Genomic DNA, 947784 nt, shown 5'->3' with positions numbered 1-947784 from the left:
TCATGGCCTCCACTGTTTCTGAGTGCCTTCAGGCTTGAACCTCTTCATTCTTTGTTGCAAACAAAGTCAGTTTCTTTGGGAAGAGATTAGGAGCTATCTGTTTTACTGCCTGTTTCTCTACCCAGGCAAAATCTCTGAGCAGGGCTCAGAGCTGAGGGTGCAGAAAACAGTAAGCTTCTCAATACAACTGTTCACTGTTAAAGTTTCCTTTCTAACTATTGTTATTGTTTCATTTCATGACTATTACAGGTTGAGTATGCCTAACCCGAAAGGTTCCAAAATTCAAATCCTTTTGAGTGTTAAGATGATGCTCCAAGGAAATGCTCATTGGAGCATTTTGGATTTCAGATTTTTGGATTAGAAATGCTCAATTGGTAAGCATGATGTAAATACTCCAAATCCAAAAAAGTCTGAAACTGGACACACTTCTGGTACTGAGGATGCCAGATAAGGGATAAGGGATACTCACCCTGTGCTACTGTGTGAGTCAAAAATGTGAGGCTCCCCTATGGCGGCCCCACCCTCCCCCACAGGGAAGTGATGTCATCAGGAACCCCAGGGGCTCCCATCAAGTCAGGGACCCTGGAGCTGGATGTCCTATAAGCACCCTGGGATGCTGGAAGGATGAGTGGTTTCCAGGGAAATAGAGGAAGATCCTTCCTGGCAAGGGCATGGCCAGGACAATGGCTGGGAGCCTGAGGGCCAAAGCTAGCAGGTGCAGGTCAGGGGCCAGAGCGGGCAGAGCTGTGAAGCCGCAGGCAGGGTTGCCATGGAGGTGATGGGAGTGCCCAGAACTGGGCATGTGCGGTGGGCGTCTGAGGGTCTCTAGGTCCCAGCATGATGCTTAGTGTGTCGGGGCACCCAGAGTTCCCCATCACCACTCAGGGCTGTGCAGTTCCCCTCAGCAACAGGCATGGTTCAGCACAGTGTTAAAGGCTGTCCATGGGGAGAGCAGGGCAGGTACTGGGGGCCTGGGCAGGCAGCTTCCCCATAGGGCGAGGCCCGGGCCTGGGCCTTTCCCCAGCCACCACCGCAGCCAGAAGAGGCAGCGGCTGGAGTCCCGGGGGCCTGCACTGGGGTTTCAAGGACACTACTGTTGCCGTGGTCATGGCCTGACCTGCTTCACTCTCTGCCCTATCATCCCACGAACAAAGGAACGTTCTCTTCCTCACACCTGGAAAAAAAAACAAGTGAGGAAAGTTCGTCGTGCTGCACCTCCCCTGGTTGGTGACCCTTTTCCAGCTTTCGTGCAATCTCCAGAGTTCTAGGACCTGCTGTCCCCACCTCATTCTCCTGCAAACCGGTGCCTGGGTGGGGGTGCCCTGGGCCTTGTCTCCCCTGACCTGCCTCGAAGCCTCCTCACCCTCCTCTGCCTTCCTGGTTCCACAGCTCGGGCCCCCATCCCATCTACTCACCCCTGCAGGGCCCTCACACAGGCTCTGTCCATGAACAGCAGTCCCCAGTTCCAGACCTCTCACCTGGGTGGCCGGTGGACATCCCAGACTCACCATCCAGAACTGGTCTCCAGTCCCACCTCCAGGCACACAGCGCAGGTCTTCACCTCTTTCTCCTACCTGCATCCTGTCCACCAGGAAATCCTGTGGCCTCATCGTCCGAATACCTCCAGAAGCTGGCTCTCCCTACCCTCTCCCCAACCAGGCCCTGCCCTATTCACCTTCACTCAGAGTGAAGTCATACTCTGATAGGGCACACAGAGACAGGCTGAACATGAGGCTGGGAGAAGTGGGAGCTACTGAGTGTTCTAGGTAGTAAGAAGTAACCAGGATGCAGCTCCTTGGGAGCTTTCTGTCTCCTGCTGCCTGCTCTGCCTGGCACACAGAGGATGGTGGGGGCACCAGGATGGGTGAGCCGTTGCCTGGAGAGACCTGGGACCTGCTCCGGGGTGGTGCCCTGGCTCCCCATGGCGGACACATCACCTACACGCCCTCTCCCGCTATCCCCCCACTCCCCCAGCAGAAAGAAGCAGCCGAGGTCTCCTGCTGTACTAATGTATTCCATCTTTCAAAAAGAAAGACATGATTTTAATATTACTTAACAATATGTTAAAAAAGTAGCCAGGCAGGCCTCCGTGTTAATACAGTCGTACACTCTATAACAGACTTGATGGTGTGAGTACTGGGTGGGCTTGTTTTTAACTTTCTCGTTCTGCAAGGGATCTTACACAAGCTGGCTACAAGTCAGGGGGATCAAACACAAACAGCGCAACGTGTACACTCGGAGACAGTAGATTGTGGAGAACAAAGGAGGCCTGCCCCGCCCAGCCCGCCTAGGGTGAGACGCAGGGGCACAGGAGAGCTGAGTGACGGCCGATACCCCGGTGAGGACACATGACAGGACAGGGCGCAATGCAGAGGCAACGGAGCCACGTGGATGATGCAAACTCCTATCTGGCCACGGCCCAGGCCTCCGAGGCCGCGGTGGTGGGAGGACTTGGCGGGAACTACTGTTCCAATCCGACAGCACAGAGCTACAATCGAAGGAGTCTCACGCACAGACTACACGCACACGAGCTAACGGCGTGGGCCGAGCATCAACTTCTCGGTCTGGGGTTTCAGGCAGCACCAGCTCCGCACAGCCCTTGGCAAGCACCACGGCTCTGGGGCGCCAGCGAGGGGCGTGGCTCTTGGGGTGGTGCAGCCTGGCCTGCCTCTCGCGTGTCCCTCTCCAGGGAGTCCTCATTCAGTGGGCAGCAAAGGTGGCTTTTTTCAAGCTAAAATTGGACCAGTTGATAGACAGTCTTTGTCGGGTCTGTCTAGCAGAATCCAAGCAGAACCTGCAAAGACAAAAAGCCAAACAGTCACTGAAGGAAACAGCCCACAACCAAGCTGGTGCTTGGCAAAGCCCATCACACTCCTGTTCTTGCCAGAAACTCACTGCGGGGTCAGGGGTTTAGATTCTCGGTGAGGGGCACAGTGTCAAGGGTCCCCTCCAGGCCCTGCTACAGGCTGCACTTGAGAAGGGGAAAGGACTCGGGAGGAGGAATGGGTGGGCGGAAGGAGTCCTGAGAAAGAAAAGAAACGTTTAATCTGAGAGCTGTGAGCGCCCTTAAATTATCAGGCCCAGGCAGGGTGTGGTGGCTCATACCTGTAATCCCAGCACTTTGGGAGGCTGAGGAGGGCAAATCACTTCAACTTAGGAGTTCGAGACCAGCCTGGGCAACATGGTGAAATCCTTTTTTTTTTGAGACAGGGTCTCACTCTCTTGCCCAGGCTGGAGTTCAGTGGCAGTTTCGGCTCACTGCAACCTCCACCTCCAAGGTTCAAGCAATTCTCTGCCTCAGCCTCCCAAGTAGCTAGGACTACAGGCATGTACCACCACACCGGTTTTTTTTTTTTTTTTTTTTTTTTTTTTGAGAAGGAGTTTCGCTCTTGTCATCCAGGCTAGAGTGCAATGGCACAATCTCAGCTCACTGAAGCCTCCGCCTCCCACGTTGAAGTGATTCTCCTGCCTCAGCCTCCCAAGTAGCTGGGATTACAGGTGCCCACCACCACGTCCAGCTGATTTTTGTATTTTTAGTAGAAAGAGGGTTTCACCATGTTGACCAGGCTGATCTGTACTCCTGACCTAAAGTGATCCGCCTGCCTCGGCCTCCCAAAGTGCTGGGATTACAGGCGTGAGCCACTGTGCCTGGCCACACCTAGCTAATTTTTAATTTTTTTCAAATGGAGTCTCTGTCACCCAGGCTGGAGTGCAGTGGCACGATCTTGGCTCACTGCAACCTCTGCCTCCCAGGTTCAAGCGATTCTCCTGCCTCAGCTTCCCAAATAGTTAGGACTACAGGTGCATACCACAACACCCAGCTAATTTTTGTATTTTTTGTAGCTTCTTCCCTGGCCAAGAAGCTTTTTTTTTTTTCTTGACACGGAGTCTTGCTCTGTCGCCCAGGCTGGAGTGCAGTGGCGTGATCTCGGTTCACTGCAACCTTCGCCTCCCAGGTTCATGCCATTCTCCTGCCTCAGCCTCCCAAGTAGCTGGGACTACAGGCACCTATCACCACGCCCAGCTAATTTCTTCTATTTTTAGTAGAGATGGGGTTTCACCATGTTAGCCAGGATGCTCTCAATATCCTGACCTTGTGATCTGCCCTCCTCGGCCTCGCAAAATGCTGGGATTACAGTCGTGAGCCACCGCGCCCGGCCTCCAAGAAGCTTTTATAGAAAGCAGAGGCCTCGAAAAAATTGTATACACATATATCCTAAATATCAGCTTCTAATTAAGTCAACTTTCAACTCTAAAGCTGTTTAAAAGGATTCCTGTGTCAGGTCTTAGCCAGGCAAATAGTCAACATTCTTGTTTCTTGGTTTTTCCTTCCTGAAACTGACACCAAAGAGGAGATCTGAAGCTGGCCATGGTGGCTCATGCCTGTTTTCCTACTACTTTGGGAGGCTGAGGTTGGAGAATCACTTGAACCCAGGCGTTTGAGACCAGCCCGTGCAACACAGTGAGACTCCATCTTTACAAAAAGTAAAAAGTTAGCCAGGAGTGGCAGTACACATATGTGCCTATAGTCCCAGCTGCTCGGGGCTGAGGTGGGAGGATCCTTGAGCCTGGGAGGTCAAGGCTGCAGTGAGCTGTGATGGTGCCCCCGCACTCCAGCCTGGGTGACAAAGGTGAGACCCGTCTCAAAAATAATAAAGCCTTGCTGTGGTGGCTCATGCCTATAATCCCAGCACTTTGGGAGGCTGAGGTGCGTGGATCACTTGAGCTTACAAGTTCAAGGCCAGCCTGGGCAACATGGTAAAACCTCATCTCTACAAAAAAACACAAAAATTAGCCAGGTGTGGTGGCGCACACCTGTGGTCCTAGCTACTCGGGAGGCTGTGGTGGGAGCATGGCTTCAGCCTGGTGGGCAGAGGCTGAGCGAGCCTGTTGCCGGTGGCAGGTACCTGAGTTGCCGGTGGCGAATCCGTATGTGTCTGCAGCAGCCTCAATTATTGCCTCCTCAGACGAAAGAATCTGACCAAAGGCCATAAGGCAGAAGAAGAGACTGAGGCAAGTTTTAGAACAGGAGTGGAAGTTCATTACAAAGCTCTAGAGCAGAAACAAAAGGAAGGAAAGTGCACTTGGAAGAGGCCAAGTGGGCAACTCGAGAGGCAAGTGCCCCATCCGGCCTCTGATGTAGGGTTCTAGGTGTTGGCATACTTCAGGGCCTCGCGTCCCTTCTCCCAATTCCTCCCTTGGGGTGGGCTGCCTGCACACACACTGGCCTGCTAGCACTTGGGAGGGAGCATGCGTAGTGTGTTTACTGGAGCATGCGCATGCTCACCTGAGGCGATCTTCCCTTCCCGGTGTAAAGTACCTGGAAGGTCACACACCAGTTAAACTCCACCATTCTGTGCCTTAGTGCACATGCTTGAGCCCACTTGCCCAATTCCTGAGATCTTATCGGGAAGCTGCTGATCACCAGCTTCAGTTTCCCTGGTGCTGGCTATGACCAATTATTATTTTAGAGAGGCAGTGTGACAACTGCCTAACCATCACCTGATGGTCACCTGACATCCCTGGTGGATGGAGGAGGCCCTCCCCTGCCCTGCTCACACCTGACTAGCTACCCACTGTAACAAACTGAGAATGCGCCACTGCACTACGGCCTGGACGGACAGAACCAGACTTTGTGCTCCCACCAAAAAAAAAAAAAAAAAAAAAAAAAAGTTTTGGAGGTGGAACATATTTGCTTATTAGAGGTCTAGGGTAACCACTATTTAAAGCTGTTTGTCTTTGAATGTTTTAATAAACTGTTTACTTTCTGAGTATATGGTTTCATTTAGCTTAGGAGAAGGCTAAACAAAACAACAAAAAACCCCTATCATATTCTAAATATAAACCAGAAATTTATAATCATTCAAGGGCATACCTGCACAAACGACTCAAAGCCAACACACACAGACATGCATGAGACCAAAATTAAGAATCCCTTTATGGCTTTAACCAAGGTCTCTGAAGAGGGAACAAAATTTCAGCCCCAGGCCCCTCTCAAGAACAGCTTAAAGAAAGTCTTGCTAGCTGCGAATAGGGTGCAAGCCACATCTGTCAGGCCATATTTTCTAAGGTCTCAGCTTCTCAGCTGACAGTCTATGCACAAATGCCAGGTGGAAGATTTAAAGAGACAGGAAAATAGAAAAACGAAACTGCCCATGGGACTAGTGCCAAAAATGAGGGAAGGTAAACCTGTGGGGTTGGGCTGGGGAGGTAGTTCATGCTTGTAATCCTAGTACTTTGGAAGACTGAGGTGGAAAGATACTCAGAGGCCAGCCTGGGCAACATAAAGAGATGCCTTCTCTACCAAAAAAAAAAAAAAAAAAAAAAAAATTGGGCCGGGTGTGGCAGCTCACGCCTGTAATCCCAGCACTTTGGGAGGCCGAGGTAAGGTGGGCAGATCACCCGAGGTCGGGAGTTCGAGACCAGCCTGACCAACATGGAGAAACCCTGCCTCTACTAAAAATACAAAATTAGCCAGGCGTGGTGACGCATGCCTGTAATCCCAGCTACCCAGGATGCTGAGGCAGGAGCATCGCTTGAACCCGGCAGGCGGAGGTTGCGGTGAGCCAAGATCGTGCCTGGGCAACTAGAGCAAAACTCCATCTCAAAAAAAAAATAAATAAAATAATTTTTTTTTTTTTAATTAGCTAGGCATGGTGGCGCATCTGTAGTCCCAGCAATGAACTGTGATCAAGCCACTTCACTTCGGCCTGAACTGAGACTTCATTTTTAGAAAGTCTTTTGGGGTTTAAAGTCTGCTCACAGATTCCTCTGCCCCACTGGCACCATCTGTGGGCTGCGGAGTAGCTGTCTTCAGTAAAAAAGGATTTATGTCCTACCTTTAGGCAAACAAAGGAGAGGTAGAGAGAGCCCCTGCACTCTGTCTTCAGCTCAACAATACCCAGTATTTGAGAGAGCAATATTTTAGTTTCCTTTAGTAGAAAAGATGACAAATGGGTATCCCAAATGGTCAAGAGTCATAAATAATTTCAAGTAAATTCAAATTAATTCCTATTAGTGGTTATCCTAAGCTAAAGGTATCCATTGAGGAAAGAAATCTGTAGTGGCTCTAAGGAACTGTAACTTTGTTTCAAATCCAGTCTCAGCGGGAATGCTGCTAATTCCCTGGATGACAGAGTGAGAGACTGTGTCTCAAAAAATAATAAATAAATAAGTAAGTAAGATTTACATCCTTAAGTGACTGAGAGCACTCTCTAAAACAAACTTCCAAATCTCTTGAGGGCCAGGGAGAGAACTCACCTTCATGCACCAGTTTAAAACTAACAGCAATTGGTCACAATTTTTTTTTTTTTGAGACGGAGTCTTGCTGTTGCCAGGCTGGAGTGCAGTGACGCGATCTCGGCTCATTGCAACCTCCGCCTCCGGGGTTCAAGCGATTCTCCTGCCTCAGCCTCCAGAGTAGCTAGGACTACAGGCGAGCACCACCACGCCCAGCTAATTTTTGTACTTTTAGTAGAAACGGGGTTTCACCATGTTGGCCAGAATGGTCTCTATCTCTTGACCTCGTGATCCGCCCGCTTTGGCCTCCCAAAGTAGTGGGATTACAGGCAGGAGCCACTGCGCCCGGCTGGTCACAATTTTTTTTTTTTTTTTTTTTGGGACGGAGTTTTGCTCTTGTTGCCCAGGCTGGAGTGTAATGGCACGATCTGGGCTCACTACAACCTCCTCTTCCTGGGTTCAAGAGATTCTCCTGCCTCAGACTCCAGAGTAGCTGGGACTACAGATGTGCACCACCACACCCGGCTTTTTTTTTTTTTTTTTTTTTTTTTGGTATTTTTAGTAAAGGTGGGGTTTCACCATGTCGGCCAGGATGGTCTCAAACCCCTGACCCTCAAGTGATCCACCCGCCTCGGCTTCCCAAAGTATTGGGATTACAGGCATGAGCCACTGTACCTGGCCTTGGTCACAAATTTAAGGAGGAAAAAAGGTCTGAATTACAAACAGTAGGAAGCAGCAATTTTAAAAGCATGCTGTGTAATTTAGGCCAAAAAAAAAGAAGCCACAGGAGGAACGGAGCCAAACTGCCAGTACCGGGACCCGGATCCCATGCTGTGAAGCAAGGCCAGAGAAGGCAGTTTCCCTTTTTTTTCCCTGAAACCCAAATCTCTTGCCTCTTTAGAAAGGGAAGGGGGTTAGAAAGAACAACTCAAGTTTTTAAGAAAAAAAGAACAAATTAGGAGAGGAGGTGATTACAAAAGTTGTTTATCAGGGCCAGGCTTGGTGGCTCACGCCTCTAATCCCAACGTTTGGAAGGCCGAGGCAGATAGATCACTTGAATCCAGGAGTTTGAGACCACCCTGGACAACATAATGAGAACTGTCTCTACTAAACATTTTAAAAATTAGCTGAGGCTGGGCGTGGTGGCTCACGCCTGTAATCCCAGTACTTTGGGAGGCTGAGATGGGCGGATCACGAGGTCGGGAGATCGAGACCATCCTGGCTAACACGGTGAAACCCCGTCTCTACTAAAAATACAAAAAAAATTGCCAGGCGTGGTGGCGGGCGCCTGTAGTCGCAGCTACTCAGGAGCCTGAGGCAGGAGAATGGCGTGAACTTGGGAGGCGGAGCTTGCAGTGAGCCGAAATCGCGCCACTGCACTCCAGCCTGGGCGCCAGAGCGAGACTCCATCTCAAAAAATAATAATAATAAAATAAAAATAAAAATAAAAATTAGCTGAGATTGGTGGCCCACGCCTGTAGTCCCAGCTAGTCAGGAGGCTGAGGTGGGAGGATCAAGTGAGCCTGGGAGGTCAAGGGTCCAGTGAGCCAAGATCATACCACTGCACTCCGGCCTGGGTGACAGAGCAAGACTATTGCCTTAAAAAAAAAAAAAAAGTTGTCAAGAATTCTCATTGCTTTACAGAAATTATATTGATAGTGATTGGCTATAAACTGTTGAACTACAGGATATGAGTTATCCCTATGACAACATTAAGAGGTTAATTTACAGCTACTTTGGCCACACTCTATCTAGAGTCTATACAATACAGCAGGTGGATTACTCAGCTTGAGGTGGGGGAAGGGGTAGGATGTACCCGCTCTCACATTTCACTGCCTCTCTGGTGTGATTACTTTTTTTTTTTTTTTTTTTTTTTTTTGGAGACAGGGTCTTACTCTGTTGCCCAGGCTGGAGTGCAGTGGTACGATCACAGCTCACTGCAACCTCGACCTCCTGGGCTCAAGCGACCCTCCCCAACCTGAGCTTCCCAGGTAGCTGGAACTACTACAGTAGTGTGCCACCATGCCCAGCTGATTTTACTTTTTGTAGAGATGACGTCTTGCTGTGTTGCCCAGGCAAGCACCATATATATGTGTGTGTATATACATACATATATATATAGTTTTTAATTTAATTAAAAAATAGAGACAGGGCCAGGTGTGGTGGCTCACGCCTGTAATCCCAGCACTTTGGGAGGCGGAGGTAGGTGGATTACCTGAGCTCAGGAGTTAGAGGCCAGCCTGGCCAACATGGTGAAACTCTGTCTCTACTAAAAACACAAAAAAATTAGCTGGGCATGGTGGTGGGTGCCTGTAATAGAGGCTACTCAGGAAGCTGAGGCAGGAGAATCACTTGAATCTGGAAGGCGGAGGTTGCAGTGAGCCGAGATTGCACCAATTGCACTCCAGTCTGGGTGACAAGAGCAAAACTCCATCTCAAAAAGTTAAAAAATTCATAATAAAAAAACCTTCTCAGTTGACTGAATTCCTCTCTTCCGTAACCCTTGATAACGATATGCACTTTCTCAGCCCGCTTTTCTGTTTGTTGACATGATTTCTGCCAATAATGTAAAGCTTCATTGACTGGAAAGCTTAAATTCTTTATCCTCTGTTTGGTTTTTGAGACAGGGTCTCACTCTATCTCCCAAGCTGGAGTGCAGCGGCACAATCGCAGCTCACACCTCAAACTCCTGGGCTCAAGTGATCCTCCACCTCAGCCTCCCAAAGAGCTGGGATTACAAGGTGTGAACGCTGTGCCTGGCTTATTTCAGATAAACAAAATATTAATAATTGCTTATTTCTTAAGTTTTCACTATAATTTAAGGTTACTAAAAGCTAAAATTCTGACTAACATGGTAACTCAAAGTAGAGATAAGCAGGAAAACAGTTCTACATATAAAATACATAAGAAAAAGTAAGATGTGTTTTGGTAAGGAAGGTTATAAGAAAAACATGAGGATGTGGTTTTGTCAAAGGAAAAAGTGATTTTGACTAGTTTAGAGGTTATTTAAAAGTGGTCTTAAGTTGAAAAACAGATGGAAAAGAAAATAAATGAATATAGAAAGTTGGGAAAAGGAAGTGAATGGGAAAATTCTAAGAGGTTATAAAAGATTTATGGAAATCCTGTGTGGTCAAAGCTGATTGAAATTAGATGGATCTGTTTAAAAGATTTTACTACAATTAATAGTAATACACTGATGCAACTGGTTTTCTCTTTTCAATAAGATTTCATGTAGTATTAATAAGAGATAATAAAATACTTTGTCAATTATCTTTTGAGTAAGCTGAAAAAAAAAAAAAAGACATTCTGTTGGCCTCATGCCATTTTCATTATGTCTTCTGACTGTTGAGAAAACTGAGTCTCAGGCAGCGGGTGGTGGAGCACGCCTGTGGTCCCAGCTACCCAGGAGGCTGAGGTGGAAAGATCACCTGGGCCTGGTGGTCAAGGCTGCAGTGAGCCGTGATTGCACCACTGCCTGGACAATGGAGTGAGACCCTGTCTCAAAAAAACAAAACAAAACAAACAAACAAAAAACCCAGAAACCCCAACCCTCCAAAACCAGAGTCTCCTATCAAAACATAAAGGTTTTTGCTTTTTGAAACCTTTGAATTATTAGTTTGGTTAAATGAATAACTTCTTTTGTGATGATCTTATTTTGATATCAAGTGTTTTAAACCTTTGATATCTGACATACTTCCTAAAATCAAATTTTAAATTCTAAATTAGTCTTTTTTACTTCAAACTTTTTTTTTTTTTGAGACGGAGTCTTGCTCTGTTGCCCAGGCTGGAGTGCAGTGGCACGATCTCAACTCACTGCAACCTCCGCCTCCTGGGTTCAAGCAAATCTCTGCCTCAGCCTCCCGAGCAGCTGGGATTACAGGCACCCACCACCACATCTTGCTAATTTTTGTATTTTCAGTAGAGAGGGGGTTTCAACATCTTTGGCCAGAATGGTCTTGAACTCCTGACCTCATGATCCACCCGCCTTGGCCTCCCAAAGTGGGATTACAGGCATGAGCCACCGTGCCTGGCCTAAAGGATACTGTTTTTTGGTTTGAGACAGAGTCTCGCTCTGTTGCCCAGGCTGGAGTGCAGTGGCGTGATGTTGGCTCACTGCAACTTCCGCCTCCTGGATTCACGCCATTCTCCTGCCTCAGCCTCCTGACTAGCTGGGACTACAGGCACCTGCCACCACACCCGGCTAATTTTTTTGTATTTTTAGTAGAGGTGGGGTTTCACCGTGTTAGCCAGGATGGTCTCGATCTCCTGACCTCGTGATCCTCCTGCCTTGGCCTCCCAAAGTGCTGGGATTACAGGTGCGAGCCACTGCGCCCGGCCTAAAGTATACTTTTGTAAGCAAAATTGAAACACTGGACCAGGTGTGGTGGCTCATTCCTGCAATCCCAGCACTCTGGAAGGTTTGAGAATCCTCTGAGCTCCAGAGTTCCAGACCAGCCTGGGCAATGTGGCAAAACCCTGTCTCTTACTTACTTACTTATTTGTCTCTAAACTTGAATGAAACCTGAAAATGGTTATTACTGTCACCCATCCATTAGGTTTAATTATGGTTGCTTAAACTGTGGCTTGTTTATTCAACCACAAACATTCGTGAATGCCCAACAGCGTTCTTGCCTTGCAGCCTCTATGAGACTGATCCCCTCACTCCCCTAAACTGGAAGGGCTGACTGTGTCATCTCCCAGAATCCAAATTCTCTTTCCCTGTCCCTAGCTGGTCAAGCCCTGAGTTTGTGATGTTACCTTCTGCCTCTGCTGTCCCCTCCTAACTCTGACAATCACTAATCCTGTTTCCATTAGTGCATGTGTGACCCTGTCCCCCAGCCCCTTCTGGACACAGCAGCTGGAATAGAATGCTCAAGAACATCAACCACATTCCTGCTCCAAGCCATTCAAGGAAGAAATCCAATCCAAACCACTGCACAGCTTCCACAGGTTCTTGCAGCATGGGCACAGAGCTCACGCTGCTCTCTAAGGTCCCAGGCCCAGTGTGACCTGGCTTTGTCCCTCCCCACACCACCTGCACCCGAGACACAGTGGCCTCTGCATCAGGCCTGTTTTGTCGACTGCAGACTACGTGAGACATGCACACGGTGTCTGACACACAGGACAGCCACATAACCAGCAGGGAGAATCCTGAGTCACAGCACCCCCAGGTCACAAAACCTGACACTGCTAACCGTGGCGCCGTGCTGTCCTCTCCCAAGAGGTAGTCACAGCCCTAGGGTTTGGAGTAATTAGTTCACCATAGTTCTTGGTAATTTCGTGACTTCTCTATGACATCCTAAATGTTAGTATGGTTGTGCTGTGTGGCCTCATATCGAGGGAACTGCACTGTATGTACATGGTCTTACAGCTTCTTATTTCACTCAATGTTATGTCTGTGAGAGTTCTCCATGAGGTGACAGTCTGTTCGTCTTCACTGCGGTATGAACACATGGCAGTGAACAGACAGATGCTGCTGCTTGCCTCACGTTTGCCCCGCCCCCGGGACATGCAGGAGAACCTCTAGTCGTGCACACAAGTGTGCAGCTGTTTGTGGGGTTGCACGGGAGGCACAACTTCAATTTTGCTAGAGTCTGCCAAACTCTTTTCCAAAGTAATTTAACAGTTATGCTCCCCGGAGCAGTGGTTAGGGACTCCCGTCGCTTCACACCTTCCTCCAGCAGGAGAGAGGGAGGGCTCGCTAGCTGCAAACCCATGAAGCAGCAGCACCTCCTCTGGTCTTGCCATGGGGCTCCTTGGTCAGGCTGAAGACCTCTTTGTAGTTTAGTGGTCAAAAGCTTGCTGTGTAATCCTAATGGTTTGCCTTTTGTTTTAATTTTTTTGGAGAAAGGATCTCTCTATTGCTTAGGCTGGAGTGAGGTGGCGTAAGCATAGCTCACTGAAGCTTCAAACTCCTGAGCTCAAGGGATACTCCTGTGTCAATTTCCTGAGTAGCTGGGACTACAGGCATGTACCACCATGCCTGGCTTTTTTTTTTTTTTTTTTTTTTTTTTTTTGAGACGGAGTCTTGCTCTGTTGCCCAGGCTGGAGTGCAGTGGTGCAATCTCGGCTCACTGCAAGCTCTGCCTCCCAGGTTCACGCCATTCTCCTGCCTCAGCCTCCCGAGTAGCTGGGACTACAGGTGCCCGCCACCACGCCTGGCTAATTTTTTGTATTTTTAGTAGAGACGGGGTTTCACCGTGTTAGCCAGGATGGTTTCGAGCTCCTGGCCTCGTGATCCACCTGCCTCGGCCTCCCAAAGTGCTGGGATTACAGGCATGAACCACCGCGCCCGGCCCACGCCTGGCTAATTTTTAATTTTCTTGTAGAGTTGTGGTCTATGTTGTCCAGGTTGGTCTCAAACTCCTGGCTTCAAGCAATCCTCTTGCCTCGGTCTCCTAGCACTGGGATTACAGGCATGAGCCACTATGCCCGGTCCTTGACAGCTTTTATGATACTAACCCTTCCTGTCTTTGGATAATGAATCTCTGTGATTTAGATCTTCTTTAATGTTTTCCAATAAAGTTTCAGTCTTTTGTATACAAGTCTTATGCAACTTTTGCCAGATTTATCTGTGGATAGTGAGAGATTTTGGTGCTATTATAAATGCTCTTTTGAGCTACATTTCCAATTATTTGTGGTGTGGGTATAGAGAAAAATAACTGTTTTTTTTTTTTTTTTTAGACAGAGTCTCACTGTTGCCCAAGCTGGAGCACAGTGGTGCATCTTGGCTCACTGTAGCCTTGGTCTCCTGGGTTTAAGGGATCCTGCCACTTCAGCCTCCTGAGTAGCTGGGACCACAGGTGCATGTCACCACACCTGGCTAATTATTTTATTTTTTGTAGAGACAGTATCTTGCTATGTTGCTCAGGCTGGTCTCAAACTCCTGGGCTCAAGTGATCCTTCCACCTCAGCCTCACAAAATGTTGAAATTACAGGTGTGAGCCACCGTGCTCTGTTTAAAAACAAAAAACAAAAGCAAATAACTTCTGTACTGATCCTACACAGTTAGCCCCTTGCTGTAAGTTCTTTTATATTTCCTATGTAGACAATTAGATCACCTGTAAAATTGATTTTTAGTTCCTCTTTTATACTCCTTTAGCCTAGGAATTACAATTTAAGGTTGAATATAAAATACTTTTTTTGGAAATCTACTGATCCATGATCTACTAAGCCATGATCATATGGCTCTTCTTTAATATATTAATGTAGCAACTAACATTAGTGGATTTTCTAGCTGGGTGCGGGGGCTCACACCTGTAATTCTGGCGCTTTGGGAGGCTGAGGTGGGCAGATCACTTGAGGCCAGGAGTTCGAGACCAGCCTGGGCAATGTGGCGAAACCCCGTCTCTACAAAAAGAAGAAAAAAAAAATTAGCCAGGCATGGTGCATGTGCCTGTAGTCCCGGCTACTTGGAGGGCTGAGGTGGGAGGACTGCTTGACCCTGGGGAGGTCAAGGCTGCAGTGAACAGTGATTGTGTCATGGCACTCAAGCCTAGGTGACAAGAGTGAGACCCTGTCAGAAGGAAGGAAGGGAGGGAGGGAGGGAGGGAGGGAGGAAGGAAGGAGGATTTTTTTTTTTTTTTTTTGAGAGTGTCTCTCTGTTGCCCAGGCTGGAGTACAATGGTGCAATCTTGGCTCACCACAACCTCCGCCTCCCAGGTTCAAGTGATTCTCCTGCCTTAGCCTCCCGAGTAGCTGGGATTACAGGCATGCGCTACGATGCCTGGCTAATTTTGTATTTTTAGTAGAGATGGGGTTTCTCCATGTTGGTCAGGCTGATCTCAAACTCCCAACCTCAGGTGATCCGCCCGCCTGGGCCTCCCAAAGTTCTGGGATTACAGGCGTGAGCCACCACGCTTGGCCAATAAAGTGGATTTTCTAATATGAAACACTATTTGCGTTCCTGGGATAAACCAATTTGCTCATGGTATACTGCTTTTTAAAATACACTGCTCGATTTGGTATATTGTTTCTTTTTTTTGAAAATTACACTGATGTAGGTATGAGAATATTTTTGAGACGGAGTCTTGCTCTAGTTGCCCAGATTGGAGTTCAATGGCGTGATCTCAACTCACCGCAACCTCTGCCTCCTGGGTTCAAGCAATTCTCCTGCCTCAGCCTCCTGGAGAATATTTTCTTTAGGATTTTTGAATCTAATATGAGTGAGATAAACCTGTGATTTTTCATTTTTTCTGGTATTGTTTTGGGCAGATTTTGGTATCAGAATTTTACTTGTCTCATAAAACAAAGTAGGGAGTATTCACTTGTGTGTGTGATGTCTCACTCATTTAAATTCACTGGTAGAGTTTGCTCAAGACTGGATAATCCATTCTTTCAAAGTCTGAAAGTTTGGTAGAATTCTCGGTAAAACTGTTAAAATGTAGTTTTCTCACTGAGACTTACAGCTATTGTTTTCATTTCTTTAGTAGTTACTGGACCATTCAGGCTATTTTTACCTCAGGTTGATTTTGCATTTCATAGTTTTAAAGTCAATTGTAATGAAGTTGTTCCCAGTGTTCTCTTATTTTAATCTCTCCAGTATCTGTAGTTATTTCCTCCTTTTCACTTATATATTTACACACTTAAAAAAAAAAATTTATTTTTGAGACAGGGCTCTCGTCACCCAGGTTGGAGGGTAGATGCACAATCTTGGCTCACTGCAACCTCCACCTCTCAGGCTCAACCCATCCTCCCACCTCAGCCTCCTGAGTAGCTGGGACTACAGGCGCATGCCACCATATCTGGCTTACTTTTTTTGTATTTTTTGTAGAGACAGGATTTCACCATGTTGCCCAGGCTGGTCTTGAACTGACCTCAAGTGATCCGCCTGTCTTGGCTTCCCGAAGTGCTGGGACTACAGGCATGAACCACAGCACCCGGACAAAACTTTTTTTTTTTTTAATTACTGACATTTTCAAACACACACAAAAACAGATAGTATAGCATAATGAACATAGCCATCACCTGACTTTGATAGTTATCAACATCTTAATTCTTCTTCCATCTAATTATGCTATTTTTTGTGTCTTTTTTTCTCTATTATTCTTAATCTGTCTCCTAAAGATTTATTTGGTGTTTTCAATCAATCATATTTTAGCTTTGTTGATCTTCTCTACCAAATCTTTGTTTTCTATTTCATTATCTCTCTTATCTCCTTCTTTATATATTCTTTGGTTTATTCTATTGTTCTTTTCCTAATTTCTCAAGTGAAATCTTTAACTCATTATGTTTCAGGATTTTTAAAAACTAATTTAGGCAATTATAGCCTTACATAAACAGCTCTAAAAAGTTAACGTTTTTCGATATCCCGCAGGTTTTCATATGCAATGTTTTAATTATCTTTTTAGTTCTGTGTATTTAAAAATTTTGACAGTCTGGGCGTGGTGGTTCACACCTGTAATCCCAGGACTTTGGGAGGCCAAGGGGGGGTGGATCACCTGAGGTCAGGAGTTCAAGATTAGCCTGGCCAACATGGTGAAACCTCGTCTCTACTAAAAATAAAAAAATTAGCTGGGCGTGGTGGCAGGCGCCTGTAATCCCAGCTACTCGGGGAATTTTTTTTTTTTTTTTTTCAGACAGGGTCTTGCTCTGTTGCCCAGGCTAGAGTGCAAGTGCCGTGATCATAGTTCACTGCAACCTCAAACTCCTAGGTTCAAGTGATCCTCTGGCCTCAGCCTCCTGAGTAGCTTGGACTACAAGTGCATGCCTGGCTTTTTTTTTTTTTTTTTCCTGAGACAAAGTCTCTCTCTGTTTCCCAGGCTGGAGTGCAATGGTGCTATGTCGGCTCACTGCAACCTGTGCCTCCCAGGTTCAAGCAATTCTCCTGCCTCAGCCTCCTGAGTAGCTGGGATTACAGGCTCTTGTCACCACGTCCAGGTAATTTTTGTATTTTTAGTAGAGACGGGGTTTCACCATGTTGGCCAGGCTCGTCTCGAACTCCTGACCTGATCAAGTGATCTGCCTGTCTTGGCCTCCCAAAGTGTTGGGATTACAGGTGTGAGCCACCAGGCGCAGCCTCTAGTCCAGTTTTGTTGTTTTTATTATAATACAAATGCACGCTTAATCACACCTGTAATCTCAGCACTTTGGGAGGCTGAGGTGAGTGCATCACTTAAAGTCAAGAGTTTGAGACCTGCCTGGCCAACATAGCAAAACCCTGTTTCCACCAAAAATACAAAAATTAGCCAGGCGTGGTGGCAGGCCCCTGTAATCCTAGTTAGTCAGGAGGCTGAGGCAGGAGAATCGCTTGAACGTAGGAGGTGGGGATTGCAGTGAGCCCAGATCACAACATTGCACTCTAGCCTGGGTGACAGAGACTCTGTCTCAAAAAATAAAAAAAATGAAATAAATAGGCTGGGCGCGGTGGCTCACGCCTGTAATCACAGCACTTTGGGAGGCTAAGGCAGGTGTATCACCTGAGGTCAGGAGTTTGAGACCAGTCTGGTAACCACGGTGAAACCCTGTCTCTACTGAAATACAAAAATCAGCTTGGTGTGGTTGTGGGCGCCTGTAATCCCAGCTAGTCTGGAGGCTGAGGCAGGAGAATTGCTTGAACCCGGGAGGCAGAGGTTGCAGTGAGCTGAGATCGTGCCACTGCACTCCAGCCTGGGTGATAGAGTGAGATTCCCTCTTAAAAATAAAATAAATAAAATTTTGTTGCCATTAATAATTCACATAGTAGTTAAAACATTATAGAACAAGCACTGATAAAACTTGCCCATCAGGAAAACAGCAAGTATGTAAAATGTTACTTTTCTTCTCAAAAGCATACCACTCCAGTGTGTTCAACCATCAGCATATGTGAGGGTCACCCGGAAGGCTGTCAAGAACGTAGATGCCGGCCCCTTCCCAGAATCTGATCCGACAGGTCTAAGTAGGGGCCTGTATCCCCAGGAGACGCTGCTGGCCCAGGACACCTGGAGAGCCACCGCCTCAGAAGCGCAACAGCCAGTTGGCGGGGAAGGGTGGGGGGGAAGCCACTGCCATCAACTATTTTTCTAGCATGTGAGGGGGAGCAGAAGTGATTGTGTGAGTGTTGGGAGTATGGGAGGGGTGTGTGTGGCTGGCCTGTCCTACTACAAGGCTCTTCAGAAGCCATGTTGTCTGGCTTGCTTGATGTAACTTCGTCCAAGACAACTAGAAGTGCCATGGAAAGACAGAAAACCAAACATGTATGGCAAGCACACAGTCACCACGGTTTCAGACACAGCCTCCACATTTACCTTTTGAAATATTCCACTTCCCTCTCTGTCTCATCCATATCCACACTGTCTAGGTCAATATCTTTAGGTAGAAAGACATCATCTGTAAAACAAAAGAGAAGCAGCAAGTCAAATTACAGCAGCAGGCTATCTTATCAGAACGGAAGAAATCATTTGTCTTCGCTCAATTTAAACAACTTCAAAAATTGTAAACATTTTTTCTAAAATGAGATTTTAGAGGACAGATCTCTTTGGTGTGCTTATGAACACCCAGGTCTGACCTGGAAACTGCAGAACTCACATGTCCACTAAGCAAAGCAACTGTGGCTTCAGGTCCCGTTAGAAGACATGTTTGCCAGAACCTAGACTCCCCATGTGACTGGTCATTATATGACAGGCAGCCCATCAGAGAGCCCTTTAGCAAGAAGATTCCCAGAAATCTAATTCGCACGCAAGCCCAGGGACTGCCCTAAGTCTCCGTTGGAGTCAGGCAGAGCACAGCTGCCAGCAGAAGCTGCCCAGGGGACAGGCCCATGTTAAGGAAAGGGCTGTCCCTCGAATGTGCCCTTGACAGGAAGAGGACCCAGACATCAACCCTACAGGAAGGTGGTTCTCCCAGGCATTCATCTCACCCATATGACATCCAGAGATTTCATCAAAAACTTTTTTCTTTTTTTTATATGAAGTCTCATTCTGTCACCCAGGCATGATCTCGGCTCACTGGAACCTCCATCTTCCAGGCTCAAGTAATCCTCCTGCCTCAGCCTCCTGAGTAGCTGGGATCAAACGTGCACACCACCATGCCTGTGTAATTTTTATATTTTTGGTAGAGACAGGGTTTCACCATGTTGCCCAGGCTGGTCTTGAATTCCTGGGTTCAAATGATCCACCCACCTCGGCCTCCCAAAGTGCTGGGATTACAAGCGTGAGCCACTGTGCCTGGCCAAACACTTTCAAGTTGTTCCAAACAAAAACCAAGGCTACATTTCATGCTGCAATTACACAACCATCTTTGAAAACAGGCAGGATAGCAGGGAAATCATTGATTGAGAATTACTCAATTTCCTAGACTCTCAGGCAAGTTTGAGAATTTCTACTTCTCTGTTCTGTTCTGGTCACTTATCTAATTCAATCGTGAATACATTCCCGGAGGCTTATGTGAGCCTTAAGTATCAAAGAGGGTCCAGCAGCACACATCTGGGCTGGGGCGGGGTTGGGGGGGTGCAGTGCACACAGCATTCAGCCTCATCGATGTGAACAAAGAGGACAGGAGCCACTGACATTTCTTTGTTAAAGGTGAGTCTCCATTTCCCTGCAGCCCTCAACACGGGACAATTTTTCAGAACCTTTAATAAACACTCCATTTCTTTCTACCACTGGGGAATTTCCATGGTAGCATGAGGCACGTTTTACTCGCATAATAGCAGCTAATATTTTTGACAACTCACACAGCACCAGGCAAGTGCTTTCAAGTGTGTTTGTTCACAGACATGTCACTTAGGAGTCTCTCTCTAGGGACCTGCTCTATGACAGCCTTGGCTATCTCGGATCCCAACTGTATCCCTGAGGGCACACAGCGGGGTGGAGGCCACAATCACTGGTGCCACTGGGACTGGGTGGTCTAGGAATGAAGGCTGGGTGTGTTCAGGGAAAGGCCTGGGAAAGTCAACCTTTGGTAATCTACACTCAGGAGGAAGGGAAAGATTAGGTTAAAGGAAACGCAGCCAATAGCTCAATCCTGGCACAGAATAGCGGATGTGACTGGAGAGTGAGGACAGCCCCCAGCCACAGCAGGCTCCACATGTTTGTACAGAGAGGTGCTTCAGGGCATGGGAAAGCATTCTGAGTCTCGATTTTTAAAAACTCAAGCAGCAGAAAGGAAGCACAGAACACCGTCTGCTGATGCAGGAAACTGATGCACAAGCAAGGGTGAGAGAGGGCCGGAGCATTTACAGATGTACAAAAAGTGAAGATCTAAGAAAGCATGATGTCAGCAGCCGCCCACAAGAAGTTCTAGAAGAAAAGAGCTCCAACTTGAGGAGGAAAAAGAGCTGGCATGTCTGCTGGAAGTGCTGTCATAATAGATTTCTAATACTCTCTTTTCCTGACTAGAACTAGAATAATCAGTCTATAAAATCTTGGTGTAAGAAAAACAGGAAACACAACTTTAACCAATTTGGTATCAGGAAAAAATTTTTTTACAACAACCACACTATATTAAACAGGAGAAATCAGTTGATCCAAGGATTTTATATCCAACCAAACTATCTGTTCATTGACAACACAACAGGTCAAAGTTTACTTCTCCAGAACTCAGAGAATTCTGTGGCCCTACTCAAGGCCACTGCCTGAGGATGAGCTTCACCAACCTGAAGACACCTGGGAACACTCAGCAGAGGCAAGCGGGAGCCCTGTTGTAGTAAATTGTGTACCTAAGAATACCGTGTGTTCTGACAGAGCAGAAACACCACCAACAAAAAATGGGAAGAGGAGAGACAGGGAGACAGGAAAGAGAAAACACAAAGAATGGAATTCACTCACTGCCTGCTGTGGAGGCAATGAGTGGGTGTCAGAGGACCCCCTAATGCCAACACAGCAGGCCACGAGGGGGTACACAGGGAACCCAGGCCCAAGGAGCATGAGTGGGGTATGCAAGTCTATAGGAATGCACTAGGAAAAAAGCACCCATTTTCCTAATACCCCAATTTTTTTTTGTTTTCTGATAAGGAGTCTCGCTCTATTGCCAGGCTGGAGTGCAGTGGCACGATCTCAGCTCACTGCAACCTCCACCTCCTGGGTTCAAGCAATTCTCCTGCCTCAGCCTCCCGAGTAGCTGGGACTACAGGTGCGCGCCACCACGCCTGGCTAACTTTTGTATTTTTAGTAGAGACAGGGTTTTCACCATGTTGGCCAGGATGGTCTTGATCTCTTGACCTCATGATCTGCCCCCCTCGGCCTCCCAAAGTGCTGAGATTACAGGCGTGAGCCACAGCACCTGGACAATTTTTTTTTTTTTTTTTTGAAGCAGAGTCTAGCTCTGTCGCCCAGGCTGGAGTGCAGTGGCACAATCTCAGCTCGCTGCAACCTCCACCTCCCAGGTTCAAGCAATTCTCCTGCCTCAGCCTCCCAAGTAGCTAGGACTACAGGTATGCACCACCACACCTGGGCTAATTTTTGTATTTTTTAGTAGAGATGGGGTTTCACCATCTTGGCCAGGCTGGTCTTGAACTCTTGACCTCAGGTGATCTGCCTGCCTCAGCCTCCCAAAGTGCTGGGATTACAGGCATGAGCCACCACGCCCAGCCCCACAATTTTTTTTTTAAATAAAAAAGCAAAAAACCCCACAACACATTTTAAAAAAACCCAAAAAACAAAACAGTAAATAGAAAATACAGAAATTATAAAATAATGACAGGGTTGAGACCAACCACATAGTTATATCACTAAGTGTGAATGGGCTTAACTGACTGAAAAGAAGATTTTCAATTTGGCTCACAAAGCAAGCCTCAGGTTTGCTTCACACAAGAGAACGTCCTAAAACCAAGGCACTCAGAAAAAGGCTGGAAACAAAGGGCCAAGGACAAGGCTGTCTCGTCAGGCAAATGGGCCGAAGGAGAGCAGGGGCAGCAGTCACAACGCAGACAGAGCAGGACTTAGGCCGCAGGCACAAAGCACGACCAGAAGGTGGCCGCTTCTCAACACAAAAAGCCACAAGTAACTAAAAATATATAACAGGAATGTGCACCAAACAACACGGAAACAGGAGATGCAAGAAAACACAGAAACATATTAATAATAAGCCACAGAAGACAGGCCATGAGGACACAAAATAAGGATATACAGAAGACTAAACAACAGAATTAATGTATCATGGAGGTGTATACATATATGTATCTCCATATGTAAATACATACGTACATATATATACACACACACACAGTGAACTCTATACCAAGACCCAAGAAAATACACTTCTATCAAGTACACATGGAGGAGTTACAAAAGCTGACATACACTGGGCCTCAGAAAGTATCAATAGGTTTTGCAAAACAAAAGCAATATTCTCTGATCACAATGAAAAAAACCTGTAAATTATTAACAACAACAAAGTTTCTCCTCTTGGAAATTTAAAAGCTGCCTATTACACTATCGAGTGAAAGAAAAAAGACGCATGGAAATTACATAATTTCTTTTTTTTGGAGATGGAGTCTCGCTCTGTCTCCCAGGCTGGAGTGCAGCAGCACCATCTCAGCTCACCACAACCTTTGCCTCCCAAATTCAAGCGATTCTTCTGCCTCAGCCTCCACAGTAGCTGGGACTACAGGCACGTGCCACCACGTCCAGCTAATTTTTGTATTTTTAGTAGATACAGGGTTTCCGAACTCCTGACCTCAAGTGATCTGCCCGCCTCGGCCTCCCAAAGTGCTGGGATTACAGGCATGAGCCATAGCGCCCAGCCCAGAATTTCTTTAAAAAAAATAATGGAGGCTCGGCGTGGTGGCTCACGCCAGTAATCCCAGCACTTTGGGAGGCAGAGGCGGGTGGATCACCTGAGGTCAGGAGTTCAAGACCAGCCTGGCCAAGATGGTGAAACTCCGTCGCTACTAAAAATACAAAAATTAGCCAGGCGTGGTGGTGCATGCCTGTAATCCCAGCTACTCGGGAGGCTGAGACAGGAGAATTGCTTGAACCCAGGAGGCAGAGGTGGCAGTGAGCCGAGATCATGCCACTGCACTCCAATCTGGGCGACAGAGAGAGACTCCATCTCAAAAACAAAACAAACAAACAAACAAACAAAAAAGGAAAAATTATCTATCAGATTCCATGGGATATTGTTAAGAAAAAGATCAGAGGAAAGTTCCACGTGCTGAACACTTTTATCAATAAAAATGGAAGAAAAAACAAAATGAACTGAATTTCTAAATTAAAAAGTTAGAAAAAACCCCAAGAAAGTAAAACAAAAGAAAGCACAGTGGCCGGGCGTGGTGGCTCACGCCTGTAATCCCAGCACTTTGGGAGGCCAAGGTGGGTGGATCACAAGGTCAGGAGATCGAGACCATCCTGGCTAACATGGTGAAACCCCGTCTCTACTAAAAAATACAAAAAATTAGCCGGGCGAGGTGGTGGGCGCCTGTAGTCCCAGCTACTTGGGAGGCTGAGTCAGGAGAATGGCATGAACCCGGGAGGCGGAGTTTGCAGTGAGCCAAGATCACACCACTGCACTCCAGCCTGGGCGAAAGAGCGAGACTCTGTCTCAAAAAAAAAAAAAAAAAAGAAAGCACAGAAAGAAAATAAAGACGAAAGCAGAAATTAACAAGGTAGGCTGGGCACGGTGGTTCATGCCTGTAATCCTAGCACTTTGGGAGGCCTAGGTGGGCAGATGGCTTGAGACCAGGAGTTTGAGACCAGCCTGGACAATCTGGCAAAATGCTGTTCCTACAAAAACTACAAAAAAATTAGCCGAGTGTGGTGGTGCCCACCTGTGGTACCACCTACTTGAGAAGGTGAGTGGGGAGGATCACCCGAGCCCAGGGAAGTTGAGGTTGCAGTGAGCTGTGAGTGTGCCACTGCACTCCAGCCTGGGCAACATGAGTGAGACTCTGTCTTAAAATAAAAAATAAAAAAGAAAGAAAGGAGGTAAAGAAAAACAGTAAGCTAGGCACAGTGGCTCCCACCTGTAATCCCAGCACTTTGGGAGGCCAAGGCGGGTGGATCATGAGGTCAGGAGATGGAGACCATCCTGGCTAACATGGTGAAACCCCATCTCTACTAAATATACAAAAATTAGCCAGGCGTAGTAACACGCGCCTATAATCTCAGCTACTCGGGAGGCTGAGGCAGGAGAATAGCTTGAACCCGGGAGGTGGAGGCTGCAGTGAGCCGAGAACACGCCACTGCACGCCAGCCTGGGGGACAGAGCGAGACTCTGTCTCAAAAAAAAAAAAAAAGAAAAAAAAAAAAAAACAAAAGAAGAACAGTAAACCTAAATAATAAACTCAGATGATTTTAAAAAACTAACAAAATACATAAACTATTAACTTAAGCAAAATAGGGAGAAAGGAAAAATACACAAACTAAGAAATGACAGGCGAAAATAATCATTGCAAAGAAATTTAAAACTATGACTAGACTACCTTGCAGACATCTATGCAAATAAATTTGAAAATCTAGTTGAAAAGAATAATTTACTACAGAAAGATGGTTTACCAAAATTAACCTCACTAGAGATAGAATAATTTCCAGAGAGGAGAGAAGACTGCTAGCAAGGACCACAGAAAACACACCAGGTCCAGGGGGCTTGCAAAGGGATTTCTATCAAACCTTTAAAGCCTGGATGGTCCCAATGTGAATTGTTCCAGATCACTGAAAATGTAAAAAACAAGAAAATTTCCTGTGTTTTGTTTTGTTTTGTTTTGTTTTTGAGGTGGAGTCTCTCTGTCCCAGGCTGGAGTGCAGTGGCGTGTTCTCGGCTCACTGCAACCTCCACCTCCCGGGTTCAAGCTATTCTCCTGCCTCAGCCTCTTGAGTAGCTGAGATTACAGGTGCGTGTTACTACGCCTGGCAAATTTTTGTATTTTTAGTAGAGACGGGGTTTCACCATGTTGGCCAGGCTTGTCTCGAACGCCTGACCTCGTGATCCGCACCCCTCCTCGGCTTTCCAAAATGCTGGGATTATAGGCATGAGCCACCGTGCCCAGCCAAAAACTTCCTAATTCTTTTTATGAGGCAAGTATAATATTGATACTCAAAGCTAATACAGACAGAACAAAAACGGAAGTCACAGACCCATCTCTCCTAAAAATAATATAGATGTAAATATATTAAATAATGTAAACAGATTCCAAAACAAAAGGATATACCATAATCAAGTGAGCTTTATTCCAGGAATTCAAGTTCAGTTCAATACTTAAAAATCAAATAATGTAAAACATCGTATTAATACATCTAAGGAGAAACATCATGGTTATCTCCACAGATGCTAGAAAACCTTTGAAGTTTAACACCCATAACACCCATTCCTAATGAAAAACACTCAAGAGATGAGGAATCGCTGGATTTTTTTTTAACATTAAATTTTTTTAATGTGGCTAATTTTAAATAATTATCTTATAATATATAAACCTTAACCCTAAAGCCAACATCTTACTTAATGTGGAAACACCAGAGACATTTCTGTTAAGATCAGAAAAGATGCAGTTAAGTAAAAGACAACAATTAGAGGCGTAAGAATTGAAAAAGTAGAAGTAAAACTTTCTCTATTTGTACACATATATAATAGAATGCCTGGAAAACCCCAGAGAATCAACAGTAAGACTCAAACAATAAAATTCAGTAAAGTAAAATATATAAAGTTAACATACAGGCAGGGCGAGGGGGCTCACACCTGTTAATTCCAGCACTTTGGGAGGCCAAGGAGGGCAGATCACTTGAGGTCTGGAGTTCGAGACCAGCCTAGCCAACATGGTGAAACCCCACCTCTACCAAAAATACAAAAACTAGCTGGGCATGGTGGTGTGCGCCTGTAATCCCAGCTACTTGGGAGGCCGAGGCAGGAAAATCGCTTGAACCCAGAAGGCGTAGGCTGCAGTGATCCAAGATCGCGCCACTGCACTCCAGCCTGGGCGACAAGAATGAAACTCCATCTCAAAAAATAGATAAAAATTAAAAAAAATAAAAAATAAAAAAATAAAGTTAACATACAGCCGGGCGTGGTGGCTCACGCCTGTAATTCCAGCATTTTGGGAGGCCGAGATGGGTGGATCACCTGAGGTCAGGAGTTGTAGACCAACTTGACCAACATGGTGAAACTCTATCTCTACTAAATACAAAAAATTAGCTGGGCATGGTTTTGCTTGCCTGTAATTCCAACTACTTGGGAGGCTGAGGCAGCACAATCGCTTGAACCTGGGAGGCGAAGGTTGCAGTGAGCCAAGATTGCACCATTGTACCCCAGACTGGGCAACAAGAGCGAAACTCCATCTCGAAATAAACAAACAAACAAACAAAAATCAATAGCTTTCATACACAAATAAATAACCAGTTAGGGCAGCACTATCCAATAGAAATACAATCTGAGGCTGGGCACAGTGGCTCACGCCTGTAATCCCAGCACTTTGGGAGGCTAAGGCAGGAGGATCACTTGAAGTCAGGAGTTCGAGACTAGCCTGGCCAACATAGTAAAACCTGGTCTCTACTAAAAATACAAAAATTAGTTGAGTGTGCTGGTGCGGCACCTGTAATTCCAGCTACTCGGGAGGGTGGGGCATGAGAACTGCTTGAACCCAGGAGGTGGAATTGAACCTGGGAAATAAAGTCCGCAGTGAGGCAGAGGTTGCAGTGAGCCGAGATTGCGCCACTGCACTCCAGCCTGGGTGATGGAGTGAGACTCTGCCTCAAAAAAAAAAAAAAAAATAAGAAATATAATCTGAAATCTGAGTCTGAGCCACACACAAAAGATTCTTCTAACAGCCACATTAAAAAAAATTTTTTTTAAAGAAACGGGTGAAATTAATTGCAGTAATATATTTAATATATCCAAAATATTATGATTTAAACATGTAACCAATATTAAAAATTATACTGAGATATTTTGCATTCTTTTATTTACACTAGGTTTTCAAAATCCAGTATATATTTTACACTTATAACACTTCTCAATTTGGACTGGCCACATTTCAAGTGCTCGATAATGACATATAACTAATGGCTACTGTATTGGATAGTTCAGAATTATAAAATATAATGGTGGAGAAGATCCCATTTAAATTAAAAACAATGGTGATTAAATGCTGAGAAATACACTCAGTAAGAAATGTGAAAAATATTTAAGAGAAAATTTAAAATATTCCTGAATGACCTGAAAGTAAACTTGAACAAATGGAAAAACATCCCTTGTTCTTGGAAGGAATGATCAATATCATAAAGACATCAATTCTCCCTAAATTAATGTATAAGTGTAATGGAATCCTGACAAAGATACCAACAACTTTTTTTTTTGTGGGGGGAGACAGAGTCTCACTCTGTTGCCTCGGCTGGAGCGCAGTGGAGCAACCTTGGCTCACTGCAACCTCTGGCTCCTGGGTTCAAGCAATTCTCCCATCTCAGCCTCCCGAGCAGCTGGGACCACAGGCGCTCGCCACCACACCTGGCTAATTTTTTTTATCTTTAGTAGAGATGGTGTTTCACCATGTTGGCCAGGCTGATCTCGAACTCCTGACCTCAGGTGATCCGCCTGCCCAGGCCTCCCAAAGTGCTGGGATTACAGGTGTGAGCCCGGCCCCAACAAGCTTTTTTTAAATGGAGCCAGGCACATTGATGCTAAAGTTCATATAGAACTACAAACATGAAATAGCCTGGGAAATACTGAGCTGGAAAAGCTATGAGGAGAGAACAGCCCTACGAGATATTACAACATGTAGAGCCTCTAAAAATAACTAACTAAATGCAATAATGACACAAGTAAACAGAGAGGAAAGGAAGAGAAATTCCAGAAACAGACCCAAGTGCATATTGAAATTTACTGTAGGACAGGACGGGAACGGTGGCTCACGCCTGTAATCCCAGGACTTTGGGAGGCCAAGGTGGGCAGATCACCTGAGATTGGGAGTTTGAGACCAGCCTGACCAACAAGGAGAAACCCTGTCTCTACTAAAAATATAAAATTAGCCGGGTGTGGTGGTGCATGGCTGTAATCCCAGCTACTTGGGAGGCAGAGGCAGGAGAATCGCTTGAACCCAGGAGGCAGGGGTTGCAGTGAGCTGAGATCATGCCATTGTACTCCAGCCTGGGCAACAAGAGTGAAACTCTGTCTCAAAAAAAAAAAAAAAAAAAAAAGAAAGAAAGAAATTTATTGTAGGACAAAGGTGGCATCTTGAATCACTGGGACAAGATGATTTTATTTATTTATTTTTGTTTTTGTAGAAACAAGGTCTCATTATAGACCAGTCTAGAGTGCAATGGCACAATTATAGCTCATTGTAATCTCAAACACCTGGGCTCAAGTGATCCTCCTGCCTCAGCCTTCCAAGTGGCTGAGACTACTGGTGTGCACCACCATGCCCTGCTATTTTAAAAAAAATATCTGTAGAGATGGGGTCTCACTATGTTGCCCAGGCTAGTCTCAAACTCCTGGGCTCGAATGATCCTCCTGCTTTGGCCTCCCAAAGTGCTGGGATCACAGGCATGAGCCATCACCCTCACACCTGGTCCAGGATGAACTTTCTAATAACTGGTGCTAAGGCCGGGCATGGTAGCTCACGTCTGTGATCCCAGCACTGTGGGAGGCTGAGGCAGGAGGACTGCTTTAGCCCAGGAGTTATAGCCAGCTAAGGCAATGTAGCAAGACCCTGTTTCTACTAAAAAAAAAAAAATTAGCCAGCATGGTGGCACGTGCCTGTAGTCCCAGCTACTCAGGAGGCTGAGGCGGGAGAATCACTTGAGCCCAGGAGTTCCAGGCTGCAGTGAGCTATGACCGCACCACCACACTCTAGCCTGGGTGACAGAGCAAGACCCTATACCCCACTTCCCAAAAAAAAGAATAAATAATAATAATGTGCTGGGACCACTCGCTAACCATTTGGAAAAAGAGAAATTGGATCCATATTTCACACCACAGAGAAGAAAAATTTCCAAACATATTAGGGATATAAATGAAAAAAAAAGAAACTACACAAACACTGGAAGGCAGCATGGGTGTGTTCCTCTTTAATCACAATGTTAGCGTAAAGCTTTCTAACAATTATTCAAAATCCAGAGGCAATAAAAAATCAAGAAGCTGACCGCATAAAAGGAAGAACATTTCCACCTGACTGAAAAGCATACACAAAGTCAAAAGACAACTTATGAACTGGGAGAGAATGTCTGCAGCATACTGCATGAGTAAAAGGCTAATGTCCCTACCATATAAAAAAATTCTTGGCTGGGTGCGGTGGCTCATGCCTGTAATCCCAGCACTTTGGGAGGCCAAGACAGGCGGATTGTGAGGTCAGGAGATTGAGACCATCCCGGCTAACACGGTGAAACCCCGTCTCTACTAAAGATATAAAAATTAGCCGGGCGTGGTAGTGGGCACCTGTAATCCCAGCTACTCAGGAGGTTGAAGCAGGAGAATGGCGTGACCCCCGGAGGCGGAGCTTGCAGTGAGCCGAGATCGCGCCACTGCACTCCAGCCTGGGCGACAGAGCAAGATTCCGTCTCAAAAACAAAAACAAAATTCTTAAATACAAAAGGGAAAAGACCAAAAACCTAGTAAGAAATGAGAAATAGGTATGAATAGAAAATTCATACACACAAAAAGAAATAGCCCTTAATAATATATTGACCTCATTGTAATTAGAGGAGAAAAATGCAAATGAAAACTACACTGAGGGCTTACTGTAGCTAACGGATTGGCAACAGTTAAAAAGCCTGACAACTACTCTATAAGCAAGGCTGTGGCCAAACAGGCACTCAGATGCTGCTGGTGGGTGGGCTGACTGGAGGGTTTGGAGAACTTGGACGTAGCTAGCAAAAAAACTATGAAAGCACTTACCTTTTTAAAAATTTTTATTTTATTTTTTTTTCAGATAGGGTCTTGCTCTGTTGCCCAGACTGGAATGCAGTGGCGTGATCTTGACTCACTGCAACCTCCGCCTCCCAGGCTCAGGTGATCCTCCTGCATCGGTGTCTCCAGTAGCTGAGACTATAGGTGAGTGCCACCACACCCGACTAATTTTTGTATTTTTAGTAGAGACAGGGTTCCACATGTTGGTCAGGCTGGCCTCGAACTTCTGACCTCAAGTGATCTGCCTGTCTTGGCCTCTCAAAATGCTGGGATTATGGATGTGAGCCACCATGCCCAGCCTTAATTTTTTTTTTTTTTTTTTGAGATGGAGTCTCACTCTGTTGCCAGGCTGGAGGGCAGTGGTGTGATCTCGGCTCACTGCAACCTCCACCTCCCCAGTTCAAGCAATTATCCTGCCTCAACCTCCCGAGTAGCTGGGATTATAGGCGTGTGCCACCACGCCCAACTGATTTTTGTATTTTTAGTAGAGACGGGGTTTCATGTTGGCCAGCATGGTCTCCATCTCCTGACCTCGTGATCCGCCTCCCTCGGCCTCCCAACATGTTGGGATAACAGGCGTGAGCCACCATGCCCGGCTGCTTTAAATTTTAAGAGACAGGGTCTCACTCTGTCACCCAGGCTGGAGTGCAGTGGTGCAATCATGACACACCGCAGCCTCAAACTCCTGGGCTCCAGCGATTCTCCTGCCTCAGCCTCCCAAGTAGCTGGGACTACAGGCGTGCACCACCATGCCCAGATAAGTGGCTTTTTTTTTTTTTTTTAGTAGAGATGGGGTCTTGCTATATTGCCCAGGCTGGTCTTAAATTCCCGGCCTCAGGTAATCCTCCTGCCTCAGCTTCCCAAAGTGTTGGGATTACAGGCGTGAGCCACCACACCGGGAACACACTTACCTTTTGACCCAGCCCTCTCCCTTCTGGGAAAGTGCTCCAAGGAAACACCTCCAAACAATATGGAAACACATATGCACACAAGTACTTACTGTAGCACTGGGTGTAATGATTAAAACAAAGCATTGAGTCCGGGCACGGTGGCTCACACCTGTAATCCCAGCACTTTGGGAGGCCAAGGTGGGCAGGTCACTTAAGGTCAGGAGTTCAAGGCCAATCTGGCCAACATGGTGAAACCTCATCTCTATTAAAAATACAAAAATTAGCTGGGTATGGTGGCACGTGCCTGTAATTTCAGCTACTTGGGAGGCTGAGGTGGGAGAATTGCTTCAACCTGGGGGGTGGAGGATGCAGTGAGCCGAGATTGCGCCATTGCACTCCAGCCTAGATGACAGAGTGAGACTCCACCTTAAAACAGAAACAAAAACAAAAAACCAAAGCATTAGAAACAACCTAAACGCTCGCACAAAGAAGAGTGACTGCAGAAATCATCGTACACTTTAAATGGAGTACCGTGTCGCTGCAGAAAGAATGAGGACAATCTCTACGAACTGATGTGCAGTGATTCCCAGAATATATGAAGTAGAAAAGAACCCAGAAGTCACTATTATGTCTATAATACACTACCTTTTATGTAAAAAAGAAAAGCAAATAAGAAACTGATTAGTTACCTACAGGGAGTGGGTGGGAACAGATTAAAAAAAAAGAGGAACTGGGTAGGGGAGAAAACAAATGGAACACAAATGGAAAAACGCAATCAGGTGTGTTTTCAATCAATAACGTAATTGTACTAAAGGTGAAAAGAACTAATTTAAGTCATTTGTAAATTCAGTGTAATCACCACACCCTGAGGCTAAAGACAAAAAGAACTGAACAAATACCGAAAGCATGCCCGGAGTTTTCCATCGGGTAAGGGCAGGGACTTCTGAACCCTTTACCTGTGTTGTAGGACTCAGCAAGTCAGTAAAGGCACCATGGATGATGGGGTCCAGGTTCTTACTGTCTAAGGAGTTACAAAGGTGGACGGGGAAGGGAGAACGCTCACTGTAGCACAGGAGTGGGGCTGGGATATCTGTGGGAACTCACGGCTTGTACATAGCAATTAGTGTGTGTAGGTGGCAGGCGCTCGTGTGCACATGCTCACACCCCCACTCCTCCTGCTCTGCTGACTGAGAGGGCCTAAAAGCAATGCCATATGGCAGTGTCCAGGTCTGGGTTTCTGAACACCACTGTTGAAGAAAGAGGAGGGCTCCTTGGAGAAATGGCTGGTTCAGGGCTGGGAGAGAGAAGACACGAGATGAGCCCGGAGCATCGAACCATGACACAAAGTATAAAATGCTTAAAGGCTGGTAGGGCCGCATCAAATGGTCTAAGGAAAAAGCCATTCCGAGGGGGCTCCCACTGACCGAATCTCAGACAATCAAAACAGCAACATAAAGAGTGTTCGTAAAAGATTCTCATCTATAGCATCAAGTAAAACTTCGTGGATCTATCCTGATATAACTAAGTGAATGAAAAAAACACATGAGGTTGGAAAGCTCTTCCTACAGTTGAATGGCAAGTAACAAATATAGAAAGAATAATATTAGAAAATTCACCATTTGGGCCAGGGGTGGCAGCTCACGCCTGTAATCCCAGCACTTTGGGAGGCTGAGGCAGGCGGATCAACTGAGGTCGGGAGTTTGAGACCAGCCTGACCAACAAGGTGAAATCCCATCTCTACTACACAAAATTAGCCGGGTGTGGTGGTGCATGCCTGTAATCCCAGCTACTTGAGAGGCTGAGGCAGGAGAATCGCTTGAACCCGGGAAGCGGAGGTTGTGGTGAGCTGAGATCGTGCCACTGCACTCCAGCCTGGACAACAAGAGCGAAACTCCATCTCAAAAAAAAAAAAAAATCACCATATGACAACACAGTAATAAACATTTCCGGCAAGAATCATTAATGGATGCTACAACTAGTCGGTGAATGTTCAATAAAAACAGGATACTCATTTCCCCATAAGACACTTACTAATTAGCAAAGGAGAAATATTAACTTGACCGTAGTGAAAATGGGCAGACCAGCTCAACCCAGGATCAGAGTTCCCATCCCCAGTGATGGGACAGACACCGTCACCCACTTCCTGGTGGGATATACCAACAGGGACTGGCCACATCAGTGGTGTTGCCGCCAAAACATGGTATCTGAACCTGACTGGGAAGACATGGGGCATGCACCCTGACCAAGGGATCCTCTAAAAAATAAATGCGCTGCACTCTTCAAAAAAGTAAAGGTCATGAAAAACAGAGAAACCGATCCAAAGGAAAGGAAATTAAAGAGATACGACATGGGATCCTGGATTGGATCCCATGTCAGGAGAAACAACAAGAGCTTTTTTTTTTTTTTTTTGCTATAAAGGATGTTAAAAGGACAATTGGAGAAACATGAGTAAGGTCTACAATTAGAGAATAGCATTGGATCAGTGTCAACTTCTTCATTTTGATCACTGTACTGTGGTTTTATAAGTGTCTTTATCTTGAGGAAATATACATGGAAGTATTTTAGGTTAAAGGGGTATCATGTATGAAGTGACTCTCCTTCTGTCCAGAAAAATAAGAGAGAGAGGGAGAGAGAGAATAACGAAGCAAACATGGGAAATACTGATGTTGGGGAACTAAAGTTGGGGAACTGGAGGGGGTAGAAATCCTCTCTCTCTCTATATGTATTTTTTGAGATGGAGTCTCTCTGTCACCCACGCTGGAGTGCAACGGCATGATCTTGGCTCACTGCAATCTCTGCCTCCTGGGTTCAAGCGATTCTCCTGCCTCAGCCTCCCCGAGTAGCTAGGATTACAGGTGCACCACCAAGCCCAGCTAATTTTTTTTTGTTATTTTTAGTAGAGACAGGGTTTCAGCATGTTGGCCAAGCTGGTCTCGAACTCTTAACCTCTGGTGATCTGCCCACCCTGGCCTCACAAAGTGCTGGGATTACAGGTGTGAGCCACCATGCCTGGCCCCTCTACGCTCTTTTCTACAGGAGGGAGGCCACATGGCGAGAGCATGCCAAACCCAGTGTTTTCCTATACTAGCACATCACACATGGAAAACCAGGCATCGCTCAGAAATACCTTCCCGCTATTCTGTATTTACCAATTGAATTGTTGACTCTGTCTCCTTTCTTCTTCTTATTTTTCTTGTTCTTGCCCTTTGGCTGAGGGGACTCTGCCAGCACCAGCTTGCTGTTCTGCTGATGCTCACCGGGAGAGGTGGGCTCCATAGGGGTTGGGTTTGACTTTTCGTCCTTGATGTGGTTCAGCTGCTTTTTGTTATTGTTATTACTGTTGACTTTTCTCTCCTCTCTTTTCTGCTCTGTGATGGACATGAGGTCGACCACCTTAGCCTTTGACTCAGTCTGGGCCCGGGGCTTGGACTGCCCCTCTGTGGCCTTGGGGGGCTCTGTGGGCCTCCTCGCTGGCTCGCTGCTGGCCTTGCTGGTCTGCCTCAGCTTCTGCTTGCCATTTCCTTCTTTATGGTGCTGCATGATGTCGAAGAAAAAAGAGAGTGGCTCATGCTGCTTCCCATTCACCTCCTTGGGGAGGAGAAATTTGGAGTCTCTGGTGTCGACGGGGTCTGCAGCATCCCCATCAGCCCCTAGCCCTGGCCTGGGCTCTGAGTGGTTCATATGCCTGGATGGGGAGTGAGAAGAGGTTTCTGGTTCTTCAGTTTGCTCTAGTGAGCCATTGTGGATGTTTCCAGAGTTAGGAACAGACTCTGTTGCTGCCTGGAAATTTCTAGTGAGCATGTCCAACTTGGGGCAGTCTTTACTTGGCCTCTCCTTCTTCTTCTTTTTTACAGCTCTTAGCTTCTGAAGCTCCTGAAGCCGCTGAAATTCCTCCTTGAAACGATCCTCCTCTTCTTCCTCATCCTCCTCCTCCTCCCGCCGCCTCTGCTCCTCCTGGAGGTGCAGGTGCTCCCGGGCCCTGGCCTCTGCTTCTAGGCGAGCTTTCTCCTCCAGCTGCCAATGCAAAAAGAAGGCAATTTAAGACTACAGTGAGTGCTAAAAATTAAGTCATACAGAAAAACTAAGATAATTTCAAAAACGAATCACATATGGAACATAAACTCTGAAGAGGCTGTAATAAATCAAAACTTAACACACACCCACCTCCAATTCTCTTACTCTGCAGGATTGTTAAACTTCATCTATTTACTAAAGTATATGCTTACTTATTTGTGTGTGTGTGTGTGGGGGGGGGGGTGGTAGTTAACAAAAAATTCCCGATAGCCTTTGACCTGGTACTAAACACAGTAACCAAGGACAAAGCAGCTGCAAAGCACACATCCAGGGAGTCAGCTACCCCCTCACAGGTGCGGCAGGGCATCATGCCGCCTGGCCGAGTGGATGATGTAACCAATACCACAGACTGCCCGGGCAGTACTGAGGCTGTACACGTGCCGCCAGAACTCTGAGCAAACCCACCTTTCCAGGCGAAGGCTAATGCATTCACTTGAACAGGGAATGTAAGAAATGTGTACCAGGCTGGTGCAGTGGCTCACACCTGTGATCCTAGGAGTTCAAGAGCAGCCTGGGCAACATGGCAAAACCCCGTCTCTACAAAAAGTATCAAAATTAGCTGGATGTGAGGGCGCACGACTGTGGTCCCAGCTATTTGGGAAGCTGAGGTTTGAGAATCGCTTGAAGCCAGGAGGTTGAGGCTGCAATGAGCTGTGATGGCACCACAAAAAGCAATGTGTAGTAAAGAACTAGAAATTCCTTCTTCCCACCCTAGCAGATAAACAGAAGTGCCATATATTTTCACTAGTGTGACAGATGTGACAGAGCAAATGACTCACTGTCCAACTTGATGGAAAATTAATTTTCATCCCAAGTAAAGACAGCATTTGAGTAGTGATGCACACAAACTCCAGGGGCACAAATGGAAACTGTTCTTTGTGTTCAGAAAGCAGATGAGAGTCATCAGTGTTAGGAGCACGGCTCCACCCACCACCAACCTTTAGAAATGCTGGGGCTTATGAGAAACTCTGCCAAAAGCATTTCTCCTAGAGAAATAGAAAAGTACTCCCCAAGTGTAAATTATTTTTCACAATATTTTAAACAGGCAAATTGACTTGTCTTTTGAAAAACTTAAAAATTATGATAAAAATTTAACAATGGTATGTTATTAAAAATTTCATTTGACAATTCAAGTAAAAATTATTTAACATCCTTCTCCATGTGTATGTCAGGAGCAGCACCCAGCAGCCACCTCGTGGATGGGTCCTGCAGTCCAGTGTCTAGAGTGAGCTGTGGGCCTGCACGGGAGCAGAGGAGAGACCAACTCCATCAGGACACTCGCTGGCACACACTGGCCAGTTGGCATCCTCTCAGAGCTGATCTAAATCCAGCACACGTGCCTTGTCAATATATGGACAAATAACAAGCATGTAAAGGCAGGTGCCCTGGTCTCCAGCAGAACGGCTGCCCCAGCACAGGCCCCCGGTTTGGACCTGCTACGGGACAGAGTCCATAGGTCAACTATTGCTGTCCCTTCAACAACCAGCCAGCCAGTGAGCCTCAACACACATCTGTGAGCTGCTCTGTAAAATGGGTGCAGCGTAGAAAGCACCAGGAGGTGGTCCCTCGAGGTGGGACTGGGTGCTGGGCAGGGCCTATGACATCAGCCTCTAAGGTTCAGCTGGGCCTCAAGTCTGGATTCAGACCACCTGCAAGGTCAGAGGGCAAGAGCCTGGGGTGGAGAGTACCCTGAAAACTCAGGAAGGCGTCCCAGAGGCCTCCAGTGAATCCCAATGGGACGTCTCAGGGCCTTGGACCATCGTGGGTACCCCGATGCTGGACGCTCCTGAATGGAGGACACACTGTGTTCTCTGCACTCCAGCAGTCTCTAGTCTTCTGGGGCACGGGACAAGGCTTCTCCCCCAAAGCCTCCCAATCAGGCCCAATAGTCAGTCTAAATCTACTGTAGGACTGCGAGGTATGAGCAGAGCTCTTGAGGGTAGAACAATCACAACAGCTAAGATACAAGTAACAACACAGGACATCGGGCCCACCCTCTGGTCCACTGTGGGATCGTCCTCTTCCTCACCTTTTTGCCTGACCATGCTGCAGACAGAAACCTGGCCTCTTCCCAAGACCACTGTCCTACTGTCAGAACCCCAGGAACCTACAAGTTCCCTCTGCATGCAGCCCACATCTGCTCACTGAGGTCTGGTTCTTGGAGCCTGACACTTTTAGGGAGCTGAAACCAGAAGGCTCTTTGGAACTGCTCCAGCATAGGGGCATTTAGACAATCCTCCAAGAGAAAAAAGTTGTCTTTTTTTTTGAGACAGTCTCACTCTGTCACCCAGGCTGGAGGGCAGTGGCATAATCTCGGCTCACTGCAACCTCCACCTCTGAGGTTCAAGTGATCCTCCCACCTGAGCCTCCTGAGTAGCTGGGACTACAGGCGTACACCACCATGACTGGCTAACGTTTTTTGTATTTGACATTTGCTTTTTGTGACACACCATGCCCTCTGGTAAGGAGGGAACTGCTCATGTCTTCCCATGAAGACTTATTTTCCTCCCCTCTAATCAATGCCATGTGCTGGTCTTCATCTGGAACAGCAGTGGGACAAGAGCAGCATGGGGGACATGCTCAGACCTGAGTCCAGAAGACTTCCCTGTGCCAAGTGCCCCGCCCCAGTCTCATATCAAAGACACTTCTGAACCCACAGGCCCCAAAAGCCCACCTGGGCCTTTCTTCTATCATCTCTACAGTTGACGGCTCCTTTCTTCGAAAAGAAGGTTCTCCAGCAGATAAAGCTGGAGTGTCTGCTGCTGCCCTCATGATGGCCAGCACAAGAACAAACCCATTCTACAAAAGGGGAAGTAATTTCCCGAAAACACAAAGTTAAGTTTTTTACCAGTCTCCAGTTCAGGCCACCAGAGACAGGCTGGCTCTCAGAACAAAGTTGTGGGCAAGTGAACACACGTCAGAGCCCCGACCTCCTGTGGCTCAGCCCTGCCTAGAGACTGGCGTGGCACGGCACCTTCAAATGCCCTCAGACCTGGCGCCTCCAGGTGCTGAGAACTGTCACTTGCCTTCCTTTGCTTATGCCTTGCTCGCTTCGCTGCACGCGTGCTGCTCACTGGTTTGGTTTCGGAGCTATTTATAAACTGCAACAAATCCTCCACCCTCCGATGGTCAACGACGCTTTCCCTTTCTGAGATCTGGTCCATTTTTTTAGGTTGCTCCTCTTTCCTCTTGGTCAGCCGTAAGCGAAGCTTTTCCCTCATTTCTGCATAATTTCTACTTGTTGGTGCAGCTGGAGGCTGAGAAAAACAACAAAGTTATGCTTAAGTTTTAAAAATTTTGAATATAATAAATTTCAGACCACACCTCCAAAAATAAACTGTTTTATTACTCAAGTAGTATATATTTGTTGTGAAAAATAAGGAAATACAACAACCAGCAGAAAAAGAGAAAAACCTATCAGCAAGTCACCCAAAAGTGGCATTTTGATACCTACTCTCAAATTTTACATATTCATGAAAAACCTGATAAAGCATGTATAGCTATGCACATAAGTGGATTTTTTAAACTGAAAAGGAAACAATTACAAATCCTGATTAATGTATTTTATTTATTTATTTATTTATTTATTTTTGAGACAAGGTCTTGCTCTGTCACCCAGGTTGGAGTGCAGTGGTGCGATCATAGCTCACTGCAGCCTTGACCTCCTGAGCTCAAGCAGGGGTGTGCTGTCACACTCAGCTAATTTTCTTTATCTTTTGTAGAGACAGGGTCTCCTGTGTCGCCCAAGCTGGTCTTCAATTCCTGGGCTCAAGAGATCCTCCCTTAGCCTCCCAAAGTGCTGCTATTACAGGCATAAGCCACTATGCTTGGCCTCTACCTGTTATTTAACATGGTGTGAATATCTTTTCATGTCAATAAATGTGTCTGTAGTATCTTTCCATCCATTTGTGGGTTTCCTTTTTGGTGCCAAAAAAAGCCCTGAATCCTACTGCCAAATTTCTTGCTATAAAAACATGTGAACATTTTAGGAAATGCAAACAGAGCTAAAGCAGAAAAAGAACAACTATAAGCCCCTGCTATTCCTGTCACCCATCCCTCTTAAACAGTGGGTGATAATTGGTTGTATAAATTAAATCACAGCTCTGGAAAGATGGACAAGTATGTGTGTGTACCAACGCCCTCTGTATTCAAACAAGAGAAACCCAACTGCACACACACAACGCTGCTGTCGCTGGCTACAATGTTCCACCATATGGATACACCATGGTTAACAACCTCCTACCAATGGGTATTCAGTAGGAATACCTCACTGCTGATTTACCAGTTACCTTAAAAACCACAAAGTAAAAAATGAAGAAAAAAAATCATTATGGCTAAATCTTTGGGCATATATTTTTCTTTGTTTCTTTACAATGGATATACCCTAGAAGTGGAATATACCCCGAATTCAACCTAGTACAGAATTTCTGCAAAGGAGCCCGTGTGTTGCACACTTCCCACATCATGATGCGCTGACCTCATGCACTCACCCCGCCGTGCCCAAAGAATTCGCAGTAGCAGCAGTCGCAGTACTTGCCCTCCTTCTGGTTGGTGGAGGTCGAGGTGCTGGAGCTGTGCTCAGAGCAGCTGTCCTCATCTGCACTCTCGTCCCCATCATCCTGCTGTGGGTCGTAGACACCATTCTCGCAGCGGTGCCCTTCGCAGTCAGGGTCACTGCAAAACCGCATACAAGCTCATCAGCAAGTGGCCGGCCCGGGAGGCAATGACTCACATTGTTGCACATGACCACCCACTGTCCTGCCCATTTCACAGACAAGAGGCAGCGCAGAGGGTGCATAGTCCCAGGGTTACTAGGGAGTCATACACAAGCAGCAAGGGGCTCACGTGGGAGACATGGCGTGTGCGCATGCATGCAGGCGGTCCCTCAAAGTGCTCACAGAGCGCCACTGAACAGGAACACGTAGTCTCTCCAATGACTCCTTCTGAGACTGCCCCTGCCACCACAGCTTCCATACTAAGGGGCTTCGAAAAGGGGTATAGCTTCAAACAGGCGAGTTCAAAGGTAACAGAATTTGTCTTAAAAAGAAAGTCTGGCCAGGTGCAGTGGCTCACGTCTGTACTCCCAGCACTCTGGGAGGCCAAGGAAGGTGGATCTTGAGGTCAGGAGTTCGAGATCAGCCTGGCCAACATGGTGAAACCCCATCTCTACTAAAAATACAAAAATTAGCCAGGCATGGTGGCGTATGCCTGTAGTCTCACTACTTGGGAGGCTGAGGCAGAAGAATCGCTTGAACCCAGGAGGTGGAGGTTGCAGTGAGCTGAGATCGCACTACTGCACTTCAGCCTGGGCGACAGAGTGAGACTCTGTCTCAGAGAAAAAAAACAAAAAACAAAAAAACACACCTGTTGAGTGTTTGTTGTATTGTGTTTTTACTATATACACATTTCATTCATTTTCCTCTGATTCCACCCTAGGTATAACAAATACAACTTATACAATGAGTAAAAAACAATGCACACCCCCGATGCTGTCAGTGTTTAGGCGTAGTTGGCCCACCTATCCATGGCGGCCCACGGCCCCTGCTCTTCCCTCTGCAAAACTACAGGCTGAGATGGGAGCCCCCCTCTACCCATGGCCTCTGCTGGGGACATCCCTGCATTCCCTCGGCATTTCACTAGACTTTTCCACTGCATGGTCCCAGGGGAGTTTCTGTAGCTGTGTTAGTGAGGCATAACACCCATTTTCCAAAGTGCTCCCACGTCCCCAGTCAGGACTTGGCTCACCTGCAGACACTTGGAGGGGCGCTAATGGAGCCATCTGTGGCCGGGGGTAGGGGTGCAGGACAGAAACTCTTGCGTGTGTCCACAAACCCAGGAGTTGTGGTTGCTGTTTTGGGGAATGATGGGGCTGCAAGATTTGCAAGGTGAGGTGTGGAGGCAGGTGAGAGCGCAGCAGGTGACAGCGCAGCAGGCGAGAGCGCTGGGAGGGGGGCCAAGCCCGTGGGGCTATTCCTCGGGGCGGCTGGGGCCGAGTGTCTGTGGTCCTCCTTGCTGATGCCATGAAACACGTCACCTGCATTTAGAGAGGCGAGAGTCACTGCCAAGTTTGTTTCAAAAATGTTCAAACCTGTAGAAAATCTGAAAGAACACACAAAGAGTACCCATTCATCCTTCACCTTGCTTCATCTTCACGACCTAATATTCTGTCATATTTATAAACTTTATTTCTTACAGGCACACACACTTTTTAGCCGAACGTCTGCAAGTTACACTCACCTCTGAACACTTCGGTATGAACTCCTCAGAACATCGACAGTTTGGTTTTTTAAAAAAAATTTCTTGGCCGGGCGTGGTGGCTCATGCCTGTAATCCCAGCACTTTGGGAGGCCGAGGCTGGTGGATCATGAGGTCAGGAGATCGAGACCAGCCTGACTAACACAGTGAAACCGCATCTCTACTAGAAATACAAAAAATTAGCTGGGCGTGGTGGCACATACCTGTAGTCCCAGCTACGCGGGAGGCTGATGCAGGAGGATCACAGATCGCACCACTGCACTCCAGCAGCCTGGGTGACGGAGCAAGACTCCGTCTCAAAGAAAAAAAAAAAATCACCTTTTTCTAAGAGACAGTGTCTCACTATGTTGTCCAGGCTGGTCCTGAACCCCTGGGCTCAAGCAATCCTCTCACCAGGGCCACCTAAAGTGCTGGGACTACAGGTGTGAGCCACTGTACCGAGCTTTTTACTTAAAAATTTCCTCCCTTCTCTCTCCTCTCTTTTCTTTTCTTTCTTTCCCTCCCTCCCTCCCTCTCTCTTTTTTTGACATTTTGCTGAATACCATGATCACCTCACTGGCATTTAACACTGACAGGATACTCTCATCTAAGGTATAACCCATATTCCATTTTCCAATTTCCTTCACATGTCCATTATAGCTTTCCCACTAACCCAGCCTCTTCCAACCCTTTTCTCTTTTCACAAGACTTAACATTTTTAATAGGCTACCTGTCTGCCAATTTGGATTTGTCTTGTCTTGGTAGATTTGGATAAAATGTTCTGGGCACAAATCCTGCAAATATTACGTTGGATCCTTCTGAGTTTGTGGCAATGGGATGCACCCAGTGTCTCTCTGTTTCATGGTGGTGTGCATGGCACTGTCTGCTAGGTTCCTCCAGAGTCTGGCACCCACCATTCCTTTGTAATCTGTCGGTACCCAGTGATAGGGTTTGGTTGTGTCCCCACACAAATCTCATCTTGAATTTTGTTCCCATAATCCCCCCATGTGGTGGAAGGGACCCAGTGGAAACAACTGAAGCGTGGGGATGGTTTCCCCCATGCTGTTCTAGTGATAGTGAGTGAGTTCTCACGAGAGCTGATGGTTTTATAAGGGGCTTCCCCCTTCGCCGTGTACTCGTTCTCTCCCCCGTGAAGAGGTGCTTTCCACCATGATTGTAAATTTCCTGAAGCCTCCCTAGCCATGTGGAACTGTGACTCAATTAAAACTCTTTCCTTTATAAATCATCCAGTCTTGGGTATTTCTTCATAGCAGTGTGAGAATTGATTAACACAAGCGCCCATCATCCTGCTGTAATCTGTCAGTACCCTATGGGTGCTGCTTTTGAACAGTAGAAATACTCCATTCCCCAAACTGATATCCCTTGTTAACCTCCATGAATGCTGCATACTTGCACCAGCTGTTACCCTGGGGGTGCAGCATGCTGACTTGCCACTCTTATCCTTCTTACACATTTAGAGGAGGTGTGCTTTTAGAAGAAGGAGCTTCCCACCCTACTGCTCTGTTTGAGCATCCCAATCCTTATGGATTCTTGACTTTATTTGTATGCTATAGTCAAACTTCCTGTTTTTTTAACTTTTTTTTTTTTTTTAGAGACGGGGTCTCACTATGTTGCCCAGGCTAGTCTCAAACTCCCAGGCTTAAGCAACCCTCCCCTCTCAGCCTCCCAAAGTGCTGGGAGCTACCACACTCAGCCTCCTCATTCCTTTTAATGCTCAATCTGTCCCAGCTTTGGCTAGTGAGGCCTCCTCGAGCCAGCTACTGAGTTGCCATTGGTCTCTGATCACATTATTGCTTTTGGGCCCCCTAAGTGACAGCCAGGGGCTGTACCCTAGGCTGGGTGACAGGCAGCCCTGTCAGCTCACATCTGCTCAGCATTTTCCTAAAGCAGCTTCTGAGAAATCTTGCCACATGCTCAGAAAGCAATGACCTCCTAGCCTGGCCAAAATGGTGAAACCCCGTCTCTACCAAAAAATACAGAAATTAGCCGTGCGTGGTGGTGGGCACCTATAGTCCCAGCTACTTGGGAGGCTGAGGTAGGAGAATCGCTTGAACCCAAGAGGCAGAGGCTGTAATGAGCTGAGACTGCACTGCTGCACTCCAGCCTGGGCGAACAAGAGTGAGACCCTAACTCAAATCACAGAAGAACAGAAACAGAGACAAAAGCAAGACAGTGCAGCGAAGCCCCAGAGGAATCTAGCACAACAGCTAAAATTCTAATCAAAGTCCTAGGGGATCAGCTCTCTGTGTGTGAGCATTTTTGGGCAGTTAATTACACTTACGCCTCTGGCTAGGCCAAGTAAAAGGCAGTTACAAAGATGAGTTACAAAGACGAGAAGTCAGTAAGCCCAGCCTTCCTGCAGACCCCGAGGGCCAGTGAGCCTTCAAGCCTTACCTACTGAAGGAGGTCTCTTGGATGACACTCTGAACTGGCTGTTGCTGGACTGCACTGTGGTAGCTGTGCAGGACACAGAGGACGTGGCTGATGACGTGGCCATGACAACTTTATTTGCTTCCATGAAAGCATCTTGGAAATTGTATAAACATTTCTTTTTTGCAGCATTCTTTTTCTCTTTACTATCCGAGACTGCAGGTGTTTCATTGCTAGATGGAGGTGGAAGGGCTTCCGGTCTTGTTTCTGAGAGTGTTGGCCCTAATATTTCACTCCCTTCAAAGAAGAACAGGAAAATTAAGGCTTCTGACAGCAATCATACTTAGCTAAACCCTAAAAGACATGCTGATGACTGAACACTTGATACTGGGGGTGCTACTGAAGTCAGGATCCCACTGGGATGACACTAAGTCAACTAGCTTTTAATCTAAGAAAAAATTGTATTGAGCACCTACTATGTGCCAATTCCTGTGCTAGGTGCTTTCCAAAGTTACGTAAAGTCTTAAAATTACTTTCTGAGGTTGGTACTATTACTCCCATCCTAAGAAGATGAAGAAACTGAGGCTCAGAGAGGCCAAGCAACTTGCCCAAGGTCACACAGCTAGAAATCCTTCCTAAGCACAGATCAGGATGTCAAGTCTAGCCTGCTGTTCTGGCACATGCAGGGGCTGGGTGTGGGGCTGCCAGGAGCTCTGGCCGCAGGAAGACAGAGATGAGGAGTAGGTACCAGCCCCTTTTCAGGTGCCCCTGACCCTGTGACTGAAGTAACGGCTGGGCCTCAGTGGCTGAGGCAGCTGGGGAGTAAGGAGCTAGTAAAGGGGAGAGATGCCACGTGGCGCCAATGCAGTAACCAGAGGAAGGAGTGTGAGTCACAGATTTAAGTCAACTGTGGCACTTTCTTCCTGCCCCTGTGCACCGGGGGGGCTGAGGTCTGGCTGTCACCACTGCTCGAGAATTGAAGGCCGGGCACCCGACCGTGGTCACGAGACCCTCAGCAGCGCTGAGGCCACGCCCATGTGGCTCACCGGGCTGACGGGCAGCCATGGAGCCAGAGTCTTGCTCCGCTCTGTCACACAGTGGGACCGACTGGTGGCAGATGCGAGAGGATGGAGTAGGATGACAGCCCCGAGGGGCCTCCCACTGGAGACAGAGGTGGTGGAGCAGCAGCTGGCTACAGCTGCGCCAGGGCTTCCACGGGAGACTACGGCAAAGATGTCAGTCTACTCAGGTTATTTTAAAACTTCAAGAAAGTTTTAACAAATTCCTTACCAGAAATTGTATCTGGCAAGAAAGTGCCAGGATTCCAGTTCTTATCATTCATCACTTCTGATCCCCAAAGACTTATAAATTTAGAACTATTCCACTCTGGAGTATTCCCAAAACAGCTCGGATAAATATGGTCTTGAAGAGATGCATTGAATACCTGATGCTTATTTGTGTGATTCTGAACAGGTGCTGGCGGTAAAGCCTACAAAAAAAAATTTTCTAATCACATATCAAAATTAATATTCTGTTTACCTAGGTAAGTAGTTAAACTACAGACAGACAATTCATTATGAGCCTCATGGGATGTGCTCGCCATGAGCTGAGCTCAGCCCAGGGGGAGCACATCTCACAAAACATGGACTTGATTTATGAGACTGTACACGACAGGTCAAATTTCAACCAGATGTAGATATGAAAAGCAACCGATGCCTTGAGGAGTATATCTGAACAAACTTTAGACAACTCAGTAACTTCTCACATTCCTACTGGGTCACATGTGAGTGTGCCATGTGCGTCGTAAGATCTGTTTCTACGGCTTAATCTCAGCAAGCATTTTAATGATCATCACTAATAAGTCAACTTTGGAATCACTGATGAAAATGGATAAAACCCTTACACTGACCTCTTATACCCAGGCAAGGTACAGCACAAATCTAATGACCTAGAGAAATTTGTATACTGTGCTCTAAAGACCAGGGCGTTCTCAAAGGAGCTGCCTCATTGGCAAGCCCCGCCCTGGGCCCTGTGGGGCAGACCATTGTTGAAGGCACCAAGGGAAGGTGAGCAGGGTCTGGCCAGCTGGCTAGCCAACATCCATGCATTTATTGAGCCACTAGCCATCTGGCTGCTCCTGCACAGGCTGGGGCCCCCTTGGGTCCTCCCTCTGCCTCAGCCACTATCCAGGCAACAGGCCCTGGCTGCTGACCTCCTTAGGAGATCCTGAGCACCATGTTCTCACAGTGGCGCAGTGCAACAGCCTGCACATTTGCACCACGAACTCTTCCCAGTCCTTCTCCCCACTACAGCCAGAGTGATCTTTGTTGAATGTAAATTCGAGCATGTCACTCCCCTGCTCAGGATGCAGCAATGGCTTCCCAAGGCTCTGGCCTGCAAAGTTCCAAGGGAGCTGGGCCCACCACCTCCACCCTTCCTGCTCACCAAAGCCCTGGACACACAGGCCTCCCCTTGGCCGGCACACGCCTATTCACCTTCTTGGCCCTAAGTTCTGCTTGTGCTGTGTCCATGCTCTAGAATGTGCAAGCCTCAGCTCGCTACCACACTCGCACTCATCCTGCAGGCCTCGGCCTAAAGATCGCTTCCTCAGAGAAGCCGGCGTTGCCTTTGCTGTCACCTCCCAGGAACCAACACCCAAGACCAAGGCGAGCCTTCCCACTGAACACACTAAAATCCGTCATTTTCCCTCTTAGCACTTACCACAGTTATAATTCGAGACCTACTTGTAGCCTGTTGGTTTGATGTCTGCCTTTCCCCAAATTATATGCGCTCTAGGATGAGGTGGGACATCTGGGTCCTGGCCCTTCTCCCCCAGTCCTTGCTAATGCTGGGCAGACATACGGTTCTCCCTCAGCAGGACTTCTGTCTGCTGGAGAGGAGAAGTGCCCAGTTATGGGCAACCTGGTCATCACATCCTCTGGGATGCAGAAATGAGTAGTGAATTCTTTAAACTCAAGTGGGAGGGTTCCCTGGAGGGTTCTTAAGAATGGGCGATGGTTCGGCAGAATCCTGCTGGCCTGGCTGGGGCAGAGGGAGGACAGGAAGAGGTTAGGAGCAAAGGGATGGCGCACGTACAGGGATGACAGTGCTACACCCTGACAGGCTCCAGGTTGAGTGTGGGCAGCAGCCAGGCCAAAGACAACTTTGTACCACTTTGTTCTGAAGGGGCTGGGGAGTCACAGAGGGATTTAAACAGCAGAGTGAGATGATTTGGTCAGCTTTGTGGAAAGATCAATTTGTGGCAATGCTGTGGATGAACCAGAAGGCGGAAGGAGGACGAGTAGGTTAGTCAGGGGATGAGAAAGGATGAAGCAATGGCAGTGAAGGTGGCAAGGAAAGGAGGAATTCTGGAGCTATCAAGATGAAAGCTGGGACTGCACATCTAGTCCAGGAGCTACCACTGCTGGCTCCACTATGAGGAGGCACGGTCAGGTGACAGCTAGATCTGAACTCTAGTCCCACGTCTTGGCCTTTGGGCTCTGGAGTCTGGCGAGCTCGGATGCCAGCTCTCCCTTTTGCTAGCTGTGTGACCTCAGGCAAATCACTCAATCTTTTTGTGCTTTAGTTTTCTCATCTGTAATCTGGAAATACCTACCTCCAGGGGTATGGTAAGAGTTGAGCACACTGCCTGGCCCATAGTAAGTATTCAGTGAGTGTGATGGTGCACTGCTTTGATTTTCTAGGACAATAGTCTTAGAGACTACTATATAGAGACTACTTATATAGACATAGAGTCCCTGGACACAAAACACCTGACCAACCGACCAAACCTTTCCACCTTGCCCTTCTTCCACAGTGCTTCGGAGCAGAGAGGAAGCACTCCCCTCTGGGCTGCTGGACAGCTCAGCGAGTCCACTGACCTGGAACAGGCCCAGGAAGGCAAAGGGGGAGAGGAGGGTAGAGCAGACACTCAGGACTCAACAGCAGGAATAAACAGGTCCAGACGGGCCACCCAGGATACAGTAAAGGGCCTGAAGTCATTGTTTTGGTAAGGGAGCCCCATGGGACAAGAGCCAGGAAAATAAAAAAACGTATTTCAATAGATACCCATTTCTACAAAGCAGCGATAAGCTAAGAGCTGCTTTGCTGAGAAGTAATTGACAAAAAGTAACAAGTAGAAGACTTCTTGGTCTTGAGGACCTTCTTGTAAAAGGCAGAAGCCCGTGACAGATGCCAAACTGCTAGCTTTGAGCAGCAGTCCCATTGTGCCGGCCCAGCTGGTAAACCATGACTAGAAGCACTCTCAGGGCTCTGAAGCTACGTTAAGTGCCTCCTGGACTCCTCAAGACACGACCATGAGTTGTTTGGTTTCAGGTTTGAAAAGCCTGGCTGAGAGCCTGGGCTCCACCACCCATGTGTGTTCAGAGAGCTCTTGCTTATGCTTCAAAACCCTATTTCATCAGCATCACCTCCTCTGCAAAACCACCCGTGGGCTCATTTAAAATTTTCTCTCTTCGGTGTTACTTTTCTGCCTAGCATCTGTAAGTCACAACATTTTGATATTTTGATTATGTTTTTGTCTTCTCTTTAGACTGTGAACTCTTTGAAAAGAGGGGCCAAGACTAACCGATTTTTGTCTTCCTAGAGTCTAGCACAGGGCCTGGCACATATTGGGTGTTCAATAAGTGTTTGCTGAACAGTGTCTAGCTTAGAGGAATAAGGGAATGCATCTATATAACTGTAATATTGGAAACATACGGCAATGATTCTACGCATTTGATTTACACACTATTCAGAACCCCACACACTCAAAAACGGAAGCCCAGTTGTAGGGACAAAAGTAACAGGGATCAGTAACAAAAAAAGTTGTATTTTCTTTAATGCTTTTGCAGAAGATGCCTACTGACCTCAATAGCTTATGGATTTCTTTCAGGAAAAAATAGGTGTCTGTCACCTAGACCATTTTTGGACCATGACTTTATAAGTCCACCAATGATATAACTGTAAAGTAACTCTCTCAGAACGTGGACTACGCTATTGAATCAGAACACCAATTTCACTCGTTATACAAACCCACAAAGCTTCAACTAGCAGAAGTTTTGCATTTTTATCCACTTTGAGACAAAAGAAGTAATCCATAGAAAAGGAAAACTGTTGCTTTAAATGAAAGCTCTGACACAAATATGCAAACACAACAAACTGCTTTCCACTGCGCACACACTGAGTTTATCCAGGAGCTAGGTGACTCGCCTGTCCTCTACCACCCACACCCACTCGGACATGGAACATGGGTGCAAGACATGAGGAGCAAGAGCCGCAGACTGAGTCATGAGGCCCACACGTGAGAGGTTCCCAACACTAAGCATCCGAGCAAAAATGAGTTCCAGTTGTATCCCCAGTAACGAAAAGGTTAAGATGACAGACTCTCTGTATTTCTGCTTAACAGGTTTTTTGGTATTTCTCCCAGAGATTGGTAAAGAGGCGAAGGACCATCTTTGCTTTGGCTGTGCCAGTTTTCAGGCTGGAAGAGCTGAATCTCAGCTCTAAAAGAACATGCAGGTCGAAGATCACAATGTGATCCCCATATTGCAACCTATTTATGACCCTATTATCCACATAGCTTTACCTGCCCAATCTAAATCTGCACTTATACTTTAAACTATATTTAACTGAATCATATTTTAACTGTATTAAATGCGTTTCCAGTGGTTTTACTTAAGTCTCAAAGTAACCCAGAGAGGGAGTGTAAAGATACACCCTGGCCCTCGAAGCTAACAAGGGACCAAGGCTACTTGGCACCCGGTCCTCCCCTTACACCACGTCACCAGGCTCCACTTGATACACTGAACTCCTGAGGGCCAGAACCCAGTGGCCACTGCAAATGCTCCACTGCAAAGTTCTCAGTGGAGACTTAGAGACATCCCTGTCTTCACTTCTAGGCCGTTTCTTAGTACACCAACTGTTTCACAGTACATCCTCCGTGTTGGATGAAAAAGACCCAGGATTCAAAGTCACATGCCTTGGGTTCCGGTATAGATTCAGGCCCTGTAGTCGTTAACTTCCTACTCCTAGGCCACGTGGAAGGAGCAGCAAAATGCAGCCGCACCTGCTCGGCTTTGCTCTTCTCTTGAAGGCCGTTCTTCCCCCCTGGTCTGGGCCTTGCTAGGTAAGAGGGGCTACTTAGCTCTAGATCTGAGAGAAATGACACTGAACACTTTGGTAACCAACTGCTATCGACAAAGGCAAAGGATGAAAAGAAGTATCAGGAGGTCATGAGAGAAGCGAGGTGGAGGTGAGGGGAAGGAACAGCCGTACACCATCGCCACAGTGACGTGTGGGGGCAGCAGTCTGGAGGCCCTCAAGAGGAGCCCAGGTCTCAGGCAGCTCTCGCATCAGCAGACGCCAACCCTCACAGGGAAGCATCCACTATGGAGGGCTGTGGTTCTCACAGAGTAAGCTGAGCAAAACATAACCTCCTAATATACTCCATCCGCAAAAGGAAATAATACATCACAGGTGATATCAGCAGAAAACGAATCTGGATGCTCAAGGTTTCATTCAAACACAGAGTAACTATGTGTGAAATGCTTAAAGAAAGAAAAAAAAAACAAGGAACAAGAGAATATAAAGAGCTACTAAGTATCTTTGGAAAAAAAAAGTAAATTAAAACTTATAAATAATAAATATAGTCAGAATCAGGACTTAAGTGGCAGGCTAGGCACCACTACAGAATCACTTAACTGGAGGACTGATCCCAAAAAAGTTCTCAGAACATGGAACTGGGAGAAAAGGAGATGAGAAACATGCAAGAGAGTGTTAGGAATGCAGAACAGAAGAAGGTCTAACAACAATCTCACCAGAGGCTGAGAGAGACAACTGAATGGTTGCAGGAACATGGAGATAACATGGATGGCAATTATCATACAGGAAATTGAAAATGATTGGTAGGCCAAAGGCTCTAATGGAAAAAGTAGACAGCATGCAAGAACAAGGGGGCCGTGTGAGCAGAGAGATGGGAAGAAATGCTGGCAATAAAAACAATCTAAGAGAAACGAAGACTATCAGTGATGGACTCATCAGGAGACGACACGGCCAAGGAAAGAGTCAGGGAGCTGCAAGATATGTCAGCAGAAACTTCCCATACTGCAAGGCAAAGAGAAACAAGAATTAAAAACAAAAACAGAAACAATATCCCCAATAGAACAAAACATCCAAAACCTGTGGGACAGTTTCGAAAGATATAACACCTGGTAAGTGGAATGCTGGAAGGAGAGACTAGAGAAACAGTTGAAGTAGTAATAGCTAAAAAGTCTCCAAATTAACAACTGACAGCACAGATCCAAAGAATTCAGAGAACATCAAGTGGAATAAATACCCCCAAAGCTACATGAAGACATATTCTATTCAACCTGCAGAATACCAAAGAAAAAGAGAAAATCTTGGCCAGGTGCCATGGCTCATGCCTGTAATCTCAGCACTATGGGAGGCCAAGGCAGGCGATCACCTGAGGTCAGGGGTTCAAGACCAGCCTGGCCAACATGGTGAAACCTCATCTCTATTAAAATACAAAAATTAGCCGGGCATGATGGCGGGAGCCTGTAATCCCAGCTACCTGGGAGGCTGAGACAGGAGCATCACTTGAACCTGGGAGACAGTGGTTACAGAGAGCCGAGATGGCGCCACTGCACTCCAGCCTGGGCGGCTGAGCAAGACTCTGTCTCAAAAAACAAAAAACAAAAAAAAAAAAAAGAGAAAATCTTGAAAGCAGCTGGGTGGGGGCAAGTGGACCTACAGAAGAACAGGGAAAAGAATTCGAAAAGAATTCCAGAGGACATCTTGTCAGAAATCAGAAACCATGCCAGCAAGGACAGAGGGAAGTTAAACAGTTCTAAAGTGTTCAAAGAAAAAAACCACCAACCTAGAATTATGTGTCCAGCCAAATTATCCTTCAAAAGTGAAGGAGAAATAAAGACTTCCTCAGACAAACAAAAACTGAGGGAGCTCATCACCAGCAGACCTGCCCTGCAAGAAATGTCAAAAGATTTCCTTCAGATAGAAGGTCAGAAACGTGGATCTACATAAAGAAAGGAAGAATACTAGAGAAGGAATAAAGACAAAGTAAAATATCTTCTTCTTATTATTATTCATCTAAAAGATAACTGTTGAAAGTAATCATCATCACTGTACTGGGTGATAAACATGTGGATAAGTGAAAATAATGACAGCAATGTCACAGGGAATAGGGAAGGGTCGGGAGTAATCTGTTAAATGTTACCTTTTTTACATTAGTTAGTTGAAAAAGGACTCAGATTAGTTCAAAATGTATATTGTAAACTCCAGGGCAACTGCAGAAATTTTAAAAAAGATAAATAAAATTGATATACTAACAGAGGAGATAAAACCATAAAACGCTTAATTAAAAGTAGAGAAGGCAGAAAAAGACTCATAATGAATAGGAAACAATTACAAACATGGCTGATATTAATCTAAATACATCAAAAAATCACTTTAAATGTGAATAGTCAAATACACCAATGAAAAGACAAAGATTATCAGAGTACATCAAAAAACAACAAGCATGGTGGCATGTGCCTATAGTCCCAGCTACTCAGGAGGCCAAGGTGGGAGGACTGCTTGAGGCTAGGAGTTCAAGTTCAGCTTGGGTAACATAGCAAGAGTCCATCTCTAAAAATAAAAAAACAAACAAACACAACTATACATGTCTACAAGAAACCTGCTTTACATATGAAACCCTGAGAAGGTGGCTCGCGCCTGTAATCCCAGCACTTTGCGAGGCTGAGGTGGGCGGATCACAAGGTCAGGAGATCGAGACCATCCTGGCTAACATGGTGAAACCCTGTCTTTACTAAATATACAAAAAATTAGCCGGGCATGGTGGTGGGCACCTGTAGTCCCAGCTACTTGGGAGGCTGAGGCAGGAGAATGGTGTGAACTCAGGAGGTGGAGCTTGCAGTGAGCCGAGATCGCATCACTGCACTCCAGCCTGGGCGACCGAGGAAGACTCTGTCTCAAAAAAAAAAAAAAACCAAAAAAAAAAAAACCCTGAGAAGTTAAAAGTAAAGGGATGGAAACAACCAATGGATCAATAAAGAAATTACAAAGAAAAGCAGAAAATACTTAGAGACAAATGAAAACAAAAACATAACATACTGAAACTTACGGGACGCAGTGAAAGCAAGCACTAAGAGCAAAATGTATAGCTACAAACACATCAAAAAACAAGAAAGATCTCTATCAGCAACCTAACTAGGATAGGCGTGGTGGCTCATGCCTGTAATTCCAGCACCTTGGGAGGCTGAGGCAGGAGGACTGCTTGAGCCCAGGAGTTTGAGACCAACCTGGGCAACATGGTGAGACCTCCGTCCCTACGTAAATAAATACATAGACAGACAGATAGATAGCTGGGCATGGTGGCACACACCTGTAGTCCAAGCTACGAGACTATGGGTCAGGAGGATTGCTTGAGCCCAGGAGGTCGAGGTTGCAGTGACCCAAGATCGCACCACTACACTCCAGGCTGGGCAACTGAGTAAGCTTTGTCTCAATAACAACAACAAATAAAATGAAACAAAAAACCCTCCCTAACTTCACATCTTAATGAATTAGAAAAAGAACAATCTAAACCCAAAGCTAGCAGAAGAAAGGTAATTTAGAGCAGAGATTAATGATCAATGAAATAGAGAATAGAAAAACAATAGGGGAAAAAAAAAATCAATGAAACCAAAATATAGTTCTTTGAAAAGAGAAACAAAACTGACAAAACTTTAGTGAGATGGAGTAAGAAAAAAAAAAGACTCAAATTACTATAATCAGAAATGAAAGTGGGGACATTATTATTGATTACACAGAAATAAAAGGGGCTGGGAGTGGTGGCGCACACCTGTAATCATAGCTACTTGGGAGGCTAACACAGGAGAATCATTTGAGCTCAAGCGTTCGAGGCTCCAGTGAGCTATGATCGTGCTACTGCACTCCAGCCTGGGCAACAGAGCAAGCATATCTCTAAAAAGCAGAAAATTAAATTAAAATTAAGAAAAAAACATAAAAGGTATTATAAGAAAGTACTGGCTGGGCTCGGCGCTGTAGCTCACGCCTGTAATCCCAGCACTTTGGGAGGTCCAGGTGGGTGGATCACCTGAGGTCAGGGGTTCGAGACCAGCCTGACCAACATGGTGAAACCCCATCTCTACCAAAAATACAAAAATTAGCCGGGCATGGTGGTGGGCGCCTGTAATCCCAACTATATGGGAGGCTGAGGCAGGAGAATCTCTTGAACCTGGGAGGCAGAGGTTGCAGTGAGCCAAGATGGTGCCATTGCACTTCAGCCTAGGTGACAAAGCAAGACTCCGTCTCAAAAAAAAAAGTAAGTAAGTATTGGCTGGGCTTGGTAACTCATGCCTATAATCCCAGCACTTTGGGAGGCTGAGGTAGTAGGACTGCTTTAGCCCAGGAGTTTCAGTCCAGACTGGGTAACATAGTGAGACCCTGTCTTCTCTCTGGAAGAGTCCAAAACAATAAAAAAAAAATTAGCTGGGAGTGGTGGCACATGCCTGTAATCCCAGCTATTGGGGGGCCAAGGGAGGAGGAATGCTTGAGCCCAGGAGTTTGAGGCTGCAATGAGCTATGATCATGTCATTGTACTCCTGCCTGGGTGACAGAGTGAGATGCCGTTTCAAAGAAAAAAGAAAGTATTACGAACAACTGTACACCAACACACTGGATAAAACAGATGAAATGAAAAAATTTTTAGAAACACAAAACCTATCAAGACGAAATCATAAAGAAATAGAAAAGTCTGAACAGACCTGTAACTAGTAAGGAGATTGAACTGGTAATCAAAAACCACCCAATAGGCTGGGCGCAGTGGCTCACGCCTGTAATCCCAGCACTCTGGGAGGCCAAGATGGGTGGATAACCTGAGGTCAGGAGTTTGAGACCAGCCTGGCCAACATGGCAAAACCCCGTCTCTACTAAAAATACAAAAATTAGCTGGGTGTGGTGGCATGTGCCTGTAGTTCCAGTTACTTTGGAGGCTGAGGCCAGGGAATCGCTTAGAATCTGAGAGGCGGAGGTTGCAGTGAGTGGAGATTGTGCCACTGCATTCCAGCCTGGGTGACAGAGCAAGACTCCGTCTCAAAGAAAAAAAAAAAAATCACCCAATAAAGAAAAGCCCCAAACCTGATGGCTTCACTAGTCAATTCTACCAAATATTTAAAGAATTAATACCAATCTTTCTCAAAGTTTCCAAAAAACTGAAGAGGAGGGAACACTTTCTAACTCATGTCCTGAGCATATCCCCATACCAAAGCCAAAGACACTGTAAGAAAAACTACAGGGTCGGGCGCGGTGGCTCACACCTGTAATCCCAACACTTTGGGAGACCGAGGCGGGTGGATCACCTGAGGTCGGGAGTTCGAGACCAGCTGACCAACATGTAGAAACCCTGTCTCTACTAAAAATACAAAATTAGCCGGGCCTCGTGGTGCATGCCTGTAATCCCAGCTACTCTGGAGGCTGAGGCAGGAGAATCACATGAACCCGGGAGGCAGAGGTTGCAGTGAGCCAAGATCACACCACTGCACTCAGCCTGGGTAATGAGCAAAACTCTGTCTCAAAAAAAAAAAAAAAAAAAAAAAAGAAAGAAAACTACAAACGAGTATCGCTTGTGAACATTCATGCAAACATCCTCAACAAAATACTAGCAACCTGAATTCAGCAGCATATTAAAAGATTCATACACCATGACCAAGTGGGACTCATTCCCAGAATGCAAGGATAATTCTATGTATAAAAAGTAATCAATGTTAATATGCCACATTAACAGACTGGAAAAAGCCAAAGATCATCACAACTGGTGCAGAAAAAGCATGTGACAAATTCAACACCCATTCATTACAAAAACACCCAACAAACTAGGAATAGAAGGAAAACTACCAAAACATAATAAAAGCCATATATGAAAAACCCACAGCAAACAATGGTGAACGAATGAAAGCTTTTCCTTAAATAACAGGAACAAGGCAAGGATGCCTGCTTTCATCACTTCTCTTCAACACAGTATTAGAAATTTCAGCCGGAGCAAACAGGCAAGAAAAAGAAATAAAAGGCATCTAAACTGGAAAGGAAGAAGTAAAATTATCTCTGTTTGTAGATGATATGATTTTACAATGTAGAGAACTCCAAAGATTCCACAAAAACAGTCTGTTAGAATAGATGAATTCAGCAAAGTAGGAAGATACAAAATCAACACTCAAAAATCAGCTGCATGTCTATACACTAACAATGGTCAGTTGGAAAAGGAAATTATGAAAACAATTCCATTCACGACAGCATCAAAAATAATAATTTAGGGCTGGGCACAGTGGCTCATGCCTGTAATCCCAGCACTTTGGGAAGCCGAGGCGGGCGGATCACTTGAGGTCAGGAGTTCGAGACCAGCCTGGCCAACATGGTGAAACCCCGTCTCTACTAAAAATACAACAATTAGCCAGGCATGGAGGCGCATGCCTGTAATCCCAGCTACTCAGGAGGCTGAGGCAGGAGTATCGCTTGAACCTGGGTGGTGGAGGGTGCAGTGAGCCAAGATCATGCCACTGCACTCCAGCGTAGGCGACAAAGTGAGATTCTGTCTCAAAAAAAAAAAAAAAAAAAACCACCAAAACCAAAACAAAACACCAACGGGAATTAACCAAAGAAGTGGAAGAGTTGTATCATAAAAACTACAAAACAGGCCAGGCGCGGTGGCTCACGCCTGTAATCCCACCACTTTGGGAGGCCAAGGCAGGCAGATCATGAGTTCAGGAGATTGGGACCATCCTGGCTAACACAGTGAAACCCCATCTCTATTAAAATACAAAAAATTAGCTGAGCGTGGTGGCACGTGCCTGTACGGGAGGCTGAGGCAGGAGAATCGTTTGAAACCAGGAGGTGGAGGTTGCAGTGAGCGGGATCATGCCACTGCATTCCAGCCTGGGTAACAGAGGGAGACTCTGTCTCAAACAAACAAACAAACAAACACACACTACAAAACACTGCTCTAAGAAATTAAAAAAACATAAATAAATGAAAACACATACCATATTTGTTGATTAGAAGACAATACTGTTAGAATGTACATACTGCCCAAAGTGATCTACAGATTCAATGCAGTTATGCAGTCCCCATCAAAATGCCAATGATGTATTTTGAAGAAATAGAAAAATCCACCCTAAATTCATATAGAATCTCACGGGATCCTGAATAACCCAAACAATCTTTTTTTTTTTTTTTTTGAGACAGTGTTTCCCTCTTGTTGCCCAGGCTGGAGTGCAATGGCGCGATCTTGGCTCACTGCAATCTCCGCCTCCCGGGTTCAAGTGATTCTCCTGCCTCAGCCTCCCGAGTAACTGGGACTACAGGCACGTGCCACCACGCCCGGCTAATTTTTTGTATTTTTAGTAGAGACAGGGTTTCACTGTATTAGCCAAGGATGGTCTCGATCTCCTGACCTCGTGATCCGCCCGCCTCAGCCTCCCAAAGTGCTGGGATTACAAGTGTAAGCCACCGTGCCCGGCCAACCCAAACAATCTCTACAAAAAAAACAAAAACAAAACAAAACAAAACAAAACAACAAAAAAACCCACCAAACCTGGTGGACTCACACTTCCTGATTTCAAAACTTACTGCAAAGATATAGCAATCAAAACTGTGTGGTATCAGCATGACATACAGACCAATGGAACAGAACAGAAAGCCCAAAACTGGAACTTCAGATATATGGTCAAATGATTTTTGACAAGGATGGCAAGATCCTTCAACAGGAAAAGGGCAGTCTTTTTAACAAATGGTACTGGTACAACTGAATATCCACATGCAAAAGAATGAAGTTGGACCCTTACCTAACACCATATATAAAAATGAACTAAAAAATGGATTACCAACCTAAATGTAAGGAAAGAACAAAACTCTTAGGAGAGAACAGAGAGCAAAAGCTTCACAACACTGGATCTGGCAATGATTTATTGGATGTAACGCCAAAGGCACAGGCAACAAAGAATAGACAAATTGGACTGCATGAAAATTTTTTTTTTTTTGAGACGGAATCTTGCTCTGTCGCCCAAGCTGGAGTGCAGTGACGTGATCTCGGCTCACTGCAAGCTCCACCTTCCGGGTTCACGCCATTTTCCTGCCTCAGCCTCCCGAGTAGCTGAGACTACAGGTGCCCGCCACCACACCCGGCTAATTTTTTTATTTTTAGTAGAGACGGGGTTTCACTGTGTTAGCCAGGATGGTCTCGACCTCCTGACCTCGTGATCCGCCTGCCTCGGCCTTCCAAAGTGCTGGAATTACAGGCGTGAGCCACCGTGCCTGGCTGAAAAATTTTTAAATGTTGTGCGTCAACAGACACTATCGACAGAGTAAAAAGGCAACCCACAGAATGGGAGAAAATACTTGCAAATCATATATCTGATAAAGGACTAATATCCAGAATAGAAAGAGAACTAAAATGCAACAACAACAAACCTGATTCAAAAACGAGCAAAGGACTTGAATAGATGTTTCTCCAAAGAAGATATACGAATAGTCAATGAACAATGAAAAGATGCCCAACATCACTAAACACTAAGGAAATGCAAATCAAAACTACAATGTATCTGTGGTCATTTACACAAGACAAAAAGCCCTACAATGGGATACCACCTTACATCCTTGAGGATGGTTACTATTAAAAAAGCAAAACAGAAAATAACAAGTGTTAATGAGGATGTGGAGAAACTGAAACCCTTGTGCACTGTTGGTGGGAATGTAAAATGGTGCAGCCACTGTAGGAAACGGTGGCAGTTCCTCCAAAAATTAAAAATACAATTACCATATGATCTAGCAATTCCACTTCCGGGTACACACCCCAAACAACTGAAAGCAGGGTCCTGAAATATTTGTACACTCATGTTTACAGCAGCACTGTTCATAGTAGCTAATGTATGGAAACAACACGTGTTCACTGATGGAGACACAAAATAGGGTACAGCCATATGATGAGTATTATTTAGCCTTAAAAAGGAAGGAGATTCTGCAATATGCGACAACATGAATAAACGCTGAGGACATTATGCTAAGTGAAATAAGCCAGTCACAAAAAGAGAAATACTGTACAATTCCATGTACATGAGGTACTTAGAGTAGTCACAATCACAGAGACAAAGTAGAATAATGGATGCCCAGGGCTGGGAGAAGTGGAGTTATTGTTTAACAGGTAAAAACCTCCAGCTTTACAAGATGAAAAGAGTTATGGAGACGGATGATGGCTGCACAACATTATCAACGTATTTAATACCACTGAATTCTACACTTAAAAATGGTTAAGATTGTAAATTTTATGTTAGTGCATATTTTACTATAATAAATCTTTTCAAAAAGTAAGCAATGAAGGAAGATATACCATGCTAGCACTAACCAAAAGAAAGCTAGAGGAGCTATATTAATTTCAGGCAGAGCAGACTTTAGAGCAAGGGAAGTTACCAGTGGTAGTAAGGAGCATTACATAATGAAAAAGGGTCAATTCTCCAAGACGACGTAACAATTCTCAATGTGTGTGCCGCTAATAACAGAGTATCAAACTTTGTAGGGCAAAAGCTGATAGAACTGTGCAAGGAGAAACCGATGAATCAATGGAAGTCTTCAAGGGCACGCAATCAGAAATGAACAGATCCAGCAGGCAGAGAATCAGTCAAAACATAGTTGCTGACTGACAGAACTCAAGAGCACCATCAATCAATTGGACATAATGAGCATCTGAAGACCACTTCACTGAACAACGGCAGAACACATATTCCTCTGAAGCTCACACGGAACATTCACCAAGACAGACCAAATTCTGGGCCATAAAACATACCTTAATAAACTCAAAAAACCAGAGATTATACACTGCATGCTTTTAGATCACAATGGAATTAAAGTAGAAATCAGTAACAAAAAGATAGTTGGGAGATCCCCAAATATTTGGAAATTAAATTCTCTGGCACTTACAGTTTTTATTTTATGTAGTATTTCATTACTGTATTTTTCTCAGCAATACTTTGAACTTTCAAATAACTTATACTCCATATATAAATTCGGTATGTCACTGGTATGGAGACACTTGAAAACAGAAATTAGTCTTCAAGTCTTTTTAATTTCAAGAATTTTTTTTTTTTTTTTTTTGGTAGAGACAGGGTTTTACTATGTTGCTCTGGTCTTGAGCTCCCAGGCTCAATCAATCCTCTCACGTCAGCCTCCCAAAGCACTGGGATTACAGGCGTGAGCTACCACAACCAGCCAGAAAATAAATTTTTCATAGTACCCATGCTAAACTTTTTAGGTACTAAATATTTACCCACAAAGCCTAAAATATGAATTATAAGAATTACAACTACAATGACATAATGTGCCAAAAGGCAAAAACTGTGACCCCAGCACAGCAGAAACTCCCCAAGGCCCCAACAATGCAAAAGTGATGGCAGACACAGTACACAAGGCCCCCTCCACGTTCAGCACCCACCTTCTGCTCCCTACATTCAGAACTTCTTGCCCAACAATCCTGCTGTTGATTATCTCTAAGAAACTTCCTCCAATGTCACTGAAATTTGTGCAATTCTGATATAGCTCATTTGCTTCTTAAGCTGTCCACAACTCACTGGTGGACCAGGAGACCCCTTCAGGGCTGCTAACGCATTATGCATTTAGGCACAGATGTGGTCAACAGCATCCAACTAAGCCAAACTAAGTCAAATAACACAAACTAATCTTGTAAGACCTGGTAAGTGACAATTCAAGTTTGTTTACAGAAACGAACATTTTCATACCAGATGCAAATGAAGTATTTTGATAATTGTATCTTATGTTTCCACATAATAATGGCCACCACATATTTTAAATGAATCAGTGAATAGTCTTCAGTTTGCTGAAGTGGTAGAAATAACGTTTAGTTATAAATTTCTAAGTTTCTATACCTCTACCGTATATGGCTTGACTCCATATTTGCTTTTCTATTCAAATCTTTCTATATGATTAAAGTTTAACAGGTATCAAGAGAACAGATATTAGATACAAATGATGCTCCTAAAACATGTTTTTCTTCTTTTACCCATATATAGATCTCTAATTTCCTAAGAAAAGGCCAAAAGCCCGGGAAAATAATCAATTTTTAACCAAAGGGGCCCCACAGTCTTTAGTAATAATCAATTTTACTATCTTACTTATTTTTCGGAACTAATTCTTGAATAGCTTCCAGCAGCAAAAACATCTAACAGAATATTATCTTTTCTTGGAACTAGGTAATAGAGCTCTCTTCAGGCTACAGCAGGGAGTGGAAACCTTCCTCACTTTACACCCAGAGAAAATCAGGCTACAAACCAGGCGGACCATGAAGATAGCCTGGTTCTGACTACATACCTGAAAAATGTTATTAAAAAGCATTCTATTATTAAGACATCATTAAAAGTTCAAACTGAGCAATATTCAATCTAACAAAATTTAAGCATGAATTTGGATGGTTGTGCCAAGTAATTACAATAGATGTGGCAAACTTATTACACTCTATTCTAAACCTGTGTCTGTTAATCTTCCACCTACGCCTCTCCCTAGCAAAGAGACAACAAACCTCACTTATGGGCTACATGTACCCCACTTCACAGTGACCCCTAGAGGGGAGAAAACACACATGTGTTTGGAAAAACTGTGGTCTGGAAAAAATCATTCCATGTCATGTCCTCCTCCCTTTCTGTTCCAGCTCAAAAGCAATGTTTTAAATAATAAATTAGGGTTTGAAATAAATTATATTTTTGACTGATTAGAGCTACCTTTGGACAAGAATAACTGGTACAAAGAAAAAAAAGAAAACAATCAGAATTACGGTGAGTCATTCTGGTAAAGTTAAGCTCAAAATAACTAGAGAGGCAAAGCTATCTAAGGTCCAAAGAAAGAAACCAGCCTAAGAATTTCACTGTAAAGTCTAAGATACTAAGTATACACATGAGGTTCTCTGGGAAGAAATGCATAAAAATCAACTTATTTCTACATCCTCACTCCACTTCCTGAATGGGCTCTTCACACTGGGTTTCTGGCAGCTTCTCCTTTCTGTACCCTCCCCTCCCCAGTGCTCCATCACCTGCAGGGCGTTATAGTTTTCTGTGGCATCACACTTAGGGCTCTTCCTTTATTTAGGCTCGTGTATTTCTAAATGCTAAAGCAGCATAGACATTTTAGACCCTGTAGAGTCCAGCCAGTGTTAGAGGACTCATGTTGTATTCACATTATTTTACCTATCAAATTAAGAAGAAGAGCAAGCCCTGGAAGATCACAAGTAGATTACTGGTCTCCTGTGGAAATATTCCCTAGGTTTAACCTGTTAGAAATAGCACCTGAAAAATCCTTCTGTTCTATTTAATTCTGAATAAAAGAACTATGACCTTCACAGTTGTTTTTAATGATTGTTACAACTGTAAAGGTTCACAATTACAGTGCTTAAGAGATTATGGTGAAAGGAAACACTTGGAGACCTTCCTATCCAGAGCAGATGCTATCCTATGCAAGTTGCTAATTCACAGATTTCTTTGTTTGACTATGTACTCCTGTAGGATCTCAGTGAAGAGTGAGCTTTCAGACCCTTTTTGCCCTGACTTACCTTACTGTGTGTGAAGGGGGGCGTTGCATACAAGGTGGGGTGGATGAGAGGGCGTGGCAGGTGTGGAACAGTGTGCAAAGGCACATGTCCATGGATGTGAGGGTAAAGGTGCAGTGCAGGGTGTGTGGGCTTCTCTGGGCTCAAGAACTGATGGCCAGGAGGAAGGGCTCCGGCTGTCATTGCAGATGGTGTCAGTCCAGAAGCTTCCTGCTTACAAACATGACATTCACAAGTGTTTGGAGCTTGTTCAGCCTAAGAGGAAAGAAAAAAAACATACCTATTTAGTGAAACAATAAATGGTATGAATTAAAGTCAGTCACATTCTGCCAAGTAGTTACAAAGCAAATACAAAGGTAAGTGGGCTTTTCCTGACACCCTGAGTTGACCAGGGCCTTCCATGCAAGGAAAACGAGGGACCCCAAGAGACTGAGACTGAAGAAGACGCACAGAGAAGAAAGGTGTACCTCATTCCACAGACAGACTCAGGTAGAGCCACTGGTTCTGAATCCTATGCCTATGCAGAAAATCTCTCTTCCCACATGTGAGCAGGGACAAGGGAACTAGTGAAGACGACAGAGTAGAGAGGGGATGGCTGTGCTCCACTGGGCTCACACTGCTTCTAAGTAGTCACACATGGATTCTCCAAAACAAAGCAGAGACGCGACTTCCGGTTACGGTGGAGTGAAGAGGTCAGTGGCTCCTTTCCCTCAGGGCAAATGTAAAACTGAACACAATTGTCAAAGGCAACCATTCTGAGGCTCTGGAAATCAGCCCAAGGAAAATACCGCGACACATTTATTCATGCAAATCAGCTAGAACTTCAAGGAAGAACAGCAAGTCTGGCTTTCTTGTCTGGGACTCTTTCCATTTCCTGCACCTGTACTCCACCCCTGACTCGGTCGGCAGTGGGCACAGGAGTTCTGTGACTGCAGGGATGTCAGCGCAAACCAACCCTGCTACCAAAAACAGCAGCCTGGTCAGGCAGAGGGTGAAGCAGTAAAAGCAGTGAACTTAGAAGGGAATGAATAGGGAAGCCTGCAGCTCTGTTCCCTTGAGACTGAGGTCCCAACTGGGGTGAGTGGCAAAGGAGACAGAAATCTAACAGAGAGAACCCTGGAAATGAGAGCGCCACGGAAGGGCTTCTTAAGCTGTCCACAACTCGCTGGCTGACCAGGAGAGCACAGTGCATGCACTGAGGACACCTCACGGGCTGGAGGAAGGGGCCAACACAGCTGACTTGAGAACTGGCTGAGTGCTGAGCGCATTCACCCCACAGCCAACAATGGAGCCCCTGTGGATTCAAGGTGCATGGGCAACCTCTGCCCAAATCATCAGCTGGCCAATCAGCCAGGTGGACAAAGGGCAGACCTCTAGAAGCCAAACTAAAAAGGAGAAGAGAAGAAGTAAGCTGAGACACCCACAGCCACATAATGTGGGAGATACAGGTCCTGCAACTGAAGCCCAGGAAATAACAAAAACAAGGAAACAAACAAAAGACAACAAAGGACCCTCAAGGGAAAAAATGATAATGCAAAATTATCACATTATTTAAAATGTCCAATTTTCAACAAAAAATTATGAGACAAGCAAAGATTAAAGAGAAGTATGACCTAGGCTGGGCGCAGTGGCTCACACCTGTAATCCCAACACTTTGGGAGGCAGAGGTGGGAAGATCACTTGAGCCCAAGAGTTCAAGCCTAGTCTGGGCAACATGGCAAAACCCTGTCTCTACAAAAAGTACAAAAACTATCCAGGCATGGTGGTGTGTGCCTGTAGTCCCAAGTACTTGGGGGGCTGAGGTGGGAGGATTGTTTGAGCCCAGGAGGTCCAGGCTCGAGGCTCCAGTGAGCTGTAATCATGCCACTGCACTTCAGCCTGGGTGGCAGAGCAAGACCTTGTCTGGAAAAAAAAAAGTGTGACCCACATGCAGGAAATAAATAGTCAAACGGTTAACAGGAGTGAGTTCAGATACTAAATTAGCACACAAAGATGTCAAAGCAGCTGTTATAACATGTTCAGAGAATTAAAGGAAAATATGAAAATAAAGATTCAACATATAGGGAATTACTACAAAAAAAGAGAAACAAAAAAACAGTAAAATATAAATTCTATAGGTGAAGAGTACAATAGCTAAACCAAAATTTCACTAAAGGGGCTCAAAAGCAAACTTAAAATGGCAGAAAAATCATCTGTGAACTTGAAGAAGAGCAATGGAACTGATCTAGGAAGAGAGAGAAGAGATGAGGGGAAAGTATGCAGACGCTCAGAGGCCTGTGGGAGAGCAGCCAGCACTCCAGCATGTGCAGAACCAAGTCCCAGAGGAAAGGGGGAAGAGCATCCAAATAACACCTGGACACTCCACTTCCCAAATGTGATGAGAAACATTGGTCTACAGATCCAAGAAGCTCAGTGAACCTTAAGATGGATAAAAACAAAGAGATACTGAGAGCTGCAGAACTCTGGCACACAATGACCACCTAAGGCTTCCTGCAGCCAAAGGCCAAGTCCCTAGGATGACCCCAGACCCTACTAAAACACCTTCTTGAGAAAGCCAGGCTGCCAGGAGAACTGACTGCTTGTTCTAACAGTCTGACAGCTGATGACTGTAACAAGAGTAACACTCTGGTGTGGAATTTGATAGTGGGAAGGCTGTGTGTGGGGACCCTGGGTATAGGGTGTCTCTGTAGCTCTCACTCAACTTTGCTGTGAGTCTAAAGCTATTCCTAAAAACAACCACTCTATTTATTATTTATTTATTTATTGTTGAGACGGAGTCTCACTTCTCGCCTAGGCTGGAGCGCAATGGCGCGATCTTGTCTCACTGCAACCTCTGCCTCCCGGGTTCAAGCAATTCTCATGCCTCAGCCTCCCAAGTAGCTGGGATGACAAGCACATGATAGCACGCCTGGCTAATTTTTGTATTTTTAGAAGAGATGGGGTTTCACCACGTTGGCTAGGCTGGTCTCGAACTCCTGACCTCAGGTGATCTGCCCGCCTCTGCCTCCCAAAGTGCTGGGCGTGAGACACCCCCATGCCTGGTCTATTTTTTAAAATGAAGGCAAAATAAAGACATTTACACAAAAACAGAATTAACTGCTAGCAAACTGGTCCTGTAAGACATATTAAAGGAAGGTAAAAACAAGACGGTAACTTAAATTCGGCAGAATTTAAAATGAAGAATGCCAGAAATGACTAGCCAGCTAGCAAATAGAAAACACTGTATAAATACAGGCCAGGCGTGGTAGCTCATGCCTGTAATCCCAGCACTTTGGGAGGCCAAGGCGGGTAGGTCACCTGAAGTCAGGAGTTTGAGACCAGCCTGGCCAACATGGCGAAATGTCATCTCCACCAAAAATACAAAAATTAGCCGGGTGCCATGGTGCTTGCCTGTGATCCCAGCTACTCAGGTGGCTGAGGCAGGAGAACTGCTTGAACCTGGGAGGTGGAGGTTGAAGTGAGCCAAAATTGTGCCACTGCACTCTAGCCTGGACAACAGAGTGTGACTCTGTCTCAAAAAAAGGAAAAGAAAAAGGAAAAGAAAAGGAAAAGGAAAAGAGAAAGAGAGAGAGAGAGAAAGAGAGAGAGAGGAAAAGGAAAAGAAAGAAAAGAAGGCAGGCAGGCAGGCACTGTATAAATACATTTTTCTCTTTTATTTGCTCTAGAAATTATAAAGCTGTATAAAGCAGTAATTAAAACATATTATTGGTTTGTAACATATACAAATGTAATTATATATAGGACAATAATAGTACAAAGGAGAAAGAAGGAAATGGAGCTCCTGCGGAGCAAAGTTTGTATATTTTACTGGAATTAAGTCAGTAGTAATCTGGAGTAGATTGTGATAAATTAAGATGCATATTGTGGGCGGGCGTGGTGGCTCACACCTGTAATCTCAGCACTTTGGGAGGCTGAGGTAGGTGGATCACTTGAGGCCAGTTAGAGACCAGCCTGGCCAAAGTGGCAAAACATTGTCTCTACTAAAAATACAAAAATTAGATGGGCGTGGTGGTGCGCATCTGTAATCCCAGCTACTTGGGAGGCTGAGGCAGGAGAATCACTTGAACCTGGGAAGCAGAGGTTGCAGTGAGCCAAGATTGCGCCACTGCACTCCAGCCTGGGTGACAGAGCGAGACTCTGTATCAAAAAAAAAAAAAAAAAAGATGCATATTGTGGCTGGGTACACTGGTTAAGTGTAATCTTAGCACTTTGGGATTTCCTGGCGGGAGAATCACTGAAGGCCAGGAGTTTGAGACAAACTTGGGCAACACAGGGAGACCTTGTCTCTACTAAAATTAAAAAACTTAGCCGGTCATGGCGGCACATGCCTATAGTCCCAGCTTACTAAGGAGGCTGAGGCAGGAAGACTGCTTGAGCCCAGGAGCTTGAGGTTGCAGTGAGGCATGATGATGCCACCCCACTCCAGCTTGTGTAACAGAGCAAGACCCTGTCTCTAAGAAAAAAAGAGATACATATTGTATTTTAATTTTTGTTTCTTTTTATTTTTTATAACGACATTCACAAGAGATGCATACTGTAACCCTACAGCAGCCACTAAGAAAATTAAAAAAAGAATCAACAGAAGAATTAAAATAGTACACTAAAATTTTTGTTTAATATTTAAAAAGGCAGATACTGACATATACAGGATAAAAATGCAAGGCCCAACTAAAAGATGTTAGACAAATTTTAGATTCAAAGACACAAAGAAACTGAAAGTAAAAGGATGAAAAAATACATGTACACAGTAACCCAAGAAGGTGGAGTGGCTATACTAACAAATAAAACGGACGTTAAGAAACACCAGTAGTCAAACATTTCATAATGATAAAAGGGGCAATATATCAGGGGAGCTATAACAATAATTCAATAACATCACCCCCAAATGCATGAACCAAAACAAGGAAGAATTGAAAGGAGAAGGAAATAATCCAACAGTTAAACTTGAAGGCTTCAATATGCCTCTCTCAGTAACCGATAAAACCACCAGACAGATAATCAGTAAGAATATATACTATGATCTGAGTATCTGTGCCCCTCCAAAATTCATATGTTGATAGCCTAACCTCCAAAGTGATGGTATTAGGCGATAAGGACTTTGGAAGGCTCTACTCTCAGGAATGGGGTTACTGTCCTTACATGGTAGCCTGGATAGACCAAGACAATACAGAAGACTTGAAGAATGCCATCAACCAATTTGATCAAACTTTCATTTCTTGAACACTCCACACAACAAGAACAAAGTTCAAATTATTTTCAAGTACACATAGAACAGGATCTAGGTAAACTATATGTTAGGCCATCAACAAGTCTCAATAAATTTGGAAGCTCTAAAATCAGTCATCTAAGCTTTTGTTTCAACAAACTAGAAAAGGAAGAGCAAGCAAAACCCAAAGAACATAGAAAGAAATAATCAATTTCAGAATGGAAACCAATGACACAGAAACGAAAACAGAGAAATTGACAAATCTTTAGCCCAAGTGACTGAAGCCGTTAAAAGGAAGATAAAATTACCCAAATCAAGAATTAGCATCACTGCAGGCACTGCAGAATTAAAAAGGATTATAACAGTATAGAATAACTTTATGCCAACACATTAGACAATTTAAATGAGTAAATTCCTACAAAGACAAAAATTATTGAAATTCACTCAGTAAGAAATAGGAAATTTGAAAAGACCTATTACAAGCAAATGAAACTTGAATTAGTAATTACAGATCTTCCCACAAAAAGAGACCAGGCCTACAGGATTTTGCTGGTGAATTCTATCAAATATTTAATAAATCTCAATCTTAAACAAACTCCTTCAGAAAACATAAGTGAAAAAAACATTTCCTAACTCATCCTATGAAGCCAGTATTACTCTGATACCAAAGTCAGACAAAGACATCACAAAGATAGGAAACTACAGACCAATATATTTTATTAGTATTAACACAGATGCAAAAATCCTAACAAAATATTAGCAAACCAACTCAGGAACACATGAAAAGGATTATATACCACCGCCAAGTGGGAGTTATCCCAGGAACACAGGTTGATTTAATATCCTTAAATCAACTGATGTGACACACCACGGTAACAAAATAAAAAACGAAAACCACAAGATCGCAACACATGCAGAAAAGACATTTGAAAAACTGAACAATTCAATATTCAATACAATTCAATATTCAAATCATGAAAAAACTCAAGAAATTAGGAGTAGAATAGAATTTCCTTAACCCAATAAAGGGCATCTATGAAAAACCTATACTTGATATCACATTTAAAGAGTGGTCAAAGATTAAATGCTTTCCCCCTAAGATTGGGAACAAGGCAAAGATATCTGCTTGCAACAATTCTATTCTGTACTGAGTTTCCAGCTAGCTCAATAAGGCAAGAGTAAGGAATTAAAAGCACTCGGGAGGCTGAGTCAGGAGAATGGCATGAACCTGGGAGGCAGAGCTTGCCGTGAGCCGAGATAGCACCACTGCACACCAGCCTGGGCAACAGAGCGAGACTCCGTCTCAAAAAAAAAGAAAAAGAAACTGAAATTAAAAGCATCCAGACTGGGTATGGTGCCTCACACCTATACTCCTAAAACTTTGGGAGGCTGAAATGGGAGGATGGCTTGAGGCCAGAAGTTCAAGACCAGCCTGGGCAACATAGTGAGACCCTCTCTCTACAGAAAGTTTTTTTTTAAAGCTGGGCGTGGTGGCGCATGCCTGTAGTTGTAATACACCTGTAGTCCTAGCTACCTGGGAGGCTGAGGCAGCAAGACTGCTTGAGCCCAGCTGTTTGAGGCTGCAGTGAGCCATGACTGCAGCAGTGCACTCCAGCCTGGGTGACAGAGTGAGATTCTGTTTCTTAAAAAGAAGAAAGGAAGGAAAGAAAAAGAAAAGAGAAGGGAAAGGGAAGGGAAGATTAAAAGCATTGCATCCAGATTGGAAAGGAAGAACTAAAACTTTATTTGCAGACAACATGATCTTGTATATAGAAAATCCAAAGTAATCTACCAAAACAACAGCAAAAGGACCTACTAGAACCAACCCTACTAGAATAAACAAGTTTAGTAAAGCTGCAGAACACAAGACCAATATAAAAAAATCAATTGTATTTCTATGTATTACCAATGATCAATTGGAAATCAAAATTAGAAAATACCTTTTACTGTGAATGAAAACACATAATACTTATATATTCCAGACACAAAGACTGGAATTTTTTTAGAACTACTGAGAAAAATTAAAGATGACTTAAATAAATGGAAAGATAAAGCATATTCACAGATTAGAAGACTCAATTTTGTTAGGATTGCATTCTCCCTAAATTGATCTATATCATCCCACAAATAAAAGACCACAACCACATCCAGAGGATTTCACTGGAGAATTCTAAATATATATTCAAGAATTCGATGCAATCCCTCAAGATCCAAGGAGGCGTTTTGTAGTTGACAAGTAGATCCTAAAATTTATATGGGAATGCAAAGAACTTTGAGCAGCATAAACGATTTTGAAAAGGGTGTACCAGCCGGGTGCAGTGGCTCACGCTTGTAATCCCAGGACTTTGGGAGGCCAACACGGGCGGATCACAAGGTCAGGAGTTCGAGACCAGCCTGGCCAATATAGTGAAACCCCGTCTCTACTAAAAATACAAAAAATTAGCCGGGCGTGGTGGCGTGCACCTGTAGTCCCAGATACTTGGGAGGCTGAGGCAGAATTGCTTGAACCCGAAAGGGAGAGGTTGCAGTGAGGCGAGATCGCGCCACTGCACTCCAGCCTGGGTGACAGAGGGAGACTCCATCTCAAAAAAAAAAAAAAAAAAAAAAAAAAGAAAGAAAATAGAGAGAGAGAAAGGTGTACCAAGCTGGAGGGAAGACCCTATCCCATTTTCCTAAACTTACCATAAAGCAATTGTCAAATGCACTATGGGTGTAAGGACAGACACAGAGATCAAATGAACAGAATGGAATGTCCAAATATAAACTCTTACATTTACAGTCCATTGATTTTCAATAAATTTTCAATAAATGGCCAAGGCAATTCAATAGGGTACTTCTGACAAACCGTACTGAAACAATTGGATATCTATATATGCAGAAAAGGTGAATTTATATCCTCACCTCACAATAACTAAATGCTGAGTCAAACAGAATCTAAGAACTAAAATTATAAATCTTCTAAAAGAAAACAGTTTTGTGTTAGGCAAAGTTTTCTTGGATAAGACATCAAAAACATTATACGTAGAAGAAAAAACTGGTAAGGAGATGTGGTCAGACTTCCCAGATAGACCTTTCAACATCACCTTTACCATCTGAGTGTTACATTTATATTACCTAATAAAATAAATCAGCCAAGCACTTTGACCTTCATTTGTTCTTTCATTTAAAGACTGCTTATTATTATTGTTGTTATTATTATTTTTTAAACAGAGTCTTGCTTTGTCGCCCAGGCTGAAGTGCAGTGGCGCAATCTTGGCTCACTGCAACCTCTGCCTCCCAGGTTCAAGCAATTCTTGTGCCTCAGCCTCCCAAGTAGCTGGGATTATAGGTGCCCACCACCATGCCCAGCTAATTTTTGTATTTTTAGTAGAGACGGGGTTTTGCCATGTTGGCCAGCCTGGTCTTGGATTCCTGGCCTCAACTGATCCACCCACCTTGGCCTCCCAAAGTGCTGGGATTACAGGCGTGAGCCACTGCGCCCGGCCAAAAACTTGTTTAAGCATCTATTTATGAAATTCTGAGAAAAAAAGCTAATAAGGTACCCTCACCTTTGGCTAACAGAAGAACAGATAATGAACAGGAAAAACAAACCTTTCCTGAAATTTTAATATTCCACTATTTTTTTTTAACTCCTCTCTTTGCTTCTATACAGACAAAAAAGGCCTCCACAGAGCTGCTATGGGGTGTTGCGAAATCAAGATTGATATTCGAGCAAGAAAAACAAGATTCAAATGGAGATTGTAAGTATGCCTTGACTCTCTTCAGTTCTAACCTTCAGAAATTATGGGAAACAAAATAATTTTGTATTCAGTAATGCTCATGTTTAGAGAAAATACACACAGAAAAAGAGATCCTTGGCAAAACAGCAAGCAAAGTCCTACCTGCTGTGTTGGGTAGGATGGGGGTGGACTGTCTGCTTTGCTCTCCTCTGTCCTGGGGCTCCTGCTTCCCAGCACTCCATCTTCCTTCGGGGCCCCTGGGGGCTCCCCACTACTCTCGCCGTCCGCTTCTTCATCATCAGCTTCTGAGGAACTACTGCTGGTACTGCTTATCTGAGGAGACTTTAAAGACAATCTTTTGTAATTTGCACTTTTCAAAACAGAGTAATATAAAATATTAAAATGTCAGACCATCATTTTATGTCATTTATTGTTGCTACGAAGAAGCCATGTCCATACCTCATCCTTCAGGGCCATGTTTTCCCCGCCACCATTCAATTCGCTGTGGATTCCATTCATGTTGGCCACCACCTCGGTATCATCATAATTACTCAATGGATAAATATCAGCAAATTTGGCTGACAATGGTGCAACATCTTCATCATCACTACAACTGACACAAGCAGAGATGGTCACTGTGAGGTCATTCAATTGTGAAAGACAATGAGTAAACCAGCCACTAAGCACAGATATTTCCTGGACAGATCACGGCTTTCATTTACAAAGAGTATTAGTTAAGTATCATTCCTACCACTAACATTTCTTAGTAACCTCAACATGAGAAAAATGCTTGGAAGATTAACATTTGTGCCATTTGGAAGAGTAAAAAACAAAAAACAAACAGAAAAACCTCCAAAAGTAGAAATATTAAGGAAACTACAAAAATTTAACCAGACTGATTAACGTTTCCATTTGACCTGAAGAGCGCTGGTATAAAACTAGTCTCTCTGCTACTCCCAAGACAACACAATTTGTGATTAAAATTAAAGGGGTACCGATGGCAACCTTAGGTGTTTAGTGTTTGCTTTTTAAACCTTAGCTGTTTAGTGTTTGCTTTTTCAACTTAGGGCTGAAATTTTCAGAAATAGTCAGTTGAACAAAACTTTAAAGGCACTTATGTAACAGAAGACTAATTTTTTTTGCTTTAAGGCCAGTCATGGCCTGGTCACTCATGATCGTAATTAAATATCAGCTTTAGCAAGACATCTAAGCAACAGGCAAATGAAAAATTTACTGAAATTAATTTTATTTTATTTTATTATTTTTTTGAGGCAGTGTCTTGCTCTGTCTCCCAGGCTGGAGTACAGTGGCACAATCTCGGCTCACTGCAAGCTCCACCCCCCAGGTTCACGCCATTCCCCTGCCTCAGCCTCCCGAGTAGCTGGGACTACAAGCACCCGCCACCACGCCCGGCTGATTTTTTGTATTTTTAGTAGAGATGGGGTTTCACTGTGTTAGCCAGGATAGTCTCAATCCCCTGACCTCGTGATCCGCCCGCCTCGGCCTCCCAAAGTGCTGGGATTACAGGCATCAGCCACTGCACCCGGCCTGAAATTAATTTTAAACAGATTTCAAGGCTTTAGCCTACAGAGACCACTTAAGATGCAGCTCTGGTGCATTAAAAGAGCTGGCACATTTAAGCTCAGTGCAATAAGATGCTCCAAGGTCCACAAAAACATGCACTGAGTCCATCTTCAGCCTGGGCACACAGCAACCTCCAGAAGGCAAAACCCTAGGAACTCGTCGTGATCTCACTTCCTAGAATGAGTGAAGAGTGTCCAGGACTACCAAATTCCGGTGTCTTTTCAACACATTACAAGTAACGTGCTAGAGTCTGGAGCTCACCAGAGGTAAGTACAAACAGCACCCACAAGGTGCAGAGTCCTAGGGCTTCCTGCAGGCCCACTGCACCTGGGACGCTGCCTGGGCCAATGCTCATACACACTCCTGAGGATGACCATAGGCACAATTTACAGATGAGAAAACTGAGGTTCTAGTGAAGTAACTCAGCCATTTGCTCCATGTGACAGCAGGAGGCTTCACCAGCCCTAGCTCCGTAAAGATCCAACCCATAAGATCCAGGAAGTACTGTGTGGTACACTGACTACAATCACATTGTTCTTTTTAACCAACTTAGAAAAGGCACCAAGAAAGAGACAATACAAATGAAAAGATAACACTGGAGATTTTCAAATCATAGTTTACATTTGGAAGACATTGATCACAAGCTGCTGAAGGCCCAGATGTCCCGAGAACCTAGGCTCCCCGTAACTGGTGATGGGCAGTTCCGGCCCAAGGAGAAAGGCTCCCACAGCCAATTTCTTCCACTACCACACGTGACACAAGAGACCATAACTGACATCAGCAGCTGTGACAAATGAACAGGGATGAAATTTTCCATCTTAAATTTTCATTAGGCTATATATGTTTAATTTTTATGTTTCAGTAAGAAGTTGGATAACAGCCAGCTGCAAAAATGTCAACACTCTTTCTTGTGCCCTGGAGAGTACACAGTGTCTCTAAGGCAATAAACAGCAGCCTGCAATCTTTGTATGAAGAGAGTCAGTGAGTTTAAACCAGTCCTTTCAGAATTATTTTGTCTGAGAACAAGCCCAAATTGAAAATGGAAAGACTGAAGGAAAACGTCAGTCACCATGAGAAATCCAGACAGAAGGAATGAACACAAGTCAGTTGGTCAGAGAAATCCCAGAAACGCTGCATAGCCAAGGTCAGGAACAACAATCTCTCCCACTGCACACTTCCACATGGAACATGATGCCTGTGTGCTCTACGATACACGTAAACTAAACCTAAGCTGACTTTGGCAACTACATATGATCAAGTGCAACCCTTTTGGAAATTAGCATGTGAAGCCTCCCCAAATGACAGGGTCACAACTCTGAAGAAATCTGGGAACAGCCAACTACAATGTGAATTGGTGACAGCTGCACAACAATGTACTTCTAATCATGCGGGAACATGAAAAACAGAAACCTTCAACTGCTTGCTAAAGCGATCACCTGAGTTCTTAGCAAGACATGAAACAAGCATGAGTGCTGGGCTGACAGGGAGACAGGACAGACGGCGGACTGGTCACCCTTTAGGAGAATGAGGAGATGTGAGGCCGGAATTAGAGACACTTCTTCTCTGCATACCAACATGTTTTTTCTTTACTGGCCTTTATTAATTTACCATGTTTTTTTTTTCCCAGATAAACAGTGTTAAAAGTTTGGGTTTACTGATTTCATGTTTTAAAAGCTGCATTAAAAACCTCAGGGTCCCTTGTCATGAAAAGCACAATAATGATGTTCATACTTCTGTGGACATTACTGTATGTATTTCTCATTACTGGGGCGACTTAAATTTCGGAAACTTTATTACAAAGTCACAACTTACAAAGTTGGTGCCGAGCCACTGTCTGTGAGGATGAGCCTGGGGTGCTGCTGAATTGTGATGGGAGAGCTGGAGCCGGACCCCGAGCTTGCAGATGACACACTGGGCGGGCTCCTCTCAGCAAGATAGTCAGGAGCAGGATCCACTTGAAGTGGGAGCTGGTGAATGTGGATGTCATCAGTGACGGGGGGGTCCATGATACCACACGTGAGGATGTGTGAGAGACTGCAGTCATCGCAAGCACATCTGATCAGGAATTAAGGACAGTTACCAAGCCAACCAATGCACAAGACTAGACCATGCTCTCTAAGGGTCGGTTCTAGGCCTCCACTCAGCCCAGTGAAGGTCCAATGGGCCAGTCGTGCTGACACCACAACCCAGCCTTACCTTCTCCTGTAGTTGCAGTTGGGGCAGTCGGGCATGCTCAGCCGGGACGATAACATGTGCCTCATGGTGTCTGTGAAGTTGTTCTCGCCAGTAACTGCTTTCTTATTGGTTAACTAGAGGAAATTTTAAAATGCTTTAATCTTGCAAGACCCTTCCCCGAGACATGGCTCATTATTTTTCAGTAATTCTGCTGACATGTATCATGTTCACGGGCACTGCTTCCTCAGCGGGACAGGACCAGGAATACAGGGGCAGCAGACCTGGAGTCGGCAGCAAGCTGGGGGCTGAGCTGCAAAGGGCTCGGGTACCAGGAGACCCTAATCGCTTTTGTCTTCAGCAAACATGCTGCAGTGCGCCCTCACAGCACACACCTGATGCAGAAACCCGGCCTTTACCCTGTCTGCCATGTGCTTGGTACTTGCAAGGTACTGAGAACAGAGCTGTAGGAATGAAAAGTGGCACGTGGAGGGCAAGGGGTCGGCCTCGGAGCTATTGAGGAAATGGCACCTCAACTTCTAACAGACAAGGTGAGCATCTGCATTTCAAAGGAGAAGGAACTCTGGACCCACTCTGGCAATGGGACAGGTGGCAGCTGGAAGGGCCACTCAAAAGGACGGGATGGCCGGGAAAGGTGGCTCACGCCTGTAATCCCAGCACCTTGGGAGGCAGAGGCAGGCGGATCACCTGAGGTCAGGAGTTTGAGACCAGCCTGGCCAACATGGTGAAACCCCATCTCTACTAAAAATACAAAAATTAGCCAGGCGTGGTGGCTGGCACCTGTAATCCCAGCTACTCAGGAGGCTGAGACACGAGTACCGCTTGAACCCGGGAGGCAGAGGTTGCAGTGAGCCGAGTTCACGCCACTGCACTTCAGCCTGGACGACAGAGTGAGACTTTGTCTCAAAACAACAACAACAACAAAAGCACAGGGACACATGCAGAATGGGGAAAGGGAAGAGGTAAGCATGCCACAACACTGGTGCCATCTGTATACCTGTGGTGCCCAGAGGAGACCACGGGCATGCAAATGTGGAGACAGGCATGGGGTCAAGGCCAGGGAACCACCAATATTTGCAGAAAGACCAATGAAGTTGGAGTTCGTAAAGGAGATGGAGAGAAGTGTCAGAGAACAGGAAGAGAGTCGATGTGGCACGTGGATGGGAGATCAGGGGAAGCCAAGTTTCCAGATGAAGCCAAGGGCCCCCAGACCAGATACAGGACATCACTAGCAAGCTCTGCCCAACAGCTCCAGCAAAGGTGGAGCACAAGCCTGCCTGGAGGAGGCACCGCCAGGAAGATGAGGAAGGGAGAGTCCAGATCTGCCAGCTGCCATGTTGAAGGCATGGCACCTGGCAATGTCTGGAGATCTGAGCGCTCTGTCTGGGGATGCTGGGCCCCCATTCCAGCTCTGGGACATCAGGCAACATCCTTAACCTCACCCTAACACCCTCCTTCATATGTAAACTGCAGATGGCACCATCTGCCTCATAGGGGACTGTGGGGACTCAGGTAATATCCTTTGCAAAATACCCAGAGCTGCTGTGGGATAGAGAGGCCACTCAATACACATGGGTTTTTCTTGAGGCGTATATGGAAGATAAGGAAATAGGTGAAAATTAGTTTATCTTGAGATTAAAAACACCATCTTGAACAGTTTTTAACGCTGGCAAAACATGCCAATGTGGTCCTCCAATGCTGTTCTAACAAAGCACATCAACATGCAGAGAAGTCATTTGCTGTCAGGACAGATTTCTACTTCCTTTAATTGCCTCTCTTATTGACAAGCTTACCTGTTCTTCAATGAATCTTCTTTGTTTAAAAAGCTCCCAGTCTTCTGTTAACATGCGCTGCTTGGTTTTCATTGTCATCTAGTAAGGGGATGTAAAAAACAGAAAAAAAAGAAAAACTTTAATACCTGCGACAATTATACAAGACATTTTCAAGAGGAGACTTTCTTAAAATGATATATATGAGAGAAACATCATCTGCAAACAGAATAAAGATACAATACTACAAATATGTTAACAGGTATTTCTTTATTTTACTCAAACTCATCACAAGTACTTTTCTCACATGAAAGACAGAGATGAATAAACAGTAAAAAGAGAAATCAAGATATTCTGACTAAATCTGTCAATACAGTGGATGAACATTCACTATTTACTGAATGCCCATTATGTGCCCTGAATGTGTTAGAAATAAGCAAGATGATGGCAACTCGGTCCTGCCACACGAAGAGCTCAGACTACAGGAAAGGAAGAGCTATTAACAGGCATATGAGACTTAAAAAGCAAAGCAAAACAAAACTAACAAAGAAGTTAGGAGTTAAAGGCAAAAAGAGAAATTACTGAGGAAACAGAGAAGCATATGTGATTAATAAAACCGAAAGTCGGTTCTGTAAGCTTCTGTCAAGGCTGAAAAAGGGGGAAAAAGGTAACATTAAAAAAAAATCAGGATTGAGAAAGGATATGGGTACATATGAAGATTGTTTTGTTTTGTTTTTGAGACTGAGTCTCGCTATATCACCCAAGCTGGAGTGCAGTGGCACAATCTCGGCTCAATGCAACCTCTGCCTCCTGGGTTCAAGCGATTCTTGTGCTTCAGCCTCCTGAGTTAGCTGGGATTATAGGTGCCCGCCACCACGCCCAGCTCATTTTTCTATTTTTACTAGAGACGGTGTTTCACCATGTTGGCCAGGCTGGTCTGGAACTCCTGGCCTCAAGTGATCCACCTGCCTCGGCCTCCCAAAGTGCTGGGATTATAAGCGTGAGCCACTGTGCCCGCCTGGCCAGAAGATTGTTTTTAAACTGTGAGACAAAGTCTCTTTATAAGTTGATACTTTGTAACATCTAAAGAAGAGTTACAAACAAGGGGCTCATGGGCTATTTTGTCCGACTTGCACTTCACCTCTTTTTAAAAGTGTTCGAGATTTCACCTAATAATCCAGATTTCTGGCTTCTCTTGACAACCTGGCAGCTCTGGTGGCCCTGTGAAGACTGTTGGACCCAAGTGGGGACTGCCCCTAACAGAGAACAGGAGGACACACGCACGCACACACAGGTGTGGCCTTCGCTACCCATGCCCCAGGCTCCACTAGGGCCTATCCCAACTGAGGGCACTTTCAAGGTGAGGGTGGTGACGGCCATGAGCACCACAGGAACGCTGGGGCCGCTCTACCCTGTATCATCCATTTCCGTGACTTTCCCTAGCCCTGCAGGTGTGAGTTTACAACCCTTTACTAAACGATATGGATAACTTCTTGAGCCAAATTCTATTTGTAAAACTGACTCGAGGGAGAAGGAAACCTGAAATACACTAATAAATGTCATATAAATGAAAAAGGCAGACAAGATCTATAGTTCTTGTTCTTCTTCCCTGTAAAAATGAATTAGGCCCCAAAGTTTTACGGTAGGTTCTATCAAACCCTTCATGGGACAGAAAATTTAAACTATTCCTGAAAATTGCAAAAACACAGAGTTTCTCAATTCATTCTATGAAGCTAGCACAACCTTTATACAAAACAAGTAAGACCTCAAAGACCAAGACAACTCAATTATACCTCAGAATATAGATATAAAAGTCCTGGCTGGATGCAGTGGCTCACACCTGTAATCCCAGCACTTTGGTAGGCCAAAGCAGGAGGATCACTTGAGGCCAGGAATTTGAGAACAGTCTAGGTAACAAGGCAAGACCCCCACCGCTACAAAAAATTTCATTTGTTTGTAAATAAAATTATCTTTGAGACAAGGTCTCTTGCTCTGTCACCAAGGCTGGACTACAGTGGTATGATCACAACTTACTGTAGCCTCAACCTCCTGGGCCTATGATCCTCCCACCTCAGCCTCCCAAGTAGCTAGGACCACAGGCACACACCACCACACCTGGCTAATTTTTTTTTCCTTGTAGAGATGGGGTTCTCCCTATGTTGCCCAGGTTGGCCTCAAACTCCTGGGCTCAAGCGATCCTTCTGCTTTGGCCTCCCAAAGTGCTGGGATTACAGCTGTGAGCCACTGCACCAAGCCAAAACTTAGCTGGCACACTGGCATGTGCCTATGGTCCTAGCTACTCAGGAGGCTGAAGTGGGAGGAGAGCTTGAGCCCAGGAGTTCGAGGCTGCAGAGAACTAATATCTTGTCATTGCACTCCAGCCTGGCCAGCAGTGTGAAACCCTGTCTCTAAAAATAATTTTATATAGCTGTCCGAATACACACACACACACACACAGGCGCACACGCACACACACACACGTCCTAAATCAAATATCAGCTAATAAATTTAATAATGGAATAAAGAATGACATATCATGATCTACTAGGGTTTCATCCCAGGAACGCAAGAATGTCTCAAAATTAGGTAACCTAAACTCTTAACTCATACAGAAATTGATATAAGAAAAATCATACCATCAATTTTGACATCTTCCTGTTTTATTTTTTAAATGATAGCCTAAATCAACTAGAAATAAAGGTAAACTTCTTTAATTTGCTAGAAAGTATCAAAAGTCTGTATGGCAAGCATCAAACTTCATGGTGAAACACTCACAGCAGCCCCTCGAAGCCAGGACTGGACAAGGGTGCCAGTATCAATGCTCTTATTCACACTGGTCTGAAGGTCCTAGTGGAAGCCAAAAAAAGGGGACAAATGCTGGAAAAGATGAGATAAACCTATCATTATTTGTAGAAGATACCGTGATTTCCTAGACTCCCAGATTCAAGACTCAACTCAAAAACTACAAGAGTTAATGCCGGCATCTGGCGAGATGACTGGTCACAGGGCATCTCCATTTTCCCAGTTTCCAGCATGAATGCTTTAAACACACATTCCCCACTCAAGATGCCGGTCATAGCAGCCCCTCAAACTACAGACTATGGAGGCACAAAATGGGTCAAGATTTACAAACTATAAAACCATAATACAATATATTTTTAAAAACCTTAAAAAAGAGTGACATACCATATTCTTGGATGGGAAGATTCAATATTGGTGCCAATTCTCCCTTTTCATTGTATATGTCTGCAGTTATTATAAAATCTTAGTGTACAGTGTAAGAGTTGTTTGATAAATAACATCAATAAAAACCTCTTCCTTGACTCTCTCCTCACAGCCTCAGGGAAATTTTTTTTTTTTTGGAACAAATTTGGGTACCTGCAGGCTTATGTATGTGTCAAACAACAGAGAAAGAATGAATTTCAGACAGCAAACATAAAAATAATTGATTTCAAACTTCCAGCCTGGGCAACACGGTGAAACCCCGTCTCTACCAAAAATACAAAAAAAAAAAAAAAAAAAAAAATTAGCCAGGCATGGTGGTGTGCGCTGTGATCCCAGCTACTCTGGAGGCTGAGGTGGGAGGGCTGCTTGAGCCCAGCAGGCAGAGGTTGCAGTGAGCTGAGATGACACCACCGCCTAGTTGAGAGAGTAAGACTCCATCTCAAACAAACAAACAAAACCTACCAACTCTCTTGCCACATACATACATACTTATTTGTGAACAGAGACTCAATTATTTTACACGTATTCAACATTTTAAAGCCTTTGAATCAGTATAAAATTTCTAAAATGTTATTGATTAGAAGCAACCAATGTTCATTCAAAGGTTTTAAATTAAATAGTGCATTAAAACAGCTCCAGTGGAGAGTGGAGTGGCCACAAACCAAGAACTCCAGGGGTCACTGCAGTTGCCCCCAAAGCCTTCAGGGGAACATAGCCCTGCTGACATACTGATTCTGAACTTCTGGCCTCAAGAACTGTGAGCATAAATTTCTGTTGTTTTCAGCTCCCCACAACCTCCCACCCATGCATACATGGTTCCAGAATGACTATTATTCTCTGGATGTTACTAAAGTGGCTCAATTTCCCTCAATTGTATTAGTGGCAGATTGTTTCTCATGGTTTCTTCACAAGACAGTGAAAATAAAAATGCATCTCCTGGCTGGGCATGGTGGCTCACGCCTGTAATCCCAGCACTTTGGGAGGCTGAGGTGGGTGGATGATGAGGTCAAGAGATCTAGACCATCCTGGCCAACAGGGTGAAACCTTGTCTCTACTACAAATACAAAAATTAGCCGGGCGTGGTGGCGGGCGCCTGTAGTCCCTACTACTCGGGAGGCTGAGGCAGGAGAATTGCTTGAACCCAGGAGGCAGAGGTTGCAGTGAGCCAAGATCACACCACTGCACTCCAGCCTGGTGACAGAGAGAGACTCTGTCTAAAAAAAAATAAATAAAAATAAAAAGCATCTTCTGGTTGCTTTAGTGAAGAGACTGGTTTTCTCTTTGTAAAAGCAATGTAACATGCAATTTTAAAGAAATACACTTTACTTTTTAAGTGACACTGTTATTTTCTCCCTAGAGAGAACATGTATGTGTTATTTTTACATATATACCATTTTCCCTAGAACAACAGCAATAATACCATATATAATATTTCAAAATAAATGTTTACCTTCAAGAAACAGATACCTGAAGAAATTACTATTCCCAAAGGATTTTTCAGTCTTAGTAAAAGAATTTCCCTAAGGGCATTTTTGTGTTTAGTTACAGTTCAATTGGAGAAATGAATCTCTGAAACTAGAACTTTATCTGCCATTTCCATCACATGTGGAACTAAGGACAGCACCCCAGGCTCTTAGGGGCAGGATGTTATGCTACGTAGGACACCGCTGACCTAAACCCCAACAGGCCTGCCTGGCTGAGACCCTCGGGAGCCTCCTGTCATCTGCAGATGTGGTAACACCAGGAAGCAGTAGTGAGGCTCTAGCCACACGGGGTTTGGCACAGCACTCGGTAACGGTTCATCTTCCTTCTCTTTCATCTTTTTCCCTATGTTATCACTAACTATACTATTTTTCTGAAGTCACCTGAAGGTTACAAGTTATTCACAACCTCAGAAACTTATATCGATACATGAAGGGAAAGCCAGGTGATATGGCTTAGATTTGTGTCCCCGCCCAAATCTCATGTCAAACTGTAATCCCCATTGTTGGAGATGGGGCCTGGTGGGAGGTGATCAGATCATGGGGGCAGATTTCCCCGAAGGTGCTGTTCTCGTGATAGCGAGTGCTCAGAAGATCTGGTTGTTTAAAAGTGTGTAGCACCTCCCCACCCCCCTTCCTCCTACTCCAGCCACGTAAGATGTGCTGGCTTCCCCTTCACCTTCCACCATGATTGTAAGTTTCCCGAGGCCTCCCAGCCATGCTTCCTACACAGCCACAGAACCGTGAGCCAATTAAACTGCTTTTCTTTATAAATTATCCAGTCTCAGGTATTTCTTTATAGCAATGCAAGAATGGACTAATACACCAGGGATAAATCAAGTGAACAGCATCAATCCTACAGAAGAAAAACACCAAATGCAGGAGAAAGGGAGGTGGGAGTTCCATTCAGAAAAGCTTCCAGACTCAAAGCTTCTCTGCAATAGGCCAGCGTCTCCTGTTCAACACCAGGACAGGAAGCACCGACACACCCAAGTCATCTTTGTTGACAGGCAAGGCTGATTTGCACTTAGACTTGCAGACAAGTGCCTCCCATGAAGGGTACTCTGCAAATCCCTGGTAAACAATGAATACCAGGCACAGAGGCCACCAGCCCCAGTCAGGGACAGATGTGTCCCTGAAATGAAATCTGAGATGAGACCTCATGGTCACCTAGTCCAAATACCTCTCCAACTATTCTCCACATTCCCTATCATGGGGAACTCATCTCCACACTACAGCCCACTCTGCCTTCGAACGACCCTTGCAAGGGACTCTTTCTGATCACACACATCTACACGGGGTCTGGACTCTCCTCCTGGGGGCTGTCTGGGACGAGCTGAATGTCTGCTTCACAATGGTCACTTCTTGACGACTCAGGCCAGCAACCTCTTATGCTTCCCTGCCAGGGGGATCCAGTCTGGTCAGAGCTGTCCTGAGGACAGGCAGCGAGGCTGCTACCACACCCTGATTACAGGACCTTCCACGTCTGCCGTGACGTCATGTCAACCTGTCACATTGATATGGTTCACCTTTGTCCCCACCCAAATCTCATGTCAAACTGTAATCCCCACATGTCAGGGGAGGAACCTGGTGGGAGGTGATGGGATCATGGGGGCGGATTTCCCCCATGCTGTTCTCATGATAGCGAGTTCTCACAAGATGTGATGGCTCAGAAGTGTGGCATTTCCCCTCTTGCTCTCTCTCTCCTGCCACTGTGTAAGACGTGCCTTGCCTCTTCTTCTCCTTCCGCCATGATTATAAGTTTCCTAAGGCCTCCCCAGCCATGCGGAACTGTGAATCAATGAAATCTCTGTTCTTTATAAATTACCCAGAATCAGGTAGGTTTTTTGTTTTATTGGTTTTTTTTTGAGACAGAGTTTCACTCTTGTTGCCTAGGCTGGAGTGCAATGGCATGATCTCAGCTCACCCCAACCTCTGCCTCCCAGGTTCAAGTGACTCTCCTGCCTCAGCCTCCTGAGTAGGTGAGATTACAGGCATGTGCCACCACGCTCGGCTAATTTTGTATTTTTAGTAGAGACGGGGTTTCTCCATGCTGGCCAGGCTGGTCTTGAACTCCCGACCTCAGGTGATCCGCCCACCTTGGCCTCCCTAAGTGCTGGGATTACAGGGGTGAGTATCAAGCCCGGTCTCAGGTAGTTCTTTATAGCAGTGTGAAAATGGACTGATACACACACCCCTCCAGGTCTGATGCCACCCTCCAGTGGATTCACCAACACTCAGCTTCTCCATCTGCACGTCTGTTACTGCTACAAACACTAACAAGACTGTGGAGGAGGGCCCTGAGACAGCGTTCTCTGGGCCAAAGGCAAATACCGTTGCTGCCATTAGAGTGTACCGTGGGCGGCTATCCATGCCTACCCAGAAGGTGCTTGGGGCTCCTCTTTTTTTATGCGGTCCTTGGTAAAGGTAGGCAGGGTCCTATGCACTTGGGAGGTTTCAATGACCTAATGCAATACAACTTGACTGCAGCTCATGTTGGCAAGACAGAGACTTAGCAGGTGGCACTATGTCGTCAACAGAGACACTCTTGGATTAAGGAGCCTTTCACGTGCTTCCCACAAGCAGCCTCTCTGGGAGTCTTGAAACCCCGCCCTGCACAGCAGCCTCTCCCTGGGCTTCAGAGCCCTGAGCTCCCATCTCTGCCCCCAGCCAGGGTGGTCTTGGCTTCCCCTACCGCACCCGTGAGGCCAGAGCAGGTGCGCTTCGTTCCCTTGAGCCCCGGTGACGAGAGTGAGCCGGGCAGGAAAGCCGGCCCCTCGCCTTCTGTTTTCCTTCTCAAGGTCTTTCCTTCACAGTGTCTACTGATGGCCTGAGATCTCATGCTCCTCCCTCCTTCTGTGCTCTCAATAAACCACCCTGCGTGGGTGCCATGGGATGTGCTCTAGAGCAGTGGTCCCCAACCTTTTTAGGACCAGGGACCGATTTCATGGAAGACAACTTTTCCACAGACCAGGTGAGGCAAGGGGATGGTTCTGGGATGATTCAAGCTCATCACATTTATTGTGCACTTTGTTTCTATTATTATTACACTGTCATATAGAATGAAATAATTATACAACTCACCACAATGCACAATTAGTGGGAGCCCTGAGCTTGTTTTCCTTCAACTAGATGGTCCCATCTAGGGGTGATGGGAGACAGTGACAGATCATCAGGCATTAGATTCTCATGAGGAGCGTACAATCTAGATCCCTTGCACACGCAGTTCACAATAGGGTTCATGCTTCTGTGAGGATCTAATGTCTCTGCTGATCGGACATGAGAAGTTCAGGCGGTAATGCAAGCAATAGGGAGTGGCTATAAACACTGACAGGCTTCACTGGCTCACCGGCCACTCACCTCCTGCTGTGCAGCCTGGTTCCTAACAGGCCATGGACTAGTACTGGTCTGTGACCCAAGGGTTAGGGACCCCTGCTCTGTGGGGCACCCAGTAACCAGCAGCCCACAGTGCAATACCAACACAGGGACTATTTACTGTCCCTATGCCTATATATTTTTTTCATTTTTTGAGATAGGGTCTCACTGTTGCCCAGGATGGAGTGTGGTGGCATGATCATAGCTCACCACAGCCTCAACCTCCTAGGCTCAAGTGATCCTCCCATCTCAGCCTCCCGAGTAGCTGAAACCACAAGTGCACACTACCATGGCAGGCTAATTTTTGTATTTTTGTAGAGACAAGGTCTATCTATGTCACCCAGGCTGATCTCAAACTTCTGGGCTCAAGTAATCCACCTGCCTCAGCCTCCCAAAGTGCTAGGAATACAGGTGTGAGCCACTAAGCCTGGCTTTTTTTTTTTTTTTTTCAGACAGGGTCTCACTCTGTCACCCAGGCTGCAGTGCAGTGGCACCATCATAGATCACTGCAGCCTCTAACTCTTGGTCTTAAGTGATCCTCCCCCACTCACTCTCTGGAGTGGCCGGAACCACAAACACACGGCACCCAGCCTGGCTAATTTTTTAATTTTTTGTAGAGACAAGGTCTCACTATGTTGCCCAGGCTGGTCTCAAACTCCTGGGCTCAAGTGATCCTCCCACCTTAGCCTCCCAAAGTGCTGAAATTATAGGTGTGAGCCACTGCACCTGGCCAGTTTTACTTTTTAAAAATAACACAGAAAAAACTTATTTGGAATTAAAAGCTCACACAACACTAAAACATCACCTAACATAATTATCTCATTTTGCAGGTAGGGAGGGAAAAGACTCATGGGGCAGATCCGGGACATTCTGGTGTTGACTGCCGTGCAGGGTTCTCCCTGGGACCCAAGTCAAGAACATCCCAGGGAGTGGTGACCTGGACACACTACTGGCCCTCCTGCACGGCCACAGCCCTGAAGAGCCTCTGCCGAAGATGCCCACTTCCTGGAGAAGGTTAATGCCCACTGTCCTAGCTTCCCCCAACTCCTGCTCCCTCTACCAGAACAGCAAACTTGTGAAAATGGGCTGGTGCACCCACAGATGGCAGAGGGGAATGCAGCTTTCAGCGCCCTCTCTGCTGTGCTGCCCCCACATGGCACAGCTGCAGCCCCTGGGATGCTCCAGGCCTCACGAGATGAAGGCTGCTGAGGTGCTGCTGCAGCAGGAGACTCTGCCCTCCCCACCTGGCATCCAGACCCTGCTCTCACAGTAGTCCAGGCTAAGAAGTCGCTGGTCAGTGACAAGCCACAGCAGGAAAGTCTCTGGTTGCAAAAACAGACAAAAACATGAATTAGGAATACACCCACTTTGAAGAAAACACAAAACAGCAACTGCTCTCTCAGGCCCCACCATGAGGCACAGGACACAGAGGGAGTCTCCCAGGACCAAAGTGATCTCTGAGGCCCCTCCTCACCCTGACGTGCTGTGCGTACAGCAGCCAAGGAAGAGGCGCAGAGTCATGGGAGAGTCTCAGGGCCACCTGCCCTAAGACAAGCTCAACAGCACAGAATTCCGCATGTGACGAAGTTGGAACTTACTCCACTGAAGCTGATGCAGGTTCAAAAAAAGCCAGCAGGCCAGGCGCAGTGGCTCACAAATGTAATCCCAGTACTTTGGGAGGCTGAGAATGCAGAAGAATGGAGTAAGAGAAAACCCGCGAAAATCCAAACAACAGACCATTTGTAGCTCTAGTCCCTGTGGCTGCAGTAGAGAACAGCAACAGAAAACACGGCCTGTAGCTGTGAAATCAATGACACAATTCTCGGAGGGAGCAAGCACATGCTAGTCCCTTCCTTCTTCCCAGTCCCTCACAGCACTGACAAGGAACACTGACAAGGAGCCACAGGTGGCATCCACATGGCACTCACCATGCCAGGGCAGACATGGAACCAGCACATGTCTTAGGCTAGAGCCCAGGTTCCATTTTCCTACAGAGAGTCTCCGAAGTGCAAAAGAGAAACTCAGTCATTCCTTCTTTACCCTTGCTCACACTAGTGTCATCTTTAAACCAGGGCCGCTCTCAATTCCTTCCTGGCCCAACCCTGCTTTAGGAGAGCAGGCAGGCCAGGGGTGGGAAGCGGGGGGAGGGGGCGCCGTCTCAAAGCCCTGCTCTGTCTGACAGGCTTGGGCTGCCTGAGTGCCCTCCCTTCAGATCCACCTCCAGCAGGTGCCCTCCCTCTTCTGTCTTCCACCTGGTGAGCCACCTGCCACCTGTGCATGTGTCTGCACTCCCTTCTAGACTAGGACAGATGGACAATGAGCTCTCAACAGCAGAGTGCTCAGTAAACAGCTCCTGGACTTAAAAAACCTCCTACCTGGACCAGGCGTGGTGGCTCACTCCTGTAATCCCAACACTTTGGGAGGCTGAGGCAGGGAAACCACCTGAGGTCGGGAGTTCGAGACCAGCCTGACCAACATGGAGAAACCCTGTCTCTACTAAAAATACAAAACTAGCCAGGCATGGTTGGTGCATGCCTGTAATCCCAGCTACTCGGGAGGCTGAGGCAGGAGAATCACTTGAACCCGGGAGGCGGAGGTTGGGGTGAGCCCAGATCTCACCATTGCACTCCAGCCTGGGCAACAAGAGCAAAACTCCATCTCAAAAAAAAAGAAAAACCTCCTACCTGGGGTGCAGAGCCTGGTGACAGCCCGTGTGAGTGACAGCAGGTGTGCCCAGGCCAAGGAAAACTTGACCAACTGCTGCCACCACACCTCAGGCCCAGGAGGCCCAAGCCATCTGTGATGCCAACAGGTTTCCCATCCCTTCCGGAAAACCAGCAGCTAACACACAGGGGCTACCCACATGCGCCTCTGGGCCTCAGTCGGGAATTCCTGGCTTGCAGCTCAGGACAAAGCTAGTGACTTGGTGCTGCCTTCAACAGGGCCGTCTGAGGATGTGCGCGGGGTGCGGTGGTCCCGGGTGGCACTCACCTGCTCGTCGACATAGGCGTCGATCCTCTTCTGGCACTCCAGCCACTCCTCGGCGACTCTGCGCAGCTCCTCCTCGGAACGCTGGTACCTCTGCAGCAAGGTACTGTATGTGTCCTCACTGCAGGTGTCGTGTGTGGTGGTTCCTAGCCTAGGAGAGAGAAGGCCTTGTAACAAAGGAAAGAACCCAAAGGCTCTGAAGCAGAGATCAGAAATGTGCTTCCTGCTGATACTATCCTGCTTTGTCATCTCGCCTCCCAACGTGGAAAACAGGGTGCCACTCTGCACCACAGCAGGGAGCTGTGAGGGATCAACAGATCCCCATGCAAGGCACCCAGGACAGACTTGTAAAAAGGAGATGCTCAGCTGGGCACAGTGGCTCACACCTGTAATCCTAGCACTTTGGGAGACTGAGGTGGGTGGATCACCTGAGGTCGGGAGATCGAGACCAGCATGACCAATATGGTGAAACCCCATCTCTACTAAAAATACAAAAAAATTAGCCGGGTGTGGTGGCAGGCACTCATAGCCCCAGCTACTCAGGAGGCTGAGACAGGAGAATCGCTTGAACCCGGGAGGCGGAGGTTGCAGTGAGCCGAAATCACACCATTGCACTCCAGCCTGGGCAACAGAGCGAGAATCTGTCTCAAAAAAAAAAAAAAAAAAAAAAAAAAAAGGAGATGCTCAAAGAAACAACAGCTTCTAAGAAAAAAATGAGCACTGAACAACATGTCTCTAAAGACTATGACTTAACAATTCAGTTTACCAAATATGGAATTGCAAAGAAAAAATTAAAATAGATAAAAATAAAAATGATAAAAAAATAAATATGGGAATACAAAGTTATTTTACTCTTGAAAATACAACTGGCTCAGAGAAAACAAAACACTTAATGAGACATAAAATTTAGATCTGGTTTTCAAATAAAGCAAAACAAAATCTGATTTACTTGAAGAAATATAGTTACAGTTTTCTGTCTACTATATTATATTGTATTAAGAAAGACGGCGGTCAGGTGCAGTGGCTCACGCCTGTAATCCCAGCACTTTGGGAGGCCTAGGCGAGGGGATCACCTGAGGTCGGGAGTTCAAGACCAGCCTGGCCAACATGGAGAAACCCTGTCTCTACAAAAAATACAAAAATTAGCTGGGTGTGGTGGCACATGCCTGTAATCCCAGCTACTCAGGAGGCTGAGACAGAAGAATCGCTTGAACCTGGGAGGCAGAGGTTGGGGTGAGCCGAGATCGCGCCACTGCACTCCAGCCTGGGAGACAGGGTGAAACTATGCCTCAATAAAAAAAGAAAAAAAGAAAGAAAAAAAAAGAAAGATGGCAAGATGGAAAATGAGAAAATAAATGGGAAACAAAAGACACACATGCAGGTGGACAGTGAGAAAAAACACCTCGATTTCTGAAAAGACTGAGCAAGATGGCGATTGGGAGACAGAAGGCTGGGGGCTGGGGTCAGGAGGAGGACGGGGAGTGGTGTGGAGACACATGTAGATTATTACCAGAAAAAATTCATGTTCCTAATACCTAAGTCTATCAGTGTGAGCCAAAATAAGTGGAATAAAGACATCTTGACAAGGATGGCTTAGAATCAAATACCATGTTTATAATATATCAAGAGCACAAAGATTCTGCGCAAGGTTAAGGATCAGCACTATTTACATAAAAACACTAGAAGCTACCAAATGCATCATGGCACATCTAGGAGAATCAGTACTTGGTAACCAGATACTTGTTACCAATTTTATAATTATGTCTACCCATTCACACACACACACACACACACACACACATTCATGTATATATACACATATATATTTTGAAATGGAAATATGCTCATGGTAACTAAAGATATGACTACAGCATGTTTAAAAATACGTATAGTGGACATAGGGAAAAAATGTATAAGAAATACTAAATTATTTATAAAACCTAACTTTGTTTACGATTTTCTATATTTTCATAATTTTATTTGTAATGACAATCTAATGATTTTATAATAAACAAGCTATGTGGAAATTAGGATCTTTTCATGGGTGAAATGGGCAGGAATGACTCCCTCTTCTCCTCTGACCTATCTCCACCCTCAGGTAAATCGCACCTGGGAACCTTGCAGCTACTGAAGCCATCTGTGCACTCACCTATTGCAGTCTCTCCAGGGAAGGCAGCAGAGGTTAGGTGTAACTGGGCAGTCATTTAGGGAAGCCCAAAGGAAAGAAACAATACTGACGCACATGGATTGAGGCTACTTCAAAACATCAAAGCTGTTCTCCTAAGGCTGTTTCTGCCCCTCAGGAGACAAAACTCCTTAAGACATGGACTCCAGTGGCGCCAGGGATCTGCCACACTGCAGCCCGTGAAGTAGTTTTTCTCCCACTTCTTCTCTGCCAGCCTTGCTCTTCCGTGACTGGTTTCCATTCTTCACACAGAATCCAGCTTCTACCCAATTCCATCCTGCCCCTACTTGCTCCACCTGGAACGTTGGGATGCGGCATTATACCCTGTCATGTGTTCCTTGTCCCGCTCCTCCTGGAAGTAAGAATTTATCTCTTCCAAGTTATAGAATTCAGATTATTTTGAGCCAAGGGAGAGCAAAGTGGGTGGGGGAGGGGGTTTGTGGATATCTTTGTTGGTATAATTGAAAAGCAATCTGCAGGCACAGGGCTTCCCTGCAAGCAAAGCTGTGCTAGGATCAAAAGAGTCACAGGGACTATCCACAGGGTTGAATTAAATCAATGGCTCAGCAAACAGGTTTCCATCTAAATATTGAGCTTGCAAATACAAGACAGCAGCATGAAAATATGCTTACTGTAATGTTACCAATGTGTATGTGAAACATTATTATTGATAAAGAGAATGAAATAACATTGGTTTGGGTAAGTTTTATTAGCCTAATTAATACATATTTAAAGTGAAGCCCACATTGGGCTACTGATACCCACAACAAAGAGAAGCAGGCCTGAGGGATGCACCCCCTGATAGAAACACCCCCCGCCTACGCCTTGGCCTGCCAGGGGATCTGAGCAGAGCCGTCCAGAACCTTCAGATCCTACCACCAATTCTCAGGCAGGACAGAGGATGGAGGTGGCCAAACTGCTCTGTGAACACGCCCACGCAGGATCCAGACCAAAGCACCCCCAGGACAGATGGCCTAGTTCTTTCATAGATACATTTTAAGACAAAAAATGGTGGGGAGTCAAGGGAAGGAAACTGCCCATTACAGACTTTCAAAGGCTATGGGGAAAAAAGAAGGGGACAATGGAGAGTTACTGTTTAATGGTAGAGTTACTGTTTCGGGTGAGGAAAAAATTTTAAAGTACATGGTGGTAATGGTTATAAACACTATGAATATAATTAATGTTATTGAAATATACACTAGTTAAAATGGTAAGCTTTATGTTATATATACTTTACCATAATTTTTAAAAAATGAAATATATCAAAAGTCATTGAATTGTACATTTTAAGTGGGTGAATTGTACCATATGTATTTCATAGGATGCAGAAGCTTTAAGGGGTGTTTGTATGTAATCAGTAGCAAAATTTTTATGAATTGTTAAATGCGTATCTGTACATTAGCAATGCAAATCTGAATTATCTTGAATTAGTCTCAGGCTGACAAGGGAGTCAGCTGCAGAGCACAAAGGCATGGCGTGTCCTGGCGTCGTCAGTGCTGCTCAGGGAACGTGCTGGTTGGCCTCATTCTGTCCCTGTCTGTGTTTATCCTTCTCCCTCAACTGCCTGTGGGTCCCAAAAGTGAGAAGTGAGACTGCAGCTTGAGATCCAGCATCCACACTAGAGACGTGGCTCATGGTTGGAGTCTGACCATCATACCCAATGAGCAAACGGAAAATCCAGAACTAGGGCACAGAAAAAGATGGGAGTTTTCACGGTGAAACCCCGTCTCTACTAAAAATACAAAAAAAAATTAGCCGGGTGTGGTGGCGGGCGCCTGTAGTCCCAGCTACTCGGGAGGCTGAGGCAGGAGAATGGCATGAACCTGAGAGGCAGAGCTTGCAGTGAGCCAAGATCTCACCACTGCACTCCAGCCTGGGCGACAGAACAAGACTCTGTCTCCAAAAAAAAAAAAAAAAAGATGGGAGTTTTATGATGCACTTCCGGTTTCAGTCACCCACCCACAGTCTGACAGGCTGACGGAACTCACTGGCTTACCAGTAAAATATTTTTTTTTAAGGTAGATTCCCTGGAATCTTGTTTTCAGAGCCCCTCTCCCAAGATGCATATCTTCTCATGAAAAGTGCTTTTGATGAATCTGAACGTCATAACCAGGGACAAAGCCTACTCCACATTCCAGATTCACCACTGTGAATTCTCTTCCGATGCCTTTTCTTCTGCAAGGGTCAGAGTAAGGACTTTCCAATCTTGATACACAGTGGCCACAGAAGGGAAGGAATGGCTAAGGAGCAGGCCAGGGCACAGGGAACACTGGAAGGGTCTGCAGCCCACCTGCCAGCTGGCCACACGCCCCGTAACACCTTGTTCTGATTTTTTTGTGTGTTTTTTTGAGATGGAGTCTCGCTCTGTCCCCCAGGCTGGAGTGTAGTGGCGTGATCTCGGCTCACTGCAACCTCCGCTCCCAGGTTCACGCCATTCTCCTGCCTCAGCCTCCCGGGTAGCTGGGACTTCAGGTGCCCGCCACCATGCCCAGCTAATTTTTTTTTTTTTTTTTTTTGTATTTTTAGTAGAGACGGGGTTTCACCATGTTAGCCAGGATGGTTTCGATCTCCTGACCTCATGATCTGCCCGCCTCGACCTCCCAAAGTGCTGGCATTACAGGCATGAGCCACTGCACCTGGCCCGCCTCGACCTCCCAAAGTGCTGGCATTACAGGCATGAGCCACCGCACCTGGCCCTTTTTTTTTCTTTTTTAAGAGATGGGGTCTCGCTGTTACCCAGTCTGGTCTCCAGCTCCTAGGCTTAAGCAATCCTCCTGCCTCAGCCTCCCAAGTAGCCGGGGCTAGAGGCATGAGCCAGCACGTGTAGCTTCTGATCTTTTTGTCCTCAATTCTCTTTTACCTAATTGCTTTCTCTAGAGGTAAGGTTATGAAGTGGAGATGGTCAGGACCCCTCAAATAAAATTTGGGAATACAGGAAACAAAGACTGGGTCAATACACGTATTCTTTTTGTTTGTTTGTTTTTGTATTTTGTTTTCAGATGGAGTCTCGCTCTGTGGTCCAGGATGGAGTGCAGTGGCACGATTTCAGCTCACTGCAAACTCCGCCTCCTGGGTTCACGCCATTCTTCTGCCTCAGCCTCCCAAGTAGCTGGGACTACAGGCATGCGCCACTACGCCCGGCTAATTTTTTGTATTTTTAGTAGAGACGAGGTTTCACCGTGTTAGCCAGGATGGTCTTGATCTGACCTCGTGATCTGCCCGCCTCGGCCTCCCAAAGTGCTGGGATTACAGGTGTGAGCCACCGTACCAGTCCTAATATACGGATTTTAAGAGAAAAAAAGCAGATTGGGCATGGTGGGTCATGCCTGTAATCCTAGCACTTTGGGAGGCTGAGGCAGGTGGATCACTTGACGTCAGGAGTTCAAGACCACCCTGGCCAACATGGTGAAACCCCGTCTCTACTAAAAATACAAAAATTAGCCAGGCGTGGTGGTGCAAGCCTGTAATCCCAATCCCAGCTACTCAGAAGGCTGAGGCAGGAGAATCGCTTGAACCTGGGAGGTGGAGGTTGCAGTGAGCTGAGATTGTGCCACTGCACTCCAGCCTGGGTGACAGAGCAAGACACTGTCTCAAAAATAAAATAAATAAAATAGCAATAACTGGTGTAGTCAACAGAACAACAATTTATTCCCTTGCTTTGTGAAGCTAACGACTTTTTTTCCCCCGAGACAGCATCTCGCTCTATCACCCAGGCTAGAGTGCAGTGGTGCACTCTTGGCTCACTGCAACCTCTGCCTCTGGGGTTCAAGCAATTCTCTTGCCTCAGACTCCCAAGTAGCCAGGATCACAGGTATGTGCCACCAAGCCCGGCTAATTTTTATATTTTTAGTAGAGACGGGGTTTTACCATGTTGGCAAGGCTGGTCTCAAACTCCTGACCTCAGGTGATCCGCCTGCTTAAGGCCTCCCAAAGTGTTGGAATTACAGGCGTGAGCCACCACACCCCTAAGTATAGGTTAACGTGGTCAAATGTAGATGGCTGCTGTCACGATGGGTCTGTATTATGGGAATGTGCTCACATGTGGTAAATAGAATAAAACACCAAAGAACAAAATCACCAAACTGCAGACCTGTGGTAGCTCATGCATGACTCAGTGCAGGGAACAGCGTTCTGCTGAGTAACGTCACATCAGGAGGAACATGCCTTCTAACTGAACATGGTACCACAGGGCAAACACATGCCCAGCCTAAATCTTCTCACTCTGACCCCGAGCAAATACTCAGTGAGTGACTGCTGCACTCTGCACCCCTTTTTCTCAGTGAAAGCATAGAACCCAGCCAGCTTCCCAAGCGTGAAGAAGCCACATGGATGCGCTACACCAGGAGACAGAGCAACAGAGCCTCGGGTAGCAACGGAATGTGTGGGAAACACCAAGCTGTATCCGGAGGGCCTTGGGCACCCTCAGACCTGGGCCTCTTCCCTCCTCCATTTCCCCTACATGTCCAAGAGCCATAGCATGAACCACACCACAGCTGCCCGGCCAAGGATAGGTCTTGTCAAGGAAAAGTGCTATATTTACTGTAGCTTTTCTGTATGAGGAATTTGTGGTGTTAAATCTTAGTAGCATTTATATTGACTTATCATTTAAAAGTTTAATTGTATTGCTTCTCAGGTTTTGAGCTTTTGGCCCAAACTATCTTTTTCTTTAAGCCCTGTTATTTTTCCTGCAAGAACTTTCATACTCAGTGGTACTCGGGTACACGCACACCAGTCAGGAGAAAAGACTGTGCTGTCACACCACAAAGACACATACGGGTTAAGGCAAAATACCTGATCTGTGACACCAGTGCGGGCAAGTTGCTCTGAAGAAGTGGCTCCGAAAAGACCAGATTTTCAAACAGGTGTTTATTATGCAGTTCCCACGTCACTTGGAACTTTTTCAAGTGTTCATTTTCCTGGTTAAGAAAAAGTAAAAGATAAACAGAAGATGTAGTGAATTGCTAAAGACTAGAAAATTCCCAGAGGGATTCCCTCCCCCCTCCCCATTTCCCCCCACCACGCACACATCCCTCTTCACAGGCCCAGAGTGTTCAGCTTATGAGAAGTGCTGCTCCCTGTATGTCTCAAGGCACACAGTGCATCAGAACTCTGACTACACGGACATGGATTTCAGCACATCTCCCCTCTAAAATGGCAAGTTTAGAAGGGCTGCAAAGACAGGGTGACAGGTGTGCACAGAGACAAAGCAGTAACTGCACGTTTGAGAGTCATTTCTCACAATTATACTTTTAAAATGTAATGAAAGCCCTTACAGTTCAAACAGTTTAGATACATCAAGTCCCTCGATGCTAAAGGATAACAATTTTCTTACCTATTTGGAGAAACCTTCCATTCTAATTAATACACACAATTTCTCCACTTGCAAGACCCTATCAGAGTTAAGGTTTTTTGTCTTCCTAATAAATGTAGGCAAACTTGTCAATTACTTTAGATAATACCACGAAAACCTAGAAGTGTCCCAGTCATCATAGAGAGTGATGTCAGCAGAGATGTACAGCAAGCCCCCAACACAAGATCACTGAGGTTGATGCCATTATTACCTTTCCTAAATGTAATGTTCACATTTAATAAGTCTTGCTACAACCATGCGTGTGTGAATCCATGCTTCCCTCTGTCAACTACACGGACACTACTTGTGTTCAGATCACGTTACATCTTTGGGTGAATGTTCCTGACTTCAACAACCGCCAGCTCTGGAAGCTGCACTTCATCATGCTTGGCTACTCCACGTCTCCTGAGTCGGGTCACTCACAGGGACTGGGTTTAGAGGTCTGCTCCTGTTTACAATATAGCCAAGCTGAGTTGATGGAGACCTTAGCAAATGAACGACACAAAGATTTCACTGTTATGTCACCTAATAACCCTAGTTGGTATGGGGGCTGAGAGAACAAATTATAATGATTATAATGATTGAAAGTAAACACCTATAAACACATTTGGAGAGAGCACACCAGTGATACTGCTAGACCACTGTGTGCCAGCCTTGCTGGATACAGCTCTGTTTTCATACCTGGAAACACAAGAATTGAGAGATTCAGCAATGAATCTATGCCATCTGCAGAAAATCTAAAACCTTCCGTTTTGTTAACATTTCCAGTACTTTTCCTCATCGTGTTTTCACCAGTGCCTCCCAGATTGAAACATCATCACTCCTGTTTCACACCAAGCATTATCTCAGAGCAAGCACACTCGGTACAGGAAAAATGCACGTGGCAGGAGACCAGGGCCAGGTAACTGATACCCAGCCCCAGGCTGGAACCCACAAATGTGCTTGTAATAATAAGCAGGTGAAATGCCAAGCCCATGCTGCCCAGGCCCTGTGCCAGGTACGAGGACACGAAGACTACCTCCTGCTACAATAGTCCGCTGCTCTCCAGGAGTTCCCGGGGAACAGAAGAGTAGGCAGTGACCTGACTTACGATTCAGCTACAAGACAAAGAGTACATGAGAGTGAATGCAGCACCTGGATCAGACCAGGTTGGCAACTAGCTGAGGGAGGGGCCTCCTGGAAGAGCTGAGGCTTTGCCTGGCCTCCCTTGGAAACCTCTGGGATAGCCATTTCCACCTGCCTGTCTATGAGTGGAATCACAAGTCTGGCTTTCTGGGCCAGTTGCTAATGGTCACTGGGTGAAGGCTAATTTATGAAGATATTTGGCATTTTTAATAAAACCTAAAATTACACCTCTAGGTGAGGCATGCAAGACAAACAGATATCAGACTCACTTCACAACCGGAAATCAACTTGGAGTTTACTTAAGGAACACATGTTAACACCTGAGTGCCTAGCATGGCCAGGCACTGTCCTTAGCGCTGAATTCAATGCCTCCAGTAAGTTCCCTGTGAACCTGGTAGTGCCCTGCCCATGCCCCATCGACAGGCGTGGAACCAGCATAGAGGGGCTCAAATAACTGGACCGGGGCATGCAGGGGTGGGCTCTGCAGGATGTGTCCTCACAGCTCCTACGAGAGGTGAGGCCTATGGAAGAACTGCTGAGCTAGAGGCAGAAAGGCTTGTCAGTGACCTAAGGGCAGGCTCTGCAAACTGTTCTCACTTCCCACTACAAAAAAGGTTTGGGGGTTTGAAAGAAGGAAGAGAAGATGTTTAGAATGTAGTTCCTACAATAGACTGAAATAACGGGACATTTGAGATCTTTCTGTCTTTGTCGATGAAAATTTAGACTTCACTATTATAGCCTGGTGAGGTGTTTCCTAGATGACTAGAAGCATAACTTAAGCCTAGTGACAATTTTATTTTATTTTTTAGATTTCTTTTAAAAAAATATTGAGTGATTGGTCAATTGACTGAGACAGGGTCTCACTCTGTCGCCCAGGCTGGAGTGCAGTGGTGTAATCTTGGCTCACTGCAACCTCCGCCTCCCAGGCTCAAGCAATCCTCTTGCCTCAGCCTCCGGAGTGGCTGGGACTACAGGTGTACACTATCACGCTCAGCTAATTTTTGTATCTTCTGTAGAGACGGGATCTCACCATGTTGCCCAGGCTGGTCTTGAACTCCTGGGCTCAAGTAATCCACCCACCTTGGCCTCCCAAAGTGCTGGGATTACAGGTGTGGGCCACCATGCCCACTCCCCCAATTTTACTTTAATATTTAAAGTAAATACAAAAAATATGACTCATTATCCTGTTTGATCCCCCAGGCAGTGTGGAATAAACCTCACGTGAGGGCATTCTCCAGTAAAGTTGCATTTCTGAGAATACCTTTCTATGTCCAAGAGTATCCAGTGAGTTCAGCAAAAACAAGTAGAATGGGGGTGCTGTTCAGAAGAGCTAACTAGCTGGCAGAGTTTGCACAGCAAATTAACATGTTGCTTCAAAGAAAACAAGTGACACAATCTGTGGCTAATCATAAAATCTAAGCTTTCAAGCAAAAAAGAAAACTTTAGAAAATTTGCATTTGCTGCTGTTGGCTTGAAAGATCCTACACATTTAAAGAGCTTTCTGATGAGATCAGTGCTGATATAAACAAATATCATTTTTTATATTAATAAAACTGTCAACATCCAGAAGATACTCAGTGAATCAATATTTGCAAAATGACCTATGAATGACACTAGCAAACCATGTATAAGTAGAGAATCCATTCATGGGGTGAGCTGGAGCCTGTGGATTTTAACGGAACAGAGTAGGGTAAGTTCAGTGATACAGTTTCAGACTCTACATCGCAACTAACCATTAAGAAACTCTCCCGCGTTGGTGTACTCTCAGAGAAGATCTATCAGGATTTGAAGAGGCTATTAAAATATTCTTCCTGGCAGGGCACGGTGGCTCACGGCTGTAATTCCAGCACTTTGGGAGGCTAAGGCAGGCGAATCACGAGGTCAGGAGATCGAGACCATCCTGGCTAACACAGTGAAACCCCGACTCTACTAAAAATACAAAAAATTAGCCTGGCGTGGTGGCACCCACCTGTAGTTCCAGCTACTCGGGAGGCTGAGGCAGGAGAATCACTTGAACCCAGGAAGCAGAGGTTGCAGTGAGCCGAGATCATGAGGGACACAGCGAGACAGAGCGAGATTTTTTTTTGAGACAGAGTGAGACTCTGTCTCAAAAAAAACACAAAAAGACAAATTATTCCTTTTTCCAACTAAGACTCCGTCTCAAAAAAAAAAAAATTCGTCCTTTTTCCAACTACATTATCTGTAAAAAGTTGAATTTTCTTCAATAACTTCAACCAGACAACCTATGACAACAGACTGAATGCAGATGAGACTCCCACTGCTTTTACAGAGAGATCTGGAGAGGTGTGAGTGACCCACTCTTCTTAAGAAATATGTTGGCCGGGTGCGCTGGCTCACGCCCATAATCCCAAAACTTTGGGAGGCCGAGGCGGGCAGATCACCTGAGGTCAGGAGTTCGAGACCAGCCTGGCCAACATGGTGAAACCCCATCTCTACTAAAAGAAATACAAAAAAATTAGCCAGATGTGGTGGCAGGCACCTGTAATCCCAGTTATTTGGGAGGCTGGGGCAGGAGAATCGCTTGAACTGGGGAGGCAGAGGTTTCAGTGAGCCAAGATCTCACCACTGCACTCCAGCCTGGGCAACAATGTTTTATTTTGGAAAATAGTTATTTTTACATATGTAATTTATGTTACATTATCTAATGTAAAAGTGTATTATTTGTTACATTCTCTAATATATGTTAAAATATGCAATTTATGTAATCTAATGAGAGTTTACATTTTTAAAATGACAATAAGCATTTAAAAAATTTTCTCAGTTTGAATTTCAATACAGCAAGTACTGATGTAAGTCTGCATAAAAAAGCACACTTCGGGGTCCTAAATTTTTAAGTATAAAGGGGCCTAAGTCCAAAACTGTTGAGAATTACTGCCCTGAGACACCGAGTTTATCTTAAGCTGGTGCTGCATAGATCACTGGATGGCAGTGTAATAATGTGGCTATGAATTTGTGAAGATTTTTGGGTCCTGATTGGAATAACCCAACCATAAAAAGAGATTGGCTGGCATTAGTCGGTAAGAAATTACTATTACCGTCAGTCTTCATGGATGTGACAATGGAACTGTGGCTACAGAAGATAATGGATGACTATTTTTAGAGACACTTATTGGAATATTCTAAGACAAAAAGCACATTGTCTGGGACCCATACTAAAATACTGCATCAAAAAGAGGGAAGAGAAAGTGGAAGAAAAAGAAGGCATAATGAAGTCAGAGTGGCAAAATGCTGATTAACTGCGCATCTGGGTAAGGAGTACATAGATTCATTGTAGTCTCTACCCAGAATCCAGAATTACACATTATAACATCTCACAGACCATTTTCAACAAAGTCCTGTGTTTTGTGTTTGAGATCACTTTTTCTTTGATGTTCTGTAGCTGTCATTATACTATAACCAGAGAAGGATTTTTCAACATCTTACTTGGGAAATCTGATACGTTTCCTTGCTGAACACTAGTATTTTTCAGTAATTCTGAGAATTTCTCAGCTATCATCTCTAAAAAAAGTTTTTGTTTCTAGTTTTGATATTTTTTCAAATCTGAATTATCATTCTTTAGAGTATTAATCCTTAACTCCCAATTTCAAACTTTTACAAAGCTTCTTTAAGCACAGTTAACAAAGTTACTCTATATTCTTTTTTGAAAATTTAAATATCTTTGTTATGTGATTCTGTCTACTGCTTCTGCTGGCTTTTAACTGTGCTGTCATGAACCTTGTGTTTTATGACTTTTTTTACTGTGAGCTGCTCATTTGGGGGGATTTTATCTATTCGAATTCTCTGAGGTCAGATTGAAGGTTTCCAGAGGTGATCTGCATGCTGCCTGACTTTACCAGCAATCCTGGACCACTGTAAAGTAACTTCCAGGCTTGGGCTGTTCATACCACACCAACATTTATTCACACTCCAGCTCATGTGGCAGCTGGCTGACAGCTACCAAGTCTCTGGGAAGCTGTACTCCCTGCATCTCCACCCCAAGGCCACGAGAGCTGCAGATCCCTGCTGTCCCTTTCGGTGCTCGGAGTTTCCACTTCAACCTTACTAGTGTCGTCACTTACAGTCCCAGCATTATGTGCAGACCCCATCCTGGGCTAGGTTGTCTCTTGTCTCCCAGGATCAGAAGAAATACCCACAGCAAATGCTGACTTTCAAGCCCATGTATTTCTCAGGATTCCAGCTTTCAATTGGTTTTTCACCACTACGACTTACTCCCTTTCATGCCATCTCAGCCATACACTTTAAAAGATTTCATCTTTTTTTTGAGACGGAGTTTTGCTCTTGTTGCCCAGGCTGGAGTGCAGCGGCCCCATCTCGGCTCACTGCAACCTCCACCTCCCAGGTTCAAGCAATTCTCCTGCCTCAGCCTCCCAAGTAGCTGGGATTATAGGCGCGTGCCACCACGCCAGGCTAATTTTTTGCATTTTTAGTAGAGACGGGGTTTCATCACGTTGGCCAGGCTGGTCTCTAACTCCTGACCTCAGGTGATCCAACCACCTCGGCCTCCCAAAGTGCTGGGATTATAGCCGTAAGCCACCACGCCTGGCTTATTTTTTTATTATCTAGTAAATTCAGTTGTTTCCCTTGGAGGAAGGAATAGTTAAGGGTATCTAGTCTGCTGGACCCCTAGAAATCAATGTGGGTATTTCTATGTGTAAAGGAAGTGAAAAAAGACACTAATCAAACAGCTTCTGGGTGTATGCATTTTTTTCAAGCCACAAGAAATTATTTCTTTTTTATTTTGTTTTGTTTTGTGTGTGAGACAGAGTCTCGCTCTGTTGCCCAGACTGGAGTGCACTGGCACAATCTTGGCTCAATGCAACCTCTGCCTCCCGGGTTCAAGTGATTCTCCTGCCTCAGCCTCCCGAGTAGCTGGGACTACAGGCGCCCGCCACCATGCCCGGCTAATTTTTGTTATTTTTAGTAGAGACGGGGTTTCATCATATTGGCCAGGCTGGTCTTGAACTCCTGACCTCAGGTGATCTGCCTGCCTCGGCCTCCCAAAGTGCTGGAATTACAGGCGTGAGCCACCGCACCCGGCCTCAAGCCACAAGAAATTATTTCTATGTCAACTGCTAGGAATTTGCTCTAATAAATATGGTTCAAATTAATTTTTGTCAGCTTCATAAAACAGTATCCTACAGTAACTATCTGAGGAGGTGCAGACCTCGCCAGCATTTTCTGGAGAGCAGCAACAGCTGCTGTCTTCACTACCAGAGTCTCTCTGGGCACCAGGTTTAGGTGGGCTGGAGAGCATCCTTCTTAACCTGAGCCAGTGTTCTTGTAGAAGACAGAGGAGGGGCTCTGGATTTGAACCTCTGAAGGGCAGGCAGACTCTCAGGTAGAGACGGGGAGGCTGTGCTGCGAGAGATGCCAGAGGAAGGACGAGGTACCAGAAGGAAGCCTGGTGGCACTACCCAGTGGACTCAGACCTTGAAACAGGATAACTGCCCCCCTGCCCCACCCCCACCCCTCACCCTACCCATTCACCTCGCTACCTCTTCTCAGAATAGATACCTCCCCATGGCTTGGCGCAGTGAAGCTTGAGGAAGTCTGTGAACCCCCTGAAATGACTTACAATTACATGTATGTAATTTTTTCTTTTCTTTTTGAGATAGGATCTCACTCTATTCCCAAGCTGGAGTACACTGGCTCACCACAGCCTCAACCCTGAGCTCAAATGATCCTCTTGCCTCACAGCCTCTTGAGTAGCATGCGTCATCACGCCTGGTTAATTTAATTTTAAATTTTTTTGGTATAGGTGGGGTCTCCCCATGTTGCCTAGGCTAGTCTCAAGCTCCTGGGCTCAAGTGATCCTCCCACTTTGGCTTCCCAAAGTGCGAGGATTACAGGTATGAGCCACCACACCCGGGCTGTATGTAAATTTTTCTAAGAGGGTCCATCAACTTGAGAATCAGATAAAGACCAAGGCCAATGCTTACTGTATTTGTTTCAAAATGTAGGTTTACCACTAAGAAAGCACCCAAAACTGATGCTCAGCCCTCTCGCCATGTGATGCCCTGTACCACCTTTGGACTCTGTTCAGAGTCCAAGTCCCCACCTGCAAGAAAGCTCTCACCAGATGTGGCCCCTCAAACTTAGACTTCTCAGCCTTCCTAACCATGAGAAATAAATTCCTTTTCTTTATTAAAAGAAAGAAAGCACCCAAAACTAGCACCCAAATACAGTTAAGTATTATTTAATAATAAAGTTTAAGTGATGAAAAACTCCATAGACTATTAGTAACAGTCAAGGAAGCTTTGAGGGCTTGTCTCTGGTCTCCTTCCAAAGCGTGGGGGCACTGAGGCTGTTGAGGATTGACCGCAGCCTACTTGTAACCATATTTCTATACCATGCTCCTTCCACCCAATGTAGTGATTCCTCTTTTGAGGCAACCGGACCCATCTGTGTGTCTCTTTTGTTAGGACTGTCAGATCCCCATTGGCAAGGATGGTGATAGGGCCTGTCTTGAGACTGCAAGCAGATCCTTAACTCAGTGCTGGCTTGCTGAGTGCATGCATGCCTGCATGAATGAATGAACGCCACTGGGCGGTAAACAAGCTGTTCTCTACAGCCTTCATGCTCTTCATGGGCATTTCACCTAATACCAGCTCTGTCTACAGCAACGAAAGAATGAACAACCTAAGTAAGACACCGGAGATTTCTCTGTCTCCTTATAAAGGCACACATCAGTGCTCCCCTCACACTGCCCCCATGCCTCGTTCCCTGGGCCTCAAGGTCCTCCAAACAGTACTACCATGAGGTGTCACCTGCTTATCAATCCACCCAATGCTTTTATCCAGTGGCAAAGTCCAGAGGAAAGACAAAGAGGAGAGGAAACAGGTCCTCTCCCGTAGAGAAGAGGGGCCTATCACAGTGTGTGGGGGTGTGACAGCGAGGTCGGCACACATGCGTGAGAAGCTTCCTCTTGCCACATGCTTCTCTTCAGCTCATCCAAACAGAAAGAAAAACACGTTTTCTCTCTTACCAGAGTGCCAAGGAAGGTGCTGATGGAGCGTGCGGCCTGGCAGAGGGCGCCGTACTCCTCAAGCAGGAGGGAGATGAACTGGTGCGCTTGCGGCGGGCCCTGCAGGCCAGATGGTGCCTTCACCTTGGCCGCAGCCGACAGCTGCCGGAGCAGGCGGACCTTCATCTCCAGCACATACTCTCGAGCTTGCTGTTCCAGACGCTGGTACAGCTGGTAGGGGTCCCTCTCGCAGAGCCTGCACAGAGAAGAGGGTCACCAGGGCCTGCCCACCAGGGCCCATGGGTGCTCTGATGTCAGTGAGCATCTTTTCTGAAGCCCTTCCACAGGTGGCCACCTCTAGATGACCACACAGTCACCTTCCTCATAACCACCTGTGAGAAGCACAATCACCCCACCTAATGGATGGGGAATCCGGGGCACAGAGTGTCACTAGGGAACAGCAAGTGACATTTATTGAGCTTTCTCTGTACAGCACTGTCCGTGCACGTGCACTAATTCAGTTCGCTGTGTGTGGGTTCAGTGCCTGCTTTACAGAGGGGACATTTTGGCCCACACAGGTTGGGTGACTTGCGTAAACTCACACAGCTGGAAGAGCACGCTACCACTTCTCAGCAGCTGGCCCCAGACAACATGCTCAGACACGAGGCTGGGGACAACTCTTTTAAAGGCTTATATGTTAACAAGTAAAAAGCACTGATCCCAGGAGAGGTGCCACCTGGCTGCAGATCTGCGGCAGCCTGCTCTTTCCTTCTTTCTAGAAGTTCAGTGTACAATCCAAATGGGTTTGTATTAGGCTTATCAAAAGAGGAAACTTTAGACACAGTTTATCTTTTTTTTTTAACAATTATCCCACCAAAAAAGCAATAAAGGTGTGTAAAATAAAATTTGTAGGCTGAAGAGTAGGAAAAAAAAAATACATGCAACATGACTAAGCCACAAATGCAATGAGCATTTTCATGAATTTCAGGCCAAACTTTGGGATAATCCATTATTTTTGACACAAATGTGTATGATAATCCACATTTTTTTTTTTTTTTTGAGATGGAGTCTCACTCTGTCGCCCAGGCTGGAGTGCAATGGTGTGATCTCGGCTCACTGCAAGCTCCACCTCCTGGGTTCACACAGTTCTCCTGCCTCAGCCTCCCGAATAGCTGGGACTACAGGTGCCCGCCACCACGCCCGGCTAATTTTTTGTATTTTTAGTAGAGACGGGGTTTCACCATGTTAGCCAGGATGGTCCCGATCTCCTGACCTTGTGATCCGCCCGCCTTGGCCTCTCAAAGTACTGGGACTTACAGGCGTGAGCCACCGCACCCGGCCGATAATGCACATTTTAAAACGTATTCTACAGTACTGGCATTGCTATGGTTAAATTTAATTGTATTTTAATCCAGGAGCCTCTAGATGGAAACCTAAAACCACTGATGTAATAATAAAAATTCGTCCATAACCCATCACCAGGAGAAACCAGTTTGAGTTCATCACTCTAACAGAAATGAGTTGTAAAATGTATTAAACTACAGCTCCTGGATTTTACATAGTAAATCCTTTCACCTACATACCATATTATGTCAAAAGAAAAGAAAGTTGTCACCTGTTCTATTTTTAAATTGCCATATTACCTAGGCTATAAAAGACAAGTGCCAAGTAAAATCTTGCAATGGAACATGTGAAGCCTTATGGAAAATGTGGATTAAAAAAATAGTGTAGATGGATGGGATTCCTATTATGGTTAGTATATTTCAGACAGACATTAATTTTTTGAGCATGACAACTGTCATTTCAACTACTAGTATAAAAAACTGTCCTCTGAAACAGAATGCATTTCATCTATTAAAATAAAGCCACAGAAGGTCAAATTTTGACAGAGACAACCAAACTTAGAAGCAGACTGGACACCCACGTCACTGTTCTCTTAGCATGTCGGACTTAGATCTCTTTTTTTTTTTTGTCTATTTCTGTATTTTATAAATTTAAGGAAATAACCATGTGATACTTTTGCAAACAGATTTTTTTTTAAGTTATATAAAAAGAAGGCAGCGGGGCAGGGTGCAGTGGCTCACGCCTATAATCCCAGCACTTTGGGAGGCGAGATTGAGACCATCCTGGCTAACACGGTGAAACCCTGTCTCTACTAAAAATACAAAAAATTAGCCGGGCATGGTGTCAGGCGCCTGTAGTCCCAGCTACTCGCGAGGCTGAGGCAGGAGAATGGCATGAACCCGCCAGGCGGAGCTTGCAGTGAGCCAAGACTGCGCCACTGCACTCCACCCTGGGTGACAGAGCGAGACTCCGTCTCAAAAAAAAAAAAAAAAAGAGAGAGACAGCAATATGCTGAAGAAGCTAGGAAGCTCATTCGCTAACTCACACACACATTCAACAGATGCGGGCACATCAACTACACACTGGCTGCTACTCTAAAGTACTGAAGTTGCAATGTTAATAAGCTGTGAAGTCATGGGTTTGACGTGAAGGTTATACATTTTTTCCTAATACTCACTAGGAAACCTAACTTTGTTGTTTTTTTGTGTTTTTCTTTGGATTTTACTCTGTTGCCCAGGCTGGTGTGCAGTGGAGCGATCCTAGCTCAGTGCAGCACCGAACTCCTGGGCTTAAGAGCTCCTCCTGCCTCAGCCTCCCAAGCAACCGGGACCACAAGTGTGCTTCATCACACCTGGCTAATTTTTTTTATTTTGTGTAGAGACAAGTCACTATGTTGCCCAGGCTAGTCTTGAACTCTTGGGCCCAAGCAATCCTCCCGAAGTGCTGGGATTACAGGTGTGAGCCACCACGCTTGGCTGGAAACCTAACTTCTAATAAAAGCACATACCACAGAGAGGGACCTCATGCAATACCAGTGGCTCACAGGTCAAACCCTGAAAATACTTGGCTGAATTCAATGAGTTAACCTAATCTATGGCTAATCACTATCCCTGCCTCCAGGAAAGAATCTACTGCACAGCAAACATCAGTTTATAAAACTCCCGGCGGGGCGCGGTGGCTCACGCCTGTAATCCCAACACTTTGGGAGGCTGAGGCAGGTGGATCACAAGGTCAGGAGTTCAAGGCCAGCCTGGCCAAGATGATGAACCCTGTCTCTACTAAAAATACAAAAATTAGCTGGGCGCAGCCGGGTGTGGTGGCTCACACCTGTAATCTCAGCACTTTGGGAGGCCGAGGCGGGCAGATCACAACGTCAGGAGATCAAGACCATCCTGGCTAACATGGTGAAACCCCATCTCTACTAAAAATACAAAAAATTAGCTGGGCGTGGTAGTGGGTGCCTGTAGTCCCAGCTACTCGGCAGGCTGAGGCAGGAGAACGGCGTGAACCCAGGAGGCAGAGCTTGCAGTGAGCCCAGATTGCGCCACTGCACTCCAGCCTGGGCGACAGAGCGAGACATCGTCTCAAAAAAAAAAAAAAAATTAGCTGGGCACAGTGGCAGGCGCCTGTAATCCCAGCTACTCAGGAGGCTGAGGCAGGAGAATCACTTGAACTCAGGCAGCAGAGGTTGCAGTGAGCTGAGATTACACCACTGCACATCAGCCTGGGCGACAGAGTGAGACTCCATCTGAAAAAAAAAAAAAAAAAAAAGCCTCCCAAATGTGCTGCATTCAAAATGTGAGAAAGAAACCCAAATGAGAATCAACCCATGAAATGGCCATCTCAAATAAGTTGCTTTCATTTGAAACATTTCAAAAAACATAAAAATATGTTATGTTGCCGGACGCAGTGGCTCACGCCTGTAATCCCAGCACTTTGGGAGGTCAAGGCAGGTGGATTATGTTAGAGACCAACCTGACCAACATGGTGAAACCCCATCTCTATTAAAAATACAAAAATTAGCCGGGCACAGTGGTGGGCACCTGTAATCCCAGCTACTCTGGAGGCTGAGACATAAGAACAGCTTGAATGCGGGAGGCAGGGGTTGCAGTGAGCCAAGATCACGCCATTGGACTACAGCCTGGCTGACAGAGCAAGACTCCATCTCAAAAAAAAAAAAAAAAAAAGTTACATCAAACTATAAGGAAGAATAAAAATTATGGCCACCTCAAATTCTGTGTGGTTACTGAGCATAAGGTATCTGCTGAAGAACGGCTGCGGCATCATGAGAAACAGCCACACGGCCAGGCACGCCTCAGCTGTCTTGGCCTCATGAACCACAGGCACATACACAAGCTACCCAACCTCACAGAGCCCCCATTTTTTCACTTCATAAATGGGCTAACTCGGCCTTTCTCCTTGGGTTGATAAAGGCAAGAGTGCTTGTAAAAGTACTCTGCATCATCCCTGGCACAGGGGGACTCAAAAAGGAAGGTATTATTATCAGTCTTCACACAAACAAGTGACAGAAACATTTCTTGTGTAATTATACAGGCAATAGCGTTTCATCAAAATCAGAAAAATTCAAGACGTTTGACCTAGGGGGCTCACTTTTGCCAGTTCATCTGCTGCAGTCTTGACAGGCACCAAAGGCTAAGCAAACCCAGCTGAGCACTGTAAGGAAAGCCCATCCTGAAAGGAGTGGCTCCAAGTGCAGCAGGGAGGGCAGGGGTTTGCATGGGGCCACAACAGGAAAGGGCAGTATGTACCTATCCACGAGCTCCTTCACTCCCTCCTTGTCAGGCACCAGAGACTGGTCCTGGTCATCTGCCAGCGGGGTTCCTGCCTGGCGGTAGATGCAGCGCACCGTGTAGCGCACTTCTGACCAGTAGTTCTGCAGCTGCTGAGGTTCCCGGTCCGCCTCTGCCGAAATTTCTCTGTGAGACAACACAGGAAGGTTAGAAAGTCACCACAATCTGCTGCCCTTCCTCACCTAGCACACTGTCCTCAGAGGACCTCCCAGGCTCTTGCACCTTGCCCAGCTCCCAGGAGCCGGCAATCAGGCTGCTGTCAGTGCAGGGGGGTGATGGCATCCCCAGCACAGCTCCTAGGGTGCACTCTGCGTAAGATCTTAGCCACTGCACAGATGACAGGAGCATCTGTGGCTAATGTCCACAATTAGGGTACCCACATCCCCACTGCTGACCTGGCCTTCACCTCCAAGGTACTTAATGGGCAGCTTTGCCCCCACCCTTTGGCCCCCACTTGGCTACATGCATTCCTTCCTGAGCCAGAGCACAGAGCATTTTTAGATGTGCTCCTGGGCTGGGCATGGTGGCTCATGCCTGTAATCCCAGCACTCTGGGAGGTGAAGACGGGCTAATCGTTTGAGTCCAGGAGTTTGAGACCAGCCTGGGCAACATGGCGAAGCCCCATCTCTATAAAATATACAAAAATTAGCCCGACATGGTGGTGCGCGCCTGTAGTCCCAGATACCGGGACTGAGGTGGGAGGATCACTTGAGCCTGGAAGGCGGAGGTTGTGGTGAGCGGAGATCACGCCACTGCCCTCCGGCCTGGGGGACAGAGCCAGACCCTGTCTCAAAAAAAAAAAAAAAAAAAAAAAAAGATGAGCTCCAGGGCTCTCCCCTCAGCCACTGAGAAGCAGCCAGTCAGGCTCTCCCCCATCGCTCCTCTCATTCACTGAGGCTGCTCTTAGATTCTGATTATTTAAGGACTCCTTCTCTTGTTCTGAGGATGCTTCCTAGTGCCAGTTCCTCAAGAGCAACAGTTTTTGTCTTACTCATATGGTTCTTTCTCTCAATAGCGAAGCAACTGCCTTACTCTTGTTGCTGTCTGTCACATTAGCCCAGTTTCTCCGTCCAGCTCCAATATGCAGGTCTGCATGTCATTGTGGACAGGTGTGAGCAACGTGGCACACACGTCACATACCTGCGCTCACTGCAGGCCTCGCACGAGCATGCGGTGTCTGAAGGCAGCGTCTGTGCACCCAGAGCGAGCCTCCCACCACTGCCGGCCTCTGGCTGGGAGCCACCAAGCGAGGAGTGAAGAAGAAAATCTTGGCTCTGTTTTAAAAAGAGAACAGAATAGACCAGTTATGTTAAAATGTTCACGGCATCAATTTTTTATTAACTGTTCAGGAAAAATGCCTTTTAAAAAACTGTAAAACCTAAACATTGAAAAGAAACTATCTTGGCCAGATACAGTGGCTCACACTTGTAATCTCAGCACTTTGGGAGTCTGAGGTGGGTGGATCGCTGGGCAACATGGTGAAACACCACTGCTACAAGAAATACAAAAAATAGGCCGGGCGTGTTGGTGCCCGCCTGTAGTCCCAGCTACCCAGGAGGCTGAGGTGACAGGATCACTTGAGCCTGGGAAGTTGAGGCTATAGTCAGCCGTGATCATGCCCCACTGCACTCCTGTCTGGGTGACAGAGACATTGTCACACAGACACACACATACATACAAAAAGGAAACAATTCGGCTGGGCATGGCGGTTCACGCCTGTAATCCCACCATTTTGGGAAGCCGAGATGGGAGGACCACTTGAGCCCAGACGTTTGAGACCAGCCTGGGTAACACAGCAAGACCTCATCTCTATATAAATTTTTTTAAAAAGTTTAAAAATTAATTTATATTAAATTTAAAAAGGAACAGTTTTACTCCCACTGTCCTAATCAGCACACACAATGACCACCTCAGTGGGCACCTCTGGAAAGTGATATGCCCACGGTTGCCTGAGACAGCACATGGTAGAAACCTAGTGGCCTCTCTGAGCCTTGCATCAAGCAGCCGGGGCAGAGGCCTCTCCGTCCTGGGGAATCCCATAGCCTGCACTGCCTGCTCTGAGGAACAAGGAGGCTTAAGAAAGAGAACACTTGGCCGGGGGCAGTGGCTCACGCCTATAATCCCAGCACTTTGGGAGGCCGAGGCAGGCGGATCACCTGAGGTCAGGAGTTCAAGACCAGCCTGACCCACACGGTGAAATCCGTCTCTTCTAAATACACAAAAATTAGCCAGGCATGGTGGGGCACGCCTGTAATCTCAACTACTCGGGAGGCTGAGGTTGCAGTGAGCCGAGATCGCGCCACCGCACTCCAGCCTGAGAAACAGACCGAGACTTTGTCTCAAAAAAAAAAAGAGAGAGAGAACATTGGGCAAAGACCTTCCTATGTCCCACGCCAAAAGGATTTCACCAACAACAACTAGAGAACACAACACAACCCTAGGTTCCTCCTCCCGCTCAGTTACCCTTCCATCGGCACCAAGGCTCCTTCTAGAAGAGGCCCTGAGAAGGACTCTGCTCCTTGGGAACAGGGGCTCAGGGCTCAGGTCTCAGAGCTGAGGGTGCCCACAGGGTGATGCAGGGTGCTAGAGAGCCTTCCCCAGGCTCATGACAGGGGCTGCCAGCTCCATAATCATTGCATCCCCCTGACCCCCACAGCATGAGGAAAAGAAATACAGTCACAAGAGAGACTTCCAGAAAGGAATTCACCTAAGTCTTGAGTATTGCACTATTCCCACTCTGGTCCCCACAAGGAAAAGTGTGCTCTCCTCACCAACCCCTCCCCCAGTCAAGCATGAAGCCACTGAGACAAGCCCCCAGAGAGACGGGTGGTGGCCTGTGGCAAGGAGCCTGGGGCTCACCCTGGGCTGGACTTGGCAAGGTCTGTTCAGATGCTTGCACTACCCCAGTCTGCTGCTGAGCCAAGCACAAGGAAACTCCCAAGGGCCTGTGGCAGGTGCTGTGGAGTTGGGTCACACAGACACTGGTGCAGGCCTTGCAGGTAAGACCCTGCAGCAGAAAAGCCTGAGCGTTGCTAAGTGGGCAGAGGATTAAGACAGCAGGGGACCGGCCAGGCGCGGTGGCTCACGCCTGTAATCCCAGCACTTTGGGAGGCCAAGGCGGGCAGATCACGAGGTCAAGAGATCGAGACCCTTCTGGCCAACATGGTGAAACCCTGTCTCTACTAAAAAAGCACAAAAATTAGCTGGGTGTGGTGGCGCTCGCCTGTAGTCCCAGCTACTCGGGAGGCTGAGGCAGGAGAATTGCTTGAACCCGAAGGCAGAGCTTGCAGTGAGCCGAGATCGCGCCACCGCACTCCAGCCTGGTGACAAAGCAAGACTCCGTCTCAAAAAAAAAAGACAGCAGGGGACCCAGCTCAGCTGCCGCCAGCACACAGGAGGGTAAGAGCTTGTGTCATCCTGAAAGAATCCCACCCCAAATAGGTCCTGCTGGGGAAGCAGACCCCAGAATTACACCATGAGGGAAGGGGGGCAGAGTGCGGGACAGCAGTGGTAGGGGGTTGGGGGCAGGCTGGTTGTGTCACACAGTTTCCACTAGACAGTCCAGCACGAAGTCCCTACCAAGGTCTCAGAAGTGCCCAAAGGTCTGAATGTTTTGCTCTGTTCTGAATGTTTGTGCCCCCGCCCGCCCCCGTTCATAAGTTGAAATTTTAACCCCTAAGGTAATGTATCAGGAAGTAGGGCCTTTAGGTGGTGATTAGGTCATGAGGTCGGAGTCTTCGTGAATGGAATTAGTGTCCTTTTATAAAGAAGGCCCCAGAGAGCTGCCACATCCTTCCACCGCACGAGGACAGAGAGAGGGCACCAGCTATGAACCAAAGCTTGGCCCTTCCCAGGCACCAATCTGCCAGCACCTTGATCTTAGACCTTCCAGCCCTCCAGACTATAAGATATAAATGTCCGCTGTTTACAAGCAGCTTAGCCCATGGCATTTTGTTGCAGCAGCCTGAGCATGCTAAAGCAGCACCCCCGCCACCAACAAGAAAGAGCCAGCAACCACTGGGCCACCCATTAGGACCACAGGCCTAGCGCTAGTGGGCCAAAAAGAACCTAGACAACCCAGCAGAGAACAAAGACCCCCAAGTCTCCGCTCCAGTGCCCCTTCTCCATCCTGGAGGAACAGGACAGGCATAAGGAAGCAGGACATACACCACCGCCCTCTGCCCTTGGGGACTCCTGCCATCACTTAACATGAGGGGAAGAGGCTTTGAATTAATTAGATGAGACATTTAGGTTTTTTTTTTTTTTTTTTTTTTTTTTGGAGACAGGGTCTCGCTCTATCACCCAGGCTGGAGTGCAGTGGTGCAATCTCAGCTCACTGCAACCTCCGCCTCCCAGGCTCAAGCAATCGTCTCACCTCAGCCTCCTGAGTAGCTGGGACCAAAGGCATGCGCCACCACACCTGGCTTAATTTTTCGTATTTTTGGTAGACACAGGGCTTCGCCATGTTGCTCAGGCTGGTCTCAAACTCCTGAGCTCAAGTGATCCGCCCACCTTCATTTCCCAAAGTGCTGGGATTACAGGCGTGAGCCACCACACTAAGCCACATTTAGGTTTTTATGTAGACTGGACCTGAGTACCTGAAAATGTGGTTATTCCAATACCAAAAGTGGCTGGAAGGCCATGGAGTTCTGACTGAAGAGGCATGGTAGGGCAAGGAGAGGGCAGTGGTAGAAGAGGCTGTTCCCTAAGCGAGTCCGTTCCCTTCAACAAGCGAGGTTCACGCTCTCCTCCATCCCACGCCCATCTAACAGCAAAGTTGTCCACTCCACCTCAATCCTAAGCACCTCCACAATCCACCCATTCTTCCTCCGCTGCTTCCAACCCAGTCTAAGCCATCATCACCTACCTCTTGCCTGCACAGCTGCACTGGCTCTCTCTAGTGGCACACCTATTTCCGTATGTACTAATCATCCATTCTCCAAGCAGCAGCAGAGTGAGATCACAGAGCTCCCTACATAAAACCTCTGTTCTCCTCCACTTCACTTAGGAGCAAACACCGTATTTCTTACCACAGCTTTCAAGGTTGCTCAGGTCAAAGTTCTGCTTTTAAGTCACTGCCCTTGCTCCCTTTGCCTCGTACCCTTAGTCAGTGAGCCTCTGATTGGCTTCTGGTAGACTGTAGAATACTGTCCCATCAGGCCTCAGCAAAAAGATCACCTACTGAGGGAGGCTGGTTGAGTCAATTAATTTTTTTGCCTCTCAACTCCAAATCCACCCTTCTTCGCCACACTTACAATGAAGGAGCTGCACCCTGTAAACATTTCTCCTCTGCCAGCAGGTAGGTACAATGTGTGGTCCTATGGGTGGAGGGTACTACAGGGACGGTGAAGAAGAAGGGGTCTCCCTCCAGGTTCCTGTGCTTTTCTCATCTTGCTCTTACCCTGAGGCAGCTCCTCATCAGTGGTGTGTGGGGGACTGAGAGGCACGCACTCTCCAGCACTCAGTCCCAGCCTGCAGGACCTCAGGGAGCCTCTCTGCTACCCAGTGGGGCATAATGACACCCCCTCCATGTCAGGGCCTCTTCCAAGTTTGTTCCTTTCTTGAGTCCCCTCCCTAAGCTCCCGTTAGTGGCTGCTCCCTAAATCTGCCCCGGCCATATTCTTTAGCATTCACTTCACGGATCTGGGTGGCTGACCTGTCGCTACTTGTTAATTACTTTTTTTTTTTTTTTTTTTTTTGAGACGGAGTTGCAGTCTTCTTGCCCAGGCTGGAGTGCAATGCTGTGATATCGGCTCACTGCAAACTCCGCCTCCTGGGTTCAAACGATTCTCCTGAGTAGCTGGGATTACGGGAGCCCACCACCACCCCTGGCTAATTTTTGTATTTTTAGTAGAGACGGGGTTACACCACGTTGACAAGGCTGGTCTCCCAACTCCTGACCTCAGGCGATCCCGCCTGCCTCAGCCTCCCAGAGTGCTGGATTACAGGCATGAGCCACACACCCTGCCACTTGCTAATTATTCTTTATGTTAAAAATGTGTTTGTTCTGATTATGAGCGCGGTGCCCATCTCCTGAGCTCTAGCTTACCCATCAACCTAAACACCCCAGTTAATCTCCTCTATTAAACTGCTATCTGAAATCCTGGTGTTCTACTGTGTTCTTGTTTTTTTATGTGTCTTCAACACTGGAATTCATGGTTCATGAGAGCCAGAACCTATCTACTTGCTCACTATGGTACATCAGTGCCTATCATCATGGCTGGAACGCAGTACACTCAGAAAAGCAATCAAGAACTTGGGAAAGCAACATTTCCTGGAGACAAGACATGAAAGTAAGTCTTAAAATAGGGTACATGATGACTACATATTAAATCCTTAAATGTGTCCCATTATAGCACTCATCATATACAGATTTAACCTCAGTCATGTTTCACCCAAGTCTAACACAATTTAAAAGAAAAATAACAAAATCCAGCAATTAACAATGTAAAATTCACAATGTCCAGCATCCAGTAACGAAACCAAAAGCAGGACAATGACTCCTAAGAAGGAGGAAAAGCCAATCAATAGAAACAGATCCCCCAGGCCAGGTGCAGTGGCTCACGCTTGTAATCCCAGCACTTTCAGAGGATGAGGCGAGTGGATCACTTGAGGTCAGGTGTTCGAGACCAGCCTCACCAAGATGGCAAAATCCCAACTCTACTAAAAATACAAAATGTAGCCAGGCATGGAGGCACAAGCCTGCAATCCCAGCCACTCGAGAGGTTGAGGCAGGAGAATTGTTTGAACCGAGGAAGGGGAGGGGAGGTTGCAGTGAGACTAGATCGTGCCACTGCACTCCAGCCTGGGTGACAGAGAGAGACATTGTCTCAAAACAATAAAAGAAAGAAAGAAAGAAATTCCCCAGTCCAGCCACGGTGGCTCACGCCTATTATCCCAGCACTTTGGGAGGCAGAGGCGGGCGGGACCACCTGAGGTCAGGAATTCGAGAGCAGCCTGGCCAACATGAGGAAACCCCATCTCTACTAAAAATACAAAAATTACCCCACCTCTACTAAAAATACAAAAATTAGTATTTTTAGCTCTACTAAAAATACAAAAATACAAAAATTAGCATGGTGGCACGTGCCTGTAATCCCAGCTACTCAGGAGGCTGAAGCAGGAGAATCGTTTGAACCCAGGAGGCGGAGGTTGCAGTGAGCCGAGATTACACCACTGCAGTCCAGCCTGGGTGACACACTGAGGACTCCGTCTCAAAAAAATAAAAAAGAAAAAAAGAAACAGATCTCCCCAAAAATAGAGATGATACAACTGTCAAGAATCTGAAATTGGCAATTATAAAGAAACTCCATATGTTCAAGAAACAGAGGAAAAATAAACACGATGGGAAGAGAAACTGAAGATGTCAATAAATAAATAAACCAAATGAAACTTCCAGAGCTGAGAAATAAGACATAAAAGAAAAAAATACACTAAACACACTTGGCAGATTAAGCAGATCAGAATACCAATAAACCTGAACACAGGCAATAAAAATAATCCAGCCCAGACGCGATGGCTCACGCCTATAATCCCAGCATTTTGGGAGGCCAAGGCAGGTGGATCACCTGAGGTCAGGAGTTCGAGACCAGTCTGACCAACATGGTGAAACCCCACCTCTACAAAAAAATACAAAAATTGGCCAGGCGCAGTGGCTCACACCTGTAATCGCAACACTTTGGGAGGCCGAGGGTGGGCAGATCACCTGAGGTCAGGAGCTCGAGACCAGCCTGACCAACATGGAGCAACCTTGTCCCTTCTAAAAATACAAAATTAGCCAGGTGTGATGGCACACGCCTGTAATCCCAGCTACTCAGGAGGCTGGGGCAGGAGAATCACTTGAACCCAGGAGGAGGAGGTTGCAGTGAGACGAGATCACACCATTGCACTTCAGCCTGGGCAACAAGAGCAAAACTTCGTCTCAAAAAAAAAAAAAAAAAAAAAGCCGGGCATGGTGGCGGGCACCTATAATCCCCGCTACTCAGGATGCTGAGGCAGGAGAATCACTTGAACCCAGGAGGCAGAGGTTGTAGTGAGCCGAGATCGCACCATCGCACTCCAGCCTGGGCGACAGGGCAAGACTGTCTCTAAATAAATAAATAAATAAATAAATCCAAAATGAAGCACAGAGAAGACTGAAAAAATGGACAAAGCATTTGTAGGACAAACTCAAGATGTCTAACATCCCAGAAAAAAAGGGGACTACGTGAAGAAATACTTGAAATATTTCTAAATTTGAGGAAACTATAAATTCACACTATGTAAGCCCACACTCACTGCAAGCTCAATTAACCCAAAGCACACTAAACACAAAGCAAAGCACGCTGAGGCCCATCACAGTCAAACTGCTGAAAACCAGTGACAAAGTGCAAATCTCAGAAGCACAGAGAGGAAAACGAGTCACCTTACATATGCAGGAGCAAAGATAAGGACGACAACGTGTTTCTCATCACAAACTGGAGAGGCCACGAAAGAAATGACCAACAACCTCAAATTCCAAACAGAAATATCTTTTTAAAACAAAGGCAAAAAAGATTTCAAACAGAAGCTACCCTGGCCTACAGGAAATGTTAAAGGCAGTTCTTGAGACAGGGAAAATAATACCAAATGAAAATGTGGATCTACACAAAGGAATGGAGAGCACCACACATGATAAAGATGTGGGTCAAGAACTTATTTATAAGGTCTTTTTAAAAGATAATTCGCTATTTAAAGAAAGGGAAAAAATGACAATGTATGCTGAGGTGTATAATACATGTAAGAAAAACACACGACTACATTAGCACCAGAAATGGTGGCGCTCCAAGTATACTACTGTAAGGTACTTACACTACATGTGAAGTGGTATACTATTCTTTGAGAGTAGAGGCTGAAAAGTGGAAGCTATAGCTAAAAAATTATAAAACAAAGAAAAAGAAATACAGGTAGTAAGGTCAACAGGAGACAAAATGAAAGAGTTTAAAATATTCATAGGCCAGACGCGGTGGCTCATGCCTGTAATCCCAGCACTTTGGGAAGGCGAGGCAGGTGGATCACGAGGTCAGGAGATCGAGATCAGCCTGGCCAAGATGGTGAAACCCCGCCTCTACTAAAAATACAAAAATTAGCCAGGTGCGGTGGTGGGCACCTGTAATCCCAGCTACTTGGGAGGCTGAGGCAGGAGAATTGCTTGAACTCGGGAGGCAGAGGTTGCAGTGAGCTGAGATGGCACCACTGCACTCCAGCCTGGGAGCAGAGTGAGACTCCATCTCAAAAAAAAAAAAAAAAAAAAAATATATATATATATATATATATAATAAAAACATACTTCTGACCAATACATGGGTCAAAAAATATTCTTTTTTTTTTTTTTAATTTTTTTTTTTTTGGAGATGGAGTCTCGCTCTGTCGCCCAGGCTCGAGTGCAGTGGCACGATCTCAGCTCACTGAAACCTCCGCCTCCTGAGTTCAAGCAATTCTCCAGCCTCAGCCTCCTGAGTAGCTGGGATGACAGGCATGTGCCACCACACCCGGCTAATGTTTGTATTTTAGTAGAGACGGGGTTTCTTCGTGTTGCTCAAGCTGGTCTCGAACTCCTGAGCTTGGGTAATCCGCCCGCCTCAGCCTCCCAAAGTGCTGGGGTTACAGGCGAGAGCCACCACGCCCAGCCACTTAAAATATTCAATTCACTGGGCAGGCGTGGTGGCTCACACCTGTAACCCCAGCACTTTGGGAGGCCAGGGCGGGCAGATCATGAGGTCAGGAGATCAAGACCATCCTGGCTAATAACATGGTGAAACCCCGTCTCTACTAAAAATACAAAAACAAAATTAGCTGGGTGTGGTGGTGGGTGCCTGTGGTCCCAGCTACTTGGGAGGCTGAGGTGGGAGAATGGCGTGAACCTGGAAGGTGGAGCTTGCAGTGAGCAGAGATCACTCGCCACTGCACTCCAGCCTGGGCAACAGAGTGAGACCCTGTTTCAAAAAAAAAAAATTCAATTCATTTAAAAGAAGAGTAACAAATAACAGATGGGAAAAACAGGAGAAAAAATGCAAGATGGTATGTTTAAACCCAAACAGATCACTAATTACATTAAATGGAAAGAGTGTAAATACTACAATTATTAGCAGAGAAGGTCAGACTAGACTTTAAAAAGGCAAGAGCTCCTAAGCTACAAGAGATGATAAAGACAGGTTAAAAAGAAAGGTTGGGAAGCCATATTCCATGTACACACTAATGAAAAAAGGCTAGGTGGCTCTCAGTATAAGACAAAGTTTGCTTCACAACAAGGATTAGTAACAACAAAGAGGGAGATGCTGATGCTGATGATGATGGTGGTGGCATTAATTCAACAATTAGAAATAACAGTGCTAAATGGTAAATAACAACAGAGCTCAAAATACCTAAAGTAGAAATTGAAATAAATATACCAATCCATAGTTACATTTAGAAGTTTCGGCCGGGCGCGGTGGCTCAAGCCTTAACCCAAGCACTTTGGGAGGCTGAGGCGGGCGGATTGCGCAAGCTCAGGAGTTCGAGACCAGCCTGGGCAACACTGTCTCTACTAAAATACAAACATTAGCCGGGCATGGTGGCGTGCATGTGTAATCCCAGCTACTCAGAAGGCTGAGGCAGGAGAATCGCTTGAACCAGAGCGGGCAGAGGTTGCAGTGAGCTGAGATCGCGCCACTACATTCCAGCCTGGGCACAGACTGAGACTCTGTCTAAAAAAATAAAATAGGCCGGGCATGGTGGCTCTTGCCTGTAATCCCAGCACTTTCGGAGGCCGAGGACGGCAGATCACGAGGTCAGGAGATCAAGACCATCCTGGCCAACATGGTGAAACCCTGTCTCTACAAAAAATACAAAAATTACCTGGGCGTGGTGGCGCACGCCTGTAGTCCCAGCTACTTGGGAGACTGAGGCAGGAGAATTGCTTGAACCCGGGAGGCAGAGGTTGCAGTGAGCCGAGATCGCACCACTGCACTCCAGCCTGGTGACAGAGTGAGGCTCCGTCTCAAAAATAAAAATAAAATAAAATAAAATAAAAACATACTTCTGAACAAAACATGGGTCAATGAACAAATCATAATAAAGGCAATTATAAAATATTTTGAGTAGAATGAAAAACATACCAGAATTTGTGGGATGCAGCTAAAGGAATGCTTAGACAGAGATTTATAGATCCTGTGTGATTGGTGCAAATTTTAAAAGAAATGTATAGAATTAAACAAATTAGAAAAGAAGAAAGGTCTCAAATAAAATGATGTAAACTTCCACCTTAAGAAACCAAAACAAGCTGGTACAAATGCAAGGCTGTTGATAACAAACAGGCTGGTACAAATGCAGTGCTGTTGATAACTAACTGTTCACAACCAGTACAGATTTCTTTGTTCCTTCTTGACTCCCACTGCTTTGTTTGACTGCTCTTAAAAAAAATAAATAAATACAAAATAAGTAGAGGAATGAAATTAATAAAGAGAAAAATTAACAAAAAAGAAAATGGAAAAGCAATTAAAACAAAATGTGGTTCTTTGAAAAGATCAGTTAAATTATCTAGCCAGTCTTAGGGGAAAAAAAGACAAAACTCAAAAAACTGGTATCAGGAATAAAAAGAGGAGGGAAGCAATCACTAGAGATCCTATGGAAATTAAAAAGGTAATAAATATTCTGAACAACTTTATGTCACAACATTTAATATAAAATGGGCAAATTTCCTTAAAGACAAAAACTAGCACAGTTCACTAACAAAGAAACAGATAACCTCCATCAAATGAATTGAACTTGTAGTTCAAAATCTTCCCAATAAGGCAACTTCAGACCAAGACAGCTTTACTGGTGAATTCTGCCAAACACTTAAGGTAGAAATAATGCCAATTTTACACAAACTTTTCCTTTCCGGAAAATCAAAGAGAAAATACATCCTAGCTCATTTTATAATGAAGTATTAGCCTAACATCAAAACCACACAAAGATGTGAGACAAGAAATTTATAGACTAATATCCTTCATGAACATAGACACAAAAATCCTTAACAAAACATTAGTAAATCCAATCCAGCAACCTAGCAAAAGGATAATACATCACAACCAAATGTGAGTTATCCCAGGAATGCAAGGTTTTCCAACATTTTGAAAATCACCAAAATTTATTTCATTAACTAAAAAAGGAAAACTCTGTTATCATCTTAACAGATGTAGAGAGTATGACAAAATTCAGTATCTATTCATAATGATAATTCTTAGCAAACTAAAAATATAAGTAAATTTCCTCAATCTGATCTATACTACATGAAGAAAGACCAAATGCTTTCCCCTAAGATCATGAGCAAGAGGATGCTTACTCACACCACTCCTATTCAATCTCACATTGGAAAAACTAGTCAGTGGAATTGGGCAAGAAAAAATGAAGATACACAGATTGCAAAGGAAGAAACACATTATTTGTAGACGACATGATCATCTACATAGAAAATTTTAAGGAAGGCCGGGTGCGGTGGCTCAGGCCTGTAATCCCAGCACTTTGGGAGGCCGACGCACATGGATCACGAGGCCAGGAGTTCAACACCAGCCTGGTCAACATGGTGAAACCCCGTCTCTACTAAAAATACAAAAATTAGCTGGGCATGGTGGTACGCACCTGTAATCCCAGCTACTCGGGAAGCTGAGAGGCAAGAGAATTGCTTGAACCGGGACCCAGGAGACAGAGGTTGCAGTGAGCCAAGATTGTGCCACTACACTCCAGCCTGGGCTACAAAGCGAGACTCTGTCTCAAAAAAAAAAGAAAAAGAAAAAAAAAAAAAAGGCCAGGTATGGTGGCTCATGCCTGTAATCCCAGCACTTTGGGAGGCCAAGGCATGCGGATCACCCGAGGTCGGGAGTTCGAGACCAGCCTGACCAACATGGAGAAACCCGTCTCTATACTAAAAATACAAAATTAGCCAGGCATGGGGGCACATGACTGTAATCCCAGCTACTCGGGAGGCTGAGGCAGGATAATTGCTTGAACCCAGGAGGCAGAGGTTGTGGTGAGCCGACATCGCGCCACTGCACTCCGGCCTGGGCAAAGAGCAAAACTCTGTCTCAAAAAAAAAAAAAGAAACCTACCAAAAGGCCCATAGAACTAATAAATGAGTTTTTACAGTACACATGGCCAATATCCAAAAAAAAAAAAAAAAAGCTGAATTTCTATGTACTAGCAATAAACAAATATTGAAACTTTTTAGAGTATATTTAAAATAGCAAGAAAATATAAAATACTTTGGGAAAATGTATTTATTTTTTGTAAAACCAGGATCTCACTATGTTGCCCAAACTGGTCTTAAACTCCTGGCCTCAAGCAATCCACCTGCGTAGAACTCCCAAAGTGCTGGATTACAGGTATGAGCCACTGTGCCTGTCTGGAAAGTTTTTAATATACTGACTACTAAAGTTTTTAATATACTGACTACAAAACAATGCTGAAAATAAACTTAAATGATCTAAATAAATGAAGAGTTATACCATATTCATAGACTTGAAGACTCAATATTGTTAAGGTTTCAATTCTCCCCCAAACTGATCTATAGAGTCAACACAATGCCAGTTAAAATCCCAACAGGCTTTTCTGTAGAAACTGACAAGTTGGCTCTAAAGTTTACATAGCAATGCAAAGGATCTAATATATCCAAACCACTTTTGAAAAAGAAGAAAGTTGGTAGACATCTATGTAATTTCATGACTTACTATAAATAGCTTCAAGAATCAGGATAGTATGGTACTGGCAAAGGAATAGGAATATATGTAAAGTGGGACACAGCATCCAATAATAGATCCATACATACAGAACCAACTGATTTTTGACAAAGGTCCCAAGGTAATTCAATGAGATAAAATTGTCTTTTCAATAAATAGTTCTGAACAACTGGATATCAGTATGCAAAAAAAGATGACTCTTAACCCTTACAACAGATAAAAGCTTCATTCAAGGTGGCTCATAGACCTAAATGTATATGCTAAAACTATTAAGACAGAAAAAAACAAACAAGCAAAAAAAACTTTTTTGTTTGTTTGTTGTTTTGAGATGGAGTCTCACTCTGTCACCCAGGCTGGAGTACAGTGGTGCAATCTCGGCTCACTGCAACCTCCACCTCCTGGGTTCAAGTGATTCTCCTGCCTCAGCCTCCCGAGTAGCTAGGATTACAGGTGCACGCCACCGTCTCGGCTAATTTTTGTATTTTTAGTAAAGACAGGGTTACTCCATGTTGGTCAGGCTGGTCTCAAATTCCTGACCTCGTGACCCACCCGTCTCAGCCTCCCAAAGTGCTAGGATTACAGGCGTGAGCCACGGCCCGGCCAGGGCAAAAAATCTTTATAACCTTGAGTAGCAAAGATTTCTTACATGGAACACAAAGGCACAAAATCATTTAGAAACACAAATTGGAGCCGGGCGCGGTGGCTCACGCCTGTAATCCCAGCACTTTGGGAGGCCGAGACAGACGGAACACGAGGTCAGGAGAACGAGACCATCCTGGCTAACACGGTGAAATCCTGTCTCTACTAAAAATACAAAAAATTAGCCGGGCATGGTGGTGGGCGCCTGTAGTCCCAGCTACTTGGGAGGCTGAGGCAGGAGAATGGTGTGAACCCGGGAGGCGGAGCTTGCAGTGAGCCGAGATAGTGCCACTGCACTCCGGCCTGGACAAAAGAGCGAGAGACTGTCTCAAAAAAAAAAAAAAAATGGATTTGATCAAAATATAAATCTTTTGCTCTTCAGAGGACAGTGCTGTATAATGAAAATGCCAGTCACACGCTGAGAGAAAATGTTTGTGAAGCCTGTCTAATAAAGGGCTTGTATTGAGATTATATAAAAATATCTCACAACTCATTAAGACAACTCAATAAAAATGAGCAGAAGATCTGAACAGCCACTTTTCCAAAGAGATACAAATGGAAAATAGGTACATGAAAAGATGCTCAACAAGTCGTTAAGAAAATGCAGATTAAGCCGGGCGTGGTGGCTCACGCCTGTAATCCCAGCACTTTGGTAGGCTGAGGCGGGTGGATCACCTGAGGTCGGGAGTTCAAGACCAGACTGACCAACATGGTGAAACCCCGTTTCCACTAAAAATACAAAAAAAAAATTAACTATGCATGGTGGCTGGCGCCTGTAGTCCCAGCTACATGGGAGGCTGAGACAAGAGAACTGCTTGAACCTGGGAGGTGGAGGCTGCAGTGAGCCGAGATTGAGCCACTGCACTCCAGCCTGGGTGACACAGTGAGACTCTGTCTCAAATAAATAAATAAATAAATAAATAGAAAATGCAGATTAAAACCATAATGAAGGATAACACTACAAACCACTAGAATGGCTGTAAGTAAAGACTGCCAATATCCAGCACTTGGCAAAGATAAAGATCAACTGGACCTCTCATACGTGGCTGCAGAACAGTATAAGCACTTACCCTATAGGACTCAGCAATTCCACTCCCAGGTGTTTATCAAAGAGAAGTAAATTGCATCCACTTAAAAGACTGATACTCGGCCGGGCACGGTGGCTCATGCCTGTAATCCCAGCACTTTGGGAGGCGGAGGCGAGTGGATCACCTGAGGTTGTAAGTTTGAGACCAGCCTGACCAACATGGAGAAACCCTGTCTCTACTAAAAATACACAACTAGCTGGGCGTGGTGGTGCATGCCTGTAATCTCAGCTACTTGGGAGACTGAGGCAGGAGAATCGCTTGAACTTGGGAGGCGGAGGCTGCGGTGAGCCGAGATCGCGCCATTGCACTCCAGCCTGGGTGACAAGAGCGAAACTCCATCTCAAAAAAAAAAAGACTGATACTCAAATGTTCCTAGTAGCTCTACTCATAACAGCCCAAACTGGAAAATACAAACGTCTCTCTATTGATGAATGGATAAACAAATTGTGGTTTATCCATACAATGGATTATTACCCAGAAATAAAAGGAATTAACTATTGCTACATGCAACAACAGAGATGACTCTCAAAAGCATTATGCTAAAGGAAAAAAGCCAAAGATCACCACTCAGCTTATCTTTCTGTAAGGCTAACTCAAGTCAATCTGGCAATTTTGAGTAGTTCCAACAAATTACATTAGCAACTACTTTCATGAAGTTCACTGCAAAGAAATCTGTACGTTTCTAATATGACCTAAAACCCAACAGGGCAAGCATTCAAGGTAAGGACCAATACTAGCAAACTCTTAAATGGCTGGTTTAAGTTGGGACTATATGCCTTGATTGATCTATGGGCGTAGTAACCATTGGGTAACAATTCAAGATAATGACAAATACTAGCGAGTTTTTTTTGTTTTGTTTTGTTTTTGAGACAGAGTCTCGCTCTGTCGCCAGGCTGGAGTTTAGTGGCGTGATCTCGGCTCACTGCAACCTCCAACTCTCTGGTTCAAGCGATTCTCCTGCCTCAGCCTCCTGAGTAGCTGGGATTACAGGCACCCGCAACCAAGCCCAACTAATTTTTGTATTTTTAGTAGAGATGGGGTTTCATCATGTTGGCCAGGCTGGTCTCAATCTCCTGACCTCAGGTGACCCATCTGCCTCGGCCTCCCAAAATGCTGGGATTACAGGAGTGAGCCACTGCGCCCAGCCAGCAAACTCTTTTTTTTTTTTTAAGACGGAGTCTCGCTCTGTCATTAGGCTGGAGTGCTGTAGCGCCATCTCAGCTCACTGAAACCTCAGCCTCCCGGGTTAGAGGGATTCTCCTGCCTCAGCCTCCTGAGTAGCTGGGACTACAGATGCACAACACCACACCCAGCTGATTTTTTATATTTTTAGTAGAGACGGGGTTTCACCGTGTTAGCCAGGATGGTCTCGATCTCCTGACCTCATGATCCACCCGCCTCGGCCTCCCAAAGTGCCGGGATTACAGGCGTGATCGGCCTAGGCCGCCGTGCACGGTGGCCTACGCCAGCAAACTCTTAAATGGCTTAAGTTGGGACTATATGCCTTGATTAATCTATGGGCATAATAACTATTGGAGAACCCAGTTCCTTAGTGTAAAATGCAACTTACATTTTAATAATATGATATATGAGAATAAAGACAACTGCTAATGCCCATAATCAAAATGGAGTCTAAAACAGCCTTGAAAACAGAAAAATAGATAGAAACTTAAGACTACTTGCCGAGTAGTCTTCTTTATGACAGGATGCTTGAGTTCAGGGCCCTTTAAAGAAAAAACAATTACCCCAAAGTGCCATCCCCTCACCGTATCTCCCACCAGACTAAAACTATTTTTGTTAAACATATGCAAATGTTAAAATGCAACATAATATGTCTTTTAGCCTTCATATAATGTAAAAACTCAAGGTGGTTTAAAGTGAAATATTTTTAAAATGGTGAAATTCAGCCAGGCACGGTGGCTCAGATCTGTAATCCCAGCACTTTGGAAGGCCGAGGCGGGTGGATCACAAGGTCACAAGACTGGGACCGTTCTGGCTAACACGATGAAACCCCACCTCTATGAAAAATACAAAAAAAATTAGCCAGCCGTGGTGGTGGATGCCTGTAGTCCCAGCTACTCGGGAGGCTGAGGCAGGAGAATGGCGTGAACCCGGGAGGCAGAGCTTGCAGTGAGCCAAGATGGCACCACTGCACTCCAGCCTGGGCGACAGAGTGAGACTCTGTCTCAAAAAAAAAAAAAAAAGGTGAAATTCAAATTAACAACATTATTTTAAAGAGAGAGATCGATGATTAGCTGAAACCAAATTGCTAAGTTCAACACAGGCTTGGTCCTGACTATTAAGGAGCAAGATTTGTTTAGTCAGGCCTGTCCCCTTGCAGGTCTATGCAAAAATGTCTCAGCCATCCCACCTCTCTTCTCTGAATTTCTCCTTCAGTGGGCTACCTCTGGGCCCGAGATAGAATGTTATTAAGACCAACCAACACTCTCCTCAAAGCCTATGGCAAACAGTGTGCCGAGGCACACCAGGACACAGGACTCTGGTGGCAAAGCCCATGGGCATATTGCTGACCCGCCCATGATCTAAATATGCTTCCCACTACCCCTGGCTCATTATCATATTTGGCTGGGTGCAGTGGCTCACTCCTGTAATCCCAGCACTTTGGGAGGCCGTGGCAGGCAGATCATCTGAGGTCCAGCCAGGGCGACAGAGGGAGACTGATTGAGCCCAGGAGTTTGAGACCAGCCTGAGCAACATGGCAAAACCCCGTCTATATTAAAAATAAAAAAATTAGCCAGGCATGGTGGTGCGCACCTGTAGTCCCAGCTACTCAGGAGACTGAGGCAGAAGGGTTGCTTGAACACAGGAGGTGAAGGCTGCAGAGAATCAGGATTGCACCACTGCACTCCATACTGGGCGAGACCGACCGTCTCGAAAACAGAAAAGAAAAATGAAGTCCTCTTGGTATTTTAAATTTTTATTTTTTTATTTTCAGGTTAAGATCAATCTACAAGGAGATATAGTAGATCGTGGAAGCACTAATCTGGGAGTGAATCAGGCCGGCTTCACCTTACACTCTGCAATTTATGCTGCACACCCGGACGTGAAGTGCGTGGTGCACATTCACACCCCAGCAGGGGCTGTGGTGAGTGGCTGCCCTGGTAGCATCTCAAGGTTAAAAAAAGAAAAGAATCTGTGTTCATAAAGCGACACCATCACATAGTGAAAAACAGACAAAAAAGAAACAGGCAATATCTGCAACACATACAACCAATAAAGAGCTGCTACTGAGTGTATATAAAGAAATCCCACAAGTCAATAAGAAAAAGACAACCCAACAGAGCTGTGGTTCTCAAAGTGTGGTCCGAGGACCCCATTCAGATGGTCCAGCATAGCCTAGAGCCGCAGCGAGGGTAAGGCCATGCTATAAGCCTAGTTGCCAACCTGAACATATCATTGATAATTAACTAAGTTCTCTGACAAATTTCAGTGTTAAAGCTATAATGAAGAATTAGAAGGGAAAGCATTATTTTCCAAATACTAAAAACAAATCTGGTTGACACCTATGTTAAATATGTATCAGCAGACAGATATTAAAAAGTTGAGCAAGTTTCAAGAAATCTGTGGTTAACTACTAATGGCTAGCAAAATAGGATTTTCACCCTAACACCCTTCAGCAGGCCCACGAGTCAAAACTATTTTCAAATTTGTACCAAAATGTCCTCTGCCTTTTTCACTGTGCTGACATTCACACTGACAGGGAAAAAAACAATGGTGGGGAAAAGAGTGAAACACCAATGCAAGGACGAAGACAGCAGGAGCAAAGCATGCTAGTGGCTGCTGCATTCTTCACTGCCACACACTTCAGAGCTGTGAGGCGGGAAAAAAGCCAGTTCCACTTAAGAATGTCCTTGATGCAATAAAAATAATTATTTTGCATAAATCTCAACCCCTGAGCACAAGTCTTCTGAATATTCTGCGTGACGAAGTGGGAAGTATACACAGAGCATTTATTTCTCCGGCACGCCCCAGGAAGAGTCCGCCTCGAGGAATCTCACTGTGCATTGTGAGATGAATGGCCCTTCACCTGTGAAATGTCAATTTTACTTCAAAAAGTGACTGATGGGCCAAACTATGGTTATTTGGACTTGGATATTTGTCAGATATTTTCCAAAATGAACAAAATGAGTCCGTCACTTCAAGGCAATTTGGCACTATTTGTGACCAATAAAATCTGAGCTTTTCTCATAATCATAATTTTTCTGAGCAAAAATTAGAACTCTGGAAAACTTTCACCTGCCACTGTGGGCTTGAAAACTCAACATTTAAAGAACTTTCTGATGAGATCAGTGGTGGTATTAACAAATATGATTTTTTTGTAACAAATATGATTTTTTAAAAATAATGATGAAAAGTATTAATATCAGGAAAATCTGTCTACCTTAGTAAACCAATACTTTACAAATAACCAACATGTGATGTTACAAGCCACGCATGGGCAAGATATCCATTCAGAGGACAAGACAGACCAATGGACTTTCACATAACAGTGTAGGGAAAAGCCACTGATTGGTTTTAGCTTCTACACTACACCTAACCCTTGAGAAACTAACTTGTCATGGTTTGGTACAGCATCAAAGAAAAATATCCACAATTCTCTAAAAAAGCCAATAAAATATTTCTTCAAATACTTCAATCAGAACAACCTATCACAACAGGTTCCACACAGAGGCAGATATAAGAAACCAGCTTTGTTCTATCATTCAGATATTAAAGAGGTTTGTTAGGCCGGATGCGGTGGCTCACGCCTATAATCCCAACACTTTGGGAGACAGAGGTGGGTGGATCACGAGGTCAGTATTTCAAGACCGGCCTGACCAAGATGGTGAAACCCCCATCTCTACCAAAAATACAAAAATTAGCCGGGCGCAGTGGCAAACGCCTGTAATCCCAGCAACATGGGAGGTTGAGGCAGGAGAATCACTTGAACCCAGGCAGCAGAGGTTGCAGTGAGCTGAGATTATGCCACTGTACTCCAGCCTGGGTGACAGAGTGAGACACTGTCTCAAAAAAAAAAAAAAAAAAAAAAAGAGGTTTGCAAAATATACAAAACACGGCCACTCTACTTACTAAACCATTTTTTTTTTTTTTTTTTTTTTTTTTTTGAGACAGAGTCTCACTCTGTCGCCTAGGCTGGAGTGCAGTGGTGCAATCTCAGCTCACTGCAACCTCCACCTCCTAGGTTCAAGTGATTCTCCTGCCTCAGCCTCCCCAGTAGCTGGGATTACAGGCATGTGCCACCATGACGGGCTAATTTTGTATTTTCAGTAGAGACGAGGTTTCGCCATGTTGGCCAGGCTGGTCTCGAACTCCTGACCTCAGGTGATCCGCCCATCTTGGCCTCCCAAAGTGCTGGGATTACAGGCGTGAGCCACCGTGTCCGGCCCTACTTACTAAACCATTCTTGTTTTTGGAAAATAGTTTTCATTTAAAAACATGCTACTGATCTTAACATGGAATCAGTCAAGTATATAAACCACCTATGGCTCAGCAATTCCTTCTATTTATAGACAACAGAATGTCATGTGTGCTCCACAATCAGCAAGATTTGGAAACAACTAAAATGCAACATGTTCACAAAGGAGGATGGCATCTAGCAATGAAAATAGAGAAACAAGATTTATGACTCTCAAACATAATGCTGAGCAAAATAAGTAAGACATAAAATAACACACAGTACGATTACATTTCTGTAAAATTCAAAACACCAGGAAAACTGTACTACAGTATTTGTGGGTAGATGCTTAGGTGATATAACTAACAAAGAACAGTAAGAGTGAGGACTAGGAGCAGCCGGCAAGTGTGAACTTGCTGCAAGAGGGTAATGACTAGAAGGGGTTCAAGAAGGGATCTGGGTTAACAGCAACGCTTGATTTTTGACCTGCATGGTAGCAGAAATTACCCCACATATATTAACCATTACAGTAAGTGATGAGGATTGATTTCACCATTAAGATGCAGACTCTCGCCTGGGCATGGTGGCTCACACCTGTAATGCCAGCACTTGGAGAGGCCAAGGTGGTAGGATTGCTTGGGCGCCGGAGTTCAAGATCAGCCTGGGCAACACAGTAGGGACCCATCCCTACAAAAAATTTAAAAAAAAAAAAAAAATCATCCAGGACTGTTGGCGTGCAGCTGTAATCCCAGCTACTCAGGAGGCTAAGCTGGGAGAATCACTTGAGCCCAGGAGGTCGAGGCTGCAGTGAGCTGTTTTCGCACCACTGCACTCCAGCCTGAGTGACAGAGAGAGGCCTTGCCACCAAAAAAAAAAAAAAAAAAAAAAAGGAAAAAGAAAAAAGAAAAAAAGCAGACTCTCAATTAAAACCACGTAAAGTCTACCTCTATATATACTGCATAAGAACACCTAAACAGACTAACACAAAGAAATCAAAATTAAAAGGATGTGCAGATGTGCAAAAAAAAGAATGGGAGGGAGCTCCCATAGCTAAACAAACAGAAAACAACGCCCTTCAGGAGAAAGGCACGACCACAGATGGGGTCCGTGCAGTAACAGGAATGATACGCCAAGACTTAAAGACTTAATAATAATTTCAACCTGTATTCTACCCAGCACTCTTGAAATATGTAAAGCAAAACAAACTTTTTAAGGAAGACAGGAAAAAGACACATTCATAGTAGGACATTTTAAATAACACTCAGAAATTGACAGATTAAGCACCAAAAAAGCAATAAAACCACGGAAACACAGAAGGATTTAAGAACACAATTAATGAGGTCCTGAGCCTTCCACCTAAACCCAGAGAAAACATTATTTTCCAGCACAAACAGAATAATTTAAAAAAGTAACTATGTATTAGAACTAGCAAATACAGCAAATACAGTGATTAATAAGGAATCACTATCATACAGACCATGATTTTCAACTATAACAGCATTAAATTAAAAGTCAACATGATTAAAAGTAATTCAAGTGGCTGGCCGTGGTGGCTCACCCCTGTAATTTCAGCAAGTTGGGAGGGTGAGGCGGGCGGATCACCTGAGGTCAGGAGTTTGAGACCAGCCTGGCCAACATGGTAAAACCCCGTCTCTACTAAAAATACAAAAATTAGCTGGGCATGGTGACACACGCCTGTAATCCCAGCTGCTCAGAAGGCTGAGGCATGAGAATCACTTGAACCCAGAAGGCAGAGGTTGCAGTGAGCCAAGATCGTGCCACTACACTCCAGCCTGGGTGACAGAGTGAAATTCCGTCTCAAAATAATAATAATAATAATTCAAGAGATATGTGTTTGGATACTTACACGTACTTCTAAATAATTCACGGGTGAAAACAGAAATAATAAAAACTAGAAAATAATGAAAATTGGCCGGGTGCAGTGACTCACACCTGTACTTTGGGAGGCCAAGGTGGGCAGATCACGAGGTCAGGAGATCGAGGCCATCCTGGCTAACATGGTGAAACCCCGTCTCTACTAAAAATACAAAAAAAAATTAGTCAGGCGTGGTGGCATGCACCCGTAGTCCCAGCTACTTGGGAGGCTGAGGCAGGAGAATGGTGTGAACCCAGGAGGCGGAGCTTGCAGTGAGCCGAGATCGCACCACTGCACTCCAGCCTGGGTGACTGAGCAAGACTCCGTCTCAAAAAAAAAAAAAAAAAAAAAAATTAGCTGGGCGTGGTAGTGCATACCTGTAATCCCAGCTACTAGGGCGGCTGAGGAAGGAGAATGGCTTGAACCCAAGAGGCGGAGGTTGCGTTGAGCCGAAATCACGCCATTGAACTCCAGCCTGGGCAACAAGCGTGAAACTCCATCTCAAAAAAAAAAACAAAAAAAGCCAGGCGCGGTGGCTCACACCTATAATCCCAGCAATCAGGAGGCCGAGGTGGGCAGGTCACGAGACTGAGACCATCCTGGCTAACACGGTGAAACCCCGTCTCTACTAAAAAATATATATATATACATATATATATACACACAAAATTAGCCAGGCATGGTGGTGGGCGCCTGTAATCCCAGCTACTCAGGAGGCTGAGGCAGGAGAATGGCGTGAACCCAGAAGGCGGAGCCTGCAGTGAGCTGAGATGGCGCCACTGCACTCCAGCCTGGGCAATAGAGCGAGACTTCGTCTCAAAAAAAAAAAAAAAAAAAAAAAAAAAGGCCGGGTGCAGTGGCTCACACTTGTAATCCCAGCACTTTGGGAGGACGAGGCGGGCGGATCACAAGGTCAGGAGATCCAGACAATCCTGGCTAACATGGTGAAACCCAATCTCTACTAAAAATACAAAAAATTAGCCGGGCGTGGTGGTGGGCGCCTGTAGTCCCAGCTACTTGGGAGGCTGAGGCAGGAGAATGGTGTGAACCCGGGAGGCTGAGCTTGCAGTGAGCTGAGATCGCGCCACTGCACTCCAGCCTGGGCAACAGAGCGAGATTCCGTCACAAAACAAAAACAAAAACATCAAAACGAAAAACATGGCCAGCCTCATGCCTCTAATCCTAGCACTTTGGGAGGCCAAGGTGGGTGGATCACCTGAGGTCAGGAGTTCAAGAACAGCCTGGCCAACATGGTGAAACCCCATCTGTACTAAAAATGCAAAAATTAGCTGGGTTGATGGCACGTGCCTGTAATCCCAGCTACTCAGAGGCTAAGGCAGGATTATCGTTTGAACCTATGAGGTGGAGGTTTCAGTGAGCCGAGATCACACAACTGCACTCCAGCCTGGGAGACAACAGCGAAACTCTGTCTCAAAAAAAAAAAAAAAAAAGAACAGAACATCTCTAGAGGAAGATTCAAGCATCTGCCAATAGTGGAGGCCTCTGGGAAGGCAAAGAGGATAAAGAGAGAGAGCCAGAGGAAACTAACTTTGCACTGTTCTCTTTCGGGCCTCTAAATTTTTTTTTTTTAAATCACATTCACCATAGCATCAACCAATCAAATATTAATATATAGCACATGTATGTATATAAAATAGCAATAATTGCCTGGGTGCAGTGGCTCACGCCTGTCAACCCAGTACTTTGGGAGGCCGCAGCAGGAGGATCACTTGAGGTCAGGAGTTCGAAACCAGCCTGGGCAACATGGCAAAACTCTGTCTCTACTAAAAATACAAAAATTAGCTGGGCACGGTGGTACATGCCTGTAGTCCCAGCTACCCAGGAGACTGAGGCAGGAGAATCCCTTGAACCTGGGAGGTGGAGGTTACAGTGAGCCAAGATCACGCCACTGCATTCCGGCCTGGGCAACAGAGCGAGAATCTATCTTAAAAATAATAATAATAAAAAGCAACAATTAATTAAACAGACAAAGTACAAGTATTTTAAAAGTTAAAAGCTGCTTCTTTGGAAAGACAAAACTGACAAGACTTTTTTTTGGTTTATAATTTTTTTTTTTTTATAGAGACAGAGTCTTTCTATGTTAGCCAGGTTGGTCTTGAACTCCTGGCCTCAAGCAATCCTCCTGCTTCGGCCTCCCAAAGACTACGGTTACAGGTGTGATCCACTGTGCTGGGCCAAAACTGACAGACTTCTAACAAAACTAGTTTAAAAGAAAAAAAAGAAGGCACAAATATGAGAAATAAAAAAGTAGCCGGGTATGGTGGCTCAGGCTTGTAATCCCAGCACTTTGGGAGACCGAGGTGGGCGGATCACCTGAGGTCAGGAGTTAGAGAACAGCCTGGCCAACATGGCGAAACCCCATCTCTACTAAAAATACAAAAAAATTAGCTGGGTGTGGTGGTACGCGCCTACAGTCCCAGCTACTCGGGAGGCTGAGTCACCAGAATCGCTTGAACCCGGGAGGCAGAGGTTGCAGTAAGCTGAGATCGCACCACTGCACTCCAGCCTGGGCGACAGAGAGAAACTCCATCTCAGGAAAAAAAAAAAAAAAAAAAAGAAGAAGAAGAAATAAAAAGTCAAATCTACAAATCAGGTAAGAAGTGAAAAGAGACCATTACACAGAACTTTATACCAGTAACTCTGCCAATTTTTCTTGTTTTAAAAGAGACGGGGTCTCACTGTGCTGCCCAGACTGCAGTACAGTGGCACTATCATACCGCACAACAGCCCAGAACTCCTGGGCTCAAGCGACCCTCCTGCCTCAGCCTCCTGTGTAGCCGCAACTACAGGCATGTGCCACGCTGGTGGGCAACTTTGACAATTTCTAAGAATATAACTTACCAAAACTAACCTGACAAGATTTTAACCATTAAAGAAATTGAACCACAACTTTAAAATCTACCTAGAGACATACATGGCTGTGAAGGGGAGGTGAGGCCAAAGGCGGGTCATTCATGAATGGGTAGCCCCAGAGTATTTGCATTCCATGGGTCATGGGCCAAGGCAGAAGAAAACAATAATCAAAGCGACAAAGTCTTGAAGAAGATGAAAACAGATGGGCACCTGAAAGCCCAGTGGGGGTGGGCCTTGGAGAGGAAAGAGAGGAGAAAATGCCCTCAGCTATGGGGGTTTGGGGGTGATACAGGGGAGGTGTTAACTTTGATTTTCTCCCTGAAGCACGAAGGTCAATAGCTGAGCTGAGCAAGGGGTGGGTAAAGAGGGTACACGTAGTCTAAGAAGCAAGGAAAAGGAAGGGTTCCTGCCAAGGAGTTTGGGGAGGTACTTAAGCCAGAAAAACGCACTAGATGCCCATGCATGGTTTGCAGTCATGAAGTTATGAAGAGGAAGCAGTAAACTGAGGCCAGCAATTTTCTCCATGAATATTCTGCCACATGGAGGGAAGAGACAGGGCTGGACCAGCATAACCAAAAAAAGTTCAGGGCCTTTGCCTGAGAGCCACGGAAGAGCCACAGTGCCAAGTCCGGGAACTCAGGCTCCTAGGAGTGAGGTCGGGGAGACGTGATAAACCTAACAGGAATGGAATCCATGGACTGATAGGGATGGATGAGGTCAAAGAACTATGGCAGGTCAGGCGCAGTGGCTCACGCCTGTAATCCCAGCACTTTGGGAGGCCAAGGTAGGTAGATCATTTGAGGCCAGGAGTTTGAGACCAGCTTGGCCATCATCACGAAACCCTGTCTCTACTAAATACAAAGATCAGCCAGGTGTGGTGTTGCGCGCCTATAGTCCCCGGTACTCGGGAGGCTGAGGCATGAGAATCACCTGAACCCAGGAGGCAGAGGTTGCAGTGAGCCAACATCGCACCACTGCATTCCAGCCTGGTGACAGAGCGAGACTGTGTCTCTAAAAAAAAAAAAAAATTAGCCAGGTGTGATGGCGCATGCCTATAGTCCCAGCTACTCGGGAGGCTGAGGCACGATAGTCTCTTGAACCCAGGAAGTGAGGTTGTAGTGAGCTGAGATTGCACCACTGCACTCCAGCCTGGGCAACAGAGCAAGACTCTGTCTCAAAAAAAAAAAAAAACTATGGCAAGAGAAGACAAGCAAGTGAGCTACAAAGACAGACAATGATCAAGATGAAAGTTTGAAATGGAGATTTCTTAGGTTTCCAGGCACGACTATGTCTAGGACGTGATGCTAGGATGGGTCAATCTTGGAAGAAGAGGTCTCCAGAGAAATTTGCAACGTGCAACTGTCAGGCAAGATGTTAAGATAAATTCCCACCAATATTCTCCTACAACTGCTGATAACAGAATGCTTATCTAGAAGACAGCAATTCAGCCCCACTTCCCCTCTGGATGCAGAAAGCTGCAGGAGAGCCGTGCACTCTGAGCCCTGACCAGAGCCCTGACCAGAGACAGAGCAGGACAATTGATAAAATCCTATCTCTGGGCCATCAGAGAGCCGAAGTGACCAGGCTGCCGGAGGGAACTACACAACAAAGTGCAGCAGCCCCTCCAGGGAGAAGGGGACACACTTACTGTTTCACCTTTGACAGAGGAAGGAAAGTGGAAGGAGGCCATAAAAGTGGTTAGAAAAAAAAAAAACAGTTTAACTTTAAACAAATTCTGAAAGGTTGAGAGTGTCAAGTGTGGGAGTCTAACCCCTGGAAAGCCCCAAAACGAATGTTCCCACTCATTCCCAGGAGACCTGCACCCAAGTCTCCAGCTAATCCACTAGCAGAGAGGAAGGAAACATGCCTTTCTCCTTGTCCTGGAGAAAGGCGTGTGCCACACACAGGCCAGGACCAGCACAAGACACGGGGCCGGTCAGACCCCTGCAGATACAAGGCAGAGTCTGGCTGCCACCGGGCAGAGGTGGGCTCGCTGGGAAAGCTGCCCCCAAGGCCGTGAGCACAGAGCTGCCCAAGAGTCAGGCTAGAGGGGGGAACTGAGAAGATGCCACCATCGGAGACCTTGCCAAGGAGGAAGTAGAGAGAGACTCCCCTCTACAGGCCCACACGAGCACGCACAGTGCTAGAGACAGCCCAGCTGAGGCCAAATGCACTGACCTGGCCTCCCAGGTGCACAACAGGACACAGGAAACAACCTCAGCCTGATGCTCTCTGCACACTGTCTGGCATTTGACCAAACAGAACAAGAGAAACAGAAAGCAAGAACCAATAACGTTTAAGGAAGAGATGATAATACCAATTCTAACACAGTCTTCCAGAAAGGAGAAGAAACAGGAACACATTCTAACTCATTTTATGAGACCCCGAAGGCCACTGTAAGACAAGAGGCCTACAGACAGCCTTCATGAGCACAGATGCAAAAATCATTAACATAACTTTAGCAAATCAATCCAGCAACACATAAAAAGGATGTCCACAGAAGAAAAATAATGTTCATAGCAGCTTTTTTCAAAATAGCCCAAACGTGGGAACAACACAAACATCCATCAATTAATTGGTGAATGCATAAATTGGTTTATCTGTAAAATTACTCAATAAAAAAGAGAAACTACGGATGCATGCAACATTTTGGGTAACTCTCAAAAGCATTATGCAAGTTACAGAAGTATATGTGACACTCTGGAAAAAGCAAAACTGTAGGAACAAAAATCAGGTCAGGCCAGGCGCGGTGGCTCATGCCTATAATCCCAGCACTATGGAAGGCAGAGGCGGGCGGATCACGATCGAGACCATAATGGCCAACATGGTGAAACCCCATCTCTACCAAAAATACAAAAATTAGCTGGGCATGGTGGCGCGTGCCTGTAGTCCCAGCTACTGGGGAGGCTGAGGCAGAAGAATTGCTTGAACCCGGGAGGCGGAGGTTGCAGTGAGCCAAGATTGTGCCACTGCACTCCAGCCTGGGTGACAGAGCGAGACTCTGTCTCAAAAAAAAAAATTCAGGTGAGTGGTTACCAGAGGCTAGGACGGGGGAAGGGAAGTGACTACCAAGGGGAACAAGGGGATTTTATGGGGTGATGCAAATGTTCTGTAGCTTAGCTGTGGTAGTGAACATTTTTTAAGTAAAAAAAGAGTGAATCTTAATGGAAGGTAAATCATGTTATTTTTTTAAAGGCCAGCTCCAACAAAGAGGCTGACCTACAAAGCAACAGCTGGTCCGAATCCACAAACACAGGCCAACACTACACCTCTGCTGTTCCCAAGGTCACTGTTTCTGGTGAGGAGAGAATGGCTCATCTGACAAACTATCCATTACCAAGACAAGCCGGGGGCTGGGAAATGAGATCCTCCTCCAACGCAGGCAAGACGCACTGCAGGGAACCATAGGCACTTCCGCTGGCCTCTGGACCAGGGCAAACAGCAGAAGCCTGTTCCCAAGGGCAGAGGCAGGCTAAAATACAAGAGCAGGGCTGGAGTCGGAAGAAGAGCTGATAAAGTTTAATGAGAAAACAAACCAACCACCACAAAAAGCAAAGAAAATGGTATTGGTAAAAAAACAAACAAAAAAACCACACAAAGAAAACCATAAAAATAGCTGTCTTTGTAGAGTTTATATTCTAATGAAGAAGAAAGCAAACCAAATGAGTAAGTAAAATACATAGTATGTTAGAAATAAGTGCTAGGAAGAGAATTACAGCAGGAAAGCGGGACATGCGGGAGGGGCCGAGTGAGAAAGTAATTCTGACAATGAGACCCCAAGGATAGAAACTGGCCCTGGAGATGGGGCTTGCCTCCAAGGCCAGTAAAGATGGAAACCCACACCAGGCAGTGGGGATGCGCTCTTCAGATTGTCACCAGGACTCCCCCAAGGCAGTTCTGCAGGAGAAAACAGAGGAGCAGGGAATGCACACGTTTCCTGGCTGCACATAGCAAGGTATCAGAAGGAAGAGAAGAGCTCAGAAAATAATTAGCCGCTTTCAAGCAGAAATCAAAGGGCACAGAAGAGGCCTAGAATGTGGGGTCTCAAATAGTTGCAAAAGCCAACTCCTTCCAGAACCCAAACAGTACATGTGAAAGCCTGCCCGGAACAAGGGCCCACCAAAACTCCATCAGGTCAAAGATAAGAGTAAGGGTGCGGTCTTCCCAGCCAAGCCTGCTGTGGCCTCGAAGAGGCTGAAGCAGCACAAATAAGTAAAAGGGAAGGTGAGGCTTAAGAGCATCGCGTAAAGAATTACCTGCATGTCGAATTGTTGAGAACTAAACACATGAAAATTGTACTCCCTTTTCAAGAAACTGTACCACCAAAGAAATACTAAGCTCAAAGCCAAAAATCACCCTTCAGGGTCACATAGCTTGATGACTGAATTGTGCCCAGACAAGGAGGGCAGGTGTCCTGCCACCTACTGCAGTGTGGCCAGGGAAGACCAGGAGGAACGTACCAGGAGACACAGACTAGAAGGTGGTGCAGGAGGGAGTGCCCCCTGAAGCAAAAGCAAATCCATTTCTTTCACTGCCAGTTACCCCATAACCTGGGCGGGGGGAGCCAACGCCCTGCGCTGCCTGTGCTGGCAGCCACTCACCACTGGCTGGTCAAGGCCGCCATGCCTCTCCTCCTTCTCCACGGTCCTGCGGCAGTCCGGGCACACCCACAGTGGCAGGTGCAGCACGCTGTTGCCCTTGGGAGCCATGGAAAGGGCCAATTTGCTCGCAGTCTTAATTCCACTCTCTAAGAATGATGAGTCTTTCCGTTCACTTCTGCACAGAAGACAATAATCCCCAGCAGGGTAGGGTGGTGTCCTATGATTCATGCCAAAACTAAAAGGAGTCTGGAATAGAAAAAAAAAATTCTATTTTCAAAACCTCATCTACAAAGCCAAGAATATTAAAATATATGTATAGTTCTAAAACTAAAATGCATGTGTATGTTTATATACAGAAACATAAAATAGGAAATGTATTGAATAAAACTAAACCTAATGTTCTAGAAACTCGTAATACTTTAAATAGTGCCATAAAGAAAATCTTATCTTAGTACGAGTTAGAAAATTGTCAAAATTAACCCCTTCACCTTGACTTCTGTATTACTTTTCCACCACATGCTAGAAACTGTCAGCCTCAATTTTCAGACTGTTTACCAGAACTGGTTACCACCAACGAAGTCTGAAACTACTATTCTAGAGGCATCTGCACACCAGGGCTCAGATTCAAGATGGCAATTCTGGCTTAAGTGTGTCTGCAGATGCAAACCATCTTTGAGGTCGGCTGTCCAAATTCCAGATTCAAGATAAACAGGGAGCTGATGGCAGCTGCACATCCAAGGCCCAGACGCCCTTCCAGGCCCAGCAGTAATGATGCTGAGCTCATCTCTTATCACCTGATGTAAATAAACATCTGCATTTTCAAATAGGTCCTACAATGTGGGGCAAGGGGAAGAGGCCTTAGAGGTAGGAGGAAAAGGCAAGATTGTTATACCTTAAAACCTCTCAAAAGATAACCACCCACTCTATCAGAAAAAAAATAAAATTAGCCTTTAAAACACAAATACAGAAAAAGAAACTGAAGGCTGGGCACAGTGGCTTACGCCTGTGATCCCAGCACCTGGGGAGGCAGAGGTGAGATGATCATTTGAGCTCAGAGGTTTGAGACCAGCCTCAGTAACATAGCAAGACTTCGCCTCTGCAAAAAATCCAACTATTAGCCAGGCATAGTGGTGCGTGCCTGTAGTCCCAGCTACTAGGGAGGCTGAGGTGAGAGGATTGCTAAAACCCAGCAAGTCGAGGCTGTAGTGAGCTGTGATCGTGCCACTGCACTCTAGCCTGGGTGAGAGGGCAAGACCCCGTGTCAAAAAAAAAAAAGAAAGAAAAATCCAGCCTGGCCAACATGGTGAAACCCTGTTTCTATTAAAAACACAAAATTAGCTGGGCGTGGTGGTGTGCACCTGTAATCCCAGCTACTCAGGAGGCTGACGCAGGAGAATCGTTTGAACCTGGAAGGTGGAGGTTGCAGTGAGCCAAGATCACGCCACTGCATTCCAGCCTGGGCAATAGAGCAAGACTAAGTCTCAAAAAAAAAAAAAAAAAAAAAAAAAAGGAAAAGAAAAGAAAAAGAAAGAAACTGAGTCTCACACAACTGGAAATGGGGTTAAAGTCCCAAGACCAGCAAGTGTGTGTGTGTCGGGGGAGACACAGGATTTTTAACCCGTATCAACCCAATCCTAAGACGGGTCCTTCACACAGGGCTGCCTCTGCACCTTAGGAGGAAGCCCCTTCGAACCCTGAGGAGAGGCTGGAGGGAGGCACTCCCAGGGAGCAGGGCAAAGGGAAGCCTCGCCTGGCCTTCCAGAGGCAGCCAGAAAAAGGGCACACAGTGGGGTGGAGGTGAGAGAACCCCCGCTAGTCTCTCCTGCCGTGTAGGGTGTCCTTGCTGCAAGACATGCCAGGTGGGAAGAGAGTGGACCCAGCTGACGCTGTTCTGGCTTTTCAGTCTCCATCTCCACCCAGAAGCTTCTCCAAGGCCGGCTAGACCTGTAGCTCTTCCCACAGCCTCGAGCTGTCTCCCCATCCCACCACCGGTATTCAAAAGGACCCACTGTACATAACGGATTGGCCCCTGAACAGCCACTGAGGGCTCTCATTTGGACCCCAGGCTCCATTCTTAAGACTTCCTGCTGACCGGCAGGAAGCACATATTTAAACAAGGGGCTGAATGTATAAATGAATGAATTAGTGATTGAAAGAATGAATGACAATACCAGCAAGACTCAAAAGATGTTCATATATATTCTCACATGTTTCCATGAACCAGTGATCAAAACTGCTGACTCCTGTTACATCCACAGGGTTGTGAGTTTTCCCAAACCCAGCTCAGCAGCCATCCTGAGCTGAATGTTTGGGGCACAGGGGCAGACAACTGCGTCCTACCTCCCCACAGTGTCCTAGAGAACGCCAGACTACTCAAACCACCGAGTACCATGAGAATCCATGTATTTTTCCATACCAACAAATCCCAAAAGCCTAAATGACGACAATTAAAAAAAAAAAAAGGCACACTGATTTACCCCAATATAAAGCCATCTCTTTTCCTCAGGTCTTAGAAAACAGCTCCCATCACTGGCAGAACAGCCATACCCATCAGACCTTTCTGGCTTGCCCTTTTAATTACAGAATGAGATGCTGGGCTCTACAGGCCCAAAGGTCCCCAAGCCTAAAATCATAATGTTAAGAGCCAGAAATGACCAGAGAGCGCACAGCTCAGCTCCTGTACATTCACCAGTCATCCAGGATTTACTGAGCCCATCACATGCTCAGGGACTGGTCCAGGCACTGAGGGCACAATGGTGAAGAAAACTGTCAAAGACAAAGGCAATAAATAAGACAAATACATGAAAAAATTAACTAATTAAATAGTGATAAGGAGAAAAACATAACAGCAAAGAAGATCTGTACCCTTTAACCCGGTGGACAGTGAGGGCCTCCTTGAGGAGACCCCCGAAGCCGACATGGCTGTACCTTGTGGGGAGCCCAGTGGCTGGCATGGGGCTGACAAGAGCAGAAGGAGAGATGGGGGAGAGCTGAGGGCCACTGAAGTCAAGGAGTGACTCTGAGGCTGCGTGCAGAGAGAGATGGGATGGGACAATGGGAAGAAACGACTATCTGCAGTTCAGGAGCCAGACAGCAGCAGCTTGGACCAGGGCTGCAGGAAGGGAAGTGGATAAGGCTGTGAAGGAGCCAGCTGTGAGGTGTGAGAGGAGGAGAAGAGCTAGGGACAAGTATGAAGCGTCAGGTGCTGGGTATTTTTTCATTCCTTCAGTATCTGAGCTTCGTCATGGGCCATAGGAGGGTTGTTTGGGAAGAGTCTGGTCCTTTCAGGGCTTGTAGGCTCTGTAAGGCAGCATCAGAACGCCTTTCCTCTTACCCACAACTGAGGCAATATCCTCCTAAGCTGCCACCCAGGGTCCTGCAGGTTGTAAGATTTTCCCACAATGGCTGGTGGGAACACACACTGCTCCTGGCCCTGTGTGAGCTGCAAGGTTTGTCCCGCTCCTCACTTCCAGGGTGCTAGCCCAGGCGCAGAGAGCTTCCCCACAGGCATGTGCTTATGCGCCCTCAGCTGGGCTTGGGGAGAACCCTATGCAGAGCTCTTCCTTCCCCTCTTTGCAGCTCTCTCCTCTCTGGTACTCTGCCCTGCAAATTTACTTTGGCCTCCCCAAAGTCTCAACTCAGCCTCCTCAATCAAGGAGATCCTCAGACTCGGTCTGGGTAGCTCTCCAAGTCCTAGCCTTCAGACTCTCTCCAGGCAGGAAGCCTGGGCAAGGCTGGAGCTTGCCGCGGTTATTCTTCTTCTCTCAGGGATCACTGTCCTGCCTGCCTGTGGGCCAATGTTGGAAAACTACTACTTGGTACATTTTTTTGGTCCTTTGTTTCACTGTTTGAGACAGGAAGATAAATCCACTTCTAGTTACTACCTCTTGCTTGGAAGCAGAAATCTAGTTACATTGATATTTTTAAAAAATAAATGTAGCAGGCTGGGCGCGGTGGCTCACACCTGTAATCCCAACACTCTGTGAGGCCGAGGCAGGCAGATCAAGAGGTCAGGAGTTCAAGACCAGCCTGGCCAACGTGGTGAAACCCCGTGTCTACTAAAAATACAAAAAATTAGCCGGGTGTGGTGGCGTACATCTGTAATCCCAGCTACTCAAGCTGAGGCAGGAGAATCACTTGAACCCATGAGGCGGAGGTTGCGGCAAGCGGATATCGCGCCACTGCATTCCAGCCTGGGCAAACAGAGCAATACTCCATCTCAAAAAAAAAAATTATATATATGTACCAGAATGAACATTTTACTAGTATCATCCCCCAAATCCTACAAACACATAGATGAAATATGTAAATATATAAAATGTGTATATATATCCATGTAAGGGACCAAGATAACCCAGAAATTTTTGCATAGGAGAATACGGACATATGGCTAAGATGGCAGTATTGCTGAAAACACTTTGGGAACACTACTAACAGCTGAGTTCTACCATCTATGATGTATTTTACCTTTTCTGAATAAACTGATTTTCTACCACCCAGTGACTGTGGCCTGTGTGCATGGGGGTGGGAGGTGTGTGTGTATCATAAAAGACATTAAATCATAATAGCATTTGTTTTCTTGCTAGGCTTATATTCTAGTTTTGAAATTTGTTTCCAAAATGAAATTCCAAATTAAACATGAAAACCCAGATTTACTAAAAATACTTTACAGATAAACTTCTTATAAACATGAAGAAAAAAGGTCATCTTAGGGTAAAAACACAGTAAAAGCAATATCCTCTCGGGTAACAGCAGCACAACCCAGATTAGACCGCCCTATGAAGGCTAATGCAGGAGACACAACAAAGGCCCCGTGCTGGTGACGCTGCCACCTCCTGCCGACCGGCCTTCAGGGCTGTCTGCTCCCCACATGCCCTCCATCTCCTGTCAAAACCCCCTCACACTGTACCTATGACCAGAACATTCTCTGCCTTAAACCCTTCGATTGTTCCTGCTGCCTAAAAAGATCAAGTCCTTAGCAAAGGATCAAGCAGGATACACCAGGCCCTTGGTCAGTGTGTTCTTGCAAAATCACCCACTTGAAACTCCTTACAGTTCCACACTCCCGCCCCAACCAACTATGTGGCTTTATCTCTTCCTGCCTTCATACTTGCTGCTTGCTTCCCTAAAACACCAATCTCCCCGCCTTTCCTTTACAAGACAACTGCGAGGCATCCCTTCAAACCCCACTATGGTAACTTTTTTATTCTGTGAATTTTGCTCCCTACCCCTCAATCAATACGTGTCACACGCAGCTAATTACTACAACTCCTGTACAACTTCTACACTCTTTTTTTTTTTTTGAGAGGGAGTCTTGCTCTGTGACCCAGGCTGGGGTGTAGTGGCACGATCTCGGCTCAGTGCAACCTCCACCTCCCAGGTTCAAGTGATTCTCCTGCCTCAGCCTACCAAGTAGCTGGGATTACAGGCGCGCGCCACCACGCCTGGTTAATTTTTTGTATTTTTAGTAGAGACGGGGTTTCACCATGTTAGCCAGGATGGTCTCGATCTCCTGACCTCGTGATCCACCCGCCTCGGCCTCTCACAATGCTGGGATTACAGGTGTGAGCCACTGCGCCTGGCCAACTTCTACACTTCCTATAGACTATCATATATTCATTATACTACAAAATTATCTTTCACATGTCCATCTTCCCATTAGACACTCAACATTATGAATGTCCATAATGCACCCAGCAACCAGTAGGCGCCCAGTAAATGCTAAGGGAACTGAAATGTCTAGTCCAAATCAATAATACACACTTTGTCTTGCCTACCTCAATCACAATTTTCTGTTTTTTAATTTTGTTTTGTTTTTTTTTTGTTTTTTTTTGTTTTTTTTTGTTTTTTTTTGTTTTTTTTTTTTGAGATGGAGTCTCGCTCTGTCACCAGGCTGGAATGCAGTGGCGCCATCTTGGCTCACTGCAACCTCTGCCTCCCGAGTTCAAATGATCCTCCTGCCTCAGCCTCCCAAGTAGCTGGGACTACAGGCAGGAGCCACCACGCCCAGACAGGCGTTGTTAGTAGAGACGGGGTTTCACCACGTTGGCCAGGATGGTCTCGATCTCCTGACCTCGTGATCTGCCCGCCTCGGCCTCCCAAAGTGCTGGGATTACAGGCGTGAGCCATGGCGCCCAGCCAATTTTCTGCATTTTTATATATGATCCTTTTCTTTCTTTCTTTTTTTTTTTTTTTGAGACAGAGTCTCGCTCTGTTGCCCAGGCTGGAGTGCAGTGGCGTGATCTCAGCTCATTGCAACCTCCGCCTCCTGGATTCAAGCAATTCTCCTGCCTCAGCCTCCTGAGTAGCTGGGATTACATGCCTGCGCCACCATGCCCGGCTAGTTTTTGTATTTTTAGTAGAGATGCGGTTTCATCACGTCGGTCAGGCTGATCTCAAATTCCTGACCTCGTGATCTGCCTACCTCGGCCTCCCAAAGTGCTGGGATTACAGGTATAAGCCACCAAGCCCAGCCTATACATGATCTTTTATTAGCTACCTGCACTCAAGTCCAGGGAACACTGTTATGTGTAGTCACTAAAATACCTGTGCCCTTTTCACCCTTTCTTTCCTGAACTCAGCTTTCCCAAAGCATATGCAGGTTCTCTGAGCAAAAGGCATTGCCTGGAGAGCAATTACTAACATTAATACTTAAACCTCCTTCTCAGTGGTTACAAAGAGATTGGTAACAATCATATCATGAGTTAGGCACAAAATTACCTTAAGTATTTAAGGCTCTGTGATAAATAATTTCTGTAATCTTACAGAGTAAATATCTAGCAATTTATAATTTCAAGGCTGTTCCATGGAAACTCAATAAAATTCAACAGTGACTGATTCTACATTATTACAGCATCCTTTTAAATAGCTAATATAACAGTTTTCCTTAGGACTTACTTTTTTTAAAGAATGAACTCTGAAGGATTTACTTTTAATTTCAGTTTACATATTAGAATAAACAGAGAAAACCTAATGAAAACTGCAACTGTTTTTAATGATTGCTCCTGAATTGCCCTATTAAATGGCCAGTGGTTCTACAGATGTAAATAAGATGGTTTTAAGGCATTAATGAAGGCATAGTGGTATTTGCTGGAACTATAGTTACATAAAATGCTTTTCTCCATGTAATGTTACTAATGTGGTTTTTCCTATACAAATGTAGTTGCCGTGTTTTAAGTCTATTAAATAATATAATTACTATTTGTTTTGATGCTACTTATCCAGAAGAAAACAAATATCTGAGCCAGCCTCAGAACATGTCTGGATGCCAGGGCAAGTTTCATATCCCTGCTCTGTCATGGGACAGCACAAATATCTACAAAATACTTCAAGTCTCTACATTCAGGCTCCATACAGCAAAAGGGCAAAACAGCTTGAATTTATTAATAGCAGCAGACTTACATGTATTTCTAACATACCGTTCTTTGCCAATCTTTAAAGTAAAGTTAATCTACTAAGGTCAAATAAAAAGTTGGTATCAAAGGCCTACTAACTTCTCACACTGCAGTTTGTAACCCTTCAATCTCTGAAGGTCCTGAAAAATCACAGTAACCAGTCATTTTGCATAAGGTATTAACAGTCTTTACAGCAATACCCAGAAATGACCAGAGAGAAAAATAAAACTACTTAAATAGAACAGAGGCTGAAAGTGGCTTTTATTCAGAGACAACACATGGAATAGGTAGGTAGCATCTCAAAATTAAGTGACCTGAAGCAAATCCAAAGTAGCCATTTGCACACCCGACAAGCCCCAAGTCACCCACACCTCTGCTGATGGGGAGGTCCCCATCATCAGACCCTCATCCATCACCATCACCTGTGCTCCCCTGGCAGCAGGGAGGCATCTGACCCAAGGACAGCCAAACCAGAGGCTAGCCAGTGACCTAAAACAGTGGGGCCCACAGGCAATACTTGCTTTTTTATAGAATCCTCTCCTTCCCATAATACAATGTTGATAAAGCTAAGTCACCAGGCTGATGACTAAAAATGTTATGGTCCATGTAAGTCAAAAGATGAGGAGACGACTTAAGGTAAAGAGGCACCAGAACTTTCACGGCAGGACACAGGGAAAGGGCCAAGGTCCCTGAGCCTAATGATGGAAGTTGAGAGGAAGGGGAGCAGTGGAGTAGATGTGGGGATCTCGAGCTCCGTCAATGCGGAGCAGGGTGCCCAGGAGGGAAGAACAGGGACATGGACTCTGTGCTGAGGAGTATAAAGGAAGATGGGTATTCACAGACTGCTGAGGGTGGTGTGAGCACCAGCAATCTTTTGGAAAAGCACTTGGCAGTAGTTTTCACAGCTCCCACACATCCGCAGACCTGCGCCTGTGCCCTCCTCTCCAATGTCCTCCAACTAGCTCTTCACAACCAGACCCCACCCTGTCGCCACTTGAGGACCACTGATTCTGTCCTCTTCTCATATCATCACTTTCTCTTTCTTTCCTGCATCACTTCCATTAGGATGCAAATATGCTGTCTCCCACTCTGAAGAAACACAACGATCTCCTCTCAGTAGCACTTCTGCCCCAGCTTCTCTCACTGCCTATCTTTTCCTTCCTTTTCAGTGAATTCCTTCAGAGTTGTCCACCCCAGCTCTTTCTTTTCAAAATTTTTTTCTTTTTCTTTTATTTACATATTTTGAGACAGGGTCACTCTGTTGCCTAGGCTGGACTGCAGTAGCACGATCTTGGCTCGCTGCAACCTCCACCACCCGGGCTATCAAGTGATCCTCCTGCCTCAGTCTGCCAAGTAGCTGGAACTACAGGCATGCACCACCATGCCCAACTAATTTTTGTATTTTTAGCAGAGACGAGGTTTTGCTAGGTCGCCAGGCTAGTCTCGAACTTCTGGGCTCAAGCGATCCTTTCACCTCAGACTCCTGAGCAGCTGAGACCACAGGCACGTGCCACCACACCCAGTGCTGGAGGTGGGCCTAATGGGAAGTGCATGGGTCATGAGGGCAGGTCCCTCATGAATGGCTTGGTGCTGTCTTTCCAGCACTGAGTGAGTTCTCATTCCATTAGTTCCCTGAGAGCTAGCTGTTAAAAACAGCCTGGCACCTCCTTTCCCATCTCTCTTGCTTTTTCTCTCATCATGTCATCTGGACACACTGGGTCCTCTTCACCTTGTGCCGTAAGTGGAAAAAACCTGAGGCTCTCACCAGATGCAAATGCTGTGCACCATGCTTCTTACACAGCTTGCAGAACCAGGAGCAAAATTATCCAGCCTCAGGTATTCCTTATAGCAACACAAACGGACTAAGATACAGAAGTTTAATTTCACATAAAGCACATAAAATTATAAAGGGCCAAGAATAACCAAAACATTCATGAAGAACAATACAGAACGCCTATTAAGGCTTATTAAAAAGCTATACTAGGCTGAGCATGGCAGCTGACTCCTGTAATCCCAGCACTTTGGGAGGCTTGGGTGAAAGGGTTGCTTGAGCCCAGGAGTTCAAGACCGCCTGAGCAACAGAGGGAGACCCCGTCTCTACAAAAAATTTAAAAATAAGCCAGGCATAGTGGCATGCACCTGTAGTCCCAGCCACTCAGGAGGCTGAGGTGGGAAGATTGCTTGAGCCCAGGAGGTTGAGGCTACAATGAGCCATCCTCCTGCCACTGCATTCCAGCCTGGGCAACAGAGCAAGACCCTGTTCTCAACAACAACAAATGCTATAATAATTCAGAGAGTGTGGTACTGGCCGCTCAAGGATAGAAAAGTAGACGAAGGAATATAGAATCAAGGTATGATACACGGACACTAAATTTATAACCAAGGTATGAAACACATACACTAAATTTATAACCAAGATGGCATTCTACAATACTATGGAAAGAATGGCCTTTTAAATTGAAGTTAATACAGAACAACTAGATACCCAAACCGGGGGGAAAAAAAAACTGGGCCCCTATCTCACACCATACACAAAAATCAATTCTTTAATTATAGACCTAAATGTGAAAGATGATGGATAATATCCTCATGACCTTGGGTAAAGGGAAACATTTTCAAGACACCAAAAGCACTAAAGCATAAAGGAAAAGATCAACAGATTCAACTATATATATATATATTTTTTTTTTTGAGACGGAGTTTTTGCTCTTGTTGCCCAGGCTGGAGTGCAATGGCATCATCTCAGGTCACTGCAACCTCTCCCTCCTGGGTTCAAGTGATTCTCCTGCCTCAGATTCCCCAGTAGCTAGGATTACTGGCATGCACCACCACGCCTGGCTAATTTTGTCTTTTTAGTAGAGATGGGGTTTCTCTATGTTGATCAGGCTTGTCATGAACTCCCAACCTCAAGTGATCCACCAGCTTCGGCCTCCCAAAGTGCTGAGATTACAGGCATGAGCCACCCCACCCAGCCCAGATTCAACTATTTAAAAATTATTTATTTTTTGAGATGCAGTCTCACTCTGCCACCCAGGCTGGTGTGCAGTAGCACAATCTTGGCTCACTGCAACCTCCACCTCCCAGGTTCAAGCAATTATCCCTGCCTCAGCCTCCCAAGCAGCTAGGACTACAGGTGCCCGCCACCACACCCAGCTAATTTCTGTATTTTTTAGTAAAGACGGGGTTTTGCCATGTTGGCCAGGCTCGTCTTGAACGCCTGACCTCAGGTGATCCGCCCACTTTGGCCTCCCCAAAGGGCTAGGATTACAGGCATGAACCACCATGCCCAGCCTAAAATTTAAAACTTCTATTTGATAAACATTAAGAAAATGAAAAAAATGACAAAAAAAAGTGAAAAATGAGAAAAATAGGAAAAAGATATACAACTTGACTGAAAAAATTGGGCAAAAGACTTGAACGGGTTCTTCACAACAGATGACCCAAATGGTCCATAGACATAAACATATGTCACAGATATCACAGATAAATTAAATCATAGTACCACCATTTACCCACCAGAGAGGCTGAAACAAAAAATTAGGACAAAACCCACGCTCAGCCAAAAACATGAAACAATGGGAACTCTCAAGCACTGCTGGTAGAGTGAAAATAGGTATAACCACTTTGGGAAATAGGCATTACATGAAGACTGTGAAAATACATGTAGACTATGACCCAGTAATTCCTTTTCTGGATATCTATCTTTCCTCATATTAAGTCCTGTATGCACCAAAATACATGTACAAGAGTATTCATGCCAGTCCCAAACTGGAAATAACCCATAAACTGTAGAATGAATGAACAGTCATCTATATGGTGAAATACTATACAGGAATTAAAATGGATAAACCATAGCTAAGTTCAAAACAAATAAATCTTTCAAATATTGTTGGGTGAGACAAGTTATATACCGTATTCAGTATGGATGCTTCCATTTATATAAGGTACAAAAACAGGCAAAACTATAGTGTTGGGATGTTTAGTTTTGGTTTGTTTTTTTTTTCCTTTTTTTGAGACAGAGTCTTGCTCTGTCGCCAGGCTGGAGTGCAGTGGCACGGTCTCGGCTCACTGCAACCTCCGTCACCTGGGTTGAAGCAATTCTCCTGCCTCAGCCTCCTGAGTAGCTGGGACTACAGGCACACACCACCACGCCCAGCTAATTTTTGTATTTTTAGTAAAGATGGGGTTTCACTATGTTGGCCAGGATGGTCTCGATTTCTTGACCTCATGATCTGCCCACCTCGGCCTCCCAAAGTGCTGGGATTACAGGCTTGAGCCACCGCACCCTGCCATTTAGTATGTTTAACGAAAGGAAAAGAAAGGAAACTGTAATCGAGTAGTAGCCTTTAGCAGGCTTTTGGAGTCCTGGTAATGTTCTATTTCCTTATCTGAATGGTGCTTATACCAGGGGTCAAATTAATTTGCAAACCTGTACATTACTTTTATGCATTTTTATAGTATTTAACAGTAAGAAATATTCTTTAGAGATGGGTGTTTTTTTTTTTTTTTTGAGACGGAATCTCACTCTGTCGCCCAGGCTGGAGTGCAGTGGCACAATCTTCACTCACTGCAACCTCTGCCTCCCAGGTTCAAGCGATTCTCCTGCTTAGCCTCCTGAGTAGCTGGGATTACAGGTGCGAGCCACCAAGCACCGCTAATTTTTTTAAGAAATGTTGTTTAAAGAACATTGTTAAAGGACAAATGAACAAGGTGATTCCATAGGGAGAGATCTCTCAATAAATGGTACACAACTGGATATGAATATGGAGTGGGGGACACCTCCAACTTCACCTCACACCATACCCAAAATTAAGTTGAAATAGATCACAGACCTATATATAACAGCTAAAATTATAAAACCTCTAGAAGAAAACAAAGAAGAAGGTTTTCCCAACCTTGGAGTAGACAAAGATCTCTTGAGACCCCAAAAGCACTAATCATTAAAAAAATTGGTAAACTGGACTTACACCAAAAAACTTCTGTTCCTCAAGACATGGCTGCTTCTGTCTTCTGCCCTAGGATGAAGAGACCTGGGACAGCATAATGCTCAACCTTACAGTGCAAAACAGCCAGACTAACTTCATATCCATGACTGTTTCTGAACCTGCTGGAGAGCTGTGGTTACAGAACAAACACTGGCCCATAATCTTAAGTGCCTTCAGGGAAAGAAAACAAATACACTCACCTGGGGTAGACACAATCAGACACACTAGTAAGAAGAGTTCAGCAAGAATAAAAGACAAATTGCGAAAGGCTGAGTACAGGCTGTCAGGACAATTTCTGGCAACTGCAGAAACTGGGAAAGCCTGCATTACTTTGCAGGCTCTTTCTCCGTGGCACTCATGAGGCAATCACTGAAAAGATCTGAAAGAGCCCGAAGAAGCAAAGACAGTAGCGCAGAACTCAGGGAGGGGACCAGAAGCCAGGAAGGAGGGGAAAGAAATTCCACTCAAATCCTTCCTCTCAATCTCCACTCAGAAACAAAAGTCCTAATTTGGGGGCAGCAGGGGGAAGGGAAGAGAGGGACAGGAGAGACCTAGTCCTGCAAAAGGGGCAGGATTACACACTGAGTCCAAAATTATAGCCAGGGAAAAGGCAGAAGAACTGAGACAGCTGCACCTCTGAAATCCAGGGTTACCAGACATGTCTAAAACTGAGACTTGGCCGGGCGCAGTGGCTCACGCCTATGATCCCAGCACTTTGGAAGGCCGAGGCAGGCAAATCACCTGAGGTCAGGAGTTTGGCACCAGCTTGGCCAATGTGGTCAAAGACAGACAGGGTTCTGTCTCTACTGAAAATACAATAATTGGCTGGGCATGGTGGCAGGTGCCTGCAGCTACTTTGGAGGCTGAGGCAGGAGAATCGCTTGAACCCGGGAGGTGGAGGTTGCAGTGAGCTGAGATCGTGCCACTGCACTCCAGCCTGGGAGACAAGAGCAAAACTCCGTCTCAAAAAATAACAACAACAAAAAACTGAGCCTTAACCAGAAAAGGAGGCAGCATCTCACTACCGCTACACACTTCCAAGTCAAAAAGCTTCAAACAACAGCCAACAGCAGAATACAACTGGGAGAAGAATATGCAAAGAAACCTCCTGTGAAATACAACAAAGAAAGAAGACTTAAGACAGAATTTCAAACACTGCCATGGTAAAACACTCCTCATCCTAGATCCAAGCCGCCTCTACAAACATTCAAAGCCTGTGCTGCATAACACACAGCAAATAATAAACTGAGGCCAACTCTAAACAGCAGAAGAAATAACGGTTGAGAATTTTCCAAAATTAATGACAAACACCAAACTGCAGATCCAAGAAGCACAGAGAACGTTAAAAAACAACAACAAAAAAACACCTGGTCCTATCACTTCTTTACTTCTGAAAACAAAAGACAACTGGATACACAACTAATTAGGACAAAAGTCATGCGCAACTAAGACTATGAAAATAAGAAAGAAAGAGAGAGAGGAGGGAAGGAGAAGGAAGGAAGGAAATAAACACTGACCAAGTACGATGGGGCTCGTGCCTGTAATCCCAGCACTTGTTGGGGTGAGAGGATTGCTTGAACCCAGGAGTTCAGGAGTAGCCTGGGCAACATAGCAAGACCTCATCTCTACAAAAAAGTTTAAAAAATTAGACCACACTTGTGGTCTCAGCTACTTGGGAGGCTGAGGTGGAGAACACTTGAGCCTGGGAGGTCGAAGCTGCAGTGAGCTGTGATCATGTCACTGCACTTCAGCCTGGGCAAAAGAGCAAGACCTTGTCTCGAAAAGAAAGGGGGCTGGAGGAGGAGAGGAGAGACTGAAAGCAGCTAGTGATAAAAGAAACATTACACATGGAAGAACAAAAACAATTACAGCAGGATTCTTGTGAGAAGCCATAAAAACCAGAAGAGAGTAATTTCTCTAAAATCTTGAAAGAAAAAAACAGCTTTTAACTACGACTTCCATACCCAGAAAAAGAATCTTTTAAAAGTAAAGGAGAAGAGCCAGGTGCGGTGGCTCACGCCTGTAATCCCAGCACTTTGGGAGGCCGAGGCAGGCAGATCACGAGGTCAGGAGACTGAGACCATCCTGGCTAACATGGCGAAACCCTGTCTCTACTAAAAATACAAAAAATTAGCCGTGCATGGTGGCGGGGGCCTGTAGTCCCAGCTACTTGGGAGGCTGAGGCGGGAGAATGGTGTGAACCCAGGAAACGGAGCCTGCAGTGAGCCTAGATCACGCCACTGCACTCCAGCCCGGGCTGGAGCAAGACAGAGCGAGACTCCGTCTCAAAAAAATAAAAACAAATAAATAAAATAAAGGAGAAAGACTTTCTCAAACAAAAACAGGAAATTTATTGCCAGCATACCTAACCCACATAAAATGTTGAAGTATTTCAGAAGCTGGGCATGGTGGCTCACGCCTGTAATCTCAGCACTTTGGGAGGCCCAGACAGGCGGATTGCCTGAGCTCAGGAGTCGAGATCAGCCTGGGCAACATGGTGAAACCCCATCTGTACTAAAATACAAAAAAATCAGCCAGGCGTGGTGGCATGCACCTGTAATCCCAGCTACTCGGGAGGCTGAGGCAGGAGAATTACTTGGACCTGGGAGGCGGAGGTTGCAGTGAGCCAAGATTGTGCCCCTGCATTCCAGCCTGGGTTACAGAGTGAGACTCCACCTCCAAAAAAAAAAAAAAAGAAAGAAAGAAAATATTTCAGGAAGAGAGAATATGGTATCAGAACAAAACCTAGATCTACAAAAGAAATGGCAATCCCAAAAATGGAATAAAATAAATCAGTGGTTTTTTTTTTGTTGTTGTTTTTTGAGACGGAGTCTTGCTCTATCGCCCAGGGTGGAGTGCAGTGGCGCAATCTCAGCTCACTGCAACCTCCGCCTCCCGGGTTCACGCCATTCTCCTGCCTCAGCCTCCCGAGTAGCTGGGACTACAGGTGCCCGCCACCACACCCGGCTAATTTTTTGTATTTTTAGTAGAGACGGGGTTTCACCGTGTTAGCCAGGATGGTCTAGATCTCCTGACCTTGTGATCTGCCCGCCTCGGCCTCCCAAAGTGCTGGGATTACAGGCGTGAGCCCGGCCAAATCAGTGGGTTTTAAAAAACTTATAAAGAACAGAGGTTTATTTGGCTTACAGTTCTGTAGGCTATACAAGCATGGCACCAGCATCTGCTCCACTTCTAGTGAGGCCACAGGAAGCTTTTACTCATGGCAAAAGGCAAAGAAGGAACAAATGTATCACATGGCAAGAGAGTGAGGAGCCAGAGATAGAGGGGGGAGGCCCCAGACTCTTTTTAACAACCAGATTTCAAGTGAACTAACAGAGCAAGAACTCATTCATTACCATGGGGAGGACATTCATGAAGTCATTCATGAAGACCCACCTCCATGATCCAACACTTCCCAGCAGACCCTAGCTCCAAAATGGGGGGTGGGGGTCACATTTCCTTTTATTAAATTTGGGGGTACATGTGCAGCACGTGCAGGTTACACAGGTAAACATGTGTCACAGGCGTTTGTTGTACCGATTATTTCTTCACCCAGGTAGTAAGCTTAGTAGCCATCACTTGTTATTTTTCCTGATCCTCTCCCTCCTCCCACCCTCCACCCTTTGATAGGCCACAGTGTATGTTGTTCCCCTCTACGTGTCCATGTGTTCTCATCGGCTATAAGCGAGAATATGCGGTATCTGGTTTTCTGTTCTGCTTATTCTCACTTATAAGGGAGAATCTGCAGAAAACCAGCAGTATCTGGTTTTCTGTTTCTGTGTTACTTTGCTAAGGATAATGGCCTCTAGCTCCATCCAAGTCCCTGAACAGGATCCCATTCTTTTTTATGGCTGCATAGTATTCCATGGTGTATATGTACCATGTTTTCTTTATGCAATCTATCTATCATTGATGGGCATTTGGGTTGATTCCATGTCTCTGCTATTGTGAACAGTGCTGCAATGAACACACGCATGCATGTGTCTTTGTAACACAACAATTTATATTCCTTTGAGTATATACCCAGTAATGGGATTACTGGGTTGAATGGTATTTCTGACTTTAGGTCTTTGTGGAATTGCCATATCATCTTCCACAATGGTTAAACTAATTTACACTCGCACCAACAGTGTATAAGCGTTCCTTTTTCTCTACAACCTCACCACCATCTGTTATTTTTTAACTTTTTAATAACAGCCATTCTCACTGCTGAAAAATCAATGTTTTCACTGTTTTTTTTTGTTTTGTTTTTGAGACAGGGCCTCACTCTGTCACCTAGGCTGGAGTACAGTGGCATGATCACTGGTCTCTGCCGCTGCAACTCCCCAAGCTTAAGCAATCCTTCCACCTCAGCCTCCCGAGTAACTGGGACCACAGGCGAGTGCCATTATGTCTGGCTAATATTTTTTATTTTTTGTAGAGAAAGGACCTTGTTATGTTGCCCAGGTTGGTCTCCAACGCCTGGGTTTAAGTGATCCTCCTGCCTCAGCCTCCCAAAGTGCTGGGATTACAGGTGTGAGCCACCACGTCCAGCCAGCCTTATTTTTAATTGCACTTTGTAACTGCTAGGATTACAGGCGCGTACCACCACACCTGGCTAATTTTTTTTGTATTTTTCAGTAGAGATGGGGTTTCACCATGTTGGCCAGGCTGGTCTTGAACTCCTGACCTCAAGTGATCCACCCTCCTCGGCCTCCCAAAGTGCTGGGATTACAGGCGTGAGCCACCGCGCCCAGCCATGATATCATTTGAAGGTACGCTCTGGATTAATTTAAAACGTATACTGCTGGCCAGGCGTAGTGGTGATTCATACTTGTAATCCCAGCACTTTGGGAGGCTGAGATGGGAGGATTGCTTGAAGCCAGGAGTTCAAGACCAGTCTGGGCAACAAAAGCAAGACCCCCATCTCTTTTACTGTGATCACGCCACTGCATTCCAGCCTGGGTGACAGAGCGAGACCCTGCCTCAACAAAAATAAAGTTACACTGTGTGCCTGCCTTCCTCTACCTCCTCTGCCTCTGACACCCCTGAAACAGCAAGACCAACCTCTCCTCTTCCGCCTCCTCCTCCTCCTCCTCCTCTCTCAGCCTAGCCAATGTAAAGAGAATGAGGATGAAGACCTTTATCATGATCCACTTCCACTTAATAAATAGTAAATATAACATTTTATTTTCTCTAGCTTACTTTATTGTAGGAATACAGTAGATAATATCTATAAGAAGCAAAATATTTGTTCATCGAATGTTTATAGTATTGGTAAGACTTCTGGTCAACAGTAGGCTATTAGTAGTTAAGGTTTTGGAGAGTTGAAAGGTATAAGCGAATTTCTGACTCCACAATGGGGTCAGCATCCCTAACCCCTTCGTTCAAGGGTCAACTGTACTTAGACAGTACAAGAATGACTGAAAACTACTCACTGTTTACCCTTAAGCAAGAATTAACCCCTCCAAGCCTCAGTTGCCTTTTTTGTAAATGGAAGATTGAGGGGGGAAAAAAAAAACCTACCAAGAAGGTTGCCACAGAATCAAATGAGATACGGTATGTCAAGTGCTTGATACAGAGTCTAGTGCACAGTAATCATTAGTCAAAATGGCAGCTATTTATTATTAAAATGATGAAATTTCAAACACAAGCAAAATAAAGCAGGCAATGCAAAAAAAATGCACGGGTAGCAAATTAAAATCAGAAAAATATTATAAGTAACAGAGTACTTTATTAGGAATGGGCAGGGTGGCATGCGCCTGTGGTCTCAGCTACTCAAGGAGGCTGAGGTGGGAAAATTGCTTAAGCCCGGGAAGTCAAGGCTGCAGTGAGCTTCACTGCATCACTGGGTGATAGAGCAAGACCCTGTCTCAAAAGCAAACAAAAAACAGAAGAAGTAATAAATCTACAATTACAGTCCTAAGAATATTTAGTATCTGAAGAGAGGAATAGGGGATAGTCATTATATTCCCAGTAGCTACCACAGTAACCAGTACATAATACGTGCTAATGGATGTTTGTTGAATGAACAGATTCAGAAAAACAACAAAACTGAAAACGATTATACAGTATAACAAAACTTTAGATGTCTGGCCAATGTTGTACTTAAAGTTCATAGCTCTAATTGCTAGTATTATTTTGAGGGAAGAAAAAAATGAACAGCTTGAGATTAGAAATCAATTCAGAAAGGCCCTAAACAGAATGGGAACAAGTTGTTACTAAATATTAAAACAGAAGTTAATGAATCAGAGGTCAGGTGTGGTGGCTGACACCTGTAATCCCAGCACTTCAGGAGGCTCAGGCAGGTGGATCACTTGAGGTCAGGAGTTCAAGACCAGCCTGGCCAACACGGCAAAACTCCACCTCCACTAAAAATTAAAAAATTAGCCGGGTGTGGTGGCGGGCGCCTGTAATTGCAGCTACTCAGGAGGCTGAGGCAGTAGAATCGCTTGAACCCAGGAGGCAGAGGTTGCAGTGAGCTGAGATCGTGCCAGTGCACTCCAGCTTGAGTGACAGACTGAGACTCTGTCTCAAAAAAAAAAAAAACAAAAAAAAAACCACTTTAATTGAGTGAATAGATTGTCAAACTTGATTTAGCAAGAAACATTAAACCTAGACCAATGACGACAAAGAAATTTCCAGGTCTAGAAAGTTTAGTGGGTCTTCCAAGGAACACAATAGTCCCAAGCACTAACAATGTGTTTTTACTTCATGGTGTTGAAAATTAAATGCTTTAACACCAAAAATATCTTATAAGGTATGATATGTCACCTGGGTGACAGAGCGAGGCTTCGTCTCAAAAAAGAAAAAAAGTAGTAATAACAATAACTACCTGGAATAAATATTACACGGACCCCATAATACTCTCAAAAAAGTTCAGGTGTTTTAGTCCTCATATCAACTAAAACCTTAGATAAGGTAACATTGAGAAGACGAACACCTGTGAGAAAACCAAGCAACCAAATGAAAATCTCAAAAAACTGCTTTGTGAATATGTTACAGCAATTACTGGCTCTAAACTACAAAGACTGGTCAGAGAATAGGTACATCTCTATTCCTGCTGCCTCTGTATCTGCTACAGTATCTCCATGAGCCCCTTAAGCCCAAAGTGCTGAACAAGGCCTTTGCCTTTCTGTGCCTATTACCACAGCATAAAATTGGGGTAACAACAGCACCTACTACTTCAAATCACTTTGAGGACTAGAAGCACACACATATATAGATGTTTAGAACAGTGTCTGATAAGCATTGGCCAGTGTTTAGATATATAGATTTTGTTTGCCTCTAAGAAATAAGGTCTCACCAGGCATGGTGGTGCACACCTGTAATCCCAGCTACTCAAGAGGCTGTCACAATAGCATCATTGTTCTCCAGCCTGGGAGACAGAGGCAGAGCAAGAGCAAGTATCACTATGTCACCCAGACTGGGGTGCAGTGGCTATTCACAGGCACAATCATTGTGCAATACAGCCTTAAACCCCTGGGCTCAAGCCATCCTCCTGCCTCAGCCCCCTGAAGCTGGACCTATAGGTACATGCCACTGCATCCCGCTCTAATGTTAATAACTGGGTGTTCCAGGCACAGTGGCTCACACCTGTACTCCCCACACTCTGGGAGGCCGAGGCAGGCGGATCACGAGGTCAGGAGTTCAAGACCAGCCTGGCCAACATAGTGAAACCCCGTCTCCACTAAAATTACAAAAGAATTAGCCAGGCGTGGTGGGGGGCACCTGTAATCCCAGCTACTTGGGAGGCTGAGGCAAGGAAAATCACTTGAACCTGGGAGGTGGAGGTTGCAGTGAGCCGAGATCGTGCCACTGCACTGCAGCCCGGGCGACAATGTGGGACTCCATCTCAAAAAATAAATAAATAAATAAATAACTGGGTATGTGGCACAGCTACCCGGTATTACTGCTTAAATCATTCAGTAGTGCCAAAAGAACTATAAGGAATCTGACCTCCTGGACTGCTGCTACTTGCATCCCTCATTGTTGTCTAACTCACCTGAGACATAAGCCTCCTGAGGGCAGAGACCACTCCATGTGACATGTCCTTGTAACCTGACCATGGCAAGCAACACACAAGAACATTTAGGGAAGATAGTGTCCACCAGTGAAGAGCAGAGGGCCCATCTTTATGGACGATGGTGTGTACTCGTGAAGGGCAGGGAGCATAATTCTTCCAAATGTTACAATCCCAGTATCTCGCCGGGCGCGATGGCTCACGTCTGTAATCCCACACTTTGGGAGGCCGAGGCAGGCAGATCCCCTGAGGTCAGGAGTTCAAGACCAGCCTGGCCAACATGGTGAATCCCCGTCTCTACTAAAAATACAAAAATTAGCTAGGTGTAGTGGTGGGCGCCTGTAATCCCAGCTACTCAGGAGGCTAAGGCAGGAGAATCACTTGAACCCGGGAAGCAGAGGTTGCAGCGAGCCGAGATTGCGCCACTGCACTCCAACCTGGGTGACAGAACAAGACTCAGCGTCAAAAAAAAAAAAAAAAAAATCCCAGTATCTAACAAATACCCAACACATTTAAAAACTCAAATTATTGTTTGCTTAATAAACTGCATCTTCAAAACGATTTCCCTATGAAGTCCATGCTCCTGATCCTCCTTCAAGCCTGGCCCTGACTGAGCGCCACTATTCCTGTTCTCAAACCTTCCATGATCACCATGTCCAAGTCCCTGGTGTACCACACTTTTGCACATGCTGCCACGGCCACCTGGGATTCTCTTCCACCGTCTCGTCACCTGACCTGATCTATGCTTTCTTGGGGCATAGGCCTCTGACATCTCACTTGGCAAGTGTCGCGGCCACCTTCGCCCTGAAGCTTGCTGTGCACTCTGCTGCCTGGCCTGATCATTCACTCATGTCTCTTGGTGGAAGGCCTAGTGCTGCCTTTAACCCAAGGCCTGGGCAGAGGAGCATGGCACGCATTTGTGTGTGGGAGAAAGAGGAAGAGGAAGAAGTTAGAGGAGTGTGAGCCAACAGAGGGGAGGGATGGCAGGCCTCCTTCCCACAGGCGGGTCACGAACCCAAAAGGCTGGAAGCTTCTATTCTCCAGAACTTTTTCTTGATTTCATTCAGCTTTTCAATGCTTCCAATACGCCAAAAGGCCAGAATTAATGACTTAATGTTGTTTTTGAAGAAACACTAAAAAGATAAAATTTTTAAATGTTTCTTTTTAATTAATTTAAAATGATTAATTCATGTCATTTAAAAATGCCATGCATGTAAGTATTTATTTACCCTCCCCCAGCTCCACATTTATTTAAGGCAGGTTAGACATAAACGTGGATACTACAGAAGAGGCTGCAGTCCTGGAAAGCACGGTTTTGCTTCTGAGCATTAGAGATCCTCAGGGCTCCCTTCTCAGTCACTTTCCACTAGATGCTCTTCTTCCGCCAACCACATCCATGACCGTCAATACACACGACTCCCAGAAGTTGGATTTAGGGGTCAAATGTCTACAGTACAATTGCCTAATTCACATATCCCCTTGGATATCTCAAAGGCACTCTGAACTCAACATGTCCCAAGCCAAATTTATGTATGGTGGCATCTGCAGCAGCAGTGAACGAGAGCACAGGACGCCTGGGCACTGTCTACTGCAAAGACAACACAAGGTGAGCAAATGCAGCAGCCTTGGTGTGAGACAGGCCGGCCCTCTCAGTCTCTACCTGTGCTCCACTCCCCATGTTCCACAGAAGAGACCCCTCGCCCCACTCCCGACGTTCCACAGCACATGTCAAGAGAGTGCAGCACATGCCCCCATCAGACACCCCACACTGACACCACATCTCTAACTGGTCTTCCTGCTCCAGCCTTTACCCCACACCCACGAGACATCTGGAGGATCTCTTTCAGAACTGACACAATACCACTCTTCTGCAAAAACCCTCCCACAATCCCCTCATAACACAATAAAAACCAAAGTTGTTGAATAAAAATCTTTCATATTTGTCCCCTGAGCCTCTCTGACTCATTCTGCTCCAGCCTCACAGGTCTCCTTGTTACCTGGACACCTAAGGGTGCTCCCAGACGAGGCCTTTGTACTGTTTGTCTCCCTTTGACTAGAAACTTCTTCCCCCAGATAAAACAAAGAGCCGGGTGCACCCCTCATCTCCCTCAGGCCTTGTTCAAGTATCACCACACTGGCAAGGCCTTTCCTGACCACCCCTCCCTACCTCTTCCCGCCACGGGACAGGCTTTGTCCATCAGCCTCCCCAGCTGGAAAGTCAGCTCCAGGCAGTAGGGAGTCTAGAACAGAGCCCGACAGGTAGGCTCCCAGCAGATACTCCTGGAACAAACGCACAAGTGAGGGGTGGCGCAGCAGCACTGAGGGACCGCAGCCACGGAGCAGACAGTCAAAGTGGTGAAAGCAGAGAAGGACCCACGTCCCACACATGGCAATAAAAACACACATCCACACACGGACCTTTTTTTTTTTTTTTTGAAGACAGAGTTTCACTCTGTCGCTGAGGCTGGAATGCAGTGGCACGATCTCAGCTCACTGCAACCTCCGCCTCCTGGGTTCAAGTGATTCTCCTGCCCCAGCCTCCAGAGTAGCTGGGATTACAGGTGCCCGTCACCACGCACTGGCTGATTCTTGCATTTTTAGTAGAGACGGGTTTCACCATGGTGGCCAGGCTGGTCTCGAACTCCTGACCTCAGGTGATCTGCCAGCCTCAGCCTCCCAAAGTGCTGGGATTACAGGTGTGAGCCACTGCACCTGGCCTCATGGGCTTCTTAAAACACAGATTCACACATGTCCAGATACACAAACCTCTGAGAGTAGAGCACATTCAGGAGAGGGAGAGACACAAGAGTAAGAGTGAGGCGGGAAAAAAAGGAAGAAGAAGAAAGGAGATTCCTGCTTATCTGACACTGAGTCAACCAAGAACTCAAGAGCATGAGACCCAAAATAAAGAAACATAACAAAATGTACAAGCTGTTCCTCAAATCTAGCCCTTCTTTAGTATTCCCTATGCAGAGGAAATCATTTCTGAAGTCAGAATCCTAAGAATTAGCTTTGATCCTGCTACGTTCAACCCATCTCTCTCTCTCACCCCCATCGCCACTGTCGCCTCTCACCTGGATTACAGAAAAGCCTTCTATCTGCCTTCCGTTGTTATCCAGCAAACCACTATTCTCACTGCAGCCAGGTCTTTAAAAAAAAAAAAAAAAAAAATTCCTCCTCTGCTCAAAGCCCTTCAACTGTTCCCAACTGCACTTAATCTAAAGACCAAAATCCTCGCCCCAGCCCTCCAGGTCCCACGTGAGCTCCCCCACTTCCTCTAGGCCCCTTCTTCTATGTCCAGCTACCAGCAACATGTCGCCTCCCACACCAGGCTGTGGCACAGGGCTCCTCTTACCTGGGACTGACAACTCCAACCTATCTGCAGCCTCAGCTCACCCTACAGCCTTTAATCTCATTTCCATCTCTCAGTTTACAAATCAGGAGGACATACAGTGTCCCTAGGAAGACTGGAGAACGCCCAAGTCCCCACTGCAGCGAGCACTGTGGGGCCACAACCTCAGACAATCTGGTTTCCATTTAGGCACCGTACACAACCTCATTTCAGGGGAAACGGTATTAGAAAACTTGAAATGTTACCTTGGACTTTTTTTTTTTTTTTTGAGATGAAGTCTCACTCTGTCGCCTAGGCTGCAGTCCAGTGGCGCGATCTTGGCTCACGGCAACCTCTGCCTGCCAGGTTCAAGCGATTCTCCTGCCCCAGCCTCCCCAATAGCTGGGATTACTGGCACACACAACCACACCCAGTTTTTTTTTTTTTTTTTTGGACACAGAGGCTGGCCTTGTCGCCCAGGCTGGACTGCAGTGGTGTAATCTCGGCTCACTGCAACCTCCGCCTCCTGGGTTCAAGTGATTCTCCTGCCTCAGCCTCCTAAGTAGCTGGGATTACAGGCACATGCCACCATGCCCAGCTAATTTTTTGTATCTTTAGTAGAGATGGGGTTTCACCATGTTGGCCAGGCTGGTCTTGATCTCCTGACCTCATGATCCACCAGCCTCAGCCTCTCGAAGTGCTGGGATTACAGGCGTGAGCCACAGCGCCTGGCCTTTGACCAAGATTTAGAAAGTAGTAAACAAAAAGTTCTGGTCTAGGCAGAGCGCTGTGGCTCACACCTGTAATCCCAGCTCTTTGGGAGGCTGAGGCCGGTGGATCACCTGAGGTCGGGAGTTCAACACCAGCCTGGCCAACATGGCGAAACTCTGTCTCTACTAAAAATACAAAAATTAGCTGGGCTTGGTGGCACGCTCCTGTAATCCCGCTACTTGGGAAGCTGAGGTGAGAGAATCGCTTGAACCAAGGAGGCAGAGTTTGCAGTGAGCCAAGATCATGCCACTGCACTCCAGCCTGGAGGACAGAGCGAAACTCTGTGTCAAAAAAAAAAAAGTTCTGCTCTAGAATTTCACTCTACACATACCTCTCAAAACCCTTTTCCACAAAGACATCTTTAAATAAAATAGGACTTCTACCTCAGAAGCCATTCACTTCCAAAACCCTAGTACAAATCTAAATTTTTTATACATAACCAAACAGAAGTTCACTGTGCCAACAAGTACCAGTCTCCGAGCTGCTGGCAAGGTGGTGCCACATCTGCCTGGTACTCTAGAACCTGCCCTCTCCTCCAGGGCTCAGAATGGATAATTAATCCATGGGGTACAGGGCAGCCTGTACAATACAGCTGTTCTCTTCAGGACCCACAACAAGGCCTGTCATAAAAACATAATTTGGTCCACTTACGGGAAATGTGAACTAAAGACAAAGCAACACTGCCAGTAATACATCATTGGAAGCTGCCAGGAGGAAGGGCTGGGGCCGCGGAGGGAGTCACTAAAGAGCAGAGCCTATGGGTAAGGTGACAAGGCAGGAAAGAGGCTCTGCGAAGTCCCCCATAGGGAGAGAGCCACAGCACAGACAGCTGCCCACACCCCCACCCACTCCGTAAGCGAAACTGAGTGTGTGAACCCTGAATACAACAGGCAGAGGTAGGGGAGGAAGTGTACGGCAGAAGAGAAATAGGCCCTGTGTGTTCGGTACTCAAAGTGCTTGACTTACTACCCAGGATACATGACCACCTGAGTAAGGCCCATCTGTGAGTGAGACTTGCAGTAAATACGCATTCTCCTAAATCACAAAAGCTCCCAGGCCGGGGAGTGGGGCCTGAAAACTAGCCTAGCCCTGATCTGAGGAGGAGCTCACCAAGGCCTGTACCCATGGGGTAACTGGTCCCCCTACAGAGACACTGTCTCCTAAACTGCCCACAGCCTTGCACCTAGACATGGCAAGGCTTATTTCCTGTGTCACTATGATGGGGAGAAATGAGTTCCCATTATTCCAGTCAAGAGAGCAGGCTAGAGGGCCCTTTACTGCTGTGTCCTATAACGAAAGATGTGGCATGACCTCTGCAAGGAGGGTAACAGTTCATGGAACCTTGGGAAAAGTTAAAGATATATGGAGGAAAAAAACATAAGGAGATTTGGTTTATTTCAGTATCTCCTGAGCCATGTCACCAAAGCTCACTGCAGCGATTTAGAGTTGCTTCTTTAGCACAGAATGACTCTCTGAACTTAGATTCAGAGTTAGGGTTACCAAATCCACAGTAACTCATAGAATGTACTGCTTTCTTACAAACAGAAGATATCTGAACACACTGAATTCAACCCTGCAGGGAGACATAAGGGTACCATGATTTGTTCAAGGAAGTACAGATTCAAACCGGCCCAATGAGTTTAACTAATGGCATGTGGAGACTACGAACATTCACTACTGTCCAGAATCCCGGATTCTGAAGTACTTTTGGGCTATTTAGCAGTTCAGTCACAATTTCAGAAGATACCCAAAAGTGAAGAAAAGTCATACTCTCAGTTTCTGTAACTTATTAGATGTGAAAACCTCCAGATGTATTTGACTTATCCAGCATCTGACCCTAACAGTGTGGTTCAAACTTCAAGAGCATCTGAATGAGACGAAATCAAATTATGGTCCCCCTCAACAATTTGCCATCCTAAAATTCTAGAGATAAATATATAAATCCCAGAACAATCTAAAAATCTGTAACTTTGTGACCAAATTCCAGGTAATACTGGAGTCCAACCAATTATGAAAACTTATTTTATTTTAATGGAATTAGCAGCTGGGTGCAGTGGATTACAATCATAATTCTAACACTTTGGGAGGCCGAGGCAGGAGGATCACTTGAGCCCAGGAGTTCAAGACCAGCCTGGGCAACACAGCAAGACCAGCTTTTAAAAATTTTTTAAAGTTTTAAAAATTAACCGGGTGTGGTGGTGCATGCCTGTGGTCCCAGCTACTCGGGAGGCAGAGGCAGGAGGATAGCTTGAGCCTGGGAGATTGAGGCTGCAGTGAGTCATGATCGGCCACTGCACTCCGGACCGGGTGACGGAGAAGACCCTGTCTCAAAAAGAATTTGTTTTAATAATAATAAAAATGGCAAATAGCACCAAACTCACATCTGCACAACTGTGCTTAAATATGACAATAAAATAAATAGGATTCGATAAACTACCTTTGGGCTGCTTTTGTATTACTGCTAAATAAAATCCAATTTTTGGAAGGTTATATTCCACCACTGTTAGCAACAGAGTTTCCATGACACTTTCTCAACCCCTCACGTGGGTTTCCGATCAGCTGGCTCTACACAAGAATCTGGACCGGGCGCAGTGGCTCATGCCTGTAATCCCAGCACTTTGGGAGGCCAGGGTGGATTACCTGAGCTCACGAGTTCGAGATCAGCCTGGCCAACATGGCAAAACCACATCTCTACTAATATACAAAAAAATTACCCAGGTGCGGTGATGCACACCTGTAGTCCCAGTTACTCAGGAGGCTGAGGCAGGAGAATCGCTTGAACCCAGGAGGCAGAGGTTGCAGTGAGCCGAGATCATACCATTACACTCCAGCCTGGGCAACAGAGCAAGATCAAAAAAAAAAAAAAAAAAAAAGCAAAACAACAACAACAAAAGAAATCTGAATGAGTAACCACACTAGTGTTAAACATCCAGAATGATCTAAAGTCTTTATCCTGTACCTTCTGAGGTTCCATGCCAAAGGAAAAGGAAAAGAACAATCTTAACAGAATCCTTCTATAATCTAGAATCAGAAGTAACTAAATTTCTAATCAACTGTGTTGTACACAAAAAGCCACATTCAAGCAATCGTTACTAAGATTTATTATTCTCCAAATAATCACTCCTCCTTTTTCACTGGAATGCTTCTCGTTTTTTCCCTTTATACTTTGGTCACTACACCTGGTAACAACACACACCTCACTGTGGGGAATGCTGGCTTAGAATGTACATTTGAAAATCAGACGAAATTGGCTGGCCTCTGTCTAAATTCACATGGCAGAAAACTTCTACAGACCCAAATATGATGTTAAAATTATTTATTTATTTTTACAGACAGGGTCTTGCTGCTGCCCAGGCTGAAGTGCAATGACACAATCACAGCTCACTGTAGCCTGCAACTCCTGGGCTCAGGTGATCCTCCCTCCTCAGCCTCCTGAGCAGCTGGTACTACAGGTGTGCACCACCATGTCCAGCCACTGACATTAACATTTTTAGACAATTTTTTAAAATCCCTAATTCTGTATCTTACTTGATTCAGTCAAGAAACACTTACTGGCTATGAACAACGTACTAGGCCTTAAAATTGTTCTGCATTCAATAAACTTCCAATCTTTTTGAAAAAAAATTTTACAAGCCCACAGCTAACATCATATTTTTTAAAATATCCAATCTCATAAAATATAATCAATGTATAGGTAAAACAAAGGTGTAAAGTATCACTAGAGAAGTTGCTGCTGTGGTTGGAAGGTAAGTGGAATAGAAAAGGCGGCATCAAGCCAGCTCTGAAGGATTCTCAGAGGCAGAACCAGGAGGAAGGGGTGGGAAATGGAGACGAGAAGTAGTAGATAACAGGCTTCTGAAGGGCGAAGGCAGAAGCCATGACCCCAACAGGAAAACAGGACGTGCTGGAGGGCAACAGCCACACCCCTGCAGAGGCACAGGGTAATGGAAGAAAGGAGGAAGGGACCCACCTGGAGAGATGATTGAGGTGCCCAAGAAGTCCCTGTTCAGTCACTAGCAGACTTCATCGGCAGGGACACCTGGCCAGTAAGGCCTGAGCACACATATCCTGAGTCTACACAACCGTGCCTGTTCATCTGGGCATGGCACAAGGTGCACGGCTTTTGAGATCACCCTGTAACTCCTACTGGTAACGCAGAAGGCACTCTGCAGCAGTTAATGAATGTAATTTATGTTCATTAAAAAAATACACAAAATATAAAAACATACAATGAGATGAAAATAAAATCATCTTCTCACATACTTTTTAATAACAACACAAAACTTGTTGTGTCACCAAAAATCATGACAAAAAAACTTATGGAGATCAATATGATTGTACCTCATTATTTTAAAAATCTTGGTTGAATACTTTGTGTTAAAACCAGATCTTAGGAGTACTCTAAATTCAATTATTTAGAGAGTCAGTTTTACTGGCAGTCTTTGCTGAAAAAGGTCCCACTCAAAGATACATATAGCGAAGTAGAAGTATATCATTGGCTGCACTTGCTAAATTATGAAAACTGGTTTTCAATCTCATCAATCAATTATGCAAGGTTTCTGTTGAAATTCAGCTAGTCAGGCCGGGCGTGGTGGCTCAGGCCGGGCGTGGTGGCTCACGCCTGTAATCCCAGCACTTTGGGAGGCAAAGGCGGGTGGATCACGAGGTCAGGAGATCGAGACCATCCTGGCTAACAAGGTGCAACTCCGTCTCTACTAAAAATACAAAAAAAAAAAAAAATGAGCCGGGCATGGTGGCGGGCGCCTGTAGTCCCGGCTACTCGGGAGGCTGAGGCAGGAGAATGGCGTGAACCTGGGAGGCGGAGCTTGCAGTGAGCCGAGATTGTGCCACTGCATTCCAGCCTGGGCGACAGAGCGAGACTCCGTCTCAAAAAAAAAAAAAAAGAAAAAGAAATTCAGCTAGTCAATTTACATCTTCTTCATCAGAGTTCCTTGTTCTTACATAGTAATCAGAAGGTATCACATTTTTGTATTTTTAATAAGTTCAAGACACTATTGTTACAAAAGGAAGCTTTTAAACAAGCTGCAAAATTTCATTTCCAAGTTTAAGTGTGCAGTAAAATGACTATTTACATTATTCTTAGCAAATATACACACACACACAATGGAGACAATTCTAAACATCCATTTTCTTTTTTTGAGACAGAGTCTCACTCTGTCCCCCAGGCTGGAATGCAGTGGTGTGATCTTGGCTCACTGCAACCTCGCCTCCCAGGTTCAAGTGATTCTCCTGCCTCAGCCTCCCGAGTAGCTGGGGACTACAGGCGCACACCACCACGTCCAGCTAATTTTTGTTTTTAGTAGAGACAGGGTTTCACCATGTTGGCCAGGCTGGTCTCAAACTTCTGACTTCAAGTGATCCGTCCGCCTCATCCTCACAAAGCGTTGGGATTACAGGTGTGAGCCACCGCAACTGGCCTAAACGTCCATTTACAAAACGCTCATCACAGCAACCTTCTATCAAAAAGCAATTTTCCATTGGCCAGGCGCGGTGGCTCACGCCTATAATCCCAGCACTTTGGGAGGCCAAGGTGGGCAGATCACGAGGTCAGAAGATCGAGACCATGCTGGCTAACACGGTGAAACCCCATCTCTACTAAAAATACAAAAAATTAGCCGGGCGAGGTGGCGGGCGCCTGTAGTCCCAGCTACTCGTCAGGTTGAGGCAGCAGAATGGCGTGAACCCAGAAGGCAGAGCTTGCAGTCAGCCAAGATTGTGCCACTGCACTCCAGTCTGGGCGACAGAGCGAGACTCCGTCTCAAAAAAAAAAAAAAGCAATTTTCCACTCATTGTTAAAATGTCACCTTTACCTTGAGGGGACAGATTACGTGTTTCTTTTTCTCAAAAATACTGGATTTGCTAGATAGCTTTCTACTGACAGCCACTTATTACAGCAAAGGTTTGTAAATTTAGACCACTTACCTTTATGTAAAAGAAAAACATTCAATTCACCTTCAGAATAGGCAATGCTTTTACCTTTGCCAAAAGATAGCCAGCAAACCCCTGTGTCTTGCCAAGTACTTTCAGTTACTCCCCCGTCATTACAAAATATTGTGAAGATGTACTACTCTATAAAGGTCTCAGGCTGACCCATTAGTGCTTCTGGCTTCAACTGGTTGCTGTAAGCAGTTCCCTATGCATCATGTGGTGAACCCATTTCTCATGTTACTCTTTCTGCAATCCTGCCCTACCCAAGAATCTCTTTCTACCTTTGTTTCTTACCTGACGGACTACATGAATTTTTTTTTTTTATTACAAAGTGGCTACTCTGGCTGAGCACGGTGGCTCACGCCTGTAATCCCAGCACTCTGGGAGGCTGAGGCAGGTAGATCACGAAGTCCAGAGATCGAGAACATCCTGGCCAACACGGTGAAAACTTGTCTCTATTAAAAATACAAAAATTAGCCGGGTGGTGGTGGACGCCTGTAGTCCCAGCTACTCCGGAGGCTGAAGCAGGAGAATTGCTTGAACCTGGGAGGCAGAGGATGTAGTAAACTGAAATCGCACCACTGCACTCCAGCCTGGCGACAGAGGGAGACTGCATCTTTTAAAAAAAAAAAAAAAAAAAAAAGGCTACTCTATCATTGTGTATATCCAGTTTTCCCACAAAACCTTGTTTACTAATGAAATCATTTCAGAATCCACAAGCTTGCGTCTCATCAAAAGAGTACTCAACTGGAATCTATCAAAAAAAAACAGGCTAACACCTATAAAAATACCCACGTAGCCAGGTGCAGTGGCTCACTCCTATACTCCCCCAGTACTTTGGGAGGCCATGGTGGGAGGATAACTTGAGGCCAGGAGTTCAAGACCAGCCTGGGTAACACAGCAAGACCCCTGGCTCTGCAATTTCTTTTTAATTAACCAGGCATGGTGGCATGTGACTGTAGTCTCAGCTACTCTGGGGCAGGATGATCTCTTGAGCCCAGGAGTTCAGGCTGCAATGAGCAACGGATGGTGCCACTGCCCTCCAACCTGGGCGACAAGAGTGAGTCCCTATCTCAAAAATAAAAAACAAGAACAAAAAAAACCACAAGTGTTTCCATCATCCCAGAGCAAACCCCCACACCATCATTTATTCTAACCATTTACTCTTCCAAATCTCCTGGAATTGATTCTATGAATACTCCAAAAATATTTGCTGACAAAATAATATATTTCTTTTGTTGCCATATTGTTTCCTATGTATTATTTCTGCCATTCTGCTCACTCCCCCACCCCCTATTGGAAAAATAGCACTTTTTCCAGTACAAAAAAGTTCGAAAATACTTTTCCCAAATAGTAGGTGGCTATTTTGTCTCCAATATTAGATACTTGTGGCAGAGGTGCAGACTGGCTCCTCCACCTCCACAGCTGAATGCTGTCCTTTTGTGATGGAAGTCATTCATGGAAGCCCAGACAAGAGCCTTTTCCACTAGACCTTTCAAAAAGTTACATGCTCCTGGCCAGGGGTGGTGGCTCACACCTGTAATCCCAGCACTTGGTGAGGCCAAGGCAGGAGAATTACTCGACCCCAGGAGTTTGAGACCAGCCTGGGCAACAAAGTGAGACCCCGTCTCTACAAAAAATAAAAAAAAAATTAGCCAGGTTGGTAGAGGTGCCTATGGTCCCACCTACTCAGGAGGCTGAGATGAAAGAATCACTTGAGCCTGGGTGGTTGAGGCTGCAGTGAGCCATGATCACGCCACTGCACTCCAGCACCTAGACAACACCCTGTCTCAAAAAATAAACAAATATAATAAATAATTTTAAATGCCATATGCTACTAATTCTCCGTATTAAATGCCTGCCTATGAAAACTACAGCTGCTTCTGCATCTGAACCCTAAGCAATACAGAAATAAAAGTAAGAAAACTCAAAAAGGAGTTTCTCTGAGCTTAATACAATTTTATAAAATACTAGATTGTGTAGTGCATGACTTTAAATACAGCTGAAAATTTATAGGTGATGTTTCTCTTATGAATGCTTAAAATATTTTGGTGAATGTGAAGGCTCTATATACTTTCCTTCCCTAACATCTCAAGGCAAGATAAACACTTCAGGCATGGCTTGTCATTAATAAAAGTGGATGTAAATCCAGATTTCAAATAATCTTTGAGGGTTGATTCCCAGTTCTGCTGAGATCATTTTTTTAAACTTCATACATGGCCAATGAAGAGCTTGCACAGAAAGTGGAAGTGTTGGTTCTGCCATAAATGTCCTTGTTGTTCCACACACACTATTAGCATTATCTCTGATCCAGAGTTTCTTTGAAGACTACTTGTTTTGGTTTTGGGAGGTTTTTTTTTTTGTTTTTTTTTGTAGAGATGACCAGATTGGTCTTGAACTCCCGACCTCAAGCAATCCTCCCACCTCGGCCTCCCAAAAGTACTGGGATTATAGGTGGGAGCCACCATGCCCAGTCTCTGTTTTTGTGAAGACCAGTTTAATTAAAATTAGCAGAACTCAAGAATGTACTGACTGAGTGCTCATTAAATGCCAAGGCTTCCACAGCTGTGTCATGCATACAAATTCCTGAATTGGAAGTGTCTCTCTTGCCTCAGAACAGATTAAGACTCACCCATGACTGAAATGCAGATCAAAGGCCAGGCGCAGTGGCTCACGCCTGTAATCCCAGCACTTTGGGAGGCAGAGGCAGGCGGATCACGAGGTCAGGAGTTCAAGACCAGCCTGGCCAACATGGTGAAACCTCATCTCTACTAAAAATACAAAAATTAGCTGGGCATGGTGGCAGGCGCCTGTAATCCCAGTTACTTGGGAGGCTGAGGCAAGATAATCGCTTGAATCTGGGAGGCAGAGGTTGCAGTGAGCTAAGATTGCACCACTGCACTCCAGCCTGGGCGAGAGAGCAAGACTCCGTCTCAAAAAAACAAAAAAAAGAAAGAAAGAAATGCAAATCGCCAGGTGTGGTGGCTCACGCCTGTAATCCCAGCACTTTGGAAGGCCAAGGCGAGCAGATCATGAGGTCAGGAGTTCCAGACCATCCTGGCCAACAAGGTGAAACCCTGTCTCTACTAAAAATACAAAAATTAGCTGGGCATGGTGGTGGACGCCTGTAATCCCAGCTACTGGGAAGGATGAGGCACGAGAATCGCTTGAACCCGGGAGGCGGAGGTTGCGGTGAGCCAAGATCTCACCATTGCACTCCAGCCTGGCAACAGAGCAAGACTCCGTCTAAAAAAAAAAAAACAAAAAAAGGAAATGCAGATCAAGTTGGGGGGTGGGTGCCACTTTTGTAAAGTTCAATGCCTTATTTAGAAATATAAGTAGTAATGTGTTTTTCCTACAGCCTAAGGGATCATCACTCCTTACATCCTAGAGTTTCTGAGACTCTTGAAAGGGGTGAAGAGCAGTCGTCGAAATTTTAAATGATCTTAAAGGCAGGGTCTCGCTTTGCCACCATGCTGTAGTGCAGTGGTGCCATCAGCTCACTGCAGTGTTTAACTCCGAAGCTCAAGCGATCCTTCTGCCTCAGTCTCCTGGGTAGCTAGGACTACAGGCACGCACCACCGCAGCCAGCTGATTTTTTCTATATTTTTTGTAGAGACGAGGGTCTCCCTATGTTGCCCAGGCTTGTCTCAAGCTCCTGGGCTCAAGCAATCCTCCTGCCTCAACCTCCCAAAGTGCTGCGATTATAGGGATGAACCACTACACCTGGCCTAGTCACTGAAATCTTTTGACCGAAAGAGTGACAATTACAATTATCATAAAGTTATAAAAGGCCTTCGAGATTATCTAACACAATCTTCTTACCTGACAGATGTGGAAACTGTGTCCAGTGCACAACCACATACAGATGACCTGAGATCTTTAGACAAAACTCCTTTTGATAAGTTACTTAGCAAACAAACCAATAATACCTAAGCACTATTTTGTAATATGGGAAGAAGAGTTTGATCTAAACATACACAAGTTGAGTTCACAAGCCACAGCTATGGGGGGAAAAGGCCTCAAACAACATTCTAATAAATATCCACAATGTTAGAGGGTTACTGATAACCCATTTGAGTTTCTGTCATCAGAAATCTCAGCCGGGTACGGTGGCTCACGCCTGTAATCCCAGCACTTTGGGAGGCCGAGGCAGGCAGATCACTTGAGATCAGGAGTTCGAGACCAGCCTGGCCAACACGGTGAAACCCCGTCTGTACTAAACATACAAAAATTAGCCAGGTATGGTGACAAGCAGCTGTAATCCCAGCTACTCGGCAGGCTGAGGCAGGAGAATCACCTGAACCTGGGAGACAGTGGTTGCAGTGAGCCGAGATTGCGCCACTGCACTCCAGCCTGGGCGACAAAGTGAGACTCGGTCTCAAAAAAAAAAAAAAAAAGAAATCTCTACAAGCAGCCAGGCATGGTGGCTCATGCCTGTAATCCCAGCACTTTGGGAGATCAAGGCGGGCCCATCACTTAAGGGCAGGAGTTTGAGAGCAGCCTGGCCAACATGGTGAAACTCTGTCTCTACCAAAAAATATAAAAATTAGCCGGGCATGGTTGTACGCACCTGTACTCCCAGCTACTCAGGAGGCTGACATGGGAGAACTGCCTGGAACCCGGAAGGCAGAGGCTGCAGTGAACTGAGACTGCGCCACTGCACTCCAGCCTGGGCAACAGAGCGAGATCCTGTTCAAAAAAGAAAAAAGAAATCTCTACCAGCATATATGCCTAACATATTAAGTGTGAACTTGAGAGGAAGAACTCAACATAGAATAACCTACAGCAAGGTGTTGTAAGGACATAAAAGTTCACCAAAGCCTGGAGAGTAAGCAAAGCAAGAGTCAGGAGGAGAACTACAATGGCATGGTGCCATGCACAGGAAGGCAAAGAAAGTTCTAGAAAGGTGGATATCACAGTCATGTGCCAAAAGCTCAAAGGGAGCCAGGTGCAGCAGCTCATGCCTGTAATCCCAGTACTTTGGGAGGCTGAGGCAGGTGAGGTGAATCACTTGAGCCCAGGAGTTCGAGACCAGCCTGAGAAACATGGTGAGCTCCTGCCTCCACAAAAACTAAAAATAAAAACACTGAGGAAGAGGAAGGGAAGAAAGACACAATCTGAATACAAAGGAAAATAACCCAACAGAAGTGGAAAGATTCAAGACACAGGAGAGAAACGACAAAGCTGTTTTGCAGAAGCCTCAAGATAACGTACTACACATAAATTCTGCACTGAGTTTCCATGAATTAACAGACTCATTAAAAACCATCAGTTAACAACCCCTGGAGCACGCAGTTAACTTTGGAAAAATGGATAGATGCTTTCTTCCAAATCAAAAGACAAAAGACGTCCCAAAGAAAGGTGAAGAGGGAAGAAATGCAGAAGCTCACATCAAATGGCCTGGCTCCCTGAGCAATGTTTCTGCCTATGTACTATGTGCCAAGCAGGCCACAGCGCAGTTTAGATGTTCCAATCCAGTCTAAGTGGTGTGGCCGAGCCAGGACAGGCACCACAGGAACTCAGAAGGGAAGGTACAGCCTGGCCTCGGACGGTGAAGAAATGCTTCCCATGGGGACAGCGCATGGTCTCCATCTCAGAAAGGGGCGAATCAGGCAAAGACAGAAGAACTCACTGGAAAGAAAAGCCTGCACAGGCCAGGCGCGGTGGCTCACACCTGTAATCCCAACACTTTGGGAGGCCGAGGCGGGTGGATCACCTGAGGTCGGGAGTTTGAGACCAGCCTGGCCAGCATGGCGAAACCCCATCTCTACTAAACATACAAAAGATTAGCTGGGTGTGGTGGCAGGCACCTGTAATCCCAGCTACTCGGCAGGCTTGAACCAGGGAGACAGAGCTTGCAGTGAGCCAAGATCGCACCACTGCACTCCAGCCTGGGCAACAAGAGTGAAACTCCATCTCAAAAAAAAAAGGAAAAAAGAAAAGAAAAGAAAAGCGTGCACAAAGGCGCAGAGGCAAGAAAAACCCGGCCCGATCAGGCCACGCAGGCCGCACTACACAAGCAGGTCAGGATCACCGCAGCACCCAACAGGCACCGCAACAGCAGTGGAACAGCAAGGCAAAAGGAAGCGAACGGCAAGGACGCTCAGCTGTCCGTGCAGCCGGAGTCTGGCAGGAACAAGAGAGGGGCCGTCAAAGAAAGCTCAAGACGTCCTGGTGCTCACGTACAAAGGCAGGTGGAAGACATCCAGAGGGAGGAGGAAGCAGCAGAGTGTGTTCACAGAGAAGAGAAAATGCAGTAGACTACGGCGAGAGTAAGGAAGACCAGACTAGCAGGACAGGGCTGGGCAAAGTGGCTCACGCCTGTAATCCCAGCACTTTGGGAGACCAAGGTGGGAGGATTGCTTGAGCCCAGGAAGTCAAGTTGACAATGAGCTATAATTGTGCCACTACACTCCAGACTGGGTGACAGAGCAAGACCCTGTCTCTGAAATAAATAAAAATTTAAAAAGAATAGCAAGGTGGTTTCTTTATCTCAGTTGGTACTGAGAAGTGACAAAAGCCACAGAAATTGAAAGGTATGTGAGGGGACACCGACTACAACAATTAGAGGAATTTTTCAAACTCAAGTCTTCGGGCCTCAGTTTCCTCAGCTAACAAATACTGTCTTGGCAATAAACAGGGGCTCTGTCGTTGTCCCCTCCAGTTCTGAAGTTCTATGCATCTATGATTTGACCATCTTAGCATTCCCAGTGGAATACAGGTGTGGACATCTGTAAATGTACAAACACACAAAGAACAGTTCAATTCAGTTTGTGCAGCGGTATTTAATTGAAATCATTGATCCAAACCCTCCCATTATTCTTTTAAAGGAAGGAAAAATATTAACAATAGCTATAGCCGTCTTCCTATGCTGTTCTTGTTTCTGTTTTTGTTTGAGATGGAGTCTCACTGTGTCACCCAGGCTGGAGTGCAGTGGCACGATCACAGTTCATGCAACTTCCACCCTCTGGGTTCAAGCAATTCTCCTGCCTTAGCCTCCTGAGTAGCTGGAATTACAGGTACATGCCACCATGAACAGCTAACTTTTGTATTTTTAGTAGAGACGGGGTTTCACCATGTTGGCCAGGCTGGTCTCGAACCTCTGCCCTCAAGTGATCTGTCCACCTCGGCCTCACGAAGTGCTGGGATTACAGGCGTGAGCCACTGCACCCAGCCTGATTTTGTGTGCTTTTAAAGACAGAAACAGCTAGGTACAGTGGCTCCCGCCTGTGATCCCAGTCATCCCAAATACCCAGGAGGCTAAGGCAGGAGGATTGCTTGAGGCCAACAGTTTGAGACCAGTCTAGGCAACATACAAGATCTCATCCCCCCCAGAAAAATTTTGATTAGCTGGGTGTGGTGGCCCGTGCCTGTAGTCCCAGGTACTTGAAAGCCTGACGTGGGAGGATCTCTTGAGCCTAGGAGTTGGAGGCTGCAGTGAGCTATGACGGCGGAATTGCACTCCAGCCTGGGCAATAGGGACTGTACTCTAACTAGTAACTCGTAGACAATGTTTGCCTTGGTGGGCTACTTTCACCTAAGTGAAATAATTACCAAGTATTTTTAGGAAAAGTAATTAGATTGTAGTACACTATTTTTTTCTTTCCTTTTTTTTTTTTTTCATTTGAGATGCAGTCTCGCTCTGTCAAACACGATGAAATACAGTAGCACGATCTAGGCTCACTGCAACCTCCTCCCCGGTTCAAGCGATTCTCCTGCTTCAGCCTTCCCAGTAGCTAAGATTACAGGCATGCGCCACCACACTCAGCTAACTTTCATATTTTAGTAGAGACGGGGTTTCACCGTGTTGGCCAGACTGGTCTTGAACTCCTGGCCTCAACTGATCCACCCACCTCGGCCTCCCAAAGTGCTGGGATTACAGGCATGAGCCATAGCGCCCAGCCTTGTAGTACACTATTAAATGGTTAACTTTTTTTTTTTTTGAGACGGAGTCTCACTCTGTCACCCAGGCTGGAGTGCAGTGGCACGTTCTTGGCTCACTGCAACTTCTGCCTCCTGGGTTCAAGCGATTCTTCTGCCTCAGCCTCCCGAGTAGCTGGGACTACAGGCGTGCACCACCACACCTGGCTAATTTTTTGTATTTTTAGTAGAGACAGTGTTTCACCATGTTAGCCAGGATGGTCTTGATCTCCTGACCTCATGATCCGTCCATCCCAGCCTCCCAAAGTGCTGAGATTACAGGCGTGAGCCACCGTGCCCAGCCAAAAGTTAACCATTTTACTGAATTTTAGCATGAGCATGAAATTACTACCATACTATAAATCTGAATATTAATTAGCTTCTCAGGAATCCTTTGAAGAAAATAAAAAGCTTCACCATTTCATAGGTGAGAAAACTAAAAAGAATGAAAATTCTGGGCTGCTAAATGCACTGTGGTGTACTGGATTAGATCCTGGAACAGAAACAGGACATTTTAAAAATCCAAATAATCTGTAGTTAATAATGTTGTACCAATGCTAATTTCTTAGTTTTGACAAATATACCAAGGTTCGCTAGAATATCCATATTAGGGAGAGCTGGCTGAAGAGAATGCACAAACTCCAGGCTCAATAGTATGCCCTCATCGCCCTCATCCACAGCTGCACTTCTCAGTGGTTTGAGTTACCTGTGATCAACTGTGGTTCAAAAACAGGTGAGCACAGTATAATAAGATATTCTGAGAGAGAGATACCACATTCACATAACTTTTATTACAATGTATTGTGATAATTGTCCTATTACTGTTATTGTTGTTAATCTCTCACTGTGCCTAATTTACAAATTAAGCTTTACCTATGGTAAAGGTACTATATATAGGAAAAACATAGTATATTTTAGGGTTGAGTATTATCTGCAATTTCAGGCATCCAGTAGGGGTCTTGGGATGGATCCCCTGCAGGTAATGGGGGACCAGTGTACTATCTTGGTGACTTTTCTGTAAATCTAAAATTATTCTAAAATAAAAAGTTTATTTTTAAAAATCCTGTGCCATAAGAATTAGATTCTACAACCTCTCATTCAGTTTCAAGCTCTATCTAACATGGTGCTCAAAATATTCAAGAGAACAATGTTCTTTACTTGACATCACCCTCTATTAACTTACGTAAGGGAAAAAGTCAATTTCCTCAAGAAAACAACAAGCAGTAATTCTGTCCCACAAACATTATTGGAATTACTCCAAGGTAGTTTAGAAATTAAAACATTTCCTTTTTTGAGACAGGGTCTTGTTCTGTCACTCAGGCGGGAGTGCTGTGGCATGATCACAGCTCACTGCAGTCTCGACCTCCCGGGCTCAAGTGATCCCCCCACATCAGCCTCCTGAGTAGCTAGAACTGTGGGTGCACACTACCACACCTGACTCCCTTCTTTTATTTTGTAAAGACAGTATCTCAGCCGGGCGTGGTGGCTCACGCCTGTAATCCCAGCACTTTGGGAGGCCAAGGCAGGCAGATCATGAGGTCAGGAGATCAAGACCATCCTGGCCAACATGGTGAAACCCCATCTCTACTAAAATACAAAAAATTAGCCAGGTTTGGTGGTGCGTACCTGTAGTCCCAGCTACTCGGAAGGCTGAGGCAGGGGAATTGCTTGAACCCGGGAGGTGGAGGTTGCAGCGAGCCGAGATCGCGTCACTGCACTCCAGCCTGGCAACAGAGCGAGACGCCATCAACAACAACAAAAAAAGGACAGTATCTCACTGGCCGGGCACAGTGGCTCATGCCTGTAATCCCAGCACTTTGGGAGGCCAAGGCGGACGGATCACCTGAGATCAGGCGTTCAAGACCAGCCCGACCAACATGGTGAAACCCTACCTCTACTAAACATACAAAATTATCCAGGCGTGGTGGCACATGCCTGTAATCCCAGCTACTCGGGAGGCTGAGACAGGGGAATCGCCTGAACCTGGAGGTTCAGGGAGCCGAGATCAGGCCATGGCACTCCAGCCTGGGCAACAAAAGCAAAATTCCATCTCAAAAAAAAAAAAACAGTGTCTCTCACGCTTGTAATCCCAGCACTTTGGGAGGCCGAGGCAGGTGGATCACAAGGTCAGGAGATCGAGACCACCCGGCTAACACGGTGAAACCCCGTCTCTACTAAAAATACAAAAAATTCTCTGGGTGTGGTGGTGGGCGCCTGTAGTCCCAGCTACTCCGGAGGCTGAGGCAGGAGAACGGCGTGAGCCCGGGAGGCAGAGCTTGCGGCGAGCCGAGATTGCGCCACTGCACTCCAGCCTGAGTGACAGAGCGAGACTCTGTCTCAAAAACAAAAAACAAACAAACAAAAAACAGTGTTTCACTATGTTGCCCAGGCTGGTCTCAAAATCCCGGGCTCAAGGGATCCTCCTGCCTTGGCCTCCCAAAGTGTTAGGATTATGGTTGTAAACCACTGCACCCAGCTGTTAATTCCATTAAAATATAATAAGTTTTCAAAATCGGTTGGACCCCAATATTATCTAGAATTTGGTCACCAAGTTATAGATTTTTAGATGGTTCTGGGATTTATATATTTACCTCTAGCCTCCCAAATTATTGGGATTACAGGTGTGAGCCATAGAGCCCAGCTAAAACTTACTTCCATAGTAAAAACAAAATAAATGTTATACAGGCCCATGACATATAGAGGCCTATGATTTGAACTCATACTGGTCAAACTCTAAAATGAAGATGGCTTGTGTCACCATGTTCATGTAATCTAGCAAATCAGTTTACAAAGCCTACAAGGTCAAAAAGTCTAGTAAAGAGAACTTTATCAAATACAATGCAAAGCAGCATCCTATAATAGCACCAAATAAATATTAAATTAGTTATTAGGCCAGGAAAAAAGGTCTCCAATAAGTATATTTCACATACACATTACAATTAAAAATGAAAATATGAATAAGCACAATTAATGAAGAATAATCAGGCAGCTATCTACAGGAAATTCATTTCAAATAATATAGATAGGTTTAAAGCAAAAAGATAGAAAAAATATAACATGCCAATATTAATTAGCAGAAAGCTGGAGAGGCTATATTAGTAGTATCAGACAAAAGCGACTTTAGAGACAAGCAAACTACCAAGGATGAGGGATACAGCTTAAATGACAAAGGGTCAATTCACCAAGACCTAACAATCCTAAATGTATATGCATCAAACACAGCTTCAAACATACATGAAGCAAAAGCTAAATAAACTGTAAGGAAAAGTGAACAAATCTACAATTTTAGGCAGAGACTTCAACATTCCTCTTTCAGCAATCAAAAGAACTAGTAGACAAAAACTCAGCAAGAATACAGAAGCGAACAAAACCATCAACCAAAAAAAAACTATCAGCCAACTGGATCTAATTGACATTCAGAAACCATCCAATAATAGTAGTACATACATTTTTAAGTTCATATGTAACATTTACCAAAACAGACCATAAAACCTTAAATTTTTTGAAAAACTTAAAATCATAAAAAGAATGATCTCTGATGTTAACAATGGTAAAAATCAGACAAAAATTCAGTAATAGAGAGATACAGGTGGCCGGACACGGTGGTTTCAAGACTGTAATCCCAGCACTTTGGGAGGCTGAGCGGGGTGGATCACGAGGTCAGGAGTTCAAGACCAGCCTGGCCAACGTGGTGAAATCCCGTCTCTACTAAAAATACAAAACTTAGCTGGGCACAGTGGTGGGCACCTGTAATCCCAGCTACTAGGGAGGCTGAGGCAGGAGAACCACTTGAACCCGGGAGGCAGAGGTTGCAGTGAGCCGAGATCGTGCCACTGCACTCCAGCCTGGGTGACAGAGTAAGACCTAGTCTCAAAAAAATAAATAAATAAAAGGGAGAGATAACAGAATTAAACAGCACACTTCTGTATTAATCCATTTTCACACTGCTGATGAAGACATACCCAAGACTGGGAAAAAAAAGTTTAAAAAGAGTTCCACATGCCTGGGGAGGCCTCACAATCACGGTGGAAGGCAAAGAGGAACAAGTCAGGTCTTACATGGATGGTGGCAGGCAAAAAGAGAGAGCTTGCCCAGGGAAACTCCCACTCACAGAACCATCAGATCTCGTGAGACTTATTTACCATCACGGAGAACAGCACGGGAAAGACCTACATGCATGATTCAATTACCTGCCACCAGGTCCCTCCCACAACACACGAGAATTGTGGGAGCCACAATTCAAGACAAGATTTGGGTGGGAACATAGCCAAACCATACCAACTTCTAAATAAACTGTAAGTCAAAGGAGAAGTCACGCCTGTAATCCCAGCACTTTGGAAGGCCAAGGCGGGCAGATCACGAGGTAAAGAGATGGAGACCAACCTGGCCAACATGGGGAAACCCCATCTCTACTAAAAATACAAAAATTAGCCAGGCATGGTGGTGCGCGCCTGTAGTCCCAGCTACTCAGGGGGCTGAGGCAGGAGAATCTCTTGAACCCGGGAGGCAGAGGTTGCGGTGAGCCGAAATCGCACCACTGCACTCTAACCTGGCGACAGTGTGAGACTCCGCCTCAAAAAAAAAAAAAAAAACAAAAAGAAGGGAAATTAGAACTTTACTTAATTATTTTAGAGACGGGATCTTGCTATGTGGACCTAGCTTGAGTGCAATGGCTGGCTATTCACAGGTCCTATCATCGCGCATTACAGCCTGGAACCCCTGAGCTCAAGTGGTCCTCCTGCCTCAGCCTACTGAGTAGCTGGAGCTACAGCATACAACACCATACCCAGCTAGAAAGTGTTTTAAACTGAATGAAAATGAAACTTCGGCCAGGCACAGTGGCTCAAGCCCGTAATCCCAGCACGCTGGGAGACCGAGGCCGGTGGATCACTTGAGATCAGGAGTTTGACAACAGCCTGACCAACATGGCAAAACCCTGACTCCACTAAAATACAAAAAATTAACTGAGCATGGTGGCGGGCGCCTGTAATCCCAGCTACTTAAGAGACTGAGGCAAGAGAATTGCTTGAGGCTGGGAGGCAGAGGTTGCAGTGAGCCAAGACTGCACCACTGCACTCCAGCCTGGACGATGGAACAAGACTGTCTCAAAAAAAAAAAAAAAAAAAAGAAAGTTCTGTGGCCGGGCGCGGTGGCTCACACCTGTAATCCCAGCACTCTGGGAGGCCAAGGCAGGCGGATCCCGAGGTCATGAGATCAAGACCATCCTGGCTAACACGGTGAAACCCCGTCTCTACTAAAAATACAAAAAATTAGCCAGGAATGGTGGTGGGCGCCTGTAGTCCCAGCTACTCAGGAGGCTGAGGCAGGAGAATGGCATGAACCCAGGAGGCGGAGCTTGCAGTGAGCAGAAATCGTGTCACTGCACTCCAGCATGGGGACAGAGCGAGACTCCGTCTCAAAAAAAAAGAAAAGAAAAGAAAGTTCAACATACCAAAATTTGTGGGATACAGCTTAAGTATGGCTCAGAGAGACGTTTATAGCATTAAATATTCACATTAGAAAAGCCCAGGCACGGTGGCTCACGCCTATAATCCCAGCACTTTGGGAGGCAGAGGTGGGCAGATTGCTTAAACTCAGGAGTTAAACACCAGCGTGAGCAACATGGCAAAACCCCGTCTCTACAAAAAATACCAAAAAAAAATCAGCCGGGCGCGGTGGCTCACGCCTGTAATCCCAGCACTTTGGGAGGCCGAGGCGGGCGGATCATGAGGTCAGGAGGTCGAGATCATCCTAGCTAACACGATGAAACCCCGTCTCTACTAAAAATACAAAAAATTAGTCGGGCGTGGTGGTGGGCACCTGTAGTCCCAGCTACTCCGGAGGCTGAGGCAGGAGAATGGCGTAAACCCAGGAGGCGGAGCTTGCAGTGAGCCGAGATCCAGCCACTGCACTCCAGGCTGGGCGACAGAGCAAGACTCTGTCTCGAAAAAAAAAAAAAAAAAAAATTTACCCAGACATGATGGCTTGCACCTGTAGTCCCAGCCGCTCAGGAGGCTGAGGTGGAAGGATCCCTTGAGTCCAGGAGTTCAAGGTTACAGTGAGCTATGATCAAGCCACAGCACTCCAGACTAGGAGACCGTACAAGACCCTGCCTCTTAAAATAAAATAAAACATAAAAATAAAAATAAAAAACAAACCCAAAGCAAATAATAAGGCAAAGTGTTTAAAAAAAAAAATCAAACACACTGAAAACGGAAAAACAGAGAAAAATCAGTAAAACCAACAGCTGGTTCTTCAAAAAGGTTTAAAAAATGATGAAACCTCTATTAAGACTGGCAAGGAAGAATAAAAGGTAAAAACAAGTTACTAATATCAGGAATGAAAGGGCAGACATCACTACAGACTCCCACAGACATTAAAAGGATAATAAAGCAATACTGCAGACAACTCTATACACATAAATTCAAATACTTAGATGAAATGAACCAATTCCTTGAAAATCAGATACTAACATAGAGAAAGAAATAATTCCCATCTTACTTTAATGAAGCCAGCATTAATACTACAGATTAAGCATTCCAAATGCAAAAATCCAAAATCTGAAATGCTTCAAAATCTGAAACTTTTTCAGCACTGACATGACACTCAATGGAAAAATTCACTGGAACATTTCTGATTTCAGATTTTCAGATTTGGTGTGCTAAATCAGCATAATGCAAATATTCCCAAATGTGAAATTATCTGAAATCCAAAAGACTTCTGGTTCCAAACATTTGAGATAAGGGATATTCAACCTGTAAAACCAAAATCAGGCAAAAACAATTTAAGAAAGCTAGTGACAAACATCCCTCATGAAAACAGACCAATAATGCTTAATAAAATTTAGTGAATTTAAGTCTAGCAATTAAAAAATAAATGACCAGGCAGGGCTTACACCTGTGATCCCAGCACTTTAGGAGGCCAAGGCAGGCGGATCACGAGGTCAAGAGATCAAGACCATCCTGGCTAACATGGTGAAACCCCATCTCTACTAAAAATATAAAAAATTACCCAGGTGTGGTGGCGGACGCCTGCAGTCCCAGCTACTTGGGAGGCTGAGGCAGGAGAATGGCGTGAACCCGGGAGGCAGAGCTTGCAGTGAGCCGAGATGGCGCCACTGCACTCCAGCCTGGGAGACAGAGCAAGACTCATCTCTAAATAAATAAATAAATAAATAAATAAATAAATAAATAAATAAATAAAAATATAAATTGAAAAAACAAAAACAAAAAAAACAACCAACAGGCGTGGTGGCTCATGCCTGTAATCCCAGCACTTTGGGAGGCCGAGGTGGGCAGATCACCTCAGGTTGGGAGTTCAAGACCAGCCTGACCAACATGGAGAAACCCCGTCTGTACTAAAAATACAAAATTAGCTGGGTGTGGTGGCTTATGCCTGTAATCCCAGCTACTCGGGAGGCTGGGGCAGGAGAATCGCTTGAACCCGGGAGGCAGAGGTTGCAGTGAGCCAAGATCGTGCCATTACACTGCAGCCTGGGCACCAAGAGCGAAACTCTGCCTCAAAAATAAACAAACAAACAAACAAACGACCAAGAGGGGTTCATTCTAGGAATGTAAAGCTGGTTCAATATCCAAAATCAATAATGTCACCTACGACTTAAACAGTCTAGGCTGGGTGTGGTGGCTCACGCCTGTAATACCAGCACTTTGAGAGGCCAAGGCAGGTAGATGACTAGAGGCCAGGAGTTCGAGATCAGCCTGGCCAACGTGACGAAACCCCGTCTCTACTAAAAGTACAAAAATTAGCCAGGAGTGGTGGTGCACACCTGGCACCACCACAGTCTCAGCAACCTGTGAGGCTGAGGCACAAGAATCACATGAACTCAGGTGGCAGAGGTTGCAGTGAGCAGAAATCATGGCACTAAACTTCAGCTTGGGCCACAGAGCGACACTCTGTCTCAAAAATTAAAATTAAAAAAAAAAAAAAAAGCCAGGTGCGGTGGCTCATGCCTGTAATCCCCGCACTTTGGGAAGCCAAGGAGGGCAGATCACGAGGTCAGGAGTTCGAGATCAGCCTGGCCAATATGGTGAAATCCCATCTTTACTAAAAATACAAAAAATTAGCCAGGTGCAGTGGTGCATGCCTGTAGTCCCAGCTACTTGGGAGGGTGAGGCAGAAAAATCACTTGAACTCAGGAGGCAGAGGTTGCAGTGAGCCGAGATGGTGTCACTGCACCCCAGCCTGGGAGACAGAGTGAGACTCCATCTCAAAGAAAACAAAAAAGTAAAACTATAAAATTTTTAGAAGAAAACAGAGGGGGCCGGGCGCGGTGGCTCACGCCTGTAATCCCAGCACTTTGGGAGGCTGAGGCGGGCGGATCACGAGGTCAGGAGATCGAGACCATCCTGGCTAAAACGGTGAAACCCCGTCTCTACTAAAAATACAAAAAATTAGCCGAGCGTAGTGGCGGGCGCCTGTAGTCCCAGCTACTTGGGAGGCTGAGGCAGGAGAATGGCGTGAACCCGGGAGGCGGAGCTTGCAGTGAGCCGAGATCCCGCCACTGCACTCCAGCCTGGGCGACAGAGCGAGACTCCGTCTCAAAAAAAAAAAAAAAAAAAGAAAAAAAGAAAACATAGAGGGAAAAAAATCGTCATAACCTGGAGCTAAAATGGAGATCTTAGAAATGACACCAAAACCATGATCCACACAGAAAAAAATTGATAAACTGAACTTCATTCACATTAATATTTTTTCCTCTGCAAAAAACCGGTTTACAGCCTGGGTGCAGTGGCTCACACCTGTATCCCAGCACTTTGGGAGGCTGAGGTGGGCCCATCACTTAAGGTCAGGAGTTCAAGACGAGCATGGCCAACATGGTGAAACACCATCTCTACTAAATATACAAAAATTAGCCAGGCATGATGGCACACGCCTGTTAATTCCAGCTACTCAGGAGGCTGAGGCACAAGAATCACCTAAACCGGGAGGCGGAGGTTGCAGTGAGTCGAGATCACACCACTACACTCCAGCCTGGGCGACAGAATGAGACTCTGTCTGACCAAAAACAAACAAACAAAAAAAACAAAAAAGTAAACTAAAAAGTTTTTAGAAGAAAACATAGAAGGAAAAAAATCTTCATAACCTTGAGCTAAAACAGAGATGTTAGAAATGACACCAAAACCATGATCCACAAAAGAAAAAATTGGTAAACGGAACTTCATTCACATTTTTTTTTCTCTGCAAAAAACCAGTTAACAGGTTGGGTCCGGTGGCTCACACCTATAATCCCAGCACTTTGGGAGGCTGAGGCCGGTAGATCACTTGAGGTCAGAAGTTCAAGACCAGCATGGCCAATATGGTGAAACCCCATCTCTACTAAAAATACAAAAATTAGCCAGGCGCGGTGGCACATCCCTATAACTCCAGCTACTCAGAAGGCTGAGGCATGAGAATCACTTGAATCTGGGAGGCGGAGGCTGCAGTGAGCCGAGATCATGCCACCACACTCCAGCCTGGGTGACGGAATGAGACACTGTCTCAACAAAAAGATAAGCTACACAGTTGAAGAAAATGTTGGCAAATTATATATGACAAAGGATTTGAATTCAGAATCATGGAGAACTTTCAAAAAATAGGCAAAGTAGGCCGGGCATGGTGGCTCACCCCTGAAATCCCAGTACTTTGGGAGGCCGAGGCGGGCGGATAATCTGAGGTCAGGAGTTCAAGACCAGTCTGGCCAACATGGTGAAGCCCCATCTCTACTAAAAATACCAAATTAGTCAGGCATGGTGGAAGGCGCCTGTAATCCCAGCTACTCGGGAGGCTGAGGCAGGAGAATCACTTGAACCCAGGAGGCAGAGGTAGCAGTGAGCCGAGATCGTGCCACTGCACTCCAGCCTGGGGACAAGAGCAAGACTTTGTCTCAAAAAAAAAAAAAAAAAATAGGCAAAGTCTTGATAAAACACTGCTCCCAAGAGGATACAGGAATGGCAAATAAACACAGGAAACATGTTTAATATTATTAGGCACCAGGGAGATGCAAATTAAAACTATGATACCACTACAGACCTATTTATTAAAATATTAAGAGGCCAGGCTCAGTGGCTCACGCCTGCAACCCCAGCACTTTGGGAGGCCAAGGTGGGCAGATCACTTAAGTTCAAGAGTTCGAGACCAGCCTGGCCAACATGGTGAAATCCCATCTCTACTGAAACTACAAAATTAGCCAGGTGTGGTGACGCACATCTGTAATCCTAGCTACTGGGGAGGCTGAGGCAGGAGAATTGCTTGAACCAAGGAGGCAGACGTTGCAGGGAGCCAAGATCGCGCCACTGCACTCCAGCCTGGGCGAAAGGGTGAGACTCCACTTCCAAAAAAAAAAAATACATACACACACACACACACACACAGACACACACACACACATACTAAGGTCAGGAATTATAAACTGTCTGTCTAGTTTTAGGCTGGGTGCGGTGGCTCACGCCTGTAATCCTAACACTGGGAAGCCAAGGTGGGAGGATCGCTGGAGCCCTGGAGATAGACACCAGCCTGGGCAACATAGTGAGACCCCATTTCCACAAAAAGAATTATTATTATTATTGTTATTATTATTTTTTGAGACAAGAATCTCGCTCTTGTTGCCCAGGCTGGAGTGCAGTAGTGTGATCTTGGCTCATAGCAACCTTCACCTCCCAGGTTCAAGCAAGTCTCTTGCCTCAACTCAACCTCCCGAGTAGCTGGAATTACAGGTGTGTGCCACCGCAACCAGCTACTTTTTGTATTTTTAGTAGAGACGGGGTTTCACCACCTTGGCCAGGCTGGTCTCAAACTCCTGACCTCCAGTGATCCGCCTGCCTCGGCCTCCCAACGTGCTGGAATTACAGGCGTGAGCCACCACGCCCAGCCCACAAAAAGGGTTTTTTAAAAAACAGTTTAGGCCAGGGCTTATACCTGTAATCCTAGCACTTCGGGAGGCCAGACCAGTAGACTGCCTGAGCTCAGGAGTTTGAGACCAGCTTGGGCAACATGGCAAAACCCCATCTCTACTAAAAAAATATTAATAATAATAGTGTAAACAAAAACCACTGAAAATCTCAAGTGCTAGCAAGGATGCAGAGCAACCAGAACTCTCAGACATTGCGTGAGTAGGCAAAATGGTATTATCCACTCTGGATAACAGTTCAGCGGTTTCACATAATGTTACCATATGACCAGCTCCTACTCCTTGGTATTTACCTAGAAAATTGAAATTTACTTTCACACAAAAATCCTGTATAGACATGTTTATGGCAACTCTATTTATAATCACCAAAACCTCAAAACAACCCCAATGTCCACCAATGGAAAAATGGACAAACTGTGGTACATTTATACAACAGAATACTACACAGCAGTAAAAAAGAACAAGCTACTGATACATGCAACAACTTGGATGAATCTCAAAGTCATTATGCTGAGTGAAATAAACCTTCCTGAAAAGACTACACAGTCATAAATGGACTGTATGAGTCCATTTACAGGACTTATCCAAAAGATAAAATCATACCAAGCAACACAGTAATGGCTGCCAAGACTTTAGGAGTTGGGGAGAGTGTAACTATAACATGAGGGAGTTTTTGTGAACAATTAAACTGTTCTGTATCCTGATTGTGGTAGTAGATATATGAATCTACAGTTGTTAAAATTCAAATGCAAAATGCACATTTTAAACATTCAATTTTGGCTGGGACAGTAGCCTACACCTGTAATCCCAAAACTTTGGGAGGCCAAGGTAGGAGGACTGCTTGAGCCCAGGAGTTTGAGATCAGCTTGGGAAACACAGTGGGACCCCATCTTTACAAAAAAAAAAAAATTTTTTTTTTTTGAGGCGGAGTCTTGCTCTGTCCCCCAGGCTGGAGTGCAGTGGCACAATCTCGGCTCACTGCAACCTCTGCTTCCTGGGTTCAAGCAATTCTCCTGCCTCAGCCTCCCGAGTAGCTATGATTACAGGCGCCTGCTACCACACCCCGCTAATTTTTGTATTTTTAGTAGAGACACGATTTCACCATGTTGGTCAGGCTGGTCTCAAACTCCTGACCTCATAATCCGCCCGCCTCAGCCTCCCAAAGTGCTGGGATAACAGGCGTGAGCCACCGCACCTGGCCTTAAATTTTTGTTTTTTAATTAGCCAGGCATGGTGGTGCACACCTGTAGTCCCAGCTACCTGGGAGGCTGAGGTGGGAGCACTGCTTGAGCAGGACAGGCTGAGGCTACAATGAGCCATTGTCATAACACTGCATTCCAGCCAAGGCAACAGAGTCAGAGTCTGTTTCAAAAAATTTTTTTAATTAGTATCAATTTTGCTACATGTTAATTTCTAAAAATTAGCATATAACAGTACCATTTAGGAAAACTATCAGGCAGTACCCACTAAAGTCAAATCGAAGTACACCCAGCAATTCTACCCCCAGCCATATGACCAACTGAGTGCTCATGTCCACCAAAACACATGTACAGAAAGGAATAGACACATCAGTTGACTCATAGCAGCCATAAAACAATCCAAATGTCCATTAGAATGGTGAGATGAATTGTGGAATATTAACACAACAGTAAGTTTACATGCCATGAAAAAAAAAATGATCCACTGCTAGGACAACAACACAGATGCATCTCAAATATAATGTTGAGCCAAAGAGCCCTAGCACAAAAATTCTTGTTCTATGAAATTCAAAGAGAGGGCCTGGCGTGGTGGCTCACGCCTGAAATCCCAGCACTTTGGGAGGCTGAGGCTGGCAGATCACCTGAGGTCAGGAGTTCAAGGCCAGCCTGGCCAACATGGTGAAACCCCATCTCTACTAAAAATACGAAAATTAGCTGGGCATGGCGGCGCATGCCTGTAATCCCAGCTACTCGGGAGGCTGAGGCAGGAGAATCACTTGAACCCAGGAGGCAGAGGTTGCAGTGAGCCGAGATCACGCCACTGCACTCCAGCCTGGGTGACAGAGGGAGACTCCGTCTCAAAAAAAAAAAGAAAGAAAGAAATTCAAAGTCAAAATCCTTTTAAAGGATACAGATGAGATCAGTAGTAGAAACGACCATGAAGGAGATGAGGGAACATCCGGAAAATTGTTCTATCTATAGTCTTTTTTGTTTTTTTTTAAGATGAGGTCTCCCTGTCACCCAGGTTGAAGTGCTGTTGTGGTACAACCACAGCTCACTGTAACCCTCAGACTCCTGAGCTCAAGCAATTCTCTAGCCTGAGCCTCCTACATAACTGGGATTACAGGTATACACCACCACACCAGGCTAATTCTTTTTTTCTTTCAGAGACAGAGTCTTGCTCTGTCACCCAGTCTGGAGTGCAGTGGCCCGATCTGGGCTCACTGCAACCTCTGCCTCCTGGGTTCAAGCAATTCTCCTGCCTCAGCCTCCCGAGTAGCTAGGATTACAGGCGCCCACCACCACACCCAGCTAATTTTTTTGTATTTTTAGTAGAGAATGGGGTTTTACCATGTTGGCCAGGCTGGGCTCAAACTCCTGACCTCGTGATCCTTCCACCTCGGCCTCCCAAAGTGCTGGGATTACAGGTGTGAGCCACAGCGCCTGGCCAGGCTAATTAGAATTAAGTTTTTTGTTGAGACAGAGTCTCACTACATAGCTCAAGCTGGTCCTGAACTCCTGGCCTCAAGTGATTCTCCCACCTCGGCCTTCCAAAGTGCTGGGATCATGGCTATGGGCCACTGTGCCAACCTATATTCTTTATCTTGATATATTTATTACATAGGTGTACACATAGAAAAAATACTGAATCACAGACATGCTCTCTGCAGGTACACCATTTCTAAAGCGTGTATGGTAACCATTTAAACTTTTAAAAGTTAAAATTGTTAATTTTAGTTAAGACACAGGAAGTTCTACATTTTTCTTCAACCTATTTCCTCAGGTCACTAGGCAAATATGAACTAGAGTTAATGATAACCTAATTTCACCGTGGTCGCAATTTCTACAATACAGGGAAGGCTTCTAAGTGCACCCTCATGTACCCCAAAGATCCATAATAATCATACCAGCATGTTTATACAACGATCATACCATCAAAGCAGAGGATACGCTGTATGGTGGCTAATTTTTTGGTTTTTTTTTTTTTTTTTTTTTTTTTTGAGACAATGTCTCATTCTTTTGTGCAGGCTGAAGTGCAATGGTGTGATCTCTGCTCACTGCAACCTCAGCCCTGCACCCCCCACCCCGGGTTCAGGCGATTCTCATGTCTCAGCCTCCTGAGTAGCTGAGATTACAGGCGCTCGTCACCATGCCTGGCTAATTTTTGCATTTTTTAGTAGAGATGGGGTTTCTCCATGTTGGCCAGGCTGGTCTCAAACTCCTGACATCAAGTGATCTGCCCACCTCAGCCTCCCAAAGTGCTAAGATTACAGGCGTGAGCCACTATGCCCGGTCCCTATGGTGGCTAATTTTTATTTTAATTTTTTGTAGAGCAGTGGCGGGGAGGGTCTCTCCACGTCACCCAGGCTGATCTCAAACTCCTGGACTCAAGTGATCCTCCCACCCTGGCCTCCCTAAATGCTGGGATTATAGGTATGAGCTACCAAGCCTGTGGTGCCCTATCATTAAGAAACCCAAGGTAGTGGCCAAATGCAGTGGCTCACACCGTAATCCTAGCACTTTGAGAGGCCGAGGCGGGTACATCACGAGGTCAGGAGATCGAGACCATCCTGGCTAACATGATGAAACCCTGTCTCTACTAAAAATACAAAAAATAAGCTGGGCATAGTGGCACACACCAGTAGCCCCAGCGACCTGGGAGGCTGAGGCAGGAGAATCACTTGAACCCGGGAGGCGGAGGTTGCAGTGAGCCAAGATTGCGCCAGGGCACTCCAGCCTGGGTGACAGAGCGAGACTCCATTTAAAAAAAAAAAAGAAAAGAAAACTGAGGTAGCGCAAGGTTGATACCTTGCCCATGGAACAGAGCCTAACAAATTTGTGGTTCCCCAAGCTTTGTGTATAAGAATTCTGTTTTGAGTCAAAGACCCTATAAGCTAAGTTATGTTTTCCTACTTCTCCCATGGTCCTCCTCCTTTGTTGAAGCTACCCACATGCAGAAACACCCTCTTTGGCTCAGCAGCCACCTCGATGAAGGTGGTCCTGGGTATAACACATAGTGCTGTGTCCCGCACACAGGACAGTGGGACTGTGACCACTCCTGAAAATCAAGACAGTCCTTCCACTCGGCCTTCTCTCTTATCCACCTCCTGGCCTGGTGACTACGGAGTGTAGAGGCTGCTTGCCAGGACTCAGAAAGCCTCCCTGGGAACCATAGGGCCAGAAACCACTCACTGTTTCTGGTTGATACTGTTTTGGGTGCCATTTTGCACCATACAAGGTACTCCAAAAAGCTCACCATCTGTGGGGAAACAATTCAGAGGCTTCAGAATTACATTAAGACTTTCTGTGATCTGTGTCAAGAATATTTTACCCCAGTTACCATAAAGAGTTTCTTTAATGAACAATTATTAAAATACTTACAAAGAAACTTAAAAACTAAAGACAGCTTTAAAAGCTTAAAATATCGGCCAGGTGCAGTGGCTCACGCCTGTAATTCCAGCACTTTTGGAGGCCCAGGCAGGTAGATAGATCACTTGAGGTCAGGAGTTCGAGACCAGCTTGGCCAACAAGGTGAAACCCCGTCTCTACTAAAAATACAAAAAATGGCCGGGCGTGGTTGCTCACGCCTGTAATCCCAGCACTTTGGGAGGCCAAGGCATGTGGATCACAAGGTCAGGAGTTCTAGACCAACATGGTGAAGCCCCGTCTCTACTAAAAATACAAAAATTACCCAAGTGTGGTGGCACATGCCTGTAATCCCAGCTACTCAGGAGGCTGAGGCAAAAGAATCACTTGAACCCAGGAGGCGGAGGTTGCAGTGAGCTAAGATCACCCCACTGTACGCCAGCTGGGGTGACGCAGTGAGACTCTGTCTTGAAAAAAAAAAAAAAATTTGCCAGGTGTGGTGGTGCACTCCTGTAGTCTCAGCTACTCGGGAGGCTGAGGCAGGAGAATCACTTGAACTCAGGAGGAATCACTTGAACTCAGGAGGCAGAAGTTGCAGTGAGCCGAGATGGCGCCACTGCACTCCAGCCTGGGCGACAGAGCAAGACTCTGTCTCAAAAATAAAATAAAATACCATAAAAGATGGTGGCATATTTTAAAAGCTTAAAATACAGTAAAAGCAACTGTCAAGGTGCAGCACACAACTCAATAGTACACAATAGAGAGGCTGCAGTGGGTCACACCCGTAATCCCAGCACTTTGGGAGGCCAAGGTGGGTGGATTACAAGGTCAAGAAAGAGAAACCATCCTAGCCAACATGGTGAAACCCTGTCTCTACTAAAAATACAAAAATTAGCTGGGCGTGGTGGCACGCGCCTGTAGTCCCAGCTACTCAGGAGGCTGAGGCAGGAGAATCGCTTGAACCCAGGAGGTGGAGGTTGCAGTGAGTCAAGATCACGCCACTGCTCTCCAGCCTGGTGACAGAGCGAGACTCTGTCTCAAAAAAAAAAAAAAAAAAGTACACAATGAACTAATTCTGTGGACTATAACCCAGATTTTATTAATGAGATTACATGGAACAGAAAAGATCAGAAAAGTATTAAAATATTTTGTTTGTTTTTTGTTATTTTTTGAGACAGAGTTTCGCTTTTGTTGCCCAGGCTGGAGTGCAATGGCACAATCTCAGCTCATGACAATCTCCACCTCCCAGGTTCAAGCAATTCTCCTGCCTCAGCCTCCAGAGTAGCTGGCATGACAATCTCCACCTCCCAGGTTCAAGCGATTCTCCTGCCTCAGCCTCCTGAGTAGCTAGGATTACAGGCATGCGCCACCACACCCAGTTAATTTTGTATTTTTAGTAGAGACAGGGTTTCTCCATGTTTCTCAGGCTGGTCTCAAACTCCTGACCTCAGCTGATCCTCCTGCCTCGGCTTCCCAAAGTGCTAGGATTATAGGTGTCAGCCACTGCGCCTGCCCTTTTTTTTTTTTTTTTGAGACGGATTTTGAGACACAGTCTTGCACTGTCGCCCAGGCTAGAGTGTAGTGATGTGATCTGGGCTCACTGCAACCTCCGTCTCCCAGGTTCAAGTGATTCTCCAGCCTCAGCGTCCGGAGTAGCTGGGATTACAGGCATCCACCACTATTCCCGGCTATTCTTTGTATTTTTAGTAGAGATGGGGTTTCATCACATTGGCCAGGCTGGTCTGGAACTCCTAACCTCAGGTGATCCACCTGCCTCAGCCTCCCAAAGTGCTGGGATTACAGGTGTGAGCCACCGCACTCGGCCTGTTTTTTCGTTTTTGTTCGTTTGTTTTTTTGAGACGGAGTCTCACTCTGTCACCCAGGCTGGAGTGCAGTGGCGCCATCTCGGCTCACTGCAAGCTCAGCCTCCTGGGTTCATGCCATTCTCCTGCCTCAGCCTCCGGAGTAGCTGGGACTACAGGGCGCCCGCCACCACGCCTGGCTAATTTTTTGGGGTTTGTTTGTTTGTTTGTTTTGAGACGGAGTCTCGCTCTGTCGCCCAGGCTGGAGTGCAGTGGCGCCATCTCGGCTCACTGCAAGCTCCGCCTCCCAGGTTCACACTATTCTCCTGCCTCAGCCTCCGGAGTAGCTGGGACTACAGGTGCCCGCCACCACGCCCGGCTAATTTTTTGTATTTTTACTAGAGACGGGTTTCACTGTGTTAGCCAGGATGGTCTCGATCTCCTGACCTCGTGATCCGCCTGCCTCGGCCTCCCACAGTGCTGGGATTACAGGCGTGAGCCACTGCGCCCGGCCATTTTTTGTATTTTTAGCAGAGATGAGGTCTCACCGTGTCAACAAGGATGGGATTTTTTTTTTTTTTTTGAGACAGAGTTTCACTCTTGTTGCCCAGGCAGTAGTGCAATGGTTAGATCTCAGCTCACTGCAACCTACATCTCCCAGGTTCAAGCAATTCTCCTGCCTCAGTCTCCCGAGTAGCTGGGATTACAAGTGCATACCACCACACCTGGCTAATTTTTGTATTTTTAGTAGAGACGGGGTTTCACCATCTCTGGGGTTTCATCATCTGTCAACCAGGCTGGTTTCGAACTCCTGACCTCAGGTGATCCACCCACCTCGGCCTCCCGAAGTGCTGGAATTACAGGCATGAGCCACGGTGCCCGGCCCTAAAATGTTTTGTGAAATTTTTGTGTTTATGTGTATGTTTCCTAGATCTTAACGGATTTTATTTCTTGGAGTGGGTCATAAGAGTGGGTCATGGTCAAAAACCTTGATAGGCCAGGTGCAGTGGCTCAGGCCTGTAATCCCAGCACTTTGGGAGGCAGAGATGGGAGGATCACTTGAGGTCAAGAGTTCAAGACAAGCCTGGGTAACATAGTGAGACCCTGTATCTATATTAAAAGAACAAATTAGCCAGGCATGGTGGCACATACCTAGAGGCCTAGCTACATGGAAGGACTGCTTAGCCCAGAAATTGGAGGTTACAGTGAGCTATGACCAGGCAACTGTACTCTAGCCTATGCAACAGAGAGAGACCGTGTCTCTTTTAAAACAACAAAACCCTGATGCATACTAGTTTAACAGAATATCACAGTCCTGTCAAAAATAATACTCAGGTGGGCACAGTGGCAAGGGTCTGTGCCCTTAGTAATTAGTAAAACTAAGATGAGAGGGATCCCTTGAGCCCACAAGCTCAAGGCCAGCCTAGGCAACATAGCAAGACCCTATCTTAATAATAATAGGCATACAGTTATCTGATTTTGAATAACGCGACAAAAATAATAAAGGCAGGGCTGGGCACGGTGGCTCACGCCTGTAATTCCAGGACTTTGAGAGGCCAAAGCAGGTGGATCAGGAGGTCAGGACTTCAAGACCAGCCTGCCCAACATAGTGAATCCCTGTCTCTACTAAAAATACAAAAAAAATTAGCCAGGCATGGTGGCAGGTACCTGTAGTCCCAGCTACTTGAGAGGGTTAGGCAGGAGAATCGCTTGAACCCGGGAGACAGAGGTTACGGTGCGCCAAGATCGCACCACTGCACTCCAGCCTGGGCGACAGAGTGAGACTCTGTCTCAAAAAAAAATAAATAAAAATAATAAAGTTATATTTTACCTAAGTATTGCAAAGCAAATGTAAATTATTAAAACTTGAAATGGTATGAAAGGCTAAAACTAAGAATTTTATTGTGCCACCAACTGGTTTTTATTGAATCAATAGAAATGAATATATTCCACATCCAGCTACACCAAAAATTATCAATATTTTGTGTAAGGATATGCACAGGCAAACCCCCCCCGCCCTCCCCTACCCGACAGCAGCAAACACTGCCCTTAAAAACCCCAAAGATCCAAACGCTCAAGACTCATCCTTGATCCCAAGAACTGCGGCCTGTTTTGATCTCCAGGATACTGGATGAGGGCAATCTCGGGAGACTGAAGTCCAGGACTACAGCCCAAGACCCTAATGTAACAATATAATAATAATAAAAACGGCCGGGCGCGGTGGCTCACACCTGTAATCCCAGCACTTTGGGACGCCAAGGTGGGCGGATCACCTGAGATCACGAGTTCGAGACCAGCCTGGCCAACATGGTGAAACCCTGTCTCTACAAAAATTAGCCGGGCATGGTGGCGCATGCCTGTAGTCCCAGCTACTCGAGAGGCTGAGGCAGGAGAATCGCTTGAACCCGGGAGGCGGAGGTTACAGTGAGCCAAGATCGCGCCATTATTGCACTCCAGCCTGGGCGACAGAGCGAGACTCCGTTCTCAAAAGAAAAAAAAAAAAAGAACAATTTGTGTCATGATTTAGCACAAAAATACTCCCAACGCTTCTTTCATTTTTTAATTGCAATATCTTTAAAACTACATAATTTAAGAGTTTAAATAACATTATAAGAACGCAACTTTTCAAAAAAAATCTATTCTCTTTCAGCAGACAATGGGATAACTGGAAATGACTGCGCCAATTGCATACCCACTTATAAATAGTGTACCCTCTGAAATGTTGTGACCAACGGTTGAATAAAAGTGGCAGGAATCCATAATTGGTAGGTGCAATGTGTGCTAGCTGTCTTCATAAACAAAACTGAAAAAAATCACCTTTCAAATTCCTTAAGTTCGAACCCTAAATACATACCTGAGTAACCAAACCACTAAATACCCCTGAAAACTTAACAAAGCGGGGGAGGAGGGGCCAGGGCTGCCAGCTCCAGGTGGCTGTCAGGTAGATTTCAAATAACCACATAGGAGGACCAAAGGAAAACTTCCGGGAGGCCCTTCTCAATCATCACGCGCACGGAATAACGAAGGTGGCCAGAGAAACATTTCAAAGCCCTGGGAGCGAAAGGGCAGCTTTGCTCACTCCCGGAATCGCAGTCGCTCTGGAACCGCCGCAGCGGGCGAGGCGCCACGACAGAAGCCCGGGCCTCGCGGGTATCACCCGCCGGGTCCAGCGGAAGGCGAAGCGCCGTGCGCGGAGCTGCACCCCGGAGACGTCCCCGCCCGTTGAGGGGCTGCTCCAGCCTGCGGACCAGCCCGTCGCCGTGAGCGGCGGCCCCGGTGTAGCCCTCCCGCCGCCTCTGCTCAGGTTCTCCTCTCAAGAGGCTGACAGAGGCCGCGTCACGCCGAGCACGGCCCACCTGCCGCCCTGCCCCGGGACCTCGGCAAGCGCAGCGCCGCAGGACCCGTTATCCGCCCGCCCGCAGCATCCCGCTCCCAGGCCCGGGGCCGACAGCGGGAGGCCGAGCTCCGCCAAGGCGCGAGGGAACGGCAACCGCGTACCGCCATCGACCCCTGCCCGCTGCCGCCGCTTACCTCGAAGTAGCCTCCGGGGGCGGCGCCGCCCGCGCTCGCGCCCGCGCCGAGAGGCCCGTTGGCCGCCGCCGCGCCGCCCACCAGGCCTGCCGCGCTGCCCGGGGCCGCCAGGCCCGCGGCCTGGGAACCGCGCAGCGCCGCCGCCGGGCCGGCCTTGCCGCTGCTCGCGCCGCCGTTACCCCCGCCCGAGCCGCCGCCGCCGCCCCGCTTGTTCTTCCGGCGCTTGGCCCCGCGCTTGGCGTCGGCTGGGCTCATGGCGGGCGGGGAGAGGGGCGCAGAGCGGGCGCGGGGGCCGCGGGCGGCGGCGGAGGGCGGGGAAGGCGGGGAGGCTGAGGCGGCCGCGGCGGCGGGCGCTCCGGCCAGCCGGGGGGCGCTGCGCGGGGTCGCGTCCGGGTCGGGGAGGGCTGGGGCGGGCGGGAGCTGCGGGGCAGGCCGCTGGGCGGGAGGAACCGCGAGTCCACAGTCCCGGCGCCGCGGCTGACCAGAGTTAGAGTCCAATATGGCGGACACAAGGGGAAAGGGATCCCAGTTTACGTCGGGGGAGGGGGAAGGAGCAGCGGGGAGGGGGAGGGGTGTGGGCCCCCACCCCCCACCCCCACCCCGCCTTACTCCGCCCCCCGGCTCTGCTTTTCCCTTTGCTTGCCCACCCCCTCCTGCCGTTAACGTGCCTCGGCGCGCAGGACACGCCGGGAACTGAAGTCCGTGCTGCCCGTGCAGCAGCTGGGGGTACCCGGGGGTGGACCACGATTCCCGTCAGGCCTTGCGAGGCCGAGGGCCCGGGCGCTGGGAGGAGCTGGGGCCAGGGAGCTGGATGCGGCGGTGATGTCACCGCCTCGCTCGTCGCCGCAGGTCCCGCCCGCGCCGCGCGGCCTTCTGGGCGTTGTGGTCGGGCGTAGGGCTAGGCCGGCAGGAGGCCGCGCCGCCGCCCGCGAGGCAAACTACACGGCTGGCGGCAGGGAGTTCCGCCTCTCTGACCGGTGTCCGCTGCCCGCCCGCCCCGCCCGCCTCGCCCGCGCCCCTGTCCGCCGCCCAGGTGCCGCAGACCGGCGCGGCTCCCGGGATGCACCAGGGGCGGCGCGGCGCGGCCCTGGCCTCGCCAGGAACGCCCGGTGACCTTGGGCTAGTCTAGTTCTGGTCCAGATGACTCAGTGAGGACCACAGAATCCCTGCCTCGTGGGCTGGGCGGGGGTTCGGGCAGCGCTGGAAAGCCGGGCGCGGTGCGGTGGGGTCCGCCTGGGTGCGGAGGCAGCGGCGGAGCCGGCGAATCTTGGACCGGGCCTGGGGCTGGGACACGCCGGTCGGTTCCCCGAGAACCCCTCGCCTAAAGGGTGCTCTTCCCGAGCCCGCCCTCTCCCTGCTATCCCGTTAAGCCCTCTCCAGTGGTCCCGGTGCCTTGCTAATCCACGGGGCCCTAGGACGATCCGGCCGTGTCCCACACCCTCGCACTCACGCACCTCGGGGACGACTAGCCGGGTCAGACCCTCGCAGACGTCCAGATCAGAAATAAGGGCTTGCGTCTGGACCCTCCTCCCTCCGCGGCCTTGCAGACATCTGCGAGCCCCAGGCAGAGCTCTGCCCTGAGACCCGGGCCACGGGGGGACCCTGCCGGCGGCTCCGCCCCCTGGAGGGCCCCGCTTACCACAGACACAGAGGCACAAAGGACATGATTTCCCCTTTTTGGTTCCACCGGTGGTGTCAGGCCGAGAGGCGGCGGGCTTGGCATTGGGATGTACGGCCTGCCAGGCTCCCCTTGCAGCGTTAACCGAGCTCTACTGTTCGTCCTGGGTCCCCGCAACCCGCCCCAGCTGCAGCCACAGCCTCCTGATCCTCTGACCCATTCTTCATGACACAAGCAGAAATCTCATGTGATCAGAAGAAAGCTACCCTTAAAGCCATTCAGATACCATCCTAGACGAAAAAAGGCCCCCCGCCCCATCAGGGTCTTGGATGATCCTGCCACTGAACATGGATTTTGAGAGAGCGGGTAGGAATGCGTTTCTGGCCTCTTTTTCAGTGTCATAGGCTGTCCCTGCCCCTTGCCTCAACCCCTGTCCTTTCCTTTGTCATAGCACATTGCACAGGATTGGGATTCATGATGTCACCAGTATCCCCAAAGACAAAAGGTTTTATTGGGCAGGAGAGAACCTGAGAATGCCTGCCTCACACACCTCTGACACCCAAGCTACTGCAAAGCAAGAGGCTGAGCACCCAGCACTCTACTATTTGCTGAATCAATGAATGACAATAATGACCATTAGGCCTGGGTGCCTTGGCTCATGCCTGTAATCCCAGCAGTTTGGGAGGCCGAGGTGGGCGGATCACCTGAGGCCGGGAGTTCAAGACAGCCTGGCCAGCAAAGCGAAACCCCGTCTCTACTACAAATACAAAAATTAGCTGGGCATGGTGGCACACACTTGTAATCCCAGCTACTCGGGAGGCTGAGGCAGGAGAATCGCTTGAACCCGGGAGGCAAGGGTTGCAGTGAGCCGAAATAGTGCCATTGCACTCCAGCTTGGGCAACGAGCAAAACTCCGTCAAAAAAAAAAGAGGCCGGGCACAGTGTGGCTCTCGCCTGTAATCCCAGCACTTTGGGAGGCCGAGGTGGGGCGGGTCATGAGGTCAGGAGATTGAGACCATCCTGGCTAACACGGTGAAACCCCGTCTCTACTGAAAATACAAAAAATTAGCCGGGCCTGGTGGCGGATGCCTGTAGTCCCAGCTACTCAGGAGGCTGAGGCAGGAGAATGGCGTGAACCTGGGAGGCGGAGCTTTCGGTGAGCCCAGATCAAGCCACTGCACTCCAGCCTGGGCCACAGAGCGAGACTCCGTCTCAAAAACTCAAAACAAAACGAAAGAAAGAAAAGAATAAAAATAATGACAGGCCGGGCCTGGTGGCTCATGCCTGTAATCCTAGCACTTTGGGAGGCCGAGGTGGGCGAATCACCTGAGGTCAGGAGTTTGGGACCAGCCTGGCCAACATGGAGAAACCCCATCTCTACTAAAAATACAAAAATTAGCCGGGCGTGGTGGCAAGCACCTATAATCCCAGCTACTTGGGAGGCAGAGGCGGGAAAATTGCTTGAACCTGGAAGGTGGTGGTTGCAGTGAGCCAAGATCGAGTGAGACTCTGCCTCAAAAAAAAAAAAAAAAAAACAGATGAACTGATAAAATGCTATATACACAAGGGAGCACAATTTTTTGGAATGCTATTTAGCCATTAAAACCCCCAGATTTCTGTCATTTGCTGCAACATAGATGAGCTTGCAGGACATTATGTGATGTGAAAAAGCCAGGCACAGAAAGATAAGTACCACTTTATTTTTTTTATTTTTATTTTATTTATTTATTTTTGAGACAGAGTCTTGCTCTGTCACTCAGGCTGCAGTGAAGTGGCGCGACGTGGCTCACTGCAACCTCCGCCTCCCGGGTTCACGCCATTCTCCTGCCTCAGCTTCTCGAGTAGCTGGGACTATAGGCAGCCGCCACCATGCCCGGCTAATTTTTTTTGTATTTTTATTAGAGATGGGGCTTTCACTATGTTGATCAGGCTGGTCTCGAACTCCTGACCTCTTGATCCACCCGCCTTGGCCTCCCAAAGTGCTGGGATTACAGGCGTGAGCCACTGGGCCTGGCCAGATAAGTACCACTTTATCACTCATGTGTGCAAGCTAAAAAAGTTTATCTTGGCTGGGTGCGGTGGCTCACACCTGTAATCCCAGCACTTTGGGAGGGTGAGGCAGGTGGATCACTTGAGGTCAGGAGTTCAAGACAAGCCTGGCCAACGTGGTGAAACCCCGTCTCTACTAAAGCTACAAAAATTAGCCAGGCACGGTGGCGGGCACTTATAATCCCAGCTACTCAGGAGGCTGAAACAGGAGAATCACTTGAGCCCGGGAGGCGGAGGTTGCAGTGAGCTGAGATCATCCCACTGCACTCCAATCTGGATGACAAGAGCAAAACTGTCTCAAAAAAGCAAGCAAGCAAAAAAAAGAAAAAGTTGATCTCATAGAAGTAAGAGAGTAGAACAGTGATTTCTTTATTTTTTGTTTATTTATTTATGTATTTTGAGACAGAGTTTTGCTTTTGTTGCCCAGGCAGGAGTGCAATGGCCTGATCTTGGCTCACTGCAACCTCCCCGCCTCCTGGGTTCAAGTGATTCTTCGCCTCAGCCTCTCAACTAGCTGGGACTACAGGCACGCGCCACCACACCTGGGTAATTTTTTTTTTTTTTTTTTTTGAGATGGAGTCTCGCTCTGTCGCTCAGGCTGGAGTGCAGTGGCGCGATCTCGGCTCACTGCAAGCTCCGCCTACCAGGTTCACGCCATTCTCCTGCCTCAGCCTCCTGAGTATCTGGGACTACAGGCGCCCGCCACCATGCCCGGCTCATTTTTTGTATTTTTAGTAGAGACGGGGTTTCACCATGTTAGCCAGGATGGTCTCGATCTCCTGACCTCGTGACCCGCCTGCCTCGACCTCCCAAAGTGCTGGGATTACAGGCGTGGGCCACCGCGCCTGGCCTACACCTGGGTAATTTTTGTTTTTGTTTTTGTTTTTGTTTTTTTTGAGTCAGGGTCTCACTCTGTTGCCCAGGATAGAGTGCAGGGCATGATCTCGGCTCACTGCAGCCTCTGCCTCCCAGGTCCAAGCAATTCTCCCACCTCTGCCTCCCAAATAGCCGGGATTACAGGTGCACCACCATGTCCGGCTAAGTTTTTAGTACAGACAGGGTTTCACCATGTTGGCCAGGCTGATCTCGAACTACTGACCTTGTGATCCGCCTGCCTAGGCTTCCCAAAGTGCTGGGATTACAGGCGTGAGCCACTGTGCCCAGCTTAGAATAGTGGTTTCTAGAGGTAGGGAAGAGTAGTGGGGAGAGGGAGATAGCCAAAGGTTGGTTAATGGATACAAAAGTACAGCTTGAGGCTGGGCGCCTTGGCTCACTCCTGTAATCCAGCACTTAGGGAGACCGAGGCGGGCGGATCACCTGAGGTCAGGAGTTTGAGACCAGCCTGGCCAACATGGTGAAACCCCGTCTCTACTAAAAATACGAAAATTACCTGGACATGGTGGCACACGCCTGTACTCCCAGCTACTTGGGAGGCTGAGGCAGGAGAACCACTTGAGCCTGGGATATGAAGGTTGCAGTGAGCTGAGATTGTGCCACTATAGCCTGCCCAAGAGAGCAAGACTCTGTCTCAAAAAAAAAAAAAAAAAAAACAGTACAGCTTTGTAAAAGAAATGAGTTTAGTGTTCTATGGCTGGCACTATAGGGTGACTGTAATTAACAAAAATTTACTGTATATTTTCAAATAGGCAGAAGAGTAGATTATGAATGTTCGCAACACAAGGAAATAATAAATGTTTGTGGTGATGGATATGCTACTCTGATCATTACACATTCTATACATGTATCAAATTATCACACTGTACTTCATAAATATGTACAATTATATGTCAATGAAACATAATAAGGGCAAAATAAAAAGAATTTATATAACAAAAACGTTTTTAAAATAATGCATTCTTTGGCCAGGCACAGTGGCTCACGCCTGTAATCCCAACACTTTGGGAGGCTGAGGTGGGCGGATCATGAGGTCAGGAGATCAAGACCATCCTGGCCAACATGGTGAAACCCCGTCTCTACTAAAAATACAAAAATTTAGCCAGGTGTGGTGGCAGGCGCCTGTAGTCTCAGCTACTTGGGAGGCTGAGGCAGGAGAATCGCTTGAACCCAGGACGCGGAGGTTGCAGAGAGCCGAGAGCGCACCACGGCACTCCAGCCTGGGCGACAGAGTGAGACTCCATCTCAAAAAAAAAAAATTCCTTTTCATTGCTCAGTGGTATTCCACTGCATGGATGTCTCATAGTTTGTTTATACATTTATCTGTTGATGAATATTTTGGTTGTTTCCAGTTTTTGGTTATTACAGTTACTATCAACATTCATAAATTAAAAAAACCGAAAAACAAACAAACAAAAACACCAGAACATTCATGTACAAGTCATCATATAAACACGTTTTCATTTCTCTTAAGTAAACACCTAAGAGTGGTCATATGGAAGAGATATGCTTACCTTTTTTTTTTTTTTCTGAGAAAGAGTCTCACTCTGTCACCCAGCTGGAGTGCAATGGCACAATCTCAGCTCACTGCAACCTCTGCCACCTGGGTTCAAGGGATTCTCTTGCCTCAGCCTTCTGAGTAGCTGGGATTACAGGCACCTGCCACCACACCAGGCTAATTTTTTTGTATTTTTAGTAGAGATGGGGTTTCACTGTCTTGGCCAGGCTGGTCTTCAACTCCTGACCTCGTGATCCACCCACCTCGGCCTCCCAAAGTGCTGGAATTACAGGCATGAGCCTTTTTTTTTTTTTTTTTCTTGAGATGGAGTCTCGCTCTGTCGTCCAGGCTAGAGTGCAGTGGCGCTATCTCGGCTCACTGCCAGCTCTGCCTCCCAGGTTCATGCCGTTCTCCTGCCTCAGCCTCCCGAGTAGCTGGGACTACAGGTGCCTGCCACCGCACCTGGCTAATTTTTTTGTATTTTTAGTAGAGACGGGGTTTCACTCTGTTAGCCAGGATGGTCTCGATCTCCTGACCTTGTGATCCGCCGGCCTCGGCCTCCCAAAGTGCTGGTATTACAGGCGTGAGCCACTGCACCCGGTCCAACTTTATTATTTTATTGTTTATTTTGAAATGGGATCTCACTCTACCACCCAGGCTGGAGTGCAGTGGCTCAATCACAGCTTACTGCAGCCTGGACCTCCCAGGCTCAAGTGACCCTCCCATCTCAGCCTTCTGAGTAGCTGGGACCACAGGCACCTATCACTATGCCCAGCTATTTTTTTATTTTTATTTTTGTAGAGATGGGGTCTCACTATGTTGCCCAAGCTGGTCACGAACTCCTGGGCTCAAGTGATCCTCTGCTATGGCCTCCCAAAGTGCTGGGATTGCAGGCGTGAGCCACTTCATCCAGACTATTCTTTCCAATGTTGTTTTGCATATTCATATTCATATGAAATTCCTGTGAATTTCATGTGAATTTGAGAATCAGCTTGTCAATTTCTTTAAAAAAATCTGGTCAATTTTAACAAAGATTGTGGTAATGTACAGATGAATTTGTAGATAGTGATATCTAAACATTATTGCATCTTCCAGTTCGTGAGCTATATTTATATACATTTATTTAGTCTTAGCAATGTTTTGAGGTTTAGTGTACTTGCCTGACACATCTTTTGTCAGACTTATTCCTATGTATTTCATATTATTTTATGCTAAACTCTCCTTTTGTTTAGTTTTGCATTTTAAGAAATTGTTGGCCAGGTACAGTGGCTGACACCTGTAATTCCAGCACTTTGGGAGGCTGAGGCTGGCAGATCACAAGGTCAAGAGATAGAGACCATCCTGGCCAACATGGTGAAACCCCGTCTCTACTAAAAATACAAAAAATTAGCTGGATATGGTGGCGCGCACCTGTAGTCCCAGCTACTCAGAAGGCTGAGGCAGGAGAATCACTTGAACCTGGGAGGTGGAGGTTGCAGTGAGCCAAGATCAAGCCACTGCACTCCAGCCTGGCAACAGAGTGAGAAACCGTCTAAAAAAAAAAAAGAAAAAAAAAGAAATTGCTATAAAATATGTATAATACAAAACTTACTTTTTTTCTTTTTGAGACGAAGTCTCACTCTTGTCCCCCAGGCTGGAGTGCAATGGTGCGATCTCAGCTCACTGCAACCTCCACCTCCTGGGTTCAAGCAATTCTCCTGCCTCAGCCTCCCAAGTAGCTGGGATTACAGGCACCTGCCACCACGCCCGGCTAATTTTTGTATTTTTAGCAGAGACCGGGTTTCACCATGTTGGCCAGGCTGGTCTCAAATTCCTGACCTCAGGTGATCCGCCCGCTTCGGCCTCCCAAAGTGCTGGGATTACAGGTGTGAGCCACCACATCGAGCCAAAACTTTTTTTTTTTTTTGAGCTGGAGGCTTCCTCTGTTGCCCACACTGCAGTGCAGCAGCGCAATCTCTACTCACTGCAACCTCCGCCTCCCGGATTCAAGCGATTCTCCTGCCTCAGCCTCCCTAGCAGCTGGGATTACAGGTGCACGCCACCACAGTCTGCCAAGTAGCTGGGACTACAGGCTCGTGCCACCATGCCTGGCTAAGTTTTTGTATTTTTAGTAGAGATGGGATTTCACCGCATTAACTAAGATGGTCTCGATCTCCTGAGCTCGTGATCCACCCACCTTGGCCTCCCAAAGTGCTGGGATTACAGGTGTGAGCCACAGTGCCTGGCTTTTTCTTTTTCTTTCTTTTTTTTTTGTTGAGATGGTGTTTCGCTCTTGTTGCCACAGGCTGGAGTGCAATGGCGTGATCTTGGCTCACCGCAACCTTCACCTCCTGAGTTCAAGCAATTCTCCTACCTCAGCCTCCCGTGTAGCTGGGATTACAGGCATGCACCACCACGCCCGGCTAATTTTGTATTTTTGGTAGATACGGGGTTTCCTCATGTTAGTCAGGCTGGTTTTGAACTCCTGACCTCAGGTGATCCGCCCGCTTCGGCCTCCCTAATTTTTGTAGTTTTAGTAGAGACAGGGTTTCACCATGTTGGCCAGGCTGGTCTCTATCTCCTGACCTTGTGATCCACCCACCTCAGCCCTCCAAAGTGCTGGCATTTCAGGCATGAGCCATCGTGCCCAGCCAAAACTGACTATTTTAATCATTAAGTGTACAACTCCGTGGCATTATCTATATTCAGAATGTTGGGCAACTTTTACCACTATTTTCAGAACTTTTTTTTATCATCTCAGACAGAAATTCTGTAGCCATTAAACAGTAACTTTACATTCCCCCTACCCTCAGGCTGTGGTAACCTCTACTGTTTAAATTTTTCATTTATTGTTTTTTAGAGAGAGCGTCTTGCTCTGTCATTCAGGTTGGAATGCAGTGGCACCGTTCATGGCTCACAGCAGCCTTGACCCCCTGGGCTCAAGCAATCTTCCCATGTGAACCCCTGGAGTACGTAGGCCATTTATATACCTTCTTTGGAGAAATATCTATTTAAGTCCTTTGTCCATTTTCAAATTGGGTTGTCTGTGGTTTTTTTGTTTGTTTGTTTGTTTTTTGAGATGGAATCTTGCTCTGTTGCCCAGGCTGGAGTGCAGTGGCGCGATCTTGGCTCACTGCAAGCTCCGCCTTCCAGGTTCACGCCATTCTCCTGCCTCCGCCTCCCGAGTAGCTGGGACTACAGGCGCCCACCACCACGCCCGGCTAATTTTTTGTATTTTTAGTAGAGACGGGGTTTCACCATGTTAGCCAGCGTGGTCTCAAACTCCTAACCTCGTGATCCACCCGGCTCAGCCTCCCAAAGTGCTGGGATTACAGGCGTGAGCCACCGCACCTGGCAGGTTGTCTGTTTCTGTTGTTGAGTTGTAGTACTTTATATATTCTGAGTATTAATCCAATATCAGATGACTTGCAAATGTTCTCCCATCCTGCAGGTTGTCTTTTCATATTTAAAAAATTTTATTTTGTAAATTATGTGCAAATATGCCATTTACTCTTGATAGCATCCTTTGATACACAAGTTCTTTTTATTTCTTTTCTTCTTCTTTTTTTTTTTTTTAAGATGGCGTCTCGCTCTGTCACCCAAGCTGGAGTGCAGTGGCGCAATCTTGGCTCACTGCAGCCTCCGCCTCCCGGGTTCCAGCAATTCTCCTGCCTCAGCCTCCCAGGTAGCTGGGATTACAGGTGCCCGCCACCATGCCCGGCTAATTTTTGTATTTTTAGTAGAGACAGGGTTTCACCATGTTGGTCAGGCTGGTCTCAAAATTCTGACCTCAAGTGATCCGCCCACCTGGGCCTCCCAAAATGCTGGGATTACAGGCGTGAGCCCCCATGCCTGGCCGGTTTTCTATATATAATATGTCATTTGTGAACAGAGATAGTTCTACTTCTTCACTTCCAATTTGGATGCAGCCTGTTTCTTTCTTGCTTAATTGCTCTGACTAGAACTTCCAGTATTTGGTTCAGTAGAAGCGGCAACAGCAAGCGTTCTTGTCTTGTTTCTGGATCTAAGGTGACAAGCTTTCAAGCTTTCAGTCTTTCACCACTGAATATAATATTAATGTGGGTTTCTTTTTTTTTTTTTTTTAGACAGAATCTCACTCTGTCGCCCAGGCTGGAGCGCAGTGGCATGATCTCAGCTCACTGCAACCTCTGCCTCCTTAATTCAAGCCATTCTCCTGCGTCAGCCTCCCAAGTAACTGGGACTACATGCGTGCACCACCATGCCCGGCTAATTTTTATAGTTTTAGAAATACAAAATGAGTGTTTGTACACACGGTGAGATGGGGTTTCACCTTCTCGGCCAGGCTGGTCTCGAACTCCTGACCTTAAGTGATCCACCCGCCTAGGCCTCCCAAAGGCTGAGGCTGGGATTACAGGCATCAGCCACCACGCCTGGCGAAATGTGGCCTTTTAATATGGCCCTTATAATGTTGAGATAGTTTTCTTCTGCACTTGGGTTTTTATCATGAAAAGGTGTTTTGTTTAGGATTTTTGCATCTATATTAATAAAATACATTGTTCTACAATTTTTTTTTGAGACAGAGTTTCACTCTTGTTACCCAGGCTGGAGTGCAATGGCGTGATCTCAGCTCACTGCAACTGCTGCCTCCTGAGTTCAAGCGATTCTCCTGCCTCAGCCTCTCGAGTAGCTGGGATTATAGGCACCCACCACCACGCCCAGCTAAGTTTTATATTTTTAGTAGAGACAGGGTTTCTTCACCACATTGGCCAGGCTGGTCTCGAACTCCTGACCTCAGGTAATCCATCTGCCTCAGCCTCCCAAAGTGGTAGGATTACAGGCGTGAGCCACCGCGCCTGGCCAGTTCTGCAGTTTTATTTTCTTGCAACGTCTTTAGGTGGCTTCAGTATTAGGGTACTATTGACCTCACAAAATGAGTGAGAAAGTTTTCTTTCCCGTTCATTTTACAATGAAGTTTGAGAAAGATTAGTCTTTTTTTTGTTGTTGTTGAGACGGAGTCTCGCCCTGTCGCCCAGGCTGGAGTGCAGTGGCGCAATCTCGGCTCACTGCAAGCTCCGCCTCCTGAGTTCATGCCATTCTCCTGCCTCCATGCCATTCTCCTGCCTCAGCCTCCTGAATAGCTGGGACTACAGGCGCCTGCCACCACGCCCTGCTAATTTTTTTTTTAGTAGAGACAGGATTTCACCGTGTTAGCCAGGATGGTCTCTATCTCCTGACCTCGTGATCCACCTGCCTTGGCCTCCCAAAGTGCTGGGATTACAGGCGTGAGCCACCACGCCTGGCCTTTTTTTTTTTTTTTTTTTTTTTTTTGAGACAGAGTTTTGCTCTTGTCACCCCAGCTGGAGTGCAATGGCACGATCTCGGCTTACTGCAACCTCCGCCTCCCAGGTTCAAGCGATTCTCCGGTTTCAGCCTCCTGAGTACCTGGGATTACAGGCGCCCACCACTGTTCTTGGCTAATTTTTGTGCTTTTAGTAATGATGGGTTTTTACCACCTCAGCAAGGTTTGTCTCGAACTCCTGACCTCAGGTGATCCGCCTGCCTTGGCCTCCTAAAGTGCTGGAATTACAGGCATGAGCCACCGTGCCTGGCCTCAGAAAGATTAGTCTTTATTTTCTTTTACGTTTGTTAGAATTCACCAGTGAAGGTCGGGTGCAGTGGCTCATGCCTGCAATCCCAGCACTTTGGGAGGCTGAGGTGGGTAGATCACGAGGTCAGGAGATTGAGACCATCCTGGCTAACATGGTGAAACCCCATCTCTACTAAAAATACAAAAAATTAGCCGGGCATGGTGGCAGGTGCCTGTAGTCCCAGCTACTCGGGAGGCTGAGGCAGGAGAATCACTTGAACCTGGGAGGCAGAGGTTGCAGTTAGCCGAGATCACGCCATTGCACTCCAGCCTGGGCAACAATAGCAAAACTCTGTCAAAAAAAAGAAAAAGAAAAAAGAAAAAAAAATCCCAGCACTTTGGGAGGCCGAGTTGGGCAAATCATGAGGTCAGGAGTTTGAGACCAGCCTGACCAACATGATGAAACCTCGTCTGTACTAAAAATACAAACAATTAGCTGGGCGTAGTGGTGGGCGCCTGTAATCCCAGCTACTCGGGAGGCTGAGGCTGGAGAATTGCTTGAACCTGGGAGGCGGAGGTTGCAGTGAGCCGAGATCGTGCCACTGCACTCCAGCGTGGGTGACAAAGTGAGACTCCATCTCAAAAAAAAAAAAAAAAAAAAGGCCGGGCGCAGTGGCTCACGCCTGTAATTCCAGCACTTTGGGAGGCTGAGGTGGGTGGATCACGAGGTCAGGAGATCGAGACCATCCTGGCTAACACGGTGAAACCCCGTCTCTACTAAAAATACAAAAAAAAAAAAAATTAGCCAGGCATAGTGGCGGGCACCTGTAGTCCCAGCTACTTGGGAGGCTGAGGCAGTAGAATCGCTTGAACCCGGGAGGCGGAGCTTGCAATGAGCTGAGATTGCACCACTGCACTCCAGCCTGGGGGACAGAGTGAGACTCCATCTCAAAAAATTAAAAAAATAAATAAAAAATAATTCACCAGTGAAGTCATCTGGTCCTGGGCTTTTCTTTGTTGGGAAGTTTTCGATTGTTGCAGTTTCACTTGCTGCAGGACTATTTAATTCTGTTTCTTTATGAATCAGTTTTGGTAGTGTGTTTCTAGGAATTCATCTATATTATCCCATTTTTTGGCAAACAGTTGCTCACAGTAGTGTGTGATAATCCTTACTTCTGTAAAGTCGGTAGTCATGTCCTATCCTTAACTTTTTTTTTTTTTTTTTTTGAGACGAAGTCTCGCTCTGTTGCCAGGCGGGAGTGCAGTGCTGCAGTCTCGGCTCACTGCAACCTCTGCCTCCCAGGTTCAAGCGAGTCTCCTGCCTCACCCTCCCAAGTAGCTGGGACTACAGGCGCCCGCCACCACGCCCAGCTAATTTTTTGTATTTTTAGTACAGATGGTGTTTCACTGTGTTACTTGGATGATCTGGGTCTCCTGATCTTGTGATCCACCTGCTTTGGCCTCCCAAAGTGCTGGGATCACAAGCGTGAGCTACCGTGCCCAGCCATCCTTAACTTTTTAATTTTTTCTTTTATTTATTTATTTGAGACCGAGTTTTGCTCTAGTTGCCCAGGCTGGAGTGCAGTGGCGGGATCTCAGCTCACCGCAACCTCTGCCTCCCGGGTTCAAGTGATTCTCCCACCTCAGCCTTCCTGAGTAGCTGGGATTACAGGCATGTACCACCACGCCTGGCTAATTTTGTATTTTTAGTAGAGATGGGGTTTCTCCATGTTGGTCAAGAGCTGGTCTTGAACTCCCGACCTCAGATGATCTGCCTGCCTCGGCCCCCCAAAGTGCTGGGATTACAGGCGTGAGCCACCATGCCGCCCGGTTTCTTTATCTATTTTTTTTGAGATGGAGTCTCACTCTGTCACCCAAGCTGGAGTGCAATGGTGCAATCTTGGCTCACTGCAACCTCCACCTCCCAGGTTCAAGCGATTCTTCTGCCTCAGTCTCCCAAGTAGCTGGGCTTACAGGCACCCACCACCATGCCCAGCTAATTTTTGTATTTTTAGTAGAGACGGGGTTTCACCATGTTGGCCAGGCTGGTCTCAAAATCCTGACCTCAGGTGATCTGCCCACCTTGGCCTCCCAAAGTGCTGGGATTACAGGCGTGAGCCACCACGCCCAGCCAATTTATGTATTTAGAGATGGAGTCTCACTCTGTTGCCCAGGCTACAGTGCAATGGTGTGATCTTGGGTCACTGCAACCTCCACCTCCCGGGTTCAAGCGATTCTCATGCTTCAGCCTCCCTAGTAGCTAGGATTACAGGTGTGCATCACCACGCCCAGCTAATTTCTGTAGTTTTAGTAGAGATGGGGTTTCACCATATTGGCCACACTGGTCTTGAACTCCTGACCTCAGGTGATCCACCTGCCTCCGCCTCTCAAAACGCTGGGATTACAGGTGTGAGCCACCGCGCCGGGCCTATCTTGACTCTAATCTTTATTATGGCCTTCCTTCTGCTAACTTTTTATTTAGTTTTTTGTTTGTTTGTTTCTTAAGGTATACAATTATGTATTGGTTTGAGTTTTTTTTTTTGAGACGGAGTCTCGCTCTGTCACCCAAGCTGGAGTGCAGTGGCACGACCTAGGCTCACTGCAAGCTCCACCTCCTGGGTTCACGCCATTCTCCTGCCTCAGCCTCCGGAGTAGCTGGGACTACAGGCGCTCACCACCATGCCCGGCTAACTTTTTTGTATTTTTAGTAGAGACGGGGTTTCACCATGTTAGCCAGGATGGTCTCGATCTCCTGACCTCGTGATCTGCCCGCCTTGGCCTCCCAAAGTGCTGGGATTACAGGCGTGAGCCACCGCGCCTGGCTGAGATGTTTTAATGTAGTTGTTTATATCTACAAATATTCCCCTGAGCAGAGCTTCTGCTGCATAAATTTTGGTATGTTTTCTTTTTATTTTCACCCTTTTCAAGGTATTTTCTAATTTCTCTTGTGATTTCTTCTTTGACCCATTGGTTAAGTGTTCTATTTAATTTCCATATATTTGTGAGCTTTTCAGTATGTTCGTACTCTATAGTCCAGTAATTTCACTTTTAAGTATATATCCATTAGATATGCGAGCAAAACTGCACCAAAAGAGACACACAGAACGCTCATTTTTTGGCTATTAGCCCCAAAACTTTTTTTTTTTTTTTTTTTTTGAGACGGAGTCTCGCTCTGTCGCCCAGGCCGGACTGCGGACTGCAGTGGCGCAATCTCGGCTCACTGCAAGCTCCGCTTCCCGGGTTCACGCCATTCTCCTGCCTCAGCCTCCCAAGTAGCTGGGACTACAGGCGCCCGCCACCGCGCCCGGCTAATTTTTTGTATTTTTAGTAGAGACGGGGTTTCACCTTGTTAGCCAGGATGGTCTCGATCTCCTGACCTCATGATCCACCCGCCTCGGCCTCCCAAAGTGCTGGGATTACAGGCGTGAGCCACCGCGCCCGGCCTAGCCCCAAAACTTAAATGACCCAAATAGTGGATAAATTGAAGCATATCCATCTAATAAAATAATATACAGTGAGAAAAATGAACTACAAACATTAATGAATCTTAAAATATAATACAGCAGTACACCGCTTTCTATGTTTTTGCTTTGAGAACACAGTTACTCATAGCACACACTACAATGAAATATTTTCAGACCATATTCAGGAGGATTGCTGGAGGCCAGGAGCTCAATACCAGCCTGGGCAACATAGTGAGACCCTGTCTCTACAAAACACACACAAAACACTGGAAAAGAAAGTACTGCGCTGGGCACAGTGACTCACGCCTGTAATCCTAGCACTTTGGGAGGCCGAGGCAGGTGGATCACGAGGTCAGGGGTTCGAGACCAGCCTGACCAACATGGTGAACCCTATCTCTACTATAAATACAAAAATTAGCCGGGCACGGTGGTGCACGCCTGTAATCCCAGCTACTCAGGAGGCTGAGACAGGAGAATTGCTGGAACCCAGGAGGCGGAGTTTGCAGTGAGCAGAGATCATGCCACTGCACTCCAGCCTGGGTGACAGAGCAAGACTCCATCTCAAAAAAAAAAAAAAAGTACTACATATACAATATTTTATTAGTTGCTAACCTCTTACTGTGCCTAATTTGTAAATTAAACTTTATCATGTGTAAGTACATACGTATAAGAAAAAACCAATATATATACAATTTGGTACTGAGGTTTCAGGCATCCACTGGGGGTCTTGAAATGTACAGTAGTGACCAGGCATGGTGGCTCACGCCTGTAAGCCCAGCACTTTGGGAGGCCAAGGACAGCAGATCATCTGAGGTCAGGAGTTCAAGAGTAGCCTGGCCAACATGGTGAAACCCCGTTTCTACTGAAAATACAAAAATTAGCCGGGCATGGTGGCGGGTGCTTGTAATCCCAGCTACTCCATCTCAAAAAAAACAAACAAACAAAACAAAAACAAACAAACAAACATATAGAAGGACAAAGTATCATGAATAGGGTGAAGTTATCAGAGAAATGCAAGTATAGTGTCTGCTAGAAAATCAAATACAGTCATGTGCTGCTGTAGACCTTAGTCAGCAGACCACATACACAATGGTGGTCCCGTTGAGTATAATGGAGCTGAAAAATGCCTATTGCCTAGTGACAGCTTAGCTGTCATGTTGTAGTACATTGTTACATGCGGTGCCACCAGTTGTATAAAGTTATAGCACATATAATTTATGTGCAGTACATACTTAATAAGTGACTATGTTACTGGCTTAGTCATTATATTTTAAGATTGTACTCTATTATTATTATTATTATTATTATTATTTTTTTTTTTTTTTTTTTTGAGATGGGGTTTTGCTCTTGTCGCCCAGGCTGGAGTGCAGTGGTGTGATCTTGGCTCATTGCAACCCCTGCCTCCCGGGTTCAAGCTATTCTCCTATTCTCCTGCCTCAGCCTCCCGAGTAGCTGGGATTACAGGTGTGCACCACCACACCTGGCTAATTTTTGTATTTTCAGTAGAGATGGGTTTTCACCATGTTGGCCAGGCAGGTCTCAAACTCCTGACTTCAGGTGATCCACGTGCCTCGGCCTCCGAAAGTGCTGGGATTACAGGCGTGAGCCACTGCACCCGGCCCTTCTATTATTAAAAAAAAAAAAAAAAAGAAAAAAAAAAAAGGTTAGGCTTGGCACAGTGGCTCACACCTGTGTTTCAGCACTTTGGGGAGGCCAAGACAGGAGGATTGCTTTGAGACCAGCGTGGGCAACACAGTGAGACCTTGCCTCTGTAAAATATAAACAAAATTAGCTAGGCCTGGTGCCTATAGTCCCAGCTACTTGAGAGGCTGGGGTGGGAGGATCACTTGAGCCCGGGAGGTCAAAGCTGCAATGACAATGAACCATGATTGTGCCACCACACTCCAACACAGGTGACAAAGCAAGATGCTGTTCCAAAAAAAAAAAAAAAAAAAAAAAAAAGAAGTCAATTGCAAAACAGTCTCACAGGTTCTTCAGGAGGTATTCCAGAGGCACCGTCACCGCAGATGAGAGCTCCACGTGTTATCGGCCCTACAGACCTTCTGGTGGGACAAGAGGAAGAGGTGGAAAACAGTGATGATGATGACCCCGACCCTGTGTAGACTTAGGCTAATGTACACGGTTTTTGTTTTTAATTGTTATTTTTTAAAAATAATAGAGACATGGCTGGGCGCAGTGGCTCACGCCTGTAATCCCAGCACTTTGGGAGGCCGAGACAGGCGGCTCACGAGGTCGGAAGATCGAGACCATCCTGGCTAACATGGTGAAACCCCGTCTCTACTAAAAATACAAAAAATTAGCCAGGTGTGGTGGCGGGCGCCTGTAGTCCCAGCTATTTGGGAGGCTGAGGCAGGAGAATGGCGTGAACCTGGGAGGTGGAGCTTGCAGTAAGCCAAGATCGCCCACTGCACTCCAGCCTGGGCAACAGAGCGAGACTCCATCTCAAAAAAAAAAAAATAATAATAATAATAATAATAGAGACAGGGTCTCACTATGTGGCTCAGGCTGGTCTTGAACTCCTGAGCTCAAGCCATCCTCCCACATCTGCCTCTCAAAGTGTTGGGACTACAGGTGTGAGCCCCTGCACTCAGCCTCCATTTTTTCTCTTTTTTTGTTTAGATGGAGTCTCTGTTGCCCAGGCTGGAGTGCAATGGCATGATTTCGGCTCACTGCAACCTCTGCCTCCTAGATTCAAGCGATTCTCCTGCCTCAACCTCCTGAGTAGCTGGGATTACAGGCATGTGCCGCCACGCCTGGCTAATTTTGTATTTTTAGTAGAGATGGGGTTTCTCCATGTTGGTCAGGCTGGTCTCGAACTCCTGACCTCAGGTGATCTGCCTGCCTTGGCCTCCCAAAGTGCTGGGAATACAGGCATGAGCCACCACGCCCTGCCTTTTCTGTACCTTTTCTATGTTTAGATACACAAATACTTACCATCGTGTTACAACTGCCTTCAGTATTCAGTACAGTAACATGTACAGGTTTGTAGCCCAGAGCAGTAGGCTATATCACATAGCCTAGATGTGTAGTAGGCTCTGCAATCTAGGTTTAATTACACATTACACTGTACAATGTTCATACAACAGCAGAATTGCCTAACAATACATTTCTTTTTGTCTTTTTTTTTTTTTTTTTGAGATGGAGTCTCACTCTATCACTCAGGCTGGAGTGCAGTGGCGCAATATTGCCTCACTGCAACCTCTGCTGCCCAGGTTCAACAGATTCTCCTGCCTCAGCCTCCCAAGTAGCTGGGATTACAGGCGCCTGCCACCGTACCCAGCTACTTTTGTATTTTTAGTAGAGACGGGTTTCACCATCTTGGCCAGGCTGGTCTTGAACTCCTGACCTCGTGATCCACCCACCTCGGCCTCCCCAAGTGCTGGGATTACAGGCGTGAGCCACAGAGCCCAGCTTAACAACACATTTCTCAGAACATATCCCTGTAAGGTGGGGCGCAGTGGCTCACGCTTGTAATCCCAGCACTTTGGCAGGCTGAGGTGGGTGGATCACTTGCAGTCAGGAGTTCGAGACCAGCCTGGCCAACATGGTGAAACTCTGTCTCTACTAGAAACAGAAAAAATTAGCTGGGCATGGTGGTGCACACCTGTAATCCTAGCTATACTCTGGAGGCTGAGGCAGGAGAATCGCTTGTATGTGGGAGGTGAAGGCTGCAGTGAGCTGAGATCATGCCACTGCATTCCAGCCTGGGTGACAGAGTGAAAATCTGTCTCTGGAAAAAAAAAAAAAAAAAAAAAAAAAAAAAAAAAAAAAGAACATATCCCTGTAGTTAAACAACATATAACTATGTTACCCAATACATTAACTGATTAGAGAGGCAAACAAATCTTGTCTCAATAGAAGCAGAAAAAGGACTGGTAAGATTGAACATTCACTTGTGACCAAAAACAAAAATAGAGAAACCCTGTCTCTACTAAAAATACAAAAACTAGCCAGGCGTGCTGGTGCATGCCTAGCTACTCAGGAGGCTGAGGCAGGAGAATCGCTTGAACCCCGAGGTGGAGGTTGCAGTAAGCCGAGATTGTGCCACTGCACTCCAGCCTTGGCAACAGAGCAAGAATCTGTCTCGTTAAAAAAAAACAAAAACAAAAAACAGAAATTGAAGACAAATGCCACTAGGTGTCATGGCTCATGCCTGTAATCCCAGCACTTTTGAGGAGGCCGAGGCAGGCGGATCACCTGAGGTCAGGAGTTTGAGGGCAGCCTGGCCAACATGGTAAAATCCCGTTTCTACTAAAAATACAAAAATTAGCCGGGCATGGTGGTGCATGCCTGTAATCCCAGCTACTCGGGAGGCTGAGGCTGGAGAATTGCTTGAACCCAGGAGGCGGAGACTGCAGTGAGCAGAGATTGCACCACTGCACTCCAGCCTGGGCGATGAGTGAAACTCCGTCTCAAAAAAAAAAAAAAAAAGATAAATGCTTATCTCATGGTAGGAAAATGAACCTCCCTCATCTGACAGTTATCTAACTAGAACCTACAGCAAACATCTTTCTTGATGAAACACTAAAACACAAACACCATTTGTGTGTAATAATAATGTACTGGGCTAGGCTGGGCGCGGTGGCGCACACTTTTAATTCCAGCACCTTTGGGAGGCTGAGGTAGGAGTATCGCCTGAGGCGAGGAGTTAAAGACCAGGATGGGCAACGTGATGAGACCCCCGTCTCTACAAAAATAGAAAAAAAGAAAAAAGAAAAAAAAAATAGAGTTGGGGCTGGGAGTGGTGACTCACGCCTGTAATCCCAACACTTTGGGAGGCCGAGGCGGGCGGATCACTTGAGATCAGGAGTTTGAGACCAGCCTGGCCAACATGGTGAAAGCCCGTATCTACGAAAACTACAAAAATTAGCTGGACATGGTGGCACGTCCCTGTAATCCCAGCTGGTTGGGTGGCTGAGGCAGGAGAATCGCTTGAACCTGGGAGGCGGAGGTTGCAGTGAGCTGAGATCGAGCCACTGCACTCCAGCCTGGGCGACAGAGCCAGACTCCGTCTTAGGAAAAAAAAAAAAATAGCAAGGATTCTGGATACACAATATAGAGAATCAATTGTTTCTATGCTGCCAAAACAAAACAAAACCACCCCCCCACCGAAAAAGTTAATACAGACATCTTTTGAGTTTCTATAGCCAGCCTTGGGGGCTCCCTCCTTTCCAGGACCAGACCCACTCCAGCAGTACCAGTCTTAGGGATACACTGCTCCCTGCCTCCCCTAGGCTTGCTCCTGGGGTAAAGAACTGCCAGGCCCTGGGTAGCCACCAGAAGTGTCTGGTCCAATGCCTTTAGGTATCGGGGAGCCTGCAGACCCTACTGTATGCCAGCAAGAAGCTCTTTCTCATAACTTTCACAGGCCTGGCCTGGGGTCTCTGGAATTCTTTCCTCTTTCCCTAGAGAGCTTTCTGGACCTTGAAGATGGCAACTTAGCAGCCCTTATTCAGAGAGAGCTTTCTGGACAGCTTCAACTTCTTCCTGCTGGATCTCCTGGTTTCCCGTACCCCACCCTCATCAGTTTCAATTTTCCAGTGGCCTGGGGGACTGTCTCCTCTGTAAACATGTTCCATGATGTCTGTCTCACTGCCCACAGAGCCAAAAGTGCAGTGCCAGGAGCATGGTAAGCAAACTGCACTGGATGGTAGGCCTTTGGGACCCAGGCAGCCAGCATGTTAGCCTTTCTAGTCCCTGGGGACAGCTGGATAGGTACAGAGGGCAGAGGCAAAGGGAGAGCTTGGCCACACTGCCAAGCCCATTCCCTCCTTGTGGCTTTGCTGGCACTGCTCGCCTGTGGCAGTGGCTGGCATATCCATGCACTCCCAGTGCTGACTCCCACTCAGAGGGCAAATTTTGTATCTAGGTGGTCAGGGGCAAAGGGGGGTGCTGCAGTGCAAGGTTTCCAGGGCAATCTCAGTCCATCCCACTCAGAGCAGCACCCCCAGCACCTCTGAGAGACTGGCCGAGCTGAGCAGACAGCTCCTTGGTCAACCTTGCCTCTCAGAGTAGACTCTGCTCTCTTAGGGACTCCAGGGCTTGGGCTTGTGGCTGTGCTCCAAGAACAGCCTCTCACATGCTTGCTGGATTTAGGACATGGAAACTTCCTGAACACACACCAATGCAAAATACACTCAACGTGAGGCAGATAAGAACCCCGCACCTTGGCAAAAAGGGGGGAAATTGATTCCAAAGAGCAAATGAATGTGTAAAAGATATTTGGTTCAAATTAATGGTTTTATTTCCATCTGTAACACTAGCAGAGGAGTCCAAAGCAGACTGATATCCATGGATATAGTTTAAATGTAACAAAGAAAGAGTTGAACTATGTACATTGAAAAAAGGAAAGACATTTCTTCATACCAACCTTTCCCTAGTTCGCAGTTTCTGAATAGTAGAAACAAAACACATTTTTAAATCTTTCTATCAATTTAATTTAGGACGAAGTAACACAACTTTTATAATTAACCACTGAAGTTGTCTTTAAGGACAAAACTTAAATTTTAAAATGGGTGTTACCATATTTTATGAGTGGACTGACTCCAAGGTTGCCTTGCTCCAAGTCTGGGCATCGTGACATTGCCGTGATGCCCAGAAGAAAGTTAATGGCAATGATGTCCAGTCAGAGGGCAGACATGCTACACATCACAATGATGAGAGCTGCGGATTCTGCCCTCTTCAACTCCAAGTAGAAAATTATTATTTTCATTCAAACTAACTGGAAGTGAGCCAAACAGTTAAAAAGTCAGAATGAAGAATAAAACAATTTTCTTTTCACATAGAGGAGGGACACTCCTTCAGCCCCGTCTAAAGTGAATTCTGTGCTGAGTCCCTGCTCCTTCAGAAGGGTAAACTGAAGGTCAGTTATTGCTAACAAAGCCAGAAGTGGCCCCTTTCCCGCCCTGAAGATGTTTCACACGAAAAGGCCGTTTGTTTGGCGTGAGGCCCTCTGAGGAAGGACGACAGTGGAAGAGGAGGCATGCCGGCACTGTAAGGCCTCTCTCGTTAGCCACCCCCCAGGCCCTGTGCTGTCAGGGGCAGCTTGGGCCACTTTGCTGCCCCTGAGAGAACCTGAGGCTCCCGCGTACCTGTGGAGCGAAGGAGAGGTTGTCATCTGGGCCCCTGTTTCACCAGTCAAAACCTATGGAGCAGTCAGAAGCCCGAAGCATCCAAGCCCAGTGGCCAGGAAGCTTCTGAAATAAACGGCACTGGGTTGGGAAGGATGAGAAAGCCAAGACAGGTGGGCCAGGTTCTCCGAACATGGGGCAACAGTGACCTGGGCAAAAGCCTGGAACTGAGCGGCTGATAAGGCCACAATTACTGCCACCACCTCTCAGTATCTACACGGGGGCAGACGTTAGGCAGTGGGAACTGAGGACTGGAGGGCGTGTGGCAAACACGGGATGGATTTTATCAGAAAAGAGAGGACACCCAAACACGTGCCTGCCCTATTTATCTTGCATGTCCTGTGCCAGGTGAAGGACGCTGGAGCATGGGTAAGGTTCCTGAGAACAACTGGTGGGCAGAAACGGGCTGGGATGGGCACTGCTCCACAGGCAACATTAAGCCTCTGAGGGGGACACTAATAGTGCTACATCTTGTGGGCTGCTGAAAAGTAGGTAACGAATGGCCTTTATTGCACTTTTTCGTTCTTAGGAAACAGGGGAGTGCCCTGCAGAGTTTCTCTTGATTTGCAGAAATCACTGCAGATCAATGATAAGGTGCAGGCAGAATCACGGGTGACCTCTGACTCTCAAGGGAAGAAGTCCAGTGATTGGTCTTTCCAGGGCCTCAAGGGGCCACTCTTCAACCTGGGATCCTCGAGCTGGGTGAACCGGGTCTGGCTTGGTCAATGTGTGGCAGGCAGATTGGTCGACCGGCAGACACTTGGGACAAAAGGTGGTGTGCCCGGGAAAGCTGGGGCAAACTTTCCAAACAGGGAAAATTTCTTGGCAAATGTGCAGATTCTGCAACCAGACTGGAACCACGATTCCCAATGCGCCTGACTCCCTTTCTCCCACTCTAGAACTGGACCACCCCAGAGGAACAGAGATGGCCTGGGAGGGCCCTGGGTCCAGCGCCATAGCATCAAACTGGAGATAACAAAAGGAAGGGGTTGGAAACAAAAGAGCAGTTTACATATCAGATGTTGGTTTCGAAACAGTCTTTTTGATCTCAGGAAAATGGAGGCAGATACCACTGGAGAACCTGGCTGTCTGTCTGTCCATCCGTCTCTCCTGGGGGGCTCTGAATACTTCATATATAAATGGGGTGGTACCGTTTGTGGTTGATCTTTTTCCTACAAGTTGGGCAAGTATTAGCATTCTTCAGGGAATCACGGAGGCACTGGCTACAGAAGACATGGCCGCATTCTGTGGAAACGATGAGACGTCCATTCTGCACGATCTAGAAGGCATTAAAAAGAAGAGCCTCCGAGTTTGCCCTTGTCCCAGAGCAGCCATGGGGCCAGAGAATCCCACCCACCTATGCCTAAGATGACTAATTAAAGGAAAGCAAGGGCCAGGCTACAACAGGGAGGGGTCTGGAGAGCTAACTGTGTCTGCTGTGGTCTCTCTCAGCTGGAGAGCAGGAGGCAGGGGCCATGGCATCTCAACAGTGTGACAGCCCAAGAGGGTTATGAGGGACCCCAGTAAACACTAGCAGCTTTCAGTTAGAGCCAGGATGGGGCACAAAAAAGGAGGACGCATTTGCACCCGGAAGCTCAGGGCATACAGGAGTATAGGGGCTGAAGGTGAAAGTTGTAGGGTCCAAGGAGAAACTGGCACATTCTCCCCTCACAGGCAGATCTGCAATAAGTGACGGCCCAGGCATGACTGTGAGTAGGGGTGTCCAATCCCACCGAGGGGGAAGATCCTGTCTCATCCAATTCTTTCAGTGAAGTTTAGAAACCAGAAGCCTGGAAGATACAGCTTGGTTTACTTACCTCTGAGTATCCGTCCATGCAGATGGGACAACTGACAGTACCTGAGGGCCTAAGAGCACAGTGCTTCACGTTAGTTTCTCAGTCAACGCAAACATTTTATTATACCCTGTCACGTGAGTGGCCCCTATCCCCTACAAGAGTCCCGTCCCTGGCCTCCTGACTCTGCCTTAGCGCGGGCATCCGAGAGACTTTCAGGAAAGCCAACTGCCCCAAGGGCATGTGGGAGGGTGAACATGAGAAGGTGCACACAACCTGAGTCACCCTGCCCTCCCCCAGGCCCCTACCAGCCCCAGGATCCCTGTCTGGGGCCACTGGGACTGTCTGCACACACTGTGTCAGCGCTTGGCATCCTCTGGTTACAGTGGGAATAGCTGGACTCAGTTCTGGACCCAGTTCCAACTGTATCCAGATGCTGGGTAGAGGCTTGGGCAAGCCCTTCCAGGGCCAAGGGCTCACAGATTTGCTGAAAAGTATTCCCATGCCCTGGCCCCACATCCTAGCATGGCGGCAGCAGAGCTGGGGGCACGTTGGTACCTGAGGCCTGTAGCGCCCTCATCCCTGGCGTTTCTGGGAGTATGGGTAGTCACATATACGTCTCTGTCCCTGGACAACTCCTCATCGTCACTGCTCACCACACAGCTGTCAGCATGGTCCTGGGGCAGCCTCCTAGCATTCCTCCTTGGTCTTCTTCTTTCTAAGGTAAGAGGTCACATTTTCAGGTTGGAGGCTCTCTACTCTTACCATCCTCACCACTCCCATCCTGACGCCTCTTAAGACCCTCTTCCTTCCCTGCCTGGGACCCCCAGAGACAAACTGCTGCCATGCTCAGCTATAACCCAGAAGGTTCTGCCCAGCTCTGGAGGCCACTATCTTATCTTCCCAGGAGAAACCCCCCAACCCCTGCTGTGAGCTACCAGCCTTCTCCAAAATCTGGTAGGCCACAAGAAAGGACTATAGCTCAGTGCTCAATGATAGTGGTGAAGTTTCTTCAGCAGGCACAAGGGGGACTGGCTGTGTGGGTCTGACCACAGCATCTGCGAAGGCATCTTCCTGCTTGGAGCGCTCCAAGCCCTTGGGGATGGTCTGGCAAGACCTGCAGCACCGCGGCTCTCACCTATGCCAGTTTCCTCTCCAAACCCAGTGAAAAAGGAAACGAAACCACTCACCGTCAACAATCTTGTAAACAGAAGGAGAAAAACAAAAGAGAAAGAAGCAATCAGTTTGATATAAGTGATAAACGAAGCCATTTCTTTTTTCTGACGTGTGACACCCTCTGTGGAACCCTCTGGTGAGCAGCAGAGGCCCCACCCTCCTCCCACCCACAGAGGATCTGTGCACCTCTCCCAGTCAGTCAAGCCCACTTCCCAAGTCACTCCACCTCCCAGCTGATGTGCTGTGTCTCTCCCTGCTGGGTGTTTAGTGGAGTCTCCTGGAGCGTGAACACAGCCACAGCCACACCATGTGCTGACTGCAAGACCTGGGGACCTTCCTTACTATCTGGGGGCTGCCACAGCCACACCATGTGCTGACTGCAAGACCTGGGGACCTTCCTTACTATCTGGGGGCTGCCACAGCCACACCATGTGCTGACTGCAAGACCTGGGGACCTTCCTTACTATCTGGGGGCTGCCACAGCCACACCATGTGCTGACTGCAAGACCTGGGGACCTTCCTTACTATCTGGGGGCTGCCACAGCCACACCATGTGCTGACTGCAAGACCTGGGGACCTTCCTTACTATCTGGGGGCTGCCACAGCCACACCATGTGCTGACTGCAAGACCTGGGGACCTTCCTTACTATCTGGGGGCTGCCACAGCCACACCATGTGCTGACTGCAAGACCTGGGGACCTTCCTTACTATCTGGGGGCTGCCACAGCCACACCATGTGCTGACTGCAAGACCTGGGGACCTTACTTACTATCTGGGGGCTGCAGCTTTCTCTTCTGAAGCAGAGTCACCAGAGCCCACATCTGACTGTGCTGTTGTGAGGGTTACGTGAGGCAGTGAACATTTAGACAGCACTAGGGGCATGATGCTCTCTCAAGCTGACGCGACCAATGTAGGCCACTGCCAAGGTGGAGCCTTCATGTGGAGGAGGATTTGCATTGCTCAGTAGGTTGTTACAAGTAACTAACAGAGAAAAGCAGGCTATGCATGACCAATGCGTGTGACACACACCAAGGATTGAACACAATCCAATTCTCTGTCCTGGGGGCCTAAGAACCTGACAAGCCTCTCACCTGCCAGCTCAGAACTTACATCTAGACAATTTCTGCTCCAACAGTTTCAAACGTGGTTCCTCCCACCTTCTGGCCAAGTGCTCTTACCCATCTAGGGGGGCCAGTGGAACGCCCTTTCCCTCTTGCTGAGCACGTAGGAGGGGCTGTTTCAGGAAAGTTCTCACCACCAAAGCCCTACTGCTCACCTCACCCTGCCTGTCCCCTGGGCAGGACATCCTGCCCTACAGTGACAAGAAGCTCTAATCCTCTACTCTGACTCCCGTGCAGCCAGGATCCTAGACGTGAACCGAGTTCCCTCAAACAGACACACTCATGCTACTGGCAGGGCAGGGGATGGAGGCCGATTTGAGCTGCTGAGGGTGTTGGCACTGGCAGGCACAGCTGCATCCTGAAGAAACACTTCTGGCAGAGGCTGCTATGTCTTGAGCCCAGGCCTCTCCTCCCTAGAAAGGGTCTGCAGTACTGTCTACACGAACCCAAAGATATGAGTGCAGGGGGTGGATGCCGCCTCCAGACCTTCTTCATGGAGCAGACACAGCAGCTCCCTAGGTGGGTCAATGCTTCGAGGTCAAGAGTTATTCCTGGAGACCCAGCCCAGACACTGCTGATTTAGGCTTCTCCTTCCATGTTAAAATCCACTAAGCTTAGGAATAATTAGAGTGGATTTTGTTTCCCAAATGGCATCCTGACATACACAAACGGCCATGCAGGAAGAATGCAGGACTGAGTATAAAGGTCTTTGATTTGAGGATGAGAATATAATCCACATACGTGGAGCCACTGAAACGTGCTCCCCTTTCCTCTTAGAGGAGACTGCAGACGGTGAAAAGGGAAATCTGGGGACAATCAGTCAACCTCACCATCAGGACCAAACTTACCAGGGCCGGCACAATGTACTGTCCGCATGAAATCTAGAAAAGGAGGCTCTGGTAACAGTGCTGGCCCTTGGGGAAAGCCTTGGGTTTAGCTGGGAGCAAAAGCAAATTCTTCTGTGGCTAGAAATGACCCCAGCTTTCTACAGCTCCAACATGCCCCCACCCTCTGCCAAGATGACCCACTAATTAGGTGTGGACACCTGGAAAGGGTATGACACTCCCAGTGCCCCAGCCATGACAGTGCGCGTACTGAGTCTTTATGGTCTCTTGTGAGTCATACCCAGCTTGCCTGTGGATGGTACCAAACTGAGGCCTGTCCTGAGCACTGAGCCCAGGGGCTGCTGGCAAGCAGCAGGTGATACACACACAACTACTGGGGTGCATAAGAACAGGGTCGCCAGAGTGTTTCCTCACTGGTAACAATTCTGACTGTCCCCGCTTTTAATGAGAGAAAAACAGCTTCCAGATGAGTCTTCAGTATAAGAACAACACCACAGGCTGGGCGCGGTGGCTCACACCTGGAATCTCAGCACTTTGGGAGGCCGAGATGGGCGGATCACTCGAGGTCAGGAGTTCGAGACCAGCCTGACCAACATGGTGAAACCCTGTCTCTACTAAAACTACAAAAATTAGCTGGGTGTGGTGGCGCGTGGCTGTAGTCCCAACTACTTGGGAGGCTGAAGCAGGAGAATCACTTGAACCCAGGAGGTGGAGGGGGCAGTGAGCCGAGGTCACGCCATTGCACTCCAGCCTAGACAACAATAGCGAAACTGTCTCAAAAAGAAAAAAAGAAAAGCACAGGCCCGGTGGCTCATGCCTGCAATCCCAGCATTTTGGGAGGCAGAGGCGGGCAGAAAACCTGAGGTCGGGAGTTTGAGACCAGCCTGGCCAACATGGTGAAACCCTGTCTCTACTAAAACTACAAAAATTAGCCGGGTGTGGTGGTGGGCACCTGTAATCCCAGCTACTTGGGATGCTGAGGCAGGAGAATCACTTGAGCCCGGGAGGTGGAGGCTGCAGTGAGCTGAGATCCATTGTACTCCAGCCTAGGCGACAATAGTGAAACTGTCTTTAATTAAAAAAAAAAAAAAAAAAAAAAAAAGGCCTGGGGCAGTGGATCATGCCTGTAATCCCAGCACTCTGGGAGGCAGAGGCGGGCAGATCACCCGAGGTCGGGAGTTTGAGACCAGCCTGACCAACATGGAGAAACCCCGCCTCTACTAAAAACACAAAATTAGCCGGGCATGTGGTGGCTCATGTCTGTAATCCCAGCTACTCAGGAGGCTGAGGCAGGAGACTCACTTGAACCTGGGAGGTGGAGGTTGTGGTGAGCCGAGATTGCACCACTGCACTCCAGCCTGGGCAACAAGAGTGAAATTCCGTCTCAAAAACAAAACAAAACAAAAACAAAAAACAAAACAAAACAAAACAAAAACCAAACAAACAAAAAAACAAAACCAACGACCACAGCCTGGCCTCTCAGCTGGTGGACAATACAGTATTGATTACTGGTGTTCCCTCCACCCAGTGGCCGAGTCACATCAAATTCCAGAATCCCTGCAGACATCTCAAGAACTCTGTAATGAACCTAAATCACAGCTATGGCCCTGCAGGTGGCACAGTACTTGCCCAGCACAGAAGATAGGTGCAGAGGGAAGAGTACCAGCGCTTCATAAATGCCTACCAGATGAGTTGAGAGATGGATAGAGGTGTAACACAAGCTCTGGGGCCTCTAATCTATTTGAGAGGCTTTTAAGATAAGTGAAAAACCAAAACTGAAATAACAACAATTAACTAATCCCCTGAACTGAATAGTTTAATTAGTACTGTGGTAAGCTAGCCCAAGATCAGAAATTCACACTTCCTCGGCTGGGCATGGTGTCCCATATCTGCAATCCCAGCACCCTGGGAGGCCAAGGCGGGATGAATCACTTGAGCTCAGGAGGTCGAGACCATCCTGGGCAACACGGCGAGATCCCGTCAATACAAAGAATAAGCTGGGCATGGCAGTGTGTACCTGTAGTCCCAGTACTCCTGGGGCTGAGGCAGGAGGATCTCTTCAACCTGGGAGGTTGAGGCTACAGTGAGCTGAGCTCGGGCCCCTGCCTTCCAGCCTGGGCAACAGAGCAACACCCTGTCTCAAAAAGAGAAAAGAAAAAAAAAAAGAAAAAGATTCACTCACTCATACATTTTATTTTACTCTAGCTTCTTCTCAACTATGGACAACAGTCCATAGGTCAGAGCATTTAGAGACGAGTGGACCTGCAGCAGGCACATCTGATTGGTCACTCGAAGCCCCTTTGTGCTTCTAAAAGCACAGGTGAGCCTCAGAACACCTCTGCATGAAAGAAGCAAGTATAGGAATCACTGGGTCCCGTGCACTCAGGCTGGCCCCTGGCATTTCTAGGAATGTTCACCCAGCCAAGGGCACCAAGACACACTTGCTTTAGACAACTTTACAGCTCACAGCACTGCACATTGCTCCACTGGAAAAACAGCCATCTCCAAGCACTGTGCACACAAAAGGCTACTCAATGTCCAACAGCTACACACATCATGCAGTTACTGATGCCTGTTACTTGCGGCACTGGCAGGAAAGTCGGGAAGACTGGTGCGGACAATCACATTGTAGTTGAGTAGCCAACCCATCTTGGCTAATTCCTGGATATGATGTTTGGGCTTTTCTGAGCTCTTCTTTCTTTCTATGGAATTGGGCTGGCTCACTTATTCCAACAGTGTGCCTCCTGTGTCCTTTACACCCAGAGATCTACAGGGTTCTGTCCCTCCCTCCTTCCCTCCCTCCCTCCCTCTTCCTTCCTTCCTTCCAGAAAAGCCTTTATCAAGCATCCTTTCTACAGAGTCTCATAAATGGAAAACCAGGCAGGATACAGAATAAAACACACATAGTGTGACTTATTCATACATTATAGAAACAGACCAAAAAAAGATTCCAGAAAAATCAACCTTACTAAGAGACAATCTTTGGAAATTTAAGAAAAACAGCCTAAGTAACATTTTCAATAACCTTCCCCTTAAAGAATCTCGATTCCTTAAAGAGAGTTGCCAGTCTCTTTTCTACCACTGCATTGCTTCTAGCCAGAGCAGAGACTGGCATACTGAAAATGCTCATGAAAAGTGACCCAAGGTCAGGCTCAGTGGCTCACAACTACAATCCCAGCACTTTGGGAAACCAAGGTGGGAGGATCACTTGAGCCCAGGAGTTTGAGACCACCCTGGGCAATACGGTAAGACCTTGTCTCTCCAAAAAAATATAAAAAATCAGCCAGGGATGGTGACATACCCCTATAGTCCCAGCTACTTAGGAGGCTGAGGCAGGAAGCTCAATTGAGCCCAGAAGGTACAGGCTGCAGTGAGCCGTGATGGCACCACTGCACTCCAGCCTGGGTAACAAAGTGAGACCCTGTTTCAAGGGAAAAAAAAAGAAGAAGAAGAAGAAAAAAAACAAATTTGGAGAAAGCACACAACTTGGAAAAAAAAAAAAGATTATTTGCTGTTAAAAAGCAACCAAGGAGGCCGGACATGGTGGCTCACGTCTGTAATCCTAGCACTTTGGGAGGCTGAGTCAGGTATATCACTTGAGGCCAGGAGTTCAAGACCAGCCTGGTCAACATGGCAAAACCGTCTCTCCTAAAAATACAAAAATTAGCTGGCCGTGGTGGTGTGTACCTGTAATCCCAGCTACTCAGGAGGCTGAGACATGGGAATCGCTGGCACCCTGGAGATGGAGGTTGCAGTGAGCCAAGACTGTGCCACTGCACTCCAGCGTGGGCGACAGAGCGAGACTCTGTCTCAGGGGGGAAAAAGAAAACAACAAATGGTTTGCTTTGTTCTAGTTCAATTTTTTCAACGATTTAAAAAGTTTATAGGACTCAAGGAACCAAAACTGTATCTGATGGCCTCAAGGGTTATGTTTGAAGGCTTGCTGACTTGCAGAAAACTCAAGCTGACTGTTCAAGATGTTCAGGGCAAAAACTGCCTAGCTTCCATGCGTGGGTCTTACCCATGACAAAATGTGTTGTGTGATTTAAAAATGGCAGACCACCCGGGTGGATCACTTGAGGTCAGGAGTTCGAGACCAGCCTGGACAACATGGCAAAATCCTGTCTCTACAAAAAATACAAAAATTAGCTGGGCGTGGTGGTGCATGCCTATAGTCCCAGCTACCCAGGAGGCAGAGGCTGCAGTGAGCTGAGATCACGCTACTGCATTCTAGCCTGAGTGACAGTGAGAAACCGTCTCAAAAAAAAAAAAAAAAAAAAAAAAAAAAAAGGCAGACCATGATTGAAGCTCATGTTGATGTCTAGACTACCAATGGTTAAAGAAAACCTCAGCACCAACAGGTCTAAGATGATGGAAATCATGACCCAAGGCCGGGCGCGGTGGCTCACACCTATAATCCCAGCACTTTGGGAGGCCGAGGCGGGCGGATCACGAGGTCAGGAGATCGAGACCATCCTGGCTAACATGGTGAAACCCCGTCTCTACTAAAAATACAAAAAATTAGCCGGGTGTGGTGGCGGGCACCTGTAGTCCCAGCTACTCTGGAGGCTGAGGCAGGAGAATGGTGTGAACCCAGGAGGCGGAGCTGGCAGTGAGCCAAGATCGCACCACTGTACTCCAGCTTGGGCAACAGAGCGAGACTCCATCTCAAAAAAAAAAAAAAAGAGAGATGCAGACAAATAACTTGAAAGAAGTGGTGGAGAAAATTATTCCAGACAGCACTGGAGAAGACACAGAAATGCCTGCAAATCTATTTATCCGCTCCACGATGTCTTCTCTGTGAGGAAAGTTAAAATGCTAAAAACACTCAGGTTTGCATTGGGAAAACGTAGGGAGCTTTGTGGTGAAGACAGCAGTTCTGGAAAAGCTACTGGGATGAGCTAGGTACTAAAGTGAAAAGTCCTATTTATGATGAAAAAAGTTTATATACGAAAGTTGCATAAAAAAAAGCTATGTAACAGCCAGGTGCAGCGGCTCATGCTTATAATCCCAGCACTTTGGGAGGCCAAGGCGAGTGGATCACCTGAGGTCAGGAGTTCAAGAACAGCCTGGGCAACATGGTGAAACCCCATCTCTACTAAAAATATAAAAAATTAGCCTGGCATGGTGGTGCGTGCCTGTAGTCCCAGCTACTCAATAGGCTGAGGCAGGAGAATTGCTTGAACCCGGGAGGCGGAGGTGAACTGAGTGAACTGAGATCGTGCCACTGCACTCCAGCCTGGGTGACAGAGTGAGACTCTGTCTCAAAAAAAAAAAAAAAAAAAAATACAAAAAATGAGCCGGGCATGGTGGCGGCTGCCTGTAGTCCCAGCTACTCTGGAGGCTGAGGCAGGAGAATGGCGTGAACCCAGGAGGCAGAGCTTACAGTGAGCCAAGATCACGCCACTGCACTCCAGCCTGGGTAACAGTGCAAGACTCTGTCTCAAAATAAATAAATAAATAAATAAATAAATAAATAAATAAATAAAAGCTATAAAACAAAGAAGTTTTAAACAGGCACTTCACAAAAGAGAAAAATAAACATGAAAAGGTGTTTGATCCCATTTGTAATAAAAAAGCACAAATTAAAACCACAATGAGACACCACTGGACAAGCATCAGAATGGCTAAAATTAAAAGTGGCCATGAGGATGTGGAGAACCTCAAACACTGGCATGAATGTGAACTGCTCCCTCTTTAGAAAAGTCTGGCATTTATCCAGTAAAAATCAAAGACACTCACACCTCGGGACACAGCAGTGATGCCTTTTCTAGGCTATGCAATGCCAAAAATGAAAGTTCATTTTGAGGGAAACTAATCAAATGAGATGAACAAAGTCTCTCACTGCATCTTACCGCATTTTTCATTTCCCTTCATTTTTCAGGGGCTTTGAATTCCTTCGAAAGTTGGAAGAATGTGCACACCTGTATGCAAAGTTTCCAGTCTTTTTTTCTTTTTTGAAGAAGACAGGGTCTCACTATGTTGCCCAGGCTTGCCTTGAACTCCTGAGTTCAAGTGATCCTCCTTGCTCAGCCTTCCCAGTAGCTGGGACCACAGGCACAAAGTTTAGAGGGTTCCCTGATGTTCTGACGGCTACCTCTGGATCCTGGTATCCAGGGATTCCTATATTACAGGTACAGAGCTACTGGAGCTAAAGCAGTGCACTCAAACTATTCGACAGGTCCTGGCGGAACTGGTAAGGAAGGTTACCCCGCTTCCAGAATGAATACATTTATCCATTTTATACTCTCCTGCAGGTGCAGCCTAGGGTCACCCTGAACACACGATCCATCTACAGATGCCCCTTATCCTCAGTGACTAGCATTAGAGGCCTCCCAAACAGATCTGCTCAGAGGCAGAATTCCAAACTCAAGTATATGTCTCAGTGTAAATTCATAAACTGGCACTTGGACTTATTAAAATCAAAAATAAGTAGAGAATGATTAGCAAGAGCTATCAAGTCCAAAGCAGTTATTTTGTGGCTGACAACACTGAGGACAGTGTGAGATAAATCCACTGATCAAACTGACCAGTAGATCTGAGAGACCAGAACCTAGGACTCCTGCTTCCCAAGCCAGGAGCGTCTCCCTTTTACCTATCAGCTCTCCCTCTGGCCACCCATCCACTTTCCAGGGTAGCTCCCTCAACACCAATATTCCTGGTCCCCGGGTCTCCCAATGACTGCAGATCTTATAAAGGTTAACCAGACAGCCCCAGGTTAATTGGGAGTAGGACTGCCAACATGGAGCCCTAGCCCAGGGAAACAGAAGAAAGGTAGGGAAGTTCAGAGAGGAAGCCCTTTTAGCAAGAGCAGCTTAGTCATCAAAACAAAACAAAGCTGGCCAGTGTGGTGGCTCACACCTGTAATCCTAGTGCTTTGGGAGGCTGAGGTGGGTGACTGCTTGAGCCCAGGAGTTCAAGACCAGCCTGGGCATCACAGTGAGACCCTGTCTCTACAAAAATATTAAAAAATCACCACCACCACCCGACCCAAATTTAGTAGTGTATGGTGGCATGCACCTGTAGTCTCAGCTACTCAGGAGGATAATGTGGGAGAATCACTTAAGCTCAGGGGTTGGAGGCTGCAGTAAGGTGTGATCATGCCACTGCTCTCTAGCCTGGGCAACAGAGTGAGACCCTGTTTCTTTTCTTTTCTTTTTTTTTTTTTTTGAGACAGAGTCTTGCTCTGTCGCCCAGGCTTGAGTGCAGTGGCGCGATCTTGGCTCACTGCAACCTCCGCCTCCTGGGTTCAAGTAATTCTCCTGCCTTAGCCTCCCGAGTAGCTGGGATTACAGGTATGCATCATCACACCTGGCTAATTTTTGTATTTTTTTTTTTTTTTGAGATGGAGTCTCACTCTGTTGCCCGGGCTGGAGTGCAGTGACGTGATCTCGGCTCACTGCAACCTCTGATTCCTGGGTTCAAGCGATTCTCCTGCCTTAGCCTCCTGAATAGCTGGGACTACAGGCGTCCGCATAATTTTTGTATTTTTAGTAGAGACAGGGTTTCACCATGTTGGCCAGGCTGATGTCAAACTCCTGACCTTGTGGTCCGCCCACCTCGGCCTCCCAAAGTGCTGAGATTACAGGCGTGAGCCACCGCGCCCAGCCTGAGACCCTGTTTCTAAAGCAAAAGAAAACACAAGTGTGAAAGGGGAAATGATGTTGGTTTGTCAGCCAACAAAAGCCAATCAATCATTGTCTTCCTGCAGTCAAAATCCTAGCTCTCTCCTCAGGGTCTGGCAGAGAGAAGGCCAAGAAGACTGTGGTGAACACTGAGTATTCAAGAAAAACAAAAAACAAAAAACAAAAAAACTTCTGCAGACACCACTTTCCAGCTTTAATGAGCAACTGGTGAAACCAAGGTGTCAGCTGGGAAAAAGAAAGAGGGGAAAAATCAGTGACTGTGCTGTAGCTGCCAGCTAATATACCAAATTAGTTATCTTTCCAGAACTCCATGCAGGACACAGGGATGATAAGCAAAGTCATATGTGTGTATGTACCTCAGAAAACACGTTAATGAGACCTAAGCAGGGACCACGTACAACTAAACCCACTGCTGCTTATCTCAGATGGTTTTCCATCCCTGTCCTTTTCTTTGCATTGAAGTCTTGAAACTTCTCAGTATAACCCTATTCTGAAGTTCTCAGCACAACTAAGAAGCAACACCTATGGGGTGTCCCTATTCAGATACCCAGGCATCAGCCAAACAGGATAACCCCAACACCAGTGAGCCCAGGGCCAAGGCGAAGACTCAGCTACTAGCAGCCCCCACACCCCACAGTCCTCCTCAGCAGCACTTACCACCCCACTGCCAATGCTGCCAAGTGTGCCCCCACCCCGACCTGTGTTCCGAGCACACTGTCAGAAAACACTCAAGTGGCATCTTCCAGAGGCAAACTTGCCCTTAAGATGCTGACCAGATTCCCAGACCTGCATGCACCATGAAACAGGTCTATCAGAAATAGCTTCTCCGTGTGTCCTCTGACCAGACAAGGCCTCCCTCCTGGCAGGCAGGACACGTATACACACGTCCCCTGCAGTCTGTAACCGGTGCCATGAGACAGGGACACAGGCAGCCTCCTGGGCTCCAGCCTCCCTGGCATCAGGACGCAGCAGGCATCAGGTGGCAATGCAGGGAGCCTGCATCCCCTGAGGCCATGCTAAGTAGCAGGCACTTTTGGAACTTGAGAGATTTCCCATGGGCAGTGCTGAGCCAACGTTCCCTTTCCTTTCAGTTGGGAGGGCATACACTCACAGTGACTGGGCACCATTCTAGGTGTCAGGCACTCAAACACGGCATCTGTTGTAAGATGTCTTACACCATGCCCTGCTGACATGAGTGACCTGTCCCCATTTCATGGAAAGTGAATGAGGCTAAGTCACATGCCCAAGGTCACACAGCTGGTGTAAACTGTGGAATCAGGGACTGAAGACAGATGTGGGGGTCTTGAGATTCTCCCCAAACCACTTTTGTGCCCAGGTGTGGCAAGGTCAGGTTACACAGACCTACTCCATAGGCGACAAGGCTATAACAAATGATTTTCCAGAAACATTTTTCATTTTGGGCTCTCGTCACTGAATGCATGAACTTCTTTGTTATTATTATTGTTACTGTTTATTTTCTTTCTAAAAGCTCAATTCCACAAGATGCATGAACTTCTTTAGCATAAGCTGTAACCTTGACTTGGAGTCTGTGACCAAGGCTGTCAGATGCTGGCACTGGCCAGGGACCCATACCCAAGAAACAGCCGACTCTCACACTCCAACACTTACCACAACAGAGTCATTGTGAGTCAGATCAACCACCACAGGCTCTAAAGATTCACAAGTGAGGTCCACAATTTCATCTCCAGCTTCAAAAGAAAGTATTTCAACAAGCATTAAGATTAAGAGGAAAGTAAGGTTGTATCCCTCTACACTTTAGTATGACTGCTAATGTTATAGGCTTACCCCAAACTAAAACAATCCTGAAGTATACACTGCAAAGAGCACCAGGACCAACACCTCCCTCAGGAGGGAAAGCCAGTAACCACCCTTCCAGAATTCTGCTCTGAGTGGGGAGGTATGGTTTTTACAAATGTACCTGGGGGGTTATGTATGTGTGCGCATGTGCATACCTCTATTCCACGGCATCCCACTTCCACACGGCTATGCCTCTGTGCCCCATCTGGGAGAACGCACCATGCATGCCCAGCCCCAGGCCTTTCTCTTTGGGATGGACTAGCCTGAAACCTCTGCTCCTCCCAGCAGGTGAAGCTGACCACTCTCACTTGGCCCAAGGACCAAAAGTCAGGCTTAGCTTAGTAACTTCATCGGTTAATCTAGGGCAAATTCTTTTTTTTTTTTTTTTTTTTTGAGACAGAGTCTCGCTCTGTCGCCAAGGCTGGAGTGCAGTGGTGCGATCTTGGCTCACTGCAACCTCCGCCTCCTGGGTTCAAGCAATTCTCTGTCTCAGCCTCCCGAGTAGTTGGGATTACAGGCGCCTGGCAGCATGCCTGGCTAATTTTGTTTGTATTTTTAGTAGAGATGGGGTTTCACCATCTTGGCCAGGCTGGTCTTGAACTCCTGACCTTGTGATCCACCCACTTCAGTCTTCCAAAGTGTTGGGATTACAGGCGTGAGCCACCGTGCCCGGCCAAGGACAAACTTTTAATTTCCATTTATCTCTCAAGTTTGTCTCCCTAGTTGGATGGAGAATAACAGTGATATATACTGATAGCTAGAACCTCAACATACAAAATGGGTTGCATCTGTTGTGAAGCTTGCCTTTCAGCCCTTAGGGTATACTGTGATGTCTACATGTGCACAGGATAAAGGTGAGAAGGACATGGACCAAACAGTTAACGTACAACTTCCATTTATATAAAGTAAAAAATGACGCACAACCATTTTTATTTCTGATTACTATTAATATTAATATTAAAAAGCACGGAATGGGCCAGGCACAGTGGTTCACACCTGTAATCCCAGCACTTTGGGAGGCTGAGGTGGGCGGATCACCTGAGGTTGAGAGTTCGAGACCAGCCTGACCAACATGGAGAAACTCCGTTTCTACTAAAAATACAAAATTAGCGAGGTGTGGTGGCACATGCCTGTAATCCCAGCTACTCGGGAGGCTGAGGCAGGAGAATTGCTTGAACCCCGGGATGCAAAGATCACGCCACTGCACCCCAGCCTGGGCAACAAGAGCAAAACTCCATCTCAAAAACAAACAAACAACAACAACAACAAAACACTAAATGAAGTTTTTTAAGAAACAGTATTGGTCTAATATTTGGGGAAAGTGTCTTGTAATGCATTTAACTTTTTTTTTTTGAGACAGAGTCTCGCTCTGTCGTCCAGGCAGGAGTGCAGTGGCACGATCTCGGCTCACTGCAACCTCTGCCTCCCAGGTGCAAGTGATTCTCCTGCATCAACCTCCCAAGTAGCTGGGATTACAGGCGCCCGCCACCACGCCCGTCTAATTTTTGCATTTTTAGTAGAGATGGGGTTTCGCCATGTTGGCCAGGCTGGTCTTGAACTCCTGACCTCAGGTGATCTGCACGCCTCGGCCTCCCAAAGTGCTGGGATTATAGGAGCCAGCCATGGCGCCCAACCCAACGTAACTTCTTTTATTTATTTTTTAGGTGGGGTCTTGCTGTTGCCCAGGCTAGAGTGCAGTGGCACGATCACGGCTCACTGCAGCCTCAATGTTCCAGGCTCAAGTGATCCTCCTACCTCAGCCTCCCACACTTGGCTAATTTTTTTATTTATAGAGACAGGGTCTCACTATGTTGTCCAGGCTGGTCTGGTACTCCTGGGCTCAAGCAATCTGGCTGGCCTGTTTTATTTTCTTGTATCATAAAGTTTCACAAGAATAAAAACCGTGATAATCTTACATATACAATATAATTTATATAAAATTATTGCATTCTTTATTAAAAAGAAGGGCTGTCCAACAGTCCATATACTGATATACAACAATTTATTGAACCATTCTCTTTCTGGTGAACACAATTCTGGGCTCTTACAAAAACAGTGCTCTAGGCCAGGCGGGTGGCTCAGGCCTGTAATCCCAGCACTTTGGGAGGCCAAGGCAGGTGGATAATCTGAGGTCAGGAGTTCGAGATCAGCCTGACTGACATGGTGAAACCCCGTCTCTACTAAAAATACAAAAAAAATTTAGCCGGGTGTGGTGGTGGGCGCCTATGATCCCAGCTACTTGGGAAGCTGAGGCAGGAGACTTGCTTAAACCTGGGAGGCAGAGGTTGCAGTGAGCCGAGATCACGCGATTGCACTCCAACCTGGCTGACAGAACGAAACTCTGCCTCAAACAGAAACAAAAACAAAACAGTGCTCTAATGGGCAGCCCTAAGTACACACAGGGGTAAGACTGCCTAGAGGATGACAAGTGCCATGACGGAAAGCAGTTCGTTCCTTTTTGGTCTAGAGCCAGGATCCTAGCCTCAAGTCAAGGCTTTCAAGAACTCATTTGTAGAAGTGAAACTCAGAGACCATATAGAGAACTTCATTTCTCCTGGGGGGCCCATGAAATTTATCTTGCACTAAGTTTCTTCTGTTTAAAACGCGAGTTTGCATGGCCGGGTGCAGTGGCTCACGCCTGTAATACCAGCACTTTGGGAGGCCGAGACGGGTGGATCACAAGGTCAGGAGATCGAGACCATCCTGGCTAACATGGTGAAACCCTGTCTCTATTAAAAATACAAAAAATTAGCCGGGTGTGGTGGCGGGTGCCTATAGTCCCAGCTACTTGGGAGGCTGAGGCAGGAGAATGGCGTGAACCCAGGATGTGGAGCTTGCAGTGAGCCGAGACTGCACCACTACACTCTAGCTTGGGCGACAGAGCAAGACTCTATCTCAAAAATAAATAAGTAAAAATAAAATGCCAGTTTGCAGGTATCCTAGTTATAAAAACAATATATGCAGAGCAAAGGGACTTAGGCCAGCCATCAACCACTTCTTGAGCAGGCAGAAGGGGAAATCCAATCTGGCCTCTGCCTATACCAAGCTCCAACACAGGGAGCTCTGTGGACAAGTTTGCCTTCTTGGGTGATTTCATGTCCTAATGAAAAACAGAAGAGGAAAGCGAAGTACTTTACAAGGTCCAGCAATTGGGGATGCAGTTTCAGATAGAAAAGGTGGGCTATCTCATTTGCGCTAGATTTTTTTTTAAATGGATCCTACCCCACTGCTGCACATTACCAGAGTTGAACAGTTAGCCCAGTTGAGAAGCTATTTCAGAATCTGTGAAGCTTTGAGTTGTACATGGTGAGTGTGAGACTGCATAGGCCTTCTAAAGACACTGAAAGCACCTTCTACTAGCTCACCCTGGTACAGTGTTCTCTCTCCACTTTAACACCCCACAGTTGTAGTGTCCCTGGCAATCTTACCAGTTTCCACGAGTTCTATGGGTTCTGCTTCCAAGGAGATCTCGGGGGTGGAGGTTGCTTCCCGAGTTCGCTTCTGAGCTTGTCTAGAATTTATTGCTCCACCACGACGCTTTCTCTGAGTAGCAAGGGGGAAAGAAGAGTCACATGAACACCAGAATGTCAGGGTTTCAGGAAGAACTAAATGGGCAATAGAAATGGTTCACTTCATTAAGAAGCCAGCGAGTAGACTTGAAGTTAGGGCTCCTTTCAAAACTTGAGATTCAAGAATACTGAATGCTTACGGAGAGAGAAACCATCCAAAACATAAAATGAGTAGAAATTCCAGAAAGTAAAACTTCTGTTTTATCAAACTATCAGCAGGTCGGCTGGGCATGGTGGCTCACACCTGTAATCCCAGCACTTTCGGAGGCTGAGGTGGGCGAATCATGAGGTGAGGAGTTCAAGGTCAGCCTGGCCAACATGGTGAAGCCTCATCACTACTGAAAATACAAAAGTTAGCTGGGCGTGGTGGCAGGCACCTGTAATCCCAGCTACTCCAGAGGCTGAGGCAGGAGAATCACTTGAACCTGGGAGGCAGAGGTTGCAGTGAGGCGAGATCGCGTCACTGTACTCTAGCCCGGGTGACAGTGTGAGACTCCATCTCAAAAAAACTATCAGCAGGTCAAAAGGGACACGATGCATCCCTTTACAAAAGCTTGAGGCCAAGTCAGGATTTGGACTTGGTAGTGGATGCCCTGGCCAAAAGGCTGGAAACTCTTCCCTTTAACCAAAAGTTATCAATTTCTCTTCCTTGACTTTGTGTTCAGCCTTTCTGAGCCCTTTTTGTTTCTTAGCATAAAGAACTTGGAGTTTTCTGAGTTTCTATACATTGTGGAAAGCTTATCTTCCCCTGGGAAATGTGGCCTTGAACCTTTCAGGGCACTATCAACTGTGATTCACACCAGACAATCACTCCCCACAAAGAACTCAAAGAACCAAAGCTGTTTTAAGCCTGTTCCCAGTGGCTACCCAAGAGCCATGTCTTCCGGAAAGTTCAGGCTCTCAGCTGGTTGATAAGCAACTGACACTCTGACCAGCCTTTCTTCCAAATCCTTAGGCTGCTGGTTTGCCAATATGCTCCAGCATTTCTGGTCTGCCTGGTCCCAAAAGACAAGCTGAGAATATCCTCCACCTTAATCAAGAGACAGAGCTGGCCAGGCGCAGTGGCTCAGGCCTGTAATCCCAGCACTTTGGGAGGCAGAGGCAGGCGGATCACCAGAGGTCAGGAGTTCAAGATCAGCCTGGGCAACACGGTGAAACCCGTCTCTACTAAAAATACAAAATTAGCTGGGCGTGGTGGCACATGCCTGTAATCCCAGCTACTCGGGAGGCTGAGGCAGGAGAATCACTTGAACCTGGGAGGTGGAGGATGCGGTGAGCCGAGATTGTGCCATTGCACTCCAGCCTGGGCAACAAGAGTAAATCTCCATCTCACCCCCCCCCAAAAAAAAAAGAGCTTCCCAACAGAGCCTGTCACCTTGTATTCCCACTGGTGTTTCCGTGCTCTTCTCCCTGTGCCCTGTCCTGCTATCCTTTGCACTGGACAACCTGGGACAAGTACTGCACTACTAAGTCTCAAGTTCCTCACCAGTACCAGCCTTGCAGAGCTGTTATAAGGTCTAAATGAGATCATGTATGTAAAGTACTGCGCAGAGACGGAAGATGCTACTACTATCCCAATTCCTTAGCCTTACTAGGGTCAATCTGTCCCAGGAAACTCTGAAAGGACCAGATATTGCAGGAGAGATTCATACAAGATCCAGGAACACCCACCATCCAGCCAAGCCCTCGCTAGGCAACAGGGATAAGCCTGATTCTGTGTTCCAATGCTACTCTTATCAAATGGCAGCTTGAGATGTTTTGGAAATGAAGCTGGGTCTAGTAACTTCCCACGGACTAAGGAGCACAGAACCAGCCCCAGGAGGGCCCAGAGGCCAAGCGACAGCAGCCAAAACTCCCAAGTGAGCAGCTGCTCTTGGCCTCAAGGGAGCTGACACTAACCTCAGTGGAGTTCTACTGCCCAGTGTTTTAAGGGTTTCCCCAGCAGCCACCAGGTTGCTTATGTAAAAAGTAAAGTAGAGGTTCCTCTTCAAAGACTTTCCTCCCCATCTAATTAGAAATAAATAGTAACTTCTCTTAAAAGCAAAATTTATTCAAAGACCTGTACTAACATTCTTAAATATCTGCTAGCCATAATAAAGAAATCAATGTACTTTATATTCTTAGCTCCCACAATTTAGCCTAAATATTTACCTTGGCATGCTTATATTAGTCCAAGCAAGCATTAGATCATAGCCTGTTCCTCTTCCTTATTTAAAGGTTATTTTTACCTTTTTCAGCATTCCACAAGTTACTTCCTCCTTCCTTTATTCTCCTCTGCCTTTGCCTCTTTTCAAAAGTTCTGGCCAGGTGTGGTGGCGCATGCCTGTAATCCCAGCACTTTGGGAGGCTGAGGCGGGCGGATCACAAGGTCAGAAGATCGAGACCATCCTGGCTAACACGTAGAAACCCCATCTCTACTAAAAAATACAAAAAAAATTAGCCAGGCGTGGTGGCGGGCACCTGTAGTCCCAGCTACTTGGGAGGCTGCGGCAGGAGAATGGTGTGAACCCGGGAGGTGGAGCTTGCAGTGACCCCGAGATCATGCCACTGCACTCCAGCCTGGGCGACAGAGTGAGACTCTGTCTCCAAAAAAAAAAAAAAAAAAAAGTTCTAAGTTGCTAGCCAATTGGGACAAATACAGAATGTGAGGTCCTGTTCCAGCCAATAAAAACTGGATACAGCAGCAGAGTAAACACATCAAGTTATAAATAACCCTGTCTCCTTTATTCAATGTATTCTCATGGCAAAACAACTGGTGAGTGTACCCTTTCTGCAGAAAGTATAAATATGGCCTTGCTAAAAAAAATTGAATTTACGTTCAAATGCTATTTCTTTACAGCACCAGAAAACAAGCATTTCAAACACTTAGGACTCTTTAATATTTACCCCATTCTCGTGGATCACGAGGTCAGGAGTTCAAGACCAGCCTGGCCAAGATGCTGAAACCCCGTCTCTACTAATAACACAAAAAGTAGCTGGGCGTGGTGGCATGCACCTGTAGTCCCAGCTACTCGGGAGGCTGAGGCAGGAGAATCGCTTGAACCCGGGCAGCAGAGGTTGCAGTGAGCCAATATTGCATCCACTGCACTCCAGCCTGGGCGACAGAGCAAGACTCTGTCTCAAAATAATAATAATAAATAAATGAAAATATTTACCCCATTCTCTTTGACAATGTCCTTTGTCCTCGTATAGGCTCCTTCCCTTGTAGCCAAGTCTTTTTTTTTTTTTTTTTTTTTTAAGACGGAGTCTCACTCTGTTGCTCAGGCAGGAGTGCAGTGGAATGATCTCGGCTCACCACAACTTCTGCCTCCCAGGTTCAAGCGATTCTCCTGCCTCAGCCTCCCGAGTAGCTGGGATTACAGGCACCCGCCACTGTGCTTAGCTAATTTTTTTGTATTTTTAGTGGAAACGGGGTTTCACCATGTTGGCCAGGCTGGTCTCGAACTCCTGACCTTGTGATCCACCATGCCCAGCCTGTAGCAGACCAAGTCTTTCTTACTAGGCACTGCTAAGCAGACCTCCATGTCCCACAGCTACCTGTGTGGTTTCTGGGCCCCACTGAGGGAGCCAAGAAAGCAGCCATGGGTCCTGGACCCAAAATCTCCCCTCACGGATAATTACAGGAATGTCCCCACCCCTCCCTAACCTCAGGAATCCTCTTTTCTGCCTGCTCTATCGACCCCTCCATGCCTTTAACCAGAGCTTCTTCCCTGCCTGGAGTGCCTGTCCCTCCCTTTCTTTACTTGGCCAATTCTTGCACAGCTTTCCAGAACCCACTCAAATGTCACCTCCTTCCTGAGGACATCCTTTACCCTCCCACTCTGCTGTCTCTGAGCCTCCTCCTCCCAAGTAGCTTCCCTGCACCACTCAAGACAGGCTCAATCAATCCAGGAATATCTGCAGAGCTCCCCACTCTGGCCCTCCCATAATTCTGGTCATAATTCTCTTCCTTTTCACTAGCAGGGCCCTCAGAGGTCCATAGCTTTTGGTGAAAACTGACCATCCTATCACAACCACATAAGCTATAACCACACCGTAACTTTCAGGAATTTTAACCAATTTCTTCACACACATGCACAAAAGGCTACATTGTTTTGCCTGTTCTGATCTGGCCTAAGCAGAGATGGGTTAAGGCTTAAAGCACCTATTTCCCCATAGGTGAGCTACATGGTAACCTGCAGGTGAAGCACCAAGGTGGGAGGTCAAAGAAGTGGGCTTTTTTGTGTATCACCATCAAAAGTGGGCCCTGGAGCACAATGGCGGCCAGGAAGTAACAGAAGAGGGTGAGGACCCAAAAGGCTCAGAGGGTGTGACCAGCATTTCCATCACTGTTCCCTCTGACAGCTGTTTGTTCAGTCTCACCTGTCCCCACCATCCATCTTCCCATACCATTCACAGTACTTCTGGAGCACTGGAAGAAATCAGCAGGCTATTTCACATCTGGTCTGTCTGACAAGGAATTCAGGATCTCAGACAACAGATGTTTTGAGTTTAGATCATTTGAACAAACTTGCAGTGAGAACTCTGTCAGTAGAGAATAAACTGGGACAGGGGGACCTTCAGGTAATCTCCTCGAGAGCTCAAGGGGTTCCAGGAGACACCTGAATTACACCAAACCAGAGCTGTCTCACAGATGTGATAAAAGCTCTAAACAGTCTGGGTATTGTCGCTCACTCTGGGAGCCTAGGTGGGAGGACTGCTTGAAGCCAGGAGTTCAAGATCAGCCTGGGTAATAAAGTAAGACTCCATGCCTACAAAAATGATTTTTCTTTTTTTTTTTTTTGAGATGGAGTCTTGCTCTGCCCCCAGGCTGGACTGCAGTGGCACGATCTCAGCTCACTGCAAGCTCCGCCTCCCAGGTTCATGCCATTCTCCTGCCTCAGCCTCCTGAGTAGCTGGGACTACAGGCGCCCGCCAACTATGCCTGGCTAATTTTTTGTATTTTTAGTAGAGACGGGGTTTCACCGTGTTAGCCAGGATGGTCTTGATCTCCTGACCTCGTGATCCGCCCACCTCGGCCTCCCAAAGTGCTGGGATTACAGGCATAAGCCACCGCACCTGGCCAATTTTTTCTTAAAAATTGGCCAGGTGCGGTGGTGCATGCCTATGATCCCAACTACTCAGGATGCTGAGGTGAAAGGATTGCTTGACTCCAGGAGTTGGAGACTGCAGTGAGCTATGATCACACCACTGCACTCCAGACTGGGAGACTGAGTGAGACCCTGTCTCTTAAAAACAAATAAAAACGGCTGGGTGCGGTGGCTCATGCCTGTCATCCTAGCACTTTGGGAGGCCAAGATCACTTGAGGTCAGGAGTTTGAGACCAGCCTGGCCAACATGGTGAAATCACATCTCTACTAAAAATACAAAATCAGCTGGGTGTGGTGGTAGGTGCCTGTAATCCAAGCTACTCCGGAGGCTGAGGCAGGAGAGTCGCTTGAACCTGGGAGGCGGAGGTTGCAGCAAGCCGAGATGGTACCACTGTACTCCAACCTGGGCAACAGACTCCATCTCAAAAAACAAACCAAAATAGCCTGGCCAACATGGCAAAAACTGGTCTCTATTAAAAATACAAAATTAGCTGGGCGGGGAGGTGCATGCCTGTAATCGCAGCTATGTGGGAGGCTGAGGCACAAGAATCACTTGAACCCAGAACGTGGAGGTTGCAGTGAGCCGAGGTCGGGCCACTGCACTCCAGGCTGGGTGACAGAGCGAGACCCTGTTTCAAAAACAAACAAACAAAAGCGCTAAACAGTAATTATAATGACGAATCAACTTTGGTCAGTGAATATAAGAAACTTTTCACTATGGATTATTACTACCATGCTCACACTGAATGAACCAAGAATGTCACAGGGAAACAAAACAGACGGGAAAACAGAAAACTGGGTTGCAAATACTTTATAGAGTCTCACTCAGTCATCCTGCCGAAATGCAGTGGTGTGATCATAGCTAGCCTTGAACTCTTGGGCTCAAGGAATCTTCCTGCCTCAGCCTCCCAAGTAGCTGGGACTACAGGTGCGCCCCACCACGCCTGGCTACATTTTGTTTGTTTGTAGAGATGGGGCCTATGTTGCCCTGGCTGGTCCTAGGCTCAAGTAATCTTTTTACCTTCACGCCTCCAAGTGTTGAGATTACACATGAGCCACCATGCCCAGTCTACAAACAATTTTAAAAAGCAAAAAGTTTTAGTATTTCTATGACACTGACAACTGTTGTGAAGGTCTGAGATTACCAAACCCTAAGCTATTCCTTCTCAGCCTTTTGTCTTCAGGGCTCTGCCCTTTATGACTCGAATGTAGCTCAATGTCGGTAAGTAAGCTGATGTAACCACCAGAAAGCTCCTATACATACTCCTTCAAGAAGTGGGGTTACTTAGAAGTGACATTATGGAACTCACTTTCACTAATGTGCTACAAGGAATAAGGTAGTTAATTAGCCCTACAAAATTAAAAATTCAAGAGATGATAAAACTTACTGTACTCATTGTGCTCTTTGGTGCCTTTCCTTTCCTACAGAAAAGGAAGTGATCTATACCAAGGTTTGCAGGGAAGTCAAATGTTCTCAACCTTTCATGCCCTCTGGTTACTCATCTGGCTTGCAAAATAATTTGGATCCGGACAGATTTCCAGTATTTTCAAGTCCTGAAAAACAAAGATATTAATTTGATAAATACTGCCACTTACATCATTGAAACAAAGCTGAGCTCAATAATGTACTGGTCCTTCCTGTCCCTAGGTTATTTGCTTACTATTTCACGCAATGACATCCTTAATCCTATATTCATCTTAGGAAGTAAGCATTCTTGTCGCATGTAGGACTTCCTGATCCCAAAGCCTGCAATTGTAATTATTATGCCACCTCCTACTCTTCTTCCTGGCTCCTGCCACCTTGGCAAGGTACCGTGCTAACTGCTGGGAGGAGGTGCGAGTCAGGACTGCCACACATGACCACACCAACTCCTCAGGAACCAGAAGGGAAGGGACAGAGCTTCTGAGGCCACAGCTCAGAGCCTCAGGTTCTTCCCACAATTTCACTGTCGCCGTCCGGAGTTGAGAAGACAAGAGCCACTCACTCTAAAGCATGTTGTGTGTCCAGCTGAGACTTCTGTTGCTGGGACCAGGTGAATGGTGAATCGGGAGGCTGTGGACTAGGCAGCCAAGCAGAAGCTTTGAGGAAAGGCAGAGAAATCACCAGATGCAGAGGCTGCGAGGCCCTTGGACTTCACTGAGAAGCGAGGCCGACCACGGTAAACTCAGCGTCAGCGACGCATGGTTAATGGAGCCACAAAGCCCTGAGCACAGGCAAGCCTGAGGGTTGAGAGAGAGCCAAAGCAAGGACAAGACCCTTGTGGCCACCCACTGCTGGGTGCTAGTGGCTTAGATTAGGAGAGTGCTTCTCAAGCATGAGCCTGTATCAGGCTCCCCCACAGAGGGCTCGTTAAGCACAGCCTGCTAGGCCCTCCAATTTACGTATCTAACAAGTTCCCAGGTGCTGCTTCCAGAGACCACACCATGGAACGTACTGAAGTAGCATAACGAGATGGAGTTGCAAAACAGACACAGGTGAGAGGGATCCAGGTGGCGGAAACGACAGGAACGCTCTCACATCCACCCTTCTGTGCATCCCCAGTGCTGTGCCGTGTCATCCTCCTGTGCACCATTACCATGCCTGCTCATGCTGGGTCTCCTGTCCCTGGGTGCCCGTCTACCCTACTGCCAGGCCATCTTTCCGAAACATTTGCCGCAGCAACTTTCCCTGGCTCCTTATCAAGGCCTAACTCCTAAGCATGGTGTGTGGAGCCAGGCTGGCACTGCAATTAGGGCACATCTCTTGAGCCAGGCAACTGAGATTGAAATCCAGGCATCGGCCGGGTGTAGTAGCTCACACCTGTAATCCCAGCACTCTGGGAGGCCAAGGCGGGTGGATCACCTGAGGTCAGGAGTTTGAGACTAGCCTGGCCAATATGGTGAAACCCCGTCTCTACTAGAAAATACAAAAAATTAGCCTGGAGTGGTGGTGGATGCCTGTAATTCCAGCTACTTGGGAGGCTGAGGCAGGAGAATCTCTTGAACCTGGGAGGCAGAGGAGCCGAGATCATGCCATTACACTCCACCCTGGACAACGAGAGCAAAACTCCATCTCAAAAAAATAAATAAATAAATAAAAAATGAAAATAAAATCCAGGCACCTGCAAACCCCAACCTGTGACCTTGGGGCATGGCATTGAACTTCTCTGTGCCCCATTTCCTTATCTATAGAACAGAACTGCACCTACCTTAATGGTGTGTGAGGATTCCAGAAGTTATTACAAGAGAGTGTTTGGAACAGTGCAGGCACACTGGAAAGGCTCAGTGTCTGTGGGCTGACACATACCCATCACCACACTCAGCCCCACAGCACCAGGTTGGCAGTCTCTCCAAATAAACCTTCCCAGTGACCAGCTCCAACCTTCTGCTCAAGCCCTAAAATGCTGTGTGATATCACATCCCACTCAGTTTTTTTTTGTTGTTGTTGTTGTTGTTTTTGAGACGGAGTCTCACTCTGTTGCCCAGACTGGAGTGCAGTGGGCTCACTGCAACCTCCACCTCCCAGGTTCAAGTGATTCTCCTGCCTCAGCCTCCCAGTAGCTGGGACTACAGGCATGTGCCACCACACCAGGCTAATTTTTCTACTTTTAGTAGAGATGGGGTTTCCACCAGGTTGGCCAGGCTGGTCTCGAACTTCTGACCTCAGGTGATCCACTTGCCTCGGCTTCCCAAAGTGCTGGGATTACAGGCATGAGCCACCACGTCTGTCCTCCCACCCAGCTTTAAGAAAGGATGCATACCTCCCCGCCTCATTCACAGTACAGCCCCTGCCCTGGGAATACAGCAATGAGCAAACACAGCCTCTGTGCAGAATCTAGGGCGGGGAGAAGGGTGAGGAGGGTGCTGGCAGGCAGCTATAACGAAGTTAGGAACTAAGTGTGCAAGAAGTACAGGAGGAGAAAGGGAGGCCAGAGTAGGTTTTTCAGGAGATGCCCAAAGGGACCGCCGTCCCAGCTGAGCTGAGCATTTTCTTCAGCACTTGGTCGTCTGGTTCTGAGAAAATGGCATACTGTATCTCACTCCCTGAGCGCCTCATTCTCTAGCTTGACCTCAATGGTTTAGAGGGGAAATCCCCTTCACTGTTTCACTCTAATAAAGGGTGACTTGCATCTCCTTAGGCTGGCCCATACTATGGGACTACGGGTGCTCTCAACAGAATGCACAAATGGGGCAGGCACAGTGGCTCATGCCCTATAACCCCAGCACTTTGGGAAGTTGAAGAGGGAGGATCTCTTGAGCCCAGGAATTGGAAACTAGCTTGGTTAACATGGTGAGATCCTGTCTCTATAAAAAAATTAAAATAATGAGGCTGGGCAGTGGCTCATGCCTGTAATCCCAGCACTCTGGGAGGCTGAGGCAGGCAGATCACTTGAGATCAGGAGTTCAAGACCAGCTTGGCCAACATGGCGAAACCCCGTCTCTACTAAAAATATAAAAATTAGCCGGGTGTGGTGGTGTGCGCCTATAATCCCAGCTACGTAGGAGGCTAAGGCACAAGAATCACTTGAACCCGGGAGGCGGAGGTTGCAATGAGCCAAGATGGCACCACTGCACTCCAGCCTGGCCAACAGAGAGAGACTCTGTCTCAAAAAATAAAAATAAAAACACATTAAAAAAATAGCCAGATGTGACGGTGCACACTTGTAGTCCCAGCTACTCCAGGGGCTGAGACAGGAGGATCACCTGAGCCCAGGAGGTCAAGACTGCAGTGAGCCATGACTGCACCATTGCACTCCAGCCCGGAGCACAAATGCTTCTCAAAGCAACACCTCACCTGGTAAGTGTTCAACTTTAAACAGACATTCAGGGAAGAGGCTCTGGCTAGGAAAAGACTTGTCTAGTTGGTTTCAACAGAGGTGGGAGGTGCCTCGACATCACCTTAGGACTCACAAGATCATTCAGACCACACGACAGTCCCAGATCCACCACATGTCCTGGGTTCTCATATCCACGAATGTTTCTGATCTCAAGAAATATCTTACATTTGGGTGCACATCTATCATATAGGGGCTTGTTCTCCCCGCCACATCAATAGCGTGTCTTAGAATTTAGAAAAGAGAAGCTACTGACAAAGGAAGACAGAGAAATCAGCCTGCAGAGCAAAGGGAAACACCTGATGTCCACACCCAGGCTGTTCCTAAGCCTCTCTCCTCCCACTTCACTGATATTGAGGCTTCCAAATACGGCTGCTGAAGATGTGCCTTGTGGCTGTCCTGGCCTGCACACCCCTCACCACTCTGAAACCAGCCTCCTGCATCCCTGCAGGCCCAGCTAGACCATTACTACTTCCCTGGGAAGCTTTCTGGAGCCCCCTCATTCTCCATGCCCTGGCCCATACAGCAATTCACCCCAAATCTGGTTTTTCTCTCTCTTTTGGGTTTAGTAAGGGTCAGGAGTCAGAGTTCAAAGGAATTTGGAAGGCTGGTCTTGGGGATAAGCCACCAAGAGGCTGGATTTCACCAGGGCACTGAGGTGAGACAGGAGCATTTCCAGCAGAGCATCCCAGCGTGGTGGGGACGTAGAAATGCAGAGTGAATGGAGACCTTAGCGGTCATGGGAAAGTAGCCCTCACCAACTACAAAGGGTTCTGGATCATGCAGGTGAGAGTCCAATGGAATAAGAAAACTAACAACAGCTGAGAGGTGCCTTCTCTGCATCTGCACAAGGCACTGCGCTTCCTAAATATTAATATCACCACATGTGCTCCTCACATCACCCAGTAAGGAAATAAGCACTGTTATGTTCCCCATTTTACCCATGAAGCAGCTAAGGATTAAAGTTAAGGAACTTCCCCAAAGTCATCCACACCTAGTAAACAGAGCCTAGACTTAAACCAGGGCAGTCTGATACCAAGACCCACACCCTCAAATAGGTATGTTAGTGCCAGAATCAAATACATCAATTCCAGAAACTAGCGGGAACACTGACGGTGATTTTTCAGATTTCTCAAATTTAGTGTGTTCCAAAAGGAACCCTTGCCTCCTCCTTCCGCCAACATATACTCCATTTCAAGAAAGGGCCCCACCATCCTCCAGTCTCTCGTCCAGTATGCTCTCACTTAGGTAAGCGCTACGAGGACAAGGCTCTATTTACTTTCTACCTAGCTAAGACCTTACACAAAGCAGATGCTCATATTTATTGAAGGAATAAATGAGGGTAAGAGTGGGGTGTTGATGGCGCCCCTGCCACTGAGAAAAGAGGAGCTGGGGTAGAGAAGTGGTCATTCCTAACTGGGGATGGTCAGGAGAGCCGGATGCTAGGTATTCCTAAAGCTTCCAAGGTGAAAGGAGAAACAACTCACGCCAAGGTATCTAGCTTCTTACTCTGCAAGAATGAGGCCATAAAACCCAATGAGGGAAGGGAGAACAGAAACAGGTGCTGAGTGTAGTTTTAGAAAAGCAGGGTGTGAGACACCCAGGGAGAAAGGGCCCAAGGTAGCTGGAAACTCAAGAGTGAGAACTCGGATGGACGTAGAGATTTCAGAATGTGTGAAAACTTGGGGAGGCAGGTAGATAGAATCTGTAAAAGAGAATTTAAAAGAAACAAAGCTAGGAGAACCTGGAGCCGTCACTCAGACAAAACCTCCTTCTTCAAGGAGGAGGAAGCAGTGAACAGCTGCAATGCACAGGCTGGGGAACTGAAAGGCGGCCAGTGAGCTCAAACACGGAAGTGGGACGCTGGTGACCTAAGCAAGTGGAAGCAGCAGCAAAGGAGTCGCAGTCCCAGCCCAAACGCGCTGAGGATCAAGCCGGGCTGTCTAGAGGAAGCAGTGCTGAATGGGGCCTCAAGTGACAGGAGGAGTTAATTAAGAAACAATGTATGTGGGTGGGGTGGGCGGAAGGGAGCAGGGATGTCCCACACGAGCACTGTGTGGAGGACAACAAAGGTGCCGAGGGTTCCTAACAAGCCTCACTGACTACACCCTCAGGACAGGGCCATCGAGGGTTTTGGGACAGAGATGACATGTTGAGATCTGCATTTAGAGACCATGTCACCTGTGTCTGGTGAGAACAGATGGGAGACTGAACAAGTCAGACTGTAGACCAAGGAGGAGACTCAGGGTAGCCCAGGTGAGAAGAAAGCCATGAGGCTCGGGGTAGTGGCAGAGTATAGGACAGAGAGGTGACTGACGGGATGGAAGCTGGAAGGGCTTTGGGGCTTTCTTCATTCTTATAGATTTATTATTTAAGGTCTAAGTAATTATTCTGTTTTTCTTAGAGGTCCCCCCCAATAAAGCTATTATAAGCACTTCAGATATTGACCCCCCCCACTCTAGCAGGAGTGTGACATATAATTATGTGTATTCATGGTATATATGTATACGATGTGCAGATGCTCCTTGACGTACAATGGGGCTAACTCCCAATAAATCATAAGTTGAAAAATTCTAAATGAAACACTGTAAGTCAGGGACTGTCCGTGTATGCATATGTGCATGTGTCTCTATCATACATAAAGGAGTCTGCTAATGGATAGAGACATACAGGCGGGCAGGAAACAGGAAGAGTGTTAGACTGGAACCAAATTCTATGACCCTATCTCATACCACTGTATTCCTATGAGCAAAGAGTCAGCTGAAAAGGGGCAGTGGGGAGCACAGCAGAACCAGAATGATATCGTAACTCTGCAGCCAGTCCACAGGGAGATGCTCTAACGAGAAGCTCTTCTGTTTAGCCTAGGCCTACACCAGGTACACAGAACCCTCAAACCCCACCTGGGAGGCAGAGTCTGATACAATTACCCACTGAAAATAAGAGACCTGGGTCAGGCATGGTGGCTCACACCTGTAATCCCAGCACTTTGGGAGGCCGAGGCGGGGGGGGATCACCTGAGGCCAGGAGTTCGAGACCAGCCTGAACAATATGGTGAAACCCACCCCCTACTAAAAATACAACAATTAGCTGGGTGTGGTGGTGGGCGCCTGTAATCCCAGCTACTCGGGAACCTGAGGCAGGAGAATCGCTCGAACCCAAGAGGTGGAGGTGAGCCGAGATCGCACCATTGCACTCCAGCCTGCGCAACAAGTGAAACTCAGTCTCAAAATAAATAAATAAATAAAAATCAATAAAAACAAATAATTTTTTTTTGAGACACAGTCTTGTTCTGTCACCCAGGCTGGAGTGCAGTGGTGTGATCTTGGCTGACTGCAGCCTCCACCTCCCAGGTTCAAGCAATTCTTGTGCCTCAGCCTCCCAACTAGCTGGGATTACAGGAACCCACCACCATGCCCGGCTAATTTTTGTATTTTTAGTAGAGATGGGGCTTTGCCATGTTGGCCAGGCTGGTCTCCAACTCCTGACCTCAAGTGATCTGCCCACCTTGACTTCCCAAAGTGCTGGGATTATAGGTGTGAGCCACCGCACCTGTTCACAAACACCTCTTAAACAGAACTTTGATACCCTCAGTCATATCAATAACCACACCTTAATACTCAGAAGAAATATGAGCCTCTTGCTCATTATACAAATGAGGGTATGTGGTTAAGCGGTCAGCAATGATGTGGCTGGCCAATAAGCCCTACAGCCTTGGACAAATACTTGCCTTCTGTGCCTCAGTGTCCACATCTTTAATTGAGTAGAACACCTCACCTCTGTGGAACCAGTGACCGCTGAATGAAACACCCAGTATGGTTCCTAGCACCCAGAAGGCAGCTCTATCAACTAATTTGCTAACTATTCACAGGTGCCTAGTCTGGGTAAGGCACTGCTCCAGGGGCTAGGAATGGGATGGGAAACAGCAACAAAAAACTACCCATGGAGCATATATCCTAGCTGGAAAGATGATCAACAAATCAAGTAATAAATAGGTATTATATCAGAAGGGCTGGAGAGCATGTCCCTTCTTACAGGTATGAGTGCTATTAAATAAAGGCAAAACAAACCTTCACCCCAGGAGGAACTGGAACCAATGTTTCCGGCTCTCAGCAAGGGCTTTATTCATTTCCAGAACAGACTTGGCAGGATGTAGCTAATCACAACGGCTTAGACTTAGAACAGGACTCAGAGGAGGTTGAAGAAAGCCGGCACACAGCCAATGACAGGCAGTTCTCACCCAGAGTTATTTATTCCTAAGGCTCAGGGGCCTTGAACATTGGCCTCCCCTGAAGGTTTGCAGGGACAAGAGGAATGAATTTGATCAAAGCAGAAAGCAGCAGACTATGCTCAGAGAGGCAATGAGGCTTGTTCAGATGCCAAGTAACCAGGTCTTCCATAAAATTATCTTATGGCCCCGATTAAGCTGCCACCAGCAATCAGGCTACAACCAAAATCCCCAGGGGCCTGAAAGGAGCAAAGGGCTTTCACATCTATCAGCCAAGATGGCCTAGGCTTTGGGGCCTCATATAAAAACAAGGTAATTTCTGGGAGCCAGGAGAAAGGGTAAGATAATGAAGGAAACCTAAGGATCCACTCCTCCGGAGGCCGAGGGGCAGATGTACCTCAGATGCTAGAGGCCGTCAACATCCTCGACACTTCCCCAGGGCCCACAGTCAGCACAGGAGGCAGGCTTGCCAAGCTACCTGGTGTTGATGGCCACTGAGCACAGAGCCTGCTGGAGACCAGCTAGCAGCTTAGCTGCCTCTACTGTATTCAGAACCCAGGGTTGGCTGGGGTACAGGGATGGTTGTGAGACACTCACAAATCTGATTATTTGACCCATACCAGATGGGAGCAACTGAGCAGTGCCCCACAATGGGAATTCTCGAAGGGCACACCAGAGGGGGCCTAATCTCAAACAGCACTGTCTCTGGCTCCGGGCTCCTAAAGAGAGACATGTTCTTCTACTCTTAGTCAGATGCATCTGTGGGCTAAGGGACAATACAAGCTGTCACCAAAGGGCTAGCCAAACTCAACTCTCTAGGGGCTTGCATCTTGGTGGAGAAATCCAGCACCCAGAAGCCCTAATCTAGGCCCTCTTCAACTCTCCTTCAACACTTTACCTAGAAAGTAGACTAACAAATCAGTGTCCCAGCCTGGGCAACATGGGGAAATCCTGTCTCTACAAAAAAATACAAAAACTTAGCCGGGCATAGTGGTGTACGACTGTAGTCCCAGCTACTTGGGAGGCTGAGGTGGGAGGCTCGCTTGAGACTGGGAGGTTGAAGCTGCAGTGAGCCCTGACCATGCCACTGCACTCCTGCCTCGGTGATAGAGCGAGACTCTGTCTTTAAAAAAACACAAAAACACACATGCAAGTCAAAAAAATCACTGGCTCCCAGGGAAGATAAAAGCAGGCACGCACAACAGGAATGCTCTGAAGGAGACAGAAAGGCAGAAGAGAGCAGGAGGAGGAGGTCCAAGGAACTGAAAAGCGCCACAAGGTAATGCTAAGAATCACCAGGCTCCAAAATATCCAAGAATATTGCAAGTATTGCTCCCAAATAATCACAAGCATTGCCTACAGAACATAGGTCAAAGTCTTTATATCATACCAACCTCCCCTCCCAACTCGTCCTCACTTTTCTGGGTTCATTTGCAGTTACGGACATATGTGTTCCTTAAAAAAAATAAAAAAGCATCTTGCTATGCAAAAACCCACCATTTGTGAGGAAAAATGGAATTAGGGCACAACACTGAAAAATGTTGTCAGTGACACACACACACAAAACAATCTAGTGAAAATGGTAGTAAAGCTCTACACATGAGAAATGGTTAAGAAATACAAGTAACTGTGATACTTTACCTTGAAAAAGGCCTGAAGCTTGCTCTGTGGAAGCGGGCCTCAGTCAGTTTACAGATTGTGAGTTATTGAGAAGTGGAGGCAAAGAGAGTGAATGCTGTAACATCAGATGGACACAAATGTGGCTCACATACAAGTCAACTGAGGTGACTGATCTATGTGGAAGGTGTGTATATTACATGGCTTGGTTCAGCTGGCCTCAACTTTTTGCGTTCACCTAATATTTCTCACAGATGACACTGTGGGCAGCAAACTCTCAAGTGGTTCTCTAATACAGCAACCTCACTGGAACAAACTCATCTTTCCAAACAAACACTTCAAACAGAACTGTACTTTACTCCAGGTATCCTGGAAGTCAGTTCAAAGTACCTGACTTTGGACCTCAAAGAAGGTCCGAAGTTGGCCAGGTTGGTCCTGCCGCTCCCACCCCGCTTTAGGGAATTTCTGCTCGTTCTTCAGGGCCTACCTCAAAGGTTGCTTCCATTTCTCTCACTCCTCCTAGTCCTGACTTAACCATTTCTTCTATACTCCCTTAAATCAAGAAACATAACTTATCAAATACTTATCATGGTGTCCCCACCCACTAGCACAGCACTTGGCACAAACATGTAAATGAGATTTTTTTTTTTTCCTCACTGAAATTATCAAGGTCTGAGCTCACACCTGTAATCCCAGCACTCTGGGAGGCCAAGGTGGGCAGATTACCTGAGGTTGGGAGTTTGAGACCAACCTGGCCAACATGGTGAAACCCCACCTCTACTAAAAATACAAAAATTAGCCAGGCATGGTGGTGGGCATCTGTAATCCCTGCCACTCAGGAGGCTGAGGCAGGAGAACCCCTTGAACTCGGGAGGCAGAAGTTGCAGTGAGCCAAGATTGCGCCATTGCACTCCAACCTGGGTGACAGACTGAGACTTTGTCTCAAAAAAAAAAAAAAAAAAGAATGAATGAATGAAATTATCAAGCTCTAGGGCCAGGCATGGTGGCTCATGCCTGTAATCCCAGCACTTTGGGAAGCCAAGGCAGGATTGCTTGAGCCCAGGAGTTCTGGACCAGCCTGGGCAACATGGTGAAACTCCTTCTCTACAAAATATTAATACCAAAGAAAAAAAAAAATTAGCAGGGTGTGGTGGCACGTGCCTGTAGTCCCAGTTACTCAGGAGGCTAAGATGGGAGGATCGCTTGTGCCCTGGGAGGTTGAGGCTAGAGTGAGTTATGACTGTGCTACTGCACTCCAGCCTGGGCAAGACCCTTGTCATTCTGAACACCGACCCCCAACAAAAGTTATCAAGCTCCTCACATGCTTGAAAGAGATGGCGGATACCTTGAAAAGATGGCAGAGTGTTTTTGAAAGAGAAAAAAATAATTTCAGAGATGGGGGAAATGAAGCCTTTACATTGCAAGTAAAAACAGTCACAATTAGGAAACAAAGAAAGCCTTAAAAGCAGGACGGGGGACAGTACAGCCGTGTGCACCTGTATTAGTCCGTTTTCACGCTGCTGAGACAGACATACTTGAGACTGGCCAATTTACAAAAGAAAGAGGTTTAATGAACTTAACAGTTCCACATGGCTGGGGAAGCCTCACAATCAAGGTGGAAGGCAAGGAGGAGTAAGTCCCGTCTTACGTGGATGGCGGCAGGCAAAGAGAGCTTGTGCACGGAAACTCCCCCTTATAAAACTATCAGATCTCATGAGACTTATTCACCATCACCAGAACATGGGAAAGACCTGCCCCCATGATTCAATTACCTCCCACCGGGTCCCTCCCACATGTGGAAATTCAAGATGAGATCTGGGTGGGGGACACAGCCAAACCATATCATTCCACCCCTGGCCCCTCCCAAATCTTATGTCCTCACATTTTAAAATAAATCATGCCTTCCCACAGTCCCAAAGTCTTAACTCATTTCAGCATTAACTCAAAAGTCCAAAGTCTCATCCGAGACAAGGCAAGTCCCTTCCACCTATGAGCCTGTAAATCAAAAGCAATTTAGTTACTTCTTAGATACAACGGGGGTGCAGGCATTGGGTAAATACAGCCATTCCAAATGGGAGAAATTGGCCAAAACAAAGGGGCTACAGGCCCCATGCAAGTCCGAAATCCAGCAGAGCAGTCCAAATCTCAAAGCTCCAAAATGATCTCCTTTGACTCCATGTCTCACATCCAGGTCACGCTGATCCAAGAGGTGAGTTCCCATGGCCTTAGGCAGCTCCACCCCTGTGGCTTTGCAGAGTACAGCCTCCCTCCCGGCTGTTTTCACTGGGTGGTGTTGAGTGTCTGCAGCTTTTCCAGGTGTACAGGGCAAGCTGTCAGTGGATCTATCATTCTGGGGTGTGGAGGACAGTGGCCCTCTTCCCACAGCTCTACCAGGTGGTGCTCCAGTAGGGACTCTGCTTGGGGGCTCCAACCCCACATTTCCCTTCCACACTGCCCTAGCGGAGGTTCTCCATGAGTGTCCCGCCCCTGCAGCAAACTTCTGCCTGGGCATCCAGGTGTTTCCATGCATCCTCTGAAATCTAGTGGAGGTTCCCAAACCCTCATTGTTGACTTCTGCGCACTCGCAGGCTCAACACCATGTGGAAGCTGCCAAGGTTTGGGGCCTGCACCTTCTGAAACCACAGCCTGAGTTCTACTCTATGTTGGCCCCTTTTGGCCACAGCTGAGACGGCTGGAACGCAGGGCACCAGGCCCCTAGGCTGCACACAGCAGGGGAACCCTGGGCCCAGCCCAGGAAACCATATTTTCCTCCTGGGCATCTGGGCCTATGATGGGAGGGGCTGCCATGAAGGCCTGTGACATGCCCTGGAGACATTTCCCCCCACTGTCTTGGGGATTAACGTTTGGCTCCCTGTTACTTATGCAAATCTCTGCAGCTGGCTTTAATTTCCCCTCAGAAAATGGAATTTTATTTTCTAGCACATTGACAGGAGGCTGCAAATTTTCCAAACTTTTATGCTCTGCTTCCCTTATAAAACTGAATGCCTTTAACTGTACCCAAGTCATCTCTTGAATGCTTTGCTGCTTAGAAATTTATTCTGCCAGATACCCTAAATCATCTTTCTCAAGTTCAAAGTTCCACAAATCTCTAGGGCAGGGGCAAAATGCGGCTAGTCTCTTTGCTGAAACATAACAGGAGTGACCCTTGCTCCAGTTCCCAACAAGTTCCTCATCTCCATCTGAGACCATCTCAGCCTGGATTTCATTGTCCATATCCTTATCAACATTTTGGTCAAAGCCATTCAACAAGTCTCTAGCGAGTTCCAAACTTTCCCACATTTTCCTGTCTTCTTCTGAGCCCTCCAAACTGTTCCAATCCCTGCCTGCTACCCAGTTGCAAAGCTGTTTCCAAATTTTCAGGTATCTTTTCAGCAGCATCGCACTCTACTGGTACCAACTTACTGTACCAGTATGTTTTCACGATGCTAATAAAGACATACCTGAGACTGGGCAATTTACAAAAGCAAGAAGTTTACAAAAGCCAGTTCCAAATGGCCGGGGAGGCTTCACAATCATGGCGGAAGGCAAGGAGAAGCAAGTAAGTCATGCCTTACATAGATGGCAGCAGGCAAAGAGAGCTTGTGTAGGGAAACTCCCCCTTATAAAAGCATCAGATCTCTTTTGTTTTTTTAGATTAAGTCTACTCTGTTGTCCAAGCTGGAGTGCAGTGGCATGATCTCGGCTCACTGTAATCTCCACCTCCTGGGTTCAAGCAATTCTCCTGCCTCAGCCTCCCAAGTAGCTGGAACTACAGGCATGTACCACCATGTCCAGCTAATTTTTGTATTTTTAGTAGAGACAGGGTTTCACTATGTTGGCCACACTCATCTTGAACTCCTAACCTCGTGATCCGCCCGCCTTGGCCTCCCAAAGTGCTGGGATTACAGGCATCAGCCACCGCCCCCGACCTAAAGCATCAGATCTCTTGAGACTTATTCACCATCATGAGAACAGCATGGGAAAGACCTGCCCCCAAGATTCAATTGCCTCCCACTGGGTCCCTCCCACAACATGTAGGAATTCAATGTGAGATTTGGGTGGGGACACAGCCAAACCATATCAGCACCTGTATTCCCATTTACTTGGGACACTGAGGCAAGAGGATTAATTTAGCTTAAAGTTTGAGGCTGTAGGCAGGGCATGGTGGCTCATGCTTATAATCCCAGCACTTTGGGAGGCTGAGGCGGGCAGATCACCTGAAGTCAGGAGTTCAAGACCAGGCTGGCCAACATAGTGAAACCCTGTCTCTAATAAAAATACAAAAATGAGCTAGACGTGGTGCTGCCCACCTGTAATCCCAGCTACTCGGGAGGCTGAGACAGGTGAATCACTTGAACCCAGGAGGTGGAGGTTGAAGTGAGTTGAGAAAGAACAAGATTCTGTCTTTAAAAAAAAAAAAAAGTTTTAGGCTGTACTGTGCTATATAATTGCACCTGCAAATAGCCACTGCACTCCTGCCCGGGAAACATAGGAAGACAACCTTCTCTTAAATTAAAAAAAAAAAAAAAAGAAAGAAAGAAAAGGGCTGGACGTGGTGGCTCACACCTGTAATCCCAGCACTTTGGGAGGCCGAGGTGGGTGGATCACAAGGTCAGGAGTTCGAGACAGGCTGGCCAACATGGTGAAACCCCATCTCTAGTAAAGATACAAAAAATTAGCCAGCCGTGGTGGCACATGCCTGTAATCCCAGGTCCTTAGGAGGCTGAGGCAGGAGAATTGCTTGAACCCGGGAGGCAGAGGTTGCAGTGCTGAGATCGTGCCACTGTACTCCAGCCTGGGTGACAGAGCAAGACTCCGTCTCAAAAAACAAACAAAAAACAAAAAAACACAGATGATCATGATGGGAGAATAGGAGAGAACATTTCTACCTGAGGCATTTTCAACTTTTCAACTTGCAAGAGTAGGAGGCGAGAACCAACACTGGAAGACATCAAGAAGGTACTTACAAGGGAAGCAAATTTTAGTGCAGGTAACACAGAATGCTGCCATATTTAGGAGCAGAATTTAGCAGTAGTTTGGCTAAAGTAAGAGGTGAGGTGTGGCAGACAGGGAAATGCCTAGGCCCTAGGACAACTTCCCTTAGCTGGTGAGAGGAGAAAACTTAGGAAAAATAACTTTGAGGAATACAATACAGTTACTGAGAATCAATAAATTTTCTTGAGGATAATTATCAGACTCCTCTGCGGTGAAAGCAAAAATAAAGATACTATTTTGTTTTTACTATTTGAAGTTTCTAGAAACATTGGCCATGTGCTTTCCCACCACACAAAAAAAGCAGATGACATAACAAAGCCTAACAAAAGGAACAAAGGTAGGAGTCAGGGGTGGGGTGAAGTTTCGAGCTCTGCTTACTAATTGTGTGACCTTGGGCAAGTGACCCTGATCTCCCAGTGCCTCAGGAAGAGTAAAATGGGGCTAACTACAACAACTATCTTATAGAGTGGTTCTGTAAGAGAGTAAGAAGTAGGGAATCACTCAACCATAGATATTAAATCATGAGTCTGGAGTCTGAGACCAGCCTGGACAAAAGGGCAAGACCCAGTCTACAAAACTTTGTTAAAAATTAGCCAGGTGTGGGCCAGGCGAGGTGGCTCACGCCTGTAATCCCAGCACTTTGGGAGGCTGAGGCGGGTGGATCTTGAGGTCAGGAGATCGAGACCATCCTGGCAAACACGGTGAAACCCTATCTCTACTAAAAATACAAAAAATTAGCTGGGCATGGTGGCACGTGCCTGTAGTCCCAGCTACCCGGGAGGCTGAGGCAGGAGAATGGCGTGAACCTGGGAGGCGGAGCTTGCAATGAGCCGAGATCGCGCCACTGCACACCAGCCTGGGCGGCAGAGTGAGACTACATCTCAAAAACAAACAAACAAACAAACAAAAAGCCAGGTGCGGTGGCGTGCGCCTGTAGCCCCAGCTACTTGGGAGGCTGAGGTGAGAGGATCTCTTGAACCCAGAAGTTGGAAGCTGCAGTGAGTTACGATCGCACCAATGCACTCCAACTGGGGCAACAGGGAGATATTCTCTTAAAAAATAAATAAAAAATGCTAATGATCATTTGAGTCTTCACAAAGTTGTAATATTTTTGCTGGTGAAGGGTCTTGCCCTGATGATGGCTGCTCATGGATCAGGGCAGTGGCTAATGAAGGTTGGGGCAGCTGTGACAGTTTTTCTTTTTCTTTTTTTGAGATGGAGTTTCACTCTTGTTGCCCAGGCTGGAGTACAACGGCGCAATCTTGGCTCACCGCAACCTCTGCCTCCCTGGTTCAAGCAATTCTCCTGTCTCAGCTTCCCGAGTAGCTGGGATTACAGGCATGCCCCACCACGCCCAGCTAATTTTTTTGTATTTTTAGTCGAGACGGGGTTTCTCCATGTTGGCCAGGCTGGTCTGGAAGTCCCAACCTGAGGTGATCCGCCTGCCTCGGCCTCCTAAAGTGCTGGGATTACAGGCGTGAGCCACCGCACTGGGCCAACTGTGACAATTTCTTAAAATGAAGTTTGCTGCATCAGTTGTCTCTTCCTTTCATGAAAGATTTCTCTGTAGCGTGCAATGCTGTGTGACAGCATTTTACCCACAGTGGAACTTCTTTCAAAATTGGAGTCAATCCTTTCAAACCCTGCCACTGTTTTATTAACTAAGTTTATAAAATATTCTAAATCCTTTGTTATAATCTCAACAATGTTCACTGCACCTTCAGCAGTAAATTCCACCTCAAGAAACCACTTTCTTTGCCTGTCCACAGGAAGCAACTCTCCATGTGTTCAAGTTTTATTTAAAAATTGCAGCAATTCAGTCACATCTTCAGGTTCTACTTTTTTTTTTTTTTTTTTTGAGACAGAGTCTCGTTCTGTCAACCAGGCTGGATGGAGTGCAATGGCGTGATTTCGGCTCGCTGCAACCTCTGCCTCCTGGGTTCAAGCGATTCTCCTGCCTCAGCCTCCTGAGTAGCTGCGATTACAGGTGCGTGCCACCACACCTGGCTAATTTTTTTGTGTGTTTTTAGTAGAGACGGTGTTTCACCGTGTTAGCCAGGATGGTTTCAATCTCCTGACCTCGTGATCCGCCTGCCTTGGCCTCCCAAAGTGCTGGGATTACAGGTGTGAGCCACCTTGCCTGGCCCTTTTATTTTTTTGAGACAAAGTCTCACTCTATTGTCCACGCTTGAGTGCAGTGGCCCGATCTTGGCTCACTGCAACCTCTGCTTCCTGGGTTCAAGCAATTCTCCTGCCTCAGCCTCTGGAGTGGCCGGGATTACTATGCAGTAACAATCCCACTACCACGCTCAGCTAATTTTTGTATTTTTAGTAGAGACAAGGTTTTATCATGTTGGCCAGGCTGGTCTCCAACTCCTGACCTCAGGTGATCCATCAGGCCCAGCCTTCAGGCTCTACTTTTTTTTTTCTAGACAGAGTCTCGCTCTGTCGCCCAGGCTGGAGTGCAGTAGTGTGATCTCGGCTCACCACAACCTCTGCCCCTCCAGGTTTAAGCAATTCTCTGCCTCAGCTTCCAGAGTAGCTAGGATTACAGGCGTGCGCCACCACGCCCTGCTAATTTTTTGTATTTTTAGTAGAGACGGGGTTTCACCATCTGGCCAGGCTGGTTGTGAACTCCTGACCTCGTAATCCACCCGCCTAGGCCTCCCAAAGTGCTGAGATTACAGGCGTGAGCCACCAGGCCCGGCCAGGCTCTACTTCTAATTCTAGTTCTCTTGCTATTTCCACCACATCTACAGTTACTTTTTCCATTGAAGTCTAGAACCCCTCAAAGTCACCCATGAGGGTCAGAATCAACTTTTTCCAAGTTCTTGTTGTGTTAATTGATTTTTTTTTTTAAGACGGAATCTCACTGTTGCCCAGGCTGTAGTGCAGAGGCACAATCTCGGCTCACTGCAGCCTCCACCTCCTGGGCCCAAGCGATTAACCTACCTCAGCTCCTCAAGTAGCTGGGACTACAGGAGCGTGCCACCATGCCTGGCTAATTTTTGTATTTTGTTGGTAGAGACGGGGTTTCACCATGTTGGGCAGGCTGGTCTCAAACTCCTGACCTCAGGTGATCTGCCTGCCCCAGCCTCCCAAAGTGCTGGGATTACAGGCGTGAGCCACCGTGAACTGCTGATGTTGATATTTTGACCTCCTCCCATGAATCACAAATATTCTTTTTTTTTTTCTTTTTTGAGATGGAGTCTCGCTCTGTTGCCCAGGCTGGAGTGCAGTGGTGCTATCTTGGCTCACTGCAAGCTCCTCTTCCCGGGTTCACACCATTCTCCTGCCTCAGCCTCCCGAGTAGCTGGGACTACAGGTGCCCGCTGCCAAGACCGGCTAATTTTTTGTATTTTTAGTAGAGATGGGGTTTCACCATGTTAGCCAGGATGGTCTCGATCTCCTGACCTTGTGATCCGCCCACTTCGCCTCCCAAAGTGCTGGGATTACACGGGTGAGCCACCGTGCCTGGAGACAAATATTCTTAATGGTATCTAGAATAGTATATCCTTTCAGGAGGTTTTTAATTTACATTGTTGATACCCATCAGAAGAATCACAATCTATGTAGCTGTAGCCTTACAAAATGCATTTCTTTCTTTCCCCCTGCCGCCCTTTTTTTTTTTTTTTTTTAAGAGACTGGCAGTGGAGGGGGTGGTCTCACTATGCTGCCCCGGCTGGTCTCTAACTCCTGAGCTCAAGCGATCCACCAGCTTTGGCCTCCCGAAGTGCTGCGAGTACAGGCATGAGCCACTGTGCTCAGCCTCAAGATGCATTTCTTAAGTAAGATTTGAGAGTTGAAATTACTCCTTGATCCATGGGCTGCAGAACAGATGTTAACATTAATCTTACTCATCTCCATGAGACCTCTTTGGTGACTAAGCACATTCTCAATGAGCAGTAATATTTTGAAAGAAATCTTTTTTTCTGAGCTGTAGATCTCAATAGTGGGCTTAAAATATTCAGTAAAACATACTGTAAACAGATATGCTACTATACAGGCTTTCCTGTTTCAATGATCAGCACACAGTAGATTTTTGCATACTTCTTAAGGGCCCTAGGATTTTCAGAATGGTAAATGAGCACTAGTTACAACTTAAGTCACTGGCCACACTAGCCCCTAACAAGAGAATCAGACTGTCCTTTGAAGCCAGGCATTGACCTTTCTCTAGCTATGAAAGTCCTAGATAGTATTTTTTTTTCCATATAAGGCTGTTTCATTTACATTGAAAGTCTGTTGTTTAGTGTGGCCACCTTCATCAATTATTTTAGCTATATGTTCTGCATAACTTGCTGCAGCTTCTTCATCAACACTTACTGCCTCACCTTACACTTTTACATTACAGAGGTGGCTTCTTCCCTTAAACCTCATGAACTAACCTCTGCCAGTTTCAAACTTTTCTTCTGCAGCTTCCTCACTCTTCACAGAATTGAAGAGAGTTAGTACCTTGCTCCGGATTAGGCTTTCGCTTAAGGGAATGTCATGGATGGTTTGATCTTCTATCCAGACCACTAAAACTTTCTCCCTATCAGCAATAAGGCTGTTTGGCTTATCATTCATGTATTCATTGGAGTAGCATTTTAATTTCAAGAACTCTTCCTCTGCATTCACAACTTGGCTAACTGTCATTCAGCACAAGAGGCCTAGCTTTTGGCCTATCTCAACTTTTGATACGCCTTTCTCACTAAGGATAAACATTTCTTAACTTCACTTAAAGTAAGAGAGATTCAACTGACTGCTCCTTTTGCCTGGACACTGTAGGGTCACTGACTGGCCTAATTTCAATATTGTGTCTCAAGGAATTGAGAGGCCTGAGGAGAGAGACTGGGAACTGCCAGTCAGTGGAGCTGTTAGTACACACCCAACTTTTACCAATTAAGTTCACTGTCTTATATGAGTGCTATTCATGGTAACCCAAAACATTGATCACAGGTCACTATAACAGATGTAACAATGAAAAGGTTTGGGGCTGGGCATGGTGGCTCATGCCTGTAATCCCAGCACTTTGGGAGGCCGAGGCAGGCGGATCACTTGAGGTCAGGCGTTCGAGACCAGCCTGGCCAATATGGTGAAACCCCGTCTCCACTAAAAATACAAAAATTAACTGGGTGTGGTAGTACATGCCTGTAATCCCAGCTACTCCGGAGGCTGAGGCAGGAGAATCACTTGAGCCCAGATGGCAGAGGTTACAGTGAGACCGAGAACACGCCAGTGCACTGCATCCTGGGTGACAGAGTGAGATTCCACCTCAAAAAAAAAAAAAAAAAAAAAGTGTGAAATATTGTGAATTACCCAAACGTGACACAAGAGACACAAAGTGAGCACATGCTGTTGGAAAAATGGCTGGCATTTACAGACTTGCTCGATGAATCCTTGCTATAAACCTTCACCTTGCAAAAAAAAAAAGGCAGTATTTGCAAAACACAATAAAATGAGTTATCTCTTATTCCCTCCATCCTCACCCAGCTACAGGAGGACCACGACTGTTTACTGCTGTATTCCAAGCAGAAAGGTTGGCATACAGGAGACCTCAAAAATACGCTACTTTGATCTTGAGGAGAGTGAAAAATCTTACTCATTTTATGTACAAAGCACAGATGTGCATACATTATATAAAAAGAAATAGTTTACGTATGGCATTAAGATTTCATGAAGATTAGAAAAACAATGTTTACAAAAGGTCCTTACAAAGGTAGTAATTCAAGAAAAGATCAATAAACGATGTGTTAAAGTAAGATTTTTGGAAGCTCAAATTCAGGCAATACAAAAGCCAGCAATATATCTTGCTACTCGAATGCCTCTATTTCACCTCAAACTCACAGATAAAACTGAACCCAATATGTCCTTGTCCATTAAAAAGCAAATCACCAAGAAAGTAACAAAAGATTCCCTTCAATGTCTCTTTTATTGACAGTGGTCCCAAAACTCCTGGTCAATGAATTCAAAACCCAAATCTTGCAGGTAGGACTTAACCTCATCTGCTGCCAAATAGCTGGCTATGTGACCTTGGGCAGACCACTTCACTTTTCTGGACCTCAGTCTCCCCAGTCAGTTGGACAGTCTAAGCCAGGCTCCAGAGCTGAGACCCTACGTCTGGCTCAAGAACTTGGTGCAGAAACAGAACGAAGATTATTAAGTTTGTGAACGTCTATGGGAACTGACAAGTGAAAGACAAAAGCTGAAATCCCTACCAAAACGGCTTGCCCAAGCTCTATCCTTTTCCCTCTTCCCTCGATGGATCAAAGGCGGAAAAGCGGTGTTTACTAGCAACTCTGTTTCGGGTCGTGAGAATCTTCATACACCTGTCTATAGGCGCGCCAGAGCGGTGAAGGGCCCGAGCGGTGCAGGGCTGGGCCGCAAGCCTCACAGTCGCACGTTCCACCAACCACCAGCCGGGGCCCGGAAGCGCGCCCGGAAATCGAGGCCCTACTAAGTTTTAGACTGCGACCTCGGCGCCCCCACGGTCAGGCCCGCACCCGTACTCAGATCCTCCCGACCTACAAAAGGCCCCGCCACGCGGCCCACGCACCCCGGCAAACTCGCAGGCCCCACGATGGCGGGGCGGCGGCGCGAACACACAAAGGAGGCGTCGTCAGCGGGGAACAAAAACCCTGCCCGGGTCTTCCCCCTAACAGCACATCCTGCCCGACTTTCCAAGTGACCTTGGGGGCGTTCCTGCCCCTCCCAGAGTCTCAGTTTCCCTTCCTAGGCTAGGAACTAAGCCCCATGGCCGCGGCCCCCCAGGGTGAGCCGAGACCCAGACGCAGACCTCCTAACTTCTGTTGCCCGCGCCAAGCCGGGCTCGGTGCGCCCGCGCGGACGGCAGTGCGAGCGACCAGAGCTGGCTCGAGGTCCCGGGCTGCAAAGCCTCGGCTGGGTCAAGCCGCGCAGCGCGGCTCCCCCAAGAGGCGCGGGCCGAGGCCTCTGTAGGCCGCGAAGCTGCCTAAACCTCGCATCTGCAAGGCCCTGACTTACCGCTGCTTTCCCGCAAAGCTCGGCCTAACCTGGAGCTAGTTAGGTCCGCAGGCGCCACCGCCGGCGCACTCCGGAGAAGAAGCTCCTTCTTCAGCCGCCCAGGAGAGCTCCTCGAGAAAGATGCCGCCGCCTCAACAGCAACCCACTTCCGCTTCGGAGGCCTCGGCTCCGCCCCCCATCATGTCCCCATTGGCCGCCCGCCTACTCTACTTCCGCGGTCGGCCGGGTAAGGACAAATTTTTTAATCCTATTGGATAAGAAAACCATCTGTTACCACTTTAAAACGCGCCTCTTTCCGCCCCCGCCCACAATCGAGCGCACTAACTCGCACCTTCCGGCAAGAGACGGCGCGGGCGCGCCCCGCCCGCAAGGTTTTTCGGGAGTCACGGTCTGAGGGCGACCCGGGCGACCCGGTCGCCCGTGCCCGGCTGCCACTGACCGCTCCAACGCCGCCAGGGACGACCCGCCAGCTGCCTCCGGAGCCGAGCAGGCCCCGAACCTTCCCATTCCTAGATTTCCAGCCGCACAACAGCCGCGGTGCCCCTGGCTCGACGCAGCTGGCCGGAGGCGCGGAGCTGGTCGTTCGTCCCGCCCGCCGTTCCGCGCCCCTCTCCCGGCTCTTGTTTCCTCGCCTCTTAACGAGGCCTTTGTGAGGAAGGTTGCTGGGCCTTGGGACTCTGACGATCGGCTGGAAACCAGGCCTGGCCCTGTTTCAGCATCCCCGCGTGCCAAGCCCTGGGCCGGCGTGCGGGTCCCTGCCCCTGCGAGGAAGCTGGGACTTTTGCAGGCCTGGGTGGAGACGTGTACATAACAGAGGAAGAGTGTGGAGGATTGGAGGACTCAGGGCAGCACGGCAGAGGTGCATGCAGGTCCCCGGTCGGACTGGAGAATGGGCGGTGGGTTTCTTGAGCTCCAGTCCCTGAGCTCGACTTTGACGTGGGTTTAGCAACCAGGAAAAAAGCCCACCTTGTCCCTGCTGCCTGAGAATACCCAGACCTTAGTCCATGGCCAGCATCTCTGGTCCCTCGGCACCCTCAGGCAACGTGAAGGTCACCCCAAATGCCTTGGGTTACATTGTTTCCTTACAGTGAGTTTGTTTGTTTTAGTGGCGCGATCTCGGCTCACTGCAAGCTCTAACCTCCTGGGTTCACGTGATTCTCCTGCCTCAGCCTCCCGAATAGCTGGGATTACAGGCGCCTGCCACCACGCCCGGCTAATTTTCTTTGTATTTTTAGTAGAGATGGAGTTCCATCATGTTGGCCAGGCTGGTCTCGAGCTCCTGACCTCAGGTGATCCACCCTCCTTGGCCTCCAAAAGTGCTGGGATTACTGGTGTGAGCCACCTCGCCCGGCCACCTTACAGTGAGTTTCTAACCTCGAAAATGGAGTCAAATAACGGAATGACAAGGCAGATAGAAACCAGAGCATTAACGTTTTTGTGTTGCATTTACAAACAATATGTGTTTGCTATTTTTCGTAATTGTAAGGAAATCTGGCATGGTAGAGTATCTGATAGATAAATGTAATTCTCATGTAAAATATCTAAGTATTTGTGTTTTTTGTTTGTTTGTTTGTTTGTTTTGAGACGGAGTCTCGCTCTGTCGCCCAGGCTGGAGTGCAGTGGCGCGATCTCGGCTCACTGCAAGCTCCGCATCCCGGGTTCACGCCATTCTCCTGCCTCAGCCTCCCAAGTAGCTGGGACTACAGGCGCCCGCCACCACGCCTGGCTAATTTTTTTTTTTTTGTATTTTTTAGTAGAGACGGGGTTTCACCGTGTTAGCCAGGATGGTCTTGATCTCCTGACCTCGTGATCCACCCGCCTCGGCCTCCCAAAGTGCTGGGATTACAGGCGTGGGCCACCGCACCCAGTCTTTTTTTTTTTTTTTTTTTTTGAGACGAGGTGTCACTCTGTCAGCCAGGCTGGAGTGCAGTGGCACAATCATGACTCACTCACTGCAGCCTCGACCTCCCCAGGTTTAGATGATCAACCCACCTTGGCCTCCTGAGTAGCTGGGACCACAGGTGTGTGCCACCATGCCTGGCTAATTTTTTTGTATTTTTTTTTTGTAGACACTGGCTTTCGCCATGTTGCCCAGTCTTGTCTTGAAGCCCCGGGCTCAAGTTATCTGCTCACCTCGACCTCCCAAAGTGTTGAGATTACAGGCATGAGCCATCACACCCTGCCCTAAGTATTTGATTTTTGATAGCGACTGTAAGTTGAAAGGTATAACATTTTCCGAAGTTTGTGATTATAATTGGAGCAAAGAGAACTTAAAAGTTTAAAAGAAATGAAGACATTTAATATATCTATGAGAATTATTTAAATATTAATACTTGATAAGGCAGACAACTGAAATGCTAAAAAATAAAATTAGATTCTACGTGTATAAATGCAGTTGAAAATGTTTAAGAGAATTTCAGTTCATAAATGGGGCCGTACATGATTAATCAAAATGGTGGTTAAAAATGATCAGATTTAGGGCGGGCATGGTGGCTCTCACCTGTAATCTTAACACTTTCGGAGGCTGAGGTGGGAGGATTGCTTGAGCTGAGGAGTTTATAGATGAGCCTGGGTAACGTGGTAAAACCCCCTCTCCACACACACACACACAAATAATAATTAGCCGGGTGTGGTGGCATGTCCCTGTGGTCCCAGCTACTCAGGAGGCTGAGGCAGCAGGATTACTTGAGCCCAGGAGGTCATGGCTGCAGTAAGCTGTGATTGCACGTCAGCTTGATTGACAGAATGAGACCCTCTCTCTCTCAAAAAAAAAAAATCAGATTTAGAAAAAGTAATATTAGTAATTTGTATTTTACAGCCTAAGGAAAAGTTAGGGTTTTCTGTTTGTAACTGTAATATATTGAAGATGTGATGTTGAAAAAGTCTCTATAAATACCAGTTTCATGCTCAAAGACTGCCTTCAGCCAGGGCAACATAGTGAGACCTCATCTCTACTAAAAATAAAAAATTAGCTGGGTATGGTGGTAAGTGCATGCAGTCCCAGCTAGTAGGGAGGATGAGGCAAGAGGATCACTTGAGCCCGGGAGTTTAAGGCTGTATGAGCTATCATCACGTCACTGCACTCCAGCCTGGGTGACAAAGCGAGACCCTGCCTCAAAAACAAAAACAAAAGCTGCTTTCAAGTCTTCTCCAAGCCTCACTTGCACTGAACTTGTTCCTTCACAAATAGCGCTTCCCTTGGGCCCTGAACGCCTGCAGCTTAGAGAAAAGACCGGCACCTTGGTGCTCCCATAGTCCCACAAGTCGAAACCAGCTGAATGCAGGTTCCTGGGCCTCACACCAGCTACTAAATCTGTTTCTTCACTATTTCCAAAGAAAGCCCCTGCCCAAGTGGGTCTCAGATGCTATCAACAAGGATCTTCTGACTAGCCTGTACTCAGGCAAAATGTCCACTCCCCAGGCAGTCCAGCCAGGAAAGGTTCAGAGAGGGATTGTCAGCACTAGCTGGGCCATATCTCACTCTGGCTGGCCCCCTTTGGGGGAGTAGCTTGATTCTCTGTAAAGAGCCTATGCAGGGAGGGAAGGCAGGGGCCCCTAGTGTGAAGGCCCTGGGCTCTTAAGGGTGTGCCCCTTAGCTGCCTGTGCAGGGAGGGGAGGCAGGGGCCCCCAGTGTGAAGGCCCTGGGCTCTTAAGGGTGTGCCCCTTAGCTGCCTGTGCAGGGAGGGGAGGCAGGGGCCCCCAGTGTGAAGGCCCTGGGCTCTTAAGGGTGTGCCCCTTAGCTGTTGCTCTGGAACAAACCACCCCAAAGCTTGATACTTTGAATGACAGACATTTATTGTTGCTCATGAATCTATAAGACAGCAGGGTTGGGGGAGGTTCTTGTCCGGCTGCGCTCTCATTTTGTGCTCTGCTAGTCTAGGATGGCCTCTGAGATGGTGTCCTCCACATGGTGTCTGATCCCAGCAGGCCACCCTAGTCATGCTCACATGGGGCCTGGCGAAGGTTCCAAGAGAACAAGTGGGAGCTCCAAGGCCACCTGAGGCCCAGACTCAGAACTGGCACGTGGTCACTTCTGTTGCACCCTATTAGCCAAAGAAAGTCACTAGGCCAGACCAGATGCAAGGGCTGGGGGAATAGACTCCACCTCTCGATGGGAGGTGTAAAGTCACAAGGCAAGGGGCAGGGATACACAGACATTTTGCCATCACTCTATCACACAATGCCTACTCCCAGGCCACAACTTTAGGGAATGGTCCGAGGCCTGCTCCCACCTAGGTTTGTATGAGGAGAGGCCCCACGTGCTCTCAAGCTAGCTCTAAGCGGCTGCTCAGTCCAGGAGGGGGCAGGGGAAGACCTTGTTACCTGCCAACCAACAGTGTTGCCAATAGTACCCTCAATTTGTTAGCTGCCACATCTCCCCTCTGCTCCAGAGGCCAACCTTCTAGGTGAAGGGTAATTCCCCTGCCTTGCCACAGTGCTTGCTTCAGGCACCCATGCAGACCTTCCCTCACTGCAGGAACTGGCTCAGCCCAAGTATGTTCAATTCAGGCCAATGAGACTGGGGCAACTGTTCTTTGTTCCTCAGGCTGGAACTGCTACCAGAGTGGAGACTGAGCTCCTGGATCGGGTACATCCTGAAGTCTGCTGCCTTTGGATTGGCATTATGAGAGCTAATAAATCCCCCTTTGAAACCCCCAGAGCTCAGAGGGGCTTTCTAGGCCAGGCATCATCAATGTATTCCATCAATATCAAATTAAATGGGTTTGGATCACACAACACGGGATATGAGCAATGTTTATTTCTTTTTTTTTGAGATGGAGTTTGACTCTTGTCACCAGGCTGGAGTGGTGCGATCTCAGCTCACTGCAACCTCCGTCTCCTGGGTTCAAGCGACTCCATTCTCTTGCCTCAGCTTCCCGAGTAACTGGGATTACAGGCGCCAGCCACTACGCCCAGCTAATTTTTGTATTTTTAGTAGCGACGGGGTTTCACCATGTTGGCCAGGCTGGTCTTAAACTCCTGACCTCAGGTGATCCACCTGCCTCAGCCTCCCAAAGTGCTGGGATTACAGGTTTGAGCCCCCTTGCCTGGCCAATGTTTATTTCTTTAAATGAAATTTAATCTGCTCCCAGCTGCAATTCTACAGAGATGTGGAAATTCTTCTCCTTACCTACCTGGGTGGTAAAATCCTGGGGTTCTCACAAACTCAGAATATTGGAGTAGGGCTCTTGTCCTTTAGCCTGTTCTTGTCACTGCTGAGATGCCTGCCTTCCTGGTCTGAGTGTACCCTGGGACTCAGCCTCCTCATCTGAGGCACCATCTCCTCTGCAGGCCCAAGGAGGATATTGGGAGTTGGGGAAGGAAATATATCTCCCCTGGACATCTAGCTTATCTGTCAGTTTCCACTCCCCAACCCCTTACTGCTCTGCTCACCACCCCACGGACTTGACGCTTTTCTCTCTTTCCTGGGAAGAAGGTGGCTTAATGTACTTTCTTCTTGAGGCTGTCACCAGCAGGCGTTCACTCAGCAAGCCTGTCCTCAAGGTGGAGCCTTCTGTAGCCCACGGAGTCCCGGGACACTGCAGAACCAATCCATCTTGGTCCCTGCCTTGGGTGAAGTCCTGCCTCCATTGGCCCTGATCTTGTTGGATCTGGGCTGCTTCTGATGCTAGAGAAAGGGGAGGAGGGGGTGCTCCCAGGCGCAGCTCTGGGTTTTGGCCCTCTAGGCCGGTCACATCGCCTCTTTGAGCACCTGTGGCTTCATCAGCAGAACAGGGGCAGGCCAGTTCCTACGTCCCTGGACCGTAGTGAGGATGGTGGAGGCGCGTGAAGGGCCAGTGCAACGTTGGCGCTCAAGAATCCTGGCCACTTCCCCAGCCAAACGTACACTCACAGTCGCCACTCAGTCTCGGGGGTTCCCTAGGTGAAGCCACCTGGATGCCGGCAAAGGGTGGGTGTTCCAAATTTCCACATCTGAAGGGGTTCTGGGAGTTTCGAAGGGGTGCGCACCAGGAATGCCTTATGCTAGGCTGTAGGGAAGTGCTAGGACCTGGGCCGGGGTGGCCAGATTTCGCTTATAAAAATGCAGGATGCCCAGTTCAGTTGAATTCCCGATAAGGAGAGGATACATTTTTAGCCTAAGTTTGTCCCCACGCAGTAACTGGGCGTCCTGCCTTTTATCCGGCAATGCTTTTCTGGGCAGACGGGGGCTAGGAAGGGAGAGGGGTGCGGTCGGGGTGCGGAGGCAGGGGGGCCGGGGCCGAGGGGGGCCCGGCCAAGGAAGAGGAGGCGCGCACCGCGGGCCGCACTCTTTATTGGGGCGGCGGGTGTAGGGGGTGGCCCGCAAGCGGGTGGGGCGCGCTCGGCCCGGCTCAGGCGGCCTCCAGGCGGCGCGCGGGCCCGGGTCCTGAGCCTCCCTGCTGCAGCGCCTGCAGCCTGCGCTCGCGGCTCCGCTCCAGCTCCAGCCAGTGCTGCGCCTCTAGCTGCGCCTGCAGGCCGGGGAACGCGTCGGCGCGGGCAGGGACGCCCCCACCGCCTCCCGCGCCCGCCGCTGCGTATCTCCCGGCCGCGGACCGGACCCGATCTCCCCGCCATCCCCGCCCCGGGACGCCGGTCCCTGCGCGCCGCGCCCGCCATCCCCACCCGGCCCCGGCTTTCAGTCGCCCGGGCTCCTCCCACCAATCCGGACTCACCCGGGGCTTGGGGCGCGCGGTCCGCGGCGCCGACACGTGCAGCAAGGCCGCCTGCCTGCTGCGCTCGGCCGCCCTCTCCGAGATCCTGCGCCGCAGCTGCTGCACGCGCTCGTCCTGCGAGGGCGCCGCCGGGGCCGCCGCAAGGGCCTTCTTTTCCTCCCACCTGGCGGGCGACGCGGCGGGCTCAGGAGCAGGCCGGCGGGAGGCCCAGGCCAGACCCAGGATGCCACCCGTGTCCAAGCGACGCGGGGGCAAGGAGCTACGCAGCCGGAGAGGTTCACCGGAATGATTTAGGACAGACAGCGAGGCCCAGGGGCCGCGGCGCGCTCCTAGACAGTACCACCGCTCAGGGGCTGGAGGGGTTGGGGGAGTCTCCAGCACTTCTATCTACCCTTTTGCTCTTTTTTTCTTTTCTTTAATTTTTGTTGTTGTTGTTTGTTTGTTTGTTTGAGGCAGGGTCTCACTCTGTCGCCCAGGCTGGAGTGCAGTGGCGCGATCATGGCTCACTGCAGCCTTGACCTCCCAGGCTCAAGCAATTCTCCTACCTCAGCCTCCCAAAATGCTGGGATTACAGGCGTGAGCCACGGCGCCTAGCAGCTTTTTTTTTTTTAAACTTAACATTTTTTTAAAAAAGTATTACAGGTGTACTAACTATATGCATAACTGGGGTACAAATGTGAAAGCCTCCTTTGACCTCGCACTCTTCTGTCTCTTGCCTGGAGGTACCCCCTGCTAACGCTGTGGTGCTGTGGCCTGCATCTCCACAGGTACCTGCAGACATGGCCCTTGATCCTTCTGATTGTATGTGTTGTTCCCTGCTGGCTTTGGCGTCAGTGGACCTCACAGCCTTAGGATATTTGCATGTGCTGTTCCCTGTCTCCACCACTCTTGTCTGACTGTCCAGGTCGACCCTGGTGAATTTGTGGCCTGGGGCCTAAGTGCATGCCTGAGCCCGCTCTAACTTTTTTAGCAGGAGGTAGACCTTTGGAGGCACCCTAACACCAACCAGGCTGCGTCTGAGCTCTGCCAGGCCGTGGCCAGCAGCTGGAAGTGATGAGCTGTCCAGGTGTGTGCCACCTTGGGGAGCTGGTGGGCAGCCAGCCCGCCCTGTACAGCACCAGCAGCGGTTGCCCTGTGCCTCCTCTGAATTGCAACCAGAGCAGCGGCCCCTCCAAGGACCAACAGTGAAGGGCTCTCTTCCATCAGCAATGATTAGTCCTTCCTTCTGTCCGCCCCGCCATCCACCACACCTAGTCCCACTCAGAAACCGTCTCCGGAGCCCTGTATGCCAGGCTCTGAACGAGGCTCTACTACAACAGCTGGGCCTCCCTGGGAACTAGGCCAGGGCCCAGAGGCCAGCCTGACCCCAGGACCAGGGGACATGCCTGCCCATGTCTGACCTGGCTGCCAGGGGCCAGCCACAAGGGGCTAAAAAACATCACCAGACTGTCCCCCAAACAAGTAAAAAGGCATCTGTATGTGTGTGCATGCAAACGAGCTATCTGCAACCCTCAACTAGATCCTGGTTTAAAAAGAAAAAAAAAGTTACAGCAACAGTCTTTTAAAAATGTTAGCCAGGCTGGGCTCACACCTGTAATCCCAGCATTTTGGGAGGCCAAGGCGGGCAGATCACGAGGTCAGGAGTTCGAGACCATCTTGGCCAACATGGTGAAACCCTGTCTCTGCTAAAATACAAAAAGTTAGCCGGGCGTGGTGGTGTGTGCCTGTAGTCCCAGCTACTTGGGAGGCTGAGGCTTGAACCTGGGAGGCAGAGGTTGCAGTGAGCTGAGATTGCGCCACTGCACTCCAGCCTGGTGACAGAGCAAGACTCTGTCTCAAAAAACAAAAACAAAAACAAAAAACAGTTGGCCAACAGTCTTTGGACACCTGGGGAAATGTGAAAAAAGATGAGATATTTAGGTGATGTTGGGAATTTTTGTTCCATTTTCTATTGGTGTCAGGGTGCTGTGGTTTATGTAGGACGATCTATTTTTTTAGAAGATGTATGCTGAAGTGTTTAAAGTGTCTGATTCCTGCAACTACTTCCTAATGCTTCTGCAGACATAAATAGCTAGCTGGCTACGTGAAGCACATATGGTGAAAGGTTGGACCCATGAGCTGGGTGCAAAAATGACTGCATCTGGGTCATGGCTTCTGAGCCATGGATGCAGAATTTTGCACCATTCCCATGTGCCTGGAAGTCACCTACTACAATAATAGGGGTCAGGGGAGTTACGGCAAGGGAACTTCCTGGGCAGGAGGGTGGTGGTTGTTTCTAGGAGACCCACCCAGGAGGGTGCAAGGCAGGCTTACAGCATGCTCCCTGTCCACCCAGAGGCACCCTCCCCGAGCCCAGTACCAACCTCAAGGCTGCGGATCTCCCCATGGCTGCACGGCACAGCGAGATCTGCTCCACCATGTTCTGCAGTTCCTGGCTCTTGGTGTGCTTGCCCTGAATGATTTGATCCCGCTTTTCTTCCTCCTTGCGCCGCTGATTCTCTTTGAGCAGGGCCAGCCGCTCTCGCAGCTCCACTATGGACATCTCTCCTTCCAGGCCGTAGCCGGGGATCTGTGGGGTGGTAGGGGAGGCCCCAAGCTGGGAGCTGTGCTGGGCCCCGATGCTTCCCACCAGGATCCCTCCCCTGTTCCATAGGCCCACCCCTTGCCCACCTTCCCTCTGCTTCAACACTGCTTATGAAACATGCCCCCAGCCTCTCCAGCCTGGGCTCCGCTCTGCAACACTACACCTTGTGTGGGTCTGCACATCTCAGCTGGACTGAGGCCCCTCCACTGTGGCAAGTCCCAAATGGAGCTCATGACTATCTCCCCAGCCAGGCTTCGGGGCCTGGGGCAGACAGCCGTTTGCACTCCCCATGGCCTCGGGGCTGGGCCAGGCCCTGCAGCTGGCTCCCCGCACTCCTCTGAGGCCTGGCCCCTCATCATGCCTTCTCACACGGGCTTCCGGCAGGCCCTCCTCAACCTCCTGCTCCATGCAGCCTCCATCCAGCCTTTGAAAACACCTGCGCTCTCCCTACACTGCCCTTTCCACCCTGGCCCTCCCTCAACAGGCAGCTCCTAAGTGGCCTCCTCTGTGAAGCCCACCTTGGCCACCCCCAGGAGTTATAGAGGACTGGCTAAGTGTGTGCCTTGCCCGCAGGCTTGTGAACTCTTAGGGCCAGACCCAGGCCCGCGGCACATGGGTGTTGAGTCACGGAGGGTGGCGGGCCAGGTTTCAGGTGGTGCAAGACCCACCTGTGGCTCTGGTGGGAACCCTGGAAACTGCCTCTCATGGCAGTGCCAGCGTGGAGGCCCCTGAGGCATGGGCCCGTCCAGGACTGCATCCTCACCTGGGTCAGGTCCACGAGCTTGCCCTTGCGCGTGGGCTGTGTCTCGAGTGCGCGCAGCTGGGAGATGAGTTCACAACGGCGCCGCTGCTCCTCCTGGGCTGCCTGCGCCCTGCGCTGCAGCAGCCCCCTGCTCTCCTCGATCGCCTCCTGAACTTGGGGGCCAAGCCAGGAGCTGAGGTGGCTGGTGGGTGGCAGGGCAGGGGCTGGACAGGAAGGCACCTCCCCCAGGGTTCCCCAGCCAGGACTCTGGCCTCAGTGCGGCCACCTGGGAGTGCCTCCCTCAAGGGGTCCCTGACCCTGGACAGCCATAGTGGCTCACTCAGGAAAGGGTGGCAGCCCAGCACCCGAGTGGGGAAGAGCGGGGTAGGGCCAGTGACATCTGGCTCCTGACTACCTGTCTGCTGTCGGCCCTTCGCGAGCTTCGTCTGGGCCGCCTTGGCGTTCTTCTGCCCCTCTATCACCTGCTCCACCAGCTCCTTCCTGGACCTGTCCTCCCGGAGCCGTCTCTCTGCACGCTGCAGCATCAGCTTGGCCATCTGCCCAGACAGCGGACCTGCCACGGTGAGTGGGGCTGCTCCGGCTTCCCTGCCTGGTCCCGCCCCAGCCCAGGGCGCAGCATGAGGTCTGAAGGTGGACCCAGTCCCTGCCCTTGAATCACCCCAGAACCCAGGTCTAAGCCCATTCACTCCTGGCGGTGCTCTGGAAGTTGGGCCTGCGGGGAACTTCCACCTCATGTCCTCTCCCTTCCTCCCAGTGTGGTCTTGGGGGGAACCTTCCTGCATCTGAAGCCACCCAGTTTGTGGTACTTTGCTGTAGTAGCCCTAGAGACCCAGTGCACCCAGTAGCAACGTAGGCTGTTCACAGTGGAGGGAACCAGGGTAGGGGGCCCGGGGTAGGGGGGACGTGGAATACCCTGTTCTATATTTACGGCTTTTCTGTAAATTTAAAAATTGTTCTGAAATTAAAAAATTACTTTAAAAGTTTCTTTAAAAACTTGGTAATACGTTGTGTAGAAATATGAGGTGAAGAAAGTGGGCACCAAAAAATACCAAGATTCCCGTCTCAGTCAACCAGACAATGAGCAAAGAGAGAAAAGAGGCGTCCACACCGGCCCTCCCCGCGCAGCCACAGCGTCAGACCATGGCACAGGGAGACGGCTGGGCGCCTCAGGCCGGGAGTGCAGAAGAGGGCGGCGGTGCCTCCTGGCTCTTTGGGAACGTGGAATCAGGGAGGCAGCAGCAGTCCACAGAAAAGGCTCCCGCTTGGGAGTAAGACACACAGGATGCTAAGTTCTGCCTCTGCCACCCTGGCAGCTCCCTGGCAGCGGACAAGTCTCGGGCCTCTCTGGGTTTCAGTTTCTTTGTGGGGAAATGAAGATGGCCACGCCCACCTCCTCAGGTGCACTGGGTGCAGGGCCAACACCTAGCAAGGGCTCAGGAAAGAGTGTCCCCATCAGCCACAGCACCAGCCTCGGCACGGAATAGGGAGTCGGCACAGAGGAATGAGCAGGGGAAGAAGGAAAAGAGGGCCACAGGCCGGGAGCAGTGGACAGGGATAGGTGTTTGGCAAGCGATGAGTGTGTGGTCACCTGGCCAGGCTCACAGTAAGGAGAGGGTTTCCAGGCAGTAAGCAGCAGAGAGATCAGCCTGAGGGCCTGAGTCCAGGGTCACATGCCTGGCTGGCTCCACTCAGACATCAACCTTGGACCCACGGTCCTGCCTGCCGTCACTCAGGGGCCAGGGGCAGCCACATGCATCCTTGGGCCCTGCTGTGGACATCCCACCAGGTTTCCCACACATCCCCTCCTCCTTCCTGCCACAGAGCATGGCTCGCACTGGCTGCTCGCTGAGCTCGCACCAAGTCCGAACTTTCAGTTACCTGCACTGGCACCTTCAAAATTAAAATGAAGGTAGAACACATGGAACAGCATTTCTGTGGCCAGAATCAAGTGGAAAAAAGATGCAAGTGCTGCTTGATGAAACAATCTGCCTGAAGACTTTGGTAAAATGTACTCAGGGCCAGCTGCAGCGGCTCACGCTTGTAATCCCAGCGCGTGGGGAAGCTGAGGGGGGAGGATTGCTTGAGCTCAGGAGTTTGAGACCAACATAGTGAGACCCCGTCTCTACAGAAAATACAAAACTAGCCAGGCCCGGTGGCTCCTGCCTGTGGTCCCAGCTACTCAGGAGGCTGAGGTGGGAGGATCATTTGAGTCCAGGAGTTTGAGGTTGCAGGGAGCCATGATTGTGCCACTGCATTCCAGCCTGGGAGACAGAGCAAGACCCGATCTCAAAAAAAAAAAAAAAAAAAAGTATTCAAAGAATGATTACCCATGACATCCAAAACATGAAATGTCATTCCTCACCCAGGAGTTGAGTGTTGACACTAGTACAGCTATTCTGGGTTAATTTCACAGTGATAACAGATTAAAAAACAAGTTATTGGCCGGGCGCGGTGGCTCATGCCTGTAATCCCAGCACTTTGGGAGGCCGAGGCAGGCAGATCACCTGAGATCGGGAGTTCGAGACCAGCCTGACCAACATGGAGAAACTCCATCTCTACTAAAAACACAAAATTAGCCAGGCATGATGGTGCATGCCTGTAATCCCAGCTACTCAGGAGGCTGAGGCAGTAGAATAGCTTGACCCCAGGAGGCAGAGGTTGTGGTGAGCCGAGATCGCACCATTGCACTCCAGCCTAGGCAACAAGAGTGAAACTCCGTCTCAAAAACAAACAAACATTTTTTTTGTAGACGCGGGGTCTCACTATGTTGTTCAAGCTGGTCTCGAACTCCTGGGTTCAAGTGATCTAGCTGCCTTGGCCTCCCAAAGTGCCGTGACTACAGGTGTGAGCCACCGCATCCAGCCATAATTTTAAAATATATCCTTTCCAGCCCCATTGCTAGAGTACTTTAAAACTGGTGACTGTAGGCCAGGCATGGTGGCTTATGCCTATAATTCCAGCACTTTGGGAGGTCGAGGCAGGTGGATCACATAAGGCTGGGAGTTTGAGACCAGCCTGGCCAACATGGCAAAACCGCATCTCCCAAAAAAATAAAATAAAACAAAACAAAAAAAACCTGGTAACTGTTGAAAAAAACAGAAAAGCACCCAGATAGGGAACTCAATACTGGCTTCTATGAGGCACAGAGGTTCCTTGGAGAATAACTGAGTCTGTGTCTTAAGCAGAGAACATTCAGGTAGACCCCAAACATCTCTCCTCTCAATGGAAAAGATGCTTCCAAAGGCTCTTGAGCAGTGCCCAAAGTTCAGAGGAGGAGATGAAAGGGTGCCCATGCGTCGGGTTGTGGTACTAGGACCTCAAGCAGAAACAAAAGTTATAGTTCATTAAAACACATTGAGGCTGTAAAAGCAATCACTCCAATATGAACTGCATAAGAAAAACTAAAATTCTTTTTACTTCAAATATTTAGTGCCACCTAATCTAGTTAATTTAGTAAGAAAAAATATTAGTCACATGAATGCATGTAGCTAGACATCCTTAGACCAGTAGAGAAGACTGAGAATCCCTGTGTAACCTGGTGTGAGGAGAGCGGCATTTTCTTTTTTTTATTTGAGACGGTCTCACTCTGTCACCCAAGCTGGAATGCAATAGCATGATGTTGGCTCACTGCAACCTCCACCTCCTGGGTTCAAGCGATTCTCATGCCTCAGCCTCCTGAGTTGGTGGGATTACGTGGGTGTGCCACCACACCCAGCTAATTTTTGTTTGTTTGTTTGTTTGTTTTTTTAGTAGACATGGGGTTTCACCATGTTGGCCAGGCTGGTCTTGAATGCCTGACCTCAGGTGATCGCCCTGCTTTGGCCTCCCAAAGTGCTGAGATTACAGGCGTGAGCCACCACACCCAGCCAAGAGTGGCATTTTCTAACTCCAAACACAACACAAGAAAAGACTGTTAAATTTGAAGACATAAAAAGAATATTTGCATGGCAAACACCCATCATAAACCTCATATACAAAGTCAAATGACAAACTGGAAAAAAAGCAATCTGCAACAATCTATTATAAAGGATTATTTTTCCTAACATATAAAGAACATTAGGCTGGGCGCAGAGGCGCATTTCCGTAATCCCAGTATTTTGGGAGACTGAGGCAGGTGAATCACTTGAGCCCCGGAGTTAGAGACCAGCCTGGGCAACATGGCGAAACTGTGTCTCTCCTAAAAAGGTGGTGCACGCCTGCAGTTTCACCTGCTTGGGAGGCTGAGATGGGAGGATGGTTTGAGCCTGAGAGGCAGAGGTTGCAGTGAGCCAAGATCATGCCACTGCGCTCCAGCCTGGGCGACAGAGTGAGACCCTGTCTCAAAAAAGAAAAACTGTGGCCGGGCATGGTGGCTCACACCTGTAATCCCAGCACTTTGGGAGGCTGAAGTGGGCAGATCACTTGAGGTCAGGAGTTTGAGACCAGCCTGGCCAACATGGTGAAACCTTGTCTCTACTAAAAATACAAAAATTATCCAGACATGGTGGTGTGCATCTGTGGTCCCGGCTACGCAGGAGGCTGAGGCAGGATAACCGCCTGACCCTGGGAGGCAGAGGTTGCACTGAGCTGAGATCAACCCACTGCACTCCAGCCTGGGTGACAGAGTGAGACTCTGTCTCAAAAACAAAAACAAAAACAAAACAAAAACCAAAAAAAAAAAAAAACAAAAAAAAAAAAGAAAAAAAACAACAAAAAAAGAAAAATTGCTAAGAGAGTAGATTGTAAGTGTTCTTACCAGGAATAAGTATGTGAGATAATGCATATGTTAATTAGCTTGATTTAGCCATTCCACAATGTATTTGTATTCCAAAAGATCATGTTAGGCCGGGCGTGGTGGCTTCCACCTGTAATCCCAGCACTTTGGGAGGCTGAGACAGGTGGATCACTTGAGGTCAGGAGTTTGAGACCAGCCTGGCCAACACAGTGAAAACCCATCTCTACTAAAAATACAAAAAGTAGGCCGGGCACGGTGGCTCATGCCTGTAATCCCAGCAATTTGGGAGGCCGAGGTGGGTGGATCACGAGGCCAGGAGTTCAAGACCAGCTTGACCAAGATGGTGAAACCTCATCTCTACTACAAATACAAAAAAAGAAATAGCTGGGCATTGTGGCATGCGCCTATAATACCAGCTATTCAGGAGGCTGAGGCAGAGAATTTCTTAAACCCAGGAGGTGGAGGTTGCAGTGAGCCATGATCATGCCACTGCACTCCAGCCCGGGCGACAGAGCAAGACTCTGTCTCAAAAAGAAAAAAAAACCAAAAACCAAAAAACAAAAATTAGCCATGCATGGTGGTGCTCGCCTGTAGTCCCAGCTACTCAGGAGACTGAGGCAGGAGAATCACTTGAACCCGGGAGGCGGAAGTTGCAGTGAGCTGAGATCACACCACCGCACTCCAGCCTGGGCGACAGAGCAAGCTTCCATCTTAAAAAAAAAAAAAAATCATGTTATATATCACAAATATATTCAATTGCATTTGTCAAGTTAAATAAATAAAGAACCAAAAAAAAAAAAAAAGTCAGGGAAATGAAGGTCAAAAGTGCAATAGAAAATGGACAAAAGACATGGACAGACGGTTCACAGAAATAGACACAAATCATTTATATATGTATATGTGGACATTTGCTCAAATTCACTGATAAATAAATGAGATGCAAATCAGAACTATACCAAGATACTATTTCTGACCCATGAAATTGGCACAAATTCACGAATTCAGCCTGGTACACTCTGTGGCGGGGCATGCGGATCAGACCCCTCTCACACTTTGGTGGAGTGAAGATGGTAAAAGTACCAGGGAGACGATTGGCCATATTTAGTAAAACCACGCGTCCCAAACGGCAAGGACTCCTGCGTATCCAGTTACTCTTTGGTGTGACATCTGGAAATATAACTTCCTCTAGAAGTTTACCCTGAAAATCCAGCTCTGCAAAGGTGAAAGTCTTGCACATTATTCTTTGCAGATAAAGCAAGGTGTGACCTTTTATGTAACAAAAAAGGGAAGGACAAACTATGTATATACAAGTGTGTTATTTGCTTCGAAAGACGGGAAAGGTAATCCAGAAATTAATGAAAGGAAGGACCAACAAAGGAAGGTGGAAATGGGTTGTAAGTTATAGACTTACAAGAGGTGAGACTTCTCTGAGTCTACCTTTTCATATTGTTTAGACTTCATTTTTGTTTGTTTGTTTTGTTTTTGAGACAGTTACGCTCTGTCGCCCAGGATGGAGTGCAGTGGCATGATCACGGCTCACTGCAACCTTGACCTTCCAGGCTCACGTGATCCTCCTACCTCAGCCTCCCGAGTAGGTGGCACTACGGGCACGCACCACCATGCCCGGCTAATTTTTGTATTTTTTACAGAGACGGGATTTTGCTATGTTGCTCAGGCTGATCTTGAACTCCTAGGCTCAAGTGATCTTCTGGCCTTGGCCTCCTAAAGTGCTGGGATTATAGGTGTGAGCCACCATGCCTGGCCTGGCCTTCATATTTTTTTAAAAAAGTAAAAAGGAAAGAAAAGGCAAACCTTAAAATTGAATACAGACACAGATGAAACTATCAAAAGAAGCAATCTGAGTGACCTTTGATCAAGTCCCTGACCGCAGGCCTGCAAAGGGATACGTCCCAGGAGAGAGTATACAGGCCGGCCTCCTGGGGCTGAGGCTCCCCGCTGGTCCAGGCCACTGTGAGGCCCACTGGAAGGAGCAGGCACTCTCGGGGAACACAGGCTGAGCGTGCCCACCTAGGCAGTGTGTCCTTCGAGGAGGAAGAGGAGCCAGGACCAACACATCAGTAGCTTCTACGGGGGCGCTGTGGACACTCAGCTCCACTGCCAGCCCTGGCCCTGCAGCTCCCGGTGGGCACACAGTTCAGCTGGCTGCCCCATGCCCAGCTGCCCTGCATGGCACCCACCTGCTCCTTCTGCTGCTCCACCCTCTGCTTGTTCTCCTGCATGAGGCTCTGCCGGGCTAGGACGGCCTCCTCATGGCTAAGCTTCCCTTGCAACCGCCGGCACTCGCTTGCAGCCAGCTGCTCCTCCCGGTCCTTCGCCTGCATCTTCTTCTGCCACTCGAAGAACTCAGAGAAGTCCCCAGCCCCATCCACGAGCTTATCAACCCTGGGCAAAGAGGGACAGAAGCACAGCTTGGGGTTTCTCCCGTGACAGAGGCTGCTGGGTGGTCACAGGTTTTCCTGAGGGACAGTGGCTGCGCAGGCGTGGGCTGCTACTCCTGACACCCAGCTGCGTGGCCTGCCCTTCCTCCTATCCCCGACCCACTGTCCACCCATCCCCTGGTCCCCCTTTCTGTGCGTCCACCCATCAGCCCCATCCACCCACCCCTCCCTTCATCCACTTGTTTGTCTACCCTCACTCTGTCCAACTGTCTGTCCATCCACCAACCCTGTGTCCATCATCTGTCCATCCATCAACCTTCTGTCCTCTGCTAGCCTGGCCACCCTTGCCCCTGTGCACCATCTGTGCGTCCACTCCACCATCTGGTCAGACACCCATGCTCCCCCCACAGCCTGACTTGCAGACAAGGAAAGACACGACCACACCGCATGGGGTAAGCACAGGGGTTTGCAGCCCTGGTGGTCTAGGAGATGGGGGCATCAGGAAGGGGTCCAGGGAGGAGGTAACCCCAAGGGAGGTTTGGTGTGGGTTGGGCCTTTGCTAAGTCCCTCCAGCCCCATTCATGCCCCTCACTGAGCCGGCATGATCTTTGTAAGATGCACCTGGGACCCTGACACAGTCCTGCTTGTCGCCCCTGTTGCTGCAGGACCACAGCCTGTTGTGACCCCCGAGTCCCTCTCCACTGAGCTGCCCAGCCCCCAGGCCCCTCCTCTGAGCCTTTCCTCTCAAGGGTGATGCCGTGGAAGGCAGGTGGGGGGGCCTGCCGCCCTTCACCTCTGCAGCTCCTGCTCCACCTGCCGCTGGTACAAGGCCCCTTCTCGCAGGATGGCTGTGGTGTTCAGCTTGACCAGGATGTTGTCAGGCTGCGGGATTGGGGACTGGCTGTGGTGGGGGCTTGAGGAGACCCTTGGGAGCAGCAAATGCCCATCCTGCCCTCATGCCCGTCACACCTGCCCCCTGCCCAGGTGCTTCCCTATCCCCCAGGGTGGGGCCGTCCTTGGGACTCTAGGTCCCCCAGCTCAGGTCATCTGAGCCTCTACGGGCAGAAAAGGTCTGGAGGGGTGGGTGCCCAGGGAGAGCAGCCTGACCATCCAGGAGCACCCCTCACCCTATAGAAGGTCAGCTTCGGAGTCTTTCGGATTCGGGGTGGGAACTGAAGCCGCAGCTGCTGCTTGGAGCCCTGCAGGAGTCAGGGCAGAGCTGGCCGCCTGGCACCTGTGCCTGCTGGGTGCCCCCAAACACATACCAGGTGGATGCTGGCCCAGCACCCTGGGGAGGCCTGGCTCACCCCTCTTCATCCTCCCCCCAGCTGCCCATCCCTACCACCACGCCAGGTCAGGGTCTCTATCTTCCAATGCCCCCCAAGCCTTGCTGTGGTTCCACCCAGGCTGGAACAGGGAGGGTGCAGGGCCTGTGGGCCTGGGAACAGTGCTTCCCAGTCAGGACAACTTGGCCTCAGGGCTCAGTGGCCCTCTCCTCAGCCACCCCCAGAGCTGGGGTCTGGCTGGCCCCCATGGCCTCTCCCCGAGCCTGTCTGCTCCCGGCCCAGCCGCCAGCTGCTTTGCCAACACATCCCAGGGTGGGCACCGCAAGCTGCAGTGAGGGGAGTGGCTGCAAAGGCCACCCCTCTGAGCACTCGGTCATTGCAGCCCCGCGGCATGCACCATATGGGCTGCCCAGCCCGGGCCTGCCCTCATGGTGGGACCCTTGCCACCCAGCGGGGCCGTGCTCCTGAGTGAGCCCCGCCAGGCACAGTCTCTCCTGTCGTCATTACCTTGCTTTTTCTTTATTGGCAAACATACCTGGGTTTGTTTTTTCCTTACAGAGACATGAAATGCTTGTCACGGAACATCTGGAGATACCCAGAGGCAGCACCTGCAGGTGCTTTCCCGTGAGCTTCCTCCTGGGGGATGTGGGTGCGCGTCTACACCCGCCTGCTTAGGGGCCACATCGCAGTGGGCTCAAGGCACACTTTCCCAGTGCTACTGGGAATCCGCCCCTCCCCGGCCCTCAGTGGGAAAAGGCTACATAAGTGGTCACTGCGATGGCGTTGGGAGGAACTTTCTGATGGCTTGAGAAGATGGCACCTCGATGATGGGTCTTGAGAGAGCTGGGCGGTACCTGCACTCGCTCCCTGCAGGACCTGGGCATGGCGCAGCGCAGTTCCTCGATGTTTGCCCTCAGCAGCAGCTCCTGCCACAGTGACACAGCGGCTCCAGTCCCACCAGCCTCTGCCCAGTGTCCTCCAGGCCATGGGAGGACGAACTTCCACCCAGCCTCCCCCTCTTGCCTCCTCTTCCCTCTCCCCACCCCACCTTCCCTTCACACATCCCTCATATGGGGTCTCTAGGAAGGCAGGGGTCGCACACAGCTCACCTCGGCCTTTCGGCGGTTGTACCTCTTGACTGTCTCCAGCTGCTGCTGCTCCTTGGGTGGCTGGTAGGTGCTCTGGGGGACCTGCTGAAGTGGTGGGAGGAAGAGCCTATGGTCAGCAGCTGCGAGTGGGAGGGGGCCTAGAAATGCCAGGGCTGACAGCTTGGTGGATGTGGGTGAAGGGGAGGGTGGTGGCGGCCTGCATTGGAGGAGAAACAGGGCTGGAGCTAACACCACCGGGTGCTGGTGGGTCAGCGTTGGCAGTAAAGGGAAGGAGGTCAGGCTGGTCATTGGCGTGGGGTCTGGAGCTTGGCCTGGGATGGGGTGGGTGGGGTAAGACATGAGCCGGCAGTACTGAGGGCGTACCATCGGCCAGCATGGGATGGCCAGGGTGGGTAGGAGCAAGAGGGGGAGGCAGCCAGCTCCCTTGACACTGGGAGACAGGCGGAAGATGGCTGCCTGGGCAGGAGAGGCTGGGAGAATATCACGGACCCCTGCAAAGTAAGCTGTCGGGAGGGGACACTGCAGAGGCCAGGGCGGCTGCACCATATCCCCGAGTCCAGTCACAGGAGGCTCCGATAATATGGCCGGAGCTGTGTCCATGAAGGAGCAGGAGGGGGCCGGCCTAGATATCCCTGAGCTCCAGACTGCTGTATTACCCTCCTAACTCCATGCCTTCTCCCCTGCACATCTAACAGTCATGGAAAATCAACTCGTCCAAACCTCAAACCCTCATCTTCCTCAAACGAGCCCTCCCTCAGCCTCACTGACCACGACCGCTGTCCATTCCTCACCCATGCCTCAGAGTCCTCCTTGTCACCTCTGTCTCTCACACCCACATCCATCTCCTGCCCACCTGCTTCAAGCCATCTCCAGGAACTGCCTCTCACTGCCCTCCTTGGCCACGGCAGCTGGAGGGACCCTGTGTTGGCGCCAGCCTGCCTCAATGTGTCCTGTCTCTGCTCCCTCCAGTGGATGTGTGACCAGACCGGTACCCCGCCTTCCCTCTTCCCTGCCTCACTCCACTCCAGCCCCTCCTGGCCACCCTCAAACACTTGAGGGAGGGTGGGCACTGCCCCAGGGCCTTTGCCTGCACCTTGCTCCTGCCCAGGATGCTGTTCTCTGAGACACCCCATGGCCGACTTGCTCACTTCTGGTTTTTTACTCCATGGCATTTCTCGGGAGGCCTTTCTAGGCCACACAATCCAGAATCACAACCGCTCCAACACGTCTTATCTCCTTTGTCTGAGATAATGAATGAGTGAATTACAGTGGGCCCTCAACCCTGAAGCAGAAGGATGTCTTAGGCATGGGGCAGGGCAGGGAGGGTAGAGGATAGTTTCAGCACAGCCACCCTGTGGATGCAGAGAAGGTACATGTCCACAAACATCTCACAGATTGTACTGAGAGGCACACAGCTATAGAGCATGGGAGGACATGGTGAGGGCCCAGGCAGGGGCTGTGCTTGGCAGAGACAGAGAGAGAGATGAAGTTGGCAGCATGACCTGAGACAAACACACTGAGCCCTGAGGAGATGGGGTCAGAAATGCTGAAGATTATACAGATGGGGCAACTGTGGGGTTGCTCAGCAACAAGGTCTCTGATCATCCATCCATCAGCCACCTCCATCTAATCATCCATCCATCTGATCATCCACCCACTCACCCACCCATCCATCCATTTGTCTATCCATCTATCCATCCCTCTGATCATCCATCCATCCATCCATCCATTCATCCACTTATCCATCCATCTACTTATCCTTCCATGAAGCCATCCATCCATCCATCCATCCATCCATCCATCCATCCATCCATCCATCCACCCATCCATTCATTCACCCACTCATTCATCTACTCACCCATGTCATCATCCATCTATCTATCCATAATCTAATCATCCATCCATCCATCCATCCATCCACCCACCCACCCATCCATCCATTAATTCACCTACCCACTCATCTTTTCATCCATCTAATCACCCATTCATCCATTTGATCATCTATCCATCCATCTGATCATCCATTCACTCACCCACCCACCCATCCAACAATTTAATCATCCATCCAATCATCCAATCCGTCCATCCATCCATCCATCCATCCACCCACCCATCCATTCATTCACCCACTCATTCATCTACTCACCCATGTGTTCATCCATTCATCCATCCATAAACTCATCTCATCATCCATCCACCCATCTGTTCATCCATCTATCCATCTATCCATTAATCCATCCATCTACCCACCCATCCATTCATTCACTTACCCATCCCTCTACTCATCCATTCATCCATTTGATCATCTATCCATCCAACTGATCACCCATTCACTCACCCACCCACCATCCTACCATTTGATCATCTATCCAATCATCCAATCATCCATCCATCCACCCATCCACCCATCCACTTATCCTTCCATGCATGTATCCATCCATCCATTCATTCACTTATCCTTCCATGTGTCCATCCATCCATCCATCCATCCAGTCATCCATCTATCCATCCACTTATCCTTCCATGCCTCCATCTATCTACCAACTCATTCATTCATTCACTCACCCATCCATCTACTCACCCATCTGCTCATCCATCTACCCATCTGATCATCTATCCATCCATCCATTCACCATCTATCATCCATCCATCCATCCACCCACCCATCCTTCCGACTATCCATCTATCCATCAACTTATCCTTCCATGAGTCCAACCATCCATCCATCTACCCATCCATCCATTCATTCGCCCACCCATCCATCTACTCATTCATCCATCCACCTGATCATCTCTTCATCCATTTGACATCCATCCACCCACTTACCCACATACCCATCCATTCATTTGATCATTCATCCACCCATTCATTCCTCCATCCAATCATCCATCTATCCATTCACCAATCCAATCATCCATCCATCCATCCATCCATTCATCCACCCATCCATCTACCATCCATCTGATAATCCATCCACCCATCCATCCATCCAACTGGTATTTACTGAGGTTCTGCTTTGAGCCATGACTAGGCTAGGCATTGAGAATATGGGACCAATAATGGCCAGGTGTGGTGGCTTACGCCTGTAATCCCAGCACTTTGGGAGGCCTAGGTGGGCAGATCACCTGAGGTCAGTTAGGGACCAGCCCGGCCAACATGACAAAACCCTACCTCTACTAAAAATATAAAAATTAGCCGGGTGTGGTGGCCGGTACCTGTAATCCCAGCTACTCGGGGGGCTGAGGCAGGAGAATCACTTAAACCTAGGAGGCAGAGGTTGCAGTGAGCCAAGATCGTGCCACTGCACTCCAGCCTGGGTGACAGAGCGAGACTCTGTCTCAAATAATAATAATAATAATAATAATAATAATAATAATAATAACAACAATAATAAAATGAAATAAAAAGAGAATATGGGACAAATAAGATGGATGATGTCTGCTGGAATAGGCAGACAATAGGCAGGCCCACAAATTACTAAACAACTCTAAACTCCAATTCGGTGAAGAAAAGGAGCCAGGATCAGTGAGAAGTAAACTAAGTGAAGGACCTGACATATTTGAGGGGTTCATGAAAAGCCTCTCTGGGAAGAGGGATTTTAATGAGACCTGAAGGATGGTGGGAGTGGGGCAGGATTCTGGGGCCTCCCAGCACCATCCCCTTCCCCTCCCATATAGCCCTTAGTCCTGTTGCAGAACCACGTTGGTTCTGGGAAGCTCAGTCCATTGCTGGTGCTTGGGATAGAACCCGTAACCAGTCAGGACATTATATTCCTGATCACAGTGATCAATTCAAGGCAGGCATGAGACCTAAGCTGGTCCAGTCAGACTTTTCCAAAGAATACTTGGCCCCAGGTGTCCTCTCATGCACCTATACGAGAAGCAGAGCTGGAACCCTGGTCACGTATGCCTGAAGCCTATCCTACTTCACTCATGAGGGTCAGCCTGTGCTCTATTTTCTAAGCCAGTTTGAACTGCATTTTTCTGTTATTTGCAATACAAAGCATCCTGACTGATAAGTCAGCAGTGGGAAGAGAAAGAAAGAGAGGAAGAGTCTCTAGGCCTGCCCAAAGAGTATGCTGTCATCTACACATCATACTTAACGGGGAGGGGGTGTTGCATTACGCCAGAGTTAAAAGTGGGCTCCAAGCTCCAACTCCCGACAGGTCGGAGCCCCATGGCCTGACAGCTCCACTCAACACCTACTTATAGGACCACAGTGGGTAGAGTGTGGGAACCCACTGGGTGGGCTCCGGGTCAGCTGGGTTTCCCTCTCTGTGGGGAGTGGGGGTGGGGTGGGGTCATTTAGTGTTCCTGGTCTGGTCCAGTGCACCCTCAGCCCTGGGGGGAGCCCAGTCCCCCACAGGCCCACACAGTCCACTCTCCCAGCTTGGCTACCCTGATGCCTGCAAGCCAGTGCCTGCTGAGAATGCCCACACTCACGGGTCTCGGCTTGGCCACGACCGGGACTGGTTCGGGCGCTGGAATGGTGCGGGGCCTGGGGGCAGTCAGGTTGAATTCCTTGGGCTCTGTGACCTTGGCCTTGGTCTTTAAAGGAGAGGATTGACTGGCAGACACGCCCTCCAGGTGGTTGATCAGCTCCTGGACCTCTGGCTGCCATCTTGAAGGCAAAAGTGGAAACACCTCTTATGGTCACTCCCTAAGCTGTTCAATAAGGCGATGGCCTTTAGGATCCAGAGGGCTCCCGCAGCGATTGGGTCCACCTTGGGGTGGAGGTGATAGTGGGATGGACGGCCTCACTTCACGAAGTGGCTTCTACTTGTAGGCATACACGCTGTCAACTAAACCCCTGAAACATATACAGACGCAGTCCCCTTGTACAGATACAGGAAATAGGCCCAGAGGCATTGGGCCATGCTGGTGAGTGGGGAGCTGGGAGGACAGGGACAGCCCTGCTGCAGGAATCCAGGGGCTCTGAGGACAAGCAGTAGCCAGGATGCAGGAAGCCAATCTGGGCTGGAGCAGATGGAAGCCAGCAGTGGAGAAAGGAGCTTTTTGGAAAGGAACATTCTGGAACTATACTGTTGGTGACTCCTGGAAATGGAGCTGTGGAGTCAGGTGGGGCAGGAGCCCAGTTGTCCTTGGTACAGCCTCTGGGTGGGGGTGCTGTCGAGCAGGGGTTTGGGAAGGGCCTTGCCAGGCCGCCCGAGTGTGGGGCTCCCCCTTCCATGTCCCACACCCAGCATGGGCACAGCCCACCATCATCAGCCTATCAAGTATCCTCTTGTGTGGGCTCCCAGGGGGCAGAGGGCATGGCTTCAAATAGCTCCTCCCTCACCTTAAGAGCCATGGTCCAGGGCCCATAGCAAGTGGAGTCTTGGGGTCTCGCCAGGGCCAGGCCCCAGTGCTCCCAACTTGAGGCAGGTTGGGGAGAGGGGCTGGTCCTAGAGTAGGCAGAGGAAGCCTGAATGGGGGTGGTGGCGCAGGAAGAGGGGCTCACGGGAACTGAGCTGAGTAGCTTCCCAGAGGCAACCCTGCAGGCCCAGGCCATGGGGGCCCCTGAGTGGGCAGTGAGTCTAGCCTGGGGCACAAGGTAGGGGCACCAGCAGGGCCACTCCTACTCCTTCCTTTGGAGGTTTATCTTGATTGCCAGGAGTGGACTGGGTGGGACTGGGGACTTCCCCTTGGTAAAGGAACATCTCCAGGGCCTCCTCTCCCCACAGGAACGGCTTCCATCTCCCCTGGGCCTCCAGGTCTTCTGCACACAGCTGGCACCTAAGTGGTCTGCTTGGGCCAAAACAGCCTGTCTGTCTGTCCTTAGGAAGAAAAAGTGGATCCCTTCAAGTCCTATCAGAAGGGAAAAAACTGGGGGGCCCCTCAGCTGCACTCAGGCCCCAGCAGGCCTCTCCATGGAGCACAAGGCAGGGCCCTAGCAACTGTGCTGACCCCTCTGCCTGGGGGTTCTGGCCTGCCCCGGAGTTTGCCCCAGGCCTGCTGGGGAGGCAGGAGAAGGCAGCAAGGGCAGCATGAGGGCAGCAGGCTTGGGGACCCCGAGAGATATCTAGACCCCAGAATCCACCAGGAACTGATCTGTGGCTTCCTCAGCTCCCTCCACCCTCACCCCTACTCCGCACTCTTGGGATCTGCAGAGAGGCCAAAGGCCCTGCAGAGTCCCCACAGGACTAGAACCACTGACGCAGCCCCAGCCAGCATGTAGGCTCCAGCACAGAAGGGCCGGCTCTGCCCCATTCACTCAGCCAGTCCTGAAATGGCCTTCAGCCACCCGCCACGTGTCAGCTGACTGGCATGGAGGGAGCCCAGGCTGGGGCTTGGGCAGTTGGACCACGTCTTTTCCTCCCCGCGAGGCTGTGGGGCCAGCCTGGGACTTGGGGCTTCTCCGAAGATCTCATCCGAACACGGAGTGATTACTGACACTCATAGAGCTTCTGGGAGCAGGAAGGGGAACGTGGAGCTCCCGTGCCCGTGGAGGCACCTGGAATGGGGTGCAGATGCCATTCAGGGCCCCCAGAGCCCCCCATCCAGCCTACCTCATCAGGGGGTCGATCCAGTTCTCCTTCACGTGGGCTGGCTCGTAGATGAGGCTCCACTCATCCTTGATCCATGAGCACAGGTGCAGGGGGTTGAAGAAGAACCTGAGGAACTGGGGTGGACGGGGGCTGTCAGGGGGCCGGAGCCCTGGGCCCAACCCCTCACCGGGCAAAGTCCCCAGCACCCCCAGTGAGCTCCCTGCCCCCAAGGCCCCCAGCACCCCCAGTGGCTCCCCCCAAGGCCCCCAGCACCCCAGTGAGCTCCCTGCCCCCAAGGCCCCCAGCACCCCCAGTGGCTCCCCCCAAGGCCCCCAGCACCCCAGTGAGCTCCCTGCCCCCAAGGCCCCCAGCACCCCCAGTGAGCTCCCTGCCCCCAAGGCCACCGCGCAGGGTGTGCTTCTGGGACTGTCACCACGGAACTCTGATGCTGGTGCTGGAGGCCTGGACCTTGGCTCCCCTTCCAGCTGGGAGGAGCAGCCCCCGGGGTCCCTGGGTGGGCTGCCGTGGGGAGGGGGTGCCTGAGAAGCTGGCGGCACATCCTCAGCTTGGAGGGCCTTGTCCAGTCAACTTCCCGAAAGCCAGTTGGATGGGGAGCCGAGGGTCCGGGGCTCCATGGTGACGGCCCCAGAAGCACATCCTGAATGGTGGTCTTGGGGGCAGGGAGTTGACTTGGGAGGTGGCCGAGGAGGCACGGGCTGAGCGGGGGTAATGGTGGGCAGGATGGCGGCTTCTGTGTGCCGGCCAGGCAGGGCCTGCAGTCACTGCTGTGCCTCCCCAGGGTGGCCACCCTCCCCAGCAGCCTCCCCTCGGGCCTCCACGCCCTTCTCTTCTCCATGCAGAGGAAACCAGGGATCCCTCTAGAGCCTTCCGCAGCTGCTTCCACCCCCTTTCCCACCCCTTCCCATTTCAGCTGCACGCTGTTACTGCTTCCTCCCTCAAGGGGGCCATTTTCCCTGCCCCGAGGCTGGGGTCTCTACTTACCTTCCTTCTGGCCACCCCCATTTGGGAGCAGACCTTTTGTGCTTTCCTGAGTCCCCTGGGACAGACTCAGCACTGGTCCCTGCCCCCACCCAATCCCTCCATCTCCAAACCCCATCCCCACACTCAGCGTCTCAGCTGGGGTGCTCCCACCAGGACACAGCCCTGTATTGAGGCCCCCATCCTCACTGGGGTGTGGTGGGACAGCCCTACCCGGAACCTGCTGGAGTTGGGGTGGGGCTTTGCGGTGGGTCTGACTCCCCCTCTGCCAGCGGGCAGATTCCCTGGAGCTGTGGGGCCATCAGCCCCCTACAGGTGTCTCAGGGCCACTCCCTGCAGAGTGAGGAGCGCCACCTCCTGGGAGCCACACCATGTCACCGCCCACCACTCCTGACCATGGTGGTACCAGCACCCAAGGTGTGGCCCAGGGGCTTCCCTGGAGAGGCCACAAGGTGGCGTCCCAGTAGCTTGCTCCCCTTCTTCAAGGCCCAGGCTGGCCTCTTCCTGGAGCCCCGAGGCAGGAAGAAGGACCCCAATGGGATAGGCATGGCCCAGCGGGGCATGGGGTGTGGGATGGAGGGAGGCAGTCTCCTGGGCAGTTCCCTTGGGGATTTACGTGGGCAATTCACATGGATCTGCCTCCAGAGGCTCTCTGAGTTGGTAAGTGTGCAGGCACCAGTGTTGGGGGCACCACCCTGTCCCCAACGGTGCTGTGTGGCCAGCGCCCCAAATTCCTAGGGAGTCCCTGCAGCAGCCCCTGAGCACTCTGTCCTGGGCTGGCGCTTTGGGGCTCTGCAGGCCGAGATTGATCCAGGGCCACCTCCACCACTGTGGGACCCAGGGCAAGACAAAACATGGATCTTTGTTCAACAATTTTTTTTTTTTTTTTTTTGAGATGGAGTCTCGCTCTGTCGCCCAGGCTGGAGTGCAATGGCGCCATCTCAGCTCACTGCAACCTCCGCCTCCCAGGTTCAAGTGATTCTCCTGCCTCAGCCTCCTGAGTAGCTGGGATTATAGGCGCGTGCCACCATGACCGGCTAATTTTTTTCTATTTTTAATAGAGACGGGGTTTCACCGTGTTGGTCAGGCTGGTCTCAAACTCCTGACCTCAAGGGATACACCCACTTCGGCCTCCCAAACTGCTGGATTATTGTGCCCGGCCTCAACAATTATTATTATTATTATATTATTATTATTATTATCATTTAGGAAGGGGTCTTGCTCTGTCACCCAGGCTGGAGTGCAGTGGCACAATCATGGCTCACTGCAGCCTCAAACTCCTGGGCTCAAGTGATCCTCCTGCTTCAACTTCGTGAGTGGCTGGAATTACAGGTAAGCACCACCATGCCAGGCTAATTTAAAAAAAATTTTGGCCGGGCGCGGTGGCTGACGCCTGTAATCCCAGCACTTTGGGAGTCTGAGACGGGTGGATCACAAGGTCAGGAGATCGAGACCATCCTGGCTAACATGGTGAAACCCTGTCTCTACTAAAAATACAAAAAAAATTAGCCAGGTGTGGTGGCGGGCGCCTGTAGTCCCAGCTACTCGGGAGGCTGAGGCAGGAGAATGGCATGAACCTGGGAGGCAGAGCTTGCAGTGAGCGGAGATCACGCCACTGCACTCCAGCCTGGGGGACAGAGTGAGACTCCACCTCAAAAGAAAAAAAATATTTTTTTGTAGAGATGGGGTTTTGCTCTGTCGCCCAGGCTGGTCTTGATCTCCTGGGCTCAAGCAAACTTCCAGCTTTGGCCTCCCAAAGTTTTGGGATTACAGGCGTGAGGCACCATGCCCCGCCTGTTCAGCAATTATTAAGAATGTCGGCCGGGCGCGGTGGCTCACGCCTGTAATCCCAGCACTTTGGGAGGCCGAGGCGGGCGGATCACGAGGTCAGGAGATCGAGACCATCCCGGCTAAAACGGTGAAACCCCGTCTCTACTAAAAATACAAAAAATTAGCCGGGCGTAGTGGCGGGCGCCTGTAGTCCCAGCTACTTGGGAGGCTGAGGCAGGAGAATGGCGTGAACCCGGGAGGCGGAGCTTGCAGTGAGCCGAGATCCTGCCACTGCACTCCAGCCTGGGCGACAGAGCGAGACTCCGTCTCAAAAAAAAAAAAAAAGAATGTCAAGCTGGGCGCAGTGGCTCACGCCTGTAATCCCAACACTTTGGGAGGCCGAGGCAGGCGGATCACCTGAGGTCAGGAGTTCGAGACCAGCCTGGCCAACATGGTGAAACCCTGTCTCTACTAAAATACAAAAATTAGCCAGGCGTGATGGCACATGCCGTAATCCCAGCTACTTGGGAGGCTGAGGCAGGAGAATCACTTGAACCCAGGAGGCAGAGGTTGCAGTGAGCCGAGATTGCACCACTGCACTCCAGCCTGGGCGACAGAGCGAGACCCCGTCTTAAAAAAAAAAAAAATGTCAAGATAGTAATAGAAGAGCAGACACCAGTGACTTCTTGTTTCCAGGGTTTGGTTTCTGGTTTCTGGGGTTTGGTTTCTGGTTTCCAGGGAAGCTGGCCCCAACTCAGTCTCCAGGTATCTGCCAGAAAATGCCATCAGTTTTGCTGCTTTTTCATTAAAATGAAGGCCTTGCTTAAGGTAACTATACAAATGTGTATGCCTCATGAATCACTTACGTTTCTGTGAAGATGGAAAATGTGTCATTGATGTGTACAGTGCTGGCTCGGGGCTGCACTCTCCCTCCCTTCACCTGTTAGGTGGCTGAGGTGCTGTGTGAGCCGCCGGTCCCAGGTCTATGGGGCTGCAATCCTGGTGGGCTCTGCCACTCCAGGTCTCCCACTTCTCCAGGCTTGGAACACCCCCTGAAGAGCTAGCTGCTTCCTTCAAGAGAGACCTCGAAGATCTGGGCCCAGGGGCTTTCCCACTCACTTCTCCAGGGAGTGGCTCTCCTTGGCTGGAAACTGTCCCCTCCATGCAGAGTAAGGAGGAGCAAGCCAGTGGCTAAAAGTCTTGTCTGGGAATTGGCTGCGCTACCCTCTTGCTGTGTGACATTGGGCAGATTACTTATCCTCTCTGTGCCCCAGTTTCCGCAACCCTGGGATGAGTACCATGTAGGAGCAACCTCACTGGGTCGTTGTAAGAATGGAGCAAGAACAAGCACCATGAGTGTCCGGGAAAACCTGGCAGTCAGTGTGAGCAGGCAGCAGCCAGCAACAGGCCCAGGCCCAAACATTTCGGTCCAGAGGCCTGTGTGTGCCAGCTTCCCACGCAAGTGGCCCCAGGCAGTCAGGGGCGTGGGCTCCTGCAGGCTCCCCCTCGGGGTGCCAATCCTCATCACTGGCCCTGAACCAATTCCCTTGGACCCCTGAAGCTGCACAGGGAGGAGAGGCTGTTCTGGGCCTCGGATTTGATTATGAGTCAGAAGAGGCCCCCAGGAGCGGAATCGGATTTCCCCAGGACAAAAGCAGCACATTCACCCACACTAGTTGGTGTGCATTGGGTTTTTTGTTGTTGTTGTTGTTTCTTTGTTTTTTAGAGACGGGGTCTTGCTGTGTCACCCAGGCCCAAGTGCAGTGGTTCAATCACTGCTCACTGCAGCCTCAAACTCCTGGACTCAAGTGATCCTCCCGCTTCAGCCTCCCAAGCAGGTGGGACTACAGACGGGAGCCACCATGCCCAGCTTGCTACTTCTTTGAAATACAGAAGAAAACCACCAGAGTTTCTTTCATTAAAACCAACCAGAGGCCGGGCGTGGTGGCTCACGCCTGTAACCCCAGCACTTTGGGAGGCCGAGGCGGGCGGATCACGAGGTCAGGAGATTGAGACCATCCTGGGTAACATGGTGAAACCCCGTCTCTACTAAAAATACAAAAAAATAGCCGGGTGTGGTGGCGGGCGCCTGTAGTCCCAGCTACTCGGGAGGCTGAGGCAGGAGAATGGTATGAACCCGGGAGGCAGAGTTTGCAGTGAGCTGAGATCGCGCCACTGCCCTCCAGCCTGGGCGACAGAGTGAGACTCCGTCTCAAAACAAACAAACAAACAAACAAAACAACCCAACCAGAATGACGAAAGGTGGGCGAGGATCAGACGGACCTCACCCGTGGGCCTCGTGGCCTGGTGGGCAGGTAGGGGTGGCTCACCTTGCACATCTTATCCACGGGCTGGGACTTGATGATGTTACAGAATAGCTGGAAGCCGAGTTCCTCCAGCAGGAATGTGGCTAGGTAGCAGATCACTAGAAAACAGGGGGTCTGTCAGAGGCTAAGGGACGTCACGGGGCACCAGGCACACGGCGGGACCGGAGCCGAAGGCCTCCACCGTGTCAGGGCACGCAGCCACAGGAAAACCCCCACCCTATTGGTGCCCACCTGAAAATGATAAGCGAACACAAACAACATTGTCTTAGAGTGCAATGCATTTGTGGTTTCAAAGCACTTTGACAAATAATCCCATCTGATAAGTTCTCAGAATTTGCAAAGGCTCCCCAGGTAAAAGTGAAATCATTTTGGACTTGTTTGTCAATTTCTGAGCAGCTGAATCGTCACCTCAAGCCGGCTAGAATGTGAATAAACCTGGGCCCGAGTTTCCGCCAAGGCAGGAACTGTAACGGGCCCCTAGCCTGTGGCCTGGACGCGCTGCGCATCATAAGGCTCCAGCTGGGTGGCAAGGGGTCGGGACAGGAGCCTAGCTCAGGACTGGCATCAGCTGCTCAGCTCAGTCTCCCAGTACCCTACAGCGCTCGCCCCACTCCTCTCCCTTCCTGGACGGGGGCAGCAAGACCCTGTGCAGGGTCTCAGGGCTGCCCTGATCTCCCCCCAGCAGCACTGGCCACCTGGCTTGCAATGGTCGCCCTGCCCCATGAAAGCAGACGGCTGTCAGAGGCTGCAGGAAGCCCAGGCAGCGAGTCTCTTGTATCTAATCCCCCACAGGACTGTCCAGACGGCAGCCACAGGGTCCATCTTGTCCAAAGGCCTCGGGGTCAGTGGTGGCTAGGGGTCAGCCTACGGAAGGCTCTCGTGTTGTCCGGGCTGCCTTTGGGAGCTGGATGCCCTAAACTGGGGTGGCAGAGCCAGGTCTGTCTGCCCTGGGGCATCAGTTTCCCATCTGCAAGGTCCTGGTCCGCCTGGTAAGGACCAAGTGAGGTGAGGAGCCGGGAAGCCTCCAGTGCAAGGGCAGGAAGGAGGAGCTGGCCCCGCCTGCCCGCTGCCTGCCTGCCAGGCCTTTCCGCAGAGAGCCTGAGTGAACCGTCTCTACGGCCTGGCCCTGGGGACCAGCCAGGCACCTACCCTCGAAGCGGCTGTGGTCAACCCGCAGGCAGAGTCGGCCATCCTCCACGTAGAAGGCATCCACCACGACGGTCAGCAGCTTCCGGTACTCGAGGCACCCAGACAGAACCTCCAAAACAAAGCTCTGCTTCTGGGGGCTCAGAGCCTGGAAGAGAGACAGCCGGTGGGGGGCCCTGGCTGGGCCGGGAGGAAAGGGCGGCGGTGGGGGTGGGACACTTGGGCAAAGGCAGGGGTGGAGCGGCCCCGGGGCTGCAAAGGGCCTGTTAGTGGGGCCCCCAAGGCAGCTGGCAGTGCCTCCCCACTCAGGAACTGGTCCCCAGATTCTCCTGGGTTTGCCAAGTGAGGTCAGGGCAAAGACAGAAATAAACGAAGATGATGAGGCAGTGCAAGGAATGACACAAGGGACAAGTACTGTGCGGTTCCAGCTAATGAGAACAGGCTGCCGCATCCAGGCAGAGCAGAGAGTGCCAGGGGCCAGCGGGCATGAGAGTCGCCTAATGCAGACAGAGCTTCAGTTCGCTCGGATGAAAAGCTTCTGCAGATAGAGGGCAGTGATGGATGCACAACAGCGGGAATGTGCCTAACCCCACGGAACTCTACGCTGAAAAATGGCTACAGTGGTACATTTTATGTCATGTATTTTACCACAATAATATTTTCAAATGAACCCATAAAGGTTTTCAAATGAATGAATTAAAAAATAACCAAAATGAATGATGCATGAGCAAGGAACATCTCTGCAAGGGCGTGTCAAGTGTAAACTTAGCCGGGTATGGTGGTGCATGCCTGGAGTTCGAGGTGGGGCAATGGAGTGGGACCCTGTCTCACAAAGCAGAAGGAATCTCATTGTTTTAGTCTGGATTTTTAAATTAGCAGTGAAAATTTCATATATCTATATATATCTATATATACATATATATAGATTTTTTTTTTTTTTGAAGTTTTTGAGACAGGGTCTCACTCTGTCGTCCAGGCTGGAGTGCAGTGGCAGAATCACTGCTCACTCTCAGGCTGCCTTCCCACCTCGGCCTCCTGAGTAGCTGCTCCCCACCTCGGCCTCCTGAGTAGCTGCTCCCCACCTCGGCCTCCTGAGTAGCTGCTCCCCACCTCGGCCTCCTGAGTAGCTGCTCCCCACCTCGGCCTCCTGAGTAGCTGCTTCCCACCTCGGCCTCCTGAGTAGCTGCTTCCCACCTCGGCCTCCTGAGTAGCTGGGACTACAGATGCACACCACCATGCCTGGCTCATTTTTTAATTTTTTGTAAAGACTGGATCTCACCATGTTCCTCAGGCTGGCCTCTAACTCCTAGGCTCAAGCAATCCTCCTGCCTTGGCCTCCCAAAGTGTTGGGATTACAAGCGTGAGCCATTGTGTCCAGCCTCATATGTTTTCTGAACACTTGTATTTTTCTGTGAATTATCATTATTTAATAATTAATTTCACTTACAATGTGTTCTACGATACTGTAAATGATTAAATATAATTGGCTAAACTTTTTTTATTGGGATAACATTTTTCTTAGTCATTTTTATAAGGTCTCTATGTTAAGGCTATTAACATAGCCATAAATATGATAGTTATTTGTTGTAAGTTTTTAATTTGCCTTTTAACTTTGTATAAAATATTTTTGGGCATATAGAGCATGTAGGAATTTTACTTTTATTTTAGATCAAATCTGTCTTTTCCTTTGTGATTTTTTCAGTTGCTTTTTTTTTTTTTTTTTCTGAGATGGAGTCTTGCTCTGTCGCCCAGGCTGGAGTGCAGTGGTACAATTTCAGCTCACTGCAACCTCCGCCTCCTGGGTTCAAGCAATTTCCTGCCTCAGCCTCCCGAACAGCTGGGACTACAGGCTCCAGCCACCCACGCCTGGCTAATTTTTCGTATATTTAGTAGAGATGGGGTTTCACCATGTTGGCCAGGCTGGTCTAGAATTCCTGACCTCAGGTGATCTGCCTGCCTCGACCTCCCAAAGTGCTGGGATTACAGGTGTGAGCCACCCCACCCAGCCCTTCAGTTGCTTTTATACTAAGATAACAGGGTAACCAGCTAACCTGAAGCATTCTGCACAAGCCACATGACCTTGTGGGGCCTCAGTTTCCACACATGTGAATGAGAACAATCTGGGTACTGCTCTGCAAATAGGGCCATTCCCACGCCCTTCTAGCATCGTCCCTGCAGTGCAGGGGCTGGAGGCCTGAGAACTACAGGCTTCAGCAGCTCTGCCTCTGTGGATGTGGGTGCAGCCTGGGCTCTGCTAACAAGATATACACTTATGGGAGAACTGGTAGGGGCAAGATTGGGGGATGCGCCTTTTCTTCAGCTCCCCAGGGGTGGTAGATGCTGGGCTTCCCAGAGCCTTCTGCTCGCCCCTGCCTGTCCCACCCGATGTGGTGGGGAGCTGCTCCCTGCAGTGCTCTGACCAGCTGGGAGCCGGGACTGACCCAGCATGAGTTCCTCCAGCCCTTGCAACGGCTTTAAGCACAAGGTTCCCCGTGTTAAATTTAAATCCCTTTCTCTTGGGAGCGCCAGGACTGGCTTTTGGGCTCCTGCTGGAATGCCAGCTGGTAGCAACATTCTCCCGGGGACAGTCCTTCGTTCTAGGGCTCCGTTGTGGGTGCCTCTTTATCTTCTCAACCTCCACATATTGGAGGGGCTCAGGGTGCAGTTCCCCTATGGTGACGTTTGTTCATTATCCACTTTCTGAGTGATCTCAGCCAGCTTCGAGGCTGACAGCATTCTGATTGCCAAACGGATACCCCAGCTGGCCCCGCTCCCTGAACTCAATCCCTGAACTCAGAAACCTCGATCCTGCTGCCGCTGGGCCTTTCCCGGATACTGGGGCGGACATCACATGAATGCATCTGAAACCAGCCTCCTGGGCTTGGCCCAAGCCTGCCCCTGCCAACCTTGCGGCGCAGTAAACGTGGTTCCTTACTCCCAGCGTGTCTCTCGGTCTGTCTTCCTGGCCCTTCGGCTGGGGGACCCCAGCTGCTCTCCCTGCCTCTCCTCTTGCTCCCCTTCAAGTCTCTTTTTGACCCAGCAGTCAGGGCGAGGCTTCTCAGATGGATGTCGGGTCAGGCGTCCTTCCTCACCGTGGCCAGTGAGGCCCTGCATGGAAGTGCCCAGCTCCCTCGGAGTCCCCAGCCCGCCCTGGCTGTTCCAGTCACACTGGCCTCCTGTTTCCTCATCAGGGAACTGGCTTTTCCCTCTGCCTGAGAACTCCTCCCGGCATACTCGCCCCACGGCTGTGAGGACTGTGCTTCTGACCAGCCCTTGCAGGACATGGCCTGTCCCAGTCGCGGCATGGCTTGTTTACTGTCCCTTTCTTGGCTAGATGGCCACCTGGGCGCTCGCCAGAGAGGAAAGGGAATGCCCTGCCTCCACATAGATCGCGGGGACCCAGTGACATCCTGTGAGTGAGGCTGGGCATGGAGAGGGGGCTCGGTGGGTGAGGGCTCCCCCACTGAGCTGCTGGGAGGGGATCCTGCGGGGGGCTGGCTCTGATCTCAACAGCCAGGCTGGCACCTCAGTTTCCCTCTCAGCTTCCTGCAGTTGCCAGGCTGTACCCACACCGAGGGCACTGGTCCCCCCCCCGCCCCGTGTAACTGACAACATCTTGTCAGAGGAGCCCAGGAGCCAGGACAGACCCTTCCGAGAGCAGTGAGTCAGCGTGGCCGCTGAGGGTGATGACTTTGCGGGACTATGCTGACAACCTCCTCTGGCCTCCCCGGCTCAGGCACCGGCGACTCCGCTTCTCATCAATGACGTCTGTGTTTGGGAAGTGTGAGCATGCATTTTTCATAAGGTCGGAGCCTTGAGCCCTATGCCATCAGCCCCAGGCAAGGCGGGTTGGGCAGGGCCACTCTGGGCCGGAGGGTCCTGGAAGCTGCAGAGCTGAGTGAGGAGCCAGTAAATGACATCCCAGTCCACGCCAGGCTGGGCCGGGCCCACGGCCAGGTCCTTGCCACTGATGCTGGGCTGGCGGCTGCCAGGACACGTGGTGTCCAGCCTATTCACAGAGAGGGGCCTGGGGCCTGGGGGTGGGGGCAAGGGGTGACACATGCCTCAGGGGTGCTGGACCAGGTCCTTCTGACCAGGCCAGCAGAGATGGGCCTAGGCCGGGTGGGTTCTCTCTCCCAGAGGAGGCAGGAGAGGCCCTTGCTACAGGAGTGGGCTCCTAATGGGGAACCAGCCTCAGTCACTGAGACCGGCCTGTGGCTGCCCAAGGGTCTCTGAGTTTGTGATAAAATCTTGGGCCTTGGTCAAGCTCAGGGCTCCTCAGTCCCCAACCAGGGAGAGCAGCAGGCACTCAATAGCAAAGGGTCCAGCATTCACAATCGCTAGAGACTGCTGCAGGGGTTTCTCAGCACCTCCAGAAGTGCACTTGTCTGCTGGACTCACAGGGTTGGGGAAGAGCTAGACCAGGTCCAGGCCGGGGCAGGTTGGGGGAGGGGTGTGGGGCCAGGAGGCTAATTAACAACAGGATTTGTGATTCATGTCACCAATACCTGCTCATCAGTAATGCAAAGCCTGAAGTCAGTTAGAAAAGTAGGCAAAGGAAACGGAGGCTGCAGGGCCGCACTTCTCACTTAACAGAAAGAATGCCGTCCTGTTGGGCATGGTAATATGTCCAGCTAAAACCATATTTTGCAACTCTCCTTGATGATAGAGCCATGTGACAGTTTTAATCAGCAAAATGTAATGACAAATTGCTAGGTGTGGCCTCCAAGAAAGCACCTTGAAAGGAAGGTAGATTCAGCTGGCACATGCCTTATACTGTTTGCCTTTCTCCTCTCCTCACCTGGGATATAGATGCAATGCTGGAGGTAGGGCAGCCATTTAGTGACTATGAGGCAACAGTACATGTTAAGGATGGCTGCATGGAGAGGAACTGAATGAGTTCTTCATGGCATCATGGAGCTGCTGAACCCACTCTAGACTGCCTGTCTGCAGACTGCTTCTCATATGAGCAAAGATACCTTTAATTGATTAAAGCTACTGCTTTTATGGATTTTGTTGTATCCAAACACAGTTTCCTAACAGACACCGGTCCGAACAGATGGTTCAAAGTGAAATACATCTTGCTTCAAAACTTAGGAAAATATAACAAGAGAAACGATGATTATAAATACACAAAGCTGGCCAGGTGTGGTGGCTCGTGCCTGTAATTCCAGCTACTTGGGAGGCTCATGCACGAGAATTGCTTGAACCTGGGAGGTGGAAGTGGCCATGAGCTGTACTGCAACCTAGGTGAGGGAGTGTCTCAAAAAAAAAAAATAATAAAGTGACTTTTCCCACCTATTTGACGGGCAAAGATAATAATTTTTGCCCGCACATGAGGTTGGGGAGGGTGTACGGGAACAAGTGCTCCCTACCTGCCCAGGAGAGCAGCAGTGGATCTCCATGGAAAGCCAACTGGCAATCCACATTGAAAGCACGAGAGCCAATTACTCTCATAGCAAGAACATGTGTCTTCTTGGACTTGACCTTGGGTGCACCCAAGATGCAAAGGGACAGGTGGTCAGTCAGTCCCACAGTGGTTTGTAACATATCTCACCTCTAGATCCTTAACTTAATTACATCTGCACAGACCATATTTCTAAAGTCATATTCATAAGTAACCAGGGGTTAGAATTTCAACTTTTTTTTTTTTGAGACAGAGTCTTGCTCTGTCGCCCAGGCTTGAGTGCCGTGGTGCGATCTCGACTCACTGCAACCTCCGCCTCCCAGGTTCACGCCATTCTCCTACCTCAGCCTCCCGAGTAGCTGGGACCACAGGCACCCGCCACCATGCCTGGCTAATTTTTTTGTATTTTTAGTAGAAACGGGGTTTCACCATGTTAGCCAGGATGGTCTCGATCTCCTGACCTCGTGATCCACCTGCCCCGGCCTCTCAAAGTGCTGGGATTACAGGCATGAGCCACCGCGCCCGGCCAACATTTTTTTTTAAGAGCCAGGATCTTACTCTGTTGCCCAGGCTGCAGTGCAGTGGTGCAATCATAGCTCATCATAGCCTTCAACTCCTGGACTCAAGCAATCCTCCTTCCTTAGCCCCCGAGTAGCTGGGACTACAAGCACGTGCCACTGTGTTTGGCTAATTTTTACATTTTTTATAGAGAAAAGGTCTCACTGTGTGGCCTAGGCTGGTCTCAAACTCCTGGCCTCAAGCAATCCTCCTACCTCAGCCTCCCAACGTGCTGAGATTACAGGCATGAGCCACCATGCCTGGCTCATTTTTTTTCTTTTAGAGAGAAATGGGATCTTGCTATGTTGCCCAAGCTGGACACGAACTCCTAGGTTCAAGTGGATCTTCCTTCCCCAGATGTCCTAGTAACTGGGACTAGGTACGTGCCACCATGCCTGGCTTAGTACTTTTTTTTGGGGGAGGGGCACAATTTAACCCAAAACACTGCCTTTCACCGCAGTCTGCTGTCCGGAGTCTGCCATTTGGTTTACGTATTGCGTAATTTTCTGGCATTTCACCGCAGTCCGCTGTCCGGAGTCTGCCGTTTGGTTTACGTATTGCGTAATTTTCTGGCATTTCACCGCAGTCCGCTGTCCGGAGTCTGCCGTTTGGTTTACGTATTGCATAATTTTCTGGCATTTCACCGCAGTCCGCTGTCCGGAGTCTGCCGTTTGGTTTACGTATTGCGTAATTTTCTGGCATTTCACCGCAGTCCGCTGTCCGGAGTCTGCCGTTTGGTTTACGTATTGCGTAATTTTCTGGCATTTCACCGCAGTCTGCTGTCCGCAGTCTGCCGTTTGGTTTACGTATTGCGTAATTTTCTGGCATTTCACCGCAGTCCGCTGTCCGGAGTCTGCCGTTTGGTTTATGTATTGCGTAATTTTCTGGCATTTCACCGCAGTCCGCTGTCCGGAGTCTGCCGTTTGGTTTATGTATTGCGTAATTTTCTGGCATTTCACCGCAGTCTGCTGTCCGCAGTCTGCCGTTTGGTTTATGTATTGCGTAATTTTCTGGCAAGTGGCACTCTTGAGCCTTGGCCTAGCAAAATCAGTGAATTGCAACAATTTCTTGATAGCTGGAGAGGAAAGCGAGTTGTCCAAACTGGATCAGGATCCAATGCACCATTCCTCTCGGACTTGTGAGGGGCTTTTGAAAGCATCTGAAAAGGCTGGGTGCAGTGGCTCATGCCTGTAATCCCAGCACCTTGGGAGGCCGAGGCGGGCGGATCACAAGGTCAGGAGATCAAGACCATTCTGGCTAACACAGTGAAACCCCGTCTCTACTAAAAATACAAAAAATTAGCTGGGCGTGGTGGCGGGCGCCTGTAGTCCCAGCTACTCGGGAGGCTGAGGCAGGAGAATGGCGTGAACCCAGGAGGCGGAGCTTGCAGTGAGCAGAGATGGCGCCACTGCACTCCAGCCTGGGTGACAGAGTGAGACTCTGTCTCAAAAAAAAAAAAAAAAGAAAGAAAGAAAAGATCTGAAAAACCAGTGCCTCTGAGGAACAAGCCTGCTTGCCACCAATGGGGGCATCTGTGCAGATCCATGCTGGGCAGCCCCCTGGATATCCGTTGTGTCTGCCGCTGCCAGTTTGCCGGTAGGATCGGTGTGCCAGGCTCCCCGTGGAAATGCACACCTGTGATAGTCACATTGTGACTCACCAGGTAACATATTAGTCTCATCTACCACTAATAATCTGTGGGTTATAGAAAACAAACCCAACCCAAACTATTTGTTGTAACAAACTCATTTTTTTTGTAATGGTTATTATCAAGAAATAAAGACATGAACTTTACCACTTTTTGCTTGAGGAAGGGGTAAACACACACCCCTTTCCCTGCCAAGGTGCTATGTGGCTGCGCAGGCCAAGACAGCATCAGGGGGAAAGTTTCCCAGGTGGAGGCAACAGCTAGTGCAGTGGGGAGCGCGTGGAATGTTCCAGAAACACTAGGAGACCAGTGCAGCTGGAGCAGAGTGCACACATGGCAGAGTCGAAGGCAGAGCTGATGATGAACAGATGTGGTCTAGAGGAATGGGGGTGCCCAGGAGGCGCCAGGGTTCCCACTGGAGCAAGGGGAGACGGAGCGGCTGCCGGCTGAACTGGGGATGCCCGGATCAGCAGCTCTGGGGGAGGTCACATGGATTCATTCATCTACTGACGTGTCACACGGGAGGTGCCCACTGGACACCCAAGGAGATGTGAGTCCAGGCTCGGGAGAGGTCAAGGATGGAGGGAGGAGCAGGAGCTGTCAGCAGGCGAGGGGACCAGGAGTGTGTATAGCAAAGAGAGCAGAGAGCAGCCGCTGAGCCCGTGCACCCCGCACACCCGACAGGGGAGGCCCGAGCCTGAGAAGGAGTGGCTGCCAGGTGAGATGCAGGCCTGGCGCAGGGGGTACCCAGGAAGCTGATCGGAAGGCCCCGGAGCTGGGGGCGGGGTCAGCTGGGTCAGAGGAGCTGAGGCTGCCCCACTGGATTTGGCAACAAGGGGGTGCGGGGTGACCCAGACTGGCGCTGTGGGTGGAGGGGTGGGGGAAGTCCGCAGGGAGGGGTGTGAGGGAGGATGGAGGAAGAGCTGCCGCTGGTGGCAGGGACTTCGAGGAATCTGTTAGATAGAAGGGAAGGACCGCGGGAGCCTCAGGGGAGTACAGAGGACTTAAAAAAAATGTTTTTAGGGTGAGAGACGTAGCAGCACGGGTGGCTGACGGGAAAGATCCTGAGGGAAATGAGGGGGACGGATAGGAGGAGCTGCTGGAGCTGCTCTTGGGCTGGCCAGAGGGGCCGGGCTACAGGTGGGCCCAGGCAGTGGGGTGGGTGACGCCAGCTCCCAGGACGGGCTTCTGGCCAAGGGGACCTGGGCCTTCGCTATTGTCTGTTTTGGACGTGCAAGGCGAGGGCAGGCCGGCGGGATGAGAGGTGTGCCCGTCGTGCTGAGGCCTTAGCTGGGAAGAGGAGTGTGGATGAACCTGGGCCCGAGCTGTTTGCATCACTTCCCCACAGTGCTCAGGGGCTCAGGGAAAGAGCTGGGGGCCAGAGGGTGCTGAAGTGGAGGGAGAGGTGCCCACGGAGGCCTGCAGCTCTGCACACAGGCCCTGCTCCCCTCTCCAGCCCCTGCTGGCTGCCAGGCCCCAGCCGGAGGAGGCGCCTCTTCCAGAAGCTGGGAGCAGGGATGGGTGGGGGCCCCAGGCCTTCTCTTACGGCAGAGGCCTTGGCCCCAACCCCTGTAGCCTTTGTAACCCACTCACACCACCTCCCCTCTGGGCTTTCTTGAGGCTGCCCCAGAGGTAGCTAATGAAGGATGAACCCCTCATTCTACCCCAAGGGAAGGTGGGCTCAGACTGTGGCCTGGGGGAACAGCACAGGTGCACCTGAGCAGGTAGTGAGAGCGGGAGCTGGAGCATGGCCAGGGCAGCCCCCAGGGGCCGTGCAGAAAAGCAGCGCACATAGGCCAAGTTCATCCAGAGCACAGCGGCACAGAGGGCTGTGGCCTGCAAGGACAGGCAGGCAGCCTGAATTAGCACACTTGCTATGAGCGCCCTCTTTCCAGGGGGCGAGTGCCCGCTCCCTGCTCCTGGGCAATGATGGGTTGGTGATGGCCCATGTGACAGCCCCCCAGGATTTCCCCTGGTGGGCTCAGCTTCCTCTGGAGGCCCCATCCAATGGAGACCAAGTCCCACATTCCTAGAGGCAGGGGCCCTGCAATCCAAGCTCCTGTTCCCCAGGCACATGCCACTGACAGGTGGTGGATGTGAGATCAGCACCTCGTGGTGGGAGCTGAGACCAGGTGACAGGGAGGCCCCTGAGTGGGGCAGGGCTGCCGAGGTTGCAGGGGGTGCCAGGACCAGGATGGAGCTGTGAGGAAAACCCAGGGATGGGAGGACAGGAGCTGAGGAGTTGGGCAGCCTCCAGGTGGGCCTGTGACTTCTTCCAGGTGTGGGTAGGAAGATGAAGGAGGTGTGTACAGAAGCCTGCAGCCCTCGGCTCCCCGGGAGCCTCACTGCCCAGGCCAGCCCCTGCCTCTGTCGGAGACCCAGTCAGTGATTCCCAAGTCTCGGTTACCACAAATACAGCACAAGTTGTGGCCTTGCGCACCCTCACTGCCACAGCCCTGGGGCGCCTGGGGGATGGAGGACCCATTTCCCGAGATAAGATGCCCCCCAAAGTGGGGGTGGGGCATGGGGGCGCTCCAGGGCTGACCCTTCTCATCTGTGTTGACTGAGGATGGAACCGCAGTGTGGATGTCATATCCCGGGTCCCGGCCAAGGCTTCTTTCACCAGAGCCTGGCCTGACACACATTCTGGGTGCCAGGAGCACCTCCCCATACGAAGAGCAGGTCTCTGTGGAAAACACGGTCAGCTTCTCCCCATGTGGAAGGAAGGCAGTCGTTAGGAAGGCATTTGATGCTGTTAACCAGAACAGCTGCACAACAGGTGCCATTGGCGTGGCCTCCCAGCAGCCCCCAGCAGATCCTACCTGCAGGGAGGTGGCCGCAGCCTCCAGGAACTGCTCAGGGTTGTCCCTCTTGGGTGTAAATTTGTCGAGTTGCTCGATCACAGTTTCAATGCATTTTCCATAGTAGGCCATCTTCTTAGGGCAGAAGCCTAAGAACAAACCGTGCAGGTCACGCCCTCCACACCTGGGATGTAGCCGCAGGACCCTCCCCAGCAGCGACAGGAGTCTGCCAGGGTGTTGGGCCTGTAGCAGCAGGAAGACCGGATGTGACTGGGGGCCCTGGCTAGGGTGCCGGGCCTACAGCAGTGGGGAGGGCCGGATGTGAGTGAGGGCCCTGGCAGGTACCCCAAGGTGCATGTCCTGCACTGTCTCCTGCAGGCCTCTGCGGCTCAGGGGCCCAGGCTGGCCTGGGTGAGTTCACCATCAGGTCACCCCCATCACCACAGACCGAAGCTGGCCGAGTGCCCCTCAGGCCCCACAGCCATGCCTCCTGGATGGGGTGACCCCTGCAAGGGGCCCACGGCAGAGAGCACAGGCACCTCTCGAAACAGCCTCTGAGCGTCCCTCAGCTTTGCCCGGGAAGGTGACGGTTTCTTCATCAGGCCCTGCTGGGGAGCAGAAGGTCCTGGGTGAGGGTGACCTCATCACACATGGTTGGGGCAAGAAGGAGCCTGGGGTCCCTGGGGTCAACGCCGCCATCCTGACGATGGGGGAACAGGGCCCTGGGGAGGGCTTGCGGGGGCACTGAACACTCCAGAGGTGCAGCAGTTCCAGGGGACAGGCTTGCCCAGAGCCCCTCCCAGGGGACCTTGGAGAAGCTGCCTAGGGGGAGGCTGGGACCCTGGGAACCAGCTCTAAGGACAACATGTGGCCCCCAAACTATCCTCAGAGGAGGCGGGGCCTGTCAGCAAAGGCCGTCATCCTTGGGTGTGGTGCAGGCCTGGGCTCCAGCTGGACTACGCAGGACAGTAGGGCAGCGCTGGGCAGAGGGGGGCCCTTCTCACCCTCCTCTTGCTCCATGACTGACCCACTGCTCTGGGCCAGGCTGGGCTTGAAGGGCCACCAAAGTTGGGGACAGTGGGAGCACCTCTCCTCTACCCTGCAACAAGCTAGAACAGCCCCAGGTAGCAGTCCCCAGACCTGGACCCTCCAGGCTGGGGACTGACTAAAAACATGCAAGCGACCCCCACCAACCACCACTGACACTGGAGGGTCCTTGGTGAGACACCGATCCTGGCCGTGCTGAAGGGTCCATGTTGACCTGCCCCCTGACTCTCTCCCTGGCCAAGACTCAGAGAGAAGGGGAGGCCAGGTGTCACCAGACACTTTAGAGAAATCTCTGACATGAAACATAGAAACCATAAGAAAAGAACCAGGAGAAAACGATGCACAAGGCAGGAAAAAGCCTAGAAACCAGGCACTGCCATGCAAGAGAAGAGGAGATACAGCGTCCAAGGAACAAGCAATGGCTGGAGAAAAAGAGAGGGCTCGTGAAAACCAAAATACGATGACAGAACTAAAAACATAAACAGGAGACGGAAGGTAAAGTTGAGGAAATCTCCCTGAGTAGAAAAAGATGAAGCTATAGAAAGTAGGGGAAAACGCTAAGAAAATCAGGGAACGATTCCTGAAGGTCCAAACCCCAATTAACAGGAGTTCCAGAGAGACAAGAGAGAGAAATAACAAGAAAACGCCCTAGAACTGAAGGATGCGGTCTTCTGGACGGACAAGGCCCACTGGCAGCTTAGCACAGGGAATGAGTCATGATATTTCAGAGCCAGGGACGCCCCGAACACGTTCAGTGCAGGAAGAGTCAGGGATGCAGAGGAGTCTCGGCTGGGGGTGCCCTGGGAAGCAGGGGCTGAACCCAAGTGACTGTCGTTGTGGGGAATTTCCAGGCTGCGATGCAGGTAGCCCCAAGGTGACACTGGCTGGCAGGACAAGGACAGAGCAGGAGGGCAGGGGCTCCCGGGGGTGTCTCCAGGAGGAGCACCTGGCATGTTCTGTGAGTGGGTTTAGCTGCACAGTTAGGGAAAGAGGCTGTGACGCTGGACCTGGCTAGGGATGGCATCAGCCCAGGGCCTGTGTCCCCACCTCCCTGCTGGCTGCACCACCTGAGGCCTGACATGGGCTGTTCTTTTTTTTTCTTTTTTTGAGATGGAGTTTTGCTCTTGTTGCCCAGGCTGGAGTGCAATGGCGTGCTCTTGGCTCACTGCAACCTCCATCTCCCAGATTCAAGCGACTCTCCTGCCTTAGCCTCCTGAGTAGCTGGGATTACAGGCACCCACCACCATGTGGCTATTTTTTGTATTTTTGTATAGCCACCATGTGGCTAATTTTTGTATTTTTTTAGGAGAGACAGGATTTCGCCATGTTGGCCAGGCTGGTCTCAAACTCCTGACCTCAGGTGATCTGCCTGCCTCAGCCTCCCAAAGTGCTGGGATTACAGGCGTGAGCCACCACGCCAGGCTGTCCTTTTAGGGGCTGCTTTAGGGACCAGCCTGGCTGTGCATGGACACAGAGGCCAGCAGGAGCCTCTCTCTAAGGAGGCCAGAAGAAAGGCCGCTTGGAATTTGGAAATCTGGCTTGAAGCCCTGGTGCTGAAAACAGGCCCTGGAGACCAGGCCTCCCAGAACAAAGCGAGCATGAGCCTCTGGCACAGCCAGGACCGTCACTGCCCGGGAGCCTGCCCTGGGCCCCGGCTGGGTCCCCCTCCCCCCACCCCATGTCTGGAGACCAGCAAGGCTGCCTGGAGGTGCGTTCCTGCGCCAGTGCGGTCCTGATGATTCGGGGCAAGGGAAGAGACAGTGATGCTGCTGGCTTGGAGAACACCAGATCAGAAGCCATTAAACCCGCAAATCCACAGATGCTGAAATCTAGATGCTGCAGCCAGGCTTGCCTGGGCAAGATGAGAGAGGTTTGTGGGTGAGGCTGCCCAGACCCTCTGAGGGTTCCCACCCCCTTCATGGCCTGCCCCTGGGGACCTGCCACCTAAGCTGCCTCAGCCCATCCTGCGGGAAACCTTTGCTTCTTGGAAGGCTGGGCCATGGAAGAGAGACCACCCACACCCCACCCCAGCCTCAGGGTCCTTTCACTCTCCTCTGATCCCCTCTAGCTGAGTCTCTGGCGTGGGGATTTCAACAGCTGTGAGCAGAAAGGCCCAGGAGGCCCACTGAGCACCCTCCCCTGAGCCTGCCAAGGCAGGAATACTCAGGGCAGGGCCTTAAGCTTGTGACAGGCTCACCCTAAGTCCCTGCTCTCTCTGAATTCAGCCCCTCTCCTCGGGAGGGTCCCAGCAGGCCAGGCCACCAGTATGGCAGGGGTGCGGTGCGGTGTGGTGCAGTGTGGGCGTGGTGGCCAACCCTGGTGGGTAGGTGGATCCAGGCAGCCATAACACAGCCAGGGGGCAATAGGCTGCTGGCAGCAGGAAGCACTTTTCTGGGGCATTGCTCTTTGGGGAGGGGGGACTTGTGGCTTTCACTCCAGGCATTGCTGAGAGCAGTGGGGGCTCCCTGTAGGCAGTGAGCTCACAGCTCACAAATCCCACTCCCCATCTTCGCCAGGGTCAGCCACACTGAGACGTTTTTTAAAACTCCACAGCGTAACTGGGGACTTCTCTACAAAAAAATTAAAGAATGACTCAGGTGTGGTGGCACGCCTGTAGTCCTAGCTCCTTGGGGGGCTGAGGTGGGAGGATCCCTTGAGCCCAGGAGGTTGAAGGTGCTTTGGGCTATGTCTGTGCTACCACACTCTAGGCTGGGTGACACATTGAGATCCTGTCTAATAAATAAATGTAAAGGTCTACTTCTAGAGAAACAATGTTAAAGAGTGAGTTTTCTTGCCCTGCCTCCACGTCACGTTGTGGGTCAGGCTGCCCTGGGATGGGGTCCCCTTGCCCCAGCCTTTTTGAATCTGCTCTGGATACAGCTCTGCCTGGAGGAACAGGGTATACACCCAGGAAAAGGGCCCCTTCTTGCGCCTGGTGGGGGCGGTGAGAGTGGATGGTCTGCATGTGTGTGGTGGGAGCTGCTGCCAAGGTGGAACAGTTTCCCTGCCGTCTCCCCCTGTCCTGGAGCTGGAGCATTCTGGAGAAAGGATGATCCTAGGTACCCTTTGGTGATGCAAATCGAGGAGGAGGAAGAGGGCCATGCCAAGCCCGCCCCCCAATCCAGGGCGGACCTGGTAGGAATGAACTGGAAGGAATAAATGGACAAACCAAGTTGAAGATGGGGACGGGGGTGAAGAGCTCCTTTGGAGTCCAGCCTGACTCAAATTGTCCTGCCCTGCCCCTGGAACCCTGGTTCACTGTCCGGCCTGAAGGTCCCTGGGGCGGGGCCTCTGCACCCCTGAATCTGGCGCAGAGCAGGTGTATGTGAAGGTGAATGTAAGGAAAAGAGATGCTTGAATTCTGAATCCCACTGAAATTAGCCTAGGAACTTCATCAAAACAATCACCTCTTTGGGGAGGAAATAGGTACTAAAATTCATCCAACTGTGACGCCTGCTTTCAGCATCTCAGCTACATTCATGCATTCTCAAATTCTCAGCCTGATTTTATTTTTTTCCTGATTTAGGGTCTCACTCTGTCACCCAGGCTGGAGTGCAGTGGCTCGATGATAACTCACTGCAGCTCAAGTGATCCTCCTGCCTCAGCCTCCGGGGTAGCTGGGACTCTAGGCATGTACTACCACGCCCGACTAATTTTGTGCTTAATTTTTTTTTTTTTTTTGTAGAGACAGGGGTCTTACTATGTTGCCCAGGCTGGTCTTGAACTCCTGGCCTGAAGCGATCCTCCCACCTGAGCATTCCAAAGTTCAGCTTTAATAGTGAAGTACCATCTATGTGGGAAGTGGGATTTAATTCTCAAGTTTAAAGATTTTTTTCTCATATTGATTTTAACTCCATTGATCAGGACTTGACTATCTTATATTTAAGGCAACTTTAAAGGTGGGCTGGACTAGGCTGGGCGCGGTGGCTCATGCCTGTAATCCCAGCACTTTGGGAAGCCAAGGCGGGCAGATCACTTGAGATCAGGAGTTCCAGACCAGTCAACATGGTGAAAACCCATCTCTACTAAAAATACAAAAATTAGCCAGGCGTGGTGGCAGGTGCCTGTAATACCAGCTACTTGGGAGGCTGAGGCAGAGAATTGCTTGAACCCGGGAGGCAGAGGTCGCAGTGAGCTGAGATCGTGCCTCTGCACTCCAGCCTGGGCGACAGAGCGAGACGCCATCTCAAAAAAAAAAAAAAAAAAAAAAGGGTGGGCAGACTAAAGCTTCTCTTTCCTTAGGAAATATTTTATAGACACAAATGAGATTATATGAGGAGGTTTAAATTCCATCAGACACAAAACAGCTCAACACTCTCAACCACTAGGAGATAACTCATTTACCTAAGATCTCAAATGTATGTTAATTAAAATATAGTCTTTTCTCCCGATTAAAGCCAGTCTCCTAAGGGTTGCTACCAAGTCATGCCCCTATGGCTTGTGCTTAAAGCACAACCCCACGTGGCAGCTTTTGCTAGTTGCTTTTCAATCTCCACTACCCCTTTCCTCCCAAATAAGAAAACTCTGATTTTTAGCTGGGTCTACTGCTGCCCAATTGAAAGATGGCATTTCCCAGCCTCCCTGGCAGCTGGGGCATGGTTGTGTGGCTAAGTTCTCCCACCACCTTCAAGAAGTGGAAAGGTGTGAGACTTCTGGAAAGTCTCCCTGAACGAGAGAGGCATATCCATCTTCTCTTTTGCAGCTGGTTCCTGGGCCGAGGAGGTGATGGCAGGAATGTGGGCAGCCATCCTGGATCATGAAGAAACGTGAATGGCAGATAGAAAAGCTGATCCTTGAGGACTTTAGGGCTGCCATACCAACCACGATTGCCTCTCCATGGACCTCTTTTATAAAAATATGAGTAATATTCTTGTTTAGGCCACTGTGATGTTGGGATTTTTCAATACATGCAGCTAAACCTAACTGATACCCCACTTCCCCAAGTTCAGCCTTCATCCCATGCACAATTTCAAACTATAAAACACAGGAAGGGAGCCTCTGAGCAGATACAACTGCTCCAGGCCTTGGAGTTGGCCAAGGATAGACCCACAGAGAACAGCCATTCACTCAGTGGACAAGCCCATCAAGTGTCTACCCCAAGATCCTGTGCTGAAGAAATGATGGCTTTGGGAGCAGCAGGTTTTATGGGGGAAGACTGAGAGTGTGGTTTGGGACACGTTAAATTTGAGAGGATCTGTTAGGCGTCCAAATGGTGAAGAACAGGTAAACAGGTCTGGAGTTTCAGGGTTGAGGCTAGAGATATAGGTTTTGAGAAGTTTGGGAGAAAATGGTTGTTTATAAAACCATGTAACTGTAGGAAATCCCCCAGGGAGGGAGTGGATAGAGTAGGTTCCAAGGACTGAGTCCAGGGTCTCCAGTGTTGAGAGGTCGGTGAGCAGGGGAGGCATCCAGCCAAGGAGATCAAGCAGGAGTGGCCAGGAGCGAGGAGGAGAAGTGGACAGTGGGATCTGTTTCAGCCAAGTGAGGATGCTGTGTCACGGAGAGGGCACAGTCGGCTGGGTCACGTGGTAGTGACAGTTCAAGGAAGAGATGAGCGCTGACCCCGATCATCGGATTTTGCAACATCAAGGTCAAGGATGACTTTGATAAAGAGCTTCAGAGGAGTGGTTGGGTGAAAATCTGATGGGAGTAGTTTCCAGAAAGAACAAGTGGGAAGGAATTGGAGATAAGGGGAAACTCCAGAGGGGTTTTGCCCTTCAGAGGGTCGACTGGGTGGTAGGAAGAGGAGAGTAGGGAAAATCAATCAGTTACTCAAAAATAAACATGGACCCTACCCCCAACTAAGAGAAATCTTAGATGCCAGCGCGCCTAGGCTCACATCGCGTCTGTTGGAATAAAGTGGTCATGGAGCCCACGGACCTTTCTGAGCACCTGGCACTGGCCAGTGAGGACAAGCAGGAACAGGTCAGACTTCTCAATTCTGAACCGAGGGGGGCATGACTTCCATCTCCTGTGTCTTACATCTGCACGTTTCACAACAAGCCAGAGACGTGGTGGTGGTGCGGCAGGGAAAAGTGCAGCGCTGTGGGGTCAGGCCGACCCAGATCCGCCGTGATCTGGATGCAACCCCCACAGCCAGGGCACGCCGGCCTCGTTGTGCCTGCTTCTCTGGCTGTCAATGGGAAGTTTAAGTGAGGCCACGTGTGGGTTTTTAGCTCTCTGCTTGACACATAGCAGGTACTCAGATTGAGGTGAGCGTTTTAAGGTACAAATTAGGGCACCACTGGGGGGAGTAGCGAGGGCGGAAGAGTATCTTTTTAGAACGCACCGCTGATAGTGGTGATTTAAAAAAAAAAAAAGAGGCACCGTTCACTTTCATCGGGGAGCTGGGAAGAAGACAGAAGAGGTGTTTGGGAGAAGCAAGATGAGCAGCGAGCGAGAGGGAACCGGCCGGCAGGTCATGAAAATCGGCGGCGCGTCGCCCCGCACCTGTCCCGCCCCCGTACCTGGCGGGCGCTCGGGGCAGCCGAGCCCTCCTGCCGCCGCCACCTGCCACCGCAGCAGTTTCCTGGGCCAGCTGGGGCTAAGGTGTTGGCAGTCGTCGTCCGTCAGCTCCCGGTAGGCAGGACGCCGCGGCTGTTTGGCGTCGTCACCTAGCAACCGGCGGCACGCTCCGCCGCCATCGGGTGGACTACAACTCCCACAATACACAGCGCCGCGGCGCGGCCCGGGACGCCAAGCCCTGGGCGCCACCTCCCCGCCATGCCTTTCGGGACTTGTAGTTTCTTGGATACCCGGGCGCGGCGGGTCGCCCCGCCGGCAGGGAGCGCGCCTCGGGCGGGGTGCGGCGCCCGCGCAGGGATTGGGCCGCCTCCGCCCCGCCCGCCCCGCCCGCAGCGCGCGGTGGGCCCGGGGCTCGCGGCGCCCTAGGCGCATGTGCGGCGCGGGGCGGCCGTGACCAGCGGAGCGCTGGGTGTCAGTGAGCAGCGAGGAGCCGCGCGCCCCCGTGCCCGCGTCTGTCCGTGCGCCCGAGCGCCCACTCCCGGGTCTGAGGTCTGCCCGGCGCGCCGCTTGCAGAGCATACTCAGGGCCGCGCACCTGCCCCGCGCACCTGCCCGCCGCCCGCTCGGCGCTCCGGGCTTCGCTAGCCAGCCTCCCTGCGACAGCGCGGGGGCTCCGGCCGTGCCTCCGCGTCCGCCCCGCGCCTCAGCCGGGCCCGGGCGCAGCGCTGCGGAGGGCGAGGGCCGCCCGGAGTCCGGCCAGGGCCGGCGCGGCGATGATGAACAGGTTCCGAAAGTGGCTCTACAAACCCAAGGTGAGCGGCCCCGCTCGGGCCGGACGCCCCCCGCGTCGCGGCCTCTCCCTTCCCCAGGACCGCCCGTCCGCCCTACAAGACGGACTCCCTTTCCCTGTCCGTGGCCGGCCTCTTCCCCCACCGCCGACATCCTTCCCTCCACTCCAAGACTTGGACAGATCTTCATCGCCCTGTCTCTGAGGCGGATCCGAACCTCCCTCCCGGCTTCCTAAGCCCGGGTCCAGGACTGACCCTCCTGCTCCTCCTCTCGGGCCGGGGCGCACTTTCCCTCCCCCTCTATCCAGGGCCACAACGGGCCCCTCTCCCTCCTCATCCCGGTCCTGGACGGTGCCCTCCTACACTTCGTGGTCCCCAGCCCGCGGGCCCGGAGCAGACCCCCTACTACTTCTCCGTCTCCCCTCCCTGCACCAGGAATGCCCCCTCATTCCCGTCCTGCCCCCACCCCCATTGTCCTGGGCCCGGAATAGATCTCCCTCCGCACTCCAGAACAGACCCTCTCCCCACTTCCCCAGGTTCTGAGAGAACCCACATTTCCCAATCCCTGGGTCCAGGGCAGACCCGTCCTTCCATGTCCAGAGAGGATCCTGATGGCCCTGCCAACGGCCTCCCTTCCCGAACCAGGACTGACCCACACCTCGGCCCAGTTCGCGTCCCCTCCCTTGTCCCTATCCTTGTCCCTTCCCCACCCACGTCCTCTGGAATCCGGGACAGGTCCTCCGCCCGGCCCTTGGGGCGAGCGCGCCCGTGGCCAGCAGCCTCGGCGGGGCGGGAGGTGCGGCTCTCCAGCCGGCGCCCGCGCCTCTCCTAGCGCCGCGGGGTCGGGGTCCGGGCGGCGCGCCCCGTGCCTCAGCGGCTGCGCCAGTCGCACTGCGGGCGCTGCGTCCCCGCCGCCCGCCTGGGGCTCGTGCCCGCTGCAGCCGGAGCAGGGCCGGGCGCGCTCGGCGCGGGATGAAGGCGCGGCGGTGTTCAGGATCCCGGCGCAGGGTCCAGGGCGCATCTGGGCGTCCGAGGGTGGCACCCTGGGGCCGGCGCAGCGGGGAGGCCCGGGCCCTGAGATCTTGGGGGAGGTCACGGCTCGGGTGGGGTCACCGCGGCGACCAAGGGCGGGAGTGGGGCCAGCGCTTCGTCCGGGCAGCTCGGACGTCCGAGGCCACCGCGTTGCCGACCTACCCCTCCTCCCTCCACTGGCCGCCTTTCTCCGTCCAGCGTCCCAGGCCTCCGCCTCCACCGTGGGTGAGCTGTCACGGCAGAGGTTTCCTGAAATCCGTGCCTCGCGTGCGCCCATTCCAGGAAGGCGGGAGGTGGGTTTGGAAGATCGGCACGGAGGTTTGAGGGCTCACTCAGGGCCCCGAAGGGCGCGTGCTTCACGGCCTTTGAGGTCGGGGAATTCTGTTTGTCGTTGCCGGAGTGTTGGGTTGAGGGCTTACGGTACATGGGGCGCCCCTTGCTCGGCCTTGGCTTGATTGGGAGGGGACTCGGGGGGATTCAGGGTTCCTGTGGCGTCACTCCCTGCTCCCAACCTCCCTGTCCCTAGCAGCGACTTCTTAAGGGTTCGTCCCGAGCCTTGCGTTTCCTGGCGCTGGGTGTGGTTTGGGGCCGAGCCGTCTGCGCCCAGCCTCTCCTCCTGCGGCGCCTTCGAGCCCCTCTCGGTCCTGCCTGCTGCCCCCATGTGCCTCTGCCGGGGTAGGGCGGTGGCCTCCGCTCTGGATAGCTGTATGAATGGTGTTTGGTTCCAGTGACTTTTCCTCACCAGTTACTGAAAACCAAGTCTGCTTGTAAAACGGCGTTTTGGGGGCGTGCAGCAGCATTATTTTCTGTGACAAATGGCGGGAGGCAGCTGGAGAAATGTGTCTTAGGTCTTAACTAACATTCTGGTGTCGCTGAAGGCACTTGCTGGGACACTAGGGGATGCCCCTCCGGACGTGGCTGTGGAAGAGGCCGCATTTGGGGGATCACCCTTCTAATCGTGTTGAAAAGGAAGGAAAAATAATTGTAGACTCTGTTTCATGAGTAGCTGAGTAATTTCAGGATGGCCTTGTCTGTTTCCGTTTAGGGAAGACAGGTTAAAGGTAGAACATGGTACTAGACGTTGTCCTGAGAATTAGGAATTGCGTTCCCAACTTTTCCTCTTCAGCAGGCAGCTGCCTTTCCAGGCAGGCGGCGGGCACCAAGAGGGCACAGCCAGTGAATCAGCTGATCCCAGGGATCAGCCCAGAGCTGTGTGCCTCCGGAGAAGGGATGGAACAGGATTGATGTGGATCTCTCCTTTTTCTCGTTGTCTTCTCCTGGCATGCTGTCTGGTAGTAGCTCCAGAGCTCTGGACTTGAGACGTATCTCCATTTCAGATCTGTCTCTGGCCATAGCATTTTTCTGGGAGCTGGTGCCCTGTGGGCAGTCTGAACTTGGGCTGTCTCTTATTTGAGAAATGTCTTTGGAGTTAAATATCTTGATTGTTTGAAGGGTCGGAGTATGTTATGTCACTCCATAGCTTTTCATTTTTCAAACCAAAGCTCAGATTCTTGCCTTGGATTATGAATTGAATTTTATGCTTCCCCTTCCTGTCTAATTTAACACATTTTGGCACAAATAAGCACAAAGTCAGTCCTGGGAAGATTCTGGGCCTGGAAGAGTTGAAGTGTTAAACATTAGCTGTGGGAGGATGTGTCTGGGGGAGACTGTTGCCTGCAGTCAGGAATTTTTTTCCCACTTTGTATTTAGATAGATGTACAATTCAAACTGAATTTTTAATTGAATTCCTGCTTTGGTTTAAAACTGCACAGCGAGCTTCTTTTTATAAATTTTTAAGTGTGTGTGTGTGTGTGTGTGTGTGTGTAGAGACAGGGTCTCACTATGTTGCCCCGGCTGGACTCAAATTCCTGGCCTCAAGCAATCCTCCTGCCTCAGCCTCCCGAAGCACTGGGATTACAGGTGTGAGCCACTGTGCTTGGCCAGCACTGAGCTTCTTGTTCATCACAATATGGTGGAAAATATTCTGAAATGAAAATATTATTCACTGTTCTTATAGTTATAAAAAGCAATTGGAAATGCTGAAAAATATTCCTGTGTGACATACATTTTGATATCTGAATAAAAATTAGCTACTACGTTAGCTACCTAAGTTGAGTAAAAGAATGCCTGATGAATAATACAAAAGTTTAACATTAAAATGACATTTGCAAATTATATTTCTATTCACTTTCTTAATCAGTCTTTTAAACACCAATATGATTTTTCTTGGTATAAAGTGTTCAGATCTTGTAAGTATTATCCTGACTTTGAACACTCCCAGGAAGAGACGGTGCAGGAAAACCTGTCAGCTTGTCCTGCTTTATTGATGTTGGTGAAATACTTTCTTGCCTTTCTTTAAAGTCTTTTCAAGAGAGTTTATGCTTTAGAAAGGCAAACCATTTTGGCATGGTTGGTGTCTTCATCTGAAACAAAAGTCTCAGTGCTGTGTTTCTTGCTTGGTTATGACTTTCTATTGATTGACCTGGCTGGAAGTTCCTGGTCACTAGGAGGTGAGAATTCCCGGCATGGGGGAGAGGGACCTGGACACTTACCTGGACCTGGGAGAGATTTCCTGGCCATCACCAAAGAGCATATTAATATCACTCAGGATGAATTTGTGTTTTCCATCTTTGAGGAGGAATTGACCCTCAGTGGGTTATGCTGGCTGGGTGGATGGGGTAGTTCCCATGTGGCTGGTTACCATGCTCAACCTTGCACTCCGAGAAGAGCTCGCTTGTCTGCACCCCCAGACCGTTTTCAGAGTGGGGGCTATTAACCTTTCTTGTCCCCCCGCTTTGTAGGAGAACATTCCTTATAAATCTGCCTTACTGAGTGATGTGTATTTGGCAACTTCCTGTAAACATTCCAGGCCCAGATTAGCGATGACATGGCCTTTGCCAAGAGAAGCCTGAGTGACTTGCTGGGTGTGTGTGCTTTATGAAAGAAGACCCCTTTGGGTTTGGTAAAGTCTGCCTGGGTGCCAACCCCACTGGCATGTTTTGTGGGAACCTGCCAGGACTGAGCAGTACTGAGTATGGGACTTCCTGCCCTTCGGCTCTTGTTAACCCAGCCTCAGTCACCTGAGGGTTTTCGGGGTTCCAGCCCACTTGGTCATGGGCCCTTGAAGAGAGCTGCCCATTGGTGGCCAGCACTCTGTACCTTGGCCACCTGGTTGAGAGGGGCGGCACCCTGGAAACGAAGTGGCAGATGGGGGCGGGCCCCAGAGTGGGGGGTGGGGCAAGGTCTGGATATATCTGTTTGGTCCCGAAGTGCAGAGATGAGGCGCAGCCCAGTCCTCCTTTTGGGGCTCCCCACTGGTGGCTGAGGGTGAGGGGCGATGACAGAGATCCCCCAGAAGTATACAGCTGGGGCTTGGAAGGCTGTGGGAGGGGTCTTGGTGGACACTGGGGCCTGGCACGAGTGGGGCCTATGAGAGGGCAGTCACTGGCATGTGCCTTGACTTCCCTGCTTTGCGTCACCTGGGAAACGAATGGCTGTCCCTACAGCACTGCGTCCATGCCCCATGCCAAGCACAGACCCTGTTCCAGGGACTTGGGATTTGAGTGATAACTTCTAGCCAGGCTACTGATGAATTCGTTTTCAGCTGATAAACTCCAAGTGCCCAGCTGTGGCAGGGGGTTGTCCTTGGCCTGGCACGTTTCTCTCTGAGGTGAGCTGCTGGAAAGCCAGTGTTCCGGATGCTGCACAGGCTGAGCCCGGCGGTGCTCCCTCTCCTGGCGGGCGCCTGGCACGGAGGGGGCTCAGGAAGTCCTGGGAGGACGCTTGGCAGTGCTGAGTCAGAGCAGGCGTGGCTGGCCCTGCGCACCGGTCTCTCTCAGCTGTGTGTGGTTCTCTGAATTCAGAAGGCTCTGGGGCTCCCCCGGCGGCTCTGCATCCAGGTCATGCCACCCCTCCCAGAAAGCCTTCCTTTTTCCACATCAGCACTCAGGCTGTGGTCAGCGGGAGTGCAGTGCGGACGCCTGAGAGCCCATGTGCTCTTGAGGTGGCTTTGTAGAACCTACTCCCTGGCCTCTTAGGAAGTGACTCTCAGCGGGCAGCTCACGTCTCATTTCCTGCGCTTTGCTGAGGTTTCTGTTTGTGGTTGGGGGAGTGTGGGACCTCACATGCCTTGCCTTGTGCCAGCGGCATTTGCAGGGCAATTAAGAGCCTGGGCTGCAGACAGAGGGCGAGCATCACTCCCTGCGCCGACTCTGTCATCACTCAGGGCTCTCCTTCCCTGGCAGGGCAGGGCTGGGCGCTTACTGGAAACGTCTGGTATGGTTTCTGTTAAATGGGCGAGTCAGAGGCAGAGAGTCGAGAGCTTCACGTAATTGATATTTGGACTCAGCAGGCAGGGCAGACGGGGGAGGGAAGCAGGGCCTCAGTGTCCTGCCCCACAGGCTGAGTGTCTTTAGGTCATTTTGTTCGACCTTAAGAGGAGAGATGGCTAATTTAAGGCGGCTTCAGTGGCCATTTTCAGCCACCAAGAATTCCCAGAATACCGGATGTGCTTGCTCTAAATGTGTGAAGGTGCACATCTGAGAGCTGGTAAGTGACAGCCAGGGTGTGGTTTTGTTTGAGTTGACAGCCTTGTGCAGCTACAGGGTGTGCCGGGTGCAAAGGTGAATAATGGTGAGCTGATTCCAATTTGAAGAAAAATAAATGCTGAGAAGGCTGTGGGTTTCAGTGCTTCCCCAGTGTTTTCTTGTCTTCAGTGGTTGCCGGTCATGTGTCTAAATAGCATTGGAGCTCCAGGGCCTGGCTGGGAATTCTCGTCCCTCCCACACCTGTGCCTCAGTTTCCCTAGTGTCAGGTGGGGATGCTGAGACCTGCCTTCTGGAATTGTTGGGAGCATGTGAGGAGATCATCTCTGTCCAAGACTCACAGTAACAGCTCAACCAATGACCCCAGTCAATAATGGCAGAACCAGTGGGTGGTGTAAGCAGGCGGGGACTTCCACAGAACCAACGTTTAGCTACCTTAGGGTTTCATGTCAGTGTTTCTTGGAGTCTCAGAGGCCATCACAGCTTCCAGTTCCTCCAGCCAGGCCATTCTGAGAGTGAAAGCGTCTCAGTGGGGGCCTGCCACCCCTGTGCCTTTTTCTGGTAGGTGGCGGGTACTTGGTTGCTGGGAACAGACCCTGACTTAGTACGCCTCAGGCATCCCCGTGGATCTGGTTACAGGTCCCCCTGAGGATGAAGGATGCGCCCTGCCCCTGCCTGCGCCCCAGGGGGGAGATGCTGCCATGTGCTCACTCACCACGTGAGCACCTGCCTCCTCTATGGTTGTCAGGACCAGGGCTGACTGCAGCCGGTGTGGGCAGCAATGGGGTTCACCATGTCGGACTGGCCCCCAAACCTCTCATGCTGTCCTCCCATGGCCTGTGCCCCCCATTTGTTGTCTGGATGCCCAGGACCTAGGAGAGGACTCCAGGGCTCGGGTGGCAGCGGGGAAGGGGCTGGGGTGCACTTGTGCTGCACTGTGATGTGAGGGGATGAGCTTCTATCCGTTAAGGCACTGAGGTGTGAGGGTCATTTGTGAACGTTTAAACTATGCTGATGCACCCTGTTTTACAAATGGGGTCTCAAGACAAGTCACCTTGCTCGAACCTCTACAGCCAGGAGGAAGCAGGGCTGGGATTTACACTCCTGTCCGCGGGACCCCAGAGCTGGCACCCGTATGCGTCAGGCAAAGTCTCCTTTCCTGCAGGAAGGCACTGGACTGTCATCGGATTTTACATGAGTCCCATTTGGTGAAACGATTACTTTTGTCTTTTTTCAGTTGGATTGCAAAAAAAACTTAGATATTGATGGGCAAGTCAAGTGTTTGAAGGAGGAAGACAAAAGTGAATGGATATTTTTTGACTGATCTGAATAGATTAAGCACAAGTAGAATAGAACATTTTATGTTATGGTAATTAATGTAGAATAGTTGGATAGGATGAATGGAATGATTTTTTCCTTCTTACAGTAAGCATTTTGAAGCTCTTCCATTTCTCATTGTTTTCCTGCTGGAGGGAGGCAGGGGGTGTAGGGGACACATCAAGTGGGGGGGCCCCTCCATGGACAAGGAACATGGGTCCAAACTGCATGGCTGGCTCTCTAAGTCTCTGCCACGGGTGGGTTTTGCTCCAGCTGTGCTGCGCTTGGCTCTCCCCCACCAGAAAGGTGGTATTTTACACCGGCTTCCTGGGGAGACTGGGCTAGCACACCCAATTTAGGATAGTGTCCTTAGGGCAATGTTTTTTTCTTTGGATTTCAGTTTTTGAGAATGTTTCCAATTATTTTTAGGGATATCATGATTACAAAAAACACCTAAAAGCAGAATCAACTACTTAAATGTCAGATACATTTAAGAATTGTACACTCATGTTCATAGCAGCTTTATACATAACAGCCAAAAGGGGGAAACAACCCAAACGTCCATGGAAGGAAGAACAGATACATGTGGTCCCTCCACACCATGGCATGACATTAGCATTAGAAAGGGCGTGGTGGCTCACACCTGTAATCCCAGCACTTTGGGAGGTCGAGGCAGGCGGATCACGAGGTCAGGAGATTGAGACCATCCTGGCTAACACGGTGAAACCCCGTCTCTACTAAAAATACAGAAAATTAGCCGGGTGTGGTGGCGGGCGCCTGTAGTCCCAGCTACTCAGGAGGCTGAGGCAGGAGAATGGCGTGAACCTGGGAGGCGGAGCTTGCAGTGAGCCGAGATGGTGCCACTGCACTCCAGCCTGGGCAACAGAGCGAGACTCTATCTCAAAAAAATAAAAATAAATAAATAAATAAAGTTAAAAAAATGAAAAAAAAAAAAAAAAAAGAAAGGGAGGATGTTCTGATACAAGCCATCGCCATGAGCCTGGAATACAGGATGATAATCAAAAGAAGCCAGTCACAAAGGGCTGCGTCTTGTATGATTCCATTTCTATGAAATGTCCAGAAGAGGCAAATCCATTGAGACAGAAAGCAGATCGGCGGTTGCCAGGGGTTGGAGAGTGGAAGTGGAAATGGGGAGTGATGATTTAAAGGGCATGGGGTTTCCTTTTGGGGTGATGAAAAGGTTTTGACGCAGCAAGAGGTGGTGGTTGGGCAGCATTGTGAACGCAGTAAATGCCATTGTATTGTACCCTCTAAGATGGTTGATTGTATGTTGTGTGGATTTCACCTCAATTTAAAAAAAGGAATTGTACCACTTTTTGAGGTTAACAGATAATCAAGGGAAAAGGTGTTTTGCCCCTGAATAAAAAAAAATAGGAAAATAGGCCCAGAGCCATGGTTCCTGAGTTTGGCTTTCTGCGTAGGCAGCTGACTTGGGGGCTTTGGAAAGCACCCTGCCAGCCTGGCCCGCTGACTGTGGCCACCTGGCGGGGGCATCTTCCTGGTCTCTGAAGATGGATCCTCAAGTCCCAGCCCAGCCTCTCCTCCCACCCTGTGCTGCTGGCAGGGCCCTTGTCCTGGGGCTTCCAGAAGACAGCGTGAAGGAGTTCTGTGTCTGGGATTGATCGTGGTTGGGTAGTTCTGACAAATTTCTCAAACCGACCTCCTCCCACAGAGCTGCCCGCAGGGGTCAGCCCCCCCACCCCACCGTGGGTGTACTGGACTCAGCCTTCTCACAGCGCCGGCATGGGCTGCTCAGTGGGAATCTCCAAGGCTGTCAGGCCATGTGGGCCTTGCCTGAGCCAGGGATCGGAGGGACAGCGAGCAGCCAGCGGAGTGGGGGCGAGGGGGCTGCTGAGATGTGAGTGGCAAGGGGGTGTGGGTCGCGGAGCCTGAAAGGCTGGGTGCACTTGGAGCACAGGGGACAAGGTGGGGTCGCTGCAGATGGGGTTGGGAGGTCGCCTGGGGATGGGTCACAGGCAAGGAAGGTGGGGGCATGATGGGGTCAGCACTGCTGTTTGCGGGGTCCTTCCAGGCCTGCTGTGGGAGAGACGAGATTGGAAGCTGGGACTGGTGGGTGGCGGGGATTCCAGCGAGAGGATGGCAGCAGGCGACTCTGGATGGAGAAAGTAGATGGATCTGGGCCTGGTGGGGGTGGGACCTGGCTGGGGGAGAGGTGCTGTTTGGGGATGGGGAGCTCAGGAGAGGAGCTGCGAGGTGGAGGGTGGAGATGGGGGTGCAGAAGTAGGGGTTTGGACAGTGTGTTTGATGGCCATGCAACTCCACGGGGAATGTGAGGGTGGGGGGCCAGGGGCGTTCAGGGCTGTGTCACAGACCGCGTAAAGGCAGACCTCCCCACTGCGAGATGCCCAGGCATGTTGGATAAAATCACAAAAACATTTTTAAAAGTACTGAGCTGGCAAGAGAGAAGGTGTAACCCCTAGTGCCAGAAATAAGAGGAAACTAAAACCTAAAGCTGAGTGCATGGGAAGGTCCACTTAGAAACCGCCGGGAACTGAGAGCTTCAAACCATCACTGCTGCCCCACGTCAGGATTGGGTGGATCAGCCCGTGGGGCGGGGCTCACCTGGGCGTGGCTTCATCTAGGTGGGGCTTATATGGGCAGGACTCACAGTGTGGGGCCATCTGGATAGGGCTGCATCTGGGCGGGGTGGCATCTGGGCGGGGCTTCATCATCTAGGCAGGCTTACCTGGGTGGTACTCATCTGGGCGGGACTCTATCTGGATGGGGCGCCATCATCTAGGTGGGCTTACCTGGGTGGGGCTTCATCTAGATGGGGCTTACCTGGGCGGGGCCCAACTGGGCGGAGCTTCAGTTGGGAAGGGTCAGCCAGCTGAACCATCTGCGGCCTTTGGTCCACCCCGGCTGGTGCAGCTGTCAGGCAGGCCCCCTCCAGGCTTTCTCCCCGATGCTGAGTCTCAGGGCAGTGGAGCAGAGTGGCAAGGTGATCCTGAGGCCCAGCCTGGAAGTCACATGGCATCACCTCCACAGTGTCCATAGGGCCAGCCCCCATTAAATGGGGGGGGCTGTCACCTCCACTTCTCGGTGCGGGGAGTAGCAGAGTCACATCTCAAAGGGCAGGTGTGGGGATGCAGGGAAATGCTGGCTTGGTAGGATGTTCTTGGGAGCACTCACAGGGAGGCCCAGGGCATGGTGGGGTTAGGGGAGATGTGTTGGTCCAGGACTGGGTGAAGCATTGCTGTCCAGTGAGGGCAGGTTGGAGCAAGGGTCAGACAGGAATCTGTGGCCTTGAGGCCTGGAGGCCAGGGGGCCAGGAAAGCCCCATAGGCCACTTCAGCACAGGGTCACCTGGGCAGCCTGGCCGAGTGAGGTACATGGTGTTCTGGAGGAGCCCTCCTGCCACACCTCTGAAGTGGAGTTCATAGTAGAAAGTTACAAGACAGAGGAGAAAGGGGTTCTCCGTGAGCACACTCCCTGGCATGCGTAAGGTCAAACCAAGCCAAGAGACTGAGGATAGAAACCACAAGGCAGGCCAGGCACAGTGGCTCACGCCTGTAATCCCAGCACTTTGCGAAGCCGAGGCAGGTGGATCACGAGGTCAGGAGGTCAAGACCAGCCTGGCCAACATGGTGAAACCCTGTTTCTACTAAAAATACAAAATTAGCTGGGCGTGGTGGTGCGTCTGTAATCCCAGCTACTCGGGAGGCTGAGGCAGGAGAATCACTTGAATCTGGGAGGCAGAGGTTGCAGTGAGCCGAGATCGTGCCACTACACTCCAGCCTGTGCAATTGTGGGAGCTTCTGAGGCACAGAGGGATGAGAAGGTTCCAGATGTAACTCCTGGGACTTCAGGAGCGAAAACAGGGGGAGAGAGGAGGCTGTTTTCTGCTCACGGCTGAGAATCTTCCCGAGTTGAATCATCAGGTTCATAAGCCCACACCCCAGATGGGAATCAGTGGCACAGCAGGCCCCTCAGATGCTCAGAACGCAGCATCTGAGGGGCCTAAGGGGACAGGCTGCAACCTCACAGGGGCCTCTGCTGGACTGGCTGAATACTGGAGGCCTGGAGGACTGTGGAGCGAAATCTTTCTAGGGCCACAGGGAGCAAAGTCAGAGTAGAGTTCTGGGCTTAGCTAAGCTGTCGTTCGTGGAGGAGAGCAAAATGGAAGACAGTTTTAGACGAAGACAAAAAAGTAACCGCCCCCAAATCATTGCTGAAGAAGTACTGGAAAATGTACTCCAAGAGGAAAATCAAAGTCAGAAGGAAGGAGTGGGAGGCAAGGTGCAATGGTGGGGCCCAGGAGTCGGGGAGGGAGTGGGTAGATGGGAGCAGCAGTCACCTTGGGGAGCGTGAGCATCCGTGCTCCTGGCAAGGGGGAGTGGAAATTCTGGACAGCAATGCCTGGACAGCAATCAGAGCTGGCACTGAGGTCTTTGATGGTTTGCAATAAGGCTGGATTTGAGACCATGAGCTAAGTGTGTGAATTACCACAGGGTAGGCACTAGGATAACAGTCCCAGAAGAAGGGATAACTCCTAAACCAGGGGAGGGAGAAAGAGAATAAAGGAAATAATCCAATCAAAGCAGGAAAGGATGAGAAGAGGGCAGCAAAGCAAAAGCACAACAAACAAAAAGCAAAAACTAAAGCTGTAGAAATAATTGCACGTAAGTCAGGCATCACAGGGAGTGGAGCAAATCCACCTCCCAGACAGAGACTGAGAGTGCACCTGTGCGTTGAACAATCCAACCTTGTGCTGTTGACGAGAGATGTCCACGAGACAGCTTCCGCAGAAAGGCTGAAAAGAAAGGGGCAGAAAAGGTGAACCAGGCGTTTACCAAAAGCAAGGAGGTGAGGTTCTTTCTCCCTGTATCAGGTAAGCACGGCGCTCAAAGCAGAGTGACAGCATGTTTCCCCACAGGGAGGGGATGGCTTCCTGCTGCACACCATCGGCTCCCAGGCCTGGCTGCCCCACCTCTTTAATCCTGGTCTCAGTCACAGGAGCTCTCGGGCAGCCCCTTCTCAGTGTTTTGTTTTGTTTTTTTTTGAGACAGAGTCTTGTTCTGTGGCCCAGGCTGGAGTATAGTGGCACGATCTTGGCTCACTGCTACCTCTGCCTCCTGGGTTCAAGTGATTCTCCTGCCTCAGCCTCTCGAGTAGCTGGGATTACAGGTGTGCACCACCACACCCAGCTAATTTTTGTATTTTTGACAGAGATGGGGTTTCATCATGTTGGCCAGGCTGGTCTTGAATTCCTGACCTCAAGTGATTCACCTGCCTCGGCCTCCCAAAGTGCTGGGATTACAGGCATGTGCCACCATGCCCGGCTAATTTTCTTTCCTTTCTTTCTTTCTTTTTTTTTTTTTTTTTTGAGACAGAATCCATTCTGTGGCCCAGGCTGGAGTATAGCAGCGCAATCTTGGCTCACTGCAACCTCCGCCTCCCAAATTCAAGTGATCCTCCTGCCTCAGCCTCCCGAGTAGCTGGGATTACAGGCGCCTGCCACCATGCCCAGCTAATTTTTATATTTTTAGTAGAGATGGGGGTTTCACCATGTTGGCCAGGGTGGTCTCGAACTCCTGACCTCAGATGATCCCCCTGCCTTGGCCTCCCAAAGTGCTGGGATTATAGGCGTGAGCCACTGCGCCCAGCCAGTGGGCATTTTGAAACTGTTGAAAGAACCAAGAGAACCCGAGGGACAGTGACAGGAGTGCTGGCTGTCGGCCTCACCTGGCTCCTTCCTGACCACTCCAAGGGACGTGAGGTCTCAGAGACAATGGGCACGGGGGCCACTCTCCTGTGCCCCGGCCCCTTCCCTCTGACCTAGGGAAGGCTTCCTGGCCTGCAGATCTCAGAGCCTGGGCCTGCTCAAGGTTACAGCTCGGCCATGTGGCTGCCTGCAGTGGGAGCGGGGCACTGCAGGGAATGATGGGAAACTGTAAGTCTGCTCAGCGCACCCATCAGTCGACCATCAGCACAGTCGATCTGCAGCCTCCCACAGCGTCTGAAATCCAAGGAAGTCCCATTGGTCTTCTCAAATTTGGTCCAATTGGTGTGCTCCAGACACTTCTGAAAAGGCCAAGGACTGTGGGTGGTAAGGCCTGCCTCAAAGCTCACTGTGGGGAGAGAATGGAAAAGCAGGTGGCGGTGCACCCCATCTTCCCTTCGCGGTGCCGCTTGGAGTATGGGGAAGACACATGGCTTCTCTCCTGAAGGCCCCAGGCCCAGCACCGCTTTGTCCGGGCCACTCTCTGGGGGTATCTGGGGCTCACTTTGGAACTATCCAAGGATATGCCTTTGGGGACAAATTCGGCTTGTGGATGAGGTTAGTTATGGTTCATTTTTGTTGTTATATATATATTTTAATCTTTTAAGAGATTGAAGTGTGGCTGGGCATGGTGGCCTACGCCTATAATCCCAGCTACTTTGGGTGGCCAAGGGGGACGGATTGCTTGAGCCCAGGAGTTTGAAGCTGCAGTGAACTACGACTGTGCCACTGCACTCCAGCCTGGGCAAGGGTGACAGAGCAAGACCCTCTCTCAAAAAAAAAAAAAAAAAAAAGAGCGAGACTGAGAGGGTGAAATGCAGTGAATATATAGGTAACCATTGAAAGCAAACCATCAGTGATATTTCCTGTATTCGCAATGTGGTGCAGCCATTGGCTCTCTCTGATTTCAAAGCTTTTCCATCATCCCATATAAACACCCTGTTTCTATTATGTAGTCACTCTTCACTCACCCTGCCTCTGGCCCCTGGAACCTCCAGTTGGCTTTCCATCTCTGCGGATTTGCCTGTTCTGGACGTTTCGTATAAAAGGAGTCATATGCTGTGGGGCCTTTTGTGTCTGGCTTCTTCCAGTTTCATCCATGTTGTAGCATGTGTTAGCATTTCATTTTTATGGCTGAATAATATTCCATTAGTGGACAGACCACTTTTTGTTTTCCATTCACCTGCTGATGGACATTTGGGTAGTCTCCATTTTTGGCTGTCATGAATGACACTGGCATGAGCGTGTGTGTTCGAGTCTTTGTAATTTGATTCTCTTGGGGAGGTGCTTGGGTGGAATTACTGTGTAGCTCCATCTTCAGCGTTTTTTTTTTTTTTTTTTTGAGGCGGAGTCTCGCTCCGTCCTGCAGTGGCGCGATCTTGGCTCACTGCAGGCTCCGCCTCCCGGGTTCATGCCATTCTCCTGCCTCAGCCTCCTGAGTAGCTGGGACTACAGGCACCCACCACCATGCCTGGATAATTTTTTTTGTATTTTTATTAGAGACAGGGTTTCACCGTGTTAGCCAGGATGGTCTCGATCTCCTGACCTCGTGATCCGCCCGTCTCAGCCTCCCAATGTGCTGGGATTACAGGTGTGAGCCACCATGCCCGGCCCATCTTCAGCTTTGAGGAACTGCCAACTGCTTTCCCCATTGTGATTCTTTTTTTTTTTTTTTTTTTTCCGAAATGGAGTTTCGCTCTTGTCACCCAGGCTGGAGTGCAATGGCGCAATATCTGCTCGCTGCAACCTCTGCCTCTCGGTTTCAAGCTATTCTCCTGCCTTAGCCTCCTGAGTAGCTGGGACCACAGATGTGCACCACCACACCCAGCTAATTTTTTTTTGTATTTTTAGTAGAGACGGGGTTTCACCATGTTGGCCAGGCTGGTGTCGAATTCCTGACCTCAGGTGATTCACCTGCCTTGGCGTCCCAAAGTGCTGGGATTACAGGCGTGAGCCACTGCAGCTGGCTTCCACTGTGGTTCTTGACAGAGAGTGGGTCATCGGAGGCGGGGTCGGTGAGTGCTGAGAGGGGCCTGAGAGGGCATCTATGGCCCTGCTGTGTGCTATGGCTTTGAGCTGCCCCAGCCCTGGTGAGCGGAGTGCCCTGATAGGACTCCCACTTCTCCTGTGCTTGTAAATCAAGTCAAACCCCTCGAAACCACAGGCCTGGGGAGGTCTTCAGAAGTGCGCTATGTCCTCCCGCCACGATCCAGGGATGGCCAGGGCCGTGCTCCGAGAATTCTGGAAGGCTCATATTGCGTGTTGACACTCGTGTGTGTGACTGCATCTTTCTCTCAATGGAAGGTTCCACGCACTGCTTCCCACGCCCCCACTTGAGTGGCAGTGACAAGGTCCCACTAGTCCTTTGCCCATCTCAGATCCCTCTGCAGACCCGACGCTGGGGTACAGGCTTTTTCCCCTCCTGGGCTGTAGCCCTGGAAGTGTGGGGGCATCTGTGAGGAGCTGGGGCTCAGGGCAGCCCTGGTAGCTGAGGAGAAGGCAGCTGGGGCCACACAGGCTTGGGCCACAGCCCAGAGGGGTCATCAGGCGGCCACGGGGAAAGGACCTGTATTGTTCTGTGTGCCCTGCATTGTCAGAGAGGTCAGCATTGCACTTTGACTTTCCTCAAACACGGATAATGGCACGCCAGCCTCATGGAGACTCCCAAATGGGGATCCTGTTTCTGAGGGTGCTGGATGGGTGGTAGGCACGTCCTGTGAAGACCATGCTGGTGTTAGCTGACCGGGTCCTGAGCTAGGAGGAGGGGCCTTGGTGGAGGGGGCAGGCTTGGCCCTGCAGGGATGGGTCAGTGCTGCCCTGGTTTTCATGCAGTGAGAGGCTGACTGAGAGCAGAGTGAGCTTAAATTCCAGCACTGGTGTATCATTAGATGTGGGTGGGTAAATAGAGCACAAACGCACCTAAGCTTATTAGTCTGGTACAGCTGCTACGGTTTTTAATATTCCCTTCTAAGCCTTTTTCTTGGCATCTGTGTGAGTGTTGTTGTGCGACTGTCTACCGCGTTCCCTGCCCGCTCTCTGCTGTGTGGCTTCCGTGTTGTCTTCTGCCGGCCACTTCCCCGGGCTTTGTGGATCCGACTATGAAACAGTGATGCTGGCGCTGTCTTCCTCACATGCAGTCCTGGCTTGAGGATGTTCTGCTAGTTTTTGCCGCTGTTGCCTGCTCTGCTTAATACAGCTCTTGCTGACCCATCAGGACTTCTGGGGACCATAGCCAAGCAGAGGCTGCAGGACATGGCCTTCCAGCACCTTCTGCTCCTGCAGCGGGCGGGGCGGGAGATGGTGTCTGATGGCGGGGGCGGTGCCGGCTTGCCTGGCCGACTTACTGATCCAAGCCCTGGAGCAGCTGACCTTGGGAGGAGTTGGGGAGGAGGGGCCCCGCCCACCCAGCAGGGCTGTCTCCAGGTTGAAACGAGCTCCCAGCTGCAGCGCTGTCTGTGCGGTGCCTGGTGCCATGAGGGGAGCGGTGGCAGCAGAGCTCCATGCTCACTGGGGACCCAGCTGAGCAAGTCCCTCCTCCAGCGCCAGGGAGAGGATTTTAAAAGCTGCTACCACTGTCCCTCCACAGCCGGCAGGACCGGGATTTCTTCCTCTGTGTCTCTTGACAGCAGAGACTGCAGCATGACAAAGCCTCAGGGTCGTCGTGAGCTGCCCGACCCAAATCCCTCAGGCTGGCCACCACCACGCACACGGGGCTTCAGGGAGCGCTGGGAGGGCCAAGTGAACTGGTTTTGTTTGAAAGGTCTTTCTCATGAGAGGCTCGAGGAGAGGACGCAGCCCAGGTCTTGGGCCGGGACCCCCGCTACCACTGGGACCCCCGAGGGTTTTGCTGCTGATGGATGAAGAGGCTCCTGTGGAACTGTGGCCTCTGCTCTGCACCTGAGCCCCGGGGGTCATAGAGGTTCTTGGGGTGGACTGCGGTGCGGGGCGGCGAGGGGACCGCAAGGAGGCACTCCTTTTGGCTCCTGGCAACTCTGACCAAAAAGGCAGGCCCATGGAAAAGGCAGTTTTATCCTCTGAAAAACCTCTCTGTAGACACTCTCTTCCTTGGCTCAGAACTCACAGAGCCAGAAGGAGGAGGGGGAGGGCCTGGGGTGGGGCAGGTAGCACCGTCTGGTGTCAGAGTGAAAGCACCCTGTGGTTAGGACAGCTTCTGAGTGCTGCCCGGCCGGGAGGGTGTGTCCCTGCGACCCGGGCCCTGGGCCACCTACTGCACAGGCTGTGAGGGTGGGATGTGGGCACCGGGACTCCTGCCCTAGCCCCAGCCGCCTGTGTGAGATGGAGGTGGCAGTGCTTCCCTGCCCCTGTAACTGGGGCACCCCTGGGGTGGCTCTGCACAGGATGAATCGGCACCTCCCCCTTGGGCCATGTGTCGTTGCGTGTGAGCTGTGACCACTGCAAGGTGGCAGGGCCCTGCAGTGTCAGTGCCTCCACTGGCCATCCCCTTCGGGGCCCCCCTTAGTTCCATGGAGCAAATGTTTCCCCTGGGAACTGGGGAGAGGCTCGTGACGGCCCACCTGCCCAGCCTTCCTCCCTAGGTACCAGTTTCCATCCCCCACTGTGCTCACCTGGGGACATTCTCAGGGTGTGTGTGACGTCTGCCACCTCCAGTCCTTGTGGACAAAGAGAGTATAAGTCAACCACAGTCAATAGCTGAATCCTGTTGGTCTAGAATTTTTCACCCTGTGTGATGGTTAATACTGCCAACCTGATTGGATTGGAGGATACAAAGTATTGATCCTGGGTGTGTCTGTGTGCGTGCTGCCAAAGGATGTTAACATTTGAGTTAGTGGGCTGGGAAAGGCAGGCCCACCCTTAATCTGGTGGGCATAAACTAATCAGCTGCCAGCACGGCTGGAATGTAAAGCAGGCAGAAGAACGTGAAAGGGCGAGACCGGCCTAGCCTCCCAGCCTACAGCTTTCTCCTGTGCTGGATGCTTCCTGCCCTGGAACATCGGCCTCCAGGTTCTTCTGTTTGGGACTCGGCTCTCCTTGCTTCTCAGCTTGCAGACAGCTTATTGTGGGACCTTGTGATTGTGTGAGTTAATACTTAATGAACTCCCCTTTATATATATGTATCCTATTAGTTCTCCCTCTAGAGAGCCCTGACTAATATACCCAGGCAAACCGGGATGTCTGGGGGCCTCATGACACTCACTCCTGGGGTGGCTCGGGACCTGGGCTACTGTCGAATTGCGGTGGGACAGATGCCTGTATTTTAGGGGCCGAGACTGGTAATGTGTGAGGAGGTCAGTGTTGTGCGTGTGCTGTCACAGAGTTAACTTAAGGGCGTCACTTGATGAAATGTGTGTGCGTGTCATGACACAGTAACTTGATGGGCGTCATTGATGGCACTTAGTACTTCCACACATTCTGCGACGGACCAGACCAGCTATGTATAAAAGTGGGTAACCCCAAGACCTTTCATGTAGATGAATTAAGTGCGGTCAAGTAAAAAAATGTGTTCCTCCTGACCTGTGGCTCCCCGAGGCAGATTGCAGGCTCTCGATGCCACTGGAGCTCTGTGGAGGGTCAGGGTTCTGTGCCCGCCCTGAGGAGCTCCGGGGAAGGACCCTCCATGTGGAGAGGCAGCATCTGAAGCGGCCGTGGGGCTGTCCCCGCCCTGTGCGTGCTGCGTGGTGCCGGCACTTCCTCGGGCTCCCCTGTCTGAGGAGGAGGGACGTGGTGGTGCCTCTTAGTGGCCACGGTGGGCGCCCTGCCCTGTTCCTCCACCTTGTGCTGAGGAAGCTTTGACGTGGGTGACAGGGCATGCAACCCCATGTGGCCCACGTGACTGGTACGGCTCACGTCCGGCAGCGTTTGGGTCCAGATGGTGTCCCGGGCCCTGCTCCGAGCTCTGCTCCAAGTCAGGGGCCTGCACTGTTTCTTCCGCTCTGCTCTGCACTTGGGATCCGAGTATCGCCACTTGCTGGGTGGGAGGCAGGCGGCTTCTCTGTAGGCCACCTGGTGCAACGGAAGGAGGCAGTGATCCCCTCCCTGACCCTCTCAAAACGGGCACGGAGTTAAAACAGTCACGTATTCATTCAACAAACATGAACTGGGTATGTATGATGTGCCAGGCTTTGAGCTTGGGACTTGGCAGAAAACCAGATGTCAGAGGCCCCGGCCTTCCTGGGTGCTTTCTTGCGAGGGTATAGCTGGCTTGGGGACATGGTTGGGGGCAGCACGGTCAGGGGCGTGGTAGGGGAATGCTGGCATTCTCACAGTCTAGGCAAGTCACGGGCCAGCCCAGCTCCGCAAAGAGGGGCAGAGATTTCACCTTTGGACAGGAGGAGAGGCGTGAACACACAGGACTGGACAGACGGACAGGCTGTTGGTGCAGCTTTGTAGTTAGCCACACCCCTGCTGCACCCCCCAATGCAGGGCTGGATCTCAACCCCCCACATTGTGCACTGGTTATCACCCCACTCTGTGCACTGGATCTCACCTCCACCCTTGTGCCCTCGATCTCACCCCACCTTGTGCCCTGGATCTCACCACCCAGCTTGTGCCCTCCATCTTGCCCCAGCTTGTGCCCTGGATCTCACCTTCACGCTTGTGCCCTGGATCTCACCTCCACGCTTGTGCCCTGGATCTCACCCCACCTTGTGCCCTAGATCTCGCCCCTCCTTGTGCCCTCAATCTCGCCACTGACCTTGTGCACTGGATCTCACACCCCCCTTGTGCCCTCGATCTTGCCCCCGCTTGTGCCCTGGATCTCAGCTCCACACTTGTGCCCTGGATCTTGCCCCTGCCACTGACCTTGTGCACTGGATCTCATACCCCCCTTGTGCCCTCGATCTTGCCCCCGCTTGTGCCCTGGATCTCAGCTCCACACTTGTGCCCTGGATCTTGCCCCTGCCACTGACCTTGTGCACTGGATCTCATACCCCCCTTGTGCCCTCGATCTTGCCCCCGCTTGTGCCCTGGATCTCGACCCCCCATTGTGCCCTGGATCTCGCTCCTCCTCGTACCCTCGATCTCGCCCCCGCCTTGTGTGCTGGATCTTGCCCCACTCTTGTGCCCTGGATCTCGGTCTCCACCTTGTGCCCTGGATCTCGCCACACCTTGTGCTGGATCTCACCTATTTTCCTTCTCAAGAGCTTCCTGCAGTGCTCCTCTCTTGTACTGGTCTCTCCCAGTCTGTGACTCCCATATAGGTGAAAACCTGCCATGACCTCTCCTGTCTCTAAAGCAGCAACCATGTAGCAGCCCCGCTTGGCTGCCATCTCTCGAGCTGCCACTCCGTAGCTCCTGGCCCTCTTTTCAGCAGAAGTCCTTGAAGAAGCTGTCTGGGTGCCCTCATGCAAGCCCACTGCTTTGTGTTCTGGTCGCTCCCCCAAGCAGCCCACCATGACCACCCATCGGGTCACCAATGGCCTCCCGTGTCGGTGCCCTGCACCCTGGCACGGGCACTGGCCTTCCCCACCCATGCGGCCTCCTGTGGAGCCAGGCCATCCACTGGCACCAGCTCTAGGTCCCTTGCCCTTGGTGCCTCACACTTGTATCTCCAGCCGGGACCTCTGCCCTGACGCTGCACTTGTTGGGACAGCTGCCTCCTTATTGTCTCCATGTGGACGTCTGCCAGGACCCCCCCTCCCATCTCACCTGCCCCCACCCCGCCCCCTCCATTCTCCTCCATCTCTGTTTCTATGGGTGCCTGGGCCTCACACCTGGAAACCCGCCTCAGCTCTCCTCCTAGTTTCTCACTGCACATCCTTCCGCACATCCTGTAGGCGTGGCCTCCAAAGTGTCTCCAGGAGCACATGTGTGTTTGCAGCAATGTCATTCCGAATAGCCACATGTCCATCAGTGGGTGAATAAATAAACAAGATGTGGTGTGTTCATGCGGTGGAATATTATTCAGCCTTAAAAAGGAAGGACATTCCGACACATACTACGGCATGGATGACCCGTGAGGACACTCTGCTGAAAAAGACTAAATCACAAAAGGACTAATATTGTCTGATTCCACCGACGTGAGGTCCCTAGAGGCATGATGTTCATAGATATGGAAAGTAGTCTGGTGGGGGCCAGGGGAGGGGAGCGGGCGTGAGTGTTTAATGGGGACAGAGTTTGGGAAGGTGAGAAAGTTGTGGAGAAGGGATGGTGGTGATGGTTGCACAGCAATGTGAATAAATTTTTTTTTTTTTTTTTTTTTTGAGACCGAGTCTGGCCCCCAGGCTGGAGTGCAGTGGTGCACTCTCAGCTCACTGCAAGCTCCACCTCCTGGGTTCAAGCGATTCTCCTGCCTCAGCCTCCTGAGTAGCTGAGATTACAGGCACGTGCCGCCACGTAAGGCTAATTTTTTGTATTTTTAGTAGAGATGGGGTTTCACCATGTTGGCCAGGCTGGTCTTGAACTCCTGACCTGACCTCAGGTGATCCACCCACCTTGGCCTCCCAAAGTGCTAGGATTATAGGCGTGAGCCACTGTGCCCAGCCCAGCAATAACATTTAATGCCGCTGAGTTGTACACTCATAAAAGGTTAAAAGGTCGATTTTGTGTTATGTTTACATCACTGCAATTTACCATAACAAATAATAGAAAAATGTTTGCAGGAGGTGACCCCTTCTGATGCCTCCCTGATCCCCGGCCGTGGCAGTCGCCCCTGAGCCGGAGTCCTTCCTTCTGCCCTGGCTCCTGTCCTGCCCCACCCGGCTGTTCTCGGCACAGCAGCCAGAGTGATCGTTGAAGCACACAATTCAATTCGGGTCATGACTCGCTGCTCAGGACCCCCCAGTGACTCCGTGTCAGTCGGAGTTAAGCCCCTTCAGGGTCAGGTACCCTCCCCCAGCTGTCCGCCCTCCATTTCAGCCACCCGGGGCTCCTTGCGGCTTCCCAGACACCCCGCCTTGGGTCCCCTCTGCAGGATGGCTGGTCCCATCAGCTCAGACACCCCGCCTTGTGGCCCCTCTGCAGGATGGCTGGTCCCATCAGCTCAGACACCCCGCCTTGTGGCCCCTCTGCAGGATGGCTGGTCCCATCAGCTCAGACACCCCCGCCTTGTGTCCCCTCTGCAGGATGGCTGGTCCCATCAGCTCAGACACCCCGCCTTGTGGCCCCTCTGCAGGATGGCTGGTCCCATCAGCTCAGACACCCCGCCTTATGGCCCCTCTGCAGGATGGCTGGTCCCATCAGCTCAGACACCCCCACCTTGTGTCCCCTCTGCAGGATGGCCCGTCCCATCAGCTCAGACACCCCGCCTTGTGTCCCCTCTGCAGGATGGCTGGTCCCATCAGCTCAGACACCCCGCCTTATGGCCCCTCTGCAGGATGGCTGGTCCCATCAGCTCAGACACCCCCACCTTGTGTCCCCTCTGCAGGATGGCTGGTCCCATCAGCTCAGACACCCCGCCTTGTGGCCCCTCTGCAGGATGGCTGGTCCCATCAGCTCAGACACCCCGCCTTGTGGCCCCTCTGCAGGATGGCTGGTCCCATCAGCTCAGACACCCCCACCTTGTGTCCCCTCTGCAGGATGGCTGGTCCCATCAGCTCAGACACCCCGCCTTGTGGCCCCTCTGCAGGATGGCTGGTCCCATCAGCTCAGACACCCCCGCCTTGGGTCCCCTCTGCAGGATAGCTTGTCCCATCAGCTCCCCTTAAATCCTGATTTAGCAGAGACTCACCCAGTGGGTCTCACCCGGGCTGAATTGGACCCCCAGGGGACACAGGCAATGTCATGTAGTGTGGGGGGTGCTGCTAGCCATCCCACAATGCACAGGAGAGCCCCTGACAAGGAACCCCCTGGCGCCAAGTGTCAGCAGTGCCTTGGGTGAGAAAGAGCCCAGCCCTAATCTGGAGTCCCGCCGCCTCCTGTGAGCCTCCCTCCTGCTATCTTGGACCGTTATCTGGGTGTGGTGGTAGCACCGCGGTCAAAGGCTGTCCCTGGCGTGTTGGGTCCGGCCACCTCTTCTGGCCTGGCGTTCCTGGTGACCTTGGTGGAGAAGAGCTGGGAGTGGGGAAGGAATCTCAGGAAAGCCCTGTTTCCTGCTCCCAGGTTGAAAATTCCAGGCCAGTGCTATGGGATGTCACCAAGGGAGCTTTGGGGACTCTGGTTCATGACTGGTGTGCATTGCACCTGAGTGTGACAGCCAGGCTGTGCTGAGCAGGGGCCGGAGTCCCCACCCCTCACACTGTTCCAGCTCCCACGACCTGGACCTGGTGCCTGTGTGTGGGGAGAGCGTTGGGATCCCCCTGGGGCTTATGAAGGGGCCTAATTGGATGGAGCAGTGCTGTCTGCGCGAAAGCAAAGGCTTCACCTTGCATGCTCGCCTGCTCTTGGATGAGAAACAGTGTAGTTAAGTATGTTAGGGATTATGAAATGTTAGGTAGCATGTCTGAATTCCTCTCTTATTAGTCGAGTAAAGAAAACATAGAACTTGAGTTCAGTGCCTTCCTGAGGCTCAGTGCCCTCACTGTCTGCTCTGCAGAAGGAACCGAGATGGGGGAGGCCCCAGTAGGGTACGACTGGCGTGGCAGTGATGGGGAGCTGCCAGGATCGGACACCAGTGACCTTGGCAATTCAAACTGAGGAGAGGATGGCCAGTTATCTTATTGGGTACGATTTTCAGTCTTGAAGAAAAGGGGTTTCACTGTAGGCCACCTTACTACACCCTGTGCCATTTCATTTCATCTCCTGGAAAGAAGACAGAAGCTTCTCCTGGCTTAATGTGGTGGGACTTTTAATGGGAAGTGAGAGAGCATCATTAGGGCTGGCCTTACCCTTTGCAGGGAAGAGATTGAATGATAGTCCCTTGAATTTGCGAGGCACCTGCCCTGTGCCACCCACTGTGCTGGGTGCTGGCATCTGCCGCTGGCACCAGGGTTGCTGCAAGGACGAGGACGCCTCTGACCGCCGACAGTGTAATGGAAGCACGCACACGTGCAGTCAGGCATCGATGCAGCTGCGCAGAGTGGTGCCTGTTCACAGGATCGGATCGCAGACCTGTGTGACACGACACCCAGGCCCCTGCCTGTGACCGAGCAGCCCGAGCAGCTGGAAGCATGTGCCTTGTTAGAAAGGAGGCGTTGATGTTTTAGGACCTTATGTGCACACAGCTGGAGCCATCATAACTTGTGGTTCATGACCCTTCTCATGCGGTCAACCACCCCGTGAAGAGAAACGCAGCCAGCCTAGGGGTCCAGGAACTGTAACTCAAGTCCATGGTGAGAGAGCCCCTTTGCCAGTCAGCTGGCAACGTGAAGGAGCCCTCCAGGTCCAGGCATTGGAGCAGGTGTGGCCGTGGGATCGCATACGTGGCTGCTGGGGTGGGTGACCCAGCTGTGCCACCTGCGGCAGGCAGAATGATGGCCCCCAAAGGTGTCCATGTGTGAATCCCTGGAACCCATGAATCTATGAGGTGTGTGGCAAAGGGGAAGTAAAGGTTAAAGATGGAACTACGCCTGCTCGTCAGTTGACCTTCCGATCATGAAATTTTCCTGGATTATGTCGGTGGCCCCAGTGGAACCACAGGAGTCCTCAGTAGTGGAGAAGGGGGCAGGAGAGTCAGAGGAGCTGGGCCTGGGAAGAAGGCTGTAGACGTGCAATGCCGCTGGCTCTGAAGGTCCGGGAGGCGGCCGTGCGTCGGGAAGTAGCTGTGCAAGCTGGAAAAGGGAAGGAAACAGACTCTTCCCTGGAGCCTCCAGAAGGCACGCGGTCCTGCTGACACCTGCTTCTAGTCCAGAGAGACCCAGGCTGGAATTCTGTCCTCCAGAACTGTAAGATGTGAATGTTGTCATCTTAAGCCGTGGAGTTTGTAGTGATTTGTTGCAGCAGCCACAGGAACTAGCACACGCCTCCTGGGGACACGCACAGCCAGCTTTGCTCACAACAGTAAAGCCCGGAAGTCCGTCCCCCAATCCGCAGGTGTGGCCGAGTGAACTGGGGGTGTCCAGTTACGGGAGGAGGGGCAGCGGCAAGGGGCCGGCGGGAGTCTCAGCAGCTTAATGTGGAGTGAAAAAAGCCAGTCTCGAAATATTGCATATGCATGATGTCCTTTTTATAGAGTCAAAAACAACCAAAAATACACTTCAGGGCTACATGTGGCTGCCACCTAGCTTTTGGAAGGGGCCGTGAGAGCCAGGCTCAGGGACTGTGGGAGGTGTGCAAGCGGCCGAGGGGCAGGCAGGGGTGGTTATGGCAGGTCCCACCTGCATGGTAGGTGGTGAGCTTCCAGGGACTCATGGCATGAGCAAAAATAACTAGCACACCCTTTAACTTTTTTGCATAGTTGGGAATTAGCTGTCTCCACACCTGTGTGGCCTGCCTTCCAAGGAATTCCCAGCCCAGGAGTTTTAAATTAGTGCTGCCTGTGGCATTATGTTTCAGGTATTGGAATTACTCTGTGTTTGACAAGGGGAAGGCAGGTGTTCTGTGTCTAGAAAAGGAAAAGGTGAATGGAGTGATCTTTTATGCAGCGGATGCGGTGAGATTTCAGGTGCCACCAGCAACCTGCATTCCACGGGCCGAGGAGCTGTGGGGGTCTCCTCTGGGGCTCTGCAGATGAGATGGGATTGACTGGCCATGATCAATATGACAGCGTCCTCAAAGGAGGGGCAGACGCAGCCTGCGGCCCTTTCACGGGGAGCTTTGTGAATCCAATTCCTTCCAAGACAGGAGCAAAAGATCCTATTTATTTGCCTGAATCTGGAAAGAGATAAAAGCTTTTTTCTTTTCTTGTAATTCCAGCCAGGGTCGATTCTACATGGACATATTTTTCTGCATTTTTGTAAATTCCTTACAGCTGAGGTGTGTGAAGTGCGATTCTCATTAAACTCACAGGGCCAAAGCTGAGCCTCTCGACTGATGCCACTTTAAATATTGGGTATGGGAAGAGCTGGGAGGTGGGAGTTTGACAGAAGAATGAAGAGAACGTAATGTTTCCTTTGATAACTTTTCCTTGGAGTTACATGAAGAATTGGGTGACAGTAAGAAAGGATATAAACAATTCATTGTAAGCTGCAAAATTTAGTTGTATTTAAATAATTTAATATGATTTAAGAGTCACTAGGATGCAGTGGGATGGTCCTATTATCGACCCTTAATTTATTTTTATTCACTGTAGAGGATGAATCTATCCGGACCTGCTTGCAGACACTGGCTTTAAATGAGTTCGTTCCCAAATTCCATGCATGCTAAGCGTGGATGAAAGAAGACGTAATGTAACATGATTGTACTTTTCTTTTAGAGAGTCCCATCTATTAATACTTTTTGTCCCATTTGTAGTTGTCATGTTTGTTCTGATAAAGGATGTACTTACGCATTGGATTATGATGGGCTGGAGAGTGATCACTGGGCTCTACTTGTTTAGGGAGAAGCTCAGAGTCTGCGGGAGAGGAGATGGTGCCATCCAGCCAGGCTGGCTGTGGAGGGGATGGTTTCTCCCTCAGGGAGCTGCTTTATTCCCCCAGGCCATATTTTGTAATTAAGTGGAATTCAGGTAACATAAAATATGCCTCCCCACCCTTTTTTTTTTTTTGGGATGGAGTCTTGCTCTGTCGCCCAGGATGGAGTGCAATGATGCAATCTCGGCTCACTGCAACCTCTGCCTGCTGGGTTCAAGTGATCCTCCTGCCTCAGCCTCCCTAGTAGTCAGGATTATAGGCGCTCACCACCATACCAGGCTAATTTTTGTATTTTTGTAGTGGTGGGGTTTTGCCATGTTGGCCAGGTTGGTCTCAAACTCCTGACCAGCCTAATGAATCCCCATCTTTACTAAAAATACAAAAATTAGCTGGGCGTGGTGGTGGGCACCTGTAATCCCAGCTACTCGGGAGCCTGAGGCAGGGGAATCGCTTGAAGCCAGGAGGCTGAGGTTGTAGTGAGCTGAGATCACACCACTGCACTCCAGCCTGGGAAACAGAGCAAGACTCAGTCACAAAAAAAAAAAAAGAGAGAGAGAATTGACTTACAGGAAGCCGTAGAACTGTCAAATTTATAGATACAGAAAGGAGAGTGGTGGGTGCCAGGGTCTGGGGGAGGTGGAATGGGGAGGGAGAGTTAGGTGGGGACATTTCAGTTTGGGAAGGTGAGAAAGTTCTGGGGAGGGATGGTGGGGATGGTGGTACAACAGTGTGAATGTGCTTATGCCACTGAGCTGTAGACTTAAAAAGGGTGAAAATGGCAAATTTTATGTTATTTGCATTTTACCACAGTAAAAAAAAAAAAAAAAAAAAAGATAATTGACCTCCTAAGTGCTAGCTGACCTAAGACAGTAACCTTGCATTGTGGGATCTGTTATGTACGTAGAGGTAAACGTATGGGAACAATGGCCCCAGGACGGGAGGGAGGGAACGAGGCTCTTCCGCCACACATGAGCGCGGGTTGGGAGAGCTCAGGGTGGGCTGTGACCACCAGGACATGAAAGAGGAAGGAACAGTGACTGAGCGGCCGTGGGGACGATGCGGAATTGTAAAAAGGCACTAAATCCAGAAGTCAGGGATGGAGCAGAAGGGGAGAGAGAGCACCTGGGAAAATCAGGAAACACAGAGGGAGGGCTGCGGCGGGCACGGCCCCTTGTCGGTCATTTAGGAGGGCGCTTGGGGTTGGGGGAGGCTGCGTGCCCACAGGCAGGTCTCTGGCGCCTTGCAGACAGCCTGAGTGTCTGCTCCCTGCCCCACAGCAGCTGCTGTCTTCTATGAAATGACTTTCAGCTGTGAAGCTTGGCAGCCAGAGGACAGGATTTCTGAGTAGTGGGAAAGAATCCAGCAGGAGGACCCCGAACAGACAGGGATTCCTCAACCGGGGCATCCCAGGACCAAGGCAGCATGCAGGGTGAACCCTGGCCACACTGCCAGGCCAGCCATAGGCCTTGTTTTCTTACAAAAAGAAAACAACTTCATTATATTCTGATTGTGGTAGTAACGTCTAAAAATGCAATACACGCTTATCATAAACTAAACGTAAACTTCAGGCAGCTAGAGAGGCAAAAGGGAAACCCATTCAGAAGAAAAACTGTGTTGATATTTTGGCTTGTTTTTTCCAGATCTTTCTCTTTACATAGCCATGCTTATGTATAATTTATACAAGTAGAGTATTCTGGGGACATTTCTGGAACACAAACCTGGCCGGGTCACCTCGCTGCCAGATGGCTTCTCCAGCTTCTGTCAGCTTCAGGAAAATTGAATTCCTGAGCCCCCGACATGGGGTCCTGGCTCCCCATCATCTTCCAGCTGAGGCACAGTTGCTTCTCCAGTGAGACACACGGGGCTCCCTGTGGTGGCCCTGCCTGTATTCGTTTCCTGTGGCCGTCACCAACAAATTACTACAAACAGAGCGGCTTGACCACAGAAATTCACCCCCGCAGAGTCTGAGGCCCGAAGTCCACAATCAGGATGTAGGTGTCGGCAGGGCTGGTTCCTCTTGGAACCTCTGAGGGAGGACCTGCTCTGTGCCCCTGCAGCCTCTGGTAGCTGCCGGCCAGCTTGGCATTTGCTGGCTCTGTCTGCCTTGCTCCAGTCTCCACCTCCATCTTCACATGGCCACCTCCTTCTGTCTCTATGAAGGACGCTTGTCATTGGATTTCATGCCCTCTCAGATAATTCAGGATCTCATCACGAGATCCTTAATCACATCTGCAAGGACCCTTTTGCCACATATGGTCACATTCACAAGTTCCAGGTAGACCTATCTTCGGGGGGCCGCCATTCAACCCACAATAGCATTCTGGTGGGCGGGAGGAAGGGAGGCGTTGGGCGTCCAAGCCAGGCAGGAGGCAGCTCTGAGGCTGGAGGGGATGCCGTGAGGGGACGCTGTGTCAGCATGCAGGGGTGAGCACGTGGTGTGTTTTCCTGCTGAGAGTAGGTAGGGAGCTAGCAGCAGGCCACTCCCTTCCCAAATTGGTGCCAGGACCTCTGCAGGGCCACCTCTCCTTAGGGGCTTTGGGGCTGCTTTGTCACCCTCATTCTGGGGCTCCCTGCAGAATGGATGTGTCTGAATCTGCAGGCACATCTGAGAAAGACAGAGGAGCCGGATCGGGGAATGGATGCTTCCAACGCAGGGCTGTCATTGCCCTGTGTCCTGGGGGATGCAAAGCCTTTTTCTAGGTGAGATTTTGGGCAGCTTGTCCCTAATCTATCAGAAGCCGCCTGGCCTTACATGTGTCCCTTGGGTGTAGCAGGAGGCACTCTACAGCTTCTTCTGGCCTTGAGTTGGGCCATAGGAGACCATGGGGCTCTAGCAGGCTGAGCCTCCTCATGTGGTGGACACTGAGGCCCAGGAAAGGGCTGGGCAGTGTGTCTGTGGCTCACAGGGTCAGCAGGGTGGGGCATGGGGGTAGCCTCAGGCAGGCTGGCCTCTCATGTCACAGATGCTGGCCCCTGCAGCCCAGTCAAGCTGGTGTGAGATCCAGGTAGGCTCTGGGTGCTCCAAATCCACGGAAGCCGGAACACCTCCTGGCTGTGTGGGCAGGACCTGGCTGGATGGCCTGACTGGCCATGGGTGTGAGTGGGGTTAGGCTGTAGCCATTAGGATTGTAGGGGGATGGGGTGGATCTAGGGGGCAGGAGCCATGTTCTGAGGGAGCTGGGACAGTGCAGATGGGTGGAGGAGAGAATCTGGGGTCCCAGAGGAGGGACTCATCAGCCTCCCAGGTTCTTCCCCCACAGTGGAGAATGGTAGAAATGCAAACCAGCCACAGCTACTGGCAGTGGGGGCATTCAGCTGCCTTGGCCACTCCCTCTCTGTGGGCAGGACTCTTCCTTTGCCATCAGTGCTTATTTTAAAAGGGTAAGCTGTGTTCCTAGATTTCGGGTTGAAATTGTTAAGCTCCCTCCTCTGCTTCCCACCAGGGTGACTCTCCAGCCCAGCAGGGGAGGGGTCTGGGTGGTCTGGTCCCTCCCATCCTCATTGCCTCAGTCTTGTGCAGCTTTCTCAGTTTGGTAGGGGAGGGATCCTGTTAGACCCAGCCCTCGGAAGTGGAGCTGAGCCCTTCACGTAAATGCAGTGAACATCGAGAGCAGCACCACCGTCATCCACCGTGTTCGTTCTCCTAAGCTCCTTATGTTCTCCTAAGCTCTCCTATGTTCCTTCCTCTGAAAGCCTTTCTCTAAATAAAGTCGTCACATGGGCAGGAAAGAGGCTGCCTGGGTGGGTCTTAGGGCTTTGGAGTGACACCGTCCTGGCATGCTCTAGAAAGGCCCTGGTACTTCCCTTCTTGTGCAGCAGTGGGATGGGAGAAGGTGAGCCCTTGTGGAAAAAGGTATTTCCAAGCAGATGTGGGAGCCCTCGTTGTGCTGTTGATAGTCCATGACCTTTTTCCTTTGCCTCTAGGATTTTCTTCCATGGGGTAATTGTGCTGGGGTTGACAGTATTAGGAGTGACCTTGAGGAGCTAATTGGGAAATTGACATTGTGAGAGCTTTTAATTTGCTTCTCCTGATGGGATCCATGTTTAATATGGTCGTGATTGCCAGTTTTTATGTGTCTTGAATTTGTGTCCCGGCTTTGAAGACAATTTAGGAGAGCAGCCCCGTGGGATAAACCCTTAGGTTCGCACGGGGACTGGGGGGCAGTGTGTGCTGCGTCCTCTCCCTTGGATGAGTGCTGCATTATGGGAGCTCATTATCTGCTCAGTGGGTTCCTGCAGACCATGGGAGGCCAGCCGCCCGTCACAGGACCTGTCTTGGCTGTGTCCGAGGGTGGCGACTCCAGACACAGGGCTGCAGATCTGTGTTCAGGCAGCATGAATGTGGGGCCCTTTTCCTGTGGGCCTCCAGGGCTTCCCAGGCTCAGGGGTCCTGCTGTCCGACAGTCTTTGGCCAGGCATCGCCTTGCTGTGAAGCCCACATTCCCAATTCCTTATCGGGTAGTTCTTTCTGGAGGTGATAAGGGAGCCAGGTGATCCCTGATGCCACAGCCCGTCATGATGGCCACCATTCCCCCAGAACAGTAACTTCCCCCTTCTTTTTGTTAGGTGCTCTTTTGGCAGGAGAAGCACAGGACGCTTGTTCAACCAGTATTCCAGAACCTTCTAGAACCTCCCCACCCAAGCATCCCTGAGATCTGGGTGTGCTTAGAGGATGGCCCTGCCAAGCTCTGGCGAGGGTCCCTGCTCCCTGCCCAGGCCTCCTCTGTGCTCTCCCTGGAAAGGCAGCACTGCTCCTGGCCCCATATCCCGTGTCCGCAGCTGCTCGCCAAGTGGGGCGGCACATCCCTGACAGGCAGATTACCCCCAGGCACAGCACGAGGACAAGGACGTCACGTTCGCCTGGACTTGGGTCTCCTGCTTCCGGCCGGCAGGAGGGCAAGCAGGCCAAGTGATGGGTTCTGGCCAATGACGGGCAAGCAGAGTTGCGTCACTTCCGGCCGTGAAGCTCAGTTTCCCTTCCCAATGAGACTGAGGTGCAGAGGTGGCCCTGGCTGAGGGGATGGGTAGGGGAGAGCCACGCAGCCCTAGGCTGGACTGTGCTTCCGGGTTCCCAGTGGACTGCCAGGAGCCTTGGGGGACCCTAGGCCGCTGGTGGCGAGCTCCGGGGTGGGCCAGCCTCCTCCTGCAGGCAAACGGACTGTGGCACCGCTCTCCATCCTGGCTCAGCCCCCTCCTCCAGGGAGTGGCCCCGGCCCCGGCCCCGGCCCCGGAGTCTCCTGCAGTCTGCGGAGCCGTCCAACCCCCTGGCTGTGTCCGGAGATCTCCATTCTGGGGCCTCAGCCCTACTGCCCGTGCTACCTGACTGCCGGGGGCCAGCGGGGTTTCTTTCCAGACAAGACTGGACTAGGAGGCTGCTCCGGGAGGCGAGCTGAGGGCAGCGAGCTTGGCTGGCACCTCAGGCGGGCGGGCATGGCCTCAGCAGGCGCGCAGCGGGGTTTTACTGCTGAAAGCGCCTGTCTTAGTCTGTTTTCTGTTGCTTTAATGAAATACCTGAGACTGGGTCATTTATAAAGAAAAGGCATTTGGGTTTCTTACAGTCCTGGAGGCTGAGATGTCCCAGGTCACAGGGATGGTCTGGTGAGGGCCTCCTTGTCTGGAGGGACTCTGGAGACCCCAGGCGTCCCAGGGCATCACGTGGCTAGGGGGCTTAGGAGAGAGAGCCAAGGTAGCTTTTATGACAGCCCCGTTCTGTGATGGCTCATTGACCCTCAGTCCACAAACGGCTGGATTCATTTATGAGGACAGTCAGTCACCTCTTAAAGGCCCCACCTCTTTTTGTTTTGAGATGGAGTCTCCCTGTGTTGCCCAGGCTGGATTGCAGTGGTGAGATCTCAGCTCACCGCAACCTCCGCCTCCTTTGTTGACGCCATTCTCCTGCCTCAGCCTCCCGAGTAGCTGGGAATACAGGTGCCCGCCACCACACCCAGCTAAATTTTGTATTTTTGGTAGAGAGGAGGTTTCACCATGTTGGCCAGGCTGGTGTTGAACTCCTGACCTCAGGTGATCCACCCGCCTTGGCCTCCCAGAGTGCTGGGATTACAGACATGAGCCACTGCGTGCAGCCAGCCCCACCTCTTAATACTGTTCTTTTGGGGATTTACTTCCATGTGCATTTGGGAGGGGACATTCAAACCATAGCCCTGTCTGAGTGGAAAGCCAGCTGCTGCAGCCGTGGGAGTGAACACCAGCAGGGAAGGGAAGGGAAGAAATTGTGGGGTTTTTGGTGGGAACAGAAAAGAGACATTTGGGATTAGTCTGCAAATGGAAAATTAAATTCTGTGCTGGCTCTGCCCTGGGATGAGAGCGAGCCCGGTGCAGTGCTTGTAGGGGACCCTCAAAGACTCCGCTTTGTGAACTCAGGACCCACTGACAAAGTCAAATTGTGATTTTAACTTCCCGGAGAACCAGATGGGTCCCCTGTGAGGGCGCCTGTCTGCGGCTCTTAAGCAAGGAGCTGGGAGCACTGGAGTGGGGGTGTGAGAGGGTGTCAAGTCCCGCCTTGTGAAAGCCTGGTGTGTTTTTTGTTTTTTTTGTTTTGTGAGAAGGGAAATCTGCCCCGTGCTGTCCTGAAGAAGGCAAGCCAATGGGGCTGGAGGGAATCCATGTAGGAGGTCAGAGGTCAGCCCTGAGGGCAAAGGCTCAGATGCAGGCAGTGGGTGCCCTCTCTGCTGTCCGAAGCCTGTGGGAGGCCATGTAGGCAACCATGTAGGTCTGACCCGCTGCAGAAACAAAGGGGCGCTTTGCTGCTTGGCGTTGCTCAGGGTCCCAGCTGACAGTCCAGAGACCTAGTCTCAAATCCCAACTTTGGCAGGCCGGGGTCAGGAGACAGCAGCTCTGTAAGGGCAGCAGGTGCTCTCTCAGCGCTGGGGCTGTAAGGGCAGCAGGTGCTCTCTCAGCGCTGGGGCTGTAAGGGCAGCAGGTGCTCTCTCAGCGCTGGGGCCTGCTTCAGGTGGGTCTCACCTTTTTCTGCTGCTGTTCTTGGCCCACTCCCTTACCGTAAGTAGCCACCATACAGGCCAGGGTCATCACTGTGCTCCTCCATGGCCCAGGTCTGTCTGTCCTGAAGCCACTGACGGGAAGGGGTGGCAGCAGTGCGGGTGTATTCCCAGAGAGCCTCTGCAGTTGTGATGAGGTGGGTCCCTGAGTGACTTGGCCTTCCAGTCTGGTCCCCCTTCTCGCCAGTCCTGGGCAGGTCAGGCCAGCTAGGTTTGCTTATGCATGGCTTCAAAGGTGAGGCCTTTTACAAACTCTGTTTATCACTTTGCTGCACTCCTTGAGGGTGTACAGGATTGGTGTGTTTATGATAATCCTTAAAATCAGGACAGATGATTGCCCTACACTCCCCTCCCCCCAAGTCTAGGACCTGAGCCTGTCTCCGTCACATCTTGAAAAGGCAAGAGTTCTGTGTGACTCCTTGTGCAGAGTGGGCTGAAGCTTGGGCAGGTGTCTCACACTCCAGGTGAGTGAGGTGGCTCCTGGCCTTTGTCTTCTTTTCCTATGCTGAATTAAATAAAGATTTTTCTGAAGTAATTCAGTCATTCATTTGTTCACAAGTCTTGGCTGTGTGTTTCCATGCTCCCCCTATGATCCTGGCAGGTAAGGCTGTTTCCCTCCCCACCTACCTTCCCACCGGGCCCTGAGGGGTCGGCCCTCTGTGCTTCTGCTCCCCCACCCCATCCAGCACTCCCTCAGGAGGAGATTCCTGCTTGGGTGCTGCCTGGTCCCTTCCCCTCCTCTCGTTCTTGCTTAAACTCACTCCTGCTCCCAAACTGCATTTGTCACGGTCCTGGTGGCCTGCCTGTGCCCCCTCCAGTGGTCAGTCACAGCCCTGTCCTGGGAAACCAGGCAGCTGGAGTGACCCTGGGCAGCCCTGAGCACTTGTTCACTCCCTTGGCGGGTGGTCACTTCCCTCTGACCCTTCTTGAATAACTTAATCTGTAGGGTACAGAAGCTTTCACACTTTCCTACAAAACCAGTTTCCTCTTCGCAGATAAAGGGAATTCCTTCCAGAAAGTTTCTTCTGTCAGCAGTGCAGTCTCGGTTCCTCAGCGTTTGTCGAAGTACCCGGGGAGGAGAGGGCTCTGTGGCATTGACTTTGGCTGACAGTCCCGGGGGCCTCTTCCCTGTGGGTAGAATGTGGGAACCCAACACTGCATCTACTCTGTGTACCCCAGTCCAAAAATCACTCTGCCTGTGTGGGACATGTGCCCTACCCTCTTGCCTGTCTTCCTCAAGGCCCTTCTTTGCAGAACAGCCCCAGTGGAGACACTTCAGGGTGATGGGGACATCTTAGGTCATCAGGGCATCATTGAGAGAGACTGTGAGTGATGACCCTGTGTGACGACCTCATTTTCTCCAGTCTTGTGAAAGAATGGCTCCTGGAGATGGCTCCTGGAGAGCGAGTGTCTGTAACACACGCCAGCGACACCACACACAGAGAAAGGCCCTTAGCCTTGTCTGTCAGGGTCTCTTAGGAATAGAATATTCTAGATCTGTGGAAGGCCTGCTGGAAAATCCCAACCAATGTGAAGCGTACCTCCTCCTTCCAGTGTGTGGCCTGCCATTCACTCCAGTCTGCACTGATGGTGCCAAGGCTTTGACACTTGAAGCGTGATATGAAAAGATAAAGGCATTTTAACAGAAGATACCGGGTCAGTGGAGGTGACCGAAAGCAGCATTTGATTCCCCAGGTCATCCTGGGCATTGGGATAAGTGCGCTGCCACTAAGGGAAAGGAGTATTAGTCTGTTTTCACGCTGCTGATAAAGACATACCTGAGACTAGGAAGAAAAAGAGGTTTAATTAGACTTGTAGTTCCACGTGGCTGTGGGGCAGGGGGCACCTCAGAATCATGGCGGAAGGCAAAAGGCACTTCCTGCGTGGAGGTGGCAAGAGAAAAATGAGGAAGATGCAAAAGTGAAAACCCCTGATAAAACCATCAGATCTCGTGAGACTTAGTCACCACCATGAGAACAGTATGGGGGAACCACCCCTATGATTCAATTACCTCCCACCAGGTCCCTCCCACAACATGTGAGAATTATGGGAGTACAATTCAAGATGAGATTTGGGTGGAGACACAGCCAAACCTTATAATTCCGTCCCTGGCCCCTTCAAATCTCATGTCCTCACATTTCAAAACCAATCATGCTTTCCCAACAGTCCCTGTTATGGCTTGGCTGTTTCCCCGCCAAAGTCGCAACTTGAATTATATCTCCCAGAATTCCCACATGTTGTGAGAGGGACCCAGGGGGAGGTAACTGAATCATGGGGGCTGGCCTTTCCCATGCTTTTCTCGTGATAGTGAATAAGTCTCAGGAGATCTCATGGGTTTATCAGGGGTTTCTGCTTTTGCTTCTTCCTCATTTTCTCCTGCTGCTGCCGTGTAAGAAGTGCCTTTTGCCTCCTGCCGTGATTCTGAGGCCTCCCCAGCCATATGGAACTGTAAGTCCAATTAAACCTCTTTTTCTTCCCAGTCTCCAGCGTGTCTTTATCAGCAGCCTAAAAATGGACTAATACAGTCCCCCAAAATCTTAACTCATTTCAGCATTAACCCAAAAGTCCACAGTCAAAAGTCTCATCTAAGACAAGGCAAGTACCCTTCTGCCTATGAGTCTGTAAAATCAAAAGCAAGCTAGTTACTTCCTAGATACAATGGGGGTACAGGTATTGGGTACATATAGCCATTCCAAATGGGAGAAATTAGTCAAAACAAAGGGGTTACAGGGCCCATGCAAGTCCGAAATCCAGCGGGACAGTCAAATCTTAAAGCTCCAAAATGATCTCCTTTGACTCCAGGTCTCACATCCAGGTCACCCTGGTGCAAGAGGTGGGTTCCCATCGTCTTGGGCAGCTCCACCCCTGTGACTTTGCAGGGTACAGCCTCCCTCCCAGCTGCTTTCACAGGCTGGCATTGAGTGTCTACAGCTTTTCCAGGCAAATGGTGCAAGCTGTTGGTGGATCTACCATTCTGGGGTCTGAAGGACGGTGGCCCTCTTCTCACAGCTCCACTAGGTGGTGCCCAGTAGGGACTCTGTGTGGGGGCTCCAACCCCACATTTCCCTTCCACACTGCCCTAGCAGAGGTTCTCCATGAGTGCCCCACCCCTGCAGCAAACTTCTGCCTGGGGATCCAGGTGTTTCCATGCATCCTCTGAAATCTAGTGGAGGTTCCCAAACCCTCATTGTTGACTTCTGTGCACTCGCAGGCTCAACACCATGTGGAAGCTGCCAAGGCTTGGGGCTTGCACCCTCTGAAGCCATGGCCTGAGTTCTGCATTGACCCCTTTCAGCCATGGCTGGAGCAGCTGGGACACAGGGCACCAAGTCCCTAGGCTGCACACAGCACAGGGACCCTGGGCCTGGCCCATGAAACCATTTTCCCCTAGGCCTCTGGGCTTGTGGTAGGAGGGGCTGCCCTGAAGACCTCTGACATGCTTTGGAGACATTTTCCCAGTTGTCTTGGGGATTAACGTTCAGCTCCTCATTACTTAAGCAAATTTCTGCAGCTGGCTTGAATTTCTCCTCAGAAAATGGGTTTTTCTCTTCTATCACATTGTCACAGCTGGATGCAGTGGCTCACGCCTATAATCCCAGCACTTTGGGAGGCTGAGGTGGGAAGATCATTTGAGGTCAGGAGCTTGAGACCAGCCTGGCCAATACGGTGGAACCCCATCTCTACTAAAAATACAAAAATTAGCCGGGCATGGTGGTGCGTGCCTGTAGTCCCAGCTACTCAGGAGGCTGAGTCAGGAGAATTGCTTGAACCTGGGAAGCAGAGGTTGCAGTCAGCCAAGGTCACACCATTGCACTCCAGCCTGGGTGTCACAGCGAGACTCTGTCTCAAAAACAACAACAACAACAAAAACTGTCAGGCTGCAAATTTTCCGAATTTTTATGCTTGGCTTCCCTTATAAAACTGAATGCCTTTAACAGCACCCAAGTCACTTCTTGAATGCTTTGCTTCTTAGAAATTTCTTCCCGCAGATACCCTAAATCATCCCTCTCAAGTTCAGAGTTCCACAAATCTCTAGGGCAGGGGCAAAATGCTGCCAGTCTCTTCGCTAAAACATAACAAGGGTCACTTTTGCTTCAGTTCCCAACAAGTTCCTCATCTCCACCTGAGACCACCTCAGCCTGGACCTTATTGTCCATGTTGCTATCAGGCATCTGGTCAAAGCCATTCAACAAGTCTCTAGGAAGTTCCAAATTTTCCCACATTTTCCTGTCTTCTTCTGAGCCCTCCAAACTGTTCCAACTTCTGCCTGTTATTCTCTTCCAAAGTTGCTTCCACATTTTCGGATATCTTTTCAGCAATACCCCACTGTACTGGTACCAATTTACTGTATTAGTCCATTTTCACCCTGCTGATAAAGACATACCTGAGACTGGGATGAAAAAGAGGTTTAATTGGACTTACAGTTCCACATGGCTGGGGAGGCCTCCGAATCACAGCAGGAGGCAAAAGGCACTTCTTACATGGCAGTGGCAAGAGAAAAATGAGGAAGATGCAAAAGCGAAAACCCCTGATAAAACCATCAGTCCTTGTGAGACTTATTCACACGAGAACAGTATGGGGGAAATCACCCCCATGATTCAAATTATCTCCCACTGGGTCCCTCCCACAACACGTGGGAATTACGAGAGTATAATTCAAGATGAGATTTGGGTGGGGACACAGCCAAAACATATCAAAAGGTGGCCCACAGGACCAAGGAGCGGACAATGCCAATGACAAATCCTTCAAACCAGGTGGTTTCTGCTGCTTTGACTTCAATAAAATTGAAGAAGGACTTGGTTGAGTTGCAGCTGACAGGGCGTTAAGAATGACTTTTGGTCATGAAGCAATGATTCTTAGCCGATAACTCGGCAGTTGTTCTTGGAGTGGCAGGAAGTTCCTCTATTGCTCTCCCCGCTCCTGCTAACTCAGCCATGAGAGCAGGTTTCTTGGCACTTACCTAAGTCAAAACGCAGGAACAGCATTGCAGCTGAGGCCAGCCTACTTTGGCAACTAGTGAGTTACCCAAAGAGACAACAGCTAGTCAGAAAACCCCGGATGCATCCACCCCATCAAGAACTACATTTCTATGAGACACCTTTCTGTGAAATGATGGTGTACCAAGATGTGTCACATGTTTATGTTGTTTGATCGATTGTATACTAATACTATTAGGTTGTTGCAAAAGTAATTGCAGTGTCTACATTGTCGACTCAGTGCAGAGAAAATGCTAACACTCAGTGCCTCACAGAAAATTTAAAAATTTGACCAGCCTGGGCAACATGGCAAAACCCCATCTCTACTAAAAATGCAAAAATTAGCTGGGTACTGTGGCTCATGGCTGTAATCCCAGATACTTGGGAGGCTGAGGCACAAGAATTGCTTGAACCCGGGAGATGGAAGCCGCAGTGAGCTGAGATTGTGCGACTGCACTCCAGCCTGGGTGACAGAGAAAGACTCTGTCTCAAAAAAAAAAGTGTGAAAATTTAAAAATTTAAATCCCATTTATAGATTTATAAATATGTAATATTGATATATATGTTGTAGAAAAATTTGATAGATGATCAGTAAGGACTTTGAAGCATAGAAATGTATCCCATGAGGATAAAATTACAGGAGGGAGGTGGGGTGGCAATGTGAATTCGAGTTGGCAGAGGTGCGCGTGCCATCTCTGCACAGGAGGAGTCCTGCCCTATTTATTAAGGAGGGGCAGTCAGATGGGGGCGATTTGTCGTCCAGGAGTGATGGGCCAATTTTGTTGCTAAATGTCAATGATTATAATGTGCTGACAATCTGAGCCTCTACATTCTTGTGAACTTCAGCCGAACATTTTAGCTGTCAGCTTGGTTTTTCCTGATTCTGTTAAGAGGAGAGAGCTTTAAATTTGAGGTCCTGGCATAGGGGGACAGCTCCTGGCCTGGGAGGGCCGAGAATCCTTGCACTGCCCACCTGCTCCCGGGTCTGACAGAAGATGGGATTCTGAGATTTCCTTTTCTTGGTAGATGAGGAAACTGTAAGTCCCTCCCATTGCTTTCTTTGATTGTTGAGGGCTCTGTCTCTCCCTGGAGCGGTCCCCCCAATGCCCACACCTCCTTGCTCTCTGGCACGGGTTCTGCTGCCAGCATGGTGCAGACTGGGGGGCTTGGCCACTCTCAGATGCTGTCTGTCCATGTGACCAGCCCCCGTCTACCCCCTGCTGTCATGAGACAGCCAGGCCCCTGGAGTTCTGGACACCTTCCCAGTGGCTCACCAGGATGCCTGGAGCCCAGAAACATCCAGGTGCAGATGTACCCCATAGAGGAAGAGCCCTCTGCTCAGAGCCTCTGGCACCAGCTTCCACCCTTGTGGGAGTCTAAGGTGGTTTGGGAAGGGGCAGGTGGACCTTGATTCTGATTTGGCTTCAGTTTGCCTCTTCTTTCTTTGGGAATAATCAAGATCTGTGGCAGGCCCTGGGAGAATGAAAGGCTGGGTATCGGGTCTGAAACAAAAACAAGTAGTCGTTTTGGCTGGCTCCAAAATTCGTGGTTGGGTGGGTGGATGGAGCAGGGGTGGATCAATACCTAGTCTCAATCCAGGAAAGCAGTACAGAGGAAATGACAGGGTGCTGCCTCACAGTCCACAGGAGGACCAGCCCCAGCCGGGAGTCGGGCAGCTTCCCTAAGAAAGAAGGAAAAAGCATCAAAGTTCAGTGGAGAAGTTCCAAAAAGTGTCTCATAGGAGTCCCAGGGAGAGAGTGGAGAGGAAAGAATGATGGAAAAGCTGTATTTGAAGAAATGGTAGCTGAATTTCCCAGTATTGAAGAAAGACATGAGTTCTGAGATAAAAGGAGTTCCAAGTAGGATAAAGAAATGTGCAGTCATGGGCCATGTGACAGGCCACATATACAATGGTGGTCCCATAAGTTATGATAACGATATTTTTTTATTTTTTTGAGACAGGGTCTTGCTCCGTCACCCAGGTTGGAGTGTGGTAGTGTGATCTCAGTTCCCTGCAACTTCCGCCTCCCGGGTTCAAGCAATTCTTACGCCTCAGCCTCCCCGGCAGCTGGGACTGCAGGCGTGCACTACCGTGCCTGGTTAATTTTTGCATTTTTAGTAGAGATGGGGTTTTCACCATGTTGGCCAGGCTGGTCTCGAACTCCTGACCTCAAATGATCCGCCCGCTTCAGCCTCCCAAAGTGCTGGGATTACAGGCGTGAGCCACCGCGCCCAGCCTGTTAGGATAACCGTATTTGACTGTACCTATTCTGTTTAGGTACACGAATACTTCCCATTGTGTTACAGTTGTCTACAGTATACTGTTCAGCACAGTAACGTGCTGTGCAGGTTTGTGGCCCAGGAGCAACAGGCTCTACCATGTAGCCTAGGTCTGTCGGAGGCGGGGTCATCTAGGCTTGTGGAAGTCCATTCTCTGATGTTTGCACAATAATGAAGTCAATTGACAACACCGTTCTGAGAACATATTCACATCGTTCAGAAATACCTGGGAGTAAATCCACACTGAGATGTATTGTGGTAAAGCTGCAGAATGTCAAAGATGAAGAGAATCTTTAGAATTAACAGAAAAGACAGAGTAACTACGAGAAATGGAAAAAGCCCCGCAGGTTTCTTCTCAGCAACCCCAAGTGCCGCAAGATAGAGAATGAGCCCACAGTGCGGCGGGAAGGCGACTGGCAGCCCCGAATTTTAGACCCAAATGAACTGCTAGTGAAGGGGCAGAAGGCAAGATGAAGACATTTTTCAGGCAAACATTTTTAACCATTTACAGATGCTCGTTGTAACATTTCCTATTATAAGATGTACATCAGCAAGAAAAGGGAACTCGGAGGAAAGATGATGGGATAAAAGAAACAGCTGCAAGGGTGGAAACTGATAAAATGTCAGCGAGTTTAGCTCATAATTGTTTAAGAAATTATGTGTGTCCTAAAATAGAGATAAAAGTAAAGCCCTAGGCCGGGCGCAGTGGCTCAACGCCTGTAATTCCAGCACTTTGGGAGGCCGAGGCGGGCGGATCACAAGGTCAGGAGATCGAGACCATCCTGGCTAACACGGCAAAACCCTGTCTGTACTAAAAATACAAAAAATTAGCTGGGCGTGGTAGCGGGCGCCTGTAATCCCAGCTACTCGGGAGGCTGAGGCAGGAGAATGGCGTGAACCCGGGAGGTGGAGCTTGCAGTGAGCCAAGATCGCGCCACTGCACTCCAGCCTGGGTGACAGAGCGAGACTCCGTCTCAGAAAAAAAAAAAAAGTAAAGTCTTAGACCAGTGCTGTCCAATAGAAATAGGATGTGAGAGCTTTGGGTGCAAGCAACACGTATACACTTTTATTTTATTTATTTATTTTTTTTGAGACAGGGTCTCGCTCTGTTGCCTGGGCTGGTGTACAGTGGTGCAATCTTGGCTCACTGCAGCCTAAACCTCCTGGGCTCAAGGAATTCTTCCATCTTAGCCTCCCAAGTAGCTGGGACCATAGGGTCATGTCACCATACCCAGTGATATGGTTTGGCTTTGTGTCCCCACCCAAATCTCATCTTGAATTGTAATCCCATAATCCCCACATGTCGTGGGAGGGACTTGATGGGACGTAATTGAATCAAGGGGGCAGTTCCCCCCATGCTCGTCTCATGACAGTGAGTGAATTCTCAGGAGATCTGATGGTTTTATAAGCGTCTGGCATTTCCCCTGCTGGCACTCACTCTCTCTCCTGCTGCCCTGTGAAGAGGTACCTTCTGCATGGTTGTAAGTTCCCTGAGGCCTCCCCAGCCATGCAGAACTGTGAGTCAGTTAAACCCCCTTCCTTTGCAAATTACCCAGTCTCAGGTATTTCTTCATAACAGTGTGAGAATGGACTAATACATCTGGCGAATTTAAAAACTTTTTTTTTTTTTTTTTTTTTTTTTTTAGAGATAGGGTCTCACTATGTTGCCCAGGCTGGTCTCAAACTCCTGGGCTCAAATGATCCTCCCACCTCAGCCACCCAAAGTGCTGGGATTATAAGTCTGAGCCACTGTGCCTGGCCAATTTGAAATTTTCTAGTAGCCACATTAAAAAAAAAAAGTAAAAGAAACAGGTGAAATTAATTTTAATAATATTTTATTTGGGGCCAGGCACGGTGGCTCATGCCTGTAATCCCAGCACTTTGGGAGGCCGAGGCGGGCGGATCACGAAGTCAAGAGATTGAGACCATCCTGGCCAACATGGTGAAACCTCGTCTCTACTAAAAATACAAAAAATTAGCCAGGCGTGGTGGCAGGCGCCTGTAATCACAGCTACTTGGGAGGCTGAGGCAGGAGAATCACTTGAACCCAGGAGGCAGAGGTTGCAGTGAGCCAAGATTGTGCCATTGCACTCCAGCCTGGGCAAAAAGAGCGAAACTCCATCTCAAAAAAAAAAAAATTATTTGACCAGAATATTGTTTTAACATATAATCAATATGAAAACTATGAGATCTTGCACATTCATGGTGAACTCTGAAATCTGGGGCTCCAATCGCCCCACATGGTAGGGTTAGAAGGGAGGGGTGGAGGCTGTCAGTGGGATGCCCCTTGTGTGTGGGGCGGTGCTTTCTCAGCCTGTGATAAGAGGTGGGGGCGGCACAGTCCTGTGTCCCGCCCCCAGGGCAGGCGCCACGTCGTTTCCTCTCCTCCTGGTCCATGGAGGAGTTGAGGGGTTAGTGTGTGGGGCAAGCTACCTCCTCACACCGTCCTTTAGCACAAGCAAATGCAGTGAGCTCAGCCGCTGCTCATTCTTGTCAGTGGGCATGAGCCAGCACCTGGCTGGGTGTGGATTCATTCAGTTTGGTCACCAAGTCGTGACTTTATCTGGGGGTCACAGTGTGAGCCACTGCTGTCCAGCAGGGGGAAGAGCCCGGCAGAACCCTTGGGGAGGTACCGGGGCCTCCTTCGATGCTGGCCCGGCTGATTGACCCTGGGTGATTTGGGCCTTGTTAGAACTTAACCCCCTACTGATGCAAAGTTGCTTAAAATCAGTTGGAATGACTTAATTATAACATTTTCCTGTAAAAAGAGGGCTTGAGGATAAGAAGAGAAAGCCACCTTCCCCGAGGCTGCGGGGAAAAGCTTTCTTGGAAAAGCCACGGTGGCTCCGCATTTTGCCACAGCAGCAGGGAGGGAAGGGGACGTGAGCCCAGGGGCCAGTGCCTGGGAAAGGCCACGGCACTTTCAGAGCTTTGTACTGGAGGTCTGAACTGCTGTTCATATCATCTGAGTTTACACTTTCATAAGCAGTAGAGAAAGACAAGGACTTAGGAGGATTCTGTCTGGAACCTCAGGGTCTTCCACAGGAGGACTGGGCTCTGTCCTTATCCACGGGCACCAGGTGCCAACAGGGGACATGGTCATCACATGCTGCTGAGCCACAAACCCACCGAGGAGGAGCCGAATGTGGCATGTGGGGCTGGGTACAAAGATATGTCCTAAGAACTTTCTAGAAAGAACATCAAGTTTCTGCCCAAAGGTGGGGAGATGAGGCAGGAGCCACAGCGTCTGATGTTGGGGTTTATATGAGTTCAATTTAAAAGTTTAGGTTTCTTTCATAGATATGTGGGCATTTTTCTATATGAGCACACAAATACTTGCTTAAAAACCAATTTTCCCCCTCCTCCTCCTTCTCCTTCTCCTTCTTCTTCTTTTCTTCTTTTGAAACAGGGTCTCACTCTGTCGCCCAGGCTGGAGTGCAGTGGCGCAGTCTCAGCTCACTGCAGCCTCAACCTGCCTGGGCTCAAGTGATCCTCCCACCTCAGCCTCCCTAGTGGCTGGGACTACAGGTGTGCATTATTACATCCAGCTAATTTTTGTTTTTTTTTATAGAGATGAGGTCTCACTGTGTTGTACAGGCTGGTCTCGAGCTCCTGGACTCAAACAATCCTCCCGCCTTGGCCGTCCAAAATTCTGGGATTACAGGTGTGAGCCACCATGCCTGGCCTGAAACAGGATTCTGACTGACATCTGTCCTTGTACTAACAGCCTTCAGCTTCTAACAACACTAGTTGAAAACACGTTATTATTTTTGAGAGAGATCTCTGCATGGGTTCTGGTTTTTTCCGTGTACTTGCACTCTGGCTGCCCCTGAGCTTTTTCTAGATTGGAAGGGCTGCACCTACGGACATGGTGGGCTGTATGTGACCATGCACACATCATGATTTTAGAGTAAAAACATTACCTTTTGCTGTTCAGAGTGAGGAGCTCTTGGAGACCCATGGGTTGGATGAAGCCCATCTTGGTGGATCAGGCAGTCAGGGCCAAGGTCAGGACTGGCTGGGATGAGGTAGCAAAGGCAGAGCCAGGGGCTGGGAGAGATGGGGGGCGGTGCTGAGGAGAGAGGACACAGGGAGGCAGGGCTTGGGGCATGACAGGGAGGGCCTGGGCAGGAATCCCTGTGCGTTCCCCTACTTTTTGGGTTTTGAAAGTGGAGAGGCGTGGCATGTGCTCTGTGCTGCTGTTTTATCATATACTAAAACCGTGTGGTATGCTGCTCACATCATCTCTAGCTTTTAGAATGAGCTGAACACATCAGTGCATTTGAGGGGCTCCGTGGGGAACGGAGATTCTGCCAGGGCATACGAGTGCATGTTTGCCACTGCATGGGTTCTAGAGCCCCTGCTTGAAGGTTTGAGACAATTAAGAATGGATCGATGTGTTCTCAGGTTCACACAGGCAGAAGACCAAGATGTTGACAGTGTTTCAGCTCCAGGAAACACTGTTTTTCTTTTACATTTTTCAGAACTTCCATACTTAAAATTATTTTTTTGAGACAGGGTCTCACACTGTTGCCCAGGCTGGAGTGCAGTGGCAGTGGCGTGATCATGGCTCAATGTTGCCTTAACCTCTGGGGCTCAAGCAGTCTTCCCACTTCAGCCTCCCGAGTAGCTGGGACTACAGGTGCATGCCACCACAGTCAGCTAATTTTTAAATTTTTTGTAGAGATGTAGGTCTCACTATGTTGCCCAGGCTGGTCTTGAACTCCTGGGCTTGAGCAATTCTCCCACCTCAGCCTCTCAAGGTGCTGGGATTACAGGCACGAGCCACAGCACCCAGCTCATACTTTTTATAATAAAAAATTATTTAAAAGTCATTTTGTATTTCACAGGCCCTATCAGACATGGTCACTCTCTAAGAAGGTCTGAGCATAGCTGAAGTGGATCATCTCATTCAACTTTGGGTGACTGGTGAATGCTGTCTGTCTGCCACTGCATTCTTGAGCCTTCTGTCCCTGTGGTGGGGGTGGCTGTGGGGGTAGAGGCTGGCTCAGGCATAGGGTAAGGGTACCCCGAGTGTCTGCCCAGAGACGTGGTGGTCTTCTGGTGGGCATGCGGTGGTTTTTCCCTCCCTAGTCGTCCAAGGTTGGCTGGCAGAGAGGCTGGGGGTGCTAGGAGGGCCCCTGGGTAGGGACTGGGTCCAGGCTGCAGTGAGTCAGCCATGGGGAGAGGCCTCGGGGAGGCTAGGTCTTAGGGGTGTGCAGCATCCTTGGTCCAGGGAGGCAGCTGGCTCTGCCATCATGAGCCCCAACCCTCGGAGTTTAACTGACACAATCAGCGAAGCCCTGGAGTGCCTGCCCCTGCCTCTGCGGAGGGAGTGACAGCCAGTGCCCACCCGTGCCCAGCCGCAGGCCCTCCCTCATCAGGTCCCTTCCCAGAATCCAGGCCCTGTTCAGAACCCCAGCACCCCTGCCTGCCCGCACCTCTGTGTACCCCTCCCACATGATGGGGTGATAGGGCATGGTGCCGTGCTGGAGGGGCTAGGAGGCCTCGATGATGGTGACGTCCAGGCAGAGACCCGAATCGGGTGAGTCAGGTGTTGGGTGAACCTTGAGGCCAAAGACCCAGCACTGGAACCTGCTGGGCATGCTGAGGACTAGAAGGAGGATGGCGGGAGCGGTGGTGGCAGGAGGCGGCGATGGAAGGGCTGGGGAGGCAGCGTAGGGCTGTGAAGACACGCCTCTGTGTTCCTGTGAGGGTGGTGGGACCATTCCTACCCCCTCACGAGTCCTTCTCGGAACCAGACTCAGCCCCGCCACCATCCTTCTAGGATGGAAACCTCTGGTTCTCTGGAAGGTCCTTTGGGTCCTGTTGGTCACGGGAATAGGTAACAGCAAACAAAACATTTGCCCTCCTCCCCGCTCCCCAGTTCTGACAGATGTCCACATGGGCCATGCGCACCAGAACCGGCCACACGCTGCACGCCCCTCCAGGCTTCCACTGGGCTGACCTGAGGCTCGTGCATGGCCTTGCACCCCTGCCAGCCCCCAGCTCCATCACTGTCATAGTTGGGGTCTGTGCCTCTAGGCTGCTCCTGTGTGGCTGTCCAGCCCTGGATCCTGGGGACACACGGCCATCAGCTCACGGCCCTGGAGCCCAACCTTCATCCTGTTGCCGCCGAGGCCGGCTTCTCACGCTGGGTGGGGGGCGGGCTGCCAGCTGTTTGCTGGGTTAGGACTGAACCCGCAGCGTGGCCTTCCCAGGCCAGCCTTAGTGGCCAGACTGTGTCTTTTCCAGTTTGGCTTTAGCCCTTAAAGACACTGAAGAGGTTTAATTATTTGCCTGCTATTGTTGAAGGGAGTCTTTGTACTCTTTTGTTTTCTGTTTTTTGTTTGTTTGTTTGTCTGTTTTTTGCCCTGCCGGGAGCCCCTGTGCCTGAGTTACTTTTCTGCAGATACTATCCTGGCTTTTCTTGAGTGAATACCCGTTTGGCTTTTTCCTGCCATATGTCAAGCCTCTGGAACATCGTCAATATTTTTCCTCTCATAATGCATAAAAATAAAGTACAGGCTCTCACTGGACTATTTTGCAAATAATTTTTATCCTCTGATAAAATGACACATTGGTGAGAGCAGGCGTTCCTTTAGGACAGCTATTTTTAAAGAATGATGGAATCGTCTTAATCATCTGTTAGTGGCGGGCACCTTTATAAGTCAAATGCTTCTAAGTTGTATTTGCATTATTTGATTATTTCAGCAATAACCACAGTACAAAAGAAGAATGTGCCAGGGAGCACGACGCGGGCAACCACACAAATCAGCCCCGCCAGGTGCTGGCTGAGTCCATGTGTCCAGGCGGCTTTGCCCTTTCCTGTGGTCACCCCATCCCCTGTCTGCTTGCTTCCCCACTCAGCCCCCACGTGAGCTCCCCATCTTCTCTCCAGCTCCAAGTCGCCCACCTGCAACTTCTCCTAAGGAGCGGGGCCCGAAACCTAACAACTGGTCAAGAAGAAGAGCCAGACTCGGGCTGCGCCCCACATGCTGCGTCCACGTTCACCCCAGGCCTGGGTCCTCTTCCCTGGGGGTCTTCGTGGTGGACAGTGGGCACCGTGTCTTCTCAGTGGAAGCACCTGGAATGCTGCATTACACAGGAAGATCCGAGACACACGTGACCCACATGGACGTGGCAGGGTTGGGTGCCCATCCCTCCTGAGGGCAGTCAGAGAGGCGCCCAGCATCACAGTGTGGGCAGGAGGGGTGGCCGGCGAGGGATGTGGTGTGCAATCTGGCGCCCCAGACTGGCCCACTGCAGGTGGTCCCATGGCCTTGCCACGTCCGGGGAGCCGAGAGGTGGGGGTGGCAGCAGGCATGGGAGACACCCCTCTCCCGGTACAGTGATGCCCAGGATGGTGGGTGCTCCCTCTGGCCCCATCTCTGCATCTCACTGGTGGGCTCTGGGCCCTGGGCCGGCAGGATTGGGTCCAGGGCTACCTCTGTCCTGCCGGTGTCCCACCTGCACGGGGGGAAGATTTGTCGAAAGAGATCTCCCAGAATGTGGGGTGATGGCTATTCTTAGAGGCACTGGGGGCACTTAGGGAATCCCTACCCCCAAGTGTGAGCTGGGGTGTGGGCCCAGGGCACCCCATCCATGGGCTGGGCAGCTCGGCCAGCTCTGCTGACTCCAGGTGTGTCCAGGGGGCTCAGGCCGAGTGATGGTCAGGGCCGATCCATAGGATAAACGCACTGACATGGGGTTTCTCAGTGCCCCTGATGACACAGGACCAGGCAAATCCCCTTCTCTCCGCTGTGGGACATCAGGTAATCGTGGTGCTGTGGGAGAGGGGCATCTTCATTCTGTATGGCTGCTGTGACCAAGTCGCACACAGTGGGGTGCTTAAAACAACAAAAATCGGCCGGGCGTGTTGGTTCACACCTGTAATCCCAGCACTTCGGAAGGCTAAGGCGGGCGGATCACGAGATCAGGAGATCAAGACCATCCTGGCCAACATGGTGAAACCCGTCTCTATTAAGAGTACAAAAATTAGTCGAGCTTGGTGATGCACTCCTGTAATCCCACCTGCTCGGGAGGCTGAGGCAGGAGAATTGCTTGAACCCGGGAGGCGGAGGTTGCAGTGAGCCGAGATCACGCCACTGCACTCCAGCCTGGTGACAGAGCGAGACTCTGTCTCAAAAAAAAAAAAAAAAAAAGAAAAGAAAAAAAAAAATCCCTTCTTTCAAAGTTCTGGAGACCAGAAGTCTGAGGTCGTGGTGTGGGCAGCACTGGTTTCTTTTGGGGGCTCTGAGGGAGGGTCGCTCCTTGCCTTCTCCAGCTCCCGGTGTTGCCGGCTGTCCTTGGGGTTTCTTACAGGCCCGTCACACCGATCTCCGCCCCATCTTCACATGGCATTCTCCTCTGTGTGCCTTTCACCTTCTCTAAGGCCACCTGTCACTGGGTTTAGGGCCCACCCAGAGAGTCCAGGATGGTCTCAGGTTGAGATTCTTACCTCTCTTTCATCTGCAACAACCGTTTTTCCAAAAACAGTCATATTCACACATTCCAGACATGCTTCAAGGGGACCACCATTTGACCCACTGTGGGTGGGTAGGAACCATGTCTGAGGTCCCAGAGTAGGCTCTGGGGGCACCTTTTCCTTACTCAAGGGCCTCTCTTTATGGCAAATTAGGTCCTAATCACAACAAAGGTGCCACATTGCCCAGTCCACACTTGCCCATGGCTTTGGTGGGGTCCTGTGGCTGTGGCAGGGGGGACCCTTGTCTCACCAGATGGAACAGCCTGGCCTAGATTGCTCTGATGTGAGAAAGCAGATCTGGTCAGTCCACAGAGTGCGGCGTTCCACACCCTTGACTCACAGATGTCACCAGGAGGAAGGATGGCAGGGATGCCCCTCTAAGCACCACCTGCCCTTAGTGTATGGTCTCCAGAGAAGATGTGCAGGTGGTCAGCCAGCAATGAAGGGTGCCCAGTGTCATCAGCCATTGGGAAAATGAGAGTCAAAACCACAGTGAGCGGCCACTTCACAGCCACCAGGGTGGTTAGAACTCAAAAGTCAGATAATAACAAGTGTTGGCGAAGACATAGGGAAATCAGAGCCCTGCCACACCAACTGCTGCTCTATGATTGTTGAATGGTGCAGCCTCTTTGGAAAGTAGCCTGGCAGTTGCTCAAAAAGTTAAACACAGAAGTGCCATATGGCCCAAGAATTTCACTTCTAGATATATACCCAGAGAGCTGAAAACATATGTCCCCACAAAAACTTGCTTATAGCAGCACTATTCATAGTAGCCAAAAGGTGGGAGCAGTGCAAGTGTTCATCGACAGATGCCTGGATAAACAAAATGTGGTCTGTCCATCCACACAGTGGCACACAGGAAGCACCGATTTATGCTGTAATGTGGATGAACCTTGAAAACACTGCTCTGTGACAGTAACAGACACAAAATGCCCCATTTCGTATGATTCTATGCACAGGAAATGTCCAGACATGCAAATCCAGAGATAAAGTCGATGAAGGGGTAGGGGGATGACTGCTAACAGGTGTGGTTTCTTCCGGAGGTGATGAAAATGTTCTGGAACTAGATCATGTGATGGTTGCACAGCTCTGAGAATACCCTAAAACTGCTGAATCGCATACTGTAGAGGCAGGGTCTCACGCTGTCACCCAGGCTGGAGTGCAGTGGTATGATCTCAGCTCACTCTAACTTCCACCTCCCGGGCTCAAGCGATCTTCCCGCTTCAGCCTCCTGAGTAGCTGAGACTACAGGTGCAGACCACCACACCTGGCTAATCTTTTGTGTGTAGATACAGTGTTTTTTTTTTTTTTTTTTTGTAGAGATGTGTTGCTTTGTTGCCCAGGCTGGCCTTGAACTCCTGGCCTCAAGTGCTCCTCCCACCTCAGCCTCCCAAAGCACCAAAGTGCCATCGTGCCTGGCCTTTGAATTGCACATTTTGGTAGAATTTTATGGCATGTGAGTCCCATCTCAATAAAACAGTTTCAGAAAGCAATGATTGCTCTCTTTTGGGCAGCAGAGCCTGGGCTTGTCTCTGCTGGCTGGAGCTACCTGGACACAGACCTGCCGCGACTGGCACGCACCAAGTCGCCCTGGGTAAGGGGAGGGCACCTGGCATGTTGGGTCAGAGTCAGGGGCTCCGTGATTAGAGGAGCAACCACCCTGGGTGTCTTAAGTCCGTTAGGTCCTTCAAGGGGAGCTGGTCCAGGACTGAGCATCAGTCCACCTGCCTGGGCTGGTGAGGCCTCCTTGAGTATGGCTTCCAGTGTGCCCAGGAGTGTGGGATACCCATGGCCCCCCAGGCCTGAGCCAACAAAGCAAAGGCCAGAGCATCCTGGGCCGGCTGTTGTGGCCCCACTGCCCACTGTGGGGTTCTCTTGGCCCACAACCTTGGACCCCTGTCTGGGTGTTTGAATTGCTCCTCTGATTAAAGGAACAAGCCCAGTTCTTGTGAGCTCTTAGCAAATCACCTCAAATCATTTTTGAAGGAGAGAAATAATTCACAAATAAGCAGCTTAAGTTTCCATTTTCCACAAGCAAATTTCCATGCATCCTAGGAGTTGACCGGACTGCGTTCCCCCATCCCCACCACCCTTTCAGAGTTTCTTGAGCTGCCCTCAGCCAGGCAGAGCCTGAGGCTCAGCCCCTGCAACGGGGGGCTTGAGCGGGGGACACCCCGGGGGCACCCTGCTAGCACAGTGGGAATGGAATTGATTGTCTTCCTAGCAAGTTTGCTATTTAATAGTTTTAAAATTAAAATGCATTTTAAAGAATCTTTAAACCTGTGGAGTTCAAAATGAGATCTCTGGCAGTTTAAATGCCCAGCTGTCAGATACAGGCTGATTCCATTTGGTCACGCAGCACCCTTCCCTCTGGAGCGCTCTCACCACCCATTCTCCTCCTCGGCAGCGACAGAGAGGCTGTGCAGTTCATTCGTTTCTTTATGATCCCACTGCAGCTACCGTGGTTAAATTTTCTGCAGTCGGTGTTCTTGGCACATCATTTGTATAGGCAGTACTTGACAGAATTTGATTTGAAAATTCATTTTCCCTTTGAAAACGCTTTGCTAGATTTGCAATTATCTCCCAGCTTTGCGTCTGGCTTGGCTTGCAGAACAAATGCCACGGTCAAGGCCAGCATTATCACCTGGGGTTTGCGTGGCGCCGTGCCCAGCTGTTTCTCCTGTAAGGAGGATGTCTTTGCATGATAGGGGATGCCTCATCCTCAGGGGGCCAACCCAGCCTCTTCCTAGAGCCAGGGTCCGGCTTCTGGGGAGCATCTCCTTCTGTGGGTGGGAGGGGGTCTGTTTCCACATCAGAGACTACACTGAGGTGATAAAGGGGCCCTTTGCCATGCCCCAAGGGGCAGAGGCCTCTAGCTGCGTGGAACTCTACCCTCTGCCATTGGAGGGTTTTCTCTGGGGCCACTGAACACTCCACTGAGCTGAGTAGACGATGGCTGTGGGGAAGGCTGCCAGCTCTTCCACCCTTCACCTGCCCCTCCGAGCTGGCTGTGGCTTCTGCTGCAAGTGAGAGCAACTTGGCCGGGAGACGGGTGCTGCTTGGTGAGACAGCAGGTGCAGGGAACTGATTTGTTGGGGTGTCTAAACCAGTCCCCCAATCTAAAGCTTCCCAGGGCACTGATTTACCAGACCATCTGGGAAACTGCAGAGGCCTGGGCTTGCTTCTGAGGGAGGCCCACGTGCAGCTTTGCATAAGCAGGTTCTTATGAAACATGAGCACTGGTAACAGCTGTAAAAGCATTTTAAATAAAAATTTAGTGAGGTTAAAAATTCCATCTCAGAATGTACACGTGAATGTTTTTGGTGCGTGTAGAGTTCACGCCTATGTTTTTTGCTGGAATAACTGGGTGCTGTAATTCTGCGTCGCACTCCCCCCAGAAGTCTCTTTGAGAGGTGGCCTCCTGGGGACATCCACATTCAGCCTCAGGGTCCTTCCTTCACTGGCTGCGCTGGGGGAGCTGCGCTGGGCCACCTGAGTTCACAGTGAGGCCGGCTGTATCTTGCCCTGGCTTCCTACGAGCAGGTCACATGGGTCAGCCTTCACCTTGCCCTTAGGGGGCAGGGGCCGTGCTCTGCCACCTCCACCCCTCCTGTAGGTAGAGGGGAGCCCCCAGTCCCCAGTGTCTGAACCTCAGGGCCTGGAAAACAAACATGCGTGCTTGTGTGCTCCCTTTTCCTTCAGAATTTATTCTGCAGGTGGTCCAGTTGGGGCCTTCTGGTATCAGGGGTGACTCTCAGAGCTTGAAAACCCAAAGTCCAGCTGAGGGCGAGCTGGAGGGCCTGGGAGACGTCCTCCCCGTGTAGCCCAGCTCCAGGCACAGAACCCAGGCCCAGCCAGTGCTGGCCGTCTTCCAGCATGAGTGGGGCGAGCTGTTCCACCCAGGCCGGAGCGGGAGCCTTTGCCCCCAGGTTGGGCCAGGGCTCAGGGCTCCCACCAAAGGGTGGGAGATTTGGGAGTGGACCTGAAGAAGGGACAGGAGAGAGTCTGTGGGCCAGGGAGGCAGGGCCGGGGGCATTTCTGCAGGTGGGAAGGTGGGCCTGGGTGACTGGCGCAGACCCTGGGGAGGCTGGCGTTGTTGTTACCCTTATTACCCTGCGTGCACTGAGAGGCCCCTGCTGCGTGCAGGTAGTTGGGGGGGACACGCCCTTTGTGAGTGCACGTGCGGGCCCAGAGGCAGCGCTCCAGGCTCGAGTGACAGGCGCCGCGCGGCCCCTCCTCACGCCCTTGTCCCCTGCTGTCCCGGTTGCTGCCTGTGGCCTCCGCGCACTGCGCTCTCGAACCCCGCGTGGCCCACCCGGGGAGATGTGGAGACCCTGACCCCTGCCGCCCGCGCCTCCCCTGCCCCCTCCCCGTCCCCCCGCCGCATTCAGGGACACCTGGCCCCTCTCTCCCCACGCTGCCCGCTGCCCACTGCCTGCGGGGTGGCCCAGCTCCACTGCTCGCCCTTCAGCCTGGACCGCCCCCCTCCACCTCCCTCCCCCACTTCCGCGTGCGGGGCCTGACGCCTAGGGAGTGACCCCCGCGTGCGCCCGGGACACCCCGGCTCTGTGGCTGAGGCTGCGCCGCCCCTGCTGGGCCCCGCCCCCGCCTCCACTGTCCCTCCGCGCCGCCTCTTCCGGGGTCCACGGTACTCTCGCGACTTTGCCGCGGCGACGTGGGGGTTTTATCGCGGTATCGCGGAACACAGCCCCCGCCATTCCCAGTCACCCGCTCGGAGGCCGTGGGCGCCTTGACGAGGGCGCGGCGGCGGGAATGCACAACGTTATGCTCATCACCTGCGTCCACCACTGTCACCCCTGACGGCGAGACGCGAGGTGCTAAGGGCTTGTCCAGGCTAAGCGGGTTCTCTGCGTCCTTAAGCCCACTTTGCAGATGCTAATCAGAGGGGACAGGCGGCCAAGAACCTGGAGCCCACCCGGGCGTCTGTGCCCAGTGCCGACCGTCTAAATTCCCTTCCCACGTGGCTCCTGTTGCGTCTGGGCTGTGGAGGATTCCTCTAAACAGGCACAGCCACCCTCTGGGTAAAGTACTTATTGATGTGAATTGAACGTAAAGCTGCCAGCCTTTCCTGGCAGTTTGCTTTGAAGGGCTTGGAGAGGTGGGGGGCTGTGCCCTTGGGGCGGGCAGGGCGTTCAGTGGCCTGGCTGGCCCCACAACACCTGTGGTTCCAGGTCAGGCTGGAGGACTGTGTGGGGCTGGCTGTCCACCCACAGGCACCTGCAGGGGGTAGGTGGGACTGGGGGCTCAGCACCGAGCCCTGGTCTGCAGCCAGGCCGGGTGGGCAGAGTTGATGTGCAGGCTGTCCCAGGTGCCACACCAGGCAACACCTTCCCAGCTGGCGTCAGGCACCCTGTGCCCCACTGGGCCAGAAGGCCACAGTGAGCCTGGAGCTGTGACCTGAGGCCTGGGGAGGCCTTCCCTTCACAGGGCACAGCGCCTGCCCTGGGGCTGTGGCACCAACATCGGTGGTGGCTTTGTGCTGTTTTCACCCTTATTACCTAGCAGGAGCAAGCAGGGAAACCGGGTCACAGGATAAGTCTTCCACCGTCAGGCAGGGTGAGTGGCTTTGAAATGCAGGCCTCATTGCTTATTGGAAGTGGGATCTTGGGTGGATTTGTGAACCTCTCTGAGCCTTGGTTCTTCCCTCTGTAAATTGGGGAACAGCCCCTTACCTCCTCTGGGGTGGTGGGGACTTCAAAGCAGATTCGCTAATTACCAGTCCCAAGAGAAGACTCCTACTTCGTGGAGAACAGCAAAGATCGTCATAGCCAAATACCAGGAACTTCTGCCTGTGGGCACTGCATCCTGGGCTACTGTTTAGTCCTCCATGCGCTGGTGACCTACATGCTCACATACAAGTTACGCAACACAGGTTGATTACTTACAGATAGGAAGCAAGGGACAGAGCCAGTCCCCAGTGTCGGGAAGGCTGCCCAGGGCAGATGGATTGCTGACTGCACATGCTTCTCTTTGCACCAGGGCTAAAGGGCCCTGCAAGCAGCCGCAGGTTAGAGCCCTCAGGGACCACGTGACCCCCAGGGCAAAGCTTTGAAGGACACCCTGCTTCCAGGGAGAAAGAAGCAAAGCCCAGGCGGTTCCTCCCTAACTCAAGCTGTTACAGTCCCTGGGAGGGTCAAGGACAAGTTCCAGGCTGTTCTGGGCAGTCCCTCCCTATCTCTGGATGCCGCGTCCTCAGCACGTTCTACCAGCAAGCAAGAAAGCTGGGAGTGCTGGGTTGATCCCAGGCCCCCTGGAGAACATTCCTGCAGGGATTATCTGAGCTATGCCACTCCCACAGGTGACCTGAGCTGGGTGACATATATGCCACTCTCACAGGTGACCGGTCAACGGTCATATGAGGGATTAAACTGTGTCCAGCCCCCACCCACCAAGCCCTAGAACTGCCAGGGTCTTCTGAGTCTCGGAGGAAGTAGCCAGCAGTCTCAGCAGTTCCCTGGTCAGGCTGTGCTGGGGACACTCACCATGTAATGGGGTTGAGGGGACCACGGGGATGGTGATGAGCCCAGGGCTTGGTGCCACGTGTGGGCCCGAAGGCCACAGGGAGGGCCAGTACCGAGTCCTGAGAGAGAGCAGGGGTGGGTGGGGTCCGCAGGAGGCCAAGGCAGGAAGTGAGCAGGACCGTCCCATCCTCACTCCCTGCCAGGCCTCCTGCTGACCCAGCGTGCCCACTGCAGCTCCCTGACCCCAGAGGAGGGCAGAGAAAGGGGACAGATGGATGGGGAGGGAGACAGTAGCAACAATAGTAACATTGGGGTGGGTGTGGCAGCACGGCTGTGCCTGGGACCACAGGAGTGTGTGCCTGTCTGGGGCCCCAGATCTGCTGCCGGTGGCTGGTGGTGCTGCCAGGTCAGTGGGCCCCCAGCCTGGCAGCCCCTGGGGTGTCTGCTGTGGATGAGGCCTGCCTTGGGGACATGGGTCATGGCTGCCCATGGACGTCTGGCCTCAGTGCGGACAGGAGGGGTTGGGCATGTGCAGGAGGGGCTGGGCCTGTGATTGGCAGCAGTGAACAATTCTAGCCCCAGTGGTGGAGGGGTGGAGGGGCTTGCTCGGCCATTAGTTGGTCATGGTGAGGGCTGAGGAACAGCTGCTGTGGGGGTCACAGCTGTGGGGCCGCATTTGTGTGTCCCAGGCAGAGGCTCTTCCCTGGCTTCTTTGCGATGCTCTTGGATTCCTGGTGCTGGAGCGAGAAGTCCCAGGCTTTAATGGAAAGCTGGCCCTGGAGAGGCCCAGGCGGTGCCTCAGACACCTGGTCCTCACCCCTGCATGCTCCAGCCTCTGTCCAGCTGAAGTCTGCATGTGACCACTGTCTCCTGGAGATCTGCTGATATCTAGGAGGCAAACACACCTGGGTCTCCACGGCTGAGTGTGGGGGCTGTAGGGGTAGGGAGCTGGCTGCCTGGGGTGGTCTGTCTTGGGAACTGGAGCTTAGAGCCCAGCTTATGTCCTGGGTTCAGCTGTGTGGGGAGGGAGGCAGTAGGAGCTGGACTGGGCTTCCGTCCCTTGTTGGGGCCCATGGGGCGGGGCTGGTCCTCTCTGGCCTGGCTGTGCTGCCTGTCCTCCCATCTGTCCCGCCACCTGCCTGCTCCCATCCTCCCTGCCGCAGCTCGGCCAAGACTGTGATGCTGCTGCCCTGGAGTGACAAGGTGTCTCTTTAAGGTCCCCACCTGCAGGATTTATGTCATATTTGGCAAACAAGAGTGTGAAAGGGATCCAGTCCTGGGCCCTTACCCCCTTACCGCACATAGATGCCAGAGAGTCCTAGTGACACCTGGGCTGAGATCTGGCGCCTTGGCATCCAGCGATGTGGTCTTGGCCATGAGTTACCTTCAGGAGTGTCAGTCTCCTTGTCTGGGTGGAAGGCGTGGTGTGATGGGCTGTGCTTCCGTGCCCTGTGCAGGGCTTGGAGCCCCAGCCCTCCTGGGCCTCAAGGTGGCTGGGGCCTGCCCCAGTGGGTGGGGTAGTGCGTGTAAACTCTGAGCCCGGTGGCCAGCCCTCGTAACTGCTGGGAAACACTGCAGGGTCATCACACGTGGGTCAGACGGGCTGAGCTCACACGTGCGCACCGCGTCTCTCTCCCTGCACGTGCCTCCAACCCGCACCTCCCACCTGCAGCCACAGCTCACATTAGGGACCAGGGGCTCGAATGAATTAACAGTTTAATCAGCTTTACAAAATTAGCCCAGAGTCAGTCCATCCTTGTATTTTTTGAACCGAGAGCTGCTTTGTTCGTGCATATTTTCTCCTGCTTTTTTTGAGGATGTCCGTTCAGTAGTCATCTGACCCCGTGAACGAAATGCCTTCTTTACGGGTTTGACTCCTTTTAACAGTGAACACTTTCACTGTTTATCTTTGAGAAAATTTATCTTTGAGAAAATATTGATGTAGTGTGATTTTAAAAGAGCTTCCTACTAGGTTCTAATTTATTCTTTTACAATTTTTATTTCAAAAATTTTAACAAGTGAGTACTTCCTATTTATATCAATTGATTCCCTTTATTGTGGACATTGTATTTAAGGACATTTAAAAACTGAATTTAAAATGAAATTGTAAAATGTCATTGAATAAAGCTGGTGGATTCAAATCAAAGGGAGATGCTTTGTCAGTGATGGAACATTAACCGCCCCTCCCCATTTATCTGTCGGGCCCGCAGGCTCACTTGAGGGTGAGCCCCGTCGTGCTGGACAGATTTAACACTAAGTGATGAGTAGGTTGAGATTATAATTGTTTGCTTTATACTCTGCATACTTAGAAATGGAAATTTAGTACCCCAAATTTTCTTCTGGATTCTGTTAATCAGGATAGACTGAATTTTGTAAGCTGTGTTCATTCATTTCCTGGGACCCCTGCCTGAAGGTGTCTGCTCACAGTGAGGGGTCTGGGTGGGATGACTGACACAATGAATAAAGACCCCTCCTGCTCCCGCCCCAGGCACTGCTGGGACCATGTGGGAAACTTGGCCTCTTCCTCTGAAATACTGGTCCTGAATGGCCGGGACGCTAGCTCAGGGGCTAACTCAGCTTTTCAAATAGCACGGGGTTTCTGTGTGTGCGTGCGTGCCTGTGTGTGTGTGTGTGTGTGTGTGTGTGTGTGTGTGTGATTACAGCTCTCTTTTTGCAGATGGTCAACACCTTTGTAGGTCTGGTTTTAAGGTCTTTAATTTACTGAAATCAAGGTACAGCGGCAGGGTATTTGCTTGTGGGCACTGATGCCAAGTCAGCAGTGTGACTGTGGTGCCCGTCATGGCATGGTGTGGGGCGGGGTGTGGTGAGTGTTGTTCCTCGTGGTCGTGAAGACACTCGGAGCTTCCCTGTTCTCGGGGGCAATGGCTTTGGACACGCTGTTCAGGATGCCCCTTTCCCACGCGCAGGCAATTATACCGTCAGAGCCCATGGCCCCTAGACATCATGGAGGCCTCCTCAAATCACAGAGAACCACAAATGGCCTCGCAGGTTGTTGTAGACGCCGTGCGCTTGTCCGGGGTGGGTAAAGGCTCCGAGGCTCAGGTCCAGGGCCCGAGGGGGCTGTCCTTCCAGGTGGATGGGGGTCCCCAGGGTCTTTCAGGGAAGCTTGAGCCCACCCCAAGAGCAGCTTCCTCAGAGTTGTACAGGCCCACAGATTTGAGGTTTTACCTTGGAGGAGGGTTACCTGGCAGGGTTTGCTAAGTGGATGTCAGGGCTCCCAGGCCCTCCTGCATGGCACTGCAGCATGGAGGGGTCTGGCCAAGGGTTGGCTCCCCAGCCTGCTTCTGGGCCTTCCACACAGGTCAGGCGGCCGCAACAAAGGACTCCAGACTCGGTAGCCGGAACGGTAGGAATGTATTTTCTCTCAGTCCTGGAGGCCAAAAGTCCCAGACTACTGCGTGGCAGGGCTGGGTCCCTCTGAGGCTGGGTCTCTCCTTGGCTTGCAGACACCGCCTTTGGCCATTGTCCCCACAAAGTCGGCCCTCTACCTGCCTGTGTCCATATTTCCTCTTCTTATAAGGACACCAGGTATATTGGATTAGGGCCCGCCCTGATGACCTCATTTAACCTTAATGACCTCTTTAAATATCCTATCTCTGGGCTGGGCTAGATGGCTTATGCCTGTAATCCCAGTACTTTAGGAGGCAGAGGCAGATGAATCGCTTGAGCCCAGGAGTTCCAGACCAGCCCGGGCAACATGGCAAGACCCCGTCTCTACAAAAAATACAAAAATTGGCTGGCCTTGGCTGGGCACGGTGGCTCACCCCTGTAATCCCAGAACTTTGGGAGGCTAAGTCAGGCAGATCATGAAGTCAGGTGATCGAGACCATCCTGGCTGACACGATGAAACCCCATCTCTACTAAAAATACAAAAAAAAAAAAATTAGCCGGGCCTGGTGGTGGGCGCCTGTAGTCCCAGCTACTTGGGAGGCTGAGGCAGGAGAATGGTGTGAACCCGGGAGGCTGAGCTTGCAGTGAGCTGAGATTGCACCACTGCACTCCAGCCTGGGCGACAGAGCGAGACTCTGTCTCAAAAAAAAAAAAAAAAAGAAAAAATTGGCTGGCCATAGTGGCACCCACCTGTCTTCCTAGCTACTCAGGAGGCTGAGGTGGGAGGATCACTTGAACCCAGGAGGCGGAGGTTGCAGTGAGCTGTGATCACACCGCTGCACTCTAGCCTGGGGGATAGAGCAAGACCCTGTCTCAAAAAAAAAAGTGGGGGAGATACTGTTTCCAAACACAGTCACATTCTGACATTCTGAGTCCTGGGGGTTAGGACTTCAATGTTTGAATTTGGGGGGTGTGGTCACAGTTTAGCCCATGATAAGGTCACACAGCAAATCTGCCTCATCCAACCCCACCAGGCCCACCCCACCAGTGAGCAGGCCTGGCAGGGCAGTCTGTGCTCAGTAACACCTCAGCTCCATGGGAGACCATTCAGAGGCTTCAGCTGCCCCAAGAGGAAGGCAGGGAGCCCTGAGGCACACAGGCTGCCTTCTGCAGGTGGGAGTCGGCTTCCCTGCAGGGCACCAAGCATCCCCGCTAACTGGAGGCAGGGCCAGGAGGGGTCAAGTATCAGGCCCGTCCCTGAAGGGTTCCCTACCTCCCATGCCTTTTATTTTGGTGATGAGCGCCCGTTTCTAGCATTTTCCCTGCCAAGTAGACAGGCATGTCACCCCTGTGGGAGCTCATCTTGACACTTGCTGCACTGGTCTCACATGCACACACGCATGCACATCCATGCCTGCACATATATTCACATGCACACAGATACATGGACGCACATGCATGTACACACTTATGCACAACGCACAGATTCACACGCACACAGCCATGGACAGGTGCATGTGTGTACATGTACATACTTGCACACACACGGCGGTGGTTCTTGGCCTCTCCAGAGCACAGGAGAGGAAGTGTGTGAGTGAGCCGAGGGGACATGCAAGTACCCCATTCTTTGCTCAGAGGCTCAGTCCCCTCTTTGGTCCGGGGCTTTGTGTGATGACTGGGGCTTTGTGTGCCAGCACCACGCTGCCATCAGCCTTTCATGCACCTGCGTTGTGGCTGAGCCGTCTCCTCCGCTTACCAAGCAGCGAGGGGCCCGTGTTGACCTGGCGTTGCTGGGAACTCCTTGCACTAGTGTTGTGAGGTTTTTGGTGCCAGGGCAGAGAATGATTCTGGGTTCCTTTCTGGGGGTCTCTGCGTGGCCCCTGCTCGTGTCCTCTTTCTCAGAGCCGAGATTTAGCTTCCAGGAGGTGTTGTCATCCAGTGCCCTAAATTCAGTACCTGGCCTGTTTGCTGGGCCAGATGGTGTCTCGTCAGCGAGCTGCAGTCAGGGCTGCGGGACACACGTGGAGAGGGACTGTGAGGGCTCCGGGCCACCTCAGTCACAGCCAGGTGTCTGCTGTGGGACCATCCACACCAGGCCCCTGCTTCTCCCACCCTCCCATACCTACTGCTCTGAAGGGGAGCGGGCAGGTTTGGGGCCATAAGGGAGCTGGTGGCTCTGCTGACCTGGACTAATGCCTGAGGTGGGTGTCAGGCCCAGCGGGTCTCATGCAGGCCTTGGGCAGGCTGCGAGCTCAGCCCCACCCCGAAAAGGGGCCATGCTCCCTCCTGGTTCAGGAAGTGGCAGGAAGGCTCCTCTGCCCTCTGGTAGGAAGGTGCTGTTCTTGGCTCTTCCCCTCTTCCTTGGGAGCGAGGAGGGGCATTGGCAGGTCCCGGGCCCAGGTGAGCAAGCTGGTGGCCACCCCAGAAGCTGGGTCAGAATTCTAGGGGAGGGGAAGCTGGCGGTCACCCCATAAGCAAGGTCAGAATTCTGGGGACTGCGCTGGGTGCGGTGGCTCACGCCTGTAATCCCAGCACTTTGGGAGGCCGAGGCGGATGGATCATTTGAGGTCAGGAGCTCGAGACCAGCCCAGGCAACACAGTGAAACCCTGTCTCTACTAAAAATACAAAAATTAGCTGGATGTGGTGGTGGGATTACACCTGTAATCCCAGCTACTTGGGAGGCTGAGATGGGATGATTGCTTGAGCCTGGGAGGTGGAGGTTGCAGTGAGCTGAGATCACACCAGCCTGGGCAGCAGAGTGTACTCCAGCCTGGACAGCAGAGTGAGACTCCGTCTCAAAAAAAATGACCTTTGCATCTGAAGCAAAGGTCAAGGGCCCAGTTGCTCATCTGTAAGTTGACAGCTACAAGGCTTCGAAAGTGCAGCACTCCCTGGGGCTCGGGCCTTGGGGAAGGGCCAGGAGGGGCCTTTTGGGCCTCACTTTCCCCGCCTCCCCTCCTCTCCTTCCACGCAGTAGAGCAGGAACAAGGTTAAGAGTGTCTCCTGCCTCCCAACCCCACTCTTCTTCCCATTTCATCACGGAGGGGTCGCTGGGCGACTGCGACCTTGTGGCTCTCCGGGGTTGCCTGGGCCCATGGAGGGAATGTGTTTACTTCCAGAAAGGCACAAAGTGCAGGGACACAGCAGTGGTGCTGAGAGGGTGGGAGCAGATGGCAGCCAGTGCCCACCGTCCATCTCTGTGTCTCTGGCATCTGTGAGCACACCAACGGCCGGGGGGGCAGGCACATCAACGGCCGGGGAGGGGGCGGGCACACCAACTGCCGGGGGGGCGGGGTCTGGGTCTGTCTTGCTCTGGGCTGTGTCCCAGGTCCAGATCGGCTCCTAGCAGAGTGGTTGCTCAGGCAGCATCTGCCGGAGAGCGAGTGGGTGCAGAGGCTCCGTCAGCCTCCTGTGAACAGTCCCAGGGAAGGCTTCCCATTGGCTGCCCAGGTCTCAGGTGCATGCAGCCGTCGCTGGAGCCCAGGCAGGGGGGCAGTGGATGGCCTCGTGTGGGTCTGCTCAGCCTCACTGGGGTTTGCTCTCCCCACCCCAGGGGTCTGGGCCAGTGTCTTGAGCTGATCCAGAGAGTGAGGACTGGAGGGCCAGGAAAGAGTCAGGACAAAGTGACCCTGGCCAAGGCCACACAGAGGGGAGGGGTGGCAGGCCAGAGCACACGGAGGAAACGGCCCCGACGGAGATGGGAGTCTGTGGGGAACACGGCCAGCGCATTCGAACTGTGCGCGATTTGGTATATTCTCCTCTCCTCTGTCTTTCTCTCTGTGATTATAAAGAGTCCTTTTTATAAAAATAGGTTCAGGCCAGGCACAGTGACTCACTTCTATAATCTCCGCAACTTTGGGAGGCCAAGGTGGGAGGATGGCTTCAGGCCAGGAGTTCAAGACCAGGCTGGGCAACACAGGGAGACCCCATCTCTAGAAAAAATTTAAAATTAGCTGAATATAGTGATGTGTGCCTATAGTCTCAGCTACTTGGGAGGCTGAGGCAGGAGGATCTCTTGAGCCCAGGAGGCGGAGGTTGCAGTGAGCCATGCTCATGCCACTGTACTCCAGCCTGGGCAACAGAGTGAGACCCTGTCTCAAAAAATACGTATATAGGCTGGGCACAGTGGCTCAGGCCTGTAATCCCAGCACTTTGGAAGGCTGAGGCGGGTGGATCACGAGGTCAGGAGTTTGAGAGCAGCCTGGCCAACATAGTAAAACCCCATCTCTACAGAAAATACAAAAATTGGCCGGGCGTGGTGATGGATGCCTATAATCCCAGCTATTCGGGAGGCTGAGGCAGGAGAATCGCTTGAACCCAGGAGGCAGAGGTTGCAGTCAACTAAGATCACGCCACTGCACTCCAGCCTGGGCGACAGAGTGAGACTCTGTCTCAAAAAAAAAAAAAAAAAGAAGAATCATTATATATATATATATATATATATATATATATATATATATATATATATATATATATATATATATATATATATATTTTCAAGGACTTCATCACTTTTGTAAGGGGCTTCTTTGAATCCTCGAAACTCTGATCCAGGGGAACAAGCTGTTTGCATCCTGGGGCAGTGGGAACCTCACGTGCCAAGGGACGGTGGCCGTGCTGTGTGCGTAGAGCACCAAGGAGGCCAGGCGGGGTTGGGGCGTGTGGTGGTTGCAGTTGAAGACCAGCTTCTGAGCCCCTGCGTGTTTGGTGGGAGGGGAACCTCTGAGCGTAGAGTTTCCTGCCACAGTGCACTGGTGTGGAAACTGAGATGCTGTGAAGTTCCTAGAGAAGTGGGGGGTGTGTGGCAAATTGTTTCTGAATCATGGGAAATGGTTTATGATGCACTGTCAATCATTCTTCACTTAAGTGTAGTAAATTTTATTGTTATTCTGGGCCACTTCATATTTTGGTTTTGTGAATAAAAAAATATTTCCTGGCCGGGCACAGTGGCTCATGTTTGTAATCCCAGCACTTTGGGAGGCTGAGGCGCGTGGATCACCTGAGGTCAGGAGTTCGAGACTAGCCTGGCCAATATGGCGAAACCCCGTCTCTACTAAAAATACAAAAATTATCCAGGCATGACAGCGGGCACCTATAATCCCAGTTACTGGGGAGGCTGAGACAGTAGAATCGCTTGAACCCAGGAGGCGGAGGTTGCAGTGAGTTGGGATCGTGCCATTGCACTCCAGCCTGTGCAACAAGAGTGAAACTCCATCTCAAAAAAAAAAAAAAAAAAAAAATTTCCTGAGAGCTGCTTTTGTCGCCTGGAGCGCCGGGGACCCCACTCTTCCCAGAGCCCCTTTTCTGTGGGCTCTCCACCAGAGGGAGCGTGAGGACCTTGTGTCTGGGGTGCAGCAAAGGATCTGGATTCCCCACAGTCCTGGGGTGAAATGCAGGGGCCCTGGGGACCCTTGAATCAGGGGTTGAGCTGGCAGCCTGAGCCTCAGCTTTAGTTGTTTCCCTCTAGATCCTGGTGTGGAAAGCTGATAAAAGAGCCGGCTGCTGCTCAGGGTGGAAGGTCCCAGGCTGAGCCCACACATGGCCTGGGGACAAGGCAACCAACCGAGGCATCCCCTCCAGTTCCCCACCCACTCATGGCCCTGGCCCCTCTCTCCTGCAGAGGTCGGATCCGCAGCTGCTTGCCCGGTTCTACTATGCCGACGAGGAGCTGAACCAGGTGGCCGCGGAGCTGGACAGCCTGGATGGGCGGAAGGACCCCCAGCGGTGCACGCTGCTGGTCAGCCAGTTCCGCTCCTGTCAGGTGAGCCACGGGGCAGCAGAAGCTGGCTGGCCCCGCTGGGCATTGGACAGAGTGGCCTGTCCTCAGTAGACCAAGGCTTTGTCACCTGCTGGCCCCCTGTGGTGGCGTTGTCAGGGTCGGGTGCTAGAGAAGCCAGGCCCAGGAAGAGGGACCATCCCGGGCAGGATGCGTGGGGTGGGTAGCCGGGCTGGAAGTGAGAAACCGCACGGGACACTTGGGGGAGCAGAGGCTGGGAGAGCGGGGGCAGGGGGTGCGGAGTGAGCAGGCTTCTGAGCCAAGGGGCAGCCAGTGTGGGAGGGGTGGGCCTGCCCAGGTGCTGGTGCAGAGCTTGGGTACCATGCAGTGGTCACACTCTGCCACTGACTAATGGTGCTGCCAGCATCTGCTGCATAATTGACAGATGGCCCTGGAAGCTGCCGCTAAAAATACCCTGGCCGAGGTTTTCTTCCCAGTACACCAAGCACTCAGAGGCATTTCCAACACAACGGCAAACGGCATGCTGCAAAGTTTTATCAAGTGATGACGAGGGGTTTTCACAAAGTTCCGGAATGTTCTTGGTGTACTCTTCCCACAGGGTCTTGCTGAATCCTTGCGGCCATGGGAGGTGGGGCCTGACACATGCTCCTCCAACAGGGGGGAGTCTATCACTGTGTCACCGTGGTCCTGAGGGTCCCACCCTGTGGGGCTCCTGCAAAGTGGCCAAGCTGGCTGCACCCCAGCCCTGGCTCTGGGCCTGGCCCTGCTGCGGTGGGAACTCAGCAGCATTAGGGCCCTGTGTGTGGCCAGGACAACTTTTCTGGCCGGATCAGGCTCTGGGCTCTTTTTTGGGCTGTTCAGTGGCAGCCTCCACCTTCCATGTGTTCAGATGTTCCCACAGATGTTCTGGCCCCTCCAGGGACAGCCTCTGTGGGTGGGGAGAGTCCCTGCCCCCAGGAGCTCAGGTTAGAAAGACCTTCTGCCCAGGGGACAGGTGCTGGGGGCCCTGGAGCCTGGAGGAGGAAAGTGCCACGGAGGAGAGGTGCTAGACCTGCCCCGTGGCCCCACCGATGAGGAAGGGGGATCAGATGCTATTCCTCATGGCAACCTTTGGGGAGGGGCTCTGTTCCCTTTACATGCTCTGTGACCTGTGTGCTTTTTTGTTGACTGACAGAGTTGATGATAAAGCCTGGTTTTAAGTGAGTTTGAGAGGTGGGGGCTGCCAAGCTAGGTGGCCCCTTCTCAGGCTTCCCGCTGCCACAGGCTTTAATTGGGATGTATCACCGTGAGAACTGCCCTGTGAGAAGGATCTGGAGGGGGATGCTCCCAGCATAGTGAAGGCCTTAAACACTCAGGTTCTTCTCCTTGCTGCTGGGGTCTTTGAAGGAACTGAGAGGGTGTGGACACTGTCCAGGTCCCTCAGCATCATCTGATTCGGGCTCACTTCTGTCCACTCCGCTCCAGGGCCCTGCCTCTGGCTCATCTCGTATCCCACTGGCTCCTTTGTGACCCTTCTTCCCTCTTCCACGCCTCCCCCTCTTCCTCCCTCCTCCTATCTCCCCTTCCTCCCCCAGCCTCCTCCATGTGGGTCCCACGCCCAGTCCTTGGCCTCTTCCTGTCCACCCCCCGACATGGCGGCCTCATCCTGCTCCATGTCTGTGCTGAGCACCCCCAGGGGAGGCTCTCAGCTTCTCCTCCCCGCAGATCCAGGTGTGCTCCCCGGTGTTCCTCCCAGCTCCCTGAGGGCATCTCACAGGGCCCACCTTACGCCCAGCACAGCTGGACATTGAACAACATGGTTTGAACTGCACAGGTCCATTTATACATGCATTGTTTCAACCTAACTTGGATCTAAAATACAGTATTCTCAGGACACAAAACCCACATATATGGAGGGCTGTGCAAGTTCCGCTGGTCCAGCCGTGGGACTTGAGTATGTGCAGATATGATATACGCTGGGGGTCCTGGAACCTGTCCCCTGCGTGTACTGAGGGATAATTGTATTTCATGTCTTTTTATGACATTATAAGTGGTATTGCTATTACATGTCAATTTTTAAAAATAAGCCAGAACCATAAACGAAGTGTTTCCCTGAGTTCTGCGAGCCACTCTACAAATTAATCCAACCCCAGAAGGGGGCCATGGGAGCCCCAGTTTACAGCCAGCTGGACAGAAGCACAGACCATGCCTGGACTTGGGATCAGCATCTGAAGGGGCGCCGTCTTGTGGGACTGAGCCCTCACCCTGTGGGGTCTCACTCTCTCGCCCAGGCTGGAGTGCAGTCATACGATCTCGGCTCACTGCAACCTCCACCTCCCAGGTTCAAGCGATTCTCCTGCCTTAGCCTCCTGAGTAGCTGGGATTACAGGCATGCGCCACCATGCCCTGCTAATTTTTGTATTTTTAGTAGAGACGGGGTTTCACCATGTTGGCCAGGCTGGTCTCAAACTCCTGAACTCAAGTGATCCACCTGCCCTGGCCTCCCAAAGTTCTGGGATTACGGGCATGAGTCACCGTGCCTGGCCCTAAATGTCAATTTTTGATTGTTTGGTGCTCCTATATGGAAATACTATTGACTTTTGTATATAGATCTTGTATCCTAATACCTTTCTGTGGGAATCTAGGTAATGGTTTTTCCTACTTTCTACTCTCTACTCTCACACAGTCACTCAACACTCCATGACCAGATGAGTAGGGTATTCCCCACACACCGAGTCATTCCCCAGCAGGTTCTGCAGGGGACAGCAGTGGGGGTCCTCTATTCAACCTCATCTTGACACTGTCCACCCGGAGTGACCTCAGAACCCACAGGGTGAGGGCTCAGTCCCACAAGACGGCCCCCCATTCAGATGCCAATCCCAAGTCCAGGTGTGGTCTGTGCTTCTGTCCAGCTGGCTATAAATCGGGGCTCCCATGACCCCCTTCTGGGTTGGATAAATTTGTAGAGTGGCTCACAGAACTCAGGGAAACACTTCGTTTATGGTTCTGGCTTATGAATAAAGAATGTAGTAACAGGTACAGATGAACAGCCTGATGAAGAGGTGCACAGGCTAAGGTCGGGAAGGGTCCCAAGGGCAGGAGCTTCTGTCCCGTGGAGTTGGGGTGTGCCCTTCTCCTGGCAGGCGGATGTGTTCGCCAGCCCAAAGGAAGCTTTCTGAACCAGTCCTTTTGGGTGTTTTTGGAAGCTTCATTATAGAGCCATGATTGATTATATATCATTGGCTGTTGGTGAGAACACTTCCCAATTCTTCAGTGCCTCTCCCCTCCCCGGAGGTTGGGGGTGGGGGCTGAAAGTCCCAACCCTCTAACATGCGTTGATCTTCCCAGGGACCAGCCCCCCATCCTGAAGCTGTCTAGGGCCCCCCAGCCACCAGTGAACTCCTATCACTCTGGAGAGTCCAAGGCTTTTTAGGAGCTGTATGTCAGGAAATGGGAAGATGACCAAACGTATATTTTACAATATCATACTTTCTTTCTTTCTTTTTTTTTTTTTGAGACGGAGTCTCGCTCTGTCGCCCAGGCTGGAGTGCAGTGGCGCGATCTCGGCTCAGTCCAAGTTCCGCCTCCCAGGTTCACACCATTCTCCTGCCTCAGCCTCCCGAGTAGCTGGGACTACAGGCGCCCGCCACCTCGCCCGGCTAATTTTTTGTATTTTTAGTAGAGATGGGGTTTCACCATGTTAGCCAGGATGGTCTCGATCTCCTGACCTCGTGATCCACCTGCCTCGGCCTCCCAAAGTGCTGGGATTACAGGCGTGAGCCACTGCGCCCGGCCTACAATATCATACTTTCTAAATACACTTATTATTTCTGGCAGCTTTTTGTAGATTCTGTTAAATTTTTTGCCAATAAAGATAATCTTCACTTCTTCCTTTTCTCTCTGGATGCCGAGTGTGTGTGTGTGTGTGTGTGTGTGTGTGTGTCTGTGTGTCACCCTATTGAACTAGCTAGAATTCCAGTACAAAGTTGAATAGAAGTGGTGAGAGCAGACATCTTTTGTTAATGATGGAACTCTGAATGCTTTCTCCCCAAAGATAAGCGTGATGTTAGCTGTAGGATTTTCGTAGCTACCCTTTGTCAGGCCAAGGCAGTTGCCACCTACTCATAGCTTGCTGAGAGTTCTTATTAGGAATAGATGTTAGATTTTTTTTTTCAGATGCTTTTTTTGTGTGTCAACGGAGATTATCATGTTATTTTTATTATGGTAAATTACATTGATGGTTTTTTTTACTCGATAAATACTGACTTTTTATTAGTATCCACTCCATCACTCAACAGCAATAGCAGCATGCAGATGCCATGAGGGCAGGGCTGTGTGTACACACAACACTCACCAGTACATCCCAGTGCCTAGTACACAGTAGGCACTCAGTTATATCATTGAAACAGGGAACGCTTGGCTGATTCATTTACATTTTAATTTATTTTATTTTTTTTATTATTATACTTTAAGTTTTAGGGTACATGTGCACAATGTGCAGGTTAGTTACATATGTATACATGTCCCATGCTGGTGCGCTGCACCCACTAACTCATCATCTAGCATTAGGTATATCTCCCAATTCTATCCCTCCCCCCTCCCCCCACCCCACAACAGTCCCCAGAGTGTGATGTTCCCCTTCCTGTGTCCATATGTTCTCATTGTTCAATTCCCACCTATGAGTGAGAATATGCGGTGTTTGCATATTTTCTTTTTGAATAGTGTGACTTACTCTTTTTGGCATATGATAGCTATGGTATCACATAAACAATTGTAAACTGTGTCGAGCTGCCAAAAGTTTGAATCTCATGCCAGTATATACATTCAGCCTTCTCACCATAGCTATTTGAGAGTTATAATTATCTATAGCACTGAAAGAGACTTTGGGCTCATCTGGTCCGATTCTCTTATTTCATGAATTAGAACACTAAATCCACTCAGACTGGGTGACTCGTCTGTCAGAACATGCAATAAACAGAAAACAAGGGGTTGTTTGCCTGATGCCATAGCATCCAAAGGTCAGGGTAGCTGGAACTCTTGGTGTCTTCTTGTCTTACAAAATGATGGAAGACGCATCATTTTAGTTCTCTGGTAGAAAGAGGATCAGAGAACCAGCTGGGAATCACAAATATGCTACAAAGATAAAAGACAGAATTTGGCCCTAAATAAAAATAGATTCTTAAAAATAGAGAAGAGATCAGATATGTTGCTAAGAAAATGCAGATGTTAGACCATATCCATGGTTCACAGTCCTTGTGAAAGCTTAAAAAATATAGATGCCAGGACCCAATCCCAGAGATTCTGCCTTATTTGGTCCAGGAAGAGCATAAGCATACATTGATTGATTTTTGAATGTTAAAAAAAATTACTCCTGCATTCCTGGGATAAATCCCACTCGTTCATGGTACATTATCCTTTTACGCATTATTGAATTCAGTTTCCTAAAATTTTGTTAGGAATTTTTGGATCAATATTCATTAGGGATATGGGCCCACAGTCTTTGTCTGATTTTGGTGTCAAGACAGTGTCATAGATGAGTTGTGAAGGATTCTGTCCTCTTCAGTTTTATGGAAGAGTTTGTGTAGTGTTAGTTCTTCTTAAATGTTTGGTAGAATTCACTATTAATCTATCTGGAACTGGAGTTTTCTTTGTAGGAAGATTTTTAACTACAAATTTAATTTCTTGAATAAATATAGGGTTTTCACATTATTTCAGAAATTTCTTCTTGAGAGAGATTTGGTAGTTTATGCCTTTTAAGAAATTTCATCTAAGTTGTTGAATTTATTGGCATAAGTTGTTTGTAATATTTCCTTATAATCCTTTTAATATATGTAGGATCCACCGCGATGTCACCTCTCTCGTTCCTGTTATTAAGTTGTATCTTCTGTTTTCATTCTGAACTGTGTTGATAGAGTTTTATCAATTTTACTGATATTCTCAAAGGAACTATTTTAGCTTCATTGATTTTCTCTATTGCTTTAATCTTTTCTCTTTCATTAAATTTCTGCTCTGATTGTTGCTATTCCTTTCTTCTGTTTGCTTTGGGTTTCATTTACTCTTCTCTCTCTAGTTTCTTTTTTTATTTTTATGTAGTAGACTTAAAAACAGAACCTTTATAGTTTCTTAATGTGGCAACTGAGGTTAGAGAATGAATGCCTTTCTTCTTTTCTAATTTAGGTATTTAGTGGTTTAAATTTCTCTGTAATTGCTGCTTTAGTGGCATTCCATAAATTTTGATATGTTGTATTTTTACTTTCATTTCATTCACAATACTTTTGATTTCCTCTTTGATTTCATGTTTGATTCGTGAGTATTTAAAAGTGTGTTATTTAGTTTTCAAATATTTATGGATTTTTCTAGAGATCTTTCTCTTAATGATTTCTAATTTAATTCCATTGTGGTCAGAGGATATACTTTGTGTGACTTGGATTATTTTTACACGTATTGAGGCTTGTTTCATGGCCCAGAATTTGGTCTTTCTTGGTATATGTTCCATATACAATCGGGAATCATGTGCATCTGGCTGTGGTTGGGTGGAATGTTCTGTAAATGTCAACCATATCAGGTTGTTTTAGCAGCATTGCTAAGATTTACTATATCCTTGCTGATTTTCTGTTTACTTTCTATGTCTTATCAGTGGAGAAAGGTACTGAAGTTTCTGACCATAATTGTGGATTTGTTTATGTCGTCTTACTTCATGCCGCTTGAAGGTCTATTGTTAGGTTGATAAATGTTAACAATTGTTATGTGCTCCTAATAAATTGAACCCTTTATTATTATAAAATGACTTTTTTTGGTCCTTGGCAGTACTCTTTGCTCTGAAACCTACTTCAGTATTCATGTAGCCACTCCAGCTTTCTTTTGATTGGTGTGAACATGATACAACCTTTAAAAAAATCCTTTTACTTTTAGCTTATTTGTGTCTTTATGTGTAAAGTGGGTATCTTGTAGGCAGCATATAGTTGGGTCTCATTTTATTATGCAATCTGAAAATCTGTCTTTTATTTGGGGTTTTTAGATCATTTTTGTTTAATATGTCTTTGATATAGTTAGATTTAAGTATCATTTTGCTATTTGTTTTCTGTTTGTCCCATCTTTTCTTTATTCCCATTCCTCTTTTTTTCCTTCTTTTTTATTAATTGGCTTCAGTAATTTCCTCTCTTAATTTTTATGTATTCTATTTATTTTTTATGCTTCTGCTTTGTCTCCTTTGTTGGCTCATTAGCCAGAAATCTTTGTTTTGTTATTTTAGTGGTTGCTTTAGGGTTTATAATAATTGTCTTTAATTACAGATACCTTCAAATGACATTGTACAATTTCACATAGAGTATAAAGACCTTCCAATAATTCACTTCCATTTCTCCTACTGGACCTTGTGCTATTGTTGCCATACATTTTACTTTTGTATGTTACAGACTCACACTATGTTGTTAGGGTATTTTTTTCATTTAAACGGTCAATTTTTTAAATTAAAAATTTAGAAAATTAAATAGTAAAAAAGGATCTTGTATATTTACCATGTAGTCACCATTTCCAGTGGTCTCTTTTCCCTTGTATAGATCTCTATTTCCATCTGGTGTCATTTTCTTTTTGCTTGAAAGAATTTCTTTCTTTCTTTCTTTCTTTTTTTTTTTTTGAGATGGAGTCTCGCTCAGTCACCCAGGCTGGAGTGCAGTGGCGCGATCTCGGCTCACTGCTAGCTCTGCCTCCCGGGTTCACAGCATTCTCCTGCCTCAGCCCCCCACGTAGCTGGGACTATAGGCGCCCACCACCACGCCCGGCTAATTTTTTGTATTTTTTTTTTTTTTTTTTTAGTAGAGACGGGGTTTCACCGTATTAGCCAGGATGGTCTCGATCTCCTGACCTTGTGATCCACCCGCCCTGGCCTCCCAAAGTGCTGGGATTACAGGCGTGAGCCACCGCCCCTGGCCAAGAATTTCTTTAGCATTTCTTATAGTGCAAATCTACTGGTCATGAATTCTTTCAGCATTTGTTTGAATGAAAAATTATTCTACCTTTGATTTTGAAAGATATTTTTGCTGGGTACAGAATTCTAGGTTGATATTTTTTCCCCCTTAATACTTTAAAGATGTTGTTTCATTCTCTTCTCACTTGTATTATTTCGGATGAAAAATCTAATGCCATTTTTGTCTTTGTTCCTTGTATGTAACACATCTTTTTTCTCGTGCTACTTTAAAGATTTTCTCTTTTTATTGGTTTTGACCAATTTGATTATGCTGTAATTTGGTATAGTTTTTAAAAACGTGTCTTCTGCTTGGGGTTCATTTACTTGGTTCTATGAGTTTATATTTATTAAATTTGGAAAAATTTTGGCCATTATTCCTCCAAATATTTTTTTCTATCTCATTCCTCCTCGTTTTGGGACTTGAATTACATCCATATTTGATCTTTGAAGTTGTCCAGCAGTTCATTGATGATCTATTATTATTTCTGAATTGTTGGGATAGTTTCAGTTGCTGTCTTCAAGTTTACTCTTCTTTTTTTCTGAAATATTGAATCTGAGGTTAATCTCATGCAGTATATTTTTTCATCTCAGACACTGTAATTTTCATCTCTAAATCAGTTAGGGACTTTTAGTTTCTTCGTTGTCTCTAGTTAACTTTTTGAACACATGGGAATCAGTTATAACAACCGTCTTAATGTCCCTGATCATCTTTGTCAAGTCTGGCTTGATTTTGATTGATTGCTTTTCCTTTTAGTCATGGGTCATATTTTCTTCATTCTTTGCAAGCTTGGTAATTTTTTTTTCTTTTTTTTGAGATGGAGTCTCACTCTGTTGCCCAGTCTGGAGTGCAGTGGTGTGATCTCAGCTCACTGCAAGCTCTGTCTCCTGGGTTCATGCCATTCTCCTGCCTCAGCCTCCCAAGTAGCTGGGACTACAGGTGCCCGGCTATTTTTTTTGTATTTTTAGTAGAGACGGGGTTTCACTGTGTTAGCCAGGATGGTCTCAATCTCCTGACCTCGTGATCTACCCACCTCGGCTTCCCCAAGTGCTGGGATTACAGGCGTGAGCCACCGCGCCTGGCCGTTTTGTTTTGTTTTTGTTTTTTGTTTTTGAGACAGAGTTTTTTTTGCTCATATTGCCCAGGCTGGAGTGCAATGGCATGATCTCAGCTCACCGCAATCTCCACCTCCCAGGTTCAAGCGATTCTCCTGCCTCAGCCTCCTGAGTAGTTGGGATTATAGGCATTCGCCACCACACCCGGCTAATTGTGTATTTTTAGTAGAGACGGGGTTTCTCCATGTTGGCCTGGCTGGTCTCGAACTCCCGACCTCAGGTGATCCACCCACCTTGGCCTCACAAAGTGCTGGGATTACAGGCGTGAGCCACTGCACCCAGCCAAACTTGGTAATTTTTTAATTGGGTACCTGACATAGTGAATTTCACCCTGCTGGGGGCTATTTTTGTATTACTGTAAATATTTTTGGTTGTTCCGTGATGTAGTTTAGTTACTTAGAAACAGTTTATTCCTTTGGGTCTTATTTTTAAGGTGTTAGGCAGGACCAGAGCTGTGTTTAGTCTAGAGTTAACTGCTGTTCACATGGAGGCAGAACACTTTTGGGTACTCTACTCAATACTTTGTGAATTGTGAGTGCTCCTGCTACTCTAGCCTCCTGGAGAGCTCCTGTCACTGCTCCCTCAAATCATTCAGGTGCGTCTTTCCTGAACTTAGGTCATCTCCCCACAGGCATGTGTTGATCAGTTCTCGGCTGAACCCTTGAAACCTTCCCCAGATCTCCAGAGTTCTCTCTGTCCAGCTCTCTCTTCTCTGCCTCCTGCTCTCTGAATCCTAACTGCCTTGGTTCCATCCGAGTTCCCTCTCCTGTTCCATGACTTGAAACTTTCCTCAAGGCAGTGAGCTGGGGTAGTCATGGGGCTCACCTTGTTTGTTTCCTGTCTCTTGGGGATCACTGTCCTTTGTGGCCTGATGTCCAGTGTCATGGAAATCACTGTTGTTCTTGGGAGTGGGGTAAACTGGGTTCCTATTACTCCATCTTGGCTGGCGTTAGAAGTCCTAGCAAGTGTTTCTTGCAGCATACTGTGTGTGAGGCACTGTTCTAGGCACTGGAGACTCATCGTGAATAACAGAAGACCCTTCCCTCAGGCAGCTATGTTCTAGCAGACCAGGAAGGCTGGGCAATGAATCCAAGCACGGCCATGAAAGGCTCCTCAGCCTTGGGCAAGCTGTGCCACCTGGGCTGAGCACTAAAAGCTCCTCAGCCTTGGGCAAGCTGTGCCACCTGGGCTGAGCACTACAGCCTTAGACAAGCTGTGCCACCTGGCTGAGCCTCAGATCCTGGACTCTTCTTCATCACAGCTGGGGCTTACTGTGCACCGCCTGTTGCTGTGATTGCCATTGTTTGCTCATTTGTTTGTTGAATCATGAGCAAGGGACCTTCCTACCCAGAAAACCTTTTAAAAAGAAGTGACAGTAGTCCCACTTATTGGTTGAATTTTATTTTTATTTTTTGTATTATAAAGGCTTAACATTTTTCTTACAGTGCAGAATTTCCTTCAGAGTTTAGTGCATGATTTCTTGCCTGAGAAGGGTCATGCTTCCCCACTCATAGTGAGTTTTCGTATCTCTTCCTAAGAAAAATGAAAGTCAAGCCTCAGGAGGGATGGTCGAGATTAAAAATTGCCAAGGTGAGAGTGTCAATTAGTGTGCTCTTTCTGGAAAGCCATTTGGCAGTATCTCATTAGAGCCTGGAAACGCAGTTTGCACTTTTGACATTGTAATTCCATTTCTAGCAATCAGTGGGTCCTAAGGAAGTAATCCACACTCGGAGCATCGTGCACCACAGTAGTGAGGGCAGCATTGCGTGGAGGTGGAGGATTAGGCACATCGTCAGTGTCCAGCAGAAGACAAAGGAGTGAGTTAACAGGACGGTCCATATGCTGGAATTGCATGTCACTATCCATCAAAAATTGTATATGTGACAGATGTAATAACATGTTGCAGCAGCTACAACAGCAGAAGGCAGTATTACGTACATGGATCGTCTCAACGTTGGCTGAAAACAGGCCCTCGGAAGATGAGAATTAGAAGGAACTGTGTCCCACCTGCGGTCATATTTCCCCAAGGACATTTTCCCCACTTCTCTCCTTTCCCATTGGTTCCAGTTTTCCTAGGATGAACGTGTATTGATTTCATATTTAACAAATTAAAGCAAAAGTTAAACTTCCAGTGTTTTTGTAACCTACAGAATGAATAGTCAATGTTTAAAGAATAGGACAAATTTACAGAAAAGGATGGAATGCAATTTAAGATGTAAAAAAATGGGCTTCTTCTCCCTCATATACACAAAGTGTTCAAAACACTCTGTTATACTTTATATTTTGAACATAAGGAAATAAAGTAAAATAATTTTAAAGAGTCTTTAAAGTAGAAGCTGCTTCCAGGGATGCTGGCTCACTCTGGTAATCCCAGCCGCTCGGGAGGCTGAGGCTGGAGGATGGCTGGAGCCCTGGAGTTTGAGGCTGTCGTAAGCTATGATTGCGCCACTTCACTCCAGCCTGAGTGACAAAGCCAGACCCTGCCTCTAAAAATAAACAAAAAGCCAGAAGTTGCTGTGTATTGAGGCTTACAGAAGGGGACCTGGCTGATCAGAGAGGCGAAGTGACCTGTCCCTCGTTGAACAGCCATGAGGGATGGAGTCAGGGTCTCCATGTTGTGAAAGCAGCACCCCCTTCCAGTGCAGACTGACTTATGCGTTGCTGTAATTGATCTGCTGGTTCCAGAGGAGGTGGGAGGGGACGCCACCCTGGATGGAGGAGCAGGCCCCAGCTGTGCCTGGCCTTGACGTAACTGCACTCTTCTGACCCTAAGACGTGGTCTGTGTCCCTGACTCTACAGAGGAATGCACTGAGCTTCAGGGAAGACGAGGGCTTTGCAGGTCCCCAGCCGACTGAGAGTCCGTCTGAGCCCATGGCTCCTGCGGTTGCTGCTCTTTATTGCCCTGGCTGGAGTGCGATGGCACCATCTCGGCTCACTGCAACCTCTGCCTCCCTGGTTCAAGTGATTCTCCTGCCTCAGCCTCCCTAATAGCTGGGATTACAGGTGTGCGCTACCACGCCCGGCTAATTTTTGTATTTTTAGTAGAGATGGGGTTTCGCCATGTTGGCCAGGCTGGTCTCAAACTCCTAACCTCAGGTAAACCACCCGCCTCGGCCTCCCAAAGTGCTGGCATTATAGGCATGAGCCACCGTGCCTAGCCTCCTCTATCACTTTAATAATCCTAAAAAACAGTCACATGCACCGTGCGTGTTTTCCAGCAGTACATGGCGGCCGCCAGCTGGACACAGCGATTGGCGCACTTTCTCCTGTCTTCTGTTTCAGGACAATGTGTTGAACATCATTAACCAGATCATGGATGAGTGCATCCCCCAGGACCGCGCCCCCAGAGATTTCTGCGTCAAGTTCCCTGAGGAGATCCGGCACGACAACCTGGCCGGCCAGCTGTGGTTCGGTGCCGAGGTAGCGGGTGGCCACCCGGGTTCGGAGGTCCTGATGTGGGGTGGCGTCTAGCCAAGTCCCTGCGAACCTTGTGCATGGGCGCCTGCAGGTGCCGGGACCTGGTGTCTCCTCCAAGAGCTCCGTCCACTCTGGGTTACGTGGTGTGGTCTGAGCCTGGTAGGCCGTGCACCCCTGGAGGATCTGGGAAAGCCATGAACTGGTGCCCCCAAAACTATACATACAAATGAAATTTCCCATGTGGTTTTTATGAGGTTCACAGGCCCCCAGACAGCCAGGACCTAAAAGTGGTTTTTAATGGCAGTAATGCCCACATCAGGAACAAGTGTTCCCCTCCGGCCCTGCAGCATGGGCAGCAGCAGGGGCTGGGGAGCCGTGCTGCAGCCCCACGCAGGCCACATGTGGCAATAGCCTGTCATCTTCATCTTCATCTCCCAATCAGGAAACTGAGGCACCGAGAGGAAGGTGCCCTTCAAGGTGGCGGGAACAGTCTCCCCCAGGCCCCCACCATGCGGACTCCCCAGCCTCCTCCCCTTGCCGTGCTCCCGAGCCTGACCTCAGCCCCGACACCGCCACCCTCTCTATTGTGCCGTCCCCATCCTGCCCGCCTCCCCTTTCTAGGAATCCCTGGGGTGCGGAGTCTTCATCCCACGCTGCCCCGTCCCTGTGTCCACCCTGCCCACCCCACCTTCTGAGCCACCTGGTTGGGGTGTCCTCTGCCGAGGCTTGGGTTAGTTACAGGGGCCCGCGGGCAGGTTCTCCCTCCTCCCCAGCCTCAGTTTCCACCTCCGTGGAGTGGGTCCTGGGGCAGTCATGAGATGGAGCGTGTTCTGTGCCCGGCTGGCCTGGCAGGGGCATGCATGCACAGGGGTGGGCACAGCTCCTTGTGTGGTCCTGGTGCCCCAAGCTCTGTGCCCACCTGCAGCTTGGGCCTGGGCGATCAGCGCCGTCTCATTCTGTCACCTGGGAAATGGCTTCTTGTCCTGCATCACTTGATCATCCCTGAGGGGACAGCAGGTGGATTGGTTCTATCCTAAACCTGGCGAGGCCCCGGCCTCTAGACAAGCCTCCCTGTGACAACAGGTCTACCAGGGCCTGGACTCAGCCCCTGTGCCAGAGGGCAGCTTGGTGAAATTCCCAGTTGCTGAGCGCACGCTGGGGAGCTGCCTCGCAGCACCCAGGGCAGACATGGGTGGATTTGTGGGTGCGGAGGAGCCCTCCTTACCTGCCCAGGAGCCCAGGGACTCTCACACTGATGAGTCTGCGTTCCGGGGAAGGTTGCGTTTCTCTGGCAGTGAGCAACTTGACAGGTGGTGTCTGTGGCTCCCTAGATAGGCTGGGGACCTCGGGCCCGGATCAGCCCGGCTGCTTCATCCCTGGGAGCACAGACCTGATTGTGGAGCCTGGAAGCTCCAAGCTCCTTGAACTTCATCCCTGTGGCCTGGACGGGGAGCGGAAAAGAGTCACATGACCAGGGTTCCTCCTGCAGGGAGCCCCCAGACCCAAGGGCCTCAGTCCACCTTCCCCTCCCCTCCCCTCCCCTGCCCTCCCCTCCCCTGCCCTTACCTGCCCTGCCATGCCCTGCCCTCCCTGCTCCTGGGGCCCTGTGAGGACCCCGTGGGTCACATTGGGGGACATCGGTTATCGCCCTCACGATTGCTCTGAATGTAAGAAAAACCTCCTGCGGGGACCGGGAACACGAGCTGGCCTGTGCTGTGGGGTGAGAAGAGGGGCCCCGAGGTGCGCAGTCAGGTTCCCCGGGTCGGCGACCCCTGAGAGCCTGGCCCTCACCCGGGCCCCTCCCTGAGTGTGTCCCCTCCCGCAGTGCCTGGCCGCCGGCTCCATCATCATGAACCGGGAGCTGGAGAGCATGGCCATGCGCCCGCTGGCCAAGGAGCTGACGCGCAGCCTGGAGGACGTGCGGGGCGCCCTCCGTGACCAGGCGCTGCGGGACCTGAACACCTACACAGAGAAGATGAGGGAAGCGCTGAGGCACTTCGACGTCCTGTTCGCAGAGTTTGAGCTCAGGTACTGCAGCTGTGGGTCCACAGCCCTGGCTGTATGAGCTGGGGGACGGTTGTGCCAGCTTCCGGGGCTCACCCTGATACTTCAAGCTGGAAAATTCCACAGAGGGAGGAGCCAGGCAGGTTCAGGGCCGCCTGTGGGTGGGGTTAAGCCCTGGAGAGCATAGCGTGGAGGTGAGGTGGGGCATCTTTCCAGGGAGTGGGGTGAGCACAGAGGACACAGGTGTGGATCTGGCCGCCGTGGGCCTCCAGGGGAAGGGCTTTGGAGAGGCCCGAGGGGCCAGACATGCATGATGCCTCGGAAGATGAAGAGACGTCACAGGTGAGAAGAAAACAGAGGCAGCCAGGCGGGTGCGGTGGCTCACGCCTGTAATCCCAGCACGTTGAGAGGCCGAGGCAGGCGGATCATGAGGTCAGAAGATCGAGACCATCCTGGCTAACACGGTGACACCCCATCTCTACTAAAAAAAATACAAAAAATTAGCCGGGCCTGGTGGCGCGCCACTCAGGAAGCTGAGGCAAGAGAACCGCTTGAACCCGGGAGGCAGAGGCTACAGTGAGCTGCGATCCAGCCACTGCATTCCAGCCTGGGCGAGAGAGCGAGACTGCATCTCAAAACAACAACAACCACAACAAACAAAACACGGAGGCAGATGGTGTCCGCAGAGGTTCAGTTAATAAGTTTTTCATCTTGTAATCTACTGGCCCCTAGGAGATCAACCAATGCATTAAGGGCAGTCCTCTGCAGGAAGCAAGAGCACGGACAGTCGAGTTTTATTTTCTTGTCTTCCCCAAATTTTCTAAATCAGCTTCCATAAGAAAAAATTAGAGTTAGTGATTTATTTATTTATTTATTTATTTTCTGAGACGGAGTCTCACTCTGTTGCCCAGGCTGGAGTGCAGTGGCACGATCTCAGCTCACCGCGACCTCCACCTCCTGAGTTCAAGCCATTCTCCTGCCTCGGCCTCCCAAGTAGCTGGGATTACAGGTGACCACCACCACGCCTGGCTCATTTTTTTGTGTTTTCAGTAGATACAGGGTTTTACCATGTTGGCCAGCCTGGTCTCAAATGCCTGACCTCAAGTGATCTGCTGCTGGCCTTGGCCTCCCAAAGTGCTGGGATTACAGGCGTGAGCTACTGCACCTGGCCTAGAGTTGGTGGTTTAGAAGGAAAGAAAGTGCTCTCATCTGGGGAAGGGTTGGACAAGCCTTCACGTCTCAGAGCCACTGGCAGGCCTCCTGCAAGCCGCTGTGCCCAGCCTGGGCTGGCTTCCGTGGCTGTGGAGGTCCACGTGCGGAGGTTCATGTGGGGCTGCGGGTTGTTCACCCACCCGTGCACGTGTTCATTCGTTTCTCTCTCGCCCCTTAAGGCTGGTGCCAAGGTGGGGGATGGTCCCGCACATGGGCAGCACTGGGTCCAGGGTGGTCAGGCTCCAGGGTGAGCCCTGGGAGCTGGCACAACTGTCCCGCATGGGCAGGGCTGGGGTTTCAAGGGAAGGCCTGGGGTAGGCCTGGCTGGCAGGAGCTGTGTACTATGAAACTGCCGAAATGGGATGGTGGTGTAGGGTGTGTGTGTGTATTTTAAGAGAAAAGGTCTTGCTTTGTCACCCAGCCTGGAATGCAGTGGCACCATCACCATTCACTGCAGCCTCCAACTCCTGGGCACAAGTGATCCTCCCACCTCAGCCTCCCAAGTAGCAGAGACTGTAGGTGCCTGCCACCACCACACCCGACTTTTTTATTTTTTGTAGAGATGAGGTCTTGCTGTGGTGCCTCGAACTCCTGGGCTCAAGCCATCCTCCCACCTCAGACTCCCAACGTGCTGGGATTACAGGCGTGAGGCCCCCCGCCCCCACCTTGCCCAGCATTGCAGCTTTAATTGAAGATGCCCCCCACTCTGTTTTGGAGGGGCCCCGCCACAGCCCAGGTGCGGCCTCACAGGTCTCCATGTGTTTGCAGCTACGTCTCGGCCATGGTGCCTGTGAAGTCCCCCAGGGAGTACTACGTGCAGCAGGAGGTCATCGTGCTCTTCTGCGAGACGGTGGAGAGGTGAGCACAGGGATGCTTAGGGGCTGGGGGCAGCATCTGGGGAGTCCCTGCCTCACTCCAGGCCCGGGGCAGAGGGCAGCTCTGGGGGAACCTGCTGTGTCTCGGGAGTGCCCCAGATGGAAGGCACCAGACGTGTCTTCCCACACTACATCCGGCTTCTCCTCACAGGTGGGCAGAGGGTAGAGGCCACCCCTGCCTTTACCTCTGCCCGGCCCCCTTCCACCGCCCCACGGTCGCTTTTCTGTCTGCCAGAAGGTCAGATCCTGCAGGTGAAGTCACTGTCAGAGGACAAAAGCTGGAAGGCTCTGGCATGATGGATTGGACGTCCAAACCTTGTCACCTTCCTCACCCCCTCACTCCTCACCTACTCACTCCTCATGTCCTCACTCCTCACCTCCTCACTTCCCCACCTCCTAACTCCTCACCTCCTCACTCCTCACCACCTAACTCCTCACCCCCTCACTCCTCACCTCCTCACTCACCTCCTCACTTCCCCACCTCCTAACTCCTCACCTCACCTCCTCACTCTTCACCTCCTCCCTCCTCACCTTCTCACTCCTCACCTCCTCACTCCTCACCTCCTCAATCCACACCTCCTCACCTCCTCATCTCCTCACTCCTCACCTCCTCACCTCCTCACTCCTCACCTCATCATTCCTCACCTCCTTACTCCTCACCTCCTTACTCCTTAGCTCCTTATTTCTCACATTCTCACTCCTCACCTCCTCAATCCTCACATCCTCACTCCTCAATCCTCACTCCCCACCTCCCCAGTCCAGGAATGAGTTTTTGCTGAGTTTTAAGTCTGTTGAACAAGTGTTTCTTTTTTAGGGAGTGGGGGGGGCAGGGGGAAGCCATCAATATTCTTATCAGGCTTTGTACAGTAATTTGGAGTCTGGTTTTCTCAATGGACTTTGGGGTTAAGATGTAACCTTGATGTTTCTCTTGTTCAAGTGGTACTATGGTGTTTGGAAGATTTGAAATTGACTATTATCACATTGTATGTTTGTTATTTTTAAAAAGCAAATTTTTACTCTTTGTGCTTTGAGAGATATTTCAAATTATCAGAAAATAAGATGACGGGAAATTCCTTTTATTTTGAAAAGTCACGATGCCAGCAGGCCTGCTCACGAGGTGCAGGAAAAGCCCTCCACAAGCCCCGGGGAGGAGAAAGGAAGCTGGTTTCTCAGGGAAGTGTTGAATTGTTTGGGGCAGTATTTTTGTTCCGTGTTCATTCTTGACACCGGAGTTGTTTCGGTCTCCTGGCTGAGCAGAGCCGTCCTCTGGGTTGCCTTACTGTCTTTGCTGGGCATCATAGCTGTCCTCACACATCCTCCCTGCCCCTGCCTCCTGGGGCAGAGGTGGGGACTGGCAGATGGGAAGGTCAAGCTGGAGCCACCTGCCAGGGCATTTAGGGAAGTGTGTGGCCTTTTCCTGCAGTCCCAGCCCCTTGCACATATGAGGACTGGGGGTGGCATGTGTCACCTCTTGACGTGGCCACCACGCGTGGCTGCAGGTACAGATTGAGCGCACTGCCTGTCCCTGCTGGGGTCCAACCTGTGGCTGTGGTGGGCCAGCCCTCATGCTGCTCACTGTCCGTCTCCCCGGACAGGGCCCTGGACTTCGGGTACCTGACTCAGGACATGATTGATGACTACGAGCCGGCCCTCATGTTCAGCATCCCCAGGCTGGCCATCGTGTGGTGAGTGCCTCCTGTGCCCAGGACCTCTGCAGAAACCTGCGGGACGGGCAGGGCTGATGGTGCCAGGTCCCGTGCGGGTGCCGGTCCATGGCGTCTCCACCTCACGGTGGCCGCTCAGCTGTCCCGATCAGTGACAGGCAGGCCTGCTGTCAGCCCTCAGCAGACCAGGGGACCACGTGTCCTGAGTGCCCCCTGTTCACCTTGCTGGTGAGGGAGGCTCTGTCACCCTAGATAGGGCAAGGTGGCCTAACACCTGCCACCTGCCACTGGACAGGTGAGATCCACAGGTGAGCTCATTAGTCACAGGAGACCATGAGGGTCACACAGGGGTCATGCTCGGAACAGAGTGGCCACGCAGGGGCTGTGGGAGGCAGACTTGGTGGTAACAAGAGGACGAGCTGCCCCCCGGGTCCCTCAGGAGGCTGTGATTGGCTTGTTTGAATAATTTGGGGGCTGGCAGGGAGGTGAAGCACATTGGGTTGAAGGGCAGGTGGGGGCAGTTGGTCTGGCTGATGGAATACCTGTGTGGAACCTTTCCTGCCAGCGGGGCCGTCTGGGAGAGCAGGGAACTCAAGGCAGCCTGTAGGGTCCTGTGGGGCTCAAGGACGTGAACACAGCACATGGAAGCTCAGGCCTGAAATCCACCGAGGCAGGATGCGCGGGGTCACCTGCTTAGCGTCTCTGAGCTGTCTGGGGCCAAGGTTAGAGCCCAGGGGTCAGGCTGCTCATCCACACCCTGACTCCAGACGGGGATTCCCCATGCCCCTGCCAGGCGGATGGTCACGGGGGCGGAGGAGTGAGTGGACCACAGAGAGCTTAGTGGAGCTTGCAGCTGGGGGGGAGGCGGAAGTGGGGAGGGGGAAGAGGGGAGGGGGAAGAGGGGAGGGGGAAGAGGGGAGGGGGAAGAGGGGAGGGGGAAGAGGGGAGGCGGAAGTGGGGAGGGGGAAGGGGAGGGGGAAGGGGGAGGGTCCAGTGGGCAGCGGCCAGCAGGTGTGGGACTGGGCAGAGTAGGGGATGGGGAGCCCTTGAGAGAGATGCCCGTGGAGATGTGGATGTCAGTGAAGTGGTCGGGGAGTGGGGGGTGGGCACAGAGGCCACGACTGGTCCAGGCTCAGGCTGGAGAGACCTCACTGAGGCCATGCTGAGGAGCCCCAGGGGACCCCGGGGCACAGGCACACGTGGCAGTGCACTGGGGTTGAGCATGGATACCCCTCCCGTGGGAAATGGGGGTGCAGAGGTGGGAGCACGCGGGGCGGTGGCAGTGCAGTGGGCTAGGGCCAGCGGCGGGGCCTGCAGGGGACAGAAGTGCTTAACCCCAGGATGCGCCGAACACCCCTTGTTGGAGTGGGGAGCAATGGGGGCTGCTGCCGGGGCCAGTCTGGACACCCCTGGGCCAGGCCGCTCACTCCCCTAGGTCCTGGTGCCACCTCCTCCGGGAGGGCTCCAGCGTGGTCTCTATCTGCTGGGCCCTGGCTCCCCAGAGTCCCCTCCAATAGCTCAGGGCCTGGCCTGTTTCCTGCGCCGTCCTTCCCGTGTCCTCGCAGAGGTTGCGTCTTTCACAAAGTTAGCAAACCAGAGAGAGTGAGCCTCACATCGCGCCAGAGGGAGGCTCGGAAATCCTCCTGCCGTTAGACTCAGGGAACTTCCTTTCACCTGAAGACCTCAGGGCTGGAGGGCAGGGTGTCCCCAGTGGCCAGCGACAAGGTGGCTTGGAGGGAAGTGTCCTGGCGGGGAGAGGCCACCCCAGAGCACAGAGCGCCCCTTCCCATGGGCCACAGGATTTGGTGACATTGTTTTTCTTTTCTAGACAAGTGTCTCTCTGTGGCCAAACTCACTTGAAGAAAATGACAGGCAGTTTTGGTCCTTATTCTTCTCTTTGTTTAAAAAACAGAACAGCAAAGATCCTGCGAGCCGGCCTTGTTTCCACCAGGGCGCAGGGCGCTGTGAGCCTTTGCCTCAGGTACAGGTGTCTCCTTGTCCCAAGGGCACTCACAGCAAATGAACAGCTCTGCTGTCCTTGTAAAAAGTTCTCCGCGAGTGCTTTGAGGTGTGGCACCAAGCCACCCGCCCACTCATGCCCGTGTCAATGAGCCGGTGAGCCCTGGCTGGACTTCCTCTTAAAGGTCGGGCCTGGAGTGTGCAGGTGACCCCAGGTGACCCTCCCCGCAGGCCGCACCCCAGGCATACTGTGTTTCGGGACTTTCACACTGAGTCTGCTGCCCGTGTTTGCCCGAGTACAGGCGACCGCAGAACAGCAGCCACTTCCCCCAACCAGTATCATCTGTGTCCTGCTTGCCGACCTCAGTCCACCTGCTGGTGGCCAAACCTCTGCTCCTCCTTCTGTCCTAGGCTTTCATCCTGGGAGGCAAGGGGAGGCGGGGGCTGGGGGATCAGGGTAGGGGAGGCCAGAGGAGGGAGGTGGGGGGGCAGCTTGGGGAGGGAGGTGGGGGAGTGTGGGGGGTCAGGGAAGGGCAGCAGGGGGGGTCAGGGAAGGGCAGCAGGGGAGGCCAGTGCTGCGGGGGAGGCCAAGGGAGGGAGGTTGGGGAGGGAGGCTGGAGCTTCTGTTGGCAGAGGCTTTGTCCCGCGGGTCCCCTCCTGGAGGCACTGGCGTGGGGTCCCCTCGGGCTCAGGACAGTGGGAGAGCCTGGAAAGGGAGTGAGGGACCCCCAGGAGGTGAAGGGGGCTTGGATTGAAGGAGGGAGGAAGGGCGAGAGGGCATAAGAGCCCAAAGCCAGAGTCCAGGGAGCAGGCCTGTCCAGGGGGGTGGCCAGCTGTGAGCCCCCACAGAGGCAGGCATCTAGCCACAGAGCCAGGCTGTGGATACGAGGAACCGTGGGGTGCACCAGGCTGCCACTGCAACCCTCTGTGCAGCGAGCCTCGAGCAGGGCGGGTGAGTGCTGAGCGGGTGAGTGCTGAGTGGGCAGCTGTTCCTAAGGCCGCCCCTCTGGGATGCTCACTGGGGCCCTGCAGCCCTGCACCACCAGCGGATCCCGTCTTGTTCCTCGTCATCCACAGCGACCGCTTTGAGCCGGACAGGCAGAGGCCACAGCTGCCCGTGGTGGGGCCCAGAACCTGCTCCTTCCTGTGTTCATTCAGTGAGCAAGTATTGAGTGCCTACTGCATACCTCGCCCTGTGCTTGTACCAGGGAGATGGACAGATGGGCTGACCCACAGTGCTGTGGAATGTTCTGGATGCTGGAAGGGGGACTCAGTGCAGGGACCCCATGGGGTGGACAGGAGCTGAAGGCGTGAGGGAGAGGCTCCCCAGGGCAGCCGGCCCAGAGGTGGGAGCTGTGCAGGTGGCAGGCAGGGGCACGTTGGTGCAGGTGGTGTATGCTCAGGGGCAAGTCCAGGGCTCGAGCAAGGACCAGGGGGCCGCAGGAACTTCTGCAGAAATGAAGACCCCTCTAGCCTGCATTCCTGGGCCCACACCCTCGCAGGATCCTGCCTCTGTGAAGTGGGCATCCTGGGACCCCCCAGGTGACCCCCAGGGAACACTGAGAGCAGAGGGGAGGCAGGGGTGCTGAGCGGGGCAGGAGCTGAGGGTGGAGCTCCTCTGTGGCTCCTGCCCGTGACTGTGCTGCTGCCCGAGAGCCCCAGTCCCTTCTCCAGCACACAGTGTCAGAACAGTGATGCCACATTTACCAAGCATGAGCTGCGGGCCAGGCTCCCGTCCCCTTCTGAGGGGCTCCCAGTGGCGAAGGCACCGCTGGGGGTCAACAGCTGGAGGCGGCAGAACCAAGCCCACCCGAGGGTCAGAGCCTGCTATTCACCTGTGACACAAGAAAGCAGAAAACTCTAGTTCTGTGGCTGGCAGAGGAGGCCTGCCTGGGGCAGAGGCAGTGGTAAACTGAGGCCTTCAGATTGGCAGGGGGAGGTGGAAGGGAGTGCTGGGTGGCACCCTTCCCCCTGTTTAGGGTGTCCCCAGCCTGGTGGGGTCTGGCCTTACCAGGCAGTGAGGACAAAAACTGGGGGTCACCCCTGTGGGGACTTGCTCTGAGCCGTAGGGGAGGGGCCCCACTTGCCCTGCACCCCTCAGCCTGTCCCCTCCCTAAGACCTGCATCCAGTCAGTCCCTCCTGCTGATTGAGACACGCGTCCTGGGGAGAGTGTCTCCACGAGGCTCAGACTCTTTGACAAACTGGTTTTACTTTTGGGGATTTATCTTAAAACAGTTTCTTTTTTTTGTTTTTAACTTTTTATTTTTATTTTTTAATTAAAAAAAAAATAGAGACAGGGTCTTGCTGTGTTGTCCAGGCTGGTCTCGAGTTCCCGGGCTCTAGCAATCTGCCTGCCTTGGTCTCCTAAAGTGCTAGGATTACAGGCATGAGGTACCGTGCCCAGCCCCGGCCTTAAAACAGTTCCTTTAAAGGAAGAAATGAAATAAAACCTCTAGACCCAGTGGTCACTTCCCAGTCCCCATCAGCACAGACCTGCCTGCCCGCCTCGCTGCGGCTTCGCCCGTCTGCACTCACAGCTGTGTGTGTGCGACGCTTCCCAGACCGGACCTGTGCAGAACCCAGGCCCCTCTCCTCTACCCCTCCCTCCCTTCCTCCCCAGCCCCTCCTTCCAGCCCATCCCAGAATCTACCCCTCCCTCCCTCCCCAGCCCCCTCCTTCCAGCCCATCCCAGCGTCTACCCCTGCCTTCCTCCCCAGCCCCCTCCTTCCAGCCCATCCCAGAACACGTGCAGGAGCCACCGCCCACGTGGCCTGCAGGATGGTTGCCGGATCCTCTTCAGGGGCCCTCACCCATCCACCTGTGTCAAAACAAGGTGTCATCTCTGCCCTGCTCAGACCCTTGCCGGAGCTCCCACCGTGATCTGCCTGCACCGTGCCCACACCAGTCCTCTCTCCCCAGTCCCCACGCACCCGCTGCCCTGGGTCTCCACCATGCTGTCCCCTTCGCTCAGGGTCCCCTTGACTGTCCTATCCCTACTGCCACACTGTCCCCTCCCCCGCACTGTCCCCTTTTCCATGATGTTTCCTCCTCCACGCTGTCCCCTCTGCTCCAGTGTCCTCTTGGCCATGCTGTCCTCTCCATGGTGCTGGCCCCTCCACTACACTGTCCCCTCCTCTATGCTGTCCCCTTGTCTATGCTGTTCCCTCCTCTATGCTATCCCATTCTCCATGCTATCCCATTCTCCATGCTGTCCCCTCCTCCATGCTGTCCCTTCCTCTGCAATGTCCTCTCCCCTGTGCTCCTCTGCACTGTCCCCTCCTCCATGCTGTCCCCTCCTTTATGATGTTCCCTCCTCCGTGCTGTCCCCTCCATGATGTCCCCTCTTCCGTGCTGTCCTCTCCTCTGCACTGTCCCCTACTCCCTGCTGTACCTCCCTCTGCGATGTCCCCACCACTGCACCGCTCACCCAAGCCCTCTCCCACCAGCAGGTTGCGTGACTTACTCTGTTATTTATTTTTCCATGTTACTGAGATAAAATTCATTACCCTATGACTCACCCATCTACAGTGCACAGTCGTTTTTGGTACATTCAGAATTGTGCAGCCATCACCACAAATTTCATAACATTTTCATTACTCACAAAGATGTCTCTTACTCCTGAGCGGTCACCTCCACCCCCTATTATCCTTCATCCTGCCCCTTAACCCTAGGGAACCACAAATCTATTTTCTGTTTCTATAGATTTGGCTATTGGGTTATTCATATAAATGGGATTTCTGTTATTTTTGTGTCTCCCCCACTAGACTATAACTCTTATTCACGGATGCATCCTGAGTGCCTGTCATGTCATAGTGTGGTGGACTTTTGCAGAATTTTGTTGCATTGATCTGAGGGGGCACAAATATATATCCACAAAGATTATCCCCGAAGTATTACTTGTAATCATAAAAATTTGAGAAGGGATGGATATCCAGAATTAAGGGATTGGTTAAAAACAATACTGTAGCCATTTAAATAATGATGGAGAAAAATCTCCTAATGCTATGCAAAAACATCCCCAGTGTATTAAGCACAAAAACTGTTATCAAATAGTATGTCTCTATTTTACAGAGTTTCTTAACATTGATAGGTAAAACTTTTGTAAACAGAAATTAAAGCAATAAACATTCTTCTTTATTGTGGTAAAATATACATAACAAAATTGGCCATTTTGACCCTTTCTTAGGGTTTTAATGGCAAAAATTGCAATTACTTTTGCACCAACCTAATATATAGGATTTACCCTTTTGTGACTGTCTTATTTCACTTCACATAATGTTTTCAAGTTTCCCCCATGTTGTAGCATGTGTCAGAATTTCCTACCTTTTTAAGGCTGAATAATATTCCATTGGATGTAATTAGCTGTTATTTTAAATAAGAAATGTGTGATAACATTCAAAAGAGTAAAATGCCTAGGAATAAATTTAATCAAGAAGGTGAAAGGCATGGATGCTGAAAACTAAAAAACGTTGCTGAAAAAATTAAAGACATAATTAAAGAGAAAGACATTCCATGTTCATGGATGGGAAGACTTAATATAGTTAGAATGGCAATACTCCATAAAGTGATCTACAGATTCTGTGCAATTGCTGTCGAAACTCCATTGGCCTTTTTGTTTTGCAGAAATGGAAAAGGTGTTCTAAAATTCATGTGGAACTGCAATGGGCCCTAAATAGCCAAAACAATATTGAAAAACAAAAACAAAATTGGAAGATTCATACGTCCTGATTTCAAAACTTACTACAAGTCAAAACCTTATGGTACTGGCATAAAGATAGATGTATAGACCAATGGAATAAAATTGAGAAGCCATAAATAAACCCAAACATCTATGGTGAACTGATTATTGACAAGGGGGCCAAGATCATTCAATAAGGAAAGAACAGTCTCTTCAGTGAATGTTCCTGGAGCAACTGGATAACCACATGCAAAAGAACAAAGTTGGAAAAAAAAAAAAAAAAGAACAAAGTTGGACCCTGCGATGGTTAACTTCATGTGTCATCTTGGGTAGGCCACATTACCCAGATATTTGGTAAAATACCAGTCTGAATGTTGCTGTGAAGGTATTTTTTTTTCTTTTTATAATGATAAACTGGCAATTTATAATTGCGCAGATTTATAGCATGCAAAGTTGTGTTATAATCTATGAATGCAGTGTGGAATAATTAAATCAAGCTGGTTAACATATCCATCACCTCAAATATTTAACATCTTTTGAATGAGATCATTTTAAATTTACTCTCTTACAATTTGGAAATGTACAGCACTCTATTATTAACTGTATTCACCATGATGTGCAAAGAACTCAAAAAAAGAAAAAAAATTCTTCTAGTCTGAGATTTTATACTCTTTGGCCATTCCCCACACCCCCAGCCTCTATAACCACTGTTGTGCTCTCTGATTCTATAAGTTCAATTGTTTGAGATTCCACAAGTAAGTGAGAACATATGGTATTTGTCTTTCTGGTCCTTACTTATTTCACTTAGCATAATGTTCTAAAATTCCATCCAATTTTTCACAAATGTCAGAATCTCTTTTGTTTTTAAGGCTGAATAGTATTCTATTGTGTATATATACCACATTTTCTTTATTCATCTGTTAAACGCTTAGGTTGATTTCATAACTTAGCTATTGTGAATAATGCTGCAATGAACATGAGACTACAGACATCCCTTCAACAAACTGATTTCAGATGTTTGGGGTAAATACCCAGAAGTGGGATTGCTGGATCATATGGCAATTATATTTGTAGTTTTTTTGAGGAACCTCTATACTGTTTTCCATAATGGCTGTACCAATTTACATTCCTACCAATGGTGTGCAAGGGTTCCCTTTTCTCCACATCCTTGGTAACACTTATCTTTCATCTTCTTGATAAAAGATATTCAGACAAATGAGAAATGATATCTCACTGTGGCTTTAGTTTGCTTTTCTCTAATGACTAGTGATGTTGGTCATTTGTATGTCTTCTTTTGAGAAATGTTTTTATCCCTGAAATGCAAGGATGGTTCAATATACACAAATCAATAATTGTGATACATCACATTAATAGAATAAAAAAACCATATGATCATCTCATTAGATGCAGAAAAAGCATTTGATAAAATTCAACATCATTTTATGATGAAAAACTCAGCAAATTAGATGTAGAAGGAATATATCCCTTCAAGGGTACCACTGAGTGAAAATGTAAAACAGAAAAAAAGAAAGAATGTGCCTTAACGCAATAAAGGCCATATATAACAAGAAGCCCACAGCTAACGTTATACTCAATGGTAAAAAATTGAAAGCCTTTCCTGTAAGATATGGAACAAGGCAAGGATGCCTACTCTTCCCACTTCTATTAAATATAGTATTGAAAGTCCTTGCCAAAGCAATTAGGCAAGAGAAAGAAAGAAAAGGCATCCAAATAGGAAAAGAAGTGTAATTGTTACTGTTTGATGGCAACTTTATTCGATATATATATATATATATATATATATATATATATATATATATATATATATATATATATTTGAGATGGAGTCTTGCTCCGTCACCCAGGCTGGAGTGCAGTGGTGCGATCTCAGCTCACTACAACCTCCACCTACTGGGTTCAAGCGATTCTCCTGCCTCAGCCTCCTGAGCAGCTGGGACTACAGGCATGAGCCACCATGCCCAGCTAATTTTTGTATTTTTAGTAGAGACAGGGTTTCACCATATTGGCCAGGCTGGTCTTGAACTCCAGATCTGGTGATCCACCTGCCTCGGCCTCCCAAAGTGCTGGGATTATAGGCGTGAGTCACTGCACCTGGCCGGCAACCTTATCTTATCTGTGGAAAACCCTACAGACTCCACCAAAAAAACTGTTAGGACTAATAATGAATATAGTAAAGTTCCAGGACACAAAATCAAGACACAAAAATTAGTAGCATTTTTATACACTAACAATACACTATCCGAAAAAAGAAATCAAGAGAATAATCTCATTTACAATAGCTACAAAGAAATAAGATACTAAGGAATAATTTTTATCACAGAGGTGAAAAACCTGTACACAGAAAACTATAAAACATCAATGAAATCAATTCAAGAAGACAAAGATATTCCATGTTCATGGATTGGAAGAATTAATATTGTTAAAATGTCCATACTACCCAAGTAAATCTACATGTTTAATGTAATCCCTTTCAAAAGCCCAACATCATTTTTTTTATGGAAAGAGAAAAAAATCCTATAATTCATATAGAACCATAAAAACCCACGAATAGCCAAGGCAATCATGAGCAAAAAGGACAAAGCTGGAGATACCACACTACCTGATTTTAAACTGTACTACAAAGCTATAGTAATTTTAAAACAGCTTAGAGTTGGCAAAAACAAAACAACAGGACACAAATACCAGTGGAACAGAATAAAGAGCCCAGAAATGAACCCAACTAATTTTCAGCAAAGGTGCCAAGAAGACAAGGACAGCCTCTTCAATAAATGGTGTTGGGAAATCTGAATTTTCACATGTCAAAGAATGAAGCTAGAACCTTATCTCACACCATATAAAAAATCAACTCAAAATGGATTAAAGAGCTAAATATAAGACCAGAAACTCTAAAACTACTAGAAGAAAACATAGGGGAAAGACTACACAACATTAGTCTGGGTAGTGACTTTTTGGATTTGGCCCCAAAGTGCAGGTAAGAGAAGCAAATATAGATAAATTGGATTACATCAAACTGAAAAGCTTCTGCATAGCAAAAGAAACAACAGGGTGCAAAGACAACCTATGGATTGGGAGAAAATATTTACAATTCATACATCTGATGGGTTAATATCCAACATATATAAAGAACTCAAAAAATTCAACAGCAAGAAAACATTAAAAAAAATATGGGTAAGAGACTGGGCATGGTGGCTCATACCTGTAATGCTAACACTTTGGGATGCCGAGGCAAGAGGATTGCTTGAGGCCAGGAGTTTGAGTCCAGCTTAAGCAACATAGTGAAACCTCATCCCAACAGCAAAAAGCCAGATGTGGTGGTGTGTGCCTGTAGTCCCAGCCACTTCGGAGGCTAAGACGAGAGGATTAGTTGAGCCCAGGAGTTCGAGTTTGCAGTAAGCTATGATCACGCCATTGAATTACAGTCTGGGCAATGGAAAGAGACTCTGTCTCTTAAAAGCAAAAAAAAAAAAAAAAAAAGTAAGATTTAAAGACAAGGGGAAAAGGAAAAAAATGTGAGAAGGGAACTGAATATACATTTCCACTGAAGTTTTTGAAGCCATGAATGTATTTTTGCACAAACGCTTTTATCATATGCAGTCGTTTTTTGTAAATGATTTTTTGTAATGCCAGCAGATATAGGTTAGAGTGATTTTTCACCTGAGTATATGACAGAAAAATGTTTGAATCATTATTAGTTGCCTGTACTGGCAGTATGAATCTGGAAGAAAGTGGTTGAATAGAGAATAGTAAGAGCAAGGCCATTTAGTCTGTACATTCACATAGGGCTTGGTCATTTGCAACAATAAATTTGTTCATTGGCAGGATTTCCCACCAAGTTAGTATAGATTCTATGCTATTTGATAAAAGATAACAATAATAAAGTTAATTTTTTTTTTCTCTTCAGCATTTGCTTTAAGAGAAAAATCCTGAAGCTTGTAGGGATTTCTGATGCCAGGAAACCATGAAACGTGAGAGTATATTTAGCAATCAGGGTGACTTAACTCATGGTAATTGGCACATGTATAGTTACAATTTGCATTCTAGTTATTTAAACTAAGATATTCTTGATCAGGCTGAACATACTGTGAGTAGAAGATTGCTTTCCCTAATAAATAAGATAGAGTCTTTGGAGGATGGCCTTGGTAAGTTGGTAAGTCAGCTTCCTCTGGATTTTGGTGATTTCTCCAGTTCTTCCATAATTCCTCAGGGCCCTGACAATTTTCTGAGTAAGCCATGGGGTTCTGGCTGACTTTTCTTTTTCCCTAAAGTTTTTCTTTATTTTTCAATACAAACAGAAAGACATCTTTGGTTTTATCTACTCCTGGATACAAGACACCATCTTAGCATTATGTGGGGATTCGTGAAGGTATTAAAACGGTCAGAGCTTCTTCCTGCTATGATGGTTCTCCAGCTATACACAGGTTCCTCTGTGGGCAACACTTCTTAGCAGATGGAATTTCCTCTGACATGAGGACAGTGGCTGACGAAAGCCAGGTAATTTTTGTCATCTGGGGAGGAGTGAAGATCAGTTGAATGTTACCTCAGTACCTCAAAAGCGCCTTCAAATGCTTCAGCCAGCTTGTCTTGTTCAACACAAGTCATGCTTCACTGAATGGATGATTCTACCCATCCGTGTCCAGTGTAGCATCCGCTGTACGATGTGGATATAACCTTCCCTGTCCTCTGAAACGCACGTCAGCACCACCCTGCTGTGAGGTATTTTAAAGATGAGATTAGCATTTAAATCAGTAGACTCTGAGTACAGCTGACGACCCTCCGTGATGTGGGTGGGCCTCATCCAATTAATGGAAGGCCCTGAGAGAAATAGACTGAGATCCGCAAGTAAGGGGGAATCCGGCTTCCAGACTCCTTGGATTGGAGCTGCCGTGTCAACTCTTCTCCGGGTTCCCAGCAGAATTTGGACTTTCCAGCCCCCACAATTGCATGAAACAATTCCTTAAAATAAATATTGCTCTCTTGTTCTGTTTCTCTAGAGAACTTTGATACAGAGGGTAAATCTTCCTGTTCTCAGATTTTGCAATGGATTTGACATCAAAAGCACCACCACAAAAAGATAAAAAGAGAAACTGGACTTCATCAAAATTAAAAATTGTGATTGTCCAACAATGATAGACTGGATTAAGAAAATGTGGCACATATACACCATGGAATACTATGCAGCCATAAAAAATGATGAGTTCATGTCCTTTGTAGGGAAATGGATGAAATTGGAAACCATCATTCTCAGTAAACTATCTTAAGAACAAAAAACCAAACACCGCATATTCTCACTCATAGGTGGGAATTGAACAATGAGATCACATGGACACAGGAAGGGGAACATCACACTCTGGGGACTGTTGTGGGGTGGGGGGAGGGGGGAGGGATAGCATTGGGAGATATACCTAATGCTAGATGACGAGTTAATGGGTGCAGCGCACCAGCATGGCACATGTATACATATGTAACTAACCTGCACAATGTGCACATGTACCCTAAAACTTAAAGTATAATAATAAAAAATAAATAAGAAAAAAAAATTGTGATGCATCAGAGGACATTATAAAGAAAATGAAAAGACAACCTAAAGAATATTTGCAAATCATATATCTGATGAAGATTTAATGTCCAGAACATATAAAGAACCCTTACAACTCAACAACAAATCGACAAACAACCCAATTTAAAAATGAGGAAAGACTTGAATAGACATTTCTTCTAAGAAGATATACACATGGCCAACAGGCACATGAAAAGATGCTCCACATCGTTGGTTACTAAGGAAATGCAAGTCAAAACCATGATGAGATGCCACTTCACACCCACCAGGATGGCTGTAATCAAAAAAATGGAAAAGAATACGTGGGGAGAGCGTGGAGAAGTCAGAACCCTTGGATTGCTGGCAGGAGTGTAAAATGCCACAGCTGCTACGGAAAACAGTTGGTGGTTCCTTAAAAAGTTAAACATAGAATTATATGATCCATATGGTCATACCACATACCCTTCTAGGCATATACCCAAGAGAAATGAAAACATATGTCCGTGAACAAACTTCTACACGAATGTTTATGGCAGCATTATTCATAATTGCCCAAAGGCAGAAACAATCCAAACTTCCACCCGTGGGTGAATGAAGAAATGTATGCGCGGGAACATTCGCCACGTGCCACAGCATGGTGAGCCTTGAAAACGTGGTGCAAAGTGAAAAGCGGTCACAAAGGTCACGTATTATGTGATTCCATTTATATGAAACACCCAGAATAGGCCAATTCATAGAGACAGAAAGCAGATGAGGGATTGCCAGTGGCTGAGGTGAGGAAGTCAGTGGTGATTATTAAAAGGGTGTTTTCTGGGGTGATAAAAACCTTTTGAAACTAGAGAGGTGATGGGTGCACAGCACCGTGAATGCAGAAAATGCCTCAGAATCATACCCTTTAAAACAGTTGTTCGTTATATGAATTTATTTGAAAAAAGAAAAGGGAAGACTGGCCACCCCCACTTCCAGCAGGGCCCAGCTTTCTCCACTGTGCGGGGCGTCCTCTCTCCTGCTCACCTTAGCTGGACCTGGGCCAAGCCCCTCACAGTGCCCCCACACCCCTGGCCACACCGAGACCCCAGGATCCAGCCTGCCAGGCTCACCAGTGGGTGCTGCTTACCCCTGCTCATGGCAGCATGGACGCAGGCCTGGGTGGCCTGTCGGGCTGTAGCCATGGGCAGCGGCTGCATTGGACCCACCGTTTCTGGCAATAGCTCATTCCCAGGCCTCATTCTGAGCCTCTTCAGCCGGATTCCTGCAAGTGCCAGGCCAGGTGCAGAGACAAATGCTGAGTCTCTGGCAGCCGCCCGGGGGCCGCTCCCCACCTCTGGCCCCCACACCCCGTTACTTCAGCACCTGGGCCTGATCTCCTGTCCCACGGGCCTTCTCTCTGTCGTTCGGGCACCTGCAGAGCTGCTGAGCAGCAGGGCTCAGCCACTGTGGAGTGCACGGCCCTGCGTCCAGCACGCGAAAGCTAACACACGGCTGGATGTGGGGACACAGCCCAGGGGGTCTTGGGTCCCCGCAGGCTCCCAGGAGGAAGTGGCGCAGCAGCCTTGGGGTCTGAGCCTCCTGATGAACGAGTTCTTTTCTGAGGTCCTGGGCCAGCAGCTCTCATGGGTGGGCCTTGTCCCCCCACTCCTGCTGACTGCCCTGGGGGGCAGCTGGGTCCTCCCTCGGCCACGCTGCTGCCCGGCACAGGCAGGAGCGAGGTTTCCAGAGGGGCAGACGTTGGGTACACAGGTCATTGCGGGACTGAGTCCTATGCTCAGCAGGGGAGGGAGCTCTACTGTGGTTGTGGATGGCTTCCCTGAGGCTTGGCCACTGGAGTCAGGGCTGCCCCCTTCCCTGCTCTGTTTCACTCTGCCTTTGTCCTGAGACTGCCTGATTCACCCATAAAGTTAAGGCTCTATTTGGGTAATTGTCCCCTGAATACTGTTCGTTCAATCAGGACAGGCAGCTCATGTAAGAGCCACAAAGGAGACCAAGCAGAATGGAAGGCTGGTTGTGCTGTCCCCTCACCCACAGGTGGTCAAGACACAGCCCCCTGCCCAGCTGAGCTGGCCACTCCACAGGGGCCCCGGAGGCAGCACTGCACATACTTTTCCTGTGACTTTCAAATCTTCTTTTTGCACATGAAACCCAACGATTTTTAGGGAAAAACATTCCCTTTGTTCAATTCTGTTCATCAGCCTTTCTCACTGAGCTGGGTGTGTTAGACAAGGAGACTGTCCCTGTGCTCCCAGGGACTCGGTGTTGGCTGGACCTAACCCTGGTGTCACGTCTGCTGAAAGAGACAGGCCGGTGGTGCTCCATTTACACAGACAGGCCCACATGGCCCTTGTCTGTGCTCTGATGAGGAAGAATATGATGAGGGACAGGGGACGAATTCGTGGGTGGATGCTCCCCAGGCACCTGAGACATGGTCTGGTCCCAAGAGACCCAGGAGGAGGCACCCAGAGAAGGTCCTCTGGGATGGGTGCCCTCAAGGAGAGACGGGCTGAGACATGGATGATCAAGGCACACTCGGAGCTTGGCAGGGCTGGACGGTGCGTGGAGAGGAGTGGGTGCCACTGGAGGTGGCATCTGGGAAGCTTGTCCTTCAGCAGGCTTTGAGCCGGACTCTGGGGGAGGGACAGTGAGGAAAGCCGGCCTCAGCCACATGCGGCCCCAGTCCTGGGGAGGGGAGCTTCTCGGGGCATGGTGGGCACCACAAGGGAGGTGGGTCCTGTGTGGGGGATGAGGGGAGGCTGCTTTGGTCTCGTGGCTTGTGGAGCGTTGGCCAGGCTGCAGGAAGGGAACCCGTGCGGGCCTCAGCTCGCACCTCCAGCTGGTTTTGCTTTTGGAGAAGATGGTTCCAGGTCCAGTTCTCATAAAGCTCTGCAGATAAATTTAACCACAAATCCAGTTTTTATTACTTGCAAGAAGGTAGATTTTGGTAACAAACCTTGAGGCTAATTTATCTGATTGCAGCACTGATGTGTGCAGATACACTTTTCTGATTACTTTATGACCCCTCCAATGAACACAAGCTAATCAACTGCAAAAGAGGATGAAGTCTGGGTAATAATTCTCACTGCTTTTTTCTAAACTTATTTACAATGCAATCACACAAGGCAAAGCATGAGGCGGCGGCCGTGCTGGGACAGTGGCGCTGCAGAGTCCCAGCGGGCGTGGTTTTCGCAGGTGGTTAAGTTGGGCCGTCCGCGGCACCCAGGGGGCCACAGGGCCTGACATCCTGGCTTTTGTGTCTCAAATGCAGTGGCCTCGTGGTCTATGCGGACGGACCTCTGAACTTGGACCGCAAGGTGGAAGACATGTCCGAGCTGTTCCGGCCCTTCCACACGTTGCTGCGGAAAATAAGGTGGGGATGGAGCTAGAGGAGGTGGGGGAGGGGAGGGGGACAGGAGGGCCACAGGTGGGCGCTGAAGTCATGTTTAGCCGCCGCCTCCAGGTCCTCCTCCTCTCTGTGAGGAAGGATGGGCTGGTTAATATTCCCTAGGGAGGGGTCACAAACGACCCATGGGGGTCACAGAGTCCTGGCTTTTGCCCCTGCCTGGGCATCGCATGGGGTGGGCGCTCTCTTGGGCTGAGCTGGGGGAGTGAACCTCACACTTCCTGACATGGTACAGCAACAGCTAAGTGTCCTGCTGTCCCCACCATTCCCATTGTCCCCACCATCCCCACCGTCCCCACCGTCCCCACCATCCCCACCATCCCCACCGTCCCCACCGTCCCCAAAGCGCTTGCTTCTGTTGGAGTCTTGGTGCTCCACCTGTGCCCTTTGTCTTTAGTTACTGGTTTACGTCTGTGTCCACATGGGAGACCCCCTTTTAAAACACGACGCCTTTCCTTCATATGGGCCAAGGGCTTTGCTGGGTGGCCTGAGCCGACAGAGCCCAGCCGTGGCTTCCTGGAGGGACGGGGGCCACGTGAAGCCCATGGCACATGTCCTCCATGTGCCACCCTGGCTCTGTGGCCTGGGACAGCTTGGTATTTCCTACCACGGCCCCTGATCACTGCAACCAGGTTTCCTTCGGGGACCCAGAAGCCTAGAACTCTGCCCCATGAGGGCCAGAGGTGCTGTGAGTCCAGACAGTGAAAAGTGACCCCGTGGGCTATGGGGTCCTCGTCACCCTTGCAGATGGGGTTGTGAGCTCTTGGGGCCTTGGCAGGTGGTCCTTGGCGTCAGTGGGTTCAGGGGCAGGGGTGCTTGGTTCAGTCCATGTTTCATCTGGGAGATGGCTGTCGCTGCTTTCCTCCTGCTTGGGGGGATGTGAGCCCTGGACCTGGAGGTTGCAGTCTCATCCTTCCTTGGGTGACGTGGAGGAGACCACAGTGAGGAGAGGAGACAGATGCCACCTACACCAGGAAGGCACATGCACCCCCTGCCCCACATATGGGGGTCTTACAGGAAAGGTGGCGCAGGTGCCGGGCCGTGGCTGGAGAAGGAGCCTCCTGGGCGGTGTGGGGCTGGAAGGGGGCACCGGCCACACAGGAGTGGAGTGGACGTCCTGGGAGCATATCTGCCCTTGGCCTGCATGGGTGATGGAGAGGAGGATGAAGCTGAACGGGCTGGAGGCAGAATGCTGTCGAGGGATTAATGCTAGGATTACAGGTGGACCACCATGCCCAGCTAATTAAAAACAATTTTCTTGTAAAGATGGGGTCTCGCCATGTGGCCCAGGCTGGTCTTGAACTCCTAGGCTTAAGCTTTCCTCCGGCCTCGGTCTTCCAAAGGGTTGGGATTACAGGTATGAGTCACCTCACCTTGCAGAAAGCTGTGTGGGTGGAACGTGCCTCTGCTGCCCACCCAGGGGCCCTGATGTGGGAACCTCACCCATGGGTAAGGCAGCGGGGACCCAGGTGTGCACCCACAGGCTGGCCCTGCCGCCCCGATGGAACTGCTGCTTGTGCCCCCCGCCCACCCAGGGAAAACAGTGAGAATCCACAGATGAGCCTGCATCTCCTCCAGCGTCAGGGTTTGAGGACTTATCCGTTACTGTCCACGTGTAGTGGTGTGATCTCAGCTCACTGCAGTCTCCGCCTCCAAGTTCAAGAGATTCTCCTGCCTCAGCCTCCTGAGTAGCTGGGATTACGGGTGTACGCCACCATGCCCGGCTAATTTTTATATTTTTAGTAGAGACGGGGTTTCACCATGCTGGTCAGGCTGGTCTTGAACTCCTGACCTCAGGTGATCCGCCCGCCTCGGCCTCCCAAAGTGCTGGGATTACAGGCGTGAGCCACTGCGACCAGCCAAAAGATCCTGCTTTTAAAGGTACCTGAACTGTGGAAGTAAGGACTGGGTGAACTAAGAGCCTGGGGAAGGGAGCCTTTGGAGGTGAGCTGCAGTCTACTTGGCTGTTCTTCCCCAGGGAAGATTTGATGATTCCAGGCTTGTCCAGGGCCCAGGCTTCCCAGGCAGAGAAGCTCTGCTGGGGAAAGAACATCTAATCAAGGGCTGGTGAAACAGGCTGGCAGCTTGGGGGCATTCAAGCAGCACGCCTGCCAGTCCTGGGGAAGCAGGAAATCCAGGCAGAAAGCCCCCTGACAACAGGCTTCCTGCAGTTTCCAGGTGCTTAGGAACAAAAGCATGCCTTGAGGCCGGCGCGGTGGCTCATGCCTGTAATCCAGGCACCTTGGGAGGCCCAGGCGGATGGATCACCTGAGGTCAGGAGTTTGAGACCAGCCTGGCCAACATGGTGAAACCCTGTCTCTACTAAAAATATAAAAATTAGCTGGGCGTGGTGGCGGACGCCTGTAATCCCAGCTATTTGGGAGGCTGAATCAGGAGAATCATTTGAATCTGGGAGGCGGAATTTGCAGTGAGCTGAGATTGCGCCACTAAATTCCAGCCTGGGCGACAGAGCAAGACTCTGTCTCAAAAAAAAAACAATCAAACAAAAAGCATGCCGTGAGCACACTGCTAGAGACGTTTGCCAGATTTTGAAGTTGCATGTGGCTGGAGGCTGAGCTGGAACTTGGAAGGACAGAACTCGGTCTCCTGCAGACTTTGGGGTTTGAGAAGGCAGAGAGTGCAGCAGGCTCAGAACTGCAGTAACCAGGCCTAAGCGCAGCCAAACCTCAACCTACTCCGTGTCCGAAGGGAATGCAACAATGGACCTCATGCGGTCAGCCTAACAGAGAAAGGGGTAGTCCCCTCTGGTGGAAAAGGTGTCATCTGTAACCTTTATGATTCTTTTATATCCAATGTCTGTCATATAATCCAAAATTGCTTAAAATGTTGGCCGGGCACAGTGGCTCACTCCTGTAATCCCAGCACTTTGGGAGGCCAAGGTGGGCGGATCACCTGAGGTCAGGAGTTTGAGACCAGCCCAGCCAACATGGCAAAACCCCATCTCTACAAGAATACAAAAATTAGCCAGACATGGTGGTGCATTCCTGTAATCCCAGCTACTTGGGAGGCTGAGACCAGAGAATCGCTTGAACCCAGGAGGTGGAGGTTGCAGTGAACCAAGATCGTGCCACTGTACTCCAGCCTGGGTGACAGAGTGAGACTCTGTCTCAAAAAAAAAAAAAAAAAGTTAAAGAAACAAGAAAATACTGTAATCCCAGCACTTTAGGAGGCCAAGGTGGGTGGACCACAAGGTCAGGAGATCGAGACCATCCTGGCTAACACAGTGAAACCCCATCTCTACTAAAAATATAAAAAATCAGCCAGGCATGGTGGTGCGCACCTGTAGTCCCAGCTATTTGGGAGGCTGAGGCAGGAGAATTGCCTAAACCTGGGAGGCAGAGGTTGCAGTGAGCCGAGATTGCACCACTCCACTCCAGCCTGGGCTACAGAGCGAGACTCCATCTCAAAAAAAAAAAGAGAGACAAGAAAATATATCTGATAGTTGAGAGAAGAGCCAGAAAGTGGATGCAGAGTTCTGATGATCCAGATAACTACTCCCAAGAATGTGAACACAGTGCTGATTAACATGTTAAAGAAAATAGAAGGGGGCAAATTAGATAAGAGGATAGAGAATTTAACAGAGAATTGGAATCTATACAGAGAGACACAACCAAGTGTGGTGGCATGCACCTGTAGTCCCAGCTGCTCAGGAGGCTGAGGCCGGAGGGTCACTTGAGCCCAGGAGTTCTAAATCCTAGTGTGCTATGCTGATCAGGTGTCTGCACTAAACTTTGGCATCAATATGGTGACCTCCTGTAGCAGGGAACCACCAGGTTGCTTAAGGAGTGGTGAACCTGCCCAGGTCAGAAATGGAGTAGGTCAAAACTCCCATGCTGATCAGTAGTGGGATTGCACCATTACAGTGCAGTGTGATAGCCACTGCACTCCAGCCAGGACAACATAGCAAGACTCCATCTCTAAAGAAAGAAAGAAAGGGGAAGGAAAAAAAGGAAAGGAAGGAAGGAAGAAAAAAATGACATTCTAAAGCTAAGAAAATTCACAATTTGACAATAAGGACGCAGTAGATGGGTTTAATAGCAGATCGGACCCAGCAGAACACAGAAGTAGTCAGCTTGAGGATAGCTTAATAGAAGAGACCCAAACTGAAGCTCGGGCAGGAAAAAAGAGGGGAAAAACAACAAGAAACAACAATAGAAAACCAGAATAGAGCATAAGAGACACGTGTAACAAACTCAAAAGGCCTAAAAAACATAATTGGAATCCCAGAAAGAGAGAAAAGAGAGAAGGGGCAGAAGTAATATTCAAAGAAGTCATGGCTAAACATTTCCCCAAATTCCAAAAGACAAAAATCTCTAGCCACAGATTCAGCAAGAAAACTACAAACAAAAAACCAACCAGCATACCTGGGTATATCATAGTGAAATTGCCAAAAACAAAGACAAAAAATTTGACAAGCAGCAAGAGAAAAAGGACATACTACTTTGAAACGAACATAAGATGGATAGCTGTCTTCTCAACAAATGAACAGAAACAATGGAAGCTGACAAGCAGTGAAATAACGTATATTTAAACTGCCGAAGGAGGTTGGGCACAGTGGCTCCCGCCTGTGATCCCAGCACTTTGGGAGGCTGAAGCGGGAGGATCACTTGAGCCAGGAGTTGGAGACCAGCCTGGCCGACATGGTGAAACCTCGTCTCTACTAAAAATTCAAAAATCAGCCAGGCGTGGTGGCGGGCGCCTGTAATCCCAGCTGAGACACGAGAATCACTTGAACCTGGGAGGCGGAAGTTGCAGTGAGCAGAGATCACGCCACCGCTTTCTAGCCTGGGCAACAGAGTGAGACTCTGTTTCAAAAAGAAAACAAAACAAAAAAAACTGCTGAAGGAAAATAGCTGACAACCAGCATTTTATAACCAGCAATAATATCCTTCAAAAATGAAGGTGATATTTTGCCTTCATGAATTATTCCAAAACATAGAACTGAAGGAATTTGTTATCAGCAACCTGCACATAAAACAATTAATTGGAGTTCTTCAGAAAAAAAAATTGTATCAGATGGAAATGTAGAAATGCTAGAGAGGCCAGGTGCGGTGGCTCCTGCCTGTAATCCCAGCACTTTGGGAGGCCAAGGCAGGAGGATTCCTTGACCTCAGGAGTTTGAGACCAGCCTGGACAACATAGTGAGGCTCTCTAGTTAAAAAAAAGAAAAATTAGCTGGGCATGGTGGCATGCCTGTAGTTCCATCTTACTCAGGAGGCTAAGGTGGGAGGATCATTTGAGCCCAGGAGTTTGAGGTTGCAGTGAGCTATGATTGTGCCACTGCACTCCAGCTTGGATGACAGTGAGGCCCTGTCTTAAAAAAAGTAATGCAAGAGAGACTGAAGAACATGATGTGGGTTAACATAAGTGAATATTAACTGTACAAAATAATTATAGTGTCTGTGGAGTTTAAATTGTACATAGTACTAAAATTCATGATATACAAGTAGCAGAAAAGACAGAAAGGGGTAAATGGAATTTTAAAGTTGTACTGGAAATGTGATTGAATAAATTATTTATATTAGAATGTGATCAGTCAAGGATCACTATTACAATATTAGGATAACACTAAAATAATAAAGATGAATAACTAGCAAATTCATAGAAGGAAAAACATCCAAAATAAGGTAAGAGCAGAGAAAGAGAAGATACAACAAATGGACCAAATAGAAAAAAATAGTAAGATGAAAGATACAAACCCAACCACATCAGTGATTACATTAAATACAAATGGACTAAATATTCTAAGTGTAAAACCAAGATTACCAGTCTGGGTTGAAACAGCAGCAACAACAGCTGTACTTGGCTGACGAGAGACCCAGTCCTGACACAAGTACGTGAACAAGGTTGAGAGTAAATAGACAACATAAACCATGCAGACACCACCCAAAGAAAGTTGTTGTAGTTATATTTATCAAAGTAAACTTTAAGGCAAGAAAGATTACTACAGATAAAGAGAAATATTTCATGCTGATAAACAGGCAATTCAGTAGGAAGATGTCACAATCCCAAATCTGTATATATGGGCTGAATAACATAGCTGTAAAACTTATGTAAAGCAAATAACAGAAATATAAGGTGGAATAGACAAATCCAAAACCAGCAGGATACTTTAATTTACCTCTCTATAACTGATGGAACTAACAGGAAAACCCTTGAGAATGTAAGAAATCTCAATAACAAAACTAATAAACTTGACCTGACTTACATGTGTAAGTTACATCCAACAATTGCCAGAATTCACGTTCTTTTTTTTTTTTTTTTTTTGAGACAGAGTCTCACTCTGTCGCCCAGGCTGGAGTGCAGTGGTGCGATCTCGGCTCATTGCAACCTCTGAATTGCAACCCAGGCTCAAGCAATTCTCCTGATTACAGGCACGTGCCACTACTGCCTGGCTAATTTTTGTATTTTCAGTACAGACTGGGTTTCACCATTTTGGCCAGGCTGGTCCTGAACTCCTGACCTCAAATGATCCACTCACCTCGGCCTCCCGAAGTGCTGGGATTACACACATGAGCCACCGGGCCCACCCTTATGTTCTTCTTAAAAGTATGTGGAGGCTGAGTGCAGTGGTTCATACCTGTAGTCCCAGCACTTTGGGAGGCCCAGGTGGATGGATTGTTTGAGCCCAGGAGTTTGAGACCAGCCCAGGCAACATGACGAAACACTGTCTCTACAAAAAATGTAAAAAAATGGGTGTGGTGGCACATATCTGTGGTCCCAGCTACTTGGGAGGCTGAGGTAGGAGGATGGCTTGAGCCCAGGAGGCAGAAGTTGCAATGAGCTAAGGTCATCCCACTGCACTCCAGCCTGCACCACACAGCCAGACCCTATCTAAATAAATAAATTAATTAATTAAAAAAAAAAGCATGTGGACCATTTATCAGAATTGATTATATGACAGACCGTAAAGAAACCCACAGTGAACCTCAAAGACAGAAAGTATTCATAATATGTACTCTGACTTTAGTGAGCCAGGTATCAAAAAAAAAAAAAAACCTGGAAAAACCTGGAAAAATCCCCAATTACATGATAAATTAGGCAAAACACTTCTATTTATTTATTTATTTGAGACAGAGTCTTACTCTGTCACCCAGGCTGGAGTGCAGTTCGCATGATCTTGGCTCACTGCAACCTCCGCTTCCTGAGTTCAAGCGATTCTCGTGCCTCAGCCTCCTGAGTAGCTAGAACCATAGGCATGCGCCTCCATGCCTGGCTAATTTTTGTATCTTTAGTAGAAACGGGGTTTCACCATGTTGGCCAGGCTGGTCTCGAACTCCTGGTCTCAAGTGATCTGCCCGCCTTGGCCTCCCAAAGTGCCGGGATTATAGGTGTGAGCCACTGTACCTGGCCCAAAACACTTCTTTTTTTTTTTTTTTTTTTTTTTTTGAGGCAGAGTCTCGCTCTGTCGCCCAGGCTGGAGCGCAGTGGCGCGATCTCGCTCACTGCAAGCTCCGCCTCCTGGGTTCATGCCATTCTCCTGCCTCAGCCTCCCGAGTAGCTGGGACTACAGGCGCCCGCCACCACACCCGGCTAATTTTTTGTATTTTTAGTAGTGACGGGGTTTCACCATGTTAGCCGGGATGGTCTCAATCTCCTGACCTCGTGATCCACCTGCCTCGGCCTCCCAAAGTGCTATGATTACAGGCGTGAGCCACCGCGCCCGGCCCCAAAACACTTCTAAATAATTCCTTGTTCATTGCAGAAGTCAATGGAAATTTTTCTTTTTTTTTCTTTTGTAATATAGATGGGATCACACTATGTTGCCCAGGCTGGTTTTGAACTCCTGTGCTCGAGCCATCTGCCTGCCTTGGCCTTCCAAACTGTTGGGCATGAGCCACTGTGCCTGGCCAAAATTTAAAAATAGTTTTAACTACATGATAATAGAGATATGATATATCCATGTGGCCAGGCCCAATGGCTCATTCCTGTAATCTCAGCATTTTGGGAGGCTGAGGTGGGAGGATCACTTGAGCCCAGGAGTTCGAGACCAGCCTGAGTGAGGCAATTCTCCCACCTCAGCCTCCTGAGTAGCTAGGACTACAGGTGTGAGCCACCACACTTGGCTGTTTCTTTTTGTATTGATTCCAATTATCTGTTTAAATTCTTCATCCTCTTATCTAATTTGCCCCCTTTAATTTTCTTTAACATATTAAAACAACAATAAAAAACTTAGTTGGGCATCATGGCACACGCCTATAGTCCCAGCTACTTGGGAGGCTGAGGTAGGAGGATTGCTTGAACCCAGGAGTTTGAGGGTGCAGTGAGCTATGATCCTGTCACTGTATTCCAGTCTGAGCAACAGAGTAAGACCTCATTTCTAAAAAAACAAAAAGGAAAATTAAGATGAGGCCTAAGCAGTGTTTTGAAGGAAATTTATAGCACTAAATGCTATAAATTAGAACAGAATAAAGGATGAAATTCAATTATATAAAATTTTGTCTAAAGAAGCTAGGAAATAATAAGTTTATCATACCTCAAGAAAGCAGGAGAAAAGAAATAATAAAAATAAGAACAGATGTCAATGAAATGCAAAACAAATGTATAGTAGGGGAAAGACAAACCCAAAAGTTAGGTTTTTTGTTTGTTTGAGGCAGAGTCTAGCTCTGTCACCCAGGCTGGAGTACAGTGGTGCGATCTCGGCTCACTGCAGCCTCTGCCTCCCAGGTTTAAACAATTCTTCTGCCTCAGCCTCCCAAGTAGCTGGAATTACAGATGCCTGCCACCACACCCAGCTAATTTTTTTGTACTTTTAGTAAAGACAGGGTTTCACTGTGTTGGCCAGGCTGGTCTCGAACTCCTGACCTTGTGATCTGCCCACCTTGGCCTCCCAAAGTGCTGGGATTATAAGCGTGAGCCATCATGCCAGGCCCCAAAAGTTAGTTATTTTAAAAGATTAATAAAATTGATAAATTCCAAGCTGGACTAGTTCAAGAGAAAAAAGATAAAACATAAATTACTAATAATATAGATGGAAAGGAGACATCACCACAGACCTTACAGATATTAAAATGATATGAGGATATTATAAACAACTTTATATCACTAAATTTGACAATTTGCATTGGACAAATTCCTCAAAAAAGCAATTAATCAAAGCTAACAGAAGAAGAAATAGAAAACCTTTTAATCCAATATCTATTAAAGAAGTTGAATTCATTATTTTAAAACCTTCCCACAGAGAAAACATCAGACACAGATGGCTTTCCTTATGTATTCTTCTAAACATTTAAAGAAGAAATAACACAAATCTTATATAAATTCTTTCAGGGAATAGAAAAAAAGACATTTTCTAACTTTTTTTATAATTATTGAACAAACTCTCACTTTGTCATGCAGGCTGGAGTGTGGTGGCACAATCTAGACTCACTGCAATCTCTGCCTCCCAGGCTCAAGCGATCCTCCCACCTCAGCCTCCTGAGTAGCTGAGACCACAGGCATGCACCACCATGCCCAACTAATTTTTGTATTTTTTGTAGAGACAGGGTTTTACTGTGTTGCCCCAGCTGGTCTCAAACTCCTGGGCTCAAGCAATCTGACTGCCTTGGCCTCCCAAAATGCTGTGATTACAGGCATGAGCCACCATACCCAGCCCTAACTCTTTTTTTTGTTTTTCAATAAGAGTATAATCTAGACATTTAAACCTGACCAAGATATTACAAGAAACAAAAACTACACCAATCTCTCATGAACATAGATGCAAATACCCTTAAAAAGATACAGACAAATGAAAATCAACCATATATAAATAAGATATATCATGACCAAGAGAAATATATCTGGGCACAGTGGCTCACACTTGTAATCCCAGGACTTTGGAAGGCTGAGGCAGGAGGATCGCTTGAGCCCAGGAGTTTGGGACCAACCTGGGCAATATAGTAAGACCTGATCTCTACAAAAAATTTACAAATTAGTTGAGCATGGTGGTACACATCTGTACTGACAGCTACTTGGGAGGCTGAGATGGGATGACTGCTTGAGCCAGGGAGGCAGAGGCTGCAGTGAGCTGTGATCAGGCCACTGCACTCCAGCCTGGGTGACAGCGCAAGACATTATCTCAAAATTAAAAAAAAAAGAAATGTATTCCAGATATGCAAGACTGGCTTAACATATGGAAATCAAATTGATGTTTTGCCACATTAATTTTAAAAATTGGAAGAAAAATCATATAATTTTGAAAGATTCAAGAAAAGCATTTGAAAAAATTTCACACCAATTTTATGGTGAAAACATCTCTTAGCAATAAACAAAACAGAACAAGAAAAGCATCTCTTAGCAAACTAGGAATAGGAGGGAATTTCCTTAACCTGGTCACAGATAGATATAGAAACAGATTTCGTCCGTGCGTATCTCTGTGTGTGTGTTGTCTGTTGTGTGTGTACTGCAGCACACTTCCCTGAGATTGGGAAGAAGATGTCTACTATTCACTATCTCCATTTAACATTGTTTTCTGGCCCAGCAAGTGCAATAAGGCAAAAATAGAAGGAAAATTAGGAAGTTACACAGCATTGGAAATGAAGGACTAAAACTGCCATTTTATGTAGATAACGTGATCAAGTACCTAGGAAACTCAGGAGCATCTTCAAACTATTAGAAATAATAAGTAGATTTAGCAAGGTCACTAGGTGAAACATCAATATACAAAAATAAGTGGTCTTTCTGTATGCCAGCAATAAATAAATGCGAAATGAAATCAAAATACTGTCTTAGTCAATTTTGTGTTGCTATCACAGAATACCTAAGACTCAGTAATTTATAAAGCAAGGAGGTTCGTTTAGCTCATGATTCTGGAGGTTGGGAGGTCCAAGATCAAGTGGCTGCATCTGGTTAATTTCTTGTGCGGACCTCGTGCTCTGTCATAACGTGGCAGAGAAGCAGGAGGGGAAGGGGGCGTGTGCAAAGAGGCCAAACACAAGAGGCAACCTCACTTCATGACAACCCACTCTTGTGGTAACTAATTTGGTCTCATGAGAAATGCATTAATCTCCTTAATGACCTAATCACCTCTTAAAGACACCACCTCTAAACACCACCACATTGGGAACTAAATTTCAACCTGAGTTTTGATGGGGACAAACCACCCCTAAACCATAGCAAATACCACCTATGGTAGTGCCAGTAAATATCAAATACGTAAGCATAAATCAAATTAACGATGTCCAAGACCTCCATTGAAAGTTATAAAATGTTATTACCATAAATTTTTAAAGCCCTGGACAGCAATTCCATTCAGAGAGAGGAACCCCTGATGTTATGAAGATATCAGTTGGTCTCAAATTAATCTATGAGTTCAATGCAGTCTCAATCAAAATCCCAGAAGCTAGCTAGCTTCCTTCCTTCCTCCCTCCCTCTTTCTCTCTTTTCTTTCCTTCCTTCCTTTCTTTTCTTTTTTCTTTCTTTTCTTTTCTTTTTTCTTTTCTTTTCTTTTCTTTCTTTCTCTTTCTTTCTTTCTTTCTTTCTTTCTTTCTTTCTTTCTTTCTTTCTTTCTGTCTTCTTTCTTTCTTTCTCTCTCTCTGTCTCTCCTTCCTTCCTTTCTTGCTTTCCTTCTTTCCTTTCTCTTTCTTTCTGCATTCTCTCCTCCCCCTCCCCTCCCCTCCCTCCCTCCCTCCCTTCCTTCCTTCCTTGTAGAAATTGATAAACTAATACTAAAATGCATGTGGAGATGCAAGGGGCCTGGAATAGCCAAGCAGCAGCAGAACGTTGTCTGTTCTACTCTCAATGGGCTTTGGGTAGTTTCCACAAATAGTGCTGCTGTGACTACCCCTGTGTGTGTCTCCAGGTGAACATATGTATGCTTTTCTGCTGTGTGTACTTCATAAAAAAAGAACAAAGGCCAGGCACAGTGGCTTATGCCTATAATCCCAACACTTTGGGAGGCTGAGGTGGGAGGAGCTCTTGAGCCCAGGAGGTCGAGGCTACGGTGAGCTGTGTTTACATCACTGAACTCCAGCCTGGGTGACAGAACAAGACCCCATTTCTTAGAAGAAGAAGAAGAAGAAGAAAATTGGAGACATCTTCTATTGTAAAGCTATAGTAATCCTGACAGATATGGTACAAGGATGGACTTGAGACCCATTCAATAGAACAGAAAGTCTAGAACAGACCAATGCATATATAGGTCTCTGATTTAAGGCAACGTGACATTACAGAACAGCGGGAATGGTTGTTTTTCTTTCCAATAAATGGGCTGAGTCAATAGAAGACCACATGAGGAAAAATGTCTCATATGGTTATCTATTAGTGTCTGGGTTCTTACCACTACTGTACACAAAAATCAACTCCAGACAGAGTGTAGATATAAATATAAAAAGTAAAACAATAAAATCCAGGCATGGTGGCTCATGCCGTAATCCCAGCACTTTGGGAGGCCAAGGCGGGAGGATCACTTGAGGCCAGGAGTTCAAGACCAGCCTGGGCAACATAGTGAGACCCTGTCTCTAAAAAAAATTTTTTTAATTAAAAATAATTAGCCAGATACGGTGGTCTGCACCTGTAGTACCAGCTGCTCAGGAGGCTGAGGCAGAAGAATAATTTGAGCTGAGGAGTTTGAGTCTCCAGTGGGCCATGATCATCCCAGATTTGGGCCACAGAGCAAGACCATGACTTAAAAAATAATAAAAAGCTTTTAGAGGAAAATATCAAGGAGAACATCTTTGTGACCACAGAGTGGGAAGAGATTTCTTAAACAGGACACAAAGCACTAATCATAAAGAAAAAATGTTATAATTGGACTTTATTAAAATTTAAAACTTCCTCAAAAGCACCATTAAGAGAATGAAAAGGCAAGCCAAAGAGTTGGAGAATATATCTAATAAAGAACTCAAATCCAAAATATATAAAGAACTCAATCAATAAGAAAAAGGCAGACAACCCAATTAGTAATGGGCAAAAAGCTTGAACAGGAACTTTACATAGAGAAAATCTAAGGGCTGATAAGTAAACTGTGACCGACTTCATTGGTCATCAGGCTAAAACAATGGAAAGCCATAATAAGATAAGATACTATTACTCACTCACCAGGAAGGATTCAGTTAAAGACAGTAGTGCTCTCGAGGGCCTGGGGCAAGCCATGCTGTCAGCCAAGCTGTGGGCAGGTGTGCCTGGATCCCGGCTGCTCCCCTCTGTCAGGCTCAGCAGTCCCACCCCATGTGTGCATTCAGCAGAAATGCCCTCGTATGTTCTTCAAGAGAGATACACGAAGATGCTGGGTCACAGCAGCCAAAACCTGTCGGGTGTAACAGATAAAGGAACTACGTATATTTACCCCATGGAAGACGGTGCAGCCACAAGAATGAATGACCTATGGCAACGTGCTTTATGATGGGTGAATCTTACGAAATAGCGTTGCCAGATCTAGTAATACAACAGCAGAAAGCCCAGTTCAGTTAGAATTTCAGATAAACAAAAAACTCTTTTTAGTGCATGTCCCAAATGGGCAGCATTTGGAGTACACTTACAACTATTTCTAATGACATTTTAAAAGTACTTATTTGTTGTTTATCTGAAATTGAAATTTAACTGGGTGTCCTATATTTTATCTGGAGATTCTACACAAATATAACATCAGCAAACAAATCCTGCCACAAGAGAGTGTAGACTGAGAATTCCCATTTCCTCAGAGAAGCAGAGCAGGTGCGTGCCTCGGCCTATGGAGTCAGGATGGTGTCATGCGAGAGCCAGGGTGCCGGGGGCCTGGTTGGGGTTTCACTTCTAAATCTGGGTGCTATTCACATGGGTGGATTCAGCTTATGAAAGTTCTGCCCAGCTCTGCAAAGCGCACTTCCTCACAATAGCCATGGCTGTGCTGGAATGTCCCATGTGGGACTCAGACCACAGACACACCCGGAGCTTCTCGCAGCAGAGAGCAGCCCACAGTCGGCCTGTAGGAGCCTGCTCCAGGAGCTTCCTGCTCAGCATCACTGAATTAACTGCACCTTTGGGTCTCGGCCTCAATGCTTCTTCCTCCAGGAAGCCTTCCCGGCCTCAGCCAGGTGCCCTGCTGCACCCTCCTTCATGGCTTGCATTGTCTTTGGTTGCAGCTGTCATTATTGTAGTTCAGTCATTGTTTGTATAAATGCTTGTTTATCATCTGCCTCACCCAACTGCAGGCTAAGTCCACAAGGGCAGGAGCATGCCTGCCTTCTTCCTCGTGTCCTGGTACCCAGCTCCTGCTGCATAGCCAGTGCCCAATGGTATTTGTGGAATGAAAGGATGAAGGTTTATGTGTAAACCAGCATGTATTTTTTCACTCCTTAGAGTTTTTATTCATGCAGCTAACACATGCCTAACAATTAGGGCTTTCTTCTTTTCAGCAAAAGTTTCCAGAATCTTGTTTTAAAAAAGAAACTGTACTAGAATCCCAGCCGGCCACCTTGAACACCGTTGTCCTGGCCGGCGAGACCGGAGCCTTGTTCCGTGGTGGAGGAGACGTGCTGGTGCCTTGAGAATTCAGTTGCAAGCATTCAGTGCCTGGCTGTTGTTCTGCTGGTGCAGACTCCAGGGTGCTGCGTCCACTCCTGGCCAAGGAGGCTGGTGTGGCTTTTGGGACCCTCACCCTTGGGTTTTGTCTTGATTCGTAGGGATTTGCTGCAGACGCTGACGGAGGAGGAGCTGCACACGCTGGAACGGAACCTCTGCATTTCCCAAGACGTGGAGTTCCCCATCCGCGCAGACGTGCAGGGACCCGCTGCCCTGGCGCCTGCCCTCTCTGCCCCTCTCCCCCCTGAGGGGCCACTCTCAGCTAAGGCCAAAGACCCGGATGCAGAGCTGGCCTGCTCCATGCAGTACGACGACCAGGAGCTGGAGCAGCTCAGCCGCATGGTCCACAGGGCGGGGGACGAGATGTCCTCTTTGCTTTCACCGCCCATTGCCTGCCAGTCCCCAGCTCACAGGCCAGGAGCGGAGGGCAGCCCAGGCGGGGAGGCCTCTCCAGGTAGACCGCGCCTGCGGTCAGGCAGTGACGAGGAGGAGCGCGTGTTCTTCATGGATGACGTGGAGGGGACGGCAGAAGCCCTGGCCAGGCCCGAGTCCCCAGCTGGCCCATTTGGGTGGGCAGGCAGTACCTGGGCCGACCCCCAGGAGAAAGGGCAGGGTGGGCCAGGCGGAGCGGCGGGGATCAGCTTGCCCGCCTCGGAAAAGGAGGAGGACTTGAGCAACAACAATCTCGAGGCCGAGGGCACAGATGGGGCCAGCCTCGCGGGCACCAGCTCCTGCAGCTGCCTGGACTCGCGGCTGCACCTGGACGGCTGGGAGGTGGGTGCGGATGACGCAGAGACGGCTGAGATGATCGCCCACCGGACAGGGGGCATGAAGCTCTCAGCCACGGTCATCTTCAACCCCAAATCGCCCACTTCCCTGGACTCTGCGGTCGCCACCCAGGAGGCCGCCTCGGAGCCCGTGGCCGAGGGGATGGATGGCGGCCCCCACAAGCTTAGCACTGGGGCCACCAACTGCCTTCTGCATTCCTGCGTGTGCTGTGGGAGCTGCGGGGACAGCAGGGAGGACGTGGTGGAGCGTCTGCGGGAGAAGTGCAGCCCGGGAGGCGTCATTGGTGCCTCGTACGCTGCCGGCTTAGCCAAGGCCAGCGACAGGGCCCCTGAGAGACAGGAGGAGGCGCCCCCACCCTCAGAAGATGCCTCCAACGGGCGGGAGCCCAAAGCCCCCACTTCCGACAAGTGCCTGCCTCACACCTCAGGTTCCCAGGTGGACACAGCGAGTGGGCTGCAAGGAGAGGCTGGGGTTGCAGGTCAGCAGGAGCCAGAGGCCAGAGAGCTGCATGCTGGGAGCCCCTCGGCTCACGAGGCGCCTCAGGCCCTGTCGGGCTCCAGGTAAGAGCCAGTCTGGCCCAGAGACTGGGTTTGTCCTCTCTGCACTGGGGGGCAGGTGCTGGCGCATTCTCCAAGCATTGCAGTGTTTCTACCTGAGCCATCTTGGCCACCGGCAGGTGCTGGGCCCTGGCCGAGTGTGGGGTCTGTGTGTGAGGAGGGGCAGGGGCAGGAGCTGGCTGCAGAGGCACCTGCCCTGTGGGGCGTCATGCACCAGAAAATGTGCGCCAGCGGGCCCGCTTCCCTGTTTCTGATGTTCCGGGTGCCTGTCAGGTGACATGGGCGCAGTGCCAAGCCCTCAGCTCACCTGCCGCAGCCCCGGCCCATCCCGCCCCTGGTGTGAGCCGCGTGCCTGTGCGGGGCAGTGGGAGCGGGCTGTGCCAGCGCCGGGCCCCTTGCCCTGAGCCGCATCCGAGCGCACTGCCCACTTCTCTTTGCTGACCACTGTGGCTGCCTGGCTCACACCGGGCTGAAACGAGACGCAGACCCGTGGCCGTGGGCGCGGAGACTGGGGCCATGAGGGGTGCTGAGACCACCCATGGGCAAATTCCCAGGGGTGTTCCCAGGGCCTCTGCCCCTCCCAGGACTCTCTCCTCCTTGCCCTGCACTGGGGGGAGATGGGGAGGTCTCCTATCTCTTCTCATGGGCTCCCATCCCCCACTCTGGAGACAGGGAGGGAAAGGCAGGGGCTGGGCCCAGCCCAGGGTCACTCATGGCTGCGTTGTCAGGGCCATTGACCCCCTGGCCAGGACCCTGCCCTACAGGGCTCCCACTCTGGCTGTGGCCGTGTCTATAGGCCTCGCTAACTGGAAGAGAGACGGAGGACAGGGAGGGGACGAGGTTCAACTGGAGACCAGAAAAGCCCCCACCAGGAGCCGTGGGAGCCGGGCAGCAGATGGGGATGAAGGTGGGGGGCACAGATGCAGGAGTGAGGGGCTGCGTTGAAGGATGGCAGGCAGGCCCAGGAGAGGGTCCTCACACTGGGGAAGGGGGTTCTTGGTGGCGGGCAGACGCCTCCTTCTTCCCGTGCTCGGTCCTCCCAGGTCGTGAGCTCGCTGGAGGAGTGGGAGTGACCAGGGTCCCGTGACGGTCAGGCCGTTCTTCCTTTCCGCTGCCCACTCAGGACTCAGGGCCTCCCTGCAGCTCTTTCCTGTGCTGCGGGCTGGGTGGGCTGGGCCTGGTTCCCGGTGTCCCTCCCCACTCCCCATCAGGCCCTGGGAGCCTCAGTCACTTTCCATCGATGGGTTCGCCTCTTCTGGACATTTCCTGTTAACACATTCACGTACAGGTGGTTCCAGACTTACGATGGCTCGGCTTAACGAGGGCGCGGCAGGAACCGTCCTCCGCGTTTTGAAGGCTAGGAGGGTCAGATGCATTTCTGACTTAGGATACGATGGGTTAAGTCGAGAAACATCTGTGGTGTGTGACCTCCAGGGTCCGGCTTCGTCCACCAGACGTAACGTCTGTAAGGGCCACCATGTAGAGGCACACGGCAACACGCCGTTCCTTTTTATGACTGAATCACGCTCACTGCATGGGGAGACCGTCTTTCATTTCTTCACTCACCAGTGGATGGTGGATGTGTTGTTTCTAGGTTATGGATGTGATGAAAATTTTCGTCCAAGTTTTTGTGTGGACACAGGTCTTCAGCTCATCTGGGTGGATCCCTGTGAGCGGAATTGCGGATCATGTGGTCACTCTGTGTGTGGCATTTTGAGGAGCTGCCAGACTACTTTCTAACGTGGCTGCAGTTGGCATCCAGGCAGCTGTGGATGTGGGTTCCAGTTTCCCAAGTCCTTCCTTACACTGGTCATTGTCTTTGTTTTGTCCTTAGGGCATGCCCCACTCGTCAGCAGTCAGCTGATGTCTCTAAGGCCACTGGACACCATTTCCTCACAGCAGGTTCATTGGTCTCATTCAGCATTATGTGTGTAGAACTTGCCATTGACAGCTGATTCAACTTTATATTTGTGTGGTTCCCAGTCAAATCTATAAATAAGATAGACCCAGAGAAGTCTGTCTGAAGGAACCTTTTTCTCCCCTGCCCCCAAAGGGAACAGTTGAAGAATGTTTTATAGTATATTCTTCAATTTTCAAAAATGTAAGCAAAGGCACATGAGTGGATGTTCAGATACACACCCGCGTATCCCCCATCCCCGTATTTGGTGAAGGGCCTCCTGCTACAAGCACTCGCCCCCACCTCGCTCTCCTGGCCTTCTGCCCGAGCCGCTCCAGTGCTTGCTAGAGATGTCCTGCTTCCCTTCACTGCGGGGCAGGGCCTCATGCGAGGCTGGCCTGGCGTGCACTCGGGCCCAAGTGCTGGCTTGGGCTTGTTTCCAGGCTTTTCCTGTCACAGACGTGCCACGATGAACAGCCTCGCGCGAACAGCCTCTCCTCTTTCTTTTGGGTGAGGCCGTTTTTGAGATGCAGCATGAGCTTCACGGCCGTGTGAGGCAGAGCACCTTTTCCCCACTACTGGATGCTTTCCTCAGGGGCTCAGACCCAGTTCACTGGCAATGGATCGTTTTTCTCCGAGTTTGACATGAAACCATCAGAAATTCTTTGACAGGATAAGTGGGAGAGTTTTTGGTTTGGGGCCTGCACATCTTTTGCTGCTGGGGGTGGTGGGGGGTTGTCCAGGTGACAGCCAGTGGACGCCCACCCCCTCCAGAAGCTCCTCCCACCTTCCTGGCGTGAGCTCTGTGCCCCATGATGGACACAGCCTCTTAACGCGGCCTCAGCTTCCCAGGCCTTATGCAGCTCAGCACAGACGCTGAGGCTCAGCTGAGGAAAGGGAAGGAGCCCAGGTGGTGGTGTCATCTTCCAGGGAAGCGTTTCTGGCAGTGCTGAGGATCCGAGAAAGCAAGCACATCACAGGGTGATCAGGACAGTACATGTTCGGTTCAATTTAGGTCAGTGCCTGGGCCCAGCACTGTGCCCGGAGGTAGCTGGAAATCAGGTCAGCGGGCGGCAGCACATGGCAGCTGTCCCATCCAAGGCACAGGCGGTGTGCACCGTGGGAGCATCATTCATTCCCCCACTCATCTGTGTCTCAAGCATGTTCCGGGGTGGCTGGGCCAAGCACCGGAGACCCACCAAGGAACAAGAGACATAGCCTGTCCTCCCAGGTGTCACCTCACACCAATACGGGGGTGATAGCGCAGTGGGGGTTTTTAAACAGACAGACACAGGAGACCAGCTTCACACACACAGAAAGTTCACCCAAATTCAAACAGCCCCGTGTCAGGAAGCATGGCTGGTGTTAAGTGACGTTTGTGCGAGGCCGGTCGTGTGCACAGGTGTGGCTGTGTTTGGTTACGCCTCCCATTCTGCAGTGGGAGAGACTGAGACGGAGAGGGTGGTATTTGCCTCAGCTGAGAGCATCTGGAAGAGCCCGGGCCTGTTTGGCCGTGAGACCCGCTCGCCCGGCAGACGCCCCTGCAGCCCCTGTGGTTGTGGCGTGGACGGTTCAGAGGGAACAGTGGGCACGGCCTTGATTCACGGCTTCCAGTCTCACGTGCGAGTCGCGTCTCCGTGTACTGCAAATGAAGGAAATGTGTGGAGCTGCGGCCGACCAGCCTGTGAGATTCCCCCGAGACCCCTGGAGCCTGTGTTTCTGGCCAGGCAGACGACAGCCTCCAGGAGGAAGGACAGGGCTTCCCAGCCACCAGCCAGGGGACGGATGCACGCAGGAGGTGGGTTGGCACATGGCCCACTGGAGTCCTGGCGTGAGGGTCCCAGCCAGGAGGAGCCCCTCTCTGGAGCGTTTCCTCAGGTGCTGTCACCTGGGAGTCCGGACATCGTCCTCGACAGACAGCAGTGAATCAGCCTTGCAGATGTGAATGTTCTGGAACCTACGCCCTTCAGCTCTTTTCATTTTACTGGCTTCTTTCCGACCTTCTCAGTGGTCAATGAATCCTTTTGGAGAAGTTGACATTTTTTAAAAGCTTATTTTCCCTTCAGCTAGCCTTACCTCTTTGATCCAGAACCTTCCGTCCTCTCGAAGTCACCCTTGGAAGTTACTTGTCTAGATGACAGAAAGTCCACTCAGGCTGGTTGTCTGTTCCTTCCAGGGACACCATGAAGTGGATTTCCAGCCTTTGCCTTCTGCAAAAAGTAACACTGACTCCCTGTTTGCTAATTATAGATGTGGTCCCTGTTCATTGTAGAAACTTTGGAAAACATAAGAAGGAAAGTCTGGGTCTGGTGGCTTATGCTTGTATTCCCAGCACTTTGGGGGCTGAGGCAGGCGTATTGCTTGAGGCCAGGAGTTCAAGGCCAGCCTGGACAACATAGCAAGACCCCATCTCATGAAAAGTAAAAGTAAATTAGCCAGGTGCAGTGGCGTGGGCCTGTAGTCCCAGCTACTTTGGAGGCTGAAGCAGGAGAATCACTTGAGCCCAGAAGGTGGAGACTGCAGTGACCTATGACTGTACCACTGTACTGCAGCCTGGGTGACAGAGTAAGACCCTATCTTTTTAAAAAACAAAACAAATAAGGAAATAAATATCACCCCAAATCTTATGAACAGTTTTATTTTTTTTTCCACTGAACATGGTTTTATAGTTTCCTCTATGGTTTTTTGTCTGCCTCTTGGATTCTCTTTTCTTTTTCTTTCTTCCTTTTCTTTCCTTCCTCCCTCCCTCCCCTCCCTTCCCTTCCCTTCCTTCTCTTTTCTCTTTTTAACCACAGGGTCTCCCTTGGTTGCCCAGGCTGGAGTGCAGTGGCACAAACACAGCTCCCTGTCTGGGCTCAAGCTGTCCTCCTGTGTTAGCCTCCCAAGGTGCTGAGATTACAGGTGTGGGCCGCTGTGCCCAGCCTTGGATTATTTCTTTAGAATTGGTCCTTAGAAGTAGAATCACCACAGCAAAGGTATGAAGCCTTTTAAAGCTCTGCCACTCACTGTCAAACTGCTTTCCAGAAAGAGCTGATTACCCCCAGCAGTGCCATCCCTCGCCAACACTTCCAACTCCAACTTGAGGGGGAAAAACGGAGTACCCTTCGCTGTTCCTGAGGTTTGCCCCCTCTGATCACTGCCAACCTGGGCAGTTGTTCTGTTAGCGCCTGCGTTTTTCGTTCTGGGAAGTGACTGTGTTTTCTGCTGTTTTTCAGCTGGGATGTCACGCTTTTTGGACTTGAAAATGTTCCGTCTGGTCTGTTGGTGGCTTTCTCCAAGTTGTTCTTGCCCTTTGACTTTGTTTTTGAATGTCTTTTGATTTGCAGATGTCCTCAATTTTATCTTGTGTAATTAAGTTTATAGAAATTCTAGAAACAAGTCTGTTCCTCTGCCTTTCTGGTTGATCGCGTGTGGTGCGAGGCGCGCTGCTCCTCTGTGGTGGGGCCGGGGAATGTTCTTCTCATCTCTGGTGGCCTGGGTTTTGTTTTTTGCCATCAATCCTGCAGCCCCGATGACTAGTCGGGAGGAGGCTGGAACCAGCGCAAGGGCCTCTGTGCATCAGAGTGGGACTGACGGAGGCTGTGGCCGTCCTGACACACGGTCAAGGCTGCCCGGGCGCTGGCTTAGGGAGGTCTCAGAGCCTGTCACTGTCCGTCCCACGGGGGCAAGGCCAGGCCTGCTCCGTCGTGCAGTCGGGCGCCTCTGTGACTGTACTTGAGTCCTCCCTTCCCTGCCACTTGTCCACCGTGCTCAGCATCCTCTCTGGCCGTTGCTCTAGGTAGAATGGTAGGAGTCTCACAGGCTTCTCAGGACAGACAGTGGCCAAGCCTCTGCCCCAACCCTGTGGCACATGCCCCGCCTGTGTGCGCCTTCCTTCCGGAACTTGGCAGTGGCAGACAGATGACAGACACTGAGGGATATCCCTTTTAGAGGAATCGCTGGAGTCATGGTGGGGAGTGCCCTGCTCCATACGCAGATGTGAGGGGAAAGGCAGTGCCTGGTGAACCGACTGCTCAGCCTGAGCCTCAGTTTTGTCATATGCAAAACGGACCAACAGCAGGCCCCAGCTACATGGCAGGATGCACTCCTCACGCATCACCACTCATCCTCTGCCGTTCCTCCCAGCACAGCCCGCTGTGTCACTGTGTCACCGTGTCACCCCACTGTCACCGCTCATCCTCTGCTGTTCCTCCCAGCACAGCCTGCCGTGTCACTGTGTCACCCCACTGTCACCGCTCGTCCTCTGCCATTCCTCCCAGCACAGCCCGCCGTGTCACTGTGTCACCGTGTCACCCCACTGTCACCACTCGTCCTCTGCCGTTCCTCACAGCACAGCCTGCCGTGTCACTGTGTCACCATGTCACCCCACTGTCACTGCTCGTCCTCTGCTGTTCGTCCCAGCACAGCCTGCCGTGTCACTGTGTCACCGTGTCACCCCACTGTCACTGCTCGTCCTCTGCTGTTCCTCCCAGCACAGCCTGCTGTGTCACTGTGTCACCCCACTGTCACCGCTCGTCCTCTGCCGTTCCTCCCAGCACAGCCCGCCGTGTCACTGTGTCACCGTGTCACCCCACTGTCACCACTCGTCTTCTGCCGTTCCTCCCAGCACAGCCCGCCGTGTCACTGTGTCACTGTGTCATCCCACTGTCACTGCTCGTCCTCTGCCGTTCCTCCCAGCACAGCCAACCATGTCGCTATATCACCGTGTCACCCCACTGTCACTGCTCACCTTGCTCCCAGATTGCGCTTGCAGCTGTTCCTGGCCATCTTTGCCATGATCAGTCTTGGCTTTGCCTCTGGATTTCATTGTTTCCTGGATTCACATCTCTGTCCCCCGCTCTTCTGGCGGTGACAGCTATCCCGGGTGGCATCAGGCATTGCAGTGGCGCTTCATGACCTCGCTCCCGGACAGTGGGTCCTGGCCTCCAGCTTGAACATCCACCCACCGCGCCCCACCTGGCGACTCCTCCGTGTGGCCTGGGGTCATTCCACCAAGCTCCTCTGCCCTCTGCCAGTGTGAGGACAGGGCTCAGAGGTGTCACGGAGGAGAGCCTGCAGCCGGTCTATCCCGAGGTGGCTGCAGCTCTCCCGGGCCTGCTGACCCTCTGCCCCATGGTGAGGTCGCTGCTGCAAATCCTCCTGGGCCCCTCCAGGCCATGACACAGAGGGTCCTGTGGCCCCCAGCCTGGCTCCCGGTGCGCAGCCCAGAGGAGGGCAGGTTGTAGCTGGCACATCAGTGAAGGCGCCGCTGCGTGGGGAGTCACCTGCTGCTGGGCTGGCACTTCTGATGTGCTTCGTTCCCACATCCACCATTCGGCTTTCCCACCAGCAGACAGGTGTTCAGCCCCTTCCCTGGGTGGGGCCTCAACCAAGGGCCATGCGGTGCTGTGGCCTCGGTGGCCCGGAAGCCCACGCTTCCCTCCCTGCAGCGCAGTCAGGGCTGACAGAGCCTTCAGTGGCCCGGCCCTAGTGTGGAGCTCTTCTGGGGGCTCAGAGGACACAGGCAGCCTCCAGGTAGAAGGCTGAGCTGCTGGGCTGTGGGGGCTCTCCGGATCCGGGGGCTCCCCAGTGGACCCACTGCAGGACAAGGGGACGGAGTGACAGGTCTGGGACTGAGGCAGCCCGGCCTTGCTCCAGTGCCTGTGACCTTGAGCAGCAGGTGCCGCCCCGCGGGCCTCCCCTCCCCCTCACTGGGAGGCTCACACGGCTGCCATTTCCCCCAGACTGTCTGGGGCCCGGTGGCAGGTGCTTGCTAGGCTGCTGCAGCCATTGGTCCCTAAAGCAGGTGTCCCGAGGTCCTGCAGGGAACACCGAGACCTTCCACCCACTTCATGCCCCTGGCAGGAAAAACAAGAATGATTGAGGGGTTTAAAAATAGAGGAGGACTTGGAATTAATTAGACTCTTGAAAAACAGATTAGGTGTAATGACTGTCATTAAGCCAATCGTTTATAAGTGACGGGGCCTCCTGGGCTGACACGGTGAGTCGGGGATAAGACCAGGGCTGGTCCGCCGTGCACAGGCCCAGGTGAGAGGGCAGGGCTGGGTTCTTGCTCTCGCTGGCCCCAGGCATGAAACCTTAGCAAGCTCGGTGATGCCTGTGTCACCAGAACCCCACAAGGGACAGTGATCGCCCTGCAAGGCCCTGAGTGGTGGCCTGGATGCAGTAGGCACGCAGGCCAGCAAAGTCCTGGGAGGAGGTGCCACCCTTCTTGCAGATGGGCCTCCTCCCAATTCACAGCTGGCCTAGAGCTGGAGAGAAGGCCCCAGCCTGGCTGTGCTCTCGGGGAGGCCTGGCTGAGGGGATGGTCATTACCGCAGGTCCCCCACATGTCCTCATGACCCCACCCAGGGCCCATCCTTACAGGCCCTCTGTTCCCTGGTGACCACAGCTTCTCCCCTAGCCTCTGGACCGCACCCCGCACCTCTTGCGACATCTGCCACCCTGATCCTTCCCCACCATCACCATCCACTCAAGGGCACCACCTGCAAGCAGCTGCGGCTACATGGAAGGAGCCCCTCACCATCCTCTCTCCCTCACGCCCCCTACCTGGTCCTCTGGCCAGTGCTGGAAAGAAATTAGAATTGTTTCATGAGGTGAAGGGTGCCAGTGAGGCAGCTCCTTTTGTGAGAGCAATCTGGGGAGGCCTCCTGCAGGCGCTGACATTTGCTGAGGCCTGAATGAAGGGAAGGGGCTGGAGGAAAGGTGCCCAGGTGGCAGGACCTGTGAGGGCCGAGGTGCTGGGAAGGAGCAGAGGGGACAGGGAGCAGGGCAGAAGGAGGTCGGGGGTGGGGAGCAGGAAATCTCAGAGAGCTTTGTGGGCAGGGTGGGCAGGAAAGACTTTTCTGAGAGAAGGAACGGCATCAGAGGCGGTAACGTGAGCATGGCGGTGAAGTGGTCTGGTGGTTTAAAAATTGTTGTAAATGCTGGGCATGGTGGCTCATGCCTGTAATCCCAGCACTTTGGGAGGCTGAGGCAGGCAGATCACTTGAGGTCAGGAGTTTGAGACCAGCCTGGCCAACATGGTAAAACCCCGTCTTTACTAAAAAAAAAAAAAATACAAAATTTAGCTGGGCATTATGGCAGGTGCCTGCAATCCCAGCTACTTGGGAGGCTGAGGCAGGAGAATCACTTGAACCTGGGAGACAGAGGTTGCCATGAGCCAAGATTGCGTCACTGCACTCCAGCCTGGGCAACAGAGTGACACTCCATCTCAAAAAACGAAAACAAAAAAATGTTGTAAATGGCTTTATTGAAATATGATTGGCATATGATAAACAACAGCATATGAGAGTTCAGTTCCTCTGTGTCCTTGTCAACACTTGGTATGGTGGGCTTTTTAGCCATTCTGATAGGTGTGAAGTGGTACCTCGTTGTAGTTTTAATTTGCATTTCTCTGAGGAATAATAATGTTGAAAATCTTTTTTTTTTTAAGTAATTTTTTAGAGACAGGGTCTCGCTATGTTGCCCAGGCTGGCCTTGAACTCCTGGGCTCAAGCAATCCTCCTACTTCACTTCAGCCTCCCAATTAGCTGGAACTACAGGCACACCACCTCATCGACTCAAGCGTCGCTTCATGTGCTATTTGTCATTGGTTGTTTGGTGAAGCGTCTGTTGACATCTTTTGCTGTTTCTTTCACTTGGGTTGTTTATCCATATTGAGTACTGATAGTTCTTTATATATTCTGGATATAATTCTGTTATGTGATTTTCAAATATTTTCTCCCAATCTTGTCTTGTCTTTTCATTCTAACAGTATCTTTTGAAGAGCAAAACTTTTTAATTTTGATGAAGTACAATTTATCAATTTTTTATTTTATGAATTGTGATTTTGGTGCCATATCTAAGAATTATTTTCATAGCCCACAGTCACAAAAATTTTTTTCTATGTTTTCTTCTGGAAGTCTTATGCTTTTAGGTTTTACATTTAGATCTATACAGTATTCCATTTGAAGTAACTCATGTATATGGTGTGAGGCATGGATCAATTTTTGTTTTGCATAAGGAAAGTCAATTATTCCAGAATTATTTGTTGGGAAAGACTATTCCTTCTCCACTGAATTGCCTTTGCATTTTTATCTTCAGCTGACCACATGGGGTGGGTTTACATCTGAACTCTCCAGTCTGTTCTATTAATCTATTTGCCTGTATTGACACCAATGCCACACTGTCCTAAATATGGTAGCTTTATAATAAGCCTTAGTTGGAAGTGCAAGTGCCCAGCTTTATCTTCTTTTGAAGGTTGTTTTGGCTATTCTGTCTCCTTTCTGTTTCCATGTGAATTTTAGGGTTGTCAACTTTTACCAAAAAAAAAAAAAAAGCCTGCTGGGATTTTGATTGGGATTATGTAGAATCTATGTAGTAATTTGGAAAGAATTAGCATCTTAATAATAGTTCTGGTTCATAAACATAGTATATCTCTTTATTTATTTAGGCCTTTAATTTATCTCAGCAAAGTTTTATGGTTTTTAACTGTACAGGTCTTGCACATCTTTTGTCAGATGAATCCTCAAGTATTCTATATTTTGTGATGCCATTGTCAATTGGTTTGTTTTATAATTTTAATTTGTAATTGTTCATTGGTAATATAGCTATAACTGATTTTTGTAGATCTTCTAGAAGATTTTTTTTTTTTTTTTTTTGAGATGGAGTCTTGCTCTGTCACCCAGGCTGGAGTGCAGTGGTGTGATCTCGGCTCACTGCAAGCTCTGCCTCCTGGGTTCACGCCATTCTCCTGCCTCAGCCTCCCGAGTAGCTGGGACTACAGGTGCCTGCCACTACGCCCAGCTAATTTTTTGTATTTTTAGTAGAGACGGGGTTTCACCGTGTTAGCCAGGATGGTCTCGATCTCCTGACCTCGTGATCCACCTGCCTCGGCCTCCCAAAGTGCTGGGATTACAGGCTTGAGCCACCATACCCGGCTGATCTTCTAGAAGATTAATCTTCCAGATTGATCTTGCTAAACTCACTTTATTAGTTATGGTTTTTTCAAAGATTTCATCAGTTTTCCTACATAGATGATCTTGTCATCTGAGAAGAAAAGCAGTTTTGCTTGTTTTCAATTGTACGTCCTATATGTATTCCTTTTTCTTGTGTTTTTTAACCAGCCAGAACCTCCAGTATAACGTCGAATGAAAACAATGAAACAGGATGATTCTGCCTTATTCCCAAGCATTCAGTATCTACTGTTAAGTGTGATTTGAGCTGTAGGATTTTCACAGATGACCTTCATCTTCTCAAATAAAAAAGGAGTTCTCTCCTATTCCTAATTTGCTAAGAGGTTTTTTTTTTTTTTAATCAAGAACAGATGTTGGATTTTCTCAAATGCTTTTTCTGCATTCTTTGACGTAATCACATGGTTCTCCTGTTTAGCCTATTAATGTAATAAGTCACAATGATTGATGTTCAGATGTTCGGCCAGCCTTGCAGTCCTGGGGCAAACTGTACATGGTCATGAGGTATTAGCCTTTGAATTTACTGTTGGCTTTGATTTGCTGAACTTCAGTAGGATTTTGCATCTGTCTGAGAGGACTGTCAGGCAGCCGTCTTCTTGTCATGCCTTTTTCTGGTGCAGGAGCATGGCTGTCCAGGAGGAGCTGGGGAGTGCTCCACCTCTTCGGGTTTCTGGAAGAGCTTGTGTAGAACGGGCATTATTTCTGCTTGAAATGTGAGACAGACTTCACCAGGGAAGCCATCTGGGCCTGGAGTTTTCTTTGTGCGAAGATTTTTGACTACAAAATCAATGTCTTTCTAGCAGACTGTCTGTTGAATTATCATCTTATTCCGTGAATGGAGTTTCTTTGCTGCAGTGTTGAGTAATCCGTTGACCCTGCTCCATCCTCCTGACGTCCCCTCAGAGGCACTGACTTGTTATCAGGCACTCGATGACCTGATCTGGCCCTCGCCACAGCCCTGCCCCTGCAATCGGCTTCCCTTGTCCATGCCAAACCAGGGGACCTGCTTGTAGACCCCTTGTGCCCTCCTATTCCTGTCCCTGTCTGCCCCTCGACCTAGCGTTGCCCTATGCTGTGGCCTCCCTCCCTGTCCCTTTGGCATGGAGCCACCATCGTTCAGCCCATGGCTGCCTGGACGAAGATGTAGGGAGCTTTGCCAGCTGGGTCTCACTGAGTCCCACAGCTGCCTTCAAGGTGGGCATCTCCATGTCTGTGGCATTCCTGTTCGCTTCATGGCTGGGCCATCCCTTCCAACCCAGCTCTCCGGCCGCCTGCAGGACCCATCCCAGGGTTCAGCCTGTGCCTCTCAGGCTCTGCAGCATGGTGTCCTCCCAGCCCCCCATGCTGTGTCCCAGAGCACCTGGATGTGACTGAGGAGCCTGGTTGGGGGACGTGCTGGCTCTAGGCTAAGTGGAAAGGAGGTGGCACTGAGGGCTGGAAGGCAGCAAGGCCTGGGAGGACGTGCTGGAGCCTGGCCCATTGAGACACTCACATCCCTGACTCTCCCTGCAACTCCTGCCCTGCAGCCCGGCCCCCTCTGCTCCCCACCCTAGCTCCTTGGCCCAGTGCAGCACCATGGACTGGCTGGTGGCTGTCCAGCCTCAGCCTCCCAGGGCACAGACGCTGGGGCCCACCCAGGCAGGGTTCATGTCCTCCACCAGCCAGGCGTGTGGGGAGTGGGATGGGCATCGGCAAGTGTGGCAGGCTGCCATTCCGAGGGGGGCTCCAGGAGAAGGAGCTGGGCAGAGTCCAGGCCTGTAGTGCTGCCCCTTGAGGTGCAGCTCTCAGTTCCCGCTCTCCTGACCCCAGGACCCCCAGCCCTGTCCCTCAGGACAGGTCTCAGTGAGGCACACAGCAGTGTCTGAGGTGGAGAGAGAGGGGACTCAGGGCCACTTCCGGCCCTACTCCCTGCTCCTGGCAGCATCAGGGAGCCCGTCAAGGGGTGGAAGCGGGGGCTTTGGCTGCAGTGGAGCCTGCTTGGTAAGCATTGGCCCCTCCTCGGGGAGCCTAGAAGGGGATGGGGCCTCCCCGTGAGCCCAAGAAGGTGAGAAGGTGCCAGCCACTTGCTCCCCAGTGGCTCCAGGAAGCATTCTCAAGGGGTCGTTTTCCTCCACCCCATGGGACCAGGAAAATTCCAGGGGGAACAGCCCCTTCTCGAAAGCCAAGCATCTCCTCCCACCTTCACTGAGCCGAAAGCAAGAGGAAGCGGGTTTCAACCGCGGTGATGCTGCAGCCGGAGACCAGGATGCCGTCCTCAGCTGACTTCACCCACCTCTCTGAGACTCGCCAGTTGTGGTGGCTTCTGTTCAGAGAGCTTTTTAAAGCAGCAAAAGCGCCTGCAAGGTGCGAGACGAGAAGGGCGACAGGAGCTCCTCCCGCTCGTGTGCCGGGGGCAGGAGCACACGTGCAGGCACTCTTCGCTAATCTGCATTTCCTCATTTTTTTAGGGTGCACATGTATTGCTTATGTAATTACGAAGAAAAACATAAAGGGATAGTTTCCCAGACCATAATAATAGTGGGATCTTTTCAAGAGCTGGGCTGTGTCTAGGCCTGGGCTTCACTGTGTCCCCAGAGTCCAGATCTTGGCCAGGCAGGGCTGGGCCAGGAGGGACCAGATTATGGCCCCCACCCCTCCCCACCACTGCTCGGCTTGTGCTTGGACTTAATAGGGGAAGCAAGGAGCCAGGTGAGCACCCCAAGGCGATGCCTGGCCCCTGGCCCAGCCCTGGCCTGGCCCCTGCCCCACAGCAGGAGAGGGGTGAGGCCGTCCCAGAGGAGCTGACTTCTTGAAGGACCTGGTGAGCCGTGGACGTCAGCAGCTGCTCTGGGGCCAGGGGGCAGGTGTGGTCGTGTCCTGCTCTGCTGCACCTGCCCCCATGGCCCCCGGCTTTTGGAGACATCTCCTGGGGGCCATCAGTGAGCAGCGTTGCATCCTCACGAGAGGACAAAGCTGGAGAGGGCCAACAGACAGGAGTGTCAGGGTAGCTACGGGATCATGGAGGGGTCACCATGACGACTGGCAAAGTGGCCCTTGGGGCCTGCAACCTGCCTGTCTCACCAGGCACATTGTGATCCTCTGAAGGATCACACTTTGGGAGGCCAAGAGTTCGAGACCCTGTTCTGTAGCTGAGGAGACCCCAGCTCCTCGGAGAAGGCAGGCAGGCTTGTGGTCACACACCTTCCAGGTGGCATGGTCCTGGGGACTGCCGGGCCATCCCCATATGGGCTGCTCTCTCTGGGCTCCGGGTTGCCAGCATGGGCGGCCTTGTCCCCTGAGGAGATCTTGCACGTGAGTCCCCTGGGGCACAGGCTGGGGGCCTGGTGACCGGGGGGTGGCTCTGACGGGGCCTGCCATCACGCTGCTGGCTGAGGCCTGGCTGTCTGTCAGTTGTTGAGCTGGGCTGGCCTCCGCAAGGACAGCGGCTCCCTGGGCCTGTCCACTGTCTGTCTGTGTCTGTCCTCCCCCTGAGCTTCTGCAGAGCATCCCTGGGGTGAGGAGTGCTGGCCACAGCCTGGCTGTCCCCTGTGGGTGATGAGGATCGGGGGCTCAGGGGAACTCAGGTTCGCCGAGTTCTTCTGGACACCACCGTGATGACTGACCAGAGACATCTCTGGGACCTCCTGAGCCCCAAGTCCACAAGTGTCCTGGAGCACGATGCACAGGCCCCCGCAGGCTGTGGTAAGCTGTGTCACCTCTGCCGTCTGGGCAGGGAACTTAACCTCCCAGCACCTCAGTTTACTTGTCTGTAAAATGGGAAGGTGAGGCCAGGTGCTGTGGCTCACACCTGTAATCCCATTGCTTTGGGACCCGAGGCAGGAGGATCACCCCAGGGGGCGATGGGGCTGCTGACAGTGTGGGGCTGCACCTGGCTCCGTGCCCACCCCCTGCCTGACCCTCCAGAGGGCTGGCCTCTTTGATGACAGCAGGTGGCAGGAGGCTGTGGCCCTGAGGTCTGGCCCAGTGGCCTCAGCCTTTGTCACATACCACCCCCCTCACTTTGGGGAGGCTGTGCTACAGCCTGTGTTACGCGGCCCAGGGCCACACCCAGGACCTGAGTGCCCACTTACTCCACCCCTGCTGAGGGGCACCCTTGTTCGAAGGAATCTGTGTGGGCAGTATCGTGCTCCTGTTTTATTTTATTAATTTAATTTAATTATTGAGGCAGGGTCTTACTGTCACCCAAGCTGGAGTGCAATGGCATGATCTTGGCTCGCTGTAACCTCTGCCTCCCAGGTTAAAGCAATTCTCATGCCTCAGCCACCAGACTAGCTGGGACCACGGGCACTTGCCACCCCCACAGCTAACCTTTGTATTTTTAGAAGAGACTAGGTTTTGCCATGTTGGCCAGGCTGGTCTCGAACTCTTGGCCTCAAGTGATCTCCCACCTTGGCCTCCCAAAGTGTTGGGATTACAGGCATGAGCCACCATGCCCAGCCTTAGCACTCCTATTTTATTAATTTAATTTAATTTTTGAGGCAGGGTCTCACTCTGCCACCCAGGCTGGAGTGCAGTGGTGCAATCATGGCTCACTGCGGCCTAGGATTCCTGGGCTCAAGTGATCCCGAGTAGCTTGGACCACAGGCATGTGCTGCCATGCCCAGCTATCTTTTTTTTTAACTTTTAGTAGAGACAGGGTCTCACTGTGTTACCCAGGCTGATCTCAAACTCCTGGACTCAAATGATCCTCCTGCCTTGGCCTCCCAAAGTATTGGGATTAAAGGCGTGAGCCATTGTGCCCAGCCTCACTTTCCCGTTTTACAGACAAGTAAACTAAGGCCCTGGGAGGTTAAGTTCCCTGCCCACATGGCAGAGGTGGTGATGCCCAAGGGCCTTCAGCTCACACTGCCTAACCTGTGACTCACCAACCCAGCTTGGAGACACCCTCCCCATGGCAGGACCTCCCCTTGGAGCAGCAGCCACGTGCCCAGGTCCCCTCGGGGGTCTCCTCTTATTGCCAGCCCAGAGCCCCTCGGAGGCAGGCGCTGCTGCTCCACTGTGGCCCCAGCACCCAGCCCAGGGCCCGATGCTCCCCCACTGTGTAGCAGGTGCTCACCTGGCCCACCCCCTCACTGCACAGATCAGGACTTGCCCTCATTAGAGATGAGGTTCCGTTCTAGTGTCACCTGTTGGTTTTCCTGGGAGCCAGCTCTGGGGCCACAGGGGGGCTTAGGAGATGGAGGCCCTGTACCCAGTGATCATGGCTGGGAGGTGATGCAGGTCCTCGGGCCTTCATGGACTCAGGGCTGGGTAGGGCCATATCTCTGCTCAGGCCAGGCCGCCTCCTCCAGGAAGCCCTCCCTGCTGTATGGTGACTGTGCCTTGCTGTCGTGGGGGTGTTGGGCATCTGACCACAGGCCAGTTGCTTCTGCCTTCCGAGGCCCACTGCACCTCGATAGGGCCCGGCCAGACAGGAGTGGGGGTGGAGGGAGTGTGAAAAACATAAAGGAATTCGTGTTCCTAACTGAATCCCAAGAGACATCAAGGCAATGCTGCTAAATTAGAGGAGATGGGAAAATAGCTAATTTTCAGAGCATTCACACATCCATATCCAGTGTCTCCTTATGTTCAGTACTTTGGAACCAAACTGCGGGTCCTACGGTGACTCCCCCTGCCCCCTCAGAGTGCCCCCCTCGCCCTGCAGCCCCCACTGCTGACGCACAGCGGTGTCCACATCACAAAAGGCACTGGGAGGGCGGGGGCAGGGAGGGGCTGTCTCCCTTCCAGAGACCTAAAGAGATCCCAAGGGCGCCTGGGACACCCCTTCCTCCCCTTAGCTCCAGACGTCCTGGAAATCTGTGATGTCTGCTGGCCTCTGTAGAGGGAACACCAGCCGCAGCCACCTCCACGTCAGTCACCGCAGAGAAAGGAAGATTTGTGGAAGGAATACAGCAAATCAACGCCTCCTCGCAAAGCACTTTCCCTGGATGTTGAAACAGTGACTGCAAACTCAGAGGCCCTTCAGGGGCTTAAGCCAGGATTCGTTCAGCCCATCCTACGGCTGCTGCACGTGAGGCCCGAGGCCCTTGCTGCATCTGCACTGCACCCACGCCGCTGAGAGGATCTCACTTGTCTGACCCGTCAGTGGCTATCTTACTGTCCGTGTCTGTGGCTCAGGCAGCAAAGCTCTGGACCACATAACCTGCCCAGGGTCGCCCAGCGGGTGAGAGATGCTCTTAGGATCAGATGACAGATTCCACCTCTAGATGCCTGTCTGGGGCTGCTGTAACAGAACACCCATGAGCTGGGAGGCTTAAAACCGTGGGGATTTGCTGGTTTACAGTTCTGGAGGCAGGCATCTGAGATGAGGGCGCTGGTGGGGTGGCACTGCAGCCCAAGGTTCTAGGGGATGATCCTCCTGCCGCTTCCAGCTTCTGGTGGCTCCTGGCACTTCCTTGCCTTGTGGCCAAGTCACTCCAAGCTCTGCCTCCGTCTTCTCTTGGCCCCTCGCTGTGTCTGTCTCTTGTAAGGATATTTATTGGAGTTGGTATCCATCCAGATAGTCCAGGATGGTTTCATCTCAAGATCCTTAACTTAATTAAATCTGCAAACAACCTTTTTCTAAAAAAGGTCACAGTCGCAGATTCACATTTTGGGGGTCACATTCAGCCCACCGTGACGTCTGAATCCTGTGCCTCCAGCCCCTCACCCCTCCCGTCACCCCCCACCCTGTCTTCAGGACACAGCAGAGAGCAGGGGCTGGAGAGTCAGCAGCCAAGGGCTGAGCTCCTTCCCTAATCCCACCTGGCATAGGTGAACTGGAGACCGCATTTGCTCCACCAAGAGCCCACGTCTCAGCTTTGCATCAGCTAGCTGGGCTGTGTATAAGCAATGCCGAGTAAGGGTCCTGCAGCATCCATGCGTCAGATGCCTGTCTCAGCACAGCTGGGTTCTGTGCTCAGGGTCTCCCCAGGCTGAAATCCAGGTGCTGTGGACTGCGCTCTCGTCTGGAGCGGCTGACGTTTATTTCATCGCTTCTTGTTGATTGAGAAGAGACTATGAGATGCAGTTGTGGCAGGTGTGGAGCTTAGCACTTGACATCCTCGGAGGCAGCGTCCCCGTCCACGCCTGATGCCCCCTCCCACCCCCGCAAAGGGCAGGCCTCGGGGCTGACCTCTGACCTGCTGCCTTTTTGGCATCCTCCCGCTGAGGTCCCTTAGGTCTCATTAGCAGGAAGCAGGGCTGGCCTGGGCGCCGGGAGGGAGAAGCTGAGGGGTGGGGACCATGCAGCCCATGCTGGGAGAGCGAGTGAGCCAGTGCCCGTACAGGGGGCTGTCCTCTCGCCGCTTCTCTGGCCGCTGACCCCATGCTCCCCACAGGGACCGAAGTCCTGCAGCAGCAAATCTCAGGCCACTGTCCCTGCACCCCCTAGAGTGCCTGCATGGAGCAGGTTTGGAGGTGGGTGGGGGAGCAGTGACTGGGCCCAGAGTGTCTGGAAGGACCCCTGGACCTGTGCCCACACCCTGAGACCGGAGGAATATGGACATTGGAGGGTGCTCCAAGACAATGCGCCAAGACCGGGTGACACATCCAGGAGAGACCTGCGGACCAAGCTAGTGCCTGCCTGTGGGGACCACAGACCCCGGCCAGCTGACCAGGGCGGGGCAGCCCTGAGATCCCGGCTTCAATTTCCCTCCCTCCCGCTGAGCTGTTTCTGGGATGGGCGCCTGCCCTCCTGGACCGGCCCAGCCCTCCTTCCTGTCCCTCGGTTCTGTCCTTCATTCTGGCCCACAGTGGCAGCGGCCCTTCTGAGGATGCCCTGGTCACGGAACAGCATTCGTCTCCTTCTCAGTCCCAGCCTGTGCTCAACCCAGGGGCTGTGGAGCTGCAGTCAGGAGCTGTGGTGAGAAGACTGACTTCCTTGGGAAGGCGAGTCACACAGGAAAACCACGAGAGAGAATGACTTTGCAAGGGGCTGGAGAGGAAAGGAAGCAGGGAGATTCCAGCCTGCTCAGAAGAAATCAGCTTACTTGCTGCTGGAAGTTATTAGGGCTGACACCAGTGCAAAGGCCTGGCAGCCACAGTGGGGCCGGCGCCATGGCGGGGTCAGCGCCACGTGTTAGTTCCCCCGGCTGCTGTGACGAAGCACCGCGGCAAGGTGGGTTAAATCACGAGGGCGTTTGTTGTCTTGCAGTTCTGGAGGCCAGAAGTCGAGATCAAGGTGTCAGCAGGGCTGGTTCCTTCTGGGGCCATAAGGGAGAATCTGTCCTGGGCTGCCTTCCAGCCTCAGGGGGCTTGCTGGCCATCTTGGGTGTGTACTTGGCTTACAGAAGCATCACTCCAGTCCCTGCCTTCAGTCCACGTGGGGTTCTGCCCAGGTGTGGGCCTGCACCCAAATTTTCCCCATGGGTAAGGACACCAGTCAAGTTGGCTTAGGGCCCACCCTACTCCTGGATGACCTTATCTTAACTTTAGTTACACCTGCAATGACCCTGTTTCCAAATAAGGTCACATTTTAAGGTATTGGGGGTTAGGACTTCAACATATGAGCTTGCTGGGGGGCCCCAATTCAACCCCAAACAGCACACTCGCGCCTCCCTGCTAAATCCTTGCCGTACTAGACTCAGGGCACCTGCCAAGAAGAGGGGTCTACCTGCTGTTGGTTTCCGCTGTGGCCTGAGCTGAGCTGGTACGACTTTGGCAGACAGTTCCAGAGCCGATTCCTGGAAGGGTGTCTCAGCCCTCCCTGATCCCAGGACTCACAGAGGAAGTCAAAGCCAGGCCTTGTGCATTGCAGACTCAGCCCCCCGGAGGTCTTTGTGAGGCACCATAAGAGGAGACAAGATGTCCCAGCAGGCTCCAACTCCTCTGGGGAACCAGAGGCGTCCAGGACTGTGGGATTGTCCTGACCTGGTGGCCAGTGTGACCGGGCAGCAAGGCCTTCACCTCTGACTCCTGGGAGGCTGTGCTCAGCCCATCTTGGGCTCCTGCTGCTGAGGTCCTCTCCATCTCATTGGTGAAATCTCCACCAAAATGCTTCCTCTGAAAGCTGGGTTGTCCACCACTGTGCCCCGTCGCGCTCTCCTCCTCCCCATCATGGTCTTCAAAGCCCCAGGCGAGCCACGGTGGCCTATACCTGTAATCTCAGTACTTTGGGAGGCTGAGGTTGGAGGATCATGTGGGGCCCGGAGCTTGAGGTTACAGTGAGCCGTGGTCACGCCACTGTGCTCCAGCCTGGGCGACACGGCCTTTATCACGGTGGGAAATGGTCTCATTTCTGAACACTCATTTGCAGGCTGGCTGACTCCCTCCACTGCGTACACACGTGAATCCGGTCTTGTGTGGCCACATGCTCCACAGCGAGCCTGAGCTGTCGATTGATGTCAATGAATGTGGATGCGGGGGCTCCAAGAAAGAGAGCACCTGTGCTCTGTTCCTCAAACTCTTTTTCCCTCAAGTGTAGCCTACAGGGAATTGCGTTCTGTGGAGCATCCTCTGGGGGCACTGACCAACAGGCCAAGGTCCGAACTGTCCAGCCCTCCCAGTGGGCCTCTGCTTAGCCTCAACCTCTGCCTGGTCTCTCCCAGCATCACCAGGGGGTTCCCTACAGTCTGTCGGCTGCTTCCCACCTCTTGGCTTTCATTCAAGCTGTCCTCATGCTGCGCCTTCCAGGAACCCTCCCTGGCACTCCAGACCTCTCTCCAGCCTGAGTGAGGAGTCTCCCCTCTGACCTCCCACAACAACACCCTTGATGGTTCCTCTGTTACACTTTCCGTGTGTGATAATTAACTGTTCACCTATTGATCTCTGCCATCAAATCGTGAGCTCCTTAGGGCTGAACTGTGCAATTCCTGGATCATAGTTGGTGCTTAGTGCATGTTTGTAGGGCAGGTGGATGGATGGATGGATGGATGGATGGATGGGTGGATGGACGGTTGGATGGTTGGATGGATGGATGGATGGATGGACTGATGATTAGATGGATGGGTGGGTGGATGGATGGATGGCAAATGAATGAGTGGATGGGTGGATGGATGGGTGGGTGGATGGGTGGATGGATGAGTGGATGGGTGGATGGATGGGTGGGTGGATGGGTGGGTGCATGAGTGGATGGGTGGATGGATGATTGGATGGATGGATGGATGGATGGATGGATAAATGGATGGGTGGGTGGGTAGATGGGTGGGTGGATGAGTGGAAGATTGGATGATGGGTAGACGGATTGGTGGGTGGACAGGTGGGTACATGGGTGGATAGATGGATGGATGATTAGTTGGGTGGATGGATGGATGGATGCATGGATTGGTGGATGGGTAGATGAATGGATGGGTGGATGGATGGATAGGTAAATATATGGATGGGTAAATGGATGAGTGGGTGGGTGGGTGGATGGATGGATGACTTTTACAAGAAGCAGCCAGCCCACCATTTGCGTCAGGGCCCAAGGTGGCTCATTAGAATTGGTATGTGGTTGTACAAATGCCCGAGCTGCTAATTTTCCCACATCCAAGCACAATTAAACCTTGCCTCTGGAGCCTACCAGTCACTCTTGATGTTCTTTGTTTTTGTTTTTTATTTATTTTTCTTTAGAGATAGAGTCTTGCTATGTTACGCAGGCTAGCCTTGAATTCCTGGGCTCAGGGGATCCTCCTGCCTCAGCCTCCCCGTAGCTGGGACTACAGGCTGTTTTTCTCTTCATTAGCCTTTGCAAATGGTTTCAAGAGTTCAAAAATTAATGTATCTGATGTCATAATGAGAAACATACTGTGATGCTGTTAGTCTTTCCAAAGTTGGCATTCTCTTCTTTCACAGACTCCTAGAGGTTCAAGGTGGCAAAGTCCTGTCTTTCTGTTTGCATACTCACTTGCTAAATTTGCTGCATCAGATTCATTTGGGCTTTGCTATGGTCTTTCTTTTCCATAGTAATTGGAATTAAAATTATAAGTTCAGTAAACTTCCCTCTTCTGCTCTATCCAATTGCTGAATTCAGACGTGTTCCATGTTCCCAACATCTCAGAGGCTCCCCTCACCACTTTTCCCACCCCAATGATGACATCAGCCATTTATCCCCCCTGTGTGCTGTTCAAGAGGAGCACTTTGGAAACCTGGCCACTGTCCTGTGGCCTAACTGTGACACAGCTGAAGACACAGGCTGGGCAGCCTTTGGTATTGATGTGACTGTTTAGAATTGCACTGCCTTTCTTTACCAGAGAATGACATTTCATAGTAGTTCAAACCGAAGTGGGGCTGTTGCAGGGAGTTTTTGCTGCCTTCTGTAAGAGAGTGGCAGGAAGCAACATTCAGGCAGCCGGTGCGGGAGTGTCTGGCAGCTGCAGAAGGTGGCTGGACTTTTAGACATCCGGGTGAACATGCTGAAGTGACGTTGATCCACTGACTTGAGAACATCAGTGACAAGGGTTCAGACTCTGTGGTGAGACACAGGAAGCTGTTGGCAGGGCAGGTGCCCTTCACTCTTCTAGCCTCTGCTTCTCATGGCTCCCTGTCTTTCTGTGACTTGAGCTGTGGCTGTATCTCACCCGTACTGTTCCCTTCCTCACCACAGGGATGGACCCGCTGGGCACCAGCTCACTTCTCGGCTCTGTATTGTTAATGTGTGTGGCTCCCCCACTAGACTTGGCTTTTGGGGGACACATAGTGTCTGATCTACCCCTGAGGTCCTCCTCATGGCCCTACCCTGTCTGTTCAGCAACTGGCCACAGGGGATAAACACCCTTCCAAAGGCAGTGTTCCTGGGCCACTGGCATCCAAACAGTGCCCCCTGCTGTGGTTTGAATGTGTGCCCCAAAGTTCATGTGTTGGTAACTTAATCCCCACTGCAACAGCGTTGAGAGGGGGGACCTTAAAGAGGTGATGAGGTCATGAAGGCTTTGCCCTCCTGAGCGGATTGATGTTATTGCAAGAGTGGGTTTGTTATTGCTGCAGTGGGGTCCTTATAAAGGGTGAGCATGGCCCCCTTCCCCTCTCTCTTGCCCATGCGATGCCTTCCTCCATGTGGTGACATAGCAAGAAGGCCCTAGTCAGATGGGGCCCCTCCACCTTGGGCTTCCCAGCCTCCAGACTGTGAGCCAGAAACATGTCTGTTCATTATAAATTACCTAGACTGTGGTACTCTGTTATAGCAGCAGGAAGCAAAGGAAGACACCCATCCACATGGCCCCAGGAATGGCTGACCCAGAAGGACCCAGGCTCATGCTCTCGGTGAAATCCTGGGTTCTACCTCCCCACTCTGCTCTCTTGTTCCCTTTGGCCCTTCCAAGCCCAGCCGGTTCCCTTGGGCAGTACCTCATTGGTTTTTCTACCTGTGACATCTCTGTATGGGGCCCCTTGGCTCTCTCTGTCCACCCATTCCCCCTCCCACGCCACCAGAGCTTCCAGCCAACCAGGGCAGGGAGGCAGGAGAGGGCCTTTCCTGTGGCAAGTGAAGGGTGTCTGGGGTTGAGATGGCCATCAGCGATCTGACCTACCCGTGGGCAATCGGCCAGCCTTGGCCTGGCCTCGGTCTCAACCTGCTGGTAGAAGCCATTGTTCTTATGCCACACTCAACTCTCTGTTGAACGTCAGGGCCCTTCCCCTGATTTCTCATCTCCAGGGGTGCTTCAGTAGCAGGATGCTTGTCCAGATAGCCTTCCCAGCTTCAGGGTGTTGGTCCAAGGGGCTGGAGCTGCGGGGCTGAATACTTCCCATGGGCTTCTCCTTTCACAGGGAAACAAGTTCCTCGCCACAGGCAGGGCCCGAGGGTGCCATCTGCTGCCAGCAGGCACTTTCCTTTCTTCTTGAAATGGCATCTCTTCTGATCACAAAAGCAATACTTGATCCGCGATGAGACTTTAGAAAATGATAATTTACCTGTAATCTTACTACTCAAGTAAGTGTAAGATTAATGCCTTACCTTGAGTATCTTCCCCAGTGTGTCATTTATGTACATATGACATCTCTAATTTTTATTTTTATTATTTTATTTATTTTAAGAGACAGGGTCTTGCTCGTTGCCCAGGCTGGAGTGGAGTGCAGTGGTGTGATCACAGCTCACTGTACCCTTGAACTCCTGGGCTCAAGCGATCCTCCCACCTCAGCTTCCAGAGTAGCTGGTACTACAGGTGCACACCATCATGCCTGGCTAATTTTGGATTTTTTGTAGAGACAGAGGTCTTGTCATGTTGCCCAGACTGGTCTTGAACTCCTGGCCTCAAGTGATCCTCCCGCCTCAGCCTCCCAATAATTGTTGGGATCACAGGCATGAGCCACTACACCTCGCCTCTAATTTTTTAAATGCTACATTTTTCATTTCATATTTTAACATTTCCAGTGGACCATCCTTCTGGAGATTGTTTCACCATAGGGATATGACCTAATGTATTGAGTCAACCCACTGTTGATGGACATTTAGCTTATAAGCTATTTCTTGCATATGAGTTTGCTGGGCGATTACAAGAAAAACATTCTCTTCTGTTGTTTGTGAGATGTACAGCTCAGTAATTTGTGGTACATCCATGAGGCTGTACAGCCAATATCACTGTCTAATTCAAAACATTTTCATCACCCCATAAAGAAAAACCCTCCCCATCAGCAGTCACCATGTTCCCCTCCCCCTTCAGCTGTTGCGACCACGGTTCTGCTTTCTGCCCCTATGGGTTTCGCCTGTTCTAGACATTTCATGTGAATGGAATCAATCATACAGTATGTGATTTTTTTTTTTTTTTTTGAAGGAGTCTCACTCTGTTGTCAGGCTGGAGTGCAGTGGCATGATCTCGGCTCACTGCAAGCTCCGCCTCCCGGGTTCACGCCATTCTTCTGCCTCAGCCTCCTGAGTAGCTGGGACTACAGGCGCCCGCCACCATGCCTGGCTAATTTTTTTTGTATTTTTAGTAGAGACAGGGTTTCATCGTGTTAGCCAGGATGGTCTCGATCTCCTGACCTCGTGATCCGCCCACCTTGGCCTCCCAAAGTGCTGGGATTACAGGTGTGAGCCACTGCACCCGGCCAGTTTGTGATCTTTTGTGACTGGCTTCTTTCACTCAGCACGATGGGTGTGTTTTTGTTTTTGTTTTTTTAGACGGAGTCTCGCTCTGTCTTCAGGCTAGAGTGCAATGGCACGATCTTGGCTCACTGCAACCTCTGCCTCCTGGGTTCAAGCAATTCTCCTGCTCAGCTTCCCGGGTAGCTGGGATTACAGGCATGCGCCACCACACCCAGCTAATTTTTGTATTTTCAGTAGAGACGGGGTTTCACCAAGTTGGCCAGGCTGGTCTCGAGCTCCTGATGTCAAGTGATCCTCTCGCCTCGGCCTCCCACAGGGCTGGGATGACAATATGATGTGTTCAGTGTTCATCCACACAGTAGCATGTATAAGTGCTGCGTTCCTTTCTGTGGCTGAAAACTTATTCCATTATATAGATAGACATTTTGTCTATCCATTCAACTGTTTTCCAAAGTGTCTGTGCCATTTTATTTTTCCATAAGGAAGAGAGGAGGATTCCAGTTCCTTCACATCCTCACCTTCCTCACCACAACTTCATATTTTCTGGGTTTTTTTTTTTTGAGGGGGGGGGGAACATTCTAATCGTCCTAATAGATAAAATGGTATTTAATTGTAATTTTTTTGGCATTTCCTGACTGACAGTGATGTTGGGCATCTGTTCATGTGTTTATTAGCCATTTGTATATCTTCTTTGGAAAAATGTCTATTCAAATCCGTTTTCCATTTGTTCAGTAGTGTTTTTTTTTTTGGTCTTTTTGTTGTTGGATTGTAAAAATTCTTTCTATATTGCAGATACTATGTCCTTATCAGACACATGATTTGCAAAAATTATTCTGTGGGTTTTCTCTTCACTTTCTTGGTGGTGTCCTATGAAGCAGAAAGTCTTCAGTTTGATGAAGTCCAGTTATCTGTTTTCTCTTTTGTTGCCCATGCTTTAGGTGTCATGTCTAGGAAACTGTGGCCTAGCCTAACGCCACAAAGATTTACTCCAATGTTTTCTTTTAAGAATTTTAAGCCTGGGCGCCGTGGCTCACGCCTGTAATCCCAGCACTTTGGGAGGCTGAGGTGGGTGGATCACTTGAGTCCAGGAGTTCAAGACCAGCCTGGGCAACGTGGTGAAACCCCATCTCCGCTAAAAATGCAAAAATTAGCCGGGCAGTGTGGTGCACGCCTGTGGTCCCAGCTACTCAGGAGGCTGAGATGGGAGGCTCACTTGAGCCCAGGGAAGTCAAAGCTGCGGTAAGCCATGTGAGACACCATCTCAAAAAAAAAAAAAAAAAAAGAGAGAATCTTTGAGTTGTAGCTCTGACATCTAGATATATGATTCATTTCGAGTGAATTTTTGTATGTGGTATAAGGTCAGAGTTCAGCTTCATCCTTTTGCATGTGTGTCTCCGGTTTTCCGGCAGCATTTGTTGAAAAGACTATTCTTTCCTGGTTGGTCTTGGCACCCTTGCTGAGAATCCACTGCCCATAAGCATATGGGTTTCTTTGCGGACTCTCGGTCTCATTGGTCTGTATGTCGGTCCTATGCTGCTGCTGCACAGTCTTGATTCCTGCTCTTTCATGCCACATTGCAAATCACAAGTGTGAGTCCTCCAACTTGTTTTTTTTCTTTTGGCTATTCTGGGTCCCTCGAGTCACTCCCACATTAATTTTAGGATCATATTGTCCATTTTTGCAAGAAAAAAAGGCAGTTGGCACTTTCGTATGGATTGCATTGAATCTGTAGATCGATTTGGGGAGTCATGCCGTCTCAACAATATTGTCTTCCGACCTGTGAACACGAGATGTCTTCCCATTTATGTAGGTCTTCTAATATTTTTCAACAATGTTTTGTTGTTTTCAGTGTATGATTCTTGTACTTCTTTTGTTAAATTTATTCTAAGTATTTTAATCTTTTTTATGCTATTGTAAAGGGCTAAGGATTGTTTTCTTCATTTCACTTTCAGTTTATTGCTACCATATCTAAACACAAATGATCTTTTTTTTAATTTTTATTTTATTTATTTATATTTTTTTGAGATGGTGTCTCACTCTGTCACCCAGGCTGGAGTGCAGTGGCACGATCTCAGCTCAGTGCAACCTCCGCCTCCCGGGTTCAAGCAATTCTCCTGCCTCAGCCTCCCGAGTAGCTGGGACTACAGGCACACGCCGCCACGCCCGGCTAATTTTTTGTATTTTATTAGAGACGGGGTTTCACCGTGTTGCCCAGGCTGGTCTCGAACTCCTGAACTCAGGCAGTCCGCCTGCCTCGGCCTCCCAAAGTGCTAGGATTACAGGCATGAGCCACCACGCCCGGCGTGATCTTTAAAAAAAAGCCTTTATTGATATGTAACATACATACCACAAAATTCACCTTTCTAAATCACACAGTTCAGTGGTTTTGGGCAATAATACCCCTGAGCCTTCTGTGTCGGGCGCCACGCCAATCCGGCCTTCTGCCATGTACTTGCCGCCTCCGTTCCCTTGCCTCTGCTCTCTCCCTGCCCCAATTCTTTTTTTTTTATATTTTTAATTTTTGTAAAATATATGTAGCATAAAGTTTACTATTTAGCCCTTCCTAAGCGTACAATTTCGTGGCATTGAACACACTCAGTGCCGTGCAACTGTCACCAACATCATCTCCGCAACGTCCTCATCTTCCCAAACTGAAACTGTTTCCCCATCACTCACTCCCCCCGACTCCCCGCCCTCTGCCCACCCTGGCGCCCACCGTTCTACCTTCCATCTGTATGAACGTGACGGCTCTCAGGACCTCGTGTCGGAGACTCAAGCAGGACGCATCCTTTGGTAGCTGGGTTGTTTCACTCAGCATGATCTTGCCAACATTCATCCGTGGCTGTAGCCTAGATCCGAATTTCCTTCCTTTTTAAGGCTGAATAATATTCTGTTGTATGGGTGGACCACATTTGGTTTATCCACGCCTCTGCCAACAGACACCTGAGTTGCTGCCGTCTCTTGGCCGCTATGAACGTGGGCGTGCAAGTATCTGTCCGAGTCCCAAATTTCAGTTCCTTTGGGTAAGGCTCTGATGAGGCTGGGGGTACCGAGTGGAAGCTGACATCCTGGACAGTGAAGGCCCCTCCCTTATTCAGCTCCCAGGGCAGAGGGCAGCAAGGCCCACACCCCCAAGCTGAAGGTAGGGGCTTCATCTGTGGAACCCTGACCACCTGGGAGGGGAGAGCCACGGAGCATTGTTGGGGTCCCAGCAGAGGATCCCGTCCCATGGGCCCAGGCCCCCTAAGCCTCCTACCGTGCTCCCACGTTCCGGCAAATATTCAGCTATGTTAGCACATTGCCATGAGGGAGGGGGCCCCGTGCAGCTCCAGGGACGCTTCCAGCCTCCTCCCCCGCTCTGCCGCAGCCCGCTGCCCTGAATTCTCACGTGCGCCACGCCTCTGTGCTTCTGCAGGGTTTACGTCACGAGGCTGTGTCCCTAAATTAGATACCAGGCAGTTGTGCATGTTTCCCACGGTCTGTGAAAAGACTCACGCCACGTGGGATTCGTGCGCGTTGGCGGGGCTGTGGCTGGCTCGCCTCCGCCTCCGTGGCCTCTGCTGGTGGGCGATTAGATCACGGTGGGTCTTCCATTCCATTGCTGGCGGACTTGGGATCCTGCCCAGCGTTTCACTGGAATCCCCAGCACCGCGTCTAAGACCCTGCATCTCTGCAGACAGACGCAGATGCGCGTTTCCAGTGTATGCCGGCAACAGAGGCCACCGGGCTCCAGAGTGTAGACAGCCCTGGCTTTACTGAAACGGTGCGAACATTTTTTCCGAAGTGGTTGCACCAGCTGACGCTCCCACCAGCAAGGTGAAGGCTCCTGTGGTTGCACCCACACTGTTCTTATTTTTGCACAGGTCGACGAGGATCCCCGAACATTTGGGGCAAGGCTCGGCATGAGACACGGCCAAATAAATGAGCCAAGCCCTCCAAAAGAGGCCGTGCAGGATGCCAGTGGCAACTGAAAAAAATTATCACGAATATTTCTAGGTAGAGAAAAGATTTTGCATCCATGAAACGACAGTAACAGCAGTAAATTTAAAACTTGATAGCAGAAATTTAAACGTCAAGAGTAAAATTAGAAGAACGAGTTGGGGGAAATTTCCCAGAAAATGGGACAAAAAGATAGGAGATAAATTAGTTTAAAATGAGAGGGCCAGTGGGTGCACCCCTAGAGTTGGGCGAGGTGAACCTCCGGAGTTAGTACAGGCCCAGCTGTGAACGATTTATAGGGTCACCGTGGAACCCCTGAGTAGCAAATCTGATGAAAGCTGAGGACGCAGCTGCTGGGAAGATGGAGACCCCATGCACGGAGGGTCCCTCAGCCTCCAAGGGCATCCACGGACAGAGCCTGAGGTCTGGAAGTCAGAACCGATGCCCAGGGAGGCCAGCGAGGCCTGTGGGGTCTTGTGCAGAGGCCCCTGGAGGTCCCGGGCCCTGTTCTGACTCCAGGCAGGGAAGTGTAGGTGGGGGCGGGGGGATCCTGTATTCGTTTCTTGAGGCTGCTGTCCCCGCAAACTGGCCTAAGCCCTGGAAACTGTCTCGCAGTCGGAGGCCCGAAGTGCAAACTCTGGCAGAACCTCACTCCGTCTGCAGGCTCCAGGGCAGGCTCCTCTCGCCTCTCCCAGCTTCTGGGGACTCCAGGTGTTCCTTGGGTTGGGGCCGCGTCTCCGGTCTCAGCCTCCGTGGTCACATGGGCTCTCCTGCCCTCTGTGTCTGTGTCCTCTTCTGTCTCTTATAAGGACGTTTGTCTTTGGACTTATGACCTGTCCGGATCATTCAGGGCAATCTCTTCATCTCCAGATGCTTCACTTAATTGCTCCTGCTGAGACCCCTTTTCCAAATGAGGTCACGTTCACAGGCTTCAGGGGCTGGGGTGGGGAGAGATATTTTTGGGGGCTGCCTGACACTCAGGCCATTAGAAATGGTGTGAAAGGTGAGTTGACGCTTCCATAGGGGCAGTCGGTCGATATTAAGCCAGGAGTACAGCCTCAGTGGGTGAGTCGCCACCAGCTGTCAATTCCAGGAGGCCCAGCAGAAATCAAAGGCCCGGGACTGGCTCAGAGCCCTGTTGTACCACCTGGTATATGTGGTGAGCATGTTACACTGAGGACATTTTAGGTGAAGTTACAGGAAAGTTGTGTATCTGGGCAACAGATACACGCCTGTGGGGTGAGCGTCTGCGAGGACACAGACTTTTGTCTTGACCAGTGACCTTCGGGCTCCACGGCCCCTTATCATGCCCCACCCCACACACCGGTATCTCCTTCTCCATGCAGCAGCTCCACAGCTGGGTCCTGCTCCTCAGACAAGATGGGGCCAGAGGCGGCCCCAGCAGCCACGCATGCTGCCCCACAGGCCACAAGAGAGAAGATCCGGTCCAGGTTCCACGGCAGCCACGACCTCATCCACCGCCTGTTCGTCTGCATTTCAGGTGTCATGTCAGGGCCTGAGACCGGTGCATGGCTTGAGGACACACGGGCTGCGCTTTAGGGGAGGTCAGGCGGGGCGTGTACAACCTCCCCCTCACTTTCCTGTAAACAGCAGCCCACTCTGCCCCTAAGGAGCCAGCACTCCTGTTCATGGAGAAGGCTGGACTGACCCCACACAGGCAGGAGGAGGAGGGGAGCTGCGGGTGAGGGTGGGAGGCGTTTTCCTCCAGGGAGTGGCGGCGGGGGCAGTGGGGTGGGGGCAGAAGAGCCAGGCGCTAGGCATCACCTCTGGGCAGGGTCCACCCTGGGCTCCCAGCCACGTAGGCTGCTGGGGGGCTGTGCCTGCGAGGGGTGGACATGCTTTGCAGGTAGACACATTTGGATGCCTGAGTGGCTGTGACAGTCACAAGCACTGGCCTGGGGGTGGGCACAGTGCAGGGGCTCTGTAAGTGTCCCTCAGCGCGTAGCCTGGCCAGCTTAGTGGTGATGGCTGTGACCTGTGCATAAAAGGTGTGAATGTCAGCGGCAGACCGACTGTGGCGGGGCTGTCTGTCTGGTCGTCTCCCTTCCCCTGATCTCTCTCGACTCCCGAGTTTTTATTCTTGCAAGGGAATCCTCCCCCAAGGGGTTGGGCCTCCTCCCTCCCTGACTGATCTGAGAACACGCTGGCCTGGGCTGTGAGCTCTGGCTGGGTCTGCCCAGCCCGCAGCACCGACCTCCGCAGTTCCTTCCATCCGTCCTTCTGTCGTGGTTACTGTGGCCTTCCTTCCTCAGGTGTGGCTGACCAGCTGCAGACGAACTATGCCAGTGACCTGAGAAGTATTCTTAAAACACTGTTTGAGGTCATGGCCACCAAGCCTGAAACAGACGACAAGGAAAAGTTAAGGAAGGGTGAGTGCCCACTCAGGACGGGCTCTGAGGCCTGCGCTGGTGGCCGTGTCCCTGCCCACAGGGAGGGGTGCTCAGAAATCCACACCTTCTGGCCCTGGGGAGATAGGGTCCCGACCAAGCAATCGTCGACCCCAGGATCCCCTGACCTCTGCACTCCAAATGTGCCAGGCTGCCCTTCCTGCTGGGGAGCCAAGGGGCACAGCAGCAGGCCCAGGAAGTGCCCAGATGGGCTGCCCGCCCAGGAAGTCACTCCACCCCTGCAAACGAGCAGATGGGCCAGGGCCCATGGCTTGTGCCCACAGCCCCGGCTTCTGTCCCCTGCATGTGCAGCAGCAAGGTGACTGCACCTCTGCGTCTGATGGAGGCTGGGAGAACCCAAACCCTCCCTCTTAAGGATGAGACTCGGCCGTGGTGCCACGTCTCTTCTACCGAGAGCTGCCCCTCAGAGCAGCCCGAGGCTGCCCACCCCGAACCCGCCTCTCTATGGGGGTGGAAAGGAGTCCACTGCTGCCCATGAGCTGCTGAGGTATCACACATGCTTGACACAGCAGAAGCACACAGGCATGCTCTCACAGCCATGGTCACACAGAGACACGTGCACATACACGTGCACACATGTACTCACGCATACCCACACCCACACACATGCACACATGTGCACATACGCTCCCACTCACACGTGCGCACATGTTATCTGGGAGGGAGAAGGCAGGGACTGGTTAGGCACAGGGAGTCTGGCCCTCGGTCCCTGTAGGATCCAGGGTGGGAAAGGGGACTAAGCCCCTACTCGCCACCCCTGGTGCTCTGGTGCTGAGCTGAGGCACTTGTTCCAGCAGAGCCATCCCTCACCACAGAGGCTTCTGTTCATGGGGCGTCCGGGCACATGGGGCAGCCCGCCTGGTCCTGGAGCCCTGGCCCAGCAGGGCATACCCTTGCCAGCAGGGAGGAGCCCATGTGCCGACCCAGCTCTGCCCTGCCGAATCCACACCGCCAGGCTGCATTCTACCAGGGAGGTTGGCAGGACTGCCTTCTGGAAATCATGATTCAGAGACGGCAGGTGACATGGCCCTGTTCTGCACACGGAGGTTGTGAGCTGCAGTCCTGGCCACACACGTGCCATGCAGGGGCTCCAGGGCTGGATGCCCCTGTCAGGGGGAGCAGCCACAGGCTTCTGGGCCCCCATGTTGTGCAAAGGAGAGGCCCCTGCTCAGGAAGACCCCCAGCCAGGATCGGCGCCCAACCTGCTGTGGTGCCACCTGCCATGAGACTGCCAGTGGGCTTGGGGAGCTGACCGACTGCTGGAAGCCCCCAGCTGTGCCCAGCAAGTGCAGGTGACCCTGCATCAATTGCCCGCCTCCCTCACCATACCCCGACGGCCCCCCTTCTCCACTAGTCACCCAGACTCTGCGGAGTGCGGCCTTGGAGGACTGTGCACTGTGCCAGGAGACCCTGTCATCCTCTGAACTGGCAGCCAAGACCCGCGATGGGGACTTTGAAGGTGTGTGGGAGGCTCTGGGTCAGGACACTGCACTAGACACCAGTGGGGGCTGTGGGAGCCACAGGAGCCTTCCTCCTGGGGGAGGGGCTGCAGGCCACCCTGTCCGGGCATGTGGGAGCTGGGAGACCGCCCCCCCGGAGGCTGGCTGGAGGCCAGGCGGCTTGGCAGTCTGGAAAGGAGGGCCCAGGGTAGGTTGAGGGTCCCGGCCCAGCCCACCTGCTCCTGCCGTCGCTGATGTGACGCTGCTGTTGTTGTGACAGACCCCCCGGAGTGGGTGCCAGACGAGGCCTGTGGCTTCTGCACGGCGTGCAAAGCACCCTTCACCGTCATCCGCCGGAAGCACCACTGCCGCAGCTGTGGGAAGGTGGGTGAGACCCCTTGCACGGAGGGTCCCTCAGCATCCAAGGGCGTCCACGGACAGAGCCTGAGGTCTGGAAGTCAGAACCGATGCCCAGGGAGGCCAGCGAGGCCTGTGGGGTCTTGTGCAGAGGCCCCTGGAGGTCCCGGGCCCTGTTCTGACTCCAGGCATTTGACCACGGGAACCTGGATGGTGCCCATGTCCAGTCCCGGCTGCTGCAGAGCCAGCCACAGAGAGGGGACAGCGAGTGTGAACAGGAGCCTGCAGCAGCCTTGGTGCAGGACGTGGACCCCTCATAGAGTCCAGCCTCCTGAAGGTCACAACCCCTGGCAGCTGGGGCTGGGCAGTCCCCACCCACCAATGCGGCCTGAGCTGGGTGGGTAGGTGTGTGGGAGGGCGAGGAGCCAGGGTGGGTGGGGCTGGTCTGCCGCAGACCCTCACTGCCCCAACCCCATTCCAGATCTTCTGCTCGCGCTGCTCCTCGCACTCAGCACCGCTGCCCCGCTACGGGCAGGTGAAGCCGGTCCGAGTGTGCACCCACTGCTACATGTTCCATGTCACGCCCTTCTACAGCGACAAGGCCGGCCTGTGACGTGGTGCCAGGGGCAGCCCCAACCCACCCGGGCCAGGAACCCCCAGGAAGGTGGGGCCACGCTGCAGGCAGGTCTCACTGCGTCTCATGAGGCCGCTGCCGCTGCTGCAGGGGCACCCAGACCTCCAGAGCATCCAGAGCCTCTGTCCTGCCCACGCTAGCCTCCCTGCAGGGACCCCGGGCCGGCTGCAGGGGCCAACAAGAGGTCAGCTTTGCCCAGCAGGGGACCCGGAGGAGCCTGGTGGCTGCCTCAGGGCAGGGTGCCTGGCGGAGAAGGCCTGGGCCCTCCCACTGGTCCCTCGGAGATCTGCTGGGGCTATGGGAATCGGGGCGGGTGATGGAGGTGGACAAGAGTGGGGCCACTCTGCGCCTCTGCTGTTGCGGTGAATCTGGAAGCCGGAGCAAGGGCCACTCCACAGGCTCTTTGGCACAGCAGGGCTCCCTATGTGCCTCCCAAACGTCAAATGCAGGCTACCCATTCTCCCCATCAGCTGCCCACCTCGTTCCCCAGCCCTCACCCCTCACCCCTCACCATCCTTCCTCAGGACTTGGCTAAACAACATGCATCTCATTTCTTCTTGGAGTGGGGAGATGCGGGAAGCTGACCCAGTGGTCCTCTAGGCAGGCAGGGTGCTCCTGGTGTCTGCCCACCACTGTCCCCTTGCTGATGGCATGGGGGTCCGACCAGGCACTGACACCGCAGGCAGAGGTTGCTCGGGGCCTTGGGTCGGGTTTACCAATCAGCCAGGACGCCCGGGGCCACCAGCTCAGCTACCACTTCCCCTTCCCTCTGCACCCTCTGGAACCCTGGCCCAATTCCTCAGACCCCAGAGTGGCCTGGGACCCAAGCTGCCGCAGCTGAGTGGCCCCAGCGGACACCTCCTCAGGCTTAAATCTCAGGCTTCACATTGCAATGACGATTGCAGTTTTATTTTTGGAGATGACACACCTACTGCTTCTTTTCTAGGATAAATCTAATTACTGTTTACTGGTGGAGTACATATGCATAGAAACGGCTTCTGTCGGGGGGAGAGTATATAATGGAGGAAATATTATGTATTGAGATTATATTTATTTTCTAAATGCTGTAATTTGAAGCCATTTCCATAAATCTATTTAAGGATTGCAGACGCTCTCCTTTCTTCCATGAACGCGGATCTTTTTTCTCTGTCTGGAAAGCGATGGTGTTGGTGCTAACATGCATTGTCCTCTAAGAAGCTGGAGGCTCCTGGACTCTTGGGACGACTGAAGGGCGGGACTTGGCTCCCACCAGCCCTCAGGAGCAGTGGCCACCCCCTGCTTCCTGCAAGCTCCTTCCCACCTTCCAGGGCTCTGCCCCTGTGATGCCCATCCCCCCCTGCCCATCTACCTGCCCAGCTCCTCTTCTCACAGGCATCTTCAGCTCAGCCCTCTGGCCTGTGGGGGGCAGGGTTAGTGCTCATAGCCACCCCGACTTGGGGCCTGCCCTGCCTGGTGGCCCTGGTCGTAGGGCTGTGCTAATCACGCCTGGAGCGGCTGCCTTCTGGAGTGTCCTGGAGAGAACTCAGGAGGGCGGCCGCAGCCCAGGTTGCCTCGACGATGGGCCTGTGCCCACAGGACTCGGGTACCCTGCCCTTTGGAGATGGGCACTGGTGGGTAGGCAGATACTGGGCTTGCTTTCTTTCTGGCAACGGAGAAAGTGTTTTGGAATGTGGGGCCCTGTCTGAGCAGGGCTGAGTTATTCGGGAGCAGAGGAGAAGGGATATCCGGGGGACTCTGAGATGGCCTGCCTGCCCCCACGCCCACCCCAGCGGACAGCTGTGCTGCACGAAGCTGCGCCACATCCCCTGGCTCCTCACAGGCACCCACGGTGGCCGCCTTCCGGGCTAAGGCAAGGGGCTCCTCCTCGTCCACCAGGTCAGCAGTGGCAGAGGGAGCGGAGACCAAGAAGGGTCTTCCCCTCAGAGGTCTGGATGTGGCCTGTGTCCCCGGCAGCCCTCCAGACCAGCCTTGGCCTGCCTTGTGCAGGGGGGAGGGGAGAGGGCAGCCCCTCTAAGAGCTGCCCTGCAGGAAAGCCTGGGGTCGCAGGATCCCCCCAGAAAGGGTGACCAACTCTCTTGTTCCCCCAGGAATGAGAGGTTTTCTGGGCTGCGGGACTTTCCATACTAAAGGCAGGACATGTGGTCACCACCCACCCACGGGGCTGTTCCCACCCCAAGGGCAGAGTCAGGACCTGGGGATGAGAGGGGCTGGGCCAAGGCAGAACCAGCTCTGGAAGGCTCTAAAAGGGATGGCCTGTCGCCCACCCACAGCTGGGGCTGGGGACTGCAGTCTCTGGGTTGGGGGCAGGAGAGTGCCATGGGGTCTGGTTGTGGGGTCAGCCCCTGTGGGCCTCAGTTTCTCCACCATCACCATCATTGCTGTTGTTTCCTGAGCAGGGCTGTCTCCTCTCCTCCCACAGCCCCTCGAGGGAGCAGCATCCCCGTGTTGTAGGTGGGGAAACTGAGGTTCGAGGAGGTCTGTGACAGAACTGGGTTGTGCGTATCTAGGAGGGTCTCCAAGAGGCAGACACAGAAGTTCCTGCGATGGGAGGGGCTCCAGGAAGCACTGGCCGTGGCCGATGGTGCCTGGATGGTGTCTGGAGGCCATTTCCAGGGAAGGCTGCTGCGGAGGCAGGGGCGTCCCCACCCGAGCACCCGGGTTCCTGGTCCCAGCAGCTGCAGAAAGGCTGGGGCTGCCTGGGCCAGGCCTCCCTGCGCTGCCCGGGCTATGCACAGGACTGGGAGGATCCCCCAAGCTCCCTGTGTCCAAGGGGCTCAGGAGGAAGCCTGGGGCAAAGAGACCATTGCCATACCTGATCTTGGGGAGGTGGGACGAGGTGGGGGAGAAGGGAGAAGCCCCACCCTGTCCTGCCCTGCCCACTGCAGGCTGAGGCGTCTCCCGAGGCCCTCACCCACCTGCACTGTGGCGGGTCCCCTGTGGCTCACCTGTACAGCGGCCCTTCCTCGGGCAGCAAGCTCCCCACCCACACTGGCTGTGCTGGTTCCTGGGCTGATGGGGATAAGGAGGCTGTGAGCAAAGGGGCAGGTGGCTCTGGGGAGGCCTGGGGCGAGAATGCAGGGAGGCTCAGAAGTGGTGGGCGTCCTTGCTGGGCCAGGGAGCCGGTCTGAGGCAGGGACTGTCCCCTCCTATCCTGCGGCCCAGACCCGGCCCCACCCCCCACCGCAGCCCTTGCTTATCTTCAGGAGTCCTGGTGTTGTCCCTAATGGCCACCAAGGCCCGCCCAACTCCACTGCCTCCTCGAAGCAGTGCAACTTGAGGTGTTGGGGTCTCCCCACCGTGGCCAGGCACCCTAAGTCTGGACAGAGACCCCAGCGCGGCCGACCCGGTAGCCAGGCCCTAGTCCTCAGGGTCCTACACCTGGGAGGAAGATCCAGAGAGGCCCTAGCTGGTACAGCAATGACCAAGGGCAGGACAGACCATGCCCCCAGTGTTCCTGGTTGGAGCCGGACGCCTGTACCACCAGGGCTAGGCGGGGAGCTGGCAGAACCCTGGGGAGGCAGCTTTATGGCATCTGTGCACTGATGCCTCCCTCCACCAGCACCCAGCCACTGCTCTTCCCACCCTCTGGACTCTGCAGTGGGAGCTCAGGGGAGGCAGGCAGGCCTCAAAGTGCCCGCCCACACTACCCCCATGCCCCAGAGTCCTGGAGGTGCTCCCAGGCCCCATAGACCCACCTCCTCCAGGAAGCCTTCCCAGATAGCAGCACCCCTACCATTCACGAGAGGAGGACCTGCTCTTCTACCCCAGGCCTCAGGGAAGAAAGGGGGTCCCGGAACAGCAGCAGGGCCAGGCAGGGCCTGTCCAGCTTCAGAGGTCCTGGCCCTCCGAATTTTAAAGGCCACCCCCAGACACCACAGCAAGTGCCTTGAATCTGCAGCCACGGCCTCTTTCATAAACTTGTTTTTCTCTTGTAAAAGTGTTTGAAAGGAAAATTTCCTCTTTTGCTTTTGGACATTTTGGGCCATAGGAAATTCATTTAACTTATAGTTGTCTGAGTTGTCTGGGGGTCTTCTGCATGCTGGGAAAACCTTTTAAAGTGAGAAAAAAAATCTACCCCACCAATTGTTCACAAATAGAATTATCTGATTTTAAATTTAAAAATAACGCTGACATTATGTTTGGTTATATAAACATTTAATTACATCTCCATGCATTTTGATTGTGCCGTCTTCTTTTCGTATTCTGGAGACAGTGTTTTCCTGAGTGTCAAACTTTTTGGAAGGCCCCCAAGAGGCCTGGCCTGGGGCCCGTGGCTGGCCAGCCGGGCAGCCAAAGCTCCACCCAGGTTCTCAGCGAGACTCTGCTACTGACCGGCTGAGACTGGGCAGGCCCTGTCTCTCCTAAGCCCTGTCTCTCTGTGGGCAGGGCCGAGGGGTTGGAGGCTCTTGCTGATTTGGAGCTGATGTTCACATTCCTGGCACTTCCTGGGCACCCCTTAGTGCCCAGCCCACTGCTGTGCAGGGCTTTGCATGCATCCTTCATGACACACCCCAACCACCCAAGAGGCAAGTACTGTCACCCCCGATTTTACAGCCCAGGAAACAGGCCCAGGGAAGCTGACAGGACTAGAATCCAGGGTGGCTTCAAGGAGAGGCACCATAGGGACTCCCCCTGGTGCCGGGACACAACCAGGCCTCTTGGTGCAGGGGAGCCAAGGCCTCGGGGGACTGGGTGCGTGCTGAGCTGGTCACAGCTCTCCAGCCCTGACCCGGGCCACCCCACTGACCTAGAACCTGCCACCCCTCAGGGCTGTGGAGATGGGGACTGTGCTGCAGGATTCTGACGGAGTGGAGGCAGGGCAGCCTCCCGCCCTGAATGCTGGTGCAGGGGACCTGGGGGCTGCTGGCAGCCCACCCAGTGACAGGAGGCCCAAGGTGGGAGGGGCAGGGTGTCAGTGGCCAAGTTTGGGGATCAGGGCCTGGTCAGCCTGGAAGTGTGGGAAAGAGGCTCTGCAGCTGCCGGGGCCTCACCAACCTTCCCTCCCTGGGTGTGTGAGGGGTGCTCCCTGAGGCTCTGCCGAGACTCAGATACCCCGAGAAGTCATGTGTGTGTGGTGGCCATGAGGAGTTTGTGGATCCTGAGTCCAGTGAAAGGAAGTTGGGGCCCAGTGGGCGCAGGAAGGCCAGGAAGCTGTCTTCTGGAGGTCTCTTTGGGGCTGGCCTTAGATACTCTCACAGATCCTGCGGGTGGGGAGTCAGCCCAGTAGCCTTTCCCAAGCCAAACCAGGAATCCTTTATTCCTATTCCGTCCTCCATATGTCCCAAGAGGCAGCACTGCCAGCCCCGTTCACAGCCAGGGAAGCTGAGGCTGTGGCAGATGGGGCAAGATAACTCAGGAAATCCAGGCAGCGGAAGACAAGCCTGCCGTGGCCTTCCACCCAAAACCGGGGAAGCCCTTCTGCATGCAGGCCCTGTCCCTTCCCTGGGAGCCCCTGCCTGGGGTGGGCTGGGGAGGGCCGTCGTGAGGGAAAGGAGACAGAGGGCGAACAACCCAAGGAGAATGTAAGGCTGGGTGGGGCTCAGAGGATGGGGCAGGAATGAGATGCACCCTGGGGGTCCCAGAGTGGCATAGAGAGGTCCTCCCAGAGTAGGGTGGGGGGACTGGGCTCCCCAGGGAAGGAGGCTGGAGATGTCTGCCCCCTCCCTCCTAGCTTTCATTGGTGCCCATTGGACAGGTCCTGGCTCTGGGGAAGGGCAGGGCAGGGCTGGGCAGGAGCTTGTGCCCATGGAAAGCTCCCTGGAGATGCCACACCCTGCGGGGGACCTGCCCTACAGAAGGGGACATGGCCCATGCCCTGCAGGGCTTGGGTCCAACTGGCTGACCTGAGCCACGTCCTCCCCACTCCTCAACCACCCCTGAGACTCCATGGGCACTGGTGCCTGCCGGCACTGACCCAAGATGCCTCTGCCCATCTTGGGAAGGACAAGTTGAGACCCGTGGGTGTAGAGACCCTGCCAACTGCAGGTGGGACCAGTGCCCCTATCCCCCAGGGGCTCCAGACCTCTCCTGGCAGGGCTCCAGGCCCACCTGCAGCCATCTGGGCCAGGCCAACATCACCTCCAGGCCTCTCCTGGCTGCTCCCTCCCCTTCCCTCTCCTCCTGCCATTGCTGGCCGATGCCTCCAGTACCTCCCTCCCTAGCTGCAGCTCAGCCCTCAGTCATCCATCGCCTCCTGCAGCTTCTCCTCCCAACCCCAACTCCTTCCTGCTCCCCCAGGCAGTGGTGCCCACACTACCAGGCAAGGTTTGAGCCCAGGGACACCAGGGAAGTGCTTGGTCCTCAGTGTGGTGGGGAGGTGAGGGTGAGTCCTTAAATGGCCTAAATTGAGGCTAAAAATCTCTTAGACTGGGGTAGCATGCAGGTGCCTCCCCATAGACACACCTGCGCACCTGTGCTGCCCACTGCCACACAGAACAAATCTCTTGGCCCATGGCAGGAAGGGGGCGTGCACTATGCCCAGCAGGTGCACTTGTACTAGGCCAGGTGTCCGCTTTAGCTGTCGGCAGCAACTCACCCAGTGGCCAAAGCAGGGATGGGGCAACTTTGCAAAATGCTCATCCCCAAGTGGAGAGCTGGGTCCCCAGAGCCCAAACACACCCTGCTCCTCCCCAGACTTGGGCACCTTTCTTTACCATGCACAGCTCTGAGCAGCCATGCAGACAAACCTGGAGGGCCTCAGTGCTGAGTTCTTGTGAGGGGCTCTGCCTTGGGCCCTGGCGTCACTGTGGGGCGGGAACAGGAAGGGCCCCTGCTAACATCAAGGGGGTTGTCTCAATGTCCATGCAGGGCTGTCTCATAGCAGTGTCCGAGTTCCCCACTGGGTCCTGCAGGGCTCTGTGGGAACACACATTATTCTGAAGCCCACACCACAGGCTTACACCCAGCAGGACCAGCCAGGCCAGGAGGCTCTGGCCTCTGCATTCCTATAGCCCTGAGCCGTGTGTGGCAGCACTAATCTCCATTCTGCTGAGATTTCTGGGAGACCCCAGCAAATCCCTGAGCGTCTAGTCCCATGTCCTGATCTGCAAGCCGGGCATGCAAAACACAGGGAGATGCACACGAAGCTTTCACAGGAGTCCTGGTGCTGAGGTTTTGCATTTTTTGTTCAGTTTCATTGCCAGCAGCAGCCCCTGTGTCCCACTGAGTACTTCTGGAGGGGTCCAGCCACCTTATGCCTCCACACTCTCCAGCCTGCGGGGCCTGGCCCTTGGCACATCCAGGCCACCAACCTCAAAAATCAAATCAGTGAGATGGGTCGGGCGAGGTGGCTCACACCTGTAATCCCAGAACTTTGGGAGGCCGAGGCGGGCGGATCACGAGGTCAGGAGATCCAGACCATCCATGGTGAAACCCCATCTCTACTAAAAATACAAAAATTAGCTGGGCGTGGTGGCACGCGCCTGTAGTCCCAGCTACTTGGGAGGCTGAGGCAGGGGAATCGCTTGAACCCGGGAGGCGGAGGTTGCAGTGAACTGACATCACGCCACTGCATTCCAGCCTGGGCAACAGAGCCGTCTCAAAAAAAAAAAAAAAAAAAATCTGCGAGAGGGTGGGGGGTGCCGAGGCCAGTCTGGGCCAGCCTTAGGGTCAGGGGTCACTAGGGAGACCCGCCAGCTGGGATTTGATGAAGGGTTCACTCCCGTCCCCACTTAGGGCGTCCTCGGCCAGAGGTGGCCAGCGCCTGCCTCTAGGAACGTCCCTGCCCCTCAGGCCAGACACAGAGCATGCAGCCCCCCACTCCGGGGAGCCTCTCGACTCTGGCCGCACGTCTGTGTCCCTTCCCCAGACCTGGGCCCTCCCTCAGCTCCGGCGTCCACTGGGCGATCTGAGGAGCCCGCCCGCTCTGGGCCTGTTTCCCCACTGACACCCTCAGAGACGCCTGGCTCTTAGGATCAGAGCGTCTGCGTCCCTCTCCGAGGTCCCGGCCCTTCCCGGGGCCACTCTGCGCCCGGCGGGGAGGGGAGTCGTTCACGGCCCCACGCAAGACCCCCGGGCAGAGCGCGAGGCCTCGTCCCCCCACGCAGCCACTGCTTTCGTCGCGCTCAGACCCGGCGGCCCGGCCCGGCCCGGCGCACGCCCCGGAGCGCCCTGCTTCGCTCTCGTAGCGGAGACGCTCCTGCGTCCTAACGGGCCCCCAGGACGGCGGGCGGTCCCCGCGCGCTGCGCTTCCTCTCGGCAACGCGTCCGGCTGCGGCGCCCTCATTGGCCGCGCGCCCCGCCACCGGCCATTGGCTCGCAGTGCCTGTTTTACATAGGCCGCTCTGGCCAATCGGCGCGCGGCGCCTACTTAACATGCACGGCGGCCGCCAGTCAGCTAGCGCGGGGGCCGGGCCACCACGTGCTGTTGCTAAGCTCGGGCTTCTAAATTGTTACTAGCGCGGCCGGCCTATCCCAGCCCAGCTCTGCATCTGTCAACATTCTCGGCCCGGCCCGAGGCGCTCGACCCGTCCCCATTGGCCCCAGCCCGGCCCGGCGCCCGCCCCCGGGGCGCGAACGCCGCCTCCCATTGGCTCTGCGGGCCGCCGCTCTCCCTTATGTGTCAATTTGAGGGCCTGAGGCGGAGGGTGGCGGCCGAGCGCCGGAGTCCGCGGAGTCTGGAAGTGCGGCGGCCGGGCGCGCGGGGTGGGCGGCGAGCGGAGCCGGCCGGAGCGGGCCGGGCAGCGGCCGCCGCCGTCCCGGGGCGGACGGGCGCGGGCGGGAGGATGGAGCTGAACTCCCTGCTGATCCTGCTGGAGGCGGCCGAGTACCTGGAGCGCAGGGATCGAGGTAGCGCTCGCACCCCATTGTGCGCCCGCGGCGGTGGGCGGGCGGCGGGGCCGTGCCGGGCGGGGGCCGCTGACCGCGCCGTGTGTCCGCAGAGGCCGAGCACGGCTACGCCTCGGTGCTGCCCTTCGACGGCGACTTCGCCAGGGAGAAAACAAAGGCGGCCGGCCTGGTGCGCAAGGCCCCGAACAACAGGTACCGCCCCCCGCTCCCGACCCCGCCCGGCCCGGTCCGAACCCCCGCCCCCGCCCGGAGCGTGCTCTCCGGGCCCCGATTCCCGGCCCGCGGCCCTCAGCGCCGCCGCCGCGCGCCCCGGCGGCCAGCCTGGAGGAGGAGGCGCGCAGGCCGCGGCCGCAGCCCCGCCCGGCCGGCCCCGCCCTCGCCGTCGCCATCTTCCCGCGGCCGCGCCTCCCGGGCCGCTCGCGTAAACAGTGCCACGCGTACAGCGCCCGCCGCCGGGGTCCGCTCCCGCGCCCGCTCCCCGCCCCCGAGTTGTTCTGGACTTTTCCAGGCGGTAGAAAAGTTGTCAGCGGGCGCTGGCCGGTGCCCCGTGGGTCTGGGGAAACAGGCTCAGCCAGGGTCTGCGGGGGCTGCCGGCCCTAACCCCTTCTCTCCGCGGGTGGGTGGGCGGCCTCCTTTCGACTGGCTCTGCCAGCCGAACTCTGCTGCTCGGCCACCTTCCCCCGCCCCCAGGAGCCTAGACAGAGAAGCGAGTGGAGGCGCTGTCCTGGGCCCTCACTCCTCCCAGGGTGCCCACCGCTTCTGCCCAGCCTCCTGACACAGCGAAACTCCAGCCACCAGTATGGGGGTCCTCTTTTTTAAGACAGAGGCCTTTTAAGGGGGCGGGAGGAGGGGGCAGGCTGCAGGGCAGGGGCCCCATGAAGTCGTTACTACGGGTGCCAGCTGCGCCCTCCATACCTTGACCTCGTGTTCAGGCAGCAGAAGCCCTGAAGCTGGGGTGCGTACAGGTCCCCCGCGTGGGGAGTGGGGACCCTGGGCCGGGGCTCCCCGGGGATTTCCACCCTCCTGGCTGCTGTGAGGACCATAGCACACCTGGTCCTGTCTGGGCCCACCTTGGCCCAGCCCTTTTGTGTGAGCAGGCTGGGAGCTGCGTTTGTAGGGGGCTTCAGAGCCCCAGGGCATGGCTCATTCCTGTGGTCCACCTGTTCTAGGGAATCCGAAAGGCTGGTGTAGGGACCCATTTCTGTGGCATCCTGAGCCAGGCGAGGAATTGGTTGAGTCTCCAGCTGCCCTGGCTGGGACCCGTCCCTGAGTCCCAGCCCCTGGTCCCCTACTGGGGACAGTTTGGGGAAGGACAGGAGTGTGACGAGGGAACCATTGCCTCAGGCCTCCTCAGTGAGCAAGCCCGGCCCCCGCTGCCGCTTCTCTCCAAACCAAGTCCCTGACCCGTGGAGAACTCTGGGGCGTGAGCTGGGGCTCCCCCAGCATGGAGAATCCAAAGCTGACAACCAGCGTCCTGGCCAAGGCTGCCCGAACACTGCCTCTATGCTGAGCGTTTCACACATGCAGCCAGTTCATCTTCACCCCAGGCTCAGAGAGGTGATGTGATTTTTATCTCTATGGCCAAGGAAACTGAGGCAAGGAGAGGTTTGGTTACTTGCCTGCCACTCACCCATCTCTGATGACGCCTGTTCCTGAGATGGGGTCCCAGCTGTCCACATTCTGCTGGGACAGAGACCATGGGGGCACTGGTGAGGGAGACAGAGGGCTCCCCAACTCTGGTGCATCTCCCCTGGCTCCTCTGGGCCGAGCCCCGCTCCCCCGGGGCCTGAGGCAGCCCAGGGCTGGCGGCTTGGCCCCTTCCTCGGGTGGGCAGCACTGCCCTGGAGGTTTCCTCAGCCAGCCCAGACAAGTAGCTGGGCGGAGCAGGGGGCCAGAGGATCTCTGAGCCCCTGACTTGTCCCCACCTGTGAGGCTTCCATGCTCTGCCAAGGTGAGGGAGGGGACATGGCACAGTGAGGCTGGGGCAAGGGTAGGGAGTGGGGCCGGAGGACAGTGTCAGGGTTGAGGGAGGCGGCAGAGCACTGGGGCCAGCCTGCAGGGGGGTCCATTCTGTGGGAAGTGTGCTTGTCTCCTGGGGTCACGGGAATGCTGGGAACGCACTTGGCCTGGCCTCAGCGGGGACAGGTCCCACCTCTCCTGAGGGATAGAGTGCTCCTGGGACCCATGTTGCAAACATCCCCCTCGATGGACCCCAAGGGTCTCTGGGCCCAGGAGGAGCTGCAAGAGGGGCCCTGGCTGCTGGAGGAGGGCCCCCTGCCTCCAGGGTGGGGTCCAGCCCCGTGCCACCCTTCAAGGGGTAGGCAGGTAGGCTTTTATGTTGAAGGGCACCTGCTGACCCCGACCTCCCTCTTGACTACAGACCCACGTGGCCAGGCTGCAGTTTGGGCTGAGGACAGAGAGTACGGCTCATTCCTGCGGCCTGCCTATTCTGGGGAAGCAGAAACGCTGGCGTAGGGGCCTATCTCTGTGAGGCCAGTGAGGAGCATATGGCTGTGGCCTCTGCTGGCCCTGGTCGGCCCTGGCTGGCCCTGGCAGTGATTCGGAGGCTCCTTGTCCAGCCCATGTGACCAACAGGCCCTCCCGGACCCTGAGACCTGGGTCTGGAGGCTCTGCTGAGGCTACACAAGGAGGCCCAGGGCCTGTTGGTGCAGCGGGTGGGAGGGGCAGGCCCTTGGCCTGAGTGGTTGGGACAGGAGACGCCAGATCCCAAGTTCCTGAAGCAGGCAGTGGTCAGCAAGAAGCTTCAGGAAGGAGCCAGGTCCTGAGGGCAGGGAGAGGCCTCAGGGCTGGGTCTGGAGGTGCCCCGAGGCAGTCTGAGCTCTCTGCCCACCTGTGCAGCGGCATCCTGGGAGGCCCGGGAGCCCTGGCTGGCCTGTGGGGTCCTGCCTGGACACGGAAGGTGGCCTGGAGCTGGGAGCGAGGTCCCCCTGCCTCGTTATCCTCCAGGCAGATGCTGTGGCACACCCTGTGGTGCTGGGAATTGTGTGCCCGCGTCTGAATGGGCAAGACAGGTGAGCAGCAGGTGGGGCCACTGTCCCCAGAGAAGCTGAGCCCGGGCCTCCAGGGCAGCCCATCCTGCTAGCACAGCCCCTGAGGGAAGTGGGAGGGCTGGCCTCAGTGTCCCCCTGTGCCTACTGGCCTGGGAAGCATCCACATCTCAGAAGCCCCCTCATGGGCTGACCTGGCTGACGCTGCTGTGTCCCTGGTCCCCATTGGTAAGGTGGGCTGTGGTCACGCAGGTGTGTGAGCCCGAGAGAGTGGTGGTGTCAGGACAGGACCACCTGTGTCCTGAGGGCCTGGTCTCTGGGCTCCATCTCCACCTGCTGTTTGTCCCGGGTGCTAGGCTGCTTTGGCTCCAAGGACACAGCTGGCCTCAGGGATTGGGGAGCAGGGAAGGCAGGTGGCTGGTGGGGGTCAGCGCCAGGACCTGTTGCTGCTCCCTGGGCCTCCCCCATCCCTCTGGAAGGGGGCCTAGGTCCTCCTGTCAGCCAGATTCACCACGGGCCTTGCTAGGTGGGCTGGTGGCCCTGGGCGCCCTGGACCTGCCTGCAGCTCTGGGCCTCCCTGTAAGCAAGGCTGGCCCCTGCTGCTGCTTCTCACCAAACCAAGTCCCTGACCCATGGAGAACTCCAGGGCGTGAGCTGCGGCTCCCCCGGCACGGAGTACCCAAAGCTGACAACCAGCGCCCACCCTTAGCATGTGGTTCCCCCCACCCTGGGTGGGCAACTGCTCACCTGCCCCAGGCCTCACTGCTCTGGGCCATTCCAGGACCCAGACACAGCCAGCCACTGTCTGCAGGTCCTGGCCCCCTAGGAGAGCACTGCTCTCTGTGCCCTGGTGGGCAGGCAGAAGAGTGAGCTCTGTCTTTCTGTCTTTCTAAACAGGTCTTCACACAACGAGCTAGAAAAGCACAGGTAAGTGACCCCCCAGTTCCCCACATGAGCCCGACACCTGGCCCACCCTTTTACTGAGGGTGTGTGGTGCGTTGAGCCTGCCCCTGTCCCGGGCACGGCCAGCCGTGCTGCCAGGCTGTGTCCTTGTCTTGGGAATGGTCAGACTTGGAGGAGAAGGCTGAGGTCTGTTTCAGGCACTCTGTGCTAGAGGCAGGAGATGGCAGGAGGCCCAGGCCCTGCTTTCCAGAGCTCATCCAGGTGGGGGTGAGAGATGTGGAGCAGGGCCCCTTGTGCTGTGTGACAGTCAGGGCCCTTGGCTTTCAGGACAGTGGTCTCCAATCAGGAGGGTTCGGCTCTCTGCCCTGTGCATCCTGGGGTCTGCCTTCCAAGAAGCCGTGCTAGAGTCTTGTCCGAGGGGCAGATGGAGGGCAGCCAGTCCCTGGCCGCCTGGGAAGCTCCAGCCTAGGGCAGGATTCAGGCGAGCTCTTGAGTAAAGCTGCGGGGTGTTCATTCCTCCTGGTGACAGCCGGAGGCAGCTAGGGCTGCAGGCTCAGCTCTGCTGGTGGGGATGAGGTGCAGGTGAGCTCAGGGGCCTAGGGGCTGGCAGCGGGAGCCCTGGGTGAGTGCAGAGGCAGCCCTAGAGGCAGGAGCCCCCATGCCAGGACCAGGAAGAGTCCCCTGAGGGATGCTGGTCCTTCGCTCTCTCCTGACTTGTGATCCTGTCTGTGAAATGGGTCAGCTCTGTCCTCCCTTCCTAGTGGGGCAGGTCTGCGTGCTGCTTGAGCCCCCCACAGTCCCCTCCAGAAAGATTTGGTGCTCGGCCAGTTCTCCGCCTCCCCACCATGTCTACCCCCACAGCAGCACCAACTTCCGTTCTCCCGGGATTCAGGCCGCTGGCTGGGGCGGGCAGCTGGGCAGGGACAGAACGCAGTGTTCTCTGAGGAACTGCACTTCCTGGACAGGTCATGTGTGTTTCGGGGGGTTCCCTAGAGGCCACAGAGGTGGGGGCAGGTACAGGGCCCAAGAGAACCAGGCAGGCCTGGAATTGTTCCAGGCCTAAGAAGACCAGCCTAGCCTTGACCAGGACCCAGGAGCCGGGGCAGGCACGTGGGGGTGTTCAGGGAAGGCTTCCTGGAGGCGGTCCCTGGGAGGACAGCCCCCCAATGGGGACAGATTAAGGGGCAGTGACATTGGGGGAGGGTGGGTGGCAAGGGCGTGGCAGCCCTTGGGGAGGACAGGGGACCCCTGCAGCTGCCCTTTGACCTGGCTTTGCCCTCTGTCCTCTCCTCCCAGAGGCTGCATTTAGCCAGGGCCTCATGGGGCCTTCTTGAGACACAGAGGAGGGGTGTGTGGGCAGCCAGGGTGTCTCTGTGGACTCCCCCACCCCAGTGCAGGGGGTCTCTGTCTCTGGCTGGCCAAGAGGCGGATGTGGACAGCCCCAAGCACCTACAGGCCTGGAGCTTGGGGCCCTGGATCACAGCCTACCTGATGCCAGCTGCTCTTGGCTGCAGGAAGGGCTGCGTGCTGTCTTGAGAAAGGAAGGAAGCCCCTGGCTGGGCCACCCAGCCATCCCCGGGAGGCAGGCCCTGGACATCGCTTTGCCCGGAGTTGTCCCCTTACTGGGGACTGGGCAGGGCCTGTGGGACTTCCCCTGTGGGTGCTCTGAGCCAAGCCTGCCCAGCCCTGCTCCTCATCCCTTTGTAGAGAGGCAGCTCCAGCAGGTCTGAGGCCGTTGCCAACCCCAGGGTCCTGGGGACCGTGGAGGCCTCGCCTTCTTGGCTGCTGACCTCACTGGCCCCACTCCAGGCTCTGATCTTAGTGTGTTTTGGGGGAAGGTCCCAGCCTTCTTTCCTGGCCCTTGACAGCCGCTGAATGGCAGGACCCATCCCAAAGGCCAGTCCAGAGTCTTCAGCTGAGTCTCTGCCCCACATTCCCCCAGGCACGTCCAGGAGGTCCCCAGGAGCCCCCTGCAGCCCAGCCTCATGTGCTGGTGCAGCCTCACACGGCTTTCACATACCTCGGGAAGTTCTGTTGGCAACATCTAGAAAACGCAGGCAGAGGGAGTGGGAGGCACGCTTGCTCCTGGGCCACCCCCAGCTCCCCGGCAGCGGCAGCCAGGCTCTCTGGTTGGCTGGGATGCTGGCGTGGAGCCATGCCCTCTCGGTGCCCTGGGTCCCCCTCTGGGCATGGGGGTTTTTGGGGGAGCTGGGAAGTGCTGCGTCAGAGGTGGGGCTGCTGTCGATACCAGCCCAGCGTGCTAGTCCTGCAGGCGGGTTCTGCCTCCTGAATCCACACAGGGTTCCTTCAGGAAGTGGAGGTTTTAAAAGCCCTTTGGATGCCCAGGGACAGCCGTGGGGTGCTGGCAGGGGGCCCAGGGCACTGCAGCGGCTTCAGGAGGGGAGGGCTCAGCAGGAGCCCAGTGCAGCCCCGGGCTGAGGGGCTTCATGGCTCAGAGGGGTGGGTGGGGATCTTCCTGGGGTCCCGCAACCAGCCACTGTAGAGTTGGCTCCAGGCCACTGCTGCTCTCCAGGGCAGGAATTTCTGTGGCCTCCAGCCCTGGCGCCCACACTCTTGGGCCAGGTGGACCTGTTACTGGGTTTTGGACAGTGCGTGTGTGTGGTCAGATGGCTTCTGTTTGTCTCTCGAGAAAGGTGTTCCGTGATTTCTAAAGCGGTCTGTTCACGGACCTCCCCTGCACCCCACCCCAGAGACCGCATCCCAGGCACTCAGAGGCTGAGCCACATCCTCCACTGCTCCCCGCGGGCACTAACATTGCCGATGAGACTTGGATAAGGAGGGGACCTTGTTCTCCATTTCCTCACTTGATCTTTCACCCGACACCACGTACGTAAGTCCTGTCCGCCTGCGTCAGGGCACACTCCTCCACCTTCTCATCCCTGATGACTGCACAGGACACTTGGCTGTGCCACCAGCGTTCTTTGTGATGACCCTCTGGTTTACACAGGGACTTCCGGACAGTCCTGCGATGTGCCTTGGTGAGCGCAGACCTTTGTGGATCTGGGGGGATAGTTTTGTAGGACCAAGGCCCTAGAAGTAGAGATGCTGGTTGGCGGTCAGTGATAACTGTATCGATGGCCCTTCAGACCTGTGTCCCCTTTTGCTCTCCCACCAGCAAACCATCAACGACCCCTCGAAGTGGCTGGCGCAGGAGCCATCCCTTCTCATGTCAGCCTGTCGGAGGGTGCAAGTTGTACCTCCTTGTTTGTGTGTGCATTTCCTGGCTCGGGTGAGATGGAGCCGGGCGTTAGGTTAGGTTGGCCCTCGTGTCCTGCAGCCTGTTTGTGTCCTTCGCCCGTTGTGACATCGAGGCATTCTGCTTTTAATTTTTGATGTGTATGAGCTCAAAATACCACAAATACTAACCATTTGTCTTTTATATGTATTGCAAAGATTTTTCTACTTGTTCTTTGTCTCTCAGCTGTGTTTTTCTTTCTTGTGCAAACGTGTCTTTCTCTGATTGTCACAGCAATGTCTGTGTGTGTTTTTTTTTAAGCGTAGAAAACCTGGAAAATACAGAAAAGCACAAAGCTAAAGAAATAAAATTGCCGGGTGCTTCGCCTGGAGACGCACGCTCCCTGTGCCTTGTTTGATTCTGTCGTCTCTTGTGTGCGTCTGCTCTTTTATTTTTTAAACAAAATTGGGTCACTTGTCACCTATGTGGTTCCGTATTCTAATTTTTCACTTAACATTCATGATGTGCATATGTAACACACTAAAATGATAATGAGGTTGTTTTGGGGTGGTGGAATTCGGGGGTACTTTTAATTTTTTTTTATTTTTTTTCCTTTTTGTTGATTTGCATTTTTAAATTGTTCTACAGAGGTCATATAGTGCTGATGTAATTACATGGTGGGATGGAAAGCCATTTGCTAGAGTGGACCAGGGAAGGAGACCCCTGGCAACGTCCCCACTTGCAAACCTCGTCCCAGTGGTGGCTGCAGTACAGTGGCGACGCGCCTTGGGAAAGGACCCCTCCCTGAGCAGAGAGAGCACGCTTTGGCCTCTTGCCTACACAGTTCCTGGGGTGGGGGGCGGCAGGGCGCTCACTCCTGTTGGCGGTGGGGAGGCTGAGCTTCCAGGCACTGGGGTAGTCACAGAGCGGCAGCCTGGGACCCCTTTCCCTGCACCTGTGCATGGGAGACAGCGTGGGAGACGTTGAGGATCTTGGCCCTGTTCAGGCCACCTCCAGGCAGACCTCCCGACTGGTGGGGCTGTTACCGCTGCACCCAGCAGCCCCCTCCTTCTTCAGGCTCCTCCTCTGTCCAGAGGAAATGGCTGTCCCTGCCGACGTTACTCCCAGGGGGACAAGATTTGCTGGGCTTGGGAACGGCAGGAGCAGACATGCCAAGGCTGGGGTGCTCAGTGTTGGCACCACGTGGGGAAAGTCACGTGTGTAGGCATCAGCTGTGGCAGGGCAGTTGGGCGGCAGGTTTTCAAAAGACAAAAAATATTCCTGCCCCTTCACCTGGTCATTCCACTCGTAAGGATTTACCCAAATCAAAGTGTCCTATATTTGGAAGCAGCCTCTGCGGCCTGCACGGGATGGGTGAGTCCGTGGTTGAACATGGCAGTGACAAAACCTCCGGGTGCCCTGCACTGCCAGGCAGGTGCACGTGGGCCTGGCCAGGGTCCCAGGCCGAGTTGATGCCTCTGGGTGAGCTGGGCTCCCCGCACCCCGTGAGCTCCACCAGCCTCCCCCGCAGACAAGCAGGCCAGCAGGGAAGGCGGTGTTTCCACAGGGGCAGGCCTAGGATGAAGCCAGGGCCCCTCTCCTGAGGTGCCCGATGAATGTGTCCTGGAGGATTGTGGCATGTGAGCAAGTACCCTTGAGTGTGAACAAGCAAGCAAGCACCACTGGATGTCATGGCTCCAGTTTTGTGGAAAGTGGATTCATCTGTGGATACGGGGACAGAATCTGGAATGAGGCAGTTTCCAAAGGGATATGAAACTTGGGTTGGAAGGGCCTGGTCCCTGGCCCTCCCTTGACCTAGGCTGATCATGTTTCCATGGTCACAAAAGTGACAGAGAGCACGTTGTGCACGATGAGGTAGAGAGACGTGAATCTTGTCTGGGTCCTTCCAGATCTCGGTGCAGCCTGAAAGGCACCCTCGCCTCACCCCACCCCTCCCTGCATGTGGACTCCAGGGTGGGGATGGGGGATGGGGGATGGCAGGGGGGCGAGCTGGGGCTCCTAGGAAATGCCTGGCGGTGACGCGCTGAGGCTTTGCAGGCCATGGTGAGCTGGGCGCTTCTGCCAGGTGTCTGGGGGCTGTGGGTGTTGGGCTCCTCCTGGGGGTGGGGGACGGGGGTTCCCAACCAGGCCAGGAGGGGATCCTTAGAGAGGGACCCTCAGCACATGTGCAGCAGTGGATGGTGGGGGTGGGTCTGTGCAGGGCCCTGGAAACTGCCTGCTGCCCTCCCCCACCCCAGCCTGATGGTTCTGTCTCTGGCTCTTTCAGACGAGCCAAACTCAGGCTGTACCTTGAGCAGCTCAAGCAACTGGTGCCCCTGGGCCCCGACAGCACCCGCCACACCACGCTGAGCCTCCTGAAGCGGGCCAAGGTGCACATCAAGGTGAGTGGGCCTTGCTCTCCACCCTGCCCTGTCTGGCTGCCTCAGTGTCCCTGCACGCCCTGGGGGGGTGCTCACAGGTGACCCTGGGCAGCCCTTGGATCAGAGGGCCTGAAGATGGGTGGGGAGCCATCTGGCGGGTGTGTGTCGGGGGCCTGGTGGGTTTTGCCAGGGTGGAGGAGCAGCAACAGGAGCTGCCAAGGGGTCGAGGCTGTTCCGTGGCTTGTGTCGGGTTTGTTGGGTGCTGATGGCATAAGAAGCCGCATCGCAGCATAGACTGGGATGGAGAGGAGGAGGTCGGGGGACAGATTGCTCTCTGGGGTCCTGGGCTGTGAAGAGGCAGCTGCTGGAAGGAGAGAGGGGGCCAGGGTTTCCTGGGTGCCATCAGAAGGCAGACTAAAAGTAGGCAGCCTGATGGGGGTGCCAGGGTGGGGTTGGGGCAGCGGGAGCTGGCAGTGGGTCTGGGCTCAGGGAGACATTCCCTGGGACCGCCCCCCAAAGGACTTTTGACAGCCCTGTTGGTTTGGGGGCCTTGTGACATTTGGACCAACCAGGGCAAATCTCTATCTGCTCTGAGGGCCTCTTCTGCCTGCATAGGCATGGTCACCTTCAGGCTGGGGTGTCAGGAGCTTTGAGAGGGGCACAACCAGAGCCCTGGGGGCCCTCACAGAGCAAGCAGTGTCTCAGTGGGGCCCACAGGAAGGTTTAGAGAGGGCAGGGCACAGGTGTTGCAGGGACAGGCATGGCATAGGCCACAGCCCGATGGGGGCGGGCAGGGCTGGGAGTGTGTGAGGAGACCCGCTGTAAGCAGGACTGTCCTGGAGACGGTGCCAGCCAAAGATTGGGTAGCACTGACCCGCTGCCACACATGGCTCAACTTGGCCAAGGCTGCCTGGTGGCTGCGGGTATTAGAGCTGGGCCGTAGACAGAAACCACAGGGCTGGGAGGTGGCATCTGACTGTGACCGCCTGGCTGGGGCAGGGAGGGACCCACCTCAGGCTGTGGGGCTGGCAGAGACTGGGCACCCTGTGGCCTGTAGCCTTGGCTAGGTCTTGGCAGGGATGGGGAACCTCCCGGGCCCAGGCCTGGGTGCCCCAGTGCCTGGCCAGGGGGATGGGGGGACTCCTCTTCCCGCTGTGAGCTCACAGCCCCCCTCGACCCCAGAAACTGGAGGAGCAGGACCGCCGGGCACTGAGCATCAAGGAGCAGCTGCAGCAGGAGCATCGTTTCCTGAAGCGGCGCCTGGAGCAGCTGTCGGTGCAGAGCGTGGAGCGCGTGCGCACAGATAGCACGGGCTCTGCTGTCTCCACGGACGACTCAGAGCAAGGTGGGGCGTGGGGCGCGGGGCAGCCTCACCTGGGCCTCCGGGTGCGCAGTGGTGCAGCTCCCTGGGTGGAGAGGAGGTGCCTGGTGCTGGGGCTGGGGAGAACCCTCCCAGCTCCCTGCTGCACTGGGGTGTGTGTTTGTCACTAAGCGCAGAAGGGACTGGACAGGGAGGGTGGGATGCAGAGGCTGTGTGGCCCGCTGAGGACTGGTGCTTCTGAGGCCGGGTTCTCAGCCAGAGCCCTCCTGGCGTCTGCTGCCCCAGGGCCCAGACAGCGCCCTCCGCACTTCTGCCCCTCTGCCTAGAGCTTCTGCTTCCAGAAAAGGGAGAAATGGGCTGGCACCCTCAGAGTGGCCTGACCCCATCCCCACTCTATTCTCCCTAGAAGTGGACATAGAGGGCATGGAGTTTGGCCCTGGTGAGCTGGACAGTGTTGGCAGCAGCAGTGACGCGGACGACCACTACAGCCTGCAGAGTGGCACCGGCGGCGACAGTGGCTTCGGGCCCCACTGCCGGCGGCTGGGCCGCCCCGCCCTCTCGTAGGCCCGTGCCCTCTGCTCCTTGGCCTGCCTGCCCGCCAGCCACGCGTGTCAGCCCTCCAGTTCTCCTTCAGTTGACGCCAGCCTCTCCACAGGCCCACTGCTGTGCCATTCTGGAAGCTCCAGCTGCTGCTGGGCTGCCTGGCACTGCCCGCTTGCCGGTCAGGGCCTGCCGAGCTGCCTGCCCCTTCCAGCTGGGCAGAGTCCCCTGCAAGGAGGCAGGGCCCAGCTTCCACATCCGGAGCCCTGGTCAGCATAGCCGCCCACGGTCTGTTCTCAGATTCCTAATCATTCCAGAAGTATTAAACGTCATTGCTGCAAACCTCGGCAGGTGCCGTGTGAGGGGCTTAATGACCACCACAGGGAGCTCAGACCCCAACCCTGGATCCCAGGAGAAAGGAGTGGACCGAGGAAGGAAGGAAGGCAAGGCTGTCTGTCCATCCGTCCGTCTGTCCACCTACCTGTCAGTCCACATAGGCTCCTGGCGTGGACAAGGGGTCTGTGAAGGGCGGGAACTGGGTGAGCACCTGGGGCAGGTGGGTGGTTAAGGTCCTTCCCACTTCGCAGGTGTCAGAACCTAGGGCTGGGCTCTCGGGGCCAGGCAGGCCAGCCCAGCCCACGCCGAGCTGGGCAGCGTCTGCTCTGGTAGGACTGTCAGACGCACACGCGCACGCACCTAGACACACCCACTCATGTACATGCTCACACATGCAGACACACCTGGGCGTCCCGAGGTCACATGTTCTGGGGATGATGGCCTTCAGGGGTCATCTGGCAAACAGCCCCTGGGCTGTGCCTGGATCCCCCTCTAGCTCCTGCTCACCCACGCCCACCCAGTAGTCCTGCCTGTCTGCACAGGAGAGGGGCTTCTCTTCCTGGCTGGGGCTGGGGTGAACTGGAGGCTGGTTAAGTTGCAGCCGCTGGGTCCTCGGGGGCTTACTCATCTCCCTTTTTTAAACAAAAAGCAAAAAAGTAAAATGCTGCACTGCCCAGCAGCCCGGTTAGGGCTCCTGGAGCCACCTTAGGAAAGGGCTTCTCATGAGCTCTGCTGCGGCAGCTTCAGCTGGCAGAGAGGCTTTCCCAGAAAAAAAAAAAAAACCATTTTTAAAAAGAAGAAAGCCTAAAGACTCTCGGCCTAGGGACGTCCGTGTGTGCCGCCTCTGTTTCCTGTACCAGATTTTTGTATTCTATTTTCCTAGCTGTTGTTGCGTCCTTGTTTGCTGAGGGGTGGGAGCCACCCAGCGTCTCAGGGACCTGTCCCTCCGTCACGTCGTCAAAGTGTGCCTTGTGTCTTGTGTCAGGCCTTGCCCTTCCCACCAGCATGTCCCTCGTGGCTCAGGGTGCCCCAGGCCTGCCCAGCTAGTGCTGTCCTCCCATCTCCTGTGGGCAGCCCCTCCCGGCAGCCAGGGCTTCCTGGAGGCGATGCAGCCAGGCCCCTGTGGGTGGCACGGAGGGGCTGTGACCTGGTCCCCAGTGTTGCCCTCCCCAGTGGCTGGCAGGGGCCTGCTTGCTCACTAGAGAGATGGATTCTCACCTGTCACCTGACTCGAGCCCCCTGCTTCCTGGCCTAGGCGAGGGTTCCAGGTTTCAGACACTGGCAGCCAATGAAGACTGTGCTCGCTGGGTGGTGCAGGCCTGGCACCAGGAGGCTTGCACCCGCCTTTCCTTCCTGACGTCCTCTGTCCTTGGGGCTGGCCCATAGCAGTGCCTGCCGTGCCTCTGGTACATCTGTAGCCAATTCCCATATCATGGGGAAAATTCGTGTCTATTTTCAGTCGTACGCATAGACGCCCCAGGATGGGGGGCCCACTGTGGCGGAAGGGGGTCCCTGGAAACAACTCTGGCACAGAACCTGCCCTGCAGGCTGTAGGGGGCATGGTGCCTGGAGCTGAGGGGCATCCGAACGCGTTGCGGGTGGTTGTGAGGAGGCCTGTCTGCATCTCCTTCCGGCCCCACTGGGGTCCAGGGGTGCCCAGAAAGGAGCTTCCCCTGCCTGCCTGAGTCTGTCCCCCCAGGCTTCATTTCAAACACCGTGGCACCTCCGAGCAAGGCGGGCCGTGTGTAAAAGCTTGCTTCCCCAGCCAGCACTGCAGGGCCCTGAGGTGGTCGTGTCCCTGCCCTCAATTCTTGAAGCACCAGCTCCCTGCCCCACCCTCCAGTGCCTGAGGCAGCTAGGGGCTTCTGCTCTCATCTCTGACCAGCAGAATCCACCCGGTGACCAGTGGTGGCCCCTCAGCCCACCCTCCCGGCAGCTCAGCCTGTGGCTCTTGAGGCCGTGGTTCCCACGTGGACTGGGAGGCAGTCTCAGCCACCCGGGGTGCTGTTCAGCTGCCCCTCCCTGCCATCAGCAGGTGGGTGAGGGGTTGCCCACTGGGTGGGGGCCCGTGCTAGGAGTCACCACATGCTCCAACCTCCCACTGCTCCCTGTCAGGGGCCCAGGCTGCCATCACTGGAGGCTGCAGGGACCAAGAGGCCATCACCGTGTCTATAGAGAGCAGACAGAAGCAGAACAGAGCCCGGGGCTCCTGAGCCTCTGCGTGTGCCCTCCCAGCCCACACCAGTGCTCTCGGCCACTGAGCACCCAGACTCAGGCTTGGGTTCCCCAGCCTTATTGGAAGGCAGCTCCCGCATACCAGGATAACCCCCGCAAACCACATAGCAGACCCCCGCCATCCTCGCAGAGTGGGAGAGGCTGCAGCAAGGCTTTGCCTCTGCAGACCCCATCTTAGTGGCACGGTGCTTGGGCCTGTGTCCCCGGGTGGTGGAACCCTGTACCGGTCTGTGGCCCTAGGGTCCCTGCTCTGTCTGCCCCGGCCCGTGCTGTCCGCTGGGTGAGGCAGGCTCCCCCGTGCCCTGCCTCCCTCTGTCAGGGAACCTGGGACCCCCTCCCCACTGCCTGCACAGAGGACCCTGACCCTCGGCCAGCAGGGTGGCCCCAGGTCCATGTTGGGCACTAGGGCAGGTTCCGTGCCAGAGTCGGGGGCCACACGAGGGCCTGGTGCCGGTGAGGGGGGCGTGCGCTAGAGGGGGAAAGGGGCCCCCGGCCACCTGTCCACCGTGTGGGCCGTGCTGTGTCCTTATGTCATTGTAATATAAATACAGATTTTTATATCTCACCCTGCTGGCTCCGGCTCTTTCTGTGGTTGTCACTGTCAGCGTGCTTCGCGCCCTGCCCTCGGCCTCCAAGCAGAAAGCCTGGCCCAATGGCACCACGCCATGTGGCCTTCGGGCCGTGGCCCTCGTTGCCCTACCACAGCCTCTTTCCTGGGAGGCCTGACGGAGCACGGCACCCCGTGCCGCCAACCACACCGGGCCCGCCGTCACAGCTGCCTCCCTGGATGCTGTGGCGCCTGGAGCTGGGTGAAGGTGGGGTTGAGGTGGGCGCCCCCATGGGCCTGTTGGCCAACTGGATGCTCTTGTTGCTCTTGTCCCAGAGGCACTGGGACTTTGCCTCTGGCCCTTGTGCTGGGGCCCTGCTGGCCGAGGACAGCCCGCTCCCTGGGGTGCTCCGTGCCAGCCAGGAGCCCTCTGCACAGAGGCTGCTGGCTCTCAGAGCTGCACTGTGAGAATCGCTCTGTACCTGTTCCCAGAACTACCTGGGCACGGCTTCTGCTTCCTGTCATGGGGACCTGCCGTGCTGAGGTGAAGCGAGATGGTGTAGCCAGCTGTCCCCTTGTGCTGGTGGTGACCACGGAGACACAGGCTCCTGTCGTGCCCATCACGGGGTGGTTGTGAGGCGATGAGACTTCACGCAGTGGGGAGAAGAGGCCTTGTTCTCACCCAAGCAAGCCAGGCTGGCTGCCCGCTCCCCCACAGGGAGGCCTTTTGGAGGGAACCCCCTTGGAAGCAGAGACCTCTGATCTGCCGAGGGCCGGGGTTGGTGGGGGTGTGGGCCCAGCTACCCTGGTGCACAGGGAGGAGTCCTGGGGGCCCCAGCAGTGGGCAGCTGAGAGAGGACATGCCTGCCTTGAGTGCTGGAGAATTGATGGAGCTGGGTGGTCATACGGGGGGTCCTGAGTGTGAGGTCGCCACACTGTGCACACGGCAGCTATGCACTGGAGGTGGCCCAGTGGGACCCGCCAGCAGGTTGTGGGGTGGCCATGGAGGGTAACTGCTGGGGGCCTCAGGGAGGAATCTGAGCTCCCCTAACCCCCAGCAGCAGAGTCCGGATCGTTGAACCTGTGTGGGCCCCAGGGCCCTCGAGGCCATTAGCGGGGGCACCCCAGGAAAGAAAGCAGTTCCTCCTGGGAATGTGGCTGGGGCCTCAGAGACACCAGGATTTGGCCATTCATGTAAATGTGGACATTTAAATCCCAAATATTAGGATTTGGGATCACCACTACCGTTTTCTATCGAGGGCATGCAGGTGCCAGGGGCTGTGCCCAGTTCCATGTATGATTGGTGCCTGGTACCATCATGCTGGGCCCTTCTCACAGGTGGCACACTGAGATTTGGAGACGCACCCCTCCCCTGCTCACCAGGCTGGCGGGTGGGATACCTGGGACAGGACCCCTGTCCTTTGGGAAGCCCTTGATTCTCCCAGCAGAGTCCATCTCTGTTTTCCATCTTTGTGCTTGTTGGGTTACAGCAAGTCCCCCTCCAAGTAGGACCCTGCCTGCAGCCTCCTACCCACCCTCTTCTTGGCAGCCTGAATGACCTTAAAGGTCTCCTTGCTCACCTCCCTAAAGTCCTCCTCTGGGTCCCCATGGCCTCCAGATTAAACTGAAACACCGCGTTTTGTCCTTCAGCTCAGTCCGGCCCACCCCTGCCCTGGCTTCAGCCCCCACTCCCACCTGCTCCCTGCATTCACCAGCTCAGGCACAGCCTCCTCTGGGAAGTGGGCCCTGAGCCCCCTATATCCCTTCCCACCACATTTTTGCTGAGATTATGGTCACCCAAATTAGGCGCTGGAATCATCTGGGCTAATCGCCACAGGGCCTTCTCGCATTGCTCCTTCCTCCTTTCCTAGTCCTTGGCCAGGTCAGCCCTGTACACACTGGCCTCATGGGGATCTTTCTAGAATGTAAATGGTTATGCCACTGGCCTGCTGAGCCTCAGGGGTTCACAACTCCTCTTCCTGTCCTGAGGCCCTTTCTGACACCCCACCAGTCCCAGGCTCTGCTGCCAGCCCTTGTGGTTCCCATTCCTCCCCACTTCAAAGGCCCTCTCCACGTGGCCACCTTGGTGAATGAACTCTGTCACCTCCTTTGGGCTTGTGCTGACCCAAACCTGCTCCTGAGTCTGGGGACTGAGTTCTCGCTTTGTCACATGAATGTCAACAGGATGGAAAACAAACTCTTTCCCAACCCTATAGTCTTCTACTTTCTTCTTAACAGGAAGGATTAGTGGGAAGAATAGGAAGAAATGCCACTCCCTACTCAGCTGGAAACCCCGGAGTGTCTCGGACCCAGGCTAGTCATCAGGCCCCAGGCTTTGCCAGCTCCTGCAGCTCTCTCTGTCCAGCTCTCTCCTCCTCTCCTACATGCTGCAAGAGTGGTCCTGTATCTTGTCTCTTACCACCTTTTGTCATTTTTCATCTTGCAGAATTATGCTTCTAACACACATCTGAGAATTCACTCTCCTGCTTGAAAACAGCCCCCATTCTCCATTGCTTGCAGAATAGAGTCCCACAAAATTCATGGAAAACTACATCTAAAAGAAATAATCTTTAGCATCTGACTGTTACTTCTAAAGTTTAAAAACAGTCAGAAAAGATACTGTCCAAAACCTAAAATATTTTTTAATACTAATAGGAGAAAATCGCTTCCACAGGAAGGAGAAAAAGCAAACAGCAAAAACACTTGATCCTCACAGCTCTGTCTTTAGGTCTGTTTAGTCCATTATATTCTCATGGGCTTTTTCAGGGAGGATTAATTCCTGGGTTCCATTTATCTTTTGACCTTACTAAAACTCCAAATAATTTTGACTGCTGAAAAGAAAGCTTACCCTGGAAATACACGTAACATACTTGCTTTCTTAAATTCCCAAGGCAAGCTGAAGAAAACTTTCCACATCTGTATAGTTAAACCTATTGTGTTTGTCATTTGTACTCCAGGGGCTGATACTGTTGTAATTTTTACTTAATGGTTTTATGGCTTTTATGGTCTCATAAACACCTTTCCAACAAATAACTATGGTCAGCAATTCAAAATCAGATGGAGAATTAATTTGTGGCCCAAGAAACCACCCAGGAGTCACTAGGAAAGTGGGTTTCTAGAACGGCCTCCAGGGCTCTGGAGTGCACCCCTCCTGCCCTCCAGGGATCTCTTTCTATAAAGGAGCCCCTTGTCTTTCTGCCGTCTTTAATGCTGTCTCCTCAGAGTTCCTCCTTGCAGTCTATAAATATCCCCGAGTTCCTCTCATTTTCAAACAAAACAAAATAAAAAATCCTCCCCTCAGCCCTGCATTCCCACCCCCTCAGCTTGTGTTGTTTTGCATGCTCGCTCTCTGTCTTTCTCCTCTCTCTCTCTCTCTGTGTCTCTGTCTGTCTCTGTCTCTCTGTCTGTCTCTGTCTCTATCTGTCTCTCTGTGTCTCTGTCTCTCTGTCTCTGTCTCTGTGTCTCTGTCTCTCTGTCTCTGTCTCTCTGTGTCTCTCTGTCTCTGTCTCTGTCTCTCTGTCTCTGTCTCTCTGTTTCTGTCTCTCTCTGTCTCTCTGTATCTCTCTCTCTGTGTCACACTCCTCCCACCCAGTCTTTGCCTCATCAGCAACATTTCTGGAAGGCATTGCCTGCACAGCTCCCACTTCCTCCTGTCCAAACTGGCTCAACTCTGCCCCCTGATGCACACCCCCAACCTCCAACCCTGGGCTGCAAGGGTCCTCCCACCAGGCCTCCCCGTTCCAGCATCCCTGGTTTCCTTGCCTGCAGATTGGGCACCACTCTTTGAATTTTTTCCCATCATGTTTGTTTTTCAGATCATTTTAGGCCTTATTGACTTTTAAAAGAGGAGGAAAAAAACGTGAAACAAGTGAAGAATGAATAGGAAATATCTTTGACTCGATCAGATTACAATATTTGCCTTAGAACATTCTTATTTCTCTCCTTAAAAATATTAAGAAAAACTATCCAAACGACTTCTACCTAGTCACCCTGGACTAGGACATTGTCTAACAAGCCACCTTTAGGGTCATTTGACGCTGAAGGGAGGGAGTACTATTATATTTACCCATGACCAAAGCCCCTGCTAACCTGTGGAAGACTGAGGAGTGGCAAAGGATTTTTGTTTGGTAGAGATGCAAACGAATTCTGTCCAATAGAGAGGTCTGGTTTCACTGGGCTGTAGGGCATCAGCCAGATTCACATGAAATTTAGCAATCCCGTTTCAGTCATCTTTCACTGACTGCCATCCTCTTTGGAAATGGTGTACCATCCTCCTTGAGTTAAATATATCGATGTATTTAACTCAGGCCATTCCGTTTATTTCTAACATTTTGAAAAGGGAATTGTGGAGGAAGTCAGCTTTTTTTTTTTTTTTTTTTTTGAGACGGAGTCTTGCTCTGTCGCCCAGGCTAGAGTGCAGTGGCGTGATCTCGGCTCACTGCAACCTCCACCTCCTGGGTTCAAACGATTCTCCTGCCTCAGCCTCCCGAGTCGCTGGGATTACAGGCGCCCACCACCGCGCCCGGCTAATTTTTGTATTTTTTAGTAGAGATGGGGTTTCACCATCTTGGCCAGGCTGGTCTCGAACTCCTGACCTCATGATCCCCCCCCCCCCCCCCCCCGGCCTCCCAAAGTGCTGGGATTACAGGCATGAGCCACCGCGCCCGGCCAGAAGTCAGCTTTTACATAGTGTTCTGGTGAGGGATTAGAAATTAAGTGTTTTTGCAAAATAAAGTTCATTGTAAAAGACTCTAAGCGAACAATCCCTAACCCTTAAAATGTACCAGGCATTGGTCGGGCTGCTGTGAATGTTCCGGGAACTCGTCTCTCTCGGGGGCGAGCGCTATCACCGCCGGGCTCCAGCCTGTCTCCCAACCACCAACCTGCGCTGCTCTTTGTACCATTCAAAAGTGCCTTCAGAGGGTCTAGATTGAAGTACGGGGCAGGGCAGGCCTGAAGCACAACTGACGGCTCCGTTGAGAGCAGGCCCGCAGCTTCAGCTCCCCAGAGGGCGCCCCACCGCACCCCTCTGCACCCCTCTGCACCCCATTCATTGCCCAGGCTCCGCCCCCTGCCCAGGCCCCGCCCCTGTCCAGGCCCTGTCCCCGCCCTTCCCGGCCCAGACCCCGCCTCTCTCTGCCCTGCGCCCCGCCCAGGAGGCAGGATGCCCGCAGCGGCCGGGGGCCGAGCGCCGCCTGCTCAGCTCCACCCCATAGTCCAGCCTCGCCGACTCCGCCTCTTTTGACACTACGCCTGCGCAAACAGTCATCCCCCACGACCACGCCGTCGCCTTGTGCGCTTGCGCGCGTCCAGGCGCTCCCGTGAGGCAGTGCGAGGCGCGCGGGGCACGGAGGGCGGTGGCGGCGGGCTCCTGCGAGAAGCAAGCGGAACTTCCTGAGGTGACTGACGCGGGCCTCGGTTCTGGGCGCAGGGGTGTGGGGCTGGAGGAGTGGCCGCGATCCCCGTCTGCACCCAGGTGCCTCTTTTTTTTCCTGCGCTCCTGGGGGCTCCTTCCAGGTGCTCCAGCAGCTGCCCGGGGATCAGGGCCCGGTCCGCTGGGCGAGGAGCTGGGGCGGGGGCTGTGCGGGGCCTGTCACCCCCGTCTTCTGCAGCTCGGTGTCGACGGCGATTCGGTGGGCTTGTGCGTTTGTTTTGTCAGCGTGCTTAGGTGTCACAGCTGGGTGACCCTCCGAAGGAAGGTTTTGCCGCTGGCGCGTCTGGTGTATCGCGGCCTTGGGGCCGCGGATCCCTGGGGCTTGCCGCTGCCTCTGGGGTTCGCGCGGCCCTGGCGTCGGGGCTGCCTCAGCGCTGGCTGAAGGCCGGCCCGAAGCACCCTTAATTGTGGCCGCGCGCTTCCCTGCTGCTCCTGCTGTTCTCCGCGTCGCGGTGGTGGACTCTGGAGGTGGAGCCTTGCCCGGCGAGACGTTGAGGTAAATATTTAGTTGATCTTCAGAAGATGTGCCATGCTTATTTGCGTCTTCTTACGTACGGAGGGCAGGGAAGAGAGGCTGCCTAGCCTCCTGGTGGCTTGGGTTTGTTTGGATCCATTTATTTTGAATTAAAAACAAATGCTGCTCTATAAAGTGTAATGCATTTTAAACCATTTTATCTTTGGAAAAAAAGATAAAATGGATCCAAATAGATCCACTTTCTTGTTAATTACTTTTCGTTACTGTTGCGGTTTTCTGAGAACTAGCCTAATTGTTTCTGTTTCTCTTTATCATCATCAAACATTGCAGCTACGACTACCTGTCATTTATCCCGCTCTCGGATATCATGTGATATTTGTCTGTGTCTTCTTTTTAAAAACACTGTCGTCATATTTGTGGTCTAATACTTGTTTTCTTCCCCCCTAGGAGGAATCATTATAGATTCTAAAAATATATTTTCCCTTCTCTGTGGACTTGGTATAAAACGTAGCTTTTTTTCTGCTTGGATTTATTTTCTAAAAATCAACACCGTAAACCCATATCAGATACAACAAAATTGGGGTAGTTAAAACCATGAGTTGTGGAAATGAGTTTGTGGAAACATTAAAAAAAATTGGTTATCCCAAAGCTGATAATCTTAATGGAGAAGACTTTGACTGGTTGTTTGAGGGCGTTGAAGATGAATCGTTTCTGAAGTGGTTTTGTGGGAATGTGAATGAACAGAACGTGTTGTCTGAAAGAGAATTGGAAGCTTTTAGCATTCTTCAGAAATCAGGCAAGCCTATTCTAGAAGGGGCGGCATTGGATGAAGCTCTTAAAACGTGTAAAACTTCTGATTTGAAGACACCTAGACTGGATGATAAAGAGCTGGAGAAATTAGAGGATGAGGTTCAAACTCTACTGAAATTAAAGAACCTAAAAATTCAGCGACGTAATAAATGTCAATTGATGGCTTCAGTAACTAGCCACAAATCTCTGAGGTTAAATGCTAAAGAAGAAGAAGCCACTAAAAAGCTGAAGCAGAGTCAAGGAATTCTAAATGCAATGATCACTAAGATCAGTAATGAACTTCAGGCTCTTACTGATGAAGTTACACAATTGATGATGTTCTTCAGACATTCTAATTTAGGTCAAGGGACAAATCCACTGGTATTTTTATCGCAATTTTCCTTGGAAAAATACCTAAGTCAGGAAGAGCAAAGCACAGCAGCATTAACTTTGTATACCAAAAAACAGTTCTTTCAGGGTATACATGAAGTAGTTGAAAGTTCAAATGAAGACAATTTTCAACTTTTAGATATACAGACACCATCTATTTGTGATAATCAAGAAATCCTTGAGGAGAGACGACTAGAGATGGCTAGACTGCAGCTCGCATACATTTGTGCTCAACATCAGTTAATTCACTTAAAAGCAAGTAATTCGAGCATGAAGTCAAGTATAAAATGGGCAGAGGAGAGTCTTCACAGCCTAACCAGCAAGGTAAGCATAAGAAATGAGATTGGATTCACATTGTAATTATTGTTAGGAATAGAGGAGATAATATTGCTGTTAAAGTACTTTAGAATGGTGCATCTGAGAAGAGATTACATTTTATTTTCTTTGTTCAGTGCTTATTTGTGATCTGTGTCAATGTTTCATACAAATAGTTCCATACGTTAATGGAGGGCAGCAATAGTAATTATAATCTCTACCACATTATCTAATTTATTTTAAACAAAAGTGCTTTAATTTGCATTCCGAATTTTAAATTTGTGTAATGCAGATACAGACTGGACTGAGATTTTCTTTTTAAGATGTGGCTAGAAACTAATTGCTTTATTATGGGTATTCTGCCTCGTTTGCTCCAACCAGAGCATAGTGCTAATGAAGTCAGAGGTCCAGGTTCAGTAGACTGAAACTGATTTCTTTTTGAGAATATATGGATAGATGTATTGCAGATGTCTGTCTGCACTCTTGGAGAGCTTGTTTTCTTGGTAATATAACTGCTAGATACTTGAGTAAAAATGTAACTTTTCTGAATCAGAATATCAGCACCAAGTTAGTTTCTATAGCTGACAAAACATTTGAATGATATAGGAAATCCAATAATTACGTAGAAGTGCTAAAATCAACTGGCCAACTAGGACCTATTGAAGTAATTTTAACTTAAGAAAAACTAGTAACATATACTTGGATTCAGTGAATAGTGTCCTATTAATAATGATTCTGATTAAAAGAAGTATAATAAGATCTCTATTTTGGTAGCCGTTACTATATATATGGTAGTAATAGCAGTAAAATTTAGTAATTCATACCCTTGACTTAGTCCACATTTTTCCCTTTTAAACTGTAATTTTTGTTTATATGAATATTAAATTAGTTTTCATTCATTGAGCTTATTATCTGGTCACCTAAAGTGGAAAGTGAAAATAATCTTAAGATGATTTCAAATTTAGGCATACAGTTTGAAATGTAATTGCTTTTCTTTGTATAGGCTGTGGACAAAGAAAATTTGGATGCTAAAATTTCTAGCTTGACCAGTGAGATTATGAAACTTGAAAAAGAGGTCACTCAAATAAAAGACAGAAGTTTACCTGCTGTGGTAAGAGAGAATGCCCAGTTATTGAATATGCCAGTGGTAAAGGGAGATTTTGATCTGCAGATTGCTAAACAAGATTATTATACAGCAAGACAAGAGTTAGTTTTAAATCAATTAATAAAACAAAAGGCATCATTTGAACTTCTACAGTTATCATATGAAATTGAATTAAGAAAGCATCGGGACATATATCGTCAACTTGAAAATTTGGTTCAAGAACTTAGTCAAAGTAACATGATGCTCTACAAGCAATTAGAAATGTTAACAGATCCATCAGTTTCTCAACAGATAAATCCAAGGAATACCATTGATACTAAGGATTATTCTACTCATAGGTACGTATGCTTCATTGTTTCTTTAGTAAATATTTCCTTTTGTTTTTGCGAAATACTAGAGAGAGTTTGAGCTAAAATTTTGGAAGTTTTTAACAATTCTTTGCATTTCACTTTTGGCCTTTCTATTTTTTTTCCATTTTCATATGCCTTTTTTTTTTCATTTTTAGTTTTTTTGCTGCCTTTTCCATTTATGTTAGATCTGAAAATAGCTACTTTATAGCTTAAGTGGATGAGTTGGAGGAATGAATGGGTTTATTCCCCTTTAGGCATCATTATTTATATACCTTATTTTAGATTTGGGGCAGGAAGTTTGAATACAGCTCAGCATAGTAGGTGTTGCTGGGCAGGGGACTGACTGCATTTGGAGAAGGTAGCAGTAGAGAGGGGAGAAGACTTCATTTTTGTGTGTAGTCAGGAGAATCATTGAGAATGAATGCCAGCTCCCAGGCTTCATCTGGATGTCTGAGCAATTGATGGCAGAGGGATACTGAAAATTGGAGGGCTAAAGTAGTCTTAAGACCTCAAAAATCTGTCTCCTACTCCTCATTTTTCTCCAGGACTAGGGTAAAAGCATCTAATCTTTTTGTTTTCTTATTAATAAAATGAGGGGCCTGGATAGGGTTGCCTCATTGCACAATTTCAGGGGGTACCACTGACATTATGATCTATGTGAATGATACCCCTGGAATTGTGTAGTTACATCTATAAGACTAATTGGCAGCTTTGGGATTGAACCAGTTTTAGGAAGTCTGTTACAACTTGATAAAATAACTATTTAAAAAATTCTGAGCAAAAGTTTACTATTATAGCTATTTATGTAACTATTTACATTTTACATTGTTTAAATTTTACATTTATTTTTATATTTTACATGGTTTACAATTTTAGTTTTTCTCTTTTAATCCCACCACAATCCTGTAATATAGGTAGGTTAAGATGTGTAGTAGTTAAGATGTGGAAATAAGTCTCAGAGATTGATTTGCCCTAGCTTTCACATAACAGAAAACTCAGACCTAGATCTAGGTCTTCCGTTTCAAATTCATTGCTTGCTTGCTTGCTTGTTTTTTCCTTCCTTCCCTCCTTCCTTTCCTTCCTTTCCCTTCCTTCCTCTCCCTTTCTCTCTCTTTCTCTCTTCTTTCCCTTCCTTTCCTTCCCTTTCTTTCCTTTTAAGACAAGGTCTCACTCTCTTGCCTAGGTAGGAGTGCAGTGATGTGATGATAGCTCACTGCAACCTCCAGCTCCTGGGCTCAAGTGATCCTCCTGCCTCAACTTCCTGAGTAGTTAGGACTACAGGCACGTGCCACCATGCCTGGCTAATTAAAAAAAAAAAAAATTTGTAGAGATGGGGCTTCAATATGTTGCCAAGTCTGGTCTTGAACTCCTGGGCTCAAGTAACCCTCCCACAATACTGGGATTACAGGCATGAGCCATAGCCTGTTGTTTCTACTACATCATAGTTATATTCTATGAGACATGTGTTTTCTTTGGAGGTTATCTCTGAAGTGCACTTTGAAGTACGTTAGTGGCAGTTAAAGTTAAGAAGAGTTTTATATCTAAAACTTGGATGGTGGGGAAACTGGGAATTCAGTAATAGACTGTTTATCTAATGTAGTAGTTAGAATATATATTTCTGTACTGAAATAGTATTACAGTTAGAATGGTTTCAGTTGCTTGATTTTTGCAGGCACACAAATAATAATAATATTATTATTATAATTATAATTATTATTATTATTATTTGGAGACGGAGTCTCACTCTGTCGCCCAGGCTGGAGTGCAGTGGCGCAATCTGGGTTCACTGCAACCTCTGCCTCCCGAGTTCAAGCAATCCTCCTGCCTCAGCCTCCGGAGTATCTGGGACTATAGGTGCATGCCGCCATGCCCGGCTAACTTTTTTTTTGTATTTTAGTGGAGATGGGGTTTCACCATGTTGCCCAGGCTGGTCTCGAACTCCTGAGCTCAGGCAATCTGCCCGCCTTGGCCTCCCAAAGTGCTAGGATTACAGGCGTGAGCTACTGTACCCGGCCAATATTTTTATAAGTTGTTACTTAGCTATCCCCACAAATGCCCCAATACAGTGGATTGTAATTTTGAAAATGATACTGACTTGATAATTTTTCCCTATAATTTTAATTTTTACATTTCAGGCTTTACCAAGTTTTGGAGGGAGAGAATAAGAAAAAAGAATTGTTTCTAACTCATGGAAACCTTGAGGAAGTGGCTGAGAAATTGAAACAGAATATTTCTTTAGTACAAGATCAGTTGGCAGTATCTGCTCAAGAACATTCTTTCTTTCTGTCCAAACGGAATAAGGATGTGGACATGCTTTGTGATACTTTGTATCAAGGAGGAAATCAGCTTTTGCTTAGTGATCAGGTGGGTATTTGCCATAGTAGTTAAAAATGCTTTTTAAAAAAATGCTTGTTGTAAAAGATATTAAAGAAAATGTTAACATGAGGAAAATATTACCCCAATTTCATTGCCTTAATATAAAGTATATTTCTATATCTCCTAATTTTTGTTCACATATAAATATGTTTTTCAGATAGTTTTGATGAGTGTGCACAGAAATTTAAAAATGTATATAATTTTTCAGACACAAAAGAATATGTAATGTTTATACTAGTGTTAAAAAATAAATAAAACCGCCTCTGTATTTTTTTTTCACTCATCTTAGCAAACACAGGATTGCCTTTATAGCTTTAAAATCCTCTGTGTACACTTAATGGTACATGCTCCTCCTAATATAATTCCTCTCTCATCCTCAAAGAGTGACTACCATGCTTAATTTGTTCATTATTTTCTTGCTTTTATGTATAGTTTTATTACGCACACACATACACACATATATATATATTCCTAGACTGTGTATTTAGTTTTATATGTCGTTGAACTTTATGTGCTGTTATTATACTGGTGGTGGTATACCAAAGGCATGTATATTGAAGGTATGTATCCTTCAATGACTTGCTTGCTTTTTCAATGGCTTAATATGTTTTTGAGACTCACTCATGTTGATACACGTAAAGCTATATAGTTCATTCATAGTTTTCTCTTTTGTATAGTTAGTATTCCATTATATGATATTCCACAATGAAATTATCTGTTAGATTGACAGACATTTAGGTTATTTACAGTTTTTGTTACTATAGATCATACTGCTATGATGGTCTTATATGTCTCACAGCTGCACAATTCCAGTTTCTCCACATCTTTGCCAACACTTGTTATTTCCTGTGGTTTTTAAAACAGTAGCCATCCCAACGGGTGTGAAGTGGTATCTGTGATTTGTTTTTTGAAAGGTCTCCCATTACTGATTTTTGTCTTCTTGATCTATTGAGAATTGTGTAAAAATTTCCACTGCGATGGTGGATTTAAAAATTTCCACTGCGATGGTGGATTTGAAAATTTCTCCACATAGGCTGGGTGCGGTGGCTCACGCCTATAATCCCAGCACTTTGGGAGGCTGAGGCGGGTGGATCACAAGGTCAGGAGTTCAAGACCAGCCTGGCCAAGGTGGTGAAACCCCATCTCTACTAAAAATACAAAAATTAGCCGGGCGTGGTGGCGGGTGACTGTAATCCCAGCTACTTGGGAGGCTGACACAGGAGAATCCCTTGAACCCGGGAGGCAAAGTTTGCAGTGAGTCAAGATCGCGCCACTGCACTCCAGCCTGGGCGACAGAGCAAGACTTGGTGTCAAAAAAGAAGAAAATTTCTCCATGTAGTTGTATATCATTTTTTTCTCTATGTATTTTGAGTCTATTTTATAAGTTATATCCAGGTTTAAAGTTGCAGTGAATAATTATCCTGGTCGTTTTAAATTGCAGTGAATCAAAGCATTTAGCATTACATAATGACTATTCCTGGTGATGCTTTTTCTCTTGATATTGTTTTGTCTAATATTAATATTCCTTTGCCATTTTTCTTTTGCTTAGTAATGTAAGGCATATAGTTTTCTTTTCTTTACACTTTTCCAGTAAGTTTTTGTTATTAGTTAAGTCCTGATTCACGGACCCAGGGTAGGGATCATCATGTACCCAGGTCCCCGTTTACCACCCTGGGAGAAGGATGGAGAACAGAGGAAAGGTGGGGTGGAGCCAGTTCTGATTTTCCCAGGAAACGTGCCTTTGTCCCAGGTCAAGACCAAGGATATGGGGCAGAGGGACTTGCACACATGCCAGTACCATTTGCACACAGAGACATCACCCCCTTTAGCAGTCATTGCCGTCTTGGAGTGGTAGAAGTCCAGGTAGTTTTGCCAGCAGTTCATGTTCTGGTTCTAGTTGACAAAGTGGCTGTCAAATGGGACAGTCCTGTAGTTCTTAATTTTGACCTTCATGTCTTCTGCCATGGTGCTAACTTCTAAAGACCCTCAGCAAAGACCATAGTTTTGTTTTTACTTAGCATGATGAAATAAACATTTTTACTCTCTAAATAGTTTTCTTAACTTTTAATGTTAACTATACTGTCTTGATTTAATTACTGTGCCATCAATTTTGTAGCTGGTTATTGTTACTGGGTATTTTGATAGTCTTCTTTTTTTTCTTTTGTTTGCTCTTGAACAATATCATATGTATCTTTGTGTATATAGCTTTTTGTTGTTGGATACTTTCATCTGGATACATTCTTGGAAATAGGGTCATTGGGGTTTTTTGTGCCAGGGTGGTATATACACTTTTTTTTGCCTTTGATATGGCCAGATTGCTTTTTAAAGGAGTTTATAATGCTACCAGCACTATATAAGTGTCTACTAGACACCATTGACCATATGGCACGCCATCATTTTATGAATTGCCAAAAAAGAAAAACTCTTAGTTAAACCAACACAATGTTTTCTTATTAAGAATTTTTGTTTTTCATACTTACTAGAAAAGATCTTTTTAGATGTAGGTAGACATAGATTTTTATCATACCACTCTTGGGCATATGTTAAAAGGAAAAAAATAAGTCAATTTAAATGGTTAGGGTAGTTCTAAAGCATCACATTTCAATGTTCAATTCTTCTGTTATTTTTTGACTCAGAGTTGTCTGTAATTTTCCACACTGTGTATCAGGAATGTTGATGAGAAAGTATTTCTTAAGAGTACCTGGCCAGAAACAATCATATGATGTTCTTGATTAAGATGCATCTTCATTTCAGATATGTTAAAATGTGAAAAAAAAATGCATCCAAGAATCACTAAAATATGGTAATCTCACTCTAATCTTATCAGTGGGTATCATTAGTGTTTTTCCCTAGCTCAATGTGATATAAAATGCCGTATCAATTTTAACTTGTGTTTCTATTATTAATGAAGCTGAACTTCAGTATCTGTAGCAATGTTGTTTTAGCAACTGTATGATCTTTAGTATTTAATTGAAGGTAAAGATGAGATTGTTGTTTCTCAGTATATTCAAGTTTACCAAGTTTGTCTTAGAGGATATCACTAAATGTAGATATAATGTCGAAATTACTTGATTTTCAAAAGTATGTATTTTAAGAAGTACTCCTCTGTGAATTGGCATTTATGACAGGTCTTAAGTAGTCATTCTTGAACTTGTACATTAGAATCATCAGGGAGCGTATCAAAACGCAGGTTCCTAGCTCTGTACAGAGATTAAGTAATTTAGTCTAGTGGGGGGGTACAGGAATCTGTATTCATAACAAGTACCTCAGATAATTATGATACTTGTGGACTATGCCTAGAAGCTGTGGAAAATTGAGGGTAGTTAGAGCAACAGATTTTTCTGAGAACCTCTTTGGTGATACTGGCTAAAATTTATAAGTAGAATGCTTGATTAGAAAGCTATGGAAACTTGTTAATAATCTGGTTTAAATGCTAGACACTGAGGAATTTGAATTTACTGTAATAAATATGAAGGGTCGGCATGGCTAGATTCTTGAGCAGGAAAATTATATGATTAGGATGGTTTTCGTGGAATGTCATGTGTAATTCTATTTGGTAAGACAATATGAAAAAATGAAAAATGGAGATTTGTGTTGAGCTAATTCTCTTTTATTGGTCTTCATTTCAACTTTCTCTGTACCTTCTGTCCAGAATAAACAGAGAATAGGCTAAAACAAGGTTTGATTTATTAAGCAGAATATAAGCTCCATCAGGGAGATTTTGTTTATTCTTGTATCAGTAATCTCTAAAACAGTACTTGGCACAATAGCATTTGTTGAATATATGAATGCACAGAACAGCTTACATATCGAGTACACTTCAGCAAGAGTTTCCTTTGAATCACTTAAAATTATCTATCAGAAGTTGTTGCAATTAATCTTACTTAGAATTTATATTAAACCTGTTATGGATTTTAAATCGAGGTTTATTTATTGCTAAAATTGCGGGAAGTTATTAAGTCCTTTAAAGTCTTTCCATGTAAATTATATTTTAATTTTATAATTGGTATTAGGAATAAAGTGTTTTAATTTTTATTTTTATTTTCCTTTTTTAGGAGTTAACAGAGCAGTTTCATAAAGTTGAATCTCAACTGAATAAGCTAAATCATCTCCTCACTGATATTCTTGCTGATGTGAAGACAAAAAGAAAAACTTTGGCAAATAATAAATTACATCAAATGGAAAGAGAATTCTATGTATATTTTTTAAAAGATGAAGATTATCTGAAAGATATTGTGGAGAATTTAGAAACTCAATCAAAGATTAAGGCTGTTAGTCTTGAAGATTGAAAATTACTGAAAACTGAATCTTTATTACGTGTCCTCTTTTATTTATTAGAAGACTGTGTATAATAAACACTACTAAATTTTTAAAATTTGAGGTCAATGGAACATTTAATTTGATGAATTGAACTATTATATTAATTTGTCTTTTTTCTCATGTAGTACATTCAGAATACCAGTGCTTTTTATGACTTGAGCATGTGTTTAGTGGTACTTAGTCCTGGTAATTTTTTACTTACAGGGAAAAAGCATTATTACATAATGCAAATATTTTTTAATATAGTTATCTCTCTCCTTTTTAGAAATAGAAATTTTCTGCCGTTAAATTTTTTTTTGAGATAGAGTCTCACTCTGTCTCCAGGCTGGAATGCAGTGGCACGATCTTGGCTCACTGCAACCTCTGCCTCCCGGGTTCAAGTGATTCTCCTGCCTCAGCCTCCCAAGTAGCTGGGACTACAGGCGCACACCGCCACACCCAGCTAATTTTTTTGTATTTTAGTAGAAAAGGGGTTTCACCATGTTGGCCAGGATGGTCTCAATCTCTTGACCTCTTGATCCCCTCTCCCGGCCTCCCAAAGTGCCGGAATTACAGGCATGAGCCACCACGCTCAGCCGCTATTAAATATTTTAAAATGTGTAGAACTTCTAGTCAGCATTTTTAAATCTGTAGACCTTAATATGTGAAATAGCCAAGTCCCCTCATGTTTGACTGTCAAATAAAATTCTGCTGCTCAAATTGTATTCCTCCATAATTCCCTGCTATAGACCTTTAGGCTGTTTTAATGTCCCTACTTGTACCACAGAGTATTAGGACTTCCTTGGCCTGCCTGCATTCATTTTAGAGTCTGAATTCTGGGGACTCAAAAGTTTCTACAAGACAGCTGAGCAGTGCTTTGACTTTAATGTGACTTACACATCATAAATGACTTTCAAATGAAATTTGAATTTCAAAATTCTGTAAAAGTGGTTGCTCAAAAGATGTATGATACTATTTTAATCAGTTTAAGAGCAAAAATGTCTAATTGTATTTAACAATGGTATTTGGGCAGCCAGAAAATATTTTAAGCGTTGCTCTAAAATAATTTGAAGTAGCTCATCTGTTATTACATCAGATGCTTCTTGAGTGCCCAATTTATACATGGCCTGTGGTAAATACCATGTGAGCTTTGTAGGAATACCTTTAAGAATATTCCTCACCTGTTCGTAATATGGAATGCCAATCTAAAAACTACATGTTTTGGGTGGTCTTTATGGAATTTTTTAGCTATAACCATCAGAAAACAGGCATACCTAGATGACAGATGAACCTTCTTGATTTTTGAAACCCATTGAACAAAAATATTTTGCCAATTATTGTGTTTATGTTATTTAAAATTTTATGTAAACCTTAATTTTGTAGCAGTAAATTTTGTTTAAGATTTTGCTATCAGCTCCCTATCACCTGAGCAACTTTTTTTTTGTTGTATATGTTTTTTTCTATTCTATTTCGGAATAGAGAATTTACTTAAAATTTTTATTTTCTCCAAAAATGTGGAAAATATGTCACCTGGTTTCCTGGTTTATGGTAGCATATTCTGTTTAAATTAGTGTCACATATTTAGATGTGTGGCCAGACGCTTGATTTATTAGTTAATTTTTGAGACAGAGTCTAACTGTGTCACTCAGGCTGGAGTTCAGTGGAATGATCTCGGCTCACTGCAACCTCCGCCTCCCAGGTTCAAGTGATTCTCCTGCTTCAGCCTCCTGAGTAGATGGGATTGTAGGCGTGCACCACTGCACCTGGCTAATTTTTGTATTTTCAGTAGAGACGGGGTTTCACCATGTTGGTCAGGCTGGTCTCAAACTCCTGACCTCAAGTGATCTACCCGCCTTGGCCTTCCATAGTGCTGGCATTACAGGTGTAAGCCACCATGCCCCTGCCCAGATGCTTGATTTATACTGTCCCCACCCAAACCTTGACTTGCTCAGCCCAGGGGGCCAGCAGGGCAGATCAAGGCACGGATGGTAGTTGTGTGTCTGCCGTAATTACCCAAGTTACTTATAATCGTTGTGTTACTAGGTAGGTTTATTTGAAGATTTATTTATTTATTTATTTATTTTTTATTTTTTGAGACGGAGTTTCACTCTTGTTGCCCAGGCTGGAGTGCAGTGGCATGATCTCAGCTCACTGCAACCTCTGCCTTCTGGGTTCACGTGATTCTCCTGCCTCAGGCCTCCCGAGTAGCTGGGATTACAGGTGCCACCATGCCTGGTTAATTTTTTGTATTTTTAGTAGAGACGGGGTTTCATCATGTTGGCCAGGTTGGTCTCGAACTCCTGACCTCAGGTGATCCACCCGCCTCAGTCTACCAAAGTGCAGGGATCACAGGCATGAGCTTCCGCGCTCAGCCTATTTGAAGATTTAATAACATTTTTCAAACCTCAGGATGTATTTGAGTAGATTGCTTCTAAATTGGTCACCTAGAAAATAAGTTATCTATTTACTATGATACCTGGATTAAGCCTCTAGCTATTTTGCTTTTTTCTTTCTATCTATATTATTGGATGATTGATGCCTATTTTCTGTGGTTATGAATATAGACATTTTAAATGAAAGTTGGTATATAAATTTTTGAAAATAATTGTATTTCCTGTTTTATAGTCTTAGGATTAATATATGGGATTTATCTTATGTTAATCTTACATTTAGGATTTTGTGAAAATGGAAAATTATGAGGCATTGGTAGGCTTTGATCTCTGTAATACACCGCTCTCCAGTGTTGCTCAGAAGATTATGTCTGCTATGCATTCAGGTGATTTAGTGGATTCTAAGACTTGGGGAAAGAGTACAGAGAGTAAGTAATTTTTATGAACCTTTCTTTCTCTTGATACTTTGAATGTTAATTGTTCTAAAGACTAAGAATTGAAAATGGAATGCATGTAGACAGATGAAGCCCAGCTCCCGCCCCTTTTACACTCATTCAGTGCAGACTGAGCTTCTGCTTGCTAACTTTCGTGTTCCCTTAACCTTCATTGCTTTAAAAATGTAACACTCTCTTCCTTATTCCAGGTATTTCTGTCAAACATTCCCTTAGAATCTGGATCAGGTATTTTAGTATTTTCAAAAGAGATGCTTTAATCTTGGTTCTCAGGTCATCAAACCTGTACATAGTATTTGCTATTTTGTGTGGTGAACAAGAGATATGTTTTTGACAATATGTGTATTGTGCTGCTATAGAAATGTAAACTCTTAGGTGGCAAGGATTATTGGATCAGTGTATATGGATTTATGATGTGGTATAATAGTAAAAGCAGTGGGGCCGGGTGCGGTGGCTCACGCCTGTAATCCCAGCACTTTGGGAGGCCGAGGTCGGCGATCATGAGGTCAGGAGATCGAGACCATCCTGGCTAACACGGTAAAACACTGTCTCTACTAAAAATACAAAAAATTAGCTGGGAGTGGTGGTAGGCGCCTGTAGTCCAGCTACTTGGGAGGCTGAGGCAGGAGAATGGCATGAACCCAGGAGGCGGGGCTTGCAGTGAGCTGAGGTCTCCAGCGTGGGCGACAGAGTGAGACTCTATCTCAAAAAAAAAAAAAAAAAAAAGTGAAAGCAGTGATATGCTCACAAATGTCACTGAAATGTTTATAACATCAGGGCTTTTGGTGTTTTTTTGTTTTGTTTTTTGTTGGTGTTTTTTTTTTTTTTTTGCTACTAGCAAAGCAGTTTTTATTTTAAATTTGCAAGCCTGGGCCAATAGTTTGTGGTTGGTTTCTCTTTCTACAAAATAAGGTATAAGTGAGTGAGATATAATTGAGTAATGAAATTGCATTGAAATAATTGAGAGTATTGCCGAATATTAGCACAAAAGCTCTTATAAACACATCTTGATTAAGATACATTTGCACTTAACGTTTTGATCCATTCATATTGAGGCATCTGTTGCTTATATACTTTATTATAGTAGAAGTCACTAATAAACTGGTAAGAATTTTTGAGTGTGAATTACATGCCTAGCAATTGATAGTGTAAGACACTATCATAATCACATTATTCCATATTTTTTTGAATAATAGAGGGTGCATACTTGACAGAGGTGGAAATATACTCCCCTTCAAAAACCGGTAAGAATAATGAAATGCCTCTGGCAGCTATAATATGAGGCTCTGATGAAAAATTTACGACAGTCAGTCCATCTCATATAAGCTCTTATTGTTGTTCTAAAATACATTGTTAATGCCTGGGACGATCACTTGAGCCCAGGAGTTCGAGTCCAGCCTAGGCAACATAGCAAGATCTCATCTCTGAAAATAAAATACCCCGTTAAAATTCTGGCTTTTGTTTGTTAAGGTTATTGAGAAGGTAATAGAAAAAGATATGATACTACTTTTCTCTCTTGGATTTGTAAAAATAGTGGAATTTTCATAAGGATTTTGTATTTTCTATTGCTGTATAACATTATTAATACAAACTTATTGGCTTAAAAAACACAATTATTGTTGTACAGTTTCTGTGCGTCAGGAGCCTGGACCTGACTCTGCTAGGTCCTCTGCAAGGGTGGACTCCAGGTGTCAGCCAGGTCTGGTGTCTCTCCTGAGGCTGCAGTGGGGAAGCATTCTCTTCTAAGCTCACATGGTTGTTGACAGAATTCAGTTTCTTGTAGACTTTCAGACCAAGGGTCTCAGTTTCTCACTGGCTGGTGTCTGGAAGGCATCCCCAGTTCCTGTCATGTGATCCTCTATGTGGGCAACCTACAATATGGCAGCTCACTTTCCCTAGCAGCACTGACATTACAGTTTTATATAATGTGATCAAATACATGCTGCTGCCTTTGGTGTGTTCTGTTGGTTAGAAGCTAATCAATAGTCCCATTCACCCTCAAAGCGGTTTGGGGTTATGTGAGGACATGATACCAAGAGGCAGGGATCATAGGGCCACCTTGGAGTCTTTCCACCACAGATTCTCACCAGTTTTATTCCTTCATCATATGAATCCAAATTAAAGTTGGATTGCTGGTGGATTATTGATGAGTGATGCTGGACCTAAAGTTTTAATTGACTCTGGATTCTTGTGAAATACTGAGCTGTTATGTCAAATTCTTCTAAGAAAAATATTGTAAATTAGCCTTTTATTTCCATGAGCCTATTTCATACCAAATAAATATGGAATTTCAACTCAGAAATTAATGGAAATAAACTACACATATTTACTTTTACAAACACTAAGTCACACCAAACTGTATTAAACCTGTGATACTTGTCATTTTGGGGTCTAATTTTCTTATCTGCTAGACTGACTGAGGTGACTCAAGATACACATTCAGTAAAGATTGGACTGTTATATCTTCTTGAAACAAGTATAGATCCTTATTTAGAAACACTTTGTCATGAAAAACACTAAAAATGCAAAACACATTAATGTAAGAGAACATCCATGTAACTACCACTTACATTGCCAACACCTCAAAATTTACTTCTCAATTAAAATCTCTCCCTGCTGAAATGTAACCATTAATTATCCTGCCTTTTATGGCAACCACTTCATAATCATGGGCATTTTAAATTATTCCAGATAACTTTTTGGCAGCGATTACTCATTTCTTACCACGTTGAATCCATCCTTGTTTTCTGAGGCACACAATTACACTACATGGCTCAGTCTTGTTGCAGTCAGGTTTGACCAAGTGGCCAGGTGCCTGTCAGTGAGTTGTGAGCTCAGCGGGTGCCATTTCCAAGGGAGGCTCCAAGACAGCCTGCCTGCTTCTCTGGCCTCTTTGCTTCCCATCGGTTGGAGCTGAAATGATTCTTCTCCAACCCTGCAAATGATAACAGTGTCCTAGAGGATTGTGGAACAACATGCTAGAAGGATCCTGGGCCCCTGAGTGACTTTAAAAAACAGCTATACCACCTACTGAGACCATTCACCTCAGAACATGGGAGAGAGATAAACTTACTTTTTTTTTTTTCGAGACAGGGTCTTGCTCTGTCGCCCAGGCTGGAGTTCACAGGTCATTGCAGCCTGAACCTCCCAGGTTCAAGCAATCTTCCCACCTCAGCCTCCTGAGTAGCTGGGACTACAGGCACTTGCTACTGTGTCTGGCTAATTTTTTATTTTTGTGTGGAGACGAGGTCTTGCTATGTTGCCCAGGCTGGTCTCAAACTCCTGGGCTCACACGATTCTCCTGCCTCAGCCTCTGAAAGTGCTGGGATTACAGACATGAGCTACTGTGCCTGCCTGGCCTACTATTTTTTTTTAGTATTATAAATTTTTTCCACAACATTTTTGGGGCGTCTTTTTGTAATACATTAGGAAAAGTGTTTGTTTTTTTTTTTAGAAAAAACAAACAAAAAACTAAAATCTGTAATTCCACACAATTTTCTTTTCTTTTCTTTCTTTTTTTTGAGTTGGAGTCTTGCTCTGTCACCCAAGCTGGAGTACAGTGGTGCGATCTCGGCTCACTGCAACCCCCCCTCCTGGGTTCAAGGGATTCTCCTGCCACAGCCTCCTGAGTAGCCAGTATTACAGGCGCCCACCACCATGCCTGGCTAATTTTTGTATTTTTAGTAGAGACGGGGTTTCGCCATGTTGGTTAGGTTGGTCTTAAACTCCTGACCTCAAGTGATCCACCCACCTCGGCTTCCCAAAGACATTTTTCTTAAATTTTTTTTTACATATTTATATACATGCATACATACATAGTTTTAATATAAAATTGTGAGAAGGTTCAAGGTTTTTTTTGCTTGTCGAACCCTCTCCCTTATTGTTAACCCATGTTAACAACTTAGTATGTGCCTTTTATATTTTTGTTAATTTTTTTCTATGATTATAATTTATATGGTTGGAGAGTCATGTGTTGCATAATGAATGATGTTTTGGTCAACGACAGACCGTATATATGTTGGTGGTCCCATAAGATTATAATGGAGCTGAAAAATTCCTGTCTCCTAGTGACATCATAGCTGTACTGTTATCATAGCACAATGCATTACATTTTTTTTTTTCCCAAGACAGAGTTTCACTCTTGTCACCCAGGCTGGAGTGCAGTGGTGCAATCTCGGCTCACTGCAACCTCCACCTCCCAGTTCAAGTGATTTTCCTGTCTCAGCCTCCTGAGTAGCTGGCATTACAGGTGCCTGCCACCACGCCTGGCTAATTTTTGTATTTTTAGTGGAGGCAGGGTTTCACCATGTTGGCCAGGCTGATCTTGAACTCCTGACCTCAGGTGATCCTCCCACCTCGGCCTCCCAAAGTGCTGAGATTACAGGCATGAGCCACCGCACCCAGCTGCATTATGTTTTTGTTGTGATGCTGGCGTAAACAAACCTACTGCACTACCAGGTGTATAAAAGTATAGCACTCTGTATATAGTATATAGCTATGTCATACAGTCAACTTACACAAACCTAGATGGCATAGCCTACTACACTGTACTATACTACGTATAATTGTATATACAATTATATGTAGTACAGAGTACTTGAAAACAAATGACTGTGTTACTGGTTTATATATTTACGATACTATATATACTTTTTATCATTATTTTAGGGTATACTCCTTCTTATGAAAAAAAAGCTAATTGTAAAACAGCTCCAGGCAGGTCCTTCAGGAGGTATCCAGAAGAAGGTACTCTTATCATAGGAAGTGACAGCTCCATATGTATTAGTGCCTCTGAAGACCTTCCAGGGGGACAAGATACAGAAGTAGAAGACAGTGATACTAATGCTCTTTACCCTGTGTAGGCCTAGGCTAATGTGTGTGTGTGTCTTAGTTTTAAGAAAGTTAAGAACATTTTTTAAAAAGTTAAATATCTTAATAGAGAAAAGGTTATGGAATCAAGATATGAAGAAAAAATATTTTTGTTCAGCTGTACAATGTGTTTTTGTCTTAAGGTAAATGTTATAAAAGAGTTCAAAAGTTTAAAAAATTTAAAAGTGTATAAAGTAAAAAACGTTAAAGTACATTGAGGTTAATTTATTATTGAAGAAAGAAAATTTTTAAAAATAAATTTAGTGTGTCCTAAGTGTATAGTGTTTGTGAAGTCTACATCAGTGTACAGTAATGCACTAAGGTTTCACACTTACTCCCCACTCACTGATTCACCCAGAGCAAATGCCAAGTCCTGCAAGCTCCATTTATGGTAAGTGCCCTATATAAGTACCATTTTTTAATCTTTTATACTGTATTTTTACCTATGTTTAGATACACAAATACTTACTGTTGTGTTACAGTTGCCTACAGTATTCAGTGCAGTAACATGCTGTACAGCTTTGTAGCCTAGTACATGCTGTACAGGTTTGAGCTACAGGCTAGATCATACAGCTTAGGAGTGTAGTAAGCTATGCCATCTAGGTTTGTGTAAGTTCACTATATGACAGCAGTCCCCAACCTTTTGGCGCCAGGGACTGGTTTCATGGAAGACAATTTTTCCACGGGATGGGGGTCGGGTGGATGCTTTTGGGATGAAACTGTTCCACCTAAGATCGTCAGGCGGTAGATTCTCATAAGGAGCTCGCAACCTATTATCCCTTGCATGTGCAGTTCACAGTACAGTTCTTGCTCCTATGAGAATCTAATGCTGCTGCCTATCTGACAGGAGGCGGAACTCAGGTGGGAATGCTCACTCACCTGCTGCTCTCCTCCTGCTGTGTGGCCTTGTTCCTAGCAGACTACAGACAGGTACTGGTCCTCACTTCAGGGGTTGGGGACCCTTGATCTATGATGTTTTCATAACAATGAAATCACCTAATGATGCATTTCTCAGAACATATCCCTGCATGACTGTAATTATGGCTTGTATATATCTGTGCCAACCCAACCCCCCTCGTCAGGTGGCATTGGCTGAGGCATTTCTTGCAATGTATCACATTTCAGCTTCCCCAGGCTCCATTCTTCTGATCTCCAAGGCCACTCCCCAGTAAACTTTCTGCTGACAAATCTCAGTCTCAGGGAACCTGATCTGCTACAGTTGGTGGCAGGAGTGGTCTGAGAAAGTAGACATGTGATTTTGGAGTTTGGTCTCCCGCAGGTAAGCTGGCACTGATGACCTCATCACAAGTTGTGGGTGCAATACAGATGGTAGCAGTGGAGTTAAAATTTTGGCTCAAGGTGGGTTTGTCTGGCTTACTAGTGGGAGCAGCTGCACCAGCTGGGACAATACTGCACATCTGAGAAGTACAAGGCAGTTGAAGACAATGGAATTGGATGGCTGTGGCTGGGAATAATAGATCCTGTGGAAAAATAAAAAAAAAAAAAAAAAGGCCGTGGGTGATAAGCAATTAAAGGCTAAACGTGAAAGCCAGAGGGCTTCCTGGGCAGCCTATAAAGTGACAGCCTGTAGCCGTAGACCCAAGACTTAGTCCTGATTGCTCCAGAGAAACTTGAATTTTCAGCCCTGGTGGTGTGCTAGGGGTTTTTGTTTTGTTTTGTTTTTTGTTTTTTGGTGATACCTAGGCTGGAGGTCTGATCAGGCTCACTTTAACCTCCGCCTCCGGACCTCAGGTGATTCTTCTGAGTAGCTGAGACTACAGGTGTGCATGCCCGGCTAGTTTTTTTTTTGTTTGTTTGTTTTTTAAGTACACATGGGGTTTCACCATGCTGCCCAGTCTGGTCTCGAATTCCTGGGCATCTTGAGCCTACCAAAGTGCTGGGATTACAGGCATGAGCCACCTCCACCTGGCCAAGATTAAGGTCTTGATCTGAGGAAAGAGGGACCAGACCCTGAGATACAGGATGGGAACCTTTGGATTGGTATATTTAAATCTTGATTGAAATACCACAGGGAGCCAAGAAAAAAAAAATCTTGAGTATCGGACCAGTTTGGGCAACATGGCGAAACCCATGTGAATGCAAAATAACAGGCAGGTCTCAATTTAGAAAGTTTATTTTGCCTAGGTTAAGGACATGCCTATGACACAGCCTTAGGAAGTCCTGAGACGTGCCCAAGGTGGCTGGGGGTAGTTTGCTTTTAAACATTTTAGGAAGACATGAAACCTCAATATGTGTAAGATGTAATTGGTTCGGTCTGGTAAGGCGGGACAACTCGAAGAGGGGGCTTCCAGGTTAGAATTAGATAAGAGGGGCCAGGTGCGATAGCTCACCCCTGTAATCCCAGTATTTTGGGAGGCTGAGGCGGGTGGATCCCTTGAGGTCAGGAGTTCAAGACCAGACTGGCCAACGTGGTGGAACCCTGTCTCTACTAAAAATCGAATATTAGCCGAGCATGGTGGCAGGTGCCTGTAATCCCAGCTGCTCGGGAGGATGAGGCAGGAGAATCCCTTGAACCAGGAAGTGGAGGTTGCAGTGAGCCAAGATCACACCACTGCACTCCAGCCTGAAGGATAGGATGAGACTCTGTTTCAAAAACAAACAAAAAGTAGGTAAGAGACAAAAGGTTGCATTCTTTTGAGTCCTTGATCAGCCTTCCACTGAATACACAATTTAGTGAATCTGTATTTTTACATAAACAGTGGGGAGGGGAAGCAATCAGATCCCCATTTGTCTCAGGTGAACCTCAGAGGCATAGAATTTGACTTTGAATAGAATGGGAGGCAGGTTTGCCCTAAGCAGTTCCCACCTTGACTTTTCCCTTTAGCTTAGTGACTTGGGATTCCCAAGATTTTATTTTCCTTTCACAGTTATCTCTGCAAAAAATTAGTGGGGCATGATGGCACGGAATCCCAGCTATTTGGATGGCTGAGGAAGGGGGACTGTTGCTTGAGCTTGGGAGGTGGAGGTTGCAGGGAGCTGAGATTGTGCCACTGCACTCCAGCCTGGGTAACAGAGTGAGACCCTGTTTCAAAAATAATAATAATAAATTTTATTTAAAAAATAAATCTTGAGTATCAGATACCTCTGAGACCTGCAGAAATGGCCCCACCCTGAGCGCTTCCCCCCACCTTTGCTGGAGAACAATGGAGAGCTTCTGTCTTGAAAAATAAGACATGCTCCGTCATTATGTAATAATACTTCAGGAGAAGTTTTTGGGATGGGGAGGGAGAAACAGAAAAAACAAACAAAGTTCATAATTCCCCAGATCTTTTTGTATAGTTATACACATGCATACGTATGTCATTTCATAAGAAATTGTGAAAAGATTCATAAATGTTTTGTTCAGGCTTTTTCTTTTTTGCGGCCCCCTCCTCCTCTCCTGGTCATTAAGTCACAAAATAACCCTGTCGAAAAGTACTGGGCCTGTTACAGTCCAGTCAAGGGACAGAAACCGTAGAGTAATTTGAACAGGGAATGTTTAAGGCATTACTAACTAGCAGGAGTAGCTACCAGGAATAGCTTTAGAGAAAACTCTAAAGAATCCAGCAAGAGCAGACAGGGAGCAGCCTCCCCTGCTAGGGCTGAAGTGGGGTGCCGAAGGAAGGGACAAATTTAGCAGGGTCTCTCCCCTCAAGGCCGAGATTCAGACTGTCAGAGGTTGTGGATGTAGCCCACTGGGTGGCCAAGAAGTTGGCTGAAGTGCCAGTCAGTCTGGCAAGTGGGAACCCACCTATGGGGTATCACTAAACTCACTGAGAAGTTGGTAGGGGTGCTTGTGAAACTCAGTAGGAAGCTGCCCACGGGGATTGACTGAAACTTGCTGGAGGGCTGGCTAGAATGTCTGCAGAAGTAGCTGGGAAGTGGCCAGTGGGGCTGCTCATGGGTGTCTAGTACACTGGTTAAGAGCTGCAGGAGCAAGAAGAAAGGAAAGCAAAGCAAAGCACAGCAGAGGCCTCATCTCTGACAGCGTCCCTCTAGCACCCTCTGCTGACGGAGCTTAACATCGTGCCAGGTGGCAAAGGAGGTGTATTTTCTGTAGGGCGTGGGGTGCAACGAGGGGTGAATTTGTAGCTGAGAGGCGAATTTGTAGCTGGGAGACAGTATGTTGATAACTGGCACAGGGACGAAAGAGATTCTACTCCAAAGGAACTGCAGGACCTAACTGGCCATATACAAGCAGGCCTGGGAGAGTACCTATGGTGGGCTGGGTCTGAGGGTGCTGGATCAAGGCAGGTGGAACTAAGGTTGGATAAGGGAGAGTTTATTTATGCGGGATCACTTCAGAGACACTGGATTTGACAACCCGATGAAGATTCCAAGAGGTGGTGCCAACATACTGCTAGGATGGCTTTTAGTTCCTTGTAGGAGAGGGTTCATACTAAGTGAAGGAGAAAGATTAGAACTGCCAGGGCAGATGGTAAAAGAAGGCATGAAAAGCCAGGAGAGGTGGACATGCTAGAATGGCCATATTGTGGAGGGCTGGGAAACTCAGCAGGTAACATTGTTCTGCAGAAGGGCGCTCTGGATGCTCTATTTACCGAAGCAATAATGAAAGCTGATGAGGGAGTGGGGAGCATCGGCTTCACTGAGAATCTCAGTGGTGTCTGCTATAGACCAGGGCTGATAATAGGAGATGCCTCCTGATAACAGTCAGGGAGATAGGATCCTGACATAGAGGCCAGGTGGTGCTGCCTGTCAGAAGCAGGGTAGATACAGTTCTCGTAAAGTGACTTCAGACCTGGAACCAACTGACTGAAGGAGAGGCCAGGTCCCCAGGAGGAAGGATTATGCAACACCATAGTGAGTGTATATGGCAGTTATTTTTCCTGTCTTTCCGCCAGGGAAACCTGTGGCCATTTACTCTGGGAACTTATACAAGGGGGAAAGGGATACTGAAACATTCATATGATATTGATACCTGGAGACCTAAAGTATCATCATGGTTTCTCCGTCAGAGGCGCAAGGACTCAAGCAATAAATGGAACCTTGGCCCAGATTACACTATAATGGGAGGGCTCACTCCGAAGCCATTTTCCAAGTCCCCACATGTTATTTGGAATGAACAGACTGTTGGAAGAACCCTCAGGTACTGGCTCCTTGGCCTGAGGATGAGAGCTCTCCTAGTGAGTAAGCTCAAGTGGATGACGCTGAAACTGCCTTCCCAGCAAAGATAGTGAATTAGTATAGCAATATGGCAACCTAGGAGAAATGGCAGAAGTTAGTGCCATCCTTAAACCCCTACAGGATTCAGGGCACAGGGTGGTCCCTGTCATATGTTCATTTAATTCACCAGGTAGGTGCTCACAGAAGTCAGATCCTGGAGAATAACAATTGACACCACAAATAGTTGTGACCAAGTTATAGCCCTAATGACAGCTGGTGGGCTGGATGTGGCATATGCAATTAACAAGGCCTCAGGTATATGAAATGCAATTATTGATTTGGTGAACACATTCTTTTCCATCCCTGCAGAAATATTCACTCTGAATGGACAATATAAATTTGCACCTTGCCCCAGTGCTATGTTATCCCGCCACCCACTGTTTTGATGACATCATGCCAATCAGCATAAGCAAGAAATGGCAAGTTTGTTAGCTGTCTTGCTGTCCAAAACATGGGAGATAAGCACACAGATATTCTGGGGCCCACCACAACCATGAAGTTTTTGGAAGTTCAGTGGTCTGAGGATAGGTAGGATATCCCCTTGCAAGTAAAGGACAAATTAGTGCCTTTTTTTTTTTAAGGCAGTTTCACCCTTGTTGCCCAGGCTGGAGTGCAATGGCACAATCTCAGCTCACCACAACCTCCGCCTTCCAGGTTCAAGCGATTCTCCTGCCTCAGCCTCCCAAGTAGCTGGGATCACAGGGATGCGCCACCATGCCTGGCTAATTTTTTTTTTTTTTTTTTGTATTTTTAGTAGAGACGGGCTTTCTCCATGTTGGTCAGGGTGGTCTCGAACTCCCGACCTTAGATGATCCGCCTGCCTTGGCCTCCCAAAGTGCTGGGATTACAGGCATGAGCCACCACGCCTGGCCACCTTTTTTTATTTTTTATTTTTCCCCAAGAGACTGGGTCTTACTGTGTTGCTCAGGCTGGCCTCAAACTCTTGGGGTCAAAGTGATCTGCTTCAGTCTCCCGAGTAGCTGGGACTACAAGTGCACACCTGGCTAAATTACTGCATTTTTAAGAATGAAGCATTAAGAATGAAGATGTTAACTGGTCGAGTCATCCTGCAACGTGGTTAACCACATAACCATTAAGAGTGAACCATAACACCTGATAGGCATCTCTGGGTTTAGGGAGTGGAGGCAGCATATTCCACATTGGGAATACTGCATAGGAAAGCATCCTGTAAGAGGCCTAGGCTGTGAAGCAAGTGGCTCAGCTACTTGGACTTCCAACCCAACAGACCTTGTGATGTTAGAGGTATCTGTAGTGGGGAAAGATGCCATGTGAAGCTTAAGGCAAAGCCCCAACAGAAGAATCTCAATGCAGACTCCTAGAACTCTGGAGCAAGGCAATGCTATCTGCAGAAACAAATTATAAATTTTTCAAAAACAAAACTGTCATGCTACTGGGCCCTGGTAGAGATGGAGCGTGAGGCCATGGTGACATCAAGTGACCATGAGCCAGAACTGCCAGCATGAGCTGGTTCTGTCAGACCCACTGAGAGGTGGGCATGCAGCTGTCCATTGCAAGTTGGAAGTGGCTCATTTAGTACTAGGTACAAGCAGGCACAACCAAGCTTTTCATGTGGCCCAGAACCCATGACATCATTGGTGCTGGCACTGGTACTTCTGACGGGGGCAGCCTTAAGACCAGCTGATGGAGGCAGGAAAAGTTAGAGCTTGGTTCATGGTGGGTGGGCTCTGAACAGCCTGATTTAGGCAGCCCTGGAAGACAGTGCTCAAGGGAAACCCAATGGGTAGAACGTTGGGTGGTGCCCCTTGACTATCTACTTTGTGTGGAAGGAGAAGTGGCCCCAGTGTTAACACATTTGGAACTCTTGGGCAGCGGTTAGTGGCTTGACAGGTTGCTCAGGTACCTGGAATGAGAAAGATTGGAAGATCAGGGAGTTCCTGGAGTAAGGCATGTGGAGGGATCTGTGGGAACAGTCACGAAGTACTTCCCACCCAAGAACATTCACCATGGGGACACACCAAACCACCACATTAATAGGATGACTTGGCCAGTTGACATCTAGCCTCTGCCATCTGCTGCGCCCATGCTGGCACACTGGGCTCTCTCATGGAGTAATCATGGGGTGGGTAGATGCTGTGCATGGCCCATAGCATGGGGCTCCCCCTCACCAGAGCTGACCTAGCTATTTCTCTGCAGAACATCCAATCTTCCAGCAACAGAGACCAAACACTGAGTCCCCAGTTGTACCTTCCTTGGAGGGAAACAGTCATTTGACAACACTGAACCCCTTGTGCCCTAGAAGGTACAGTGATTCATCTTGGCCAGAACCAACACACGTTACAGGCATGGGTTTGCCTTTCCCATTCTCATGGATTCAGTCAGCTCCATCACCCAAGTTTCACAGAGTGTTTGATCCACAGGATCCTGCGCTCAGCCAAGGAACTGCAGCAGTGGGCACATGAGAGTAGGACTCACTGTCTCCCTCACAGCCACACACCAAGAAGCTGCCAGCCTGATGGAGCAGCAGGATGGTCTGTGGAAGGCACAGCTCACCTCGTGTGCAGCCTGGAGGTGACACCTGTGATGAAGCAGTCACCTCCAGGGTGCAGTCTGCACTGCAAATCACTAACCAGTACGTGGTGCAGTGTCCTTGGTTTGTGTAATAAATGGGTCTGGGAACCAAAAGGTGAAAGTCATCACTCCCAGTGACCCACTTAGAAATCTGTATTTCTCCCTCACACTCCTCTGGGTTCTTAAGGTTTAAAGGTCTTGACTCTCAAAGGGAAAACCTTTCCAGCAGGGGCACAGGAAGAACGCCATTTAATTTCCAGCTGTGGCTGCTGTCTGGTCATTTTGAGCTCCTTGTGCCAAGAGACTGGCTGGCAAGGAATGTAATTTCCATCTTCTGGGGTGGCTGACCGTGGGCGTCAGGTGGAGGTAGAGCTGTTACTACATAACTGGGGGCAGGGAAGCACCCAGGTGATGTGATTGGCCACCTCATGGTCCCCTGCCCAAATTTGATGGCAAATGCTGGGGCTATGGCCAGAGAAGGGCATGGTGGCCAGGGGCTTACCTCTCAGGGATGAGGGTTTGGGTTACCTGATCAGGTAAGCTAAGCCACCTAGAGCAGCAGAGGAGATAGGCAAGGGTGAGGAGTTAGCATGGGCAGTAGAGGAGGGAGATGAATGTAATTTGCAACCTTGAGGCCAGCTGCAGCAAGATGTAGTTCATCCCAGTGCCTTCCTTTTATAAATTTCCCAAGGAAAAGGCCCGCCAGAATCCTACAGGAGCTGCTCCCAGAACGTCCCTGAAGCAAGTGGCTATGAGCAGTGCAGTGTGGAGTGTAGCAAGCACTGTGGTTCCCATATGCCCCTTTAGTACTGAAGCACTGTCCCTGCTCCTGGGACAGCCCCTCCCTGATTGCCTGGCTGCAAAGAACTTCTTTGCCCAAGGGCCCACCCCTTCCCCAGGAGTGACTGGTCCAGTGACTAGTTTGTGCAGGGGTATAAAAGCCCAGCTGTCTTGACCCATTGGGAGACACATCTGTAGGACCATGCTCAGCTCAGGGCAGGCCTTTGAGTGACTGCATCTTAGCCATTGTCTTCCTTGGTTGGATTCTGCTTCCTTCACTCTCCAATCACCTTTTCAAATGCAAACCTTCATCACAGAGGTGGTCTCCCAGGGTACCCGAGTGTTATGTGCGTAACATCTTCGTGTGCATAAGCGGGGAGATTTGGTCATTATTTTTAAAAATGAGGTCATCATCTTCAGTCAACCACTATAGCTGGAGTCATTTTCCCCCCTGCAATCTATGTTTTAACAAGGTCATTCTTTTTAGTGGCTATGTATTTCATGATGTGGATATTATGTAATTTATTCCTCAGTTTTCTTCTGATTGGTATCTACTTTATTTTCAGTCCTTTGCCATAATGAGCAATACTGCTATAAACATTTTGGTTTAAACCTGTTTACTGTTGCATATATTTCTGTGAAACAGCCAAGAGTGAGATTATTTGGTTAGAGATTATTTGGTTAGATGATGGATATTATTTCCTATCTGTTTTTGTTAAGGCAAGAGCACTCTGTCTCTCATATATATATGGCTGAGGTATATACATATATATGTATATGTATATACATATATATGTATATGTATGTGTATATGTGTGTGTGTATATATATAAAACAGCACACATATCCTAAGTTTAGTTTAGGTCAAAATTTCACAAACCCAAACCCAGTTCAGGAAACATAACTAGCATTCCCAGAGGCCCATCTTGAGCTCCCTGTGGGTCACTTTCTCCACCCAACTCCCAAAGTGATGTATGCATTATTAATTTTAATAAGTCTTGACAGTTTGCCTTCTAGAAAGAGTCTATTTACATTTTTACCAGCAATACATGAGACTACCTCTTCCCCTGTGTTTCCAGTTATAGTTAATTTGCGTTTCCCTGAGTATTGTATTTGTTTCCTCTTTGGGTTTTCTGTTTTGTGTATTGCCTCTTCCTATTCTTTGCTCATTTTTCTGTTGAATTGTTTGTCTTATCTTGTAAATGTATGAGAACTTGTTGTATAATATAGCAGTTAACCCTTTGTCATTTTTGTTCCAAATAGTTTTCCCAATGCATTTATTTTCTTTTTGATGTGGTGCTAGTTATACCAGCCCTATTAATTAATCTATCCTTTTCTATTGAATTGAAATACTATCTTTGTTGTATATAAAGTCTTGGGATCAGTCTCTGGGTTGTCTGTTCTCTTCTAGAGGTCTTTTCTCTCTCTCTTTTTTAAGCTTACTTTTTTTTTTCCCAGGACAGAGTCTTGCCCTGTAACCCAGGCTGGAGTGCAGTGGCGCAATCTCGGCTCACTGCAACCTCCACCTCCCGGGTTCAAGCAATTCTCCTGCCTCAGCCTCCCAAGTAGATGGGATTGCAGGTGCTTGCCACCACACCTGGCTAATTTTTGTATTTTTAGTAGAGGTGGGGTTTCACCATTTTGGCCAAGCTGGTCTCGAGCTCCTGACCTGAGGTGATCCACCCACCTCAGCCTCCCAAAGTGCTGGGATCACAGGCGTGAGTCACCACGCCCGGCCTAAGCTTACATTTCTTGTCTTTTCGTACTTTGAAATTATTTTATTAAATTAAAATATCCCTGTAGGGTCTCCAATTGGAATTGCCTTAAATTTAGAAGAATTAAACATTTTGTGATCTATATCCTAATGCTGTGTCTTTTCATTTGTACAGATCTTTTTTTATGCCATTTAATAAGATTTTACATTTTCATCATTGAGGGCCTTGTATCTTTTTTGTTATATTTATCCTAAGTATAATGTTTTTATATTGTAAGTGAAATATTTTCCCCTATTTGCATTTCAGGTTGTTATTGTTCCTGCAGAGGAAATGTATGTCACAGTGGTTAAGAGCACAGACTCCCAAATCCTATTGCCTGGGATTGGATCCTGGTTCTGTCACTTACTGTTCAGCCCAGGCTTATTGAAATTAAATCAAAATCTAAATTAGAAGTTTGTTTTAATGATGTTTTACTGAACCTTCAATTGTTCCACTGCAGTATTCAGTCTAAGAATTTCCCCAAACCTTTAATCCTTTTAAGGTTTCTATAAAAGTTGACCTTGGGTTTTTAGAGTCATGTATTCAAATGCAAATGTCAAATAATGATTTTTAATAAATGTTTTATGATTATATAGAGTTATCTTCAGTTAACTTGAAGGTACTTTACATAAATATTTATTGCAATGGTACTAAGCATTTTACTTGTGAATTTTATTACATTGTTTTAAGTAAGTTAATAATGAATAAATAAGCATGATTATAGAGGTTATTTCAGTGTTTAGTTAACTGTGTGACTTAGATATCAATGTTTCTTTAATGCCCCATGTTTCTTTTTTGTTGTTTTTAAAAGCTATGGAAGTGATAAACAAGTCCAGTGTTAAGTATTCAGTACAACTTGAAGACAGGAAGACTCAATCACCAGAAAAAAAGGTAAATCATTGCACATATGAGTAATTTTAAATAGATAACTTATTTGTTCAATAGATGCTTATTAAGTGTTCTACTGTGTGCTAGGCACTGTAGATACCACACCTTAAAAAAAAAAAAAGAGGCGTTCTTGCTCTCCAAGAACTTATAGTTTAATTTGGATGCAGGGAGGGGCAAGTAGGTGCCATGAGAGAAGTTAGTTCAGAGTGCTCTGGGGACAATAGGAGGAACATCTAACTCAGTTTTTGTGCTATTTCATTTTGCCCTCCTGGGTGTTGAGGAGAAGAGTCAGGGATGTCTTTCTGAAGTATGAAAATTATATCTGAGTTGAGATCTATTGGATAATTAGGAGGTGATCGACCTAGGCTGGATGCAGTGGCTCACACAGGTAATCCCAGCACGTTGGGAAGCTGAGCAGGGTGGACCACTTGAGGCCAGGAATTTGAGACCAGCTTGGGCAACATAAGGAGACCCTGTCTCTACAAAAAATAATACAAAAAAAAAAAAATTAACTGGGCATGGTGGCATGCTCCTGTAGTCCCAGCTACTCAGGAGGCTGAGGCTGGAGGATCACTTGAGCCAAGGATTTTGAGGCTGCAGTGAGCTGTGATTGCACCACAACACTCCAGCCTGGGCAACAGAGCAAGACTCAGTGTCTAAAAAATAGAAATAAAAAATAAAAAGATCCCCACCTTTAAGGGAGTAGAGGCAAAACATTGAGAAATTTTTCAGATAAGGGAAGAAAGCTTGGAACTTTGGGTAGTGGAAATAATAGAATTTCAGAAAGGCAGGGCTATAACATTCACAATGGGTGAGTTATGTGGTGTGGGCCAGAGAGGTCGTATCACCAAAGACCTTGTGTATGAAAGTGGTGCAGGCAACATAGTGGTTAAGAGAATGGACTTTGGAGTAAACTACCTGTGTTCAACTCCCAACCTAATTAAATTTAAACCTAAATGCCCTATAGTAAAGTGAGATAATAGGACCTGTCTCTTGGGTTGATGGGATGATTATTTGCCCCTGGGTTCATAGGATGATTATCTGCCCTTGGAGTGGAGGGAAGAGGCATCTTCCACAGAGAAGGGACTCTTCTCTTCTTCCCTCTGTAAATGAATGGAAATTGTATCTCTCAGTGGTGAACAGACTGTGCTCCTTGGATCCCGAAGGCAGGGGTCTGCAAACTTTTTGCTCCCTTTCTCTCAAAAGAATTTTGTTGTTTTTGTTTGTTTGTTTGTTTGAGACAGGCCTTCACTCTGTCACCCAGGGTGGAGTGCAGTGGTGTGATCACAGCTCACTGCAATCTCTACCTCCACCTCTGCAACCATGCCCAGCTAATTAATTGAGTCCTGGACTCAAGTGATCCTCCCAACTCAGCCTCCCAAGTAGCTGAGACTACAGGCACACACCATCATTGCCCAGCTAATTTTTGTATTTTTGGTGGAGACAGGGTTTCACCATGTTGCCCGGGCTGGTCTCAAACTCCTGGGCTCAAGCGATCCTCCCACCTCGGCCTCCCAAAGTGCTGGGATTACAGATATGAGCCCCCATACCTGGACTTCTCAAACTATCTGTACTGCCTGACATATTTTAAAGTTGAAATTTAAAATCCTTATCACAAGTTTAAAAAATTGCAAAGTACATGATTTCTGCTCTATTGTTAATATTGACATTTTTACTGTTACATTACCATTTAAAATATATTCACGAAAATTAAATATGCACTTTGACAACTTGATATCCACAATCCTCTTATTATTATTATTATTATTATTATTATTATTATTATTATTATTATTATTTGGAGACGGAGTCTCGCTCTGTCACCTGCACTGGAGTGCAGTGGTGTGATCTCGGCTCACTGCAACCTCCGCCTCCTGGGTTAAGCGATTCTCCTGCCTCAGCCTCTGAGTAGCTGGGATTACAGGTGCCCACCACCACACCCAGCTAATTTTTGTGTTTTTAATAGAGATGGGGTTTCACCATGTTGGCCAGGCTAGTCTCGAACTCCTGACCTCTGGTGATCTGCCTGCCTCAGCCCCCCAAAATGTTGGGATTAAAGGCATGAGCCACCGTGCCTGGACTATTTTATTTATTTATTTATTTATTTATTTATTTATTTATTTATTATGTTTTGAGATGGAGTCTCTGTCACCAAGGCAGGAGTGCAGTGGCGCGATCTCGGCTCACTGCAACCTCCGTCTCCTGGGTTTAAGCGATTCTCCTGCCTCAGCCTCCCAAGCAGCTGGGGTTACAGGTGCATGCCATCATGCCCGGCTAATTTTTTTATTTTTAGTACAGACAGGTTTTCACCATATTGGCCAGGCTGGTCTTGAACTCCTGACCTCGTGATCCATCTGCCCGGGCCTCCCAAAATAGTGGGATTACAGGCGTGAGCCACCATGCCCGGCCTCTTTTTTTTATTATTATTATTATTATTATTATTATTATTATTATTATTATTATTATTTTGAGACTTTCTCACTCTGTCGCACAGGCTGAAGTGCAGTGTGGTGTGACCACGGCTCACTGTAGCCTTGACCTCCTGGGCTCAGGTGATCCTCCCACCTCAGCCTCCTGAGTAGCTGGGACCGTAGGCACATGACACCATGCCCAGCTAATTTTTGTATTCTTTGTAAAAGGACAGGGTTTTGCTATTTTGCCCAGGCTGGTCTTGAACTCCTGGGCTCAAGCAGTCCTCCTGCCTCAGCCTCCCAAAGTGCCAGGATTACAGGTATGAGCCACTGTGCCCAGCCCACAATCATCCCCTTAAAAAAGACAGAGTAAGATCTTCAACAGTTTGAAATTTTATATTTTTCTTTTTCTCCTTGAATTCCTTTTCTTGTTTACTCCTCCATGGAATTTTTAATGTAATTTTATGCTTGAAAGCCTACTCTTGGAAACCATATATTTCTCTGCAATAAAAATACAAGTATAAATTTAAAATTTTCATAACATGTGACCAAGTGTTAAAACATTTTCTTTCAAAATTATTTTAAAGGTAATGTTAATATAGTTATTCAAAGCCATATATATATATATATAAAGTAAATTTATATATATATATAAAGTAAATTTGAAAATAAGCCTTGGCTGGGTATGTTGGCTCACACCTGTAATCCCAGCACTTTGGGAGGCCAAGGCGGGCAGATTGCTTGAGTCCAGGAGTTTGAGACCTGCCTGGGGAACATGGTGAAACCCCATCTCTACTAAAAATAGAAAAATTCGCTGGATATGGTGGTGAACCCCTGTAGTCACAGCTACATGGGAGGCTGAGGTGGGAGGATTACTTGAGCCGGGGACATGGAAGTTGCAGTGAGCTGAGATTGTGCCACTGCACTTCAGCCTGGGCAACAGAACAAGACCCTGTCTCAAAAAAAAAAAAAAAAAAAAAAGGAAAAGGAAAGAAACCTTAAAAATAAAGTGTTATCGTAAATAAGTCCTATAATGAAATGGATAGGATTGCTTTCCCCACCTTGATTAGTTTGTGGATCTATGAATGCATATTGCACATTGATGGAATGAGAGAACTGCTATTGAGCTGGGTTTAATTTTTTTTTTTTTTTTTTTTTCTGAGACGGAGTCTTGCTCTGTCGCCCAAGCTGGAGTGCAATGGCATGATCTCAGCTCACTGCAACCTCCACCTTCCAGGTTCAAGCGATTCTCTGCCTCAGCCTCCTGAGTAGCTGGGATTACAGGCATGCTCCACCATGCCCAACTAATTTTTGTATTCTTAGTAGAGACGAGGTTTCTCCATGTTGGTCAGGATGGTCTCGAACTGTTGACCTTGTGATCCGCCAGCCTCAGCCTCCCAAAGTATTGGGATTACAGGTGTGAGCCACTGCACCTGGCCCAAAAACATTTTTTCAGTAGATAGATTAACATATTGTTAAATAGTTTTGGTGATTTCATTTTTCTCTGCAAATGGCTTTTACTTGGAAGTTGTAAATTATTAATCTTCTCTCTTATGCACATATGCAACATAATCCTATCCATGACATGTCTCATTACATGCACTGATTCCCAGAACAGGGGCCAGTTGGAGGCTTTTGAGCTTTTTTTTCGAGACAGAGTTTCGCTCTTGTCACCCAAGCTGGAGTGCAATGGTGCAATCCCAGCTCACTTCAGCCTCCACCTCCTGAATTCAAGTGATTCTCCTGCCTCAGCCTCCCGAGTAGCTGGAATTACAAGCGCCTGCCACCATGCCAGCTAATTTTTGTATTTTTAGTAAGATGAAGTTTCACCATGTTGGCCAGACTCATCTCGAATTCCTGACCTCAAGTGATCCACCCACCTCGGCCTCCCAAAGTGCTGGGATTACAGGCGTGAGCCACCACGCCTGGCTGGTTTTTGAGCTCTTGATCCAGATATGCATGCCTACCTTGGTTGAGAAAAATCACTGCTCTAGAAGACACTATAGGGTTTCCTTAGAAGGTTTGATCATAGGTAATATGAAGATTGTGTCTCCATATTACCTTAGACAAGTTTTTACCAGAAATTAGTTTAGTTTATAGATCTGTCTTATGAGTCCATATTCTAATGAAATATTTTCCATTTTTCTGTAGGATCTTAAATCTTTAAGAAGTCAGACATCAAGAGGTTCTGCCAAGCTGTCTCCTCAGTCCTTCAGTGTCAGGCTCACAGATCAGCTGTCTGCTGACCAAAAACAGAAGAGCATCAGCTCATTGACTCTTTCAAGTTGTTTAATTCCACAGTATAATCAAGAGGCTTCAGTTCTACAGAAAAAGGGGCATAAAAGAAAGCATTTCCTAATGGAGAATATAAATAATGAAAATAAAGGAAGCATTAATCTTAAAAGAAAACATATTACATATAATAATTTGTCAGAGAAAACAAGTAAACAAATGGCATTGGAAGAAGATACTGATGACGCCGAAGGCTACCTAAATTCTGGGAACTCAGGAGCATTGAAAAAACATTTTTGTGATATTAGGCATTTGGATGATTGGGCAAAAAGCCAGCTGATTGAAATGCTCAAACAGGCAGCAGCCCTGGTGATAACTGTGATGTATACTGATGGTTCCACCCAGCTAGGAGCTGACCAGGTTAGTAAACAGTGATGTTTTTATTTGCTGTCTTGACACCATAAAAGAAGCCCATTTTCTTAGTGTCAGATTTTGATAGGAGAGCTAGAAACAAGATTTTAAGGCTTTCCTTCCCCTCCAGTGGTAAGTGATTGACAATGTATGCTCCCATCAGTTTCTTAGGAAACTGTAAAACTGTTTTCCAGAGTGGGTGTACCATTTTACCTTCCACCAGCAGTGTACTAGGGTTTCAAATTCTCCACCTCCTTGTCAACACATGTTGTTGTCTGTTTTTTTAGCCATTCCAGTGATTCCGAAGTGGTATTTCATAGTGGTTTTAAATTGTATTTCCCTATTATCTAGTGACATTGAGCATCTTTTCATGTGCTTATTGGCCATTCATATATCTTCTTTGATGAAATGTCTGTTCAAATTTTTTGCCCATTTTAAAATTGGGTTATTTGTGTTTTATTCTGGATCTTTATATATTCTGATACAAGTCTCTTATAAGATATATTATTTATACGTCTCCCAATTTCTGTCATATTTTTAAAAAAAATTATTGAGGGTGTCTTTTGAAGCACAAAATTTTTAAATTTGATCTCTATTGATTTTTTTAAAAACCTTTCCTTTTCATTTTCCTTTTCCTTTTCCTTTCCTTTCCTTTCCTTTCCTCTACTTTCCTGCACCCATCACTCAAGCAGTATACACTGCACACAATTTGTAGTATTTTATCCCTCACCCCCTTCCCACCCTTTCCTCCTGAGTCCCCAAAGTCCACTGTGTCATTCTTATGCCTTTGCATCCTCATAGCTTAGCTCCCACCTATAAGTAAGAACATACAATGTTTCGTTTTCCATTCCTGAGTTACTTCACTTAGAATAGTAGTCTCCAATCTCATCCAGGTCACTGTGAATGCCATTAATTCATTCACTTTTATGGCTGAGTAGTATTCCATCATATGTATATACCACAGTTTCTTTATTCACTCCTTGATTGATGGGCATTTGGGTTGGTTCCACGTTTTTGCAATTGCAAATTGTGCTGCTATAACCATGCACGTGCAAGTATCCTTTACGTATAATGACTTCTTTTCCTCTGGGTAGATACCCAGTAGTGGGATTGCTGGATCAAATGGTAGTTCTACTTTTAGTTCTTTAAGGAATTTCCACACTGTTTGCCATAGTGATTGTACTAGTTTACATTCCCACCAGAAGTATAGAAGTGTTCCCTGTTCACTGCATCCATGCCAATATCTATTATTTTTTGACTTTTTGATTATGGCCATTCTTGCAGGAGTAAGATGGTATTACATTGTGGTTTTGATTTGCATTTCCATGATCATTAGTGATGATGAGCATTTTTTCATATATTCGTTGGCCAGTTGTATATCTTCTTTGGAGAATTGTCTATTCATGTCCTTAGCCCACTTTTTGATGGGATTGTTTGCTTTTTTCTTGCTAATTTGTTTGAGTCATTGTAGATTCTGGATATTAGTCCTTTGTCAGATGTATGGATTGTGAAAATTTTCTCCCACCCTGTGGGTTGTCTGTTTACTCTGCTGACTATTCCCTTTGCTATGCAAAAGCCTTTTAGTTTAATTAAGTCCCAGCTATTTATCTTTGTTTTTATTACATTTGCTTTTGGGTTCTTGGTCATGAAATCCTTGCCTAAGCCAATTTCTGGAAGGGTTTTTCCCATGTTATCTTCTAGAATTTTTATAGTTTCAGGTATTAAATTTAAGTCCTTGATCCATCTTGAGCTGATGTTTGTATAAGGTGAGAGATGAGGATCCAGTTTCATTTTACATGTGGCTTGCCAATTATCTCAGCACCATTTGTTGAATAGGGTGTCCTTTCCCCACTTTATGTTTTTGTTTGCTTTGTCAAAGATCAGTTGGCTGTAAGTATTTGGGTTTATTTCTGGTTTCTCTATTTGGTTCAATTGGTCTATGTGCCTATTTTTATACCAGTACCATGCTGTTTTGGTAACAATGGCCTTATAGTATAGTTTGAAATCAGGTACTGTGATGCCTCCAGATTTGCTCTTTTTGCTTAGTCTTGCTTTGGCTATGTGGGCTTTTTTGTTGTTGTTGCTCCATATGAATTTTAAGATTTTTTTTTTTTTTTTTTTGAGACAGAGTCTCGCTCTGTCGCCCAAGCTGGAGTGCAGTGGCACAATCTCAGCTCACTGCAACCTCTGCCTCCTGGGTTCAAGTGATTCTTCTGCCTCAGCCTCCCAAGTAGCTGGGACTTGGGAGGTGCGTGCCACCACGCCCGGCTAATTTTTGTATTTTTAGCAGAGACGAGGTTTCACCATATTGACCAGGCTGGTCTCGAACTCCTGACCTTGTGATCCACCTGCCTTGGACTCCCAAAGTGCTGGGATTACAGGTGTCAGCCACCATGCCTGGCCTAGGACTGTTTTTTATAGTTCTGTGAAGAATGATGGTGGTATTTTGACGGGAATTGCATTGAATTTTTAGATTGCTTTTGGCAGTATGGTCATTTTCACAATATTGATTCTACCCTTCCATGAGCATGGGATGTGCTTCCATTTGTTTGTGTCATCTGTGATTTCTTTCAGCAGTGTTTTGGAGTTTTCCATGCAGAGGTCTTTCACCTCCTTGGTTAGGTATATTCCTAAGTATTTTATTTTTTTGCAGCTATTGTAAAAGGGGTTGAGTTCTTGATTTGATTCTCAGCTTAGTCACTGTTAGTGTATAGCAGAGCTACTGATTTGTGTACCTTAATTTTGTATCCAGAAACTTGGCTGAATTCTTTCATCAGTTCTAGGAGCTTTCTGGAGGAATCTTTAGGGTTTTCTAGGTAAACAATCATATAATCAGCAAATAGTGACAGTTGATTTCCTCTTTATCGATTCGGATGCTTTTTATTTCTTTCTTTTGTCTGATTGCTCTGGCTAGGACTTCCAATACTATATTGAAAGGAAGTCGTGAGAGTGGGCATCCTTGTCTTGTTCCAGTTCTCAGGGTGAGTGCTTTCAACTTTTCTCCATTCAGTATTATGTTGGCTGTGGGTTTATAATAGATGGCTTTATTACATTAAGATATGTCCCTTGTATGCCAATTGTGCTGAGAGTTTTAATAATAAAGCAATGCTGGATTTTGTTGAATGCTTTTTCTGTATCTATTGAGGTGATCATGTGATTTTTGCTTCTAATTCTGTTTATGTGGTATATCACATTTATTGACTTGCGTATGTTAGACCAACCCTGCATCCCTGGTATGAAACCCACTTGATCATGGTGGATTATCTTTTTGATGTGTTGTTGGATTTGGTTAGCTAGTATTTTGTTAAGGACTTTTGCATCTATGTTCATCAGAGATATTGGTCTGTAGTTTTCTCTTTTGGTGGTATCCTTTCCTGGTATTGGTATTAGGGTGATACTGACTTCACAGAATGATTTAGTGAGGATTCCCTCTTTCTCTATCTTGTGGAATAGTGTCAATAGGATCAGTACTGATTCTTCTTTGAATGTCTGATAGAATTCTGCTGTGAATCTGTCTGGTCTTGGACTTTTTTTATTTGTAATTTTTTTGTTACCATTTCAGTCTCACTGCTTGTTATTGGTTTGTTCAGGACATCTAATTCTTCCTGATTTAAATTAGAAAGGTTGTATCTTTCCAAGAATTTATCCATATCCTCTAGGTTTTCGAGTTTATGTGTGTAAAGTTGTTCATAGTAGCCTTGAGTGATCTTTTCATTTTTGTGGTGTCAGTTGTTATATCTCCCATTTTGTTTCTAATTGAGCTTATTTGGATTTTTTCTCTTATTTTCTTGGTTAATCTTGGTAATGGTCTATCAATTTTATTTATCTTTTCAAAGAACCAGCCTTTTGTTTCATTTATCTTTTTTTTTTTTTTTTTTTTTTTTTTGTGATAGAGTTTTGCTCTTGTTACCCAGGCTGGAGTGTAATGGCGCGATCTCAGCTCACTGCAACCTCCGCCTCCCGGGTTCAAGTGATTCTCCTGTCTCAGCCTCCCCAGTAGCTGGGATTACAGGCATGTGCCACCACACCTGGCTAATTTTTTGTATTTAGTAGAGATGGGGTTTCACCATATTGGTCAGACTGGTCTCGAACTCCTGACCTCAGGTGATCCACCCTCCTCTGCCGCCCAAAGTGCTGGGATTACAGGCGTGAGCCCCTGTGCCTGGCATTTGCTTCATTTATCATTTGTATTTTGTTTGTTTGTTTCAATATCATTGAGTTCTGCTCTGATCGTGGTCATTTCCTTTCTTCTGCTGGGTTTGGGTTTGGTTTGTTCTTGTTTCTCTAGTTCCTTGAGGTGTGACCTTAGATTGTGCTCTTTCAGACTTTTTGATGTAGGTGTTTAGGGCTATCCCAGAGGTTTTGATAGGTTGTGTCACTATTGTTGTTCAGTTTGAAGATTTTTTTTTTTTTTTTTAGACAGAGTCTTGCTGTGTCACCCAGGCTGGAGTGCAGTGGTACAATCTTGGCTCTCTGCAACCTCTGCCTCCCAGGTTCAAGCAATTCTCCTGTCTCAGCCTCCTAAGTAGCTGGGACTATAGGAGCAAGCCACCACACCTGGCTAATTTTTGTATTTTTAGTACAGATGGAATTTCACCATGTTGGCCAGGATGGTCTCGATCTCCTGACCTTGTGATCCACCTGCTTCAGCTTCCCAAAGTGCTGGGATTACAGGCGTGAACCACCGCGCCCGGCCCAGTTTGAAGAATTGTTTAATTTCCATCTTGATTTCATTTTTGAGCCAGTGATCATTCAGGAGCAGGTTATTTAATTTCCATGTATTTGTATGGTTTTGAAGGTTCCTTTTGGAGTTGATTTACAGTTTTATTCCACTGTGGTCTGAGAGAGTGCTTAATATAAGTTCAATTTTCTTAAATTTATTGAGGCTCATTTTGTGGCCTATCATATGGTCTATCTTGGAGAAAGTTCCATGCACTGATGAATAGAATGTATATTCTGTGGTTGTTGAGTAGAATGCTCTGTAAATATATGTTAAGTCCATTTGTTCCAGGGTACAGTTTAAATCCATTGTTTCTTTGTTGACTTTCTGTCTTGATGACCTGTCTGGTGCTGTCAGTGGAGTATTGAAGTCCCCCATTATTACTGCTTTGCTGTCTACCTCATTTCTTAGGTCTATTAATTGTTTTAGAAATTTGGGCACTTCAGCGTTAGGTGCATATATATTTAAGATTGTGATATTTTCCTGTTGGACAAGGCCTTTTGTTATTATATCATCTTACTGTTTGTCTTTTTTTTTTTTTTTTTTTTTTTTGAGACAGAGTCTTGCTGTGTCACCCAGGCTGGAGTGCAGTGCTACAGTCTTGGCTCACTGCAACCTCTGCCTCCCAGGTTCAAGCAATTCTCCTGTCTCAGCCTCCCAAGTAGCTGGGACTATAGGAGCAAGCCACCACGCCTGACTAATTTTTGTATTTTTAGTAGAGACGGAGTTTCATCATGTTGGCCAGGCTGGTCTTGAACTCCTGACCTCAAGTGATCTGCCCGTGTGGGCCTCCCAAAGTGCTGGGATTACAGGCATGAGTCTGGTCTCCTCTTTGTCTTTTTTAACTGCTGTTGCTTTAAAGTTTGTTTGTCTGATATCAGAATAGCTACTCTTGCTTGCTTTTGGTCTCCCTTTGCATGGAATGTCTTTTTCCACTCTTACCTTAAGTGTATGTGAGTCCTTATGTGTTAGGTGAGTCTCTTGAAGGCAGCAGATGGTTGGTTGGTGAATTCTTATCCATTCTGCAATTCTGTATCTTTTAAGTGGAGCATTTAGGCCATTTACATTCAACGTTAGTATTGAGATGTGAGGTACCATTCCATTCATTGTACTATTTGTTGCTGGTATACGTTGTTTTTTTTGTTTTGTTTTGTTTTTTTAATTGTATTTTTGCTTTATAGGGCCTGTGAAATGTATGCTTTAAAGAGATTCTGTTTTGATGTGTTTCCAGGATTTGTTTCAAGGTTTAGAACTCCTTTTAACAGTTGTTGTAGTGCTGGCCTGGTAGTGGCTATTTCTCTCAGCATTTGTTTGTCTGAAAAGGACTGCATCCTTCCTTCATTTATGAAGCTTAGTTTCGTTGGATACAATTGTTTTGTTTAAGGAGGCTGAAGATAGGGCCCCAGTCCCTTCTAGCTTGGAGGGTTTCTGCTGTTAATCTGATAGGTTTTCCTTTATAGGTTACCTGGTGCTTTTGCCTCATAGCTCTTAAGATTCTTTCCTTTGTCTTAACTTTGGATAAACTGATGACAATGTGCCTAGTCAATGATCTTTTTGCAATGAATTTCCCAGGTGTTCTTTGAGCTTCTTGTATTTGGATGTCTAGGTCTCTAGCAAGGCCAGGGAAGTTTTCCTTGATTATTCCCCCAAATATGTTTTCCAAATTTTTTAGATTTCTCTTCTTCCTCAGGAATGCCAATTATTCTTAGGTTTGGTTGTTTAACATAATCCGAGACTTCTTGGAGGCTTTGTTCATGTTTTCTTTTTCTTTTTTCTTTGTCTTTGTTGGATTGGGTTAATTTGAAAACCTTGTCTTTGAGCTCTGAAGTTCTTTCTTCTGCTTGTTTGATTCTAATGGTGAGATTTTCTAGAGCATTTTGCATTTCTATAAGTGCATCTATTGTTTCCTGAAGTTTTGATTTTTTTTTATATATGCCATCTATATCTATTTCATTGAAAATTTCTCCCCTCGTTTTTTTTTTTTTTTTTTTTTTTTTTGGAGTGGTAGGGGGACAGAGTCTCACTCTGTCACTCAGGCTGGAGTGCAGTGGCATGATCTGGGCTCACTGTAACCTCCACCTCCCGGGTTCAGGCGATTCTCCTGCCTCAGCCTCTTGAGTAACTAGGACTACAGGCATGTGCCACCACGCCCGGCTAATTTTTTGTATTTTTAGTAGAGATGGAGTTTCACCATGTTAGCCAGGATGGTCTCGATCTCCCGACCTCATGATCTGCCTGCCTTGGCCTCCCAAAGTGCTGGGATTACAGGCGTGAGCCACAGTGCCCGGCCTCCCCTCATTTCTTGTATCATTTTTTTGACTTCCTTAAACTGGGCTTTGCCTTTCTCTGGTGACTCCCTGATTAACTTAATAACTAACCTTCTGAATTCTTTTTCAGGTAAATCAGGGATTTCTTCTTGGTTTGGATCCATTGCTGGTGAGCTAGTATGATTTTTTGGGCATGCTGAAGAACCTTGTTTTGTCATATTACCAGAGTTGGTTTTCTGGTTCCTTCTCATTTGGGTAGGCTCTGTCAGAGGGAAGGTCTAGGACTCAAGGCTGTTGTTCAGATTCTTTTATCCAATGGGGTGTTCCCTTGATGTAGTCCTCTCCCCATTTTCCTAGGGATGTGGCTTCCTGAGAGCTGAGCTGTAATGATTGTTATCTGTCTTCTGGATCTAGCCACCCAGCAAGTCTACCAGGCTCCAAGCTGTCCTGGGGCTTGTCTGCACAGAGTCCTGTGATGTGAACCGTCTGTGGGTCTTTCGGTTGTGGATACCAACACAGTATTTGGGGTGTCTCCTGGGAGCAGGAGCAATCTGCTTCCTTCAAAGGATCTGTGGGTTCTTTCTGCTTTCCTGATTTATTCTTGTAGTCATTCTAGAGCAAAAGTTCACGATGCAAGCCTCCACACTCTGCTCTGTCTGTCCCAGTGGGAGCTGCAATCTAGTCCTGCCTCCCATCTGCCATGATCTCCTAATTCTCTCTGATTATTGGCGCTTTATAGTAAGTTTTGAAATCAAGAAGAGTGAGTCCTCCAACTTTGTCTTTTTCAAGATTCTTTTGGGTATTGTGCTTCCTTTGCTTGTCAGTTTTAGGATCAGTTTGTCAATTTATGCAAAAATCCAGCTGGAATTTTGATATAAATTGTGTTAAATCTATAGATTAATTTTGCGAGTCTTGCCATCTTAATATAATAGTATTGAGTTTTCTGATCCATAAACATGGAGTATCTCCATTTATTTAAAACTTTAATTTCCTGTAGGAATGTTTTATAGTTTTCAGTGTAGTATGCAAGTCTTGCTTTACCTTTCATTTTTTTAAAGGCATTTTGCTGGTTAAAGAATGTTAGTTGATAGTTTATTTTCTTCCAGTAGTTTCATAATATTACTCAACTGTTGGCTGGGTGTGGTGGCTCACACCTGTAATCCTAGCACTTTGGGAGAGCAAGGTGGGCGGATTGGCTGAGCTCAGGAGTTCGAGACCAGCCTGGAACACAGTGAAACCCCGTCTCTACTAAAATACAAAAAAAATTAGCTGGGTGTGGCAGTGTGTGCCTGTAGTCCCAGCTACTCTGGAGGCTGAGTCAGGAGAATTGCTTGAACCTGGGAGGTGGAGGTTGTGGTGAGCTGAGATTGCGCCACTGCACTCCAGCCTGGGCGACAGAGCAAGACTCCATGTCTAAAAAAAATAAAATAAAAGTATATATATACCATCTTCTGAGTTGCTTTATTTCCCACAAAGAAATCTGCTGTCATCCTTATCTTTGTTTCTATCTATGTAATGTGTTCTCTCGCCACCCACCCCCTTTTATCACTGGTTTTAAGCAAATGATGTTGATGTATTTTTCTTGGTGTAGTTTTCTTCATGTTCCTTGTACTTGAGGTTTATTGATCTTCTTGGTTCTAATGATTAACTTGGGGATAAAGGACAAACATTATTATGTTGAGTTTTTAAATCCTTGAGTATTATATGTCTTCGTTATTTAGGTCTTCTCTGATTTCTTTCATCAGCATTTTATAGTTTTCAGCATACATATCCTGTATGTATTTTGTTCATTTATACTTAAGTATTTCACTTTTTAGAGTTTTATAAATGGTCGTTTTAAAAAATTTTATTTTCACATGTTTATTGCTAGAATATAAAAATATATTAAATTTCTGTGCTTTGATCTTGGTTCCTGCAACCTTGCTAAATTCACATATTAGCTCCAGGATTCGTTTTTTATAGGTTCCTTTAGATTTTCTACACAGACATTCATGCCATCTGTTAATAGGGAAAGTATGATGCTTCCTTTCTGATGTGTTTGCCTTTTATTCCTTTCTCCTATCATATTGCCCTGGATGAGACTTCCATTATGATGTTGGACAGGGTAGAGACCAGATTTCGAGCATAAGGTCATGGGTTTGGCTTTTGGCCCTCAATTGTCATTAAAAAACTATTCATTTACAAGTTTAATTTTAGGCCTTTTCTCTTTCTCTCTGCTTAATTTTAAAATGTATGTCTTTCTACAACAGATATGTTGTCTGGGTTTAATTTATTTTGTTGTGTTTCCACAGACCCCCGTTTCTTCTGTTAGAGGAATTGTGGTGTTAGTAAAACGCCAAGCAGAGGGTGGCCATGGCTGTCCAGATGCCCCGGCCTGTGGTCCTGTTCTGGAGGGCTTTGTGTCAGATGATCCATGCATCTACATTCAAATAGAGCACTCTGCTATCTGGGACCAAGAACAGGAGGCACATCAACAATTTGCCCGGTAAGAAATCTTCACACATGGGCTCACACCCTACTTACATGCCTGCTTTATACTAATGGAAACTTGCTCAAGGTCCAGTTTTAATAGTTTAAACTTTTAGAAGTTTTGTATGGGCACATGAAAATAAAATGGATCCAAGTGATAGAAATCTCTGCAAATACTGGCCCTCTCTCTCCCAGAGAGTATCTGGAATGGAGTTCCGTTCTTCTGTGGGAGCAGCCGGCTCCAGGACTTGAAGCAACTTCACAGTGAGAAGCTAGGGAGAAAAGCATCACCCCCAGACCCTGAAAATCCCCTGTCACTGGCAGAGTCCCAGATGATTTTCCTTATCATACTTGTTCATTCATTCACAGCATTAGAAAACAAAGTTATCACTGCCTGCAAACAATAAATTGTCCTTAATACCACCAAGGATGGGACTAGTTTCAAAGCTCCATGTCTGTGGAAAGAGGCAAGACCTGTCTCACCTCTTTGGACCGGCCCTCTTAGAATCACAGAATTTTAGAGCAGGCGGGGTTGCTCCTGCCGTCCCTTCTGGATTCTGAAAAGCCCTTTCTGGGATGGATCTTGTACTCTTCCTCACTGTTTCTTTGCTTAGGTTATCCACATGACTTGGGCTTCTGCCTCAAATGGAGGTATCCACTGCCTTCCCAGCCCTCTGATTTAAGGCCAATTAGCCACCCTGGAAGAGGCAATCAAGGCAGCTCCGGAGGAAGTTGGGCCCCGTTACTAGCCTGTCCATGCTTCATACAGGCTCACTGGGCTCTGGGTGATTTTAGGTAACTTTTGGGGAGAAGGGGAATGTGTGACAAACATAGCATTCAGCTCCCAACAGAACCCTTCATTTTCTTTTTATGTAATTTTCTCTTTAAAGAACAACTGGTCAGGTCTAGTGTATGGAGAGCCCTTGTGAGGACAGAGCCCTAATATCTGGATGATGTTTCTGAATTTAGTTGACATTGTCCACTTGGATGTCTAGTGGTCATTTTAGGCAAACATGTCCAAACTGAACTCCTGTCTTCCCTGGACCCTGCCTCCTGTGGCCTGGCTGTCTTAGTCAGTGTCAGCCCTCCATGAGCTTAGGCAAAAAGTCCTGGGGTTATCTCTGACTTCTCTCTACTTTCCACAAACCATATCAAGCTCTCAGCAAGTCCTATTGGCTCTGCCTTCAAGTGTAGATAGAATCTGCCCTCTGCTTATCCACTGCGTTGCTGTTACTCGGCACAAGTTGTTACCTCCTACTGGATCACAAGAACTTCCACATTGGACTCCTGCTTCCACCTGCCCCTTCAGTCTGTTTTCTGTGCAGCACCCAGAGCTGGCCTGTTAAAGCATAAATCAGATCACATCACTTCCCTGTCCCAAACCCTCAAACAGCTCGTGCTTCACTCTGAGGAAAACCCCACATCACTGCTTCTTGGTCTTCTGGCTAAGATCAAGTGTAGAAAAGCCACAGGACCTATGAAGGCCCTCGCCCTCGAGGTCTGCTTACTCTGGCCCCTCCGCTGTCTTCAACCTCACCTCCTCCTCTCTCCCGGCCTCTCAGTGCATTCCCACCTCCTTGCCGTTCCTGACCATGTGGTGTGCGCCTCTACCCAAGGGCCTGGTGCCACCATCCCTCCCTGCAGCATTCTCCCAAATAGCTGCATGGTTTACTGCCTCATTCCTTTATGTTTTTCTCTGAACAAACAAAAAGTAAACTATGAAAACACAAAGGTACAGAGTAGTATATACATCCACCCAGGCCAACATTATCAAAGGTTTTTCCTTACTTCCTTCTGTCCCTTTCCTGGGGAAGGGGGAGAGGACTGGGATTAAAGAAATTCCCAATCTATTGTTTTGCCCTCTCATGACTCTAAAAACCATGGGCTTTTTTTTTTTTTTTCCAGAGCCACAGTGCCATTTTTAAACTTAACAAGTTGTGTACGCAGTCCAAATTTGAAGCTACCTGATTGTCTCAAAAATGTCCTTCTACAGTTGACTTGTTGGGATCAGGACATAGCATTGGGTGGCCATGTCCCTAGTTTTTTCTAATCTGGAGCGTTCCTCAGCCCCTCTCCCTATCTTGGAGGAGGTCCCGTGTCCTGGATTCATTTGTTTGCCTCATCATGAAGTTCTTTCACTTGTTCTGTCTCCTCTTCTCCATATTTTCTGTAAACTGGAGTTAGCTCTAAATGCTTGATTATTTGGGTCCAGCTTGTTTTGCGCAGCACTTCCTAGGTGGAGCTGTAAGCTTCATACTCCATCTGTGATGCAGTTGGATGGCCGGATTTAGCAAATTAAAATATAGGACACTAAATTTGAGTTTCAGATAAATAACTAATTTCTTAGTATACGTATGTCCCAAATATTGCATGGGACATACTTATACTAGAAGAATACATCCCTAAAAAATATTCGATTTTTTTCAGATAATTATTCATGATTTTTCTGAAATTCAGACTTAACTGGTATCCTCCTGACTTCCCTTAGTGATGCAATTGGGTTGTCCCAGTTTTCATGGTGCTGAGAGGGAGCAGTGGGTTCAGGTGGTGTCAACACGATCCCTTCCTTATAAACTTCTCCCCCAAACTTTCCCTTAATGGTTTTGTCCATTGATTAGGATCATCTAAATCACTTATTTAATTCCGGCTAGTAAGATGGTGATTTTTCTAATTCTATCATTTCTTCCACATTTAGTGGCTAAAATTTCCTGTAAAGAACTTTCCTCTACCAACTAGGCTTTTGTTTACCTTATCCTTCATGTCTTTCCTCAAGAGTTACCTTGGCTAGGAACAGTGGCTCAGGCTGAGGTGGGAGGATGGCTTGAGGCTGGAGTTTGAGACTAGCCTGAGCAACATAGTGAGACCCAATCTCTACAAAAAATTTAAAAATTACCCGGGTACAGTGGCATGTGCCTATAGTTCCAGCTACTCTAGAGGCTGATGTTGGAGGATCGCTTGGGTCCAGCAGTTTGAGCCTGCAGTGAGCTGTGATTGCACTACTGCACTCTAGCCTGGATGACAGAGTGAGGCCCTGTCTTAAAAAAAAAAAAAAAAGAATTACCAAGCTAAAAAAAAAAAAACAGAATTACCTTATCAGACCTTCCTTGACCACCCTGTATGAGATGGTACCCCACTGCCAACCCCACCACATGACTTTCATTTGTGTTCAGTAGTGTGTTCATTAATGTATCCCCAATATCTAAGAACAATGCTACAAAGCAAGTGCTTAATCAATATTTATTCAATATTATCATTGAATGAATGAATGTTGAGGCTTAATTTTTATAAGTTCTAGGACAATCAAATTAATACATTGCCTCAAGTACCATAAATTGGAAATAATAATCCCAATCCTATGATTATATCTTTGAGATTCAAAATAAATTTAAATAAATCACATTTAAATTAGCACACATACTTTTTTGCACAAAAACATGTTTAATAACATTTATTAAATGACCTGTGCAAGGCCTTTCACATACACACTCTCCCTTCACCTTCACATTCTCTCTGTACGTTTGTTATACCTTATTCACTCCATTTTACAGAGGAGGAAGCCTCAAATCTAGCTTTTATATATATAAATATATATATGTATGTGTGCATGTATATACATATACATAAATACATGTTTTATTTTAAGAGCCAGAGTCTCTCTTTGTCGCCCAGGTTGGAGTGCAGTGGTTGTGATCATGACTCATTGCAGCCTCAACCTCCCAGGCTCAAGTGATTCTCCCTCCTCAGCAACCTCACCCCAGTAGCTAGGACTTTAGGACTACAGGCATGCACCACCACGCCTGGCTAATTGCCATTTAGCTTACAAGGTATTCTTTTTGTTGTTTGTTTTATCAAGATAAAAATAATCTCTTATTAGCGGAAGATAGTGTAGTTGGTAGATTACCTCATCACAGAACTCTTGAGTTTCAAGGATGAAGGAGCAGTAAAGGGAAGTGATCTCCATGGCCCCAGTTCTTCTCCTTCATAAGCTCTTTACTCCCTCTTGGACACCCTCCTCACCGGTCCAGCCAAGCCAAGATCTGAAGCTGTGTTATTGGCGCTTTACCCTCCCTACCATCCTGGTCGCCCTTTTCAAGGGAAACCAAGGTGAAATCACACAAAGTGCAAAAGGCCTACAAATGTCTTTCTGTGGAACAAGTCCAAGCAAAATCTAACTGCAGTTTGGCTAAGTGTGCAAAGCTCATTAGGCTCTTGATTTCTTTCTTCCTCAGCTCTAACCAAAGAATCTTAATGTGTTAATGAACATTTACTATAAAGAGGGATTGATGGCTTTGGTAGCTTAGAGTTTGGACCCTGGCAGCAGGAAGATATGGTCTCAGATCCCAGCATTGCCATTTGTTAGTCATTTAACCCTGGCCAAATTGCTTAACCTCTTCAAGACTAAGTTTTCTCATCTGTAAAATGGTTCTAGTGCATGCCAGATAGGATAGTGATGAGGTTTCAGTGCAACAATCACTTCACACACAATGCTGCGAAGTGTCCAGCGTGGTATCTGGCACATGGTAAGTATTCAGTCAATTTTAACAATTGTGAGTCCCATATTCAAAGTGCTTATGGTGTAATGGAGAGACAAACGTTCAAGGCACATTATAATACAGCAAGTGTACTTCCCACTGTACTACATGTGTGGATAGGAGTACAGAAGAGATACAGAAGAGGGAGCAGCCCCCTGCCTGGGGAATTAGGGCATACCTTCCTGAAGATGGCCCTTGAACAGTTTGTGAAAACTGTGGGAAGAGAATTGTAGTCAAGAATACAGTATATACAGTGACCCAGGAGCAAAGCAGGACGTGGCACAGCCTGTGGTGGAGGAAAGGGAATTTAGTGCGACGAGAGGGTAGAATGTTTGAGGGGAGCTCTGGGAGAACGGGCTAGAGAGTCATCTTGGGGCCTGGCTCTAAAGAGCCCAGAGTAGGTGTACTTTGCTCAGGAATGTAGGTCTTATTCTACAGGTAATGGGGTGTTTCCCAGGGATAAGCACTTGACAGCTGCGTGACCTTGGGTACCTTATCTCGTCTCTCTGTGTCTCACTTTCATCATCTGTAAAACGCAGATGATAAATAACAGTGACCTCTTGGAATTCTTTAGTGAATGTGTGTATGTGCTATCTAAGTGATAGCTGTTAGTTGAGTAGTAATAATATTTTTCCAAGGTCGAAAATCCCAAATTAATGTTTAAATCAGTGAATTTCTTTTCATCTTCTAGGAACGTGCTATTTCAAACAATGAAATGTAAATGTCCTGTTATTTGTTTTAATGCTAAGGATTTTGTGAGAATAGTGCTGCAGTTTTTTGGCAATGATGGCAGTTGGAAGCATGGTAAGTTATATTTTTTATTCTCTCTATAATTTAACTCTTCAACTGTGACTCCTCCTATGAATGGGAGAATGGTGAGGGCAGCCATGTCACACAACTCCTGGAGGACCTGGCCACACAGACTGATATGCCTCCTGATGGGCCCTAGGCATGGGGAGGAAGTTTTCCTCCATGTTTCTAGGTTATTTGAATTTTTACAAGTATATATTACTTTCATAATTTAAAATAGGAAAGAGTTAACTTATGTAGCATGGTCAGTGAGATTTCTTGTTACCACAAATAGCTTATAAACTTTCTAAGAATTAAACTACAGTCCAGAGTAATTAACATCAAAACAATATAGGACCTACCTTTTATTTAAAATAGTAAAGATTTTAAATATATATATATATTTTTATTTTTTTAGAGATGGAGTCCAACTTTGTTGCCCAGGCTGGTCTCAAACTGCTGGCCTCAAGCCATCCTCCTGTCTCAGCTTCCCAAAGTGCTGGGATTATAGGCGTGAGCCACTGCACCGGGCCTAAAATAGTAAAGTTTTTTTAATAACTTTTTGAAAACTGGATGGACATGGCCGGGCACAGTGGGTCACACCTGTAATCCCAGCACTTTGGGAGGCTGAGGCAGGCGGATCACGAGGTCAGGAGTTCAAGACCAGCCTGGGCAACATGGTGAAACCCTGTCTCTACTAAAAATACAAAAATTAGCCAGGCTTGGTGGCTCATGCCTGTAATCCTAGCTACTCAAGAGGCTGAGGCAGGAGAATTGCTTGAGCCCAGGAGGTGGAGGTTGCAGTGAGCCACCGCACTCCAGCCTGGGGGACAGAGTGAGATTCCGTCTCAGGAGAAATAAAAAAACTAGATGGACAGCTAAGTGGTAAAACAAATATAGCAAAAATATTCATTGTAGAATCTAGGTGGTGGACATGTGTGTTCACTGTATGATTCTTTTCAAATTATATATTTGAAAATGTTCATAATAAATGTTGGAAAAAGCCCTTTTTATTGTCAAAAATTTCTAACATATACAAAAGTAGGCATCACCCAGTTTCAACAATTATCAATTTCCAGCCAATTTTTTTTTTTTTTTTTTTTTGAGATGGAGTCTCGCTCTGTCGCCCAGGCTAGAGTGCAGTTGCATGATCTTGGCTCACTGCAACCTCTATCTCCCTGGTTCAAGTGATTCTCTCCTGCCTCAGCCTCCCGAGTAGGTGGGACTACAGGTGTGCGCCACCATGAGTGGCTAATTTTTGTATTTTTAGTAGAGATGGGGTTTCACCATGCTGGCCAGGCTAGTCTTGAACTCCTGACCTTGTGATCTCCCCGCCTCGGCCTCCCAAAGTGACCCACTGCGCCTGGCTCCAGCCAATCTTTTGCTCTATAACTCCCCATACTTCCAAACTGCCACTTCCTGGATCCTTTGTAGCAAAACCCAAACATCATGTGATTCATCTCTAAATATTTCAATTGTATGACTAAAATGTGAGATTCTGTTTTTAAGACAACACCATCATCTCTCCCCACCCCCAAGCAAAATAACCAATAATCTTTTATTCTTTTTTTTCCTTCTAAAAATTTTACTGAATCATAATAGATATACATATTTTGGGGGAACTTGTGATATTTTGATACATTCATATAATGTGTAATAATCAAATCCGGGTAAATGGGATATCTATCACCTTAAACATTTATCTTTTCTTTATACTGGGAATATTTGAATTTTCCTTTACTAGCTATTTTGAAATATACAATAGATTATTGTTTACTATAGTCACTCTACTGATTTACTGAACACCAGGTCTTCTTTCTTCTGCCTAACTATGTATTTGTAACCGTTAATCAACTACTCTTAATCCCACCCACCGCCCCCTTACCCTTCCTGACCTCTGGTAACCACCAATCTACTCTACCTTCATGAGATCTGCTTTCTCAGCTCCTACATATGAGCGATATTTATCTTTCTGTGCTTGGCTTATTTCACTTAACATGGTGATCTCCAGCTCCATCCATGTTGCTGCAAATGACAGGATTTCATTCTTTTTTATGGCTGAATAGTAATACCACATTTTCTTTATTTATCTGTTGATGGACACTCAGGTTAATTCCTTATTTTGGCTATTGTGAATAGTACTGCAGTAACATGGGAATGCAGATATCGCTCTGATATGTTGATTCTTTTGAATATATACCCAGGAGTGGGATTGCTGGATCATATGGTAGTTCTATTTCGTTTTTTGAGGAACCTACGTACTGTTTTCCATAGTGGCTGTACTAATTTACTTTCCTACCAATAGTGTATGAGGGTTCCCCTTTCTCCATATCCTCACCAGTATCTGTTATTCCCTATCTTTTTGATGAAAGTCGTTTTAAATTGGGGTGAGATGATATCTCATTGTGATTTTCCTTGCATTTTTCTTATGATTAGTGATGTTGAACATTTTTAAATATTCTTGTTGGCCTTTTGTATATCTTCTTTTCAGAAATGTCTATTCAAATCATTTGCCTATTTTTAAATCATGTTTTCCCCCTATTGAGCTGTTTGAGTTCCTTTTATATCCTGGTTGTTAATCCACTATCAGATGGATAGTTTGCAAATATTTTCTTCCATTCTGTGAGTTGTCTGTTCACTCTATTGTTTCCTTTGCTGTACAGCTTTTGCTTGATGTAATTTCATTTGTCTGTTTTTGCTTTTGTTGCCTATACTTTTGAAGTTGTAGTAAAAAAAAAAAAATCATTGCCCAGACAAATGCACTGGAGCATTTTCCCAATGTTTTCTTCCAGATGTTTCATAGTTTCAGGTCTTAGATTTAAGTCCTTAATCCATTTTGATTTGATTTTTGTATATGGTGAGAGATAGGAGTCTAGTTTCATTCTTCTGCATGTGATTTTCCCAGCACTTTTCCCCAATATATATTCTTGGAGCCTGTCAAAAATGAATTGGCTGTAAATGTGTTGATTTATTTCTGGGGTCTCTATTCTGTTCCATTGGTCTGCGTGTCGGTTTTATGTCAGTACCATGCTGTCTTGGTTACTATAGCTTTGTAGTATAATTTGAAGTCAGGTAGTGTGGGTGATTCCTCCAGCTTTGTTGTTTTTGCTCATGATTGCTTTGGCTATTCAGGGTGTTTGGTTCCATACAGATTTTAGGCATTTTTGTCCTATTTCTTTTTTTTTTTTTTTTTTTGAGATGGAGTCTTGCTCTGTTGCCAGGCTGGATTGCAGTGGCGTGATCTCAGCTCACTGCAACCTCTACCTCCTGGGTTCAAGTGATTCTTGTGCCTCAGACTCTGAAGTAGCTGGGACTATAGGCACTCGCCACCACACCTAATTTTTGTATTTTTAGTAGAGACGGGGTTTCACCATGTTGGCCAGGATGGTCTTGATCTCCTGACCTCGTGATCCACCCGCCTTGGTCTCCTAAAGTGCTGGGATTACAGGCGTGAGCCACCGCGCCTGGCCTTTTTGTCCTATTTCTGTGAAGAATGTCATTGGTTGGTATTTTGATAGAGATTGCATTGACTCTTTGATTGCTTCATGTAACATTGATTTTTTTTCTTTTTTTTTTGTTTGAGATGGAGTCTCTCTCTGTCGCCCAGGCTGGAGTGCAGTGGCACAATCTTGGCTTACTGCAAGCTCTGCCTCCTGGGTTCACGCCATTCTCCTGCCTCAGCCTCCCAAGTAGCTGGGACTACAGGCGCCCGCCACCATGCCTGGCTAATTTTTTGTATTTTTGGTAGAGACGGGGTTTCACCATGTTAGCCAGGATGGTCTCGTTCTCCTGACCTCGTGATCCACCCACCTCAGCCTCCCAAAGTGCTGGGATTACAGGCGTGAGCCACTGTGCCTGGCCGGTAACATTGATATTTTAACAATATTAATTCTTGCATTTCCTCACTTTTATTCTATGTAAGTCTGTATAAGTAAAGTGGGTTTCTAGTAAGCAGGAAATAGTTGTGTCTTATTTCCTTATCCATTCAGCTATTCTATGTCTTTTAATTGAAGAATTTAGTCCATTTACATTCAATGTTATTGGTAGGTGAGGACTTATTACTACCATTTTGTTACTTGTGGTTAAGTGATTTTCTCTGGTAGTATCTTTTAATTTGTAGCTTTTTGTGTGTGTGTGTATTTATTATAGGTTTTTGCTTTGTGGTTACAAAAACCAGTAATAAATACACTAAAAATAAAAAGGAGCCTTACAAAAAAAATCTTATAGTTATAACAAGTTGTTTTAAACAGATGACAACTTATCTTTATTTACAAAGAAAAGAATAGAAACAAACAAATAAAGGAAAAACTAAAAAATCTTTACACTTTAATTCCACCCCCTACACACATTTTGACTTTTTGTTGCCTCGATTTATGTGTTTTTATATGGCCCATCTCTTAACACGTTACCATAGCTATTACTGTTTTTTATAGATTTATCTTTTAATCTTCACACTGGAGTTATGGTGGATTGCATACCACAATTTCAGTGTTAGAGTATGCTGAGTTTGTCTGTGTATTTACTTTTACCAGTGGGTTTCAATCCTTCAAATGTTTTCTTTTTGTATGTTCGTGGTTTTTTTTTGTTTTGTTTTGTTTTTTTGTTTTTTGTTTTTTTTGAGATGGAGTCTCCTTCTGTTGCCCAGGCTGGAGTGCAGTGGCGCAATCTCGGCTCACTGCAAGCTCCGCCTCCCAGGTTCACGCCATTCTCCTGCCTCAGCCTCCCGAGTAGCTGGGACTACAGGCGCCCGCCACCAGGCCCGGCTAATTTTTTTGTATTTTTAGTAGAGATGGGGTTTCACTGTGTTAGCCAGGATGGTCTTGATCTCCTGACCTCGTGATCTGCCCACCTCGGCCTCCCAAAGTGCTGGGATTACAGGCGTGAGCCACTGCGCCCGGCCCGTGTTTTTTTCTTTCAGATTGAAGAACTCCTTTTAGCATATCTTGGAAGATGGGTCTGGTGGTGATGAATTTCCTCAGTTTTTGTTTGTCTGGGGCTTTATCTCTTTTTCACGTGTGAAGGATAGCTTTGCTGGGCACAGAATTCTTGGGTGACAGTTGTCTTTTGTTTTGTTTTCCTTTTTATTGGGGAGGGGTTGGCAGGGAGATGGGGTCTCACTCTGTCACCCAGGCTGGAATGCAGTGGTGTGATCATAGCTCACTGTAACCTCAAATTCCTGGGCTGAAGTGATCCTCCTGCATCAGCCTTCCAAGTAGTCGGGACTATAGGTGTGTTCTACCACACCCAGATAATTTTTTTATTTTTATTTTGTAGAGACAGGGGTCTCACTATGTTGTCCTGGCTGCTGTTGAACTCCTAGCCTGAAGCAATCCTCCTGCCTTGGGCTCCCAAAGTGTTGGGATTACAGGTGTCAGCCACCAAGCCTGGCAGTTGTCTTTTCTTTCAGCACTTTGAATAGGTTATCCCACTCCCTCCTTCTGTTGAGAAACCTGTTGCCAGATGAATTGGAGCTCCTTTATATGTTATTTGTTCTTTTCTCTTGCTGTTTTTGGGGTCCTTTCTTTGTCCTTGACCTTTGGGGGCTTGTTTATTATATGTGTAGTGTAATATAGGGTAGTTATATTTGGGTGATTATAGGGTAGTTTTATTTGGGTTTAATCTGTTTGATCTCTGGCCTTCCTCTACCTGGATATTTATATCTTTCTCAAGATTTGGGCCAGGCGCAGTGGCTCATGCCTGTAATCCCAGCACTTTGGGAGACTGAGGCGGGTGGATCACTTGAGGTCAGGAGTTCGAGACCAGCCTGGCCAACATGGTGAAACCCTGTCTCTACTAAAAATTCAAAAGTGAGCCGGGCATGGTGGCACATACCTGTAATCCCAGATACTCGGGAGGCTGAGACAGGAGAATCACTTTAACCCAAGAGGCAGAGGTTGCAATGAGCCAAGATCAAACCATTGCACTTCCGCCTGAGCAACAGAGCAAGACTCCATCTAAACAAACAAACAAACAAAACAAACAAACAAAAAATTTGGGAAGTTTTCTGTTATTATTTTTTGAATAAGCTTTCTATTCCTTGCTCTTGCTCTGCTTCATCTTGAACACCACTAATTCTTAGATTTGCTCTTTTGAGGCAATTTTCTATATCTTATAGGTGTCCTTCTTTTCTCTTCTCTCTTTTCTTTTTACTCCTCTGTGTCTTTTCCAGTAGTCTATCTTCAGACCCACTGATTGTTTTCTCTGCTTGATCCATTCTGCTGTTGAGAGCCTCTATTGAATTTTTCAGTTCAGCAAATATATTTCTCAGTTCCAGGATTTCTGTTTGATTTTTTAAATTAAGTCAACCTCTGTTAAATTTTTCTGATTAATTTCTGGGTTTTTCTGTGTTATTTTAGAGATCACTGAGTTTCCTTAAAACTGCAATTTTGAATTCTTGATCAAAGAGCTTCACTGTCGCCATCCTGTTAAGGTCAGTCACTGGCTCCTTGCTTTGTCTGGTTTGAGAATGTCATGGTTCCCCACTTGCTATTATTTCTTGTGAATGTACGTCTATTTCTTTGCATTGAAGGATTCGTTTTTTTGTTCCAATCTTCTCTGTCTGGTTTGTTTTGGTTTTTTATTAGGTATGTTTGCTCAGAGATTTTTGGTCAATATACCTGTTAAATATCTTTTTGTTTTTGCTAGGTCCTTGCTTCCTTTTCAGCACTAGGTGGCACCTTAAGCCCAGGTGTGCCTCGGCTCTAGCAAACTTCAGAGCGCTCCCCATCCCTGATGAGGAAAGTCCCTAAGGGAATACCTCGCAGTATGGGAAGGCTAGCCGGGAGTTCATGCCCAGGGGACCTGTAGGATGTACCTCCTACAACATGGTCCTACTGACCAGCCTTTCTGATTTGGTGTCTCCTCTGTCTATGGTACAGAGCCGAGTGTCTGCTAGTCTCTACCACTGCCCATTTCTGGCTGTCCTCAGGGATATTTCTCCCTTCAGACACTCATGATGCTTCCTGTGGATTGTGGCAGGGACGGGTCTCCTGCCAGGGGGCCCAAGATGATGGGAAAGTTGATTGTCCACCTCAGTCTCACTTTTTTCAGTTTAGTAACTGAATTGGGAGAAGTTTTTCTACATGTTTGGTGACTGGCAGATTGGGGAAGGGACATAAAGTCTGATTCTCTTACTGTCTGCATGGAGTTTTTTCACTTCTGTGTGGCCTTGGAAACTGTGTCATCCTTATATTTGGGTTCTGGGATATTGCTGGTGATAATCTTGGTGCTGTATATTGGTTTTTGCTTTTTCTGTGAAGGAGAGTGAAGCCGGCTTTCTTGTGTTCTACCATTTTGGTAACATCACTCTATTACCAATAATCTCTTTTTATTATTAGCTGTCTAGTCAGTGTTTGCACTTCCCTAGTTGTTCTATAACTGTTTTTGTTTATTTGTTTTGTTTTTTTACAGTTTGTTTTAACTGGGGCCCAAAGCCCGTAACTTGTATTTCTTTTTGTTTATTTGTTTGTTTTTGAGATGGAGTCTCGCTCTGTCACTCAGGCTAGAGTGCAATGGTGCAATCTTGGCTCACTGCAACCTCTGCCTCCTGGGTTCAAGCAATTCTCCTGACTCAGCCTCTTGAGTAGCTGGGATTACAGGCACGTGCCACCATGCCTGGCTAATTTTTTATATTTTTGGTAGAGAGGGGTTTCACCATGTTGGCCAGGCTGGTCTCGAACTCCTGACCTCAAGTAATCTGCCTGCCTCGGCCTCCCAAAGTGCTGGGATTACAGGCATGGGCCACCGCGCCCAGCCAGGTGTGCTTGTATTTGTTAAGCCTCTTTTCATCTATATGTTCTCCCTTCCTCTGTCTTACACTCTTGCAGTTGTTTTGGTGTTCAAGAAACCAGATTGTTTGTCCTGTAGAATTTCTCACAGTCTGGATTTTACTGAGCACATCTCTTTCTTCTCATTTAATATGTTATCTCTCTTCTATTTCCTGTAAATTGGCAATTAGATCCAGATGCCTGATCAGATTCAGGTTAGATTTGGGAGAGAAAGACTACATAAGTGTTGTATACGTTTGTCAGGAGGTATATAATGTTTGGATGTTTATCTTTTTTTGTGATGTTAGAAGCTACTGCTTGTCATTGTCTAGGTTCCTTAATTGCAACATGGTGATATTTAAGATCTATTATGCTTTCTTCATTTATTAGCTATAACACTTACATAAAGAGAAATCCCCTTTTATCATCTATTTGGTTACCCTAAGTACACTTCATATAGAAAAGCCAAGATAAAATTTGATTATTTTCCTTTATTTACCCGTTTTCAAAATAATGAATTGTTTCATAGAATCACCAAAAGGTGATCAAAAAAAGCCTTTTTCATTTTAGTATCATTATGAGCATATGGATTTAAATATATTTGATATGTTTTGACACATTGCACATGATCTTTGATGAGTTAGGTGAGCCTTTGTCATACAAACCTAGTAATCTGGGCATCTTCTTTGATTTGTGGTATGGTAGGATGTTTCCAGGTCATCTTGTGCATTTCCTGCTCTAGACCTGAAATTAGCCATTTCTTCAAGGAGCCCTGTTACATTAGTGAAAATGGCATTTAGAGACCAGAATCTGGTCACTGGATATGTACCTCACTATTAGGTTGACTTTTGTTACCAGGCTAAGATGTTTGTATTTTTTTTTAAGATAAAATATACTGTGAGTTCATACTGATATTTCTAATTCATGTTCAGGATGACAGGGTTTTTACTTAACCTTATTGATCTCCTTTAAAACATACTGAAGAATCCTTTGTACTTGGAGGTCAGTTTGGCTGTATATAAGATCACTGGTTTACATCTTTCTTTGTATTTCTAAAATATGCTATACTATTGTTTTTTGGCATAAAGTGGTGCTTTCAGAAAGTGTGGTGAAAATCTGATTCTCTTTCCCTAATTAGTGACTTGGTCTTTTTGTCTGAATGTCCAAAGGTTTTTGTTTGTTTTGTTTTCCTTTTTTTTTTTAAAGTCTAGTGTTTTACTAGACTGTGTCTTGGTGTTGGCTGTTTTGGGTCAATTTTGCAAGATATGTATGTACCCTTAAAAAAAAAAAAAAAACTTTGGCTGGGCACGGTGGCTCACGTCTGTAATCCCAGCACTTTGGGAGGCGGAGACGAGTGGATCACCTGAGGTCAGGAGTTCAAGACCAGCCTGGCCAACATGGTGAAACTCCATCTCTACTAAAAATATGAAAATTAGCCGGGCATGATGGCGTGCGCCTGTAGTTCCAGCTACTCAGGAGGCTGAGGCAGAAGAATCACCTGAACCTGGCAGGCAGAGATTGCAGTGAGCAGAGATCTCGCAAGACTCTGTCTCAAAAAAAAAAAGAAAAAAAGAACACCTTGTAAATAGCTTTCTGGTATAGCTTTAAAAAATAGCGGTTTTATTAAGATATAATTTCATACCATAAAATTCACTCTTTAACTGTACAATTCAGGGGTTTTTCAAGTAATCACAGAATTGTGCATCTATCACCACTACATAATATCAGAACATTTTTGTCACCCCAAAAAAAAACCCTGTACTCCTTAGCAGCCACTCCCCATCCCCCCTTTCTCAGACTCTGGCAAGCACTAATCTGTGGTTTTTTGTCTCTGGAGTTGTGTATTCTGAATATTTAACATGAATAGAATTGCACAATATGCAACCTTTTGTCACTAGCTTATTTCATTTAGCCTGATGTAGCTTTTTGTTGTTGTTGGTTTTTAACCTAGTGTTTTAAAGGTTCATTCAAGTTGTGGCATGTATCAGTACTTTATTCCTTTTTATGGCTGAATAATATTCATATTTTGTTCATTCATCAGTTGATGAACATTTGAGTTGTTTTCACTTTTAGCTGTTATGATTAATGCTTCTATGAACTTTGGTGTAAAGGTCTTTGCGTGGACATATTTTCAACTTGCTTGCGTGTATATCTAGAAGAAGTAGAATTGCTGGGTCATGTGGTACTCTGTATTTAACATTCTGAGGAACTGCCAAACTTGTTTCCAACAAGGCTGCACCATTTTAACCAGCACTGTATATAGCACTGTAACTTCCCCACATCCTTGCCCAATACGTGTTCTTGTGTATCTTTATTTTAGTCATCCAAGTGGATGTGAAGTGTTACATCCTTATGGTTTTGGTTTGTATTATACTGATGCCTAATGATATTGGACATCTTCTCATGTGCTTATTGGCCACTTTTATATCTTTTTTTGGGGAAATGTCTGTTCAAATATTTTGCCCATTTTAAAATTGCATTGTCTTTTTATTGTTTATTTGTAAGAATTATTTATATATTCTAATATGAGTTTATTGTCAGATATACAATTTGCAAATACTTTCTCCCAATCTGTGACTTGTCTTTTTAGTTTCTTGATGTCCTTTGAAGCACACTTTTTTTTTTTTAAGGAAATCCGATTTATTTGTGTTTTCTTTTGTTATTTGTGTTTTTGGTGTCAAATCTAAGAAACTATTGTTTAATCCAAGGTCAGAAAGATTTACTCATTTTTTTTCATACAAGTTTAATCATATTCTCTCTGAGGTTAGGCTTATGATCCATTTTTGGTTAATTTTTGCATATGGTGTGAGGTAGGGGTCTGTATTAGTTTCCTAGGTCTGCTGTAACATTACCATAAACTAAGTGCTTAAAACAAAAATTTATTTTCTTACAGTTCTGGGGGCTGGAAGTCCAAATTAAGGTGTTGGCAGTTCCTTCTGGAGTCTCTGAGGGAAAATCCATTCTGTGACTCTCCCCCAGCTTCTGGTGGTGGCTGGAAGTCCTTTTCACTCCTTGACTTGTAGACACATCCCTCCAGTCTCTGCTTCCATCCTCATGTGGCCTTTTCCCTCTGCATGTCTCTATATGTCACCTTCTTTTCTGTCTCTCATAAGGACACCCATCATTGGATTTAGGGCTCACCCTAACTTAAGATGATCTCATCTCAAGATTCCTACCATAATTGTATCTGCAAAGGCCCTTATTTCAAATAAGTTCCCATTCTGAGATTCTGGGTGGAGTTATCTTTTGAGGACCACAATTCCACCCATTGTTGGTATCCAACACCATTCTTAGTACCTTTGTTGAAAATCAATCAACCACTGATGTATGGGTTTATTTCTAGACTCTTGATTCTGTTCCACTGATCTGTAGGTCTATTCTGTGTCGATACTACGCTGTATTGATTATGTATATGTCTTTATGTAGTTTAAAGTCATCTTTTTTTTTTTTTTTGAGACGGAGTCTCACTCTGTTGCCCAGGCTGGAGTGCAGTGGCGTGATCTCAGCTCACTGAAAGCTCCGCCTCCTGGGTTCACACCATTCTCCTGCCTCAGCCTCCCCAGTAGCTGGGACTGCAGGTGCCCACCACCACACCCAGCTAATTTTTTGTATTTTTAGTAGAGACAGGGTTTCACCGTGTTAGCCAAGATGGGCTCAATCTCCTGACCTCGTGATCTGCCTCTCCTGACCTCGTGATCTGCCTGCTTCGGCCTCCCAAAGTGCTAGGATTACAGGCATGAGCCACCATGCCCGGCCTAAAGTCATCTTGAATTACAGTGTTTAGTGCTGTGTTCGTTTGTTTTCTTTCCTTTGATTTCCTATTTCATATGTTGAATCTTCTTGTCTGTCTTTCATATTTATCTTTTTGTCATATTTATCATTTTTTATCCAGAATCCATTTTCAGTTTCGTCATTTCTTTTAGATTTTTTAAAATTTTATTTTATTTTATTTTTAAGTTCTGTTGGACTTGATTCTTTTTTATTTAAAAAAATATTCTGTCTTTTTTGGCTGGGCACAGTGGCTTACGCCTGTAATCCCAGCACTTTGGGAGGCTGAGGTGGGCAGATCAACTGAGGTCAGGAGTTTAAGACCAGCCTGGCCAACATGGTGAAACCCCATCTCTACTAAAAAAAACAAAAATTAGCTGGGCATGGTGGTGGGTGCCTATAATCCCAGCTACTCGGGAGGCTGAGGCAGGATAATCACTTGAACCTGAGAGGCAGAGGTTGCAGTGAGCCGAGATCATGCCATTGCTCTCCAGCTTGGGCAACAGAGCAAGACTCCATCTCAAAAAAACAAACAAAACAAACAAACAAAAAATTCCCTTTCCTTAATTCTTTTTTTTTTTACTTTAAGTAGTTAGCTATTATGTTTATTTGCTTTTGTGTCTTGCGCCAGTTTAGTTTTTATTTCTGAAATGTCTTCTTTTTTTAAATTTTCTCTCCTAGATTCTGTCATTTCTTTGTATAATTTTTCTTTTTCTAAGTCACCTAATTTCTAAGTATATTATTCGGATTTACTTACTTTTTTACAGGTTTTACTCTTTCTTAATTTTCTGAGTTTGTTTTAAATCTTATTTTGTTAGCATTTCTTTTTCAGCTACTGGCATTTTCTCCCTAGTGTGGGATTTGTCCTGGCAGGCTTCAGTTTGTCAGTTGCAAGAGATTATAGGGACCATCTCCCAGAGCATTCTTATACTGTCAGAGCTTCCCCAAGGATTTTAAAAAACATATGTTGATAACCATTACTTTTGGAATATTAAAGCATTGAAAAGGGAAGTGGAGTGAAACAGTCCTATTGGGTCAGTCCGCATCACCAGACAGTGTTGTAGAAAATCATGTGCTGCTGACGGAGACATGTGCTCCTCTTATCCAGAGCTCCAAATGTGCTACTGTAAGAGCCTTCCTAGATATCAAATGAGAAAGTCATAATACTGGCTGCTTTGGTAAATATAAATCTCTTAGACTGGTATAATTTAAAGATGCCTGAACATATAATATTTAATGTGATATGATCTAAGACTATAGTTTTATTTAAAGGCAAACTCCTTACTTTTGTATGGCACAATTCAAAATTTTAAAGTAACTTAAAAAGCAGTCACTTTAGGATTTAGTTTGTCTATTGATTTCTAGCCCGCCCCACCTCCCCAGCCTTTTATGACTCTCCCTTCATGTCTAAAGTGTTCTGGTATAAAAACTTGTTTGTTTAGCAAATATTGTATTTACTTTTTAAAAAGCATTTTCTCATGTATATCACACATAATTACAGTAATCTTTCCCCCCAGTTTTTGGATGAAGAAACTAACACTGAAGGGGCGAGGTGGCCTCCCAGGCTCAGAGGGTGATTCAGAATCCAGGCCTGGTGTTCCTTCCACAGTACCAAAGCGCCACACATTAGTTGTCTTGTAGATTTTCCACACTTCAGGGAGAATGCCAAAGTATCTTTGCCTTGCACACACTACCTGTTCAACACTCAGTGACGAGGGTGTCGTGTGTGCTCAGGCAACTCCCGCCCTTCTTCCTTTTGCTCGAGAGGCTTGGATTCCAGACTCCATGGTGCCAGACAGCCCAGTGACAGGCTGGAGGAGGGCAGGACTTGGCAGAGAGGATGCCTGAGGGAAAGAGGAGCAAGGAGGAGGGGAGGCAGGTAGCATGACCCACGACTCTGACTTCGACAGCTTTTAACATGTTTTTGAGAGATCCAAATTGCAAGTGAGCTTGGAGTCCCTCCTTTATGGCTACTTGAAATCTGCCTCTTTAATGTGACACCCACAGAGACGGGCCATGTGGGACTTGGGTTCATCGAGGCTGCCTTATCAAGGGTTCTAAATTCTGGAGAATAATGGAAAGTCACTTTGGTCCTTAGGTCTATAATTTGAGAGGATGACAATACTACTACTATTCGTTTGAACTTAAGAACTTTGTCAAAGCAGGAAAAACAACTATTGGTTTTTCTTGGGATGACTGAATGACCTTTTTCTCTTCAGTTGCTGATTTTATAGGGCTAGATCCCAGAATTGCTGCATGGCTTATAGATCCTAGTGATGCCACACCCTCTTTTGAAGATTTAGTAGAAAAATACTGTGAAAAATCCATTACAGTTAAAGTGAACAGCACATATGGAAATTCCTCAAGAAATATTGTGGTGAGTTGTTTAAGATAAAGTTTTATCAACCTTAATACATCCTATTTTTTCTGGAAGCTTTTTCTATTTTATTGATAGCCTAATAGTAAAAAGAACATTGTCAACATTCATTTTCACTTATTCAGCACAAATAGTTGTGACCTTGGCATTTCTGGTGGAGGATGTTGAATAAGGATAGGTGATGGCTGTTCTTCTATGGCACCTGTTCCTAGGAAATCTGTCCATAGTGTGACTCTTCCAGATGACTCTCTGATGTCAGTGTCACCTGCTCCATGAACAGAATGCCACTCATTGATAAATCCTTAGGGCTGGTGACGTGGCCACAGTGCCAGAGGTCCTGGGATGGCTACTCTTCAGTCTGTGTGGAGAGAATGGTCAGAACTGCCCTGGGTCTCGGGCTGGGTGCAGCAGCTCATGCCTGTAATCACAGCACTTTGGGAGGCTAAGGTGGGCCGATCACTCGAGGCCAGGAGTTCAAGACCAACCTAGCCAACCTGGTGAAACCCTGTCTCTACTAAAAATATAAAAATTAGCCAATCATGGTGGCAGGTGCCTGTAGTTCCAGCTACTCAGGAGGCTGAGGCAGGAGAATTGCTTGAACCTGGGAGGCAGAGGTTGCAGTAAGCCAAGATTGTGCCACTGAACTCCAGCCTGAGTGACAGAGTGAGACTCTGTCTCAAAAAAAAAAAAAAACTGTCTTGGGCCTCTCTCCAGGCCTTCGCCTGCTAGAGATACCCCTAGTTATCAGGAAGCACCATCTGGAAAACAAAGGCACTCACACCTTCTAGAACTGTGCCTAGAACCCAGAGAGAGAGACTTCTCAGCAGGCCCCAGAGGAGAGGTGTCTAGTGGTGGCAATGTGGCCACAGTTGGGGCCACCCTGTTCAGGCTTTCTAGTTAGCTGTCAGTGAACAGTTACATGGTAAAATCACTGCTGGAAGAACACACAGGCTACTGAGCTAGCTCAAGCAATCACAGCAAAGCAAGTGGTGATGTGAGCCCACGCCATGTACTGGGCACTGAGCTGGGGGTAAGAGGTGATGTGAGCCCAAGCTGTGTGCTGGGCACTGAGCTGGGGATAAGAGGTGATGAGAGCCCATGCTGGGCACTGGGCACTGAGCTGGGGGTAAGAGGTGATATGAGCCCGTGTCAGGCACCAGGCACTGAGCTGGGGATATTTGCCTCATGTACTTCATCCTCACAGATCATCTGTGATGTGAAGATTTGTAACAATAGGGTTTTGGGGTTATAAGTTGCAGAAATGCACTCTCCCTTAATATAAAAAGAGATTTATCAGAAGGATATGGGGTAGCCCACAGAATCAGAGGAAAGGCAGTACCAGGCCTTGGGAAGAACAGGAGCCACGCAGCCCTGAGTCCCAGGGAGCTGGAACTGGTAGGCTTGGTGGCAGCACTGAGCCATGACTTTTTCTCTGTCCAAAAGTCAAAGTTTCAGCACTTGGAGAGTGTTTTCTTTCCCTCCTTGTACCATGTGTCTACACCCCACCAGGGAGGCCAGGCATCTTGATTAGTATCCCTACCCACACTTCATGCCGTCAGGCAGGGAGACTTCTCCAAACAGAAGCTGAGATATTAGAAAGAAGGAGTTGTCCATCTCAGAATTATCAGTCCCAGTTTACAGATGAGAAAACTGAGGTATAGAAAGGTTAACGTACATGTGCCTTGCCCAGGGTCAAATTGAGGCCAGGGTTCAACTCATCCACACTCGAGGCAGAAAAGAGGCAGCCTCAGATGCAGTTCTGTTTATGTCTCATCAGCCAGATATGTCTCTGTAGTTGAGCCATGCAGGGCATGGATGAGGGTGGGAGATGGAAGTCCAGCCATTAATCATTAATCTACAGATCACAGGTTACACCATTCTCTCCAAAGAGGTGGCATGAATTGTTCAGATAAATGGAAGAGAGTTCCAGGTAGAGGGAGCAGCAGGGATATGGTAAGACTCTCAGAGAACATGGTGCCTCTATGGAGGACAGCAAGACCAACCTGGGGAGAAGGAGGCATGGCTGTGGGGAGCCAGAGAAGATTTAGGGGCTCCTCGTGCAGCTGTGCCATACCAGGGAGCTGGGCCTGTCCTGGGGGTATTCAAACTAGGAGTCACATGGTCAGTTTTGGGGTGTGGAAGGCTCCTGCAGGCAGCCAGGTAGAATTCTGCCAGGTGGCAGTCAAGAACTTGACATGGAGGGACTCTTCTGTAGGATGTTCTCCCAACATTCACAGGAGAGCCACAAGCAAGATGACTAGAAAACAATGCCAAGGTGTGTGCACTTAGCCACTGGTCCCATGGGATGTTCACTCTAATCTCAGGCCTTCAGCAGAAAATTGGGTCTGAGTGGGCTGGAGGTGGGGGATTTGTTTGGCAGAATGGGGTGTTGAAGAGGTCCTGGCACTCCAGGTTAGGGGAAGGGTAATTAGACTCTGTATTGAGGGACACATCTCATCCCATCTCCCTCTTTGTCAGCTGAACACAGACCCTTGTTTGTCATCTCCCAGGGCCTCTGTGTGCATCTCCTGGGGTGAGAATGGAGGGGTAAGTGTGGAACGTGGCAGCAGCTGTGCGTGGGTGCAAGGTGGTAAGGCTGAGAGAATGGAGCTGTGGACTCCAGAGAGGCCAGGTCTGCATTCTCCTCTCCCTGCTACCATTTAATCATTGTACCTGAGACATTAAGCTTCTTTGTGGTTCTGTTTCTCAGTCTATAAAATGAAGAAATACCCTCGGTTGGGAGGAAGTGTCCAGCTATGGATAGCTTGCACTTGCGCAGTAGAAGCACTTTCTACAGATGCGAACTTGTCTAGTCGAGGTGTTTGGTGATACTACCACGTACATGACATCTGCCATTGAAAACCTCATGGGATTTTACTAGGAAACATTTTTCAAGTCATGTCAGTTACAGACTGTGGTGAGCACTGCCACCAAGTTTATCTGATTTTTAAAAATACTTTTGCTCTTTTAAAGAATCAGAATGTACGTGAGAACCTGAAGACACTCTACAGACTTACAATGGACCTTTGCTCTAAACTGAAGGCAAGGCATTTTATTATAATTTCTGGCTGACAGAGGCTCACAAGAGATGTCTTTTCATTGGCACCCGCACTCCCAGGGAGTTTGAATGTGAAGGAAACGAAACGTTGAGTTCTAAGAACAAATTAACCTGTGCATTACTCAGAAAAGGGTTGTCTAGAATGATAAGAACTGAAGTTTTAAAAATGCTTTCTGTAGGTTGAAAACAATTGTAATATTTTTTAAAGCCTCTTTTTTAAGTGGGATGTTTCCAATGCCATAGTTAATGTAAAAGCTGAGCATTGATTTTGATTAATAGTGGGATGGACATAGCTTCACTCAACCAGAGTCTTCCTGGGAAGCAGACAGCCACTGCAATGAGCCACCAAGAAGAGCTGAGTGGAGGGACTGTGTCCAGAGGCCAGGGAGGGCAAAGGGAACCAGCCAGAAGGAGAAAGCTCCAGGGACAGGCAGTAGCTCAGCCTGTTTCCCTCCCTCCTGCCCCCTATGCCCCATCTGAGAGCAGAGGAGTGGCCCGGGTGATGTGACCTGGAGGAGCCTGCCCCGCCTTATGGGCAAGGGCAGGGCAGAGAATGGGTCTGGAGGGGCAGGAGAGAACATGAGGGCAAGAGTTGGAGGATGGAGCCTGGGACTCTCTAATGGCAGCAGGAAAACTAAAAACAATGAGACTCATGAAGAACACAGGAAGGCCCGGATAAATAGAGATTCCATGCTCTCAGGGGAGGTGGCCTGGAATAAAGATTCTAATGTTCCTCAAATTAATCCATAGTGGCAGTGAAAAATCAATGAGAATTATTGGTAAATTTTGGGAATTCAGTAAGCCTATTCTGAAATTAAAATGGTAGACTAAAAGTCCACAAATGCTTAAATCAATCTTAAAAATGAAAAAGAGTGAAGAAAATTGAGGATGGGGCTTGGCCTATCAGAATTTCTTTTTATTTCTTTTTTTCCACTTCCAATGTTTGACTTGAACCTATCTATATTTCTAACTATCTCTACTAGATCTTGGTAATAAAATAGCCTACTTAAGGGAAATAAGAGTTCATTAGGAAGAGCAAGTAAGAGGAGTCGAGGTTGGGTGGGAGACCAGCCATGCCCATGATAGGGGTCACCTTAATTCTAGCTCGACAAAATTTAGGCTTTTTGGTTGGGTGCGGTGGCTCATGCCTGTAATCCCAGCACTTCGGGAGGCCAAGGTGGGCAGATCACTTGAGGTCAGGAGTTCAAAACCAGCCTGGCCTACATGGCGAAACTCCGTCTCTACTAAAAATTTTTAAAATTAGCCTGGCATGGTGGGGGGTGCCTGTAGTCCTACCTACTCAAGAGGCTGAGACAGGAGAATCACTTGAACCCTGGAGGTGGAGGTTGCAGTGCGCTGAGATCACGCCACTGCACTCCAACCTGGGCAGCAGAGCAAGACTCTGTCTCAAAAAAAAAAAAAAAAGTAGGCTTTTCAACAAAATGCAGATACAATAATATTTAAATTGACGTTGATGTTATTTCTTCCTATTAAACAGGATTATGGTTTATGGCAACTATTTCGTACTTTGGAGCTTCCTCTGATACCAATTTTGGCAGGTAAGTTACCATAAAGATGAAGTACAGCCATTTTTCTAGAGGGTTCTTCATATTGTTTGGGATGAACATTTCTCCATACCTTACTTAGGAGTAGATAGTATATCTCATGGGCACCAGAGAGGTAGCAAGCCTATTATTTTCCCTTTCTGTAGTGAGGGGTTGGACTGCATTCCCTCTTGGTGTGGAAAGACTCGAGGTTCTGACATCTTGGTCATATGGGATCCCTTCTGTGCTGCCTGGCCAAGGAGGAGTAGGCTTCTCTAGATGTTTTATGTGTTAGTGGTTGTCTCTCATTCTGGTTTGCTGTCCTTATAACCTTGAGAACCTTCCTGCAAGAACTGATGCAGGGCTCTCTTCTGCCTTTGCCTTTGACCGCAGGTCCTGATGGGCACCACGTCAGCCAGGGGGCATTCACAGTGTGGGAAGGGCCAGGCTGGCCAGTGCGGTCCCCTCGCCCACTCCCACCTCAAAGGCCAGCTCTGTCAATGCGCCCATTTGCCTGTATGACACAGGGATCCTGACAGATCCTGTGCAGAGGTTGGCATGCAGCAGGTGCTGAGTAAATGGCAGTTGCAGTCATTATTGTCCTCATCAGGGAGCGAAGCATTTTAGTCTTTAGTAAAAAGAATACATTAATGCAAATATGATCTGGTTTGGGTTTCGAATCACAGTGATGGAAAGCCATGCCATTCAGGTGAACAAAGAGGAGATGGAGAAGACGTCAGCACTTCTTGGGGTAAGTTATTATTCCAGATGGTTTGTACTGGCCATCTCTTTCCTGCATGAGATAGTTGTTCCCAGTGGCAGGTCTAGAGTAGATTCTCCTTTTCTTCTCTTCCTTGTTTGGTGTTGACAGTGTTTCTCCCTCTTTCTGACGCCTGCAGGGGAGAACCAAGCATTGAAAAGACCTAAACAGCATCTAGTGCGTGTGTGTCCGGGGAGTTCTTTAATGGCTCCTCAGGATCCTCCTCAAAAGTTACGTTTTTCTTACAGGGACATTGTCCCCTGTAGTTTGGTGAAGGAATTCTTGGGTTTCTTGAAAAACAAAAATACAGAGATGTGTAAAGATGCATGAAAAAATACTTAAAAATGCTCTACTTCAGTTTTCTTAAGAAAACACATGTAGGTGGAGAGTGGGAAAATAGACACAGAGACTGGGAAGGGTGAGCAGTGGCGGGGCGGGGCAAAGATGAAGAGAAGCAGGCTAAAGGGTGCAAACATACAGTAAAATAAAAGAAATAAATTCAGTGTTTGATAGCAGCGTAGGATGACTGTACTTAACAAAAAGGTATTGAACTTGAATGATGGGTGCTCTGAATACCCTGACGTGACCACCACACATTATATACACGTAATACATTTTCTCATGTACCTCATACATCTGCACAAATTTTTAAAAAGGCTAAAGCACATGCCAGGAGCATCTTTAAAATAAAATGTTTAAAGGAAACCCCAATATAACCATCACCTGGTTCAAAGCACAGACTTTCCAGAGTCCTGTGTGCTTTCCCTATCAGAACCCCTTTCTTGCTGCCAAAAGTAACTGCAACCCTGACTTTTGTAGCCTTTTCATCGTTGCTTTTCTTTCTAGCTTTCCCACTTCAAAGCCTAAGCAATGTAGTTTAGCTTTGCTTTTGAACTGTAAGTAAACAGTGACTTACGTGTGGCCTTTTACCCAGCCTTCTACATCTCAGCTCCACCTGTGTTTCTGTGTGTCACTCAGTGCTGTGGAGTTTCCCGCTGTGGACTGTGCTGCCCTTGGTGTCTCTGTCCCACTGCCGATAGGCGTGTGGTTGTTTCCAAGTGGCAGTCGTTACAAACCACGCTGTACCTCTGAGTGCATTCCCTGTGCCTGTGGGCACAGGTTTCTGTGGGCTGTGAGGTGACTAGTGCTGCTGGGACACAGGGAAGCTGTTGCTTAGTTTTATTCAATAATGCCCAATGGCTTCCCAGAGTCTCACCCATGAGAATGCATACGGGATCCCATTCTTGCACATCCTCACTTCCCCTGGGTGCATCAGACTTTTACATTGTAGCCATTTTGGTGAGGCTATAATGATATCTCATTATGAGTTTTGTTTCTATTTTCCTGATTACTAATGTCAACCAAGAAGAGGTGAAAGAGCAGACTGCAAAGCAGTTAGACAAGGCATTCCTGGGGTCTTAGAAACTGCAATTCAGGAGACACAGGTTCAGCTAAAGGCCAATAAGTGTTCTGAAGAGAGGAAGGGGAGTTGAGATTTTTAAAAGGAAGCTAAGGGCGAATACACAGTTGTTGTGAAAGAATTATCATTGTTGGAGGCGGTTGGCTTAGTACATGAGTCCGTTGAGCTCATTGGTTGTCGCTCTTCAGAAGGTGCAGCACTGGCAAAATCTAGCTGTTTTCCAGGATGTTGTGGTCATTGCAGTTGAGCCCAGTTCAGAGGTTCAATTCAAGTTCCTGTTTTTTGTTTTTGTTTTTGTTTTTCAGCATTTCAGGTCATGCAGGCAGTCCTTAGAATGGCTCCCTGACTCTACTTTAGAGCTCTGGACCAGAGTGATATCATTTTTGTATGTCACATTTCACATTAGTGGGATCGATTAGCTTTTCATAGCATCATTAGCTTTTAGGAATTTCTTTTTGTAAAGGATCTGCTCAAGTCTTTTGCCCATTTTTATATTTTTTCTTACTGATGTATAGGATATCCTGATGTATTCTGGATACAAGCCTGTTTCCTATACTTTCTACCTCTGTCTTGTTCTATGTGATGTTGGATCCCTTTTCTAGTCTTAATATTGTTGGAGAATTGATTCTTTCTTTCCCATTATTTTTACTACTTTAAGTTTGTTTTCTTACCTTTGGGGGAGGATGCTTCTATGAGCCTAGGTATTTCACCATGAGGCAAAATATGTTTATTTTTATTTTTATTTTTTTGTAGAGATGAGGTCTCACTATGTTGCCCAGGCTGGGCTCAAACTCCTGGGCTCAAGACACCCACCTGCCTCGGCCTCCCAAAGTGCTGGGATCACCGGTGTGAACCACCGTGCCTGGCCAAAGTGTGTATTTTTATGCTTATTTTGATAAATTATAGGTTATTTATTACTCTTTTAAGAGCTTTCTTTGGGAATTTTGTGTGTATGTGTTTGTTTGTTGAGACAGTGTCTCACTGTCACACAGGCTGCAGTGCAATGGCACAGTTATAACTCACTGCAACCTTGAACCCTCGGGTTCATACAATCCTCCCACCTCAGCCTCCCAAGCAGCTAGGACCACAGGTGTGTACCACCATGCCTGGCTAATTTTTTTTTTTTTTTTTTTTTTTTAGTGGTGGGGTCGCACTATGTTGCCCAGGCTGGTCTCAAACTCCTGGTCTCAAGTGATCCTCCTGCCTCAGCCTCCCAAAGGGCTGGTATCACAGGCATAAGCCACCGTGCCCATCTCGCTGTTGAGAATTGTTTGATGAACAAATTAAACAATCTTAAATTGTGAAAACTATGAATGAAATTAATTGTGTGTATCATATTTTCAGGCTCGTCTCAAGGAATTGGAGCAAGAAGCTCATTTTGTTGCAGGAGAACGGTTTCTTATAACGAGCAATAACCAGCTTCGAGAGGTAAAGCTGAATTTTGGTTCTTTCATAAAATGTATTTCTTATTCAGGAGTTAAAGGGAGATTTATTTTGAATTTATAAGTATTATTTTATGTCAACTATCTGAAAAGTAAGTTTTTCATGTTCTCTCACAAGTAATGAACACATTGAGATTCATTACTTCAAAGCCTTTAACTTGTAGAAAAGTACTAAATGAGAATTTAAGCATGTTGTAATGTCTGTTTGGGTGTGTCTTCTCTGGCTGTTGGCATGGGCTCTGCTATAGTAATGTTCTGTTTCTCTCAAATGTGAGATTCCCTCACCATGTTTAATTTGTTTTGTTGAAGATCCTCTTTGGCAAGTTAAAGCTGCACCTGCTGAGTCAAAGGAACAGTCTCCCCAGAACGGGGTTGCAGAAATACCCGTCTACATCAGAAGCAGTGGTAAGGTTTCAGAGTTATCCTTTTTCTTTTTAGAATGACAGCATGTCTGCACCACATGTGTGCTGACCTTCAGACCCACCCGAGACTCTCAGGCCGTCCCCTCATGCTGGCAGCAGTTTCTGCAGAAGAGGGGCTCCCCACACCAAGGTTGCTTTTCTCGCTATGGACCAAGGGAGAGAGGCAGACAGTACACTTTTGCAGAAGCAGTTAATTGGCTTGACTTCCTGAAAAGCATAATTTGGTGGAGTTTTGTTCTTAAAACCAATTTCTTGACAATCCAGTCACAACCTCTTTGCTTCGTGTCCCCAAGAGGAACTAGAAACGGGTCATCAGTCTTCTCCTTTCCTCAGATTTATTTTAGAGAATTTTACCTACCCCTCTCTTGAGAGGAATCAATTTTTTTTGAAGACAAGGAGTAGTGAGATTGTGCTGTGTTGGAGTGGGAGAGTATAGATCGATATTCAGAAGACAGTGAGTGCTTTTACTGAAAAGACACAGAGTGGAAGTCAGTAAATAAGTGAATTCATGTTATTGTGAATATTGGTTACTGTGGTGAGAACCAGCTTCTGAGGCTCCAGTTTGTGCTTTCTGTGCTCTGTCCAGCATTCGACTTTGTAACAGAGGAAGGTTTCCTTCTAAGATGTCTCCTCTGGCCCTATTCCCTCTCCAGCACCACGTTCCTCCAGTCTCCGCCCTGTGAGGGTGTCTTAGAGTACAGGCCCTCAAGGAGCCTGAGCTCGTTGACTGTGCCTGCACTTGGCCTTTGCTGGTTTAATGGACAGTTACTGGGTGAATAATGGACTCCCACAGAGGATGCTCCACTGGAGGGACTTGAAACTGCCCTCTTCCAAATCCTCTTCTTCTTCAAGCTTTCTCCACCTTAGTGAAGGGCCCGTCCTCCTTCCAGGTCCTTGGGAGCCAGTACAGAGTAGTAAGTAAGAACAAGGGCAGTGGGGTCAGCCATCACTGGCCAGCATGGTTTGGACAACATGAAAACATTGCTCGACTGCTCTGTGCCTCAGTTTCCTGATCTATAAAAGAAAAATAATAATAGTACTTTCCCTACTGGAATCTTGTAAGGCTTCAGTGTGTGTGCGTGTGTGTGTGTCCATGTGTCTGTGTGAAACAGCACTTAGGACCGTGCCAGACGTAAAAGCTCTCAAAAGACCAGTAAGCATCGGCCATTCTGAGAAAAGTCCTGTGAGTCGTCCTTGACTTTCCTTCCGCCTCCTCTCACAGTGAGTGTCAAGGTCTCTACCCACAAAATAGGTCCTGAGCATGCCTCCTTTTCCCCATTCCCCCGTCTCTACCATAGACCTTTCTCACTTAGATCCCTCCAACCATTCTTGCCCCTGCTGCTCATCCTTCACACCTAGAGTGATCCTTTAAAAGCATTGGAAAAGTCACGTTACTGCCCTAGGACTTCCAGTAGCTTCTATTGCACTTAGCATCAAATCTGAGCTGCAGAGCGTATCCCCAGGCCCGTGCTCTGGCTGTGCCTTCCTGGCCCGGCACCTCCTCTCTCCCCCCACTCCAGCGCCTGCTGAGCTGCCTGCAGCTCTGTGCGCCAGCTCCTTCTCTGTCCCCAGACTCGTGCCACAAATTTTTCCTGCTTGCTTCTGATTGTCAGCTTAAACATTGTGTTCAGGAGACCTCTGGTCACCCAGACTACAGTAAGGCCCCAAGTCACAGCTGTTTCTTCACCTTGAGTTATTTTCTGCACACAACTCACCACTACCTAAAGTTTATCTTAGGTGTGTGTTTGCTTTTCCATTAGAATGTAGGTTGTGCAGATCAAAGACTTCAGTTTGTTCCCAGAACCAAACCAGCTCCTGGTGCTGAACTCAGCATCTGTGGTGTGTTCGTGGAGCACTGGGTCATATAAGATGGTTCCTGGAAGCAGCATCTGTCTTGCTGTGGAGACTAAGGCTTGGGTCTCAACACCACACAGTGGACATGGGCAGCATGCCCCAGAGCTCCAGCAGGGAGCATCCCGCACCTGCACCTGAGCTCACCTCTGTCCTGGCACCAGCTGGCACTGTTGCCCTTCCCTTTGCAACTCCCTTCCCTCTCCAGACAACCAACAGTGCAAGAAAGGACGCATCACTCTCTTCTGGTGCCGATGTGCTCTCTTGTTAAGACAACAGCTTTCACGAGGAGCTCATTTTTCTCCCATAAAGACATGATGAGCATAAATCATATTAGCCTCACTCTTTGATTTAACTGAGGAAGTCAAGTTGCTCATTCATGCATGTGAAAAGATTGGCTTGTGCCAGGTATGTGGCCAAATTCAAGATTCAGATTTCTTCTCATGACTTCTCTCCATCCTCCCTTTCCCCTTCCTGGAGGCCTTGGTGAGCGTTGTGGCTCCTCTCACCCCAGCGCCTGTCCCCTCCCTGCCCTTTTCCTCCATGAATCCATGTTTGATGTCGGGGAAACCAGCTGATGGTATCCCCTGTGTCACACACACATTTGCTGCTGCTCAGCTCCCCCAACTACATGTAGCCCTAACAGTGCATGACTTTTCTTTTGTTCCTGGGATGTTCCCAGTGCTTAGTACAATGCCTGGGACATAGTGGATGCTCAAGAAGTCACTAATGAACCCTTCAAGTTTTGAGACGTATTATTTTTTTCTCATTGTTTGACTCTACATATTTTCTCATTTCTGTTATAATTCTTTGACCATCGAGTTGTCTGGAAGTGTGTCTTAACATTTCCAAATGTGTGGGGGATTCCCAGATAGTTTTTGTTATTGATTTCTAAAAAAAAAATTTTTTTTGAGACAGAGTCTTGCTCTTGTCACCCAGGCTGGAGTGCAGTGATGTAATCTCAGCTCACTGCAACCTCCCCCTTCCAGGTTCAAGCGATTCTCCTGCCTCAGCCTCCTGAGTAGCTGGGACTATATGCACCTGCCACCACACCCAGCTAATTTTTGTACTTTCAGTAGAGATGGTGTTTCCCCATGTTGGCCAGGCTGGTCTCAAACTCCTGACCTCAGGTGACCTGCCCACCTCGGCCTCCCAAAGTGCTAGGATTACAGGCATGAGTCACCATGCCTGGCCTTGATTTCTAAATTAAATGAAGTGTGATAAGAGAACACAGTCTATGCAATGTCAGTTCTTTGACACTCACCTCAGGGTTCTCAGATGCTCCTCGTGGGCTGAAGAACACATGTCCCCTTGTACCTGTGCAGTGTAGTTTAGAGTCCTGTGGTACCTAGCTGGTCCACTCACTCCTGCTGGGGTATAGTGGGAATTCCCTCCCCTCAGCAGGCACATGATGAGTGGGAAACAAGGGTCCCTCCCTAACGAACTGAAGGAAGCTTTGGTGTTTTTTTTCTGCAGTGAAGTCACATGTTCTCAGAACATCATAAGGAGTTCAAACTCTGGGAAGATGGTCCAGCCTTGGGGTCAGGATTCCTGGACCAGCCACTCATCATTTCTGGGAGTTGCTTCTGCGACCCCTTGACTAACTGAAGTGATGGGGTCTCCAGGTCATGTGTGTGCACTGACCCACTGCTGGGCATCCAGTATGTGGGATACAGCCGTGAGCAGGACAGATGCCCTTCCTGTTTTATTCAGCAAACACTATTGTGGCCCTGGCTCTGTGTTAGACACCGTTGATGGTTTAGTGGGGAAAAGGTCTTTATCATCATGGAATATCTATTCCAGCGAGGAACTGTAACAGGGTTCTCTAGAGAAATAGAACCGGTAGGATATATGCAGATATAGATACAGATAATAGGTATATGAGAGGGGATTTGTTAGGGACATTGGTTCACGCAGTTGGGGGTGCTGTGAAGTCCCACGATAGGCCTTCTTCAAGCTGGAGACCCAGGGAAGCTGATAGTGTGGCTCAGTCCAAGCCTGAAAGCCTTGGGACAGGGAAGCTGACGGTGTAACTCTGAGTCCAAGGCTGAGTGTCGCCAGTGTGTGTACTAGAGTCCAAACACGGGAGAGTCTGGAATTCTGGTGTCCAAAGGTAGGAGAAGGGTGTCCCAGATCCAGAAGAGTGAGTGAATTCACCTTTCCTCTGTTTTTCATTCTAACTGGGCCCCTAGCTGATTGGATAGTCCCTGCCCACATTGACGCAGGTCTTCCCTGCTCAGTCCACCAACCCACATGCCAGCCTCCTCTGGAAACACTCGCACAGACACACCCGGAAATAATGCTTTACCAGCTGTCTCATTATCTCATAACCCAGTCAAGTTGACACCTAAAATTAGATATTATAAGAACCATCCAGCAGGATAAGAGCCATTAAGGTAATAACAGGGAGAGTGACACACTCCAGACTGAGTGGTCCAGAGAGAACGCTAAGGAGTTATGTGTAAGCTGAAGCTCGAAGATCAGGAAGTGCCTATGCAAGGAATAAGAACAAGGCCTTGCAATGGGAAAAGGCTCAGGCTGCTCAGGGGCTGAGGCTGGAGCCTTGTGACTGAGAAGAATGGGAGGGATGGGGTTGAGGTGAACAAGGACCCAATTCTGCTGTGCTTTGTAGGCCATGGGGAGGAATGTAGATTTTTAGAAAAATGGGTAGCCTTGGAATTGTTTAAGTAAGGGAGCAACTATGATCTTAGATTTTTTAAAAATAGACTTTAATGGCCATGTATGGTGGCTCACACCTATAATCCCAGCACGTTGGGAGGCTGAGGCAGGAGGATCACTTGAGGCCAGGAGTTCAAGACCAGCCTGGGCAACATAGTGAGACCATTTCTCTACAAAAAATTTAAAAATTAGCCAGGTATGGTGGTGCACACTGGTAGTCCCAGCTATTCGTGAGGCTGAGGTGGCAGGATCACTTGAGCTCAGTAGTTCAAGGCTGCACTGAGCAGTGATTATACCACTGCCCTCCATTCTGTGCAACAGAGTGAGACACTGTCTCAAAAAAAAAAAGACTATTTTTTAGTTTTAGGTTCACAGTAAAATTGAGCAGAAAGTACAGAGAGTTCCCATACTCCCTGTTCTGTACTCGCTGTTCTGTACACACATGTACAGGCTCCCCCTCTATCAACATCCTCGACAGAATGGTACCATCGTTACAGTCAGTGAACCCACACTGATACATCGTTATCGCCCAGAGTCCGTAGTTACACAATATACTCTTGGACTGCTCTTGGGTGTAGGGTTCACTCTTGGTGTTAGACATTCTGTAGGTTTAGACAAATGTATGATGACATACATCTACCATTACAGCATCATACAGAGCAGCGCCACTGCCCTAAAAATCCTGTGCTCTGCCTATTCCTCCCTCCCTCCCACCAGCCCCTGACAGCCACTGTGCTTTTTACTGTTTCCACAGTTTTGCCTTTTCCAGAATGTTATAAAATTGGAATCACAGTATGTAGCCTTTTCGGATTGACTTATTTCACTTAGTGGTAGGCACTTAAGTTTCTTCCATGTCTTTTCACAGCCTGATAGTTCATTTCTTTTCAGCAGTGAATAATATTCCATTGCGTGGATGTATCACAGTTTATTTTCCATTTACCTACGAAGAACATCTTGGTTGTTTCCAAGTTTTGGCAATTACAAATAAAGCGGAGATAAATATCTGTGTGTAGGTTTTTAGGTGGACATAAATTTTCAGCTTATCTGGGCAAGCACCAAAGAGTATGATTGCTGGATGAAATGATAAGAGTACATTTAGTTTTGTAAGAAACCGCCAAACTGTCTTCCTGGGTAGCTGCACCATTTTGCATTCCCACCAACAATGAATGAGAGTTCAACAATGAATGAGAGTTCCTGTTGCTCCACATCCTTGCCAGCACTTGGTGGTGTTGGTGTTCTGGATTTTCACCATTCTAATAGGTGTTGGGTATGTTTTTATAAGATCACTCTTTTTTTTTTTTTTTTTTTTTTTTTTTTTTTTTTTTTTTTGAGACAGAGTCTTGCTCCATCGGCCAGGTTGGAGTGCAGTGGCATGATCTCAGCTCCCTGCAACGTCCACCTCCCAGGCTCAAGCAATTCTCCTGCCTCAGCCTCCCGAGTAGTTGGGACTACAGGTGTGTACCACCAGGCCTGGCTAATTTTTGTATTTTTAGTAGAGATGGGATTTCACCATGTTGGCCAGGCTGGTCTCAAACTCCTGACCTCAGGTAATCCACCCACCTTGGCCTCCCAAAGTGCTGGGATTACAGGCGTGAGCCACCACACCCAGCCTTTTTTTTTTTTTTTTTTTGAGACAGAGTTTCACTCTTGTTGCCCAGGCTGGAGAGCAATGGTGTGATAGCAACTCACGGCAACCTCCACCTCCCGGGTTCAAGCAATTCTCCTGCCTCAGCCTCCTTAGTAGCTGGGATAATAGGCATGCACCACCACGCCTGGCTAATTTTGTATTTTTAGTAGAGACAGAGTTTCTCCATGTTGGTCAGGCTGGTCTCCAACTCCTGACCTCAGGCGATCTGCCCACCTCTGCCTCCCAAAGTGCTGGGATTACATGTGTGAGCCACCATGCCCAGCCAAGATCACTCTTTTAGCTGGTTGGAGAATGGGGGATACTCATTAGTAGGCTGTCACTGCAGTCCAGGTCATGGCAATGAAAATGGAGCAAAGCAGATGGAAAGCAGATGGATTTTTAGAGGATTTTTAGAACAGAAAGGACCTTGTGATAAGTTCATGTGAGTGTGAACAGAAGTCAGCATGTGGAGTAGTTTTGAGTTTTCTGAGTTGTGCACTTGGGCAAATAGATACAGCCACTACTCAGGGAAAACTGGAACAGGAACTGTTTATGGAGGGGGAGGTCCAGTGTTCAGCCTTGGATATGTTAGGACAGAAGTGCATATGACACATTGATGTGCCGTATCACAAAACAGCAGTTGGGCCTGTGGGACGGGGCTCAAGACAAGTCCCATGCTGGGAATCCACACTTGGAAGCTGCCAGCTGATTTTTACTAAAGTCGCCCTGGGATAATGGTCCTCTGCCCTGCCCGGAGATTTGGAAAACACGGATGCCCAGGCCCACAGCTGATCCCACGAGTCAGAATTGGGCGGGGGAGCCTAGTCATGGGCCTGCTTTTGAAGCTCCCTGTTGATTGCGATACGCAGCCAGCATAGATAACCACAGAGTTAAACTCCGAGAAACTGATCTTTAAAGGTCAGTGAGAGAAGAGGCACCAGCGGGAAATGAGTGAGAAGGGAGGTCAGACGAATGTGGTGTCTGCAGCCGGCGCAGAGCGCGGGTGAGCCCGCGGAGCCATGGTGGCTGATGGCGCTCCACCTCTGGCCCTCAGCCAGCACTCAGTGCTCTGTACACGGTTAGTGCGAGCAGTGTTCTCAGGCTGCTCAAGTCAAGATATACTGGGAGACTATTGGTTAGAAAGTTATTTTGTGAGTAAGTCATCAAGATAAGGAGAGTTAGAAGATCTTAAGCTGTTTTCTTGGCTAAGTATTTCCATGCACTTTCACCCACCTAGGGATAGCTTTTCTACAAAAACTGCAATTCTGGATTATACTGAGGCAAGATACCGCCCACTGTTAATGTTTTATGGCCACAACTCTTGTGTTCTCAGTCTTTATTCAGAGAGCACTATGATTTAATGGTTCACCTATTACATCAAAATCATATAATCAGTTCTCCCCCAAGTGGATTTATAGATTCTAGACAATTTTAATTAAAATCCTGGCAGGAGTTTTTTTTTTTTTTTTTTTTTTTTGGTAGGAACTGAAAAATTGATTCTCAGATTTCTGTGGAAATACTAAACACTAAAAAGAGCCAAAATAATCTGGGCGCGGGGGATCACTATTTAAGGACATAGTCTATTGAATATCAAGACTACTTATAAGGCAATAGGAATTACTAGGAATTAATTAAGCAATACCATGTGGTGTTGACTCGAGGGTCAGTAAATAGGCCAATGGACCAAGATAGAAAATCCACAAACATCAAGTCCAACAGAGCTTAAAGGTAAAAAAAAAATAAAATCGGGCCGGGCATGGTGGCTCATGCCTGTAATTCCAGCACTTTGGGAGGCCAAGGCAGGAGGATTGCTTGAGTCCAGGAGTTCAAGACCAGCCTGGGCAACATGGCAAAACCTCATCCCTACAAAAAACAAAAAAATTAGCTGGGCATGGTGGCATGCACCTGTAGTCCCAGCTACTCTGGAGGTTGAGGCAGGAGGATAGCTTGAGCCCCAGAGGTGGAGGTTGCAGTGAGCCAAGATGGTGCTGTGTCCGGAATTGGTGGGTTCTTGGTCTCACTGACTTCAAGAATGAAGCCGCAGACCCTCGCGGTGAGTGTTATAGCTCTTAAGGTGGCGCGTCTGGAGTTTGTTCCTTCTGATGTTCGGATGTGTTTGGAGTTTCTTCCTTCTGGTGGGTTCGTGGTCTCGCTGGCTCAGGAGTGAAACTGCAGACCTTCGCGGTGAGTGTTACAGCTCTTAAGGCGGCGCGTCTGGAGTTGTTCATTCCTCCCAGTGGGCTGGTGGTCTTGCTGGCTTCAGGAGTGAAGCTGCAGACCTTCGCAGTGAGTGTTACAGCTCATAAAAGTAGTGTGGACCCAAAGAGTGAGCAGTAGCAAAATTTATTGCAAAGAGGGAAAGAACAAAGCTTCCACAGTGTGGAAGGGGACCGGAGCGGGTTGCCGCTGCTGGCTCGGGCAGCCTGCTTTTATTCTCTTATCTGGCCCTATCCACATCCTGCTGATTGGTAGAGCTGAGTGGTCTGTTTTGACAGGGCGCTGATTGGTGCATTTACAATCCCTGAGCTAGACACAAAGGTTCTCCATATCCCCACCAGATTAGCTAGATACAGAGTGTCCACACAAAGGTTCTCCAAGTCCCCACCAGAGTAGCTAGATACAGAGCGTCAATTGGTGCATTCACAAACCCTGAGCTAGACACAGGGTGCTGATTGGTGTATTTACAAACCTTGAGCTAGATACAGAGTGCCGATTGGTGTATTTACAACCCCTGAGCTAGACATAAAGGTGCTCCACGTCCCCACCAGACTCAGGAGCCCAGCTGGCTTCACCCAGCGGATCTCGCACAGGGGCTACAGGTGAAGCTGCCTGCCAGTCCCGGTGCCGTGCGCCCGCACTCCTCAGCCTTTGGGTGGTCGATGGGACTGGGCGCCATGGAGCAGGGGGCGGCGCTCATCAGGGAGGCTCCAGCCGCACAGGAGCCCACGGAGGGGGTGGGAGGCTAAGGCATGGCGGGTTGCAGGTCCCGAGCCCTACCCTGATGGAAGGCAGCTAAGGCCGGGTGAGAAATCGAGCGCAGCGCCGGTGGGCTGACTGCTGGGGGACCCAGTACACCCTCCGCAGCCGCTGGCCTGGGTGCTAAGCCCCTCATTGCCCGGGCTAGCAGGGCCGGCTGGCTGCTCCGAGTGCAGGGCCTGCCAAGCCCACGCCCACCCTGAACTCCAGCTGGCCTGCAAGCGCCCCGCGCAGCCCCGGTTCCCGCTCGTGCCTCTCCCGCCACACCTCCCTGCAAGCTGAGGGAGCCGGCTCCCGCCTTGGCCAGCCCAGAAAGGGGCTCCCACAGTGTGGCGGTGGGCTGAAGGGCTCCTCAAGTGCCGCCAAAGTGGGAGCCCAGGCAGAGGAGGCGCCGAGAGCGAGGGAGGGCTGTGAGGAGTGCCAGCGCGGTGTCACCTCTCAGTACCACTGCACTCGAGCCTGGGTGACAGAGACCCTGTCTCAAAAAGAAAGAGAGGGAGAGAGAGTGTGTCTCACAGGGCATCACTGCAAAGCATTAAGTAAGGAGGGCTTGTTACATAAAGGGCCAGTGCATCTTGACCCCCATTTCATGCAGCACACAAACATAAATTCCAGGTGAATTGTGTATCTAAATATCAAAAGCAAAATAGTAAAGATTGGAGAAAATATAACAAGAGGACATCTTTAAGGCCTTGAGGTAGGTAAACATTCATATGTAGGACAGCAAATGCATCAACCATAAAGGGAAAACTTGATAAACAGGACAACAATCAAATTAAAAATCTCTAATTATGAAAAGACATCATTAAATAAGTGAAAAAGCCAGGTACTGTGGCTCATGCTTGTAATACCAACACCTTGGGAGGCCAAGGCGGGAGGATCACTTGAGGCCAGGAGTTTAAGACCAGCCTGGGCAACATGGCGAGACCTCATCTCTGCCAAAAATTTAAAAAATTAGCCAGACATGGTTGTGTGCACCTGTAGTCCAGCTACTTGGGAGGCTGAGGTAGGGGAGGATCACTTGAACCCAGGAGTTTAAGGTTGCAGTGAGTTATGATTGCACGACTTCACTCCAGCCCGGGGAACAGAGCAAGACCTTATGTAAAAAAAAAATTAAAAGTTAAAAAAGCTAGCCACAGAAGGAGAGAAGATATTTCCAATAAATATAACAGACCAAAAAACTGTCCAGAATAACAAATTTCTACAACCCAAGGAGAAAAAGACACACAAATCAATTTTTTAACTAAGCAAAAGACACGAACAGGGGCTTAATGAAAGAAGATATACAATTAGTCAAATATATGAATAGTGTCCAACAGCGTTAGTCACTGGGGAGATAACAAACTAAAACTACAGTGAGAGATCACTTCTCATTTACCAGAACAGCTAAAATTAACACCAGTGATGACATACATTGGCAAAAATGTGGATCAGCTTGAATGTTTATGTTTTGCTGAAAGGGGTATAAACAGGTATGTTTACTTTGGAGAACTGGCAGTATCTCTGCTAAAGTTGATGCAGCAGTTTCACCCTTCTTCATGTATGTATTCCACAGAACTGTGAACATACATTAACAAAAATCTCTGTACCAGCATTATTCATAATAGCCCTAAGGTGGAAAAAAACACATATCCATCAAAGGTGGAATGGGTAATGTTCTACATTCATGCACTTGAATACTACACAGCCGTGCAAATAAATGAAATACTGCTTCATATGTTGATGAACCCCAAAAAATGATATTGGACCAACGACAGGAAACAGGTAACCTGTGGTAGAAGTCCAGGTGGTGGTTAGCTCTGGGGAAGGAGCCAGTACCTACTGGGGAGATTGGAATGTTTCGTCGCTCGCTGTGGGTGGTGGTTAACAACTGTGCTCACTTTGTGATAATTAACAAACTTTTCTTACTCTCTTGCACTTTCCTATAGGTATGTTATATTTTGATTCTTAAAGTTAATTTTTAAACTCGTAATCCATTACTCCCTCCCTGAAATTATGCAGTTATCGAGCTATACGTTTGTAGGCACTGACATGTTATTTTACCTACCCTGGATTTAGATTTCGCTAACTTAAATCTCAAGAGGAATCTTATTTCCAAGCTTAACTGAGGTGTTTTTAGTGCCCATGTAGACATCAGAATGGTTTTGTAAGGGGTTAGGATTAAGACACTTGATAAACTTGAGTTTATTATGCATCTTTATTTTGGAAAATATGCTCAATTAGACCATTTATTATGAGGACTTTCTCCAGATGAAAATACGTGTTTAAAATGTTAAAATGGACGAATTACATTGGTAGTATCTATTTTCATGTTTAGTTAAATGCTCTGCGAGACCTTCATCCATTACCCAAGATAATTTTGGAATACAGGCAGGTAAGTTAATTTTTTTGTACGTAAAAGGTAAAAGGTGATGAGGGGGAACCATATGGCCCTGTGTCTGTCAACACAAATCCATAATGGCTGAAGTAGCCCTCCCAGTGTTCTCAGGGGAATAGAGTTTTGTCAGGTTAACCTTGTACTGGCACTGTTTACTTGTACCCCATGTGATTTTACCGAAGTCTGCAATCAGCCCCACTCGTGAACCCCAGGAGTCAAAATGGAAGAAGACAATGAGGAATCGGAAGTAGGTGGCATGCCACGGCTGTGTGTCGTCGGTGTGCAGGAGACGCCCAGCAGTACCTAGTCTCAAAGCCTCCCACAACCCCTCCCTGGCTTCTAGGTCTGCCAAGACCATACCGTAGTAGTGTTGTGTCATCTTGCACTTACATTTGCCAGGGATTTCATGAGTGGCCCCCTTCCCTCCCCTGGTGATTCCCTTTCTCTGTTCACACACCTGCCATTTCCTTCCAAAGTTCTCTTTTGGTTGTGAACCACGTTTATAGCTTTTGCCACTGCCCACAGCATAGGTCCTAGTATTCACTGAGCCTGTGGCCTGCTGTATCCTGAGGGCCTGGCAGCTGTGAGGGAGCACATTGGCTCCAGCCTGGCCCTTTCTCCCTGCAACGATGTAAAGGGGCCACCAGAGGAGACACTGTGTCAGGGTATTTGTTTATCTGTTTATCTTTGCAAATTTCCTGTAAATCTAGAATGATTCTAGAATTAATAGATCTATTTTTAAAGAGTGGAATGACATCTTTCTCTGTGGGTCAGTGTTATTTAATCCTGGTACCACCTAAGGTCATTCCAGGGCCTCTCGGAGTCATCTAAGGTGATAGTAGCAGCACGTGCCCGGCACTCTGTGAAACACTATTCACACTATTCCTGTTTAAAGACTTAGGCCGGGCATGGTGGCTCACACCTGTAATCCCAGCACTGTGGGAGGCTGAGGTGGGCGGATCACCTGAGGTCAGAGGTTCGAGACCAGCCTGGCCAACATGGCGAAACCCCATCTCTACTAAAAATATAAAACTTAGCCGAGCATGGTGGCGCATGCCTGTAATCCCAGCTACTCAGGAGACTGAGGCAAGAGAATCACTTGACCCCAGGAGGCAGAAGTTGCGGCAAGCCGAGATCACGCCACTGCACTCCAGCCTGGGCAATGGAGCGAGACTCCTTCCCCCCACAAAAAAAGACTTAAGACTTAAAGAAAATGATTATTCTTGTCTTTCCACCTTAGGTTCACAAGATCAAGTCAACCTTTGTAGATGGATTACTAGCTTGCATGAAAAAGGTAACAAGCTTTACAAAAAGATACTGTGATTAGGACTGTGGTTTTTGTATGAGTTCAGATACATATAGAACCTTTGTAATTTTAGTAAATGATGAAATCGTCTAAATATTCTTTTTTTTTTTTTTTTTTTTTTTTGAGACAGAGTCTTGCACTGTCGCCCGGGCTGGAGTGCAGTGTCAGGATCTCAGCTCACTGCAACCTCTGCCTCCCGGCTCCAAGCAATTCTCATGCCTCAGCCTCCCAAGTAGCTGGGATTACAGGTGTCCGCCACCACGCCCAGCTAATTTTTGCTATTTTTAGTAGACAGGGTTTCACTATGTTGGCCAGGCTGGTCTCAAACTCTTACGTCGTGATCTGCCTGCCTCGGCCTCCCAAAGTGTTGGGATTACAGGCGTGAGCTACCTCACCCAGCCGAAATAATCTAATATTCTTGAAACTATGAGCCATGATATTGGCATCATTTAGGTCCCCTGGCAGCATAGGTTGATGTTATGCCTTGAAACCCTCTGTTTATGAGGAAGCTCTAGCTGACCTGCTTTCACATCCACGATTGCATCTCTGTTCTGGACTCATTTGAGGAAGATGTTACTGTTTTAGTTCAGACTTGAGGAGACTGCAGTCAAGAGATGTTCTGTGACTCGTTCAAGTTCACACAGCAAGTGACAGAACCTGTCTGTGACGCACAGTCCCACCTCGAGCCCGCACCAAGCTCCCCACAGCCCAACAGCCCTTCCTCTCCCCATGCATGGGATTTGTAAGTGACATAAAGTCTTATGGCAGTTCCTACATGGGTTAGGGGGAAACCTCCTTCTTCAGCCTTCCCTGATCACGTGTCAGGAGTTTTGTAACCCCAAGGACATTTCAGGGTTGGAAGTTTAGGGCCAGCAGCTTGTTGGCCTCTGGAGGAGCAGCGAGTGTTGCATGTTGTGAGTGGAGGCTCCGCCACATTCTTAACTTCACATAGCATTGCTGGAGTTTACACTGATTCTTTTTAACTAATAAAGGGCTCCATTTCCTCTACATGGAATCAGACTGGAACTGTGACTGGAAGACTTTCAGCCAAGCATCCTGTAAGTTGTTTAAACAACTGTCTTTGTTAAACGCCATTTTCCTGCCTTGCTATTGAAGTTTTTTCTCCATATGTGTTTGCCTGTGCACTTTCTGTTTCCAAGAGGGGACTTCATACTGATATGTTGTGTTTTATTCTGTTTATTCTGAGAACATAGCAGGAGAACAAGACAGATGGGTTCTCTTCTCATGAAGTGCTGAGTTAGCAAGAGGGGGGCTTCACACCCAGAAACCCATGCACTCCAGTGTGCAGGCAAAAAGGACACCCGTACCCCATCTTCCTTTTCAGATTTGTGCCAGACAGGTGGCTTCTGATTTCCAGAAATGTGTTGAAGTATCTGATGCTATGATGAACAGCTCCATTTTTTGGTGGTTGTTGAAGCTGTATCTCTGATGAAGAAAAAAAAAAAAAAAGCTCTAAATTCCCTTGAACTTATGATGCAGCTTGCATCACACTTAAAGCACTTAACTTTCTAAATGGCTCTGTATTTTGAACTAAAAAAGACTCATGATTAATTTCTCATTATAGAAAATTCCTTAGATACAGAAAAGAAATAAAAATAGTAATAAGTCACTTGTTATCCACTGTGCAGAACTGTGGTATCTATCTTTCCACACTTTTTGCTAAGCACATATATTTATAAAATACAATTTTTTAGGCCAGGCGCGGTGGCTCATGCCTGTAATCCCAGCACTTTGGGAGGCCGAGGCGGTGGATCATGAGGTCAGGAGTTCAAGACCAGCCTGGCCAATATGGTGAAACCCCGTCTCTACTAAAAACACAAAAATTAGCTGGGCGTGGTGGCGGGTGCCTGTAGTCTCAGGTACTAGGGAGGCTGAGGCAGGAAAATGGTGTGAACCCAGGAGGCGGAGCTTGCAGTGAGCCGAGATAACGCCACTGCACTCCAGCCTGGGTGACAGAGCGAGACTCTGTCAAAAAAAAAATACAATTTTTTTCTACAAAAATAAAGCCATGCTATTTTATATTATGCTTTCTTATTTTAACATCTCTTGATATCATTCTACATTAATATTGATTTGAATCTATATTTAAATTTAAATATATGAATTAAATATGTGAATTATTTAAGTACACACTAACATATATATATAAATATGAATATGTATTCATGGTAAAGAAATACAAGTATGTGGAGGTTTACAGAATGAGCAAATGTTAGTCATCTTTCCCTTCCCTCCGTAACATGTGTCTGTCCCGTGGGTTCCCTCCATTAAGGGTCAGGCCTTCACCCAGGCATTTGCATAGATGGTGTACCGAGTGCATGCAGGCAGAGGGACACACTCAGGTGACTGTGTGAGGAAGAGGAAGAGAGGCTGGGATGGGGTGAGTTTGCGCTAATCGTGTGGCCTCTTGGGTGCATGGACACCCACTCTTGGTCAGTCAGCTCTCGGGCTGCCAGCTGTCTCTGGCCTTGCACTTTAGGGAGCTCTTCTGGGGTCTTTATCTAGCGAAGAGTGGTAGTAATAGCAATAGTAATGTGAATACCAATACCAGCACCAATATCCATGTGAATACCAGTGCCATCTCCTCTGAATGCAGGCACTGCTGCCACGTTACCCTTGGGCTAATTTCTCAACCAACCACAACTGCTGTAGTTTCTCTTAGTTGATACTTCTTATCTAAGAGTTATTTAGGAATTCTGCTGAGAAACTTTTCGTGGAGGTCCTTGCTTTTGTTTTTATGCAGTTATAAGTTTCTTTTTCCATTACATTTTCAGTAAATCTCTTGCTGTGTTTTATTCTCTTCCAGAAGTTTCTGAAGGGTCTGGTTTGTGAGTAGCACTCCTCCCAGGTTCTCAGTGAAGCTCTAATTTTACCTATTTATTTTTCTGTTATTTCAGTTGAACTTTTGGAAAGATGAGATGTAAACATAACATGTGCATTCAGCCATGACCTTTAACTGGAAGTTTGTGTCATCTTTTTAACAGCTGCATTGTATTCCATTTAATGGCTGCCCCTATTGATGGTCATTTAGATTGTTTGCAGTTTTAATTATTTTATAGAAATACCATAAACATACCTGTACTTTATCATAGCAATACCATACAAACTTCAATAGCAATACCATAACCAATACCATGAACATTTTTGGTACTTTTTTCTGTTGATTTCTATAGTGCAATTTCCTAGAGATAGAATTTCTGAGTCACAGTATATATGTATTTTTAAGGCTTTATGTTGCCAAATTAGCCTCTCGCCAAAAATAACATTCCCACCACATAGTATGTGAAATGCTTGGTCCCTTAATCCTTGCCAACACAAGGAATTTTCGTTTTGATTACTTTCCTGACTCATTTTTTCAATTTCCATTTCTTTAAATATTTGTTGAGGTTGACTACATGAAACAATTATTCTTCTTTGAATTGCCTGTTCATGTCATTTGCCCATTTCTCTGGAGGGTGTTTATTTTTTCCTATTGGTATGGAAAAGCTCTTTATATAATAAAAATTAACCCTTTATGAAATGTTGAATTATTTTCCTCCAATTTTCTTTTGCCTTTTAACTTTTAAGATATATATTCTGGTTTGCCATACTTAAAATGTCTTTTTTTTTTTTTTTTTTTTTTTTTTGTTGAGATGGAGTCTCGCTGTCGCCCAGGCTGGAGTGCAGTGGCGTGATCTCAGCTCACTGCAAGCTCTGCCTCACTGGTTCATGCCATTCTCCTGCCTCAGCCTCCCGAGTAGCTAGGACTACAGGCACCCGCCACCACGCCCGGCTAATTTTTTTGTATTCTTAGTAGAGATAGGGTTTCACCATGTTAGCCAGGATGGTCTCAATCTCCTGACCTTGTGATCCGCCCGCCTCGGCCTCCCAAAGTGCTGGGATTGCAGGTATGAGCCACCGCGCCTGGCCTTAAAATGGCTTTTTAAAATTATACAAATAACAGCCGGGTGCAGTGGCTCACACCTGTAATCCCAGCACTCTGGGAGGCTGAGGTGGGTGGATCACAAGGTCAGGAGATCGAGAACATTCTGGCTTACACAGTGAAACCCCGTCTCTGCTAAACATGCAAAAAAAATTAGCCGGGCGTGGTAGTGGGCGCCTGTGGTCCCAGCTACTTGGGAGGCTGAGGCAGGAGAATGGTGTGAAGCTGGGAGCAGAGCTTGCAGTGAGCTGAGATGGCGCCACTGCACTCCAGCCTGGGTGACAGAGCGAGACTCCATCTCAAAAAAAAAAAAATTATACAAATAACATGATATTTCTAAAGAATTCAAACAATAGATAAAAATGTAAGTAACAAAGTAAAAAGTCACTCAAAACTCCATATCCCCGCAATAGCCATCTTTAACATTTTGGTAACCATCCTCTAATTTACTTCTTTATGCACACACACATTTACATAAGTGGGATCACATTATATATGTTGTTTTTATTGTAGACACTTCTCTCACACCTACATACCTCAGCCCTCCACCCTCAATCCCAGTGCTCTTGGTAGCCCATGATTGCAGCCTAGAGCTTGTATATCCATATTTTCTTTCTGACTTATTATGCAATCTCATATAGGCCCATATATATCTGTACATATACACATAGAGACATGTACTTTGTCATTATTTATTTTACAGATTTAGAATTTTCCTTTCCTGCCTCTTGCTTTTTGCTCTCAGCAACAGCTTGTGGAGATCCCTGCAGCTCACCTGACAGAGGCCTGTCCCACTCTAGCTATTTGTGTTCCACATGTGGGTGTGTTGTACAGTTGCCCTCTAAAAGTAAAGCTGCAATGAACACCATGCACGTATGTCCTGTTGTATTGGTACTTGTATTTTTGTGGGACAGATTTTCAGGTATGAAATTACTGAGTAATTACTGTACTGGGTACAGAGGATATTACATTTTTACTTTTAATAGCTTTTATTAGATTGCCTTCCAAAATGCTTTCAGCCTGTCTCTGCCCTGAGCAATGTGTGGCAGAGCTTTCTCCACTCTCTATGGTGACTTTCCCCTGTACTGACATCCCTCATTGTTTCTGTCTTAGTGTCATCTTAGACAGGCTGTCCTCAGCTCCAAGATTATTTAAATACTCACCTCTGTTTTCTGATAGAACATTTGTGCTTCCATTTTTTTACACATAAAACTTGAATCCAGCTGCACACTATTTAAGAAAATACTATGTAGGTTACATGATAATGCCATAAAATGGCTAGAATTTCAGTTACTTTTTTTTTTTTGCTTAAAGTGCACAAAATACAGTTGACTAATATTTTTAAAAATCAGATTATTAGCCTGGGCAGCATAGCAAGACCCCATCTCTACATAAATTTTAAGATGCTTTAAATTAGCTGAGCATGGTAGCTAATTGGGAGGCTGAGGCAGGAGGATCACTTGAGCCCAGGAGTTTGAGGCTGCAGTGAGTTGTGATCGCATCACAGCACTTCACCCTAGGTGACAGAGCAAGACCTTGTCTCCTAAAAAAAAAAAAAAAAATCAGGCCAGGTGCAATGGCTCATGTCTGTAATCCTAGCACTTTGGGAGGCTGAGGTGGGCAGATCTCTTGAGCTCAGGAGTTCGAGACCAGGCTGGACAACATGGTGAAACCTCATCTCTACCCAAAATACAGAAAATTAGATTAGGTGGGCATGGTGGTGCACGCCTATGGTCCCAGCTACTCAAGAGGCTGAAGTGGGAGGATTGCTTGAGCCCGAGAGGAGGAGGTCACAGTGAGCTGAGATGATACCACTGCACTCTAGCCTGGTGACAGAGTGAGATCCCACCTCAAAAAAAAAAAAAGAAGAAAGAAAGAAAAAAGAAAATTAGGTTTAGGTTATAGCTGGTTCTCAGTATTTTCAGAAAGCTAATTTTCTCACACACACCCCCTCCTAAGAGAAAGTTATTGCTTCTGGTCCTTTATATGGAAATAAAAAAAGAAGGAAAAAAGAGTCATTGCTACCAGTTGTGCAAAAGTATCCTTGTGTCTCTTTGTAATATCTCCCTCCCCACTCCTCATCTTTTACCCATGTCCTTGGCCACCACTGACTTGCTGTTTGCCACTATCGATTCGTTTGCAGTTTCTGGAAACCTCTGTGAATGGAGCCACACAGCATGGACTCCTCCTGTCGGGCTCCTTTCACAGCGTTGTTACTATGAGCTTCAGCTACGTTGCTCTGTGTTTCAGTAGCTCATTTCTTTTTACTGCTCAGTAGTGTTCCATGGACTGTGTGTACCCCACTTTGTTTATGAGTTCACCTGTTGATCAATATTTGGGTCATTTCCAGTTTGGGGATATTATTCAGTTTGGGATATTAACTACACACATTGACTGCACGTCCTTACATGGATAGATACTTTTTTTTCTCTTGGTTAAATACCAAAGAGTCAAGTAGCTAGTCATACAGTAGGTGTAGATTTCACTTTTTAAGCAACTGCCAAACTGTTTTTCCAGAGTGGTTCTACCATTTGACATTCCTACCAGCAGTGTATGAATTCTACTTCTTTTACACTCCTAGCAGCATTTGATCTGGCCGGTCTTTCTAATTTGAGCCATTCTGCTAGATGTCTTGTGGTGTCTCATTGCAGTTTTCATTGCATTACCCTGATCACTACTGCTGAGAGTCCTTCCATGTGTTAATTTGCCAGTCATTTTTCTTTTTCAGTGAAGCACCTAGTCATACCTTCTGCGTATTTTAAAGGGACTGCTTATTTTCTTATCATTAAGTTTTGAGAGTTCTGTATATATTCTAGATACAAGTCCTTTAGCAGGTATATTCTTGGCAGATATTTTCTTCCAATCTGTGGCTTGTCTTCTTTTGACACCATCTTTTGAAGAGCAGAAGTTTTAAGTTTTAATGAATTCTGATTTATCAATGAGTTCTTACATGGATCATGCTTTGATATTGTATCTAAGAAACCTTTGTGTAAACCAAAATCACAAGTATTTTTTCTACATTTTTTTCTAGACGTATTATAGTTTTGGGCTTTACATTTAGAGCTATGACTGTTGTATATGGTGTAAAGTGAGTGTTTAACATCATCTTTCTTACAAGTGGACATCCAGTTGTCCCAGTACCGTTTCTTGAAAAGACCATCTTTCCTCCCATTTAATTACCTTGGCGCCTTTGTCTAAAATACATTTACTATCAATATAAGGGTTTAATACTGTACTCTGAACTCAGTCTAGTTGATCTATATACTTACCATTGCCAGCAGTGCGTTGTCTTTATTATTGTAGCTTTCGAGTAAGGTTTTAAATTGGGGCATGTAAGTCCTCCAACATTGTTTTTTTAAAAAAGAAAAAAAAAGGTTATTTTGGGTCTTTGGTCTTTTGCATTTCCATATGAACTTTATAATCAGCAGTTTGTCAATTTTTACAAAAAAGCCTGCTGAGATTTTCATTGGGATTACCTTGAATCGAGAACTCAATCTGGGGAGAATTGGCCACTTTATTTTGATAAAATAACCTTTTTTATCCCTGGTATTGTTCTCTGCTTTGAAATCTATTTTGTCTAATATTAAAATATTAATTTAATATTAGCTAATAAAATGTTAGAATAATTTTGGAAATAATACAATTAATAAAAATATAATTTAATATTAATGTTAAATAACCACTCCAGTTTTCTTTGAATATTAGCATGGTATTTTCTATTCTTTTACTTTTAAACTATTTGTGTGTGTGTGTATGTGTCTCTCTCCCACTTCTTTTTGTTTTGTTTTGTTTTTTGTTTTTTGTTTTTGTTTTTGTTTTTGAGATGGAGTCTCACACTGTTGCCCAGGCTGGAGTGCAGTGGCGTGATCTTGGCCCACTGTAACCTCTGCCTCCCGGGTTCAAGCGATTCTCCTGCCTCAGCTTCCCGAGTAGCTGGGATTACAGGAGCCCACCACCACACCCAGCTAATTTTTGGTATTTTTAGTAGAGACGGGGTTTCACTATGTTGGCCAGGCTGGTCTCAAAATCCTGACCTCGTGATCCGCCCTCCTTGGCCTCCCAAAGTGCTAGGATTACAGGTGTGAGTCAACGCGCCCGGCCCTCTCTCTCTCTTTTTAGACACAGGTCTCACTCTGTTGCCCAGGCTAGAGTACAGTGATGTAATCATAGCTCACTGCAGCCTCCAACTCCCGGGCTCAAGTGATCCTTCTGCCTCATCCTTCAGAGTAGCTAGGACCACAGATGTATGCCACTGTGCCTGGCTAACTTCTTAATTTTTTTTAGAGATGGGTCTTGCTATCCTATATCGTTTAGGCCAGGAGTTCAAGATCAGTCTGGGCAACATAGATTCCAATAATAAGAAAAATCCTATCTACCCATGTAGTTACTGTTTCCAATGCCCTCATTTCCCTGTTTACAACCAGGTTTCTTTTTGGCATCATTTTCCTTCTGCCTAAAGGACATCCTTTAACATTTCCTGCATTGTAGGTCTGCCATTGATGAATTCCCCTGGCTTTTGTAGATCTGGAAATGTCTTTATTTCATCTTTGGTTTTGTTTTTTGTTTTGGGTTTTTGTTGTTTGTTTGTTTGTTTGTTTGTTTGTTTTTGAGATAGGGTTTCACTCCTGTCGCCCAGGCTGGAGTGCAATGGTGCGATCTCAGCTCATGGCAACTTCTGCCTCCCAGGCGCAAGCAATTCTCCTGCCTCAGCCTCCCAAGTAGCTGGGACTACAGGCGCATACCACTGCGCTCAGCTAATTTTTGTATTTTTTGTAGAGATGGGGTTTCACCATGTTGCCCAGGCTAGTCTTGAACTCCTAAGCTCAAGCCATCTGCCTGTTTCAGCCTCCCAAAGTTCTGGGATTACATACCCACATCCAGCCTGTAACCACAGTGACAGGTCACTGTGCCCAGCCCTCACCTTTGGTTTTTGAAAGTTATTTTTGCGAGGTATAAAATTCTCAGTTAAAAGGTTTTTTTTCTCAATACTTTGAAGATGTTACTTTCTTCTCACATTGTTTGATAGGAAGTCTTTCATCACTATCTTCACATAATGTGTCTTTTTTCTTTACTGCTTTTACCTTATCACCATTTTTGAAAAATTTGATTATGATATAGTATCATGTTTCTTGTATTTAGGATTCATTGAGTTTCTTGGATCTTTGGTTTATGGTTTTCATCAAACCTGAAAATTTATTGGTGATTATTTATTCACATACTTTTTTTTTTTGGGGGGGGGACAGAGTCTCGCTCTGTCGCCCAGGCTGGAGTGCCGTGGTGCAATCTCGGCTCACTGCAACCTCCGCCTCCTGGGTTCAAGCAATTCTCCTGCCTCAGCCTCCTGAGTAGCTGGGATTACAGGCGCATGCCACCATGCCCAGCTAATTTTTGTATTTTTAATAGAGACAGGGTTTCACCATGTTGGTCAGGCTGGTCTCAAATTCCTGACCTTGTAATCTACCCGCGTCGGCCTCCCAAAGTGCTGGGATTACAGGCATGAGCCACCGTAGCCGGCCTATTCACATACTTTTTATGGGCCTCCTTTTCTCTCCTCTCCATCAGGGACTCCACTTATAATTACATATATTAGGTCAATTTGTCCCATAGCTCACTGAATTTGTCCATAGCTCACTGAGACTCACTTTTATTCTTTTCCTTGGATTTTCTTCTGTTTCAATTTGAATAGTTTCTATTACTATATTGTCTAGTTCACTGATTGCTCTAGTTCAATATTTGCTTTATTAGAACCTCAGTCTGTGTCCTCCTAGATATTCCCTATACTTCCTCTAGCATAGTGCTCGTTATACTGTATTATAACATCCTGCACTTCTGTTCACCTCACTGGACTGTAAATTCCATGAGAATGGGAGCCTTTTCTGTGTGCTTCACTGACATTTCCCCAAGCCTGGCTCTGTACCTGGAATGCAGTAGGCACCAAGTGTGTATTGAATGAAAAACCGGGCTGGGCACGGTGGCTCATGCCTGTAATCCCAGCACTTTGGGAGGCTGAGGTAGGCAGATCACCTGAGGTCAGGAGATCGAGACCAGCCTGACCAACATGGAGAAACCACACTTCTACTAAAAATTCAAAAATTAGCTGGGCATGGTGGTGTGCACCTGTAGTCCCAGCTACTCGGGAGGCTGAGGCAGGAGAATCGCTTAAACCTGGGAGGCAGAGGTTGCGGTGAGCCAAGATCACGCCATTGTGTTCCAGCCTGGGCAACAAGAGTGAAACTTTGTCTCAAAAAAAAAAAAAAAAGAAAAGAAAAACTGGATGTCTGATCTACTCTTGAATTGTCTTTCAGTGTCTCAAAATCATTTGGTTTGGGGTCATGATCAGTATTATGGCCTGTTGACAGTGTGGGCCAATCTGTTCTCCATGCTGGACTGTCACCCTCTTCACCCTGGGCATGGATTGGTCATGGAGTCTTGTTTTTCTAAATCCTCCTCTTTCCCCAACTCAGATACTTTAGGGATCATCTTGTCAATCCTTGTTTTGAAAGCCCCTCTTAGAACTGTCATTTTTTACGAAGGCCTCCTCATGGGAAGGTGTTGAGGACCTTTTTTCTCATTGCACTGCCAGGAGCCACATTCTTAAATCTAATACCTCCTTATCACACGTGGCTTTGAGGTCTCTCCTAATGTTTCTGCATCAGCAGAGCCAGTTTTTGTCAATGTCCTCATTTCACTACAGTGCCACTCATGATACTGGCTCAGAATTTATCAACATTATGTAATTCAAAATATCTGATCTTTCACATTGTATTCTTATGAATTCTTTAGTATCTTGAGTTCTCATTTTTCTTGCAGCGTAGTATTTAATTTTTAAAAATGTTATAGCTATATTAATTGGAAATGTTAAAATCTAGGGATTATTTAGCTGGATATTTGCTTTGGTTTCTTGGTTGGTGAGTCTTTCTCCTCCTTAGTTTTTTTATTTTCCTAAATATATGCTCACTGTTGCATTAGCATGTTTGTACTAGCTTTTTAGTATCTAGCTGGGATGGAGCCAAATTAACATTTTGTCCTATGGTGGTAATACTTTGATATAATTTGTTTCCTTGATTCCTCATGCTTTCGCCTGCCTTCAAGCCATTGCTGTTGTTACCTCTGTCGAGATACTTTTTCTGCCCCTAGATCCATGAACATATCTTTAAGCCCAGCTTTCTTGGCCTGGCTGCTGCCCGTTAGTTCTTCTGATTTCAGTGCAGGGGACATGTCCTCAAAAGCCTTGTTCAGCCCCCTGCCCCTATCTGCCTGCCCCTCCCCACACCAGAGCTCAGTGAGATACCCCTTTTCCTAGTAACAAGCTATAGAGCCCAATACAGTGATCATGTGTGTATTCATCATTCAGCTTAAAAGCTTCAACATTACTTGAGTGCTTTTGTTGTTGTTGTTGAGATGGAGTTTTGCTCTTGTTGCCCAAGTGGAGTGCAATGGCGCAATCTTGGCTCACTGCAACCTCCGCCTCCTGGGTTCAAGCAATTCTGCCTCAGCCTCCCAAGTAGCTGGGATTACAGGTGCGTGCCACCACGCCTGGCTAATTTTTTTGTATTTTTAGTAGAAACGGAGTTTCGTCATGTTAGCCAGGCTGGTCTGGAACTCCTGACCTCAGGTGATCCGCCTGCCTCGGCCGCCCAAAGTGCTGGGATTACAGGTGTGAGCCACCACGCCTGGCCTACTTGACAACATTTAAAGCCCCTGTTAATCCTTTCCCAAGTGTGTTCTTCCCAATTCAGCTCCCTTTTCTATTCTACATTTAGTCTTTATCATCCCATTTTAATGCGTGCATTTATTTATTTATTTATATTTTCTTAAATATATATATTTCCTTAAATGATAGATTGTCTTTTTTTTGCTATTTTAAAGTTTATATAAATTATAGCATATTGTACTTATAAATTTGCTGTTTTCATTCAACATTATGTTTTTGAGATTTATCTGTGTTGACAGACGTAGCTCTAAATTATTCATCTTGGCTGCTATATAGTATGTCATTGTACAGATATACTAGGTTGTTTCCAATATTTCACTATTAAAAACAATGCTGCAAGAAAAAAAGTAAATGCTGGGAAGAGTATTTATGAACATGTGCGAGGGTTTCTCTAGCACCTCACCAGTATTGCCTGACGATAGGGCATGCTGGTATTCAACTCTCCTGACATCACTAAACACCCTCCAAATGAGTGGACTGACTCATGTTCTCACCTGCAGTGTGATAGAGACCTCATCGCCCTACAGACCACCGCACTTGGTATTACCAGATTTTTAAGTTTTTGCCAATTTGATGAGTGTGGATTAGTATCTTATTGTGACTTAATTCACATTACTTTTATTAGTAATGAGGGTCAGTGTATTTTTATGTTTATTTGTCATTTGAATTTTTTCAATGACTCACTTGTTTATTTCTTTTGCCCATTTTCAGTTTAGTGGTTTGTCTTTTTCTTATTAATTTGTAAAAGTTCTTTATGTATTATGAATACTAGTCTTTTGTGCCCTTATATAATTATCTTCTCCCAGTCTGTGGTTGGTTTGTTTTTCTCAGATTGGATTCTATGTCTTTGATTTACAGATTTTTAAAAAATATTGTCAAATTTGTGGTCTTTTCCTTTAAGGTTTGTACCTCTCTGTGTCTCATTTAAGGAACCCTATCTTACTTGGAGATCATAAAGATCCTCAAATTCTCTTTTTTTTTCGCCTATAATGTGTTCTATGATAGCAAATTCTCTCTTAATAAAGTTACTTTTTACATTGAGTCTTTAATTCCCTTGGAATTTGTTTTTATTTAGGTCTAAGGTAGCGATCTGATTATTTTTCCATTTGGGTAACTGTTTGTTATAGCTATTGTTATTGTAAGAACTACAGTAATTTGTAATGCCTCTGTCATTTGTGAATTTTGACAAATGCATAGGTCTGTTTCTAGGCTCTCAATTCTGTGCCTTTGGTCTATTTCCATATTCTTACCACTCTTTTAACTTCCAATAGTTTCATTACAGATGTGTATTCCCAGAGTGTCGACTACCTAACGTGGTCATCGTTCCGTTGCTAGGGATTGCCTTCCCTCTACTGTAGGCTCCTTGAATTTTTTCAATATTTTATTCCAAGAAACAAGCACAGTGTCTACCAGTTGATAGGTAATCGCTAAATGTTATTGAAGGAAAGAGTAAAACCAGGGACTTACATCTTAGTTATCGAGTGCTAAATACAGCTAACGGATTATTGGGGTGTGGGGGAGCAATTTTTAAGGAAAAATATGTAGCATTCATTCTTACAGCCTATATTCACTAGGTAACGGAATTTCCTCCAGTAGTGTATATATTATTTAAATATTAATTATTTGTAGGTTATGTGTTTGAAGAACTAGCATTTTTCATAATAGCTGGCACGTGGCAGGATTTTGATGAATACAATGAATGAATTCTTCTAGTTAAGAAAAGAGTCTTCTTAAGAATATTTTTAGGACCAGGGGCGGTGGCTCACACCTGTAATCCCGGCACTTGGGGAGGCTGAGGCAGGCAGATCACAAGGTCAGGAGTTCAAGACCAGCCTGGCCAACACAGTGAAACCCCATCTCTACTAAAAATACAAAAATTAGCTGGGCATGGTGGCACGTGCCTGTAGTCCCAGCTACGTGGGAGGCTGAGGCAGGAGAATCATTTGAACCCAGGAGGTGGAGGTTGTGGTGAGCCGAGTTCACGCCACTGCACTCCAGTCTGGGTGATAGAGTGAGACTCCATCTCAAAAAAAAAAAAAAAAAAAGAACAAATTTTTAACAGTGAATATGTATTTTATAGAAGACCCTTTTTACAACTTTAAGGAAAGTTATTGGTTGTTCAAAATCATATATTTAAATCATATATTTAAAATATATGATATTTTGAAGACAATATATTAAGTTCCCATGGGCAATGTATTACCACCTGAAGTTGCTGGGTATAAGTTGCACTTCAGTTTTGAAGGACATCTGGGTTGTTTCCAGTTTTGGGTTATTAAGATAAGGTTGCCAAAGACATTCATATACAGGTTTTTGTGTGTACTTGTCTTTATTTTTCTGGGATAAGTGTGCACAAGTCAACTGTTGGATCATATATTTTTAAATATATTACTGAATTCTATATGCTAATATTTATTAAAGGATTTTGTGTGTATGTTTATGAGGGATATTAATCTGTCTTCATCTGGTTTTTGTTTCAGGGTACTACTAGTTTCATAAAATGAATTGGGAAGTGTTCCTTCCTCTTGTGCTTTTTGGGAGATATCGTGGAATTGGTGTTAATTCTCCTTTAAATATTTGATAGAATCCTCTAATGAAATCATCTAGGCCTAGATATTTATTTTTGGGGAGTTTTAAAATTATGAGTTCAAGTTCCTTAATAGTTATACAGTTGCTCACATTATCTCTTTCATATTTGGTGAATTTCAGTTGTTTTTGCTTTTTGAAGAATTGGTCCATTTTGTCTAAGTTGTGAAATTTACGTGCGTGTGATTTTTCATAACATTTCCTTATCCTTTTGATGTCTTAGGGTCTGTAGTGATATTCCTGGTTTCATTTCTGATATTCATAATTTGTGTCTTCTCTGTTTTTTCTTTGTCAATCTACTGAGAGTTTTGTCAATTTTATTGATCTTTTCATTGATTTTCTCTACTATTTTTCTATTTTCAATTTATCGATTTCCATATTATTTCCTTTTTCTGCTTGATTTGGGTTTATTTTGCTTTTCTTTTTCTAGGCTTTTTAGGTATAAGCCTAGATTATTGCTTTGAGACTTTTTCTTTTTTCTCATGTATGCATTTTTAGTGCTATAAATTTTCCTCTCAGCACTGCTCTATCTTTAACCCATACATTTTGACATGTTATAGTTTGTCCAAAAAAAAATTGCATCAGAGTTAAACGTGTAAGGGAGAGTTTATTTAAGATTATAGCAACAGGGGAGAGAGATTGAACTCAACTCCAAATACCACACTGGCAGCTGGAGATTTATAACCAACAGAGGGGGTGAGGGTTCAGTAGATGGAAAATTACCAAAAAAATCTTGGCTGGGTATCAAGGATGGCGGAGGTGGGGGTGGGGGATTAAAAAAAAACCACAATCACGGGTTTTTGTGTGGTGTTTGGCTGGAGTAGTATAGTTATTGTCTAAAGGTTTTCTTTCTCGCTAGGCTGTCCTTTTCCTGGTCCTTTGGCTAATGAGAGCAGGCTTTTGTTAGGTTTTGTTTTTTTGTTTTGTTTTGTTGTTGTTTTTGTCTGTGGTTATTGGCATTTCCAGGCTACTGGCTTGTCTGGGACACATTAGGCAAAAAGAAACCTGGGACTCACCTCTGTGAGATTCTTTGGGTCCCACGGTCCCTAGCCAGTCTGCCGTATTTTCTCCACCTTTCCGAGTCTCTTACACTTGCCCAGGGTTTTAGTTGTATCTTGGGACAGGGATAGGGAACGTGTTTACACAACCTTCCTGGAAGCAGAAGTCTCCTTATTGGCAGCTTTAATCGAACAAAATACTTGATAGCACAGGGGTAGTTTTGAGAAACCCTCCAGTGCATATTTTGTTCCCAGCACCTCTTGCTACTTAGAGACTGCCTGCCCAGTAGGGCTGAGGCCTCTATTACTTCAGAGGGAGAGGGAGTTACAGCTGAGAATAAAGGAATCAGTGTTCAGCTCTGGCTTTCAACTAGAACTTGTGAAAGGGCACAGCAGAAACAAGAAAAGTATCGGCATGAGAGATCAAAAAGTGTTTTGTTTTGTTAATTTTTGAATTTCAGAAGCTTCCTTTTAAATATCAAGACTCAAAGCCTTGTATTTTTAGAGTTTAACATTATAAAGGAAGCCATTGAGTAGAGAGGATGCAAGAGACCCACTTCACAGGAGGGAGAGGGTACCTCCTTGGCTTGGAAGAGGTGCTGAGGGGGAGAGCATGAGAGCAGAACCAAGAGCTGAGCACACTTTGAAAGAGTCTTTGAAAGGCTCTGACTTCCTCTGGCCCCTCTGGGTTAGAAACTCAGAGCGTGGGTGGAAAGCCAGAGGAGGGGAATGCCAGCGCCCCACAGGCTGGGTCGCAGTCTCCAGGAGTGCCATGCCGAGGGGGCCGAGCTCTCCAAGGAGCCTGAGAGGGGGCTGGAAGCTCCTGTGGTCCTGGGGTCCTGCACTCCCCTGGTATGGAAACCAAGGCTGCCCATGTTTTCTGGGTTCTCACTGGTTCATGGAGGAGAGCTGTGAGATGGACAGCCAAAAGCCAGGTGCACAGGGAGGGTGCCATTGAGCTTCAGGAGGTAACAGTGTCGCCAGAGCCAGCACCAGGGCCCAGTTGGCAGAGGACATATGCCAGATGCTGGCCGTGCTGAGAGCACAGAACGCACCGCAGTCCTTCATGAACACTTCACCAACAGAGCAGACAGGGCAAGGACATGGGCAGCCGAGGCCCACAAGGACAGGGTGGCCACAGCTGGGGACACAGGACCCTCTCTTCAGGTGCCGGGGGGTATGTAGGCTCCCAGCATCATCCACCACCCCAGACACCACCTTGGGAAGCAGAAGTGTGAGTGGAAGGAGAAGGACAGAGAGGGGAGAGCAGCTGGGCTCTGAATCCACCAGCTGTGAATGCCACACTGACCAAGTGCTTTCCCCACATGTCTAAACTGGAGGTTAAAATACCACAATCCATGTGTTCAGGCAGACTTTCAGTTGCAGATCACACAAAACCAAACTCAGCTGACCTAAACAATTAAGGGTATGTCTCAGCTTACCTGACCTAGAAGGCCGAAGAAGGGCTAGCTTCAGGCAAGGTCTGATCTGGCAGCCTACATTATATGGGCACACCCAGCTTCTCTCTGCCCTTTCCTCAGCCTCTTTCTTGCATAGCCTCCCCACGGGTCCCAGCAGGCCTGGGCGGTGCTTGCTGGGTTTCTCTCCAGTGGGGATGCAGAGCGCCTCATGCAGCTTCACAGAAGGATGAAGAAGTGCGTCTCACAGATGCCTTGGCAAGTGTCTCCCTGTGTCTCCACGGCCTGACGATGAAGTCTGCTGGTTGGCTTAAAGGAGGGGGGTGGTGGGCACCGTCATGAAGATCCGAGTGCCATTTTCTAAACAAAATGGAAAAGAAAGTATTGTGTGGCCCCAAATAGCTGTGTCCTCCACAAGTGGCAATTTTTTTTTTTCCCCGAGACAGAATCTCACTCTGTCATCCAGGCTGGAGTGCAGTGGCGTCATCTTGGCCCACTGCAACCTCCACCTCCCTGATTCAAGCAATGCTCATGCCTCAGCCTCCTGAGTAGCTGGGATTACAGATGTACAACCACCATACCTGGCTAATTTTTGTATTTTTAGTAGAGATGGGGCTCTGCCATGGTGGCCAGGCTGGTCTTGAACTCCTGGCCTCAAGTGATCCATTCACCTTGGTCTCCCAAAGTGCTGGAATTACAGGCATGAGCCACTGCGTCCAGCCCAAGTGGCAAATTATTTTATTCCTACAGTCAGCAGAAATAAGAGTTACAAATTTTAAACCTATTCCATGCATCAATTTAACAAATCCTGGCCAGGCACGGTGGCTCACACCTGTAATCCCAGCACTTTGGGAGGCTGAGGCGGGTGGATCATAAGTTCAGGAGTTCGAGACCAGCCTGACCAACAAGGTGAAACCCCCGTCTCTACTAAAAAGAGAAAAATTAGCCAGGTGTGGTGGCGCACGCCTGTAATCCCAGCTACTCAGGAGACCGAGGCAGGACAATCACTTGAACTGGCAGGCAGAGGTTGTAGTGAGCCAAGATTGTGCCACTGCACTGTAGTCTGGGCGACAGAGTGAGACTCTGTCTCAAAAAAATAAATAAATAAATAAATAATCCCTTTGAATGTACCCAACAAAAGGTGAAAGAGCTATTTATTACTTACCTTTTGAGTTCTAATAGGAAGTGTTCTATTCTGTTTTCCAGAACCCCAGCCACTCGTAAGTTGTTATTTCCTGGAGAGTCTTATAAAATTTTCTTCAGGGCACTGACTTGCACCCCCAGATGGAGAGCTCTGCCTTTCTTTCCTGATGTAGTCTTTAGGCTCTGTTTTCATTAGGACCCACATAAATGATATAAGTGCTATTCTGAAGTAATTCTAATCAAGGCCTTTACGTTGTTGCCATGTTATTTTTCTGCTTTCCTGATGAATATTCCTCCCATATAATTTAAATATCTATCAAAAGATTTATTAGCAAGGTGTTCATATACCACATAATTACTGCTAAATCTGCACTATTTGAAACCCAAATGAACTTTTAAAATCTTTATACTTTATTATTTTGAGTGATTTAATATTTTCCTATTTCTATCTAGAGTAAACTGAGCCATCCCCTCATTCCATGCATCACCTCACAGTGGGAAGAGGAGCGTTCTGGTACTTTCTGTGCATTGCCTCTTGACAGGGACATATGCAGAGCAGGTTCCACTGTGTGCAGCGCACATTGCTATTTTCTCTTCTATTCAGTTCACCTTTGAAAGTGCTGTTTGTGACCCACTAAGGAACTGGGACCTGCAGTTTAAAATGGATTATCAGGGCCAAAGGCTGGCAGGTGGAGGAGCCTGGCCTCCCTTTGAGTCACGCTGCCCAGCACAGTGACCACAGCCTTGCTGACCCCAGGGGAGCTGCGGGCCCCAAGCTCCGGCCAGCCCTGCTTGGCAGAGGCTCACGCTTCCCCCTGGGGGCCTGGCCCGTTTCCGTGGCTCCTCCCTCTCCCCACTCTGCCCTGCTGGTGACCCAGTGTGGCTCTGCCCTTCCCCTCTGACCCTGCGGCTTGTCCCCTTCCCAGAGGAGGGGCTCCTCTCCCTCTGCCCATTTGTTGTGGTCAAGGGTGCTCATCCTTGCTCCTCGGAGTCCACTGCATGAGCATCTCCTTTCCCGGCAGCTTCCATGCCTGCGCACATGCTCACCAGTCTCAACCCTCTTCATTCAGCTTTCCTTCAGGAATATCAGGAAAAAAAAAAAAGGCACAGTGATTTCACCTTTTTCTTTTCTTTTCTTTTCTTTTTTTTTGAGACAGAGTCTCACTCTGTTGCCCAGGCTGGAGTGCAGTGGCACATTCTTGGCTCACTGTAACCTCTGCCTCCCGGGTTCAGAGTAGCTCAGCCTCCCGAGTAGCTGGGATTACAGACATGCACCACCACACCTGGCTAATTTTTGTATTTTTACTAGAGACCAGCTTTCATCTTATTGGCCAGGCTGGTCTCGAACTGCTGACCTCAAATGATCCGCCCACCTCAACCTCTCAAAGTGCTGGGATTACAGGTATGAGCCACCGTGCCTGGCTGATTTCACCATTTTTAAGCCAGATCTTTGGCTTCTCCTCTGAGCTACCCTGTGGGGGTGGCGATTCCTCAGCTCAACTGGTCACACAGGCTGGAGCCCAGGGGTCCGGGCTGGGCACCAAAGCCTTTGGGCCTCCTGGTATAGCTGTCCCCACCCTTGTTGCCTGCACATCTTGGTGCCAGCCTTCCAGCTCCCCACCCACCTTCCTGCTCTCATCCCTCCAGCCGGGAGAGTCAGAAATGCAAGCCCAGCTCCACAGCTCCAATCCCTAAAGTCTCCAGTGGCTCCCAGAGCTCTTGGGGTAACTAATGTCTGGTCTCCTCACCTAGCTCTTAGGGCTTTGGGTGGTCTGACCCCACCTGCTTCTCCAACCCCATTTCCTGTCACTCTCCATTCATCATCATTCATTCAACAGATGTTTTCTGAACACCTGTGTGCCAGGATGTTCAGGGTGCTTGCACTGTATGGGTCAAAACTCTATCCTGGCTGGGCACAGTGGCTCATGCCTATAATCCCAGCACTTTGGGAGGCTGAGGTGGGCGGATCACAAGGTCAGGAGTTGGAGACCAACCTGGCCAACATGATGAAACCTTGTCTGTACCAAAAATACAAGAATTAGCTGGGCGTGGTGGCGTACACCTATAATCCCAGCTACTCGGGAGGCTGAGGCAGGAGAATCATTTGAACCCAGGAGGAGGAGGTTGCAGTGAGCCAAGATCACACCACTGCACTCCAGCCTGGGTTACAGAGTAAGACTCTGTTCCCCCACCGACCCGCCCCCCGACCGAAGAAACACCTCTGCTCTATGGAGTCTTGGAGATAGAGGGCATGAGACAGCCAATACGCATGTGGAATGAGAAACGATACAGAGGAGAGTGAAATGTGAATGTATGGAACGTATGTAGTGGGGGGACGATTGCCAGCCTCGGGAAAGCAGTGTTCAAGAGGTTGGGGAGGGGGCAGCTGAGCAGAAGCTTTAGTGGGTGAGGGGGGCCACGGGAGTGTATCAGGAGGAGCAGGCAGAGGGGGCTGCCCATCCAAGCCACTCACAGGGTTCCAGACCCCACATGGTGTCAGGGCCACACTGCCCTTCAGGCTGCAGGTCAGGCTCCACGAGCTGCTTAGGTCAAGTGCAGTGGCATCAGCCTGGCTCAGGTGCCATAGCAGGTGTGCTGCTGTGGCCCTCACTCTGAGCTCTGTGCCAGCTGCCCTTTTCTGTGTTTTTGTTGTGGTTTTCACTTGGATTTTCTTTTAATCAAGAAAAATTATTTCAAGAGACCGCTGGCATTGTCTGGCGGACCCTGGAGGCAACAGAACCTTGGCTTAGGGCAGAACTGAGTTCAAATCTCAGCTCAGTCAATAGATGTGTTACTCTAGCAAGTTACTTAACTTATGGAAACCTCACTTTTCTCATCCATGAAATGATAAAAGCAGCACCTTCTTTGCTAGGTTATTGTGAAAATTATTTATTTTTCGTCTTACTCATTCAGCCACTATTTGTGAATTGCTCCTGTGTGCTGGGCTGTGTAGTAGGTGCTGGGGACACGGTGAAAACGCCGTGGGCCCTGCCCCGGGAGGCTGTGTCCAGAGGGCAGAGTGCCGTGTGGCTGTTCTGCACAGCACCTCTCAGGTGCCTCACACAGCCTGGCACGTGTGGGGCGACTGCCACAGCTTTCTCAAGACAAGGAGAGCCAGCATGCCCTCAGGCTGGCCAAGACCCTGTGACTATCACTTTCCTTTGGCTTCATTCCAGAGGCTGCAAGGACATAGTCAACACATTAAAAGCAGGGCTGCCATCACCTTTTCCTTATTTCCACCACCTCCCCAGTTTGGCACCTTCCATCTGGAGCTTCAGTCAGGTAGACAGATGAAGATACCCAGGCCCACACAATACCTAGGGAGAAAAGCAACGGGCTCATGTACCTCCTGGGCGCAACCCCTTCACCCACAGCTGAGACTATTCCCTGCATAGCATTCCACTAACAGCTACTGAGATTTTAACAAATGCCACATTGTAGAATTAAAACGTCATCTCAGCACCTTGCCTTTCACTGAATGTTAAATAAAGGCTGTTAACATTCAATTTTTTTAGATCAGTTCTCTTATTTGCAAAAACATACCAAGTTCACCATGAAAACAGATGCTGGGATGTGCCCCATCCACATGGCTGGCACTTTCCCCTGCAACCACTCATGGGAGACTTGGGCTGCCCAGAGCAACCCATGAGGGCTGAGCACAGGTGCCTTCCTCTGCGGGGTTCAGCTGGGCTTATTTAACAGGCAGCTGAGAAGTGATCTCCACACATTTTGATGTCCACAGTAATAGCAGAAAACTGTATACCCTAGAGGAGATTAAAATTGTAAGAAAATTATTCCAGTTTGCTTCCATCTCCGTAGTTTGGGGAACTTAAACTAGTCATTCTGCTGTATGATTGCGTTACTGTGTGCTCTCTCTGCTCAGCTTAGGAGACACATGGGCATGGTCTCCGCCCCCTGGACATTCGTTGGACCTGGGAGATGAAATGTTCATGGGTGGTCAACACGAGGGGACCAGCTTATGTAATGTAAATAACATGATTGACTCCAACAAATTAGGAGTATGCTGGTTCTGAGGCTTTCACCTGCAGAAACATTCAGATATCACCATTTGCTCTCGGCCTGGGTGGCCAGCTCCTCGCCCGAGGAGAGTAATGGGGAGTCTAGCCCCTCCCAGTAGAGGATGCCTGCAGGTAGTGATCGCTTCTCTATTCTTCTTCCACGAACGGTTCCCCTGCGTGCTAGCACGTGGTGTTGGTCTGTGACGGCAGCCGCTTGCTAGAGTGATGTCTGACTTCGATGCTCTCATGGGCGTGTGATAGCCACGCTTTCATCCACACCCCCAGTGTGCTGGGTGACCCCCACAGGCTTCTCCCACATTTGGACTCTCACCTGGTGGGACCCAGCTTCCTCCCAGATGTTCGGACTCTTGTTAGTTGTCGCTTCCCACCACAGTCACTTTGGTCACCCTCGGTCTTTGGTAGTTCACGTGCTGTATGTGCTAATTGCTCACGTAGACACCTGTGAACATGCGTTTGCTCATGAGGCGTTAGGGACGGCACTCTGTCTGATGGCTGCTTGCATCACAGAGGCCCATAGAGAAGCGCAGCAGTGTTTCATGTGTTTGGAAATGTGAACCCGTGCACATGAACAGACATTCACAGATCTGGTTGGCGCACAGTGCCACAACCAACGGGGAGCATTGGCCATGAAAAGCTTGGCACGGGCTGATATCTCCTCCAGAGAGGCCTTGCTGAAGGCCCATGAAGGTTGGTTACAGAAGAAACACATGTGGTTCTGTGGCCGCTTCCTGTCTCCTGATTTCTTGGAACTCTGCCATGAGTGAGGCTGATTTCCCCAGCCTCACTCCTCAGGGGCCTGAAGTACTCTCTTCTTCCCTCAGAGCACCATGGAGAGTCTCCTGTGACACCCTTTCATTTTGTTCATTTGAACCCTGCGTTATGTGACTTGTATGTGTGATACACACGTCATGACAGACAATAACTCCCAGAAGGCCAGATTTGTGTGCGAGTTCATTTTGCATTGCTGCCCTGGGCTGCATATCGTGGTGCTTTCTCTGTAGCGGAACATCATCAGTATTGGGGGGATGCGTGCACAAGGCACAAGCAGAAGGAAGGAGTTTAGTCGAAGGTGGCAATTTGTACGTTATGTGTATTCAATTTTTATTACTGACATGCTTTCAATGCCTCTCTGTCTCACTCATTCAGTAAACACGCACGTATTACATACTTTCTATGTGTGAGGTGCTCCTGGAAAGGGGGATCCAGGTCTCCAGCTGTTCAACGTTGTGATCAGTACTTGGTCTGAACTGAGAGATGTCAAGGATGCTCTTCAGAGCATTGTGACAGACCCCCAGCCTGCTTAATTAGGGAGCTAGAGGAGGTTTCCTCCTTAAGGAAAGGAGGAAGTCTGCTTGTGTGCAGATTTGAAGGATGAGGAGAAGTCGTGGTATCAAAAAGGTGGGGAGGTTAAAACAATAATGAGATCCCACTACATACCTATTAGAACGACTAAGATCAAAAAGCAAAACAAACAAACAAACAAAAACCTTACATTATTAATTGGTGAGGGTGTGGAGCAACAGGCACTCATTCATTGCTGGTGGGAATGAAAAATGGTACAGCCACTTTTCGAGTTTGGCAGTTTCTTTCAAAACTAAATACCATATGATCCAGCCATTACACACCTAGGCATCCACCAAATTAATTTGAAAACTTATGTCCACACAAGAACCTGCACACAAATGCTTATGGCATCTTTATTCATAATCACCAAAAACTGGAAACAACCAAGATGTCTTTTTAGAAGTGAATAGATAAATAAACTGTGACACATTCATACTGAGAAATATTATTCAGTGATAAAAAGGAATAAGCTACAAAGCCATAAAAAGGCATGGATGAATCTTAAATTCATATTGCCAAATGAAATAAATCAATCTGGAAAGGCTACATACCACACGATTCCAAATTATGTGACATTTTGGAAAAGGTAAAACTGTAGACACAGTAAACAGATGAGTGGTTTCCAAAAGTTCAGAGCTGGCACTTGGGGATGAGGTTGGATAAGTAAAGCTCCGGGGATCGTTTAGGGCGGTAAAACTATTTTGTATGATACTATGATGGTGGATAGCTGACAGTATGCATTTGTCAAAACCAATAGAATGTACAACAGCAAGAGTGAACTATAATGTATGTAAATTTTTAAAAGTCATTTATGAAGTCGGGGGATCTCAGGATGGGAGACAGAATGTGACATGTCCATCTAATTATATTAAATTTGTGTGAAACAACCTCACTGGGGAAAGTTGTTGGGGGGCAGGGGGAGAAAAGAGATGCTGACCTGAAACAAATGGAGTCTTAAAGACAAAAGACAGAAGCAACTGAACACAATTATTGCACTCTAGTTAATAAAGTTGTTTTCCACAGGGGTACAGGTGAACAATTCTGCTACCACTATGTACATATACTGGAATTAAACATGCAGTATTTGTCTGTCTATACCTGGTTTACTTCACTTAGCATAATGGCCTCCAGGCTTATCCATGTTGCTGCGAATGACAGGATGTCATTCTTTTTATAGCAGAATGGTATTTCATTGTGTATATTTACCACATTTTCTTTATCCATTCACCCATTGATGGGCACTTAGGCTGATTCCATATCTCGACTGTTGTGAACGGGGCTGCAGTAAACATGGGAGTGCAGATACTTATTTGTCATACTGATTTCCTTTCTTTTCCATACATCCCCTGCAGTGGAATTGCTGGATCATATGGCATTTTAATTTTTCTTTTTTTGAGGAACCTCCATATTGTTTTCCATAGTGGCTGCACTAATTTACTTTCCCACCAACAGTATATCAGAGTTCCCCCTTTCTTTGCATTATTGACAGCATGTTATTTTTTTTTTTTTTTGCCATTTTTTATAATAGCCATGTAAATTTACATCAGGCTGGCCTCAAACTCCTAGGCACAAGTGATCCTCCTGCCTTGGGTTCCCAAAGTGCTGGGATTACAGGTGGGATCCACTGTGCCCAGCCACAAGCTATTTTTATATTTCATATTCTACCACTTCAAATAAGATGCAAAAGGCTTACAAAAGCCATTGAACTCAAAAAAGCTGATTTATTATATTTACCCAGATACTGACCATTTCTGTTGCTCATCTTTCATTCCTGAAGTTCCAGGTTTCCCTTTGGAAGCATTTCCCTTCAGCCTGAAGAATTTCCTGTAGCATTTCTTTTAGAGCAGGTCTGCAGATGACAGAGTACTTTAATTTTTATTCATCTGAGAATGTCTTTCACTCACCTTCATTCCTGGAGGATAGAATAAAGAGCTCTGAGCTGGCAGTTCTTTCAGTCTGTGGAAGTTGTGGCTCCATTGTCTTCTGGTCTGCATGGTCCCTGACAGGAAATCTGCAGTCACTCACATTGCTGTTCCTCAGCATGAAAAGTGTCATTTTACCCTGGCTAGTTTCAAGATGATTGTTTTTAAATCACAGTTTTTTCAGCAGTTTGATTATGATGTTTCTGGGCCTGGTTATCTTTTAATTTACCATATTTAGGGTTGTTCAGCTTCTCAAATTGGAAAAAGTATGTCTTTCACTAAATTTCAGAATTTGAAGCCATTATTTCTTTAAGAAAACTTTTTTCTGCACAATTCTCTTTCTTTTCTCTAGGAACTAAGAGAACACAATTTGATATTGTATTTTGATATTAGCCCACAGGTCCTTGAGTCTTTGTTTATTGTTCTTCCCTTCTTTAGATTGGATCATTTCTATTGATCTCTCTTCAAATTCAATAGCTGTTTTCTCTGTCATCTCTACACTATTATTGAGCTTATCCTGTAAATATTGGGTATTTTTTGAGGTATCATGTGATTCTAATGTATAGAAAACTTGAGAGCCACTGACTTAATACCCCAAGGCCTTCATGTCCTCATCTTAAAAAAATGAGGATGACAATGTGGCCTTACCACTTCCCAGGGCTTCTAGGGGGAACTAAGGAGCATTGCTGTAAGATTGCAGGACTTTGATGCTTGGCACAATTCGTCAGATTTAGCCAGGGAGTCAAGACCAACTAATAATGCCCAGTGAGTTCTATTCCCAGACAAAGCAGGGTATTATTGTCCAAGGTACTGCCAAGAATCCAAAGGATGTTGTGACAGAAATTCTCATGATTTGAATAGTTGAAACGGGCTAGAAGCATGTGAACTATTGCACATTGCCCAAGTTGTAAAAGTGTGAAGGTGCTTAACAGATGGCCCTAAGAGTTTGCAGGGGACGTAGCACAAGCCACCAAGTTTAGGACAGGCTAAGACAGAGGCAGGTACGAAGTGCCAGGAGCAGTGAGGGAGGGGAATGACCAGCATCAAAGAGACCAGAATTTTCATCTTAAAATGTGTTCTAAAATAAAAGTACAATATACAAATTTCACATAAATCTACCATTAGCGTATGTTGTAGGAATTTTTAAGTTAACTGAGTTCATAATTTGGGCTGCTGTAAAAAGAATGACTGTACATAATTATGTTAAGGGTCACACAGGCTAGAGTCAAAAGGAATTGTTCTCAAATCTGCTAAGTACATTTAGTGGTGTATTCACCAAAATTATGTTTTGATATTAGACAACTGTATTAAGTATTAATGTGCTTATGCATGTTACATTGGCTTACTTGTTTTAATGTTTAATAAAATGTGATGTACATTAAATACCCTAAGTAGTACAGATTAAGAGTAGATATTTTAACTAAAGCTAGTCTCTTATTATTAACAGAATATCCAAGGTATCTCCAAGCACCCAATTCAGATTACTACACCTAAGAATTTTAAAGGTAACTCATTTCTTACTACCTTGCTAAAGTCTCTGGTAACTCTCTTTTGAGATAGGGTGTCACTCTGTCACCCAGGCTAGAGTGCATTTGTGCGATCACAGCTCACTGCAGCCTTGACCTCCTGGGCTCAGGTGATTCTCCCACCTCAATCTCCTGGGTAGCTGGGCCTACAGGCACACACCACCATACTTGGCTAATTTGTATGTGTGTGTATTTTTTGTGGAGATGAGGCTTTGCCATATTGTCAAGGCTGGTCTCAAACTCTTGGGCGCAAGTGATCCTCCCACCTTGGCCTCCCAAAGTGCTGGGATTACAGGTGTGAGCCAGTGTGCCCTTTTTAACATTTTTTAAAAAGTTACTTGTCATTGATTTTCTATATAACTAACTGCTTCACCTTCCTGAAGTTCTCTGTATTTGCATGACCAGGATTTAAACATACATTGAAAGAATGAAAAACAGCTAAAGTGATATGGTACCTCCCTGTTAGCAGTTTACAAGTGGAAATGGATGATAATTATATCAGGAAAGCAGCTTTCCTCCTGCCATCTCTCCCCCACCAGCCTCCCAATAAAGAAAAAACAAACATATAATAGCACTGGTGCTTATTAAAGTTTGAACATTACTGGAAATGTTTATAAAAGCACACTAACACTCTTAAAAAGAGTTTAAGAGCTCATTAAAAAGCACATGAACACTCTTCTTTCTTTTAAGCTATTCTGCTGTGATGCTGATGGGTACATTTCTAAAAAAGAAAAAGTTCAAATCTGAGCAAATGAGAGTTCTGCTGCCCATGCCCTGTACACGTCCTACCCTTGGCAGTGGCGCTCCTGCCCCTGTGCTGGGGGCCCTGCTGTGCAGGAAGGTCCTGGCAAAACAATGAAGCCCAATGAGCAGTCTTGTCTTGTCCTCTTCTCTCCCCTCCCCTCCCCTCCCCTCCCCTCTCCTCCCCTCTCCTCCCCTCTCCTCTCCTCTTCTGTTTTCTTTTTTGAGACAGAGTCTCGCTCTGTTGCCCAGGCTGGAGTGCAGTGTTGTGATCTCAGCTCACTGCATCCTCCGCCTCCTGGGTTCTCCTGCCTCAGCCTCCCTAGTAGCTGGGATTACAGGCATGCACCATTACGGCCAGCTAATTTTTTGTATTTTTAGTAGAGATAGGGTTTCACCATGTTGCCCAGGCTGGTCTCAAACTCCTGGGCTCAAGTGATCTTCCCATCTCGGCCTCTCAAAGTGCTGGGATTACAGGTGTGAGCCAGTGCTCCCCGCCCCAATGAGCAGTCCTTTCTAAAATACATGTGACTGTCCTGAAATAGGGTCCAAGGAGAGGGATCCTGAGCAGCTTCATCCCCTGCTGCCCCTTCCCACATAGACCTTCAATCAGTGAGGCTCAGAGAGTTTCAAGATTGCTTTTACTGGAATGCATTTGGTTGTCAACGTTTGACTTTTTCTTTTCTTCATTAAGAATTCTAGACAGAACAGAAAATTAAAAAAAACAGAAAACCTAGTTAACTTTCAGTAGTAATATGTTATTTTTAAATTACATTAATAAGGCCAGGCGCCATGGCTCACACCTGTAATCTTAGCACTTTGAGAGGCCAAGGCAGGAGGATTGCTTAAGTCTGAGAGTTTGAGACCAGCCTGGGCAACATAGTGAGACCCTGTCTCTACAAGAAATTTTAAAATCAGCTGGTCATGGCAGTGTGCACCTGTAGTCCCAGCTGCTTTGGGAAGCTGAGGCAGGAGTATTGCTTAAGCCCTGGAGTGCGAGGCTGCAGTGAGCTATGATTGTGCCACTGCACTCCAGCCTGGGCAACAAAGTGAGACCCCCATCTCTAAAATAATTAAATTAATAAAAATATTCGGAAAAATTTAAAATCTTAACTCTGGACTTCAGAATAATATTCAAATAATATTGTATTGAGGAATAGCTATGCATCAGTTCATGACCAAATTCACTAAATGCTCTTGAAATAACAATTCAGGTAAAGAAGACAAGATTCTCACGATCTCCCCGAGGGCCATGTTTGTTTCATCCAAAGGCCACACCTTTCTAGCAGCAGGTACGTTGCTGTAGCTTGCTTTATGCATTTTCATAGGGTTCAAAGGTTTAGAAATTGAACAATTCAAAGGTACTTATGGAATTCATTCTTTCAAATAAATTCTTTTTTTTTTTTTTTTTTTTGAGACAAGAGTCTCGCTTTTGTGGCCCAGGCTGGAGTGCAGTGGCATGATCTTGACTCACTGCAACCTCTGCCTCCTGGGTTCAAGCAATTCTCCTGCCTCAACCTCCCAAGTAACTGGGGTTACAGGCATGTGCCACCATGCCTGGCTAGTTTTTGTATTTTTAGTAGGGACAGGGTTTCACTGTGTTGGTTGGGCTGGTCTCGAACTCCTGACCTCAGGTGATCCACCTGCCTTGGCCTCCCAAAGTGCTGGGATTACAGGCATAAGCCACTGCGGCTGGCCTCTTTCAAATAAATTCTAAGGCACAGTACATAATAACAAGTTTTTCTTGCAGTGTCCCGTCACATCACCGTATCTAAATCCCAGATACCTTTGGCCCTGCCCCCGTGCTTTGTCTGCCCTGCTCGCTGCGGCCTTGCCGGACCCTACTCCTCCCAGCTAAGAGTCAGCTCCACTCCAGGCCCTTGCCCAGGCCATTCCTCTTCCCCAGAGACCATCTTGGTGCCCTCCTTTGCCACCTCCGTGCCTTTACTCAATGTCACTTTGTTGATGGGGCCTATAAATAGGATAACTGGTCATCCTATTTATCACAACTCCCCTCCACGCACACATTCTCACTCACTCCTGAGCCTCCTCACCTTGCACAATCCTCCCCATTTCATTTCTCACCTCCTGACACTGAGGTCAGAGGACCCTGGGAGATGGGAGGCAGGGACATGGACCTTGAGGCTACAGAGTCAGGAGAGTCTGAGGGTGGCCGGGGTGCGCAGCAAACACGAGGAACATTGCTGGCAAACTCTAAATTAATGCAGAACTGTATCTCACAGACTTTTCACAGATTGAATTGCGCATTCTTACACATTTATCTGGAGATCCGGAACTTCTGAAGTTATTCCAGGAATCTGAAAGAGATGATGTATTTTCTACTCTGACTTCACAGTGGTAAGATATATGAACTCACAATATTATCAGATCTGCAGGAAGGCCAACATGAGTTTAAAAGCCTGGAATTATTCCAAGGCTACTTTCATAAGGCAGAAATTATATTTTTTGTGGCTAATAGCTAATCATTTTGAAAAGAAGAGTAGATAACTAGGATGCCATGAGTTACCTAATTGTGAAGGAAGTGATGGTTCTTCCCCACTAAAAAAAAGAAGTCCATTCCTAGAGAATGTAATAGAAATGATAAAATAACCAGCGAGTCCCGCGCCCTGCAGGCGAGCACCACGGAAAGAGCGAGCCCGCGGTGCTGGCTGTGAGCCACTGCCCTCCGAGGAGAGCCAAGGTGCTTGCTGCGTACTCACGCCCCAGCCCATCTGTGGGCCAGGGGCTTCTTGAGCTGCGGGTGAAAGATCCTGCCTGAGTGGCTTACACTCACAGAGAATTCCAGAGGCAGATGGGCTCGGGTTTTGTTGGGCAGCTTGGCAGTGTCGTCCCAGGCCCGTCCTTTTTCATCATATTCTCAGGACGTTGGCTTCTCTTCCTCCTGGTGGAATACCTGCTCCGGTCTCCAAAGCAGGATGGAGAGACGGGTGCAAGGCTCTCTCTCACCCCTCTCCTCTGCCCAGGAAAGTCAAGGTGCTCTTGGAGAGCCCGGTGCAGACAACAGCTATACCCACTTTCTAGAGCAGGTCATGCAGCTGCACCAGCTGCAAGGGAGGTGGAGAGATTATACTCCAGAAAAAAGGAGGAGTGGATTATTGTGTTTGGCTTATACATCACAGGTGTTCACCGGGCCGGGTGCATCAGTGCCCCTTTGAGGAAGGGGAGGGGGAAGTGTGTGCTGGCTGTTGGAAGGTCCGTGTGTCTGAGTCACTGTCCCCTCCCTCATCAGCTGCAGGTGCCACCTCCCCATCACCTTGGGCCTCTTCTGCTCCCCCTACGGCCCCCTCACCCCTCCCTATGGCCCCCTCACCCCTCCCTACCCTCCGTCCCAGCTCATCTCCTGCCACCTGTTCACCCTCACGATGTCACACAGAAAGGCTGCCCAGCACCTGGGGGTGGGAGATGAGGAAGCAGATCATGGGGATCGGAGAAGTCAGAGGAGCAGAGTCCTAAGCGGGTGAGGGGTCTGTCCTTCAGCCCCTCACTAGGCCGGCCCCCTGCACTCCCCTCCCCATGCGCTGTCTCCGCCTCTGTCTTTGCTGAAGGCGGGGGACCTGCGAGGGCTCTGGCTGCTCTCTGGCCTGGTTGCCACCCACTCTCCTGGTGCTCCCTCTTCAGCTGCCCTGGCTAGGCCTGAGCTCACCAGTTACCCGCCTCACTCTGGCCTTTCCTGTCCTGGGGCTCAGGAAGCTCTTTCCCCGAATGTCCGTGTGTCTCCCTCCCCTACCTCATCCAAGTGGGCCCTCCCGGCGTCTCCTCAGGGCCCTCCCCTGACCACCCTCCCCTGATGCTGGGCACGGCGCCGCTCCTCTCTGGTCTCCACTCCTCTCTGGTCTCCACTCCTCTCTGGTCTCCGCTTCTCTCTGGTCTCCGCTCCTCTCTGGTCTCTGCTCCTCTCTGGTCCGATGCACATTCCCATGTATTGCTCTACTGTCCATCCTGCTGCAGCGACAGCGCCCAGGGGCCGAGACCTCATCCACCCTCGTCCCTACTGTGCTCCACAAAGGGTGGGGACTCACAAAGGATTTGTCAAATAAATGAATGAATAGTATAGAACGCAAACTTGCGTTTGAATCAGAAAATCTCTCCAAAAAGGCTACCACCACAGGACTCTTACTTGAATGACAAAATTCAGGAAGAAATATTTTATATACGGGGAGCAGAGGATTGAGAATGTTACTCTACACTCACCTGGACTTTGGAGTAGCTGTGAAATTGTGTTTATGGTGACAGCAGGGAAAGTGACAAAAGCAAAGAATAATGAAGTGTTTGCCCAGCACAGGAAGAGGCACTGTACCGGGTCGATGTGACGAGCACAGCACATGGTGGGGTCCAGGGCACCAGGAGCCAAGGCCAGCTTTTGGGCACTGGAGTCCTGCCTCCCACCCAGTATGCAGGGCATCCTCTTGTCGTTCTCTCCTGTCCTCTGTCCTCCTCCTTAGACCCTGCACCTTACCCTCTGTGACCCTGTCCTTTCACATGAGTGGCCTCCACCCCAATCGGGGCCCACTCTAGGACTCCAAGCTCTCCACCTCTCAATGCCCATATCTGCACTGGGTCCTCGCTGGCCTCACTCACAGCTCTGCCAGTGGCCTTCCTCCTGGCATCTCTGTCCAGGTCTGTCACTTAGCCAGTCTTGCCTGCACCCCACTGAGCTCCAAAAGCACTGAGACCCAGTCAGCTCCAGCTCCTCCTGGGCACTCAGGAAAGGTCGCAGGATGGATCCCGGGACACACATAGACCCATTGTTATCTCCGCTCAGCCCATCAGCTGCCCCCTTAGGAAGCTGTGTTCCTCTGACTTCTCCCTGCTCTCTGGTTTCCAGCCCTGAGTGATCCCCATTATTTACTTGCTCACCTCTTACCCCACCCCAGGTGCTGGCGGAAGTTGCAAGGTGGTGGCAGCTGAGTCCACTAGAAATTCAGGCCATGTGGACTGAGAGAAGCCCTTAATATTCTTGACTTCCTGTCTTCTCTTGTTGCTCCAGACTTTTTTGATCTTCCACAAATAACTACTATTCTCTCTTAATCTCCAAAAAGAACCCCCGCTCTTACTTAAGTGACAAAGTAGAAGGCCTAAGACAGGGGCTCCTGAACTCCCTTCCACCCCACCTCACTGTCTCCGTATACCCTCCTCCCCCTCTCCAATGGCTCCTGTCTCAAAGGAGGGAGCTTCTCTGTTGCCAGGATAAGAACTGCAGTGCACATCTCCAGGAGTCGCCACATGTCTAGACCTGTGTGCCTGGCTCCTCCTACAGCTGTGCAGTGCACAACCAGCCCAGCCTTACATGGCAGCCTTCATCCATGTTCCTTTTATTTTCCATTTTTACTCTAGCATTGTTAACATATCCTTTGTTGATTTCCTCGTTCCCCTCTACTGGGGGACAAAAAACCTGCTTTAGGATTGCCCTAAATATAACCCTAGAAAGAAATCCTATCTTCAACCTGGTTGAAGACCTCATTTATTGCTTAGGTACAAAAGAAATCTATACTTACTCCCTTTACTTTCTCACTGCCAGCTCTTTCTTGCTTCTTAAAACAAACTTTCATTTTACCTACATAGGCGTTTATTTGTATTTGAAGCCTGGAGCTCCTCACATCTAAGACAATGATCGCCTCCAGGATGTGCCTGGCTCCGAGGTCCAGGGCCAGCAACAGCAACGAGGACCCCACCCCCAGCAAGGGACAAGTCAAAGCCTCCACAGGGTCTTTGTGGGTGTGCAGCATCCCTGGGCCCTGCCTGTCCCGGTGCTTTCTCCTGGTCTCTGTGCCCCCGCTCCTGGGAAAACATCCTTCTCCTAAGCTCTCACCATCTTTTAAAATCAAGATATAATTCACAGACCATAAAATTCACCTTTTTAATGTTACAATTGGCCTGGCACAGTGGCGCATGCCCATAATCCCAGTATTTGGGGAGGCAAAGAGGAGAGGATCACTTGAGGCCAGGAGTTTGAGACCAGCCTGGGCAACATGGCAAGACTCCCATCTCTACAAAAAAAATTTTTTTTTAAATTAGCCGGATGAGGTGGCACACGCCTATCCTGTAGTCCTGGCTGCTTGGGAGGCTAAGGAGAGAGGATTGCTTGAGCCCAGGTTGAGGCTGCAGTGAGCTATGATTACACCACTGCACTCCGCCTCGACAGAGCAAGAACCTGTCTCTCAAAAAATAAAGTTACAATCACGACTATCTAATTCCAGAACATTTCGATCACCCCAAAAAGAAAACTCATGCCCATTAACCACCACTCCCAATTCACCCCGCCTCCCGGCCCTGGAAACCACTCATCTACTTTCTGTCTCTAGATTTACCTATTCTGGACACTTCACATTAATGAAATTGTACAACATGGAACCTTTTGTATCTGGCTTCTTTTGCTGAACATAGTATTTTCAAGGTTTATCCATGCTGTAGGAGCTAACAGTACTTCATTCCTTTTTAAGGCTGAAAAATACTCTATTATATGGAATAATATATTCTATATATTTCAATATAAATAAGCAAATAATCCGTGTATTTATCTATTCATCAAATGTCCTTTGATGGACATTTGGGTTGTTTCCACTTTTTGTCAATTATGAACAATGCATTATGCACATTTGTATACAGGTTTGGTTTTGGTTTTGGCTTCGGTTTTGGTTTTTTTTTGAGACAAGGTTACACTCTGTCCCCTAGGCTGGAGAGCAGAGGCACGATCTTGGCTCACTGCAACCTCTGCCTCCCAGGTTTGAGTGATTCTCCAGCCTTACCTCCCAAGTAGCTGGGACCACAGGTACATGCCACCATGCCTGGCTGAATTTTTTTTTCTTTTTTTTTTTTTTTTTTTTTGAGACAGGGTCTCACCCTGTCGCCCAGACTGGAGAGCAGTGGTGCAATCTTGGCTCACTTCAACCTCCGTCTCCCAGGATCAAGCGATTCCTGCCTCAGCCTCCCGAGTAGCTGGGATTACAGGTATGCGCCACTACCACCCAGCTAATTTTTGTAATTTTAGTAGTGAGAGGGTTCCACTATGTTGGCCAGGCTGGTCTTGAACTCCTGACCTCAAATGATCCACCTGCCTCGGCCTCCCAAAGTGCTGGGATTACAGGTGTGAGCCACTGCACCCAGCCTAATTTTTGTATTCTTAGTAGAGATGAGGTTTCGCCATGTTGGCCAGGCTGGTCTCAAATTCCTGATTACAAAGCAACCTACCTGCCTCAGCCTCCCAAAGTGCTGAGATTACAGGTGTGAACCACCACGCCCAGCTGAGGTTTGGTTTGGTTTGGTTTGGTTTGGTTTGGTTTCTGAGATAAGATCTTGATCTGTTACCCTTAGTGGGAATGCAGTGGCTCACTCCCACTCACAGCTCACTGCAGCCTCAACCGCTTGCTGGACTCAAGCAATCCTCCTGCCTCAGCCTCCTGAGTACCTGAGACCACAGGCACATGCCAGCATGCCTGGCTAGATTTTTTTTTTTCTTTTTGGTAGAGGCTCTGTCTTCCTATGTTGCCTAGGCTGGCCTCAAACTCCTGGGCTCAAGCAATCCTCCCTCCTTGGCCTCCCAAAGTGCTGGGATTACAGGTGTGAGCTACCGCCCCTGGTCTGTGTGCAAGTTTTTGTGCAGACATACATTTAAATTTCTCCTGAGTGTATACCTAGGAGTAGACATGCTGGGTCATAAAATAATTCTATGTTTAACTTTTTTTCATTGTGGTAAAATACCCATCCCATAAAATTTACCATCTTAATCATTTAAAATGTGCAGTTCAGTGGTACCCATATTTAACTTTTCCATGACCTGCTAAACAATTTTCCAAAAATGCTGCACCATTTTACATTCCCACAGGTGTGTGGGGTTCAAGTTTCTCTGCATTCTCACCAATACTTTGTATTACCTGTCTTTTTGATTCTAGCCATCCTGGTGAGTGTGAAGTGGTATCTCATTGAGCTTTGACTTGCATTTCCTTGATGGGGATGGATGTTGAGCACGGTTTTGTGGGCTCATCATTTACTCTCTGTCCCTGCCCCTCCTCTACCTCTGAACACAGGTGCACCCTGGGGTGTTTTACTTGCCTCCCTTTCTCTGTGTCCCTCCTCCCAGAAGGTGTCCTTTTTTCTCACTTTCGCTTTCCTTCCAGTTAAGATATAAGACAATATAGAATTTTTAAAGTATGTAATAAATTTAATAACACCCCTGCTCTCTCTCCAGAGGTATGGGAAGTCTTAGAAGATGGTTTTAGTTCAGGCAGGAAGACTATTTTGCCTCTTGGTTTGAGCTTTGTTGCCACCTTAGTGCTTGGATGGAATAGGTGTCCTGGATTTCCTACCTTAGAACGTGTGAGAGGATCTCTGCGATTCAAGGCAAGTGTTGGTGATTAGATCACGAGCATGTTACTTTCTTCAGTGGGCCCAAAGCTGCTCTGGCTGTTGCTAACCAAGTATTACAGCAAAGCATTTTTGTCAAAGTACTGGGAAAAGGATATGGGTAAAGTGGGAAAAGTATAGCACGAAATGCTTACATTAGAAATCAGGAAAGATCTCAAGTCAAAAGTTTCTATCTCAAGAAACTTGAAAAAGAAGAGCAAAAGAAACCCAAAGCAAGCAGAAGGAATGAAGTAATAAACAGCAGAAATCAATGAAATTGACAATAGGAAAACAATAGAGGAAATTGGTAAAAAAAAAAGTTAGCTCTTTGAAAAATCAGCAAAATTGATAAACTCTAACAAGGATGACAAAAAATGAAAATAGATGATGTAAATCATCAATATCAGGAATGAAATAGGAGATATATCCATAGATTCTGCAGACATCAAAAGGTTAAAAAGGGAATACTATAACAATTCAACAATTTAGAAGAAATGCACCAATTTCTTGAAAACCACAAACTACCAAAATCTAACTAAGATGAAATAGATAACCTAAATATTCCTATAACTATTTAAGAAATTGAGTTTGTCCCTTAAAATTTCCTGAAAAAGAAACCCTCAGGCTCAGATGGCTTCCCTGGATATATATATATATTTTTTTTTTTTTTTTTTTGAGACAGAGTCTCGCTCTGTCACCCAGGCTGGAGTGTAGTGGCGCAATCTTGGCTCACTGCAACCTCCGCTTCCCAGGTTCAAGAGATTCTCCTGCCTCAGCCTCCGGAGTAGCTGGGATTACAGACATCTGCCACCATGCCCAGCTAATTTTTGTATTTTTAGTAGAGATGGGGTTTCAGCATGTTGGCCAGCCTGGCCTCGAGCTCCTGACCTCAAGCAATCCACCTGCCTCCGCCTCCCAGAGTGCTAGGATTACAGGCATGAGCTACCACACCCAGCCCCAATAGCATATTTTAATGGTGAAAGAATGCCTTCCCCCTAAGATCAGGAACAACTTATTAATATTGCATATTGAAGTTCTAGCCACTGCACAAGATAAAAAAAGGAAATGACATATAGATTGGAAAGGAAGAAATAAAACTGTCCCTCTTAGCAGATGACATGATTGTCTATGTGCAAAATCCCAAGGAACAGACAAAAAGAATTGTTTTTTAACTCTTAGAACTAATAAGTAAGTTCACCAAGGTTGCAAGACCTAAAATCAGCTCACAAAAATTGGTCACATTTATATAAATTGACAATGGACATGCAGAAATCAAAATTAAAAACACAATGTCATTAATAATCACTCCAAAGATGGCCAGGCACAGTGGCTCACACCTGTAATCCCAGCACTTTGGGAAGCCAAGGTGGGTGGATCACCTGAGGTCAGGAGTTCGAGACCAGCATGGCCAACATGATGAAACCCCATCTCTACTAAAAATACAAAAAATTAGCCGGTTGTAGTGATGAGCGCCTGTAATCCCAATTATTCGAGAGACTGAGACAGGAGAATCACTTGAACCCGGGAGATGGAGGTTGCAGTGATCTGAGATCGCGCCACTACACTCCAGCCTGGGTGACAGAGCGAGACTCTGTCTCAAAAAAAAAAAATCACTCTATAGATAATAAAGTACTTAAATTTCAGTTAACAAAACATGTATAAGATCTATATGCCTAAAAGTATAAAATGCTGATGAAAGGAATCAAAGAATTCAAGAGAAATACCATGTTCGGGGTATGGAAGACTCAACATACAAATAATGTCAATTCTCCCAAAATTGGTCCATAGGTTTATAGTGCAATTCCTATTAAAACCCAAACAAGGTTTTTGTAGACATGGACAAGCTTAGTCTAAAATGTATATGAAAAGGCACAGGGCTTAGAATAACTAAAACAGTTTTGAAGAAAATAAAATGGGAGGAATCACCCCACCTGATATTAAAACTTTATATATATAGTAATCAAGAGAGTGTGGTGCTGACAGAAGGATAGGCACCTTCTGATCAATGGAACAGAAAAGAGAAACCAGAAATAGACCCACACAAATATGCTTAACCGATTTTTGACAAAGTTGTAATGTATTAGGAAATAATTCTCTTCAGATTTGTGTCAAGCTGAGCACTCATAAAGCCAACTTGAAAAGTTCATATCTACATTGAATATAGCATATGTCTTCCCTGCATTTTATTAGCTTGTATTAGTTCTTGGGAGAACTTCAAAAATAAGAAGCTTTTAGTATTTGCATGGTGGTTACTTCTAATTCCCCATCAGCAATAGTAATCCAACATTCGTGACTTATACTATAATTAGTTGCTGTGGAAATAATTTTTATGTTCCAAGCAGAGGACTAGAATAGCATGTGGTAAAAAAGCAGCAAGATCAAATACACTCTTAAAAATGTTTATTTCATGTAAATGCCTTATTGTTTGAAACACAAAAAGCAAAAAGGCAATTTGATGTTATATTCTGAAATACTTAGTAACGTTTTCAAAGAATAACAATTTCCTTGAAAAACCTTTAAGCTTATATAAATGGAGTTAGGAAGAAATCAAAGAAATCAACTATAAAGCCACAATTTGAGAGACTGGTGCTGAGACCCACAGAGCTGGGATTTGCCCAGGGAATGCACATCAGACAGGACCTCAGAGCTGATTACTGCAGCTCCAGCAGCTTCACACACACACGTGTGCACACACATGCACACACACACAAGCAAAAGACACAGCCATTATGCACTTCGGGGTCCAAGACATGCCATTAAGGCGCCTTCTTCAAGGAACCATCACGTCTTTGGCTCATTAGGTGAATTCCTAAAAGTTTTATAAAATGCAAATACAAAACAATTCTTATCAGCTGTGCATTCAACTCAGCATTTTCAGACTGAAACTTAGAAGAACTTTTAACTGCAGAATATGTTCATTTTTTCTTCTGCTTAAGATGGTTTTGGAGTGCTTCTCTGAGACTGTCTCTACTTGCCAATGACATGATTGTCAATATAGAAAATTCCAAGGAATATACAGAAAAAGTACAGGCAAGTGTGGAAGACAGTATTGCTGTCTGTGGCTCCCTGTCCAGGGAAGATGGTGCTTCCGTACCTGGTAGGGGTCAGACTTGGCCATGTGACTTGCCAATGGAACATGAGTAAAAGTGACATGTCACTCCTAAGCAAGACTTTAAGAGTCTGCACGTGGTTCCTCTTCATCTCTTTCCCTCTATTACAACTGCTGGTAAAATTTTTGATAGAGGTTGCTCCATCATCTTGCATTGTAAATGGTGGACCAACCTGTGATGGAAGGTAGTGAGGATGAGAAATAAACCATTCTTGCTGTAAGGCAGTGAGGGTTGGGAGTGACTTCTCATGGTAGCATAACCTGGCCTATCGTGGCATCTGCAGGAACTGCACTGTAAGATGCTATTAAAAAATCCTGAAATGTGTGGCACTGGCTTCAGGGCCAGGGCAGGCAGTGAGGAGATGCTTACTGGAGGATGAAGGATGGCACTTGGTAAATGGTATAACATTTGGTAAAACTGTCACCTGTGATAACTTGTAAGGCAAATAATATCCCTAATGAGCTTGCGGCTTTAGGCAGAGATGGGCCAACAGAATGCTAGAACGTGCTTTGAGCTATGTCTACATGTGACAAGGTATTATAAGTAAGAGACAAACTCAGAAAAGAATTGGCCTATGTACAAGTAGGAATGAAAGTGAAGAATGAGATTCCTGAAAGTTGGAGTCTTGCACATTTAAATATATCGATGATTCTCATGTCCAGCCAGTAAAAGAAAAATCTGAAAAGGCCTGTGAGCAACAAAGGCCAATTAAAACACAGAAATCAAAGATGTGGCCTCAATACCTACTGCCAACACACCAGAAAGAATTAGGCTGACACCCCAAAATCCTTACAGTTGGGCAACATAGCTCTGGCAAAAAGAGAGTAAAAAAGGGTAAAAGTTTGTGGCTCTCCCCTATGCTCCTGATAAACTCAAGGTACCTGCAGTGAAGTCTAGACAAAGGATACATCTCTCCAAATTAACTGTGGGTGTGTCTGTTGGTGCATAGATAGAGCTGACTAAAGTCAAATAGGTAAGAAGCTGTTCACATTTGTAAGAGTTGTACTGCCCAAAGAACCACCCATCTGGGCTCAAAGGGACTGATTACCTGAAACTTAAAGCAACCCTTGGGCTCCAGGTCTTCTATAGGCAGGAAACAGCCTGGGAAATACGCTCATTCCCCAAGGAAAGCAAATTCTTCACTGCTCTCTTACATGTAACCAAGAAAGGTAATGGAAAAGGAAGTCCCAGAAAGTGGAGCAAAAGGCCATGGAGAACAATGGACTAGGAAGATACTCCCAAGGGAGCAGATTAAGGGCCTAATCCAGGACCTTTGCCCAAGCCTAGAGAAGACCTCCCTCAACACCTACCCAGTCAGGATTCAGAGCTGCCATGGGCCGGTGACTGCTGTGTGTCTCACATTCTTCCCCTTTCCAAATGGAGTGTTTATTGTGGCTGTCCTGTCCCTGTCCCACCATTGCATAGCACATTTATGGGGTGACAGACTTGCCTTCTTAGTTCATTAGTCTCCAGATCAAAGGGGCCACATCATGTCCTGATATAAGGATGATCACAAAATCCTGGACTTCCAGCCTGCTGCCCTGATAAGATGAAATTTTGGATTGTCACCCATGGTGAGGGGATAAATATATTCTGTGTGTACAAGGGGGAGAAAAGCAAATATTTGTAATCAAAAAGGTCACAAACAGACTGTATTATTATTAAAAAATATTTATTACCCCTCCCTAAATGAAGAGTATACTTCCTCATCCCACTGACTCAGGGTTAGCCACGTGGCTTGCTTCAGCCAGTGATGTGAATGGAAATGACGTGTATCACTGCTGGATAGAAAACTTAAGAGCCAACACATGGTTCCCATTTTATCTTCTTCTTCTGCCATGACAACCACCAGTGACCCAGATGTAGTCTGGGCCACAATCCCGAATCACAGAAAGCAATGACATGGAACAGAGCTGCAGTGGACCTGTAATGGACATGTTGCATGAATAAGAAATAAACCCTGGTTTTGTGTAAGCCTTTGAGCATAACTTAGGCTGTCCTTACCGTATAGCACAGGTGCAACTATTTGTTTTGTCAGTATTTGGGTATGTCTTCATTAAAAATGAAATCAAATCCCACTTTCTGTCTGCTTCATTAAAGAGTTTTGCTAGGCGTCTGAGTCAGCAGATTTGTGTTGCAGAGAATATGTGCCCTCTAGGTACTCTAGACTGACTTTCAGAGGCCATTTGAGAAGTCTTCTGCCTGGAAGGCCAAGAACAACTTTGGAAGGGAGCTCTGTTGGAATGCCATGAATGGGTGCAGAAAAGTCCCTTCGTGACCTTATAGTTTGGGGTCCTGGGTCACACTGCCACATGGTAGAGGAGCCAAGTTTGCAGGCCACTTGCCCTTGCAAGGCAACAAGAGTTCCCCTACATCTTTCTCTGTATGCACACCCTATCCTATACTAGATTAGATGTTCTGAAACATGGATTTGGGTTTTTTTTTTTTAATTGGTAATTCATGAGAAGAAGGATTAATTTCTAGTTAAGCTGGAAAAAACCATGAGACATTCGTTGTAACTCTAACAATCAAACCAAAATGAACTACAAAATCAGTTTTCTGAACTTCTCAGAGAGCTGGTGATATAGCTAAGTGAACAGAACTCCAGAAAGCGATGAGCTTTTCATAGAAAAGAAAAAACCATGGATTTTCTCATGCCTAGGGAAGGAGAGGATGAGGAGGAATCTTCCATAGATGAGGGAAGAAGAAACCAGCTGAACTTTTAATTAACATGTGGGTTGGTGTGACAGATTAGAATTCTAAAGAGCCCCAGCTCCAGAGCACATCCATTTATCAACTTGCCCACAAGTCTTTCCAGAGTGTCTAGGGACAGACATCAAAGCTGGGGGCAGGGTAGGAGAGCTGAGAGAAGAAATCAACTAAGGTATTTCAGACCTTCAGCTGCAAAGAGCTGGAATAAGGCAGAAAAACCAGGAGAAACTCCTCCAGGCCTTTTGGAAGGGAAAAAAATCAAGGTGCAGAAAGCTGGAATGGGATGGGACTAGAGGGCAAAGTGAACCCGAAAAGCTGGCAGCTGGTCTGAAACACATGGGTCTCCTATCGTCTGAAAAGCTGACAGCTAAGCTATAAAACTCCAAGAAATCCTGAAATTGTGCAGTTCTTAGACTCCGGACCCCACAGAAGGGAAAATTCTGATCCCATTCACAAAACATTTCAAACCAGTAGTGAACTGAATCAAAACTAGAGTTGCAATGAAGTCCAGACCCAGCCCAGTTACGGGTCAGATTGACTTTGCTTCCAAATCTAGTGGCTTGACATAAGAAGTGGTGTGTCCTTTTTAGGAAATAAATATTGACTTCAGTCTCTACCATTCTTTTATGCAAAATATCTAGCATATAATAATTTTTCTAAGTTATGAGACCTAAGAAGAAGCAAGAACATGTGACTGTGACCAAGAGAGTAAGTAGCCAATGGAAATCAACAAAGGAGATATCTGGCCCAGGTATTGGGACTTTCAGAAGAGACTTTTAAAAATTATGATTAAAATGCTAATATGTCTCAGATGAATAGATGATATGTATTAAGAGTTGATAAATTTCAATAGAGAAGTGAAAACTACATAGGGGAATCAAATAGATTGGAAGAGATGAAAAATACTACATCAAAAAAGAGGCCGGGCACAGTGGCTCATGCCTGTAATCCTAACACTTTGGGAGGCTGAGGCAGGCAGATCACTTGAGGTTAGGAGTTCGAAACCAGCCTGGCCAACATGGTGAAACCCCATCTCTACTAAAACTACAAAAAAAAAAATATATATATATATATATATAGCTGTGGTGGTGGACACCTGTAATCCCAGCTACTGGGGAGGCTGAGGCAGGAGATTGCTGGAACCAGGGAGGTGGAGGGGTTGCAGTGAGCCAAGATCACACCATTGCAGTCCAGCCTGAGCTACAGAGCGAGACTCCATCTCAAAAAACAAACAAAAACTAAAGAACCCATTAGATCAGCTTCACAGGAGATAAGATTTCACCATAGGAAAGAATCCATGAACCTGAAGACAGGCCAATAGAAAGTGTCCAAAATGAGATACAAAGGAAAAAAAAAGTGGAAGCCCTCCCCCCAAAGAATCCAAGATCTGTGCAACAATATCAGATGGACTAACTTATGTATATTTGGCATCTCACAAGCAGAAGAGAGAGAATAAGGTAAAAGAAATATTGGAAGGTATGATGGCTGAGAATTTTCCAAAATTGATTAAAGATGTCAATCTACGTATCCAAAAATCTCACCAAATCCCAAATGGGTTAAATGCAAAGAACACAACACATTAGACAATGTAAAATCAAGCTAATGAAAACCAAAGATAAAATCTTGAAAGCCATCTGAGGACAAAAGACACATCATGTGTATACAAAGGAACAACAATACAAATTAAAGCTGACTTTTTACCAGGCACAGTGGAGGCCAGAAGATGATGGAATAACTTCCTTCAAGTGCTGAAACACTTAGAGAATGTAGAATATAGAACTCTGTATCCAGAAAATTGTCTTTCAAAAATTAATGCAAAAGATACATTTTCAGATATATAAAATCCAAAGGAATGTGTCTTAGTAGACCTGCACTACTAGAAATGGTAAAAGAGGTTCTTCAGGCTGAAGAGAAATTATACCACATAAAACCCTGGATCTTCAGGAAGAAAGAGCACCAGAATGGGTAAATATCAGGGTAAATATTTTTTAAATTTTATCTTTATTTTACATAGTTTATTTTATATATTTTTATATAGTTCTGTATGTAGTTTATATATAGTTCTGAATTATTCAAAAGACTATTAGCAGGCTGGGCACGGTGGCTCATGCCTGTAATCCCAGCACTTTCAGAGGCTAAGGTGGGAGGGTCACTTGAGTCCAGGAGTTCAAGACTTGCCTTGGAAACATGAAGAAACACCATCTCTACAAAAAATACAAAAATTAGCTGAGCATGACGTGTGTGCCTATAGTGCAGGCTACTTGGGAGGCTGACATGGGAGGATCACCTGAGCCCAGGAGGTTGAGGCTGCAGTGAGCTGTGATCGCACCATTGCACTTCAGACTGGGTGACAGAGTGAGAATCTGTGTCAAAAAAAAAAGACATTATTATTATTATTATTATTATTATTATTATTATTATTATTATTTTGAAATGGAGTCTTGCTCTGTCACCCAGGCCAGCACGCAAAGGCACAATCTCAGCTCACTGCAACCTCCGCCTCCTGGGTTCAAGCAATTCTCCTGCCTCAGCCTCTCAAGTAGCTGGGATTACAGGCATGTACCACCACGCCTGGCTAATATTTGGATTTTTAGTAGAGATGGGGTTTCTCCATGTTGGCCAGGCTGGCCTCAAACTCCTGACCTCAGGTGATCTACCTGCCTTGGCCTCCCAAAGTGCTGGGATTACAGGCATGAGCCACCATGCCCAGCCATTTTTTTTTTTGAAAAAGGTTTATAGCATAGATAGAAGTAAAATGTAAGACATCAAAAGTACAGAGGAGAAAGGGGAATTATACTATTATAAAGTACTTACGCTGTCCCTGAAATATTATAATGGCATGTAAAGATAGATTGTGATGACTTAAAGATGCATATTATAATATCTTTTATTATTATTATTATTATACTTTAAGTTTTAGGGTACATGTGCACAATGTGCAGGTTTGTTACATATGTATATATGTGCCATGTTGGTGTGCTGCACCCATTAACTCGTCATTTAGCATTAGGTATATCTCCTAATGCTATCCCTCCCCCCTCCCCCCACCCTGCAACAGTCCCCGGTGTGTGATGTTCCCCTTCCTGTGTCCATGTGTTCTCTTTGTTCAATTCCCACCTATGAGTGAGAACATGCAGTGTTTGGTTTTTTGTCCTTGCGATAGTTTGCTGAGAATGATGGTTTCCAGCTTCATCCATGTCCCTACAAAGGACATGAACTCATCATTTTTTACGGCTGCATAGTATTCCATGGTGTATATGTGCTACATTTTCTTAATCCAGTCTATCATTGTTGGGCATTTGGGTTGGTTCCAAGTCTTTGCTATTGGGAATAGTGCCACAATAAACATACGTGTGCATGTGTCTTTATAGCAGCATGATTTCTAATCCTTTGGGTATATACCCAGTAATGGGATGGCTGGGTCAAATGGTATTTCTAGTTCTAGATCCCTGAGGAATCGCCACACTGACTTCCACAATGGTTGAACTAGTTTACAGTCCTACCAACAGTGTAAAAGTGTTCCTATTGCTCCACATCCTCTCCAGCACCTGTTGTTTCCTGACTTTTTAATGATTGCCATTCTAACTGGTGTGAGATGGTATCTCATTGTGGTTTTGATTTGCATTTCTCTGATGGCCAGTGATGATGAGCATTTTTTCATGTGTTTTTTTGCTGCATAAATGTCTTCTTTTGAGAAGTGTCTGTTCATATCCTTCACCCACTTTTTGATGGGGTTGTTTGTTTTTTCCTTGTAAATTTGTTTGAGTTCATTGTAGATTCTGGATATTAGCCCTTTGTCAGATGAGTAGGTTGCAAAAATTTTCTCCCATTCTGTAGGTTGCCTGTTCACTCTGATGGTGGTTTCTTTTGCTGTGCAGAAGCTCTTTAGTTTAATTAGATCCCATTTGTCAATTTTGGCTTCTGTTGCCATTGCTTTGGTGTTTTAGACATGAAGTCCTTGCCCATGCCTATGTCCTGAATGGTATTGCCTAGGTTTTCTTCTAGGGTTTTTATGGTTTTAGGTCTAACATGTAAGTCTTTAATCCATCTTGAATTAATTTTTGTATAAGGTGTAAGGAAGGGATCTAGTTTCAGCTTTCTACATATGGCTAGCCAGTTTTCCCAGCACCATTTATTAAATAGGGAATCCTTTCCCCATTGCTTGTTTTTGTCAGGTTTGTCAAAGATCAGATAGTTGTAGATATGCAGCATTATTTCTGAGGGCTCTGTTCTGTTCCATTGGTCTATATCTCTGTTTTGGTACCAGTACCATGCTGTTTTGGTTACTGTAGCCTTGTAATATAGTTTGAAGTCAGGTAGCGTGATGCCTCCAGCTTTGTTCTTTTGGCTTAGGATTGACTTGGCAATGCGGGCTCTATTTTGGTTCCATATGGACTTTAGTTTTTTCCAATTCTGTGAAGAAAGTCATTGGTAGCTTGATGGGGATGGCATTGAATCTATAAATTACCTTGGGCAGTATGGCCATTTTCACGATATTGATTCTTCCTACTTATGAGCATGGAATGTTCTTCCATTTGTTTGTATCCTCTTTTATTTCATTGAGCAGTGGTTTGTAGTTCTCCTTGAAGAGGTCCTTCACATCCCTTGTAAGTTGGATTCCTAGGTATTTTGTTCTCTTTGAAGCAATTGTGAATGGGAGTTCACTCATGATTTGGCTCTCTGTTTGTCTGTTATTGGTGTATAAGAATGCTTGTAATTTTTGCACATTGATTTTGTATCCTGAGACTTTGCTGAAGTTGCTTATCAGCTGAAGGAGATTTTGGGCTGAGACGATGGGGTTTTCTAGATATACAATCATGTCATCTGCAAACAGGGGCAATTTGACTTCCTCTTTTCCTAATTGAATGCCCTTTATTTCCTTCTCCTGCCTGATTGCCCTGGCCAGAACTTCCAACACTATGTTGAATAGGAGTGGTGAGAGAGGGCATCCCTGTCTTGTGCCAGTTTTCAAAGGGAATGCTTCCAGTTTTTGTCCATTCAGTATGATATTGGCTGTGGGTTTGTCATAGATAGCTCTTATTATTTTGAGATACGTCCCATCAATACCTAATTTATTGAGAGTTTTTAGCATGAAGGTTGTTGAATTTTGTCAAAGGCCTTTTCTACATCTATTGAGAAAATCATGTGGTTTTTGTCTTTGGTTCTGTTTATATGCTGGATTATGTTTATTGATTTTCATATGTTGAACCAGCCTTGCATCCCAGGGAGGAAGCCCACTTGATCATGGTGGATAAGCTTTTTGATGTGTTGCTGGATTCGGTTTGCCAGTATTTTATTGAGGATTTTTGCATCAATGTTCATCAAGGATATTGGTCTACAATTCTCTTTTTTTGTTGTGTCTCTGCCAGGCTTTGGTATCAAGATGATGCTGGCCTCATAAAATGAGTTAGGGAGGATTCCCTCTTTTTCTGTTGATTGGAATAGTTTCAGAAGGAATGGTACCAGCTCCTTCTTGTACCTCTGATAGAATTCTGCTGTGGATCCATCTGGTCCTGGACTTTTTTTGGTTGGTAAGCTATTAATTATTGCCTCATTTTCAGAGCCTGTTATTGGTCTATTCAGAGATTCAACTTCTTCCTGGTTTAGTCTTGGGAGAGTGTATGTGTCGAGGAATTTATCCATTTCTTTTAGATTTTCTGGTTTATTTGCGTAGAGGTGTTTATAGTATTCTCTGATGGTAGTTTGTATTTCTGTGGGATCGGTGGTGATATCCCCTTTGTCATTTTTTATTGCGTCTATTTGATTCTTCTCTCTTTTCTTCTTTATTAGTCTTGCTAGCAGTCTATCAATTTTGTTGATCTTTTCGAAAAACCAGGTCCTGGATTCATTCATTTTTTGAAGGGTTTTTTGTGTCTCTATTTCCTTCAGTTCTGCTCTGATCTTAGTTATTTCTTGCCTTCTGCTAGCTTTTGAATGTGTTTGCTCTTGCTTCTCTAGTTCTTTTAATTGTGATGTTAGGGTGTCAGTTTTAGATCTTTCCTGCTTTCTCTTGTGGGCATTTAGTGCTATAAATTTCCCTCTACACACTGCTTTGAATGTGTCCCAGAGATTCTGGTATGTTGTGTCTTTGTTCTCATTGGTTTCAAAGAACATCTTTATTTCTGCCTTCATTTCGTTATGTACCCAGGAGTCATTCAGGAGCAGGTTGTTCAGTTTCCATGTAGTTGAGCGGTTTTGAGTGAGTTTCTTAATCCTGAGTTCTAGTTTGATTGCTCTGTGGTCTGAGAGACAGTTTGTTATAATTTCTGTTCTTTTACATTTGCTGAGGAGTAAGATGCATATTATAATTTCTAAGGCAACCTCTAAAACAATACCAAAAGAAGTCAAGCTAAAATATCAATGAAGGAGAAAAAATGGGATATTTAATAAAAATATGTGATTTGCCCAAAATAACCAAGAAAGGAGAAACAGAACAAAATACAGATGGGATAAATAAAAGTTAAATAACAAGATGGAGGCAAGACCCAATTATAATGCTGTTTATAAGACACTGATCAATATACATGTGTAGACAGGTTGAAAATAAAAGGATAAGGAAAAACATGCCATGCAAACACTAGGCATAAGAAAGCCAATTACTAGATTAGTATCAGTGTAAACTGCAAAAGAAAAAATGTTGCTGGATAAAAAGGGACATTTCATAATGATAAAAGGGCCAATTCATCAAGAAGATATAGTAATCCTAAATTTTAATACACCTATTAAAACAACTTTAAAATACCTAAAGCAAAAATTGACAGAACTAAAGAGTGAAATCGAATTTACATTTCATTCAATCATTCATTCCCTGAAAAAGTCTCATTGCTTTTCTCAGAAGGGGAATTTCTATTTAAATAAAGTTTAATAAGTGTGCAATTAAGATGCCATATTGTATTATTTTGATTATTGCTCTTTTAGGATACAATTTATGTTGCTGATTTCAGGCTGTCTGCATTGTTAAACATTGATTACCATACATTATTTTTTCCTAGACCCTGTGTGGTGCTTCCTTAAGAAAGTTATGCCATAACAATTAATTATAGCAAAGGACTCCTCCCATGATTAACCCTGCTTCAGAGGTTCCTTTTGTTTTTTGTTTTTCATATTCAATCATTTCCTCCTAAATGATATTGCTTAATCTTTCAGATTCTTCTACTAAAAAATTTACCAGATCCCTGGCACATCTAATTCCTTCCAAAATTTCTATAATCATTGATGATTTTTTAATGATTTAGTGTTTCTCAAGCCCTCAAAGCCTCCTAGCGCTACAAACCCTCCAAAGCAGCAGCTCTGCTTAGCGGGCAGAGCAGACGCCCACTCCTGTGAATGAGCAGAACCACCACTCTCGGTGGAAAAGCGTGGTTAACTGTTTCCTCATTGCCCACGAGGAAAGTGTCTTTGCATGCCTGAGGACCATAGCGATTTTGTCATTTCCCATCAAGGTTTTGAGGATTAGTGTGCCATACTGAGGGGGCACCCATGGGGGAAGGGGTGATTGTCAGCCACAAACTTCTGGCACTGTCTGGGGTGTCTCTGGTTAGCTGCAGCCAAGTTCCAGAGCTTGAGCAACACGCAAAGAATCACACAGCATGCTTTACAGGGAGAAAGCCAGGAGAAAATAACTGTGACAAAATTACCCTAAAAGTATTCTTCAATTTTAATGGGCGTCAATACATGTGATGCAATGCGTGTTTAATTTGGACCTGTAATCGAGAGTTAGAAGAAAAATTCACCGAATTTACACTTTTGTTCTGATCACCTTGTGGATATCCTCCTTTCTGTACCCAGGAGCATTCTCTCCCTCTTTTTATTCTGCATTCTATCCCTTTAACAATAAAAATAGCTAATATTTATCAAGTTCTTACTATATGTCTAGGTTTGTCTAAGCACATCTGATTGAGTACCAGCCAACACTTAGGATGCTGCTATTGTCCCTATCTTATGGATTAGGAAACTGAGGCCTGGGGCCTTTAAGAAATGTGCCTGAGGGGGCACAGTTGTCCAGCAAGAGCAAGCGGCTGCCTTCCTTACCCATACAGTCTGATTCTGGAGCTTTGATCTGAGCCCTTGGGTCTTGGCAAGTCAATGCCTCGCACCTTCTCTTAGCCTCCTGTGTTTAGAATCATCACAGTTGAGCCCTGGCCGGAAAGAGAAGGGACCCTCAGCTGGGATTGCTTGGAGTCAGGAAGGCTTCTTTGAAGAAGTCAAGAGAGACTGAGTGTTTAGGAGTCAGGAGAAATCCAACAGAGGAAGGGAAGGGGTGCTCACCAGGCAAAAGGAGCAAAGGTGCAAAGCGCTCGGATGAAGAGCATCGCAAAGGTGTCATGGGATCAGGTGACACTCAGAGGAGAAGCAATGGCCCAGTGCCTGGCTTATGGCAAGACCTCAGAAGTGGTTGATGTGTCCATCATTGGCAATATGTGGCTGTTATGGTCATTGTAGCTCCTCTCTGTCCTGACCTCAGGCAAGCATTCCAGGCCCCAGCGGCAGTTTTCCCTGGCTGTCCCACAAGCATTTCAAACTCAGTGGGTCTGGAGGGAGCTCAGTGCCATGGCCAGTACCTGCAGGCAGCAGTCCTGCCTCCCCTCTTCCTCTCTCCTACCTCACATCCCAGCCAGGCCAGTGGTCCCCCTGGCCTTAGGCCTTTTCTCTCTTCGCGTTTCCACAACCTCAGATCAGGCCTTCGTTATCTCCCACATCTACTGGTGTAATAACTTCCTGGCTGGTCCCCCACTCCCCAACCCCAATCCATGCCCTAATGCTACCCCCGTTATCTCTCTAAGATTCAGTCAGCTCATGCAACCCCTCCAAGCCTTCAATGGCTGACAATATTTACCCGCCGCAAGCTAACAAACAACAGCAAGATCACACATGAAACACCAAAGCACCCCTGTGAGACTCAGATGAGAAAAGATACTATTGCTGCTAGTATGTATGGTTACTCTAGTTGATGAAATAATGAGACAAGCTTAAAAACTGGAAAGAAGGAAGTGAACCCATCATTTGGTGAAGATGGTATGATTACCTGCCTACGAAACCAAGTGAATCAACTAAAAGGAAACTATTAAAAACTATTAAAACTAGGACCTGGAAGAAGACTAGGCACAAATTAATATACAGAAATTACCTCCCTAAATATAAACAACCAGTTAGAAAATGTATTGGAAGAAAAGGTGCAATGAAAAAGAAAATATATATAATAATATAATGGACAATGTGCAAGATCTGAGAAATGTGAAAAATAGAATAGCACAGAAAAGACAGGTTGGAAACTTCAATTTTATGAAGATGTTACTTCTCCTTACATTAATATGTAAATACAGAAATGTCCTAACAAATATGCCAAAAAATACCAGTAAGGTTTTTTTAGTAACTAGACAAACTAATCTGCAGTTTATGATGCAAAAATAATGCATAATAATCCTAAAAACTTTTTAAGAGGAGCACTAAAAAAGACCAAGTCCTGCCAGATACTAAAATATATTAATGTTAAAGTCACAGTTGCTAAAACACAGTGGTATGAATAAAAACCAGAATAGATCAATGGAAAAAAAATGAAGTCCATAAAAAGACCTACTGGGATATGTATAAGCATTTAGTATATGATAAAAGATAAATGCAATTTAACTGAAAAACTCTCTCAAAGGATCTGTTAAATAATCATCTGTAAGAGCCCTGGGCTTTCTGTTTACTGATCCTGTGTGTGCTGAAAGAGGGGACGGCCAGTGACACTCTTCTTATTCAACAGCTAAGTTTTATAAGTATTTATATGGGTTAGGCATTCACACATGCCAATTTTAGCATTATTCCCTGGGCAAAAAAAATATCAAGTAAGACAGTCTATCAAAATTATAAGACTTCTTCGAGATGATTGTCACAGGACATGGCAATACATTCTAAAGTCTAGGAGTCTTGCAAGACCTCCAAAGGCAATTTTATGGTAACAGAAGAGAGAAGAGTGTCGTAGTTAAGATATTCATGCCAGTTTTTGCAGTTCCCAGGAAACCAGGATGGCTATTCACGTGAAAATTCCCCATTTAACACTTTTCAGATTGGATCTGTGAATGATGTTTCTTTCTCCACAGCTGCAGGACAGAGAGAACATCTTCATTTCTTTCTTAGATTCATTTTTTTTTCATTATGAAGACTTGCATTTTAAAGACAGACTCTGGAATTTCATTAGCTAGCATTATAAATGTAGTAGGCCCATAGAGATCATTTTTGCTAGAAAAAAAAAGAGTACCGGAGTAAACTCTTCCTGAGTTTGCTCAATAAGAGTGAAGTGAGCAGCACAGAACAGGTTTTCTTCTTCCAGGGCATCTTAAGAAGGCCACAGACTAGGGAGTGACTGTCAAGTTCAGCAATATGGAGGGTGTTGGAGAGCTTGCCAAGACCATCAGTTTCTGTAGAGAGAATCCCATGGTCCATTTTATCATCACCATCATCATCATCATCATCATCATCATCATCATCATCATCATCACTATTTGTCTGGGAGAGTGGGCTCCTGGACAGACTTGTGTGGAATGTTTGGGGTAGGGAGTCATGGGTGGTGAGTCAGAGAGGATGCTTGACCATTCTGTGTACATGTGTTGGATTCATGTCCCCTCCCTACTTTCAGCTCCCCCTCTCTGCCTTGTGTTATACCAGTTATTCCCTATTTCTGAGCTCACATTCTTGGGTCTTCTGCGTCATAGCTCCTCTCACCACCAGCTCTTCCTGAACTTTCATAAATATATGGAGCTCTCTTGCCTGATGATAATCCCTCTCCTGATCTCTTTTTTCTTATAGATTTATTCCTCTTAATTCCTTTGCTTTATTTTAGTGGGTTCTTGGTAGGGAGCAGAGAGAAACAGATGTGCCACCTTTAACTGGATGCCTGTTGGATGGTTTTCAGCAAGGAAGTTTTCAAATTGCATGGTGCTGAGCAGAGAATGGGTTGTAGGGGAAAAAAAGGCAGAGGAGACTATTGCTGCCATCCAGATGATGGCCAGGGAAAAATCGGTAGAGATGATAAAAAGGTCCAGACTCCAGCGATATTAGGAGGTGGAAGTGATGAGGTTTGGAGATGGACTAGACGTGGGAGTCCCAGTGGGGCAATTGGGGGCCAGCAGCAGGGTGGGTGGTGTGCTTTCACGAGACGTGAGGGGAGGTCAGAACAAGAGTTCAGTCGCAAATTTGTTGAGCCTGGGACATCTCTGCTGCACCCATGTGGAGAGGCCAAATAGGTTGTTGAGACTGGGGCTCAGTTGGGATGGTGGGGGGCAGATCTCAACAAAGGGTAGCTGCTGTCGTGATTGCTCTTGGGCTGCATGTGACTGTGTGCATGTGTGTGCCCCCACCTGTGCACGCTTCTGAAGGGAGCCAGTCTGATTCCCTGCCACCCTGATAGGTGTGCAGCACTTGGAGGGTGAGTGACAGCAACAGCACACCTTTGCAGAAACTCACACTGAGAAGTGGACAGCTCTGATCCATGACCTGAGGCCACAGTCTATTCATGGGGCTCTTCCTCTTTCAGCCATAGATACAGCTGTCATGTTTCACGTGGTCTGACTGGGACAGCTTTTACTATAAGAGGGAGATGCCACTTGCAAGTGAGGCTCTCTGCTGGGTGCAGAGACAGCATAGGCCCATGTTGCTCAGTCAAATATCCCTCCAGAGAGTTTTATTTATTTGTTAAGGGCTTCAGGGTTGTGTTTACTGGGGGAGGTTTGGGTAAAAAGCTCAAAGACTGATCTTCCTTCCTGCTTTTCTACAAAATAAAAGTAACCAACCCTCATCCATTGCCATTGGTAAATGGTGCAGCCACTGTGAAAAACAGTCTGGTAGTTCTTCAAAAAGTTAAATACAGAGTTACCATATGACCCAGCAATTCCACTCCTAGTACATACCCAAGAGAAATGGAAACATATGTCCACACAAAAACTCGTACATGATATTCATAGTGGTATTAGTCATAATAGCAAAAAGGTGGAAACACCTAACTGTCTGTCAGCAGAACAAGTAAGCAAGATATGGTCTATCCATACAGTGGATTGTTATTCTGCCATAGACATTTAATCCATTTACCTTTAAGGTTAATGTTGATATGTGAGGTTTTGTTCCTGTCATATTGCTAATTGTTTTCTAGTTGTTTTATAAATTATTTGTTTCTTTCATTTTCTCTGTTTGTCATTGTGGTTTGGTGAAATTCTGTAGTGGTGCTATTTGATTACTTTCACTTCCTCCTTTGTGTGATTGCTTTACCAGTGAGTTTTATACTTTTGTATGTTTCCATGATGGTGAATGTCATCCTTTTGCTTCCAAGTTTAGGACTCCCTTGAGCATTTCTTGAAGGGCCGGTCTAGTGGTGACAAATACAGTCATCATTTACTTGTCTGGGAAAGACTTTATTTCTCCTTCATTTATGAAGGTTATATTACTGGATATAGAATTATTGACTGGCAGCGTTTTTGTTTGTTTGCTTTTTCTTTCAGCACTTTGAATATGTCATCCCATTCTCTTCTGGCTTGTAAGGTTTCTGCTGAAAAGTCTACTGTTAGTCCAATGGGGTTTCCTTTATAGATGACTAGATGCTTCTCTCTTGCGGACTTTAGAATTTGCTTTTTAACTTTCACTTTAGACGGTCTGATTATAATGTGCTGTGGCAAAGTCCTTTTCACATTGTATTTTCCCGGGGATTGCTGAGCCTCCTGTATTTGGATGTCAAAATCTCTTGCTAGACAGGAATTTTTCATATACTATTTTATTAAATAGGTTTTCTGAGCCTTTAGATCTCTCTTCAACCTCAGGAATACCAATAATTTATAAAGTTGGCTGTTTTATGTAGTCCCAAACATCTCAAAGGCTTTGTTCATTCTTTTTATTCTTTTTTCTTTAATTTTTCTTAGTGGATTCCAAAAGACCTGCCTTCAAGTTCTGAAATTTTTTCTTCTGCTTGGCCCAGTCTGTTGTTGAAGCTTTCAAATGTATCTTACATTCCTTTCAATGAATTTTTTAGTTCCAGAAAGTCGGTTTAGTTGGTTTTTTTGGTTTTGTTTCTAGAGATATCTATTTCTTTGGTAAGTTTCTCATTTGTGAATTAATTTTAATTCATCCTGAATTAATTTTCTGAGTTCTTTGTATTGATTTTCCAGATTTCTCTTGCATCTCATTGAGCTTCTTTAAAAATCAGCATTTTGAATTATTTATCTGGGATTTTGAGGATTTCTTTTTTGGTTAAGATCTATTGCTGGAGAATTATTGTGTTCCTTTGAGGGTGTCATACTACCTTGCTTTTTCATGTTTCCTGTGTCCTTACATTGATTTCTGCACATCTGGTGTAACAGTTGCTGCTTCTTATTTTTTAATTTACTTTCATTTGAGTGTGGGGGTTCCTGAAGATGTGACTCTCTGTTGGTTGGGTAGGACCCTTTGGCTTTGTTTCTGAGTGCGTGTAGTAGTGAAGACTCTGTATGATTTCTTTGGCTGTGAATAGCATTAGTGGTATCTGTGGTTTCTTTGGGATGTTAGGGTGTAGGTATTGGTGGAGGCTGTGGTAAAGTTGTGTGGGGACTAAAATGCCAGATGGGCCTCTCTTCAGGTTTCAGCCACTCTCTCTTAGTGGGCTAAGCATGTCTGTCCTTGTGCCCTGGGACAACATATGCTGGCACCTGTATTGGCGGTTCCAGGCAGACCAGTTCTTGGGCCTCTGGTTGGCTTTCTCAGATGCCATTTGTACTAGTGATGTCCTGGTTGGGTGAGTGGGCTCTCGAGCTCCTGGGCAGCCAGGATGGTTTGAGTGATGGTAGTAGCAGTGGTTGTGAGATGCTCTGTTGGGTCCCAAGTGCTGTGCATTTGTGTTGGCAGTGGTTGCAATGGGCTTTGCAGGCCAGCCCCCAGGCCAGCAGGCAGCACTTGCAGGTAGGAGCCAGCTGAGGTGGTAATGGTAGGGTGTTTATGCCTGACCTCTGCCCCCCTGGAAAAGTGCTTGAGTGTCCCAGGTGGTAAATTGGGTTGTGGAACCCCCAGGACCGTGGATCCTGCACTCTGTTGGGGATGAAGGCAGGCACAGCCAGACCAGGTGAACTTGTGCTGGACCCCCAGTGTTAAGTGCCCCCCAGTGGAAAGTGCATGCACCTGCCTTGGTGAAGGGCTAGGGAGGGCATGGCAATCCCCAGGCCCCTGGTGAAATGTTTGAGTGAAGGGCAACAGCCACTATGCTGAGGTCCTGCTGTGGGAGTTAGGGCCTGTTCCAGTGATCACAGCCTTGGCTGGAGAGTGGGGAACTTGTGTCCCTCTCACACCCCAGTCCAATCCAGGCATCCTCCCCCATCCCAGCTGTCACAGCTGACTCACTGTTCAGTCAGACCTGGCAGCTCACATCTAACCCACAATTCAGCCCTGGGGCATAAGAGCCCCTACCCAGCTCAAGACCAAGCCTCCACAGCTACTCTCGTCCTGCTCAGTTCCCAGGGGAAGTGCCTACTTTCAACGATGGTGGCTGCAGCCCATGCCATGCTTGCTTCCCAGTTCTAGTTGTGGGAGCTCACACTCTGCTCACACCCTTGTTCCACAAGCAGCAGCCCAAGTTTTCCTAATGCCTAGGCCTAACGCCATTGTTTCATGGCACCACACAGTCTGTTAAAAGCTAGGACCAAGAATGACATCTTACTCTAGCTGCTTAGGTCTTAGGAAGGACGTGGGACCCAGGGCATGTTCCCTCCCTGGAGCAGGACTGGGGAGGGTTAAGGTGCTCTCCTATGGCCTGGATTGTACAATCCCCCAGTGGGAAAGTGGACCACAGAAAGATTATCACCCCCTCCGGTACTGGGGAGTCACTCTGGTTCCCAGCCCGTCCGGGCCATGCAGGCTGCCTGTTTTCCTTCTTCCTAGATTGTGGAGTTTTCTTTTGCTTTTCTGTTGAACTGCTGTGTTCTGTCTTGGATAATGTATTCAAAGTGTGATTGTCTACATAGCATTTTGGTTCTTTTAAGTGGATGAGGCATGCTTGAAATGCATCTAATCAGCTGCCTTGAAAAAAAAGACATTTCTTAGTATGGTTTGTATTGTTTGTGTTTCTTTTCAACACACTCCTATTTATGAGACTCATGTATTCTTTGTTTTCTTTAGCCTTATTTCAGTTTTGATTTTTTTTTTTCATGTTTAGGCATGTACTCAATCTGGACCCCATTTTTGTGATTTGTGTGGCAACAAAGATCTAATTTGATTTTTTCCACCATGGTGAGCCAGTTGTCCCAGGTCAATGCATGGGGCCACGTCCAGTGTTTCACCTCTGCAACACACCAAGGCCCATGAGCCCCAGCACTGCCACTGGGCTCTCTGTTCTACTCTGTATATGTATTTCAACATCATCCTTTCATGATTGTTTTTACATTAATGAGCTTCTAATTTATTTTTGTGTATGATAGGAAGTAGGCATTTAACTTCATAGTTTCCCAAATAATTAGTCAATTCCAACCCAGTATAGATTTAAAATGCCAAATCATGTTTTAAAATATACTACAGCCTGTTTGGGGCTTTTTCTTTGCTTCCCCTGATTTATCTATTTTTACTCCTGCATCAGTATTGAGTTTTGTGTACCTTTCCCTGTTCTTCCTCATTACTCGCCCTTTTTAACTTTGGCCTGACTGTTCTCATTTGGTTTGTTTTTCAGATGAAATTTAGAATTGCTTTCTTAAGTATTCACCCCCCAGTCCTCCCGATACCTTAATTGAAAGTGTGCTAAGGTAAAACTGGATATGGCAAAGTTGATGTCTTTTCACTGTTGTATTCTCCTGTCCAGGAGCACAGCACATCTTCCACTGTGTCTTTTAATGCCCCCTTCCTTAATGAAAGTCTGGTGCATTTCTTCTTAAACTTATTGTCAGGTATGTTGAGGTTTCTATTGCTATTGTGAGTGTGGTCCTTTTCTTTTATTGTAGTTTCTGTTTATTACTAGTAGGAAAGCTATTGACTCTCCTGTATTTACCGTGGAATTTTTTATGGCTAATTTTTTCTTTATAATTTTCATTGGTTACAAAAAATTTAAATACCAGTTATCAAAATAACAAAAACCAGATTTCCATAAGCCCACTAGACTTACTTGTGGGCTTTCCCCCACTATTTATCTGCAATTTTATGACTTAAAATCAAGTCATACCATATAAACGATTTGAACCCTAGCATAATTTTTGGATCTCTCTCTCTCTTTTTTCTTTTTCTTTTTTTTTCTTTTTTGAGACAGGGTCTCACTCTGTCACCCAGGCTGGAGTGCAGTGGCACAATCTCAGCTCACTGCAGCCTCAGCCTCCCGGGCTCCAGTGATCCTCCTGCCTCAGCCCACCACATAGCTGGGACTGCAGGTGTACATTACCACACCTGGCTAATTTTTTTGTATTTTTAGTAGAGACAAGGTTTCATCATGTTGCCCAGGCTGGTCTTGAACTGGATCACTTTTTTAAATAAACTTTTTATTTTAGAACAGTTTTAAATTGACATAAAAATGGCAAGGATAGTACAAAGAGTTCTCATATATCCCACCCCTGCTTCCCTGTTATGAATGTTTTCCATTAATATGGTACATTTGTCACAATGAATGAACCCAATACTGGTATGTTATTATAAACTAAAGTCCACACATGACTTGGATTTCCTCAGTCTTTCCCTGCTGTCCCCTTTCTGCTCCAGGACCCCCTCCATGACACCACACTGCTTTTAGTCACAGTCTCTGTAGGCTCCTTTTGATGGCGACACTTTCTTGGACTTGCCCTGTTTTCAATGACCCTGACAGTTTTGAGGAGGACTGGTCAGGTATTTTGTAGAATGTCCCTCAATTGGTGTTTGTCCGATGTTTTTCTCATGACTAGACTGGGATTTGGGGTTTGAGGGAGGAAGAGCACAGAGGTGCAGGGCCGTTCCCTTCACACTGAATCAGGGACTTGCACTGTCAACAGGACTTACCCCTGCTGATGCTGACCTGGGTCACCTGGGTGACAGCGTATTTGTCAGGTTTCTCTACTATAAAGATACTCTCTTCTACTCCGATTCCACATGGTACCCTTTGAGAGCAAGTCACTAAGCATAGCCTCTAATTAAGGAGTTGGGGGTTACCCTTTGTCTTCTTAAGAACAGGGTATCTATATACATTATTTGGATTTCTTCTGTGTGGGAGATCTGTGTTCTCCCCCATTTATTTATTTAATCCTTTGAATCCAAATTCGTATGGATTCATGAATATTTATTTTTTACTTTGGGATAGCTATAATACAATTTATTTTTTGTTTTCTCGCTTAAATTGTTCCAGCTTTGGCCATTGGGACCTCTTTCAGTTGGCTCCTGTGTCCCTTGACTTAACCTCTTCAGTGTGTGTGTGTGTGTGTGTGTGTGTGCGCACGCACGTGCATGTGCACACACATTTATCACTTCCTTGCTTTCTGGCACTAAAAGATATTCCAGGTTCATCTTGTATGTTTCCTGCCCCAGTCCTGGAATCAGCCATTTCTCCAAGGAGCCCCATTTTTTACTGGAGAATGGCTATTAAAGGCCAAGTTCTGGTGCTAGGTGCTCTTTGCTACTGAGCAGGTTGCTTCTAGGCCCTCTCAGCTGACAGAACAAGAAGTTGTGCATGCATGCCAACCTGTGTGTATACACACATCTTTAGATATTTCTCTATGTAACCATGTGCATCAACATGGAGCTTATCATGAGTTCATACTGATGTCTCCAGTGCTAACCCATTACCCATGGATCATTCTAGCTCCTTCTCTTGCTTATGTACCTGGCATCAATCTAAACTTACCAAGACCTCTATGATACATTTTCATTTGGTTAAGTTTAAAAATATTTTATAAAATAGTCTACAAAAATGTCATGTAGTTGTTTATTCACTTAGACAGGGTCTTACTCTGTCGCCCAGGCTGGAGTGCAGTGGCACACTCATGGCTCACTGCAGCCTCAACCTCCCAGGCTCAAGCAGTCCTCCCACCTCAGCCTCCCAAGTAGCTGGGACCACAGGGGCATATCATCATGCCCAGCTAATTTTTTATTTTTCATTTTTGTAGAGACAGGGTCTTGCTATGTTGCCCAGGCTGGTTTCGAACTCCTGGCCTCAAATGATCCCTCCACCTAGGCCCCCCAAAGTTCTGAGATTACAGGCATGAGCCACTGCACCCAGCCCATTTTGGCTTTTTGCTTCTTATCTAAATATAGCTGTTAACAATGCCAAGTTTAAGGGTGGCTAAACAAGGTGGCAAAATAGCTTAACACAGCAGGAAAAGGGGGAAAACTGGAAATGCATTGGTACTTAGAAATTAGGTGGCAAAAAATCAGTGAAGTCTGGGATGTCAGCAAGAATGGTGGGGTACACAGCCCCATGGGCCTGTCCCCCAAAGAAACATTGAAAAATCTAACAAAACTGTCTCAACCAACTTCATCAAAACTTTGAAAAATAGGCAAAGGTTTACAGCAACCAAGCAAATGCTGAATCAAGAAAAAGGCAGGTGGGGTATGGTGACTCACACTTGTAATCCCAGCTTTTCAACTTTCAGAGGCTGAAGCAGAAGGATCCCTTGAGACCAGGAGTTCAAGACCAGTCTGGGGAACAAGCAAGACCCTACCTCTAAAAAAAGAAAAATAAGAAAAAACTTAAAAATGGTAGGAGAGCCTGGTGCGGTGGCTCACGCCTGTAATCCCAGCACTTTGGGAGGCCAAGGCGGGCTGATCACGAGGTCAGGAGTTTGAGACCAGCCTGGCCAACATGATAAAACCTGTCTCTACTAAAAATACAAAAATTAGCTGGGCATGGTGGCAGGTGCCTGTAATCCCAGCTACACAGGAGGCTGAGACAGGAGAATCACTTGACCCCAAAAGGCAGAGGTTGCAGTGAGTCGAGATCGCACCACTGCCCTCCAGCCTGGGTGACAGAGTAAGACTCTGTCTCAAAAAAAAAAAAATGGTAGGAGAGCCTGGTGATGACTCTGTCTGCCCTCCTCCCACCCCCCAATCTTGAAGGCAGCAGCATGTTCCTAGCATGGGACCTGGTCCCTGCTTCTGGAGGCAGAGCACACCTTACTCGAAAAGAAGTGGGTATTTATTCTCACCAGTCTGGTGGCTGCCTGAAGGGCTGCCACAGGCACTTGTCATTGTTTCACCTAACTCAGAACCCACTTGCTGCAGAAGAGTGGCAGACGTTGCTTGGAAACATTGTAAGGCAAATAACTTGCAGCTTCCTGGAGCTAAAAATTATAGTTGAGGCAAACAATGAAGCACTGAAAGCTCTGGAAGAAAAACTGAGGAGAGAGATGCTTTTGGAAATTAGGGCATTCAAAAGTACCTGTGGATATCGGGAAATGTAGAAAGCACCATACATGCGCAGAGAGCTTGCATGCTCAGAAAAGATCTAAGAAGACCTGAGCTTTCACCTGGGGCTGGTCTCTATGCTCAGTGCAAGTAGGAAGTGAAGGCTAAGGTAGAGCTGTGAAAAGCCTGGCTAAGCAATGAAGGAGGCCCCAGCACAAAGCCATCCACAAAACAGATTGGGAGAAGTTTCTGTTACTTTTTCTGTTTCTCTCTGTGTGTCTCTCTCTCTCTCTCTCTCTCTCTCTCTCTCTCTCTCTCTCTCTTTCTCTCGGCTTCTGAATCTGAGATGCCCACTCCATCAGGGAGGCCTGGTGTAGATGATAAGGATGTTTACAAAAGCAGCAGGCAGGAGGTGGCACCGAGGGTACATGTCAGGCTGCCTGTCCTTTGAAGGTGCTCTCGGAGGAGGAGGGACTCTTGGTGGTGCTGGGAGTGCTCTGGAGCTCCTGTGCTACTCAGATGTCTCAGCTTTAATCTCTGGAGATTGCTGTGGTTCACATGCCAGTCAGATGCTGAGTTGATCCTTATTCTATCTGAATGCTGTAGCTCCAGGGTGGGGCTCACCCCCATGGCCTCTGTCTGTGGGAGGCCAGGACAGAGTTGTTCATCCAGTCAAGCAGTGGGACTAGATAGGCCTAGAAACCAGCTCCCCCACTGCAGCAGACACAGACGTGGCCCAGGCCCAGGCACCCCAATATGGGGAACGGCCTTTCCTGAAGTTGGATGGGCATGCCTTTGGTGAAAGCAGTTTTGGGTTTTGATTTGTGGACACCTGGGAACGTGGGGTGGTGCTTGGCTGGCAGCAGCTGCTGCAGCCTCGCCGAAGGCATCTGCCTGGGGCCCTTGCTGAGCTGACACCACAGGTATGGAATGTCTCCCCTGCCAGTGTGCCGGCCACCATGAAAGCATAAGGAATTTCCAGAGGAAGCACAGTGGTGGGGTGTGTGGTTGGACTGTCTGCCCTGCACTGACAGTGCCTTCTGTGCCTGAACTTCACACATGGTCTCTCCATGCAGGAAGGATGTGCCCGTGGAACAGGTGACACACGCAGACAGAGAGCAAACCAAGAAGGTGGTGTACGCGGTGGTCTATGGAGCAGGTAGGCTGCGGGCCGGGAGCTGGGGTCTCGGGGTTACCTGTAAGCTGGCAGCTGTGTGCCTGTGTTTAAATGTGGCTGTGCCTCAGAAATCGTCTGTGAGTCCCTGGGTGTTGTTTATGCTCTGATGACACCTGCAGTCACCAGACACTGGCCAGACCACCCCATGCCTTGACCTGCTCAGAGTCACATCCAGCCTCTCAGGGGAGGCCGCGGAGCTGGGCAGGTCAAGTGTGACCAAGCCGTTGGCTCCACCCCTACACCATACCACTGTGCTAGGCACCACTGCTGTGCTTGGAGACCTTCGAGGAGACCCTCGTCCACACACATGCCAAGGCATTATAAAGTTAGATAGCCTCAAGGTGTGCAGCGCTTGGACTCATTGCCACATCTCAACATGCACCCCATCTCCCTAGGGCAGAGCTCACCCAGCTGGGCCATGCAGCCAAAGCACCCCAGAGAGGGCAGAGCCAGGCCTTGGGCTGGGAGCAGAGCAGTAGGGGTCCAATCTCAGGGGTAGCAGATAGGAGAAAGCGGGGCTAGGCCAGGAAGGACTGAAGGCCAGAGGTTTGGGCTGCCTGGGGCCTCTTCTGCAAGCCTCTCCCTCCCCTCCCCTTTTTGCTTCCCTTCCTGTTTCTGCTCCTCTCCCTCCTTCCCCCTACCCCCTAGCCCCAATACCCATGTCAGAGCAGGCCTTCTACTCTCTTCCACTCACCCTTCTTCTACTCTCCCTTGGACTCCCTGACATGGGCTGTCTGGGATTTTTTAATTCTTTTCTGGCCCTGGGTCATGCTGAATCAGCATGGCCTAGTTTCCCCAGCCAGCCAGCTCCTTCTTAAGCCTGTTCAGACCTCCTTTTCCCTGTGATCAGTTCTTCTTTGGGTAGCAGGGCTTGTGCAAAGACCCTGAAAAGAAGATTCACCATCCTGCCATGGAAACCCTTTGTTTATTCACAGAAAGGCAGCAAAACCAAACAAGCTTCAGTGGAAGAATAACGGGGCAAGCACATAGTAGATTGTCCCTAAGAGCTGCCCTACAGTCTCCATTGAGAATGTGGTGCCGTTGAACAAGCGTCCAGAGTGCCCCGCCCCAAAACTGTGGATGGATAGCTTGTCTAGAACCACAGCCAATCAGCCAGGCCAGCTCCAACCTCAGAGCTTTGCACTACTCTTCCCTCTATGGGAACACCTGCCCCTGTACCACCAGAACCCATCCCTCACTTCTGCAGACCTGTGCTCAACTCTCCCCTGTGCAACCTTCCTCAACCACAGTATTTGTTACCCATTTCTTAGGTAACAAATTGCCACAAATGTAGTAACTTAAAATAATACACACTATCTCACAGTTTCTCTGGGTGTGGGCATGCCATAGCTGGGTCCCCTGCAGGGGCTGCAGTCAGGGTGTTGGCTGGGGCTGTGATCACATCTGTGGCTTGACTGGGGAAGGATCCACTTTGTTGGCTTCTGTTTCTTTCTTTCTTTTTTTTTTTTGGAGACAGAACCTTGCTCTATCCCCCAGGCTGGAATGCAGTGGCACAATCTCGGCTCACTGCATTGAGCACAAAATTGGCTCAACCTCCAACTCCTGGGCTCAAGCCTCCTGCCTCAGCCTCCTGAGTAGCTGGGGTGACAGGCACCTGCCACCACATTCGGCTAATTTTTGTATTTTTAGTAGAGATGGGGTTTCACCATGTTGGCCAGGCTGGTCTTGAACTCCTGACCTCAAGTGATCTGCCCATCTTGGCCTCCCAAAGTGCTGGGATTACAGGCATGAGCCACCGCACCTGGCTGGCTTCTGTTTCTTGCTGGCTGTCAGCCGGAGGTGGTCTCAGCTCCTTGCCACATGGGCCTCACACCTTGGGCACCCACTCGCCTGTTCATGGTCTCATGCCCCAGCTCAAACATGAGTACCTCAAAGATAGGAGCTCATCACGTTAGCTCACTGCCTGGCACAGAGAAGACACAGGAACAAATTAGTGGACTTGGTGGTCTCAGCTCCACTTTTGAAAACATTTTGATTGTATACATGGTTTTTGGAAAATAGACTAAGAAACTTTGTTTTAAAGAACTAGGTTCTGTGAGTGACAGTAGTGTGACATTGGATTGATTCTCCTCAGAGTTGCTTGGTCCACTGCCTCCTCTCAGCCTCTTCTGTGCTGCACCCCTGAACCTCCCTGGGGCCTCTGTCTTGGGGGAAGGCATCACTCTGCCAAATTATATGAGAGTTTGTTGCCTTGCATCCTGCTGCATCTTGTGTTGCAAACATAACATTTGCTTCTGCTCTGCCGGCAGGACATCACCTCCCCAGTCCTGGGCCCGGCAGCCTGGGCTTGATCCCCAACCCTATCAGCTCCTGACTGTGTGGCCTTGTGCAAGGCCCTCCGCCTCCCTGTGCCATCTCCTCCTGGGAAAATGCTCTCATAGGGTGCATGGGGCCATACCTGGCACACAGTCAGCTCTCATCTCTGTCATCTGCCGTTACGTCTGAGTCCTACTTCACTTCTGTGCCATGTCAGTAAATGCCTCCAAGTGACTGAGCAGCTTCTGTAGGTCTCCTGTGGCAGCCCCGGCCTTGTCCCCAGTGGGGGCAGCCACCCCAAATCCAGCTAGGAGGGAGGGATGGAGAATGAGAGTGCCGAGCACCTGCCGTGGGGCAGCTGTCCTCCAGCAGGATGGATGCCCCCACCTACCCAGAAAAAGGTGGTCTTCTCTGCCACCCGTTTGGCTCCTTCTGGAGTATTCACTTTTTTTTTTTTTCTGGAGAGGAAAAGAGCTACATTTTGTAAATAAGCACTGAGTCATTAGCCATAATGTTGAAAAGGGTAATTTGGCTGCTTTTAGCTGTGACAGTGACAAGGGTTCCCACCCTGAGCCTCCGGCTCTGCTGTTCCCATTGTTCCGGTCTGGCTTGACAGCTGGAATTACTGTGTATCCACTGCTGTGGGCTTAGGCTGGTCTCTGTTCTCCTTGTGTTTGAAACTTTGTCACATGAGCTGGGACTGAGGAAGCCAGTCAACTTGCCAGGCCTCCCAGGCTGCTGGGGCGCTTTGGAAACTCCATAGAGGAGCTTTGCACCTACCAGCTTTCAGCGGATTGTAGTGACGTGTTTTCACATAACATACCTCTGAACGGCCCACAAATGCTGAGGGCATGGGGCAAGGCATGATTCCTACACATTCTTGAGAAATCGGTGACATGACTATTGTGAAGACTGTGATGAATACAGCAGAGGAAGCAGCAGGACTTTGTGAGAGGCAGGGGAGATGCCCCAGAAGGTGCAGGGTCTGTGTGCTCAGTCCCCGCAGCCACCGTGGGGGAGCTGGTAGGGAACACATGGAGTAACAGAGCAGCCACTGTCTGGGAGCCTTGACCCCAGAGGCTGGCTCACAGGCTCACTGCTCCTCCATCAGTCAACTGAATTCAAATGTCCGTCCCCAGCCTGACGGCCCTGCGCACAGCTGCTGCTGAGCCCAGCAGGAACCTGCCTTCTCCTGGAAGCAGCTCTTGACTCCTCGGGTCTTGATCTGAGTGTTTATGGCTCCTAGAGTCAAATCCTTGGGTCTTCTCAGATGATTCCCTGACTCTGAAGCTTGCCTCCACATCCAGTCATCACGTGACCCACAGGCCTGTGCTGAGGGCACACCGCCTGGCTCAGTGCCTGTTCCCGAGGGGCTCGCACCTGTCAGAGGAGACACGGGAGGAGGCCTGGGCGCACAGCACTGTGCCATCAGTGCATCTGCAGGAGTCCCTGGTGCCAAGGGAGCCAGGGGAGGGACCCAGCCCAGGGAGAGTTGGGAGAGTCCAGGAGCTGGCCCAGAGCAGCAACACCCGAGCTGAGTTTTGAAAGCAGCGTAGGATTCAATGTCAGGTCTGTTCCAGCTAGACCAGCCCATGTTCCCACAGGCCCACTATGTGCAGGCACTTGCTCAGCCCTAGAGACATAAACAGGAGTGAAAGCCTGTTAGCAATATGTGTGGGGCAGAAGAGCACTCGGAGAAAAGGGAGTGAAGGGAGTGAAGACTGTCCCTGCTAAACGTCAAATTGTAGCGCGCGCACACACACACACACACACACACACACACACACACACACAGATTCACGTGTACCCACCGGATAGGGTTAGCCGTCTGTGGGAAGAGTCAAATTGTGTGTTCGTGTAGGATTTCAGAGGTATGGAGTACTTAGTGTCCCCAGCATGCAGATCTCTCAGGGCCTGTGTGTGAAACAGGATCAACGGAATCACAGTGTGGGGACAAGTTCTATGAAAAGAAGGAGCAGTCCAGCGGAAGCATGGGACAGAGAAGTCCCCACAGAGCCAAAAGCCATCCTGCTTGGGGAAGGGACAGTGGCCTTTGAGTGTGACAGTCCCACTGCTAAGGGTGTCCAAGGAGTGAGGAGCAAAGATCCAGGGCCTGGAAGGCCTCCCAGACCCTCAGGCTCCATCTCAGTCTCTCGTCCCTGCTGCTTGTGGAGCCACCACACCGTCCGCTCTCTTGTGGATGGGCTTTCTTTATGCCTGGGGACCGGGGCCACCTGCTGCCCTTCAGAGATCCCGACAGCTCCATAGAAGAAAGGAAAGGGATTCTCCCTTGGCCATAAGTATTTAGAAAGCAAGGCATGACTTCTGGTTATGGCCAAGTCGCTCCCATTGGAGCAGCCCTCACACAGGGATCAACTATAAACTGTGGAAAATGTATAAAAAGACAACTACCCAGAGGCACTGGGAAGTGACCAGAGCAACAGAAATTGGAGGTCAGCTGACACCTGGAAGAAAGGAATGGCACTGGTGAATTTCTCATTCTATAGACCCTCACCTGAAGGCAAACCTCAGTTGATGCTGTGGGGACAGAAACTCTGCTAGAACATACAATCCTACTAGCTTGAAGAACTGGAGGACAGAGTTCTGGACAACCAGAGGATCTGGAAAGTGAAATGAGAAATTCTAGAAAGAAGAGAGCCAGGAAATGAGGCCAAATTCTAGGTTTGAACTCTGCTCAGATCCTTGGCTGACCCCTAACTATGCATGAATGGGACAGACTTCAAACAACCCAGAAGCCAAGGCAAAAAGGACTGACCTGAGATTTCAGTGTTTTCCCACTACAGGGAGACAGAGTTTGATTTTAGCCAAACTAAGTGCCCCTTTAAAAATAGTACTCCTGAGCTGGCACCTTATCAGTATCTAAGCGGAGTGTTTTGGAAGGAGTTAAGGGGCTGTAGCAAACGCCCTCTCCACCGTCATGGCCCAGCATCGGAATGTTCGAGGCTGTGACTGCGATGAAGATCTTGAAGATGATGATCACCATGGCCAGTCTGTAGAGGATGATTCTTGTATTTTGCTATCAACAGCTGCTCAGTTTATTTATTCACAGCGTGACAAACCTTCCGTTGAGCCTATAGAAGAATACGATCATGAAGATCTGAAAGAATCTTTCAATTATGTTTCGAACCATCAGCTCAGTGGATTTAATCAAGCTCGTTTTTATTCATGCCTTGATCACATGAGAGAAAGTACTTGGAGATGCTGTGCCAGATGAAATATTGATTGAATCAGTTCTGAAGAACAAGTTTGATGTGCAGAAGCCTTTGTCAGAGGTTCTGGAACAAGATAGCATGTAGAATTTGAAGGACAAGAATGAGGGAAGAGTATCTACAGGAAAGATAGCAAAAGGTAAGGAGTCTTATTTTCTTCTTCTGAAGTTTCAGCTGATAATGTTCAAAGTTCTTATCCTCAGTTAGCAAATCATTTGGATTATAGTAGCAAACCCTTTGATTTTTCTAGCTCAGTAGGAAAATATGGATTATCTCATAATTCTTCAGTTCCAAGTCACTGTTTACTCCATAGGAAAAAGAAACTTGACAGACTTAAAAGTGAAAAGAAACCAGAATCATGTAGGTTAACAAAAGAACTTTCACTAGCTAACTTAATTCCTGATATGTCAAGAGATTCCTGTGAAAGTCAGCCATCAGTCAGATTGTCATCTACAGACAGTCTGGAAAGTCTGCTTTCAAAGAACCTAGATGCTGATTTGTTGAGACTTCATCCATCTGAATGTGCTTCCAAAGATGATTCTGCATTCAAAGAAATACCAGATTTAAAGTCCATAATGATAAAGAGCACAACACTGAATAATTCTTCATATATTCAAAGTAATTCACTATCTGATTTTTAAAACATTCCAGTACAGGACAGTTTAGGAAGTTCAGATAATCCTTTGTGCTTAACTAGCTTGTTGGAAAATATGACTGTTGATAATTTAAATGCTAGTAAAGAAACTGAAGTTGGAAGTGTTTCTTTAGTTGAACAAAGTGCCAAGAATTACATTTTTAAAAATGATAATTTGCAGTTTTCCCAGTGTGAAAGTCCATCCCTAACTGAACTGTTTCGGGAACACAAAGAAAACAATATAAGCCAGTGCTTTACTTTGTCTGACCTTTGTAACCAGTCATCTGTCAGTTTCACAGATCTAAGTTTGGGATCCTTTCCCCTGTCACAATTAGCAAATCACTGTCAGTCTTCACCAGGAATATCAGAATTAACAGGATCTATGTTGTCATTGGCATTTCCTAAAGCTTCTCCCACAAGAGACCTTGAGAATTTGTCACTTTCTGAATTGATTGCAGAAACAATTGATGTATACAACTCTCAGATTAAGAAAGAGTCCTTTGAGGTCAGTTTATCTGAAGTGAGGTCTCCTGGAATAGATTCAAATATTGATCTTAGGGTCCTTATAAAAAAAACCCAGATTTTCTTCCAAAGCCTATAGTAGACCAATCCATTGCTCCTTCATCACGAACTAAAGTTCTAAGTTCAAAGCTAGGGAAGAAATCCAATTTTGCTAAGGATAATGAGAAAAACAATAAAGGCTGTCTGACTAGGAAACCACCTTTTTCTCTGTCTCGGACCAAGGCCGTTGCTGCTAGACCTTCAGCTTTTGCCTCAACACTGTGTCTTCGTTACCCACTAAAAAGCTGCAAGCGACGCACCCTTGACCTCTGTAAGACTTTTCTTTATAGTAGACAAGTTCAAGATGTAAAGGACAAAGAAATAAGTCCTCTTGTAGCGATAATACCATTTGACTTCAAATCAGCATCACCTGATGACATTGTAAAAGCTAATAAAAAAAAAGCATTTACTAGAGAATAGTAACAAAAGAAAACTTGATGGCTGTTGTACAGCTTTTTATTTTTAATTAAAGTCTTAGAGGATCACTTTATATTATGGGATTCAAATTGTGATTTTCATGAAAATTGTTGTAGATCAGTTGATTAGCTAATGCGTATTTTTGCACTGAATTTTTTTTAAACTATGTCTTCTTTCAGTGATAACAGGCTTTATTTAAGTTGGTAACCTATACTGAGTATATGTTTACAAAGTGGATATGGAAACTGGATGTTGTGAAATCAGACCTCAGATATTTTTGTTTGAAGCATTCAACTTTCTATGTTTTTTATGATGAAATATTTTTTTCTATGAGATATTTTTGTGCTTTGTTCATAAACGAAAATGCCAGCACTTGGAATTATTATAGTTTAGTGTGAAGATTATTCTTATGTGGCACAGCATAGTTGAGACATTATGTTTTAAAATACGATATAATTCCTAGTTTCATTATTTTTCTGTAGATAAATACTAAAATTTTTCTATTAGAAAATCTTAAAATTCCTGACCTTTGAGAGTACTGTGGAGATTGTTGAAATACATTTTTAATGATAATAAAATGAAAATCTTTTAAGGGACCATGTAAATATAGAAGTTGGATTTATATGTGAATTATTTTTATACATTTTTAAAAACCATTTGTCCTAAATAAACACTTCAAAATAAATATATAAAAAGTGTAAACAAAAAATTAGTACTCCTTAACCAGGCACAGTGGGCATACATCTGTAGCTACTCAGAAGGCTGAGGCAGGAGGATTGCTTGAGCCCAGGAATTGAAAGCTGCAGTGAGCTATGATCATACCATTGCCCTCCAGCCTGGGTAACACAGCAAGACACTGTCTCAAAAGGAAAAAAAAAATAGCACCCCTTAGAAGAATATAATAGGATCTAAAACTCTACGTATATCATGCATGATATCCAATATATAACCCCAAATTCCTAAACAGGAAGAAACAGAATAGCTTAACCATACTCAAGAGAGAAGGCAATCATGGAAACAGATCCTGAGATGACCCAGATGTTGGAATTAACAGACAAGGATTTTAAAGTTTCTATTAATTACTAAGCTCAAGGAAGTAAAAGAAAATATGCTCTTAATAAATGAAAAAAAGAAAACTTCAAGAAATAAAATTCTAAAATGGAATTTCTAGAACTGAAAACTATATATCCAAAATAAAAAATTCACCAGATGGGCTTAACAGCAGATTGGAGGTGAGAAAAGACTTGTCTAAGAAGATACTCAAAGAAAGTCCCATCTGGCCAGCCTTGTGTATCTGGCCACCATCTGATTTCTTTCTGAGAGCCAATGGAATTTTCCATTGCAGTGCCATAGCTGAGGCACTAGGTGAGGATGGTGGTTGGAATTTGACAGAAAGAAAGAGTCATAGATGAATTATTTCAGCAAAGTGTAGCAAAACACATAACTTATTTGTGAATATATCACAATAATAGATCTTAAGCCCTAAGAGAGATATTGGAGATTTTTCATTTCCAGCCAAATGGTGCCAGTTCATCAGGCAGTCCTGGGCATAGAAGGACTATGACTTTATCCCTTTCTGCCGGGATAAACTTTGGGAGAACAGGGCACCCTAGACCTTCCCACTCTTGCTGACAAAGCAATGGAAGCAAACACCTGCCTTTTCACTCTCCTAAGACTTGAATATTCTCTCTGTCCAGAGCTGCTACACCATCAGCTGGCCAGGGCCAGGAGTGGCCTGGCTGAAAGGAGGGCTGGATCAGAGAGACTGGTCGGTCCCATTCCTCCAGAGGGTTCTTCCCTGGTCTTCACAGACCCCACACCTTCACCCCCTGGGCCATGCTTCTGCACCATCCTGTCCAAAGGTCCCTGGAGCACCCTCTAGTACAACCCTAGAGTTTACCTATCACAGAGGACAGCCAAGACCACTGCTGGTCCCGGCCATGCTCCCCCAGGAAGGCAGGTCCTCAGGCTGCTTGTCTCTCTGGGGTTCCTTCCAAGGATACAGCACTCCCCAGGGCCAAGGCTTTCCCTAGGATCCCACTGTCGAGCAAGGGATGATGTTCTCATGGATTCCTCATTCTCTATTTACATTATTATTCTCTTCTGGAGGAAAATGGGAGGGAATGAGTGTATATTGAGCACCAAGTAGAAACCACACACTGCTTAGAACTTCCCATGCCTTAGCTCATGGGGCTCCCAGCTGAGGATAAGGGCTCTTGTTCCTAATATACAGTGAAGAAATGGGCTTTAATGTGGGTCAGGCAACATCCCCAGGGCCACACAGAACCTCCTGGTGGGACAGGGCCCAGACCCAGGCTTCTGTGGTCACTGAACCTGCTCACATGCTTGCGGAACTCAGCCACTGCCCAGCCAAAGTCCTTTTTTTCTTTTCTTGTTAATAAATAGAAACTAGGCCTTACTTTGTTGCCCAGGCTGATCTTGAACTCCTGGCCTCAAGTGATCCGTCTGCCTCAGCCTCCTAAAGTGCTGGGATTATAGACATGAGCCACCACATGCCTGGCCCCAACCAGAGACATTTCTACCAGCAGCGTCGCAAGAACACCTGCATCTTCTAGAACAAAATGTTGAACTCCTGAGCACCATTTTCTCATACTTTGACCATGGAACTTCCCCTTCCTCTTTTCCTCTGTGCCCCACTCTAACCTCCGCAGTTCTGGAATTGGATCTCCCACTGGCCGCACTGGGAGGAGGGACCATGTCTACTTCATCACCACATCACCTGAAACACCTGGCAGGCACTGAGTCAGTATCACTGAATAAATACATGTTTCACAGGCCCCAGTCCCGATTGATTGGCACCTAGCACCTGGCTTGTAAAGTCAACGCCAACTCCATCCCAACCCATCAGAAAAGACCAGTGCTGCCAGCTGGACCTGACTCACTGAGCCCATGCACACAGTCACGGCTGGTGTGAGTGAGGCTTTGACATGCGTCTCTCTGACTGACAGGGAAGGAGCGGCTGGCTGCTTGCCTTGGAGTTCCTATTCAGGAAGCTGCCCAGTTTTTGGAGAGTTTTTTGCAGAAGTACAAGAAAATCAAGGACTTCGCCCGAGCAGCTATTGCCCAGTGTCACCAGACAGGTGAGTTGGCCACAACCAGAGCTCCCTGCTCCCTGCCAACCCTCTGTGGGAGGATGGGGGGACAGCTGCGTGGTTGGTGTGCAGGCGGGCCCTGGGTCCTGAGGTTGGTTTGGGGGCCTGGGTGAATCCTCAGCTCTTATTGGACAAATAAGGCTGAAGGTTCCACACGAGAAGGGACAAGAGTCTGGGCGGCTTGAAGCAACACAGTGAACAAACTTGAGTGACTAGATGGTGGATGGGCAGATAGGTAAAAACAGATACAAGCCTGCACCTGGAAAGGGAAAACATGGATTCTTATGAAAAGCACTGGAATATTTACAAATATCACCACAATCAGGTCATGAAGGAAACCCAAACAAATTTCAAAGAATATCCAATAGGACATAGTCTGTGACCACAGTGCAATGAAAAGGTGGTTTCATACATGTATGTCTGAGTATGTGTAGCCATCCTTCCACCTACCTATTTGGAAGTTGATGATACTCCTAATAATTTAGGATTAAAAAAAGAAATCCTAAGAAAATGACAAAAAATGTTAGAAATAAATTACAGTAAAAGTATCTCATCAGAAACTGGGATGTGGCTAAGCTGACGCCTCACTTAGAAGTAAAGGAATATTTTAAAGGAGTATTTTTTAAAGAAAGAGAAAGTTGTGGGCATAAATGAGTTGTGTTCTACACAAGAAATCTGGAAAAGAGCAGCAGGGAAAAAAGGAAGAAATCAGTGGGAGAGCAGAAATTAATGAAATCAACAACAAAGAGGAGGATGAATGACAGGCACAGGAATTGCACTCACAGCACTCAGCACTCACTGGGAGTGAGGAAATCAGCTGGAGAGTTGGCCTCAGCAGGACCAGCATCTTAGATGCTGCGGCCTGTTTCCTCTGGGTGCCGGCAGTGTCTGTGTGGCAGCCTCGTGGACCCTCTCCGTGAGCCTCTCCCAGTGACTCGTTGATGACTTTTCACTCTGGGGCCCATGCCCAAGCCCCGAGAGCTCCAGGCAGCCCTGCTACAGGCTCCTTGTTGGTCTCACAGCAGACGGGCAGGTGGGCAGCATCTGTGCCACAGCCCACACTAGCCCGGAAGGGGAGCCTCCACAGCGCCTGAGACACAAGCCGCTTGCTCCCGTGGAGCTTACAGTCCTTGGGGGACATGGTAAACCCACAAGCATCCAGACAAGGACAGGAAGGTGGCGTCCAGGTCTGAGAAGAACAGAGCCGCAGCAGAGGCCCCAAGGGAGCTGTGCCAGCCTCCATCTCATGGAGCTGGCGACCTGCGCAGAGACAGGGCCAGGAGGAGTGCCAGCATGGGCAGGTGGGCCAGAGAACAGGTAGGGCTGGGTAAACCCAGACCATACGTGACACTCCATGGAGAAAGAATCTGAGCTTTGTCCTTCAAAATGATTCCAGTCAAGATGTGGGAAAGAGATTTGAGATGCAGTCAAAGCCACCCCTGAGAATAGTCTAGAAGCATGCAGGCATTAACACAGTAACTGAGGAGGGGTGGAGAGAGAATGGCAGGTAAGAGATGTCAAGGAAGCATCAAAAGCTCAGGAGCCAGCTGGGATCTCAGATGCCTCTCTGGCCACCAGCCCTCAGGGGTCAGTGCTCTCCACGGGGCACTTGGCTGCCCCAGCTGGAGCAGACTCACTCTGACGCTGGCCGTCCCAAGGTCCTGGGAGAGGCCCTGCAATGTGCTCACGTCCTTCTACATTTTGTAAACATGTCAAAAACAAAGTGTTTCAGCTTAATTCGGCTAGGACTGCTGCCTCCACCGCTCTTCCTCCATCACACACCTTTCTATGCCAGGTGGCATCAGTGGGGCCACAGCCGGTTGAGCTGGCAACTCATTTAATGCGGATTTTCCTGCTGGTGTTCCTGTGGTCCCCTGCTTTCTCTGTGTGTGGTGTGCTGCTAGCCATCCTGGCACAGGAGTGGCTTCCAGGAGCATTGGTGCCATGCGAGCATCACCACAAAGGGCCAGGGCCGGAAGGCACCTCGAGTATGAACAGGAGCTGCAGGCACTGGCACTGGAAGCACTGGGTGGAGGAGAAATGAGGTTTGAAATGTATGGAGTCAGGAGACTTCTGCCTTAGGCCACAAGGGAGTCACTGGCTTCAGAGTTTGCACCCACCATGAAGAACCAGAAAACTGGGCAAAATATCTGGAGCAGCCGTTTCCAACACTAGACAGTGGGTAGCGTATTGCTCGTTTCTGAGAGAAAAGAGGCAAATGAGTTGAGTCCTAAGAACGCCCTGTGTCTGGAGGCACAGCCCACGTGTGGAGGGGGAGCCACGCAGACTGCAGAGTGGTCTGGATGAGTGGAGGAGACGTGGATCCAGACTTGGGAGGCAGATGCAGCTGGATTTTGTAAGCCAGAGTGTCAGAGAGGAGGGAGCTAGAGAGAGAGAGCCTTGTAAATCTTCAAGGAGTTCCCCCTTGTGTCTGTTTTTGAACACTAAGATACGCATACATTGAGTGAAACGCTACGGGACTAGGCACAAAAATTGCTGGGAGCAGTAATCCGGATGATTCCAGAGTTACCATGGAACTAGGAGATGTTTGAGTTCTGACCATCCAGAGCGGAGAGTCCTTGTTAGACACCTGGGACATTCAGAAGGGTCACACTTTAGAGGCAGGTCTAGACTAGCCCTAGATTACAGCTATTCCAAATCCACTCTAACAAAGCTTAGAAGCAAACCTCAAAAGGGTCAAGATGATTGGCAAGTAACTTAAGCCTGCCAAAACACCCTCAGAAGGAAGACAGCACACCCCAGCATTCAACAACATAAAATTCACAGTGCCCAGCATCCGGCCAAAAGTCACTAGACCGACAAAGCAGCAGAAGCTGAAAGGGACCAAGTCAGAGCAGAAGATCTCTCGTGTCCTCACTGCCAGTCCTTCTTAAGAATCTTGTATATTGCCTGGCATGTAGTAGGTACTCGATCCCTTGTCACTTTCATGATTATTATAGATGTGGGAAATTCTTCTCATCCTCAGTCACAAGTGGAGGATTTATTTCCCACCCACACCTAGTTAAAGCAGAAGTCCTCACTGGTCAGGAATATAGTCAGCTAACACAGTGTGTTTGTGTTCATTTTCTTTAAAAGAGCCCCCAAATTGCATACACTTCAGGCCACTCAAGATTGGATCTGCCCAGTCCAGGGTCTGGACCTGACTGAGACATCCCCCTCCTTGAGGATGTGGGCTGACCACTTTCTCCTCCATCCCACACAGTCCAGAGTTACTCCTGGGCCCAAGGCCTCCACATGGCTTTGCAAAAGCTGCCCTCCCTCGTCCTGTGTGAGATCCAGGTGCAGCTGGAAGTCAGGAGAGTACAGAGCTGAGAGTGCAGAGTGTGGCCAGGGGCAGTGGCTCCCCACTGTAATACCAGCGCTTTGGAGGCCAAGGCGGGTGGATCACCTGAGGTCAGGAGTTCAAGACCAGCCTGGCCAACTTGGTGGAACCCCATCTCTACTACAAATACAAAAAATTAGCTGGGCATCGTGGCAGGTGCTTGTAATCCCAGCTACTCAGGAGGCTGAGGCAGGAGAATTGCTTAAACCCAGAAGGAGGAGGCTGCAGTGAGCTGAGATCTCGCCACTGCACTCCAGCCTGGGTGACAGAGTCTCACTCTGTCTCAAAAAAAAAAAAAAAAAAAAAAAAAGTGCAGAGTGCCCAGCTCAGACCCTCGCTTTCCCACTGCAGGGCCCACTTGCCCCCATGATAGACCCGAAGGGCCCAGGGGAGGCTTGGAGTCTGCACTGCAGTGCGGCTGTCCCTCTGTGGCCTCTGGACCTGGCCCGAGGGAGCTGCACCTGCTGTGGTGCCTGTTTCTGTCCCTCATCTACTTTTGCTCTGTGTGACTCAGGCTGTGTGGTGTCCATCATGGGCAGAAGGAGACCCCTGCCAAGGATTCACGCTCATGACCAGCAACTCCGGGCACAAGCAGAGCGACAGGCAGTGAACTTCGTGGTGCAAGGTACCAGAAGCCTCTTACCTGTAGTTCTGTGTCCATTTGCTTCTTGGGTTTTAGCAGCCGCAGGGCTGGGTGGCACCCACCGATCACTGTTGCGGTATTTCCTGCTCATCACAAACCTCCTTGCAGGAGCTTACACTACCCATGTCCTGCCTGGCAGTTACTGTCAGGAGGCATGAGGGGACACGGTCATCTTTGTAGCTAGGATGATTGGATGATTCCCGCAAGAACTGGGCCCAGGCAGTACTGTTCCCCATATCTCTGTGGTGGGAAACTGAGGCTTCTATGGTTTAGGAGACCTGGAGCTCAGTTCCTTGGCACTTGGCCTAGGCCCTTCCATCCTCCCCATGCATGCCTGGCAGGGGTGAGGCCTCCAGGAGTAAGGCACCCAAAACCCAGGTGCCCTGCAGGAGCAAGAGGGCGGGAGGAGCAAGGACGAAGTGTCTGCCTGCAGTCATCTGTGGCCCTGGCACTCAGACAGCTCAGAGCCAGCACCTCTGTGTGGAGGTACCGTGAGAGCTGTGGCGATGGTGCAGAATGCTGAGTGCACCATGAACCGTGTGCCATGGGACCTCAAGACAGTACCACGCGCCCCATAGGCTCCGCTGCTGACCTCTGCAAGCTGGCCATGATCCATGTCTTCACTGCAGTGGCTGCTTCCCACACCTTGACGGCCAGGTCAGTGGGTGGTGGTCTCCCAGGGCTTGGATGGGAGGGTTAGTATTCTGTGGGAAGACCCCCTCGGGGCTCGTGATTCTGATGATCACCATCTCTGCTTATCGGGCCCCCGTCCCCTCCTGAGGCTCTCAGCCCATGGAAGGCCCTGGGGGCTACTCACAGCAGGCATGCAGACAACAACCAGCCATCCACCAGCGTGGGGTGCAGATGAGGCCTCTCCAGACAGAAATGCTGTCTCCCCCAGACCCCTCCTCCTCGGGGTGTCTGCACAGCACAGGGGCACCCCTTGAGGCTGCCCACCCCAGAGGCAGGCGAACCCCTCAGCCCCTTGAGCAGGACCCTGGGGACTCCAAACTGCCCCCACCCCTGCCTGTTGCTGCCACCAATGCCAGGCAGTGTGCCCCACGCCCAGCTCTGCCCCCACCCCTACCTGTTGCTGCCACCAGTGCCAGGCAGTGTGCCCCACGCCCAGCTCTGCCCCCACCCCTACCTGTTGCTGCCACCAGTGCCAGGCAGTGTGCCCCACGCCCAGCTCTGCCCCCACCCCCGAGCCCAGAGCCAACATGCAGATGTGCCTTGGTGGGGGGGGGCTCCGCCCTGGCTGCCCCCCAGGCCACAGCTCTCTCAGGCCTCTGTCCCTGCCTCAGTTATTCCCCCAGGGCACATTCCTCAAGAGTGTGGGTGGCCAGGGGACAAGCAGCCCTCGCCCAGCCACCTCCTCCTTGCCAGCCAAGGCCTGGGGGTGCTGCAAGTGGTGACCCAGACACCTCCTCTCCTCGTTCTCCTTGTGCGGGATCCCCTCAGGAGTCCCGGAGCCCCTTCTGGGAGCTAACCTGCCCCAGCCCCCCACAGTGTCAGTCCCCGAAGGGCCCCTCGCCCTCTGACACACCATGGACGTTTTCCCACCCCCACCCTAAGAGCCCTCAAGCTCTTGGCGACAGTCCCGTGGGGGTCTAAGCACTGCCCCAGGGACTCTGCTTGCAGCTTCACTGGGCTGTGGGCTCTCAGTGCTGCTTTCTGCAGTAACTGAAGTGGTCAGAAGGCAGGAGTGGGGCATTAGAAGATTCACTCTCGGCTGGGCACAGTGGCTCACGCCTGTAATCCCAGCACTTTGGGAGGCCGAGACGGGTGGATCACCTGAGGTCAGGAGTTTGAGACCAACCTGGCCAACAGGGTAAAACATCGTCACTACTAAAAATACAAAAATTAGCCAGGTGTGGTGGCGCACACCTGTAATCCCAGCTACTCAGGAGGCTGAGGCAGGAGGATCGCTTGAACCCAGGAGGTGGAGGTTGCAGTGTGCCAAGATCGCACCACTGCACTCCAGCCTGGGTGAGAGCAAGACTCTGTCTAACAGAAAAAAAAATAAGATTCACTCTCAGTCCTCTCCTGCCCCATCTCACTGCCATCTGCATTCATTCCCAACACACACGTGCACACACACGCACACACAAGCACATGCACCCATACACGTGTTCACCCATGCATACAACCCATGCACACACATATACGCATATACACTGATGCCAGGCAGCCTCTAGTGCCCCACAGTGTTCTCATGGTGTCCTGAAATCCATGCATCCCGCTCACTTCCACAGTTTCTGCAGGTAAATTATAGCTTCTCCCAGGATATGAGCAGCTTGTGCTAGTTTCCGTCTTGGCAGGAACTGAAAGCCAAATGGTGGTCCTGCCTCTAAGATACTGCAAGTCTAGAAAAGTTGATTCAAGGCTGGGCGCAGTGGCTCACACCTGTAATCCCAGCATTTGGGAGGCCGAGTCGGGTGGATCACTTGAGCTCAGAAGTTTGTGAACAACATATGTGTTGCCTGGGCAACATAATGAAACCTGTCTCTACAAAATAAAAGCTGGCCATGGTGGTGCACACCTGTAGTCCCAGCTACTCAGGAGGCTGAAGTGGGAGGATCACCTGAGCCTGGGAGTTCAAGGCTGCAGTGAGCCATGATCATACCACTGCACTCCAGCCTGGGCAACAGGGCAAGAACCTGCCTCAAAAAAAGAAAAAATCGGTTCACTTTCAGCCCTTGTGGAATTGATAAAGGAAGTTGGCATGTGAGGAGCTGAGGTCTCTCTCTGTTGCTGACTGAGTCCTTCTGAAAGCTGGACACAGACACTTTTACTCAGGAACGCAGTTACTCGCTGGTCATCCTTCTGTCATCAGCCATTGGCTGTCACGAGGAAATGCTTCTCATAGCAAAATGCAAAGCAGACTCGTGTGGAATATTGGGCACATGGTCTGTGTTTTGTGAACGTGATTTGTTCTTCCAGGAGTAATGTGAAAGGCTGTGGATGGCGTCTGGAAGGGACGGGTGCAGGCTCAGTGTGGCCAGGCATCTCTCGCTGAAGCAGCAGGCATGAAACTCGATCACTGGGAGGCACACGGTGCCCCTAGAGTGAGCTGAGATCGCACCACTTCACTCCAGCCTGGGCGAGAGCGAGAGTCTGTCTAACAAAAAAAAAAAAAAAGAAGAAGAAGATTCATCTGGCCACCCCAAGGGTCTGCCCAGGTGGGCTGGGGCCACAGGACAGTCTGCATTCACCACCCACAGTCCCTGTGACAGGGAAATGGCATTCGTTTGTGCCTCTTGGTCCAGATCCTAAAAAGACCAGAGAGGTTGGGCTCAGAGCAGGAGGCCGGTGGCCAGCGTTCACAGGCCTCTGTGCCATGGCTCGGCTGTCCTGTCTGTCTCTTCTGGTGCAGGCCCTTTATGAAAAGGCCTTCCTGGGTTTCAGAACGTGTCAGTGCTGTGACGGTCCCTCCCCTGGGCCTTCTCAAGGCGGGTCTGCATGAGGCCACCATGCGCCCACACTCAGGATGAGTCCACAGAGCAGTTCAGCAGGGCTGGGGGCATCCCTTGCAAGGGAGCTGCCCCTGCAGGCCCCAGACAGGCAACACGGTGAGGCTCTTCTGGAACATTCTCCTACTGGTGCAGTGATCTCAGTCAGGCCATCCAGATGCAGAACACAGCAGCTCTGTGGCCGACCCCTCTCAGGAACAGGGATGAGAAGTTGCACCAGAGGTCCACTCCCTTCCGGAACACAACAGGATCCAAGGCCCTGCATTCATCCACCCCACACGGAGACGACAGACGTCCTTCTTCTTTCACCTGTGCCCCATTTCCCAGTTAGAAGCGCGGTCATGTCTCAGTGGCTGCGAGAATGATGTGTGAGTGACTGACAACTGCACCTATTCTTAGGTTCCTGCCACACCAGCAGCTCAGAATTTCACAATGTAATTTCAAGAAGTGTGAAAACTGCTTCTGCTAAATCTGGAAAAAGTTACAAGTGCCTTTTCTGAGGTTTCTGCCCATTTGAAAAGTAAGTCCTCTTGGGAGACAAAGACTTCTGCCTGAGGCCTTGAAGTTAGTTGAAGACAAGCTTGCTGGTGCTGACAGCCTGGGGCTCTGTCGCCCCTCTGACTTCTGGAAGGGCAGTGCCCACGGCCCCTGGCCAGAGGCTGCACATGAAGCACAGGCCCACCTCCCCCTCCCTGGGGGCAGCCTGCTCGAGGGTGTGAGCACCAGTGTACCGCTGTCTGGGCCCACGTAGTGTCCTGTGGATGTACACCCAGGAGGGTGTGCACTTGGCCGTCAGGAACACAGGCCCAAGCTACAGCAGCTCAGACTCCAGAAGGCAGACTTTTCTCCCATCACGAGAAGTCCAGAGAACAGTGGTTGCTTTGTTTCAGAGGCTCAGAGCAGCAGGACCGAAGTCCCTCTGGCTCCCTGGCCATTCCCTCCTGGTGCTGTGATGGAGGTGGCTGCTCCAGCCCTCACACCTTGCAGGCAAAGGAGAAAGTCATAGTGGTCAGAAGAGCATCTGCCCCTGGCAGCCCTTTACAGTCAGCCGTTTAAAGAGCCTTCCCTTTTAGGACTTTCCTGGAGTCTCTTTTCCTTCCCACTCCTTACCTCCCTCCCTGCTAAGGAAAAAAAAAATAGCCTCCTTGGAAGTTGAAGGGAATGCAGTCCTGGGCCACCCTGCCTGAGAGAGAGCCTGGGAAATGTCCTTTGTAGCTGAGGACACAGCCCCACCTCCACCCCACCCAGCAACAAAGGGGCCAACATGAAGAAAGAGAGGAAGGGCGGATTGGGGCAGGTCACCGGAAATCTCTGTTGCAAAGTCCACATCCCCTGTGGAAAGTGCCAGCACAGCCCACCTGTACCCTGGGGCTTGAAGGCTGCCCCTTATCCCAGCTGGGGCTCTCCGTCACATGCCCGTGACTACTGCCCGGCAAGGACGCCCATGCAGACCAGCTCCCTAGGGCCCTGGGCCCGCTGTGCCCATCTGTGCCAGCCAAGGACGGGCAGCAGGGGCGAAGATAGGACGTGACCCCTGCCCCTGAAGACTCGATCCAGGAGACAGAGCCAAGGTCACACAGAGGACAGAGTGCGTGGGACCCCCTGACACCCCATCCTTCCCAGCAGCTCATCCTGTGAGTTACCCACGCCGCACGTCCCCTCCCGGGGGCACAAGGCGAGCTGCCTGTGTCCACCTCACAGGAGAGGCTGGCAGTAGGTCTGGGGGCAGCAGGCCTCAGCAGAGGTCTCACATCACCAAGATTTGAGGCATCATCTGCCCAAGGTGTGTGTCACCCGTTTCCAAGGAGCATGTGGAGCCGCAGCGCCCTGGCGGAATCCAGCCCCAGTGCGGTCTGTGTGGCCAGCGTGGCGCCGGCCCTTAAGAGCTGATTGCCCGGAGCCATGACCCGTCCGCCTTGTGCTTGCACTTGAATCTGTGAGCCCCACCCCAGGGACCTGCCCCTGGCAGTGCATTTCCCCTGAATCTCCTCCACTTGGGTCCCACTTGCTCTCCCTGCTGACGCCCTGGGAGGGGCACCTGAGGGGCTCCATGAAGGAGGCTGGGGAAGGGTGGGGCTTGGCTGGGGCCTGGCTGGGGCTGGCTGGATGCTCACCAGAGCGAGGTCTCGGAGAAGCCCTGAGGGCACAAGAACCCATGATGTTGTTCGAGGCTCGGCCCATGTCAGGGCCCCCACAACAGTTCACAAGGGGCTGTTTTTCCATCCCTGCCCAGACTTCAGACGGGACCAACCTGGGTGGGGCGGACACGGGGCACCCAGCCCCTCCTGCTGGTTGTGCCACCTGCTTCCTCGCAGCTAACCAGTCACTTCCAACCAGCCTGTCTCCCTATTGCCCCTTCTCCCAGCTCCCCAGAGCTGTCCTGGTGACAGTGGGTGACCTCAAGCAGTGGTGCCCATGCCTCACGGAGCCACATCCTCTTGGGCCTCAGTGCCAGAACCACCTTTCAGAAACCTTGGGGATGGGCCCCCACCTCTGCATGCACCCCTGAGCCCCCGCCTCACAGTCCTGGCCTCCCAGGTTGACTCCCTCCCTCCCTGCCAGGCTGGTGGCCCACGCCCCACAGTCCTGGCCTCCCAGGGTGACTCCTTCCCTCCCTGCCAGGCTGGTGGCCCAGATCCATGATGAGCTGCTGTTTGAAGTGGAAGATCCGCAGATCCCGGAGTGTGCAGGTAGCCTGGGGCAACACAGGGTTGCTTGGACATCACAGACAGCTAAGAGGAGGCTCCATGCCCCATGGGCACAGCCCAGGAAAGCCCCTCAGCTGTCTTCCCTTTTATGGCCCCTGCCCCACCTCATTGCTGCTGTGTCACCTGGGTCCTGGCAGGCAGAGGGGCCAGCCTGGGTTTGGGGACCCTTGAAAGGCCCAAGTGGGCTCCACCCTGGGCCACCAGCCCCTCAGAGAGCGCCAGGTATTCTAGCTGACTGGAACTGCAGACAGCAGCTGCAGACACCCAAGGCTGCTTTGTCTGAGGCCCAAGGCCTCTATGTCTTGGGGGTCTAGAAAGATGGGGAGTGGGCATTGGGGCCACCTGGGCTGATTGGGGGCTGCGGAGCTGGCAGCAGGTGTTCTTGTTGGGGGTGTTGGAGTCACTGAGGCCCCCTAGGCTCAGCACAGACTTCAGGCCTGGGTGCCCTCCTGTCCCACAGGCCACCCCTCTCTGCTGAGCTACACGGCCCATAGATGAGTTAGCTCAGGCAGAATCACCCCAGCGGTCAGCCCAAGGGGTTCTTTCTCTCTCCCTTGGGAGGGCCGGGGCCTCCCCACAGCACCCAGCCACTGGTCCCATTCTGGCCTCACAGGGGAGAGGCGAGAGCAGGTGCCCACGTGGACCTGTGCCCCCAGTTCTCCAGGCCAGGTCTGTAAACAGCCGGGGCAGCTTCACGTGTTGGGAGAAGAGGCACGGGGGCGTCAGGGCTGGAAGCTTCAGGCACCAACTCTCGAGTGGTGGTCGCCATGCCCTCCTAGCCCCACCCTCTCCAGGCCTTACCCTTAGGGGTGTGAGGCTCCCATCCCTGGGGCCCACCCAGACCACTCCATCCTAAAGCAGGGCTCTGCCACTTGAAAAGTATGTCCAGCCACTCATTTGAAAACACACCCACCTTACGTGACCATTTAACAAGTATAACGTGTGCTCAGCTGTAGGTTAAAAAAGGAAAGAAAACGTTCCCAAACGGCCTTGTTCCCGGGAGCAGCTTCCTCCAGCTGGCCTGGCAGCTCCTGAGGCAGGCTGCAGCCTGTGCTCTGCTCTCTCAGGAGCACTCGGGGCCAGGGACTGCAGGGCCTGGGGAACCAGGGGTCGGGCGGGGCCTGCACCATCCCTGAAGGGCTGGGGGTCAGGTCATATCTCCCAGGCGGTGTGTAGCGCCCAGCATCTCTGCCCTGCCTGCCCTCCCGAGGGCCCCACAGGGAGCGCTCCAGCTGAGTGCCAGCTCAGCCCCACGCTTGCTGCCCCTCTCTGAGCAGCAGTTGCTTGGGATCACCCGCTCAGTCAACAGCACCACCCCACCAGGCACAGAAGAGGGACCAGTTCTCTGCATACTCAGGGTAGCCCCAGCCAGCATGAGGAGCCAATGGTCCAGCTTGGCCTGGGCCGGCTCTCCAGCCTCGCCCCCATAAGAAGGTCCCCAGGGGGGCCCAGGTCCTTCTGCAGGGCTCCCCACCATGCACATGGGCCGTGTGCCCACCTGCTGGCCGACAGCTCCCTGCAGACGGTGACCGGCTCCTGCACAGAAGACATTGAGGGCCACAGAGCTTGGGTGGCCGCTGGCCCTGCTCAGGACACACCAGGGACAGGTCCCCAGGGAGACCCTCGCTCTGCTGGGGCCAGCAGGGCTGGAAAGTGAGGTGGCGCCCACCACGGCTTGGGGCTCCTGCCGCCATCTTTGCATTGCAGTGTCACACAGCACAAAAGGACTGAACGAATGTTTATCCAGGGGCTCCAGGTTTCAGAGCAAGCCCTGAGAAAGCCTGAGCTTGCGGGTCCCACCTCTGGCCCCTGCCCAGGCCTTCCCTTTCGTAGGGCTCTGAGCCCCACTGCTGCATGGTGATCCACGCCCCAACAACGGGGTCAGCCTGCCTGTGGCACAAAGCCACTGTTGCCTCAAACTTCACCGGGCAGTAGTGGGGATGGGGGGTTCTTGTGTGCCTGGTGGCTCTGGCTGGTGGGGGCTCCCTGTGCCTCCCCCATCCTCCCAGCCCCAGTGGCTCTGGAACAGAGCTGGCATGACGCCTGCCCCACCCCATGGCCCCCAGCTGGGGTGAGCTGAGCCGGAGGGGTAGGGGTGAGGGCCAGTGCAGTGTGGTGGGCCAGGCCAGGAGGAGGGGCTGCAGCGAGGGCCAAGGGGCCTGCGAGAGGCATCCTGGACTGTGGATGGGGCCGGGGGAGCTGGACTCAGCCTCAGGGGCTGGGCACTCAGGGGCTCCTTGTGGGCATTAAGGTCCCACAGCTGGTTCAGGTGACCGAGTGGACACAGGAAACAAGGGGGCTCAGGGGCCGGGGCAGGACTCGGGCCTGAAAGTTCTCTTATCTTCGGCTCCCAGGCCCCAAGGCCAAGAGACCAGCAGGGCCTCCTCTCTCTTCCGCACTCTAGCTCTCGTCAGGAGGACCATGGAGTCCTTGGAACAGGTGCAGGCATTGGAGCTGCAGCTTCAGGTGAGGGGACACTTAAGCCTGCCCGGTCTTCCGGAGCCCAGGGTGAGGGGAGGCCAGCACCCCCAGGGCAAAAGAGCCAGGCCAAAGGGTGCAGCCCCAGCCCCGAGATGGCCACTCCACAGCAGGCACAGCCGTGGAGGCTGGACCGTCCCTGAAGCCCGGGAAGCCCCACCCGACTCTGCTCACTTCAGTGAACAGGGACGGCAGCCGGGGCTGGACCCCTCCCTCCCTGTCAAGAGCTGTGAAGGCTTGGTCCACTCAAGGTCAGGGACCCCCGGGAGGGCTCTCCTGGCCTCTAGGAGCCACCAATCCTCCCGGGGGCAGGACCCTGAGGGGCAAGCACAGGATGCCCCAGGACACACCCACCCATCCAAGGGCACCTTGTCTGCCGGCCGCAGCCTACCCACTGGCACAGAGGCCCTGGCAGGTGGGGGAACCTCCGCCAAGATCGAGGTGTCGTGACTGGGAGGTGGATGTGGCATAAGCCTGTTGCTGGGCGAGTGTGGTGAGTGTGCACGTGTATGCACATGTGTGCGTGTGGCTGTCTGATCATGTATCTGGATGTGTGCACCTGTGTGCTGTAGGCCCTGTCCCCCTGCTTGGGGTCTGGGAGGTGGCTGGGGGTGGCTGGCCCAGGCGTGGGGCTCACCTCTGGCTGCCACCTGCAGGTACCCCTCAAGGTGAGCCTGAGTGCCGGCCGCTCATGGGGACACCTGGTGCCACTGCAGGAGGCCTGGGGCCCTCCGCCAGGCCCATGTCGCACTGAGTCTCCCAGCAACAGCCTGGCTGCCCCTGGGTCCCCTGCCAGCACCCAGCCCCCACCCCTGCATTTTTCGCCTTCATTTTGTCTGTAGCCCCAGGCAACAGTGGGAGGAGAGAACTGGTTTCCAGCAGTCCATTGTGTGGCCTTCCCCAAGGTCACCAGCTCTGTACGCCCCAGGACGCATTAACCCTTTGGGGCTGGGGTGGCCCGCCATCCCCTGGAGTAAATGCCTGTGCAAAGCCCTCCTCATCCTTGTCTGAGTGAATTCTTCCTGTGAGTGGGAAGTGCCGCGTCCACCACCCCCAGCCACTTGGCCGGGGCAGGGCTGAGTGCCCCCAGTTGGGAGTGACCCAGGCTGGGTCTGGGCCAGACACTCCAGACTGGGTAGGCACTCCCAGCTCCCTCTCCCATGGATTCCAGGGGAGGGGGCTGCCTCGTGGCTCAGCAGCTGCTCCCCCCGGCAGGTGTCCAAGAAGCCACCAGCTCTGACGCCCTATGGTGTCACCCCCTGCTGGCTCCCTTCGCTTTAGGAAGCCATGGCCCAGGGCGTGCACCGTCCTCCCAGGCCAGCCCAGCGTGCAGCCCTGTACTGAGATGGAGAGAACACAGCCTCCCCGCAGGCACTGAGGCCCCTAGAGCTTGTGTTCCCGACTGATGTGTCAGGAGGACCAGAGGAGCCCCTCTATGAGAAGACCTGGCCACCCACTGCAGGCCTCCCCCATGGATGCAGCCTAGGGGCCACCGAGGACCCGCGGGCGTCTGGGGTCACATGCTCTCAGGCCACAAGGTCTCTCCCATGAGCCTCCTGCAGGCTAGTGACCAGTGGCTGCAAACAGGCTGGCTCCTGAGACAGCCAGTGCTCCAAGCAGCTCCTCCAGACTCTTCCCGTCCCACGTGCCCCTCTGCCTTCCCTCATGCACAGTGGCCTCACTGCCAGCCCAGCAGGACACCTGTGACTCACCTCCACCTCACAGCAGGCTGCGACAGAGGCACCAACACGATCCCCTCTTTGCACGTGGGGAAACTGAGGCACCAAAAGGTCACAGGGCTCAAAAGTGCGCCAGCCAGGATTTCAGCCGCATCCTCACCCTGTACCATGGTTCCCTGTCTCTGTGGTGGCCCCTGGAAATGTGCTCCCGGGGTCCTGCTTTCAGGCCACCCCCCCCCCCCCGGGTATCTCAGCCCCTCCCATGTACTTCCTTACCCAGGTCTGGGTCTGGGCTCCAAGAGCATCCCTTGAAGTGGGGCACAGGGCCCCCTGTACCCTTCAGGGATGTCACCTCCGGCTGCCACCCACAGAGCGGCCAGCACTCAGGCTCACCATCAAGGTGCTGGCTCCTCGTGGGGACACCTGGTGCCACTGCAGGAGGCCGGCCAGGGGTGAGTATATGGGGTGCAGATGGTGCTGTGGGTTTGAGCAGTGGCCTTCCCCACCACCACCGTGTGTACCACCCTGCCCTCTTTCAAGTGGCGGCTGTGTCACCCACGCGGCTTGCCTGTGCCCACTGAACATGGGTCATCTTTTCTGGGTGACCTGGGTCATCACAATGAATTGGTCAGGACCTCGCTGCTGTGGTCTGCGGGTGCTGGAAGTCCGTTCCTTCTTCCCTTCAATTACGCAGCATTTGCCTGACAGCGTGTGCGGTGCTGGGGAGGCAGGGACAGCTGAGTCCAGATCACAGTCCTGCTGCTATGCCACACCAGCCTCGCCCCTCTTGGTGCTTCCTGCCCCCTGGGGGAGCCAGGTGCCCATCCTGTGGCTCAAGGAAGCATTTGGTTTCTCCCCAGGAAGAGAACACCCACTCTGGCCGAGACAGCCTGATTTTCTCCTGGCTTCAAAAACATTTTCACCGCCTCCCATGTGTGTGGGTCCTGGGTGGCCGGGCCTGCCCCCATTGTGGTGGGACGTCCCAGTGATCCAGGGAGCTGCCCGTAGCCACTGCTGGGCCCTCCCACCAGCGCGGTGCTGCCCCTGCCTGCGTTCCCTGGGCAGCACTCTGAGCCCCAACAGGCCCGCCAGGCCTTGATGTACCCGCCGCACCCAGGCCTCCATCCTGCCGCAGTTTCAGTGGGATGTCCCACATGGGCTTTGCTGTTCGTAACCCGAGCCCAGGCCAAGGCTGCCTAGCCCTCCAGGCTGAGGGGCAGCCCTGCCCCTGCCCCTGCCCTTGGAAAGATACTCGCAGCCTGGGGTTCCTTCAGGGTCCTGGCTGGAGGGCCTGGCGGCACGGGTTGGGAGGGTGGGAAAGGCAGAAGCCGGGCCAAGGAAACCCCTACCAGGAAAGTGGCCCAGGGGACCGGCTGTGGAGCTGGGGGACCCCCAGACTCCAGGAGTTCCTCTGCCAACAAGACTGGCATCCTGACGGGGACCTGCCAGGGCAGGGGTCTGTGTCCACCCCATGTCTGTCTGTGAGACTCCCGACACCAAGCTCCCCACCCCACAGCCCTGAGCTGCAGCACCCTCGGCCTGGACCCCAGCCCTGGCATCCTCCCTCACAGACACTGGGGGTCCACCCCCATCCTGGTGGGCTCTAATGCCCGCTCACCTCACACCCTCCCTCAGCACCGCTGTTCCTCCGAGGGGCCAGGCAGGCAGGCGCCGGGGCTGCCAGGGCAAGGGTCGACATAACCACAGGAACTGGGAACCCCAGACCCAGGAGGACAGGGCAGCGGGGCCTTGTCCCACTGGGGTGGCAAAAATGGGGCGGGGGCAAGGGCTGGGGGACAAGCTGTCTGCCAGGAGTTAGAGTACCCAGGACCAAGCACAGAGCTGGGGGAGGGCAGGGCCCAGGAGCTGCTCAGGGGGATCCCAGGCCTGAGAGTGAATGGGCAAAGCCCACCCGGCTGGGTGCCTGCTGGGGGAGGGGCCTCAGCCCATGGGGCCACCAAGCCCCCCTGCCCCACCTCCTGGATTACACTCCCTCCAGGGGGCAGTGCTGGCTGCAGGGCAGCCTGGCCAGGTGTAGGGGAGCCGAGGTGGGGAAAGGGGGTGGCCAGGGGAGAAGGGGGAGGCGGCGGGGGCCAAACTGGGCAACCAAGGGTGGGGCCACATCCCTGAAAGCCAGCCCTGCCACACAGTGGGCAGGAAGCGCCTCAAGAGAGCACGGGAGCCAGGTGCCTTCAACTCTGGTTTTATTGAAAAACAGCAGCATTGGGGGCCATTCAGGGGAGGGGCACACACCCACCCCCGGCCCCCGCAGCCCCTCTCCTCAGAACTCGCTCGCCCCCACCCTGGGGGCTGTTTTGGCACATCTGGGGCCTCAGAACAATCTGCCCCCGCCGTGGGCTCACAGTACAGTTTCGGGAACAAACAGCAGCAGGTGAACCCCACCCCCTGTGCTCCCCAAGCCTGGCCTCCCCGGACCTGCCCTGGAGCTGCCCAGGCCCTCCACCCAGGCCCTGCTCCACTGAGGGGCAAGAGGGGCCAGGGAGGCTCAGCCCGGGGCCTGGGGCCCAGCAGGGAAGCCGTGAGCAGGACCTGCTTCCCCGGGCACTGCCAGCCCACCACCGCCGGGTACCTGCACAGCCACATATATGCAAGTACACACACAGGCACTCGCACGCATGCATGCTCATGCAACACACATGTACACTCTACATGTACAGCTCACATATGCATCCATACACATGTGCATGCTCACCCATACACCAGCCACACACAAGTACTCATACGCATACATGCCCACACACAAAGTACACACACGTACACCATATGCATATGTATGCACTCATACACTCATACATATGTGCCCCCTCAGAGAAGTACACAAGAACATGCGCATCACACATGCATACGTGCTCATGCATACACACGCACATTCATACACACGTGCATGCTTATGCATACCCAAGACACAAACACATGTACACGCACACATGCGCACACACACGTACATCTATACACGTGCTCACGCATGTACACAACTCATGCACATGTACACCTATACACGTGTACACACACATGCATGCTCACGCGTGTACATGCTTATGCACCTACAACATGCACGTGCACAGGCTCACACATGCACACATGCTCACACTACACATATCCAAGAACCCACTTGCACACACACACACGCTCAAACACGTGCACATGCACACACACAGGTACATCCCTCCTTTAAAATGGCTAATTATTGCTGTTTTAAAAAAAATACATCCAACAATGGTATGTCCGGCTCGCCATCCTTCACCCCACCATGGCCCCGGGAGGCATCACGCCACCTCTGGAAGCACAGCAGCCGTGGCGCGGAGGAGTAAGCGGATCCCAGGGTCTGCAAGTCTGGAACTCAAACCCCAAGTGTCAGCTCTGTGGCCATCAGCCCAGGAACACAGGCCTGTGGCCAAACAGAAGCAGCTTCCAAACAGACATAAGCAAGTCAGCAGGCAACACAGGGTGCGCGACTGCAGCGCCAGCCCACGGGGGATGGCAGTGGGCTCCCTTGGCGCAGGGGCAACTGTCCCACCGTCCCTCGGGCACTGACAGGAAGGTGGCCCCACGAGGGCCCACACAGCCCCCTGCCCGGCGGGGCAACCACCTTCGGCCCCCACAAAGCCCAGGCGCCAGCAGAGCCCAGGAACCCAAGTTCCCAGCCTCAGGCCACCAGCACAGCCCTGGGTGCCCCAGGGCAGGCGGGCCTCTCAGAGGGGAGCCAGGTCCCTATGGCCCAGAGAGCTTCCCCAGCACCTGCCACACAGCCAGGAAGCTCAGGGCGTCCCCAGCCCGTCGTCCCCTCTAGGGCCTGCAGCCTTCTGCCATCTTCTCTGAGAAGGACACCCAGAGCAGGAGAGGGGTGGCCCCAGGACCTCGTGGCCTCAGGCCTGCTGTCCACAGGGCCTCCCAGGCCCAGCCTTCCCCCAGGGCCAGCCATCCACCCCTCAGGCCAGACTGACCCAGCCCTTGGCCCCTCCCTCCGGGGGCAGCTTCTCACCTGCTGCCCGGCCCCAAGGCATGCCACCAGCCGGAAGCAAGGCTGGGCATGGGGCGGAGGAAGGAGGAGGAGATGCCGCCACGGCTGCGGGGCTCAACTCCCTACGCTCAGGAGCCCTTCTGGGGGCCAGACCACATGGCAGCTTCAGCACAAGCAGGCCTCCCACCCTCAGGGACCAGGTCTGCAGCGACTCACACCTGGGCAGTGGCAGCTGCCTGGGGCCACCCCACCCCCAGCACAGCAAGACCCGTGGCTCTGGGCAGTGTGGGGCATCCCGAGGCGCTTCAGCCCTCAGCTGCCCGGAGCCTCTCGTCAGGCCTGCAGTGCTCGTCCAGTGAGGATGTCCTCCTTCGCCCAGCTCTGGCCCCAGGCACTGTCAGCCCCTCCCGCCTTCCACGCCCCCCACTCCAAAAACAGAGGCTTCCAAACACACAGAAATCCCAGGAGCCCCAGGCCCCTGAGCAGTGCTAGGGCCCGGCCTGGCTTTCCCCGGGCCTCACCACGCAGAGTTTGAGTGGTGGGTGCCCATGGGGAGCGGGCAGGGGGCCAGCACTCGGGGAAGCCGCACCAGCCACGTGACAGCAGGGCCCAGGAGGGCGCTTCAGAGGTAGAAGAAGTTACATCAGAGTTTCTACAAACGTATAAAATTCACGTCAGTGCACATGTGCAGAGCAGTGAGATCCCAGGCTGGAGGGATGAGGTGGGCCAGGTCAGGCCCACCCACCAGGCACCCGGCCTCCAGCCCCGGGGGAGGACACACCTACCCCCCAGTGGCCTTCAAGGGCGCCACCAAGCTACACATTGGCCTGGCAAGGGTTCCGGGCAGCTCCGCCCCAGCCTGGCAGGCACACCAGTGCCTCTGCTCACCTCAGGGGCGGCAGGGTTCTGCACACAACCACCCCGCACACCCTTCCTGCCATCTCTACCAAGTCCTGGCAGCAACAAAAAAGGCCAAGCGTCTCACCACCCACAGGGCAGTGCAGCCAAGGAAGAGGTCACTCACGGGCGCAGATGCCACCAGAATGAGAGAAGGCCACACTGCCCAGGACTCTCAGAACCCCCAGGAGGGGGATCTGCTAGGATCAATATCAAGGAGACACTGGCAGTCCCTGGGCCTCCAGGCCCTGCCCTGGCGTCGGTGGGCTCCAACAGCCACCCCCAAGCACCCTGCACCCCAGGAGCCCGAGGCTCCAAAGGCACAGGACCAAGGGACGCTGGCAGCACCCCGACATGACACCCCCAAGACCTGACTCCACCTGGCCCGCCCTGCCCCTCCTGCCCCCAGCATGCCCCGCACCAACTGGGACCAGCCCCAGGCCAAACCCAAACCAAACCAAAAGAGGAAAAAGGCACAACTGTTTGTTTCCATTTTGCTAAAACACTTTACGTCTGTCTGTATATTCCAGATTAACAAAATCTGAGCTGCAAGAAAATAGGGTGCCGATTTCTGTACAGTCTACAAAACTCCCATCCCCAAGCGGGGACCGGGCACCTCCAGGGAGGAATGTACAGGGGAGTGGGGTCTGTACAGTGCTCTGCACACCTCAATTGCTAACAGGACAAAAGGCCCTTGGACGCAGGGCTTCTCTGTCCCTTCGCTCGCTTCTGAAGCGCCTCGTGAGAAGCATCCCTCCATGGCCCTGCACGTGGCCTTGATGCCTGGGACCCAGTTCCGTGGCCCACCCTGCCTGCCACGACCCCTCCCCAATTCCCCCACACAAAGGGGTCTGGGCAAGTGTTTATTCTTCTCCTGCCACCAAAGCCAGGTCCACTTCTAAGCTGAATGTGCAGCCTGTGCCACCCTCCACCTCTGTCTCCCCTTCCAGGCCACCCCCCCCGCCCCCCGTCCAGGGCAGCCCCTGCCTGTGACCTCAGGAAGGAGAGACCAGGAGCATGGCCAGCGGAAGCCGAGGCGGCCACCCCTCTTCCCACCCAGCCCAAGGCAGCGCCCTGCCCCTCCTCCCGGAGGCTGCGGACTCCCTTGCCCCCCACCCTGCCCACACTGCAGGCCAGGGCTGGGAGGCGTGCTCCATGGCAGGAAATGACATCCAATCAGGGTTTCCCTCCAGGTTTCCAACAGCAAAACGCTCCACCCACCCGGCCACCCACCCCCATCACACTGGGCCAGAAACTGTGTCTTAGGGTACAAACTACCGTTTTGTCCCAAGAATTAAAGTCATGCAGAGTGCTATTCTGTCTAAATAACTTATTAGAAAATGTGTTGGTTTCAGGCTGGGAGAAGCTGTGGGCTGGGCGCTGTTGGCAGCAGCCTGGGCTGATAAGATTCACAGGGTGGACCGTCAGCCAGAGGCAGGAGGTCCCCGGGGACATCTGGGAGAGGCCAGCACGATCCAGTGGGCACTGGGGAGAGGGGTCCCATGGACCCCCACCCTGGCTGTGCCACGGACGCCATGGGAGTCACCTGGGTGATGACACCAGTCAGCACAGCCCAGGCAGGGGAGGGGCCGGAGCCAGAGAAATGGAGGGCGTCAGAGCAAAGCAGGTGTGGACAGAGCCGGGCGGCGCGGGGCAGACCAGGCCCTCCAGGAGGTGGGGGCAGGGGCAGGCCCTCCCACAGCCAGCTGGGGGCTGGGGACAGGGGCGCTCACCAGCCCGGGTCTCCGGGTCCAGTCTGGGCAGGGCGGCAGGGCGGGGCTGTGTGCATGCGGCATGCTCAGCCGGGCCACACCCTCGGCATGCGCGGAGCAAAGCAGCGCCGTGGCCAGCTGGGGCCTCCACAGGCAGTGGCGCTGGGGCCGCAGGCGGGGCCGGAGCCTGGCCCCGGGATCTGCTGCAGAGGTTCTGTGCTTGGTGAGCAAGGCTGGGCCTTCCCCAGTGGCGGCGGGCAGGGCAGCGTCATGGACAGCCGCGGTGGTCCAAGATGCCACTCTTCAGGTGGCAAGCCGCCCAGGCAGGTGGGGAAGGGCGAGGGGCTATGGCGACAAACAACCCACCCCCACCAAAGTGTCGCCGAAGAACAACAGCCCCGCACCCCCCGGAACCAGCCAGACAACCGCAGGATGTTGAAAAGGGGAAACCCAACACAAACGCCAATTGAGCGTCTGAAAGCAGGCCGCGCCGGGCGGCGGGCAGGCGGGCAAAGGCGGACAGGGCGGCCGGGGGGGCGGGCGGGCGAGCGGCGGCGGTCACTCCTCGCGCAGCTGCAGGCGGTAGCGGTGGTAGCGGACCTGGAAGAAGAGGCGCTCAGCCAGCGAGAGGGTCATGCCCGGCAGCACGTAGTGGTCACTGGCGCCCATGTGTCTGAAGCCCAGCGACTCGTAGAGCTTGTGGGCGGCCACCTTGACGGCCGTCGTGCCCAGCACCACCGCGGAGTAGTTGTGCACCACGGCGAACTCCAGCACCTTCCGGCCCAGCGCCTTGGCGATGCCCTTGCCTCGGAAACGTGAGTCCACAGACATCCGCAGCAGCTCCACCGTGTTGTCCTCCTCGTGGGCCCGTGCAGCCACAATGCCCACCACGTTGCCATCCAGCACGGCCACCCAGAAGCAGGAGCCTGCAGGGGATAGGGCGGTCAGGGACACCCGGTGAGGAAGGCTGGGGAGACCCCTCCACCTCTGGGGTGAGACAGGGCCCTTGGCACTGCCCCCTCCAGCTGGACACCAAGCCAGGGCAGTGGGACACCCAATCCCGGCAGCCCCCGGGGCCTAGCTACCAGCTCTGCTGGAGCCAAGGGAGGGGGCAGCCACTATTCAGGACAAGCAGGTAGAGCCCCCCTCCAGAGCTCCTTAAGCAGAGAAAGCCAGCCCAACACCTGTTACCCAACAGGCCAACAGCCAGGACCCACTCAAGCCTGGAGGCTGCGCTGCTCAGAGTAGTGGTCAAAGGCCCGAGTCCCTCCTCTGAGACCAAGAGCTGGGGCAGGCTTTGCCCAGTCAGGCCGCTGCCCTCTGCCCAGCTACTCCCAGACCAAATGCCTTGATGGCCCGGGCCACCCTGAACAGGCCATGGTGCAGCCAAACTGCTGTGGCTTCTGGCCACCCAGGGTCACCCGGGCCATCACGGCAAACTCCAGCACCCACAGCAGAGGGCCGCAAAGGGCAGGGGTCAGCAAAGTGCGTCCAGAAGGCTCCCTGCAGCCCAGGAGGAGCTTTCCTATAAATCCAAGTGGGGGACAGGGGATGGCCCCTCTGGCCCCGGCCTCTCCTGGCAGTAGGCCAAGTGGCCAGGCCATCACCCCATCCACAGCACGGCCCAATTCTCACCTCGAGTCAGGCACGAAGCCAGGAGGTGGCGGTCGTGGGGGAGGGGAACCGGCAGGGGAGGAGGAGAGGTGCAGGGGCAGGTTGGGGCGGTTGTGGGAGGGAACCTGCAGGCACTGGCCACAGGGGAAGCCCAGCCACCTCCAGCAGCCAAAGGCAGAGGTGGCACCCAGAGACCTCTCTGAAGACCAAGGGTTTGGCCAGTGGAGGGCCACACAGCCTGCCTGTGGCCCATCCAGCCTCCTACTCAAGGAGGCTCTGCACCTGCCCCGAGCCCCGGGAAGCCCTCCCATCCCTCCCCATTGCCCCTCTGCACAGCCACCAGCCTGCTGGCTCCATGAAGGGGACCTCTGTCTCCTTCACTGCTGGACACTGAGGCCTGGCAGGCAGCTAAAGGGGTACTGAAGGCCCTTCAAGGAGAAGCAGCGTGGGGGGGAGCCACTGGGCACCGCTGCCATCGCCACAGACACGAGCAGCTGGGCCCTCCAAGCTTTGTGCAGCTCCAGGGTTCCCAGGAGGGCTGCCCCTCCTCGGCCCCCTGTCCTGGAGCCCCTGGGGTCTCCCACACCCAACCCCCCATCTCCCTACCCACACAGCATCTCTACCTCCAAGGAGGGGATCCTGGACCAGTATCCCTCCCACCAGCTGGCCTGCCCACCACCCAGGGGTTCTGCCTCTACCTACCCAGGCAAGACGAGAGATCAGGGCCATCCCAGAAGTAGCAACCCCCAGCACCATGTGGCCCTGGGCACACCTCACTCCTCCCAAGACTCGGTTTCCCCATGTGCACAAGCAGCTCCCAGAATCCACCACGGGCCATCAGCAGCTATCCAGCCTCTGCCCTCGTGGGGTGTTCCTGCAGCCCTGCCAGCTACCCCTCCACTCCCTCACACCAGGGAGGCCACGGCCCAGAGGGAGCAGGGCCATGCCCCGTGTGCCCACCGGAGCCCCCTGTGTTGCTGTGGCCTGTGCTTCCTCATGGCCCGTTTCCCCTCCCAAGCAGAGGCTGGCCAGGGCTCAGGGGCTGCTCAGATGCTCTGTTTGGGTTTAGGAAAGGGTCAGGGAGAGCAGCAGGCACCAAGGCCGTGGCGCGGGGGTGGAGCATGGCAGCCAGCGGTGCCAGACACTGCCCCTCCCCTGACACTGACCGGGCTCCTGACAGACCCTGCCCAACCCTTTGGGCCACACTCTGTCCCTCTCGTTGGCCTACAGACGCTCCAGGATCGCAGAGAGCCTCCCACCCCAGAGAGCAGAGTCTTCACCCCTGCGGCATCCGGCATGGGGGAACCGGTGTGGCTCAGCGGCTGGGGGCCAGCCCGAGGGTGGAGAACAACCCCCACCCCCCCTAGAGCCCAGACCCAGCTCCTCCAGCTATAGAAGGCCACAGAGGCTGGGACAAAACCCTTCAGCTAAGCGGCCCAGCGATCAGGCCAGAAGTGAAGGCCAAGGCTCAAGGTCAGGTCCCCTGCCCCCACCCCATCCTCTGTGCCCCAATAGGGTCCCCGGCCCCTGCCACACAAGCCCTCTCCCCCCAGGACCCTGGCACTGCAGGCAACCCCATCCCCGCAAGGCACACCAGATGGGACCCACAGAGCCCAGCGGCCCTTGCCCCACCGCAGCAGGCGCCAGGGAGACGCATCCACAGCAGGGAACGGTGGAGCCACTGCGTCGCAGGGCCAGCTCAGGTCACTCAGCGGGAGGAACCGGCCGTGCCTCCCCCAGCCCCGCTGACACCGGAGGCCTCGGTCACCCAGAAGGCTCAGGTCACAGGGGCCCCGGCTCAGGCCCACCCACGCCGGCCCTCGCCCAGGCCTGCCCTGAGGTCGCTGGAGTGCGTGCCCCCGAGGGCTGTCTGGGGCGGAGGTCGGGGAGCGGCGGGAGCGGGACTCACCGGGCGGCTTCATGTAGTACTGCTCGATGTCCGCCATGTCCGTGTGCAGCGCGCACTCCAGGTAGGCGCGGATCACCTTGCGGCTGTAGTAGTAGCGCAGGCCCAGCAGCGCGGCCGGCACCAGGCACGTCAGCAGCAGCGAGCGGCTCACGGCGAAGCACAGCGCTGGGGGCAGAGGGCGCGGGTCAGCGGCGCGGCGGGGGTCCCCAGGCCCCAGAGACGCCACCCCGGCGAAGCCCGCTAGGGACGCCGCGCCCGGCCGCGCTCCTGGTGGAGGAGCCGGGGTCATCTCGGGTGCTTTCTACTTCTCCCTATTTCCAAGCTTCCTGCGGTGAAGACAGCCACCCCACCCACCCCCACCGCCTGGAATGAGCCTCGGCGGGTCTCTGAGCTTCCAAACACGGCAGGACACCCTCGGGATGGCCGGGCCGGGAAGGACTCTGCCCACGCTGGCCTACTGAAGCCAAGGTGGGCAGATCCTGGCAGGGAGCTGCCCCGCAGACCAGGCCCCGCGCGGGGGAGGGGGGAGGGGGGAGGAGGAAGGGGGGTGTCCCACGTTCCAGCCTCGGGCTCCAGGACCCCCTCTTCCCAGGGCCCCAGCAAGAGCCCTTCCTGGCCAGCGTCCGGGAGCTCTGAGGGCAGGGACAGGGCAGGGAGGCCCCACACCGCTTCCAGCCGCATTTCGGCTGCCGTGACCTTGGGGGAGTCGCGTCCTCCCTACGCGGCCTCAAGCGCCTCATCTGTAAAATGGGAGCGAACCCCCTCACCCCGGCAGGAAGCTCTGAGGGGAAGGGCACCCAAAGACGCTGAAGGGGCCGCCCTCTGCGACCGCCCCGGCTGTGCCAGGCGCGCGCACCCCCCGCGGCGCCGGCTGTCTTCCCCTCATAAATTAGCACCGAGCGGGAGGCGGCCTCCCCCGCCCGCAGATTATATTTAGGCACTCGCCGGGGCCCAGCCGCGGCGGGCGCTACCTGCCCTGGCACCCGCCCCCACCCAGGATGCCCGGGAGGGGACAGGGGAGGCGGTGGGGGTGGGGGGCTGCGCGGCGGGGACGCAGGTGCGGACCCCGGACCCTCCCCGGCTCCGGCCCGCTCGGGGCCCTGCGCCCATCCCCACGCCCATAGCCAGCCCTGCGCGGGGCCCGGCGCGGCAGAAAGCGGGGGGCTTCCCAGGCTGGTCCCCGGGAGCCGGGCGCGGGGTCCGCGTGGACGCCGGGGCGGGGGAGCTCCGCGCCGGCCCGAGGGACTGCGGCAGCCGGGGGCCCGGCGCACTGACCCGCCAGCAGGGCGTAGAGCAGCTGCGCGCGCGGGTGCTGCCGCAGGCCGCGGAAGGCCGTGTTAGGGATGCGCTCCATGATGCCGTCGTAGAAGATGCGGCGCGCCGCCTCCTGCTCGGCCGCACGGAACTCGCGGATGCACACGCCGCGCCCCCCCGGCGGCCCCGCGCCCCCCGCCCCGCCGTGAGGCTGAGCCACCGGGGCAGGTGGGGGCGCGGGGGGCGCGGCGGCCGGCCCGGGCGCGGCGGGCAGCGGGGGCCACATGGCGCCGGCGGCGGCGAGCAGCGCGTCCTTCTTGGCCCCCGGCAGCGCCTCATGGTCCTCGGCGGCCACGATCTTCGTCTCGCAGACCATGTCGGGAGGCCCACAATGCATGCACCCGGCCGGGCGGCGCGGCAGCGGGGACGCGGCCGGGCGGCGGCGGGCACGGCCGGGCCCAGGGCAAGGGCGCGGCGCCCTCGGACCCGCGGCGGCGGCGGCGGCGGCGGCAGCGGCGGCGGCGGCGGCGGCAGCTCAGGGGCGCGGGGCGGAGGCGGCGGGCGGCCGGGGCGCGCGCAGGGAGCTGCGCCGCATTTTGGAGAAGTATTTATAATGCGGCGGCGCCGGTGCAGTCGCGGCGCCCGCGGCCCGCAGGGTCCTAGCGTCCACTGCATTGGCTGCCGGGGGTCACCATGTGATCGCGGGGGTGGGGGAGACGCCGCCCCCGCCTCGCCGGGTGGCTCGCTGGGCGCGACGGGGCGGCCGGGCAGCGCGAGGGGCCCGGCACGGGCGGGGGCGGCGGCGCGGGCGGGGGCTCCTGGCCCGGGGGCGTCCGGCGGGGCTCGGGACCCGGCCGCGGAGCGCGTGATGGGCGCCGCCCGCCCCGCCCCCCGCTCCCACGCCGCGCGCCTGGGAGCGCCCCGACCCCGGGCCCGACCGCTGGCGATCGCGGCGCCACGTCCTCCTCCTCCTCCTCCGCGGCCGCCCGGAGCAGTCACGGCAGCGTCTCCCGCTCCGTCTCCTGCCTTTGTTTGAAAGCAGCGCCCGCGGTGGACCTGGGGAGAGGGCGCCGCGGCTGCCCCGGCCCGGAGCCCCCGGGAAGCCTCGTCCGGAGCCGCACGGGCAGCCGGAGTGGGGACGCGGAAGGGCGGGGTCTGCGGCCTGGCGCGGCGCCCCCCTGTCCGAGCCCCGCAGTGGGCACGGGGATGCGGGGCCCGCAGGACCCCTCCCGGCCCGGCCCCCGCCCCCCGCGGCCGCGCATGCGCCCCGTGGCCTCGGTGCAGGTGCAGCGGGGGCTCTGCGCCTTGTAGGACCTGCAGACGCCGCAGGCTGGGGCGGAGAAGCTCAGGTGCGGGGAGGCGGTCGCAGACCCCATCCTCGGCGCTTCTCGAACCTAGCCCCCTTCAGTTCTGCGCGACCTCCCAGCACCACCCCGAGGGCTGCCGGAGCAGAGCTTCCCCGACATGCGCGGGCGGGACGGGGCCAGGGGTCCAGGCCTGGGGACCCGCAGTCTGCGTTGTGCGGTGGAGTTGGGGCCAGCCGGGCAGCTGAGGTCACCTGAAGGCCAGGAGGGGCTGGGCCTGCCCGTGGACGTGGGAGTGAGGCCGCAGCGCCCTGGTGGGGTGGGGAGGGGCGGCTGAACTGGTCCACAGCCCCGTCCGCCAGAGAACGGGCCCTGGAGAGGGGCAGGGGACGGGGTGGGGGCGTGGGGGGGAGGGGAAGCCAAGCTGGGAAGGCGCCCCCTCAGTGTCTGGGGCCCGCTGTCAGCTTTTCAACCTAAAGGAGAAAACAGGCAAAACGAATAGAAATAGTTTGTTGGGGCCAAGTTTGAGGACTGCAGCGTGGAAGGACAGACTCAGGTTGGTCTGAATGCACGCGCTCTCATTCGCAGCAGTTGCAAGTGCGTTTTTAAAGGAAAAATGAAGACGCAGCTCCTAAATTCACCAAGAATTTGCATTAAAATGGCATAAGCTATTGATTGGTGTACATTATTTGTCACAAATTCCAGGAACATGAAGATGACGCTGAGGCGGCCAGGCGGACACTATAGGAAAGAAAAGAAAGAACAAAATGCCTTCCAGCAGTTGCCCCGGGCGTGAGTGGGGAGGCGGGACTGAGGCCCTGTACTCAGGTGTCTCTGGGCCAGATAATCTTTGAGAATCCCACATAGCTCCGGCTATTTTTCTTTTCTCATTTCTCGTGTTTGATCAAAAATTTTCTCTTCTCAAAGCAGTGATGATCGACATTCTAGATGTAAGTTTTTCTGCTGGGAAGGCTCATTCCCGGGCCATCTCACCCCGCATGGGGGGAAAGAGGACAGGTGCGGTGGGCGCTTAAGAACTTCGTGAGGCCTCAAGGCCAAGGTTGATTGGCACGGGGTCTGTCAGGCCGTCTGCTATGAAGGAGCCACGCATACCGGATGGCTTCTGAGCATCTAGCTAGCATCCTCGGGGTTTTTTGGTTGACTTTGGACATCTAGAAACACAAAGCCTAATCAATTTAAGAATGAAAAATATGGGCCGGGCGTGGTGGCTCATGCCTGTAATCCCAGCACTTTGGGAGGCCGAGGCGTGTGGATCACGTGAGGTCAGGAGTTTGAGACCAGTCTGGGCAACATGGTGAAACTGCGCCTCTACTAAAAATACAAAAATTAGCCGGGTGTGGTGGCAGGCGCCTGTAATCCCAGCTACTTGGGAGGCTGAAGCAGGAGAATCACTTGAACTCGGGAGGCGGAGGTTGCAGTGAGCTGAGATCGTGCCACTGTACTCCAGCCTGGCAACAGACTGAGATTCTGCCTCAAAAACAAGAAAAGAAAAAGAAAAAATGACACAAATAAGGGCAACTATTAACAATTTGAAATCTAGAACTGAAGAGTGCTTCTATTTTTGAAGGTAACCAGATACCTATTTTGTCTCCTTCTGGTCCTGGCCTGAAGAACAAGATGTTGAAGTTCTCCAGTGATGGAAACGACCTCTCTGGCGAGGCTGCCTGGTGTGGTCCCATCTATTGTGGTTGGAGGAAGTCCTATATTTGATGCTTTTCTCATGAAATCTCCAGGTTGGAGACCTTGAACTTTCATGTCTTCATCTCCTGAGAACTCGCCGTTAACAGAATCCTTAATTAATTTAGAATGTGCAGTGAGAAGCTCTATAGGGTCTCGGCAATAATGAAGAATATCGCCTTTAAGGGGAGCTGGTTTGGAGGCTCCTTCATCCAGGCACAGGGCCTTCCTGGTATTATTTCAAAGAGAGAAAGCTGATGTTTTCCAAACAGGGCAGAACCCCAGTTCAGCACCACAGTGGAAACACCTTAGGCCAGGGAGTGTTAGAAGCTGGTTTCAGCATTGCAGATGGGTTTTCTATTATCCCACCTGTGCGTTCCACAGTCTGGAAGATGGAGGAGGGCTGCAAGCACAATGGGAATGCCAATCCCTCCAATCCCAACCAGCTTTCACTATGCAAGGTAAGATGTCAATCAATCTTTTTTCTTTTTTCTTTTTTCTTTTTTTCAGAGAGAGACAAGGTTTCTCCATGTTGTCCAGGCTGGTCTGGAACTCCTGGGCTCAAGCGACCCTCCCACCTCAGCCTCCAAAAGTGCTGGGATTACAGGCATGAGGCACCATGCCTGGCCAATAAATCCTTTTTTTTTTTTTTTTTTGAGATGGATTTTCGCTCTTGTTGCCCAGGCTGGAGTGCAATGGCACCACCTCTGCTCACCACAACCTCCACCTCCTGGGTTCAAGCAGTTCTTCTGCCTCAGCCTCCCGAGTAGCTGGGATTACAGGCATGTGCCACCATGCCCGGCTAATTTTGTATTTTTAGTAGAGACAGGGTTTCTCCATGTTGGTCAGGCTGATCTCAAACTCCCAACCTCAGGCGATCCGCCCGCCTCAGCCTCCCAAAGTGCTGGGATTATAGGCATGAGCCACCGCGCCCAGCCCAATAAATCTTTTATAACGTCTCACAGTTTACCCCATTCTCTTTCTTTCCACAGCTTTCTATATCCACTCTTATCTATCATTCGTTTTTATCCCTTCAACTAAACCTTTAAAAACCTCTAGACAAATTTACTCTTCCCATAACAAAAACCACATTTTCATGCCTTCTTTATAATCTTTACCAAAGACATAACCTATTTTTCTTACATGCTCTGTATTCAGAATTGTTTCTTTTACATCTAGTAGTTTTAATTATATATATAAACTACAGTGTTTTTTGAGACAGGGTCTCCCTGTTCTTGCTCAGGCTGGAGTGCAACGGTGTGATCTTGGCTCACTGCAGCCTCTGCCTCCTGAGCTCAAACAATCCTCCTGCCTCAGCCTCCCAAGTAGATGGCACTACAGACCTGCACCACCACGCCTGGCTAATTTTTGTATTTTGTGTAGAGACAGGGTTTTGCCACGTTGCACAGGCTGGTCTCCAACTCCTGGATTCAAGTGATCTGTCTGCCTTGGTCTCCCAAAGTGCATTAACTACAATTGTAAGTCAGTAACTTCAAGTTTAGTGAAAAACCTAGGAAGGAATTTTGAACTGTTTTATATCAGCATTTTTAGATGGAAACCATTTCTTTTTTTTTTTTTTTTTTTTTTTTTAGAGTCTTGCTCTGTCGCCCAGGCTGGAGTGCAGTGGTGTGATCTTGGCTCAGTGCAAGCTCCGCCTCCCATGTTCATGCCATTCTCTTGCCTCAGCCTCCCGAGTAGCTGGGACTACAGGCTCCCACCACCACGCCCAGCTAATTTTTTTGTATTTTTAGTAGAGATGGGGTTTCACTGTGTTAGGCAGGATGGTCTCGATCTCCTGACCTCGTGATCTGCCCAACTCAGCCTCCCAAAGTGCTGGGATTACAGGAGTGAGCCACCGCACCCGGCCCATTTAATAATTTTTTAGGAAGATGTTTCCTCAATTTTTTGCTTATTAACAGATCTAAATATTTTTAACTTTTCTATACCATATAAAAATACAATGCCAACGTATATCAATTTAAAATTGTGTTTAATGATTGTTTCAGTATTTTAACTGACTTAAAAATAACCTCAGACATGTTGTGGCCGGGCGCGGTGGCTCATGCCTGTAATTCCAGCACTTTGGGAGGCCGAGGCAGGCGGATCACGAGGTCAAGAGATCGAGACCATCCTGGCCAACGTGGTGAAACCCCGTCTCTACTAAAAATACAAAAATTAGCTGGGCATGGTGGCGGGCGCCTGTAGTCCCAGCTACCCAGGAGGCTGAGGCAGGAGAATCGCTTGAACCCAGGAGGCGGAGATTGCAGTGAGCTGAGATCGTGCCACTGCACTCCAGCCTGGTGACAGAGCAAGACTCTGTCTGAAAAAATAAAATAAAAATAAAAAATAACCTCAGACATGTGATTGATATGGTTTGGCTCTGTGTCCCCACCCAAATCTTATGTTCAATTGTGATCCCCATGTGTCGGGGAGGGGCCTGGTGGGAGGTGACTGGATCATGGGGGTGGATTTCCCCGTTGGTGTTCTCACGATAGTGAGTGAGTTCTCACGAGATCTGCTGGTTTAAAAGTGTGTGGTGCTTCCCCCTTCACTCTCTGTCTCTCTTCCCCGCTCTGCCATGGGAAGATGTGCCTACCTTCCCCTTCACCTTCTGCCGTGAGTGTCAGTCTCCTGAGGCTTCCCAGTCATGCTTCCTGTACAGCCTGCAGAACTGTGAGTCCATCAAACCTCTTTTCTTCATAAATTTCCCAGTCTCGGTGGTTCTTTACAGCAGTGTGAAAACAGACTAATACAATTATTACCTATTAATTTAACATAACATGATTTTAATATTAAGTTACTGAAAAAGATTTTTAAGCCAGGTACAATGGAACCTGCAAATCTGGTAACTTAGAAGGCTGAGGCAGGAGGATCACTTGAGCCCAGGAGTTCAAGGCTGCAATGAGCTATGATTGCGCCACTGCATTCTAACCTAGACAACAGCACAAGATCCTATTTTTAAAAAAGTAAAAATACTGCCAGACGCGGTGGCTCATGCCTGTAATCCCAGCACTTTGGGAGGCTGAGGCGGGTGGATCACGAGGTCAGGAGATTGAGACCATCCTGGCTAACATGGTGAAACCCTGTCTCTACTAAAAATACAAAACATTAGCCAGGCGTGGTGGTGGGCACCTGTAGTCCCAGCTACTTGGGAGGCTGAGGCAGGAGAATGGCGTGAACCTGGGAGGGGGAGCTTGCAGTGAGCCGAGATCACGCCACTGCACTGCAGCCTGGGCGACAGAGCAAGACTCCATCTCAAAAAAAAAAAAAAGTAAAAATACTTTTGTAACTATGAAAAGTTCACTTATAAATTTTTATCCCATTTACATTCACTTTACTCATTCTTCTTCTTTTTTTTTTTTTTTTTTTTTTTTTGAGATGGAGCTTCGCTCTTGTTGCCCAGGCTGGAGTGCAATGGTGCAATCTCAGCTCACTGCAACCTCTGCCTTCTAGGTTCCAGCAATTTTCCTGCCTCAGCCTCCCAAGTAGCTGGGATTACAGGCATGCGCCACCACACCCAGCTAATTTTGTATTTTTAGTAGAGACAGGGTTTCTCCATGTTGGTCAGGCTGGTCTCGAACTCCCTACCTCAGGTGATCCGCCCACCTTGGCCTCCCAAAGTGCTGGGATTGCAGGCGTGAGCCACCGTGCCCAGCCAACTTTACTCATTCTTAACTATTATGCTTGATTTGTCCATTAAACAAAGCTAGCCATCATCTCAAGTTATTTCCTTTTTAATAATTTTTACAGCCTGAAAATGTGAGGCAGTGACCACATAAGTGAGAACCCCAAAGTTTCAAACACAGGCATTTCACCAATCAGAAGACACCGTTGTTTTCCTCTAACTAACAGTATCAAAGTAGTCTTACCTACCAGAGGTTTCCTCAAGTCATGTGAACTCAAAGGCAGTTGAGTTGGTTTCTATTTTTCTGATAAAATATTTTATTTAACACCTACTTTTTCTTTAAACCAAGTAACTAATTGGTGAATTGGTTAATTAACTAGAGCACCTTCATACCCGTTGGTAGTGAAATATCACATGCATATGACACATAAACATAGAGACATAGAGACACACAGACAGAAGCAGATCCTGTAGGGGTATAAGATTCTTCATCTGTCAGTTTTCAAATTGTTTCTCGACCCCCTTTAGACTATCAGTCTCTTGATTACCTGTTCCACTGCCCTTAACAATCGTTAGCTAAGAAACCCTCAACTTATACTTCCAAAGACGTGATTCTTAGGAGAAACAAGGTAGAAAATGTATATCTCAAAGGCACAGAACTTAGAGCTAAACACTGTTATTTCCTGAGACAAAAAAGAGCACAGATAATTAGGTCAAGACAACACCGCATTGCTTGAGGCCAGGAGTTCGAGACCAGCCTGGGCAACATTGTGAAACCCCATTTCTAAAAAAAAAATTTTTTTTAATTAGCCAGGTGTGGTGGCACATGCATGTAGCTACCCAGGAGGCTGAGGTGGGAGGATCCCTTGAGCCCACATGTTCAAAGCTGCAGTGAGCTATGATCGTGCCACTGCACTCCAGCCTGCATGACAGAGTGAAGCCCCGTCTCTGTCAAAAAAAAAAAAAACCATAAATAAAATGAAATAAAAAATTTTAAAATACCAGGAAAAGTATCTTTTTTTTTGAGATGGAGTTTTGCTCTTGTTGCCCAGGCTGGAGTGCAATGGCACGATCTCGGCTCACTGCAACCTCCGCCTCCCGGGTTCAAGCCATTCTCCTGCCTCAGCCTCCTGAGTAGCTGGGATTACAGGCGCCCACGACCACACCCGGCTAATTTTGTATTTTTAGTAGAGACAGGGTTTCTCCATGTTGGTCAGGCTGTTCTCGAACTCCCGACCTCAGGTGATCCGCCTGCCTCGGCCTCCCAAAGTGCTGGGATTACAGGCATGAGCCACCGCGCCCTGCCCAGTAAAAGTATCTTAAACAAAAGTAAGACTTGCTATGTAAATGTAAATGTTAAGTCAATATCTTCCTTATCCTCAAAGTTTCTAGTGGTTTAGAGAAAGAGATGTCCTTAGAAATGGAGATTTCCTTTATAGATGTCCATGTCTTTTACAGAGTCTCAACATAGCCAGCTAAACATCAGAAAGTTGCATTCTGGCAGACCCCTTTAGTGAACAGGGCACAGAAAGCATCTGCAGCGTTCAGGAGCTGCTGTTTAAATATGCGAAGAGCAGGCACAGCTGGAAGGCACAGCATCCAGATCTTTAAGTATCCAGGATCCCATCTTTACACCAAATCCCCAGTCCCCCAAGAGAAGAAACCCCATGGGACCGGGCCACACGGTGTTTCCACAGTGTGCCACGCTACGAAGACATTCTCCCAAGGCTGGTGGGTGACCCAACACCAATCAGCCCACCCCGTGATCAGCCCGTCACCCCAGGAGTCTTTTACCTTGGTGGCAAGACTTCCCATAGCCTCCAGGGGCCCAAACTGCACCTTTCTTATCTAAATGCACAGAGAAACAAGTAGCCCCTGCCATAATAACCATTCACTACAGCCGCTGCCAGCTACCTCCCAGTGACTTTGGGGATGGGCTTTCGCCAGTGACTTGTCAGCCATGGCACATGAAGGTCAAGTTCTCTCTCATAGTACAAAGTAATCCCTGGAACGCGCAAAGCCAAAGAGATCAGGTAACGCAATGCAAAAGACAGCAGAGCTTTCGGCCTGAGAGGGGCCTGCCCAGGACTCTCGAGACTCCGTGAGAAAGGCAGAAGGCCCCCAAAACAGGGTGTGCGTGGCCGTTTTCTGTGTTCCTCAAGAGGTCTCAGGCTGCTAGAAGTCTCCTATGTGGTACTGAAGATGGTACAAGGCAGGAGAAGCACAAGCAGAGGAAAACGGAAGGCGTCACAGAGGAGCCGGTTCTCAAGATTTTAGGCTTTCTAAAAGGTCAGTGACGTTTTACATTTTTCGCAGCAAACTCATGCCGACAAGAAAAGCAAACAAAGGGACCAAACTTATTTTAAAAGGGGTTTCAGTCGACTGAAAAAATCCCAGCAACAGGATCCAGGTAAGAAGTGTCAGCACTTAGGGAAGCTGAGGCAGGAGGATCACTTGAGCCGAAGAATTTGAGACCAGCTTAGGTAACGTAGCAAGACTCTGTGTCTGCCAAAACAAAAAACAAAACAAAACAAAAATACAGAAAGGCCTTTAAAAATGTGTGTGTGTGTGTGTGTGTGTGTGTGTGTGTGTGTGTGTGTGTGTAGCTCAAATTTAATTTTTTAAAGAGATGGGATCTCACTCTGTTGCCCAGGCTGGAGTGCAGTGGCACAAACAACTCACCACAGCCTCAAACTCCTGGGCTCAAGTGATCCTCCTGCCTCCACCCCCAGAGTAGCTGAGATGACAGGCGTGTGCTACCATGCCTGGCTAATTTTTAAAAAATTTTTTGTAGAGACCGGGTCTTGCTATACTGCCCACGTGGCTGAATGTTAGCTTTTAATTAGGCTGACTTCTGACCATAGAGCTCTTAAAAAAAAATCCCTTCAAACCTCTTATTATCAGATTTCAGTCAGGATAAACAGAAAGTAGGTCTTCCATCAGTCTGGTTCTAAAATCACCTTTTCCAACTGTGCACACAAATAAATTATTTTAGCCATTTCAAAGGACCCCCATTTCAGCCATTACTGCTGATGACCATCCCGGGCTATGTGGGTCCATTTCCCTAGATATTTACAAAAGGATGCCTCACAGGTGTTGTACATAAAACCAGCTGCTGTTTCTTAAGGCAGTTGTCCCTTAAAACAGTGCTCAGCTTTTGGTCAGGCGCCGTGGCTCGTGCCTGGAATTCCAGCCCTTTGGGAGGCCAAAGTGGGCAGATCGCTTGAGCTCACAAGTTCAAGACCAGTCGGGGCAACATGGTGAAACCCCATCTCTACAAAAAGTATAAAAATTAGGTGTGGTGGTGCATGCCTGTAGCCCCAGCTACTCAGGTGAGAGGATGGCCTGAGCCTGGAAGGTGGAAGCTGCAGTGAGCTGAGATCGTGCCACTGCACTCTAGCCTGGGCGATACAGCCAGAACTTGTCTCACAAAAAATTGTTTTAAGAAAGAAAAATAGAAAAGGAAAAGAATGCTCAGATTTTGAAGCTTGGTTTCCCATAATTTAGGAACTTTTCAAAAGTGACCAAGGCTGGGGATGTGTTTTGGGGTGAAGTGCGCTGCTAATGAGCCACTCCTCAGGGTGTCAACTGAGAGTCAGGGACTCTAGGTAGTGGCGTGACCAGGCCCTTATTTATACCTTTCCAGATAAGTGGGAGTTACAGAAATGTTCTCCTGTGAGGGGTGTCCTGTGAGGCCACCGCGCACCCAGGACAACAGTTCTGACATCTCTGCCAAGTCTCTGGTTGCCCAGAGCACCTGCATGGGTCGCAGACAGCAACCGACTCTTCTCTTTGGGGTGAGGCAACTCACCCTCATGCACCTTCCCACATAGGACAGACAGGAACTGGCCCCAAATGAAAAGACAAGTCTGAACTACAGGCAACGGGGAGCAGTTGAAATTGTTGTTGTTGTTATTATTATTATTATTATTATTATTATTATTATTTTGAGACAGAGTCTCGCTGTGTTGCCCGGGCTAGAGTGCGATGGCACCATCTTGGCTCACTGCAACTTCTGCCTCCTGAGTTGAAGCGATTCTCATGTCTCAGCCTCCCGAGCAGCTGGAATTACAGGTGCGTGCCACTGTGCCTAGCTAATTTTTTTATTTTGGGTAGAGATGGGGTTTCGCCATATTGGCTAGGCTGGTCTTGAACTCCTGACCTCAGGTGATTCATCCACTTTGGCCTCTCAAAGTGCTGAGATTACACGCATGAGCCACCGCGCCCAGCCCAGCAGTTGCAATTTTTAAAGCTTGCTGTGTAACTTTAGGCCCAAAGATGTGAAACCACCAGTGCCAGACTGGTGCCCATACCAGGCCCTAAACCCGTTGCCCTGAGGCAGTGGCAGAGAAGGCGGAGTTCTCTGTTTATCTGAGTCCCCTGTCCAAAGACAGAGACTGAAGCCCTCTTTCTGTTAAAAGCAGGTTTAAAAAACACTCCAAATAAAATCTAGATGTCAACCAAAAAGAAAACAAAGCTCTGAATTCAGGAGGACTCACCCCTGTGCACCCAGGAAACCTCTGGAGTGAGGGGAGCATGGTGGGTTCCTGCTCATACCACCCCCAAGTCCTGGAAGGAGCCCCAGGTGGTCAGGGAAGAGGGTCACTGAAGCCTGCTGACTTATGCCAGATATGTTGACCTAAAGGGAAAAAACTGAGGCAAAATTAATGTGAAGTGGAGAGTTTACCGGAGCCAGGTTTGAGGACTGCGGCGCCGGGGCACAGGGTCAGGGCAACCCTTTAGGTTCACGCCTTCCAGGGAGGCAACGTGGGTCATGGACAATCTCGAAGGAACTCGCTGATCCATTCAACAACCCCTGCACCCGACGCTCAAGTGCTGACCAGGGTCCCTGCCCAGCCACAGGGGCAGCTCCGCAGTGTCGTCCTAAGGTCGGCCACGTGGACGGCAGGAAGGGCGTCCCAGCAGAGGGATCAGCACGCAAGGGGTCCGGGCAGGAAAAACCAGGCAGTGGAGGCAAGTGAGGGGCTGGCGCGCCTGGAGAGCCAGGGGGCTGGAGGAAGATGAGGCTGGGCTTTGAATGGGGGCCTGGGGCTCCAGAGCAGAGACTGGGGGAACAGGCTGTCATGCTTCTGATGGGGGCCAGGAGAGGGGAGAAGCCATGGTCACTGTCCAGGAGCTCCTGAGCAGTGTCCCCACCCAGACCCCAAGGCCTGAGTGACCTCTGAGGAGAGCGGTCCAGCCCTTACAGGGCCACAGCCTCTGCCGGCCCCTGCCCTCTCCACCTCATCCCCACAGCCTCAGCCTGAGCCTGCCACTGCTCGGCCCCAGCAGCCAGGCCCAGAGACAGAGGCCTGCTCAGCACGCCTTGGTGGCCCTTCCAGTCTCCATCTGCAGACTCCCTCCCACCAGCCTGCCTGGCCTCACCCTCCAGCCCCTACAAGTCACCCAAAGCCCGTGGCCATGTGACCCCCAGTAGCCCTGATGGTCAGCTGAGGCCTGTGCTCCAGCCCCGGGTTCATAGGTACCTGGAAGGCACCAGAACACCGTCAGCTTGGAAGGGTCAGGGCTGGGCTCCAGGAAGCAGCCTGGAAGGTCTGGGAGACCATGGTACTTGCTCTGGGTGGGGGCTGGGGGGCCTAGAGCCCCTCCCCACGACAAGGGGAGAACCCCGTAGGCCACACGGTGCTCCCAGCGCCAGCAGCAGAGCGCCTATATCAGCCCCAGGCTGTCGCCAAGGGCCCATTTTACAGAGGAGGAAACTGAGGCTCGGTCAGGTCAGCCTGTGGGGCAAGAGCGGAAACCCAGACCTGTCGGTCCTCCCTGGCCGCCCACCTCCGCCTCTGTCTCCTGCTTCCCTGAGCGCCCTCCTCACCGGAGACCCCTGCCCCTGCCCCAGTTGCCCCCGCGCCCCGCCTGGCCCATGCAGGCCTCGCCTTCCTGGGAGCGGAGCGGCCGAGACCGTCCGGATTTCAGATGCCAAGCTGAGAGGCGCCCGGGCCTCCGCCGCTTGGATACTCAGGTTCGAGGAGGGCACACCCAACGCAGCGGACGTGGGCAGTGCAGCCCCACCCACGGCAGAGCGGGGACCCGCGAGCCCACGCCCAGGCCGGACTTGCGGGGTCTCCTCCAACGCCGTCGGGGCGCTCCTATCCCGCCGCGAACGCCCCGAGCCCGAGTCCGTGGGGAGGAAGAACAGGGGCGCGGGGAGCCGCCGAGCAGCCCAGGGGAACCCCAGGACGGCGCGGGTCTGGCCACGGTGGGAGGGAGCAGGGCGGGGTGGAACGGAGCTGCGGGTGAGACGGGGCGGGGGGCGGGCCGAGGTCTCTTATGAAGTGGAACTACAGACCGGGAGGCCAGAGGAAGAAGGAGGAAAAGCAAAACGGTCCCCAGGCCCACAGGGCGCCTAACGGGGCTCCACAGGAGGCCGGGAGGTGGGAGTGGCAGAAAGGCGCCCAAGGCCCCAGGCTCGCCCTACCCCGCATCTTCCATGGGAAGATGGCCCAAAACCACACCCCATGCAGCCCTGCGTCCCAAAGACCCCCAGAGCAGGAAGGGAGGGGCTGCGGGGGACCCCTGTAGCCAGCTCCTCCCAGAGCCCTGGCCCAGGCAGCCTCCCTGCAGCTTCCACTGGGGGAGCGCGCGGCCTGCAGGGGCGCCTGGGAAGAGCAGATCTCACCCTCCTGGGCTTCACAATCCAGTGTGGGGTGGCAGGGAGGAAAGAAACAAACACCCCGGGACCCCTCAGGGACAAACGCTTAGAAGAAAATGCGGGGCTGGGTGTGTCGGCGTGCGCTGGGGACCCAGCTACAGGCTCTGGGCTCTGTGGGCTGGTACCGGCACTGTGGGCCCCACTACTCAGGAGGCCCAGTGAGGAGGATTGCTTGAGCCTGGGAGGTTGAGGCTGCAGGGAGCTGTGATGAGGCCACTGCATTCCAGCCTGGGCGACAGAGCAAGGCCCTCTCTTAAAAATAAACTATTTAAGGAGGGACACAGGGCTGCAGAGTGAGGCCGGTCCCAGGGCAAGGGATGCGTCCCTGCAGAGGGCACATGCACAGGCCCTGCGGTAGGAAGGGTGACCTGCAGATGGACTGTGGCAGCAGCCGCCTTCCAGACAAGCAGACACAGTGTCCCTCCCACACGCTTTTCTACATGGCAGCAGGGAGAAGAGGACATAGGATCCAGAGAAAGGCGGCTCTGGGCTGGAGTGCAGGTGGGCAGTGGGGATACCCAGCGGTCAGGGAGGAAGGCAGGGCCCACAGGGAACACAGGGAGAGGCCCTGGACCAAGGGGATGCCCTGACACTGGAGAAGCTACAGACATAAGGGCGGAATGCAGGGAAGATCAGGGAAATAGCAGGTCCAGGAAAAGAAAAGGTGTCCCAGAAAGAGACTGCAGTGCCAGGTCACTGCTCGGCCATGCCAGGGTTGACTCATCCCTGAGTTGCTGAGCCCCTGGCAGGAAAGCTGCGCCATGGCTCCAGGACTGAGTGTGAATGCCACTGGCCCTGCCCACGCTTGTGGCCAGGCTCCCTCCGCTCTGCTCCTCCGAGGCCTTCCCCGCTCTTCATGGACCCTGTGGTCCTCTTGCCTTGCTTGGCCTTGGTGGCATGAGACACAGCTGTGGCTGCCCGGGACGCAGCTCAGTTCTCTTCCTGCTTCACAGCTGCTCGTCACCCCTAGGGGCCCTCTTCTCTCCTCTGCCCCCAAACAGGCCACAGGGGATCCCAGACTTCTCTCTCCAGCTCCTTTTACAGGCGTACCTCCCCAGTGGCCTCCCGGACCCCCATGACCACTCCCACCCCCCACCCAAATCCCACAGGCTCTACCTGCAAACACACCCGGAATCCAGCGGCCTCTTACCCTCTGCTGCCGTGGGGCTGCTGTCCTTCTCAGTCTGCCGTCACCTCCTCACAAGCCCCGCAAGTCCCTTCCCTACCGGCAGCCAGAAGCTCCCGTTACCAAACCTTGTCCTTGCCCCAGCCCCGCAAGGCCTAGGGGGAGGCCTCTCCACCCAGTGTCCCACAGCCAAGCCTGGCTCCTGCCCCCACTGAATCCCAGAGGGCACCTCCCCAGGGCGTGTGTGACGAGTGTGCCCCAGACCCCATCTTTTATAGTAATGGAGACCTCACCCTGTGCCAGGGCACACAGCTGCCCATAACACAGGACACTGAGTTATATTTGAATTTTGGATAAACAATATTTAGTGTGAGGAATCCCTAACACTGCAGGGATAAACAGGAATCTGGCTGTTCCTGGACTTGATTGCCTAAATCTGTCAATATAAGCCTAGAAATAGGGCTATGTTCCTGGCCTCCCTTGCAGCTAGAAAGGCGTGAGGAAGGCTGACCAATGGGACATGAGCACCACCCAGGCCATGCCCCCAAAGACATGGCCCAGCCTCCCAGCCTCTGAGCAGGTGCTGGTGGCCGGCACTGGTTCCTGCCCCACACCCCACCCTGCCTGGGCCTGCAGTGACCTCAGGCCCCTGCTCTCCCTGGCCTGCATTAGAGGGCGCAGACATCCTCCCGGCTGGACACCTGACTCAGTCTCTCCACGTGTGCCAGCTCCAAGGGAGGACTCTGTTCACTGTGGATACCAGGCACGTCCAGCTCCACCCGCCCGAGGCAGGGCAGGGCTTGGGGCCCCAGGGCCAGGGAACCAAAGCCCCAGAGGCCAAGTCCCACCTAGGGCACCTGGCAGTCACCTCCAGCCTGCTGTTCACCTGGATTTGTTCCTAACCATGTTCCTGCATTACTTTGATAAAAGGCTCTAATTTTACTGAAAAAGCATTTACAGAATGAATGAAAAGAGGGAGGTGCCCGCTTCAGCTGGAGGTCACCTGGGTGCTGTGTGCACAGGTGTGTGGATGGCAGTACGGCCTCATCAAGTTCCCATCCAGAGCTCCCCAGTGACCAGGGTCCAGGCTCAGGGCTGCAGGTGGGAGCTGGCAGGGGAGATGATGCTGTGTGGGGTGGCCCTGCCCTCTCTCCCCGGGACCCTCTGTCTCCCACAGTCTCAGGCAGCTGGTCCACCAGTTCAGTGGTGCAGGAGCCTGGAGGGGCTCAGCCCTGGGGCAGCTGCTCTGGGGGCTCAGGGGGGTCAGGCCGATTTCTACACTTCCCCAGCCTCAAAACAAGGGGAGGCAGGCAGGGGAGCAGGTACGAGGAAGCACAGGTCACTGAGGTCGGACGTGTGTGTCCACCTCTCCGCACGGGCACTGGTATGGGACAGCAGCCAAGAGGGCTCGCCCAGCTGGAACAGCTGGGGAAACCCAAGCCCAGAGAGGGGCCCAACCCAGGACTGCCGGGGGCGACGCAGGGGCTCTGGTGGCCAGAACAGAGAGACAGGACACAGGCGTGCCACTGGGCATTTATTCACACGGAGCAGCGTGGTCCTCAGTGCCCCGCTGGCCAGCAGGCACACAGGGCACGGCGCTCTGCCTGCAGCAGTAGGGTCTCCGTCTGCAAAGCAACAAGAGGGGTGAGGGTGCAGCCCAGCTGCCCACTGGCATTCCCCTGGGCCTCCACCCACCCAAGGCAGCCCTATCTCCACCGGCTCCTGAGACAGACAAGGTCAGGCCCTGGCTCTAACCCCCACACCCAGAGCCTCCCACTCATCTCTTTCCTCTGCAGTGGCTCCCACTGGTGGGGCCTGCCTGGGGTCTGCTGGTGCCCACGCCATGCCAGCGTGCCCACCTGCCTTCTTCCAGCTCCCACACCACCCGCAGGGGTCCACTGTCCCCCACTCCCTGCCACCCTCATGCCTAAGGATAGGTGGGGGCTGCTCCTCCCAAGAGCTCAGTTCCAGGCTCTGTGAGTGGGGAGAGGGCTCCAGGTCTTAGTCGGAGCCCTCTGGAGTGTTCCCAAGAAGGACACTAGGGCTGGTGGGGGGTGGGACCAGGCAGGGTCTTCCCTGCTTTCTCCTTCCTAGAATTCTCCCTTTCCAGGAAGAAGCTTGAGCCCCGGCACAAACAAAAACTCCTTGGCTGCACCCCATGGCGTGGGGGCTCCCTGTTCATCCAGGCTTGGAGGGGCCTTAACCAACCTGTGCATCCACCCAGGATCCAGACCACCCTGCCCAGCCTGACCCCCCATTCCTGACACTTTCGCCACATCCTCCGGCCTCAGTTTCTCCTCTGCCCTGGGGCCTTGCCGCCCACCTAGGGGATCCTGGATTGGGCTGACAGTCCTTCCCCAGGGTCCAGATCTGTCACAGCCCTCAGGAGTGGCGGTCATAGGACAAAGTGCCCAGTGAGAGCCTTCTGGGGGAGGGGCTAGAAATAGAGTATGCTGGAGAGAGGGGCGTCTCATAGGTGAGACAGGTGCCCAGAATGCCCCTTGGATGACTGGAGCCAGAGGAAGGGGGCAAGGTGCGGCATCTTAAATCGGGGTGAAGGATGAGGGACACTCCACTCCCGCAGGGGGCCTCTTCCTCATCCTCCCTGCCCTCCCCACCCCCTGGGAAGCCCGGGAGGACCGTCGCGCCGCGGGCGCTCACCCGCGCGTCCAGGCTGCAGGCTGTCTTCCGCAGGTCCTGCAGGGCGCGCTGCATGAACTCGAAGGCGTGGCAGTCCACGCATGGGCGGCCTGCGGGGGGCGCGGGTCAGGGTGGAGGGGGCGCAGGGGGGGTCACCCGCAAGGCCCCCACGCACTCTGGGCCCGTCCACCCAGTGCCAAAGAGCGCACGTCCCCACTCCCCAAGCCACCATCTCCCGCGAAGGGGAGGACCCGCTCCCGGGAACAAAGGCGAGGCGCGGTCCTCCCCGCAGAGCCCCGGCCCCGCACGCCCCTGTCGCCAGCCCCGCCCCGCTCCCCGGAACCCGGCCCCCGGCACCTACTCTGCGCGGGGACGGCACTCCCGGCGGGCTCGGCGCGGGCCCGGGCGCCCAGCAGCGCCAGACTCAGCAGCAGCAGCAGCAGCGGCGGCGGCGGCGGTGACATCGGGGACCGGCACGCGGGCGGGGGGGCCATGGCCAGCAGAGGGAGCGGGGCCGCCCTGAAGCCAGCGAGGGGTCAGCGGCGCCCGCCCCGCCCGCCCCGGGCCGGTGAGCCCCCGTCCCCTCCCGCGGGCCCCACGACCCTTGTCCAAGCCCCAGGCCTGGGAGCCCTGGACCCACCCACCCCGGGCCCGGGAGCCCCCTCCCCACCTCCGGTTCCCCGACTCCAGTCCGCCGGTCTCCGGGCCCAGCGAGCCTCTAGTCCGCGCCCCGTATCTAGAAAACGCCCATTCGGACGCCCGCACCACCGCCCTTACCGCGGTTCAGGGACCCCGGGACCAGCAGCGCGGGGACACCGGCAGACGTTCCGCGTCCGGCGCGCAACGCGCATGCGCTCCGACCCGACCCCGCCCGGGTTCCCCATCCGACGTCGTCGTCATGGAAACCCGAGACTGCGCTGGCCGCGGGTTTAGAGGAACCTAGGACGCTCCAGGAATCGGGTGTGCCTGGCCCTGGCCGGGGGCTGCCCCCGGGAGCAGCGTCCAGGCCCATGGCGGATGCAGTCTAGAGGACTGCCTGGAGGAGGCGGCGCCGGGGCGAGACCTCCAGAGCGCAAGGCCGGCGGGAGAAAAGCTGAGGAAGTGGGAAATCTGTGGCTGGAGCTCAGCAGGTCAGGAGCGATCCTGAGGGAGCTGCTCGATGCTCGCGAGGCGCGGGGAGCTGCGCATGCAAACGCTTGGCCTCCGACCGCGGGCGAGTGGGGTCCAGTGTGGGGTCGCACCGCCCGGAGAGAGCTGGTCTGGGGGATCGGCTCGGGGGATCCGCCCTCGCCCGGCTTTTCCCTGGCCCAGCCTCTCCCCGATCCTCGGGCGTCAGGGTGGGCACCAGCCTGCTCGGTCCCTCCCGGCTACCCACCCCCAACCCAGGGTCCTCCTCTCCGCCTCTCGGTGTCCTCGGAGACCGGAGAACCGCTTGCGCGGAGCCCCGACCACAGGTCCTCGGCCTCTCTGTGCCGATTTCAGTCCCGTGAACTCAGGGCTGTTGGCCTTAAAGAGCGCCGTGCAGCCAGTGGCCCCCGGGGGCGCCCGGCAAGTGCGAATCTGGGCCCCGGACGCCCTGGGAGGGATGGTCCCAGCCGTCGGAGCCAGGCCCCCACGCCGACACCGACACAGGCGGTGGCCTCCTCAGAAGGCGCCCCAGGCGCACGTGGGTGCTGGCGCCCCCGCTCCCCCCCCACCCCACCCAGCAGCCCGCGCTGTGGCCGGGAGCTCAGGGACTAACCACACCTCCCGCCAGACCCTCTTCTTGGTGGGCGGAGCCGCACCCCTACCTGGAGGCCGCCCCGCTCGCCGTGCAGGACCCGGAGCCTCGGGCGCCCCCCTCCCCAGCCTAGCCGACCTCTACCCCCAACCCCCGGGGTTCTGGCCGGTGGTCTTCCCGGCACAAGCTGGGACTGCGGACGCACCTGCTTCTCGCGTGGTCAGAGCCGCCCCTGCCCCGGCCGGACGCGGGTGTCCTGACCCTAAGAGTGGGTGGGAGGGTGGGTTGGGGAAGCGTGCCCGTGACTGCCGCTGCCTCCTCCGGGTTGGGCCGACGCCGGGCTTCGGGGACCCGGTCGCACCTCGGGGGTGTGCTGCATCCTCAGCGCGCTGAAACGCACGCGGGGCCCGAGGGGCCGGGTGGGGGCTGCGGGCCGCTGTCCCAGGCGCCTGGGGAGGCAGCGGCCCTCCCGAGTGTCGGGCTAGTGCGCACTTCCGCGCTCTTCTCCACTCGGAGCCAAGAGCCCGGGAGCAGGCCGTCGCGGTCCCCCAGTGGGGCGGGAGCCGTAGAGGGGTAGCCCCGCGCTGTTGCCGGGGCCGCGGAGCCCTGGGGGGGACGTGCCTCCGGGGACGCGCCGGGCCGCAGGCGTCCTTCTCCCCTTCGGTCCCACGCTGCGCCCGCTCGCGACCTGCTCCTATCACCCCTGCCCCTAGCGCCCACGGACAGTCGCGCCCACGGACAATCTAATCCCAGCACTTTGGGAGGCCAAGGCCGGTGGATCACCTGGGGTCAGGAGTTCAAGACCAGCCTGGCCAACATGGCGAAACCCCGTGTCTACTAAAAATACAAAAATTAGCCGGGTATGGTGGCACGCGCCTGTAATCCCAGCTACTGGGGAGGCTGAGGCAGGAGAATCATTTGAACCCAGGAGGCAGAGGTTGCAGTGAGCTGAGATCACACCACTGCACTCCAGCCTGGGCCACAGAGTGAGACTCCATCTCAAAAAATATATATATATATGTATATTTCTTACCAAAAATGCATCTTCATTCCCATGACTGTCTTCATCTCTGTCTCTCTCTCTCTGTCATACTTGCTGGTTCCTTTGGATGTTGTTTCTGTTTCCTTCCTAAATCCATATTTGAAATAACCTTAAAATTATTCCTTTTTCTCAATAAATAACACATATTTGTGCCTTTCTTATAATTTTTCTCATAAAACACATCTTTTTGGTGCACTTTATATACAGAATTATATATATTAATTAGAAGTTTAACTCTTTTTTTGAAACAGAGTCTTACTCTGTTACCCAGTCTGGAGTGCAGTGGCATGATCTAGGCTCACTGCGACCTCCACCTCCCGGGTTCAAGTGATTCTCCTGTCTCAGCCTCCCCAGTAGCTGGGACTACAGGTGCGTGCCACCACACCCGGCTAATTTTTGTATTTTTTTCTTTGGTAGAGACAGGGTTTGCCATGTTGGGCAGGCTGGTCTCGAACTCCTGACCCCAAGTGATCCACCTGCCTCTGCCTCCCAAAGTGCTGGGAATCCAGGCGTGAGCCACTGCACCTGGCCTAAGTTTAACTCTTAGTAATTTTAATTTCTAGCAAGCAATTTTGAACTATCACATGTCAATATTTTATAGGTGAGAACCATTTTGTAATTTTTAGAGACAGGTCTCTCTGTAATTTTTTTTTGTTTTTTGTTTTTTTTTGAGACGCAATCTTGCTCTGTCGCCCAGGCTAGAGTACAGTGGTGCAATCTTGGCTCACTGCAACCTCTGCCTCCTGGGTTCAAGCGATTCTCCTGCCTCAGCCTCCCAAGTAGCTGGGATTACAGGTGCCTGCCCCCACACCCAGCTGATTTTTGTATTTTTAGTAGACATGGGGTGTCACCATGTTGGCCAGGCTGGTCTTGAACTCCTGACCTTAAGCGATCCACCCGCCTTGGCCTCCCGAAGTACTGGGACTACAGGCATGAGCCACCGAGTTCAGCCATAATGTATTCTTTTGATAGTGACTCTATTTCGTGAATCCAACAAGAGGACAAGCACAACGCTCACCATCATTTAAAAAAAATGAATTTGCACAAATCTCACTTGTGTTATTCACACATTTCGCTTATTTAATGCTTTCTTTGATTTTGATACCAAAACTGTATGTTGATATAAACTCCCAGGTGATGAAAAGATCGTTGACAGAGCTGAGGATTTTTCATTGAAAACTAACCCTAATCCAGGCAAACATTTTAACCCAGTTCTAGGTACTGATGTCAAAAGGGGTTGTGATATAGCAAGACACTAAATAACAAAGCTTCAAAATATTGAAAGCGGCATTGACAGAAGTACAGAAGAAATAATTAATCTCAATATTATAGTGTAATATTTTAACGTGCTTTTTCTGATAATTATTCAAACAGGAAATGAGTTGGTAAGGATATAGATTTGAATGCTTCACAAAACATTATCTAATTGAGTACATATATTGAACACTGTATCCTCAGAATACATTCTGTTTAAGTATATGCAGAATGTTTAATTTTAAAAAAATTAGGCCAGGCACAGTGGCTTGTGCTTATAAGAGACGGGAGGATCACTTGAGGCCAGGAGTTTAAAACCAGCTTGGACAACATAGCAAGACCCTAACTCTACAAAAGATTTGAAGATTTTAAAAAGTATCTGAATGTGGTGGTGCATGCCTGTAATCCCATCTAGTTGGGAGGCTGAGGCAGGAGGATCCCTTTAGCCTAGGAGTTCGAGGCTGCAGTGAGTCATGGTCGTGCCACTGCACTCCAGCCTGGGCAACAGAGTGAGATCCTGTCTCCAGAAAAAAAATTTTAATTTTATATATATATATATATATATATATATATATATATATATATATATATACACACTGATCACTTAATAAAGGCTTTAAACATGTCAAATAATTTAAACATGTCAAATAATCATACAGATCATTTTTTTAACTACAAATCAATGTAATTATTACTTATAATAACAAAAATATAAGTGAAAACTTCCATATGTTTGGAAATTTAAATGCACAAATTTAATAACACATAGGTCAAATAAATCACAAGGGAAATTATAAAATATTTACAATTAGAACAATAACAAAAATAGCATCCTAGAAAACTTGCAATATAAGGGCAAAATAGTATTTGTGGTAAAATTTATAGTGTAATATAATTATAAATGTAAAAATGCTGAAAACTTATGTATCAAAAGAATGCATAACATAATTTTTATGTGTATTAATAGACCTAAATATATGTAGTCTTTTATGAAATTTAGGAAACCAAGAACAAACATATGTATGTTCAGCAATTTGTTTCAATTTTTTATCTTATTTGGAAATGAACCAGACATTTATGAATATCATTTAATTTATCATAACATAACTTTAAGATTTCAAATTACATGAAAAGTTAATTTATAAATGTTTATCCTATTTACATTTACCTAATTTATTTTTAACAATTCACCTAGATGATTTATGAAAACTGAGATATTAGAAGAAGTCAAGTTATTTCCCGATTAACTATTTTTATTTATTTTTTCATATGAAGAAACACTTCTAGAAGATCCCTTTCTTATATTCTAATCTAAGCATTTAATGTTTTCAATGCATCACACAAATATTGATGAGTTCTCATCTTAATTTAGTTCAGAATGCTTTCTAATTTTACTGTGATTCTTCCTTGATTAAGAAGTTATTTAGAAGTGTATTGGCTGAGCGCAGTGGCTCAAGCCTGCAATCCCGGCACTTTGGGAGGCCGAGGCAGGTTGATCACTGGAGGCAGGAGTTCGAGACCGGCCTGACCAACATGGCAAAACCCCATCTCTGCTAAGACGGGGTAATTTATGAAGAAAGGGTTTCCTTGACTCACAGTTCTGCAGGATATACATAAGCATGGTTGGGGAGCTTCAGGAAACTTACAATCATGGCAGAAGGGCAAAGGGCAAGCAAGCACCTTCTTCATATGGCAGAGCAGGAGGAAGACAGCAAAGGGGGAAGTGCTACACACATTTAAACAAGATCTCGTGAGAACTCATTCACTATCATGAGAACAGCAAAGGGGAAGTCGGCCTCCGTGATCCAATCCCTCCCACCAGGCCCCTCCTCCAACACTGGGGATCAGAGCTCCACACGAGATTTGAGTGGCGACATAGAACCAAACCATATCAGCCATCAACGTGGTCATCCAGTGCCTCCCCTGTGGAGGACACCGGAGCATGAATGTGCAATGTGACAGCCCTCCCACTCTGCCTGTTCCTGTTGTTCGTCCACACACTCACTCCCCATAGCCGTGTCTCCCCATTCTTCCAAACTTGCTCCTTCCGGGTTCTCATCAACCAGCCAAACAGCCCCACCCACGACTCCATATATATTCTTATTTCATGACTCTTCTGCCTCTACGTGAAGCAGACAAGCAAGCTAACTGATCCGAGTTATACCCACAGGGAGGATTTCTTCTCCACGCTGTCCTCGAGGGCCGCCCTGAACATGTTGTAGTGGAGCTTCCGTCTGTCTTCAGCTTCCGTCAACACTGAACCAGCTCATCTAAGCACCAGACACAAGATTTTACTGCTTTTGTCAGGTGGAGTGGGAAGTCGCACCCACGTCTGGCCAGTTGGGTCGGCTGTAACTCAGACTTTGGACTGACTTGTCACCCAGCTCATATAGCAAGGAGTTCCTGATGGCAGCTGGGGGAGCTGACATCAGTGTCAGCTCAGACTCTTAGGCAGTTACCTCAATCCTCCCAATAGTTCCTAATCCTTACACAATATGGAGCCAAGTCCCTAAAGATGCTCATTGGTTCACAGTATTAGACTTAATGCCTAATTAAGGATGTTTTCTTGTGTATACCTTTACACCTGGACTCCCAGTATATTTTTGCTTTTGAATGAACTGATCCAGACACTCATGCCGCCTCTTAGCTTAACTGAACCGTCCTTTCTCAAGGTTTTAGAGACAATCCCCATCTCTGGCAAAAGAGTTAAAGGAGCTACCGTTAACTATGGGTCCCTTTTGTAATATGTGATGACCTATTAATTCCCAGCCCTTCTAGGGAAGTCTCTGACAGGAACACAATCCAGCCCCTTAATTTTCTGGAAAAACGAGGGCATCAGGTATCCCTAGCAATGCCCAGATCTCTGTACAGAAGGCTAAGTATTTGGGGTATGTGCCCACTCCTGGGACAGGACTTTGACTCAGGAGTGAAAAGAGGCCATCCTGGCACTCCAGTCCCCTCAGACTAAGAAACAGGCCTTTGGGGGAATGGCTGGATTCTACTGGGTTTGGGCTCACAGCAGAACTACTTTATGAAGCTCTGAAAGGACGTGATCATGAGCCTTTAAATTGGGATGGAACCTGCCAACAGGTATTCCTAACATTAGAAGAAAAGCTGGGAACAGCCCCTACTTTGGGACTCCCAAACATAGAAAAACTTTTCACCCTTTAGGCCGGGCGCGGTGGCTCACGCTTGTAATCTCAGCACTTTGGGAGGCCGAGGCGGGCGGATCACAAGGTCAGGAGATCGAGACCATCCTGGCTAACACAGTGAAACCCCGTCTCTACTAAAAATACAAAAAATTAGCCGCACGCGGTGGTGGGCGCCTGTAGTCCCAGCTACTTGGGAGGCTGAGGCAGGAGAATGGTGTGAACCCGGGAGGTGGAGTTTGCAGTGAGCCGAGATCGCGCCACTGCACTCAAGCCTGGGAGACAGAGCAAGACTCCGTCTCAAAAAAAAAAAAAAAAGAAAAAGAAAAACTTTTCACCCTTTAGATGAACTTTTAGATGCTGTCCAGCTCCACCCTTTCACCTTGGCTGAAAAACAAAGGGTAGCTTTGGGCATCCTAAACCAGAGGCTCAGGAATGACCCTATACCAGTGGCTTACTTTTCTAAACTAGACCAGGTGGTGGCTGAGTGGCCAGGATACTTGCGAGCTGTAGTCGCCACCACTCTATTGACAGAAGCCAGTAAGTTTACCTTGGGACAACCATCAGATGTCGTGATCCCCCCCATGAAGTATAGAGAGTCCTAGAGGCAAAGGGACACCAATAGCTAACGAGGGGCTTGTTACTGAAATATCAGACCCTTCTGCATGACACCCCAGATGTTACCCTTAAAGTATGTCGAGTTTTAAACTCTTCTCCCTTGTTGCTGGACTTCGTGTCCCAGGAAACAGATCCCCAACTCATTCACTCCTGTGTGGAAACCATAGAACAGACCTCCTCTAGCAGGCCTGACCTCAAAGATGAGCCCTTGAGCCCCTGCATAACCCCGATGTTGAGTGGCTCAGAGATGAAAGTGGTTTTATTCATAAGGGAGAAAGAAAGATCGGTTATGCAGTAGTTAGCCGAGAAGAAGGCATTGAGGCCAAAGCTTGACCTCCCCAGACATCTGCTCAAAAAGTGGAATTAATTGGTCTAATCAGGGTCCTCCAACTGAGAAAAGACTTAAGAGTCAACATATTTACCGATTCCAAATATGGGTGCCTGGTGCTCCACGCTCATGACGCCATATGGAAAGAAAAGGGAGCGCTAACAGCTAAGGAATCCCCCACACAGCATTGCTCTGAGATCTTGGAATTGTAGATGCTGTCCAGCTCCCAAAGGAGGTGGCAGTTACTCACTGCAGGGGACACCAAAAGGGGGACACCTCTATCATCCCGGAGGAAATGCCCTGATGGACAGGACAGCCAAGGCCACAGGTGAAGAACACCAGTGCTCCAGGCCACGGACTAATGCCAGGTACTGCACCCATGCCAGCAGCACCCTACTGTACTCCTGAGGAAAGTAAATGGGCAGAACAGATGGGCTTACAAGGCCAGGCGTGGTGGCTCACACTTGTAATCCCAGCACTTTGGGAGGCTGAGGTGGGTGGATCATGAGTTCAGGAGTTCGAGACCAGCCTAGCTAACACAGTAAAACCCTATCTCTACTAAAAATAGAAAAAAAAATTAGCCAGGTGTGGTGATGCATGCCTGTAATCCTGGATACTCGAGAGGCTGAGGGAGGAGAGTCATTTGAACCTGGGAGGCAGTTTTCCCTGGCCAGTGCTAGGGAGATTGTGAGGTTTGGACTGGGCAGAATTCCCCACAGCGCAGCACAGCAGCTGTGGCAGATTGTGGCCAGACTGCCTCTTTAACTGGGAACCAGACCCATCCCTTCTCACCCGAGCAGTGCCTCCCTGCAGGAGTTCCAGCAACTCCAGCCAGGGGTTTACGGACAGAACTTTCATCTCCCCAGGTCAGAGCACCTGGGGAGAGTGGTGGCCGCAGTCTCAGGTTGGACAGACTTAATCTTTCCTGCTTGCTGGCTCCCAAGAGTCCCAGTGACCTGGATGAGGGGGCATTCCCCCCAGCGCAGTGCACCCACACTGGTAAGGGGCAGCCAGACTGCTTCCTTAAGCAGGTCCCTGATCACATGCCTCCTGACTGGGTGAGACCTCCCAACAGGGGCCACCAGACACTTCATTCAGGAGAGCTGCAGCTGGCATCAGGTCGGTGCCCCTCTGAGACAAAGCTTCCAGAGGAAGGAGCAGGCAGCAATCTTTGCTGTTCTGCAGCCTTCACTGGTGATACCCAGGCAAACAGGGTATGGAGTGGACCTCCAGCAAATTGCAGCCGACCTGCAGAAGAGGGGCCTGACTGTTAAAAGAAAAACAGCCAGGCGCAGTGGCTCACGCCTGTAATCCCAGCACTTTGGGAGGCTGAGGAGGGTGGATCACAAGGTCAGGAGTTCGAGACCAGCCTGGCCAATATGGTGAAACCCTGTCTCTACTAAAAATACAAAAATTAGCCAGGCGTGGTGGTGGGCGCCTGTAGTTCCAGCTACTTGGGAGGCTGCAGGAGAATCGCTTGAACCTGGAAGGTGGATGTTGCAGTGAGGGAGCCAAGATCGCGCCACTGCACTCCAGCCTGGGTGACAGAGCGAGACTCCATCTCAAAAAAAACGAAAAAAAAGAAAATAAAAGAAAAACAAACAGAAAGCAACAACAACAACATCAACAAAAAAGACCCCACAAAAACCCCATCTAAAGGTCAACAGCCTCAAAGAGGAAAGGTAGATAAATCCACAATGAGGAAAAACCAACGCAAAAATGCTGAAAATTCCAAAAGCCAGAATGCCTCTTCTCCTTCAAATGATCAAAACACCTCTCCGGCAAGGGCACAGGAGTGGGCTGAAGCTGAGATGGATGAACTGACAGAAGTACGCTTCAGAAAGTGGGTAATAATATACTTCACTGAGCTAAAGGATTATGTTTTAACCCAATGCAAAGAAGCTAAGAACCACGATAAAACATTACAGATGGTGTTAACTGGAATAACCAGTTTAGAGAGAAACATAAATGACCCGACGGAGCTGAAAAATACAGCACAAGAACTTCATGATGCAAACACAAGTATCAACAGCCAAATCAACCAAACAGAAGAAAGAATATCAGAGCTTGAAGACTGTCTTGCTGAAATAAGGCAGGCAGACAAGATTAGAGAAAAAATAATGAAAAGGAATGAACAAAACCTCCGAGAACTATTGGACTATGTAAAAAGATTGAACCTACAACTGATTGGAGTACCTGAAAGAGACGGGGAGAATGGAGCCAAGTTGGAAAACACACTTCAGGTTATCCTCCAGGAGAACTTCCCCAACTTAGCAGGACAGGCCAACGTTCAAATCCAGGAAATCCAGAGAACTCCAATAAGATACTCCATGAGAAGGTCAACCCTAAGGCACATAATCATCAGATTCTCTAAGGTTAAAATGAAGTAAAAAATGTTAAGGGCAGCCAGAGAGAAAGGCCAGGTCACCTACAAAGGGAAGCCCATCAGACTAACAGTGGACATCTCAGTGGAAACCCTACAAGCCAGAAGAGATTGGGGGCCAATATTCAACATTCTTTTTTTTTTTTTTTTTGAGACGGAGTCTTGCTCTGTCGCCTGGCTGGAGTGCAGTGGCGCAATCTCAGCTCACTACAAGCCTCTCAAGTAGCTGAGATTATAGGCACATGCCACCACGGCCGGATAATTTTTTGTATTTTAGTAGAGATGGGGTTTCACCATGTTGGCCAAGATGATCTTGATCTCCTGACCTCGTGATCCACCCACCATGGCCTCCCAAAGTGCTGTGAGCCACCGCGCCTGGCCAATATTCAACGTTCTTAAAGAATTTCCAGGCCAGGTGCAGTAGCTCACACCTGTAATCCCAGCACTTTGGGAGGCCAAGGTGGGTGGATCACAAGGTCAGGAGTTCAAGAACAGCATGGCCAACATGGTGAAACCCTGTCTCTACTAAAAATACAAAAATTAGCTGGACAGGGTGGTGCGTGCCTGTAATCCCAGCTGCCTGGGAGGCTGAGGCAGGAGAACTGGTTGAACCGGGACTCAGGAGGCAGAGGTTGCAGTGAGCCGAGATCATGCCACTGCACTCCAGCCTGGGCTACAGAGCGAGACTCCATCTCAAAAAAAAAAAAAAGAATTTCCAACCCAGGATTTCAAATCCGGCCAAACTAAGCTTCGTAGGTGAAGGAGATATAAAATCCTTTTCAGACAATCAAATGCTGAGGGATTTCATCTCCACCAGGCCTGCCTTGCAAGAACTCCTGAAGGAAGCACTGAACATGGAAAGGAAAAACTATTACAAGCCACTATAAAAACACACTGAAGTACACAGACCAATGACACTATGAAGCAACTACATTAACAAGTCTGCAAAATTAACTAGCCAGCATCATGATGACAGGATCAAACCCACACATACCAATATTAACCTTAAATGTAAATGGGCTAAATGCCCCAATTAAAAGACACAGAATGGGAAGCTAGACAAAAAGACAAGATCCATCAGTGTGCTGTATTCAGGAGTCACAACTCATATACAAAGACACACATAGGCTAGAAATAAAGGGATGGAAGAATATTTACCAAGCAAATGGAAAGCAGGAAAAAGCAGGAGTTGCAATCCTAATTTCTGACAAAATAGACTTTAAACCAACACAGGTCAAAAAAGGCCAAGAAGGGCATTACATAATGGTAAAGGGTTCAATTCAACAAGAAGACCTAACTATTCTAAATATATATGCACCCAATACAGGAGCACCCAGATTCATAAAACACAGTTTTTTGTTTTTTTGTGTGTTTTTTTTGTTTGTTTGTTTTTTGTTTTTGAGACAGAGTCTTGCTCTGTCACCCAGGCTGAAGTGCAGTGGCGCAATCTTGGCTCACTGCAAGCTCTGCCTTCCGGACTCAAGCAATTCTCCTGCCTCAGCCTCCCGAGTAGCTGGGACTACAGGTGCGCATCACCACGCCCAGCTAATTTTTGTATTTTTAGTAGAGACAGGGTTTCACCATATTGGCCAGGATGGTCTTGATCTCTTGACTTCATGATCCACCCACCTCGGCCTCCCAAAGTGCTGGGATTACAGGCGTGAGCCACCGCACCTGGCAATACATTCTTAAAGACCTATAAAGACAATTAGACACTCACACAATAATAGTAGAACACTTTAATACCTCACTGTCAATATTAGACAGTTCATCAAGACAGAAAATTAACAAAGATATTCAGGACTTGAACTCAGCTCTGAATCCAATGGACCTGGTAGATACCTACAGAACTCTCCACCCCCCAAAAAACAGAATGTACATTTTTCCTGGTGCCACATGGCACTTACTCTAAAATTGATCATAAATTGATCATATAATTGATCATATAACTGGAAGTAAAATACCCCTCAGCAAATGCAAAAGAAAGGAAATCATAACAGTCTCTCAGACCATAACGTAATCAAATTAGAGCTCAAGATTAAGAAATTCCCTCAAAACCATGCCACTACATGGAAACTGAACAACCTGCTCCTGAATGACTTCTGGGCAAATAATGAAATTAAAGCAAAAATCAAGAAGTTCTTTGAAACTAATGAGAACAAAGAGACAACTTACCAGAATCTCTGGGATACAGCTAAAGCAATGTTAGGAGGGAAAGTTATGGCACTAAATTGCCACATCAAAAACCGAGAAAGATTTCATATCAACATACTAACATCACAACTAGAAGAACTAAAGAACCAAGAGCATTAAATATATAAGTTGCTTTGGGCAGTATGGCCATTTTCATGATATTGATTCTTCCTATCCATGAACATAAAATGTTTTTACATCTGTTTGTGTCCTCTCTGATTTCCTTGAGCAGTGGTTTGTAGTTCTCCTTGAAGAGGTCCTTCACATCCCTTGTTAGCTGTATTCCTAGGTACAAAACAAACCTCAGAGCTAGCAGAAGACAAGAAATAACCAAGCTCAGAATGGAACTGAAGGAGACAGAGACACGGAAAACCCTTCAAAATATCAATGAATCCAGGAGCTGGGTTTCTTTAATCAATAAAATAGACTGCTAGCTAGACTAATAAAGAAGAAAAGAGAGAAGATTCAAGTAAACACAATCAGAAATGATAAGGGGTGATACCACTGACCCCACAGAAATACAAACAACCATCAGAGAATACTATCAACACCTCTATGCAAATAAACTATAAAATCTAGAAGAAGTGGATAAATTCCTAACACATATACCCTCCCAAGACTGAACCAGGAAGAAATTGAATCCCTGAATACACCAATAACAAGTTCCAAAATTGAGGTAGTAATAAATACGCTGCTGGCCGGGCACAGTGCCTCACACCTGTAATCCCAGCACTTTGGGAGGCTGAGGCAGGCAGATTACCTGAGGTCAGGAGTTCCAGACCAGCCTGGTCAACATGGTAAAACCCCATCTCTACCAAAAACACAAAAATTAGCTGGGCATGGTGGCGGGTGCCTGTAATCCCAGATACTTGGGAGGCTGAGGCAGGAGAATTGCTTGAACCTGGGAGGCAGAGGTTGCAGTGAGCCGAGATCGAGCCATTGCACTCCAGCCTGGGCGACAAGGGTGAAACTCCATCTCAAATAAATACATAAATAGTCTACCAACCAAAAAAGCCCAGGACCAGGTGGATTCACAGCTGAATTCTACCAGAGGTACAAAGAGGAGCTGGTACCATTTTTTCTGAAACTATTCCAAACAATGGAAAGGAGGGACTCCTCCCTAACTAATTTTATGGGGCCAGCATCATACTGAAACCAAAACCTGGCAAAGATACAACAAAAAAAGAAAACTTCAGGACAACATCCTTGATGAACATCAATGCAAATACCCTCAATAAAATACTGGCAAACCGAATCTAGGAACACATCAAAAAGCTTATCCACCACGATCAAGTCAGCTTCATCTCCGGGGTGCAAAGCTGGTTCAACGTACACAAGTCAATAAATGTAATTCATCACATAAACAGAACTAAAGACAAAAATCACATTATTATCTCAATAGATACAGAAAAGGCCTTCAATAAAATTCAACATCCCTTCATGTAAAAAATGTAATAAACTTGGTATTGAAGGAACATACCTCAAAATAATAAGAGCTGTTTATGACAAACCCACAGCCAATATCATACTGAATGGGCAAAAGCTGGAAGCATTCCCCTTGAAAACTGGCACAAGAAAAGGATGCCCTCTCTCATCACTCTTATTCAACATAGTATTGGAAGTTCTGGCCAGGGCAATCAGGCAAGAGAAGAAATAAAGCATATTCACATAGAAAGAGAGGAAGTCAAATTGTCTTTCTTTGCAGATGACATGATCCTATATCTAGAAAACCCCACTGATTCAGCTCAAAAGCTTCTTAAGCTGATGAACAACTTCAGCAAAGTCTCAAGATACAAAATCAATGTGCATAAATCACAAGCATTCTTATACACCAACAACAGACAAGCAGAGAGCCAAATCATGAATGAGTTTCCATTTACAATTGCCTCAAAGATAATAAAATATGTAGGAATACAGCTAACAAGGGATGTGAAGGACCTCTTCAAGGAGAACTACAAACCACTGCCCAAGGAAATCAGAGAGGACACAAACAGATGTAAAAACATTTTATGTTCATGGATAGGAAGAATCAATATCATGAAAATGGCCATACTGCCCAAAGCAATTTATATATTTAATGCTATTCCCATTAAACTACCAATGACATTGCTCACAGAATTAGAAATAACTATTTTTAAAAATTCATGTGGAACCGTAAAAGAGCTTGTATAGCCAGGACAATTCTAAGCAAAGAGAACAAAGCTGGAGGCATCACACTACCCGACTTCAAACTATTCTACAAGGCTACAGTAACCAAAACAGCACGGTACTGGTACAAAAACAGGCACACAGACCAATGGAACAGAATAGAAAACTCAGAAATAAAACTGCACATCTACAACCATCTGATCTTTGACAAACCTGACAGAAATAAGCAATGGGGAAAGGATTCCCTATTTAATAAATGGTGCTGGGAGAACTGGGTAGACATATGCAGAAATTGAAACTGGACCCTTCCTTACACCTTATATAAAAATTAACTCAAGATGGATTTAAGACTCAAATGTAAGACCCAAACTATAAAAACCCTAGAAGGAAATCTAGGCAATACCATTCAGGACATAGGCATGGGCAAAGATTTTATGATGAAATCGCCAAAAGCAATTGCAGCAAAAGGAAAAATTGACAAATGGGATCTAATCAAACTAAAGCACTTCTGCACAGCAAAAGAAACTATCATCAGAGCAAACAGACAATCTACAGAATGGGAGAAAAATTTTGCAATCTATCAGTCTGACGAAAGTCTAATATCCAGAATCTACAAGGAACTTAAGCAAATTTACAAGAAAAAAAAAACCCATTAAAAAGTGGGCAAAGGACATGAACAGACAATTCTCAAAAGAAGACATACACGCAGCCAACAAACATGAAAAAAACTCAACATCACTGATCATCAGAGAAATGCAAATCAAAACCACAATGAGATACCATTTCATGCTAGTCAGAATGGCGATTATTAAAAAGTCAACAAACAACAGACGCTGGCAAGGTTGCAGAGAAATGGGAACACTTTTTACACTGTTGGTTGGAATGTAAATTAGTTCAACCATTGTGGAAGACAGTATGGCGATTCCTCAAAGATTTAGAATGGGAAATACCATTTGACCCAGCAATCCCATTACTGGGTATATACCCAAAGGAATATAAATCATTCTATTATAAAGATACATGCATGTGTATGTTCATTGCAGCACTATTCACAATAGCAAAGACATGGAATCAACCCAAATGCCCATCAATGATAGACTTGATAAAGAAAATGTGGTATATGTACACCGTGAAATACTATGCAGTCATAAAAAGGAATGAGATCATGTCATATGCAGGGATGTGGATGAAGCTGGAAGCCATTATCCTCAGCAAACTAACGCAGGAACAAAAACCAAACACCACATGTTCTCACTTATAAGTGGGAGCCAAACAATGAGAACACAGGGACATGGAAAGGGGAAAAACACACACTGGGGCCTGCTGGGGGAGGAGAGGGGGGAGAGCATCAGGAAAAATAGCTAATGCATGCTGGGCTTAATACCTAGATGATGGATTGATAGGTGCAGCAAACCATCACGGCACACATTTACTTATGTAACAAACATGCACATCCTGCACATGTACCCCAGAACCTAAAATAAAAGAAAAAGAAAAAAAGGGAAGCAGAGCATAAAAGTTTGGAAAATTTGCAGCCTGACCATGTGAAAGAAAAGAAAAACCCATTTTCTGGGGGAGGAATTAAAGCAAGCCTGCTGCAAAAATTTGCATAAGAGGAGCCGAATGTTAATAGTCAAGAAAATAGAGAATATGTCTCCAAAGCATTTAGAGATACTTATGACAGCCCCTCCCATCACAGGTCTGGAGGCCTAGAAGGGAAAAATGGTTTTGTCGGCCATGCCCGGGGCCCCACTGCTCTGTGCAACCTCAGGACACAGCACCCTGCGTCCCAGCCACTCCAGCCCCAGCTGTGGCTAAAATGGGCCAAGATACATCTCAGGCTGCTGCTCCAGAGAGTGCAAGCCAGAAGCCACCAATGTTTCCATGTGGTGTTAAACCTGCAGGTGTATAGAGGGCAAGAGTTGAGGCCTGGGAGCCTCCACCTAGATATCAGGGGATGTACAGAAACACCTGGATGTCCAGGCAGAAGTCTGCTGCAGGGGCAGAGCCCTCATGCAGAACCTCTACTAGAGCAGTGTGGAGGTGAAATGTGGGGTTGGAGTCCCCACACAGAGTTCCCACTGTGGCACTGCCTAGTGGAGCTGTGAGAAGAAGGTCACCAACCTCCAGACCCCAGAATGGTAGATCCACTGACAGCTTCCACTGTGCACCTGAAAATACTGCAGGCACTCAACACCAGCCTGTGAAAGCAGCTGTGGGGGCTGTACCCTGCAGAGTCACAGAGGCAGAACTGCCCAAGGCCTTGGGAGTCCACCCCTTGCATCAGCATGCCCTGGGTGTGGGACATGGAGTCAAAAGAGATTATTTTGGAGCTTTAAGATGTAATGACTGCCCTGCTAGATTTCAGACTTGCATGGGGCCTTAGCCCCTTTGTTTGGCCAATTTCTCCCTTTTGGAACAGGAGTATTTACCCAATGCCTGTACCCCCATTGTATCTTGTAAGTAATTAGTTGCTTTTTATTTTACAGGCTCATAGGTGGAAGGAACTTGCCTTGTCTCAGATGAGACTTTGGACTTGGACTTTTGTGTTAAGACTTTGGGGGACTGTTGGGAAGGCATGATTGTGTTTTGAAGTGTGAGGAGGATGTGGGATTTGGGGGGGCCCGGGGCAGAATGATATGGGTTTGTCACAGGATCCTTGAGGTGTCACTTCACCAGCTGGAAACCTCTGTGGCCAGTGGTGCCTTTTCTTGAGTTTTGCTCAGGCCCACTGGGCTCATTCTGCCCACTTGGCCTGGCAGACTGTGCTTGGCTCATCCTACCAGCTTGGATCCCAGGCCTGCCAAGGGTGAGCCAGGCAAAGAGCGGTGAGGGGTGCATGAGTGAGCAAGCACAGGGTCTGGCCACTACGCAAGCCAGGCACACCAGCTGTGGGTGGGAATAGGAGTTTTAATTTTTCTCTTTTTCCTGTAATACTTCTTTTCTATCACTCTGGCCAACTGCCTCCCACTGGGAAATACCTCTTTTGTCCTTGTTGGGTGTAGAGGCCACTCTAAGGCCTAACTGGACACCATGCTGCCACTGTTTATCCTGCTTGCCCTCCCAATCACCCTGATCCAGGGTGGGTGGTAACAGAATGCTATAGTAAATATTTCAAAAATTACAGCATCAGGGAACCATCTTCATGGTTGCTGGGTTTGTCATCAACATCCCCAGGACAGAGAGTTCCATCTTCTGGCCTATCTGGAAAATCTCACAGCCATCTCCCCAGACTTCCTAACCAACCACAGTGATCCCAAAGTACCCAGACCCCTACTTGTTAGGTGGAACTCTCCTCCACTTAATGGATTTCACCTGAACCTCCATCTCCCTACCCCTGTACCGCACTCCCCACCACTGTCACTTGGACCCAGAAAGCTGGCTATCTATGTCTCCGGTGTGCTAACGATTCTCTTTTGCATTCACTGTTGTGTTGTTAACGACACAAAAGCAGAAGCTTCCCTGCAATGTTCTCACACAACTTGTTGCCAAATTCTCAAGGCTGCAGTGAAGTAAATCGGATCCCACTTGTGAGTGAGGAAATTATAGATGGTGCCTTCTCCAAGATCAGAGCATATAGGGGAAAAAACAACTGTCTAATCTGGGAAGGTGGGAGTACCACCCTGTCCTGGAAAACAAAGGTTGTTCAACCACCCCCATTGGAGCAGGGAAGGAATATCTCTATAGACCCAACTTGGCAGGAAAGGATACACATCACGCCCCACAGGGCCTCTATTTGTGTCCCAACTGGGTTCGTTTTTGTTTGTGGCCACAAGTGGGAAGAATCCCACCCCGTAACCACTCCCAGCACCCAGCTCTCAGCTCCCCAGGGAGCCCACCTGTTCTTTTAGAAGTAGCTTTCCCTTACATATCAAAATCTTGGAACAGGAGTGAATGTATGTTGACCACCCTTGCCCCTCCAGGGGCCGCGTCTATAACCCCATAAGACCTAAGAACATCAGAAGATAATGAGCAATAGGATTAATTCTGGGAGGAATCAGGGTAGTAATAGGACAATCTTAGCCCCCTGATGTGACTTTGCCTACCACGAGTCAACCCTGAAGAATTCGACTCAAACCCTAGAATCATTAGCCACCAGCACAGGTCAGGCATTAAAAGGGAATACAAGAATCCCTAGACTGTATGGCAAATATAATCCTTGATAACAGACTAGTGTTGGATTATTTAACGAGCTGAACAAGGTGGAGTCTGTACGGTTATTAACAAAACCTGCTGCACCTATATTAACAACTCTGGACATAATAATGTTAACATTCAAAAGATTTATGAGCAAGCTCCCTGGTTACATAGACATAACCAGAGCACAGACCCAGCTAATCTGGTCAACTGTCAGAAATGCCCTCCCAAGTCTCACCTGGTTTTTACCCCACCTGGGACCTTTGGTAGGTATATCATTACTACTAATTTGTGGCCCTTGCTTGTCTAACCACTTAGTAAAGTTTGTGTCTTCCAGATTGCAACACTTCTACATCAAGAAAATGTGGCAATAAGGCTGCCAAACCCTCCTGTCTTCTGAACCGAATCCTTGTAGATTCTGGATATCGCACCTTCATAGGAATATTCTGAGAATATTTTCTCCTATTCGGTAAGCTGTCTGTTTACTCTGTGATAGTTTCTTTTGCTGTGCGTACACTCTTCAGTGTCACTAGGTCCCACTTGTCAATTTGTTGTTGTTGTTGTTGCAATTGCTTTTGAGGACTTAAGTAATAAATTCTTTCCCAAGGCTGATGTCCAGAATGGTGTTTCCTAGGTTTTCTTCTAGGATTCTTATAGTTTGTGGTCTTCCATTTAAATCTTTAATCCATCTTTAGTTTTTGTATAAGGTGAAAGGTAGGGGTTCAGTTTTATTCTTCTGCATATAGTTAGCCAGTTATCCCAGCACCATTTATTGAATAGGGAGTCCTTACCCCATTGCTTATTTTTGTTACCTTTGTCAAAGATCAGGCCTTCCTTGGCCTCCCAAAGCACTGGGACTACGCGTGTGAGCCACTGTGCCCAGCCCAGTATGGCCATTGTAACAATATTGATTATTCCAATCCATGAACATAGGATATTTTTTCCATTTGTTTGTGTCATCTGTGACTTCTTTCAGCAGTGTTTTGTAACTTTCCTTATCAATATCTTTCACCTCCCTGGTTAGACGTATTCCTAGGTATTTTATTTTTGTGTGTGGCTATTGTAAACGGGATAGCATTCTTGATTTGGCTCTCCGTTTGGATGCTATTGGTTTACACAAATGCCGCTGACTGGCCGGGCGTGGTGGCTCACACCTGTAATCCCAGCACTTTGGGAGGCTGAGGCAGGCAGATCACGAGGTCAAGAGATTGAGACCATCCTGGCCAACATGGTGAAACCATGTCTCTACTAAAAAACGAAAATTAGCTGGGCGTGGTGGCATGCACCTCTAGTCCCAGCTACTTGGGAGGCTGGGGCAGGAGAATCATTTGAGCCCAGATTGTGCCACTGCACTCCAGCCTGGTGACAGAGCAAGACTCTGTCTCAAAAAAGAAAAGAAAAGAAATACTGCTGACTTTTGAATGTTGATTTTGTATCTTGAAACTTTACTGCAGTCATTACAGTTCAGGAGACTTTTGGTGGAGTTTTAGGGTTTTCTAGGTATAGAATGATAGCATCAGCGAAGAGAGATTGAAGGGGGCCAGCCCCTTCACACCTGTGGGTATTTCTCGTCAGGTGGGACGAGGGACTGAGAAAAGAAATAAGACACAGAGACAAACTACAGAGAAAGAACAGTGGGCTAAGGGGACCGGCGCTCAGCATACGGAGGACCCACAGCGGCACCAGCCTCTGAGTTCCCTCAGTATTTATTGATCATTATTTTTACTATTTTAGCGAGGGGAGTGTAGCAGGGCAACAGGTGGGGAGATGGTCAGCAGGGAAACGTAAGCAAAGGAATCTGTATCACGAATAAGTTCAAGGAAAGGTACTGTGCCTGGATGTGCACGTAGGCTGGATTTATGTTTCTCTTTACCCAAACATCTCAGTGTAGCAAAGAGTAACACAGCAGTGTTGCTGCCAGCATATCTCGCCTCCAGCCACAGGGCGGTTTTCTCCTATCTCAGAACAGAACGAATGGGAATCGTCAGCTTTCCACCGAGACATTCCATTCCCAGGGACGAGCAGGAGGCAGAAGCCTTCCTCTTATCTCAACTGCAAAGAGGCCTCCCTCTTTCACTCCTCCTCCTCAGCACAGACCCTTTACTGGTGTCGGGCTGGGGGATGGTAAGGTCTTTCCTTTCCCACGAGGCCATATCTCAGGCTGTCTCAGTTGGGGGAAACCTTGGACAATTCCCAGGCTTTCTTGGGCAGAGGTTCCTGCGGCTTTCCGCAGTGCATTGTGTCCCTGGTTAATCGAGAATGGAGGATGGCGATGACTTTTACTAAGCATATGCCGTGCAAACATATTGTTAACAAGGCACAGCCCGCACAGCCCTAAATCCATTGAACTTTGATTCAATACAGCACATGTTTCTGTGAGCACAGGGTTGGGACTAAAGTTACAGGTTAACAGCATCTCAAAGCAGAAACAATTTTTCTTAGTACAGATCAAAATGGAGTTCCTTATATCTTCCTTTTCTACAAAGACACAGTAACAATCCGATCTCTCTTTCTTTACCCCACAGAGATAGTTTGACTTTTTTTCCTATATGCATGCTTTTTATTTCTTTCTCTTGCCTGATTGCTATGGCTTGGACTTCCAAAAGGGTAAATTTTTAATATATAAATTATTCTTCAATAAAGCTGTTATTTAAAAAATAAGCCAGGACAGTCATGGTGGCTCAAGCCTGTAAACCCAGAACTTTGGGAGACCGAGGCAGGTGGATTACTCGAGCCCAGGAGTTCGAGACCAGCTTGTCCAACATGGTGAAACCCCATCTCTACTAAAAATACAAAAATTAGCCAGGCATGGTCACACTCGCCTGTAATCCCAGCTACTAGGGAGGCTGAGACAGAGAATCGCTTGAACCTGGGAGGCGGAGGATGTAATGAGCTGAGATCATGCCACTGCACTCCAGCCTGGGTGACAGAGTGAGACTCCATCTCAAGAAAAATAAATAAAGGAAGGAAGGAAGGAAGGAGAAAGAGAAATTATGGAAAGAAAAAGAAAAAAGAAAGAAGAAAGAAAGAAAGAAAGAAAGAAAGAAAGAAAGAAAGAAAGAAAGAAAGAAAGAAAGAAAGAAAGAAAGGAAAGAAAGAAAGAAAAGAAAAGAAAAGAAAGAGGGAAAGAAAGAAAGAAAGAGACCGGGTGCGGTGGCTCACGCCAGTAATCCCAATACTTTAGGAGGCCAAGGCGGGCGGATCATGAGGTCAGGAGATCAAGACCATCCTGGCTAACACGCTGAAACCCCGTCTCTACTAAAAATACAAAAAATTAGCCGGGCATGGTGGCGGGCGCCTGTAGTCCCAGCTACTCAGGAGGCTGAGGCAGGAGAATGCCGTGAATCCGGGAGGCGGAGTAGGCAGTGAGCCGAGATGGCACCACTGCACTCCATCCTGGGCAACAGAACAAGACTCTAAAAACAAAACAAAAGAAAGAAAGAGAGAGAGAGAGAGAGAGAAAGGAAGGAAGGAGAAAGAAAGATATAAAGAGAAAGAGGGAAGAAAGGAAGAAAGGGAGAGGGAGGGAGGAAGGAAGGAAAGAAGAAAGAAAAGAAAGAAAGAAAAAGAAAGAAGAAAGGAAGGAGAAAGAAAAAGAAAAAGAAGAGGGTAGGAAGGAAGGAAGGGAGGGAGGTAGGGAGGGAGGGAGAGAGGGAAGGAGGAAGGAAGGAAGGAAGGAAAGAAGGAAGGAGAGAGAGAAGGGGCTTGCCTGTTTCTGAGATGATTTACCTTTAAGAGGCAGTCGAGCCTTAGGGGTTTCTGGCCAAACAGAAGAGAAAGGACATGAATTCAAACAATGGGCATCCCAGCCTGAGCAACACAAAAAGACCCCATCTGTACAAAAATTAAAATGAAAATTAATTTTTGAAAGATAGCCAGGAATGCTGGTGTGGGCCTGGGCTCCAGCTACTGGAAAGGCTGAGCGGGGAAGACCACCTGAGCTCAGGAGTTCAAGAACAGCCTGGGCAACATAAGAAGACCCTGCCTCTAAAAAAATAAATAAAAGAGGGATGGGGCAGTGGAGGAGCTTGCAGCAAGAGTGCAATAAAGGTCATAAAGTTCACATTGCAATTGGAGGGATCTGAAAGAGTTTTACGTTTTCCCATTTTTATTTGATAAAGGAATCCTTTAGGAATTAATTTTTCTTTTCTTTTCTTTTTTTTTTTTTTTTGAGATGGAGTCTCCCTCTGTCACCCAGGCTGGAGTGCGGTGGCGCCATCTCGGCTCACTGCAAGCTCTGCCTCCCAGGTTCACGCCATTCTCCTGCCTCAGCCTCCGGAGTAGCTGGGACTACAGGCGCCCGCCACCACGCCCAGCTAATTTTTTGTATTTTTAGTAGAGACGGGGTTTCACCGTGTTAGCCAGGATGGTCTCAATCTCCTGGCCTCATGACCCGCCCCACCTCGGCCTCCCAAAGTGCTGGGATTACAGGCGTGAGCCACCGCGCCCGGCCCCGAAGTGGTCTTTGAGGGAAGGGCACCATTCGGGAAGGGGAGCACTGAGGTCACAGCGGGAGCACGCCCACCCGGGAGCAGAAACCCCTCCTGAGGGCAGGACCCCAGCCACCACACACCCTGGCAAGAGCTCGCAACCTGGGGTTGCAAACCCTCCACTGAAGGCAGTGCTGACCTGAGGGTCTCCCTAGGAGGACAGGCGTGAGCAGAGAATCTGTCTGAAGACAAGGCAAAACTGAAGGTGCAGATGAGGACTTAGTTTGTTAGATAAGAACAGTGGATTCACGAGATCTGAACTCACTGGCCCTTGGTGCCCTTGAGACAGGGACATTCAGACCTGTGTTAGTTCATCCTCTTCCCAAGGAGCTCTTCACAACAGAAGGTGACAAGGACAGACGGACACACAGAATTGTTGTTAGGAGCAAAGTAGTTTCCACAAGGATCAAAATCTTCATCTCATCAGATAATCAAAGCACACGTAAGAAGGCTTTCTCAATCCTGGAACACAAGGAGCTTTCACAAAAGAAAACCAGAGGGTCACGGGGAGAGTGCTGGTTCCAGTCGCAGGTCTCAGGCCATCCTGGGGAGGCCGTCTCAGCCGAATCCCATGGGAACATTTAGGACCATTCACTGCCAACAACTCAACAGTGACTCCCAGAAAACTTGTTTATTTTTAGAGACAGGGTCTTGCTCTGTTGCCCGGGCTAGATTGCAGTGGTGCAACCACAGCTCACTGCAGCCTCAACCTCCTGGGCTCAAGCAATCCTCCCCCATCAACCTCCCAAGTAGCTGGGACTACAGGTGTGCTCCACCACACCCGGCTAATTTTTTAGTGTTTTGTAGAGACAGAGTCTTGCTGTGTTGCCAAGGCTGGTCTCTAACTCCTGGGCTCACGCAATCCTCCCACCTCAGCCTCCCAAAGTGCGCCTGGCCTCATAGGATTTTAGAATCTGGGCTCAGATGGTTGATGGTCTGTCTTTCAGTGCAAGGACTCATTGGGATAGGACAGAGCTTATGGCCCAACAGTGCAGGACAGAGAAACACAGCCAGATGAAGGTTCTGATGAGTGAGCTGGTTCCCAGATTGGTAAACTATGTGCCAGGATACATTGTTCTGCAAGATTTTCCTGAAGCAAACAGTGATTGACTGATTTAGTTTTATCTTCCTGGAAAGAATTTTCTGGAAATAATCATTAAATCAGGTTGACACAGGTGATCTCAGCTCTTGATCCCAAGAGTTAAGTGGACACAGGTGGTCTCAATTCTCATCCCGTCCTCAATATTCTGCCAAGGCCCCTCTGTCTTTTCCATCTCTTTTTTTTTTTCATTTTCTTTCTTTCTTTTTTTTTTTTTTTTTTTGAGACGGAGTCTCACGCTTGGTGCCCAGGCTGGAGTGCAATGGCACGATCTCAGCTCACGGCAACCTCCACCTCCCAGGTTCAAGCGATTCTCCTGCCTCAGCCTCCTGTGTAGCTGGGATTACAGGCATGAGCCACCACGCCCAGTTAATTTTTGTATTTTTAGTAGAGACAGGGTTTCACCATGTTGGCCAGGATGGTCTTGATCTCTTGACCTCATGATCCACCTGCCTCGGCCTCCCAAAGTGCTGGGATTACAGGCATGAGCCACTGTGCCCAGCCTTCCACCTCATTTTCTCTGTCATCATTTTTTTCTCCAGCTTCCAGGAGCCGTCGTAGCAGCCGATTAGGACTGGCTGCTGGTGTGGTGATGACCTAGAGGGCTTCTCCCAGGTAAGGTGAGAAGAGGGATCCACTCACTGCAAGAGGCTGCATAAACTTAACCCAACACTGTAAAGGCTCTCCTCATGAACAAAGCATTAGTAGTCTAGATAAAATACTAACAAGCGAAATCTAGCAACGTGTAAAAAAGAATAACATAGTCCAAGTTGGGCTTATTCTAGGAAAGTAAGGTTTATGTAATTTGAAAGGCAATCAATGTAATTCATCACATTTACAAAATAAAGGTGAAAAAATCATACAATCATCTCAGTATGCACAACAAAACATTTTATAAGAACATTTGATAAAATTAAATGTTGGTCATGATTTTTAAAAACCTGTAGCAAATTAGGAATAGAAGGGAACTTCTTTAATTTGATCTAGGGCACCTTAAAAAATAAGCAAACATGGCCGGGCATGGTGGCTCACACCTGTAATCCCAGCACTTTGGGAGGCTGAGGCGGGCGGATCACGAGGTGAGGAGATCGAGACCATGCTGGCTAACACGGTGAAACCCCATCTCTAATAAAAATACAAAAAATTAGCCGGGCGTGGTGGCGGGCGACTTGTAGTCCCAGATACTCAGGAGGCTGAGGCAGGAGAACGGCCAGAACCCGGGAGGCGGAGCTTGCAGTGAGCCAAGATCACACTACTGCACTCCAGCCTGGGCGACAGAGTGAGAATCCGTCTCAAAAAAATAAGAATAAAAATAAGCAAACATATCACTTAATGGACTCATGTAACAGTGAAAAGTATGGCGGGATAGCTAACAGGCCAACCCTCCCACTGATTAAAGGCTTTGGAGCATAAACCAAAGCAAGCGGATTTTGGAGGGAAGTAAAAACTTGGAGGAAAGGACCAGCCTGGTGAATTTGTTTGTTTGTTTGAGACAAAGTCTTGCTCTGTTGCCCAGGCTGGAGTGCAATGGTGTGATCTCAGCTCACTGCGACCTCTGCCTCCCGGATTCAAGCAATGCTCCTGCCTCAGCCTCCTGAGTAGCTGGGATTACAGGTGCCCACCACTGTGCCCGGCTAATTTTTGTATTTTTAGTAGAGATGGGGTTTTGCCATGTTGGCCAGGCTGGTTTTGAACTCCTGACCTCAGGTGATCCACCTGCCTCGGCCTTCCAAAGTGTTGGGATCACAGGCATGAGCCACCACAGCTGACTGATCCTGGTGAGTTTTAAGGCCATTTTCAAAGCTTAAGCCTGAGGACAGCTAGGGAGCCCCGGCATGGTGCAAGCAGATAACCCTAACAGAAAACTGACTGTCTTTCTGGATTTACAAACCAGAAAACAGAGCCTGGACCCACACAATTTCCAGGAAGTCAGGAGGGAGTCCTAAAACGGAAAGAGCCAGAGAAGTCTCTGATAGATCATGCAGGCAAAGGTAGCCTCTAGCAGCTTGCAGGCAGGGCCGCACTGAGATTTGAAAGGCCTCTAAACCTACTCTACAGAAAGCCCAGAGGCAGACACAAAGTCAACAGGGGAGAGGTCACTCCTGCCTTTACACAGCTGCTGAGAATAGATGAAAAGTCTTGCCAACTTATTTAAAAGGCTAGGCTGGGCACGGTGGCTCACACCTGTAATCCCAGCACTTTGGGAGGCTGAGGCAGGCGGATCACAAGGTCAGGAGATCAAGACCATCCTGGCTAACACGGTGAAACCCCGTCTCTACTTAAAAAAAAAAAAAAAAATTAGCCGGGCGTCGTGGCGGGTTCCTGTAGTCCCAGCTACTCAGGACACTGAGGCAGGAGAATGGCGTGAACCCAGGAGGTGGAGCTTGCAGTGAGCGGAGATCGTGCCACTGCACTCCAGCCTGGGCGACAGAGCAAGACTCCGTCTCAAATAAATAAATAAAAGGCTAGAAAGCCATAATTCCCAATCTAGATAAAAATGAATATATACAAATAAAATTATAGGACAATTCACTCATAATCAGAGGTGCAAATTTTAAAGAAATTCACAGCGAATTAAGAGAAACAGGGTTGTGATTAGGGTGACGTATGTGAAGCACTTGCTTTGGGCAAAATATTCAGGAGGTTCCAAAATAGTTATTAAGATAAATATTTTTCAATTAGTAGCTCCTATAAAAGGAAAATAATTTAAAAGAAAAAATATTTTAAAAGGTAAATATTTTAATACACTACCTTAAAGAGTCAAAACTCATGCAAAAAAACTATGGTGAACAAAATATAAAATTTTAAATGAAGACAGCATCAGTATCACTGATTGGTTTTCTTGCCTCAGCTCCAATATGGCTTGACATGGCACTGTTACTATCTGTCTTTGTTTAAAATTTCAGTATGTTGTTTATCATTGATTTTTTCTGGCATTGATTTTGAGTTTTTAAAATATTGCATTCAAATACCATTTGTTGTGATGGCTGAGTGTTCTGACCCCTGTTAAGCCTCCCTCAGCTCTCTCCCCTTGCCCGGGCCCTGGCCCTGAAAGATAATTCATCTTGACAAGTAAGGCTCCTCTGAGGAGCACAGGGACGGTTGAACATCAGAGATCCTATCATGACCTTGGGCACCACATTCATAGCCTAAAGGAAGGGCAGCGTGAGATTTTCTCAACAGATGCGGAAAAGCTCATTTTTCTTAAAGAGAAACACTGTTAGGATGAAAACTCTGGAACATAAAGGAAACAAGAAAACTTCCTTAAGTGGACAAAGGTGATCCACTAATAACTTAGATTATTTCATGGATAAAATTTAGACATGGGCCAGGTGTGGAGGCTCAGCACTTTGGGAGGCAGAGGCGGGAGGCAGAGGCAGGAGGATCCCTTGAGCCCAAGAGTTTGAGACTAGCCTGGGCAATATAGCAAGACCCTGCCTTGTGAAAAAAAAATTGGACATATACCTTTACGACTGAAAGCAAGACAACAGGATTCTTACTGCCCTGCTAATGTTCAACAGGACTGGAATCTTTGGCCAATACCAAAAAAATAATAAAGGAAAAGTATAAATATACATGGAAGACACAGAACTGTCATTGTCTGTAAATGAAATATTCAGAATAACCAACTAAATCAACCCACTATTAGAATAAATATAGGAGTCCATAAAGGTTGTTGGATGTATGTCCAACTTAAAAAATAGTATTTCTCGTATTCATAATAACCAACTGGAAAATAGAATACAGGATATCATTCATAAGAGCATGAAATACACTAAGGCATCTGAGTTAAGCTAATGAAAATGATTAGGAACTGTATGAGGCCTGGCGCGGTGGTGCACACCTGTTATCCCAGCTCTTTGGCAGGCCAAGGTGGGAGGATTGCTTGAGGCCAAGAGTTTGAGACGTCATCTCTACATAGTGAGACTTCATCTCTACAAAAATTTCAAAAGCTAGCTGGGCATGGTGGCACGCGCCTGTAGTCTCAGCTATGAGGCTGCAGTGAGCCAAGATTGTACGGCTGCACTCCAGCCTAGGCAAGAGTGAGACGCTATCTCTAAAAAAAATAAGTAAGAAAGAACTGGCCAGGCGTGGTGGCTCATTCCTATAATCTCAGCACTTTGGGAGGCCAAGGCGGGGAGATCACTCAAGGCCAGGAGTTGGAGACCAGCCTGGCCAACATGGCAAAACCCCATCTCTACTAAACAAACAAACAAACCACAAAAATAGGCTGGGTGTGGTGGCTCACACCTGGATCCCAACAGTTTGGGAGGCCGAGGTGGGCGGATCTGAGATCAGGAGTTCGAGACCAGCCTGGCCAACATGGTGAAATCCCGTCTCTACCGAAAATACAAAAATTAGCCAGGCTTGGTGTTGCATGCCTGTAATCCCAGCTACTCAGGAGGCTGAGCGATGAGAATCACTTGAACCCGGGAGGCGGAGGCTACTAGGGAAGGTGAGAGGCAGGAGAATTGCTTGACCCCGGGAGGCGGAGGTTGCAGCGAGCCGAGATCGCGCCACTGCACCCCAGCCTCACCAACAGAGCGAGACTCTATATCAAAAAAGAGAAAAACACAAAAATTAGCTGGGCATGGTAGCATATGCCTGTAGTCCCAGCTACTTGAAAGGCTGAGGCATGAGAATCGCTTGAGCTTGGGAGGCGGAGGCTGCAGTGAGCTGAGATCGCACCACTGCATTCCAGCCTGGGCAACAGAGTAAGACCCTCTCTTAAAAAAAAAAAAAACTGTATGGAGAAAAATAGTAACGTCTACTGAAGATCATAAAGAAAGAAAAATGAAAGCTTGTCTGTGTATCATATACTATATAAAGATGTCAGTTCTCTCTAAATTAATCTACAAACCCAATGGAAAGCCAATCAAAATACCACTAGGGTTTTTTTTTAGAAATTCAGTAAAGTTGTAAAATTTATTGCTTTAAAGTAAAAATAAGGACTTTTTTTTTCCCTTTGGTCGCCCAGGCTGGAGTGCAATGGCACGATCTCAACTCACTGCAACCTTCGCCTCCCGGGTTCAAGCAATTCCCCTGCCTCAGCCTCCCAAGTAGCTGGGATTACAGGCGCCTGCCACCACGTCCAGCTAATTTTTGTATTTTTAGTAGAGACGGGGTTTTACCATGTTGGCCAGGCTGGTCTCGATTTTGAGATGGAGTTTCCCTCTTGTTGCCCAGGCTGGAGTGCAATGGCACGATCTCCGCTAACTACAACCTCCGCCTCCTGGTTTCAAGCGATTCTCCTGCCTCAGCCTCCTGGGTAGCTGGAATTACAAGCGCCTGCCACCACGCCCAGCTAATTTTTTGTATTTTTAGTAGAGATGGGGTTTCACCATGTTGGCCAGGCTGGTCTCGAACTCCTGACCTCAGGTGACCCGCCTGCCTCAGCCTCTCAAAGTGCTGGGATTATAGATGTGAGCCACCATGCCCAGCCAAAATAAGGACTCTTTATGTTGCAGAGTCAGGCAAATAAATTAGAAAAAAAGATAAAACTGCCTTCACAAATGGCATGATTGTCTTTGCAGAAAACTAATACAATGTATGAAAAAACTACTGGAACAAATAAATGCGTTTAGCCAGGCTGCAGGATACAAAATCAACACACAAAAATCTGTTGTATTTCTATATACTGGCGACAAACACTGATAAATTAAAAATTTTAAACAACACCCTTTACAACCACATCAAGGTTATGCAATACTTGGAGGCAATTCTGAAAAGATGTGCAAGACCCTTACATTGAACACTACAAAATGGGGCTGAGAAAATTTATTTTTTAATTTATTTTTAATTTTTTAGAGACAGAGTCCCACCATGTGGCTCAGGCTGGTCTTGAACTCCTGAGCTCAAGTGATCCTCCCACCTCAACCTCCTAAGTAGCTGGGACTACAGGCGCACCACCAGCCCAGCTTTTTATATTTGTTGTAGAGATGGGGTTTCGCCACGTTACTGAGGCTGGTTTCCAACTCCTGGGCTCAAGCAATCCACCCTCCTCGGCCTCCCAAAGTGCTGGGATTACATAGCCATGAGCCTAGCTGAGAGAATTTAAAGACCCAAATAAACAGAGAGAAATACTATGTTCACTAGACAGAAGTTACCAGTTCTCCCTCAACTGACCTACAGATTCAACACAATTCCACTCAAAATGCCAGAAGCCTTTTTTTTTTTTTGTAGAAATTGACAAACGATTCTAAAATTTATATGGAAATGCAGGCTGGGCACTGTGGCTCACCTGTAATCCCAGCACTTTGGAAGGCTGAGGTGGGTGGATCACTTGCGGTCAGGAGTTCTAGACCAGCCTGGCCAACAGGGTGAAACCCCGTCTCTACTGAAAATACAAAAATTAGCCAGGTTTGGTGGTGCATGCCTGTATTCCCAGCTACTTGCAAGGCTGAGCCATGAGAATTACTTGAACGCAGGAGGTAGAGGCTGAAGCAAGCTGAGATTGCATCACTGCACTCCAGCTTGGGCAACAGAGCCAGACCTTGCCTCAAAAAAAAAAAAAAAAAAAAAAAAAAAAAAGGAAATACAGAGGACCTAAAATAACCCAAATAACTTTAAAAAAAAAAAAGTCAGAGAATTAACACTACCTGATTTCAACACTTATTTTAGAAAGCTATAGTAACCAAGACAGTCTGGTATTGGCATAAAGATAGATGAGTAAGTCAGGATAGAAAAGTCCAGAAAGGATCGTCATTTCGACAAATAATATGGGAACAACTGGATACCATGTTTTAAAATGAAAAAAACTTTGGCTTTCTAATTTTGCAATCTGATAGGTGTAATGAGGCATCTTGTTATTTTAATTTGGGTTTGTCAGGTTGCTGATGAATTTAAGCATCTCTCCATGTGCTTCTCCGGTATTTGGGTTTCTCCTACGAATTGCTTTTTTTTTTTTTTTTTTTTTTGAGACAGAGTCTCGCTCTGTGGCCCACGCCTGAGTTCAGTGGTGTGATTTCCGCTCCCTCCAACCTCTGCCTCCTGGGTTCAAGCGATTCTCCTGCCTCAGCCTCCTGAGTAGCTGGGATGACAGGCATGAACCACCACGCCCCACTGTTTTCGTATTTTTAGTAGAAACGGGGTTTCACTATGATGGCCAGGCTGTGAATTGCCTATTCTTATCTTCTGCACATTTGTCTATTGTCGGTCTTTTTCTCGTCGATTTACAAGCATTCCTTTTTTCATTCTGAATATTAATCCATTGCTTTCTGATGCTGTAACTAAGTCCTCCTAGTGGTTTGTCTTCTTGGTTAAGCCAGATGTTAACTTGGATTTTTCCTGCATAAAACTGAAGACTCAAGATGCATCAAGCACTGTATACAGAAAAGTGCTGCGTATCCTACAGAAAGCTACAGACAGTTGGGGGTCAGAATCATTCGGATTGTTTCAAGTTTGGGGCTATTATAAATAAAGCTGCTATAAACGTTTGCACACAGGTTTCTGTGAACAAAAATTTTCATTTCAACCAACTAATGTTTACGGTTCAATCATGATTTCACAACTTGAAGTAACTTTCACTCTTCTCATACTAAATTTGATATGTCGTCCACTGTTAAACTATTTCTTACCCTCAGATTATAATTATTAAACTTTTTTTTTTTTTTTTGAGAGGGAGTTTTGCTCTTGTGGCCCAGGCTGGAGTGCAATGGCAAAATCTCGGCTCACCGCAGACTCCGCCTCCCGGGTTCAAGCCATTCTCCTGCCTCAGCCTCCCGAGTAGCTGGGCTTACAGGCAAGCCATGCGCCACCAAGCCCGGCTAGTTTTGTATTTTTAGTAGAGACGAGGTTTCTCCATGCTGGCCAGGCTGGTCTCGAACTCCCGACCTCAGGTGATCCGCCCGCCTTGGCCTCCCAAAGTGCTGGGATTACAGGCGTGAGCCACCGTGACCGGCCTAATCATTAAACTTCTTTCAGCACTAGCCCCACTGATGTCACAACTTCACCCATTAGTCAATAACTTGTCTTTGCTGAATTCGACACTTTTGAATCATTTAAAAAATATTCTCTTAAATTTTATGTGCTATTTGCAATGTAACGGTTGTCGACATGACAGTTTTAAGTTTAATCTTTATCATCAACATTTTCTCTATCACTTTCTTCAGTTTAAGCAATCAACAAAACCACCGCTCCAGCACTGATTTGTAGCATTTGCGGGTTTCCCCCGTGTGACTTCCGCAGGACTGCCAAGTTCAAGCCGCCAGGGCCAGGGCACTGCTAGCAGCTGGGCTGAGCCCTGTTCTCCCGGCGTTCCCACCGCCCAGTGGCAATAGCTGTGAACGGCGGCAGGAGCATGGCAGTGGAACAATAAGGAAAAGATCTTTTAAAAAAAAGATATAATACAGAAGCCAAGCAAGGCGGCCCCGACCTGTAACCCCAGCACTCTGGGAGGCAGAGGCGGGCGGGCGGATCGCTTGAGCCCAGGAGTTTGAGACCAGCCTGGCCAACATAGGAAGGCCTCGTCAAAAAGACAAAAGGGTAAAACGAATTTAATAAAATGAAGTTTAACTTTTACTCATGTTTGTATCTAATGACAAGCTTTTAAAACTGAAAAGTTCACTACTGGCTCCTGCCTGGCGGCTCCAGCCCGACTGGGGGCCGGGGCCTCCCTGCACTGTGGGGTCACGAGTGCCCCTGGACAGCTCCCGAGCGCCCTCCGACCCGCATGCTCAGCGCAGCCCCGTCGGCGGCGCGCCACGGGCAGAGCGGGCTCAGCGGGGGACGGAAGCTCAGCGCTGCGACCGGGATCCCGCAGGCTCGCTCCGCAGGGCCGCGGCTCCTCTCCGTGCAGGTGCTGGGCCCGCGGGGGCGGGGCGTCCACACGGTCCGCGCCGAGACCCAAGCGGGGAAAAAGCGAAGAGCGGACAGCGGGGCAGGTGCCACAGGGAGCCTCCGCCCCACCGCGCGAGCAGCAAGTCTGCGGCGCTTGACACCTGCACTGCGAATGCCAGGCCGCAGCCCGGGCTCCCAAGACGCGAATACGCGCGCCTGCTCGTGACGTCATTTTTTGCGGTCTTCCCGAGAGCCAGCAGAGGGCGCCGCCATGATGTTTTACGGAAGCCGATAGTCCTTGCTCAGCGGCACCCCGTCCTTCCGGCTCTCGGCTTTGCCACAAAGCTTCCCGAAGACGCGGCCGCTACCCGGAGACGCGGTCGCCACCCAGAAGCGCTCTCCCGGGAAGCCCCGCTCGTGGGACCGCGCCACCTGCGCCGCCTCTGCGGCCCGCAGCCCGACGGGCGCCGCCATGTTGGGGTCCTAGCGAGGGACGCGTAGGTGTCTTCATAAGATGCCGGGGCAGCGGCGCGCGCTTTCCCCCAAGATGGCGTCCATGCGGGAGAGCGACACGGGCCTGTGGCTGCACAACAAGCTGGGGGCCACGGACGAGCTGTGGGCGCCGCCCAGCATCGCGTCCCTGCTCACGGCCGCGGTCATCGACAACATCCGTCTCTGCTTCCATGGCCTCTCGTCGGCAGTGAAGCTCAAGTTGCTACTCGGGACGCTGCACCTCCCGCGCCGCACGGTGGACGAGGTAAGGCAGGCGTGGCGCCCCGCGGCCCCCAGATTCCCAACCTTCCCACCTCCGACCCGCACACCCAACTCCGGACCCTCCTCGCTCCCTCCCCCAACCTTCCCATCCCCCTTCAGACTGTTAACCCCCCCGGCCCGCCCTCACGCCCCCTCCTCGCTCCTCCGAATACCTCCCTCCAGTCCTCACCTCCCCCTGGGTCCTCATCCCCCGCCTCGATCCTCATCTCCCACCTCGGTTCTCATCCCCACCGTGGGTCTTCAGGACCCCCCGCCCCTCCTCGCCCCCTGGGAATCCCCCACTAGGGTCCTCACCTCCCTACTTTTCGTCCTCACCCCTACCCAAGTTTTCACCTCCCCTGGGATCCTCAATCTCCTCCCCGCCGGGCCCCGGGTTCTCGCTACGACCCCCAGGTCCTCACTCCCCTCCCTGGGCCCCCGGGTACTCATCCCCACCCGCCCCCGCCTCCCCCGCCTTCGGTCCTCACCACCCTAATCCCCCACCGTGCCGAAGCGACCGACTCTTGGAGCGGGGGTGCGCCGGCCCCAGCGGGGTCTCCCATCGGGGTTTCCCGTCGGGGACGCAGCCCTGGTGACCTGGGCGAGGGCGGGGATCCCGAGAGAAACCCCCGCGTGAGGAAGGGGCGGCCTGGGCTCGGTAGCTCCAGTGTCCGCTGACTGGATTTTCTTGTTCTCACCTCGCAAAGACCCCGGCCGTCCGGAGCGCTCTGTGTCCGTTTTACTCTTTTCTACACGCCGTTTTGCGTCATTCCAATAAGTGGGTGTGTGAGGTTTGTTTTCTTTTTTCCTAAACTTTATATTGTATCGCTTTCCGTGCGAAATAAACCGAGTAGTTTTGCAGACTATTGAAGCCCCATGGTTGTTTAAACGTTCCTGGCTACTGATGTATTATTAGCTATTATAGGTTGTAATTGCTTTTGATTGAGATATGACATGTATGGAAAAGTGCATTTTTGTTCAGTTTAACGAATAATAATAGCATCGCGAGCCACTCCTGTGATCCTTACACAGGTGGAGAAGTAGAACCATGCCTGTTCCTTGGAAGCCTCCCACTGGTAATCACGGCCTTCTTCCTTTCCCCTTCCTCATTTTGGAAAGGTAATCATTTCTGTGCCATCTCCCCGGTGTGAGCAATTATTTATGCACCCCTAAATGGCACAGCTTGGTTGCCGGATTTGGAGTTAGTGTGATGGTATCATAGTGTATTTTGTGTGTGGCGTGCATGTGTCTTTTTGGTCGACGCCGTGACAGTTTCATCCACGTTGCAGCTGACTGCAGTTTAATTTTCACTGCTGCGTGGTATTCCTGTCTGTGAGCACGAGGCACTTTATCCATTCTGCCACAGTGACACGCTTAGCTTTTGTGCTCTTGTAAATCATCCCGTTACTACATTACGGTCATATGTTCAGGTGTTTGGAATCTTGGATTTCTCTAGGGTATAACATCTAGGAGTGGAATTGTGAGGATCATAGGATCATGCCAAATTATTTTTCAGAGTGTTTTGTTTTTGTGTTTGTGTTTTGTTTGAGACAGGGTCTGGCGCTGTCAACCAGGCTGGAGTGCAGTGGCACCATCGTGACTCACTGCAGCCTTGACCTCCTCACCTCAGATCTTCCCATCTCAGCCTCCTGAGTAGCTGGGACTACAGGGTTTCACCATGCTGCCCAGGCTGGTCTTGAACTCCTGACCTCAAGCAATCTGCTTGCCTCAGCCTCCTGAAGGGCTGGGATTACAGGTGTGAGCCATGGCACTCGGCCTGCTGTTTGGTTTTCTGCTTTGAGAATTGTATATTCAAATCTGCTTTTAAATTCTCTTTTTTCCCATTGTTTTGTAAGAGTGTCTTTTTTATTATTTATTATAAATGCTAGATATCAGTCCTTTTTCAGTTACAAATATCTCCCAGTTGTCCTTTGACTTTGACTTAGCTTCCTGGAATCCTTTTTTTTTTTTTTTTTTTTTTTTTTGAGACAGCGTCTCACTCTGTCACCCAGGCTAGAGTCTAGTGGTATAATCATAGCTCACTTTAACCTTGAACTCCTGGGCTTAAGCAGTCCTCCCTCCTAAACCTCTGTAGTAGCTGGGACTGATGCGCTGCCACCACGCCTGGCTAATTTTTGTGCATGTGTATGGAGATGGGGGTCTTACTGTATTGCCCAGGCTGGTCTTGAACTCCTAGCCTCAAGTGATCCTCCTGCCTTGGCCTCCCATAGTGTTGGGATTACAGGTGTGATCTGTGCGCCCAGCCCTTTTCCTGGAATCATGGATGAATAGAAGCTCCTAGTTTTAACATAGATGGTGTATTCATCCGCCCACTATCATTGGTGCCTATTGTGTCTCCCCGAGGGACATGCCCGGAACACTCCCTGGGTTATCTTGGCGTAGCTGTACAGTTTTACCTTTCGCACTTGAATCTTCAGTCTGCGTGGAATTGATGATTGTGTGAAGCAGGGAGTCTAATTTTCCACATGGATGTGCAATTAGTCCAGCACCCAACGTTGATTGAAATGACTGTCCTTTTCCATTGATCTGCACTGCAGCTTCTGCTGTGGATGTGTTTCTGGGCTGTGCTCTGTTCTTTTGGTCATTTACATATCGATGTGCTAATAACCCACTAAGTCGGTTCTTGTCACTTTATTTATAAGCCTTGTTAGCGGACGGAGCAAACCCTCCCACTGTATCTTTCTCCGGGATCATCTATGGCTATTCTTGTCCCTTCACACTTCCACATGTATCTTATATACTTACTTCTTAAACACGTAGAGCCTGCCTGCTGGGATTTTAAGGCTGAGCTGAACTTGCAGTTCATTCTGGGGTGCTGTCCTCTTTATATTGCATCCTATAATTTGTGGGTGTGGGCTTATCTATTTAGATGTTCTTTGTGATCTCTGTAGGGGTCTTCCATCTCATATATTACCACCTATTTCATATTTTTCCATGCCGTTGTAAATGGTATCTGTTAAAGTCTTAGTTTTTACTTGTTGCTGGTATATAGAAATGCGTTGATTTTTGTTTTTGTTTGTTTGTTTGTTTGTTTGTTTTTTAGACGGAGATCTCACTCTCTCACCCAGGCTGGAGAGCAGTGGCGCGATCTCAGCTCACTGCAACCTCCTCCTCCTGAGCTCAGGTGATTCTCCTACCTTAGCTTCCCGAGTAACTGGGATTACAGGCATGCACCACCACACCTGGCTAATTTTTGTATTTTTAGTAGAGATGGGGTTTCACCATGTTGGCCAGGCTGCTCTCGAACTCCTGACCTCAGGTGAGCCACTATGCCCAGCCTGATTTTTGGATAATGAATTTGTGACTAGTATCTGTGCTAAAGTTTTGCTAGTTGCAAAATTTTTTTTTTCTATAGAATCTCCTTGATTTTTCTGTGCACTTCATATTATTTTTCTTTCTCCAATTACCTTTTGTTTTTTTTCTCGTCTCACTGGACTGGCTAGGACCCTCCAGCTCATTGTCTTACCTCCGATCACACAGGGAGAACTCGGAATGTTTTGCCAGTGAGCATTATGTTTCCTGTTGTCTTTAATAAATACCCTTTATCTAGTTAAGGAAATTCTCTTCTTAGAAGACTTGTAAAAAAAAATCTTTTAATCATGAATTTTTTTAAAATAGCTTTATTGGCTGGGTGCAGTAGCTCACACCTGTAATCCCAGCACTTTGGGAGGCCGAGGCGGGCGGATCACGAGGCCAGGAGATCGAGACCATCCTGGCTAACATGGTGAAACCCCGTCTCTAAAGAAAAAATACAAAAAAATTAGCCGGGCATGGTGGCAGGCGCCTGTAGTCCCAGCTACTAGGGAGGCTGAAGCAGAAGAATGCCGTGAACCCAGGAGGCAGAGCTTGCAGTGAGCTGAGATCGCGCCACTGCACTCCAGCCTGGGCGACAGCAAGACTCTGTCTCCAAAAAAAAAAAAAAAGCTTTATTAAAATATAATGTATAGCTGGGTGCAGTAGCTCATGCCTGTAATCTCAGCACTTTGGGAGGCCAAGATGGGCGGATTGCTTGAACCCAGGCATTCGAGATCAGCCTGAGCAATATGGTGAAACCCTGTCTCCATAAAAAATATAAAAATTAGCCAGGGGTGGCGGCACATGGCTGTGGTCCCAGCTACTTGGGAGGCTGTGGCGAGAGGATCACTTGAGCCTGGGAGGTTGAGGATGCGGCGAGCCATGATTGCATCACTGCACTCTAGCCTGGCCGACAGAATGAGACCCTGTCTCAAAAGAAAAAAGATATTATTTTATGTACCATATAATTATGCCAGGTAGTTCACCATTTAAAATGTACACTTCAGTAGTTTTTAGTATATTTACAGGTTTGATGGTCATGCTAGTCAATTTTCAAACATTTTCATCATCCCCCAAATAAATCCTACACTCATTAGCATTTGCCCAGTCCTCTTCCTCCCCACTCCTAGGTGACTAGTAATCTACTTTTTGCTTCTATAGATTTGTCTATTCAGGATATTTTATATAAATAGAATCATACATCTGGTCTTTTGTGCCTGACTTCTTTCACTTAATGTAATGTTTTCTTTTTTCTTCTTCTTCTTTTTTTTTCTTTTTTTTGAAACAGAGTCTTGCCCTGTCGCCAGGCTGGAGTGCAGTGGCGCGATCTCGGCTCACCACAACCTGCGCCTCCCAGGTTCAAGGGATTCTCCTGCCTCAGCCTCCCGAGTAGCTGGGACTAGAGACACGCGCCACCATGCCCAGCTAATTAGCTAATTTTTGTATTTTTAGTGGAGACGGGGTTTCACCGTGTTGGCCAGGATGGTCTCCATCTCTTGACCTTGTGATCCACCTGCCTTGGCCTCCCAAAGTGCTGGGATTACAGGCATGAGCCACTGCTCCCGGCCTTTATTTCTTCTTTAAAAAAAAAAAAAAAAAAAGGATGCATATGCAGAACATGCAGATTTGTTACATAGGTATACGTGTGCCATGGTTTGCTGCACCTATTGACCCGTCCTTTAAGTTCCCTCCCCTCACTCCCACCCCTATTAGGCCCTGGTGTGTGTTGTTCCCCTCTCTGTGTGCATGTGTTCTCAGTGTTCAACTACCTGCCACTTATGAGTGAGAACATGCAATGTTTGGTTTTCTGTTCCTTTGTTAGTTTGCTGAGGATGATGGCTTCCAGCTTCATCCATGTCCCTGCAAAGGACAGGATCTCATTCCTTTTTATGGCTGCGTAGTATTCCATGGTGTATATGTATCACATTTTCTTTATCCAGTCCATCATTGATGGGCATTTGGGTTGGTTCCATGTCCTTGCTATTCTAAGCAGTGCTGCAGTAAACATACCTGTACGTGTGTCTTTATAGCAGAATGATTTATATTCCTTTGGGTATATATCCAGTAACAGGATTGCTGGGTCAAATGGTATTTCTGGTGTTAGATCCTTGAGGAATCGCCATGCTGTCTTCCACAATGGTTGAACTAATTTACACTCCCAGCAAAAGTGTAAAAGCCTTCCTATTTCTCCACAGCCTCGCTAGCATCTATTGTTTCCTGACTTTTTAGTAATCACCCTTCTGACTGGCGTGAGATGGTATCTCATTGTGGTTTTGATTTGCATTTCTCTGATGATCAGTGACGTAGAGCTTTTCTTCATGTTTATTGGCCTCATAAATGTCTTCTTTTGAGAGGTATCTGTTCACCTCCTTTGCCCACTTTTTGATGGGGTTGTTTTTCTCTTACAAATATGTTTAAGTTCCTTGTAAATGCTGGATATTAGCCCTTTGTCAGATGAGTAGATTGCAAAAATTTTCTCCCATTCTGTAGGTTGCCTCTTCACTCTGATGATAGTTTCTTTTGCTGAGCAGAAGCTCTTTAGTTTAATTAGATCCCATTTGTCAATTTTGGCTTTTGTTGCTATTGCTTTTGGCATTTTTGTCATGAAGTTGTTGGCCGTGACTGTGTCCTGAATGGTATTGCCTAGGTTTTCTTCTAGGATTTTTATGGTTTTGGGTTTTACATTTAAGTTTTTAATGCATCTTGAGTTAATTTTTGTATGAGGTGTAAGGAAGAGGTCCAGTTTCAGTTTTCTACATATGGCTAGCCAGTTTTCCCAGCACCATTTACTGAATAGAAGATCCTTTCCCCATCGCTTGTTTTTGTCAGGTTTGTCAAAGATCAGATGCTGGTAGATGTGTGGTGTTATTTCTGAGGTCCCTGTTCTTCTCCATTGGTCTGTAGGTCTGTTGTGGTACCAGTACCATGCTGTTTTGGTTACTGTAGCCTTGTAAGTGTAGTTTGAAGTCAGGTAGCGTGATGCCTCCAGCTTTGTTCTTTTTGCTTAGGATTGTCTTGGCTATATGGGATCTTCTTTGATTCCATATGAAATTTAAAATAGTTTTTTCTAATTCTGTGAAGAATGTCAATGGTAGTTTGTTGGGAATAGCATTGAATCTGTAAGTTACTTTGAGCAGTATGGCCATTTTCATGATACTGATTCTTCCTATCCACGAGGATGGAATGCTTTTCCATTTGTTTGTGTACTCTCTTATTTTCTGTTTTTTCTTTTTTTTTCTGAGATGGAGTCTCGCTTTGTCGCCCAGGCTGGAGTGCAGTGGCGCGATCTTGGCTCATTGCAAGCTCCGCCTCCCGGGTTCACGCCATTCTCCTGCGTCAGCCTCCCTAGTAGCTGGGACTACAGGCGCCCGCCACCATGCCTGGCTAATTTTTTGTATTTTTAGTAGAGACAGGGTTTCACCGTGTTAGCCAGGATGGTCTCGATCTCCTGACCTCATGATCCGTCCGCCTCGGCCTCCCAAAGTGCTAGGATTACAGGCATGAGCCACCGTGCCTGGCCTTTTTTTTTTTCTTTTGAGACAGAGTCTCGCTCTGTCGGCCAGGCTGGAGTGCAGTGGCACGATCTCGGCTCACTGCAACCTCCGCCTCCCTTGCTCAAGCAGTTCTCCTGCCTCAGCCTCCCGAGTAGCTGGGATTACAGGCTTGTGCCACCACGCCCGGCTAATTTGTGTATTTTTAGTAGAGATGGGGTTTAACCACGTTGGCCAGGCTGGTCTCAAACTCCTGACCTCAGGTAATCTGCCTGCCTCAGCCTCCCAAAGTGCTGGGATTACAGGCGTGAGCCACTGCACCCGGCCCCTCTCTTATTTTCTTCAACAGTGGTTTGTAGTTCTCTTTGAAGAGGTCCTTCACATCCCTTGTTAGCTGTATTCCTAGGTATTTTATTCTCTAGTGATTTTGAATGGGAGTTCATTCATGATTTGGCTCTCTGCTTGCCTATTAAAATCACATTGATTTTGTATTCTCGGACTTTGCTGAAGTTGCTTATCAGTTCAACAAGTTTTTGGGCTGAGTTGATGGGGTTTTCTAAATATAAAATCATGTCATCTGCAAACAGAGACAACTTGACTTCCTCTCTTCCTATTTGAATACTCTTTATTTCTTTCTCTTGCCTAATTGCCCTGGCCAGAACTTCCAATACTATGTTGAATAGGAGTGGTGAGAGAGGACATCCTTATTATCTTGTACCAGTTTTCAAAGAGAATGCTTCCAGCTTTTGCCCATTCAATATGGTATTCGCTGTGGGTTTGTCTTAAATAACTCTTAATATTTTGAGATACGTTCCATTAATACCTAGCTTATTGAGAGTTTTTAACATGCAGGGATGTTGAATTTTATCAAAGGCCTTTTCTGCATCTGTTGAGATGATCATGTGGTTTTTGTCTTTGGTTCTGTTTATGTGATAGATTATGCTTGTTGATTTGCGTATGTTGAACCAGCCTTGCATCCCAGGGATGAAGCCACTTGATCGTGGTGGATAAGCTTTTTGATGTGCTGCTGGATTCGGTTTGCCAGTATTTTATTGAGGATTTTCACATTGATGTTCATCAGGGATGTTGGCCTGAAGTTTTCTTTTTTGTTGTCTCTTCCCAGTTTTGGTATCAGGATGATGTTGGCCTCATAAAATGAGTTAGGGAGGAGTCCCTCCTTTTCAATTGTTTGGAATAGTTTCAGAAGGAATGGTGCCAGCTCCTCTTTGTATTTCTGGTGGAATTCAGCTGTGAGTCCGTCTGGTCCTGGGCTTCTTTTGGTTGGTAGGTTGTTACTGCCTCATTTTCAGAGCTTGTTATTGGTCTAGTCAGGGATTCGACTTCTTCCTGGTTTAGTCTTGGGAGGGTGTATGCACCCAGGAATTTATCCATTTCTTCTAGATTTTCTAGTTTATTTGTGTAGAGGTGTTTATAGTATTCTCTGATGGTAGTTTGTATTTCTGTGGGGTCAGTTGTGATAGCATCTTTATTATTATCATTATTATTATTTGGTGTCTATTTGATTCTTCTCTCTCTTCTTTATTAGTCTAGCTAGCATTCTGTCTATTTTGTTAATTTTTTCACAAAACCAGCTCCTGGATTTGTTGATATTTTTTGGGGGGGAGGGTTTTTCGTGTCTCTATGTCCTTTAATTCTTGTCTGATCTTAGTTATTTCTTGTTTTCTGTTAGCTTTGGGGTTAGTTTGCTCTCTTGCCTCTCTGGGTCTTTTAATTGTGATGTTAATTACATCTCTGGGTCTTTTAATTGAGATCTTTCTAGCTTTCTGATATGGGCATTTAATGCTATAAATTTCCCTCTTAACACTGCTTTAGCTGTGTCCCAGAGATTCTGCTACATTGTCTCTTTGTTCTCATTGGTTTCAAAGAAATTCTTGATTTCTGCCTTAATTTCATTATTTGTCCAGGAGTCATTCAGGAGCAGGTTGTTCAATTTCCATGAAATTGTGTGGTTTTGAGTGAGTTTCTTAATCTTGAGTTCTAATTTGCACTGTGGTCTGAGAGACTGTTATGATTTCAGTTCTTTTGCATTTGCTGACTTCCAGTTAATTACATGGTCGATTTTAGAGTAAGTGCCACGTAGCACTGAGAAGAATGTATATTCTGTTGATTTGAGGTAGAGAGTTCTGTAGATGTCTACTAGGTCCACTTGATCCAGAGTTGAGTTCAAATCCTGAATATCCTTGTTAGTTTTCTGTCTCGTTGATCTAATATTGACAGTGGGGTGTTAAAGTCTCCCCCTATTATTGTGTGGGAGTCTAAGTCTCGTTGTAGGTCTGTAGGAACTTGTTTTATGAATCTGGGTGCTCCTGTATTGGGTGCATATATATTTAGGATAGTTAGCTCTTGTCGAATTGTTCCCTTTACCATTGTGTAATACCCTTCTTGTCTTCTTTGATCTTTGTTGGTTTAAAGTCTGTTTTGTCAGAAACTAGGATTGCAACCCCTGTCTTTTTGTTTGCTTTCCATTTGCTTGAAGTTTCCTCCATCCCGTTATTCTGAGCCTGTGTGTGTCTTTGCGTGTAAGATGAGTCTTCTGCATACAGCACACCAATGGGTCTTGACTCCTTATCCAATTTGCCAGTCTGTGTCTTTTAATTGGGGCATTCAGCCCATTTACATTGAAGGTTAATATTGTTATGTGTGAATTCGGTCCTGTAATCATGATGGTATCTGGTTATTTTGCACACTAGATGCAGTTTCTTTGTAATGTCATTGGTCTCTATATTTTGGTGTGTTTTTTCAGTGGCTCGTACTGGTTTTTCTTTCCATATTTAGTGCTTCTTTCCAGAGTTCTTCCGGGGCGGGGCTGGTGGTAACAAAATCCCTCAGCATTTGCTTGTCTGAAAAAGATTTTATTTCTCCTTCACTTATGAAGCTTAGTTTGGCTGGATATTAAATTCTGGGTTGAAAATTCTTTTCTTTAAGAATGTTGAATATTGGCCCCCAAACTCTTCTGGCTTGTAGAGTTTCTGCAGAGGTCTGCCATTAGTTAGTCTGATGGGCTTCCCTTTGTAGGTGACCTGGCCTTTCTCTCTGGCTGCTCTGAACAGTTTTTCCTTCATTTCGACCTTGGAGAATTTGATGATTATGTGTCTTGGGGTTGATCTTCTCATGGAGTGTCTTAGTGGGGTTCTCTGTATTTCCCAAATTTGCATGTTGGCCTGTCTCTAGGTTGAGGAAGTTCTGGATAATATCCTTAAGTGTGTTTTCCAGCTTGTTTCCATTCTCCCCGTCTCCTTCTGGTACTCCAGTCAGTAGTAGGTTTGGTCTTTTTATGAAATCCCGTGTTTTTTGGAGGCTTTGTTCGTTCCTTTTCATTCTTTTCTCTCTATTGTTGTCTGCATGTCTTATTTCAGTAAGGTGGTGTTCAAACTCTGATATCCTTTGTTCCGCTTTGTGGATTCGGCTGTTAATACTTGCGGATGACTCATGAGGTTCTGGTGCTGTGTTTTTCAGCTTCATCAGGTCATTTATGTTCCTCTCTAAACCGGTTATTCTAGTTAGCAATTCCTCTGACCTTTTATCAAGGTTCTTAGCTTCTTTGCATTGGGATAGAACATGCTCCTTTAGTTCATCATTGTTTTTTTTTTTATTACCCATCTTCTGAAGCCTACTTCTGTCAGCTCGTCCATCCAATCCTCCGTCTAGTTCTGCGCCCTTTTTGGAGAGACATTGTGATCATTTGGAGGAGAAGAGGCACTCTGGCCTTTGGGGTTTTCAGCATTTTTTCGTTGATTCTTTCTCATCTTCGTGAGTTTGTCTAGTTTCAGTCTTTGAGGCTGCTGACCCTTGGATGGGGGCTTTTGTTGTGGTTGTTGTTGTTGTTGTTGATGCTGTTGTCGTTTTCTGCTCGTTTGTTTTCCTTGCCGTAGTCATGTCCCTCTTCTGTAGGGCTGCTGCAGTTTGCTGGGGGTTCACTTCAGGCCATATTCATCTGATTCACTCCCATGCCTGGAGGTGTCACTAAAGGAGGCTGCAGAACAGCAAAGATGGGTGCCTGCTCCTTCTTCTGGGACCTCTGATCTCGAGGGGCACCAACCTGATGCCAGTAGGGTCACTGCTGTATAGGGTGTCTGACAACCCCTGTTGGAGGGTCTCACCTAGTTGGGTGACATAGGGAGCAGGACCCATTTAATGAAGCACTTTGTCCCATGATGGAGGGAGTGTGCTTCAGTGGGGGGAAACCACTTGTCTGGGCTGCCCAGGTTATTCTATATTTAACATTTTGAGAAATTGCCAAACTATTTTCCATAGTGGCTACACCATCTTACTTTCTCCATAGTGATTTTCGAGTGTTCAGTCTCTCACATCCTTGCCAACATTTGTTATCTTTTTGATATAGCGATCCTAGTGGGTGTGAGCACAAAGGAACTTTAAATTTTATCAAATGCTTAAATATCTATTGACATGTAATTCACCACATTAACAAAATAGCTTTAATTATAAACCAACCTTGCATTCCTGCGGTAAACCTAAATTGGTCATTTTATGTTGTTAGATTATATCATCCTGATGTTTTGTATAGGAATTTTGTACTATATCTTTGTTCTTGGGTGAGATTGACCTGTAGTTTTACTTACCCAGACTGTCTTTGTTGGATTTTGGTATTGGGGTTATGCTACCCTTAAAAAAGGATTTGTAATGTATCTGGTCTTTTCTTTTTCTTTGGAAAGTTTGTTTACTAATGGAGTGATTTCTTCCTAAATATTTGGTAGAACTTGGTAATGAAGCCTTCTGGACCTGAAATTTACTTTGTGGGAGGATTTTTCAGTATTGATTTTTGTTTTTATGGGTTTTGTTTTTTTTGTTTGTTTTAATGCATAGTGTCACTGTCACTCAGGCTGGAGTGGCAGTGATGTGATCATAACTCACTGTAACCTTAAACTCCTAAGCTCAAGTGATCTCCTGCCTCACCTTCCTGAGCAGCTAAGACTGCAGGCATGCACCACCATACCTGCCTACTTTTCTTTTTTTTTAAATTTTTTGTAGAGAGAGTGTCTCAAATACCCTTCTGTCATCGAGGCTGGAGTGCAATGGTGCAATCTTGGCTCACTGCAACCTCCACCTTCCAGACTCAAGTGATTATCGTGCCTCAGCCTTCTGAGTAGCTGGGATCACAGGCGTGTGCCACCATTCCCGGCTAATTTTTGTATTTTTAGTAGAGACAGGTTTTTGCCACGTTGGCCAGTCTGGTCTCAAGCTCCTGACCTCAAGTGATCCACATGCCTTGGTTGACCAAATTGCTGGGATTACAGGCATGAGCCAATATGACCAGCTCAAACATCTTCTTTTTAAATGTCAGAAGCATGTATAGTGATTATTTCTTATTTTTTCCCCCTTGATCCATCTCACCAGATGTTTGTTGATTTTATAAGAATTTTCAAACTACCAGCTTCTGGCTTTGTTGAACTTGGATTTCTGTTTCACTAATTTTCTTTCTCCTGTCTTTGTACTTACTTTGTTGCTCTTTTTCTAAGTTTTAAAGATGGATGCCAATCTCAGGCTTCTTTTCGTGTGTGTATGTGCGTATGTCCATAAATTCTCTTCTAATTACAGTGTAAGCCGCATCCCACAAGTTTTGATAGTCACAGAACTGTATCGTCACACTATTTTTTAATTTCAGTAAGTTCTTCACTGATCCCTGTGTAATTTAGAAATGTTTCATAATTTCCCTACATTGGAGGGGAAGATAGTTTTGTTTTTATTATTAATTTCTAGCTGTATTGAGCTCTTGTCAGAGAATATGGTTTATTTTAGTCGTTTGAAATTTAAGATCTGCTTAATGGCAAAATGTATGGTCAGTTTTTGTAAATGTTGCCAGTAAGCTTGCGAATCATATGTACTCTAGTTTTGAAATCCATTGCTCAGTGGATGTTCATTAGGCCAATTTGTATAATCATGTTGTACAAATCTATTCTATTCTTAACTGTTTTTTGTTTTAAAGGTGTGGGGTCTTACTATGTTGCCCGGGCTGGACTCAAATTCCTCAGCCTCCCAAGTATCTAGAACTACAGGCACGTGCAGCTTGGTTTAAAAAAAAAAAAAAAAATCAGTGAGAAGAGGATTTGTTGATCTCCCCGTTAGGATTATGGGTTTGTCTGTTCCTCCTTCTCAGCTTATGCTGTATATATTTTGGGGCTGTGTTATTAGGTGCATCCAAGTGTATAGTTGTTATAGTTACCATGTGAGCTCAACCTTGGATCTTTACATAGAGATTCTCTGTATTTAGTAATGTTTTGTTCTTAAAATCTGCTTCCATCTAACATTAATATAAATGTACCAGCTTTATTTTATATGTATGTTTCTTGGACTTTGTCTTTATGTATTACAAGAAATTGTGATAAAGACCTCATTTAACTGGATTGTGAAAGGACTAGGCCATTCTGGGTCATTTACTTTTCTGAAAAATATTTTTATTTTCTTGGTATTTAAAAAAAGGTTTATAAGACATTCTAATTTATCTTAGTTTTCTTCCTTCATTTATTTAGGGGTCTGGTATCTTAGGGATATCATTCTGAAAATTAAACTTTTCTACATAGGACCATAGATACAGGGTGACTAGATGACTGGGCTGGATGTGTTCCACAGTGTATCAGTCAGGGTTCTCCAGAGAAACAGAACCAAGAGGGTATATAGACACATACATGCACACACACCAGGAGAGCCAGTGATGTAAGCCCTGAGACTCAAGACCCAGGAAGAGCTGATGTTTCAGCCAGAGTCTGAAGGCTGGAAAAGACCAATCTTCCAGCTCAAACAGGCAGGAGTTCCCCTTACTCAGCATTTTTGTTCTGCTTTGGTTTTCAGTTGATTGGATGAGACCCACTCAGCAGTAGGGAGGGCCCTCGCCTCACTCAGTACAATTCAGATGTTAGTCTTATGTAGAAACATCCTCACAGACACACCTGGAATCATGAGGGACTAACTGTCCAGGTGCCCCATGGCCCAGTCAAGTTGACACATAAGGTTAACCTTATGCATGGCATCTGCTACAACTTGTGTTTCTGAATGAAATTCTACAACCAGTTCACTGGTTTTGTAATGTGTCTTTTTATTTTTAATTTTTTTTTTTTTTTTTGAGACGGAGTCTCACTCTGTTGCCCAGGCTGGGGCACGCAATCTCGGCTCACTGCAAGCTCCACCTCCCGGGTTCACGCCATTCTCCTGCCTCAGCCTCCCAAGTAGCTGGGACTACAGGTGCCCACCACCACGCCCGCCTAATTTTTTGTATTTTTAGTAGAGGCAGGGTTTCACTGTGTTAGCCAGGATGGTCTCAATCTCCTGACCTTGTGATCCGCCCACCTCAGCCTCCCAAAATGCTAGGATTACAGGTGTGAGCCACCATGCCCGGCTTTTTTTTTTTTGACAGACTCTTGCTCTGTTGCCCAGGCTGGAGTACAGTGGCGCCATCTTGGCTCACCAGAATCTCTGCCTCCCAAGTTCAAGCAATTCTCCTGCCTCACCTTCCCCAGTAGCTGGGATTACAGGAGTGCACCACCATGCCTGGCTAATTTTTGTATTTTCAGTAGAGATGGGGTTTCGCCATGTTGGACAGGCTGATCTCGAACTCCTGACCTCAAGTGATCCACCCGCCCTAGCCTCCCAGAGTGCTGGGATTACAGACGTGAGCCACCGTGCCCAGCCAATTTTTAATTTTTTTAAGAAATGAAATCTTGCTCTGTTGCTCAGGCTGGAGTGGAGTAGTGCCATCTTTGTTCACTGCAGCCTTGAACCCCTGGGCTCAAGTGATCCTCCTGCCTCAGCCTCCCGAGTAGCTGGAACCACAGGCGTGAGCCACTATACCCGGCCCTATTCCTCTGAAAAGCTTAGTAAACAGCAGTTCTTTATACCAGGGAAGAGGAAGAGACATTTTAATGATGTGATAGTTTATTCAGTGAAGAGTACAGAAATGAGTTAGGGCCCCTGCTCTCTAAGAATTACAGACCTTACAAGGTAGGCCTGGGCCGGGCGTGGTGGTGGCGCCTGGATTCCCAGCACTGTGGGAGCATGAGGCAGGAGAATCGCTGGACCTGGGAAGGCGGAGGTTGCAGTGAGCCGAGATCCTGCCATTGCACTCCAGCCCGGGCGACGACAACAGCGAGACTCTGTCTCAAAAAAAAAAAAAAAAAAAGGCCCAGGGGAGCTCGTTCCCACCTTCCACCAGCAAAAGGCACCTTCCATGAAGCTGGAAGGGGCCCCCACCAGGCGGGGAATCCACCAGCGCCTTAATTGATCTTGGATTCCCACCTCCAGAACCGTGAGAAGTAAATTTCTGTTGTGTGTAAGCCAAGCATTTTCTTTTTTCTTTCTTTCTTTTCTTTTTCTTTCTTTCTTTCTTTTTTTTTTTTGAGATGGAGTTTCGCTCTTGTTGCCCAGGTTGGAGTGCAATGGTGCGATCTCAGCTCACGCAACCTCCGCCTCCTGGGTTCAAGCGATTCCCCTGCCTCAGCCTCCCAAGTAGCTGGGATTACAGGAATGCGCTACCACGCCCGGCTAATTTTGTATTTTTAGTAGAGACAGGGTTTCCCCATGTGGGTCAGTCTGGTCCCCAACTCCTGACCTCGTGAGCCGCCCGCCTCTGCCGGCCGAAGTGCGGGGTCTACAGACATGAGCTACCGCGCCCGGGAAAGCCAAGCGTTTTCCTACAAGAAGCCCCAGTAGAGCGAGCCAGGCTTCAACATGCGCGTTCTGGAGAGAAAACATTGACTCCACAACAGTGGTCCTTTTTGTTTTAAATTAACATCCCCGACTTTTTTTATCCTTACCATTTTTATAAAATGCCGCGCGCTTGCCTCTTGGCAGGCGTAGGGTTTCCCTGGGGCTGCTGTGGAGAGGCCGCACTGGCTGGAAACAGCCGGGCTGTGCGGCTGCCAGAGGCAGCGTGTGCGCAGCGCTTCCTGCAGCCACGTAGCATCTTCTGCCGCATCGCGCACTCAGCTCGGGCGGGCGTCGGGAGTGAGGGCCCGGGGCGCAGGGTCAGCGGCCGGGGCGACACCCTCCCTGGTTGCCCAAGGAACAGAAGGGGCTGGGCCACGCGGGGGGTTCTTGACTCCTGAGGGCAGCTGGGTGTCCTGCAGGGCAGATGCAGAGGGGCTTGGCAGCAGGCAGGCTCCCCTGGCACGACCTCTGATCTCTGCCCTTCGAGCCAACTTCCCTCAGGGCAGGAAGCCCATGAGGACAGTGAGGGAAGCGCTGGAAGGTCCTCCCACTCAGAGGCCACCAGGAGGCGGCGCTCGCGGGGACGTGATGGCCGCAGCCCTCGTAGGACGGGTCTCTGGCGCCTGACGCAGGGAGTGGGTGTCAGGAAGGCCTGGGGCTGGGGTTTCAGCCCCGGCGTCTGGACAGGGCAGGGCGCTGTTGTTCACCCCCAGCGCCAGCCAGCCCAGCTGTCTCACACTGTGAGCAGCCCAGTGGGCGCATGGCAGAGGCACAGGCACGCCATGGCCTGGCTCTCTGCGTTTCCTCGTGGGAGGGGGTTTATGTGGCCGAAGCAGGCCCTGGTGTGGATGGATCTGGCCTCCCAGGTATTGAGGGAGCACGGGGTGCGCCTGCTTCCTCCACGCACGTCGCCCATGGCCTCCCCAAGGCCCTGGCCTCACTCCAGATCCCGGGGCCACCTCCAGGCTCCACGAGCGCCAACTCCCAGCGCCGTCCAGACCCAGAGGCAGCCGTCCCTGCCTAGATGGTGACTAGGCACCAGCTCAGCTGTCACGGGTGCTGCCCCAGGTCCCAGGCCCCACCCCCTGCTGCCCAGGCACACACCCCCGCGGCAGGTGACTCCACCCTGCTCCTGCGCTCTGCTGTGCCGGGCACCTGCCTGCTCTACGCCCCTCATCCCCAGGATTTCCCACCCGCAGGCTTTCTGCGGGAGCAGTGGTGGCCCCGGCTTCTCACCCTTCAGGTTTTCTTGCATCTGCGCACCGGTGGAAGAGTAGGCCCAGTGGACTGGGTGCTGCTGGGAGGTGGGAGGCTGCTGGGAGGGCACCGGATGCCGGGGCCTTGCAACCTGGCAGAGGCTGTGCTGCTCAGGGAAGCAAGGTGGCCCTGGGGTGAGGCGGGGGGCTCAGAGGAAGGGGAGCCCTCAGGAGGAAGTGTTGGGGGCAACTGCCAGAGAGCCCGGCCACTGCCCAGTGCCCATCCGGAAGCTCAGCAGGGAGTGGGCTTGGAAGTGGGCAGGGGCATGGTGGCGCCGGCAGCATCCTATTTTGCAGATGAAGGGCGCCCTAATGGAGATCATCCAGCTCGCCAGCCTCGACTCGGACCCCTGGGTGCTCATGGTCGCCGACATCTTGAAGTCCTTTCCGGACACAGGCTCGCTTAACCTGGAGCTGGAGGAGCAGAATCCCAACGTTCAGGATATTTTGGGAGAACTTAGAGAAAAGGGTATGTTGTGCTGCTTTAATTCATGTTGGGTGGAGGGAAATGGATCTTTCTTGAAAAATTTTTTTCTGAAATGAATTTGATTTTTAGACCTTTACGTTTTTCCGTGTGTCCTGGTCCCTAGAATATTAACTGTATATGCACCATCCTCCCCCGTAAGCTGCTGCCTGGCTTTTGCCATCTTTGAAAACAAACTCCAAACAGCCCACAGGCCCCATCCTCACTGCTGCGGTGTCAGTGGGAGGCTGTGTCACGCCACTCGCCGTCTCTCTCTGGTCGGCTCCGTGAGGGTAGGGGCTCTGCCCATTCAGGTGGTATCTGTAGATCCTAGGTTCTAGGGCCCAGAGCATTCCCTGGCCCAGAGTACATGCTCAGAAATGCATGTTGAAAATATCAACGATTTAGTTGTTTAAATGTGAACTGAAAGTCACTTAGAAAATATTCACAAGGCTGGGCTCCGTGGCTCACTCCTGTAACCCCAGCACTTTGGGAGGCTGAGATGGCCAGATTGCTTGAGCCCAGGAGTTCGAGACCAGCCTGGGAAACATAGCAAGAACCCATTTGTACAAAAAATAAAAATTAGGTGGGCGTGATGGCACATGCCTGTCCTCCCAGGTACTTGGGAGGCTGAGTCAGGAGGATCACTTGAGCCTGGGAGGCCAAGGCTGCAGTGAGCCATGATCGCGCCACTGCACTCCAGCCTGGGTAACAGGGTGAGAATGTATCTCTTAAAAGAAACAACTATTTGTAGATGGATTTGAAGAACATGTCTTGATGGGATGCTTGATGCTTGTGCTTTTCTGAGTTTCTCTCCTGCTTTGGACAATTGGAACTGGCTCCTCAGAGCCCAAACGTTGTGCCCCAGCTCCTTCAAGGGCAGCACCCAGAGAGACAGGGTTGTGGGATGGAGACATCGAGGCTGCACACTCCTGCAGGGGCCCTGCTGGCCACCCCCCTGCAAGTGGCACCTCTCCCCACCTGTGAGGTCACACACACCACACAGATGCCTCTGGAGCAGTGGTCTGGACAGGTCCACCCCACCCCACCCGTTCGTGTCTCAGGAGTGTCCCGCGGGCAGGAAGGCTGAGGCCGGTGAACTCTCATGTGCCTGCCTGTGCTTTTTCTCCAGGTGGGGCACGTAGCCAGTTCAGGTGGGAGGTCGCCTGTCCCTCGTGGGGCAGTTTCTGGGATCTGAACCGTGGGTGAGCACACAGGCTGAGGAAATGGATGTGGGCAGTTTGGATGAGGGCCAGGGTTCCAGGAGAGACCACCAGCCTGGCTACCCTCGGGGACGGGAAGAGAGAAGCCACAGATCGGGGGTCCTTCTTACGTGGGGGTGGGATCTGTTAACATTTCATGTTCTACAAGTGTCTGGAGCCCTCCAGGAATCACTGTATCTATGTCCGCCTGTGGTTCTTGGTGTCCGCGGTGCCAGAGGTTTCCAGTTTACAGCCCTCTCAAGGCATGCCCGCCTCTCAGGCATTCCTGTTCTGCAAATGCTCCTGGGTGTTCTGCTGGAGCCGTGGGGAGTCAGTCTCGAGGACCTCAGGGGACAGCCGAAGCTCCCATGACCTAACCCTAACTGAGGAGGGTGTGGGGCTGGGCAGCCGCCAGCTCCTCTCAGCCGGGAGGTCTGCGGCCTGGGCGCCCCTAACTTCATGTGGTTCTTACCGGCAGTGGGTGAGTGTGAAGCGTCTGCCATGCTGCCACTGGAGTGCCAGTACTTGAACAAAAACGCCCTGACGACCCTCGCGGGACCCCTCACTCCCCCGGTGAAGCATTTTCAGTTAAAGCGGAAACCCAAGAGCGCCACGCTGCGGGCGGAGCTGCTGCAGAAGTGTGAGTGGCCGCGGCCGCCATCGGGCATTGTCTTTGTAGTTTCCAGTCATAGGTTTCTTAGGTTCTAAGGTACCAAGACTGCCCCTTCAAGGTGGCGTTCTGGGCCAGGCATGGTGGCTCACACCTGTTGGGAGGCTGGGGCAGGTGGGTCGTTTGAGCCCAGGAGTTTGAGACCAGCCAAGAAACCCCATCTCTACCAAAAGTACCAAAACATTAGCCGGGCATGGTGGTGCGTGCCTGTGCTCCCAGCTACTCGGAAGGCTGAGGTAGGAGGATCACCTGAGCCCACGAGGTTGAGGCTGCAGTGAGCTGTGATCACACCACTACACTCCAGCCTGGGAGAGAGTGAGACCCTGTCTCAAGAAAAAGAAGATAAAGTTCTGCATAAAGTTTTTTGTTAGAAGTTTATCACTATATTAAACTTTATGTTCTGAAAACATGCTTTAAAAACTTCAGAATTTAGGCTGGGCATGGTGGCTCACACCTGTAAACCCAGCACTTTGGGAGGCTGAGGCCAGCAGATCACCTGAGGTCAGGAGATCGAGACCAGCCTGGCCCACATGGTGAAACCCCGTCTCTACTAAAAATACAAAAATTAGCTGGCTGTGGTGGTGCATGCCTGTAATCCCAGTTGCTTGGGAGGCTGAGGCAAGAGAATCACTTGAACCTGGGAGGCGGAGGTTGCAGTGAGCCAAGATTGCCCCACTGCACTCCAGCCTGGGCAACAAGAGCGAAACAACATCTCAAAAAAAAAAAAAAAACCCACCAACTTCAGAATTTTAGGTGAAGGCATCTCTAATCTCTGTGACCAAATGAACTCTGTGCCAGCTGAGTCACGCTGTTGGGCACGGTGGGTGCCAGGGTGAATGGCTGGAGGGGCACGTTCCTTACTCTCACGTTGCTGCCTTCTGGAGTGGCGGGTGATCTCAATTCCACTTGAAAGATATTTAATCATTTCAGTTAACGTTTTCCCAAAGCACGACAAAGATTTCAATAACATCGTTTTATTTTGAATGGTTATGGAATTAATATTTATAATGTACATCAATACCCCGTTTCCAGAGAATCCAAATAAAAGGCTGACAGCAGCTGTGCATGGATCTTGGCTGGAACGGGCAGCAGCCAGGGCCCAGCGCTGTCCGGGAGGCTCCGTGCAGCCCCGGGCCCACTGGGTAGCCCAGGAAGGACTCTGCTGGCCCCTTGGGCCCCACCCCCTTTGGAGGCCAGCAGTGGCCACAGGGTCTGCTTTGGGCACTCGGTGTCCCCTGACCCTTCAGCCACACTGAACCAAGTCAGGAATATCTCTTCGTTTGTTTCTTCCTCATATTTTTGTATCTAGACCGTGCCTGCTGACCCTCAGCGAGGACGGTGCTACCACTGGGCCAGGGGGAGGCCCGGGTCGATGGAGAGGGCTCATGAGGTCCCTCAGCTCCTCCTCGGCTGCCTCCCCCCTGCCATGGGGTCCTGGGAGGTGCAGCCACAGCCACCCAGCTCCCGAAACTTGCTCACCTGAGTGAGTTTCTGACTCGTTGTAAAGTGCGAGCTGGTGTCAGGCCCGGCTCGGAACAGCTGCTCATTTAGAGAGAATGCAGCGTTCACGGCTCAGGCCGTCGGATGAATCCACTTGACAGAGATGTTTTTACAAGGGCCAAGGGCTCTCGCTCTGAGGATCCCTGACATATGTGACCTCTTCCTTCCAGCCACGGAGACCGCCCAGCAGTTGAAGCGGAGCGCCGGGGTGCCCTTCCACGCCAAGGGCCGGGGGCTGCTGCGGAAGATGGACACCACCAGTAAGGCCCCCACCCTGGTGCCGTGAGCCTTGCTTTTGGGGCAGAGCTAAGGGCTTCACCTGGAGACCCGCTCCCTGTTGGGGAGGTGGTGCCTGTGAATGGTCTTCAGGCAGCAGTGTTGGGAGCCCGTGGGAAAGCGAAGGCACTGGGGCAATTTCACCGGCTTCTCCCCTTGGGGAGCTCCCTGGGAGGATGTGTGGGCACGGAGACAGGAGGGCCGGGATCTGAGGACAGTGCTGGGCACGGAGACAGGAAGGCCGGGATCTGAGGACACCGCTGGGCATGGAGACAGGAAGGCCGGGATCTGAGGACAGTGCTGGCCCCTGCTCCTCTGCTGTTGGCACCGGTGGCTCTCGGCCTTCCCAGCTCGGGCTTTCGGCCCCAAGTGCTGCTCTTGGGTTCCGAGTGTCCCTGGGCGGCTCCGCGGGGAGGACGTGACCGTGCTCAGCTGCCCGTGGGGCTGTGCCCCCCGCACCCCTCCATCTGCCCTTCCTGATTTGTGCTCTCAGGGCTGGGCGTGAGCTTAAGCAGGATGCACCCTGATCACAGGAAGACGGCGTGCCCCTGGGAACCATGGCAGGGCATACTCACCCCAGAGGGTGCTGGATAGTGACCTGGGGGCCAGAGGGCAGGACGGGTGTCGTCCTGTGCTGAGACAGCTGGGTAAACTTGCAGATGGGTGGGGCTGAAAGGGCAGCCTTACAGGCGCTCTCCATGCAGCTCCCAGACCAGCCTGGCTTAGTTTATTTGGGCTCCCATAATCCCACAGTGTTCACATGGGACCTAGTAGAAGGCATCTTGGGTCTGCTGACTATTGTCGCTGTGTGGGGGGCCGTCCCTGGGTCATGTTCCTGCCCACCGCAGCCGAGGTTCCACCTTGCTCTCCTCTACCCCGCCTGGAGCAGACCCTTGTCTTTCCACCCCCACCAGGCATCCCAGGGCCAGGGCTGCACCTGCTGGCCCAGGGAGGGTGGGCCAGCCGTTGAGCAGTGTGTCCAGCCTGGCCCGGTGTGCTGATGGCACCATCCCCCGGGCGTCCTCTCTCCGGGCCTGGCACCATGAGAGCCACGCACGCCTTGGAGGGTGCGTGTGGGCGCTGGTGGGTAACAGCGTAGGTAGGCCTCAGGAGTGTCCTCAGGGGACGGGGAGAAGGCTTGGGAGGGCGGCCCTCAAGCCCAGGCGCCTGGCTTCATGCCCCTGCCGGTGGAGGCACAGGAAGGAGGCAGAGCTCAGCCCCCGCCACACTGGTGAGAGACTCCACCTGGTGAGATCCTGTGGCTGGGCTGGGGTGCCGCTGTCTTTGTTTGGTGTCTTGGCAAAGTGTGAGGTCGTGGCTCCAGGCGTTCCCCTGCTCCTTGAGGTCCGGGATCCTGGGGGTCCTGCCCGCTGCCCGCCAGGGGTTTGGCCCTTCCCCTCTGCGGCGCTAGCCTAGAAGAGGGTGGGACGTTCTGAGCTCGGGGTGGGGGACGTTTGCCGGTCACTGCTGCTGGCGCCCTGACTGTTGCCGTCCTCCAGCCCCACTCAAAGGCATCCCGAAGCAGGCGCCCTTCAGAAGCCCCACGGCGCCCAGCGTCTTCAGCCCCACAGGGAACCGGACCCCCATCCCGCCTTCCAGGACGCTGCTGCGGAAGGAACGAGGTGTGAAGGTAGGCCCGTCCCCCAGCTCCTGTGGCACCCCGGGGCCCGTTGCGCCCTGGTGCCGTCACTAAGGCAGGGCTGTGCTTGTCTTGGCAGCTGCTGGACATCTCTGAGCTGGATATGGTTGGCGCTGGCCGAGAGGCGAAGCGGAGAAGGAAGACTCTCGGTGGGGGTTGGGGCCTGCGTGTCGGCGGCAATGGGGGTCCCTGCGGGCCCTGCCCAGTTGGGGTGGGTTGTGCCCACGCTCGGCGGGCAGGGCTGTGCCCCGTGAGGCTGCTCTCCGTGGGTGGGTGCCTGCTTTTCTCCTCGCTCCTTGGTGGCCTCCCCTGGGAAGCTGTTTGATTCCCTGCCGCTGCCCTGAGCTGACACTGCAGACGCGCCCGGGCACTGGCGAGGACTCCTGTTTTGTCCACAGATGCGGAGGTGGTGGAGAAGCCGGCCAAGGAGGAAACGGTGGTGGAGAACGCCACCCCGGACTACGCAGCCGGCCTGGTGTCCACGCAGGTAGGGCTCGGGGCTGCACCCCATGTCTGGCACCACTGCGGGTGCCCCTTTTGTTCCGATTGTGGCCACTAGTGTGCTCTGTCGGAGAATATATATATGTATGTACATATGTGTGCAGTCTGTATTTATGTATATATACGTATATGTACATGAGAGGCAGTGTGGGCCGTGCCCTGACATGGGCATCTGACTCAGGCTTGGAGCGGGAACCTGCCCCACGCTTGCTGGAGGGGCTGCCAGGGGAGTCCTCCTCAACCCTGTGCCTCAGTGTCCCGTCAGGCAGGGCTGGTGGGACCTAAGCCTTGCACGTGGCCGTGAATGGGTGCAGGACAGGCCTGTGGGGGTGCTGGGTGGTCAGAGGCCTCAGTGTCCCGGAGACCAGGCCCTGCCTGCGGGTGGGAGGCAGCCACGGGGCGCGGCAGGTGCACAGAGGCTGCAGTGGGTCGTCTGAGGCCAGGGCCTGGAGGAGGCCACACTGTGGGGTCACTTCAGGATAATAAGCTCCTTTCTTCCCGCCGCTGCGTGTTCTGTGTTTCTTAACATGAGCATCTTCCTTTATATCAACGCTTCGTGGTAAGAAAAAGCATCGCTCCTTCTGTGCTCAAGATGGGCTGTTTGGGCTCCTCAACCCCTCCCCTCTCCTACACAGGAGCGGCTCAGTCCCCAACTCTGCTGGGGCGCCAGGGGCCAGGGGTCCCGTTGTCTAGCCCAGGGAGCTCGGGAGAGTGGCCCCCGCCTTCCTGCTCTAGCTCGGGGGGCCACAGCCTGTGGCAGTGGAGCTCCGGGTCGGGCCATGTGTTAGCACATGCCGGAAGCATGGCCTCTTCTGGAAGGAACCTTAAACTCTGTGTTCCAGAAACTTGGGTCCCTGAACAATGAGCCTGCGCTGCCCTCCACGAGCTACCTTCCCTCCACGCCCAGCGTGGTTCCCGCCTCCTCCTACATCCCCAGCTCCGAGACGCCCCCAGGTGAGTCTGCTGGCCCCAGCCTGGAACCAGCCAAGCTGCCTGCCAGGACATGACCTTGCCCACGGGCGCTGCCAGGGCTGCGGTTCTCACTCCTGCATCTCTGTTGTCCCCCTTCTGCCTCAGCCAGAATCTGCTGGGGGCAGATGCCCCGCTGTTCAGCTTGAGCTCCAAGACATAAACCAGCTGCTTTGCCCCACCCTGCCCGTCCTGGGCACAGACAGGCAGCGGCCCCAGGGGACACGGCAGGAAGGGGATTGGGTTCGAAAGGGTTTTCTGCCAGGTGACCCAGCTCTTGTTGCTGGGTAGGCGGGAGGGGAGCTGAGAGCCATCCCCTCCCAGACGGAGGGCACTGCCAGGCTCACAGCACCTCAGGCCAGGTCCTGGGCCCAAGGGGCTTGAGGATACAGCCTTCCTGTCTTCCCAGCAGTGCCTACGGTATGGGGACCTGCTGCAGGCCAGCAGCTGGCCAGAGTCCAGACATCTTATCTGCGAGTCTGGAAAGGCCTGAGACCACTGGCCTTGTTCCTCTGGCTGGGGCTTCTGGGGCCTGTGCCTTGGCTGGGGGCCACAGGGAGTTCTTGTCAGAGGGTAGCAGGACAGAGAAGGGGAGCTGAGCCTGTCACCTCCAGGAGCACTAGGGTTTGGGAACAGGGTGGGGGTCCAGCCCCCTCACCAGGCCCCGGTCTACTTGCAGCCCCATCTTCCCGGGAAGCCAGCCGCCCACCAGAGGAGCCCAGCGCCCCGAGCCCCACGTTGCCAGCGCAGTTCAAGCAGCGGGCGCCCATGTACAACAGCGGCCTGAGCCCTGCCACACCCACGCCTGCGGCGCCCACCTCGCCTCTGACACCCACCACACCTCCGGCTGTCGCCCCTACCACTCAGACACCCCCGGTTGCCATGGTGGCCCCGCAGACCCAGGCCCCTGCTCAGCAGCAGCCTAAGAAGAACCTGTCCCTCACGGTAGGTGTACACTGGTAGGGCCCACAGGCCACCAGGTAGGTGGTACGGCCCTGGCCACCTCCCCTAGCGTGGGGGTGCCACGGTGCCTGCAGGGGGATGCAGGAGGTGGTCCTGGCGGGGCCCTGGCACCCACACCCCTCTCCCCGCTGTAGAGAGAGCAGATGTTCGCTGCCCAGGAGATGTTCAAGACGGCCAACAAAGTCACGCGGCCCGAGAAGGCCCTCATCCTGGGCTTCATGGCCGGCTCCCGAGGTATGTTCATAAGGCAGGGCCTGGGGGTGCACCGGGCCGGGTTGGGGGCGGGTGCCCCCAGACACCCACCCAGCAGCTCCTGCTCTCTGCAGAGAACCCGTGCCAGGAGCAGGGGGACGTGATCCAGATCAAGCTGAGCGAGCACACGGAGGACCTGCCCAAGGCGGACGGCCAGGGTAGCACAACCATGCTGGTGGACACAGTGTTTGAGATGAACTATGCCACGGGCCAGTGGACGCGCTTCAAGAAGTACAAGCCCATGACCAATGTGTCCTAGAACCACCTGCCTCACAGCTGGCCGTCACTTGTGGGGGTCCACGGGACGATGGCTTTGCCAGCTTAAAGTAACCGGATGGCGGACACCTGGCCCCCGAGGTCCCCCGGCCGCCGCCCTGCTGCTGACCCAGCCTGTTTTAAGTTCTGGATGCATTTCTCTGGGGTATTTGGGGCTTATTTTTAAAATTTTAATATGGGTTCTTTTTTGTGTGATTTAAGACACTTTTTGGACTCAACGTTACATTTTTGAATGTAGTAAGTAAATTAACCAAAAAAGTTACAACTTCCTAATTTTAGTGACAGCTCTGCCTGTTAGACTCTTACTTTTTAAAATCTTTTCTATTTTCCCTCGCTGGGGCAGTGCCCTCCTACCCCCAGGGTTGAGGGGACCAAGGTGGCACGGTGGTACTGGGGGTGCGGCAGGGACACCCGACCACACCAGAGCGTGGGAGACGGTGGGCCTTGTCCCCTGCCTGTGCCTGCCTGGGAGTTTTGTATTCATCTTTTGTATAGTTGTGGACATTTAAGACAGTCTTTGGGTACCTATTTTCATTGTAAAACTATCTGAACCATTAAAGTCGAGCTTTTCTAAAGAAAGCCACCATAGCTGTGTTTGGGGCCAGCTTGTCCTCCCTGCTCCGGGGACCCAGTCCCTCCCTAGGCGGCCATCAGGACGGGGTGGGCCAGGGCTGGGGGCTTCCTAGGACACCCTGGCCCACAGGGTGGGGAACAGGTAGGATCAGCCCTCGGGGTACTCCCTTGACTTACTTGGCTGTGGGCCTGGGGACCACCCGGCTCAGCCGACTGCAGGGCTGGGGGACAGCAGTGCTTCCTTCTCTCTAGACCATTTCACCCTTAATGGGAATTTGGGAAGCAAATTATTTCTGAAAGAAGAAGAAAGCATTTTTCCAAAGTCAGTCAGTTATGCCTGCTATTTCCAGTATTTGTTGTTATACTTCCCAAGGTGGCACTGCCTCTCCCCAGCGGGTCAGGTCAAAGGCAAAATGACACAGTCAGGACAGGGAGCCCCACCCATCGGAGGCATCAGTGCCACACCCGATGCTTTGCAATTCAAAGTAACTGGAAAAAAAATCAAACAATCCCATATAAAATAAGTTAAGAAAAAAGCCTTTAAAATGTTTTTAATACAAAAATACTCATACACAATTTTCCAAACACAGCTTTCCATTTTAAATGCTATTTTCCCCCAACTGGCAAGTCTCAACTCTCTATTTCAGTATATCCCTCCCCCCAAAAAGTGAATTTCAAGTTTTTAAGTCTAACTATCAAACCTGGTGACAGCACCCAGTATTCCTAAAAGGAATCTGACCTTACATTGTATGAAGTTTAGACACCAATAGGCACATTTAAGTTTGTATTTAATTTCTGACGGGGCATTTCACACCTCAACAGGGTATGGTGAGGCTGTGACACCCCGTGGACACAGCATTTTACTCTACTGACTAACAAACAGTCATCAACTACACTCATAGGATCAAGATATTTGGCAACTGACAGTCATTTGCATTAACTTGAATTATAAAACAGGTTTAATTCTGGAAAATAAGGTAGTCCTGGAAGATGGGCACTGCACACGCCGGGGTTTAGATGTCAAGACAGACAAACACTGCGAAGGGGACCCAGCCAGCCATGGACGGGTGTCGCCGGAAGAAAGGCCGGCCTGAGGACGGACAGCTGGGTTCTCACTTCAGGTGCCTGAAGAGTTTCCCCCACAGGTGACCACATTTTAAGCTGCCCATTCGGACACATCCCCCTGTGGGCGCACACGGGTGGGTATGGGTTTAGGTGCAGATGCTGGTTTCGGATGCCAAGGAATCCTGAGGGATTGGGGCGGTTTTTGTGTTTTGCTTCACATTAATGATGGAGGATTGAAGCTGATGTTCAGGAAGTCACCACGTCCTCAGAACAAAGCTGGGCAGGGCCGAGAGCCAGCCACACCCACGGTCACAGCTGGGGGCGTGGTCAGCCCCAGTGGCGAGAAACCCTGCAAGCTCAGGGCCGCTACCCCAAAGCCTGGCTCCACTGAGTTATCAACGGGTATTGTAGAGACATTCAAAGTTAGTGTTACTTGCTCATTAGTTTAACAGTTTTTGGAAAGGGGGAGAAACATATTTAAAATGTTTGCATTATTTCCTTCAGAAAAATCATAAAATTTGGAAGTATTATCAAAGCGATTAAAAATCACAAGATTTCACTACTGTCCAACACAAAAATAAGTTAATATCTGCTCCCCAAAGTGCACTGCAAAGCCGATTCTGCTGTTTTGACGTAAGCATTGGTAGTCCCTTACCTGCCGGAAGGGATCTTTTGGGCAAGTGACAGCGGGGCCCTGGGGCCTTCGACTCTAAGGTGTGTGTGGGGACACTGCCCGGCCTGTCCCTAGAACAACCTTCCAAGTTAGGGCATCATAAGGAGCATAAATCTATGAGCCGATCCAGTATTTTCTTAGGACACTTTGGGAGAAGTTAGAGTCTGAACTGGAAAGCACTACTCCCACCCTGTCTTAACCGGCGAGTGCCCCTCAGAGGCCACGGCCGCGCGAGCAAGTCAGTGGCTACACAGCTCGTTTCCCCTGGGTCCTCTGTGTAGTTAACTTTGCTGGGGACCCTGATGGGAGAAGGGACAGCCACCAGCCAGTGAAACTTCCAGTCAGTGCTCAGGGAGGCGTGGGACCCTGCAGGGCCACACACCCCTGAACCCCACGCTTACAGGTCACAAAACCACGGAGTAGCCACTCTCAGGTCCAAAGACACTGCAGTTTTTACCAAGGCATAAAAGATGCCACAGAAAATTTAACAGGAGCCTCAGCAGCAGTTTTCAAGGGGAGTTCTGTAAACTTCTCTGCAAGATGGATGTGTCCCCCTTAGGTTATTTTAAGAAAAGGCCATAAAAAAGCACCTGCTGCTGAATGTTCTCTCCCTCCCTCCCAGACAAGCAGCCCCTCAGGACACGTGGGCAAAGGCACACATGGTGCCCCCTTCTCAGGGTGCTCCAGACTTCCCAGGGTCAAGGATCCCTCAAAAAAAGAACCAAGTCTTAAAACATATGTAGTACTCAGATAGATAGGTCTCACTCTGTAGAACTGGACCTTTTAAAAACTAAAGTGAAATCTCACAGGAGAGTGGGTGTCATACCTGGCCTAGACCAGTGCCCATAACACACGTACGAGGCACGCACACCTGCCAGGCAGGCCTCCACCCCCAGGACCGCACCTCTCAGTAGGTGCCCTGGCAGAGGGCACATGTGATCAGCAGAGACTGCATCTTCCATCACCAGACCCACAGAGTGCTGAGATGGAAGCCACTCTGGGTGGCAGGAGAGCTAGACTCCGTCTCTCTTTAGACCCACGTGCTGGGGTCCCCGGGGCCTGCAGCGCCCTACGGGGCTCCCTAAGTTGTCACTTCCTGTGCTCTAAGCAGACTGCGGTCTCACGCCCTGCAAAGTCACTCCTTTCGCCATGGAGCTCAGGGCCGCATCAGTAAACACACACTTCAGTCGGTGGTGATTTGTGAAATAGGTTTAGCAAAAATATATTGAGAATAAAAATCAGAAACTGGTAAAGAAAAGCCAAATGAAAAAAATATACAAAGTTATCCCCCAAATGTTGATAAGAACCTAGCGAGTTCAGAAGATAGGCCCAGGTGAGAAGTAGGCCCAACCCGGCCAGGCCTCGAAAGTGCTCCGCGTAAACTACACGTTGAAAGTGGACGTGTTATTGGCATTTCATTCAAATCCATGAGGAGAAAAAACTACGGGAGGAAATCTTACAACACCATTGCTGCCACCACCTGCAGGGCCAGCTTCTCACTAGGATGGAAAAGAAGCGTTTCTGAGGAACAATTCACATTAGTACAAAAAAATGATACAGCCATTTCCAAAGAGCAGAGTAATGATCACAATGGCAGTTTCGAGGAATCCAGGGTCAGTCCTCACACGGGCCTCACCCAGCCTCTCCCGAGTGGCGACGGCGCTGAGAGCCAGAAAGGGGGCAACGCGAAGACGAGTTTCTAGCGACCCTTGGGAAAAGCCTACGCTACACATTTCAGAGGAGATTAAAACATTCCATATGCCAATTAACTTTAACCTAAAAAAATAGAGTGGGAGGGAACCTTGACATTCGGAGAAATTCAAGTGTGGCGGTAACGCTGAGGAGTGAGGCTGTTTGTCCAGGAACGCTGAGCTGGGCTCAGACGGTCATCAGTGCAGACGCAGCGGACGCTGCTGAGGATGGCTCAGTGGTGGGGAGGCGCTCCCTCCCGAGGAGGCCTGTACGTCTGTGTCCTGGCGGCTCGAGCTGGGTCCTCCGGGCCAGTTCATGCTCGCCCTCTCCCGCAGGCAGGGCCGGCCGCCCTGCACCGCCCCTGGATCCGGCCAAGCGGCCGCCTGGCGCTATTTGCCCTCTGTGACTCTCCGCCAGCCCCTCCGCCGCCGCCTCTTCCCCTTCGGCTTCCCTGGCTCTGGGGGGGGCTTCTCAGTCTTGGTGCTTCTGACCGATGCCGCCCCTAAGTCATGCTCACAGCAGTAGGACCGCCCGTCCGGGGTGCAGCTGAAGGCTGTCCCGTCCTGGTGCTCCTTACAGAACGAATTGGGGCAGAGGTGGCAAAATGAAGTCGAAGGTTTGCCACACACGTCACAATGATGCCAAGGACATTCCCACTTCCCTGCAACAGAACACAAGATGTGAGCACACAGAAGTGATGGAATCACGACTTCAACATTATCGTGGTTGAAGATGACTTACAACTGTCAGGTCAAATGAACACAAAATAGTGCTGGCTCCAGCGAACAGGACGGGCAGACAAACTGTCTACCACAGCCCGGGCGGGCTCCCTGGCAGGGCCTGTTGACTCCACAGTACCTGCCAGGCCCCTAAGGACCACCTGTTAGCGTCTCTTTATGTTTCGGCAACTGAGAGGAGCTGTGCCGGGTGCAGGAGTGTCCCCCAGCGCGGCGTGGACAGGCAGGGGCTGCTGTGCTGATTTCCATGTGACCTGCCCTCTCCCAAGGGACTGATTTTCAACTTGGGTATTCATCTTTCTGGCATGACTCTGTAAAAGCTCTGTCACGTTAGGGACCACCCTCTCGCACCCATGGCCAACACTTTTCTCTATCGTGTGTCATCTTTACCGTACAAAAATGTTTTTACACAAATATCTGAATTCTTTTTTTTTTGAGATGGAGTCTAGCTCTGTCGCCCAGGCTGGAGAGCAGTGGCGCAATCTTGGCTCACTGCAGCCTCCGTCTCTTGGGTTCAAGTGATTCTGCTGCCTCACCCTTCCGAGTAGCCAGGATTACAGGCGCCCGCCACCACGACCAGCTAATTTTTCTATGTTCAGTAGAGATGAGGTTTCACCATGTTGGCCAGGCTGCTCTCGAATTCCTGACCTCAAGTGATCCATCCACCTTGGCCTCTCAGAAGTGCTGGGATTAGAGGCATGAGCCACCGTGCCTGGCCTGGATTTTCTTTTTATAGTTTTGTTTTTTGTTTGTTTGGTTTTTTTTTTTTTTGAGTGGAGTCTTGCTCTGTCGCCCAGGCTGGAGTGCAATGGTGCTATCTCAGCTTTCTGCAATCTTGGCTCACTGCAACCTCCGCCTCCCGGGTTCAAGCATTTCTCCTGCCTCAGCCTCCCGAATAGCTGGGATTACAGGTGCATGCCACCACACCAGTCTAATTTTTGTATTTTTAGTAGAGACGGGGTTTCACCATGTTGGTCAGACTGGTCTCGAACTCCTGACCTCAGGTGATCTGCTCACCTTGGCCTCCCAAAGTACTGGGATTACAGGCATGAGCCCCCGCACCTGGCCTCTTTTGGGTTTCTTGTTTTGGGTAAGGGCCATTTAATTTTTCTTCTGTGATTCCACACAGTCAAGAGCCTCATGGCGACACACTGCAAGATTGTAACGGAGGTGGCTGCACCCTTAGGTGTGAGCCATGATGTCTGCGCACCGCCAGAGTCATCTCACGACCCATTTCTCAGACTGTCTCATCACCAAGTGGAACAAGACGCTACTGTTTTCCCACTGGCGCCTGTCATCTCTGAAATGCGGGTGCTGGAAGGTGGAGCCCACTCTACTTTCCCTCAAACAGAGCCAGAGCTGCAGCTCCTTCGTCAACCGGCGGAGCCTCCTGGTGCACAGCACCATCTCTGGGGACAGCCTGCCCTGCACATCCAGGACAGGGGCTCTGGGCCCCTCCATTCCCACTGTAGTGCAGCCAGGCCAGGCCCCTCTGGGCTGCCAGGGAGACACTGTTGTAGAGGCCTTTCTCCTAGGAGGGGCTTTAGTTCCCAGCGTCGCCTCCTTCCTGGCCGCCCCGCCCCCACAGCATGGATGAGGGCCCCAATTCTGCAGCTGGGCCTTGGGCTGCCTGAATCCCTCCTGGAGGTTCCAGGGGCTACCCCGTCACCACATATCTTCTCTGCTCGATGCAGAGATCTAGAATGTGCGGCTGGTGGAACAAAGAAAGGCTCTGCCACCCTGGATCAGGGCCTTCGCTGCATGAGCGCCTGATGTGCCTGCACCCAGATGAGGCCCGGTCAGCAGGAAGAGCGGCAGCAGCCGCCATCAGGAGCCTGCCACACAGACACAGCTGCAAGCCACCGCGAGGCTGCACACCCACCGAAGGGCCGCTTGCCAAGGCCCAGGCAGGACAGGTGGTAGGCCTTGGTGCAGAACTTGCGGTCACACAGCACCAGCTGCCCGCCATCACCGCAGCGGAAGCACTCGTCCTCTGACTGCCTCTTCCCTTCCCCTTTTGCTCTGCGCCGCCTCGTTTTCTTCTTGGTCTTTTTGCCCTTTTCCTCTGATGAAAGGGTCGTCGAGGTCTAGAGTCAAGAATTAAGCACAGATCACCGGAAAGAATTACACAGGCTGAAGCAAATAGGGCAGAAGAGCGAGCTACACTCCAGGAACTTCAGAGATCTCTGCAGGTGCCCAACACTAAGAGGAGAGGAGAGGAGTGTCCTCCTCGTGCTCCCCAGACATCCTTAGACTCACTCGACTCAGCGTGAAAAAGCTGAACAAAGACTACGACTAGAGTGAGCTTTGTCGGAAGCCTGCAATGACGCATCTCAGCAGCATCTCAGCAGACACACAGCTCCAGGATCTGCTGATGGGACCCACTGGCAAAGGAGGCCACCACAGGCAGAACAGCTCCCGCCCGCCACCCAGGGTCTCCTCATTAGGAAATTCCACAGGAACGTGGGCACAGGTGGGCGGCAGTGACCTGAGGGCAGTGACCATCCTCAGCAACACGGCTGAGGACAGACACCGGCTCAGGGCCGAGCTGGTGCCACCGCCAGGCTTTCAGGACCAGGTTCTACACAGCACAGGGAAGGGGTGCAAGAGTGCCCCCCCAAATCTCTGTCCTTCCTGGAACCTTGGAAGGTGACTGTATTTGGAAATAGGGTCATTGTCAATGAGATCTGTTAAGATGGGGTCACACGGTAGCAGGGCAGGCGCTAAGTCAACAGGACCAGTGCTCTTATAAGAAGGGCAAGTCAACAGTCATGTTCGCAGGGAGAATGGTTGGGCGGTGCTGCTACAAGCCAAGGAGCAGCAAGGACTGTGGCCGCCACCAGGAACGGGAGACAGGCCTGGGAAAGAGCCTCCCAAGGAACCTTCAGAGGGCGCACGGCCCTGCCCACACCCAGAACTGCGAAACCACGCGTCTGTGAGGCATTGTTCTGGCAGCCCCAGGAAACACGTTCAGTGAGGAACTCTTAACCACTGGCCTTTGTTGAGAGCCATCCTCCCCAGCCCACAGCAGGGAACTTGCTCCCACCTGTCCCGGCAACAAGCCAGCCTGGAGGAAGCCGCTGTTCACGGGGGACACAGGTCTCCAGGAGTGCAAAATGCCAACACAGAGCCTGGGGGGAAGGAGGGCGCCACAGCCTTACCTTTGGTCTATCCCCGAGGAATCCACTGCAATTGGAGGCTCCACACCGGCAGACCGTTTTTTCATTGCCCAGACAATCGAGGTTGTAGTTAAAAGTCAGCTCCGTCCCTGGGAGAAGAGGAGACAGACACCAAATTGGAAACACCTGCCTTTCTCTTCAAAAGCTAAGGGGCGTGTATTAGGTCAACAAAAATACTCTTATTATTTTTGTATCTGTACTGGCTTGACCCATGGCCTTTCAATTTTGCTTGGTAAAAGAGATATTCAAACCAAAAGAGACTCCACATCAGCACCCACCTCCCCCAGAGCCTTTCCAGTCCAGCCCCACGCAGCCCTCAGCGATGGCCACTCTGCCCCCATAGCCAGGAGCCCCATGCAGGGTCCCCAGAGCTTGTACCTGCAGGAATGTCACAGACGGCAAACAGGCCCACACGAGTGTCCCCATTCACTGTCCACTTGAGGGTCTCACAGTTGGGCTGGCAGCTGTGATTCATAAATCGAGAGTAGTTTCCTTTGGGGCCAGCGTCTATTATACGGTCCTGTAAGGTCAAGTGATATATTCGGTCAAGTGTTAGCAATCGCATGTTATTTTTAAAGGGAATTTTCACCATCATAAAGCACATTGAACAAGTTGTGTTCCTTGTTGTACTGAAAACCGTGGTGTCCTGTGTCCACTGAGACAGGACACCCCCAAACCAGTCCTGTTTCTCTTGCTCACAGAGGACAGGTCAGGACCACGTGGAGAGGACCGAGCCTTAGTGAGCGCCGGGGAGGACAGGACAGGGAGCTGGAGCTCCCAGCATCCTCCATGATGGCAAACAAGGGAGCTAAGGTCAGCAGCAACAGCCTAGCCAAGTGGCACTCAAGGACAAGAACAAGACTCACCCTGGCTGGGCGCAGTGGCTCACGCCTGTAATCCCAGCACTTTGGGAGGCTGAAGCAGGCAGATCACCTGAGGTCAGGAATTTGAGACCAGACTAGCCAACATGGTGAACCCCCATCTCTACTAAAAATACAAAAAAAATTAGCTGGGCGTGGTGGTGGCTGCCTGTAATCTCAGCTACTCGGGAGGCTGAGGCAGGAGAATCACTTGAACCCGGGAGGCGGAGGTTACAGAGAGTGGAGATCGCGCCACTGCACTCCAGCCTGGGCAACAAAAGCAAAACTCCGTCTCAAAAAAAAAAAAGACTCACCCAACCGAAAACCAGCAAAGGATGCAAAGAAACAATTCCCAAAGAGCAAATCCAGGCAGAGGTGGAGAAATGCAGATCCGAGTGACAGTGAGCTCTGACTTTGCACCCATGGCGCTGATGTGGCGTTGGCTGAGATGAGGGGTGGCTGCAGGGCCGGCAGGAAGGCTTTCGAGGCAGCAACCTGATAAGGGCCACGGGAATCACAAATGCAAGCACGATGTGGCCTAGAACTGACCCACTCAAATCCAGGTGCCTGGAGGCCAAAGGCAGGAACTGGAGACAACATCTCCACCCAGCAGCAGGGAATGGACGGCCCCGGCCTCCACCTGAGGAGCCGCCAGATCCACCGCACAACCGCGTGGGGAGAAATCAAAAGGCCACATAAAGCGTAACAGTCACGTGTTCAAACAAAACCACGTGTGTGAACAGGGATAAACACTGGGATAAACATGGTCCCAGGAAGCGGCAGGCTTCGGAGTCACTATTCACACGCGGCCTCTGACACAACTGCCCACGCACCCAGCCCTGGTGCAATCTCCCAGGGTGCCCCTGTCTGGGACCGCTGGCCCCGTGTCCTTTCTACATACCCACACAGGCCACCCTTTAAAACCAGAAATGGTACCAGAATGTGGTTCTCTGCAAGATGCTTTTCACAATAATAAAATGCACTAATCAACCCAGAGTGCCACTCTTCAACACAGAAGTGGGGGTGCTCATCTGCCCTCTGCAGATGCTTTGTCATGACGCGCTGAGCCGCGGTGCTGATGTGCACGTTGGCATGCACACCACTTCTGCAGGGCCCTGGGGACGAGGACAGCACGGGGCATGCACATGGGACATGCCACCAATGCCAACAGGACAACCCAGCCTCTGACGCCTGGCAGCACCGTGTCTAACCTACATTCCTACCATTACCAGCGGGGCCCAGTGCCACTTCCTTCTTATCGGGCCAGTTTTCATCTGTGGGTTGCCCGCCATGTCTTGACCCTGTTTTATTTATCTTAACTGACTTACAGATGTTCCCTAGATATTCCAAACATCAGACCCCTTTATAACAATATGTCGGCCGGGCGCGGTGGCTCACACCTATAATCCCAGTACTTTGGGAGGCCAAGGATCACTTGAGGCCAGGAGTTCGAAACCAGCCTGGCCAACATGGTGAAACTGTCTCTAATAAAAATACAAAAAATTATCCAGCTATGGTGGTGGGCACCGGTAATCCCAGTTACTCGGGAGGCTGAGGCAGGAGAATGGCTTGAACCTGTGAGGCAGAGGGTGCAGTGAGCTGAGATTGTGCCACTGAACTCCAGCCTAGGCGACAGAGTGAGACTCCGTCTCCAAAAAGAAAAAAAAATGTGTCAAAAACTTTCCCATAGCTTCCCAGCTCCCAATGGAATCTTCCGTGCACAATGTCTTTTCTCACAAAGCTGCCTCCGCCTTATGCAACTATTTTACCCTTTTGCTTCATGCGTTTTCGGTTTGCTGAGTAGTTGCATGCAGCTTTTCCCACCACACAGATTATAAAATGCATCTCCCCCACTCCTAGCTGTTCAATCCATCTGGAATTGGCCTTTATAAGTGGTGTGAGGGGAGGCATCAGTGCGTGGTACGTGGGCTGCCCGGCCCTGGCTTTGGCCCCACTCCCCCTGGCCATCCGCCTGGGTTTGGGCCCCGCTGGAGTCACAGGAATGCCATGGGGAACACTGTCACCCCCAGGACACGCCCACCCTTCCCACAGTAAGGCTTCAAGATAAAGCACTGGCTAGACCTGCAGATCTTTCCTTCTACATGGACTTTGAAATTGCCTGTCCAGGTATATTTAAACGTTTTTGCTATTTTTATCGCACCTACAACGAGCTTGCACTGGGGAAGATTTCCACCCTCACAGCCTCTCCTTTCCCAGCTGAGACATAGCCTGTACCGCCACTCATCCATATCATCTCTTGTGTCCGTCAGTGACACTGCCGAACTTTCCACAGAAGCCTGCTCCATTCAATACACGCATCAATGCTCTTTGTGGCTCTGCATACATGAGGAGGGCAGGGGAAAACCTGTGGACCTGGCCTCTCACTGTTGTCACTACAGTTCACATAAGGCCATCACCAAACACAGCCGTCACATTCTCCGAGAGACACTGTTTGCCTCTTGCTGCTCTGCTGTTTCTGCCCTGCCTGCATCACCCAGCACCCGCAGCCTTGGGGGTACAGGAGCGGCGTGAGCGTCCTGCCTTATTTCTGAACCGGCCACAAGTGTCTGGCTCACTGAGCATCAGCTGGCAGCCGCTGATGTCTTTTAGCAAGCTAAGCATACTTGTAGTCCTGGTTTCTTGGGAAGTTTTCATCAGGAATAGGTTTGAATTTTCTCAAATGATTTTCTGGTGTTCATGAAAATGACTCTGGATTTGTTTTCCTCCTTTACCTGATAGGGTTGTTAAGCCCTCCTTGCAGTCCTGGGGTAAACCCCACTCGGTCACAAGGAACTGCTCTCCATGCTTTTCAGGTGCACCCCACCGGCTGGCACACACCCTCACAGGTCCCAGGTCCCCTCCTCCCATGTTCACATACAGGTCCACGCCCTGGCTCGGACCTCACGCCTCAGTACATGTGCCTCTGAAAAGTACACGGCACTATTGTGGGCTCGTAAGAAGAGATTTATTTATTTCTATTGTTTCTGTTCTCTAAGTCTCTGCTTGGTCTCTAAACACTTCCTCCAGTGTATTCTGTCCTTCTTTTCGACAGTGCTGAATTCATGCTCATCATCTGTCCAGGATCTCTGCCTTCAATTAAGAGGTGAACTCACCGTCAGCTGTATTCACTGGCCTTTCTCCTGGATCCCATAGGCCAGTGGGAAGGCCCTAAATTTAGGGTGCATCTCATCCCCAGTGGTGGCTCTGGTGTCAAAAAAGCCTTCTTCTGTGTCACTGAAAGTGGTAGGGCCTGAATTCTGCCTTGTCTGAGAACAACTCCTTTCTTCGACTTCACCTTGGCATACCTTTGGCCACAATTTTTTTTTAATTGAGACAGGGTCTCCCTATGTTGCCCAGGCTGGTCTCGAACTCCAGAGCTCAAGCAATCCACCCGCCTCAGCCTCCCAAAGTGCTGGGATTACTGGCATGAGCCACTGCACCCGGCCTGCCCACAATTTTATTTTTAACCTTCCAGAATCTCTTTGTTCCTTGCATGCTGCAGAGAATTCGGTTTTATGATCCAATCTGGAAGTCCTTTAAAAAGTAAGCGAGCCCATTTTCCTCTTTCCAGATATGCTGGCCACAGTCAGAACACATTCATGTCTTGCTTGTTTCTATGGGCTTTCAGCCTTTCACTGTGAGGCAGAGGAGCTGCTTGATTTCCTGCTGTTGGGGACTCCGTCCTGTCCTGTTGGCGGCCCTTTATGTGACCCGTCAGCCTGCATGCCCACATGTAATGTCCCGGACATTACATGTCCCTGCTTGTGCACACTGAAATCAGCCTGGACCCCCTCCCTCAACCGCCCCTAGAGCCCAGCTCTCATCAGTAGCATTATCTTCATGCTCTCCTTTGCTCCTGAACACACCTCAGCTTCTGCTCCCACCTGACTCAGCGGCTCTGGCTCGCCGGTGTTGGGGGTGAACTTACCCTCCTTTCTCCCTGCTCCTCCCACTGCCCCTTCTGGTGGGGGCAACATTCTGAGTACGCATCACTCCTTCTGGCACACTCACCCCCGGCAGCTGCCACTGCCCAACTTGTTGCTGGAGCTTCACCTGATTCTGCTGGAGGCCTGGAGCTCATCTCTCAGCAGCTGACTCAGGAAGGACATGTTCCTTTAATTCTCTATGCTCCAACCTGCATCTCTGTAGCTGTTACACCCAGAGAGCCACATGCCTGGATAGACACCCCTGGCTCGTTCTGAGGAGCCCACCCTGTCCCGAGCACTGGGTCCTGCTGTGAACAGCCTCCACTTGGCCCTATTTCTCCCCTTAGAAGCAATTTAGGCTTTTTGTTTTGTTTTTTTGCCTGGGTATCTACAGGATTCTTGGTTGCGTCCAGTAATCCTACTTACGACGTCGCCCAATGTGACTCAGCCCCGCTGAACCATCCTCTGGCCTGCTTGAATGCACAGTGCCTCTCCTCAGCAGCCCCTGCCCAAGGCGTCACTCGCATCCTTCTCTTTCTTTCCTACATTCCTTCTTTCTCTCTTTCCCAGGTTCTTTCAGCTGCACTCTGCTCACTCCCCACATCCACCTTCGTGCCGTTCTTGTGGTTCCTACTCTCTAGTGTGTTCCTTGAGGTTTAGGCTTTGCTTAGAAAATAATTTTCTTTTCCTTGTTTCACTCCTGAGTTCTACAAGTTCCCAATCCTAGCTCTCCTTTCTGCCTGGCTATCTCTGAATCCTCATATTCAAAAAATCTGTGAATATTAGAGTATAACTTTTATCTACTTTGTGATAAAAATTTTTCTAAGTGGCTTTTCTCCATCTGTAAGGAAGTTCTGCTGTTTTGGGTCAGGATTTTGTTTTTGTTTGTTTTAGAGACAGAATCTGTTGCCCAGGCTGGAGCACAATTGTACAGGACCTTGGCTTACTGCGCGCCTTGGCCTCCTGGGCTCAAGCGATACTCCCACCTCAGCCTCCTGAGTAGCTGGGACAACAGGCACATGCCACTGTGCCCAGCTATTTTTTTTTTTTTTTTTAGTAGAGACAAGGCCTTGCTGTGTTGCCCAGGCTGGTCTCAAACTCCAGGCTGGGCTCAAGCGGTTCTCCTGCCTCGGCCTCCCAAAGTGCTGGGATTATAGGCACACGCCATTGCACCTGGCTGGGGTTTTCTTACATAACCTTTTCATTGTTTTCTGAAGAAGTCGGATTTCTTGGAGCGGGTACTGGCTGGGTCCCAGGTTTGTCTCACTGCTGTCGGCTTGATGGAGGTCTCCTCACCACAGAACCCAAGTCTCTGTGGGCCCTCAGAGCCTCAGGTCCCTTTCTCTCTGCCTTCCAGCATGTTGCCTTCCTTTTGGAAGGTGATCCTTTCAAAGATGTGTCATCTCTTCTTCCCAGGAGCTCCCCATGCCTTCTTTTCCCACTGCTCCCTTTCAACTCTCAGCGCCGCTGGGGGCAGGCCCCAGGTGCTGGCTCTGCCTGCCAGGCCGCACTCCCGTGTCTCTGCACCCCCTGTGTCCGGGTGACACTGCAGGTCTCCAGTACTTTCCTCTGCCTGTTGGACTTTCAGTGGATGGGTCTGTTTGTCCCACAGTTTCAGTGAAGATGTACTTTGTGTACATTTTTTGTTCTGGAAGTGAGCAGCTGCCATCTGCTACCAGAATCCTATGTATAGATTTGTTTGGCTGTGAATCACATTCTCTTAGTTTTTTCTTTGAACACTACCTTTAGGATCTTTCCAACTGTCGGACGTGCATCTAATCTAGTTCTTCCTCTCCATGCTGTCTCCTGTGTCTCCTCCACCCCAATAACTACAAACATTAAGGCCTGTGGGAGCCTTTCCTTGTTGTTACTATGTACTGACCCTAATGTGAATCTTAGTCTTAACTTATACATTTAAACCACTTACATATATTGTGATTATTGACATTTTGATTTTTTTTTAATCTGTGCTTTCTAATTACTATTATTTCTCCTTCCCCCATCTTCCTCCCGCAGGTTCTACTAAATTGACTTTTCTTCATTCTCCTTTTTACCCTTTAATGGTGTGGAAGTTACACCTTCCACTTCTATTCATTTAGCAGTTTCCCATGTAGACGTCACATGTATACTTTAACAAAGTCTAAGGTTAATAAATCTCTTCCCTCCACCCTCACAGAACAAGCAGCTCACCCTGGCGTCACCACGCTCCCGGTGCTCCCTGTGACCATTAGTGTTCAATGCCTCCTCCTTTTCATCTTCCTTCCTGCCTCGCAGTCATCATCATCCATCATAATTTGACACAACCTGACTTATTTAAGACATATCCACATACCCACAAACTTGTCTGTTCACTGTTACTTCTTGGATCTCACATTTAACTTCTGACATTCAATGTTCTTCTTCCTAAAATATCTCATTATTTCATTCAGCTAAATTATACTGATGGTCAGCTCTCTCCATCTTTGTCTGAAGTCACAGATAAGCAGAGCACTAGAATGCAAGGTCTAGGGTTATTTTCCCTGGTGTGTAATTCTTTTAATATGCTGCCAATTTGGTTTGCAAGTACAGATGCTCCACTTGAACCTGGCCCAATTTCTCTCCCAGATAGTATCAAAGAACTGAAATTTCCCAGATAACCCATCTTGACAATAAGACACCAGACTGACCACGTGCTGCCTGTTGACCAACTCCCTTTCCTTATCCCTCCCTAATTCCTGTTTTCCCACACATGGTTACAATGAGATGCCAGACCCCTCATCCAACCACCTGCTGCCTGTTGACCAACTCCTGTATAACCACTTGAGTTGGCTGGGAAGATGGATTTGAGGCTGGTCTCGTCTGATGTCACCCACATGAAAGCCTTTCTTCTCTGGCAACACTGACTGTGTCAGAGATGGGCTTTCCCTGCAGCGAGAAAGCAGACCTAGGCTGAAACCTCAGTGTCTGGCAACACTCTTACAATGGGGCTATGTCCCAGTAAACCCACTGTTAAGTTGGAAATATCTTTTTTTTTTTTTTTGAGACAAAGTCTCGCTCTGTTGCCTGGGCTGGAGTGCAACAGCATGATCTCGGCTCACTGAAACCTCTGCCTCCCAGGTTCAAGCGATTCTCCTGCCTCAGCCTACTGAGTAGCTGGGATTATGGGCGCCCGCCACCACGCCCAGCTAATTTTTGTATTTTTAGTAGAGACAGGGTTTCACCATATTGGCCAGGCTGGTCTCGAACTCCTGACCTTGTGATCTGCCGGCCTCGGCCTCCCAAAGTGCTGGGATTACAGGCATGAGCCACCGTGCCCGGCCTCTCAGGAGATTTTTAATTACTGAGTCAATCTCTCTACTAGTTATAAGTCTATTCAGATTTTCCATTTTTTTCATGATTTAGTCTTGGTAGTTTGTGTTTCTAGGAATTTGTCTATTTCATCTCAGTTATCCAATTTACTGGAGTACAGTTGTTCACAGTACTGTCTTATAATCCTTTTTTATTTCTGTAGAAGCAGTAATAATGTCTTCACACACCCAGTTCTGATTTTAGTTATGTGAGTCTTTTCTCTTTTTTTCCTAGTCCATCTAGTTAAAGGTTTGTCAATTTTATTGATCTTTTTAAAAAACAAACTTTTGGTTTCATTGATTTTCTCCAGTTTTCCAATTCTCTATATAATGTTATAACTTGATTATATTAAGTTTAACTTCAATAACATAAAAACCCTGCCCCTTTACAGCTCTGTCCCCATCCTTTTCAGTTGCTCATATCACAAAATCACATCTTTATGTATTGAGTGCCCTAAAACACAAGCCAGTAATTCATGAGTAAAACTAGTAATACATGAGTAGCTTAAATTATATAGAAAACAAAATGTTAGAATTTACAAACTAAATTACAATACCAGCTTTTAAACTAGTAATTGTTTTTTAAATGTATGTCTCTTTTTTTTTTTTTTTTTGAGACAGAGTCTTGCTCTGTCACCCAGGCTGGAGTGCACTGGCACGATCTTGGCTCACTGCAAGTTCCGCCTCCCGGGTTCACGCCATTCTCCTGCCTCAGCCTCCCTAGTAGCTGGGATTACAGGCGCCTGCCACCACGCCCGGCTAATTTTTTTGTATTTTTAGTAGAGATGGGGTTTCACCGTGTTAACCAGGATGATCTCGATCTCCTGACCTGGTGATCCACCCATCTCAGCCTCCCAAAGCGCTGGAATTACAGGCGTGAGCCACCATGCCCAGCCCTATCTCTTCAATCATGCAGACAACAAACAAACAAATGGAGTTATAAACCACGGTTACAACAATACAAACTTTTATAGCTGACCATGTATTTACTTTGAGATCTTTCTTCTTCATACAACTTGTAGTGACTGTATGGTATCCTTTCATTTCAACCTACAAGACTTCTCTCCATTACCTCTCTTGACCATTACTTGCAAGGCAGGTCTAGTGCTAAAAAACTTCTTCAGCTTTTGTTTATCTGGGAATGTCTTAATTTCACCCTTATCTTTGAAAGACAGTTTTACTGCATACAAGTCTTGGTTAACATTTTTTTTTCTTCTTTTAGCATTGGCCCACTGCCTGTAGGCCTTCAAAATTCCTGATGAGAAATTTGCTGATAATCTCATTGAGAATCCCTTGTGATATGATTTAGCTTTGTGTCCCCACCCAAATCGCATCTTGAATTGTAATCCTCAGGTGTTAAGGGAGGAACCTGGTGGGAAGTGACTGGATTATGGGAGGGTTTCCTCCATGCCATCTCATGACAGTGAGTGAGTTCTCTCAAGATCTGATGGTTTTATAAATGGTAGTTTTTCCTGGGCTCTCACACACTTCTCTCTCCTGCCGCCATGTGCAAAGGTACCCTTCACCTTCACCGTGATGGTAAGTTTCTTGAGGCCTCCCCTGTTATGTGGAACTGTGAGTCATCAATTAAACCTCTTTCCTTTATAAATTACCCAGTCTTGGGTAGTATCTCTAGAGCAGTGTAAAAATAGACTAATACACCTTGCATGTAATGAGTAGCTTTCCTCTTGCGGTTTTCAAGATTCTTTTTCTGGTTTTCGAAAGTTTGATCATCTGGAGTTTATTGAGCTTCTTTAGATGTTTATATTTGTGTGTTTCATCAAACCTGGGAATTTTTCAGCCATTATTTTTTCAAAGTTGTCTCTGCCTCTTTCTCTCTTCACCATCTGGGACTCCCACAATAGATATATTGGTCTGCTTGGTGGTAGCCCACATACCCCTTATGATCCGTTCACTTTTCTTCAATCTTCTTTTCTGTTTCTCAGGCTCAACAATTCCTTTTTTTGTTTGTTTCTCTTTATAGGTTTTCTATCTCTTCATTGATACTGCCATTTTGTTCATGCATGATTTTCTTGACTTTCTGCAGGTTTTCCTTTAGTTTTCTCAGCATCTTTAAGGCAGATGTTTTAGAGTCTCTGTCTAGTAGATCTATCATCTGGCCTTTCTTTTAGGGATAGTTTCTGCTGATTTTGTTTTCCCTTTAAATGGCCATATTTTCCTGTCTCTTTGTAGGCTTTTTTTTTTTTTTTTTTTTTTTTGCTGAACACTGGACATGTTAAGTCTAATAATGTGGTAACTCTAGAAATTAGATTCTTCCTCCCCTTGCCCTAGGTTTGCTGTTTTTGTTATTTTTATTTATTGTTCTTGTTTTGATTGTTGCAGGCTGTTTCTGTGCAGAGGATCAACCCAAGATGGAAATTTAAGGTCTTTCCAGATCTTTTTTGAGCTGTACCTTTCCCTGAGCATGCAGTCACTGTCTAATTTTCTAAATTTTCTTATTTTCCCCATAGTTGTTTTTGAATTTCCTAGTCTTTTAATGTCTGGCTCCCAAAAGGGGAAAAAGAGAAAAATGAAAGAGGGGGGCAATTGGTGCTGGCCCTTTAAATACTCTTGAAGATACTTCAGCTGGAGGGGGAGGGGCTTGTAACGACTGAGGGAGGTGTGATAACAACGGCAGCGCAGCGCACCTCTTTGTCTGCACCTCTGTGATCAGAAGCAGCAATCAGGGATCCTGAGCACAGATACCCACTATTTGGAGAAAAGGATCCTTCTTGCTCACCCTGAACCCCTCAAGCTGTGTGCGAGGTGCTCCAAGAACATGTGCATGGCTGTCTGTGGGGCATGGGTAGCCGCTGCTGTGCCAAGAGCTGAAACCAAAATTAACCCCAATTTGCCATCCAAGCCTCCCCTGGAAGTTGCAAGCCTTCAGTAGCTTCCAGAGTTCCAAAATGGTTACATCAGACAGGTCCTTCTGGTGCAACTGTGGTCTAGGTGGGGACACAGCTTCCTGCTCTGCCATTATCCCAGGATCCTCTCAATGACTCTATTTTAACCTCCGCTGCTGTTTGTTCGTATTTGTCTGATTTACCCTCCATATCTCATTCTTTTCTTGTGGCGTCTAAAGCTCTATTCATGGCTTTAACCATTTCTAATACACTTAGTTCACATTCTCCTTTAAATGTAGTCTTGTTACCTCAGGTCCTCGCTAAAAGCAAAGCCTTCCATTAGGAAGGTCTGCTCACGAGGGTCACCTTCTATTGCGCTTTGTAAACGTTTAAGTAGGGCTCCTTTTCAAATTTTTGTTTTGTTTAGAGACCGGGTTCCCATTCCGTCCCCCAGGCTGGAATATATTGACATGATCATAGTTCACAGCAGTCTTAAACTCCTGGGCTCAAGCAGTCCTCCTGCCTCAGCCTCCTGAGTAGCTGGAATCACAGGCACGGCTAATTTTTTTTCTTTTTTGTAGAGATGAGGGTCTGTGTTACCCAGGCTGGTCTCAAACTCCTGGCTTCAAGTGACCCTCCCAACTCGGCCTTCCAAAGTGCTGGGATTACAGGCGTGGGCCACTGTGCCCAGCTTGTTTTTTGTTTTCATAGGAAATATATGAGGTATGAATTGCTTAAATGTCTCTCATGTGTCACAGGCTTTATCTTTGCCTCAATCAGGTACCTCAGGTGGATTACCATGTCAGGAACCAACTTGTGGATTAAATGCTCAACCTGGCATTTCTTTTTTACTAATCAAAAGCAAACTGCAGTATCCACTTGGCATTTCTTACAGCACATAAGTAGTTTACATTTAGACTCCAAAACATAAGGCACAGACCTAGGGCTTCGATGTCTAACAAATAACCTCCCTGCCCTCCTCCCCAGATACAACAGAGAAGCATATTTGCTGCCTCTTGGGGCAAGTTTATTAGTCCCTTCCCTAGGGCTAAAACCCTCCCAGGGGTCTACACAGGGTACTCAACTCCAGTTGGCCACCAAGCCTTTGAGCAAGACTTATCACTGGTCCCCACATGAGGGTTAAAACACAAGCTCCTGCCTGCTCTACACGCCATGGTCCTAGAGGCGCTGTGTACAAACCCACTCTCGCCCTTATGGACCTGCTTCCCATCTTGCCTTTTTGCTCCAGCCCTGCAAAGCTTTCCTATTTACTTAGCAAGCTCAGGCCCCTTATCTGTCATCCTATGAGGGTGTTGCTGAAGAGTCACTGGGGCTTGTTCTTTCTCTCTCGTTGTGTATTCTTGGTTTTCTGTTCATTTTGCACTTCAGAATCCCTGTTCCAATGTCATAGGGTATGCCAGAGCCCACCTCCTAGAGAAGACCTGTGTTGACAGGGCCCTGAGAGGAATGTGCTGCTAGCTTATCCCCTGGGTGGTGCGCCCTGACAGAGCATGTAGGAGGAAGCGCTACCCACCTCTCTAGCTCTAGGGCTATTTCAAGACAATTCTTTTATTTAAAAAAATTTCATCAGCCAGGTGTGGTGGCATGTTCCTGTAGTCCCAGATACTCAGGAGGCCAAGGTGAGAGGATTGCTTAGGCCCAGGAGATCGAGGCTGCAGTGAACTATGACTGTGCTACTGCACTCCACCCTGGGTGATAGAGACCCTGTCTCAAAAAAGAAAAATAACAACAAAACCTAGGAGTAAAAAAATTTCAAACCTAAGAAAAAAATGGAAGAATACTATAACGAACATCAGTATACCCTTCACTCATTCAGTATTAACGTTTTACCACATTTGCTTTTTCTATTTATGGATATATGTATACACACACAAATTTTTTCCCGATCCTTTGAAAGTAAGTTACGAATATCTGACATCTGACCCTAAACACATCACAAGTCATTCTCTTGCGCAGCCACAACACTTTCCATACCTATGAAATTTAGCATGAAGAACAGCCTCCTGTCCAAATTAAAATTTTTCCCACTGCCCCCAAAAGCATACTTTATAGCTCCTCATCCCAGATTCAGGCTCTGATCAAGAAGCACACACCTCCTCTGGGTACTTCTTTAGTCTCTTTTAACCCAGGATTCTTTTTGTCCTTCATGACACTGACTTCTTTGAAAGGTGTAAGCCCCACGACCTGTGATTGACACAGAGCCCAGTGCTCCCCCGGAGCAGGCTCCACTGGCCACTGCTGCCCCACTACTGCAGGGGTAGGGGATATAGCTTCCCCAGGGGCCACCTGACAAGGTTCCTGGAACCATTCTTATTTCCATAGCAGCCCTTTCTCTCTAGGTCTCATCACATCTGTCTTCCATGAATTGTTCAACATTTTTTTATCGGTGATCATTTTCTATCTGGTTTTCAAGCACTACTATTAATCTACTCTTTTAAAAATAGCCAGACTTTCCTGCTAGATGATGAGCTTAAGGGCAACAAAAGGCAGAAACATGTATTCTATCTCCCTTCCTTTCAAAGACCACTCAGGCACTAAGGAGGCCACACTTCCCCAGCTGAAGTCATCCAGAAGCCAAAAGCCTGCCGTGTGAGGGAAGGGATGACACGCACCCCCACAGGGCTGTGGCCATTGAAGGAGCCGCCCTGGAAGGGCCCGGCAACACCTGTCAGGATTGGGCATCAGGCCCAGAGCTGAGCACTCCAGATGTACTGTCTTTTATCCATGCCCACTTTTACACAAATCTTCCTATCCTCCTTTTCCTCAGAACATTGATCCCTCTAGCACCTAGGTTCCAAAATGGTTAGAAATATGGGCTGCATACAAGCAACAACCAAGCAAAAACGATTCTGCTACACAACAGAGAAGATGCTGAGACCTTACCCAAAGAGCACTGAAAATTAAAAAATAAAATACAATCACTTTTTAAAAACAAAAGAAGATGCTGAGACTTCCTCATCTGTGTCCTCTCTACTTCCCTGCCCTGTACTAAGGCTGCTGGGAACGCTCTGCATGCACACCCGGACAAGCAGAGCCTCAGGGTGCCTGGGTGCTGAGAGGTGGTTAGCTCTAGCCCTCCGGCGCAGCTGAAAGACACGCTGCACCTCAGAAGAAAATGTGCAGATGTTTGAAAATAAGCAGCTAAGGAGACAAATGCTGGCGCTGCCACAGGGCAAAGTCCAGTTCTACAGGTGACCATCAGGGCTCCAGGTCCAGCACACTGCAGAAGCTCACAGTGGAGTTCCGCATTACCTTGTCTATAGTGAGCATGTAGAAGTGGGTGATGTCGTTCTCGTGTGCGTGCTTGATTCTCGCCATGCACTCCTCCTCGTCGATCAGCTCCCCAACGTACTCGTTAACAAATTCTCCCTGGAAATCACAAGCATGTGGCCATGACAAAAAGCGTGCTGACCAATCCTCAGTGTCGGGGCTCAAGACTCCCCATCATGATCACTTAGAACGGGCACCACACACATCAGCATACCTCCGTGGAGGGCGTGTACAAAGTCTCCATAAATTAAATTCAAAGGATCTCAGACATATCTGTATGTAAAGGTTGCCAATGAAAAATGTATTAAGTATTCACGAAGTGGCAATATGCCAACCCTTGCTTCCTACACGACCTTGTCTCAGGAGCGCTGTCTGATAACCAAGCTTCTACATAACCCACTTTACACGGTGATCCCCACAACAGAGAAAATGGCTACAAAGTATCTGACAGGATGTAAAGCAAGAGTCTGGGTGAATCAGCAGTCAGGCAGGCGAGGAACAAGGGTGCTGGGGAGGTGTTTCTAAGCAACCTTTTGTGCTGTTGCTGGAACTGGCACCAGGCTTATGAACTCTCTGTGCTGGGTCAGCCCTGGTATGGACCTGGGTCATGCCAAAATACATCAGGGTCAGCAGTTCTACATGTCTCTCAGTCCCTGGATGTCCTTGGGACACAGTCTGGGAGCAGAGGCAGGAGGTCAACTGTCCTGGTGTCTACCAACGACTTGGTCCTAGACTGTGCCAGGACCACCCCTCACAAGAGCAATCTCCTTACGCCTGCTGGTGAGTGCTCCCAAGCACCTGGCTACTAGCCCAGAGGAAAGTGGGTCACTTCACAGATCTTCCATTTCATAAAAATAACCATCAGAATTCTGACATAAGGCATGTTTTAAGGGAATGTGTGAGTTATAGCAGATACCTTTCATGTAACATTTTAAAATATTCAATTGTAATAATTCAATTCAAAAAAATATTTCAGGTCAGGCACAGAGGCTCTTGCCTAAAATCCCATTGCTTTGGGAGGCCTAGGCAGGAGGATGGTTTGGGGCCAGGAGTTCGAAATGAGCCTGGGCAACACAGCAAGACCCCATCTCCAAAAAAAAATAAAATTATTAGGGCATGGTCAAACACGCCTGTAGTCCCAGCTGCTTGGGAAGCTAAGGTGGGAGGATGGCTTGAGCCCAGGATTCTGAGGCTGCAGTGAACTACAATCATGCCACTGCCCTCCAGCCTAGATGACAGAGTGAGACCCTGTCTCAAAACAAAAACAAAAAAAATTTTTTTTCCAAAAAATACCATTCTCACATGACTACAAAACCACCACAAGCAAACCTAGGCCTAATTACCCAGTGAACCGTAATTTCTCAAAAGCAGGGGAGGGGATAACGACACATACCTTTCTGATGTCCCTCTTGGCGACCAGGCCCCACCCTTTGCCATCTGTCTTGATGATCTTGGTCTCTGGGTACTGGCGCTTGGTGAAGCACTGGTTCTGGCAGAACTCGCCCGCGGGACACACCTGCGGGTGGCACTCAAACATCAGCATCCTGTTCAGACACTCCGAATCAAAGCCACAAGGATTCTCATCTGTGGGCTTGCAGTTGCACTTAGGGATTTCTGAAATATCCGCTGTGTAGATCTGGACTTTCCCGTAAGGCTTATTCACCTGCAGGGAAGGAGTAAGCTGTCTTGGTCCACACATGAGAGCCTTCCGAATACCCTTGCACACCCACCACTGCCTCTCCTTACCCAGCCTCCAGGTGGCCTTTTAGAAAGCTTCAGAGTCCTGGCTAGGACACACTACTCAGAACAGCCCTCCCCAGATCCCAGAGGAGCTCTCCTCTGCCTTCTTAGCACAAGAGGCAGGCAGGGCAACACAACGCCCCCTCACATTATTTTATCTTAGTGTCTGTGCACATCGCTGATGAACAAGAGCTGACACGTATCCAGCCAGGCCATTGTAAGATGAAGAGAGAAAAAGCGTGTTGATTGCTTAGTACACTGCAGGGTGTCCAGCAAACGCTGGTAAGAGCTCTTCTGAGCAGCTTCCCGACCCATCTCTCTGACTCTTCCTTTACCAAGCACCAGCAGCAAGCCACATGGGAGTCCACCCCAGGAGGAGCAGTGCTAGGCAGGAGGGCATAGCCTCTGCTCTCATGACCTTGTGGTTTACTATTAGTGAAAGACAAGCAACCAAATAACAAAGCAGTAGAGACAGCTGAAAATCAGCTGGGGTAGAAATGCATAATCTTAGGGAAGAGGTGGCGAAAGACACTCTTTTCACTGCTGTGGTATGACAAACTGTACATTTTGGAGAACAATCTGGGAATATTCCCCAAGAATCTAAACATTTCATACTCTCTGACCCTGTGATTCTGTTTCTGGGAATCCATCCCAAAGAAAATATTATATAAAGATGAATACAGAGCACTTTCTTTACATACAAAGATATTGACTGCAGCCCACATTTTACAAGCAAAGGCAGAGCACCTGACCTCCGGCACACACTTATCACAAACACTCGTCAGGAACGGCCACGAGGCTCCTGGGGATGCGGCTTGCCGCACCAGCTCTGAGCGCAGGCAGCCCTGAGGGGCCTGGAGCTCTCACAGAGCCCTGCCCTGGCTGCACTTCCTCCTGCTGGGGCTCTCGAGCTCACTGGAATAAACACAGAACTGGCAAGCTCCCCTGCCGCCCCGCCATCTTGCTCTCTGAGGTACAGGATCTACGTGTTTGGGGCTCAGTCACTGAGCCCTGGCCGTATGTGACTGACTCCCAGCACTTGGCAACAGCCTGGTGCAGGTGGGAGGCTCATCCCTCAGCTCCTCCTGCTCCAAGCAGCCCGGTCAGGACTGTCACCCCAACCCTTCTCTAAGCTACCAAGCCAAGCCTCACACTCCAAGGCGGATCCAAGAACCCCCATGCAGATCCCCCCATGCCATTTGCTCATGGTCTCTTGTGTGGCCATCCATGCCAGGCACCACAGATCCTGGCTGGTGACAGTCCTCTCCCCAGCCATAGCCTGGGTGTGCCTAAGAACCTCTCACGGCCCTCGGGGAAGACTCCCTCCACACGCGTGCACGCAGCTCCCACACGCCACCTTGATGTGCTTGTATGGTGGGGGCTTGCGCTCGCTCTCCTGTGTTTCTCGGGCTTCCCTCTGAAGCTTAATTTCACGAAAACGAGCTTCAGCTTCTTGCAGTGCTAAAAAGTCAATGAAATAGGAGTAAAGATTTTAGTAAATACAGGTAACTACCTTTCAAGCTCCATATTTTTATAGTTCACTCTAAACTTTCAATGTTAAGTATAGTTTCTGGTTCCCATAAAACTAGAGTCTATGAACAACTGTCAGTGGGCAGGTATTTTTAAATGCGGCCAAGTGTGTGAGGCAAAGGAGTGCTCAGAGAACAGCCATCACCTCTCTACAAGACAGGCCCAGGGCAGAGTTCTGTCGGGAGCTCCCTGTCCTCCACTATGGCCTAAGGACAAAGCACCAGGGTCAAAGCCTGGGACTTGCTGTTCTCAGACAGAAAATAAAAATGCACCTGAGGCCGGGTGCAGTGGCTCACGCCTGTAATCGAAGCACTTTGGGAGGCCGAGGCAGGCGGATCACCTGAGGTCAGGAGTTCAAGACCAGCCTGGCCAACATGCTGAAACCCCATTCTCTACAAAAAAAAAAAAAAAAATTAGCCAGGCATGATGGCAGGTGCGTATGGTCCCAGCTACTTGGGAGACTGAGGCAGGAGAATTGCTTGAACCCAGGAGGTGGAGGTTGCAGTGAGCCGAGATCACACCATTGCACTCCAGCCTGGGCAACAGAGCAAGACTCAGTCTCAAAAAAAAAAAAACAAAAACAAAAAAACATGCAGCTGAGCTCCTCTCGAAACAAAAGGGGTTCTGAGAGATTAACCATAGGCTCAAGCAAGAACCGAGGAAACACACACCCCTACAATCCGTCCCAAGAAGGAGGCCAGCCCCATGTCAACCCTAGACGTGTCCTGTGGTCTGCCCTGTTTTTGCAGCCCCAAGTCAGCCACAAAGGTTTCTGGCTCTACAGGACACCTGCATCCACAGTTAGGAGACTTTGCCGACAGTCGCAGCAAACACATAAGTCCACCTCTCAATTTCGTCTCGCCCTCTTAATAATTTTTTAAAATCTTTCAATGCCTACCCATTCTTTATGAGATCTCTGAATGCCCACCATGCACTCCTACCACTCAGTGCAGCCTGCAAAGCTTCTGGCAGCATGGAGCTAACCAAGCTTTAAATACGCGGGTCCCCGCCTGCAGTCACACAGGAGCCAGCACTGACCCGGCTGCAACACAGCGTGTGCTTCTCCCTGAACGAGCCACATGCACACACCTCGGGTTTTCTCTACTGGCCTCATTCTCTCTTGACCGATCATAAATACCAGTTCCTCCAGTTCCTCCAGTGAAGGGTCACATCCCCATCCTGCCTCCCTCAAACGTGGGTCATCAGCCAGCCATGCCACATCGTTGCTCCTGCCTCCCACCCCAGCTGGGGAATCAGAGGCCAAGCACCTTGTCTGCTTGACCACCCCTGATTCCTCATGCACTGAAAGGTAAAGCGAGCCCCCAAGAGCCTGCTGCACAAGGTCGAGACAACAGGACCCTTCCTTCAGATCTGCATTTTACATAAAGGCAAGCCATGGAACATTTCTGTAAATTAGTATTAAAAATAATTTCTGAATAATAGGTTTACAGAATTTTAATGAAATTAATCACAAACCAATGTTACAAAAGTTATCAGTGTATCTTATTCTATGCTCAACAAATAAACCAGACTGCAAACATTTTCCTAATTTAAAAAAACAGATTGAATGCTTAGTCCAGTATTTTCTATAAAGATCAAATTTTAAAAAATAGAAATTAGGGGTAAGAAAATGCACGAGAGTGCTGTCTCACTCTCTATCTGAATATCTCCGTACCGTTTTTGAAGACTCTTCCGATCCCTCTGACCCCCTGGTAGCGGCTGCCCCGGTCCCCCTCCATGTACGGGAACACTCGCGCCTGATGCGTCCAGTAATAATCTTTAGACCCAAAGAAAAACACAGGGAATTCTCCAATCTCGTGCTTCATTTTCTGAATATTTGGGGGAACATTTTTGGGATGGCAAACTTCTGCCGGCCACCATCTATTATAAATATTAAAAACAGGATTCACAGACTCCTCAGAGACAGCGATAATAATTTCAATACTTTAAGTACTGTAAAGCGAACACATGTGAACAGAAAAGACATAAAAGCATACGATTCTATGTCTCACACCTGTAGTTCCCAAGTTTCACCCAAATGATATCCTGGAAGTGCAGCTTCTTCCCAGCCCTGCAGTCATTGCAGAACCAGCTGCCGTCAGGCATCTCGATGTTCAGGCAGTCAGGGTGGAAGGCCGCTGGGCAGGACTCACAGCACAGAAGGCTCCCCCCTGCAAGAGGAGGGCGAGGCGGCCAGGCTTAGCCTGTCTGCTATGGCTCAGCCCAGATTCAGTGCTTCACAGTCTACACTTATTACAGCCTTAACTTATAAACATCAGTTTTAAAACAGCGATCTGTACATCAGCACGAGAGCAAATGTCATTTTCACCACAAATAATTTCCTGTATGTTTGCGAAATGATTACAATTAATTTAGAGCTACTGTGATATACTATTAACGTGAAGACGCACAGAACACTGTCAACATCAATGAACACAGCGCAGACAAGGAATGAGCCTGCCTTGATATGTGGCTCCTGGGAGTGTGAGAGGCGTGTGCCGCAGACACCCCCAGGCCCCTCACCTTTGGAGCACACGAAGCACCAGCTCACGTTGACGTGGGCGTGGTGTCGCTTCCCCTTCCGAGCAGTGAAGTGGGCAGTGCAGATGATGCTGTTGGAGGCGATCACTGAGCATCCTGCTGCCAGACAAGCATCCCCGCTGTGATAGGCAACGGGGCAGCGGACACACCGCATCATTTTACCTGAAGGCAAAGAAACACACCCTAAGGACCCCAAACACTGACTCCAGTCATAGTGAAAAGAGCAACTAATAATTACTCAGCCTCCATGAATTTGAAAAGTTAATGCTAAAATGAAATGGAGGTATTTGATTTAAAAAAAGCTTTCAGAGCAAAGGTGCTTCAAAACCATGTTTGAGAAAATGGTCATACATCTAAAATGCCGCGTGTCTCAGCCTGGGCACTGCAGGCACCTGGGGCACGTGGGCAGCCGACCTGGGCATTGTGCAGTGTGGAGCAGCATCCCTGGCCTCTACTCACTAGATGCCAGGAGCACATCCCCAAAATATCCCCAGACATTGCCAAATGTCCCCTGGAGGACAAAATTGCCCGATAAAGAACCACTGGTGTCAAGAAGTACAGAAAACCTGCCACCCTCATCCCACACACCTAACATTAGAAAATCCAAATGTAATTTGATTTAAAGATGTTTTCTTACATATAATGGGCCATTAAAACCAGAGCAAACAGGCTGGGTGTGGTGGCTCATGCCTGTAATCCCAACACTTTGGGAGGCTCAGGTGGGAGGATTCTTTGAACCCAAGAGTTGAAGACCAGCTTGGGCAACACAACAGTGAGACCTCGTCTCTACAAAAAAATAAACAAAATTAGCCAGGCGTCGTGGTCACAGCTACTTGAGAGGCTTAGGTGGGAGGATCACCTGAGCCTGGGAGGTCAAGGCTACAGTGAGCCATGATCACACCACTGCATTCTAGCTTGAGCAACGGAAGGAGACCCTGTCTCAAAAAAAAGAAAAGAGGTCAGAGCAGTGGCCTAATAGTTCAAGACCAGCCTGGGCAACATGGTGAAACCTCATCTCTACAAAAAAATACAAAAATTGGCAAGGCGTGGTGGCTCATACCTGTAATCCCAGCACTTTGGGAGGCTGAGGCGGGTGGATCACCTGAGGTCAGGAGTTCAAGACCAGCCTGACCAACATGATGAAACCCCGTCTCTACTAAAAATACAAAAATTAGGTAGGTATGGTGGCACGTGCCTGTAATCCCAGCTACTGAAGGGATGAGGCAGGAGGATCGCTTGAACCTGGGAGGCAGAGGTTGCAGTGAGCTGAGATCGTGCCACTGCACTCCAGCCTGGGCAACAGAGGGAGATTTTTTTTCTCCAAAAAAAAAAAAATTTACAAAAATCAGCCAGGTGTGGTGGCATGTGCCTGTAGTTCCAGCTACTCAGGAGGCTGAGGCAGGAGGACAGCTTGAGCCCGAGAGGACAGCTTGAGCCCAGGAGGTCAAGGATGCAGTGAGCTGTGACTGCACTGCACTCCAGCCTGGGTAACAGAGCAAGACTCTATCTCTATAAAGAAAAAAAAAAAAGCCAGGGTAAACAAAATCTATCAAATGGTCCAAAGGTTGCCCCTCTCCTATAGTTAAGCATCTTTAGGGTGATATTTAGGATGGAAAGAAGGAAAAGGGAGACAGGTCCTTTGTCAAAGAAAACCCAACCCAGCCGATGTCCAGTTAGTCACTCAAGATAATTAATGCTCTTTGGTGACAATCCCAACAGCCCACCTTCCCAAGCGCCCATGGGCCTGCGTCTGGCCTGCATCTGAACCCACAGCAAGGCTGCGCAGGTGCACCTGTACCTTTTGACGGCCTTGGGTTTGAAGGGTTGGAAGCATGGCAGCTCACACAGCTGTGGAGGGGGCAGCGGAAACCTCGGCTCTCAAATACAGTCAGAGGGTATTTTTTCACACAAGCCTCATGGTAAAATTTTCCACACTGAGTTACCACACAGCGCTTAACATCTGTCTTGCTCTCTTTACACACGAAACATGAGTGAATCCCTAACAAAAAGTTAAAGAAGGGGTGGAGAGAGAGGTGCAAAGAACAAGAATTAAATTGCAGTTCTGAGCCACTAAAATCAAGCAACTCCTCTTCAGAGGCAGCCATGCTGCTAAAGCACCTGGCCCTGTTTCCAACCTTGCTCACTAGTCCAAGCATTCTCCAGCAAAAAGATCCAGCCATCAAGGATTACCTTGCTGCGATCTGAGCTCCAGCTTCACCTGAAATACAGGAGAATCTTACTAGGCAGCCTGGCTGGGGAGGCCCAGTCTAACTGGCAAGAAGCTTGAAAGAAGGGGCTCCTATGAAAAGAGGCCTTTCCTCCTTGAGAGCAGCTGGCCAGTGGTGGAGCAGTCACTTATCATTCTGGGCAGGCAGACAGACACTCCCATAAGTGAGGTGCTGCTGTGGGGCTGCCATGGCCTGGGAGACTCTCCAGGTGTCTTCCTGACCCAGGAAGTGTTCTGACGTGAGATAGGAGACTCCTTGGGCCCGGTGAGTAGGCAGGAAGGGCCACGGCTGTGCAGGTGTCCTCTCATCATCCTCACAGACCCCAGACTGTGCCGGGCGACACCTGATGCAGTAACATGGAGGCAGAACAACAGCACTGACAACCCAGGACAAGCCTGGAGCTGTTCTTTCTGTTGAAACTGAGGCTCAAGGTGACACTGTGTCTTCATAAAGAACTCCATGTTCCTATGGACTTCAGTGTTCGGTGACCAACCAGGTTACCTGTACCCTTAATGCTGCACTGTCTGAGCGGCAGTGCCCTGTGGTGGCCGCCTCACACATAGCACAGGCTCAGGCCAGCCCACGGGATGAAAAGCCCATGACCTGTCATCCCGCCACCCTGCCCGCCACCTGATGGAAAGGTACCAAGGGGGCACATACGACTGAAATCAGAGCAAACCCTGCAGCTACTGAGAGGTGGGTACACCTGCCAGCTGTGGGCTACAAGCTCCAGAGAGGGCCAGGCGGTGGGGGTGGGGAGGGGGCTTGTCCTCTGCAGGCAGCTCAGGGCAGGACTTGGTGCAGGGGGTTGCAGGAGCAGGTGGCCGGCCAGGCTGCAGAGCTGCCCGCCCGTGGGAACTTGCCTGAGGCACACTCGCTGCAGGTGAACCTCCCTTCTGGCCTCCGGGAAAGCCCAAGGCAGGCGAGGTGGAAAGCTCCGCAGCAGGGTCCTTCACAGAGCAGGAGGCTGCCCGGCTTCTCACACAGCTGCGGGGGCAGAGCAGGCGGGTAAGCAGCGCCCGGCAGTCCCTTCTGCACCTCTTACCACAAGGGAAGCCGTCTGCTTCTGTCTCCAGTGGCAGAAAATCCCATTTTGCTACTCAAGGATATATAATAACATGCATGGGCAAACGTCTGGCCCAAACAGAACGTACAAATACAGAATCAGATTAAAACCAGATGACTGTTACAGAAAGAGGCCAGTCCTCAGCAATGGCAAAGGAAGTAACAGGATCACAACCCTGAAGGATACATCCAAGATATTTCAAATCAGATTTGAAAATCAACAGAAATCAAAGGCACCCTAATCCAGATGGCAGGTGCCACGCTGACGGCAGGCAGTATTCACACTTCCCATGCATCGACTGCCTGGCATGGAAGCTCCCATGCCATCTCCAGCTGACAGATGGGGCGGGACTGAAGCACAGAGTGTAGGTGGCCTGGCTGGGGTCCTGTGGGCACACACAGGTCTAGTGATGGCCCCCTCAGCCCACAGCCTGGCCTGTCCAGTGTGCATGTCATCAGTGAAGCTAAAACAGGCCTAGCACCTCACCTTTTCCAACAGGAACTTTGTGTGTGTGTGTGTGTGTGTGTGTGTGTGTGTGTGTGTGTGTGTGTGTGTGTGTGTGTGTGTGTGTGTGTGTGTGTGTGTATTACATGATGTGTATACAAATCTCATCCTACATGTGAATTATGGATGTTAATGGAGACAACTCAATCCCAGGATTCCACTGAGAGTCAGTCTGACCCCTTCAAAACAGAGATGAGTGAGTGACGGTGAGATTGGGGAAGGGGTCTGGTGGGAAGGGAAAAGACACTACAAATTCGCTCTGCGTACCGGGGCCCCAGTCAGACACCAGCACGGACATAGCGGATGCTGCCTTCTCCTCACCTGGCACACATACTCCTTTTTGGCAGTCACTCCTCGCTCAGACTTTTTGGATGAGACAGATACTTCAGTTTGTGTTTCGTCTGCACTTTCGTATGGGGACTCCGAGGGCTCGTCTCCCGGGCTGTCCGAGACCTAGAGATGAAGGAGGCGGATGACAGTTCACTAGTCGCAGAACACAGCGGGTGGCCATGCCCTGCAGGCAGGCTCGTCCCGCCCCACCCCACCACCCACCAGTCTTTCTCAGCACTGGTCCTGTACCGCCAGTGATTTCACAGTGGAACCATCATCAACTGGTTTTTGTGATAATATAACCCGTCAATTAGGCTATGTAGAAAATTCAAAAACGGACTTTATTCTACCTAGTATTTAGCATATATATGCATATAAGAGGCATATTCCTTAAAATGAAGGAAGTGTTATGAACATCCAATTTGCTCTAGTAGGTGAACTAAGACAGGCTTTTTGGAACAAGAATCTTGGCCCTTCTTACCTAGTCTGTTCAGGTTCTACTACTCTAAGGTGGGAGAAACATGCTAACACCAAACGAATGTGTAAAGGAACCACAGATGAAGTAAGTGTCAGCCTCATCAGGTGACCGTGCAGTCCAGCTGCCGCCGGGGTGGAGACCATGCGTCCTTTCAGAAGTATGTGCCTACGCGGGGGTGCAGAGTCAGGAGAGTCTTCCGGACTCACACCACAGGCTGACCGTTCGGTTTCTCTTCTTCCTCCCATTGCCTATTTGTCCTGATATTTCACAGTTCACTTGTTCTCCCCACCAGAGAAGTGAGGTGGGCAAAGGCAAGGTAAAATCTACCTACTTGATTCACATCTGAGTCTAGGTAAAAGGCCTGGGATAAAGGCATGGAATCCCTGAGCGAGTGGAATTGCTCGCAGGTTGTATCTCTTCTGCCTCTCTCTCCCCTTCATTTAATAGAAATCACTGAAGACCAGGCTGAATACAGCCTCAGCCTCACCCTCACATACACAGCATTTCACCCTCACCTGACAAGCAACATCAACAAATATTTAAATGAATAAAATAGAGAATCTTCTTGTCTGTCAAATCAAGTGTTTAAAAAATTTGGTTTTTATTTGATGTTAGGTAAATAAGTGTTGAACACTGAATTTTGGAGATGAAACAGAGCAAAAGCATAAACTACATTTCCTGTACACCTCAATCATCACAAAAACAAGTAATTATGTTATCGGCTTGCTGTTTGCCAATGAACACGAAGTCAGAAATTGGAATTGGGCCATATTAAAAAATAAAAGCCAACCCCACCAGGGACTCTTGACCAATCCTGTGACCTTATCAGTGAGCTTTTCCACATTTAGCTGACATTGCAGGGAGCGGTGGAAGAAAAACAAATTAAAAACTAACACAGAAGTGTTTGCTGACTTCAGAGTAGTGTTAGAGTGGGCTTTTTTTTTTTTTTTCTCGAGACAGAGTCTTGCTCTGTCGCCCAGGCTGGAGTGCAGTGGTACAATCTCAGCTCACTGCAAACTCCGCCTCCTGGGTTCAAGTGATTCTCCTGCCTCAGTCTCCTGAGTAGCTGGGTATTACAGGCACCTGCCAACAAGTCCGGCTAAATTTTTTGTATTTTTAGTAGAGATGGGGTTTCACCATGTTGGCCAGGCTGGTCTTGAACTCCTGACCTCGTGATCCACCCGCCTTGGCCTCCCAAAGTGCTGGGATTACAGGCATGAGCCACCGCACCCAGCCAGAGTGGGCTTTTTCCAAGGGCTTCCGTCGCCTCTGACTGGTGACTGTGGGTGGTGACAGATGTGAGCCACTCTTCTCTTCTCACTAGATACATCTCCTGACAGCACAAAGTCTAAAGAAAACGCAGCCTCTTAATCTTGGTTTCCTCACCTTTTCCAGGAAGATGGACTAGCGTCATGAACACTAATCAGAGCAGTGCACACTTTAAGGCTCTGTCACTGTGAGGCTGCCAGGAGGGCCCTGCAAGAGCCACAGCGCACATCCTGTTCTTTAACACCCACAAAGGGCCACTTGACGTGCTCTGAGTTCAAACCTCCAATTTAACAAGCGCATCAGATATGGACTCAGCAGTGGAGACCTGAGCACTTCTGAGATGAGACTGGAGGGGGAGCCAGGGGAGCACAGGGCATGGGGAAGCAGTGGCCACACTGTCTGGGGCCCCACTCAGAGAGTCACCCACACAGTCGCCCAAGCTGACCCATCTGATGGGGGAACCAAGGCCCAGAGAAAGGGGCCTTCTGCATGGCTCAGGGGAGAGAGCCCCAGCGCTATCCACCAACCCATGCTCTTCCCTTAACGTGGTGGAACAAACTTAAAAAGCTTTAAAAATGAGAAAAAAAATGCATGGAGAGAAAGACAGAAAACACAAAGCAGTCCTGGGTCAGAGGAAGGAACAGCACCTTTTATTTCAGATTTACAGAAAAAGTTAGCACGTTTCCACTTGGAGAGATTTCCTACATTAACAAAGTCTGTTTTGAGGAAATAAACACTGAATACATATTTTGAATGGAAATATATAAATGTTAACGACACACATGAGGCTCATTTCCTGATCAGGGTCTGGGACCCACATACAGAATATAGACCTTACAATAGTACAGTCCATGACACAGATTGCAGAGATTCCGACTTTTTCCCACCACACCCCCTCCCAGCCACCGGACAGACAACTAGCCACAGTCGGGGAGGATCCAATGCTCTCGGCTCGGCAACCACCCGCAAGGAGAGCAAAGTACGAGGGCGTCCCACAGCAAGCCTTACTCCAGCCGCAGGCTCCACCTCCACGCACCAGGTGACGTGACTCACTCGGAGAAGCCATTTGTGGAGGTGGCACATTCACCTGTACGGTCCCAACATAGTCCCAAATCTCAGTCTACAACATCTACGATCTATTCCATATCCAACGAGATGCATTTGGAAAGGAAAAGTGCAGGGACTGAGCGGACACAGACTCTGTCAAGAACTTTCCCGTTGTTTCCCGCGTCCACCACAGCCATGCTGCGGCACTGAGCTCCGAGCAGCTTAGCTCCTGACTTTTCAAAGTTTTCTTCAGTCTGAAAATACTTTCTCCACTCTCTACTCAGAATAAGATAGTACCAAGTTGCCTATTTGCCTTAGAAATACATTCCTTCAGGGCAGGGAATGCAGTCTCCTTGATCTATTACAGGGACTTTTCAAGATGATATTACCAAACATAACGGAACCTAGTGAACACATTCCAGCCAACTGCTAAAAGCACGTGGCCCTTCAGGGTGACCTGTATGAGCCGCAGTCAGATGCCACCTTCTGTGACTGCAAAGCGCTCACCTACTCTTCAGAGTGGCGTCATACACATTGAGTTTTTAATTTTTTGACAAAACAAATCCCTTCACAACTTGAATACGACATCGTTTTTGAAATACAATTACAGACCTTGAACAATAAATATTTCTATAAACTGACATAATTTTCATGTTGAAATGATGGTTTTGTAAAGAAGGAAGCTGATGGCGAGAAGTACCTCCACAGTGTTTGCGTTTACAAATGACAACAGCCCTGTGCTCAGCAGATTAAATGAGTGTGAAATCAAGACTAATTTCAAACAGGTCTTCCAAGTTAACAGCACAGTAAAATGTTAAAGTGGAATTAAAATAAGTCACTCATCATCTAAAATACTATAGTTCATAACAATTTTTATTAAAGTGACCCTTCTAGGTTACACAAACTAGAAACTTCCTGGCTATCCCTAAATTCTAGGGTCAGGGCTGGGGGTGAGTCTCTGAGAACAGAGGAAGTCTCCACTCCCAGAGCACCACTGCACACCACAGTCGTCTTCTAACCTGCACAGGCTTTTGTGTAGCCGTAGCCACATAGCCCCAAGCAGGTGGCAGCAAGGACCAAGTGTCACCTGTGGCCAGAGTGAGGCCAGGTGGCTGCTGCTCCCAATTCAAGGCCTGCCCTTGTCAAAGGTAAAATGAATCTAAAATATCCTATCAACCCAACTTTGTCCCACTGTGTCCTGAGCAGCGGCCATCCCACAGGGAGTGTGCTGGGGAGGAGCCTGGTCTGGCCGACTGCAGACAGCAGGCTGTGCACTGTCTGCGAAGGACTTGAGGACAATGACAAAACTGCCCACAATACACCTGCTTCCACTGGCACAGTGCTGAGCAAACCCCCATCAGCCGGACCAGGACCCCCACCCCTACCTCAGTCATTTCTTGAAAATACTATATGCCTGGATGGTCAGCATGCTTCAAAATATTACCCGAGAGTTATATGCAAAAAGGCCAACAACTATAGGTAGGCTAGAAAAAAACACAAATGTGGACCTAACACGTAACCATGGAGTTCAAAGGTATCCAACCAAAAAGATGAGGCCTGTCGGGCTGTTGGAGAGACACCCTGCTGTAAGAATGTCCCAAAGGAAGCATGCTCCTTGCTCATCCAGTATAGGAATCAGATGAATATAATACAAATAATTTTCTACCTGCTAATTACAGTCAATTTGACATCACTGCCAGGTAAATTAGTGGTAATTTCTAACATTCTACATAAAACAATAAAAATGGTACCCAAAGGGATCAAAACCAATTTCGTTGACAAAAAGTCCTAAAATATGAATCAGAATATTTCTTTTAAAATAAGCAAGACCCCGCCAGGTGCAGTGGCTTACGCCTGTAATCCCAGCATTTTGGGAGGGTGAGGCGGGTGGATCACGAGGTCAGGAGTTCAAGACCAGCCTGGCCAATATGGCGAAACCCTGTCTCTACTAAAAATACAAAAAAAAATAGCCAGGTGTGGTGGCAGCCGCTTGTAGTCCCAGCTACTCGGGAGGCTGAGGCAGAAGAATTGCTGGAACCAAGGAGGCGGAGGTTGCAGTGAGCCGAGATTGTGCCACTTACTGCACTCCAGCCTGGCCAACAGGGTGAGACTCTGTCTCTAAATAAATAAATAAATAAATAATAAATAAATGCAAGACCCCCCAAATTTTAGAAGTTAAGAAGCCAATAACAGCTTTGTGAGTATTTTAAGAAACCTTTTCTAATGACAGTTACCTCAGTTTCTCTGGCAAAAGACTATAATTTAGCTTTATCATCTCAAAGATAAACCGCACACCTCAGCAATTACCCTATTTATAGATTTTTTTTAAAAAACTAAGGTGATGAATCTATTGATTTTAAAAGCATAAAATGTTACATTTTCACACTAAGGCAAAAGGGCTCTCACCTGGTCTGTATACAAAAGTCTACCTGGCCAGAGGAAGCTTTGAAATTAATTAAAAATTTAAAAGGGCTAGATGTTAGAGAAGTGTGTTGTAAGTCAAATGAAAAAGAAATGAAGCAAGTTGCCAAAGTCATAACGACCTTATTTTTCATCTACCGCTATCAGACAGGAGCCTCTCCAGCGAGGGGAATCCGTGGCTTTACAGCCCTCCATGCACGTCTCAGGCCCAGACGCAGTGACTGATGTCAGCCATCAGAGGAGCCTCTGCTGCCAAGGCAACCCTTTCAACTCAACTGGATCAAACGAGCCAAGGACTTTTCCCTCATTTGGAAATGCTTATACTGGCTTCCATGCCGGGACACAGAGGAGGACAGAAGCCCAGCTCACAGCCCTGCCATCACAGGTGCCACACACTCACATCAGGCTTCTGGCAAGAGCCTTCTCAGGAGCACTTTCTTATCATCTTAATTTTATATACATCCACAGGCACTTTTTTTGGTTTTGGAACTAGATGCTAATTTATAATCTTAGTTTTCTTTTTTAAACTTCTCTGTGACAGACCCAGCACTTGTTCTGGCAGCCTCACACACACCTCTGGACACACACACCATGGGCAAGCAAGGCCAGGGCCAGGGCAGCACAGGAGCAGCAAGCTTGCTCCTGACAGCATGGCTCTCACACAGCATCCTCCCTCCTTTCCTGTGGTGTGCTCAGCTCTTAACGTCTCCAGCTACATGAGACTCTCCAAATGCCCATCTCCCCACCCCACCCCGTCTTGTTCCCCAGTCCCTGAGCACCCCATTTTAAATCTACCTAGGCTTCTGTGTGAAGTACTTAAACAAAAAACACAAAATCAGATCTCCCTAGAGCTGCGGGGACCTCTCGGAGATCCTCTAAGCACCACTCCACCCACTCAAGAAGCAGCAGTGGGACAGAGGAGCCCCCGACTCCTGTCCAAGGACTCTGCACATCACACACAGTCACCCTCTGCCTTTCACGACATGAAAGGTTGTGTCATGAAACCTCGCTTAAGTTTCCTATTGGTTTTAAGAAACATTCTCTTAAAAACACTGGAGCTGTTTCTAGTTGGGAGATACAGGTATAAGAGATAAAATATATACTCAAGACAGCACTGAGATGTAACTACACCTGGAGTCAGTATGCTGAAAAAAGACATTTAATTTTTGCATGAACACTGAGGAAAGGCCCAAAGATCCATCTAGAGCAGGTGGGGCAATTTTAGAAGCAGATATATAAAGGCTTGATGGCCCAATGGCTCTCAGATCAGTCTTAGAAAAACAATTCAGGACCTCTATTGCCAATATGTGCACTACCTGAAGATGCCACCCTATTACAATGGAGTACTTACGTTTTTAGAACAGCTACAATCTAAGCTTTTATATATTCTGACAAGTTTTCACCTCTAGTGAATGCCTCAAGTTTTACACTGGAGAGCCACCTCCCCTCTCCAAGCACAGACATAGTGTGTGGAAGATGGTCTGAAGTGAGTCAAATGGGACTAAAATGGTTCCATGTATGACAAACAAAATTCACCTCAACAACCGGCAATTCAAATGTCTTAAGGCTAGAATGTATCACCATTATTTTGAGGTTCTTATGAAATGAAGGAATTCCACGTTAAATTAGCAGCATAATGAATTTCTGTACTCTTGGCAAGCCAATGGTCCTCCCTAAGTTCTTTCAAACAAGAGCCGTTTCCACCCACCTCCTTCAGGAAACCAGGAGATGGTCCTCTCGGAAAACTCCGCTCCTCTAGGATGAGCCCACTCCTGGCATCTGAAGTGGGACAATGCTGCCACACATGGGACTGTCCCTCTCACTGCAGAGTGCTGAGTTCACTTGCCCCTGCCCACCTTCCCAATGTCCCCAGGGAACGATGTCACCCCACCCCCCGCTGAGATACACTATCATTCCCATCCACGTTCCCCCATGTGCCCCTGGTTATTCAGCTGATGCCAATGTCATGCTGCTCTTTGGACACCATTTGGTCATTTGCAGGGTTTTGCTTTCTCCATAATATAGAGGGAGCACCTATGCGCTGGCTGACTTCTAATGCATCTATCAGTTATGGGCTAGCTGGCTGGCCACCCATGCAAAATTCATCATGCTGTAATTTCAAATGAAATCCCTTCATTTTCACCAAAAGCCTTTCAAGATAGAGTCTTTACTTTGGGTGACTGCTTATTGAACCAGAGCCATTTTTATACCATCTTTTTTTCCCCATCTTTAAATTTCGTGGGGTTTTTTTTTGAGAATTTTAATTTTACTCTTGAGCTTTTTCATGTCCTTTGGAGTAACACAGCTTAGATTGCTCCTAGACCATCTTTGGGGCTATGTATCCTGCAACATTTGAGCAGAGCCAATAGAGGAACCCAACCAGCCCTCAGCCATACAGTCCAGCACCCTAAAGCGCCACACACACAAATCCAGTGTTCTGCCACTTCTAGGTTTATTTCATCCTCGCATGCATAATGCAGTCAAGAGGACCACTTTTCATGCCAAAGCAAAATTTATACTTTTGGATAAAAATAGAATGATGGCAATTTTATCATTTTTATTATTATAACCATTATTACTGTCACAACAGGAAACCACGGAGTCCTGGCCAGGCACCCTAAGCATCTTACATGCGTTACATTACTTAATGGTTTACAACAAAATATTAGTCAGAAACGTTCATTAAAGATAAAACACAGCCAAAGAATCTGCCGGGAATTAACTGTGGGCTACTCGCATGGTACTGTGAATAGCACACCTTCTGCTTTTATGAGCTGAAGGGCAAGTAAGCCTTTTCCTTACCATGCAAAAATGCGGACACCTGGGGCAGGACACCAGGCTGCTCCCCGACATTAAGACAATGAAACATGAGGGCTGATGCTCTATAGAAGCAACTGATGCAGAGGTTGGTGTACATAACCTGATTACAGTATCCCCTTGGTCCGGGGCCTTGGATCAAAAGGGTTAAATGGTTCACAATAATACTGTAAATGGTATTTTTTTCTAAAAATTTACTGTATCTAGTGTCATAATAAAACTGTTTAGTAAAAAAGGATAGAATCAAAACTCTTCCTGCCTCTTATGTTGGAAATTAGTGTAGTATCTACAATACTGAATATATCTCACTGGCAATGAGAACAGCTGATGAGGACTCCTCCTAACGTGTGCTGTTAGTTTGTTTCTGAGGGTAGCGACGCTGATATTTTCCACAAAAGTCCAGTAAGTTACAAACTAGAGGAGAAGCAACTCTAACAGGGCCACCCCTTCCGTGCAAAGCCCTGCTGCAGCTCTGGACAGCCCCCAACTAAAGGGACTGCCTTTCAACTTGAAATCTACATTGACCACTGGAATATGAACGTGTTTCTATTATGAGATGAATGTGACGGATTAAATGGCCTTGATTAGTTATCTTACCTTGGTCTTAAAATTTGTTATCTGTTTTCTTCATTGTATGTGTTTATTAATACCAGTAAAAACAGATTATCACACATCTTCCATAAAATGATTGTGATAGAAATGTCACTGAGTGTGTACGATGATACGCCACCTGCAGCAGCATCCTGGAATATTACATCATTCTAAGTGCAGTACAGAGCAGCTGGGTTCAAATCCAACTTGACTGGTGTGGGCTCCCACAAAAGCTGTTACCAGTGAAGGCGAAAAAAATAAGAATTTGCTCTACTAAAGGAATAAAAAATGAAGTTACAAAACACTTAAATCACATTAATTCCTTCACAGGCCTTTGTCATGCAAGTGTGTAATTTTAATTTATTCTCTTCCTCAGGGTGATGTAGTACCATGTAATAATTATTCCAATAAAAATTTTTATTTATCACATATACCTTTTTCAAGAAGAATTTAAACTACAACATGACCTAAAGTGTTCTGAAATACCAACCCTATAAAAGTACCTTATTTCAAACAAATGTGATGAAAGGGAGGAAATACAAACATGCAAAGGGGGTGTGACCCAATGGGTGTGTGTCAGTGTGGACCTCAAACAGCAATTCTCATGGTCACCTAACTCATATCAGAATCGGGCCCAGCAGTCAACAGGCTGTTTTTTATAACACTACACTTTGCCTCATATGCTAACAGGCATTCAGCATTGGAAACATCACAAACATTTACTGTAGTTCAGTCGCGTTAATATATAATAGACAAGTTTATTTGTTCACCTAAAGTAGTTTTAACAGCATAATTCTATAAAAATGAACACTAATGGAAGATTTATCTAAGCCATACAAAAGTAGTTTAATGGAAAAGACCCAGTAATTTAAACGTTTTCATATAAGGAACATGATGCACACTATGGGATCTATGCATCACCTTCAAAATGTAGGAAGGTGTATTAATTTCACATATTTAATGTATTATATAAATGTATTTAACAACCTATCAACTTCTGACATTCTGAAGAATTAAAATTTAAGTCTAATGATGATAAAATGCTTCATCTATGTCTTCTCAAGGTCAGGACAACTGCCTAGGCCAGGGAGACTGAGCTCCCCTGACTCATGGGCAGGCCTCGACCCCGCTACACTGGCCTCATGCATTACTCTAAATCAAAGCCTTCGATATACATGACTTAGGATCAGGAATAACAGAGAAGATCTCAGCAGGCTCCATGTTCTCTCTACTGTACCTGACAACAGTATAAGCAACAACTCAAGTGAATAACCGGACCAAAATTATGATAACAGAAAAACTCATTAAAAGCTCTTTAAAGCAAAAATCTCAACTTAAGTGAAAAATGTTTAATATTCTTCTTTGGAACTGTAAATGACCTTTCATTTAATTTTCTAAGATTTTAACCTGAACTTGGACAAGAAAGAAAGGAAAAAGGAAAAATAATTTGTATAAAATTTGCCTTTTCATATTTCAGTAAGCTCCTAGATGTTTCAGTAAATAATTCTTACTGCCTTTTCTCCAGTGTGTCCAAACATCACAAAATGCTTAATTATCTACACGTATCAAACTGTAAAGCAGCCCCAGTCCCACCATCCGTGAACAGGTCTCGACCACCACTGAGTTGGTTTGAGTCCCTGCAGAAAATCCCACTCGGAGGAGTGGTCGCTGAGGATTCAGAGTGGCAAGCCGCAGAGCTCTATGAGCCCCGCCCAGGTTGCCTAGGTCCCTGACCTTCCTGCACTGGAAGGCCTACACTCCTCTAATGAGTGGAAACAACTGAGGCACACCCCATCCTTCCTGGGGACCATGGCAGAGACCTGGCCAGAAGTGCCGCCTTCTGACTCAGCAAGAGTAAGGGGCCTGTCCAACCCTTGCCTCACTACCCTGTTCCAAAAGGGCCCCCAGTTATCATCTCCTCATAAACATGACAAAAACAGGACCCATGTCTACAATGAGAAAAACAGCATCACGGAGAACCAAATAACAAGAAATTAAAACTCCAAAGCTCTATGAAGGTAATCCCTAAAAATCAGGAAACCAAAACTACCTCCGAACAAAAAAGTGTCACACCTACGTTCTGTGGCTATTTGTTGTTTTTGGCAACGGCAAAAAATTTAGGTTTGATAATAAAGTCTAAGTGTCATGTTACAATGATGGCAGGCAGCAGCCCCAAATGGCTTTATTTTGCTATCATGTACTCTGCAAGTCCAGAACACAGGAGTCATATTACAATGGTAGTTCTGACTCACCTCAACACTCAAGTAACTAAAAATGTGCCAGAATTTAAAGGACCAAAGCCATGAAATGCATGAGAACAAAGAAATCTTTGGCTTCCTCCATGAGCCTAGGTCTGGAAGCAACAGGAATCAGGTGTGGTGTGTGAGTCGCCTTCCACCCCACCCAGTATATGTCAGCTCAACTGACACTGTGCCCTTTCAGAACCAACGCAGACTTACTTCCATGTGAACTCTTACAGTGTGAGGGCTACACAGAACACAACATTCTTCAGACAGATTTTAAGAACTATGAAACTGCATCAAGACTGAAGTATATCTGTACATGTACACAGACACTGTGTGCGTGTGTATAAAAAGTGCTCAAATAAACTAACATAGTGCACTGTTTGTCCATTTCATGAATCTGAGTTAGCCAAGAGGCCCTAAAACATCTGCACTGGCAGTGAGCACCAATGCTGCGCTTATGAAGTCTGAGCATTACTCACACTGCAGCGTGGGCAGCTAAATGGCCTTCATACCAATGCCATGGTTATCGTTATTATTATTATTTTACCTCATTCTCAGTTAAGGATGCAGAAGGAGATGAACTTTTGCTAAACCCAAGAGCTGAAGATGCTGCCGTGGAAGCCCGATTTCGCTTCTTCAGTGGTTTACATGCATCAGACAGATTTTTCGTTGCTGTAAAATAATTTTGGTTTGTAAAGTTTCAAATCATAAACCCTTGATCTTTTTACTGCTTAAAAATTACCCCTCAAATAAGTGAAGTTCTAAAGATGAATCTTCTGAATTCCTTTGTCCTTCTGGCTTAACTTTCTATCATGGAAAAATCTGAACATAAACAAAAGCAGACAAACTGTACAATGAACCCCATGTCCTCGCTACTTGGCCCCCAAAAACATCAACCTGGGGCCAGCGTGGCTCTATCCATACCTGGTTCCACGTCCCCCTGCCAGATTATTCTGAAGCAAATCCCAGACATATCATTTCATCCATAAGAAGTTTAGCACAAATCTCTAAACATAAAGTCTTACATATAACCACAATGCTACTCCCACACTTAAAAGTAACAATGCTCTTATATCATCAGCTAGCGTTCAAATGTCCAATTGCTCATGTCTTTTTTTTTTTTTAAAGTCTGTTTAACTGATTTTTAAAAGCCAGTCAAGCACCTCATGCAAAACAAGAAAAACAGAGCCATTGCCACTCTCCTCCCCAGGGTTTTGTTTTCCTTTTAATTAAGAGTTGGAGAAGGTATGACTTCTTCAATAAGGGATCAAACAGGTATTTCAAAAAGATAACTAAAAGGTAAAAGGAAGTGTAATTTCCCCTCTTATTTTTTTGACAATTATTTTTCATAAAGGTTTTAAGCTAGTTTCTTTAGCATGTGAAATATAAATAACGAGCCCTTACTGTTAGCTTACATGCAGAGGGTCAGGGTACTGAAGGGTGACAGAATTTACAGTAGCAACTGGCACCATCAAGTAAGAAACCTGAAAACTTCTGGTTGAAATCACTTTTCTAGTAAAATTTTAAATTGCAAATAATAGAGCCAAGTAAAAAGTAACTTCAATAAAATTTAGCCAAACCCTTCAAAATAACATACACATTAAAACAGTTTAGTTTTCAACCACAGGAGAACCTCCTTTCCTTCTTTTTCACTCCTAGCTTAATTGTGGATTCCTCCCCTGCCCTGTTCCCCTTCACCAGCCCCAGCCTTCCCCTTTCACACTCTCAGCCCACCCACCCAGCCCAGCCTGGGCACCCAGAAGCCAAGAAGGAAAGGGCGCTGACCACATTACCTGCCTGGCTCTTGAGCGAGGAGGCTGCCTCCATGGCCTTGTAAGAGCTTGTTCTGGCCGTTTTGTCAGTGATTGTGTCTCTCTATTATTTAAAAAAAAAAAAAAAAAAAAAAAAAGAAAGAAAAAAAAAAGAAAAGAAAAAAAGGAAAAAAAAAGAAAAAGAACAACAAAAGGAAAAGAAAGGAAAAAAAATCTCCTCATGTGAATGAACACAGGTTGCTGAAAAGTTTCGTGGCAGAAACTTCTTCCTTTGGAAATGTGTTCCACACATAAGTCATCCATGGTTGCCCAATCTCAGACTTTTTTCACAATCTGGACTGATTCTTTCTTCGCACCTCCCGCTCTCGCATCTGTCAGGAGGGCGAGGTGGGTGGGGCCACGCCAAGACCCGCTGCAGTCATGTGGTTAAGACACCTGATACGAGTCTTATTGAACATGCACCTAGACTCTCCACTGAACCCAAAGCAGAGGATGAACATGAGAAAAATGGATCCTTCCATTCAAGAGGTGCCCAATCAAGTTAGACTCAGCCCTGCTAAGTCAGGACCAACATTACTAGTATCACTATACTGAGGATTTCCAATTTTTAGACAAACACCAGATACACCTAATGAACAAAGATCATCAGTAAAACATGTCACAACTGAGAAAAGCAAGAAATGGGAGAAGGGATCATGAAGCTTTTCTCAAGGGCTGAGATTCTGAAAGGTGTGGCTGAAAACTGTCCTGTCCCCATAGCACTAGAGCAGCGCTGCCCAGGGAATGACTTGCCACTCCTGCACTCATACTCCATCTCACCCACCTGCCTGGAACCAGAGCCAGTGAGACAGGATGCGGTGAGGTGGAATCCAGAGGATCATGGACAAGGCGACAGGAGAATGCACTTGGGACAGTGCCTAGCATGTCAGAAGTGCTCAGTGCACATTGGGTGTCATATGTGGTTTGGCTCAGGTTTATAAAACCCAAATCTGAAGAGACAAGACACCATTACTTCTTTTTATCATGTGCTATCTCCTGAGATAGGAGCTAATAAAACATTACTAGCCACTTAATGTGAATTTTGGTATTCTGAGTGTCTAGGGTCATGTATTTTTTAGGTATAACATTTACACAAATATTTCAAAACAACCAGTTTCAGTATGATTGCCAGCAAAGGGCTGCTTTAATAGAAGGTAACCTGGCCAGCCGCAGTGGCTCACACCTGTAATCCCAGCACTTTGGGAGGTGGAGGTGGGCGGATCACTTGAGGTCAGGAGTTTGAGACCAGCCTGGCCAACATGGTGAAACCCCATCTCTACTAAAAATACAAAAAAATTAGCTGGACATGGTGGCACGCACCTGTAATCCCAGCTACTCGGGAGTCTGAGGCAGGAGAATCACTTGAATCGAGGAGGCGGAGGTTGCAGTGAGTGAAGATTGCACCACTGCACTCCAGCCTGGGTGACGAAGTGAGACTCCCTCTCAAAAAAAAAAAAAATTAGGTGACCAGAGCAAATGTTAAGTGCAGGCTTCCTGGTAACTACAAACCTTAGTGACTACAGGTGAATCTGACCTAGCTTACTGCTGAACACTTGATCACTCAACAACCTCACCTATGGCAGGTGCCCCAGAAGAATGTTCTGTGGGCCAGAAAAATGGCGCAGGGCCTGCCTGCTCCTCTCAACTACAAATACAAGTTTAAAGAAATAAGGTAAATGATATGGTGTCCACATATTTACACCTTAGCAATATGTGAGATGTATTTTCCATTCTTTGAAATAAAAAGAGCATTTTAACTCAGATCAGTGAAAAACAGGATGAAGCTTTACTCAAAATCACAAATATACAACTACTCTGTCAGAACTTTTTTTTTTTTTTTTTTTTTTGAGATGGAGTCTCCTTCTGTCACCCAGGCTGGAGTGCAGTGGCGCAATCTCAGCTCACTGCAACCTCCGCCTCCCAGGTTCAAGTGATTCTCCTGCCTCATCCCGAGTAGCTGAGATTACAGGCATGCACCACCACACCCGACTAATTTTTGTATTATTAGTAGAGATGGGGTTTCACCATGTTGGCCAGACTGGTCTTGATCTCCTGACCTCAGGTGATCCACCTGCCTCAGCCTCCCAAAGTGCTGGGATTACAGGTGTGAGCTACCACACCCGGCCAGAACTATTATCGAATAAAATAGAAATTCAAACAAAGTACAAAGTCTAATTAAAGTCTCAGTTCATGAAAAAGTTAACCGGACATCTGAGACAGTTGAAATGAATGGCACCACTTCATACACTAGGAAAAGGGCTCACGTCTTCTACATGCATGGGCACCATACGCTAGACAGAATAACCCGGTGTTTCCTTGGTTGGTTTCACTCCCCTGCAGGTACCAGGCAAACTCTGTCCCTGGACACATGCTGGCAGTAAGCGAGGAGCACAAGGACCCGGGGCTGGCTTTGTATCTATGCTGCACTTTTCCTGCACAGCCTGTTTAGTATTCCCATTCAGTAAACAATAACATGAATTACTAATAAACTAAATAAAATCTAGGTTCATTGCCTTTAATGAACTGTTGACTTTTTATTGACATGTAACACATATCTCTAATGGACTTTGATGCCAGTTCATTACTTACATCCTGAATAATAAGCCCTATAGAGAGGTTATGGTGTTTGGGGGTTTTTTTGTTTGTTTTTTTTTGAGACAGAATCTTGCTGTGTCGCCCAGGCTGGAGTGCAGTGGCATGATCTCAGCTCACAGCAACCTCTGCCTGTCAGGTTCAAGCAATTCTCCTGCCTCAGCCTCTTGAGTAGCTGGGATTACAGGTGCACGCCACCATGCCCAGCTAATTTTTTGTATTTTTAGTAGAGACGGGGTATTACCATCTTGGCCAGGCTGGTCTCGAACTCCTGACCTCAAGCAATCCACCTGCCTCGGCCTCCCAAAGTGCTGGGATTAGAGACGTAAGCCACCACACCCGGCCAAAGAGGTTATTTTTAGTGACAATTTTGTCCAATCTAAAAAACAAGTATTACTCAAAGCATTTGGATGTCTGTTTTCTTGCAGAGCAACACACCATCGGTTTCTGTGATAACACCCCTGGAGGGTAAGAACCTGCAAGCAGCCTTTCTCAATGGGGTTCTGTAAGAAATGCAAGCCTTCTGCTGAATACCAGCCTGGAAGGAGCTGGGTGCACTGACACCTGCATCTCATGTGTGCTCCCATGCAGGGAAACAGTGGCACCAAGAGTCACAGAGCATACACTCTGACAGGTCAAGCAAACCTGGAACACAATTACCTTCCGAAGACTGTGCTTGTCCGTCCTGAGTCTTTTCCTGGGTGTGTCCTCAGCTTCAGCATCTTCTGTAGGGTCCTGTATCCTCTTTGTGTGGTTTCTTTTTTTCCCATTTACATTACCTTGGAATGGGGAATGGGGAAAATGTACATGAAAACCACTCCAAAAGCTGCATTTGAAGCACTGTGAGAACCTACCCAGGGCATTCAACATACAGATCCAGCCCATGATGGGTTTCCTGTAACCCTGCTGATTTCCAGGGCTTATGTCTTACAGATCAAATCTCTTTACAACAAAAAAACTGGTGACTATATCTAACCTTAGGGATTATATTAGCATCTGTTTTATCTGTTTTTTATATATATATATATATATATATATATATATTTTTTTTTTTTTTTTTTTTTTTTTTTTTTTTAAGATGGAGTCTCGCTCTGTCACCCAGGCTGGAGGGCAGTGGCACAATCTCAGCTCACTGCAACCTCCGCCTCGTGGGTTCAAGCCATCCTCCTGCCTCAGCCTCCTGAGTAGCTGGGATTACAGGCACGTGCCACCACGCCCAGCTAATTTTTATATTTTTAGTAAAGATGGGTTTTCACCATGTTGGTCAGGCTGGTCTCGAACTCCTGTCCTCGTGATCCGCCTGCCTCGGCCTCCCAAAGTGCTGGGATTACAGGCGTGAGCCACCGCGCCTGGCCTTATAATTATAATTTAATGTATTAAAGCATTAAATTTAAATATAACCCAGTATTTTATCTATTTATTTATTTTTGAGATGGAGTTTCGCTCTTGTAGCTCAGGCTGGAGTGTAATGGCACAATCTCAGCTCACTGCAACCTCTGCCTCCTGATAGCCCAGTATTTTAAAAAAATCTTTTCCTAGGCCGGGCATGGTGGCTCATGCCTGTAATCCCAATACTTTGGGAGGCTGAGGTGGGCGGATCACCTGAGGTCGGGAGTTTGAGACCAGCCTGACCAACATGGAGGAACCCCATCTCTACTAAAAATACAAAATTAGCCAGGCATGGTGGCACATGTCTGTAATCTCAGCTACACAGGAGGCTGAGGCAGAAGAATCGCTTGAACCCAGGAGGTGGAGGTTGCAGTGAGCCGAGATTGTGCCATTGCACTCCAGCCTGGGCAACAAGAACGAAACTCTGTCTAAAAAAAAAACGAAAAACAAAAAAAAAATCTTTTCCTTACTAACATTCAAAGACTTGTGGAATTTAAGTTGAACTTAAAAAAAAAAACAACTTGCTACTTTTTAAACATTTCCTTAAACATGTTAAGTAGTAACACAACATTTATATATGCAAATTAAGGGCTTCCTCCATGTTTGCTCAGCTGTTCCATGTGTTAGGTGTTCCCAGGAATAGCAGTTAATCCAAGACCTAAGGCATCCAAACAATATCAACCTAAGACGGTAAGGTGTAAGTGCAAATTCTACAGAGATGATTAATTTCAACATGCCAATGTTTATTTTAAATATAAATCCAATATTATCATTTGCATGACTGCTTTACGGAGGGGTTCAGGGTTTTTATTAATGGACTCTTCATAAAACATCTTGCAGGGCCGGGCGCGGTGGCTCACACCTGTAATCCCAGCACTCTGGGAGGCCGAGGTGGGTGGATCACGAGGTCAGGAGATCGAGACCATCCTGGCTAACAGAGTGAAACCCCGTCTCTACTAAAAATACAAAAAAAAAAATTAGCTGGTCATGGTGGCGGGCGCCTGTAGTCCCAGCTACTCGGGAGGCTGAGGTAGGAGAATGGCATGAACCCGCCAGGCGGAGCTTGCAGTGAGCCGAGATCGCGCCACTGCACTCCAGCCGCCTGGGCGACAGAGCAAGACTCCAACTCAAAGAAAAAAAACATCTTGCAGAAGGACACTGTTGCCCTGAAGGACGCTGTCACCCTCAAGCCTCACTACTGTTGGGACAGGAGACACCAGCAAAAGAGTGCTCAGCTCCACAGGGTCCAGCAAGGCCTCAGGCAGAGGTACAAGTAAGTGTCCGTGCCCTGCTGCCAATGCATTCACAGAGCCTCACCTCAGGTCTAGGCCTGAGCCCAATGCGCAAGAAGAGTCAGCAGCCAAAGCGTGGGGGCCCTCACCAGCTGCAGTTCCAGCCTGGTGTGATGGGGGCCAGGCAAGCAGCCCTCGTGAAGCCCACTCCTGGCCACACCACTGCAGGCTGGTGCAAAGGCAGTCTGGGGAAGAAGCCCGTGGAATGCTCGGCAGCAGGACCTGCTCAGGCACTGCCAAGCATAGGCACCACATGGCACAGCCAGCCAAACTCTCGAGGCCCCCCTCAGGCAGGTCTGCCTTCAGAACACCCGTTCGTGAGCACAAAGCCAGCCCCGCGCCTCGCTTTCCCACAGGCGAGGTCCTTGACACAGCACATCCTCGACACAGCACCTCCTGAGCACCTCTCCATTCATCCAGGATGAGGCAGCAGCCGCTTCTTACAGAAACAAGCAACAGGGGCATCTGTATGGATTTTCATTTTTTTTGAGATGGAGTTTCGCTCCTGTTGGCCATTCCATTGGCTGGAATCCAATGGCACGATCTCGGCTCACTGCAATCTCCGCCTCCCAGGTTCAAGCGATTCTCCTGCCTCAGCCTCCCAAGTAGCTGGGATTACAGGCATGTGCCACCACGCCTGGCTAATTTTGTATTTTTAGTAGAGATGGGGTTTCTCCATGCTGGTCAGGCTGGTCTCAAACTCCCGACCTCAGGTGATCTGCCCACCTCGGCCTCCCAAAGTGCTGGGATTACAGGCGGGAGCCACTGCGCCGGGCTGGAATTTTTTTTTTTTTTTTTTTTTGGAGATTGACTCTTGCTCTGGCGCCAAGGCTGGAGTGCAGTGGCGTGATCTTGCCTCACTGCAACCTCTGCCTCCCGGGTTCAAGAGATTCTCGTGCCTCAGCCTCCCGAGTAGCTGGGATTACAGGCATGCACCACCAGGCCTGGCTAATTTTTTTGTATTTTTAGTAGAGATGGGGTTTCACCATGTTGGCCAGGCTGGTCTTGAATTCCTGGCCTCAAGTGATCCACCCACCTTGGCCTCCCAAAGTGCTGGGATTACAGGTGTGAGCCACCGTGCCCAGACATCTGTGTAGATTTCTAACACTGAGGTCATGGGCGCGTGACAATGATGTGGTGCGCCATCCTAGTTGTTAGCACCAGGGTCACCTGAAAGTCAGGATTAAAGGACACCCAAGAACCTGCATACACCTGACACACACTGTGGGCAGAAACTCAACTGTCACTTCTATCCACTAAGCACTCAGCAAAATATAACACAATCAAATTTATGCTTACACTTCGAGGGTAAGCTGAATCTGGCTTCAGGAAGAGCTGGCTCATTTTTAAATAAGCCAGTCATTTAAAAGGAACACGTCTCTAAATTTAGTGTACTGATAGAGTGAGGTATATTTTCTTTTAAAGAAAATATACAAGTCCTAAATATCCTTGCTATTCTAAATTATAGTATTTGCAATGAACACTGAGGAAGTTGAACAAATTCAAGATTAATGAGATAGCTGATGAAGAGATCTAGAAACACCTAAATCAAGATGAAAACATCTGAGAAAGAGAAAGGTGACAGCAGGCACATGTGGCCAGACCCTTTCGCTTCTGGGCCCCGACTTCCCTTTAGGTGAGTCTTGAAACACTTTATGTTTGGACTCTCCAAAGCTCCTCAATGATGACTCTTCAGATATACAGTACTTTTTTTTTTAATTTTAAATTGATACCCTAATATGTCAGTTATTTTTACATTCAAATCTCAGTTTTCCACAATTTACATCCAAGCACATATTTATCACAAATCTAACCACTGTTACACATCTTCAAATCTTACAATGTCAGCTCTCCCTCCTCTTGCCACTGCCCAAAGCAAACTAGCACTTTTGGTTTTTTTAAGCCGAAGGCCTAGGAAGGACCAAAGGATACCTGAATTCAAGGTCAGTCCAGTCACCCTTCTTGCCCTATGAGCTCTCAGGCAAACAAGCCAGGAGCTGCCCACACTCCGGACCCCTGTAAGGTGCAGACTACAGCCGAAACCAGGAGGATTGCTCTCAGAAGCAAGAAAAGTGCTGCCTCCTCGGAAGTCACAGGCCTGAAGGCTGACCCTACCACATCATGTAAGCCTGGAATCCAAGAGACGACCTTCCCTCCCCTTCCTTCTTGTGTCCTCTCTTCACACAGCCCCATCAGCAGCAGTGACCACAGTGGCTGCTCAACTTGGGTAGGAGAGCAAGGGAGCCACAGGCCAGAAGGCACTACATTGAATAGCTCTCATAAGCCAGTAAACGCAGATGGCAGAAGCTGTTTTTACTGTGACCACACGCACTTGGACCGCTGGCCCAAACCCCACGGGTCAGAAACAGGGAGAGTGGACACACTTCCCTACGGTTCCAAGATCAGAGCTCAGCTTGCTACACTACACACATCAACCCAAGCAGAGGACATCAGCATAATGCTATGTTTACCAGAGTCTTCTTCAGCCTGGACAGGGGCCACCAGGGCAAACTTGGTGTTGTAGCGTGCTCTCTGCTTCTCACTCAGCAGACTCCACTGTGACCTGAGCAGCTCTTCAATCTCCTCACCTGAAGCATCTGGGTGCTCAGCTACCACCTGTGGGAACGGGAGAAGGTGCAATGAGAAGTTAAATCCGTAAAACTCATTGGGTTTTGTTTTGCATGAAATCAAATGCACGGCCCTTTAGAACTTAGTGTGTCGCATTTTTATTCCCACATCGTGGAACTATGTCCATAAAAGCTTCAAAGAAAAGTAGTGCTTAACTGATGCTGTGACTCAATGAAAACTCATAAATTAGAATAGTGCCAGTGAAAACAATTCAACTCTACTTCTGTAAATGTTGGAAATGATAAATGATAAAAATATATATATACTTTTCCAAAACCACTAACTCACTTAAGACCCAGCCTCTAGGCACCCCTGAAAAATTAGCTGTAGAGCCAGTGCCACAGGAACGCTGCCCCTGAACATGGAGGTGGGCTCAGCTCAGTGTCCTCACTGGGCAGCACCTACCCTCGTCTTTCAGGTACAGGCCCTGGGCAGGGGTGAAGGCACACACCAAGGAGTGCGAGCTGGCTTCTGTCACAGCCCAGGCCAGCACACGGAGACAACCTTGCACAGCCAAAAGACGAGGCTTCCCTACCCTCCAGCCACACCAGGGCTGCCAGCATCAGCACCCGGAGCATGCTAGAAATGCAGACTCCCGGGCCCCACCCCAACCTGCCTACCAGGAATCTGCACTTTCACAAGGTCTCTAGGATGATCCGCAGACACACCGAAGTCTGATCCTGGGGACTTCGCTCCACCTGGTAATAACCTGGGGGTTTGAAATCCTATGGTGCTTAGGTCCCACCCAAGATCAACCCAACCCACCGGGTCTGGCCTCAGTGAGTTAAAGGTTTCCCAGGGGTTGCTAATGTGTCCCCAAGTCCGAGAGCCACGGATCTCGAGAGCAGGGCACAGGGCTGACACACTAATGCCAGCCAGCCAGGTGTAACCCACCACCTGTTTCTGTTCAATGTCTGAAAAACATCATAATATTTCATGACACAAAAATTACAGGAAATTCAAACAACAGTGCCCACAAAGTTTTACTGGATGTCAGCCCCATGCATTTGTTCCCATGCTGCCCATGGCTGTCTTCCTGCCACAACAGCAGAGCTGAGCAGTCAGAACAGAGCCCTCACTGCTCACCAGCCCTTTGGAAAGTCTGCTGACTGGCTCGGCACCAACCAGCTCTGATGCTGGCTCCTCTACTGGGTAGTTCTGTGGACTTCGGCAAGTGAAGGCACTGTCTCTGCCTCCACTCTGTGAAACGGGGGCAGTAACACTCCACCTGGCAGTGGTAAGGAACCATCAGGTTAATGTTGGTTGGTTACCATTACCACCTGGACCTACCACCTGCCCAGCCAATACAGGTAACCTCTGCCCCCAAACCCAAACCCCTCCTCCCAAGACAGTCACCACAGACGGCTTCTTATAGCCTCCCATGGCCCCACCATGGGAGGCTCTTGTTGCCCTCTTGTTGCCTGGATGAGTCATGTGCTCCACTCCCTCTTGTCCTCACCCTGGCCTGGACACCAACACCCACCAATGCCCACCCACCACCTCTCTAGACAACCTGCAGACACCCCCAGCCTAACTGCCTGGGACCTCCCACCTTGAGGACACCTTCTGCAGTTCTGGGTCTGGCTCTGACCCCCAGCACTCCACCAGTGTTCCCTGTGGGGTCCCTGTCCCCAGCCCTGCATATGCCTACTCCTGCCACACCCCTCCCAACCCAGCAGGCCCTACCCTGATTGCTGCCATGACTCACTCCATGAGCCCACTCACTCCCAACTCTTCAAGCTCCAAGGGCCTCAGCTCTTCAACCAGTGGAAGTTTCTGCACAGGGCTTCGGATCCACAACACATCTGCCTCTCACCTCCTCAAACACAGCACATTCCTTCACGGGCCTGCTGCCCTCCCACCCACCTCTGCCCCTGGCACCCCATCACCCACCATGACTCCAGAGCCCCCAGTTAGGATGAATGCTAACAGTGTCCTTTACTGCTTCGTCAAAGCAGAGTCACAAGCGCCCTGCAGCCACCTCGCCTCACAAGACAGCCACCACGCCTCACAAGACAGCCACCACAGACGGCTTCTGCGGGGAAGCCAGGAAAGTGTCATCATCATCTGAGGTTAACAGAGCAATGACTCCTCATTAACGTCTCCGAGCTTCACGGTGAAACTGTATGGTATGATGGTTACGAGTTCTAAAAACACAAAAGCGCATGCTCACACACAATTAGGGTCAGGTCCCAATTCTCCTACTTCCTGACTGCATCATCTCACTGAAACCTTACAACTTTTAAGCTCAGGTTAGCCAGCTATAAAGCAGAGATAATTTATATTTACCTTATAAGGTGATTCTGAGGAGTACTAGATATACTTTTGTACAATAACATACTGGCAAGGTATCTGACATGTGATAAGCACTCAATAGTGGCCACTTCTTTATTCTTAACATATCAAAAAACAAGCTGGACACATGGCTCATGCCTATAATCCCAACATTTTCGGAGGCCTAAGTGGGAAGATCACTTGAGGCCAGGAGTTTGAGACCAGCCTAGGCAACAGAGAAAGATCGTGTTTGAAAAAAAAAAAAAAAGAAATTATTTTTAAATTAGTTGGGTATGGTGGCAAGTGCCTGTAGTCACAGCTACTTGGGAAGTGGAGGTGGAAGCATCACTGCAGCCTTGGAGCTCAGGGCTGCAGTGACCTATGATTGCACCACTGCATTCCAGCCTGGGAAACAGTAAGATTCTGTCTCAAAAATAAATAAAAATTTAAAACATACCAAAAAAACATGGAAAACCAAATTTCCACAATCCCACAGCTGACTAAAACATTGCCAACGTAATTGGAGACTCTACAAATTAGAGTCTTCAGATTACATTCCCCTCCTTCATCCTGCCTGCTCCCTACACGGCTTTTTTTTTTTTTTTTTTTTTTTTTTTTTTCTGAGATAAGAGTCTCATTGTGGCCCAGGCTGGAGTGCAGTGACGTGATCTCAGCTCACTGCAACCTCTGCCTCCTGGGTTCAAGCGATTCTCCCACCTTAGCCTCCTGAGTAGCTGGGATTATAGGCATGCACCACCACACCTGGCTACTTTTTGTATTTTTAGTAGAGATGGGGGTTTCACCATGTGGGCCAGGCTGGTCTCGAACTCCTGACCTCAAGTGATCTGCCCGCCATGGCCTCCCAAAGTGCTGGGATTACAGGCATGAGGCACTGCACTGTGCTCCCCCCAACATCTTTTTAGAGTTTTCTTTTGCTTTCAGGATTCAGCGAAGAATGTTTAGGTATCCACCCTCCAAGACGACCCCCAACCCCTCTGTGAGCCCTGCCTCCTAGAGCTCAAGCCCCCACTACTGCTTACGGCGTAGTCAATAACATAGTGCAGAAATGGTTGCATATGACTCCAAGTGTAGGGCATAAAAGATATCCACCTTGCTCTTTCTTGGATCACTTACTCTGGAGAAAGCCAGCCCCCATCATGTTGTGAGGACACACCAGCAGCCCTGTGGAGAGGGCCACATGGTGAAGGACCGAGGCCTCCTGCCAGCAGCATGAGTGAGAGAAGGTACCCTGGAAGCAGATCCTCCAGCATCAGTCAAGCCTTAGGATGATGTAGCCCCAGGTAACATCTTAAATGCAACTTCAAGAGACCCTAAGGCAGAACCACTAAGCTAAGCGGTTGCCAAATTCCTGGCCCACAGAAACTGTGAGACAGTAAATGCATGTTGTTGTTTTCAGCCACTAAGTTTTGAGGTAACATGTTATGCAACAATAGATAACTAATACCAAGGCATGTAAAAAGAACTGACATAAAGCACTGGTTCCAATCTAATGGATGTGTAAAAATTAGGATCAGGAAAGGTAGAAAAGCCTTTAAAAATTAAAAACTCAGGCTGGTGCAATGGCTCACACCTATAATCCCAGCACTTAGGGAGGCCGAGGTGGGCAGATCACCTGAGGTCAGGTGTTTGAGACCAGCCTAGCCAATATGGTGAAACCCTGTCTCTACTAAAAATACAACAATTAGCTGGGTGTGGTGGCGTGCACCAGTAGTCCCAGCTACTAGGAAGGCTGAGGGGGGAGGATCGCTTGAACCCGGAAGGCGGAGGTTGCAGTGAGCTGTGATTGTGCCACTGCAATCCAGCCTGGGCAACAGAGTGAGACCCTGTCTCAAAAATAAAAATAAAAAAAATTAAAAATTCAAGCCAAACCAGGCACGGTGGCTCACACCTGTAATCGCAGCACTTTGGGAGGCTGAGGCAGGCGGATCACGAGGTCAGGAGTTTGAGACCAGCCTGGCCAACATGGTGAAACCCTGGCTCTACTAAAAATACAAAAATTAGCTGGGCGTGGTGGTGGGCACCTGTAATCCCAGCTACTCGGGAGGCTGAGTCAGGAGAATCGTTTGAACCTGGGAGACGGAGGTTGCAGTGAGCCGAGATCATGCCTCTGCACTCCAGCCTGGCAACAGTGCGAGACTACGTCTTAAAAAAAAAAAAAAAAAAAAAAATTCAGGCCCAAAAAGCCTGCTAGTGAAAATGCTGCTCATACTGGAGCCGGCCAGGTGCACTGGCTCATGTCTGTAATCCCAGCACTGTGGGAGGCTGAGGTAGGAGGATCGCTTAAGGCCAGGAGTTTGAGTCCAGATTGGGCAACATAGCAAGACCTCATCCCTATAAAAAATAGAAAAGTTAGCCAGGCGTGGTGGCACATGGCTGTAGTCCCAGCTACTAGGGAGGCTGAGGTGGGAGAATCACTTGAGCCTAGGGAGGTCAAGGCTGTGGCAAGCCATGATTGCACCACTGCACTCCAGCCTGGGCGACAGAGTAAGACCCTGTCTCAAAAACAAAAACAAAAACAAACAAACAAACAAACAAACAAAAAAAAATATATATATAGATATATAAAAAGAAGTACATTTCTTCACTAGTACGGAGAAAGGAAGCTAGAAAGTGACCTCTAGGCTGGGTGCAGTGGCTCAGGCCTGTAATCCCAGGACTTTGGGAGGCCAAGGCGGGTGGATCACCTGAGGTCAGGAGTTCAAGACCAGCCTGGCCAACATAATGAAACCCCATCTCTACTAAAAATACAAAAATTAGCCGGATGTGGTGGCATGTGCCTGTGGTCTCAGCAACTCGGGAGGCTGAGGCAGGAGAATCGCTTGAACCCGGGGGGAGGAGGTTGCAGTGGGCCGAGGTGGCGCCTTCGCACTCCAGCCTGGGTGACAAAGCAAAACTCCATCTCAAAAAAAAAAAAAAAAAAAAAAAAAAAGAAAGAAAAAGAAAATGACCTCTAAAGAGTCAGCAAGTAGCAACAAAAAGTCCTGAAGTCAGCCTTACATCTAGGGACCCTAGAAAAGGAAGGCACAGAAAGCAGCAAGGAAGTTCCACCTGACTCTATCCCTCAAGGGTTGGCCATTGGTTAACTGACAAGCCAACAAAAACCATCCTTGTGTGCACCAGCACTCCCGAAAAATAAAAAACAATGTAGAAAGACCTAGGTTACAGATGGAAGCAGGGAGGAGCTTCCTCAAGTTTAGAATTGCTTATTACAGAACAGTTAAAGAGCATCCTAATAGTCATTGCTTTTCCGATAACAGAAAATTCTTCAAAACCACCCAGCCAGAGTCCAGGGGAGGGAAGGGAGGCCCCATGGGCCTTACATCAGGAACCAGGGGTGGGCAGGGCAGAGTGTTGGACATTAACACAGAGCTCAATTTTTTGTAGTTTTTGCTTTGACAGGGTCTCGCTCTGTCATCCAAACTGGAGTGCAGTGGCGCAATGATGGCTCACTGCAGCCTCGACCTTCCAGGCTCAAGTGGTCCTCCTGCCTCAGCTTCCTGAGTAACTAAGACTACAAGTGTGCACCATCATGCCCCGTTAATTTTCTTGTTTTGTTTTGTTTTTTTTTTTGTAGAGATGAGAGTCTCACTGTGTTGCCCAGGCTGTTCTCAAACTACCAACCTCAAGCATCCTACCCTCCTCGGCCTCCCAAGGTGCTGGGATTACAGGTGTGAGCCACTGCACTCTGCCCAGAACTCAGTTTTAACTGTATACCTTCAGTTTGGTTTTATATTACTTTTAGTATAGTGCCAATCCAGACTTTCATTTTTAGCACATTTCTTAGCACTAGAAGGACCATCTGAGATCAATTTGGGTCCCAAAAAGCCAATAGGGTGGTCTTTGGACAGTGGCTTCAATTCTCAGGTACCCATTTTTTTCACAATTCCAAACTAGTGAACAGGTTGTAGAGACACAGCCGAGCAACATACCAGAGTGGCTGACGGGGCGGTTCCCACCCGACACCGCCTTACCCTGCTTCCAGGGCCCAAGAGCATACAGCACCTCACCAACCCTGCGCAGGCCTAGCTGTCAAACACTGGAGTGTCCATTCAGAGCTTGCCACTGCACCCTCCCCCAACATGCCTGAAACGGTGGCTGTACACACATTGCTGATTACTTTATACCATTTTATTTTATTTTTATTTTTGGTAGAGATAAGATCTTGCTATGTTGCCCAGGCTGGTCTCAAACTCCTGGATTCAAGTGATCCTCCCACCTTGCGCCTGGCCTGCTTTGTATCATTTTATATCCAACAATGACCACAGCTACTCCACCAGGTGTTAATGGCTCCTGCCTGGATAGACCTCTTGGCTCCTGGAGAGAGGCACATACCTTCACAGCTGCCCACTTACACTTTTTAGATGGACGCAGAGAAAGGGATAAGTTAAACTCAGTTGTGGGTATGTGGCCCTTTTCAAACTACACAAGTGATAGAATCTGCATACCCTTCAGCAATTTGTTTCTGCTTTGACATCCAATGAGTTCACTTTAATTGATGTGTAGTTACACTGTAGGAACATACCATAGTCTGTCACTGGGTAGCTTTTTGGTTTTGGACACTGTGGTCTCTCTGCGTGCAAGGGCAAAATTACTCTAGGGTAAATATCTAGGAGTAAAACTGTAAGAGAAAAAAAGGCACATCTTCAATTTCACTAGATCTTGCCAAATTTCTCTCAAAACAGGTGTAATAAATGATGTTTCACCAGCATTGTATGAGGAGTCCCACTGTTGCTCATCTTCTCAATCCCTGGCTGTTCTGAGTTTGATGTCTGCTCACCTGATGACTGTGAAGGATGACTGTGAAGGACCATCCCACCAGGATCGTAACATACAGCTTCCTGGGCATGGCCGCAGTTGAGCAGCATCTCTTCATGCACTTACTGGCTCTCCAAGAAACTTGCCCTTCTCCTTCAGAATTGTTTCGGCTCTTTACAGAATTTGTCCTTTCACTGTGTCGATGGTGTCCTTGACACATAAGAATTTTTTTTTTTTTTTTTTTTTTGAGCCAGGGTCTCTGTCACCCAGGCTGAAGTGGTGCAGTGGCTCAAGCAATCCTCCCGCTTCAGCCTCCCAAAGTACTGGGATTACAGGCGTGAGTCACCATGCCTGGCCTAGATTTTCATTTTAACATACATAGTTTTATAGCCTTTATAGCCTGTTATTAGTTTGGCTTATTTAAGAAATCCTTCCCTCTCCCATGGTGACAAAGCTCCTCTCCCATGCTGGCCAAGTTCATAAATCACAGTGGTCCCAGCACCACGTCCAGTGCAGACCTCCCACGCAACTGGCCTGCAGCGCTTTCCCATCCATGTCCACATGCTCGAGAGCCTGTTCTGGGCCCCGTCTTGGGCCATATCACTGCCCTGCGTGAATACTGCTATTTTATTTTTTATGAGACAGAATCTTGTTCTGTCACCCAGGCTGGAGTACAATGGCACAATCCCAGCTCACTGCAACCTCCGCCTATCAGGTTCAAGCAATTCTCCAGCCTCAGCCTCCCGAGTAGCTGGGATTACAGGCGCCTGCCACCATGCCCAACTAATTTCTATATTTTTAGTAGAGATAAGGTTTCATCATGTTGGCCAGGCTAGTCTGGAGCTCCTGACCTCCGGTGATCCGCCTGCCTTGACCTCCCAAAGTGCTGGGATTACAGGCGTAAGCCACCACACCTGGCCAAATACTGCTATTTTAAATAAGATAACTTCCTATCTGGTAGAGCAAATCCTCAGGCCAAGCCTCTCTTCAAATGTGGCCACAGCAGCATCCACTTACAAAGGGCAAATAAATTCCTGTTGGAAGTTTTATTAGAATTATACTGAATTTATAGATTATTAAAGGGAGAATTGACAACTTCAGAAGCTTGAATCTTCCTATATATAAATACATCTTTATTGAGGTCTGCTAAAATATCAGTTATTTTTCTCTAAAGTTACATGCATATTTCGTAATATTGATTCCGCAGTACCTGACATTTTGGTTTCTATTATCAATGGTATCTTTTTTAACATTACATTTCCTCTTTGATGCTGCACTTGTATGTTAATTTTATATCCTGGTGAACTCTATTAATTCTAAAAGATTTTCTGTACATTCTCTTGAGTTTTCTACATAGACTTCTGCAAACAATGACAGCTTTATTTATTCCTTTATAATACTGGCTAGTATTTTCTTGGAGACGAAGACTCATTCTATTGTCTAGGCTGCAGTGCAGTAGTGTGATCTCAGCTCACGGCAACCTCTGCCTCCAGGTTCCAGCAATTCTCTTGCCTCGGCCTCCTGAGTAGCTGGGATTACAAGCGCGCATCACCACGCCTGGCTAATTTTTTCATTTCTAGTAGAGATGGGATTTCACCATGTTGGCCAGGCTGGTCTGGAACTCCTAACCTCAAGTAATCCACCCACCTCGGCCTCCAAAGTGTTGGGATTACAGGCGTGAGCCACCGCGCCCGGCCTAATATTGGCTACTATTTTCCGTACAACGTTTATTAAATGGTGAAAAATGGTTTCCTGTCTTATTCTTTTTTTTTTTTTTTTTTTGAGACAGAGTCTTGCTGTGTTGCCCAGGCTGGAGTGCATTGGCGTGATTTTGGCTCGCTGCAACCTCCGTCTCCCAGGTTCAACCGATTCTCCTTTCTCAACCTCTCAAGTAGCTGGGATTACAGGCGCTCGCCACCACAGCTGGTAAAATTTTGTATTTTTAGTAGAGACGGGGTTTCACCATGTTGGCCATGCTGGTCTCAAACTCCCAGCTTTCATTGATCCACCTGTCTCAGCCTCCCAAAATGCTAGGATTACAGATATGAGCCATTGTGCCTGGCCCTCGTTCATGATTTTAAAGAGAATGCTTTTTTTTTTTAATTTGAGACGGAGTCTCGCTCTGTCGCCAGGCTGGAGTGCAGTGGCACGATCTTGGCTCACTGCAACCTCCACCTCTTGGGTTCAAGTAATTCTCCTGCCTCAGCCTCCCACATAGCCGGAAGTACAGGCGCACGCCACCATGCCCAGCTTATTTTTTATAATTTTGGTAGAGACGGGGTTTCACCATGTTGGCCAGGCTGGTCTTGAATTCCTGACCTCAAGTGATCTACCCGCCTCAGCCTCCCCAAGTGCTGGGATTACAGGTGTGAGCCACCATGCCTGGCCTAAGGAGAATGCTTCTAAAGTTTCATGTGTAATATCCTTGATGAAAGCTTCTGATACATATCCTTAAACAGATTTAGGAAGTTCCCTTTTATTCCTGGTTTACTAACCTTTTATCAATAAGCAATAATTTTTTTGTTTAAGACAGGGTCTCACTCTGTGGCCCAGACTAGAGTGCAATGGCATGATCATGGTTCACCACAGCCTTAAACTTCTGGACTCGAGCAATCCTCTTGCCTCAACCTCCTGAGTAGTTGAGACTACAGGCACATGCCATCACATCTGGCTAATTAAAAAAAATTTTTTTTTTTTTAGAGACAGGGTTTCATGTTGCCCAGGCTGGTCTCAAACTCATGGGCTCAAGCAATCCTCCTGCCTCACCCTCCCAAAGTGCTGGGATGACAGGTGTGAGCTGCCACACTCGGCCTTTCTTTTCTTTTTATGAGACAGAGTCTCACTCTGTCACCTAAGCTGGAAAGCTGTGGCACAATCACAGCTCACTGCAACCTCAACACTCCTGGGCTCAAGCAATCCTCCCACCTCAACCTCCCAAGGAGAAAAAGCAATGAACTTTAATGCACGTACCAAATATCACATATACCCCATAAATACAGGGTGTTTACTTAATTAAAAAAAGCAATGAATTTTATCAAATGCCTTTTCTCCCTCTATGGAGATGAGCATTACACAGTAAGTCACAATAATAGCTTTCTAACATCAAATCACCCTTGCATTCCTGAGAAAAGCCCTAAGGATTACCCAGGCTGGAGTGCAGCGGCATGATTTCAGCTCACTGTGGCCTCCCGGTTCAAGTGATTCTCCTGCCTCAGCCTCCTGAGTAGCTGGGATTACAAGCGCACACCACCATGCCCAGCTAATTCTTGTATTTTTAGTAGAGACAAGGTTTCACCATGTAGGCCAGACTAGCCTCAAACTCCTAACCTCAGGTGATCTGCCCACCTTAGCCTCCCAATGTGCTGAGATTACAGGCGGGAGCCACCACGCCCAGCCACTCTTGAAGGCATCACTCAAATGCCTTTCTCTGGCAGAATTTCCAGATCCCATATAGGGACAAAAAAATCATGTCCAGTAGATTTATTAGAATACTCACAGTCACCCATTTATGCATCTCTGCCTGAACTACTCATGGCTCCTTATTGTGCCACACTGCCTGCCACAAAATACATGCTGGTTAAAGATTCATGGAAAATTTTTTGAAGACAGACTTTTTTTCCTTTTTTTTTGAGACGGCGTCTCATTCTGTCGCCAGGCTGGAGTGCAGTGGTGTAATCTTGGCTCACTGCAACCTCCGACTCCCTGGTTCAAGCAATTTTCCTGCCTCAGCCTCCTGAGAAGCTGGGATTACAAGCACGCGTCACCATGCCCAGCTAATTTTTTTTTGTATTTTTAGTAGAGACGGGGTTTCATCATGTTGGCCAGGATAGTCTCAAATTCCTGACCTCATGATCCACCCGCCTCAGCTTCCCAAAGTGTTGGGATTACAGGTGTGAGCCACTGTGCCTGGCCAACACTATTGTTTTTGATACCTTTAATCACCACATAGATTTAGACTACTGAATGGAAAATTCCTATGGAAGTAAAATTAAAATGAACACTTAAAAAAAGCCTTTTAAGCATGAGAATATGATCCACTCCAAGTAACATAACCAAAAGTGGGAAGTGGGGAACCCAACTCCTTCAGTTCTTTACAGCCTTTATTATGTACTAACAGACTGTGCATTTTATGCAAACAATTAAGAAAATTATATAAATGTCTTAATCACATTGCTACCCTTTTAAATGTCAGGGAAATAAATCAACACCCTCAGTGCCAGTGGACACAATGAGCTTTACAGATGAGCATATCCTGCACTGGAAGCTTCAGAACAGACTGCTGGAGAAAGTGCTAACCTGGAGTCACACGTTAAGGACATGACCACACGCTTCAAGCAAAGCGCAGCCTGTTGAGACCCACTTCCCTCTGTGCTAGTTTTTTTTTTTTTTTTTTTTTGAGACACAGTCTCGCTCTGCTGTCACCCAGGCTACGGTGCAGTGATGCCATCACGACTCACTGCAAACCCCACCTTCAGGACTCAAGGGATCCTCCTGCCTCCAGGACTCAAGGGATCCTCCTGTCTCAGTCTCCCAAGCAGCTGGGACTACAGGCATGTGCCACCACACCCGGCTAATTTTTGTAGAGATGGGGTTTCACCATGTTGCCCAGGCTGGTCTCAAACTCCTGAGCTGAAGCAATCCTCCCGCCTTGGCCTCCCAAAGTACTGAAATTACAGGCATGAGCCACTGTGCCTGGCCTGTTCTCGGTATCTTCTTATCCACATTAGGAAGGATATTTTAAGACCCCAGAGTGCAAGTCGAGTATCTTTTCCCTCAAGGGTCAGAATGGCTGTTCCCTAATACTTATTTATTAGATCTAAAATCTATGCAAGGCTCATGTTAGAGTCTCCTGATAATGCTGAGAAACAGATGATTCTGCACTGAAGGGATGTTCCTCAAATTCTGAAACTTGCTAGCATGAAACACAACTTAGTACTGACCTCATCCCTGTGTTTTTGACAGAAGACCAAAAACTGGGATGCTGCATCTCCCTTCCTGCTTCGTGGCATGGAGACTGTGGTCTTCTTCCTCCCAGGAGGAGACCCTACTCCTCTTCTGGGGTCAGCCTCTGCCGTCTTTTGAGGAGTACTCTTCCCTATGTCGGGGTGACTCTCCAGGGTCTCTGCAGAGCTACACAGTTTGGCCCTCCGCCTTCTCTTCATGGGAATGCACTCTTCTCTCACAGACTTGGGGTTTTCAGCAGCTTCTTCACTGACTCCTGAGGATTCTGCCATTTCTCCCAAAGACTCTGCAGCAATGCCAGCCTCCTTGGCTACTTGAGGGTTGAGATGAAGCTGGTCCCCCACATAGAGAAAGGTGAACTTGGCTTTCCGCTCCTCCACTGACATGCTTGCAGCTTCTTCTGCTTGAACAATGCCCATTTCCCACTGGGCCCTCAATTTCCCTGAAATTGGTTTCAATAGCTGGGAAAAAAAAAAGAGACACTGTAAGTTTCACTACACAAACATAAAAGTTAACTACTTTTCCTAGGCACATGATTCATGCCTATAATTCCAGCACTTATGGGTGTCAAGGCAGATGGATCACTTGAGGCCAGGAGTTTAAGACCAGCCTGGTCAACATGGCAAAACCCCATCTCTACTAAAATACAAAAGATAAGCCAGGCATGGTAGTGCATGCCTGTGGTCCCAGCTACTAGGGAGGCTGAGACATGAGAATCACTTGAACTGGGAGGCAGCGGATGCAGTAACCCGAGACCACGCCACTGCACTCTAGCCTGGGGTGACAGAGCAAGACCCTGTCTCAAAAAAAAAAAAAAAAAAAAGAATACTTTTACATTTTCACATAATTTTAGAAATAAAAAACTTGGCCAGCGTGGTGGTTCCCACCTGTAATCCCAGCACCTGTGGAGGCTGAGGCAGACACATCACCTGAGGTCAGGAGTCCAAGACCAGTCTGGCCAACCTGGTGAAACCCTGTCTCCACTAAAAATACAAAAATTAGCCAGGCGTGGTGGCAGGCACCTGTAATTCCAGCTACTTGGGAGGCTGAGGCAGGAGAATCGCTTGAACCCGGAGGGGCAGAGGATGCAATGAGCCAAGATCATGCCATTACACTCCAGCCTGGGCGACAAGAGTGAAACTCCATCTCAAAAAAATTTTAAAAAATAATAGAAATAAAAACTTTTAAAAACCAATTTTAGAATTCAGCCCAACATAATACCTTTATTGTTTCTTTAAACCAGAAATCAATTCCTATCACATTACATTAATCCCTCTGTCTGTGTGTGTGTATACACATATATACGTACATATATGTGTATATATAAATTCTAAAACAAGTTATCTCTGAGAGTCATCAAATGAGCAAAAAAAAATCAGTTGTGTCTCTAAAAGAACTTTATCATATTGTAACATGGCATCCTTGGGCAAAAGTCAACAATGAAAGAGATTGTTAAGCCATTACAATATTTCGAGCAAGTATAAGTTCAAAACAAAAATAAGTTAACTTAAAGAATAAAAATTAAATTTCTGGTCTAAAAGTAGACTGAAGGGTCATCTATCACCTTAATTTTCTCAGCTTTCGTGGGTGCCTGCTTGGCACTTTCCTGGCATAATTTTTCAAACTGTCCTTCTCCTTCAAAAGCTACGAGGCTCTTCTCAAATATCCAAGCTCTTTCTGGGGCGTCACCAAAGAACTGTACGTGATACTGGCGTGCACTCTTTTTCTGACCTAGTTTTTAAAATAAAATGTTAGAGAATGAAAGTTAGAATCTGGGATGAAACTAGTCAAATCTACTGCTATTTTGCAGTTGTTTCCCTTGGTGTTGTCTGAGCCTGTTAACCTCAAAACAAATTCTATACTTCTTATCCCTTCCATGCCACATGCCAAAGAGGGAAACTAATTAACTTACAAGAGACTCAGATAAGGTTCAAAATTGAATGGGAAAGAAAGCCAACCAGGCCAGGCGCAGTCCCTCACGCCTGTAATCCCACCACTTTGGGAGGCCGAGGCAGGGAGATTGAGCTCAGGATTTCGAGACCAGCCTGGGCAACATGGCAAAAGCCCATCTCTACGAAAAATGCAAAAATTAGCCGGGTGTGGTGGTGTGCACCTGTAGTCCCAGCTACTCTGGAGGCTGAGGTGAGAGGATGGCGTGAGCCTGGGAGGCACATGTTGCAGTGAGCCAAGATCATACCACTGCTCTCCAGCCTGGGTGACAGAGCTAGACCCTGTCTCAAAAACAAAAAAAGAAAGGAAAAAAAAGAAAAAGAAAAAAGCTAGCTAGCTGACTAAATGCACTCCTTTATTCCCTCTTAAAAAGATACCAAATAAGACAAGAGGACATGTGCAAGAAAGGAGTGAGAGAGGCAGTGAAGGAGGCAGTATACGGACATCACACAACCTGGGTTCAAATCCCAGCCCTGCTACCTACCAGCTAGCTACCCCCCTATCTCACAGTGCTAGAGTGACAGGAGCATCAGTGGCCTCAGAGAGCAGCTCAGACCACAGAGTAACCCCACAGATGCCCACTAGTCTTACTCTTAGCTGAGAGGAAGAAGCCACGTCCCACAGTGCAGCCAGGGGGATGAGGAAAGAAAGAGACGGGCCCAAAATAAAAGAAAGGAGGTACCAGATTCCACTGAAGTCAAATGAGAAGGTGAATACAGGTAAGCAGGTTAAAAGGTCAGATCTCTGTGCCAGGTGAGAGGAGGGAGGGGGATCTCCCTGGCACAGGGTGGGGGCAGTTACCACTCCCTGTCCCCTCATGCAGAACACTGGCCCAGATGAATCAAAGGATATTTCCTGAAGACCTGAAGTGCTCCAGAGGAAAAACCTCTCCAGTGAGTCTTCTGGAGATTCCCCCAATTAAGTGGTCAATGGCCAATCAGACCCTCTAATGCAAAGGAGGGTGGATAACCAAGCCTCCCCACCCATGGTTGCAGGCAGCTCTAAGTGTCGTGCTCTTAAACACGAGCCCAGCACCAAGGAACCCCTGGACCCAGGGAAGCATCCAGTATGAATGAATCCAAAACACACAGAAATGAATGGCCCTCTGCAGGGCCACAGACATAAGGCAAGGGAAGAGAAGATACCCAACAGAGAAACCCTGTGTGCTATGAAAAGAGAACACAGAAAAACAAAGAGATATTTGAAATTCTAAAATACAACTATGAAAATAAAATTCAGGCCGGGTGCAGTGGCTCAAGCCTGTAATCCCAGCACTTTGGGAGGCCGAGGCAGGCGGACCACGAGGTCAGGAAATCGAGACCATCCTGGCTAACACGGTGAAATCCCATTTCTACTAAATATACAAAAATTAGCCAGGCATGGTGGTGGGCGCCTGTAGCCTCAGCTACACAGGAGGCTGAGGCAGGAGAATGGTGTGAACCCAGGAGGCGGAGCTTGCAGTGAGCCGAGACTGCGCCACTGCACTCCAGCCTGGGCAACAGAGCCAGACTCCGTCTCAAAAAAAAAAAAAAAAAAAAAAGAGAAAAAAAGAAAAAATTCAACAAGAAAGCTTGGAAGATAAGAAATCTCCCAGAAAGAAGAAAAAAATTAAGATGAAAAATACCTATTTCCATAGCAACCTGTAAGATCAATCTAGGAGGTTTGATACCCAAATAATAGGCTTTCTGGAGAAACAGAGAAGCTCCAAGAATAAACCCAAAATCAAGTCTCCAACTAAAACAGTCCTAAGTGTCCCACTGCAACATCCACAGCAGGGCACACCCTGCTGAAATTCAAGCTGCTGGGGGTTGGGTGAAAGGCCAGCCTCCAAGTTAATGGAACAAGAAATAGAATAGCAAGGTATGTGAAGAATAGCAAATTATGTGAAGAATGGCCAAAAACTCTGGATGCTAGAAGGAAATGGAGTAATACCTTCAAAATTCCTAGGGGAATTCTTCTCAACATAAAATTCTACACCCAGTCAAACCATCAATCAAGTGTGAAGATAGAAAAGTAGCATACTCTGGGCCAGGCACAGTGGCTCACGCCTGTAATCCCAGCACTTCGGGAGGCCAAGGTGGGCAGATCACCTCAGATCAAGAGTTCGAGACCAGCCTGGCCAACATGGTGAAGCCCTGTCTCTACTAAAACACAAAAAATTAGTCAGGCATGGTGGCGTGTGCCCGTAGTCCCAGCTACTCAGGAGGCTGAGGCGGGAGAATCACTTGAACCCAGGAGGTGGAGACTGCAATAAGCCAAGATCGTGCCACCGCACTCCAGCCTGGCAACAGAGCAAGGCTCCATCTCAAAAAAAAAGTAGCATACTCTGGGCTGGGTGCAGTGGCTCACACATGTAATCTCAGCACTTTAGGAGGCCAAGGCGGGTAGAATACTTGAGGTCAGAAGTTCGAGACCAGCCTGGCCGACATAGCAAAACCCCATCTCTACTAAAAATACAAAAATGAGCTGGGCACGGTGGCACACACCTGTAGTCCCAGCTACTCGGGAGGCTGAGGCACGAGAATCACTTGAACCCAAGTGGCAGAGGTTGCAGCAAGCTGAGATCCCGCCACTGAACTCTAGCCTGGGCGACAAAGCAAGACTCCACCTCACAAAAACAAAAGTAGCATACTCTGAACTGCAAGGACTCAAATTTACTTCCCATACAAACTGTCTTAAGATACCAAAAATAGCCTCCAGGAAAAAAGAAAACTTAACCAAGAAAGAACACAGCATAGAACTGTAGGGATCAGCCCTACAGGGCCTGTGGGTTTTTCTCCTCGTGTGTGGAGACGAGAGATGGTAGAAATAAAGACACAAGACAAAGAGATTGAAGAAAAGACAGCTGGGCACAGGGGACACCACTACCACCAAGATGCGGAGACTGGTAGTGGCCCTGAATGTCTGGCTGCGCTGTTATTTATTGTATACAAGGCAAGGGGGCAGGGTAAGGAGTGTGAGTCATCTCCAATGATAGGTAAGGTCAAGCGAGTCATGTGTCCACCAGACAGGGGGCCCTTCCCTGTTTGGTAGCCGAGGCAGAGAGAGAGAGGGGACAGCTTACATTATTTCTTCTATGCATTTCTCAGAGAGATCAAAGACTTTAATATTCTCACCAATTCTGCTATTGCTATCTAGAAGGCGGAGCCAGATGTACAGGGCGGAACATGAAAGTGGACCAGGAGCGTGACCGCTGAAGCACAGCATCACAGGGAGACGGTTAGGCCTCTGGATGGCTGCGGGTGGGCTTGACTGATGTCAGGCCTTCCACAAGAGGTGGTGGAGCAGAGTCTTCTCTAACTCCCCCACGGAAAGGGAGACTCCCTTTCCTGGTTTGCAAAGTAACGGGTGCCTTCTCAGGCACTGGCGCTACCGCTAGACCAAGGTCGGCTAAGTAACAGGTGCCTTCCCAGGCACTGGCGTTACCGCTAGTCCAAGGAGCCCTCTAGTGGCCCTGTCTGGGCGTGACAGAGGGCTCACACTCGTCTTCTGGTCACTTCTCACCGTGTCCCTTCAGCTCCTATCTCTGTATGACCTGGTTTTTCCTAGGTTATAATTGTAGAACAGAGATTGTTATAATATTTGAATAAAGAGTAATGCTACAAACTAATGATTAATAATATTCATATATAATCATGTCTATATTCTATGTCTAATATAACTATTCTTATTTTAAGTATTTTCTTTATTATACTGGAACAGCCTGTGCCTTCAGTCTCTTGCCTTGGCACCTGGGTGGCTTGCTGCCCACATAGAACTACAGAAAACAATGTAAATAACTAGGGAAAGCAGCTTAAAGAAAGTCTAAGCTTACTGCAGTGCAAAAGGTTAAGAGTGCTAGCAAACCAGAATCAAGCAGGAAAAAGGAAGATTCTAGGAGAGAGCTCCAAGGGAAGAAAAGATGAGAGAAAACAACTTTTTTACAAAGAAAGAAAATCTAAGTAGTAAGGAAGGAGGGTTAAAAGATGAGTTCCAAGAAGCAGAAAGGGAAGATGGGACTCAAACCCAGGTTTTCATTTTTTTTTAAGGAGAAAAAATAACTATATAAATATATAAATAGGAGAAACTAACTTCATAATAAGGATGAGTTTTAAGGATGAGGAGATGAATACTTGAAAAAAATTAAGGCTGTATGGACAACATAGTGTATGATTTCAAAAGAAAGGCAGTAATTAATTCCAAGGGAAACAAAAGGTTTTACAAGAAAATGCAATTACAGAACATAACTTGGTTTTTCACTGAATGATATTTACATAGTCAAAATTATGTAAACACTTATTTTTCATTTATTACAAATAGTGACTTAATTATATGGGGAGAATGGGGGGAAAGAAATAGAAAATGGCTGAAGAGTTCAATCTTCATTTTCCATGATAGAAAGTTAACAGAAAATGTCTACATGAGAAATCAAAGTATTAGAAGTAGAAGAAAATGATGAAAGAGATAAAAATAATTACCTCTGGGGAGGAGAGAGGAAGGCAGGGGATGATTTTTCACTATTAATCTTTCAGTACAATTTGACTTGTTTTTAAGTGTTCAAACTTCTTTGATTTGAAAATACCTAAGATTCAAGGATATGTCAAGGGATTTGTGACTTCTTCCATTACTTTAAAACTTTGTAAGAACTTTTCTTAGTAATGAAAATGAATACAGGTATGTTATAGCATTTTTATAATAAAGAAAACCTGTAACAGCACACACAATATAAAATTAAACCATGTTTATAAATAATGACACAGATAAATGCTCCTTACATGTCAGGTGGGAAAAAAAGCAGAAGAGATTATTGTAATCTGATCCCAAGTTTGTAAAATAAATGAGTGTAACATTCTGAAGTTCTTTCCCATCTAGAAACCGGATAACATAACCGAATTTTCTACTATTTTTATGGGTTTCTTTAATCCATAGGAACTATCCTTTGGTCCAAGTTGAGAGGTGAATATCTCACTGTTTTTATTTTACCAATAATTAACCAGTTGTCCCAGTACTATGTTATTAGTAATCCTCCCTTCCTATGCAATTTCTTTCTTTCTTTTTTTTTTTCTTTTTTTTTTTTTTTTTTTTGAGATGGCGTCTCGCTCTGTCGCCCAGGCTGGAGTGCAGTACTGCGATCTCGGGTCACTGCAACCTCTGTCTCCTGGGCTCAAGCGATTCTCATGCCTCAGCCTTCCCAGGAGCTGGGATTACAGGCGCCTGGGACCACACCCAGCTAATTTTTGTACTGTTAGCAGAAACAGGGTTTCATCACGTTGGCCAGGCTGGTCTCGAACTCCTGACCTCAAGTCACCCACCTGCCTTGGCCTCCCAAAGTGCTGGGATTATAGGCATGAGCCACTGCACCTGGCCCTCTTCCTATGCAATTTCTGATGTTCATTAATCACCATCTGTATAAAAATGCAAGTCACTGACCTCCCCACCTACATCCCCTTCGAAGAGAACCTGGCTTCTACTAACAGTCCTGGTACCTAATTTTGTACTGTGTTCCTTTTTTCCCCATCACAGCCCATTAGACTACAGGTAGTTTGTGACTCTCTGGGCTCAACTAAGCCAGAGTTTCTCTCCAGATTTTGTGGAGCCTGTTAAGTTCCATGCATGCAAAATGAACCCCACCAAGAGACAAGGCTGCCTCAGAGATAAAGCTCCAGGGAGGGAAGAGAAGCCATAAAGATGCAGACAAGGCCAGGTGTCTGCGGAAGCCAAGAATGGAGCACAGGAGCAAAGTCACAACGACATGAGACCACAGAGCTCCCTGGGAAACAAAGGACAAGCATGACCATGCCTGAGTTTCCCAGTTCAGTCTCTGGAGGGCACCAGAGCCCCAAAATAGGTAAAGCAGAAACTGCCAGAACTACAAGTAGAAAAACAGCAAATCCACAATCCCATGGGAGATTTTAACACATCTCTCAGCAAGTAATAGAACAAGCAAGAAACAAATCAGTAGGAAGATAATACCATCAAACAGCACAAGACACGAGAAAGCCAGATTACCTGCAATATTTTTAGAAAATGCCAGAAGCATTTTTTTTCCTATATAAAGCAAGGAGGGTTAATTCCTAACATTCCCTTCCATAACACAGAAAAGGTGACAACAAAAATCTCCACAACAGAAAATTACTTGATTCCAGACCACAGTTACCTAAAGAGACCAGTGAGTGTAATATCTAAAACATATAGTTATCTTCTGTTTCCAACTTAAAAGGTTGAGCCTTGACCAGCCTGGCCAATATGGTGAAACCCCATCTCTAGCAAAAATACAAAATTAGTCGGGTGTGGTGACACATGCCTGTAGTGCCAGCTACTCGGGAGGCTGCGGCAGGAGAATCACTTGAACCTGGGAGACAGAGGTTGCAGTGAGCCGAGATTGTGACACTGCACTCCAGCCTGGGTGACAGAGAAAGACTGTCTCGAAAAAAAAAAAGGTTGAGCCTAAAAGCTGCTAGTCCACCTAGGTGCCCTGGTAGATACTAGCTAACACAGGTTCTGCTGCTGTAAATTACAACAATGCTATTAAGACTTTCATTAACTTAAGATTTCCAAAGGAAATTTTGATTTCCAAAAGAATCTAGATTGAGCTGTAGCTTATGAGTTATGTTCACTTTTGCATGTATATTATACCTCAGTTTTCAAAATTTAAGTATATTACTAAGATACACGGATTCAAACTGGTCCATAAATCCCAAGCATGATAAATAATTTTTTTTTTTTTTAACGGGTGCCGGGCGCGGTGACTCACGCCTGTAATCACAGCACTTTGGGAGGCCGAGTTGGGCGGATCACAAGGTCAGGAGGTTGAGACCAGCCTGGCCAACATGGTGAAACCCCAGCTCTACTAAAAATACAAAAATTAGCTGGGCATAGTGGTGTGCACCTGTAATCCCAGCTACTCGGGAGGCTGAGACAGGAGAATCGCTTGAACCTGGGAAATGGAGGTTGCAGTGAGCCGAGATCATACCACTGTACTCCAGCCTGGACGAGTGAGCAAGACTCCATCTCCAGGAAAAGAAAAAAAAAAAGGATAGGAATAGAGGATAGAAAAATATAAAAGTACTGGCTTCACAGGACCCATGCTCAGCCCACTCCACGGCAGGAGCTATCTCTTCTTCACATCCCTGTCCTTCCAAAACAACGACACTCACCACTCACTGTCTCATTCTCATCATGGGGTGCTGCAGGCCAAGTGTTGGAGAATCAAAAATGGACCCAAGAGCTCCACTTGGAGCAAGGGCTCAGCACTGCTTGGAGACCTACTGCACAGAGTTTCCCTTGCAAACTCTGTCTCCCAGAGCAATGAACACAACCAGCGACCAGACCTGGGCTCCTACATACTATTCTGTACTCAAAGAACCTAGGCCTTCTCTGAGAAACGGCTGATGCTAGGGTTGGGGGGGGTGGTGGGAAAAACAGTACAAGATGAGCCTGGAACATCTTGTTGTACCAGAACGTAAAGAGGTGCTCAAGGGCTGACGGGGACATGTCAAAGGCATACAACTTAAAGGAACTTAATAGAACTCCCACTGGTCAAATTTGGGACAATGTGAGGATTTAAGAAAATAAGAACTAAAATATATAACTCTTTTTTTTTTAGGGAGGAGCTCATTTTCATAGAAAAATGACAACTAAAATGTAGAAAGTGCAATAATAGCCAGTTACCATTTAACAAGTCCATGATGAATCATCAAGGACTGCTAAAGCCGTGGCTGCTGGGGACAGGTATGGTGGCTCACACTTGTAATCCCAACAATTTGGGAGGCCAAGGCAGGAAGAAGATGACCTGAGCCCAGGAGTTTGAGCCTGGAGTGAGCTATGATTGTGCCACTGTACTCTAGCCTGGACAGAGCAACAGAGCCAAGACCCTATCTCAAAACAACAACAACAAAAGCTACACTGTTGGGACAGACTACAAGCACAGCCCACAGGTCCCTCATTAGTGACAATGGGGACCTGTGCCTTTCCACAGAGAGCTCTGGTGGTCATCGCCTACCAGGGGTGGGTCAGCTGACACATAAGCTCCTCCTGATGTGGTCTGACTAGCACTCTGTCCTTCCCTCACTTCTCTTTGTTCTGCTCACTTCCTTTGACCCCTTTTCTTTTAAGATTATCTGAATCTCCTTTCAGTTGGAGGGTTATCTACCCAGGCTTGACTCCTTCTGAACTGCTTTTCAAATGTACAGTATCTTTTATACTCTAATGCCTTCACACACACAAAAAAGTATATTATCAGTCTTCTGAAGTAGGTTTGCTTGTGCCTCCTACTCTACATCCCACAATAATTCCTAGAGAAGCCGACTGCTGAGGTGAGGCAGGCCACTGCCCAGCCTATGCTGGTGCAGGACACTCCCTTCTTCTGTACACAGATCTTTAGTAAAGGGCCAAAGCTACCTTTCAAGGTTCCAACTGTGAGATCCAACCTGGCCTTTCTGACCTAGGTCTGATCATGAGAAAGCTAAAGCAGTCATGAGGAATTGGGGATTGGGAGTGCTGTTCTAGACTAGCAGAAGCTAAAGAGGCACAACCACCAGATGCCGAGTATGCATCTCAACCCTGAAGTACAGAAAAAGACAGGTAGGGGCCTGCTGGGGACACGCCCTACACCTGCTCTTAGCACAGCAACAGATCTTGTTACTGATGTGATGTTTCCCGAAATGCGGCTGGTGCTGAGTCAATAAGGAAACTGTCCTTGTTCTGACGTATTTGGGGGTAACAGTGCCACGAAAGCTACCAGCCATCATGCAACAAAAGAGATGGAGGCTAGGCACAGTGACTCATGCCTGTAATCCCATTGGGAGGCCAAGGTGGGTGGATCACAAGGTCAAGAGATCAAGATCATCCTGGCCAACATGGTGAAACCCCATTTGTACTAAAAATACAAAAATTAGCTGGGTGTGGTGGCGTGCACCTGTAGTCCCACCTACTTGGGAGACTGAGGCAGGAGAATTGCTTGAACCCAGGAGGCAGAGGTTGCCAAAATCGTGCCACTGCACTCCAGCCTGGCAACAGAGTGAGACTGTGTCACAAAAAAAAAAAAAAAAAAAAAAAGAGATTCAACAGGTAGAACAAGATGTTTCAAGGTGGAGAATCTAGATGAGGGGATAGGTGTCTGCTGTGCTGTTTTACTTTGACTTGAAAGTTTTTAAAATAGATTAAAAAAATAGATCAAATATTTCACACATACACAAAAAAAGCTAGAATCCAAGTATACCCATTTGGCATTATGTTTTGAAAACTGAGGGAATACCTGAGGACATGAAAACACTTAAAAACAGATACAAAAGTATTAAAATTAACCAAACACTAGGTGGCTGCAGGGTTAATAACTGGTCAAACATGAAGGTTTTCAGGAAGCAGCTATAGAAGAAACCAGGGGAATGGGAGTTGAAACAATAAAAACTCAGGTTTTAAAAGTAAAAGTGAGGATAATGACAATTGCTAATACGAGCATCCGGTGGTCACTGCATTAAGACCTTTCCATGAAGGTGATGGTATCATCTTCCTCATTTTCATATACAGGGAAACTGAAGCTTAGCGAGATTAAGTTCATTATCAAGATCAGCCAGCTAACTAGACCCTGGCAGGCTGATTCCTGAGTCCCAGCCTCAACCGCAGAGAGTAACACAACGGTGCCATAAGCACAAGAGTGAAAGCACTTAGCCACAGTGCAAGGTCCCGGAGTCAAGCAAAGAAAGAGAGATGAGGCCGGGCACGGTGGCTCACGCCTGTAATCCCAGCACTTTGGGAGGCCGAGGTGGGCAGATCACTTGAGGTCAGAGGTTTGAGACCAGCCTGGCCAATATGGTGAAACCCCATCTCTACTAAAAATACAAAAATTAGCCAGGCATAGTGGCACACACCTATAATCCCAGCTACTCAGGAAGCTGAGACACAAGAATTCCTTGAACCCAGGAAGCAGAGGTTGCAGTGAGCTGAGATCGCGCCAGTGCACTCTAGCCTGGGAGACAGAGTGAAACTGTGTCTCAAAAAAAAAAAAAAAAAAAAAAAAGAGAGAGAGAGAGAAGTAAAAATGGCAGTATATCTGAATGTCAGAGAAGCTGTTGCAGACTACAGGAATTACTTAACTCCAAGGCAGGGAAAAGATGCAATGATATATAAGTTGGGCTGCGGCACTGTGGCTCATTTCTGTAATCCCAGCACTTTGGGAGGCCGAGGCAAGCGGATCACTGGGGCCCAGGAGTTTGAGACCAACTGGGCAACATGGTGAAACCCCATCTCTACAAAAAAAACACAAAAATTAGCCAGGTGTGGTGGCACGCACCTGTAGTCCCAGCTACTCAGGAGGCTGAGATGGAAGGATCACCTGAGCCCAGAAGGTACAGGTTGCAGTGAGCTAAGACTGCGCCACTGCACTCCAGTTTGGGTGATGGAGCGAGCCTCCATCCCCAAAAAAAGAAATTAAAAGTAATAAGCCCTAATAGGAAGAACAAGGAGACTTTCAAAAGACTACTTCAGTTTCACAGGCATGAGAGGCTAACAGCTAAACATGGCATCATATAAATAAGTAAATATCCCCAGACACTAAAAAGGAAATCAGTAAGAGCTGCTTGTGTGCCACACAAACAAATGACATGGGAGTCACAGGGTTTGCTGTGTGGAGACTATGCCTGGTTTTAGAAAGCAGAGAAAGAATTAGCAGCCCCTCACACACACCCATGTGTGCCTGCACCCGGGCTGCAGAGGCTTGAAGGTCCATCCTCAGACAAAGGGGAGACAGCTTCTGTCTCAACCAGCATTTATTTTTTCATACACTGACCGAGTCTAGAGGCCCTGGGGTACACCCTGGGGTTCCCGCAACCCCTTGGAAAGGAATCCCCGAATTCTGGCAAGCCAAGGATGCCAAAGGTCCTCCATGGAGACAGAGCTGAAGCCAGGCCATAGGCTCTTCTGCCACAACTCCTGCAGAGCACACATGGCACAGGACAGGAGGCCAGGGCAGGACTCAGGCAAGGGCACCCAGGACTCGGCAGAGTCCTCTTCGTCCTCAGCCTGCCCCTCTAACATCTACATCTGCCAGGGAGGCACCTCTGTACCCCATTCCTAGCAGCCACCTGCTCCCACAGCCAGCTGACAAGCCTGTTTTGGCCATGCAGGTGGCAGTACAAAGACATAAGCTCATAGCAAGGGCAGCAACGCTGCCCCCACAGGAGCTCAGGCCTCCAGCCAGAGACCAGAAGGGGACATGTACGCAAGGACCACCAAGGGGCCATAAGAGGCTGACTGGTCAGCAATATTGGACTGGAGCATTGGCCTAGTCTGGCCTGACTCTAGACGCCACACTTCCAGAGGGTGCACAGATCAGATCACAGGGTGACACTAACTTGCTCAGTTCTAACTCCGCACTCGCCACATCGCAACTTGCTCAAACTAAATTCCAACTTCACTCTAGAAGAACTTTCAGAAAAACCTCAAACCACATTATCTTTTACTATTCCTCTAAAAACACATTTATGGGTTGACCAACCATTATTTGCTCTGTATCAGGGACATATAACATTCTTTTTTTTTTTGTGAGACAGAGTTTCGCTGTTGTTGCCCAGACTAGAGTGCAATGGCGCGATCTCGGCTCACTGCAACCTCCACCTCCCGGGTTCTAGCGATTCTCCTGCCTCAGCCTCCTGAGTAGCTGGGATTACAGGCGTGCACCACCACGTCCGGCTAATTTTGTATTTTTAGTAGAGACGCGGTTTGACCATGTTGGTCAGGCTAGTCTCGAACTCCTGACCTCAAGTGATCCACCCACCTCGGCCTCCCAAAGTGTTGGGATTACAGGCGTGAGCCACCGTGCCCGGCCGTACATTCTTAATATGTTACATCAGCCGCTCCATGTAAAAATCAATTTATCTACCCAAGCTTCATAAGACAAAGATGATCACTTCCAGTGTTTTCCATTCTTCCCATAGGCCTAATAAAATTCACTTGGACATTTTTACAACTTAAACTTAGCATAAAACACTCTTGCTGCAAATCATCCTGAAACAAGCAATCATCGTAACTAAATAATAAACTATCATAAAAACAGAAGTTATACAAGGCAAAGGTCATGTGTCCCTTAACACTAATTCAATCAGATGAAGTACATATTTGAGTTGAATATAAAAAGAAATGGCAACACATCACACTTGAATCAATCACTAACTTTAGGTAAAGCTGCAAAAATGAACCATAGCAGGGCTATTTAGAAAGAGTAAGAAAGAAGCCTGGAGATGAGAAAGATTAAGTGCAGAAGAGAAAGTTGGAAAAACAACCCAAAGAACACAATACCTTTAAGTTTGGTATAGCTGTGAAGGAGTGGATCTGCAGAAACCATGCAAGGCCACCAAGGGTAACCCGACACTTTGGACCACACCAAATCACCAACGTTGTATTTCAACAGGTGGTCTTTGTCTCTTCCAGTGTTTGGACAAGACTCTTTCTTAGCTGGAATCTGAAAATGAACAACAGAAGACAAACACTAACACATCCAATCACTACCTGTGTATCCAGAAGACCAAGGATTCACCAGGCTACAATGTCCAAATACACACAGACCCCCAAAAATGGAGTGTGCTCCCTTGCTGTGTTTTAGATGATAGCCTCAACATCGTTTCATCAAAATTTTGTCTCTCAGGCCAGGTGCGGTGGCTCACGCCTGTAGTCCCAGCACTTTGGGAGGCCAACGTGGGCGGATCACGAGTTCAGGAGATCAAGACCATCCTGGCTAACACAATGAAACCCTGTCTCTACTAAAAATACAAAAAATTAGCCGGGCGTGGTGGCAGGCGCCTGTAATCCCAGCTACTCAGGAAGCTGAGGCAGGAGAATGGCGTGAACCCGGGAGGCGGAGCTTGCAGTGAGCCGAGATCACGCCACTGCACTCCAGCCTGGGCGACAGGGCGAGACTCCATCTCAAAAAAAAAAAAAAAAAAAATTTCTCTCTCACTCTCAGCTAAAGGATCAGGACAGTGCATAGCACACAGCAGGTGTTCAACATTTTGAAGATCTCTATATAAATCTATTTCCTTGGCCTAGTATTAATAGACGGTCTTTAATGGTACTTTATTCAACTGGTCGAAAAGGAATTCTCACAGAATTCCAAATCCATACTGACTTCTGCCCCTCCAGTCATGTCTGACGATCAGTTCTCAGCAGCCCATGTGTCACCAACATGAACCATCCCAGTGTGGTGAGGGCAAGGGCACCAGGAGGACTAGGAGCAAGTCTCGGCTCCATCACATGTAATTTGAGTCCTTGGGGCTCTCTGAGCCTCAATTTCTCCATCTCTAGAACATAATGGGTAGGTTAAGGCTGAACATTCCACCAAAGAAAAACTCCTCCCCACAAGCCACTCACAGTTCTGCTCTCCAGTGGAAATAAGCACAGCCAGCATGGCCCCAACCCTCCAAGGGTGAATCTCTAGCCTTGCTCAAGAGCACTATACACATGAGTAAATTGTTCCACTGCCTCAGGCCTCAGTTTTCTCACCTGTAAGCTGAAGAGGCCGGCCCAAAACCTTGCCATAAGCATGCTGGTGAAGCCTGGCATGAGCTGCCACATGACACATTTTCATGTTTTTTTGATCCTCCCATCTCAGCCTCCCTAGTAGCTGGGACCACAGGCAGTGCCACCACGCCCAGCTAATTTTATTTTTTATAGAGACCGGGTCTCGCTATGTTGCCCAGGCTAGTCTTGAACTCCTGGGCTCAAGCAATCTTCCTGCCTCAGCCTCCCAAAGTGCTGGGATTACAGATGTGAGCCACCCCATCAGGCCTGACATACTTTCAGAACAGCTACCAGATTACTGCACAGCAACCCAGGTTTACATTTATTGACCCCACTCTCCAGAGGAAGAGTCAAAATTCAGGTTGAGTTACTCAAGTTTTAACAAAACCAAGGGACATGGCTAGGAATAAAAGCCAGATTTTTTTGTTTGGTTTGTTTTTCAGTTGGAGGAGAAAGAAAAAGCCAGCTCTGATGCAGGAACATCGTTTGAGGTCAGGAGTTCGTGAACAGCCTGTGCAACATACCAAGACCCTGTCTCAAAACAAAACAGCTAGGACTCTGACAACTTGCACAGGCCTCTTCCCAAGCAAAAGCATGAGGTTCAATACTGCTGTGGGCACTTCAAAAAATCTTTGTAGGCTGGGCATGGTAGCTCATACCTGTAACTCGAGCACTTCAGGAGGCAGAGGTGGGAGGATCGTTTGAGCCCAGGGGTTTGAGACCAGCCTGGGCAACACAGCAAGACCCTGTCCTACAAAAAATAAAAAATTAACTGGGCATATAGTGGTGCACACCTGTGGTCCAACTACTCAGGAGGGTGAGGTAGGAGGATCACCTAAGCCTGGGAGGTCAAGGCTGTTGTGAGCCATGATCACACCACTGCCCTCTAGCCTGGACAACAGAGACCATCTCAAAATAAATAAATAAATAAATAAAATTTAAAAACTTCACCACTGCCATTACATGAGCGAGAACTAAACAGCTCCTGAGTAATCAAAAAACGTTTTTTTAACCCTCAAAGCTCTTCATTATTTTAACAATTTCAAGGAGTTACAACTAAAAAGCAACACCCTATAGACCACCAGATGAACAGAGACTGCTGCCCCATCAAGAGTTCCTTCCTTCTGCCAAAGCCATGGCCCCTTGGTTGTTTCCTATGGCTTATACTCATCCGAGTGTCAGGGCCATCCCGAGTGCCACGTGAAGGCGTGGAGACACCATCACCAGGCAGAATGGAGCAGCACCACCACACCTTTCCATCGCAAGTTAGGATAAGGAAACACTCATTCGCTTGTGTTCAGTGTGCTGGGCTCTGCACTGGGAACCAAGAACAGGAGGCAAAAGACACATCCCTAGGCCTCAGGGAGGCAGGCCATCTGCTGGACCACCTGGCTGAGGAGACAGTAAGTGGACACTGGACCACAGGGTAAGGACAGCGGGAGCACCTCTGCACAGCTCTGCTTCCCACTCATCAGATGGTGCAGACTTAAGAAGTCACACTCTAGAGCCCAGCCTGTCTCCACTGACCACATCAGGCTAAAGAACACCTTGGAGATGAGATCCATGAAAAGAGTGTAGCCTGACGTTGTCAAGCAAGGGCTCTGAAACTGGCAGAACCACGTTAAGAAACAAGCTTTGCCTCTTTTTAGCCATTTGAATCTTGAACACTTAGCTCACCTCTCTAGACCTCTCAACTGGCTCAGCAGCCAGCTGAGAACTGAGGAGGCAGTGCCAGGGCATCCTGGAGCCCACCCTCCAACCCAAAGCCAGGGCTCAGGCAAGTGGCTGGAAGTACCAGGCCTGTCCTCACCTTCTCCGCCCGCCCCAGTACTCGTGCAGGTGCCCTCATAGGGTGGCCATGCTCACTGCTCAAGGTCACATGACCCCTTACACAACGTCTCCTAAATACCTTTTTATCTGAAGGACTTGAGATCTTAGACACAAGAGCTGCTTCGACAAGGCCCTGCTCCAGCAAGGAGTCATATTTTATGCTCCTCTTCCTGTTCCTTCTCGCCTTGTTTTCTGGTTTTTGTCCATTTTCTTCTGACTGAGACACATCAGCAGCACTGTCACCACAAATGGAAGATTCAAAGAGAGGCTTCCCATTCATGTATGTTTTGGTGATTTTCAGCTTAATTTCTGGAGAGCCATTTTTGATAGGGGTAGTGTTAGGGGGTGTCCCAATCCCTTTCATTTCCTGGGACTCAAAACGCAGTTTGGCATCGTGTGCGCCGGGTTCTCCATTAAACACCCGGGAAGTAAGATCTTTCAGCTTGTCGGCTGGAATAAAGGGCAGGGCGTCGTGGCCGTTAAACTTCTGCATGACCCCCTCCTGCAGGCTACTGGAGAGCTGGGCTTTGCTGAGGAACACAGAACACTCGCGGTTCACCTCGCAGCTCGGAGTCTTCCCGTTGGCACTGCCGAGGATTTCTGGTGCCTGCTTCATCTTTATGCACTTTACAACACTCTGAACAGAAAGGGGACTCTGCTTGATGCTAAATTCCATCCAGCCCAGATGCTTCCGTTCTTAGAACACTATGGTATTAAAAAAAAGAAAAAAGAAAGAAAAAGCAATTACATTTAAAACCTAGGATAGGTATGCCAGGACCTCTACAGCTTTGTGGGGTCTGATTTTCTTTGTAAGCAATTTATGATGTTTTTATAATAATTCAGGTCACAGAAGGCAGTTTTAGTATCACAAAAATTACACGGAATCACAAAATGATAAAGCTGAAAGAAAAAGGAATCATTTTTTAAAGGAAGAACATGAAAGTCAGTCAAGACAGCACACTCCAGTCATACCACTAATAATCTACAGTGTGGCCATGGACACATAACTTAACTTGCCAATCATCCCTGAAACACAGATTTCCACCTGTCCACCAACATATACTTAAAAGAGCTAATATGTGTGAGGCAGCTGGCATAATGCCAGGCCTATGCAAAAGGACAACAGGGAATAGCATAAAAGCAAAATCAACACTAACAGGAAAAGAGCTCATCCCAATCCCTCCTGTTACAGCTGAGGTATCAGGCAGAGGCTCAGAATGTGCCCAAGATGACCTGGTCAGCAAAGTCTAAAACCAGATATTCCAACTCCAAGCACAGGATTAGCTCCAGGTTGATGAAAATAAGAAGCAAAAAGCCAAGAGTCTCCAAGGGTGAAAGCAATCCCAGTCAGGTCTGGCTATGCTCAACCCAGTATTCTTATCTCAGTCCACTAATCCCCTCCGTGTTCAGGCCTAAATTAAACAAGAAAGAACACAGCAGTAAGGTCACATTTTTTAGCTACTACCTGAAGATTAACTACTTGAGAACAACACTGCTGAGCCACAACACAGGTTACTTTGCCAGTGCACCACACTGGCCAGTGAGGCCCACGTGCAGAAGGGGCAGTTTAGGAAGGTAACTCGCTGCAGCATGCTGGTGTGGGGTCTTCCCTGCAAAGCTACAGTCCCTAATCTGAGACATCTAGTGAAGGGGCCAGAGCCCCAAAACACAGCTAGGAATAAGAAACAGGTAGGCACCCGCCCCAGCTGGGAAGGCATCTCTCAGGAGTACACCATCACAAGCTCCAACAACAGCCCTCTGAGAAGCCAGAAATCAATAGCATCAGACACTAGGGAAAATCTGAGTACAGTAAGGACCAGAGATGCCCGTGGACTAGAACAGCGGTTCTCAAATGGGGAGGATTTTGTTCCCCAGGGACACTTAACCTCATCTGGAAGCATTTTTTATTACCACCACTAGGGGGCGGACCCTGACCTCTGATGGGTTGCGGTCATGGATGCTGCTGCATCTCCTGCAACGCACAGGATGCCCGCGCAACAGGGCTATGCGGCCCGAGATGTCCACAGTACTGAGGTGGAGGACACCTGACGTGCAGCAATAGGGGGCTGCTGGTGTCTGCAACCCGCAGTCTCCACAGAAAAGCAGACAGCTGAGGAAGGAGACAGGAAAAAAAGAGCAAATGTAAAACCTTGAAAAAATGTTGAAGTCCCAGTTCAGCTTCATGTGCTCTGGACAACTCTTTAACACCAAAACACATACAAATGTGTTCTGTCTGACCCGCACAATTTCTTAAAAAGGTAGATCAAAGTCAGTTCCTCTTCCAGCTCATATCATACCAACTGTCCCAAGGTAAAAACTATAACCCTGGACAAAACATAAAAAACCACCTCCTGAAGGAACTGAGAGCAACCAAAAGCAGAGAGAAAATGGACGGAACCAACTGTTGAAAGAAAGGGAACAGCACTGGGTGAACTCCATTTTGAAATGTGTGACTGAGGAGAGTTTGAAGCAACTGTAACAACTATAAAATGAGGGGGGAAATCTCAAGGAGAGAGTCTCAGAGGGGAGTCCCAAATTCTGCCTATAAACTCTGCCCAAATTCCAGGCTGATTCCAAGCAGCCTAGTTTATGAAATAACTGAAAAGAGATTCCAGCTGCTGGACAAAAAAAAAAAAAAAAGTGTGTTTTTTGTTTTTTGTTTTTTTTTTTTTAGACGGAGTCTCGCTCTGTCACCCAGGTTGGACTGCAGTGGTGCGATCTCAGCTCACTGCAACCTCCACCTCCCGGGTTCAATTCTCCTGCCTCACCCTCCTGAGTAGCTGGGACTACAGGCGCCCACCACCACGCCCGGCTAATTTTTTGTATTTTTAGTAGAGACGGGGTTTCACCGTGTTACCCAGGATGGTCTCGATCTCCTGACTTCGTGATCCGCCCGCCTTGGCCTCCCAAAGTGCTGGGATTACAGGCGTGAGCCACCGCACCTGGCCACGAAACCATTTTTAAGGGGAATGTGGTCAGGCTTTGGGAGGCCGAGGCAGGAGGATCACTCAAGTCCAGGAATTCAAGACCAGCTTGGGCAAGACAGTGAGAGCCCATCTCAACAAAAAATACAAAAATTAGCCAGTCGTGGTGATGTGCACCTGTAGTCCCTGCTACTCAGGAGGCTGAGGCAGGAGGATCGCTTGAGTCCAAGAGGTCAAGGCTGCAGTGAGCTATGATTGCACTACTGCACTCCAACCTGGATTACAGAGCAAGACTGTAAAAAGAAGGGGGAAAAAAAGGAAGCAGAGCCTCACAGATCTGTGGAACAATATTAAAGGGTCTGGAGTTCCACCCAGAAGGAGGAGGGAAAAAAAAAGGCAAAAATATTTGGAGAAAACAGTGGTCCTCCAAAAGTTCCCCAATTTAATAAGACACAAATGTACAGATTCAAGAAGTTCAGCAGCTGGGTGAGGTGGCTCATGCCTGCAATCCCAGCACTTTAGGAGGCTGAGTCAGGTGGATCACTTGTGGTCTGGAGTTCGAGGCCAGCCTGGCCAACATGGTGAAACCACAACTCTACTAAAAATACAAAAATTAGCCAGGCTTGGTGGCACACACCTGTAATCCCAGCTACTTGGGAGGCTGAGGCAGGAGAATCGCTTGAACCCAGGAGGTGGAGGCTGCAATAAGCAAAGACCACGCCACTGCACTCCAGCCTGAGTGAGACTCTGTCTCAAAAATATATCAATAAAAATAAAAATAAAATTTTTTGTAGAGACGGGATCTTGTCTTGTTGACCAGGCTAGTCTCTAAGTCCTGGCTTCAAGGAATCCTTCCCAAAGTGCTGGCATTACAAGCAGGAGCCCCTGTACCCTGCCAAACAATTTTTTTTTTCCCTTGAGACAGGGTCTCACTACCACCGAAGCTGGAGTGCAGGGCAATGGCACAATTTCAGCTCACTGCAACCTCTATCCTTCAGGGCTCAAGCAATCCTCCCATCTCAGCCTCCCGAGTAGCTGGGACTATAGGTGCACCCCACCATGCTCAGCTAACTTTTTAACCCTTTTTTTGTAGAGATGGATCTCACTATATTGTCCAGGCTGATCTCAAACTCCTGGGCTCAAGGGATCTTCCCATCTCAACATCCCAAAGTACTGGGATTACAGGCATGAGACACTGCACCCAGCCCAAACCACTTTCCTTTTTTTTTTTTCCTTTGAGACAGAGTCTCACTCTGTCACCCAGGCTGGAGTGCAGTGGTATGATCATGGCTCACTGCAACCTCTGCCTCCCAGGCTCAAGTGATCTTCCTGCCTCAGCCTCCTGAGCAGCTGTGAGGACTACAAGGCACTTGCCACCATGCCCAGCTAATTTTTGTGTTTTTGTACAAAGTCTCACCATGTTGCCGAGGCTGGTCTCCAACTCCTGGGCTCAAGCGATCCACCCGCCTTGGCCTTTCAAAGTGCTGGGATTACAGATGTGAGCCACCATACCCGGGTTTAACTATCTTTCTTATGTTGGGGAAGGCAAGGAGAAAGAAAAGAAAAGAGAAGAGAAGAAAGGAAAAGAAAGAAAGAAAGAATGAGAGAGAAAGAAAGAAAAGAAAAGAAAAAAAAGAGAAGAAAGAAGGAAAGAAAGAAAGAGAAAGAGAGAAGGGAAGGAAGGAAAGGAAGGAAGGAGAGGAATGGAAGAGTTCGGGAAGGAAGGGAGGGAGGGAGGGAGGCCGGGCACAGTGGTTCACTACTTGTAATCCTAGCACTTTGGGAGGCCAAAGAGGGAGGATTGCTTGAACCCAGCAGTTTGAGATGAGCCTGGGCAGCATAGTGAGACCCTGTCTCTACAAAAAATAAAATTAGCCAGGCACACTGGCGCACATCTACAGTCCCAGCTACCCGGGAGGCTGAGGTGTGAGGATGGCTTGGGCTCAGGAGGTTGACACTGCAGTGAGCTGTGACCACACTATTGCACGCCAGACTCAGCAAGACCTTGTCTAGCTACACTGCCTAATGCAAAGCAATAGAGAGAATCTCCAGGTCTAGAAATGAAAAGGGAACAGCAGTCTGGAGCCTCATAGGCTGCAGGCTGCCCATGGCAGGACCCCAGGGTTTAGGTGCTGGGGCTTGGCAGCCGGAATACAGAAGGGAGGTGCAGGACAGGGGCTTGGGCCTGACTGGGCTGCCTGCACAGAGCCCGAAGGAGAGGAGTCATGGCGAGCAGCTGGCTGCCGTGATTAGGAGCACCAAGTGTGGAGCTGCTGTCTGGACTAGAATCCCAGCTCTGCCACTTACTACACTGTGGGACCCCGGCCAAGAGCCTCTACCACTCATCCTCACTCCATGTCCTGAGGACAGAGGACCCACCTTGCAGGTACTTTCAAACAGTAAGGAGGAAAAGAAGCCACCACCAGGCAGAGGACTTCCTCATCACCAGGTGAGTGTCTGTGGTCACAGTGCTGTCATCATCACCTGAGCCCCTCTACCAGCCAGCCCAGGGCTGGGCCCTCAGCAAACACCCACCAGAGGCCACTGGGGTGACAGAGCCACCCTTGAGAAATGTGAACCCCAAGCCTCCGCCTAAGAAGGCTAAATCCGGAGACCAAAAAATGTCAAAACAGGTCTAGAATGAGTGACACTGGTAGGACCTGCAGGGAAACCTGAGAACTGCTCATGGGGAGCCCCCCTCTCCCCGGGAGAGCCACTGAGAGATGCCCCTGAGGTAAACACAGCCTCCCACCAGCAGTGAGAGATCCTCCAGGAGCCAGGCATGGGACAGTATGGAAGGTCTTCTACAGGAGAACAGGAAATTACTGTTTTCATGATTTGCAGACTTGGAAAAAAAAAAGTATTGGTATTGAAATTAAAAACTCAGTTGAGTTGAATATAGCAGACCAGGCACAGCTAAAAATATAATAGATTAGAAGATAAATCTGAGAGAATCAGCAAGGAAAAGGGCTGATAAAGAGATGAAAACCATGTAAGATAAATTAAGACATAACATTCATGAATGTTTCATTCTTTCAAATATAAAGTGCCTACTATGAGCAAGACACTGATTTTAGGTGTTGGGATTATAACATTGAACAAAACAGGGTGAAAAACAGTCTGTCTACCCAAAAGAATTAAAAGCAGGAACCAGAAGATATTTGTACAACCATGTTCACAGGAGCACTATTACAGTAGCCAAAAGGTAGACGTAACCCATCAACAGATGAATAGATAACCAAAATGTAGACTATCTGCACAGTGGAGTAGTATTCAGCTTTAAAAGGAAGGAAATGCTGATATCTGCTTCAATATGGACGAATCTTGAAGAAACTATGCTAAGTGAAATAAGGCAGACACAAAAAAGACAAATACTGTAAAATTCCACGTACATGAGGTCCCCAGAATAGAATACATAGAGACAGGAAGTAGAATGGTGAGTGCCAGAAACTGGGGGAAGAAAAAGGAGGATGGGGAATTATGGGACAGAGTTTCAGTTTGAGAAGATGAAAAAGTTCTGGAGACAGTGTCATGGTTGTATAACAATGTGAATGCACTTAAGACCATAGAACTAAATGCTTTAAAATAGTTAAAATGGTAAATTTTATGTTACGTATACCCCCAAAAATCCTCTACCTTCAAGGAGCTTACATTCCAATGCAGTTCTAGTTGGAGAGGCTTGGGAGGATGAGGGAAAGACAACTTCTTCTTTTCATTTTTTTTTTTTTTTTTATTGAGACAGGGTCTTCCTCTGTTGCCCAGGCTAAAATGCAATGGTGCCATCACAGCTCACTGCATCCTAGAACTCCTGGGCCCAAGCAATCCTCCCACCTCAGCCTCCCAATTAGCTGGGAATACAGGCATGCACCACCACACTGGCTAATTTTTGTATTTTTTGTAGAGACGGGGTTTCACCACATTGCCCAGGCTGGTCTCAAACTCCTGGACTCCCAAAGTGGTAGGATTACAGGTTGAGCCACCTCAGCCAGCCAACAAATTTCAAAGAGGTGAAACATTTTCCAGAGATGAAAGGAAAATTAGATATTCTGAATAAAAGAGCACCCTATGTTCTGAGCAAAATAAATGAAAACAAATCATCTAGATACATTGTATTGAAATGACAGAACATGGAGGACAAACAGAAAATCTTCACCAGGCGTGGTGGCTCACACCTGTAATCCCACCACTTTGGGAGGCTGAAGTGGGAAGATCACTCGAGGTCAGGAGTCTGAGACCAGCCTGGCCAACATAGTAAGACGCCGTCTCTACAAAAAATTTTAAATTTAGCCAGGTACAGTGACACACACCTACAGTCCTAGAAGCTAGTCCTAGAAGCTACTCCTAGCTTCTTCAGAGGCTGAGGGAGGAGGATCACTTAAGCCTAAGAATTCGAGGCTACAGCAACCTATAAGCATGCCGCTGTACTGCAGCCTGGGCTACAGAGCAAGACTGTCTGTCAATCAATCAAGCAAGCATTAAGGGAAAATAAATGCCCACCTCGTGCCACCACAAGTGTCCAGAATTTTATGCCCAGGTAAATTATCATTCAAACATGAGGCAAGGGCCGGGTGCAGTGGCTCACACCTGCAATTCCAACACTTTGGGAGGACGAGGCAGGTAGATCGCTTGAGCTCAGAAGTTCGAGACCAGCCTGGGCAACATGGCGAAATCTTGTCTCTGCAAAAAAATACAAAAATCAGCTGGGTGCATGCCCATAATCCCAGCTACTGGGGAGGCTGTGGCAGGAGGATCAGTTGAGCCTGGGCAGCAGAGATTGCAGAGAGCCAAGAAAGCACCACTGCACTCCAGCCTGGGGTACAGAGCAAGACCTTGTCTCAAAACAAAACAAAAAAAAAAAAAAAACAAAAAACAAAAAAAGAGGCAAAATACATCTTGCAATATGCAAAGACTGAGAGTTTATTTATTTATTTTTTTATTGAAACGGAGTCTCTGTCGCCCAGGCTGGAACTGTGCCAGTGGCACAATCTCAGCTCACCACAGCCTCTGCCGCTGGGTTCAAGTGATTCTCCTGCCTTAGCCTCCCGAGTAGCTGAGACTACAGGCATGCATCACCACGCCTGGCTCATTTTTTTGTACTTTTAGTAGAGACGGGGTTTCACTATGTTGGCCAGGCTGGTCTCGAACTCCTGACCTCAGGTGATCTACCCGTCTCGGACTCCCAAAGTGCTGGGATTGGAGGCATTTAAGCCACCGAGCCTGGCCTGAGAGTTTAATATGCATATCTCTTTCACAAAAGAAAGGTGTAAAATCACAAGGACAAAGAACGGAAGGGATTAGAGTTAGAGATGTCAAACCTGGGGATGCGGACTTAGAGGAATCAGATTGGTACTGGAGAAGTGCTGTTGTAGGAAGAAGACTAATAACCTAAGAATTCCTCGTTTATAAATATTTTTCTTCTTAAAATTACAAATGCAACATGACCATTATAAAAAAGATGAAAATATTTGAGCACTCAGGTGAAAAATAAAAATACAGAGGTTAAAACAAAAATTACCAGTTAAGAGTTACCAGTGGTTCTAGGACAGGCACGGTGGCTCATGCCTGTAATCCCAGCACTTTGGGAGGCTGAGGCGAGCGGATCACAAGGTCAGGAGTTCAAGACCACTCTGGCCAACATGGTGAAACCCGTCCCTACTAAAGATACAAAAAATTAGCCAGGCGTGGTGGTGCACGCCTATAATCCCAGCTACTCAGGAGGCTGAGGCAGGAGAATCGCTCAAACCCGAGGCGGAGGTTACAATGAGCCGAGCCGAGATCAGGCCACTACACTCCAGCCTGGGCGACAGGGCAAGACTCCGTCTCAAAAAAAAAAAGAGTTATCAGTGGTTTTCTAAGGGGGACAGGAACAGAGGTGGGAAGAGTTAAGCATCACATTGCTGTTTTTTAAAATAAGTGCTTAGGAATTATATAACTAATTATTCACATTTCATGGAATATATACAGTATTACCTGACACGTTAAGGGGCTAGGGAGGCTGAACAGCCCCTATAGGACCACATGGACCTTGGGAGGTCTCCAACATGAGGGGAGGGACTCCACTCTCAGAAGCAGGGGGAAGGCTATGGACAACAACAGTCACCATTCAGAACCCACTCACTCAGGCCGGGTGTGGGGGCTCACACCTGTAATCCCAGCACTTTGGGAGACCAAGGCAGGAGGATCGCTTGAGCCCAGGAGTTGGAGACCAGACTGGGCAACATGGTGATGGCGAGACCCATCTCTAAAATTAAAATAAAAATAAAGAAATAAAAATAAAGAACCACTGAGTCCCACCCAAGTTCTCCAGCACTTGGAAATAGAGCAACAAACAAAATGCCTTCCTTATTCTTGAGGTGCTAATATTCTAGAGGAGAGAGGCAGAAAATAGGAAGAGTAGATATGCTAGGAAAAGAGAAAGCATAGAGGGCAATGGGGAGGCAGGAAGACTATTCCTTCCTGGACTGGGGCTGGGTAAGCCCTAGTGTGCATTTCTGGTGAGGTTTTTCGTTTTTTCGTTTTTGTTTGTTTTTTTTTGTTTTTTTTTTTTTTTGAGATGGAGTCTCCCTCTGTCGCCCAGGCTGGAGTGCAATGGCGCGATCTCGGCTCACTGCAAGCTCCGCCTCCCGTGTTCACGCCATTCTCCTGCCTCAGCCTGCCGAGTAGCTGGAACTACAGGTGCCGACCACCACGCCCGGCTAATTTTTATTTTTGTATTTTTGATAGAGATGGGGTTTCACCATGTTAGCCAGGATGGTCTCGATCTCCTCACCTCGTGAACTGCCCGCCTCAGCCTCCCAAAGTGCTAGGATTACAGGCATGAGCCACCGTGCCCGGTTCTCTGGGGAGCTTTAACACTTCAGACACAGTAGGCCTCACTGCTCCAACCTTGCCCACTGGCTTAGATGTCAGCTAAAGCCCACTCTGATAATTCCGTGAATCCAACTGAGCAGAAGGAGGTCTCAACCCTAGGACAGCAGTGAGATATTCAGGACATTCCCCAGAGCCAGGCCGTGAGACGGACCAAGCTCCAACCCATTCCTCCGGGGGCGGAAAAGACTGAAATGGAAAACCCAAGTTTGCAAATATGATTTACACATACCTAAAATACCCTCATTTTCTAATATATCACACTAGTCTGCCTGAAATATATTTCAGCCCTGCTATCACTGAATGATGGTAGAACCTCTGTTCTCATATAAAACAATTCCACGTAGGCGGGGCACAGTGGCTCACACCTGTAATCTCAGTACTATGGGAGGCCAAGGCAGAAGGATTGCTTGAGCCCAAGAACTCGACATCAGCCTGGACAACATGGCAAAATCCTGTCTCTACAAAACATACAAAACTTAGCTGGGCGTGGTGGCATGTGCCTGTGGTCTTAGCTACGCGGGAAGCTGAGGTGGGAAGACCACTTCAGCCTGTGAGGTGGAGACTGCAGTGAGCCAAGATCACGCCACTGCACTCCAGCCTGGGTGACAGAGTGAGACCTTGTCTCACAAAAGAAAAAAAAGGCCGGGCGTGGTGGCTTACCCCTGTAATCCCAGCACTTTGGGAGGCTGAGGCAGGTGATCACCTGAGGTCAGGAGTTCGAGACCAGCCTGGCCAACATGGTGAAACCCCGTCTCTACTAAAAATAGAAAATTAGCCAAGCGTGGTGGTGGGCGCCTGTAATCCTAGCTACTTGGGAGGCTGAGGTAGAACCACTGGAACCCAGGAGGCGGAGGTTGCAGTGAGCCGAGATCATGCCATTGTACTCCAGCCTGGGCAACGAAAGTGAAACTCCATCTCAATAAAAAACCTTGTATAGGCCGGGTGCGGTGACTCACGCCTGTAATCCCAGCACTTTGGGAGGCCGAGGTGGGCGGATCACGAGGTCAGGAGATCGAGACCATCCTGGCTAACACAGTGAAACCCTGTCTCTACTAAAAATACAAAAAACAATTAGCCGGGCATGGTGGCGGGCGCCTGTAGTCCCAGCTACTCGGGAGGCTGAGGCAGGAGAATGGCGTGAACCCGGGAGGCGGAGCTTGCAGTGAGCCGAGATCATGCCACTGCACTCCAGCCTAGGCGACAGAGCGAGACGCCATCTCAAAAAAAAAACAAAAAACAAAACAAAACAAAAAAAACTTGTACAAGAATGTTCACAGCAGCATTATTCGTAATAGCAAAAAGCAACCCAACTGTCTATCAACTGATGAATGGTTGAACAAAATGATCTATCCATGCGATGGATATTTAGCCACAAAAAGAAATGACGTCCTGATTTATGCTACAACATAGATAAACATGATGCTAAGTGAAAGAAGCTAGATACAAAGGCCACATGCTGTATGATTCCATTTATGTAAAATGTCTAAAATAAGCAAATCCATAAAGACAGAAGTAGAATGGCTGCCAGGGGCTGGGAGAGGAGAGGATAGGAAGTGACTGCTTAACAGTGCAGAGTTTTTTACTGAGCTGATGAAATGTTTAGGAATTAGGTAGTAGCAACTTTTGCACAACACTGAACATACCAAAAACACCACTGAATTGTACACTCTATAATGGTTTAAACAATAAATGTTATGTGAATTTTATCTCAATTAAAAAAAAAAAAGGTCGGCTGGGCACAGTGGCTCACGCCTGTAATCCCAGCACTTTGGGAGGTCAAGGCGGGTGTATCACCTGAGGTCAGGAGTGGATCACCTGAGGACCAGCCTGACCAACATGATGAAACTCTCTCTACTAAAAATACAAAATTAGCCAGGCATGGTAGCACATGCCTGTAATCCCAGTTACCTGGGAGGCTGAGGAAGGAGAATCGCTTGAACTCAGGAGGCGGAGGTTACAGTAAGCCGAGATGGTGCCATTGCACTCCAGCCTGGGAAACAACAGCAAAACTCCGACTCAAAAAAAAAAAAAAGTCAAATCTTGGCCGGGCGTGGTGCCTCACACCCATAATCCCAGCACTCTGGTTGGCCCAGGCAGGAGGATCGCTTGAGCCCAGGAGTTCAAGACCAGCTTGGGCAACATAGCAAGAACCTCAGCTCCACAAAAAGTAAAAAAGTTAGCTGGGTGTGGAAGCGCATGCCTGTAGTCCCAGCTACTCAGGAAGCTGAAGTGGGAGGATCGCTTGAGCCCAAGAGGTAGAGGCTGTGAGCCATAATTACACCACTGCACTCCAGCCTGAGTGGCAGAAGAAGACCCTGTCTCAAAAAATACTAATATACGACTGGGCGCAGTGGCTCACGCCTGTAATCCCAGCACTTTGGGAGGCCAAAGCGGGTGGATCACCTGAGGTCAGGAGTTCCAGACCAGCCTGGCCAAAATGGCGAAACCTCGTCTCTACTAAAAATACAAAAATTAGCCAGGCATGGTAGCGGGTGCCTGTAATCCCAGCTATTCGGGAGGCTGAGGCAGAAGAATCACTTGAACCCGGGAGGTGGAGGTTCAAGTGAGCCGAGATCATGCCACTGCACTCCACCCTGGCCAACAGAGTGAGACTGTCTCAAAAAAAAAAAAAAAATACTAATATACATGGGAAGCTCAAAAATAATAAAGCAGCCAGGCGTGGTGGCTCACGCCTGTAATCCCAGTACTTTGGGAGGCCGAGGCCGGTGGATCACTTGAGGCCAGGAGTTTGAGACCAGCCTTGCCAACATGGTGAAACCCCATCTCTATTAAAAATACAAAAATTAGCCAGGCGCAGTGGGTTCACGCCTGTAATCCCAGCTACTCCGGAGGCTGAGGCAGGAAAATCGCTTGAACCCTGGAGGTGGAGGCCGCAGTAAGCCGAGATTGCCACTGCAATCCAGCCTGGGTGACAGAGTGAGACTCAGTCTCAAAAAAAATAAAAACAATTTAAAAATTAAAAAATAAAGTAATGCCTTCAAAATTCTGAGGAAAAAATCATTACCAACCTAAATGATATATACCCAACCAAGCTATCAGCTGAGGATATGCACAGATGATTCTCTGGCATATAAAGTCTTTTTTTTTTTTTTTTTTTTTTTTTTTGAGGCAATCTCGCTCTGTCACCCAGGCTGGAGTGCAGTGGCCTGATCTCAGCTCACTGCAACCTCTGCCTCCCAGGTTCAGGCAATTCTCCCTGCTTCAGCCTCCTGAGTAGCTAGGATTACAGGTGCCCAACACCAGGCCTGGCTAATTTTTGTATTTTTAGTGGAGACTGGTTTCACCATGTTGGCCAGGCTGGTCTCGAACTCCTGACCTCAGGTGATCCACCCACCTCAGCCTCCCAAAGTGCTGGGATTACAGGCGTGAGCCACCGCACCCAGCCATATAGCCTTAATAAACGTTGCCTCACACATATTTTAAGATAACTATCAGACCACGTATCACCAAACATGAAGGTAAACTAAGGAAGACATGAGATGCAAAAAACAGATGGTCCATCGCAGAAGATGATGTGAACAGCTGTGCAGCAGAATAGGGAGGAGTCCAATCTGGAGCAGGAAGACAGCTCTGGGAGAAAGGTCATCACAGAAGAAAAAAAAAAGAAAAAAAGGAACTGACAGATCTAGTGTAACTGACCATCCCAAAGGCTTTTTATACAGTTCATTTGAAAAACTTTAGGCTGAATTAGTAACAGATACATGGAAAATAAAGCCAACAGAAAAACTTACCACCAGGAAAACAAAGTCATACAAGTAAATATTATCCATCACAGTGTATGATTTAGCTGAACAATGTAACAATTTATATTCATTTAAACCAAACCTTGCTATAAAAGTGTGGTAGATTAAAAACAGCCAACAAAAATTAGCCAGGTGTAGTGGCTCACGCTCACACCTGTAATCCCAGCACTTTGGTAGCCTGAAGTAGGAGGACTGCTTGAGCCCAGGAGTTGGAGGCTACAGTGAGCTATGATCGTGCCACTGTACTCTCGCCTGCGCAAGGGAGCAAGACCTCACCAATAAAATATAAATAAAGATGGTCAATAATTCTTTGTCACTCTACCAAGAGATGAAGGTCTGTTTCCCCACTCCCTTGAGTCTAGCCTGGCCCTGTAGCTGTTTTTACCAACAAAACATGGCAAAAGTGGGGACTTGCTATAACTGAGCAAGGGAGATTTAAAAAAAAAGAAGAACATGTCAAAAGTGATGACAGTTCTCACTACAGCATTTAAAACGACTGGCAGATCTCACTTCCTCCCTCATGGAACCAGCCACCACGCTGCAAGGAAGCCCAAGCAGCCTCATAGGATAGACCACACTGGGAAGAATGAAGCCCATGGCCAAAAGTCCCTACTGAACTCTCACAGTTGACAGCCAGTACCAACAAGCTGGCATCACATGGAGCAGGAGGAACAAGCTAACCCTGGCAAACCATGTCCCACTTACAAAACTGTAAACAAATACAGGTTGTTGTTTTTTCAACCACTAAGTTCTGGAATAGATCATCAAACCACCACAATATTGGGAATGTTGGGAAGAAGAAGGGAGGTAACATGGGAGGTAAGAGGGGGCGGGTTAAGAAAGCTAAATCTTCCATCATCTTCCACAGATAGAATTGAACATATATCAATCTGGAAGTTCTAAAATTAGCAAAATAAGCAAGTTATTTTTTTTTTGAGATGGAGTCTCGCTCTGTCCCAAGGCTCAAGTGCAGTGGCGCGATCTCAGCTCACTGCAACCTCCACCTCCCCAGGTTCAAGCGAGTACCCTGCCTCAGCCTCCTGAGTAGCTGGGACTACAGGTGCACGCCACCACGCCTGGCTAATTTTTTGGGTGTGTGTATTTTAGTAGAGACGGGGTTCCACCACGTTGGCTAGGATGGTCTTGATCTCCTGACCTTGTGATCTGCCCGCCTCGGCCTCCCAAAGTGCTGGAATTACAGGCGTGAGTCACCGCGCCCAGCCGCAAGTTACTTTTTAAAGTACAGATAAATAGAAACAGCTGAAAGGCCAGGCACAGTGGCTCAAGTCCGTAATCCCAGAACTTTCAGAGGCCAAGATGAGTGAATCACTTGAGGCCAGGAGTTCAAGACCAGCCTGGCCAACATAGTGAAACCCTGTCTCTATTAAAAATACAAAAATTAGCTGGGCATAGTGGTGCACACCTGTAATACCAGCTATTCAGGAGACTGAGGCACGAGAATTGCCTGAGCCCAGGAGATGGAGGTTGCAGTGAACTGAGATCATACCACCACACTCCAGCCCTGGCCACACAGTGAGATCCTGTCTCAAAAAGAAAAAAGAAAAAAAGGAAACAGCTGAAAGAGCAGAGGTTGCCTTGATGGAACTCTGAAGGGGAGTACAGCAGGGACTGTCACCTTTGATTACAAGACTCACAAAGCATACGTCTTCAATGGACGCGCTTTAGTTTCGTAAAGGAAAAGATAAGCAGAAAATATGCTTCAACATTTTGGTTGGTGAGAGCAGAGTTGTATGTATCCTTCCACTTTTCTGTATTCTACAAATTATTCATAAAATATATTTTCTGATTATAGAATTATTAAAAATACTTAAGCTAATTTTGCCATAATGATGTGTCAAATTGCACATCTCTGGAAATAAAATTTATATAAACTCTAGGCTGGAACTCACACAACTCAGTTTTTCTATATCATTCCTGCGCCTGGAACTTGTCCTGAGGGAAGAGAGCAGTGAGGAACTACCTGTACTCAGGGCAGCTCTGCAGAACCGGTGCAGAGATCTCTGGGTGGTAACAAAGAGGAGCAGTGCATGGGTACCAAGAGAGGCAGTAACAGCTCCTGAGAGGGGCACCCACCAAGAAGGCACAGCCATGAAGAGCAGCTAGGCTCAAGGACCCAGAGCATGCCTCCACACTCCAGCATGATGTGTGGCCCCAAGCAGCCACTTGAGACTCCCCAGAGGCAGAAATGCAGAGCAAGGACAAGGTCCTATCAAAATACATGTCAACAGGGGCCACTGAGACAGACTTCCTTTACCTCAGAAGTTTTATCAACATATCAGAAGTTTTATCAACTTACAAGAATGACCAGGGCCCCCTCTCGCAAAGAAAAGAGAAGGCAATGATCACAGTTCATTCTGTTGTTATTTTTTCTGAATCAGCAGAGAGCCCTCAATAATGCTCCACTGATCCATAAGCAGGTGTCTGAGATAGGGCACTGGCAATGTCTTGTTTCTGCCCTTTACTGATTTAATCCACTAATTTGCTGAAATGCCTTATAGCAGCTGTGAACATACTGGTATATAAAAAATAGACATGCATTCAGCCTAAAAAGGTAGATAGTGGACAAACAAGCAGCACTATTTGTTTCAAAGGAGTTACAGGCAGTTGAATTTTATTTTTTTTATTTTTATTTTTTTTTTTTGAAACAGAGTTTTGCTCTTGTCACCTAGGCTGGAATACAATGGCATGATCTCGGCTCACTGCAACCTCCGCCTCCCGGGTTCAAGCGATTCTCCTGCCTCGGCCTCCTGAGTAGCTGAGATTACAGGTTGCCGCCACCACGCCTGGCTAATTTTTAGTATTTTTAGTAGAGACAGGGTTTCTCCATGTTGGTCAGGCTGGTCTCAAACTCCTGACCTCAGGTGATCCGCCTGCCTCGGCCTCCCAAAGTGCTGGGATTACTGGCGTGAGCCACCACGCCCAGCCCAGGCAGTTGAATTTTAAAGACACACTTGCAGATTTCAGAACTCAACTGAAAAGAACCCAATAAACTGTTAACACGATATATAATCCCAATTTGTCTTCTACAAATAGAGCATACAATTTGCAGATAAAGAACGAGGCTGGGCCCAGTGGCTCACGCCTATAATCCTAGCACTTTGGGAGGCCAAGGCAGGCAGATCGTGAGGTCAGGAGATCGAGACCATCCTGGCCAACATAGTGAAACCCCATCTCTACTAAAAATATAAAAATTAGCTAGGCGTGGTGGCACATGTCTGTAATCCCAGCTACTCGGGAGGCTGAGGCAGGAGAATCACTTGAACCAGGGAGCTGGAGGTTGCAGTGAGCCAAGATTGGGCCACTGCACTCCAGCCTGGGTGACAGGGCACAACTCCGTCTCAAAAAAAAGAACAAAAGGGGCCTGCGGTGGCTCACACTTGTAATCTTAGTGCTTTGGGAGGCGAAGGTGGGCCAGATCACTTGAGCTCAGCAGTTCGAGACCAGCCTGGGCAACATGGCAAAATCCCATCTCTACAAGAAATACAAAAATTAGCCAGGCACAGTAGCATGCACCCATAGTCCCAGCTACTTGGGAGGCTGAGGTGGGAGGATGGCTTGAACCCAGGAGGCAGAGGTTGCAGTGAGCCAAGATCATGCCACTGCACTCCAGCCTGGGTGACAGAGCAAGACCCCATCTCCTCCCCGACAAAAAAAGGGAGAAAAATCTAATTTTTATATCTGCAACTTTCTCAGTAGTCTCATTTTGTAAGTTTTCATTGTGGGTAGTGCTGCTTCTGCTGAAATGTCATTTTTCTCTCCCACTTAAGGAAGAATAAGTTGTCTTAAGTTAAACAAGCTTCTCCATGCTCTCGTGACAGTTCAGCCTCTATCCTAGGCTACTGTGTAGAAAACCATGAACAGAGAACAAGAGGCAGCAACGCAGCTCCTGCGTGCAGCTCCATGTGGGCCACACTCGCTTCTTATCGCCATCTAGGCAGCTCCTTCAGCTCACACATGCTGAGCACCCACACATGCTGCTCGCTCTGGGAATGCAGCCATGGACAAGACACAAGAGCCCTGCTTTCATGGGGCTTCCACTACAGCTGGGAGAGCAGATGGGGACAACAAACAAGGTGGGATCAGCAGAGCGGAGGAGGTACGCTTTTTTTTTTTTTTTTTTGGAAACAAAGTCTTGCTCTGTTACCCAGGTTGGAGTGCAGTGGTGTAATCTGGGCTCACTGCAACCTCCACCTTCTGGTTCAAGCAATTCTCGTGCCTCAGCCTCCTGAGTAGCTGGGGTTACAGGTGTGCGCCACCACGCCCAGCTATTTTTTGTATTTTTAGTAGAGACAGGGTTTCGCCATGTTGGCCAGGCTGGTCTTGAACTCCTGGCCTCAAGTGATCTGCTTGCCTCAGCCTCCCAAAGTGCTGGGATTACAGGCCTGAGCCACTGCGCCCAGCCCTGCAGAGGGGGTACACTTTTAAATGGGGGGAGGGGTATCAAGGTGGGGTTCATTGAGAAACTGTTACTTGAGCTAAGGAAGTCCACAAATTTTTATTTCTTAATGGGCTTTCTCTTGTTTCTGAACCTGAAATGGAAGGTAATGTAAATGCACACAGAAAGAATGCTATCTGGACAGTAAATGGCACCTCTAGCCATCTGGTTCTGTCAGACAAAAACTTAGGGCTATCACTGGCACCAGAACTTCCCCTCATCTCTCCTTATCCCAAACAACACAACTTATCAATTTTACTCCAGAGGCCTTCCTAGCTAGGCCTGTCCACTTTTCTCCACACCCACAATCCCAAGAATGGCCAACCACCAAGCTCTTTCACCAAGACTGACGCCAACAGCCTCCTGACTTATCAGTCAGGAAATTCAGACAGTAGCTCTCAACTCAAGGGCATCAGAATCACATGAAGGACACATTAGAACACAGATTGTTGGGCCCCACTCCAGAGTTCATGATGCAGTAGGTCTGAGACATGAAAATGTGCATTTCTAACTAGCATCCAGGCCACTGAAGCTGCCAGTCTGGGGACCAGACTTTGAGAACCACTGGAGACTAGGTTATGGTACAGTAACAAGCCCAAAACTGTTACTTGGCTCAACCCAGTTTTTTGTTGTTGTTGTTGTTGTTGTTTTTGAGACAGAGGTCTTGCTCTGTCGCCCAAGCTGGAGTGCAGTGGCGCGATCTCAGCTCACTGCAAGCTCCACCTCCCGGGTTCACACCATTCTCCTGCCTCAGCCTCCCGAGTAGCTGGGACTACAGGCGCCCGCCACCACGCCCAGATAATTTTTGTGTGTTTTTAGTAGAGACGGGGTTTCACCGTGTTAGCCAGGATGGTCTCGATCTTCTGACCTCGTGTCCACCCGCCTCGGCCTCCCAAAGTGCTGGGATTACAGGCATGAGCCACTAAGCCCAGCCCAAAGTTTTCTTTCTTGCCCATAGTACATATCCGTTTGTTTCCACAGTCAGAAACAAGAGAAAGGGAACACGATAAAGCACGTGTCTCAGCGCTTCCACTCAGAAGTTACGTGTCACTTTCCAATGGCCAGAGCAAATCACAGGCCACACCACATTTCAAGGAGACAGGGCTGTCCAATCCAATCAGGGACCCAAAGCAGGGACAAAGGAAAGGTTTTCACCTGAACAGAGTGACCACAGATTGGGCTTCTGTACACACTCTTCCGGAACCTTCCCCAGCACCAACTCAATCTACAGAGCAATCTGAGGAATCTTCTTTCCAAAGCAAATAGATTCATGTCACACCATCACCCTTAAAACCTCACATTGCTCTTAACAGGACCTAAAAGAACTTGCCTGACACCCTCTGCTCCAGCCACACCAGCTTCTTCCTGCTCTATCACAGAAGCTCTGCACAGGCTCTTCCCTCCATCTGATACTCACCCCCACCCTCATGGAGCCAACACCCAATCCCCGTTCTGCTCTCTGCTCCCTGCTCTAGTGTCTATCCCATCAGGAAGTCTTTCCCAAAGCCTTGTCAGGTATAACCTCCCTATTATATGCACCTAGATCTTTCCTTCATGACTTGCTTTGTGTGATGAGGAATTCTAAACACATATAAATGTGGAGAGAATAATTAGAACCAGGGCTCAGAGGGGTGGCTCATACTTGTATTCCCAGAACTTTGGGAGGTGCAGGCAGAAGGACTGCTTGAGTCGAGGAATTCAAGACCAGCCTGGGCAACATGGCAAAACCCTGTCTCTATTTAAAAACAAAAACAAGCCAGGCACGGTGGCTCACGCCTGTAATCCCAGCACTTTGGGAGGCCGAGGCGGGTGGATCATGAGGTCAGGAGATCGAGACCATCCTGGCTAACACGGTGAAACCCCGTCTCTACTAAAAATACAAAAAAATCAACCGGGCGTGGCAGCGTGCGCCTGTAGTCCCAGCTGCTGGGGAGGCTGAGGCAGGAGAATGGCGTAAACCCAGGAGGCGGAGGTTGCAGTGAGCCGAGATCGCGCCACTGCACTCCAGCCTGTGTGATGGAAAGCAAGACTCCGTCTCAAAAAAACAGAAACAAAAACAAAACACATAAAAAATTAGCCAGGTGTAGTGGCACACGCCTGTGTCCCAGCTACGCAGGAGGCTGAGGTGGGAGGACCATTTGAGTCCGGGAGGGACCCTATCTCAAAAAAAAGTTAGAACCCATGTGCCCATACCACTCTCAACCTAGACCAGCCCTGAAGTCCTGATGTAACCACAAATAACCTACTCCCTCTCCCATAGGATCATGACACAAACCCTAGATGATGTACCATTTCATCAGTAAATGTCTGTATGCACCTCTAAAAGGGAGGAATTACTAAACATAACAAACCCACTATCACAGCTAAAAATAAAAATAATTCCTCAATAATAAATATAATCAGTGTTCCAAATTCTGTCTCAAATATCACAAATGATATTCAGCTGTTTCTCTAACAAACTGATCTGACACAAACACAGATAAGCCCTACAATAAAAATTAGTCCATGTTCCTCCAGTCTCTTGTCATCAGTCCCCTTCATTTTTCCCTGTTGATGAGTATGGCTTACTGGTCTTATAGTTTCCCACATTTCTCAGTGTTGCCAATGGCAACTCTGTAGTATTTCTCTTGCCCCTGTATTTCCTGTAGATTGGTTGTTAAACATAGGAGCTTGACTGGACTCAGGTTTGATTTTTTTTTTTTTTGGCAGGAGTATTTCACAGATTTTTCAAAGATATGACCTTTGCTCACTGTCCCTCCCCATTTCATCCCATTACAGGCCTATAAAACCCATGGGAACGAGGACATAGGTCTTGGCTCATCATTGGCACACAACTGATACTCAATGAATGAAGAAATATCAGGCAGAAGTACACTGCCACACTGACTGGCAGAAATATAATGGCTCAGTCTTCCATGCACATATAGACTGCTGTATGTTAGTTTTCCAAGAGGCAAAACAAAGTAAGTTCCCAGGGTACAGAATCAGAGGTCAGGCCCTGCAGGAGTTCTAACTTCATCACATACAGCCTTGTGACTTTGGATCAGTTACTTGACATCTTTGGGATTCAATTTCCTGCTGTGAGGATTCAATGAGAAGAAGATGCTTTGCTGCTGAAAGATTTGTGTAGCAAGGCTCTACAAAGATTACACCAACTCCGAATTTTGGAGGGGAAAGAACACAGAAGCCTCCTATTTCTAACACATATTTTAACCAAAAATCTAGAAATTCACATTTTTATGAAATAAAAATCATTAGGAAAACAGAATAATACCCAAAAACTATCTCTACTTGTTAACTAAGTGCTTTCCACATTTAGGCACTGAAGACATATCAAAGGGCCCTCACCTTGAAAAATTCACAACCTGGAGAAGAGAATGGGGCAAGAGCCTGTGCAACATGCTAACTGTCATAAGAGGGCCCAGTACTCACAAAGGCATGACAAACTTGGGAGAAAACACACACACACACACACACACACACACACACACAAGTGCCATGGGCCCAGGGTCTGCAACACCCGGTTCTGGTAGAAATAGGGAAAGGCTTCACAGAGATGAGAGGTGAGCCATAAAACCACCACAGCAACACAAAATTAGGCAACTCAGGAAGAAGCAACAGCACATGCAAAGATCCATGGGACAGGGCACGGCTCATCACAAGAGCTACAGGCAGCATGATGAGATCTCACAGCAACCACAAAGGACTGGCCAGCAAAGATGCTAGAAAGACAGGCAGGATCACTGGCCAGAGTCACAGAGGAAAGAAAAAATACACATTTTTTAAAAAATGTGTGTAGGCCAGGCGCGGTGGCTCAAGCCTGTAATCCCAGCATTTTGGGAGGCCGAGGCGGGCGGATCACAAGGTCAGGAGATTGAGACCATCCTGGCTAACACGGTGAAACCCCGTCTCTACTAAAAATACAAAAAAATTAGCCGGGCATGGTGGCGGGCGCCTGTAGTCCCAGCTACTTGGGAGGCTGAGGCAGGAGAATGGTGTGAACCCAGGAGGCGGAGCTTGCAGCGAGCTGAGATCACTCCACTGCACTCCAGCCTGGGTGACAGAGCGAGACTCCGTCTCAAAAAAATAAAATAAAATAAAATAAAATAATTTTAAAAAGTGTTGTATATATTTACATATATACACATAGATACATAAAGGAAAGACAGGCAGGAACCACATGCCATGCTCAAGATCTAGGGCTTTCTCTTCTAAGCAAACAGTGAAGCTCCAGAGACACATTTTTAGGCAGGTAGGTGAGATCAGAGCTTCCTTCTGGAAGGAAATAAGGTAGGTCAGAAGCGAGGCCCACTTTCCCTTCCCCTGGTTCACAGAGAGGTAACAGTACCAGCAACTACCCAATCTTTCCATCTGTAAGGATTGGACCAAGGACCCTCTCCTGCACCACTCTCACGCTATGGCCCAGTCCGGGCAATGCTGCCTCTGCTCATTCTCTCCCACCTGTCCACACCTTCCCAGCCTTGCCTCCTGTGCATTGGTTAAGTCACAGTTCTCCAGCCCTGCTAATGGTGCATAAGGCTCTTCTGTGACCTCTGCCACCAGCCCATGGCCCTCCACCTTTCCAACTCCACATCAAGGCAAAATGCTCACACCACTCCCCTTCATTCACACCATTTCTGGGACATATTATGCCCCCTAAGGCATACGAAGTACTGAGGGCTGTGTATGTATTCAAATAGTCACTGAATGCCTGACAGTCACTCAGGTACCATTCCAGGTGCTGAGGACATGACAGCAAGCCAAGCAAAAGGAAAAAAGTCCCTGCCTTCACAGATGACCCAATGCAGCCAGGAATTCACATGGAATGTTGGAGGTATGTGCTATGGAGAAAATCTAAGGCAGATGTGGAGTGCCAGATAGCAACAGAATAATTAAAAAAAGTTTTTTTGGCCAGGCATGGTGGCTTACGCCTGTAATCCGAACACTTTGGGAGGCCAAGACAGGCAGATCACTTGAGGTCAGGAGTTCGAGACCAGCCTGGCCAACATGGCCTAGTCTCTACTAAAAATACAAAAAAAAAAAAAAAAAAAAAAAAAAAAAAAAATATATATATATATATATATATATATCAGCCGGGCATGGTGGCACACACCCGTAATCCCAGCTACTTGGGAGGCTGAGGCAGGAGAACCGCTTGAACCCAGGAAGCAGAGGTTGTGGTGAGCCTAGATTGTGCCACTGCACTCCAGCCTGGGTGACAGAGTTAGACTCCGTCTCAGAAGTGTGTGTGTATATATATAATACTTTTTTTAAATTTTATTTTTCTTTTGGGACAGAGTCTTACTGCCACCCAGTCTGGAATGCAGTGGCATAATCGTGGTTCCCTGCAACCTCAAACTCCTGGGCTGGAGTGATCCTCTCGTCTTGGCTTCATAAAGCACCAGGATCACAGATAAACTGTAATAGTACCTGGTCACAACAGAGTACTTTAAATCAGTGGTCAGAGAAGGTGCCCGAGAGGGAGAAGCACAAAGACCTGAAGGAGGGTGAGGGGTAAGCCACACAGATACCTGGGGACAGCATTCCAGGTCAAAGAAGGAACAAGGGCACTAGTCGGAGGCAGCAGAGCTGCAGGGCTTCAGAGCAGGCAAGAGGCCCGTGTGGCTGGAACAGAATGAGAATGGGAGTGGGTGACGATGGAAAAGACAAGAGCCTCCCAAAACAGGCAGGAGTCAGGCACAGCATTCAGTGTGGGGCCCAAGCTGAGACCTGGCAGAAGGAAGGAAGAGGGAAAGCATGCCTATCCCCCAAACACATGGGGTAAGGGGGCACATGGGCAGAAGAAAGGAACAAAAATTGACCACACAAAGGCCCAGAGGAAAAACATGGCAGAAAGAGATGAGCTGAGTAACTGAGATGAGGGCAAAACAAGTAGTGCAGTGAGAGTCAGAAAGCCAGTGAGAGACTCGTCTTGAACCCCAATGGGCAGTGAGAGTCACCCCCTGAAGACTGGGGACACATAGGACATCTGTATTTTAGAAAGACAAGGCAGTGTGTAGAGAACTACCTGAAGACAGTAAAACCGGAGTCGGAAAAATGCTTTCTGATCATTAGCCTCCATAATATAGCAGCAAAAAATATATGAAAACCATCAAAATGTAAGAACATTGCTAACATGCACAGATCCTCTAAAAGCATAACAATTTTTTTTTTTTCCTTGAGACAGAATCTCGTCCTGTCGCCCAGGCTGGAGTGCAGTAGCATGATCTCGGCTCATTTCAACCTCTGCCTCCCAGGCTCAGGGAAGTCTCCTGCCTCAGCCTCCCGAGTAGCTGGGATTACAGGCACCCACCACCACGCCCAGCTAATTTTTTGTATTTTTAGTAGAGACGGGGTTTCACCACATTTCCCAGGCTGGTCTCGAACTCCTGACCTCAGGTGATCTGCCTGCCTTGGCCTCCCAAAGCACTGGGATTACAGGCGTGAGCCACCCACCGCACCAGCAAACGGCATAACAAATTTAATTCACATCATCAACTCTCTCAGTGCCAACTCAAGTCAACTTAAAAATTGAGGTTCCAATTCCTTCCAGAAAAAAAAAGCATTTTTTCTACACACCCACTAGGGTAGTCTCACTATTGGGGTTTTGTGTTTAGGTTTGTTTTTTGAGAGAGGGTTGTGCTATCTCCCAGGCTGGAGTGTGGTGGTATGATCACAGCTCACTGCAGCCTCAAAGTCCTGGACTCAGGTGACCTCCCACTTCAGCCACCCAAGTATCTGGGACTATAGGCACACACCACCAAGCCCAGCTAATTTTCAAAAATTTTTGTAGAGATGGGGTCTCCCTATGTTGCCCAAGCTGGTGTCAAACTCCTAGTCTCAAGTGATCCTCCCACCTCAGCCTCCCAAAGTGCTGCAATTACAGGCATGAGCAACTGTGCCTATCCACTACTGGAGTTTTTGAGCTGAGGCCATCACTCAGCTAACCAACACTGCAATTTCTATCCTTGTATATTTTGTTGAAACCACTAAGTATTACAGAAAGTAAAATGCTTTGAAAACTCATCTGGGGCCAGGTGGTTTTAGGAAAGCAGATACTAAAACAAAACTAATTTGAAATCTGTCTTGGTTTTTTTTTTTTGAGACAGGGGTCTTGCTCTGTCAACCAGGGTGGAGGGCAGTGGCGCGATCTCAGCTCACTGCAAGCTCCGCCTCCCAGGTTCACACCATTCTCCTGCCTCAGCCTCCCGAGTAGCTGGGACTACAGGCACTGCAACCATGCCCAGCTTATTTTTTATATTTTTAGTAGAGACAGGGTTTCACCATGTTAGCCAGGATGGTCTCAATCTCCTGACCTCATGATCCACCCGCCTCGGCCTCCCAAAGTGCTGGGATTACAAGCTTGAGCCACCGCACCCAGCCAAAATCTGTCTTGAATTCTTTTTTTTTGAGATGGAGTCTCGCTGTCTCCCAGGCTGGAGTGCAGTGGCGCAGTCTTGGCTCACTGCAAGCTCCGCCTCCTGGGTTAACGCCATTCTCCTGCCTCAGCCTCCCGAGTAGCTGGGACTACAGGCGTCCACCACCATGCCCAGCTAATTTTTTGTATTTTTTTTTTTTAGTAGAAACGGGGTTTCATCATGTTAGCCAGGATGGTCTCGACCTCCTGACCTCGTGATCCAACCGCCTCGGCCTCCCAAAGTGCTGGGATTACAGGCGTGAGCCACTGCACCCGGCCAATCTGTCTGGATTTTTTAACTAGCAAACCAAATGTAATCAAATCAATCAATTCTTTAAAAAGCTATACTGCAGGCCAGGCACAAGGCCGAAGTGGGAGGATCACCTGAGCCCAGGAGTTCATGACCAGCCTGGGCAACATGGTGAAATCCTGTCTGTATAAAACACAAAAATTAGCCAGGCATGGTGGCACATGCCTGTTGTCCCAGCTACTCAGGAGGCTGAGGTAGGAGGATCGATTGAGCCCAGGTGATCAAGGCTGCAATGAGCCGTGATCATATGACTCCACTCTAACCTGGGTAACACAGCAAAACCCTGTCCCAAAAAAAAAAAAAAAAAAAGTAAAAAGCTATACTGCAACTTGGCCGGGCACAGTGGTTCACACTTGTAATCCCAGTACTTTGGGAGGCCAAGGCAGGAGGATCACTTGAGGCCAGGAGTTACAGAGACCAGCCCAAACACTGCAAGACTGACTCCATAAAAAATTTTAAAATTAGCCAAGCATGGTGGCATCTGCCTGTAGTCCTAACTACTTAGGAGAATGAGCTGGGAGGAAAGCTTGAGCCCAGGAGTGCCAGGTTACAGTGAGCTATGATTGAACCACTGCACTCCACACCAGGTAACAGGTGAGACCCTATCTCAAAAGAAAAGAGCAATATTGCAACCAATAGACAAATATAAAATGCTAGAGTCCCTGGGTTACCAACACAAGTCTTTTTCTCCCCCAAAGTACTCGCTGTAAATAACCATTCATTAAAAAGGAATTAGCAAATCATACAGTTTACAAATACAAGCCTAATCCTCTAAAGCCCCCATGTCATCTCCTCTTTCGTATTCTGTGTACTTTATATTTTTTTATCTTCACCAAGGATAGAGAAATTGACGAGGTAGATTTCTTGCTCCATCTTGGTGGTAGTACAGATCTGTTCTACTACTTGTTGGACTTATATACTTGCAATGTTTCAGAGTGACCTTAGCCAAGCCATTTCCTTTCTAGACTCAGCTTCTTCTCCCAGATGCTCCATTACTTACAAAACAGAGAGGCAAACAGGCCAGATATCGGCATTAAAATGGGCTGTTTGTTTACCCTAAGCCATATACCCATTTATTCGGCACTTACTGAGTGTATGCCATGAGAATGCACCAGCAGAGGCAATGCTGCCCAAGGCAATGACAGAGTCCTACCTCTAAGAGTTAACCCAACAGGGGAGAAAGGTCACAAGTGGCCATTAAAAAGCCATGAATTATGCTCAAAGAGGAAGGACAGGTGGCAGGTAGTCCACACCCAAGAACAGCCCACACAAAGGCCTGGAGTCAGGACATGGTACCACGTATTTGGAGAACAAGGTCACACTTACTACAATCAAGCAAAACAAGAGACTGAGGCTCAGAAGACTAAAATGCTTATCCAAAGTTGTATGCATTCTATGGCCATGAGCAGCCCACCAAAAAACAAAACAAAAACAAAAAGGCAAAACCAAACACGTAGATCAGAATATATGAGTAAAAAGCCTTATGGCTTCTGTTGCTGCTGATTAATTATTTACTTAGAAAGGTTATTTGCCCACTTGCCCAGCTAAAAAGGACAGGGCAGAGCCAGGAAGGCTGAGTGTGCCTGTAGTAACCACTACTCAGGAGGCTGAGGCGGGAGAATCACTTGAGCCCAAGAGTTTGGGACTGAAGTGCACCATGATTGCTCTCCTCTGAAATAGCCACTGCACTCAAGCCTGGGCCACATAGAGAGACCCTGTCTCTAAAAATAAATAAATAGCACAGGACAAAATACGTTTGGATTATGAACTTCAGCACCATCTTAGCACTTCTTTTAAGTTCTTGCTTGGTAAAGAGAATCCTGTAGCTTAGTAAGCCTAATTCCAGCTACTTTTGCATGTTTTACACTGAATCTTCAAACAAAAAAAGTTCACATTCTGCCATGTGAGTAAACTTTGTAAGATTTGATTACTTTTAGAAGGAGAAGATAATCTGAATAGGCAGAAGGCTGTACCCATGTAAGCCCCACAGGATTAGGAGGAGTGGGTTGTCTTCTACCTATTCAGATTATCTTCCTGACTCATTCTAGGACTCTGCTTAATGCTTCATTTGGGTCCGCACACTTCAGCAAGTACTGGTTTGAAAGCCCTGGATAAGCTGATTGCATAGAAACAAAGCAAGTCGCACCTGCAGCCTGCTGACCTTATAATTTTGTTGTGCATGGCTCCAAAAGTTATATTAGTTTATATGTTACATACGAATAGATACGATAAATTGTCCATCATTCTTTCAAATTCTCAGTTAATTACCTCATACTCTTAAAATAAAATCTTTACTGTTATAATCAGAGGCCAGACTCTGGTATTAATGCAGTCAGGAGAGGACAATTTTTGTACTGAGATCAGAGCTCTTCACAAAAGCTTACACAAACTCAAAATTGTGCAGTAAGTCCTCACTCTACCAACCATCAGCCCAAAACTGAAGGTTGCTGGGTTTGGGTGGCTGAGAAAATGGAAGGAAAGAAAAGGAAATGACTCAAAGTAATCGTGCTTAAAGCATGAGTCCTCTTCATCTCCATTTGGCAGTTTAGATTTGAACCACCATCAGTTGTGGGGAATGAGAGCACACATCAAGTACACAAGGAAAGGCTGTGCTCACAGAACTTGTTTGCTTTATGTTGTTGGCGTTCTGCTCTTTAAAATATTGTTGTTCTCATCACATTTAAATACGTAACTAGGGCACTTAAAACATTTTGGGAAAATTAAAAAGTTTAAGTCCCAAGTTCATAAATGGGATGGCTCCTAAGTTATTTTCCACGTTGATATTTGAAATACACAAAATAGAGTGAATATAACCCATGCGTGATGCTGGCGTTTAACTCATTTAAAAATCAAGGCTTGAAAGTCTGTGAAGCAGGTGGGTAGCACTGAAGAGCTGCTCCTGAGCCAGGCCTGAACTTTATCCAATTAGTCTTGTCTTCACAGGGTCTGCGCGCTCTCTCTCTCTCTCTCTCTCTCTCTCTCTCTCTCTCTCTCTCTCACACACACACACACACACACACACACAAAATACACGTTATCTACCTAAAAACGATTAACGTCACCACATCAGTTTTGATACTATGTTTCCACTTGAATGTCAAAGCCCATCGTGGGCACAGAAAGATTCGTGCTGCAATGGGTCCTATACAATACCCTCATCCATTTTATTTCTACCGAAACTTAAGACCAGCATTTTTTAAACGCCGAGATTTTAAACCACGGTTCCTGTGAGTGGAGCAAAACCAGCCATTAAGTCGCCAGGTCCCATCTCATGCACTGAGGCTTCAAGGACTATCAATCTGCATCCTGGGGCGAGGGGAACATCCCAGGCGGAGGCCCGGACGCCGAGGGCGCGCAGCCCCCCAGCAGGGTACCCACACCCGGCTCACCCCCGCCTCCACCTGCCAAGGGCCGGACCGCGGCCCGGCTTCCCGGGGGAGCGTCCGCGCTGACCAACGCCCGGGCGCCGCGAGTGTCAACGCCAGACACCGCCTGCAAACAAAAAGCGACCCTCGGCCCGACCCCTGGCCCCGGCGCCGGCCCCGGGACCCCAACCTGCCCCTCCCACCGCGGCCGCCCCGGACCGGGGGCGCCGCACAAAGGCCGGCCCGACCCGCTCGGCGCCGCGGGAACAAAGGCGGCCGCCTCGGCCGGGCCGGGCACAGGTGCAGCCGCAGGGCCCGGCCGGGCCCAACATGGCCGCGCCCGCCCGCCCGGCCCCGTTAGCCGCCGCCGCCCGCAGGCCGCCGCCCCTCCCCTGCCCGGACTCGTCCCGGCCTCCGCGGTCCGCCCGGTCCTCCCGCCGGCCCTCAGGCCTCCGCGGTCCTCGCGGTCCCCACGACCCTCTCAGGCCGCCCGGCCTCCCGGTCCCCCAGCCCCTGAGCCGGCCCCTCAGGCCTCCTCAGTGCCCCCACTCCTCCCGGCGCTCCCGCCCCCTCAGGCCTCCGCGGTCCTCCCCGCCGCCCCTCAGGCCTCCCACAGCCCGGCCTCCCGGCCCCAGCCCCGGCGGTTGGCGGCCCGCGACTGTTGGGCGGGCGCCCCAGTGACCTGCGGTGCGTCGCATCCTCGGCGGGCGGCTCTCCGGAGCGGCAGGCTGGGAGGGGGCCGGGGCCGTGCGGCGGTAGGGCCCAGGCGGGGAGGGGGCGGCGGCGGCGGCGGGCGCAGCGCGGCCAGGCCGAGGCTCTCGCGCGCGGCGCCGACCCCGCCCCCGCGCCTCCCGCCCGCCGCCGCCGCCGCAGCCGGGGCCGCCGCCGCCTCGCAGAAGCCGCGGGAAAAGTGCGCGCCGCTGATTGGCTGCCGCGCTCGCGGGGCCCGCGGACCGGGCTTTTCAAATCCGCGCCGGGGCCGCGCACGGGCGGGGCGGGCAGGCACGCGGCGGGTGGGGGCCGCGCGGGCGGGCGGGGCTGGCAGCGCCGGGAGGGCCGGGCCGCGGGCCCCGCGAGCCGCCTCAGAGTAGCGCCGGGCGCGCGCCCTGCTCCCGCTACTCGGCGGCGCGCACCCGGCCCAGACCCGGCGCCCGCGGGCGCCGCGCTCAGTGACGTCACGATCCGCGCCCAATCACCGTCCGGAGCCGGCGCCCCCGAGCCGTGGGCGCGCGGCCGCGGAGGCTGGCGTTGGGCGCGCGGCCCGCCCGCGCGGGTCCCCAAGCTCCTGTCCCGTGAGAGGGGCGCGGGGCCTGGGGCCCGCGGGAGGCTGCTAGCGGCGTCCGCCTCGCGGAGCGGCAGTGCGGGGACGGGTGGGGAAACCGCCGCAGAGGCCCCGCCGTGGCGGGCCCGGAGCCTCAGAACAGACGTGGCGGAGAGGGTCAGACGCCACGACGGGGCAGGGCAGGGCGTCGTGCTCTTCCCGCCTAACGGCCGCAGGGCGTGAACGAGTCCCCCGGGCGAGGGTCCGACCCGGAGCTGGGCGCGGCTGCGGGAGGACCGCTCGCGAGGGGAGGACGCCTGGTCCAGGGGCGCTACCCCAGCGCCGCTGCGGTAGAGCCGGGCTTCAGGGGGTGGCGCGGGCGACTGCGTGCGGCACAGGGAGGAGGAGGAAGCGGCGCGGGCGAGCGGGGAAGTCAGACGCTGCAAAAAGTGGGCGGGCCGGGCGGTTGAAGCCGGTGTGATTTGCTGCCCGCCGCCCATGGAAGTTCGGCTCCTGCCTCCAGGTGCTGCCGGAGCCGGCGGCCTTGGGTTTTCTGTCACGCAGGTTCAGGGAGCCGGGAACACCTTCGGCCTTGAGCCTTAGTGTCTGCTCGAGCTTTACAGGCCCAGCTTGAGCCCTCGCTGAGAAGCGGGCCCAGGGGAGCCTGGCGAGAGTTTGGTCAAGGAGAGCTTTGTGAAAGTGCGCTACCCGGGCTATAGAACGACACCTCAGCCCAGGTCCTGCCTCCCCGGACCCACCTCCAGCCACCAAGGAGTGGCCACAGTTCACCTCCTCTTCCTCTCCCGCGCCGCCTCCGCTGCTGTCCCTTCACAGGTGCTGGGCCCCTGTATGGGTTGAGTTGTGGCCCCCCCAAAAAAACAAGGGTTGCTGCAAGACTTACTATAAGGCTACAGTAATTGAGACATTGTGGTACTGGTGGAAAAATACACAAATAGATCCATGAACAGAATAGAGAACCCGGATATAGACCACATAATGGAGTCAGCTGAGCTTGACTCTAGGAAATGGAATGGAGAAAAGACAGTCTTTTCGACAAATGGTGCTGGAACAACTGGATGTCCACATGCAAAAAAAAATCAGGCTAGACACAGACTTTACACCCTTAACAAAAATTAATTCAAAATGGAGCCAAGGCCAGTGGCTCACACCTGTGAGAAGTGTGAGCCAGCACTGTGGGAGGCCAAAGTGAAAGGATTGCTTGAGCCCAGGAGTTGGAGACCAGACTGGGCAACATAGCAAGACCTCGTCTCTATCACCAAACAAATAAATGAATTTTTAAAATTACGGCCAGTGCCAGGCATGGTGGCTCACACCTTTAATACAAGCACTTTGGAAGGCCGAGACAGGTGGATCGCCTGAGGTCAGGAGTTCGAGACCAGCCTGGCTAACATGGTGAAACCCCGTCTCTACTAAAAAAAAATACAAAAATTAGCCAGGCATAGTGACGGGCATCTGTAATCGCAACTATTCAGGAGGCTGAGGCAGGAGAATCACTTGAACCCGGGAAGTGGAGGTTGCAGTGAGCCGAGATCATGCCACTGCACTCTAGCCTGGGTGACAGAGCAAGACTGTCTCAAAAAATAAAAAATAACAAAAAGTGAATAAGCCAGGCACAGTGGCTCACACCTGTAGTTCTAGTTATTTGGAAATCCGAGGCAGGTGGATCATTTAGTTCTGGGCTATGCCAGTCAGGTGTCTGCACTAAGTTTGCCATCAGTATGGTGACTTCCCAGGAGCTGGGAACCACCAGGTTGCCTGAGGAGGGGGGAGCCAGCCCAGGTCAGAAACAGAGCAGGTCAAAACTCCCATGCTGATCAGTAGTGGGACTGCACCTGTGAATAGCCACTGCGCTTCAGCCAGGACAACATAGCAAGACCTCGTCTTAAAAAGTGGACAAAAAGGCAGTGGCTTACACCTGTAATCCCAGCATTTTGGGAGGCCAAGGCAGGAGGATCCCTTAAGGCTAGGAGTTTGAAACCAGCCTGATCAACATTGAAATCCTATCTCTACAAAAAAATAAAAAAACAGCTGGGCATGGTGGTGCATGCCTGTAGTCTCAGCTACTCAGGAGGCTGAGACAGAAGGATCTCCTGAGCCCAAGAGTTACATGAGGCTACAGCAAGCTGTGATTGCACCACTGCATTCCAATCTGGGCAACAGAATGTGACCCTGTCTATAGTAAAGTGGACAAAAGACCTCCACAGACGCCTCCCCAAAGTAGATACCCAGATGGCAAGGATGCACGTGAAAAGAAGATCCTCATTATCAGGGCGTAATCTCAACTACTCAGCAGGCTGAGGGGGGACGACTGCTTGAGCCCAGGAGTTTGAATACAGCAAGACCCCATCTCTCAAAATAAAAATAACAAGAGGTAGAGAGACCTGGGCTAGCAGTTAGTATGCTCAGCCCCCTTGTCATGGGACGCCTGGGAAGCTTCAGAGAGTCCACACCAGCAAGAAGGCTCTCATCAGACACACCTCTTGGACCTTGAACTTCCCAATCTCCATAACTGTAAGAAATAAATTCCGGCCAGGCACAGTGACTCACGCCTGTAATCCCAGCACTTTGGGAAGCTGAGATGGGGGATCCCTTGAGCTCAGGAGTTTGAGACCACCCTGGGCAACATGACAAAACTCCATCTCTATAAAAAAAAAAAAAAAAAAAAACTACAAAATCAGCTGGGTGTGGTGGTACATGCCTGTAGTCCCAGCTATTCAGGAGGCTGGGTGGGAGGATCACCTGAGCTCGGGAGGTTGAGGCTGAGTGAGCCATGACTGTGCCACTGCCACTGCACTCCAGCCTGGGCAACAGAGTGAGACCCTGTCTCAAAAATAAGTAAATAAATTCATTTTCTTTATGAATCACCCAGTTTCAGGTAGTCTGCTATAAGCAACAGAAAACTGACTAAGAAGCCAATCTGAAAGGGCTACAAACTTGTGTGATTCCAACTCCATGACATTCTGGAAAAGGCAAAACTATGGAGACAATAAAAAGATTAGCCAGGGGTTAGGGCAGGGAGGGATGAGTAGGCAGAGCACAGATGATATTTAGGACAGTGAAAATACTCTGTGTGACACTGTAACAGTGGATACAAGAACGTACAGCACCAAGAGTGAACCCAAAACCGGATTTTCAGTGATCATGACGTGACAATGTGGGTTCACTGATTACAAGAAATATACTACTCTAGTGGGGAATGCGGATGATGGGGGAGGCTGGGTGTGTGGGTGAGAAGGGGCTATATGGGACCTGGGTGCACTTTCTGCTCTATTTTGCTGTATACCTAAAACTGCTCTAAAAATTAAACTTTAGGCTGGGCGCAGTGGCTCACCCCTGTTAATCCCAGCACTTTGGGACCAAGGCGGGCGGATCACCTGAGGTCAGGAGTTCGAGACCAGCCTGGCCAACATGGTGAAACCCAGTCTCTACTAAAAATGCAAAAATTGGGCTGGGCACAGTGGTGCGTGCTTGTAATCCCAGCTACTCTGGAGGCCGAGGCAGGAGAATTGCTTGAACCCAGGAGGTGGTGGTTGCAGTGAGCCGAGATCATGCCACTGTACTCCAACTTGGGCAACAGAGCGAGACTCTGTCTGAAAAAATAAATATATAAAAATTAAACTTTATTAGTTAAGAAAAAAGATACATTGAAGTCTTAACTCCCAGTACCTCAGAATGTGGTCTCATTTGGGGATGAGGGTCTTTCCAGAAGTAATCAAGTTAAAATGTGGTCATTAGGGTGGGCCCTAATCCAATATGACTGTATCCTTATAAAAAGGGAAAATTTGGAGACAGGCACACCAAGGAGAGGCCATGTGAAGAGGAAAGCAGAGGTCAGGGCAATGCTTCCGAATGCCAACGACTGCTGGTGAGAGGATGGGACCCATTCTCCCTGGCAACCTAAGAAGGAACCAACTTTGGAAATGCTTTGATCTCACGTATCTGGCCTCCCAAATGTTTAAGCTACCCAGTCTGTGGTATTTGCTACAGTAACCCGAGCAGACTGATACTGTCCCTAATAAGGCTTCTGGAGAAGCTGACCTATGGCAGCTGAAGGGGCTGGATTAGAGTCGGGGACATGGGGGTGAGGGGTAGAGGTGGCAAGGACAGCAGGCTTGAACTCAGGCAGTGGAGACAGAGACATTTACGAAGACTCGGGGCTGGGACAGGTATGAGGGGCAGAGGGAGGTGAGCAGTGGCTTTTTTCCTTCCCAGGATCCTGGGTACTGTCCCCACAGCAGAGGCACAGCCTTTGGCGCTGGAGCTGTGGGAGCCAGGCAAGCCCCTCCACCCCTTGGAGGCTGTCTGTACAATGGGAAGCACGTGGCAGAAGCCAGCCTGGGAGCCTCGCACATGGCGCTCAGCCTGCGCTCATTTCTTTTCTGGTAGACTGGATTCCTGCCCAGGCCCCAACTCCAGGTGCTGCTGTGGGTATTAGAAGGGGTGGTGGGAGCTGAGACGTGAGCTCTCTGGACAAGGCTGTGTACCCACAGCCCTGGTTCCTGGGACTCAGACACCTCAGGCTGCGGAACAAGACATCTGCTGGTGCAGCCTCCAGACTTTTGCAGCCAGGTCACCTGCAGATAGAAACAGGCACCCAGCTGTGCCCTGCTGTTGAGACCAGGTGCTGTGACGCAAGGCTCCATGGCCCAGCCTACTCCTAAATCCTCCAGGTCTCTCCAGCCACTCAGGAGTGCTCAAAGTCCAGTACTCCTCCTGGTCTAAAGGGATGAGAAAAAGGTCCCTAAGGCCAGGCAGGGTCCATCAAAAGCAGGATGAGAGTAGGGAGCCTGAGGTTTTAGGTCCAGGAAGAGCCTCAAGGGCAGGACAGAACAAAGCCTGCTGGAACAGACCCCTCGGTGATCAGCCACAGGCTACCTCTGCTTCCCACTAGAGAAGGGACTGGCCCGGAGTACACTGGGGCCCAAGGAAGCCCTCCCCAGGGTCCCCACTGGAAGGGATTATCAAATTATTTATTCCTCCTCCAAACCCTACGTGGTGAGGCCCTGCTGGGTCCTGTGCATAGTGTAGGCTTGGGCAGCGGCCAAGAGATGCCCCACAGCAGTCACTGCCAGAACTCACCTGAGGCCACCAGAAGCCCCTAGAAGGTGTCTTATTTGGGTAGTGGCCAAAACCCTCTGGCTGTGGGGAGGAGGACAGGTGCCTCTCCAGGCCCTGGATCCCTCTAGGGCACAGGCCTGGAAACTGTCTACCTCCCCAACACCATTTAAATCCCCGCAGCGTAAGAGGAATACCACCACATCTCATTTCATTCTACAGATTTGGAATTAGGGCTACTTTTCCCCAAAAATCTGCATTTTGAATAGTACAATCAACATGTAAATGTATTCAACACATGCAAGTGTGTGTTTGGATTTCCTGGAAGAAAGTTATCTGGGGCTGGCTGGTCTTTTCCTGCCCAGCGCAAGCCTCCCTGAGCCCAGACAAGCTCTCTCGGGTGGTCCTGAGCCCCTTGCAGTTGAGTCTGGCCAGCTCTGCACCCCAATCCCCCCACACACACACACCAGGGGCCTCTCCCCAAAGGCGATGTGTGTTGTTGCTCTCAAGAGCAAGAAGGGGCCGGGGTGGTGGCTCATGCCTCTAGTCCCAGCACTTTGGGAGGCCGAGGCGGGTGGATCACCTGAGGTCAGGAGTTTGAGACCAGCCTGGCCAATATAGTGAAACCCCATCTCTACTAAAAATACAAAAATTAGCTGGGTGTGGTGGCATATGCTTGTAGTCCCAGCTACTTGGGAGGCTGAGGCATGAGAATCGCTTAAACCTGGGAGGCAGAGGTACAGTGAGCTGAGACTGTGCCATTGCACTCCAGCCTGGGCAACAAGAGTGAGAAACTCTGTCTCAAGAAAAAAAAAAAAAGAGCAAGAAGGAACAGGTCCGCACCAGACACCTCTGGTGGGTTCCTGCGGAAAGGAGGCCCTCGTCTGAGGTGCTCGCCATTTGCAGGTGTGTCGTCCGGGCTCATCTGAGAGGCTCCAGGGTGGGCTGTTGATGCTTCAGTCCCGCAGGGTAATGCTTTGGGCACAGAGACTGCTGGGACGTTCTGACAGCCAGGGCTGCTTCCCCATCCCTGAAGGCTGAGAGAAGTCGTCCTTGGAGGGCAGGCCTCAGGCAGGTTGGTACAGGCCATCGGAGCGGGGCCTGGGTCCTGGGTGGGACCAGAGTGACCCTGAGCAGGTGGTCAGGGACAGTAGCAGCCAGGCAGAGCCTGGCTCTTTAATCTCTTTATGACTCTCCTCTTTTCTCTAACGAAAAGCTCTGTATCTGGCTGTCAGCCGTATAGTCACCGCCTACTCAGGGCCTACAGCCCTAGGAGGGAGAGTCCTCTCTCCCTTCCATGTGGCTCTTCATGGCTGCATGTCTGGTACCTCCTGGCCCTGACCTCCCTATAAAGGCTGCTGCCAAAGGAGCCCCTGAGCCCTGGCTTGGCCTCCCCAACCCCCACAGGGCTGGGGTCCCCCAGGGGCCAGGCTCATTGCCGTTTCCATGGAGATGTGTGCACTCTGACCCCAGCCTTTCTCCGTCCCAGGCCAGATAAAGAGGGCTTCCAAGTGGAAACCAGCAGCCTCAAGCTGCCCCGCCTCCCAGGCCCCAGGTGGCTCCTGCCTCCAAGGAGGGGAGGGAAGGAGGCCCCATCCCCTCAACTCAGGGCCCAGCAGGTCCAGAGCTGAAGCAGAGCCGCAGCTAGGGCCAGAAGGGCCTCCCCTGAGGCCCTCCCAACAACCCTTTCCCAGCCTAACCACTCTGGTCTCCGGGTTGGAACCTCACCTTTCCCAAGTTCTGGCTCTGTCCCAGCTCCCACTCAGCCCAAAGGCCACATTGGTTCCCTGGGATGGCCCATGGGAGTGACAGCTGCAGCCACTGGAAGCCCAAGGGCAGCACTGCAAGGCCTCTTAGGGCCATGTGAGCAGAGCTTCCACTGAGTTGGGGTCCCCATCGGGTAGGGGTGATGGACATGGGGGCTGAAATCCAGCTGAGGAGCCCCACTTCCCTCCCTGTGTCCTGGCTGAGTCCCAGTGGTCACCTCCAAGAATAAACCACATATCAGGACCAGGCTTCAGTCGTGGGGGCAACTGGAAATCCATCTCCCCACAAAGATGCTTCCTGGAGAGGCCACCCAAGCAAGCAGAGCCCCAGGCCTCAGAGGTGACCCGCACTGGTGTCACCCCTTGGACAGTCAGACACCCACCTTTGGCAAGCACCAATCTGAACTTTACCCCTCTCGCTGTGCGAGCTCTCAGCTGAGGGACAACTTCCTCTAGAGCCCTCCTTCCTCCCCCATAGCCCCATGAACACTACCTCTGGACTGGACTGGGGGGCTCCCAGGCCAGGTTCCCGCTCCTACCAGTTTCTTAGGACCACAAAATGCCAGAAAGTTACCCTCATCGTTCTGGAGCCTAGGAGCCTGAAAACAAGGTGCCAGCAGGGTGGGAGGCTTTGGGGAGGGTCCTCCCTGGTATCTCCTCAGCTTCCGGTGCTTGCCTCAGACCTTTGGTGGCAACCTCTGATCCCTGGCTCCGTGGTCACGTGGCCTCTGCCTTGCACATCGCCTGAGTCTCTTTTCTCTTAGGAGGAGCACAGATCTATTGGAGTAGGGCCCTTCCTAATAACCTTATCTTACCTTGGTTACATCGGCAAAGACTCTATTTCCAAGTGAGCTCGCACTTAGAGATGCCAGGTTAGGGCCCGAAAATCTCTCTTTTGAGACAAGGTCTCAGCTCTGTCGCCCACGCTGGAGTGCAATGGCACGATCACGACTCACTGCAGCCTTGACCTCCGAGGCTCAAGCGATCCTCCCGCCTCTGCTTCCTGAGTACCTGGGACTACAGGCCCATAAGACCACGACCGATTTCGTTTTTTTTTTTTTTTTTTGGTGGGGGGGTCTAGCTATGTTGCCTAGACTGATCTCAAACTCCTAAGCTCTAGCAATCGTCCTGCCTCCACCTCCCAAAGCACTGGGATTACAACCATGAGCACCTGGCTCTACAACACCTCTCTAACTAGTTGCAGGACCTTAGCAACTACAGTTGGGACCTGGTGTCAGGTCAGAGCCAGCCCCAGCCCGTAGCGCTCACCTGCACGCCTTCTCCCTCTCCCCAGGGCGGCAGGGCTGGGACTGGTGATAGCCAGGCAAGCGCAGTGTCCAGGCAGGAGAAGAGGCCCGCGGGGTCCTTGACCGCCCTCAGGGCACCCACTCAGCCACGACCCCCCCACCCCCCACTCCCCAGTCCTGGCCTCGCTTCCGTGGAGGCCCTGGCTAGGCCCCGCCCCGTCCCAGGCCCCGGTTCCCGCGCACCCCGCGACCCCGCCCCAGCCGGGCTCTTCGGATTTTGCAGCGCGAGGTCCCTCGAAGGGAAAGGGAAGACAGCGAGGCCTGGGTGCCGCGCCCCCCACTTCCTCCTGCCGCCCCCGCAGCCCCCGTTCTGCACAGGGACTTCCCCGGGGTCGGGACCACCCAGAGCAGGGCGCGCGGCCATTGCTGCCCACTCACTCTGGCTTTGGCTAAAGAAACATTGTTTCGTGCTAAAATAGCACTTCTTTTTTTAATTATGAAAATGGCAGGAAATTAAAACCCACAGCAGCAGAAGGAAGAAAATAAAAGTTCTTCCTAAACCCTGTGCCTGCAGCGACGTCTTTGGGGAGCGCGTTGGGCCGCTTCTTCCCTAGACTGGCGACCGTCTTTGGCAGCCTGAGTTAGGGACTGACCAGGGACAGCCAGAGTGCCACCCCAGCCAGTCTGGGACAGCCACGCAGGACAGAGGCTGCCTCCCCTTCTGCCAGCCAGCCAGATGTTTTACTGTTTTTTACTGCAATAATTTTAGATTTACTGAAAAGCTGCGAAGATCATAGGGAGTCCCCCAACCTGGTTTCCCCTAATGGTAACATCTTACATTTCCAGGGTAGCTTGGTGGAAACCAACACTGGTCCCTTACTATTAACTGATCACCAGGGTCAATTCAGAGTTCACCAGTTTCCCCACAAATGTAGAAGGATCTAAAAAGCAAATCTGGCTGGGCACAGTAGCTCCTGCCTGTAATCCCAGCACTCTGGGAGGCCCAGGCAGGTGGATGGCTTGAACCCGAGTTGGAGACCAACCTGGGCAACATAAGGAGACCTCATCTCTACAAAAATTTAAAAATTAGCTGAGCATGGTGGCGTATGCCTGTAGTCCTAGCTACTCCAGAGGCCGAGGCAGGAGGATTGCTTGAGCCTGGGAGTTCAAGGCTGCAGTGAGCTATGATCACGCCACTACACTCCAGCCTGGGTGACAGAGACTCTGTCTCAAAAAATAAAAAACAAAAAGCAAATCTAGGTGCAGCAAACCACCGTGGCGCACGTTTACCTACGTAACAAACTTGCACATTCTGCACATGCATCCTGGAACTTAAAGTACAATAAAATTAAAAAAGAAAAGAAAATAAAAGAAAATATATGTGCAGAAGGTGGAGCCCAGCCAGAGCACCAGTGTGCAGCACCCCACTGAACTGGGGACAGTAGCACAGCTGGAATCTGTGGGGAAGGCCCTGGAGAGGAAAGTGTTTGCAGGGAAGCCTGAGATGTCCCACTGTCCTTGGCTGAGGAGTGGGCTGCACCTGCTCAGGATGAGGCCACCTGGACTTAACAGGAAGCAACTGCCATAGGAATTCTGGCCCAGCCTGCATGGAGAGACCTCATTCTAACCTCATCAATGTCCCTCATGAATGCTTTGGTACCTGGCTCCAAACCCCTCTCAGCCCACAGGCTTGGTATGCAGCTGAGACACCAGGACCCATGCCCTGGGAACTGGGACTGTGTCCTAGAGCAAATTCTCTAGGCACATCCTGTCTTAGTTATCTATTGCTGCATAATGGACTACCCTCAGTTCTTCCCCATGTGGGTCTCTACAGGCTATCTGAGTGTCCTCATGACCTGGCAGCTGGCTGTTCCCAGAGTGGAAATCCAAAAGGGAGCAGGGAGCCTGTAATCCCAGCATTTTGGGAGGCCGAGGTAGGTGGATTGCTTGAGCCCAAGAGTTCAAGACCAGCCTGGACAATGTGGCGAGACCCCATCTCTACAAAAAAATACATAAATTAGCCAGGCATGGTGGCGTGTGCTTATAGTCCTAGGTACTCTAGAGGCTAAGGTGGGAGGATCCCTTGAGCCCGGGAGGTGGAGGCTGCAGTGAGCTATGATTTTGCACCACTGCACTTCAGCCTGGGCAACAGAGCGAGACCCTGTCTAAAAAAAAAATATATATATATATATATATATATATATATACACACATATATATACATATACATATATATACATATATATATACACACACATATATATACACACATACACATATATATAGTGGGTTCCATTGATTCAAATAAAAAAATTTTTTAAAAATTAAATAAAACAACAACAACAAATAACAAATTTAGGTCAAGCATGGTGGCTCTTGCCTATAATCCCAGCACTTTGGGAAGCTGAGGCAGGAGGCTCACTTGAGGCCAGGAATTCAAGAACACCCTGGGCAACATAGTGAGACCCTGTCTCTACAAAAAATTAAATAATTAGCCAGGCATGGTGGCACATGCTTGTGGTCCCAGCTACTCAAGGAGGCTGAGGCAGGAAGATCGCTTGAGCCCAGAGGTCAAGGCTGTAGTGAGCCGTGATCATACCACTGCACCCCAGACTGGGCAACAGAGTGAGGCCCTATTTCAATTAAAAAAAAAATCCAAATGCATAGCCCTCCCATGTCCCAGCCCAAAGCCACCACTTTTTTTTTTTTTTTTTTGAGACGTAGTCTAGCTATGTCTCAAAAAATGCAATGTAGTGTAGTGTACACTGGAGTGTAGTGGCGTGATCTCGGCTCACTGCAACGTCCATCTCCAGGGTTCAAGTGATTCTCCTGCCTCAGCCTGTCAAGCAGCTGGGATTACCGGCATGTGCCACCACGCCCAGCTAATTTTTGTATTTTTAGTAGAGACGGGGTTTCACCATGTTGGCCGGGATGGTCTCGATCTCCTGACCTCGTGATCTGCCCACCTCAGCCTTCCAAAATGCTGGGATTACAGGTGCGAGCCACTGTGCTTGGCCCAAAACCACCACTTTTATCTGCAGGTGGTTCCTCAGTGGGGTGAGAGGAGGCTGGAGGCTGGAGGCTGACCTCCACTTCTCCTGCTGCATGTACCTGGCTAAAGCTTCTCCCAGCTGCAAGGTGACCTGGTATCCAAGGTTTTTCTCCTGGGCTGTCACCCTAGCCCCTGCCATCACCAGTAAGTGCAAGCACCCTGTGTGGAGCATCCCACTTTCGTCAGCTTACTTGTTCTGGTACCTGGCTCCAAACCCCTCTCAGCCCACAGGCCAGTGATCCTGCTATCTTCTGCTGTCTCCCACTGCCCCCTCCTGTTCTTCCCTTTCCTTCTCCCCAGTTTCAATTCCTGGGACAAGCCTCATAGTCTCTTGCAAACATCCTTGTCTCTCTTCCTTCATCATACTTCCCAGCAAATCCCCAATCTGGGCAAATGCAACTCTGGCTGCTTTTCACCAGAGCATGGGTCAAGTGCAGCACACAACCCTTCTAAGTCTTCCTCTAGTTCGCTAACTGGTTCCCTAAGCTCCCTAACTAGATCCCTAACTTCCTCCCTAACTAGATCCCTAGCCCCCCTTCCCTAACTAGATCCCTAAACCCCCCAACTAGGTCCCAACCCCAACTAGGTCCCTAAGCTGCCTGACTAGTCCCTAGCCCCCTCCCTAACTAGATCCCTAACCGCCCTCCCTAACGGGATCCCTAACCTCCCTAACTGGGGCCCGTGTGCTGCCTGGGCTTCCTGCCCTGTTTCTCTACTGTCACTTGTATATACACCGAGTGACTATGGAAGGTTATATGTGATTTGTGAGGAACATAGGGAGAAGGAAAAGGAAGTTTCCCCAACCAAAAAAAAAAAAAGAAGAGAAAAAGGCTAAAAACAGTGCTTGCTATTAAACCACTGCGCCATGGTTCTGTGCCCTTGTTCTGCTGCATATGGAGATGTGGGACTGGAAGGCCTCATTCCAGCCTTAAGGGTGCACAGTCAGCTGGCTGGATGCCAGATTTCTACTTATTTCTTTTGACCTATTTTTTTTTTTTTTTTTTGCGACAGTCTCGCTCTGTCACCAGGCTGAAGTGCAGTGGCACAATCTTGGCTCACTGTAACCTCTGACTCCCTGGTTCAAGCAGTTCTCCTGCCTCAGCCTCCCGAGTAGCTGGGATTACAGGCATGCACCATAATGCCCAGCTAATTTTTGTATTTTTAGTAGACAGGGTTTCACCATGTTGGCCAAGCTGGTCTCGATCTCCTGACCCCGTGATCAGCCCGCCTCGGCCTCCCAAAGTGCTGGGATTACAGGTGTGAGTTACTGCGCCTGATCACAGCTATTTTAATTGTTGAAAATTTATCTAAGATCCCACCCTGCCTGGGCTGCACGAGCATCGCAGACAGCACCTGCCTGTGTCAGTCCTGCTGTTGGCTCTCCGCTGCCAGGCTTTCCTTGTTCTGGTCCAGGGATGGTGGGTCATCCCAACTGCAGGCGAGGGTATGTTCCACATTTCCTCACACCCAGCACTTTGGGCAGGGTGGAGACTGCGGGGAGGGCTTCCCTCCTCTTTCAGTGTCATTCAAAGTCCTGTAAACAGGCACTAGCACAGATGGGGCAGTCACCACCTCCTGCCTGGCCTTGCCGGGACACCTGGGACCCCACAGCATTAACGAGAGGAGCACTGTTTCTTGCACCCTCTCCGGGGTCACCCTCCCTAGCCAGCATCGGGCAGGGTCATCTGGTGCTCAGAACCAATGTCCAGACCAGGACTAGGACATACAGTCCTACAGCTGGGCCATAAAAAGTCCTACAGCTGAGCCATAAAAAGTCCTACAGCTGGGCCATAAAAAGTCCAGTTCTTTCTGACCCTGACCAACTGTCCACTCCAGCTCAGGTCCAACCCTGGGTGGGGAGGCAAGGACTATCCTTCTGTATCCCCCTCTTGCCTCCTGGGGGATGGGTGGAAAAGGGGCCCCTTCATGTCTGTTGGCAGCACAGGCCTAGGTTCAGGCCTAGTTGTGCTTAAACTCTGTCTGCATTTGATGTCTGCAGTGCCCACTGACCGGTGTGGACACAGGGACTTACAGACGGCTTCAAAGTGCCCTGCACTAAACAATGCCCCCTTCTCCCACTGAGATGGGGAATTCAAGCCCATCCAGGCCCAGTACCTGGCAGTTCCTGATGGGGAAAACCACCCAGGCAAGCAGGCTACGTTTTCCTGACGGGTGAGGACCGACTGCATGGACAGCAGGGGCAGAGGGGACCCTGGGGAGGGAGCCTCCTAGGGAGATGTGCCATTCAACCAGCCTCTCAAGACTGGGGAGCTGGCTGGCATCAGGCGTTTCACACCCCATGCGCTCCAGGGAACAGAGATGCTGAGTGTGCACTACAAGACCCTCCCCAGGCGGTGCCCTGAGGTGCCGCGGAGAAGCAGGAGGAGGCAGGTTACATCCCTGAACAAGACAGAGGGCAGGGCAAGTGCTGTGCTGGGGATCTCCTAGCTGGAGATCTCCACCAGCTGGGCCCCCAGCGCCGCAGGTCCCCATTTTTCTCCCTGCCTGCTTTCTCTGCCCCAACTCAGGGATCCTCATCTTAGGGAAGGAAGGGGAAGGTGGAGCTCAGAGGTCACGGTCTGCTGGGAGGCTGCACGGTCTCTCTCCCCTGGACTGGTCAGGGCCGGCTATTAAACTGGGCTGGGGGGAGGCTCCTGGGAGACGGCGCATGAGCGGTCCGCGAGCCCAGCCCAGCTCTGGCGGGAATTCTGGAGACTTCGAGCCAGGTCCTTGGCGTCCTGGGCTTCGGCTGTTCCTTCTTGGACTGGGAAGTGGAGCGGACAGGGTATGGCCCAGGTTAGGAAGTCTGGCGCTCTTGCGGCGCGCGGGACCCCAGGGGCTGCTTAGGCCAGAGCGAAACGAGGGGTCCCCCCGCGCCAACGCAGGACCCATATCTACCCCTCCCGCTCAGACGGGAGGACGCGGTGTGCCGGGATGGGGGGCCGCTATGCTGGCTGCGCCGCCACCCGGCCTAGTGCCCTCGCCTCCAGGGGCCGGCATGGCCCTGTCCTTCGGGGCGGGACCCTGCGCTCCCGTCCCCCCAGTGGTGACGGGGACTCCCGACGCCGAGCAGCGCCGTATCTGGGGAGCGCCGCCCGGTACGCAGGGAAGAGGCACTCAGAGCTGCGCGCGCCAGAGTGCAGACCGCCGAGGGCAGAGCCACAGAGCAGGGGGGCCGGCGAGGGACCGCGGCCGAGGGCGTCGAGGGCGCCCCTCCATCCCCAGCGTCCCCTGACTTGCCCTTGGAGCCCCAAGCTCCCAGGAGCCGTTTTCTACTCGTGGGTGCAGGACTTAGTCCCAGAAAAGTTCCGGACACACGCGCTGCTGCCGCCGCCCGGAGACGAAAAGACACTCCCCGCGCAAGCGCGGCCGACTCCCTCAGCTCCTGCGGCCGCCACGCTGCGAGCCCCGGCGTCCACGGTACGACGGGAACCAGGATGCAGCGAGCCCCAGGAGCCAGCCGCCCCGGTGCACGCCGGGACCGGTAGTCCGCGCCTCAGGGTAGTCCGCCGCTCCGGTGCACGCCGGGATCGGTAGTCCGCACCCCAGCGTGCAGGCCGTCCCGGTGCACGCCGGAACCGGTAGTCCGCGGTGGCGCGGTCCGCCCCTCACCTGGCCAGCGGCGGGCGCTGAGGGGCCCAATGGGAGCCGCGGCCTGGCCGCCCCGCCCCGCGCCTCCGGACGTCTGTGCCGGGACAAGGCCGCCGCTGGTGCCGGGTCCTTGAGGAGAGCGCCTCCCGTCCGAGGCCAGCCGCCTCTGTCAGCCGTCCGCGCGGGCCGGGTCTGAAGCGCCGCCGGGACGGCGAAGAGCCGCGGCCGCCGCGGAGAAGGAGGCAGCGCAGGAGGCCGGAGCGGCCGCCGCGCCCGAGCACATGGCGTCCATCTTACTGAGGAGCTGCCGCGGCCGGGCGCCCGCCCGCCTCCCGCCGCCGCCTCGGTACACCGTCCCGCGGGGTAAGCGGCGGGCACCCCAGGGCGGGGCCGGCTCCCGGCTGGTGGGTCGGGAGCGCGGACGACCCGCGGGTTCGGGCTGGTTGTCACGGCGATGCGGGGAGCCCGGTGGTCCCGGCCTCCGGAGCCCCTGCGGGACCGTGGGGCCCCGGGTCTCGTCGCGGGCTGGGCCGCCAGCGCCGGGCGGAGCCGCTGGGCCTCTGCCGTGTGTTGTGACCTTAGGCGGCCGGGTCCCCCGGGTCACTGCCTCAGAGACAGTGGGAAAATTCTGAAGGGCTGGGCAGCCCTGGCGCGCCCTGCGCGAGTAAGCTTGGTGGAACGTGTCCACGCACGAGGACGGCCGTGCCCTTTGGTCACGTTTGGGGTCCCGGAGACGAGACTGGGTGGGCAGGGCAGACACCGGCGAGCAGGACCTGCTGGGCTGCAGGAGCCTTCCTGGTCCGTCACTGATGAGGTGATGCCAGCACCTACAAACCCCTGTGGTGTGATTAGGCCGCGACCGGCACCCGGGGAACACGGGGACTCCGGAGCCGCTGAGGGTCCTCAGGGTGCGTGGCTTTAGCCCCCCTAGCCTCAGGTGCTGTCTGGAGTGAATGCTGTCCCAGGGTGTGCCCACCTCCTCTCTCTCTCTAATTAACCAACTTATTTGAGTCTATGTCCTTATTTGTAAAATTGGAATAAACATAAAACTTGCTAAGAGGGACTCAAGTAAAATAATTAGTGCAGTGGTGCGATCATACTCACTGCACCTCAAACTCCTGGGCTCAAGCTATCCTTCTGCCTCAGCCTCCCAAGTTGTTAGTTGTGCCACACAACACCCAGCTAATTTTTTTTTTTGTAGTTTTTTTGTAGAGACAGGGTCTTGGTATGTTGCCCAGCCTGGTCTTGAACTCCAAGGCTCAACTGATCCTCCTGCTTTGGCCTCCCAAAGTGCTGGGATTACAGGAGCCACCATGCCCAGGCACCCAGCTTCAATATTCTTGTCTCTGTTCCCCACCCCCAAAGAGATAGATTGAAGTTGCCCTGAATGTATCCTCCCAATTCTTGTTTTTTTTTGTTTGTTTGTTTGTTTGTTTTTAAAGACAGAGTCTCAATCTGTTGCTCAGGCTAGAGTGCAGTGGTGTGATCTTGGCTCACTGCAACCTCCACCTCCTGGGTTCAAGTGATTCTCTTACCTCAGCCTGCCGAGTTGCTGGAATTATAGGCACCCGCCATCACGACTGGCTAATTTTTGTATTTTTAGTAGAGACTGTTTTCTCCGTCTTGGCCAGGCGGGTCTCGAACTCCTGACCTCAGGTGATCCACCCACCTCGGCCTCCCAAAGTGCTGGGATTACAGGCGTGAGCCACCGCGCCCGGCCCCCAATTCTTGTAATTTTTTTTTTTTTTTTTTGAAATGGAGTCTCGCTCTGTCATCCAGGCTGGAGTGCAGTGGCATGATCTCGGCTCACTGCAACCTCTGCCTTCCAGGTTCAAGCGATTCTCCTGCCTCAGCCTCCTGAGTAGCTGGGATTACAGGCGCACACCCTCATGCCTGGCTAATTTTTGTATTTTTAGTAGAGATGGGGTTTCACCATGTTGGTCAGGCCGGTCTTGAACTCCTGACCTCGTGATCCACCCACCTCAGCCTCCCAAAGTGCTGGGATTACAGGCGTGAGCCACCTCGCCTGGCCAATTCTTGTAATTTTTACAATAATGGCTGGTTAGCCACTGAAACTTTTGGAGTGGTGAGAGGATGTTGAGTGGTGGAACTGCACAGTCTGAAGGTGGAGCTCAGCATGTGGTCTTTCCAGTTGCTGTGTTAGATGTTAGAGCTCTCTCTGGACCTCTTGATGGTGATAAAAGTACTTTTAACACTTCGTGCTTATTATCAGATTTTTGATAAATAATAATAATAATTAGCTTTTTATGTGCGATTCTGTCATTTCAGGAACACAAATGTCTTCTGTAGTTACTACTGTGCTTTGTGACAGGGACACTGGCAGGTCTGCTGTAGAAACAGTAGGGATTTCAGAGCCAGCGAGACCCAGGGCTGGACTGTGGAGGAGGTCCCTGAACTGATGAGTGATACACCGAGTGGAGTGCTGCAGGCCCCTGCTATTAACATCTTAGATGAGTAGGGTTCGTTGTCACAGTTAATGAACTGACCTTGATCTGTTACTGTTCACTAAAGTCCATAACATATTCAGATTTTCTTTACTCTCCCGTTCTCCATTCTGAGGTCCTTTTTCTGTCCCAGGACCCATCTGTACCACCCTTCTTGATTGCCTCTCAGGCTTTCCTTGTCTGCAGTGACCTTGACAGCTTTGAGGAGTACTGCCCAGGTGGAGTGTAGGGTGCTGCTCTACTGGTATTTCTTGATGTTTCCTCATAATTAAGCTGGGAAAGATGGTTTTTCAGGAGGAAGACCACAGAGGTGAAGCATCCTTATCATATCCCGCCGAGGCTCCATGCTGTCCAAATGATTTGTCACTGTTGATGTTGACCTTGATCAGTAGGCTGAAGTGGTGTTTGTCAGGTTTTTCACTGCCCAGTTACTCTTGTCCCACCTCCCCATTTGTCCTTTTTGGGAGGAAGTCGCTTTACGAGCAGAAGCAGGGCTGACTCCAAGGGCTGTGTGGGAGAGGGGGCCTCTGGCCTGAGCCGCCTGGGGACAACAGTGAGGGCTGTGTGGGAGAGGTGGCCTCTGGCCTGAGCCGCCTGGGGACAACAGTGCCATTTGTTGAAACTGGGGAGGACTTGGGGAGGAGCAGAATGAGGAGGGGCGCTAGTTGAGAGTTCTTGGAGGTGTGGACTGTGCCGTGCCCATCAGACCTGTGGGGCGTGTGTATTCAAGTCAGGGAAGAGATTGCCTGGGGAGGAGGTGGAGGTCAGGTAGGGAGGCTCTCCCAGGAGTGGCAAGGGTGAAGCCAGGTGAAGAAAGGTTTGTTTGTTCTTTGACCTGATCCTGGCACCAGCACTGAGGGCTGAGAACCCTGGAAGTTTCCTGAATGATGGGAGTGTCTTTTTTCATTTGTTTGTATTTTGAGACAGGGTCTTGCTCTGTCACCCAGGCTGGAGTGCAGTAGCTTGATCATGGCTCACCACAGCCTCCAAGCGATCCTCCTGCCAGCTGATGTTTTAACATTTTTGTAGACAGGGTCTCTGTTGCTCAGGCTTAACTCCTGAGCTCAACAGCGATCCACCTGCCTTGGCCTCCCAAAGTGCTAGGATTACAGGCGTGAGTTTGGGAGTGTCTTCTGTTATTCGTTATCACTGCACCTGAGTTTATGCTGATGAGGTGACTCCAGGCAGGCCCTTAGATAGATTGAGGTGCTGGCCATGCTGTGATTAGAGGGTGGGAACTTCCTGCCCCTTCCAGGGAGGCGAGAGGGTTTGGAGATTTAGTTCAGTCCCCATGGCCAGTGGGCCAATACTGTAATCAGTCATGAAGCCTTGATGAGAACTTCTGGGTGAGGAGGCTGGTGAGGCTTCCCACTGGCGTCCACCTAGCTCCACAGGACAAAGGATCCTGTGCTCGGGACCTCCCTGGCCATGCTGTCTGGTTGTTCCTAGGTACCAGGTACCCTTTATAATAAACTGTGACAGTAAGTAGAGCCCATTGCTGACATCTGAGTCATTCTTGTGAATGATCAAAACCAAGGCGGTCATGGGAACCCTCAAATGTGTGGTCAGCTGAAGTTGGGTAAGCCTGGGCACATGGAGTGGGGGCAGTCTTGTGGGACTGAGCCCGTACCCTGTGAGGTCTGCACTAACTCTGGGTAGTGTCAGTATGGAATTAAATTGTTGGACTCCCAGTTGGAGAATTCGTTGGTGTTGGAAAAAAGAACAGAAGGGCTCCCAGCAGGGCCTGGGCACAGATGACACCTGTGCTCGTGAGGGACGTGGAGCAATGATCCCCATCACCCCGAACGGCCTTGACTGGGGGTTCCTTGGAGAGCTGGGGACAGAAGCCGTCAGAACAGGTTTTGGGGAGAGCCTAGTAAGGGAGCCAGTGGGACAGGCAGTGTTAGAGAGAAGGTAGGGTCACTGGGGGACAGATCAGGGAACTCTGGGAGACCTGCCAGCCTGCCTGCTTGCCGGGCGGAGCCCTTGAGGCACAGGAGCTGGCCGGGGCAGGGGTGGAGGGGCTGAAGGTGCCATGGTGTGGGGAGGATAGCGGAGAATGCGCTGGGCCCTCTTCATGTGGAGAAAGGTGGGGGCCAAAGCTAGTCTCAGCTGGAGTGAGAAGGGCCTTGGCATGCTCACGTGTGCTGTGCTTTGAATTTTAACTTAAAATGTAACTTGCTGTGTATGAGAACATAGCCAACATTTTCCCCTTAACCCAGCTCCCAGTTCACAGACCGGACTGTTACAAGCCCTAAATGTGGCACGTAGTAGGAATTTCCTTCCCCACAGAACCAGGAGAGTTGCCTCCTGTTAAATGAGGTGAAGTGACGTATCGGTCCACTAGGAGCAGGGTCAGTGCCTGCCCTCCCCATCTTGTTCGTCCTCTCACGGTGGCTCTCGTTGCCGGCTGGAGTGAGCTCCCCCCATCTTAAAGCTGCACTTGCTGCTCCCTGGCTGTTGACTCATTGCAACCCCACTGCTTGGAGGTTCAAGGTCACTGGGCATCTCAGGGTGCTACCTGCTGGCTCCCGGCACCGCCTAGCCTCTGCACAGCCTGGCCTGGCACCTCCGTGGGCTGGTGCCTCTGGCCCTGCTGCTCCTATTCCTGTCTTGTTCCCAGCATGAAGTTTGATCACAATGGGCTCTGAATGTCAGTAATACGAATGAACTCTGACTTTATGCTTATAGGAACTAGAGCAAGTTAGGGAAAGCATCAAAAACATGTTGAAATCCTAAAAATGTGCTGTACACTTATCACTGTTGTTTATACAAGAAATGGCTTACTCTTGGTGTTTTTGTGGTTCTTCTCTTTTTTTTTTTTTTTTTGAGTGCAATGGCGCGATCTCAGCTCACTGCAACCTCTGCCTCCCGGAGGGTTCAGGTGATTATCCTGCCTCAGCCTCCCGAGTAGCTGGGATTACAGGCACCTGCCATCATGTCCGGCTAATTTTTTTTTATTTTTGTGGAGATGGGGTTTCACCATGTGGGCCAGGCTGGTCTTGAACTCCTGACCTCAGGTGATCCACCCGCCTCAGCCTCCCAAAGTGCTGGGATTACAGGCGTGAGCCACCATGCCCGGCCTGTGGTTCTAGTAATTCTTTTTTTTTTTTTTTTTTTTTCTGAGACAGAGTCTTGCTCTGTCGCCCAGGCTGCAGTTCAGTGGTGCGATCTCAGCTCACTGCAAGCTCCGCCTCCCGGGTTCACGTCTGTGCTGGGATTACAGGCGTGAGCCACTGCGCCCGGTCCGGTTGTAGTAATTCTTACAGCTCTTGCCCCTTGGGATCATTGCTTGCTCTATAGGGCTGTCTGCATAGAGGTCATGTTTCCACCAGAGCCAGCTGAAGTGAGTGGGGATGGTGCCACCGGTAGGAGTGCTCCCTCCCTAGGGCTGGCCTGCTTGGCTTCCCTCTTGGGGTGTCTGGAGTCAGGATCTACTTGAGGCTTCCCATCTTTTTTTAGGACTACTTTGAGATACTGTTTTCATAACTGGGGCAGACCCTTCACTTAGCAGTGCTCTGAAACCTTCCAACACTCAGAACTGGCTTCCAGAAACTTACAGAGGTTTCTACAAAAGAGATCTGTACTCTTTCAGATTTTTTTTTTCTTTTTGAGACGGAGTTTCACTCTTGTTGCCCAGGCTGGAGTGCAATGGTGCGATCTCAGCTCACTGCAACCTTTGCCTCCCAGGTTCAAGCTATTCTCCTGACTCAGCCTCCCAAGTAGCTGGGTTTACAAGCATGTGCCACCATACCCGGCTAATTTTGTATTTTTAGTAGGGATGAGGTTTCACCGCTGGTCAAGCTGGTCTTGAACTCCTGGCCTCAGGTGATCCACTCGCCTTTGCCTCCCAAAGTGCTGGGATTACAGGCGTGAGCCACGGCGCCCCGCCTTCTTTCAGACTTAAAAGAAGGTTTCAGGCTGGGAGTGGTGGCTCACGCCTGTAATCCCAACACTTTGGGAGACCAATGCAGGAGGGTCGCTCGAGGCCAAAAGTTGGAGACCAGCCTAGGCAACAAAACGAAACCCCGTCTTTACAAAAATTAGCCTGGCCTGATGGTGCACACCTGTAGTCCCAGCTACTTGGGAGGCTGAGGCAAAAGGATCCCTTGAGCCCAGGAGTTCAAGGCTGCAGGGAGCCGTGACTGTACCACTGCATTCCAGCCTGGGCAAAGTCAAATAAATCAAAATGAACAAAAGGCTGAGCACGGTGGCTCATGCCTGTAATCCCAGCACTTTGGGAGGCCAAGGCGGGCGGATCACCTGAGGTCGGCAGTTTGAGACCAGCCTGGCCAACATGGTGAATGAAACCCTGTCTCTACTAAAAAAAAAAAATTAGCTGGGCATGGTGGTGGGCACCTGTAATTCCAGCTACTCAGGAGGCTGAGGCAGGAGAATCAATTAAACCCAGGAGGTGGAGGTTGCAGTGAGCCGAGATCACGCCATTGCACTCTAGCCTGGGCGCAAGAGCGAAACTCCAAAAACCAACAACAAAAAAAGGTATCAGTATAAATCCCTGATTTACTACTCATTTATTTTCCCCTGTTCCTGTTACAGGTAGTCCAGGGGATCCTGCTCATCTCAGCTGTGCCAGCACCCTGGGGTTGAGGAACTGCCTGTGAGTAAATCAGTATCACTCTGCACCTGTCTGTTTGAAAACAGGGTTTGAAAATGGTGGAGAGTCACGAGTGACTCTTGATTTTTGAGGGAAACAGTGTATCCTACTTTCCTGTTCTTTGTTTCTTTTAAACCTTTATCTTTCCATTTTGAAAATGATTGTCACATGCCTCAGTGAATCTATAGACAGTATAGAAACATTCCTAACCTCAGTGCCCAGTTGCACTTGGAGAGCTGGGGACAGAAGGCTTCCTGTCCCCTAACAGGAATTAAATGGAATTTAATTGTTGGACTCCCAGTTGGAGTGGGCACTGGCAACTGTGCCCTCAAAGTGCCCAGTGTCAGTATTTTGATGTACAGCAAGTCTCATTTAATGTCTGTAGGTTCTTGGAAACTGCGACTTTTTTTTTTTCTTTTTTTTTTTTTTTTTTTTTGAGACAGAGCCTTGCTCTGTCACCCAGACTGGAGTGCAGTGGCACATGCTTGGCTCACTGCAACCTCCGCCTCCCAGGTTCAAGTGATTCTCCTGCTTCAACCTCCCGAGTAGCTGGGATTGCAGGCATGCCTCACTGCGCCTGGCTAATTTTTTTTTTTTTTTTTTTGAGACGGAGTCTCGCTCTGTCACCCAGGCTGGAGTGCAGTGGCGCAATATCAGCTCACTGCAAGATCCACCTCCCGGGTTCATGCCATCCTCCTGCCTCAGCCTCCCAAGTAGCTGGAACTACAGGCGCCCGCCACCACGCCCGGCTAATTTTTTGTATTTTTAGTAGAGATGGGGTTTCACCGTGTTAGCCAGGATGGTCTCAATCTCCTGACCTCGTGATCCGCCCGCCATGGCCTCCCAAAGTGCTGGGATTACAGGCATGAGCCACCGCGTCCGGCCGCACCTGGCTAATTTTTGTATTTTTATTAGAGACGGGGTTTCACCATGTTGGCCAGGCTGGTCTTGAACTCCTGACCTCCCGTGATCTGCCTGCCTTAGCCTCCCAAAGTGCTGGGATTATAGGTGTGAGCCACCATGCCTGGCAGAAACTGCAACTTTAAGGTCCACGAATAACGTTTTATTATAACTTTGGATGAGAAAAGAAATTGGTTTTCTTATGTCTTTTTCCTTAAGGTTGCATTTTCTTTTTTTTTTTTATTTTTATTTTTTTTGAGACAGAGTCTCGCGCTGTCACCAAGCTGGAATGCAGTGGCGTGATCTCTGCCCACTGCAATCTCCACCTCCCGGGTTCAAGCAGTTATCTGCCTCAGCCTCCCAAGTAGCTGGGATTACAGGCGCGCACACCACACCCAGCTAATTTTTTTTTTTTTTTTTTTTTTTTGAGACCGAGTTTTGTTCTTGTCACCTAGGCTAGAGTGCAGTGGTGCAATCTCGGCTCACTGCAACCTCTGCCTCCCGGGTTCAAGCGATTCTCCTGCCTCAGCCTCCCTAGTAGCTGGGATTAGAGACGCCGCCACCACACCCAGCTAATTTTTGCATTTTTAGTACAAAAGTACAAAATTTTCACCACATTAGCCAGGCTCATCTCAAACTCCTGACCTCAGATGATCCACCTACCTCGGCCTCCCAAAGTGCTGGGATTACAGGTGTGAGCCACTGCGCCTAGCTGCTCCCGTTATTTTCTTTAGTGAGTTCTCCAGCAGTTGTTCCTCCCTGGGGACCAGTTCCCCCAAACCTCGTCAGTCTGGACCTTCCTTCTAGATGAGCTGAACCATTTTACTTCTAAAACAGTCTTTTTGGGATTGTATCTGAAGTGTCATTAAACCAGTTGGGAAGGAATATTACTTTTTTTTTTTTTTTTGAGACAGGATCTCATTCTGTTCATTGCCCAGGCTAGAGTGCAGTGGTGCAATCATGGCTCACTGCAGCTTTGATCTCCCAGGCTCAAGCCATTCTCCCACCTTAGCCTCCTGAGTAGCTGGGACTACAGGCATTACCAACATGCCTTGCTAAATTTTTTTCTTTTTGGTATTTTTTGTAGAGACAGGTTCTCACTATGTTGTCCAGGCTGCTCTTGAACTCCTGGACTCAAGCAGTCCTCCTGCCTTTGGCCTCCCAAAGTGCTGGGATTACAGGTGTGAGCCACTGCACCCGGCCTGTTTTCTTTGTATAGGCCACATGCATTGCATTTTAGATAATTCCCAGATGTTTATTATTTTCATTAATTCTTTTCATTATCTTTTCTAAGTGATCATTGCTGTCCCGTAAGTTGCTAAGTTGTACAATTTTCTTGTATCTGGCCCCTTTCCTGTTATTTGTTCAGCTCTTGTAGCAGCCCAGGTTTAGTTTATGGCTGTGATCTTAGTACATAGTAATCATCTGCCTCTTCTTTCCCAGGGCTTCTGCTTCTGAGGTGGTTTCATTTCTTAGCTCAGTAGCCAGATCTGTGTCAGAACAGCTGTAGTCAGTCATGCGGTATCACAATAGCAGAAAATACAGGATCTAGTGTTTGTGACATATGATGTTAGCTTTTGGGTTTAAGTAATCTTTGTTCTGTCTGTTACTCTTTTTATTAGGAATGGATGTTGAATTTGTCAAGCAACTTTTTAGCATTTAAATTTCATACTAAAACATAAATGCTGGCCGGGCACGGTGGCTCACACCTGTAATCCCAACACTTTTGGAGGCTGAGTCGGGAAGATCACGAGGTCAAGAGTTCAAGACCAGCCTAGCCAACATGGTGAAACCCCATCTCTAATAAAAATACAAAAATCAGCTGGGCATGGTGGTATGTTCTTGTAATCCCAGCTACTCAGGAGGCTGAGGCAGGAGAATTGCTTGAACCGGGACCCGGGAGGTGGCAGTTGCAGTGAGCCAAGATGGCGCCACTGTACTCCAGCCTGGGCTAACAACAAAACATAAAAGCTGTACTTTATTCACGTAACTTTTTTTAAAGTTCCCAATTTTGAACATCTACTTAAAAATTTAAACAATGAGGACTGTACAGCTGTTTTGATGGACTTGTCTACTTATCAAGAATTATGGATGAGGCCGGGCGCAGTGGCTCACGTCTCTAATCCCAGCACTTTGGAAAGTTGAGGTGGGCAGATCACTTGAGGCCAGAAGTTCAAGACCAGCCTGGCCAACATGGTGAAACCCCATCTCTACTAAAAATACAAAAATAACTGGGTGTGATGGTGCGCGCCTGTAGTCCCAGGTACTTGGGAGGCTGAGGCAGGAGAATCCCTTGAACCCAGGAGGTGGAGGTTGCCGTGAGCCAGGATCACACCGCTGCACTCCAGCCTGGGCAACTGAGGGAGAGTCTGTCTCAAAAAAAATAATAATATAATAATTATGGATGAGGCAAGGTGCAGCGGCTCATGCCTGTAATCTCATGCCTGTAATCCGAGGCGGGCAGATCACTTGAGGTTAGGAGTTCAAGACCAGCCTGGCCAACATGGCGAAACTTCATCTCTACTAAAAATACAAAAATTACCTGGGCGTGGTGGCACATGCCTATAATCCCAGCTACTTGGTGGCTGAGGCAGGAGAACTTCGTGAACCTGGAAGGTGGAGGTTGCAGTGAGCCCAGATTGTGCCACTGCACTCCAGCCTGGATGACAGAGCAAAACTGTGTCTCGAAAAAAAAAAAAAAGAAAAAAAAAAGAAAAAAGAATTATGGATGGTGGTAATGTTTCAGCAGCCAAAAAATTTTACTTTTTATTTGGTCACACAATATAAACACCTTTGCATTTTTAGTACAAAAATACAAAGTTTTCACCACATTGGCCAGGCTCATCTCGAACTCCTGACCTCAGGTGATCCACCTACCTCGGCCTCCCAAAGTGCTGGGATTACAGGTGTGAGCCTTGTAGTCACCAGATAAGTAGCTATAAATGGTAACCATTTACATTAGTTTTTGTAAACAGTTATTTTACAGATGCAGGTAATCCTCAGATGAAATGGCCCAGATCTCTGAGGGTGAGTAGGTGGATCATTTTTTTCGGGGGGTGCGGGGGACAGAGTCTCACTCTATCGCCCAGGCTGGGGTGTAGTGGCACAATCTCAGCTCACTGCAACCTCCGCCTCCCAAGTTCAAGCAATTCTCCTGCCTCAGCCTCCCGAGTAGCTGAGATGATAGGCGTGTGCCACCATGCCCAGCTAATTTTTGTACTTTTAGTAAAGACGGGGTTTCACCATATTGGCCAGGCTGGTCTCAAACTCCTGACCTCGTGATCTGCCCGCCTCGGCCTCTCAAAGTGCTAGGATTACAGGCGTGAGCCACTGTGCCTGGCCTTTTTTTTTTTTTTTTTTTTTTTCTGTAGAGACAGGGTCTCACTATGTTGCCCAGGCTGGGTTCGAACTCCTGGACTTGAGCAGCGCTCCTGCCTTGGCCTCGTGCAGTGCTGGGATTACAGGTGTGAGCCATGGTGCCCAGCTGATAGAGCATTTTTTTTTTTAAGACAGTCTCACTCTGTCACCTAGGCTGGAGTGCAGTGGCACAATCTCGGCTCACTGTAGCCTCTGCCTCCCTGCAGCCTCCACCTCCCGGCTTCAAGCAGTTCTCACGCCTCAGCCCTCCAAGTAACTGAGATTACAGGTGTGTGCCACCACGCCTGCTAATTTTTGTAGTTTTAGTAGAGACAGGGTTTCACTATGTTGGCCAAGCTGGTCTTGAACTCCCAGCCTCAAGTGATCCACCCACGTTGGCCTCCCAAAGCTCTGGGATTACAGATGTGAGCCACTGCGCCCTGCTGGAGTATTTTCGATCCAAGAGAACATCGTGGACATTATGTAGCAGCTTCCAGCCTTCTTTCTCATAGAAACAAAGGCAGAGAAGCAGCACCCAGACTTTGGGTAAGCAAACTGTAAGACAGCAGTTGTGAGACCCAGCAAACTTGAATCTCACTCAGTGGGGAAACCTCAGCTGATGTGAGGCTATTTTTATTTCTAAATCTGTACTTAGCGTGAATGCTGATGGGATTTGCCGGGGGATGTTACTGTGGTGAGGACCAGGCCCCTGCAGGTGTGCCCAACTCTGGATGGCTCCCTGCCTTCACTGAGTCCATCGTGTGCTTCTCTGCCTGGTCTGTTTTTCCGAGTCTTCGTCTTTGCCTGTCGACACCCCGTGACTGCTGGCATCATGCCTTCTTGTGGAAGCCACCATCGTCCTTGCTAACTGAGGGTTGTGGAGTTGTGTAATTCAGCTTGATGCAGGGAGGAGGTGTATTCCCATGTGTGGGCACTGTCATCACCCACACAGGGAGGTGAGCCCACCTCACAGAAGGAACACAGCCTGGCCAGGGGGCAGTCTGAGCCTGCGTGGGCTCTGCTGCATTCTGTGTGGCTCGGCTCTCGGCACGCCTTGACTCAAGACTGCATGGATTCAGGGGCCCCTTCCTGGCTCAGAGGTGACCCCAGAGCTGAGGAGAACCTAGAGACATGGTGGCTGGGGCTGGGCCAGCGCCTGGAGAGAGTCTGAAGCTGCCCTCACAGGGATTGGGGAGGTGACCGAGGTGGGGTGCCTGTCCCCCTTCCCACCCCTCCCAGGCCTCATTGGTGTCCACCAGGCACCTTCCACGTGTCTATTTCCCGTATTCTTGAGAACCTCTCCGTGAGGTTAGTGTTGGGTTTGCATGTCTGTAATTGAGGGAAGATTTTGAGCCTGGGAGAGTTTTTGGGGGAGGTCCCCAGACCATTACTGGTGCAGAGTGGAGCCCCTGCTGCTCTGGCTTCTGATCCTGGTGTGTGCTCGCTCTAAGCTGCCCTGGGCTGACAGTGCCCTGCACCAGCCGCACTGCCCTCTCTGGGCTGCAAGCCGAGGATCCCCATCTGAGAAACAAGCAGCGGGTCCAGAGAGTTCCCCGCCTGGCTTCCAGCCCTGATTGGTGGCTTCTCCGAGGCTGCAAGGCGGTGGTAATCACGAGAGCCACGTCGTTGGTGGGTGTTCCCATGTTGCAGGTACCGTCCTGGTACTTAGTATCTGTTAACACACAAATTCACGAGGAATGCTCCCAAAGCACAGAGAGGTTAAATTACTCAGTCTAAGGTCACGCAGCAGTAAGTAATGGAGCTGGAATTTGAGCTCTAACAGTCTGCTCCGGAGCTCGGGCCTTGCTGCTGGCGTCAGGCCATGCACAGAGAGCTGATGGAAGCAGGAGGAGCTGATGTGAAGTTATGCGACACACATGGCCTTTTAGGTGAGCTCGGGCCACCCGGGGGGATTTGTGTCCAATCAGCAGGGGAGTTTCTAGTGTGCCAGGCAAGACACGCAGGAGATCGTGAGGCTGAATGGGCCTCGCGCAGGTCAGCTGTTTGAATTTTGGACTGTAAATGGTGGTGTGGCACCACGCTGCGGTCAGATGATGGTCTCTGTGTTGCACACAAACCATAGGTTCTGGGCCAGGCATGGTCTATGCTGCAGAAGCTTAGGCTGCAGTGGCCTCCTCAAGGCCTTTCTGTGGGTGGATATGGCACAGGCGGCAACTGGGGCCGATGCAGCGTGGACCGAGATGGGTCTGGGTTAGTGCCAGCCTCCCACTGCTGCCTGTGAGGCCTCGAGCCTGCTCTCTGGCCCTCGGTGGCCTACATTCCAGTTGGGAGAAAGCAAATGTGGTGCACACAGTGTGCACCTGGTCTCTAAGACGGCCAGATGTCAGCAGGGCACCCGCTAGGAGGCAGCACTGTGGATGAGAGGCAAGAGCGGTGGAGTGGTCAGGGAGGTCTGAGTGAAGCAAGGGCATGAGCTAGGGATGTCCAGGCGGGGGGGCAGGTGTGAGGCTCTGGGCTTGGAGCCTGCTGGTGCCGGACAGAGTGGGCAGGTGGGTAGAGGAGGAGGAGATGGGCCTTGGCCCTTATTCTTTGGATTTTGTTGTTTTGCTCTGGTGCCTGCGGGCAGCTAGTGTAGAGGTCTGAGGTCAGCGAGCACCCTTACTGATTTGCAGGACTTGTTCAAGAGCCACGGATCTTTCCAGAAAGTCACTTGTTGGAGGAGAGGACCTCCAAAGTCAACAAAGTCTCTGCTCTGCACTCCATTCCCCCACGAAGTGCCAAAGCAATGCACCCTACCTCCCCAAGTCTCTGGGAGTGGGCCTGGGAGACCCACCCAGGGATCCAGCCTTTGCTGATTGTGTTTGTGTCTGACTTGCCTGCCTTTCTGTGGGGATCGCCCGCCCATGCTCCTGTCCGACGTGGTGTGGGGCTGAGGGGGCTGCACACTGTCCTGGCCTCCCTTCCGAAGGGCTCCCCAGCGGGCAGTGCAAAACGTCAGGAAGTAGGTGGGATTGTGTGTGGTTGTGACATGGCATGGCACGGGGCATGTGGGTTTTGCTGCTGTTGGTGTTCGGTGCTGAGCTGTCAAAGGCTAGTGCTGGCTCTTACTACTGTTTTCCACTCTTCCCTTTTCAAGGAATGTTCCATTTGGCTGCTGCACTCCCATCCACCCTGTGTACACATCCTCCAGAGGCGATCACCTCGGCTGTTGGGCTCTGAGGCCCGAGTGCCTTCGCATAGTGTCGAGAGCGCCATGGACCTCTACCTCTGTGGGTTTTGTGGCTGTGGGACCTCAGTGCCTTCCTGTGCGTGGCTGGCACTCTTCGCGCCCTGTTCGCGATGACTCGGTAGTAGAGAAGTCCCTCAAGTCCTTGAAGGACAAGAACAAGAAGCTGGAGGAAGGCGGCCCGGTGTACAGCCCCCCCGCAGAGGTGGTGGTGAAGAAGTCCCTGGGGCAGCGGGTGCTGGACGAGCTGAAGCACTACTACCATGGCTTCCGCCTGCTATGGATCGACACCAAGATCGCGGCACGCATGCTCTGGCGCATCCTCAACGGCCACAGCCTGACCCGCCGGGAGCGCAGGCAGGTAATGGGGACATGTCTAGTCCTTTCTTTTCTTTCTTGCTCTATCACCCAGGCTGGAGTGCAGTGGCGCAATTTCCTGGGCATGGGCGATCCTCCTGCCTCAGCCTCCCGAGTATCTGGGACCACAGGCATGTGCCACCACACCTGGCTAATTGTTTTTTATAGATCCAGGGTCCCACTTTGTTGCCCAGGCTGGTCTCAAGCTCCTGGGCTTAAATGATCCTCCCACCTCAGCCTCCTAAAGTGTTGGGATTACAGGTGTGAGCCACCGTGCTGGGCCGTGCCCAAATTCTTTTCACTCTATAGATTGCTTGAAAAATATTTTTAGTGCTTGCTTTCTGTTTGGTAGAGAATAAAAATCGGTAAAACCTATTGCCTAGGAAAAACTTGGTTTACCTGTGTATTTCCTCTACCCTCCACCACAACAGTCATCAACATAGAAGACCACGCAGCAGACACCAGCTGGGTGTCCTCTGATTTAGTTCTGATACTGTCTACCCAGAGATAACATCAGATCCCACAGGGTGAGGGCTCTGTCCCCAAGGTGCCCCCTACCAGTCTCAAGTCCAGGCCTCTCGGAACTTCTGACAGACTGGCTTCAAGTTAGGTTCCCACCACCCCCGCTTCGTTTTTTTTTTATTATTATTATTTTTATATTTATTTGTTTATTTATTTATTTTTTGAGATGGAGTCTCACTGTCGCCCAGGCTGGAGTGCAGTGGTGCGATCTCGGCTCGCTGCAGGCTCCGCCCCCCGGGGTCCACACCATTCTCCTGCCTCAGCCTCCCGAGTAGCTGGCACTACAGGCACCCGCCACCACGCCCGGCTAATTTTTTGTATTTTTAGTAGAGACGGGGTTTCACCGTGTTAGCCAGAATGGTCTTGATCTCCTGACCTCATGATCTGCCCACCTCGGCCTCCCAAAGTGCTGGGATTACAGGCGTGAACCACCGCGCCCAACCTTATTTTTTGAGGCAGAGTCTCACTCTGTTGCCCAGGCCTGAGTGCAGTGGCACAATCTCGGCTCACTGCAACCTCCGCCTCCTGGGTTCAAGTGATTCTCCTGCCTCAGCCACCTGAGTAGCTGGGACTACAGGCATATACCATCACACCCGGCTAATGTTTGTATTTTTAGTAGAGAGGGGTTTCACCGCGTTGGCCAGGCTGCTCTCGAACTCCTGGCCTCAAGTGATCCACCTGCCTTGGCCTCGCAAAGTGCTGGGATTATAGGCGTGGGCCACTGTGCCTGGCCCCCTCTTTGTTTTTAAATTGTTTTGTTTTTGTGGGTACATAGTAGGTATACGTATTTATGGGCTACATGAGGTGTGACACCCACCCCCACCCCTTTGGGTTTGATTAATTTGCTGGAGCGGCTCACAGAACTTAGAGAAACACTTAAATTTATCAGTTTACTATAAAGCATAGTGCAAAGGATGCAGGTCAAGAGACCGTAAGGCAAGGTATGTACGGGGAAGGGGCATGGATCTTCCATGCTTCCCAGGGTGCAACCCCCGGTGAACCTCTACCGTGTTCAGCTTTCTGGAAGCTCCTTGAACCCAGTCCTCTTGGGCATTCCTTCCCTCAGGGAATAGGACGGAACCCTCTTTAGGGAGGGTCTTAAAACCCATAGTCAGGAAGTTGGGAAGATTAGTGACCTGCCTTAGGGCAGGTGAAAGGAGGGTAGAGAGGTCAGAGGCCTGCCCCCAAGGCCTGACACACCTAACATTATCACAAGACTGTAACAAGGGCAGTAGAGCCAGGAACCAATACCTGTCATAACTAACCACACCTATGGAAAGGCGCACCTCGCCACTGAATTGAATTGCAACACCGTCTGCTCCTGCTTCAACTCTTTCCCAGCAGCAGTTTTCAGCACACAGCTCCACCCACTCTCGATGCCTTCACCCTCTTGATGCCTTGCCCTGGCTCTCCACTGCTGTTTCCTGGGAGGGGTCTGCATCTGCACAGGTGCACCTCTGCTGCAGGTGCAGGCCCTTTCTGTCTTAACTGCTTCAACGTCTGTCTGGAGGGGCTGCGCGTGTCCCTCTGGGTGAGTTGTTTTTATTTTTGGGATCCGTGCTTCTGACCCCAAGGTTCCACATCTGCCATCTGTGATAGAACCTGCTCGCTCACCAGTGCCCAGGCTCTCGGGGCTCCTGGTTTGTCCTCTGGTGCACCAGCTCCTGCTGTCCTTCACGGTTCTGAAAAGATTCTCCATTTTCTGTCTTTGTTTCAGGGCTGCAATCTAGATGTTTTCTTTCTATTTTATTCATTCTCTTTTCAGCTGAAGTAATCTTGTTTAATGCAGCCACCAAGGTTTTATTTTCAGTGCCTATGTTTTTAACTCTAGAAGCTCAATTAGTTTATTTTAAATTAATTTTTTAATTTAAAAGAGATGGAATCTCACTTCAGAGGGGTAAACCTTGTGTGATGTAGGTGGTGAGCTAGTTTCTTCAGCACAGATATTGTTTGCTTCTGTGAGAGCCATGGGACACCATGGGCCTCAGAGAGTGCAGCCCTATGTGGGAATCGAGTCCACTCTCTCCCAGGTGCAGCCTCATCTCCTGTCTGCTCCATCCTTTCCTCCCAAGAACACCTCATGGTTTCTAGCTCTTGGGGTTTATATTACGTTTTTGTGGCTCTACTATTTATTTACTTATTTTTATTTTTGAGACAGGTTCTCGCTCCCCCACCCAGGCTGGAGTGCAGTTGCAACCTCATGGCTAACCAAAGCCTCAGCCCTCCCGGGCATAAGGGATCCTCCTACCTCAGCCTCCAGTGTAGCTGGGACCACAGACGCACGCTGTCATGCCAGGCTAATTTTTAAATTTTTCGTAGAGACTGGGTCTCACTATATTGCCAAGGTTGGTCTCAAACTCCTGACCTCAAGCAGTCCTGCTGCCTCGGCCTCCCAAAGTGCTGGGAGGCCTTCCTTTTTAAAGATAATCCTGGCCGGGCGCAGTGGCTCACACCTGTAATCCCAGAACTTTGGGAGGCCGAGGCGGGCCGATCATGAGGTCAAGAGATCGAGACCATCCTGGCCAACACGGTGAAACCCTGTCTCTACTAAAAATACAAAAATTAGCCGGTCGTGGTGGCGGGCGCGTGTAATCCCAACTACTCAGGAGGCTGAGGCAGGAGAATCACTTGAACTCGGGAGGCAGAGGTTGCAGTGAGCCGAGATCGCGCCCACTGCACTGTATCCTGGAGACAGAGTGAGACTCCATCTCAAAAAAATAAAAAGTAAAAAAAAAGATAATCCTGTGCACTGAAATGTGCTCTAAAAGGTTGGGATTTGCAGTTCTGCTTTTGTGTTTACAAACATTTAAGAAGTTATTTTCTTGGTTGGGTGTGGTGGCTCACGCCTGTAATCCAGCACTTTGGGAGGCCAGTGCTGCAGATCACCTGAGGTCAGGAGTTTGAGACCAGCCTGGCCAACATAGTGAAACCCTGTCTCTACCAAAAATATAAAAAAAAATTAGCTAGGCGTGGTGGCGCATGTCTGTAATCCCAGCTACTCTGGAGGCCGAGGCAGGAGAATCGCTTGAACCAGGGAGATGGAGATACAATGACCCAAGATCAGGCGATTGCACTCCAGCCTGGGTGACAGAGCTAGACGCCATCTCAAAAAAAAAAAAAAAAAAAAAACTTGTAAATTTGGATTTTAGTGATGGTTTTGCAATGTATAAATTTACCAAAAATCATCAAATTTATTTAAAATAGTTGAATGTTATGGTATGTAAATTACACCTCAGTAGAACTGCTAAAAAAATTAATGAGGCATATCAAAAAACACATGTGCCAGCTTTAAGGATATGTCCTGCCCAAATATGGCACCGTTTGGGAATAAAGACAGCCGTAAATTGTAAATCAGTCAAAAAATACAGGAGTCCATGGGTCCAGTGCGATAAAAAAACAGAAAAATGAATGTATAGGAAGGCAGGGTTCTCCCCTCCTGCAGATGACAAGATAGGAGAGTTAGGCAGCCACTGTTTTGTGCCCATGAGAGTGGAGGCTGGCTCAATGAGCGCGGGGTCGGGAGAGAGGCTGATGAGGAGGAGGACATTGCTGCTCTCAGGGCGTCTCCCTGGGAACGCTCACTTGTTGCCAGTGGAAACGCAGGAAACGTAGGAACTACATGGAACACCTTGGCCAAGGGACCCCTGTGAGCAGCACCAAGGAGGGGCAGCATCACCCGCGCTGTTTTCCAGCAGTTGTTCAGGCTTCACAGGGATTTCTGATTATTTCAAATTGGATGTTTCTTTAATGGCATCAAGTACTAGTTTGTTTATGTCAATGAAATACTTGGGTTTTTTCCTAATGATTGCTTTGTAGTATAGTCTTAGGAAACACAAGAGAAGCCCTCCTTATAGAGCACCCTCCAAGAGAAGGTGTGGCTCAGCCTATCCTGGTGACTCTCCACCACGCTAGTAATGCCCAGTCCTCAGCCTGCAGCCCTCACTTGCTGGCCCCCGAGCCCAGAGTGCTGGCCGGTGTCCTCGGAGGACTCGATCGCTGGGAGCACCCAGTGGCCCTTGGTGTCAGCACCATACCCTGCTTTTCTGGAGGCTGCTGGTACCTGCTTTGGACCCTGAGAAAGAAGTGGGTTTTGGGAATGGTCTGCTAAGTGGTTCTGGAACTTAGAGTCCTCAGTGGGTCCTGTGAGTCGCTGCCTGAGGTTGTGCCTATAAACCATTATAGGAGAAATGCTCACACCCCTTGCCCTTGTTCCCACATGTGCTCTGCTCCCCTCTGATGGATTCCGCCCCTTCCAGTTTCTCCGGATCTGCGCTGACCTCTTCCGCCTGGTGCCGTTCCTTGTGTTCGTGGTGGTGCCGTTCATGGAGTTTCTGCTGCCTGTTGCTGTGAAGCTCTTCCCCAACATGTTGCCATCCACATTTGAGACTCAGTCACTCAAGGTAAGGGCAGCATCCCAACTGCTTGTTTTAGAATGAGTCTGAAATTCATTGTGATGGCTTCCTTGTTTGTGACTTTTCAGGTGCTAGATATTTTTGAGACTTTATGTATCTTCATATTGTCCTTGTGCTGTGCAATAATTATTTAGTGGATGCTGGGTTTTGGATTTGTTTCTCTTTATTTCGTTATTTATTTATTTATTTATTTATTTTTGAAACAGGGTCTCGCTCTGTCACCCAGGCTGGAGTGCAGCAGTGCGATCTTGTCTCACTGCATACAACCTCTGCCTCCCGGGTTCAAGCGAATCTCCTGCCTCAGCCTCCCAAGTAGCTGGGATTATAGGCATGTGTGCCACCATACACAGGTCTCGCCCTGTCACCCAGGCTGGAGTGCAGTGGTGCGATCACGGCTCACTGCAGCCTCAAGTTCCTGGACTTAAGTGATCCTCTTGTCTTAGCTCCCGAATAGCTGGGACTACAGGCTAAGCCACCACATCTGACTAATTTTTTTTTGTTTTTTATAGACAAGATCTGCTATGTTGCCCAGGCTGGTCTCAAACTCCTGGGCACAAGTAATCCTCTTGCCATGACCTCCCAAAGTGTTATTATGGGTGTGAGCCACTGCTTCCAGCTCAATGTATTTTAAAATACAGGTTTTCTAGACCAGGAACACTCCCCTACCGGTGCTATAGGGGAGTCATGAGGTCCTTCTAGGGCAGGGTCAGCCAGCTGCAGCCCACAGGCCAGATCAGGACCCTGCCTGTTCTCAGCAGAGCCCTGTGGGGACCTGCGATGCCCAGTCATGTGTCTTGTCTGTGAGGCACCAGCAGAGTTAAGCATTTGTTTTAGACCACACAGCCATGAAGGCCAGACGCCTTCCTGTCTAGCCCATTACGGAAAGTGTGCCGATCCTTGCTTTAGGGAATCACACGAGTTTGTTTGTTTTTGTTTGTTTGTTTGTTTGTTTTTGTTTTGTTTTTGTTTTTTTTTTGAGACGGAGTTTCGCTCTGTCACCCAGGCTGGAGAGTGCAGTGGTGCAATCTCAGCTCACTGTAGCCTCCACCTCCTGGGTTCAAGCGATTCTTGTGCCTCAGCCTCCCAAGTAGCTGGGATTACAGGTGTGCATGCCTGGCTAATTTTTGTGTTTTTAGTAGAGACGGGGTTTCACCGTGTTGGCCAGGCTGGTCTCAAACTCCTGACCTCAGGTGATCCACCCACCTTGGCCTCCCAAAGTGCTGGGATTACAGGCATGAGCCACTGTGCCCGGCCCACACGGGTACTTTTTAAAACCATGAAATAAAAGAGTTTGAGAATGTATTGCACTTAGATGAGAGTCAGTGTGTTGTGAAATGTTTCTGGGAGTGGGGGTCGGGCACAGGCGTGAGATGTTTTCCTTGCCCGAACCACAGTCTGAGCAGTTGGAATGCAGTGCCCTCTCTGCCCTTGCAGGAGGAGAGGCTGAAGAAGGAGCTTCGGGTCAAGCTGGAGCTGGCCAAGTTCCTCCAGGACACCATCGAGGAGATGGCCTTGAAGAACAAGGCAGCCAAGGGCAGCGCCACCAAAGACTTCTCTGTGTTTTTCCAGAAGGTGCTGTGATACGTCTGAGTCCCTGTGACCTCACCAGGGAGCCTTCCCTGATTTTCTGTTTCCCTTTCGCTGTGCTCAGCAGAGTGGAGCTCCCCCAGGTGCTGGCTGGCGCTTGAAAGTTTACCCAGGAGGCTCAGTCGGGGGCCAGTGGAGTGTCAGGAGTCTGCCCCCACGAGCTCCCAGTGAGTTAAGCTGTGGTGGCTGCGCCTCGTCAGCCTTCAGAATTATGGGCGTCTGTGTCTCATCACCCTGCAGCTGTCCAGGAGCAGTAGAATCTGACCCATGAGGAGCCTGAGACCCTGATGGTGTGAGGTGTGGGTGGCTTGGCCGGGCTCCTCTGCTGGGCATTGCCCTCTGGCTGGAGTCAGTCAAGAAGATCCCAGGTCCCAGGGGCTGGTCAGAGGCCTGGACTGTGGGAGCAGTGGGGGCTGGAGAGGAGGAGCGGCCCTTGAGGTTTCCTGCGGTCATGTGGTGAGTGAGGTGAGGATGGGGAGACGGCAGCTGCCACGGACCGAGATCCCTGAGGACTAGATGGGGTTCACGAGGCCGGTGTTGTTGGCTTGAGGGACTTGTGCCACTTTGGAGTGAGAAGGATGTGTCTGAAGTGCAGGAAGAGCTTAAACCAGGGCCTAGAAACTCCAGCCATGCGTGTGCGTTGTCTGTGGGGTTTTCCCGCTGCAGCACAGAGGCGAGTGGTTTCCATGGCTGCAAAGCCAGAAATACTTGCTGTCTGGCCCTTGACAGAAAAGACTGCCAGGCTGAGGCCTAACCACGGAGAAGCCTCTCGGGAGGAGGCGACACAGCCATGGGGCTGCTGAGCCCCCCAGGGAGTGGGTGGTGGTTCCAGCAAGATGTTTTAGGGGGAGCCATGCTTTGGGAGCCTCACCCAGGACATCGTGCCTTGCAGAGCAGGAGGGGCCCGTCCCAACCTTTCCTGGGCCGCCCAGCTGCCAAGAAGGATGTGCTTGCAGTCACCTGCACGGGGGTGTGCTGCATAGGGCCGCCCCCAGGAGCACACCTGAAATTGTGTCTCAGAGCTGGCATCCTGCATGTTACGATTTGAGTTGGGCACCAAGTCAGCCTCGTCCTCCCTCATCTGTCACCTCTGCTAGGTACCCTCCTAGCCCAGCTCTTGGCAGAGACTGAGCTGGTGGCTTGTCCCTCAGGTGGTAGGAACTGCAGAGGATCACCCAAAGGGCCCTGAGTGATCCACGCTAAGGGACTCTAGCTCTCCCTAAAGAGCTAGATGGCCACCCCTCCCCCAAGGCTCAGGCAGTCATCCGTGGGAGATGTAGGTGCACACAGGTGCACCTCTTCCTGCCCCAGAGCAGCAGGGTCCCGGCCACTTCTGTGGCAGAGAGAGGATCACAGGACCTGCATGCAGCAGCCTGTGGGCCCGGGCGTCTCCCCCAGCAGACAGCAGCCTCAGCTTTGCTGGTTCAGGCAGGAGAGGTCCACAGGCCAGACGCCACCTTTCCCCAGGCTAGCCCAGCACCGGAGTCAGAAGTCAGTGGTTTGAGGCCAAGCTGGGCAGGTGACTTGAGGTCGGGTATTTGAGACCAGCCTGGCCAACATAGTGAAATCCCATCTCTACTAAAATACAAAAATTAGCTGGGTGTGGTGGCGCAGCCTGTAATCCCAGCTACTCGGGAGGCTAAGGCAGGAGAATCCCTTGAACCCAGGAGGTGGAGGTTGCAGTGAACCGAGATTACACCACTGCATTCCAGCCTGGGTAACAGAGCGAGACCCTGTCTCAAACAAAAAAAAAAAAGAAGAAGTAGTCAGTGGTTTGAGTCCCTGAGGATGAGAGGCAGCACCCTTTGGGAATGTGGTTGGTCGTGGGAGGGAGCCGGGTGGGCGCGTGTCCCGGGGATGACCCTTGTGACCACTTCCGCAGATCCGGGAAACAGGGGAGAGGCCCAGCAATGAGGAAATCATGCGTTTTTCCAAATTATTTGAGGATGAGCTGACCCTGGACAACCTGACACGGCCGCAGCTGGTGGCCCTGTGCAAGCTGCTGGAGCTACAGTCCATCGGCACCAACAACTTCCTGCGCTTCCAGCTTACCATGCGGCTGCGCTCCATAAAGGCAGACGACAAGGTGAGCCTGGCCATACTCCGCGCCACAGCTCTGGTGTTTTACCTTTTCGTTTCCTGATGATAAAAGCAGCATGTCCTCATTGTAGAAACTCTGGAAGATGCTGAACGATCGAAAATAAGCTCACTAGGAGTCTTGCCACTTGCAGATTGCAGATCCTTTGAAGATGGATGTCTTTTCTCTGGCACCTTCTCGGATGATCTCTCTGTTTGGATTTCGTCAGATTTATAATAACTTGCTTAGTTGTGTCTGTCTTTGTGTTCATCCTGCTTATTGATGACAGTGCCTCTGTGCCTCTCTCCTCACATCAGGGTCTTCATCGAGGGTCCATTTGCCCCTTTGCCCTGTCCTGTCCATCGCACGTGCTTGCCTCTGTGCTTCACGCCCTTTTGTGCTTTCAGGGCGCTGCCCTCCTTCTAGGTCTGATTACTCCTTTTTTTTTTTGAGACGGTGTTTCGATCTTGTTGCCCAGGTTGGAGTGCAGTGGCGAGATCTCGACTCACTGCAACCTCTGCCTCCTGGGTTCAAGCGATTCTCCTGCCTCAGCCTCCAGAGTAGCTGGGATTACAGGCGCCCGCCACCATACCCGGCTATTTTTTGTATTTTTTAGTAGAGACAGGGCTTCATCACATTGGCCAGGCTGGCCTCAAACTCTGGACCTCAAGCGATCTGCCCACATCGGCCTCCCAAAGTGCTGGGATTACAGGCATGAGCCACTGTGTCCGGCTGGTTACTCTTTTATTCATACTAGGAGCTCTTAAGATTTCAGTTCTCAGGTAAAACTGTTCCTCTTGTCATCTGTCTTTTTGAATGCACTAACTCTAGTTCACATTGATTACTCTAATAACTGGGTGGTCCGTAGGCCTTTTTCTTTTGCTCTCCCTTCTGATTTTGTTTGTAGTGTTTAGTTTTTCCTGAATGCAGGCATTGTCTGTGGAAGACAAAGAGGTTCAGGGCAGTGTTGAACTCTTCCAGGAAGAGCCTGCCTGCATCTCTGGTGAGCAGGTTGAGGGCCAGTCATTTCCATGAATCAAGGCAAGGCCATGTGGGGAGCCTGTATCCCGCCCTTGCCGGGACACAACAGGCACCCCAGCCCTGGTGGTGATGGTGTCAGAGAAGGCTGAGGGGGCCAGCCCCTGTGGTGTCAGTGGAGACCAGGTGGGGGGCTTGAGCTTTCCTCTCATCTGACAGTGTATCCGCCACACTTCCCCACCACTGGGGTGGCCTTGGGGGCCCAGCGGAGAGTTGGGACTTTGACCACTGCCCAGCAGGAACAAGGTCACGTCTACCATGGTGCCAGTGGGAGCCAGGTGGGAAACAGTACTGAGATGCTTCTGCCCTCCTACTGGGGGAGACACCTGTGAGAGCCAGAACTCCCACCCACCCGTTCCCAGCGGTAGCAAGCAGCACCGCTGTCCCGCAGATGTCTGTGGAGGCTGGATGGGGAGCCTGCACTTCTTACGAGGCAGCGCTCCCACCACTTCTAAAATATGCCTGGGATTTAGCTTATGGATGTGAGTGAGTGACAACATGGAGAGGTCAATGCCATTGAGAGAAATGTGTTACCCACAGCTCCCCTGTCACTCAGCCCCACAAAACCTCCACACCCATGGGGAGCAGTAAGCTGGGGGGGACGATGGCTGCCTTCCTTGTCTGCAGTAGGTGGAGACATGTCTGACTGGGCAGGAAGGGAAACACAGACGTTAGGGTTTGTGGTTGGCCCATGAAAGCTGGACCATAGGGAAGTGGAAACAGCTTTGGCCTTGTTAGCTTGGTCCTGGGATTGGTAGATGCCAGATCATCAATTGCAAACTCTGTGCAAATTAGAATACCCACCGCCCATGCCACCATGCACCGGAGGAGGTCAGCTGCGACACACTGGAAGTCAGATCTAGAGTCAAGAAGCAGGAAGGTATCAGTGAATGAGAAAAAGCAACGCCTGGTACCAACCCTGAGATGACAGTTAGAGACCCTGCACCTGGGCCTCAAACAGCCACCAGCGCAGAGCTCCAAAAGCCACAACAGAGCAGAACATGTGAAAAACAGATCTGGGCAAAGAAAGAAAAGAAATATGTTATTAATAATATTAAAAGATATTGCGAGAAGATACTAAGGCCAGGCACAGTGGCTCACATCTATAATCCCAGCACTGTGGGAGGCCAAGGTGGGAGGACTGCTTGAGCCCGGTAGTTTGAGACCTTCCTGGGCAACATAGTGAGACCCCCCACCTCTACAAAAAAATTTAAAAATTAGCTGGGCTTGATGACTTGCGCCTGTAGCTCCAGCTACTCAGGAGGCTGAGGCAGGAGGATTGCTCGAGCTTGGGAGATTGAGCTTGCAGTGAGTTGTGATTGTGTCACTGCACTCAGCCTGGGCAACAGAGGGAGACTGTCTCTCAAAAAAATTTGAAAAAGAAGAACCAAATGAAAAATTACAACTGAAAAGTACAATATCTAAAGTCAAAACCTGGGTGGGCTCAACAGCAGAATGGATAAGATAAAAGACAGAACCAGTAAACATTAAGATAAAATGATAGAAATTACCTGTTTGAACAACAGAGAGAAAATAGTAGAAAACATTGTATAGAGCCCCACAGCCTGTGCTATAGCAAGTGTCAACCATCTGTGTTATCTGATGTTCCGGGGGAGAAAGGATAGAGCAGGGCTGAAAAAGTACCTCAAGAAATAATGGCTGGCTGAAAACTTCCCAGGCTCAGTTAAAGATGTAAATCTGCAAATTTCAGAAGCTGAGTGAACCCTGAGTAGGATAAATCCAAATAAATTCACAGCAAGTCACGTCAGAGTCAAACTAATGAACCCTGAAGACAAAGGGTTTTTAAGGCAGTGAGAGAAAGGCATCGTGTGTGTGTGTGTGTGTCGTTGTTTCATTTATGAATGCCAGGTCTTTTTTTGGGTTTTGGGGGAGATGGTGTCTTGTTCTGTTGCCCAGGCTGGAGTGCAGTCCACTGGCACAATCTCAACTCACTGTAGCCTTGATCTCCTGGACCCAAGCCATCCTCCCACCTCAGCCCCCTGAGTAGCTAGGACCACAGGCCTGTGCCACCACACCGGCTAGTTTTGTTTATTTTTCTTGTAGAGATGAGGTCTTACTATTAGGCTGCCCAAGCTGGTCTGGAACTCCTGGGCTCAAGTGATTCTCCCACCTTGGCCTCCCAAAATGTTGGGATTACAGGCGTGAGCCACTGTTCCTGGCCAAGAACGGCATCTTTACCATTAGGGGAAAATTTGAATGACAATGGATTTCTCATCAGGAACTGTGGAGACCAGAGGAAGTGGAGCATTATTTTTCAAGTGTTAAAAGAACTGTCCGGGAGGGAGGTTGGGGGGTCAGCCCCCCGCCCGGCCAGCCGCCCCATCCGGGAGGGAGGTGGGGGGGTCAGCCCTCCGCCTGGCCAGCCGCCCCGTCTGGGAGGTGAGGGGCGCCTCTGCCCGGCCGCCCCTACTGGGAAGTGAGGAGCCCCTCTGCCCGGCCAGCCGCCCCGTCCGGGAGGGAGGTGGGGGGGTCGGCCCCCCGCCCGGCCAGCCGCCCCGTCCGGGAGGGAGGTGGGGGGGGGGTCAGCCCCCCTGCCCGGCCAGCCGCCCCGTCCGGGAGGTGAGGGGCGCCTCTGCCCGGCCGCCCCTACTGGGAAGTGAGGAGCCCCTCTGCCCGGCCAGCCGCCCCGTCCAGGAGGGAGGTGGGGGGGTCAGCTCCCGCCCGGCCAGCCGCCCCGTCCGGGAGGGAGGTGGGGGGGGGTCAGCCCCCCTGCCCGGCCAGCCGCCCCGTCCGGGAGGTGAGGGGCGCCTCTGCCCGGCCACCCCTACTGGGAAGTGAGGAGCCCCTCTGCCCGGCCAGCCGCCCCGTCCGGGAGGGAGGTGGGGGTGTCAGCCTCCCGCCCGGCCAGCCGCCCCGTCCGGGAGGGAGGTGGGGGGGGTCAGCCCCCCTGCCCGGCCAGCCGCCCCGTCCGGGGGGTGGGGGGCGCCTCTGCCCGGCCGCCCCTGCTGGGAAGTGGGGAGCCCCTCTGCCCGGCCAGCCGCCCCATCCGGGAGGGAGGTTGGGGGGTCAGCCCCCCGCCCAGCCAGCTGCCCCGTCCGGGAGGTGGGGGGCGCCTCTGCCCGGCCGCCCCTACTGGGAAGTGAGGAGCCCCTCTGCCCGGCCAGCCGCCCCGTCCAGGAGGGAGGTGGGGGGGTCAGCCCCCGCCCGGCCAGCCGCCCCGTCCGGGAGGGAGGTGGGGGGGGGGGTCAGCCCCCCTGCCCGGCCAGCCGCCCCGTCCGGGAGGTGAGGGGCGCCTCTGCCCGGCCGCCCCTACTGGGAAGTGAGGAGCCCCTCTGCCCGGCCAGCCGCCCCGTCCGGGAGGGAGGTGGGGGTGTCAGCCCCCCGCCCGGCCAGCCGCCCCGTCCGGGAGGGAGGTGGGGGGGGTCAGCCCCCCTGCCCGGCCAGCCGCCCCGTCCGGGAGGGAGGTGGGGGGGTCAGCCCCCCGCCCGGCCAGCCGCCCCGTCCGGGAGGGAGGTGGGGGGCGGTCAGCCCCCCCCGCCCGGCCAGCCGCCCCGTCCGGGAGGTGAGGGGCGCCTCTGCCCGGCCGCCCCTACTGGGAAGTGAGGAGCCCCTCTGCCCGGCCAGCCGCCCCGTCCGGGAGGGAGGTGGGGGTGTCAGCCCCCCTGCCCGGCCAGCCGCCCCGTCCGGGAGGGAGGTGGGGGGGGTCAGCCCCCCTGCCCGGCCAGCCGCCCCGTCCGGGTTGGGGGGCGCCTCTGCCCGGCCGCCCCTGCTGGGAAGTGGGGAGCCCCTCTGCCCGGCCAGCCGCCCCATCCGGGAGGGAGGTTGGGGGGTCAGCCCCCCGCCCAGCCAGCCGCCCCGTCCGGGAGGTGGGGGGGGCGCCTCTGCCCGGCCGCCCCTACTGGGAAGTGAGGAGCCCCTCTGCCCGGCCACCACCCCGTCTGGGAGGTGTGCCCAACAGCTCATTGAGAACGGGCCAGGATGACAATGGCGGCTTTGTGGAATAGAAAGGCGGGAAAGGTGGGGAAAAGATTGAGAAATCGGATGGTTGCCGTGTCTGTGTAGAAAGAAGTAGGCATGGGAGACTTTTCATTTTGTTCTGCACTAAGAAAAATTCCTCTGCCTTGGGATCCTGTTGATCTGTGACCTTACCCCCAACCCTGTGCTCTCTGAAACATGTGCTGTGTCCACTCAGGGTTAAATGGATTAAGGGCGGTGCAAGATGTGCTTTGTTAAACAGATGCTTGAAGGCAGCATGCTCGTTAAGAGTCATCACCAATCCCTAATCTCAAGTAATCAGGGACACAAACACTGCGGAAGGCCGCAGGGTCCTCTGCCTAGGAAAACCAGAGACCTTTGTTCACTTGTTTATCTGCTGACCTTCCCTCCACTATTGTCCCATGACCCTGCCAAATCCCCCTCTGTGAGAAACACCCAAGAATTATCAATAAAAAAATAAATTAAAAAAAAAAAAAAAAAAAAGAACTGTCAATCCAGGATCTATAACCAGCAAAAATATAGCAATGATGGGGAGCCAAGGCAGTATCAGAGGGAAGGAAGCTAAGACTGTGTCACCAGCAGACCTCCCCTAAAGGAAGGGCTGAGGGAAGCTCCTCGACCAGAAAGGAAACAGTAAGAGAAAGTACCTCGGCGCAGCAGGAAGAGTTCCCAGCAACCAGAGCGAGGGTCGGCATGGCGAGCTGCCCTCTCCCTGCGCCTTCTGCAGTGAGCGGGGCTGAGGGACGGGCTCCACGGTGTGGGTGGAGGCGACGATGCGAGTGGAGGCGACACCTGAGACTCAGAACAGACGGAGGGGAAGCTTCAGCACTTGCCTTCGTGGGTGGAGCGCCGACTCCACTGCACTACAGTGAGCTGCGTCCGTGGATTGTGTATCGTGATCCCCAGAGCAACACTGAAAATGCTGCACAGACTCCAGACCACCAGAGCGAAATCAAACGGAGGCCAGCCAGCCCCCAGGAGGACAGGGAGAAGAAAGCAGACAGAAAGCATCTTCATTCCTGATCAACTGGCGGAGCCCAGCTTAGTGGGCGAAGGGTTCGGCTAAGGAGGGCACGCATGCTGCAGAATGCCGCATGGCAGTGAGAGGCCTAACCCGGCACACCCATAGCACCCCCAGTGGGTCCTCAGGGAACCCCAGAGGTGACTCCTGCATGATCCTGTTCAGAGAGCACTCCAGGTGACAGCAGCAGACATGGAGACAAGCGCGTCTGTGAACGGGCAGCACCGGGAGCTGGGGAAGGTGGCCTCTGTCTTGACTGGGTGGGTGGCATGTGCTAATTGCAGTGCTGCTGGTGAGACATTATGCTAGGGGAGGCATCTGATGCATGGGAGCTTTGTTACTTGTTAAAACTGGATGTGTGTCCACAGTTACGTCAAGTTTGGTTTTAGAAGTGGAGGTGGTGGTACTGTCTACCCCACAGGGTGGTTGTGATGTGGAGTGAACTCTGAGATGGGGGGCCCTACTGCAGAGTCCTGGCATGGGAGCCCTGTTGCCGGCATCTGCCTAGCAGTAGCTGTCATTACTTCTCCGTGTCTCTCTTCACCTGTTGCTCCCTGTATGCCTTGGTGTCCTCTACCTCTGGGACTCCTGTTTGCTTTTCCAGTTGGTGTCACAGTGACCTTGGGCTGAGCAGAAGAGAGGGGCCCTTTGGGTATGAGGTCAAGATGTGTCTTCAGAGTGTCTGGTTCCCTCGCCTTCCATCCCTCCTTCTTTTCCATCCTGGGCACACTTTGGCAGATGGGGGACTGGGGGATCAGGAGAAACAGCAGGTGGCAGGAGTGGCCAGGGTGGGGCTGGTTCTGCCATCAGGACAGAGGGTTGGAGGTGGACTTCTTTGTCTCGGGGTTGACCGTGGCCGTTCTGCACTTCCCAAGATCCTGACCCTCCGTCACAGGCTTCCAGTCACTTCTAACCTAGAACTGGGCTTTGGTGGCCGTGGTTTGATTCTTGCTTGGCAAAATCTGTTAGCCACTTATTCTGGAGGGTGTTCACACAGACACTGTCACCCACCAGCAACTGTCCCAGATGATAATTCACTGCTTTGTTTTCTAGCTGATTGCTGAGGAAGGGGTGGACAGCCTGAATGTCAAGGAGCTGCAGGCAGCGTGTCGGGCACGAGGCATGCGGGCCCTGGGCGTCACGGAAGACCGCCTGAGGGGTCAGCTGAAGCAGGTGCGTGAATATTGGCCTGGTGCCAGGCCGGCACGGGCTCAAGGGAAACATCAGCCTCGAAAGGCCACTCGGAGGCTCTTCCCAAACTCTGGGCCGGCCTGGCGAGGCGACACTGTGACCTCTCTGGGGACGGCCAGGATGTTTGGGCTGTTTCTCGCCCTTCTGCTCCTACCGCACTCACACCCCTGCATTCGCACCTTTCATTGCCTTTTGAATATTGCTTTGATTTTTCTTGTTTGCTTTTAGTTGATTTTAAAGACCTTAATAACTTACTATTTTGGTTATCTGTAGTCAGATGAGGACTGGAGTTCACCTCTGAGATGTCGGACGTGTTCACATTTTGACTCTTTCTGAACTGGGGCCATGGAAGGTTTGGGTGGCATGGCACGGTCTGACTTTGGAGCCGCCCCTTCTCTTGGCCACGCCCTGTGCTGGTGCCTGGTTCCCAATGCCATCAAATTGAGTGGCTTGTAGGTCGGAAAGTGACAGCCCCAGCCACTCACTCTTACATGGAAAGGTTAAGGGGTGCAGGGCTCCAGCCGGTTTCCTCCCGGTGCCCTGGCACTGGCATGCCCTTGTTGGCAGTCATCCTCCTCCCGGGTTTTTCACACAACCTGCAAGTGTAGATGAAGGTGTGTGTACACACTTCTCCTCTCGACACAGACAGTATTTATGGCGTGATCCTGTGGCACCCCCTGCCTTCCACAGCCGCGTCTTCCATCGGATTCCCCAGCAGAGCCTTCTCTGTGTCTGGCATGGGTGCTGACCTCCCTAGCACTCTGCCCAGCCTTCTGGAGCTCCGTGGGGATATGGGCCACACACACAGGGGTGTCTGAGCAGGGGGGCAGGTGCTGTCCCTGCCCAGGCCCCTCGGCCCCCAGGGGAGTGTGGCGCATTGGGGGCCCGAGTGTCATGTGTTCACACTTTTCCTTCTCTACCCACCTCTCGGTGGTGCCTTTCTTCTCTTAGGGTTTGTTCTCATATTTTCTCTACCCACTTCTCCTCAGCGTTGCCTTTCTTCTCTTAGGGTTTGTTCTCATGTTTTGCCCCGTGTTCAGTTTGTCTCTAAACATTGTCACGGTCTTTCTTGCCCATTTGGAGATTGTCTTGGTGTTACTCAAGCAGCCAGCCCCGGAACCTGGCCTGTGCAGAGCCTGCAAGGGCCCGAGTGCTGACCGGCCTCAGTGACACTGCCTCTGCGGGCCCGTATATGTTGACCTGGGCTGGTCTTGTTTCTTTGTTTGAGACAGAGTCTTGCTCTGTCACACAGGCTGGAGTGCAGTGGCGCGATTTCGGCTTGAAACAACCTCCGCCTCCCTGGTTCAAGCAATTCTTGTGCCTCAGCCACCCAAGTAGCTGGGACTACAGGTGCACACCACTATACCTGGCTAATTTTTGTATTTTTAGTAGAGATGGGATCGCCATGTTGGCCAGGCTGGTCTCGAACTTCTGACCTCAGGTGATCCGCCCACCTCGGCCTCCCAAAGTGCTGGGATTACAGGCGTGAGCCACCGCGCCCGGCCCCTGGGGTGTTTTTAAGTGAAGAGTTGGTGCCCTGTTCTGAGGCCCTTGGGGTCCTCGCTGTGGGGGTTGCTGACCCCCAAGCCTCTCTGGTGTTTTGTTTACTAACGCCGTCATCGGGTCACGCAGCACAGCAACAAACAGACCTTGTAGAACTTGAGACACTGTCTTCTCTGAGAGCTATTCTGGTGATGAGATGGGCGGACCTGCTGTGGGGCCAGCAGGGTTGGGGGGCTGCCCATCTGCTGAACCTGGCCTTGGTTGCAGTGGCTGGACCTGCACCTGCATCAGGAGATCCCCACATCGCTGCTCATCCTGTCCCGGGCCATGTACCTCCCGGACACCCTCTCTCCAGCCGACCAGCTCAAGTCCACACTGCAGACCCTCCCAGAGATTGTGGTACGTGCTGTCGGAGACCCCTTTTACCTCATCTCTTCATAGGTGGCTCCGCTCTTCTGGGGTGGGGGGAGGTGTGCAAGCGCACTCATTCCTCAACCATGGGCGAGGAGCCTGCCTCCCACCCCCTCGCGAGTGCCCCCACCCAGCCACCTGTCCCCTTCCTTCCATCCCTCCTCACCAGCCCCTTGCCTGCCATCCCCCGTGTGGCACAGTTGCCAGTGGTCCCGACCTGGCCACGTGTTGGCTGCTGTGGATCTGGGCCGCGGCCCTTGGAGCTGTGTCAGCAGCGCCTATGCTCCTTCCCACATGTCAGGAGTCATCGGGCGAGCGCAGAGGGCGGCCCAGGGGCCTCCCAGCAATTGCGGGCAGCACCTCGGCAGTGCCTTCTGTCCTGTGTGTGTGAAGCCCAGGTGGTGACGGGGCAGGGGACACAGGACACAGGACAGAGGTGAGGGGCAGCAGGGGCCTCTGGTGGCTTCTGGGCTCACCCACAGATGTACCCTCTTCTGAAGGCAAAGGAAGCACAGGTGAAAGTGGCCGAGGTGGAGGGCGAGCAGGTGGACAACAAGGCCAAGCTGGAGGCCACGCTGCAGGAGGAGGCGGCCATCCAGCAGGAGCACCGTGAGAAGGAGCTGCAGAAGCGCTCGGAGGTGGCGGTAAGCGGTGGTCCTGCTCCGTGCCGCGTGGGGCTGTCCTGAGCCAGCCTCCCTAGAAACCCCCGCACGCCCACAGTCTTGGCCTCCCGCATGCTTGCCCTGCAGCTCTGTCCTGCATGTTTATTTCCTCCTGGAGTGGTCAGGGAGGCAGGGTGCCCGGGTGTGAGGGCTGCAACTCTGACATGGGGACTCCCCGATGGCCACAGTGGTGCTCATGGGAGATATACCTTAGCCGTCTCAGAGGGGCAAGCTTAGCATATGGCAGTGCCCACCCTCTCCTCAGGGACTTGCTGTGAGGGGCGCTGGCAGAGGAGCTGCAGGCTCCCCCAGCCTCTGGGCTCCTCTTCAACGCGGGCCCTGTGGTCCTCTTGGGTCACATGCATGGTGCCCACCCACAGGCTCAGCCTCCTGCTCTGCAAGTGACAGGGCAGCTTGGGGGAGTCTTGGGGAGACCAGAGATGGATAAGGTGCTCTAGCCTGTTCTGGAGAGGGCCCCAGGTGACCTGGCAGCTGCATGGAGCCTCCCTAGGGACCTTCTGTGGCAGGTGTGCTGCCCAATGTCACCTGCAGGCCTGCTCCCAGTGTGGCCTCTGCCATATGTTCTGAGCTTCGGGGAGCAAGAAGACTGCTTCTGTGTGATGGCGGGCGCTGGGCTGGTGTCGCCTTGCCTTTCAGAAGGATTTTGAGCCCGAACGTGTGGTAGCTGCTCCCCAAAGGCCGGGGACCGAGCCACAGCCAGAAATGCCTGACACAGTCCTGCAGTCAGAGACCTTGAAGGACACTGCCCCGGTGCTGGAGGGCTTGAAGGTAATGAGGCAGGTTCTGGGGCCCTGGAGGCTGAGGAGGGCATGGCCTGGCTTTGTGGACAGTTGTGGGGCAGGGATGGGGACAGGTTAGCTGGGGCATCTATAGCCCTCAGTGAGAGGAGATGGTGCAAGGGGTTGAGGATGAGGCCACTGGGCCCCTAGGAGGCTTGGTGGTTAGGAAAAGAGTGAGTCCGGCCGGGCTCCGCACTGTGCCTGGGTGCACAGCAGCTGACGCTGCCGTGAACTTAGCACCCTGGCCCACAGTGTGGCAGGTAGAGATGCCAGTCGGCAGGTTTCAGGGCCCTTTGCCAGCTTGCCCAGACAGTGAAGGGGTGTGGAAGCCAATGTGGCCCCTCAAGGTAGAGCCTCCTCCACAGGCCCAACCTGCTGTCACCTCCTGTGGGGTGATCTGGGCTTGGAGCATCTTCAGACTCCCCATGCGAGCCTGTGAGGTGCAGCCTCCAGGCGCCTGTGCTGCCTACCTGGGGCGCCTCCTGGTACCTTCCATCTTGAACTCGCGGGCTGAAGTGCAGTGGCGCCATCTCGGCTCAGTGCAGTCTCAGCCTCCCAGGTTCAAGCAACTCTTCTGCCTCAGCCTCCCAATATCTGGGAGTACAGGCGTGCACCACCAGACCCAGCAAATTTTTGTATTTTTAGTAGACAGGGGGTTTCACCATGTTAGCCAGGCTGGTCTCAAACCCCTGACCTCAAGTGATCTTCCCGCCTCAGCCTCCCAAAGTGCTAGGATTACAGGTGTGAGCCACCACACCCAGCCATAAAAAAAAAATTTGGCCAGGCGCAGTGGCTCACGCCTGTAATCCCAGCATTTTGGGAGGCCGAGGTGGGCGGATCACGGGGTCAGGAGATCGAGACCATCCTGGCTAACATGGTGAAACCCCATTTCTACTAAAAATACAAAAAATTAGCCAGACATGGTGGCATGCACCTGTAGTCCCAGCTACTCAGGAGGCTGAAACAGGAGAATGGTGTGAACCTGGGAGGCAGAGCTTGCAGTGGGTGACAGAGTGAGACTCTGTCTCAAAAAAAAAAAAAAAAAATTTCACTTTTTAGCAAATCAAATAGAACTATTCTGTAAAAAGAATCATGATCACATGGGATTTGTCCAAAAAATGCAAATTGGCTTGAATTTTTTTTCTTTTGAGGTGGGATCTCACTCTGTTGCCCAGTCTGCAGTGCAGACATGACCTTGGCTCACTGAAGACTTGACCTCCCAGGCTCAAGTGATTCTCCTGCCTCAGCCTCCCGAGTAGCTGGGATTATAGGTGCCCACCACCACACCCAGCTAATTGTTGTATTTTTAGTAGAGATGGGGTTTCACCATGTTGGCCAGGCTGGTCTCGAACTCCTGACCTCAAGTGATCCTCCCACCTCGACCTCCCAAAGTGCTGGGTTTACAGGCTTGAGCCACTGTGCCTGGCCAAAATTTTTAAAATGTAATTTCCATATTAACAGACTAAATTAGAAAAGCTGGGAATGTTTATCTTGGTAGCTGCAGAAAGAGCCTGTGGCAGAACCCAGTATCTGTTCCTGATATGCAGATGTCCTGCACATGCAGGCAGCTTTCTCAGCCCAATCAAAAGCATCTGCAGAAACACCTCCAGCTGCCGTCACCCTCAGTGGTGAGACGCTGATGAGGTTGTCTGTCCTCACTCTGAGCTCAGCATCAGCTTGGGGGTTTCAGTCAGGGCAGTTGAATACAGAAAACAAAACCATATAGATCAGAAAGGAAAAAGGAAAACTCTTTATTCACAAATGGTGTGAACAATCAATTGTGCTTCACTATGGTAATGAGTAGTCAGAGAAGGTTTGAACAGTATGGCACCCCCCAAAATGAACTACTTAGGGATAAATTTGGAAAAAGATATGCAAGTGCTGTCCACGGAGTACTGTAAAATGTTGCTGAGGGAAAGAAAAACCAAACAGAGAGGCTGGGCGCGGGGCCCACACCTGTGATATCAGCACTGTGGGAAGCCGAGGTGGGAGGATCGTCTGAGTCCAGGAGTTTGAGACCAGCCTGGGCAACATAGTGAGACGCCGTCTTTACAAAAAATAAAAAGTTGGACAGATATGTCAGTGTGTGCCTGTAGTCCCAGCTCCTGGGGAGGCTGAGGCAGGAGATTGCTTGAGCTTGGGAGATCAAGCCTGCAGCAAGCCATGATTGCACCACTGCCCTCCAGCCTGGGCAACAGAGTGAGACCCTGTCTCAAAAAACAAGACAAGAAACACACGACCACAGGGGCAAATCTCAAAATAAGTGAGTGAGAGAAGTCAGACAAAAAGAGTGCTTGCTGGATGATCCGTCTATCTAAGATGCTAGAAAGTGCACCCGAGTCTGCAGTGGCAGGACCTGAGGTTGCCTGGGGGTCGGTGGCGGGACCCAGTGGGGGCACAAAGATGCATTTGGAGGTGACTCTTTGACTGTAGTGAAGTTTCACAGTACACGTGTCAATTCATAGATGACGCGCTTTAAACAAATGGGGTTTGGCATATGAGGGCAGACAGTGACTGCGTGCAGCAGCCAGCGCAGCAGTGAACCTGAACCCCGCGGGTCTCTTGTTACCAATGACTGTCCAGTGAGACTCTTGCCCTGGGCTGCCCGTATAATATGAACAGAGCAGCTGGTCACTTGGGAACAGGCCAGTTCTTTCCCTTGGCTCAGGCTTTGTTGTTTGCCCATTTTTATCCCAGGAGGAAGAGATCACGAAGGAGGAAATCGACATCCTCAGCGATGCCTGCTCTAAGCTGCAGGAGCAGAAGAAGTCACTCACCAAGGAGAAGGAGGAGCTGGAGCTGCTGAAGGAGGATGTGCAGGACTACAGCGAGGTGGGTGGGATTTGCTCCCTGGACTCTGAGACTGCAAGAAGAGTAAAATCGCTGTACTGGCCCCAAAAGTATACATAATACTTCCGTCAGATACTTGATAAGCTGGCCAAAGAGTATTTGGAGAGGAAAGCACGTTATAAATAAACCTTATTCAGTAACCTTTCCACAGCCATTCCGGCTGGACCAATCCTCTGTAATGTGGCTGTGTGCCGTTCTGGCCACAGATGTGTGTGCACCTTTTTTTTTTTTTTTTTGTAAGAAGGTCTTGCTCTGTTGCCCAGGCCAGAGTGCAGTGGCACAATTTCAGCTCATTGCAACCTCCACCTCCTGGGTTCAAGCAATTCTTGTGCCTCAGCCTCCCGAGTGGATGAGACTGTAAACATGTGCCACCATGCCCAGCTCAATTTTTTGTATTTTTAGTAGAGACGGGGTTTCACCATGTTGACCAGGCTCATCTCGAACTCCTGGCCCCAGGTGACCGACCTGCCTCGCCCTCTCAAAGTGCTGGGATTACAGGCGTGGCCACCGTGCCTGGCCACATCTTTTAGTTTCTAAACATGGGAAGGTGTCTCATGAAGAGTTTGGTCACTTGACGAGATCTTATTCATGATTACGTGAAAGTGGCTTTTTTCTTTTCTTCCATGGTGGTTTGTTTCCCTTTTTTTGTAAATATTACTTCCTAATAACGATTTTTTTTCTTTCTTTCTTTCTTTTTTTCTTTTTTTGAGACGAAGTCTAGCTCTGTCGCCCAGGCTGGAGTGCAGTGGCGTGATCTCGACTCACTGCAACTTCCGCCTCCTGGGTTCAAATGATTCTTCTGCCTCAGCCTCCTGAGTAGCTGGGACTACAGGCATGTGCCACCATGCCTGGCTAATTTTTTGTATTTTTAGTAGAGACAGGGTTTCACCATGTTGACCAGGCTGGTCTCGAACTCCTGACCTCATGATCCACCCGCCTCAGCCTCCCAAAGTGCTGGGATTACAAACATGAGCCACTGTGCCCGGCCCCTAATACGATTTTTTAAAAACTGTTTTCATAGCTCTGTTGGGAATGATAACTGATTTTTCAATTGGCAAAAATAATTGGCCATTTCTAGATTTATGACAGCCCTCATGCCATGTGGGTTCTCCACTGGATGTGAGGTGCTTATCACCAGCTCAGCCTGTTCCTTCCCTCCCCTCCCCTCGCCTTCCCCATTCTTCCTCATGGTGTTTACTCGTGGGAAAAAAACAACTTGGAATTTAAAAAGACACTTAAGGCTGGGCACTGGTGGCTCAGGCCTGTAATCCCAGCACTTTGGGAGGTCAAGGCAGGAGGATCACTTGAGCTCAGGAGTTTGAGACCGGCCTGGGCAACATGGTGAAACACCATTTCTGCAAAAAATACAAAAATTAGCCAGGCATGATGTTGTGTGCCTGTACTCCCAGCTACTCCAGAGACTGAGGCAGGAGGATTGCTTGGGAGTGGGAGGCTGGGAGTTGGAGGCTGCAGTGAGCTGAGATCATGCCACTTTACTCCAGTCTGGGTGACAGAGCAAGACCCTATCTCAAAAAACAAAGACACTTAATTTCCTTGATTAATTAGTTCACTTAATTTTTCTTTAACAAATGTGAAGGAAATTGAGATTCAGAATAGATTCTATGTCTTTTGCTTGCAAGGCAGTGTACAAAAATAAGAAATTTGTATGATAGAAATACAATTTTATAACTCTCTGGTTTGAATTAATGGGTTTAATTACCTTTACAAGTTAATTTATTACCTTTTTTTGTTGTTGTTTGAGATAGGGTCTCGCTCTGTCACTCAGGCTGAAGTGCAGTGATGTGATCTTGGCTCACTGCAGCCTCCACCTCCTGGGCTCAAGCCATCCTCCTGTCTCAGACTCCTGGGTAGCTGGCACTACAGGTGTGCACCACCACGCCTGGCTAATTTTTTGTTTGAATTTTGGTAGAGATAAAGTCTTGCTATGTTGCCTGGTCTGGTTTCGAACTCCTGTCCTCAAGTGATCCTCCTGCCTTGGCCTCCCAAAGTTCTGGGATTACAGGCATGAGTCACTGTGCCCAACCAGATTCTTTTTTTTTTTTTTTTTTTTTTTGGAGACAGAGTCTCGCTCTGTTGCCCAGGCTGGAGTGCGTTGGCATGGTCTTGGCTCACTGCAGCCTCTGCCTCCTGGGTTCAAGCGATTCTCCTGCCTCAGCCTCCCAAGTAACTGGATTACAGGTGCCTGCCATCATGCCCAGCTAATTTTTGTATTTTTAGTAGAGGCGGGGTTTCACCACATTGGCCAGGCTGGTCTCGAACTCCTAACCTCAGGTGATCCGCCCGCCTTGGCCTTGCAAAGTACTGGGATTACAGGCGTGAGCCACTACACCTGACCCCCTTTTTCTTTTAAGACAAACTTTTTACAACCAAAATAATTTTATTAGGACTTGCAGGAGATCAAGAAGGAACTTTCAAAGACTGGTGAAGAAAAGTACGTGGAAGAATCTAAAGCCAGCAAGAGATTGACAAAAAGGGTGCAGCAAATGATCGGGCAGATCGATGGCTTGATCTCGCAGCTGGAGATGGACCAGCAGGCTGGCAAGCTGGCCCCGGCCAACGGCATGCCCACGGGGTGAGTGGGGTGGTGGGCGCGGGAGAGGGATCGGAGACTCACATAGGGAGGCTGGTCCCTTTGCTGGATCCGAGCTGGGCCCTTCTGGCTCCAAAGGGCACATTGTAGCCTCTGCCTGGCTGCCTCTCCACCTTTGACCAGCAGTCCCAGCCAGGAACCCTCTGGCATGTCAGTCTCTGCCTCTCCGAGAGCAGTTCGTCCCTTCCTGGCCCCTCTTCCTCTTCCCACAGCCCCCTCTCCTCCCGCTCCAACCTCCACCTCTGTTGGCTTCTGTTTCCTCTAATTACCAGGCTCTCTCTTGCCTCTCCCTCTTCCTGACCCCACCCACGCTCAGTAATGACACCAGCTCGGGCAGTCGGCCTTCTCTGTGCCCGACATGTCCCAGATTCCTGCGCAGCAGTGGCTGAGGGAGCTGCCGTTTTGTGAGTCCCTTCTGGGCGAATGAAACAGCTGTTGGGTGACTGCTGGTGCCCTGCAGGTTCCAAATCTCCACCTCCACACCCACAGTGTTGTAGGTGGGCTGCACGTGGCACCCTGCTCATGCTCTCGTCCCTGCTCTTGGAGGCCCTCATCTGCCCAGGGCACCACAGCCCCCATGATCGTGAACGTATTGCCAAGTGGCCACAGGCCTGAGGACAACAGCCCAGCAGCCATGGCCCCAGAGGGGCAGCCACTGAGGGGCAGACATGCCCGTGGAAACCCTGGACCTGGTGGTGTTTCTGTGTTTGTGTCCACGCTGGCCCTGGGAGCTCTTGGCATTGTATGCAGGATGGGATCATACCTTGGGGGTCCGTGCTGGAGGTTGCCTGGCTCACGCGGAGCCGCCTGTGTCAGTGCTGACCACTTGCAGCCACAGGTGTGGGCAGTGAGGCCCTGTGTGGCAGGACGCCTGCCCGTGGCCACATGCAGGCTGTGCTTCCACAGGGAGAACGTCATCAGTGTCGCTGAGCTCATCAACGCCATGAAGCAAGTCAAGCACATTCCCGAAAGCAAGCTCACCAGCCTGGCCGCAGCACTGGATGAAAACAAGGATGGCAAGGTCAACATCGACGACCTCGTCAAGGTGGGCCTCGCTGGGGACCACGCAGGCCATCCGCCACCTGCTCTGGAGTGGGGTGGGGCAGGGGGACTGTTCATTGCATGTCCGGCACCCTCCTGGGCAGCTACCCCCTCCTGTCAGGGGTTTGGGTCTGTCACTGCGACTGCTCCTTTAAGCCGCTGCTCTCATTTGAAACATCAGAAGTGAGAAATTATTGAAGTTACAACTCAAGTGTTGAGAGAGAAAACGCACCTAGTGGCTACGCATGTCCCTGGACCCCGCCCCCAGCTGGTGGCACTGGGGAGCCGGGGGGGTGCAGCAAACACCTCTCAGGGGCCCCCGACGCTGAGGGGCGACTGCACAGGGAGCCTGGGGGCACTTCACACCTGCCGGGGGCCCCCAAAGCTGAGAGGCAACTACACAGGGGAGCCGCGGGGCAGCTTGGGCACCGCCCCAAGGCTGAGAGGTGACTGCTGGGCTGAGCTCCCAAGTGCAGCCACTCAGGTTCCAGGGTAGCCCCGGAGACCCTGGCCCAGGATCCAGTCTCTGGAGGGAAGGCAGGGCTCTAGCCTGAGTGCGCACACCAATTTTCCCAATCACTGACATCTCTGAGGGGAAGCTGCCTCGTGGCTCCCGGTGCATGCATCAGGTTAGTGATTTTCCAGACGTCTAACAGAAGTGTTGGCTGGTTTCTTGCAGTTCAGTTTGGAAGCAAGGATCATGTATCTACTGCACAGCTGCCCTTCCCTTCCCTGCTAGTCTGGGTGGCAGAGTGGGGACAAGGTCCCTGCATGTCACCCCACTCTGCCCTGGGAAGCCATGGCCCAGGTTCCTGGCCAGAGCAGGAACTTGACCCTGGCAGCCCCATTGTGCTGTCTGCCACCTGTCAAGGCAGCCCCCTGGCTCCTTTGTCCTCCCACTCTGAGCCCCTTCCCCAGGGTCTGTGGCACCCCTTGGGGGAATTGGTGCTCTGAGGACCCTGGGGCCCGCAGGCAGTGATTGCGTGCATGCTGCTGCCACCCCAGCTGGGGCGACTGACGGCGCTGGCCCCGCCTCTGCCTCACTGTGCTGTAGGGCGCAGCCACCTGAGCCTCTCCCTTTCCCACGTGTGTAGGTGATTGAGCTGGTGGACAAAGAAGATGTTCACATCTCCACCAGCCAGGTGGCTGAGATTGTAGCAACACTGGAAAAAGAGGAGAAGGTGGAGGAGAAGGAGAAGGCCAAAGAGAAGGCAGAGAAGGAGGTCGCAGAGGTGAAGAGCTAGAACCACTGGCCTGGGCACCTGTCCTCCTGCTGTGCCGTCACCCTGGCAAGGGCCGTGAGGGCGATTGCTTTGTGGTGATTCTCAGTGGCTCATCTAATATTTTGGCTGGAATAAATCAGAGACTTCCATAATCAAGTAAATTTTAATTTTCATCATTCCACGGAGATTCAGTCTGTCTGGAATCCCGGAACCCCTCCACAGAATCGTGTCTGGATCCACACTGTGGTGTGGCTGCCACGGCCTCCTGGCTCCAGAGGCAGCTGGGCTGGGCCAAGGCAGGAAGGCGCCCCCATGTGTGTGGCCTCAGTCTCAGCATCTGACTGTGCTGCCCTGTCCCCAGGGAAGAGAATGAGGACCACGTGGACTCCGCCCACACAGAGCTGGCTGCTGTGCCCACCCTCAGGGGCGTCAGGAGACACAGCCTGGCCTCCTCAGGGCTGAAGATGCCTCCATTCGCCTGTGGACCTTGATTTCTAGATTTCAGTGTCAATAGACCTGTCTTCCTGCACACTTTCAGTTGGATGTGGGTCATTGTGGAGACAGAGGTGTCTGCCATCTCTGTGGCCTCTGGAGAGTGACGTCTCCCTGCTGGGAGTGCTGGTTCTCACGTGCGGTTTCCCTTGTGTATCGGAGCTCTTTCTCGGCTTTCTATTTCCCCCAGTTCTTTAAGCAGTCAATTGGCACAGAGTTTCCCACGGGGGCTGCAGTGGATTCACTGTGTCAGGGATGAGCCTGGCTTGGGGGTTGGTGGGGCTCTGAAGCGCATTTGGGGTTCTTTGTAGCTTCTAATGTGAGGTTTGAGTCCAGTGCGCCCACAGCAGCATGCCCTTCTCACCCCTTGCAGTGTTGCAGGCTCAGGCCCCTGGGCTCCTTCAGCAAGCAGGCTAGTCAATGAGGCATGAGGATCCGGCACAGGGCATCCCCTGGGGCTTCAAGGGCAATACCCCCGTGCTTAGGGTTTGCCCTGTGCCCTCTGGGTGGGGTGGCCTCCCCGCACTCGGCAGCATGGCCAGGCTGGCCAGGGCGTGGGCAGGTGGTGTCCTGTGGCACCTCCATCCTCCTGCCCAGCCGGCTGTGTCACACTCATCTTTTTAAGGTCAGGTTGGTTCCTGGCAAAAATGTACCTCCAGGGGCCTCCAAGCATAGGATTTGGAAGACAGGAACGGCACAGGCGTCCAGGAAAGCAGCTGCACTCAGACAATGCCTTCTCCATTACTTGAAGCTTCTTTCTGTTCAGCCATTAAAGAAACTTGACAAAATAGGAACAGGAGATATTTCTCAATTGTAAACCTTTGTGCAGGGACAGTTGGCTTCCAGAGGCTTTCAGCTTTCAGTTATTTGAGAAGTTTGTTTTAGATCCTTAACTAATATTTATGAATTCTCTCACCCTGTGTAAGTAGCCTGGTGTTCGTTTGTCCAAGTGTACTTACCCTTGAGAACAAGTCTTGCAGTTGCCAGGTGTGTGCAGACGCCTCTCCTGTGAGCGGCATCGCGGGCCCAGTCAGCTGCCCCGGCTCTCATCCTCGTCCTCACTGCCTTGGCTGAGCACTGTTGACGTGAACAGCCACTGCAACAGGCAGCCCATCCCACTGTCCCCTCTGCCCTGGACTCCGCATGGCCTCCAAAAGCCAGCTTGCCCTCCGGGTGCTGCAGGGGCTTTGCAGGTGGGGAAGGCTCTGGTGGGTGCCTTTGGTGGCTTCCGTGACATCAGCCGTGCTCTGATGCAGGCTTGCTCCCTCGTCATTCTCCCTCGTCATTCTCCCTCATCGTTCTGTGTGCATTTTTCTCTATGTCCTGACCTTTCTTCTTGCACCTAAAAGTGGTGTCTGGGTGCAAATGTAAGCAGTGGTGGATCCAGAAATATGAGCTTTGTGTAATAAGCTTCTTAAAACAGTCCTTTCTTACACCTGCCCAGGGCCAGACCCTCGGTCTTGGCCTTTTTCAGGAGCTAGGATATCTGCGCCTGGTGAAAATGAAACGAATTCCTGATTTAGGAATTCAGTGTTTCCTCCTCACTCCAGCTAAGCACTCACTTTTTTTTTTTTTTTTTTTTTTTTTTGATACAGAGTCTCGCTCTGTCACCCAGGCTGGAGTGCAGTGGTGCGATCTCGGCTCACTGCAAGCTCCACCTCCCGGGTTCAAGCGATTCTTCTGCCTCAGCCTCCTGAGTAATTGGGATTACAGGCATGCGCCACCATGCCCAGCTAATTTTTTTTTTTTTTTTTGAGACAGAGTCTTGCTCTGTCTCCCAGGCTGGAGTGCAATGGCGTGATCTCGGCTCACTGCCAGCTCCGCTTCCTGGGTTCACGCCATTCTCCTGCCTCAGCCTCCCGAGTAGCCAGGACTACAAGCACCCGCCACCACACCTGGCTAATTTTTTTGTATTTTTATTAGAGACAGTGTTTTACCGTGTTAGCCAGGATGGTCTCGATCTCCTGACTTCGTGATCTACTCACCTCGGCCTCCCAAAGTGCTGGGATTACGGGCAAGTTTTTATTAGAGATGGGGTTTCATCATGTTGGTCAGGCTGGTCTTCAACTCCTGACCTCAGGTGATCCACCCGCCTCAGCCTCCCAAAGTGCTGGGATTACAGGCATGAGCCACCGCGCCCGGCCTGAACTCTCAGTTCTAACGCAGGGATTCAGGAATTGGGCTTTCAGACTCCTTCTGCAGTGTCACAGTCCAGACTTTTTTTAAATGAAGGACACCCCGCAGTGGCTCACAGTGGGTCCCAGGGCTAGCAGGAGCGTGCTGGGGAGCCGGCTCTGTCTTTGTTCGCAGTGGGTCCCGGTGCTGGCAGGAGTGTGCTGGTGAGCCGGCTCTGTCTTTGTAAATCCTTCAGGGGTCCTACGGCTGACTCCACCGGACAGCCCGTCCTGGGCCGTGTTAAGCACCTTTTGTAGAAATCGTATTTTTATTAAAACATCAAATCTGTGTTCCTGTAACAGTGCAGAGTAATAATATTTCTGAACCGTTGGGCACACAGGAGCGAGTGGAAGCCGGCAGAGCTGTCCACGTGGCTGCAGGGGCTGGGCCTTGGGGCGCGTGTGGCTGTGAGGCCAGTTCCAGAAGGAGCCTCACCATCCCTGGGGGTTTGAGTGCTGGGCCGCCCTCCATGGGTTCAGCCCTTGGCTTCACGCTTCCTGCTCTGCAGGATGGGCCTGCAGGGTCAGGAGACCCACGTCCCCAGGTCCTGTGACAGCGTGAGCTGCTCATGGAACAGTGTGGGACGTTCTCCAGGCCAGTGGCCCTGCCACCTGGTCATGCTCTCCCTGCTCTGGGGACCTCAGTGACTTCTTGGGAGTCCTGGGGTTAGGGGCTGGGACCCTCGCCGAGGTGTCACCCAGGAGGGCCAGCTCTTCTGAAAGACTCCTCAGGCCGCTGAGGGGAAAGAGCACCGAGTACTGCCCTAGGGAGTCCTGGATGAGGCAGGGCCTTCAGCCTGCAGTCCAGCCCACAGGCAGGGCCCAGACGCCCTGAGGGATGTGTGATGGCCTGGGGCCATGGAGAGCAGCCCCCAGCCCGGACCTCTGGGTGCCTACCTGCCTCAGCGTGGCCTGGCTGCAGGAGTGCGTGGATGGTTCCAGCGCCAGGATAGCAGTGTGGTGTCTTGGCTCCCGACCCTTCTCAGTGGACAGAAGCCATCCCTTAGGTGCTCTGCCCACACTGGGACCAGGCCCTGTGGGCACCTCACAGGCTTCTCTGCGGCCCTGGCTGCTGGTTTGTTCACACTGAGAGTCCTCCCTCGGGGCCTCCCTTGACCCCTAGGCCCTAATTAATCAGAGGAAATGATGGACCCACAGCTGGGGTGGGAGGTGCTCCCTCATGGGGACAGCAGCCCAAAGAGCTGTGAACAAACCAGGTGCCCTTGGTGACCCCAGGAGCCACCAGTTGTGTCCTGGAAGCTGGGCCTCCCATGAGACATGTCCCCCTCAGCCATCAGCAGACAGCAAGGGCGGGGACCCTGCCAGCCTAGAGCACACCCAACCACTAGAGGGCACCCTGATGGCGGAGGTTCAGTTGTGCTGACAGCTGGGGTCTCTCATGGGCTCACCTTATGGGACAGGGGGAGGCAGCCAGGGAGCCCCTGGTGGGGCAGCTTCAGGGACTGTGCCCTGCCATCTGGGGTCGCTAAGGAAGCACGCTGAGGAGGAGGGGGCTGGCCCACCAGCACCTTCATGGGCCACTGTTCTCCCGGTGGCCCAGCCCTTTGGTCCCCAGCACCCATTCAGGATCCCACTGTGCCCACCAGAGGTCCACCAGAGCCCTGACAGGAGAGGGGCCTTGGGTTTGTAGCAGGGACACTGCCCAGCCAGCGCTAGGGGGCGCTCCCGGCCCGCGCTTCGAGCCCCATGCTCTGCCTGCCTTGGTGTGGATGCTGGCACTGCCTGCCTGTTGGCCTGGTCCCCCCACTGCCCTGCAGGCCTCAGCCTTCAGGCCCATGTGGGCCTCCCCATCCTGCCACTGTCACCAGGCGTCCCATGGCCAGGCCTGCCTCTGGGGCCCAGCATAGGGTTTCTGGGCAAGTGGGGGCATTAGGGATGCAGAGTCCCTTGTAAGGCCACTTCCACCAGGCCTGCGCCCACACGTGCTTCCCTGAATGGGGTTGAGTTAAACCCTTGCCTGCCCAGGAAACGGGCCAGCAGTACCCCCTGACCTGAAAGGTGAGTTTGTAGCCAGAGCATTTTAGAAGCTAGAGTTCATGCAGCTCATGGTTGGGAAACCCTGCTCTTGAGCCAGCAGAGGGGAGGAGAGCAGAGGGAGGACGGCAGAGGGGACAGCAGAGGTAGGGAGAGCAGAGGGGATGGGGGGAGGAGAGCAGGAGGAGGACGACAGAGGTGGGGACAGCAGAGATGGGAAAAACGGGAGGACAAGAGAGGGAGGATAGCAGAAGGGAGGACAGCAAAGAGGGTGGTGGGGAGTCAGGAGAGACGGCACACCTCCTCCAGGAAGCCTTCCCAGACTTGCTCTCACCATGTTGTCCTCCCACCCTGCTAGGGCTATGAACTTGGGCAAGGGCCTGGTTCCATCTCTGGGTTCTCAGCACCTCATCTGCCCAAAGGTGCTTTATCACTGTAGGGGACCCTGATGGAGCCCAAGGCAGTGGGGGCACTGGTTGCCCGGCCTGGGAGGGCAGAGAGCTGATCTGGAGGAGAGTGACCGCCTGTGTAGCCCCCAGGGCCCCATGAGGGCTTTGCTTGCTTTTGGCTCCATAGAGGGATGCCCAGAAAGCTCCCCAGCTGACTGGGAAGGCGGATGCCAGGAGTGGGGTGATGAGAGAAGGTCTGCCTCAGAGCTAGTGAGAAAGGACCCTCCCCACCACCACCACCACCTCAGGAACCCACAAGCTGGGAGCAGCCAGGGCAGTGCACCCCCAGGCACCCTGCTCCCTTCCGCCAGGCCCCTCCCATAAACATTCCTTGCTCTTGGGGCTCCCAGCCCACCAGTGACTTTCGGTGCTGCTGCCAGCATCCATCCCGCGCAACTGGGACCACCTGGCAAAGTGACCCCTCCCTCCCCTATCCCAGAACTGGAGACAGAAAGCACAGGGCCAGGTTAGCAACCAGGTGTCTTTATTTTTCGGAAAGTTCGTCGCTGGGTTAACAAAATCGCACCTGCCGGTTTGGGTGACACCTCTGGCCACCATGCACTGGGCCCCAAGAAGAGACCACCCTGAGCCATGGCCCTGCAGGCAAGCAAGGGACAGCTGCCCAGACTCAGGGCCCAGTAACAGTACAGAACGAACCAACTGAATTCACGGCTTCCCTCCAAGCTTTGAAAGGTAGCAGTCCAGGCTATAAAACTCTAGAAGCATTGCGTAAGAAGTGTTAAGTCTACAACAAATACATCTTGTAAAAACTCAATAAATTATATATATAGATATATATAAACTTGTAACATCTAATAACATCGGAACCTGCACACAGGGCCGGCCCCTCCCTGGAAACCGTCTCCCTGCCTGGGACACACAGCAATTAGAAGAATTTGTATGAAAATACCAGCTTGCTTTGAAGTCCAAAAAATAAATCTCCTAAAGAAAAATCCTATAGAAATCTAATTCTCCTGAAAAAGGACAAAGGAAATAAAATATCTTCACTGGAATCACCTCCAACTATTAACAACCTTTTAGGCTTGGAGGGGATCCTCCAGCTCCGGGGCAGGCTGGACGTACATTCTTGGCCGTCCCTCTATCGGCGGGATAAACCTTCTCGGTTGTCAATAAGTTAAAAATTAAAACTCTCCGCCATGTGGCCAGCTAAATGCTGGAAGTGTTGGGGTGTGGGAACAAGAGTGCCAGGGGCCCATAAATAGCTTTACAAATATACAGGTCCAGTTTTAAAACAAAACTGCGGTGCCAGAAAAGGCCCTGGTCCTCTGCTTGCATGGGTGAGACCCCCTGGGGCCTCCCTCCACGCCCCCCCACGCCCCGCCCAGGGCCATGCCTGCCTCCTGTGCCCCCAGGGTCGCAGGCCTCCGTTGTACCAGCCTTTTCCTCTTCCATATATGTTATATATATATATGTATATATACCATATACACAGCATCTATTTATAGAAATGTACACTAGTTTCCGGAATAAACCTTTTGCATAAAAGGTAAAGGCTCCCATCTTCAGGTACCCGTAATTTCAGTCTCTGAGGGGCAGGGTGGGAAGTGGGAAAGCCTGGAGGTGGGGAGGCGGTGCCACTAACACCCCAGGCACAAGGTGCTGGACATGTGGGGCTTCCCTGCAGGCTCAGCTTTGGGTGTGGGAGGGGCCGAGGCCCACCCTGTGATGTCCCGTGGTGCAAAGGCAGAGGCCGGAGCCATGTCGGGCCCAGCTCCCTGCCCCACGGGGGTCCCACCGGGTGGGCCCACTTACATTCTGCACTGGGTCCCCCCAGAACAAAGGCCCCTCGGTGCTGCAGCACCAGTCAGGAGACCGTTGCACAGCAGCGGGGACACCCAGGGTACCTCTGCACCTGGAGGCAAGATGCGCACGCACACAGGCACACGCGGATGTGCACACACACACACACACACGCACACACACACACACAGACCAAAGCTCTGTGTAGCTGTCTCTCCATCTGCACTGAGTCTCATGCCGGGGAGTGGCTGTGCACCAGCAGCAGGGTGGGCTGCTAGGGACCCCTCACATTGTTGGGGACCAGTGGCCCTTCACGTCCGCGAGCCCCCACTGCTGGGTGGGGCCGGGGGCAGCAGGTCGTGGGCAAACACGGAGTCGTCCCCTGAGGAGCTGGAGCTGGGGGTGTCCTGGCCACCCGGGGAGTACTGCTCGAAAGGCGCCGACAGGTCCAGGTACTCCTGCTGGCGGGAGGCGGGGTGAGCGCTGTGCCACCGAGCCCCTCTTCGCACAGCCACCTCTGTGCCCAGGCTGTGCCCCAGAAGGCCCGCCCCACACCTCAGCACTCTGGGGGGCAGGATGGCCGGGGACGGCAGGGGGAGGGGCATAGGCGGGTGGCACCAGGCCAGAGCCAGCACTCACGTCGGTGGACGTCACGGTAAGGACACGGTCCAGGTCCTCCACCAGCTGCTTGAAGGTGGGCCTCTGGGAGGGCGCGGCATGCCAGCACTCCCGCATGATCATGTACCTGCGGGCAGGGCGCTCAGGAGTGAGCCCCGCCGCTTCCCGCCTTATTCGGGAACAGCCTGAAGGGCTGCCAGTCCCTCCCCCGCCCAGCCCCGGAGGGACCCCCACCCCTGAGGACCCAGTGGAGGGCCAGGGATGCCACTCACAGGTCGTGTGTGCAGTTGGCGGGCTTGTCCATGCGGTGGCCCTCCTTCAGCAGCTTGAAGAGCTCCTCCACAGGGATGCCGGGGTACGGGGAGCCCCCCAGCGTGAAGATCTCCCAGAGCAGGACCCCAAAGGACCAGCTGCAGGGGAAGGTGAGGTCAGGCTGTCCTGAGACTCCCAGGACAGACACCTGGGCGGGCACCAGGGGAATAGGCCAGGGCTGCGCTGCTGCCCCCAGGGAGGGGTAGAAACCACACCCAGGAGCTCCAGGGCACAGGCCTGGGGACTGCAGCTGGGGTCCTGGCTCTGCCCAGTTCCCGCCTCCACCCCTGAAGCCTGAGCTCTGCAGGACACGTACACGTCACTCTGGTGAGTGTAGACTCGGTCAAACAAGGCCTCAGGCGCCATCCACTTCACGGGCAGCCGGCCCTGGGAGGGTGTGGGAAGGCGGTGTTGGCGCCAGGCGTCCTACTGGCATGACCCCCACCCCCGCACCCCAGGGCCGGGCTCACGTTGGTCGTCTTCTTGTAGTAGTCGAGGTTGTGCACGTCCCGGGCCAGCCCGAAGTCTGCGATCTTCATCACGTTGTCCTCGGTCACCAGCACATTGCGGGCAGCCAGGTCCCTGTGGATGCACTGGGGAAGGGGTGGGAGGCAGGGCTGAAGCCTCTCCACCTCTCCCCGCTGCTCCCAGCATCTCAGGGCAGGGCCCAGCCTACTCCACCCACACCTGCCGCCCTGCCCACCTTCTGGGAGGCCAAGTACTCCATGCCCCGGGCCACCTGGTAGGCACAGGACACCAGGTCCTTGAAGGTGAGCTGCTCCTCGGGCGGCTTGCAGGTGTCGAAGGAGTAGTCCAGGCCCGGGGGCCGCCGCGCCCGCAGAAACTCCCGCAGGTTACCCTTGGCCGCGTACTCCACCAGCACGTACAGGGGCCCTGGGGACACGGGCTCCTCAGACGGGCTGCCAGGCCCAGGAGGGCCGCCCAGCCGGCACCACCGCCGCTACCGCACCTACCGCCCTGCGTGCAGGCGCCCAGCAGGTTGATGATGTTTTTGTGTTTCCCGATCATCTTCATCATCTCCATCTCAGACACCAGGTCCGACAGGTCCTTGTCAGTGGCATCGTCTGTGCACGGAGCGGGGGGCCTGTGTCAGGCGGCGGCGGCGCCCCCAGCCCTGCTCTGCACCCCTGGCCGCCCCCTCCTCACCTTTCAGCATCTTCACGGCTACGGTGACAGGCTTGGCGGCCCGGTCCTTGTCAATGCCGATGGCCTCCGCCATGACCACCTGGCCGAAGCAGCCCTCCCCAAGGGGCTTGCCCAGGGTCAGCCTGGCAGTGGAGGCAGAGGGACCATGAGTGTGCAAACTCGCCCACTCTCAGCCCACCACGGTCCCCACCCCAGCCTGGCCCAGCCCTTGAGGCCCAGAGCCACCACCTCCAGGAAGCCCTCCATGCTCCCCCTACAGCCTGCTCGTAAGGACGAAGAGTGTCACCCACAGCCTCCCGCCCTTGCTGCCCCTCCAGACAGGGCACCTTGAGAGGGGCAGTCCCTGCCATACACCCGTCCCAGGAGCATCTCCACAGAACCCCAGCCACACCCAACATCCGCCACATCCCTGACGGCCCCTAAACCCAGCCGGGCCTCTGACTGGTGGCTGTTTCACCCCCACCACCAAGCCCCCTACAGCCAACGCTGGCCCTCAGCACCACTGACCGGGCCCGAGACAGCTCCCATTTGGGGTCGGCAGGCAGCTCGAGCTCGGAGACATTGGCCAGCGTGGGGCCCTCCCCTGAGGACAGCCTTGCGATGCGCACCAGTGGTGTGTTGGAGCTCATGGACGCGTTGGACTCCAGGGACACCTGCTTGGGTCAGCAGGGGCAGGTTGGCGCCGCGTGGGCGACAGGGCGTGGAGGTACAGCCGGGGGTCAGTGCTGGGCCAGAAGGGGGGGCGTTCTGACTTCCACCAGCATTGAATGAAGATTTTTAGAATGTTTCGTGCCCCAAAGTACCCTAGGCTCTACATGGTGAGCAGAGACGAGGAGAGGGGAGCCCGCCTGGCTGCAGAGAGGGCTCACACAGCCCAGGACCAGCGTGGGCCGAGGTGGGGCTCCAGGAGGCCTGGCGGGCAGGCAGCTCAGAACCTGGTATCTACTTTCTGTTACCTGTCGCTTGAGCGGGAAGCGGGAGATCTTGTGCACGGTGGGGGAGCCCAGGCCTTTCTTGGGGGGGCTGCGCAGGCGGCAGAGCGTCACAGCCGCCACCACCAGGATGAACAGGAAGAAGCCCACCCCGTAGCTGAGGATGCCTGCATACACACTGCCCGCCTCGTCAGCCTCCACCAGCTCCTCCTCGGCTGCAAAGACATGGGCGTTGAGGCCTGGCCTGGCCCCCCCCCCCACGGGGCTCCCATGGATGCCCCTGGCCCAGAGCCGCAGGCACCACTGGGAGCGGAAGGGGGCTCAGAACCTCAGCACGCGCCTTGTCTGGAGGGTCTCGCAGTCAGTAACGCCAGTGAGTCTAGAGGGCCAGACCCTGGAGAGAAGGAGCCCAGCAGAGCCAGCCAGTCCCACACCGCCACCAGGCGCCCGGGAGACACCAGAGCCACAGGAGAGGCCTTTGGGGACCCAGATGGGAAGTGGGCTCGAGGGGGCTGAGGGGGCCCCTCTGGGACCAGGACCGGGCCAGGCCAACTTTGTCCCCACACTGGGCACAGGGCCAGGAGTGAGGGCTCAAGAAGCGGGACGGCCGTAAGTCACAGGATTCCCGTCCGTCCTGGCAGCTTTGGCGTGTCCCGAGCCAGCGTCCCCCAGACAGTGCGGAGCAGCAGCAGCAGCAGAAGCCGGTACCTGGCAGCACCACCAGCCACGCAGAGTGATGAGAAAACCCAATAGAATTGCCCGCCAGGCAGGTGTACTCCCCGGCGTCCTCAAAGGTGACGTTGTGCAAGGAGAGAACCTCTAGCTCCTTGTCGGTGGTGTTAGCGCCCGCCGTCTACAAAGAGAGAGCAGAGCGATAGGCGAGCGCCAGCACCGCCCTGCGGGCACCGCACAGAGTCCACACGGCAGGATCCAGCCGCTGCAAGGAAAACGCCGCCACCACCAACTCCTCAGCCACCGCCAACTTGGTCACCGCCACGCGGCTGAGGGCCCTCCGCCTGGTACACCGGTACTGAGCCCGAAGCCAGGCCCCTCCACCGGCGAGTCCTCTGTCCCAGGTGAGCGGCAGGCGGGCAGGCAGCATGCGGGTTAGCGCAGAGCCGGGCGGGTGCAGGTGGAGGATGGACACAGGGACACACAGGCTGCGGAAGCGAGCAGGCAGCGGGCAGGGGTGGAGAGAGGCGCAAAGGGGTGCTCACAGACGGCACGGAGCCGGCCCGGTGGGCACCGGGCACCTCCTGTGGGGGTCGCAGGCGTGCGGGAAGGGTCGGCGCAGGCCACAGGGCTCGAAGCGGGCGGTCACCGTGGAGGCTGGAGCTGCCAGCCTTGCCGAGGCGGCCCCGAGTGGAGCGCGAGCCGGGGCGGGAGCGAGCAGGGCTGGGCGTGCGGGGCGTGCAGGGCGCGCGGCCAGGGCCTTGGAGCTGGAGCTCTTGTGCCGGCCGGCATGGGACAGAGTCGTTACCTGCTCGGGGCCCGTGAACGCTCAGCCAAAAGGCCTTCTCGGCCACGCCTATGAAATTGGTGGCTCGACAGAGGTACTCGCCCCCGTCCCGCTCCGACACATTGGCCAGGCGGAGGCGCACGTCGGCCTCCACACTCTCACTGATCCAGGACTGCGGGGACAAGAGACCCGGCTCAGGCACGCCCCCGAGGCAGCCCCGCCGGGCACGAGGCAGGATGTGGGAGACCCCCAAGGTACAGATCGAGGCTGGGCTGCGTCAGCCCCAAAGGCTGCCTGGAGGAGGCGTGGAGGCACTTCACGGTGGCTGTGGTTTCACAGGATGCACGTCTCTGCCTCCACCCCAACAACCCAGCCCAGACCCTCAGACAACCTCTGGTCACTGGCCTGCCCTCCCCCGGGCTCTTGCAGAACCTGCACCCTGGACAGGGCCCGAGGCGGCCTCTCTGGGCGGGGTCTGGACTCCACCCTCGCCCTGCGCCTGCTCCCCGCCCCCAAGAGACCGTCTTCTCTCTGAACAGATGTTTCTCTTTGGGCTTTGAGTGTCGCAACCGTCCCAATTCAGTGGCCCCCACCCGGCAGCCATGGGAACAAAGCTAAGGGCTTCAGGAGGCGGGCAGACAGTGAGCTCGGGCCCCACTGCACACAGCTGACGAGAGCCAATCGGCCAGGTCGGGGCTCAGCCACCGCCTCTGAGGCCCAGAGGGGGCCTGGAGGGCTTGGCCACACTGCCCTCCTGTCCTGGGGCACCACTGCTGCCCAAGCCGCACCCACCCCCAAGAAGCCCGTGGGCAGCTCCATGTCAGGGACTTCAGTGGCTGAGGCTGGCCCTCTGCAGACACGGAAACGGGTCCCAACGCAGCTGCCTATGGCCCTGAGGTGTGGGGTGGCTGAGACTTGGCCCCACAAGCACCCCCACAGCTTCTGCCCCCGAAGCTCCAACCCCTAGACCCAAATCCTCACGCAACCCGCAGCCAAGGGGCACCCTTGGGGCCAGCCCAGGAGCCCCAGCGGCGGCACCCACGTGCACACGGTGGCCCACCTTGAGCACGGTAACGTAGGGTGTGCCGTCCGGGCCCACCTTGCTGCCATTCACCTCCACGTGCTTGAGCCACTGGATGTGGGGCTGTGCGTCACTGTACACCTTGCAGTGGAACTCCACGTCGCTGCCCAGCACCGCCGTCTGGTTGGCCGGCAGCCCCGCCTGCAGGATGGGCCGGTGCGGGGAGCGCTCTGTGGGGGCAGATGACGCTCAGGGGCCACCCCCTCCCTCACCACCACCGCCACTGCCGCCCCCACCCCCGCGCCGCCCCAGGGCCCTCACCCAGCACGTCCAGCGTGTACGTCTGCCGGATGCTGCCAAACTTGTTCTCCACGACGCAGGTGTAGTTGCCGCGGTCCGAGGGCACCACGCTTTCCATGACCAGGCTCCACTGCTGATGCCGCAGCTGCACCGGGACGCGGGCGGGTGAGTGAGCGGAGGCAGCAACCACCGCGCCTGCCAGGCCCAGAGCCACCCCGCCGCGCCCACCTTGATGCCTCCAATGCGGTGCTCGCCGCGGAACTCCCTGCCGTTCTTCAGCCAGGAGATGGAGGGAGTGGGGTTGCCAGCGGCTGGGCAGCGGAAGCGGACGGTGTTGGCGGCCGGCACGGCCAGCAGCTTCTTGTCCATCCGCTCGGGCCGTGTCCAGTAAGGGGCCCCTGCGGGCCGAGGTGCGTGTGAAGGCCATGACCCGAGTGGGAGCAGAGGCCCCTCTGAACAACCCCCTTCCCAGAGCTGCCCCTGCCCATCCCCAGCCTCAGTTTCCCGTCCTGTGTAGGAAGAGGGCGGGATGAGGTTCCCAGGAGCCTCCACATCTTGTCCCCTCCCCGGGGCTTTCTCAGAGCTGGGCCGTGTGTCCCCTCCCCTCCCCTCCAGGGTGCTCTGCCCGGACCTGTGAAGTCACAGGGCACAGGGCATTGTCCAGGGGAGCCCACCTGCCCAGAGAGGCGTGCCAGGGCCAGGCCCACCAACGGGGAGACTGAAGACCCAGGGGGCAGGCCCATCTAGTGGACAAGCCAGGACCTGGGAGCAGTTTACCAGGAGAGGAGCCCAGTCGCCTGCAGAGCCAGGAGCCTTGGAGGCAGCTGGGCAGCATGGGCCCACGGAAATCAAGACCCTACACCACCCTCTGCAGAGCTCCAAGTCTGGCGGGCACCCAGAGACGGTGGCACCCTGGAGGCCCTGCCTCCTCCCATCTCGATGTCCAGGGCTCCCACCACCCCTCTCACAGCCCAACTGGTTTTTCTCCTTCCTCAGGGCTGGTGCTGCCTTCCTGCCGGGACTCCAGGCAAGGATGGGCTGGCATTCCCCAGGAGGGAAGCAGCCCTCCCCTCAGTGAGCTCACTGCCAGCCCCCTCCAGGCACACGCCCATCAGGGGCACTGAGGCCCAGCAAGCAGCAGTGTGGACACAGGCTGGAAAGAGGCACCCCACGGTGCTGAGCTCCCTCCCAGGCCTCCTGGAGACCCCCAGGGTGAGTTCCCCCAGCTGTTTCTCTCATGGACTCAGCCTCCCTTCCTCACCTGCTTACCCCACTGGCCCAGGGACCCAGCGCACACACCATCAGTCCGCAAGTCGTAACTGCCCCCCATGTCTGTGCCACGATGACCCTCACCTGCACGCACTCCCCTCAGAGCTCCCTCCAAAACCAGAAGCCCCACCTCCCCACCCTACAACTTGGCAAAGTCCACCTGCCACCGTTCCAGGCCGGGACGCCAGGCATCGTCCCCGACTGCTCTCTCACAGCCGCAGCCCACCCACCAGCCACCCTCCTGCCAGCCACCCTGCCCGCCACTGGTTGTGGCAGGTGCCCCGGCGCCCTCACCCCGGGTCCATCCACCCCACGGCAGCCACCTGAGTGCCCTGCCCTGCTGCGCTAATGTCTGCGGGGTCCACCTCACCTATAGCCAACACCAGAGCCCCACAGGCCAGCCCTGGCCTCCTCCTGCTCCTGGAACCCCCAGGGCCCTGTGCCTCAGTCTCCCCATCAGCAACACGGTGTCCCCTTGCACCCCAGCCCTGCCACCAGGGTGGGGCATCTAGAGCCATGTCAGTGACCCAGCCCCTCCTGTATCCTGAGGGGACCAGACCTTCGGGGTGACCCCAGGGAGGTTGTTCCGGGGCCTTAGTCCCTCAGCTGCCTGTGAAGGGCAGGGCTTGGCGGTGGCAGCGGGCCCCACCCCGGCTGGCCTGAACCCTGGACCCTGCTCCTACCTGTGTCCACACCTGTGTCCTCAGCCTCGTCCTCCCCGTCTTCGTCATCTCCCGAGGATGGAGCGTCTGCAAGGCAGAGATGGCCGCAACCAATGCCCAACCTGCCCCAGGAGGCCCCCAGGTGCCCCTCCCAGATGGGGCAGGGTCCCCCATTTGGGCAGCACTTCCTGGGGGTGCCCTCCTCTCCACCAATGACCAGAGAGACCCCCAGCCGCTCCTGACCCACGCAGGGACTCAGGGAGCCCGGCACTCGGCTCCTTTCTGTAGCTGGCGTGGCCCCAGAGCTCACCTGTCACCCGCACACTGAAGTGGCACAGTACGCGCTGCGTGAGCCGCTGCCGGCAGCTGTAGGCCCCGGAGTCCTCGTGGGAGGCATTCAGCACCTGCAGCCGCTGGGGCCCCACCAGGACACGCTCCGAGGGCACCAGCCCTGTGCCATCCTTGACCCAGACAGTGGGCCCCATGGGACCACCCCCGGGCGGGGGACAGCTCAGCTCCACAGCATCCCCGCTGCCGAAGACCAACTGCTCCTGCTGGCCGGGCTCTGGGCCCGGGACTTCTGTGGGGAAGATGGGCAACCATGAGGCAGGCACCCCCAAACCCGGCACCGTTTACAGACACAGCAGTGGAAGCCTCGGCGGCCCTGAGTGAGGAAGGCTCTGACCCAGATCCAGGGTCCCACCAGACCAGGGGCTGGAAACTGTGTCCCAAAAGGGCCAAAGGTCTCTATCTTCAGCTTTGCCAACCAGTCTGTCCCAAGGACTCCGGTCTGCCTCGGTGTGACAGCCGCCTTCCCCACACAACCTGCAGCCAACCCCACAGCAGTGGCCCCATGATGCTTCACTCATGGACACGGAGAATTCAAATCTCAAAGTGTCACAAAATGTGACTCTTCGTTCTTTTAATTTGTTCAATTGCTTGGAAACATAAAATCCATGCTTGTCTCACAGGCGGCACCACGACGGGCAGGTGCTGCGGGCAAAGGGGACAGGCTGCCCTTTGCTGGCCTCTGACTGAAATGGAGCTCAGAGGGGGTGCCAGGGTTGGCCAGCCAGCCCCCTCGTGGTGCAGATTCACCCCAGGAGGGGTCCGTCCTCAGTAGCCCCCGCACCCCATATGAGCCTGAAAAGCAGTTCAGATGGACAGCCAGGGAACAGAACAGGCGAGAAGGAAGGAGGTGCAGGGTCACGTGGCCGTGTGGACGGTCTGGGGGGCGATGCGCGGGTTCACCGGTCAGAGCACAGGCCGGAGCAGCGCGAGGGGGCCGGGGCGGGGGTGGGGGCTCCTTGGGGTGGGCAAGGTTCTGTATCCTGCAGCTCCTATGGAAGCTCCACACGGCGGTCATGACGGAAAACATACCGAGAAGAGCAAAGTACAAACACGGCGCTGGGTCCGGCCAAGTGGGTCTCACAGGCCGGGGAGTGGGGAGGCCCAGGCGGGCCCTCAAGGGGGCCGGGGGGTGGAGTCCTGCTGCCTGCAGGGGGACTGGGGCCCCCTCACAGAGGACGACCAGGCTGGGGGCAGGAAGCTGTGAGAGCCAGGGCAGGTCAGCAGCCCTGGCCCCTCCCTGGGGGCTGAGAAGCTGGGGTGGGGGCCCACCCACAGGGGCAGATGTGCAGGTGGCCCCTGGGTCCCTCCCCAGTAGCTGCCCAGCTCCCCAGAGCCACCAAAGCCTGTGACCCAAGGACACACCATGGGCAGGGCTGGGGGGACAATCGCCCCTAGGCTTCCCTGCCAGGGCCAGACAATGCATGCAGGCAGGCGTCCCGGGCTTGGGGCCGGGACGGGGGTGGGTGGTCCCCCAGGCAGCCTCCTTCTTCAGACCCAGCTGGGCGGGTTGCGCCATCACTTGTCATTCTGCAGACGCGTGGCCTAGATTCGGGGGCCCAGCTGCCCACTCTGGCCACACCAGTCCCTGGCTGCCCGGCCAGGCCCTCTTCTGCCCAACCCACCTGATCCAGCCACACACGCCTAGTGCCCAGGGTGACCCTGCCAGCCAGAAGGGCCCACACTCATCCCCTGAAGCATCCGAAGGAGCCCTCGCCCCACCGGGACCCACAGCTCAAGGACTGCCCCTGTAGGGACCCCGCAGTCAGGGGGGCTCCTGGCCTGACCTCCAGCCCTCCGGTCCTGGCCAGTGTCTTGTGGGGACCACCCAGAGCTGGGAGCTGCTCGAGGCCCCCCAGAAGGCCGAGAACAGGCTGGTTATGGCAGCCTCAGCTGCAGGCCCTGGCCCAAGGGCAACAGCCGGTTGGTTCCGGTTTGGTCTGAGTGGCGACAACAGGTCAAGCCATCCACACAAGTATTTGCTTCAGCCTGGTCCAGCACGGGGGGACGGGGGACACAGCAGCCCCAGGCCAGCCACACCAGTGGCCATCTGCCCGTGTGTGGTGGGGAGGGTGCAGCCCTGACTGCCCCCCCCACTGCCTGCCTGCTAGGTGCCAGCAGAGGCCAGGGTACCCCAGCAGGGGCTGGGTGGCGAGCACCAGGTGAAGGACAGTGTGACACGGGGCATGAGTGGGTGCTATAAGTTCAGGGTCTGACTCCCACTGGGAAGTCAGCAGTTGGGTGGAGCCCCCATACCCCACCCAGCTGCCAGGCATGGGGAGAGCTATAGCCCCCCAGCAGCCCTAGGAAGGGTTCTTTCTTTCTTGATCCACAAAAGGGAGGCCCCACTGACACCACACAGACACTGGTGCCCAAACACGTTGGAGACAAAACTCCTGCTGTACCCAAGGCGGGGTAGGAGGCAACGCGTCCCACCTCCCACCCTTCTATGGATCCCACAACACGTGCTCCTGCCGGCGCCCCAACCCCACACAGTGCCGACCTCAACTTGGGCTCCACATGCCAACGACAGCCCTCTGCTGTGTCCCAGAGTCTCCACAACTCTGCCACTCACTGGTCCTGTACCTCAGTTTCCCCCACTGTGGCACAAAGTAAAAATCCCACCCCACAGGCCCAGGAGCTCAGGGAGGGCACCAGGCCCTGAAATGGCTGCAGGAGTGAGGGTAGGGGTGAGAGGCGCTCCCTGCCCTGGGTCTCTGGCCCCAAGACTGATGTCCATTAGGCAGGGTGCTGGGGACGGCCAAACTCTGGCCTGGGGAACCTTTCTCCAGGCTCTGGGTCTCTGCAGTGGAGGCCCAGTGCATGTGAGGGAGCATGGCTGAGAGGATGGGGGAGCCTTGCTCCATCATAAGCCCCTCGGGTTGACCCCAGAGAACAAGGATCAAATCCAGACTCGCTTCCGGAGCTGGCTGCCCCAGGGGTTTATTTGGGTTTTGGGGTGAGATGAGGGCCTGGGGTCAGGAAACAACACATTCTGGTTTCGGATGCACATGAAGTTCTCTGCAGCTCTCTGGGGTACAGGAGGTATTGCCAGGTAGGAGCTATAAAATAGCCTAAGAGGAGGGGGCCCCCAAAAGTCCAGCCTCCCTGTCTCCCCACCTGGAGTTTCACAATAAAGTCCGGAAAAAAGGGATCTGGAGGCTGGGCAGGCTAAAGAGGGCTTGCCAGGGTTATCTGGCCTAATCCTTCAAACAGCCTGCCATTATCGGTTCTCTTGGACAGGTAAGGAAACTGAGGTTCGAAGAGGGCACCCGAGCCTGAGCTGGCAGCCTAGAGGTCCAGGCTGACCCCTACCCCACCAAAGGTGGCTCCACTCCTGGCTCATTCACTCCTGAATCACTCAGGTGAGGGCTGCATGCCTCCCTAGATGAGGTGACTTTAGATCCCCGTCCTCCAGGAGACCCCAAGCCCCTGGGCTCCCACTCAAGCTCAGCTGTAACAAGGGGTGCCACAGCCCCAGATCTAGCCCCAAGTGAGACCTGAGGGCTGGGGAGCTGGGGGGTGGGTAACAAGGGGTTCCTAGGCTCACACAAGGACCTGGAGGCCAGGCTCAGCCCAGGTTAATGAACCACCCAGAGGCCCACGCGGCTCAAAGTCCAGCCCTGCAGAGGAGGAGTGGGGGAGGTTGCAGCCAGCACCTTCGGGAAAGGCCCTGCACCCCCAGACCCCTGCTGGGTGGGGTGGGACTGTGGGAGAGCCGACCTTGTGTACCTCCCTGCACCCTGGGGGGTCACTCCAGGTCCCAACCAGGAATACGGCCCCCTGGGGAGATGGGGGCTGTCCTGGCAGGGCCTGGGGTGGCCAGGGCAGTCCAGTGGCCAAAACCTTTCCCACCGCCCTTGACCCCTGCGAGCCAAGGCTCCATAATTTATGTTCCCGGGCAAGCGCCAGCCTAGACCTCAGTCCATTTCACGAGGTCTTTGTATTTTTACTGCCCGGCCCATCTTGTTAAGGAACCGGATTAAGTTTATTGACCGATCAACTCACTACCTGTTTCACCAGCTCCAGTGCGGGCGGGGGCGCCGCCCCGGGGGAGGGGTGGGCGGGGCGTTCCAGGAGCGACTGGGGGAGGCCCCGCGCGCCCGCAGGGGGTCCAGGAGAGGCTCCGCAGCCTGGCCGCCGCCCTTCCCCGGGGCTGGCTGACATTCCCGGGCCGTAGGGAGTAATATCTTTATCTGAATGAGAATGCGAAAGCCAAGCTCCCCCCGCGGCCGCCCCTCCGGCACCCCTGGAAGCGGGGCCGCCCGAGCAGACGCTAAAAGCGCGCGCTGACCTCCCGACGGCCCCTGTCACGCCGCTGAATGACACGCACATTCAAGCGCCGGGCCACTTTCATTCATAAAAAAAATGACATTGTTCCGGGAGGCTGCAGCCGCCGACGGAGAAAGGGGCGCGGGGGCGCGGGCGGGGCGGACGCCATCTGCCTCGGCCCTCCAGGCGCCCTCCCCGGCCCGCCGCGCCCGCGGTCGCTCACACCTCCCCGCGAGCCGCCGAGCCGCCATCAATGCGCGGTCTGTGGCCGCGTCGAGGTACAAAGAAGCGGCTGTTCGGGCCTCGGCCCGGGTGGGGCGCGAGCTCACCGGGCCAAGGCCTCCCTCCGCGCGGCCGCCGGGCTGAGCTGTGCGCGCCCCCCTCGCCCGTCCGGAGCCGGCTGCGGGTGTACGCGGCGGCGGCACCGGAGCTCTCGGCCCGGCCCACGAGGAACCGCGGCGCGTGTGCAGGTCCGGCCGGGCGCCCCTTCCCCTCCCCTCGCCCCTTGGGACCTCCCTTCAGACCCTCGACGTCCCGCGGGACCTGGACCGCCAGCCCAGTCTAGGGCCCGCGACGCTGGGACACGCGCCCCTCGCTTGCCTGGAGCTCGGCGCGCACCCACGGGGAAGCGCCCTCGGCCCCCAGGCAGGGGCAGGGTCGGCAGCGGGGACGCTGGAGGCTGCTGCCTCTTCGGGCGGGCAGGGGCCGGGCTTCGCTGACGCGCACACCCACCCTTAGAAGTCCGGTCTCTCGCCTTGGCCGAAGCTGGCCACAAACTGGGGCCCGGGGGAGGGGGACGCCAACAATGGGAACTTTCCGTCTGCGCAGAACCCGAATAACAACAGCGGGAATCGTGGAAATGGGGCCCCCCGCGCCCTCCCGACAGGCCAGGGCTAGGGAGTCGCAGGGGATCGGGGCTGCGGACGCCAACCCCCAGCCTGGCTCCCCGTGGTGGCCTCGCACTTGGAGGGTAGCTGCGGCTCCGGGCGCACCACAAGTCGCCGCGCTAGCTCTGGCCGCGCTCTCCGGCAAGGAGGCAGCGGAATCCGGGCTCTAACCCCGGGGCGTCACTCACACCCGGCGGCCCCTCCGACCCGGGGCCGGTTCCCGTCCCCAACGCCTCTGCCCGCACGGGCCGGCCTCTCCCGTGCCTAGTGGGTCCCTTCTTACCTGCCGCTCGCCCCACGACGCGCTGCTCCGTCCCCAAGGACTCCGAGGAGGCGCCGGCCACGATGGCCACGGCCACGCAGAGCGCGAGGGCGCAGGCAGGGGCGCCCATGGCGGGGGCGGGGGCCGCGGCGTCCTCAGGCAGCGCGCGCGGGCATGCTGCCCCCCACGGCCCGGCGCGGGCACCGGCGGGAGGCGGGCGCCGCTCGGGAGACTACAGGAGGAGGAAGGCAGCTCGTTAGAGGGGCGGACAGGGACGAAAGCGGCGGTGGCCGGCTCCTGCGTCCCGACCCCTCCGACCCCCAGCCGCCCCGCCCGCCGCCGCCGCCGCCCAGGGCTCCCGGGCCGCCTGGCGCCGGCCGCCTCCTCCCCGCCGCGGTCCCTCCCTCCTCCCCCTTCCCTCCCTGGCTGCTGCAAAGCCCTCCCAGGGCGGCGGCGGCGGCAAACTTTCCGGAGCGGGAAGCCCGCGCCCCGGCCCGGCCCGCTGCAGGGACCTCTGTGGTTCCGCGACAGCCGCGCCCCGACCCCTCCGCGAGCACCGTTGGACCCCTCCGCGAGCCTGCCCGGCCCCAAGCACGGACCTGGCGAGCGCCGGAGCCCGGCTCGCTACGCGCGGCTCCCGCTCCGGCTCGCTGTCCGCGGGCCCAGCTCCCGCCCCGTCCCTCCGGCCGGCGGCCCGCCGGTGCGTCCGTGCGACCGGCAGAGCAGGACCGCGCGGCGCCAGCTGCCCGCGACGCCGCCGCCACCGCGCACTGAGCCTGGGCTGCCCCGCGCGCCGCAGCCAGTGGGGGACGGTCCGCGCCCCGCCCCGGCCCCGCCCCGCTCCCGCCCGGTCCCCGCCCGGCTCGCGGGGGCGCAGGGCACGCCCCCTCGGGGCGGAGCGGGGCATCCGAGGGGGCGTGGCCGGGCGGGGGCGCCCGGCGGTCTCGAGGGCGTGGGAGCCGGGGCAGGCGGGCTAGGCCCCTAGTCGCACCGCGGGGCGGCCCAGGGGGCGGCGGGCACGGGGCGCACCGAGGGCGAGGGCAGGCCTGTGTTTGCATAGCGCGCAGCTCGGGTCCCCTGGGGCTGTGCTCAGGAGCTCAGAGGGGAGGTCTCGGCGGGGGTCGGGATGTCAGGAGGCTTCGCCGAGATGCCGCGGAGCTGAACCCTGTGGTGTGAGCGGCAATTCCTCAGGTGGAGGAGGGCAGGACGGCATTCCAGGCTGAGCCTCCCGTGTGCGCCGCAGGTCTGGGGCAGCCCGGCGCGGCCTGCGTACCTGACCGGCGAGGTGCAGAGGCTGCGTTGACTGACCTGGGGCCGCACGCAGCTAAGCCGCCTGAGAGCCCCGCGCGAGGGGTCCCTACCCCCCGCCCCCCAAGGAGGACACAGGCCTGGGGCTGGCTGCCTGCCCGGCCTAGGATGAAGAGCGGGGGCTGGATACCCCTGGCTTGGGGAGCACAGCCCGGCTCTGAGGGAGGATGACAGAGAGCTGGTGGCAGAGCCTGAGCTGGCCCGAGGTTCTGGGCTCCACGGGGTGGGCTCAGAGTCCAGCTGAAGAGGGGTGGGTTCCCAGGAGGGGAAGGTGCTGCCCTGCGGGGGACGCTGGAGGTGCCTGGGTCCCCTCACCCCACATGACTGTTGGCTTCTGTGTCCACCCTCACAAGGAAAAGGCCATCTGCTCCCACCTTCAGGCAAAGCCCAAGGAGGTCCGGGGCCCATGGGAGCCAGTGAGCTGGCCGGGAGGGCCGGCCGGGTGGGCTGCGTGCCTGGCTTGTGGCTTCCAGGACTGGAGGTGCTCATCAGGAAAATGGGCGCTGAAAGCCCCTCAGTGACTGGCTGCCTGCTGACCCCACCCAGCCCATGCACAGCCCCACCATGAATCTCCCAGAGGCCAGGGTGTCCCTGGGCTGACCTCAGGGACTTGGAAGGGCCCTGCTCCCAGGAAGCCCTCATGCCCACCCCTCTGTGCCGACTCGGTGGCTCAGCACCTGTCCTTGGCCACCCTCATTTCCTGCTCTGGCCAAGCCCATGTCCCCAGACCGTCTTGGGGCCCAGGCTCACCCACCTCCAAGTGCACTGTCCAGCCCCCTCCAGTGCACAGCCCCAGGTCACTGCCAGCCAGGTCCGCTCCCAGGACACCGTTCCCCAAGGCACAGCAGCACATTGGCCCTGCTCTTTTTTTTTTTTTTTTTTTTTTTTGAGAGGGAGTCTCGCTCTGTCACCCAGGCTGGAGTGCAGTGGCACAGTCTCAGCTCAAGCAATCTCTGCCTCCCTGATTGAAGTGATTCTCCTGTCTCAGCCTCCCAAGTAGCTAGGATTACAGGTGTGCACCACCACACTCGGCTAATTTTTGTATTGTTAGTAGAGACGGGGCTTCACCATGTTGGCCAGGCTGGTCTTGAACTCCTGACCTCAACTGATCCACCTGCCTCAGCCTCCCAAAGTGCTGGGATTGCAGGTGTGAGCTCTCTTAACCAACTAAGTCATCAGGTTCTGAAAGCACCAGCATGCGTGTGGGTCCTGACCTGACCGTCTTGCCCCTTCCCCTGGGGGACTGGATGGGACTGTGGGAAGGAGCTCACGCGTGGACAGGTCTCCCTCAGGGAACAGCTGCTGAGTGGGGCCCCTCCTGTAGGCAGAAGGGCTCAGTGGAGCTGTAGGCTCCTTTCCCAGTACCTCCAAGAAGGACTGACTCCCTCTGCACCCACGGCCACGGGTCTCTGGGAGGGGAGCATCCGTGCATCTGTGAACACATAGCTTTCTGCTTTCTTCCTCACCAGGATCCTCTCCTTGGCAGAAATGCCCAGTAGGGGTCTGGTCCCCATGTGTCCCTTCCCCAGCCCCTCTCCCATTTGTCCTTGAAAGCCTGATCCTACAGACCCTATCTCTGAGGGTCCCTTGCTCTCCAGCTTCTGGGTGGGTTTGACCAGTGGGCAGTGCTGGCAGGAGGAGGGACTGGGGACCAGGCACTTTCACAACCCACTCCCTCCCTTTGTCCCCGCAGCCCTGGCCCAGGCCCACCACCTCTCCCTCCAGTAGCAGCCGGGGATTCCTTAGTTCAGTAGCATCTTGTATTTCTAGGTTGCCCTCACAAATTACTGCACACTAATTGACTTAAATTTACTTTCTCATAGTCTGGAAGAGCAGATGTCTGGAATCAAGGTGTAGGCAGGGCTGCACTGCCTCTGAAGGCTCCAGGGAAGATCTTTCCTGCCTTTTCCAGCTCCTGGGGGCTCCAAGTGTCCCAGGGCTCCAAGTCCCTTGGCTCGCAGCCTCATTGCTCCAGCATCTGCTTCCCACTCTGCCATCTTCTCTTCCATCTCTTATACAGACACTTGTCGTTGGATATAGGGCCCACTTGGATAATCCAAGAGGATCCCCCATCTCAAGATTCTCACCTTAATTACATTTGCAAAGATCCTTTTCCAAATACGGTCACGTTCACAGGCTGCAAGGGGTGAGGACATGACTATGTCTTTTGGAGGCCGCCGTTCTGCCCACTACGCACTGCGTGGCAGCTGCCTCCTCTGGCGCCCTCCACATTCTGAATGGCTTCTCCAGTGGCACTGTCTGGGAGCAGTTAGGTCAAAGGGCAGGAGCATTTCCGTGGTGCCGCTAATTTTGCCAAATTGGTTTCAAAAGGGTCCTAGTGCCGCCACGGCCACCAGCAAGGAGTTGCTGCCCACTCTGCCCCAGGACTGTCAGGGCCACGGGAGGTCTTGCCTGAAAGCTCGGTTTAGTATTGTCTGAATAATTGTATTGTTCAAATGGATCACTTCCAAGCCCACAGGTGCAGATGGCATTCCCCCGACACTGAGGTGAGGCCAGGCCGGCTGCTTGACTCCTGAATTTCGGTGACTCTGCACATTAGCTGTCAGTAGCCACAATTTCATCACAGTGCCCTTGCTCAAGCGTTTCCACAGACCCTTTGCAATATTACCTGGCTTCATCCTCGTGGCACCTGATGAAGTAGGCCCTTCTGGGGCCTTTGAGGCAGGGAGGGCAGGCGAGGACTCGGGGAGCCTGTTGAGGGTCCGCATGTGCAGGAGGCTCCAAGCAGGTGCCGGCCGGACAGGAACTTCCCATCTGCTGGACTCCGGTTTACACCTCCCTACCCACTCCCCCTGCACCCCCACCCACCTCCTGAGGCCCATACCCAGGGGTCCCCCCTGAAGGTGAGTATGGGAGGCAGGGGCCGAGACAAGCGGCGCGTGCGGCTGACGGCCCGGCCCAGCCCAGCCCTGGCGGTGACTCAGAGCTGGGCAGCCTGGCTTGCTGGGGCCTGCGTGGGTGAGTGGCAGAGGGTGCCTGGGAGGGAGGCCCATCCTGGGTGCAGGGCCTCCGCAGGTTGCCCATGGCCCCGCTCACACCCGCGTCTCCTGCGTCTCCCTTGCAGGTACTCGGAAAATGGCAGAGGCGCCTTCGGCAGAGAGGACATTCCCAGCACAGTCTCAGATCCACACCGCCTGTTCCCCACAGCACTCCGGGCAGGCAGCTGCCGCCTTTCCCGACAGGGAGGTGGGCAGGGAGGCCGAGGCTTGGAGACCTGGAACCCAGGGCAGGCGAGCTGCCAGAGAGAGCCTCCTGCCCAGCTCCCCTCTGGGATCAGAACCTGGCCTAGGGCTGGGGCTGCTGCGGGGAGCTTCCCTCGGCCCTGCCATGAGGCTGAGTGGAAGGACAGGGGACACGGAGGTCCGGAGTGGGTATCAAGTCCCTTCTGCCCATGGGACCCCCTGGGAGCCATGCGATCTCCCCTCGGAGCTCCCCATCTCCTACCACCTTCCCCAGGAACCACTAGTGCCCTTCCACACTGTCAGGGCACAGGGTTGGGTGCCAGGGATCAGGGCAGGCCACCATGGGATGGAGGAAGAAGGGCCCCTGGGTAGCCCTGCTGAACTGGACTGGGCTGTTAGTGGGGCTATAGCTATTATAGTTTATGGGTAGTTTCTGCCTTCTATTTTATTTTTGAGACAGGGTCTTACTATGCTGTCCAGGCTGGTCTTGAACTCCTGGGCTCAAACAATCTTCCCGTCTCAGCCTCCCAAATACAGGCATGTGCCACCATGCCTGACTTTGCCTTTTAAATTTATTCTCACAAAATTTGAAAAGTATTAAAATAAAAAAACAAACCTTGATTTGCTCATTATAACAGAAATGAAATTTTAAAGAACGTGAAGAAGAAGAAAAAATATTCCAAAATCCCTAAGCCAACGCAGCTAGCAAGACCCTTAATTTTAGCTCTGAGCTTCCTGGCAGGCTGAGGAAAAAGGGTAACACCGTGAGTCATGAGCTGCTGGGAGCCTGTCGTCTTGGATATGGCAGGACAGTCCCAGTTCAAACATTCTGGCCTTTTTACCGTTTGGTTCACTCAGACCACTAGACCTCAAGTTCTGACTTTGGTTTGGAAAATGTGGCTGCTCCCAGATGAGCAAAGAAAGGAAACCAGAGCTGTCTGCAGACACAAGAGAGAGCTGTAGAGATGGGGGCGGGGGTGAATGTTCAGGCTCCCCCTGGGCTCCTGCCCCAGCCTGGGAGTGGGGGAGGCCCAGCTCCCTGCCTGGAGTCTGGCACAGGAGGGCGGCTCGAACTGTGCGGAAGCAGCAGGAGGTGGTGGTGGGGTCCCCCACAGGGGTGGGTGGGGCGGGCAGTGGAGGGCTGGCCAGGGAGGGGTTAAGGCTGGGCAGCTCCCAGGATGGCGGGGGCCAGGCCGGTAGCCGCTGAGCAGCTCAGAATCTATTTTCCTAAGCACTTGGCATTTGCCTGAAACCTCAAGTGTATTTTCCCTAAGTTTTATTTTTTCTTTGACCCCAAACTCTGGTAAATTTAAAGGAAATTTAATTATGGTGTTTTGGGTCCATTTACACTTAAACCCTCTCAGCATTTTTTCCAAGACCCTTTTGGAGTTCAGCACGCCTTGGGAGCCTTCTAAATGAGCGTTTTTATTATTATTATTTTTTGAAAAGGCTTCACTCCCCACTTCTGCCCCCCCAGCACCAGCCTTCCTGCCAAGAATAAACAAGCCCCGACTCCACAGGCTCCGGCTGAATTAGGAATCCAGGCCTCGGGGCCGCCGGTCCAACCCCACGTCACACCCTCCTCCCTCCGCGGCCTCCGCCCTCTTCAGGATGCCCCTTCCTCTCAGCCCTGCCCGCCACTCCGGGTGTCACCTGGCCAGCCTCGGCCAGAGCCCCTTCTCAGGGCCTCGCCTGGCCACCCTCTGCCTGCCCGTCCCCAAACCATGGACAACGTCAGTCGTGCTTCCGGCCAGGGCCCAAGAGTCCAGAGTGGCCAACTGGGCCCAGCAGGCAGCTGCCCACGAGAGGCTGGAGATCCCGTCCAGCCCAGCCGGGGTGTGGGGACGGCCCCACCCCCACAAATGGGTTGGCTTGGGGCAACCCCACACCCTGTGTGGCTGAGAACCTGTGGATGGCAAGGTGCGGAGTGCTGGTGGCTCCTGACAGAAACTTCATGCCAGCCACATCACCAACACCCACTTGACAGGTGGGGAAACTGAGGCACAGAGCCACAGGCAGCAGGAGGCGCTCAGTGGCCTGATCTGACAGCCCTGCCCCAGGGAGGTTTCAGCTGAGCTTGGGAAGGGTGGGGTGTTCGCCACAGTATTTAGGGAGACCCGAGAGTGGGCCAGAGCCCCCTGCCCCAGGCCAGGTGCCCAGCGGCATGAGGGAGGGCAGCCCTGCCCCACCCGGCCCCACCCGCAGCCACTGCAGGGCGCTGCCCCCGTAAGGCTGCATGGGGCTGACTAGAGGAGGCAGCTGTTTGGCTCTGACCCCCTGGGCGGCTTCCTCGGGAGCCCTGCCTCCAGGTGCAGCCTTCAGCCCGGCCCCCACCCGGCACGCTCAGCAGGGGCACAGGGCCCTGATGCTCGGCCCCAGAAGCCGGCAGATGATGGCGGAGGCTGCGGCCAGAGGCCCTTGGCCTGGGAGTGGGGTCGGGAGGCTCCGGGCTGCAAGTGCAAAGCCTGATGTCTGAGGCGGGTCCTGGTGGGCCCGGAGGACCTCGCCCAGTTCCAAGGTCTTGGGTAAGAGGCACCTGCTGGGGGCCTCAGTCTCCCAAGCTATGAGGGACTCTATTCACGCCTGCTGAGAGGGCAGTGGGGAGAGCAGGGGCAACCTCCGCAAGTGCCCAGGAGGAGATGGCCCGGGCGCCAGGGCATGCCAGGGAAGGGGCGTGGCTCTGGGGACTCCAGCTCTGGGGGAATCTGGGAAAGAAGGCCCTGGCCAGGCCCTGATGATCGCAGACCTGGGCCACCCTCCCCAGCCCTC

At 49.4% G+C, this 947784-nt stretch overlaps 14 protein-coding genes, 5 long non-coding RNA genes, 3 other non-coding genes and 5 pseudogenes across 92 annotated transcripts, besides 141 other annotated features; 15 read left to right on the top strand and 12 right to left on the bottom strand.

Annotated features, from left to right (window-relative positions):
• Positions 1–1995: 1995 nt before the first annotated feature.
• FAM193A (family with sequence similarity 193 member A) lies at positions 1996–199194 on the bottom strand. 14 transcript variants are annotated; one of them, XM_011513590.3, is made up of 23 exons: positions 197399–197922; positions 138240–138485; positions 109174–109307; positions 107992–108159; positions 103400–103634; positions 94710–94834; positions 87737–87884; positions 85990–86067; positions 79440–79511; positions 76689–76766; positions 74899–75011; positions 74515–74757; positions 71578–71731; positions 71281–71460; positions 62197–62448; positions 44865–45063; positions 43599–43871; positions 40695–40983; positions 39440–39623; positions 37976–38206; positions 34025–34889; positions 18465–18546; positions 1996–2794 (listed from the first exon to the last, which is right to left on the bottom strand). In XM_011513590.3, the coding sequence occupies exons 1-23, from the start codon at positions 197651–197653 to the stop codon at positions 2701–2703; spliced, it is 4698 nt and encodes a 1565-aa protein (XP_011511892.2). In that variant the 5' UTR covers positions 197654–197922; the 3' UTR covers positions 1996–2700. The 14 variants fall into 14 exon arrangements, 12 of the variants coding, with proteins under 12 accessions (XP_011511892.2, XP_006713995.3, NP_001353245.1 ...); XM_006713932.4 differs by lacking the exon at positions 85990–86067; NM_001366316.2 differs by lacking the exons at positions 79440–79511; positions 85990–86067; positions 197399–197922 and adding an exon at positions 199038–199194.
• Positions 22038–22257: an enhancer, noted in NCBI's record as "active region_21180". NCBI's record gives its function as "activates an Ori minimal core promoter by ATAC-STARR-seq in GM12878 lymphoblastoid cells {active_cell/tissue: GM12878}" and the evidence as "EXISTENCE:reporter gene assay evidence [ECO:0000049][PMID:35858748]".
• Positions 37465–37814: an enhancer, noted in NCBI's record as "active region_21179". NCBI's record gives its function as "activates an Ori minimal core promoter by ATAC-STARR-seq in GM12878 lymphoblastoid cells {active_cell/tissue: GM12878}" and the evidence as "EXISTENCE:reporter gene assay evidence [ECO:0000049][PMID:35858748]".
• Positions 38514–38573: an enhancer, noted in NCBI's record as "active region_21178". NCBI's record gives its function as "activates an Ori minimal core promoter by ATAC-STARR-seq in GM12878 lymphoblastoid cells {active_cell/tissue: GM12878}" and the evidence as "EXISTENCE:reporter gene assay evidence [ECO:0000049][PMID:35858748]".
• Positions 62817–63361: an enhancer, noted in NCBI's record as "H3K27ac-H3K4me1 hESC enhancer chr4:2672935-2673479 (GRCh37/hg19 assembly coordinates)". NCBI's record gives its function as "activates a minimal SCP1, AML or CMV promoter by ChIP-STARR-seq in naive and primed H9 embryonic stem cells {active_cell/tissue: H9 hESC(naive and primed)}" and the evidence as "EXISTENCE:reporter gene assay evidence [ECO:0000049][PMID:30033119]".
• Positions 75048–75547: an enhancer, noted in NCBI's record as "H3K4me1 hESC enhancer chr4:2660749-2661248 (GRCh37/hg19 assembly coordinates)". NCBI's record gives its function as "activates a minimal SCP1, AML or CMV promoter by ChIP-STARR-seq in naive H9 embryonic stem cells {active_cell/tissue: H9 hESC(naive)}" and the evidence as "EXISTENCE:reporter gene assay evidence [ECO:0000049][PMID:30033119]".
• Positions 75548–76049: an enhancer, noted in NCBI's record as "H3K4me1 hESC enhancer chr4:2660247-2660748 (GRCh37/hg19 assembly coordinates)". NCBI's record gives its function as "activates a minimal SCP1, AML or CMV promoter by ChIP-STARR-seq in naive H9 embryonic stem cells {active_cell/tissue: H9 hESC(naive)}" and the evidence as "EXISTENCE:reporter gene assay evidence [ECO:0000049][PMID:30033119]".
• Positions 87253–87753: an enhancer, noted in NCBI's record as "H3K4me1 hESC enhancer chr4:2648543-2649043 (GRCh37/hg19 assembly coordinates)". NCBI's record gives its function as "activates a minimal SCP1, AML or CMV promoter by ChIP-STARR-seq in naive H9 embryonic stem cells {active_cell/tissue: H9 hESC(naive)}" and the evidence as "EXISTENCE:reporter gene assay evidence [ECO:0000049][PMID:30033119]".
• Positions 103076–103575: an enhancer, noted in NCBI's record as "H3K4me1 hESC enhancer chr4:2632721-2633220 (GRCh37/hg19 assembly coordinates)". NCBI's record gives its function as "activates a minimal SCP1, AML or CMV promoter by ChIP-STARR-seq in naive H9 embryonic stem cells {active_cell/tissue: H9 hESC(naive)}" and the evidence as "EXISTENCE:reporter gene assay evidence [ECO:0000049][PMID:30033119]".
• Positions 103576–104077: an enhancer, noted in NCBI's record as "H3K4me1 hESC enhancer chr4:2632219-2632720 (GRCh37/hg19 assembly coordinates)". NCBI's record gives its function as "activates a minimal SCP1, AML or CMV promoter by ChIP-STARR-seq in naive H9 embryonic stem cells {active_cell/tissue: H9 hESC(naive)}" and the evidence as "EXISTENCE:reporter gene assay evidence [ECO:0000049][PMID:30033119]".
• Positions 110061–110855: an enhancer, noted in NCBI's record as "H3K27ac-H3K4me1 hESC enhancer chr4:2625441-2626235 (GRCh37/hg19 assembly coordinates)". NCBI's record gives its function as "activates a minimal SCP1, AML or CMV promoter by ChIP-STARR-seq in primed H9 embryonic stem cells {active_cell/tissue: H9 hESC(primed)}" and the evidence as "EXISTENCE:reporter gene assay evidence [ECO:0000049][PMID:30033119]".
• Positions 115774–116275: an enhancer, noted in NCBI's record as "H3K4me1 hESC enhancer chr4:2620021-2620522 (GRCh37/hg19 assembly coordinates)". NCBI's record gives its function as "activates a minimal SCP1, AML or CMV promoter by ChIP-STARR-seq in naive H9 embryonic stem cells {active_cell/tissue: H9 hESC(naive)}" and the evidence as "EXISTENCE:reporter gene assay evidence [ECO:0000049][PMID:30033119]".
• Positions 135962–136914: an enhancer, noted in NCBI's record as "OCT4-NANOG-H3K27ac-H3K4me1 hESC enhancer chr4:2599382-2600334 (GRCh37/hg19 assembly coordinates)". NCBI's record gives its function as "activates a minimal SCP1, AML or CMV promoter by ChIP-STARR-seq in primed H9 embryonic stem cells {active_cell/tissue: H9 hESC(primed)}" and the evidence as "EXISTENCE:reporter gene assay evidence [ECO:0000049][PMID:30033119]".
• Positions 136915–137866: an enhancer, noted in NCBI's record as "OCT4-NANOG-H3K27ac-H3K4me1 hESC enhancer chr4:2598430-2599381 (GRCh37/hg19 assembly coordinates)". NCBI's record gives its function as "activates a minimal SCP1, AML or CMV promoter by ChIP-STARR-seq in primed H9 embryonic stem cells {active_cell/tissue: H9 hESC(primed)}" and the evidence as "EXISTENCE:reporter gene assay evidence [ECO:0000049][PMID:30033119]".
• Positions 137867–138819: an enhancer, noted in NCBI's record as "H3K27ac-H3K4me1 hESC enhancer chr4:2597477-2598429 (GRCh37/hg19 assembly coordinates)". NCBI's record gives its function as "activates a minimal SCP1, AML or CMV promoter by ChIP-STARR-seq in naive H9 embryonic stem cells {active_cell/tissue: H9 hESC(naive)}" and the evidence as "EXISTENCE:reporter gene assay evidence [ECO:0000049][PMID:30033119]".
• Positions 174019–174557: an enhancer, noted in NCBI's record as "H3K27ac-H3K4me1 hESC enhancer chr4:2561739-2562277 (GRCh37/hg19 assembly coordinates)". NCBI's record gives its function as "activates a minimal SCP1, AML or CMV promoter by ChIP-STARR-seq in naive H9 embryonic stem cells {active_cell/tissue: H9 hESC(naive)}" and the evidence as "EXISTENCE:reporter gene assay evidence [ECO:0000049][PMID:30033119]".
• Positions 177653–178488: an enhancer, noted in NCBI's record as "H3K27ac-H3K4me1 hESC enhancer chr4:2557808-2558643 (GRCh37/hg19 assembly coordinates)". NCBI's record gives its function as "activates a minimal SCP1, AML or CMV promoter by ChIP-STARR-seq in naive and primed H9 embryonic stem cells {active_cell/tissue: H9 hESC(naive and primed)}" and the evidence as "EXISTENCE:reporter gene assay evidence [ECO:0000049][PMID:30033119]".
• Positions 178489–179325: an enhancer, noted in NCBI's record as "H3K27ac-H3K4me1 hESC enhancer chr4:2556971-2557807 (GRCh37/hg19 assembly coordinates)". NCBI's record gives its function as "activates a minimal SCP1, AML or CMV promoter by ChIP-STARR-seq in primed H9 embryonic stem cells {active_cell/tissue: H9 hESC(primed)}" and the evidence as "EXISTENCE:reporter gene assay evidence [ECO:0000049][PMID:30033119]".
• Positions 196713–197007: a silencer, noted in NCBI's record as "tiled region #6001; K562 Repressive DNase unmatched - State 2:TssF". NCBI's record gives its function as "represses a minimal TATA promoter and a strong SV40 promoter by Sharpr-MPRA in K562 cells {active_cell/tissue: K562}" and the evidence as "EXISTENCE:reporter gene assay evidence [ECO:0000049][PMID:27701403]".
• Positions 196919–196968: a silencer, noted in NCBI's record as "silent region_15177". NCBI's record gives its function as "represses an Ori minimal core promoter by ATAC-STARR-seq in GM12878 lymphoblastoid cells {active_cell/tissue: GM12878}" and the evidence as "EXISTENCE:reporter gene assay evidence [ECO:0000049][PMID:35858748]".
• Positions 197009–197168: a silencer, noted in NCBI's record as "silent region_15176". NCBI's record gives its function as "represses an Ori minimal core promoter by ATAC-STARR-seq in GM12878 lymphoblastoid cells {active_cell/tissue: GM12878}" and the evidence as "EXISTENCE:reporter gene assay evidence [ECO:0000049][PMID:35858748]".
• Positions 197219–197508: a silencer, noted in NCBI's record as "silent region_15175". NCBI's record gives its function as "represses an Ori minimal core promoter by ATAC-STARR-seq in GM12878 lymphoblastoid cells {active_cell/tissue: GM12878}" and the evidence as "EXISTENCE:reporter gene assay evidence [ECO:0000049][PMID:35858748]".
• Positions 197589–197688: a silencer, noted in NCBI's record as "silent region_15174". NCBI's record gives its function as "represses an Ori minimal core promoter by ATAC-STARR-seq in GM12878 lymphoblastoid cells {active_cell/tissue: GM12878}" and the evidence as "EXISTENCE:reporter gene assay evidence [ECO:0000049][PMID:35858748]".
• Positions 197949–197998: a silencer, noted in NCBI's record as "silent region_15173". NCBI's record gives its function as "represses an Ori minimal core promoter by ATAC-STARR-seq in GM12878 lymphoblastoid cells {active_cell/tissue: GM12878}" and the evidence as "EXISTENCE:reporter gene assay evidence [ECO:0000049][PMID:35858748]".
• Positions 198009–198658: a silencer, noted in NCBI's record as "silent region_15172". NCBI's record gives its function as "represses an Ori minimal core promoter by ATAC-STARR-seq in GM12878 lymphoblastoid cells {active_cell/tissue: GM12878}" and the evidence as "EXISTENCE:reporter gene assay evidence [ECO:0000049][PMID:35858748]".
• Positions 198879–199038: a silencer, noted in NCBI's record as "silent region_15171". NCBI's record gives its function as "represses an Ori minimal core promoter by ATAC-STARR-seq in GM12878 lymphoblastoid cells {active_cell/tissue: GM12878}" and the evidence as "EXISTENCE:reporter gene assay evidence [ECO:0000049][PMID:35858748]".
• A 19517-nt stretch (positions 199195–218711) lies between the features above and the next one.
• On the bottom strand, positions 218712–265463 carry RNF4 (ring finger protein 4). Of its 4 annotated transcripts, none has more exons than XM_047416062.1 (9): positions 265311–265463; positions 263460–263582; positions 244067–244232; positions 237448–237562; positions 233831–233910; positions 222604–222613; positions 221972–222131; positions 221438–221486; positions 218712–220899 (listed from the first exon to the last, which is right to left on the bottom strand). In XM_047416062.1, the coding sequence occupies exons 3-9, from the start codon at positions 244073–244075 to the stop codon at positions 220750–220752; spliced, it is 573 nt and encodes a 190-aa protein (XP_047272018.1). In that variant the 5' UTR covers positions 244076–244232; positions 263460–263582; positions 265311–265463; the 3' UTR covers positions 218712–220749. The 4 variants fall into 4 exon arrangements, with proteins under 4 accessions (XP_047272018.1, NP_001171938.1, NP_002929.1 ...); NM_001185009.3 differs by lacking the exon at positions 265311–265463 and adding an exon at positions 264527–265116; NM_002938.5 differs by lacking the exon at positions 263460–263582.
• Positions 244255–245035: an enhancer, noted in NCBI's record as "H3K27ac-H3K4me1 hESC enhancer chr4:2491261-2492041 (GRCh37/hg19 assembly coordinates)". NCBI's record gives its function as "activates a minimal SCP1, AML or CMV promoter by ChIP-STARR-seq in naive H9 embryonic stem cells {active_cell/tissue: H9 hESC(naive)}" and the evidence as "EXISTENCE:reporter gene assay evidence [ECO:0000049][PMID:30033119]".
• Positions 246387–246496: an enhancer, noted in NCBI's record as "active region_21177". NCBI's record gives its function as "activates an Ori minimal core promoter by ATAC-STARR-seq in GM12878 lymphoblastoid cells {active_cell/tissue: GM12878}" and the evidence as "EXISTENCE:reporter gene assay evidence [ECO:0000049][PMID:35858748]".
• Positions 248000–248501: an enhancer, noted in NCBI's record as "H3K27ac hESC enhancer chr4:2487795-2488296 (GRCh37/hg19 assembly coordinates)". NCBI's record gives its function as "activates a minimal SCP1, AML or CMV promoter by ChIP-STARR-seq in primed H9 embryonic stem cells {active_cell/tissue: H9 hESC(primed)}" and the evidence as "EXISTENCE:reporter gene assay evidence [ECO:0000049][PMID:30033119]".
• Positions 249005–249284: an enhancer, noted in NCBI's record as "active region_21176". NCBI's record gives its function as "activates an Ori minimal core promoter by ATAC-STARR-seq in GM12878 lymphoblastoid cells {active_cell/tissue: GM12878}" and the evidence as "EXISTENCE:reporter gene assay evidence [ECO:0000049][PMID:35858748]".
• Positions 255477–256001: an enhancer, noted in NCBI's record as "H3K4me1 hESC enhancer chr4:2480295-2480819 (GRCh37/hg19 assembly coordinates)". NCBI's record gives its function as "activates a minimal SCP1, AML or CMV promoter by ChIP-STARR-seq in naive H9 embryonic stem cells {active_cell/tissue: H9 hESC(naive)}" and the evidence as "EXISTENCE:reporter gene assay evidence [ECO:0000049][PMID:30033119]".
• Positions 256917–257417: an enhancer, noted in NCBI's record as "H3K4me1 hESC enhancer chr4:2478879-2479379 (GRCh37/hg19 assembly coordinates)". NCBI's record gives its function as "activates a minimal SCP1, AML or CMV promoter by ChIP-STARR-seq in naive H9 embryonic stem cells {active_cell/tissue: H9 hESC(naive)}" and the evidence as "EXISTENCE:reporter gene assay evidence [ECO:0000049][PMID:30033119]".
• Positions 264821–264940: an enhancer, noted in NCBI's record as "active region_21175". NCBI's record gives its function as "activates an Ori minimal core promoter by ATAC-STARR-seq in GM12878 lymphoblastoid cells {active_cell/tissue: GM12878}" and the evidence as "EXISTENCE:reporter gene assay evidence [ECO:0000049][PMID:35858748]".
• Positions 264985–265557: an enhancer, noted in NCBI's record as "H3K27ac hESC enhancer chr4:2470739-2471311 (GRCh37/hg19 assembly coordinates)". NCBI's record gives its function as "activates a minimal SCP1, AML or CMV promoter by ChIP-STARR-seq in naive H9 embryonic stem cells {active_cell/tissue: H9 hESC(naive)}" and the evidence as "EXISTENCE:reporter gene assay evidence [ECO:0000049][PMID:30033119]".
• Positions 264985–265600: a biological region, named in NCBI's record as "H3K27ac hESC enhancer GRCh37_chr4:2470739-2471311".
• Positions 265241–265600: an enhancer, noted in NCBI's record as "active region_21174". NCBI's record gives its function as "activates an Ori minimal core promoter by ATAC-STARR-seq in GM12878 lymphoblastoid cells {active_cell/tissue: GM12878}" and the evidence as "EXISTENCE:reporter gene assay evidence [ECO:0000049][PMID:35858748]".
• LOC107986250 (uncharacterized) lies at positions 265618–270047 on the top strand. The gene is made up of 2 exons (XR_001741551.3): positions 265618–266169; positions 269857–270047. It is a non-coding gene; the product is annotated as an uncharacterized LOC107986250 (long non-coding RNA).
• Positions 265751–265920: a silencer, noted in NCBI's record as "silent region_15170". NCBI's record gives its function as "represses an Ori minimal core promoter by ATAC-STARR-seq in GM12878 lymphoblastoid cells {active_cell/tissue: GM12878}" and the evidence as "EXISTENCE:reporter gene assay evidence [ECO:0000049][PMID:35858748]".
• On the bottom strand, positions 269085–271565 carry LOC105374353 (uncharacterized). Of its 2 annotated transcripts, XR_925057.3 has the most exons (3): positions 270705–271560; positions 270446–270596; positions 269085–269353 (listed from the first exon to the last, which is right to left on the bottom strand). It is a non-coding gene; the product is annotated as an uncharacterized LOC105374353 (long non-coding RNA). The 2 variants fall into 2 exon arrangements; XR_007057992.1 differs by having other exon boundaries at positions 270446–271565.
• Positions 270622–271121: an enhancer, noted in NCBI's record as "H3K4me1 hESC enhancer chr4:2465175-2465674 (GRCh37/hg19 assembly coordinates)". NCBI's record gives its function as "activates a minimal SCP1, AML or CMV promoter by ChIP-STARR-seq in naive H9 embryonic stem cells {active_cell/tissue: H9 hESC(naive)}" and the evidence as "EXISTENCE:reporter gene assay evidence [ECO:0000049][PMID:30033119]".
• Positions 271539–272158: a silencer, noted in NCBI's record as "silent region_15169". NCBI's record gives its function as "represses an Ori minimal core promoter by ATAC-STARR-seq in GM12878 lymphoblastoid cells {active_cell/tissue: GM12878}" and the evidence as "EXISTENCE:reporter gene assay evidence [ECO:0000049][PMID:35858748]".
• CFAP99 (cilia and flagella associated protein 99) lies at positions 271567–315614 on the bottom strand. Of its 2 annotated transcripts, NM_001193282.4 has the most exons (16): positions 315476–315614; positions 307983–308110; positions 297551–297695; positions 296405–296499; positions 291327–291439; positions 289261–289438; positions 284819–284899; positions 284564–284635; positions 283551–283622; positions 283217–283305; positions 282223–282427; positions 275705–275846; positions 275311–275462; positions 274327–274532; positions 271964–272126; positions 271567–271759 (listed from the first exon to the last, which is right to left on the bottom strand). In NM_001193282.4, the coding sequence occupies exons 2-16, from the start codon at positions 308091–308093 to the stop codon at positions 271643–271645; spliced, it is 1941 nt and encodes a 646-aa protein (NP_001180211.2). In that variant the 5' UTR covers positions 308094–308110; positions 315476–315614; the 3' UTR covers positions 271567–271642. The 2 variants fall into 2 exon arrangements, with proteins under 2 accessions (NP_001180211.2, XP_047271641.1); XM_047415685.1 differs by having other exon boundaries at positions 271643–272126.
• Positions 309455–310043: an enhancer, noted in NCBI's record as "H3K4me1 hESC enhancer chr4:2426253-2426841 (GRCh37/hg19 assembly coordinates)". NCBI's record gives its function as "activates a minimal SCP1, AML or CMV promoter by ChIP-STARR-seq in primed H9 embryonic stem cells {active_cell/tissue: H9 hESC(primed)}" and the evidence as "EXISTENCE:reporter gene assay evidence [ECO:0000049][PMID:30033119]".
• Positions 310044–310633: an enhancer, noted in NCBI's record as "H3K4me1 hESC enhancer chr4:2425663-2426252 (GRCh37/hg19 assembly coordinates)". NCBI's record gives its function as "activates a minimal SCP1, AML or CMV promoter by ChIP-STARR-seq in primed H9 embryonic stem cells {active_cell/tissue: H9 hESC(primed)}" and the evidence as "EXISTENCE:reporter gene assay evidence [ECO:0000049][PMID:30033119]".
• Positions 310634–311223: an enhancer, noted in NCBI's record as "H3K4me1 hESC enhancer chr4:2425073-2425662 (GRCh37/hg19 assembly coordinates)". NCBI's record gives its function as "activates a minimal SCP1, AML or CMV promoter by ChIP-STARR-seq in naive H9 embryonic stem cells {active_cell/tissue: H9 hESC(naive)}" and the evidence as "EXISTENCE:reporter gene assay evidence [ECO:0000049][PMID:30033119]".
• Positions 311224–311814: an enhancer, noted in NCBI's record as "H3K4me1 hESC enhancer chr4:2424482-2425072 (GRCh37/hg19 assembly coordinates)". NCBI's record gives its function as "activates a minimal SCP1, AML or CMV promoter by ChIP-STARR-seq in naive H9 embryonic stem cells {active_cell/tissue: H9 hESC(naive)}" and the evidence as "EXISTENCE:reporter gene assay evidence [ECO:0000049][PMID:30033119]".
• Positions 315400–315449: a silencer, noted in NCBI's record as "silent region_15168". NCBI's record gives its function as "represses an Ori minimal core promoter by ATAC-STARR-seq in GM12878 lymphoblastoid cells {active_cell/tissue: GM12878}" and the evidence as "EXISTENCE:reporter gene assay evidence [ECO:0000049][PMID:35858748]".
• Positions 315690–315919: a silencer, noted in NCBI's record as "silent region_15167". NCBI's record gives its function as "represses an Ori minimal core promoter by ATAC-STARR-seq in GM12878 lymphoblastoid cells {active_cell/tissue: GM12878}" and the evidence as "EXISTENCE:reporter gene assay evidence [ECO:0000049][PMID:35858748]".
• On the top strand, positions 315924–464972 carry ZFYVE28 (zinc finger FYVE-type containing 28). 6 transcript variants are annotated; one of them, NM_020972.3, is made up of 13 exons: positions 315924–316284; positions 380496–380636; positions 392954–393091; positions 394914–395116; positions 397073–397162; positions 398775–398864; positions 414298–414399; positions 429033–430280; positions 460353–460507; positions 461280–461396; positions 462790–462894; positions 463155–463258; positions 463713–464972. In NM_020972.3, exons 1-13 carry the CDS (start codon positions 316246–316248, stop codon positions 463842–463844), a joined length of 2664 nt encoding a protein of 887 aa, NP_066023.2. In that variant the 5' UTR covers positions 315924–316245; the 3' UTR covers positions 463845–464972. The 6 variants fall into 6 exon arrangements, with proteins under 6 accessions (NP_066023.2, NP_001166127.1, NP_001166128.1 ...); NM_001172659.2 differs by lacking the exon at positions 315924–316284 and adding an exon at positions 369755–370083; NM_001172656.2 differs by lacking the exon at positions 398775–398864.
• Positions 316040–316199: a silencer, noted in NCBI's record as "silent region_15166". NCBI's record gives its function as "represses an Ori minimal core promoter by ATAC-STARR-seq in GM12878 lymphoblastoid cells {active_cell/tissue: GM12878}" and the evidence as "EXISTENCE:reporter gene assay evidence [ECO:0000049][PMID:35858748]".
• Positions 317205–317763: an enhancer, noted in NCBI's record as "H3K4me1 hESC enhancer chr4:2418533-2419091 (GRCh37/hg19 assembly coordinates)". NCBI's record gives its function as "activates a minimal SCP1, AML or CMV promoter by ChIP-STARR-seq in naive H9 embryonic stem cells {active_cell/tissue: H9 hESC(naive)}" and the evidence as "EXISTENCE:reporter gene assay evidence [ECO:0000049][PMID:30033119]".
• Positions 317764–318322: an enhancer, noted in NCBI's record as "H3K4me1 hESC enhancer chr4:2417974-2418532 (GRCh37/hg19 assembly coordinates)". NCBI's record gives its function as "activates a minimal SCP1, AML or CMV promoter by ChIP-STARR-seq in naive H9 embryonic stem cells {active_cell/tissue: H9 hESC(naive)}" and the evidence as "EXISTENCE:reporter gene assay evidence [ECO:0000049][PMID:30033119]".
• Positions 320757–321006: an enhancer, noted in NCBI's record as "active region_21173". NCBI's record gives its function as "activates an Ori minimal core promoter by ATAC-STARR-seq in GM12878 lymphoblastoid cells {active_cell/tissue: GM12878}" and the evidence as "EXISTENCE:reporter gene assay evidence [ECO:0000049][PMID:35858748]".
• Positions 321999–322519: an enhancer, noted in NCBI's record as "H3K4me1 hESC enhancer chr4:2413777-2414297 (GRCh37/hg19 assembly coordinates)". NCBI's record gives its function as "activates a minimal SCP1, AML or CMV promoter by ChIP-STARR-seq in naive H9 embryonic stem cells {active_cell/tissue: H9 hESC(naive)}" and the evidence as "EXISTENCE:reporter gene assay evidence [ECO:0000049][PMID:30033119]".
• Positions 322520–323040: an enhancer, noted in NCBI's record as "H3K4me1 hESC enhancer chr4:2413256-2413776 (GRCh37/hg19 assembly coordinates)". NCBI's record gives its function as "activates a minimal SCP1, AML or CMV promoter by ChIP-STARR-seq in primed H9 embryonic stem cells {active_cell/tissue: H9 hESC(primed)}" and the evidence as "EXISTENCE:reporter gene assay evidence [ECO:0000049][PMID:30033119]".
• Positions 325840–325899: an enhancer, noted in NCBI's record as "active region_21172". NCBI's record gives its function as "activates an Ori minimal core promoter by ATAC-STARR-seq in GM12878 lymphoblastoid cells {active_cell/tissue: GM12878}" and the evidence as "EXISTENCE:reporter gene assay evidence [ECO:0000049][PMID:35858748]".
• Positions 325978–326483: an enhancer, noted in NCBI's record as "H3K4me1 hESC enhancer chr4:2409813-2410318 (GRCh37/hg19 assembly coordinates)". NCBI's record gives its function as "activates a minimal SCP1, AML or CMV promoter by ChIP-STARR-seq in primed H9 embryonic stem cells {active_cell/tissue: H9 hESC(primed)}" and the evidence as "EXISTENCE:reporter gene assay evidence [ECO:0000049][PMID:30033119]".
• Positions 332352–333023: an enhancer, noted in NCBI's record as "H3K27ac-H3K4me1 hESC enhancer chr4:2403273-2403944 (GRCh37/hg19 assembly coordinates)". NCBI's record gives its function as "activates a minimal SCP1, AML or CMV promoter by ChIP-STARR-seq in naive and primed H9 embryonic stem cells {active_cell/tissue: H9 hESC(naive and primed)}" and the evidence as "EXISTENCE:reporter gene assay evidence [ECO:0000049][PMID:30033119]".
• Positions 333144–333203: an enhancer, noted in NCBI's record as "active region_21171". NCBI's record gives its function as "activates an Ori minimal core promoter by ATAC-STARR-seq in GM12878 lymphoblastoid cells {active_cell/tissue: GM12878}" and the evidence as "EXISTENCE:reporter gene assay evidence [ECO:0000049][PMID:35858748]".
• Positions 340659–340708: an enhancer, noted in NCBI's record as "active region_21170". NCBI's record gives its function as "activates an Ori minimal core promoter by ATAC-STARR-seq in GM12878 lymphoblastoid cells {active_cell/tissue: GM12878}" and the evidence as "EXISTENCE:reporter gene assay evidence [ECO:0000049][PMID:35858748]".
• Positions 340793–340963: a silencer, noted in NCBI's record as "fragment chr4:2395333-2395503 (GRCh37/hg19 assembly coordinates)". NCBI's record gives its function as "represses an EF-1alpha promoter that drives an FKBP-Casp9 reporter gene in an ReSE screen in K562 erythroleukemia cells {active_cell/tissue: K562}" and the evidence as "EXISTENCE:reporter gene assay evidence [ECO:0000049][PMID:32094911]".
• Positions 340793–340968: a biological region, named in NCBI's record as "ReSE screen-validated silencer GRCh37_chr4:2395333-2395503".
• Positions 340879–340968: an enhancer, noted in NCBI's record as "active region_21169". NCBI's record gives its function as "activates an Ori minimal core promoter by ATAC-STARR-seq in GM12878 lymphoblastoid cells {active_cell/tissue: GM12878}" and the evidence as "EXISTENCE:reporter gene assay evidence [ECO:0000049][PMID:35858748]".
• Positions 342911–343643: an enhancer, noted in NCBI's record as "H3K27ac-H3K4me1 hESC enhancer chr4:2392653-2393385 (GRCh37/hg19 assembly coordinates)". NCBI's record gives its function as "activates a minimal SCP1, AML or CMV promoter by ChIP-STARR-seq in naive H9 embryonic stem cells {active_cell/tissue: H9 hESC(naive)}" and the evidence as "EXISTENCE:reporter gene assay evidence [ECO:0000049][PMID:30033119]".
• Positions 343644–344377: an enhancer, noted in NCBI's record as "H3K27ac-H3K4me1 hESC enhancer chr4:2391919-2392652 (GRCh37/hg19 assembly coordinates)". NCBI's record gives its function as "activates a minimal SCP1, AML or CMV promoter by ChIP-STARR-seq in naive H9 embryonic stem cells {active_cell/tissue: H9 hESC(naive)}" and the evidence as "EXISTENCE:reporter gene assay evidence [ECO:0000049][PMID:30033119]".
• Positions 344378–345111: an enhancer, noted in NCBI's record as "H3K27ac-H3K4me1 hESC enhancer chr4:2391185-2391918 (GRCh37/hg19 assembly coordinates)". NCBI's record gives its function as "activates a minimal SCP1, AML or CMV promoter by ChIP-STARR-seq in primed H9 embryonic stem cells {active_cell/tissue: H9 hESC(primed)}" and the evidence as "EXISTENCE:reporter gene assay evidence [ECO:0000049][PMID:30033119]".
• Positions 345112–345846: an enhancer, noted in NCBI's record as "H3K27ac-H3K4me1 hESC enhancer chr4:2390450-2391184 (GRCh37/hg19 assembly coordinates)". NCBI's record gives its function as "activates a minimal SCP1, AML or CMV promoter by ChIP-STARR-seq in primed H9 embryonic stem cells {active_cell/tissue: H9 hESC(primed)}" and the evidence as "EXISTENCE:reporter gene assay evidence [ECO:0000049][PMID:30033119]".
• Positions 347072–347586: an enhancer, noted in NCBI's record as "H3K4me1 hESC enhancer chr4:2388710-2389224 (GRCh37/hg19 assembly coordinates)". NCBI's record gives its function as "activates a minimal SCP1, AML or CMV promoter by ChIP-STARR-seq in naive H9 embryonic stem cells {active_cell/tissue: H9 hESC(naive)}" and the evidence as "EXISTENCE:reporter gene assay evidence [ECO:0000049][PMID:30033119]".
• LOC107986249 (uncharacterized) lies at positions 360125–366534 on the top strand. The gene is made up of 2 exons (XR_001741550.2): positions 360125–360217; positions 361404–366534. It is a non-coding gene; the product is annotated as an uncharacterized LOC107986249 (long non-coding RNA).
• Positions 369723–369792: a silencer, noted in NCBI's record as "silent region_15165". NCBI's record gives its function as "represses an Ori minimal core promoter by ATAC-STARR-seq in GM12878 lymphoblastoid cells {active_cell/tissue: GM12878}" and the evidence as "EXISTENCE:reporter gene assay evidence [ECO:0000049][PMID:35858748]".
• Positions 383066–391801, top strand: LOC105374352 (uncharacterized). The gene is made up of 2 exons (XR_925056.3): positions 383066–391260; positions 391366–391801. It is a non-coding gene; the product is annotated as an uncharacterized LOC105374352 (long non-coding RNA).
• On the bottom strand, positions 391059–394801 carry LOC124900649 (uncharacterized). The gene is made up of 2 exons (XR_007057991.1): positions 394655–394801; positions 391059–394529 (listed from the first exon to the last, which is right to left on the bottom strand). It is a non-coding gene; the product is annotated as an uncharacterized LOC124900649 (long non-coding RNA).
• Positions 394467–395156: an enhancer, noted in NCBI's record as "H3K27ac-H3K4me1 hESC enhancer chr4:2341140-2341829 (GRCh37/hg19 assembly coordinates)". NCBI's record gives its function as "activates a minimal SCP1, AML or CMV promoter by ChIP-STARR-seq in naive H9 embryonic stem cells {active_cell/tissue: H9 hESC(naive)}" and the evidence as "EXISTENCE:reporter gene assay evidence [ECO:0000049][PMID:30033119]".
• Positions 399650–400447: an enhancer, noted in NCBI's record as "H3K27ac-H3K4me1 hESC enhancer chr4:2335849-2336646 (GRCh37/hg19 assembly coordinates)". NCBI's record gives its function as "activates a minimal SCP1, AML or CMV promoter by ChIP-STARR-seq in primed H9 embryonic stem cells {active_cell/tissue: H9 hESC(primed)}" and the evidence as "EXISTENCE:reporter gene assay evidence [ECO:0000049][PMID:30033119]".
• Positions 400448–401245: an enhancer, noted in NCBI's record as "H3K27ac-H3K4me1 hESC enhancer chr4:2335051-2335848 (GRCh37/hg19 assembly coordinates)". NCBI's record gives its function as "activates a minimal SCP1, AML or CMV promoter by ChIP-STARR-seq in primed H9 embryonic stem cells {active_cell/tissue: H9 hESC(primed)}" and the evidence as "EXISTENCE:reporter gene assay evidence [ECO:0000049][PMID:30033119]".
• Positions 400448–401255: a biological region, named in NCBI's record as "H3K27ac-H3K4me1 hESC enhancer GRCh37_chr4:2335051-2335848".
• Positions 400866–400925: an enhancer, noted in NCBI's record as "active region_21168". NCBI's record gives its function as "activates an Ori minimal core promoter by ATAC-STARR-seq in GM12878 lymphoblastoid cells {active_cell/tissue: GM12878}" and the evidence as "EXISTENCE:reporter gene assay evidence [ECO:0000049][PMID:35858748]".
• Positions 401176–401255: an enhancer, noted in NCBI's record as "active region_21167". NCBI's record gives its function as "activates an Ori minimal core promoter by ATAC-STARR-seq in GM12878 lymphoblastoid cells {active_cell/tissue: GM12878}" and the evidence as "EXISTENCE:reporter gene assay evidence [ECO:0000049][PMID:35858748]".
• Positions 401246–402043: an enhancer, noted in NCBI's record as "H3K4me1 hESC enhancer chr4:2334253-2335050 (GRCh37/hg19 assembly coordinates)". NCBI's record gives its function as "activates a minimal SCP1, AML or CMV promoter by ChIP-STARR-seq in naive H9 embryonic stem cells {active_cell/tissue: H9 hESC(naive)}" and the evidence as "EXISTENCE:reporter gene assay evidence [ECO:0000049][PMID:30033119]".
• Positions 402044–402841: an enhancer, noted in NCBI's record as "H3K4me1 hESC enhancer chr4:2333455-2334252 (GRCh37/hg19 assembly coordinates)". NCBI's record gives its function as "activates a minimal SCP1, AML or CMV promoter by ChIP-STARR-seq in naive H9 embryonic stem cells {active_cell/tissue: H9 hESC(naive)}" and the evidence as "EXISTENCE:reporter gene assay evidence [ECO:0000049][PMID:30033119]".
• Positions 403156–403655: an enhancer, noted in NCBI's record as "H3K4me1 hESC enhancer chr4:2332641-2333140 (GRCh37/hg19 assembly coordinates)". NCBI's record gives its function as "activates a minimal SCP1, AML or CMV promoter by ChIP-STARR-seq in primed H9 embryonic stem cells {active_cell/tissue: H9 hESC(primed)}" and the evidence as "EXISTENCE:reporter gene assay evidence [ECO:0000049][PMID:30033119]".
• On the bottom strand, positions 409483–410101 carry SPICP5 (Spi-C transcription factor pseudogene 5; annotated as a pseudogene).
• Positions 412166–412665: an enhancer, noted in NCBI's record as "H3K4me1 hESC enhancer chr4:2323631-2324130 (GRCh37/hg19 assembly coordinates)". NCBI's record gives its function as "activates a minimal SCP1, AML or CMV promoter by ChIP-STARR-seq in naive H9 embryonic stem cells {active_cell/tissue: H9 hESC(naive)}" and the evidence as "EXISTENCE:reporter gene assay evidence [ECO:0000049][PMID:30033119]".
• Positions 414073–414367: a silencer, noted in NCBI's record as "tiled region #1470; HepG2 Repressive non-DNase unmatched - State 21:Repr". NCBI's record gives its function as "represses a minimal TATA promoter and a strong SV40 promoter by Sharpr-MPRA in HepG2 cells {active_cell/tissue: HepG2}" and the evidence as "EXISTENCE:reporter gene assay evidence [ECO:0000049][PMID:27701403]".
• RN7SL589P (RNA, 7SL, cytoplasmic 589, pseudogene) lies at positions 418063–418372 on the top strand (annotated as a pseudogene).
• Positions 436255–436354: a silencer, noted in NCBI's record as "silent region_15164". NCBI's record gives its function as "represses an Ori minimal core promoter by ATAC-STARR-seq in GM12878 lymphoblastoid cells {active_cell/tissue: GM12878}" and the evidence as "EXISTENCE:reporter gene assay evidence [ECO:0000049][PMID:35858748]".
• Positions 443433–443482: a silencer, noted in NCBI's record as "silent region_15163". NCBI's record gives its function as "represses an Ori minimal core promoter by ATAC-STARR-seq in GM12878 lymphoblastoid cells {active_cell/tissue: GM12878}" and the evidence as "EXISTENCE:reporter gene assay evidence [ECO:0000049][PMID:35858748]".
• Positions 445729–446251: an enhancer, noted in NCBI's record as "H3K27ac-H3K4me1 hESC enhancer chr4:2290045-2290567 (GRCh37/hg19 assembly coordinates)". NCBI's record gives its function as "activates a minimal SCP1, AML or CMV promoter by ChIP-STARR-seq in primed H9 embryonic stem cells {active_cell/tissue: H9 hESC(primed)}" and the evidence as "EXISTENCE:reporter gene assay evidence [ECO:0000049][PMID:30033119]".
• Positions 448102–448601: an enhancer, noted in NCBI's record as "H3K4me1 hESC enhancer chr4:2287695-2288194 (GRCh37/hg19 assembly coordinates)". NCBI's record gives its function as "activates a minimal SCP1, AML or CMV promoter by ChIP-STARR-seq in primed H9 embryonic stem cells {active_cell/tissue: H9 hESC(primed)}" and the evidence as "EXISTENCE:reporter gene assay evidence [ECO:0000049][PMID:30033119]".
• Positions 448602–449103: an enhancer, noted in NCBI's record as "H3K4me1 hESC enhancer chr4:2287193-2287694 (GRCh37/hg19 assembly coordinates)". NCBI's record gives its function as "activates a minimal SCP1, AML or CMV promoter by ChIP-STARR-seq in primed H9 embryonic stem cells {active_cell/tissue: H9 hESC(primed)}" and the evidence as "EXISTENCE:reporter gene assay evidence [ECO:0000049][PMID:30033119]".
• Positions 452184–452243: an enhancer, noted in NCBI's record as "active region_21166". NCBI's record gives its function as "activates an Ori minimal core promoter by ATAC-STARR-seq in GM12878 lymphoblastoid cells {active_cell/tissue: GM12878}" and the evidence as "EXISTENCE:reporter gene assay evidence [ECO:0000049][PMID:35858748]".
• Positions 453012–453511: an enhancer, noted in NCBI's record as "H3K4me1 hESC enhancer chr4:2282785-2283284 (GRCh37/hg19 assembly coordinates)". NCBI's record gives its function as "activates a minimal SCP1, AML or CMV promoter by ChIP-STARR-seq in primed H9 embryonic stem cells {active_cell/tissue: H9 hESC(primed)}" and the evidence as "EXISTENCE:reporter gene assay evidence [ECO:0000049][PMID:30033119]".
• Positions 453512–454013: an enhancer, noted in NCBI's record as "H3K4me1 hESC enhancer chr4:2282283-2282784 (GRCh37/hg19 assembly coordinates)". NCBI's record gives its function as "activates a minimal SCP1, AML or CMV promoter by ChIP-STARR-seq in primed H9 embryonic stem cells {active_cell/tissue: H9 hESC(primed)}" and the evidence as "EXISTENCE:reporter gene assay evidence [ECO:0000049][PMID:30033119]".
• Positions 466647–467699: a transcriptional cis regulatory region, noted in NCBI's record as "candidate enhancer chr4.319 targeted for multiplex CRISPR interference". NCBI's record gives its function as "positively regulates LETM1 gene expression in K562 cells {active_cell/tissue: K562}" and the evidence as "EXISTENCE:mutant phenotype evidence [ECO:0000015][PMID:30612741]".
• Positions 470788–471447: an enhancer, noted in NCBI's record as "H3K4me1 hESC enhancer chr4:2264849-2265508 (GRCh37/hg19 assembly coordinates)". NCBI's record gives its function as "activates a minimal SCP1, AML or CMV promoter by ChIP-STARR-seq in primed H9 embryonic stem cells {active_cell/tissue: H9 hESC(primed)}" and the evidence as "EXISTENCE:reporter gene assay evidence [ECO:0000049][PMID:30033119]".
• Positions 471448–472109: an enhancer, noted in NCBI's record as "H3K4me1 hESC enhancer chr4:2264187-2264848 (GRCh37/hg19 assembly coordinates)". NCBI's record gives its function as "activates a minimal SCP1, AML or CMV promoter by ChIP-STARR-seq in naive H9 embryonic stem cells {active_cell/tissue: H9 hESC(naive)}" and the evidence as "EXISTENCE:reporter gene assay evidence [ECO:0000049][PMID:30033119]".
• Positions 471448–472580: a biological region, named in NCBI's record as "H3K4me1 hESC enhancer GRCh37_chr4:2264187-2264848".
• Positions 471741–472580: a silencer, noted in NCBI's record as "silent region_15162". NCBI's record gives its function as "represses an Ori minimal core promoter by ATAC-STARR-seq in GM12878 lymphoblastoid cells {active_cell/tissue: GM12878}" and the evidence as "EXISTENCE:reporter gene assay evidence [ECO:0000049][PMID:35858748]".
• On the top strand, positions 472460–487137 carry MXD4 (MAX dimerization protein 4). The gene is made up of 6 exons (NM_006454.3): positions 472460–472652; positions 472745–472844; positions 476558–476587; positions 482047–482161; positions 483323–483485; positions 483868–487137. The coding sequence occupies exons 1-6, from the start codon at positions 472589–472591 to the stop codon at positions 484023–484025; spliced, it is 630 nt and encodes a 209-aa protein (NP_006445.1). The 5' UTR covers positions 472460–472588; the 3' UTR covers positions 484026–487137.
• Positions 472631–472690: a silencer, noted in NCBI's record as "silent region_15161". NCBI's record gives its function as "represses an Ori minimal core promoter by ATAC-STARR-seq in GM12878 lymphoblastoid cells {active_cell/tissue: GM12878}" and the evidence as "EXISTENCE:reporter gene assay evidence [ECO:0000049][PMID:35858748]".
• Positions 472781–473170: a silencer, noted in NCBI's record as "silent region_15160". NCBI's record gives its function as "represses an Ori minimal core promoter by ATAC-STARR-seq in GM12878 lymphoblastoid cells {active_cell/tissue: GM12878}" and the evidence as "EXISTENCE:reporter gene assay evidence [ECO:0000049][PMID:35858748]".
• Positions 473181–473240: a silencer, noted in NCBI's record as "silent region_15159". NCBI's record gives its function as "represses an Ori minimal core promoter by ATAC-STARR-seq in GM12878 lymphoblastoid cells {active_cell/tissue: GM12878}" and the evidence as "EXISTENCE:reporter gene assay evidence [ECO:0000049][PMID:35858748]".
• Positions 473341–473933: an enhancer, noted in NCBI's record as "H3K27ac-H3K4me1 hESC enhancer chr4:2262363-2262955 (GRCh37/hg19 assembly coordinates)". NCBI's record gives its function as "activates a minimal SCP1, AML or CMV promoter by ChIP-STARR-seq in primed H9 embryonic stem cells {active_cell/tissue: H9 hESC(primed)}" and the evidence as "EXISTENCE:reporter gene assay evidence [ECO:0000049][PMID:30033119]".
• Positions 477297–477455: a silencer, noted in NCBI's record as "fragment chr4:2258841-2258999 (GRCh37/hg19 assembly coordinates)". NCBI's record gives its function as "represses an EF-1alpha promoter that drives an FKBP-Casp9 reporter gene in an ReSE screen in phorbol 12-myristate 13-acetate-treated (for megakaryocytic differentiation) K562 erythroleukemia cells {active_cell/tissue: K562(+PMA)}" and the evidence as "EXISTENCE:reporter gene assay evidence [ECO:0000049][PMID:32094911]".
• On the top strand, positions 484413–484492 carry MIR4800 (microRNA 4800). Its single transcript, NR_039964.1, has one exon. It is a non-coding gene; the product is annotated as a microRNA 4800 (primary transcript).
• Positions 492018–492377: a silencer, noted in NCBI's record as "silent region_15158". NCBI's record gives its function as "represses an Ori minimal core promoter by ATAC-STARR-seq in GM12878 lymphoblastoid cells {active_cell/tissue: GM12878}" and the evidence as "EXISTENCE:reporter gene assay evidence [ECO:0000049][PMID:35858748]".
• On the top strand, positions 492448–506220 carry HAUS3 (HAUS augmin like complex subunit 3). 2 transcript variants are annotated; one of them, NM_001303143.2, is made up of 6 exons: positions 492448–492518; positions 492779–493049; positions 493476–494531; positions 495526–495965; positions 498113–498341; positions 502409–506220. In NM_001303143.2, exons 3-6 carry the CDS (start codon positions 493623–493625, stop codon positions 502640–502642), a joined length of 1812 nt encoding a protein of 603 aa, NP_001290072.1. In that variant the 5' UTR covers positions 492448–492518; positions 492779–493049; positions 493476–493622; the 3' UTR covers positions 502643–506220. The 2 variants fall into 2 exon arrangements, with proteins under 2 accessions (NP_001290072.1, NP_078787.2); NM_024511.7 differs by lacking the exon at positions 492779–493049.
• POLN (DNA polymerase nu) lies at positions 492448–662651 on the top strand. The gene is made up of 26 exons (NM_181808.4): positions 492448–492518; positions 492779–493049; positions 505326–505470; positions 521443–521522; positions 526082–526582; positions 535852–536045; positions 541253–541365; positions 555104–555261; positions 558235–558303; positions 559818–559878; positions 560550–560614; positions 563388–563471; positions 563795–563890; positions 575358–575414; positions 576658–576711; positions 577716–577781; positions 603279–603336; positions 605313–605390; positions 606342–606456; positions 638636–638718; positions 648825–648956; positions 652826–652936; positions 653533–653611; positions 659050–659117; positions 661540–661601; positions 662270–662651. Exons 3-26 carry the CDS (start codon positions 505338–505340, stop codon positions 662453–662455), a joined length of 2703 nt encoding a protein of 900 aa, NP_861524.2. The 5' UTR covers positions 492448–492518; positions 492779–493049; positions 505326–505337; the 3' UTR covers positions 662456–662651.
• Positions 492660–500318, bottom strand: COX6B1P5 (cytochrome c oxidase subunit 6B1 pseudogene 5; annotated as a pseudogene).
• Positions 492764–493265: an enhancer, noted in NCBI's record as "H3K27ac hESC enhancer chr4:2243031-2243532 (GRCh37/hg19 assembly coordinates)". NCBI's record gives its function as "activates a minimal SCP1, AML or CMV promoter by ChIP-STARR-seq in naive H9 embryonic stem cells {active_cell/tissue: H9 hESC(naive)}" and the evidence as "EXISTENCE:reporter gene assay evidence [ECO:0000049][PMID:30033119]".
• Positions 493058–493157: an enhancer, noted in NCBI's record as "active region_21165". NCBI's record gives its function as "activates an Ori minimal core promoter by ATAC-STARR-seq in GM12878 lymphoblastoid cells {active_cell/tissue: GM12878}" and the evidence as "EXISTENCE:reporter gene assay evidence [ECO:0000049][PMID:35858748]".
• Positions 512484–513408: an enhancer, noted in NCBI's record as "OCT4-NANOG-H3K27ac-H3K4me1 hESC enhancer chr4:2222888-2223812 (GRCh37/hg19 assembly coordinates)". NCBI's record gives its function as "activates a minimal SCP1, AML or CMV promoter by ChIP-STARR-seq in naive and primed H9 embryonic stem cells {active_cell/tissue: H9 hESC(naive and primed)}" and the evidence as "EXISTENCE:reporter gene assay evidence [ECO:0000049][PMID:30033119]".
• Positions 514350–514439: a silencer, noted in NCBI's record as "silent region_15157". NCBI's record gives its function as "represses an Ori minimal core promoter by ATAC-STARR-seq in GM12878 lymphoblastoid cells {active_cell/tissue: GM12878}" and the evidence as "EXISTENCE:reporter gene assay evidence [ECO:0000049][PMID:35858748]".
• Positions 518793–519087: a silencer, noted in NCBI's record as "tiled region #8787; HepG2 Repressive non-DNase unmatched - State 24:Quies". NCBI's record gives its function as "represses a minimal TATA promoter and a strong SV40 promoter by Sharpr-MPRA in HepG2 cells {active_cell/tissue: HepG2}" and the evidence as "EXISTENCE:reporter gene assay evidence [ECO:0000049][PMID:27701403]".
• Positions 547966–548138: a silencer, noted in NCBI's record as "fragment chr4:2188158-2188330 (GRCh37/hg19 assembly coordinates)". NCBI's record gives its function as "represses an EF-1alpha promoter that drives an FKBP-Casp9 reporter gene in an ReSE screen in K562 erythroleukemia cells {active_cell/tissue: K562}" and the evidence as "EXISTENCE:reporter gene assay evidence [ECO:0000049][PMID:32094911]".
• Positions 559925–561124: an enhancer, noted in NCBI's record as "BRD4-independent group 4 enhancer chr4:2175172-2176371 (GRCh37/hg19 assembly coordinates)". NCBI's record gives its function as "activates an origin of replication core promoter dependent on BRD2, P300/CBP, MED14 and CDK7 cofactors, and independent of BRD4, by STARR-seq in HCT116 cells {active_cell/tissue: HCT116}" and the evidence as "EXISTENCE:reporter gene assay evidence [ECO:0000049][PMID:35650434]".
• Positions 566801–566860: a silencer, noted in NCBI's record as "silent region_15156". NCBI's record gives its function as "represses an Ori minimal core promoter by ATAC-STARR-seq in GM12878 lymphoblastoid cells {active_cell/tissue: GM12878}" and the evidence as "EXISTENCE:reporter gene assay evidence [ECO:0000049][PMID:35858748]".
• Positions 592001–592522: an enhancer, noted in NCBI's record as "OCT4-NANOG-H3K4me1 hESC enhancer chr4:2143774-2144295 (GRCh37/hg19 assembly coordinates)". NCBI's record gives its function as "activates a minimal SCP1, AML or CMV promoter by ChIP-STARR-seq in naive and primed H9 embryonic stem cells {active_cell/tissue: H9 hESC(naive and primed)}" and the evidence as "EXISTENCE:reporter gene assay evidence [ECO:0000049][PMID:30033119]".
• Positions 592778–592857: an enhancer, noted in NCBI's record as "active region_21164". NCBI's record gives its function as "activates an Ori minimal core promoter by ATAC-STARR-seq in GM12878 lymphoblastoid cells {active_cell/tissue: GM12878}" and the evidence as "EXISTENCE:reporter gene assay evidence [ECO:0000049][PMID:35858748]".
• Positions 598378–598877: an enhancer, noted in NCBI's record as "H3K4me1 hESC enhancer chr4:2137419-2137918 (GRCh37/hg19 assembly coordinates)". NCBI's record gives its function as "activates a minimal SCP1, AML or CMV promoter by ChIP-STARR-seq in primed H9 embryonic stem cells {active_cell/tissue: H9 hESC(primed)}" and the evidence as "EXISTENCE:reporter gene assay evidence [ECO:0000049][PMID:30033119]".
• Positions 598878–599379: an enhancer, noted in NCBI's record as "H3K4me1 hESC enhancer chr4:2136917-2137418 (GRCh37/hg19 assembly coordinates)". NCBI's record gives its function as "activates a minimal SCP1, AML or CMV promoter by ChIP-STARR-seq in primed H9 embryonic stem cells {active_cell/tissue: H9 hESC(primed)}" and the evidence as "EXISTENCE:reporter gene assay evidence [ECO:0000049][PMID:30033119]".
• Positions 607023–607729: an enhancer, noted in NCBI's record as "H3K4me1 hESC enhancer chr4:2128567-2129273 (GRCh37/hg19 assembly coordinates)". NCBI's record gives its function as "activates a minimal SCP1, AML or CMV promoter by ChIP-STARR-seq in naive and primed H9 embryonic stem cells {active_cell/tissue: H9 hESC(naive and primed)}" and the evidence as "EXISTENCE:reporter gene assay evidence [ECO:0000049][PMID:30033119]".
• Positions 607730–608435: an enhancer, noted in NCBI's record as "H3K4me1 hESC enhancer chr4:2127861-2128566 (GRCh37/hg19 assembly coordinates)". NCBI's record gives its function as "activates a minimal SCP1, AML or CMV promoter by ChIP-STARR-seq in naive H9 embryonic stem cells {active_cell/tissue: H9 hESC(naive)}" and the evidence as "EXISTENCE:reporter gene assay evidence [ECO:0000049][PMID:30033119]".
• Positions 640783–641283: an enhancer, noted in NCBI's record as "H3K4me1 hESC enhancer chr4:2095013-2095513 (GRCh37/hg19 assembly coordinates)". NCBI's record gives its function as "activates a minimal SCP1, AML or CMV promoter by ChIP-STARR-seq in naive H9 embryonic stem cells {active_cell/tissue: H9 hESC(naive)}" and the evidence as "EXISTENCE:reporter gene assay evidence [ECO:0000049][PMID:30033119]".
• Positions 641284–641784: an enhancer, noted in NCBI's record as "H3K4me1 hESC enhancer chr4:2094512-2095012 (GRCh37/hg19 assembly coordinates)". NCBI's record gives its function as "activates a minimal SCP1, AML or CMV promoter by ChIP-STARR-seq in naive H9 embryonic stem cells {active_cell/tissue: H9 hESC(naive)}" and the evidence as "EXISTENCE:reporter gene assay evidence [ECO:0000049][PMID:30033119]".
• On the top strand, positions 643865–646454 carry LOC100419959 (HBS1 like translational GTPase pseudogene; annotated as a pseudogene).
• Positions 657761–658374: an enhancer, noted in NCBI's record as "H3K4me1 hESC enhancer chr4:2077922-2078535 (GRCh37/hg19 assembly coordinates)". NCBI's record gives its function as "activates a minimal SCP1, AML or CMV promoter by ChIP-STARR-seq in primed H9 embryonic stem cells {active_cell/tissue: H9 hESC(primed)}" and the evidence as "EXISTENCE:reporter gene assay evidence [ECO:0000049][PMID:30033119]".
• Positions 664232–664913: an enhancer, noted in NCBI's record as "H3K27ac-H3K4me1 hESC enhancer chr4:2071383-2072064 (GRCh37/hg19 assembly coordinates)". NCBI's record gives its function as "activates a minimal SCP1, AML or CMV promoter by ChIP-STARR-seq in naive H9 embryonic stem cells {active_cell/tissue: H9 hESC(naive)}" and the evidence as "EXISTENCE:reporter gene assay evidence [ECO:0000049][PMID:30033119]".
• On the bottom strand, positions 665480–675242 carry NAT8L (N-acetyltransferase 8 like). Its single transcript, NM_178557.4, has 3 exons — positions 674682–675242; positions 673407–673571; positions 665480–670809 (listed from the first exon to the last, which is right to left on the bottom strand). Exons 1-3 carry the CDS (start codon positions 675055–675057, stop codon positions 670442–670444), a joined length of 909 nt encoding a protein of 302 aa, NP_848652.2. The 5' UTR covers positions 675058–675242; the 3' UTR covers positions 665480–670441.
• Positions 667424–668037: an enhancer, noted in NCBI's record as "H3K4me1 hESC enhancer chr4:2068259-2068872 (GRCh37/hg19 assembly coordinates)". NCBI's record gives its function as "activates a minimal SCP1, AML or CMV promoter by ChIP-STARR-seq in primed H9 embryonic stem cells {active_cell/tissue: H9 hESC(primed)}" and the evidence as "EXISTENCE:reporter gene assay evidence [ECO:0000049][PMID:30033119]".
• NICOL1 (NELL2 interacting cell ontogeny regulator 1) lies at positions 690605–698015 on the bottom strand. 5 transcript variants are annotated; one of them, XM_011513469.4, is made up of 5 exons: positions 697908–698015; positions 694477–694572; positions 692085–692242; positions 691745–691833; positions 690605–690708 (listed from the first exon to the last, which is right to left on the bottom strand). In XM_011513469.4, the coding sequence occupies exons 1-5, from the start codon at positions 697952–697954 to the stop codon at positions 690643–690645; spliced, it is 456 nt and encodes a 151-aa protein (XP_011511771.1). In that variant the 5' UTR covers positions 697955–698015; the 3' UTR covers positions 690605–690642. The 5 variants fall into 5 exon arrangements, with proteins under 5 accessions (XP_011511771.1, XP_016863679.1, NP_001135408.3 ...); XM_017008190.2 differs by lacking the exon at positions 697908–698015 and adding an exon at positions 697386–697424; NM_001141936.3 differs by lacking the exons at positions 694477–694572; positions 697908–698015 and adding an exon at positions 692394–692574.
• Positions 691986–692195: a silencer, noted in NCBI's record as "silent region_15155". NCBI's record gives its function as "represses an Ori minimal core promoter by ATAC-STARR-seq in GM12878 lymphoblastoid cells {active_cell/tissue: GM12878}" and the evidence as "EXISTENCE:reporter gene assay evidence [ECO:0000049][PMID:35858748]".
• Positions 692336–692395: a silencer, noted in NCBI's record as "silent region_15154". NCBI's record gives its function as "represses an Ori minimal core promoter by ATAC-STARR-seq in GM12878 lymphoblastoid cells {active_cell/tissue: GM12878}" and the evidence as "EXISTENCE:reporter gene assay evidence [ECO:0000049][PMID:35858748]".
• Positions 692436–692535: a silencer, noted in NCBI's record as "silent region_15153". NCBI's record gives its function as "represses an Ori minimal core promoter by ATAC-STARR-seq in GM12878 lymphoblastoid cells {active_cell/tissue: GM12878}" and the evidence as "EXISTENCE:reporter gene assay evidence [ECO:0000049][PMID:35858748]".
• LOC124900839 (uncharacterized) lies at positions 692655–725563 on the top strand. The gene is made up of 4 exons (XM_047416543.1): positions 692655–692853; positions 711033–711164; positions 716827–716899; positions 724396–725563. Exon 4 carries the CDS (start codon positions 724808–724810, stop codon positions 725561–725563), a length of 756 nt encoding a protein of 251 aa, XP_047272499.1. The 5' UTR covers positions 692655–692853; positions 711033–711164; positions 716827–716899; positions 724396–724807.
• Positions 692934–693435: an enhancer, noted in NCBI's record as "H3K4me1 hESC enhancer chr4:2042861-2043362 (GRCh37/hg19 assembly coordinates)". NCBI's record gives its function as "activates a minimal SCP1, AML or CMV promoter by ChIP-STARR-seq in naive H9 embryonic stem cells {active_cell/tissue: H9 hESC(naive)}" and the evidence as "EXISTENCE:reporter gene assay evidence [ECO:0000049][PMID:30033119]".
• Positions 724845–725224: a silencer, noted in NCBI's record as "silent region_15152". NCBI's record gives its function as "represses an Ori minimal core promoter by ATAC-STARR-seq in GM12878 lymphoblastoid cells {active_cell/tissue: GM12878}" and the evidence as "EXISTENCE:reporter gene assay evidence [ECO:0000049][PMID:35858748]".
• Positions 725285–725804: an enhancer, noted in NCBI's record as "active region_21163". NCBI's record gives its function as "activates an Ori minimal core promoter by ATAC-STARR-seq in GM12878 lymphoblastoid cells {active_cell/tissue: GM12878}" and the evidence as "EXISTENCE:reporter gene assay evidence [ECO:0000049][PMID:35858748]".
• Positions 725285–725912: a biological region, named in NCBI's record as "H3K27ac hESC enhancer GRCh37_chr4:2010384-2010884".
• Positions 725412–725912: an enhancer, noted in NCBI's record as "H3K27ac hESC enhancer chr4:2010384-2010884 (GRCh37/hg19 assembly coordinates)". NCBI's record gives its function as "activates a minimal SCP1, AML or CMV promoter by ChIP-STARR-seq in primed H9 embryonic stem cells {active_cell/tissue: H9 hESC(primed)}" and the evidence as "EXISTENCE:reporter gene assay evidence [ECO:0000049][PMID:30033119]".
• NELFA (negative elongation factor complex member A) lies at positions 725595–751846 on the top strand. Of its 2 annotated transcripts, XM_017008589.3 has the most exons (12): positions 725595–725819; positions 726523–726606; positions 742854–743025; positions 744700–744861; positions 746562–746651; positions 748167–748297; positions 748386–748455; positions 748705–748793; positions 749650–749761; positions 750456–750721; positions 750874–750973; positions 751066–751846. In XM_017008589.3, the coding sequence occupies exons 1-12, from the start codon at positions 725610–725612 to the stop codon at positions 751248–751250; spliced, it is 1671 nt and encodes a 556-aa protein (XP_016864078.2). In that variant the 5' UTR covers positions 725595–725609; the 3' UTR covers positions 751251–751846. The 2 variants fall into 2 exon arrangements, with proteins under 2 accessions (XP_016864078.2, NP_005654.4); NM_005663.5 differs by lacking the exon at positions 726523–726606.
• Positions 736050–736549: an enhancer, noted in NCBI's record as "H3K4me1 hESC enhancer chr4:1999747-2000246 (GRCh37/hg19 assembly coordinates)". NCBI's record gives its function as "activates a minimal SCP1, AML or CMV promoter by ChIP-STARR-seq in naive and primed H9 embryonic stem cells {active_cell/tissue: H9 hESC(naive and primed)}" and the evidence as "EXISTENCE:reporter gene assay evidence [ECO:0000049][PMID:30033119]".
• Positions 741922–742761: an enhancer, noted in NCBI's record as "H3K27ac-H3K4me1 hESC enhancer chr4:1993535-1994374 (GRCh37/hg19 assembly coordinates)". NCBI's record gives its function as "activates a minimal SCP1, AML or CMV promoter by ChIP-STARR-seq in primed H9 embryonic stem cells {active_cell/tissue: H9 hESC(primed)}" and the evidence as "EXISTENCE:reporter gene assay evidence [ECO:0000049][PMID:30033119]".
• Positions 748092–748185, top strand: MIR943 (microRNA 943). The gene has a single exon (NR_030641.1). It is a non-coding gene; the product is annotated as a microRNA 943 (primary transcript).
• Positions 752377–863176, bottom strand: NSD2 (nuclear receptor binding SET domain protein 2). 23 transcript variants are annotated; one of them, NM_133330.3, is made up of 24 exons: positions 841678–841787; positions 840660–840839; positions 835174–835348; positions 833318–833943; positions 830191–830353; positions 817532–817698; positions 815946–816428; positions 803799–803943; positions 799307–799425; positions 796037–796118; positions 794791–794915; positions 783366–783497; positions 782338–782461; positions 781045–781245; positions 779229–779408; positions 778720–778876; positions 778381–778586; positions 776533–776636; positions 774829–775098; positions 773418–773534; positions 759565–759706; positions 759169–759275; positions 757890–758094; positions 752377–755931 (listed from the first exon to the last, which is right to left on the bottom strand). In NM_133330.3, exons 4-24 carry the CDS (start codon positions 833912–833914, stop codon positions 755660–755662), a joined length of 4098 nt encoding a protein of 1365 aa, NP_579877.1. In that variant the 5' UTR covers positions 833915–833943; positions 835174–835348; positions 840660–840839; positions 841678–841787; the 3' UTR covers positions 752377–755659. The 23 variants fall into 23 exon arrangements, with proteins under 23 accessions (NP_579877.1, NP_001427821.1, XP_047272093.1 ...); NM_001440892.1 differs by lacking the exons at positions 835174–835348; positions 840660–840839; positions 841678–841787 and adding exons at positions 842306–842403; positions 863027–863176; XM_047416137.1 differs by lacking the exons at positions 840660–840839; positions 841678–841787 and adding an exon at positions 863027–863176.
• Positions 759809–759933, bottom strand: SCARNA22 (small Cajal body-specific RNA 22). Its single transcript, NR_003004.1, has one exon.
• Positions 835320–835459: an enhancer, noted in NCBI's record as "active region_21162". NCBI's record gives its function as "activates an Ori minimal core promoter by ATAC-STARR-seq in GM12878 lymphoblastoid cells {active_cell/tissue: GM12878}" and the evidence as "EXISTENCE:reporter gene assay evidence [ECO:0000049][PMID:35858748]".
• Positions 862743–863442: a silencer, noted in NCBI's record as "silent region_15151". NCBI's record gives its function as "represses an Ori minimal core promoter by ATAC-STARR-seq in GM12878 lymphoblastoid cells {active_cell/tissue: GM12878}" and the evidence as "EXISTENCE:reporter gene assay evidence [ECO:0000049][PMID:35858748]".
• Positions 863493–863722: a silencer, noted in NCBI's record as "silent region_15150". NCBI's record gives its function as "represses an Ori minimal core promoter by ATAC-STARR-seq in GM12878 lymphoblastoid cells {active_cell/tissue: GM12878}" and the evidence as "EXISTENCE:reporter gene assay evidence [ECO:0000049][PMID:35858748]".
• Positions 863746–864247: an enhancer, noted in NCBI's record as "H3K27ac hESC enhancer chr4:1872049-1872550 (GRCh37/hg19 assembly coordinates)". NCBI's record gives its function as "activates a minimal SCP1, AML or CMV promoter by ChIP-STARR-seq in naive H9 embryonic stem cells {active_cell/tissue: H9 hESC(naive)}" and the evidence as "EXISTENCE:reporter gene assay evidence [ECO:0000049][PMID:30033119]".
• Positions 863753–864012: a silencer, noted in NCBI's record as "silent region_15149". NCBI's record gives its function as "represses an Ori minimal core promoter by ATAC-STARR-seq in GM12878 lymphoblastoid cells {active_cell/tissue: GM12878}" and the evidence as "EXISTENCE:reporter gene assay evidence [ECO:0000049][PMID:35858748]".
• Positions 865355–865416, top strand: RN7SL671P (RNA, 7SL, cytoplasmic 671, pseudogene; annotated as a pseudogene).
• Positions 876532–877327: an enhancer, noted in NCBI's record as "H3K4me1 hESC enhancer chr4:1858969-1859764 (GRCh37/hg19 assembly coordinates)". NCBI's record gives its function as "activates a minimal SCP1, AML or CMV promoter by ChIP-STARR-seq in primed H9 embryonic stem cells {active_cell/tissue: H9 hESC(primed)}" and the evidence as "EXISTENCE:reporter gene assay evidence [ECO:0000049][PMID:30033119]".
• Positions 877597–877816: a silencer, noted in NCBI's record as "silent region_15148". NCBI's record gives its function as "represses an Ori minimal core promoter by ATAC-STARR-seq in GM12878 lymphoblastoid cells {active_cell/tissue: GM12878}" and the evidence as "EXISTENCE:reporter gene assay evidence [ECO:0000049][PMID:35858748]".
• Positions 877997–878066: an enhancer, noted in NCBI's record as "active region_21161". NCBI's record gives its function as "activates an Ori minimal core promoter by ATAC-STARR-seq in GM12878 lymphoblastoid cells {active_cell/tissue: GM12878}" and the evidence as "EXISTENCE:reporter gene assay evidence [ECO:0000049][PMID:35858748]".
• Positions 878217–878776: a silencer, noted in NCBI's record as "silent region_15147". NCBI's record gives its function as "represses an Ori minimal core promoter by ATAC-STARR-seq in GM12878 lymphoblastoid cells {active_cell/tissue: GM12878}" and the evidence as "EXISTENCE:reporter gene assay evidence [ECO:0000049][PMID:35858748]".
• Positions 878217–879205: a biological region, named in NCBI's record as "H3K27ac hESC enhancer GRCh37_chr4:1857091-1857592".
• LETM1 (leucine zipper and EF-hand containing transmembrane protein 1) lies at positions 878413–923090 on the top strand. 3 transcript variants are annotated; one of them, XM_006713884.2, is made up of 14 exons: positions 878413–878700; positions 885360–885420; positions 892772–893222; positions 897997–898140; positions 899587–899724; positions 901622–901825; positions 908886–909005; positions 910794–910925; positions 911438–911581; positions 912260–912388; positions 915097–915231; positions 917655–917842; positions 918767–918905; positions 919996–923090. In XM_006713884.2, the coding sequence occupies exons 1-14, from the start codon at positions 878619–878621 to the stop codon at positions 920143–920145; spliced, it is 2217 nt and encodes a 738-aa protein (XP_006713947.1). In that variant the 5' UTR covers positions 878413–878618; the 3' UTR covers positions 920146–923090. The 3 variants fall into 3 exon arrangements, with proteins under 3 accessions (XP_006713947.1, NP_036450.1, XP_047271629.1); NM_012318.3 differs by having other exon boundaries at positions 912257–912388; XM_047415673.1 differs by lacking the exons at positions 878413–878700; positions 885360–885420 and adding an exon at positions 889659–890220 and having other exon boundaries at positions 890330–893222.
• Positions 878704–879205: an enhancer, noted in NCBI's record as "H3K27ac hESC enhancer chr4:1857091-1857592 (GRCh37/hg19 assembly coordinates)". NCBI's record gives its function as "activates a minimal SCP1, AML or CMV promoter by ChIP-STARR-seq in naive H9 embryonic stem cells {active_cell/tissue: H9 hESC(naive)}" and the evidence as "EXISTENCE:reporter gene assay evidence [ECO:0000049][PMID:30033119]".
• Positions 878787–878976: a silencer, noted in NCBI's record as "silent region_15146". NCBI's record gives its function as "represses an Ori minimal core promoter by ATAC-STARR-seq in GM12878 lymphoblastoid cells {active_cell/tissue: GM12878}" and the evidence as "EXISTENCE:reporter gene assay evidence [ECO:0000049][PMID:35858748]".
• Positions 879771–879947: a silencer, noted in NCBI's record as "fragment chr4:1856349-1856525 (GRCh37/hg19 assembly coordinates)". NCBI's record gives its function as "represses an EF-1alpha promoter that drives an FKBP-Casp9 reporter gene in an ReSE screen in K562 erythroleukemia cells {active_cell/tissue: K562}" and the evidence as "EXISTENCE:reporter gene assay evidence [ECO:0000049][PMID:32094911]".
• Positions 891711–891961: a silencer, noted in NCBI's record as "fragment chr4:1844335-1844585 (GRCh37/hg19 assembly coordinates)". NCBI's record gives its function as "represses an EF-1alpha promoter that drives an FKBP-Casp9 reporter gene in an ReSE screen in phorbol 12-myristate 13-acetate-treated (for megakaryocytic differentiation) K562 erythroleukemia cells {active_cell/tissue: K562(+PMA)}" and the evidence as "EXISTENCE:reporter gene assay evidence [ECO:0000049][PMID:32094911]".
• Positions 907428–908230: an enhancer, noted in NCBI's record as "H3K4me1 hESC enhancer chr4:1828066-1828868 (GRCh37/hg19 assembly coordinates)". NCBI's record gives its function as "activates a minimal SCP1, AML or CMV promoter by ChIP-STARR-seq in naive and primed H9 embryonic stem cells {active_cell/tissue: H9 hESC(naive and primed)}" and the evidence as "EXISTENCE:reporter gene assay evidence [ECO:0000049][PMID:30033119]".
• Positions 925702–941276, bottom strand: FGFR3 (fibroblast growth factor receptor 3). 18 transcript variants are annotated; one of them, NR_148971.2, is made up of 19 exons: positions 941104–941276; positions 940526–940736; positions 935046–935315; positions 934757–934822; positions 933033–933202; positions 932826–932949; positions 932544–932734; positions 931505–931655; positions 930733–930877; positions 930049–930239; positions 929600–929745; positions 929093–929214; positions 928900–929010; positions 928629–928819; positions 928396–928518; positions 928242–928312; positions 927886–928023; positions 927635–927740; positions 925702–927453 (listed from the first exon to the last, which is right to left on the bottom strand). NR_148971.2 is itself a non-coding variant. In XM_006713868.2 (18 exons), the coding sequence occupies exons 2-18, from the start codon at positions 940632–940634 to the stop codon at positions 927307–927309; spliced, it is 2436 nt and encodes an 811-aa protein (XP_006713931.1). In that variant the 5' UTR covers positions 940635–940736; positions 941104–941276; the 3' UTR covers positions 925702–927306. The 18 variants fall into 18 exon arrangements, 17 of the variants coding, with proteins under 17 accessions (XP_006713931.1, XP_006713932.1, XP_006713933.1 ...); XM_006713868.2 differs by lacking the exon at positions 930733–930877 and having other exon boundaries at positions 925702–927456; positions 930043–930239; XM_006713869.2 differs by lacking the exon at positions 930733–930877 and having other exon boundaries at positions 930043–930239.
• Positions 938782–939310: an enhancer, noted in NCBI's record as "H3K4me1 hESC enhancer chr4:1796986-1797514 (GRCh37/hg19 assembly coordinates)". NCBI's record gives its function as "activates a minimal SCP1, AML or CMV promoter by ChIP-STARR-seq in naive H9 embryonic stem cells {active_cell/tissue: H9 hESC(naive)}" and the evidence as "EXISTENCE:reporter gene assay evidence [ECO:0000049][PMID:30033119]".
• Positions 941019–941168: a silencer, noted in NCBI's record as "silent region_15145". NCBI's record gives its function as "represses an Ori minimal core promoter by ATAC-STARR-seq in GM12878 lymphoblastoid cells {active_cell/tissue: GM12878}" and the evidence as "EXISTENCE:reporter gene assay evidence [ECO:0000049][PMID:35858748]".
• Positions 941219–941458: a silencer, noted in NCBI's record as "silent region_15144". NCBI's record gives its function as "represses an Ori minimal core promoter by ATAC-STARR-seq in GM12878 lymphoblastoid cells {active_cell/tissue: GM12878}" and the evidence as "EXISTENCE:reporter gene assay evidence [ECO:0000049][PMID:35858748]".

The sequence above is a fragment of the Homo sapiens genome, chromosome 4 (genome assembly GCF_000001405.40).
Source record: "Homo sapiens chromosome 4, GRCh38.p14 Primary Assembly".
Lineage (NCBI taxonomy): Eukaryota > Metazoa > Chordata > Mammalia > Primates > Hominidae > Homo > Homo sapiens.
Note: the sequence above shows the minus strand (reverse complement) of the source record. Positions and strands in the feature narration are given on the sequence as shown.

Excerpts from the sequence above, each read along its gene's own strand:
- FAM193A (XM_011513590.3), bottom strand. The coding sequence starts at position 197,653 with ATGAGCCCAGCCGACGCCAAGCGCGGGGCCAAGCGCCGGAAGAACAAG. Across the intron at positions 87,885-94,709 it reads GCACTGGTGTCACAGATCAG|GCTAGGAACCACCACACACG; the intron begins GTATTTTGCCTT and ends TCTCTCTCCTAG. Across the intron at positions 39,624-40,694 it reads GCCCCTCCAAGTGTCTGCAG|TGACCCTGACTGCGAAGGGC; the intron begins GTGAGCCAAGTC and ends GCGGTTTTGCAG.
- RNF4 (XM_047416062.1), bottom strand. Across the intron at positions 221,487-221,971 it reads GAGGGCGCTACAGGCCTCAG|GCCCTCAGGTACTGTCAGTT; the intron begins GTACCAACGTGC and ends CTGTGCTCTTAG. Across the intron at positions 220,900-221,437 it reads GCATGGACGGATACTCAGAG|ATCGTGCAGAATGGACGTCT; the intron begins GTAAGTAAACCA and ends AATGCCTTCTAG.
- CFAP99 (XM_047415685.1), bottom strand. The coding sequence starts at position 308,093 with ATGGCCTACTATGGAAAATGCATTGAAACTGTGATCGAGCAACTCGAC. Across the intron at positions 283,306-283,550 it reads CGAAGCTGACCTTCTATAGG|CCTGACAACATCCTGGTCAA; the intron begins GTGAGGGGTGCT and ends CCAATCCCGCAG. Across the intron at positions 282,428-283,216 it reads GTGGAGCAGGAGCTGCAGAG|GGTTGATAAGCTCGTGGATG; the intron begins GTGAAGGGCGGC and ends CTCTTTGCCCAG.
- ZFYVE28 (NM_020972.3), top strand. The coding sequence starts at position 316,246 with ATGATGAACAGGTTCCGAAAGTGGCTCTACAAACCCAAG. Across the intron at positions 380,637-392,953 it reads GCCAGTTCCGCTCCTGTCAG|GACAATGTGTTGAACATCAT; the intron begins GTGAGCCACGGG and ends CTTCTGTTTCAG. Across the intron at positions 395,117-397,072 it reads TTCGCAGAGTTTGAGCTCAG|CTACGTCTCGGCCATGGTGC; the intron begins GTACTGCAGCTG and ends ATGTGTTTGCAG.
- MXD4 (NM_006454.3), top strand. The coding sequence starts at position 472,589 with ATGGAGCTGAACTCCCTGCTGATCCTGCTGGAGGCGGCCGAGTACCTG. Across the intron at positions 476,588-482,046 it reads AACGAGCTAGAAAAGCACAG|ACGAGCCAAACTCAGGCTGT; the intron begins GTAAGTGACCCC and ends TGGCTCTTTCAG. Across the intron at positions 483,486-483,867 it reads CACGGACGACTCAGAGCAAG|AAGTGGACATAGAGGGCATG; the intron begins GTGGGGCGTGGG and ends TATTCTCCCTAG.
- HAUS3 (NM_024511.7), top strand. The coding sequence starts at position 493,623 with ATGAGTTGTGGAAATGAGTTTGTGGAAACATTAAAAAAAATTGGTTAT. Across the intron at positions 494,532-495,525 it reads TTCACAGCCTAACCAGCAAG|GCTGTGGACAAAGAAAATTT; the intron begins GTAAGCATAAGA and ends TTCTTTGTATAG. Across the intron at positions 495,966-498,112 it reads AAGGATTATTCTACTCATAG|GCTTTACCAAGTTTTGGAGG; the intron begins GTACGTATGCTT and ends TTTACATTTCAG.
- POLN (NM_181808.4), top strand. The coding sequence starts at position 505,338 with ATGGAAAATTATGAGGCATTGGTAGGCTTTGATCTCTGTAATACACCG. Across the intron at positions 541,366-555,103 it reads TGATGGCAGTTGGAAGCATG|TTGCTGATTTTATAGGGCTA; the intron begins GTAAGTTATATT and ends TTTTCTCTTCAG. Across the intron at positions 661,602-662,269 it reads CATTGGAGCTGCAGCTTCAG|GTACCCCTCAAGGTGAGCCT; the intron begins GTGAGGGGACAC and ends TGCCACCTGCAG.
- NAT8L (NM_178557.4), bottom strand. The coding sequence starts at position 675,057 with ATGCATTGTGGGCCTCCCGACATGGTCTGCGAGACGAAGATCGTGGCC. Across the intron at positions 673,572-674,681 it reads GCTCTACGCCCTGCTGGCGG|CGCTGTGCTTCGCCGTGAGC; the intron begins GTCAGTGCGCCG and ends CTCTGCCCCCAG. Across the intron at positions 670,810-673,406 it reads GTACTACATGAAGCCGCCCG|GCTCCTGCTTCTGGGTGGCC; the intron begins GTGAGTCCCGCT and ends TATCCCCTGCAG.
- NICOL1 (XM_011513469.4), bottom strand. The coding sequence starts at position 697,954 with ATGTTCAGGGCGGCCCTCGAGGACAGCGTGGAGAAGAAATCCTCCCT. Across the intron at positions 694,573-697,907 it reads GTGGAGAAGAAATCCTCCCT|GAAGGAAACAGAAACAACAT; the intron begins GTGGGTATAACT and ends ATATGGATTTAG. Across the intron at positions 692,243-694,476 it reads GGAATGAAGATGCATTTTTG|GGCGGCCCCGCTCCCTCTGC; the intron begins GTAAGAAATATA and ends CGCTGGCTTCAG.
- LOC124900839 (XM_047416543.1), top strand. The coding sequence starts at position 724,808 with ATGTTTGTATCTAATGACAAGCTTTTAAAACTGAAAAGTTCACTACTG.
- NELFA (XM_017008589.3), top strand. The coding sequence starts at position 725,610 with ATGGCGTCCATGCGGGAGAGCGACACGGGCCTGTGGCTGCACAACAAG. Across the intron at positions 725,820-726,522 it reads CGCGCCGCACGGTGGACGAG|ACCCCGGCCGTCCGGAGCGC; the intron begins GTAAGGCAGGCG and ends CACCTCGCAAAG. Across the intron at positions 748,298-748,385 it reads GGAAGGAACGAGGTGTGAAG|CTGCTGGACATCTCTGAGCT; the intron begins GTAGGCCCGTCC and ends TTGTCTTGGCAG.
- NSD2 (NM_001440893.1), bottom strand. The coding sequence starts at position 833,914 with ATGGAATTTAGCATCAAGCAGAGTCCCCTTTCTGTTCAGAGTGTTGTA. Across the intron at positions 794,916-796,036 it reads CTCGCTCAAGAGCCAGGCAG|CAACGAAAAATCTGTCTGAT; the intron begins GTAATGTGGTCA and ends ATTATTTTACAG. Across the intron at positions 783,498-794,790 it reads CATCCTTAACTGAGAATGAG|GTCTCGGACAGCCCGGGAGA; the intron begins GTAAAATAATAA and ends CTTCATCTCTAG.
- LETM1 (NM_012318.3), top strand. The coding sequence starts at position 878,619 with ATGGCGTCCATCTTACTGAGGAGCTGCCGCGGCCGGGCGCCCGCCCGC. Across the intron at positions 878,701-885,359 it reads TCGGTACACCGTCCCGCGGG|GTAGTCCAGGGGATCCTGCT; the intron begins GTAAGCGGCGGG and ends TTCCTGTTACAG. Across the intron at positions 901,826-908,885 it reads CCATAAAGGCAGACGACAAG|CTGATTGCTGAGGAAGGGGT; the intron begins GTGAGCCTGGCC and ends TTTGTTTTCTAG.
- FGFR3 (XM_006713868.2), bottom strand. The coding sequence starts at position 940,634 with ATGGGCGCCCCTGCCTGCGCCCTCGCGCTCTGCGTGGCCGTGGCCATC. Across the intron at positions 932,735-932,825 it reads GTACACGCTGGACGTGCTGG|AGCGCTCCCCGCACCGGCCC; the intron begins GTGAGGGCCCTG and ends CTGCCCCCACAG. Across the intron at positions 930,240-931,504 it reads CGTTCACGGGCCCCGAGCAG|CCGAGGAGGAGCTGGTGGAG; the intron begins GTAACGACTCTG and ends ATGTCTTTGCAG.